This window comes from Petromyzon marinus (genome assembly GCF_048934315.1).
Source record: "Petromyzon marinus isolate PM22_M1 ecotype Great Lakes invasive population chromosome 68 unlocalized genomic scaffold, UKy_Petmar_22M1.pri1.0 chr68_unloc.1, whole genome shotgun sequence".
Classification (NCBI taxonomy): Eukaryota; Metazoa; Chordata; class Hyperoartia; order Petromyzontiformes; family Petromyzontidae; genus Petromyzon; species Petromyzon marinus.
In genome coordinates this window covers 2,784,749-3,894,290 of record NW_027422597.1, presented here as the reverse complement: position 1 = coordinate 3,894,290, position 1,109,542 = coordinate 2,784,749, and the positions used below count along the sequence as shown (strand labels likewise).

General features: G+C 48.2%; 11 protein-coding genes and 2 long non-coding RNA genes across 16 annotated transcripts; 11 read left to right on the top strand and 2 right to left on the bottom strand.

Annotated features, from left to right (window-relative positions):
• Positions 1 to 28,551: 28,551 nt before the first annotated feature.
• LOC116957959 (E3 ubiquitin-protein ligase TRIM62-like) lies at positions 28,552 to 45,884 on the top strand. The gene is made up of 6 exons (XM_032980423.2): positions 28,552 to 29,179; positions 29,729 to 29,824; positions 31,508 to 31,741; positions 31,863 to 31,885; positions 35,719 to 35,822; positions 44,518 to 45,884. The coding sequence occupies exons 1-6, from the start codon at positions 28,622 to 28,624 to the stop codon at positions 45,069 to 45,071; spliced, it is 1,569 nt and encodes a 522-aa protein (XP_032836314.1). The 5' UTR covers positions 28,552 to 28,621; the 3' UTR covers positions 45,072 to 45,884.
• Positions 45,885 to 119,721: 73,837 nt separating this feature from the next.
• On the top strand, positions 119,722 to 127,303 carry LOC116957958 (tripartite motif-containing protein 14-like). The gene is made up of 6 exons (XM_076058214.1): positions 119,722 to 120,343; positions 120,954 to 121,049; positions 122,965 to 123,198; positions 123,318 to 123,363; positions 124,334 to 124,507; positions 126,631 to 127,303. Exons 1-6 carry the CDS (start codon positions 119,786 to 119,788, stop codon positions 127,176 to 127,178), a joined length of 1,656 nt encoding a protein of 551 aa, XP_075914329.1. The 5' UTR covers positions 119,722 to 119,785; the 3' UTR covers positions 127,179 to 127,303.
• A 9,911-nt stretch (positions 127,304 to 137,214) lies between these two features.
• On the bottom strand, positions 137,215 to 149,457 carry LOC142908014 (uncharacterized). The gene is made up of 5 exons (XR_012931553.1): positions 148,916 to 149,457; positions 147,596 to 147,698; positions 144,488 to 144,663; positions 142,271 to 142,357; positions 137,215 to 138,053 (listed from the first exon to the last, which is right to left on the bottom strand). It is a non-coding gene; the product is annotated as an uncharacterized LOC142908014 (long non-coding RNA).
• On the top strand, positions 146,680 to 656,274 carry LOC116957957 (E3 ubiquitin/ISG15 ligase TRIM25-like). Of its 2 annotated transcripts, none has more exons than XM_076058147.1 (6): positions 146,680 to 147,745; positions 148,445 to 148,540; positions 149,602 to 149,835; positions 480,472 to 480,494; positions 653,641 to 653,753; positions 655,252 to 656,274. In XM_076058147.1, exons 1-6 carry the CDS (start codon positions 147,188 to 147,190, stop codon positions 655,800 to 655,802), a joined length of 1,575 nt encoding a protein of 524 aa, XP_075914262.1. In that variant the 5' UTR covers positions 146,680 to 147,187; the 3' UTR covers positions 655,803 to 656,274. The 2 variants fall into 2 exon arrangements, with proteins under 2 accessions (XP_075914262.1, XP_075914261.1); XM_076058146.1 differs by lacking the exons at positions 480,472 to 480,494; positions 653,641 to 653,753; positions 655,252 to 656,274 and adding exons at positions 151,210 to 151,232; positions 151,507 to 151,622; positions 152,410 to 153,409 and having other exon boundaries at positions 146,704 to 147,745.
• On the bottom strand, positions 162,513 to 181,432 carry LOC116957987 (E3 ubiquitin/ISG15 ligase TRIM25-like). Its single transcript, XM_076058208.1, has 9 exons — positions 180,791 to 181,432; positions 179,436 to 179,531; positions 178,056 to 178,289; positions 176,950 to 176,972; positions 175,657 to 175,772; positions 169,615 to 169,777; positions 168,485 to 168,676; positions 167,626 to 167,734; positions 162,513 to 165,892 (listed from the first exon to the last, which is right to left on the bottom strand). Exons 1-9 carry the CDS (start codon positions 181,349 to 181,351, stop codon positions 165,176 to 165,178), a joined length of 2,211 nt encoding a protein of 736 aa, XP_075914323.1. The 5' UTR covers positions 181,352 to 181,432; the 3' UTR covers positions 162,513 to 165,175.
• LOC116957984 (E3 ubiquitin/ISG15 ligase TRIM25-like) lies at positions 267,163 to 276,465 on the top strand. Of its 2 annotated transcripts, XM_076058148.1 has the most exons (6): positions 267,163 to 267,577; positions 267,743 to 268,856; positions 271,972 to 272,205; positions 272,329 to 272,351; positions 272,711 to 272,814; positions 275,498 to 276,465. In XM_076058148.1, the coding sequence occupies exons 2-6, from the start codon at positions 268,299 to 268,301 to the stop codon at positions 276,049 to 276,051; spliced, it is 1,473 nt and encodes a 490-aa protein (XP_075914263.1). In that variant the 5' UTR covers positions 267,163 to 267,577; positions 267,743 to 268,298; the 3' UTR covers positions 276,052 to 276,465. The 2 variants fall into 2 exon arrangements, with proteins under 2 accessions (XP_075914263.1, XP_032836337.2); XM_032980446.2 differs by having other exon boundaries at positions 267,163 to 268,856.
• Positions 306,273 to 347,869, top strand: LOC116957982 (tripartite motif-containing protein 14-like). Of its 2 annotated transcripts, XM_076058149.1 has the most exons (13): positions 306,273 to 306,502; positions 316,448 to 316,541; positions 317,528 to 317,659; positions 320,339 to 320,440; positions 323,374 to 323,466; positions 335,009 to 335,035; positions 335,921 to 335,941; positions 339,515 to 339,535; positions 341,755 to 341,781; positions 342,697 to 342,723; positions 343,030 to 343,056; positions 343,977 to 344,003; positions 345,477 to 347,869. In XM_076058149.1, exons 5-13 carry the CDS (start codon positions 323,400 to 323,402, stop codon positions 346,025 to 346,027), a joined length of 795 nt encoding a protein of 264 aa, XP_075914264.1. In that variant the 5' UTR covers positions 306,273 to 306,502; positions 316,448 to 316,541; positions 317,528 to 317,659; positions 320,339 to 320,440; positions 323,374 to 323,399; the 3' UTR covers positions 346,028 to 347,869. The 2 variants fall into 2 exon arrangements, with proteins under 2 accessions (XP_075914264.1, XP_075914265.1); XM_076058150.1 differs by lacking the exons at positions 306,273 to 306,502; positions 316,448 to 316,541; positions 317,528 to 317,659 and having other exon boundaries at positions 319,959 to 320,440.
• Positions 370,795 to 391,024, top strand: LOC116957955 (E3 ubiquitin-protein ligase TRIM11-like). Its single transcript, XM_076058145.1, has 6 exons — positions 370,795 to 371,874; positions 374,281 to 374,376; positions 374,722 to 374,955; positions 377,140 to 377,162; positions 385,951 to 386,066; positions 389,531 to 391,024. Exons 1-6 carry the CDS (start codon positions 371,317 to 371,319, stop codon positions 390,100 to 390,102), a joined length of 1,599 nt encoding a protein of 532 aa, XP_075914260.1. The 5' UTR covers positions 370,795 to 371,316; the 3' UTR covers positions 390,103 to 391,024.
• On the top strand, positions 437,065 to 449,211 carry LOC116957954 (E3 ubiquitin-protein ligase TRIM11-like). The gene is made up of 6 exons (XM_076058206.1): positions 437,065 to 437,636; positions 438,081 to 438,261; positions 440,597 to 440,830; positions 440,950 to 440,972; positions 441,658 to 441,761; positions 447,243 to 449,211. Exons 1-6 carry the CDS (start codon positions 437,065 to 437,067, stop codon positions 447,791 to 447,793), a joined length of 1,665 nt encoding a protein of 554 aa, XP_075914321.1. The 3' UTR covers positions 447,794 to 449,211.
• LOC116957934 (tripartite motif-containing protein 16-like) lies at positions 607,680 to 631,243 on the top strand. Its single transcript, XM_032980391.2, has 6 exons — positions 607,680 to 608,408; positions 608,952 to 609,047; positions 619,237 to 619,449; positions 619,573 to 619,595; positions 620,173 to 620,276; positions 630,019 to 631,243. Exons 1-6 carry the CDS (start codon positions 608,100 to 608,102, stop codon positions 630,561 to 630,563), a joined length of 1,290 nt encoding a protein of 429 aa, XP_032836282.1. The 5' UTR covers positions 607,680 to 608,099; the 3' UTR covers positions 630,564 to 631,243.
• Positions 640,688 to 645,425, top strand: LOC116957936 (E3 ubiquitin-protein ligase TRIM17-like). The gene is made up of 3 exons (XM_032980394.2): positions 640,688 to 641,201; positions 641,831 to 641,926; positions 642,994 to 645,425. Exons 1-3 carry the CDS (start codon positions 641,052 to 641,054, stop codon positions 643,249 to 643,251), a joined length of 504 nt encoding a protein of 167 aa, XP_032836285.1. The 5' UTR covers positions 640,688 to 641,051; the 3' UTR covers positions 643,252 to 645,425.
• Positions 656,275 to 709,085: 52,811 nt separating the features above from the next.
• On the top strand, positions 709,086 to 719,374 carry LOC116957937 (E3 ubiquitin/ISG15 ligase TRIM25-like). Its single transcript, XM_076058213.1, has 6 exons — positions 709,086 to 710,090; positions 710,532 to 710,700; positions 711,755 to 711,988; positions 712,108 to 712,130; positions 714,126 to 714,229; positions 718,663 to 719,374. Exons 1-6 carry the CDS (start codon positions 709,519 to 709,521, stop codon positions 719,241 to 719,243), a joined length of 1,683 nt encoding a protein of 560 aa, XP_075914328.1. The 5' UTR covers positions 709,086 to 709,518; the 3' UTR covers positions 719,244 to 719,374.
• Positions 719,375 to 903,001: 183,627 nt separating this feature from the next.
• Positions 903,002 to 907,402, top strand: LOC142908013 (uncharacterized). The gene is made up of 3 exons (XR_012931552.1): positions 903,002 to 903,283; positions 905,127 to 905,468; positions 905,931 to 907,402. It is a non-coding gene; the product is annotated as an uncharacterized LOC142908013 (long non-coding RNA).
• The last annotated feature ends 202,140 nt before the right edge of the window (positions 907,403 to 1,109,542 follow it).

Below are 1,109,542 nucleotides of genomic sequence, written 5' to 3'. Positions count from 1 at the left end.
TTGTGTCTATTTGTTTGTGTTTCTCCCTTGTGATGGGACTTTTTAGGATGAACGTTGAGATTTATAAGGGTCACGAGGTGACCAATACAGGTCTGAGTTGGGTCTGTAGTAAGGTAGGGCACTGATAAGGTGTTGACAGGTATGGGGTGGTGAGTGGGGGTGAGTGAGTGGTGGTGAGTGGTGTGGGGATGTGTGGGGGTGAGCGAGGGGCGAGTGTGGTTCGTACTGCAGGCAGCAGCTGACGAAGTCCACCAGCTGAGGGTGGTGGCCCTGCAGTGCGCGGTGCAGGGGGAGGCTTCCTGGTGGGCGCTGCTTGGACAGGTTGTAGGGGAGTCCCTCGGAGTCTACAGAGGGACAGAGAGACGCACGCAGAGTCACCAACCACCACGTCGCCCACATACCACCTCATCCACTTAACAACCCAACTTCCTATCCACCTACTCACCCACTCACTCACCTACATACCCACTCACCCACCCACTCATCTACCCACCCACTCACCTACCCACCCACCTACCCACCCACTCACCTACCTGCTCACCTACCCAACCACTCACTCACCCACCCACTCACCCACCCACTCACCCACCCACTCACCTACCTACTCACCTACCCAACCACTCACTCACCCACCCACTCACCCACCCACTCACTCACCCACCCACTCACCTACCCACCCACCTGCTCACTCACCCACCCACCTATGCTTCCTAACGACTGCTACTGAGAGCCCCAATCCCAACTCTACCCCCCACCCCCGGGATAAATCAGAGCCCCCCCCCCCCCAGGCCAACCCAGAACCCTATAAGAGCCTCACTGCCACCCCCACCTAACAAAATTGAATGGGTTACGTTGCTTGCGCCAGCCTGCCCAAGCCCCTCAACTCACCAAAGAAAATTGTCCTGTTTGGGGCTTCGTCCACCATCTTTTTTGTGGGCATGCCCAGGATCTGCGCACGGTTTTGGAAGAAGACAAAAGAAGGAGGGGGGGGGGGGGTTACAGCTGGTGTAGCCTCAGCAGGCCCATTGGGGCAAGTGCCGTCTGTCAGCGGTGAGTAGTGGCGGAGGCAGCGCGTGTGGAGGCCAGCACTGTGTACAAAGACAACAATCCCCCCTCCTAGTCTTAGCCTCATCTCATTGCTGGGGCAAGGGCTGTTAGCAGCGAGCAGCACCTTTGAAGGCCGGAACGGCACACAAGGAGGTGGGTGTCCAGCACCACGCCCGGCCACCTTTGTCTCCCCCAGTGGAAATGTTTACTACACACTGCTACACCAGGTACTCGTTTGAGGCTGAGTCAACCTATGAGAGTCCCTGGACCATTTTAGATATTCCTCGCTGGTGTTTGTGGCCGTGAGAGGGAATAAAACTTCATGAGTATGGGTATCTATGGGTCTGTATGGGTCTCTATGAGTATGGGTATCGGTGGGTCTGCATGGGTCTCTATGAGAATGGGTTTCTGTGGGTCTGTATGGGTCTCTATGAGTGTGGGTCTGCATGGATCTCCATAAGTATGGGTTTCTGTGGGTCTGTATGGGTCTCTATGAGTATAGGTTTCTGTGGGTCTGTATGGGTCTCTATGAGTATAAGTCTCTGTGGGTCTGTATGGTCTCGATGAGTATGGGTCTCTGTGCAGACCAACAGAGACCCATACCCATAGAGACCCACCATACCCCCCATACCCACCATACCCACCCACCATACCCACCCACCATACCAACCCACTATACCCACCATACCCACCCACCACCCATACCTCAATGCAGCAAGGTAGGTGTTCTTCGTCGGTTGGTGAATCGAAAAGCACCTTGCCGGTGGCCAACTCGGCCAAGGTGCAGCCCAGGGCCCACATGTCCATAGCGCAGGTGACACGGTAGCCCAGCAGCATCTCAGGGGCCATGTAGGGCACCGTCCCGCCCACGTTTTGGGCTGCACAGCAACAACAACAACATGGACGATGAATATAAAGTGGTCACTCCGTCAACAGCGACGTGGGTTGAACAGGTTTTTTTTTCGGTTGGTTAAACGCATAGTCGGCTTCTGCGACCGATATTGCACGGTGGAGGCGAGTTTTTGGGTTGGACCACGTACTCTGGCTGCCCGCCTGATGATGATGCTTGGCTGTAATCGCTCGAATTGTAAACGTCGTAGTGGGTTTACATCTCCAGCACACCGTTTAGTGCTGTGCAAGTGGTGAATTGGAGCGTCCTTTTTGCGTGACGCTGAACATCACTGGCTGGCTGCGTCGGATGGCGGCGGGTTTGACGATGCAACGTTTACATTGACGTGAGCTAACCCTGAAAAAAAAACTCCACGCACGTGTAGCTGCATTGTTATGCGCAACATGCATAATACTTACCTCCACAGCAGTATTGTATGAGTCACAACTACAATAACCGTTGACCAGGGGTGAGGGGGCCAGAGCCCACTGAGGGAGGGGGCTTGGGGGGGGGCAATCGTTAGACCCAGACCCTCTCGAGACAGGACGGTTGGGAGAGGAAGGATATAAAGGACAGCTCTCCCAGCATGAGTCAGTCCGCACTCACCTCAAGACTCAAAACATCTAGATAGTGCCCTGGGACTTCCGACCTCCGGCCCTTGTCAGTGCCAGGTCCGAACGGCCCAGTGACAGTACCCGCTAAGCAGAGTATAGTGTGAGGGCACACTAAGTATGAGGCCGTATCCTCTAGGCTATCGGGTGGGAGAGGCCGTTACCTCTCTGTGTTAGGGACGTTCTCTGACGTTAGAGTAAATTAACAGTGTTGCCTACGAAGAAGTCTCTGCCTCCTTTGTCAACACTACATATACAATAATTATTAATACAGGGTGCTTTAATAACTATATATAATTATGCATACAATAATTATGTATGCTATTATATATACAGGGTGCTTCAAAAAATGTGAACACTTCTGGGAATTTGAAAAAATGTCACGAGAAATGTGCCTCCGGACTCGGGAGACCACCTGGAGAAGATTCCAGGCATTGTGTTGACAATGATCGTGAATTAATATTACATTTGTTATCTTTTTATTTATTTTTCTCTGTTCACTGATGACATTTAATTGCAACTTGACGCATACAAGACCAGCCCACCAGTGCCTCCGAATGGGAATTGACTCCATCCCTCCTCCAAAATTGATATTAAGAATGATTCTGCCAATATTATTTCGAATCAATCATGGTGTCGCTTGGGAGCCAAAGGGGGTGAAGTGAACCCCCCCTCCCCTCACAGCAGCTGCCTCTCACACTCGGAACCAGGCAGCCAGAGATAAGCCATAAAATATAATAAAACCCAAAACAAAAGAGAAGGGCGGGGGAATTACTAATGAGACTCGGGGGAAATCTACGTAGCCTCAAAGGCCCCCGTTTTAAGAGCACAGACAACCAGGCACCATGAAAGAACAGGCGAATTCTTCAATGATTTTCCTTTTCGTTTCTCTTAATACAACGGTTAAAGTGCAGAACTTAGCGACAAAAATGAGTCGACATCATAGACTGCCAACACACTCACTCCGATTAAAAACCAGACTACAATCTACCTAGTGGGTTATTACTTCTCATGCATGTCATTTTAATACTAATGTTATTCACCTTAAATTCTATTACCTCTTTCCGTCTACGTGACTTTATAAAGACCAAGAAATATGAATTCCAGCAGTTAAGAAGCTTAACTGAAACTTAACTATACCTCTAACCTCAGGACATCAAAATATAACTCGAGAATAACAGGACGGATCCCTGGATACAGATGGTGGAACGAAAGTTAATAAACCCTAGGGCCTAGGAACATACGTGAAATGACAATGTAAAATCACGAATCGTGGAAAACATAAACCAAATAATGATGATGAAGAGTTAAGCCAGGGGTCATCCAGGGGAGATGAGGCGAGGTGGGTCGATCACGTAACCAAGATAAATGTATTCCATAGAGTAAGAGAGTCTCCCAACCGCCTTTGTCTTCCAGCAGCACATGATAGAAATTTGCATACTCAGGCAGAGGGAATCTCCTCTTAAAAATAAAAATCAAACACCACGATGCAAGCATTGTAAATACTGCCACAAACATACCTTGAGTCACGTACAGAATCATAACTACAAAGTGGTATGGTATCGAGCTATAGGAGGTAAAATAAAATGTTTATCTTCAAAAGCCTCAACACACCCCTTTGTGAGAGGCAAAAGAATGTCACACCGGGAGGGAAGAGAAGAGGGGGGGGGGGGGACTCCACCGGACAGAGGGAGCCCCCCCTCCTTCCAGATTAATTATTGCAGAGGGTTGCAGAAGATAGACGCACTCGGGGGCAATCTGAATCATCTGTTTCCCTTTGATGGCAGGATGGCTGAGGAGGGGGACAGAAATCAAGCCAGGGTGAGACTTAACAGATGGCTTAATAAATCAGAACACACACACACGGACACATGTACAACCCCCGCCCCCACAGCACAGAGCGAAATCAAAGGAAATTCCGGTCCTTTGTGAGAAGGCGAGCCAGAGGAAGAAATTTTGGCATAAAAACAGAGACATGAGCCATACATCGCTATCACAGCTACCAGCGGCAGAAGACGGCGATCAATTACAGAAGATGACCAACCACAGAAAATAACAGCCAGCCACCAAGGGCGATCAGTCACCGAAGAGTTCTGCGACGGCGGGCAACGTCAAGCAATCAACGTCGAGAAAAGGCGGAAAGCGCCAAGCATCGACCAAGCCAGCATCACAGAGAACCAGCTGCACGTGCAATCGACACCGCCAGAGAGATGGAGCAGGAGAGAGCACGCCGCAGCGTCACCAGCGCTACCAAGCAAGGGTGTCAGCTGCCAGCGGAGGAGCTGCGGGTGCTACCTGACGACGAGATCATCGCGCACCGACGGCGAGCGTCGTACCGACTCTTCCAACCAGCTGTGGACAGAACTCCGCCCGCCCGTGAGAAAGAAGAACCAAGCTGTCCATATGATACCCACACATCCACGCATTACAACGCATCACCTGGCGTCTGCTTGACGCTAAGAATTGATCAAGGACACATCCATACACAACACATACGCGGACTAACAATAAGAAGACTCATGATAAGTGCGTCAAGTATCAACTGATAACGAAGAACACGGCTGCCATTCGGTTACGGAGAAACGGTCATTTACAAGTATTTTAGTAGTTATGTTTCTTTTGATTTGCATAAATATTATGAATGAATTTATCGATGAAAACTAAACATATAGAAACCTAAGTTATGAATCTACACTCACAGGGAGAATATTGTGTTGAAATATTTCTCTTGATCATAGAATCTTCCCGCGAATTTATTGAAGCCTTAGCCAATTGATAAGTATTTGCTGAAGCAGGCATACTGCCGCACACCATTGCTTCAAACATTTCGTTAATTACATAATATTGCCAATGAATTAATTGCCGTATACTTTTTGCCTTCGGGACATGTTTCTTTATTGCCTTCGTATGAATATCGTTGCATGAATGTTTAAGGACGTTTTCCTCTTGCCGTGTATGCTCGCGTACTCTGAGGAATAATCGATTGTATTGTTACCCAGTTAACAAACGTGATCATTGAGGGTTAAATGTATGGATCAATGAGGAGAACATCTCCAGGAGTACTGTGTTAACAATTCCAAGCATAAGAGTTCGCATATTAGAGTGTTAAGGTTTTGTTTAGAAATTTAAATTGCTTAACAGAGAAGTGTCTGCATGGGGCCTTCCTAAATTCATGCATAATAATCTTAATTATAAGAACTGCATCCTGCAGTGAGATTTGAAATTTGAGACCTGATATAAAAACACTAAGACATAATCAGTAAGCGAGAATACCAATTGATAATACGAACCTAGACAATGAAGCCGAGCTTAAGCTAGCATACTTACAGTACACCTGCATAACTTCATACAAGTAATTGTATGATCCCGATTGATACTACCCTCGACAACGAGGCAGGGCTTAATTATCATAAAGTTGACCATTAGCATATTCGCATGCAATTGCATAACGTAAAATGATGCCTCCCTTTTTAGCATAATTTATGTGCATAATTTTTGAAAATTACGCATTTATTAAAATTTCATTTAATTTTAATTATTGTTATTTAATTTTCAAGACCCGGCAGATACAACACTCCCCTCCCTCCATCCCTTCCCCTCCATCCCCTCCCTCCCTCCGGGTTCTCCGTTCTCCTCCCATAATTTGTAAGCCGCTAATAAAAAATTGCCCGACGCCACGGGGCAATCGTTGGTCCCGCCAGCTCCTCGCCGCCTGGCTGCTGCCTATCCCGCTCCTCCTCTGTGGATCCTCCCTCCTGGCGCCTCTGAGGTCATCCTCTCTGTATGGGAGCGAGCGACTTACCGTGCGGCGTGCTACAAGTTGAAATCATCGTTCTTGTTATTATTCTTGTCAACACACCCCTGGACTCCCGCACCTCTGTTTAGCGCTGTTGGCTGCGTACGGTGCGAAATAAGTTCAACACACGTTTGTACGTACATACGTACACGGACAGATGCCACCCTATGTCATGCGGGTCATGGGAGTTATTTGACCGAACTTCGCCACGCTGCCAAGCGCGGGTTGTGAAGACGGGATGCGTAGACAGACGTTGGGAGCCTATCACAGCGCAGGGACAGCCACGGATGTCGCTGCACTGCGCTGAGCTGCCCACGACGTCGTCTCAGCGTCACAACCACAGGGAGCATCACGGAGATGAAAGCGAGGAGCGTCAAGGAGGATGTCACGAACCTGCTTAATGTGGCGCCATCTGGCCACCTCGCAGCCCCTAGCGTGACCCTCGCCTTCAAAAGGCCTCGTCACAAGCCGGGTTCCATCATCAATATGGTCGTGAAACATGCTCAGTGATTGCATTCCATTTCCATCACTACGCTTACAGAGTGTCTCCCCCCTCCTCCTCCCGCCCTCCTCCTCCCCACTCTTCGCACTCTACCCCCTCCCCATCCTCCCCCCTCTTCCCCTCCCCCCCTTCATATTTTATGATCTTCAGAAGTTAACAAGCAAATATTTAGTTTTTGTTCAGTATACCGATAGCTAAATAAAGGGTGACAATAGAATAAGAAGTATCTTGGTTCGCAAGACACTGACACGAGGCTCAGAGCATCATTCCACATTAAAGCGCCATGGCGGCTAGGAGATGTTAACTACCTCGCCTGGTGTACAGGAGGTCGTGGGTCCGATCCCGACCCTGACGACGCCTGCTGTATATTTGGAGTTCTGTGTCTCTCTTCCTGCGGTCACGTGGATTTTCCCCGGGTCCTCCGGTTTCACCTCCACATTTAGAATTATGAGTACTTGGCTGCTATAAATTTATACGAGACAAGCCACTTCATTGAGCTGTCGTCACGTGTGGCGAGGTCGCTTCTGTGAGTAGAACTGTAAAAGAGCTGCCTAGCTCAGTGGGCCTTGCCGTGCAAATCGCCTGATGCAGCTGCTTGGTGTTGCAGTTACCAGCGAAACATCACGGAACTCAATTTGTCAACGTTGTAGTGGGTTCACTCTCCAACACACAACCGGTTAGTGTATATCAGGGGTCGGGAAACTATGGCTCACGAGCCAGATGTGGCTCTTTTGATGATTGCATATGGCTCGCAGATAAAACAAAATATTCTCACTTGTTTTAATCCATCCATCGATTTTTCACTGCGCATGTCCTGTTCAGGGTTGCAGGAGCAATTGTCCATTATTTTAATTGGATGATACTGGCCTACGTTTGCCGTTGCTGGGTAAAACAGGTAAACGCCCCCTTTTGAATCAGTCTGAGACTGCGTCTGCTCGGTCATTAGCTCAAAGCTAACCCTTCGACGAAGAAGATGGCGAAAAGAAAAAAAGACGACGAGTATCGTACATTTCAGGACGAATGGACCGAAGAATTCGCCTTTGTGGAGAGAGCGGGTTCTGCGGTGTGTCTAATTTGCAATGACAAAATTACATCGTTGAAACGGTCGAATGTAAAGCGGCACTTCGACACGCGCCACGCTACCTTTGCATCAAAATACCCTGCGGGAGACAGCAGAAAGAAAGCGTGCCAAGAGCTTCTGAGCAGGGTGCAAGCTAGCCAGCAGCAACTCCGTGTATGGACCCGGCAAGGTGACTATAATTCGGCTAGCTTTGCTGGTTCTTTAGCAATAGTGAGGAACGGAAAACCATTCACAGATGGCGAGTATGCTAAAACGTTCATGCTGGATGTAGCCAATTAACTTTGTGATGATCTTCCGAACAAAGACAAGATAATCAAACGGATACAAGACATGCCTCTGTCGGCAAGAACTGTTCATGATCGTACCATCGTGATGGCAAACAAAGTGGAGGAAACGCAAGTGAAGGACATAAATGCAGCGCCGTTCTTTTCTCTGGCTTTGGATGAGTCAACAGACGTGAGCCATTTGTCGCAGTTCAGCGTGATTGCAAGATATGCTGTTGGTGACACACTGCGCGAAGAAAGTCTTGCTGTTCTGCCATTAAAAGGGTCCACAAGAGGTGAGGATTTATTCAAGTCTTTCATGGAGTTTGCTCAAGAAAAAAGTCTACCTATGGATAAACTTCTCTCAGTGTGTACTGATGGTGCTCCGTGTATGGTGGGGAAAAACAAAGGATTTGTGGCGCTTCTCCGTGAACATGAAAATAGACCCATCCTAAGTTTCCATTGCATTATACACCAGGAGGCACTTTGTGCTCAGATGTGTGACAGGCAGTTTGGCGAAGTGATGTCGCTGGTCATTCGTGTGATCAACTTTATTGTTGCCCGAGCCTTAAATGATCGCCAGTTTAAAACACTGCTGGATGAAGTTGTAAATAACTATCCTGGTCTGCTTTTGCACAGCAATGTGCGTTGGTTGTCAAGAGGGAAGGTGCTTAGCCGTTTTGCGGCTTGCCTGAACGAAATCCGGACTTTCCTTGAAATGAAAGGCGTCGGGCATCCTGAGCTAGCCGACACCGAGTGGCTCCTCAAGTTTTACTATCTCGTAGATCTGACTGAACATCTGAACCAGCTCAACGTGAAAATGCAAGGCATTGGAAATACAATGTTATCCCTTCAACAAGCTGTATTTGCTTTTGAAAACAAGCTGGAGCTTTTCATCACGGATCTTGAAACAGGTCGTTTACTACATTTTGAAAAACTGAGCCAATTTAAAGATGCATGCACAGCAAGTGAGCCCATTCAAAACCTTGATCTCCACCAGCTAGCTGGCTGCACATCCAGTCTCCTACAGTCCTTCAAAGCACGCTTTGGAGAATTTCGTGAGCACACTCGTCTTTTTAAGTTCATCACCCATCCAAACGAGTGTTCACTGAACACAGCCGACCTGAATTACATCCCTGGTGTCTCCGTCAGAGATTTTGAAGCAGAAGTGGCTGACCTGAAGGCCTCAGACATGTGGGTGAATAAGTTCAAGTCACTGAATGAAGATTTGGAAAGAATCACACGACAGAAAGCGGAGTTGGCGAGCAAGCACATGTGGACAGAAATGAAAAAACTCCAACCCGAAGACCAGCTGATTCTCAAAACTTGGAACGCGCTTCCTGTCACATACCACACACTGCAGCGTGTGAGTATTGCTGTATTGACCATGTTTGGATCTACGTATGCATGTGAGCAGTCATTCTCACATCTTAAAAACATCAAGTCCAACCTACGATCACGTTTAACGGATGAAAGCCTCAACGCTTGCATGAAGCTTAACCTCACCAAGTACCAACCCGACTACAAAGACATCAGCAAATCCATGCAGCACCAGAAGTCGCATTAATGGTGAGTGTTATAACAACATTTAAAAGAATAAATTCAGAGGCTTATTATACTGACATTTAGTTGAATTCACTTTTAAAATATATTATATGGCTCTCACTGAAATAAATTTCCAAATTTTTTGCTTTCATGGCTCTCTTAGTCAAAAAGGTTCCCGACCCCTGCCCTAGGAACATACGTGAAATGACAATGTAAAATCACGAATCGTGGAAAACATAAACCAAATAATGATGATGAAGAGTTAAGCCAGGGGTCATCCAGGGGAGATGAGGCGAGGTGGGTCGATCACGTAACCAAGATAAATGTATTCCATAGAGTAAGAGAGTCTCCCAACCGCCTTTGTCTTCCAGCAGCACATGATAGAAATTTGCATACTCAGGCAGAGGGAATCTCCTCTTAAAAATAAAAATCAAACACCACGATGCAAGCATTGTAAATACTGCCACAAACATACCTTGAGTCACGTACAGAATCATAACTACAAAGTGGTATGGTATCGAGCTATAGGAGGTAAAATAAAATGTTTATCTTCAAAAGCCTCAACACACCCCTTTGTGAGAGGCAAAAGAATGTCACACCGGGAGGGAAGAGAAGAGGGGGGGGGGGGACTCCACCGGACAGAGGGAGCCCCCCCTCCTTCCAGATTAATTATTGCAGAGGGTTGCAGAAGATAGACGCACTCGGGGGCAATCTGAATCATCTGTTTCCCTTTGATGGCAGGATGGCTGAGGAGGGGGACAGAAATCAAGCCAGGGTGAGACTTAACAGATGGCTTAATAAATCAGAACACACACACACAGACACATGTACAACCCCCGCCCCCACAGCACAGAGCGAAATCAAAGGAAATTCCGGTCCTTTGTGAGAAGGCGAGCCAGAGGAAGAAATTTTGGCATAAAAACAGAGACATGAGCCATACATCGCTATCACAGCTACCAGCGGCAGAAGACGGCGATCAATTACAGAAGATGACCAACCACAGAAAATAACAGCCAGCCACCAAGGGCGATCAGTCACCGAAGAGTTCTGCGACGGCGGGCAACGTCAAGCAATCAACGTCGAGAAAAGGCGGAAAGCGCCAAGCATCGACCAAGCCAACATCACAGAGAACCAGCTGCACGTGCAATCGACACCGCCAGAGAGATGGAGCAGGAGAGAGCACGCCGCAGCGTCACCAGCGCTACCAAGCAAGGGTGTCAGCTGCCAGCGGAGGAGCTGCGGGTGCTACCTGACGACGAGATCATCGCGCACCGACGGCGAGCGTCGTACCGACTCTTCCAACCAGCTGTGGACAGAACTCCGCCCGCCCGTGAGAAAGAAGAACCAAGCTGTCCATATGATACCCACACATCCACGCATTACAACGCATCACCTGGCGTCTGCTTGACGCTAAGAATTGATCAAGGACACATCCATACACAACACATACGCGGACTAACAATAAGAAGACTCATGATAAGTGCGTCAAGTATCAACTGATAACGAAGAACACGGCTGCCATTGGGTTACGGAGAAACGGTCATTTACAAGTATTTTAGTAGTTATGTTTCTTTTGATTTGCATAAATATTATGAATGAATTTATCGATGAAAACTAAACATATAGAAACCTAAGTTATGAATCTACACTCACAGGGAGAATATTGTGTTGAAATATTTCTCTTGATCATAGAATCTTCCCGCGAATTTATTGAAGCCTTAGCCAATTGATAAGTATTTGCTGAAGCAGGCATACTGCCGCACACCATTGCTTCAAACATTTCGTTAATTACATACTCTTGCCAATGAATTAATTGCCGTATACTTTTTGCCTTCGGGACATGTTTCTTTATTGCCTTCGTATGAATATCGTTGCATGAATGTTTAAGGACGTTTTCCTCTTGCCGTGTATGCTCGCGTACTCTGAGGAATAATCGATTGTATTGTTACCCAGTTAACAAACGTGATCATTGAGGGTTAAATGTATGGATCAATGAGGAGAACATCTCCAGGAGTACTGTGTTAACAATTCCAAGCATAAGAGTTCGCATATTAGAGTGTTAAGGTTTTGTTTAGAAATTTAAATTGCTTAACAGAGAAGTGTCTGCATGGGGCCTTCCTAAATTCATGCATAATAATCTTAATTATAAGAACTGCATCCTGCAGTGAGATTTGAAATTTGAGACCTGATATAAAAACACTAAGACATAATCAGTAAGCGAGAATACCAATTGATAATACGAACCTAGACAATGAAGCCGAGCTTAAGCTAGCATACTTACAGTACACCTGCATAACTTCATACAAGTAATTGTATGATCCCGATTGATACTACCCTCGACAACGAGGCAGGGCTTAATTATCATAAAGTTGACCATTAGCATATTCGCATGCAATTGCATAACGTAAAATGATGCCTCCCTTTTTAGCATAATTTATGTGCATAATTTTTGAAAATTACGCATTTATTAAAATTTCATTTAATTTTAATTATTGTTATTTAATTTTCAAGACCCGGCAGATACAACACTCCCCTCCCTCCATCCCTTCCCCTCCATCCCCTCCCTCCCTCCGGGTTCTCCGTTCTCCTCCCATAATTTGTAAGCCGCTAATAAAAAATTGCCCGACGCCACGGGGCAATCGTTGGTCCCGCCAGCTCCTCGCCGCCTGGCTGCTGCCTATCCCGCTCCTCCTCTGTGGATCCTCCCTCCTGGTGCCTCTGAGGTCATCCTCTCTGTATGGGAGCGAGCGACTTACCGTGCGGCGTGCTACAAGTTGAAATCATTGTTCTTGTTATTATTCTTGTCAACACACCCCTGGACTCCCGCACCTCTGTTTAGCGCTGTTGGCTGCGTACGGTGCGAAATAAGTTCAACACACGTTTGTACGTACATACGTACACGGACAGATGCCACCCTATGTCATGCGGGTCATGGGAGTTATTTGACCGAACTTCGCCACGCTGCCAAGCGCGGGTTGTGAAGACGGGATGCGTAGACAGACGTTGGGAGCCTATCACAGCGCAGGGACAGCCACGGATGTCGCTGCACTGCGCTGAGCTGCCCACGACGTCGTCTCAGCGTCACAACCACAGGGAGCATCACGGAGATGAAAGCGAGGAGCGTCAAGGAGGATGTCACGAACCTGCTTAATGTGGCGCCATCTGGCCACCTCGCAGCCCCTAGCGTGACCCTCGCCTTCAAAAGGCCTCGTCACAAGCCGGGTTCCATCATCAATATGGTCGTGAAACATGCTCAGTGATTGCATTCCATTTCCATCACTACGCTTACAGAGTGTCTCCCCCCTCCTCCTCCCGCCCTCCTCCTCCCCACTCTTCGCACTCTACCCCCTCCCCATCCTCCCCCCTCTTCCCCTCCCCCCCTTCATATTTTATGATCTTCAGAAGTTAACAAGCAAATATTTAGTTTTTGTTCAGTATACCGATAGCCAAATAAAGGGTGACAATAGAATAAGAAGTATCTTGGTTCGCAAGACACTGACACGAGGCTCAGAGCATCATTCCACATTAAAGCGCCATGGCGGCTAGGAGATGTTAACTACCTCGCCTGGTGTACAGGAGGTCGTGGGTCCGATCCCGACCCTGACGACGCCTGCTGTATATTTGGAGTTCTGTGTCTCTCTTCCTGCGGTCACGTGGATTTTCCCCGGGTCCTCCGGTTTCACCTCCACATTTAGAATTATGAGTACTTGGCTGCTATAAATTTATACGAGACAAGCCACTTCATTGAGCTGTCGTCACGTGTGGCGAGGTCGCTTCTGTGAGTAGAACTGTAAAAGAGCTGCCTAGCTCAGTGGGCCTTGCCGTGCAAATCGCCTGATGCAGCTGCTTGGTGTTGCAGTTACCAGCGAAACATCACGGAACTCAATTTGTCAACGTTGTAGTGGGTTCACTCTCCAACACACAACCGGTTAGTGTATATCAGGGGTCGGGAAACTATGGCTCACGAGCCAGATGTGGCTCTTTTGATGATTGCATATGGCTCGCAGATAAAACAAAATATTCTCACTTGTTTTAATCCATCCATCGATTTTTCACTGCGCATGTCCTGTTCAGGGTTGCAGGAGCAATTGTCCATTATTTTAATTGGATGATACTGGCCTACGTTTGCCGTTGCTGGGTAAAACAGGTAAACGCCCCCTTTTGAATCAGTCTGAGACTGCGTCTGCTCGGTCATTAGCTCAAAGCTAACCCTTCGACGAAGAAGATGGCGAAAAGAAAAAAAGACGACGAGTATCGTACATTTCAGGACGAATGGACCGAAGAATTCGCCTTTGTGGAGAGAGCGGGTTCTGCGGTGTGTCTAATTTGCAATGACAAAATTACATCGTTGAAACGGTCGAATGTAAAGCGGCACTTCGACACGCGCCACGCTACCTTTGCATCAAAATACCCTGCGGGAGACAGCAGAAAGAAAGCGTGCCAAGAGCTTCTGAGCAGGGTGCAAGCTAGCCAGCAGCAACTCCGTGTATGGACCCGGCAAGGTGACTATAATTCGGCTAGCTTTGCTGGTTCTTTAGCAATAGTGAGGAACGGAAAACCATTCACAGATGGCGAGTATGCTAAAACGTTCATGCTGGATGTAGCCAATTAACTTTTTGATGATCTTCCGAACAAAGACAAGATAATCAAACGGATACAAGACATGCCTCTGTCGGCAAGAACTGTTCATGATCGTACCATCGTGATGGCAAACAAAGTGGAGGAAACGCAAGTGAAGGACATAAATGCAGCGCCGTTCTTTTCTCTGGCTTTGGATGAGTCAACAGACGTGAGCCATTTGTCGCAGTTCAGCGTGATTGCAAGATATGCTGTTGGTGACACACTGCGCGAAGAAAGTCTTGCTGTTCTGCCATTAAAAGGGTCCACAAGAGGTGAGGATTTATTCAAGTCTTTCATGGAGTTTGCTCAAGAAAAAAGTCTACCTATGGATAAACTTCTCTCAGTGTGTACTGATGGTGCTCCGTGTATGGTGGGGAAAAACAAAGGATTTGTGGCGCTTCTCCGTGAACATGAAAATAGACCCATCCTAAGTTTCCATTGCATTATACACCAGGAGGCACTTTGTGCTCAGATGTGTGACAGGCAGTTTGGCGAAGTGATGTCGCTGGTCATTCGTGTGATCAACTTTATTGTTGCCCGAGCCTTAAATGATCGCCAGTTTAAAACACTGCTGGATGAAGTTGTAAATAACTATCCTGGTCTGCTTTTGCACAGCAATGTGCGTTGGTTGTCAAGAGGGAAGGTGCTTAGCCGTTTTGCGGCTTGCCTGAACGAAATCCGGACTTTCCTTGAAATGAAAGGCGTCGGGCATCCTGAGCTAGCCGACACCGAGTGGCTCCTCAAGTTTTACTATCTCGTAGATCTGACTGAACATCTGAACCAGCTCAACGTGAAAATGCAAGGCATTGGAAATACAGTGTTATCCCTTCAACAAGCTGTATTTGCTTTTGAAAACAAGCTGGAGCTTTTCATCACGGATCTTGAAACAGGTCGTTTACTACATTTTGAAAAACTGAGCCAATTTAAAGATGCATGCACAGCAAGTGAGCCCATTCAAAACCTTGATCTCCACCAGCTAGCTGGCTGCACATCCAGTCTCCTACAGTCCTTCAAAGCACGCTTTGGAGAATTTCGTGAGCACACTCGTCTTTTTAAGTTCATCACCCATCCAAACGAGTGTTCACTGAACACAGCCGACCTGAATTACATCCCTGGTGTCTCCGTCAGAGATTTTGAAGCAGAAGTGGCTGACCTGAAGGCCTCAGACATGTGGGTGAATAAGTTCAAGTCACTGAATGAAGATTTGGAAAGAATCACACGACAGAAAGCGGAGTTGGCGAGCAAGCACATGTGGACAGAAATGAAAAAACTCCAACCCGAAGACCAGCTGATTCTCAAAACTTGAAACGCGCTTCCTGTCACATACCACACACTGCAGCGTGTGAGTATTGCTGTATTGACCATGTTTGGATCTACGTATGCATGTGAGCAGTCATTCTCACATCTTAAAAACATCAAGTCCAACCTACGATCACGTTTAACGGATGAAAGCCTCAACGCTTGCATGAAGCTTAACCTCACCAAGTACCAACCCGACTACAAAGACATCAGCAAATCCATGCAGCACCAGAAGTCGCATTAATGGTGAGTGTTATAACAACATTTAAAAGAATAAATTCAGAGGCTTATTATACTGACATTTAGTTGAATTCACTTTTAAAATATATTATATGGCTCTCACTGAAATAAATTTCCAAATTTTTTGCTTTCATGGCTCTCTTAGTCAAAAAGGTTCCCGACCCCTGGTGTATATTCTTCGTTCTTTCGGTAAAGTCACGTAGAATGGAAATAATAAAATAATACAAATACATTTTTCCCTTCTACGTGACTTTACCGAAAGAACCAAGTATATGAATCCCTGCAGTCACGAAAGCTTTAAATCGAAATTTAACCGGTTAGTGCTGAAGTAGTCACTGATTGGCACGTATTGTGCGTGGTGACGTCACCACGCACGTCCCCATGCATAGTGACTGTGGCGCGCATCTCCATAGCAACCAGCTTCTGTATTAATCAGCTGTTTGCATTTAAGACGGTAAAAAAAAGTTACATCGATCTTTTTGTATCACTCGATGACAGCACAGCCCAGACTAGTGGAGACAGCGACAAAGATCCCCCGTGTAGCCTTAACAGACTGTTGGGGCAAGTGCTGTTAGCAAGTAGCAGCACCTGTTAAGGCCGGCATTGTGGCACACGAGGGGGCAGACAGACAGCACCACACCCGGCCGCCTTTATCTCCATCGTGGTGATGTTTACTAAACACCACACCAGGTACACATTCGTCGCCGGCGTTGATGGCCGTGAGCGGAAAATCCAACTCGGTTGTCCCGAGTTCGAAGCGCAGCGCGCCGCTAACCGCTGCGCCACCGCTCCGCACGCCGGGTGGCAGCGCAGCCCTGAGCGGCAGAGACGCGGACACCATGGGGCTCCCATCACGAGGAGACCTCACGTGGAGACGTCTCAACGTGAACTTGCGCCGCTGACGCCGCTCCTTCACACCGTTGCCGTGGTCCAGGATGCATCTAACACGACGCGTTCCATTGAGTGAGCGAGCGGCCTGGCTGATCGGCAGCGATGGACCGCACGGAGGGATCCGCTGATCGAGCAGCTGACTGTCATCTACCACGTGACGAGCACGAGGCCTAGCCCTCACCAATTAGAGACCAGCACATGAAGTGGGTTGCGATGAGGGGGGAGGTGGTAGGGCTAGGGGTTGTGCTTTGGCGAATGATAGGGGTAGTGGGAGGGGCAGTGGGAGGGGTAGGGGTAGGGGGAGGGCTAGGGGGAGGGGTAGGGGGATTGGGTGCAGGGGGCTAGGGAAGGGTGCATGAGGTGGGGGGGGTTGTCTGGTTGGGGGGGGGGGCTTGGGGGTTGTCACGCGAGAGGAGGGACCCCGAGGGGGTGGGGGAGATGAGGATGTTGGGGGTCACGAAGCTTCATTTGTTTTACTGCCGGCACTGGTCCAGAGTTTCGGACCGAATCACGAATCGCGACCGATTCCCAGACGTTGTTTTGGTCCCGGTGGTGCCTGGAGCGGTGTTGGTGCGCGCCACGCGAGGGCGCTGCCGCTCCACCGCAGGGATTTGTGGGGCGCGATGAGTAATGAAAGTGCACGGGAGATTTCAAAAGAGGCTGTGGCCAAATCAACCCGGAATGTCGCAATTTTTTTTCTCCAGATTTCGGAAGCTACGCAAGGTTGAGCCTGGACTGTGGCGCTGGGATTGGTGAACGGCGTGCACGTCGGAGTGCGGTGTGCAGATTACGCGTTGTGCCTCTCTCCGATGCGCTTTCAGGTTCTGCCCCTTGTTGATCAGCGCGATGTCTGTGACGTTCCCTCCACGTGCTGGGAGCATTGTCAAGATTTGAAGCTTTTTCAGTTGAAATTGAAAATGTGAGGAGCGTTGACAGCTTTGATTCTTCGTTACAGTGGAGCTGATATTCCAATCATAATTGTTAAGTTATTTAATGAGCTTCAGGAGACTCCTCGAGCCATGGGTAAGGTTGTACATATTTGTTCGAGTAACGAGACATTGACTGGACACGAAGGGACTTTTATTCGTCCTCTTCAATGGATCTTCAATCTGCGTGCCAACATCGCCCTCACTGAAGTGGGCATCGGTGCACATCGCAGCAGCACGGGAACGGTTCCGGGGCCACAGAACAACATGAATGGAACAAAAGAAACCAGTCATGACCTAAGCAGCGACCACTGACTGAGCAAAGTCAATTTGCAACCAAGTGCAACGAATAGCAGAAGAACACTGAATAGCAAAAAAAGTTAATAATATGATTTGGGTCTTTCGGTAAAGTCACGTATAGATAGAAAAAACAATAACAATAAAATAATTAAAACTAAATAAAAAATAAAGTGAATGAAAATGTATTTTTAGTAGTTTCTCATGCACCTTTTATTTAATTATGTATTTAACTTTTTTCTATCTATGTGACTTTACCAAAAGACCCAATTAATATGAATTCCTGCAGTCACGAAAGCTTTAAGTCAAGATTTAAGCGATTAATTAGTAAGAAAAATAAATAGTAAGTAGATAAAATTGAGTAATACATTTTTTTAATTATATTAACGAATAATAAGTATTAAAATGTATTATAAATACAATTACTAACTTTTATGAATTTACTAATTTCAATCAAATAATATAAAAGTAGCATATATTTTTAGAATTAAAATGAAATTAATTATTCAATAAAAATAAACGAATAAAAATAATACTTTACATAAATGTAATAATTAGGATAACCTAATATTAGAAAATATTTATAAAACATTGAACAATATCAGAAACATACCTTCATAATATAATAAATAACACGTTAATTAAATACATAATAAATGCGGCAGTCCCCCCCTCCCCACCCCTTGTTTTGTTAAATGATGGATGTTAGGGGCAGGCGAGTGTGAGTAGCTGCGTCTTGTACAGAGCACGGAGTAGAGAGACACTCGGCGCGTTGTGGACGTCCTGTGGGCATGGCGTGCTCGTGACGGCTCGTCCCTCCAGCGTCGGGTGGACAATCCCGGTGCGGTTTGGATCACTCGCAGGAATGCCACCCACCCATTGTACATCACATAAAGTACGGGAGAAATCACTGCTGTTGAGAATATATTTTATTTAAAAAAATCAAACAAACTACGCGTGACACAACCCTACGAGTGTAGGCACACGAGTTACAACATCAAAGTGAAGGAGTGTGCGTACATCAATGAGAATGGACGTGAGGGGTCGTGAGTGGCAACGCTGCTGAGCTGCTCACAGCGCAGCTGCTCGAGTGAAGGAGGAGAGGCGAGGTTTGGGGCGAGTCTTTCACCTGAAAGCGTGAGGCCGCTTGGAAGACGAAACAAAAACATCTCCTGACTGCCGTGGGTGGCCATGGGGGGCGAGTGGGGCGCTGATCACGCGGCGGGGATTCCCCTCGGCGTGTCCCTGGCGCCTGTGGACGACTCCGTGTGGGGGGAGCGGTGGCCACAGCGATGAGCGCTGCGCTGAGCTACGAATCCAGCGACCCGAGTGCGATATTTAAAGTTGTTGTTTAAAGGGGTAACTTTCACACCTCCATTACGTGACACAGCACCACTCCAGTCGTCTTACAAGTGCTGAAGTTTAACACTAAACTTGGTCCAGATATATTGCGACCCATCCTCTCCCCCCCCCCCACTCATCTCATTTTCTAAAACGTAATATATTTTAAAGTAAATTTATTTAAAGCAGAAATTAATATGCAAAGGAAAAAAAGTGTTAAGGGTCAAATCATTCAGGCGGTCACCAGACATCTGGACCACCTCTGTGCCAGACACGCAATGGGATGGCCCCCGCAATGTTGACAGCAGTGGCTCTCAACCTTTGTTGGCCACTGCTGTGCCCCCTTTGTTGCATTTAGTTTCAACCGAGCACCGCTCTTGCCTGACCCAACATGGTTCTGAGAAATAAATGCGTGAAGAATTAACGTCAATATGTGAACCAATTGACCATGTTGTGAGGTGTCCTAACTCGCCAGTAACTGCAAGCGAATACAAACAATCCTACGGACGCTCTGCATGCGTGACGATTTACGAACAGACATCTGGGAACCTCAATCTTTCATAAGTAGAGGGCGTCCCCGTATTAGTTTTGTTATTGGCAACTTGTCTGGAATAGCCATTGCTGAATGGTCCACCTCGGAGGAAGGAGTTGGCGAGTTCTTTTGTAACGACATTAGAAGAAGAAACAAACTAAAATAACAAATAAATATATAAAGTATACAGGGTTTTTTGTCTTTAAAAAGCAGAAGTTTCTTCATTCGAGTGTCAAAATGAAACTCAAAACACGAAGCTGAAATCTTTTATCTTGCTGTTTATTTAGAATATGTTTTTCCTGCTCTAAAATATGCTGTGTACATTATAGGGACACTTTTTACTACTTATCGTGTGCATATGACAGCAACAATAATTTACACTTAAAAAATTGAGAATTGCATTCGTAGGGTCCCGCCGCCAATGCACCGCGCGTATGGAAAGCATAAAATAGACAGAGCCTGCAGGGTAGACGGGCAGGGCTTGGCAGGGAGGGGGGATAATGGGTGATTTAGCCACCCAGCCACTCACTTACCCACGCACCACACTCTCCCACCTCCACTCACCCACCCACCCACTCTTCCACCTCCACTCACTCACGCATCCACCCACTCTCCCACCTCCACTCACTCACCCACCCACCCACTCGATCACCACACGAACAGAGTCTTGACCTCGGAGTCCTCAGAAGGAGGCGACCCGTAGGCCTCAGGGGTCTCGTTGATTTATGAACGGAGATCGGTCCCGTAGACAGTGGTTCTTAACCTGGCGTGCACGCAGCCCCTGTGGGTGAGAGATGACATTTCTGGGGGGTGTGGGACGTGGCCAGACTTGTGTAGAAGGTAAATCATCGATACACAAATTGAGCACCGGCACGTAAGTACATCTCCTTTGTTTATCAAACCCACAGGTATTTATTAACATTATTAAACATGTTTACGATTGAGAACCAAAGGGGTACAAGGCTGCAGTCAACGTTAAGAACAACTGCTGTCAATATCGTGGGGGACATCCCATTGCGTGCCTTGTACAGGTGTGGTCCAGATGTGTGGTTACCGGTGTTGAATAAATTGATTTTAACAAAAAAATATTTATTTTAAAATGTTGATAAAATAATCACGCGAAAAATGAATCTCGTATAAAAAATTATAGTATGCAATTAAATGTCATTAACTCAAAATGTGTGCTAAGTGTAATCAATAATGTGTGTTTTAAACATTTTACGATTAATGTGTGTATGTGATTATGTATTCATGATAATGTGTGTGTGATTATGTTTCACGAATCGTGATAATAAAAATTATTCTCTCTCTGATTTTATGATTGTTGCTTTAACATTTGTGATTCTTGCTTGAACATTTATGATTCTTGCTTTAACTATTACGAGTGCAATTATGTCAGGTCTCTTAATTCAGATCTCAACACAGGAGACAGTTCGCCATCACGACAATGATGCATGAGTTTAGGAAAGAAGCACTCTGAAACGTGTTTTAATCTAAGCAATCTAACAAAACTCTTATCAGCAGAAATTCATAGCGACGACAGTACCCATGCAAATATACCTACTCATCAATCCGTATTGAATGTCAAGAAACAAGTAATGCCTAATATTCACGATTACGTGATAAAATAGCAATATTCGTATGGAATGCATGTCCCAAACTATGCTTATTAAAAGGTTAGAAGCATCAATAATCAGATCTCACGATTACGTCATCAAGGAATACTTACAGGCTAATCCAAAACAACAGTATCGATGTCAGCATACGTGTTCAAAAACATTAACATCCTGTTTGTTGCCAGAAAAAAGGGGAAAACCTATTCTCATATTTTGTACAGGCAAAGGAGGTCACATGATGTAGCTGCTCACCCCGAGCTCTCATTACTCTGATAGTGGCGTTGTCTTTGAGCTGTACGCCTTTTGGCGTCCTCTGGTCTAACACCATTTGAGACTAGGCTCAAAGAAAGATGGCTCTGGTGTGGACCAGTCAGTTTAAAAGACAATGCATATATTATCAAAGTAAGTTGTTTTGTTTGCATTCTGACCACAAGTATTGTGGTTAATGCAAACATGATTCCTTGTAAAAGTTTTCAGTTTGGTGTTTTAACATCTTAACACCTGTTTGTTGCCAGAAAAAATGGGAAAACCTATTCTCATATTCATATCCTTATCAAATGTTTAGAAGGCATCAACGATCAGATTTGAAAGATTATACGATGTGAAGAAAACAAACCGCTAATATCAAAATTAACTTGTTCATGCAGTCACATGGGTTAATAAAATAGAATACTTATTAAATGGTTAGAAGAACATCAACAATAGGCTGTTTCATGGTAACGCGACCATACATAATTCCCTTGTTGTGGTGTGTGAGGCGTGCAAGCTGAGATATTTCTTGGCCCACAACCTGAACAAGGTACAGTTACAAATAGTGAGTGAGTGTAAAGTTCATGTTTCTCCTGCTGTGCGCCGTTGTCTCACTTCTACTTGTGCACTCCAGAACTCATCAAGACTCTTATCATCAGAGTATCAGTAATTTGGTTAACGGAACTTTTCCAGCCTATGACTTGGACAACATTTCATGCACTCTCAATATTGGTGTATAACTGAAATCTGCACTTAAATGGTCAGACGTCTTAGCTGATCACAGTATTATATGAAAATGCATTCCCCCACCTCTTAGCTTCTCACAACTCTTATCTTCTTAGTACAGTACAACTTCTCGAAGTTATTGACCCTGAAAGTGACTCGAAACATTAAGGAAAAATGTAGAATAAAACGTCCAGCGATACTCGGAGTCTGTCAACGCAACACTAAAAAAACTTAGCAATACAGAGCCTTTGCCTCTGCAAGACTCGACACTTATGGTTGGTTTAGAGAACCATACGCCGGGGTTTGCCTCTGCAAGACTGACTTGTATGATTGTCGTTTGTTGTTATATAGGGACTTCTTCCCTAAGAAACATCAAAAGTCCAAAGCTCCTCCTCCTATCACGCCCCTTGCATTCATCTGGTCAGCCTAGATGCCCATTTGTTCTGGCTGTCTGGACATCCTGAAACCTGATGTCATAACCCCTCTAAAACTCCCCTCCCTGCCTCCGGAGGTCATCCAAAGATTGTGGGAGTGCAGATGCTCTTAATTGCCCCTGGTGTTGTGTTTGTCTGTAGCCTTGTTTATTGTGAAACGGCCTTTCCCCCTCTTTAGGTCGACTCATCCTTAATATGAATTCCTGCTGCAACAAGCAATGACAGCCACTGGGAAGACAAAGGCGGTTGGGCAGGCTCTGGTTATACCCCTGGAATACAAATTATTCTGGTCGTGGAGAATTTACATAATTCGTATTACGTGATTTTTGTAGAACGCGCTAACTCCAGACATATGTAGAGAAAATCTGTTACGTTAAAATAGGCAATATCCCCTTTAATATTAATTTTTGGAAACGGCAAATATACAACACAGACGGGACACAGAGGACTTTTATAGACATATACAGATTAGAGACACAGACTAGAGACACACAGACAAGAGACACACAGACTAGAGAAACACAGACTAGAGACACAGACTAGAGACACACAGACTAGAGACACAAGGACTAGAGACACAGACTAGAGACACACAGACAAGAGACACACAGACTAGAGACACACAGACTAGAGACACACAGACAAGAGACACACAGACTAGAGACACGCAGACAAGAGACACGCAGACTAGAGACACACAGATGCATTTGGGGTAGTATACAGACGGGACATAGACGGTTTTATACAAGCGGTGAGTGAGAGAGAGACAGATGGTGGGCCAGTGTGTGAGAGAGTAAGTGTGTGAGTGTGTGAGTGATTGTGTGTGATTGAGTGTGTGTGAGTATGTGCGTGAGTGATTGTGTAGTCCGGCAAAAAAAAAACCCTACCTCCTCCTGGTGCCGGACAGGCCACTCTGTCGTGGACAGTGCTGTGGGGGGAGGGCCAATTCTGATTGGCCTCTCCCCTCATGGCGTCTGTGACCACCACAGTGGCTAACGGGGGCTCTGGACAGGTTCGAGGGGCTGGTAACCCCTACACCTTCAATTAATTACCACCAAACCACAACTTAAATATGTAACTAATAAGCTTGTGCCGGAGGCCCCGGGGGGACAGGCATCTATGACGTCTCCTGGCCAAACCCCAATTGGCGGACCAGGAGATTGAATCTTTACCCTCGGGGCTCCTCCAGAAACAACGAAAAGCCACTTCGCGTGGCCACGTGGAATGTTTGAATGCTCACTGCCGAGGAGAGGCTGCCACTCCTCTGTCGGGAGCTGGACCGGTAACGCCTGGATCTCTGTGGCATTCAGGAGGTCCGGTGGACTGGTTCTGGCTTTTGCCACCATGAGGGGTGGACATTTCTCTACTCGGGGCAGGAGACTGAAGGGGGTGTGGGAGCGTGTCGGTGAGGTGTGGGAAGCTGTAAGCCCCAGGCTACTTTGGGCTCGCCTTCCCATCAACTGGAGGCGAGGAGTGGTGGTCATGGTTACTTATGCCCCCAACGAAAACGAACATCCGTGGAGGGATGCAGGCAAAGCCGATGAGTCAGATGCCTTCTATGACCTCCTGTCACAGGTGCTGGCTAAAGTGGCCCCTCGGGATAGAGTCGTCTTGTTGGGTGACTTCAATGCTCGAGTTGGTCATGATGCTGGCACCTGGTCTGGAGTGATTGGAGGGCATGGGCCAGATCAGCTCAATAACAATGGTAGGAGGCTGCTAGATTTGCGTGTAGCCTATGTTCTTGTAAGTACCAACACGCTGTTCTGGCATCAGATCTTCACACAATATCATGGATGCATGCCGGGTCCAAGCAAGAACATCTGCTGGACTACGTAGTGATGGACCAGCGGCTGCGAGCCCATGTCCTTGACACCAGGACCGACCGTGGAGCTGATCTGCCCTCTGACCATCGACTAGTCATTTGTAAGATGCACCTGCCATTCTTCCATTCCGGCGGTGGGTGTACACCCAGGAGCCCATTCCAACCTAAAGTGGCCTGGTCTCAGTTATCTGATGAAAGTTGCAAGCGAGAATTTCATCATCGCTTGCGGCTGGGGTTGGCATCGTCCCCACTCTCATTGACTTCAGCATCCCATGTCAGAGAATGAGGAGGCTTACCGCAGCCATCGCTCGGAGGTTCGGAGAGCCGTGAGGCGCTGCAAGCATGGGTGGTGGTCGCGGGTTGCTGAGGAGATGGAGTCTGCCTCAGTGGCCCGCGATCACAAATCCCTATTTAACTCCATAAAAAAGTAACCTGGAGCACCACACCTATTACCATCATTAGCGGAAAAAACGGTGATGCGATCTCCGACCCCCAAGAACAGGTTTGCAGATTTGCTTAGTATTTCTGTGAGGTCCTGGAGAAGGGGAAATCCCTCATCCAGGAAAACATCGTGGCACAAAGTGGGGATGACCTTACTGAGGCTGCGGTGCCCAAAATATTGGAAGCGGTCACCCACTGTGAGTTGCTGGCTGAGGTGTCATCGGTTGAGGAAGTACTGAAGGTGATCCGGAGTCTGAGACCAGCAAACGCACCAGGCAGAGAAGATCTCTCAAGCGAAATGCTGAGGGAGTGTGGCGTTTGTGCACAGACTGCCATATATGACATCAAAACAACAGTCTGAACCACTGGACGGATTCCGCAGGATTGGAACCATGCCCTGGTCGTCCCCCTCTTTAAGAAGGGGGACCGCACAGGCTCTAACAACTACAGGGTCATCTCACTCCACAGTGTGCCGGGAAAGGTCCTGGCGAGGATTATTCAACATCGCCTTGCTAGGCACGCTGAGGAGAGGCTTGCAGAGCCCCAATGTAGTTTCAAGAAAGGGCGGTCCTGCACAGATGCAATATTTCCTGTCCCTCTGCTACAGCAGAAGTGTAGGGAATTCCAACAAGACCTACATCTCTGCTTTATTGACCTCGTCGAGGCCTATGATACCATCAGTAGGCCTGGTCTCTGGGTTGTTCTTCGTGTTTTTGGAGTCCCTGACCCTCTGCTCATGAGCATTAAGGACCTTCATGATGTTGAGCGGGCCCGGGTAAAACTACGTGGCCGGGAGTCAGAGCCATTCCCTCTACACCTTGGGGTGCGACAGGGATGTCCTCTGGCTCCGACATTATTTAATATCTATTTTTACCACGTAGTTCGTGAAGCCTTCAATAGCTAGACTGGAGGAATTTCCATTTGGTACAGATATAATGGGAGGCTGATCGATGCCCGGGTGCGGTCAAGGGATGGCTCCCTGTTGTTCAACCACGTTATGTATGCCAATGATTTGGTAATAGCTGCTCATTCAGAGGAGGAGTTGGAGATACTGCTGCTGAGACTGGAGCGTGCCACAAAGAGGTGGGGCCTTACCATCAGCCCCACCAAAATTAAGCACCTGCCTGGGTATTTTGTACCATCGGACACTCCACCCGCACAATTCCCAATCGGTGATGGGGCAATTGTGGAGAGAGTGGAGAGTTTCCCATACCTGGTGGCAATATATTTTCATCAGTTGCGTACCGCTGTGTGAAGCTATCTGGTCTGTCACTCCGCACTAAGCTTCAGGTCTTCTCGGCCACGGTCATTCCCTCCCTTCTCTACGCTTGCGAAACGTGGACCCCCCTAATAGAACATCTTCGCCAGTTAGAAATATTTAGGCTAGCCTGCCTACGATCCATCCTGGGTTTAACCAGGCTGGATTGTGTGAGGAGCTCACAAATCCTTGAAAGATCTGGACAAGGTCTCATCGGTGAGCTTCTCCAGCAGTCAAGGCTGCGTTTGCTGGGTCATGTGGCCCGCATGCCCAGCCACCGCATGCCTAAACAGCTTTTGTTCAGCCGGATCGAGGGGGTTAAACAGGCGCGGCACGGGCTAGAGAGGAAATGGAGTGATGTGGTGCGGGAGGATGTGGAGATGAGTGGACTTGCCAATGACTGGTACCAGCGGTGTCAAGATCAGCCTCTGTTGAGGAGGCTCATGAAGGACGCTACTGAGCAGTTGGAGGAAGTCGCCCTCTAACAACAACGGAGGGACGAGGAGCGATGCTCACAACAACGAGCGGAGCGCCGGGTGGCTAAAGCACAGCAGGTTGCCACAGTAGGGGGCACAGGTGGTGCATCAGCCAGTCATCTCAGTCATGTCAGTCAGTCGACCCGTGGAACTTCGGTCTGCCTCGTGACCTCCTGCCAACGGGCGTTCGACACTTCACGTGGCCTCAACGTGCACATGGCCTGGCCCAAGCGTCGTGGTGACGTAACCGCCACTTAGTGGCAAATGGCGGTTGTTGTTGAGTGATTGTGTGTGAGTGTATGTGAGTGAGTGTGAGTGAATGTGAGTGAGTATGATTTAAACGTCTTGATTTAATTTATTTTATTTTAAACCCAAGTGACTTTACCGAAAGAACCAAATAGTATGGGGTGTAGAGTCCAAGGCATTCATTATCTGCTGTGAACAACCCACAGAGCGCAATAGAGCGTCTCTGGGTTCAAGCAAGCGTTTACTGTACAGTATTTAGATTATTTGGCTGCTATATATTTCCAACATGATGAGCCACTTTTGTTGAGCTGTCATTTGTGACGGGCAGGTCGCTTCGGAAAAATAAGCTAATAGCTCAGTGGGGCATTACACCTGGTAACATAAAATAATTGATTTTTATTCGTATTCTCTTCTTTACAATAATAGAGAACGCCAATGGGCATTTGTGTTGCTGCGCGTGCATGCGTGTTGAGTAGCCGTGTTTGTGAATGTGAAACAAGAACGCAGGTGAAGTAAGCGGTGGGTGCGGCTGTGAATGGTCGGCACGGGGATCTGCAGTCTCGGAAAAGGTGAGAGTGAGAGACGGTGATATCGCCAGCAGTGGGTGATGGAGGCAGGTAGAGTTGGTGATAGATTCACACTGCTAGCAAAAGGCTCAAGATTCCAGGATGGATCACGGAAGTCTACAGGCAACTTCCATCTCGGACACCACAATGACATTTAAGTAAACTCGTCACATTGGGCTAATTACACTGATATGGAGTTATGGGACATGATGACATATCTACAACTATACCAACTATTTTTTTACCAGGTAAGGCTCACTGAGCTGTGCAGCTCTTTTTCAAAAACAACCTGGCCACAATTATAGTTCAACGAAGTGGCTTATCACGTGGAAATGTATTGCTGCCAAATACTCTAAATATGTGATGTTGATTCTAAATATGTAGGGGAAAGATAGAGGACCCACGTAAATATCCACGTGACCATGGCGAGAGAGAGAGATGCAAACTCCAATTATATATGCGTCCGTGTCGGAATCATACCCACGACCTCCTGTATACAGGGCGAGGGAGATAACATCTTGCCATCGTGGCACCCAATCCATTACTCTGCCTTACTATAGACACCAACTTGTGAGCTAAGCTGTGGAAGGATCAGTTTACATCTCGAAACTCAACTCACGAATGGGTCACTACAGCTGAGCCTCACCGATTTATATTGACAATTCATTTTTCTAAAAAATAGTTTAAAGTAGATTCCTTTGATACATTTTGTTCACGTCAAGGTGTGTACAGTAGCCGTGTTCACCTCAGAGCGCGGGTTCACATTCCAGGAAGTGTCACGTGATGTCAGTGACGAAAATGAAAACTTTTTGTTTTGCTTCCTTCTTCACTGTCACTATAAGAGGGAGGTCCTGGTCCAGCGTCTCCCTGAGCCACAAAGCGAGCGATCCCAGCGACGCCTTGGGTCATGGCTAATGCGACTCCCAGTGAGAGTGTGGATAGTGAGCTGTGCTGCTCCATCTGCCTGGGCACATTCGTCTGCCCCTCCACGCTGAGCTGCGGACACTCGTTCTGCCTGCAGTGCCTGGAGGCCGCCTGGGAGACGGCGAGCAGCTTCAGCTGCCCGCAGTGCCGAGCGACATTCCCTGTGCGACCCCAGCTGAGGAGGAACGTGGCCCTCGCCAACCTGGTGGAGCAGCTCAGAGTTGTAGACGGGATAACCACGGCCGTCGTGTGTGACAACTGCAATGACGGCCAGACCCCTGCAGTGAAGACCTGCCTGAGATGTGAGATGTCCTTCTGTTTTTCTCACTTTAGGCCTCACCTGGAGAATCGCAGGTTGAGAGACCACACTGTGGTGGATCCCACTGCGAGCTTGGATGAGCGAAGATGCCCTCAGCACAGTGAAGAGCTGAAATTCTACTGCAGAGTAGACAGCAGCCTGGTTTGCTCATCTTGCACCATCGCAGGTGGACATAAAGGACATAATGTCACCATGTTGAAGGACGAGCACGAGACACGGAAGGTGAGACCCTCAGAATGAGACACCACAACACAATCTGATCAATTCTGCCACTCGACTGCGCTAAATCTGATAAAAAAATACGTAATTGTGTGGTCATGTCCTCTTGTATGAATCTCTGTCTCTGTGACTGTGTAACTCATCTCCCGGATGGCGTTTCAGGACACAGCCTCATAATGTATTGCATGCTAGGCTCTCACCAAACAAATGCAGAGTAAATAAATTAAGTGGACTGAGGTTTGAGATTGATAAAACAGCCACCTGAGAAACAATTATATTAGATGTATCTTCTAAACTAGACAGCTGTGGGCACATGGACTCTTGGCTCTTAGTCGGTACGGACACTAATCCAGCACTGCTCCCACCGGCTGCTGCTACAACGAGGCATCAGCTTGCCGACTGCCCGTTACCCCAAACTCAGTCGCCATACAGAGGCAGCGTGGAGATGAGGGCCTTCACTGTGGAGGGGTCGGTGTGGAGGGAAGGGCAGTGTGAGGGGTGGCTCAGGGGGGCTGGAGTCTACCGCTGGTGACGTCTCGTCTCTCACTACAGACGCGTGTAGCGGAGGAGACACGAGCGGTGGAGGAGAAGAGGAAGGAGGCGGAGGAGTCCATGAAGCGGATGGAGGCCGCTCGCAAGGAGGCGCAGGTACCGTGTCCGGGCCGGGCTCTTTGACCCCCGTGACCTCCACCCAGTGTGGAAGTCGTGGAGATCAAAATTAATTGAAGCGAAATTCGTGCAGCATTAAAACTTTTATGCCTCTTACTATAACTATATCATTCACTTTCAAACTCAACATTTACTACGAGGGAGTTGCACGTTTACCGCATTAGATAGCCGCATTGGCGAGACTGCTGAGAGGTTGCATTACTTGGCATCGCCTCTTCCACTCCTGTGCCCAAAAAAACAACACGTAGAGATTGCGACGGATTGTCGGGGTGGAGCTATGGTGCAGCTGTTGCGCTGCACCTGAGGTCATGCACTGGCTCGGACGCAGAGGCACGAACACCACACAGCGGCACCTCACACCATCCTTAATCGCGTCAACGGAGTTCATTTTAACAACACAATTTTAATATTACCAGGTAAGGCCCCACTGAGCCATGTAACTCTTTTGCAGAAGGAACCTGAATATCACAAATTAAAGCTCAATGACATGGCTTATCAGGTGGAAATTGATAGCATTCAAATACTCTAAATACGGTACTCTAAACGCTTGCTTGAACCCGGAGACACTCTTGGGCTCTGTGGGTTGTTCACAGTAGATAACGAATGCCTTGAACTCTAAACCCGAGTCGGACTCGTGGGAAAGCCCGACCTGGATTACGCCGATTCTAAATGTGGAGGGTAAAACTGGAGGACACAGAGAAAAATCCACGTTATCACAGGGAGATAGACGCAGACTCAAAATGTACAGCGGGAATGAGGGACGTGATCGAACCCACGACCAAACTTTACCAGGCGAGGTAGTTAACATCTCGCCACATCTCGTCGAACCCATGAGAGGGCCCCCACCGGACTCCGAGTGCACGAGTCTCAGCATCCACGACTCCAGCGCCCTCTAGGGGAGAAACAAGAAGAGAGCGGCGCCCCTTTTGCCCCCTTGGCACGGATCGACTCAGTCCCATGGGCGCCTCGTCACTGGGGCATGATTCACCACGAGGGAATATTATTTTATTAATTTGCCAGGTAAGGCACCACGGAGCTGTGTAGCTCTTTTTCAAAAGTGATCTGGCAATCACAAATGACAGATCAACCAAGTGGTTGACATCATCATTATAACATGGAAATGTATAGCAGCAAATTATACATAGAGACCAATATCTATACATAGACACTCATATACATATCAGACCCATAGAGATACCTAGACACTCATAGAGACACACAGATATACATATAGATATATAGAGACCAGAGACAGAGACCAATAGAGAACCATAGAGACCCATAGACTAAACTTTATTTTTATTTTACCAGGAACAGTGCCACTGAGCTACGTAGTTCTTTTTCAGAATCGACCTGGCGATTACAAATGATATCCCAACAAAGTGGCTGATTGGAAAGTGGAAATTGATAGCAGCCAAATACTCTAAACATGCAACGTTGATCCTATATATGGAGGCAAAACCCGAGGGACTCGGAGAAGAATCCATACGACTGCAGAGAGAACAAACTCCAAATATACAGGCGTCAGGGTGAGGACCAAACCCACGACTAGCGGTATACCAGGCGAGGGAGTCAACATCTCCTCGCCACCCCGGCGCCCACACGCACACACGGAGTGACTCATGGCTCAGGGAGCCAACCGTGGTCCCCGTGTCTCCGCAGGAATCGGTGGCCGGAATCAGGGGTCGCATCACGGGCAAGTTCGCCCGCCTAAGGAGGGCTCTGGACGAGGACGAGAGGGAGGCTCTCCGTCGCGTGGCCGTGAAGGAGGGCGAGCTGCTGTCCCGGATAGACGAGGACATCGCTCGTCACAAGCATGAGATCGACGAGCTCCAGGCGGCGGCCGCTCGCCTGCGCGCTCTGCAGCACGAGAGGGACTCGCTCACCTTCCTGCAGGTGGGGAGCGCCTCTGTGGAGATGGCGTTTGCGTGTCCACAACAACAGAGCGGGCAGTGACAGGGGAACTCCTGGTCCAAGGATAGATACATCAGTCATTATCTGTCTCTCTCTTCAACAGGGGCACCTGGAGGAGACGCGCAGGTACAGATCATCAACGTCTCACGGTTAAACAACCAATACTGGGCTGTGTGTGTTAAACAAACGGGATGTGTGTGTCTTAGACACAGGCTGTGTATGTGTGTTAGATACAGTCTGTGTATTTGTGTGTGTGAGACACTGGCTGTGTGAGACACGGGCTGTGTGTGAGACACGGGCTGTGTGCGAGACACGGTCTGAACATGAGACGCGGGCTGTGTGACACACGGGCTGTGTGAGAGACACTTGCAGTGTATGAGACACGGGCTTTTGTGAGGCACTGGCTGTGTGTGAGACACGGGTAGTGTGCGACAGGCTGTGTGTGATATATAGGCTGCGTGAGAGACAGTGTAGCGTGAATCGCGCTGTGCTTTGAATCCAGATACTCGGGTTCGATTCCCGCTAACGGCCAATTCCAGTGAGGATTATCCTCACCGGTCCTGGGCCTCACCTAGGTCGACTCAGCCTCAAATGAGTACCAGGTGCGGTGTGTAAACATCGCCACTGTGGAGACAAAGGCGGTCGGGCGTGGTTCTGGCCACCCATCCTCTCGTGTACCATTCTGGCCTTCATAGGTGTTCGCTAACAGCACTTGACCCAACAGTCTGTTAAGGCTATACGGGGCATCTTTGTCTTCATCTTCGTGTGAGACATTGCTTGTGTGTGACAGGAGCTGTGTGTGACACACTGGCTGTGTGTGAGACAGGTTGTGTGTGAGACAAGGGATGTGTGGGAGACAGGGACTGTGTGTGAGACACGGGCTGTGTGTGAGACACTGGCTGTGTGTGAGACAGGTTGTGTGTGAGACAAGGGATGTGTGGGAGACAGGGACTGTGTGTGTGACAGGAGCTGTGTGTGACACACTGGCTGTGTGTGAGACAGGTTGTGTGTGAGACAAGGGATGTGTGGGAGACAGGGACTGTGTGTGAGACACGGGCTGTGTGTGAGACACTGGCTGTGGGAGACACTGGTTGTGTGTGAGACACTGCCAGTGTGTGAGACAGGCAAAACAACCCCCTACTTCCTCGTGGAGCCGTACAACCAACGATGTCATGGACAGTGCTGTGTGGGGAGGGCCAATTTCCATTGGCCTTTCCCCTCATGGCGTTTATGACCACCATAGCGACCAAATGGGGGCTCTGGACGGGTGCGAGAGGCTGGTAACCCCTCCGCCTCCAAATAATTACCACTAAACCATAATGAAAAATGTAATAAATAAGCTTGTGCCGGAGGCCCAGGGGGGACAGGCGTCTATGACGCCAAACCCCATTTGGCGGAGCCAGGAGACTGAATCCTTACCCTCGGGGTTCCTCCAGAAACAACAAATAAACACTACGTGTTGCCACGTGGAATGTTCCAATGCTCAATGCGGATGAGAGGCTGCCACTCCTCTGTCGGGAGCTGGACCAGTACCGCCTGGATCTATGTGGTGTTCAGGAGGTTCAGTGGACTCGCTCGGCCTCCTGCCACCATGAGGGGTGGACAGTCCTCTACTCGGGGCAGGAGACTGCCAAACAACAGGTTGTGGCTCTTCTTCTAATCTCTAACCCACACGAAAAGGTTTGCCAATTTGCTGAGCATATCTGCGAGGTCCTGGGGGAAGGGGAATCCATAAGCCTGGAAAACATCATGGGACAAAGTGGGGATGACCCTGCTGAGGCTGTGGTGCCTCAAATATTGGAGGAGGAAGTCACCCCCTGTGAGTGGCTGGCTGAGGTGTGATCCGTTTCGGAAGTACTGAAGGCGATCCAGAGTCTGAGACCAGGAAAGGCACCGGGCAGAGATGATCTCCAAAGCAAAATGTTGAGGGAGGGTGGCGTTTGTGCGCAGACTGCCCTACATGACATCATAACAAGTCTGGGCCACTGGACGGGTTCCACAGGATTGGAAGGATGCCCAAGTGGTCCCCCTCTTTAAGAAGGGGAACGCACAGACTGTAACAACTACAGGGGCATCTCACTCCTCAGAGTGCTGGGAATGGCCTTGGCAAGGATTATTCAACATCGCCTTGCTAGGCACGCTGAGGAGAGGTTTGTGGAGCCCGAATGCGGTTTCAGGAAAGGACGGTTTCAGGAAAGGACGGTCCTGCACAGATGCCATATTTTCTGTCCGTCTGCTACAGCAGAGTTGGAGGGAGTTCCAACAAGACCTACATCTCTGCTTCATTGACCTGGTCAAGGCCTATAATACCATCAGTAGGTCTGGACTCTGGGTTGTTCTTTGTGCTTTCGGAGTCTCTGACCCTCTGCTCACGCTCATTAAGGACCTTCATGATGGTGAGCGGGCCCGGGTAAAACTACGTGGCCGAGAGTCAGTGACATTCCCTGTACACCTTGGGGTGCGACTAGGATTTGCTAAAGCTCCAACATTATTTAACATCTATTTCGACCAGGTAGTTCATGAAGCCTTCAATAGCTGTACCGGAGGAATTTCCATCTGGTACAGATTCAATGGGCGGCTGATCGATGCCCGGGTGTGGTCAAGGGATGGCTCCCTATTGGTCAACCACGTTATGTATGCCGACGACCTGGTAATTGCAGCTCACTCAGTGGAGGAGTTGCACTGCTGCTGAAACTGGAGTGTGCCACTAAGATGTGGAGCCATACCATCAGTCCCACCAAATCGAAGCACCTGCCTAGGTATTTTGTACCATCGGGCACTCCACCCTCACGACTTCCAATCAGTGATGGGGCAGTTTTGGAGAGAGTGGAGAGTTTCCCATACCTGGACAGTGTGCTCATGTCCAGCTCCGGTTTATCAGCAGAGGTCTAACTCCGAATCAGTCGAGCGGCATTATCTTTTCATCGGTTGCGGAATGCTGTGTGGAAGCTACCTGGTCCGTCGCTCCGCACGAAGCTTCGTGTCTTCTCGGCCACAGTCATTCCCTCCCTTCTCTACGCTTGCGAAACAGGGGCCCCCGTAATGGAACATCTTCGCCAGTTAGAAACATTTAGGCTGGCCTACCTACGATCAATCCTGGGTTTAACCAGGTTGGATTGTGTGAGGACGTCACAACTCCTCGAAAGATCTGGACAAAGTCCAATCAGTGAGCACCTCCTACAGGCAAGGCTGCGTTGGCTGGGCAATGTAGCCTGCGTGCCCAATCACCGCATGCCGAAACAGCTTTTGTTCGGCCGGATAGAGGGGGCTAAACGGGCGCAGCACGGGCTAGAGAAGAGATGGAGTGATGTGGTACAGGAGGACGTGGAGCTGAGTGGACTTGCCGAAGACTGGTACCAGTGGTGTCAAGATCGGCCTCAGCGGAGGAGGCTCGCGAAGGACGCTACTGAGCAGTTGGAGGCAGTCACCCTCCAACAACAATGGATGGCAGAGGAACGATGCTCACAACAACGAGCGGAGCGCCGGGTGGCTAAAGTTTGGCATGTTGGCACAGTAGTGGGCACAGGTGATACATCAGCCAGTCATCTCAGTCATCTCAGTCAGTCGACCTGTTGCACCTGTGTCTGCGCCGTGACCTCCTGCCAGCGGGCGTTCGACACTTCACATGGCCTCAAGGTACACATGACCTGGCACAAGCGTCTTGGTGACCTCACCGCCACTTATTGGCGAATGGCGGTTGTTGTTGTTGTGTGAGAATCAGGCTGTGTGTGAGATAGGGGCTGTGTGATACACAGGGTGTGTGTGAGAAACAGGCTGTGTGTGAGTGTGAGACACGGCCTGTGTGTGAGACACTTACTCTGCGTGAGACAATGCCTGTGTGAGACACGGGCTACGTGAGACACAGGCTGTGTGTTAGATACGGGCTGTGTGTGCTATGGATGCTGAGTGTTCCGATGCTGTGGTTAAACGAGGCTGTGTTATGCTGGTGGTTGTCCCAGGAGAGAGATCCCAAAGGAATCTGCACCCCTACCTCCCACTTCACTGGACGCCACCACGGTCCGCTCCCTTGAAAGGGTCGTGAACAGATTCCTGCCTCTCGTCTGTGAGTTCCTCAGTCTTGCACCCGCGTGTCCTGCTGTGTTGCACTGCACTTTTGTGCTGACCGAGTTTATCAACTTTTTATTTTACCAGGTAAGGAACCCACTGAACCATGTCGCTGTTTTTTCAGAAGCGACCTGACGATCACAAATGTAGTGACATATGACGTCACTACCGTGTCGGCTCGGTATGGGGGTTGTAGGAGGGTGTCACGGGGGTTGTGTCTGGCCGTGGCACACCGCGTGAACCCAACAGGACACGTGATCGGATAAGGGGGGGGGGGGTGGGGCAGGAGGGAACTTGAGGGTCATGTGTTTTGGGGCCCGGACCTTCCTGATCGAGAAGGGGGGCGTGGCCTGGGGCGGTGGTGGCCACACCGGAGTGGTTATAAGCGGAGTGTGAATTGGGAGCTGGGATGTTCTACTCTGAGATGTTGACGCTATGAGAAGTCCTCAAGTCTCCGATCTTCGTTCGTGACCAGGTAGTCGTCACCTGCCCTGGTCATGCTGTGGAGTGTTCCCCGAGTGTTTTGAGTGCTAGTGAGATTAGGAATGGTGGTCACCACCTTATGTATAGTGTTCACGTTGGTGTTATGTGTTAATAAATAGTTTTGCCTCCAAGTTGTGTGTGCGCCTCAATTGAACCCATTACAACTGGTGACAGAAGTGGCACAATGTATTTCTTCTAAGTCTAGACTTAGCTATAGTGAGGTGATATGTTCACACTTCGCAGTCAACCTACCAGACACTCCTCTGGTGACGGAGAAGACGAAGAGACCATCCCTTCAACAGCCCCGGGGATGGCAGCCCCAAAAAGTTCAAACGAGACTTCGTCGCTGGCGGAGCAGCGCTGCGCGACTCAAGCAGCCGCATCATCTCCATCGAAAATTCGCCATCCTGGCCGCGTCTGCCGTGATGAGCTGCTGGGCGCCACGGCCGTGTTGGTCGCCGAACTCGACGCTGAGGAGGAGGCAGCCCTGGAGCCATGTGGCGTCGATCTCGCTGCTGCTGCCGTTCACACGCACTATTCTCCCACCACGCCGCCCGACCGCTCGGCGGCCATTTTGGCGGGACCGCGGGACATTCCAGCGCTGCAACAGCGACTCCCATTCGTCCGGGATTTCAAAGCGGCTGGCGGGGACTGGGAGGCCTTCAAACATTGCTTCTACGCGAACTGCACGTTGGTGGGCTGGAACGAGGCATTGAAGGCGCTTCCCACCTCTCTCGATGACGATGGTTTGGTGGCATTTTATGCCATCACACCTGAAAAAAGACCACGCCGGCGCAAGCCTTCATGCTGCGGTGTATGACCCGCCATCGTGTGTTCGACACAGATTCGCTGAGCAAAGGCGAGGAGAAGGCGAGATGCCCCTCGCCTTCCATAGTGCTCTGCTGTCCTTGGCGCAACAGCGTTTCCGAAGATGGAGGCGGCGGGAGTTGATTAATTGGTCCTGGAGCGATTTCTGGCATTGGCAAAGAAGTTAAACGTTGCCTTGCCAGCACGGAGGAGGACGATCCGTCGTCCCTCATGATTGCCCGATGTATTCAGACTCACCTCAACCTGAAGCAACGAACGGGGCTGGTGGCATGCACTGCTCCTACAGAGGTGCTCGACGCGTCGGACGAGGACGAACCCGCAACAGCTTGTGCCACGGTCAACGGGAGGAGGAGGACTTGAGCGCAACATGGAGCAATGAGGGAGACGCGATCATCCTCGGGGGACCTTCCCCCATGGTGGCTACAACCGCATCGTCTGCTACAACTGCATGCTGCCTGGACACGTCTCCTTGGGATGCCGCACTGCACGTCGAGAATGGTTCAGGCCGCCATCGTCGTCTTACCAGGCACCGTCGACTTCAAGGGGCCCTAAGGCGAGGCACGGTGCATCACACACTCGGCCCTCGTTCTCACCTCACCCATATAATCTTTGTGTTGATCCACGTCTGGTCGTTGTTCGTCCTCGTCGGATCGCGGCGCGTGATGGGTCGGTTGTGTCGGGTAAAGGCTGGCCACTCCGGATGGCCGAGTGGTCGCAGTTGGCCCACCGTCTTGTTCCCATGGCAGCGGGACCATCGGCAGTCATCGAAATGATACAGGGGGTGGAGGTGCAGGTGCTCATCGATACGGGCGCATCCGCCACGATTTTTTCTGAATTGATTTTTAATATCTTGCCACAGGGTTGTCGTTCCTTGCGCCTCATTACCATTCCATATTTTGCCGCTAACGGGGGTACGTTAGGCATTATAAGCCAGATATCGGCAGAAGTGTCCATTGGCGACATTAAATTAGAAGGGCCTGTGCTGGTTCCTGCCTCCCTAGCCGTGCCCTATCTGCTGGAAATAGACTTTCTTGGTAAATGCCCCTGAAAATGTTTACAGATCAGGGATGTTTGGAATTGCCCTCAGGCCAGTGCATTGCGTTCTTGTCTTCCCCCACTCATATGCATACGGTTAACGCGACCGTCCAGGTGCTAGCTACCATCATGGTAATGATTCCCCCCGGTGTGCAAATGCTTGTCCTTCTGTTGCTGCGGAAGCCACTCGATTAGTAGGCCACCATGGGAGGGGTCGTGTTGGGACCCTCTAGCAGAGCTGTCTGGGGGATGACGCTAATGGGAGCTCAGACGCTGGTCTCGAGGGATTACCAGCCGTTCATTAAAATGCTAAATGTTGGGCCAGACACGTCAGTTATACAGCAGGCATGGTGCTCACCCATGCTTTGGCCGCGAGGGTAGACTTTAACGTAGTGGGGGGTGTAGGGGTCGCGCTGAACACGGACCAAGGGCTAATTGGCAAGGACAGCTGGGCAGATGCCCTCTGCTCCGAAAATCAGAACTTGTGCAGCGCCCAGAGCACCGCACTACACGTGCTCTTATTTGAGTTTGGGGACATTTTCATCAGGGGTAAATTTTGCTATTGGTCGCACCACCCTCTTGAGCAACCATATTGACACAGGTGACTCTGCCCCCATTCGGCAAAACCCTTCCTTTTCCTGCTGAAAAGGAACATGTGGGCCAGGCAGTCGACGAAATGTTGGCTGCCAACGTCATTTCCCCATCCATGAGCCCATGGGGTGCTCTGATTGTGCTCGTGAAGAAGCATGACGGGAGTTTACACGTTTGCGTCGACATCCGCAAGCTTAACAAAGTACCTGTGGCAGAAGCATACCCACTACCATGTATGTATGATTCGCTGGATGCGCTGGCAGGGGCATAGTTTTTGTTGACGCTCGACCTGTTTTCGGGATTATGGTAACTGGCCTTGGATGAATGCGCGACGCCTAAGACTGCTTTTCGTACACCACAAGGGTTATTTGAGTTTAACTGGCTCCCAATGGGCCTCGACTCAGACCTGGCGACGTTCCAGAGGATCATGGAGTTGGTCCGGGCAGGACTCCAATGGAACTCCTGCCTGATATAATTGGATGATGTTATCGTGTTTAGCTGCACCTTTGATGAGCACTTAGTCCAGCTACGTGCTGTTTTTCATGAAATACGAGTGGCTAACCTCAAATTTAAACCTCAGAAATGCCATCTGTTGCAGACGTCCGTTCGGTACCTTGTGCATATAGTCAGCGAGTCGGGTATTGTGACAGATCCTAATAAAACTGTGTGCGTGCGCACATGGCCTACCCCCAAATCGGTGGATGAGGTGCGTAGCTTTCTCAGATTTGCATCCTACTACCACCGCTTTGTCCCCGGGTTCACCACCATTGCCAAATCCCTCCATGCTCTGATGGCGAAAGGCCAAAAATTTCGATAGGGAGCGGAGGATGATGTCGCATATGTTGTGCTCCGCGATGGGCTGGTGGACGCTCTTACCCTCAGATACTCAGATTTTATATTACCATTCATCCTGAACACTGACGCTAGCAACACGCGCATTGGCACAGTGTTGTCCCAGTCGGTGAATGGGGTGGAGAGGGTCGTGGCATATGGCAGCAGAGTGCTGTCCCTGGCTGAGTAACGCTACTGCGTGACGTGTCGAAAACAATCTGGCAGGCGATTCGAGGTGCGTTCCGATCACGCCGCCCTCCAGTATGCTTTACGCGTTAAGCAGCCATCTGGCCAGCTCTGCTGCTGGTTGAAAATCCTGTAGGACTACTCATTCCGAACGTCTTACCGTAAGGGTGCATGGCACACCAATGCGGACGCGCTTCCGCGGCTTCCCTCGGGCGACGATTGTGCGTGCCTCTCGGGTTCGGGCTGCTGCAGATAGACTTCCGTGCAGCCTTCTCCGGATGTCGCGTCGGCAGGGACCTCCACCCCTGATAATCCTGGCGATTCTGTCGCACGTGATGCTATCCTGGGGTTGAGCCAATATGAATGGGGGTGCCTCCAGGTGGAGAACGCCTCCCTAATGAAATCTCATCGCCGTGTCAGTTATCCGGGCGGCAAGTCGAGCCGACCCAGGGTAGCTCCTATCATTCTCAAGGAAGGTCTTTTAATGTGTTGGGACGGCGGCGTGCATTGTTACAGTATTGCGGTACCTACGAACCTCAGCAGTAGACTCATTTTGGCCATCCACGAACGGCTGATGCACCTAGGAGTTCCAAAAACCCTGGCTACCCTTAAGCTTGATTTTTTTTGGCACGGAATGGTGGGTGACGTTAAGAACATCCTGAAGTGTTGTGCGCAATGTGCTCGCCACAAATCGCCATCTGCTAAGTGCTGTCTGCCTTTGCAATCTATTCGGGTTTCCCATATCAATAAGCTTGTCGCTCTCGATATACTTGGACCCTTCCCCGTCACAGCCCGAGGAAATAAATATTTGCTGGTGGGTGTGGAGTATTTATCCCGTTGGCCTGTGGCTTGGCCGCTCCCAAATCAATCGGCCACCGCCATCACCGAGGCATTTCTGCACGGATATGTACTGGATGAGAGGGCCCCGGAGCGCCTCCTTACTGACCAAGGGAAAAAAATTTTCATCCAAATTATTGCAAGAGGTGTTTGACCTTTTGGGCAATAATATGGTCCACACGTCGCCCTATCATCCCCAGACGGATGGGATGGTGGAACGACTTAACAGGACTCTAACCTTTATGTTGAGTCAGCAGGTCGATGCGTCCCAAAAAGACTGATCTGCACATTCCAGGGGTATTGGCAGCCGACAGAATGGCTCCGCACATTTCCACCGGCTACTCGCCATTCTTTCCTGATGTATGGGAGAGAATCAACACCCCCATTGACGTCCAGAGAAATACAGCTCCTAGGAAGCCGAAGGTTACCATCTCGGAACCCATGCATTTCACCCTTCAACGGGTTTCGGAAGCACGCGAGGCTTCGAAAGAAAATTCCGCCTCACTGCAATCGGCCAACAAACATCTAAAGGGCCTTCGAGTGTTGGGTGAACAGTGGGCCCCGGAGGACAGGGCTTGGCTGCACTGCCCTCAAGTACCTGTGGGCACATCCCCCAAGTTGTACAGACCCTGGTGGGGGCCGGTTTAGGTGATATGGGCCGACCGGCCACAATGTGTTAAGATCCGGTTCTGGCGCCGGAATTGGTTTGTGCATCCGTCCCGCCCTAAGCCTTTTGTCACTCCCCGTCACATCCCTTCATCTCCAATGCATTAGGGCTGAGTATTGGGTGTGCTGGGCGAGCTGGGGGGCGTGCCTGTCGAGGTTGTTCCTCAGGATGGTTCTCCAGTCCCGCCCACAGGGCTGCTCCTCCAGACGCTCTACTGGGTGCGGAGCGGCTGTTGGCCAGCCATTCTCCGCCGACGCCGTCATCTCCCATGGAGGGACCGCACCAGTCTGCCAGTATTCAAGTTTCACCCGGGCCTTCCAGGGAGCTTAGGCTCACCTCGCCTGGGGGTCTGGCCACGTGGACTCGTTCTAAGACTGCTCGCTTTGAATAACTCTAACTGACATTGCTGGTTGCCTACACCGTCGGTCACACAGTCACCCTCACATGTCATGGAGGTCATTGGCTGAACCTGGCCTTTTTTATTATTGTACTGTGCGTGCGTGATTTTACATGGGTGCACTGTGCTGTGAGGGGTAAATGAGTTAACCAGTTTACGTATATTTGTTGTTGTCATTTAATTCCCCTCCTTCCATGCCTTCTTCCTTCCCTCCCTCCCTCACGATATGTGTACATATGTTATTCACGGTATTCATTGTCGGTCGCCGGTTATTTATTGACGTTTTTTTGGAGGCACAGCTTTACATTTTTCCATGGTTGTGTTACAGCCGGAATGACTGTGTGTTACACGGGAAGGGGGGGCGATGTAGTGACGTATGACGTCACTACTATGTCGGGACTGTACGAGCGTAGGGACATATGACATCACTACCGTGTCGGCTCGGTATGGGGGCTGTAGGCAGGTGTCACGGGGGTCGTGTCAGGCCGTGGCACTCCGCGTGAACCCAACAGAACTCGTGACCGGATAAAGGGGCGGCCAGGGGTCCCAGGAGGGAGCTTGGGGGTCACGTGGTTGGGGGCCCGGACCTTCCCGAATGATAGTGAAGGGGGACGTTGCCTGGGGCGGAGCCGGCCATGCCGGAGTGGTTATAAGCGGGGTGTGAACGGGGAGCTGGGATGTTCTCCGAGATGTTGACGCCATGAGAAGTCCTCAAGTCTCCAATCGTCGTTCATAACCGGGCAGCTGTCACCTTCCCTGGTCACACTGTGTAGTGTTCCCCGAGTGTCTTGAGTGCTAGTGAGATTAGGGACGGTGGTCACCACCTTATGTATAGTGTTCACGTTGGTGTTAATAATAGTATAGTGCCATAGATGGGCTGCACTTGCAGGCAACGGCAGACAGCCCAGAAGCAGTTGGGGCTCTGAGGGGTTCTAGGATCCCACGCAGCCCCTCCTAACAATTGGGGGCTGTGGGGGGTTCTACGATCCCTCGTAAACACTCGCAACAGCTGGGGGGCTGCGACTGCACTGGCCTGCAACGGCAGACAGCCCAGAAGCGGTTGGGGGCTTTGGGGGATTCTGGAATCCCCCGCATCCCCTCCCAACGGTGGGGGCTGTGAGGTGTTCTACGATCCCTCAGAGCCCCGCCCCTCGGCTGAGAAACATATATAAGGCAGACATCTGGAGAGGTTCGTGGCAGTTGAAGACCTGCTAGTGTAGGACCCTGGACCCCTAGCTTCGGCGTCCTTTTAAGGGCCGGAGTTCTGTGAGGCCAGTGGTGGACCCTGGGACTCTCTTACCTGCTGTCCTTATTAGGGCCAGGTCTGAGGAACCAGTGGTTGGACCTGTACCTTAGCTGGGTCAGGTCAGAGAGCCTCCCATAGGACATCATAGTCGGAGGACCTGGAGCGTAGTCGGGTTAGGCACGCTACATAGGCGGCGTATGATAAGATGGGTGGAAGAAATACAGGGGATAGACTGTAAAAGAAGTTGGTGTACAGTAGTTAGGGTGTGTGTGTATGTCTAATAAAGACGCGCCCCCTACAAGTGTCTCCGGATCACACTACAATAGTGTTGCCTCCAAGTTGAGTGTGCACCTCAATCGAAACCATTACACAAATGACAGCTCTACGAAGTGGCTCATCAGGTGGATATTTACATAGGCGGCGTATGATAAGATGGGTGGAAGAAATACAGGGGATAGACTGTAAAAGAAGTTGGTGTACAGTAGTTAGGGTGTGTGTGTATGTCTAATAAAGACGCGCCCCCTACAAGTGTCTCCGGATCACACTACAATAGTGTTGCCTCCAAGTTGAGTGTGCACCTCAATCGAAACCATTACACAAATGACAGCTCTACGAAGTGGCTCATCAGGTGGATATTTATAGCAGCAGCCAAATTCTCTAAATGAAAATTGATTCTAAATGTGGTGGGAAAAACGCGAGGAACCAGGGAAAAATCCACGCCACCACGGGGAGAGAGATGCAGACTCTGAAATAGAGCGAAATGGATCAATGGGCTCGACCTTGTGAAATAAAATTAGTTTAACAGCTTTAATATTCTACGAAATCATATTACTGTGTACTGGGGCAAGTACTGTCATCAAGCAGCAGCACCTATAAAGGCCAGCATGGCACACGAGGGGGTGGGTGGCCAGCACCACGCCCGGCCGCCTTTGTCTCCCTCGTGCCGAATGTTTACACATCACACCAGCAGAGGGTAGCGCAGCGTGAACCATTGTTTTACTGTACCTCTGCACTTCTACGTTCACGATCCCCACCATCGCCATAACCCACCCAATGACACGCACAGCGCGGGGAGGCCCTCATCCAGCAGCGGAGTGACACACAATGCCTGTGTGTGGGTGTGAGAGTGGCGTTCACATCGTGGTGCTGGTATCATCACCACTGTTCACTGCCACTGCACACACACCAATGGTCATATTAGTGCAGCACAATTATTATTTGTTATTATTTATTATTAATTATTATTCATTAATTATTATTAACGAGTAATTATAAGCATGTGTACTTAGATACTAACGAATATTAGCATGTATACACATATACCAACTAATATTAGTATGTGTACACTAATACTAATGAATAATAGTATATGTATGCATTTGTCATACGCGGGATAATCGCACTGTTACATATCAACGCATCACGTAGTGTGGTATGACCACAACAACACAACAGACAACGCAACACCAGCGTGTGTGTGTGTGTACACGCCACGTGTGTGTGTATGTACACGACACGTGCACTGCTTGTGCCGCTACTGCACACGCGTCGCCCTGACCACTGTGCGGGCGTCGTCGCTGTCCTCACCACAGATGGACGCTCACCGACTCTGGACACAAACTCAGCCCACGACCTCCTCCAGATTTCCTCGGATCTCAGGATGGTGACTGTGAGCGGTGTCCGCCAGCGTCGCCCCAATCACCCACACCGCTTTGATGCCTATTACCAAGCCCTGTGCTCTGAGAGCTTCTCCTCGGGTCAGCACTACTGGGAGATGGACGTGGGGATTGCGAGGCTGTGTCGGGTTGGAGTCGCGTATGTGACGATCCCACGGAGAGGGCGTGGTGATAATTGCCGCCTGGGAGAAAGTGACATCTCCTGGTGTCTACAGAACAATGGCAACAGATTCTCAGTGTGGCATGGCGGGGTAGAGACGTCACTGTCGGTGCCGGAGCCTCTGCAGAGAGTCGGGGTCCACCTGGACTGGGACGCGGGGCTGCTGTCGTTTTACAGCGCCGACTCCATGGCGCCGTTGCACTCGTTTCACCAAACCTTCGCTCAGCCCCTACATCCTGCGTTGCTGGTGGGGTGGTGGGGTGAAGTTGGTGACTCAGTGAGGATTGTGGATCTGAGTGGTGCGTCCTGAGAGAGGCGAACGTGAACAGAGCAGAGGGCAGACGCCTCAACGCATGGCGCTCACCACCCTCGTCACCAAACTAGATTCAAAGTTTTCGTGACTGCATAAATTACTCCTCGGTTATTGCAGTAAAGTCACGTAGAAAATAAAATAATAATAGAATACGACGTTTCAGTTGCAACACAAGCAACCATCATCAGGAAAGAATGAATGAGAAAGCAAATTAGGAGGTGTAATGCAATGCAACAAGGAGGGTCGGTTAACACACAGTCTCACACTTTCGATTTTCTTGCTCTAAAGTCTGTGCCGAGGCCTTAAATAGAGAGAGGGGGCGGGGCAGAGAGAGCACTGGGGAGGCGGGACCAGCTGACAAACGAGGGGACAGAGAGACTCAGTCTAAACCATTGCTTCTCCTTCGGCCACTGTGGTCCGGAATTGCACACTGCTCCCTCATTGTCCCCGCGTTTGTCAGCTGGTCCCGCCTCCCCAGTCCTCTCTCTGCCCCGGCCCCTACCCCCTGTCTCTAGTTAAGACCTCGGCACAGATTCGTTGTCCTTCTGTTTGTCTTGGTGTGTGTCTCGCTCTATGTGTGTGAAGCCAACGTGGATACATTCACACTGCCAGAGGGGTGTGACTGTAGTGTAGGGGTGCAGTGTTTAGCAATGGTGAACTTGGATGTGTTTATGCACTGGTGGTGTCATGGGTTGTGGGAGAAATTAAACAACAATAATTAAAAAAAAAGTATAAATGTACGTGTACGACAGTGACATAGTAACGCTTGTATCGTCGATTCTACAATAAAATACAGAATTTCGATTTAAAGCTTTCGTGACTGCAAGGATTAATCTTCTTTGGTTCTTTCGGTAAAGTCACGTAGAATGATAATAAAATAATAAATTGATAAAATAAAATAAAACAATAAAATTATCACGACGTTTCGGCCACAACACAAGCGGCCTTCATCAGGTGAAGGGACGAAACTGTCTGGAGGACAGCGCTCGAGCAACAAAGCCACGCTCAGATTGCGACCTTTAAGCTGTGCGAGAAAAAACAAAGCGCCTTGACAAAGGAATTAGCATAGAATTTAGCATGGAAATCGCTGAGTGATGAGCTTGTGACTGGCCGCAGAAATGACTATGTTAAAGTTAAAGCATACACATCCGCAGAGGCACCCCTTGACAAAGGAATTAGCATAGAATTTAGCATTTAAATAGCTGAGTGATTAGCTTGTGACTGGTCACAGAAATAGCTATGTTAAAGTCAGAGCATACACATTCACAGAGGCACCTAGTACAAATCAAACAGGAGAATTTAGCATTGAAATAACTAGGATAATTTAGCATTGAAATAACTGAGTGATTAGCTTGTGACTGGTCACAGAAATGGCTATATACGTGTGTATACATTTAGAAATAAATATGTTGTAGTGCGATGACCAGCCGTGTGGTAGTGGTAGTAGCTAGATGGTGCCACGTGACGCGCCGTGGTGCTGGTGTGATGACAGTGGTGTGGTAGTGGTAGTAGCGAGACGGTTTCACGTGATGCACTGTGGTGCTGAAAGTGATGACAGCGGTGTGATAGTGGTAGTAGCTAGACGGTGCCACGTGACACACCGTGGAGCTGGTGTGATGACAGCGGTGTGGTAGTGGTAGTAGCTAGACGGTGCCACGTGACTCACCGTGGAGCTGGTGTGATTTTGCTGCGTAATCCTCCATTGGCACCGCTTGGGGCTGAGTCCACAAAAAACACAAATGGGGGGAGGGGAGCGGTGAGGAAGAATATTTGGGTTATGCCGAGTTCATGGATGGGGACTTAGTGGCAACTGAGAGCTTTAATAAGCAATGGAGCGTGCACATTGTAAGTGATAAAATATTTTAATTAGCAAAAATATATATTGAAATATTTTACTCTGATCACATTCCCCACAATAGACCGGCCACCGCCACCTCAAAATGGAGATCTATTCCGTCTGTGTGGGATAGAGTGTCTCCCCTCTCTCCCTCCCTCCCTCACCACGCCCACGTTCCTAGTGTCAAGTGACATCACCACGCTCACGTTCCCGGTGTGGCGTGAAATCACCACGCCCACGTTCCCGGTGTGCGGTGACGTCATCACGCTCACGTTCCTGCCTGTGGTGACGTCACCACGCATGTTCCCCGGTGTGCGGTGATGTCACCATGCATCTCCCCATCCAAAGCAACCAAATGCCACGTGTTTCCATAGCAACCAGCTCCTGTAGTAATCAGCTGTTTGCTTTAAACGCGGTTAAAAACAACTGACATTGATCAATTTTGTAACACCACATGACAGCACAGCTCTGACTAGCAGAACCAGCGACAAGTTTCCCCGTGTAGCCTTAACAGACTGTTGGGTCAAGTCCTGTTAGCGAGTAGCAGCACCTGTGAAGGCCACCACTCTGGCACACGAGGGAGTGGATGGCCAGTCGCACACCCGACCGCCTTTGTCACCCCAACGGCACACCAGGCACACATTTGAGGCCGAGTCGACCTAGGGGAGGCCCAGGACCGATTGTTTCATATCAATCGTCATGGGCGCTGGCGGCCGTGAGCGGGAATTGAATTCGTTTGGCCAGGGTTCGTAACGCAGCGCGCCGCTAACCGCTGCGCCACCGCTCCCCAGGCCGAGTGACAGCGCAGCCCTTAGTGGCAGAGACACGGACACCGTGGCGCTCCCATCACGAGGAGACCCCACGTGGAGACGTCTCAACGTATACTCGCGCCGCTGACGTCGCTCCTTCACACCGTTGCCGAAGTCTAGGATGCATCTACATTGGGTCAAACTTAACATCTCTTAATGTCCGACGACTTGTGCACCAGATCTTATTTATTCACGATGTACTTACAAAAAAATTCAGACTACCTGTTGGATCTCCTCAGGGTTTCTAAGAATAAATGGGACCTAAGGTCTTCGCTCATTTACAAGCTTCACATTCCTTATTGCCGTACAAATAGTGGAGGAAGGGTCTTTGCTATTGATGCCCCCAAGGGTCTGGAATGCTATCGCCAAAAAACTGCAACTGGGATCACTACCTATAAGATCCTCACTCAAAACTGCTCTAGAGGAGTTGTACACCCCTAGCTGTCACTGCTATTCAGGGGCCTGAAATCAAATGTTTTGCTCCGGATGACCGCTGCAAAGTATGATTATGTGTTTTGATTTATGGAATGACTCATGCAGCCAGCTATAGCTCTATGGTTTGGTGGTACATTTTGTTTATGTCGTTTATTGTGAAATTTCGGTCACAGTTCCTATGATCACTGTTACATTGCTCATATGGCTTTATTTTGGTGATTTCGAAAAGTTTGTTTTGGTTTGGCCATGTTTGTTTGTTGTAGTATGGAGTTAGACTGATGGCTTTAATATAAGTTGTCTTGTGGTTGTTGTTGTTGTTTGACTTGCATCCCACTGGAATTTTTGTACACAGCGTTGGTGTACATTGCTTTTTCTGGAATATTTTTCTGTTTTTTTGCTGGATTTTTCTGTTTGCGCATAGTCACTTTAAGATTTTTGATTTAAAGCTTTCGTGACTGCAGGGATTCATATTCTTGGTTCTTTCGGTAAAGTCACGTAGAAGGGAAACAAGAAAATAATAAAAATATAAAACAATAAAATTCTCACGACTTTTCGACTGCAACACAAGCAATCATCATCAGGTGTGAAAACCACAACAAGAAATTTTGAAATAAAGTGGCGGTTATTTTTAACGTTAGCACCACGGAGAGAGATTTGACAGTTTGTTCAGATGGACGAGTCCATCTATTTTCAGAAAAGATGAGGGGGGAGACGAAAAATAATGGATGCGGTCTGAAAGCCACCTTAAGCGTGATCAATCAATTAAGACCCGAAATGGTTTATCAAATCCTTCCCATGATTGCTAAGCCAGAATTAATCTTCTCGGTTGAAATTGTCTATGTGTTTGTATATGTGGATAGCCTCATGAACGAATCTCTCATGGTAGACAGATCGCTTGCAAATAACCTCTGTCTTGGAGAAGTCAATGTCATGTGAACCAACTGAATTATAACAGTGATCTGCCACCACCGAGGTGTTGGTCCTACCGTGTTTCAGGTCTGCTTTGTGTTCACGAATGCGGTCCGAGACATGTCGTTTGGTTTCTCCAATGGAACTACTACCACAGAGGCAACTTAGTTTGTAGACACCAGGGTACTGTATGTCCGCAATCATATATTTTACAGACGGAACCAGTTCACGGATTTTATGTAATGTGTTGAATCGAACCTGGATCTTGTGTTTATTCAATATTTTGGAGATCTTTTTTGTGATCCCTGCAATGTAGGGTAAAGTGATGGTTTTGAAAGGCTCAAGAGGGTCTTTTTCATGGTTGGAGTGATAGCTTTGCGGATTGTGTCGTCGGAATTACCATTAGCCATAAGAGCTTGGTGTACGTGCTTGAGTTCACTGGCTATATGTTCCTGGTCGGATATGCATTGGGCACTATGGTGCAGAGTCTTGATGAGGGAATTCTTCTGGGATGGATGGTGGTGGGAATCCGGTTTCAGGTAAGCATCCGTATGGGTAGCTTTCCTGTAGACAGAGTGGCACATTGAACCATCATGTCTCCTTTTTATTAGGACATCCAAAAAAGGCAGCTTGCCATCTTTTTCGACTTCCATGGAAAATCTGATGGCTGGGTGACTGGAATTGATGTGGTCGAAGAATTGGTCTAGAGCAGGCCGGCCATGTGGCCAGATGACAAAAGTGTCACCCACGTACCTCTTCCATAAGGTTGGGCGCAGAGTGGCAGTCTGGATGGCGTCAGTCTCAAATTTCTTCATGAAAATGTTGGCTACAACTGGAGATTGGGGGGAGCCCATTGGGGTGCCCTCAGTTTGTTTGTAGAAAGTTCCATTCCAAGTGAAGTATGTATTGGTTAAGCAGTGTCTTACCAGGGGGGGTACCTCAGTGTTTAGTCCTTGATGAACCAAGTCTTCAATGATTGCGATGGTTTCAGGTTCATGAACTTTGGTGAATAAGGAAACTACATTAAAACTGACAATCAGGTCGTCTGGGGACAGGGAAATACCCTTGATTGTCAATATCAGGTCAGTAGAATTTTGTACCGCAGAAGTGGTTTTTCCAGTGAAAGGCCACAGGATTTCAGACAGAAAACGAGCCAGATTGTAGGTGGGGGAGTTGTTAGTAGAGACGATGGGACGAAGAGGTGTGTATCTACTTTATGTATCTTTGGTAAGCCATATAATCTTGGTGGCCGGGCAGCAGAAGGTTTCAACGAGAACTGTTTGGTTTGATCAATTAATGCTGTTGAATCAGAAATTATTTCGTTGTTTTTATGACGAGGCTGTTGGTGGGATCTCTTTTTATTTTTGTATAGCTGCCATCCTTGAGCAATTCTTGAATTTTGTTATGTTTTATTTTATCCATGATGACAGTGGCATTGCCCTTGACGTGTTGTGCGTTGTGACGTCACTACGCACGTCCCCATGCATAGTGACTGTGGTGCGCATCTCCATAGCAACCAGCTTCTGTATTAATCAGCTGTTTGCATTTAAGACGGTAAAAAAAAAAAAGTTACATCGATCTTTTTGTATCACTCGATGACAGCACAGCCCAGACTAGCGGAGACAGCGACAAAGATCCCCCGTGTAGCCTTAACAGACTGTTGCGGCAAGTGCTGTTAGTGAGTAGCAGCACCTGTGAAGGCCGGCATTGTGGCACACGAGGGGGCAGACAGACAGCACCACACCCGGCCGCCTTTGTCTCCGTCGTGGTGATGTTTACTAAACACCACACCAGGTACACATTCGTCGCCGGCGTTGACGGCCGTGAGCGGGAATCTATCTCGGTTGGCCCGAGTTCGAAGCGCAGCGCACCGCTAACCACTGCACCACTGCTCCCCACGCCGGGTGGCAGCGCAGCCCTGAGCAGCAGAGACGTGGACACCGTGGGGCTCCCATCACGAGGAGACCCCACGTGGAGACGTCTCAACGTGAACTTGCGCCGCTGACGCCGCTCCTTCACACCGTTGCCGTGGTCCAGGATGCATCTAACACGACGCGTTGCGTTGAGCGAGAGAGCGGCCTGGCTGATCGGCAGCGATGGACCGCATGGAGGGATCCGCTGAGCGAGCAGCTGACTGTCATCTACCACGTGACGAGCACGAGGCCCAGCCCTCACCAATTAGAGACCAGCACATGAAGTGGGTTGCGATGAGGGTGGAGGGGGTAGGGCTAGGGGTTTGGCGATTGGTAGGGGTTGGGGTAGTTGGAGGGGTTGCGGAGTGGTCGGGGTAGTGGGAGGGGTAGGGGGAGTGGTAGGGGGAGTGGTAGGGGGATGGGGTGCGGGAGGCTCGAGAAGGGTGCATGAGGTGGGGGGGTTGTCTGGTTGGGGTGGGGTTGGGGGTTGTCACGCGAGAGGAGGGACCCCGAGGGGGTGGGGGAGATGGGGATGTTGGGGGTCACGTGGGGTTCATTTGAATCACTGCCGGCACTGCTCCAGAGTTTCGGACCGAGTCACGAATCGCGACCGATTCCCAGACGCCGTTTGGGTCCCGGCGGTGCCTGGAGCGGTGTTGGTGCGCGCCACGCGAGGGTGCTGCCACTCCACCGCAGGGATTTGCGGGGCGCGCTGAGTAATGAAAGTGCACGGGAGATTTCAAAAGAGGCTGTGGCCAAATCAACCCGGAATGTCGCCAAATTTTTTTTCTCCAGATTTCGGAAGCTACGCAAGGTTGAGCCTGGACTGTGGCGCTGGGATTGGTGAACGGCGTGCACGTCGGAGTGCGGCGTGCAGATTACGCCTAGTGCCTCTCTCCGATGCGCTTTCAGGTTCTGCCCCTTGTTGATCAGCGCGATGTCTGTGACGTTCCTTCCACGTGCTGGGAGCATCGTCAAGTTTTGAAGCTTTTTCAGTTGAAAGTTAAAATGTGAGGAGGGTTGGCAGCTTTCATTCTTCGTTATGGTGGAGCTGAGATACCAATAATAATTGTTAAGTTATTTAATGAGCTTCAGGATACTTCTCGAGCCATGGGTAAGGTTGTACATATTTGTTCGAGTAACGAGACATTGACTGGACACGAAGGGACTCGCATTTGTCATCTTCAATCGATCTTCAGTCTGCGTGCCAACATCGCCCTCACTAAAGTGGGCATCGGTGCACATCGCAGCAGCACGGGAACGGTACCGGGCCCACAGAGCAACATGAATGGAACAAAAGAAACCAGTCATGACCTAAGCGGCGGCGACAACTGACTGAGCAAAGTCAATTTGCAACCAAGTGCAACGAATAGCAGAAGAACACTAAATAGCAAAAAAAGTTAATAATATTATTTGGGTCTTTCAGTAAAGTCACGTATAGATAGAAAAAATAATAACAATAAAATAATTAAAACTAAATAAAAATAAAGTGAATTAAAATGTATTTTTAGTAGTTTCTCATGCACCTTCTATTTAATCATTTTTTTAACTTTAACTTTTTCTCTATCTATGTGACTTTACCAAAAGACCCAAATAATATGAATTCCTGCAGTCACGGAAGCTTTAAGTCAAGATTTAAGTGATTAATTAGTAAGAAAAATAAATAGTAAGTAGATAAAATTGAGTAATACATTTTTTTATTATATTAACGAATAATAAGTTATAAAATGTATTATAAATACAATTACTAACTTTTATGAATGTACTAATTTCAATCAAATAATATAAAAGTAGCATATATTTTTAGAATTAAAATGAAATTAATTATTCAATAAAAATAAACGAATAAAAATAATACTTTACATAAATGTAATAATTAGGATAACCTAATATTATAAAATATTTATAAAACATTGAACAATTTCAGAAAAATACCTTAATAATATAATAAATAGTTTAACACGTAGGCTTTCGCGACCAATATTATTCATAATAAAGGTTTTTGGGTTAGATCGCGTTTATTTATAAATGTGTCGTAACCCTCCACCACCCGACACGGCCAATCAGCAAAGAAAAGTGTCACGTTGACAAAAGACAAATATTCTTAGTTTTTTCGGTAAAGTCACGTTGAAGAGAAACAACAAAATAACAAAATATATATAAAACAATAAAAAATTCTCACGACGTTTCGACCATAACTCAAACGGTCATCATCAGGTGTGTCGGTTTGCATAAATTTATTTTGAAAACGGCATATTTATTTATTTATATATATAAAAATAACGTTTGCGTCACGCGCAACGATTGGCTGTTTGCCAGGACTAGTCCATCTATTTTTTGAAAAGAGGAGGGGGGAGACGAAATTTGTTTTTATGTATGCTGTCTGAAAGCCACTGTAAGCGTGAACAATCAATCAAGAACTGAAATGATTTATCAAATCTTTCCAATGATTGCTAAGATAGAATCCATCTTCTCGGTTGAAATTGTCTCTGTGTTTGTATATGTGGATAGCCTCATGAACGAATCTCTCATGGAAGCCAGATGGCTTACAAAGAACCTCCGTCTTGGAAAAGTCAATGGCATGTGAGCCTACTGAATTAGAACAATGATCTGCTACGGCCGAGGTGTTGGTCCTACCGTGTTTAAGGTCTGCTTTATGTTCACGAATGCGGTCCGAGATATGGCGTTTGGTTTCTCCAATGTAACTACTACCACAGAGGCAACTTAGTTTGTAGACACCAGGGTATTGTATGTCCGGAATCACATCTTTTACAGACGGAATAAACACAAGATCCAGGTCCGTTTCAACACATTACATAAAATCCGTGATCTGGTTCCGTCTGTAAAAGATGTGATTCCGGACATACAATACCCTGGTGTCTACAAACTAAGTTGCCTCTGTGGTAGTAGTTACATTGGAGAAACCAAACGCCATATCTCGGACCGCATTCGTGAACATAAAGCAGACCTTAAACACGGTAGGACCAACACCTCGGCCGTAGCAGATCATTGTTCTAATTCAGTAGGCTCACATGCCATTGACTTTTCCAAGACGGAGGTTCTTTGTAAGCCATCTGGCTTCCATGAGAGATTCGTTCATGAGGCTATCCACATATACAAACACAGAGACAATTTCAACCGAGAAGATGGATTCTATCTTAGCAATCATTGGAAAGATTTGATAAATCATTTCAGTTCTTGATTGATTGTTCACGCTTACAGTGGCTTTCAGACAGCATACATAAAAAACAAATTTCGTCTCCCCCCTCCTCTTTTCAAAAAATAGATGGACTAGTCCTGGCAAACAGCCAATCGTTGCGCGTGACGCAAACGTTATTTTTATATATATAAATAAATAAATATGCCGTTTTCAAAATAAATTTATGCAAACCGACACACCTGATGATGACCGTTTGAGTTATGGTCGAAACGTCGTGAGAATTTTTTATTGTTTTATATATATTTTGTTATTTTGTTGTTTCTCTTCAACGTGACTTTACCGAAAAAACTAAGAATATGAATTACTGCAGTCACGAAAGCTTTAAATAAAAAAAGACAAATAATTCACTACTTCAGCCCACCGGTGTGTTGAAGAGTTAATCCACATTTACAGTTTGAGTACGACGTTTCGCTGGTAAATACTTCCAGCATCATCGGGCAATTCGCCAGAATGGTAAAGCCCTCGCTTGCTCCCGGTTTTATATAGAGCAGAAGAGTGACGTCATCACTTAACTCATCAGGTGCAGTGATTAGAGGCGGAGGGGGGGGTAATGTAATTATATAATCGATTAGTAATCAGTCATTGGTTATGATTAGTAATGAGTTGTAGATTAGTAATTCTTTAAATCAAAATGTAATGTGTATTATTTAATAATACGCTTCCAGGCCGCACTGAGCCGGTAGCTGTCAGAGCGATTAAAGTTATTCTTGTTCCTCTCAATTTCAATGGATTCTCTAATTAGTCTTTGCCAGTAATAATTAGTTTTACACACCACTGCAACATTGTCAAAATCAATTGAGTGTCCTTGTTGACAAGCATGTTCTGCCACTGTCGACAGTTGTGTTTGAGATAATTTAATATTTCTCTGATGTTCTTTTAGTCTTACGCTGATGTTACGTCCCGTCTGCCCAATGTAGCAGCTGCCACATGAACAATTAATCCGATATACACCTTCTGTTGATAGTTTAGGTAATGCGTCTTTAGTGCAAGATACTAGTTTTTGAATTTTGTGTACTGTACCAAATCTTACTGTAATGTTTTGCTTTTGCAAAACGCGGGCTAATTTGTCAGTTACTCCTGAGATATATGGAATTTTTATTGTTTTAACAATCTGGTCGCTTTCAGTAGTATTGCTTTGCGATCGTGATTTGGCATTCAGTGCTCTGTTAATTTGAGCATTATTGTAGCCATTCTGTCGTAGTGCGTCTTTAACGTGTTTAATCTCTCTCACTAGACTCTCACCATCTGACACTGTTTTCGCCCGATGCACGAGCGTCTTAATAAGAGAGGATTTTTGAGCTGGATGATGATGTGATTCTGCATTCAGATAGGCATCAGTGTGCGTTTGCTTTCTGTAAACGCTGTGTGTTATTTTACCGTTTAGGCCATGTCCAAGCAAAATATCTAGGAATGGGAGTGTATTATTCACCTCCATTTCCATGGTGAACTGGATGGCCGGGTTTTGTGCATTGAGATGATTTAGAAAATCATTAAGTGTATCTTTACCATGTGGCCAGACAACCAAAGTGTCATCCACATACCTAAACCAAAAGGATGGTTTTAATGTGCTCGAGGCAAGTGCTCTTATTTCAAAGTTTTCCATGTACAAATTTGCTATAGCAGGGGATAAAGGAGAACCCATTGCTGCTCCTTCCTTTTGTTTAAAGAAATCCCCTCTCCATAAGAAGTAAGTGTTATTTAAGCAATGGCCAGCAAGTTTCGGAATATCTTTTTGTAAACCGGTATTCTTTACTAGTGTATCAAGTAATTTAAGCGATTCGTCCACTGGAACCTTAGTGAATAGAGAAATCACATCAAAGCTTACCAGAATATCATCAGGAGTAAGTTTAATATCTTTAATCACATTCACAAGATGTTCTGAATTTTTTATGAATGAAGATGTCTTACCGATGTAGGGCTGTATTTGTTTGGTTATATATTTTGCTAATTGATATGTGGCAGAGCCAATTGTACTGACTATGGGTCGTAATGGGATGCCGATTTTATGAATCTTTGGTAGCCCATAGAGTCTAGGTGGTTTTGAGGCCCTTGGCTTAATTAGGTATTGCTCATTTTTAGGGATTAATGAATTTGCAATTATTGCAGTGGTCTTACGTTCTAAAGTATTAGTTGGATCTCGTTTAATTTTAATGTAGGTACTTTCCTCTAGTAAATTTCTAATTTTATTATCATAATCGGCTCGTGACATCAGTACAGTAGTGCGGCCTTTATCAGCTGCTAGGATTTGGATATCCTTATTTACACGCAGCTCTCTTAAGGCTTTTGCCTCGTTAGAGCTAATATTTACTTTTGGAACTTTGCTATTCTCAATTATTTTAGCAACCTCATGTCTAGTCATCTCTGCCTCATTATGTGGAAGGAGTCTAACTGCTGATTCTACCTCAGCAATTATCTCATCCACTGGAATTGTGCGTGGGGTAACGGCAAAGTTAAGGCCTTTAGAAAGGATAGAGACCATATCACCGGTTAATACAGTGTTGGTCAAGTTCAGTACAGTTTTGTTTTTACATTTTTGGTTTTCAGTAGGGATTTGTTTATTATGTAGTCTAGAAAATTTATTAATTTGGTTAGTTTTTGTTAGTTTAAACACATTATCAGCCGATTGTTGTGTTATGTTATCGATTATATTCCAATAATGCATAGATACACTATTGCTTATATCTAAGTGTAACTGCTTTAGCGATTCCGAAATGTAAGATAATTCACTCCTATTGTGCTGTATTCTCTCTATTAATAATAATTCGCTAGCTTTGTGTAGTATTTGGTTAGCTTTAGAAGACTTTATGTGATGTGTTATTTTAACTGCGTTTGGTATTACCTTTGAATCTCTGCACCTTTTGAGGAACGCCAGTGAAGATATCAATTTCATCCGCTTAATGCGAAGCTTTTCCAATTTTCTGGTTTTAAGAAAAGTATCCTCCCCATAGAGGTTAGTCAGTTTAACACGTAGGCTTTCGCGACCAATATTATTCATAATAAAGGTTTTTGGGTTAGATCGCGTTTATTTATAAATGTGTCGTAACCCTCCACCACCCGACACGGCCAATCAGCAAAGAAAAGTGTCACGTTGACAAAAGACAAATAATTCACTACTTCAGCCCACCGGTGTGTTGAAGAGTTAATCCACATTTACAGTTTGAGTACGACGTTTCGCTGGTAAATACTTCCAGCATCATCGGGCAATTCGCCAGAATGGTAAAGCCCTCGCTTGCTCCCGGTTTTATATAGAGCAGAAGAGTGACGTCATCACTTAACTCATCAGGTGCAGTGATTAGAGGCGGAGGGGGGGGGTAATGTAATTATATAATCGATTAGTAATCAGTCATTGGTTATGATTAGTAATGAGTTGTAGATTAGTAATTCTTTAAATCAAAATGTAATGTGTATTATTTAATAATACGCTTCCAGGCCGCACTGAGCCGGTAGCTGTCAGAGCGATTAAAGTTATTCTTGTTCCTCTCAATTTCAATGGATTCTCTAATTAGTCTTTGCCAGTAATAATTAGTTTTACACACCACTGCAACATTGTCAAAATCAATTGAGTGTCCTTGTTGACAAGCATGTTCTGCCACTGCCGACAGTTGTGTTTGAGATAATTTAATATTTCTCTGATGTTCTTTTAGTCTTACGCTGATGTTACGTCCCGTCTGCCCAATGTAGCAGCTGCCACATGAACAATTAATCCGATATACACCTTCTGTTGATAGTTTAGGTAATGCGTCTTTAGTGCAAGATACTAGTTTTTGAATTTTGTGTACTGTACCAAATCTTACTGTAATGTTTTGCTTTTGCAAAACGCGGGCTAATTTGTCAGTTACTCCTGAGATATATGGAATTTTTATTGTTTTAACAATCTGGTCGCTTTCAGTAGTATTGCTTTGCGATCGTGATTTGGCATTCAGTGCTCTGTTAATTTGAGCATTATTGTAGCCATTCTGTCGTAGTGCGTCTTTAACGTGTTTAATCTCTCTCACTAGACTCTCACCATCTGACACTGTTTTCGCCCGATGCACGAGCGTCTTAATAAGAGAGGATTTTTGAGCTGGATGATGATGTGATTCTGCATTCAGATAGGCATCAGTGTGCATTTGCTTTCTGTAAACGCTGTGTGTTATTTTACCGTTTAGGCCATGTCCAAGCAAAATATCTAGGAATGGGAGTGTATTATTCACCTCCATTTCCATGGTGAACTGGATGGCCGGGTTTTGTGCATTGAGATGATTTAGAAAATCATTAAGTGTATCTTTACCATGTGGCCAGACAACCAAAGTGTCATCCACATACCTAAACCAAAAGGATGGTTTTAATGTGCTCGAGGCAAGTGCTCTTATTTCAAAGTTTTCCATGTACAAATTTGCTATAGCAGGGGATAAAGGAGAACCCATTGCTGCTCCTTCCTTTTGTTTAAAGAAATCCCCTCTCCATAAGAAGTAAGTGTTATTTAAGCAATGGCCAGCAAGTTTCGGAATATCTTTTTGTAAACCGGTATTCTTTACTAGTGTATCAAGTAATTTAAGCGATTCGTCCACTGGAACCTTAGTGAATAGAGAAATCACATCAAAGCTTACCAGAATATCATCAGGAGTAAGTTTAATATCTTTAATCACATTCACAAGATGTTCTGAATTTTTTATGAATGAAGATGTCTTACCGATGTAGGGCTGTATTTGTTTGGTTATATATTTTGCTAATTGATATGTGGCAGAGCCAATTGTACTGACTATGGGTCGTAATGGGATGCCGATTTTATGAATCTTTGGTAGCCCATAGAGTCTAGGTGGTTTTGAGGCCCTTGGCTTAATTAGGTATTGCTCATTTTTAGGGATTAATGAATTTGCAATTATTGCAGTGGTCTTACGTTCTAAAGTATTAGTTGGATCTCGTTTAATTTTAATGTAGGTACTTTCCTCTAGTAAATTTCTAATTTTATTATCATAATCGGCTCGTGACATCAGTACAGTAGTGCGGCCTTTATCAGCTGCTAGGATTTGGATATCCTTATTTACACGCAGCTCTCTTAAGGCTTTTGCCTCGTTAGAGCTAATATTTACTTTTGGAACTTTGCTATTCTCAATTATTTTAGCAACCTCATGTCTAGTCATCTCTGCCTCATTATGTGGAAGGAGTCTAACTGCTGATTCTACCTCAGCAATTATCTCATCCACTGGAATTGTGCGTGGGGTAACGGCAAAGTTAAGGCCTTTAGAAAGGATAGAGACCATATCACCGGTTAATACAGTGTTGGTCAAGTTCAGTACAGTTTTGTTTTTACATTTTTGGTTTTCAGTAGGGATTTGTTTATTATGTAGTCTAGAAAATTTATTAATTTGGTTAGTTTTTGTTAGTTTAAACACATTATCAGCCGATTGTTGTGTTATGTTATCGATTATATTCCAATAATGCATAGATACACTATTGCTTATATCTAAGTGTAACTGCTTTAGCGATTCCGAAATGTAAGATAATTCACTCCTATTGTGCTGTATTCTCTCTATTAATAATAATTCGCTAGCTTTGTGTAGTATTTGGTTAGCTTTAGAAGACTTTATGTGATGTGTTATTTTAACTGCGTTTGGTATTACCTTTGAATCTCTGCACCTTTTGAGGAACGCCAGTGAAGATATCAATTTCATCCGCTTAATGCGAAGCTTTTCCAATTTTCTGGTTTTAAGAAAAGTATCCTCCCCATAGAGGTTAGTCAGTTTAACACGTAGGCTTTCGCGACCAATATTATTCATAATAAAGGTTTTTGGGTTAGATCGCGTTTATTTATAAATGTGTCGTAACCCTCCACCACCCGACACGGCCAATCAGCAAAGAAAAGTGTCACGTTGACAAAAGACAAATAATTCACTACTTCAGCCCACCGGTGTGTTGAAGAGTTAATCCACATTTACAGTTTGAGTACGACGTTTCGCTGGTAAATACTTCCAGCATCATCGGGCAATTCGCCAGAATGGTAAAGCCCTCGCTTGCTCCCGGTTTTATATAGAGCAGAAGAGTGACGTCATCACTTAACTCATCAGGTGCAGTGATTAGAGGCGGAGGGGGGGGTAATGTAATTATATAATCGATTAGTAATCAGTCATTGGTTATGATTAGTAATGAGTTGTAGATTAGTAATTCTTTAAATCAAAATGTAATGTGTATTATTTAATAATACGCTTCCAGGCCGCACTGAGCCGGTAGCTGTCAGAGCGATTAAAGTTATTCTTGTTCCTCTCAATTTCAATGGATTCTCTAATTAGTCTTTGCCAGTAATAATTAGTTTTACACACCACTGCAACATTGTCAAAATCAATTGAGTGTCCTTGTTGACAAGCATGTTCTGCCACTGCCGACAGTTGTGTTTGAGATAATTTAATATTTCTCTGATGTTCTTTTAGTCTTACGCTGATGTTACGTCCCGTCTGCCCAATGTAGCAGCTGCCACATGAACAATTAATCCGATATACACCTTCTGTTGATAGTTTAGGTAATGCGTCTTTAGTGCAAGATACTAGTTTTTGAATTTTGTGTACTGTACCAAATCTTACTGTAATGTTTTGCTTTTGCAAAACGCGGGCTAATTTGTCAGTTACTCCTGAGATATATGGAATTTTTATTGTTTTAACAATCTGGTCGCTTTCAGTAGTATTGCTTTGCGATCGTGATTTGGCATTCAGTGCTCTGTTAATTTGAGCATTATTGTAGCCATTCTGTCGTAGTGCGTCTTTAACGTGTTTAATCTCTCTCACTAGACTCTCACCATCTGACACTGTTTTCGCCCGATGCACGAGCGTCTTAATAAGAGAGGATTTTTGAGCTGGATGATGATGTGATTCTGCATTCAGATAGGCATCAGTGTGCATTTGCTTTCTGTAAACGCTGTGTGTTATTTTACCGTTTAGGCCATGTCCAAGCAAAATATCTAGGAATGGGAGTGTATTATTCACCTCCATTTCCATGGTGAACTGGATGGCCGGGTTTTGTGCATTGAGATGATTTAGAAAATCATTAAGTGTATCTTTACCATGTGGCCAGACAACCAAAGTGTCATCCACATACCTAAACCAAAAGGATGGTTTTAATGTGCTCGAGGCAAGTGCTCTTATTTCAAAGTTTTCCATGTACAAATTTGCTATAGCAGGGGATAAAGGAGAACCCATTGCTGCTCCTTCCTTTTGTTTAAAGAAATCCCCTCTCCATAAGAAGTAAGTGTTATTTAAGCAATGGCCAGCAAGTTTCGGAATATCTTTTTGTAAACCGGTATTCTTTACTAGTGTATCAAGTAATTTAAGCGATTCGTCCACTGGAACCTTAGTGAATAGAGAAATCACATCAAAGCTTACCAGAATATCATCAGGAGTAAGTTTAATATCTTTAATCACATTCACAAGATGTTCTGAATTTTTTATGAATGAAGATGTCTTACCGATGTAGGGCTGTATTTGTTTGGTTATATATTTTGCTAATTGATATGTGGCAGAGCCAATTGTACTGACTATGGGTCGTAATGGGATGCCGATTTTATGAATCTTTGGTAGCCCATAGAGTCTAGGTGGTTTTGAGGCCCTTGGCTTAATTAGGTATTGCTCATTTTTAGGGATTAATGAATTTGCAATTATTGCAGTGGTCTTACGTTCTAAAGTATTAGTTGGATCTCGTTTAATTTTAATGTAGGTACTTTCCTCTAGTAAATTTCTAATTTTATTATCATAATCGGCTCGTGACATCAGTACAGTAGTGCGGCCTTTATCAGCTGCTAGGATTTGGATATCCTTATTTACACGCAGCTCTCTTAAGGCTTTTGCCTCGTTAGAGCTAATATTTACTTTTGGAACTTTGCTATTCTCAATTATTTTAGCAACCTCATGTCTAGTCATCTCTGCCTCATTATGTGGAAGGAGTCTAACTGCTGATTCTACCTCAGCAATTATCTCATCCACTGGAATTGTGCGTGGGGTAACGGCAAAGTTAAGGCCTTTAGAAAGGATAGAGACCATATCACCGGTTAATACAGTGTTGGTCAAGTTCAGTACAGTTTTGTTTTTACATTTTTGGTTTTCAGTAGGGATTTGTTTATTATGTAGTCTAGAAAATTTATTAATTTGGTTAGTTTTTTTGTTAAAACAATAAAAATTCCATATATCTCAGGAGTAACTGACAAATTAGCCCGCGTTTTGCAAAAGCAAAACATTACAGTAAGATTTGGTACAGTACACAAAATTCAAAAACTAGTATCTTGCACTAAAGACGCATTACCTAAACTATCAACAGAAGGTGTATATCGGATTAATTGTTCATGTGGCAGCTGCTACATTGGGCAGACGGGACGTAACATCAGCGTAAGACTAAAAGAACATCAGAGAAATATTAAATTATCTCAAACACAACTGTCGGCAGTGGCAGAACATGCTTGTCAACAAGGACACTCAATTGATTTTGACAATGTTGCAGTGGTGTGTAAAACTAATTATTACTGGCAAAGACTAATTAGAGAATCCATTGAAATTGAGAGGAACAAGAATAACTTTAATCGCTCTGACAGCTACCGGCTCAGTGCGGCCTGGAAGCGTATTATTAAATAATACACATTACATTTTGATTTAAAGAATTACTAATCTACAACTCATTACTAATCATAACCAATGACTGATTACTAATCGATTATATAATTACATTACCCCCCCCTCCGCCTCTAATCACTGCACCTGATGAGTTAAGTGATGACGTCACTCTTCTGCTCTATATAAAACCGGGAGCAAGCGAGGGCTTTACCATTCTGGCGAATTGCCCGATGATGCTGGAAGTATTTACCAGCGAAACGTCGTACTCTAACTGTAAATGTGGATTAACTCTTCAACACACCGGTGGGCTGAAGTAGTGAATTATTTGTCTTTTGTCAACGTGACACTTTTCTTTGCTGATTGGCCGTGTCGGGTGGTGGAGGGTTACGACACATTTATAAATAAACGCGATCTAACCCAAAAACCTTTATTATGAATATAATAAATAACATGTTAATTAAATACATAATAAATGCGGCAGTCCCCCCCTCCCCACCCCTTGTTTTGTTAAATGATGGATGTTAGGGGCAGGCGAGTGTTAGTAGCTGCGTCTTGTACAGAGCACGGAGTAGAGAGACACTCGGCGCGTTGTGGACGTCCTGTGGGCATGGCGTGCTCGTGACGGCTCGTCCCTCCAGCGTCGGGTTGACAATCCCGGTGCGGTTTGGATCACTCGCAGGAACGCCACCCACCTATTGTACATCACATAAAGTACGGGAGAAATCACTGCTGTTGGGATTATCTTTTATTTTTAAAAATCAAACAAACTACGCGTGACACAACCCTACGAGTGTAGGCACACGAGCTACAATATCAAAGTGAAGGAGTGTGCGCACGTCAATGATAATGGACGTGAGGGTTCGTGAGTGGCAACGCTGCCGAGCTGCTCACAGCGCAGCTGCTCGAGTGAAGGAGGAGAGGCGAGATTTGGGGCGAGTCTTTCACCTGAAAGCGTGAGGCCGCTTGAAAGACGAAACAAAAACATCTCCTGACTGCCGTGGGTGGCCATGGGGGGCGAGTGGGGCGCTGATCACGCGGCGGGGATTCCCCTCGGCGTGTCCCTGGCGCCTGTGGACGACTCCGTGTGGGGGGAGCGGTGGCCACAGCGATGAGCGCTGCGCTGGGCTACGAACCCAGCGACCCGAGTGCGATATTTAAAGTTGTTGTTTAAAGGGGTAACTTTCACACCTCCATCACGTGACAGCACCACTCCAGTCGTCTTACAAGTGCTGAAGTTTAACACTAAACTTGGTCCAGATATATTGTGACCCATCCCCCCCCCCCCCCACTCATCTCATTCTCTAAAACGTAATATATTTTAAAGTAAAGTTTATTTAAAACAGAAATTAATATGCAAAGGAAAAAAAGTGTTAAGGGTCAATTCATTCCGGCGGTCACCAGACATCTGGACCACCCCTGTGCCAGACACGCAATGGGATGGCCCCCTCAATGTTGACAGCAGTGGCTCTCAACCTTTGTTGGCCACTGCTGTGCCCCCATTGTTGAATTTAGTTTCAACCGAGTACCGCCCTTGCCAAACCCAACAAGGTTCTGAGAAATAAATGCGTGAAGAATGAACGTCAATATGTGAACCAATTGTCCATCTTGCTAGGTGTTCTAACTCGCCAGTAACTGCAAGCGAATACAAACAATCCTACGGACGCTCTTCATGCGTGACGATTTACGAATAGACCTCTGGGAACCTCAATCGTTCATAAGTAGAGGGCGTCCCCGTATTAGTTTTGTTATTGGCAACTTGTCTGGAATAGCCATTGCTGAATGGTCCACCTCGGAGGAAGGAGGTGGCGAGCCTCTTGGAACGACATTAGAAGAAGAAACAAACTAAGATAATAAATACATATAAAAATGATACAGCGTTGTTTGAGTTTAAATACGCAAAAGTTTCGTCATGCGAGTGTCAAAATGAAACTCAAAACAAGAAGCTGAAATATGTTCTTCGGCTATTTATTTAGAATGTTTATCCTGCGCTAAAAAATGATGTATACATTATAGGGACACCGCTTACTACTTATCGTGTGCATATGACAACAACAATAATTTACACTTAGAGAGTTGCGAATTGCAGCTGTAGGGTCCCGCCACCAACGTACCGCGCATATGGAAAGCATAAAATAGACAAAGCCTGCAGGGTAGACGGGCAGGGCTTGGCAGGGGGATAAAGGCCGATTTAACCACTCACTCACCCACTCACCCACATACTCACGCACTCACTCAGATACTCACCCATCCACACACTTGCCCACTCACCCACCTCACTCAGCCACCCAACTCACTAACCAACAGGGTAAATGGGATAAAGACCAATTTCAAGAGGTGAGTTTTCAAAAGGAAACTCAAACAGCTTAAGTCTTGGGAGCTGCACAGTGCAGGCAACAGCTCCATCACCCATTCACACACTCACCCATTCACACACCCAATCACCCACCAGCACAACCACCCACGCACCCACCTCCACTCACCCACTTACTCACTCACCCTGCCACCCACCCGATCACCACACGAACATCGCCTTCACGTCGGAGTCCTAAGAAGGAGGCGACCCGTACGCCTCAGTGGTCTCGTTGGTTTATGAGTGGAGATCGGTCCCTGTAGACAGTGGTTCTTAACCTGGCGTGCACGCAGCCCCTGGGGGTGCGAGACGCCCTTTCTGGGGGGCGTGGGACGTGGCCAGACTTGTTTAGAAGGTAAATAATCGATAAACAAATTACGGACGGGCACGTAAGTACAACTCCTTTGTTTATCAACCCCCCTAGGTATTTATTAACATTATTAAACAATTTTACGATTGAGAACCAAAGGGGTGCAAGGCTGCAGTCTAGGTTAAAAAACCATTGCTGTTAACATTGCGGGGACTATCCCGTTGCATGGCTTGTACAGGGAAGGTCTAGATGTCTGATGACCCCTGATGAAATATTGAGTTTTTTTAATATTGATAAAATAACTTTTTTAAATACGTAAATAACATGAATTAATGTATGCATCTAGACTTTAGTCTAAAGCTTTCGTGACTGCAGGAATTAATATTCTTTGAGTCTTTCAGTAAAGTCCCGTAGCTAGGTACAAATTAATGAAAAACAATAAATATAGAATAAACAAAGAACTACGACGTTTCAATCACAACACAAGCCATCGTCGTAAGGAGGAAAGAGGAGGAAAGCTGCTTGAATGCAGACTGTTTCATTGGGTGTAGTCCTACGGTCATAAACAAAGTGGGCAGGGCTAGTGGTGTCACTATTAAAGATTAGCATGCTAATGTAAGATAGCAGAGCCACTACAACGTCGAGTTCGGCATCTGGAGGTGGCCAAGTTTGCTCGAGAAATGCAACCTGCTAATGTGAAATCGGAGAACCGAAGCCACGGGGATAAAAATGATTTACATCCGAAGGTGGTAGGATGAGAACATCAGAGCCAGTTATGACTTAAACTGGTTTTAAAGATAACCGTTTGATTTGTTCAATTACTGAAGCCGAATCAGTGATGATGTTGTTTTTTTGTGGCTGATCATTGTCTTAATGCGGTTGGCTCACACGAAATAGATTTCTCTAGCACAAAGGTACTTTGTAAGCCCACTGGATATAAACAAAAATTGGTTCATGAAGGCATCCATATATACCGACAGACAATTTCAACCGAGAGGAAGGGTACAAACTCAGCAATAATTGGAATGACGTCATCAACCAGTTTCAGTCATAACTGGCTGTGATGTTCCCATTCTGATTATATTTTTCACTTGTCCCCTTGTGGTTTCAGCTCTCCGATTCCACGTTAGCAGGTTGAATTTCTTGCGCCAACGTGGCCACCTCCAGACGCCAACCTCGACGTCGTAGTGGCATTGCTATCTTACATTAGCACGCTATTCTCTCATATTGACATCACTAGCCCTGCCCACTACGTTTATGACCCTAGCACTACACCCTATAAAACAGTCTCTATTCAGCAGCCTTCCCCCTCTTTCCTCCTGATGATGATCGCTTGTGTTTTGATCGAAACGTCGTAGTTTTTTGTTTATTTAATATGTATTGTATTTTTAGCAATTTGTACCGATCTACATGACTTTACGAAAGGAACTGAATAATATGAATTCCTGCAGTCACGAAAGCTTTAAGTCAATATTTAACCGCCTATATGGGGAGGGTTTCCACTTAACTACAAGATCTTTAAACAAACTTCGAGACAGGAAGTCTCATCTGATCAAGGCACTCACATTTCTGAAAAGATACCGCGACTCTCACGTAATACCGATCGCTATCAACACTTACATCTGCTCCTGTCACATCTAATGCTAAACATCTTGTTCAGGACAGGCTTAGCCCTGATTTAAGACAGAATTGGATTGCTCCAAATTGAACTAGACCATGTGGATAGGACACTCTTGATATCATACTTAAAATTGACGTAAAATATCTACATCTGATTGGGAACATGTAGTTAACATGACAGTTTTGTCAGCCACTACAATGTCAGCTAAGTGTAAAAATAACCTGATTTCCAAGTTCACCCTACTTTCCCAGCAGAAGCCAGACCAACATGTTAAAAAGTTAGACGTTTGCAAGGTTACCGAAAAAACTAAGAATATGAATTACTGCAGTCACGAAAGCTTTAAATCAAAAGTTTGCAAGGTTGTTATTAATCCGAGTAATACTCCAATTTCCAAGGGCCTAATATAGATTTTAGCTAAAGGGTTGAATTTTGCAGTAAACCCTAAACACATCCCAGTGGTTGATATTATTGCCCATGTAGATGTAGCCCTTAAGAGTTCCGGACACATCGTTGCAGACGTAGAAAAATCGGAAATCGCGGCAATCCTCAAAAACGCCATGACACAAATCAGCAACATCAGTAAGGATGAATGTTTTGAACTATCTCAATTAAAAAGAGGGATGATATCGTCATCCTCTTAGCCGACAAGGGCAATACTATGGTTATCATGGACAAAATCACATACAATAACAACATTCAGAACATACTTAATGATGGTAGCTACACGAAAATTAAAGGAGATCCCACCAACAGCCTTGTCACTAAAACCAACAACATCATCACTGATTTGGCTTCATTAATTGAACAAACCAAACGATTTTCCTTAAAACCCTCTGCTGCTGAACCTCCCAGATTGTATGGCTTACCAAAAATCCATAAAGAATGCACACCCCTTCATCCCATCGCCTCTACCATTGACTCACCCACCTATAAACTGGCCGTTTCTGTCTGAGACCTTGGAACCATTCACTGGTAAGACCACCTCATCTCTACTCAGCTCACTTGGTATCCTTAAGTAAGGACATCTCATTATCTCCAGGTAATTTGCTCGTTAGCTTTGATGTTTCTTTGTTCACCAAAGTTCCCGTGCAGTCACCATTGCAATAATTGAAGATTTAGTCTAACAAGGATTGATTGCTGATGTACCGGCCCTGGTTAGACTCTGCCTCACCAATACATATTTTGTGTACTAATTCAGAGACACTAGTTGGAGGCGTTATCCCTCTTGTTTATTCCGGCTCTCACAGCCATAGGGGATAACTCCATACCGGCTCGGGACAGCCAACATGCTATTCAGAACCAACATATTGAAGACGCAAAGACCACGACGACAGCAGCATGACGAGTTCCATTCCCGATTTCAGCAGGCCCCGACTGGGAGTCAGAGCTCGCCTTTTATGCTCCCCAGCATGACCACGCTCCTTGCTTGGCCACGCACCGGCTGATCTTTATACATCATGTAGCAGGACGATGAACACAACAATATCCATGCAACATTCGCAACAATCTAGCCCCCAAAATAACAGCAACCGAACGACGAGTAGGGCCCGGCACTGGTCATCCAGGGACCCCGGGGGTAACGCGAAGGTGGGCTCAATGGGTGCGGGCCTGTGGGTAGTGCCGCCAGCGGCTCCACAGGCGTCAGCCCCTGGGATCCTGCAGATGGAGGAACAGAGCCTCGCTGAGGCACCCTCATCCTGAACCATACATCCGGCTCCGTCGGACATATCAAACACCCAGGCCATCAGATGGTGGAGATTAAACACCCTCATAAGGTGAAAAATAGGGCCTCATTCGTGATGGGTGCACACACCAACGCCTGTGACTTACCTGGATCCGCACACACTGCGGCTATCCTCACGTGAATTGCCTCCCTTGCCATGGCCTATGTAATTCAGGAGATGTGCCTAGAAGCACCTGGGGGCAATGCAGCCATGCCCTCTCCCCAGGCTTCCACTGGTTTCCGGACTCCTTAAGCCCTGCCAGTTTTTCATTCGCAGCCTTCCGCTTGGCCGAATTGCCACGAGATGCCTCCCGTGTGTCCGTCAGCCACTTAAGGGTGAGGCTCAAAAGTCCGGCACAGTGGCTCTCTTCTTGCTCGGCAAAATATTTAACTGGGCTTCCATGGGGGGTCACATTCTCTCCCATACATTAAAAAACATGGATAACTCGGTCGAGGCATTAGGGGCCATCATAAAGGCTGCAAGAACCCCTGGAATGTGTATGTACAAATCAGACTGTGCCTCATTGACTTGTTGGCACAATATGGACGTAAGAGTCCTATGTAAACGCTCCACCATTCCTCCAGTCTGGAGATCGTAGGGCGAAGTTCGAATTATCTTTGTACCCAACAAAGCACATACATCTTGCAACAATTTTGAAGAAAAATTTCGACCCTGGTCCATAAGGAGACGTTCCGGGGCTCCTTTATCTAATACATAACAATGCAGGAATGCGTCCGTAATAGACACCGCCAACTGATCCGTCAGGGGCCATGCCACCAGCAGCCATGACAGGTACTCTACCCCTACTAGCAGCAATTTATTTCCTCTCAAAGTGGTAAGAAATGGCCCGACGATGTCAAGGGCAACGAGCTAAGTTACACGGGACACCACAATGGACTGCAGCGGTGGTCGGGTCAGTCTCGGTGGGGGCTTCTGTCAGGCACAATCCACACATCCCTTATGCACGTTGTGAACGTCTTCTGACATCCTGGGCCAATCGAAGTCACGCTTCAACATAGACAACATTTTCTGCACCCCTAGGTGTATCAATCGCACGTGGGCAGTTCTCGTTACTCTACCCCGCAGAGCATTTTGCACCACGATACAGTACCACTGTACCTCCGTATCCCAGCGCATCAGTAGCTCATCTCGGAGGACCACGGGGGACATACTCCCTGGACCCTTCCAATCGCTTGACGCACCAACGCGGTGCCATATTTTCAGTATGGAGGCGTCCTCCTCCTGGAGGCATCACTATTCCTCGTGTGCAAAACCAATAGTATTACCGCCACCACCCCCGGTTCGGGTGGCAGAGCATGCACCAATGATACAACAGCACGCAGCTCCCCCGCATCCACCTGCTTACAATGGGCAGTGCCCATCAAACATGCGCACTGGCTCTTCGGCAATAACCGTGACAGAGCGTCCGCATTACAGTGGCGGAACCCTTTCCTATTGGTGACTACGAACGAATAATCTTGCAGGATTTCTAACCATTGCGCAGATGGCTGGTCAATGCATAGCACGTATTGCAAAGTGGCGTGGTCTGTGCATACCACGAACTGCCTACCATAGATGTACGGGCAGTACTGCTGCACAAAGTGCACAATAGCCAACAACTCACGGCGCATAACACAATAGCGCTGCTCTTCGGGGGACAGCACCCAGCTTACATAAGCAACTACATTCTCCACCTGCGACATCACGGCACCAATCCCGGTATCACTGGCGTCCGTATCCAACATAAATGCCAAGGAGAAATTGGGGTACCTAAGGGGGGGTGCATTCATGAGTCTGTCGCCTTTCGCCGTGAGAGTGTGGAGCAGCTTTGTAATCATCGCAAACCCAGGCATGAAGCGGCGGTAATACGACATGAACCCAACAAAACTGTGGACCTCACCCACCATTGTGGGGATCGGCCACTCACACATGCACGCAGTCTTTGAAGGGTCCGTGGCAATCCTGGACTCGATAACAATGTGACCCAGGTAGCCAACCGACTTTTGCAAGAGGTAACATTTCTGCAGCTTGAATTTAAAATTAGCCACCCTTATTTTAAGAAATACCGCACGCAACCACTGCAGATGTTCCTCGAACGTGCGTCCAAAGACAATCACGTCATAAAAATATATCAGACATGACTCTCATTGTAAACCACAATAGTACCCACTCAATTAGTCACTGGAACGTGGCCGGAGCTGAGTGAAGCCCCATCGGAAGCAAATTTAATTGAAAAAGCCATTGCGGTGTAGAGAATGCGGTTTTAGGTTTGTAACTTTCATCCAGGGGCAACTGCCAAAACCCCATAAGTAGATCCAGGGTGGCACCCCCCCCCCCTCCCCACAGGGTATCCAATGAATCGTCCATTCGTGGGAGCAGATACGCGTCCGCCACGGAGACTTTATTTTATTTCCGAAAATCTACCCAAAAATGCAAACGCCCATCGTTTTTAACCAGGACAATGGGAGTACCCCACCAACTGTTTGAAGGGGAGATTATATCGGCGGCCAAGATCTCGTCGACTGCATGACGAACATTGACCTTTTCCTTCAGACTAATCTGAAATGAGTTCTGACGAATGGAAGCGGCGCCACCCATATCGAAATGATGATGCATCAGGGACGTGTGGCCAACATCAAATTTACCCTTACTAAATACATCAGATAATTCCCTGAGCAATGCCCACTACTCACCACTCTGCTCCCACGGCAAATCCGGATTACCCATGCACAACGGATCCATCCATGAGTCATCTGACACTGCTTCCCATTCAACTGTGGCCATGACCCGAATGGTCACATCATCCATTTCTCCACAATATGCAGCCATCACATGGGCCAACATCATACCAGCCTATATGACCGCGGTACCTAGCCCCACAATTAATACCTGCAGGAAGGGCTCCTGATTTTCCCTCACTATCATCTGGGCCCCTATTAAAGTGAGACCACGAACCGCTCTATTCGAAACAGTTAAAAGAACCCCACCCCGAGTAATATCCTGGCTGAGCTATTTCCGCAGCCTCAAGGGTATGAGCATCTGTGCACTCAGGGGAACCGTAACAGTGTCACGCACCAGGGCCCGAACCACAGTGTTAGCCATACACAACCCTGTAGGGTCTCCAAAAATCTCAACTGAAGCCCTGTCAGTAACTCAACACAACCCTGGTCAACCAACATCCGGAGGGGCATTCTCTTCAAAGAATCGGTCCCCAAAAACCACGTCACTGCCAATGAAATTGAAACTAACACCGGGCCCATGCATTTAATATCTCCAATCCGTATCAACGCAACAATTTGGCCCACAATACCTAAACTCCCACCATTAGTGGCAACACAGGGACTACTCACAGGACCAAGGCAACCCACCATTGACAGCAACGTACTGTAAACAAACTCCGAAACAATGGTGGTGGATGCTCCCGTATCTATGAGCACCCGCACCTCAGCACCCTGCACAAATCCATTGACTGTGGATGATCCTGCTCCCGCCGCCATAACATGGTGTGCCAATGTGGTCAATTGCCCGGACCCCCGTGACCATCAATTACGCACCGAAGAACCATTATTGCACCCTGTATCCCTATGGGGGCCGATGGCATGTGCACCTGACAGCAACTGCATTGGCGATGCATGACGTGGATGTGTCAGCCACGTTACTGATGCTTCGGGCTACCTGAATTGAGGACGGTCGTCTTCCTCCTGGGCCGGCAAAAAACGCTATTTTCTTGAGCCAGCGCCAACAATTTCTCCAGCACCAGATAATCTAATCACCCCTGTTCCATCTTTGGGTACACAGCCTGGACCAACGACAATAGTGTGCTGCAGAAGGCGAGGGGCGTCTCGGTCTCCCCCCAACTCCGCATCACGAATCTCTGCCGCACGATGGATGGAGGGTCAAAAATCGCCACCAACTGTACACATGCTTACCGTAGCATCGCCCTGTCTGCCTGGGGAATGGAAAAAAATGCCACCAAAGCATTGTCGTCTAGCGTGGTGGGAAGAACACATAGCGCCTCCATGTCGGGCCACCCCATGAGCTTGCAAGTGTCGGCAAAATGCCGCCGGAAGGCCGCCCAATCACCCCCCGCAGCTGAAAATTCCTTTACTAATGCCAGCAGCAGCACGAGGGATGAGCTGTCGGTGGAAGATTAAATTCAAAGGGACTCGATTCCCGCCCTTGGTCGGCATTGACGGCGGAGTCACCCGTTCGCTGCCCCCAAGTCACAGCCCCCTCCACCAGCTATTCCTTACCCAGCTACCCTACCAGCACCGTCACTGCAGAGAGCAGCTCCACAATGTGCACGCTGAGTGCCTGCAGCCTTTCTCCAGCCGGCGGCGGCGCCTAATAATCGTCCTTCACCTGCTGCCCCGCCAGGCCCACCCCTCCGTATCGCCCACTGGGGTCCCGGCTGCTGGGGCTTCCCGGGAACCCTCATCGCTCGAGAATATGCTGATGCGGGCCTTCCTCTTCGCGGATTTCGACAAAGCCTATTCCCCCTGCAAGGATATCGAAAGGAAAAACAAATAAAATTCCGATTAACCCTAAAAAAATACATTTTCTTTAACACTCCTGACACCAAATGTGGTGTACTAATTCAGAGACACTAATAGGAGTTTTTATCCCTCTTTTATATTCCTTCTCTCACAGCCATAGGGGGTAACTCCATACCTGATCGGGACAGCCAACATGCTTCCAGACCCACAGCGTGAAGTCGCGAATACCACAACGATAGCAGCATGACGAGTTCCATTCCCGATCGCAGCCAGCCCCGGCTGGAAGGCAGAGCTCACCTTTTATTCTCCCCAGTGTGGTCAGGCTCCGCCCTCGGCCATGCACCCTTCTGGATCCCCCAGAGGGTCCGGGCTTGGCCCATGGGTCCAACTGGTAGAACAGCCTGCTACTCCTAATTCCATAGTCTACGAATCTCCCAGCGCCACGTACTACAGTGACTCATTCAATGTCTCTATACATGCTTCCGTGTGTAGTGCTGTACATGCTGGAAGATGGAAGCCTTCACGTGGCCCACACTGTCTAGTGAGAAATCACGACGAATGCCATCAACACGGTCTCTGGTTGTCCCTTGGTCACTACCTCTCTGCCGTGCGGTTCCCTTCTGCTCCAAAACCTCGAAAGTGGAACCAGTGAGAACATTAAGGTCTGACCCACGTCTTAATACCACAACCACTGCAGTTCGCTATAGTGGGGTTTTATAGCATTAACTTTGCACGATAATAATTTTGTCATACATAGTTTACGGCATTTTAAACGACGACGAAAGCTCCAGAGCAACGGTCAGGTGCTTCCCAGTCAATTCCATTCTCGAGGTCGCCACAGGAGGGGTGAATTCTGGGTGATTTTAGGAGGTCGTTTGCTGGGTTGAAGCCTGGCTGCGTCCATCCTTGCCATGAAACGGTGTCTAAGCACTCCTGTGATCCAGCAACTGTGGGTTGCAAGGGTTGTTGCTTATGCAATGGAAGGCATTGCAAGCCGACTAATTGTCATCTGTGCAGTAATTGTGTTGGTGTGATGTTACCTTCCTCGACTGGTATGCAGGAAGTCGGGGGGGGGGGGGGGGTGATCCTGACTCGTGCATATTTGGGGTTTGATTGTTCTCTCCATGGTCGCAGAGCTTTTTTTCTTCTACGGGTCCTCCGGTTATTTCCCTCCACATTTATGTTCAGATGATTTTGCTGCTATAATCAATTGTCAAAATGATAAGCCCCTTTTGTTGAGCTGCTCTCATTTGTGGCCAGGTTGCTTCTGCAAAAAAATAAGTGAATACCTCAGTGAGTTTTGCCTGGTAACATGGGTTTATTTTTTTGTGTTTGTATGTTGTGTTTGGATGATTTTTTTTTTACCTTTGTTGTATCATAGGACCTCCCTTGCCAGTATAAAAATGAAAAAATAGGTTTTACCCTTTCTGGCAATATAACAGCTGTGTTAAGATGTTGAAACACCAAACTGAAACCTTTGGCCCGGAATCATGTCTGCATTAACCACATTTACTGAACATGCAAAAAAAACATTATCTGATAGTATATGATGCATTGTCTTTGAAACTGATTTGTACTGTTTGAGACCAGGCTTTAAAGAAAGCTGTGTCTGGTGTGGACTAATCCGTTTCAAAGACAATGCATCATATACGATCAGAGTATTTTTTTGCATGTTCACCACAAGTATATGTGGTTAATGCAGACATTATTACTTGCAAAAGGTTTCAGTTTTCTTAACACAGCTTTTTTAATTCCAGAAAGTGTGAAACCTATTCTTATACCTTTCCTGTACTTTGCACTCCTATTGTGTCTGTGTGTTGTGGTGGTTGTTGTTGTGACATTCTCACCCCGTGCTCCTACTGCACGTCTGTGAAAAAGGTGCTTTATAGCTAATCGGATTCCTCCTGCTGCAGTATAAGTTAATTATTATGATTGTGATTATGTGTGTAGTGTAGTGTGTGTAGTGTGTTTCTCTGTATGTGTGTCTCTGTGTGTATGGAGGGGGGGGAGTGGTAGTGTAGTGTTTAGAGCGATGTGCTATGAACACAGCTGCTCGATTTCGATACCCTCTCACGGCCAACACCAGTGACGATTATCTGAACCGGTCCTGGGCCTCCCTAGGTCGACTCAGCCTCATATGAGTACCTGGTGCGGTGTGTAAGCATCGACACTGGGGAGACAAAGGCGGTCGGGCGAGGTGCTGGCCACCCACCCCCTAGTGTACCATTCTGGCCTTTATAGGTGCTCGATAACAGCACTTGCCCCTATAGTCTGTTAAGGCTTCACGGGGGGTCTTTATCTTTGCGTGGCTGCTATAAATTACCGCAAGCTGAAAAGCTATAATTTGTGGCTTCTAAAAAATACATAGCTCAGTGGTCAAATGTAGAAATAGTTTTTGGCATTTTTGATTTACTTACCTTTGTGCACTACTATTATGTTTGTGTGCACTGTGTTTTGTTATTGTAATGTACTTACGCCATGCTCTTACTGGACATCTGTGACAAAGAGCTTCATAGCTCATCGGATTCCTCAAGGATAAATAAATGTCATGATTCTGTTGCCTGCTCGTGCAAGGCGCAGGATTTAACCAGGTGCTCCGGTTTCCTGCCCACCTGTATGCAAGTTATTAATTCGGTGGAGACATCCAATAGCAACCCAAATGGATGATGAATTAATGCATTTTATTAGCCAGGGTTCAACGAGATGCTTCGAACAGACTTTCCACGAGTGGAAAATAGATTCTGAAAAGTTCCAAGTTTGTATTGACACCAGTACACGCAAACACGTAGGGCTTTCATAACTTTCAGTGACAAAACGGGGAACTGTCTTACCGCACCACACGCATCGACCGGGAAATAACCGCATCGCCACATCGCTCACATTATGTGACGGTATTACTCAGGGGGGGCAAAGACAAAGATCCCCAGTGTAGTCTGTAACAGACCGTAGGGGCCAGTTCTGTTAGTAGTAGCGAGAAGCAGCACCTATACAGAGGCAAAAATCTCCTAGGTAGCCTCTAGCATGCTGTAGAGGCAAGTGCTGTTAGTAGTCGCGAGTAGCAGCAGCGCCTATACACAGACATAGATCCCCCGTGTAGCCTCTAGCAAGCTGTAGGGGCAAGTGCTGTAAGTAGTAGCGAGTAGCAGCAGCACCTATATGCAGACAAATATCCCGTGTAGCCTCTAGCAGGCTGTAGGGGCAAGTGCTGTTAGTAGTAGCACCTTTATACAAAGATCTCCCAAGTAGCCTGTAACAGACTGTAGGGGCAAGTGCTGTTAGTACGTAGCAGCACCACCTATGAAGGCTTCCGGCACTCTGGCACATTATATTTATATTTGGAGTTTGCGTCTCTCTCATCATCATCACGGTGGATAGGAGATGTTAACTACCTCGCCCGGTATACAGGTCGTTGGTTTGATCCCGTCCCTGATGATGCCTGCTGCTACTGCCGTATATTTGGAGTCTGTGTCTCTCTCTCTCTCACCATTACGGTGGCTAGCGAGATGTTAACTACTTCGCCTGGTACACAAGAGGTCGTGGTGACATCGTCATTTCGTTGAGTTGCTGGCATTTTTAATGTCCAGGTGGATTCTGAAAAAAACAAATAAACTACTAAATAGATAAGTGGGCCTTACTTGGTAAAATAACAATAACCCCATGTGTTCTGACTTCTGGGTCACCCGAGCAAGTGAGGAATGAATGAGGAAGGAACTGTGAGGTGAGACTGAACCCGGCGAAAGAATGAGGAAGTGGGAGATGGAGGAGTTCCTGTTGTGGTGGTGGTGTTGGTGAATGGGTGGTGGTGATGGCGATGGTGGTGATGGAGGTGGTGATGATGATGATGGTGGTGATGGTGGTGATGGTGGCGGTGGTGACGGTAGTTGTTGTATATATATAAGCCTTTTTCCAAAAATGTATGTTAAGAATAATTCTGGCAATACATTTTTTAATAATAAATCGTGGTGTAGCATTCGGCACTAAAAAAGTAACAAAACACCCTCACCCATCACCCCGCTGCCCTTACAAGCCATATAAGAAGGCAGCTGGAGACAAGCCATGAAATGCAATAAAACCGCGGTGTCTGCATAAAACGCAGACACAGAACATGGCAAACGGACGTTACAACCGGCGTTTGTTTTATTACTTCGGTAAAAGTTTGAAACTTAGCAACAAAAACAAATCAACATTACAGACTGCAGTCCACATTGGCGTTGTTTTTATTACTTACCTTATTTTACTCTCATTCACCTCACATATTGTTTCTTATTGTATGTTGCTATCTACGTAACTTTACCAAAATAACCAAGAAATATTAATTCCAGCAGTCACGAAAGCTTCAAACCTAGATAGACCAAATAATACTTGGGAAGTATTAGACCGAGGGTCATCCAGAAGAGATACAAGGCGAAATAGGTCAATCACACAAAGACCAAGATAAAATGTATTCCATAGAGAGAGCCTCCCAACCGCGTTTGTCTTCCAGAAGCATGTGGTAGCAATCACAAAGGCAGAGACTGTGCCCATCTTTGAGATAGACAATAATGTAACAATGCTAGATTTGAAGCTTTCGTGACTGCAAGGATCCATACTCTTTGGTTCTATTCGGTAAAGTCACGTAGGTAAAAAATAATACAAGAAAAATCACGACGTTTCGGCCACAACACAAGCAGCCTTCATCAGGTGAAGGGACCAGACTATCTCGAAGACTGCGCTGGAGTGAAACAGAGCCAAGCTCAGACTACGACCACGCACAAGCGAATCGCTTGTTCGTTATTTGTACAAGGGTGACTAATAACTATATTTATTATTCAGTTGTATGTTCAAGTGGATAATAAAATCTGAACTTATAATGCATTATTTATTTACTTAAATTGAGTGATTTTCTTACCATTTGAAAAATGAAGCAATCGGCTCAGTGGGCTTTACCTGGTAAGATAAACATACTCCTTGGTTTTTTCGGTAAAGTCACGTAGGTAAAATAAAATAAATGAAAACAACTAAATTAAATCACGACGTTTCAGAGGCAACACAAGCTTCCGTTTTCAGGTGGAAACCGTCACAGCAAAATTGCTGTATCAAGTGAAGAGAGCTCTAAGAGACCCGAGGTTATATACAGGTTAAGGGGGGGGAGGAGCCAGGAAGGGCCGTGGGGGGGGGGGTAAGTTAAGCCTCCTTTGTTATGCTGCAGGGGGGTAGGGGGACGGATAGGCGATGCCGAGCGGTTGTCGAAAATGAGAGAAACCAACTGGAAGAAATGGAAATGGTTGTACAATTATAAGGCAGCTAAAGTTTGACTTGCTTGATGACATCTTCCAATGATTGCTTAAATTAAAACCATCCTCTCGGTTGAAGTTGTGCCTATGTTTATATATCTGGATGCCTTCATGGATAAATCTTTGGTAGTATCCGGGAGGTTTGCAGAGTTCTTTGGTATCGGAGAAAACAATATCATGAGAACCCGCTGTGTTGAAACAATGATCAGCTACGGCCGAGGAATTCGTTCTGCCGTGTTTCAAATCTGATTTGTGCACCCGAATTCAGTCATAAATATGTCGTTTCGTCTCCCCGATATAGCAGTCACCTGTGCTATATCGGGGAGACAACCGCTCAGCATCGCATATCCGTCCCCATAACCCCCTACAGCATAACAAAAGGCGGCTTAACTTAGCCCCCCCCCCCATGGCCCTTCCTGGTTCCTCCCACCCCTTAACCTGTATATAATCTCGGGTCTCTTAGAGCTCTCTTCACTTGATACAGCAATTTTGCTGTGACGGTTTCCACCTGAAGACGGAAGCTTGTCTTGACTCCGAAACGTCGTGATTTAATATGGTTGTTTTCATTTATTTTATTTTACCTACGTGACTTTACCCAAAAAACCAAAGAGCATGAATCCTTGCAGTCACGAAAGCTTCAAATCTAAGATAAAACATGATTTAGTTGTACTGTATTTGTATATTTTGTATAGTTGTATTTATACTGTATTTGTTTTTACGAAACTTGCTTACCTTTCCCCATATTTTACACCCCTATCAGATTTATTTAACATTGTTTGCCATGACCCTGTGCTCTTACTGGACATCTGTGAAAACTTAAAGATCTTCACTGATCATCGGATTCCCCCTGCAGTCTAAACCACGACTCTGACAATGCACAGCTGTGGGGGTGTGGGGCAGGGGGCTGAGTGGAGCAGAAAACTCGTCAACTCCACTCCGTTGGTGGGCATGGAGCGGGGTGGTGGTGGTGGTGGTTGTGGTGATACTGGTGGTGATAGTGGTGCTGTTGGTGGAAGTGGTGGTGGTAGTGGTGGTTTTGGGGGTTAGGGGTACTGGTAGTGGTGTTGGTGGTGGTAGTGGTGTTGGTGATGTTAGTGGTGGTGTTAGTGGTGGTGGTAGTGTTGGTGGTGGTAGTTGTGTTGGTAGTCGTAGTGGTGGTGGTCGTGTTGTTGGTGGTGGTAGTAGTGGTACTCATGGTGGTGGTAGTTCCTGAAGAAACAACGAAAAGCCACTTCGAATGGCCATGTGGAATGTTCGAACGCTCACTGCGGAGGAGAGGCTGCCACTCCTCTGTCGGAAGCTGGACCGGTACGGCCTGGATCTATGTGGCATTCAGGAGGTCTTGTGGACCGGCTCTGGTTACTGCCACCATGAGGGGTGGACAGGCCTCTACTAGGGGCAGGAGACTGCCAAACAACAGGGTGTGGCTCTTCTTCTGAACAAAAGAATGAAGGGGGCGTGGGAGTGTGGCGGTGAGGTGTGGGAAGCTGTAAGCCCCAGGCTACTTTGGGCTCGCCTTCTGATCAACCGGAAGCGAGGAGTGGTGGTCGTGGTGTTGGATATATCGGCCTTTCTCCAAAATTGATATTAATAATGATTTTGCCGATATGTTTTTATTAAGTCAATAAATAAATAAAGAACACACACAAACCCAGTCCCACAGCAAACAGCATATGGAGATCGTAAAAAGGCCATTGAAATAAATAAATAAATGATGCACTCCGGGGCAAAGAGAGGTTACATTATCGGCGAATCTCCAGATCGCCAACGAACGGTTCGCAAATACATACCCAGAATCACAGACACAGAGCACAGGGCAAACAAACATTATAACTGATTTTTTTTCCTTCACGGAAAAAGTTAAAGCTTGGCTATAAAAATAAGTCTATATTAGTGGCTTTATTATTACTTATTTTATTTCACCCTTATTCAAGTCACGTATTGTTTCTTATTGTATCTTCTATCTACGGGACTTTACCAAGAGAACGAAAGTACATGAGTTCCTGCAATCACGAAAGCTTAAGTCCAAACTAAGCTATATATCCAACCTCCGGAAATCGGAAATAACTACAAATCTTGGTTAAACATAAAACCAAATTATTTTTGAGCGACGTTAAACCGAGGGCTAGCCAGAGAGAGAGCCTCCCGGCCGCCTTTGTCTTCCCGCAGCACAAGAAAGGAATTTAACCCCTAGCGAGGAATTGCTTGTTGTTACAAAGAGGGAGCCATCTGTATCCCCCAGCGAGTTCAACAAGTCGTCAGCTCAGGAGCTGAAGTAGAGAGGGTGGCGGGCGGCTGGCTCTAAGGAGCTCCACGATCAACTAAGGATGGCGAGACTCGCCGAGTAGCGAGGTGCCAACGAGCGTGAATTCAGAGCTGGAAGACTAAGTATCACTCAAAGACTTATTTCTACATAGAGTGCCGGCTACCCTGCTACAGCCCGACCGATGCACCAAGCAAGAGCGTCTGCTGCAAGCGGCCAAGCGTGTGCCGACTTGGCCCATCCAGCAGCGGAAAGAGCCTGCTGTCAGCGGACCAGACAGAGCGCCTTCGAGCATCTCCCCAGAGAGAGAGCATGCGGCAGCTACTACAGCAGTGGAGGGAGCCTGCTGTCAGCGAACCATAGAGAGCGCGTTCGGGCATCTCCACAGAGAGAGTGCGTGCGGCAGCTACTACAGCAGTGGAGAGAGCCTGCTGTCAGCGAACCAGAGAGAGCCTATTCGGGCTTCTCCACAGAGAGAGCGCAGTCATCCAGCAGTGGAGAGAGACTGTATCTACCAACACGAGCAGCCAAGCCGACGCCTCGAGCAAGAGAACAAAGCTGTTTGTATTACCCTCCCCCACACTCTCACCCTCACGACGTATCACCCTGCGTCTGCTTCACAAAGACACACAACACGCATATCGGGACAATAAAAAAAGGGTGGCATTCCAAGGTGGTGCATTGAATATCAATTGATCGTGAAGAACATTGTTGCCATTGAGTTACGTGGATACGGTCACTTAGAAGTATTTGAATCGTTCGGTTTTTTTAATTGCATAATCTTGCAGATGTATCCATGAATGAACATGATGAACCTATTGACGGATAAATTTCGATTTAAAGCTTTCGTGACTGCAGGGATTCAACTTCTTGGTTATTTCAGTAAAGTCACGTAGAATCAGAATAAAATAATAAAAATAAAACATGATAAAATAAAATTCTCACGACGTTTTGGCCACAAACACAAGTAGCCTTGTTCAGGTGAAGAAACAGGACTGTCTAGAAGACAGCGCTCGAGTGAACACTGCCAAGCATGGGCGGCGTCTTTTAAGCTGTGTGGGAGGAATTAACATATGAATTGGCATGTTAGTATGAGAGCGCGACGGAGGAGGGGGGGGGGTGACATAGAGCAACGGTGCGTTGGTCTGTCCTATGTTATAAGCTGGACTACTATACAATGCAAAATTATACCTTCCAATCTAAACTATATGGTATAATATAATATCTATGGATAAATTCCATTTTTGAATTATACAATGCGTTACTGTACACTACCCTATACTTTAGACTATAAAATATTAGACTTGTAATATTACACTATGTATTATTCTACCAACCCTACTGTATACCACAATGCTGTATATTCACTACACAATTACGATATTATATATTGCTCATTTTGGTCGGAGTTTATTTGCCGCCTTGTCCTCAGGTTAAAGAAGCCCAACGCATGCTCGCCGATCAGATTCTGAGTGTGGAGCGAGCAAATCCAGATTCGTTGGTTATCGTACTTGGCGACTTTAACAAAGGTAATCTCAGCCACGAACTCCCCAAATACATACAATTCATTAAATGCCCAACCAGAGAAGGGAACACTCTGGATCACTGCTACACTACAGTCAGTAGAGCCTACCATGCCGTCCCCCGAGCAGCACTAGGACACTCTGACCATGCCATGGTCCACCTGATTCCTGCATACAGGCAGAAACTAAAACTCTGTAAACCTGCTGTGAGGACATCTAAACAGTGGACCAGTGAGGCTGTGGAAGATTTGCGGGCGTGCTTAGACTGTACTGACTGGGATATGTTCACGACTGCTACCAATAGTCTGGATGAACTCACAGAGGCTGTGACGTCCTACATCAGCTTCTGTGAGGACTGCTGTATCCCAACACGTACCAGGGTGAACTTTAACAACAATAAGCCCTGGTTCTCAGCAAAGCTCAGAAGGTTGAGGTTGGAGAAGGAGGAAGCGTTTAGGAGTGGAGATAGAGACAGATTCAAGGAGTCGAAGAACAGGTTTAGCAAAGCGGTGAGAGAGGCTAAACGACTGTACTCAGAGAGACTAAAACACCAGTTCTCTACAAACGACGCTGCTTCTGTCTGGAGAGGGCTCAGGCAGATCACCAACTACAAACCCAGAGCCCCCCACACCACTAACGACTCCCGCCTAGCCAACGACCTGAACGAGTTCTACTGTAGATTTGAAAGACAATTGGACTGTCCTGAACCACCCCTTCCAACCCAAGAGGCCCCATCCCCCACCAATACTACAGAGACGACTATCTCCTTTCAGGAGGAAGAAGTTAATAGACTTTTCAAGAGGCAGAATCCACGCAAAGCAGCCGGGCCGGACTCTGTCTCTCCAGCCACCCTCAGGCACTGCGCTGACCAGCTGTCTCCGGTGTTCACCAACATCTTTAACACCTCCCTGGAGACATGCCATGTACCAGCCTGTCTCAAGTCCTCCACCATCATCCCTGTGCCCAAAAAGCTAAGGCCAACAGGACTAAATGATTACAGACCGGTCGCCCTTACATCTGTGGTAATGAAGTCTTTTGAGCGCCTGGTCCTGGCACACCTCAAAGCCATCACAGACCCTCTCCTGGACCCCCTTCAGTTTGCCTACAGAGCCAACAGGTCTGTGGACGATGCAGTTAACATGGCCCTCCACTTCACCCTACAGCATCTGGACGCCCCAGCATCCTACGCCAGGATCCTGTTTGTGGACTTCAGCTCTGCCTTCAACACCATCATCCCTGCCCTGCTTCAGGACAAGCTCTTCCAGCTGAACGTGCCATACACCACCTGTAAATGGATCACAGACTTCCTGTCTGACAGGAAGCAGTGCGTTAAGCTGGGAACACAAGTCTCTGGCTCCAGGTCCATCAGCACCGGAACTCCTCAGGGCTGCGTCCTTTCCCCTCTGCTCTTCTCCCTGTATACCAACAGCTGCACCTCCAATCATCTGTCCGTCAAACTATTGAAGTTTGCGGATGACACCACCCTCATTGGGCTGATCTCTGGTGGGGATGAGTCTGACTATAGGTGGGAAGCTGACAATCTGGTGACCTGGTGTAGCCAGAACAACTTAGAGCTAAATGCTCTAAAGACAGTTGAGATGGTTGTGGACTTCAGGAAGAATACAGCACCACTCACCCCCATCACCCTGTTAGACTCCCCAGTAAAAATTGTAGAGTCCTTCCGCTTCCTGGGCACTATTCTCTCCCGGGACCTCAAGTGGGAATTGAACATCAGCTCCCTCACCAAGAAAGCTCAACAGAGGATGTACTTTCTACGGCAGCTGAAGAAATTCAACCTGCCAAAGACAATGATGGTGCAATTCTATACAGCGATCATTGAATCCATCCTCACCTCCTCCATAACCGTCTGGTACGCTGCTGCCACTGCCAAGGACAAGAGCAGACTGCAGCGTATCATCCACACTGCTGAGAAGGTAATTGCCTGCAATCTACCGACCCTCGAGGACCTGCACACGACAAGGTCTATGAGGCGAGCGAGGAAGATTATGGCCGATTTCTCCCACCCTGGACACTCTCTGTTTCAGCTACTCCCCTCCGGCAGAAGGCTTCGGTCCATCAGGACCAAAACCTCACGCCATAAAAACAGTTTCTTCCCATCTGCTGCTGGCCTGTTAAACAAGGCCAAGGGCTAACACTGTTTTTAACATTTGATCTACATAACGACACGTTGCTGATATTAACTATGTTTCCCTATTTGTATTTTTAAATTATATCTTAAAGCTATTTTATATTCGATATTTATTTAATTTTATATACTTCAGCCCCTTAGTGTTAGACTTTTAACCCTTATTATAGTAAGACTTGTTTAAAACTTATTTAAGATTTTAGATTCCTATATGTTGAATGTATGCACCATCCTGCCAAAGTAAATTCCGTGTCGGTGTGAACTTACATGGCGAATAAAACCCTTTCTGATTTCTGATTCTGATTCTGACCCTTTCTATTTATTATTAAACTACATGTTATTAACCATATCATTGACCGTGGTGTGAAAGGTATTAAGGGGCAGTGCCAGCGAATGGACTGCAGTCTGAAGGTCACCGTAAAATGCAATTAATTAAGAACCAAAATGGTTTATAACATCTTTCCAATTGTTACAAAGCCACAATCCATCTTCTCGGTTGAAATTGTCTTTGTGTTTGTATATGTGGATGGCCTCATGAACGAATCTCTCATGGTAGCCGGATGGCTTGCAGAGGACCTCCGTCTTGGAGAAGTCAATGTCATGTGAGCCCACTGAATTATAACAGTAATCTGCCACGGCTGAGGAGTTCGTCCTACCGTGTTTAAAGTCTGCTTTATGTTCACGGATGCGGTCCGAGATATGTCGTTTGGTTTCTCCAATGTAGCTGCTACCTCAGAGGCAACTAAGTTTGTAAACGCCCGGGTACTGTATGTCTGGAACCACATATTTTACAGACGGAACTAGATCACAGATTTTATATACTGTGTTGAATCGGACCTGGATCTTGTGTTCATTCAGGATTTTGGATATATTTTGTGTGACCCCCGCAATGTAGGGTAAGGTGATGGTTTTGAATGGCTCATCAAGCGGATCCTTCTTCATGACTGGAGTGATGGCTTTGCGGATTGTGTAGTTGGAGTAACCATTAGCCTTAAGAGCTTGGTGTACGTGCTTGAGTTCACTGGCAATGTGTTCCTGGTCGGAAATGCATTGGGCTCTATGGTATAGAGTCTTGATGAGGGAGTTCTTCTGGGAGGGATGGTGGTGGGAATCCGGTTTTAAGTAAGCATCCATATGGGTAGCTTTCCTGTAGACAGAGTGGCTCATTGAACCATCGGGTTTCTTTTTAATTAGGACATCCAAAAAGGGTAGCTTGCCATCTTTTGCGACTTCCATGGTAAATCTGATGGCTGGGTGTATGGAATTGATGTCGTCGTGGAATTGGTCTAAAGCAGGCAGGCCATGTGGCCAGATGACAAAAGTGTCAACCACGTACCTCTTCCATAAGGTCGGGCGTAGAGTGGCAGTTTGGATGGCGTGAGTTTCAAAATTTTCCATGAACACGTTGGCTACAACCGGAGAGAGGGGGGAGCCCATTGGGGTGCCCTCAGTTTGTTTGTAGAAAGTTCCATTCCAGGTGAAGTATGTGTTGGCTAAGCAGTGTCTCACCAGGGGGGGTACATCAGTATGTAGTCCTTGATGAACCAAGTCTTCAATGATTGCGATGGTGTCAAGTACAGGAACTTTGGTGAATAAGGAAACCACATCAAAACTGACAAGCAGGTCGTCTGGAGACAGGGAAATACCCTTGATTGTCGATACCCGGTGAGTAGAGTTTAGTACTGCAGAGGTGAAACTGACGCCATCTTTCCTGAAGTTTAATGCATAAGAACTGTATTCTGCGTTGATATCTGAATTTGGAGCCCTGACATAAACACACTAATACACTCAGTAAATGTTAAAGCGAGAATAATTGCATTATACCGATCGATAATGCGAAGTTAAACAACGAAGCGGAGCTTACGCTGGCATACTCGCATCACACTAGTATAACTTCATACAATTAAGTGTATGATCCCGATTGATAACCCGACCCTCGTCAGCGTGTCGGGGCCTAATCATCATCACGGTTTGCATTAGCATAATCACACACACTCGCATAAATTATTACGATTATCTCTCAAATTAGCATAATGTATGCGCATAATTACACAAATTTACCTGCTTTCGGATAATAACGCATTTGCCTATTAATTCAGTGTTTTTCCAAGATTTTCGGAGTTCCCTAACAAGAGCCGAACTTTTAAACATCATGGAAACAACTCCTGTGGATTTATTTCCCACTTTTCTGTTTCCAGCGGCAGAATTAGTGGGCATTCTGGTCAAAGCCGTGCTAGGCTTTGCTCAAGCAGCGAAACGCCGCCCAAGGGGTAAACGGTCGGGGGCTCTCATATGGCTACGCAGACGCGGGATCCGAACAGTGCTTCCGAGCTTTTTCCTCTCCAACGTACGTTCACTGTGCAACAAAATGGATGAACTTCAGCTATGATGGTGAAAAATAGAGACTTGTTTTCATCTTCTGTTTTGTGCTACACGGAGACATGGCTGTGTGATTTGATTCCGGACACTGCGCTACAACTGGCAGGATTCCATCTTGTAAGATTGTATTGTGACATAGCACTCTCCGGCAAGACAAAAGGCGGTGGTATTTGTTTTTACATTAACAGTGGCTGGTGTGTAGATGTCACAGTTATTCTGCAACATTGTTCTCCGCTCATTGAATCTTTTTTTTAAACTGTAAACTTTTCTACTCGCCTCGCGAGTTCGCGTCGCTCATTTTGGTCGGAGCTTACTTGCCGCCGGGTCCTCAGGTTAAAGAGGCCCAACGAATGCTCGCCGATGAGATTCTGAATGCGGAGCGAGCAAATCCAGATTCGCTGGTTATCGTACTTGGCGACTTTAACAAAGGTTATCTCAGCCACGAACTCCCCAAATACATACAATTCATTAAATGCCCAACCAGAGAAAGGAACACTCTGGATCAATGCTACACTACAGTCAGTAGAACCTACCACGCCGTCCGACGAGCAGCACTGGGACACTCTGACCATGCCATGGTCCACCTGATTCCTGCATACAGGCAGAGACTAAAGCTCTGTAAACCTGCTGTGAGGACATCTAAACAGTGGACCAGTGAGGCTGTGAAGGATTTGCGGGCGTGCTTGGACTGTACTGACCAGGATATGTTCACGACTGCTACCAATAGTCTGGATGAACTCACAGAGGCTGTGACGTCGTACTTCAGCTTCTGTGAGGACTGCTGTATTCCAACACGTACCAGAGTGAACTTCAACAACAACAAGCCCTGGTTCTCAGCAAAGCTCACAAGGTTGAGGTTGGAGAAGGAGGAAGCGTTTAGGAGTGGGGATAGAGACATATTCAAGGAGATAAAGGCGGTGAGAGAAGCTAAACGACTGTACTCAGAGAGACTAAAACACCAGTTCTCTACAAACGACGCTGCTTCTGTCTGGAGAGGGCTCAGGCAGATCACCAACGACAAGCCCAGATCCCCCCACACCAATAACGACTTCGGCCTGGCCAACGACCTGAACGAGTTCTACTGCAGATTTGAAAGACAATTGGACTGTCCTGAACTACCCCTTCCCACCCAAGAGGCCCCATCTCCCACCCCTACTACAGAGACGACTCCCTCCTTTCAGAAAGGAGAAGTTAATAGACTTTTTAAAAGGCAGAACCCACACAAAGCAGCTGGGCCGGACTCTCCAGCCACCCTCAGGCACAGCGCTGACCAGCTGTCTCCGGTGTTCACCAACATCTTTAACACCTTCCTGGAGATATGCCATGTACCAGCCTGTCTCAAGTCCTCCACCATCATCCCTGTGCCCAAAAAGCTAAGGCCAACAGGACTAAATTATTATAGGCCGTTCGCCCTTACCTCGGTGGTAATGAAGTCTTTTGAGCGCCTGGTCCTGGCACACCTCAAAGCCATCACAGACCCTCTCCCAGACCCCCTTCAGTTTGCCTAAAGAGCCAACAGGTCTGTGGACGACGCAGTTAACATGGCCCTCCACTTCACCCTACAGCATCTGGACTCCCCAGCATCCTACGCCAGGATCCTGTTTGTGGACTTCAGCTCTTCCTTCAACACTATCATCCCTGTCCTGCTTCAGGACAAGCTCTTCCAGCTGAACGTGCCCGACTACACCTGCAGATAGGTCACAGACTTCCTGTCTGACAGTAAGCAGTGCTCATTGTTTTTTTCGGCAGTCACATATGTAGAAATACAATAAAATGATATTAAAACAAAAAAACAATCACGACGTTTAGATCACAACGCAAGCGATCTTCATCATGTGTCAAGAACAAATCACGGAGGTAAATACAACAAAAAGCTGAGAGACGAGAATTCAACAAACCTGAAAAAACATTATGTGAAGCACATCCAGTCAGGCCAACAACACAGTTAGACACTTCCTGGCGGACCACGAATTTCAGAAGTGTTAAATATCGTGTTCAACCTTTGGATTGCACATACCAGCATATATAGAATGAAAAATACGAGGTACACGGTCAGTAGAAATACATATACAAGTCCACCAAGAGGTAAGGAGGGAGGAAAGACGGACAGGGAGGCAGAGAGAGAGGGGGGGGGGGATGAACAGAAGCTTAAATAGGAAATACGGTTGGAGCGGGGGAGGGGCCAGAGAGAGAGAGAGCGGCAGCTCAAACACGCACATCTTACACATACAAAACGGCAGCTCAAAAAAGAACCACCTCTTGTAAATACAAAACGGCGGCTCAAAAAAGGGCACATCTTACACATAATTACAACGGTAACTTCCCCGTAGAATTGTGATAACAAAGTACTATTATCAGAGCAGACTGCAGCGTATCATCCACACTGCTGAGAAGGTGATTGCCTGCAATCTACCAACCCTCGAGGACCTGCACACCTCCAGGACCATGAGGAGAGCGAGGAAGATTGTGGCTGCTTCCTCCCACCCTGGACACTCTCTGTTCCAGCTACTCCCTTCCGGCAGAAGGCTGCGGTCCATGAGAACCAAAACCTCACGCCACAAAAACAGTTTCAACCCATCCGCTGCTGGCCTCTTAAATAAGGCCAAGGGCTTACACTGACTTTAACATTTTAACTACAAAATGACACCTTAAATTTTGATTTAAAGCTTTCGTGACTGCAGTAATTCATATTCTTAGTTCTTTCGGTAAAGTCACGTTGAAGGGAAACAACAAAATATATATTTATATATTATTATTATTTTGTTGTTTCCCTTCAACGTGACTTTACCGAAAGAACTAAGAATAAAAATGACACCTTGCCATATTTACACGATATTACCCTATTGGTATTTTTTATTTTTATATTGTATCTTATATTCCATATTTATTCAAAATTTTACATACTTTAGCCCCTTAGTGTTAGTTGGACTTTGTACCTTTAGTATAGTTAGACTTATATACCACTTATTTAAGATTCCTATATGTTGAATGTATGCACCTTCCTGTCAAAGTAAATTCCTTGTCTGTGCGAACTTTCATGGTGAATAAAACCCTTTCTGATTCTGATAGGAGGATGCTCGATTTTTGTGCAGCCCATGGGCTTGTAATTACCAACACGCTGTTCCAGCATCGGCGCATCCACACAACATCATGGATGCATGCCGGGTCCAAGCAAGAACATCTGCTGGACTACGTAGTGACGGACCAGCGGATCCGAGTCCATTTCCTTGACACCGGGACCTACTGTGGAGCTGATCTGCCCTCTGACCATCGACTTGTCATCGGTAAGATGTGTCTGCCATTCTTCCACTCTGGTGGTGGGTGCACACCCAGGACCCCATTCGAACCGAAGGTGGCCTGGTCTCAGCTAGCTGATGGAAGTTGCAAGCGAGAATTTCATTATCGCTTGCAGCTGGGGTTGGTATTGTCCAGCCCTCATCCTGATGTTGAGAGTAAATGGGCGATGTTTAGAACTGTGACTCATGCATCTGCAATGGCAGCTTTGGACACGCGGTCCAGACCTACCCAGAGACCATGGCTGATAGAGGAGGTGTTCAGGCTGGTTTAGAAAAAGCAACAGGCCCACTCTCGGCTACAGCATCTCACGTCAGAGAATGAGGAGGCTTACCGCAGCCTTCGCTCGGAGGTATGGAGAGCCATGAGGCGCTGCAAGGATGGGTGGTAGTCGCCAGTTGCTGAGGAGATGGAGTCTGCCTCAGTGGCCCACGATCACAAATCCCTATTTAACTCCATCAAAAAAGTAACCTGCAGCACCGTACCTATTACCATCATTAGGGGAAAACACGATGATCCAATCGCCAACACCCAGGGACAGGTTTGCAGATTTGACAAGGGTGGGAAAACCCCGATTTTTTTGCCTGACAAATCGGGTTATTGGTTTTAATGGAATTAAACCAGATTTTGCCGATTAAAACCTGGTTTTATTATCGGCGTCTCGTGCACACTTCAATCCTGCTCCTCGTCGTCGTCCGCCCCCGCGTCGTCTTTGCTATCGCTCTCACTACTGGACTCGGTGTTGTCGCCGTCGTCGGGCGTCGGGTAGTCGTAGAACGCGTTGAGGTTCGACTTCATGAAGATGAGCTTCTCGACTGTGTTGGGCGCCAGGCTGTTCCTCAACTTGGAATGGATAAATCCCATCGTCGAGAAGTATCGCTCAGATGCAGTGGTCGACGTGGCCATGCTGAACAGTTTGATGGCGATCTTCTGGAGCACGCATGGCAGCTGAGCCCAGGCCCCAGCCCGAATGCCGCTAATGGGTGCCTGCGACTGAAATCCCGACTTAAGTTTAATAAAACCGAATAAAACTGGATTTGGGCAGGATCCAGGTGCTCCGGTTTTATATAATTAACTATTAAAACCCGAATGAATAAAACCGGGCCGTGCCAGCCTTGAGATTTGCTGAGCATTTTTGTGAGGTCCTGAGGGAGGGGAAATCCCTCAGCCAGGAAAACATAGTGGCACAAAGTGGGGATGACTCTGCTGAGGCTGCAGTGACTCAAATATTAGAGGAAGAAGTCACCCCCTGTGAGTGGCTGGCTGAAGTGCAATCTGTTGAGGAAGTACTGAAGGAGATCCAGAGTCTGAGACCAGGAAGGGCACCGGGCAGAGATGATCTCCCAATCGAAATGCTGAGAGAGGGTGGCGTTTATGCACTTACTGCCCTACATGACATCATAACAACAGTCTGTACCACTGAACGGGTTCCGCAGGACTGGAAGGATGCCCTGGTGGTCTCCCTTTTTAAGAAGGGGGACCGCACAGACTGTAACAACTACAGGGGCATCTCACTCCTTAGTGTGCCGGGAAAGGTATTGGCAAGGATTAATGAACATTGCCTTGCTAGGCACGCTGAGAAGAGGCTTGTGGAGCCCCAATGCGGTTTCAGGAAAGGGTGGTCCTGCACGGATGCCATATTTTCTGTCCATCTGCTACAGCAGAGGTGCAGCGAATCCCAACAAGACCTACATCTCTGCTTTATTGACCTGGTGAAGGCCTATGATACCATCAGTAGGCCTGGGCTCTGGGTTGTTCTTCATGATTTCGGAGTCCCTGACCCTCTGCTCATGATCATTTAGGACTATCATGATGGTGAGCGGGCCCGAGTAAAACTACATGGCCGGCAGTCAGAGCCATTCCCTGTACACCTTGGGGTGCGACAGGGATGTCCTCTGGCTCCCACATTATTTAACATCTATTTTGACCACATAGTTCGTGAAGCCTTCAATAGCTGTAATAGGGGAACTTCCATTTGATGCAGATATAATGGGAGGCTGATCGATGACCGGGTGCGGTCAAGGAATGGCTCCCTATTGGTCAACCATGTTATGTATGCCGATGATTTGGTAATTTCTGCTCATTCAGAGGAGGAATTGGAGACGCTCTGCTGAAACTGAAGCGTGCCACTAAGAGGTGGGGCCTTACCATCAGCCCCACCAAAACTAAGCACCTGCCTGGGTATTTTGTACCATCGGACACTCCACCCCTACAACTCCAAATCGGTGATGGGCAGTTGTGGAGAGAGTGGAGAGTTTCCCATACTTGAGCAGTGTGCTCATGACTGGCTCCGGTGTAACAGCAGAGGTCTCACTCCGAATCAGTCGAGCGGCAATATTTTTTCATTGGTTGCATAACGCTGTGTGGACGCTACCTGGTCTGTCGCTCCGCACAAAGCTTCAGGTCTTTTCGGCCACGGTCATTCCCTCCCGTCTCTACGCTTGCTAAACGAGGACCCCCCTAATGGAGCATCTTCGCCAGTTGGAAACATTTAGGCTGGCCTGCCTACAATCCATCCTGGGTTTAACCAGGCTGGATTGTGTGAGGTGCTCCCAAATCCTTGAAAGATCTGGTCAAAGTCCCATCAGTGAGCTCCTCTGGCGGGCAAGGCTGTGTTGGTTGAGTCATGTAGCCCGCATGCCCAGCCACCGCATACCTAAACAGCTTGTGTTCAGCCGGATAAAGGGGGCTAAATGGGCGTGGCATGGGCTAGAGAAGAGATGTAGTGATGTGGTACAGGAGGACGTGGAGCTGAGTGGACTTGCCGATGACTGGTACCAGCGGTGTCAAGATCGGCCTCTGTGGAGGAGGTTCGTGCAGTTGGAGGCAGTCGCTCTCCAACATCAACAGAGGGCGGAGGAGCGATGTTCACAACAACGAGCGGAGTACCGGGTGGCTAAAGCACAGCAAGTTGGCACAGTAGGGGGCACAGGTGGTGCATCAGCCAGTCATCTCAGTCATCTCAGTCAGTCGACCTGTAGCACCTGGGTCTGCCCTGTGACCTCCTGCCAGCGGGCGTTCGACATGTCACGTGGCCTCAAGGTGCACATAGCCTGGCACAAGCGTTGTGGTGACGTCACCGCCACTTAATGGAGAATGGCGGTTGTTGTTGGTGTTGGTAGTGGTGTTGTTGGTGGTGTTAGTGGTTATGGTAGTGGTCGTGGTAGTGGTGTTGGTGGTGGTGTTAGTGGTGGTGGTGGTGTTAGTAGTGTTAGTGGTAGTGGCAGTGGTGTTGGTGGTGGTAGTGGTGGTTGTGGTTGTTGTGGTGGTGGTGGTAGTGGTGGTGGTAGTGGTAGTGGTGGTGGTAGTGGTCGTGATCTGTGACCGTGAGTGTCGATGCGGTGTCTCTTGGCCATCAGTGACGGTGCCAGAAGTTCACTTTCAGCATTCGTCGAGTTTGGGTGTGGAGGTAGGGGGGGGGGGGGAACCTGGACACCTTCATGAATTTATATTCATGATTTTAAATTTAAAATAAATTAAACACAAACGCTATTCCTAACGTGAAGGAAAAATATAGAAGTCAAACTCTGCCAATGATTTTAAGTCTTCAACGTTGCCTCATTCGTCACTTTCTTCTTTTTTGGCGCCAAACGTGTGAATACAAAATGGCGTCGGAGACTCCATTTTGTTTTATTTATTTATTTACAATAACAATTTATTGACGACGAGTGTTGAAAACTTGGTCATGGAAATTCTGAGGTAAATTAATGCGCGGTTACAACGTTAGAATGGTAATAATTAGAGGCAGTTATTTGAGTAGATTGTTTAATTTAATGTTACGTTTTTTTAAGGTGTTAATCCTTAAAACGTACAAAATGGCTGCCTTCAGGTTGGTTCTGAGTCTTGGTCGAGATGACCGCAGTGGCTCATTCAGATTGGAGAGGCGTTTTTGTTTTATTTATTCACAATTAGTACGGTTTTATCTGCCTCATCAATATGATAAGATATTGCGATGTATTTATTATGACACCTAAATATTGTTTTATTTCCGTATTATAGCGCGTTTGAATAGGAAACGTCGAACATATATTTGATTATTTTTTTGTTGAAGTACATATTGTATTCAGTGCTGGTTCAATAGGCCATGGGGGGTGGGGGTGAGCAGAGTGTTGGATTGTGGCATGTGGGATGATGCGAACTAAAAACTATTTTCTATTTTACTAGTTATCACAAATAACAGCTGAACGGAGTGGCTCGTCACGTGGATATTTACAGTGGCAGCCAAATCTTCTGAATGCAAATTGATTCTAAATGTGGAGGGGAAAAACGGAGGACGCGGTGAAAAATCTACGCGACAACGGAGAGAGACGTGATGACTCAAAATATACAGCAGGCGTTAGGGTCGGGATCGAACCCACAACCTCCTGTGTACCAGGCGAGGTAGTTAACACCTCGCTACCAATGCAGTGACTCTTGACCACTGTTGCAGAGATACGAGGGCTAACCAAGAGTGCTTTGTTTGCTTTTGTTTAGAGTGCACAATTAAGTGATAACTCGTGCTTAATCTATTTACATTGTAGATGTTCAAGAGGTAAGACACTCATCTTTGGAATGCTGTTGAGCCTTGTTCCAGTGTTTGCTGAATTATACCACTTACAGTTGGTCTCCAAAGTACGCAGGTATTTAACCATTACGCTGTTTGTCAGTTTTCAACATGAATCAAACCTCTTACATAACTTCTAGATTTTGAATAATTATTATTTGATGACACTCCGTTGGCAGTTGTGCACAAGCAAAGATAATCAACTCTCAACACATTGGTTTTATAGCAGCCAGATAATTAAAAAAAACGCGTACTGGTGACGTTTCAAGTAATGGCTCTTCTTGAGAGTATATTCATAATGGGTTTATAAAGAATGACAATTGCTATAAACGTCGCGTATTTTGTATACAGATGCAATTTCTTTAATGGTGGTGTTATTGATGAATGTGATGATTTGTTTTGGAAAACGATGAAGATGATTACAATTTGTAAAGCGCAGTGCATCGTCAGTAGAACACGCGCACAGACTGAAGAGACTTCACCACCATCTTGATCAGCATCACTCGGTGGAGCCCTCCTGAGTGGAAGCCTTTTGAGGGGGTTGGGGGGGGGGTTGGTGGATCACGAATATTTGTGAAACTCAAAAGTAGCTGAGGCTGCAAAGTAGCCAGATGTTGTACATGAAGTGGGTTCGTTAAACCTTCTGGTGTGGCCCTATAAGTGCCTTGCTTCCGGCTCAGTTATTTTCCAGTTGCTAGGCTGGACATTGATGTGGGTAGAACAGGATAGAGCAGAACAACCCAATGTTGTACTGCAATATGTACCTCTGTCTATAGATCCCGCGTGTACCACCAACCTGTACTGGCTGGCGTGGTGAAGTATGGCCAAACAACCCCCACGAAAATTGATATTAAGAATAATTCTGACAATATCTTTTTTAAAATAATAAATCGGGGTGTAGCATGGGGCACAAAAAATATATATAACAAAAACCCTCACCCCTTATCCCGCTGCCCTCAAGTCATACAAGAAGGCAGCTGGATATAAGCCGTAAAAATGTAACACCCCTCACAGCAGCGGCCCTTCACAACGAACCAGACAAGGAAGTAGCCATGAAGTTAATAAAAAACAAACCCAGTTGCAAAAAGGAGATAAGGGTGGGGGGGGCTAATGAGATTCTGGAAATCTCTACCGGGCTTTACAGGTCGCCACATAGCACGTACAAGCAACGGGCACCAAAATTATTTCCAGGCGGCGAGAACCGAACAGACATTTTTTAGGGTTTATTTTAGTTCAACAGTAAAAGTTCGAAGCTTGGCTATAAGAATAAGTCGACATCATAGTCTGCCAACACACTCACCCAGATTAAAAACCAGACTGCAGTCACATTGGTGGCCTTGAATTATCACTTACCTTATATTACTCTCATTCACCTCACCTCTTGTTTCTTATTGTATCTTGCTATCTATGTGATTTTACCAAAAGAACCAAAGAATATGAATTCCAGTAGTCAAGAAAGCTTAAGTGAAACGTTAGTTATATCTCCAACCTCGGAATATCAAAATATAACTCGAGTAAACAGCACGGATCCCTGGATACAGACGGCGAACAAAGCTTAATAAACCCTACGTATATACGTGGTAATACCGATGATAAATCACAAATCTTGGGAAACATACACCAAATAATAATTAAAAAGTATTAGACCGAGGGTCATTCAGAAGAGGTACAAATAGGTCAATCACAGATGACCAAGATAAAGTGTATTCCATGGAGAAAGCCTCCCAACCGCCTTTGTCTTCCAGAAGCACGTGATAGCAATAAAATCCAAAGGCATAGACTTTGTTAGAGACGAGAGAATGTAACACCCACCCATGAGGTAAGGAGGGGGGAAGAATGCCACGGGACAGGGGGAACCCCTCCCTCCCTCCAGAGTAATTATTACAAAGTTGAAAAACTAGGAAAACACCTAACAGCAATTTGGAGCATCTGTTTTCCACGGATGAAAAGATGACTTGAGGAGGGGCGCAGGAACCATGGCAGGGTGAGATTTAACAGATGGCTTAATAAATCATAACATACACACACACGCACGGACACACGTACATGTACAACTTCCCCCACAGCAAAGAGCGAAATCAAAGGTAATTCTGGTCCTTTGTGAGAAGGCGAGCTGAGGGGAGATAATTTCAGATATAAACAGATATACCAACACACGCAGTTCAGTGCTGCGATCAGCAGGCTCCGGGAACCTGCCCCCGTGACTGGCACATCGTTAACGAGCTGCATCAGCAGAAGCCATGAGTCTACGAAGTCAACGCAAAGAGCCAGTACTGCAAGCAACAGAAGAGTATTGCAAATGGCAAGCTCCGGGGTGGACCCAGCAATCAACCAAGGATGGCAAGGCTTGCAGAGTAGCCATGTGTCACCGAGTGTAAGTTCAGAGCTGAAAGACGGAGTATCACAAAAAGTATATTCTACATTGAGTACCAGCTCCCACCAGCAGTGGCAGCCAAGAGAGAAAAAGGGACAAGCAATCAGCAATCAACCTCGAGGAAGGGCGGAAAGCGCCAAGCATCGACCAAGCCAGCACCACCAGAGCCACCGAGCAAGGGTGTCAGCTGCCAGCGGACGAGTGGCGAGCGCTATCGAGCACCTTCAAAGACAAGCGTCGTGCCAACTCAGCTCATCCAGCAGTGAAAAGAGCCTGCAGCTGCCGCCGAGCGAGACAGTCGTTTGTATGACACACCCACACACGCACACCCCTCATCGCACAACAGAGCTGAACAAACGAATTTTGGAACAAGGAACGCCCAACCTCGAAGTCTGCTTAAGCAAAGAGTTGAACAAGGAGACAAAAACTACCAACACACACACAACGTACATATCGGGACTAATATTAAGAAGACTAATAATAAAAGTGCGTCAACTATTAGTTGAACATTGCTGCCCATTGAGTTACGTAGATACGGTCGTTTGGAATTATTTTAGTCATTCTTTTTGTTAATGGCATAACTGTACCAATGAATTCATTGATGAAACTAAACATTTAGAAACCTACGTTACGAATCTACACACTCACAGGGAGACTATTGTGTTTAAATCTTTCTTTTGATCACAGAATCTTGGTCTCGAATTGATTGAAGCCTTAGCCAATTGATAAGCATTTGTTGAAGCAGGCACACTGCCGCACACCATTGTTCCAAGACATTTCGTTAATCGCATAATCTTACCAATACATTCATTGAGGTCTACTTTTGCTTTCGGGACATGTTTCTTTATTGCCATTCGTATGAATATCGTCGCTTTCATGCTGAGGAATTAATAGATTGTTCTATTACCCAGTTTAACAAACGTAGTCATTGAAGGTTAAATGTACGGATCAATGAGGAGAACATCTCCAGGAGTACTGTGTTGAGTTCGCACATTAGAGTATTATGTTTTTTTTATTTATAGGGAGAATTTAATTGTTTTATATTTTTATTATTTTGTTGTTTCCCTTCTACGTGATTTTACTGAAATAACCAAGAATATATTATGTTTGTGTTTAGAAATTAAAGTTGCTTAACACAGAAGTGTCTGAGTGGTGCCTTCCTAAGTTCATGCATAATAATCTTAAGAATTAGAACTGTATCCTGTGGTGAAATTTGAATTTAGATACCTGACATACACACACGAAAACATAATCAGTAAAAGGTAAATCAAGAATAATGGTATTATCCCGATTCATAATACGACCCTAGACAACGAAGCCGAGCATAATTTTCTTAATCGCATGCATTAGCATAATCGCAACATTTGCATGATGTAATACAATTACACTTGCCCATTTAGCATAAATAATGTGCATAATTACATACATTGACATAATATCGGATGTTTACGTATTTACCATTATAATTTTTTTAAAACATTCAACACCCGACATACAGTATACAACAATCCGCACGGCCTGTGGACACTATAAATTATTTATTCAGAATAAATGCGTGAGTTGAAATGGGTGGCTCGTAGATGAATAGCTTTGTCCATAGCAGAAATACCCAACTTTACCGAACTCTCTCGACATCTTTTCCTCTTTTTACTCCACCAGGATGTTTTGTTGTCATTCATAAACTTCTCTACAGACTTTACAACCACCCTCTTCTTGCCCTCCAACAACCTACTGTACTGTACCAGCATAGCACAAGCTGTGGAGATGCGTGCCTGAAATCCAGCACTAGATTCCATTGAGGAGGGAAATATCCCCTGTAATCAAAGTGGATCACTCCCTTCCCCCTGGGCATTGAGGTCACCATACCCTGGCTTTCCAGCAGATAGCAGTACAGCATTTAGATTAACTCCTGTTCCATCGCGTTAGATGTGTCTACGTACTCGGGTTCCCTACCGCACGTACAATCACTCATTAATGGCGTTGGACAAACATCGCAATTTAGATCGGGGCGAGCTACACATTTCGAACTCAACATGGAATGGGTGTGTGCGTTCATGCTTTTGCAAATACAGACATACAAAACTCATGTACCAGTGCATAGATTTACAAAGACAATCATCCCCCATGTAATCTCCATAGACAGGTGATGCCAGTGTTGCAAGCGAGCGCCTTTTAAGGCTAAGGGGGATGTGAGGCTCGCCCAAGGCCAGGCCAGGTTTATCTCCCTAGTGTGGATGTTTGCACATCGCATTAGGCACTCGTTTCAGAGATAATCGCCACTGATGTTTGAGCACAACGCCACCCACCCCACCCTCCAACCTATACTACAGTCAGACAAGACTAAGACAAAGGTCCTCTCATAGCATTAACAGACTGTTGGGGCAAGTGGTATTGGCGAGCACCTATGATGACCGGCACAACACACCAGGGGTTGGGTGGCCAAAACCACGCCCGTTGGCTTTTGTCTCCCCAATGTTAATGTTTACACACCACAACAGCTCGTCATTTGAGATTGAGTTGACTAAGAGTAGGTCTGGGGCCGGTTCATTAAAGAGCTATATAGCTCTGTGGACGTTACCTAGTACAATAAATATAGTTTAGTTTATGGATTTATGATGGCACGTGTGGACGGCTGATTGTAAAGATGGATCACAAAGGGGCAGCCTCGGAATGAATCGCATTCAAGAGAAAGACGACCAAAGAGATGGAGCGATGAAATCAGTTCGTGTAGAGCTGCTCGGTGGATCATTACAATTCAAGTGTTGTGAGAGTTGTGAGAGTTGCATGCGCGTTTAAATATTCTTGGATGAGAAAAAATGAATAAATAAATTCCAACCAACCAGTTGAAATGTTGTATAGAGTTAACTGGTTCACAGTGGATGTCTACTACGTGTACTGTACTGAAATACACGTTTAGTGAGTCCAATTGCGTGGCAGACGTTCTTCTTTAGAGGCAACGCATTTATTCTCAACACGTATACTCAAAGGGGTAGCTGCCCCTTTACCAGATACAGCCTAGGGTGGTGACCACCCAGCTAACTACACTAAGACACTGGAGTTAGGGCTACGATGGACCGGACCCTGGCTCGGGTCCCGGACCACGTGTTTGTGACTCGTCAGGACGTAGAACGTAGATCTTCAAGCATTGTAGAACATAGAACCCCAGTCCCTCCCAGGGACCTGGGTTCCATCCTCCTGGGTCGGGGCCGGCTCTGCCCACCTTCGAGAGCGTTCCAGCTCTCTCTCAATTCCTCTCGAGATCTCTCCCCGGACACGTGATCACCCCTTAGCCCCCCCCCCCCCCCCACCTGGGGGCCCCTCTGTGGACATTCCGGATCACGTTCCTGCGGGATCAACCAAGGTAACCCTGTTCCTGCGGTGACACTCTCCCGCTCCCTCGAGTGGGAGCCTGCAATACACGCTATGCGTGGTGCCATTGAGCTATCCCCAGCGCTCACCAGACCTCGCTAGGGCTGGTACTCTACCCTTCCCTATGGGGTGTACTTGATGACAGTGCATCGCACACCATGCTTTACTACAGCCAGTACTACTCGGTGACACACGATGCTGCCACACACGTGTTGTCCATGATGTAAGTACATCGCACGCCATGGCCCTCTCGGGCCGGCACCATACAGTGACATCCCCCGATGTCACTACACATGGAAGGCTTCTCAATTTGAATTAGGCTGAGTTGTATGTGAGGGTAACAATTAAAATATATTTGCCAATGAAGGGGAAAACCGCAAAGTAAAATATTTCACAAGACTGTAAAGGTTTGTCATTTATTGTTTATGTAAAACACCGGTGAACTCAACGAACTTCCCCCATTTTTGTTTGATCATGGAGGAACTTTAACCTTTGTACCCAGAGTAATTGTTTGGTGGCGACATCACATAAAGAAAAGCCTTGCCTATCGTGGAGATTACGTTCATTAAAAAAAATATCTGCCGAAGGAAAATCTGCGATAGGCAAACTGAACGACAATGGGAACACTCGGGTTTGGTTTGTGGTTCGTCATACGACACCCCTCTCATTTCCTTTGATGGGATAAACCCAGACTTTAAACATTAAGTATTTTGAATGTAAACCATGATTAATATTTTATCGTATTTAATACATATTGTATGGTAAATGTAAAAAATGAAAGAAAAATAAAGAATATAGTGTATACAATACTGTACATATGTCCAGTACTGTACATGAGAAAAAGAAAAATCGTGGGCGGCTGAACCTCCATCGCCTTCTCGCTGTGGGCTGGAACACCGCGTGGCCTGAGAGCCGCGATTAGTCTCTGAATATTATATTCTTGGTTCTTTCGGTAAAGTCACATTGAAGGGAAACAATAAAATAATATAATATATCTAAAACAATAAAATTATCACGACGTTTCGACTGCAACACAAGCAGTCACCATCAGGTGTGAAAATCAACGGCAAGAACATTTGAAAGAAGTGGCGGTTTGTATTTATTTATTTATTAACGTTAGCAACACGGATAGCGATTTGACAGTTTGTTAAGATGGACGAGTCCATCTGTGTTCGGAAAAGAGGAGGGGGGAGACGGAAAATAAATGTATGCTGTCTGAAAGCCACCGTAAGTGTGAACAATCAATTAAGACCCGAAATGGTTTGTCAAATCCCTCCAATGATTGCTAAGCCAGAATCCATCTTCTCGGTTGAAATTGTCTCTGTGTTTGTATATGTGTATAGCCTCATGAACGAATCTCTCATGGTAGCCAGATGGCTTGCAAAAAACCTCTGTCTTGAAGAAGTCAATGTCATGTGAGCCTACTGAATAATAACAGTGATCTGCCACGGCCGAGGTGTTGGTCCTACCGTGTTTAAGGTCTGCTTTGTGTTCACGAATGCAGTCCGAGACATGTCGTTTGGTTTCTCCAATGTAACTCCTACCACAGAGGCAACTTAGTTTGTAGACACCACGGTACTGTACGTCCGGAATCACATCTTTTATAGACGGAACCAAATCACGGATTTTATGTAATGTGTTGAAACGGACCTGGATCTTGTGTTTATTCAAGATTTTAGAGATCTTTTTTGTGATCCCCGCAATGTAGGGTAAAGTGATGGTTTTGAAAGGCTCCTCAAGAGGGTCCTTCTTCATGGCTTGAGTGATAGCTTTGCGGATTGTATAGTCGGAGTAACCATTAGCCTTAAGAGCTTGGTGTACGTGCTTGAGTTCACTGCCTAGGTGTTCCTGGTCAGATATGCATTGGGCTCTATGGTGCAGAGTCTCGATGAGATAATTCTTCTGTGATGGATGGTGGTGGGAATCCGGTTTTAGATAAGCATCCGTATGGGTAGCTTTCCTGTAGACAGAGTGACTCATTGAAACCATCAGGTCTCTTTTTATTTAGGACATCCAAAAAAGGTAGCTTGCCATGTTTTTCGACTTCCATAGTAAATCTGATGGCTGGGTGCATGGAATTGATGTGGTCGAAGAATTGGTCTAGAGCAGGCCGGCCATGTGGCCAGATGACAAACGTGTCATCCACGTGCGTCTTCCATAAGGTTGGGCGCAGAGTGGCAGTCTGGATGGCGTCAATCTCAAAATTATCCATGTTGGCTATAACCGGAGATAGGGGGGAGCCCATTGGGGTGCCCACAGTTTGTTTGTAGAAAGTTCCATTCCAAGTGAAGTATGTATTGGTTAATCAGTGTCTCACCAGGGGGTACCTCAGTGTTTAGTCCTTGATGAACCAAGTCTTCAATGATTGCGATGGTGTCAGGTACAGGAATTTTGGTGAATAAGGAAACTACATAAAAACTGGCAAGCACGTCGTCTGGGGACAGGGAAATACCCTTGATTGTCGATATCAGGTGAGTAGAATTTTGTACCACAGAGGTGGTTTTTCCAGTGAAAGGCCGCAGGATTTCAGTCAGAAAACGAGCCAGTTTGTAGGTGGGGGAGTTGATAATAGAGACGATTGGACGAAGGTTGTGTATCTACTTTATGTATTTTTGGTAAGCCGTATAATCTTGGTGGCCTGGCAGCAGAAGGTTTCAAAGAAAACTGTTTAGTTTGATCAATTAATGCGGTTGAATCAGAAATTATTTTGTTGGTTTGTGTGGCTGTCACTCATTCCCAATTCATTCATTGAATTTATCATCATTATTTACTGTCATAGATTTGGCTATCACCAAATTCACGCAATAAAGATTTGCCCATTGCTTCCCATCATTTACCTCATCTCCACCATTATATTAATCTGTACCATTGTTAGTTCTCAATAAAGTACCTTGGTTACGGCGCTATATAAATTGCATTAAATAAGATAGAAAGACGTTAAAGCAACGTCAATGACAGATCAATCAGTTATAAACGAAGTGCTGCATGGCACACGATATGAATAAATAAATATGCAAACTATACTACGAACCACATTCACTTACAAATCAACGAAACCAACCCAACTAAGATATGTATATATTTAACCTAATAAGTAACAATACAACAACAATATAGTCCGATAATCACAAGACGCAAAACCATTAAGAAAGCAACAAACTGACCCATTTGCAGCAGACGTCCATTTCAATTATATAAATAATCAACAAATCAAAAGTAACCAGGGCCAGAATTTCGAATTCATTAAATTGACCCAGTAAGGCCAAAATGCCCGTTTTTTGGCAGTTTATGATGTCACAGTGGAGTAATTGAAGTGCAGTCACCTGAAGCAGCCCAATCGATTTCCAAGAGAACTGTATCTGCAGAAGCTCTATGCAGTCTGAGCGAAGCACGTTGTATATTGGTGTTAAACTCGGTCGTTAAAATGCTTACACCACTGGTGAGTTAGTTGATTAGGTTGTGTCCAGCTAGCCAGGATTAGAAAAAAAACTTCTCAGTGGGTCTCTATGTATCGCTATGAGTTTCTATGTTTCTCTAGGAGTCTCTGTTTCTATCTCTATGTATCTTTATGAGTCTCTAGATACCTTCAAGAGTCTATATGTATCTGTACAGTAGTGGGAGGAAGTGAGGGCATCGGCAGGAAAGAACTAAACTATGTCATAGGGTGACGTCATGTTACTTAGAGGGGAGGGGTACATTAAGGGGACCCTAGGCCGAGGGAGAGGTCATTGTGCGGGAGCCGAGGGAACGGACGCCTGAAGAGTAGGCCTAGGCCTAGGAAAGAGTAGGCTTCGTGGGGAGTTAGGTGAAGATAGGCCGAGGAGTTACACGGGTACCGAGATGGTCTACGGGAAGGACCTATTGTAGAAGTAACTACCTCTGGTGATTCTGTACGTGGTGTAATAGTTAATAAACTGGCAATAGCCCTTACACAGAAACTCGTCTCCGTGTGAGTTTACACAGCAACTACAGGAGTCAGAAGTGATAACGAATCCGCCACATCATGTCCAAGTCGGTGGCGAAGCGCAAGTACCGTCCACTGGTGAGATTGGAGGATAAGGAGGGCTCCAAGGAGGCACCAACAATGCCCCCGGGGCTCCGGAGATGCGGCCTGGGGAAGTCGGCCCATCGGCCGGAGTGGAGGTGGCGGCCGCGACCACGGCCGCATCATCGCCATTGCGGGAGAGCTGGGATGTTCTCACCTCTCAGTTCGGCCAGCTGCTGCAGATGACCGCTCAGCTCGCCGCTGTGATGACAGAGGTGGGTGCCCAGTCACGCGCGATCATCACTCTTCTGGAGCGGGATCGCGCGCATTCCGCCGCAATCACCCTTCCCGCAACAGTGCAGAATCCTGCCAATTCTCCCATCGATGCGATGCGGAATTTGGGCGCAATTTTGCCCTCGGGTGCGCCACCGGAAACAGACGCAATTTTGCACGTGACGCGAGAAGTTGGTGACACTGTACATTCAAACTCAACAACCGGACGCCATTGCCCCACTATGCGTTCATTCTGGAGCGCAGTTGCTGGCCCTTGCTGCCACCTCGTCATTTTTGCGACGCCTGCCGCCCGTGCGTCCTTTCATCTCTGCCGCGGGTGAGTGGACGTCCTTCCGCGACCGCTTTGAGGCGGCCTACATCTCCGGCGCTTAACTCTATCGCGCCTGTGGACAGGGCGGTGCTTCCTATGGTGTTTGCCCAGATGGTGGCCATCTTCGAGCCGCCCTCTAGCGCTCACCAAAAGTTCCTGTCGCGGCGACGGGAAGACACCGAAATGCCTCTCGCGTTCCGCAGCGCCTTGCTGTCGCTGGCCCGGGCAGCTTACCCAGGTATGGATGTTGCTGCTCTCGATTTGTTGGCCCTGGAACGCCTGCATTTCCTCGCACATGAGCTCTGGGTGGCTCTGTCGGTGGCAGATGAGAAAGAGGTCTCGTCCCTCAAAGTGGCATAAGGTATTCAGGCTCACCTCAGCCTGCACAAGCCACCTGGGGTTAAGGTGTGGCCGGGGACCCCGAGTACAGCGATGGCCGTCACACCGCAGGACGAGGACCACGACCACTTCGTCGCTTTGACTGCTCGTGACCGACAGGGGAGAGGTCCCAGAGGCCGACGACCGGACCAGCATTGGCGGCCGAGATCATCCCTTCCACAGCGAATGCCGTCCACATGGCGGTGGGGTGCTGCAACTCTACAGGGACCTTCGGCGGATCCTCATCATCCTCCGCCTCTACACCAGCATCGTCCCCCCGGGGCCGCAGGCAAGTCGCGACGCACAGTGGGGATAGGGCACATATTCACCGGGTCACCATTGGTAGTTCTGTCTCGCGCCGTACTCGCTCGCCGTCGGTATCTGGTTGGCCCAAACGTGTCCGTCAATGGGCTGCGCTTGCACATCGTATGGTGGCAGCCGCGGCGGGTTTCTCCGCGGTCGCAGCGTACATACAAGGGGTGGAGGTTCGCATTTTGGTGGACACAGGCGTGTCGGCCACCATTATATCAGAATGCATTTTCGAGTTGTTATCATGCAGCATTGGTCCACTCAGACCTGTGCAGGGGGCGTGTGTTGCCACAAATGGGGGCAGTCTGGGTATAGTGGGCAATATTGTGGCATCAATTCAGGCTGGGGACATTCAACTGGAAGGTCCTGTCTTGGTCTCTAAGACGCTCGCAGTGCCATGCCTCTTTAGCACAGACTTCCTGACCAAAATGCCCATGAAGATACTCATTGACCAGGGTTGCATCGAGTTACCATCTGGCCCACGCTTGACCTTTATGAATTCTCCTATAGTATTCACCCCTCTTGCGGCCAGTGTAACCAGTGTTCGTGCCTTGGCCAGAAATTCCTTGACTATTCCGCCAGGATCACAAATGCTAATACCCTTGAGGCTGCGCGGGAACTTACAAATTCAGACTCTGGAGGCAGGCATCCTCTTAACGCCCTCCAACTATTTCTCCCAGACACCCTCCCTTGTGGGTGCCCTTATGGTTATGGTAGAAAATCAAGAGCCATTCTTACAAATTCTCAATGCATGGCCCTCGCAGGTAACAGTCCCGGTGGGCACCGTGGTGGCACACGCGTCCCCGGCCCTCCCACCACTCAGGGCCACGCCGGAGGGGGGGTTGGCAGTGGCTGTGCTGCCTGAGGAGAAGTCCGACACGTCCTGGGTGGATGCACTCTGTCATGAAAACGTTCTCCTGTCTCCAGAGGAGCGGCACCAGGCTTCGAACACTCATCAACAAATTTTCCAAGGTGTTTAGTCATGGCAAAATCGACATCGGCTGCACGTCCTTGCTAGAACATCACATAGAAACGGGAAATACGGCCTCCATTCGCTTAAATTCCCATCGCTTTAGCCCAACGGAGAAGGATCATGTCCGCTCAGCTGCTGTGGATGACATGTTGGCAGCGGACATTTTCTCCCCTTCCAATAGCCTGTGGGGAGCCCCGATCATTCTGGTCAAGAAACGGGATTGGAGTCTCCGTTTCTGCAATGATTTCCGTAAGTTGAACAAAATTTCCGTGGCAGATTCCTACCCCCTACCTCGGATCGATGATTCCCTTGACGCCCTCTCAGGCGCGCGGTTCTTTTCGACCCTGGATTTGCTTTCAGGCTTTTGGCAATTGCCATTGGGCGAGGCTTCCAAACCCAAAACCGCGTTCCGCACACCTCAGGGGTTGTTCCATTTTAATAGTCTCCGTATGGGACTCCATTCGGCCCCTGCCACGTTCCAATGCCTCATGGAGATGGTTTTGGCAGGTCTCCAATGGGAATCTTGGTTGATATATTTAGACGTCATTGTTTTTAGCCATACTTTGACGAACACTTGATGCGGCTGGAGTCAGTCTTCATGAAAGTGCGCACTGCTGGGTTGAAATTCAAACCCCAGAAATGCCATTTGCTAAAGCCCTCCGTTAAGTATCTAGGCCATATTGTTAGCGTGCCAGGTGTGGCCACGGACCCAAAAAAAACGACGTGTGTCCGTACGTGGCTGACCCCTAGATCTGTTGCCGAGGTTCGAAGCTTTGTTGGCTTCGCGTCTTACTACCGTCGCTTTGTGCACAACTTCGCGATGGTTGCAAAGCCTCTCCATGCACTCACCGCAAAGGGACAGAAGTTTATCTGGGGCACTGAGGAGGAAGAGGCCTTTGTTGCACTCTGGATATGCCTGACAGATGCGTCCAACTTGGGATATCCGGACTTCTAACGGCCCTTTGTGCTCTACAGCAATGCCAGCGACATGGCCATAGTGGCTGTGTTGGCCCAAGTGGTGGATGGCATTGAGCGAGTCGTGACATTAAGCAGTCGAGTATTGTCGCCCACCGAGCAGTGGTATTGCGTCACCTGAAGGAAGCTTTTGGCCATTGTGTTTTTAGTGCAACTGTATAGACCCTACTTGTACGGTCGACGCTATACTGTTCGCACTAACCATGCGGCACTACAATATTCTTTGCGCATCAATCAGCCTTTGGGCCAGTTGTTCCGATGGCTCGAAGTGCTCCAGAAGTACTCATTCGAGGTCATACACAGGAAGGGTACTCAGCACGGAAATGCCGATGGGCTGTCTAGATGGGCTCCGGAGAATGGATGTGCCTGCTCAACGCGATCGAGTTGCTGTAGGGAGACGAGTAGCGTCGGGGCACAGTTTCATTGTAATGACCGAGGTCCTGCCCATCGACTTCGGCTTAGGAATCCTAGGAGAGCAGTGGTCATGCTTGCAGATGGAGGACACCTCTCTGCTCAAGCTGCGACGCCGGGTTAGGCCTGATGGTCAAAACCCCGCTCAGCCGACCACCCTGCCCATTGCCCTACACGACGGCCTACTCATGCGCTGGGACCCTGAGCTCGAGAAATATTGTCTAGTGGTTCCTGTTGTCCTACGAGGGAAACTAACTAGGTCAGTTCATAAGAATTTGATGCACCTGGGGGTCCACAAAACATTGTTGACCCTCAAGCGTGGCTACTATTGGCCAGGTATGGAAGGAGAAGTTTCCCTATTTGTAAAATATGTCATGACTGTGTGCGGCGGAAGGCCCCGGTGGCGCGGGAACGACCCCAACTACAGTCCATCCAAGTTTCCCGTGTTAACGAACTGGTGCCCCCTGACATTTTGGGATCCTTTCCAACCTCCAGAAGGGGCCACAGATATCTTCTGGTGGGGGTCGAATACCTTACGCAATGGCCCATGGAATGGCCCTTGCCAGACCAATTAGCCACATCTATCACGGACGCCTTCTTGCAAGGATATGTGTTGAATAAAGGGGTTCCAGAGCGACTGTTGACCGACCAAGGTCAGAATTTTTCTTCAAGGCTGCTCAACGAGGTCTGTGATCTCCTTGGCACCAAGAAGGTTCGAACCTTGACCTACCACCCTCAGACCGACCAGATGGTTGAGCGTCTCAACTGCACTCTCACGTCCATGCTGTGCCACCATGTCAATGAGTCTCAGTCAGACTGGGACTTGCTGATTCCGGACATACTTGCCGCGTATAGGCTGGCTCCTTATGCCTCAACGGGGTTCTCACCCTTTTATCTGATGTACGGGAGAGAACCAGAGCTCCCTATGCAGGTGCAATTGGGTCTGCAGCCGCCTCTTAAGAAATCCGCCATGTCGGCATTAATGAGGGGCACGCTCAACAAACTGCACGATGCTCAACAGGCGGCCATCAACAATTCGGCCAGTCGACAAGCTTCTAACGAACGCCTTCCAAGGCATCAAGATTCGGCGGTTCCATGGGTCACAGGGGACAAGGTGTGGCTCAATTGCCCGCAAGTGCCCGTCGGTACATCACCTAAGTTTCACCGCCCTTGGCAAGGCCCCGTTGACGCCATTGAGACCCACAGACAACAGTGTGTGCGCATTCTATACGGTCGCCGCCAATGGGTAGTCTGCTGTAATCATAGCAGGTACCACCACAATATGCACTGCTGTAATCATAGCAGGTACCACCACTATATACACTGCTGTAATCATAGCATGTACCACCACAGTCAGTATGCACTGCTGTAATCATAGCAGCTACCACCACAGTCAGTATGTACTGCTGTAATCATAGCAGGTACCACCACAGTCAGTATGCACTGCTGTAGTGAAAGCAGGTACGACCACAATCAGTATGCACTGCTGTAGTGAAAGCTGGAATCACCCTAGTATGCACTGCTGTAATCATAGCAGGTACCACCACAGTCAGTATGCACTGCTGTAATCATAGGAATCCACCACAGTCAGTATCCACAGCTGTAATCATAGCAGGTACCACTAGTCAGTGTGCACTGCTGTAATCATAGCACGTACCACCACAGTATGCACTGCTGTAGTGAAAGCAGGTTCTACCACAGTATTCAGTGCTGTAATCATAGCAGGTATCACCACAGTAAGTATACACTGCTGTAGTGAAAGCAGGTACCACCAAATTCGGTATGCACTGCTGTAGTGATAGCAGGTGCCACCACAGTCAGTATGCAGTGCTGTAGTGATAGTAGATACTGCTATAGAGTTGGTAGATACTGCTATTTTGAGTTAATATATACTAAAACAGTCCGTATATACCACTACAGTCAGTCAATACTGCTACAGTCAGTATATACTACTATACAGTCAGTACATACTACAACAGTAAGTAGCTACTAGAGTCAGTAGATACTACTATAGAGTTAGTTGTTACTACTATAGAGTCGGTAGATACTACAGTAGGGCCAGTAGATACTACTACGGTCAGTAGTTACTACAGTCAGTAAATACTACTACAGAGTAAGTAGCTACTACTGGCTCAGTAGATACTATTGTACAGTCAGTAGATACAACTACAGAGTCAAATGATACTACTTACTCTGTTGTATGTAGGGTGTGTAGGTATATATATCTACGTGGGTGTAAAGATATATTTTTAGGGGGGGGGTCCACAATTTTCAGAAACCTTTTACATCAACTATTTACCCCCCACTTTTTATAACTTTTTGGACTTTTGCAAGCCTCTTATAATTTTGTTGGTGGAGAAATGGACAAACGGCTTACCGGGCTTTCACAATACTTTAGTATCTGTGTACATGTATGTATATATGAGGTTTTTAAAAGAAGTTTTGAAATATATATTTTCACCCGATCAACGCCGGGTACTTTCCGCTAGTCTTATACAGTGGTCCCTCGTTTATCGTGGGGGATACGTTCTAAAAATAACCCGCAATAGACGAAATCCGAGAAGTAATCAGCTTTATTTTTTACAATTATTCTACATGTTTTAAGGCCGTAAAACCCCTAACCACACTCTTTTATACACTTTTCTCAGACAGGCATTAACATTTTCTCACATTTCTCTCTTATTTAAACACTCTCAAAGTTCAAACTTTTGCAGATTAAAAAAAAGTACAATATTAGTAAATGAAACCAAAGATCAAAACCTGTTTTCAGGCCCAAACATTTTTGTAAATCTGGCTAGCTGAACGCATTCTGTACTCCCTTAGCTAATCAGGACGCAGAACACGTGTGGTTCTCCCATAGCCAATCAGGACGCCGAACACAATGCGCGTTCATACTGTACGCAGGAAAAAAAGCATGCAAAATTACACTAAAAAATCCGCGAAAAAGCGAGGCCGCGAAAGGTGAACCGCGTTATAGTGAGGGAAACTGTACATAAAAGTCTCTGCGCGCGTGCTTGCGAAGGATTTGTTTCTCGCACGGTGGGTTTTACATCGAAAAAAATTTGACAGGCAGCACGCCCTAGGCCCCGCGGTGGGAATAGGCTATTCCGTTTTCCCATCCGTAAACTTTAAAGTAGTTCAATTTACAATTTTGCGCAATTTTGCGTTATTTATTTATGTCCCGACTCCGCCCAAGCTGCACGGGGGTTGCCCCTACCAACGCTGATGGTAAATTTCTCCTTTGCGTTCAAAATTCAAAAAAAATGTACACGCAATGCCGACGGTAAATTCATCAAAGTGTCACGTGCTCTTCTCTCCCCCCCACCCCAATGTGTGCACGTACTACTATAGGCTCGCTACATACTAATATTATAGCACATACATAGTCTTTTTGTAGTATTCTTATAGCTCGGGCAGGGGGATGGTGGTGGGGCGGGGGGGGGGTAGCGGCCCAGCCCTCAGCCTGCCAATGTCTCACCTCCTCCTGCTGGACAATCTACGTTAGGCCTCGGGCTCTGCATGGGACTAGGCCTCACCATGGCAATGTAAAGTACAATTTTATTTAATCTTTCGCTAAGAACTCAGGTTTGTTGTTTACTATTATTAAACAAATCAGTTTACAAATATTACAAAGTTAAGGTTTGCATGCAGATAAAAAAATAAGCTTCATTGTTTACTATTATCAAGTAAATAAGTTGGCAAATATTACACTATTAATGTTTGTGTGCAATAACTCACGTTCATTTTTTACTATTACGAAACTAAAAAGTAGGCAAACATTACAATAATAATGTTTGTGTGCAGATAACAACTCAGCTTCATTGTTTACTATTATGAAACAAATAAGTTGGCAAATATTACCGTATTTTCCCGCATATAACCCGCGGGTATACCACTTTTTACAAACAAATCAAGAACCTGCGAGGTATATGGAGGTGCGGGCTATCCCAAAAATATTTTACACGTGTGACATGTCATAACTCGTTACATTTTTCATCGTCGGACTATCTACTATGCAACACTTACCTTTGACTAACGCACTGCTGAATAAACCACTCACACTAAAATTGCACATGTTATCACGTTTTAAATTAATTGTTTGTACAATTAAACGACAATGTTTGAAGTGCGTGCATTGTTTATCGACGACGGGAGAGCTGGGGGGAGAGAGAGGTGAGGGTTGGGGGGTGGGCAGCTGGGGGGAGAGAAAGGTGGGGGGGGTCAACGGTGTTACCGGAGTTCCGCTATTATCTGTGCAGTGCGCAATCTACCAGTGCAAAAACTGTACTTATCTACCAGTTATGTGTCACCTATTGGATATTTACTTTTGTTAATTATTTACTGTTTTAAGTTCACTCGTTTCCGGTTAGTTTGTTTTATTTGTGCACGTTATGATTTTAATGTTAACAATTGATAGTGGAATGTATTACAAATGTAAACTTCGTATTCATATGATGGAATTAAGCTGCGTAACGACGTTAAATATATGAATGCATGCGGGGTATATGGAGGTGCGGGCTATCTGATTTTTTTTTACAAAAAACGCTATTTTTGCGGGGTATATGTGTCTCCGGGTTATATGCGTATGCTGGCTATATGCGGGAAAATACAGTACATTTATAATGTTTGTGTGCAGATAACAACTGACGTTCATTGTTTACTATTTTGAAGCAAATAATTTGCAAAATATTACAATAATAATGTTTCTGTGCAGATAACTCAGCTTAATTGTTTACTATTATCAAAACAATACGTTGCCAAAGATTACAATAATATTTGTGTGCACAAAACTTATTTTTCATTATTAGATTGCTATATATTCCCTTTTTTTGCTGTCTTTTTGATGCTGGGACAGTGTACTGCCAGTCTGTGCTGTGGCCTGCTGCCTGCTCATTAATTAACGTCACTGCACTCGCAATCTATTATCTACACTGCTAATTTGCCTTTTGGCACATTATGAGTGTATGCCGGTCTATAATCTGTTGCCTGTTTCTTTAGCTCACTCAGTTTACTGCCAGCCTTTCATGTCAACTGTATCCTGCTTTTTCAGCTGCTGCCCGTATTGCCAGCTTTTAATGTCGACTGTCGCAATGCGTATGTCATTGAGTCGGTGTACTGCCAGTCTATGATCTAGACTGTAGCCTGCTTCTCAACTTACCTGTGCATACCGCTGCTCTTTAATTTACACTCATTTCAGCTTATTTCTTCTATGCATTTCCATTATTTCCATTGGTCCCCTCACGCTATTTACTGATACGTACTACTGCGATGCTGATAGCTGTGCCATCATCGGGGATTGCTGAGCACGTCGATGTGTGTGTGTGTGAGTCCATGTGTGTGTGTTCGAGTCCATATGTGTGTGCGTGTAGGTCCATGCGTGTGTTTAAGTTCATGTGTGTGTCTGTCTTTTTCGAACGGACAACGCCCGATGTGTGTGTATGTCGAAGTGTTTGTGTGTGTCAATCCAAGTGTGCGTGCCAGTCCATTTGTGTGCGTATCAGTCGCTGTATGTTAGTCCATGTGTGTGTGTTAGTCCACATGTGTGTGTAAGTCCATACATGTGTGCGTGTCACTCTATGTGTGTGTGTAAGTCAATGCGTGTGTGTGAGTCGATATGTGTCTCAATCCATGTGTGTATCTAAAGTAGATGTCTGTGTGTGAAAGTCCATATGTGTATGTGTGTGTAGGGCAATGTGTGTGTCAGTCTATGTATGTGTGTGTGAGTCGATGTGTGTGTGTAAGTCGATGTGTGTGCGTGGGTCCATGTTTGTGTGTAAGTCCATGTGTGTGTGTCTTAGTCGATCTCTGTGTGTAGGTACATATGTGTGTTTACGTCAATGTGTGTGTGAGTCGATGTGTGTGTTTGTGTGTGTCGATGTATGTGTGTACGTCGATATGTGTGTGTAACTCCATGTGTGTGTATCTAAAGTGGATGTCTATGTGTGTGTGAGTGTGTGTGTAAGCCGATGTGTTTTTGTCTGTGAGTCGATGTGTGTGTCTAAAGTCGATGTCTGTCTGTGTGATTCCATATGTGTGTATGTGCGTCTATATGGATGTGTTTGTATGTGTGTGGGTCGATGTGTGTGCGTGGGTCCATGTGTGTGTGTAAGTCCATGTGTGTGTGTAAGTCCATGTGTGTGTGTCTTACACCCAGGACCCCATTCCAACCTAAGGTGGCCTGGTCTCAGCTAGCTGATGAAAGTTGCAAGCAATAATTTCATCATCGCTTGCGGCTGGGGTTGGCATCGTCCCCCACTCCTCCTGATGTCGAGGGTAAATGGGCGAGGTTTAGGACTGTGACTCATGCAGCTGCAATTGCTGCTTTGGGTACGCGGTCCAGACCTCCCCAGAGATCCTGGCTGACAGAGGAGGTGTTCAGGCTGGTTGAGAAAAAGCGACAGGCCCACTATAATTGTCTACAGCATCCCACGTCAGAGAATGAGGAGGCTTATCGCAGTCTTCGCTCGGAGGTTCGGAGAGCTGTGAGGCGCTGCAAGGATGGGTGGTGGTCGCAGGTTGCTGAGGAGATGGAGTCTGCCTCAATGGCCCGCAATCACAAATTCCTATTTAACCTGCAGCACCACACTGATTAACATAATTAGGGGAAAGAACGGTGATCCAATCTCCAACCCCCAGGAAGAGGTTTGCAGACTTGCTGAGCATATCTGTGAAGTCCTGGGGGAGGAAATATCCCTCAGACTGGAAAACATCATGGGACAAAGTGGAGATGACCCTGCTGGGGCTGCAGTGCCTCAAATATTAGAGGAGGAAGTCACCCACTGTCAGTGGCTGGCTGAGGTGCCATCTGTTGAGGAAGCATGGAAGGCAATCCAGAGTCCAGTAAAGGCACCGGGCAGGGATGATCTCCCAAGTGAAATGCTGAGGGAGGGTGGAATTTGTGTGCAGACTGCCCTACATGACATAAAAAACAGTCTGGGCGACTGGATGGGTTCCACAGGATTGGAAGGATGCCCTGGTGGTCCCCCTCTTTGAGAAGGGTCGCCCTCTTTAAGAAGGGGGACCATACAGACTGTAACAATTACAGGTGCATCTTACTCCTCAGTGTGCTGGGAAAGGTCCTGGCAAGGATTATTCAACATCGTCTTGCTAGGCACGCTGAGGAGAGGCTTGCAGAGCACGAATGCAGTTTAAGGAAAGGGCGGTCGTGCACAGATTCCATATTGTCTGTCCATCTGCTATAGAGAGGTGTAGGGAATTCCAATAAAACCTACATCTCTGCTTTATTGACCTGGTCAAGGCCTAAGATACCATCACAAGGCCTGGGCTCTAGGTTGTTCTTCATGCTTTCTGAGTCCTGGACCCTCTGCTCATGCTCAGTAAAACTACGTGGCCAGGAGTCAGTGCAATTCCCTGTACACCTTGGGGTGCGACAGGGATGTCCTCTGGCTCCAACATTATTCAACATCTATTTCGACCACGTAGTTTGTGAAGCCTTCACTAGCTGTACCGGAGGATTTTCCATCTGGTACAGACACAATGGGAGGCTGATCGATGCCCGGGTGCGGTCAAGGGATGGCTCTCTATTGGTCAACCACGTTATGTGTGTCGATGCTCTGGTGATTGCTGCTCAATCAGAAGAGGCGGTGGAGGAACTGCTGCTGAACCTGGAGTTTGCCACTCAGAGCTGGGGCCTTACCATAAGCCCCACCAAAACAAAGCACCTGCCTGGGTATTTTGTACCATCGTACAATCCACCCCCACAACACACAATAGCTGATGGGCCAGTTGTGGAGAGAATGGAGTTTCCCATACCTGGCCAGTGTGCTCATGACCAGCTCCGGTTTAACAGCATAGGTCTCACTCCACTTTGTGGAAGTTACCTGGTATGTCGCTCGGCACTAAGCTTCAGGTCTTCTCGGTCACAGTCATTCCCTCCCTTCTTTACGCTTGCGAAACGTGGACTCCCCTAATGGAACATATTCGCTGGTTAGAAACATTGGAGCTAGCCTGCGTACGATCCATCCTGGGTTTAACCAGGCTGGATTGTGTGAGGAGCTCACAAATCCTTGAAAGATCTGGACAAGGTCCCATCGGTGAGCTCCTCCGGCAGGCAAGGCTGCGTTGGATGGGTCATGTAGCCCGCATACCCAACCACTGCATGCCTAAAGAGCTTTTGTTTGGCCGGATCGATGGAGCTAAATGGGTGCGGCATGGGCTAGAGAAGAGATGGAGTGATGTGGTACAGGAGGATGTGGAGTCAAGTGGACTTGCCGATGACTGATACTAGCGGTGTCAAGATTGGCCTCTGTGGAGGAGGCTCGTGAAGGACGCTACTCGGCAGTTGGAGGCAGTCGCCCTCCAACAACAATGGTGGGCGGAGGAGCAATGCTCACAACAAAGAGCGGAGCGCCGGGTGGCTAAAGCACAGCAGGTTGGCACAGTAGGGGGCAAAGGTGGAGTCCCTGACCCTCTGATCACGATCCTTTAGGACCTTCATGATGGTGAGCAGCCCCACGTAAAACTACGTGGCCTGAGTCAGAGCCATTCTCTCTTCACCTTGGGGTGCGACAGGGTGTCGTCTGGCTCCCACATCCTTTTACATATATTTGGACCACGTAGTTTGTTAAGTTTTCAATGCCTCTACCGGAATAATTCCCATCTGGTAAAGATACAATGGGAGGCTGATTGATGCCCGGGTGCGGTCAAGGGATGGCTCCCTATTGGTCAACCACGTTATGTATGCCAATGATTTGGTAATAGATGCTCACTCAGAAGAGGAGTTGGACGTGCTGCTGCTGAACGTGGAGCTTGCCACTAAGAGGTGGGGCCTTATCATCAGCCCCACCAAAACTAAGCACCTGCCTGGGTAATTTGTACCATCGGACAATCCACTCCCACAACTCCCAATTGGTGATGGGGCAGTTGTGGAGAGAGTGGAGAGTTTCCCATACCTGGGCAGTGTGCTTATGACCGGCTCCAGTTTAACACTCCGAATCAGTCGAGCAGCAATATCTTTTCATCGATTTAAAGCATTCGTGACTGCAAGGATTCATCTTCTTTGGTTCTTTCGGTAAAGTCACGTAGAATGAGAATAAAATAATAAATTGATAAAATAAAATAACACAATAATATTCTCACGACGTTTCGGCCACAACACAAGCGGCCTTCATCTGGAGGACAGCGGCCTTCATCTGGAGGACAGTTCACTCCTGCGCTGTCCAGACAGTCTCGTCCCTTCACCTGATGAAGGCCGCTTGTGTTGTGGCCGAAACGTCGTGGGAATATGATTGTGTTAATTTATTTTTTCAATGTATTATTTTATTCTCATTCTACGTGACTTTACCGAAAGAACCAAAGAAGATATTTTCATCGGTTGCGTAACGCTGTGTGGAACCTACCTGGTCTGTCGCTCCGCACTAAGCTTCAGGTCTTCTCGGCCACGGTCATTCCCTCCCTTCTCTACGCTTGCGAAACGTGGACCCCCTTAATGGAACATCTTTGCCAGTTAGAAACATTTAGGCTAGCCTGGCTACGATCCATCCTGGGTGTAACCAGACTGCATTGTGTGAGGGGCTCACAAATCCTTGAAAGATGTGGACAGAGTCCCATCGGTAAGCTCCTCCAGCAGGCAAGGCTACGTTGCCTTAGTCATGTAGCCCGCATGCCCAGCCACCGCATGTCGAAACAGCTTTTGTTTGGCCGGATCGAGGGGGCTAAACGGGCGCGGCATGGGCTAGAGAAGAGATGGAGTGATGTGGTACAGGAGGACGTGGAGCTGAGTGGACTTGCCGATGACTGGTACCAGCAGTGTCAAGATCGGCCTCTGTGGAGGAGGCTCGTGAAGTACACTACTTGGCAGTTGGAGGAAGTCGCCCTCCAACAACAACGGAGGGCGGAGGAGCGATGCTCACAACAACGAGCGGAGCGCCGGGTGGTTAAAGCACAGCAAGTTGCCACAGTAGGGACCACAGATGGTGCATCAGCCAGTCGTCTCAGTCAGTCGACCCGTGGCACCTGGGTCTGCCCCGTGACCTCCTGCCAGCGGGCGTTCGACACTTCACGTGGCCTCAAGGTGCACATGACCTGGCACAAGCGTCGTGTTGACGTCACCGCCACTTAGTGGCGAATGGCGGTTGTTGTTGTTTGAGTGAGTGTGTAAGTGTGTGTGTGTGAGTGAAACTGGATGCGTAGCGGGGTGTAGGCTGCTCAGCACCCGAGGGGTCACTTAAGCGGCTCTCCCGGGACGCTGCGAGAATTTGTTGTCTGCAAAATCCGCGACGGATCGCGCTGCCCGCCTGGCCTGGAGCCACTGCGCCTCACTGATCACCAAGCCATCGCTGCTGCTGCACCGAGGAATGAGCCATGGACATAGTGGGAACCCCCTTCGCTCGCATTGGTGACCTTGTAGAAGGAAGCTTTTAAACGCAGTGCCGCGTGTTTATCCTTTAGTAGGGAACGCAAACGAGTCCCGGCCGTGTGTTCAGTGTAATTCAGGTCCGGTGTTCCCACGAGTCCGACGGGGGCGGAGAGTCCAAGGCATTCGTTATCCGCTGTGAACAACCCGCAGAGCCGAAAGGAGTGAATCCGGGTTCAAATAACGGTTTAGAGTACAGTATTTAGAGAATTTGAGTACAGTATTTAGAGTAGTTGGCTGCTATACATTTCCAAAATGATGAGCCACTTTGTTGAGCTATCATTTGTGATGGGCAGGTCGCATAGGAAAAATAAGCGAATAGCTCAGTGCGGCATTACACCTGGTAAAATAAAATAAAAATTTAGTTTTATTTGTATTCTCTTTTTCACAATCATGGTGAACGCTGATGGGCATTTGTGTTGCTGCGTGTGCATGCGTGTTGAGTAGCCGTGTGTGTGAATGTTAAACAACAATGCAGGTGAAGTAAGCGGTGTGAATGGTCGGCACGGGGATCTGCAGTCTCAGACAAGGTGAGAGTGAGAGACGGTGACATCGCCAGCAGTGGGTGATGGAGGCAGGTAGAGTTGGTGATAGATTCACACTGCTAGCAAAAGGCTCAAGATTCCAGGATGGGTAACGGGAGTATACAGAAAAAACTCCATCTCAGATGCCACAATGACATTCAATCAATTCGTCACGTTGGTGTAATTACACTGAGATGGAGGTGCAGGACATCATGATATATCTACAACTATACCAACTTTTTTTATTTTATCAGGCAAGACTCACTGAGCTGTGTAGCCCTTTTGCAGAAGCGACTTGGACACAAATGACAGCTTTTCACGAAGAAATGTATTGCAGCCAAATATTCTAAACACCTGATGTTGATTGTCAATGTGGAGGGAAAACCAGAGAGAGAGAGAAAGACGCAAACTTTAAATATAAAGCAGGCGTCAGGGTCGGGATCAAACCCACCACCTCCTGTATACTGGACGAGGGAGATAACATCTTGCCACCAACTTGCTGTAAAAGGATGAGTTTATCTCTCGACACTCATCTCAAGAATGAACGACCGTAGTTGAGCCTCGCAGAGTTATTTTAACAACAGCACTCATTTCTTTATATGTTAATGTGTGAACAGTAGCCGTGTTCACCTTAAGGCTGCTGTTTGTGCACTTAGGGGCACGGGGTCACATGCCAGGCAATGTCTCGTGATGTCAGTGACGACAATGAAAATACTTTTAAGTATTTTACTTCCTTCTTCACTGTCGCTATAAGAGAGAGGTCCTGGTCCAGCGTCTCTCTGAGCCACACAGCGAGCGATCTCATCGACGCCTTGGGTCATGGCGAGCGCGACTCCCAGTGAGAGTGTGGACAGTGAGCTGTGCTGCTCCATCTGCTTGGACACATTCGTTTGCCCCTCCACGCTGAGCTGCGGACACTCGTTCTGCCTGCAGTGCCTGGAGGCCGCCTGGGAGACGGTGAGCAGCTTCAGCTGCCCGCAGTGCCGAGCGACCTTCCCTGTGCGACCCCAGCTGAGGAGGAACGTGGCCCTCGCGAACCTGGCAGAGCAGCTCAGAGTTGGAGATGGGATGGCCACGGCCATCGTGTGTGACATCTGCGGTGATGGCCACACTCCTGCAGTGAAGACCTGCTTGAGATGCGAGATGTCCTACTGTTTTTCACACTTCAGGACTCACGTGGAGAATCCCAGGTTGAGAGACCATGCTGTGGTGGATCCCACTGCGAGCTTGGATGAGAGAAGTTGCCCTCAGCACAGTGAGGAGCTGAAATTCTACTGCAGAGTAGACAGCAGCCTGGTCTGCCCATCTTGCACAATCGCAGGTGAACACACAGGACACAAGGTCTTGACACTGAAGGAAGAGCACGAGACACGGAAGGTGAGGCCTTCAGAGTGAGACACCATAACACAATCTGACCAATTCTGTCACTTGGTTACACAACATCTGATGAAAAAACTATAGTGTGTTCATGCTCTCCCTATTGAATCTCTGTCTCTCTGCCATTTCAGGAAAGATCATCAGGATGTATTGAATCCTAGGCTTTCATTAAACATAATTGCCGTATATTATTTGGTTCTTTCGGTAAAGTCACGTAGATAGGGTCAAATAAAATAAAAAAGAACAAAAAACTATGACGTTTCGATCGCAACACAAGTGGACGTATAAAGTAATTAAGTGGACATAGAGTTTGAGACTTATGTAACAGCCACCTGATAAACAATTCTATTTGATGTATCTTGTAAACGACACAGCTGTGGTCACATTGGCCCATGGGTCCGAGTGGGTAGAGCACGGCTCCCAACGGTCGCTGCTACAACGAGGCATCAGCTTACCCACTCCCCGTGCCCACCGTCTCAGTCGACGTACAAAGGCAGCGTAGAGATGAAGGCCTTCGCTGTAGAAGGGTCGTTGTGGAGGGAAGGGCGGTGTGAGGGGTGGCTCAGGGGGCTGGAGTCTCCCCCTGGTGACGTATCGTCTCTCACTACAGACGCGCGTAGGGGAGGAGACGCAAGCGGTGGAGGAGAAGAGGAAGGAGGCGGAGGAGTCCGTGAAGTGGATGGAGGCCGCTCGCAAGGAGGCGCAGGTACCGTGTCCGGGTCTGGCTCTTTGACCCCCGTGACCTCCACCCAGTGTGTAAGTCGTGGAGGTCAAAATGCATTCAAGCGAATTTCGTGCAGCTTCATAACTTTTGACGCCTCTTACTTTAACTATATTATTCACTTTCAAACTCAACATTAACTATGAGAGGGGTTGCACGTTTATGGCATTCGATAGCCACATTGGCGAGCCTGCCGTGAGGTCGGGTTACTGGGCATCGTGTCTTCCACTCTTGTGACAAAAAAATGTATAGTGCCACGGATTATTGGGGTGTAGCTGTGGTGCAGCTCCACCCCGCACCGCATAACTGCACCTCACGCCGTCCCTTAGTTTATTTTAACTAAAATATATATTTTTTATTTTACCAGGTAAGGCTCCACTGAGCTGTGTAGATTTTTTCAGAAGTTAATCTGGCTTTCACAAACGATAGCATCTCAATAAAGTGGCTGACGTGATGATCACGTGACAATATATAGCAGCAGACCCATAGAGATATATAACGACCCATAGAGATACATAGGGACAAATAGTGATACATAAGGACACATAGAAATGCATAGAGACCCATAGACTCAACTATTTTAATTTCACTAGGTAAGGCATAGATACCCATAGACTCAACTATTTAAATTTCACTAGGTAAGGCCCCACTGAGCCATGTGGCTCTTTTGCAGAAGGAACCTGAATATCACAAATAATAGCTCATTAAATGGCTACTCTAAATACGGTACTCTAAACGCTTGCTTGAACTCAGAGACACTATTGTGCTCTGCGGGTTGTTCACAGCAGATAACAAATTCCTTGAACTCTAAATCCGAGTCGGACTTGTGGGAAAACCTGAGCTAGATTACGCCGATTCTAGATGTGGAGAGAAAAGCGGGAGGTCTCAGACACAAATCCACGCAGGCATCAGGGTCGTGGTCGAACCTACGATCCCCTGTATACCTGGCGAGGCAGTTAACATCTCGCCACATCTCGTCGGACCCACGAGGGGGCCCCCACCGTACTCCGAGTGCCGAGTCTCAACATCCACGACCCCAGCGCCCTCTAGGGGAGAAACAAGAAAAGAGCGGCACCCCTCTTGCCCCCTTGGCATGGGTCGACTCAGTCCCATGGGTGCCTCGTCACTGGGGCATGATCCATCACTAGGGAATATTATTTAATTATTTGGCCAGGTGAGGCCCACTGAGCTGTGTAGATCTTTTTCAAAAGCGACCTGGCAATCACAAATGATAGATCAACCAAATGACTGACACTATCATCACGTGAATATGTATATCAGCAGCCAAATAATCTAAACGCCTTAAGCTACATAGGGACCCATAGAGACCGAGAGTGATAAATAGGGACATATAGAGATACATAGAGAACCATAGAGATATATCGGGGGCCAAAGAGGCCCATAGATATACATAGGGACACATAGAGATACAGAGAGACCCATAGATATACAGAGAGACCCTTAGAGACAAATGGAGACCCCTAGATATAAACAGGGACACAGATATGCATAGAGACCCAGAGACTTCACTTTTTTATTTTAGCAGGTAAAGCCCCACTGAGCTATGTAGTTATTTTTCAGAAGCAACGTGGCTATTACAAATGATAGCTCAACAAACTGGCTGATTTTAAGGTGGAAATTTATAGTAGTCAAATACTCTAAACGCACTTCGTTGATCCTAAATGTGGAGGCAAAAGCCAGAGGACCCAGAGAAAAATCCATACGGCAACAGAGAGAACAACAAACTCCAAATATACAGGCATAAGGATCGGGATCGAAACCACGACCTGCTGTATACCAGGCGAGGGAGTCAACATCTCGTAGCCACCACGGCGCCCACACGCACACACGGAGTGGCTCATGGCTCAGGGAGTCAACCGTGGTCCCCGTGTCTCCGCAGGAATCGGTGGCCGGGATCAGGGGTCGCATCATGGGCAAGTTCGCCCGCCTAAGGAAGGCTCTGGACGAGGACGAGAGGGAGGCTCTACGTCGCGTAGCCGTGAAGGAGCGAGAGCTGCTGTCCCGGATAGACGAGGACATCGCTCGTCACAAGTGGGAGATCGGCGAGATCCAGGAGGTGGCCGCTCGCCTGCGCGCTCTGCAGCACGAAAGGGACTCGCTCGCCTTCCTGCAGGTGGGGAGCGCCTCTGTGGAGATGCCGTTTGGGTGCTCAGAACAACAGACTTGGTAGTGGCAGCAGGGCTCGTGGTCCAAGGGTAGAGACTTCACTCATGATCTCTCTCTCTTCCACAGGGGCACCTTGAGGTGACGCACAGGTACAGATCCTTAACGTCTCACGGTTTAACACTCAAAACACAGGATATGTGTGTTAGACACATGGACTGTGTGTGTTAGACACAGGGTGTATGTATGTGTGTCGGTGAGACACTGACTGTGTGAAATAATGGCTGTCTGTAAGACACGTGCTGTGTGAGACATGGGCTTTGTGAGACACGGGCTGTGCGTGAGACACTGGCTGTGTGTGAGATACAGGCTGTGTGTGAGATACTGGCTGTTTGACAGGGGCTGTGTGTGAGACACAGGCTGTGTGAGCGGTAGTGTAGCGGCTAGCGCGCTGTGCCGTAAACCCGGCGACCCGGGTTCGATTCCTGCTCAAGGCCAACTCCTGTGACGATTATCTGAACCGGTCCTGGGCCTCCCCTAGGGAGACTCAGCCTCAAATGAGAACCAGTTGCAGTGTGTAAACATCGCCAATATGGACACAAAGGCTGGTCGGGCGTGCTGCTAGCCACCCATCCCCCCGTGTACCATTCCAGCTTTCATAGGTGCTCGGTAACACCACTTGCCCCTACAGTCTAAGGCTATATGGAGGATCTTTGTCTTTATCTTTGTGTGAGAGACTGCCTGTATGATACACTGTGTGTGAGACACTGCCTGTGTGTGACAGGGGCTGTGTGTGAGACACTGGATGTGTGTGAGATACTGGTTGTGTGAGACACGGGGTATGTGTGAGACACGGGCTGTATATGAGCGGGCTGTGTGTGAGACTGCCTGTGTGTGACACGGGCTGCGTGTTAGATACTGGCTCATTCAGACACGGGCTGTGTGAGACAATGGCTGTGTTTGAGACACGGGTTGTGTGTGTGACACGGGTTGTGTGTGAGACACGGGCTGTGTGTGAGATACTGGCTGTGTGTGAGTCACGGGTTGTGTGTGAGACATGGGCTGTGTATGAGATACGGGTTGTGTGTGAGACACTGGATGTGTGTGAGACACGGGTTGTGTGTGAGACACTGGATGTGTGTGAGACACTGGCTGTCTGAGACAAGGGCTGTGGTTAAACGAGGCTGTGTGTGATGCTGTTGGTGGTTGTCTCAGGAGAGAGATCTCAAAGGAATCTGCACCCCCACCTCCCACTTCACTGGACGCCACCACGATCCGCTCCCTTGAAAGGGCCATGCGCAGACTCCTGCCTCTCGTCTGTGAGTTCCTCAGTCTTGCACCCGCGTCTCCCGCTGTGTTGCACTGCACTTCTGTGCTCCCCACCTTCATCAACTTTTCATTTTATTTTTACCAGGTAAGGAACCCACTGAACCATGTCGCTCTTTTTTTCGGACGCGACCTGACTATCACACATGAAAGCTCTTCGAAGTGGCTCATCACGTGGATATATATAACATCAGACACATCCTCTGAATGCAAATTGATTCTAAATGTGGAGAGAAAACGCGAGGAACCAGGAGAAAATCCATGCCACCACTTGGAGAGAAACCCAGACTCTGAAAGAGAGCGACATGGATCAGTGGGCTCTACCTGCTGAAATAAATTAGTTTAACAGTTTTAACATTCTAGTGAACTCTACTACTGGGTACTGGGGCAAGTGCTGTTAGCGAGCAGCATCACCTATGAGCACCACGCCCGGCCGCCTTTGTCTCCTTCATGCCAAATGTTTACACATCACACCAGCAGAGGGCAGTGCAGCGTGAACCATTGTTTTACTGTACCGCTACGGTTCGACATTCACGATCCCCACCATCGCCAACGCACACCGACGAGAGCGGTGAAGTTTGGTCAAATAACCCCCCCCCTCCCCATGACGCAGACAGCGCGGGGAGGCGCTCATCCAGCAGCGGAGTGACACACAATGTCTGTGTGTGGGTGTGAGAGTGTGCGAGGCTGTGACACACAATGTCTGTGTGTGTGAAAGTGTGGGAGGCTGTGACACACAATGTCTGTGTGTGGGTTTGAGAGTGTGCGAGGCTGTGACACACAATGTCTGTGTGTGTATGTGAGAGTGTTCGAGGCTGTGACACAATGTCTGTGTGTGGGTGTGAGAGTGTGCGAGGCTGTGACACACAATGTCTGTGTGTGTGTGAGAGTGTGCGAGGCTGTGACACACAATGTCTGTGTGTGGGTGTGAGTGTGCGAGGCTGTGACACACAATGTCTGTGTGTGGGTGTGAGAGTGTGCGAGGCTGTGACACACAATGTCTGTGTGTGTGAGAGTGTGCGAGGCTGTGACACACAATGTCTGTGTGTGGGTTTGAGAATGTGCGAGGCTGTAACACACAATGTCTGTGTGTGGGTGTGAGTGTGCGAGGCTGTGACACACAATGTCTGTGTGTGGGTGTGAGAGTGTGCGAGGCTGTGACACACAATGTCTGTGTGTGAATGTGAGAGTGTGCTAGGCTGTGACACACAATGTCTGTGTGTGGGTGTGAGAGTGTGCGAGGCTGTGACACACAATGTCTGTGTGTGTGAGAGTGTGCGAGGCTGTGACACACAATGTCTGTGTGTGGGTTTGAGAGTGTGCGAGGCTGTGACACACAATGTCTGTGTGTGGGTGTGAGAGTGTGCGAGGCTGTGACACACAATGTCTGTGTGTGAATGTGAGAGTGTGCTAGGCTGTGACACACAATGTCTGTGTGTGGGTGTGAGAGTGTGCGAGGCTGTGACACACAATGTCTGTGCGTGGATGTGAGAATGTGCGAGGCTTTGGAGGCTATTGTACAGGCGTCGTGTTTGTAGAGATACACTGTGAGAGTGGCGTTAACATCGTGGTGCTGGCATCATCACCACTGACTGGTCACACCATTGTTATTATTATTCACGATTGATAAACAGTATGTGTACACAGATACAAGCAAATATTTGTATGTGTACACAGATACTAACGAATATTAGTATGTGTACACTAATACTAACGAATACTAGAATGTGTACACAGATACTAACGAATATTAGTATGTGCATACTAATACTAACGAATACGAGTATATGTACACTAATACTAACAAATATGAGTATGTGTGCACTAACACTAATGAATATTATTATGTGTACACAGACACTAACGAATACTAGTATGTGTACACATATACTAGCGAATTTTCACATGTGTACACTAATACTGACGAATATTAGTCCTGTATGCATTTGTTATATGCGTGATAATCAATGCATCACGTACTGCGGTACGACCACAACAACACAACAGACAACACAACACCACGTGTGTGTATCCACGTCACTTGCACTGCTCGTGCCACTTCTGCGGATGCGTCGCCGTGACCGCTGTGCGAGCGTCGTCGCTGTCCTCACCACAGATGGACGCTCACCGACTCTGGACACAAACTCAGCCCACGACCGCCTCCAAATTTCCTCGGATCTCAGGACGATGACGCGGAGCGATGTCGCCCAGGGTCGCCCCCATCAGACACACCGCTTTGATGTCTATCCACAAGCCCTGTGCTCTGAGAGCTTTTCGTCGGGTCAGCACTACTGGGAGGTGGACGTTGGGAGCGCTGAGTGGTGTTGGGTTGGAGTCGCGTACGGGACGATCCCACGGAGAGGGGTTGGTGCTGAGTGCCGCCTGGGAGGGAGTGACGTCTCCTGGTGTCTACAGAAACATGGCGATAGCTTCTCAGTGTTTCATGGCGGGGTAAAAACATCATTGTCAGTGCCGGAGCCTCCGCGGAGAGTTGGGGTTCATCTGGACTGGGACGCGGGACTGCTGTCATTTTACAGCGCCGACTCCATGGCGCTGTTGCACTCGTTTCACCAAACATTCACTCAGCCCCTACACCCTGGGATGCTGGTGTGGGGTGGTGATGGTAACTCAGTGAGGATTGTGGATCTGAGTTGTGCGTCCTGAGAGAGGTGAACGTGAACAGCGCAGAGGGCAGACGCCACGACGCACGGCGCTCGCCACCCTCGTCACCGTCACGCGCAGTGCCACACCCGTGACTGCCTAGTGGCTGTCGGTGGCTAGGGGCTGCGTGGTTCTCCATCACAACGGGAGGGGGGGGGGGGCGGGCTGAGCCTAAACAATCCTCACAACCTTCATTAGGGAGGGAGGGGGTGATAAAATAATTACCGCTCTGTGTGTGTGTGAAGCCAACGTGGATGTATTCACCCTGGCAGAGGAGTGTGCCTGTGGTGTAGCGGTGCAGTGATTAGCAATGGTGAACTGGGATGTGTTCATACACTGGTGGTGTCATAGGTTGTGGGAGAGATACAAGTGCGGAGTTGGCCTGAACACTTGAATATAAATTGTCTTATGGTTTTTATTGTTTGACTTGCATCACACTGGGATTTTTGCACACAGCGTTGTAATACGGTGTTTTTTTTTCTGGAAGATTTGCTGGTTTATCCAGGATATTTCTGTTGCGCGTCGTGTTGTATATGTGGGTGTGTGAAAATTGATGAAAAATTATTAAAATTAAATGAAATTCGAAATTTGCATAGTTAATCCGAAATTATGCTAATTCGTGTAATTATGCGTGTAACTATGCTAATTAGAGAGGTAATCGTATTAATTTATACGAGTGGGTGTGGTTGTGTTAATGATAGCCTTTATGATAATCAGGCCCCGCCTCGTTGACGAGGTGGGGTTATCAATCAGGATAACGCAATCAATCGTGTGCAGTTACGCTAGTGGCAATTCGGCCTCGTTGTCTAACTTCGTATTATTGATCAGCATAATACAATGATTCTCGCTTTAACACTCCCCGAGTGTTCATATTTTAGGTCCCAAGTTCATATCATTCGCTTTAAAGTTTAGTGAGTGTGGATTGGTGTGTTTATAGTTTAGGTTCCCGAGTTCATATCTCGTCGCAGGATACAGATCTTATGCAAAAACTTCAGGAAAGAATCACACGACCACTTCTGTATTAATGAATTTATTTCCTAATTAAACCTTAACTATAATATGTATGTGACTCTCAATCTCGGAACTTCAACACGGTATCCACACGGTATCAAGACAGTATCATCAACGACTGTACGATTTCACTTTGATAACACATGGACCCCGCATAAAGCGATTGCTGTTAGTGAGAGAGAGAGTCAGGACATGCAAATGCTATGCTACACAAAAGCTTATACATTATAATATGAACGATCATTATGCTTGAAATGGTCAGCACATTATCACAGGCGATTGATTAACATGCAACGGTATTCATATAAAAAGACAGTCAAACAGTTATTATTTCCAAAGGCATAAATGTAACAACAGATCCACCGGACAGACTATAAGATTAGCGAAATGGCTTAGTGTGAGGGTATGCGGCGGAACGTGTTATCTGACGGGAGATTAATTAATTAATTCGTGAATAAGATTGTATGATCAGAAAATCGGTTTAGCACGATTCCTCCCCGGGAGCGTAGCTCCGTGGCGAAGGTGCCAAGGGCTAATTCGTATTGATGGATCGGTTGGTAACTTATGCGATTAGAAGTACAGTCCAAAACAAAATATTGAAGAGGGAAATTATGAATATACTTATAAATGACGGACTGTTATCACACGAACGATGCTTCCACAGCCAGATGGTTCACGGACTTGAGTGTTCGCTTCTGGTTAAGGACCTGTGTATGTTTGAGTGATATGAATTGTTTTGAATAGTCAGTTTTTGGAATTAATTATTTGCGTTGCCATATGCTGAAGTTGGCATCGCTTGTAGGAGAAGTAGCCTCGCTCCCTTTAGAGCGGTGAGGTGTGTGGGAGTGCATCATACGAATCGCCGCCCTCCTCCACGCAGCAGCCAGCCTCTGTCCACGGGGAGAGTTGCTTGATCGCTCTCAGTTCTGTTAAATGGACACCTCTCTCCACTGCTGGATGAGCTGCGCGATCACGCTCGTGCTGGTTCGCTGACAGCAGTTTCTCTCCGCTGTTGGATGAGCTGCATCGGCACGCTCCCTCTCTCTGGGTGGAGAACTCGAACGTGCTCGTTGCTAATTTGCTGAAAGCAGGTTTTTCTCCACTGCTGGATGACTCAAGTCGCACGTGCTCTTGCTCTGGTTTGCAGAAGCTCTTGCTTGGTGCGTCGGTTGCTCTGCAGCTGGACTCAATGTAGAATCAGCAATACTCTGTCTTTCAGCTCTTGGAAATCACACTAGGTGACGCCTCACTACCCTGCGAGTCTTGCCAACGTCAGTGGGTAGCGACGGGGCCACTTTGGCTTCTGCTCGCCGCCCCCTGCTCTGCAGCTCGCCGGCTGGCGACCTGTTGCTCTCGTTCCCGATTGGAACTGCTCCTGAGCCGACCCACTGGTCAAACTCCCCGCGTTCCGACCCCTCCGAGTCGAACTGTCTCCCGAGAGTCGACCCCCCCCGGTCGAACTCTGGTGAGCCGACCCCCCTCCCGGTCGAACTCTGGTGAGCCGACCCACTCCTGTCGAACTCTGGTGAGCCGACCCCCTCCTGTCGAACTGTTCCGAGTTGCTCCTCCGAGTCGAACTGTCTCCCGAGAGTCGACCCCCCCCCGGTCGAACTCTGGTGAGCCGACCCCCCCCGGGTCGAACTCTTCCGAGAGTCGACCCCCCAGTCGAACTCTGGTGAGCCGACCCCCCACCGGTCGAACTCTTCCGAGAGTCGACCCCCCGGTCGAATTCTGGTGAGCCGACCCACTCCAGGTCGAACTGAGGTTTCAATGCTCAGGATCCTCTTTTTATGCCCAAAAATCCCTTCACTCGGATCCTGCCCACAAGGCGGGGTTTCTTTCGATTTTTGCTGTGTCAGGATTTGTCCGTATGTATCTGCGTCTGTGTGTGTGTCCGTACGTGTGTCAGTGTGTGTCCTTGTGCATCACCGACGGTATATTCCGTTGTCATACTCCTACCATAAAACCCACAAGTAAAACAATCAAATGCTATAAATTGTCTCGAAGGCGCCTCTCTGTCTGGGTGCACAACCTGGAGGGAGGGGCGATATTCCCTCCGACTTTCACCGACGCACAAAGAAATGGTTAAAAAGTTTTAAGTTAACATTTCATTTCATCAGAGTTCCACAGTTATGATTCTGTATTAATCCAAGGTCTGGGTCAGCTTCTCGATGTGGTGTTTGACTCGTGCTTCCCTGAGCGTATACACACTCCTACCCCGCGCTGCAGGGATACAAAGACGGCCGGGATTTCCCTTTCTCTCCGACCCTGGGTTTAACATCGCCCTTTGCTTACGTTGCAGTTTTGCTGTGCGCTTGTATTTCTTTTCCTCTCTACTCTTATTTTAACCCTGCTTATTATTTGCGTATGGGTGGAGGCTAGAGCATGTATGTTGACTTAGGAAAACCTGATTTTTATAGGCTTCGGGTCAAGTCCTATAGAAATTATTAAAATATGGAAATACATTTCATATTAAATTAATAGACGGGTGAGGGTTACATTGACGTAGCTTGTGGCAGGGTTCAATTGAAGTGGGTGTGAAGATCAATAACCTTAGCCTACCCTGTCGTTAAATTCCGACTTTAAGTTACTTTAATAGTAATGCAGAACCAATTAGCTTTGTTTTACTTAACTAGATCTAGGCTAACGCAACCTCCCAGTGACCCTGGCTTTGTGTTTACGTCAGCCCCTTTGCAATCCGCTGCGCTCTGCTGTCTATCTGCTCCCTCTGACCCTGGGAGGGCTCTGAACGTCAAAATCGTGTTAGTGGGTCAAGGTAAATATGACCTCCACATGCCATGCTGAGGCCTGGTTTGGTGTTTTTATTCATTATTAAAATTAAAAGAAACAATAGAAATATGTATCTATATGTATTGAAAAATTACTTGTTAATATTAAGATGGAAAGGGAGGCATATACAACAGTCGTCGCTTTAAGATGTTCTCTGTTCATATTTTGTTTGTTGCGGTTGCACCCGACTCAAGAGCCGCATGGCTCACAGGGATATACCTAACAAATGGAACTTAAAAACTTGAGATGCAACAATAATAATATTAATTTTAAAAAGTTAAAATGTATGCGTACGAAAGTGGCGTCGTAACACTTGTTTCGTCGATTCTACAATAAAAATACGGAACATAAACAACAACAACAATGTAGTTGTGTACAGCGTCATCCGTGCTCACTGCATCCCGCAACGCCGTTCATTAATTAAACACGAGGACCAAATCCTCTACATAGCCACTGCCAAGCAAATTAAATCTACAAATAAATAAACAAATAAAGAGACGGTGCCAAACACAAAAGGCGCCAACAATGTCCGAGCTGTTCAAGTTATCTGCTGCGTCATGGACGTGGTGACGTCACTACGCACAATCCCAACGCGGTGACGCCCCCACGTCACCCCTCTCCCCCACCCCCCACGCGCTATCCCCACGCCTGCCCCTCACCACTGCACCATCTGTGAACACAAAGAGCTATGAACACAAAGAGCTTCACAGCTCATCGGATTCCTCCTGCACTACAAACACAGATTTTGACATTCTGGATTCCCGCCACTTGGGGAGTCCCGCGTTGTGACGTCACCACGTCACCACGTTGGCGACAACAAAACCAAACAGAGGCCCTGAGGGGCAACCTGCAGCCTCGCTGCTGTGACCCAGCACTGTGGGGGGGGGGGGGGGGGGGGATCACCACTGACGCTGCTGGGACCCAGCACTGTGGGGGGGAGGTATCACCATCGACGCTGCTGTGACTCAGCACTGTTGGCGGGGGGGGGGTCACCACTGACGCTGCTGTGAACTCCCAACGAGGGCGCCACGTGGCTCTGGTGCTCACCAGGAGAAGGCGGTAAAACAACAACCACCACCACAACAACCACAACACCCATCACCACCACAGCAACAACTACCACCATCATAACAACCATCACCACAGCAACCATCACCACCACAACAACCAACACAACCACAACCACCACAACAACCACCGCAACCACCACAACAACCACCATAACAACCACAACACCCATCACCACCACAGCAATATCCACCACCATCACAACAACCACCACTACCACCACCACAACAACCACCACCACAACAACAATCACCTCAACAACAATCATCACCAACACAACCACAACCCCCACCATAACCACCACAACAACCACCACAACAACAACTATAACCACCACCAAAACCACCACCACAACCAACACAACAACAATCATCACAACAATCACCACCACAATCACAAGCACCACCAAAACCACCACCACGACCAACAAAACAGCCACCACAACAGCCACCACCACAACAACCACCACAACCACAACAACAACCACCACGGCAACAATCATCACCACAACAACAATCACCACCAGAACTATCACCACAACCACCACCACAACAACCACCACAACAACTACAACAACCACCACCAAAACAACCATCACCACCAAAATCACCACCACAACAACCACTACCACAATGACCACAACAACCACCTCTACAGCAAAAATCACCACCACAACAACCACCACCACAACAGCAATCACCACCACAATCACCACAACAACCACCACACGTACCACCACTACTACCACCACCACAACCACAACAACCACCACAACCATCACAACCGCCACAACCATCACAACTACAACAACCACCACCACACAACCACCACAACCACCACCACAACCAACACAACAACCACCACAATCACCAGCGCAACAACCACCACAACAACTACAACAACCACCACCATAATCACCACGACCACCACCGAAACCACCACCACAATCACCACCACCACAATCACCACCACAACAACCATCACCACAACAACCATCACCACAGCTCACATCACCACAACTACCATCACCGATGTTGCAGCGTGATCCTGCATTGGCACCGATTGGGGCAGGGTCCAAAAAAACACAAATGTGTGGGGGGGGGGGGGGGGGGGGACCGGTGAGGAAGAATCTGTGGGTGATGCCGAATTGAAATTAGCAAATAATTATTATATGTTCATATATTTCACACATTCCCACACAAGACCGGTCACCAGCCCCTCATAATGGAGATCTATTCGGTTTGCATGGGATAGTGTCTCTGTGGGGGCTAATGCCCCCCTCCCCACTCCCCATTACGTGGGGGCTGATCTCCCCCTCCCCACTCCCTATTAAGTGGGGGCTGATCTCCCCCTCCCCACTCCCTATTAAGTGGGGGCTGATCTCCCCTCCCCGCGAGCGGGTGGGGTGCGACGTCTGCCCCCTCCACCCCAACTCGCGGCTGTTCAGAGTTAATTAATTATTTCTACTAAGCCTTTGTGTCAACAAGGCGACCGCTCGAAATCAATTAATTACTCCCTGCGCGCTATGCTCGTGGCGCGGTCAAGCGTTCCTCTATTTAATTATTTATTTGGTGTGCGCGTTCGTCACACCCACACTGTTTTATAGTCACCCACACACCATTATGAGACCTCCTTTGCCAGAAACAAGATATAGGAATAGGTTTTACCCTTTTAACTGGCACAAAAACTGACACCTCTATTCAAGGCATCATGTTTGCAATGACCACAACACAAGCAGTCAAAAGGCAAACAAAAAAGACAACTCTGATAATAATATGCACTGTCCTTGAATTTGATTGGTCCACTCCCGAGACGGCTTTTGGCGTCTTCTGGTCCAACACCAATGGAGACTAGGCTCTAAGAAAAGCTGTTTCGGGTGTGGACCAATCAAATTCAAGGACAGTGCATATTATTATCAGAGTTGTCTTTTTTGTTTGCATTTTGACTGCTTGTGTTGTGGTCATTGCAAACATGATGCCTTGAATAAAGGTGTCAGTTTTTGTGCCAGTTAAAAGGGTAAAACCTATTCCTATATCTTGTTTCTGGCAAAGGAGGTCTCATAATGTTAATGCTCACCCCGAGCCCTCAATACTCTGATAGTGCGCTGTTTTTGAGTTGTACGTCTTTTGGCGTATTCTGGTCCAACACCAATGGAGACTAGGCTCTAAGAAAAGCTGTCTCGGGTGTGGACCAATCAAATTCAAGGACAGTGCATATTATTATCAGAGTTGTCTTATTTGTTTGCATTTTGACTGCTTGTGTTGTGGTCATTGCAAACATGATGCCTTGAATAAAGGTGTCAGTTTTTGTGCCAGTTAAAAGGGTAAAACCTATTCCTACACCCACACACCGTCGTACGCCGATCGCTGCCCCGCCGTTCTTCACACGAACACATGCACCACACGTCACAACGTCAGTCTGTGCTAAGATTTATTTCCCGGAACGAATAGTGAACCCCTGTTTATGCCCCCCCCCAGCCAGCACCCTTCGGACAGCGCCTAACCTCCTATCACCTAGCCGTCACAGAGTGCGTCTCTCCTCCAATCTCGAGCTGACTGCGATCTGGGCTGAATTGGCCCCCTCTCCCCGTACTGATCCACCTTTCCAGCTGCACGATGGGGGTTGGGGAATATGCCGCCTCGTAGACTTTGCCCGGGTAATCGTTTTCAGCTGCACCCTGCAGGCGTCCTACGGACGCTGAGGGCGGCTGGTGTTCTCTCCCACTCCAGAAGAACTCTGATCCAATTTTCCCTCCTGCCCCCCTTATGTTCCCAAGCCCGTTATCCACGGGTCATATGACGTCATCCTGAGCGTCCAATCAGATCCTCTTTACGGCCGTTTTGAGCGCTCCGGCCGTTGGTTGGGGGGGTCCCGTCATCCTCCCCCCTTCCCATTGTCTCTGTGACTACGTTCCTCGCAGGTGGTTCATCGATAATACCCTCGCCCCCTCCCACTTAAGTCAACTCTTATCGGCCTAAGGGCTTTTCCCTCCCACCCCACTGTTTACCCCGCCGCTGGGTACTGGCTGAAGGTCCCACCCCCCCGTGTTGCGTACGCTTCAATGCGGCCGGCCTTTAAAGCTCTATGCCCCCTTTTTGGGGGGGCCACCATGTAATCCAGTCTGGGGGGCTCAGCCAATTCCTGGTCTGGGGAAACCGTGGAACGTCCCTGCTAATGGGGTCCTCGGGTGAAAACCCATCGCACCAGGTGATCCCTCCTAGAATGTTTAGTGGGGCGTGCGTGCGTTCGTGGGGGGGTGGGGGGGGGTGCGAGGAGCGGGTAGCGCCGGCCAAGCTGCTCCGCTGCGGTGGCACCACATCTCCCCTCTCTCCCTCCCCTCCCTGCTCCATGTGGCGCCATCTGGCCACCTCTCAGCGCCTATCGTGACCCTCGCCTTCAAAAGGCTTCGTGTCAAGCTGGGCTCCATTGCGCGGTGTTCATGAAGATGGTCGTGAAGCGTGCTCAGTAATTGTGTTCCATTGCCATTGCTACGCTTACTGAGTGTCTCATACCCGCCTTCCTCCCCCTCCTCCTCTCCCCCTCCACCCCCATTCCTCCCCCTCCTCCCCCTTTTCCTTCCCCTCATATTTCATGATCTTCAGAAGTTTAGCAAGCGATTATTTTTTTTCTGTTCACGATACCGACAGCCAACTAGAGAGTGACAATATAATGAGAAGTATCTTGGTTCACAAGACACTGACACGAGGCTCAGGGCATCATTCCACATCAAAGCGCCACGGTGGCTCGGAGATGTTAACTACCTCGCCTGGTGTACATGAAGTCGTGGGTTCGATCCCAACACTGATGCCTGCTGTATATTTGATGTTTCCGTGTCTCTCTCTCGCCATGTTTACGTGGATTTTTCTGATTTTACTTCCACGTTTAGAATTATGAGTATTTGGCTGCCATAAATGTATACGAGACAAGCCACTTCACTGAGCTGTCATCACGTGTGGCGAGGTCGCTTCTGTGAGTAGAACTATAAAAGAGCTGCATAGCTCAGTGGGCCTTGCCTGGCAAATCGCCCGATGCAGCTGATTGTTGTTGTAGTGACTCTCTCGAATGTGCTTTAGGGCTCTGCCCCTTGTTTATCAGCGCGATGTCTGTGACGTTCCCTCCACGTGCTGGGATCATCGTCAAGATTTGAAGCTTCTTCAGTTGAAAGTGGAAATGTGAGGAGCATTGACAGCTTTCATTCTTCGTTACGGTGGAGCTGAGATTCCAATCACAATTGTTTAGATATTTAATGAGCTTAAGGATTCTTCTCGAGCCATGGGCAAGCTTTTAAATATTTGTTCAAGTAAGAGACATTGACTGGACACGAATGGACTTTTATTCGTCCTCTTCAATCGATCTTCAGTCTGCGTGGCAATATCGACCTCACTAAAGTGGGCATCGGTGCGCATCACAGCAGCACGGGAACGGTGCCGGGGCCACAGAGCAACAGGAATGGAACAAAAGAAACCCGTCACGACCTCAGCCAGTCAATTTGCAACTGCGCACAACGAATAGCAGAAGAACATTAAGTAGCAAATTATATGAATAATAAGTAAAGAAAATAAATAAGTAAATTGCTATTTAAATTAATAATAAGAATGAACAGTACAATTATTGTAAACAAAATTTGTGAGTTACGTGAATTGGCGCATTTAAAACATATATATAAAAATATTTTCATAACGTTCATTATTTATTAATAATAGGTTAAGAATCAAAATAAATACGTTTTAAATACGTAATAATTAAAATAAAATAATATTAGAGAATAATATAAGAAATATTTAATAATTTATATAGAATGAAACATGTATGAATAATACATGACTACTCTTTGGGTCTTTCTGTATGCAGTCACGAAAGCTTTAAATTAAGATTGAATACATGAATAGTAAAAGAAACAACAAGATAAATAAATAATAAAACACCGATCTCCCCCCCTTGTGAAATGGTGGATGTTAGGGGCAGGCGAGTGTGAGTAGCTGCGTCTTGTACAGAGCACGGAGTAGAGAGACACTCGGCGCGTTGTGGACGTCCTGTGGACAGGGCGTGCTCGTGACGGCTCGTCCCTCCAGCGTCGTGTGAACAATCCCGCTGCGGTTTGGATGAACGTATTCACTCGCACGAACGCCACCCACCCATTGCACATCACATAAAGTACGGGTAAAATCACTGCTGTTGAGAATATACTTTATTTAAATCAAAGAACCCACGCGTGACAGAACCCTCCGAGTATAGGCACAAGAGCTACAACATCAAAGTGAAGGAGTGTACGCACGTCAATGAGAATAGACGTGAGGGGTCGTGAGTGACAATGATGCCAAGGGGAATCCCCGCCGCTGATCACGCGGCGGGGATTCCCCTCGGCGTATCCCTGGCGGCTGTGGACGACTCCGTGGGGAGGGGGAGCGGTGGCCACAGCGGTGAGCGCTGCGCTGGGCCTCGAACCCAGCGACCCGAGTTCGATTACCGCTCGGGGCCAAACACCGGTGACGATCATCGATAAGGAACTAAGCCATTCCTCGTTCGACTCAACCTCAAATGAGTATCTGGTTCGTTGTGTAAACACAGCCACAGGGGAGACACAGGCGGTCGGGCGTGGAGCTATCGTCACAAACACCATCTCGTACAACTTCCTGCATTAATAGGTGCATGCTAACAGTGTTGGCCCCACAAGTCTATGCAGGCTCTACATGGATCTCAGTGTTTGTATATCTCTGAATTTTTTAAGATGCCTTTGAATTGTTAACTTACTTTGGTCGGTGTCCTGGATTTTGCTTATTGCTGTGTTTTTACTTTCTGCGTGTCTGATTGCGTTCCATAGAGAGATATAATTATGTAATTATATTTATAACCCCATAAAATGGAAATACTTCAAGCGCGGCTTTCTGGGTTGGGCTGCGTGCTGAGCCATGCTCCCCTCTCGAGCGTCCGCATGGCGCTGCCGCAGGCATCTTCAGGGGCGCGCCACTCGCAGCTCGAGCGGTGAAGCCGTGCTTGGACGACTGGTGGCTGAAAGGAGACGGACAATGGACAAGTTCACACGCACACACATTCGTCTGTGATAAGTCTGTCAAACAAATAACAATTAACAAGGAGCACCAATGAACAATGCGGGCGGTGAAGTTGTGCGAGCGATGGACGATGTTAGACTTGGCCAGGCGTTGATCTCAGGTGGCGCGATTGGCCGTGCAATGCGTGAACCGCAGGTATGTAGGAGGTCCATCATGTACCTCCTACGTACATCATGCTCATTTTTATGTTAATTCCTTTGTCAAGGAGCTTTTGTTTACTCCCACACAGCTTTAAGGACGCGACCTGGGCTTGGCTGTTTTCACTCCAATGCTGTCCTCTGGACACTCCGGTCCCTTCACCTGATGAAGTCCACTTGTGTTTGTGGCCGAAACGTCGTGATGTTTTGTTGTTTTATTTTTTACCTACGTGATTTTACCGAATAGAACCAAAGAGTATGGATCCTTGCAGTCACGAAAGCTTCAAATCTAGAATTAATAACCTCTACGGGGAGGGCTTTCACCTATCTGTTAGAGCTTTCAACAGACAATGGGACAAGAAGTCACAGCTCATCGAGACGCTGACCTTCCTCAAAAGATGCCGCGACCACAAGGTAATACCCATCGCTTTCACACTCACTTCTGCTGCTGTATCTTCGCCGAATTCTAAACAGATTCTGTTTAAGGCCAGCCTATCTTTAATCTCAGAGAGGATAAGGCTACTCCGATTTGAACTCGATACTTTCGAAAGGACTTTCCTACAAGCTCATTTAATGTTAACACAAAAATGTCACCTTCTGATTGGATCCACGTAGACAGCATGACTGCTTCTTTTGCTGATTCACTGTCAGTCAAATGCAAAGCTAACCTGATTTATAAATTCCACCACCTATCAAAGAAGAACCCAGTTCCACTTTTAACAAAACTAGACGTTAACAAAATCATAATTAATCAGAGTAGCACCCCGATTTCGGACAATCTGAAAACAGTACTGGCTAGAGGGCTAAATTTTGCTGTCACCCCAAAACATATACCAGTAGATGATATCATCTCTCAGGTCGATGTAGCCCTCAAAGGTGTAGGACACATCCAAACAGACGTTGCAAGAGCTGAAATAGCCACTATTCTTAAGAATGCTAAGAAATCCATTAGCAACATCAGCAAAAATGAACGCTCTGAACTCACGAATTAAAAAAAAACAGAAATTATATTGTTATCGTCTCAGCCGACAAAGTCAACGCTACTGTAATTATGGATAAAGATTCAGACAACAACAAAATCCAGAACCTGCTCAACGATGGAAGGTACTCAAAAATTTAAAATGACCCTAATAATAGCTTAACGATAAAAAACAACAATATCATCACAAGTTCGACCTCCCTAATCGAACCAACTAAACGTCCCTCCCTAAAACCTTCTGCAAGACCGCCTAGATTCTATGGTCTTCCCAAGATTCATAAAGAAGGCACCCCACTACGACCCATCGTATCCACGATCAACTCCCCTACCTACAGGCTATCCCGTTTTCTGTAAGATGCCTTGCTGCCTTTCACTGGCAAGACCACCTCAGCAGTACTTAACTCAGCCCAATTGGTCTCTATGGTCAAAGACGTACTGTCCCCTGACGATATCCTTGTCAGCTTCGATGTGGTCTCTCTGTTCACCAAGGTCCCAGTACCTGATACCATTGAAATAATTGAAAATTTGGTCCAACATGGACTAGACCCCGATACACCTGCACTGGTTAGGCACTGCCTCACCATTACCTACTTTACTTGGAATGGCACCTTCTACAAACAAAATTAGGGTACCCCATGGGTTCCCCCTTGTCACTTGTGATAGCCAATGTGTTCATGGAGAAATGTGAATCAGACGCCATCCAGACTTCCACCCTCAGACCTTCCCTGTGGAAGAGATATGTAGACGACACTTTCGTCATTTGGCCACACGGCCTCCCAGCTTTGAACCTTTTCCTAGATCACATCAATTCCAGACACCGCGCCATCAAATTCACCATGGAAATGGAGAAAGATGGCAAGCTGCCATTCTTGGATGTTCTGTTTGAGAGGAAACCTGATGGCTCATTGGGACATTCTGTCTACAGGAAACCCACCCACACAGATTCCTACTTGAAACCTGATTCCCACCACCACCCGACTCAAAATAATTCTCTCATCAAAACGTTATACCACAGGGCTCATTGCATTTCGGACCAACACCACCTGACCAGTGAATTAAAACATGTACATCTGGCCCTCAAGAGGAACGGATACTCCGACCGTACCATCCGCCAAGCTGTTTCTCCCTCCATACAGAAACAACCACTTGATACTCCGATCAAAACCATCACACTACTATATATAGTAGGCGTTACTAAAAAGATCTACAAAATTCTAAACAAACACAATATCCTGGTCCGGTTCAATACCGTTCACAACATCCGTGACCTGATCCCATCCGTGAAGGATGCCATTTCTGACTTACAGTAACCCGGTGTTTACAAATTGAGCTGCACCTGTGGTGACTGCTATATCGGGGAGACGAAACGACATGTCTCTGTCCGAATTCGCGAGCACAAATCAGATTTGAAACACGGCAGAACAAATTCTTCTGCCGTAGCTGATCACTGTTACAACGCAGTGGGTGATCACGATATAGTTTTCTCCGATACCAAGGTTCTCTGCAACCCCACGGGTTTTTTTTTATCAGAGATTTGTCCACGAGGCAATTCAGATTTACAAACAAAGACACAATTTCAACCGAGAGGATGGTTTCAAATTAAGCAATCATTGGAAAGAGGTTCTAAATCAAACCAAACATTAAACTAATTTTCAATAGTACAGTATATATTTTTTCAAGTAGTGGTATCACAAACTTTCACAGCTGCTTATTTCCCTTCAAACCAACATTATGTAAACTCCCCCCCCTACCCCCCGCGCTGGTCCATCATGTACCTCCGACGGTCCATCATGTACTTCCCACGTACATCATGCTAATTTTTATGCTAATTCCTTTGTCGAGGCGCTTTTGTTTACTCCCACACAGCTTAAAGGACGCAACCTGGGCTTGGCTGTTTTCACTCCAACGCTGTCCTCTGGACAGTCCGGTCGCTTCACCTGATGAAGGCCACTTGTGTTGTTGCCTAAACGTAGTGATTTTTTGTTTTATTTTTTACCTACGTGACTTTACCGAATAGAACCAAAGAGTAACAAGCAAAATAAAATGAATTAATAAACACTGGTCTCTTCCCCCCCCCCACCCCCTTGTGAAATGGTGGATGTTAAGGACAGGCGAGTGTGAGTAGCTGCGTCTTGTACAGATCACGGAGTTGAGAGACACTCGGCGCGTTGTGGACGTCCTGTGGGCATGGCGTGCTCGAGACGGCTCGTCCCGCCAGCGTCGTGTTAACAATCCCTCTGCGGTTTGGATGAACTTATTCACTCGCACGAACGCCACCCACCCATTGCACATCACAAAAAGTACGGGGGAAATCACTGCTGTTGAGAATATATTTTTTATTAAAAAAGACCACGCGTGGCAGAACCCTCCAAGTCTAGGCACACGAGCTACAACATCAAAGTGAAGGAATGTGCGCACGTCAATGAGAATGGACGTGAGGGGTCGTGAGTCGCAACGCTGCTAAGGGGAATCCCCGCCGCTGATCACGCTGTGGGGATTCCCCTCAGCGTGTCCCTGGCGCCTGTGGACCACTCCCTGTGGGGGGAGCGGTGCCCTCAGTGGTGAGAGCTGCGCTGGGCTACGAACCCAGCGACCAGAGGTAGATTCCCGCTCGTGGCCAAACACCGGTTACGATCATCTGAACCGGTACTGGGCCTTCCCTGGGTCGACTCAAACTCAACTGAGAATCTGTTGCGTTGCGTAAACACAGCCAATGGGAGACAAAGGCGGTCGGGGATGCAGCTATCGTATCGTACAACTTCCTGCGTTAATAAGTGCACGCTAACAGTACTGGCCCCACAAGTCTATGCAGGCCCTATATGGATCTCTGCGTGTGTATTTCTCTCAATGTTTTTAGATGACTTTGAATTGTCAAATTACTGTATCTGGTGTCCTGGATTGTGCTTATTGTTGTGATTTTACTTTCTGCGCTGTCTGATTGTGTTCGAGAAATATATAATTATATATTTATAGCCCCATCAAATGTAAATACTTCAATTGGGGCCTTCTGGGTCGGGCTGCGTGCTGAGCAATGTTCACCTCTCGGGTGTCCGCAAGGCGCTGCCGTAGGCATCTTCAGCGCCACTCGTAGCTCGACCAGTGAAGCCGCGTTTGGACGGCACGTGGCTGTGAGGAGACAAATAATGGACGCGTTAAACACGTGTAGTTAGTCAAACTGAGTCGCAGACGTTGTCATTAGGAGCATCATATTTATTACTAGTTAAACACAACATATATCTAGGGTGGTGACCACCCGGCTAACCACACTATGGCGAAATCACTTCTACTGATACGTGATCCTGGTCCGGACCAGAAGCTGGGTCCCGGACCGCGTGAATGACAGGGGCCCCCTTTTATCTCTCTGGACTGGGTCCGGCTCTGCCCCTGGCCCCGCCTACCTTCGCGATCTTTCTCGCCCTTACCCGAAGGCTCTCTTTCAGACCATGTGACCACCCTCTGGCCCCTCCACCTGGGGCCCCCCTGCGGTATCATCTGGTCACGTGTCCCCAGGTCAGCCAGAGTATCAACACCCCAGGTAACCCTGGCTGAGCTGACACTCTCTTGCTCCCTCTAGCGGGAGCCCGCACCGCACGATGCGCGTGGTGCTACCACGCTAACCAGCGCTTCCCCCAATCCCCACTAGGGTTGGTACTGCACCCATATCTGGGGTGTGCACGATGACAATGCATTACCCGCCGTGGCCTTGCAGTCCCAGTCTGTGATCAGACTGTAAACATTACAAGAGCATAAATTAACTCTGTTGGTTGGGTGAAGTCGGGTCAAGGATGTATTGCGATGTCAATCCGCCCCAGGTTGTGGAGGTAACTTGAACATACTTCACCACGCTGGCCACTGCAGGTTTGGTGAAAGGCGGCATGATGATTGATGTAGAAGCATATTGCAGTACAGTACAACAACATGCGGTTGTGAGAGCGGTCTCCGCTGCCCAACGACGTGGCCAGCGTAGCGGCCGCAGAGCCACCTCATGCATTCGTAGAGGAGGCATTGCGAGCGGCTTCACGGATGCTGCCATGTCGACCTAGCCCTTCTCCCGCAAGAGCTCAAGCCTCGTGGTGGTTGGTGGTGGTAGAAAGTCAAGAAGACAAAATAACCTCCTCACCTTCAAAGCGCTACATCGCGAGCGTTGTGCAGTGCCAGTGAAGGCGACACTGCCATGTGTTTTTAATATGCACTGGGTGACCCACCGCCAACGCTTATTCTCTAGCAATTGAATCATTCGACTGATTATTATTTTTAGACGCGATTTAGAGGAGATATTTACTGCCTCGCCCGATGTTGGGGCAAGTGCTGTTGGCGAACTCCTGTGAAGGTCGGGGCGGCGCACGGTGGGGTGGGTGGCCGGCAACCGCGCCCGGCCGCCTTTGTCTCCCTTAGTGGCGATGTTTACTCATCATAGCACCAGGTGTGTATTTGATGCTGAGTCAACCTGGGGGGGGGGGAGGTGCAGGGCTGTTTTTGCACACATTCGTGTATGTGTGTAGACCTGTATACTGTATGTGTCTTCATGTGCGTGTCTGGAAGCAGTCGGTCAACCCGCGGCACCTGGGGTGACCTCCTGCCAGCGGGCGTTCGACACTTCATGTGGCCTCAACGTGCACCTAGCTTAGCACAGACGCTGTGGTGACGTCACCGCCCCTTAGTGGCGAATGGCGGTTGTTGTGTTTGTAAGCACTGGGGGAGACAAGGGCGGCCGGGCGTGGTGCTGGCCACCCACCCCCTCACGCGCCCCGCCGGTCTTCGTAGGTGCTCGCCAACAGCGAGTCTGCGAAGGCTATATGGGGGATCTTTGTCTTTGTGTGGGTGAGTGTGGGGAGCGGTGGTGCAGCGGTTAGCGCTACGCTGCGCTACGAACCCGGCGACCCGGGTTCGATTCCCGCTCACGGCCAACACCAGTGACGATTTTCTGAACCGGTCCTTGGCCTCCCCTGATTCGACTCAACCTGAAATGAGTACCTGGTGCGGTGTGTGGACGTCGCCACTGGGGAGACAGGGGCGGCCGGGCATGGTGCTGGCCGCCCACCCCATCGTGTGCCGTGCCGGCCTTCGTGGGTGATCGCTTGCAGCACTTGCCCCAACGGTCTGTTAGGGCTACACGGGGGATCTTTGTCTTTGTGAGTGTGTAAGGTGTGTGCGAGTGAGCACCAGACCAGGTGTTCAGACCCCCCCCCCCTCTCACCTCCGCCTCAACCCCTCACCCCCCTCACTCCCCTTCACCCCCCCCCTCACCTGTCTCACCTCGGATGCCTCCGCACACGGGAGACGGGGATCCCCCGTGTAGCCCTTGACAGCCTCTTGGGGCAAGGTGCTGCTGAATCTCCGCAGGCCGGCGCGGCACACCAGGGGCTTGGATGGCCAGAACCACACTGCTCCGCCTTTGTCTCTCCACTCAGGCGCCAGCTGCTCAAGTCGACCTGGGGTCGGTGCACGCATTCGCCACTGATGTTGGCCGTGAGCGGGGAACGTAGCGCCACCGCTCCCCATTCAAACAACGACGCAGACGGAGACCCCCCCAACCCCACCCCACCCCAGAGGCTCAATGACGCTGATGATGTTGATGATAATGCTAATACAGCCGATGGTAATGTCAATGCCGCTGATGACACTGCAACAACTGATGATGGCAATGTCAATGCCGCTGCTAATGAAGATGGCCATGTTATTGTTTATTGTAGTACGGAGTTAGACTGATGGCCTTAATCTTAGTTGTCTTGTGGTTGTTGTTGTTGTTTGACATCCCACTGGGATTTTTGCACACAGCGTTGATATACGGTGCTTTTTTCAGGAATATTTTGATGTTTTTTTTTTCCTGGATTTTCTGTGTGCACAGTCACATAGTCACTTTAAGATGTTTTCTTGTTCATGTTTTTGTTTTTTTGTTGTTGCGGTTGCACCCGATTCAAGAGCCGAATGGCTCACAGGGTTATACCAAAACAAATGGAGCAATGAAATGTACAGGACGTCGTTGGCTCGATCCCGACCCTGACTCCTGCTCTCTATTTAGAGTTTGCATCTCTCTCTCTCGCCCTGGTCACGTAGATTTTTCTCTGGGTCCTCTGGGTTTCACCTCCACATTTAGAATCAACATCACACGTTTAGAGTATTTGGCTGCTGCTAAAAAAATGTCCACGCAATATGCCACTTCGCTGAGCTATCATTTGTGATGGCCAGGTCGCTTTTGAAAAATATGTGTATAGCTCAGTGGGCCTTACCTGGCAAATTACAACATAGTTTCGTTTATGTTAACTTCTTGAACATCTGCAGTGCACATTGTTTAAAGCTGAGCTAAATGTTGCACTCTAAGACTATCAGACAAATCACACGACAAGCTTCAGGAGCTGTTCGAGGACAACGCAAAATTAATAAATATTGCGTCGAAGTTGATTGAGACACTACAAACGCACCCATTATCCATTCAAATGGCGTGACATTTCACGAAGTCTCTGTGACCTTTTTTGAGATGCCCATAAATTGGCAGACTCTTTTTGGTATACTAGCTTGTGCCTCTTGGCTGTGTTTTTACTATCTGTGCTGTGTGACTGCGTTCGAGAGAGATATACAGTGATAGTTATTTATTGACCCATTATCTGTCAATATTTCTTGTAGAGCGTTCACAAGGTGCTGCCACAGGCATCTTCAGACACGCCACTCGCAGCTCAACCAATAAAGCCGCCCTTGGACGACACGAGGCTGTAAAAAATGTACGCGTTAACATGCACACGTATTCGTCTGTGATCATACTGTAAAAATAACAAAAGCCTAAATTAACAAAGTGGGCGGGGAAGTTAGGCGAGTGATTAACAATTTTGAACGTGGCCAGATATTGATCTCAGGTGTCCTGATTGGTAATGCCATGTGCAACCCCCTGCGCCACCACTCCACCCCTCAGGCTGCAATACTCATGCTGTAATCAAAGCAAACACATTTTGAATATCACAACACAGTCTAGTAACTTCAGAAGTTTAAGGTATATTCGCTCGAAGTTTTGTCACCCACCGGCCAAATGAAAACCCATCTGACCGGTTCAGCTTCACATTCTTACGCTCTGCAGGGAAACAAATCTCACACCAGAGCAGTCGTTTTTATCCATTTAGTATAGCCTGCACCCCTTTGGTTCTCAATCATAAAAAAATGTTAATAAGAACATTGCTTTGATTAAATAAATAGTTGTACTTACGTGCCCATGCTCAATTTGCATTTCGATAATTTATCTTCTAAAAAAATCTGGCCACGTATCACACCCCAAGAAAGGACATCTCGCACCTAGGTAGATCCTACCCAACAGTGGGTGATGGAGGAAAGTAGAGTGGGTGATAGATTCACACTGAAAACAAAAGGCTCAAGATTCCATGATGGGTCACGGGAGTCTACAGACAAATTCTGTCTCGGATGCCACAATGACATCCAAGCAACTCTTCGCATTGGGGTACTTACCCAGAGTTGGAATTACAGGAAATGATGACATATCTACAACTATACCAATGTTTTTATTTTACCAGGTAAGGCTCACTGTGCTATGTGGCTCTTTGTCTATTACAAATGACAGCGCAATGAAGCGGATTATATGAAAATAGATTGTAGCCAAAAACTCTATGCACGTGATGTTGATTCTAAATGTGGAGGGAAACCCGGAGGACCCGCATATAAATTCACCGGACCATGGAAAGTGAGGGATGCAAACTCCAAATATTAAGACATCAGCGTCGGGATCAAACCAATGACATACTGTACGAATGAGCCACGGCATTAGGCGTGTTCACCTTAGGCTGAGCACCTTGGGGTGCGGTTCACATTCCACGCAATGTCCCATGATGTCAGTGATGACAATGAAAGTATTTGATTTTTTACTTCCTTGTTCACCACCGCTATAAGAGAGAGGTCTTGGTCCAGCATCTCTCTGAGCCACACAACGAGTGATCCCAGTGAAGCCCATGGGTCATGGCGAGCGCGACTGCCAGTGAAAGTGTGGATAGTGAGCTACGCTGCCCTGTCTGCCTGGGCACGTTCGACTGCCCCTCTACGCTGAGCTGCGGACACTCGTTCTGCCTCCGGTGCCTGGAGGCCGCCTGGGCGACGGCGAGCAGCTTCAGCTGCCCGCAGTGCCGAGCGACCTTCCCTGTGCGACCCCAGCTGAGGAGGAACGTGGCCCTCGCCAACCTCGTGAAGCAGCTCAGAGTTGGAGACGGGATGGCCAGGGCCATCGTGTGTGACATCTGCACTGACGGCCAGACCCCTGCAGTGAAGACCTGCCTGAGATGTGAGATGTCCTACTGTGCGACGCACTTGAGGCCTCATGTAGAGAATCCCAGGTTGAGAGACCACGCCGTGGTGGCTCCCATCACGAACCTGGAGGAGCGAAGATGCAAGGAGCACAGAAAGGAGCTGAAGTACTTCTGTGAACAGGATGGGATCCCGGTCTGCACAGGCTGCACCATCACTGGAGACCACTCTGGACACAGAGTCATCACAGTGGAGAAAGCGCAACAGACAAGACAGGTGAAGTGTCATGTTCTGTTGTAATCCACATTGTTACAGGAGGTTGAGGGATTCACATTAGTAGGTCGTGAATCCTCACTTCGACCAAGTGAGCTCCTGTTGAGACCAAACGTCCCTCTACGCCCAGGTAAAGGTGGCAGAGTGGCTCAGATGTCAGAACACTGAGATGGTAACGCTGTCATGCTCAGTTAGAATCTTGTCGGCCGCCCATGGTTTAAACCGGATATTCAAGTTTAGTGGGTTGATGGTCTACGCCCAGTCAACATTTAAGTGCATGTAAAATCATATTTTACATGAGAATTCAAATTGTAAGTTTGACTAAGTGAGAAACGTTACGATTCATATTAGGGCATGTGATAATCCGCTACACCCATCACTCGAAGAAGTTAAAACATTTTATAATGTACGTGATATTTGTCGATAATGTTGTCTAACAGGTTTTTGCATTGCTCCACGGTAGTTTCGATTTGATTCTTCATCTCAATACATGGCACAGACAGTGCAGTCGGGATACAATCGCGTAAAAAGTAAAAATATAAATGGAGACATATGCAGAAATATGTGTGTTGACATATGCAGAAATGTGTGTGTTGACCTTTCATAGCCAACCGTGCTAATCAGAGATGCGGGATGATGATATATCAGTGATACACCAATGGCGAGCACCACGTATTTATGTATTTATCTATCGCAATACAGGAGGAGCTCAGAGTCAAGAAGGAGGGGAGAGAGGAGAAGAGGAACACGGCGGCGTCACGGACACGGACACTCAGGGATGACTACCGGCGCGTGGAGGTTTGCCTATGAATCGTATTTCATTAAACTTCGCTCTTATCATTGACGAGCACTGCCCCATACGTTGGCACATTATATAACTTCGGTGAATTGAAAGCGGTGTGGATTTCAAGCGAATCGTTTGCTGTCTACTTTCAATTTACAAAGTCAACGACATCAAACTGTAAAAGAGCAAAGTGTGAGTTCGTAACTGTGTTTGCCTGTCCGCAATTTTTTAAAGCCCACTTTTTGAGCGTATAACCTTTCTGAAACTTTTATCTTCAATGAGAAAAAATGTGGGAAGCATTTCAACCGGTTTTGGATAGCCAGATTTGCAACACACGTTTACGACGTTAATAGAAGGACACCAGGGAATCACACAGAAACATAACTTACGGCATGACAGAAGTTTTGGTTTTGGGGGGGATAGAATCGATCCACGCTGGCTGATGCGTTGTCGACTTTTCCTGTCGATTCCTTCATTAATAAAACCACAATGCTTGCTATGGAAGGTTGTGATTCCTCGCTTCTGGCCCCAAAAAATCTGGAACACACCAACTTGCCCAGAGTGCAAGGGGGAGTGGATGTTAGTATTGCCTTCGAATCCAGCATTGTTTCTTTCAGCACATTTGAATTTAAAACAATAGAGCAATGTCACGTGTATATGTTATGTATATTCGCAGACCTTTGACACAATTTCCTGGGAATGTCCTCGGCAAGATAATTTGTTTCGGTTTAATTCACGTTTCTCTCCGATGCACCGTTTGGTAGATCCAGAGTGGGACGGACAGATAGACAGATGCGAATGATACCCAGAGAGATGTATTTCATTGTCCCCAGATGGACACTCAGCAACGTGTAGCTAAAGACAGAAGTATTTACTATACTACCCTTCCCTATGATATTATCCCCTTATATCCCATTCTTATTCTCCCTGTGCTTTAAATGTTCCCGAGCTCCCAATGCACACGTCGCTTACCTCCGTGTACATAATCGAGATATGGTGACAATCATTGCCTGTACGACGCCACATTGCATCATTACCTTACAAGTGACTCAACAACTCGGCACTCTCTGTGTAGGAGTATGTGCGTGGGACCAAGGAGCGGATCAAGCGAGAGTTTGAGCGCCGGAGGGAGCAGCTGAGGGTAGAGGAGAGGGAGGCGCTGGAGCACGTGGACGAGGAGGGCCGCTCCGTGCTGTCCCGCATCCAGGCGGACATCGCTCGCTACGAGAGCAGAGCACGCGGCCTGGAGCAGGAGATCAACCAGCTGCTCGCTGCCCTCGCCGTGCAGGACCCGCTCTCCTTCCTGCAGGTGACCCCAACTCCATTCACTCACTGTGGTGGCTAGGAGATGTTAACTACCTCGCCTGGTATGGAGGAGGTTGTGGGTTCGATACCAACCCTGACGTCGGCTATATATTTGGAGTCTACGTCTCTCTCTCTCTCTCTGTGATCGCATAGATTTTTCTCTCAGTCATCTGATTTTTTACTCCAAATTTATAATCATCATCATGCATTCATAGTATTTGGCTGCCATTATAAATGTCCACATAAGGCAGTTTGTTGTGCTATCTTTTGTGATAGCCAGCTCGCTACTGAAAAAGAGCAACGTAGCCTTACCTGGAACATACAAATTTAGTTTATTCAGAGTTCAAAACATAAGTTGTTGAACATTACTTAATCAAGAATAGGGGTTTTCCCATTTTTTGTTTTGCTGCATACTCTAGACCTGTAAAGAGTGATTTTGTCATTTGTTGGGGTCCGTGTCCAGTTAAACAAACCCTGTATTTGAAGAAAAAAATAATATTCGGCTTATAAGTAGAAAGGTAAAGCAAGTATCAATAAATGAATAGCCCTGGTTGAGCAGTGATACCTTGCAATAGGTATCTGTTTGGTGTTAAGAAAATCTTAACACGTCCTATTTTAATTGCCAGAAAGGATAAAGCCTCTTTCTATTTTTTTCATCATTTCGATAATAGAAGAATAGGGTTTTTCCTCTTTTTTCTGGCAACAAAACTGAAACGTTTTTACGAGGAATCATGTCTGTATTAACCACAATACAAGAGTGTGTTTTTTTCTTTGCATTTTGACCACAAGTATTGTGGTTAATGCAGACATGATTTCTCATAAGGTTTCAGTTTTGTTGCCAAAAAAAAGGGAAAAACCCTATTCTTATATTTTGGTACTGGCAAAGGAGGTCTAATGATGTAGATGATGTCTCATGAGGCCTCATTACTTTGATAGTGCATTATATTTGAGTTATACACTTTTTGGCGTCCTTTGGTCTAGCACCAATTGAGACGAGGCTCAAAAGAAAGCTGTCTCTGGTGTGGACCAAACAGTTTCAAGGACAATGCATATATTAGTGTGTTTTTTGTTGCATTTTGACCACAAGTATTGTGGTTAATGCAGACATTCCTCGTAAAAAAGTTTCAGTTTTGTTGCCAGAAAAAGTGGAAAAACCCCATTCTTATGTTTTGGTACTGGCAAAGGAGGTCTAATGATGACATTTCGAGATTGGCAAATAGGTCCCATAGATAACCCTGTTTTTAATCATTCTCTGTTTGCTGGTGTTTATTAATTCCTTGATGTCGCGCTCCACCTTCAATAGCAAGTGACTGTGTGGAGGTAGGGCATCTGTTTAGGATGTCAATGTTAATGTTAAATGCGGGTTTGTGTTTTTCAGGATCCCCTGCATGAAAGTCTCAGGTCAGTACCAACCCAGACTCAAACTCGAGCTCTGTCTGCCACCTGGTGGAAAAATCAGTGACCGGTCATAAAGGGATTCCTAATAAACCCAATTGTATGCAGTTGTCTCTCATATTGTCCGTGTATAGAGAGACATGGACCCTCATTAGACTGTGTGTCCCGTGCTGTGTGTGTAGAGAGACATTGATCCTAATTAGACTCTGTGTCTCATGCTGTGTGTAGAGGGACATGAACCTTCATCAGACTAGGTGTGTGCCCCATGCTGTGAGTGCAGGAAGAGCTCGGTATCCCAGGAGACTCAGGATGACCCAGCCCCTATCTCCACCGGCCTGAACCTCGCAAAAGTCATCCCAGTGGGAGACGTCCGAACGAATCTCCTGGCTGCTCTATGTAGGTATCTTTGTTTCACTCATAGCTGCAGCCCCATTCGCTACAAACACAAGATCAGCAACACGAGGTGGGCCTGTGTCGTGTATTAAAGCCAGGCGAGAGTACACAGGCACTTGTCATTTTGGGAGGGTGAGAGTTGAGGTGGATTCAGCGAGAAACGCTGTCACCGAGGTGATAACAATGAGAGCCTCAGTGTATCAAGAGGTGCATCACGAAGCGGGAAAAGTGTTCCCTGAGAGCAGAATGGTGACCGTCTCAGCCAGGGGTCGGTAGCCAAAATCACAAGAGACATTTTTTAGTTTGAATCCGGTATTAAAAAGACAACTCTATATTTCAAAAGTCGCCATAATGCATGAGGTGAACATGAGACGGTGGTGACCTTGATTAATACCATCGCTAAGCGGTCTTTTAAGGAGAGCCCCAGGTTGCCAATACCTGGTCTAGGTAGATCAATCGCCATGAATGTCAACACCGGTGACCGTAGGGCACACTACTATGCGTACACAAATACTAACCAAAATTAGTATGTGGACACAAATACCAATGGATATTAGTATGTGTACACAAATAGTAATGAACACGAGTATGTTCACACAAATACTAACACATCATATACACTTTGTTATGTATCAATGTAATATGTACTCCAGTATGACCACAACAACACAACTAACAACACAACACACAGCGTGTGTGTGTGTGTACACGCTATGGGCAATGCTCGTGCCACTACTGTGCACACGTCGCCGTGACCGCTGTGCGGGCATCGTTGCTGTCATCACCACAGATGGACGCTCACCGACTCTGGACACAAACTCAGCCCACAACCGCCTCCAGATTTCCTCGGATCTCAGGACGGTGACACTGAGCAGTGTCCCCAAGAATCGTCTCCATCACCCACACCGCTTTGATTACTGGCAACAAGCTCTGTGCTCTGAGAGCTTCTCATCAGGGCAGCACTACTGGGAGGTGGACGTGGGGAGTGCGGGACAGTGGTGTCGGATTGGAGTCGCGTACGGGACGATCCTACGGAGAGGGCGTGGTGATGAGTGCCGCCTGGGAGGGAGTGACGTGTCCTGGTGTCTACGGAAACGTGGCGACAGCTTCTCAGTGGTGCATTGTGGGGTAAAAACGTCACTGTCGGTGCTAGAGCCTCCGCGGAGAGTCGGGGTTCATCTGGACTGGGACGCGGGGCTGCTGTCGTTTTACAGCGCCGATTCCATGATACTCTTGTACTCGTTTCACCAAACATTCACTCAGCCCCTACATCCTGGGATGCTGGTGGGGTGGTGGGGTGATGATGGTGACTCAGTGAGGATTCTGGATCTGAGTTGTGCGTCCTGAGAGAGGTGAACGTGAACAGCGCTGAGAGCAGACGCCACGATGCACGGCGCTCGCCACCCTCGTCACCATCACGCGCAGTGCCACGCCCGTGGCTGGCCGGTGGCTGTCGGTGGCCGTCGGTGGCGAGGAGAAGCATGGCTCTCCATCATAAAGGGGGGTTAAGCATAAACAATCCTCACAATATTTCTAGGGGGTTATAAAATCAGTACCGCTCTGTGTGTGAAGCCAATGTGAATGTATTCACAGTGCCAGAGGAGTGTGAGAATAGTGTAGGGGTGCAGTGATTAGCAATGGTGAACTGGGATGTGTTCATAGACTGCTATAATTGATTATGGGAGACACACAACAATAATATGAATTTTAAAAGGTTTAAATCTACACGTATGACAATGACATTGTAATCCTTGCATTGTTGATTCGACAATAAAAATACAGAGCACAAATAATAATGTAGTTGTGTACAGCGTCATTCGTGCTCACTGCATCCCGCAACGCTGTTCATTAATTAAACACGAGGCCTAAATCTTCTACACAGCCACTGCCAAGCAAATTAAATCTACAAATTAATAAACAAATGAAGAGATGGCGCCAAACACAAAATGCGCCAAACAATGTCCCATCTGTTCAAGTTATCTGCTGTTGCAGCGTCATGGACCCGGTGATGTCACCACGCACGCTCCCCAAACGTGATGACGTCACCACGTCACCCCTCCCCTTTCCCCCCACCCCCCTACGCGCTCCCCCCACGCCCGCCCCTCACCACTGCACCATCTGTGAACATAAAGAGCTTCACAGCTTCCTCCTGCAACAGAACACAGATTCTGACATTCTGGATTCCCGCCACTGGGGGAGTCCCGCGTTGTGACGTCACCACGTCACCGCGTTCACGACAACAAAAAGAGAGGCCCTGAGGGGCACCCTGCAGCCTCGCTGTGACTTCATCACGTCACCGCGTTGGCGACAACAAAAACAGAGGCCCTAAGGGGCACACTGCAGCCTCGCTGTGACGTCACCACGTCACCGCGTTGGCGACAACAAAAACAGAGGCACTGAGGGGCACCCTGCAGCCTCGCTGTGACGTCACCACGTCACCGCGTTGGCGACAACAAAAACAGACAGAGGCACTGAGGGGCACCCTGCAGTCTCGCTGCTGTGACCCAGCACTGTGAGGGGGGGGGGGGGGGGGGGGCGGATCACGCTGAGACCCAGCACTGTGGGGGGGAGGGGGTTGGTGGATCACCACTGACGCTGCTGGGAACTCCCCGCCAGGGCGAGTCAACGAGGCGCCACGTGACCCTGGTGTGCGCCAGAAGGCGGTGGAGCAGCAACAACAAAAACCACCACCACAACCATCACCACCACTAATACAACCACCACAACCATCACCACCACCACAACAACCACCACAACCATCACCACGTGTGAACTTTACACAGTGACAGGGACTGGGAACTAAAAAGAAAAATCGGCCCCAGGCATTTTGTGAACACGCTGCACACAAATTTGGCCTATGGTCAACAAAACAGAATGTTTCAATAATGATATATACAGGGTGCTTCAATAATTTTATATACAGGGTGCTTAAAAAAGTGTGAACACTTCTGAGACTTTGCAAAGATGCCACCACAAATCTGCCTCCGGGCTCTGGAGACTACCTGGAGAAGATTCCAGGCAATGTGTTGACAATAATCACGAATTAACATTAAATATGTTATCTTTTTTATTTTACTCTGGTCACTCTGATCACATTTGATTTTCAATGTTCCCATACAAGACCAGCCCACCAGTGCCTCGCAATGGGAATCTACTCCCTCCCTCCCTCCAACCCTCCCCTCCCTCCCTCTCCTTCCCTCCCTCCACTCCCTCTCTCCCTCCGGGTTCTCCGTTCACCTCCCAGAATTTTTAATCCCCTAATCAAAAATTGCCCGACGCCACTTTCATTTGTAGAGGAGGAGCTCCTAGCTCGGCGTAATCGTTGGTGGCGCCGGCTCCTCATCACCTGGCTGCTGCCTATCCCGCTCCTTGTCTGTGGATCCTCCCTCCTGGCGCCTCAGAGGTCGTCCTCTCTGTATGAGAGCGAACGACTTTACGTGTGGTGTGCTACAAGTTGAAATCAGCTTTGTTTTTGTTATTATACTTCTCAACCCACGACTGTACTCCCGCACCTCCGGTTAGCACGGACGCTATGTACGGTGCATAAGAAGTTCAATACACGTATTTACATAGATATGTACACTGACTAAGGCCACCCTATGCCATGCGGGTTAAGGGAGTTATTTGACAGAACTTCGCCACGCTGGCAAGCGCGGGTTGTGAAGACGGCACGCGTAGACAGACGTTGGGAGCCTATCACAGTGCAGGGACTGCCACGGATGTCGTTACACTGCCCCCTACTGCCCACGACGTCGTGTCAGTGTCGCAACCGCAGGGAGCGTCACGGAGACGAAGGCGAGGAGCGTCAAGAATGGTGTCACGGACCTGCTCCATGTGGCACCATCTGGCCACCTCGCAGCCCCGAGCGTGACCCTCGCCTTCAAAAGGCTTCGTCACAAGCCGGGTTCCATTATCAATATGGTCGTGAAACATGCTCAGTGATTGCATTCCACTGCCATCACTACGCTTACAGAGTGTCTCCCCCCTCCTCATTCCCACTCCTCCCACTTTACCCCCTCCCCATCCTCCCCCATCTCCCCCTCCCCCCTTCATATGTTATGATCTTCAGAAGTTAATAAGCAAGTATTTTGTTTCTGTTCAGGATACCGACAGCCAACTAAAGAGTGACAATATAATGAGAAGTATCTTGGTTCGCAAGACACTGATACGAGGCTCAGAGCATCATTCCACATCAAAGCTCCATGGTGGCTAGGAGATGTTCACTGCCTCGTCTGGTGTACAGGAGGTCGTGGGTTCGATCCCGACCCTGACGACGCCTGCTGTATATTTGGAGTTTCTGTGTCTCTCCCTGTGGTCGCATGGATTTTTCCCCGGGTCCTCCGGTTTTACCTCCACATTTAGAATTGTGAGTATTTGGCTGCTCTAAATTTCTACGCGACAAGCCACTTCATTGAGCTGTCATTACGTGTGTCGAGTTCCCTTCTGTGAGTAGAACTATAAAAGAGCCGCATAGCTCAGTGGGCCTTGCCTGGCCAATCGCCCGATGCAACTGCTTGATGTTGTAGTTACCAGCGAGACGCCACGGAACTCAAATTGTCAACGTTGTAGTGGGTTCACTCTCCAACACACAACCGGTTAGTGTATATTCTTGTTTTTTTTGGTAAAGTCACGTAGAAGGGAAATAATGAAATAATAGATAATAATTTTTTCGTTTCTACGTGCCTTTACCGAAACAACCAAGTATATGAATCCCTGTAGTCACGAAAGCTTTAAATATAAATTTAACCGGTTAGTGCTGAAGTAGTCACGGATTGGCACGTGTTGTGCATTGTGACGTCACCACGCACGCTCCCATACAGTGACTGTGGCGCGCATCTCCATAGCAACCAGCCTATGTATTAATCAGCTGTTTGCATTTAAGGCGGTAAAAAAAGTTACATCGATCTTTTTGTATCACTCGATTACAGCACAGCCCAGACTAGTTGAGACAACGACAAAGATCCCCGTGTAGCCTTAACAGATTGTTGGGGCAAGTGCTGTTAGCGAGTAGCAGCACTTGTGAAGGCCGGCATTGTGACACACGAGGGGGTGGGTGGCTAGCACTACACCCGGCCGCCTTTGTCTCCCTAGTGGCGATGTTTACTACACACCACACCAGGTACACATTTGAGGTCGAGTCGACCTAGGGGGGTGCAGGACCTGTTGTTCAGATCATTCGTCGCCGGCGTTGGCGGCCGTGAGCGGGAAATCCAACTCGGTTGGCCCGGTTTCGTAGCGCGCCGCTAACCGCTGCGCCACCGCTCCCCATGCCGGGTGGCAGCGCAGCCCCGAGCGGCAGAGACGCGGACACCGTGGGGCTCCCATCACGAGGAGACCCCACGTGGAGACGTCTCAACGTGAACTCGCGCTGCTGACGTCGCTCCTTCACACCGTTGCCGTGGTCCTGGATGCCTCTAACACGACGCGTTCCGTTGAGTGTGTGAGCGGCCTGGCTGAGCGGCAGCGATGGACCACACGGAGGGATCCGCTGAGCGGGTTGCAAGGAGGGGGGGGGTGGTTAGGGGTTTTGGGAGTGGTAGGGGTAGGGGTAGTTGGAGGGGTAGTGGGAGGGGTTGCGGAGTGGCCTGGGTAGTGGGAGGGGTCGTGGGAGGGGTCGGGGGAGGGTTAGTGGGATGGGGTGCTGCGGGGTGCTAGAAAAGGGTGCATGAGGTGGGGGGGGTTGTCTGGTTGGGGGGGAGGGGGCTTTGGGGTTGTCACGCGAGAGGAGGGACCCCTAGGGGGTGGGGGAGATGGGGATGTTGGGGGTCACGTGGGGTTCATTTGTTTTACTGCCGGCACTGGTCCAGAGTTGCGGACCGAGTCACGAATCGCGACCGATTCCCAGACGCCGTTTGGGTCCCTGTGGGGCCTGGAGCGGTGTTGGTGCGCGCCACGCGAGGGCGCTGCCACTCCACCGCAGGGATTCGCGGGGCGCGCTGAGTAATGAAAGTGCACGGGAGATTTCAAAAGAGGCTGTGGCCAAATCAACCCGGATTGTCGATTTTTCTTTTTCAGACCTCGGAAGCTACGCAAGGTTGATCCTGGACTGTGGCGTTGGGATTGGTGAGCGGTGTGCATGTCGGAGTGCGGTGTGCAGATTACGCATTGTGCCTCTCTCTGATGCGCTTTCAGGTTCTGCCCCTTGTTGATCAGCGCGATGTCTGTGACGTTCCCTCCACGTGCTGGGAGCATCGTCAAGATTTGAAGCTTCTTCAGTTGAAAGTGGAAATGTTAGGAGCATTGACAGCTTTCGTTGTTTGTTCGGGAGGAGCTCAGATACCAATCATAATTGGTCCAACACCAATGGAGACTAGGCTCTAAGAAAAGCTGTCTCGGGTGTGGACCAATCAAATTCAAGGACAGTGCATATTATTATCAGAGTTGTCTTTTTTGTTTGCATTTTGACTGCTTGTGTTGTGGTTATTGCAAACATGATGCCTTGAATGAAGGTGTCAGTTTTTGTGCCAGTTAAAAGTGTAAAACCTATTCCTTTATTTAATGAGCTTCAGGATACTTCTCGAGCTATGGGTTAAGTTTTACATAGTTGTTCAAGTAACGAGACATTGACTGGACACGAAGGGACTCGCATTTGTCCTCTTCAATCGATCTTCAGTCTGCGTGCCAACATCGCCCTCACTAAAGTGGGCATCGGTGCACATCACAGCCGCACGGGAACAGTACCGGGAAAACAGAGTATCAGAAATGGAACAAAAGAAACCCATCACAACCTCAGCAGGTCAATTTGCAACTGCGTACAACGAATAGCAGAAGAACATTAAGTAGCAAATAAAGTGAATAATAAGTAAAGACAAAGTATAAATAAATAAATTAATATCATTACATTCGTAATAATGAATAGTACAATTATTATAAATAAAATGTGTAAGTAACATGAATTGACGCATTTAAATGACATTTTTATTAAAAAAATCAGAACGTGAATTATTTATGAATATTACCTTAAAACAAAATGTATATTTAGTATTTATGTAATAATTTACGTAACATAATATTTAATATAAATCATATTGATTAAAATGCATCATGTGTGAATAATATATTAATATTCTTTGGGTTTTTCGATATGCAGTCACGAAAACTTTAAATCAATATTTAATACATGAATAGTAAACTAAACAACAAGCAAATTAAAATAATAATGAAACACCGGTCCCCCCTCCGCCCTGTTAAATGGTGGAGGTTAGGGGCAGGCGAGTGTGAGTAGCTGCGTCTTGTACAGAGCACGGAGTTGAGAGACACTCGGCGCGTTGTGGACGTTCTGTGGGCATGGCGTGCTCGAGACTGCTCGTCCCACCAGCGTCGGGTGAACAATCCCGGTGCAATTTCATTTCCATTTGAAGCTTTCGTGACTGCAACGACGTTGCAGCCACAACACAAGTGGCCGTCATCAGGTCAAGGGACGAGACTGCCAGTCTCGTCCCTGATGAAGGCCACTTGTGATGTGGCCGAAACGTCGTGAGAATTTTATTGTGTTATTTTATTAATGCATCATTTTATTCTCATTCTACGTGACTTTACCGAAAGAACCAAAGAAGATGAATCCCGGTGCGGTTTGGATGAACTTGTTCACTCGCACAAACGCCACCCACCCGTTGTACATCACATAAAGTACGGGGGAAATCACTGCTGTTGGGAATATATTTTATTTTTAAATCAAAGAAACCACGTGTGACAAAACCCTCTGAGTGTAGGTACACCGGTTACAAAACCAAAGTGAAGGAGTGTGCGTACGTCAAAGAGAATGGACGTGGGGGGTCATGAGTGGTAACACTGCCGATATGCTCACAGCGCAGCTGCTCGAGTGGAGGAGGAGAGGCGAGTTTGATGATGAACCCGAGTACCCAAATACATCTCACGCGATGGAGCAGGTGGAGCTGAGTCCACTTGCTGTACTGCCATCTACTGGCAAGCCAGGTTATGGTGACTTTAGTGCCCAGCGGTAAGAGACTGATCCACCTGGATTACAGGGGATCCCTCCATCCCCAATAGAATCCAGTGCTGGATTTCAGGCACGCATCAACACAGCTCGTGCTATGCAGGTACAGCACGGTTCGTTGTTGAAGGGCAAGAAGAGGGTGGTTAGAATATCCGTGGAAAAATTTATGAATGACAACAAATCAACCGAAGAAGAAATCCCTAACTTTACCGAAGTTGGGGATTTCTGCTATGGACGGAGCTATTCATCTACGAGCCACCCTTTTCAAGGCACTCAGTTACTCAGAATAAATAATTTATAGTGTCCACAGGCCGTGAACATCGTGGGGGTTGGTTGGTCATATTTCACCACGCCGGCCAGTACGGGTTTGTGGTAGACGTGGGATCTATAGACAGAGGTACATATTGCAGTACAACATTGGATTGTTCAGCTCTACCCTGTTCTACCCACATCAGTGTCCAGCCTAGCAACCAAAAGATAGCTGACTGATGGAGGCAAGGCACATACAGGGCCACACAGGAGGTTTAACTAACCCGCTTCATGTACAACATCTGGCGACTTTGCAGCCTCAGATATTTTTGAGTTTCACAAATATTCGTGATCCACCAAACCCCCCACCCCCCCTCAAAAGGCTTCCACTCAGGAGGGCTCTACTGAGTGATGCTGATCAAGGTGGTGGTGACGCCTCTTCAGTCTGTGCGCGTGTTCTACTGACGATGCGCTGCACTTTACGAATTGTAATCTTCATTGTTTATCAAAATAACTCAACACATTCGTAAATAACACCACCATTAAAATAAATGCGTCTATATACACAATACGCGACGATTATATCAATTTCCATTCTTCTTAAACCCATTATGAATATGCTCTCAAGAAGAGCCATTGCCTGAAACGTCAACAGTTACACGTTTATATTATCTGGCTATTGCTGACGAATGTGTTGAGAGTTTGTTATCTTTGATTGTGCACAACTACCAACGCAGTGTCATCAAATAATAATAATTTTCAATTTATAAGTTACGTAATAGGTTTGTTTTACTTTGAGGACTGACAGGCAGCTTACAGGTTAAAATACCTGCGACCTTTGGAGACCAACTAGAGGTGGAATTATTCAGCAAACACTGGCACAAGGCTCAGCAGCATTCCAAAATGTAGTGTCTTATCTCATGAACTGCAATAATGAAATAATGTACGCATGAGTTACTATCGCATTGTGCACTCTAAATAAATCAATTCTGAGTATCTCTGCAACAGTGGTCAAGAGTTATTGCATTGGTGGCAAGATGTTAACTACCTCGCCTGGTTTCCAGGAGGTCATGGGTGCAATTCTGACCCGAACACCTGCTGTATATTTCGAGTCATCACGTCTCTCTCCGCTGTCGCGTAGATTTTTCTCCGAGTCCTCCGATTTCCCCCTCCACATTTAGAATAAATTTGCATTCAGAGTATTTGGCTGCTGCTATAAATACTCACGTGACAAGCCACTCAGTTGAGCTGTAATTTGTAATAACCAGGTCACACGTGAACAAGAGAGACTTATCTCAGTGAGCCTTGCCTAGTAACATATTTAAAAAAAAAGTTTTTAGTTCGCATCATCCCACATGCCACAATCCCGTACTCTGCTCAACCCCCCCCCCCCATGGCCTATAGAACCAGCACTGAATACAATACGTACTTTAACAAAAAAAATACTAAAATATATGTTAGTCTGTGTTTCCTTTTCAAAACCGCTTTGATAATACGGAAATGAAACAATATTAAGGTGTAATAATAAATGCATCATCATATCTCATCATATTCATGAGGCAAATGATACCGTACTAATAACGAATAAATAAAACCAAAACGATTTTTTTTCTGAATCACCCACTGCAGTCATCTCGACCTTGACGCAGAACAAACTCGGCTCACGACAAACGCTCAACCCAAAGCAGCCAGGCGTCCCATTTTGTATGTTTTAACCATTAACACTTACAAAAAATACATACAAATGAACAAGCTACGCTTTTACCATTCAGAACGTTGTTACCGCCTTCCGAATGCTGTATGCGAATTCATTAACCTCAGAATTTCAATGACAAAGTAATCAATGCTCGTTAATTGTATTTACACGTTTGGCGCCAAAATAAAGCAGAAAATGAAACAACGTTGAAGACTTAAAATCACTGGCGGAGTATCCTTGTTGGCACGCGTGTCCTTGTGGGCACGCGTGCCAACACGGACACTCAATCGATTTTGATAATGTTGAAGTTTTGTGCAAAACTAGCGACTACTGGCCAAGACTAATTAGAGTAGATATCGAAATTTAAAGAAATCAAAATAACTTTAACCATTCGGATAGCTCCGGTCTTAGTGCTGCGTGGAAGCGAATCATCAAATAATAAATTATTTAAATGCATGCCTACAAAGGGCAGCGTACTTCAATAGAGATTACCGTCGGTAGGGCTATTTTAATCAACACAATAGACAGGAAGGACAAGTTCAAAGAGCTCGCATAATGCACATGCATAATGTACCTTGCCTCAGTAACCCACATTGTACAACAGCGCAGAAGCGTGGTCAACACATCTAAGCCTCTATATAAGTAACGAAACAGTAAGACTTCACAAATCTGGCCGTCGCCTGATGAAGCGAGTTGTAATTACTGACGAAACGTCGTACTCAGATTGTAAATGCTGTGGCTTGGCTCTCCAACACACTGGTGTACTAGTGACCAATTGACATGTTCTGTTTACGTGACAACCCTTACTAGTTGGCGATATAACCCAAAAACCTCTATCAATGATATTGGTCGCGAAAACCCACGTGCTAAACTATATAATTATTTGTTAATAAAAAATATTTGATCACCTCCAATGTGCACGCTCCATTGCTTATTAACGTCCTCACCATCCCCCCCCCCCATTTCTTTTATTTTTATTTTTTGACCCAGCCCCAAGCGGTGCCAATGGAGTATCACGCAGCAACATTGCACCAGCACCACGGTGCGTCACGTGGCACCGTCTAGCTACTACCACTACCACATCACTGTCATCGCACCAGCACCACGGTGCGTCACGTGGCACCGTCTAGCTACTACCACTACCACACCGCTGTCATCGCACCAGCACCACGGTGTGTCACGTGGCACCGTTTAGCTGGTATAAATACCTATGAATAGATATTTATAGGTATACTAGCGGTTAGTACTCGGCGTTGCCAGGGCGAAAAAGGCAGACACACACGTGGACTTACAAACAGACCTGGACCCATACACATAGAAACCCACTGACTTACACTCACGCAAACACATATGGACTCACACACATAGACATCGACTTGAGAGACACATGTAGTTACACACACAAATCGACTGAAACACACAGAGTTACACACACATATCGACTCACGCATACATACACAGACTGAAAAACAACAACCGCCATTCGCCACTAAGTGGCAGTGACGTCACCACAACGCTTGTGGCAGGCTATGTGCACCTCGAAGCCACGTGAAGTGTCGACCACTTGCCGGCAGGAGGTCACGGGGCAGACCCAGATGGCACAGGTCGACTGAGATGACTGGCAGATGCACCACCTGTGCCCTGTACCCTGCTAACTCGCTGTGCTTTAGCCACACGGTGCACCGCTCCTTCTTGTGAGCGTCGCTCCTCCGCCCTCCGTTGTTGTTGGAGGCCGACTGCCTCCAACTGGCCTTTAGCATCCTTCACGAGGCTCCTCCACAGATATTGACCTTGACACCGCTGGTACCAGTCATCGACAAGTCCACTCAGCTGCACATCGTCCTAGCACATCACTCCAACTCTTCTCTAGCCTGTGCCGCACCCGTTTAGAGACCTCGATCCGGCGGAACAAAAGGTGTTTAGGCATGCGGTGGCTGGGCATGCAGGCTACATGGCCCAGCCAACGCAGCCTTGCCTGGCGTAGGAGGTCACCAATGGGACTTTGTCCAGATCTTTCAAGTATTTGTGAGCTCATCGCACAATCCAGCCTGGTTAAACCAAGGATGGATCGTAGGCAGGCCAGCCTAAATGTTTGTAACCGGCGAAAATGTTGCAATAGGGGGGTCCAAGTTTCGCAAGTGTAGAGAAGGGAGGGAATGACCATGGGCGAGACGACGTGGAGCTTCGTGCGGAGCGAGAGACCAGGTAGCTTCAACACAGTGTTACACAGCCGATGAAAAAATGATGCCGCTCAACTGATTCAGAGTGAGACCTCTGGTGTTAAACCGGAGCCGGTCATGAGTACACTGGGCAGGTATGGGAAACTCTGCTCTCTCCACAACTGGCCCATCAGCAATTGTGAGTTATTGGGGTGGATTGTCCTATGGTACAAAATACCCAGGCAGGTGCTTAGTTTTGGTGGGGCTGATGGTAAGGCCCCACCTCTTAGTGGCCTGCTCTAGGTTGAGCAGCAGAGCGTCCAACTCCTCTTCTGAGTGAGCAATAATTACCAGATCATCGGAATACATAACGTGGTTGACCAATAGGGAGCCATCGATTGACCGCACCCGGGCATCGATAAGCCTCCCATTGTATCTGTACCAGATGTGAATTCTTCCGGTAGAGGCATTGAAGGCTTAACGAAGTACGTGGTACAAATATATGTAAAAGAATGTGGGAGGCAGTGGACATCCCTGTCGCACCCCAAGATGTATAGGGATTGGCTCTGATTCACGGTCACGTAGTTTGATGTGGGGTGGTTTTGGTTGTGGATATTGTGGTTGTTGTTGTTTTGGTGGTTGTTGTGGTGGTTGTGATGGTTGTTGTGGTGGTTGCTGTGGTGGTGGTTGTGGAGGTTGTTGTGATTATAGTTGTGGTGTTGGTTGTGGTGGTTGTTGTGGTTGTGGTGGTGATGGTTGTGGTGGTGGTTATTGTGGCGGTTGTTGTGGTGGTGGTTGTGGTGGTTATGGGGGTGATGGGTGTGGTGGTGGTCGTTGTGGCGGTTGTTGTGGTGGTTGTTGTGGTGGTGGTAGTTGTGGTGGTTGTGATGGTGTTGTAGTGGTTGTGGTAGTTGTTGTGGATGTGCTGGATGTTGTGGTGGTGGTTGTTGTGTTGGTAGATGTGGTTGTTGTCGTGGTGGTTGTGGTTGTTGTGGTGGTAGTGTTTGTAGTGATTGTTGCAGTGGTGATTGTGGTTGTTGTGGTGGTGGTGCTGGTGGTTGTGGTGGAGGTTGTTGTGGTTGTGGTGGTTATTTGTGTGGAGGTGGTTGTTGTGGTGGTTGTTGTGGTGGTGGTTCTGGTGGTGGTTGTCGTAGTTGTTGTGGTTCTCGTGGTTGTGGTGTTGGTGGTTGTTGCGATGGTTGTCGTTCTGGTGGCGATTGTGGTGGTTCTGGTGGTTGTTGTGGTTGTGATTGTGGTGGTTCTTGTGGTTGCTGTGGTGATGGTTGTGGTAGAGGTTGTGGTGGTTGTTATGGTGGTGATTGTTGTAGTGGTGGTTGTTGTGTTAGTGATTGTTGTGTTTGTGATTGTTGTTGTGATGATTGTTGTGGTGGTTCTGGTTATGGTTGTGTTTGTGGTGATTCACCAACACAACACGAAGGTGGCGAGCGCCGTGCGTCCTGGCGTCTGTCCTCTGCGCTGTTCACGTTCACCTATCTCAGGACGCACCACTCAGATCCACGATCCTCACTGAGGCACCAACTTTACCGTACCACCCCCTCCACCCCACGGCCAGCCCAGGATGTAGGGGCTGAGTGAATGTTTGGTGAAACGAGTGCAACGGCGCCATGGAGTCTGCGCTGTAAAACGACAGCAGCCCCGCGTCACAGTCCAGGTGAACCCCGACTCTCCGCAGAGGCTCCGGCACCGACAGTGAGGTCTCTACCCCGCCATGCAGCACTGCGAAGCTGTCGCCATCTTTCCGTAGACACCAGGAGACGTCACTCCCTCCCAGGCTGCACTCATCACCACGCCCTTTCCGTGGCATCGTCCCGTACGCGACTCCAACTCGACACGGCCCCGCGCTCCCCACGTCCACCTCCCAGTAGTGCTGACCCGACGAGAAGCTCTCAGAGCACAGGGCTTGGTGATAGACATCAAAACGGCGTGAGTGTTGGGGGCGACTCTGGGAGACACCACTCCACGTCACCGTCCTGAGATCCGAAGAAATCTGGAGGTGGTCGTGGGCTGAGTTTTTGTCCAGAGCCGGTGAGCATCCATCTGTGGTGAGGACAACGACAATGCCGGCACAGCGGTCACGGCGACGTTTGTACACACACACACACGAGGCGTGTACACACACACACGTGGCCTGTACACACACACGTGGCGTGTACACACACACACGTGGCGTGTACTCACACACACACACGTGGCATGTACACACACACACACACGTGGCGTGTACTCACACACACACACGTGGCGTGTACACACACACACACGTGGTGTGTACACACACACACACGTTGCGTGTACATACACACGTTGTGTATACACACACGTGGCGTGTACACACACATACGTGGCGTGTACACACACACTCACGTGGCGTGTACACACACACACACACGTGGCGTGTACACACACACACACACGTTGTGTATACACACACACACGTGACCTGTACACACACACACGTTGTGTATACACACACACGTGGCCTGTACACACACACGTGGCGTGTACACACACACACGTGGCGTGTACACACACACACGTGGCGTGTACACACACACACGTGGCGTGTACACACACACACGTTGTGTATACACACACACGTGACCTGTACACACACACACACGTTGTGTATACACACACACACACACGTGGCCTGTACACACACACACGTTGTGTATACACACACGTGGTCTGTACGCACACACACACACGTTGCGTATACACACACATACGTGGCCTGTGCACACACACACACGTGGCGTATACACACACACGTGGCCCGTACACACACACATGCTGGTGTTCTGTTGTCTGTTGTGTTGTTTTTGTCATACCGCACTACGTGGTACGTTGATACGTAACACTGTGATCATCACGTGTATAACAAATGCATACAGGACAGGTATTCATTAGTACTAGTGTACACATGTAGAGGAGTAGTATGGAGACATGACGTCATACGCGTGGTGAGGTGCGAGGACGTTATGTCACCTGGGAGTACTTAAGAGCCAGCTGGGGTTAGGTGGGGCGCTGCTCTCCTTGGTCGGGCGGTGTTGGTTAAGCCTCCATTCCGACTCGAGTGAGAGAGCGAGAGAAAGCTGGGCTAGCAACAGAGAGAGCAGAGATAGCTGGGCTAGCAACAGAGAGAGCAGAGATAGCTGGGCTAGCAGCAGAGAGAGCAGAGATAGCTGGGCTAGCAGGAGAGAGAGAGCCAGAGATAGCTGGGCTAGGAGCAGAGAGAGCCAGAGATAGCTGAGCTAGCAGCAAAGAGAGCGAGAGATAGCTGGGCTAGCAGCAGAGAGAGCAGAGATAGCTGGGCTAGCAGCAGATAGAGCGAGAGATAGCTGGGCTAGCAGCAGAGAGAGCAGAAATAGCTGGGCTAGCAGCAGATAGAGACAGAGATAGCTGGGCTAGCAGCAGAGAGAGCAGAGATAGCTGGGCTAGCAGCAGATAGAGCCAGAGATAGCTGGGCTAGCAGCAGAGAGAGCCAGAGATAGCTGGGCAAGCGGCAGATAGAGCGAGAGATAGCTGGGCTAGCAGCAGCTAGAGACAGAGATAGCTGGGCTAGCAGCAGAGAGAGCAGAGATAGCTGGGCTCGCAGCAGATAGAGACAGAGATAGCTGGGCAAGCGGCAGAGAGAGCCAGAGATAGCTGGGCAAGTGGCTGAGAGAGCAAGAGATAGCTGGGCTAGCAGCAGATAGAGCCAAAGATAGCTGGGCTAGCAGAGAGAGCCCGAGGTCCCTGTGAAGGACCCAGTGTAGGGCCACCTACCTTTGGTGCAGTTATTGCTCCCTTGTGTTAATAAACCGGAGCAAGCTCTTACCTGGAAACATGCCTCCGAGTCGTCATTCACCACGCAACAACTGGTGCCAGAAGTGTCTCTAGCCTTCGCCGCCACGCACAAATTAAGGGCGATGATGAAGAGGCCTTGGAGGAGACTCCCGCGACGTCCTCGAAGACCGGGGCCCCGGAGATGCGCCCCGTGGAGTCGGGCTGTCCCGAGTTGGAGGAGGAGAGGGCCGTGGGTGGCTCCTCACTGCCGCCAGACATCGGGCAGGTATTCATGAGCCAGCTAGGACTGCTCCTGCTGTCGGCCGCCCAACTCGTCGCGATGATGGCAAAGGTGGGATCGCATCCGCGTGCACTCGGCATGCTTTCGGAACGGAATCGCGGGTTTCCGCCATCGCGCCTCCCGCTTCATTTGCAATTGGCGCCATTTCCCCACCGGCTGTGACTCCGGTATTGGGCGCCATCACTGCGCGGGACATGACGCGGTCTTCGGCCGCCATTTGAGCTGCGACACCACAACCAGGCGCCATTTTGCCCACGACACCACAACCGGGCGCCATTTTACCTACGACGCCGCAACCGGGCACCATTAGGGGTGCGACTCCGTACGCGGCCGCCATTGCCGACGCGGATCGGCAACCTGGCGTCGCAATGGCTCCTGCAGCAGCGTCTCCGAGCTTGACGGTGGGTGCACCCTCGGCCGCAGTTTAGTCCGGTGGCCAGAGGCTCCGCTGATTGCCTCCCGTGCACCAATTCATCACGATGGGCGGCGATTGGTCAGCGTTTCAGGACCGGTTTGATGCAGCGTATGCATCGGATGGATGGCCCATGAAGGAGGCTCTGAAAGTGCTCCCCCCAGCACTGAAAAACAGGGCTGCTGACCGGGCGACGCTGCATGATGCGTACGCCCAGATGGCCGCGATCTTTGAGCCGCCTTCAAGCACGCCTCAAGTTTTCAATGCGGAGGCGGGAGGAAGCGGAAACACCGCTCGCCTACCGCAACTCTGCCTTGCATGGGAGCGGCTGCTCTGCCTTGCATGGGAGCTGGGTGTAGCGCTGGCGATTGCCGAGGAGACGGACATCTCGTCCCTGCGGGTGGTGCAGGGAATCCAGGCCCACCTCCCCATGCGCCAGCCTCCTGGCATGGTGGTGTGCACTGGGGTCACAGGTCTTGAGGGGGCTGGCACACCTACAGGGGTAGACGGCCTCACAGCCTTCGCAGGGGGTGACCGACATGGGAGGGGTGCCGGGGGCAGCTGGACGGAGCAACTGTGGCGGGCGAGGGCTCCTCGCTCGTGGTGGTCGGCATCCACCTCCTGCTTTCGTTGTGGTCAGCAGGGCCACATCGCATTGGGCTGCCGCAATCCCCCTGGGGCCTTCAGCATGCTCTCGTCGTCCTCCGGCTCCACATCGGCATCGCCAGGGCCTCAGGCGAGTCGCGACGCATCATTCATTCGGCCGCTCCCCTCACCTCACTCATCTAGCGGGGTTAGGGGTCATGATCACAAGGCCATCACTTAGAGCTCAGAAATGCCCTGTGCTCCTTCGTTGTCACTCGCCGGGTCCGTAAATGGGATGCGCTCGTGCATCGGGTTGTGGCGGCCGCGGCGGGTTCCTCGGCGATTGCTCGTTTTGTTCAGTATATTGAGGTACGGGTCTTGGTGAACACGGGAGCGTCGGCCACTATTATGTCCGAGTGCATCTGTGGGTTGTTGCCACACAGCGTTGACCCATTCTGCCCAGTTCTAGGGGCTTGTGTTGCCGCAAATGGCGGCAGTTTGGGCATTATGGCCCACATTGTTGCCGCAATACGGATTAGTAAAATCTAATTGGAGGGGCCGGTTTTGGTCTCCAAAGCTTTGGCAGTGCCATGTATTTTGGGAACTGATTTGTTGGCCAAGATGCCCATCCGTATTCTCGTGGACCAAGGCTGTGTGGAGATTCCATCGGACCAACAGCTGCATTTCTTGCAGTCTCCCACTTTATTGTCCCCCCAGTGTACGGGCTTTGACGAAGGAGTCTGTGACCATTCCACCTGGGTCACAAAGGCTGGTACCCCTGAAGTTGCGCAGGCTCCTGGATTCGTGTTCCCCTGAGATGGGCATCCAGTTATCTCCCTCAAACTACTTCTCGAGGACGCCCTGTGTGGTGGGTGCCCTGATGGCCGTGTCAGAGGACCAGGACCCCTTCTTGTAGATCCTGAATTCAGGACCCTTGCGGATGGCGATTCCGGTAGGCACCGTTTTGGTGCACGCAACCCTGGCTTCTCCACCCGATGACGCTGTGCCAACTGGGGGTGTTGTGGCGGGCATGACGCATGGTGGGAAGGCCGACGCATCATGGATTTATGCGCTGTGTCATTAGAATGTTTTTTTATCCCCCGAGGAGCGCCAGCGGCTCCGCAAACTCATTGAGAGGTTCACCGATGTGTTTAGTCAGAGTAAATTCGATCTTGGTCTCACCACTCTTTTGGAACATCACATAGACACAGGTAATTCGGCCCCTATTCGGCTAAATTTGCACTGCTTCAGCCCAGCGGAAAAAGAGCATGTCCACTTGGCCGTCGACGAGATCTTGGCAGCGGACATTATCTCTCCATCCACTAGCCCTTGGGGTGCCCCCATTGTGCTAGTCAAGAAACGGGATGGGAGTCTCCGGTTCTGCGTCGATTTCCGAAAATGAAACAAGATCTTGGTGGCTGATGCATATCCATTGCCTCACAAGGATGATTCCCTGGACGCCCTCTCGGGTGCGCATTTTTTCTTTACTCTATATTTACTCTAAGGCTTCTGATAGTTGCCACTGTACGAGGCCTCTAGACCCAAGACAGCCTTCCGCACACACCAGGGGCTGTTCCAATTCAATCGGCTTCCCATGGATCTCCATTCGGCCCCGGCCATCGTCCAGCGTCTCATGGAGATGGTCTTGGTGGGGCTGCAGTGGGAGTCTTGTTTAATTTACTTGGACGACGTTATTGTTTTCGGCCTTACGTTTGATGAGCACTTGCAACGTCTTGAGTCAGTGTTCGTCAAAGTGCGTGCTGAGGGCTTGAAATTGAAACCCCAGAAATGTTATTTGTTACAACCATCGATGAAGTATTTGGGACACATTGTTAGTGCGTCAGGTGTCACCACGGATCCGAAAAAGACTGCTTGTGTCCGGACGTGGCCAACTCCCACATCTGTCGCTGAGGTGCGTAGCTTCGTCGGCTTCGCATTGTAGTATCGTCGGTTTATCCACGATTTTGTGATGATATCGAAGCCACTGCACGCCCTCTCCGCCAAAGGTCAAAAGTTTTGCTGGGGCATGGAGGAGGAGTCCGCTTTTGTAGCACTTTGCACGTCCTTGACGGATGCACCGCCCTGAGGTACCCGGATTTTTCTAAACCATTCCTCCTCAACACCGATGTCAGCAACACGGGCATTGGGGCAGTCCTTGCTCAGGTGGTCTATGGAGTTGAGAGGGTGGTCGCATATGGCAGCTGCGTTTTGTCCCCCGCTGAACAGTTGTATTGTGTGACCCGGAGGGAGCTGCTGGCCATAGTATTTTTTGTGCAGCTGTACAGGCCCTATTTGTATGGCAGGTGGTTTACCGTCCGGACCGACCATGCGGCCTTGCAATTTTCGCTGGGTATTGACCAGCCCTCGGGTCAGCTGTCCCGCTGGCTCGAGGTGCTCCAAGAGTACCCCTTTGATGTTATCCACAGGAAGGGGGCACAGCACGGAAATGCGGATGGGCTTTCCAGGTTTCCTACAGAGGGTGAGTGCGCTTGTTCCCTGGGTTCTAGCCGCTGCAAGGCCCCAGTGGACACCGCGGCCCAGTTGGTTGCATCGGCCGAAGAGGCCCCCCCTCCGGGTGTGGCATTGCCTGTTGATTTTGGCTTGGGACTCCCCCGAGAGGTATGGTCTAAGTTGCAGATGGAGGATTCCTCTCTGCTGAGGTTACAACGCTGTGTTGGGCCAAATACCCGGAGCTCAGCTCCATCGGCTGCCCCAGTGATCGCCGTGCATGACAGCCTCCTCATGCACTGGGATGCCCAATTGGAACGTTATTGTGTGGTTGTACCCACTGGCCTGTGAGGTAAATTAACCCGAGCCATTCACGATAAACGTATGCACCTTGGCTACAATAAGACCTTGTTGACCCTTAAATGGAACTACTACTGGCAGGGTGTGGAGGGTGACGTGGCACTGATTTTGAAATTAAGGACCCAGTTGGCCAGGATCAGACCCCACTGCGGTCCATCCAGGTTTCTCGTACCAATGAGCTCATGGCACTCAACATTTTTGGCCCATTCCCAGCATCCCAACGGGGCCATATGTACCTCTTGGTGGATGTCCAGTACATCACACGTTGGCCTGTGACGTTGCCTCTGGTGGACCAATCAGCCTCTTCCATCACCGAGGCATTTGTCCAAGGGTACGTTCTGGACAAGGGTGCGCCTGAACAATTGTTAACTGACCAAGGGCGGAATTTTTCTTCTCGGTTGCTCAAGGAGGTGTGCGATCTCCTTGGCACCAAGAAAATCCGCACCTCGCCCTACCACACTCAGTTTGACGGGATGGTAGAGCGATTGAAACGCACCCTCAGGTCCATGCTGTGCCACCACGTGAATACATCCCAATCGGACTGGGACCTGTTCATTCCGGCGGTTTTGGCTGCATATAGGTTGGCTCCTCATGCCTCAACGGGGTTCTCGCATATTTATTTAATGTATAAAAAGGAACAAGAACCCCTAATGCACATCCAGATGGACGGCATTCCTTCCAAAAAGGGGTCGTCAGTGCCTGCTTCAATGAGGGTCGCGCTCGACCGGCTGCGCGAGGCACGGCAGGTGGCTGTCGACAACTCGACCAACCGACAGGTGGCTAACGAGCGCCTGCCCAGACATCAAGCTTGGGAAAGGGGCCAGAAGGCGTGGCTACACTGTCCCCAGGTACCAGTTGGCACATCTCCCAAATTGCATCGCCCTTGGCAGGGCCCTGTTGAGGTCGTGGAAGTCTGTCGGCTGCAATGTGTTTGGATTCGGTTCAGTCGCCGGCACTGGATAGTGCACCCATCCCGGCTCAAACGATATGCGCCATCTAGCCTCGTGAATTCATCCCCACTTCCGTACGGGGGAGCTGGCCTGCAGCGCATACACGCTCGAGGGGCATGCGGCTCCGGTGATGGCCAGTGGGGCCGTTTTCATCGGCCTCCAGCCTTCATCGCCCAGTTATACGTTGCCGTGTGATGAAGGCCTTCAAACTTTATTTTTCTTGCTGTGCTGCCCTAATGTTGGGTTCATGTTCTTGCAGTCAGTCCCGCCTTCACACACATGTCACATGCGTCCCCTCAGTGTTGTTATGTCTTCCTGTCTGGGTTGCCAGGCTCCGCTTTCGTATTGGTTACAGCCGGGTCGGCTGATTTTTTTCACGGGGGGGGGGGTTGGGGGTAATGTAGAGGAGTTGTTGGGGACATTACGTCATGCTCACATTCCGCTATGTTGACGTCACGGGAAGTGACGTCATGCGAAGTGGGCAGGGCGATGAGGTCATGTCTCTCTGGGGTACTTAAGCTGGAGCCCAGGATGTGAGTGGGGTCGTTGTGGGAGCCCGGGAACGTGAACGGGTGAAGAGTGAACCAGGGGTAGGGTAGTCTGGAGAGAAGCCGGCAATAGCAATAGGAGCGGCTGCTCTCCTCGGTCGGTCGATGTTGGCTGATCTCTCTGCCGACGTAGAGGAGAGAGCCCGGGAAGCTAGCCGAGCTATAGAGCAGACAGAGTGTGGGTCCGGGTGAAGGACCGAGCATAGAACTCCTACCCCTGGGAGATCGAGTGTTAATTCCTTTACAATCACTGGCATAAGCCCTTAATAAACATCTGGTGCAAGCCCCTACTGAAGATCTGCCTCCGAGTCGTCTAATGCACCTCAACACATATACTAATATTCGGTAACATTTGTGTACATGTATTATTATTCGTTATTAGTGATGTACACATATTAGCATTCATTAGTTTTTGCGTGCACATGCATGACTAGTACACGTACACAATTACTAACTCTAAACACATTTTTCTAAATATGGACAGAAAACCTCGTGGACCAGGAGAAAAATCCACTCAACCATGGAGAGAAAATGCAGACTTCAAATACACAGTAGGCATTAGGGTGGGGATTGAGCCGACGACCTTCTGTATACCAGGCGAGGCAGTTAACATCTCCCTCCCCACCGTGGTGTATACAACAGTTCTTGTATTGGAGCGTGCACTTCACCATCTTTGTGTGTGAGTACACTGAGTCTAGTCACACGTGCTCTTGATGTCATACTCCTACAGCTCCTCACAGCTCTGCTGCAGTGTGGGTCTCTGAGCATCCTTTTGTTAATTCATAAAAACAACTTTATAATATTTTTATTTTACCAGGTAAGGCCCACTGAGCTATTTAGTTGTTCATTATTTCTCAGTGTCCTGGCCACAAATGACAGCTCAACGAAATGGCTTAGCATGCTCTAAACGTGTGATGTTGATTCTAAATTTAGAGGGAAAACCGCAGGACCCAGAGAAAAACTCATGCCACTACCACGAGGAGAGAGAACATGCAAAACAATGATCTGAAAGTATATGATGATAGTATATGATGATAGTATATGATGATAGCATATGATGATAGTATATGATGATAGTATATGATGATAGTATATGATGATATTATATGATGATAGTATATGATGATAGTATATGATGATAGTGTATGATGATAGTGTATGATGAGAGTATATGATAGTATATGATGATAGTATATGATGATAGTATATGATGATAGTGTATGATGATAGTATATGATGATAGTATATGATGATAGTATATGATGATAGTATATGATGATAGTATATGATGATAGTATATGATGCTAGTATATGATGATAGTATATGATGATAGTATTTGATGATAGTATATGATGATAGTGTATGATGATAGTATATGATGATAGTATATGATGATAGTATATGATTGATGATAGTATATGATAATAGTATATGATGATAGTATATGATGATAGTGTATGATGATAGTATATGATAGTATATGATGATAGTATGTGATGATAGATATGATGATAGATATGATGATAGATATGATGATAGTATATGATGATAGTATATGATGATAGTATATAATGATAGTATATGATGATAGTATATGATGATAATGATGCATTATCTTTTAAACTGATTGTTCCACACCAGAGACAGCTTTCTTTAGAGCCTCGTCTCAACGGTGTTAGACCAGAGGACAACGCCCAAAAGATGAACAGCACAAAGACAATGCCACTATCAGGACATTGAGAGCTCGGCGTGAACAGCTACATCAGGGGACCTCCCTTGCCAGTATCAAAATATAAGAATAGGTTTTTTTTGTTTGCATGTTCACCACAAGTGTATGTGGTTAATGCAGACATGATTCCTTGTAAAAGTTTCAGTTTGGTGTTTTAACATCTTAACACAACTGTTTTATTGCCAGAAAGGGTAAAATATATTATTATAACAGTACCTTGTTTAGAACACCTGCAGGGAGCAACGTGTTCGGCTCACATCAGCCCTGAGGCCAACTCGGCAGCCAGCACTGTCACCCTCCTCTGCTCCCCACTCCACCCCACGTGACAGAATGGGTGACCGCCTGAGGGTGCCCTACGGTCAGCGGCGTCGACATTCAACTCAGTCTCTGCACGGCGATTGATCTCCCTAGACCAGCGGTCTGTAACCTACGGCTCTCCTTAAGGGACCGCTTCATGATGTTATTTATCAAGGTCACCACCGTCTCTTGTTCACCTCATGCGTTGCAGTGGCTTTTGAAATATAGAATTGTCTTTTTTTACATACTGGAATCAAACTAAATTATCTTATTGTTATTTTGGCTACCGACCCCTGGCTTAGACGGCCACCGTGCTGCTCTCAAGCAACACTCTGTCCGCTGCGTGATGTACCTCTTGATACACTGAGGCTCTCTTTGTTTTCACCCCAGTGACCGCGTTTATCGCTGAATCCACCTCACGTCTCCCCCTCCCATGTTGGCAAGTGCCTGTGCACTCTCGCCTGGCTTTAATACACGACACAGGCCTGCCTCGTGGTGCTGATCTTGTGTTTGTAGCGAATGGGGCTGCAGCTATAAGTGAAGCAGAGAGACTTACACACAACAGCCAGGAGATTCGTTCGGACGCCTCCCACTGAGATGACTTTTGCGAGGTTCAGGCGGCTGGAGGCAGGGGCTGGGTCATTCTGAGTCTCCTGAGAGATGGAGCTTTTTCTGCACTCATAGCACGGGGCACATACAGAGTCTAATCAGGGTTCATGTCTCTCTACAAATGGGCAATACAGGCAGCCCTCGACATACGAACGCCCATGCTTACAAACCAGCTTCCATGAAATAAAAAAATAACTTTGACTTAAAATGCAAACTCGCAGTTGCAAACTGAACATCAGAACTATTTTGTTCAGAGGAGCAATCCTCCGCGAGATGTAATGAGTCGGTCTCGTGCTAGGAGTGTTTACGTGTGTACAGACATTGTGTGTGTGAAAGTGTGGGGGGTACAGCTGGTGCATCTACCAGTCATCTCAATCAAAGCCAAACCATGGCACCTGGGTTTGTCCCGAGACCTCCTGTCAGCGAACATTTGACATTTCACGTGGCCTCAAAGTGCACCTGGCCTGGTACAGGCGCCGTGGTGACGTCACAGTCACTTAGTGGTGAATGTTGAGTATTGGTATTGGTGTGGGGAGCGGTCGCATAGCGGTGAGTGCACTGCGCCACACCAGTACCTGGTGTACCTGGTGTGGTGGGTGAACATCGCCACCGGGGCGACAAAAGCAGCGGGCTGTGATGCTGGCCACCCACCCCCTCGTGTGCCACAGTGGCGGCCATCTTGGGCACTGCTCGCTGAGAGGACTTGCCAAAAACAGCCTGTTAAGGCTACATGGGGGATTATTGTCGTTGGGGTGTCTTTGTCGATGTGTGTGCATGCGTGTCACGTTTGTTGTGCTGACTAATTGCCAACCTTCCAACTGCAGGCTAGCATCAATGTAAGTGAAAATATAATTTGTTTTGTATTTGTTAATTTATTTAATGTTTAATTTACTATACAGGTTTTTTTTTACATTGTTAGATGCAAATGTACAACATTTTTTCTTAATTATAAGTTTAACAATGCTTAATTCTTTGTTGAACCCTAACACATTTTATAACCATGTCAGCATTTCAGTACGGTGCATTATTGTTTTCCGACTTATGAACCATTCGACTTACGAACGAGTCTCAGGAACAAATTATGTGCATAATCCGAGGACTACCTTTATGGGATACAATTGACCATATGGGGATACGACTGCATACAATTTGGTTTAATAGGAATCACATCACGACCGTTTGCTGATTTGTCCACCAGGTGGCAGACAGAGCTCGAGTTTGAGTCTGGGTTGTTACTGACCTGAAACTCTCATGCAGAGGATCCTGAAAAACACAAACCCGCATTTCAGATTAACATTGACATCTTAAACAGATGCCCCACCTCCACACAGTCGCCTGCTAATTAACAGTGGAGTGCGACATCAGGGAATTAGCAAATACCTGTACACAGAGAATGGTGAAAAACATGGTTCATTTAACTGGACACAGACGTATGTCTAAAAATTACAAAACCGCTCTTTACAGGCCTGGTCCAGCACCTACACGAGTGATTTAATAACGCGCATCAACTCGTGCGTTCAACTCTGAATAAATTTAACTTCTTAAAAATGTTACCAGGAAAAGCCCACTCAGCTATATCGCTCTTTTTCAGAAGCAACTTAGCCACAAATGACAGCTCAATAAAGGGGCTTATCAAGTGGAAATTTATAGCAGCTGCCTAATACTCTAAACACGTGATATTGATTCTAAACGTGGAGGGGATAAACTGGAGAATCCAGAGGAACATCTACGCCACCATGGGGAGAGAGAGAAGAAAAACGCAAACTCTAAATATACAGCAGCAGGCATCATCAGGGTTGGGGTCAAACCCACGACCTCTTGTATAGCAGGCGAGGAAGATGGCGATGTTGTACTGGACAAGTCCAGGTCTGAATGTCACACGGAAGCAAACGCGCGTCTATTTCTGGACACTACCGCTTGCTCCCAGATCATAAAACACTGAAATAAGATTGCCAACAATGTCAACGTCTCACAGGGTGGTGCGCCTCTCCTGGTTGTAGATAAACCCTCTTCTAATAAACCAAGGCTGTGAATATAAACTATTTTTTTATTTTACCACTTAAGGCTCTTTTTCAGAAGAAACCTTGCCACAAATGAAAGCTCAACAAAGTGGCTTATCGTATGAAACTGTATCGCAGCCAAATTCTCTAAATGTATGATTCTATATGTGGAGGGAAAACCCAGAGGACCCGGAGAAAATTCCACACGACAAGGGGGAGAGATACACGCAAACTCCAGATATACAGTATACGTCAGGGTTGGCATCGAACCCATGACCTCTTACATAGCAGGCGAGGTAGTTAACATCTCCGAGCCACCAGGGCGAGTGAATGGAGGTGGTGCCACCTGCAGGAAGGAGAGCGGGTCCTGCACGGCGAGGGCAGCGAGCAGCTGGTTGATCTCCTGCTCCAGGTCACGTGCTCTTCTATTGTAGTGATCGATGTCCGCCTGGATGCGGGACAGCACGGAGCAGCCCTCCTCGTCCACGCACTCCAGCGCCTCCCTCTCCTCCTCCCTCAGCCGCTCCCTCCGGCGGTCAAACTCTCGGCTGATCCGCACCTTGACCCCACGCACATACTCCTACACAGACAGTGCCGAATTGTTGAGTCACTTGTTAGGTAACGACGCAATGTGGTGTCGTACAGGCAATGATTGTTACCATTACCTCGATTATGTACACGGAGGATGAGCGACGTGTGCATTGGGAGCTCGTGAACATATATAGCACAGAGAGAATGAGAATGGGATGAAAGGGGTAATGTCATAGGCAATGGTAGTATATGAATAACTTCTGTCTGTAGCTACACGTTGTTGAGTGTCTTTCTGGGGGAAATTAAATACATCTCTATGGGTATCATTCACATCTGTTTGTCTGTCCGTCCCACTAGATCTACCAAACGAAGCGTCGGAGGGAAATGCGAATTAAATTAAAACCAAGTCTCTTGCCGAGGACATTCCCAGGAAATTGTGTGAAACGTTTGCGAATATACAGAACAAATTCACGTGGCATTGCTCTATTGTTTTAAGCGAAATTATGCTGAAATAGACAAACTATGCTGATTTATAAGGCAATACTCACGTCGACTCTCCCTTGCACTCAGGCTAAGTTGGTGCTGTCCAGATTTTGGGGGTCAGAAGGGAGGAATCGCAACCTTCCATGGCAAGCATCGTGGTTGTGATCAATAAAGGAATCGATAGGGCAAGTCGCCAACGCATCGTCCAGCGCGGATCGATTCCATCCCCTCCTAAACCAAAACTGCTGTCATGTTGGAAGTTACGTCATAAATGAAGTTTCTGTGTAATTCCGTGGAGACCTTCTCATCACGTCGTAAACGTGTGTTGCAAATTGGGTCATCCTAAACCGGTTGTAATGTTTTCCACATTTTTTTCCTGATGTGTAAACATACACGAAAGCAATATATTTCATAGAAGATTAAAGTTTCAGAAAAGTTATGCGCTCAAAAAGTGGGCTTTAAAAAACTTTTCAGATAAACACAGCTACGAACTCACACTTTGCTCCGTTACAATTTGATGTCGTTTATTTTGTAGACTGAAAGTAGGCAGCCAGCGAGTTGTCATTGGGAAACGATTCGCTTAAAATCCACACCGCTTGCAATTCACCAAATTTATATCCAATGCCAACGTGTGGGGCAGTGCTCGTCAATGATAAGAGCGAAGTTTAATAATAAACCCTAAGGTTTAATGAAATACGATTTGTAGGCAAACCTCCACGCGCCGGTAGTCATCCCTGAGCGTCCGTGTCCGTGACGCCGCCGTGTTCCTCTTCTCTTCTCTCCCCTTCTTCTGGACTAAGAGCTCCTCCTGCGTTGTGGCAGATAAATAAATAAATACGCGGTACTCGCCATTGCCATTGGTTGGATCACTGATAAATCATCATCCCGCATCTCCCCGATTAATACGGATGACTACAAAAGAAGTTAAAAACGTATAGGAATAGGTTTTACCCTTTTAACTGGCACAAAAACTGACACCTTTATTCAAGGCATCATGTTTGCAATAACCATAACACAAGCAGTCAGAATGCAAACAAAAAAGACAACTCTGATAATAATATGCACTGTCCTTGAATTTGATTGGTCCACACCCGAGACAGCTTTTCTTAGAGCCTAGTCTCCATTGGTGTTGGACCAGAAGACGCCAAAAGGCGTACAACTCAAAAACAGCGCACTATCAGAGTATTGAGGGCTCGGGGTGAGCATTTACATTGAGACCTCCTTTGCCAGAAACAAGATATAGGAATAGTATAATGTAAATGCTCACCCCGAGCCCTCAATACTCTGATAGTGCGCTGTTTTTGAGTTGTACGCCTTTTGGCGTCTTCTAGTCCAACACCAATGGAGACTAGGCTCTAAGAAAAGCTGTCTCGGGTGTGGACCAATCAAATTCAAGGACAGTGCATATTATTACCAGAGTTGTCTTTTTTCTTTGCATTCTGACTGCTTGTGTTGTGGTTATTGCAAACATGATACCTTGAATAAAGGTGTCAGTTTTTGTGCCAGTTAAAAGGGTAAAACCTATTCCTATATCTTGTTTCTGGCAAACGAGGTCTCATAAGTTCAAAACGCATACACACCACATCTGTTGTCATATTTCTGCATACGTCTCCCCGAATAATTTAATGGGAACTACCATGGGGCAATACAATATCCTGTGAGATAACATCGACAAATATCATGTACATTCTAAAATATGTTTAAACCTCTTCAAGTTATGGGTGTAGTGGCTTATCGCAATCATAACGTTTCTCACTTAATCAAACTCATATTTTGAATTATCATGCAAAATATGATTTGACATGCTGTCAAATGTTGACTGGGCTTAAACCATCAACTCAATAAATATGAGAATCCAGTTAAAACCATGGCGACCGACTAGATTCCAATTCAGCATTAGCATTCCGACATCTGAGCCTCCCTGCTACCTCTACCTGGGTCTCCCTGTAAAGGGGCGTTTGGTCTCAACAGGAGCTCACCTGCTCGAGGTGAGGGGTAATGACCTGCTGATGTGAATCTCTCAACCTCCTGTAACAATGTGGATTACAACAGAACATGACACTTCACCTGTCTTGTCTGTTGTGCTTTTTCCACCGTGATGACCCTGTGCCTGGAGTGGTCTCCTGCCACGGGGCAGACTGGGCAGACCGGGCTCTCGTCCTGCACACAGTAAAGAATGAGCTCCTGTCTGTGCTCCCGGCACCGTCGCTCCTCCAGGTTCGCAGTGGGAGACACCAAGACGTGGTCTCTCAGCCTGGGATTCTCTACATGAGGCCTCGCGTGCATCGCACAGTAGGACATCTCACATCTTAGGCAGGTCTGCACTGCAGGAGTGTGGCCATCACTGCAGATGTCACACATGACGACGGCTACGGCCATCCCGTCTCCAACTCTGAGCTGCTCCACCAGTTTCCCGAGGGCCACGTTCTTCATCAGCTGAGGTCGCACAGGGAAGGTCGCTCGGCACTGCGGGCAGCTGAAGCTGCTCGCCGTCTCCCAGGTGGCCTCCAGGCACCGGATGCAGAACGAGTGTCCGCAGCTCAGTGTAGAGGGGCAGTCGAACGTGTCCAGGCAGATGGGGCAGCGCAGCTCACTATCCGCACTCTCACTTGGAGTCGCGCTCGCCATGACCCATTGGCTTCGCTGTGATCGCTCGCTGTGTGGCTCAGAGAGACGCTGGACCAGGACCTCTCTCTTATAGCGACGGTGAAGGAAGTAAAATGCTTACAATATTTTAATTGTCGTCACTGACATCACGAGACACTGCCTGGAATGTGAACCCGCGCCCCGAGGTGCGCAAACAGCAGCCTAAACACGGATACTGTACACACCGCTACATGAACAAAATGTATCAGAGGAACTTAAAAAAAAAAATTAGTTGCTAATATAAGTCGTAGAGGTTCAGCTGTGATGGCTGATTCGTGAAATGAGCATCGAGAGATAAAGTTATCCTTCCAAAGCTTAGCGCACAAGTTTATGTCTATGGTAAGACAGAGCAATGGGTTGCATGCCACAGTCTCTAGGAGAAGTTATCACTCTCGCCTTATGACTGCTTTATATTTAGAGTTTGTGTCTCTCTATCTGTCTCCCCTTGATAGCGTGAATTTGTATCTGGGTCCTCCGATTGTCCCCTCTACATTTATAATCAACATCACGCGTTTTTAGTTTTTGGCTGCAATCAATTTCCACACAAGCCGCTTCATTGTGCTCTCATTTGTAATAGCCAGGTCGCTACTGACAAAGAGCCACATAGCTCAGTGAGCCTTGCCTGGTAAAATTTAAAAGTTTGTGTAGTTTTAGATATCTCATGATGTCCTGTAATTCCATCTTTGGGTAATTGGCTCAATGCGATGTGTTGCTTTAATTTCATTGTGGCATCCGAGATGGAATTTGTCTGTAGACTCCCGTGACCCATCCTGGAATCTTGAGCCTTTTGCTAGCCGTGTGAATCTATCACCAACTCTACCTGCCTCCATCACCCACTGCTGGCAGTCACTGCCTCTCACTCTCAACTTGTCCAAGACTGCAGATCCCCGTCCCAATCATTCACAGACGCACCCACTGCTTATTTCACCTGGGTTATTTCCCAATCACACGCACAGCTATTAAACACGTGTCCCCCATCCATCTTTCTACAGCCCAACCCCACCCCAAGTGCTCCGGTCTTTTCTTATCGCACCACGCTGCTCCTCGGGCATGTTGAGGCACAGCGTGGTGCGATGCACAGACGTCGTGGCAGCTAAAAAAGCTTGACGGCCTCTCCTCAACAACCAGAAAATTTCTTGATTTGAAGCTTTCCTGACTGCAGGAATCCATACTCTTTGGTTATTTCGGTAAAGTCACGATGTTTCTGGCGCAACACAAGCGTCCGTCATCTCCACCTGATGATGGACGCGGTGCCTCTACCGAGGTCAAGGGTCGCCAACCAAAATAAAAAAAAATAGTTCTACCTGATGACGGTTGCTTGTTTTGCAAATCGAAACGTCGTACTCTATTATTTTATTTATTTTCTCTAAACGTGACTTTACCAAAAGAACCAAAGAGTAATTCCTGCAGCCACGAAAGCTTCAAATCAAGTACAAAATAACAAGAGCCATTTTTTTTCGAATTCGGTAAAAAACTAAAATATTTCCAGAGTTGCTGTCACAATGCATGTGAATATTAGACATAGATTTGGAACTTCTTTCACATCGTACGTAGCCAACCGCGATTTTTGGTGGTGCAGGGGAAGGACAACAAACTAAACACACCTCAGAAGCAGTTCTAAAGAAATTAGTTTGTAAATTCTTATGATTTAAAAGTACCATAGCTCCAGTGGCTTCCTGACCGAAACTGATCAGTCTTGCGCTTAGGCAACAGCGGTTCGGATGCGTTGTGCATGGATTGAACGGGTGGCAGAACCGGCGAGACCTGTATTTCTGTATGGGAGTGTTTTTTTTTTTTTGCAATCAGGTTAATGTGTTGCATTTTGAAGGCATTTTTAATTTTTGTATTCTCCATGATGCTCATTTTTTTTTCTACGCGTCAATCGGCACCCTGAACACCCTTAAGTTAATGAGAGGTTCCATCTGAGGGGACATTTCCCAGGTTAAATATTGGAATATTTTTACCACGGGCCACCCTCACTGCTTTGGAAATGGTGGTCGTGCAATGCGTGGTTAACTTGCATAGGGGCCAAAAAAAGTTGGCTCAGCTTGTGCCAAATCAAATTACATCCGTTAAGGAGCACAGAGTTATGCGATGGAAAAAAATGTCGTTCTCACAAAGACAAATTGCCCACCAATCGCACCCATTTGTATTTTTTAAACTGTTTCTCTAATTTGTATTTATTTTATTTACGAAGTATATATCTTTCACGCTATATATTCGTTGCATATGGTTTAACTTTATTTTGCCCATTCGGGCACTGTGGTCGTGACTGGATTTTTTCAATTTTGGTTTTACTATGCCCTCGATACCGTCTCTGTCCTGCTGTAACGTGCAGCGATGCCTAGTTTAGTGAGGGCGATATTTGCACGTGGAATAAAGATCGATTAATCCACATTTTGGGGCAGCGAGGTGGCCTTGCGGAAGTTCTTGCCACTCCGTTTCAGTGGTTCCACGACTGCGGGTGCTGTCACCGTCACTGCTCTGTCTACTGCACAGTCGACGTTCACCATCCTCCGAAGGGTAGGCCCCATTGGGACCGAGTGTCATTTTTCCAAATTCCAAAAATGACACGGCAAATTATTTCCCATTTTTATTTTACGAGGTAAGAGCCACTGAGCTATATAGCTATTTTTTAAAGCAACCTGGCTATCACATATGATAGCACAAAGAAGTGGCTTATCATAATGTGGACATTTACAGCAGCCAATTACTCTAAATATGGAGCGAAAAACCTGAGGAATCCAGAGAGAAATCCACATGACCAGGGGGAGAAAGAAAAGATGCAAAAAACAAATATACCGGCGTCAGGGTCGAGATCGAGCCCACGACCTCGTCCATACCAAGCAAGGGAGTTAACATCTCACCACCACGGCGAGATGTTATCTCAATTGTGATTGCACACAGCAGCTGCAATCACCGCCTGCTACTGGCAGACTCCTGCACCAGTTCAAGCTTGCAGATGCGACTCATTCTGGTCTCTCCAGTTCTCGGTGGGTTAAACTTTGAATACCTATACACGTACCCACCTATTGACGATCAGAAATAAATCAAGGGGGTTAACGAGGCAGAGTTGATGAGGGGGGTTCTAACAACATAATTAGACAGGGGACAGGTGAAGTTGCCTGAATAGTTCCAGATATTGTGGGTATAGAGGCTACAAGCATAGCCACCAACCTGGACTGACGTAGACACCCACACGTGCATAGACTCACTGAAAAGAACAAGTCTCCAAGATCCACTCAGAGGAACCCGTAGACTTGTAGAGACCAATTGATGAACACTGCAGTGGAGCATCAGCGCATGCTGGGAGCAATGAGTTATTGGAGTGGAACGAGCAGGCTGGAGGCAACGGTGGTTGGCTTCATTCGGATCGCTCGCTGTGTGGCTCAGAAAGATGCTGGACCAGGACGGTGTAGACGGGAGTAAAATACTTTAAATGTTTTGATTGTCGTTATTGACATTGAGACTGCCTGGAATGTGAACCTGCATCCTATGTGCACAAACACAATGCACACGGCGACTCTACACACCTGTTGGAATTTAACTTTAATGAACATAATGTATCAAAGGAATCTACTTTTTAGAAAAACGCATTAAATGAAAAAGAACGCTTAAAGAAATAAGTTGTTATTGTTGATATTGTAGTGTTTATAATGACGAATAAACTTATGAGGCACACTCTGTTTATTGTAATACTTCTCTTTACACAGTCCTTAGCAAACAGAGGGGTATACGGTCCCCTCACCTGATACCCTAAGAAGGTACAGCCTCCGGACTTAGCGTGACCTACACACAGGTCTTTTCCTAACCTAAGGAGGAACAGCCTCCTATCTTGGCGGGACTTACTCACACGTCTACCGCTATCCTAGAGTCCTCCGGCTGGGACCTAGGGGAGGCTATCTGACCCACCGCTGGCCCGGCTGGTCTTGACCACTGGATACGCCGAGCCTTAGCCTTCAGAAGGGCTGGAAGGCTGGGTCCACGGTCCTGGCTATCTTCAGCCCGGGCTTCGGTCTTCGTGTAGGGAGAGAACTCCCCGCGCTCTGCGCGGTCACCCTTCTTATACCCGTTTGTGGCCAGGTGTAACCAATCCCACATTCCCACGTGGAACTGTCTGATTGGTTCTTACCAAACTGTGGCTACGATCCACTTCACCTCGTCTGACCCCAACCGTTATGTACACAGAGGTAACGCTGCACTGCCCCTTTGATACCTAGTGACAATGCAGGTTACCCAACAGTGAGAAGTTAACACCTCTACATCACCACCTCCTTCGGAAAATCCATCCGTCCTGGCTGCAACAATGTGCAACTCCAAAATTATCAACGATGGAAGAATGGTGAGTGTGCCTCGCGAACAACAAGAACAGAAAAAAACCCATGTAAATACCCCCCTAACAACACAGCGTATGTACAAGGCAATCAGTCATGACACCGAACATACACACGATGTGATAGAGCAGGCGGCGAGTGTAGCAAAACCGATTAGGAACCGAGAACGTGTCAGCAAGGAAGAGAAGCATCATGAAAACCGGCGAGATTTAGCGCACGTGTGTTTTGCAGAGCCATCGTAGGGGATGATAGGCTTCGTCGGCGGCACAGGAGGAGCAGGAGTATGAACAAGAGCGTCAGGTGGGTCATGAGGTGGGTCTTGAGGCATCTCCACGAGGATACCTGACGATCCATGGTCCATCGAGGCCAAACGTGGCCTGCACAGAGCTGTCACTCCCTTGTCATCTGCAGGAGGAATGACACGCCTGCGCTGTGGGTTAGGCACCAATGGGGCAACATCTGGCTCGTCGGACGCGTCGCACACTCGGCCCCCGTGTTGTGTGTGTGTCGCAGGCGTGCACGGCGTGATGAAGGGTTTTAACCGAGAAGGGTAAACGAACCAGTGACGCCGTCCCCAGCGAATTTGAATACATTGGGGACGCAGGACCTCAACCACCTATACCGGACCCCGCCATGGCCTGAGGAGTTTTTCCGATGTGGACACCGGCACCTGGGGGCAGTGAAGCCATGCCCTGTCTCCTGGTGCCCACCGATGCGTGGACGTGTTTTGACCGACCGTCTGTGTTGATTTATATGGTTTCCAAATTTTGCTAAACCCTGTTTGTTTGGTGTGATTCTCTCTCTGTTTCCCCTGTTGTATCTGTGTTAGTTCCCGAAACTTAGGTGTCCGTATATGCATCTGGGGTTATGTGTTTCCTCTCTCTCGTAAATTTAGCTCTTCTGCACCTGATGATGGCTGCTTGTGTTGCAACCGAAACGTAGTACGCTATTATGTTTATTTATTTTTTCTTATTTATTATTTATATGTGACTTTACCGAAAAAAACAAAGAGTAATTCCTGCAGTCACGAAAGCTTCGAATCAAGTCTAAACCACCTCTACGGGGAGGTATGAGGTCTGTGTCTTTGTGTTGTCTCTGCTTGTGTATCTGCCTTTGTGTCTTGGCTTGGATTTGTGTCTCTGTGCTGTCTCTGCCTGTGTGTGGGCCTTGGTGTTTCCGAGTGTGTGCTGCTGCTCCACACTTTCCGCACCCCCCTTTGCTCCATGCACACCTCATGCTAATTTGTCCCATTGTCTCTCAGCCTTACCTTCTCTGCCTATTTAAGGCGATTTCACTCTGTGCTGGTTCGCTCTGCTTGGATGTCTATGTGTGTGTGTGTGGTCTGTATTTTAAAATTTCATACTTAACTTGCAATTTAGCAATCTTTGAAATAGCGTAATCAACCAGACTATGCGTTAATTGTGTTGTGACCGACCGTCTGTGTTGCATTATATGGTTTCCAAATTTTGCTAAACCCTGCTTGTTTGGTGTGATTCTCTCTCTGTGTCCCCTGTTGTATCTGTGTTAGTTCCCCCTACTTGGGTGTCTGTATATACGTCTGGGGATATGTGTTTGCTCTCTCTTAAATTTAGCTCTTCTGTACCTGATGATGGCTGCTTGTGTTGCAACCGAAACGTCGTACGCTATTATGTTATTTTATTATTTCTTATTTATACGTGACTTTACCGAAAAAACCAAAGAGTAATTCCTGCAGTCACGAAATCTTCGAATCGACGCTCTCATTGGTCGAGCGAATGATGGGGGTGGGTACTTTACTCGTCCAGCTCTGCTGTGTATTCTCACTCGTAGATACTTTGAAGATTTGTTGATTTAATTTATTTTTGTATATGTTAAAATGTTCTCCTGCACAAAGAGCACGACAACGAAATCGGCGTTCTACGGGGGTCGCGCTCAGCCGGTTCTGCCGGCATCTCTGCTGTCTCTAAACCAGCTGAAGCCTCCCATGCATCGCGCGACTTCTGTGTGTGACCACCCCGACTCTGAAGCCCTCCTCACTCATCTGTAGATCTTCATCTCTCTACATCAGTGGTTCTTAACATTCACGGCAGCCTTGCACCCCTTTGGTTCTTAATCGTTAACAAAATTACAATGTTAAGTAATAAATATATATTTTTTAAACAAAGTAGTTGTAGTTATGTACCTGTAATTTATTTATTTTTCTATTTACCTTTAAACAAAAAACTGACCATGTCTCGCACCCCCAGAAGGTGCGTGCGTGTTGTTTTTGTTTGCATTTTGATCATAAGTATTGTGGTTAATGCAGACATGATTCCTCGTAAAATATTTCAGTTTAGTTGCCATAAAAAATGGAACAACTCGATTTTTAGATTTTGGTACTGGCAAAGGAGGTATAATGATGTAGACATACTGTACATCAAAGCCAATGCAGAATCTGCTTGTATAATTATTAATGCTACTGACATGTCACATGTGACTCTCCCAGAAGATAATGGGCCCCATGAGTTCTGTAATAAACACAGTCGTCGTCTTTGTTTGGAGGGACAGATATATGAAGGCAGTGGTTCTTAACCTTTATTGCAGCTTTGCATCGATTTCGTTATCAATCGTAAAAAAATGTACAATATTAATAAATACATAGGGTTTGATGAAACAAAGTTGTTACGTTACTTACGTGTCCGTTCTTAATTTGTGTTTCAATTATTTACCTTCTAAAAAATCTGGCATGTCTCGCACCCCCAGAAAGGGCATCTCGCATCTCTAGGGGTTGCATGCACCTCAGGTTAAAAACAATAACTATATTAAGGGGTCGTAGTGACTGCTTATCTATATTGTTACTTTTAATCTTCCGTGTAATCAACTGAGGCGAGGAATCTGGTGCTGTCTGCGCAGCGATGGTGTTTGACGCCAAAGCTCTTAATGAGGCGGCCAATAGGAGATGCGTAGGCCGTGACCAGCACGAGGCCGAGGTCAGAATCGTGAGAGACTCTCCATGGGAGCTCGGTTTCCGCAGATAAAGACTCCCCACTTTGACCGATAAACTCCGGCAGCCTGAGCAGTCAGACGTCATCTCCTCTAGAGCTGGACTGCTGATAATGAAGTGACAATCCAGGAGGCCAATGAAGGTAGGAGAGTGGCTAACAGTGACCATTGTGAAGAGATGTCAAGGCTAATCTGGTGATATGAGTTAAATATCTGGCCACGTCCAACATCATTGAAGAGTTGATCATTAAATGGGCCTCGACCCCACTTCACCAATCCGGATTGTATGTTTATACTCCTATTGTATTTATTGCGAGAAAGTAATTTTCATACTCTTTTCGTTTAATTTAACGTTCAAGTGTTCACATCGGCTCGTAATCCAAGTGCATTGTCTTCGGTTAGGCTGTGCGTTGAAGAACGCGCTGCTGACATATGAAGGAGTCACAGTAGAAGTTACTTTTGTATTTCGTATTTAACGCCTGTAAATGGCCACTTTAGCACCTGGAGAATGCTTGAGAGACGTGACGGTCAACACGCAGCCCAACCCAGACAACCACATGTGGAGTATTTAAATTTGATGAGGCTTAGTGCACCTCATCATCTAGTAGACGATAGCAAAAAACATCTGTAACTTCAGGGACATGTGAAAAATGTCAGGCAGACTTCAATGAATATCAGGCAAGATGCATGGATACTATGTATGTTGAACTTACTATATCTGTGTTGTTAGGCAGTCTCAATTACTTTTGAGACGATAGACTATACCCTCATTTTGTCCCCAAATAGCCTGAAACATGTCACGTGATTTGTTTGCTTATGGTTAAAGTGCAAAATGGAATGACAACTCGTGCTTAAACTATTCGCATTGCAGCTGTTCAAGAGATAAGGTGCTCAAATTTTGAATGCTGCTGAGACTTGTGCCAGTGCCTGCTGAATCATTCCACTTCTTGTTGGTCTCCACAGGTCGCAGGTATTTTAACCTTTAAGCCGCCTGTCAGCCCTCAACGTAAAACAAACCTCTTATTTAACTTTTAAATTTCCAATTATTATTATTTGATGACACTGCGTTGCCAGGTGTGCACAAGCAAAGATAACAAACTCTCAACACATTCGTCAACAATAGCCAGATAATAGATAACGCTTAACTGGTGACGTTTCAGACAATGGCTCTTCTTGAGAGCATATACATAATGGTTTTAAGAAGAATGGCAATTGCTATAAACGTCGCGTATTTATTTTCATGGTGGTATAATTGATGTGTTGAGTTATTTTGAAAAACGATGACAATTACAATTCTTAAAGCACAGCGCATCGATAGTACAACACGCGCACAGGCTGAAGAGGCTTCACCACCACCTTCATCAGCGTCACTCGGTGGAGCCCATCTGAGTGAAAGCCCGTTTTGTGGAGGTGGGGGGGGGGGGGGGTGGTGGATCACCAATATTTGTGAAACTCAAAAATAGTTGAGGCTGCAAAATAGCCAGATGTTGTACATGAAGCGGGTTCGTTAAACCTTCTGTGTGGCCTTATAAGTGCCTTGCCTCTGTCAGTCAGTTATTTTCCAATTGGTAGGCTGGACATTGATGTGGGTAGAACAGGGTAGAGCTGAACAATCCAATGTTGTACTGCAATATGTACCTCTGTCTATAGATCCCACGTCTATCACCAACCCGTACTGGTTGGCGTAGTGAAGTATGGCCAAACAACCCCCACGATCCGCACGGCCTGTGGACACTATAAATTATTTATTCTGAGTAACTGCGTGCGTTGAAATGGGTGGCTCGTAGATGAATAGCTCCGTCCACAGCAGATATCCCCAACAATATCGATCTCTCTCGACAGCCTTACCCCTTTTTACTCAACCAGCTAAAGCCTTCGGTTGTTTTGTTGTCATTTTAAGTTTAACACGTAGGCTTTCGCGACCAATATTATTCATAATAACGGTTTTTGGGTTAGATCGCGTTTATTTATAAATGTGTCGTAACCCTCCACCACCCGACACGGCCAATCAGCATAAAAAGTGTCACGTTGACAAAAGACAAATAATTCTCTACTTTAGCCCACCGGTGTGTTGAAGAGTGAATCCACATTTACAGTTTGAGTACGACGTTTCGCTGGTAAATACATCCAAGCATCATCGGGCAATTCGCCAGAATGGTAAAGCCCTCGCTTGCTCCCGGTTTTATATAGAGCAGCAGGGTGACGTCATCACTTAACTCATATCAGGTGCAGTGATTAAAGGCGGAGGGGGGGGGTATTGTAATTATATAATCGATTAGTAATCAGTCATTGGTTATGATTAGTAATGAGTTGTAGATTAGTAATTCTTTAAATCAAAATGTAATGTGTATTATTTAATAATACGCTTCCAGGCTGCACTAAGCCGGTAGCTGTCAGAGCGATTAAAGTTATTCTTGTTCCTCTCAATTTCAATGGATTCTCTAATTAGTCTTTGCCAGTAATAATTAGTTTTACACACCACTGCAACATTGTCAAAATCAATTGAGTGTCCTTGTTGACAAGCATGTTCTGCCACTGCTGACAGTTGTGTTTGAGATAATTTAATATTTCTCTGATGTTCTTTTAGTCTTACACTGATGTTACGTCCCGTCTGCCCAATGTAGCAGCTGCCACATGAACAATTAATCCGATATACACCTTCTGTTGATAGTTTAGGTAATGCGTCTTTAGTGCAAGATACTAGTTTTTGAATAATCATAACCAATGACTGATTACTAATCGATTATATAATTACAATACCCCCCCCTCCGCCTCTAATCACTGCACCTGATATGAGTTAAGTGATGACGTCACCCTGCTGCTCTATATAAAACCGGAAGCAAGCGAGGGCTTTACCATTCTGGCGAATTGCCCGATGATGCTGGATGTATTTACCAGCGAAACGTCGTACTCAAACTGTAAATGTGGATTCACTTTTCAACACACCGGTGGGCTAAAGTAGTGAATTATTTGTCTTTTGTCAACGTGACACTTTTTTTGTTGTCATTCATAAACTTCTCTACAGACTTTCCAACCACCTTCTTCTTACCCTCCAACAACCTACTGTGCTGTACCTGCATAGCACGAGCTGTGGTGATGAGTGCCTGAAATCCAGCACTGGATTCCATTGAGGAGGGAGGGATCCCCTGTAATCCAGGTGGATCACTCCCATCCCCCTGGGCACTGAGGTCACCATAACCTGGCGTGCCAGCAGATGGCAGTACAGTAAGTGGACTCATCTCCACCTGCTCCATCGCGTTAGATGCGTCTGGGTACTCGGGTTCATCATCAAACTCGCCTCTCCTCCTCCACTCGAGCAGCTGCGCTGGAGCAACTCAGCAGCGTTGCTACTCACGACCCCTCACGTCCATTCTCATTGACGTATGCACACTCCTTCACTTTGATAGTGTAGCTCGTGTGCCTACATGCAGAGGGTGCTGTCACGCGTGGTTCATTTGATTTAAAAAATATATTCCCAACAGCATTGATTTCCCCCGTACTTTATGTGATGTACAATGGGTGAGTGGCGTTTGTGCGATTGAATAAGTTCATCCAAACCGCACCGGGATTGTTCACTCGACAGGACGTCCACAACGCGCCGGGTGTCTCTCAACTCCGTGCTCTGGACAAGACGCATCTACTCACACTCGCCTGCCCCTAATATCCACCATTTAACAATGCGGAGGGGGAACTGGTGTTTTATTATTCTTTTAATTTGTTTCGATTTAAAGCTTTCGTGACTGCAATGATTCATCTTCTTTGGTTCTTTCGGTAAAGTCACGTAGAATGAGAATAAAATAATAAATTGATAAAATAAAATAACACAATAATATTCTCACGACGTTTCGGCCACAACACAAGCGGCCTTCATCAGGTGAAGGGAGCGAGACTGTCTGGTAGGACAGCGCTGGAGTGAGAGAGCCACGTTCAGATCACGGCTTTTAAGCTGTGTGAGAGGAACAAAGAGCCTTGACGAAGGAATTAGCATAAAATTTAGCATTGAAAAGGCTGAATGATTAGCTTGTGACTGGTCACAGAAATAGCTATGTTAAAAGTTAAAGCATACACATCCGCAGAGGCACCCAACTTTTAACATAGCTATTTCTGTGACCAGTCACAAGCTAATCATTCAGCCTTTTCAATGCTAAATTTTATGCTAATTCCTTCGTCAAGGCTCTTTGTTCCTCTCACACAGCTTAAAAGCCGTGATCTGAACGTGGCTCTCTCACTCCAGCGCTGTCCTACCAGACAGTCTCGCTCCCTTCACCTGATGAAGGCCGCTTGTGTTGTGGCCGAAACGTTGTGAGAATATTATTGTGTTCTTTTAATTTGCTTGTTGTTTATTGTCCATGTATTATTCATACATTGTTCATTTTATTTAAATTAGTAGATATTTTATAAACATTATTTTATAGTTTGATTATATTAAAATTATAACGCAAATGACAAATATTTATTTTATTATTTACTTATTCATAAATAATTCACTTTTTTAAAATTATATAAAAAAGTTGTATTTTATTTAAATGCGTCAACTCACGTAATGTATTCATTTAATTTGCAATTGTATTATTCTTTAATATTCATTTTATTCTTAATTTTATTTACCTATTATTCACTTTATTTGGTACTTAATGTTATTCTGCTATTCGTTGCAAGTTGACCTGGTACTGGTCCCGTGCTGCTGTGATGTGCCGAGATGCCCACTTGAGTGAGGGCGATGTTGGCACGCAGACGGAAGATCGATTGAGGAGGAGAAATGCAAGTCCCTTCGTGTTCAGTCAATGTCTCGTTACTTGAACAAATATGTAAAACCTCATCCATGGCTCGAAGAGTATCCTGAAGCTCATTAAATAACTTAATTTTAATTGGAATCTCAGCACCACCGTAACGAAGAATGAAAGCTGTCAATGCTTCTAACATTTCCGCTTACAACTGAAGAAGCTTCAAATGTTGACGATGCTCCCAACACATGGAGGGAACGTCACAGACATCGCGATGATCAACAAGCGGGATAACCTGAAAGCGCATCGAAGAAAGACACAACACGTAACCTGCACACCGCACTCTGACGTGCACGCCGCTCACCAATCCAAGTGCCACAGTCCAGACTCAACCTTGCGTCGCTTCCGAGATCTGGAAAAAAATCGGCGACATTCCGGGTTGATTTGGCCACAGCCTCTTTTGAAGTCTCCTGTGCACTTTCATTCGGGGACATACATTTAGTATGTACGCATAGAGGGGGGAGGGGGGTTAACCCAAATGCGTAAGCTTGCGTATGGGGGTCTACTGATAATGTACGTACGCATTAGAAACGGGCGGGGGGGATGAAGCCTTTATAATAATAATGCAGCCGGTGGTGGACTACCTGTTTGCTTAAACACGTTAATATTAGTAATCCTTGATCGTTTCTGCGTGGATTAAATATCGGCCGTTCTATAGGTTTCAGAGGGGGGGGGGGGTTAGTCAAGCCTACTTACGCAGGTGGGGGGGGGGGGAGGGTGTAAAAAGGGTACGTACGTACAGGGAGGGGGGGAATGGTCAAGTACGTACTAAATGGATGGCCCCTTAATCAGCGCGCCCCGCGAATCGCTGCGGTGGAGTGGCAGCGTCCTCGCGTGGCGCGCAGCAACACCGCTCCAGGCACCGCTGGGACCCAAGCGATGTCTGGGAATCGGTCGCGATTCGTGACTCGGTCCGCAACTCTGGACCAGTGCCGGCAGTCAAACAAATTAACCCCACGTGACCCCCAACATCCCCATCTCCTCCAGCCCCTAGGGGTCCCTCCTCTCGCGTGACAACCCCCAAGCCCCACCATACCCAGTCAACTCCTCCCCACCTTCACGAACCCTTCCCGAGCACCACACACGCCCTCCCCCAATCCCTACCTCTACCACTCCCCCTACCCATCCCACTACCCCTCTCCCTCCCCCTACCCCTCACCCCCCCCCCCCCCCACAAATCAAGGGCGCCCTCCCCCCACCTCCTCGTACCCCACTTCATGTGCTGGTCTCTAATTGGTGAGGGCTGGGCTAGGCCTCGTGCTCGTCACGTGGTAGATGACGGTCAGCTGCTCGTTCAGCGGATCCCTCCGTGCGGTCCATCGCTGCCGCTCAGCCAGGCCGCTCGCTCACTCAAAGCAACGCGTCGTATTAGACGCATCCTGGACTACGGCAACGGTGTGAAGGAGCGATGTCAGCGGCGCGAGTTCACGTTGAGGCGTCTCCACGTGGGGTCTCCTCGTGATGGGAGCCCCACGGTGTCCGCGTCTCTGCCGCTCGGGGCTGCGCTGCCACCCGGCGTGGGGAGCGGTGGCGCAGCGGTTAGCGGCACGCTGCGCTACGAAACCGGGCCAACTGAGTTGGATTCCCGCTCTTGGCCGCCAACGCCGGTGATGAATGATTTGAATAACCGGTCCTGGGCCTCCCCTAGGTCGACTCGGCATTAAATGTATACCTGGGGCGGTGTATAGGAAACATCGCCACTAGGGAGACAAAGGCGGCCGGACGTAGTGCTGGCCACCCACCCCCTCGTGTGCCACAGTGATGGCCTTCACAAGTGCTGCTACTCGCTAACAGCACTAGCCTCAACAGTCTGTTAAGGCTACACGGGGGATCTTTGTTGTTGTCTCCGCTAGTCTGGACTGTGCTGCCATCTAGTGATACAATGTTACATTGCTTTTATGGCTTTATTTTGGTGGTTTCGAAAACGTATTTTTTGTTTGGCCATGTGTGTTTGTTTTAGTATGGAGTTAGACTGATGGCCTTAATCTAAGTTGTCTTGTGGTTGTTGTTGTTGTTTGACTTGCATCCCTCTCAGATTTTTGCACACAGCGTTGGTGTACGGTGCTTTTTCTGAAATATTTTGCTGGTTTTTTTCCTGGATTTTCTGTTTGCACAGTCACATAGTCACTTTAAGATGTTTTCTTGTTCATGTTTTTTTTGTTTGTTGCGGTTGCACCCGATTCAAGAGCCGAATGGCTCACGTGGCTATACCAAATAAATTAAACTGAAACCGAAACAAGAAGATCGATGTAAGTTGTTTTTTTATCGCCTTCAATACAAACAGCTGGTTAATACAGAAGCTGGTTGCTATGGAGACGCGCGCCACAGCCACTATGCATGGGAACGTGCGTGGTGACGTCACCACGCATAACACGTGACAATCAGTGACTATATGCTTAGTTTTATCGGTAAAGTCACTTTGAAGAGAAACAACAAAATAATAAAATATATATAAAACAAAAAAAATTCTCACGACGTTTCGACCATAACTCAAACGGTCATCTTCAGGTGTGTTGGTTTGCATAAATTAATTTTTAAACGGCGCATTTATTTATTTATAAAAAACGTTAGCGCCACGCGCAGCGATTTGGCAGTTTACCCAGGACTAGTCCATCTATATTTTGAAAAGAGGAGGGGGGAGACGAAATTTTTTATAATGTATGCTGTCTGAAAGCCACTGTAAGTGTGAACAATCAATTAAGAACTGAAATGGTTTATCAAATCTTTCCAATGATTGCTAAGATAGAATCCATCTTCTCGGTTGAAATTGTCTCTGTGCTTGTATAAGCGGGTAGCCGCATGAACGAATCTCTCATGGAAGCCAGATGGCTTACAAAGAACCTCTGTCTTGGAAAAGTCAATGGCATGTGAGCCCACTGAATTAGAACAATGATCTGCTACGGCCGAGGTGTTGGTCCTACCGTGTTTAAGGTCTGCCTTGTGTTCACGAATGCGGTCCGAGACATGGCGTTTGGTTTCACCAATGTAACTACTACCACAGAGGCAACTTAGTTTGTAGACACCAGAGTATTGTATGTCCGGAATCACATCTTTTACAGACGGAACCAGATCACGGATTTTATGTAATGTGTTGAAACGGACCTGGATCTTGTGTTTATTCAAAAAATAATTTATGCAAACCAACACACCTGAAGATGACCGTTTGAGTTATGGTCGAAACGTCGTGAGAATTTTTTTGTTTTATATATATTTTATTATTTTGTTGTTTCTCTTCAACGTGACTTTACCGAAAAAAACTAAGAATATGAATTACTGCAGTCACGAAAGCTTTAAATCAAAATTTAATCGCCTCTACGGGGAGGGTATTCACATAACTTTAAGATCCTTCAACAAACTCCAGGATAAGAAAACTCAGCTGATCGAGTCTCTCACCTTCCTGAAGAGATGCCGCGACTCTGGGGTAAAACCAATCGCATTTACACTGACTTCTGCTGCTGTAACTTCTTCTAATGCGAAACGAATTATTTTCAAAACTAGCTTAGCTCTTATCTCAGAAAAAATCAGACTTATACGCACAGAACTAGATCAGTTAGACAAGACACTCTACAAATCACACTTATCATTGACGGCAATAATGACCACATCGGATTGGGAACATGTAGACAATATGACTGCCTCTTCAGCTGCTACTATGTCGACCAAATGTAAGGAAAACCTGATTTCCAAATTTAACCTCCTCTTCAACAAAAGACCGGACCTACACACCAAAAAGTTAGACGTTAATAAAGTCGTAATTAATCGCAGTAACAGTTCTATTTCCGATGGTCTGAAATCCGTTTTAGCTAAAGGTCTAAACTTTGCAGTCACACCTAAACACATACCAGTTAATGATATAATTGCCCAAGTAGACGTTGCTCTCAGGGGCCTGGGTAACATCGCTGCAGACGTAGCAAGATCTGAAATCGCTGCAACCCTCAAAAACGCTAAGATGCCAGCTAGCAACCTCAGCAAAGATGAGCGTTTTGAATTATATAAATTAAAAAAGAGGAATGATATTGTAGTCCTCTCAGCTGACAAAGGCAATGCTACTGTCATCATGGATAAAATAGAATACAACAACAAAATTAAATAATTAGTCGACGATGGTAGTTATACAAAAATAAAAAGAGATCCCACCAACATCCTCGTCACACAAACCAACAAAATAATTTCTGATTCAACCGCATTAATTGATCAATCTAAACAGTTTTCGTTGAAACCTTCTGCTGCCAGGCCACCAAGATTATACGGCTTACCAAAAATACATAAAGTAGATACACCTCTTCGTCCCATAGTCTCTACTATCAGTTCCCCCACCTACAAACTAGCTCGTTTTTTGTCTGAAATCCTGCGTCCTTTCACTGGAAAGACCACCTCTGCGGTACAAAATTCTACTCACCTGGTATCGACAATCAAGGGTATTTCCCTGTCCCCAGACGACCTGCTTGTCAGTTTTGATGTAGTTTCCTTATCCACCAAGGTTCCTGTACCTGACACCATTGCAATCATTGAAGACTTGGTTCATCAAGGACTAAACACTGAGGTACCCCCCCTGGGTGAGACACTGTTTAACCAATACATACTTCACTTGGAATGGAACTTTCTACAAACAAACTGAGGGCACCCCAATGGGCTCCCCCCTTTCTCCAGTTATAGCTAACATTTTCATGGAGAAATTTGAGACTGACGCCATCCAGACTGCCACTCTGCGCCCAACCTTATGGAAGAGGTACGTGGATGACACTTTTGTCATCTGGCCACATGGCCGGCCTGCTTTAGACCAATTCTTCGACCACATCAATTCCATACACCCAGCCATCAGATTTACCATGGAAGTCGAAATAGATGGCAAGATACCTTTTTTGGATGTCCTAATTAAAAAGAGACCTGATGGTTCAATGAGCCACTCTGTCTACAGGAAAGCTACCCATACGGATGCTTATCTGAAACCGGATTCCCACCACCATCCATCACAGAAAAATTATCTCATCAAGACTCTGTATCATAGAGCCCAATGCATATCCGACCAGGAACACATAAGCAGTGAACTCAAGCACGTACACCAAGCTCTTAGGGCTAATGGTTACTCCGACTATACAATCCGCAAAGCTATCACTCAAACCATGATGAAGAACCCTCTTGAGGAGCCTTTCAAAACCATCACTTTACCCTACATTGCTGGGATCACAAAAAATATCTCCAAAATCTTGAATAAACACAAGATCCAGGTCCGTTTCAACACATTACATAAAATCCGTGATCTGGTTCCGTCTGTAAAAGATGTGATTCCGGACATACAATACCCTGGTGTCTACAAACTAAGTTGCCTCTGTGGTAGTAGTTACATTGGAGAAACCAAACGCCATGTCTCGGACCGCATTCGTGAACACAAGGCAGACCTTAAACACGGTAGGACCAACACCTCGGCCGTAGCAGATCATTGTTCTAATTCAGTGGGCTCACATGCCATTGAATTTTCCAAGACAGAGGTTCTTTGTAAGCCATCTGGCTTCAATGAGAGATTCGTTCATGAGGCTATCCACATATACAAGCACAGAGACAATTTCAACCGAGAAGATGGATTCTATCTTAGCAATCATTGGAAAGATTTGATAAACCATTTCAGTTTTTAATTGATTGTTCACGCTTACAGTGGCTTTCAAACAGCATACATTATAAAAAAATTCGTCTCCCCCCTCCTCTTTTCAAAATATAGATGGACTAGTCCTGGGTAAACTGCCAAATCGCTGCGCGTGGCGCTAACGTTTTTTAATAAATAAATAAATGCGCCGTTTAAAAATTAATTTATGCAAACCAACACACCTGAAGATGACCGTTTGAGTTATGGTCGAAACGTCGTGAGAATTTTTTTGTTTTATATATATTTTATTATTTTGTTGTTTCTCTTCAACGTGACTTTACCGAAAAAACTAAGAATATGAATTACTGCAGTCACGAAAGCTTTAAATCAAAATTTAATCGCCTCTACGGGGAGGGTTTTCACATAACTTTAAGATCCTTCAACAAACTCCGGGATAAGAAAGCTCAGCTGATCGATTCTCTCACCTTCCTGAAGAGATGCCGCGACTCTGGGGTAATACCAATCACATTTACACTGACCTCTGCTGCTGTAACTTCTTCTAATGCGAAACGAATTATTTTCAAAACTAGCTTAGCTCTTATCTCAGAAAAAATCAGACTTATACGCACAGAACTAGATCAGTTAGACAAGACACTCTACAAATCACACTTATCATTGACGGCAATAATGACCACATCGGATTGGGAACATGTAGACAATATGACTGCCTCTTCAGCTGCTACTATGTCGACCAAATGTAAGGAAAACCTGATTTCCAAATTTAACCTCCTCTTCAACAAAAGACCGGACCTACACACCAAAAAGTTAGACGTTAATAAAGTCGTAATTAATCGCAGTAACAGTTCTATTTCCGATGGTCTGAAAGCCGTTTTAGCTAAAGGTCTAAACTTTGCAGTCACACCTAAACACATACCAGTTAATGATATAATTGCCCAAGTAGACGTTGCTCTCAGGGGCCTGGGTCACATCGCTGCAGACGTAGCAAGATCTGAAATCGCTGCAACCCTCAAAAACGCTAAGATGCCAGCTAGCAACCTCAGCAAAGATGAGCGTTTTGAATTATATAAATAAAAAAGAGGAATGATATTGTAGTCCTCTCAGCTGACAAAGGCAATGCTACTGTCATCATGGATAAAATAGAATACAACAACAAAATTAAAGAATTACTCGACGATGGTAGTTATACAAAAATAAAAAGAGATCCCAACAACAGCCTCGTCACACAAAACAAAAAAATAATTTCTGATTCAACCGCATTAATTGATCAATCTAAACAGTTTTCGTTGAAACCTTCTGCTGCCAGGCCACCAAGATTATACGGCTTACCAAAAATACATAAAGTAGATACACCTCTTCGTCCCATAGTCTCTACTATCAGCTCCCCCACCTACAAACTAGCTCGTTTTTTGTCTGAAATCCTGCGTCCTTTCACTGGAAAGACCACCTCTGCGGTACAAAATTCTACTCACCTAGCATCGACAATCAAAGGTATTTCCCTGTCCCCAGACGACCTGCTTGTCAGTTTTGATGTAGTTTCCTTATTCACCAAGGTTCCTGTACCTGACACCATTGCAATCATTGAAGACTTGGTTCATCAAGGACTAAACACTGAGGTACCCCCCCTGGTGAGACACTGTTTAACCAATACATACTTCACTTGGAATGGAACTTTCTACAAACAAACTGAGGGCACCCCAATAGGCTCCCCCCTTTCTCCAGTTATAGCTAACATTTTCATGGAGAAATTTGAGACTGACGCCATCCAGACTGCCACTCTGCGCCCAACCTTATGGAAGAGGTACGTGGATGACACTTTTGTCATCTGGCCACATGGCCGGCCTGCTCTAGACCAATTCTTCGACCACATCAATTCCATACACCCAGCCATCAGATTAACCATGGAAGTCGAAATAGATGGCAAGATACCTTTTTTGGATGTCCTAATTAAAAAGAGACCTGATGCTTCAATGAGCCACTCTGTCTACAGGAAAGCTACCCATACGGATGCTTATCTGAAACCGGATTCCCACCACCATCCATCACAGAAAAATTCTCTCATCAAGACTCTGTATCATAGAGCCCAATGCATATCCGACCAGGAACACATAAGCAGTGAACTCAAGCACGTACACCAAGCTCTTAGGGCTAATGGTTACTCCGACTATACAATCCGCAAAGCTATCACTCAAACCATGATGAAGAACCCTCTTGAGGAGCCTTTCAAAACCATCACTTTACCCTACATTGCTGGGATCACAAAAAATATCTCCAAAATTTTGAATAAACACAAGATCCAGGTCCGTTTCAACACATTACATAAAATCCGTGATCTGGTTCCGTCTGTAAAATATGTAATTCCGGACATACAATACCCTGGTGTCTACAAACTAAGTTGCCTCTGTGGTAGAAGTTACATTGGAGAAACCAAACGCCATGTCTCGGACCGCATTCGTGAACACAAGGCAGACCTTAAACACGGTTGGACCAACACCTCGGCCGTAGCAGATCATTGTTCTAATTCAGTGGGCTCACATGCCATTGAATTTTCCAAGACAGAGGTTCTTTGTAAGCCATCTGGCTTCCATGAGAGATTCGTTCATGAGGCTATCCACATATACAAGCACAGAGACAATTTCAACCGAGAAATGGATTATATCTTAGCAATCATTGGAAAGATTTGATAAACCATTTCAGTTCTTAATTGATTGTTCACGCTTACAGTGGCTTTCAGACAGCATACATTATACAAAATTTCGTCTCCCCCCTCCTCTTTTCAAAATATAGATGGACTAGTCCTGGGTAAACTGCCAAATCGCTGCGCGTGGCGCTAACGTTTTTTTTTATAAATAAATAAATGCGCCGTTTAAAAATTAATTTATGCAAACCAACACACCTGAAGATGACCGTTTGAGTTATGGTCGAAACGTCGTGAGAATTTTTTTTGTTTTATATATATTTTATTATTTTGTTGTTTCTCTTCAACGTGACTTTACCGAAAAAACTAAGAATATGAATTACTGGAGTCACGAAAGCTTTAAATCAAAATTTAATCGCCTCTACGGGGAGGGTTTTCATATAACTTTAAGATCCTTCAACAAACTCCGGGATAAGAAAGCTCAGCTGATCGAGTCTCTCACCTTCCTGAAGAGATGCCGCGACTCTGGGGTAATACCAATCACATTTACACTGACCTCTGCTGCTGTAACTTTTCTAATTCGAAACGAATTATTTTCAAAACTAGCTTAGCTCTTATCTCAGAAAAAATCAGACTTATACGCACAGAACTAGATCAGTTAGACAAGACACTCTACAAATCACACTTATCATTGACGGCAATAATGACCACATCGGATTGGGAACATGTAGACAATATTACTGCCTCTTCAGCTGCTACTATGTCGACCAAATGTAAGGAAAACCTGATTTCCAAATTTAACCTCCTCTTCAACAAAAGACCGGACCTACACACCAAAAAGTTAGACGTTAATAAAGTCGTAATTAATCGCAGTAACAGTTCTATTTCCGATGGTCTGAAATCCGTTTTAGCTAAAGGTCTAAACTTTGCAGTCACTCCTAAACACATACCAGTTAATTATATAATTGCCCAAGTAGACGTTGCTCTCAGGGGCCTGGGTCACATCGCTGCAGACGTAGCAAGATCTGAAATCGCTGCAACCCTCAAAAACGCTAAGATGCCAGCTAGCAACCTCAGCAAAGATGAGCGTTTTGAATTATATAAATTAAAAAAGAGGAATGATATTGTAGTCCTCTCAGCTGACAAAGGCAATGCTACTGTCATCATGGATAAAATAGAATACAACAACAAAATTAAAGAATTACTCGACGATGGTAGTTATACAAAAATAAAAAGAGATCCCACCAACAGCCTCGTCACACAAACCAACAAAATAATTTCTGATTCAACCGCATTAATTGATCAATTTAAACAGTTTTCGTTGAAACCTTCTGCTGCCAGGCCACCAAGATTATACGGCTTACCAAAAATACATAAAGTAGATACACCTCTTCGTCCCATAGTCTCTACTATCAGCTCCCCCACCTACAAACTAGCTCGTTTTTTGTCTGAAATCCTGCGTCCTTTCACTGGAAAGACCACCTCTGCGGTACAAAATTCTACTCACCTGGCATCGACAATCAAAGGTATTTCCCTGTCCCCAGACGACCTGCTTGTCAGTTTTGATGTAGTTTCCTTATTCACCAAGGTTCCTTTACCTGACACCATTGCAATCATTGAAGACTTGGTTCATCAAGGACTAAACACTGAGGTACCCCCCTGGTGAGACACTGTTTAACCAATACATACTTCACTTGGAATGGAACTTTCTACAAACAAACTGAGGGCACCCCAATGGGCTCCCCCCTTTCTCCAGTTATAGCTAACATTTTCATGGAGAAATTTGAGACTGACGCCATCCAGACTGCCACTCTTCGCCCAACCTTATGGAAGAGGTACGTGGATGACACTTTTGTCATCTGGCCACATGGCCGGCCTGCTCTAGACCAATTCTTCGACCACATCAATTCCATAAACCCAGCCATCAGATTTACCATGGAAGTCGAAATAGATGGCAAGATACCTTTTTTGGATGTCCTAATTAAAAAGAGACCTGATGGTTCAATGAGCCACTCTGTCTACAGGAAAGCTACCCATACGGATGCTTATCTGAAACCGGATTCCCACCACCATCCATCACAGAAAAATTCTCTCATCAAGACTCTGTATCATAGAGCCCAATGCATATCCGACCAGGAACACATAAGCAGTGAACTCATGCACGTACACCAAGCTCTTAGGGCTAATGGTTACTCCGACTATACAATCCGCAAAGCTATCACTCAAACCATGAAGAAGAACCCTCTTGAGGAGCCTTTCAAAACCATCACTTTACCCTACATTGCTGGGATCACAAAAAAGATCTCCAAAATCTTGAATAAACACAAGATCCAGGTCCGTTTCAACACATTACATAAAATCCGTGATCTGGTTCCGTCTGTAAAAGATGTGATTCCGGACATACAATACCCTGGTGTCTACAAACTAAGTTGCCTCTGTGGTAGTAGTTACATTGGAGAAACCAAACGCCATGTCTCGGACCGCATTCGTGAACACAAGGCAGACCTTAAACACGGTAGGACCAACACCTCGGCCGTAGCAGATCATTGTTCTAATTCAGTGGGCTCACATGCCATTGAATTTTCCAAGACAGAGGTTCTTTGTAAGCCATCTGGCTTCCATGAGAGATTCGTTCATGAGGCTATCCACATATACAAGCACAGAGACAATTTCAACCGAGAAGATGGATTCTATCTTAGCAATCATTGGAAAGATTTGATAAACCATTTCAGTTCTTAATTGATTGTTCACGCTTACAGTGGCTTTCAGACAGCATACATTATAAAAAATTTCGTCTCCCCCCTCCTCTTTTCAAAATATAGATGGACTAGTCCTGGGTAAACTGCCAAATCGCTGCGCGTGGCGCCAATGTTTTTTTTATAAATCAATAAATGCGCCGTTTAAAAATTAATTTATGCAAACCAACACACCTGAAGATGACCGTTTGAGTTATGGTCGAAACGTCGTGAGAATTTTTTTTGTTTTATATATATTTTATTATTTTGTTGTTTCTCTTCAACGTGACTTTACCGAAAAAACTAAGAATATGAATTACTGCAGTCACGAAAGCTTTAAATCAAAATTTAATCAGTGACTACTTCAGCACTCACCGGTTGTGTGTTGGAGAGTGAACCCACTACACGTTGACGATTTGAGTTGAGTGACAATCCGCTGGTGACTACAACAACAAGCAGCTACATTGGGCGATTTACTAGGAAAGTGCCATTGAAATATGCAGCTCTTTTACAGTTCTACACACAGAAGCAATCTCGGAACACGTGGAAATTTATAGCAGCCAAATACTTAGAATTCTAAATGTGGAGGTAAAACCAGATTTTCCGGAGAAACATCCACGTAACCACAGGGACAGAGAAAGACACGGAAACTTCAAATATAAGCAGGCATCAGGGTCAGGATCGAACCCACAGCCTCCTGTAGACCAGGCGAGGAAGTTAACGTCTCCTAGCCACTGTGGCGCTTTGATATGGAATGGTGCTCTGAGCCTCGTGCCAGTTGTGGTGCCACAGCAATGGAGCAACTTCGCCAGCGCTGCTATCCCCTCGCAGCCCTCCACACGAACGCACGCACTTCCCACTAAATACACACATGCACCCACGTAGGGTCTCGTGGGAGGGTCACCTGGTACCATGGGTTTTCACCCGAGGGGCCCCAGTGCCAGGAGATTGGCCAACACCCCCCCCCCCCCCCCCCCACCAGGCCGAATTGCATTGCGGCCCCGTCCCCGTGAATTAGCTTAAAATTGTATGGGCACGATGAAGCAGAAACCTCTCGTACCCTCATCCCGCCGACTCTCACCGCGTCCGTACGACCCCGTGAGTACGTCCGCGAGGTGAGAAGTAGGGGAAGGGTACACTTAGGGATTGAATAGGGGTAGGCTCGGCGCTGCTCATTGAGTATTTACTCCGGGCCGCACAGGGCTTGCTATAGACGCTCCATTAATAAACTTTAGCACCGAGCACCGACGCCGCGTGCTTTCTGTGTGTGTGGGGAGAGCGTAGGTGTGGTGTGAATACGTGCGTGCATGTGAAGTGTGCGTGTATTCAACCATAAACGATCGCTGACGATCGCGTGCGTGTTTACACAGCGCGTTTTACGCAGGGTGTTTACGTAGCGACGATCACATTAACGGTGGGGCGCGCGTATATTATCATCAATACAGACGTCATTGTGCCCGCGTGCTTGTGCCCGCATGCGTGTTTACACAGCAGATTAAGGCCAACCCAAAAGGAGGGGTGAGGGGCATGTGCATATTCATATGGCTATTTTTAACGAAAGCCATGGTGAGCGACGGTGCGCCTACGCAGGTATGCGCGAGCACGCAGCCACCTCGGCATTAGTGGTGGTGTACGTGGGGAGTGTGTGGGATAACTCCGGGCGGTGGTGAGCCAGCCACTTAGCCATGTCCTTCAGAGAGGGTGCTGGTGCGGGGCGAGGCCGATCACCCGATCGGTGGCAGCCCGGCGAGAATTGGCCGAGGAAGAGGGGGGAGTCAGCCACCCACACAGTGTCTTGTGCACCATGATACTTCTCATCCTATTGCCTCCCTTTGGTTGACTGTCGATATCCTGAACAGAAATGAATAATAATCGCTTGTAAACTTATGAAGATCTTAAACTATAAAGGAGGAGGGGGAGCAGGGGGAGGAGGGGGGATGGGGGAGGAGGAGGGGGGAAGAGGAGGAGGGGGGTGAGACACTCTGTAAGCATAGCGATGGCAGTGGAATGCAAGCACTGAGCACGTTTCACGACCATCTTGATGAACACCGTGCGATGGAACCGGGCTTGTGATGAAGCCTTTTGAAGGCGACGGTCACGCTAGGGGCTGCGAGGTGGCCAGATGGCGCCAGATGGAGCAGGGAGGCGAGGGATGGAGGGGAGACACTTCATCCCACGCAGACGGAATAGATTTCCATTCTGAGGGGCTGGTGGCCGTTCTTGTGTGGGGAATGTGATCAGAGTGAAGTATATAAATACATGATAATTGTTTGCTAATTAAAATATTCTCCAATGTGAACGCTCCATTGCCTATTAAAGCTCTCAATTGCCACGAATAGAGGCCGACCAAAATTCGGTTTCAGTTTCGGCGCAAAAAGTTAGCAAATGGCCTCTTTCAGCATAGTTTCGGTTTCAGCCGAAAGTACATTTTTAACTATTGGTTTACTTTCGGTTTCGGTTGAAAGTATATTTTTTTACCTTCGATCTGGTTTAATTTTCGACCAAAACCAGAAGTTCAGTTTCGGTCAGCCCCTAAACTACACGTGCGCGCATGCGACTTCGGGCAGCAGTGGCGGCGGCGGTGTTTGATGGCAGATGCTCCTCACTCTCTCTGGCGATTGCAAACAGCGCACTGTTGTATATGCCGGGTATTTAAATTTTGATGAAAATAATAAAAACTGAATGAAATTCAAAAAATGCTTAATTATCCAAAATGATGTCAATCGATTGTGCACATAAATTATGCATTAGATAGATAATCGTTTTAATTTATGTCAATGTGTGCTCTTATGCTAATGCACACTGTTATGATAATTAGACTCAACCTCGTTGTCGAGGGTAGTATTATTAATCGGGATCACACAATTAATTGTTTGAGGTTATGCAGGTGTCCTGTAAGTATGCTCGATTAAGCTCAGCTTCGTTGTCTAGGTTCGTATTATCAATCGGTATAATACAATTGTTCTCGCTTTAACATTTACTGATTATGTCTTGGTGTGTTTATGTCAGGTCTCCAAATTCAAATCTCACTGCAGGATACAGTTCTTATGATTAAGATTATTACGCATGAACTTAGGAAAGAAACACTCAAACACTTCTGTGTTAAGCAATTTTAATTTCTAAATAAAACCTTAACACTCTAATATGCAAACTCTTATGCTTGGAATTGTCAACACAGTACTCCTGGAGATGTTCCCCTTATTGATCCATACATTTAACCCTCAATGGTCACGTTTGTTAACTGGGTAACAGTACAATCGATTATTCCTCAGAGTACGCAAGAATACACGGCGAGAGGAAAAGTACTTAAAATTCATGCAACGATATTCATATGAAGGGCAATAAATAAACATGTCCCTAAGGCAAGAGTAGTTATCAATTAATTCATTTGTAAGAGTATGCAATAAATAAAAACAACGACTAAAATACGTCTAAATGACAGTAGCCACGTAACTCAATGGGCAGCAATGTTCTTCACGATCAGTTGATATTTAATGCACCACCTTGTAATGCCAACCCTTCTTGAAACACAAATATAACTTTTTGGAACAATTTTATTTGTGCGGATATGCGTGTTGTGTGTTTTCTTTGCCACTTGTTCAATTCTTTGCGTAAAGCAGACGCCGGGCGATGCGTCGTGAGGGTGTGAGTGTGGGGGAGGGTCATACAAACGGCTTCGTTCTCTCTCTTGCTCGGGGGCGGCCACAGTTTTGGTCTACAGCTGGGTGGAAGAGTCGGCACGACGCTCACCGTCAGTGCGCGATGATCCGTCTTCAGATAGCGACCGCAGCTCTTCCGCTGGCTGCAGTTCCTCACTCTTGTCTTGGTTCCCAGCTGGTGCTGGTCGGTGTACATGTGGGTCGAACCCACGGCGCGCTCGCTGGTGCTGACACTCTTGCTCACGGGAGGCTGGTGAGGCTATTTCCCCTGCTGGATGAGCCGAGTCCGCACAACGCTTGTCCGCTGGCAGCTGGCACCTTTGCTTGGTGGCTCTGGTGGTGTGACTGCGCGCCCTCACCGGCTCCGGCTCTCTGGCGATGAACGATGCTTTCATTTGTTGATGGAAGGCTTGGTCGACGTTTGGCGCTTTCCGCCCTCTCTCGCGGATGATGCTGGAATTCTCGTCAGCTTAGCTCGAACTGCAGTGGCTCTTGTGAGTCTATGCCCAGAGCGGAATGATTTCCGAGCTGAATTCGCACGGCGTAGCATATCGCTTCTCAGCACCTAACATCACCTCGCCCCTCTTCTCCGTGATGCACCACACAGATTGTTGATCTCGAGGCCATTTCCCGGAGCTGGCTTGCTGTCCTCTTCCGAGCTGCTGTCTCGCTGTCCCTTGCCGAGCTCCCCATGTCGAGCTGCTGTCTCGCTGTCCCTTGCCGAGCTTAAATGTGAAATTATCTCTCCTCTCTCCACGTCTCTTGCGAGAGAGAAGATAAAAACAGATGCCCTCTGTCACCGTCCTCCTCCCGTGGCAGCAGCGGCCTGGCTGCCGCCCCCCCCCCCCCCTTTTTGACCTTTGACTGACTGTTTTACCATCACATTTTGTTTGTTTGCATTCCCAACCCCTCTCTTCGTGGTCTCTCCTATTAGGGAGGAGAGGCACCTTTCATACGTATTTATGGCTACCATGTGTTTGTGTCAAATTGTTGGAAGACAAAGGCGGCCGGGGAGGCTCTGATTTCATGGAATACATATTATGTGGTCTTGTGTGTTTGACCTATTTTCTTGTATATCTTTTGAGTTACCGTAGGTCTAATCTCTCGTGATTATTATTTGGTTTATGTTTAACCAAGATTTGTAATGTCATTAAATGTTACCTCCGGTATTTCAAGGGTTTTATTACTTTTTGCTCCCTGTCTGCATCCAGGGATCCGTGCGTTTTATTCCCAAGGTCAGATATATAGCTTAGTTTGGACTTAAGTTTTCGTGATTGCAAGAACTCATGTACTTTGGTTCTCTTGGTAAAGTCACGTAGATAGAAAGATACAATTAGAAATAATAGAAGGAATACTGCAGTCTATAATGTCGACTTATTCTTATAGCCAAGCTTCAACTTTTTCCGTAATATATATCACTTATAATGTCCGTTTGCCCTGTGCTCTGTATCTGTGCCTGTGATTTTGGATATTTGTTTGTGAACTGTCCTTTGGCAATCTGGAGATTTTCCAGATAGTCGTTAACTATCCTTTGCCACGGAGTTTATTATATAATGGCCTTTTACGACCTCCAGCTGCTTGGTGCTTGTGGGAGGTAGCGGGTTTGAGGGTGTTTTATTTATTTTATCGATTGTTATTATTATAAAAAAATGGCAGAATTATTTTTTATATAATTTTTTGGGAAAAAGGCCTATATATATACAAGAACACACACGCACACTCAAGCAAGGAAGGGGGTGAGAGGGGTGTGCTGGTAGTGGTGGTGGTGGGGGGGATAAGACAGACGACGGAGAAGAATAAGCAAAAAATAACTTCCCCCCCAAAACCACCAAACTCGCGAGCAGCAAGCAGCACACGCGTAGCCAGCACTCGCAGCAGCAGTCCACCAGGAGCACTTTTGTTTGAGCGGCTCACAGGCAGCTCGAGGCACGCACAACACACACACACGCAGGGGCATGCACAGCACACAGACGCGCGCACGCACAGCACACTGAGCCATCAGTGTTCATACACGCGCACGCACACTCACTCACTTATCCGCTCACCGGCCACACACACACCAACCCACCCACCCCTCCAATGATCCAATTCAACCCTCCCACCACCCCATCCCACCCCATGTCCTCCTCTTTCTCCACATGGTTTCCACACAGCAGGAGGGGGCTTGGGTGTGCGTGCGAGTCTTTGACGCGTCTAGAGGCAGACAGAAATTCAGTTTTGGTTTCGGCGCCGAAAGTTGTAAAGTTACCTCTTTCGGCATAGTTTCTGTTTCGGTCGAAGCCAAAAAGTTAACTTTCTGTTTTCTTTCGGTTTCGGCCGAAAGTATTTTTTTTACTTACGGTTTACTTTAAGTTTCGACCGAAACCAGAAATTCAGTTTCGGTCGGCCTCTAGCCACGAAGTCCCAATCCGTAAATTCGGCATCACCCAAAGATTTTTCCTCACTGCTCCCCTCCCCCCATTTGTGTTTTTTTGTGGACCCAGCTCCAAGCGTTGCCAATGGAGGATCACGCAGCAACATCACACCAGCACCACGGTGAGTCACGTGGCACCGTCTAGCTACTACCACGACCACACCGCTGTCATAGCACCAGCCCTACGGTGCGTCACGTGGCACCGTCTAGCTACTACCACTATCACACCGCTGTCATCACACCAGCCCCACGGTGTGTCACGTGACACCGTCTAGCTACTACCACTACCACACCGCTGTCATCGCACCAGCACCACGGTGCGTCACGTGGTACAGTCTAGCTACTACCACTACCACACCGCTGTCATCACACCAGCACCACGATGTGTCACGTGACACCGTCTAGCTACTACCACACCGCTGTCATCAACACCAGCACCACGGTGTGTCACGTGACACCGTCTAGCTACTATAACTACCACAACCACCACAACAACCGAAACCACCACAACAACCATCACCACAACCACAACAACAATCAGGTTGTGGTGGTGATGGTTGAGGTGTTGGTTATGGTTGTGGTGGTTGTTGTGGTGGTTGTGGTGGTGGTTTTTATGGAGGATGTGGTGATGGTTGTGGTTGTTATGGTGGTGGTTGTGGTGGTTGTGCTGTTGGTTATGGTGGTGGTTATGGTGGTGGTTGTGGTGGAGGTTGTGTCGGAGGTTGTGGATGTGATGGTTGTGGTGGTTATGATGATTGTTTTGGTGGTGATTGTTGTTGTGGTGGTGATTCTTGTTGTGATTGTGCTGATGGTTGTTGTGGTGGTTGTGGTGGTAATGGTTGTGGTGGTGGTTTGGTGGAGGATGTGGTGATAATTGTGGTTGTTATGGTGGTGGTTGTGGTGGTGGTGGTTGTGGTCGTGGTTGTGGTGGTGGTTCTGGTGATGGTTGTTGTGTTTGTGGTGATCCACCAACACAACACGAAGGTGGCGAGCGCTGTGCGTCATGGCGTCTGCCCGCTGTTCACTTTCACCTCTCTCAGGACGCACCACTCAGATCCACAATCCTCACTGAGGCACCGTTAAACCCCACCCACAGCCCAGGGTGTAGGGGCTGAGGGAAGGTTTGGTGAAATGAGTGTAACGGCGCAATGGAGTCAGCGCTGTAAAACGACAGCAGCCCTGCGTCCCAGTCCAGGTGGACCCCGACTCTCTGCGGAGGCTCAGGCACCGACAGTGAGGTCGCTACCCCGCCATGCCGCACTGAGAATCTGGCGCCACGTTTCTGTAGACACCAGGAGACGTCACTCTCTCCCAGGCTGCACTCATCACCATGCCCTCTCCGTGGGATCGTCCCGTACACGACTCCAACCCGATACCACCCCGCTCTCCCCACGTCCACCTCCCAGTAGTGCTGACCCGACGAGAAGCTCTCAGAGCACAGGGCCTGTGGCCAGCACTCAATGCGGTGTGGGTGATGGGGGCGACCCTGGGGGACATCACTCCGTGTCACCGTCCTGAGATCCGAGGAAATCTGGAGGTCGTCGTGGGCTGAGTTTGTGTCCAGAGTTGGTGAGCGTCCATCTGTGGAGAGGAGAGTGACGACGTCCAGCCATCACTGCAACGCGTGTACACACACACACGAGGCGTGTACACACACACGTGGCATGTACACACACACGTGGCGTGGACACACACACGTGGCATGTACACACACACGTCGCATGTATACACACACATGGCATGTACACACACTCACGTGGCGTGTACACACACATGTTGAATCGGTCTGATTCAACATTACGGTCCGATTCAACACATTCAACACATTACGTAAAATCCGTGATCTGGTTCCGTCTGTAAAAGATGTGATTCCGGACATACAGTACCCTGGCGTAAACTAAGTTTCCTCTGTGGTAGTAGTTACATTGGAGAAACCAAACGACATGTCTCGGACCGCATTCGTGAACACAAAGCAGACCTGAAACGCGGTAGGACCAACACCTCGGCCGTGGTGGATCACTGTTTTAATTCAGTAGGTTCACATGACATTGACTTATCCAAGACAGAGGTTCTTTGCAAGCCATTTGGCTACCATGAGAGATTCGTTCATGAGGCTATCCACATATACAAACACAGAGACAATTTCAACGGAGAAGATGGATTTTGGCTTAGCAATCATTGGAAGGATTTGATAAACCATTTCGGGTCTTAATTGATTGATCACGCTTAGGGTGGCTTTCAGACCGCATCCATTATGTTTCGTCTCCCCCCTCCTCTTTTCCGAACACAGATGGACTCGTCCATCTGAACAAACTGTCAAATCTCTCTCCGTGGTACTAACGTTAAAAATTACCACCACTTTTTTCAAAATGTATTGTTGTGGTTTTCAATTCCTATCGATGATTGCTTGTGTTGCAGTCGAAACGTCGTGAGAATTTTATCGTTTTATATTTTTATTATTTTATTGTTTCCCTTCTACGTGACTTTATCGAAAGAACAAAGAAAATACTAATTCTCGTTAGTGTAGCGTCGGATATAGACCGCGAATCGCGGTATACATGCTTACCTGCAGTTGCTGACATGGATCTGTAGGGGGTGCCACCATGGGACGGCTGAGGGAGAGCCGGACCGTTGGGATGCCAGGTTACCCCAACTTCTCTTCTAGATTTAACGCTTTCGTGACTGCAAAGATCCATACTCTTTGGTTCTATTGGGTAAAGTCACGTAGGTCAAAAATTAAATATAAAAAATCACGACGTTTCGGCCACAACACAAGCAGCCTTCATCAGGTGAAGGGACGAGACTGTCTGGAGGACAGCGCTGGAGTGAAAAAAGCCACGCTCAGACCTTTAAGCTGTGTGAGAAGAAACAAAGCGCCTTGACAAAGGAATTAGCATATAATTTAGCATTGAAATGGCTGAGTGATTAGCTTGTGACTGCTCACAGAAATGGCTATGTTAAAGTTAAAGCATACACATCCGCAAAGGCACCCCTTGACAAAGGAATTAGCATATAATTTAGCATTAAAATAGCTAAGTTAAATATACACATCCGCAGAGGCACCCCTTGACAAAGGAATTAGCATAGAATTTAGCATTGAAATAGCTGAGTGATTAGCTTGTAACTGGTCACATAAATAGCTATGTTAAAGTCAGAGCATATACATTCACCGAGGCACCTAGTACAAATCAAACAGGAGAATTTAGCGAAACACAACCACGCTCAGACCGCGGACCTTTAAGCTGTGTGCGAGCAAACAAGGTGTCCTGACAAAGAAATAAGCAACAAAATGTGCATTTGATTGGCCGATTTTAGAAAAGAGGTGGTGTACGTGCCGGTGGACTTGCCGTTTGGCGCGGGGGGGGGGGGGGGGGAGGGGGAGTTTACCTATTGATGGTGTGAAAAGGGAATTTATAAGAGCTGCGAAAGTTTGGGGTACCACTACTTGAAAAATATACTGTACCATTGAAATTAGTTTAATGTTTAGTTCGATTTAGAACATCTTTCCAATGGTTGCTTAATTTGAAACCATCTTCTCGGTTGAAATTGTGTCTGTGTTTGTAGATCTGAATTGCCTCGTGAACAAATCTCTCATAAAAACCCGTGGGTTTGCAAAGAACCTTGGTATCGGAGAAAATTATATCGTGATCACCCACAGCGTTGTAACAGTGATCAGCCACGGCAGAAGAATTCGTTTTGCCGTGTTTCAAATCTGATTTGTGCTCACCAATTCGGTCAGAGACATGTCGCTATGTCTCCCCTATATAGCAATCACCCCAGGTAAAACTCAATTTGTAAACCCCGGGGTACTGTAAGTCAGGAATGACATCCTTCACGGATGGGATCAGATCACGAATTTTGTGTACTGTATTGAACCGGACCTGGATCTTGTGTTTGTTTAGAATTTTGGAAATATTTTTAGTAATGCCTGCGATATATGGTAGTGTGATGGTTTTGACCGGAGCATCAAGTGGTTGTTTCTGTATGGAGGGAGAAACAGCTTGGCGGATGGTACGGTCAGAGTAACCATTCCTTTTGAGGGCCAGGTGTACATGTTTTAATTCACTGGTCAGGTGGTGTTGGTCTGAAATGCAATGAGCCCCATGGTATAAAGTTTTGATGAGATAATTCTTTTGGGCTGGGTGGTGGTGGGAATCAGGTTTCAAGTAGGAATCTGTGTGGGTGGGTTTCCTGTAGACAGAATTCCCCAATGAGCCATCAGGTCTGCTCTCAAATAGAACATCTAAGAATGGTAACTTGCCATCTTTCTCCACTTCCATGGTGAATTTGATGGCGGGATGTATGGAAGTGATGTAGTGTAGGAAAAGGTTCAGAGCTGGGAGGCCATGTGGCCAAATGACGAAAGTGTCATCCACATATCTCTTCCACAGGTAAGGTCTGAGGGTGGAAGTCTGGATGGTGTCTGATTCAAATTTCTCCATGAAAATATTTGCTATCGCTAATTCCTTTGTTAAGGGGTGCCTCTGCGGATGTGTATACTTCATCTTAGCTATTTCAACGCTAAATTCTATGCTAATTCCTTTGTCAAGGGGTGCCTTTGCGGATGTGTATGCTTTAACTTTAACATAGCCATTTCTGTGAGCAGTCACAAGCTAATCACTCAGCCATTTCAATGCTAAATTATATGCTAATTCCTTTGTCAAGGCGCTTTGTTTCTTCTCACACAGCTTAAAGGTCGTGATCTGAGCGTGGCTTTTTTCACTCCAGTGCTGTCCTCCAGACAGTCTCGTCCCTTCACCTGATGAAGGCCGCTTGTGTTGTGGCCGAAACGTCGTGATTTTTGTTATTTTATTTTTTACCTACGCGACTTTACCCAATAGAACCAAAGAGTATGGATCCTTGCAGTCACGAAAGCTTTAAATCTAGAATTGATAACCTCTATGGGGAGGGCTTTCACCTATCTGTTAGAGCTTTTAGCAGACAACGGGACAAGAAGTCACAGCTCATCGAGACGCTGACCTTCCTCAAAAGATGCCGCGATCACAAGGTAATACCCATCGCTTTCACACTCACTTCTGCTGCTGTATCTTCTCCGAATTCTAAACAGATTCTGCTTAAGGCCAGCCTATCTTTAATCTCAGAGAGGATAAGGCTACTCCGATTTGAACTCGATACTTTAGACAGGACTCTCCTACAAGCTCATTTAATGTTAAGACAAAAAATTTCACCTTCTGATTGGAATCACGTAGACAACATGACTGCTTCTTCTGCTGAGTCACTGTCAGCCAAATGTAAAGCTAACCTGATTTCTAAATTCAACCACCTATCAAAGAAGAACCCAGTTCCACATATAACAAAACTAGATGTTAACAAAATCGTCATTAATCAGAGTAGCACCCAGATTTCTGACAATCTGAAAACAGTACTGGATAGGGGACTAAATTTTGCTGTCACCTCAAAATACATACCTGTAGATGATATCATCTCTCAGGTCGATGTAGCCCTCAAAGGCGTAGGACACATCCAAGCAGACGTTGCGAGAGCTGAAATAGCCACTATTCTTAAGAATGCTAAGAAACCCATTAGTAACATCAGCAAAAATGAACGCTCTGAACTCGCGAATTTAAAAAAACAGAAGTGATATTGTCATCCTCTCAGCCGATAAAGGCAACGCTACTGTTATTATGGATAAAGATTCATACAACAACAAAATCCAGAATCTGCTCAACGATGGAAGTTACTCAAAAATAAAAAAAATGACGCTACCAATATCCTAGCGATGAAAACCAACAAGATCATCACAAGTTCGACCTCCCTAATCGACCCAACTAAACGTCCCTCCCTAAAACCTTCTGCTGCAAGACCCCCTAGATTATATGGTCTTCCCAAGATTCATATGAAGGCACCCCACTACGACCCATCGTATCCACGATCAACTCCCCTACCTATAGACTAGCCCGTTTTCTGTCAGATACCTTGCTGCCTTTCACTGGCAAGACCGCCTCAGTAGTACTTAACTCAGCCCAATTGGTCTCTATGGTCAAAGACGTTGTACTGTCCCCTGACAATATCCTTGTCAGCTTCGATGTGGTCTCTTTGTTCACCAAGGTCCCAGTACCTGATACCATTGAAATAATTGAAAATTTGGTCCAACATGGACTAGACCCCGACACACCTGCACTGGTTCGGCACTGCCTCAACAATACCTACTTTACTTGGAATGGCTCCTTCTACAAACAAAATGAGGATACCCCCATGGAATCCCCCTTGTCACCAGTGGTAGCCAATATTTTCATGGAGAAATTTGAATCAGACGCCATCCAGACTTCCACCCTCAGACCTTCCCTGTGGAAGAGATATGTGGATGACACCTTCGTCATTTGGCCACATGGCCTCCCAGCTCTGAACCTTTTGCTACACCACATCAATTCCAGACATCCCGCCATCAAATTCACCATGGAAGTGGAGAAAGATGGCAAGTTACCATTCTTAGATGTTCTGTTTGAGAGGAGACCTGATGGCTCATTAGGGCATTCTGTCTACAGGAAACCCACCCACACAGATTCCTACTTGAAACCTGATTCCCACCACCACCCAGCCCACAATAATTATCTCATCAAAACTTTATACCATAGGGCTCATTGCATTTCGGACCAACACCACCTGACCAGTGAATTAAAACATGTACACCTGGCCCTCAAAAGGAATGGTTACTCTGACCGTACCATCCGCCAAGCTGTTTCTCCCTCCATACAGAAACAACCACTTGATACTCCGGTCAAAACCATCATACTACCATATATAGCAGGCGTTACTAAAAAGATTTCCAAAATTCTAAACAAACACAAGATCCAGGTCCGGTTCAATACAGTACACAAAATTCGTGATCTGATCCCATCCGTGAAGGATGTCATTCCTGACTTACAGTACCCCGGGGTTTACAAATTGAGTTGTACCTGCGGTGATTGCTATATCGGGGAGACAAAGCGACATGTCTCTAACCGATTTCGCGAGCACAAATCAGATTTGAAACAGGCAAAACGAATTCTTCTGCCGTGGCTGATCACTGTTACAACACTGTGAGTGATCACGATATAATTGTCTCCGATACCAAGGTTCTTTGCAAACCCTCGGGTTTTTATCAGAGATTTGTTCACGAGGTAATTCATATATACAAACACAGACACAATTTCAACCGAGAAGATGGTTTCAAATTAAGCAACGATTGGAAAGATGTTCTAAATCGAACTAAACATTAAACTAATTTCAATGGTACAGTATATTTTTCAAGTAGTGGTACCCCAAACTTTCGCAGCTCTTATAAATTCCCTTTTCACACCATCAATAGGTAAACTCCCCCTCCCCCCCCCCCCCCCCCTGCGCCAAACGGCAAGTCCACCGGCACAATCACCACCTCTTTTCTAATATCTGCCAATCAAATGCTATTTTTTTGATAATTTCTTTGTCAGGACACCTTGTTTGCTCGCACACAGCTTAAAGGTCCGCGGTCTGAGGGTGGTTGTGTTTAGCTAAATTCTCCTGTTTGATTTGTACTAGGTGCCTCGGTAAATGTATATGCTCTGACTTTAACATAGCTATTTCTGTGACCAGTTACAAGCTAATCACTCAGCTATTTCAATGCTAAATTCTATGCTAATTCCTTTGTCAAGGGGTGCCTCTGCGGATTTGTATACTTTAACTTAGCTATTTCAATGCTAAATTCTATGCTAATTCCTTTGTCAAGGGGTGCCTTTGCGGATGTGTATGTTTTAACTTTAACTTTAACATATCCATTTCTGTGACCAGTCACAAGCTAATCACTCAGTCATTTCAATGCTAAATTATATGCTAATTCCATTGTCAATGCGCTTTGTTTCTTCTCACACAGCTTAAAGATCGTGATCTGAGCGTGGCTTTTTTCACTCCAGCGCTGTCCTCCAGACAGTCTCGTCCCTTCACCTGATGAAGGCCGCTTGTGTTGTGGCCGAAACGTCGTGATTTTTGTTATTTTATTTTTTACCTACGTGCCTTTACCCAATAGAACCAAAGAGTAGGTTACCCCAACCCCAATTGAGGGGTTGGGGGCTTATTCCGGAGCCCCCTGGAAAGTTCTAGAAGGGGGGCGGCACCAGGGGCGGAGAGTCCCCGGGATGGATATAAAAGCCGGACCTCGGGACGGCTTGGGGCAGTTCTTGGAAAACCATGCTCGAAGAGCAGCTAGGCGAGGACCCCAGTCCCGACGTCCTTCTGAGGGCCGGGATTGAGCGGGCCAGCGGTCGGACCCTGGGGATCCCTGGGACCTGACGCCATTCTAAGGGCCGAGGCCGAGCGTGGGCCAGTGGTTGAGTCCCTGAGGACCTTGGCTGAGTCGGGTCTGTTAGCCTCCCCTAGAACCCATTGTAGCCGGAGGGCTGAGTGTAGGTGTCCCCGTGTGTAGGGCACGGTAGTCCGGAGGCTGTACCTCCATAGATGTCGGGTAGAGGGGTCGTTACTCCTCTGTATTAGGGACCGTGTACCTAATTAAGAATGAACGTGTTGCCTCTGAATACCACGTCTCTGGTCTCCGTGGAACCCACTACATTGGTATTAGTGTACACATACTAATAATCGCTAGTATCTGTATACACATACTATGAATCACTCATGAATAATAATCAGTGAATAATATTTGATATAATAATCTTGATTTTAATCTTTCATGACTGCAGGAATCCATACTCTTTGGTTCTTTCGTTAAAGTCGCGTAGGTACAGTGAGGGGAAAAAGTATTTCATCCCCTGCTGATTTTGTACGTTTGCCCACTGACAAAGAAATGATCCGTCTATACTTTTAATAGTAGGTTCATTTGAACAGTGAGAGACAGAATAACAACAACAAAAATCCAGAAAAACGCATGTCAAAAATGTTATAAATTGATTTGCATTTTAATGAGGGAAATAAGTATTTGACCCCTCTGAAAACATGACTTAGTACTTGGTGGCAAAACCCTTGTTGGCAATCACAGAGGTCAGACGTTCCTTGTAGTTGGCCACCAGGTTTGCACACATCTCAGGAGGGATTTTGTCCCACTCCTCTTTGCAGATCTTCTCCAAGTCATTAAGGTTTCAAGGCTGACGTTTGGCAACTCGAACATTCAGCTCCCTCCACAGATTTTCTATGGGATTAAGGTCTGGAGACTGGCTAGGCCACTCCAGGACCTTAATCTGCTTCTTCTTGAGCCACTCCTTTGTTGCTTTGGCCGTGTGTTTTAGGTCATTGGCATGCTGGAATACCCATCCACGACCCATTTTCAATGCCCTGGCTGAGGGAAGGAGGTTCTCACCCAAGATTTGACGGTACATGGCACCGTCCATCGTCCCTTTGATGCGGTGAAGTTGTCCTGTCCCCTTAGCAGAAAAATACCCCCAAAGCATGTTTCCACCGCCATGTTTGATGGTGGGGATGGTGTTCTTGGGGTCATAGGCAGCATTCCTCCTCCAAACACGGCGAGAGCTCCATTTTGGTCTCATCTGACCACAACACTTTCACGCAGTTGTCCTCTGAATCATTCAGATGTTCATTGGCAAATTTCAGACGGGGATGTATATGTGCTTTCTTGAGCAGGGGACCTTGCGGGCGCTACAGGATTTCAGTCCTTCACGGCGTAATGTGTTACCAATTGTTTATTGGTGACTATGGTCTCAGCTGCCTTGAGATAATTGACAAGATCCTCCCGTGTAGTTCTGGGCTGATTCCTCACCGTTCTCATGATCATTGCAACTCCACGAGGTGAGATCTTGCATGAAGCCCCAGGCCGAGGAAGATTGACAGTTCTTTTGTGTTTCTTCCATTTGCGAATAATCGCACCAACTGTTGTCACCTTCTCACCAAACTGCTTGGCAATGGTCTTGTAGCCCATTCCAGCCTTGTGTAGGTCTACAATCTTGTCCCTGACATCCTTGGAGAGCTCTTTGGTCTTGGCCATGGTGGAGAGTTTGGAATCTGATGATTTATTGCTTTTGTGGACAGGTGTCTTTTATACAGGTAACAATCTGGGATTAGAAGCACTCCCTTTAAGAGTGTGTTCCTAATCTCAGCTTGTTACCTGTATAAAAGACACCTGGGAGCCAGAAATATTTCTGATTGAGAGGGGGTCAAATACTTATTTGCCTCATTAAAATGCAAATCAATTTTTTACATTTTTTACATGCGTTTTTCTGGATTTTGTTGTTGTTATTCTGTCTCTCACTGTTCAAATAAACCTACCATTAAAATTATAGACTGATCATTTCTTTGTCAGTGGGCAAACGTACAAAATCAGCAGGGGATCAACTACTTGTTTCCCTCACTGTATAAAATAATATAATACTAATACATAGGCCTGTGTGTCTCAAGAGACAATTCTTTTGCGCCTTACATGGTCAGCTGTCGGTTTTGCAGGGCCTAGAATGACTTAGTTGGCCAATCGTTGAGTGACAATCCTTGCCACAGCAATGGAAAGTGAATGCGGTGGCAGCTCCAGAGGTGTTTGTTGCTTTTTCTTAACGTTGCTCCCTCTTGGTCTGCCAAGCAGTGTGGCTTTTCTCCTCGCTTCTCCTGAGGCCTGTTTTCACAGCCTGCTGCCAGCTGAGTCGGTCGCCGGCAGTTTTCTCCTAGTCATTTGGGTTCATGTCGCAGCTCTTCATGTCCCGTTTACAGACATCTTTGAAGCACAGGACTGGGCGACCAGTGACCCGTGTGCTTGATGCCAGCTCGCAGTACAAGACATCATTGGGTATTCTGCCATCCTGCATGTGGCGCACGTATCCAAGCCATCTCAGGCGCCTATGACTGAGTAGAGAGTACATGTGGGGAATGTTGGCCAAGTTGAGGACTGAGATGTTGGAATGCGATCATGCCATTTGATACCGAGGATGCGCCTGAGACATCGGAGGTGGAATGTGTTTAGTCGATGTTCTTGATGGGCGTATGTTGTCCAGGACTCAGACCCATAGATGAGGATGCTAAGGACGCAGGCCTGATACACCTGTACTTTGGTGTTGAGCGTTAGGGATTTGTTCTCCCACACTCTTTTGGTCAACCTGAACATAGCTGTAGACGCCTTCCCAATACGCTTGCCAATCTCTGTGACAAGGGACAAATTGGAGGTGATGGTGGAACCCAAGTAGGTGAAGACCTGAACGACTCCCAGGGTGTAGCTGCAAATGTTTATGGAAGGGGTGTCTCTGACATCCTGGCCCATGACATTGGTCTTTTTCAGACTGATTGTCAGGCCAAAGTTGTTCCAGGCATTGGCAATGTGGTCGATTAGTGTCTGCAGACCTTGTTCTGTGTGAGCTGTCAGCACGGCATCATCAGCGAATAGGAGTTATCTGATGAAGACTTTGCGGACTTTGGATTTGGATCTGAGACGGCCAAGGTTGAAGAGTTTGCCATCAGATCGTGTATGGAGAAAGACTCCCTCTTCTGCTGTCTCAAAGGCATGTGTGAACATAAGCGAGAAAAAGATGCCAAACAGTGTTGGAGCAAGCATGCACCCCTGCTTTACACCACTGAGTATGGGAAATTCCTCTGAGCTGGAGCCGCTGTGCTGTATTGTTCCTTTCATGTTGTCATGGAAAGAGGAGATGACTGCCAGCAGCTTCGGTGGACAGCCGCTTACTTTGAGGAGTTTGAAGAGGCCTCCCCTACTGATGAGGTCAAACGCTTTTGTAAGATGAATGAATGCCAAGTACAGGGGCATTCTCTGTTCTCAACATTTCTCCTATAGCTGACGCAAGGAGAAGAGCATATCAATTGTGGACCTTCCTGCTCTCAAGCCACAATGAGCCTCAGGATGCGTCCTCTCAGCTAGTATCTGTAACCTACTGTGAGGACCACACAGGCAAAGGTTTTCCCCACGATGCCCAGCAGGGAGATGCCGCGGTAGTTATTGCAGTCTCCACGGTCACCCTTGTCTTTATATAGGGTGATAATATTGGAGTCTCTCATGTATTGAGGCATTGCACCTTCTTCCCAGCACTGGCAGATAAGTTCATGGAATTTTGTGAGGACGGCAGGTTTCGCACATTTCACTACCTCAGGTGTGATGCCGTCCTGTCCTGGGGACTTCCCACTGGCTAGTAAGTTGATGGCGTTGTCAAGTTACTTCAAGGTTGGAACATTGTCCAGTTCGTGTATCGTTGGTAGGGGCTTTACAGCAGCAAGGGCAGCTTCTGACACACCGTTGTCTCGTGAGTAGAGCTCTGAGTAGTGTTCTACCCACCTGACCATTTGCTCTTGTTTATCAGTGATGATGGCCCCTGTGCTGGATTTAAGGGGGACAGTCCTCCTGATGTTTGGACCAAAGGCTGTCTTGATGCATTCATACATGGCACGGATATTACCAGTGTCAGAGACGAGTTGGATCCTACTGCTGAGTGTCACCCAGTAGTTGTTGGCGGCTGTTTGAGCTGCACTGCAGACAGCTTTCAGAGCCCTTAATAATTCTGTACTTTGGACTTGCTTTTACTTCAGGAACGCCATGCGCTTGGCTTGGAGGATGGGTTCTAATACAGCCAGGTGTTCCTCAAACCAGTCTGTGTTCTGCCTGTCTGCTTGCCGAAGGTATTGATGGCTGCATTGAAGATGGCGTCTCTGATGTATGCCCACTTTGTCTCCATGCTTCCATCTGGTGTGTCGTGTAGAGACTGCTCAAGGCTGTGTTGGAATGATTGACTGAGCTCTGGGAGGGAGGTCTTTGCAGAGTTAATACGTAGGTAGCGCTTTTGTTTGAGGCGGTGTATCCTTTTTGGGCGTAGTCTGACCTTGCTGGATACCAGCGAGTGATCGGTGTCACAGACTGTACTGTGTTAGCTGCGTGTGATGAGTACTGAGTTGAGGAGGGCTCATCGGGTGATGACAAGGTCCAGTTGGTGCCAATTAAGAGACCTTGGATGTCTCCATGAGACTTTATGGCATGGTTTTGTGAGAAAGAATGAGTTTGTGATACAGAGATTGTGGTATGAGCAGAGCTCCAGTAGTGTTTGGCCACTGGCATTGTTCTTTACAATGCTATGATAGCCAAGGCATGCGGGCCACTTGTCGTAGTCAGCCTCAACCCTTGCATTGAAGTCTTCAAACAGAAACATGTGCTCAACGCTGGGGATTTTGTGAATAATATTGTGAAGCTCTTCATAGATCTGGTCATGAATATCCAGAGGTGAGTAGAGTGTTGGGGCGTAGACACTCAGGATGTTTACATGGCCAGAAGCAGTGAGCAGTCTCATGAGCAGAATCCGCTCAGAGCCTGCAGTCGGTGGTTCTATCATGCCAAGGAGTGTGTTTTTGACGGCGAACCCAACACCGTGTTGCTTTGGTTCGTTCTGATATTTTCCTTGCCAGTAGAAAGTGTAGTCACTTTCTCATAGTGAGCCACTGCCAGCAAGCCGGGTTTCCTGCAGTGCTGCAATTTCCACATGGAGTCTCGCCAGCTCCCGGTCGATAACTGCAATCTTGTAGATGTCCTTAATCTGCAATAGATCTTCGGAGAGTCCAGAACACATTGTACGTACATTCCAGCTTGCAAAATGAAGGGCTGGAACCTTATTTCGTTTTGTTTTGCTTTTGTCTGGTGCAGGTGTTACAGCCCATTTGTCTGGTGATGAACCATAAGGTCAAAGGACCTATTGAAGCAGGTGAGCCATTGCGGGAAAGCACCTTATTGGCCGGGGGCTGCCCAGCTTGAGGCGGGTGGCGGTAGCTATCCATTGGGGTGCAATGACCCCTCCCACCGACGATGGCAACCCGTGGCGCCCATTTTTTACGCCAATCTAAAATGAGCTTATAACCCGTGACTGCTGCCATCCGTGTTTCTTGGCCACGATTAGGTGGCCGAGGAGTGTCCTCTCCCCATTTTTGCACCTCTTGTTGGCACAAAGCCCGGGCAGGTTACTCTGGAAATCCTGGGTTGCCCGTGCATCAGGATCCCCCCCTCGGCCTTGCTGGTGATGTCCAAAGGAGTGCATAGCACGACGTTTGGTACCAGCTTGGCCTCAGGGGCTGCCAGGAATGTGCCGCAGTGCGTCACAAAACCGCCTGACGGGCCCCACTCCTGATTATCTGTAGGGGTTTACTCCGTTAGCCGAGACACTCACAAGGCAGTGAGAAAACCGCGTGGCCCTGGGAGGGGCCCTTACAAGGTACTGACAGCCATGCCAGCTGTGCCTGGGACTACTGTAAGGCTGGGTCGTCACGCCCTGAGGTAGTTTATTACAAACTACCCGCTACACTATCAGTACCAGTGGTGTGTGTACAGTGGCAGTGAACAGTGGTGATGATGCCAGTGTAGTGTTGTGGATTCTGGAGACGTCGGAGACTGATCTTGGAGGCAACACTATTTATTAACACAATACTCGGCAGTACAATCCCGGGACACTCAGGGCAACGGCTCTTCTATAACCACTGCCTGGGGAAGTACTGCCTCCGGGCTAACGTCCTCTAACACGGGACCACAACTCTTGGTCCTCCGGCTGTGGATGCCTCGGGGAGGCTACTCTAATCCGACCAAGCCAGGGTGCGGGTTCCGACCACTGGCCCACTCGGACCGGCCCCCACAAGGACATCGGCCGGGGGTTCCCAGGGTCTCACCTCTGAGCCACACAGAGTCCCGGCCCTGACAAGGGCAGCAGGGCTAGGGGTCCCAGGATCCTATCGAGCTGGTCTTCTTGCTTCTGTCTTGGACTGGCCCCGAACCCTTCCAGGGGTCCAGCTTTTATACACAGCCCGGGTGCGTCAGCCCTGACTCCGCCTACCTTCTTGAAGGTTCCAGAGGGGGCTCCGGGGTATCCCAGGACACCCAGCAGCCCCCTCCCATTAGGAGGGGTCCCGGGGGATCTTAGAACACCCCACAGCCCCCTCCTGCTCTGGGGCTAGGGATATAGCGACTGCCCCTGCTGGACTGTTTGCCCCTACAGGTAAGTGTACACAGCTCATTTACATCGCTACACCAGCACGACGATGTGAACGCCACTCTCACAGCATCTCTCTACAAACACGACGACTGTACAATGGCCACCACAGCCTCGCACACTCTCACATCCACTCACAGGCATTTTGTCACTCCGCTGCTGGATGGCTGCCTCCCCGCGCCGTGCGCGTCCTGGGGTGGGTTATGTGACCATACTTCACCGCTCTGGTCGGTGCGCATTGGCGATGGTGGGAATCATGAACGTTGAAGCGTAGAAGTACAGTACAACAATGGTTCACGCTGCACTGCCCTCTGCTGGTTTGATGTGTAAACATTCGGTACGAAAGAGACGAAGGTAGACGGGCGTGGTGCTGGCCACCCACCCCCTCGTGTGCCGTGCCGGCCTTCATAGGTGCTGCTACTCGCTAACAGCACTTGCCCCAGTACCCAGCAGTAGGGTTTGGTAGAATATTTAAACTGTTAAATTAATTTAATTTCACCAGGTAGAGCCCACTGATCCATGTCGCTCTCTTTCAGAGTCTGCGTCTCTCTCCCCATGGTGACGTGGATTTTTCCCTGGTTCCTTGCGTTTTTCCCTCCACATTTAGAATCAATTTGCATTCAGAGAATTTGGCTGCAGCTATAAATATCCACGTGATGAGCCACTTCATAGAGCTGTCATTTGTGATAGTCAGGTTGCTTCTGAAAAAAGAGCGACATGGTTCAGTGGGTTCATTAGCTGGTAAAATAAAAGGAAAAGTTGATGAAGGTGGGGAGCACAGAAGTGCAGTCCAACACAGTGGGAGACGCGGGTGCAAGACTGAGGAACTCACAGACGAGAGGCAGGAGTCTGCGCATGACCCTTTCAAGGGAACGGATCGTGGTGACGTCCAGTAAAGTGGCAGGTGGGGGTGCAGATTCCTTTGGGATCTCTCTCCTGGGACAACCACCAACAGCATCACACACAGCCTCTTGTAACGACAGCATTGGAAAACTCAGCATCCATTGTACCCACATATACATCCCGTGTCTCACACAGCTCGTGTCTCACACAGAGCCAGTGTCCCACACAGAGCAAGTGTCTCACGCACAGCCCGTGTATTATGCACAGCCCTTGTCTCACGCACAGCCAGTGTCTCACACACAGCCCGTGTCTCACACATGGACCATGTCTCACACACAGGCTGTGTCTCACACAAAGCCCGTGTCTGACTCACACCCCATGCCTCACACACAGTCCGTGTCTCAGACACAGCCCGTATCTCACATACAGCCGGTGTCTCACTCACAACAACAACAACAACCGCCATTCGCCACTAAGTGGTGGTGACGTCACCACGACGGTTGTGCCAGGCCATGTGCACCTTCAGGCCACGTGAAGTGTCGAATGCCCGCTGGCAGGAGGTCACGGGGCAGACCCAGGTGCCACGGGTCGACTGACTGAAATGACTCAGATGACTGGCTGATGCACCACCTGTGCCCCCTACTGTGCCAACTTGCTGTGCATTAGCCACCCGGTTCTCCGCTCGTTGTTGTGACCGTCGCTCCTCTGCCCTCCGTTGTTGTTGGAGGGCGAATGCCTCCAACTGCCCAGTAGCGTCTTTCACGAGCCTCCTCCACAGAGGCCGATCTTGACACCACTGGTACCAGTCATCGGCAAGTCCACTCAGCTCCACGTTCTTCTGTACCATGTGACTCCATCTCTTCTCTAGCCCGTGTCGCGCCCGTTTAGCCCCCTCGATCCGGCTGAACAAAAGCTGTTTAGGCATGCGGTGGCTGGGCATGCGGGCTACATGACGCAGCCAATGCTGCCTTGCCTGCCGGAGGAGCTCACCGATGGAACTTTGCCCAGATCTTTCAAGGATTTGTGAGCCCCTCACATAATCCAGCCTGGTTAAACCCAGGATGGATCGTAGGCAGGCCAGCCTAAATGTTTCTAACCGGTGAAGATGCTCCATTAGGGGGGTCCACGTTTCGCAAGCATAGAAAAGGAAGGGAATGACTGTGGCCAAGAAGACCTGAAGCTTCGACTTCGATCCGGCGGAACAAAAGGTGTTTAGGCATGCGGTGCCTGGGCATGCAGGCTACATGGCCCAGCCAACGCAGCCTTGCCTGTCTATGCAGGCTACATGGCCCAGCCGACGCAGCCTTGCCTGGCGTAGGAGGTCACCAATGGGAATTTGTCCAGATCTTTCAAGTATTTGTGAGCTCATCACACAATCCAGCCTGGTTAGACACAGAATGGATCGTAGGCAGGCCAGCCTAAATGTTTGTAACCGGCGAAAATGTTGCATTAGGTTGGTCCAAGTTTCGCAAGCATAGAGAAGGAAGGGAATGACCGTGGGCGAGACGACGTGGAGTTTCGCGCGGAGCGAGAGACCAGGTAGCTTCCACACAGCGTTACACAACCGATGAAAAGATATTGCCGCTCGACTGATTCGGAGTGAGACCTCTGCTATTAAACCGGAGCCGGTCATGAGCACACTGCCCAGGTATGGGAAACTCTCCACTCTCTTCACAACTGCCCATCACCGATCGGGAGTTGTGAGGCAGGTGCTTAGTTTTGGTGGGGCTGATGGTAAGGCCCCACCTCTTATTGGCACGCTCCAGTTTCAGCAGCAGCGTCTACAACTTCTCCTCTGAATGAGCAGCAATTACCAAATAATCGGCATACATAACGTGGTTGACCAATAGGGCGCCATCCCTTGATCGTCCCCGGGCATCGATCAGCCTCCCATTATATCTGTATCAATTTGAAATTCCCTTGTTACAGCTATTGAAGGCTTCACGAACTACGTGGTCAAATAGATGATAAATAATGTGGGAGCCAGAGGACAAGCCTGTCGCACCCCAAGGTGTACAGGGAATGGCTCTGACCACCGGCCACGTAATTCTACCCGGGCCCGCTCACCATCATGAAGGTCCTTAATGATCATGAGCAGAGGGTCAGGGACTCCGAAAGCACGAAGAACAACCCAGAGGCCAGGCCTACTGATGGTATTATAGGCCTTGACCAGGTCAATAAAGCAGAGATGTAAGTCTTGTTGGAAATCCCTACACCTCTGCTGTAGCAGACGGACAAAAAATATGGCATCCGTGCAAGACCTCCCTTTCCTGAAACCGTATTTGGGCTCCGCAAGCCTCTCCTCAGCGTTTCTAGCAAGGCGATGTTGAATAATCCTTGCCAGGACCTTTCCCGGCACACTGAGGAGTGAGATGCCCCTGTAATTGTTACAGTCTGTGCGTTCCCCCTCCTTAAAGAGGGGGACCACCAGGGCATCGTTCCAATCCTGCGGAACCCATCCAGTGGTCCAGACTGTTGTTATGATGTCATATAGGGCAGTCTGTGCACAAATGCCACCCTCCCTCAGCATTTCGCTTGGGAGATCATCTCTACCTGGGGCCTTTCCTGGTCTCAGACTCTGGATCGCCTTCAGTACTTCCTCAACAGATGGCACCTCAGCCAGCCACTCACAGGGGGTGACTTCTTCCAATATTTAAGGCACTGCAGCCTCAGCAGGGTCATCCCCACTTTGTGCCATGATGTTTTCGTGGCTGAAGGATTTCCCCTCCCCCAGGACCTCACAGAAATGCTCAGCAAATCTGCAAACCTGTTCCTGGGGTCGGAGATTGGATCACCGTTTTTTATCCCCTAATGATGGTAATAGGTGTGGTGCTGCAGGTTACTTTTTTGATAGAGTTAAATAGAGATTTGTGAACGCGGGCCACTGAGGCAGACTCCATCTCCTCAGCAACCCGCGACCACCACCCATCCTTGCAGTGCCTCACAGCTCTCCGAACCTCCGAGCGAAGGCTGCGGTTCAGCCTCCTCATTCTCTGACGTGGGATTCTGTAGTCGATGACAGTGGGCCTGTCGCTTTTTCTCAAGCATCCTGAACACCTCCTCTGTCAGCCAGGGTCTCTGGGGAGGTCTGCACTGCGTACCCAAAGCAGCCATTGCAGCTGCATAAAACGCAGTCCTAAACCTCGCCCATTTACCCTCGATATCAGGAGGAGTTGGGGACGATGCCAACCCCAGCCGCAAGCGATGATGAAATTTTCGCATGGAACTTTCATCAGATAACAAAGACCAGGCCACTTTGGATTGGAATGGGGTCCTGGGTGTACACCCACTACGGGAATGGAAGAATGGCAGGCGCATCTAACAGATGACAAGTCTATGGTCAGTTGGCAGATCAGCTCCATGGTAGGTCCTGGTGTAAAGGACATGGGCACGCATCCACTGGTCCATCACTATGTAGCCCAGCAGATGTTCTTCCTTGGACCCGGCATGCATCCATGATGTTGTGTGGATGCGCCGATGCCAGAACAGCGTGTTGGTAATTACAAGCCCATGGGCTGCACAAAAATCTAGCAGCCTCCTACCGTTGTTATTGAGCTGATCTGGCCCATGCCCTCCAATCACTCCAGACCAGGTGCAAGCATCATGACCAACTCGGGCATTGAAGTCACCCAACAAGATGACTCTATCCCGAGGGGCCACTTTAGTCAGCACCTGTGACAGGAGGTCATAGAAGGCATCTGACTCATCGGCTTTGCCAGCATCCCTCCACGGATGTTCATCTTTGGTGGGGGCATAAATAACCATGATCACCACTCCTCACCTCCGGTTGATGGGAAGGCGAGCCCAAAGTAGACTGGGGCTTACAGCTTCCCACACCTCACCACCACGCTCCCACGCCCATTCATTATTTTAATCAAAATAAGAGCCACACCCTGTTGTTGGCAGTCTGCTGCCCCGAATAGAGGACTGTCCACCCTTCATGGTGGCAGGAGACAGAACCGGTCCACCGGACCTCCTGTATGCCACAGAGATCCAGGCGGTACCGGTTCAGCTCCCGACAGAGGAGTGGCAGCCTCTCCTCCGCAGTGAGCGTTCGAACATTCCACGTGGCCACACGAAGTGGCTTTTTGTTGTTTCGGGAGGAGCCCCAAGGGTAGAGATTGAATCTCCTGGCTCCGCCAATTGTGGTTTGTCTAACACACACACACCCTGTGTCTAACACACAGAGCCCATGTGTCTAACACACACATCCAGTGTGTCTAACACACACATCCTGTGTTTTGAGTGTTTAACCATGAGATGTTATGGATCTGTACCTGCGCATCACCTCCAGGTGCCCCTGTGGAAGAGAGGGATAGATCATGAGTGAAGTCTCTACCCTTGGACCACGAGTCTCATTGCCACTGCCCGCTCTGTTGTTCTGGACACCCAAATGGCATCTCCACAGAGGTGATTCCCACCTGCAGGAAAGCGAGCGAGTTCCTCTCGTGCTGCAGAGCATGCAGGCGAGCGGCCGTGGCCTGGAGCTCGCCGATCTCCTGCTTGTGACGAGCGATGTCCTCGTCTATCCGGGACAGCAGGTCGCGCTCCTTCACGGCCACGCGATGTAGAGCCTCCCTCTCGTCCTCGTCCAGAGCCTTCCTTAGGCGGGCGAACTTCCCCATGACGCGATCCCTGATCCCAGCAACCGATTCCTGCGGAGACGCGGGGACCACAGTTGGCTCCCTGAGCCATGAGCTACTCCGTGTATGCGTGTGGGCGCCGTGGTGGCTAGGAGATGTTGACTCCTTCACATGGTATCCAGCAGGTTGGAGTTCTATCCTGACCCTGACGCCTGATGTATATTTGGGGTTCGTTCGCTCTGTGGTTGTGTGGATTTTTATTTGGGTCCTCCGGTTTTTGCCTCCACATTTAGGATCAATGTTACGCATTTAGAGTATTTGGCTCCTATCAGTTTACACATTACCAGCGGCCACTTTTTTTAGCTCTCATTTGTAATAGCCAGGTCGCTTCTGGAAAATAAACTACACAGCTCAGTGGAGCCGTTCCTGCTAAAATAAAAAAAATAGTTTAGTCTATTGGTCTCTATGGGTCTCTATTTCTCTCTTGGGGTGCCTCTGTATCTCTATTTCTGCTTATATATCTCTCTGCATGTGTAGTGAGTCCAACTGAGTCGCAGACGTTGTCTTGGGAGAAACACTATTTATTACATCAACTCAACACAACATAATGTAACCTACACTCGGGTGTTGAACGCCCATCTAACCACGCTATGGCAGAACTAGACACGGTCCCGCTATCCCGGTCCGGACCACGAGCTGCGTCCTGGACTGCGTGGCTACAGGCTTCTTCAACCTGACGTGGATCTTCACTCACCAACAATCAAGAACCCCGAGCCCCAAACAGGGCACCCGTTATATCGACTTGGGCTGGGGCTGGCTCCGCCTCTCGCCCCGCCCACCTTCTCGATCTCTCTGGCCCTTTCCCGAAGGCTCCCAAGAGCTCTTCTATACCACATGACCACCCAGCGGCCCCCGTCTACCGGTGGCCCCCCTCCAATATCATCTGGTCACGTGTCGGCAGGTCAACCAGCGTATCATGCCCCAACGTAACCCTGGCTGGCTGACTCTCTCTCGCTCCCTCACCGGGAGCCCGCACTGCACACTGTACGTGGTGCCTCTGCGCTAACCAGCGCTCAACCAAGCCCCGCTAGGGCTGGTACTACGCCCAGTAACCAGGCTGCACGTAATTACATTATCTGTCGTGGCCTCGCAAGGCCGGCATCACACAGTGACATTCACAGTCACTACACATGTCTAGGTATCTCTATGGGTCTAGTATCTCTATGGGTGTCTATGTATCGATATGGGTCTCTATGTATATTGGCTGCTGCTATAAATTTCCACGTGATAATTATGATGTCAACCACTTGGTGGAGCTTTAATTTGTAATAGCCAGGTCACTTTGGAAAAAGAGCTATACAGCTTAGTGGGGCCTTACCTGGTAAATAATTAAATAATATTCCCTAGTGGTGAATCATGCCCAAGTGACGAGGCGCCCATGGGACTGAGTCGACCCATGCCAAGGGGGCAAGAGGGGTGCCGCTCTCTTCTTGTTTCTCCCCTAGAGGGCGCTGGGGTCGTGGATGTTGAGACTCGGGCACTCCGCGTCCGGGGGTTCCCCTCCTGGGTCCGACGAGATGTGGCGAGATGTTAACCACCTCGCCTGGTGTACAGGGAGTCGTGGGTTCGACCACGACCATGATGCCTGCCTGGATTTTTGACCAAGACCTCCGGCTTTTCTCTCCACATCTAGAATCGGTATAATCCAGGTCGGGTTTTCTCACAAGTCCAACTCGGGTTTATAGTCCAAGGCATTCGTTATCTGCTGTGAAGAACCCGCAGAGCCCAAGGGTGTCTCCGAGTTCAAGCAAGCGTTTAGAGTACTGTATTTAGAGTATTTTTCTGCTGTCAATTTCCACCTATATAAGCCATTTCATTGAGCTATCATTTGGGACAGCCAGGTTCATTCTGAAAAAGAGCTACATGGCTCAGTGGGGCCTTACCTGGTGAAATAAAAATAGTTTAGTCTATGAGTCTCTGTGTATCTATAGGGATCTCTATGTATCTCTATGGGTCTCTATGTATCTCTGGGTCTGCTGCTATATATTCTCACGTGATGATGTCAGCAAATTAGTTGAGCTACTATCATTTGTGACAGCCAGGGTCGCTTCTGAAAAAATCTACACAGCTCAGTGGGGCCTTACCTGGTAAAATAAAAAAAAATTAGTTGTTATCAAAATAAACTCCGGTAATGCGATTAGGGACGACGTGAGGTGCAGCTGTGTGGTGTTCGTGCCTCTGCGTCCATGCCGGTGCATGACCTCCTGTGCAGTGCAACAGCTGCACAAAAGCCCCATCACTAGAATCCGTGGCACTCTTTACACTTTAGTTTTTGCCACAGGAGTGGAAGACGCAATGCCAAGAAACCCACCCTCACAGCAGACTTGCCAATGCGGATATCGAATGTAGTAAAAGTGAAACCCACTTGTAGTTGATGTTGAGTTCCAAAGTGAATGATATAGTTAGGAGGTATCAAAGTTATGAAGCTGCACGAAGTTCGCTTGAAATAATTGTGATCTCCATGACTTCTGCCTTGGGTGGAGGTGACAGGGGTCAAAAAGCCCGACCCGGACACGGTACCTGCGCCTCCTTGCGAGCGGCCTCCATCCGCTTCACGGACTCCTCCGCCTCCTTCCTCTTCTCCTCCACCGCTCGCGTCTCCTCCCCTACGCGAGTCTGGAGTGAGAGACAAGACGTCACCAGTGGGAGACTCCAACCCCCTGAGCCACCCCTCACACCGCCCTTCCCTCCACAACGACCCCTCCACAGCGAAGGCCCTCATCTCCATGCTGCCTTTGTACAGCGACTGAGATGGGGGGCAAGGGTAGTAGCAGCAGCCGGTGTGAGCCGTGCTGGCTTGGTGTACGTAACGACTCGGACACATGGGCCCATGTGACTACAGCTGTCTAGTTTAAAAGATAAATTAAATATAATTGTTTCTAAGGGGGCTGTGATATCAGCCTCAAATCTATGTCTACTCAATTACTTTATACGGAAATTATGTTTAATGAAAGCCTAGGATTCAATACATCCTCAGTTTCTTTCCTAGAATGCAAACCAGAAGATTAGCTACACAGGCAGAGAGACAGATATTCAAAAGGGAGAGCATGAACACACGATAATGTTTTTCATTAGATGTTGTGTAGCAGAGTGACAGATTTGGTCAGATCGTGTTATGGTGTCTCACTCTGAGGGCCTCACCTTCCGTGTTTCGTGCTCATCCTTCAGCGTCAGGACCTTGTGTCCTGTGTGTTTATCTGCGATGGTGCAAGTTGAGCAGACCAGGCTGCTCTCTACTGTACAGTAGAATTCCAGCTCCCTTTTGTGATTAGGACATCTTCGCTCATCCAAGCTCGCAGTAGGATCCACCACAGTGTGGTCCCTCAACCTGGGATTCTCCTGGTGAGGCCTAAAGTGAGAAAAACAGTAGGACATCTCGCATCTCAGGCAGGTCTTCACTGCAGGAGTGTGGCCATCGCTGCAGATGTCACACACGACGACCGCGGCCATCACGTCTCCAACTTTGAGCTGCTCTGCCAGGTTGGCGAGGGCCACGTTCCTCCTCAGCTGGGGTCGTACAGGGAAGGTAGCTCGGCACTGCGGGCAGCTGAAGCTGCTCGCCGTCTCCCAGGCGACCTCCAGGCACCGCAGGCAGAACGAGTGTCCGCAGCTCAGCGTGGATGGGCAGATGAACGTGTCCAGGCAGATGGAGCAGCACAGCTCACTATCCACACTCTCACTGGGAGTTGCGCTCGCCATGACCCATGGCTTCGCTGGGATCGCTCGCTGTGTGGCTCAGTGAGACGCTGGACCAGGGCCTCTCTCTTATAGCGACGGTGAAGAAGGAAGTAAAATTCTTAAAATATTTTCATTGTCGTTTTTGACATTGAGACTGCCTGGAATGTGAACCTGCATCCTATGTGTACAAAAACAATGCACACGGCTACTGTACACACCTGTTGGGATTTAACTTTAATTAACAGAATATATCAAAATAATCTACTCTTTAGAAAAACACATGAAAATAAAAAATACACTTAAAGAAATTAGTTGTTTTTGATATTAACATAAATCAAAGAGGATCAGCTTCGAAAGCTCATTCGTGAGATGAGTATCGAGAGATAGACTCATCCTTCCACAGCTCAGTGCACAATTCGGTGTCTATGGTAAGACAGCAATGTTATCTCCCTCGCCTGGTGTACAGAAGGATCTGGGTTTTATCTGATGCTGGCTGTATATTAGGAGTTTGCGTCTCTCTACCGTGTGGTCACGTGGAATTTTCTCTGGCTCCTCCGGTTTTTCGCTTCACATTTAGAATCAACATCACGTATTTAGAGTACTTGGCTGCAATACATTTCTACCTGATAAGCCACTTCATTGCACAATCATTTGTGCCAGGTCGCTTATGAAAAAGTGCAACATCGCTCAGTGGGCTTGACCTGGTAAAATAATTAGTAGTTGATGTAGTTGTAGATATTTAATGATGTCCTGTAATTCCATATCCACGTAATTATCCCAATGTAATGAGTTGCTTGAATGTCATTTTGGCATCTGAGATGGAGTTTGTCACAGACTCCCGTGACCCATCCTGGATTCTTGAGGCTTTTTTTGCAGTGTGAATCTATCACCCACTCTACCTTCCTCCAACACCCACTGTTTGCGATGTCACCGTATCTCACCTTGTCCGAGACTGAAGATTCCCGTGCCGACTATTCACCATTCACAGCCACACCGACTGCTTATAACATGAACGGCAATCGGCGTTCACCATTAAGTGGCACCAATATCACCACGACGCTTGGTGATATCATCCAGCTGCTTGATGACATCACTATATCCATTAACTCCACACAGCTTAACCTGTTTGTGCTATTGTTGTCACGTCATGAAATTAGTGAATCGAGTGTTGATCCCTTGGTAGAGCAGTGTTAGGGAACGGCCCACTGAAGTAGACATCAAAGAGCCACCTCTGAGAAACCTTCAAAGTGGAGACCTCTGGTCCACAGGCATAGTAGAGGCCCTCAGTCGACATTTCTGTGGCGAGGATTATTTTAGGTGAACCTGAGACTCTGCCCTGGTCTCGTGAGTACTCACACCTGGCTACACGCACCGTGATCACATTGGGGAGATAACGTCTAAACGAAATGTCGTGGCATTTTTATTCCCTTTATTTGTATTATTATTTTTTCTACCTACGTGACTTTACTGAAAGAACCAAATAATATGAATTCCTGCAGTCACGAAAGTTTTAAGTCAAAAAACATTTAAATAATAGATTTTTAAAATAAATCGTTACCACAAATCGTGACAATCGAATCGTGTGGGGTGGGATGGGGTTCGCATCTGATTGGTTCAGAGCATACGATGCTCTCATTGGTCAAGCGAATGATGGGGGCGGGTACATTTACTCGTCCAGTTCTGCTGTGTATTGTCACTCTTAGAGACTTTGTAGATTTGTTGATTTAATTTATTTTTATTGTTGTTAAATTGTTCTGCGGCACAAAGAGCGCAACAACGAAATCGACTTTCTACAGGGGTCGTCCTCAGCCGGTTCTGCCGGTATCTCTTCTGTCTCTACACCAGCTGAAGCCTCCCACTCATCACGTGACTACTGTGTGTGGCCACCCCCACTCTGAACCCCTCCTCACTCATCTGTAGATCTCGATCTCTACATCAGTGGTTATTCACATTCACTGCAGCCTTGCACCCCTTTGGTTGTCACTCGTTAACAAAATTACAATGTTAATTAATAAATAGGGTTTTATGAAACAAAGTAGATGTACTTACGTACTTGTACTTAAGGGGCCGTCCATAAATGACGTCACGCACCTAAGGGGGGGGCGTCAGACATTTGTGACGATGTGTGACGATGTGGGGGGAGGGGGGGTCTTGAGAAATGTGACGTCACATCAAAATGCACAACTTTAAATAAATATAGACAACACGTTCTACTTAATTAAATAGACTTTTAAATACATGTTTTCTCCTCCAACATCAGAGTGCAGCGCCACATTAAATACGCACTAGAATAGCTTAAAGCGATGTGAAGCATGTTTTTTTTTGGGGGGGGGGGCAGAGCTTTGTGACGTCATATTTGAGAGGGGGTCTGACTTTTTGTGACGCCGTGTGACGATGGGGGGGGGGGGGGGTAAAAAATCGTCCAAATCGCGTGACGTCATTTATGGACGGCCCCTAATTTGTCTTACACCCCCATGAAGGGCATCTCGCACCACCAGGAGGTGCGTGCACCCCAGGATAAGAAGATCCACTGCTCTACCTAAACCACCTCAAGCCTCCCCATCCCCTTAGTAAGCACATACACTGCTCTCCCTAAACCACCTCAAACCTCCCCACCCCCCTTAGTAAGCATCAAAAGGCGATGTAATTTTGTCACGCTCAACCATAAGCCTCACGTTGTACATCGATCCTGTATAGAGCTGTCCCGATTCAGCCTATTGGTTTATGACGGCATTAAATGGCATCACACAAAAAAACTAAAAAAAATTAAACATGTTTTTTTTATATATATGAGTCAGACTCAGCTGCGAGGGCTCATTGACGAGCTGATGAGTGTTGAGTGACACCCTCATGCTATCGCAGCCTAGAGCAGTGGTTCTCAACATTTGTTGGCCACTGTTACCCCCCTTGTTGAATTTAGTTTCAACCCAGTACCGCCCTTTCCTGACCCATCATGGGTCTGAGAAATACATGCATGAAAAATAAACGTCAATATTTGAACCAACTTTCCATTGTGTGAGGTGTATCCTAACTGGCTTGTAAATGCAAGCTACCCCTGGGACAAACAATCAACGGACGCTCTGGATACGTGACGTCATTTCTTCTAGCTCGCGGGTTACTCTTGGAAACCACGTGGTTTACGATCAATTAATTTATAAAGCTATGTCGCGTCGTTCTATGTTACCATACGAATATAAATTGTGTCGTAGTTATTTTATTTCGGAAGATTCATACATGATTGTTCACCAATGACTCCAACGTATGTGATATTTCACGTATTTTATAAATCACCTTACGTCCTACCCCCTGGGAAATTACCAGGGGTCTGCGTACCCTCGGTTGAGAGCCACTGCTCTAAGCTGAGATATGTTTCCACGCAGAGAAAAATAATTTGAAGCCGGAGAGGTCGTAGGGGTTTTCAATTGGCGGTACGTGACCAAGCAACTTTGTGTGAAAGACAACATATAAGCTGACAAAATATGGCATTATTTATCTATTGTTATTTATAACACCTATATGTCCAATTGACTACTGGGAGTGCATCATTTAAAAAAAGTTTTGATTCGGTACAAGCACATTCCAGATAGGATTTTTACATAATAGTGTCTCATCAGCAGTCAAGCTTTCTCGAATTAATGTTGGTGAACTTTCAGATAAAATAGGCAAGTGCCTATCTTTAAGATATGGGTCCTAGTTCGATACAAAATAATAATTGTAAATAATATTTAGTGTCAAATTAAGAATACGTATCTAATGTTATATTCTTGGTTCTTTCAGTAAAGTCACGTCGAAGGGAAAAAAATAAAATAATAAAAATAAAACATAATACAATTCTCACGACGTTTTGGCCACAACGCAAGCAGACATAACTAATGTTAGTTTATTATCATGTACTGCGTGTTATATAGTGTTAAATAGCATCCATATGTTTTAAATAATACTGTAAAATATAAATTGTCGTTTTTTTTGTAATTAGAGTATTTCGATAGTTAATATAAGCAAAATGTATTTGTTCATGCAAGAAATACTGATGAATAAGTGCATAGTTCACCAATATTGATTCAATTATACTTGACTACTGATGACACACTGAATGTCAAAGCCAATGTAGAATCTGCTTGTATAATTATCAATGCTACTGACACGTGACTCTCCCAGAAGGTTATGCGCCTGATGAGTTCTGTAATAAATACAGTTGTTGTTTTTGTTTGGAGGGACAGACATTTGAAGGCAGTGGTTCTTAACCTTTACTGTAGATTTGCACCTATTTGGTTATCAATCGTAAATAAGTACAATATGAATAAATACATAGGGTTTGATGAAACAAAGTCGTTACGGTACTTACGTGTCCATTCTTAATTTGTGTTTCAATTATTTACCTTCTAAAAAACCTGGCATGTCTCGCACCCCCAGAAAGGGAATCTCACACCCCCAGGGGATGCATGCACCCCAGGTTAAAAACAATAACTGTATTAAGGGGTCGTAGTGACTGCTTATCTATATTGTTACTTGTATTCTTCCGTGTAATCAACTGAGGCGTCTGCAAGCAATGGTGTTTGACGCTAAAGCTCTTAATGAGGCGGCCAATAGGAGATGCGAAGGTCGTGAACAGCACGAGGCCGAGGTCAGAATCGTGAGAGACTCTCCAAGGGAGCTCGGTTTCTGCAGACAAAGACTCCCCGCTTTGACCGAGAAACCCCGGCAGCCTGAGCAGTCGGACGTCATCTACTGTATGGCTGGACCGCTGATAATGAAGTGACATTCCGGGAGGCCAATGGAGGTAGGAGAGTTGCTAAGTCTCCATTGTGAAAAGATGCCAAGGCTCATCTGGTGATGTGAGTTAAATATCAGGCCATGTCCAACATCATTGACGAGTTGATCATTGAATGGGCCTCCACCCTACTTCTCCAATCCGGATTGTATTTTTATGCTCCTATTGAATTTATCACGAGAAAGCAATTTTTCTTCATTTTAATGTTCAAGTGTTCACATCCGCTCGTAATCCAAGTGCATTGTCTTCTGGTTAGGCTGTGCGTTGAAGAACGCGCTGCTGACATCTTAAGGAGTCACAGTAGAAATAACTTTTTATTTCGTATTGAACGCCGGTAAATGGCCACTTTAGCACCTGGAGAATGCTTGAGAGACGTGACGGTCAACACGCAGCCCAACCCAGACAACCACACGTGGAGTATTTAAATTTGATGAGGCTTAGTGCACCTCATTCATCCCATACACGATAACAAAAAACATCTGGAACTTCAAGGACATCTGAAAAATGTCAGGCAGACTTCAAGGAATATCAGGCAAGATGCACGGATACTATGTATGTTGAACTTACTATATCTGCATTTTTAGGCAGTCTCGATTACTTTTGAGACGATGACTATACCCTAATTTTGTCCCCAAATAGCCTGAAACATGTCACGTGATTTGTTTGCTTTGGTTTAAAGTGTACAATGGAATGACAACTCATGCTTAAACTATTCGCATTGTAGCTGTTCAATAGATAAGGCGCTCATCTTTGGAATGCTGCTGAGACTTGTGACAGTGTTTGCTGAATCATTCCACTTTTAGTTTGTCTCCAAAGGTCGCAGGTATTTTAACGTTTAAGCTGCCAGTCAGTCCTCAACGTAAAACAAACCTCTTATTTAACTTGTAGATTTTGAATTATTATTTGATGACACTGCGTTGGTAGTTGTGCACAATCAAAGATAACAAACTCTCAACACATTCGTCAACAATAGCCAGGTAATAGAAAACGAGTAACTGGTGACGTTTCAGGCAATGGCTCTTCTTGAGAGCATATACATAATGGGTTTAAGAAGAATGGCAATTGCTACAAACGTCGCGTATTGTGTGTATAGATGCATTTCTTTTTACTGGCAGTGTTATTGATGTATTCAGTTTTTTGAAAAACGATGAAGATTACAATTCGTAAAGCGTAGCGCATCGTCAGTAGAACACGCGCACAGACTGAAGAGGCTTCATCACCATCTTGATCAGGATCACTCGGTGGAGCCCACCTGAGTGGAAGCCTTTTGAGGGGGGGGGGGCGGGTTGGTGGATCACGAAAATTTGTGAAGCTCAAAAATAGCTGAGGCTGCTTTGCCTCTGTCAGTCAGTTATTTTCCAGTTGCTAGGCTGGACATTGATGTGGGTAGAACAGAGTAAAGCAGAATAATCCAATGTTGTACTCCAATATCTACCTCTTTCTATAGATCCCACGTCTACCACCAACACGTAATGGCTGGCGTCGTGAAGTATGGCCAAACAACCCCCACGATCCGCACGGCCTGTAGACACTATACATTATTTATTCTGAGTAACTGCGTGCGTTGAAATGGGTGGCTCGTAGATGAATAGCTCCGTACATAGCAGAAATACCCAACTTTACCGATCTCTCTCGACATCTTTACCCCTTTTTACTCCACCAGCTAAAGCCTTCGGTTGTTTTGTTGTCATTCATAAACTTCTCTACAGATTTTCCAACCACCCTCTTCTTGCCCTCCAACAACCTACTTACTGTACCTGCATAGCACGAGCTGCGGTGATGCGTGCCTGAAATCCAGCACTGGATTCCATTGAGGAGGGAGGGATCCCCTGTAATCCAGGTGGATCACTCCCTTCCCTCTGGGCACTGAGGTCACCATAACCTGGCGTGTCAGCAGATGGCAGTACAGTAAGTGGACTCATCTCCACCTGCTCCATCGCGTTAGATACGTCTGGGTACTCGGGTTCATCATCAAACTCGCATATCCATCACTCGAGCAACTGCGCTGGAGCAGCTCAGCAGCGTTGCTACTCACGACCCCTCACGTCCATTCTCATTGACGTACGCACACTCCTTCACTTTGATGTTGTAACTCGTGTGCCGACATGCGGAGGGTGCTGTCACGCGTGGATTCTTTGATTTAAAAATGAAATATATTCTCAACAGCAGTGATTTCCCCTGTACTTTATGTGATGTAGAATGGGTGGGTGGCGTTCGTGCGAGTGAATACGTTCATCCAAACCGCATCGGGATTGTTCACCCGACGCTGGGGGGACGAGCCGTCTCGAGCACGCCCTGTCCACAGGACGTCCTTCACGAGTGTCTCTACTCCGTGCTCTGTACAAGACGCAGCTACTCACGCTCGCCTGCCCCTAACATCCACCATTTCACAAGGGGAGACCGGTGCATTTATTATTCTTTAAATTCGTTTTTTGTAAAATGTATTATCCATACATTATTATATTTAATTGAAATTCTGAAAATTTTCATAAAAATTATTTTCTAATATTATTTTATTACAATTATTACGTAAATAATAGCAGTTATTTAATTATTAACGTATTCATAAATGACTCACTTTATTAAAATTATAAAACCCGCTGAGGTCGTGACGGGTTTCTTTTGTTTCATTCCTTTTGCTCTGTGGCCCCGGCACCGTTCACGTGCTGCTGCGATGTGCACCGATGCCCACTTCAGTGAGGGCGATGTTGGCACGCAGACTGAAGATTGATTGAAGATGACAAATGCGAGTCCCTTCATGTCCAGTAAATGTCTCGTTACTTGAACAAATATGTGAAACCTTACCCATGGCTCGACGAGTATCCTAAAGCTCATTAAATAACTTAACAATTATGTTTGGAATCTCAGCTCCACCGGAACAAGCAATGAAAGCTGCCAATGCTCCCCACATTTCCGCTTTCAACTGAGGAAGCTTCAAATCTTGATGATGCTCCCAGCACGTGGAGGGAACGTCACAGACATCGCACTGATCAACAAGGGGCAGAACCTGAAAGCGCATCGGAGGCACAACGCATAACCTGCACACCGCACTCCGACGTGCACGCCGCTCACCAATCACAGCGCTGCAGTCTAGGCCCAACCTTGCGTAGCTTCCAAGATCTGGGAAAAAAATCGGCGACATTCCGGGTTGATTTGGCCACAGCCTCTTTTGAAATCTCCCGTGCACTTTCATTACTCAGCGCGCCCCACAAATCCCTGTGGTGGAGCGGCAGCGCCCTCGCGTGGCGCGCACCAACACCGCTCTAGGCACCGCCGAGACCCAAACGGCGTCTGGGAATCGGTCGCGATTCGTGACTCGGTCCGCAACTCTGGAGCAGTGCTGGCAGGAAAACAAATGAACCCCACGTGACCCCCAACATCCCCATCTCCCCATCCCTTTGGGGTCCCTCCTCTCGCGTGACAACCCCCAAGCCCCCCCCCCCACCCAGACAACCCCCCCCCCACCTCGCGCACACTTCCTTAGCACCCCGCACCCCCTCCCCTACCTCTACCCCTCCCACTACCCCTACCACTCCGCAACCCCTCGTCTCGTTGTAGATGACGGTCAGCTGCTCGCTCAGCGGATCCCACCGTGCAGTCCATCGCTGCCGCTCAGCCAGGCTGCTCGCTCACTCAATGCAACACGTCGTGTTAGATGCATCCCGGACCACGGCAAAGGTGTGAAGGAGCGACATCAGCGGTGCGAGTTCACGTTGAGACGTCTCCACGTGGGGTCTCCTCGTGATGGCAGCCCCACGGTGTCCGCGTTGTGATGCCGCCGCCACGGAGCCGATCGGCGGGCGGCCCACCTGCGATCTCGCCGCTCCGAGCGGCGAGGCCGACATTGCTCCACCCCACCACCTCCCCACCCCCCCCCCCCCACCGGAACACACACGCACGCACTCCCCCCCACCATTAGAGCGCGTGGGGAGACAACCTGGCCGACAGGTTTTCACCCAGAAGCCCTCGTAAAGGGATAATCTTCACGGTTTCCTGCAGCCAGGGAATTGGACGGTCTCCCCCGACGCTAACACCCACCGCGGCGCCGTGACTTTGGTTGTAATTACATGGTCACGACGGGGCTGCCGAGCCACCGCGGGTAGACAGCACACACAACACACACGGGTCAGCAGGCAGGTAGGAGGGCAGAGCCACGAGCGGCGGGAAAGCAGGGTCGCCCTCTGGCTGGAGGGTCGCTGAGCAGGTAAATTTAGATGCGGACGTCGCTGAAAGCAACGGCCCGGGGGATGCTGGGATACAGATGGGCCTACCGATTGGCGGGTGATCCCAGCAAGCTGATTGGCCCGCGAGTCGGCACCAGGTAGCCCCTTTGATGTAGAAAGAATAAAGCGGGTCAGGGCGAAGGAAAAAGGTTCTCTGGCTACTCGAGTCAACCCCAGGCCCGTCAACTCCCGAGTCCAGCCGCGCGAACGTCCGTGGGACGTATCGACGCGCCGCGAGGACCAGACGGCAGTGACGACGAACCGTGAGTAAGAGAGAGAGAGAGGGAGTTGGGACTTAGCTTAAGAGCAAAACCGGAGAGGGTAAAGGGGAGAAGGACAGGTAGAGTGTAGTGCCGACTATCGAGAGATAGATCGGTCCTGCCCCGCTGATCCCGACTGACTCGGTTAAATAAGGGCTCGCCGACGCGGTGGAATAAATCGTCGGCGGTTACATAACGAACTGGTGTGGTTTTTGCGGAAGCGTGGGTGCGCGTGCTGTCGCGGTGGTCGTTACATAACAGACTGGTGTGGTTATTGCGGAAGCGTGGGTGCGCTTGCTGTCGCGGTGGTCGTTACCTAACAGACTGGTGTGGTGGTTTTTGCGAGGGTGTGGAAAGAGAGTGGAAGCGTGGGTTCGCTTGCTGTTCTCGGTGGTCGCCGCGTGTGTGGAGCGGCGCCGCGTGGATTGTGTGCGCTACGAACCGTCGGCTGCGGACTCCTGCGTTGCGAGCGGATACCCGTCTCGCACGCATGCCCATCGCATAGCCCTTTAAACCTGTTTAAACCAATCCCCCCAAGCGTCGGAGTGAGCACGAACGACGTCGCTTACCCTCCGACCTTTGACCCCCTGTTACCCGCGTGTGATTGGTGCGTGGGACTGCGCGGGCGGGGAGCGTCGCGTTTGGGTGCCGGCGAAGCGCTAGCGGGTCCCAGGGAGGTCGAGTGGGATGCCCCACCGGCAGGAGACCCGGACTCGGGGGGGGACGGCACAGGGGGGGGAACAGGAGCGCGACGACCTTTCCCCGCCAGGGGAGGAGTGCGGCGGCGGCAGCTCCCACACTAGTGGAGAGTCTGGGAGCGTCGGTACTTCGCGGACAGGGTCGCAGGCAGGGGAGATCCCGGGGGCCGGCGACCCTAACAATATGGTGTCAGAAGCGGTACGAACCCCCGCGTTACCCCACGCGAAAATAAGGCATATATTCACTGGCCGGGGTACACCTTCGTGGAGAGCATTTGCCCGCAACGTCCTAGGGGCTAAGGAAATTAATGGGTGGACGGACGCGCAGACGCTACGTCAACTTAATATGAATCTGGATGGGCGGGCAGCCGATTTTGTGGAAGCCCTACCCGCAAGCGCGCAGACACAGCTAGAGGAGCTGATGCGCCGACTTGATCTGCGCTTCGGTACGCGCGATGAGGAGGAGGCAAAAGCGGCCTTAGAGGCACGCCGTCGCCAACCCGGCGAGGACCTGCGCGATTATGCCGAGGATGTGCGTGAGCTAACAAAGATCGCACGCCCGAGGCACACCACGGAAGCGATTGAGGAGCTGGCCACAGAGAAAATCCAGCGATACTTAATGCGCACGGCGTGGTGGCAGCCAGACGTGAACTGTACGCGCCTCTCCTTTGATGCCCTTGTCGAGCGCGCGCGCAAATGTGAGAGAATTTCTAGCGAACGCGCACAGCTCCGAGGACTGGGACGGGAGCGCACCATCGCAAGTCTGTCCACCGAGGAGGAAGAGGAGGAACAGGAGCTCACCAGGATGGTAGGGGGTCGGGAAAGGGGGCCTCCGGTATCCCGCGAGACCACCCCGGGATGGGTAGCGGGGATACAGGCGGGCATCGGGGGGATCGACAACAAAGTAACCCAAGTGGACAACAACGTAACCCAAGTACGGGCACATGTGACTACGCTGCAGACTACGGTAGGGACGATTCAGACCGAGTTGGGAGGGCTAGCTGGGAGGGTAGCCCGACTAGAAGCAGAGTCTGGGCAGCGGCGCACGGGGGGGAGAGGGAGCGGGCAGGGTGCCCACTATGGAGCCGCCACCCCCCCCCGGGCGTGTTATATGTGCGGCCGTCAGGGGCATCTCATGAGAGACTGCCCACAGATCGCCCGCGCTAGATATACCGAAGGGTTAAACGCCAACGCCCCCTAGAGAGTGGACCACCTAGGGGTGCAATCACCGAGGTCCCGAAACAAAACGACGATAATAATAATGGTAAGCAAGTGACACCCACACAGGTCACGGCCACAACACCCAAGGACGCGGTGAGGACGGGCGACTGGCTACGGGAGCTGGTGGCAGGAATCACGGGGGCCACGTCACTGGTGGAAGGACAGGTGAACGGGCAGCGCACCCGGATCCTACTGGACACGGGGGCCGTGGCCTCACTCGTGAGCGCCGCGCACTGCAGCGTGCTCGGGGTTGACGTGAGCCGCCTGCCGGCCCCGGATTGCGCGCTGCACACAGCGAGCGGAGCCGGGATGGGGTTGCTGGGAAGGATCTCCCTCGAGGTCCGTCTCGGAAACCAGGTGTGCACTCAGGAGTTCTACGTCTCGAGTGTGCTGTGCCACGAGTGTATCGCAGGTACCGACCTCCTGGAAAAGCTGGGGCTCAACGTGCAGCCCCGACAGCGGTGCGCCACCGTGGAAGGCAGCGGGGAACGGATTCCATTCCTGGGACGGGAGCCGAATCGCCCCCGCTTCACACCTGTGGCCGCTACCCTGACGACGGCCGTCACCATCGGGCCGCTCGCCGAGATGCTGGTACCTGTGGCGACACCCTCCACCGACCCCGCGCACCGACCATCGGGGGAGGTAATGCTAACTCCTCACCCGGAGTTGGCAAAACGATACGGGGTTGTGGGGTCAGCCACGTTGGTAAACGCCGATGGGGGCCGATTGTTCATGCGTGTGTTTAACCCCCACGGTACCCCAGCAATACTACGACGGCGCACCACAGTAGCCACCGTGCACCCCCTACACGCGCGCCACTCCAGCGACTCGGTATTCGCACTCTGGGCGGAGGACCCCGGTCGCCCCGAGGACCAACAAGACCTGGCCTGGCGAGTCGGCCCGACTCCCCACGCCGAGGTCGTCCCCCTTCTTGACGCGGTACACGTACCTTGGGCAGATTTACCCAAGGGAGAGGCCGATCAGCTACGCGGGTTACTGCGGGAGTACGCCGACGTGTTCAGCGAACACGATTCAGACGTGGGTCGCACAGATCTCGTTAAGCACCAAATCGACACCGGGGCCGCCCGACCCATAAAACTCCCCGCGTACCGCGTGGGCGCACCCGAACGCGCCCAGATCAAAGAGGCGGTCAGGGACATGCTCCGCGATAACATAATTCAGCCCTCGGCGAGCCCCTGGTCTGCCCCGGTGGTGCTAGTAACAAAAAAGGACGGGTCAACCCGGTTTTGCGTCGATTACCGCAAACTAAACGCAGTCACCCTCGGCGACGCCTTCCCCATACCGCGCATCGACGACACCTTTGACAGCCTCGCCGGAGCGCGGTATTTTTCCACCCTCGATCTCGCGTCCGGGTACTGGCAGGTGGAGATGACGGAGGAGGATCGGCCAAAAACCGCATTCACCACCCCGATGGGGCTATTCGAGTTTCGAGTACTCCCGTTCGGGCTCACCAACGCGCCCGCGACGTTCCAGCGGCTGATGGAGTTGGTGATGCGGGGCTTGCAGTGGGAGCAATGCCTGATTTACTTGGATGATGTGATCGTGTTCAGTAGATCTCTGTCTGAGCACTGGTCCAGGTTACGGGAGGTGTTCCAGCGACTGCGAGCGGCTCATCTCAAGCTCAAGCCGCGTAAGTGTTACATCGCACAGCGCGAGGTGGGGTACCTCGGACATCGCGTCAGCGAGGCGGGGGTGCGCACCAATCCGGACAAGGTACGTGCCGTAGTGGATTGGCCACAGCCAAGAAACCTGTCGGAGATAAGGTCATTCTTGGGGCTCGCCACCTATTACCGTCGATTTGTAAAGGGATTCAGCGAGATTGCACGCCCCCTCACCCAACTCACTTCCCCCAAGAACCCCTATCAGTGGACGGAGGCCTGCCAGACGGCCTTCACCACCCTCAAAGACCACCTCACACACACCCCCACACTGGCTTTCCCCGATTTTACCTCCGACTTTATTTTGGACACCGACGCCTGCAGCAGCGGGCTGGGTGCGGTGTTGTCGCAGGTGCAGGAAGGGGTGGAACGGGTGATTGCGTACGCCAGCCGGACCCTGAGCGGGGCCGAGCTGAACTACTGTGTGACCCGTCAGGAATTGTACGCTGTGATCTTCGCGTGTAAACAGTTTCGGCCGTATTTATACGGCAGGAAATGTCGAGTGCGCACGGACCATTATGCTCTGCAGTTCCTCCTCACCTTCAAGGAACCGCGGGGACAGATGGCCCGATGGCTGGCGCAGCTGCAGGAGTACAACCTGCAGATCGAATACCGGGCGGGGCGGACGCATGCAAACGCGGACGCATTATCACGGCGACCCGCGGTGTGTGCCGAGACGAGGGCGGAGGAGGCCTGCCCGTGCTTCACGGGGGGACGTTGCCGACAGGCAACGGACCCCCGGGAACCCGCTGAACCTAACCCCCCCCCGGCGAGAGAGAGTGCGGTATGCGCCACAGAGACCCCCACAGGTGGAGGCGCGGACCCAGTCGGCCGCCCGGCGAGCGCAGGGCCCACGACTCGGGACCCCGTGGACCACCCCGCCCCGATCGGACGGATCCAGGAGGACGTCGGCTGCGCCTTCCCGGGCCTGAGCGACGAGCAGCTGAGGCAGACCCAGCAGCGGGATCCGGATCTGGCGGCAGTGGAAGCGGCCCTGCGGGAGGGGAAAAGCACCCTACCAGGGCCCTGGAGCGGTTTGTATGCCCGGTTGTGTGTGCAGAACGGGGTGGTACGGGAGTTAACCGAGGCCGGCCAGCCGGGGTGCATCTGTGTTCCCGCCCAGGTGCGACCCCAGCTGCTACGGCTGGTACACGACCACCCGCTCGGGGGCCATGACGGGGAACGGCGCACTCGGGAAACTCTGCGTCGCCAGTATCTCTGGCCCAAATTGACGCAAGATGTGGCCGCCTGGGTACAGGGCTGCCGCGCTTGTCAGCAGTGCGGGCCGAAACCGGCACGATACCAAGTACCCCTAAGGCCGTTCCGCGTCAGTCGGACTAACCAGCTGGTCGGCATCGATCTCCAGGGGCCATTCCCACGATCCCACCGGGGCAACCGCTATATCCTCGTAGCGGTGGAATACTTCACCCGCTACCCCGTGGCGGTGGCCATCCCCGATAAAACGGCCCTGGTAGTAGCCCGGGCGTTCGTGGAGCACTATGTACTTAAGCACGGGATCCCGGAGCGAGTCCTTACCGACCAGGGTAGCGAGTTCGAGGCCGAGTTGTTTCAGGCGCTGTGCCGGGAGTTCGGGATCCAGAAAGACCGAACCACGGCGTACCACCCCCAGGCGAACGGTATGGTTGAACGTATGAATCAGACTCTGGCCGGAAAGCTCAAGCGTATGGCGGCCGCAAACCAACGGGATTGGGACGAACACCTCCCCTACGCCCTGTTCGCCTACGCCACCACGGTGCACACATCGACGGGCCAAACCCCGTTCCTAATGATGTTTGGTCGTGAGTCTCGTCTACCCGCAGACTTGCTGTTCGGCATTCCTCCACCCCAAACGGAGGAAGGAAGTCGCCCCGTGGAACATCTGATGGAGACCCTACGAGGGGTCCGGGACCGGGCCTACCCGCAAGGGGAGGCCGCGCATCGGCGACAGGAACAGAGCACCCGACCCCGCATGGAGCCCCCCCTTTTCTTGACAGGTACCAAGGTGTGGCTACACACCCCTCGCGTCGGGGCCGGACAGGTGGGGAAGCTGACCACCTACTGGCGGGGCCCCTGGACCGTGGTACGGCAGATCTCTCCCTGGACGGTACTAATCCAGGGTGGAGAGAGGGGCCGAGAAACGGTGGTTAACGTCCGCCGCTTAAAACCATGGAGGGCAGCCCCGGCGGGGGAGAACCTCGCTGCCCGAGTACCGCGAAATCCCGGTGCCCCTGCACCACCCGTGCTCGGGGGCCTCGCGCACTACATGGGCCCCGCCGTGCCCCCAGCCCCGAGGCGTCCCGGCCCCGCCAGAGGACGGCGGGGACGCCGCCCCTTAAACCCCGCTGCCGCGGAGTTTGTCCCCCAGCCCCCAGGTGCCGAGGGATCGGAGGAGCCACTGGAGTGGAGAAGGAGACCGCTGCAGGAAACCCCGAGGACGGAGCCACCTCCCCCGAGGCCAGCCACGAGATCCGGGCGGATCCCCCGGACCCCGCAGCGCTACCTCGTGGGCGCGGCCCAGGCGAGGTGCTCCAGTCAACCCGGGACGGGGACTGGCACCTCGGGGGGCTATGTGATGCCGCCGCCACGGAGCCGATCGGCGGGCGGCCCACCTGCGATCTCGCCGCTCCGAGCGGCGAGGCCGACATTGCTCCACCCCACCACCTCCCCACCCCCCCCCCCCCCCACCGGAACACACACGCACGCACTCCCCCCCACCATTAGAGCGCGTGGGGAGACACCCTGGCCGACAGGTTTTCACCCAGAAGCCCTCGTAAAGGGATAATCTTCACGGTTTCCTGCAGCCAGGGAATTGGACGGTCTCCCCCGACGCTAACACCCACCGCGGCGCCGTGACTTTGGTTGTAATTACATGGTCACGACGGGGCTGCCGAGCCACCGCGGGTAGACAGCACACACAACACACACGGGTCAGCAGGCAGGTAGGAGGGCAGAGCCACGAGCGGCGGGAAAGCAGGGTCGCCCTCTGGCTGGAGGGTCGCTGAGCAGGTAAATTTAGATGCGGACGTCGCTGAAAGCAACGGCCCGGGGGATGCTGGGATACAGATGGGCCTACCGATTGGCGGGTGATCCCAGCGAGCTGATTGGCCCGCGAGTCGGCACCAGGTAGCCCCTTTGATGTAGAAAGAATAAAGCGGGTCAGGGCGAAGGAAAAAGGTTCTCTGGCTACTCGAGTCAACCCCAGGCCCGTCAACTCCCGAGTCCAGCCGCGCGAACGTCCGTGGGACGTATCGACGCGCCGCGAGGACCAGACGGCAGTGACGACGAACCGTGAGTAAGAGAGAGAGAGAGGGAGTTGGGACTTAGCTTAAGAGCAAAACCGGAGAGGGTAAAGGGGAGAAGGACAGGTAGAGTGTAGTGCCGACTATCGAGAGATAGATCGGTCCTGCCCCGCTGATCCCGACTGACTCGGTTAAATAAGGGCTCGCCGACGCGGTGGAATAAATCGTCGGCGGTTACATAACGGACTGGTGTGGTTTTTGCGGAAGCGTGGGTGCGCTTGCTGTCGCGGTGGTCGTTACATAACAGACTGGTGTGGTTATTGCGGAAGCGTGGGTGCGCTTGCTGTCGCGGTGGTCGTTACCTAACAGACTGGTGTGGTGGTTTTTGCGAGGGTGTGGAAAGAGAGTGGAAGCGTGGGTTCGCTTGCTGTTCTCGGTGGTCGCCGCGTGTGTGGAGCGGCGCCGCGTGGATTGTGTGCGCTACGAACCGTCGGCTGCGGACTCCTGCGTTGCGAGCGGATACCCGTCTCGCACGCATGCCCATCGCATAGCCCTTTAAACCCGTTTAAACCAATCCCCCCAAGCGTCGGAGTGAGCACGAACGACGTCGCTTACCCTCCGACCTTTGACCCCCTGTTACCCGCGTGTGATTGGTGCGTGGGACTGCGCGGGCGGGGAGCGTCGCGTTTGGGTGCCGGCGAAGCGCTAGCGGGTCCCAGGGAGGTCGAGTGGGATGCCCCACCGGCAGGAGACCCGGACTCGGGGGGGGACGGCACAGGGGGGGGAACAGGAGCGCGACGACCTTTCCCCGCCAGGGGAGGAGTGCGGCGGCGGCAGCTCCCACACTAGTGGAGAGTCTGGGAGCGTCGGTACTTCGCGGACAGGGTCGCAGGCAGGGGAGATCTCGGGGGCCGGCGACCCTAACAGCGTCTCTGCCGCTCGGGGCTGCGCTGCCACCCGGCGTGGGGAGTGGTGGCGCAGCGGTTAGCGGCGCGCTGCGCTACGAACTCGAGCCGACCGAGTTGGATTCCCGCTCACGGCCGCCAACGCCGGTGACGAATGATCTGAACAACCGTTCCTGGGCCTCCCCTAGGTCGACTCGGCCTCAAATGTCTACCTGGTGCAGTGTGTAATAAACATTACCACTAGGGAGACAAAGGCGTTCGGGCGTGGTGCTGGCCACCCACCCCCTCGTGTGCCACAATTCCGGCCTTCACAGGTGCTGCTACTTGCTAACAGCACATGCCCCAGCCGTCTGTTAAGGCTACACGGGGGATCTTTGTCGTTGTCTCCCCTAGTCAGCACTGTGCTGCCATCTAGTTATACAAGAAGATTGATGTAAGTTGTTTTTACCACCTTAAATTCAAACAGCTGATTAATACAGAGGCTGGTTGCTGTGGAGACGCACGCCACAGTCACTCTGCATGGGAACGTGCGTGATGACGTCATCACGCACAACACCTGACAATGAGTGACTACTTCAGCACTAACCAGCTGTGTGTTGGAGAGTGAACCGACTACAACGTTGACGATTTGAGTTCCGTGACGTTTCGCTGGTGACTACAACAACAAGCAGCTGCATCGGGCGATTTGCCAGGCAAGTCCCACTGAGCTATACAGCTCTTTTATAGTTCTACTCACAGAAGCGACCTCGTCACACATAATGATAGCTCAATTAAGTGGCTTATCGTGTAAAAATGTATAGCAGCCAAATTGTCATAATTCCAAATGTGGAGGTAAAACCGGAATAATCCACGTGACCACGGGGAGAGACTTTTGACTTTTAAACAACTTTTATTGCCGCTAGCAGCAACAGCACTGGAGGCGATTCCGATATGAAATACACAAAGTCACCAGCAAACAAATAATCGCTATGAATCCACGCGCTCTGGCGCTAAATGCAGCGTGCACACCACGAAAGAAAAGTCACGTGGTGGTGTTCATCGCGCACGCCCCGATGACGAGAGAGCGCTTCAGAAGGTGAACATGAGGTTGCCATCCATGCTGGTACAAAGGGCTTTTCCAGCTCCCCAGCGTTCGAAGAAGACGTGCACATCACCGACATGTGTGTGGTATGCGTGCTCCAGTCGGAGCCGCGCCTTAAGCAGGCCCCTGAACACTGGAAGCACAGAGCAGCCTTCAGTGTCACCTTCCAGCATCTTTTTCCTCGTTCTGTACACCGCCATCTTCGCCTGAGCACAGGTGAAGTTGGCGAGGTCATGGCGCTTGTTAGCCAGGTAAGGCACCCGATATACGAAGCTGCTGTTGTAGAAGGGCACCCCAGTTTCCTGAAGATGTCCCCCAAAAAACGGAACATTGGTTTGAGCCGCTGGCAGCGTAATGACCGGCGGGGCAGACCCTCCCTGGCACCGCAGGAAATGCACAAGTCTGTTACCCCTAGCGAGATTCGGCTGAGCCACACGGCTCAGCCGGCTACAGGAGACTTGTACATTTGAGGGGCGGCCGCAATGAGGGGAGATAAATGGTCTCTCCATTTTGTGTCCGGTAGGTCGGCCATGGCCCGGGAATGCAGCGCTTTACACAGCCACGTGTAGAGCGCTGTGTTTAGGGCACTCTTGAGGGACACGTTCCTGCAGCCTCAGAGCTTCAGTAGCTTGCCGGAGTCGCTGTGGCCGGGGGGCTGCGCGCAGCAGAAGCACAACTCCAGGAAAGAGGAGGAGGGGCCCCGGGGGGGGGCCCGCCACCACCCCTCGGTGCCTCCAGCTTCAGGCGCAGCTTCTTCATGGCGCGGAGCACGTCCCACAGCAGCCTTTCCCCGGTGATCATGGAGCGGAGTCCTGCGGTGTTGGCGATATCAGCTGCTGTCTTCCACTTGGGCTGGTGGGCCTGCACGAGGTGGAAGACTGTTCGCAACCCTGCTGATGTGAGGCATAGAGCCAGGGTCCTCTCTCCTCTGATTCTCTGGAAGAGGCCGTTGCAGAACAATGGCTCATCGCGCAGTGTTCATCAAGATGATCGTGAAGTGTGCCGAGTGCTTAAAGTCTACTGTCAATGCTACGCTTAAATTTTGATTTAAAGCTTTCGTGACTGCAGTAATTCATATTCTTATTTTTTTCGGTAAAGTCACGTTGAAGGGAAACAACAAAATAATAAAATATATATAAAACAATAAAAAAATTCTCACGACGTTTCGACCATAACTCAAACGGTCGTCTTCAGGTGTGTTGGTTTGCATAAATTAATTTTTAAACGGCGCATTTATTTATTTATAAAACGTTAGTGCCACGCGCAACGATTTGGCAGTTTATTTAGGACTAGTCCATCTATATTCTGAAAAGAGGAGGGGGGAGACGAATTTTTTTATAATGTATGCTGTCTGAAAGCCACTGTAAGCGTGAACAATCAATTAAGACTTGAAATGGTTTATCAAATCTTTCCAATGATTGCTAAGATAGAATCCATCTTCTCGGTTGAAATTGTCTCTGTGCTTGTATATGTGGATAGCCTCATGAACGAATCTCTCATGGAAGCCAGATGGCTTACAAAGAACCTCTGTCTTGGAAAAGTCAATGACATGTGAGCCTACTGAATTAGAACAATAATCTGCCACGGCCGAGGTGTTGGTCCTACCGTGTTTAAGGTCTGCTTTGTGTTCACGAATGCGGTCCGAGACATGGCGTTTGGTTTCTCCAATGTAACTACTACCAGAGGCAACTTAGTTTGTAGACACCAGGGTATTGTATGTCCGGAATCACATCTTTTACAGACGGAACCAAATTACGGATTTTATGTAATGTGTTGAAACGGACCTGGATCTTGTGTTTATTCAAGATTTTGGAGATCTTTTTTGTGATCCCCGCAATGTAGGGTAAAGTGATGGGTTTGAAAGGCTCCTCAAGAGGGTTCTTCTTCATGGTTTGAGTGATAGCTTTGCGGATTGCATAGTCGGAGTAACCATTAGCCCTAAGAGCTTGGTGTACGTGCTTGAGTTCACTGCTTATGTGTTCCTGGTCGGATATGCATTGGGCTCTATGATACAGAGTCTTGATGAGAGAATTCTTCTGTGATGGATGGTGGTGGGAATCCGGTTTCAGATAAGCATCCGTATGGGTAGCTTTCCTGTAGACAGAGTGGCTCATTGAACCATCATGTCTCTTTTTAATTAGGACATCCAAAAAAGGTATCTTGCCATCTATTTCGACTTCCATGGTAAATCTGATGGCTGGGTGTATGGAATTGATGTGGTCGAAGAATTGGTCTAGAGCAGGCCGGCCATGTGGCCAGATGACAAAAGTGTCATCCACGTACCTCTTCCATAAGGTTGGGCGCAGAGTGGCAGTCTGGATGGCGTCAGTCTCAAATTTCTCCATGAAAATGTTAGCTATAACTGGAGAAAGGGGGGAGCCCATTGGGGTGCCCTCAGTTTGTTTGTAGAAAGTTCCATTCCAAGTGAAGTATGTATTGGTTAAACAGTGTCTCACCAGGGGGGGTACCTCAGTGTTTAGTCCTTGATGAACCAAGTCTTCAATGATTGCAATGGTGTCAGGTACAGGAACCTTGGTGAATAAGGAAACTACATCAAAACTGACAAGCAGGTCGTCTGGGGACAGGGAAATACCCTTGATTGTCGATACCAGGTGAGTAGAATTTTGTACCGCAGAGGTGGTCTTTCCAGTGAAAGGACGCAGGATTTCAGACAAAAAACGAGCTAGTTTGTAGGTGGGGGAGCCGATAGTAGAGACTATGGGACGAAGGGGTGTATCTACTTTATGTATTTTTGGTAAGCCGTATAATCTTGGTGGCCTGGCAGCAGAAAGTTTCAACGAAAACTGTTTAGATTGATCAATTAATGCGGTTGAATCAGAAATTATTTTGTTGGTTTGTGTGACGAGGCTGTTGGTGGGATCACTTTTTATTTTTGTATAACTACCATCGTCGAGTAATTCTTTAATTTTGTTGTATTCTATTTTATCCATGATGACAGTAGCATTGTCTTTGTCAGCTGAGAGGACTACAATATCATTCCTCTTTTTTAATTTATATAATTCAAAACGCTCATCTTTGCTGAGGTTGCTAGCTGGCATCTTAGCGTTTTTGAGGGTTGCAGCGATTTCAGATCTTGCTACGTCTGCAGCGATGTGACCCAGGCCCCTGAGAGCAACGTCTACTTGGGCAATTATATCATTAACTGGTATGTGTTTAGGTGTGACTGCAAAGTTTAGACCTTTAGCTAAAATGGATTTCAGACCATCGGAAATAGAACTGTTAATGCGATTAATTACGACTTTATTAACGTCTAACTTTTTGGTGTGTGGGTCCGGTCTTTTGTTGAAGAGGTTTTCCTTACATTTGGTCGACATAGTAGCAGCTGAAGAGGCAGTCATATTGTCTACATTTTCCCAATCCGATGTGGACATTGTTGCCGTCAATGATAAGTGTGATTTGTAGAGTGTCTTGTCTAACTGATCTAGTTCGGTGCGTATAAGTCTGATTTTTTCTGAGATAAGAGCTAAGCTAGTTTTGAAAATAATTCGTTTCGCATTAGAAGAAGTTACAGCAGCAGAGGTCAGTGTAAATGCGATTGGTATTACCCCAGAGTCGCGGCATCTCTTCAGGAAGGTGAGAGACTCGATCAGCTGAGCTTTCTTATCCCGGAGTTTGTTGAAGGATCTTAAAGTTACGTGAAAACCCTCCCCGTAGAGGCGATTAAATTTTGATTTAAAGCTTTCGTGACTGCAGTAATTCATATTCTTAGTTTTTTCGGTAAAGTCACATTGAAGGGAAACAACAAAATAATAATATATATAAAACAATAAAAAAAATTCTCACGACGTTTCGACCATAACTCAAACGGTCGTCTTCAGGTGTGTTGGTTTGCATAAATTTATTTTTAAACGGCGCATTTATTTATTGACCGTATTCGTGAACACAAAGCAGACCTTAAACACGGTAGGACCAACACCTCGGCCGTGGCAGATCATTGTTCTAATTCAGTAGGCTCACATGCCATTGACTTTTCCAAGACAGAGGTTCTTTGTAAGCCATCTGGCTTCCATGAGAGATTCGTTCATGAGGCTATCCACATATACAAGCACAGAGACAATTTCAACCGAGAAGATGGATTCTATCTTAGCAATCATTGGAAAGATTTGATAAACCATTTCAGGTCTTAATTGATTGTTCACGCTTACAGTGGCTTTCAGACAGCATACATTAAAAAAATTTCGTCTCCACCCTCCTCTTTCAGAATATAGATGGACTAGTCCTAAATAAACTGCCAAATCGTTGCGCGTGGCGCTAACGTTTTTATAAATAAATAAATGCGCCGTTTAAAATAAATTTATGCAAACCAACACACCTGAAGACGACCGTTTGAGTTATGGTCGAAACGTCGTGAGATTTTTTTTATTGTTTTATATATATTTTATTATTTTGTTGTTTCCCTTCAACGTGACTTTACCGAAAACACTAAGAAAAATGCTACGCTTATGGAGTTTTACCATTTCATGATCTTATGAAGCTTAACCAGTGACTATTATTCTTTTTTCATTTAGGATGCAGACAGCCAGTTTGAGGCTCAAAATATGTTGCGAAGTGTTGTGGTTCACTTGACACAGACACAACGCCTACATCATAACTCTTTAAAAGCAGAGCCACGTTGCACTCTAAAAATATCAGACAAATCACATGACATGCTTCAGGCTGTTCGCCGACGACGACATCCATTCACATCGCCTGACATTTAACAACATCTATCTGTATTTTTTTTTTAAATGCCCCTGATTTCGCAAAATTATTTGGTGTACATGATCGTGGTTCTTGCTGTGTTTTTACTTTTTGTGCTGTCTTATTGCATTCGATAGAGAGATATAATTATAGTGGGGCTTTCTGGGTCGGGCTGCGTACTGAGCAATGTTCCCTTCTCGAGCGTTCACAAGGCACTGCCGCAGGCATCTTCAGGGGCGTGCCACTCGCAGTACAACCGTTAAAGCCACCCTTGGATGACATTGCTGTGAGAAAAACAATGTACGCGTTAAACATGCACACATTCTGCTGTGATAAAACTGTAAAAATAACAAGAGCATGGATTAAAACTGTTGGTTGGGTGAAGTCGGATCAGGGACGGATGGCGATGTCAATCCGCCGCTGCGTGACGGCCTTGCCCCCAGGTCTCTGTGACCTTCTTTGAGATGCCCATAAATTGGCAGACTATTTTTTTGGTATTCTGGATTGTGTCTCTTTGCTATGTTTTTACTCTCTGCGTTGTCTGACTGCGTTCGAGAGAGATGCAGTAATAGTTATGTATAGCCCCATCACCTCTCAATGCTTTCTGGGTTGGGCAGCGCGCTGAGCAATGTTCCCCTCTCGAGCGTCCGCAAGGCGCTGACGCAGGCATCTTCAGGGGCGCGCCACTCGCAGCTCGAGCGGTGAAGCCACGCTTGGACGATTCCCGGCTGAGAGGAGACGAACAATGGACGCGTTAACGCGCACACACATTCGTCTGTGATAAGTCTGTAACAAAACAATTAACAATGGTGGCGTTGAAGTTGGGTGAGCGGTAAACGATGTTAGACTTGGCAGATGTTGATCTCAGGTGGCCCGATTGGCAGAACAATGCACGAACCACTGCACCACCGCTCCACCCGCAGTTTGAAAATTTACATTGAATAATCGGGATTGTAAATACGTCGACGTGAAGGTTTTCCACTTATTTGGTTTAAGTAGTACCCAAATACACATCGAGTTGCTAGAGATACATGCACTCGATCGCAGTGTAGAAAGCAGTCGGGTTCACTTCAAGGTGCTGAGGACGAGGACACGTGAGGATTATATTTTTTCCGCCTGAGGACGACCACTTGTGTTGCGTTCAAAGCGTCGTGATTTGTTTCATTTTATACCTACGTGACTATGCCGAAAGAACCAAAGAGTATGTATGTATATAGTAGTGCAGTGTATAGTGAAAGTGTGTAGTGTGGAGTATATAGTGTAGTGTATAGTGTGGTGTATCGTGTTAAACAACACATAGTGGTTTGATGAAACAACTTACATGCCCGTGCTTAATTTGTGCTTTCTATTATTTTTTTTATAAAAAAAAATATCTGCCCATTTCTCGCATCCCCCAGAGCAGGCATCTTGCACCCACAGGAGGTGCGTGATGCACCCCAGGTTAAGAATCCATGACCAATTTTCGACTATGGAATTTCATCTCAATTTTGTAACCCGATAGAGACATCGGGTTACATTCTCTGGAACCTAACCCTTCCGTAACCCGGGGACTGCCTCTACCATGGATAGATTGAACGTAGTGTTGGAAATGATAACTAGGATTGTAAATTGTAATCTTGATATGTTATGGAATGAATATCATAGATAGGATAAGTACGGTAATATAACCTATTGCTAGAATAGGTGCAGTATTATTAATGATAGTGGAGTTATGAAAAGCATAGTATTTTAAATGATTGTTATGATTAGTATAACGTTAATTGTTGTTTAGATAATAATAGGGAATCTTGATTATCTAGTTTAAATATATATTTAAATAATTGTGAGAGTCACGTGACCACTGGACGAGGATCTTGAAGAGAGGGGGGCCTGTGTCGGGGGGCCAATCGTGACGTCAGCACGTCGACACTAAAAGGGGTCCGTTGGTGTCCCTGTGTTGCTGAATAAACAGAGGCCGTTTTGGACCCTCGTCAACCCCTCAGAAGGTCTTCGCTGTGTTTGTGCGTGGTGTGTGTGTGTGATGTGTGTTTGCACGTGGCCGGCGTTGTGAGCGAGAGCGAGTTGACTAGAAGGAGGATTACTCAGCGGAGCCAAGGAAAACTACGCAGGAGTACTACCCACAACTTTTATTTAATATTTTCTTGATGACCGCCACCCTTCTGTGTCTTCGATAACGGTGACGGCCAGGGAAGATCGAGGCACAGTGGCCACGGGTCACACGTGCCTGTCTCTCTGTCTCTTCACGTAGTCGGGTGGAAGTTTTTTCCGGATCCCTATGTATCTCTAATTGTTCCTATATATGTATCTGTATGCGTCACGATGGGTCTAGTATCTATATGGGTCTCTATTTATATATATGGGCTCTATGTATCTATATGTCTGTATATATTTATATGGTTGTCTAGTTATCTCTATATGTCTATATGTATCTCTGTGTGTCCCTATGCATCTAGATGGGTCTCTGTGTCATTTTGGATATGATATCTCTATGGGTCTATATGTATATATAAGGGTCTTTATGTGTTGAGGAGCACTAGATGACTCGGAAACGGTTCTTGAGGTAAGGGCTTCCTCCGTGTTTGTTTTATGGCTTGCGCCGATGACAACAGTCTACAAACACTTCCCCCAGGGGTTGGGGTCCTAGGCTCGGTCCAACACTCGGACCCCTGGCTCTGTCTGTCTCCTAGCACAGCGGGCTGCCCGGGCTGCCTCCTCTGTACCGGCCGAGGGTTCATCCAGCATCGGCCGACCGAGGAACGCAGCCACACCTCGCTCTTACGCTGGCCTCTCTACAGACTGCTATCCCCTTACCCCTGGCCCTAACTCCTACCCTTCTTCGTCCCTTGTCTCCCGCAACGATCCCGCTGACGTCACGGTCTCCCGCTTTTATCCCCTTGCGAGATATGACGTCATCCTGCCGGCAGGCGCGCATGACGTCACATCTAGTGACGTCACCGAACCTGGAACCGAGCCTGACGTCATGTCCGCAACGAGTCTACGACATGTATCTCTATGTGTCCCTATGTATTTCTATCGGTGTCTAGGTATCTCTATGGGTCTCTATGCATCTCTGTGTCTCCCTATGTATCCATATGAGTCTCTATGGAAATTTGGCTGCTGCTAAAAATGTCCACACGGTGACGATCAGCCACTACGTAGAGTTATCATTTGTGGTGGCCAGGTTGTTTATGAAAATAGAGCTACACAGCTCAGTGGGGCCTTATCTGGTTAAACAAAAATAGTTGTTTTGTACAGTTTGTGCCTTGGGCACGGCTGGGTAGCTCTGTGAGATATTTAAAGCTGATTTTAAAGAGGTAACTTTCACACCTCCATCACGGGACACAACACCACTCGAGTCGTCTTACAAGTGCTGAAGTTTAACACTACAGGGTTGGTCCAGATGTATTGTGACCACCCCCCCGCCCATTTACATCTCTAAAACGTAATATATATTTTAAAGTAAAGTTTGTTTTAAACAGAAATTAATTTGCAAAGGAACAACAAAAATGTAAGGGGTCAATTAATGGGGGGGGGGTCACCAGACATCTGGACCACCTCTGTGCAAGACACGCAGTGGGATGGTCCCCACAATGTTGACAGCAGTGGCTCTCAACCGTTGTTGGCCACTGCTGTGCCCCCATTGTTGAATTTAGTTTCAACCGAGCACCGCCCTTGCCCGACCCAACATGGTTCTGAGAAATAAATGCGTGAAGAATGAACGTCAATATTTGAACCAATTGTCCATCTTGCTAGGTGTTCTAACTCGCCAGTAACTGCAAGCGAATACAAACAATCCTACGGACGCTCTGCGTGCGTGACAACTTACGAACAGACCTCTGGAAATCTCACTCGTTCATAAGTAGAGGTGTCCCCGTAATTAATTTCATTATTGCCAACTTGTCTGGAATAACAATTGCTGAATGGTCCACCTCGGAGGAAGGAGTTGGCGAGTCATCTTGGAACGACAGAAGAAGAAATAAACTAAGATAACAAATACATATATGAATGATATAGCGTTGTTTGAGTTTAAAAACACAGAAGTTTCGCCATGCAAGTGTCAAAATGAAACTCAAAACAAGAAGCTGAAATATTTTCTTCTGATATTAATTTTGAATGTTTATCCTGCGCTAAAAGATGCTGTGTACATTATAGGGACACCGCTTACTACTTATCGTGTGCATATGACAACAACAACAATAATTTACACATAGAGTCGCGAATTGCATCCGTAGGGTCCCGCCACCAATGCATCCCGTGTATGGAAAGCAGAAAATAGATAGAACCTGCAGGTTAGACGGGCAGGACTTTGCAGGGGGGGGGGGGGGAGGATGATTTAGCCACTCACCCACTTCACTCACCCACCCAACTCACTTACTAACCAACAGGGTAAATGGGGTGAAGACCAGTTTCAAGAGGTGAGTTTTCAAAAGGAAACTTAAACAGCTTCAGACTTGGGAGCTGCACAGTGCAGGCAACAGCTCCATCACCCACTCACGTACCCACACACCCGCCAGCTCAACCACCAACGCACCCACCTCCACTCACCCACTCACTCACCTACTCACTCACCTACTCACTCACCCACACACCCACACACCCGCCAGCTCAACCACCCACTCACCCACCTCCACTCACACACTCACTCACCCTGCCACCCACTCGATCACCCCACGAATAGAGCCTTGACCTCGGAGTCCTTAGAAGGAGGCGATCCGTATGCCTCAGGGGTCTCGTTGGTTTATGAGCGGAGATCGGTCCCTGTAGACAGTGGTTCTTAACCTGGCGTGCACGCAGCCCCTGGGGGTGCGAGACGCCCTTTCTGGGGGGTGCGAGACGTGGGCAGATTTTTCTAGAAGGTCAATCATCGAAACAAATTAAGCACGGGCACGGAAGTACAACTCCATTGTTTATCAGATCCCCAGCTATTTATTAAGATTATTAAAATTTTTAACGATTGAGAGCCCAAGGGGTGCAAGGCTGCAGTCAAGGTTAAGAACCACTGCTGTCAAAATTGCGGGGGCCATCTCGTTGCATGGCTTGTACAGGGGTGGTCTAGATGTCTCGTGACCCCTGTTAAATGTATTGTGATTTTTTTTTGTATTGATAAAGTAATAAAATAATTTAAAAAAACACAATTACGTAAAAAAATATTAATTGTATGTAATTAATTGTGTTGACTAAAATTGTGTGCCAAGTGTATTTAAGAATGCGTGTGTTAAAAACATGTATGATTAATGTGTGTATGTGATTATGTGTTGTCAAGGGGTATGTACGTGTGATTATATGTGTGTGATTATGTGTTCGTGATTATGTGTCTGTGTGTGCAGTTATTATGTGGTGCGATTATGACCGGCTCTCTCGTTGTCTTGGGGTATGTTTCACCAATCGTGATAATATCAATGATTCTCTCCCTGATTTTATGATTCTCGCTTTAACAATTACGAGTGTAATTACGTCAGGTCTCGGGGTTCAGATCTCACCGCAAGAGAAAGTTTGTCATTACGACAATGATGCATGATAAAAGAAAGAAGCACTCGGAAACCTGTTTTTAATCTAAGGAACTTTAATATCCAGAACTATTATCAGCAGTAAATAATAGCAACGACAGTACCCATGTAAATATACCTACTCATCAATCCGTATTGAATGATAAAAACAAGTATTGGCTAATATTCACGATCACGTGATAAAAATAATAGGCAGATCTTAAAATAGCAATATTCGTACGGCATCAATAGCAAAGGCCCTTTCTCCAGTATTTTTACGGCAATAGAGAATGTGAAGCTGGTAAATGAGCGAAGACCTTAGGTCAAATTTGTTTTTTGCAACAGAGAAGAGATCCAGCAGGTAGTCTGCGAATATTTTTGCAAGTTCATTGTGAATAAATAAGATCTGGTGCACAAGCCGTCTAACATTAACAGATGTTAAGTTTGACCCAATGTAGAGATCACAGTGGTGAGTCCTATATGGGCTGTTCAATGCAAATCTTAAGGCCGAGTGATAAATGGAATTAAGCTTCTTCAGTACAGTACTTGGGGCTGATGTATACACGATGTCACAGGAATCAAGTAGAGGCAGTATGGTAGCTTTTATCAATTCCAAACGGAACATAGGGTGCAAGCAGTGTTTGTGTCGATAGAGAAAACCAATTTATATTTTTTGCCTTTTTACCAATATAATCAATGTCATCTTCAAAATTCAGTTTTGAATCCAGGATGACCCCAAGATACTTATAGATCTTGACTTGCTCTATTTGATAATTATTTAAGGAATGTAATTGGGGAAAATACATTTCTGCTTTAGTCCTGGTGAGAAGCGTAGCACCTTGGTTTTGGAGGTATTCATGACTAGTTTAAGAGCAACTAGCTGATGTTGTAGTTTATTGAAATCACCCTGATGCTTAGCAATCACGTCATCCGGAGAGCGGCCAGCAGTAATCAGTATCGTGTCATTTGCAAAAAGATTTACCCTGGAATGATCCAGGTTAGTGCCCAAGTCATTGACATAAAAAGAGAACAAGAGGGGGCCGAGGATGGAATCCTTTGGAACCCCTTTTGTTATCTTAACACTGTTTGACCTCCAACCATCTGTGAATACAGTTTGGGTGCGAGAAAAGAGGTAATTCTTTAACCATTTTACTGCGTTTTCGGGTTAACCGAGGAAACTTAGTTTACTAACCAGGGTGTTGTGGTCTACTGTATCAAAAGTTTTGGACAGGTCAAATAGACTGGCGCAGTACTGCTTATTATCAAGGCTACTGAAAATGTGATTTAGATAGTATAATGCAGCAGATGTGGTGCTGTATTTTTTTTTGGAACCCTAGATTGGTTTCGATATAATAGATTGTTGTCGGACAGGAAACTGCTAATTTTTTAGTTCAATAATTTTTCAAAAAAATTCATAAACGGGGACAAAATTGAGATAGGTCGGTAGTTATTTGGATCATCGTTAGGGCCCCTTTTGTAAAATAGACGGACATAGGAATGTTTCCATTCTAGAGGAACTGATGCTTCTTTGATGGACATGTTGAAAATATGGGCTATAGGTTTATATATTAGGTGACCAACAGTTGTAGAGCAAAGACGGGAATTCTATTTGCTCTGGTAGAGGACTCTTTGATGTAGGACATTTGTTTCAGAACATTACTTTCGTTGATTGGCTGGAAACTTAATTTGTTTAATGTTCGGACCGGAGTGTAGGAATTTGAATGAGCAGGGGTGACTTCCAATAGATTGTCAAAAAGGTTACCAGCTTCAGAAAAATGAAGGTTAAAATTGTCAACTATTTTTTGGGGATCTGAAAAATATTCCCCATTTCGGTTAAGCTCAACGGGCAGCTTATCTGTTTTGGATGCCTTTTCGATACATTTGATTGTTTTCCAGAAAATCCTGGCATTTCCATGTGATTCCAGGAGAGTGGAGGAAAGTAGATATTTTGGCATGCCGTATTTTTGTGACGCATCTTTTCCTTAAAATCATGTATTCTAGCCAGTCATTGACCAAATTACTGTTCTGAGCACATGTCCAAGCCTTGTCCCTAGTTTTCATGAGCTTTGTAACCAAAGGATCAAACCATGGTGGGCGGTTGCCTTTAGTTGTAAATCTAACCAACGGAGCATGTTTGTTAAGAATTTGGAGAAACGTGTACCTGACGGTCTCCCAAGCTGTAGTCAGGTTGGGGATATCACAGACCTTGTCAATATCCGAGTGAAGTACATCATTAGTAAATGCCTGAGTGCTGGAGTGTCTTATAGAGTGCTTCTCGACCAATTTAGGGGGGGGGGGGCTTTGGGTCTGTTCTGATGATCTCACCCCAAAAATGAAGCAGTGATCACTAAGGTTATTACCCAGAACACCAGTCAGTGGGAAATTGTGAGGGGCATTTGTCAATAAGACGTCAAGCAGAATTGACTGTCCCGGATTTTTTAGGTTGGGTCTTGTGGGGACATTTATTAATTGAAACAGGTTAAAATGATTTGCAAAATTTGTGGCCACGGCCGGCGGGTTTAGCCAATTCCAATTTAGATCACCCAGTAAAACTATTTCACCTTTAGGGAGGCCCATAAAAAGCTCTCTCAGTGCAGATGCAGCCTAAATACCCTTCCCACTAGGCGGTATATAGCAGCACACTACAAATATCTGTTGATTATTTGGGAGAGTTATTCTGAGAGCCAGACCTTCAAAGCAACATTTTTTAAACAGGAGTGAGCTGGTGAACATGCAATAGTATTACGAACATCGATGGCAATTCCACCTCCTTCAGATCCTTGGTAAAGCCGAAAAAGGTTGTAGTTGTCAATCGTAATCTGCAAGTCATTAACGGCAGGAGTGAAAAATGTTTCTGTTAGGCAAAAAATGTCCGGGTCAAGATTTGCCACTTCTAGTTTAAGTTGACTTAATTTAATCACAAGCTCTCTGATGTTGACATGTATAACACCAACACCTTTCCTGCCAAAAAAATCTACAGAATTATACGAGTTGTTTATATTTGGGCCAGGATGAAGCTCAATACCACCCAGAAATAAGAAAAGTAGAATTAATAGTTTGCACAAGTATTTTCTGTGAAAGGATGAAGAGCGGTGAACCTTGGACGAATAGCAGCAGCTTGCAGATGGTGTTATTTTTAAGAGCAGAATGAAGTTTGAAAGGAGTGCTGGTGAAGTAATGGGACAAAGATAGGGTTTAAAAGGATACAATGATGGAGTATAGAAGTGTCTATGAGCTGTTTCATTTGCAGGTGTAGTGGCAAATCGAGCAACAAGTATGGACGCAAAGTGACGAGGGTAGCCGTTTGTAGAGTTAAGTGTGGCACTAGATATGGCGGGGAGGGACAGCAGTAGGATACACAGCAGGAGAATTGCCATCTTTAAGATAACAAAGATCCACAACAGTTAACACACACAAGTGAAAAATGTACAGGTAGGTCGAGGCGAGTAATGTCTTGCCACACTCGTCGCACATAAACGGCTTCTCGCCCGTGTGCTTGAGTTTGTGGTGGCGGTCAGCTTCAGGTCACGAGGTTGACTAGCCGTTCAAGTTCTTGCTGTTTGTGAGCACACCTTGGTGCGTTGCTATTTATCTACGCTAGCGTGCATGTGACCGAACATGTCACTCTTTTTTTTCCAACAACAACGGAGGGTGGAGGAGCGATGCTCACAACAATGAGCGGAACGCCGGGTAGCTAAAGCACAGCAAGTTGACACAGTAGGAGGCACAGGTGGTGCATCAGCCAGTCATCTCAGTCAGTCGACCCGTGGCACCTGGGTCTGCCCCGTGACCCCCTGCCAGCGGGCGTTCGACACTTCACGTGGCCTCAAGGTGCACATGGCCTGGCACAAGCGTCGTGGTGACGTCACCGCCACGGTTGTTGTTGTCTGAGTGTGTGTGTGTGAGTGAATGTGTAAGTGTAACTGGATGCGTAGCTGGGTGTGGGCTGCGTGGCACCCGAGGGGTGCTGAGCTGTCACCTAACCGGCTCTGCCGGGGTGCGAGGATTTGTTGGCTACAAAACCCGCGGCGGATCGTGCTGTCTGCCTGGCCTGGAGCCACTGCGCCTCACTGAGCATTGAACCGTCTCTGCTGCTGCTGCACCAAGGAATGAGCCGTGGACATTGTGGGAACCCCCTCCCTCGCATTGGTGACCTTGTAGAAGGACCCTTTCAAACGCAGTGACGCGTTTTTATCCGTTAGTAAGCAAAACGGACGAGTCCAGGCCGTGTGTTCAGTGTAATCCAGTTCGCATTTTCCCACGAGTCCGCCTTCGGCGGAGAGTCCAAGGCATTCGTTATCTGCTGTGAACAACCAGCAGAGCCCAAGAGAGCGTCTCCACGTTCAAGTAAGCGTTTAGAGTGCAGTATTTAGATTATTTGACTGCTATAAATTTCCAACATTATGGGCCACTTTGTTGAGCTATCATTTGTAATGGGTAGGTCGCTTCTGAAAAATAAGCTAATATTTCAGTGGGCTTTACCTGGTGAAATAAAAAAAGAGTTTAGATTTATTGCTTTTTCTTTTACCATCATGGTGAACGCCGATGGGCATTTTTGTTGCTGCGTGTGCATGCGCGTTGAGTAGCCGTGCGTGTGAATGTGAAACAACAACGCAGGTGAAGTAAGCGGTGGGTGCGGCTGTGAATGCCCGGCACGGGGATCTGCAGTGAGGGTGAGAGACGGTGACATTCCAGCAGTAGAGTTGGTGATAGATTCACACTCCTAACAAATGGCTCAAGATTCCAGGATAAGTCACGGGAGACTACAGGTATTTTTTTTTCTGATGCCACGATGACATTCAAGCAACTTGTCACGTTAGGGTAATTACACGGAGATGGAGTTACAAGAAATCATGAGATATCTACAACTATACCGTACAATATATTTAAATTATAGCAGGTAAGTCTCACTGAGCTGTGTGGCTCTTTTTCAGAAACGACCTGACCACAAATGATGGCTTATCACGTGGAAATGTATTGCAGCCAACTACTCTTAACACGTGATGTTGATTGTAAATGAGGGGAAAAACCGAAGGATCCGGAGAAAAATTCACGCGACCACGGTGAGAGAGAGACGCAAACTTTAAATATAAACCAGGCGTCAGGATTGGGATGACACCCACCACCACCTGTATACCTGGTGAGGGAGATAACATCTTGCCACCAACTTGCTGTCGAAGGATGATTTCATCTCTCAACACTCATCTCAAGAATGAACGACCGCAGCTGAGCCTCTCTGCTTTATATTAACAACAGGACTAATTTCTATAAATGTCAAGGTGTGTGCAGTAGCCGTGTTCACCTTGAGGCTGCTGTTTGCGCACCTCGGGGCGCCGGTTCACACTCCAGGCAGTGTCTCGTGATGTCAGTGACGACAATTAAAATATTTTAAGTATTTTACTTCCTTCTTCACCCTCGCTATAAGAGAGAGGTCCTGGTCCATTGTCTCTCTGAGCCACACAGCGAGTGATCCCAGCGAAGTAATGGGTCATGGCGAGCGCGACTCCCAGTGAGAGTGTGGATAGTGAGCTCAGCTGCTCCATCTGCCTGGACACATTCGTGTGCCCCTCCACGCTGAGCTGCGGACACTCGTTCTGCCTGCGGTGCCTGGAGGCCGCCTGGGAGACGGCGAGCAGCTTCAGCTGCCCACAGTGCCGAGCGACCTTCCCTGTGCGACCCCAGCTGAGGAGGAACGTGGCCCTCGCCAACCTGGCGGACCAGCTCAGAGTTGGAGACAGGATGGCCACGGCAGTCGTGTGTGACAACTGCGCTGATGGCCAAACTCCTGCAGTGAAGACCTGCGTGAGATGCGAGACGTCCTACTGTGCGACGCACTTGAAGCCTCACTTGGAGAATCCCAGGTTTACACAACACCTCCTGGTAGCTCCCATCGCGTACCTGGAGGAGCGACGGTGCCGGGAGCACAGCAAGGAGCTGAAATTCTACTGCACAGTAGACAGCAGCCTGGTCTGCTCAACTTGCAGCACCGCAAGTGAACACATAGGACACAAGGTCCTGACGCTGAAGAACGAGCACGAGACACGGAAGGTGAGGCCGTCAGATTGATTCACCGCAACATGATATGACTAATTCTGTAACTGGGATTCACAAAAATAAAAGATCACGACGTTTCGAAACAAACACAGCAGTCCTCCTGCTGTCTTTGTTTCACACCTGATGGTGGTTGCTTATGTTGTGATTGAAACGTCGTTATCTATATATTTTTTCTTACCTACGTGACTTTACCGAAAGAACCAAAGAGTGTGTTCATGCTCTCTCTTTTAAATCTCTGTCTCTGCCTGTGTCGACATCTCCTGCTTGGCGTTTTAGGATACAGCCTCAGGATGTATTTCATGCCAGGTTCTCACTAAACATAATTCCCATGTAAAGGAATTAAGTGAATAGAGATGTGAGACTGATATCACAGCCACCTGATAGACAATTCTATAAAATGTATTTTTTAAACTAGACAGCTGTGGGCACATGGGCTCTTGGGTCTGAGTCGGTATGGACACCAAGCCAGCACGGCTCCCACCGGCTGCTGCTACAACGAGGCATCAGCTTGCCCACTCCCCGTGCCCCCCGTCTCAATCGCTGTAGAGAGGCAGCATGGAGATGAGGGCCTTCGCTGTGGAGGGGTCGGTGTGGAGGGAAGGGCGGTGTGAGGGGTGGCTCAGGGGGCTGGAGTCTCCCCCTGGTGAGGTCTCGTCTCTCACTACAGACGCGCATAGGGTATGAGACGCGAGCCATGGAGGAGAAGAGGAAGGAGGCGGAGGAGTCCGTGAAGCGGATGGAGGCCACTCACAAGGAGGCGTAGGTACCGTGTCCGGGCCGGGCTCTTTGGCCCCCGTGACCTCCATCCAGTGTGGAAGTCGTGGAGGTCAAAATGCATTCAAGCGAACTTCGTGCAGCTTCATAACTTTGACGCCTCTTACTGTAATTATATCATTCACTTTCAAACTCAACATTAACTACAAGTGGTTTGCACATTTACCGCATTCGGTAGCCGCACTGGCGAGTCTGCTGCGAGGTTGGGTTACTCGGCATTGCGTCTTCCACCCCTGTGGCAAAAAAACATCTAGAGAGTGCCACAGATTGTCGGAGTGGAGCTGTGGTGCAGCTGTTGCACTGAACTGGAGGTCGTGCAAGGCACTGACGCAGAGGCAGAAACACCGCACAGCTGCACCTCACACCGTCCCTAATCGTGTCACCAGGGTCTATTCTAACTACAACTATTTTTATTTTACGAGGTAAGGCCCCACTGAGCCACATAGATTTTTTGAGACGCAATCCTGGTTGTCACAAATGATAGCAACTCGACAAGTGCCTGACATCATCATCACGTGAAAATATATAGCAGCAGACCCATCGAGATATATAGAGACCCATAGAGATACATAGAGACCCACAAAGATGCATAGAGACCCCTAGAGATACATCGAGACCCATCGATTCAACTATTTTTATTTCTTTTCTAGATTTGAAGCTTTCGTGACTGCAAGTATCCATACTCTTTGGTTCCATTCGGTAAAGTCACGTAGGTAAAAAATAAAATAAAACAATAAAAATAAAAATCACGACGTTTCGGCCACAACACAAGTGGCCTTCATCAGGTGAAGGGACTGGACTGTCCAGAGGACAGCGTTGGAGTGAAAACAGCTAAGCTCAGGTCGCGTCCTTTAAGCTGTGTGGGAGGAAACAAAGGCGCCTTGACAAAGGAATTAGCATAACAATGAGAATGATGTAAGTAGGAGGTACATGATGGACCATGATGGACCAGACGCGGGGGGGACCATGATGGACCAGGCGCGGGGGGAGGGGATTTTACATAATGTTGGTGTGAAGGGTAATAATCAGCTATGAAAGTTTGGGATATCACTACTTGAAAAAAATATACTGTACCATTGAAAATTAGTTTAATGTTTGGATCCACTGAATCATGTAGCTCTTTTGCAGACAGAACCTGAATATCACAAATTATAGCTCAATGAAATGGCTTATCAGGTGGAAATTGATTGTATCAAATACTGTACTCTAAACGCCTGCTTGAACCTGGAGACACTCTTGGGCTCTGTGGGTTGTTCACAGCAGATAACGAATGCCTTGAACTCTAAACCCGGGTCAGATTCATGGGATAACCTGACCTGGATTACGCCGATTTAAAATGTGGAAGGAAAAGCCACAGGACTTGGGGAAAAATCCACGTGACCACAGGGAAATATACGCAGACTCGAAATATGCAGAAATAATTATCGTCGAGATCGAACCCACGACTACCTGTATACCAAGTGAGATAGTCAACATCTCGCCACATCTCGTCGGACCCACGAGGGGGCCCCCACCGTACTCCGAGTGCCCGAGTCTCAACATCCACGACCTCAGCGCCCTCTAGGAGAGAAACAAGAAGAGTACGGCACCCGTCTTGCCCCCTTGGCATGGATCAACTCGGTCCCATGGGCGACTTGTCACTGGGGCATGATTCACCACTAGTGAATGTTATTTATTATTTTACCAGGTAAAGACCACTGAGCTGTGTAGTTATTTTTCAGAAGTGACCTGGCAATCACAAATTACAGATCAACCAAATGACTGACATCATCATCACGTGGAAATATATAGCAGCAGCCAGATATACATAGAGACCCATATCGCTATTCACCCATAGAGATACTAGACCCATAGAGATATCAAAGACATGCAGAGAGATACATAGGCACCCATAGAGATACAGTGAGATCCCGAGAGAGACATACAGACCCATAGAGATATTAGGCCCATAGAGACTCATAGACAGCCATAGAGCTCCATAGACTAAACTATATTTTATTTTACCAGGAAAGGTTATTTGTCAGAAGCGACCTGGCGATTATAAATGATAGCTCAACAAAGTGGAAGATTGTAATGTTGAAATTGCTAGCAGCCAAATACTCTAAACGCGTAACGTCGATTGTAATTGTGGAGGCAATAACCGGAGGACCCAGAGAAAAATCCATACGACTACAGAGATAGTTCCAAATATACAGGTGTCATGGTCAGGATCGAACCACGACCTGCTGTATACCAGGCAAGGGAGTCAACATCTTCTAGCCACCGCGGCGCCCACATGCACACACAGAGTGACTTATGGCTCAGGGAGCCAACCGTGGTCCCCGCGTCTCCACAGGAATCGGTAGCCGGGATCAGAGGTCGCATCACGGGCAAGTTCGCCCGCCTAAGGAAGGCTCTGGACGAGGACGAGAGGGAGGCTCTACGTCGCGTGGCCGTGAAGGAGCGCGAGCTCCTGTCCCGGATTGAGGAGGACATCGCTCGTCACAAGCGAGAGATCAGCGAGCTCCAGGCAGCGGCCGCTCGCCTGCGCGCCCTGCAGCACGAGACGGACTCGCTCACCTTCCTGCAGGTGGGGAGCGCCACTGTGGAGATGGCGTTTGGGTGTCCAGAACAACAGAGCGGGCAGTGGCAGAGGGACTCGTGGTGCATGGGTAGAGACGTCACTCATGATCCCTGTCTCTCTCTTCAACAGGGGCACTTGGACGAGACGCGCAGGTACAGATCCTTAATATCTCACTGTTAAACACTCACAACACACGGGCTGTGTGCGTTAGACACACGTGCTTTGTGTGTTAGACAGGGTGTGTTTGTGTGTGTGTTAGACATGCAGGCTGTCTGAGACACTGACTGTGTTTGTGACACGGGCTGGTGGTGTGAGACACGGGCTGTGCGTGAGACACTGGCTGTGTGAGACACGGGCTGTGTGTGAGACACGGGCTGTGTGTGAGACACGGGCTGTGTGTGGGGCACTGACCATGCGGGAGACATGGGCTGTGTGTGAGACACGTGCTATGTGTGCTATGTGTGCTGTGGTTAAACGAGGCTGTGTGTTATGCTGTTGGTGGTTGTCCCAGGAGAGAGATCCCAAAGGAATATGCACCCCCACCTCCCACTTCACTGGACGCCACCACGGTCCTCTCCCTTGAAAGGGTCGTGAACAGATTCCTGCCTCTCGTCTGTGAGTTCCTCAGTCTTTCACCCGCTTGCCCCACTGTGTTGCACTGCACTTCTGTGCTCCCCGCCTTCATCAACTTTTCATTTTATTTTACCAGGTAAGGAACCCACTGAACCATGTCGCTTTTTTACAGAAGCGACCTATCACAAATCACAGCTCTGCGAAGTGGCTCCTCGTTGAGCCAATACTCTGAATGCAAATTGATTCTAAACGTGGAGGGGAAAACGCGAGGAACCAGGGGAAAATCCACTCCACAACGGGGAGAGAGATGCAAACTCTGAAAGAGAGCGACATGGATCAGTGGGCTCTACTTAATGAAATAAAATTAGTTTAACAGTTTCAATATTCGACTAAACTAAACTGCTGTTGACCCGAGGAAAGTGCTGTTAGCGATCAGCAGCAGCAGCTATGAAGTCCAGCACGTCACACGAGGGGGTGGGTGGCCAGCACCACGCCCGGCCGCCTTTGTCTCCCTCCTGCCGAATGTTTACACATCACACCAGCAGAGGGCAGTGCAGCGTTAACCATTGTACTGCACCTGTACGCTTCTACGTTCACGATCCCCACCATCACCAACGCGCACCGATGAGAGCGGTAAAGTATGGTCAAATAACCCCCCCACCCCCCCCCCTAGGATGCGCACGGCGCGGGGAAGCGCTCATCCAGCAGCGGAGTGACACACAACGTCTGTGTGTGGATGTGAGAGTGTGCGAGTCTGTGACACACAATGTCTGTGTGTGTGGATGTGAGAGTGTGCGAGTCTGTGACACACAATGTCTGTGCGTGGATGTGAGAGTGTGCGAGGCTGTGACAGACAATGTCTGTGTGTGGGTGTGAGAGTGTGCGAGGCTATGACACACAATGTTGTGTGTGGGTGTGAGAGTGTGCGAGGCTATGACACACAATGTCTGTGCGTGGATGTGAGAGTGTGCGAGGCTGTGGTGGCTGTGGTACAGGCGTCGTGTTTATAGAGAGACGCTGTGAGAGTGGCGTTCACATCATGGTGCTGGCATCATCACTGCTTAATTCTAGATTTGAAGCTTCCGTGACTGCAATGATTCATATTCTTTGGTTTTATTCGGTAAAGTCATGTAGGTAAAATAAAATAAACAATTAAATCACCCCGATGTTTACAAATTGAGTTGTATCTGCGGTGACTGCTATATCGGAGAGACAAAATGAGATATTTCTGACCGAATCCGCGAGCACAAATCAGATTTTAAACACGGCAGAACCAATTCGTCTGCCGTGGCTGATCATTGTCTCAACGCAGCGGGTTCCCATGAGATTGCTTTCTCCGACACCAAAGTACTATGCAAACCTCCCGGTTATCACCAAACATTTGTCTATGAGGCCATCCAGATATACAAACATAGACACAACTTCAACCGAGAGGGTGGTTTTAAATTAAGCAACCACTGGAAAGATGTCATAAACCAAGTCAAAACTTTAGCTTCCTCATAAGCACACAGCAGATTCTTTCCGAACTTTTCTATTTTTACTTTTTTCCATTGCCCCCGTGCAGTGACTCATCCCCCGCACCTTCAACATAACAAAAGACGGATTAACTCAGCCCCGCACCCCATCAAGGTCCCCTACTTGGCTCCTCCCCCCCCCCCCCTTAACCTGTATACAATCTCGAGGCTCTCAGAGTCTCCCCACAGTTCCATCTGAAGACGGAAGCTTGTGTTGCCTCCGAAACGTGGTGATTTAATTGTTTATTTAATTTTATTTTACCTTCGTGACTTTACCGAATAAAACCAAAGCATATCATCACCGCTGTTCACTACCACTGCACACACACACACATTGTCATGTTAGTGTAGTACCATTAATGAGTTATTATTTATTATTATTCACTAATAATTATTCACAAGTGATTAGCAGTATGTGTACATTTATACTAACGATATTAGTATATGTACACTGATACTAACGAATATTAGTATATATGCACTAATACTAACGATTAATAGTATATGTACACAAATACTAACGAATATTGGTATGTGTAGACAAATACTAACGAATATTCATATTTTATAAACTAATACTAACAAATATTCGTATATGTAAACTAATACTAACGAATATAAGTTTATGTACACTAATGCTAACTAATATTAATATGTGTACACTAATACTAACGAATATTAGTGTGTCCACTAATACTAACGAATATTAGTGTGTGTACACTATACTGACTAATATTAGTATGTGTCCACTAATACTAACTAAAATTAGTATGTGTACACTTATACTAACGAATATTAATGTGTGTCCACTAATACTAACTAATATTAGTATGTGTACACTAATACTAACTAATATTAGTATGTGTACATTAATACTAACTAATATTAGTATGTGTCCACTAATACTAACTAAAATTAGTGTGTGTACACTAATACTAACTAAAATTAGTGTGTGTACACTAATACTAACTAATATTAGTATGTGTTCACTAATACCATATAATATTAGTGTGTGTACACTAATACTAACTAATATTAGTATGTGTACAGTAATGCTAACTAATATTAATGTGTGTACACTAATACTAACTAAAATTAGTGTGTGTACACTAATACTAACTAATATTAGTATGTGTTCACTAATACCATCTAATATTAGTGTGTGTACACTAATACTAACTAATATTAGTATGTGTACACTAATACCACAGATGGACGCTCACCGACTCTGGACACAAACTCAGCCCACGACCACCTCCAGATTTCTTCGGATCGCAGGACAGCAACGTGGAGCGGTGTCCCCCAGCGTCGCCCCCATCACCCACACCGCTTTGATGTCTGGGACCAAGCGCTGTGCTCTGAGAGCTTTTCGTCGGGTCAGCACTACTGGGAGGTGGACGTGGGGAGCGCGGGGCGGTGGTGTCGGGTCGGAGTCGCATACGTGACGATCCCACGGAGAGGGAATGGTGCTGAGTGCCGCCTGGGAGAGAGTGACGTCTCCTGGTGCCGACGGAAAGATGGCGACAGCTTCTCAGTGTGGCATGGCGGGGTAGAGACGTCACTGTCGGTGCTGGAGCCTCCGCGGAGAGTCGGGGTCCATCTGGATTGGGATGCAGGGCTGCTGTCGTTTTACAGCGCCGACTCCATGTTGCCATTACACTCGTTTCACCAAACCTTCGCTCAGCCACTATATCCTGGGCTGCTGGTGGGGTGGGGTAAAGTTGGTGCCTCAGTGAGGATTGTGGATCTGAGTGGTGCGTGCTGAGATAGGTGAACGTGCCATGCCCGTGACTTGCTGGTGACTGTCATGTGACTGTAGTGTAGGGGTAAAGTGATTAGCAATGAATTTTGATTTAAAGCTTTCGTGACTGCAGTAATTCATATTCTTTGCTCTTTCGGTAAAGTCACGTTGAAGGGAAACAATAAAATAAAAATATAAAACAATAAAAATTCTGATGACGACCGTTTGTGTTATGGTCGAAACGTCGTGATAATTTTTATTGTTATATATATTTTATTATTTTATTGTTTCCCTTCAACGTGACTTTACCGAAAGAGCTAAGAATATTATTAGCAATGATGAACTGGGATCTATTTATGTACTGGTGGTGTCATGGGCTGTGAGAGAGACACACCAACAATCATTTTTATTTTAAAAAGTATAAATATATGCATACGACAGTGGCGTTGTAACGCTTGTATCGTCAATTCTACAATAAAAAATACAGAACACAAACAACATCAACAACAATGTAATTACATCATGGGACCTCCTATGCCAGTACCAATATATGAGAATCGGTTTTCCCCTATTTTCTGGCAGCAAAATAGGTGTTAAGATGTTAATACACCAAACTGAAACCTTTTACAAAGAATAATCACTGCATTAACCACAATACTTGTGGTCAGAATGCAAACAAAAAAATACTGTGATAATATATGCATTGTTTTATGCACTTAACACCTGTTTTGTTGCCAGAAAAAAGTGGAAAATCTCTTCTCATATTGTGGTCCTGGCAACGGAGGTTTAGCTGCTCTACCCGAGCTCTCATTACTCTGATGGTGGCATTGTCTTTGAGTTGTAACACCTTTTGGCATCCTCTGGTGTAACACCGTTTTGAGACGAGGCTCTAAAGAAAGTTGTCTCTGGTGTGGACCAATCAGTTTCAAAGACAATGCCACATACATTGTCAGAGTGTTTTGTTTGTGTGCACTCTGACTAGAGGCCGACGGAAATTCGGTTTCGGTTTCGGCGCCAAAAGTTGGCAAATGGCCGCTTTCGGCATACTTTCGGTTTCGGCCGAAAGTCAATTTTAAACTTTCAGTTTACTTTCGGTTTCGGCCGAAACTGATATTGACTTTCTGTCATCAACTGAAGATCTATTTTTAGATATAACGCTAGTGCTAAGTCTATCACTGCCTATCGGCCAGTCAGTCGGCGCTAGGCAATCCTATGCGATAGGCTGCAAACACACACGTCAGCAGCAGCAACTTGGGAGCGAGGTTACAGCCGCAACGATGGTCTGCTAATGTCAACAGACGGCAGCCTGCATCTGCATCCGTGGGTGGAGTCTCTTTGGCGGGACGACAACAAAGTGCCTCTATTGTCTGTTCCCAGCCGCCTGCCCACCTTGGCTTATGTGTTGCATTCGTTTAAGTCTACACGCGTGTTGATACCGAGATTTGAATTCTGCCAATATTGATATTCAGTTAGTTTATAGTTCCGTAGCGAATTAGTGATAACGAAATTACGAATCTGTGTGAAGTAGAAAATTAAAGTTAATAAACGGAGCAGTTAATCACCGTGAAGAATGTCAAAACATGCGGTGTGGGATTACTTCACTAAAGTCGATTCTGATCAAAGCAAGGCGCAGCAACCTGCTGGGCGAGAATGCGGAAAAACTGTTGTTTCTTCACTGCAACATTCGTTTGTTTGGATATAATTACTAAGTAAGTAACACCTAAATATTTTATATTTAGCGACTATTACTGCAGGCTCTGAATGATTAGTTCTAGATTTTTTTTTATTAAAGTAGCATTGCATCATGCCATATTTCATGAATCTTGTGTTCGGTAACTTTGGTTATATACCGTTCTGTTTCGGTCTCGGTCGAAAGTGTAGTTCAACTTTCGGTTTCGGCTTCGGTTTTGGCCGAAAGTCAATATTTAACTTTTGGTCTGGTTTCGGCCGAAATCGACCGAAACTGAATTTCTGGTTTCGGCTGAAAACGAAACCATAAATTCAGTTTCGGTCGGGCTCTAATTCTGACCACAAGTATTGTGGTTAATGCAGACAAGATTCCTCGTCAAAGGTTTGGTGTTTTAACATTTCTACACCTGTTTTCTTGACAGGAAAAAGGGGAAAACCTATCATCAAACAATGTAGCTGTGGACAGGGTCATTCGTGCTCACTGTATCCTGCAACGCTGTTCATTAATTAAATACGAGGACCAAATCCTTTACACAGCCACTGCCAACCAAATTAAATATACAAATTAAACATATATAAAAAGTCTACGTGCGCTCGCACTTGCAGGGGATTTGGCTCTCGGACAGTGGGATTTAGGTAGAAAACAGTTTGCCAGGCTGCAAGACCTAAGCCCCGCGATGGGAATAGGCTATTCCGTTTTCCCATCCGTAAACTTTAAAGTACTTAAATTAGCACATTTGTGCCGTTTCTTTATTTAATTATTTACGTATTGCGCGCCATTGACCGTACCAACTGACAACAATTGCGTGAGGGGGGGGCGGCCCCTGTCAAATGATGCGCGTTCGTTCGAGCTCACGGGGGACATTTCCTTTTACATGCAATACATTCACACAACGCTGCGGATATTTCTTCAGTGTGATGTCCTCTTCGCTCCCCCCCTCCCCCTCCAACACGATGCGTCCAGTTTATACTACAGAGTCCGTAAATAATATTTTAGTGATCACCCATTTAAATTTTGCCGTACAGCACCTTTACTTTTCACCAAACCCAGGACCACGCAGGGAGGTTCAATCCCATAAATATTGTTGACCTTGCTTTCTTATGGTGGGTGAGGAACATTTTGGGAGAGGCATTGTTCTCCCATACCAAGAAAACACCATCACACGATATCCTGACACTAACAGAGCATATGATGCCCTACAATAACACATTTTCCTGTCGCAAGCCCAAGATGGGTAACTCGTCAAGATTCCTCCAATTACAAAGCTGCACGACAAAGACATCCTCACGAAACTGTCTCCTATTTTTTATATTCCTTCGTAATCATGGACAGAGGAGGAAACCACACATTATTATGAGCCAACCTCTTTCACCAGTATGTTGTCGATGATCATGCCAACATTGAGAGTGAGCACCTTCTTTACATTCAACTGAATGAAAACCGCCTGCGTGTGAACAGTATGCTCATCTCTGGGATGCCATCAATGCCAAAGGAGATGCAAACGGTCACAATGTGGGCTGATTAGTTATTTTGCCTTCATCCTTCACAGCTCCACCAAGATACATGCATGGGAAGATTCAGGATGCGATGACGTACATCAGTCAATATGCCACGCCGCATCTCTTCATCACATTCTCTTGCAATCCCAAATGAAATGAGATCCAGGTTTAATTTTATCCAAACCAAAAGCCACCACACAGACATGACATCTTAGCGAGGGTCTTAAAACTCAAAGTTTATGACCTCATGATGATTATTACGACCAACGAAGGCAGCGTCTTTGCAAAGACAAGCAGCACCTTGCACACCATTGGGTGTCAAAAACGTCGTCTTTCTCATGCTCACATTTCCCTATGTATGAGGTAAACAATTCATGCAAGTCACATTGACACATTTATCAGTGCTGAGCTACCTCACCCCCATAAAGACACTGCCCTTTTCCTATGTGGTCTGCAACCAATGGTCCATGGCCCATGTGGCCAGTTCTATCCAAATGCACCATGTATGCAAGACCAGAGGTGTTCGAAGAGGTATCCATGCAACTACTTGAAACACACTCAGTCGGCCCATTTTGGCTATCGTTTATATCGTCACAGAGCTACTGGACATGGTATATTTCAAATTATGCTCAGACCTGCCACTAACTCGCTAATTAAAGTTCACAACCGGTCGATTGTTCCCTACTACCCTCTCCTATGCAAGATCTTCCAGGCCCACTTTAATGTCAAATTCTGCTATTCTAAAAAAAAAAAACATCAATATTCTTCGCCAATAAATTAACAAAGGCTCTGACATGCCTGTCTTTGCCTTACAAAACAGAGGGACAACGTGTGCATGAGCTCAAACTTTTTTTTCCAACGAACATACATCAGCAACAATGGGGCCATTTGTTAAATTCTTGCCTTCTCCATCCCTCACCGTTCCCCCACAGTCGTCCATTTGCCACTTAACCTCCAAAATGGTCAACTCGTAATAATAGGGTTTTTCCCCTTTTTTCTGGCAACAAAACTGAAACTTTTTACAAGGATTCATGTTACTGCATTAACCACAATAACTGCAGTCAAAATGCAAACAAAAAACATAAGGGCTGGGTCGAAAAAGATGGCAAGCTACCTTATTTGGATGTCCTAATACAAAAGAGACCTGATGGTTCAATGAGCCACTCTGTCTACAGGAAAGCTACCCATACGGATGCTTACCTAAAACTGGATTCTCACCACCATCCATCCCAGAAGAATTCCCTCATCAAGACTCTACACCATAGAGCCCAATGCATCTCCGACCAGGAACACATTGCCAGTGAACTCAAGCACGTACAGCAAGCTCTCAAGGCTAATGGTTACTCTGACTACACAATCCGGAAAGCCATCACTCCAACCATGAAGAAGGACCCTCTTGAGGAGCCATTCAAAACCATCACCTTACCCTACATTGCAGGGGTCACAAAAAAGATCTCCAAAATCTTGAAAAAAAACCCACAAGATCCAGGTCCGATTCAACACAGTACATAAAATCCGTGATCTGGTCCTGTCTGTAAAATATGTGATTCCAGACATACAGTACTCTGGCGTCTACAAACTAAGTTGCCTCTGTGGAAGCCGTTACATTGGAGAAACCAAACGAGATGTCTCGGACCACATCCGTGAACACAAAGCAGACCTAAAACACAGTAGGACCAACACTTCAGCCGTGGCAGACCACTGTTATAATTCAGTGGGCTCACATGACATTGACTTCTCCAAGACAGAGGTTCTCTGCAAGCCATCTGGCTACCATAAGAGATTCGTTCATGACGCTATCCACATATACAAACACAGAGATAATTTCAACCGAGAATATTGATTCTGGCTTAGCAATCATTGGAAGGATTTGATACACCATTTCGGGTGTTAATTTATTGTGTTCATGCTTAGGGTGACTTTCAGACCGCATTTCATTTTATTTCTCTCCCCCCTCCTCCGTTCCGAGCATAGATGGACTCGTCCGTCTGAACAACCACCAGTTGCTGTTCGTGGTGCTAACATTAAGAAAAAAACGCCACTTTTTTCAAATTTTCTAGCGTGGTTTTCACACCTGATGATGATTGCTTGTGTTGCAATCGAAATGTCGTGATAATTTTATTGTTTTATTTTTCGATTTAAAGCTTTCGTGACTGCAATGATTCATCTTCTTTGGTTCTTTCGGTAAAGTCACGTAGAATGAGAATAAAATAATAAATTGATAAAATAAAATAACACAATAATATTCTCACGACGTTTCGGCCACAACACAAGCGGCCTTCATCAGGTGAAGGGACGAGACTGTCTGGTAGGACAGCGCTGGAGTGAAAGAGCCACGTTCAGATCACGACTTTTAAACCGTGATCTGAACGTTGCTCTTTCACTCCAGCGCTGTCCTACCAGACAGTCTCGTCCCTTCACCTGATGAAGGCCGCTTGTGTTGTGGCCGAAACGTCGTGAGAATATTATTGTGTTATTTTATTTTATCAATTTATTATTTTATTCTCATTCTACGTGACTTTACCGAAAGAACCAAAGAAGGTTTATTGTTTTATTTTATAATTTTATTATTTCCCTTCTACATGACTTTATCAAAAGAACCAAGAATATGAATCCCTGCAGTCACGAAAGATTTAAATCGAAAAATAATTGTCAACCTTTATCGTCCAACATTAACAATTTATAATGGGTCGTTAATTGTAAATGTTGTGGACTATGTAGGAGCCTAAACCCACACCATTATCAATTGTAAATTTATTTTTGTATTACTATATATACCCTATTTTATTTATCATTATTCATGGAAAGTTGTTTCATACAAAGTAAATGTAAATGTATTTTTGTATTACTATATATACCATATTTTATTTATCATTATTCATGGAAAGTTGTTTCATACAAAGTAAATAAATCGTACTGAAATCATTTCGGCAGTACGAAAATGATACACTGGAATAAAATCCCAATTTTATACCACTTCATGCCGATTGCTTAATCCTCACATTAGCATTTCGCTAAGGGTCACTGTCCAAACACTCGCCACATTCTCATTGCTGATGAGGTCATTTGGGAAGATTTCTGAAATGTGCAAAAACTTGGACCATCATGTTGGCCTACGCCTCCAATAAGTATGGTTGGCTAAGAAGTTCAACATATATACACAATCTTGATTTTAAGCTTTCGTGACTGCAAGAATCCATACTCTTTGGTTCTTTCGGTAAAGTCACGGAGGTATAAAAATCAAACAAAAGTAAAATTATATATCACGACGTTTCGATCGCAACACAAGCGGTCGTCCTCAGGTGGAAAAATTATCCCCCATTAACACAACTGACGTGCTTGCTTGCCCATTGCCACATATATAACCACTTGTTGTAACAGCTCTCTCGCTGGTTCAGCAGTTCCACTGCTGGATTATTTTTTCCACCTCAGGACGACTGCTTGTGTTGCGATCAAAACGTCGTGATATATTACTTTTATTTTGTTTTATTTTTATACCTACGTGACTTTACCAAAAGAACCAAAGAGTATACATACACAAGGTCCACTCTTAATTGGTGCTGCAGTTGTGAAATGTTGCTCCCTCACCTTGTATGGAGAAGGTTGTGGGTTCGATCCCGACCACGACACCTGTGTATTTGGAGTTTCCATGTCTGTCTCCGTGGTTGCATGGATTTTTCTCCGGGTCTTCCGATTTTTCCCTCCACATCAACATCACGCATTTAGAGTATTTGGCTGATATACATTTCCAGGTAATAAGCCACTTCGTTGAGCTTTTCATTGGTTGAAAAGGAGCTTCTCCACAAAAATCTATATTGCGCAGAGGCCTTTTACATCCGAGGTATTAACTGGGGTGGCCACTGAAATTGAACCGAGAACCTCTGCAAAACTAGACACCTCCACCCCTCGTCTATATCACTACTTTAAGACATATGTGTTTAATATTGTTATAATATTAAAACGATGAATCGAATACGTTATCTAAAAATATGCATCTGTATGAATGCACACGATATTTTACAGATTTAAAATATACACACATTGAGAGGAAGAGTGTCGGCACTGGCGACCAGTGTACGAGCTGCGAGTGCAATCGTGCACCATCAGGGACGAGCATCGTGCGGACTCAGCGGTCATCCAGCAGCAGAGAGGCCTGCAGCTGCCGCCAAGAGAGAGAGAGCGCCGTATGTATGACAAGCCCACACACACACACGACTCATTTCCCAGCAGCATTAAGCGTCTGCTTAATGCAAAGAGTTGAGCTAGAAGACAATACACCCACACACACATAACGCACATATCTGGAATAATATGATTACTCCAAAGTTCTCCTTGTATTTCGAAAAGGGCCATCCTAAAGTGGTGGAGTTAACTATTAGCTGATCGTGAAAAACATTATTTGGTCCATTGAGCTGCATGGATATGGCCGTTTAAAAGTATTTAGTCATTCGTTTCGTTAATTGCTTAAATGCACCAATGAATTAATTGAGGAAACTAAATTTATAAACATCTATGTTACGAATATACACACTCACAGGAATCCTATTATTTTGAGATTTATTTATTTTTATGACGGAATCTTGCCCACGAACCAATTAAAACTCAGCCAATTGATGAGCATATATTAGGCAAACAGACACTGCCGCACACTATTGTTCCAGGGAATTTCGTTAATTGCATAATCTTACCAATGAATTCATTGAAAACTACTTTTGCCTTAGGCACATGTTTCTTTATTACTGTTCGTATGAATATTGTCACATTAATTTTTATGGACTTTTTTCTATCGCCGTGTATGCTCGCTTTACTCCAAGGAATTAGCCGATTGTTCTGTTACCCAGCTTAACAAACGTAACCATTGAGGGTTAAATGTACGGATCAATGAGGAGGACATCTCCAGGAGTACTGTGTTGACATTCCTAGCATGAGAGTTCGCATATGATAGTGTTATGTTTGTTTTACATATTAAAGTTGCTTAACACAGAAGAGTCTGAGTGGTGCCTTCCTAAGTTAATGCGCAATAATATTAATTATAAGAACTGTTTCCTGTGGTAGGTCACATCCTTCGCTAGCGTAGAGAAATAGCAACGCACAGAGGTGTGCTTACAAACATCGATTAGTCAACTTCGTGACCTGGAGCTGACCGCCACCACAAACTCAAGCGCACGGGCGAGAAGCCTTACATGTGCAATGAGTGCGGCAAGACATTTCTCGCGCTCGGCCGACCTGTACGTTTTCACTTGTGTGATTAACTGTTGTGGATCTTTGTTATTTTAAAGATGGAAGTTCTGCTGTGTATGCTACTACTGTCCCACCCAGCCATATCTAGTGCTAAACTCAACTCCACCACTGGCAGCCCTCGTTATTTCTCGTCCGTACTTGATGCTCCATTTGCCACTGCACCTGCTAGTGAAACAGATTATAGCCACTTCTACACTCTATCATTGTTTCCTTTTAAACACTATATCTGTCCGATTACATCACCAGCACTCCTTTCTAACTTAATTCTGCTCTTGAAAATGTCGCCATATGTAAGCAGCTGCTATTCGTCCAAGGTTCGTCGCTCTTCATCTTTTCACATAAAATACTTGTGCAAACTATTAATTCTACTTTTCTTTTTTCTGGGAGGTAATTAAGCTTCACCCTGGCTCAAATGTAAATAACTCATTTTATTCCGTAGATTTTTCTGGCAGAAAAGGTGTTGGTGTTCTGCACGTCAACATCAGAGGGCTTGTGATTAAATTATTACGTCAACTAAAACTGGAAGTGGCAAATCTGGACACGGACATTTTCTGCCTTACAGAAACATTTCTCACTCCGGTCGTCAATGACTTGCAGATTACGATGGACAACTGCTAAAGCAGGTGTGTTCGTAGTACTATTGCTTTGAAGGTCTGGCTCTCAGAATCACTAAAAATCAACAGTTATTGGTAATGTGCTGCTATAGACCTCCGAGTGGTAATGATGTTGAAGCTGGGAACGCACTGAGGGTGCTTCTTGGGGGCCTCCCTAAAGGTGAAATAATTTTAATGGGTGATCTGAATTGGAATTGGTTAAACCCGCCGACCGTGGCCACAAATTTTGCACGTGAATGTAACCTGTTTCAATTAATAAATGTCCCCACAAGACCAATCCTAAAAAAATCCGGGACAGTCATCTCTGCTTGACGTCTGATTGACTAATGCCCCTCACAATTTCCCACTTACTCCTGTTCTGGGTAATGACTTTAGTGATCACTCCTTCATATTTGGAGTGAGATCGTCAGCCAGACCCAAAGCCCCCACTAAATTGGTTGATAAGCACTCCATGAGACACTTCAGCATACAGGCATTTACTAATCATATTTTTCACTCGGATATTGACAAGGTCTGTGATATCCCCAACCTGACTACGGCTTAAGAGACCTTCAGGTATACATTTCTCCAAATTCTTAACAAACATGCTCCGTTGGTTAGAATTAAAATTGTAGGCAACCGCCCAACATGGTTTGATTCTTTGATTACTAAGCTCATGAAAACTAAAGACAAGGCTTGGGCATGTGCTCAAAAAAGTAATTTGGTCAAAAACTGGCTAAAATGATTTTTTTCCTCCACGCTCCTGGAATTGCATGTCAACGCCAGGATCTTCTGTAAAACAGTCAAATGTATCGAAAGGGCATCTAACTCAGATAATCTTCCCGTTGCACTTAACCGAAATGGGGACTATTTTTCAAAGCCCAAAAAAGTATTTTTTCTGAACCTGGTGACCTTTTTAATAATGTATTGGGAGTAACCCTGCTCATGCAATTTCCTACACGCCTGTCCAAACATTCAACGAATTTAGTTTCCAACCTATCCACGAAAACAATGTTCTGAAACAACTTTCCTACCTCAAAGGGTCCTCCTCTACCAGAGCAAATAACATTCCCGTCTTTGCTCTGCGAACTGTTGGTCACCTAATTTACAAACCAATAGCCATATTTTGAAGCTGCACATCAAAGAAGCATCAGTACCTGTAGAATGGAAACATTCCTATGTTCGCCCACTTCACAAAGGGGGCCCTAAAGATGATCCAAATAACTACCGACCTATCTCAATTTTTTCCCCGTTGATGAAGATTTTTGAAAAATTATTGAACTACCAAATTAGCAGTTTCCTGTCCGACAACAATCTCTTACATCGAAACCAATCTGGGTTCCGAAAAAATACAGAACCACATCCGCTGCATTAGATTCTCTGAATCACATTAACAGTAGCCTTGATGTTAAGCAGTACTGCACCAGTCTTTTTCTTGACTTGTCCAAAGCCTTTGATACAGTCGACCACAACACACTGCTTAGTAAACTAAGTTGCCTCCGTTTCTCCAAACACGCAGTGGAATGGTAAAAAAAAATTCCTCTTTCCTCGCACCCAAACTGTATTCATAGATGGCTGGAGGTCAAACAGTGTTAAGATAGCAAAAGGGGTTCCACAGGGTTCCATCCTCGGACCCCTCTTGTTCTCTCTTCATGTGAATGACTCGGGCACTGACCTGGATCATTCCAGGGTACACCTTTTTGCAGATGACACGATACTGATTACTGCTGGCCGCTCTCTGGATGACGTGAATGCTAAGCTCCAGGGTGATTTCAACAAACTACAACATCAGCTATTTGCTCTTAAACTATTCCTGAATACCTCCAAAACAAAGGTGCTATGCTTCTCACCAGGACTTAAGCAGGAAGTTATTTTTCCCCAATTACGTTCCTTAAATAATTATCAAATAAAGCAAGTCAAGATCTATAAGTATATAGGGGTCATCCTTGATTCGAAACTGAATTTTGAAGATCACATTGATTATATTGGTAAAAAGACAAAAATAAAAATTGCTTTTCTGTATCGACACAAGCACTGCTTCCCCTCTATGTTCCTGTACTGTACTGAAGAAGCTTGACTCACTTTATCACTCGTCCTTAAGATTTGCATTGAAATTCCCATATAGGACCCACCACTGCGATCTCTATATTGGTCAAACTTAACATCTCTTAATGATCTTGTGCGTCAGATCTTATTTATTCACGATGTACTTACGAAAAAATCCACAGACTACCTGCTGGATCTCCTCACTGTTTCGAAGAACAAATGTGACCTAAGGTCTTCGCTCATTTACCAGCTTCACATTCCTTACTGCCGTACAAATACTGGAGGAAGGGCCTTTGGTATTGATGCCCCCCCCCCCCCCCCAGGGTCTGGAATGCCATCGCCAATAAACTGCAACTTGGATCACTGCCTGTGAGGTCTTCACTCAGAAATACTCTAGAGGAGTTGTACACCCCTAGCTGCCACAGCTATTCAGTGGCCTGAAATCAAATGTATCGTTCTGGATGACCGTTGCAAAGGATGATCTTGAGTTATGATTATTGTGTGCTGATCTTTAAAGGTGCATTGACAAATGTTGATACTCCGACTGATACTCCTGCTGTTAGAGTGCCTCATGCTGCCAGCTATGGCTGCAACGTTTGGTCGTACATGTAATGTATATCGGGTATTGTTAAATTTTAATCACTGTTCCTATGATCACTTTTACATTGTTTTCATAGCTTTATTTTGGTGTATTCGAAAACGTTTTGGTTTAGCCATATTTGTTTGTTGTAGTACAAAGTTAGACTGATAACTTTAATCTAAATTGTCATATGGTTATTATTGTTTGACTTGCATCCCACTGGGATTTTTGCACACAGCGTTGATATACGGTGCTTTTTCTGAAAGACTTTGCTGTTTTTTCAAAGATTTTTCTGTTGCGCATTGTCACTTTAAGATGTTTCTTGTTCATGTTTTTGTTTGTTGCGGTTGCACCCGATTCAAGAGCGGAATGGCTCCCAGGGGTAATCCTAATAAATTAACTGAACTGAACTCAACTCGGTGCACCTCAAATAGGATTTCAACAGCATCAAGACTTTGCTGGATGCCTTGAAGTATGATGAGTATGGCTGGAAGGTCATCGGAGACTTCAAAATGGTGGCATTACTGATGGGTCTCCAAGGCGGTTTTACCAAGTTTCCCTGCTATCTTTACCTTTGGGACAGTAGGGACATCAAGGCGCACTACTACAGGGGGTACTGGCCACAGCGGACCAAGTTCTCTGTGGGGAGGAACAACGTTAAGTGGGAGCCACTGGTGGATCCCCAGAAGGTGCTGATATCACCACTGCACATCAAATTGGGCCTAATGAAACAATTTGTCAGAGATGTAGATGAGTCGGCAGCCTTCAAGTACCTTCAAGACTTCTTCCCAAAGCTGTCTGAGGCAAAGGTCAAAGCCGGTGTCTTCTTTGGACTACAGATAAAGAAGATCCTGGAGTGCAATGAATTCCCCAAGTAGCTCACTAATAAGGAGAACGCGGCGGTTCGTGGCTTCCTGGGCAATCACAAGGTCGAAAACTATGTGCAGCTGGTTGAGACTGGTGAAAAACTACGGTGCAATGGGCTGTAAGGTGTCCCTCAAAGTCCATATCCTTGATGCTCATCTTGATAAATTCAAGTAGAACATGGGAGCATACTTGGTGGAGCAAGGCGAGCGTTTCCACCAGGATATACTGGTCTTTGAACGCCGCTATCATGTGTAAAAGTAGCTCTGCATGTAATGCGGCTCTCGAAATATTTTGTTCGAAAAGAAAATGTTCCTTCTTCTTTAAAAGGTTGCCGTCCCTTGAACTCAAAGGGTTAAAGTGCAACTTCAAAAATATATATGTATCAAATAAGTTTCATTTTCAAACGAATACATTTGTTGTTTTATGAGGAGTGGCACATATTTGAAGGACACGTAAATTATCCTAATCTATTTCATGGTTTACATGTTCAAAAATATATAGTACTTCATAGTTTACTATCCATAATTATTTGCATCCACTAAAGAAAGTTGATATAGGCACTACTGACCAGCTGCTCCCTCCGGTAAGTCTCGTAGATAGGTTCCAAAATAATAAAATAAACAAAAAACTACGATGTTTCGATCGCAACACAAGCAATCGTCATCAGGAGGAAAAAAGGGGTAAAGCCACCAAAGGCAAGCTGTTTTAAGGGTTTAAAATGGGCGTAGCTCAGGCATCCTGGTATCAGAACGAAGTGGGCGGGGCATAAGTGCCCTGGAACCTGTGCAAACGGACATGGTTATGTTAATATGAAATCTAAATTAGGAGAGGTGGATCCACATGAGACGTGGCGAAGTAAAAATCTTGTGGTACGCCCAATGCAGGGGCGACACAGCAGGAACGGGAATTGCTCGTCCCATTTTTGGTCAAATGAAACTAACAACGGAAAGTAACAAGATGGAAACATCACAGCCAGTTATGACTTAAACTGGTTGATGATGTCCTTCTAATGATTGCTGAGTTTGTAGCCATCCTCTCGGTTGAAATTGTGTCTTTGTCTGAAAATATGGATGGCTTCATGAACGAATCTTTGTTGATAGCCAGTGGGCTTTCAAATTACCTTTGTCTTAGAGAAATCAATTTCGTGTGAGATAACCCACATTAAAACAATGATCAGCCACGCCTCTATTGTTGGCCCTCTGATGTTTCAAATCTGTCTTATGCTCACGAACACGGTCCGAGACATGTCGTTTAGTTTCCCCAATGTAACTACTGCCACAGACACAGCTTAATTTGTAGACGCCAGGGTATTGCATGTCAGGGATCTTATGTTTCACAGATGGGATTAGATCACTAATTTTATGCGCTGTGTGAAATCGAACATGGATCTTGTGTTTGGTCATGATTTTGGAAATATTTTTGGTGTCCCCTGCTATGTATGGCAAGGTAATGGTTTTTATTGGGTCCTCCGATGGCTGTTTCCCAACGGTTGGAGTGATACGTTTACGGATTGTGTACTCTAATCTAAGTTGTGGGGGAAGGTGTAGAGTTTTGATCAGGGAATTATTCTGGGATGGGTGGTGGTGGGAGTCAGGTTTTAGCAAGGCATTAGTATGGGTTGCTTTCTTGTAGACAGAGTGACCCATTGAGCCATCTGGTCTCTTTTTGATTAGAACATCCAATAATGGTAGATTGCTATCTTTTTCCACCTCCATGGTGAATTTGATGGCTGGGTGTATGGAATTTATGTGGTTGAGGAATTGGTTCAGAGCTGGTCGCCCATGTGACCAAATGACGAACGTGTCATCTACGTACCTCTTCCACACGGACGGACATAGAGTGGATGCCTGGATAGCGTCTGTCTCAAAATTTTCCATAAAAACATGGGCTACAACCGGAGATAAGGGACAACCCATTGGGGTGCCTTCAACTTATTTGCAGAATGTTCTATTCCAAGTGAAGTATGTGTTGGTGAGGCAGTGTCTCACCAGGGCCGGTACATCAGCAGTTAATCCTTGTTAGACCAAATATTCAATGATTGCAATGGTGTCAGGCACATGAACTTTTGTGAACAAAGAAATTACGTAGAAACTAACGGCCACATCACCTGAAGACAGTGAGATGTCCTTAATTAACGATACCAAGTGAGCTGAGTTCATTACAGATGAGGTGGACTTACGAATGAATGGCTGCAATGTTATCTAACAGAAATCGGGCCAGTTTGTAGGTGGGTGAGTCAATGGTGGAGACGATGGGACGGAGTGGTGTACCTTCTTTATGGATTTTTGGTAAGCCATACAATCTGGGTGGTCTAGCAGCAGAGGGTTTTAAGGAAAACCGCTTGGTTTGTTAAATTAATTAAGCCGAATCAGTGATGATACTGTTTTTTTAACGAGGCTACTCAGTAGGTCCTGAATTTTGTTATTGTATGCGGTTTTGTCCCTGATGACCGTGGCATTGCCCTTGTCGGCTGAGAGGATGAAAATATTTGCCATATCATCTCTATTTTAAAATTGAGATAGCTCAAAACTCTCATCCTTACTGATGTTGGTGATTGGTGTCTTAGCGTTTTTGAGGATTGCAGCGATTTCCGATCTTGCAACGTCTGTAGCGATGTGTTCCAAAACCTTAAGGGCTACATCGACCTAGGCAATGATATCATCCACTGGGATGTGTTTAGGGGTGATTTGCGAAAATTCAACCCTCTATGACCGATTTTAGGTCGTCGAAAATTGGACTCTTACTCAGAGTAATAACAACCTTACTCTTTGGTTCTATTGGGTAAAGTCACGTAAGTGAAAATAAAATAACAAAAAATCACGACGTTTCGGCCACAATACAAGCGGCCTTCATCAGGTGAAGGGACGAGCCTGTCTTGAGGACAGCGCTGGAGTGTAAGACTTTACCCAATAGAACCAAAGAGTATGGATCCTAGCAGTCACGAAAGCTTTAAATCTAGAATTAATAACAACCTTGTCAATCTAAATCATAACCTTGCCATACATAGCAGGGGTAACCAAAAATATTTCCAAAATCATGAGCAAACACAAGATCCATGTTCGATTTAACACAGTGCATAAAATTCGTGATCTGATCGAATCTGTGAAATATAATATCCCTGATATGCAATACCCTGACATCTACAAGCTAAGCTGTGTCTTTGGCAGTAGTTACATTGGGGAAACTAAACGACATGTCTCGGACCGTGTTCGTGAGGAAGAGACAGATTTTTAACATGGGAGAACCAACACTTCAGCCCTGGCTGATCATTGTCTTAATGAAATTTGCTCAAACGAAATTGATTTTTCTAAGACGAAGGTACTTTGCAAGCCCACTGGCTATCAACAAAGATTCGTTCATGAAGCCATCCATATATACAAACACACAGACACAATTTCAACCGAGAAGATGGGTACAAACTCAGCAACCATTGGAAGGATGTCATCAATCAGTTTAAGTCATAACTGCCTGTGATGTTTCCATCTTTTCACCTTCCGATGTTAGTTTTATTTTACCAAAGATGGGACAAGCAATTCCAGTTCCTGCTGTGTCGCCCCTGCATTGAGCGTACCACAAGTTGTTAATTTATCCACGTCTCATGCGGATCCCCCTCTTCTAATTCCGATTTCATATCAACATAATCATCTCCACTTGCATAGGCTCCAAGGCACTTGTGCCCCGTCAACTTCATTTTGATACCAGGACGCCTGGGCTAGGCCCATTTTAAACCTTTAAAACAGCTTTCCTTTGGTGGCTTTACCCCCTTTTATTTGATTTTTTTTACCTATCTACGTGACTTTACTGAAAGACCCAAATAATTTGAATGCCTGCAGTCACTAAAGCTATAAATCAAGATTCTAGTTTTTATGTTAATATTTTAATAACACATCGAATGTGTTCACCAATCAAATGGTGGAGAGGAGATGCATGTCTGTATGCATGTTGAACTTCTTTGGCACAGTACGTAACCAACCATGCTAATTGAAGTTGTGGGGGGAGGACAACAAACTAAACAAAAAAGCAGTTCAAGAAATGAGTTTTCAATCGAGATTATTTAAAGTAAATAGCTTTATTTGCTTTCTAATTTTCGGAAGTAAGAGCGTTCCAGACGGCAGCAGAAGCACATCTTAGAGCGCGCGATGCGGTGACCATCTGCTGCTGATCACACTGATGATGTATTACTGAGGATGTGTGTTGGTCTACCCCACGCAGGAGGAGCTCAGACTCGAGAAGACGAGGAGGAGAACAAGAAAACGGCAGCGTCACAGACTCCGTAACTCAGGGACATCTACCGGCGCGTGCAGGCACAGAGAGAGACGACAGCTTCACGACTCCCCCTAGTATTTCGCCTGTGAATTGTATTCAATTGAATCCCGTTATTATATTTGATGTGTTTCATTCCCCTCATGCTGCTATAATGTAAGTATGCTGCCTCCTTGTACCGAGTATGGAGATATAGTGGTGTTGAGAAGATGTATGATGTCGCATTGAACTGTGTGAAACGATGAACGATCATTATATCTCTGTGTAGGAGTCTCTGCGTGGGACCAAGGAGCAGAACGGCTGAGAGTTTGAGCGCCGGAGGGAGCAGCTGATGGAGGAGGAGAGAGAGGCGCTGGAGCACGTGGACGAGGAGGGTCTTTTTGTGCTGTCCCACATCTAGGTGGACATCGCTCGCTACGAGAGCAGAGCACGCGGCCTGGAACGGGAGATCAATCAGCTGCTCGCCGCCCTCACTGTGCATGACCCACTTTACTTCCTGCAGGCGGCCCCACCTCCATTCACTCACAGCCTTGGTTTATGAGAGGGTTTATCTGCAACCAGGAAAGGGTCGCCACTCTATCAAACGTTGACATGGTAGGCAATTTTATTTAAGTGTTTTTCGATCTGAGAGAAAAGTGTGTTGTCCAAATAATTGTGGGTTTGACCCCGAACCTAATGTCTGATGTCTGCATTTATCTCTTTCCCCATGATGGTAGCAAATATTTTCTCTGGGTCCTCTAGTTGTTCATCTGACATTTATCATCAACATCACACATTTAGAGTATTTGTCTGCTACTCTAAATGTCTACATGATAAGCTTCGTCGTTAAGCTATAATTTGTGGCCAGTTTGCTTCTGAAAAGAGCAACATAGCTCAGTGGACCTTACCTGGTGTAATACAAAGTTGAGTTTATTCAGAGCTATAAAATATGAGCTGTTGAACGTTATTTAGCCATATGTTTAGGTGTTGGACTAGACCTGTAAAACAGTGGTTTTGTAATTTGTAGAGCTCTGTTCGTGTCCACCGAAAATAACCCTCTTTTGATGAAAAAAAATAAGAGTAGGCTTAACACTTTCTGGCAATAAAACAGGTGTTAAGATGTTCAAATACCTAATTGCTACCTATTGCAAGGAATCAAGTCTGCACCAACCATACATACTTGTGGCAAAAAATATGAACAAACATGCTCTGATAATATATGCATTACATCTTGACTTAAAGCTTTCGTGACTGCAGGAATTCATATTCTTTAGGTCTTTCGGTAAAGTAACGTAAATAGGTTCAAATTAATAAAAAATAAATAAACAAAAACCACGACATCATGAGACCTCCTTTGCAGTAGCAAAATATGAGAATAGGTTTTCACCCTTTATCTGGCAACAAAACTTACACCTTTTTCAAGGGATCATGTTTGCATTAACCACAATTCTTGCGATTAAAATGCAAACAAATAAAACAGCACTCTGATAATGTATGCATTGTCCTTGAAGTTGATTGGTCCACACGAGAGGCAGCTTTTGTTAGAGCCCAGTCTCATAGTGTTGGACCAGATGACGCCAAAAGGTCGCAGATGAGGAGGAGTGGGGTGCAGAGAAGGGTGACGGTGCTGGTTGCTAAGTTGGACTCAGGATTAGTGAGAGCCAAACCCGTCGCAAAAACAGGTGTTCAGAACAAGTAAAAGTTATTATTGTCGGGGCACAACTCTCACCGCGAAGGCTGTGTGTGGTGTTAGAGCAGGCTGCGATTAAACTACTGAAATATAAATAAGAGTGGGGTGGAGACTGAATGTGATAGAAGCATCATCATCACTAAGGCAGCCGTCAGAACGAGCACTCATTATCATCTTGCCGACATCAAGACACGCATTAATTATCTGTTACAACTTTAATTGGGCTATTTGTTTCGATTTAATGCTTTCGTGACTGCAATGATTCATCTTCTTTGGTTCTTTCGGTAAAGTCACGTAGAATGAGAATAAAATAATAAATTGATAAAATAAAATGACACAATAATATTCTCACGACGTTTCGGCCACAACACAAGCGGCCTTCATCAGGTGAAGGGACGAGACTGTCTGGTAGGACAGCGCTGGAGTGAAAGAGCCACGTTCAGATCACGGCCTTTTAAGCTGTGTGAGAGGAACAAAGTGCCTTGACAAAGGAATTAGCATATAATTTAACATTGAAATGGCTGAATGATTAGCTTGTGACTGGTCACAGAAATAGTTATGTTAAAAGTTAAAGCATACACATCCGCAGAGGCACCCCTTGACAATGGAATTAGCATAGAAAGTGTATGCTTTAACTTAGCTATTTCAATGCTAAATTTTATGCTAATTCCATTGTGTATGCTTTAACTTTAAACATAACTATTTCTGTGACCAGTCACAAGCTAATCATTCAGCCATTTCAATGTTAAATTATATGCTAATTCCTTTGTCAAGGCGCTTAGTTCCTCTCACACAGCTTAAAAGGCCGTGATCTGAACGTGGCTCTTTCACTCCAGCGCTGTCCTACCAGACAGTCTCGTCCCTTCACCTGATGAAGGCCGCTTGTGTTGTGGCCGAAACGTCGTGAGAATATTATTGTGTTATTTTATTTTATCAATTTATTATTTTATTCTCATTCTACGTGACTTTTCCTGAAAGAACCAAATAAGATCGGCTATTTGTTGGCTGGATGCTGGACTTTAATTGGGGGCACCACGGTGGCTATCTGCCTCGCCTGGTATAAAGGAGATCGTGGTTTTAATCTCAACCGCGACGCCTGCTGTACATTTGTAGGCTACGTGTCTCTCTCTCTCCTGGTCCTAAGGGGTGTTCCCTCTAGATTTAGAATTGACATCACTTGTGTAGAGTATTTGGCTGCTATGAATGTCCACATTAAATATACACATGATAAGCCACTTCGTTGAGCTATAATTTGTGGGCAGGTCGGTTCTGAAAAGAGATACATTCCTCAGTGAGTCTTATGTCGTAAGAAAAAAAGTTATTTTTATTTAATTAAACAAAAAATATATATTCTTGGTTCGTATTGTTTCCCTTCTACGTGACTTTACCGAAAGAACCAAGAATATGAATCCCTGCAGTCACGAAAGCTTAAAATCAAAACTAAACAAAATATGTCTAAATCTCAGAGAGCTGCACTGAAGGAGTTAAGAGCTGTGTGACTATGCATGCAATTATATTTATGTACTCATACACCCAGATGGTAATATACACGCTCCAGTGAACTAACTTGTGTTTACTCACTGATGGAGCGGTGACACAGTGGTTGATGCAGTGCACATTGTGGGGTTGATTCCTGGCTATGCCGCGTTGAGCCTGGCGAGTACAGGGATAGGTGACCACCATGCATAGTAGGTGCTATAGGCTGCGGGGCTACAGGGTGGGCAGCAGAGGACAGTACACCGTAAACCATTGTTGTACTGTACCTCCATGCTTCTACGTTTGTGATCCCAACCTTCACCAACGTGCACTCACAAGCATGGTGAAATATGGTCAAATAACCCTTATTACCCGCAAGGCCTGGGGAGACCCTCATCCAGCAGTGGATTGACAAAATATATGTGCGTGGATGTGACTGTGCGAGGCTGTGGTGACTATTGTACACGCGTCGTGTTGAAAGAGAGATGCTACAAGTGGCATTAACATCGTGGTAGCATCACCAATGTTCATTACCACTGCACACACATCCATGGTGCTGTTATTATTATTCATTAGTACACACACTAGTATTCGTTAGCTTTTGTGTACACATACTAGTATGCATTAGTATTTGAGTACACAGACTCCGAGTATACATTTGTCATACATGTAATAATCATTGTGCATGTGTTACGTATTAATGTATTATTTATTGCAGTGTTACAATAACATCAAATAAAATAAAATAATAATAGAATATGACGTTTCGATTGCAACACAAGCAACCATCAACAGGTAAGAATGAATGAAAAAACACAGACACGGAAATAACATAGGCAGACACACATTCAGAGAGAAACACACACAAAGACACACCGAGCGAGACACACACCAAGACAAACAGAAGGACAACGACTCTGTGGTGAGGCCTTAAATAAAGAGGGGGGAGGTGCCGGGGAAGAGAGATTACTGCGGAGTCGGACCAACGAGGGGACCAGCAGACAAACGAAGGGAGCATTGTGGAATTCCGGACCACAGTGGCCGGAGGAGCGAAAAGCACGAAAATCGAAAGTTTGAGAAAGCAAATTTAGCAAAATTAAGAAGTGTAATGCAATGCAACACATAGGGTATGTTAACACACAGCTAACTCATAACATGGTTAATTAATGTTCTTCCAAAGATTGCTAAATTAGAATTGAAGTGTTGAACAGACAAGCAAGGAGAAATTTAGAGAGATAAATACGAATACATACTCTTTGGTTCTTTCGGTAAAGTCATGTAGGTAGAAAAATAATAGATCACGACGTTTTGATCGCAACTTTACTGAAAGAACCAAAAAGTATGGATTCCTGCAGTCACGAAAGCTTCATATCAATATAGAAATAGGAAGTTTGACAACAAATTTAGTAAAATTAGAGAGAGTAATGTAATGCAACGCAGAGAGTCAGATAACACACATTTAACGCATAGCCTGGTTGATTAACGTTCTCCCAAAGATTGCTAAATTAGAAGTAAAGTGTGAGTTGTAAGTAAAAAGTGAGTTGTGAGTAAACCCTCCCCGTAGAGGTGGTTCAAACTAGATTTGAAGCTATTGTGACTGCAGGAATTTGTCCAGGACATAGCCCTGGACAAAGGCCTCAGTGATGGCTGCCGCCGACTGGTAGGGGAGTGGCCAGGCCATGTGCCAGCTTGTAAAATACTCCACCCCAACCAGCAGGTACTTGTTACCCCTAGGTGTGGTAGGGAAGGGCCCCAAAATGTCCAGAGCCACCAGCTCGTTTACACGGTACACCGCGATAGATTGCAATGGTAGGCAAGATAGCTTAGCTGGCAGTTTCCGCCAAGCGCACTGGGTGCAGCCCTTCAGGAGATCGGTTACATCTCGCAGCATGCCCGGCCAGAAGAAATAGAGTTGGATCAAGCCGAGGGTTTTGTGCGCCCCCAAATGCAAAAGGCGCCCATGCGCCGGCCAAACGGCTTTACCCCGCAGGGCAGAGGGCACCACAATTTTGTGCCGACAGGAGTCACCATCCCAATTCATGAGGAGATTGTCGCGCAAGACAAGGGATGTAAAACGACCCCGAATATTAGCTGAATTCCCTGTGCGATGGTGTAAGGTAAGCAGGGACGCATCCTCCATCTGTTGACGAACTCATTCAGCCAGGGTCAGGCTCAGCAAGTCGTCCCAACCTGCTGGGTCGATGGGATTCTCCGAGGGACCCTGCTCAGAGGGGAGCACATCGGCCACTGCTGCGAGGGGTGGAACCGGACCAACCCCTAGTGGCTTGCAACGACCCAAACCAAGAAAACACGCGCACCCTTTGGGCAGATGGGAGACGTGACAGTGCATCGGCGTTGGTATGTCGGTTGCCCTTGCTGTAGCTAACGGTGAAATCATAGTCCTAGAGGATCTCAAGCCACCCAGAACGCTGACCAGATGGTTGGTCAACAAGCAAGGCGTATTGCAACGCAGAGTGGTCTGATCTAACGGTAAAGTGTCTGCCGTACAAGTATGGCCGATACTGTTGAATGAAGAACATGATGGCCAATAACTCGTGGCGAGTCACGCAGCAGCGTTGTTCGGCTGGGGACAACACTCTGCTGGCATAAACAATAACCCGCTCGACACCGACGATAACCTGGGAGAGCACCCCACCATTACCAGTATTGTTGGCGTCTGTATCAAGTACCGAAAAGTTGGTGTAACTCAAGGGCGGCGCTTTCACCAGGGCATAGCGTAGGGAATTGAATGCGGTCTGTTACACTTCCCCCCAGTGGAATTTCACTCCCTTGGCCGTCAGGGCATGGAGTGGTTTTGCAATCGACGCAAAGTAAGCGACAAAGCAGCGATAGAAAAAGCAAAATGAATGAATCTGTGGACATCCCCCACCGAGGTAGGAGTCGGCCACAAGCTCACACACTTGTTTTTTTCCGGGGTCAGTGGAAATACCTAAACAGCTGAGAATATACCCCAGATAATGCTCAGACTCGCGCAAATGGTGGCACTTTTGCGGCTTGAATTTCAAGTTTGTAGTGCGCATCTTCAATAAGAAAACCCGCAACTGTTCGAGGTGTTCTTCGAACGTGTGACTGAAGACAATAATGTCATATAAGTAAATCAAACACGAGTCCCACTGGAACCAGGCGAGGACAAGCTCCATGAGCCGCTAGAATGTCGCAGGGGTCGAGTGGAGGCCCATGGGCAACCTATTCAACTCGAAAAGGCCCTGTGGCATTCGAAAGCAGTTTTGGGTTTCGACGCGTCATCAAGGGGAAGTTTTCAGAACCCCGATTAAAGGTCCAGCGTTGAGAAGTAACAAATCCCGGCCATGACGTCCAACGATTCATCACTGCGTGGGAGCGGGTAAGCGTCGGCCACCAAAATTTTGTTCAGATGACAAAAATCAACGCAGAATCTCAAACTGCCATCGTGTTTTTTTTTTCACGAGCACTATAGGAGCTCCCCAATGGCTGGTCAAAGGAGAGATTATGTCTGCGGCCAGCATGTCATTGATAGCCAATCTAAGATGCTTTTTTCAGCTGGGCTAAGCCGAAATGGATTCTGTCAGATGGGAGCAGCATCACCAGTGTCAATATGATGACGTTATAATTTAGTGCAGCCAATATCAAATTTACTTTTAGTGAAAAGGTCGGTAAATTCACGTAAAAGCGTGCGCAATTTGGCCTGCTGCGACCCTGACAGGTCACCAGCCCTCGCGCATAGCGATTCCAACCATCCGTCATCCAGGTCTGAGCGCGGCCATGACCGAGGACCGGCACCGACATGACCAATGACCGTGCTTCCCAGGGGCGCCAGCGTCGCATAAGTGAGCACGGTCCCCTGGGGAACAACGGTTGGTCGCAACCCAGCATTCAGGACCTAGATGAACGGGTCCCTATCACCCGCCACGAGAGTCTGTGCGGCTACGAGTTCCAGGCCCCTAATCATGGTATTCGACAGTCCCAACAAAACGCCTTTCGCCGACGCTCCAGAGTCAAGCAGTTTCCTTAAGCGAAGGGGCACCAACATCTGCGCACCCGGCGGAATGCGCAATCTGTGGGCAAGCAGTGCCTGCACGTTGGTACAGGCAGTGTGCATCTGTGTGGGGGAGGGCAGGAATGCCACACGTCGGCCGGAGGGAAGTCCCTGATCAACGAGGATCCCCAAAATAGGGACAGCCGATTTGATATCGCCAATCGAAATTTGCAAGCGAATTTGTCCGAATATGCCGAGCGAGTCCCCCTGTTAGCAGTAAAACACGGGACAGAAACTGGTTGCAGGGGGCGACACCAAATGGGCAGAATGTTATAGATCAGGTCAGAAATAATGGTAGCTGAGGCTCCGGTATTGGCAAGTACACGAAATTCGACCCCCTCGATCGATCCTATAACAACAGAGGGTCCCGCGGCTGCAGCGACAACCCTATGGGCCAGCTCTGACCACTGACCAGGTCGGAGCTCCCTGTAAAAACTTCGGCAATCCTGTTCCCTGATGCCTATTTCCCGACAAACACACGGCGCGGCGCAGTGAGGTGTGCAAGGTGAGAGTGAGGGCCGAGCATGTGAGGTGTCACGTCTCTCCTGGTTATGCCGTGAAGCTGTGGGTGTCCGAGGATCCGATGGCCTGGGTCCGGAGGTGAAGTGTCGAGGCGCCCGGCAGTCCAATGACATATGCCCCCGCAGACCGCAGTTGAAGCAGGTGATTAGGGCGATGTCTGGCCGTGAAGAAGCCCATCCTCGCTAGTGGAAGTCTTGACACCGTGGATGATTGGAGGTCCTCCATCCCGAAGGGTGAGTCGTTGCGAAGACCTGGACGGGTGGAGGGTCGTCGGGTGTGCATTACGGCTCCGTCGTCATGCAGGCAGTGATGCTTGTCTCCCGATGGAGCAGCTGATGAGCATGGATGCTCTTTGCGGTGTGCAGGGAGCACATGTCACCATCATCCACAGCATGGATGACAATGTGTAGTTTTCGGGCCAGCACCAACAACTTCTCCAAGATGAGGGCGTCGATGGCTTCGTTGTCCATGTGTAGTGAGTCCAACTGAGTCGCAGACGTTATCTTGGGAACAACACTACGTAACATAACACAATCTACACTCGGGTCTCGAATGCCCATCTAACCACGCTACGGCAGAACTAGACGTGGTTCGCTATCCCGGTCCGGACCACAAGCTGGGTCCCGGACCGCGTGGCTAGAGGCATCTTCTCCCCACAGTGGATCTTCGTAACACCAGCACATGAAAAACCTCCAGCTCCTCACGGGGCCCCTGTAATATTTCCCTGGGCAGGGGCTGGCTCCGCCTTTCACCCCGCCAACCTTCCAGGTCTCTCGAGCTCCTTCTCAAAGGTTCCTGAGAGCCTTTTGGACCACGTGACCACCCCCGTCCACCGGTGGCCCTACTCCAATATTATCCAGTCACTTGTCAGCAGGTCAAACAGTGTTTCATGTCCCAAAGTAACCCTGGCTGGCTGATGCTCCCTCTTGCTCCCGTCACCGGGAGCCTGCACCACACACTGCTCATGGCGCCTCCGTGCTAACCAGCGCTCACCCAAGCCCCGCGAGGGCTGCTCCTAATGACAACACATTACCTGCCTTGGCTTTGTAAGCCCCGGCACCATACAGTGACAAGCACAGTCACGACACATGCGTGGGAAGGCAGCCCTTGCTATGGCCAGCAAAGCGCTGTGAAAGGCGAGGGGGGATTCCATCTCACCCCTTCGGCGTGCAGCGAATCGGTGACGAATGTCCGAGGGTGACCCATAGATCTCCGACATGCCGCGGAGCGCCAGGTGCAGAGTCGCCCAGTCTGCTTTCGGGATAGTGATGAGAGCGTCGAGGGCGTCATCATCCAAAGAGGCCGGGAGCACATGCAGCGCCTCAGACTCGGTCCAGCCCACCATCTCCTGGTGGGCGAGGAAGCGGTGTTCGAACGCAGCCCAGTCACCCCCAGCCATCACGAATTCCTTCAGGATGGGCAGGCGTTGCAGGAAAGATGGCATGCGCACCGTGATCAGTCGCTCGGCGTCCAATTTTGCGATGTCGATAGCCGGCAGGATTGCGGCCCCTGTAGCGGGTCACGTCGCTGATTACGTAGTGCCCTCTGGTTCGTCTGACCCGCATACATCCACCGCTGATGATGCGGCGCTCGCTGGTTGGTCCAGGCCGCTTCCGTGATCCACCTGACTTCCGCTTCCCGTGGAAGTTCCTCCACCATTGGCGGGATTTTCAAAATGTTCGGCCGGCCCAGTGGCGGGAACAGTCGTTGGTGGTGGGCCTGCTCCGTCCACCACCTCTCCCATCGGCACTCCGCGATTTATTTCCTCCAGGATGGAGGCCGCAGCATGGAGCAGCTCGGCAAGACAGGAGTGCGCATATTGGAGCGCACCCACTGCTGTCGGCAATCCTCCCGATGGCTGTGGCAGCTGTTGAGCAGCCGGCAGCACCTCGCCGTCCTCCGCAGGGCTCGCTGTCCCTGCAGGTGAATCGTCGTTGTCTTCACCCGGGCTCCTGGTACAGTGTCTCCTTATAGTTTCCATTCTTGGCCACTTCTGACGCCAGTTGTAGTGGGTCAATAACTAGAGGAGAGTCTCTCTGAGGCAACACGTATTTTATTAACAATACATCCCTAACACAAAGGGGTAACGGCGATACATTGAGGCAGTCTCTCCATACTAATACGCCTATCACTGGCTTTTTTAAGCCTTCTTGAGTGAAGCTTGTTCTTCACTGGTATATAAGCTGGAGCCGACTCTTGCCAGGGGTATGGCTCAGCCCATTGGGCTCTTCTCTTCAGTCTTCACTGGTATAGATTAGAGCCGACCCTTGCCAGGGTTCGGCTCAGACCATTGGGCTCTTCTCTTCAGTACGCTCTTGACCTTCGGGTGGACGAGTGCTGGGACCGTTCAGAGGTCCAGCTATTATACAGGTCCGTGGCTCGCTCCGCCCCGGCCACACCTTCCTTCCAGAACCTTCCACCAAGTCCTGGGAGGGTGATGTCATACCCCAGCCCCCTCCAGTGGTCTGGGGTTACCATTGGTCCCTTAGGCCATAGTCCTTGGATACTGGACTCAGTCACTCTTCCATCCCCTATTGACACATGTGGGATACTACCAGCTGAGAGCATCATGGGGAGTGCACAATAATACCTCTACACATTAATTAAATTACGACCAATTCTTACTTGTGTTGTGTCTGTAACTAACCACACAAAGACGTCAGTTGGAGGCAACGCATTTATTGAAACAACTCTTAACAACTCTATTAAACACTACTGTAACACGAAAAGGTATGGCCCCTTCCACCCGATAGCCTAAGGGAGAGACAGCCTAACTTCTAGCGTGTCCTACGCACTTTGGTCTACACTACACGCTGGTCCCTTGCGATGGAGGATAGGCGAAGACTGGACCGACCGACCCACCCAGGGTCCGGGACTTGCTCTGGTCCGTTGCAACCCTGACTCTAGCAAGAGCCTAGGGGAGGGTCCAGGGTGTCCGAGCTACCTCGGGTCCGCTTACAATGGGCTTTAACGAGAGCCTCGGTTGAGGGTTCCCGAGTGCTGGTACAGTCTTCAGGTCTTCAGATGTCTTCAAGCTTGAGTTGGCGAACACTGCCCAGCCCATTCAGAGGGGCGGCCTTTTATATCCAGGTCAGGGTCACACCTCCCCTCATGACCCCCCCCCTCCCCCTCCAGAACCTTCTGGAAGGTCTTAGATAGTCTTAATTCTTAAGGGGTCTTAGGAAGTGGTTGGTGGCCCCATCCCCCTCAGCCCCAAGCCCCTGGGAGGGTCTGGGGTGTCAACCTCTGGTCACGGAGGGGCGGGGGTTTGACCTTCGGTCAACCCCTACCCACCTCACTCTCTCTCGGCTGCCCCCTGTTGGCCCTTGAGCATGGTGGCAGGTCAGCTGCCTACAGCGCCTTATTATAGTGCAACATTTGCACCAACTACCAAGAAAATATTATATCAATGTTAATGAACAATTAAAGAAAATGCACCACCGATGAGAATCTAACAATGTCCGAGTTTTTCAAATTATCTGCTACTGGGCTATCGTTCCCTGGCACGGTGACGTCACCCCTCAAGTGCTCAGTCGAGGCATTCTCAAACGCTTCTCCCAGACCCCACCCCTCTCCCTCCCCTCTCCCTCCCTTCTCCCTCCCCTCTCCCTCCCCCCTCCTTTGCCACCCGCTCCCAGCCTGCCCCACACTCCTGGACATCTGTAAATAAGAGCTTTATAACTCATAGTATTTCTCCTGCAGTATATATATACATATTCTGAAAAAAATATTCTGATATTCTGGCTTCCCACCACTGGGGAATTTATTAATTGTAAACAAGCCCTCGAGTAGAGGCCATTCATAAAAGAGACATCGCTGATGAGCCGTGCTGCGCTCTCTGGCATCATCAAGAACGAGATTGGGCGCAGTGAATATAGGGAATTTAGTTCTGCGTCCCCACAACACGTGGTACAACCCACGCACACATTGGAGATATGTTATTTGATCTTTCGGTAAAGTCACGTAGAAGGGAAATAATACATTAATCAAAATAAAACATAATACAAATTATGCTTTCGTGACTGCAGGGATTCATATTATTGGTTCTTTCGGTAAAGTCACGTAGAAGGGAAAAAAATAATGAAAAGAAAACATAATCTTTGCAGTTTGTGCACGTGTTCCCCTGCCAATGCTATGTTTTACGAATTGTAATCATCTTCATCATCATGTTTCAAACAACTCAACATATTCATAAATCACACTGTCATAAAAGAAAATGCATCTATACATATGTTACGGTACAAATTATGGCACGGAGGCAGATCTTCAGAAGGGCTGACGCCAAGGTTTATTTGGAGGCTTACGTCTAACTGTTCCTGCTCACGCCTACACTCCTGGGCTATTCTATTCTCCCCCCAAGGAAGGGTACTGGGAATCCCTAACACCACCCCCCGCCCCCCCCCCCCCCACGAACAATCTGGGCACTTCCCACTGCACTGGCCGAGGGATGATCCAACTTCAGGCAGTCGGGAACGGAGCCACTCTTGATCTCGTGTTATATTTCCCCTACCCTGGGTCCCAACTTCCAACCTTCACCTTCCCCGGACTCCCACGACGAACCCCTTTACGTCACGGGTCCCCCCTTAAATACCCCAGGTGGACATCCCGTCACCGTACCGGAGGCGAGCGTGACATGACGTCACTCACTACTCCTCAACGCATACAATGCATGACGTTTATATCAATTGACATTCTTAAACCATTTTGTATATGCTCTGAAGAAGAACCATGGCCTGAAATTTTCACCAGTTATGATGTTTCTATTTCTGACTGTTATTGAGGAATGTGTTTAGAGTTTGCTATATTTGATTGTGCATGACTGCCAACGCTTTATCATCAAATAATAATTCTATATCTACAAGTAATGCTAGTGATTTGTTTTATGTTGAGGACTTACAGCCAGCTAAAAGGTTAAGAAACATGCGACCAACTAGAAGTGGTATGATTCAGCAGACACTGGCACAAGGGTCACTTCCAAATTTGAGCGTCTTATCTCTTGAACAGCTACAGTGCAAATAGGTGTAGCACGAGTTAGCATTCCATTGTACACTCTGAACGAAAGCAAATAAATCACATGACATGTTTCAGGCTCTTTGGGGCCAAACTTAGGGTACAGTATATCATCTCCAAAGTAATCGAGACTGCCTAGACCTCAAATAGTTAAACAACATAAGTTCAACATACATACATATGTATTGTTAGTACGCCGACTGGCAGCCGTGAGGGCTAATCGCGGGTGGGAAAACAGCATATTCATAAGAGGTGTTTTGGGTTAGATCACGTAAATATATAAATGTGTTGTTTAAACCAGCCACCACCTGACACAGCCAACTCGTAAGGGTTGGTACGTAAACGGAACATGCCAAGTCGTCACGAGTACAGCACACCAGTGTGTTGGAGAGCCAACCGACAACATTTACAATCTGAGTGTGAAGTTTCGCCAGTAATTGCAACTAGCTTCATCAGGCGACAGCCAGATCTTAAACATAGGTAATTGCCTATTACACGTGACAGTTCACCAGCATTGATTCAAGCAATATTTATTCTGATGATGAGACTGTTACATCAAAACCTATCTGGAATTTGCTTGCACTGTATCAATGCTTCTGAAATGATGCACTCCCAAGAATCTGTTGGACATTTGGGTGTTACAGAAAAATAATGAAGGACACATTGGTCTGCTTGTCTCTTTTCTTTCAGGCAATGTTTTTTGGTCATACGCTGCTAAATGAAAACCCCTCCGACCGGTTTGGCTTCAAATTCTTTAACTTATACTGTATGTGCAGCTCACGTGATGGGCTGGCAGTCTTGAAGAACACGCGATAATATTTGCTCTCTAAACTGCTGAGGAATAGCGCTGCTCAGGGGTAGTGATCGGACTCCCGAGTCTCCACGGGAATAAAGTCCCGGCGTCTCAGATCAACTCAAGCTGTCTCAGAGACCGGATGGGACCTCAGCTGCTCTTTATCGTCGTTATCGGTTGCGTTATGCTGGTGAGTGCTTTAATCATGCATACATACACTTTATGAAACAAGTAACACGTTTGATTTGAAGCTTTCGTGACTGCAAGAATCCACACTCTTTGGTTCTTTCAGTGAAATCACGTAGGTAGAAAAAATAATAGATCACGACGTTTCGATCGATTGTGTTGCCATCGGTTGCTTGTGTTGCGATCGGTTGCTTGTGTTGCGATCGAAACGTTGTGATATATTATGTCATTTTATTTGTATTTTTTCTACCTATGCGACTTTACCGAAAGAACCAAAGAGGAAGTAACAAGTTATTGTTTCAATAAAGAAGAAATATGCAGGACTCCATTCTACGTTTCCACATAGTAACACATTTACTCTGGCTTTCTAAGCAAATATCAAAAGTCACCAGGCAATTTTTTTTCTATAAAACTCTGGATTATTTATTTGCGCTGTTTTAAATGTGTGCAGTGCATGTGTCATGCGAGATGTATTCATGGCCGTTGGAAGGTTCTTTTTAGGTCCTGTAGGGAAAAATAACCTGAGGCTGCTGGAGCTCATGAACACTGTCTTACCCACAGTATGTACACTTACAAGCACTATGAGGACCGCTCCACGCCAAGCATGCCGTAGGGGTTATCTGACCATACTTCAATGTGATCAGTGCAAGTTGGAGCAGAGCACAGTTCAATAATTGACTTTGGTGAACTGCCCTCAGCTGGCAATGTAGCCCGCAGAAGCCTACGGGTCATTGTTGATGCAGATCCAAGCACTATCCAGGCTCAATCCTGGTTGCTTCAAAGACCTTGGCGCATTCCGGGTGATTTTCTATACATGTGTATCGTTATCTTTGTACGTATAGTCATATGTAGCTATGTATATTATAGCTGTATTTATGGGGTGAGAGGTGTATAGTGGAGTGAATTGTAGGGTAGCGGAGAGGAAGTCAGAATGGGAGTATAAACACACACTTACTGGTATTTATCAAATATCTCAATACCCCCCAAAATACCTGCAAATTACTCGATTGTTATTCCTAAGAGCAACATCAGCACGACTGTAAAACCACTGCAATGTCTGTGAAACATTGCGCCTTTGTGATAACCTTGAGCAATCAGAATGGTACCAACATCAAGTGTTCTGAATTACTGTATTGTTGTCATGGGGGGAGTGGCAAGCTAAGCACATTCCCGTCCGCCTCTACTCAATGTATGCAGCATGCCTGTGTTTGCATGGGTCACTTTAGAGCAGAGGGAAGGTATAGTGGTTGGCGCAGTGCACTCGTAACTGGTCACCTGAGTACAGTACCTACCTGCATCCAACATCAGCGATTAATGTCTAAAGCGATTCTGCACCTTCCCCAGGTCAACTTAGCCGTTAATGAGTACATTGACGTCGGCATAACGAATAGCTATGCTTGCATACAGAGTACATCCCTTTGGTCAATTCACTGCTGAATGACAGCCTCCCCCAGGTTCGGTGGGTCATGTGACCATACTTCACGCTGGCAATTACTGGTTGGTAAAGGCACCATACTTCTGTAATGACAGAAATTAGGAAGCAATCACCACAAACAAATGCGCAGCCAAACAGACTTACAGGAAGTAGACCAAGGCCTACTATTGGTGCAGAGAGGTCACTATGATGGTTGGTCAGAAGGCAAGGTTTGAAGGGATTGGAGGAGAGGTTCAAACTGACAAGCAGAGGTTTAGAGTTGAGGCGACGGTTGAGATCGTTAAGGGAGAAGGATGGGGATAGGATGGAAAATCGACAGTGAGGGAAATTTCGAGAGGAGGGGCATGAGAGGGATGAAAGGGGAGAGCACAAGGGGAGGGGAGGTTTCGGCAGAGCGTATGAGCTTAAAGCTACAGGAAGAAGCCAGGGCTAGAGTTGGTGCTGTGTCACGAATTAAAGAGGCTCCAAGCACATGTGTGTTGGCGTCATTACAACTGGTGTCATAAGTGGTCTACCTCAAGAATGTCACACTCAAGCCGATGAAGAAACCCACCGACGACGTACGATAATGAGGGGGTCAGCCTTCAGAACGTCCCAGGAGACGAGCACCCAGAGACCAACCTCGAGACCACAGGAGAGGCGATGAACGCGCTGGTCGAGCGAGAGATGCAGCAGCAGCGGCCAGAGAGTCTGCTCGCTCTGATGCCGCTGGTGACCAGCAGCTGGGAGAGGCTGGAGGGGTGGATCAATTGACTTACAGGTACGTTCTCCCAGCTGGTGACAAAGCTCGCCGGGATGGAGAGGCCGGGAGTGGTGGAAATGGTGGCAGAAACTATGTAATTGGTGGTTGGAACCACGGAACCGGCGGTTATAACTGTCTCGCCATCGGTGGTCGAAACTGAGGAACTGGCAACACTCAGTGCAGCCGTGGTTCAAGAAACAGCCGTGGCAGCATGGGAGAGAGTGGCCAACTGACCTCGCCGGCTGGGGCCGGTGAAAAAGTTTGTGGTGGCGGGCGTCGAATGGGGGCCTTCGTCCGCCAATTTTAAGCCACGTATCAGACCTTGAACTGGTCGGAGGCCAAAGCACTGAAGGCCTTGCCAACGAGGCCCTCACCATCTTCAAGGCGATACTGATGGAATGGAGAATTACGCATAAATTAGCCGGTCTTGAGGTGGCAGAGGTCTTTAACTCACAATCAAGTGGAAATTTCATCGGCGCAGGCAGGAGGAAGCCGAGTCGCTCCTCATGTACCAGATTGCTCGAGCAATCAGCTTACCCTCAGCTGGACGTAGCGGCACTGGACTTCCTGGTGATGGAGAAAATGCTGGCATTGGTCCAAGAGATGGCCATGGTGCTCCCTATATTGGACTCGGAGGCACAGACTTTATTGTGGGTGGCCTGGTGACTTCAGGCTTAGGAGGAGATCAGCCAGAAGACCCAGGTGATGGCTCGAGTGGACGAGAGCCCGGACATCATCAGAAACCACCTGTACATAGGTCACAGCCACCCTTACAGCCGATTGTTGTCTCTAAAGTCAACGAATTGGTCGCCCTCTATCATCCGGCCAATCCCATGCTCATCAAGGGGGAATATCTCTTCTTATGGGGATGGAATATCTCACAAGGTGGCCAATGGCATGGCCGCTGCCTGACCAAACCACAGCATCAATTGCTGATGAATTCCTTCACAGATATGTGATGGACAACGGTCCTCCTGAGCAGATCCTCAATGACCAGGGACAATTTTTTTGTCAAAACTTCTAAAGAAGGTATGTCGGGCACCATGGAAATAAAAAGGTGCGCACTTCCCCATACCACCCTTAAACAGTATGGTGGAATGGCTGAACAGGACCTTAATGCTAATGCTCTGCCAAGTCATAGATTAGACACACATTGACTGGGATCTCCACATCCCGGGGGTTTTGGCAGCATATAGACTGGTGCCACGTACCTCCACGGGGTTTTCTCCTTTTTACATAATGTATGGCAGGGAGCATGAACCTCCCATAGAAGCACAGCTGGGAAAGACTCTCAAAAACGTGTCAGGTTAGCCGGTGTCCTTGCAGGTCACACTGGACCAACTACACGAGGCGCGCTGATTGCATTGGGGTTGGTGGCCTACCCGCAGTTGGATCAAGCAGCGCTCGACCCCCTTATAATGGAGAAAATGTTTTAAGTGGCTTCTGAAATGGGAGTCATGCTACCGGTGATCGACGAAGATGCTTAGACATCCTTGTGGGCCGCCAGGTGTCTGCAAGTGCAAGAAACCTGCGAAAACGGACTTGGGTGGCTGCATGGACTGGGAAGCCGTGGACTGGAGATGGATCGAACAGCGGACCATCACGGGGCATAGAGGAGCTGACGGAGGATGGCGCCGAATCTACGGGGGAGGTGACGGCAGCGGTTCATTGATGGGAGCGGCGGCAAGGAGAGATGCCGCGACGGAACCGGGAGTGGCGATCCCGGTCGAGGCAGCGCCATTGCTGCGAGCGCCCAGGACTGCCTGCTTCCGTTGTGGCCAGCTTGGACACTTCGTGTGGGGATGCCAAATCATCACTCAGACATCGACAGAGTCCCGCACATCCAACGCCTCGTCGACCACCACATCCCAGCCCCCTCCAGGCAAGTCACGATACACCTAACAACCGGCCGCTGGAAGAATATCACGCATCGGGGCTACGTGGTCTCGCAGAGACCATTTCCATCTCCCATTCTCTGGTCAGGGTGGACTGCCAGCTAGCATGGCCGACAAAGGGGTTGCCAAACTCGAGAACGCAGTGGCGAAAGCTGGCACGCCGAGTAGTAGCAGCGACGGCTGGCTCATTGGTAATAGTAAGGTTTGTACAAGGAGTGGAAGTTCGTGTGTTGGTTGACACAGGTGCCTCGGCTACTATCATATCTGAGGTTATTTTTTTAACGTTACCCTTTAAAAATCGTCGTGTGATGCTGGTGGTGAATGCGTGTTGCAAATGGGGGAAGTATGGGAATTGTAGCACAAATAGAAGCACGCATCAGATTGGGGGAGATTGAGATGTCAGGGCCGGTGTTGCTTTCAAAAACACTGGCTGTGCCCTACCTCTTGTGCACAGTTTTTTTGAGCAGGATGCCCTTACAATTTTTTTATTAACCAGGGTTGTATTCAGATGCTGTCGAGCAACTCCTTATGGACCCAGGCAAGAACTTCTCATTGAAGTTGTTACGTGAAGTGTGTGACGTGCTAGGCACAAAGAAGATTCGGACGTCGCCTTACTATCCTCAGATAGACTGCATGGTAGAATGCCTTCACAAAACCCTAACATCAATGCTTTGCCAAGCAGTCGATGCAGGGCAGGCAAATTGGGACCAACACATCCCTGAGGTCCAGGCAGCATATAGGATGGCCCCTCGTACCTCCACGGGATTTCCCCGGTTTTTACTGATGTATGACTGCTATAGTGAACCCACAATTGATGTCCAATTGTGTCTGTCCTCTGGAAGGAAGAGTCATTCTCTGCCAGCAACCTTGTAGGTCACGCTGGATCGGATATCTGAATCACGTGAGGTAGCTAACAAAAACAATGCCAGGGGGCAGGCCACTAAAGAAAATAACGTGAGGGGAAGCACGGGACCCAACGGGCGTAAATGGTAATAAGGGCAGAGATTGACAGGGCCAGGTGTGGTGAGCGAGAGTTTGGGGATAGGGGCGTGGCCAGGTCATGAGAGGAATAAGAGCCGGTGCGAACTTGACCTCGCGGCTGTTGTTGTGGGGAATCGTCGCCGCCGCCGTCACCTTGGAGCAGGTCGTCCTCATCATCCTGGAGTGGGCACCATGTAGTCTTGAAGGGCTGGTGTTACTTTGTCTCAGAATAGAGTATTTAAATTACCCAAGTGTATATATTCACTCGCGGTTACTCGTTAAGTTGTAAGCGGACTTTATTCATAACAAATATATATATCAAAGAACAAGATGGTGTCTCTGAGAGCAACATTAAAGTTGTACCAGAGGAGTTTCCATCTAGAACAGATTCAATGAGATGCTGATCGGTGACCTTATTGGTTAATAATAAGGGTGTGCTGATTATTTGGTTACTGCTGCTGAATCTGGGAAGGAATTGAAGGCTCTCTTGCTCAACCTGGAGCATGCCACTAAGAGGTCGGGCCTGACTATGAGACTGACCAAAAAAAAGCACCTGCCTGGGTATTTTGTGTCATCAAACACTTCACCCCTCAACTCGCCATAAGGTTTGTGGCAGTTCTGGAGAGAGTAGAGAAGTTTGTTACTGTGGAGTGTGCTTACAACCAGCTCAGTTTTGGCAGCAGAGATATCACTCCGAATCATTCCAGCAGAATTATATTTCCAACCACTGCGTAATGCTGCGTGGCAGCTACCTGTCTGCCACTCCTTGCAAAGCTTTCAGGTTTTCTTGGTCACAGGTATGCACTTCCTTCTCTAAACTTGTGGAGTGCAGACCCCTCTGAAGGAACATCTGTGCCATTTGAAATGGTCTGGCTGGCCTGCCTACAATTCATCCTGTTTTTAACCAGGCTGGATTTTGTGAGGAGTTCACACATAATTGAAAGGTCTGGACAGACATTATGAGACCTCCTTTGCCAGTTGCAAGATATAGTGATAGGTTTTTACCCTTTTATCTGGCACCAAAACTGACACCTTTAAACAAGGGATCATGTTTGCAATAACCACAACACAAAAGAGACACCTCTTATAAATGATATGCACTGTCCTTGAAATTTATTGGTCCACACCCGAGACGGCTTTTCTTAGAGGCTAGTCTCCACTGGTGTTGGATTAGATGACGCCAAAAGGCGTACAACTCAAAAACAGCACACTATCAGAGTATCGAGAGCAGAGAAGCAACGCTCACAACAACGAGTGGAGCGCCAGGTGGATACAACTCAGCGAGGTGGCCCAGTGGGGAGCACAGGTGGTACATCTGCCGGTTATCTCAGTCAGTTAACTCATGGCACCTGGGTCTGTACCGTGATTTCTCCTTCGCGTTCAGAATGCACAAAAAATACACGAAACCATGCCGGTAAATTCATCCAAGTGTCATGTCCTCTTCTCTCCCCCCCCCACCCCAATGTGTGCACTTACTACTCTAGGGTCGGTACATACTAATATTAGAGCGCTTACATAGTTTCTTGTAGGATTATTGTAGCTCGGGCGGGGGGATGGTGGGGTGGGGTACTCTATTTTCTACACTGCTAATTTCCCTATTTACCATTATAAGTGTATGCCAGTCTATAATCTGTTGCCTGCGCCTTTACTTCACTCAGTGTACTGTCAGCCTTTCATGTCGAATGTATCCTGCTTTTTAAGCTGCTGCCTGTATTGCCAGCTTTTTGTGTCCACTGTAGCAATGGTTTTGTCATTGAGTCGGCATACTGGGAGTCTATGATCTAGACTGTAGCCTGCTTCTCATTTTACCTGTACGTACTGCTGCTATTTTATGTACACTTATATCAGCGTATTTCTTCTATGCATTTCTATTGTTTCGATTGCTCATGTCCCGCTATTTACTGATACGTAGTACCGCAATGCTGATAGCTGTGCCATCATTGGGGATTGCTGTGCATGTCCATGTGTGTGTACGTCGATGTGTTTGTGTGTGTCAGTCCAAGTGTGTGTGTCAGTCCATGTGTGTGTATCAGTCACTGTGTGTGTTAGTCGATGTGTGTGCATGGCTCCATGTCAGTGTGTAAGTCAATGTGTGTTTGCGTGTCTGTGTGTCTGTCAATCTGTGTGTGTGTGTTCTAGTCCACATGTGTGTGTAAGTCTGTACATGTGTGCGTGTCACTCGATGTGTGTGTGTCTAAGTCAATGTGTGTGTGTGAGTGGATATGTGCGTGTAACTCCATGTGTGTGTATCTAAAGTATGTCTGTGTGTGAGAGTCAATATGTCTATGTGTGTGTACGGCAATGTGTGTCAGTCTATGTATGTGTTTGTGTGAGTCTATGAATGTGTGTGTGTCAGTCCATGTGTGTGTGTGTTAGTCGCTGTGTGTACATGGCTCCATGTTAGTCAGTGTAAGTCCATTTCTTTAAGTGACTGTAGGTCCATGTGTGCGTGTTAGTCCATGTGTGTGTTTATTCACCTGCTCAAGGCCTATGATACCATCTGTAGGCCTGGGCTCAGTGGGTTGCTCTTCGTGCTTTTGGAGTCCCTGGCCCTCTGCTCACGATCCTTCAGGACCTTCATGATGTTGAGCGGCCCCACGTCAAACTACGTGGCCATGAGTCAGAGCCATTCACTCTACACCTTGCGGTGCGACAGGGATGTCCTCTGGCTCCCACAATCTTTTACATATATTTGGACCACGTAGTTCGTTAAGCCTTCAATGCCTGTACCGGAAGAATTCCCATCTGGTACAGATACAATGGAAGGCTGATCGATGCCCGGGTGTGGTCAAGGGATGGCTCCCTATTGGTCAACCACGTTATGTATGCTGATGATCTGATAATTGCTGCTCACTCTGAGGAGGAGTTCGAGGTGCTGCTGCTGAACTGGAGCTTGCCACCCAGAGGTGGGGCCTTACCATCAGCCCCAGCAAAACTAAGCACCTGCCTGGGTATTTTGTACCATCTGACACTCCACTCCCACAACTCCCAATTGGTGATGGGGCAGTTGTGGAGAGAGTGCAGAGTTTCCCATACCTGGGTAGTGTACTCATGACCAGCTCCGGTTTATCAGCAGAGGTCTCACTCCCGAATTAGTCGAGCCACATTATCTTTTCATCGGTTGCGTGATACTGTGTGGAAGCTACCTGGTCTCTCGCTCCGCACGTAGCTCCTGGTCTTCTCGGACATGGTCATTGCCTCCCTTCTCTACGCTTGCGAAACTTGAACCCCCCTAATGGAATATCTTCGCCGGTTACAAACATTTAGGCTGGCCTGCCTATGATCCATCCTGGGTTTAACCAGGCTGCATTGTGTGAGGAGCTCACAAATCCTTGAAAGATCTGAACAAAGTCCATTCGATGACCTCCTATGGCAGGCAAGGCTGCGTTGGCTGGGCCATGTAGTCCGCATGCCCAGCCAACGCATGCCTAAACAGCTTTTGTTCCGGCCGGATTGAGGGGGCTAAACGGGCGCATCACGGGCTAGAGAAGAGATGGAGTGATTTGGTACAGGATGATGTAGAGCTGAGTGTACTTGTCGATGACTGGTACCAGCGGTGTCAAGATCGGCCTCTGTGGCAGAGCCTCCTGAAGGACGCTACTGGCCAGTTGGAGGCAGTCGCCTTCCAGCAAAGGAGGGCGGAAAAGCCACGCTCAGAACAACGAGTGGAGCACCAGGTGGCTAAAGCACAGAAAGTTAGCACAGTAGAGTGCACAGATGATGCATCAGTCAGTCATCTCAGTCAGTCGACCTGTGGCACCTGGGTCTGCCCCGTGACCTCATGCCAGCCGGCGTTCGACACTTCACGTGGCCTCAAGGTGCATATAGCCTGCCACAAGCATCGTGGTGACGTCAATGCCACTTAATGGCAAATAACGGTGGTTGTTGTTGTTGAGTCTATGTCTGTATGTGTGAGTCGATATGTGTTTGTAAGTCTGTGTGCGTGTGAGTCGATGTGTGTGTAACTCTATGTGTGTGTGTCTAAAGTCGACGTCTGTCTATGTGAGTCCATATGTGTGTGTGTGCGTCTAGGTACATGTGTTTCTATGTATGTGGGTCGATGTGTGTCTATCTTTTTCACCCGGGCAACACTGGGTACTTACCGCTAGTTTATATAAACCCGTTTCATGGATATCTACAGTGGAAAGACAATAGCATTTGCATTTCAATAACATTAAATAGTAGCTAGTTCTGTAAAATTCCAGACTACAGATCTTGCATTCTCAGCGTGGTATAACGGAAATTGGATTGAAGTTGTTGGCCACCATTACACGTGATTAATTAATATGGGATATCCATAAAGGCGCATAAAAAAAAAACATGTACAAATACAATTTAGTCATTAGTGACATATACACTTATGTTTTCTTGAATTTTATTAGCTGCTTCATTTGGGGGAGCTGCAGTAATTGTCTAATTTAACTCTCAATCTGAGGTGTTTTTCAATATAATATGAATGTCTACATCATTAGACCTCTTTTACCAGTACCAAAATAAAATAATAGGGTTTTCCCCTTTTTTCTGGCAACAAAACGCGTATAGGTGTACGCCAAAAGGCGTCATCTGGTCGAGCACCAATTGGGTCGAGGCTCAAAAGAAAGCCGTCCCTTGGTGTGGACCAATCAGTTTCAAGGCAAATGCATATATTATCATAGTATGTTTTTTGTTTGCATTTTGACTGCAGGTATTGTGGTTAATGCAGACATGAATCCTCGTAAAAAGATTTCAGTTTTGTTGCCAGAAAAAAGGGGAGAAACCCTATTATTAGAATATGAATGCTTAAGTCATATTCCTGCGAAATGAAATACCATTAAAATAGTCTCCATCCATGTCCTCCAGGCACACATCTGTTGTGTCAATGCTTCACTAAATATGACTCCTTGTCTGTGTTCTCAGGGTGTTCGGCATGCAGAAGGATCTGAAGCTAAACAATGTCCCAAGGACAGCTACAAAACCGAAGATGACGTGTGCTGCGATCTCTGCCCTGCAGGTACAACTCGATGCAAATGTTCTACAAAAACAGACACCAGCTCTGTACGTTCTCATTGCTGGGACTCGATTGGCATTTTGTTCCACTGTTAGAGCGTATGATTGGTCAGTCGTATCGGTCCGATTATCAGAAGCTGTTTTAAAATCCATATTTAACTCACAGCACAAACTACTCAATACAAGCCAAGAGTATAACAATACAGGCAGAACTTGATTAGCGCTAGAGATGCCTTCCTGGAGAAGCAAACACGAGTCGAATTGGCGATAAATGTGGTTATTATACCATTGCATACATGAGCAATATTTTATGACTCTATTGAGTTATCGGTAACAGCTATAATAATAAAACATAGTAAACAATAAATATAGATTTTATAACATCAGTTTGATGTACTGTACTCACCAGTGCATGCCCCTGACGCTCATGACACACATGGACCTGACGCTCACCACCTCGACTCGCCACATCACTTGCATTGTAACATCCAAAGTTATACTTTCCCTTGACACTTTGGTCACGTTTCCCTCACTAACACTTGCAGGCCTTTTTCCAGACATCATGGATCGACAATGCTAAAAAAGACGCAAAAATAAGGCAGATAGAGACCAAGGACGAGTAAACACGTAAAGCTTAATTATTAAAAGCATAACTACGTGGTAAGCACCACGTCAGATGTGGTTGTTTGCTTGACCATACTTCACCACACTGATCAATGCGGGTTATGCAGCAGAGAACAGTGTACTTCTATGTCCCACATCCAAGCTCGTTCTCCAGCCCACACTGACCGGCGTGGTGAAGTATGGTCAAACACATATTTATGGTATGGGGAGACTGCCATCGACCAGTGGATTAACAAAATGCCTGTCAGTGTGCATGCCACATGTTTATATTGATATTGCTGCACTGTAAGTCTGCAGTATTGTAGTAATAATTCTGACATTTTGCTTTGATCTCTTTTAATCGTTTAATTGTATTGCATCCCCTAGGAACATTCAAGGCAGAAGACTGTTTGACTGATGGAGGAATCCGTAAATGTATTCCATGCATTCAAAGGAAATTTTACACTGACAAGCCAAATAATGAATCCGCTTGCTTCGACTGCACACCATGTGCAGAGGGTGAGTATGATCTCAATATTATCAGTTTGTACTGTTTGGCCATGGTTAGTCACCAATTTTTTATTCATTATAGTAGTTGCCATGAGGACGTGGGACTGTGGAGGGGGTCGTGGAAGGTTGTGTTTACAACCACAAACACCACTCAACAACTGCTAGAGTGCTCATTCACTCAAGTCCTATAATGTCATATCCGCTTACCTTGAACACGGTTAACAGTATTACTCGCACACGTAGACATGCATAATTAGTCACATGCAAGTTATAAAGCGACTGCTTCAAAAATAGTCAATATTCAATAAGATATTAAATTATGAAAAACTAATAACATGCTATTCCAGAGTTACTTATTGGGAAAAAACCTCGACATTTCCGCTGAATATGCTTCTTTAGTATACACGGTAGATATACGTCTGGGATTTACTCTGCATTTGATTATTGTGTTGATATATTCGCGTACGTCAAACGAGATGTCTACTGACCAATAAAATATGTAACAAATGAGAAAACCCCATGATAGCAGAATACTTTAAACCAGAAAACTATGAGCTTCAAACACACGAGAATGTGTAAAGAGAAAATCACCTCTGAGCATGTGGAAAACCACCGGCAATTCCTGACGTGAATTGTAGGTCTCTCAGGTTGACATCAAAATTAATTTGAGCAAATGCACTTCTTCAAATGTAGTTTCATGGTCTTCTAAAATTGAAGAGGCATTTGTTGCTCAGCTGATCAACAGGTTGTGCTACTCAGCAGGTTGATCCCACTCCTGTGCAAACGTCGCACGGCCACATAAGTCCATATTCAATGCTAGTTGTCCAACGATTAATGCTGTGCTCACTGTCGATCTGCTGACCCAACCTTACCGAGAACGTAACCACCTGCTCGATGTGGCATACATCTACGAAAAAAGTTCAACATACATACATCGACCTGAAGTCCCCGTTTAGTTCAGTGAACAGAAAACCACTGTGGCTGACGCTGAAGGGCGTCCCAGGACCACCCATGGACTTGCTTTGGGACCTCCACACTAACTCGGTAGCAAGGGTTCGACTAAGGAGATGCCTGTCTCCAAGATTTGTATAACTACATCTGGAGTACGGCACTAATTCAACCTCACTCCAGCCTTAATTTATGTAATTATTAACTGGATTATAGATGTTGCCTTTACATTTATGGCAGGAGGAAGACCAGTCCTTAAACACAGAAGGAGAACAGTGCACTTCTTTAAACAAATTCTAATAGTTTCTGCATATGTAGAGTCGGTGTTTACTTTCAATGTTCACTACAGATCTATTCCATTTTACACCACAGGAGGAGCAGATGGTTTGGTTTGCTTGTGAGCGAGTGTGACTTTTCGCTCATGTTTAAGACATGTACCCTTATTGAGAGTAGGAGGACTGAAAGATTGACTATCTTATACTTAGATAATTCACTTTGTATGTTGATAGCAAATATTTGAAGAACGTTTACACGTGTTATGTTGGATGTACAATTCAGATATTGTTAAGTACACAATCCCTTAATAACATCTGGATATACACAAGGACAGAATTTAAATTAGAATGAATTTAGAAATGGAGATGTTTCTAAATGACTAAAAAGACAAAACAATGTGACATGAGTGAAGTCTATTGCGATCCACACTGGATTGTTTTTAGTTGCTTACATCTTAGCAATTATGGTTGTAAAATTAATCGTGATTCACGCACATCAAAGCAAAGTTGGCAACTGTACTTCAGACATAGTGCTGCTCGCAGTAGACATCGCGGCTAACGCGATTTTCACCTGAAGACGAAAGCTTCTGTTGCGATTGAAATGTTGTGATTTTATTTAGATTTTACTGTAATATTGACATTTTAATTACACCTTAACTGTGCAAGCAAATAAGGTTTGCAGCATTGCCACCCAGCAACAAAGACATGTGAATCAAGTGTAGTGAGTTCAACTGAGTCGCAGACATACTCTTTGGAGGCAACACATTTATTGATACCAACATAAAGGGGTAACTGCCCCTTAACCAGATAACAACCTATGGTGGTGGACCACCAGGCTAACTACAATAATTACACTGGGAGTAGCTACGATGGACCGGACCACAGCTTGGGTCCCAGTCCATGTATTGGTGACTCTGTAGGACGTAGAACGTGGCACGTAGGTTTCTTCAGGATAACAACATCACTGGTCCCTTTCGAGGACCCGGATTATATTCTCTGTGGTGTGGCTGGCTCCGCCCTTAGCAACGACCACCTTTGAGAACCCTCGAGCAGGATCTCGGACCTGACACGTGACCACCCCTAACCCCCACCTGGGGGCCCTGTGTAGACTTTACCGGTCACGTGTCTTTCGAGGTCAACTAGAGTGCCATTCCCCTTAGTAACCCCATTCCCATGGCCAGCACTCCCACACCCTATCCTGTAGGGGTCGGCACTGCACGCAGAGCGTGGTGCCATCCAGCACTGCCAGTCAGTGATCACCGAGCACCTCTAGGGCTGGTACTGCACTCACATATACGTGGTGCCCGCGATGTCAATAGATCGCACGCCATGCCTCTCTAGGGCCTGCATTACACAGTGACACCAGTGATGCCACTACACATGTGAATGCTTTGCTTCAATCTCAAAAAATAACGTGCACTTTTAACTTCTTGTGTGGATTTTTAAATGTTAATTTGTTTTTTAGGAGAGGAGATTGTACAAGAATGTAGGAAAGAACAAAACTCAATTTGCCAATGTAAATAAGGATATTACAGATCGAATGGACAGTGTGTACGCAATAATGAAGGTATGTTCGCCTTGGTAATACCAATACAGTCCACATTCGTCAATAGCACTGATTTATAGGGCAAACTACATGTTACATACATCACGTGCTGTTAGAGTAATCGAAGCCGGAGTATCATTCTCATCCAGACAATTAAATATAATTTAATACTGGCAAAGGAGGTCTCATGATGTTGCTGCTCACCCCGAGCTCTCAATGTCCTGATAGTGGCATTGTCTTTGTGCTGTTCATCTTTTGGCGTCCTCTGGTCTAACACTGTTTGAGACTAGGCTCTAAAGAAAGCTGTCTCTGGTGTGGACCAATCAGTTTCAAAGATAATGCACATACTGTCAGATCATGTTTTTTGTTTGCATGTTCACGACAGGTATATTTGGTTAATGCAGAGGTTTCAGTTTGGTGTTTTAACATCTTAACACCTGTGTCATTGCCAGAAAGGGGAAAATCCTATTATCATAATTTAATACTGGCAAAGGAGGTCTCATGAAATGGACGTCGTGTTCATCAAAATGTCCTGATGATCCATCCCACCAAGAGGGGATCGCAAACTCTGCACGTGATGGAGGTTTTGCAATGGTTTTGACTTTTCTTCTTTGGTTCTTTGGTAAAGTCACGTAGAATGAGAATAAAATAATAAATTGATAAAATAAAATAACACAATAATATTCTCACGATGTTTTGGCCACAACACAAGTGGCCTTCATCAGGTGAAGGGACGAGACTGTCTGGTAGGACAGTGCTGGAGTGAAAGAGCCACGTTCAGATCACGACCTTTAAGCTGTGTGAGAGGAAACAAAGCGCCTTGACAAAGGAATTAGCATATAATTTAGCATTGAAATGGCTGAGTGATTAGCTTGTGACTGGTCACAGAAATAGCTATGTTGTATTCTACTATTACACTATAGTGTAATAGTAGAATACAATAAGATCAAGAGTTTGAAAAATATATTTTACTATAAACTGCAAAAAACAATAATATAAGCATCAATGACATGAACAATAAGATAATAAACAAGAGTTGTACTGAATGGGAACTTTTTTAACAGCATCAAAGTATGAAAATAATAATAGGTTTTACCCATTCTGGCAATGAAAGAAGGGTTTAAGATGTTCAAACACCAAAGATAAACCTTTTGCAAGCAATCACGTCTGCATTAACCACAACTACTTGTGGTGAACATGCAAACAAAGACAAAGCAAAGTCAAAGCATTTATATTAATGATCATGTCATGACTTTAAATGCTTGCAAACGGTTTATATTTGGTGTTTGAACATCTTAACACCTCTTCTTGGTTCTTTCGGTAAAGTCACGTAGAATGGAAATAAAATAATAAAAATAAAACATAATAAAATAAAATTCTCACGACGTTTCGGCCACAACACAAGTAGCATTCTTCAGGTGAAGGAACAGAACTGTCAGGACGACAGAATGCTTCTTGTGTTGTGGCCGAAACGTCGTGAGAATTTTATTTTATTATGTTTCATTTTTATTATTTTATTGTTTCCCTTCTACGTGACTTTACCGAATGAACCAAGAAGATGAATCCCTGCAGTCACGAAAGCTTTAAATCGAAATCTTAACACCTGCTTTATTGGCAGAAATGTTAAAACCTATTCTTATGTTTCCATAAGAGCAGTACTATCAATGGCCTCACTAATAAAATAATCGGTAATTTTACCAGTCGCTAGATGTTTAAGGAGAATGAAGCACCAACTCCAGTGCACGACCACAGTCACTGTCATGGAGCATTAAAGTTGCGGCTAGGGCCACCGTGCTCGAGTACAGGATCACAATGTGCCTGTCTTTGTGTGATGCTAGCCCAACTGAAGACGCTTCAGCATCGATTAAATCAGTTCTAGGCTGAATTAAAGTGTCACTTGGGGATTTCCCCCTCTGGTAAGATGTTCATTTGGGGAGAGGCCAATATTATCTACAACTCCTCTATTCTCGCTTACTTTATTGGCAGCGGGTGGGGTGTGATACATGCAGGAAACGGTGGAGGACATTGGAAAACGACGATTCTGAACTCTCCAACTTTGTTCCCTTCAAGGACTTTACACCTCCCTACTCTGTCCCTTTAAATTGCAGATAGTCGGGTCGATGTAGCGACGGTGACATAATTTCACCAACATTTACATCAGATAATGTCACTTTATAACATAAAAAACTACCAAAAATAGATTTCATAAAACAGTGGGAAACATGTTTTAAATCTGATTATTTATTTTAATCAAGATAAACACATTTCTACAAACACTAACCTTTTTGAGAATGTAATAAGAAGACAACGTCTTAATATTTTAGGATTGTGATTTAGGACACACTTCCTACTAATAAGATGGACCTCGGTTTGAGGAAAATATCAGTCGACTAGATAAAATAACTGGCAAGAGCAGTAGGATAGACATTCAGTGTCAAATACTTCTGTGTATAATTGGCATATAAACTGTTTCTTGTGAGAGAACATGACTGTAGAAGAGAAGTGACCCAAGTATAGACACTTGATGAACATCATAGCATACGGGTTCCCAAGAGGAGGAACACCATTGCTGGGAAAATAGAGTAGAATGCACCTGGTAATCCCATTGGTTAGCTAATGAGGTCAACTTGAAGCAGGATACAGAGACATATGGGGGTAGGGGGGTGACAGAAAAGTTATTTAAGAGAATCGTACCAAGAATCTAGCATCTATATCCCCACAAAACGGTTAGAAAAGGAGCAAAATGTTATATCAAAGTATAATTATTTAAATGTTGTTTTATTCTGACTAGCAAGCTTAATTCTAAAATACAACAAAGGTTATTTCGTTTAATCATGTACTTCCGAGTAAAATTACATTAGTGTGTTTTAAATTGTACATGTGCTGTATAACCACTAAAAATGGCTCTCCTTTAACACGTTTCTTATTGTCTTTTCTGTGGTGATGCTTCAAAGTTGCATTGCGCGGGGGATTGATTGCAATGGCGATAATCGCCTGCATCAGCATCATCGTCATCATCATCTCTCTTTGGAGGTGTAAAGCAACAGGTAAGAATTGCTAATATTACACATTTACTAATTAATGGGAAATGCATTCCCGAAACATTGTACCAAAACAGTTTAGCGACAACACAATGGTATCACAACTTAAAAAACACAATGGCCCAGCATTTAATGGTGTTCTTTTGCTATTCCTGCTTTAAAAATAAAAAAATATATATTTAAAATGCTAAATTTCAGTTCATGGTAGATGACCTGTTTGGTAGCATTTAGCTGATTCATAGACGAATTATCTGTGCATCCAGACGCAGTAATATCGCACGCAGAGTTGTTAAAATTTCTTGGCTTTTTCATATATATACACTTATACATACACAGACAGCAGCTTCATTTTAAATCGCTGGCCTAAGTAGTGTTCCAAGTAAGATTAAACGTTACCCTGCTTACACAAATGGGGGTTGCTTCCAACATTTATCGGCAATAAACCTTGAATGGAAATGGGACATTCCTTTGAGATCTCTCATAGACCACTACAGTTGACGTTCTCCTGAGTTGTACTCGTTGTATTTACCTTGAAGGACGACAGGCCCGTGGTTGATAATTTGAACAGGAAGCCCTCGAATTGAAACGTTATCACTCTTCAACAGTGTCGTAGTCTGTAATAGTGAAATTTGTAATAGAAGTAATGATAGAACTAATATGATAAAAGTTATATGATTACATCAAAGCAATTAACATCATTAAGTAAACATGGAATTATAATGATTCTACATGTGTAACGTCTCCAACACGTTGGTTAAAGAAAAGGTGTGAGAAGATTTTATTATCTTTTTTAGCCTGCGTTCACGTCAACTTCCACCATCAAAAGCGCCCTGGGCCTCTCCGATCCTCTTCTCCTCTCACTTTCCCTTTCTTTCTCTTCAGTTTTTCTCCATCCAATCACTTTTCTCTCCTCCCATCCCTCGTCACGCCTCTTCACATCTCAAATTTTCTGAGCGCACCTTCCGAACCTCCTTCACCTTCCGTGTCTGGAGGTGCGTCTGACGTCATTCGTCTCCTTCCACCAATGGCAAGTGAGCTTATTCATTGGTGCGCTCTCTTAGCCAATAGGGAGCAATGTTGCTCGTCGGCTCCGCGGTCAACATAATGCTTACACATGTCAAAACTACCTCTCCGTTTGTGCAGGTAAGTAATCTATACTTGTGAAGAGGAGCCGGAGACTGGTTAAGCACTTCTTTATTCTTCAAACCACAGCCACACTCGCTCCTCAAACCAACCTCGAACAGCCCCTTTTAAACCCTCCATCTCTGCCCTCCTTCCCAATCCACACCTCTGTCTCGCGCGCCGAGTTCGTGTGACGTCAGTGTCCCTTAACCCTTGACCCCCGTCTTGTGCATTCCCGTGGGTGTGATTGGTGTGTGCAATGTTGAGTGCAGAGATTGTGTGTCTTTGTGGTGCGAGTGTGTGAGGAAGGCTCGGACATCTCCTACACATGAACAACCCTTTGTCCGTTCATTGGTGGATGTGAATTGACACATTCCCATGCTTATCGTTGCTAATGTATGGAAATAGGAATCCTATTTCACCCTGTTGATTACCTATTCACCATGAACAGTTAAGGTGTATCCACTCATATTCCCCTCAGTGGCTATGTGAATTATGGTTATTAATGTTCTGATAGTCTACTGAGCCTCTGTTTCTGATTAATCCTGTCTGGGTTTCGACAACTATTGAGGGATTGAAGGGAGGGATTTTTCTCACCTTTTGATTAGAATTTTGGTGAGCAGTTTGCAGTCAGAATTTAGGAGGGAATTCGGCCTGAGTTTTCTACATGTTCGGGGGGGGGGGGGGGTGTCTTATAGACCACTAGAGCTTGATAATTCATGTGGAGCCATTGTACAGTTACAGCCTTCGTGAAGGAGTTCAAACCAAATCAACTCACCAAACAGACCCAACACAACATTTCAGGAACTATGCTCTGTATTGAATGTACTGTTCACTATTGCTCCAGATACATGTTCTGAAGTCCGCGTACTTGGATAGCATCTCAAAGGACATTCCATAATAGTTGGCATTAGGCACTTGAAAAGACAGCAAGTCCCAGACAAGTTAATATCCAATTGAAGAGGCCTTCAAGACCTCCACGATAAGATCGAGCAGCTAAAACAGAATACCGTAAAAATTGGGTTCTGAACAGAGAAATACACCGCCTTACACGGGTGCATAACAATAAGTTGGGATATTATATTCATATTCTTAGTTTTTTCGGTAAAGTCACGTTGAAGAGAAACAACAAAATAACAATATATATATAAAACAATAAAAAATTCTCACGACGTTTCGACCATAACTCAAACGGTCATCATCAGGTGTGTCGGTTTGCATAAATTTATTTTGAAAACGGCATATTTATTTATTTATTTATATAAAAAAATAACGTTTGCGTCACGCGCAACGATTGGCAGTTTGCCCAGGACTAGTCCCATCTATTTTTTGAAAAGAGGAGGGGGGAGACGAAATTTGTTTGTATGTATGCTGTCTGAAAGCCACTGTAAGCGTGAACAATCAATCAAGAACTGAAATGATTTATCAAATCTTTCCAATGATTGCTAAGATAGAATCCATCTTCTCGGTTGAAATTGTCTCTGTGTTTGTATATGTGGATAGCCTCATGAACGAATCTCTCATGGAAGCCAGATGGCTTACAAAGAACCTCCGTCTTGGAGAAGTCAATGTCATGTGAGCCTACTGAATTATAACAATGATCTGCTACGGCCGAGGTGTTGGTCCTACCGTGTTTAAGGTCTGCTTTATGTTCACGAATGCGGTCCGAGATATGGCGTTTGGTTTCTCCAATGTAACTACTACCACAGAGGCAACTTAGTTTGTAGACACCAGGGTATTGTATGTCTGGAATCACATCTTTTACAGACGGAACCAGATTACGGATTTTATGTAATGTGTTGAAACGGACCTGGATCTTGTGTTTATTCAAGATTTTGGAGATCTTTTTTGTGATCCCAGCAATGTAGGGTAAAGTGATGGTTTTGAAAGGCTCCTCAAGAGGGTTCTTCTTCATGGTTTGAGTGATAGCTTTGCGGATTGTATAGTCGGAGTAACCATTAGCCCTAAGAGCTTGGTGTACGTGCTTGAGTTCACTGCTTATGTGTTCCTGGTCGGATATGCATTGGGCTCTATGATACAGAGTCTTGATGAGAGAATTCTTCTGTGATGGATGGTGGTGGGAATCCGGTTTCAGATAAGCATCCGTATGGGTAGCTTTCCTGTAGACAGAGTGGCTCAATGAACCATCAGGTCTCTTTTTAATTAGGACATCCAAAAAAGGTATCTTGCCATCTATTTCGACTTCCATGGTAAATCTGATGGCTGGGTGTATGGAATTGATGTGGTCGAAGAATTGGTCTAGAGCAGGCCGGCCATGTGGCCAGATGACAAAAGTGTCATCCACGTACCTCTTCCATAAGGTTGGGCGCAGAGTGGCAGTCTGGATGGCGTCAGTCTCAAATTTCTCCATGAAAATGTTAGCTATAACTGGAGAAAGGGGGGAGCCCATTGGGGTGCCCTCAGTTTGTTTGTAGAAAGTTCCATTCCAAGTGAAGTATGTATTGGTTAAACAGTGTCTCACCAGGGGGGGTACCTCAGTGTTTAGTCCTTGATGAACCAAGTCTTCAATGATTGCAATGGTGTCAGGTACAGGAACCTTGGTGAATAAGGAAACTACATCAAAACTGACAAGCAGGTCGTCTGGGGACAGGGAAATACCCTTGATTGTTGATACCAGGTGAGTAGAATTTTGTACCGCAGAGGTGGTCTTTCCAGTGAAAGGACGCAGGATTTCAGACAAAAAACGAGCTAGTTTGTAGGTGGGGGAGCTGATCGTAGAGACTATGGGACGAAGAGGTGTATCAACTTTATGTATTTTTGGTAAGCCGTATAATCTTGGTGGCCTGGCAGCAGAAGGTTTCAACGAAAACTGTTTAGATTGATCAATTAATGCGGTTGAATCAGAAATTATTTTGTTGGTTTGTGTGACGAGGCTGTTGGTGGGATCTCTTTTTATTTTTGTATAACTACCATCGTCGAGTAATTCTTTAATTTTGTTGTTGTATTCTATTTTATCCATGATGACAGTAGCATTGCCTTTGTCAGCTGAGAGAACTACAATATCATTCCTCTTTTTTAATTTATAGAATTCAAAACGCTCATCTTTGCTGAGGTTGCTAGCTGGCATCTTAGCGTTTTTGAGGGTTGCAGCGATTTCAGATCTTGCTACGTCTGCAGCGATGTGACCCAGGCCCCTGAGAGCAACGTCTACTTGGGCAATTATATCATTAACTGGTATGTGTTTAGGTGTGACTGCAAAGTTTAGACCTTTAGCTAAAACGGATTTCAGACCATCGGAAATAGAACTGTTACTGCGATTAATTACGACTTTATTAACGTCTAACTTTTGGTGTGTGGGTCCGGTCTTTTGTTGAAGAGGAGGTTAAATTTGGAAATCAGGTTTTCCTTACATTTGGTCGACATAGTAGCAGCTGAAGAGGCAGTCATATTGTCTACATGTTCCCAATCCGATGTGGACATTATTGCCGTCAATGATAAGTGTGATTTGTAGAGTGTCTTGTCTAACTGATCTAGTTCTGTGCGTATAAGTCTGATAAAAAAAATAAGTTGGGAGTGGTCATTGAAAGGGTGGGAAAGCAGGAGGCGATCCCGGTGACCCTCCAATCAGAAATTGAGCAACAAGTTGACCTAAATCTGAAGCACAAGGAACAACTCAGGGAGCTAGAGGAAGGCTACTAGAAGCCAAGCGTGGGGAAGCCAGTTAAAGGCCTATGGGCTTCCGGAGAACCCAGAGAACCCAGAGACCCCAGACCAACAGCCAGACTTTGCAAGTTTTATCCTCTGGAGACCAACAACACAAGACTTCGCCCGTTGCTCATCCTCTTCTCGAGCCACCAAGAGGCTGTGGAGGCACTCAAGCTGGCAAGGCTGGTCAGGGGATAAGGCACTAAGATGCAGGGGAGCTGAGTGTTCATTACCCCAATCTTACTCTGGCAGACTCGAATACGAGAGAGAAACCTACTTTTCCTACTGCACACAGACTTCGTGAGCAAGGAGGGGGTGCGTTCTCAACGACTCTACCTGGCCAAGCTGAGGGTCCATATTGGAGGGGAGAGATGGGACTCCCTGACCCCACGTGAGGTGATGTAGTACAAGGAAGTGCGGCAGGTGCTACAGGGACAGATGGTGCATGGGGAGCAATGTAGCTAGAAACCTGTGCACTGTTACGAAATTAATCCGAGACTTGGTGACATAGCATCACACATTGGCTGCTAAACAGGGTGGACTGTGGGCATGTGGTTCAAGCGCATCGAATATATTCGATTTGTATCCCTTTTCTTGCCAAGCGGCATATGGACTGCCCATTTCCCCCCATGCGTCTCTATCCTCCACCATCATTACCCTCCCCCCCTCATCTTGAGGCCCCCTTTGACTCCCCCCCCCACATCCCCCATCCTCCTCCCCCCCACCCACTTCTCTCTCCACACATAATTACACGTCTCTCCGCTTTGCTTCCTAAATTTCTCCACTTTAGCCTCTACATCCCATTCCTTCGTCCTGCCCCTATCGTTGTCCATCACCCGTCATTTTCCTGTCACTCCCCCCCCCCCCCCCTCCTCCCTTAAAGCCCCATAAGTTGTCAAGCGGTGATTCCTGACCAGGAGGTGGCTGCGTCCATCCGCCTTTACACTGGCATCCATGGGACAAGGCTGCTGCATTCTGAATGTGTCCCCCTATTCCCCTCCTCTCCTCTCCCACTGCCCTACCCCCCCCCCCCCCGCGGGGTTTGTTGCTTTGTCTCCCCTTCCCCACCTCATGCCCTCCTCTACCTCATCTGACGTGAAAAAGTGCAGTTGCATAGACCCACGAGGCGAATACAGTATTTTTATACCTAAAAACGCTTTATTTCTATTAGTTACGACACACATCCACACACAATGCAAACACTAGACACGTCGAATCTTACTAGATCGGATGTATTCACCATACAAAGGAATCTCCTTTTGGAAATCATGTCCGAGCATTGGTTAGTGGACCCATGCAGGACTTTAAACCCTGCAGAAAGCGACTACACTCATACCTCGACAGCACATAGGACACTCACCAGAATAGACATCTTCCTGGTCTCCAAACCCCTCTTCTCTCAATTCACCAAGACCAAAATCCGAGACCTGCAACTCTTTGACCATGCCCCAGTACTAGCCCAACTTATCGTAAGCATAACTTATGGTCCCTGAATGAGAGCCTCCTAAATGAAAAAGCAGACAATGGAACAGGTGGGAAAGGAGATCGAAACATTAATCACTGTCAACTTCAAGAAATATCTTCTAACATCCACCGTAGTGATATGGGACGCCCTCAAAGCCTTCCAAAGTGGCTTGTTGATTGAAAAAAGTGCACTCAGACTCAAGAATATTATAGCCAAACAGCTCACGTTGGGAAAAAAAAAACTCAACTCCCTGCACAATAACTATAAGATCACACAATCCCAAACTTTTAGGGAAATTAACATACAAAACTAAAATTGGAAAACACCCATAACCACTAAACTACTGCGCTATGCATTAACACTACACTTCCTTTACACGACTCGGATGGATTCCCTGTTAAAATATATACGGCGATTGAGGCCCCAATCATCTCCCAATTACTAGCAGCTATGAATGCGACTTTCATCCTGGGTGGCTTCCCAGGCTCTATGAATGCCAGGATCTCAGTACTCCTTAACCTGGTACTTGGCCAGAGGCAATGAGAAAGTACAAACGATATCCTTACTAAACTCGGAATACAAGTTACTTGCTAAAATTCTAATGAGTATACTGAAAAGAGTCCTCCCTTCAATAATCGGAGAAGTACCGAAGGACTTTGTAAAAAAATAAGAACTCAGCTGAAAATAAGAGGCATCTGGTAAATACAATTGATAAATGCAACCAGGGATAATCTCACTGCATATGCTCTCACACTCGATGGATTAAAAGCATTTTACAGAGTCGAATGGGCATTTACCAGGGTCCAGCACCAATCCTTTTGCCACAGTAGTAACGAGTGGACTCATCTCTCCTAGTTTACTTTTTGGGAAGAGGCAGTAAGCAGAGATACCCCCTTTCACCTATTCTGCTCACAATAGCAAGATAACCCCTTCCAAAAAACACTATAAGTAACTGACAGGTGACCAGAATATGCAAGGGGGGAGTAGAAAGCTAAATTAACCTTCATTACCACGATGTAATAGCAACTCTTACCAAACCATCCACCTCTATCCGTACCCTACTCTCTTTGATCACAGGGTACACAGAATCCTCATGATACAAGCTACATTTAACAAAATCAGAACTGATGCCCTCTCCCCTAAGGCTTCGGAGGGCCTTTTACCAATTAAAGTTCCTCGGGGTAATTATACCATGCACACTCCCATCATCCTTCCAAAGGAAGTTCTTACCTCTGTTCCAGGGGACCACTACATCACTGAAGGCCTGGAAGGTCATACCTCTATCCCTTTCTAACATAGCCCACCTAGAGAAAATTATGATTCTAATGAAACCGTATACCACCTAGGAATTCCCCCCACAGGGGTACCAAAAGTATGTTTTAAAAACACTCCACTCACGCTTCACGTCATTCGTATGGAACTACAAAATATCAAGAATCGACCATCACTCTCTTACACTCAACAAGAAGCAGGAGAAATTGGCCCTCCCCGATTTCCTTCAATATCAAAGATCAATCACGCTCTAAAATATTAAACACTGGATAAACCCAGAAAAAATGGGGATTTGGGAAAAGCGGGAGGAAGGATATTTTGGTCCCTGGTAGCTCGGCGGGATGGCTTTCGTTTCCATCAAAGATAGACCACTCGCCTCAAGCCATTCTCGACAATTACCACCATCCTAGGAGTCTACAGAGATAGACAGATCCCATTCTCCCCCTCTCTGCATCAACAACCCTTTCTTTGGGCTAACCCAATCCTTAAAATAGAGGGCAAATTAATTAATTGGGCTGCATGGAAAGCAGCTGGTATTGCTAAGAAAGGAAGGGAAAGTGGAGTATTTCCAGTAACAATAATTGGAATAGGTGACAACGCCTTTGCCATTTCAGCACCAACGTTTTGGAACAACCTTGTTTTCTCATTTAACATCATAAATCTTCCTTCACAAAATATTCTGAAGTAGAAGATTAGTGTTGTATACAGCCACATTTGCCAATGTAACTTGTAAATTCGATTCTTAACAACGTATCCATAGTTAAAATTTAACACGACATTTTATTGAGGGACTGTGTGTTTTCTTGATGTGGTCTAGGACTGTTCTCTCCATATTTCGATGCATGCATCGAGATTATTGGGAATATTTTGCTGCTGCAAATTTTCACGTGATAAGCCAGTTTGTGGAGCTATCATTTGTGGCCAGGTCGCTTCTGAAAATCAAGTTAATACCTCAGTGGGCCTTACCTGATCAGATTTTTTTAAAATGTTTAATTTGTATTTTTGCAAGTGGTTTGTTTACGTGTATTTTACTTTGCACTCCTATTTTGTTGTTGTGACATTCTTAGCTGCCCCTGGTGGACATATATGAAAAAGAGCAATGTAGATCATCGGATTACTCCAGTATAAAAAATATTTGATTCTAAGATTCCCACAGGGCACTGTACAGCATACCTGCATGCGTTTTGGCAATGCTCAGACATAATCGATTTCTACCAAGACATAGGCAACTACTTAAACTCACATCTGTGGCACAGAAGTCAGCCCTTCAGTGGATTCATCATTGTGAGGTTTAAAACCCATGGCGGGTATCCAAGTACCAACAAACATTATGCCAAGCGTTTTACACCATGGCAAGGAAAACAATCCTAGGAAATTCGAAAGACCATGAATCCACAAGTAGGGACGTTAGCATAGATCGCAGCGATGGAGCACCTCAGTTACAAGCTGAAGGGAAAAGCATGAGAATATGAGGCGATATGAATTCCATTTCTTAAGAATCCAGCGTAACACAAAACACCTGTACGTAATAAGGGGATGGAGAGGAAGCTTTGGCCGTAGAAACCACATCACTCTATTACATTCTGAATGACAATTGTCCCCTCGGGGGAGAAAAATTACCTAGGGGGCGTGGCTCCCAATTACACGTTACCTGTCCTCGAGTTTGTTTGCCCTCAGTTATGTTTGAGGTTGCGGGTTCAATAAACATATTAAAAAATGCCAATGGTAAAGCTATCACCACTTACCAAATTCATTGAAAGAATATCCAGACCAAAAGTGTCAATTACACCTCTACAATATGAGCTGCTTCACCCTAAACAATCAGGCTGCTGTAAACATTCGTGCACAACTTCTGCGGTACTCAACTCCCTTAATGTCCTATTTATGAAACTAGACGAGCAATACTATTCGGTTCTTTCGGTAAAGTCACGTAGGCAAAAATAATAATATATCACGACGTTTCGATCAAAACGCAAGCAATGGTCTTCAGGCAGAAAAAGAGGCAAGCTGCTGATGCAGGCTGCTTTGAAAGGTAAGAAATGGGCGTAGCGAAAGTCATAAAGGACTGAGAAAAAAACGACTGCATAAACGATGATCGGCGGCAGGGGGAGAGAAAGTGGGTGGGGCAGAGATAAGAAAAGGGGATGCCCCACCCCCCTCTCTCTCCCCCTGCCGCCGATTATCGTTTATGCAGTCGTTTGTTTCTCAGTCGTTTATGACTCTTGGGCTACGCCCATTTCTACCCTTTAAAATCCGCCTGCATCCAGCAGCTTGACTCCTCTTTTTTTCTGCTTGAAGATGATTGCTTGCGTTGAGATCGAAATGACGTGATCTATTGCTTTTTATGCCTACGTGACTTTACCAAAAGAACCAAAGAGTATGGATTCCTGCAGTCACGAAAGTTTCAAATCAAGTCTAGACAAGCAATATTGTGCCTAATATTTCTTAATTTGGCCAAAGCCTTCGATACAGTGGACCACGTCACATTTCAAAATGAACTCAAAATCTTTCATTTCTGCAGGCAGTGAAATAAAGTTGACTCAGACCAAAACTTGGTATCCGGAAATATCAGTTTACAAATGGAGTTCCAAAAGGCTTCATACTTGGACAAATCTTATTCTCAACGTCAATAATCTAGAAAAAAAACAACTTACAGACTCTGATAACATCATCAGTGCGATTTCTCAGGTTGCATTAAATAAGCTAAATTTATATTATTTAGGTCTTTCGGTAAATCACGTAGATAGGTTTAAATTAATCAAAATAAAATAAACAAAAAAACACGACGTTGCGATCGCAACACAAGCGGCCATCATCAGGCAGAGAGAACACATTCCTGCGGAGGGAGCTGGTAGAAACGTTGGGTTGCTCGGTCAATGGCCAGGGTCAACGGCGGCGTGGTGTATTCTGCAAATATGCCCGACTGTGAGGGTGGGCACAAGCCGGCGTGAAGGGTGGGGACCGAGTGGGGACCTGGGATGGTGGAGGAAAAAAAAAGCTGTTCCTAAAAAAAAAACAGTACAATACCCATCGGGGGGTTGTTGAACAAGTTGTCATACAATACTTACTCTATCTGGATGTGCATGTACCACCTAAAGCAGCCTCTCCCCCGCCTGAATAGAGTGCAATTCCGCCAGAAAAAAATATCGTGAAGATGGCCGGACGTGGTTGGTTGCCACCCACCCCCTCGTGTGTGCCGTGGCAGCCTTCCCCACCCAGCGCCTCCCTACCCACCCAGCCCCTCTCCACCCAGCCCCTCCCTCCCCACCCTCCCTCCCCACCCTCCCCTCTCCACCCAACCCTTCCCTCTCCATCCAGCTCCTCCGCACCCTCCCCTCTCCACCCAGCCCAATCCCTCCCATTTTTGGATGCACGACGGACGGACGTACACAATAATCCCCTGTGGGCTGGTGGAACCAGGAGGTTCCTACCAGTAAAGGGGGGGTAAACCTCTACAATAACCGCAATTGCCACTTCTATATTGGTTCAAACTTTAACTCCCATTCTGCCCCTTGGATACAACCGCGAAATGCTCGATGGCTCTGTTGACCCCAAAAGAACAAAACAAAGCCTTCAAAACGCTTTACACTCTGGCTACTCCCTCATTGTAGAATCAATATCGCATTAGATTTGGTAGTTCAAAATGTGACAATAAGATACCTCAGTTTACTCCAGAAACTCAAGGTCCTTCATAGATGTAGCGGTCTAAAAAGTCATCAGCGAAGCATGAACCCCAAAATATTGTGAAAAACTTTAGTCTCAAGGATAATGTTCCTTGAGAATCGACATAGATGGGGTAGTGATGGGGGTTGTGGATGGGTGGGGGGATTGTGCATGCACGCAGTAGCGAGCAATCAGTGAGGAGCGAAGGAGATAGGGGTAGAGTGGATTCCTAGATTTTTCCATTGCATGCATTTTGTTTTATTCGCAAAGTACTTCAATGTATTTATGATGTTTAAATGAACTTTGCATAAAATAGTACAACTGTGATAGTGTTGTTTTTTCGGTTGATTTTGTTGTCAGCTCGAGCACGAACAAATCTTCGACAAGGTACGTTTTTTAAACAAATATTTGATACATTTGAATTAGATTGGCATCGTCTATTTAGAGATATTTTAATGCGTGGCAGAAACTATTTTTTAAATTAAAAAAGAAAGCTCATTTCACAATGATTATTGTGCTAGTAACTTTGAAATGCGAAACTTCCATTTTTATATTTTAACAAGAAAATAATGTATATACAGTATCTGTGTGGTAACATGATATTTTTTTACATTTGAATACATTCCAATGACGAATTAAATCAACACTGAAATCAAACTGCTCTCATACCAATTAAAAACGCTGAATGTATTCCTATTTTATTTTACTCATAGGTTTTTGAATTGTGTCGATCATTGTTACATTGCTACAGTACCCCATGAAAGATTAGTGTCCTTATTCAGTCACGTCTGCTGGCTATTCTGCTCCATTGTGATGGATTTGCAGTGAATTATGGGAAAAATAGAACGCAACATGGTGCACACGAATGAAATCCATAGCAATTTGTAACACGTATCTGTGCTCGGAAGTATGTTATTCTCCAAATAAGTGTGTGTACCTGGCCGCAGCATCGATCGGAAATGCAGACGATATTAAATAAATTGGAACAAAAACGAGATGGCTAATGAATCATTGCTATGTGCGCGCTTGGAGTTACATTAATACAGAAACGTGTAGATTAGAGAGCATACGCAGGTGAAAGACGCCACCTTGATTAAAACGTTAGGCAGGACTCGTCACGAGAAGAGATGACTACCAATTAACACACGTTTAATGTAATGGCAGCCAGAGCAGAGAAGGCACCGAAGAGGACGACCTCTGTGGAGAATGAGTTGTAAAATCAGCCTGTTTGGTAATTTAGTAATATTCAATTTCTCTTGTTTTTGGATCAAGAAAAGTGGGCTCTTACTGCAGGTAAGTTCTGTACAAAACAATTTTCTTCGAGCATTAAAATGTCATCACTCATTTATAAATCTTGGAACTGGGAGGGTGAAACTTTTTTCGCGACTCAATCAGAGGCTCCTTCAGCAATGCTTGCTGTGCATGGACAGTGCTTTAACTTTGAAATGCGACATTACCATTTTTATATATTTTAAAAGTATAAATATTTATACAGTAGCTGTTCGGTAACTTTAATATTTCAATCTATGATTACATTTCAATGACACATTAAATCAACACTGAAATTAAACTACTCTCTGATAACAATTAATAGCGCTCAATGTTTTAGATTTTTATTTGGTTATAGGGTTTTCAATTGAATTTCAAACAGTAGGAGTTGACTGTTTTGATGAACGAAGCCACGCTTCGACCGTTGTTACAATGTTACAATACCCGATGTAAGAATAGGGTCCTTATTCAGTCACGTCGGCTGGCTATTGTGCTTCATTGTGATGGATTTGCAGTCAATTTTGTGAAAAAATAAGAAACATCGTGCATACGAATCAATTCCATAACAATTTGTAACACGTATCCGTCCTCGGTAGTTTTTTCCCCCCAAATAAATATTTAAATGGCTCCGACTTAGATCATAACTGTGGAAGATATCAAATAAATTGGAGCAAAAACTAGAACGTTGATAAAGAATCATTGTTCTTTGTTTCTTTCGGTAAAGTCACGTAGAATGAGAATAAAATAATAAATTAATAAAATAAAATAACACAATAAAATTCTCACGACGTTTCGGCCACAACACAAGTGGCCTTCATCAGGTGAAGGGACGACACTGTCTCGAGGACAGCGCTGGAGCGAACACAGCCAAGCTCAGACCGCGACCTTTAAACTGTGAGAAAAAACAGAGCGCCTTGACAAAGGAATTAGCATAAAAATTAGCATTTAATTAGCGGACTTATCATGATGAACGGTGTAGAGGGGGTGAACATGTGCAGACCAGCGACGGGGGGAGGGGGAGTTTACATATTGATGGTGTGAAAAGAGAATTTAAGCTGCTGCTAAAGTTTGGGATACCACTACTTGAAAAAATATACTATACCATTGCAAATTAGTTTAATGTTTGGTTCGGATAATTTAGCATTGAAATAGCTGCGTAATTAGCTTGTGACTGGTCGTAGAAATAGCTATGTTAAAGTCAAAGCCTACACATCCACAGAGGCACCTAGTACAAATCAAACAGGAGAATTTAGCATTGAAATAGCTGAGTGATTAGCTTGTGACTGGTCACAGAAATGGCTGTGTTAAAGTCAAAGCCTACACATCTACAGAGGCACCTAGTACAAATCAAACAGGAGAATTTAGCATTGAAATAACTGAGGGATTAGCTTGTGACTGGTCATAGAAATAGCTATGTTAAAGTCAAAGCCTACACATCCACAGAGGTACCTAGTACAAATCAAACAGGAGAATTTAGCATTGAAATAACTGAGGGATTAGCTTGTGACTGGTCATAGAAATAGCTATGTTAAAGTCAAAGCCTACACATCATTGGTTCAATGAGCCACTCTGTCTACAGGAAAGCTACCCATACGGATGCTTACCTGAAACCGGATTCCCACCACCATCCATCCCAGAAGAATCCCCTCATCAAGACTCTGCACCATAGAGCCCAATGCATATCCGACCAGGAACATATAGCCAGTGAACTCAAGCATGTACACCAAGCTCTTAAGGCTAATGGTTATTCCGACTACACAATCCGCAAAGCTATCACTCCAACCATGAAGAAGGACCCTCTTGAGGAGCCTTTCAAAACCATCACTTTTCCCTACATTGTGGGGATCACAAAAAATATCTCCAAAATATTGAATAAACACGAGATCCAGGTCCGATTCAACACATTACATAAAATCCGTGATCTGGTTCCGTCTGTAAAAAGATGTGTTTCCGAACATACAGTACCCTGCCGTCTACAAACTAAGTTGCCTCTTTGGAAGTAGTTACATTGGAGAATCCAAACGACATGTCTCGGACCGCATTCGTGAACACAAAGCAGACCTGAAACACGGTAGGACCAACATCTCGGCCGTGGCAGATCACTGTTAGAATTCAGTAGGTTCCCATGACATTGACTTCTCCAAGACAGAATTTATTTGCAAGCCATCTGGCTACTGAGAGATTCGTTCATGAGGCTATCCACATATACAAACACAGAGACAATTTCAACCGAGAATATGTATTCTGGCTTAGCAATCATTGGAAGGATTTGATAAACCATTTTGGGTCTTAATTGATTGATCACGCTTAAGGTGGCTTTCAGACCGCATCCATCATTTGTCGTCTCCCCCCTCCTCTTTTCCGAACATAGATGGACTCGTCCATCTGAACAAACTGTGAAATCTCTCTGTGGTGTTAACGTTAAAAATAACCGCCACTTTTTTCAAATATTCTTGTTGTGGTTTTCACACCTGATGATGATTGCTTGTGTTGCAGTCGAAACGTCGTGAGAATTTTATTGTTTTATATTTTTATTATTTTATTGTTTCCATTCTACGTGACTTTACCGAAAGAACCAAGAATATGAATCCCTGCAGTCACGAAAGCTTTAAAAAAAATAGGTTCCATTTATTTAATAGGAATGATCACGGCTGGTGGTGATTAATAACCTCAGCATGTAAATTGCGCAGGAAGATATGTAGATGTAGGATACTGAAAAATTATACGAATAAGTGATCCTATCAGAGCAAGACACATGTTGCGTTAATTTATTTACCTATAAAACAATTAAAACTCTCCAAAACTTGTGTCTGAAAAACTGGAATATTGTTTACAAGTACTGTTCTGACTATGATGTACCTGATCTGAGCGCATCCATTCAGACTGTGAACCTCGTTCATAAATCCCGCCGAAACCTAGGGCAATCATCTGGAAATATACCTATTTATTGGGTGCGATCTTCACCACAGTGGAGTTGTGAAGGATCCACCACTGGGTACAATGTATCATACTCTCCAAAGTTAAGTGGTCATTAGCTGACTGGACATATCTGAAACACGCTCTAGCCAAACTTCAGCAATGTAGCTATTGTACAGTAAAGACTGAGCTAATTATCACTGCCCATGCGTTATAACAAAGGGCTTATGAGAGAGGCAGACTTCAACGTCCTCGCTCCAGAGAGCCCTGGACTCATTCTTAAAGATGATGAAAGGGAACCATTTCCCACACGTTTCCCATCAGACTTCAACTTTAAATTAGCTGATCATTTCATGGAATTAACAAATACACCCATGTCAACAACATAAGTAATTGTAATTACTCATAACTATTGTCTCCAGGGCTACAAGTTGACTGCATCAATACTTAAGTTCAGAAATTAAAAACGTTCCGACGACCTCATCAAAAAGCTGGGCCCCTCGCTCTGCCTAGTTATGTTACTGGGGACACTCAACCTGAATAGAAAATTTAAACCTGCTTGACTGTGCAAACTCTTGTAAATGACCGTGTCTGCAATACCTGTGATTTTTAACCAGCAGAACTTTGACTTTTATGGTTTTTAATTTACTAATATTTAATTCCTTTTGTTTTTGGATCAAGAAAAGAGGGCTCTTAGTGAAGGTAAGTTCTGTACACAAGTATTTTCTTCATGGGCATTAAAATTAATCGCCCATTTATAATTCTTGAAACTGTGAGGGTGAAACTTTCTTCGTGACTCAATCAGAGGCTCCTTTAGCAATGCTTGCTGTGCATGGACAGTGCTTTAACTTTTAAATGCGACATTTATATTTTAAAACATTTTAACTATATGTAATACGTATAAAGTAGCTGCGTAGTAACTTGATATTTTCAATATATGATTACATTTCAAGGACTAATTAAATCAACACTGAAATTAAACTACTCTCTGTTAACAATGTAAATTCTCTATTTTCCTTTTTTTTGCTTATACGTTTTTTAATTGTAATTTAAACAGTAGGCGTTGCCCGTTTTGATTAAAGAAGCCACGTATCGATCTGTGTTACATTGTTACGGTACCTGATGTAAAATTAGTGTCCTTATTCAGTAACGTCTGCTGGCTATTGTGCTCCGTCTTGATGGATGTGCGGTCAATTTTGAGATAAAAAAGGAAGAAACATTGTGCATGCGCATGAATTCCACAACAATTTGTAACACGTATCTGTTCTCAGAAGGATGTTTCCCCAAATGAATGTAGCTAACTGACTACGACTTAGATCAGAAATGCGAACGATATCAAATAATTTGCACCAAAAACTTGAACGTTGATAAAGAATCCGGGCCTTGCGCGTCCTTGGAGTTACATTGAAAGACATAGAAACGTGTAGATTTATCAACATACGCAGGTGAAAGACACCTCCCTGACTAAACCAAGTAATTTATGTCAGGCAGGACTCGTAACGAGAAGAGATGATGACCAATTATAATTATCAGACGTTTGATGTAATGGCAGCCAGAGGAGGGAACGACGACTTCTCTGGGGAAGGAGTGGTAAAATCAGCCCGTGTGCAGGACACGAACGAGATGGCAGCGTCTGCAGGAGGACTTGCCCATGAACAGGATCCCGTAGGTTCGATGCCGACCCTGGAAGCCTATATATTTGGAGTGTACATTTTCTCCCCGGGTCCTCCAATTTCTCCCTGAACATTTAGAATCAACATTCGTTTACAGTATTTGGCTGCTATAAATGTCCGCGTGATAAAATACCTCGTTGAGCTATCATGTGGCCAGGCCACTTCTGAAAAAAAGCTTGATAGGTCAGTAGGATTTAACTGGTAAAATAAAAATAGATGAAGGCCACTTGTGTGTGGCCGAAACGTCGTGAGAATTTTATTTTATGTTTTATTTTTATTATTTTATTTTATTTCCATTCTTCGTGACTTTACCGAAAGAACCAAGAAGAAAAATAAAAATAGTTTCTATTTTTTTTATAGGATTGATCATGGCTGGTGGTGATTAATAACCTCAGCTTCTGAATTGCGCAACAAGAGATGTAGATGTGTCTGAAAAAGACGAATATTGTTAACAAGTACTGTTCTGACTACGATGTACATGATCTGAGCGCATCCATTCAGACTGTGAACCTTGGCTCATGAATCCAGTTGAAACCTAGGGCCATCTTCTGGAATTCTCAAATTTATTGGGCGCGATCTTCACCACAGTGGAGTTGTGAAGGATCAATCACAGTTTAAAATGTATCATACGAACAAAATACAACATTCATAGCTGATTGGACCCATAACAAACAACTGCTATAATAAACAGTTACACTTATCTTATGCACACACTAGCAATACCTCAACACTGTAGCTAGTGTACAGTTAAGACTGAGCTGAAATATCACTGCCCATGCGTTATAATGAAGGGCTTTGGCGAGAGGCAGACTTCATCGTCCTCGCTTCAGAGAGCCCTGGACTCATCCTCAAAGATGATGCAAGGGAACTATTTTACGCACGTGTCCATCAGTCTTCAACTTTAAATTATCTGGTCATTCAATGGAATTTACAAGTACACTTATGTCACCTACACCAGTAACAGTAATTACTCACAACTATTGTGTCTCCAGGGCTACAAGTTGACTGGATCAATACTTAAGTTAAGAGATTAAAAACGTGCCGACTCCCTCATTAGAAATATGCGCCCATCAATCCGCCTGGTTATGTTACCAGGGACCCGTCAATCTGTAATAGAACATTCAAACCTGCTTGAGTGTGCAAACTATTGTTAATGACCGTGTCTGATATACCTGTTATTTAGAATCAGCAGAACTATTTCTGTTATGTTTGTTAATTAAAAAAATATTACATTTCTTTTGTTTTTAGATTTAAAAAAAATGGCTCTTTTACGAGGTACGTTCTGTCCACAAATATATTTTCATTTGCAATAAAATGTCATCGCCCATTTAGAAATCTTTGAATGTGGGGCTGAAACAGTTTTTTATTCAATCACATGGGCACGAGATAAAATAATAACAATCATGAGCGGCTATGCTGCCTTGGTTGAAGGCATCCTGTGCATGATATTTTGGGATGTTTTTTACTCAATAATTACCTAAACTATAGCATGCATGACATATTCTTGGTTCTTTCGGTAAAGTCACGTAGAAGGGAAACAAAAAATAATAAAAATATAAAACAATAAAATTATCACGACGTTTCGACTGCAACACAAGCAATCTTCATCAGGTGTGAAAACCACAACAAGAAAATGTTCTTCTTGAAATTTTCTTGTTGTGGTTTTCACACTTGATGATGATTGCTTGTGTTGCATTCGAAATGGCGTGAGAATTGTATTCTTTTATATTTTTATTATTTTATTGTTTCCCTTCTACGTGACTTTACCGAAAGAACCAAGAATATGAATCCCTGCAGTCACGAAAGCTTTAAATAAAAACATTAATGACTTTTTTCTACAACCACTAGACAATAACCACACGGGGTCCAAACGGATCGATTTTGATCATTTAGACAAAACATTATTTATGTATTTAAATCACAGTCGACGAATCATGATATATCTTGATTTGCAAGACAAATAGACACAGACGTTCGATTGAAGCTGGAAGAGCCTGACGGGCTGTGAAGTTCTTTGCTGCCGGTGGGCAGCCCAAGATGGGATCTGCAATAGCGGGAAATAAAAGAGGACAATGCTCAGATAAATTAACCACTGCAGTGTATTACCACATGTTCTCCATGATTCACTGCATGTAGCATGCCCTGTGCTAAACTGTTTGGTAATTGTGTTGATGTTTGTTTTTATGTCAGAGCAAGACCACGCCTTACTATCTATTGGTAAGTTTTCCATGTACGCTGTGGCTGAGAAGTTAATAACAGAGAATCTATTTTCCTCTACAGAGCAGGGTTTCTTACATAACGAGCTTCGCTATGCTTTGGGCAGTAAATTCTGAATTTTCATTCGTCGTATTTAAAATACAGTAATGTGAAAGTATATCTACATTACAAATTGTGTGCTATCAATTGCTACAACATTCATAATTTCGTTAATCTTGTTGATTTTATGCATTTTTATTAGAAGTAATCACTGTCAAGCTTTATTATAAGCACTTCGTGGTCACTAAATGTTAATGTTGTTATTAGAACAAGAGCGCCTCAAGAATTATACAGGTAAGTTATCTCTGCACATGATCCCACAAAGCACATTCCAAATTGTGTCTGTCACACATTGAGATAGGTCACCTAGTGTGACATCACCACGGCTACGGCCTCTCTTGCTGAGCAACACACTGTACAGTACCCGATTCAAGAGCCGAATGGCTCACAGGGCTATACCAAATAAATGAAACTGAAATGAAACTCAAACTGCATATAATTGGCAGGGAATGGGATCTGCAGAGTGAAGCAGCCCTGATTGACAGCAGGCCACGTGACAGATCAGTGAAGGATCTAGGGTTAAGGTTGCGGAGGAGACGCGTCGAGAGCCAGCTCGTAGGTTCCAGAAGAGGGGGGGGTGGCCAGGGCGGAGTTAGGACAAAAGGGGACCCCGAGCGAAGGCTGGGAGCCGTCGTTGGAGTGGGATCCCCTTGTCATCGCTGCTGTCGCCTTCACCGCTGTCGTCTCGTGACTTCGTCACTGTCGTCGCCCACTTGATAATTGAGCTGCTAGCAGTAGTTGGCTGTCTTAGCTCAGCGACGTCAGTGTCAGACGGCTAGCGATGTGGTGTAGGCTAGCAACCAGAGAAGAGTTGTGTTTAAGCTAGAGACAGAGCATTGTGTAACAGTGGGGGTGTGTATTGCATATAGTGTACAAAGTGTGCTCGTTAAATTAATTAATTGCCTCCAAGAGATACATCACCAAGGCAGTCACTACATATGTGTAGATTATTACCTAATTTGTGTATTTCTGAAAATATTAATTCAATGATGTACATTTCCAAGCTCTTTTTGTCAAGGTCTTAATAAAAAAAAAAGTGTGTGCTGTTGAATATATTGATTGTATCTTTCCTTACACTAACTTCATTGTTTTCTTGTTTGCGTATGTGTTTTTGTCTGATTGAACAAGTAACTTAATATACTTTTTTTCACCAGATGAAGAACGGTTAAGACTACTCAAATGTATGTATTCTGCGTGTGCACTGTCTTGAAGGGGTTCCAGCTACAATGTTCATTATCTTTTTTGGTTCTTTCAGTAAAGTCACGTAGAATGAGAATAAAATAGTAAAATGAAATAAGACAATAACATTATCACGACGTTTCGGTCACAACACACGTGGCCTTCTTCAGGTGAAGAAACAGGTCTATCCAGGAGACAGAGCTTGAATGGACGCTGTCACGCAAGGACAGTCTTTTTAAGCTGTATGGGCGGAGTTGGATTAGCATGTTACTAGCCCCCACCTCCGGTGCGGATGAGGGAGAGGTGCTGGTAGGCAACAAAACATTCACAAGTGCCGCAAGCCCAGGTGCGCTGCTGTGAATCCAACTATATACCATTCTACTGTATATTCAATATGAAACTACGATGCTATATATTGCCTTATGAGATATATTAAACATTACAATATTTTTTTGTTTGCATTCTGACCACAAGTATTGTGGTTAATGCAGACATGATTCCTTGTAAAAGGTTTAAGTTTGATGTTTTAAGATCTTAATACCTGTTTTTTGCCAGAAAAAAGGGAAAACCTATTCTCATATTTTGGTACTGGCAAAGGAGGTCCCATGGCGTGTATAGATTATTTGGCTGCTATGTTCACATGATAAGCTACTTTGTTGAGCTCTCATTTGTGGCCAGTTCGCTTCTGAAAAATAATATAATAGCTCAGTGAGCTTTACCCGGGAAAATACAAAAACAGCTTAGTTTTGTATTTTTTCTGATTTGCTTACCTTTCTTATACTTTGCAATACTATGTGTTTGTATTGCTTGTTGTTTTAACGTTCTGACCCGCCCTACTGGACATCTTTGAAAAATAGCTTTATATATCCTAGTATTCCTCCAGTATAAATGAACATTATGATTCTAATAAATGTAAAGGGCCAAATTCATGCGGCTATTTCATATGTGCCAACCCCTTATTAGTGCCGACCTTATTCCAGACCGACTCAGCCCTTATTGGTCACCCTGTGCCGTTATAAATCTCAACATTCATCCTACAAAGTTCCAACACATGGGAGAAACAAAAAAAAGACGAAACATGATTTGCCCATATTCACATGGCTGTACGCCGTATGGACCCGAACACTTAATTTTCCTGTACGAGAATACAGGTAAACCGTGTGGGTTGAAAGGTATGCTATTTTGGCTATCGTTCCATCACTTCAGGTGAAGCCAACAAGAGTGGGAGGTTTACACAAGTAGAGTGTATGGGTAAATACCCTCCCACCCCCTTTCTGTCACGTGGCATTGATTCAACCTATAATAGGGTAACGTTGAGGGAATTGACCTTCCTCAGAGTAAACAGTGAGCAGAGAGACACAACAGACAATACAACACCAGCGTGTGTGTGTACACGCCACGTGCACTGCTCGTGCCACTTCTTCACACGTGTCGCCGTGACCGCTGTGCGTGCATCGGCGCTGTCCTCACCACAGATGGACGCTCACCGACTCTGGACACAAACTCAGCCTACGACCACCTCCAGATTTCCTCGGATCTCAGGACGGCGTCGTGGAGCGATGTCCCCCAGGGTCGCTCCCATAACCCACACCGCTTTGAGTACCGGTCACAAGTGCTGTGCTCTGAGAGCTTCTCGTCGGGTCAGCACTACTGGGAGGTGGATGTGGGGAACGTGTGGCGGTGTCGGGTTGGAGTCGCGTACGGGACGATCCCACGGAAAGGGAGTGGTGCTGAGTGCGGCCTGGGAGGGAGTGACGTTTCCTGGTGTCTACAGAAACGTGGCGACAGCTTCTCAGTGCTGCATGGCAGGGTAGTGACGTCACTGTCGGTGCTGCAGCCTCCGCAGAGAGTCGGGGTCCACCTGGACTGGGACGCGGGGCTGCTGTCGTTTTACAGCGCCAACTCCATTGCGTTGTTGAACTCGTTTCACCAAACATTCGCTCAGCCCCTGCATCCTGGGCTGGGAATGTGGTGGGATGGTGTTGGTTCATCAGTGACGATTTCTAATCTAAGGGGTGCGTCCTGATAGAGGTGAACGTGAACAGCGTAGAAGGCAGACACCACTACGCACGGCGCTCGCCACCCTCGTCACCGTCGGTGGCTAGGGGCTGCGTGGCTCTCCATCACAAGGGGGGGAAGCTGAGCATAAACAATCCTCACAACTTTCTTAGGGGGGCGGGGCGGGGTGGAGTGATCAAATAAGTGCCGCTCTTGTGGGGGCTACCGTCCCCCACCATCACCGAATTGTCCGGGCCGTTGGCTCCCGACTCCCCCGCTACATTTATCCCACTACCGCCGGGCTGCTCTGTGGTGTTCGGGCTAGCGACCTCCACTGCCTCGCCCTCCTGTGCTGCTGACCGCGTCAGCATGTTTCAACTGATGGGTAGGGCGCGGCGCTTTACGCTTGCGGCGCGCTGCGTGGTTTGGAGGCGGCATGCCGCGGTGAGCGCGCTTGCCAGCAAAAACTCCGTCCCGCCCATAAACAAACAGGTGCGGCGCGTGTTTCCCTCCCACCCACGCTCCACGTGCTCCGGTAATAACAAACACGCCTCTACCCTCTGCCCAGCCCCGTACACCAATCGCACGCGAGGGGGTTGGAGCTGAGGGATGGGCGGGCGGGACGTTTGCCGTGCACGCGCCGCTGATTGGGGAGGGTCGCTCAGCTCTGAGTTAAAGGGCCCATTCAAACAGTCGCGCGAATATGTGCGTGCTCCGCGCTTAGCTCGCTACTTCGCGATTAGACAATCATGCGGGCGTGCGACTGCAACACAGCCACACAGGTACGCGAGCGCTACACGATATTGTAAACAACCGTGCGGGTACGTAAACACCAAACACTTCGTCTCGTGGTGAACAGCTGCGCATACACATAGACCCCCAGCACACACTACCCTCCGCTTCATGCTCCCAAAAGACCACACAACACAGTTTTATCCCCCCACTAGCGAATTTTATTTACCTGAGCAACCCGCTTAAACTATGCGTAAGTGTGTGCGTCAGTGGCTGACAGCCTACTATCCCGGGGATTTTAGGCTGAACCTACTCTGCCTATCGCTCCGCTCTCTACTCTCGATTAACTCACTCCGGACTCACTTCTCTCACACACGCTTACTTCCCCTCTGCTGCGCTGAACGTTGTAGAAGGAGATGGTAGGTCGGCCTCGTCGAGAGTGGAGCCTGGCTGCATTGGAGTTCGTCACACGGACGTCCCGAACGGTTGACTCTGTTGCGCCGTAGACCGCGAAGATTTTGAAGAAGACTCCCCTTTGCTGCGCTAAGCCTCCGTCTTTTATCCACCCGATCGCAAAGCTTTTCGTCTTTCCCCCGTGCTCTTTGCCCAATCGGAGGCCGAGTTATTTTCGTCCTTTTCACATTTAGGTCTATTAGCTTACCTATAACAAAAGGCACTCAGATGCTTCTGCACCCGAGCTGCCCTGCCCAATCGGAGGCTGAGTTATTTTTATCTCATTGTCATTGAGTCCCTAATCCCGTCTATAATAAAGGCACGCCGTGGTTCTCACACCCCAGGTGGCCCTGTCCATTCAGGTGTCGGAATGTGGCTGTCGCATTGTTATTGGGTGGCCCTAATGCTACCTATGACAAAGGCGTACCGCCGTTCTCACGCTCCGTGCTATGTGTGCGTAATTGCATCCGCGGCGGCCATGTGGCCTCCGCTGTGACCATGTAACTTTGATATCAGGTCATGGCGCTGCGGTGCGCGTCAGCTACGGGGGGAGATCGCCCAAATTCCCGGCCGTAAGAAACCATGAAACTTAATCCCATTAGTGGCTTCTGGAAAAAAACCTATCGGCCAGGTGATCTCCCCTTCCGGCTCTACGTGAGGTGTGTGTGCGTTCGTGCGGGGGGGGGGGGGGGAAGCGAGGCGCGCCACGTCGGCGTTGTCACCCTCCGTTGGTGGTGTCGCGGCGGTGGGCACGGTCCCTGACGGAGCTGCTCCGCCGTAGTGGCACCACACTCTGCGTGTGTATGTGTGAAGCCAACGTGGATGTATTCACCCTGCCAGAGGAGTGTGACTGTAGTGTAGGGTGCAGTGATTAGCAATGGTGAACTGGGATGTGTTTATGCACCAGTAGTGTCATGGGTTGTGGGAGAGATACAACAATAATAATATTAATTAAAAAGTATAAATGTACACTTACGACAGTGGCATCGTAACGCTTATATCGTCGATTCTACAATAAAAATACAGAACACAAACAACAACAACGTGGTTAAATTTCGATTTTTTTAAATAATGTTTATTTTTATTATTTTATTATTTCCCTTCTACATGACTTTACCGAAAGAACCAAGAAGAAGAACAATGTGGTTGTGTACAGCATATTTCGTGCTTACTGCATCCCGCAACGCTGTTCATTAATTAAACAGGAGGACCAAATCCTTTACACAGCCACTTCCAAGCAAATTAAATCTCCAAATTAATAAGCAAATAAAGAGATGGCGCCAAACACAAAAGGCGCCAACAATGTCCGAGCTGTTCAAGTTGTATGCTGCGTCATGGACGTGGTGACATCACCACACATGCTCCCCCCACACCCTCCCCTCACCACCGCACCATCTGTGAACACAAAGAGCTCATCGGATTCCTCCTGGTCTACAAACAGATTCTGATATTCTGGATTCCCACCACTGGGGGAGTCCCGCGTTGGCGACAACAAAAACAAACAGAGGCACTGAGGGGCAGCCTGCAGCCTCGCTGTGACCCAGCACTGTGGGGGGGGGGGGGGGGGGGTTGATGGATCACCACTGAAGCTGCTGGGAACTCCCCGCGAGGGCAAGTCAACGAGTCGCCACGTGGCCCTGATGCTCACCAGGAGAAGGCGGTAGAGCTGCAACAACAACCACCACCACAACCATCACAACAACCACCACCACCACACATAAACATCTCCCAGTGACAGATATTGGGGACTACATATAAAATTCTGCCCCAGGCATTTTGTAAACACGCCGGACCCAAATTCGGGCTATCGTCAATAATAATTATGTATACAGAGTGCTTCAATGATTATATATAACTAGCAGGAAGTACCCGGCGTTGCCCGGGCAAAAAAGACACACATCGACTTACAATATCAACCGCCATTCGCCACTAAGTGGCGGTGACGTCACCATGACGCTTGTGCCAGGCTATGTGCACCTTGAGGCCACATGAATTGTCGAACGCCCGCTGGCAGGAGGTCACGGGCAGACCCAGTTGCCACGGGTCGGCTGACTGAGATGACTGACTGATGCACCACCTGTGCCCCCTACTGTGCCAACTTGATGTGCTTTAGCCACCGGCGCTCTGCTTGTTGCTGTGAGCGTCGCTCCTCCGCCCTCCGTTGTTGTTGGAGGGCGACTGCCTCCAGCTGCCCAGCAGCGTCCTTCACGAGCCTCCTCCACAGAGTCGGATCTTGACACCGCTGGTACCAGTCATCGGGAAGTCCACTCAGCTCCACATCCTCCTGTACCACGTCACTCCATCTCTTCTCTAGCCCGTGCCGCGCCCGTTTAGCCCCCTCTATCCAGCCGAACAAAAGCTGTTTAGGCATGCGGTGACTGGGCATGCGGGCTACGTGACCCAGCCAATGCAGCCTTGCCTGCCGGAGGAGCTCACCGATGGGACTTTGCCCAGACCTTTCTAGGATATGTGAGCTCCTCACACAATCTAGCCTGGTTAAACCCAGGATGGATCGTAGACAGGCCAGCCTAAAAGTTTCAAATCTGCGAAGATGCTCCATTAGGGGAGTCCATGTTTCGCAAGCATAGAGAAGGGATGGAATGACCATGGCTGGGAAGACTTGAAGCTTTGTGCGGAGAGACAGACCAGGTAGCTTCCACTCGGCGTTACGCAACTGATTAAAAGATAATGCTGCTCGACTGATTCTGAGTGAAACCTGTGCTGTCAAACCGGAGCCAGTCATGAGCACACTGCCCAGGTATGGGAAACTCTCCACTCTCTCCACAACTGCCCCATCACCGATTGGGAGTTGTGTGGGTGGGTTCCCCGATGGTACAAAATACACAGGCAGGTGCTTAGTTTTGGTGGGGCTGATGGTAAGGTCCCACCTATTAGTGGCACGCTCCAGGTTCAGAAGCAGCACCTCCAACTCCTCCTCTGAGTGTGCGGCAATTACCAGATCATCGGCATACGTAACATGGTTGACCAATAGGGAGCCATCCCGTGACCACACCCGGGCATCGATCAGCCTCCCATTGTATCTGTACCAGATGTAAATTCCTCTGATACAGCCATCAAAGGCTTCACGGACTGCGTGATCGAAAAAGATGCAAAATAATGTGGAAGCCAGAGGACATCCCTGTCGCACCCCAAGGTGAACAGGGAAAGATTCCGACTAACAGCCACGTCGTTTTACCCGGGCCCGCTCACCATCATGAAGGTCCTTAATGATCATGAGCAAAGGGTCAGGGACTCCGAAAGCACGAAGAACAACCCAGAGCCCAGGCCTACTGATGGTATCATAAGCCTTGATCAGGTCAATAAAGCAGAGATGTAGGTCTTGTTGGAATTCTCTACACCTCTGATGTAGAAAACAGACAGAAAATATGGCATCTGTGCAGGACCGCCCTTTCCTAAAACCACATTGAGGCTCCGCAAGCCTCTCCTCAGCGTGCCTGGAAAGGCGATGTTGAATAATCATTGCCAGGACCTTTCCCGGCACACTGAGGAATGAGATGCCCCTGTAGTTGTTACAGTCTGTGCGGTCCCATTCTTAAAGCGGAAAAACGACAAGGGCATCCTTACAATCCTGCAGAACCTGTCCAGTGGTCCAGACAGTTGTTATGATCTCATGTAGGGCAGTCTGTGCACAAACGACACGCCCCCTCAGCATTTGGCTTGGGAGATCATCGCTGCCCGGTGCCTTTCCTGGTCTCAGGTTCTGGATCGCCTTCTGTACTTCCTCAACAGATGGCACCTCAGCCAGCCACTCAAAGGGGGTGACTTCTTCTTCCAATATTTGAGGCACTGCAGCCTCAGGAGGATCATCCCCACTTTGTCCCACGATGCATTCCATGTTGAGGGATTAACCCTCCCCCAGAACTTCACAGAAATGCTTAGCAAATCTGCAAATCTGTTCCTGAGAGTCAGAGATTGGATCACCATTTTTTCCCCTAATGATGGTAAGAGGTGTGGCGCTACAGGTTACTTTTTTCATGGAGTTAAATAGGGATTTGTGATCATGGGCCATTGAGGCAGGCTCCATCTCCTCAGCAACCCGCAACCACCACCCATCCTTGCAGCGCCTCACGGCTCTCCGAACCTCCGAGCAAAGGCTGTGGTAAGGATCCTAATTCTCTGACGTGGGATGCTATAGACGATTAAAGTGGGCCTGTCGCTTTTTCTAAACCATCCTGAACACCTCCTTTGTCAGCTAGGGTCTCTGCGGAGGTCTGGACTGCATACCCAAAGCAGCCATTGCAGCTGCATGAGCCAAAGTCCTAAACCTCACCCATTTACCCTCGACATCAAGATGAGTGGGGGACGATGCCAACCCCAGCCGTAAGCGATGATGACATTCTCTCTTGCAACTTTCATCAGCTAGCTGAGACCAGGCTACTTTAGGTTGGAATGGGGTCCTGGGTGTAACCCACCACCGGAGTGGAAGAATGGCAGGCGCATCTTACAGATGACAAGTCGATGGTCAGAGGGCAGATCAGCTCCACGGTAGGTCCTGGTGTCAAGGACATGGGCTCTCATCCACTGTCCCGTCATTATGTAGTCCAGCAGATGTTCTTGCTTGGACCCGGCATGCATCCATGATGTTGTGTGGATGCGCCGATGCCGGAACAGCATGTAGTTTACATGTTCTACTCAGGATTGATCAAGTCTGGTGGTGATTAATAACCTCAGCTTGTAAATTGCGCAAGAAGAGATGTAAATGTAGGATACTGAAAAACTATAAGAAGAAGTGGTCCTGTCAGAGGTGGAAATATGTTTCGTTAATTTATTTACCATTTAAAACAATTAAAACCATTTGAAACTTGTATCTGAAAAACAGGAATATCGTTTAAAAGTACTGTTCTGACTCTGATGTACATGATATGAGCGTATCCATTTAGACTGTGAACCTTGGCTCATAAATCCAGTCGAAACGTAGGGCCATCATCCGGTATTCTACACATTTATTGGGCGCGATCTTCACCACAGTGGAGTTGTGAAGGATCTATCACAGGGAAAAATGTTTAATACCAACAAAATTCAACAGTCATTAGACTGGACAAAAAACAAAAATGCTATAAAAAAACAGGTACACTTATCTTAAGCACGCTCCAGCCAAAATTCTTCACTGTACCAGTGTACAGTAAAGACTGAGCTAATTATCACTGCCCATGCGTTATAACAAAGGGATTATGATAGAGGCAGACTTCATCGTCCTCGCTTCAGAGAGCCTTGGACTCATCCTTAAAGATAATGAAAGGGAATTATTTCATACACGTTTGCCATCAGTTTTCAATTTTAAATTAGCTGGTCATTACATGGAATTTACAAGTACACTTATTTCATCTACAATAGTAATAACAATTACAACTATTGTGTCTCCAGGGCTACAAGTTGACTGTATAAATGCTTAAGTTCGTTCATAGCTTAAAAAAACGTTTCGACTACCTCATCAAGAAGCTGGGCCCCTCACTCTGCCTAGTTATGTTACTGGGGGCACAACCTGAATAGAAAATTCAAACCCGCTTGACTGTGCAAACTCTTGTAAATGACCGTGTCTGTAATACCTGTGATTTTTAATTTACTAATATTCAATTTATCTTGTTTTTGGATCAAGAAAAGAGGGCTTTTACTGAAGGTAAGTTCTGTACAAAACTATTTTCTTCAAGAGCATTAAAATGTCATCACTCATTTATAAATCTTGGAACTGAGAGGGTGAAACTTTTTTCGTAACTCAGAGGCTCCTTTAGCAATGCTTGCTGTGCATGAACAGTGCTTTAACTTTGAAATGCGACATTTCCATTTTACATATTTTAAAGGTAAATAAATATTCATACAGTAGCTATTCGGTAACCTGAATATTTCAATATATGATTACATTTCAACGACACATTAAACCAACACTGAAATTCAACTACTCTCTGCTAATAATTAAAAACGCTCAATGTTTAATTCCATAACAATTTGTAACACGTATCTGTGCTCGGAAGTATGTTATTCTCCAAATAAGTGTGTGTACCTGGCTGCAGCATCGATCAGAAATGCAGACGATATTAAATAAATTGGAATAAAAACTAGAAAGCTAATGAATATGGCTATGTGCGTGCTTGGAGTTACATGAAACCACGTAGAAACGTGTAGATTAGAGAGCATACTCAGGTGAAAGACGCCTCGATTAAAACTTTATGCAGGACTCGTCACGAGAAGAGATGACGATGTAATGGCAGCCAGAGCAGAGATGATTTGCCCGTAAACAGCAGTGCGTGGGTTTGATCCAGATGCCGACCCTGACGCCTGTATACAGTGAGGGAAAAAAATATGTTATCCCCTGCTGATTTTGTACGTTTGCCTACTGACAAAGAAATGATCAGTCTATAATTTTAATGGTGGCTTTATTTGAACAGTGAGAGACAGAATAAAAACAAAAAAATCCAGAAAAACGCATGTCAAAAATATAATACATTTATTTGCATTTGAATGAGGGAAGAAAGTATTTGACCCCTGTTGTATATGTGGGTGTGTGAAAATTTATGAAAATAATGAAAATTGAATGAAATTTGAAGTTTGCATAATTAATCCGAAATCATGTAAATTAGTATAAATATGCGTATAAATTATGCTAATTCGAGAGGTAATCGTATTAATTTATACGAGTGGTGTGGTTATGTTAATGATAGCCTTTATGATAATCAGGCCCCCCCGCGTTGACGCGGTGGGGTTATCAATCAGGATAATGCAATCAATCGTACGAAGTTATGCTAGTTTCAATTCGGCCTCGTTGTCTAACTTCGTATTATCGATCAGCATAATACAATTATTCTCGCTTTAACACTCCCCGAGTGTGTATTAGTGTTCATATTTTAGGTCCCCGCTTCATATCACTCTCGCTATAACATTTACTTGAGTATGGTTTAAAGTATTTATGTGTTGTCCCCGAGTTCATATCTCATCACAGGATGCATAAATTTCAGGAAAGAATCACACGACCACTTCTGTATTAATAAAAAAATTTCTAATTAAACCTTAACTATAATAGTATGTGAACTCTCAATCTCGTAACTTCAACACGGTATCCACAGGGTATCAATACAGTATCATCAACGACTCTACGATTTCATTTTTACAACGGCACATGGATCCCGCATGAAGCGATTGTTGTTAGTATGAGAGAGAGAGAGTAATTGAAACATGCCAATGCTATGCTAAACAAAAACCTTAACTTTATAATAAATGATTATACTTGAATTGTTCAAGCAGTATTGCACTCGTTATTGATCATATGCAACCCTTATGACGTTGTTAGCACACTGGGTCACGGAACAGTTGAGTATTCTGTAGAGTACGCGAGTACGTGCGGTGTTTATGAACGAAATGTACTTTAAAGATTATACGGCGATAAGAAAAACAATCAAAAACAGTTATTATTCTTATAGGCACAAATCTCAACAGACACATCGGCATATTATCTGACGACAGAATGGCTTGGAGTAAGGGCATGCAATGGTGTGCTCCTTTTCCCCGAAGATCTTTACCTGATACCAAGTTTTAATTAATTGTGGACCAGATCGCCTGGTAAGGATCTGGTGGGACACACCATTCCCCACGTGAGCGTGGCTCTGCGGAAGAAGGTGTCAAGAATCAATTCGTATTGATGGATCTGTTGGGAATTTATGCAATTAATTGTACAGCCCACTAAATATTAAAGAGGAAAATTATGAATATACTCATAACGACGGATGGTTATCACTCGGTCTCGTTGTGATGCCTTCACAGCCACTGATGGCCAATGGACTTGAGTGTTGACTTCTGGTTAAGGATCCGTGTATGTTTGAGTGACATGAATTGTTTTGAATAGTCAGTGTTCGGAGTCGATCCTTAGTCAAACAGACGCCTGGTTGTCGTGTGCTGAGGGGGCGGTGCGTGTTATAAGTATCAGTCGATTCTGCGGTCACTGTGGTGAACGGGTTCGGATGACGTTGATACGCTGCTGCAGTTCAGAACACGGTCGGTAGATGGCGCCCACAGCTCGCTCGCAGCATGCACGATGATTGAGTGTTGACCCGGGTGCGCACTCGGCTGGCGATGCACGGTGTGCACGTAGCCTCGTCGCGAAACAGCGACCCTCACCACCCCGGCGGCAGCAGAGACCTCCGCGTCGGCAGAGGCTGACCCACGATAGTGTAGCGGTTAGCGCGCTGCGCTATGAACCTGGCGACCCGGGTTCGATTCCCGCTCACGGCCAACACCAGTGACGATTATCTGAACCGGTCCCGGGCCTCCCCTAGGTCGACTCAGCCTCAAATGAGTACCTGGTGCGGTGTGTAAACATTGCCACTAGGGAGACAAAGGCGGTCGGGCGTGGTGCTGGCCACCCACCCCCTCGTGTACCGTTCCGGCCTTCATAGGTGCTCGCTAACAGCACTTGCCCCTACAGTCTGTTAAGGCTATATGGGGGATCTTTGTCTTTGATCTTTGTCAGTGTGTGTTCTTGTGTACATCACCTACGGTATATTCCGTTGTCACCCTCCTTCCATAAAACCCACAAGTAAAACAATCAAATGTTATAAATTGTCTCGAAGGCACCTCTCTGTCTGGGTACACAACCTGGAGGGAGGGGCGATATTCCCTCCGACTTTCACCGACGCACCAAGAAACGGTTAAGGTTTTTAAAGTTAACATTTATCCCTCACAGTTTCACAGTTATGCTCTGTATGTAACCCAAGGTCTGGGTTAGCTTCCGTTGTGGTATTGTACTTAATGTCAAGGGAAGGTTTTTCCCCCGAGCGTATACCCACTCCTACCCCGCGCTGCGGGGATACAAAGATGGCCGGAATCTCCCTTTCTTTCCAACCTTGGGTTTAACACCGCCCAAGTCATTATGCAGTTTATGTTTTGTGTAATCCTCGGTGAATGGTGCCAATACGAATGTTAAGTAGGAAATAATGCACTGTGAATTTTATTAGCCTGGTATTTTCGCTGAAATGCGTTGACACTCTAAGGTCCCGCCCTTATTCCCTTTTCAGTCTCTCTACACTCTTTGGCCCTCACTCTCTCTAACGCGTGGTGACCGCTGTTTTCGCTGACGCCGCTAATTCAAGGCCTCATTAATTTCCGTCACTCCGTGTAGGTAAGGGCGGTTTAGCCCTGGAGTCAGTTCTGGTTTTCGTCTGCCTCTCAGCACTTGGTCTGTGACCTCTGACCCCGGGATTTATCTAATTTGTCCTGTCTAGCCCCGGCTTGCTGTTGTTAGGTTGGTTGGTTGTTCCTGGCTTTTTGCCTACGTTTGCAGTTTGCTGCACTTATTTTCCTTTCTTCTCCAACCTTATATCCACTCTGCTCATTATTCGCTCATGTCTGGGTTAGAACATTCATGTTGACTTCGGAAAACCTGATTGTTATAGGCTTTGGGTCAAGTCGTATAAAAATTATTAAAATATTAAAATAGATTTAATATTAAACCAATAGACGGTTGATGGTTACATTGACGTAGCTATTGGCAAGGTTCAATTGAAGTGGGTGTGAAGATCAATAACTTTAGCCTACCCTGTCATTAAATTCCGACTTTAAGTTACTTTAATAGTAATGTAGAACCAATCAGCTTTTTGACTTAACTATATCTAGGCTAACGCAAACTCCCAGTGACCCTGGCTTGGTGTGTTTACGTCAGCCCCTTGCAATCCGCTGTGCTCTGCTCTATATCTGCTCCCTCTGACCCTGGGAGGGCTCTTAATGTCAAAATCGTGTTAGTGGGTCATGGTAAAGATAACCTCCACATGCCATGCGGAGGCCTGGTTTGGTGTTTTTATTCATTATTATAAAAAAAACCCAATAGAAACATGTATCTATATGTATCGGAAAATTACCTGTTAACATTAAGATGGAAAAGGGGCCTAGATACAACAGCAGAGAACTCGTCAGCTCCACCCCGTTGGTCGGCATTGAGCGTGGTGGTGGTTGTAGTGGTGTTAGTGATGGTGGTGGTAGTGTGCACCCTGAGGCCACTTCATGTGGCCTCAGGGTGCACATAGCCTGGCACAAGCGTCGTGGTGACATCACCGCCACTTAGTGGTGATTGGCGGTTGTTGTTGGTAGTAGTGGTGGTGGTCTGTGGCCGTGAGTGTCGATGCGGTGTCTCTTGGCCAGCGGTGACGGTGCAAGAAGTTCATTTTCAGCGTGGGCCCAGTTTTGGTGGGGAGGAGGGGGGGGGGGCACGGGGAGACAACGCCCCCCCTGAAACAACTGGACACCTTTATTAATTTATTTTCATGACTAACAATACAAATAAATAAAGTGCACCCGCGATTCCTAATGTGAGGTACAAATATAGAAGTCAAACTCCGCCAACGATTTTAAGTCTTCAATGTTGCCTCATTCGCCAAAAGTATAAATACAAAATGGCGTCGGGGGCTCCATTAAGTTTTATTTATTTATTTACAAATAACGGCGTTGATAATGTGCATATAGCAATCGGACGGCGGTTACAACCTTTCGAATGGTAAAAAATAAAATATAGAGGTTGTTATTCATGTAGCTTGTTGAATATGAAGTCAATTACATTTTTTAAGTGTTAATGGTTAAAATTAACAAAATATCTGCCTTCGGGTTGAGCGTTTGTCGCGAGCCGAGTTGGTTCTGAGTCTTGGTCGAGATGACTGCAGTGGCTGATTCAGATAGGAGAAGCATTTATGTTTTATTTATTCGTGATTAGTACGGTATTATCTGCCTCAATATGATGAGATATGAAGATGTATTTATTAGCACACCTAAATATTGTTTCATTTCCGTATAATAGCGGTTTTGAATAGGAAACGTAGGCTAACTATATATTTGAGGATTGTTTTAAGTACGTATTCTATTCAGTGCTGGCTCAATAGGCCATGGGGAGAGGTGGGGTTGAGCAGAGTGGTAGATTGTGGCATGCGGGATGATGCAAACTAAAACTATTTTTATTTTGCTAGGCAAGGCTCACTGAGAGAAGTCGCTATTTTTCACATGTGACCTGGTTATCACAAATAACAGCTCAACGGAGTGGCTTTTCAAATGGATATTTGTAGCAGCAGCCAAATCATCTGAATGCAAATTGATTCTAAATGCGGAGGGAAAAACGGAGGACCCAGAGAGAAATCTACGAGACAACGGGAAGAGAGACGCGATAACTGAAAATATACAGCAGGCGTTACAGTCGCGATCGAACCCATAGCCTCCTGTATACCAGGCGAGGTAATTAATATCTCTCCAATGCAGTGACTCTTGGAAACATGCAGCGATACAAGGGTTACCCAGAAGTAATTTATTTGTTTTTGTTTAGAGTGCAAAATTGAATGATAACTCGTGCTTAAACTATTTTCACTGTAGATATTCAAGAGATAAGTAGCTGAACTTTGCTGAGCCTTGTGACAGTATTTCCTGAATTATTCCACTTCGAGTTGGTCTCCAAAGATCGCAGGTACATTAAGCTTTAAGCTGGCTGTCAGTCCTAAACGTGAAACAAACTTCCTGTATAACTTGTAGGTTTAGATTTTTTTAATGATACTACATTGGGAGTTGTGTACAAGATAACAAACTCTAAAAAAATTGCTCAAAAACAGCCAGATAATAGAAAACGCAATGGCTCTTCTTGAGAGCATATATCAAATGGATATAAAAAGAATGTCAATTGCTATAAACGTCGCGTTTTATGTGTATGAATGCATTTTCTTTAATGGTGGTGTTATTTACGAATGTGTTTAGTTGTTTTGAAAAACTATGAAGATTATTAAAAATCGTAATGTTCTTACAATTCGTAATAATCTTCACGTGCACAGACTGAAGATGCTTCACCACCATTTTGATCAGCGTCACTCGGTGGAGCCCACCTGAGTGGAAGCCATTTTAGTGGAGGTGGGGGGTTTGATGGATCACGAATATTTGTGAAAATCAAAAATATCTGAGGCTGCAAAGTAGCCAGATGTTGCACATGAAGCAGGTTCGTTAAACCTTTTGTGTTGCCCTATATGTGCCTTGCCTCTGTCAGTTCTGTTTCAGTTGGCTAGGCTGGTCGTTGATGTTAGTTAAAGACGGTAGAGCAGAATAATCCAATGTTTTACTGCAACATGAACCTCTGTCTATTGATCCCACGTCTACCACCAACCCGCACTGGTCGGAGTGGTGAAGTATGGCCAAACAACCCCCATGATCCGCACGGCCTGTGGACACTAAATTATTTATTCTGAGTAACTGCGAGCATTGAAATGGGTGGCTCGTAGATGAATAGCTCCGTCCATAGCATAAATACCCAACTTTACTGATCTCTCTCGACATTTTATCCCTTTAAACTCCACCAGCTAAAGCCTTTGGTTATTTTGTTGTCATTCATTAACGTCTCTACAGACTTTCCAACCACCCTGTTTTTGCCCTCCAACAATCTACTAGACTGTACCTGCATAGCACGAGCTGTGGCGATGTGTGCCTGAAATCCAGCAATGGATTCCATTGAGGGAGGGATACCCTGTAAGTCAGGTGGCACACTCCCTTCCCCTGGTCACTGAGTTCACCATACCCTGGCTTGTCAGCAGATGGCAGTACAGCAAGAGGATTCATCTTCACCTGCTACATCACGTTAAATTTGTCTGGGTACAAGGGTTGCCTCCCGCAAGTACAATCACTAATTAATGGAGTTGGACAAATATCACCATTTAGATCGGGGCGAGCTACAAATTTCGAACTAAACATGGAATGGGTGTGTGCGTTCATGCTTTTGCAAACAGAGACATACAAGGACATATCCACCAGTGCATAGATTTACAAAGACAATGATCCCCCATGCAATCTTCATCGACAGGTGAGGCTATTGTTGTGAACGAGCACATTAAAAGGCTATGGGGGATATGAGGAACACGCAATGCCAGGCCAGGTTTATCTCACCAGTGTGGATGTTTTACACATCGCATGAGGCACTCATTTAAGAGATAATCACCACTGATCTTAGCGCACAATGCCACCCATCCCACCCACCAACCCACACTACAGTCAATCAAGACTAAGACAAAGGTCCCCTCATAGCATTAACAGACTGTTGGGGCAAGTGGTATTAGAGAGTACCTATGATGACCGGCACAACACACCAGGGGTTGGGTGGCCAGTACCACGCCCGTTGGCTTTTGTCTCCCCAATGATAATGTTTACACACCACAACAGGTCATCATTTGAGGCTGAGTTGACCAAGAGGAAGTTCTGGACCGGTTCAGAAAAGAGCTACTTAGCTCGGTGGACTTTACCTGGTAATATAAAATAGTTTAGTTGATGTATTTTTGATGCCACATGTTGACGGCTGATTGTAAAGATGAATAACAATGGTGCAGCTTCGGAATGAATCACATCCAAGAGAAAGACAACAAAGGAGATGGAGCGATGAAATCAGTTCGTGTAGAGCTGCTCGGTAGATTATGACAATGCAAGTGTTGTGAGATTTGGCCGCAGATTAAAGAGGTCTACATCCAGCAGCAGATTAAGCATGTCTGATGATGAATTTAAACTAAGAGCATACACTCATATTTAATTTATGAAGAGTCTACAGACATGAAATGCCTCAATCGTGGCATGATGCCTCAATCTTCCTTCTATTTCAACGTGGTTATAGAACTGACGTGAAAAATGTCACATGTTAGACTCGTATTGCAAGTGCATGTATGTTCTTAATGAAGATGACTAGACGAGAAAATGATTAAATAGATGCCAACCAACAAGTTTAAATGTTGTATATAGTTAACTGGTTCACAGTGGGTGTCCAATACGTGTACCCTACTGAAATACAGGACTGAGCTAGGCTGAGCTGTTTGTGAGGGTTACAAGATAAGTACTCTTGTTGATTAAGGAAAAAACCGCAAAGTTAACTATTACACAAGACTGTAAATGTTCGTCATTTATTGTTGATGTAAAACCCCAAATGAACTCAATCAACCTCCTCCATTTTTGTTTGATCAGGGAGGACTTTGAATTTTGCCCCTCCAGAGTTATTGCTTGCTGGCGACATCGCGTACTGCAAACCCTTGCCTATTGAGAAGGTTACGTTCTTTAAAAAAAAATATCTGCCATTGGCAAATCTGCGATAGGCAAACTGAACGACAATGGGAACACTCGAGTTTGGTTCGTGGTTCGTAATACGATACCCCTCTCATTTCCTTTCATGAGATAAACCCAGACATTAAACATTAAGTATTTTCAATGTAAACTATGAATAATATTTTCTCGTATTAAATATATATTGTATGGTAAATGTATAGAGTGAAAGAAAAAGAAAGAATATAGCGTTTACATTAGTGTACATGAATACAGTACTGTACACTAGAGAAAGAACAATCGTGGGCAGCTGAACCTCCATCACCTCCACGCTGTGGGCCGGGAACACCGCGTGGCCTGAGAGCCGTGATGGGTCTCTGCAAATTCTCATGACATGGCTATCACTCATTCCCCCATTCATTCAATCAATTCATCATAATTTACTGTCATTAATTTGGCTTTCACTAAATTCTCGCATCAAAGATTTGACCATTGATTTAATTTACCTCATCCACAACATTACATTCATTATGTACCAATGTTAGCTCTCAATAAAACACATTGGTTAAGGTGCTAAATAAATTGCGTTAAAATAAGATAGAAATATGTAAAAGCAACGTCAAAGACAGAGCAGAACGAAGTGCTGCATGGCGCCACGCTATCAATAACAAGAAAATATGCAAACTATACTATGAACCACACTCGCTTGCAAATCAACAGAACCAACCCAGCTAAAATATGTGTGTATATATATAACCTTATCAGTAGCAATACAATAATAATATAGTCTGATATTTACACGAAGCAAAACCATTAAGAAGAAAGCACCAACTGACCAATTTGCAGTGGGCGTCCATTTAAATGAAATACTTAACCAACATATCAAAAGTCGTCAGAGCCAGAATTGTAAATCCATGGAAATGACCGATTTAGACCAAAATGCCCATTCGCTGGCAGTTCATGATGTCACAGTGGTGTAATTAAACGGCAGTCACCTGAAACAGGCCACTCAATTTCCAAAAGAACTGTAGCTGCAGAAGTTCTACATAGTTTGGGAGAAGCACGTTGTATATTGGTGTTAGCTGACTAGATTTTTTGGCCAGCTGGCTAGTATTGGACAAAACGTCTCTGAGTCTCTATGTATTGCTATGAGTTTATATGTATCTCTATGAGTATGTATTTCTATCTTTGTGTATCCCTATGAGTCTCTATATACCTCTATTAGTATCTATGAATCTATATGAGTCTCTATATTTTTCTCTCTATGCATCTTATGCATCTCTATGAGTCATTATGTTCGTTAGCTTTTTAATTTTGTGGAGCCAGCTGGCCAGGATTGGGCAATACCTAGCCCACTTTTCACCCAGGCAACTGCACATCTGCAAATACTAAATGTTTCTCACGGAATATTAAATCTAATATTTAAATATTTATGAATCACATTTAAGAGACAAACAACATCCCATATGCAATATTAAAAAGAAGAATGAAAACAACATGATTGGTCAAACATTTGATAATTTCATTGGCCACATATCAATATAATTTTTGCAAACATAGCAATCTTGCCGGGTAGTGGAAATGCTGGTTGAGCCGTGGGCGTTATGAGATCCTCTTCGCTCTGGAACAACTTACATATACATATCAATAGTACACCTACGAATAATAAATTGAAGACTGAATCGAAGACGTTATTTTAAGATTGCATATGAAAAACTCAAATGATGTGGCCAAAAAAACAGTCGTCTCAAAAAGTTGTCTGTTTGTTAATTTACTTTGTTGTTGCAAACTTTATACACGATTGTGTTGAACATCGTATACCTTATCTTATCACTTCCTTACTCGGCAAACATATCATCTACCTGTTTGTGCTGCTAACTTGAGATTTATTTCATGGGAGGCGCAGTATTAGAGACATAGAGAAGCATGCAAAGTACTACACACGAAGATACAGCCTGGAGACACACAGAAGCATGTACGGTACTGCACATAGACACACACTGGAGTCACACACAGAAGCATGTTCAGTATATAAGGAACCATGGGTAGAGAGTGAGAGACACGCAAACTCCAAATAGACAACAGGCGTCAGGGTCAGGATCGATCCCACGACCTCCTTTATATCAGGCGAGGTAGTTAACATCTCCCAGCCACCGTGTTAGTTGATGACATCGCGTACGCTGCTGCTTTCATCCTTGCGTTGTGTGATGATGGCGGTGTGCTCAGTTGTCGCACAGATCCCGCATCAGGTGGTGGAGGGCACGCAACCAAAAATTTGCCCGCCCGTGCCGATGTCGCCCAGGAAGGAAAACCGGTCTGCGAATTGCGATGCTGGCCGCGAAAGAACTCCATGACAGACAGACGGATAAACCGAGGGAGGGGGCACCATGGCGAAAATTGCCCAGAAAGCACCTGGGCTCTCTTCAGATCCCAGGTAGCTAAGCAGGATTTTCAGCCTGGATAAGTACAAACAAATAAATCCGAGTGGGACATCAAGGCATTGACGATGGGTTCAGGTTGGGGTTGTGGTTGGGTTCGGGTTGGGGTTAGAGGAGCGAGAGAGGAGGGGGAGGAGGAGGTAAGATGAGGTAGGTGGAGGCCTTTTGGGTGCTATAGTCTGTACGGGGACCACATTCTGGGCAGCAGAGGATAGTGTGGCAAACTCCATTGCTGTGCTGTATGCCTACGCTCCGTATATCCTAACCAGAGTGGTGAAGTATGGTCAAACAACTCCCTCCGCGATCAACACGGCACATGGAAAGGTTGTCCATCCATCCAGCAGTGGATTGGCCAATGGGAACGAATTAACGAAAGGGGGTGAGAGATGTCTCCGTCTAGCATTGGGGGTACAGAGGAATGAATGAATGAATGAGAGGGAGGCATGTCTATCCCTTCGACATGGTGTCCGCTTGTGTGGGCCCTTCTTTGCGTTGACTGGAACATCACTGGAAGAAATACGGGGATCCTGGAGGTAGTATTGTGAAATCTATTTCCTCGGAGCGTTTTTGAGCAACACAGAAGAGCCGCGCTGCTCTTTTAGACGTCCGAATGGATTCCTCGTATCGCAGCAACAATAACGACGCTTCAAGTAAACGTCCCCGTCTCTCGTGCCCCCACAGTCTGCCGAATCGCCTCCGTTCAGGGCGGTAATTTTTGTTGAGTCAAGCGTTGATTTGTTGTTGTTGTGGTACACACCTATGTGAAGAAGGGTGGGGGGGGGGGGTCACCCACCAAGTGCAGCAACCACCCACAGTGTCACGAGTGAGCATTCCCCCCACAGATGATGCTCATCATCGCCGCGCGAGCGGTCAGTGCACGCACGCCGTACCGACGAGCTCGCACCACGGCGAAAACGCTCCACGGTTTTTGTCCACCGACAGACACATCGCTGCCACTCCCACCTCCACCGTCGTCAGCCGGTCCAGGCGGTTTGCTCAAAGCCCGTTTTAACGGTGACCGTTCCCTGCTCCGAGACAAAGAGCAGCCGCGGTGCTTAGGGGATTGTGCCGGCAGTTTCTGCGCTTGCTTGCACAGCGTCACAGCGTCGCTCTCCCCACGCCTGCGTTGCTCCAAACGAACGGCGGTGACGCCGGCCACCCGCAGATTGGTAAACCCCCCGCGGACAACCCCTTGCCACCACCCCCCCAACCACCCCCCCACCACCCCCCACATGCGCATTGCCCGACACGGCAAGGAGAGCACAACGACAGCTGGAAGGAATCAACGAGCGCCATCGCACGGATGACAGCCGCGTCTGCTCTGCTTTGCCTCCGCCCCTCCGCCCGCGCTCGTTACTGATGACAAGCGGCCGTCACGAACGAACCGCATCACCTCGCTGGCGATCTTGTCAGAGAGAAGCATAAACATAAACTATCGTCACGCGACACTCCAGTCGTCTGGTCATCCGGCGGTTGTGGTGGTGTAGGCTTCTGGCTAAAGTGTCGAACAAAGAAGTGTGATCACCGCGTCATGCCGCGCTTTCAGATGTGCTTCCGCGGCTGTCTGGAAAGCTTTTCCCTTTCAATATTAGCAAGCCACTGGAGCTTCATACTTTTAAATCATAACTGGCCCAGGGAGTCGAACTCAAGGTTAGCCAGCGACGGTGGGGTAGGGCACCGCACTAGCCACTGCGCCACCGTTCTATGCCAAGAGTTGTAATGCCGATTATTTACCCAGAATCAAGAGCCTCTAAACTAAAATAAAACTAAACTATCATTTGCACTTTTTACTAGGTATGTCCCACTGAGCAATGCAGCTTTTTTGTCAGAAGTGACCTGGCTATCACGAATGATATCCCCACCAAGTGGCTTATCATCATTGTCACGTGGAAATATATAGCAGCAGCCAAATACTCTAAACGCGTGGTGTTTATTCAAAATGTGGAGGGTAAAACCGGAGGAACCGGAGAAAAATACACGCGATCACGGGGAGAGAGACACGCAAACTACAAATATACAGCAGGCGTCAGGGTCTGGATCGAACCCACGACCTCCTGCATACCAGGCGAGGCAGTCAACATCTCCTCGCCACTGCGGCACTGTGGTGCTCTTCTCAAGTGATAAGCTTCTCGTGGGAATAAGCCGGAAAAACCCGGTGGAAGAGCCAGCATGCCACCCCACGGCCGGGTGACATTCAGGGTCAAGGGTCAACTCCCACCCGTGCCACCTCCTGGACACCTCAGCGGAGTGGAAGCCCACAGCACTTACGTGCCCCGGCAGTTTCCCATCCGAGAATGAAACATGCCCGCTCCTGATTGGCTTTCGAGCTCCCGTGAGACTGGGTGCTTGCAGAGTGATGTGGTGGTGCATGTGGTGGTGCATGTTGTGGTGCATGTGGTGCATATGGTAGTGGTGGTGCATGTGGTGGTGCATGTTGTGGTGCATATGGTGCATATGGTGGTGTTGGTGCATGTGGTGGTGGTCCGTCACAAATACGCTTGTGCCGGAGGCCCCCGGGGACAGGCGTCTATGACGTCTCTTGGCCAAACCCCATTTGGCGGAGCCAGGAGATTGAATATTTACCCTCGGGGCTCCTCCAGAAACAACAAAAAGCAACTATAGATGGCCACGTGGAATTTTCGAATGCTCACTTCGGAGGAGAGTCTGCCACTCCTCTGTCGGGAGTTGGACCGGTACCACCTGGATCTCTGTCGTATTCAGGAGGTCCGGTGGACCGGCTCTGGCTCTTGCCACCATGAGGGGTGGACAGTGCTCTTCTCGGGGCAGGAGACTACCATACACCAGGGAGTGGCTCTTCTTCTGAACAAAATAATGAAGGGAGCGTGGGAGTGCGGTGGTGAGGTGTGGGAAGCTGTAAGTTCAATGCTACTTTATGGCTGACCTTGTGGTTACTTATGCCCCCACCAAAGACGAACATCCGTGGAGGGATGCAGGCAAGGCTGATGAGTTAGATGTCTTCTGTGACCTCCTGTCACAGGTGCCAGCTAAAGTGGCCCCTCGGGATATACTCATCTTGTTTGATGACTTCAATGCCCGAGTTGGTCATGATGCTGGCACTTGGTCTGGGGTGATTGGAAGGCATGGGCCAGATCAGCTCAATAACAACGGTAGGAGGCTGCTAGATTTGTATGCAGCCCATGGGCTTGTAATTACCAACACGCTGTTCCGGCATCCGCGCATCCACACAGCATCATGGATGCATACCAGGTCCAAACAAGAACATCTGCTGTACTACATAATGATGGAACAGCGGATGCGGGCCCATGTCCTTGACACCGGGACCTACCGTGGAGCTGATCTGCCCTCTGACCATAGATTTGTCATCTGTAAGATGCGCCTGCCATTCTTCCACTCCGGTGGTGGGTGTACACACAGGACCCCATTCAAATGTAAGGTGGCCTGATCTCAGCTAGCTGATGAAAGTTGCAAGCAAGAATGTCATCATCGCTTGCAGCTGAGGTAGGTATCGTCCCCCACTCCTCCAGATGTCGAGAGTAAATGGGTGAGATTTAGGACTGTGACTCAGGAAGCTGCAATGGCTGCTTGGGTATGCGGTACAGACCTCCCCAGAGACCCTGGCTGACAGGGAAGGTGTTCTGGATGGCTGGAAAAAAGCGACAGGCCCACTCTAATCGCCTACAGCATCCCACGTCTGAGAATGAAGAGGCTTACCGCAGTTTTCGCTCGGAGGTTCGGAGAGCCATGAGCCAAGGATGGGTGGTGGTCACGGATTGGAGGGGAGATGGAGTCCACCTCAATGGCCAGTGATCACAAATCCCTATTTAAATCCATTAAAAAAGTAACCTCCACGCACCACTGCTATTACCATCATTAGGGGAAAAAATGGTGATCCAATCTCCAACCCCCAGGAACAGGTTTGCAGATTTGCTGAGCATTTCTGTGAAGTTCTGGGGTAGGGGAAATCCCTCGACATGGAAAACATCATGGGACAAAGTGGGGATGACCCTGCTGAGGCTGCTTGGCCTCAAATATTGTGAGTGGCTGGCTGAGGTGCCATCTGTTGAGGAAGTACTAAAGGTGATCCAGTCTCTGAGACCAGGAAATGCATCGGGTAGAAATCATCTCCCGAGCAAAATGCTGAGAGAGGGTGGCATTTGTGCACAAACTGCCCTATATGACATCATAACAACAGTCTGGACCACTGGACGGGTTCCACAGTATTTGAAGGATGCCCTTGTGGTCCCCCTTTTTAAGAAGGGGGACCGCACAGACTGTAACAACTACAGGGGCATCTCACTCCTCAACGTTCCGGGAAAGGTCCTGGCAAGAATTGTTCAACATCACCTTGCCAGGCACGCTGAGGAGAGGCTTGCAGAGCCGCAATGTGGTTTCAGGAAAGGGCGGTCCTGCACAGATGCCATATTTTCTGTCCGTTTGCTACAGTAGAGGTGTAGGAAATTCCAACAAGATCTAAATGTCTGCTTTATTGACATGGTCAAGGTCTATTATACCATCAGTAGGCCTGGGCTCTGGGTTGTTCTTCGTTCTTTCGGAGTCCCTGACCCTCTACTCACGATGATTAAGGACGTTCATTATGGTGAGCGGGCCGGGTAAAACTACTTGGCCCTTTGGATTGCACCCGTTGGGTTGTACTCACGCCTTTGGATTGCACCACTCTTCGATTTTTCATTAACCTGCTAATCTCTCACATTAACATAGCCACTTCCGTGCCCTCGTCTAGGAGGCCGCTTTGGATTGCACCACTCTTCGATTTTACATTAACATGCTAATCTTTCACATTAACATAGCCACTTCCGTGCCCTGGTCGAGGAGGCTGCTCTCCTATCTTAGAGTTACATGCTAATTTGTCACGTTAGCGTCACTAGCCCAAGCCACGTTTTTATTACCCTTGGGGTACACCCATTTCAAACCTTTAAGACTGTCTGCCTCAGCAGCAGATCATGCATTCCCACCTGATGACGGACGCTTGTGATGCGCCCGAAACGTCGTGATTTATTTTATTTTATACCTACGTGACTTTACCGAAAGAACCAAAAAGTATGGATTCCTGCAGTCACGAAAGCTTCAAATCAAGATTGAAAACTTGATTGATTCAATGTTCGATAATATCATAGGCCACGTATCAATGATTGTTTTGCAAACGTGCAATCTTGCGGGGTAGTGGAGAAGTTGGATGAGGCCTGGGCTTTATGAGATACTCTTGGCTCGCATTGGTGAACTTATCGAGGAAGGTTTTATTTCGATTTCACTCACCGTGGCCACACTTATACCAGTTAATAAACTGACCAAATACATCCAAGCCACGTGTTTTGTGCAGTGCAGTTCAGGTTCAGAGTGCAACTCAAGATAACGTCCACGGCATCCTTTATCTACCGTTAACAACTTGCAGGGGTACAAACTTCTGGAACAACTTACCTCTCCATATCAATAGTACATGTACGAATAATAAATTGAAGACGTTATTTTCAGATTGCGTATGAATAACTCAAGTGATGTGGCCAAAAAAACAGTCGTCTCAAATAGTTGCTGTCTGTTTGTTAATTGACTTTGTTGTTGTACACTTTATACACTATTGTGTTGAACATCGTATACCTTAACAAATTACTTCCTTACTCGGCAAATATCTCAACTACCTGTTTATTTAGCTACCTCGAGATGTATTTCATGGGAGGCACAATATTAGAGATAAAGAGAACCATGCGAAGTACTACACACAGCGATACCGCCTGGAAACACAAAGAAGCATGTACAGTACTACACACAAGAGACACACACTGACTGGAGACACAAGTATATTCTGTAGAGTACTACACAGACACACACTGGAGAAACACAGAAGTGTATACTCTACAGCACTGCTCACAGGCACAATCACATATTATACACCAACAGAAGCAATTAACAGTACTACAGATAGACGCACAAACATGCTAAAGACACACAAATGCATATACATCACTACAAAGATCATCGAAATAAATTTCGATTTAAAGCTTTCGTGACTGCAAGGATTCATCTTATTTGGTTCTTTCGGTAAAGTCACGTAGAATGGGAATAAAATAATAAATTGATGAAATAAAATAACACAATAAAATTATCACGACGTTTTGGCCACAACACAAGCGGCCTTCATCAGGTGAAGGGACGAGACTGTCTGGAGGACAGCGCTGGAGCGAACAAAGCCACGCTCAAATCGCGACCATTAAGCTGTGTGAGAAGAGTAACTGGGTATACACTACACGGTAGAATGAACTCCTCTGCCGTGGCAGATCACTGTTATAATTCAGTGGGCTCACATGACATTGACTTCTCCAAGACGGAGGTTCTTTGGAAACCAACCGGCTACCATGAGAGATTCGTTCATGAGGCCATTCACATATACAAGCACAGAGACAATTTCAACCGAGAAGATGGATTCTGGCTAAGTAACCATTGGAAAGATGTTTTAAACCCTTTCCGTTCTTAATTAATTGAATTTTACGATGACCTTCAGACCGCAGCTCTTTCGCTGGCATTGACTCTTAATACCTCTCACACCACGGTTAATGGTATGGTTTACAACATGGAGTATAACAGCGCCTCGCAGCTGTCTCTCTCCCCCCTCCTCCGTTCCGACCATGGATGAACTCGTCCGTCTGAACGGGGCTCGTAGCTATCCATGGTGCTAAAGTTGAGGGTAAGAATCCACCCATTTTTTCGCCATATAGCATTGTGATATATAACGACTTATTGTTGGTAGCTTAGCTGATTGGAGAATATATAGAGTTTATTGATAACATTGAGGTAATTTATACATATTTTTTATTGGTTTACTATATAGTATTCATTATATAGTGTAGTGTATACCCAGTTACTCTTCTCATACAGCTTAAAGGTCGTGATCTGAGCGTGGCTTTGTTCGCTCCAGCGCTGTCCTCCAGACAGTCTCGTCCCTTCACCTGATGAAGGTTGCTTGTGTTGTGGCCGAAACGTCGTGAGAATTTTATTGTGTTATTTTATTTTATCAATTTATTATTTTATTCTCATTCTACGTGACTTTACCGAAAGAACCAAAGAAGATCATCGAAATAGCCTCATCAAGCACCTATGAAGGCTGGAACGGCTCACGATGGGTTTGGTGGCCAGCACCATGCCCGGCCGCCTATGTGTTCGAGGGTGGAGATGTTTACGACACACCGCACAAAGTACAAATTTGAGGCTCAGTTGACCTAAGGGATGAGGCCAAGGACAGATTCAGATAATCGTTACCAATTGTGGTGGTGATGGACGTGAGTGAGAATCGAACTCGGGTCTCTGATGGTTTTGTAGTTCAGCGCTAACGTTACAGACACCACTCCCTAAGCTGTGGAACAATGAGTTTATCTCTCTTTACTAATCTCACAATAAAGCTATCGCAGCTGAGTTCCTCTGATTTATATTGACAAGAAAACTGTATAATCTTGGGACGTGCGTACAGTAGCCATGGTCACCTAGAGGCTGCTGTTTGCGCACCTAGGGGCACAGTTCAGATTCTAGGGAGTGTCTCCAGATGTCAATGACAATTAAAATATTTTTTAGCAGTTTACTTCCTTCTCCACCGTTGTTATAAGAGAGAGGTCCTGGTCCAGCTTCTCTCTGAGCCACAAAGTGAGCGATCCCAGTGAAGCCATGGGTCATGGCGAGCGCGACTCCCAGTAAGAGTGTGGATAGTGAGCTGTGCTGCTCCATATGCCTGGACACGTTCGTCTGCCCCTCCACACTGAGCTGTGGACACTCGTTCTGCCTCCGGTGCCTGGAGGCCGCCTGGGAGACGGCGAGCAGCTTCAGCTGCCCGCAGTGCCAAGCGACCTTCCCTGTGCGACCCCAGCTGAGGAGGAACGTAGTCCTCGCCAACCTGGCGGAGCAGCTCAGAGTTGGAGTCGGGATGGCCGAGGCCATTGTGTGTGACATCTGCAGTGGTGACCAGATTCCTGCAGTGAAGACCTGCCTGAGATGTGAGATGTCTTACTGTGCAACGCACGCAAGGCCTCACTTGGAGAATCCCAGGTTAAGAGAACACCTCCTGGTGGCTCCCATCGCGAACCTGGAGGAGCGACGCTGCCAGCAGCACAGACAGGAGCTCATTCTGTACTGTGAACAGGATGACAGCCTGGTCTGCACAGTCTGTACCATCGCTGGGGAACATAGAGAGCATGAGGTCATTCCATTGGAAAATGCACAACGGACAAAACAGGTGAGATATAAATCGATGCTATAATCCAAAATTCCTCAGTGTGACTGCAGCATTCTGCGTGTCTTGTTCAGATAGAGAGTCTGTATTTTATCACTTAGATTTGCATATTATTAGGTAACTCCTATCGTGTCAGCATTGTGACGGTCAATCAAATAATTTTGGGCAACACGGATTGTCAATTTATAAATGTGTCGTAACCCTCCACCACCCGACACGGCCAATCAGCAAAAAAAAAGTGTCACGTTGACAAAAAGACAAATAATTCACTACTTTAGCCCACCAGTGTGTTGAAGAGTGAATCCACATTTACAGTTTGAGTACGACGTTTCGCTGGTAAATACATCCAGCATCATCGGGCAATTCGCCAGAATGGTAAAGCCCTCGCTTGCTCCCGGTTTTATATAGAGCAAGCGAGGGCTTTACCATTCTGGCGAATTGCCCGATGATGCTGGATGTATTTACCAGCGAAACGTCGTACTCAAACTGTAAATGTGGATTCACTCTTCAACACACTGGTGGGCTAAAGTAGTGAATTATTTGTCTTTTTGTCAACGTGACACTTTTTTTTGCTGATTGGCCGTGTCGGGTGGTGGAGGGTTACGACACATTTATAAATAAACGCGATCTAACCCTAAAAAAACCTTTATTATGAATAATATTGGTCGCGAAAGCCTACATGTTAAACTGACGGATTGTCAAACTGGCACACGTTAAACAGCAGAGACACGTAAGATGCCAATGTTGATTTGAATTGATAGCAAAGCAGGGTGTTCCATGGTTTAGTTACAAGATAAAGCTGTTTGTGATATGGCTGGCAAAGTTGTAAAATATACTTGGCATTATAAGATTCGTACTTGTGAGTAGCAATGATGAGTGGAGAGAAATGTAGACTAACGCGAGATTCTTCAAACGTGAGAAGGTTCAAAAGTGCACTGACCGTGAACTTAAAAGAGGCAAATCAGAAGCCATCCCAGTGGTAGAGACAGGCCGCCAGGCACGGTTTGATTGTCCATAGGCCAGATTTAGATTTGATTCTGTTGCAATGTTTGGTACCTAAAATTCCACCCTGCATCTAACATAGACGCCGTGTATTGGCATTCCACAACAAAACAGTGGATTGTGGTTGAGCGCTACCACGGTGAAGCTTGGCCAACCACCAGAACATTTAGCCTGTCACGCTTTTATTAGCAGGTGAAATGGGGCAACAGAGTGTGGGACTAAATGCACACACGCAGCAGACTGGGCGAACTTGGCGTGGGCAGAGTCCCACGTTCACAGTGCTTAATCCTGCCAGTGTCTGGCCCTGCCAGAGGCAATCAAATGGGGGACAGCTTAAGTCAAACATCACAATAAAGGATATTCAAGTCAATCATCACCATCATGACTATGAATGTGTTTGTTGTTTCTGTTGTCGTTTTTGCTGCTGGTAATATTCTTTATATCATTAAAGTGTTAATATGATAGTGTTAATATTGACATTATTGTGTTTGCTGCTACTGACAATGTTATTCTGCATATTCAATTCTGGCTGTCGCGTGATGATGCTGGTTGTAATTAGTAATGAAGCAAAACGTCATGGTACTCGAATTGTAAATGTTGTGGGTTTACTTTCCAACACACCGGTGTGCTGAACTAGTCACTAATTGGCACGTTGTGTTTTCGTAACGAACCTTACTAATTGACTGAGTCGTGTGATGGCGGGTTTAACGACACATTTATATTTACACGACCTAACACTTTATGAATAGTATTGGTCGCCAAAGCCTACTTGTTAAACTTAATCTGCACAGATTTACTTGTAGCAATATTCTTAAAATTACTATTATCACATACGCTGCATTTATAGAAATTTTTAAACTGTGATATGAGTGTGCGGTTGTTACTGATTTGGGGAGTAGTGGTGTAGTTGTTAGCATGCTGCGAATCTGGTCACATGTCTCGCCTTCCCCTGAGTTCACTTGTCCCAAACATACCCGAGCAGCAGCAATATTAGCACCAGAGCTGTCTGTACCCTAATACTGCTCTGGCACTCAGCTTGGTTTCCTGTAATATTTCGGATTTAAGTTTTGGTGTTTCCCGCACTGTCATGCACAATGTGTGCTGTAGGTATCTTGGGGGGTCATGGTGATCGGTTCCGTGAGATTCCATTGTTGGGAAAAACTGGAGAAAACACGAGTGTGGGAGTTTGGACTCCTTAATACACTGCGCTGTAATCCAGCCACCTACCTCAGATACGACTGTTGTGCTGCCTCCTGAAGACCACCTCACAACCTGGGAGGTTGGAAGATGCAAACGGTGATGATTATCGCTGGGCGATCCACAAAATCTGCCTGCAAGGCTCCGGGTAAATGATGATGATAATGATGGGAGTACCAAACATGGCGAATTTGTCTACCTCGTGTATAGGAGGCATTGAGACTCGAGAAGATGGAGAGAGAGGAGAAGAAGACTACGGCAGAATCAAGGACACAGCAGCTCAAGGGTACCTTCAAACACGTGCAGGTACAGAGAGACACACAGACACGTGCAGATACAGAGAGACACACAGACACATGCAGGTACAGAGAGACACACAGACACGTGCAGGTAGAGAGAGACACACAGACACATGCAGGTACAGACAAACACGCAAACTATACGGGTACTTAGCATTTGGCATGAGTGCCCATGAATACCCTCACTAAATCTCCTCCTTTCATGCATTTCATTACTCGACGTTCTCAAAAATTAAGTCACCTGCCTTTTTGTACGGAGTAATGAGACGTGGCCATGTCGAATTCCTTTATGAAGTCACATCGCACTGTATTGTGTTGCGTTTCAATAGCACACCATTGTATCTCTGCGTAGGAGTCTCTGCGTGGGACCAAGGCGCGGATCAGCCGAGAGTTTGACCGCCGGAGGGAGCAGCTGAGAGAGGAGGAGAGGGAGGCGCTGGAGCGCGTGGACGAGGAGGGCCGCTCCGTGCTGTCCCGCATCCAGGCGGACATCGCTCGCTACGAGAGCAGAGCACGCGGCCTGGAGCAGGAGATCAACCAGCTGCTCGCCGCACTCACCGTGCAGGACCCACTCTCCTTCCTGCAGGTGGCACCACCTCAATTCACTCGCCGTGGTGTCCAGGAGATCGTGGGTTCGACCCCGATCTTGATGATGCCTGCTGTAAATTTAGAGTTTGCGTGTCTCTCTCTCCCCCCCCCCCCCCCGTGGTCACGTAGATTTTTCTCTGTGTCCTCCAGTTTTTTTTGCTCCATACAATGAGGGAAAAATGTATCTGATCCCCTGCTGATTTTGTACTTTGCCGACTGACAAATAAATGATCAGTCTATAATATTTGAACAGTGAGAAACAGAATAACAACAACAAAATCCAGAAAAAACGCATGTCAAAAATGTTATAAATTAATTTGCGTTTTAATGAGAGAAATAAGTATTTGACCCCTCTGCAAAACATGACTCAGTACTTGGTGGCAAAACCCTTGTTGGCAATCACAGAGGTCAGACGTTTCTTGTAGTTGGCCACCAGAATTGCACACATCTCAGGAGGGATTTGTTACACTCCTCTTTGCAGATCTTCTCCAAGTCATTAAGGTTTCGAGGCTGACGTTTGGCAACTCGAACCTTCAGCTCCCTCCACAGATATTCTATGGGATTAAGGTCTGGAGACTGGCTAGGCCACTCCAGGACCTTAATGTGCTTCTTCTTGAGCCACTCCTTTGTTGCTTTGGCCGTGTGTTTTAGGTCATTGTCATGATGGAATACCTATCCATTTTCAATGCCCTGGCTGAGGAAAGGATGTTCTCACCCAAGATTTTTACAGTACATGGCCCCGTCCATCGTCCCTTTGATGCGGTGAAGTTGTCCTGTCCGCTTAGCAGAAAAACACCCCCAAAGCATAATGTTACCACCTCCATGTTTGACGGTGGGGATGGTGTTCTTGGGGTCATAGGCAGCATTCCTCCTCCTCCAAATACGGCGAGTTGAGTTGATGCCAAAGAGCTCCATTTTGGTCTCATATGACCACAACACTTTCACCCAGTTGTCCTGTGAATCATTCAGATGTTCATTGGCAAACGTCAGACGGGCATGTATATGTGCTTTCTTGAGCAGGGGGACCTTGCGGGCGCTGCATGATTTCAGTCCTTCACAGCGTAGTGTGTTACAAATTGTTTTCTTGGTGACTATAGTCCCAGCTGCCTTGAGATCATTGACAAGATCCTCGCGTGTAGTTTTGGGCTGATTCATCACCGTTCTCATGATCATTGCAACTCCACGAGGTGAGATCTTGCATGGAGCCCCAAGGCGAGGGAGATTGACAGTTATTTTGTGTTTCTTACATTTGCGAATAATCGCAACTACTGTTGTCACCTTCTCACCAAGCTGCTTGGCAATAGTCTTGTAGCCCATTCCAGCCTTGTGTAGGTCTACAATCTTGTCCCTGATATCCTTGGAGAGCTCTTTGGTCTTGGCCATGGTGGAGAGTTTAGAATCTGATTGATTGATTGTTTTTGTGGACAGGTGTCTTTTATATAGGTAACAAGCTGAGATTAGGAGCACTCCCTTTAAGTGTGTGCTCCTAATCTCAGCTCGTTACCTGTATAACAGACACCTGGGAGCCAGAAAACTTTCTGATTGAGAGGGGGTCAAATACTTATTTCCCTCATTAAAATGCAAATCATTTTATAACATTTTTGACATACGTTTTTCTGAATTTTGTGGTTGTTATTCTGTCTCTCATCGTTAATAAAAACCTACCATTAAAATTATAGACTGATCATTTCTTTGTCAGTGGGCAAACGTACAAAATCAGCAGGGGATCAAATACTTTTTTTCCCCTCACTGTATATAGAATCAATATCACGCGTTTAAAGAATTTGGCTGCTCCTAAAAATGTCCACGTGATAAGCCAATTCGTTGAGCTGCAATTTGTGGCCATGTCATTTCTGAAAAAGAGCGACAAGCGAGTAACTGGTGGTCTTACCTGGTAAATTAAAAACAGTTTTCTTTGGTTCATTCAGAGCTCAAAAACACGAGTTGTTGACGTTTTTAAACCACTCGTGTAGGTGCTAGACTAGGCCTGTAAAGAGCGGTTTTGGTATGTTTAGACGTCCGTCCGTGTCCAGTTTAACGAACCCTGTTTTTTTACCATTATCAGTGTGCAGGTATTTGTTAATTTCCTGATGCCGCGCTCCACTGTAAACAGCACGCGACTGTGTGGAGGTGGGGCATCTGTTTAGGATGTCAATGTGAAATGCGGGTTTGTGTTTTTCAGGATCCCCTGCTTGAGAGTCTCAGGTCAGTACCAACCCAGACTCAAACTCGAGCTCTGTCTGCCACCTGGTGGACAAAACAGAAAACGGTCATGATGTGGTTCCTAATAAGTTATCTCCATATATATGTAGTGCCGTGAATTCACTTGGACGACAACCGTCTCTTTTTCCGCCGTCACTTTTATTCCATCGTTCCGTACACACAGTAATTATCTCCGTGCTCCGCCAACTCGGACACTCCGATTTACTTCAGCATCGTCCGTGCATCCCCTTCCACACACAGTGTTTCTTCGCCTATCTCTTCACACACAGTGTCTACCCTTCCACACACAGTGGTTCGTCTTCTATCTCTTCCACACACAGTGGTTCGTCTTCTATCTCTTCCACACACAGTGGTTCGTCTTCTATCTCTTCCACACACAGTGGTTCGTCGTCTATCTCCTCACACACAGTATTGCCGCTATCTCTTCACACGTAGTGACTTCCATCTATTCACACACAGTGACTCTATCTATCTCCGCTAACGCTGACTCTCCCTATCGCTATTTACTGTCTTTGGGGTCTGGCTCTCTATCTATTCTTCCCTAACATTTCCAGCTGTCTTCTCCGTATCTCTTCACCTCTCGCCAACAACTGCCCAGCAACAACTTCCCAGCAGCAACTCTCCAACAGCAACTCTCCAACAGCAACTCTCCAACAGCAACTCTCCAACAGCAACTCTCCTCCGTTCAAACCACCTCACGTTTTATCCCCTCTCGCATTAGCCTTAATTAATTGCCACGTGGCTCGCTGGCCGTTTCCCGCCAGCCCGCACCTGTCCCCCTCATCAAACATTCCGACGCCACCACTTAACGCTAACAGCCTCTCGACCAATCACAGCCCTCGCGCCACGACTCCCTTAATTACTTGGGTTTGTTTACGGCACTTGCGACTCGACCACCTGTTCGACCTCGTGTGACCCGTTCTCCTTGTCTGTCTGTATGTACTGTACATGGCCAATTCCTATGCGCATTATCTACTCCACTACATCACCCCCCCCCCCCACCCGTGATGAAAGAACCTAGCCATCCCCGGCTACGATATACTCGAATTGGAGTAGTGGAGTGAAGCAAACGGAACGATGACAACATATATACATAACGCACTTGCAATATACAACCATTTTGTACAATCACGCAACGACGCGCACACAACACCTTTATACAGAATTCCCAACTCCCAAAGTCAATGTATTGTTTTCCTCCTGGAACGGGTTCCCGCTGCCGGTCCATCTCCCCTGCATGAGAATCTCTTCGGTAAGGGAGGCCCTTGCTCGTCTTGCCAATGAACCCTGCGCCCATCCCTGTCCCCGCGACACTCTGCTGGCGGGGCTGTCCGTCGTTCACGGTCGGGACGGCCATTGGTCCGGATCTGTGGCTGTTCAATCGGCGTCCGGTCGGTAACCCTGGCCAAAAAGGGCGATCCTGCAGGCACACGGGGGGCAGATCTCTGGGACACGTGCACTTGTGACCTCCCCACAGGTTCGTCAGACACATCCAATACAGGCCGCTCTCGGATGGGGAATGACGCATCATATGGTAACACAACTTTCTTCAAACGCGACGGGTGAACAAACCATTCGCACACTCTGATCCCGTAAAACCTCCACAATATCAACGGGCCCCTGCCAGGGACGGTGAAATTTCGGGGACGTTCCCACCGGCACCATGGGGCAGTGCAACCAGGCTTTATCTCCAACACTCCACGGCTCTCGCGGCCGCTGCCTGCCGAGCAATCTTTCGTTAGCGGCTTGTCGTCGTGCCGTATTTTGCAATGCAGCCTCTCGGGCTTCCCTTAGACGGTCCAAAGCCACCTGCATCGGAGCAGGCACCATCGTAGATTTCTCCCGTTTTCGAATTCCCCATTTCACAATAGCCGGCGCTTCCGGTTCCCGTCCATACATCAGAAAAAATGGCGAGTACCCCGTTGAGGCATGCGGGGCCAATCTATACGCGGCCAGCGTCGCTGCAACATGCAGATCCCAATCATCTTGAACGGTGTTTACTTGGTGACAAAGCATGGACGTCAGCGTCCTATGCAGCCACTCGACCATCCCATCAGTCTGCGGGTGGTACGGGGACGTCCGAATCTTTTTGGTCCCCAGCGAGTCACACACGTCCTTAATTAATTTCGATGAAAAATTTCTGCCTTGGTCAGTAAGCAAATGTTCCGGGGCCCCCTTATCTAGTACGTATCCATTCAAGAAAGCCTCAGCGATCGACGTCACTGACTGGTCTACTAGCGGCCATGCCATCGGCCAACGAGTTAAGTATTCCACCCCGACGAGCAAATATCTGTGCCCTTGGGGGGTGACGGGAAACGGACCCAAAATATCCAGCGCAACAATTTCGTTCACTCTCGAAACTTGAATCGATTGCAAAGGGACATGATATGGCCGTGCCGGCGCTTTCCTCCGTGCACATTCCTGGCACGCTTTTACATGCTGTTTCACATCGTTAAACATTCCCGGCCAGTAAAATTCACTCCCCACCGTCAACGCGGTCTTCTTCTCCCCCAGATGCAGCAATTTCTCATGTACCTCGTTAATAAGTTTCCCCCGCAACACCGTCGGGACAATAATACAAAAAAATTTTGCTTCCACATCCCAGCGAACAAGCAACCCTTCCGTTAACATCAAAAATGGGCGATCCTCCGATCCCCTTGAACGAGTGGCACGCAGCCTCATTCTGGTCAGTGAGGAATCTTCCACCTGCAGTTGCTTCCACTGCTTCAATGACAACCCCAACAGTCCAATTTCTGCTCCAGGGACTATCCCTGGCACCCCCGAACCCGCTGCAGCGACCGTTTGCGGAACCTCCTGCAGCGGCGGGCCGCAACGCAGCGAGCCCTCTTTGCACCGACACGTCTCAGCCGGTCGCGGCAACCTCGACAAAGCATCCACGTTTACATGGTGCGTCCCTTTCCTATGCTGTATCGTGAAAGAATACTCCTGGAGGGTCTCAATCCAGCGAGCCATTTGCCCCGATGGCTGATCCACACGCAGCGAGTACTGTAGCGCCGCGTGATCAGTGCGGATCAAAAATTCCCTGCCGTATAAATACGGTCGGTACTGGTGCACAAATTGGACAATCGCCAATAATTCCCTACGCGTCACACAGTATTTTTGCTCCGCCGGCGATAACACCCGGCTGCCATATGCCACCACTCTCTCGACACCATCAACCATTTGTGACAAAACCGCACCTATGCCCGTATCACAGGCATCCGTGTCAAGTATAAACTGCTTTGTAAAATCCGGGTATCCCAACGGCGGTGCGTCCGCCAGTGCGGCCCGCAACGCTTCAAACGATTTCTGTTCAGCAATCCCCCATTTAAACTTTACACCTTTCCCGGTCAGCGTATGCAATGGTCGAGCAATCGTGGCAAAATCCTTATTGAACCGCCGATAATACGACGCAAAGCCCACAAAGCTACGCACTTCCCCTGCTGTTTTCGGCACTGGCCATGCACGCACACAACTCGTCTTTTCCGGTTCAGTGGCCACTCCTGACGCACTAACGACGTGCCCCAAAATACTTCACCGATGTTCTCAACAATTGGCACTTCTGTGGTTTAAATTTCAATCCAGTGCGCCGCACTCTGACAAAAACGGCTCGCAGCCGTTGCAAATGTTCGTCGATATTCCTACTGAAAACAATCACATCATCTAAATATATCAAGCATGACTCCCATTGCAGGCCCGACAACACGAGTTCCATTAATCGCTGGAAGGTCACCGGCGCTGAGTGGAGTCCCATCGGGAGCACATTAAATTGATACAATCCTTGTGGTGTCCAAAATGCCGTTTTAGGTCTTGCCTCTTTATCCAGGGGCAATTGCCAAAAGCCCGACAACAAATCGAGGGTCGAAAAGATTCTGGCGCCGGACAGGGCGTCCAGCGAATCATCAATTCGTGGAAGCGGGTATGCTTCCGCCACCGAAACTTTATTTAATTTCCGATAGTCAACACAAAATCGCATGGTTCCGTCACGTTTTTTAACGAGGACAATAGGGGCTCCCCACGGGCTGGACGATGGGGCGATAATATCCTGCTCTAGCATTTCGTCAACAGATCGCCGAATACATTCTTTCTCAAGAGGACTTACACGATGCGAATTTAACCTGATCGGGGGTGCGTTCCCCGTGTCAATACGATGCTGCAACAACGTCGTTCGACCCACGTCGTATTTCTATGAACTGAACACATCCTTAAATTCCACTAGCAATGCATGCAATCTCGACCGTTGCACAGGCGATAACTCTGGGTTTTGTTCGTAAAGATCCCTTAACCATTCCGGATCGTCCTCCTCCCTTGACAACATTTCATCCTGCCCCGTAGCAAAACATGTTTTTGTTTCTGGACCTGGCGCACCCGTTGCGTGCGCCAACGTAGTGCCCCCTTGAATAACAACCTCTTTGTGCCCTGCGTTTACAATTTGAATGAAGGGATCACAATAAGTTGGTATTATAGACAAAGCTCCTACCACGGTGGGCATTCTCCACACAGCATTTGAGGGTGTCAACAGCACTCCCTCCTGTAGCTCATCCCAAGGCAATTCCTTCTTTAACCGTAGTGGTACCAATATTTGCGATGCAGGCGGGACGCGCACGGTGCGGCTCACCACGGCCTGCACCACAGGGTTCGCCACCGCAAATTTCGAAGGCGTCCCCAAAAATTTCATACATTTCCCCGACGGTAATTCCAAACAACCTTTTTCCACTGAAATCTTAATTGGCATCTTTTGCAAAAAATCCGTGCCCAACAAACACGGTACCGCCAAGGCCGTTGAAACCAAAACACTTCCTGTCACAATAACTTCCCCAATTAGAATTGTCGCAACCACGCAGCCCATAATGCCCAAACTACCCCCGTTTGCCGCTACACGTGGCCCTTCCACTGGCGCTAACGATCCAGGCGACGTCGGCAGCAACCGAAAAGTTTGCAACGAAATGAGAGTTGCCGACGCCCCGGTATCCACAATAACCCGTACCATAACACCTTGAATACATGCAATCACATCCGACGATCCCGGCGCGGCCCCCGACACACGATGTACCAACGCGCCCCACATATCCCGGCTATGCGTACTATCCGAACCCGATGAATACGGTTGAGATGACGCAGATGAGTGATGTGGATAGGGCGGCCGTGTATTGAATGCATCTCGACTCACCCGGGATCCTTGGTCTTGGGGGAACCGCCCGCCGTAGTTGTTCGGCGTCCACGGAGGACCACCTCTTCGTCTCCAGCAGTCGCGGGCAAGATGACCCCTCCGCCCGCACTCGTAGCATGTCCGATGCACGCCGTCTCCATATGCCCCGGGACGACGTCGTCGGTCTCCAGTCGACACTCCGGCCGCCGCTGCCATCGGCGGCGCCTCGTCCACCACCACCGCCACCGTGCTCGCAGCCCCGGCAGGGTTCGTCAGCGATGGCTGCGCTACCGCCGCCGCTAGTTCGCCTCGTATATCAAGGTTGACGTGTATGTTCCTGGCGATCAGCAACGATGACACGTCGTCGTCATCATCCTTGTCTGGGAGCGACAAGACGACTTTCAGTTCCTTTGCCAGCTGTAACATCTTCTCTTGCAGCAGGGAGTCCCAGCCCTCCTCGTCCATTACCGGGTACACAACCTGGGCGAGGGCCAGCAAGGCGCTGCAAAATGCCAGGGAGGACTCCGTGGCCTCCAGTTTCCTCTGTTGAAATCGACGTTTGGCGACCGACTGCGGCTCGTAGACCTTCCTCATTGCCGCAATAGCACCGTCCAATGTATTTCTGACAGTGGCAGGGAGTCCGTTAAAAGTTGCCAAGGAGTCATCATCCAATGCCGTCGGCAGTGCTCGTAACGCGGCACTCTCCGTCCACTTCAGGGACTCGTAAGCCGCACGGAATCTTCGTATGAATGCTGTCCAATCTCCCACCTTGGCCTCAAATCGTTGTATGCGTAGCCGTCGTGGTGGTCCCTCCGACTGGTCGTCTTCGTCGTCATCTTCTTCCAACCACTCCGGCTGAGCGGCAACCTCCAGTGGTGGACCCGGTACGGGCAGTTGAATGCGGTTCTTCGTCAAGAAGTTCTGGAATTCCTCCAACAACTTCTCCATTCTGGCCTCCCACTGGGTCATGAGGATTCGCCAATCCTCCGGCGATCCCGGGCCTTCAGCACCACCCGAACCACTGTCACCGTCCGGAGTACTGCCGGCCATCTGGCCGGGCTGCAAATCGTCGTTGTCGCTGTCGCCGCCCGAGTCCACTGGCACATTTCTTTTCTTTGCAGCTTTCCTTGACATCGTGGCGTGTTCCGTACTTTTTCTGACACCAAATGGAGTGCCGTGAATTCACTCGGATGACAACCGTCTCTTTTTCCGCCGTCACTTTTATTCCATCGTTCCGTACACACAGTAATTCTCTCCGTGCTCCGCCAACTCGGACACTCCGATTTACTTCAGCATCGTCCGTGCATCCCCTTCCACACACAGTGTTTCTTCGCCTATCTCTTCACACACAGTGTCTACCCTTCCACACAGAGTGGTTTGTCTTCTATCTCTTCCACACACAGTGGTTCATCTTTCATCTCTTCCACACACAGTGGTTCGTCTTCTATCTCTTCCACACACAGTGGTCCGTCGTCCATCTCCTCACACACAGTATCCCCGCTATCTCTTCACATGCAGTGACTTCCATCTATTCACACACAGTGTCTCTATCTATCTCCGCTAACGCTGACTCTCCCTATCGCTATTTATTGTCTTTGGGGTCCGGCTCTCTATCTATTCTTCCCTAACATTTCCAGCTGTCTTCTCCGTATCTCTTCACCTCTCGCCAACAACTGCCCAGCAACAACTTCCCAGCAGCAACTCTCCAACAGCAACTCTCCAACAGCAACTCTCCTCCGTTCAAACCACCTCGCGTTTTATCCCTTCTCGCATTAGCCTTAATTAATTGCCACGTGGCTCGCTGGCCGTTTCCCGCCAGCCCGCACCTGTCCCCCTCATCAGACATTCTGACGCCACCACTTAACGCTAACAGCCTCTCGACCAATCACAGCCCTCGTGCCACGACTCCCTTAATTACTTGGGTTTGTTTACGGCACTTGCGACTCGACCACCTGTTCGACCTCGTTTGACCAGTTCTCCTTGTCTGTCTGTATGTACTGTACATGGCCAATTCCAATGCGCATTATCTACTCCACTACATCTATAAAAGGCAAATTTGTGATTATGTGTGTCTGTTCAAAATGTTTAGCGTACTTCCCGACATGCAACAAACTTGAAATTTGCCATGTGGGTACTTTTCAGACTGTACACCATGGAAAAATTATAAAAATACACTTTTTTTTTGGGGGGGGGGAGCTCATGTACTTTTTTGCACGGCAAGTGAGCTGTGACGTAAAATCTGTCATGTGACCCGCGCATGTGGAAGCGTAACGCCTTGCAGTGTAGTGGTTAGCGCGCTGCGTTACGAACCCGGCGATCCGAGTTCGATTTCTTCTCACGCCCACCGGTCCTGGGCCTCCCCTAGGTCGACTCAACCTCAAATGAGTAACTGGTGTGGTGTGTGAACATCGCCACTGGGGAGACAAAGGCGGACGGGCGTGGTGAATCCAAGTCCCGGGTGAAGCCGGGTAGTAAAGCTAGTATCCCATATGTGTAAGCCTTTGTAAGTCGAACGGATCGTAAGACGGAAAACAATAATGCACCGTATTTAAATGCCGACAAGGTCAGTGTAATATAATGTGTTACGGTTCAACAAAAACGGAAACATTTTCAAACTCATAATAAAGCAATGTTGTACATTTTCATCTAACACGATAATAAAAAATACTGTATATTATAATAAAATATAAAATAAAGTAACATAAGTGTGGAAAAGTACTAGGTTCACTTACTTTGATGTTAGCTTGTTTTTCGGAAGGGGGCCAATGAGTCACCACAATTGTACACACACACCGGGCATGCGCGCATGCACACACACAAAGACACCCACACCCCAACGACAACAATCCATGTATAGCTTTCACAGGATGTATTGGGAAAGTACTCTCAGCGAGCAGCACCCAAGATGGCCGTCACTGTGGCACACGAGGGGGTGGGTAGCCAGCGTCACTGCCCACTGCTTTTGTCTCCCCGGTGGCAATGTTTAGTCCCCACACCAAGTACTGGTGTTGGCTGATACCAAGAATCGAACTCGGGTCGCTGCGTTTGTAGCACAATCACCGCTACACTACCGCTACACTACCGCTCCACACACCAATACTAATACCCGCCATTCACCACTAAGTGACGGTGATATCACCACGGCGCCTGTGCCAGGCGAAGTACACTTTGAGACCACGTGAAATATTGAAGGCTCGCTGATAGGTCTCGGGACAGACCCAGGTGCCATGGGTTGTCTGATTGAGATGACTTGTAGATGCACCAGCTGTACCCCCCACACTTTCACACACAATTTTCACACACACGCAATGTTCGTACAGACGCAAACACTCCTACCACGAGGCCGGCTCATTACATCTGGCGGAGGATCGCTCCTCTGAACAAAATAGTTCTGCGGATCAGTTTGCAACTGCGAGTTTGCTCTCTAAGTCAAAGTTATTTTTTTTTAATTTAATCGAAGCTGGTATGTAAGTACGGGCGTTCGCAAGTCGAGGGCTGCCTGTGTTGTCCATATGTAGAGAGACATGAACCCTCATTAGACCTTTTTGTGTCTCATGCTGTGTGTGTAGAGAGACATGGACCCTCATTAGACTCTGTGTGTGTCCTGTGCTGTGAGTGCAGGAGGAGCTCCGTCTCCCAGGAGACTCAGGATGACCCAGCCCCCGTCTCCCATGGTCTTAACCTCGCAAAAGTCATCTCAGTGGGCGGCGTCCAAACCAAACTTCTGCCTTTTCTCGGTACATCCCTCTGCCACGGCGATCTTCCTTAGACTCCATTACAAACTCCAGATTGCCTACCTATTTGGAGGGCGTTCTTTATTTTAACCAGGCTTGAGTGCATTAATGCAGTGTGACCCCTTCGCAAGGAAGACCTGCGTACATTTAGGTCATGGAACAGGTACCGATGTGCTGGGTGAAAGATTGTCAACAACACGAAGGGTCTCACTCATCAAGAGCTGCAAACAACAATAGCAACTTGATAGTACGTTTCTTGAGAGAAAAGGGCGACTTTGTAAGCTATGGACGAAGCACGTTCCAGTCCTGGCACGCTCATTTAGATGCTGACCATCACGCCTGGTTGCAGTGGGTTCACGGTTGGTTGACGAAAGTGGCTGCTAGGTTAGAATTAAGATGAACGTGAGCCAAATGATAAGTAACTTTTTGTACTAAGGGCGCTCACTGCGGGCATATTGGGATTGAACGTTAACATAAAACGAAGTGCAGGATGGAGACTGCAACTGTTTCATCATCGCGATGGCAGCCTTCACAACTCGGACTTATAAAGAACAACGGAATGTAAATAATTTACTGGGTCTCAGAGTTTCAGTCTAAGATCCTCATTTACAGCCTTTTGTCAAACCACCGCTGGATGAAGGCCTCCAATAGTGTGTCGAATATGGAGGTTGCTTAACCATACTTCACCACGGTGGCCACTGTGTCTGTGTTTTTGCGAATTGGTAGGACAAGGACCAGTTCTGATGTCGCTCGGCCCCGTTGTTAGCCAAAGCCGGTAATCAAACTGAGGTCGCTCGGTTCACAGCAACATGAGTGAACGACAACAACTGCTGCTGCACCCACTGCTCCAGCACGAGATCACTCTCACTCACAAGAGGTTCAGAGAGCCGGACTAAGGCAGCTTTTGGATTCTCAGAGTGCAATCACAACAAACGATGCAATCACGGTCAAAATACTTTCCAGACTAAACACTCACGCACTCTCGCTACTTCACACACTCACTCACCCACTGACTCACCCACTCACAATCTTACTGCCCCACCTCACTCTCTCACACTTATTACCTCACTCATTCACATACCCACTCACTCATCTACCCACTCACCACACTGCAGGTCACCTCACTCTTCTTTCTGCATCTTCCCTCGCTCCACTCCACTTGGTAGACCCCCCTCCTCGTCTCTGCTCCCAAGCTCCTACACGAACCTCGCCCAAGTCAACAAATTGTATTGTGCTGCTTGTTGCTGCACGCTCGACGTTTTGCGTCCAGAAACCGCGATTTTAAATAGAAATGATGCCCAAAGCTCAGAGAGCCACACTGCAGCATAGCTGTGAGGAGTTAAGCACTGTAGAGCTATGACATCAAGAGTACACGTGACTAGACCGAGTGTACTCATACACACAGATGGTAATATACACGCTCCAGTACAAGCACTGTTGTATACACCACAGTGGCTAAGTATATGTTAACTACTGTACCTTGTATGGTATACAGAAGGTCGTGGGTTCGATCCCAATCGCGATGCCTGTATATGTGGATTTTTCTCCGGGACCTCCAGTTTTTTCCCCTCCACATTTAGAATTGTGCATTTAGGGTATTTGGCTGCTATGCATTTCCACGTGAAAATCCACTTCGATGAGAAAAGAGTACGTGTGGCCAGGTCGCTTCTGAAAAAGAGCTACATAGCGCAGTGGGCCTACCGCTACATTACCACTCCCCACACCCACTCACTTTTACTACCTCACTCACCTACGCACACCCCCACTCACCCACTCACTCATCTATTTACCTAAATTCGCACTCACTCACTCGCCTACCAACTAGTTTATATGTTTAGGAGTTAGTGTACACACTGGGGGAGCGGTGGGGCAGCGGCTGACGTGCTGCACAACGTGGTGTCGATTCCTGGCTAAGCAGCGTTGAACTTGGCAAGTGCTGGGATGGGTGACCACCGTGCATAGCAGGTACTATAGGCTGTGGGGCTCTCTAACCTATTTAACGTATTTTTACGTAACCAGGTGCATGGCCCCACTGAGCTATGTAGCTCTTGTTCAGAAGCGAGCTGGCTGTCACAAATGATAGCTCCACCAAATGGCTGACATCATCAACGTCATCACGTGGACATTTATATCAGCAGCCAAATATACAGAGACCCATATAGATACTAGAGCCATATAGATATCAGACCCAATGTCATACATATAGGACAATAAAGATACCAAGGAACATATCGAGATACATAGGGACACATAGAGATATCCAGACACACATAAATATACATATGGACACATCCACATACATAGAGACTCAGAGATACCTGGAGACCCATAGAGATCCATAGGGACACAGAGATACAGAGAGACCCATATAGATACTAGATCCATAGTCACACATAGAGAACAATAAAGATACAAAAGGGACTTATAGAGATACATAGAGACCCATAGACTGAACTCATTTTATTTGAACAGATATGGCCCCACTGAGCTGTGTAGCTCTTTTTCAGAAGGGACCTGGCAATCACAAATGACAGCTCAACTAAGTGGCTAATATCGTCACTGTGTGGACATTTAAAGAAGCAGACAAAGACTCGATGCTGGTCGAGGGAAAAAGCAGAGGACTTGGCAGATCTTTGGGCAACAACATTTATTTAATTAAATAAAAAAAAACTTTTAACTGTTGTGATGGGGTGGACAGCAGAGGGCATCGCAGCGTTAACTATTGTTGTACTGTACCGCTACGCTTCTACGTTCACGATCCCCACCAACTTTAAGGCGCACTGATGAGAGCGGTGAAGTATGGTAAAATAATCCCCCCGCAGGACGCACACGGTGCAGGGAGGCGCTCATCCAGCAGCGGAGTGACAAAATGTCTGTGTGTGGATGTGAGTGTGCGAGGCTGCGGTGGCTATTGTACAGGCATCTTGTTTGTAGAGAGACGCTGTGAGAGTGGCGTTAACATCGTGTTGCTGGCATCCCTGTTCACTACCACTGCACACACACCCATGGTCATATTAGTGTTATACTATTGTTATTATTTATAATGAATTATTGTGAAATAATTATTATTCACTAATTATTATTTGCGAGTGATTATCAGTATGTGTACACAGATACTAGCGAATATTAGTATGTTTAAACTAATACTAACGAATATTAATGTGTACACAAACACTAACGAATATTAGTATATGTACACTAATACTAATGAATATTAGTATGTGTACTCTAATACTAACGAATACTAGTACTCTATGCATTTGTCATACGCGTGATGATCACTGTATTACGTATCAACGTACCACGTACTGCGGTATGACCACAGCAACACAACAGACAACAGAACACCTGCGTGTGTGTGTACACGCCACGTGTGTGTGTGTACACGCCACGTGCACTGCTCGTGCCGCTAATGCGCACGCGTTGCCGTGACCGTTGTGCGATCGTCGTCGCTGTCCTCACCACAGATGGATGCTCGCCGACTCTGGACACAAACTCAGCCTACGACCACCTCCAGATTTCCTCGGACCTCAGGGCGGTGATGTGGAGCGGTGTCCCCCAGGGTCGTCCCCATCACCCAAACCGCTTTGATGTCTGGAACCAAGCCCTGTGCTCTGAGAGCTTCTCGTCGGGTCAGCATTACTGGGAGGTGGACGTGGGGAGCGCCGGGCAGTGTCGGGTTGGAGTCGCGTACGGGACAATCCCACGGAGAGGGAGTGGTGATGAGTGTGGCCTGGGAGGGAGTGACGTGTCCTGGTGTCTACAGAAACTTGACAACAGCTTCTCAGTCCTGCATGGCGGTGTAGCGACCTCACTGTCGGTGTCGGAGCCTCTGCGGATAATCGGGGTTCACCTGGACTGGGACGCGGGGCTGCTGTCGTTTTACAGCGCTGACTCCATGGCGCCGTTGTATTTGTTTCACCAAACCTTCGCTCAGCCCCTACATCCTGGGCTGGCAGTGGGGTGTGATGATGGTGCCTCAGCGAGGATTATGGATATGAGTGGCAGTCGCCACCCTCGTCACCGTCACGCGCAGTGACACGCCCGTGACTGGCTGGTGGCTGTCGGTGTCTAGGGGTTGCGTGGCTCTCCATCACAACAGGGGGGCTGAGCGTAAACAATCCTCACAACCTTCATAGGGGGGTGATAAAATAAGTACCGCTCTGTGTGTGGGTGTGAAGCCAACGTGGATGTATTCACCCTGCCAGAGGAGTGTGACTGTAGTGTAGGGGTGCAGTGTTTCGCAATGGTGAACTGGGATGTGTTTATACACCGGTGGTGTCATAGATTGTGGGAGAGATGCAACAATAATAATATTGATTTTTGAAAGTATAAATGTCGGCGTATGACAGTGGCATTGTGACGATTGTATCGTCCATTCTACAATAAAAATACCGAACAAACAACAACAATGTAGTTATGTACAGCGTCATTCGTGCTCACTGCATCCCCAACGCTGTTCATTAATTAAACACGAGGACTAAATCCTATACAAATCCAATGCCAAGCAAATTAAATCTACAAATTAATAAACAAATAAAGAGATTTGATTTGACGCTTTCGTGACTGCAGGAATTACTCTTTGGTTTTTTCGGTAAAGTCACGCAGAAATAAGAAATAATAAAACCACATAATAGCATACGACGCCTCGACCACAACGCAAGCAATCACCATCAGGCACAGAAGAGCCAAATTCAAGAGAGAGGAAACACAGAACCACAGACATACACACAGACACCCAAGCAGAGGGAGTCAACACAGAGACACAAAGAGAGACACACGCATGGGACACTGAGAGACAGGGTCTCCGTGCCGAGGCCCCAGCATGCAGGGGAGACAAAGAGAGATGGAGAAGCACACCAAACCGAACGAGACCCAGCAAAACTTGGAAACAATATAATATATTATTCTGTGCCTGATGGTGATTGCTTGCGTTGCGGTCGAGGCGTCGTATGCTATTATGTGGTTTTATTATTTCTTATTTCTGCGTGACTTTACCGAAAAAACCAAAGAGTAAATAAAGAGATGGTGACAAACACAAAAGGCGCCAACAATGTCTGAGCTTTTATTTAAAGCTTTCGTGACTGCAGTAATTCATATTCTTAGCTCTTTCGGTAAAGTCACGTTGAAGGGAAACAATAAAATATATATAAAACAATAAAAATTCTTACGACGTTTCGACCATAACACAAACGGTCGTCATCAGGTATCGGTCCTTATTTATTTATTTAATCAACGGCGGAATTATTTATTTATTTATACGAATATAAATACAAGCACAGAGACAATTTCAACCGAGAAGATGGATTCTGGCTTAGCAATCATTGGAAAGATTTGATTAACCATTTCAGTTCTTAATTGATTGTTCACGCTTACAGTGGCTTTCAGACAGCATACATTAATTTTTCGTCTCCCCCCTCCTCTTTTCAGAACATAGATGGACTAGTCCTAAATAAACTGCCAAATCGCTGTGCGTGGCGCTGACGTTTTTATATAAGTAAATAAATACACCGTTTAAAAATAAATGAATGAATGCAAACCGACACACCTGATGACGACCGTTTGTGTTATGGTCGAAACGTCGTGAGAATTTTTATAGTTTTATATATATTTTATTATTTTATTGTTTCCCTTCAACGTGACTTTACCGAAAGAGCTAAGAATATGAAAAATGTCTGAGCTGTTCAAGTTGTATGCTGCTGCGTCATGGACGTGGTGACGTCACCACACACGCTCCCCCAACGCGGTGACGTCATCACGTCACCCCTCCCCCTCTCCCCCCACCCCCCCACGCGCTTCCACCACGTCCACCCCTCACCACTGCACCATCTGTGAACACAAAAAGCTTCACAGCTCATCGGATTTCTGCTGCACTACAAACACAGATTATGACATTCTGGATTCCCGCCACTGGGGGAGTCCCGCGTTGGCGACAACAAAAACAAAACAGAGGCACTGAGGGGCAACCTGCAGCCTCGCTGTGACCCTGCACTGTAGAGGGGGCGGGGAGGTTGGTGGATCACAACCAACACAACCACCACCACAATCACCACCACAACCACCGTCCCATCCACCAAAACAACCACCACAACAACAATCACCGCCACAACAATCATCACCACCACTACAACCACTACAACCACCACCACGACAACCACCACCTGTGGGGGCTACCGTCCCCCGCCATCACTGAATTGTCGGAGCCGTTGCCCACCGACGCCCCCGTTCCATTCATACCGCTACCCCCCCGGCTGCTCTGTCAGGTCCAGACTACCAACCCCTAATGCCTCGCCCCCCTGTACCTCTGCCTGGGATGTCGACCGCGTTTGAGTAGCTTAATTAGCGGCTCGTACGCTTTGCGCTCGCGATGCGCTACCCTGTGCAATGGCGGCGTGTCGCGGTGAGCGCGCTTGCAAAGTAAAACCCCGTCCTGCACGGGAATAAACAAGCGCGGCGCGCCTCCGTGGGATTCCCTCCCACCCACGCTCCACGCGCTTAAGCAAAAACAAACACGCCGCGATTACTTTGCTCCGATTTAACGGGCTGTTTACACAGCTGCGTATTCGCGCACGCCAGGCGCTTAATTCGCTATTAGACAATCGCGCGAGTGCGCGCCCGCCACCCCACCACCCCGTCACACAGGCGCGCGAGCGCAAAGTGCTACTGTAGGCTATTGCGCAGGTACGCGAGCGCTGGGCACCACCGAAGATATTCGTGTAGGTACGCGCGCGCTGAACAATACTGTAAACGATCGTACAGGTAAGGACACTAAGCATGTTCTACTCCCTTATTCGCTGCTAACAGCCGCGTATGCGCGTGAACACAAAACACTCTGTACACACTCGTACCGGTATGCGAACACCAAACACTCCGTCTCCCTCCTCGCATTCACAGTGACCACGACACAGCTTTATCCTATTAGTGGTTTTATTCCCCGTGAGTATCGAACTACACTGTGTGTGTCAGTATGGACCAGCAGGACAGGTCTAACCTATCTCGCTACTGCCTGATACTTAATGGACCTGTCTGCCCTCTATTTTCTCTCCGAATTTCGTCCCTTTGTCTTACCTCTCTCCCTCGTACTTACGGTCTGGCCTCGCAGCGATGGAGGTCGCGGATAGATGATGTTGTAACCAGCATCTGGCTGTTCTCTGCCCCGTCTCACGGACGTGCGAGTAACAATCAGGTGACGGCTCCGCGATCGCTCCCTCCTGTTGATCTCCAGTCAAAAAATAATAGCCCCTTGCTTCCCCAAAGCGTACCCTTTTTATGCTCCTTTCAAAGCCCTCGTAGCGCCCATCCGCGGTGCATCACGAGTCAGGCCGTTAATCCGTGGTGCATCATGGGTAGGGCCGTTAATCCGCGGTGCATCATGGGTAGGGCCGTTAATCCGCGGTGCATCATGGGTAGAGACGCTAGCCCGCGGTGCACCATGGGTAGAGACGCTTAACCCACGCTGCCCCGCTCCCCACCTGTCTGCTGGTCCGTGTGTGTCTTGAGCATCTCCTCACTGCGGTTCTCAGTGAGTTCGCCGTGGTCATTTAATTCTAAGTCAAGCCACGGCGCCGCAGTGACATTTGGCCTGGGGGTGGGGGGGGGTGCCTGCCAATTCCCTGACACTGAGAAACCGTGGAGCACCCCCACGAGGGGGCCTCTCGGGTAAAAACTCAGGGCAGGTGCCCCCCTCCCCATGAGGCCCTACTTGAGTGTGTGTTTAGGTGGGGGGGGGGGGGGGGTGGCGGGGGAAGTGCTGTGATGGGAGCCGGGTGGCTTCTCGGTCGCAGCAGCACAGCGACGGCCCCGGTTTCGACGGAGCGGCTTCGCTGTTGTGGCACCACATAGCCCCCTGAGGTGCCAGTCCCCGTCCCGGGTTGACTGGAGCACCTCGCCTGGGTTGCTCCCACGAGGTAGCGCCGCGGGGTCCGCGGGACTCGTCCAGTCCTCGTGGCCGGCCTCGGGGGTGGTGGCTCCGTCTCCCGGAGTTCGGGCGGCGGTCTCCTCCTCCACTCCAGCGGTTTTCCTTGATCCTTGGCACCTGCGGGCTGGGAGGGTTTAGGGGCCGTCGTCCCCGTCCTCCCTGGCCCGGGTCAGGACCCCCCGGGGCCCGGGGCCCGGGGCTCCGTGGGGCCCATATACCGTGCGAGGCCCCCGGGTATGGGGGGTGTGGGGACCCCGGGGTTTCGGGGTACTCGAGCGGCGGGGTTCTCCTTCGCTGGGGCCACCCTCCATGGTTTTAGTCGCCGGACGTTGACCACCATCTCCCGGCCTCTCTCCCCCCCCCTGAATCAGTACCGTCCAGGGGGAGATCTGTCGTCCCACGGTCCAGGGTCCCCGCCAGTAGGTGGTTAGCTTCCCCGCCTGCCCGGCCCCGACGCGAGGGGTGTGCAGCCATACCTTAGAGCCCGCCGAGTAGAGAGGGGGCTCCATTCGGGGTCGAGTCCCCTGCTCCTGCCTCTGGTGTGCGGCCTTGCCTTGCGGGTAGGCCCAGCCCCTCGCTTCTCGTAGGGTCTCCATCAGGTGCTCCACGGGGCGGCTCCCTTCCTCCCATTGCGGCGGAGGGACACCGAACAGCAGATCTGTGGGTAGACGAGACTCACGACCAAACATCATTAGGAACGGGGTCTGTCCCGTAGATGTGTGTACCGTGGTGGTGTAGGCGAACAGAGCATAGGGGAGGTGTTCGTCCCAGTCCCGTTGATTCACGGCCGCCATGCGTTTAAGCTTCCCGGCTAGAGTCTGGTTCATCCTCTCTACCATCCCATTTGCCTGGGGGTGGTACGCCGTAGTTCGGTCCTTCTGGATCCCGAACTCCCGGCACAGCGCCTGGAATAGCTCTGCCTCAAACTCACTGCCCTGGTCAGTAATGACTCGTTCGGGGATCCCGTGCTTCAGTACGTAGTGTTTCACGAACGCTCGGGCCACTACGAGGGCTGTCTTATCGGGGATGGCCACCGCTACGGGATAGCGTGTGAAGTACTCTACCGCTACGAGAATATATCGGTTGCCCCAGTGGGATCGCGGGAATGGCCCTTGCAGGTCGATCCCAACCAGCTGATTCGTTTGACTGACGCGGAACGATCTCAGGGGTACCTGGTATCGCGCTGGTTTCGGCCCGCATTGCTAGCACGCGAGGCAGCCCTGTACCCAGGCGGCCACGTCTTGTGCTAACTTGGGCCAGAGATACTGGCGACGCAGGGTTTCCCGAGTGGGCCGTTCCCCGTCATTGCCCCCGAGCGGGTGGTCGTGCACCAGTCTTAGCAGCTGGGGTCGCACCTGGGCGGGAACACAGATGCACCCATGCTGGCCGGCTTCGGTCAGCTCTCGTACTACTCCGTTCTGCAAGCACAACCGGGCGTACAAACCACTCCAGGGTCCTGGTAGGGCGTCCTTCTTCTCCCGTAGGGCCGCTTCCACCGCCGCCAGATCCGGATCCCGCAGCTGGGTCCGTCTCAGCTGCGCGTCATCGCGGCCCGGAAAGGCGCAGCCGACGTCCTCCTGGATCCGATCGGGTGGGGTTGCGCGACCGGTCAAGCCCCGGGGTGTGGGCCCCGTGCCCGCCGAGTGGTCCCCAGGGTCCCTGGTTCCTCCTACCGGGGTCTCTGTGGCACATACTGCACTGCCTCTCACCGGGGGAGGGTTAGTCTCGGTGCGCTCCTGGGGGCCTGCCACCTGCCGGCAACGGCCCCCCGTGAAGCACGGGCAGACTTCCTCCAACCTTGTCTCGGCGCACACCGCGGGCCGCCTTGACAAGGCGTCCGCGTTTGCGTGCGTACGCCCAGCTCGGTACTCTATTTGCAGGTTGTACTCCTGCAACTGTGCCAGCCATCGCGCCATCTGCCCCCGTGGTTCCTTGAATGTAAGGAGAAACTGCAGGGCATAATGGTCGGTGCGCACCCGACATTTCCTGCAGTACAAATACGGTCGGAACTGTTTACACACGAAGATCACGGCATACAGTTCTTGACGGGTCACGCAACAATTCAGCTCGGCCCCACTCAGGGTCCGACTGGCGTATGCGATGACCCGCTCCGTCCCACCCTGCACCTGTGACAGCACCGCGCCCAGCCCACTGCTGCAGGCGTCGGTGTCCAAGATAAAATCCGTGGTAAAATCTGGGAAAGCTAGGGTGGGGGTGCGGGTGAGGTGGTCTTTGAGGGCAGTGAAGGCCGTTTGGCAGGCCTCCGTCCATCGATAGGGGTTCTTAGGGGAGGTGAGTTGGGTGAGGGGGTGTGCAATCTCGCTGAATCCCTTTACAAATCGACGATAATAGGTGGCGAGTCCCAAGAATGACCTGATCTCCGTCAGGTTCCTGGGCCATGGCCATTCCACTACGGCTCGCACCTTTTCCGGATCGGTGCGCACCCCCGCCTCGCTGACTCGGTGTCCGAGGTACCCCACCTCGCGCTGCGCAATGTAGCACTTACGCAGCTTGAGCTTGAGATGGGCTGCTCGTAGTCGCTAGAACACCTCTCGCAACCTGGACCAGTGCTCGGACAGAGATCTGCTGAACACTATCACGTCATCCAGGTAAATCAGGCACTGTTCCCACTGTAAGCCCCGCATTACCAACTCCATCAACTGCTGGAACATCGCGGGCTCGTTAGTGAGTCCGAACGGAAGCACTCGAAACTCGAACAGCCCCATCGGGGTGGTAAACACAGTTTTCGGCCGATCCTCCTCCGCCATCTCCACCTGCCAGTACCCGGACGCCAGATCCAGGGTGGAAAAAGAACGTGCTCCTGCGAGGCTGTCAGAGGTGTCGTCGATGCACGGTATGGGGAAGGCGTCGCCGAGCATTACTGCGTTCAATTTTCGGTAATCAACGCAGAATCGGGTCGACCTGTCTTTTTTCGTCACTAGCACCACCGGGGCAGACCAGGGGCTCGTCGAGGGCTGAATTATGTTATCACGTAGCATGTCCACGACTGCCTCCTTGATCTGGGTCCGTTCGGGCGCGCCCACCCGGTATGCGGGGCGTTTGATCGGTCGGGCTGCACCTGTGTCAATTTGGTGCTTAACAAGGTCTGTTCGGCCTACATCTGAATCGTGCTCACTGAACACGTCGGTGTACTCCCGTAACAACCCGCGCAGCTGATCGGCCTCCCCCTTAGGTAAATCTGTCCAAGCCACATGTAACGCATCATGCAGGGGAGCGATCTCGGCCTGGGGGTTTGGGCCGACCCGCCAGGCCAGATCCTGGTTGTCCTCGGAGTGGCCAGGGTCTTCCGCCCAGAGTGCAAACACCGAGTCGTTAGTGGCGCGCGTGCAGGGGGTGTATGGTGGCTACTGTGGTGCATCGTCGTAGTAACGCCGGGGTACTGTGTGGGTTAAACACCCGCATAAACAGTCGGCCCCCATCTGCGTTTACCAGTGTGGCTGACCCTACGACTCCGTACCGCGCTGCCAACTCCGGGTGAGGAGTTAGCATTACCTCGCCCGATGGTCGGTGTGTGGGGTCGGCGGAGGGGGTTGCCACTGGCACTAGCATCTCGGCGAGCGGGCTGATGGTGACGGCCGACACCAGCGTAGCGGCCACGGGTGTGAAGTGAGGGCGATTCGGCTCGGGTCCCAGGAACGGGATCCGCTCCCCGCTGCCCTGCACGGTGGCGCATCGCTGGCGGGGCTGCACGTTGAGCCCCAGCTTTTTCAGGAGATCCGTACCTGCAATACACTCGTGGCACAACACACTCGAGATGTAGAATTCCTGGGTGCACACCTGGTTTCCGAGATGGACCTCGAGGGAGATCCTTCCCAGCAACCCCATCCCGGCTCCGCTCGCTGTGTGCAGCGCACGATCCGGGGCGTGCAGGCGGCTCACGTCAACCCCGAGCACGCTGCAGTGCGCGGCGCTCACGAGTGAGGCTATGGTCCCCGTGTCCAGTAGGATCCGGGTGCGCTGCCCGTTCACCTGTCCTTCCACCAGTGACGTGGCCCCCGTGATTCCTGCTACCAGCTCCCGCAGCCAGTCGCCTGTCCTCACCGCGTCCTTGGGTGTTGTGGTCGGAACCTGTGTGGGAGTCACTCGCTCACCCATTATTATTATTGCCGTTTTGTTTCTGGACCTCATTGATTGCACCCCTAGGTGGTCCACTCTCTAGGGGGCGTTGGCGTTTTAACCCTGGTCCCTTTCTAGCACGGGCGATCTGGGGACAGTCCCTCATGAGATGCCCTCGCTGGTCGCACAGGTAGCATGCCCGGGGGGTGGTCCCATAGGGGGTCCCCTGCCCATCCCTTCTCCCCCTTCCCGTACGCAGGTGCCCAAGGTCGGATTCTAACTGGGACACCCGCCTGGTCAGCCCCCCTACTGTGGAGCCTAGCTCCCCCATCTCGGACTGGATGGTTTCCATATTTGTATTCGCTTCCTCGTGTACATGGGTCACCTGGCCGGCTACATCTTTTATGCCCATCTGTATCCCCGCTACCCAGCTCGGGGTTGTCTCGCGGGGCCCCGGAGACTCTCTTGCTCGACCCCTTACCGTGCGGGCGAGTCCCTCCTCCTCCTCTTCCTCCTCCCCTGGGCCCAGGCTCGCGATGGCGTGCTCTCGTCCCAGTCCTCGGAGCTGTGCGCGTTCACTAGAAATTCTTTCACACTTACGTGCGCGCTCGACAAGGGCGATAAAGGGAAGGCGCGTACAGTTCATGGCTGGCTACCACCACGCCGTGCGAGTCAAGTATTGCTGGATTTTCTCGGCGGCAAGCTCCTCAATCACCTCTGTCATGTATCCCGGGCATGCGATCTTTGTTAGCTCACGCACATTCTCGGCATAATCGCGCAGGTCCTCGCCGGGTTGGCGACGGCGTGCCTCTAAGGCTGCTTTCGCCTCTTCATTACTCACGCCGAACCGTGAGTCAAGTTGGCACATTAGTTCTGCTAGCTGGGTTTGCGCGCTTGTGGGTAGGGCTTCCACAAAATCGGCTGCCCGCCCATCCAGATTCATAATAAGTTGACGTAACGCCTGCGCGTCCGTAAACCCATTAATTTCCTTAGCCCCTAGGACGTTGCGGGCAAACGCTTTCCACGAAGGGGTACCCTGGCCGGTGAATATATGCCTTATTTTCGCGTGGGGTAACGCGGGGGTTCGTACCGCTTCTGACGCCAAACTGTGGGGGCTACCGTCCCCCGCCATCACTGAATTGTCGGAGCTGTTGCCCACCGACTCCCCCGTTCCATTCATACCGCTACCCCCCCGGCTGCTCTGTCAGGTCCAGACTACCGACTCCTAATGCCTCGCCCTCCTGTACCTCTGCCTGGGATGTCGACCGCGTTTGCGTAGCCTAATTAGCGGCTCGTACGCTTTGCGCTCGCGATGCGCTACCCTGTGCAACGGCGGCGTGTCGCGGTGAGCGCGCTCGCAAAGTAAAACCCCGTCCTGCACGAGAATAAACAGGCGCGGCGCGCCTCCGTGAGATTCCCTCCCACCCACGCCCCACGCGCTTAAGCAAAAACAAACACGCCGCGATTACTTTGCTCCGATTTAACGGGCTGTTTACACAGCTGCGTATTCGCACACGCCAGGCGCTTTATTCGCTATTAGACAATCGCGCGAGTGCGCGCCCGCCACCCCACCACCCCGTCACACAGGCGCGCGAGCGCAAAGTGCTACTGTAGGCTATTGCGCAGGTACGCGAGCGCTGGGCACCACCGAAGATATTCGTGTAGGTACGCGCGCGCTGAACAATACTGTAAACGATCGTACAGGTACGGACACTAAGCACATTCTACTCCCTTATTCGCTGCAAACAGCCGCGTATGCGTGCGAACACAAAACACTCTGTACACACTCGTACCGGTATGCGAACACCAAACACTCCGTCGCCCGCCTCACATTCACAGTGACCACGACACAGCTTTATCCTATTAGTGGTTTTATTCCCCGCGAGTATCGAACTAGACTGTGTGTGTCAGTACGGACCAGCAGGACAGGTCTAACTTATCTCGCTACTGACTGATACTTAATGGACCTCTCTGCCCTCTATTTTCTCTCCGAATTTCGTCCCTTTGTCTTACCTCTCTCCCTCGTACTTACGGTCCGGCCTCGCAGCTATGGAGGTCGCGGATAGATGATGCTGTAACCAGCATCTGGCTGTTCTCTGCCCCGTCTCACGGACGTGTGAGTAACAGTCAGGTGACGGCTCCGCGATCCCTCCCTCCTGTTGATCTCCAGTCAAAAAATAATGGCCCCTTGCTTCCCCAAAGCGTCCCTTTTTATGCTCCTTTCAAAGCCCTCGCAGCGCCCATCCGCGGTGCATCACGGGTCAGGCCGTTAATCCGCGGTGCATCATGGGTAGGGCCGTTAATCCGCGGTGCATCATGGGTAGAGACGCTAGCCCGCGGTGCACCATGGGTAGAGACGCTTAACCCACGCTGCCCCGCTCCCCACCTGTCTGCTGGTCCGTGTGTGTCTTGAGCATCTCCTCACTGCGGTTCTCAGTGAGTTCGCCGTGGTCATTTAATTCTAAGTTAAGCCACGGCGCCGCAGTGCCAATTCCCTGACACTGAGAAACCGTGGAGCACCCCCACGAGGGGGCTTCTCGGGTAAAAACTCAGGGCAGGTGCCCCCCTCTCCTCCCCATGAGGCCCTACTTGAGTGTGTGTGTGTGTTTAGTTGGGGGGGGGGGGGGGGCGGAGGAAGTGCTGTGATGGGAGCCGGGTGGCTTCTCGGTCGCAGCAGCACAGCGACGGCCCCGGTCTCGACGGAGCGGCTTCGCTATTGTGGCACCACACACCACTACCACCACCACAACCACCACAACAACCACCACAACAACCACCACTACCACCATCACAACAGCCACCACCGCAACCACCACAACAACCACCACAACAAACACCACAATAACCACCACCACAACCACCACGTGTGAACTTTACCCAGTGACAGGGACTGGGAACGAAAAATAAAAGTCGTCCCCAGGCTTTTTGTCAACACGCCGCACACAAATTATGTAATACATATTTATATCTGTGCATATTCACTGTATATTATGTTTTCATTTAATGCTTATATTTACGTATGAATATTAATGTATATGTAAATATATATTTCGAAATATATTTATATGTAAATGAACATTTATATAAAACATATATAATGATATGATTATATAACAAAACACGAACACGTTTAAATATGTATATAAAATATAAATACATGTGTATATGTATATACATAAATATACCTATAACAATTTATATATATTTTTCACATATATTTTTATGCATTAATTTATATTTATATAAATACATAACTAAATATATGAGAAAAATAATATCAAAAATATAAATATATATTTATAAATAAATATGGTCTAGTGTAATGACAAGCGGTGTGGTAGTGTTAGTAGCTAGACGGTGCCACGTGACACACCGTGGTGCTGGTGTGATGACAGCGGTGTGGTAGTGGTAGTAGCTAGATGGTGCCACGTGACACACCGTGGTGCTGGTGTGATGACAGCGGTGTGGTAGTGACAGTAGCTAGACGGTGCCACGTGACGCACCGTGGTGCTGGTGTGATGACAGCGGTGTGGTAGTGACAGTAGCTAGACGGTGCCACGTGACGCTGTTGTATATGTGTGGGTTATGAAAATTTGATGCAATAAGAAACATAAATGAAATTTGAAATGTGCATAATTTATCCGAAATTATGTAAATTTGTGTAATTATGCATACAAATTATGCTAATTCGAGTCATAATCGTATTAATTTATGCGAGTGGGGTTGGTTATGTTAATGACAGCCTTTATGATAATCAGACCCCGCCTCATTGTCGAGGGTCGGTTATCAATCGGGACAATACAATTAATCGTATGCAGTTATGTTAGTATGATGCGGTATGCCAGAGCCAACTCGGCTTCGCTGTTTAACTTCGTATTATCGATCAGTATAATACAATTATTCTCACTTTAACGTTTATTGAGTGGATTTGTATGTTTATATTTTAGGTCACCAAGTTCATATCTCAACCGAGAACCAGTTCTTATGCATAGATTTCAGGAAAGAATCACACGGTCACTTCTGCATTAATCAATTTATTTCTATTTAAACCTTTACTCTAAAAGATACAACTCTCGGCTTGGAATTACAACACAGTATCAACACAGTCTCATCAATGACTGGGTTGTTTCCCTTTGACAACAGCACCTATGGTTAATTCTGCCGCGTAACGCGAGCTCAGTTGGTGAGAGAGAGTCGTTAAAACATGCATATTCTAATCTAAATAAAACCTTAACTTTATAATAAATGATTATACTTGAATTGTTCACGCAGTACCGCACTCATTATTGATCATATGCAACCCTTATCACGTTGTTAGCACATTGGGTCACGGAACGGTAGAGTATTCTGTAGAGTATGCGAGTACGTGCGGCGATCAGTAACGAAAGGTACTTAAAGATTATATGACGATATTCCTACGAAAAGGCGATCAAAACAGTTATTATTCCCAAAGGCACAAATATATCAACAGATCCATCGGACAGATTATATGATTACCGAAATGGCTTAGAGTGAGGGTGTGCGGTGGGGGGCGTTCTCTCCCCTGATATCCTTATCTTGGGCCAACGTTTAATTAATTATGGACCAGTTTGCCTGATAAGGAAGCCGGTTGGATACGCTATTCCCCCACGTGAGCGTAGCTCCGTGGCGAAGGGGTCAAGGATTAATTCGTATTGATGGATCGGTTGGTAATTTATGCGATTAGAAGTACAACCCAAAACAAAATTTTAAGGAGGAAAATTATGAATATGCTTATAAACGACGGACTGTTATCACCCGATCTGTAGCGATGCTTCCACGGCCACAGATGGTTCACGTTTTGGGATTGGCTTTTGGTTCCTGACTCGTGTATGGTGAGGGATATAAATTGTGTTGAATAGTCAGTGTTCGGAGTTGATTCTTTGCGCCAAAAAGACGCCTGGCCTGTTGTGTGGTGGGGGCGGTGCGCGTCATACGTATCGGTCGATTCTTCTCTCGGCTCGGCTGAGCCGAGCTGATGGGCCGACATGCTGTTGTTGTTGCGATGAACCGTCGGTAGATGGCGCACGCAGCTCACTGGTAGCGTGCGGTGGTGTCGCTGGCTGTTGACACCGGTTGTTGTAGTTGCGATGACCTGTCGGTAGATGGCGCACGCAGCTCGCTGGTAGCGTGTGGTGATGTTGCTGGCTGTTGATACACGTTCGTTGCAATGCTACTTTTGATGATGCCGACTCGCACCACGTAGCCTCGTCGCTAAACAGCGACCCTCGCCACTCCGGCGGGCGGCAGAGACCTCCTCCGCGTTGGCAGAGGCCGATCCCACACAGGGATGAGCCAAGCTGGCAAGCTCAGCTGAGCTGATGAGCTCCTTGCTGATGAGCCGACTCGCACCACGTAGCCTCGTCGCTAAACAGCGACCCTCGCCACTCCGGCGGGCGGCAGAGACCTCCTCCGCGTTGGCAGAGGCCGATCCCACACAGGGATGAGCCAAGCTGGCAAGCTCAGCTGAGCTGATGAGCTCCTTGCTGATGAGCTGAGCCGAGCTAGTGAACTCAGCTGATGAGCTGAGCTCCGCTGATGCTGAGCCCCGATGAGCTGATGAACTCAGCTGATTATCTCAGCTGAGCTCCTGATGGTAGCTCAGCTGAGTTCCGGACGAACTCAGCTGAGTTCCTGACGAACTGAGGTTTCAATGCTGTAGTGTCCTCTTTTATGCCAAAATCCCTCCTCTTGGCTCCTCCCCACAAGGTGGAGCTTCTATTTATTTAGCTGTGTGTCGTGGTCTGGAGTGCGTGTCCGTATCTGCGTCCGTTTGTATGTGTGTCCTTGTGTGCGTCATTTACGGCACAGTTCTGTTGCCCTCCTCTTTCCACAAACCATAACAGGTGTTACAAATCGTCTCACAGGCGTCTCTGTCTGTGTTGCACAACCTGGAGGGAGGGGCGATATTCCCTCCGGTGCGACCTTCCCCGTGAGTCCACGTTCGTTAAGGTTTTTTTTTAAGTTCACATTTTATTCCACCATAGTCTTACAGTTATGATTTTGTATGTGGCTCGAGGTCGGTTGTATTAGTTTCCCATCGTGGTGTTTTATTTTATTTCAAGGGAAGGTGCTCTCTTGAGCGTATGCATATTCTTATCATGTGCTGCAGGAAGATAAAGGCAGCCGAGAGACTCTGTTTTTCCCTGGCCCCCGGTTTAACATCGCTCAAGTATCATGTAGTTTTATGTTCGACCAGGTTGTGATTCACCCCGCTATCCAGGCCTCGTCATTTTAAGGTGAATAGTGTTAGTATCAATGTTCGGTGTGACTGTCTTGTAATTTCTTTAACTTACTTTGTTTGCTGAGGTCTGCTGATGCCTTCGTTAGCAAGGAATTTCAAGGCATCTCTCTCTGCTCCCTCCTCTTGGCTTGCCCGTGTGGTGTCTTATCCTAGCTGCGGTGGGGGAGCGTTATCTACATTTTCCCAGCCTTGTGAACGCAGGTGCTGAAATAATTGCTTGGCGTCTGTCTGCTCTCTCACGCTACGATTTAGACATTCTACGTGACTTTACCGAAATAATAAAGAAGATAGTCACTAATTGTCACGTGCTGTGCGTGGTGACGTCACTAAGCACGTCCCTATGCATAGCGACTGTGGCGCGCGTTTCCATAGCAACCAGCCTCTGTATTAATCAGCTGTTTGTATTGAAGGCGGTAAAAAAATAACTTACATCGATCTTTTTGTATCACTCGATGGCAGCACAGCTCAGACTAGCAGAGACAACGACAATGATCCCCGTGTAGCCTTAACAGACTGTTGAGGCAAGTGCTGTTAGCAGGTAGCAGCACCTGTGAAGGCCACCACAGTGGCACACGATGGGGTGGATGGTCAGCACCACGCCCGGCCGCCTTTGTCTCCCTTGTGGCGATGTTTACTACACACCGCACCAGGTACACATTTGAGGCCGAGTCGACCTAGGGGAGGCCTAGGACCGGTTGTTCAGAACATTCGTCACCGGCGTTGGTGGCCGTGAGCGGGAATCCAACTCGGCTTGCCCGGGTTCAAAGCGCAGCGTGCCGCTAACCGCTCTGCCACCGCTCCCCACGCCGGGTGTCAGCGCAGCCCTGAGCGACAGAGACGCGGACACCGTGGGGCTCCCATCACGAGGAGACCCCACGTGGAGACGTCTCAACGTGAACTCGCGCCGCTGACGTCGCTCCTTCACACCGTTGCCGTGGTCCGGGATGCCTCTAACACGACGCGTTGCGTTGAGCGAGCGAGCAGCCTGGCTGAGCGGCAGCGATGGAACGCGCGGAGGGATCCACTGAGCGAGCAGCTGACTGTCATCTACCCAGTAACGAGCACGAGGCCTAGCCCAGCCCTCACCAATTAGAGACCAGCACATGAAGTGTGGTGCGAGGAGGGGGGGGGGTGCCCTGGGTTAGAGGGCGGGGTAGGGGGAGGGGTAGTGGGAGGATAGGGGGAGGGTGAGGGGTAAGGGGAGTGGGAGGGATAGTGGGAGGGGGAGGAGTAGGGGCAGTGAGAGGGGTAGGGAAGGGGTCGGGAGAGGGGTGGGGGGAGGGGTAGGGGAGGGGTAGGGGGAGGAGTAAAGGCAGTGAGAGGGGTAGGGAAGGGGTCGGGAGAGGGGTGGGGGAGGGGTAGGGGGAGGAGTAGGGGCAGTGAGAGGGGTAGGGAAGGGGTCGGGAGAGGGGTGGGGGGAGGGGTAGGGGAGGGGTAGGGGGAGGGGTAAAGGGATGGGGTATCGGTAGTGGGAGGGGTTGGGAGAGCGGTAGTGGGAGGGGTAGGGGGTGCAGGGTGCTCGGGAAGGGGGCGTGAGGTGGGGGGGGTTGTCGGGGTGGTGGGAGGGCCTTGGAGGTTGTCACGTGAGAGGAGGGACCCCTAGGGGGTGGGGGAGATGGGGATGTTGGGGGTCACGTGGGGTTCATTGTTTTACTGCCAGCACTGGTCCAGAGTTGCGGACCGAGTCACGAATCGCGACCGATTCCCAGATGCCGTTTGAGTCCAGGCGCTGCCTGGAGCGGTGTTGGTGCACGCCACGCGAGGGAGCTGCTGCTCCACCGCAGGGATTCGCGGGGCGGGCTGAGTTAGGGGCCATACATTTAGTAGGTAAGCAAAAGTCTTTCAAAACTTGACTCCTCCCCCCCCATGCATACTTTTAACACCCCCCTCCCCACTTGCGTAAGTTGGCTTGACTCACTCCCCCCTCCTGAATCCTATAGAACGGCAGATATTTAATCCACGCAGAAACGATCATGGAGTAATATTGTTAACGTGTTCAAGCAAACAGATAGTCCACCACCGGCTGCATTAATATTATCAAGGCTTTATCCCCCCCCCCCCCCGTTTCCCTTGCGTACATACATTGTCAGTAGACTCCCCATATGCAAGCGTACGCGTTTGGGTTAACCCCCCCCCTCCCCCGTCTATGCTTACATACTAAATGTATGTCCCCTAATGAAAGTGCACGGGAGATTTCAAAAGATGCTGTGGCCAAATCAACCCGGAATGTCGCCGATTTGTTTTTCCAGATCTCGGAAGCTACGCAAGGTTGAGCCTGGACTGTGGTGCTTATATTGGTGAGCGGCGTGCATGTCAGAGTGTGGTGTGCAGATTACGCGTTGTGCCTTTCTACGATGCGCTTTCAGGTTTTGCCCCTTGTTGATCAGCGCGATGACTGTGACGTTCCCTCCACGTGCTGGGAGCATCGTCAAGATTTGAATCTTCTTCAGTTGAAAGTGGAAATGCGAGGAGCATTGACAGCTTTCAATTCTTCGTTACGGTGGAGCTTAGATTCCAATCATAATTGTTAAGTTATTTAATGAGCTTCAGGATACTCCTCGAGCTATGGGTAAGGTTTTACATAATTGTTCAAGTAACGAGACATTGACTGGACATGAAGGTACCTGCATTGTCTTCTTCAATCGATCTTCAGTCTGCGTCGGTGCACATCACAGCAGCACGGGAACGGTACCGGGGGCACAAAGCAACAGGAATGGAACAAAATAATCCCGTCACGACCTCAGCGGGTCAATTTGCAACTGTGCACAACGAATATCAGAAGAATATTAAGTAGCAAATAAAGTTAATATTAAGTAAATCAATTAATAAGTAAATACATTTAATAATGCAATTATTAACATGAATAGTAAAATTAATTGTAAATACATTTTAGGTGAATTTACGCATTTAAATGAAATCACATTAAAAAAATTCACTTAAGTTAAATATTTATGAATAATTTAATATTACAATAAATGTAATTTGTGTAGAGGTGTTAACTACGCGCTGTTGCGTAACCCGCGTTGCCACCAGGGCGGTGCAGCATTACCCCTGGGTACAACGGTTGGGGTCAGTCGAGGTGAAACGGATCGTGGCCAGGGTTTGGTGCGAACCAATCAGACGGTTCCACGTGGGAATGTATGATTGGTTCTACCTGGCCACGAAGGGGTATAAGACGGGTGACCCAACGGACCTCGGGAAGTTCGCTCCCTGCACGAAGACAGAAGACTGGGCTGAAGCCTAGCTAGGACCCTGGACCAGCCTTTCAGCCCTTCTAAGGGCTAAGGCTCGGCATACCCAGTGGTCAGGACCCACCGGGCCAGCGGTGGGTCAGATAGCCTCCCCTAGGTCCTAGCCGGAGGACTAGGATAGCGGTAGACGTGTGAGTCCCGCCAAGTCCGGAGGTTGTACCTCCTTAGGTATCAAGGAGGTTAGCGGTAGACGTGTGAGTCCCGCCAAGTCTGGAGGCTGTACCTCCCTAGGGTATCGGGTGAGGGGACCGAATATCCCTCTGTGTGTGTTAAGCGATGTATAAGGAAATAATACAATAAACAGAGTGTGCCTCCTAAAGAAGTCTGCTCGTCCTTACAACACTACAACTGGAGTCAGAAGTGGTTGGAAATGGAAACCAGAAGTTCAGCCCACGCGCGGAGCCAGAACGAAGATAACGCTGTCTCACCTGCAAGCACCACCAGCTCCGCTGAAAACGCTGCCGCGTTGACGGCCGCCCAGCCACCGGTTGAGCAGCCGGTTGCTCCCCCTGCCATGGGGGATGGACTCAGGGCAGCACACGGCCGTCTCGCTCAACTCCTACACGCCGCGGCCTCCATTCTCGAAGAGATCAACTTGGAGGTTGCGGGCAGGCCGAGTCAACCGCCGGCAGACGTTCCCGCCATCGGCCGGGGCAGACATTTTGATTTTCCCGCCGGGGAACCACGTGATTCCGCCGGAAGCGGAAGCCAAGGGCATCCTGGGAACGCGGGGGGCCGATCACAATCCGCAACGTCATCAGCACGCTACGCTGCGGATTCAAGTTCCTCAGCGGACGCCGCGTCATCACTGTACCGACACGGTACAGTAGACTCTATCGGCCGGGAAATCGCCGATCTCCGGCTCGAGACGGTACAAGCTGAGGGGGAGACGACGTCCGCCCTCCAACAACGCCTGCCCATCTTCCGAGAATTCACATCTGAAGGGGGCGATTGGGCGGCGTTCCAGCGTCGCTTCCTGAGCCACCAAGAGATGGTGGGCTGGTCGGACGCACAGGCGCTCCAAGCACTACCGGCCACTTTGGATGACGATGCTCTCGCCTCGCTCCTCACCATCCCCAGGCAACAAAGGGCGACTCTTCAATCGGCCCTCCGGCGGATGTCCGACGTGTACGGGCCTCCATCCGACGTCCGCAGCCGATTTTACGACAGGCTACGCCGCCCTAAAGAGTCTCCGTTGGCATTCCGGACCGCTCTACTGGCAATGGCAAGAGCGGGTTACCCTCGCATGGACGACGAGGCCATCGATGCCATCGTTCTCCAGAAGATGCTGGAGCTGGCGCGCGAGCTGCGCATCGTCATCCAAGCGGTGGACGACGACGGTATGTGCTCGCTACGAGCCGCTCGGTGCATCCACACACATCTGCTGCTCCACACGGAATCGACCATCGCCGCCTCGGCTTCGACGTCGGAGCCTGCCAGCAGGGACGCCGAGTTCTCCCCCGACCGGGCCTTCATGGCGACCAGGTCAACGGGCCGGCGATCGTCCGACCATGCTGGTCGCCGCAACGACCAGCAGCGGGGACGGCCTGCTCCACGCGGCGACTTGACGTGCTTCACCTGTGGCCGACGAGGCCACATCTCCTCTGACTGCCGTGCGCCTCGACGACGCCCCTCCACATCCCGGGGCCAGGACTACAGGACGTCCACGGCATCGCGGCAAAACCAGGCAAGTCGCGACGCCTCTCACGCTCGGCCCTCATTCACACCATACACACTGCAACGCACCATAAGAAGGGCTCGCGATTCGGCGTGTGATGGGGGGTATTCTGGCGTTTGTTCGCGGCCACTCGGACCTGGGCAGTGGTCTGAGTTGGCCCATAGGGTAGTCGCAGCGACGGCAGGTTCGTCCGTGGTTGTCGGATCAATCGAGGGTGTGGAATTTCGCGTGTTGGTCGATACTGGTGCGTCGGCTACGATCATTTCGGATCTGATTTACAATATACTGCCCGTACGATGCCGCCCCTTGGAACGGGTTTCTATCACGTGTTTCGCCGCTAATGGCAGTTCACTTGGCATTATTGGGCAAATTCGGGCGCAAATTTCGATTGGAGACATTAAATTGGCAGGGCCTATTTTGGTCTCTTCTTCCCTCGCCGTGCCGTGTTTGTTAGGCACTGATTTTCTCGCGAAAATGCCTATTAAGATCCTTGTAGATCAAGGCTGCATCGAACTCCCGTCGGGTCGACGGATGGCGTTCTTGCTCACACCCTCACATCCGCGCATGGCTAGTGCCTCGGTGCAGGCATTTGTTGCGAGCACAGTCCGCATTCCACCAGGGACACAAATGCTCGTGCCCTTGCAACTTAAAAAACCGCTAGCCCCGGAGGCCTCGGCACATGGCATTTTGCTGGGGCCTTCAAACGCAGCTGCTAAGGGGTTAGATTTGGTGGCTGCACAGACCCTCGTAGCAGCCGACAGGGAGCCGTTCTTGCAGGTTTTGAATGTCGGATTGTCCACAACCGTCATTCCGCAAGGAACTGTGCTCGCTCACGCGACCCCGGTGCCGTTGGGGACCGGAGTCGCGGGACACGTGCATGACACGCCGCAGGTCCCACCTCCTTCCGAATCGGATGAGAGATGGTTGGACGCGCTCTGCACAGACACGGGTGATCTGTCTCATTCGCAGCGAATTAAATTCCGCGCTCTTCTGCGAGAATTTTCCGATGTCTTTAGTAAATCTAAATTTGATATTGGCTGCACCAAGCTGCTGCGTCACCACATTGATACTGGTGACGCTGCCCCGATTCGACAAAACCCGTTTCGGCTTAGCCCGGCGGAGAAACAGCATGTTAAATCGGTTGTGGATGACATGCTGAAGGCCGATATAATTTCTCCCTCCACTAGTCCCTGGGGTGCTCCAATAGTGCTGGTCAAAAAGCACGATGGCAGTCTCCGTTTTTGTGTTGATTTTCGGCGCCTAAATAAAATCTCGGTAGCAGACGCCTACCCTCTCCCTCGTATGGACACGTCATTGGATGCCCTGACAGGGGCGCACTATTTCTCCACCTTGGACCTTCTGTCAGGGTTTTGGCAACTCCCCCTCGACGAATCGTCAAAACCTAGGACTGCTTTTCGGACACCACAGGGCCTTTTCGAGTTTAATAGATTGCCCATGGGTCTCCACTCGGCCCCAGCGACGTTCCAGAGGCTCATGGAGCTGGTCCTCGCTGGGCTCCAGTGGGACTCATGTCTCATTTATCTTGACGACGTCATTGTCTTTAGCCGCACGTTCGGCGAACACATCGAACAGTTGCGTGCTGTCTTCTTGAAAATGCGGGCCGCTAACTTGAAATTCAAGCCGCAGAAGTGTCACCTTCTGCGTGAGTCTGTGCGCTATCTGGGCCACATAGTTAGCCGCTCGGGCATCTCTACCGACCCTGAAAAAACCAAATGTGTTCAACATTGGCCGACCCCTACATCTGCGGGCGATGTTCGTAGTTTTATTGGTTTTGTGTCGTACTACCGCCGGTTTGTTGCTGGCTTCGCGACGATTGCCAAGCCGCTCCACGCCCTTACGTCAAAAGGGGTGGCGTTTCATTGGGGGGACGCAGAACAGGCTGCGTTCGACTCCTTGCGGAACGCGCTCGTGACGGCACCGTCCCTTGCGTACCCCGATTTTTCCGTGCCATTCGTGTTGGACACCGACGCTAGCAATACGGGGATTGGGGGTGTTCTGTCCCAAAAAGTTGATGGCATTGAAAGGGTTGTTGCCTATGGTAGCAGAGTCTTGTCTCTTGCTGAACAAAGATACTGTGTGACCAGACGTGAGCTGCTGGCCATTGTTTTTTTTATTCAGCAATACAGGCCTTACCTGTATGGTCAGCATTTTACCGTGCGATCTGATCATTCGGCTTTACAGTACGCTCTGCGGGTTGACCAACCGTCCGGGCAGCTTTCTCGGTGGCTCGAAGTCCTTCAGGACTACGATTTCAATGTCACTTACCGTAGGGGTGCACAACACACGAATGCCGATGCGTTGTATCGCCTTCCGCCGGCTCAAAAATGTGCGTGTTTTTTGGGCTCGGGCCGTTGTAAGCCGCCACTGCCTGCGCAGGTCGCGCTTCTCACAACGGTGTCAGCCGCACTTCCCGCCGCCTCAGCGCTGATGTTGGATCACGCAGATCCAATGGCCAGTGACGATTTGCTGGGGCAAACTTTGGCCGAATGGGGTCGGCACCAGGGCGAGGACATGTCGTTATTGAGGTTGCGTCGCCATGCGAATAATGCGGTTCCAAGACAGGGCAAATTTAATTCATTTGTCATGAAGCGCGGCTTGTTGATGCATTGGGATGCTGACTCGTGTCAACATAAAATCGTCGTGCCATCCGCCTTGCGATGCAAGGCCGTATGGGCGGCGCATGAGCGTTTATTGCACCTGGGTGTTCATAAGACCATTGGGTTGTTGCGGTTGTAATTTTTCTGGCCGGGCATGCTGCGCGACGTCACTGACATTTTGCTGGGGTGCACCCATTGTGCGCAACGTAAACCGCCGGCTAAACCGGCATGTCCACCCCTGCAACCCATTTCAGTCTCTCGTATAAATGAGTTGGTGGCTCTCGATATTTTGGGCCCTTTTCCTACTACGCCACGGGGTAATAAGTACCTTCTGGTTGGGGTAGAGTATTTTACACGGTGGCCTATGGCCTGGGCCCTCCCCAACCAGTCGGCGGCGGCCGTTGTGGACGCCTTTGTTCAAGGCTACGTCCTGGACAAGGGCGCACCAGAACGGTTGCTGACCGATCAGGGAAGAAATTTTTCAGGAGCCTTGCTGACTGATGTGTGCCACCTGTTGGGCACTAAGAAAGTGCGCACTTCGCCCTACCATCCCCAGACCGACGGCATGGTGGAGCGCCTTCATAGAACTCTCACCGCTATGTTATGCCATCAGGTCGATGAATCCCACATCGATTGGGACTTGCAGGTTCCGGGGGTCCTCGCCGCATACCGTATGGCACCTCACGCGGCGACGGGATTTTCCCCGTTCTTTCTAATGTACGGCAGGGATGCCTTTCCTCCCGCCGACGTTCGGCTGGAAATCGAACAGCCACCGCAAAAGTCAAAGCTCGTTGACCACTTGTGATTCAACCTCCGTAAGTTGGCCGAGGCACGGGAGGCCGCCATTGAAAATTCGGCTTCCCGCCAAAGGGCGAATTTGCGACTGCGGGACCCTCGGTTGTACACGCATCGGTGGGCACCGGGAGACAGGGCATGGCTCCACTGCCCCCAGGTGCCGGTGTCCACGTCGGCCAAACTCCTCAGACCATGGCGAGGCCCGGTTGAGGTAGTGGAAGTCCTGCGTCCCCAATGTGTTAAAATTAGCTGGGGACGGCGTCGCTGGTGCGTTCACCCCTCTCGGTTGAAACCCTTTGTCACGCCACGCGTCCCTCCACAACACACACGACATGGGGGCCGAGTGTGCGACGCGTCCGACGAGCCGGATGTTGCCCCGTTGGTGCCTAACCCGCAGCGCAGGCGTGTCATTCCTCCTGCAGATGACGCGGGAGTGACGGCTCCATGCAGGCCACGTTCGGCCTCAATGGACCGTGGAGCAGCAGGTGTCCCCGTGGAGATGCATAAAGGCCCATCGGATGCTCTGGCTCAACACTACATTTGCGTAAAATTGTAACTAAAAACATATTAGACAATTATATTTTTAAATATTTTCTAATTTAAATAAAATGAATATTAATGAATAATAAAATTAACAACAAGCACATTTAAAGAATAATAAATGCACCGGTTCCCCCCTTGTTAAATGGTGGATGTTAGGGGCAGGCTAGTGTGAGTAGCTGCGTCTTGTACAGAGCACGGAGTTGAGAGACACTGGGCGCTTTGTGGACGTCCTGTGGGCAGGGCGTGCTCGAGACGGCTCCACCCCCAGCGTCGGGTGAACAATCCCGGTACGGTTTGGATGAACTTATTCACTCGCACGAACGCCACCCACCAATTGCACATCACATAAAGTACGCGGGAAATCACTGCTGTTGAGAAGGTATTTTATTTTGAATTCAAACAAACCACGCGTGACAGAATCCTCCGCGTGTAAGCACACGAGCTACAACATCAAAGTGAAGGAGTGTGCGCACGTCAATTAGAATGGACGTGGGGGGTCGTAAGCGGCAATGCTGCTGAGTTGCTCACAGCGCAGCTGCTCGAGTGGAGGAGGAGAATAAAATAAACAACAAGCAAGACGTTGATGAAGAACCTGAGTACACAGACACATCTAACGCAATGGAGCAGGTGGAGATGAGTCCATTTGCTGCACTGCCATCTGCTGGCACGCCAGGAATGGTGACCTCAGTGCCCAGGGGGAAAGGAGTGATCCACCTGGATTACAGGGATCCCTCCCTCCTCAATGGAATCCAGTGCTGGATTCCAGGCACGCAAACCACCACAGCCCGTGCTATGCAGGTACAGCACAGTAGGTTGTTGGAGGGGAAGAAGAGGGTGGTTGGAAAGTCTGTAGAGAAGTTCATGAATGACAACAAAGCAACCGAAGGCTTTAGCTGGTGGAGTAAAAAGGGGTATAGATGTCGAGAGAGATCGATAAAGTTGGGTTTTTCTGCTATGGACGGAGCTATTCATCTTCGAGCCACTAATCGCAACGCACGCAGTTACTCATAATAAATCATTTATAGTGTCCACAGGCCGTGCGGATCGTGGGGATTGTTTGGCCATACTTCACCATGCTAGCCAGTACGGGTTGGTGGTAGACGTCGGATCTATAGACAGAGGTCCATGTTGCAGTACAACATTAGATTGTTCAGCTCTATCCTGTTCTACCCACATCAATGTCCAGCCTAGCAACTGGAAAATTACTGAGACGGAAGCAAGGCACTTATAGGGCCACTCAGAAGGTTTAACGAACCCACTTCATGTACAACATCTGGCTACTTTGCAGCCTCAGCTACTTTTCAGTTTCACAAATATTCCACCAATCACCCCCTCAAAAGGCTTCTACTCAGGTGGGCTCCGAGTGATGCTGATCAAGGTGATGGTGAAGCCTCTTCAGTCTGTGCGCGTGGTCTACTGACGATGCACTGCGCTTTACGAATTGTAATCATCTTTATCGATTTCAAAATCAGCTCAACATATTCATCAATAACACCGCCATTCAAGTAAATGCATGTACAGTATACACACAATAAGCAACGTTTATAGCAATTGCCATTATTCTTAAACACATTTGGGATGTGCTATTGTCGACGAATCTGTGTAGAGTTTATCTTTGCTTGTGCACAACTGCCAACGCGGTGTCTTCAAATAATCAAATTCTAAATCTACAAGTTAAATAAGAAGTTTGTTTAACGTTGAGGACTGACAGGCCGCTTAAAGTTTAAAATACCTGCGACATTTGGAGACCAACTAGAAGTGGAATGATTCAGCGAACACTGGCACAAGGCTCAGCAGCATTCCAAACGTGAGCGCCTTATTCTGGAACAACTACAATGTGAATAGTTTAAGCACAAGTTATCATTCCATTGTGCGCTTTAAACAAAAACAAACAAATCATGTGACATGTTTCAGACTATTTGGGGACAAAATGAGGGTATAGTCTATCGTCTCAAAAGCAATCGAGACTGCCTAAAAACAGATATAGTAAATTCAACATACATAGTATCCATGCTTCTTGCCTGATATTTCTTGAAGTCTGCATGACATTTTTCAGATGTCCCTGAATTTCCAGATGTTTTTTGTAATTGTCTTCTAGATGAATGAGGTGCACTAAGCCCCATCATATGCAAATACTCCACGTGTGGTTGTCTGGGTTGGGCTACGTGTTGACCGTCACGTCTCTCAAGAATTATCCAGGTGCAGCCTAACCGAAGACAATGCACTTGGAATATGAGCGGGTGTGAGCACTTGAACGTTAAAATGAACGAAAATTGCTTTCTCGCGATATATACAATAAGAGCATGAAATAAAATCCGGGTTGGTGAAGTGGGGTTGAGACCCATTTAGTGATCAACTTTTAAATGTTGTTAGACGTGCCCAGATATTTAACTTGCATCACCAGATTAGCCTTGACATCTCTTCATCATGGTCACTGTTAGCCACTCTCCTCCCTTCATTGGCCTCCTGGAATGTCACTTCATTATCAGCGGTCCAGCCCTACGGTAGATGACGTCTGACTGCACAGGCTGCCTGAGTTTCTCGGTCAAAGCGGGGAGTCTTTGTCTGCGGAAACCGAGCTCCCATGGAGAGTCTCTCACGATTCTGACCTCGGCCTCGTGCTGTTCACGACCTACGAATCTCTTATTGGCCGCCTCATTAAGAGCTTTAGCGTAAAAAAACATCACTTGCAGACGGCACCAGATTTCTCGCCTTATTTGATTACACGGAAGATTAAAAGTAACAATATAGATAAGCAGTTACTACGACCCCTTAATATAATTACAGTTTTTAACCTGGGGTCCATGCATCCCCTAGAGATGCGAGATGCCCTTTTTGGGGGTGCGAGACGTGCCAGATTTTTTAGAAGGTAAATAATTGAAACACAAATTAAGAACGGACACGTATTTATTACTATTTATTTATATTCTTAGTTTTTTCGGTAAAGTCACGTTGAAGAGAAACAACAAAATAACAAAATATATATAAAACAATAAAAAAATTCTCACGACGTTTCGACCATAACTCAAACGGTCATCATCAGGTGTGTCGGTTTGCATAAATTTATTTTGAAAACGGCATATTTATTTATTTATATATAAAAAAAATAACGTTTGCGTCACGCGCAACGATTGGCAGTTTGCCCAGGACTAGTCCATCTATTTTTTGAAAAGAGGAGGGGGGAGACGAAATTTGTTTTTATGTATGCTGTCTGAAAGCCACTGTAAGCGTGAACAATCAATCAAGAACTGAAATGATTTATCAAATCTTTCCAATGATTTCTAAGATAGAATCAATCTTCTCGGTTGAAATTGTCTCTGTGCTTGTATATGTGGATAGCCTCATGAACGAATCTCTCATGGAAGCCAGATGGCTTACAAAGAACCTCCGTCTTGGAAAAGTCAATGGCATGTGAGCCTAATGAATTAGAACAATGATCTGCTACGGCCGAGGTGTTGGTCCTACCGTGTTTAAGGTCTGCTTTATGTTCACGAATGCGGTCCGAGATATGGCGTTTGGTTTCTCCAATGTAATTACTACCACAGAGGCAACTTAGTTTGTAGACACCAGGGTATTGTATGTCCGGAATCACATCTTTTACAGATGGAACCAGATCACGGATTTTATGTAATGTGTTGAAACGGACCTGGATCTTGTGTTTATTCAAGATTTTGGAGATCTTTTTTGTGATCCCAGCAATGTAGGGTAAAGTGATGGTTTTGAAAGGCTCCTCAAGAGGGTTCTTCTTCATGGTTTGAGTGATAGCTTTGCGGATTGTATAGTCGGAGTAACCATTAGCCCTAAGAGCTTGGTGTACGTGCTTGAGTTCACTGCTTATGTGTTCCTGGTCGGATATGCATTGGGCTCTATGATACAGAGTCTTGATGAGAGAATTCTTCTGTGATGGATGGTGGTGGGAATCCGGTTTCAGATAAGCATCCGTATGGGTAGCTTTCCTGTAGACAGAGTGGCTCATTGAACCATCAGGTCTCTTTTTAATTAGGACATCCAAAAAAGGTATCTTGCCATCTATTTCGACTTCCATGGTAAATCTGATGGCTGGGTGTATGGAATTGATGTGGTCGAAGAATTGGTCTAGAGCAGGCCGGCCATGTGGCCAGATGACAAAAGTGTCATCCACGTACCTCTTCCATAAGGTTGGGCGCAGAGTGGCAGTCTGGATGGCGTCAGTCTCAAATTTCTCCATGAAAATGTTAGCTATAACTGGAGAAAGGGGGGAGCCCATTGGGGTGCCCTCAGTTTGTTTGTAGAAAGTTCCATTCCAAGTGAAGTATGTATTGGTTAAACAGTGTCTCACCAGGGGGGGTACCTCAGTGTTTAGTCCTTGATGAACCAAGTCTTCAATGATTGCAATGGTGTCAGGTACAGGAACCTTGGTGAATAAGGAAACTACATCAAAACTGACAAGCAGGTCGTCTGGGGACAGGGAAATACCTTTGATTGTCGATGCCAGGTGAGTAGAATTTTGTACCGCAGAGGTGGTCTTTCCAGTGAAAGGACGCAGGATTTCAGACAAAAAACGAGCTAGTTTGTAGGTGGGGGAGCTGATAGTAGAGACTATGGGACGAAGAGGTGTATCAACTTTATGTATTTTTGGTAAGCCGTATAATCTTGGTGGCCTGGCAGCAGAAGGTTTCAACAAAAACTGTTTAGATTGATCAATTAATGCGGTTGAATCAGAAATTATTTTGTTGGTTTGTGTGACGAGGCTGTTGGTGGGATCTCTTTTTATTTTTGTATAACTACCATCGTCGAGTAATTCTTTAATTTTGTTGTTGTATTCTATTTTATCCATGATGACAGTAGCATTGCCTTTGTCAGCTGAGAGAACTACAATATCATTCCTCTTTTTTAATTTATATAATTCAAAACGCTCATCTTTGCTGAGGTTGCTAGCTGGCATCTTAGCGTTTTTGAGGGTTGCAGCGATTTCAGATCTTGCTACGTCTGCAGCGATGTGACCCAGGCCCCTGAGAGCAACGTCTACTTGGGCAATTATATCATTAACTGGTATGTGTTTAGGTGTGACTGCAAAGTTTAGACCTTTAGCTAAAACGGATTTCAGACCATCGGAAATAGAACTGTTACTGCGATTAATTACGACTTTATTAACGTCTAACTTTTTGGTGTGTGGGTCCGGTCTTTTGTTGAAGAGGAGGTTAAATTTGGAAATCAGGTTTTCCTTACATTTGGTCGACATAGTAGCAGCTGAAGAGGCAGTCATATTGTCTACATGTTCCCAATCCGATGTGGACATTATTGCCGTCAATGATAAGTGTGATTTGTAGAGTGTCTTGTCTAACTGATCTAGTTCTGTGCGTATAAGTCTGATTTTTTCTGAGATAAGAGCTAAGCTAGTTTTGAAAAGAATTCGTTTCGCATTAGAAGAAGTTACAGTAGCAGAGGTGAGTGTAAATGCGATTGGTATTACCCCAGAGTCGCGGCATCTCTTCAGGAAGGTGAGAGACTCGATCAGCTGAGCTCCGGGTGTCAAGAACAAATCATGGAGGTAAATACAACAAAAGGGATGAGACACGAGCATTTAACAAACCTAAAAAACATTATGTGAAGCACAACCAGTCAGGCCAACAACACAGATAGACACTTCCTGGTGGACATTCAACGTGACTTTATCGAAAGAGCTAAGTATATGAATTACTGCAGTCACGAAAGCTTGAAATCGAAGTTTTTTAGGTTTGTTAAATTCTCGTCTCTCATCTCTGTTGTATTCACACCTGATGAAGATCGCTTGTGTTGTGATCGAAACGTCGTGATTGTCTTGTTTTAATATAATTTTATTGTATTTATACATATTTGACTTTACCGAAAAAAACTAATGAGTAATTTTTGCAGTCACGAAAGCTTTAATACTTTTTTCTTCTTTGGTTCTTTCGGTAAAGTCACGTAGAATGAGAATAAAATAATAAATTGATAAAATAAAATAACACAATAACATTCTCACGGCGTTTCTGAACGTGGCTCTTTCACTCCAGCGCTGTACTACCAGACAGTCTCGTCCCTTCACCTGATGAAGGCCGCTTGTGTTGTGGCCGAAACGTCGTGAGAATATTATTGTGTTATTTTATCAATTTATTATTTTATTCTCATTCTACGTGACTTTACCGAAAGAACCAAAGAAGATTAATCATTGCAGTCACGAAAGCTTTAAATCGAAACTTTAACACTTTATTAACACACTTCTACGGGGAAGTTACCGTTGCAATTCTGTCTTAAATGTGCACCCCAAGCCTGTTCCCACCCCCCCCCCCGCTTCTGTGTATGTGCAAGATGTGTTTTTTTGAGCTGCCACCCTCTCTCTGGCCCCCCCCATCTTATTTAAGCTTCTGTTCATCCTCCCAGCCCCCCTCTCCCTCTCTCTCCATGCCTCTCTGTCCGCCTTTCCTCCCTCCTTACCTCTTGGTGGACTTGTATATGTATTTCTACTGACCTTGTATCTCGTATTTTTTCACTCGTTCTATGCTGGTATGTTCAATCCAGAGGTTGGACACGAAATTTAACACTCTTCTGAAATTCGTGGTCCGCCAGGAAGTGTCTAACTGTGTTGTTGGCCTGACTGGTTGTGCTTCATATAATGTTTTTTAGGTTTGTTAAATTCTCATCTCTCATCTCTTTTGTCGTATTTACCTCCATGATTTGTTCTTGACACCTGATGAAGATCACTTGTATTGTGATCGAAACGTCGTGATTGTTTTGTTTTAATATAATTTTATTGTATTTATACATACGTGACTTTACCGAAAAAAACAATGAGTAATTTTATGCAGTCACGAAAGCTTTAATACTTTATTATTCATCAAACCCTATTTATTCATTGATTACAATGTAATTGTGTTAACGATTGAGAACCAAAAGGGTGCAAGGCTGCAGTGAATGTTAAGAACCACTGAGGTAGAGAGCTAGAGATCAACAGATGAGAGGGGAGGGGTTCAGAGTCGGGGTGGCCACACAGAAGTCGCGTGATGCGTGGGAGGCTTCAGCTGGTTTAGAGACAGCAGAGATACCGACAGAACCGGCTGAGCGCGACCTAATAGAACGCCGATTCGTTGTAGCGCTCTTTGTACCAGAGGACATTTTAACAACAACAATAAGTAATATTTGAAAAAACTTTTTTTTAAACACGCTTTAATGAAATGTACCGTATGAGTAATGGCAGTACTCCACGACTCCAGGAAGTGGCCCCGAAGCTTGCCACAACGTAAGGGACCCGTGGTGATTTACAGCCAACGTGAGTTCAGCGTGGACATTAGACCCAAGCTGAAACATAACATGTAGAAAAGATTCTACATCATTGGACCTCCTTTGCCAGTATGAAAATAGAATAATAGCGTTTTTCCCCTTTTTTCTGGCAACAAAACTGAAACCTTGTCCTTGAAACTGATTGGTCCACACCTGAGACAGCTTTCTTTAGAGCCTAGTCTCAATTGGTGCTAGACCAGATGATGCTGTGCGCCTTTTAGCGTCATTTGGTCTAGCACCAATTGACATTGGGAAGTGGCTTAAAATTGAGTTACAATATTTGAGGCTACAACAACAGACAGAGGGAGTTAATAAAAAAGCGTGTAAAAATTGTTTTAAAATATATATTTTAAATTTTGTATGACAGAATATCGTATTGCCATCAGTATGACATAAATATACCGAGTTTGCTGTCGATACCACATTGGGAAATGGGTAAAAATTGAGTTACAATATTTGAGAAAACTACAACAACAGACAGAGTGAGTTAATCATAATAAAGGTTTTTGGGTTAGATCGCGTTTATTTATAAATGTGTCGTAACCCTCCACCACCCGACACGGCCAATCAGCAAAAAAAGTGTCACGTTGACAAAAGACAAATAATTCACTACTTCAGCCCACCGGTGTGTTGAAGAGTTAATCCACATTTACAGTTTGAGTACGACGTTTCGCTGGTAAATACATCCAGCATCATCAAGCAATTCGCCAGATGGTAAAGCCCTCGTTTGCTCCCGTTTTTTTTTATATAGAGCAGCAGGGTGACGTCATCACTTAACTCATCAGGTGCAGTGATTAGAGGCGGAGGGCGGGGTATTGTAATTATATAATCGATTAGTAATCAGTCATTGGTTATGATTAGTAATGAGTTGTAGATTAGTAATTCTTTAAATGTAATGTGTATTATTTAATAATACGCTTCCAGGCCGCACGAAGCCGGTAGCTGTCAGAGCGATTAAAGTTATTCTTGTTCCTCTCAATTTCAATGGATTCTCTAATTAGTCTTTGCCAGTAATAATTCGTTTTACACACCACTGCAACATTGTCAAAATCAATTGAGTGTCCTTGTTGACAAGCATGTTCTGCCACTGCCGACAGTTGTGTTTGAGATAATTTAATATTTCTCTGATGTTCTTTTAGTCTTACGCTGATGTTACGTCCCGTCTGCCCAATGTAGCAGCTGCCACATGAACAATTAATCCGATATACACCTTCTGTTGATAGTTCAGGTAATGCATCTTTAGTGCAAGATACTAGTTTTTGAATTTTGTGTACTGTACCAAATCTTACTGTAATGTTTTGCTTTTGCAGAACACGGGCTAATTTGTCAGTTACTCCTGAGATATATGGAATTTTTATTGTTTTAACAATCTGGTCGCTTTCAGTAGTATTGCTTTGCGATCGTGATTTGGCATTCAGTGCTCTGTTAATTTGAGCATTATTGTAGCCATTCTGTCGTAGTGCGTCTTTAACGTGTTTAATCTCTCTCACTAGACTCTCACCATCTGACACTGTTTTCGCCCGATGTACGAGCGTCTTGATAAGAGAGGATTTTTGAACTGGATGATGATGTGATTCTGCATTCAGATAGGCATCAGTGTGCGTTTGCTTTCTGTAAACGCTGTGTGTTATTTTACCGTTTAGGCCATGTCCATGAGTTAAATAAAAGCGTAAATGAAATCAACAAATCTACAAAGTCACTAACAGTGAGAATACACATCAGAGCTGGATGAGTAAATGTACCCGCCCCCATCATTCGCTCGACCAATGAGAGCGTCGTATGCTCTGAATCAATAAGATACCACCCCCACTCCCACACGATTCGATCATCACGAATCGTGGTAACGATTTTTTTTATCATTTCGACGTTCTCTCTCCCAATGTGATTACGGTGCGCATAGCCTGGTGAGTCGTCACGAGACCAGGGCAGAGTCTCGGGCTCCACCTAAAAGAATCCCCGCCACAGACATGTCGACTGAAGGCCTCGCTCGAACCCGGGACTGGGAGCGCAGCAGCGGTCAGCACCTCCAGCCGCGTCTCCCACCGCTGTCGCCGCCTTGTCGGAGCAGTGCAGTAGAATGCACTCGTGAGAACAGCACAGAATACTTATTGGATGTTATTAAACTAAATTCGTTTTTAATTTGTGAAATATTTACCATCTGTATGATTTTAGTGTTCGCGATGCCAGCTATGTACAGTCACCAATAACTGCACAAAAAATACCCATCACGTAGGATTTCGCCACATAACTTGACTACATTCCATCTCCCCGAAGTAAAAAAACCACAACACCAGCTGACTTTTGTGCAACGAACATTACTCTCATATGCAGAGTGGGTGGAAAAACGTCTGCCTTCTACTGTGCCCGTGGACCAGAGGTCTCCACTTTGAAGGTTTCTCAGAGTTCATAGTTCCATTTATTTGGTATAGCCCTGTGAGCCATTCGGCTCTTGAATCGGGTGCAACCGCAACAAACAAAAAACAAAAACATGAACAAGAAAACAGAGGTAGCTCTTTGATGTCTACTTCCGTGGGCCATTCTCTAACACTGCTCTACCAAGGGATCAACACTCGACTCACTAATTTCATGACGTGACGACAATAGCACAAACAGGTTAAACTGTGTGTGGGGGGAATGGATAGCGATGGTGATGTCACCAAGCGTCGTTGTGATATTGGTGCCACTTAATGGTGAACGCCGATTGCCGTTCTTGCTCTAAGCAGTCGGTGAGGCTGTGAATGGTGATTAGTCGGCACAAGAATCTCCAGTCTCGGACAAGGTAAGATACGGTGACATCGCAAACAGTGGGTGTTGGATGAAGGTAGAATGGGTGATAAATTCACACTGCAAACAAAGCCTCAAGATTCCATGATGGGTCACGGGAGTCTGTGACAAATTCCACCTCAGATGCCATAATGACATTCAAGCAACTCATTACATTGGGATAATTACGCGGAGATGGAATTACATAACATCACATAATATCTACAACTACAATTTTTTTTACCAGGTAAAGCCCACTGAGCTCTTTTTCAGATAATTACCTGGCTCAAATGATTGCGCAATGAAGTGGCTTATCAGGTGTAAATGTATTGCAGCCAAGTACTCTGAACTTGTGATGTTGATTCTAAATGTGAAGGGAAAAACGGAGGACCCGGAGAAAAATACACGCGACCAAACGGAGAGAGAGAGAGACGCAAACTCCAAATATGCAGCCAGCATCAGATAAAACCCAGATCCTCCTGTACACCAGGTGAGGGAGATAACATCTCCCCACTGTGGCACACAATCCATTGCTCTGTCTTACCATAGACACCGACTTGTGCACTGAGCTGTGGAAGGATGAGTCTATCTCTTGATACTCATCTCACGAATGAGCTTTCGCAGCTGAGCCTCTTTGATTTATGTTAATATGAGCCATAACAACTTATTTCTTTAAGTGTTCTTTTTCTTTTCATGCGTTTTTTTAAAGAGTAGATTCATTTGATATATTCTGTTCATTGAAGTTAAATCCCAACAGGTGAGTACAGTAGCCGTGTGCCTTGTGTTTCTGCACATAGGATGCAGGTTCACATTCCAGGCAGTCTCATCATGTCAATAACGACAATGAAAATATTCTAAGTATTTTATTTCCTTCTTTACCATCGCTATAAGAGAGAGGTCCTGGTCCAGCGTCTCTCTGAGCCACACAGCGAGCGATTCGAGTGAAGCCAACCACCCTTGCCACCAGCCTGCTCATTCCACTCCAATAACTCCTTGCTCCCAGCATGCGCTGCTGCTACACTGCAGTGTTCGTCAACGGGTCTCCACAAGTCTACGGGTTCCTCTGAGTGGATCTTGGAGACTCGTTCTGTTCTATGGGTCTGTGCACGTGTGGGTGTCTACGTAAATCTAGGATGGTGGCTACTCTCGTTGCCTCTTTACCCACAATATCTGGAACTATTCAGGCAACTTCACCTGTCCCTTGCTAAAATATTGTTGGAACCCTCCTCATCAACTGTGCTTCGGTAACCCCCCTGATGTGTTTATGATTGTCACCAGGGTGGTACGTGAATAGGTATTCAAGGTTTAACCTGCCGAGAACTGGAGAGACCAGAATGAATATCATCTGCAAGCGTAAACTGGTGCAGGAGTCTGCCAGTAGCAGGCGATGATTGCAGCTGCTGTGTGCAATCACAATTGAGATAAAATCTCACCGTGGTGGTGAGATGTTAACTCCCTTGCCTGGTATGCACGAGGTCGTGGGTTTGATCACGACCCTGACGCCTGTATATTTGGTGTTTGCATGTTCTCTCACTCCTTCTGGTCATGTGGATTTTTCTATGGATTCTGCAGGTTTTTCACTCCATATTTAGAATAAAAAAAATGCTCAGAGTAATTGGCTGCTGTAAATTTCCACATTATAAGCCTTAGGCAGGTTGCTTCATATAATAAGCTTAATAGCTCAGTGGATCTTACCTGGTAAAAAAAGGAAATAATTTGCAATGTAATTTTGGGAATTTGGAAAAATAGAACAAGAAGAATACGAAGAAAATCCCGTTACGACCGCAGTGGCTATCGCTGAATGGGCAAAATAAAGTGCAACCATACGCAATTAATACATAGCGTGAGAAATATATACGTCGCAAATCAAATCAATAATACGTAGTTAAACCTTTGAAAAACAATCAAATTGGGATGCAAGTGGTGGGCGAGTTCTCCTTGTTGGAAGTAAATTTGCTCCCATCGCGTATTTCTGTGCTCCTTAACGGATGTAATTTCATTTGGTACAAGCTGAGCCGACTTGTTTTTTGCCCCCATGCAAGTTTACTGCGCTTTGTACGACCACCATTCTCAAAGCAGTGGGTGTAGTAACAATATTCAAATTCTTCACCTGGGAAATGTCTCTCGAGGTGGAACCTCATTAGCAGGTGTTGTATATGTTGGCCTTTTCCCAAAAATTGATATTACGAAAAATTTTGCCAATATATACATATTTTTAAAATACTTATCAATCGGGGTGAGCATGGGCCATGAAAGGGTGATGCACACCCCACCCCTCACACCCAGCTGCCTTGCCACATTAAAAGCGACTCGAGGGAGGAGGCCATAAAGAGCCTTAAATAATTAACTCCGGGGCAAAGGGAGGTTAACGACGATCTTGGAAATCTCCACGGTACGGGAGATCATGAGTCACACCTTCACGAACGTTTTGGACAGTTTCACAAACATATCCAGACACAAAGCAGGGGCAAATGGACATTACAACTGGCGTTTTCTTTAATGGTAAATGTTCGAAACTTAGTGACAATAATAAATCGACATTCTAAACTGCAGTCTACATTAGTGTCGTTTATTATTACTTATTTTATTTCACCCGTATTCACCTCATATATTGTTTATTATTGTATCTTTCTATCTACGTGACTTTACCAAAAGAACCAAGGAATATGAATTCCGGCAGTCAAGAAAGCTTAAGTGAAAACTTAGTTATATCTCCAACCTCAGGATATCAAAATATATCTCAAGAATAAAAAGCACGGATCCCTGGATACAGACAGGGAGCAAAGGTTAAAAAACCCTCTTGAAATACCGGAGGTAACAACTAACGGTACATTACAAATCTTGGTTAAACATGAACCAAATAATAATCCTGAGGTATTAGACCTAGGGTAACTCAAAATAGATACAAGGAAAATATGTAGGTCAAACACACAAGACCAGATAATATGTATTCCATGGAATCAGAGCCTCCCGGCCACCTTTGTGTTCCAACAATTTGACACAACACATGGTAGCAATAAAATACGTATGAAGGGAGGGTGCCTCCCCTTTGAGATAGCAAACACCACAAAGGCAGAGGGGGGGGTGCAAACAAAAACATGGTGATCGAAAGCAGCCAGTCAAAGGTCAAAAGGGGGGGGGGCAACCAGGCAGTTGCGGCCGCTGGAGGAGAACGAGACAGAGAATTTCACACTTAACCAAGGACACAGATCACGCAACTCAGTTTGCAAGGGGCAGGCTCCGGGGCATGGCCTCGAGATCAACCATGGATGTCGTGTCTTGCAGAGAGAAAGACAGTGTATTGTGAAGAGCTGAGTTCGGCATGGACCGACAGAGTAGCGCTGAACGCTTAATTCTACATTTATCCTGATGTTTTGAGTCGCTTTCAGAGTCAAGGATTGAGATAAGTTGTATTGTACTAAGCTATCAGCGTTGTGTAAGAGGTGTGCTAATACAATTTACAAGTCTTTGAGAGTGATTGATCCAGCCAGCGACGAGCAGCTCACAGCAGGAGCCCTCTTGGAAGAAGGATGGAGAGCACGAAAGTTTAGCAACGACAAAGCAAAGCCCTGAAAGAAGGGTGGGAGAGGCATCACTGAATGCCAGCGTGAAGCTGGCAGCTGCACGATCAAGGAGAGAGAACGGAGCAATGGAAAAAGCCTGAGCCAGCCCTGAAGTAAGGGCTGGTGTCCGTGTGAATCTGGCAGCTGCACGATCAATGAGAGAGCAATAGAGAAAGTGAGAGAAAGAGTGACGAGCAAAGACAAGCAATCAACCTGGAGAAAGGACGGAAAACGCCAAGCATTGACCAAGCAAGCATCGCAGAGGATCAGCAGCAGTGGATGAGCTGCGAGCACAATCGTGCACCGCCAGAGAGCACGGAGCAGGAAAAAAGGAGCCTGACCAGCCGCCCATGAGGAAGAGTGTCAGCGCTGGCGAGGGCGCTGTGGGTTCGACCCACACACACACCGACAAGCACCAGCTGGGAACCAAGACAAGAGTGAGGAACGGTGACCAGCGGACGAGATGCGAGCGCTATCTGATGACAGAAGCATCGTGCTAGGCCATCGGCGAGCATCGCGCCAACTCAACCAACCAGCAGTGGAGAGAGCTGGCAACGCCAAGAGCAAGAGTGTTTGCGCAGGCAAGAGCGCCGTGTGTTCAATACACACACACACCGTCCCAGCAGCCCTGCTGGGAACCCGAGGTATTTTCAATACAAGGAATGCCGTACCGCGAAAGACGGCAAGTCAACAAGTGGCAAAGAAGACACACTCATAACACGCATATTGTGACTAATAAGATTGTTACAAAAAGTTATCTTTGTGTTTCAAGAAGGGTTGCCATTCCAAGGTGGTGCGTTAAATAGCAGGTGATAGTGAAAAGTATTGCTGCCCGTCGAGTTACATGAATACGATTGTTTAGAAGTATTTTAGTCATTCATTTTCGTTAATTGCATAATCTTGACAATGAATTAATTGATAACGACCGTATTTTCCCGCATATAACCAGCGGGGTATACCACTTTTTACAAACAAAACAAGACCCTACGGGGTATATGAAGGGGCGGGCTATCCAAAAATATTTTACACGTGTGACATGTCATAACTCGTTTTATTTTTTCATGGTAGGACTACCCATTATGCAACACTTACCTTTGACTAAAGCACTGCTGAATGAACCACTCACACTAAAATTGCACATGTTATCACGTTTTAAATGATTCAAATTCTTTGTACAATGATTCGACAATGTTTGAAGTTGGTGCACGTTGTTTACCGGCTACGGGAGAGCTTGAGGGAGAGAGAGGTGGGGGATTGGGACGAGGCAATGGCGTTACCGTAGTGCCGCTTTTGTATGTGCAGTGCCCAATCTACCAGTGCTAAAACTGTACTTGTCTACCAATTATGTGCTACTTATTTATTGGATATTTACTTTTGTTACTTATGTAGTGGAGTAAACGATACGCATAGGAATTGGCCACATACAGTACATACAGACATACAAGGAGAGTGGGTCACATGAGGTCGAACAGGTGGTTGTGTCACGGGTGGCGTAAACAACCCGAAGTAATTAAGGGAGTCGTGGCACGAGGGCTGTGATTGGTCGAGAGGCTGTTAGCGTTAAGTGGCGGCGTCTCGAAGTCTGACCGTGGGACAGGTGCGAGCTGGCGGGAAAATGCCAGCGAGCCACGTGGCAATTAATTCAGGCTAATTGGAAAGGGGATAAAACGCTAGGTGATTTGAACGGAGGGGGAGTTGTTGCTGGGCAGTTGTTGGCGAGAGGTGGAGAGATACGAAGAGGACAGCTGGCAATGTTAGGGAAGAATAGATTGAGAGCCGAACCCAAAAGACAGGAAATAGCGATAGGGAGAATTAGCGTTAGCGGAGATAGATAGACTCACTGTGTGTGAATAGACAGGCAAGTCACTGTGTGTGCGGAGATAGATAGAGTCACTGTGTGTGAATAGATAGATAGAGTCACTGTGTGTGAATAGACAGACAGGTCACTGTGTGTGCGGAGATAGAGGAAGTCACTGCGTGTGAAGAGATAGCGGCGACACTGTGTGTGAGGAGATAGAGGAAGAACCACTGTGTGTGGAAGAGGATGCGCGGACGATGTTGAGGTGAATCGGAGTGTCCGAGTTGGCAGAGCACGAAGAGGAGAATTACTGTGTGTACGGAACGATGGAATAAAAGTGACGGTGGAAGAAAGACGGTTGTCATCCGAGTGAATTCAAGTCACTACATTTGGTGTCAGAAAAAGTACGGAACATGCCACGATGTCAAGGAAAGCGACAAAGAAAAGAAATGTGCCAGTGGACTCGGGCAGCGACAGCGACAACGACAATTTGCATCCCGGCCAGATGGCCGGCAGGACTCCGGACTGCGACAGCGGTTCGGGTGGTGCTGAAGGCCCGGGATCGCCAGAGGATTGGCGAGTCCTCATGACCCAGTGGGAGGCCAGGATGGAGAAGTTGTCAGAGGAGTTCCAGAACTTCTTGACGGAGAACCGCATTCAACTACCCGTACCGGGTCCACTGCCGGAGGTTGCCGCTCAGCCGGAGCGGTTGGACGATTCTGACAACAAAGATGACCAGTCGGCGGGACAGCCATGATGGCTACACGTACAAAGATTTGAGGCCAAAGTGGGAGATTGGACGACCCCTGCCGGGGCTGCGAGCACGGTGGCGGTGGTGGTGGATGAGATGCCGCCGATGGCAGCGGCGGCCGGGGTGTCGACCGGAGAACGATGGCGTCGTCCCGGGGTATATGGAGATGGCGTGCATCGGACATGCTACGAGTGCGGGCGGAGGGGTCATCTCGCCCGCGACTGCTGGAGACGGAGAGGTGGTCCTCCGTGGGCGCCGAACTACTACGGCGGGCGGTTCCTCCAAGACCAAGGCTCCCGGGTGAGTCGAGATGCATTCAATACACGGCCGCCCTATCCACATCACTCATCCGCGTCATCTCACCCGTATTCATCGGGTTCGGATAGTATGCATGGCCGGGATATGTGGGGCGCGTTGGTACATAGTGTGTTGAGGGCCGCGCCGGGATCGTCGGATGTGATGGCATGTATTCAAGATGTTATGGTACGCGTTATTGTAGATACCGGGGCGTCGGCAACTCTCATTTCGTTGCAAACTTTTCGGTCGCTGCCGACGTCGCCTGGATCATTAGCGCCAGTGGAAGGGCCATGCGTAGCGGCAAACGGGGGTAGTTTGGGCATTATGGACTGCATGGTTGCGACAATTCAAATTGGGGAGGTTATTGTGACAGGAAGTCTTTTGGTTTCAACGGCCTTGGCAGTACCATGTTTGTTGGGCACGGATTTCTTGCAAAAGATGCCAATTAAGATTTCAGTGGAAAAAGGTTGTTTGGAATTACCGTTGGGGAGATGTATGCGATTTATGAGGATGCCTTCGAAATTTGCGGTGGCGAACTCTGTGGTGCAGGCCGTGGTGTGCCACACCGTGCGCGTCCCGCCTGCATCGCAAATATTGGTACCGCACCGGTTAAAAAAGGAATTGCCTTGGGATGAGCTACAGGAGGGAGTGCTGTTGACACCCTCAAATGCTGTGTCGAGAATGCCCACCGTGGTAGGAGCTTTGACCATAATACCAACATATTGTGATCCCTTCATTCAAATTGTAAACGCGGGCCATGAAGAGGTTGTTATTCAAGGGGGCACTACGTTCGCGCACGCAACGGGTGCACTGGGTCCAGAAACAAAAACATGTTTTGCTATGGGACAGGATGAAATGTTGTCAAGGGAGGAGGACTATCCGGAATGGTTAAGGGATCTTTACAAACAAAACCCAGAGTTATCGCCTGTGCAACGGTCGAGTTTGCATGCGTTGCTAGTGGAATTTAAGGATGTGTTCAGTTCAGGGAAATACGACGTGGGTCGAACGACGTTGTTGCAGCATCGTATTGACACGAGGAACGCACCCCCGATCAGGTTAAATTCGCATCGTGTAGATCCTCTTGAGAAAGAATGTATTCAGCGATTTGTTGATGAAATGCTAGAGCAAGATATTATCACCCCATCGTCCAGCCCGTGGGGAGCCCCTATTGTCCTCGTTAAAAAACGTGATAGAACCATGCGATTTTGTGTTGACTATCGGAAATTGAATAAAGTTTCGGTGGCGAAAGCGTACCCACTTCCACGAATTGATGATTCACTGGACGCCCTGTCTGGCGCCAGAATCTTTTCGACCCTCTATTTGTTGTCGGGCTTTTGGCAATTGCCCCTGGATAAGGAGTCAAGACCTAAAACGGCATTTCGGACACCACAAGGATTGTATCAATTTAACGTGCTCCCGATGGGACTCCCCTCAGCGCCGGCGACCTTCCAGCGATTAATGGAACTCGTGTTGTTGGGCCTGCAATGGGAGTCATGCTTGATATATTTAGATGATGTGATTGTTTTCAGTAGGAATATCGACAAACATTTGCAACGGCTGCGCGCCGTTTTTGGCAGAGTGCGGCGCGCCGGATTGAAATTTATACCACAGAAGTGCCAATTGTTAAGAACATCGGTGAAGTATTTGGGGCACGTCGTTAGCGCGTCAGGAGTGGCCACTGATCTGGAAAAGACGAGTTGTGTGCGAACATGGCCAGTGCCGAAAACAGCAGGGGAAGTGCGTAGCCTTGTGGGCTTTGCGTCGTTCTATCGGTGGTTCGTTAAGGATTTTGCCACGATTGCTCGACCATTGCATACGCTGACCGGGAAAGGTGTGAAGTTTCAATGGGGGATTGCTGAACAAAAATCGTTTGAAGCATTGCGGCCCGCACTGGCGGACGCACCGCCGTTGGGATACCCGGATTTTACGAAGCTATTTATACTTGACACGGATGCCTGTGATACTGGCATAGGCGCGGTTTTGTCACAAATGGTTGATGGCGTCGAGAGAGTGGTGGCATATGGCAGCCGGGTGTTATCGCCGGCGGAGCAAAAATACTGTGTGACGCATAGGGAATTATTGGCGATTGTCCATTTTGTTCGCCAGTACCGACCGTATCTGTACGGCAGGGAATTTTTGATCCGCACTGATCACGCGGCACTACAGTACTCGCTGCGCGTGGATCAGCCGTCGGGGCAAATGGCTCGCTGGCTTGAGACCCTCCAGGAGTACTCTTTCACGATCCAGCATAGGAAAGGAACGCACCATGTAAACGCAGATGCTTTGTCGAGGTTGCCGCGACCGGCTGAGACGTGTCGGTGCACAGAGTGCTCGCTGCGTTGCGGCCCGCCGCTGCAGGAGATTCCGCAAACGGTCACTGCGGCGGGTTCGGGGGTGCCAGGGATAATCCCTGGAGCAGAAATTGGATTGTAGGGGTTGTCATTGAAGCAGTGGAAGCAACTGCAGGTGGAAGATTCCTCGCTGACCAGGATGAGGCTGCGTGCCTCTCGTTCAAGGGGATTGGAGGATCACCCATTTTTGATGTTAACGGAGGGGTTGCTTGTTCGCTGGGATGTGGAAGCACAAAAATTTTATATTGTTGTCCCGAGGGCGTTGCGGGGGAAACTGATTAACGAGATACATGAGAAATCGATGCATCTGGGGGAGAAGAAGACCGCGTTGATGGTGGGGAGTGAATTTTACTGGCCGGGAATGTTTAACGATGTGAAACAGCATGTAAAAGCGTGCCAGGAATGTGCACGGAGGAAAGCGCCGGCACGGCCATATCGTGTCCCTTTGCAATCGATTCAAGTTTCGAGAGCGAACGAAATTGTGGCACTAGATATTTTGGGTCCATTCCCCGTCACCCCCCGAGGGCACAGATATTTGCTCGTCGGGGTGAAATACTTAACTCGTTGGCCGATGGCATGGCCGCTAGTAGACCAGTCAGTGACGTCGATCACTGAGGCTTTCTTGAAAGGATACGTATTAGATAAGGGGGCCCCGGAACATTTGCTTACTGACCAAGGCAGAAATTTTTCATCGAAATTGATTAAAGACATGTGTGACTCGCTAGGGACCAAAAAGATCCAGACGTCCCCGTACCACCCGCAGACTGATGGGATGTTCGAGCGGCTGCATAGGACGCTGACGTCCATGCTTTGTCACCAAGTAAACACCGCTCAAGATGATTGGGATCTGCATGTTGCAGCGACGCTGGCCGCGTATAGATTGGCCCCGCATGCCTCAACAGGGTACTCGCCATTTTTTCTAATGTATGGACGGGAACCGGAAGCGCCGGCTATTGTTAAATTGGGCATTCCAAAACGGGAGAAATCTACGACGGTGCCTGCTCCGATGCAGGTAGCTTTGGACCGTCTAAGGGAAGCCCGAGTGGCTGCATTGCAAAATACGGCCGGACGGCAAGCCGCTAACGAAAGATTGTTCGGCAGGCAGCGGCCATGAGAGCCATGGAGTGTTGGAGATAAAGCCTGGTTGCACTGCCCCATGGTGCCGGTGGGAACGTCCCCGAAGTTTCACCGCCCCTGGCAGGGGCCCGTTGATATTGTAGAGGTTTTATGGGATCAGAGTGTGCGAATAAAATTCGGTTGTCGGACATGGTTTGTTCACCCATCGCGCCTGAAGAAATTTGTGTTACCATATGATGCGTCATCCCCCATCCGAGAGCAGCCTGTATTGGATGTGTCCAACGAACCTGTGGGGAGGTCACAAGTGTGCGTGTCCCAGAGATCTGCCCCCCGTGTGCCTGCAGGATCGCCCTTTTTGGGCAGGGTTACCGACCGGACGCCGATTGAACAGCCACAGATCCGGACCAATGGCCGTCTCGACCGTGAACGATGGACAGACCCGCCAGCTTAGTGTCGCTGGGACAGGGATGGGCGCAGGGTTCGTTGGCGAGATGAGCGAGGCCCTCCCTTACCGTAGGGTATCCCGTGCAGGGAAGATGGACCGGCAGCGGGAACCCGTTCCAGGAGGAATACAATACGTTGACTTTGGGGGTTGGGAATTCTGTATAAAGGTGTTGTGTGCGTGTCGTTGTGTGGTTGTACAAAATGGTTGTGTATTGCAAATGCGTTATGTATATATGTTGTCATCATTACGTCCGCTTCACTCCACTACTCCAATTCGAGTATATTGTAGCCGGGGACGGCTAGGATCTTTCATCACGAGGGGGGGGGGGGGGTGATGTAGTGGAGTAAACGATACGCATAGGAATTGGCCACATACAGTACATACAGACATACAAGGAGAGTGGGTCACATGAGGTCGAACAGGTGGTCGAGTTACGGGTGGCGTAAACAACCCGAAGTAATTAAGGGAGTCGTGGCACGAGGGCTGTGATTGGTCGAGAGGCTGTTAGCGTTAAGTGGCGGCGTCTCGAAGTCTGACCGTGGGACAGGTGCGAGCTGGCAGGAAAATGCCACGTGGCAATTAATTCAGGCTAATTGGAAAGGGGATAAAACGCTAGGTGATTTGAACGGAGGGGGAGTTGTTGCTGGGCAGTTGTTGGCGAGAGGTGGAGAGATACGAAGAGGACAGCTGGCAATGTTAGGGAAGAATAGATTGAGAGCCGAACCCAAAAGACAGTAAATAGCGATAGGGAGAATTAGCGTTAGAGGAGATAGATAGAGTCACTGTGTGTGAATAGACAGGCAAGTCACTGTGTGTGCGGAGATAGATAGAGTCACTGTGTTTGCGGAGATAGATAGAGTCACTGTGTGTGAATAGATAGATAGAGTCACTGTGTGTGAATAGACAGACAGGTCACTGTGTGTGCGGAGATAGAGGAAGTCACTGCGTGTGATGAGATAGCGGCGACACTGTGTGTGAGGAGATAGAGGAAGAACCACTGTGTGTGGAAGAGGATGCGCGGACGATGTTGAGGTGAATCGGAGTGTCCGAGTTGTTTTAAGTTCACTCGTATCCAGTTATTTAGTTTTTTTTGTGCACTTTATGATTGTAATGTTAACAATTGATAGTGGAATGTATTAATATGATGGGATTAAGCTGCGGTAACGACGTTAATGATATGAATGCATGCGGGGTGTATGGAGGTGCGGGCTATCTGAAATTTGTTTTACATAAAACGGTAGTTTTGCAGGGTATATGTGTCTGCGGGCTATATGCGTATGCGGACTATATGTGTATGCGGGCTATATGCGTATGTGGGCTATATGCCTATGTGGACTATATGCGTATGCGGGCTTTATGCGTATGTGGGCTATATGTGTATGCGGACTATATGCGTATGCGGGCTTTATGTGTCTGCGGGCTATATGCGTATGCGGGCTATATGTGTATGCGGGCTATATGCGTATGCGGGCTGTATGCGTATGTGGGCTTTATGCATATGCGGGCTATATGCGTATGCGGGCTGTATGCGTATGTGGGCTTTATGCATATGCGGGCTATATGCGTATGCGGGCTATGCGGGACAATATGGTGCTCTTGCTTTAGGAACATGTTCCTTTTTGCTGTTTGTATGAATATTGTCACATTGATTTTTTAAGGACTGTTCCCATTGCCGTGTATGCTCGCTTTACTCTGAGGAATTAATCGATTGTTCTGTTACCCAGTTTAACAAACGTGATCATTGAGGGCTAAATGTACGGATCAAAGCGGAGGACATCTCCAGGAGTACTGTGTGTTATGTTTGTGTTCAGAAATTAAAGTTGCTTAACACAAGAGTATGAGTGGTGCCTTCCTAAGTTCATGCGTAATAATCTTAATTATAAGGACTGTATCTTGGGGTGAGATCTGAATTTTAAGACCTGATATCAATCATTGTATTACCCCGATTGATAATACAACCCTGGACAACGAGGCAGAGCCGAATTAGCATAATTGCATACATTAGCATAATCACATACACTTGCATAACTTAATACAATTACACCTCCATGAATAGCATACATTTTATGCATAATTACAAAGATTTGCATAGTTTCGGAAAATTACAAATTTCCCTATTTTCATAAAGAATTAAAGCTTTCGTGACTGCATAAATGTACTCATTGTTTTTTTTCGGTAAAGTCACGTATGTAGAAATACAATAAAACGTCGTGATTGTTTTGTTTTAATATAATTTTATTGTATTTCTTTGTCTTTGTGTATTTTTGGAATGCTTTGATGATGTCTGCCAGTTAAAACCCCCTTGAAAAATTATGGTTTAGCTCAATGGGCTCGACTTAGGGAATTTAACTTCTGGTTCTTCTGATAAACCTTGAAGAGCAGCCATCAGGCTTTGTCTAGCTGCCAAGATGTCTGTGCATCGCACCACGCTGTGCCTGAACACGCTAGAGGGTCATCGTGGTGTGATGAGCAAAGCCCGGACCAATTGGTGAGGGGGGTGTAGAAAGACGGATGGAGGACGCGTGTGCAATAGCCGTACATGCGAATATGAAACAACAACGCAAGTGAAATAGGTGGTGGGTGCGGTTGTGAATAGTCGGAATGGGAATCTCCAATCTCGGACAAGGTGATTGTGAGAGACGGTGACATCGCCAGCAGTGGGTGATGGAGGCAGGTAGAGTTGGTGATAGATTCACACTGATAGCAAAAGTCTCAAAATTCCAGGATGGGTCACGGGAATCTACAGACAAATTCCATATCGGATGCCACAATAACATTCAAGCAATTCGTCACGTTGGGGTAATTACACTGAGATGGAGCTACAGGACATCATGAGATATTAGCAACTACACAAACTCTTAATTTTACTATGTAAGGCTCACTGTGCTATGTGGCTCTTTGTCAGAAGCGAAGTGGCTTATACAAATGAGAGCACAATGATGTGGCTTATGTGAAAATTGATAGCAGCCAAATACTCTGAATGCGTGATGTTGATTCTAAATATGGAAGGTAAACCGGAGGATCCAGATTCAAATTCCCGAGACCAAGGGGAGAGAGAAAAAGATGCAAACTTTAAAAATAAAGCAGCCGTAAGGCGAGCGAAATAACATATAGCCACTGTGGCACCCAATCCATTGCTCTGTCTTACCATCGACACCAACTTGTGCACTGAGCTCTGGAAGGATGAGGTTATCTCTCGATACTCATCTCATGAATGTGCTACCGCAGCTGAGGCTCACCGATTTATATTAACAACAGTAATTTCTTTAAATTAATATATTTGTTAAAATATTACATTCCTTTTATACATTTTGTTCGTGTCAAGGTGTGTATTGTAACAATGTTAACCTTGAAGCTACTGTTTGCGCACCAAGGACATGGGTTCACATTCCAAGCGGTGTCTCGTGATGTCAGTGACGACAATGAAAATATTTTAAGTATTTTACTTCCTTCTTCATCGTCGGTATAAGATAGAGGTCCTGGTCCATTGTTTCTCTGAGCCACACAGCGAGCGATCTCAGCAAAGCCCATGGGTCATGGCGAGCACGACTCCCAGTGAGAGTGTGGATAGTGAGTTGCACTGCTCCATCTGCCTGGGCACGTTCGTCTGCCCCTCCACGCTGAGCTGCGGACACTCCTTCTGCCTGCGGTGTTTGGAGGCCGTCTGGGAGACGGCGAGCAGCTTCAGCTGCCCGCAGTGCCGAGCGACCTTCCCTGTGCGACCCCAGCTGAGGAGGAACGTGACCCTCGCCAACCTGGCAGAGCAGCTCAGAGTTGGAGACGGGATGGCCACGGTCGTCATGTGTGACAATTGCGGTGACGGCCACACTCCTGCAGTGAAGACCTGCCTGAGATGTGAGATGTCCTACTGTTTTTCTCACTTTAGGCCTCACGTGGAGAATCCCAGGTTGAGAGACCACGCCGTGGTAGATCCCACTGCGAGCTTGGACGAGAGAAGATGCCGTAATCACAAACGGGAGCTGGAATTCTACTGCACAGTAGATAGAAGCCTGGTTTGCTCATCTTGCATCATCGCAGGAGAACACACAGTACACAAGGTCCTGACGCTGAAGGACGAGCACGAGACACGGAAGGTGAGGCCCTCAGAGTGAAACACCATAACATGATCTGATCAATTCTGTCACTCGGCTACACAACATCTGATGAAAAAAACTATCGTGTGTGCATGCTCTCTTGAACCTCTGTCTCTCTGCCTGTGTAGGTAATTTTCTGGTTTACATTTCAGGAAAGATCCTCAGGATGTATTCAATCCTAGGCTTTCATCACACATAATTGCCGTATAAATAAATTAAGTGGACAGAGATTTGAGACTAATATCACAGCCACCTGATAGACAATTAAATTAAATGTATCTTCTAAACGAGACAGCTGTGGGCACATGGGCTCTTGGGTCCGAGTCGGTAGGGCCACCAAGCCAGCACATCTCCCACCGGCTGCTGCTACAACGAAGCATCAGCTTGCCCACTCCCCATGCCCCCCGTCTCAGTCGCTATAGAGAGGCAGCGTGGAGATGAGGGCCTTTGCTGTAGAGGGGTCGGTGTGGAGGGAAGGGCGGTGTGAGGGGTGGCTCAGGGGGCTGGAGTTTCCCTCTGGTGACGTCTCGTCTCTCACTACAGACGCGCGTAGGGGAGGAGACACGAGCGGTGGAGGAGAAGAGGAAGGAGGCGGAGGAGTCCGTGAAGCGGATGGAGGCCGCTCGCAAGGAGGCGCAGGTACCGTGTCCGGGCCGGGCTCTTTGACCCTCGTGACCTCCACCCAGTGTGGAAATCGTGGAGGTCAAAATTAATGCAAGCGAACTTCGTGCAGCTGCATAACGTTGACGCCTCTTACTCTATAATTCACTATCAAACTCAACATTAACTACAAGTGGTTTGCACATTTGCCACATTCGATAACTGCATCGGCGAGTCTTCCGCGAGGTCGTGTTACTCATCATTGCGTCTTCAACTCCTGTGGCAAAAAAGTGTCGAGAGTGCCACGGATTGTTGGGGTGGAGCTGTGGTGCAGCTGTTGAGCTGCATGGGAGGTCGCACACCAGCACGGACGCAGAGGCACGAACACCGCACAGCTGCACCTCACGCCATTCCTAATCGCGTCCCCGAAGTTTATTTAAACTACAACTATTTTTAATTTACCAGGTAAGGCCCCACTGAGCTGTGTAGATTTTTTCAGAAGCGATCCTGGCTGTCACAAACAATAGCAGCTCAGCAAATTGGCTGGCATCATCATCACCTGAAAATATAGCAGCAGACCCATAGAGATACATAGAGACCCTTAGAGATACATTGGGAGAAATAGATGTACAAAGAGACCCAATTAATTACCTAGAGACCCATAGAGATACATTGGGATAAATAGAGATATATAGAGACTGATAGATATACATTGGGACAAATAGTGATACATAGGGACACATAGAGATACATGGAGACCCATAGACTAAACAATTTAAATTTCCTTGACATAAAGCTTTCATGACTGAAGGAATTCTTATTCTTTGGGTCTTTCGGTAAAGTCACATAGATAATGTATATTTTAATAACAATGAAATAATACAAATAAAAATGAAAATAAAGTGAGTAATAAGCTCCATAAAAAAAGTTTTTTTGAAAAACAACGCTTTTATTTTAAAGTGCACTAAAAAGTAAATAACTCGATTGGACAACGGGAAGGCATGTATTGTCACCGGATCTGAGTAGGTGTGCGAAATTTGGAATTGATTGCACAACATGAAGTAGACTAAATGTTGATTACAAGATTTGACCACGACAAACATATGAGTCCAGTTAAGTAAAACTGTTGAGAAAATAATAAAAATATCACGACGTTTCGATCACAATACAAGCAATCATCACCAGCTAAGGCCCCACTGAGCCTTGTAACTCTTTTGCAGATGGAACCTGAATATCACAAATGATAGCTCATCAGTTGAAATTTATAGCAGCCAAATACTCTAAATACTGTACTCTAAACGCTTGCTTGAACCCGGAGATGCTCTCTTGGGCTCTGTGGGTTGTGTACAACAGATAAGGAATCACTTGGATTATAAACCCGAGTCGGACTTATGGGAAAACCTGACCTGGATTACTCCGATTCTAAATGTGGAGGGAAAAGCCGGAGGACTCAGAGAAAATCCACACAGGCATCAGGGTCACGATTGAACCCACGTCCCCCTGCATAACAGGCGAGGTAGTTAACATTTCGCCACATCTCGTCGAACCCACGAGGGGGTTCGCACCGGACTCCGAGTGCCCGAGTCTCAACATCCACGACTCCAGTGCCCTCTTGGGGAGAAACAAGAAAAGAGCGGCGCCCCTCTTGCCCCCTTGGCATGGATCGACTCAGTCCCATGGGCGCCTCGTCACTGGGGCATGATTCACTACTAGGGAATATCATTTTATTATTTTACCAGGTAAGGCCCACTGAGATGTGTAGCTTTTTTTCAGAAGCGACCTGCCAATCACAAATTACAGATCAACCAAATTGCTGATATCATTATCACGTGGAAATTTATAGCAGCAGCAAAATATACATAGAGAAACATATCGATCCATAGACACCCATATACATACTAGCCCCATAGTGATACCTAGACATCATAGAGACAAACAGATAAACAGAGACATATAGAGAGACCCTGAGAGAGGCCTAGAGACCCGTGGAGACCCATAGACTAAACACATTTTTATTTTACCAGGAACGGCTCCACTGAGCTACGTAGTTATTTTTTTCAGAAGCGAGCTGGCTATTTCAAATTATAGCTCAACAAAGTGGCTGATTGTAACGTGGAATTTAATAGCAGCCAAATACTCTAAACGCGCGACGTTGACCCTAAATGTGGAGGCAAAAACAGGGGGACCCGGAGAAAAATCCATACGAATACAGAGAACAAACTCCACATATACAGGCGTCAGGATCAGGATCGAACCTCGACCTGCTGTATACCAGGCGAGGGAGTCAACATCTCCTAGCCACCACGGCGCCCACACGCACACATGGAGTGGCTCATGGCTCAGGGGGCCAACCGTGGTCCTCGTGTCTCCGCAGGAATCGGTGGCCGGGATCAGGGGTCGCATCACGGGCAAGTTCGCCCGCCTAAAGAAGGCTCTGGACGAAGACGAGAGAGAGGCTCTCCAACGCGTGGCCTTGAAGGAGCGCGAGCTGCTGTCCCGGATAGACGAGGACATCGCTCGTCACAAGCGAGAGATCAGCGAGCTCCAGGCGGAGGCCGCTCGCCTGCGCACCCTGCAGCACGAGAGGGACTCGCTCGCCTTCCTGCAGGTGGGGAGCGCCTCTGTGGAGACGCCATTTGGGTGTCCAGAACAACAGAGCGGGCAGTGGCAGAGGGACTCGTGGTGCAAGGTTAGAGACGTCACTCATGATCTTTCTCTCATCCACAGGGGCACCTGGAGGAGACGCGCAGGTACAGATCCTTAACGTCTCACGGTTAAACACTCACAACACAGGATGTGTGTGTTAGACACTCGGGCTGTCTGTGTTAGACACACGGGCTGTGTGTGTTAGACACACGGGATGTGTGTTTTAAACACACGGGCTGTGTGTGTTAGACACACGGGCTGTGTGTGTTAGACACACGGGATGTGTGTGTTAGACACACGGGATGTGTGTGTTAGACACACGGGATGTGTGTGTTAGACACACGGGCTGTCTGTGTTAGACACACAGGATGTGTGTTTTAAACACACGGGCTGTGTGTGTTAGACACACGGGCTGTGTGAGCCCGTCTGTCAGACACACGGGCTGTCTGTGTTAGACACACGGGCTTTGCGTTTTAGACACAGGCTGTGTGTTTGTGTGTTTTAGACATGCAGGCTGTCTGTGAGACACTGACTGTGTGTGAGACACGGGCTGTGTGTGAGACACTGGCTGTGTGTGAGACACGGGCTGTGTGTGAGACACGGGCTATGTGTGAGACACGGGCTGTGTGTGAGACACTGGCTGTATGTGAGCCACGGGCTGCGTGTAAGACATGAGCTGTGTGAGACACGGGCTGTGTGTGAGACACGGGCTGTGTGTGCTATGGATGCTGGTGTTACAATGCAGTGGTAAAACGAGGCTGTGTGTGATGCTGTTGGTGGTTATCCCAGGAGAGAGATCCCAAAGGAATCTGCACCCCAACCTCCCACTTCACTGGACCCCACCAGGATCTGCTCCCTTGAAAGGGCCATGCGCAGACTCCTGCCTCTCGTCTGTGAGTTCCTCAGTCTTGCACCCGCGTGTCCCGCTCTGTTGCACTGCACTTCTGTGCTCCCCACCTTCATCAACTTTTATTATACCAGGTAAGGAACTCACTTAACCTTGTCGCTCTTTTGACGCAAGCGACCTATCACAAATGACAGCTCTTCGAAGTGGATCATCACGTGGATATTTATAGCAGCAGCCAAATCCTCTGAATGCAAATTGATTCTAAACGGGGAGGGAAAAACGCGAGGAACCAGGGAAAAATCCACGCCACCACGGGCAGAGAGACGCAGACTCTGAAAGAGAGCGACATGGATCAGTGGGCTCTACCTGCTGAAATAAAATTAGTTTAACGGTGTAAATATTCTACTGAACCCTACTGCTGGGTACTGGGGCAAGTGCTGTTAGCGAGCAGCAGCAGCACCTATGAAGGCCAGCACGGCACACGAGGGAGTGGGTGGCCAGCACCACGCCGGGCCGCCTTTGTCTCCCTTGGGCCGAATGTTTACACATCAGACCAGCAGAGGGCAGTGCAGCGTGAACCATTGTTGTACTGTACCTCTACGCTTCTACGTTCACGATCCCCACCATCGCCAACGCGCACCAACGACAGTGGTGAAGTATGGTCAGGACGTGGATGGCGTGAGGAGGCGCTCATCCAGCAGCGGAGTGACACACAATGTCTGTGTGTGTGTGTGAGAGTGCGCGAGGCTGTGACACACAATGTCTGTGTGTGGGTGTGAGAGTGTGCGAGGCTGTGACACACAATGTGTGTGTGTGGATGTGAGAGTGTGCGAGGCTGTGACACAATGTGTGTGTGTGGATGTGAGAGTGTGCGAGGGTGTACACCCAGGACCCCATTCCAATGTAAAGTGGCATGGTCTCAGTTATCTGATGAAAGTTGCAAGCGATAATTTAATCATCGCTTGCGGCTGGGGCTGGCGTCGTCTCCCTCTCCTCCTGATGTCGAGGGTAAATGGGCGAGGTTTAGGACTGTGACTCATGCAGCTGGAATGGCTGCTCTGGGTACGCGGTCCAGACCTCCCCAGAGACCCGGGCTGACAGAGGAGGTGTTCAGAATGGATGAGAAAAAGTGACAGGCCCACTGTCATCGGCTACAGAATCCCACATCAGAGAATGAGGAGGCTTACCGCAGCCTTCGCTCGGAGGTTCGGAGAGCCGTGAGGCGCTGCAAGGATGGGTGGTGGTTGCAGGTGGCTGAGGAGATGGAGTCTGCCTCAGTGGCCCGCGATCACAAATCTCTATTTAACTCCATCAAAAAAGTAACTTGCAGCGCCACACCTATTACCATCATTAGGGGATATAACGGTGATCCAATCTCTGACCCCCAGGAACAGGTTTGCAGATTTGTTGAGCATTTCTGTGAAGTGGGGGAAGGGAAATCCCTCAGCCAGGAAAACATCGTGGCACAAAGTGAGGATGACACTGCTGAGGCTGCGGTGCCTCAAATATTGGAAGAAGTCACCCCCTGTGAGTGGCTTGCTGAAGTGCCATCTGTTGAGGAAGTGCTGAAGGCGATCCGGAGTCTGAGACCAGGAAAGGCAGTGGGCAGAGATGATCTCCCAAGCGAAATGCTGAGGGAGGGTGGCGTTTGTGCACAGACTGCCCTATATGACATCATAACAACATTCTGGACCACTGGACGGGTTCCGCAGGATTGGAAGGATGCCCTGGTGGTCCCCGTCTCTAAGAAGGGGGACCGCACAGACTGTAACAACTACAGGGGCATCTCACTCCTCAGTGTGCCGGGAAAGGTCCTTGCAAGGATTATTCAACATCGCCTAACCAGGCACGCTGAGGAGAGGCTTGCGGAGCCCCAATGCGGTTTCATGAAAGGGCGGTCCTGCACAGATGCCATATTTTTTGTCCGTCTGCTACAGCAGAGGTGTAGGGAATTCCAGCAAGACCTACATCTCTGCTTTATTGACCTGGTCAAGGCCTATGATACCACCAGTAGGCCTGGGCTCTGGGTTGTTCTTCGTGCTTTTGGAGTACCTGACCCTCTGCTCACGATCATTAAGGACCTTCATGATGGTGAGCGGGCCCGGGTAAAACTACGTGGCCGGGAGTTCGAGCCATTCCCTGTACACCTTGGGGTGCGACAGGGATGTCCTCTGGCTCCCACATTATTTAACATCTATTTTGACCACGTAGTTCATGAAGCCTTCAATAGCTGTACCTGGGGAATCTCCATATGATACAGATATAATGGGAGGCTGATCGATGCCCGGGTGCGGTCAAGGGATGGCTCCCTATTGCTCAACCACGTTATGTATGCCGATGATTTAGTAATAGCTGCTCATTCAGAGGAGGAGTTGGAGACGCTGCTGCTGAGACTGGAGCATGCTACTAAGAGATGGGGCCTTACCATCAGCCCCACCAAAACTAAGCACCTGCCTGGGTATTTTGTATCATTGGACACTCCACCCCCACAACTCTCAATTGGTGATGGGGCAGTTGTGGAGAAAGTGGAGAGTTTCCCATACTTCGGCAGTGTGCTTATGACCGGCTCCAGTTTAACAGCAGAGATCTCACTCCGAATCAGTCGAGCGGCAATATATTTTCATCGGTTGTGTAACACTGTGTGGAAGCTACCTGGTCTGTCGCTCCGCACTAAGCTTCAGGTCGTCTCGGCCACGGTCATTCCCTCCCTTCTCTATGCTTGCGAAACGTGGACCCCCGTAATGGAACATCTTTGTCGGTTAGAAACATTTAGGCTGGCCTGACTACGATCCATCCTGGGTTTAACCAGACTGGATTGTGTGAGGAGCTCACAAATCCTTGAAAGATCTGGGCAAGGTCCCATCGGTGAGCTTGTCCGGCGGGCAAGGCTGCGATGGCTAGGGCATGTAGCCCGCATGCCCAGCCACCGCATGCCGAAACAGCTTTTGTTTGGCCGGATCGAGGGGGCTAAATGGGCGCGTGGACTTGCCGATGACTGGTACCAGCGGTGTCAAGATCGGCCTCTGTGGAGGAGGCTCGTGAAAGACGCTACTGGGCAGTTGGAGGTAGTCGCCCTCCAACAACAACGGAGGGCGGAGGAGCGACGCTCACAATAACGAGCAGAGCGCCGGGTGGCTAAGGCACAGCAGGTTGGCACAGTAGGGGGCAAAGGTGGTGCATCAGCCAGTCATCTCAGTCAGTCGACCCGTGGCACCTGGGTCTGCCCCGTGACCTCCTGCCAGCGGGCGTTCGCCACTTCACGTGGCCTCAAGGTGCACGTGGCCTGGCACAAGCGTCGTGGTGACGTCACCGCCACTTAGTGGCGAATGGCGGTTGTTGTTGAGTGTGCGAGGCTGTGACACACAATGTCTGTGTGTGGATGTGAGAGTGTGCAAGGCTGTGACACACAATGTCTGTGTTTGTGGGTGTGAGAGTGTGCGAGGCTGTTACACACAATGTCTGTGTGTGTGGGTGTGAGAGTGTGCGAGGCTGTGACACATAACGTGTGTGTGTGGGTGTGAGAGTGTGCGAGGCTGTGACACACAATGTCTTTGTGTGGGTGTGAGAGTGTGCGAGGCTGTGACACACAATGTCTGTGTGTGGATGTGAGAGTGTGCAAGGCTGTGACACACAATGTCTGTGTTTGTGGGTGTGAGAGTGTGCGAGGCTGTTACACACAATGTCTGTGTGTGTGGGTGTGAGAGTGTGCGAGGCTGTGACACATAACGTGTGTGTGTGTGTGAGAGTGTGCGAGGCTGTGACACACAATGTCTTTGTGTGGGTGTGAGAGTGTGCGAGGCTGTGACACACAATGTCTGTGTGTGGATGTGAGAGTGTGCGAGGCTGTGACACACAATGTCTGTGTGTGGATGTGAGAGTGTGCGAGACTGTGACACACAATGTCTGTGTGTGGGTGTGAGAGTGGCGGCAACATCGTGGTGTTGGCATCGCCACCATTATTCACTACCACTGCACACACACACAAAGTCAAGTTAGTGTAGCACCTTTATTATTAATTAATAGGTATTATTTATTATAATTCACTAATTATTCACAAGTGATTAGCAGTATGTGTACATTTATACTAACGAATATTAACATGTGTACACGAACACTAACTAATATTAATATGTGTACACTAACACAAACTAATATTAGTGTGTGTTCACTGATACTAACTAATATTAGTGTGTGTACACTAATACTAACTAATATTAGTGTTTGTACACTAATACTAACTAATATTCGTATGTGTACACTTAAACTAACGAATATTAATATATGTACACTAATACTGACTAAAATTCGTTTGTGTACACTAATACTAGCTAATAGTATGTGTACACTAATGCTAACTAATATTAGTATCTGTACACTAATACTAACTAATATTAGTGTGTGTACACTAATACTAACGAATATTAGATTGTGTAGACTAATACTAACTAATATACTTTATGTACACTAATACTAACTAATATTAGTATGTGTACACTAATACTAACTAATATTAGTATGTGCACACTAATACTAAATAATATTAGTATATGTACACTAATACTAACGAATATTAGTGTGTGTACACTAACACTAACTAATATTAGTATATGTACACTAATACTAACTAATATTTGATAGTATTCACTAATACGAACTAATATTAGTATGTGAACACTAATTCTAACTAATATTAATATGTGTACACTAATACTAACTAATATTATTATGTGTACACTAATACTACTAATATTATGTGTACACTAATACTAACTAATATTAGTGTGTACACTAATACCAACTAGTATTAGTATGTATACGCTAATACTAACTTATAATAGTATGTGTACCCTAATACTAACTAATATTAGTGTGTGTACACTAATACTAAGTAATATTAGTGTGTGTACACTAATACTAACTAATATTAGTATTTATACACTAATACTAACTAATATTAGTATGTGTACACTAATACTAACTAATATTTGTATTCATCTTCTTGGTTCTTTCGGTAAAATTACGTAGAATGGAAATAAAATAATACAAATAAAATATAATAAAATAAAATAATATTTTCACTATTATTTTATTTCCATTTTACGTAACTTTACCGAAAGAACCAAGTAGATCAATTCCTGTAGTCACGAAAGCTTTAAATCGAAATTTCATATTAGTATATGTTTACTAATGCTAACAAATATTAGTATGTGTACACTAATACTAACTAATATTAGTATGTGTACACAAATACTGACTAATATTAGTGTGTGTACACTAATACTAACTAATATTAGTATGTGTACACAAATACTGACTAATATTAGTGTGTGTACACTAATACTAACTAATATTAGTGTGTGTACACTAATACTAACTAATATTAGTGTGTGTACACTAATACTAGCTAATATTAGTGTGTGTACACTAATGCTAACTAATATTATATGTACACTAACACTAATTAATATTAGTATGCGTACACTAATACTAACTAATATTAATGTGTGTACACGAATACTCACCACAGATGGACGCTCACCGACTCTGGACACAAACTCAGCCTGCGACCACCTCCAGATTTCCTCGGATCTCAGGACGGTGACGCAGAGCGATGTCCCTCAGGGTCGCCCCCATCACCCAAACCGCTTTGAGTACCGGCCACAAGCGCTCTGCTCTGAGAGCTTCTCGTGGGGTCAGCACTACTGGGAGGTGGACGTGGGGAGCGCGGAGTGGTGGTGTCAGGTTGGAGTCGCGTACGCGACGATCCCAAGGAGAGGGCGTGGTGATGAGTGCTGCCTGGGAGGGAGTGACGTCTCCTGGTGTCTACAGAAACTTGGCGACAGCTTCTCAGTGCTGCATGGTGGGGTAGTGACGTCACTGTCAGTTCCGCAGCCTCCGCGGAGAGTCGGGGTCCATCTGGACTGGGACGCGGGGCTGCTGTCGTTTTACTGCACCGACTCCATGTTGTTGTTGCACTCGTTTCACCAAACATTCACTCAGCCCCTACACCCTGGGCTGGGGGTGTGGGGTGATGGTGGTGAGTCAGTGAGGATTGTGGATCTGAGTGGTGCGTCCTGAGAGATGTGAACGTGAACAGTGCAGAGGGCAGACAACACGACGCACGGCGCTCGCCACCCTCGTTGGTAAAGTCACAAAGATAAAAAAAGAAAAAATTAATAATAAACATTCAATACAAATTTTGATTTAAAGCTTTCGTGACTGCATGGATTCATCTTCTTGGTTCTTTTGGTAAAGTCACGTAGAAGGAAAATAATAAAATAATAAAACTGAACATTAAATAAAATTCTCACGACATTTCGGCCACAACACAAGCAGCCGTCTTCAGGTGAAGAAACAACTGTTGGAAAGACAGAGCTCCAATGAACACTGCTAAGTTTGGCAGCGTCTTTTAAGCTGGGTGGGAGGAGTAGAGCGCCTTGACAAAGGAGTTTACATATCAACAGAAGGATTTAGCATTGAAGTAGCTAAGTTAATGTGATAGATTTGCAGGATGTTAAACTCATAAATTAGCATGTAACTGGGACTATACACTCCCCTATACTTTACACTATAATAATATTATACTTGTAATATTACACTATGTATTATTCTACCAACCCTACTGTATACCACACTGCTGTATATTCACTATACAATTACGATACTATATATTGCCTTATAAATTATATTAAACTTTACACTGTTATACTATTTCTTATACAATATGCTATAAATAAAATCATTGACCGTCGCGTGAAAGGTACTAAGAGGCAATGCCAGCGAATGGACAGCGGTCTGAAAGTCACCGTAAAACACAATCAATCAAGAACCGAAATGGTTTATTTATTGTGTTTTACGGTGACTTTAAGACAAGTCTAATATTATTATAGTCTAAAGTATCGGGTAGTGTATAGTCCCAGTTACATGCAAATTTCTGACTTTAACATTCTGCTAATCTATCACATTAACTTAGCTACTTCAATGCTAAATTCTTCTGTTGATATGTAAACTCATTTGTCAAGGCGCTCTACTCCTTCCACCCAGCTTAAAAGACGCTGCCAAACTTAGCAGTGTTCATTGGAGCGCTGTCTTTCCGACAGTTCTGTTTCTTCACCTGAAGACGGCTGCTTGTGTTGTGGCCGAAACGTTGTGATAATTTTATTTTATTATGTTTATTTTTATTATTGTATTATTTCCCTTCTACGTGACTACCGAAAGAACCAAGAAGATTAAATAAAATTTTAAAATAAAAAAACAAAACTCATGACGTTTTGATCGCAACACAAGCAGTCGTCCTCAGTCAAGAAAAGTTATAAGTCAAAACAATTATATTATTGATTTTAAAAAGTATAAATGGACGCGTACGACAGTGGCATTGTAACGCTTGTATCGTCGATTCTACAATAAAAATACAGAACACAAACAACAACAATGTAGTTGTGTACAGCGTCATTCGTGCTCACTGTATCCCGCAACGCTGTTCATTAATTAAACACGAGAACCAAATCTTCTACACAGCCACTGCCAAGCAAATTAAATTGCAAATTAAGAAACAAATAAACAGGCGGCACCAAGCACAAAAGGCGCCAACAATGTCCCAGCTGTTCAAGTTGTCTGCTGCTGCTGCGTCATGGACGTGGTGACGTCACCACGATCACTCCCCCAACAACCACAACCACCACGAAAACCACCACAACCACCACCACAACCGCCACTACCACCACAACAACCACAACAACAACCACCAAAATAACTACAACAACCACCACAACCACCACAAGAAACACCACCACAACCACCACCACAACCGCCACCACCACAACAATCACTGCAACTGCCACCATCATATCAACCACCACAAAAACCACCACAACCACCCTAATACCCACTACAACAACCACCACTACAACCACAACAAACACAACAACCACCACAAACACAACAACCACCACAACCGCCACCACAACAACAACAACCACCACAACCACCACAACCGCCACCACAACAACCACGACCACAAGCACCTCCACAACCACCAACACAGCAACCACTACCACAACCACCACCACAACCACCACCTCAACAACCACGACAAGCACGACCAACACAACAATAACAACCACAACAACAACCACCACAACCACCAAGATAACCACCACCACAAGTACCACCACAATTACCAACACATCTGCAACCACAACAACCACCACAACCACCACCACAACAACCACCACAATAACCACAACTCCTACCACAACCACCAACACAACCACCACAACAACCACCACAACAACCACCACAACCACCTCCACAATCACCACCACATCCACCACCACCACACCAACCACCACAAAAATCACCACCACAACTACCACCACAACAACCACCACTTCCACGACCACAACAACCACCACAACAACGACCGCAACCACCTCCACAACCACCACAGCAACCACCACAACCACAACCAACACCACAACCACCACCACAACCGCCACCACAACCGCCACCACAACAACCACTACAACAACCACCACCCTATCAACCACCACAACAACCACCACAATCACCACAACAACAAAGATCAAAACAAACACCGCAACCACCTCCACAATCACCATCAAAGCAACCACCACAACCAACACCACAACCACCACCACAACCGCCACCACAACAACCACCACAACAACCACCACCCATTCAACCACCACAACAACCACCAAACCACCCTAAAACCCACCACAAAAAACACAAAAACAACATCCACAACAATCACCACCAACACAATCACCACGACAACCATCACAACAACCACCACAACCACCACCACAATCTGCACCACAACAACGCAACAAACACATCAACCACCACAACAATCGTAACAACAACCACAACTGCCACAACAACCACCACAACCACCACAGCAACCACCACGACAACCACAACCAACACCACAACCACCAGCACCACCACCACCACAACCGCCACCACAACAACCACCACAACAAACACCACCCTATCAACCACAACAACCACCACAATCACCACAACAACAACCACCACAACAACGACCGCAACCACCTCCACAATCACCATCACAGCAACCACCACCACAACCAACACCACAACCACCACCAAAACCACCACCTCAACCACCACCACAACCACCAAAACCACCACAACAACCACCACCACAAACACAACCAACACCACAACCACCACCAAAACCACCACCACAACCACCACCACAACGACCACAACAGCCACCACAACCACCTCCACAATCACCATCACAGCAACCACAACCAACACCACCAACACAACCGCCACCAAAACAACCACAACAACCACCACCCACCACAATCACCACAACAATAACCACCACAACAACCGCCGCAACCACCTCCACAATCACCATCACAGCAACCACCACCACAACTACAACCAACACCACCACCAAAACCACCACCTCAACTACCACCACAACCACCACAACCACCAAAACCACCACAACAACCAGCACCACCACTACAACTGCCACCACAACAACCACCACAACCACCCTAAAACCCACCACAACACCCACGACAATAACCAAAACAACCACAAAAACAACATCCATAACAACCACCACAATCACCACAACAGCCACGACAACCACAACAATCGCAACAACATCGACAACCGTCACAACAACCACCACAACAACTACAACCACCTCAACAATCACAACCACAAACGCCACAACAACCACCACAAACACCACCACAACAACCACCACAACAATCACCAACACAACTACCACCACAGCAACCATCACAATCACCACAACAACAACCACCACAACAACCACCGCAAACACCTCCACAATCACCACCACCAAAACCACCACCACAAGCACCACCACAACCACCCCAAAAACCACCACAACCAAAACAACAACCATCACCACCATCACAACCAGCACCACAACAACCAAAACAACAACCACCACAACCGCCACCACAACCACCACCACAACAACCACCACCACAATCACAACCGCCACAACAACCACAACCACCACAAAAACCACCACAACAACCACCACAATCACCACAACAACAACCACCACAACAAACACCACCACCACAACCACCACCCCCACAACAACCACCACAACAACCACCGCAACCATCTCCACAACCAGCACAACAACCACCACAACCACCATCACAACCATCACTACCACCACAACAACAACCACCACAACCACCACAACCAGCACAACAACCACCACTACAACAACCACCACAACCATCACAACAACCACCATCCACCACTACAACAACCACCACCACAACAACCACCACAACCACCACAACAACCACCACAAGCACCACCACCACAACCACAACAACAACCACCTCCACAACAACCACCACCACATCCACCACCACAGCAACCACTACAACCAACACAACTACAACCACAACAACCAGCATAACCACCACCACAGCAACCACCACAACAACCACCACAACCATCACAACAACCACCAAAACCACCACCACAACAACCACAAAATCTACCACCAAAACCATCACAGCAGCAACCACAACAACCACCACCACCAGCACCACAACATCCACAATAATCACCACAACCACCACCACAACCACCACATCCAGCACAACAACCACCACTAAAACAACCACCACAACCACAACAACCACCACATCCACCACTACAACAACCACCACCACAACCACCACAACCACTTCCTCTAACACAGCTTAGAGGTCGCGGTCTGAGCTTGACTGTGTTCACTCCAGCGCTGTCCTTTGGACATTCTGGTCCCTTCACTCACTCCACTCACTCCACTCACTCACTCACTCCACTCACTCACTCACTCCACTCACTCACTCACTCCACTCACTCACTCACTCCACCCACTCACTCCACTCACTCACTCCACTCATTCCACTCACTCCACTCACTCACTCCACTCACTCACTTCACTCACTCCACTCACTCACTCCACTCACTCACTCCACTCACTCACTCCACTTCACTCACTTACTCCACTCACTCACTGACTCCACTCACTTACTGCACTCACTCCACTCACTCACTCCACTCACTCACTCCACTCACTCCACTTACTCTACTCCCCCCCCCGCTCCTGGTCCATCATGGCCCATACACCTCCTATGTACATCGTGCTCATTTTTATGCTAATTCCTTTGTCAAGCGTTTTACTTCCTCCCACACAGCTTAAAGGACGCGACCTGGGCTTGGCTGTTTTCACTCCAACGCTGTCCTCATGACAGCACAGTCCCTTCACCTGATGATGGCCACTTGTGTTGTGGCCAAAACGTCGTGAATTTTGTTTTTTTTTACGTGACTTTACCGAACAGAACCAAAGAGTATGTGTATATAAGTTAACATATAAATACATATTACATATATTTATATTAGATATTTATCAAATATATACTTTTTACTTGAACACATTCATACGTAAAAATTATATATAAATAAATATGTGTATATATTTAGAAATTAATGTGTGTCGTAATGCGATAGCAGTGATGTGGTAGTGTTAGTAGCTAGACGGTGCCACGTGATGCACCGTGGTGCTGGTGTGATGACAGTGGTGTGGTAGTGGTAGTAGCTAGACGGTGTCACGTGACGCACCGGGGTGCTGGTGCAATGACAGCGGTGTGGTAGTGGTAGTAGCTAGACGGTGCCACGTGACACACCGTGTAGCTGATGTTGTATACGGCCCTATTTCCACGTAAAAATATCAATAAAATATTTGCCGATACATATTTTTTTTGCCGAAATAATAAATGAAAACATGTAAGCCAGAGAGCAACAGACACAGTGATGAAGAGTGTTTTCCCTCTCTCATGGGCACAGACAGAGCGAAGCACAGCAAACTACAGGACTAACGTAAACGCAGAGCCAGGGTCGCTGAGAGTTCGCGTTGGCCGCAGACATAACCAAGCCAAACAGCTGAACCATTTACCCTGCATTGCTATTAAATTAACGTTAAAGTTCGGAATTCAACAACAGGAGTAGGCTAAAATTATCGATCCTAACGCTCGTTCCAATTGGAGACCAGGCTACGAGCTACATCAGTGAACCATTGCCCATTTGTTAGTTCAATACTGAATGTTAATTCATCTTTCATGGTTTCTGCACAACCTGACCGAGGCGTATGGCAGTCAGAGTTTTTCCTAATTCAAAACGAATTATCTAACCTCAGGACATAAGCAAATAATAATGCAGAGTTAAATTCAAAGGTTAGAGAGGGAGAAAGAGCCGAGCCAGCGCAGCCCTGAAGTAAGGGCGAGAGAGGCACCAGCGGGTGCCTGTGTGAAGCTGGCCTCAGCACGCCAAAGATAAGGGCAACGGAGAGAAATAGAGACGCCTTTGTCTTCCCGCAGTGCTGAGAGTGGACGGAGACCAGAGCCCAATTAATTATTGCAGCCACCTGCGCTCACGGGAAGGCTGGGAATCCGTAGATAACACTCCCCCACCGCAGCTACGCAGAGTGACGAAAATTAATGAGGACTGGAGAGGGGCCAGGATAGCGGGGTGAATCACAACTTGCTGAACATGGAACAGGTGGTGTTTGGGTGATGGTGGACCAAGGGCGTGAGGAGAGATGCCTTAGAAATGCAGCGTGTGTCAGCAGGACCCCAGGCAAACAAGTTTTAAGTTAAAGAAATCACAATACGTAATTTCATACATAACATTAATGTTAAAGCTAAATAATACTTGAGCGATGTTAAACCGGGGGCTAGGGAAAAAGAAAGTCTCCCAGCCGCCTTTGTCTTCCTGCAGCACATGATGAGAATATGCATACGCTCAAGAGAGCACCTTCCCTTGAAGTAAAATCAAATACCACGATAGAAAACCAACACAACAGACCTCGAGTAACATACAGAATCATTACTGTAAGACTATGATGGAATAAACTGATGGAATAAAATGTTAACTTAAAAAACTTTAACCATTTTTTTGTGCGTCGGTGAAGGTAGCACCGGAGGGAATATCGCCCCTCCCTCCAGGTTGTGCAACACAGACAGAGACGCCTTTGTGACGATTCGGAACATCTGTTTTTTCATTGTTTATGCAAAGAGGAAGGCAACAGAACTATGCCATAAATGACGCACACAAGGCCACATATACGGATGGACAGACGCACATACGGACACACACTCCAGACCACGACACACAGCTATGTCAAAAGAAGCTCCGCCTTGTGGGGAGGAGCCAAGAGGAGGGATCTTGGCATAAAATAGGACACTACAGCAATGAAAGCGGAGCTCATTGGGGGGAGCTTATCGGGGGAAGCTCATCGGGCGGAGCTCATCGGGGGGAGCTCATCGGGGAGAGCTCCTTAGAGCTCATCGGAGCTCATCGGGGAGAGCTCATCAAAGCTCATCGAAGCTCATTGGGGAGAGCTTATCAGAGCTCATCAGAGCTCATCGGGGAGACTTCATCAGCAAGCGGACAAGACCAGCTTGCCAGCTCAACTCATCCCTGCAGACGCAGAAGAAGTTTCTGCCGCCCGCCAGAATGCTGAGACTCGCTGCTTAGCGACGGGGCACCATCAAAAGTAGTATCGCAACGAACGTGTATCGCCAGCGCCCGATAGCGCACAGGTGGTCAACTCTCAGAGACACCACCGCGCACGCTTATAACTTACGCTAATTCGAGTGATAATCGTATTAATTTATGCGAGTGGGTGTGGTTATGTTAATGACAGCCTTTATGATAATCAGACCCCGCCTCGTTGACGAGGGTCGGTTATCAATCTGGACAATACAATTAATCGTATGCAGTTATGTTAGTATGATGTGGTATGCCAGAGTCAACTCAGCTTCGCTGTTTAACTTCGTATTATCGATCAGTATAATACAATTATTCTCACTTTAACGTTTATTGAGTGGATTTGTGTGTTTATATTGTAGGTCACCAAGTTCATATCTCAACGCAGAACCAGGTCTTATGCATAGATTTCATGAAAGAATCACACGACCACTTCTGCATTAATCAATTTTTTCTAATTAAACCTTTACTCTAAAAGATACAACTCTCGGCTTGGAAATACAACACAGTATCAACACAGTCTCATCAATGACTGGGTTGTTTCACTTTGACAACAGCACCTGTGGTTAATTCCACCACGTAATGCGAGCTCGGTTGGTGAGAGAGAGAGTCGTTAAAACATGCATATGCTAATCTAAATAAAACCTTAACTTTATAATAAATGATTATACTTGAATTGTTCACGCAGTACCGCACTCATTATTGATCATATGCAACCCTTATCACATTGTTAGCACATTGGGTCACGGAACGGTAGAGTATTCTGGAGAGTATGCAAGTATGTGCGGCGATCAGTAACGAAAGGTACTTAAAGATTATATGATGATATTCATACGAAAAGGCGATCAAAACAGTTATTATTCCCAAAGGCACAAATATATCAACAGATCCATCGGACAGATTATATGATTACCGAAATGGCTTAGAGTGAGGGTGTGCGGTTGGGGGCGTTCTCTGCCCTGATATCCTTATCTTGGGCCAACGTTTAATTAATTATGGACCAGTTTGCCTGATAAGGAAGCCGGTTGGATACGCTATTCCCCCACGTGAGCGTAGTTCCGTGGCGAAGGGGTCAAGGATTAATTCGTATTGATGGATCGGTTGGTAATTTATGCGATTAGAAGTACAGCCCAAAACAAAATATTAAGGAGGAAAATTATGAATATACTTATAAACGACGGACTGTTATCACCCGATCTGTAGCGATGCTTCCACGGCCACAGATGGTTCACGTTTTGGGATTGGCTTTTGGTCCCTGACTCGTGTATGGTGAAGGATGTAAATTGTTTTGAATAGTCAGTGTTCGGAGTTGATTCTTTGCGTCAAACAGACGCCTGGCCTGTCGTGTGGTGGGAGCGGTGCGCGTCATACGTATTGGTCGATTCTTCTCTCGGCTCGGCTGAGCCGAGCTAATGAGCCGACATGCTGTTGTAGTTGCAATGACCCGTCGGTAGATGGCGCACGCAGCTCACTGGTAGCGTGCGGTGGTGTCGCTGGCTGTTGACACCGGTTGTTGTAGTTGTGATGACCTGTCGGTAGATGGCGCACGCAGCTCGCTGATAGCGTGCAGTGGTGTCGCTGGCTGTTGACACCGGTTGTTGTAGTTGCGATGACCTGTCGGTAGATGGCGCACGCAGCTCGCTGGTAGCGTGTGGTGATGTCGCTGGCTGTTGATACACGTTCGTTGCAATGCTACTTTTGATGATGCCGACTCGCACCATGTAGCCTCGTCGCTAAACAGCGACCCTCGCCACTCCCGCGGGTGGCAGAGACCTCCTCCACGTTGGCAGAGGCCGATCCCACGCAGGGATGAGCCGAGCTGACAAGTTCAGCTGAGCTGATGAGCTCCTTGCTGATGAGCTGAGCCGAGCTGGTGAACTCAGCTGATGAGCTGAGCTCCGCTGATGCTGAGCCCCGATGAGCTGATGAACTCAGCTGATTAGCTCAGCTGAGCTCCTGACGGTAGCTCAGCTGAGTTCCGGACGAACTCAGCTGAGTTCCTGACGAACTGAGGTTTCAATGCTGTAGTGTCCCCTTTTATGCCAAAATCCCTCCTCTTGGCTCCTCCCCCAAGGTGGAGCTTCTTTTGATTTAGCTGTGTATCGTGGTCTGGAGTGTGTCCATATGTGCGTCCGTTCGTATGTGTGTCCTTGTGTGCGTCATTTACGGCACAGTTCTGTTGCCCTCCTCTTTCCACAAACCATAACAACAGGTGTTACAAATCGTCTCACAGGCGTCTCTGTCTATGTTGCACAACCTGGAGGGAGGGGCGATATTCCCTCCGGTGCGACCTTCCCCGTGAGTCCACGTTCGTTAATGGGTTTTTTTTTAAGTTCACATTTTATTCCACCATAGTCTTGCAGTTTTGATTCTGTATGTGGCTCGAGGTCGGTTGTGTTAGTTTCCCATCGTGGTGTTTCATTTTATTTCAAGGAAAGGTGCTCTCTTGAGCTTATGCATATTTTTATCATGTTCTGCAGGAAGACAAAGGCGGCCGGGAGACTCTCTTTTTCCCTGGCCCCCGGTTTAACATCGCTCAAGTATCATGTAGTTTTATGTTCGACCAGGTTGTGATTCACCCTGCTATCCGGGCCTCGTCATTTTAAGGTGAATAGTGTTAGTATCAATGTTCGGTGTGACTGTCTTGTAATTTCTTTAACTTACTTTGTTTGCTGAGGTCTGCTGATGCCTTCGTTAGCAAGGAATTTCAAGGCATCTCTCTCTGCTCCCTCCTCTCGCTTGCCCGTGTGGTGTCTCATCCTAGCTGCGGTGGGGGAGCGTTATCTCCATTTTCCCAGCCTTGTGAACGCAGGTGCTGAAATAATTGCTTGGCGTCTGTCCGCTCTCTCACGCTACGATTTAGACAAAGGCTCCTCTGCTTCTCTTCCATTGCCCTTGAGGTTAGAGAATTCGTTTTGACTTCAGTAAAAATTCTGTGTTTGTCATACGCTTCGGTCAGGTTGTACAGAAACGTATTAAAGATGAATAAACATTCAGTATTGGATTAGCAAATGGGCAATGGTTCAGTGATGTAGCTCGTAACCTGGTCTCCAATTGGAGCGAGCACGAGGATCAATAATTTTAGCCTACTCCTGTTGTTGAATTTCGAACTTTAACGTTACTTTAAAAGCAATCAAGGATAAATGTTTGAGCTTTTTGACTTAACTATGTCTGTGGCTAACACAAACTCTCTCCTCTCTGCCTGCACGGGTGATGTGTGCGTCATTCATTAGGCCTTATCTCTCCCTTGAGCATGGTTGCGATAATTCCGCCAACCTGGCCCTCCTTCAGTCCCATTACTTATCAACACCTGGTGTTTTGCTGGTGCTGACTTTTGCGTGTTTTCTTTATTTATTTCTCTAAAAATATATATGTATTGGCAAATTTCTTGTTAATATTAAAGATGGAAAAAGGGGGCCATATACAACAACGCACCGTGGTTCTGGTGTGATGACAGCGGTGTGATAGTGGTAGTAGCTAGGTGGTGCCACGTGACTCACCGTGGTGCTGGTGTGATGACAGCGGTGTGGTAGTGGTAGTAGCTAGACGGTGCCACGTGATGCACTGCGGTGCTGGTGTTATGACAGCGATGTGGTAGTGGTAGTGGCTAGACGGTGTCACGTGACCCACCGTGGTGCTGGTGCGATGACAGCGGTGTAGTAGTGGTAGTAGCTAGACGGTGCCACGTGATGCACTGCGGTGCTGGTGTCATGACAGCGATGTGGTAGTGGTAGTAGCTAGACGGTGCCACGTGACGCACCGTGGTGCTGGTGTGATGACAGCGGTGTGGTAGTGGTAGTAGCTAGATGGTGCCACGTGACGCACCGTGGTGCTGGTGTCATGACAGCGGTGTGGTAATGGTAGTAACCAGACGGTGCCACGTGATGCACCGTGGTGCTGGTGCGATGACAGTGATGTGGTAGTGGTGGTAGCTAGATGGTGCCACGTGACGCACCGGGGTGCTGGTGCGATGTTTCTGCGTAATTCTCCATTGGGACCGCTTGGGGCTGGGTCAAAAAAAAAGACAAATGGGGGGGGGGGGGGAGCAGTGAGGAAGAATCTTTGGGTAATGCCGAATTTATGAATGGGGACTTTGTGACAACTGAGAGCGTTAATAAGCAATGGAGCGTGCACATTGGTGGTGATAAAATATTTTAATTACCAAATAATTTAAAATATATTTATATATATTTACTCTGATCACATTCCCTGCACAAGACCGGCCACCGTCCCCTCGGAATGGAGATCTATTCCGTCTGTGTGGGATAGAGTGTCTCCCCTCTCTCCCTCCCTCAACGCCTCTCACTACCTCCTTCTCTCCGTCCTTCCCTCCACTCCACTCCCTCCACTCCCTCCACTCCCTCCCTCTCTCCACTCCCTCCACTCCCACCCTCAATCCCCCCTCCCTCCTACCTTCCCCACCCTCCCCTCTCTCAATCTGAGTTCTCCGTTCTCCCAGGAATGTTTAAGCCCCTAATAAAAACTTGCCCAACGCTACTTTCATTTGTAGAGGAGGAGCGCAGAGCTTGGGGCAATCATTGGTGGCGCCGGCTCCTCACCACCTGGCTGCTCCCTATCCCGCTCCTCGTCTGTGGATCCTCCCTCCTGGCGCCTCTGAGGTCGTCCTCTCTGCACGAGAGCGAGCGACTTACCGTGCAGCGTGCTATAAGTTGAAATAATCGTTCTTGTTGTTGTTTTTCATGTCACGGAGACGAAGGCGAGGAGCGTCAAGGAGGGTGTCACGAATCTGCTCCATGTTGCACCATCTGGCCACCTCGCAGCCCCTAGCGTGACCCTCGCCTTCAAAAGGCTTCGTCATAAGCCGGTTTCCATCGCTCGGTGTTCATCAAGATGCTTGTGAAGCGTGCTTAGCGATTGCATTCCACTGCCATCGCTACACTTACGGAGTGTCTCACCCCATTCTCGTCCCTCCTCCACCTCCTCCCTCCTCCTCATCCACTCCCCCTCCTCCCCCCCCTCCTCCTAAGCCCCCCTCCTCCTACCCCCTCCTCCTCCCCTCCCCCTCCTCCGCCCCTCCTCCTCCACCCTTCTTCCCCCCTCCCCGTCCTCCCCCTCCACCTGCTCCCACCTCCTCCTTCATATTTTATGATCTTCAGGATACCAACAGCCAACTAAAGAGTGACACTAGGATGTAAAGTATGTTGGTGCACAAGACACTGACACGAGGCTCAGAGCATCATTCCACATCAAAGCGCCACGGTGGCTAGGAGATGATAACTACCTCGCCTGGTGTACAAGAGGTCGTGGGTTCCATCCCAACCCTGACGCCTGCTGTATATTTGGAGTTTCCGTGTCTCTCTCTTTCCCTGTGGTCGCGTGGATTTTTTCCGGTTTTTCCTCCACATTTAGAATTGTGAGAATTTGACTGCTATACATTTCTACGCGATAAGCCACTTCATTGAGCTGTCGTCACGTGTGGCGAGGTCGCTTCTGTGAGTAGAACTATAAAAGAGCCGCATAGCTCAGTGGGCCTTGCATGGTAAATCGACCGATGCAGCTGCTTGTTGTTGTAGTCACCAGCGAGACGTCACGGAACTCAAATCGTCAACGTTGCTGTGGGTTCACTCTCCAGCACATAACCGGTTTGTGCTGAAGTAGTCACTGATTGTCACCTGTTGTGCATTGTGACGTCACCACGCACGTCCCATGCATAGTGACTGAGTCGCGCGTCTCCATAGCAACCGGCCTCTGTATTAATTAGCTGTTTACATTTAAGGCAGTAAAAACAAACTTACATCGATCTTCTTGTATCACTCGACAGCAACAGAGCCCAGACTAGCCGAGACAATAACAAAGATCCCCCGTGTAGCCTTAGCAGACTGTTGGGTCAAGTGCTGTTAGCGAGTAGCAGCACCTGTGAAGGCCGACACTGTGGTACACGAGGGGGCAGGAGGCTAGCACCATTCCCGGCCGCCTTTGTCTTCCTAGTGGTAATGTTTACTACACACCACGCCAGGTACGCATTTGAGGCCGAGTCGATCTAGGGGATGCCCAGCACCGGTTGTTCAGATCATTCCTCACCGGTGTTGGCGGCCGTGAGCAGGAATCCAACTCGGTCGGCCCGAGTTCGAAGCGCAGCGCGCCGCTAACCGCTGCGCCACCACTCCCCACGCCGGGTGGCAGCACAGCTCCGAGCGGCAGAGACGCGGACACCGTGGGGATCCCATCACGAGGAGACCCCACGTGGAGACGTCTCAACATGAACTCGCGCCGCTGACGTCGCTCCTTCACACCGTTGCCGTGGTCCAGGATGCCTCTAACACGACGCGTTGCTTTGAGCGGGCGAGCGGCCTGGCTGAGCGGCAGCGATGGAACGCGCGGAGGTAACCGTTGAGCGAGCAGCTGCCATCTACCACGTGACGAGCACGAGGCCTAGCCCAGCCCTCACCAATTAGAGACCAGCACATGAAGTGTGGTGCATGGAGAGAGGGGGCACCTGGGTTTGGGGGCTGGGTAGGGGTAGGGGGAGGGAGAGAGGCAGTGGGAGGGGTAGGGGGAGGGGCAGTGGGAGGGGTAGTGGGAGGGGCAGTGGGAGGATTTGAGGGAGTGGGAGGGGGAGGGGGTGTGGGGTGCTTGGGAAGGGTGCATGATTGGGGGGTTGTCTGCATGGGGGGGCTTGGGGGTTGTCACGCGAGAGGAGGGACCCCTAGGGGGTGGGGGAGATGGGGATGTTGGGGGTCACGTGGGGTTCATTTGTTTTACTGCCGGCACTGCTCCAGAGTTGCGGACCAAATCACGAATCGCGACCGATTCCCAGACGCCGTTTGGGTACAGGCCGGGCCTGGAGTGGTGTTGGTGCGCGCCACGCGAGGGCGATGCCGCTCCACTGCAGGGATTAACGGGGCGCGCTGAATAAGGGGCCATCCATTTAGTACGTACACAAAAATCTGTCAAAACTTGACCCCTCCCCCCTCCCTGTACGCACGCGTAGTTTTTACACCCCCCCCCCCACCTGCGTACGTACGCTGGACTAACGCCCCCCCCCCCCCCGAATCCCATAGAACAGCCGATATTATATCCATGCAGAAACGATCAAGGATGAATAATATTAATGTGTTTAAGCAAACACATTGTCCACCGCCGGCTGCATTAATATTATCAAGAATTCATCCCCCCCCCCCCCGTTTCTTATGCGTACATACAATGTCAGTAGACTCCCCATAGGCAAGCGTACCCATTTGGGTTAACTCCCCCTCCCCCCTCTATGCGTACATACTAAATGGATGGCCCCTAATGAAAGTACACAGGAGATTTCAAAAGGGGCTGTGGCCAAATCAACCCGGAATGTCGCCGATTTTTTTTTTACAGATCTCGGAAGCTACGCAAGGTTGAGTCTGGACTGTGGCGCTTGGATTGGTGAGCGGCGTGCACGTCGGAGTGCGGTGTGCAGGTTACGCGTTGTGCCTCTCTACGATGCGCTTTCAGGCTCTGCCGCTTATTGATCAGCGCGATGTATGTGACGTTCCCTCCACGTGCTGGGAGCATCGTCAAGATTTTAAGCTTCTTCATTTGAAAGCGGAAATGCGAGGAGCATTGACAGCTTTCAATTCTTCGTTACGCTGGAGCTGAGATTCCAATCATAATTGTTAAGTTATTTAATGAGCTTTAGGATACTCCTCAAGCCATGGGTAAGGTTTTAATGAGCTTTAGGATACTCCTCGAGCCATGGGTAAGGTTTTACATTTTTGTTGAAGTAACGAGACATTGACTGGACATGAAGGGACTTGCATTGTCCTCTTCAATCGATCTTCAGTCTGCGTCGGTGCACATCACAGCAGCACGGTAACGGTACCGGGGGCACAAAGCAACAGGAATGGAATAAAAGAATCCCGTCACGACCTTAGCAGGTCAACTTGCAGCTGCGCACAACGAATATCAGAAGAACATTAAGTAGCAAATAAAGTTAATAATAAATTTAAAAAATGAATAAGTAAATACATTTAATAATACAATTGTTAACATGATTATGAAAATTAATTGTAAATACAATTTTACGTGAATTTACGCATTTACATTAAATCACTAAAAAAATATTTTAAAATAATTTCAATAAAGTCAAATATTTATGAATAATAATTTAATATTAAAATAAATTTAATTTGCGTAAAATTGCAACTAAAATAATATTAGACAATAATATTTTAAAATATTTACTAATTTTAATAAAATGAATAATACATGAATAATAACATTAACAACAAGCACATTTAAAGAATAATAAATGCACCGGGCTCCCCCCTTGTTAAATGGTGGATGTTAGGGGCAGGCGAGTGTGAGTAGCTGCGTCTTGTACAGAGCACGGAGTTGAGAGACACTGGGCGCTTTAAAGACGTCCTGTGGGCAGGGCGTGCTCGAGACGGCTTCTCCCGCCAGCGTCTGGTGTGAACAATCCCGGTGCGGTTTGGATGAACTTATTCACTCGCGCGATCGCCACTCATCCATTGTACAACACGTAAAGTACGGGGGAAATCACTGCTGTCGAGAAAGTATTTTATTTTGAATTCAAACAAACCACGTGTGACAGAACCCTCTGCATGTAGGCACACGAGCTACAACATCAAAGTGAAGGAGTGTGCGCACGTCAATTAGAATGGACGTGGGGGGTCGTGAGTGGCAATGCTGCTGAGTTGCTCACAGCGCAGCTGCTCGAGTGGAGGAGGAGAATAAAATAAACAACAAGCAAGACGTTGATGATGAACCTGAGTACACAGACACATCTAACGCGATGGAGCAGGTGGAGATGAGTCCACTTGCTGTACTGCCATCTGCTGGCACGCCAGGGTATGGTGACCTCAGTGCCCAGGGGGAAGGGAGTGATCCAACTGGATTACATGGGATGCCTCGCTCCTCAATGGATCCAGTGCTGGATTTCAGGCACGCATCACCACAGCTTGTGCTATGGAGGTACAGCACAGTTCGTTGTTGGAGGGAAAGAAGAGGGTGGTTGGAAAGTCTGCAGAGAAGTTTATGAATGACAACAAAACAACTGAAGGCTTTAGCTGGTGGAGTTTAAAGGGATAAAATGTCGAGAGAGATCAGTAAAGTTGGGTATTTCTGCTATGGACGGAGCTAATCATCTACGAGCCACCCATTGCAACGCACGCAGTTACTCAGAATAAATAATGTATAGTGTCCACAGGCCGTGCGGATCGTGGGGGTTGCTTGGAGCAAACTTCACCACGCCAGACAGTACGGGTTGGTGGTAGACGTGGGATCTATAGACAGAGGTACATGTTGCAGTACAACATTAGATTGTTCTGCTCTACCCTGTTCTACCCACATCAATGTCCAGCCTAGCAACCGTAAAATAACTGAGACGGAAGCAAGGCACTTATAGGGCCACACAGAAGGTTTAACGAACCCACTTCATGTACAACATCTGGCTACTTTGCCGCCTCAGCTACTTTTCAGTTTCACAAATATTCCACCAACCACCCCCTCAAAAGGCTTCCACTCAGGTGGGCCCCACCAAGTGATGCTGATCAAAGTGGTGGTGAAGCCTCTTCAGTCTGTGCGCGTGGTCTACGAATTGTAATCATCTTCATCGATTTTCTAATCAGCTCAACATATTCATCAATATCACAGCCATTCAAGTAAATGCATGTATACACACGATAAGCAACGTTTATAGCAATTGGCATTATTCTTAAACACAGTTGGGATATGCCTGAAACGTACACCAGTTACATGTTTTCTATTATCTGGCTATTGTCGACGAATGTGTTTAGAGTTTGTTATCTTTGCTTGGGCACAACTGCCAACGCGGTGTCATCAAATAATAAGAATTCTAAATCTACAAGTTAAATAAGAAGTTTGTTTTACGTTGAGGACTGACAGGCCGCTTAAAGTTTAAAATACCTGCGACCTTTGGAGACCAACTAGAAGTGGAATGATTCAGCGAACACTGGCACAAGGCTCACCAGCATTCCAAACGTGAGCGCCTTATGTCTTGAACAGCTAAAATGCGAATAGTTTAAGCAGAGTTGTCATTCCATTGTGCGCTTTAAACAAAAGCAAACAAATCACGTGACATGTTTCAGGCTATTTGGGGACAAAATGAGGGTAGTCTATCGTCTCAAATGCAATCGAAACTGCCTAAAAACACAGATATACTAAATTCAACATACATAGTATCCATGCTTCTTTCCTGATATTTCTTGAAGTCTGCATGACATTTTTTAGATGTCCCTGAATTTACAGATGTTTTTTGTCATTGTCTACTCGATGAATGAGGTGCACTAAGCCCCATCATATGCAAATGCTCCACGTGTGGTTGTCTGGGTTGGGCTACGTGTTGACCGTCACGTCTCTCAAGAATTATCCAGATGCAGCCTAACCGAAGACAATGCACTTGGAATACGAGGGGGTGTGGGCATTTGAACGTTAAAATGAACGAAAATTGCTTTCTCGCGATATATACAATTAGAGCATAAAATACAATCCGGGTTGGTGAAGTGGGGTCGAGACCCATTTAGTGATCAACTCTTCAATGTTATTAGATGTGGCCAGATATTTAACTTGCATCACCAGATTAGCCTTGACATCTCTTCACCATGGTCACTGTTAGCCACTCTCCTCCCTTCATTGGCCTCCTGGAATGTCACTTCCTGATCAGCGGTCCAGCCCTACAGTAGATGACGTCCGACTGCACAGGCTGCCGGAGTTTATCGGTCAAAGCGTGGAGTCTTTGTCTGCGGAAACCGAGCTCCCTTGCAGAGTCTCTCACGATTCTGACCTCGGCCTCGTGCCGTTCACGACCTATGCATCTCGTATTGGCCCCCTCACTAAGAGCTTTAGCGTGAAAAATCATCGCTTGCAGACGGCACCAGATTCCTCGCCTTATTTGATTAAACGGAAGATTAAAAGTAACAATATAGATAAGCAGTCACTACGACCCCTTAATATAATTATAGTTTTTAATCTGGGTTCCATGCATCCCTTAGAGATGCGAGATGCCCTTTCTGGACGTGCGAGGCGTGGCAGGTTTTTTGGAAGGTAAATAATTGAAACACAAATAAAGAACAGACACGTAAGTAACGTGACTACTTTGTTTCATCAACCCCTATGTATTTATTTATATTGTACATTTTTTTTACGATTAATAACCAAATCGGTGCAAAGCTGCAGTAAAGGTTAGGAACCACTGCCTTCATATATCAGTCCCTACAAACAAAAACAACTGTATTTATTACTGAACTCACCAAGCCCCATTACCTTCTTGGAGAGTCACATGTCAGTAGCATTGATAATTATACGAGCAGATTCTGCATTGGCTTTGACATTCAGTGTGTCCACATCATTAGACCTCCTTTGCCAGTAACAAAATATAAAATCGTGTTGTTCCCTTTTTTATGGCAACAAAACTGAAACATGTTACGAGGAATCATGTCTGCATTAACCATAATACTTGTGGTCAAAATGCAAACAAAAAAACATCACGCATCTCATGGGGTGCGAGACATGGCCAGGTTTTATTAAGGTAAATAAAAAACAAATTAAGTACAGGTACGTAAGCACAACTGCTGTGTTTCATCAAACTCTATGTATTTATTAATTAACATTGTAATTGTGTTAACGATTGAGAACCAAAGGGGTGCAAGGCTGCAGTGAATGTTAAGAACCACTGAGGTAGAGAGATAGAGATTGACATATGAGAGCGGAGGGGTTCTGAGTCGGGGTGGCCACACACAAGTCGCGTGATGCGTGGGAGGCTTCAGCTGGTTTAGAGACAGCAGAGATACCGACAGAACCTGCTGAGCGCGACCCCCGTAGAACGCCGATTCGTTGTAGTGCTCTTTGCACCGGAGAACATTTTAACAACGACAAGTAATATTTGAAAACACTTTTTTTTTAAACACGCTTTAATGAATTGTACCGTACGAGTAATGGCAGAAGTCCACGACTCCAGGAAGTGGCCCCGAAGCTTGCCACAACGTAAGGGACCCGTGGTGATTTACAGCCAACATGAGTTGAGCGTGGACAATTAGACTCAAGCCGAAACATAACATGTAGAAAAGATTCTACATCATTGGACCTCCTTTGCCAGTATCAAAATATAATAATAGCGTTTTTCCCCTTTTTTCTGGCAACAAAACTGAAACCTTGTCCTTGAAACTGACTGGTCCACACCTGAGACAGCTTTCTTTAGAGCCTAGTCTCAATTGGTGCTAGACCAGATGATGATGTACGCCTTTTGGCGTCATCTGGTCTAACACCAATTGACATTGGGAAGTGGGTTAAAATTGAGTTACAAGATTTGAGGATACAAGAACAGACAGAGTGAGTAAATAAAATAAGCGTGTAAAAAATTGTTTTAAAATATCTATTTTTATTTTTTATGATAGAATATAGTCTTGCCATCAGAATGACATAAGTATACCAAGTTTGCAGTCGATACCACATTGGGAAATGGGTAAAAATTTAGTTACAAGATTTGAGGATACAACAACAACAGACAGAGTTAAATAAAAGTGTGTAATAATACAAATAAATGAAATCAACAAAACTACAAAGTCTCTAACAGTGAGAATACACAGCAGAGCTGGACGAGTAAATGTACCCGCCCCCATCATTCGCTCGACCAATGAGAGCGTCGTATGCTCTCAATCAATAAGTTACATCCCCCACACGATTTGATTATCATGATTCGTGGTAACGATTTATTAAAACAATATATTATTTAGACGTTCTCTACCCAATGTGATTACGGTGCGTGTAGCCTGGTGAGTCGTCACGAGACCAGGGCAGAGTCTCGGGCACCACCTAAAAGAATCCCCGTCACAGAAATGTCGACTGAGGGCCTCGCTAGGATCCGGGACTGGGAGCGCAGCAGCGGTCAGCACCTCCAGCCGCGTCTCCCGCCGCTGTCGCCGCCTTGTTGGAGCAGTGCAGTAGAATGCACTCGTGAGTACAGCACAGCATACTTATTGGATGTTATTCAACTAAATTATTTTTTATTTGTGAAATATTTACCATCTGTATGATTTTAGTGTTTGCCATGCCATTTCATACTCTAATATACCATTGGTGTGTAAATATAAGGCAGACTCTAGACCGCTATGTACAGTCACCAATAACTGCACAAAAATACCCATCATGTAGGATTTCGCCACGTAACTCGACTACATTCCATCTCCCCGAAGTAAAAGAAAAATGGAAAAACGTCTGCCTTCTACTGTGCCCGTGGACCATAGGTCTCCACTTTGAAGGTTTCTCAGAGGTGGCTCTTTGATGTCTACTTCCGTGGGCCGTTCTCTAACACTGCTCTACGAAGGGATAAACACTCGAGTCACTAATTTCATGACGTGACGACAATAGCACAAACGGGTTAAACTGTGTGTGGGGGGAATGGATAGCGATGGTGACGTCACCAAGCGTCATTGTGATATTGGTGCCACTTAATGGTGAACGCCGATTGCCGTTCTTGCTATAAGCAGTCGGTGAGGCTGTGAATGGTGATTAGTCGGCACGGGAATCTCCAGTCTCGGACAACGTGAGATACGGTGACATCGCAAACAGTGGGTGTTGGATGAAGGTAGAATGGGTGATAAATTCACACTTCAAGCAAAAACCTTAAGATTCCATGATGGGTCACGGAAGTCTGTGACAAATTCCATCTCAGATGCCACAATGACATTCAAGCAACTCACTACATTGGGAAAATTACGCGGAGATGGAATTACAGAACATCACGTAATATCTACAACTACAATTTATTTTACTGGGTAAAGACCAATGAGCTCATTTTCAGAAGTTACCTGGCACAAATGATTGCGCAATTAAGTGGCTTATCAGGTGTAAATGGATTGCAGCCAAGTACTCTAAACTTGTGATGTTGATTCTAAATGTGAAGGGAAAACTGGAGGACCCGGAGAAAAATACACGCGACCACGCAGAGAGAGACGCAAACTCCAAACATACAGCCAGCATCAGATAAAACCCAGATCCTCCTGTACACCAGGTGAGGAAGATAACATCTCTCCACTGTGGCACACAATCCATTGCTCTGTCTTACCATAGACACCGACTTGTGCACCGAGCTGTGAAAGGATGAGTCTATCTCTTGATTCTCATCTCACGAATGCGCTTTCGCAGCTGAGCCTCTTTGATTTATGTTAATATCAACATTTGATATTATTGAAGTTAAATCCCAACAGCTGAGTACAGTAGCCGTGTGCATTGTGTTTGTGCACATGGGATGCAGGTTCACATTCCAGGCAGTCTCATCATGCCAATAACGACAATGAAAATATTCTAAGAATTTTACTTCCTTCTTTACCATCGCCACACAGTGAGCGATCCGAGTGAAACCAACCACCCTTGCCACCAGCGCTCTCTTTCCACTCCAATATCTCCTTGCTCCCAGCATGCGCTGCTGCTCCACTGCAGTGTTCGTCAACGGGTCTCCACAAGTCTACGGGTTCCTCTGAGTGTATCTTGGAGACTCGGTCTGTTCTATGGGTCTGTGCACGTGTGGGTGTCTACGTAAATCTAGGTTGGTGGCTACTCTCGTAGCCTCTTTACCCATAATATCTGGAACTATTCAGGCAACTTCACCTGTCCCCTGCCTAAAATATTGTTGGAACCCTCCTCATCAACTGTACCTCGGTAACCCCCTTCATGTATTTCTGATTGTCACCAGGTGGGTACGTGAATAGGTATTCAAGGTTTAACCTGCCGAGAACTGGAGAGACCAGAATGAGTCTCATCTGCAAGCGTAAACTTGTGAAGGAGTCTGCCAGTAGCAGGCGATGATTGCAGCTGCTGTGTGCAATCACAATTGAGATAACATCTCGCTGTGGTGGTGAGACGTTAACTCCCTTGCCTGGTATGCACGAGGTCGTGGGTTCGATCCCGACCCTGACGCCTGTTTATTTGGTGTTTGCGTGTTCTCTCACTCCCTCTGGTCATGTGGATTTCTCTCTGATTTCCGCAGGATTTTCACTCCATATTTAGAATAAAAAAAATGCTCAGAGTAATTGGCTGCTGTAAATTTCCACATTATAAGCCTTCGTTGTGCTATTATATGTGCTAGGCAGGTTGCTTCATAGAATTAGCTTAATAGCTCAGTGGCTCTTACCTGGTAAAAAAAAGGGAAATAATTTGCAATGTAATTTTGGGAATTTGGAAAAATAAAACATGAAGGGAATAGAACAAGAAGAAAATCCCGTCACGACCGCAGCGGCTAACGCTGAATGGGCAAAATAAAGTGCAACCATACGCAACTAATATATAGCGTGAGAAATATACACGTCGTAAATCAAATAAATAATAATACGTAGTTAAACCGTTGAAAAACAATCAAATTGGGATGCAAGTGGTGAGCGAGTTCTCCTTGTTGGAACTACATTTGCTCCCATCGCGTATTTCTGTGCTCCTTAACGGATGTAATTTCATTTGGTACAAGCTGAGCCGACTTGTTTTTGGCCCCGATGCAAGTTTACTGCGCTTTGTAGACCACCATTCTCAAAGCAGTGGGTATAGTAACAATATTCAAATATTTCACCTGGGAAATGTCCCTCGAGGTGGAATCTCATTAGCAGGTGTTGTGTATATGTAGGCCTTTTCCCAAAAATTTATATTACGAAAAATTCTGCCAATATATACATTTTTAAAATACTTATCAATCGGGGTGAGCATGGGGCATGAAAGGGTGATGCACACCCCACCCCTCACACCCAGCTGCCTTGCCACATTAAAAGCAACTCGAGGGAAGAGGCCATAGAGAGCCATTAAATAATAAACTCTGGGGCAAAGAGAGGTTAACGACGATCTGGAAAAATCTGCACGGTACGGGGGATCATGAGTCTCACCTCCGCGGACGTTTTGGACAGTTTCACAAACATATCCAGACACAGACACAGAGCAGGGGCAAAGCAACATTACAACTGGCGTTTTATTTTATGGTAAAAATTTGAAACTTAGCGGCAATAATAAATCGACATTCTGGACTGCAGTCTACATTAGTGGCTTTTATTATTACTTATTTTATTTCACCCTTATTCACCCCATATATTGTTTCTTATTGTATCTTTCTATCTATGTGACTTTACCAAAAGAACCAAGGAATATGAATTCCGGCAGTCAAGAAAGCTTAAGTGAAAACTTAGTTACATCTCTAACCTCAGGATATCAAAATATAATTCAAGAATAAAAAGCACGGATCCCTGGATACAGACAGGGAGCAAAGGTTAATAAAACCCTTGAAATACTGGAGGTAACAACTAACGGTACATTACAGTTCTTGGTTAAACATAAACCAAATATTAATAATGAGGTATTAGATCTAGGGAAACGCAAAATAGTTACAAGGAAAATATGTAGGTCAAACACACAAGACCAGATAATATGTATTCCATGGAATCAGAGCCTCCCGGCCGCCTTTGTGTTCCAACAATTTGACACAACACATAGTAGCAATAAAATACGTATGAAGGGAGGGTGCCTCCCCTTTGAGATAGCAAACACCACGAAGGCAGAGGGGGGGGGGTGCAAACAAAAACATGGTGATCGAAAGCAGAGAGCCAAAGGTCAAAAGGGGGGGGGGGCAACCAGGCAGTTGTGGCCACGGGAGGAGAACGAGACAGAGGGCATCTGTTTTTTTTCGCAAGAGACACGCAGAGGGGAGAGAATTTCACACATAAGCAAGGACACAGATCACGAAACTCAGTTTGCAAGGGGTAGGCTCCGGGGCATGGCCTCGAGATCAACCATGGGTGTCGTGTCTTGCAGAGACAAGGGACAGTGTATTGTGAAGAGCTGAGTTCGGCATGGACCGACAGAGTAGCGCTGAACGTTTAATTCTACATTTATCCTGATGTTTTTAGTCGCTTGCAGAGTCAAGGATTGAGATAAGTTGTATTGTACTAAGCTATCAGAGTTGTGTAAGAGGTGTGCTAATAGAATTTACAAGTTTTGAGAGTGAGTGATCCAGCCAGCGACGAGCAGCTCACAGCAGGAGCCCTTTTGGAAGAAGGACGGAGAGCACGGAAGTTTAGCAACGACAATGTGAAGCCCTGAAAGAAGGGTGGGAGAGGCACCACTAAATGCCAGCGTGAAGCTGGCAGCTGTACGATCAAGGAGCGAGCAATAGAGAAAGTGAGAGAAAGAGTGACGACCAACGACAAGCAATCAACCTGGAGAAAGGGCAGAACACGCCAAGCATCGACCAAGCGAGCATTGCAGGGGACCAGCAGCAGCAGACGAGCTGCGAGCACAATCGTGCACCGCCAGAGAGCACAGAGCAGAAGAGAGCGCTCAACCAGTGCAACCGGGCAAGATATGTCGGCACCAGCGACCTGCGGACGAGCAACGAGAGCCATCATGCATCGCCAGAGAGAGCAGAGCAGTGGAAATAACCTGAGCCAGCTCAGCCCTGAAGTAAGGGCGGGTGTCCGTGTGAAGCTGGCAGCTGCACGATAAAGGAGAGAGCACAGATCAGGGGAAAGAGCCTGACCAGCCGCCCATGAGGAAGAGTGTCAGCCCCGGTGAGAGCGCCATGGGTTCGACCCACACACACACCGAGAAGCACCAGCTGGGAACCAAGACAAGAGTGAGGAACGGTGACCAGCGGACGAGATGCGAGCGCTATCTGACGACGGAATCATGTGCTTCGCCATCGGCGAGCATCGCGCCAACTCAACCAACCAGCAGTGGAGAGAGCTGGCAACGACAAGAGGAAGAGTGTTGGCGCAGGCAAGAGCGCCGTGTGTTCAATACACAAACACACACGTACACAGTTACACGCACACACACCGTCCCAGCAGCCCTGCTGGGAACCTGGGGTATTTTCAACACAAGGAACGCCGTACCGCGAAAGACGTCAAGTCAACAAGTGGCAAAGATGACACTCATAACACGCGTATTGGGACTAATAAGATTGTTCCAAAAAGTTATCTTTATGTTTCAAGAACGGTTGCCATTCTAAGATGGTGCGTTAAATAGCAGGTTGATAGTGAAAAGTATCGCTGCCCGTCTAGTTACATGAATACGATTGTTTAGAAGTATTTTAGTCATTCGTTTTCGTTAATTGCATAATCTTGACAATGAATTCATTGATAACTACCTATTTTCCCACATATAACCCGCGGGGTATACCACTTTTTACAAACAAAACAAGACCCTACGGGGTATATGGAGGTACGGGCTACCCCAAAAATATTTTACACGTGACATGTCATAACTCATTTTTTTCATGGTAGGACTATCCACTATGCAACACTTACCTTTGACTAAAGCACTGCTGAATAAACCACTCACACTAAAATTGCACATGTTATCAAGTTTTAAATGATTCGAATTGTTTGTACAATGATTCGACAATGTTTGAAGTGGGCGCACTTTGTTTACCGGCGACGGGAGATCTTGGGGGAGAGAGAGATGGGGTGTTGGGGGCGAGGCAATGGCGTTACCGTAGTGCCGCTATTGTCTGTGCAGTGCGCAATCTACCAGTGCTAAAACTGTACTTATCTACCAGTTATATGCTACTTATTTATTGGACATTTACTTTTGTTACTTAATTACTGTATTAAGTTCACTCGTTTCCGGTTTTTTATTTATTTGTGCACGTTATGATTTTAATGTTAACAATTGATAGTAAAATGTATTACAAATGTAAACTTCGTATTAATGATGGAATTAAGCTGCGGTAACGACGTTAAAGATATTAATGCATGCGGGGTGTATGGAGGTGTGGGCTGACATTTGTTTTTCACAAAACGCTATTTTTGCAGGGTATATGCGTATGCGGGCTATATGCGTATGCGGGCTATATGAGTCTACGGGCTATATGCGTCTGCGGGCTATATGCGTACGTGGGCTCTTTGCAGGACAATACGGTACTCTTGCTTTAGGCACATGTTCCTTTGTTGCTGTTGTATGAATATTGTCACATTATTTTTTTAAGGACTTTTCCTATTGCTGTGTACGCTCGCTTTACTCTGAGGAATTAACCGATTGTTCTGTTACCCAGTTTAACAAACATGATCATTGAGGGTTAAATGTACGGATCAATGAGGAGGACATCTCCAGGAGTACTGTGTTGACAATCCTAGCATAAGAGTTCGCTTTAAATTTTGATTTAAAGCTTTCGTAACTGCAGTAATTCATATTCTTAGCTCTTTCGGTAAAGTCACGTTGAAGGGAAACAATTAAATAATTGTTTCATATATATTTTATTATTTTATTGTTTCCCTTCAACGTGACTTTACCGAAAGAGCTATGAATATAATAAGAGTTCGCTTATTAGAGTGTTATGTTTTTGTTCAGAAATTGAAGTTGCTTGACACAGAAGAGCCTGAGTGGTGCCTTCCTAAGTTCATGCATAATGATCTTAATTATAAGAACTGTATCCTGCGGCGAGATCTGAATTTTGAGACCTGATATAAAACACACTAAGACATAATCAGTAAAAGTTAATGCGAGAATCATTGTATTATCCCGATTGATAATACAACCCTGGACAACGAGGCAGAACCTAATTAGCATAATTGCATGCATTAGCATAATCATACACTTGCATAACTTAATATGATTACACCTCCATGAATAGCATACATTTTTGCATAATTACATAAATGTGCATAGTTTCGGAAAATTACACATTTCTCAATTTTAATTTAGTTTTTAAATTACATTTTCAAGACCCGAGATATACAACACAGGAGAGGGTGTCCAGGGTGCCGATTGAAGTATGGCAAAACAAACCTTGAATGAGCATCATGGAGATTGAAAAAAAATGCCTTCAAAATGCAACCCATCAACTTGATTGCAACAAAAACACCCCCATACAGAAATACAGGTCTCGCTGGTTCTGCCAATCGTACAAGCCATGCACAACGCATCCCACCCGCTGTCACCTGAGTGCAAGACTGATCCGGTTCAGTCAGAAAGCTACCAGAGCTTTGCACTTTTAAATAATCAAAACTGACAAATTAATTTCTGTAGAACTGCTACTTGTTCTGTTCAGTTTTACATTGTCATTTTGGTTGCCCGAGTCTCTCGTGCTGGGCAGAGAGTTGGGGAGGGCCAAACCACCAAAGACAAAACTTGGTCTCATCTGCAGGTTCGTAGTGGGCTCTCGTCAGGGAAGTAAACTTCTGATTTTTCTGATTCTGCAGTGTGTGTAAGAGTAGGTGAGTGGGAGGGTGGATGAGTGAGTGGGTGTATTAGTGCGTGGGAGAGTGTGTGTGAGTGGGTGTGTAATTGTGGTCGTTCCGGCGCTGTCCTATGAACCTGGATACCCGGGTTCGATTCCCGCTCATGGCCAACACCAGTGACGATTATCTGAACTGGTGCTGGGCATCCCCTAGGTCAACTCAGCCTCAAATTATTTCCTGGTGTGGTGCGTAAAAACTAGAGAGACAAAGGCGGCCGGGCGTGGTGCTGGGCACCCACCCCCTTGTGTTAAGTGCTGGTCTTCGTATGTGCTCGCTAACAGTACTTGCCCCAACAGTCTGATAAGGTTATACAGGACATCTTTGTCTTTGTGTACTTGTGGAATGCGTTGATGTCTGCCAGTTAAAACCCCCTTTAAAAATTACGTTTTATCTCAATGGGCTCGACTTAGGGAATTTAACTTCTGGTTCTCCTGATAAACCTTGAAGAGCAGCCATCAGGCTTTGTCTAGCTGCCAAGATGTCTGTGCATCGCACCACGCTGTGCCTCAACACGCTGCACATGGGTTCACATTCCAAGCAGTGTCTCGTGATGTCAGTGACGACAATGAAAATATTTAAGTATTTTACTTCCTTCTTCACCGTCGCTATAAGAGAGAGGTCCTGGTCCAGGGTCTCTCTGATCCACACAGCGAGTGATCCCAGCGAAGCCATGAGTCATGGCGAGCGCGACTCCCAGTGAGAGTGTGGATAGTGAGCTGCTCCATCTGCCTGGGCATGTTCGTCTGCCCCTCCACGTTGAGCTGCGGACACTCATTCTGCCTGCGGTGCCTGGAGGCCGCCTTGGGAGACGGCGAGCAGCTTCAGCTGCCCGCAGTGCCGAGCGACCTTCCCTGTGCGACCCCAGCTGAGGAGGAACGTGGCCCTCGCCAACCTGGGGAAGCAGATCAGAGTTGGAGACGGGATGGCCGTGGCCGTCGTGTGTGACATCTGCGGTGATGGCCACACTCCTGCAGTGAAGACCTGCCTGAGATGCGAGATGTCCTTCTGTGCAACGCACTTGAGGCCTCATGTAGAGAATCCTAGGTTGAGAGACCACGCCATGGTGGATCCTATCGCGAACTTGGATGGGCGACGGTGCCAGCAGCACAGACAGGAGCAGATCAAGTTCTACTGTGAACAAGATGAGAGCCTGGTCTGCACTGTCTGCACCATCGCTGGGGGACATAAAGGGCATGCGTTCATTCCAGTGGAAAATGCACAACGGACAAAACAGGTGAGATATAAATCGCTGCTGTAACCCAATATCCCTCAATGTGACTACAGCATTCTGTGTGTGTGTTGTTCAGATAGAGGGTCTGTATTTTATCATTCAGATTTGCATATTATTAGGTAACTCCTATTGTTCCAGCATTGTGCCGGTCAATCAAATCACTTTGGGCAACAGATTGTAAAACTGGCACACGGTAGACAGCAGAGACACGGAAGACGGCAATGTTGGTTTGAATGTTTAGCAAAGCAGGGTATCCCATGGTTTAGCTAGAAGACAAAGCACTTTGTAACATTGCTGGTAAAGTTGTAAAATACATTTCACGTGGTAAGATTCGTACTTGTGAGTAGCAATAATGGTTGGAGAGAAGTGTGGACTAACACGAAATACTTCAAACGTGAGACGGCTTAAAAGTGCACTGACCATGAAATTAAAGGAGGCAAATCAGAAGCCATTCCCGTGGTAGAGACAGGCCGCCAGGCACGGTTTGATTGTCCATAGGCCAGATTTAGATTTGATTCTGTTGCAATGTTTGGTACCTAAAATTCCACCCTGCATCTAACATAGACGCCGTGTATTGGCATTCCACAACAAAACAGTGGATTGTGGTTGAGCACTACCACGGTGAAGCTTGGCCAACCACCAGAGCATTTAGCCTGCCACGCTTTTATTGGCAGGTGAAATGGGGCAACAGAGTGCGAGACTAAGGCCACACAGCTAAGAGACTGCGTGGGACTTGACGTGGGCAGAGCTTCACGTTCACAGCACTCAATCTTGCCAGTGTCAGGCCCTGCCAGAGGCAATCAAATGGGGACAGCTTAAGTCAAACATCACAATGAAGAATATTCAAGTCAATAATAATCATCATCATGACTATGGATGTATTTGTTGTTTTTGTTGTCGTTGCTGCTGCTAATATTCTTCTATCGTTAGAGTGTTAATATGATTGTGTTAATATTTACATAATTGTGTTTCCTAATACTGACAATGTTACTCTGCATATTCAATTCTGGCTGTCGCCTGATGATGCTGGTTGTAATTAGAAGTGAGGCAAAACGTCATGGTCCTCGAATTGTAAATATTGTGGGTTTACTTTCCAACACACCGGTGGTGCTGAACTAGTCACTAATTGGCACGTTGTGTTTACGTGATGAACCTTACTAATTGACCGAGTCGGGTGGTGGCGGGTTTAACAACACATTTCTATTTACATGACCTAACCCAAAAAAAAAAATCTCTTATGAATAATATTGGTCGCCAAAGCCTACTTGTTAAACTTGATCTGCATATATTAACTTGTAGCAATATTCCTTAAATTACTATTATCACATACACTGCATTTCTAGGAATGTTTAAACTGTGATATGAGTGTGCGGTTGTTCTGCTTTGGGGAGCAGTGGTGTAGTGGTTAGCGTACTGCGAACCTGGTCCCATGGCTCTCCCCCCCCTGAGTCCTGTCCAACTTGTCCCAATACGCCCCAGCAGCAGCCCTATCAGCACCAGAGCTGTCTGTACCCTAATACCGCTCTGGCACTCAGCTTGGTTTCCTGTAATATTTCGGATTTAAGTTTAGGTGTTTACCGCACTGTCACGCAAAGTGTGTGCTGTAGATATCTCGGGGGGTTATGGCTGTCGGTTCCGCGAGATTCCATTGTTGGGAAAAACTGTAGAAAACACGAGCGTGGGAGTGGGGATTCCTCAATACACCACGCTATCATCCAGCCGCCTACCTCAGACACGGCTGTTGTGCTGCCTGCTAAAGACCACCTCACAACCTGGGAGGTTGAAAGATTCAAATGGTCATGATTATCGCTGGGCGATCCACGAAACTGGCCTGCAAGGATCTGGGTTAAAGACATGGACCACTTGATGATGATAATGATGGGGGTACCAAACATCATGTATTTGTCTACCCCATGTATAGGAGACGTTCAGACTCGAGAAGACGGGGAGAGAGGAAAATAAAACTACGGCAGAATCACGGATACAGCAGCTCAAGCGTGCCTACAAACGCGTGCAGGTACAGAGAGACACACAGACACGTACAGGTACAGAGAGACACACAGACACGTGCAGGTACAGAGAGACACACAGACACGTGCAGGTACAGAGAGACACACAGACACGTGCAGGTACAGAGAGAAACACAGACACGTGCAGGTGCAGAGAGACACACAGACACGTACAGGTACAGACAAACACGCAAACTATACGGGTACTTAGCATTTGGCTTGAGTCCCCATGAATATCCTCACTAAATCGCCTCCTTTCATGCATTTAATTACTCGACGTTCTCAAAAATTAAAGTCACCCGCCTTAATGTACGGAGTTATGAGACGTGGCCGTGTCGAAGTCCTTCATGATGTCACATCGCACTGTGTCGTGTTGCATTTCAAGAGCGCGTCATCGTATCACTGCGTAGGAGTCTCTGCGTGGGACCAAGGAGCGGATCAGTCGAGAGTTTGAGCGCAGGAGGGAGCAGCTGACGGCGGAGGAGAGGGAGGCGCTGGAGCGCGTGGACGAGGAGGGCCGCTCTGTGCTGTCCCGCATCCAGGCGGACATCGCTCGCTACGAGAGCAGAGCATGCGGCCTGGAGCAGGAGATCAACCAGCTGCTCGCCACCCTCGCCGTGCAGGACCCGATCTCCTTCCTGCAGGTGGCACCACCTCCATTCACTCGCCACGGTGGCTAGATGTTAACTACCTCGCCTGTTATGCAGGAAGTCGTGGGTTCGATAACAACCCTGATGTCTGCTGTATATTCGGAGTTTGCATCTCTCTCTCTCTCTCTCCTCGTGCATGCGTGGATTTTTCACAGGTTCTCCGGTTTTCACCTCCAAATTTAGAATCAACATCACGCGTTTAGAGTATGTTGCTGCTATAAATTTCCACACAATAAGCCACTTTGAGTTATCATTTGTGGCAAGGTTACTTCTGAACCAAAGCTATATAGCTCAGTGGGCCTTACCTGGTAAGGTATAAAAAACTATGTTTATAGTTTATACTCATAGCCTTGGGTTTTCAGAGGGTTAATCTACAACCAGCAGAGGCGCAGCACCCTGTGAGACGTTGACATTGTTGGCATTCTTATTTCAGTGATATGGGAGCAAGCGGTGGTGTCCATGAATACACGCGCGCTTGCTTCCATGTGACATTCAGGCCTGGACTTGTCCAGTACAACATCGCCATTTACCTCGCCTGCTGTGCAGGAGCTCGTGGGTTTGACCCCGACACTAACGAAGCCTGCTGTATATTTAGACTTTGCGTTTTTCTCTCCCCATTGTCCCGTAGATTTTTCTCCGGGTCCTCTGATTTTTTTCTTCCACATTTATAATCAACATCATACATTCAGAGTATTAGGCAGCGACTATAAATTTCCCACGTGATAAGCCACTTCGTTGAGCTGTCATTTGTGATAGCCAGGTTGCTTCTGAAAAAGAGTGACATAGCTCAGTGGGATTTACCTGCTAACAATTTTAAAACGTTAAGTTTATTCAGAGTTCAACACGTGAGTTGTTATTAGACCACTCGTGTAGGCGATGGACTAGACCTGTAAAGAGTGGTTTTGTATTTTTTAGACGTCCGTCCGTGTCCAGTTAAATTAACCCTGTTTTTCACCATTCTCAGTGTGCAGATATTTGCTAATTCCCTGATGTCGCACTCCATCATAAGCGGCAGGTGACTGTGTGGAGGTGGGGCATCTGTTTATGTCAATGTTAATGTGAAATGCGGGTTTGTGTTTTTCAGGATCCCCTGCATGAGAGTCTCAGGTCAGTACCAACCCAGACTCAAATTCGAGCTCAGTCTGCCACCTGGTGGACAAATCAGCTAACGGTCGTGATGTAATTCCTAATACACCCCATTGTATGAAGTCGTATCCCATATGGTCTACAGGAAGTCCTCGGGTTACACACCTCATTTATTCATGAGACTCGTTCGTAAGTCGGAAAACAATAATGCACCATATTTAAATCCCAACACGGTTGTAAAATTGTCTTACGGTTAAACAGAGGGAAGCATTGTTAAACTCATAATTAAGAATGTTGTACATTTGTAATCTAACACTGTAAACATTTTGCAGTATAGTCAATTAAACATAAAATAACATAAATAGAAAACAATTCATGTTCACTTACATTGATGCTAGCTTGTGGTCGGAAGGGGGGCAATGAGTCACTACAACAAACAGGGCACGCATGCACACACAAAGACACCCCAACGACAACAATCCCCCCATGTAGCCTTCACAGGATGTTTGGGGCAAGTTCTCTCAGCGAGCAGTGCCCAAGATGGCCACCACTGTGGCACACGAGGGGGTGGGTGCCCAGCGTCATGGCCCGCTGCTTTTGTCTCCCCGGTGGCCTGTGCCAGGCCAAGTGCACTATGAGGCCACGTGAAGTGTCGAATGCCCGCTGGCAGGGGGTCACGGGGCAGACCCAGGTGCCACACACTTAGAGGCGAATGGCGGTTGTTTGTAGAGAGACAAGGACCCTCATTAGACTCTGTGTGTTCCTGTGCTGTGAGTGCAGGAGGAGCACCGTCTCCCAGGAGACTCAGGATGACCCAGCCCCCATCTCCCATGGTCTGAACCTTGCAAAAGTCATCTCAGTGGGCGGCGTCCAAACTAAACTTCTGCCTTTTCTCGGTACATCCCTCTGCCACGACGATCTTCCTTAGACTCCATTACAAACTCCAGATTGCCGACAAATCCTACCCATTTGGAGGGCCTCCTTTATTTCAACCAGGCTTGAGTGCATTAATGCAGCGTGACCCATTGGCAAGGGAGATCTACGTGCATCCTGGTCATGAAACGGGCACCGAGATGCTGGGTGAAAGATCGCTAACAACACGAAGGGTCTCACTCATCATGAGTTGCAAATAACAACAGCAACGTGACAGTGCGTTTCTTGAGAGAAAAAGGGCGACTTTGTAAGCTACGGACGAAGCAGTTCCAGTCCTGTCACGCTCATTTAGACGCTGACCATCACGCGTGGGTGCAGTGGGTTCACGGTTGGTTGAGGAAAGTGGCTGCTAGGTTAGAATTAAGACGAACGAGAGCCAAATGATAAGTAACATATTGTACTTAGGGCGCTCACTGCGGGCAAATTGGCATTAAACTGTTCACGTAAAACTAAGTGCAGGATGGAGACTGCAGTTGTTTCATAATCGCGTAGGCAGCCTTCACAACCAGGACTTTAAAAAGTACAAAGGAATGTAAATGATTGACTGGGTGTCAGAGTTTCAGTGCAAGATCCTCATTTTTCTCCAGGTCCTCCGGTTTTTTCCCCTCCACATTTAGAAATCTGCCCTTGGGGTATTTGGCACTTCGATGAGCAATCAGCACGTGTGGCCAGGTCGCTACACGCAGTGCAGTGTGCATACCGCTACGTTACCACTCCTCACACCCACTCACCTACACACACCCACTCATTCACCTACTCACTCAACCACTCACCTACTCACTCACCCACTCACTCACCCACTCACTCATCTACGCACACCCCCACTCACCCACTCATTCACCTACCTAAACCCCCACTCATTTACCCACTACCCACAAGTTAATATTTTAAAAGGTTAGTATACACACTGGGGGAGTGGTGGGAAAGCGGCTGATGCGCTGCACAACGTGGAGTCGATTCCTGTATAAGCAGCGTTGAGCTTGGCTAGTGATGGGATGGGTGATCACCGTGCATAGCAGATGCTATAAGGCTGCGGGGCTCTTTGACCTACCTATTTAGCGTATTTTAATTTCACCAGGTGCAGGTACCTACTGAGTTAAGTAGCTCTTGTTCAGAAGCGAGCTGGCCGTCACGAATGATAGCTCAACCGATTGGCTGACATCATCGTCATCCCGTTGACATTTATATCAGTTGCCAAATATTCACAGAGACCCATATAGATACTGAGAGACCCATACAGATACTAGACCCATAGTCACACGTAGAAAACAATAACGATACCAATGGAGACCTAGAGATACATAAACACCCATAGGGGTACTCATACACCCATAAACATCCATGTAGACACATAGACATACATAGACTCAAAGAGATACCTAGAGACCCATAGAGATACATAGGGACAAATAGAGATACATAGAGACCCATAGACTGAACTCATTTTAGATTTGAAGTTTTCGTGACATCAAAGATCCATACTTTGTTTTTGTCGGTAAAGTCACGTAGGTCAAAACAAAACAAAACTAAATTAATTCACGACGTTTCGAGTGCAACACATGCGTCCGTCTTCAGATGGCTGTGACGAGGATTATATAACTGCGGGGGGGGGGGGGGGGGGGGAACCAGGCATACTTAAGCGATTGTTCTTTCGCTGCGTTTGTCCCCACGTGAAGACGGACACTTATGTTGTGCCCGAAACGTCGTGATTTAATTTAGTTGTTTTAATTTTTTTTTACCTATGTGACTTTACCGAAAAAAAAAAGAGTATGAACTCATTGTATTTGACCAGATAAGGCCCCACTGAGCTGTGTAGCTCTTGTTCAGAAACGACTTGGCCATCACAACTTATAGATCAACCAAGTGGCTGATATCGTCACCGTGTGGACAAGTATGGACGCAGCCAAATAGTAGATGCAAGGGGAGGGAAAAACCGGAGGACCCGGCAGAGCTTTGGGAATCTATATTATTTAATTAAAGAAAACAACTTTTAACTGTTGTGACGGGGTGGGCAGCAGAGGGCAGTGCAGCATGAACCATTGTTGTACTGCACCTCTACGCTTCCACCTTGACGGTCCCCATCATCGCCATCGAGCACCGACGAGAGCGGTGAAGTATGGTCAAATAACCCCCCAGGATGCGCACGGTGCGGGGAGGCGCTCACCCAGCAGCGGAGTGACACACAATGTCTGTTTGTGGATGTCAGAGTGTGCGAGGCTGTGACACACAATGTCTGTGTGTGGATGTGAGAGTGGCGTTCACATTGTGGTGCTGGCATTATCACAGCTGCTCACTACCACTGCACACACACCCATGGTCATGTGAGTGTAGCACTTATTAATTAATAGTTATTATTTATTATAATTAACTAATTATTAACAAGTGATTAGCAGTATATGTACACTAATACTAACTAATGTTAGTATGTGTACACTAACACTAACTAATATTAGTGTTTGTACACTAATACTAACTAATATTAGTATGTGTACACTAATCCTAAATAATATTACAATGTGTGTACACTAATACTAACGTTAGTATGTGTACACTAATACTAACTATTATTAGTATGTGTACACTAATACTCACCACAGATGGACGCTCACCGACTCTGGACACAAACTCAGCCGGCGACCACCTCCAGATTTCCTCGAATCTCAAGACGGCGACGCTGAGCGATGTCTCCCAGGGTCGCCCCCGTCACCCACACCGCTTTCAGTGCCGGTCACAAGCACTGTGCTCCGAGAGCTTCTCGTCGGGTCAGCACTACTGGGAGGTGGACGTGGGGAGCGCGAAGCAGTGTCTGGTTGGAGCTGCGTACGGGACGATCCCACGGAGAGGGAGTGGTGCTAAGTGCCTCCTAGGACTGAGTGACGTCTCCTGGTGTCTACAGAAAGATAACGACAGCTTCTCAGTGGTACATGGCCGGGTAGTGACGTCACTGTCGGTGCCGCAGCCTCCGCGGAGAGTCGGGGTCCACCTGGACTGGGACGCGGGGCTGCTGTCGTTTTACAGCGCCGACTCCATGGCGCTGTTGCACTCGTTTCACCAAACATTCACTCAGCCCCTACACCCTGGGCTGTGGGTGGCGTGGAGTGGTGACTCAGTGAGGATTCTGGATCTGAGTGATGCGTCCTGAGACAGGTGAACGTGAACAGCGCAGAGGGCAGACGCCCGCGACGCACGGCACTCGCCACCCTCGTCACCGTCACATGCAGCGCCACGCCCGTGGCTGTCGGTGGCTGTCGGTGGTTAGGGGCTGCGTGGCTCTCCATCACAACGGGGGGGAGTTGAGCGTAAACAATCCTCACAACCTTCATGGGGGGAGGGGGGGTGATAAAAAAGTACTGCTTTGTGTGTGTGTGTGAAGCCAACGTGTATGTATTCACCCTGATAAAAGGAGTGTGACTGTAGTGTGGGGTGCAGTTATTAGCATTGATGAACTGGGATGTGTTTATACACTGTTGGTGTCATGGGTCGTGTGAGAGATACAACAACAACAATAATGTTATTGATTTTAAAAGTTAGAAATATACGCGTACGACAGTGACATTGTAACTCTTGTATCGTCGATTCTACAATAAAAATACAGAACACAACAACAACAACGTCGTTGTGTACAGCATCATTCGTGCTCACTGCATCCCGAAACGCTGTTCATTAATTAAACACGAGGACCAAATCCTCTACACAGCCACTGCCAAGCAAATTAAATCTGCAAATTAATAAACAAATAAAGAGACGGCGCCAAACACCAAAAGGCGTCAAAGTCCCAGCTGTTCAAGTTGTCTGCTGCTGCGTCATGGACGTGGTGACGTCACCACGCACACACCCCAAAAACCACAACCACAACAACCGCAACAACCACAACAACCACCACAACCACAACAACCACCACAACCACAACAACCACCACAACCAACACGACAACCACCACCACCACGACAACCACGACAACCACCACCACAACCACCACCACAGCCACCACCACCCCCACCCTATCAATCACCACAACAACCACCACAATAACCACAACAACCACAACAATCACCACCACCACCACAACCAGCACCACAACCGCCATCACAACAACCACCACAATAACAACCACAACTACCACCACAACCACCAGAACAATCACAACAACCACCACAACGACCACCGCAACCACCTCCACACCTACCAACACAGCAACCACCACCACCACTACCACCACCACCCTATTAACCACCACAACAACCACAACAACAACCACAACCACCACCACAACAACCTCCACAACCAAAGCACAGCAACCACCACAATAACCACAACCACCAAAACCACCAACAACCACAAAATCCGCAACCAAAACCACCACCGCAACAACCACAACAACCGCCACAACCACCACCAGCATCACAACCACCACAACAACCACCGCAAGCATCTCCACAACCACCACCACAGCAACCACCACCACAACCACAACCACCACAACAACCACCACAACCAACCCCACAATTACAACCACATGACCTCCACAACCACCACCACAACAGCCACCAAAATCACCACCACAACCACAAATTCCACAATCAAAACCACCACCGCAACAACCACCACAACCAGCACCACCACAACAACATCATCACCACAACAGCCACCACAACTACCACCACCACTACAACAACCACCACAACCACCACCAGCACCACCACAACAGCCACCACAACTACCACCACTACCACAACCATCACGAAAACCACCACCACCACAACCATCACCACCACCACCACCATAACTACCATCACCACATGTTAACTTCACGCAGTGACAGGGACTGGGAACTAACAATAAAGTCGTCCCCAGGCTTTGTGTCAACACGACTCACACAAATTCCGGATAGAGCAACAATTATTAATATATTTATACACTCATACATATTTATACTTGTACATATTCACTATATATTATGTTTTTTAGATGCTTATATTTACATTTAAATCTTTATTTCTAAATATATTGCGAAATATATATGTATAGTTTCATATGAATATGTTGATATTTCGTCATATATTCATATAATTACATTTCATTTTATATAGATGCGTATATTTATGTATACATATTAATTGACATGAACTATATTTACATGTAATTAACATTCATATAAAACATATATAATTATATGAATATATAACAAATTATAAAAATATGTATATATATTTATATAATACATGTGTTTACATATAAATACATATTACATATATTTATATCAGATATTTATCAAATACTAGCGGGAAGTACCCGGCGTTGCCCGGGCAAAAAAGGCAGACACACACATGGACTTACACACAGACATCGACCCACACACATAGAAACACAGACTTAGACGCACACACACATATGGTTAAACCCAGGGTGGATCGTTAGCAGGCCAGCCTAAATGTTTCCAACCGGCGAAGATGTTCCATTAAGTGGGTGCACGTTTCGCAACCGTACAGAAGGTAGGGAATTACCGTGGCCGAGAAGACCTAGAGCTTCATGCGGAGCGAGAGACCAGGTAGCTTCCACACAGCGGAACGCAGCCGATGAAAAGATAATAGCGCTCAACTGATTTGGAGTGAGACCTCTGGTGTTAAACCGGAGCTGGTCATGAGCACACTGGCCAGGTATGGGAATCTCTCCAATCTCTCCACAACTGCCACATCAGAAATTGTGAGTTGTGGGGGTGGATTGTCCGATGGTACAAAATACCCAGGCAGGTGCTTAGTTTTGGTGGGGCTGATGGTAAGGCCCCACCTCTTAGTGCCAAGCTCCAGGTTCAACAGCAGTGCCTCCAAGTCCTCCTATGAGTGAGCAGGATTCACCAGAGCATCGGCATACATTACATGGTTGATCTATAGGGAGCCATCCCTTGACCGTACCCGGGCATCGATCAGCCTCCCATTGTATATGTATCTTATGGTAATTCCTCCGGTACAGCCATTGAAGTCTTCACGAACTACGTGGTCAAAATATATGTTAAGTAATGTGGGAGCCAGAGGACATCCCTGTCGCACCCCAAGGTGTAGAGGGAATGGCTCTGACTGACGGCCACGTAGTTTGACGCGGGGTCGCTCACCATCATGAAGGTCCTTAAGGATCGTGAGCAAAGGGTGAGGGACTCCGAAAGTATGAAGAACAACCCAGATGCCAGGCCTACTGATGGTATCATAGGGCTTGACCAAGTCAATAAAGCACACACATTCACTCACACGCATACATTTACCTACAGACACGCAAAGAAATGGACTTACACGGACTCACATGGAGCCACGGACACAAAGCGACTAACACACACGCCCATGGACTGACACACACAGACATATCGACTCGCACACACAAACACATGGACTTGCACACACACATATGGACTCACACACGCATAGACATCCACATTATGTTACACACACATATATGGACGTAGACACATACAGCGACACACACACACACCGACTCACACACAGATATACGTGGACTCACAGACAGATTGACGTAAACACACATATGTACTTACACACACACACACATCGACTAAGACACACACACATGGACTTACACACATGCATAGACTGACACACATACGGACTGTGTCACACAGACATCTACTTTAGATACACACACATGGATTAACACACACATATCGACTCACACGCATTGACTTAGACACACACATCGAGTGACACACACACACATGTATGGACTTACACACACGTGGACTAACAAACACACATATGGACTGACACACACACATCGACGTACACACACATGGACTAACACACCCACAGCGACTGATACACACACAAATGGACTGACACGCACACTTGGACTGACACACAAACACTTGTACGTACACACACACACATCGGGCGTTGTCCAATCGTAAAAGACAGACACAGACATGGACTTAAACACGCGCATGGACCTACACGCGCACACATATAGACTCAAACACACACAAACATCGACTCGCACACACACACACATCGACGTGCACAGCAATCCCCGATGATGGCACAGCTCTCAGTATCCCAGTACTCCGTATGAGTAAATAGCGTGACATGAGCAATGGAAACAATGGAAATGCATTGAAGAAATAAGCAGAAAGCAGTGTAAATTATAGAGCAGCAGTATGCACAGGTAAGTTGAGAAGCAGGCTACAGTTTAGATTATAGACTGGCAGTACGCCGACTCAATGACATAAGCATTGCTACAGTCGACATAAAAAGCTGCCAATACAGGCAGCAGCTGAAAAAGCAGAATATAGTCGACATGAAAGGCTGTGAGTACACTGAGTGAGGTAAAGAAGCAGGCAACAGATTATAGACTGGCATACACTCATAATGGTCAAAAGGAAAATTAGCAGTGTAGATAATAGTGGCAGTGCACTGACGTTAATTAATCAGCAGGCAGCAGAGCACATGACAGACTGGCAATACACCGTCGCAGCGTGATAAAAGCACAGCTAAAAAAGGGAATATTTATCAAGCTAATAATGCAAATTTTGTTTTGTGAACACAAACATCATTGTAATATCTGGCAGCGTATTTGTTTCATAATAGTAAACAATGAACCCGAGTTCTTATCTGCACACAAACATAATTATTGTAATATGCGGCAACTTATAAGTTTCATAATAGTAAGCAATAAACCAGAGTTCCTATGTGCACACAAAAATTATTATTGTAATATCTGGCAACGTATTTGTTTAATAATAGTAAACAATGAACCTGAGTTCTTAGCGTAAGAAGCAAGGAAATGTGTACTTACCATAGGCTTGGTCAGGCCTAGGCCGGGGCGGAGCCCCCGTCCTGGCCTACATTGCCCAGGCGGGGGAGGTGGCACGTGCAATAATAATAATGGTATTTAAGCACTATATTATTATCTACGGACTCTGTTGTAGAAACTGGATGTGTTTTTTTTTTTGGGGGGGGGGGGGGGGCGAAGAGGACATGAGACTGAAGAAAAATCCGCAGCGTGATGTGTATATTCATTGCATGTTAAACGCGTAAAATGAAATGTCCCCCCGTGAGCTCGACCGAACGCGCATCAGGGTCCGCCCCACCCCCCACGCAATTGTCGTCAGTTGGTACGGTCGACGTGATGCAATAAGTAAATAATTAAAATAAGAATGTCACAAATTTGTTACTTAAACTACTTTAAAGTTTAGGATCCGAAAACGGAATAACCTATTCCCACCCCGGGACTGAGGGCGTGCTGCCTGGTAATTTTTTTTGGACGTCAAGCCCACCGTCCGAGAGCCAAATCCCTCGCAAGCACGCGCGCGGAGACTTTTATATACAAGATATTTTTACTTAAACACATTCATACGTAAATTATATATAAATATACGTGTGTATATATTTAGAAATAAATGTGTCGTAGTGCGATGACAGCGGTGTGGTAGTAGCTAGACGGTGCCACGTGACACACCGTGGTGCTGGTGTCATGACAGCGGTGTGGTAGTAGCTAGACGGTGCCACGTGACGCACCGTGGTGCTGGTGCGATGTTTCTGCATGATCCTCCATTGACACCGCTTGGGGCTGCGTCCAAAAAAACAACACAAATGGGGGGAGGGGGGGCGGAGCAGTGATGAAGAATCTTTGGGTGATGCCAAATTTACGGAATTGGACTTCGTGGCAACTGAGAGCGTTAATAAGCAATGGAGCGTGCACATTGGAGGTGATACAAAATTTGAATAAGTAAACAATAATCATATATTTACATATTTTACTCTGATCACATTCCCCACGCAAAACCAGTCACCAGCTCCTCAGAATGGAGATCTATTCCGTCTGTGTGGGATCGAGTGTCTCCCCTCCCCCCCTCCCCTCCCTGCTCGATGTAGCGCCATCTGGCCATCTCGCATCCCCTAGCGTGACCCTCGACTTCAAAATGCTTCGTGACAAGCCGGGTTCCATCGCGCTGTGTTCTTGAAGATAGTCGTGAAGCGTGCTCAGTGCTTGCATTCTACTGCCATAGCTACGCTTACAGAGTGTCTGCCTCCGACACTCCTTCCCCTCCCCCTTCCCCCCTTTCCCACCTCCCCCACCCCCTCCTCCCCCTCCTCCTCCCCTCTCCCACTTCATATTTGATGGTCTTGACAAGTTAACAGGCGATTTTCTTTTTTACTGTTCAGGATATCGACAGCCAACTAAAGGATGACAATTTGATGAGAAGTATCATGGTGCACAAGACACTGACTTGAGGCTCAGGGCATCATTCCACATCAAAGCGCCATGGTGGCTAGGAGATGTTAACGACCTCGCCTGGTGTACAGGAGGTCGTGGGTTCGATCCCGACCCTGACGCATGCCTGCGGTATATTTGGAGTTTCCGTGTCTCTCTCCCCATGGTCGCGTGAATTTTTCAGTTTTACCTCCACATTTAGAATTGTGAGAATTTTGCTGATTTCAACTTCAACGCGATGAGCCACTTCATTGAGCTGTCATCACGTGTGGTGAGATCGCTTCTGTGTGTAAACCTATAAAAGAGCTGCATTGCTCAGTGGGCCTTGCCTGTTGGTGTCGTCACCAGTGAAACGTCACGGAACTCAAATCGTCAACGTTGCAGCGGGTTCACTCTCCAGCACACAGCCGGTTCGTGCTGAAGTCGTCACTGATTGTCACGTGTGGTGCGTAGTGACGTCACCACGCACGTCGCCATGCAGAGTGACTGTGGCGCGCGTCTCCATAGCAACCAGCCTCGGTATTTATCAGCTGCTGGCATTTAAGGCGGTTAAAAACAACTTACATCGATGCTTTTGTATCACCAGATGGCAGCACAGCCCAGACTAGCAGAGATAGCGACAAATATCCCCCGTGTAGCCTTAACAGACTGTTGGGGCAAGTGCTGTTAGCGAGTAGAAGCACTTGTGAAGGCCGAAACTGTGGCACACGTGGAGGCAGACAGCCAGCACCACACCCAGCCGCCTTTATCTCCGTCGTGGTGATGTTTACTAAACACCACACCAGGTACACATTTGAGGCTAACTCGACCAAAGGGAGGCACACGACAGGTTCACCGGCGTTGGCAGCCCATAAGTGGGAATTTAACTCGTTTGGATAGGGATCGTAGCGCAGCGTGCCGCTAACCGTTGCGCCACCGCTCCCCACGCCGGGTGTCAGCGCAGCCCTGAGCGGCAGAGACGCGGACACCATAGAGCTCCCATCACGAGGAGACCTCACGTGGAGACGTCTCAACGTGAACTCCTTCACACCGTTGCCGTAGTCCAGGATGTATCACACTAAACAAATAGAATAAAAAGTCCTTCACCTCCTTATCTGAAGGGGTGACGGGCACCTTCCTTCCCCTACACCACCGATTTAGCACTGTTGGCTATGTACGGTGCAAAAGAAGTTGAATCGTACATCAAAATCTGTATATATACTGTAGTAGGAATCCGATGAGCTATGATGCTCGTTTGTCAGATTCAGTTCAGTTTCAGTTCAGTTCATCTTGTTGGTATAGCCCTGTGAGCCATCCGGCTCTTGAATCAGATGGTTCAGTAGTGGCATGGGGGTCAGAACGTTACACAACAAACACAAAACACAAACACGACAGGAGTGCAAAGTATAAGAAAAGTAAACATAGCAATTAAAAAAGATACAAATAAAACAAAACTATATTTTGTATCTTAAATTGTAAAGCCTACTGAGCTATTAGCGAATTGTTCAGAAGTGATCTGGCTATCACAACTAAGTGGCTTACCACGTGGAAATTCATAGCAGCCAAATACTCTAAACGCGTGATGTTGATTCTAAATGTGGGAAAAACCGGAGGACCCGGATAAAAGTACACGCAACCACAGTGAAGCAACGTACAGACTCCACATATACAATAGAAGTCAGGGCCGGGATGACACCCACGGTCTCCTGTATAGCAAGCGAGGAAGTGAACATCTCCTAGCCACCGAGGCGCTGGGGCGAGTGCTGTGAGCGAGCAGAGGAGCTATGAAGGGCGGTGTGGGACACTGCAAGGCGTTGAGTCTTCACAGTACTCAAGCTGAAATACCACACCAGATGTCATTTAAAAGGTGAAGTCGAACTCGGCGATGTCCAGGACCAGTTTATATATTCTTAAAATATTTAAAACTAAGATATTACTTGCTTTGAATGTGAGCCATATAGAAGTATATATATTGCGTGCAGTACTGCCCAGAGACACACAGAATCGTGCACAGTGGTATACAGACAGGACACAGAGGGCTTCACACAAGCGGTGAGTAAGAGAGAGAGAGTTCGTAGGCCCCCGTGTGTGCTGTCTGAACCGATCCCGGGCCTCCCCTAGATCGACTCAGCCTCAAATGAGTACCTGGCGCGGCGTGTTAACATCGCAGCACCGGGGAGACAAAGGCGGTCAGGCGTGGTGCTGTCCACACACAGCCCTCACCGTGTAAACCGCTCCGGCCTTTAAAGGTGCTCGCTAACAGCACTTGCCCCTGCCGCCTGTGGAGGCTACGTGGGGGATCTTTGTCTGCGGTGTGCAGCTGAGCGCTGCCGTTTAGTGGCCACTCCTCTCACATCCACACACGCAATGCCACTCGCTTTGTTCCTTACTTGTGTAGTGCCGTGAATTCACTCGGACGACAATCGCCTTTCTTCCACCGTCACTTTTATTTCCATCGTTCCGCACACACTATATAAGCACACACTATAATTTGACACACACACACTATAATTTCACACACTATAATTTCTCCTCTCCGCGCTCCGCCAACGGGAACACTCAAATTCCCCTCAGCACCGTCCGCTCATACTTCTTCTCTCTCCGCACACACACTGGTTCTATCATTATCTCCTCACACACAGCGACCCGTCCATCTCTTCACACACAGCGACCCGTCCATCTCTTCACACACAGCGACCCGTCCATCTCTTCACACACAGCGACCCGTCCATCTCTTCACACACAGCGACCCGTCCATCTCTTCACACACAGCGACCCGTCCATCTCTTCACACACAGCGACCCGTCCATCTCTTCACACACAGCGACCCGTCCATCTCTTCACACACAGCGACCCGTCCATTTCTTCACACACAGCGACCCGTCCATCTCTTCACACACAGCGACCCGTCCATCTCTTCACACACAGCGACCCGTCCATCTCTTCACACACAGCGACCCGTCCATCTCTTCACACACAGCGACCCGTCCATCTCTTCACACACAGCGACCCCGTCCATCTCTTCACACACAGCGACCCGTCCATCTCTTCACACACAGCGACCCGTCCATCTCTTCACACACAGCGACCCGTCCATCTCTTCACACACAGCGACCCGTCCATCTCTTCACACACAGCGACCCGTCCATCTCTTCACACACAGCGACCCGTCCATCTCTTCACACACAGCGACCCGTCCATCTCTTCACACACAGCGACCCGTCCATCTCTTCACACACAGCGACCCGTCCATCTCTTCACACACAGCGACCCGTCCATCTCTTCACACACAGCGACCCGTCCATCTCTTCACACACAGCGACCCGTCCATCTCTTCACACACAGCGACCCGTCCATCTCTTCACACACAGCGACCCGTCCATCTCTTCACACACAGCGACCCGTCCATCTCTTCACACACAGCGACCCGTCCATCTCTTCACACACAGCGACCCGTCCATCTCTTCACACACAGCGACCCGTCCATCTCTTCACACACAGCGACCCGTCCATCTCTTCACACACAGCGACCCGTCCATCTCTTCACACACAGCGACCCGTCCATCTCTTCACACACAGCGACCCGTCCATCTCTTCACACACAGCGACCCGTCCATCTCTTCACACACAGCGACCCGTCCATCTCTTCACACACAGCGACCCGTCCATCTCTTCACACACAGCGACCCGTCCATCTCTTCACACACAGCGACCCGTCCATCTCTTCACACACAGCGACCCGTCCATCTCTTCACACACAGCGACCCGTCCATCTCTTCACACACAGCGACCCGTCCATCTCTTCACACACAGCGACCCGTCCATCTCTTCACACACAGCGACCCGTCCATCTCTTCACACACAGCGACCCGTCCATCTCTTCACACACAGCGACCCGTCCATCTCTTCACACACAGCGACCCGTCCATCTCTTCACACACAGCGACCCGTCCATCTCTTCACACACAGCGACCCGTCCATCTCTTCACACACAGCGACCCGTCCATCTCTTCACACACAGCGACCCGTCCATCTCTTCACACACAGCGACCCGTCCATCTCTTCACACACAGCGACCCGTCCATCTCTTCACACACAGCGACCCGTCCATCTCTTCACACACAGCGACCCGTCCATCTCTTCACACACAGCGACCCGTCCATCTCTTCACACACAGCGACCCGTCCATCTCTTCACACACAGCGACCCGTCCATCTCTTCACACACAGCGACCCGTCCATCTCTTCACACACAGCGACCCGTCCATCTCTTCACACACAGCGACCCGTCCATCTCTTCACACACAGCGACCCGTCCATCTCTTCACACACAGCGACCCGTCCATCTCTTCACACACAGCGACCCGTCCATCTCTTCACACACAGCGACCCGTCCATCTCTTCACACACAGCGACCCGTCCATCTCTTCACACACAGCGACCCGTCCATCTCTTCACACACAGCGACCCGTCCATCTCTTCACACACAGCGACCCGTCCATCTCTTCACACACAGCGACCCGTCCATCTCTTCACACACAGCGACCCGTCCATCTCTTCACACACAGCGACCCGTCCATTTCTTCACACACAGCGACCCGTCCATTTCTTCACACACAGCGACCCGTCCATCTCTTCACACACAGCGACCCGTCCATCTCTTCACACACAGCGACCCGTCCATCTCTTCACACACAGCGACCCGTCCATCTCTTCACACACAGCGACCCGTCCATCTCTTCACACACAGCGACCCCGTCCATCTCTTCACACACAGCGACCCGTCCATCTCTTCACACACAGCGACCCGTCCATCTCTTCACACACAGCGACCCGTCCATCTCTTCACACACAGCGACCCGTCCATCTCTTCACACACAGCGACCCGTCCATCTCTTCACACACAGCGACCCGTCCATCTCTTCACACACAGCGACCCGTCCATCTCTTCACACACAGCGACCCGTCCATCTCTTCACACACAGCGACCCGTCCATCTCTTCACACACAGCGACCCGTCCATCTCTTCACACACAGCGACCCGTCCATCTCTTCACACACAGCGACCCGTCCATCTCTTCACACACAGCGACCCGTCCATCTCTTCACACACAGCGACCCGTCCATCTCTTCACACACAGCGACCCGTCCATCTCTTCACACACAGCGACCCGTCCATCTCTTCACACACAGCGACCCGTCCATCTCTTCACACACAGCGACCCGTCCATCTCTTCACACACAGCGACCCGTCCATCTCTTCACACACAGCGACCCGTCCATCTCTTCACACACAGCGACCCGTCCATCTCTTCACACACAGCGACCCGTCCATCTCTTCACACACAGCGACCCGTCCATCTCTTCACACACAGCGACCCGTCCATCTCTTCACACACAGCGACCCGTCCATCTCTTCACACACAGCGACCCGTCCATCTCTTCACACACAGCGACCCGTCCATCTCTTCACACACAGCGACCCGTCCATCTCTTCACACACAGCGACCCGTCCATCTCTTCACACACAGCGACCCGTCCATCTCTTCACACACAGCGACCCGTCCATCTCTTCACACACAGCGACCCGTCCATCTCTTCACACACAGCGACCCGTCCATCTCTTCACACACAGCGACCCGTCCATCTCTTCACACACAGCGACCCGTCCATCTCTTCACACACAGCGACCCGTCCATCTCTTCACACACAGCGACCCGTCCATCTCTTCACACACAGCGACCCGTCCATCTCTTCACACACAGCGACCCGTCCATCTCTTCACACACAGCGACCCGTCCATCTCTTCACACACAGCGACCCGTCCATCTCTTCACACACAGCGACCCGTCCATCTCTTCACACACAGCGACCCGTCCATCTCTTCACACACAGCGACCCGTCCATCTCTTCACACACAGCGACCCGTCCATCTCTTCACACACAGCGACCCGTCCATCTCTTCACACACAGCGACCCGTCCATCTCTTCACACACAGCGACCCGTCCATCTCTTCACACACAGCGACCCGTCCATCTCTTCACACACAGCGACCCGTCCATCTCTTCACACACAGCGACCCGTCCATCTCTTCACACACAGCGACCCGTCCATCTCTTCACACACAGCGACCCGTCCATCTCTTCACACACAGCGACCCGTCCATCTCTTCACACACAGCGACCCGTCCATCTCTTCACACACAGCGACCCGTCCATCTCTTCACACACAGCGACCCGTCCATCTCTTCACACACAGCGACCCGTCCATCTCTTCACACACAGCGACCCGTCCATCTCTTCACACACAGCGACCCGTCCATCTCTTCACACACAGCGACCCGTCCATCTCTTCACACACAGCGACCCGTCCATGTCTTCACACACAGCGACCCGTCCATCTCTTCACACACAGCGACCCGTCCATCTCTTCACACACAGCGACCCGTCCATCTCTTCACACACAGCGACCCGTCCATCTCTTCACACACAGCGACCCGTCCATCTCTTCACACACAGCGACCCGTCCATCTCTTCACACACAGCGACCCGTCCATCTCTTCACACACAGCGACCCGTCCATCTCTTCACACACAGCGACCCGTCCATCTCTTCACACACAGCGACCCGTCCATCTCTTCACACACAGCGACCCGTCCATCTCTTCACACACAGCGACCCGTCCATCTCTTCACACACAGCGACCCGTCCATCTCTTCACACACAGCGACCCGTCCATCTCTTCACACACAGCGACCCGTCCATCTCTTCACACACAGCGACCCGTCCATCTCTTCACACACAGCGACCCGTCCATCTCTTCACACACAGCGACCCGTCCATCTCTTCACACACAGCGACCCGTCCATCTCTTCACACACAGCGACCCGTCCATCTCTTCACACACAGCGACCCGTCCATCTCTTCACACACAGCGACCCGTCCATCTCTTCACACACAGCGCCCCGTCCATCTCTTCACACACAGCGCCCCGTCCATCTCTTCACACACAGCGCCCCGTCCATCTCTTCACACACAGCGCCCCGTCCATCTCTTCACACACAGCGCCCCGTCCATCTCTTCACACACAGCGCCCCGTCCATCTCTTCACACACAGCGCCCCGTCCATCTCTTCACACACAGCGCCCCGTCCATCTCTTCACACACAGCGCCCCGTCCATCTCTTCACACACAGCGACCCGTCCATCTCTTCACACACAGCGACCCGTCCATCTCTTCACACACAGCGACCCGTCCATCTCTTCACACACAGTGACCCGTCTATCTCTTCACACACAGTGACCCGTCTATCTCTTCACACACAGTGACCCGTCTATCTCTTCACACACAGTGACCCGTCTATCTCTTCACACACAGTGACCTGTCTATCGCTAACTCTCCCTGTACCTACCTATACCGTAATCTCCACTCTGCTAACGCTAACTCTCGCTATTTATTGTCCTCTGGGTTCGGCTCTCAATCTATTTCCCACTAACACTTGCCGGCTTCGCTTCTTCGCATCTCTCTCTACCCGCTGCTGTCTCCACTTCGCCAACAACTCCCCGCCGTCCAAATTACCTAGCGTTTTTTCCCTTTTCCAATCAGCCTTAATTAATTGCCACATGCCTCGCTGGCATTTTCCCGCCAGCTCCGCACCTTTCCAACGGCCCAGACTCCATGACGCCGCCACTTAACACTTACAGCCTCTGGACCAATCACAGCCCTCATCCCTAGACTCCCTTAATTACCTTTGGCTTGCTTACGCCACCCGTGACTTCATCACCTGCCCGACCTTACATGACCGACCCTGCTTGTATATGGCCAATTTACCCATGTGTATCTTCTACTCCACTACATCACCCCCCCCCCCCCCCACCGTAATGAAATAACCTAGCTGTCCCCGGCTACGCTATACTCGAATTAGAGTAGTGGAGTGAAGCGGACGGAACGATGATAACATATATACAGAACGCACTCGCAACACTACCATTTTGTACAACCACCCGACACGCACCACACAACGACACTCACAACACCTTTATACAGAATCCCCAAACCCCCCAAAGTCAACGTAGTGTACTTCTCCTGGAACAGGTTCCCACTGCTGGCCCATCTCCCCTGCACGGGACACCCTGCGGTAAGGGAGGGCCTCGCTCATCTCGCCAACGAGGGGCGCTCTTGGGCTCCACCCTGCGCCTATCCCTGTCCCAGCGACACTCTGCTGGCGGGGCTGTCCATCGTTCCCGGTCGGGATGGACATTGGTCCAGATCTGTGGCCGTTCAGTTGGCGTCCGGTCAGCAACCCTGCCCAAAAGGGGCGATCCTGCAGGCACACGGGGGGCCGATCTCTGGGACACGCGCACTTGTGACCTCCCCACAGGTTCGTCGGACACATCCAATACAGGCCGCTCTCGGATGGGGGATGATGCATCATATGGTAACACAAATTTCTTCAGGCGCGACGGGTGACCAAACCATGTCCGACGATCGAATTTTATTCGCACACTCTGATCCCGTAAAACCTCCACAATATCAACGGGCCCCTGCCAGGGGCGGTGAAACTTTGGGGATGTTCCCACCGGCACCATGGGGCAGTGCAACCAGGCTTTGTCTCCAACACTCCACGGCTCTCGTGGCTGCTGCCTGCCATACAATCTTTTGTTAGCGGCTTGTTGTCGTGCCGCATTTTTCAATGCAGCCTCCCGGGCTTCCCTAAGACGGTCTAAAGCCACCTGCATTGGAGCAGGCACCGTCGTAGATTTCTCTCGCTTCCGAATTCCCAATTTAACAATAGCCGGCGCTTCTGTTTCCCGTCCATACATTAGAAAAAATGGCGAGTACCCCGTTGAGGCATGCGGGGCCAATCTATACGCAGCCAGCATCGCTGCAACATGCAGGTCCCAATCATCTTGAGCGGTGGTACGGGGACGTCTGGATCTTTTTGGTCCCCAGCGAGTCACACACGTCTTTAATCAATTTCGATGAAAAATGTCTGCCTTGGTCAGTAAGCAATTGTTCTGGGACTCCCTTATCTAAGACGTACCCTTTCAAGAAAGCCTCAGCGATCGACGTCGCCGACTGGTCTACTAGCGGCCATGCCATCGGCCAACGAGTTAAGTATTCCACCCCGACGAGCAAATATTTGTGCCCTCGGGGGGTGACGGGGAACGAACCCAAAATATCTAGTGCCACAATTTCGTTCACTCTCGAAACTTGAATCGATTGCAATGGGACATGATATGGCCATGCCGGCGCTTTCCTCCGTGCGCATTTCTGGCACGCTTTTACATGCTGTTTCACATTATTAAACATTCCCGGCCAGTAAAATTCATTCCCCACTATCAACGCGGTCTTCTTCTCCCCCAAATGCATCAATTTCTCATGTATCTCGTTAATGAGTTTCCCCCGCAACACCCTCGGGACAACAATACAAAATTTTTGTGCTTCCACATCCCAGCGAACAAGCAACCCCTCCGTCAACATCAAAAATTGGCGATCCTCCGATCCCCTTGAACGAGAGGCACGCAGCCTCATCCTGGTCAGCGAGGAATCCTTTACCTGCAGTTGCTTCCACTGTTTCAATGACAACCCGAACAATCCAATTTCTGCTCCAGGGATTATCCCTGGCACTCCCGAACCCTCTGCAGCGACCATTTGCGGAACCTCCTGCGTTGGCGGGCCGCATCGCAGTGAGCCCTCTGCGCACCGACACGTCTCAGCCAGTCGGGGCAACCTCGACAAAGCATCCGCGTTTACATGGCACATTCCTTTCCTATGTTGGATCGTGAAAGAGTACTCCTGGAGGGTCTCAAGCCAGCAAGCCATCTGCCCCGATGGCTGATCCACGCGCAGCGAGTACTGTAGTGCCGCGTGATCAGTGCAGATCAAAAATTCCCTGCCGTACAGATACGGTCGGTACTTCCGAACAAAATGGACAATCGCCAACAATTCTCTACGCGTTACACAGTATTTTTGCTCCGCCTGCGATAACACCCGGCTGCCATATGCCACCACTCTCTCGATGCCCTCAACCATCTGTGACAAAACCGTGCCTATGCCCGTATCACTGGCATCCGTGTCAAGTATAAATCGCTTCGTAAAATCCGGGTATCCCAACGGCGGTGCGTCCGCCAGTGCGGCCCGCAACGCTTCGAACGATTTTTGTTCTGCAATCCCCCATTGAAACTTTACACCTTTCCCGGTCAGCATATGCAATGGTCGAGCAATCGTGGCAAAATCCTTAACGAACCGCCGATAATACGACGCAAAGCCCACGAGGCTACGCACTTCCCCTGCTGTCTCGGCACTGGCCATGTTCGTACACAACTCGTCTTTTCCGGATCAGTGGCCACTCCTGATGCGCTAACAACGTGCCCCAAATACTTCACCGATGTTCTTAACAATTGGCACCTGTGGTTTAAATTTCAATCCGGCGCGCGGCACTCTGCCATCAACGAAATTCCTACTGAAAACAATTACATCATCTAGATATATCAAGCATGACTCCCACTGCAGGCCCAACACAACACGAGTTCCATTAATCACTGGAAGGTCGCCGGCACGGAGTGGAGTCCCATCGGGAGCACGTTAAATTGATACAATCCTTGTGGTGTCCGAAATGCCGTTTTAGGTCTTGACTCCTCATCCAGGGGCAATTGCCAAAAGCCCGACAACAGATCGAGGGTCGAAAAGATTCTGGCGCCGGACAGGGCGTCCAGTGAATCATCAATTCGTGGAAATAGGTACGCTTCTGCCACAGAAACTTTATTCAATTTCCGATAGTCAACACAAAATCGAATGGTTCCATCACGTTTTTTTAACGAGGACAATAGGGGCTCCCCACGGGCTGGATGATGGGGCAATAATATCTTGCTCTAGCATTTCATCAACAGATCGCTGAATACATTATTTCTCAAGAGGACCTACACGATGCGAATTTAACCTGATCGGGGGTGCGTTTCCTGTGTCAATACGATGCTGCAACAACGTCGTTCGACCCACGTCGTATTTCCCTGAACTGAACACATCTTTAAATTCCACTAGCAACGCATGCAAACTCGACCGTTGCACAGGCGATAACTCTGGGTTTTGTTTGTAAAGATCCCTTAACCATTCCGGATCGTCTTCCTCCCTTGACAACATTTCATCCTGTCCCGTAGCAAAACATGTTTTCATTTCTGGACCCGGCGCACCTGTTGCATGCGCCAACGTAGTGCCCTCTTGAATAACAACCTCTTCATGCCCCGCGTTTACAATTTGAATGAAAGGATCGCAATATGTTGGTATTATGGTCAAAGCCCCTACCACGGTGGGCATTCTCGATACAGCATTTGAGGGTGTTAACAGCACTTCCTCCTGCAGCTCATCCCAAGGCAATTCCTTCTTTAACCGTAGCGGTACCAATATTTGCGATGCAGGTGGGAAGCGCACGGTGCGGCTCACCACGGCCTGCACCACAGCGTTTGCCACCGCAAATTTCGAAGGGGTCCCCAAAAATTTCATACATCTCCCCGACAGTAATTCCAAACAACCTTTTTCCACTGAAATCTTAATCAGCATCTTTCGCAAAAAATCCGTGCCCAACAAACACGGTACCGCCAAGGCCGTTGAAACCAAAACACTTCCTGTCACAATCACCTCCCCAATTTGAATTGTCGCAACCACGCAGCACATAATGCCCAAACTACCCCCGTTTGCCGCTACGCATGGCCCTTCCACCGGCCCCAACGATCCAGGCGACGTCGGCAGCAACCGAAAAGTTTGCAACGAAATGAGAGTCGCCGACGCCCAGGTATCTACAATAACCCGTACCATAACACCTTGAATGCATGCCATCACATCCGACGATCCCGGGGCGGCCCCCAACACACGATGTACCAATGTGCCCCCCGTATTCCGGCCATGCGTACTATCCGAACCCGATGAATACGGGTGAGATGACGCGGATGAGTGATGTGGATAGGGCGGTTATGTATTGAATGCATCTCGACTCACCCAGGATCCTTGGTCTTGGGGGAACCGCCCGCTGTAGTTGTTCGGCGCCCTTGGAGGACCACCTCTCCGTCTCCAGCAGTCGCGGGCGAGATGACCCCTCTGCCCGCACCGGTAGTATGTCCGATGCACGCCGTCTCTATATACCCCGGAACGATGCCGTCATTCTCCGGTCGACACCCCGGCCGCTGCCATCGGCGGCGTCTCGTCCACCACCACCGCCACCGTGCTCCCGGCCCCAGCAGGGGTCATCAGCGATGGCTGCGCCACCGCCGCCGCTGGTTCATCGCGTATGTCAAGGTTGACTTGTATGTTCCTGGCGATTAGCATCGATGACACGTCGTCGTCATCATCCTTGTCCGGGAGTGACAAGACGACTTTCAGCTCCTTCGCCAGCTGTATCTTCTCCTGCAGCAGGGAGTCCTAGCCCTCGTCCATCGCCGGGTACGCAACCTGGGCGAGGGCCAGCAAGGCGCTGCGGAATGCCAGGGGCGACTCCGTGGCCTCCCGTTTCCTTTATTGAAATCGACGTTTGACGACCGACTGCGGCTCGTAGACTTTCCTCATTGCCACAATAGCACCGTCCAATGTTTTTCTGACAGCGGCAGGGAGTCCGTTAAAAGTCGCCAAGGAGTCATCATCCAATGCCGTCAGCAGTGCTCATAACGTGGCACTCTCCGTCCAATTCAGGGACTCGTAAGCCACACGGAATCTTTGTATGAATGCCGTCCAATCTCCCACTTTGGCCTCAAATCTTTGTACGTGTAGCTGTCGTGGCGGTCCCGCCGACCGGTTGTCTTCGTCATCAGAGTTCTCCACCCCCTCCGGCTGAGTGGCAACCTCTGGCGGTAGACCCGGTACGGGTTGTTGAATGCGGTTCTCCGTCAAAAAGTTCCGGAACTCCTCCGACAACTTCTCCATCCTGGCCTCCCACTGGGTCATGAAGACTCACCAATCCTCTGGCGATCCTGGGCCCTCAGCACCACCCGAACCGCTGTCCCGGTCAGGAGTACTGCCAGCATCTGGCCGGGCTGTACATCGTCGTTGTTGTCGCCGCCCGAGTCCACTGGCACATTTGTTTTCTTTGCCGCTTTTTTTGACATCGTGGCGTGTTTCGTACTTTTTCTGACACCAAATGTAGTGCCTTGGATTCACTCGGACGACAATCGCCTTTCTTCCACCGTCACTTTTATTTACATCGTTCCGCACACACACACACTATATAATTTCACACACACACTATAATTTCTCCTCTCCGCGCTCCGCCAACTCGAACACTCGAATTCCCCTCAGCACCGTTCACTCATACTCCTTGTCTCCCCACAGTCTCTTCTTCTCTCCCTGCACACACAGTGGTTCTATCACTATCTCCTCACACACAGTGACTCGTCTATCTCTTCACACACAGGTGACTCGTCTATCTCCTCACACACAGTGACTTGTCTATCTCTTCACACACAGTGACTTATCTATCGCTAACTCTCCCTGTACTTACCTATACCGTAATCTCCACTCTGCTAACGCTAACTCTCGCTATCGCTATTTATTGTCCTCTGGGTTCGGCTCTCAATCTATTTCCCACTAACACTTGCCGGCTTCCCCTCTTCGCATCTCTCTCTACCCGCTGCTGTCTCCACTTCTCGCCAACAACAACTCCCCACCGTCCAAATCACCTAGCGTTTTTATCCCCTTTCCAATCAGCCTTAATTAATTGCCACGTGCCTCGCTGGCATTTTCCCGCCAGCTCCACACCTGTCCAAAGGCCCAGACTCCGTGACGCCGCCAATTAACGCTAACAGCCTCTCGACCAATCACAGCCCTCGTCCCTTAACTCCCTTAATTACTTTGGCTTGCTTAAGCCACCCGTGACTTCATCACCTGCCCGACCTTACATGACCCACCCTGTTTGTATGTACTGTATATGGCCAATTTACGCATGTGTATCTTCAACTCCACTACACTTGTACAAGGGTAACAAATACATAAACATTTATTTTTCAGTTTCATTTTCAAGTGGATAATGTAATCGCTGCACATTTCTACCTTCTACGTGACTTACCGAAAGAACCAATGAGTATGGATTCCTGCAGTCACGAAACCTTCAAATGATTTGTAATTGTACAAGGATAACAATAAAATAAATACATGTATTATTCAGTTGTATGTTCAAGTGGATAATGTAATAGAACTTTATTTATCTTGATTTACTTATATTTAGTGACTTGCGTAACTTTTGAAAAAGAAGCTAATTCTTCAGTCGGCTTTACCTGGTAAGATTAAACATCGATTAGTTGTATTTGTATATTTTGTATAATTCTACTTGTGCAGTTTTATAAGTGACTTTTGACTCTCATTTATACCCCTATCGGTTTTTATTTAGCATTGTTTGCTGCTGTAACTTGCCGTGACCCCGTGCCCTTACTGGACATCTGTTAGAACTTAAAGAGCTTCACAGCTCATCGGATTCCCCCTCCTGCAGTCTAAACCACAACTCTGACAGTGCGCAGCTGTGGCGGTGTGGGGTAGGGGGCTGAGTGGAGCAGAGAACTCGTCAGCTCCACTACATTGGTGGGCGTGGAGTGTGGTGGTGGTAGAAGTGGTGTTGGGGGTAGTGGTGATAGTGTTGGTAGTGTTGTTGGTGGTAGTGGTATCGGTGGTTGTGGTGTTGGTGGTGATGTTGGTGGTAGTGGTGTTGGTGGTTATCTTGGTGGTAGTGGTGTTGGTGGTGATGGTGGTGGAAGTAGTGATAGTGGTGTTGGTGGTAGTAGTGGTGGTGTTAGTGGTGGTAGTGGTGTTGGTGGCAGTGGTGGTGGTAGGGGTGGTGGTGTTGGTAGTGGTGGTAGTGGTGGTGGTAGTAGTGGTGGTAGTGGTGTTGGTGGTGTATTTGGTAGTGGTGGTGGTAGTGGTGTAAGTATTGGTGTTGGTGGTGGTAGTGGTGTAGTTGGTGGTGTTGGTGGTAGTGGTGGTAGTGGTGTTAGTGGTGGCAGTGGTGTTGGTGGCGGTGGTGTTGGTGGCAGTGGTGTTGGTGGCAGTGTTGTTGGTAGTGTGAGTGTTGGTACTGGTGGTAGTGGTGGTGGTAGTAGTGGTGGTAGTGGTGTTGGTGGTGGAGTTGGTAGTGCTGGTGGTAGTGGTGCTGGTAGTGGTGTTGGTGGTAGTGGTAGTGGTGTAGTTGGTGGTGTTGGTAGTGGTGTTGGTGGTAGTGGTGGTAGTGGTGTTGGTAGTGTTGTTGGTGGTGTTTGTAGTGTTGTTGGTGGTGTTGGTAGTGGTGGTGTTAGTGATCTTGTGGTGGTGTTAGTAGTGGTGTTGGTAGTGGTGTTGGTGGTAGTGGTGGTGGTAGTGGTGTTGGTGGCAGTGGTGTTGGTAGTGGTGGTGTTGGTAGTGGTGGGAGTGGTGTTGGTGCTAGTGGTCGTGGTGTAGTGGTGGTGTTAGTGGTGGTAGTGGTGTTGGTGGCAGTGGTGGTGGTGGTAGTAGTGGTGGGTGGTGTTGGTAGTGGTGGTAGGGGTAGGGGTGGTAGTGGTGGTTTTGGTGTTGGTAGTGGTTGTGGTAGTGGTGTTGGTAGTGGTGTTGGTGGTGGTAGTGGTAGTGGTGTCGTTGGTGGTGTTGGTAGTGGTGTTAGTGGTAGTGGTGGTGGTTGTGGTGTTGCTAGTGTTGTAGGTGGTGTTGGTAGTGGTGGTGGTAGTGGTCGTGGTAGTGGTGGTGGTGGTAGTGGTGTTGGTGGTGGTGGGAGTGGTCTTGTTGGTGGTGTTTGTAGTGGTGTTGGTAGTGGTGTTGGTGGTAGTGGTGGTGGTAGTGGTGTTGTTGTTTGTGGTGGTGGTGGTGGTGGTGATAGCGGTAGTGGTGTTGGTAGTGGCGTTGTTGTTGGTGGTGGTAGTGGTGGTGGTAGTGGTGTTGGTAGTGGTTTTGGGGGTGGTAGTGGTGGTGATAGTGGTGTTGGTAGTGTTGTTTGTGGTGTTGGTAGTGGTGTTGGTGGTAGTGGTGTTTTTGGTGGTGTTGGTGGTGTTGGTGGTAGTGGTGGTGGTAGTGGTCTTGTTGGTGGTGTTGGTAGTGGTGTTGGTGGTAGTGGTGTTTTTGGTGGTGTTGGTAGTGTTGTTTCTGGTGGTGGTGGTAGTAGTGGTGTTGTTGGTTGTGTTGGTAGTGGTGTTGGTGGTAGTGGTGTTGGTAGTGTTGTTGGTGGTGTTGGTAGTGGTTTTGGTGGTATTGGTGGTGGTAGTGGTCTTCTTGGTGGTGTTGGTAGTGGTGTTGGTAGTGGTGTTGGTGGTGGTAGTGGTGGTGGTAGTGGTGTAGTTGCTGGTGTTGGTAGTGGTGTTGGTGGTAGTGGTGGTAGTGGTGTTGGTAGTGTTGTTGGTGGTGTTGGTAGTGTTGTTGGTGGTGTTGGTGGTGGTAGTGGTCTTGTTGGTGGTGTTGGTAGTGGTGTTGTTAGTGGTGTTGGTGGTAGTGGTGGTGGAAGTGGTGGTTTTGGTAGTGGTTGTAGTGGTAGTGGTGTTGGTGGCACTGGTGGTGGTAGTGGTGGTGTTGGTAGTGGCCGTAGTGGTAGTGGTGTTGGAGGTAGTGGTAGTGGTGGTGGTGTTAGTGTTGGTAGTGGTGTTGGTGGCAGTGGTGGTGGTGGTAGTGGTGGTAGTGGTGGGGGTGTTGGTAGTGGTGGTAGTGGTAGTGGTGGTGGTTGTATGGTGGTATTGGTCGTGAAGGTGGTAGTGGTAGTGGTGTTGGTAGTGGCGTTGGTGGTGGTTTTAGTGGTGTTGGTAGTGGTTTTGGTGGTGGTGGTGGTGGTGGTGGTAGTGGTGGTGATAGTGGTGTTGGTAGTGTTGTTGGTGGTGTTGGTAGTGATGTTGGTTGTAGTGTTGGTGGTAATGGTCTTGTTGGTGGTGTTGGTATTAGTGTTGTTGTTGGTGGTGGTGGTAGTGGTGGTAGTAGTGGTGTTGTTGGTGATGTTGGTAGTGGTGTTGGTGGTAGTGGTGTTGGTAGTGTTGTTGGTGGTGTTGGTATTGGTGTTGGTGGTAGTGGTGTTGGTAGTGTTGTTGGTGGTGTTGGTAGTGTAGTGTTGTAAGGACGAGCAGTCTTCTTTAGGAGGCACACTCTGTTTATTGTATTATTTCCTTATACAATGCTTAACACGCACAGAGGGATATTCGGTCCCCTCACCCGATACTCTAGGGAGGTACAGCCTCCGGACCTGGCGGGACTCTCACGTCTACCGCTAACCTCCTTGATACCTATGGAGGTACAACCTCCGGACTTGGCGGGACTCACACGTCTACCGCTATCCTAGTCCTCCGGCTAGGACCTAGGGGAGGCTATCTGACCCACCGCTGGCCCGGTGGGTCCTGACAACTGGGTGTGCCGAGCCTTCGCCCTTAGAAGGGCTGAAAGGCTGGTCCAGGGTCCTAGCTAGGCTTCAGCCCAGTCTTCTATCTTCGTGCAGGGAGAGAACTCCCCGAGGTCCGTTGGGTCACCCGTCTTATAACCCTTCGTGGCCAGGTAGAACCAATCATACATTCCCACGTGGAACCGTCTGATTGGTTCGCACCAAACCCTCGCCACGATCCGTTTCACCTCGACTGACCCCAACCGTTGTACCCAGGGGTAATGCTGCACTGCCCTGGTGGCAACGCAGGTTACGCAACAGCACGTAGTTAACACCTCTACATCACCCCCTCCTTCGGAAGCTCCAGCCGTCCCGGCTGCAACAATGGGAAACTCCGAAATTACCAACGGTAGAAGAATTGTGAGTGTGCCTCACGAACAACAAGAACAATTAAACCCCTATAAATACCCCCCTAAACAACATAACGTATGTACAAGGCACTAGACATGCCAAAAAAACATTATAACAACCGGCGAGATTTCGCGCGCGTGCGTTTCACGGGACCATCGTAGGGGATGGCAGGCTTTGTCGGCGGCACAAGGGAAGGAGGAGGATGAGCCAGAGCATCCGGTGGGCCTTTAGGCATCTCCACGGGGACACCTGCTGCTCCACGGTCCGTTGAGGTCGAACGTGGCCTGCATGGAGCCGTCACTCCCGCGTCATCTGCAGGAGGAATGACACGCCTGCGCTGTGGGTTAGGCACCAACGGGGCAACATGTCGGATGCGTCGCACACTCGGCCCCCATGTCGTGTGTGTTGTGGAGGGACGCGTGGCGTGACGAAGGGTTTTAACCGAGAGGGGTGAACGCACCAGCGACGCCGTCCCCAGCTAATTTTAACACATTGGGGACGCAGGACTTCCACTACCTCAACCGGGCCTCGCCATGGTCTGAGGAGTTTGGCCGACGTGGACACCGGCACCTGGGGGCAGTGGAGCCATGCCCTGTCTCCCGGTGCCCACCGATGCGTGTACGACCAAGGGTCCCGCAGTTGCAAATTCGCCCGTTGGCGGGAAGCCGAATTTTCAATGGCGGCCTCCCGTGCCTCGGCCAACTTACGGAGGTTTAATCGCAAGTGGTCAACGAGCTTTGACTTTTGCGGTGGCTGTTCGATTTCCAGCCGAACGTCGGCGGGAGGAAAGGCATCCCTGCCGTACATTAGAAAGAACGGGGAAAATCCCGTCGCCGCGTGAGGTGCCATACGGTATGCGGCGAGGACCCCCGGAACCTGCAAGTCCCAATCGAGGTGGGATTCATTGACCTGATGGCATAACATAGCGGTGAGAGTTCTATGAAGGCGCTCCACCATGCCGTCGGTCTGGGGATGGTAGGGCGAAGTGCGCACTTTCTTAGTGCCCAACAGGCGGCACACATCAGTCAGCAAGGCTCCCGAAAAATGTATTCCCTGATCGGTCAGCAACCGTTCTGGTGCGCCCTTGTCCAGGACGTAGCCTTGAACAAAGACGTCCACAACGGCCGCCGCCGACTGGTTGGGGAGGGCCCAGGCCATAGGCCACCGTGTAAAATACTCTACCCCAACCAGAAGGTACTTATTACCCCGTGGCGTAGTAGGAAAAGGGCCCAAAATATCGAGAGCCACCAACTCATTTATACGAGAGACCGAAATGGGTTGCAGGAGTGGACATGCCGGTTTAGCCGGCAGTTTACGTTGCGCACAATGGGTGCATCCCAGAAAAATGTCAGTGACGTCGCGCAGCATGCCCGGCCAGAAAAATTGCAACCACAACAACCCAATGGTCTTATGAACACCCAGGTGCAATAAACGCTCATGCGCCGCCCATACGGCTTTGCATCGCAAGGCGGATGGCACGACGATTTTATGTTGACACGAGTCAGCATCCCAATGCATCAACAAGCCGCGCTTCATGACAAATGAATTAAATTTGCCCTGTCTTGGAACCGCATTATTCGCGTGGCAACGCAACCTCAATAACGACATGTCCTCGCCCTGGTGCCGACCCCATTCGACCAAAGTTAGCCCCAGCAAATCGTCACTGGCCATTGGATCTGCATGATCCAACATCGGAGCTGAGGCGGCGGGAAGTGCAGCTGACACCGTTGTGAGAGGCGCGACCTGCGCAGGCAGTGGCGGCTTACAACGGCCCGAGCCCAAAAAACATGCACATTTTTGAGCCGGCGGAAGGCGAGACAACGCATCGGCATTCGTGTGTTGTGCACCCCTACGGTAAGTGACATTGAAATCGTAGTCCTGAAGGACTTCGAGCCACCGAGAAAGCTGCCCGGACGGTTGGTCAACCCGCAGAGCGTACTGTAAAGCCGAATGATCAGATCGCACGATAAAATGCTGACCATACAGGTACGGCCTGTATTGCTGAATAAAAAAAACAATGGCCAGCAGCTCACGTCTGGTCACACAGTATCTTTGTTCAGCAAGAGAAAAGACTCTGCTACCATAGGCAACAACCCTTTCAATGCCATAAACTTTTTGGGACAGAACACCCCACTTCTGACACCAGTTGTAGTGTTGTAAGGACGAGCAGACTTCTTTAGGAGGCACACTCTGTTTATTGTATTATTTCCTTATACAACTCTTAACACGCACAGAGGGATATTCGGTCCCCTCACCCGATACCCTAGGGAGGTACAGCCTCCGGACCTGGCGGGACTCTCACGTCTACTGCTAACCTCCTTGATACCTAAGGAGGTACAACCTCCGGAATTGGCGGGACTCACACGTCTACCGCTATCCTAGTCCTCCGGCTAGGACCTAGGGGAGGCTATCTGACCCACCGCTGGCCCGGTGGGTCCTGACCACTGGGTATGCCGAGCCTTAGCCCTTAGAAGGGCTGAAAGGCTGGTCCAGGGTCCTAGCTAGGCTTCAGCCCAGTCTTCTATCTTCGTGCAAGGAGAGAACTCCCCGAGGTCTGTTGGGTCACCCGTCTTATACCCCTTCGTGGCCAGGTAGAACCAATCATACATTCCCACGTGGAACCGTCTGATTGGTTTGCACCAAACCCTGGCCACGATCCGTTTCACCTCGACTGACCCCAACTGTTGTACCCAGGGGTAATGCTGCACTGCCCTGGTGGCAACGCAGGTTACGCAACAGCGCGTAGTTAACACCTCTACAGTAGTGGTGTTGGTGGTATTGGTGGTGGTGGTGGCCTTATTGGTGGTGTTGGTAGTGGTGTTGGTGGTAGTGGTGGTGGTAGTGGTGTTGGTAGTGGTTTTGGTGGTGGTGGTAGTGGTGGTGGTGGTGGTAGTAGTGCTGTTGTTGGTGGTGTTGGTAGTGGTGTTGGTGGTAGTGGTGTTGGTAGTGTTGTTGGTGGTGTTTGTAGTGGTGTTGGTGGTAGTGGTGTTGGTTGTGTTGTTGGTGGTGTTGGTAGTGGTGTTGGTGGTATTGGTGGTGGTAGTGGTCTTGTTTGTGGTGTTGGTAGTGGTGTTGGTAGTAGTGTTGGTGAAGGTAGTGGTGGTGGTAGTGATGTAGTTGCTGGTGTTGGTAGTGGTGTTGGTGGTAGTGGTGGTAGTGGTGTTGGTAGTGTTGTTGGTGGTGTTGGTAGTGTTGTTGGTGGTAGTGGTGGTTGTAGTGGTGTTGTTGTTGGTGGTGGTGGTAGTGGTGTTGGTGGCAGTGGTGTTGGTATTGGTGGTGTTGGTAGTGGTTGTAGTGGTAGTGGTGTTGGTGGTAGTGGTAGTGGTGGTGTTAGTGGTGGTAGTGGTGGGGGTGTTGGTAGTGGTGGCAGTGGTGGTGGTGGTAGTGGTGGTATTGGTGGTGGTGGTGGTAGCGGTAGTGGTGTTGGTAGTGGCTTTGGTGGTAGTGGTGTTGGTAGTGGTTTTGGTGGTGGTGGTGGTGGTGGTGGTAGTGGTGGTGATTGTGGTGTTGGTAGTGTTGTTGGTGGTGTTGGTATTGGTGTTGGTGGTAGTGGTGTTGGTGGTGTTGTTGGTGGTGTTGGTAGTGGTGTTGGTGGTAGTGGTGTTGGTGGATGTGGTGTTGGTAGTGTTGTTGGTGGTGTTGCTAGTGGTGTTGGTGGTCTGTGGTGTTATTGGTGGTAGTGCTGGTGGTAGTGGTGTTGGTAGTGGTTTTGGTGGTGGTGGTGGTAGTGGTGGTGGTAGTGGTGTTGTTGGTGGTGTTGGAAGTGTTGTTGGTGGTGGTGTTGGTGGTGGTGGTAGCGGTGGTGGTAGTGGTGTTGTTGGTGGTGTTGGTAGTGGTGTTGGTGGTAGTGGTAGTGGTGGTGATAGTGCTGTTGGTAGTGTTGTTGGTAGTGTTGGTTGTGGTGTTGGTGATCTTGGTGTTGGTATTGTTGTTGGTGGGGTTGGTGGTGGTGGTGGTGGTAGTGGTGTTGTTGATGGTAGTGGTGGTGGTAGTGGTGTTGGTAGTGGTTTTGATAGTGGTGGTAGTGGTGGTGTTAGTGTTGTTGTTGTTGGTGTTGGTAGTGTTGTTGTCGGTGGTGGTGTTAGTGGTGTTAGTGGTCTTGTTGGTGGTGTTGGTAGTGGTGTCGTTGGTAGTGGTGGTGGAAGTGGTGTTGGTAGTGTTGTTGTTGGTGGTGGTGGTAGTGGTGTTGTTGTTGTTGGTGGTGGTGGTGGTAGTGGTGTTGGTAGTGGTTTTGGTGGTAGTGGTGTTGGTAGTGGTGTTGGTTGTGGTTTTAGTGGTGGTTGTAGTGGTGTTGTTGGTGGTGTTGGTAGTGTTGTTTTTCGTGGTAGTGGTGGTGGTGTTGGTAGTGGTTTTGGTGGTGGTGGTGGTAGTGGTGTGGTAGTGGTGTTGGTAGTGGTTTTGGTGGTGGTAGTGTTGGTGGTAGTGTTGTTATTGGTGGATTTGGAAGTGTTGTTGTTGTTGGTGGTGTTGGTAGTGGTGTTGGTGGTAGTGGTGTTGGTAGTGGTTTTGGTGGTAGTGGTGTTGGTAGTGGTAGTGGTGGTAGTGGTGTTGGTAGTGGTTTTGGTGCTGGTGGTAGGTGTGTTGGTTGTGGTGTTGGTAGTGGTTTTGGTGGTGGTGGTGGTGGTAGTAGTGGTGGTGGTAGTGGTGTTGTTGGTGGTGTTGGTAGTTTTGTTGTTGGTGGTGGTAGTGGTGGTGGTAGTGGTGTTGGTAGTGGATTTGGTGGTGGTGGTTTTAGTGGTGTTATTAGTGGTGTTGGTAGTGGTTTTAATGGTGTTGGTAGTGTTGTTGTTGGTGGTGGTGTTGGTAGTGTTCTTGTTGGTGGTGGTGGTGTTAGTGGTGTTAGTGGTCTTCTTGGTGGTGTTGGTAGTGGTGTTGGTGATAGTGGTGGTGGTAGTGGTGTTGGTAGTGGTTTTGGTGATAGTGGTGGTAGAGGTGTTGGAAGTGGGTTTGGTGGTGGTGGTGGTGGTGGTAGTCGTGTTGTTGGTGGTGTTGGTAGTGTTGTTGTTGGTGGTAGTGGTGGTGGTAGTGGTGTTGTTGGTGGTGTTGGTAACGATATTGGTGGTAGTGGTGTTGTTTGTGGTGATAGTGGGGGTGGTATTGATGTTGGTAGTGGTTTTGGAGGTGGTGGTAGTGGTAGTGGTGTTGTTGGTGGTGTAGGTAGTGTTGTTGGCGGTGGTAGTGGTGGTGGTAGTAGTGTTGGTGGTGGTAGTAGTGGCGGTGGTAGTGGTGGTGGTGTTGTTGGTGGTGGTAGTCTTTTTGGTGGTGGTAGTGGTGGTCGTAGTGGTGTTGGTGGATACTGGTAGTAGTGGTGGTAGTGGTGTTGGTCGTAGTAGTGGTGTTAGTGGTGGTGGTGGTGGTGAAAGTGGTGGTAGTATTGGAGGTGGTAGTGGAGGTAGTGGTGTTAGTGGTAGTGGTGGTCTTAGTGGTGGTGGTAGTGGTGTTAGTGTTTGTGGTGTTAGTGGTGGTAGTAGTGGTGGTAGTAGTTGTGGTAGTTTTGGTGGTAGTAGTGGTGGTGGTAGTGGTGGTGCTAGTGGTGTTGGTAGTGGTTTGGTGCTGGTGGTAGTTGTGTTGGTAGTGGTGTTGGTAGTGGTTTTGGTGGTGGTGGTGGTGGTGGTAGTGGTGTTGGTAGTGGATTTGGTGGTGGCGGTTTTAGTGGTGTTGATAGTGGTGTTAGTAGTGGCTTTAATGGTGTTGGTAGTGTTGTTGTTGGTGGTGTTGGTAGTGTTCTTGTTGGTGGTGTTGGTGGTGTTAGTGGTGTTAGTGGTCTTGTTGGTGGTGTTGGTAGTGGTGTTGGTGATAGTGGTGGTGGTAGTGGTGTTGGTAGTGGTTTTGGTGATAGTGGTGGTAGTGCTGTTGGAAGTGGTTTTGGTGGTGGTGGTTGTGGTAGTGGTGTTGTTGGTGGTGTTGGTAGTGTTGTTGTTCGTGGTAGTGGTGGTGGTGTTGTTGGTGGTGTTGGTAGTGATATTGGTGGTAGTGGTGTTGTTTTTGGTGGTAGTGGGGGTGGTAGTGGTGTTGGTAGTGGTTTTGGAGGTGGTGGTAGTGGTGTTGTTGGTGGTGTTGGTAGTGTTGTTGGTGGTGGTAGTGGTGGTGGTAGTAGTGTTGGTGGTGGTAGTTGTGGCGGTGGTAGTGGTGGTGGTAGTGGTGTTGTTGGTGGTGGTAGTCTTGTTGGTGGTGGTAGTGGTGGTGGTAGTGGTGTTGGTGGATAGTGGTAGTAGTGGTGGTAGTGGTGTTTGTCGTGGTAGTGGTGTTAGTGGTGGTGGTGGAAGTGGTGGTAGTATTGGTGGTGGTAGTGGAGGTAGTGGTGTTAGTGGTAGTGGTGGTAGTGGTGGTCTTAGTGGTGGTGGTAGTGGTGGTATTGGTGTTAGTGGTAGTGTGGTAGTGGTGGTAGTGGTGTTAGTGTTTGTGGTGTTAGTGGTGGTAGTAGTGGTGGTAGTAGTTGTGGTATTAGTGGTGGTAGTAGTGGTGGTGGTAGTGGTGTTAGTGGTAGTGTTGTTAGTGGTGGTAGTGGTGGTGTGGTGGTGGTAGTGGTGTTAGTGTTGTTAGTGGTGGTAGTGGTGGTAGTAATGTTAGTGGTTGTGGTGGTAGTGGTGTTATTGGTAGTGTTGTTAGTGGTGGTAGTGGTGGTAGTAGTGGTTGTGGTTGTCGTGTTAGTGGTGTTAGTGGTGGTAGTGGTGGTGGTAGTGGTGGTGGTGGTGGTAGTGGTAGTAGTGGTGGCAGTGGTGTTAGTTGTAGTGGTGGTGGTAGTGGTAGTAGTGGTGGCAGTGGTGTTAGTGGTAATGGTTGTGGTAGTGGTGGTAGTGGTGTTGGTAGTGGTTTTGGTGGTGGTGGTGGTGGTGGTGATGTTAGTGATGATGGTAGTGGTGTTAGTGGTAGTGGTGGTGGTAGTGGTAGTAGTGGTGGTAGTGGTGTTAGTGGTAGTGTTGGTAGTGGTGGTAGTAGTGGTGGTGGTAGTGGTGGTGGTAGTGGTGTTAGTGGTAGTGTTATTATTGGTGGTTGTGGTGGTAGTGGTGTTAGTGGTGTTAGTTTTGGGGTAGTGTTGGAATTAGTGGTAGTGGTGGTAGTGGTAGTGGTGTTAGTGGTGGTGGTAATGGTAATTAGTGGTGGTGGTTGTGGTGGTAGTGGTGGTAGCGGTGTTAGTGGTGTTAGTGGTAGTGGTGGTAGTGGTGGTAGTAGTGGTGGTGGTAGTGGTAGTAGTTAGTGTTAGTGGTGGTAGTGGTGGTGGTAGTGGTGTTAGTGGTTGTGGTGTTAGTGGTTGTAATAGTGGTGGTAGTAGTTGTGGTAGTAGTGGTGGTGGTAGTGGTGTTAGTGGTGTTACTGGTGGTGGTGGTGGTGGTAGTGGTGGTAGTGGTAGTAGTGGTTGGTAGTGGTGTTAGTGGTAACTGTGTTAGTGGTGGTATTGGCGGTAGTAGTGGTGTTAGTGGTGGTAGTAGTGGTGGTAGTAGTGGTGGTAGTGGTGGTAGTAGTGGTGGTGATAGTGGTGGTAGTGGTGTTAGTGGTAGTGGTGGTGGTAGTAGTGGTGGTAGTGGTAAAAGTGTTAGTGGTGGTGGTAGTGGTGGTGGTAGTGGTGGTGGTGGTAGTTGTGGTGGTAGTGGTGGTGTTAGTTGTTGTGGTGGTAGTGGTGGTGGTAGTGGTGATTAGTGGTGGTGGTTGTGGTTGTGGTGGTAGTGGTGGTGGTGGCAGTGGTGGTAGTTGTGTTAGTGGTAGTGCTGGCGTTAGTGGTAGTGGTGGTGTTGGTAGTGGTGGTGGTGTTGGTGGTGTTAGTGGTAGTGATGGTGGTGTTAGTGGTGGTGTTGTTGCTAGTGGTGGAAGTGGTAGTGGTGGTGGTAGTGGTGTTAGTGGTAGTGGTGGTAGTGGTGGTGGTAGTGATGGTAGTGGTGTTAGTGGTAGCGGTGTTAGTGGTCGTAGTAGTGGTGGTAGTGGTGCTAGTGGTGGTAGTGGTGGTAGTAGTGGTGGTGGTAGTGGTGGTGTTGTTAGTGGTAGTGGTGGTGGTAGTGGTAGTAGTGGTGGTAGTGGTGGTAGTGATGGTTGTAGTGGTGGTGGTAGTGGTGGTGGTGGTAGTGGTGTTAGTGGTAGTGTTGTTATTGGTGGTTGTAGGTGGTAGTGGTGTTAGTGGTGTTAGTGGTGGTGGTAGTGTTGGTAGTACTGGTGGTAGTGGTGTTACTGGTGGTGGTAATGGTGATTAGTGGTGGTGGTTGTGGTGGTAGTGGTGGTGGTAGGGGTGGTAGTGGTGTTAGTGGTAGTGGTGTTAGTGGTATTGGTGGTAGTGGTGGTAGTAGTTGTGGTGGTAGTGGTGGTAGTGGTGTTAGTGGTAGTGTTATTGGTGGTTGTGGTGGTAGTGGTGTTAGTGGTGGTGGCAGTGGTGGTGGTGGTGGTGGTAGTGGTGTTTTTTGTGTTAGTGGTCGTGGTGGTAGTGGTGTTAGTAGTGGTGGTAGTGGTGGCGTTAGTGGTAGTGTTGGTAGTGGTGGTGGTATTGGTGGTGTTAGTGGTAGTGATGGTGGTGTTACTGGTGGTGTTGTTGCTAGTGGAGGTAGTGGTAGTGGTCGTGGTAGTGGTGTTAGTGGTGGTAGTGGTGGTGGTAGTGATGGTAGTGGTGTTAGTGGTAGCGGTTTTAGTGGTGGTAGTAGTGGTAGTAGTGGTGTTAGTGGCGGTAGTGGTGGTGGTAGTGATGGTGGTAGTGGTGTTATTGGTAGTGGTGGTGGTAGTGGTAGTAGTGGTGGTAGTGGTGTTGGTGGTAGTAGTAGTGTTAGTAGTGGTGGTGGTAGTGGTGGTGCTGGTAGTGGTGTAAGTGGTATTGTTGTTATTGGTGGTTGTAGGTGGTAGTGGTGTTAGTGGTGGTGGTAGTGTTGGTTGTAGTGGTAGTGGTGGTAGTGGTGTTAGTGGTGGGGGTAATGGTGATTAGTGGTGGTGGTTGTGGTGTTAGTGGTGGTGGTAGTGGTGGTAGTGGTGTTAGTGGTAGTGGTGTTAGTGGTAGTGGTGGTAGTGGTGGTAGTAGTGTTGGTGGTAGTACTGGTGCTAGTGGTGTTAGTGGAAGTGGTGGTAGTGGTGGTGGTAGTGGTGGTATTAGTGTTAGTGGTTGTGGTGTTAGTGGTAGTGATGGTGGTTGTGGTGGTGGTTGTGGTGGTAGTGGTGGTGGTAGTGGTGTTAGTTGTGTTAGTGATAGTGGTGGTAGTGGTGCTAGTGGTGTTAGTAGTGGTGGTAGTGGTGGCGTTAGTGGTGGTTTTGATAGTGGTGGTGGTGTTGGTGGTGGTGTTAGTGGTAGCGATGGTGGTGTTAGTGGTGGTGTTGTAGCTAGTAGTGGTAGTGGTTATGGTAGTGGTGGTGGTGGTAGTGGTGTTAGTGGTAGTGGTGTTAGTGGTAGTGGTGGTAGTGGTGGTAGTAGTGGTGGTGGTAGTAGTGGTGGTAGTGGTGTTAGTGGTAGTGGTGGTAGTGGTGTTAGTGGTTGTGGTGTTAGTGGTTGTAGTAGTGGTGGTAGTAGTGGTGGTGGTAGTGGTAGTGGTGGTGGTAGTGGTAGTAGTGGTGGTAGTGGTGTTAGTGGTAGTGGTGGTAGTGGTGGTGGTAGTGGTGGTGTTAGTGGTAGTGGTGTTAGTGGTAGTGATGATGGTTGTCGTGGTGGTTGTGGTGGTAGTGGTGGTGGTAGTGGTGGTAGTTGTGTTAGTGATAGTGTTGGTAGCGGTGGTAGTGGTGTTAGTAGTGGTGGTAGTGGTGGCGTTAGTGGTAATGGTGGTTTTGATAGTGGTGGTGGTGTTGGTGGTGGTGTTAGTGGTAGCGATGGTGGTGTTAGTGGTGGTGTTGTAGCTAGTAGTGGTAGTGGTTGTGGTAGTGGTGGTGGTGGTAGTGGTGTTAGTGGTAGTGGTGTTAGTGGTAGTGGTGGTAGTGGTGGTAGTAGTGGTGGTGGTAGTAGTGGTGGTAGTGGTGTTAGTGGTAGTGGTGGTAGTGGTGGTGGTAGTGGTGTTAGTGGTTGTGGTGTTAGTGGTTGTAGTAGTGGTGGTAGTAGTGGTGGTGGTAGTGGTAGTGGTGGTGGTAGTGGTAGTAGTGGTGGTAGTGGTGTTAGTGGTAGTGGTGGTAGTGGTGGTGGTAGTGGTGGTGTTAGTGGTAGTGGTGTTAGTGGTAGTGATGATGGTTGTCGTGGTGGTTGTGGTGGTAGTGGTGGTGGTAGTGGTGGTAGTTGTGTTAGTGATAGTGTTGGTAGTGGTGGTAGTGGTGTTAGTAGTGGTGGTAGTGGTGGCGTTAGTGGTAATGGTGGTTTTGATAGTGGAGGTGGTGTTGGTGGTGGTGTTAGTGGTAGTGATGGTGGTGTTAGTAGTGGTGTTGTTGCTAGTGGTGGTGGTGGTAGTGGTGGTGGTGGTGGTGTTGGTAGTGGTGGTGGTGTTAGTGGTAGTGGTGGTGGTAGTGGTGGTAGTGTTAGTGGTGGTGTTAGTGGTGGTAGTAGTGGTGGTAGTGGTGTTAGTGGTGGTGTTAGTGGTGGCGGTAGTGGTGTTGGTGGTGGTAGTGGTGGTGGTAGTGGTGGTGATGTTGGTGGTGATGTTAGTGGTAGTGATGGTGGTGTTAGTGGTGGTATTGTTGCTAGTGGTGGTAGTGGTGCTGATAGTGGTGGTGGTGTTGGTAGTGGTGGTGGTGTTAGTGGTAGTGTTAGTGGTGGTGTTAGTGGTGGTAGTAGTGGTGGTAGTGGTGGTAGTAGTGGTGGTAGTGGTGTTAGTGGAGGTGTTAGTGATGGTGGTAGTAGTGTTAGTGGTGTTGTTAGTGGGGTCGGTAGTGGTGTTGGTGGTGGTAGTGGTGGTGATGTTGGTGGTGGTGTTAGTGGTAGTGATGGTGGTGTTAGTGGTGGTCTTGTTGCTAGTGGTGGTAGTGGTGGTGATAGTGGTGGTGGTGTTGGTAGTGGTAGTGGTGGTAGTGGTGGGGGTCTGTGGCCGTGAGTGTCGATGCGGTGTCTCTTGGCCAGCGGTGATGGTGCCAGAAGTTCACTTTAAGCGTGGGCCCAGTTTGGGTGGGGAGGGGGGGGCACGGGGGGACAAAGCCCCTCCCCCCCCCCCAATAAAATCTGGAAACCTTAATTAATTCATTTTCATGATTAACAATTAAAAATAAATTAAATATGAGGGACAAATGTCGATGTCAAACTCCGCCAATGATTTTAAGTCTTCAACGTTGCCTCATCCACTGCTTTATTTTTTTTGGCGACAAATGTTTAAATACAAAATGGCGTCTGGTACTCTATTTAATTTATTTATTTACAATTAACGAGCGTAATAACTTCGTTATGGATATTCTGAGGTAAATTAATGCGCATTTAGTAATCGGAAGGCGGTTACAACATTATGAATGGTAAAACAACAAAAAGACAGAGGTCGTTATTTCTGTAACTTGTTGAATAAAATTTTTCAAATTTTCTTGCTGTGGTTTTCACACCTGATGATGATTGCTTGTGTTGCAGTCGAACGTCGTGATAATTGTTTTGTTTTATATTTTTTATTATTTTATTGTTTCCCTTCTACGTGACTTTACTGAAAGAACCAAGAATATGAATCTCGGCAGTCACGAAAGCTTTAAATCAAAATAATTACAATTCGTGAAGCACAGCGCATCTGCAGTAGAACACTTGCACAGACAGAAGAGGCTTCACCACCACCTTGATCAGCATCACTTGGTATCAGGTACCGGCACCTTGGTGAACAGTGAGACCAAGGTCCCGGTACCTGATACAATTGAAATAATTGAAAATTTGGTACAACATGGACTAAACCCCGATACACCTGCGCTGATTAGACACTACCTCACCAATACCTACTTTACTTGGAATGGCACCTTCTACAAACAAAATTAGGGTACCCCCATGGGTTCTCCCTTATCACCAGTGATAGCCAATGTTTTCATGGAGAAAATTGAATCAGACGCCATCCAGACTTCCACCCTCAGACCTTCCCTGTGGAAGAGATATCTGGATGACACTTTCGTCATTTGGCCACATGGCCTCCCATCTTTGAACCTTTTCCTACACCACATCAATTCTAGACATCCCGCCATCAAATTCACCATGGAAGTGGAGAAAGTTGGCAAGCTACCATTCTTGGATGTTCTGTTTGAGAGAAGACCTGATAGCTCACTGGGGTATTCTGTCTACAGGAAACCCACCCACACAGATTCCTACTTGAAACCTGATTCCCACCACCACCCAGCTCAAAAGAATTATCTCATCAAAACGTTATACCACAGGGCACATTGCATTTCGGACCAACACCACCTGACCAGTTAATTAAAACATGTACACCTGGCCCTCAAGAGAAACGGATACTCTGACCGTACCATACGCCAAGCTGTTTCTCCCTCCATACAGAAACAACCACTTGATACTCCGGTCAAAACCATCACACTACCATATATAGCAGGCGTTACTAAAAAGATCTCTACAATTCTAAACAAACACAAGATCCTGGACCGGTTCAATGCAGTACACAAAATGCGTGACCTGATCCCATCTGTGAAGGATGTCGTTCCTGACTTACAGTACCCAGGGGTTTAAAAATTGAGCTGCACTTGTGGTGATTGCCATATCGGGGAGACGAAGCGACATGTCTCTTACCGAATTCGCGAGCACAAATCAGATTTGAAACACGGCAGAACGAATTATTCTGCCGTAGCTGACCACTGTTACAACGCTGTGGGTGATCACGATATAGTTTTCTCCGATACCAAGGTTCTCTGCAAACCCACGGGTTTTTATCAGAGATTTGTTCACGAGGCAATTCAGATTTACAAACACAGACACAATTTCAACCGAGAGGATGGTTTCAAATTAAGCACTCATTGGAAAGATGTTCCAAATCAAACCAAACATTAAACTAATTTTCAATGGTACAGTAAAAAAAAAATTCAAGTAGTGGTATCCCAAACTTTCACAGCTGCTTATTTCTCTCCACTCACTCACTCCACTCACTCGCTCCACTCACTCCACTCACTCACTCCACTCACTCCACTCACTCCACTCACTCACTCCACTCACTCCACTCACTCACTCACTCCACTCACTCAATCCACTCACTCCACTCACTCACTCACTCCACTCACTCACTCACCCACTCCACTCACTCACTCCACTCACTCACTCCACTCACTCACTCCACTCACTCACTCCACTCACTCACTCCACTCACTCACTCCACTCACTCACTCCACTCACTCACTCCACTCACTTACTCCACTCACTCACTCCACTCACTCACTCACTCCACTCACTCACTCCACTCTCTCACTCTACTCCCCCCCCCCCCGCTGCTGGTCCATCATGGTCCCCACCCGCTCCTGGTCCATCATGGCCCATGCACCTTCTACGTACATCATGCTCATTTTTATGCTAATTCCTTTGTCAAAGCGTTTTGCTTCCTCCCTCACAGCTTAAAGGACGCGACCTGGGCTTGGCTGTTTTCACTCAAACGCTGTCCTCATGACAGCACGGTCCCTACACCTGATGAAGGCCAATTGTGTTGTGGCCGAAACGTCGTGATTTTTGTGATTTTATTTTTTACCTACGTGACTTTACCGAATAGAACCAAAGAGTATGGATCCTTGCAGTCACGAAAGCTTCAAATCTAGTACTGGGTGACACTCAGCAGTAGGATCCAACTCGCCTCTGACACTGAAATATCCGTGCCATGTATGAAGGCATCAAGACAGCTTTTTGGTCCAAACATCAGGAGGACTGGCCCCCTTAAATCCAGCACAGGAGCCATCATCACTGATCAACAAGAGAAAATGGGCAGGTGGGTAGAACACTATTCAGAGCTCTAATCACGAGACAACGGTGTGTCAGAAGCTGACCTTGCTGCTGTAAAGCCCCTACCAACGATACACGAACTGGACAATGTTCCAACCTTGAAGTAACTTGACAACGCCATCAACTCACTAGCCAGTGGCAGCTACAGGAGAAATGTCGAGAACAGAGAATGCCCCTGTACTTGGCATTCATTGATCTTACAAAAGCCTTTGACCTCATCAGTAGGGGAGGCCTCTTTAAACTTCTCAAAGTGATCGGCTGTCCACCGAAGCTGCTGGCAGTCATCTCCTCTTTCCATGACAACATGAAAGGAACAATACAGCACAACGGCACCACCACATAGGAATTTCCCATACTCAGTGGTGTAAAGCAGGGGTGCGTGCTTGCCCCAACACTGTTTGGAATCTTTTTATCACGTATGCTCACACACGCCTTTGGGACAACAGAAGATGGAGTCTTTCTCCATACAAGATCTGATGGCGAACTCTTCAACCTTGGTGTCTCAGATCAAAATCCAAAGTCCGGAAAGTCCTCATCAGAGAACTCTTATTTGCTGATGATGCCGTGCTGACAGCTCACACAGAACAAGGTCTGCAGACACTCATCGATCACCTTGCCAATGCCTGCAACAACTTTGGCCTGACAATTAGTCTGAAAAAGACCAATGTCATGGGCCAGGATGTCAGAGACACCCCTTCCATAAACATTTGCAGCTAGACCCTGGAAGTCGTTCAGGACTTCACCTACTTGGGTCCTACCATCACCTGCAATTGATAAGCGCATTGGGAAGGCGTCTACAGCTATGTTCAGGTTTACCAAAATAGTGTGGGAGAACAAATCTCTAATGCTCAACACCAAAGTACAGGTGTATCGGGCCTGCGTCCTTAGAATCCTCCTCTATGGGTCTGAGTCCTGGACAACATACGCCCATCAAGAACATCGACTAAACACATTCCACTTCTGATGTCTCAGGTGCATCATCGGTATCAGATGGCAAGATCGCATTCCCAACACCTCAGTCCTCAACTTGGCCAACATTCCCAACATGTACTCTCTACTCAGTCATATGCGCCTGAGATGGCTTGGACACGTGCACCGCATGCAGGATGGCAGAATACCCAAGGATGTCTTGTACGGCGAGCTGGCATCAGGCACATGGGTCACTGGTCGCCCAGTCCTGCGCTTCAAATATGTCTGTAAACAGGACATGAAGAGCTGCGACATCAACCCAAATGACTGGGAGAAAACTGCCGGCGACCGACTCAGCTGGCCCAGGCTGTGAAAACAGGCCTCAGGAGAGGCGAGGAGAAAAGACACACTGCTTGGCAGACCAAGAGGGAGCGACGTAAAGAAAAAGCAACAAACATCTCTGGAGCTTTGATTTAAAGCTTTCGTGACTGCAGTAATTCATATTCTTAGTTTTTTCGGTAAAGTCACGTTGAAGAGAAACCAACACACCTGAAGACGACCGTTTGAGTTATGGTCGAAACGTCGTGATAATTTTTTTGTTGTTTAATATATATTTCATTATTTTGTTGTTTCTCTTTAACGTGACTTTACCGAAAAAACTAAGAATATCTCTGGAGCTTCCACTGCATTCACTTGCAATTGCTGTCACAAGGATTGTCACTCAAGGATTGGCCTACTAAGTCATTCTAGGCGCTGCAAAACCTACAGCTGACGCCGTAAGGTGCAAAAGAATTGTCTCTCGAGAGACAAAGGCCTATGATGGAGTTAAAGCAAGTACCACCTCAGTCACTATGCACTGCTGTAGTGAAATCAGGTACCACCAAAGTCGGTATGCACTGCTGTAGTCATAGCAGGTGCCACCACAGTCAGTATGCACTGCTGCAGTGATAGCAAGTACCACCAAAGTCAGTAGGCACTGCTGTAGTGATAGCAGGAACCATCACAGTCAGTATGCACTGCTGTAGTAAAAGCAGGTACCACAAAAGTCGGTACGCACTGCTGTAGTGATAGCAGGTACCACCTCAGTCGGTATGCACTGCTATAGTGATACTAGATACCGCTATCGAGTTGGTAGATACCGCTTTATAGAGTTAGTAGATACTAAAACAGTCAGTCTATACCACTACAGTCAGTCAATACTGCTACAATCAATAGATGCTACTATACAGTCAGTAGATACTACTATGGTCAGTAGCTACTACAGTCAGTAGATACTACTATAGAGTGAGTAGATACTGCTATAGAGTTAGTAGTTACTACTATAATCAGTGGATACTACTATAGAGTCAGCAGATACTACTAAACAGTTAGTCGCTACTACTATAGAATCTCTAGATACTACTGTGGGGCCAGTAAATACTACTACTACGGTCAGTAGTTACTGCTACAATAAGTAAATACTACTACACAGTTGCTACTACTGGCTCAGTAGATACTACTGTACAGTCAGTAGATACAACTACAGAGGCAATAGATACTATTTGCTCTGTTGTATGTAGGGTGTGTAGGTATATATACCTACGTGGGGGTAAAGATATTTTTTGAGGGGGGAGGGTCGACAATTTTCGGAAACCTTTTACATCAACTATTTACACCACACTTTCTATAACTTTTTGTACTTGTGGAAGCCACTTATAATTTTGTTGGTGGACAAATGGACAAACGGCCCACCTGGCTTTCACAATAGCTTAGTATTTATGTATGTATATGTAAGGTTTTTAAGAGAAGATTTGCAACAACAAAAAATTCGCCCGGGCAATGGTGGGTACTTCCCGCTAGTAAATATATAAATATGCTGATAATTTGTTACATATTCATGTAAATAATTTTATATTCATTTATATATGCGTATATTTATATAAATATTAATATATAAATCTGTATTAATAAATAATATTTTAAAAGTACTGTATATAAATATATATTTCGGTCTATAAATATAAATAAATATGCAATTAATATGTACATATTAATATATAAGTAATTAATGCCCACAGTCATAATTTACGTGCTACGTGTTGACAAAACGCCTGGAGACGATTTTTTTTTATTTTTAGTTCCCAGTCCCTGTCACTGGGATAAGTTTACACGTGGTGGTGGAGGGTGTTTGTTTTTGTTGTCGCCAACGCGGTGACGTGGTGACGTCACAGCGGGACTCCCCCAGTGGCGGGAATCCAGAATATCAGAATCTGTTTTTGTGTGCAGGAGGAATCCGATGAGCTGTGAAGCTCTTTGTGTTCACAGATGGTGCAGTGGTGAGGGGCGGGCGTGGTGACGTCACCGCATTGGGGGAACGACGCAGCAGGTAACTTGAACAGCTCGGACATTGTTGGCGCCATTTGTGTTTGTCGCCATATCTTTATTTGTTTATTTATTTGTAGATTGAATTTGCTTGGCAGTGGCTGTTTAGAGGATTTGGTCCTCGTGTTTAATTAATGAACAGCGTTGCGGGATGCAGCAAGCATGAATGACGCTGTACACAACTACATTGTTGTTGTTTGTTTTCTGTATTTTTATTGTAGAATCAATTATACAAGCGTTACAACGCCACTGTCGTAGGCGTACATTTATACTTTTAAAATCAATTATAATATTGTTTTGATTTAAAGCTTTCGTGACTGCAGTAATTCATATCTTAGTTCTTTCGATAAAGTCACGTTGAAGGGAAACAACAAAAGAATAAAGTATATATTTAATAATAATAATAAAATAATAATAAAATATATATTTTATTATTTTGTTGTTTCCCTTCAACGTGACTTTACCGAAAGAACTAAGAATATAATATTGTTGTTGTGTTTCTCTCACATTCCATGAAACCACCAATGTATAAACACATACCAGTTCACCATTGCTAATCACTGCGCCCCTACACTACAGACCAAATCCTCTAAACAGTCACCCTTCAAGATGGCCGCCTGAAGGTGCGTGCGCTCCCGGGGCTCTCCCGGCATGTGCTCACAGCAGCGGCTGGCGGGGCCGTTTGTGAGGGGGCCGAGGGAGCCGACAGAGGGGCCCGACGGGAGGGGGGGGGGGGGCGACGGAGCTGGGGGGGAGGTGACGGAGTCGGGGGGGGGGGCGATGGAGCTGGGGGGGGGGGCGACGGAGTCGGGGGGGTGACGACGACGGCGCGAGCAGAGGGAGCCGACACTGACTTTCTCACACATCATACACTGACTCACTCACACCATGCACTGACTCACTCACACATCATACACTGACTCACTCACACCATGCACTGACTCACTCACACATCATGCACTGACTCACTCACACATCATACACTCGCACAACCACTGACCAATTCACTCATCATACACAGGTTCACTCATCGTGTGCTGGCTCACTCGCACATCATACACTCACTCACACTGCCGCTGACTCGCTCACACATCATACACTGACTCACTCATCATGCGCTGACTAACACATCATGCGCTGACTCACACATCATACACTCACTCACACTGCCACTGACTCGCTCACACATCATACACTCGCTCACACATCATTCACTAACTCACTCTTCATACGCTGACTCGCACATCATACACTCACTCACGCTGCTGCTGACTCACTCATCATACGCTGACTCGCACATCATACACTCACTCACGCTGCTGCTGACTCATTCACATCATACACTGACTCACTCATCAAGCGCTGACTAACACATTGTGCGCTGACTCACACATCATACACTCACTCCAGCTACTACTGACTCACACATCATATGCTGACTCGCACATCATACACTGACTCGCACATCATATACTCACTAACGCTGCTGCTGACTCACTTACACATCATACACTGGGAGTGTCGTGCTGCCAGCTATGGCTGCAGGTTTTGTCATACGTGTTATGTATATCGTTTATTGCTAAATTTAAAATCACAGATCCTATGATTACTGTTGTTACATTGTTTTTGTAGCTTTATTTTGGTAATTCGAAAACATATGGTAAATCTAAATTGTCTTATGGTTGTTGTTGTTGGCTTGCACCACATTGTGATTTTTGCACACAGTGTTTTAATAAGGTTTTTTTGCGTGGAATATATACTGGTTTGAATTCCAGGATTTTTCTCTTGCATGTCATCGCTTTGGGATGTTCTGAATTCATATTTTGTTTGTTGCGGTTGCACCCGACTTAAGAGCCGCATGGCTAACAGGGCTATACCTAATAAATGAAACTTGAAACTTGTAATACACTCCTCTGGCAGGGTGAATACATCCACGTTGCCTTCACACACACACACAGAGCGGTACTTATTTTTTCACCCCCTACTCCCCCCCCTAGAAAGGTTGTGAGGATTGTTTACGCTCAGCCCTCCCACCCCCCCCCCCCGTTGTGATGTTGTGATGGAGAGCCACGCAGCCCCTAGCTACCGACAGCCACCAGCCAGTCAGGGGCGTGGCACTGCGCGTGATGGTGACGAGGGTGGCGAGCGCCGTGCGTCGTGGTGTCTGCCCTCTGCGCTGTTCACGTTCACCTCTCTCAGGACGCACCACTCAGATCCACAATCCTCACTGAGTTACCATCATCACCCCACCCCACCAGCAGCCCAGGATGTAGGGGCTGAGTAAAAGTATGGTGAAACGAGTGCAATGGCGCCATGGAGTCGGCGCTGTAAAACAACAGCAGCCCCGCGTCCCAGTCTAGGTGGACCCCGACTCTCCGCGGAGGCTCCGGCACCGACAGTGACGTCTCTACCCCGCCATGCCGCACTGAGAAGCTGTCGCCAAGTTTCAGTAGACACCAGGAGACGTCACTCTCTCCTAGGAGGCACTCATCATCACGCCCTCTCCGTGGGATCGTCGCGTACGCGACTCCAACCCGATACCACCTCGCACTCCCCACTTCCACCTCCCAGTAGTGCTGACCTGACGAGTAGCTCTCAGAGAACAGGGCTTGGTGATAGACATCAAATCGACGTGGGTGATGGTGCGACGCTGGGGGACACCACTCCACGTCACCGTCCTGAGATCCGAGGAAATCTGGAGGATGTCGTGGGCTGAGTTTGTGTCCAGAGTCGGTGAGCGTCCATCTGTGGTGAGGAAAGCGATGATGCCCGCACAGCAGTCATGGCGACACGTGTACACACACACGTGGCGTGTACACACACACACGTGGCGTGTACACGCACACACGCTGGTGGCGTGTACAAACACACGCTGGTGTTATGTTGTCTGTTGTGTTTGTGTGGTCATAGCGCAATACGTGATACGTTGATATTTAACACTGTGATCATCACGCATATGACAAATTCATACAGTACTGATATTCTTTAGAATCTGTGTACACACACTTATATTCGTTCATATTTGTCTTCACAGTAATATTAGTTAGTATTAGTGTACACATACTAGTATTCGTTAGTATTAGTGTACATATACTATTATTCGTTAGTTTGAGTGTACACATACTTATATTCGTTAGTATTAGTGTACACACTAATATTCGTTAGTATCAGTGCACACATACGAATATTCGTTCGTATTAGTGTACACATACTAATATTCGATTTAAAGCTTTCGTGACTGCAATGATTCATCTTCTTTGGTTCTTTCGGTAAAGTCACGTAGAATGAGAATAAAATAATAAATTGATAAAATAAAATAACACAATAATATTCTCACGACGTTTCGGCCACAACACAAGCGGCCTTCATCAGGTGAAGGGACGAGACTGTCTGGTAGGACAGCGCTGGAGTGAAAGAGCCACGTTCAGATCACGACCTTACATTTACTTGCAAATTCCATCTCTAGCCCCGACCACTTACCCTTTGGGTGTACCCATCTCAGACCTATATTACCTCTTGCTGCAGCAGCTCCCTAGCTATATTTTTTCCTGCCTCAGCAGTCCGCCTGCTGTATTTTTTCGCCTGAGGACGATTGCTTGTGTTGCGATCAAAACGTTGTGATTTTTTATTATGTTATTATTTTTCTTTCTACGTGACTTTACCGAAAGACCCAAAAAGTATGAATTCCTGCAGTCATGAAAGCTTTAAGTCAAGATTTATATTAATATTCGTGAGTATTAGTGGACACATTCTAGTATTCGTGAGTATCTGTGTACAGTTACCATTATTCGTTAGTATCTGTATACACATACTAATATTCGTTAAATTCTGCGTACACATAATGAATATTTGTTAGTATTAGTGTGCATATACTATTATTCGTTATTATCGTGTAAACATTAATATTCATTCGTATTTGTATACACATACACATATTCGGTATTATCTATGTACACGCACTGCTAATCAGTCGTGAATAATAATTTAATACTAATTAGTGAATTATAATAATAAAAATAACAATAGTACTACACTAAATTGACCATAGGTGTGTGTGCAATCGTAGTGAACAGTGGTGATGATGATAGAACCACGATGTGAACGCCACTCTCACAGCGTCTCTCTATAAACACGAAGTTTGTACAATGGCCACCACAGCCTCGCACACTATCACAGCCACGCACAGACATTGTGTGTCACTCCACTGCTGGATGAGCGCCTCCCCACGCCGTGCACGTCCCGGAGGAAGGATTATTTGACTATACTTCACCGCGCTTGTCAATACGCGTTAGCGATTGTGGGTATTGTGAACGTAGAAGCATAGAAGTACAGTACAACAATGGTTCACGCTGCACTGCCCTCTGCTGGTGCGATGTATAAACATTCGACAGGAGAGAGACAAAGGCGGCCGGGGCATAGTGCTGGCCACCCACCCCCTCGTGTGCCGTGCCAGCCTTCATAGGTGCTGCTGATCGCTAACAGCACGTGCCCCATTGCCCAGCATTAGGGATCAGAAGAATATTAAAACTTTGAAACTAATTTTATCTCACCAGGAAGAGCCCACTTATCCATGTCGCTCTCTTTCAGAGCCTGAGTCTCTCCCCCCGTGGTGGCATGGATTTTTCCCTGGTTCCTCTCGTTTTTCCCTCTACATATAGAATCAATTTGCATTCAGAGGATTTAGCTGCTGCTATAAATATCCACGTGATGAGCCACTTCGTAGAGCTGTCATTTGTGATAGTCAGGTCGCTTCTGAAAAAAGAGCGACATGGTTCAGTGGGTTCCTTACCTGGTAAAATAAAATTAAAAGTTGATGGAGGTGGGGAGCACAGAAGTGTAGTGCAACACAGCGGGACACGTGGGTGCAAGACTGAGGAACTCACAAATGAGAGGCAGGAGTCTGCGCATAGCCCTTTCAAGGGAGCGCATCGTGGTGACGTCCAGTGAAGTGGGAGGTGGGGGTGGAGATTTCTTAGGGATCTCTCTCCTGGGATAACCACTAACAGCATCACACACAGCCTCGTTTAACCACAGCATTGGAAGACTCAGCCTCCATAGCACACACATCCCGTATCTCACACACAGCCCGTGTCTCACACACAGCCCGTGTCTCACACACAGCCCGTGTCTCACACACAGTCAGTTTCTCACACACAGCCCATGTATTACATAGCCAGTGTCTCACACATAACCCGTGTCTCACACACAACAACAACAACCGCAATTCTCCACTAAGTGGCAGTGATGTCGACACGACGTTTGTGCCAGCGATCTGCACCTTGAGTCCACTTGAAGCGTCGAACGCCCGCTGGCAGGAGGTTACAGGGCAGACCCAGTTGCCACAGGTCGACTGACTGAGATGACTGACTGATGCACCACCTATGCCCCCTACTGTGCCAACTTGCTGTGGTTTAGCCACCCGGTGCTCCGCTCGTTGTTGTGAGCGTCGCTCCTCCGCCCTCTGTTGTTGTTGGAGGGCGACTGCCTCCATTGCCCAGTAGCGCCCTTAACGAGCCTCCTCCACAGAGGCCGATCTTGACACCGCTGGTACCAGTCATCGGCAAGTCCACTCAGCTCCACATCCTCCTGTACCACATCACTCCATCTCTTCTCTAGCCCGTGCCGCGCCCGTCTTGCCCTCTCGATCCGGCCGAACAAAAGCTGTTTAGGCATGCAGTGGCTGGGCATGCGGGCTACATGACCCAGCAAACGCAGCCTTGCCTGCCGGAGGAGCTCACCGATGGGACTTTGTCCAGATCTTTCAAAGATTTGTGAGCTCCTCACACAATACAGCTTGGTTAAACCCAGGATGGATCGTAGGCAGGACAACCTAAATGTTTCTAACCGGTGAAGATGGTCCATTAGGAGGGTCCATGTTTCGCAAGCGTAAAGAAGGGAGGGAATGACTGTGGCTGAGAATACCTGAAGCTTCGTGTGGAGCGAGAGACCAGGTAGCTTCCACACAGCGATACACAAACGATGAAAAGATAATGCTGCTCGACTTATTCGGAGAGGGACCTCTACTTTTAAACCGGAGCTGGTCTTGAGCACACTGCCAAGGTATGGGAAATTCTCCATTCTCTCCACAACTGCCATATCACCAATTGGGAGTTTAAGGAGTGGAGTGTCCCTTTGGTACAAATACCCAGGCTGGTGCTTAGTTTTGGTGGGGCTGATGGTAAGGCCCCACCTCTTAGTGGCAAGCTCCAGGTTCAGCAGCAGCACCTGCAACTCCTCGTCAGAGTGAGCAGCAATTATCAGATCATCGGCATACGTAACAATGTTGAGCAATAGGGAGCCATCCCTTGACTGCACCCGGGCATCGATCAGCCTCCCATTGTATTTGTTCCAGATGGCAATTCCTCCAGTACAGCTGTTGAAGGCTTCAGGAACTACGTGGTCAAAATAGATGGTAAATAATGTGGGAGCCAGAGGACATCCCTGTCGCACCCCAAGGTGTACAGGGAATTACTCTGACTGCCGGCCACGTAGTTTTTTTCCCGGGCCCACTCACCATCATGAAAGTCCTTAACGGTTGTGAGCAGAGGGCCAGGGACTCCGAAAGCACGATGAACAACCCAGAGCCCAGGCCTACTAATGATATCATAGGCCTTAAACAGGTCAATAAAGCAGAGATGTAAGTCTTGTGTGAATTCCATACACCTCTGCTGTAGCAGACGGACGTAAAATATGGCATCTGTTTAGGACCGCCCTTTCCTGAAACCGTATTGGGGCTCCGCATGCCTCTCTTTAGCGTGCCAAGCAAGGCGATGTTGAATAATCCTTGCCAGGACCTCCTCGTGGTGCCGGACGGACAACGCTGTCGGTGACAGTGCCGTGGGGAGAGGGCCAATTCAGATTGGCCTTTCCCCTCATGGCGTTTGTAGCCACCACAGCGGCCAAATGGGGTATCAGGACGGGTGCGAGGGGCTGGTAACCCCTCCACCTTCAATTAACTACCAATAAACTACGAGGTAAAACATGTATTAAGCTTGTGTCTCACATACAGCCCTTGTCTCACACAGCCAGTGTCTCACACACAGCCCGTGTCTCACACACAGCCCGTGTCTCACACACAGCCAGTGTCTCACACAGCCCGTGTCTCACACACAGCACGTGTGTCTAACACACACAGCCCCGTGTTGAGTGTTTAACCATGAGATCTGTACCTGCACGTCTCCTCCAGGTGCCCCTGTGGAAGAGAGAGAGCGATCATGAGTGAAGTCTCTACCCTTGGACCACGAGTCCCTCTGTCACTACCCGCTCTGTTGTTTTGGACATCCAAAAGGCGTCTTCACAGTGGCGCTCCCCACCTGCAGGAAGGCGAGCGAGTCCCTCTCGTGCTGCAGAGCGCGCAGGCGAGCAGCTGCCGCCTGGAGCTCGCTGATCTCCCGCTTGTGACGAGCGATGTCCTCCTCGATCCGGGACAGCAGATCTCGCTCCTTCACGGCCACGCGACGTAAAGCCTCCCTCTCGTCCTCGTCCAGAGCCTTCCTTAGGCTGGCGAACATGCCCGTGATGCGACGCCTGAACCCAGCAACCGATTCCTGCGGAGACGCAGGGACCACGCACGGTTGGCTCCCTGAGCCATGAGCCACCCCGTTTGTGCGTGTGGGCGCCACGGTGGCTAGGAGATGTTGACTCCCTCGCCTGGTATACATCAGGTCGCAGTTTCGATCCCGATCTGTAGTCGTATGGATTTTTCTCTGGGTCCTCCGGTTTTTGCCTCCACATTTAAGATCAACGTCGCACGTTTAGAGTATTTGGTTACTATCAATTTCCACATTACAATCATTCACTTTTTTGAGCTAGCATTTGTAATAGCCAGGTCGCTTCTGACAAAGAACTACATAGCTCAGTGGAGCCGTTCCTGGTAAAATGAAAATTAGTTTAGTCTATTGGTCTTCACGTAACTTTATGTGTATCTATGGGTCTGCAGGTCTCTCTCGGGGTCTCTCTGTAACTCTATGTCTACCTATGTATCTCTATGGGTGTCCAGGGATTTCTTTGGGTTTGGTATCTCTCTGGGTGTGTGTACTGATATGGATCTTTATGTATATTTGGCTGCTGCTATACATTTCCACGTGATAATGATGTCAACCACCTGATGTAGCTATAATTAGTGGTGGCCAGATCATTTCTGAAAAAAAGATACCCAGCTCAGTGGGCCTTACCTGGTAAAATAAAAAAAATAGTTTAGACTATGGGTCTCTTTGTACCTTACTCTTTGGTTCTATTCGGTAAAGTCACGTAGGTAAAAAATAAAACAACAAAAATCATGACGTTTCGGCCACAACACTAGCGGCCTTCATCAGGTGAAGGGATCAGGCTGTCTCGAGGACAGCGCTGGAGTGAAACACAGCCACGCTCAGACCGCGGAATTTAAGCTGTGTGCGAGCAAACAAGGTGCCTTGACAAAGGAATTAGCAATCAAATTAGCATTTGATTGGCCAACTTAGCATAGAGGTGGTGTACGTGCCGGTGGACTTGCCGTTTAGCGCGGGGGGGGGGGGGGGGGGGAGGGGGAGTTTACCTATTGATGGTGTGAAAACGGAATTTATAAGAGCTGCGAAAGTTTGGGGTACCACTACTTGAAAAATATACTGTACCATTGAAATTAGTTTAATGTTTAGTTCGATTTAGAACATCTTTCCAATGGTTGCTTAATTTGAAACCATCTTCTCGGTTGAAATTGTGTCTGTGTTTGTAGATATGAATTGCCTCGTGAACAAATCTGTGATAAAAACCCGTGGGTTTGCAAAGAACCTTGGTATCGGAGAAAATTATATCGTGATCACCCACAGCGTTGTAACAGTGATCAGCCACGGCAGAAGAATTCGTTTTGCCGAGTTTCAAATCTGATTTGTGCTGCGAATTCGGTCAGAGACATGTCACTTTGTCTCCCCGATATAGCAATCACCGCAGGTACAACTTTATACAACAAAAAAATCCAGAATCTGCTCAACGATGGAAGTTACTCAAAAATAAAAAAAAATGACCCTACCAATAGCCTAGCGAAAAAACCAACAAGATCATCACAAGTTCGACCTCCCTAATCGACCCAACTAAACGTCCCTCCCTAAAACCTTCTGCTGCAAGTCCCCCTAGATTCTATGGTCTTCCCAAGATTCATAAAGAAGGCACCCCACTACGACCCATCGTATCCACCATCAACTCCCCTACCTATAGACTAGCCGTTTTCTGTCAGATACCTTGCTGCCTTTCACTGGCAAGACCGCCTCAGCAGTACTTAACTCAGTCCAATTGGTCTCTATGGTCAAAGACGTTGTACTGTCCCCTGACGATATCCTTGTCAGCTTCGATGTGGTCTCTCTGTTCACCAAGGTCCCAGTACCTGATACCATTTAAATAATGGAAAATTTGGTCCAACATGGACTAGACCCCGACACACCTGCACTGGTTAGGCACTGCCTCAACAATACCTACTTTACTTGGAATGGCTCCTTCTACAAATAAAATGAGGGTACCCCCATGGGATCACCCCTTGTCACCAGTGATAGCCAATATTTCAATGGAGAAATTTGAATCAGACGCCATCCAGACTTCCACCCTCAGACCTTCCCTGTGGAAGAGATATGTGGATGACACTTTCGTCATTTGGCCACATGGCCTCCCAGCTCTGAATATTTTCCTACACCACATCAATTCCAGACATCCCGCCATCAAATTCACCATGGAAGTGGAGAAAGATGGCAAGCTACTATTCTTATGATGTTCTGTTTGAGAGGAGACCTGATGGCTCATTGGGGCATTCTGTCTACAGGAAACCCACCCACACAGATTCCTACTTGAAACCTGATTCCCACCACCACCCAGCCCAAAATAATTATCTCATAAAAACTTTATACCATATGGCTCATTGCATTTCGGACCAACACCACCTGACCAGTCAATTAAAACATGTACACCTGGCCCTCAAAAGGAATGGATACTCTGATCGTACCATCCACCAAGCTGTTTCTCCCTCCATACAGAAACAACCACTTGATACTCCGGTCAAAACCATCACACTACCATATATAGCAGGCGTTACTAAAAAGATTTCCAAAATTCTAAACAAACACAAGATCCAGGTCCGGTTCAATACAGTACACAAAATTCGTGATCTGATCCCATCCGTGAAGGATGTCATTCCTGACTTACAGTATCCCGGGTTTACAAATTGAGTTGTACCTGCGGTGATTGCTATATCGGGGAGACAAAGTGACATGTCTCTGACCGAATTCGCGAGCACAAATCAGATTTCAAACACGGCAAAATGAATTCTTCTGCTGTGGCTGATCACTGTTACAACGCTGTGGGTGATCACGATATAATTTTCTCCGATACCAAGGTTCTTTGCAAACCCACGGGTTTTTAGCAGAGATTTGTTCACGAGGCAATTCAGATCTACAAACACAGACACAATTTCAACCGAGAATATGGTTTCAAATTAAGCAACCATTGGAAAGATGTTCTAAATCGAACTAAATATTCAACTAATTTCAATGGTACAGTATATTTTTCAAGTAGTGGTACCCCAAACTTTCGCAGCTCTTATAAATTCCCTTTTCACACCATCAATAGGTAAACTCCCCCCCCCCCCCCGCGCCAAACGGCAAATTCACCGGCATGTACACCACCTCTATGCTAAGTCGGCCAATCAAATGCTAATTTTTATGCTAATTCCTTTGTCAAGGCACCTTGTTTGCTCGCACACAGCTTAAAAGGTCCGCGGTCTGAGCGTGGCTCTGTTTCACTCCAGCGCTGTCCTCGAGACAACCTGATCCCTTCACCTGATGAAGGCCGCTTGTGTTGTGGCCGAAACGTCGTGATTTTTGTTGTTTTATTTTTTACCTACGTGGCTTTACCGAATAGAACCAAAGAGTATGGATCCTTGCAGTCACGAAAGCTTTAAATGTAGAATCTCTTTGTACCTCTCTTTGTCCCCATGCGTATCTATGGGTCTCTATGTATCTCTATTGGTCTGCTGCTATATATTTATACGTGATGATGATGTCAGCCACTTTGTTCAGCTACTATCATTTGTGACAGCCAGGGTCGCTTCTGAAAAAAATCTACACAGCTCAGTGGGACCTTACCTGTTAAGATAGACTACGATAACGCGATTAGGGATGGCGTGAGGTGCAGCTGTGCGGTGTTCGTGCCTCTGCTTCCGTGCCAGTGCACGACCTCCCGTGTAGCGCAACAGCTGCACCACAGCTCCACCCCGACAATCCGGTGGCACTCTCCAAATTTGTTTTGCCACAGGAGTGGAAGATGCAATGCCGAGTAACCCGACCTCGTGGCAGACTCGCCGATGTGGCTATCATATATGGTAAGCGTGCACCCCCCTCGTAGTTAATGTTGAGTTTGAAAGTGAATGATATAGTTATAGTAAGATGCACAAAAGTTATAGTTTGATTTAAAACTTTCGTGACTGCAGGAATTCATATGACGTGGTTATTTCGGTAAAGTCAAGTAGATAGAAAATATATATATAAAACACGAAGTTTCGATTACAACACAAGCGATCCTCTTCAAGAGGAAAAAGAAGGAAGGTCAACGAAGGCAAACGTTTTTAAATGTTTCAAAATTGGGCGTGGCACAAGCGTGCTGGTGTCAGAACGAAGTGGGCGGGGCATATGTTCCCTGGGGTAAGGTGACAAGAAAACACAATCAAGCTACGACCCAAAGTGGTTGATGACATCTTTCCAATGATTGCTGAGTTTGTACCCATTCTCTAGATTGAAATTGTGTCTATGTCTGTATATATGTGTAGTGGGTTCACGAGACACGGAGACGTTGGAGTAGAGGCAGCACTGTTTATTCAACTTAGCAGGGGTTACACTGGAAGGGGTAACGGCCTCTTCACCCGTATATACTCTTGCGACACCCACTAGGCTATTTAGCATAATTCCTATGCTCCCAGTTCCTCCAGCTACAGGCGCTAGAGGAGACTATCTGATCTGGCTCTGGTCAAGCACAGATCACGACACCCCACCAACCAGACCGTCCCTTAAAAGGGCTCCGGCTCTGAGGCTCTAGGGACGCACCAATGGCTTACCCTACCGGCCCTCAATCTTGGCCCCAACACACTGGCCCGAGCTCTCTGGCTCCCCGCCCTTTATACCCATACACCCCTGAGGGCGGGGATATAGCGAACGTGGTTGTAGCCACCAAGGTGTGGCTGTGTGTTACCTTCCCACACTGTGTGTTTCCTTCCCACAACACCCCTACATCACCCCCTCCCGTACAGCCTGCAGCTGTCCCGGCTGCAACAATATTGAACAATAACAACGCAACAAAACCCCAACCGTGCGTGCCTAATAACAACCAAACGCCCCAATAAATACCCCAACCCACCTATACAAAGATACATTATATACAGCATGTATATTCTCCCCCCCTCCCCCCCCCGCATTCAACCCGAGCCACCCGTCAGCGCAGCAAAAGCAGACATAACAGGTGAGCAGAACAGTGTGACCAGAACAAGTGCAACCAGAAGGCAACATTACAAAAACCGGCGCGTTTTGGCGTGAATCCATTTTGCGGGGCCATCATAGGGGGGGTAACCGGTCGGGCTGGCGGTGGGCGCTGTCCATTCGGGTGCGCAACCCTCTGACATCCCCGCCGGGTGGCGCAGGCAGCTGGGAGGCTGTCATTCTCGAGGCACCTGAAGATGGGATAGTTAGTGGCATATCAGGGGCAGGCGGCGAAGTCGCCGTCCGGGAGTCAGCGGACACATCACATGCTCGACCTGTGTAATGTGGTGGAGAAACGCGCGGTGCCACAAACTGCTTCAGGCACGAGGGGTGTACATATCAGCAACGTTTTTCCCACTGAAAACGAATACGCTGTGGCCGCATGACCTGCACAATTTCCACAGGACCCCTCCATGGCCACAACAATTTCACCGAGGTTACCAACGGTACTTGAGGGCAGTGCAGCGAGGCTCTGTCACCCGGTATCCACGCATGTGTGCGTGACTAGCGCAATCGCAACCTCTCGTTAGCTTTCTGTCGGGAATTAGAGTTTTGGGTGGCTGCCTCTCGCGCCTCGGTCAACCTCAGTATATTTAATTTGACATGGTCGGCCAATTTCGACTTTTCGATTGGTTTGGAGACCGCAGCTGAGTCTCAATAGGTGGATCAACATCGCGACCATACATTAGAAAGAACGGTGAGAATCCGGTCGCCGAGTGAGGAGCCATTCTGTAGGCAGGCAAAAACCCCGGGATCTGAAGGTCCCAATCGGTCTGGGAGTCACACACTTGGTGACACAACATGGACATGAGCATCCTATGAAGACGTTCCACCATTCCATCCGTTTGCGGGTGATAGGGGGAAGTGCGGATTTTTTTTTGTACCGAGGAGCGCACACACCTCGTGCAGACGAACCCCAGAGAAGTTTTTCCCTTGGTCAGTCAGCAGCCGTTCGGGAGCACCTTTGTCGAGGACATAGCCCTGGACAAAGGCCTCGGCGATGGCTGCTGCTGACTGGTTGGCGAGGGGCCATGCCATAGGCCATCGGGTAAAGTATTCTACACCAACCAGCAGGTACTTATCACCCCTAGGGGTCGCAGGGAAGGGCCCCAATATATCGAGTACGACGAGTTCATTAACTCGAGAGACCGTAATGGATTGTATTGGCGGACAGGCGCCCCTCGCTGGTGGCTTCCGTTGGGCACACTTAGTACATGCACCCAGGAGGTCATCCACATCCCTTGCCATGTCCGGCCAGAAAAAATCCAGCTGGAGCATGGCAATGGTCTTGACGGTCCCTAGGTGCAACAGTCGCTCGTGAGCAGCCCACACGGCCTTACCCCGCAGAGCAGAAGGCACCACCAGCCTGCGATGGCGGGCCTTTCCATCCCAATGCATAAGGAGCCCCTGGTGCAGCCCCAATGAATCAACCCCCGTCACCCCCCTCATGGAACACCCTGCGCGACGACGCAACATGAGAAGGGACGCATCCTCTATCTGGAGGCGCCCTTATTCCGTAACAGACAATCCCAGCAAGGAGTCTCCTCCCCCCTGCTCGATAGGACCCGCAGACACAGGGTCCTCGGTGGCGGCAGCAAGAATCGGAACATTTAAAGCGGGGCTGTCATCCGGCGGCTTACAACGCCCGATCCCATGAGACAAGCGCAATCTGAGGCGGGTGGCAGGCGGGACAGCGCGTCCGCATTAGTGTGTCGAACACCCTTCCAATATGTGGTTGTGAAATTATAGTCCTGAAGGACCTCGAGCCATCGAGACAATTGCCCCGAAGGCTGTTCCACCCGCAAGGCATATTGCAATGCCGCATGGTCTGTACGGACGGTAAAGTGTCGGCCGTACAGATATGGCCGATATTGTTGTATAAAAAATACAATGGCTAACAGCTCCCAACGGGTGACGCAGTATCTCTGCTCCGCTGGAGACAAGACCCTACTGCTGTAAGCCACAATGCGCTCCACACCACCGACAACCTGCGAGAGCATGCCCCCAATACCCGTATTGCTGGCATCTGTATCGAGCAGGAAGGGTTCGGAAAAATCGGAGTAGCTCAATGGTGGGGCCCCCACGAGAGCGTCGCGAAGGGAACAGAAACCGATCTCCTCAACCTGGCCCCAGTGAAATTTCACTCCCTTTTGCCGTCAGGGCATTTAAAAGTTTAGCAATGGTCACGAAGTCGGCAATGAACCACCGGTAATAAGATGCGAACCCAATAAAACTCCTGACCTCAGCCACCGAGGTGGGGGTCAGCCAGGAGCTGACACACTGCGTTTTTGCGGGATCGGTGGATATGCCTGATCGGCTGACGATGTGTCCTAAATACCGCACGGATTCTTGGACCAAGTGGCACTTCTGTGGTTTGAATTTTTTTATTTGCAGCACGCAGTTTGAGGAACATGGCGCGCAATCTCAAAAGGTGTTCGTCAAACATTTTGCTGAATACAATTACATCGTCCAGATAGATCAGACAAACATCTCATTGTAAGCCAGCCAATACCAGTTCCATAAGGCACTGAAATGTCGCCAGAGCGGAGTGCAATCCCATAGGCAACCGGTTAAATTAAAATAGGCCGTGTGGTGTACAGAATGCAGTCTTTGGTCTGGACTCATCATCCAATGGAAGTTGCCAGCATCCTGACAACAAGTCCAATTTAGAGAAAAATCGTGCCCCTGCTAGAGCATCCAGAGATTCGTCCATTTGGGGGAGTGGATACACATCGGCCATCGAGATTTAATTTAGGTGACGAAAATCCACACAAAATCGCAAGGATCCATCGTGCTTTTTGACGAGCACTATGGGTGCCCCCCATGGACTGGTGGAAGGAGATATAATTTCCGCAGCCAACATGCTGTCCACAGCCGTTTTATCATGATCCTTTTCGGCAGGGCTCAACCGAAAAGGATTCTGATGTACCGGGGCATTTGCACGTGTGTCGATGTGGTGTCGCAGCAAATTCGTGCACCCAATATCATATTTGTGCTTGCTAAAGACGTCAGCGAATTCAATCAAAAGGTTCCGTAATCCGGTATGCTGGGAGTCGGATAGATCATGCGTTCCTGAACACAGTGCATCCATCCAACTATCGTCCTCAATGGAACGTGACCGAGTTGGAGGATTGGTCCCCACATGCCCCATAACCGTTTCTTCTACGGGTACCGGCGTCGCGTGTGCAAGCACGGTCCCCTGAGGAACCACAGCCGTCTGCCCCCGACATTAAGTACCATAATGAACGGTCATCAGTCCCCTTCACAATCGTTTGAGCGGCCACCAAATCTAGCCCGTTTTCACCAGCCTTTGAGGGCCCTAACAGAACGCCGTGGTCTGAAACACCCGGCGCGAAAGGTCGACGCAACTGAAGAGGTACGAGCATTTGTGCACCCGGTGGCACCCGTACAGTACGAGTGACCAATGCCTGTATCATCGAGCAGGCCGTCCTTGAGGTGACGGGGGAAGGCACGAACGTTATACGTCGGCCCCGTTTGGAGCTCAATGCATCCCTGGTCAATCAATATTTTAATCGGAATTTTGGCCAAAAAATCTGTCCCCAACAAGCACGGAACCACCAGTGAGGATGAGACTAATATTGGCATCGATAATTTGATATCCCCAATGCAAATTTGTGCTCGGATTTGGCCTATGATACCCAACGAACCCCCGTTTCATATTCTTGGTTCTTTCGGTAAAGTCACGTAGAAGGGAAACAATAAAATAATAAAAGAAATAACCAAGAATATGAATCCCTGCAGTCACGAAAGCTTTAAATCAAAAAGAACCCCCGTTTGCTGCATAACACGGAACGTCGACTGGCAGCAAGGGGCGGCTCTGAACCGGGAGGATATTATAGATCAAATCCGACACAATAGTTGCCAATGCCCCCGTATCGACAAGGACACACACCTCAACCCCATCAATACGATCCACAACAACGGATGAACCCGCCGACGCAGCAACAACTCGGTGAGTAAATTCAGACCACTGACCCGGCTTCAGCGCCCTCTCGACCCCGCCGCAACCCGACGAACTGGCGGCCATACCATGAGATCCATACATCGAAGCGCTTGAGGTAGGGACAGGTGTGTGCACAGGCCGAGCATGTGGGGTGCCGCGACTTTCCGGAGTTTGATGCGAAGGCTTGTAGGCTGGAGCACCGTCCGCCCGGGGTCCTGGCGGTCGCTGTCGCAGCGCCCGGCATCCCGAAGCTACGTGGCCCTTGAGGCCACAGTTGTAGCAGGTGACGAGTGCACCCGCCATCTTGGGTTGCTCCTGGTAGCTCGATGTCGTTCGAGCCGGCCTCCCTCCGGATCTCCACTCTGCAGGGCGACCCGAAGCGAAGATTTCCTCGGACGAGGGGATGGTCGGTGTCCCAGCACACGACGCAGCTGCTCCGTTGGAGATGAGAGGTGTTCGGCGTTGAGATAGCAAATGTGCGTGTATGTTCCTTGCTTCCCGCAAGGAACACATGTCCGTGTCGTCCGCTGCGATGACGACGATCTACAGTTCCTGAGCCAGCGCCAGAAAGTTTTCTGTAACCATTGCATCCACCCAATCGCAGTCCATGTGCGGGAAATCGACTTTTGCAAGGGCCAGGAGAGCCATGCAGTACGCAAGCGGCGACTCTTTCTGGCCCCTGCGCCGCTCCTGGAACAGTTGGCGACAGTCCGATGGCAGCCCGTAGACAGTGGCGAGGACTCGGAGTGCCGACTGCAGTGTAGCACACGCCGGCTTGGGAGCTGTAATAAGGGTGGCGAGAGCGTCATCATCCAACGTGACCAGCAAGGCACGCAGCGCCTCATTGTCCGTCCACCCGGACATCTTTTGATGAGCGAGGAAACGACGTTCAATGGCCCCCCAGTCTCCCCTGTTGGACGCAAATTATTTCAACACCGGCAAGCGCTGTTGGAATGATGGCTCCATTCCTGGCAGCCGCTGCGCGCTATTCCTGCCGTTTTCGTCCTCACTGGAGGGGATGGGGGTCCCCATCGGCGGTCGCTCAGTTGATGACGTTGCGCCTGCCAATTGGTCCTGGCGGTGAACGTCCATCGGTGATGACGTTACGGCCGGTGATTGGCCCCCACTGTCCACGTGGTGCTGCGGCCCTCCAATCTCCGAAGTGGACACCGCCATGGCGGCAAATCCAAATTCTGGCGGCTGTGTGTTGGTGGGAACGGCCGTTGACCGGCGTTCTTCGCCATGCCACATTGGCACCCCCAGCCCCACATGGTTAATCTATTTCCAGCGTGGATGCCGCGGCATACAGCAGCTCGGCCAGATGGGAGCGAGCCGCCCATAACCCGTCACCTAACGGCGGCCACTCCTCCAGCTGCAGCGGCTGTTGGGACACTTGTGGCATTTCAGGATCGTCGGCCAAGTCCGCTGGCGCTGTCCCAGCAGCCCCAGCAGAGTCGTCTTCCTCCCCAGGTTCTTGCGAGCGGTTTGTCCGTCTTGTGTCCATTATAAAGACCACTTCGGACACCAGTTGTAGTGGGTTCTCGGGACACGAAGTTGGTGGAGTAGAGGCAGCACTGTTTATTCAGGGGTTACACTGGAAGGGGTAACGGCCCCTTCACCCGTATACACTCTGGGACACCCCTTAGGCTATTTAGCCTAATTCCTATGCTCCCAGTTCATCCAGCTACAGGCGCTAGAGGAGGCTATCTGATCTGGCCCTGGTCAAGCACAGATTACGACACACCACCAACCAGACTGGCCCTTAAAAGGGCTCCGGCTCTAAGGCTCTGGGGCCGCACCACTGGCTTACCATACCGGCCCTCAAAAGGACAGTAGTCAGGGAAGTCCCAGGGTGTATCTAGCCGGTCTTCCTTCTTCACTGGTTCTTCATTCTTGGCCCCAACACACTGCCCCGAGCTCTCTGGCTCCCCGCCCTTTATACCCATACACCCCTGAGGGCGGGGCTATAGCGAACGTTGTTGTAGCCACCAAGGTGTGGCTGTGTGTTACCTTCCCACAGTGTGTTTCCTTCCCACAACACCCCTACATATAGATAGCTTCATGAACGAATCTTTGTTGATAGTCAGTGGGCTTGCAAAGTACCATCGTCTTAGAGAAATCAATTTCGTGTGAGTTAGGCGCGTAAAAATAATGATCAGCCATGGCAGAAGAATTGGTCCTTCCATTATCAAAGTTATAATGATTTGGCACTTTCGTGACTGCAGGAATTACTCTTTGTTTTTTTCGGAAAAGTCACGTAGAAATAAGAAATAATAATAAAATTACATAATAGCATATGACGTTGTGATTGCAACGCAAGCAATCATCATCAGGCATAGAAGAGTTACATTTAAGAGAGAGAGGAAACACAGAACCGCAGATACATATACAGACACCTAAGTAGAGGGAGTTAACACAGAGACACAAAGAGAGACACAACGTATGGAGCACAGAGAGATAGGGTCTCCGTGCCGAGGCCTTAGCATGTAGGGGAGACAAAGAGAGATGGAGAAGCACATCAAATCGAACAAGATTTATTATTATTTCTTATTTCTACGTGACTTTACCGAAAAAACCAAAGAGTAAAGTTATAGTGCTGCACTTAATCCGCTTGAATGCATTTTGACCTCCACGACTTCCACACTAGATGGAGGTCACGGGGGTCAAAGATACCTGCGCTTCCTTGCGAGCGGCCTCCATCTGCTTCACGGACTCCTCTGCCTCCTTTCTCTTTTCCTCCACCGCTCGCATCTCCTCCCCAACGCGCATCTGTAGTGAGAGACGAGACGTCACCAGGGGGAGTCTCCAGCCCCCGGAGCCACCCCTCACACCGCCCTTCCCTCCACACCGACCCCTCCACAGTGAAGGCCCTCATCTCCACGCTGCCTTTGTATGGCGACTGAGAGGGGGGGGGGCACGGGGAGTGCGCAAGCTGATGCCTCGTTGTAGCAGCAGGCAGTGGGAGCCGTGCTGGCTTGGTGTTTGTACCGACTCGGACCCAAGGGCCCATGTGCCCACAGCTGTCTGGTTTAGAAGATAACTCAACCAGAATTGTCTATCAGGTGGCTTTGATATCGGTGTCACTTAAATCCTTTATACGGCATTTAGGTTTACTGAGAGCATGGCATGCAATACATCCTAAGGCACTTTCCTAAAATGCCAACCAGGAGATGAGTTATACAGGCAAAAAAGACAGGGATTCAAAAAAGGAGAACATGAACACATAATTCAGTTTTTTTTTCTCCATCAGATGTTGTGTAGCCGAGTGACAGAATTGATCAGATCGTGTTATGGTGTCTCACTCTGAGGGCCTCACCTTCCGGGTCTCGTGCTCCTTCTTCAGCGTCAGGACTTTGTGTTCACCTGAAAATTTGCAAGTTGAGCAGACAAGGTTGCTATCTACTGTGCAGTATAATTTCAGCTTCTCTCTGTGCTTCCGGCACCATCGTTCCTCCAGGTTCGTGATGGGAGCCACCAAGACGTGGTCTCTCAAACTGCGATTCTCCAAGTGAGGCCTCAAGTGCCTTGCACAGTAGGACATCTCACATCTCAGGCAGGTCCTCACTGCAGGAGTCTGGCCATCAGTGCAGTTGTCACACACGATGGCTGCAGACATCCCGTTTCCAACTCTGAGCTGCTCCAGCAGGATGGCGAGGGCCACGTTCCTCCTCAGCTGGGGTGGTACAGGGAAGGTCGCTCGGCACTGCGGGCAGCTGAAGCTGCTTACTGTCTCCCAGGTGGCCTCCAGGCACCGAAGACAGAACGAGTGTCCGCAGCTCAGCGTGGATGGGCAGACGAACGTGTCCAGGCAGATGGAGCAGCTGAGCTCACTATCCACACTCTCACTGGGAGTCACACTCGCCGTGACCCATGGCTTCGCTGTGTGGCTCAGAGTGACGCTGAACCAGGACCTCTCTCTTATAGCGATGGTAAAAAAGGAAGTAAAATACTTTAAATATTTTCATTGTCGTCACTGACATCACGAGACACTGCCCGAAATGTGAACCTATGCCCTTGGTGTGCAAATAGCAGATTCAAGGTTAAAATGGTTACAGTACATAGGCTGACATGAAAAACATGTAGCAAAGGAACCTAATATTTTAACAAATATATACATTTAAAGAAATTAGTGTTGTTAATATAAATCGGTGAAGCTCAGCTGTGTGGCTTATTCATGAGTATCGAGAGATAAACTCATCCTTCCAGAGCTCAGCACACAAGTTGGTGTCGATGGTTAGACAGAGCAATGGATTGGGTGCCACCATGTCTATGAGATGTTATGTCGCTCGCCTTATGGCTGCTTTATATTTAAAGTTTGCGTCTTTCTCGCTCTCCTCTTGGTCGCGGGAATTTATATCTGGGTCCTCCGGTTTACCCTCCACATTTAGAATCAACATCACGCGCTTTGAGTATTTGGCTGCAATCAATTTCCACATAAACCACTTCATTGCGCTATCATTTATAATAGCCAGGTCGCTTCTGACAAAGAGCCACATAGCACAGTGAGCCTTATCTGGGAACATTAAAAAGAGTTTGTATAGTTGTAGATATCTCATGTCACGATGTCTTTTAACTCTATCTCTGTGTAATTACCGCAAAGCACTGAGTTGCTTGAATGTCATTGTGGCATCCGCGATGTAATTTGTCTTCCGACTCCCGTGACCCATCCTGGAATATTGAGCCTTTTGCTAGCAGTGTGAATCTATCACCAACTCTACCTGCCTCCATCACCCACTGCTGGCGATGTCACCGTCTCTCACTCTCACCTTGTCCGAGATTGAAGATTCCCATTCCGACCATTCACAGCCGCACCCACCACCTATTTTACCTGTGTTGTTCCATATTCACACGCACGGTTATTTTACACGCATCCTCCATCCGTCTTACGACATCTCCCTCCCCTTCCCAAGTGGTCCGGGCTTTGCTCATCGCACCAGGATGCCCCTCTAGCGTGTTGAGGCACAGCGAGGTATGATGCACAGGCATCTTGGCAGCTAAACAAAGCCTGATGGCTGCTCCTCAAGGTTTATCAGAAGAACCAGAAGTAAAATTCCCTAAATCGAGCCCATTGAGCTAAAAAGTTATTTTTCAAGGGGGTTTCGGCTGGCAAACATCATCAAAGCATTCCACAAGTACAAAATACAAATATTTCCTATATAACCTTAACATATTGTTGGGGCAAGTGTTGTTAGCAAGCACCTATGAAGGCCAGCACTGCACAAAAAGGGGTGGGTGCCCAGCACCAAGCCCGGCCGCTTTTGTCTCTCTAGTGGCGATGTTTTTACGCACCACACCTGATACTCTTTTGAGGCTGAGTTGACCTAGGCGAGGCCCAGGACCAGTTCAGATAATCGTCATTGGTGTTGGCTGTGAGCAGGAATTGAACTCGGGTCTCCAGGTTCGTAGCGCAGCGCGCTAACCACCACAATTACACACCCACTCACGCACTCACCCACTAATACACCCACTCACTCATCCACCCTCCCACTCATCGACTCTCACACACACTTCAGAATCAGAAGAATCCGAAGTTTACTTCCCTGACGAGAGCCCATTGAGCTACGACCCGGCTGGCAGATGTGGCCAAGTTTTGTCGTTGGTGGCTTGGCCCTCTCCAACTCTCGGCCCACCACGAGAGACCCGGGCAACCAAACAAAACAAGAAGAACCATTTTTTTCGAATTCAGTAAAATAAAAATCAACATTTCAAGAGCTACCATAATGAATATAAATGTGAGACGTGTATATATGTATGCGTTGAACTTCTTTCACAAGGTACGTAGCCACCCGTGCAAATCGGAGGTGTATTAAAAGTCAAACTAAACACAACAAGAAGCAGTTCAGCGTAAATTAATTTGTCAATTCTGCGTAAACTAATTGGTCAAAGGGCAAAGCTCTGGTGGCTTACTGACTGAACCGGATGAGTCTTGCACTCAGGTGACAGCGGGTGGGATGCATTGTGCATTGCTTGTACGAGTGGCAGAATTGGCAAGACCTGTAATTCTGTATGGGGGTGTTTTTGCAATCAGGTTGATGGGTTGCATTTTGAAGGCATTTTATTCAATCAACATGATGCTCATTTTGGTTTTTTTTTGCCGCTCGTCAATCGGCACCCTGGACACCTTCTCCTGCCCATGAGGTTCCACCTCGAGGGACATTTCCCAGGTGAAATATTTGAATAATTTTACTACCTTCACTGCTTTGAAAACGGTGGTCGTGCAACGCGTGGTTAACTTGCATCGGGGCCAAAAACAAGTCGGCTCAGCTTGTGCCAAATCAAATTACATCCGTTAAGGAGGACAGAAATACGCGATGGGAGCAAATGTACTTCCAACAAAGTGAACTCGCCCACCACTCACATTCCAATATAATAGTTTTTCAGCGGTTTAATAATGTATTTGATTTATTACGAATATGTTTTTTTCCCCGATATATATTCATTACGTATGGTTGCACTTTATTTTGCCCATTTAGCGTTAGCCGCTGAGGTCGTGACGGGATTTTCTTTTCATTCTTGTTGTTCTATAACCTCGCTACTGTCTCCGTCCTGTTGTAACGTGCACCGATGCCTACTTTAGTGAGGGTGATATTGCCAATTAGAATACAGATCGATTGAGCCACGTTTTGGGGCAGCGAGGTGCCCTTGCGGCAGTGCTTGCCACTTCGTTTCAGATGTCCCATGACTGCGGGTGCTGTCACCGTCACTGCTCTGTCTACTGCACAGTCGACGTTCACCATCATCGGGCATCATTCACAAGGGTAGACCCCATAGTGCACGAGTGTCATTTTTACTAATTCCAAAAATGACATCGCAAATTTTTCCCATTTTTTAATTACTAGGTAAGGTCTACAGATAAATTCCATCTCAGATGCCACGATGACATTTAAACAAGTTTGTGCATTTGGAGAATTACCTGGAATGGAATGACAGGACATCATGAGATGTCTACAACTTTACCAACTATTTTTATTTCTTTTTTCCAGGTAAGGCTCACTGAACTATGGAGCTATTTTTCAGAAGCAACCTGGCTACCACCACGGCGAGATGCTGTCAAAATTGTGATTGTACACCACGGCTGCAATCATCGCCTTCTACTGGCAGACTCCTGCACCAGTTTAAGCTTGCAGATGATACTCATTATGGTTTCTCCAGTTCTCGGCAGGTTAAACTTTGAATACCTATTCACGTACCCACCTAGTGACAATCATAAATAAATCAAGGGGGTTCCCGAGGCAGAGTTGATGGGGGGGTTTTCAACAAGATTTTTGGCAGGGGACAGGTGAAGTTACCTTGAGAGTTGTAGATCTTGACTTAAAGATTTCGTGACTGCAGGAATTCATATTCATTGGGTCTTTTGGTGAAGTCACATAGATAGGTTCAAAGAAAATAACAATAAACAAAGATAATTGATTCCTGCAGTCACGAAAGATTAAAATCAAGATAGAACAAACAAAAACTACGACATTTAGATCGCAAAAGGGGGGTTAGCTTCCAAGGGCAAACTATTTATGAGGATTTGAAATGGGCATAGCCCAAATGTCACCAGCTAATTTTAATGCAAATGGTGGGCAGCCAACCCGACGGTGGTTGGTTTTTCACCAATCAAAGGACTGCCAGGTGAAAATTATTATGATAATGAGCGATTAGCATTATGAGACCTCCTTTGCCAGAAACAAGATATAGGAATAGGTTTTACCCTTTTAACTGGCACAAAAACTGACACCTTTATTCAAGGCATCATGTTTGCAATGACCACAACACAAGCAGTCAAAATGCAAACAAAAAAGACATGATGCCTTGAATAAAGGTGTCAGTTTTTGTGCCAGTTAAAAGGGTAAAACCTATTCCTATATCTTGTTTCTGGCAAAGGAGGTCTCATAATGTTAATGCTCACCCCGAGCCCTCAATACTCTGATAGTGCGCTGTTTTTGAGTTGTACGCCTTTTGGCGTCTTCTGGTCCAACACCAATGGAGACTAGGCTCTAAGAAAAGCTGTCTCGGGTGTGGACCAATCAAATTCAAGGACAGTGCATATTATTATCAGAGTTGTCTTTTTTGTTTGCATTTTGACTGCTTGTGTTGTGGTCATTGCAAACATGATGCCTTGAATAAAGGTGTCAGTTTTTGTGCCAGTTAAAAGGGTAAAACCTATTCCTAGAGCGATTAGCATGTTAAAGGAAAATCACAGAGCCGCAACCAAGGAGTAGTCGGCGCGCAAAGTGGCTGTGTTTGTTTGAATCCAGTGACTGCGCAAGTTTGAAATGGGAGTAAAGCACAACTAACATCGGAAGGTGGTAGGATTGGAACATCATAGCCAGTTATCACTTTAACTGGTTGAAAACGTCCTTCCAAAGATTGCTCAGTTTGTACCCATCTTCGCGGTTGAAATTGTGTCTGTGCATATATATAGATGGCTTCATGAACGAGTCATTGTTGATAGCCAGTGGGATTGCAAAGTACATTCGTCTAGGATAAATCAATTTCGTGTGAGCCCACCACATTAAAACAATGATCATCCACAGGCCGAGGTATTGGTCCTCCCGTTTGGCAGATCTGCCATATGTTCACGAACACGGTCCGAGACATGCCAGTTAGTGTCCCCAATGTAACTACTGCCGTAGACACAGCTTAGTTTGTAGATGCTGGGATATTGCATGTCAGGGATCACATCCTTCACAGATGGGATCAGATCACGAATTGTATTTACTGTATTAAATCGAACCCGGAAATTATGTTTGCTCATGATTTTGGAAATCTTTGAAACGACCCCTCCTCAGATGGTTCTTTCCCAACGGTTGGGGCAAGAGCTTTACGGATTGTGTAGTCTGAATATCGATTCATCTTGAGAGCTTGGTGTACGTGTTCTAGTTCACCGGCTAGGTGATGATGGTCGGAAATACATCGAGCTCTATGATGCAGAGTATTGATGAGGGAATTCTTCTGAGATGGATGTTGGTGGGAGTCAGGTTTTAGATATGCATCCGTATAGGTGACTTTCCTGTAGACAGCGTCCCATTGAGCCATCTGTTCTATTTTCAATTAGAAAATCCACGAATGGTAGCTTGCTGTCCTTTTCCACCTCCATAGTGAATTTGATGGCTGGGTGTATGGAATTTATGTGGTTCAGGAATTGGTTCATAGCTGGTCGACCATGTGGCCAGATGATGAATGTGTCATCTACCTACCTCTCCACCAGGACGGACGTAGAGTGGATGCCTTGATGGCATCTGTCTCAAAATTTTCCATGAAAACATTGACTACAACTGGAAATAAGGGAGAACCCATTAGGGTACCTTCAACTTGTTTGTAGAAAGTTCCATTCCAAGTGAAGTAAGTGTTGGTAAGGCAGTGTCTCACCAGGGCTGGTACATCAGCATTCAGTCCTTGTTGGACCAAATCTGCAATGTTTGCAATGGTATCAGGCACAGGAACTTTGATAAACAAAGATACTACATAGAAACTAACGAGAATATCACCTGGAGTTAGTGAGATGTCCTTAATTAACGATACCAAGTGAGATGAGTTAAGTGCAACTGAGGTATTCTTACCAGTGAATGTTTGTAGGGTCTCAGACAGAACTCGGGCCAGTTTCTAGGTGGGTGAGTCAATGGTGGAGACGATAGGACGAAGGAGTGTACCTTCTTTATAGATTTTTGGTAAGCCATACAATCTGGGTGGTTTAGCAGCAGAGGGTTTTAAGGAAAACGGCTTGGTTGGTTCGATTAAAGATGGCGAATCGGTGATGATATTGTTGGTTTTCGTAACATGTCTTTTGGTGGGATCTTTTTTTATTTTAGTACAGCTACCATTATTAAGTAGGTCCTGTATTTTGTTATTGTATGTGATTTTGTCCATGATGACCGTGGCATTGCCCTTGTCAGCTGGGAGGATGACGATGTCATCTCTGTTTTTTTTAATTGAGAAAGCTCAAAGCCCTCATCTTTACTGATATTGCTAATAGGTGTCTTAGAATTTTTTTTTTTTTAGGATTGTAGCAATTTCCGATCTTGCCACGTCCGCAGTAATGTGTCCCAGACCGTTGAGGGCTACGTCAACCTGGGCAATGATGTCATCAACTGGGATGTGTTTATGGGTGACTGCGAAATTCAATCCTTTAGCTAGAACCGATTTTAGCCTATCAGAAATTAGACTGTTACAATGATGAACAACAATCTTGTCAACGTCTAACTTTTTAAAGTGTGGATCTGGTTTCTTCTTGGAAAGGAGGTTGAACTTGGAAATATGGTTACCTTTGCATTTAGCTGACATTGAGGTGGCTGACGACGCTGTCATGTTGCCTACATGTTCCCAATCAAATATAGACTTTTTTCCATAAATGGTAAGTGTGATATCAGGAGAGTCTTGTCAAAATTATCTAGTTCAAATCGGAGCAAAACTAATTCTCTCTGAGATCAGGGATAAGCCAGCCCTGAACAAGATCCGTTTAGCATTGGTAGAAATGACAGCAGCAGATGTCAATGTAAAGGCAATCGGTATTACCTTGGTTCCACAGCATCTCTTCAGAAATCAGAGCGACTCGATCAAATGAGCCTTTTTGTCTCGATGTTTGTTAAAAGATCTAATGGTTGTGTAGAAACCATCCCTGTAGAGGCGGTTAAATCTGGACTTAAAGCTTTCGTGGCCATAGGAATTAATATTTTTTGGGTCTTTCGATAAAGTCAAGTAGATAGGTTCAAAGACAATAACAAAAAAACTAAAACTTCGACGTTCAATCGTCTTCAAGAAAAAGGGGGTTAGCTTCTCAAGGCAAACTATTTATAAGGGTTTGAAATGGGCTTAGCCCAAATGTCAGCAGCCAATGTTAATGCAAAGTGGTGGGCAGCCAACCCGACGGTGGTTGATTTTTCACCAATCAAAGGGCTGCCAGGTGAAGATTAGCATGTTAATGAGAGGTTAGCATTTAAATGAAAAATCGCAGTCGTAATCGAGGAGAAGTTTGGTGTCATTCCTATGAAAGCACAAGTTTGAAATGGGCGTAAAGCACAACTAACATCGGAAGGTCGTAGGATGGGAACATCATAACAAGTTATGACTTAAATAGGTTGATAACGTCCTTCCAATGATTGCTCAGTTTGTACCCATCTTCTTGGTTGAAATTCTGTCTGTGTCTATATATATGGACGGCTTCATGCACGAATCTTTGTTGATAGTTAGTGGGCTCGCAAAGTACCTTCGTCTTAGAGAAATCAATTTCGTGTGAGCCCTCCACCTTAAAACAATGATCAGCCACGGCCGAGGTATTGGTACTACCATGTTTCAGATTTGCCTTATGTTCATGAACACATTCCGAGACATGTCACTTTGTTTCCCCAATGTAACTACTACCGCAGATACATCTTAGTTTGTAGACGCTGGGGTATTACATGTCAGGGATCACATCCTTCACAGATGGGATCAGAACACGAATATTAAGTACTGTGTTAAATCAAACCTGAAGCTTGTGTTTGCTCATTATTTTGGAAGACTTTTTGGTGACCCCTGCTATGTAAAGCAAGGCGATGGTTTTGATTGGGTCCTCAGATGGTTCTTTTCCAATGGTTGGGGTGAAAGTTTTACTGATTGTGTAGTCTGGATATCCATTCATCTTGAGAGCTTGGTGTACGTGTTCCAGTTCACTGGCGAGGTGATGACGGCCTGAAATACATCGATCTCTATGGTGCAGAGTTTTGATGAGGGAATTATTTTGGGATGGATGGTGGTGGGAGTCATGTTTTAGATATGCATCCGTATGGATGGCTTTCCTGTAGACAGTGTCCCATTGAGCCGTCTGGTCTCTTTTCAATTAGAACATCTACGAATGGTAGGTTGCTGTCCTTTTCCACCTCCATGGTGAATTTGATGGCTCGGTGTATGTAATTGATATGGTTGAGGAATTGGTTCAGAGCTGGTCGGCCATGTGACCAGATGACGAACGTGTCATCTACATACCTCTACCACAACGACGAACGTAGAGTGGATGCCTGGATGGCATCTGTCTCAAATTTTTCCATGAAAAACAATGGCTGCAACTGGAGATAAGAGAGAACCCATTGGGGTACATTCAACTTGTTTGTAGAAAGTTCCATTCCAGGTGAAGTAAGTGTATCTGTACTTACTTTTTTTTTCGATTTCCCTTAAAAAAACCTTGCCATGTCTCGCACCCCCATAAAAGGGCATCTCGCCCTCCCAGGAGGTGCGTGCACTCCAGGTTAAGAAAATCCATTGCTCTACCTAAACCACCTCAAGCCTCCCCACCCCCCTTAGTATGAAGATCCACTGCTCTACCAAAACCACCTCAAGCCTCCCCATCCCCCTTAGTAAGAAGATCCACTGCTCTACCTAAACCACCTTAAGCTTCCCCACCCCCCTTAGTAAGAAGATCCACTGCTCTACCAAAACCACCTCAAGCCTCCCCACCCCCCTTAGTAAGAAGATCCACTGCTCTACCAAAACCACCTCAAGCTTCGCCACTCCCCTTAGTAAGAAGATCCACTGCTCTACCAAAACCACCTCAAGCTTCCCCACTCCCCTTAGTAAGAAGATCCACAGCTCTACCTAAACCACCTCAAACTTCCCCACCCCCCTTAGTAAGAAGATCCACTGCTCTACCAAAACCACCTCAAGCCTCCCCATCCCCCTTAGTAAGAAGATCCACTGCTCTACCTAAACCACCTCAAGCTTCCCCACCCCCCTTAGTAAGAAGATCCACTGCTCTACCAAAACCACCTCAAGCTTCCCCACTCCCCTTAGTAAGAAGATCCACTGTTCTGCCAAAATGCCGTTGAAACGCACGCTGCAACGCAATTACGGATTCAGTCTTGCTGAACTGCAGAACGGAAAAACGCCCTGTGTTGCGGGGTCCCCATCTTGCGAATTACTTAGGCTAGGGGATGTTGCTGTGCTGGGAGAGGCATCTAGCGGTAATCATTTGAAACTCTATGCCCCGCCCTTTCAAGTGGTAAGAGATTCATTCATGGACAGTTCGTGGTTGCAGAGATATAGCGATTTCAAATCGGGTCCATCAATTTAAAACACTCTATTTGTAAATAATATTTCGTGTTAAATTATATAATACGTAACTAATGTTAGTTTATTCTCATGTACTGCTTGTTATATACTGCGTTAAAATAGGATACATATATTTTAAATAATACTGTAAAACATAAATTGTCGTTTTGTTTGGAGTTATTATTGTGTTTCGATAGTTAATATGAGCAAAATGTGTTTACTTATGCAATAAATACTGATGAATAATGGCATAGTTCACCAATATTGATTCAAGTATACTTGACCACTGATGAAACACTGTATATCAAAGCCAATGCAGAATCTGCTTGTAAAATTCTGATTTGAAGCTTTCGTGGCTGTAGGAATGCAAACTCTTTGGTCCTTTTGGTAAAGTCACGTAGATATAAAATAAAATTACGTTTCGATCGCAAAGAACCAAAGAGTATGCTTGTGTAATTATCAATGCTACTGACATCTGACTCTCCCAGAAGGTAATGGGCCTGATGAGTTCTGTAATAATTCCAGTTTTTTTGGGGGGGACAGCTTTATGAAGGCAGTGGTTCTCAACCTTTACTGCAGCTTTGCACCTATTTGGTTATCAATCGTAAAAAAGTACAATGTTAAGAAATAAATAGGGTTTGATGAAAAAAAGTAGTTATGGTTCTAACGTTCCCGTTCTTAATTTGTGTTTCAATTATTTATCTACTGAAAAACCTGGCATGTCTCGCACCCCCAGAAAGGGCATCTCGCATCCCAAGAGGATGCATGCACCTGAGGTTAAAAACAACAACTGTATTAGGGGGTTGTAGTGACTGCTTATCTATATTGTTCCGTCTGCATAGCGATGGTATTTGACGCCAAAGCTCTTAATGAGGCGGCCAATAGGAGATGCGTAGGTCGTGAACAGCACGAGGCCGAGGTTAGAATCGTGAGAGACTCTCCATGGGAGCTCGGTTCCCGCAGACAAAGACTCCCCGCTTTGACCGAGAAACTCCGGCAGCCTGAGCAGTCGGACGTCATCTCGCCTAGGGCTGGACCGCTGATAATGAAGTGACAATCCAGGAGGCCAATAAAGGGAGGAGAGTGGCTAACAGTGTCCATGGTGAAGAGATGTCAAGGCTAATCTGGTGATGTGAGTTAAATAGCTGGACACGTCTAACATCATTGACGAGTTGATAATTTAATGGGCCTCAACCCCACTTCACCAATCCGGATTTTATGTGTATGCTCCTATTATATTTATCGCGATAAAGCAATTTTCGTTCATTTTAACGTTCAAGTGCTCACATCCGCTCGCAATCCAAGTGCAAGTGCATTGTCTTCGGTTAGGCTGCGCGTTGAAGAACACGCTGCTGACATCTTAAGGAGTCACAGAAGTCACTTTTGTATTTCATATTGAACTCCTGTAACTGGCCACTTTAGCACCTGGAGAATGCTTGGGAGACGTCGACGGTCAACACGCAGCCCAACCCAGACAACCACACGTGGAATATTTGCATTTGATAGTGCTTAGTGCAACTTATTCATCCCATAGACGATAACAAAAAAAGCTGGAAATTAAGGGACATCTGAAGAATGTCAGGCAGACTTCAAGAAATATCAGACAAGAAGCATGGATACTATGTATGTTTAATTTACTATATCTGCGTTTTTAGGTAGTCTCGATTACTTCATTTTGTACCCAAATAGCCTGAAACACGTCACGTGATCTGTTTGCCTTAGTTTAAAGCACACAATGGAATGGAAACTCATGCTTAAACTATTTGCATTACAGCTGTTAAATAGATAACACCTTCTGGAATGCTGCTGAGCGTTGTGCCAGTGTTTGCTGAGTCATACCACTTATAGTTCGTCTCCAAAGGTCGCAGGTATTTTAACGTTTAAGCTGCCAGTCAGTCCACAACGTAAAACAAACCTCTTATTTAACTTCTAGATTTATAATTATTATTTTATGACACTGCGTTGGCATTTGCACAAGCAAAGATAACAAACTCTCAACACATTCGTCAACAATAGCTAAATAATAGAAAACGCATAACTGGCGACGTTTCAGGCAATGGCTCTTCTTGAGAGCATATACATAATGGGTTTAAGAAGAATGCCAATTGCGAAAAACGTCGCGTATTGTGTGCATAGACGCATCTATTTTTATGCCGGTGTTATTGATGTGTCTAGTTGTTTTGAAAAACGATGAAGATTACAATTCGTAAAGCGCAGCGCATTGGCAGTAGAACACGCGCACAGAGTGAAGAGGATTCACCACCACCTTGATCAGTATCACTCAGGGAGTTGGGGGGGTTGGTGGATCACAAATATTTGTGAAACTCAAAATAGCTGAGGCTGCAAAGTAGCCAGATGTTGTACATAAAGCGGGTTCGTGAAACCTCCTGTATTACACTGTATGTGCCTTGCCGCCATTTGTCAGTTATTTTCCCGTTGCTAAGCTGGAGATTGATGTGGGTAGAACAGGGTAGAGCAGAACAATCCAATGTTGTACTGCAACATGTAACTCTGTCTATAGATCCCACGTCTACCACCAACCCGTACTGGCTGGCGTAGGGAAGTATGGCCAAACAACCCCCACGATCCGCATGGCCTGTGGACACTGTAAATTATTTATTCTGAGTAACTGCGTGCGTTGAAATGGGTGGCTCGTAGATGGATAGCTCCGTCTATAGCATAAATCCCCAACTTCATCGATCTCTCTCGACATCTTTACCCCTTTTTGCTCCACCATCTAAAGCCTTCGGGTTGTTTTGTTGTCATTCATAAACTTGGCCACAGACTTTCCAACCACCCTCTTTTTGCCCTCCACCAACCTACTCCGCTGTACCTGCATAGCACGAGCTGCGGTGATGCGTGCCTGAAATCCAGCACTGGATTCCATTGAGGGAGGGATCCCCTGTAGTCCAGGTGGATCACTCCCTTCCCTCTGGGCACGGAGGTCACCATACCCTGGCTTGCCACCAGATGGCAATACAGCAATAAACACATCTCCAACTGCTCCATCGCGTTAGATGTGTCTGGGTATTCGGGTTCATCATGAAACTCGCCTCTCCTCCTCTACTCTAGCAGCTGCGCTGTGAGGAGCTCGGCAGCATTGCCACTCACGACCTCTCACGTCCATTCTCATTGACGTGCGCACACTCCGTCACTTTGATGTTATAGCTCGTGTGCCTACATGCGGAGGGTTCTGTCACGCGTGAATTCTTTGATTTAAAAATAAAATATATTCTCAACAGCAGTGATTTCCCCCGTACTTTATGTGATGTACAACGGGTGGGTGGTGTTCCTGCGAGTGAATAAGTTCATCCAAACTGCACCGGGATTGTCCACCCGTCGCTGGGGGGACGAGCCGTCTCGAGCACGCACTGCCCACAGAACGTCCACAACGCGCCGAATGTCTCTCAACTCCGTGCTCTGTACAAGACGCAGCTACTCACACTCGCTAGCCCTCAACATCCACCATTTAACAAGGAGGGAGGGAAGTTTATTTATTATTGATTTTATTTGCTTACTCTTTATTTTATTAATAATTTATTATTCATACATTATTCATTAAATTAAAATTATTCAATATTACTTGATTTAAATATACCTTTTTAGCTGTTATTGATTTTAAGAATGAATGTGTTATTCAAACATTATTAATGTTATTTAAATTATGAAACATTCATGAATGCTATTTTCAAATATCTTAATTAGATTATGAAGTTGATTTAAATTATTCATTTATTATGCATTAATATTTCACTAAAAATATTAAATAATTTAGAATTATGATTTTTTTATTTAAATTAGTTATTTCTATAAATTATTAATTATATTTATAACTTATTTTATTATTCATCTTATTATAAATTGTGTTATTCATTTTCTTTACTTTTTATCATTTTCTTTACCTATTAATCATTTTCTTATATTTTTTATAATTTTCTGTACCTATTATTCACTTTATTTCTACTTAATGTTCTTCTGCTATTCATTGCAGATTGACTTTGCTCAGTCGGTGGTCGCCGCTGAGGTCGTGACAGAGTTTATTTTTCTTCTTTGGTTCTTTCGGTAAAGTCACGTAGAATGAGAATAAAATAATGAAATAAAATAACACAATAAAATTCTCACGACGTTTCGGCCACAACACAAGTGGCCTTAAATTTTGATTTAAAGCTTTCGTGACTGCAGTAATTCATATTCTTAGTTTTTTCGGTAAAGTCACGTTGAAGAGAAACAACAAAATAATAAAATATATATAAAACAATAAAAAATTCTCACGACGTTTCGACCATAACTCAAACGGTCATCTTCAGGTGTGTTGGTTTGCATAAATTTATTTTGAAACGGCGCATTTATTTATTTATATAAAAAAGACGTTAGCGTCACGCGCAGCGATTTGGCAGTTTACCCAGGACTAGTCCATCTAAATTTTGAAAAGAGGAGGGGGGAGACGAAATTTTATAATGTATGCTGTCTGAAAGCCAATGTAAGCGTGAACAATCAATTAAGAACTGAAATGGTTTATCAAATCTTTCCAATGATTGCTAAGATAGAATCCATCTTCTCGGTTGAAATTGTCTCTGTGCTTGTATATGTGGATAGCCTCATGAACGAATCTCTCATGGAAGCCAGATGGCTTACAAAGAACCTCTGTCTTGGAAAAGTCAATGGCATGTGAGCCTACTGAATTAGAACAATGATCTGCTACGGCCGAGGTGTTAGTTCTTAATTGATTGTTCACGCTTACATTGGCTTTCAGACAGCATACATTATAAAATTTCGTCTCCCCCCTCCTCTTTTCAAAATATAGATGGACTAGTCCTGGGTAAACTGCCAAATCGCTGCGCGTGACGCTAACGTCTTTTTTATATAAATAAATAAATAAATAGATTCGCCTTTTAAAAATAAATTTATGCAAACCAACACACCTGAAGATGACCATTTGAGTTATGGTCGAAACGTCGTGAGAATTTTTTATTGTTTTATATATATTTTATTATTTTGTTGTTTCTCTTCAACGTGACTTTACCGAAAAAACTAAGAATACAAGTGGCCTTCTTCAGGTGAAAGGAACAAACCTGTCGGGACGATAGAGCTTCAATGAACGCTGCTAAGATTCGCAGCATCTTTTAAGCTGGTTCAGAGAAGTGAGGCACCTTGACAAAGGGGTTTACACATCAAACAGGAGAATTTAGCATTTAAACAGCTGAGGGATTAGCTTGTGACTGGTCAAGGAAATAGATGTTAAAGTCAAAGCCTACATATCAACAGAGGCACCTCGAACATGAACGCCAAAGAGGCTGCAACAACTCAACTATCATACAGTAAACCGATGTGAAAAAAACTATGTCTAAATTCAATCAATATAATAAATGTACTCAAAATATTCTTCAATAAGCTGAGCTATTAACAGCAACTGGGTATACACTACACTATATAATGAAAAACATAGTAAACCAATAAAAACTAAAATATAAACTACCTCAATGTTATCAATAAACTCTATATATTCTCCAAACAGCTGAACTACCAACAATAAGTCGTTATATATCACAATACTATATGGCGAAAGAATGGGTAGATTCTTACCATCAATTTCAGGAACACGGACAGCTACGAGCCCCGTTCAGACGGACGAGTCCATCCATGGTCGGAACGGAAGAGGGAAGAGGGAGACAGCTGCGAGGCTCTGTTACACTCCATGTTATAAACCATACCATTAACCGTGGTGTGAGAGGTATTAAGAGTCAATGCCAGAGAAAGAACTGCGGTCTGAAGGTCATCGTAAAATACAATTAAATAAGAACCGAAATGGTTTAAAACATCTTTCCAATGGTTACTGAGCCAGAATCCATCTTCACGGTTGAAATTGTCTCTGTGCTTGTATATGTGGATGGCCTCATGAACGAATCTCTCATGGTAGCTGGTTGGCTTGCAAAGAACATCAGTCTTGGAGAAGTCAATGTCATGTGAGCCCACTGAATTATAACAGTGATCTGCCACGGCAGAGGAGTTTGTTCTACCGTGTTTCAAGTCTGCTTTATGTTCGCGGATGCGGTCCGAGATATGTCGTTTGGTTTCTCCAATGTAGCTACTACCACATTGGGGTGCCCTCAGTCTGTTTGTGGAAAGTTCCATTCCAGGTGAAGTATGTGTTGTTTAACCAATGTCTCACCAGGGGGGTACATCAGTATGCTCCCCCCTGTCTCCGGTTGTAGCCAACGTATTCATGGAAAAATTTGAAACTGACACCATCCAGACTGCCACTTTACACCCGACCTTATGGAAAAGGTACGCGGATGACACTTTTGTCATCTGGCCACATGGCCAGCCTGCTCTAGATTAATTTCTTGACCACATTCATTCCATACACCCATCCATCAGATTTACCATGGAGGTCGAAAAAGATGGCAAGCTACCCTTTTTGGATGTCTTAATTAAAAGGATATCTGATGGTTCAATGAGCCACTCTGTCTACAGAAAAGCTACCCATACAGATGCTTACTTGAAACCGGATTCCCACCACCATCCATCCCAGAAGAACTCCCTCATCAAGACTCTATACCATAGAGCCCAATGCATTTTCGACCAGGAACACATTGCCAGTGAACTCAAGCACGTACACCAGGCTCTCAGGGCTAATGGTTACTCCGCCTACACAATCCGCAAAGCCATTACTCCAGTCATGAAGAAGGATCCTCTTAAGGAGCCACTCAAAACCATCACCTTAACCTACATTGCAGGGGTCAATAAAAAGATCTCCAAAATCCTCAACACAGTACATAAAATCCGTGATCTGGTTCCATCTGTAAAAGATGCTGTTCCAGACATACAGTACCCGGGCGTTTACAAACTAAAGTGCCTCTGTGGTAGCAACTACATTGGAGAAACCAAACGACATATCTCGGACCGCATCCGCGAACATAAAGCAGACTTGAAACACGGTAGGACGAACTCTTCTGCCATGGCAGATCACTGTTATAATTCAGTGGGCTCACATGACATCGACTTCTCCAAGACGGAGGTTCTTTGCATGCCAACCGGCTACCATGATAGATTCGTTCATGAGGCCATCCACATATACAAGCACAGAGACAATTTCAATCGAGAAGATGGATTATGGCTTAGTAACCATTGGAAAGATGTTTTAAACCATTTCGGTTCTTAATTAATTGCATTTTACGGTGACCGTCAGACCGCAGCTCTTTCGCTGGCATTACCTCTTAATACCTCTCACACGACGGTCAATGGTATGGTTTACAACATGGAGTATAACAGCGCATTGGGGCTGTTTCTCTCCTTCCTCCTCCGTTCCAAGCATGGATTGACTCGTCCGTCTGAACGGGGCTCGTTCGCTGTCCATGGTGCTGGCGCTGAGGGGAAAAAAAACGCCATTTTTCGCCATATAGCTTTGTGATATATAACGACTTATTGGTGTGTTGCTCAGCTGATTGGAGAGTATATAGAGTTTATTGATAACATTGCGGTATATCTTAGTTCTTTCGGTAAAGTCACGTTGAAGGGCAACAACAAAATAATAAAATATATATAAAACAATAAAAAAAATTATCACGACGTTTCGACCATAACACAAACGGTCGTCTTCAGGTGTGTTGGTTTGCATACATTTATTTTTAAACGGTGCATTTATTTATTTATAAAAAACGTTAGCGCCACGCGCAGCGATTTGGCAGTTTATTTAGGACTAGTCCATCTATATTCTGAAAAGAGGAGGGGGGAGACGAATTTTTTTTGTATGCTGTCTGAAAGCCACTGTAAGCGTGAACAATCAATTAAGACCTGAAATGGTTTATCAAATCTTTCCAATGATTGCTAAGATAGAATCCATCTTCTCGGTTGAAATTGTCTCTGTGCTTGTATATGTGGATAGCCTCATGAACGAATCTCTCATGGTAGCCAGATGGATTACAAAGAACCTCTGTCTTGGAAAAGTCAATGGCATGTGAGCCTACTGAATTATAACAATGATCTGCCACGGCCGAGGTGTTGGTCCTACCGTGTTTAAGGTCTGCTTTGTGTTCACGAATGCGGTCCGAGACATGGCGTTTGGTTTCTCCAATGTAACTACTACCACAGAGGCAACTTAGTTTGTAGACACCAGGGTATAGTATGTCCGGAAACACATCTTTTACAGACGGAACCACATCATGGATTTTATGTAATGTGTTAAAACGGACCTGAATCTTGTGTTTATTCAAGATTTTGGAGATCTTTTTTGTGATCCCCGCAATGTAGGGTAAAGTGATGGTTTTGAAAGGCTACTCAAGAGGGTCCTTCTTCATGGTTTGAGTGATAGCTTTGCGGATTGTATAGTCGGAGTAATCATTAGCCTTAAGCGCTTGGTGTACGTGCTTGAGTTCACTGCCTATGTGTTCCTGGTCGGATATGCATTGGGATCTATGATACAGAGTCTTGATGAGAGAATTCTTCTGTGATGGATGGTGGTGGGAATCCGGTTTCAGATAAACATCCGTATGGGTAGCTTTCCTGTAGACAGAGTGGCTCATTGAACCATCAGGTCTCTTTTGAATTAGGACATCCAAAAAAGGTAGCTTTCCATCTATTTCGACTTCCATGGCAAATCTGATGGCTGGGTGTATGGAATTGATGTGGTCGAAGAATTGGTCTAGAGCAGGCCGGCCATGTGGCCAGATGACAAAAGTGTCATCCACGTACCTCTTCCATAAGGTTGGGCGCAGAGTGGCAGTCTGGATGGCGTCAATCTCAAATTTCTCCATGAAAATGTTAGCTATAACCGGAGAAAGGGGGGAGCCCATTGGGGTGCCCTCAGTTTGTTTGTAGAAAGTTCCATTCCAAGTGAAGTATGTATTGGTTAAACAGTGTCTCACCAGAGGGGGTACCTCAGTGTTTAGTCCTTGATGAACCAAGTCTTCAATGATTGCAATATTGTCAGGTACAGGAACCTTGGTGAATAAGGAAACTACATCAAAACTGACAAGCAGGTCATCTGGGGACAGGGAAATACCCTTGATTGTCGATACCAGGTGAGTAGAACTTTGTACCGCAGAGGTGGTTTTTCCAGTGAAAGGACGCAGGATTTCAGACAAAAAACGAGCTAGTTTGTAGATGGGGGAGTTGATAGTAGAGACGATGGGACGAACGGGTGTATCTACTTTATGTATTTTTGGTAAGCCGTATAATCTTGGTGGCCTGGCAGCAGAAGGTTTCAACGAAAACTGTTTAGATTGGTCAATTAATGCGGTTGAATCAGAAATTATTTTGTTGGTTTGTGTGACGAGGCTGTTGGTGGGATCTCTTTTTATTTTTGTATAACTACCATCGTCGAGTAATTCTATAATTTTGTTGTTGTATTCTATTTTATCCATGATGACAGTAGCATTGCCCTTGTCAGCTGAAAGGACTACAATATCATCCCTCTTTATTAATTTATATAATTCAAAACGCTCATCTTTGCTGAGGTTGCTAGCTGGCATCTTAGCGTTTTTGAGGGTTGCAGCGATTTCAGATCTTACTACGTCTGCAGCAATGTGACCCAGGCCCCTGAGAGCAACGTCTACTTGGGCAATTATATCATTAACTGGTATGTGTTTAGGTGTGACTGCAAAGTTTAGACCTTTAGCTAAAACGGATTTCATACCATCGGAAATAGAACTGTTACTGCGATTAATTACGACTTTGTTAACGTCTAACTTTTTGGGGTGTGGGTCCGGTCTTTTGTTGAAGAGGAGGTTAAATTTGGAAATCAGGTTTTCCTTACATTTGGTCGACATAGTAGCAGCTGAAGAGGCAGTCATATTGTCTCATGTTCCCAATCCGATGTGGACATTGTTGCTGTCAATGATAAGTGTGATTTGTAGAGTGTCTTGTCTAACTGATCTAGTTTGGTGCGTATAAGTCTGATTTTTTTCTGAGATAAGAGCTAAGCTAGTTTTGAAAAGAATTCGTTTCGCATTAGAAGAAGTTACAGCAGCAGAGGTCAGTGTAAATGCGATTACTATTACCCCAGAGTCGTGGCATCTCTTCAGGAAGGTGAGAGACTCGATCAGCTGAGCTTTCTTATCCCAGAGTTTGTTGAAGGATCTTAAAGTTATGTGAAAACCCTCCCCGTAGAGGCGGTTAAATTTTGATTTAAAGCTTTCGTGACTGCAGTAATTCATATTCTGAGTTCTTTACCGAAAGAACTAATATTATAGTGTCGATTAAGTTATACATAATGCAACATAATTTTGTTTCCGTTGCAAGACATATTTGCACTCGATCATAGTGAATCATGCTGTTGTATACTCTTTGGTTCTTTCGGTAAAGTCACGTAGGGAGAAAAATAAAATAACAAAAAATATATCGCGACGTTTCGATCGCAACACAAGCGGTCGTCCTCAGGCAGGAAAAATAATCTAGCAGTGGAATTTCTGAACCAGGAAGAACACAGCGAAAGAGCTGTTACAACAAGAGGTTATATACGTGGAGATGGGCAAGCAGGCAGTGTCTGAGCTGGAAAGAAATTACATCCCCGCACACAAGCACGTCAATTATGTTAATGGGGGAGATTAGGGAGAGAGATTAGCATGAAAAGAGCTTCCGTTGCCGCATAAGAGTATCATCCCTGCATATGCGCACAGCAGCAGTGTTAATGGGAGATGAGCACTATGTTAATGGAAGATATTAGGCAGAGAAATTTGGGGGATTAGCAAGTTCATGCCATGTCTATGTGTAACACAAGCTGCAGCACTGCCAACTGCGCTGTGAGAGGCAAGCGCGTCAAGGCAAGAGAACCACCACAATGGTGGTCGTGCCAGTGAGACACACAGCCCATTACACAGCCAGAACCATCGATACATCGAAGCTAAGGGGTGAGACCCCAGCCCGTTAATGCAGAGGCACTAACAGGGCAGTGCAACTCAGAGAGTCGGAAATAACAGTCAAACGGCAGAGAAGAATGGAAGAACCACAGCAAGTTAAGACTTTACCTGGTTAATAACGTCCTTCCAATGATTGCTCAAGTTATACCCATCTTCTCGGTTTAAATTGTCTTTGTGTTTATATATCTGGATGGCTTCATGGACAAATCTTTGATGGTAGCACGAAGGTTTGCAAAGTACCTTCATTTAATTTTTCTACCTACGTGACTTTATCGAAAGAACCAAAGAGTATGTATTCCTGCCGTCACGAAAGCTTCAAATCAAGATAATACTGTTGTGTTCAACGAAAAGTGTTGAACATCTACACGTGCCTAAGCTGGATAGCACATTCACAACATCTAATATTTCGTGCCGTAATCAAAAGCAACACGCATTTTGAGTATCACACCACAGTCCAGTAACTTCAGGATATGAAGGTTTATTCACTCAAAGTTGTTTAGTCACGCTCCGCCAAATGAAAACTTCTCCGACCGGTTCGGATTCACATTCCTACGCTCTGCGTGGAAACAAATCTCCACCGTGAGCAGTCACTGCATCCTGCCCCCGTTTGGTTCTCAGTCGTTACAATGTAATAATGTTAATACACACAACGCGTTTGATGAAATAAACAAGATGTACTTACTTGACGGTTGCTTAATTTGTGAACCACTTGTGTAGTGTATAATGTAGTGTATAGTGTCCTGTATAGTAGTGTATAATGTAGTGTATAGTGGAGTGTATAGTGTAGTGTATAGCAGAGTTATAGTGGATTGTATAGTGGCGTATCGTGTACTGTATAGTAGTGTAGAGTGTAGTGTATATTGTAGTGTATAGCAGAGTTATAGTGGATTGTATAGTGGTGTATCGTGGAGTGTATAGTGTACTGTATAGTAGTGTATAGTGGAGTGTATAGTGGAGTGTATAGTGAAGTGTATAGTGGAGTGTATAGTGTAGTGTATAATGTAGTGTATAGTAGAGTGTATAGTGGAGATATAGTGGAGTGTATAGTGCAGTGTATAGTGGAGTGTATAGTGAGTGGTGTATAATGTGGAGTGTATAGTAGTGTATAATATAGTGTGAAGTGTGTGTTGTATATTGTTTTTGGTGAAACCAAGTAGTTGTATTAACGTGCCCGTGCTTAATTTGTGTTTTCGATTATTTACCTTCTAAAATTATCTGCCCATGTCTCGTACCCCCCAGAACGGGAATCACCCACCCCCAGGGGGTTAAGAACCGATTGCCTATTTACGGCAATGGGATTGTATCTTGATTTTGGGGAAAAATTGTTCAAATTCGTCGTAGAAAAATGTCGGGTTCTAGATCATTCTCTGGAACTTCACCCTTCTGTACCCCGGGGTCTGCCTGTACTATGGATATAATAAACGTAGTGTTGGAAATTATTGCTTGGATAAACATAGCATTGTATATTGTAGTCTGGATAGGTTATATACTGAATATATAATTGATAGAAGTATGGTAATATAAATGATACTCTTTGGTTCTTTCGATGAAGTCACGTAGGTATAAAATAAAATTAATTAAATCACGACGTTTCGATCGCAACACAAGCAATCATCATCAGGTGGGAAAACCACAGCAAGAAAATGTTTTGCTGAAGTGGGAGAGAGATACCGTTGTAAGAGGTTATATAGGTAAGAGAGGGGGGATGGGGGCAAGGGAGGGGGGTAGGGGGAGGAGAGCGTGAAGCTAAGACGGAGGGGAAGTGGGCGGGGCTGGAAGTGGGAGGCTCGTACCAAGCAACAATACAAAGCAGCAGCAATGCCAAACGCAAGGGATGCAATTAACTCGGCAAAATAGACCAGTGCCCGGTAAATATGATGGAACAACCATAAAGCATTTAAGGATTTACCTAGTTAATAACATCCTTCCAATGATTGCTTAATTTGTATCCATCTTCTCGGTTGAAGTTATGTTTATACTGGTAGGAACGAAGTTGTAAACTGAGTGTACAAGCCTGCAATAGATTAATGTGTCCGTCCGTCCGTCCCCTTTCAATACTTTAACGAAGTGAAATCTCGTGCTGTTGGGGTGTAAAAATAAAATTGCGCAAAATTCCAATGTTCCTACCAGCCCACCCTGCAGGGACCTGTTATATCTGGATGGCTTCATGAACAAACCTTTGATAGCAGCCCGAAGGTTTGCAGAGCACCTTGTTCTCAGAACAAAAAAATATCATGAGAGCCCACAGCGTTAGAGTAATGGTCAGCCACGGCGGAGGTATTAGTCCTGCCGTGTTTCAGATCTGCCTTATGCTCGCGAACACCATCCGAAACATGACGTTTCGTTTCCCAAATGTAACAATCACCACAGGTGCAACTTAGCTTGTAGACTCCCGGATATTGCATGTCAGGAATGACATCCTTCACAGATGGGATTAGATCATGCATTTTATGTACTGTACTGAATATAAATGATAGCGAGAATAGGTGCAGAATTATTAATAATAGTCAAATTAAGAAAAGCATAGTATTATAAAGGATAGTTATGATTAGGGCTTGCCAAGGTAAGGTAAAAACAACGAGCCTACCTTTACCCTACCTTTTACCTTACCACAATACAATCACTCTACCCGACCTTTCACCCTTCAGCAGGTAAGGTAAAAGGTTAATAGCAACGAGCCTACCTTTACCCTACCTTTTACCCTTACCCCATACAAATTACCCAATTACAGGTAAATGCTAGGTAGAGCGCTTTATTTATATAGAAGACTCTCGATTATTCCAATTTTACACGTTTTCTTTAAACTCACTCTGTTGTTGTTGTCGTTGTTATCATTGTATCCTCAAATCTTGTAACTGCATTTTTACATTCTTCCCAATGTGGTATCGACTGCAAACTTGGTATACTTATGTCATACTGATGACAATACTATATTCTATCATTAAAAATTAAAAATATATTTTTAATCATTATTTTTTTACATGTTATGTTTCGGCTTGGGTCTAATTGGCCACGGTCCCTTACGTTGTGGCAAGCTTCGGGACCACTTCCTGGAGTCGTGGAGTTCTGCCATTACTCGTAGGGTACATTTCATTAAAGCCTGTTTTTAAAAAAAGTTGTGTTTAAAATATAACTTATTAAATGGAGGCCACGGACTGCGCCACGGAGCTTTGAGCGGTAAACAAGGTACCGTATTCACCGGGTAATGCTTCATGCTACCTTTACCCTACCGGGTAATTCTTCCAAGCTACCCTTACCCTACCCTTTACCTTACCCCTTGGCATGTCGACACCTTTACCCTTTTACCCGGTAAAAAAGGTAAATGACCTTACCTTGTCGAGGTCTAGTTATGATTAGTATGACATGTGTTCGGGTCGCCGGCCCCCGGGATCTCCCCTGCCTGCGACCCTGTCCGCGAAGTACCGACGCTCCCAGACTCTCCACTAGTGTGGGAGCTGCCGCCGCCGCACTCCTCCCCTGGCGGGGAAAGGTCGTCGCGCTCCTGTTCCCCCCCCTGTGCCGTCCCCCCCCGAGTCCGGGTCTCCTGCCGGTGGGGCATCACACTCGACCTCCCTGGGACCCGCTAGCGCTTCGCCGGCACCCAAACGCGACGCTCCCCGCCCGCGCAGTCCCACGCACCAATCACACGCGGGTAACAGGGGGTCAAAGGTCGGAGGGTAAGCGACGTCGTTCGTGCTCACTCCGACGCTTGGGGGGATTGGTTTAAACGGGTTTAAAGGGCTATGCGATGGGCATGCGTGCGAGACGGGTATCCGCTCGCAACGCAGGAGTCCGCAGCCGACGGTTCGTAGCGCACACAATCCACGCGGCGCCGCTCCACACACGCGGCGACCACCGAGAACAGCAAGCGAACCCACGCTTCCACTCTCTTTCCACACCCTCGCAAAAACCACCACACCAGTCTGTTATGTAACGACCACCGCGACAGCAAGCGCACCCACGCTTCCGCAATAACCACACCAGTCTGTTATGTAACGACCACCGCGACAGCAAGCGCACCCACGCTTCCGCAAAAACCACACCAGTCCGTTATGTAACCGCCGACGATTTATTCCACCGCGTCGGCGAGCCCTTATTTAACCGAGTCAGTCGGGATCAGCGGGGCAGGACCGATCTATCTCTCGATAGTCGGCACTACACTCTACCTGTCCTTCTCCCCTTTACCCTCTCCGGTTTTGCTCTTAAGCTAAGTCCCAACTCCCTCTCTCTCTCTCTTACTCACGGTTCGTCGTCACTGCCGTCTGGTCCTCGCGGCGCATCGATACGTCCCACGGACGTTCGCGCGGCTGGACTCGGGAGTTGACGGGCCTGGGGTTGACTCGAGTAGCCAGAGAACCTTTTTCCTTCGCCCTGACCCGCTTTATTCTTTCTACATCAAAGGGGCTACCTGGTGCCGACTCGCGGGCCAATCAGCTCGCTGGGATCACCCGCCAATCGGTAGGCCCATCTGTATCCCAGCATCCCCCGGGCCGTTGCTTTCAGCGACGTCCGCATCTAAATTTACCTGCTCAGCGACCCTCCAGCCAGAGGGCGACCCTGCTTTCCCGCCGCTCGTGGCTCTGCCCTCCTACCTGCCTGCTGACCCGTGTGTGTTGTGTGTGCTGTCTACCCGCGGTGGCTCGGCAGCCCCGTCGTGACCATGTAATTACAACCAAAGTCACGGCGCCGCGGTGGGTGTTAGCGTCGGGGGAGACCGTCCAATTCCCTGGCTGCAGGAAACCGTGAAGATTATCCCTTTACGAGGGCTTCTGGGTGAAAACCTGTCGGCCAGGGTGTCTCCCCACGCGCTCTAATGGTGGGGGGGAGTGCGTGCGTGTGTGTTCCGGTGGGGGGGGGGGGGTGGGGAGGTGGTGGGGTGGAGCAATGTCGGCCTCGCCGCTCGGAGCGGCGAGATCGCAGGTGGGCCACCCGCCGATCGGCTCCGTGGCGGCGGCATCACATAGCCCCCCGAGGTGCCAGTCCCCGTCCCGGGTTGACTGGAGCACCTCGCCTAGGCCGCGCCCACGAGGTAGCGCTGCGGGGTCCGGGGGATCCGCCCGGATCTCGTGGCTGGCCTCGGGGGAGGTGGCTCCGTCCTCGGGGTTTCCTGCAGCGGTCTCCTTCTCCACTCCAGTGGCTCCTCCGATCCCTCGGCACCTGGGGGCTGGGGGACAAACTCCGCGGCAGCGGGGTTTAAGGGGCGGCGTCCCCGCCGTCCTCTGGCGGGGCCGGGACGCCTCGGGGCTGGGGGCACGGCGGGGCCCATGTAGTGCGCGAGGCCCCCGAGCACGGGTGGCGCAGGGGCACCGGGATTTCGCGGTACTCGGGCAGCGAGGTTCTCCCCCGCCGGGGCTGCCCTCCATGGTTTTAAGCGGCGGACATTAACCACCGTTTCTCGGCCCCTCTCTCCACCCTGGATTAGTACCGTCCAGGGAGAGATCTGCCGTACCACGGTCCAGGGTCCCCGCCAGTAGGTGGTCAGCTTCCCCACCTGTCCGGCCCCGACGCAAGGGGTGTGTAGCCACACCTTGGTACCTGTCAAGAAAAGGGGGGGCTCCACGCGGGGTCGGGTGCTCTGTTCCTGTCGCTGATGCGCGGCCTCCCCTTGCGGGTAGGCCCGGTCCCGGACCCCTCGTAGGGTCTCCATCAGATGTTCTACGGGGCGACTCCCTTCCTCCGTTTGGGGTGGAGGAATGCCGAACAGCAAGTCTGCGGGTAGACGAGACTCACGACCAAACATCATTAGGAACGGGGTTTGTCCCGTCGATGTGTGCACCGTGGTGGCGTAGGCGAACAGGGCGTAGGGGAGGTGTTCGTCCCAATCCCGTTGGTTTGCGGCCGCCATACGCTTGAGCTTTCCGGCCAGAGTCTGATTCATACGTTCAACCATACCGTTCGCCTGGGGGTGGTACGCCGTGGTTCGGTCTTTCTGGATCCCGAACTCCCGGCACAGCGCCTGAAACAACTCGGCCTCGAACTCGCTACCCTGGTCGGTAAGGACTCGCTCCGGGATCCCGTGCTTAAGTACATAGTGCTCCATGAACGCCCGGGCTACTACCAGGGCCGTTTTATCGGGGATGGCCACCGCCACGGGGTAGCGGGTGAAGTATTCCACCGCTACGAGGATATAGCGGTTGCCCCGGTGGGATCGTGGGAATGGCCCCTCGAGATCGATGCCGACCAGCTGGTTAGTCCGACTGACGCGGAACGGCCTTAGGGGTACTTGGTATCGTGCCGGTTTCGGCCCGCACTGCTGACAAGCGCGGCAGCCCTGTACCCAGGCGGCCACATCTTGCGTCAATTTGGGCCAGAGATACTGGCGACGCAGAGTCTCCCGAGTGCGCCGTTCCCCGTCATGGCCCCCGAGCGGGTGGTCGTGTACCAGCCGTAGCAGCTGGGGTCGCACCTGGGCGGGAACACAGATGCACCCCGGCTGGCCGGCCTCGATTAACTCCCGTACCACCGCGTTCTGCACACACAACCGGGCATACAAACCGCTCCAGGGCCCTGGTAGGGTGCTTTTCCCCTCCCGCAGGGCCGCTTCCACCGCCGCCAGATCCGGATCCCGCTGCTGGGTCTGCCTCAGCTGCTCGTCGCTCAGGCCCGGGAAGGCGCAGCCGACGTCCTCCTGGATCCGTCCGATCGGGGCGGGGTGGTCCACGGGGTCCCGAGTCGTGGGCCCTGCGCTCGCCGGGCGGCCGACTGGGTCCGCGCCTCCACCTGTGGGGGTCTCTGTGGCGCATACCGCACTCTCTCTCGCCGGGGGGGGGTTAGGTTCAGCGGGTTCCCGGGGGTCCGTTGCCTGTCGGCAACGTCCCCCCGTGAAGCACGGGCAGGCCTCCTCCGCCCTCGTCTCGGCACACACCGCGGGTCGCCGTGATAATGCGTCCGCGTTTGCATGCGTCCGCCCCGCCCGGTATTCGATCTGCAGGTTGTACTCCTGCAGCTGCGCCAGCCATCGGGCCATCTGCCCCCGCGGTTCCTTGAAGGTGAGGAGGAACTGCAGAGCATAATGGTCCGTGCGCACTCGACATTTCCTGCCGTATAAATACGGCCGAAACTGTTTACACGCGAAGATCACAGCGTACAATTCCTGACGGGTCACACAGTAGTTCAGCTCGGCCCCGCTCAGGGTCCGGCTGGCGTACGCAATCACCCGTTCCACCCCTTCCTGCACCTGCGACAACACCGCACCCAGCCCGCTGCTGCAGGCGTCGGTGTCCAAAATAAAGTCGGTGGTAAAATCGGGGAAAGCCAGTGTGGGGGTGTGTGTGAGGTGGTCTTTGAGGGTGGTGAAGGCCGTCTGGCAGGCCTCCGTCCACTGATAGGGGTTCTTGGGGGAAGTGAGTTGGGTGAGGGGGCGTGCAATCTCGCTGAATCCCTTTACAAATCGACGGTAATAGGTGGCGAGCCCCAAGAATGACCTTATCTCCGACAGGTTTCTTGGCTGTGGCCAATCCACTACGGCGCATACCTTGTCCGGATCGGTGCACACCCCCGCCTCGCTGACGCGATGTCCGAGGTACCCCACCTCGCGCTGTGCGATGTAACACTTACGCGGCTTGAGCTTGAGATGAGCCGCTCGCAGTCGCTGGAACACCTCCCGTAACCTGGACCAGTGCTCAGACAGAGATCTACTGAACACGATCACATCATCCAGGTAAATCAGGCATTGCTCCCACTGCAAGCCCCGCATCACCAACTCCATCAGCCGCTGGAACGTCGCGGGCGCGTTGGTGAGCCCGAACGGGAGTACTCGAAACTCGAATAGCCCCATCGGGGTGGTGAATGCGGTTTTTGGCCGATCCTCCTCCGTCATCTCCACCTGCCAGTACCCGGACGCGAGATCGAGGGTGGAAAAATACCGCGCTCCGGCGAGGCTGTCAAAGGTGTCGTCGATGCGCGGTATGGGGAAGGCGTCGCCGAGGGTGACTGCGTTTAGTTTGCGGTAATCGACGCAAAACCGGGTTGACCCGTCCTTTTTTGTTACTAGCACCACCGGGGCAGACCAGGGGCTCGCCGAGGGCTGAATTATGTTATCGCGGAGCATGTCCCTGACCGCCTCTTTGATCTGGGCGCGTTCGGGTGCGCCCACGCGGTACGCGGGGAGTTTTATGGGTCGGGCGGCCCCGGTGTCGATTTGGTGCTTAACGAGATCTGTGCGACCCACGTCTGAATCGTGTTCGCTGAACACGTCGGCGTACTCCCGCAGTAACCCGCGTAGCTGATCGGCCTCTCCCTTGGGTAAATCTGCCCAAGGTACGTGTACCGCGTCAAGAAGGGGGACGACCTCGGCGTGGGGAGTCGGGCCGACTCGCCAGGCCAGGTCTTGTTGGTCCTCGGGGCGACCGGGGTCCTCCGCCCAGAGTGCGAATACCGAGTCGCTGGAGTGGCGCGCGTGTAGGGGGTGCACGGTGGCTACTGTGGTGCGCCGTCGTAGTATTGCTGGGGTGCCGTGGGGGTTAAACACACGCATGAACAATCGGCCCCCATCGGCGTTTACCAACGTGGCTGACCCCACAACCCCGTATCGTTTTGCCAACTCCGGGTGAGGAGTTAGCATTACCTCCCCCGATGGTCGGTGCGCGGGGTCGGTGGAGGGTGTCGCCACAGGTACCAGCATCTCGGCGAGCGGCCCGATGGTGACGGCCGTCGTCAGGGTAGCGGCCACAGGTGTGAAGCGGGGGCGATTCGGCTCCCGTCCCAGGAATGGAATCCATTCCCCGCTGCCTTCCACGGTGGCGCACCGCTGTCGGGGCTGCACGTTGAGCCCCAGCTTTTCCAGGAGGTCGGTACCTGCGATACACTCGTGGCACAGCACACTCGAGACGTAGAACTCCTGAGTGCACACCTGGTTTCCGAGACGGACCTCGAGGGAGATCCTTCCCAGCAACCCCATCCCGGCTCCGCTCGCTGTGTGCAGCGCGCAATCCGGGGCCGGCAGGCGGCTCACGTCAACCCCGAGCACGCTGCAGTGCGCGGCGCTCACGAGTGAGGCCAAGGCCCCCATGTGCAGTAGGATCCGGGTGCGCTGCCCGTTCACCTGTCCTTCCACCAGTGACGTGGCCCCCGTGATTCCTGCCACCAGCTCCCGTAGCCAGTCGCCCGTACTCACCGCGTCCTTGGGTGTTGTGGCCGTGACCTGTGTGGGTGTCACTTGCTTACCATTATTATTATCATCGTTTTGTTTCGGGACCTCGGTGATTGCACCCCTAGGTGGTCCACTCTCTAGGGGGCGTTGGCGTTTAACCCTTCGGTATATCTAGCGCGGGCGATCTGTGGGCAGTCTCTCATGAGATGCCCCTGACGGCCGCACATATAACACGCCCGGGGGGGGGGTGGCGGCTCCATAGTGGGCACCCTGCCCGCTCCCTCTCCCCCCCGTGCGCCGCTGCCCAGACTCTGCTTCTAGTCGGGCTACCCTCCCAGCTAGCCCTCCCAACTCGGTCTGAATCGTCTCTACCGTAGTCTGCAGCGTAGTCACATGTGCCCGTACTTGGGTTACGTTGTTGTCCACTTGGGTTACTTTGTTGTCGATCCCCCCGATGCCCGCCTGTATCCCCGCTACCCATCCCGGGGTGGTCTCGCGGGATACCAGAGGCCCCCTTTCCCGACCCCCTACCATCCTGGTGAGCTCCTGTTCCTCCTCTTCCTCCTCGGTGGACAGACTTGCGATGGTGCGCTCCCGTCCCAGTCCTCGGAGCTGTGCGCGTTCGCTAGAAATTCTTTCACATTTGCGCGCGCGCTCGACAAGGGCATCAAAGGAGAGGCGCGTACAGTTCACCTCTGGCTGCCACCACGCCGTGCGCATTAAGTATCGCTGGATTTTCTCTGTGGCCAGCTCCTCAATCGCTTCCGTGGTGTGCCTCAGGCGTGCGATCTTTGTTAGCTCACGCACATCCTCGGCATAATCGCGCAGGTCCTCGCCGGGTTGGCGACGGCGTGCCTCTAAGGCCGCTTTTGCCTCCTCCTCATCGCGCGTACCGAAGCGCAGATCAAGTCGGCGCATCAGCTCCTCTAGCTGTGTCTGCGCGCTTGCGGGTAGGGCTTCCACAAAATCGGCTGCCCGCCCATCCAGATTCATATTAAGTTGACGTAGCGTCTGCGCGTCCGTCCACCCATTAATTTCCTTAGCCCCTAGGACGTTGCGGGCAAATGCTCTCCACGAAGGTGTACCCCGGCCAGTGAATATATGCCTTATTTTCGCGTGGGGTAACGCGGGGGTTCGTACCGCTTCTGACACCATATTGTTCGGGTCGCCGGCCCCCGGGATCTCCCCTGCCTGCGACCCTGTCCGCGAAGTACCGACGCTCCCAGACTCTCCACTAGTGTGGGAGCTGCCGCCGCCGCACTCCTCCCCTGGCGGGGAAAGGTCGTCGCGCTCCTGTTCCCCCCCCTGTGCCGTCCCCCCCCGAGTCCGGGTCTCCTGCTGGTGGGGCATCACACTCGACCTCCCTGGGACCCGCTAGCGCTTCGCCGGCACCCAAACGCGACGCTCCCCGCCCGCGCAGTCCCACGCACCAATCACACGCGGGTAACAGGGGGTCAAAGATCGGAGGGTAAGCGACGTCGTTCGTGCTCACTCCGACGCTTGGGGGGATTGGTTTAAACGGGTTTAAAGGGCTATGCGATGGGCATGCGTGCGAGACGGGTATCCGCTCGCAACGCAGGAGTCCGCAGCCGACGGTTCGTAGCGCACACAATCCACGCGGCGCCGCTCCACACACGCGGCGACCACCGAGAACAGCAAGCGAACCCACGCTTCCACTCTCTTTCCACACCCTCGCAAAAACCACCACACCAGTCTGTTATGTAACGACCACCGCGACAGCAAGCGCACCCACGCTTCCGCAATAACCACACCAGTCTGTTATGTAACGACCACCGCGACAGCAAGCGCACCCACGCTTCCGCAAAAACCACACCAGTCCGTTATGTAACCGCCGACGATTTATTCCACCGCGTCGGCGAGCCCTTATTTAACCGAGTCAGTCGGGATCAGCGGGGCAGGACCGATCTATCTCTCGATAGTCGGCACTACACTCTACCTGTCCTTCTCCCCTTTACCCTCTCCGGTTTTGCTCTTAAGCTAAGTCCCAACTCCCTCTCTCTCTCTCTTACTCACGGTTCGTCGTCACTGCCGTCTGGTCCTCGCGGCGCGTCGATACGTCCCACGGACGTTCGCGCGGCTGGACTCGGGAGTTGACGGGCCTGGGGTTGACTCGAGTAGCCAGAGAACCTTTTTCCTTCGCCCTGACCCGCTTTATTCTTTCTACATCAAAGGGGCTACCTGGTGCCGACTCGCGGGCCAATCAGCTCGCTGGGATCACCCGCCAATCGGTAGGCCCATCTGTATCCCAGCATCCCCCGGGCCGTTGCTTTCAGCGACGTCCGCATCTAAATTTACCTGCTCAGCGACCCTCCAGCCAGAGGGCGACCCTGCTTTCCCGCCGCTCGTGGCTCTGCCCTCCTACCTGCCTGCTGACCCGTGTGTGTTGTGTGTGCTGTCTACCCGCGGTGGCTCGGCAGCCCCGTCGTGACCATGTAATTACAACCAAAGTCATGGCGCCGCGGTGGGTGTTAGCGACGGGGGAGACCGTCCAATTCCCTGGCTGCAGGAAACCGTGAAGATTATCCCTTTACGAGGGCTTCTGGGTGAAAACCTGTCGGCCAGGGTGTCTCCCCACGCGCTCTAATGGTGGGGGGGAGTGCGTGCGTGTGTGTCCCGGTGGGGGGGGGGGTGGGGAGGTGGTGGGTGGAGCAATGTCGGCCTCGCCGCTCGGAGCGGCGAGATCGCAGGTGGGCCACCCGCCGATCGGCTCCGTGGCGGCGGCATCACACATGATTGATTGTTAAGATAATAATGGGGAATTTTTACTTAAAACTGTCGTGATAAAAGGAATTCATATTCTATGGTTATTTTAGTAAAGCCACGTAGATAGAAAAAATAATAATAAAAAAGTGAATAAAAATAATAATAAAATATCACGACATTTTGATTGCAACACAAGCAGTCGTCATCATTTTGGTATTATATTTTCTGTCTACGTAACTTCACCGAAAGAACCATATACAAATAATGGGGAATTATTATTATTAAAATATATATATATTTACATAATTGCGAGCTATTGACGTGACCACCGGACGAGGATCTAGAAGAGAGGTAGGCCTGTGTCGGGGGGTCAATCGTGACGTCAGCACGTCGATACTCAAGGGGTCCGTTGGCGTCTCTGTGTGCTGGGAGCCAGACGAATAAACAGAGGCCGTTTAGGACTCTCGTCAACCCCTCAGGTCTTCGGTGTATGTGTGTGAACGTGGCCGGCGTTTGGAGCGAGAGTCGTGTCGCAGTTGACAAGAAGGAGGATCACGCAGCGAGCCAAGGAAAACTACGCAGGAGTGCTACCCATAACTTTTATTTAATAATGTATTGATGACCACCACCCCTCTGTGTCCTCAATATTGGTCAAGGCCAGGAAATATCGAGGCACAGTGGGCACGGGTTACACGTGCCTCTCTCTCTTCCTGTGGTTGTGTGGATTTTTCTCCGGGTTTCTATGGATCTCTATGTGACCATATATATTTACTAGGTTGTTGGGAGGTGCCTGTGGTGCCCCCCAACAACCACAGCCTGCGGCGGCCCCAAACAATCACAGCCTGTGGCACTCCCCAACAACCACAGCGTGCGGAAGCCCTGATCAACCACAGGCTGCGGTGGCCCTGAACAACCACAGCATGCGGCGGCCCCGAACAACCACAGCTTGAGGCGGCCCAGAATAACCACAGCGTGCGGCGGCCACCAACAGACTGGTCAAGTCAATCCTTACGATCCACTCGCACAGTGTGCGGTGGGTCTTCATCCAGCAGTGGATTTAAGCACCAAAACAACTCTAGTAGTAATTAATTGAACAGAGCACGGCTCTCCCTCAGGGCAGCAGTAGAGAGAGCGCGTCTGGCTCCCTCACGGTAGCAGTGGAGACAGCGCGGCTCTTCCTCAAGCCAGCAGTGAAGAGCACGGGAGTCCGTCTTGGCAGCAGTGGACGGAGCACGGCTCTGCCTCAGGGCAGCAACGGAGAGAGCGCGGCTCTCCACCAGGCAAGCAGTGGAGAGAGCGTGGCTCTCCCTCAGGGCAGTCGAACGGCAATATATTTTCATCGGTTGCCTAACGCTGTGTGGAAGCTGCCTGGTCTGTCGCTCCGCACGAAGCTTCAGGTCTTCTCGACCACAGACATTCCCTCCCTTCTCTACGCTTGAGAAACGTGGACCCCCCTAATGGATCATCTTCGCCGGTTAGAAACATTTAGGCTGGCCTGCCTACGTTCCATCCTGGGTTTAACCAGGCTGGATTGTGTGAGGAGCTCACAAATCCTTGAACGACCTGGGCGCGGCACGCGCAAGAAAAGAGATGGAGTGATGTGGTACAGGAGGACTTGGAGCTGAGTGGACTTGCTGATGACTGGTACCAGCGGTGTCAAGATCAGCCTCAGTGGAGGAGGCTCGTGAAGTACGCTACTGCGCAGTTGGAGGCAGTCGCCCTCCAACAACAACGAAAGGCCGAGGAGTGACGCTCACAACAACAAACGGAGTGCCGGGTGGCTAAAGCACAGCAAGTTGGCATAGTCGGGGGCACAGGTGGTGCATCAGCCAGTCATCTCAGCCATCTCAGTAGTCGACCCAGGGCACCTCGGTCTGCTCCGTGACCTCCATCCAGCGGGCGTTCGACACTTCACGTTGCCCTCAAGGTGCACATGGCCTGGCACAATCGTCGTGGTGACGTCACCGCCACTTAGTGGTGAATGGCGGTTGTTGTTGTTGTTGAGTGAGTGTGTCAGTGTTACTGTATGCGTAGCCGAGTGTGGGCTGCTTGTCACTCGAGGGGTGCTGAGTTGTCACCTAAGCGGCTCTCCCAGGACGCTGCGAGGATTTGTTGGCTGCAAAATCCGCGGCGAATCGGGCTGCCTCCCTGGCCTGGAGCCACTGCGCATCACTGAGCACTGAACCATCTCTGCTGCTGCACGAAGAAATGAGCCGTGGACATCGTGGGAACCCCCTTCACTCGCATTGGTGACCTTGTAGAAGGACGCTTTCAAACGCAGTGCCGCGTTTTGATCCATTAGTAATCAAAGCGGATGAGTCCATGCCGTGTTCAGTGGAATCTAGCTCGCGTTTTCCCACGTTATCTGCTGTGAACAACCCGCAGAGCCCAAGAGAGCGTCTCTGGGTTCAAGCAGCGTTTAGAGTGCAGTACTGAGATTATTTGTCTGCTATGTACATCCAACATGATGAGCCATTTTGTTGGGCTGTCATTTGTGATGGGCAGGTCGTTTCAGAAAAATAGGCTAATAGTTCAGTGGGGCATTACACTTGGTAAAATAAAAAATATAGTTGAGTTTTATTCGTTTTCTTTTTTTAAATGGTGAACACCGATGGGCATTTGTGTTGCTGCGTGTGCATGCGCATTGAGTAGCCGTGCGTGTGAATGTGAAACAACAACGCAGGTGAAATAAGCGGTGCGTGGGGCTGTGAATGGTCGGCACGGGGATCTGCAGTCTAGGACAAGGTGAGGTTGAGAGACGATGACATCGCCAGCAGTAGGTGATGGAGGCAGGTAGAGTTGGTGATAGATTCACACTGCTAGCAAAAGGCTCAAGATTCCGGGATGGGTCACGGGAGGCTACAGACAAATTCCATCTCGGATGACATTCAAGTAGCTCATCACTTTGGAGTAATTACACAGATATGGAATTACATGACAGGATGGAATGAGATATCTACAACTATACCACATTTTTTTTTATTTTACCAGGTTAGGCTCACTGAGCAATGTGACTATTTTTCAAAAACTACCTGGCCACAAATGATGGCTTATCGCGTGGAAATGTATTGCTGCCAACTACTCTAAACGCGTGATGTTGATTGTAAATGCGGAGGGAAAAACAGGAGGACCCGGAAAAAAATTCACACGACCACGGAGAGAGAGACGCAAACTTTAAATAAAAAGCAGGCGTCAGGGTCAGGATCAAACCCACCACCTTCTGTATACCGAGCGACGGAGATAACATCTTGCCACCAACTTGCTGTAGAAGGATGAGTTTATCTCTCGACACTCATCTCACGAAGGAGCCACTGCAACCAAGACTCACCGATTTATATAAACAACAGCATTCATTTATTTAAATGTCAACGTGTGTACAGTAGCCGTGTTCACTTTGAGACTGCTGTTTGCGCACCAAGGGGCACGGGTTCATATTACACGCAGTGACCCGTGATGTCAGTGACGACAATGAAAATGGTTTAAGTATTTGACTTCATTCTTCACCATCGCTATAAGAGAGGTCCTGGTCCAGCGTCTCTCTGAGCCACACAGCGAGCGATCCCGGCGAAGCCATGGGTCATGGCGAGCGCGACTCCAGGTGAGAGTGTGGACAGTGAGCTGCGCTGCTCCATATGCCTGGACACGTTCGTCTGCCCCTCCACGCTGAGCTGCGGACACTCGTTCTGCCTGCGGTGCCTGGAGGCCGCCTGGGAGACGGCGAGCAGCTTCAGATGCCCGCAGTGCCGAGCGACCTTCCCTGTGCGACCCCAGCTGAGGAGGAACGTGGCCCTCGCCAACCTGGCGGAGCAGCTCAGAGTTGGGGACGGGATGGCCGCGGTCGTCGTGTGTGACAACTGCGCTGACGGCCACACTCCTGCAGTGAAGACCTGCCTGAGATGTGAGATGTCCTACTGTGCGACACATGCGAGGCCTCACTTGGAGAATCCCAGGTTGAGTGACCACGTCCTGGTGGTGGAGGAGCGGCGGTGCCGGCAGCACAGTGAGGAGCTGAAATTCTACTGCACAGTAGAAAGCAGCCTGGTCTGCTCAACTTGCACCATCGCAGGTGAACACAAAGGACATGATGTCACCACGATGAAGGACGAGCACGAGATACGGAAGGTAAGGCCCTCAGAGTGAGACACCGTAACACGATCTGACCAATTCTGTCACTGGGCTGCACAACATTTTGTGAAAAAAGCGATAGTGTGTTCATGTACTCCCTTTTGAATCTCACTCTACCTGTGGAGCTAATCTCCTGGTTGACGTTTTAGAAAACATCCTCAGGATGTTTTACATGCCAGGCTCTCACTAAACATAATTGCTGAGTCAAGGAATTAAGTGCCCATAACATTTAAACTGATATCACAGCCACATGAGAGACAATTTTAATAGATGTATCTTCTAAACTAGAGAGCTGTGGGTAACTGGGCCCGTGATTCCGAGTCGGTAGCAACACCAAGCCAGGACGGCTCCCACAGGCTGCTGCTACAACGAGACATCAGCTTGCCCACTCCCCATTCCTCCCGTCTGAGTCGTCGTAGAGAGGCAGCCTGGAGATGAGGGTCTTCGCTTTGCGGTGTGAGGGGTGGCTCAGGGGGGCTAAAGTCTCCCCCTAGTGACGTCTCGTCTCTTACTACAAACGCGCCTCGGGGAGGAGACGCGAGCAGTGGAGGAGAAAAGGAAGAAGGCGGAGGAGTCCGTGAAGCGGATGGAGGCCGCTCGCAAGGAGTCACAGGTACCCTGTCCGGGTCTGGCTCTTTGACCCCCGTGACTTCCCCCCAGTGTGGAAGTCTTGGAGGTCAAAATGCATTCAAGCAAACTTCGTGCAACATTATAACTTCCACGACTCGTACTTTAACTAACTCAATCACTTTCAAACTCAACATTAACTACAAGTGGTTTGCTCCTATGGCAAAAAAAGTATAGAGAGTGTCACGGATTATCGGGGTGGAGCTGTGGTGCAGCTGTTGTGCTGCATGGGAGGTCGTGCACCGCCACGGACGCAGAGGCACGAACACCGCACAGCTGCACCTCACGCCATTCCTAATCGCGTTCCCGGAGTTTATTTTAACAACAACATTTTTATATTACGAGGAAGGCCCCACTGAGCTGTGTAGATTTTTTTCAGAAGCGACCCTGGCTGCTACAAATGATAGCAGCTCGACAAAGTGGCTGACATGATCATCATCACGTAAAAATAAAGAGAGGCAGATCCATAGAGATGCATAGAGACCCATAGAGACACAGAAAGATGCATAGAGATCCATAGAGATACATAGGCACAAATAGTAATACATAGGGACACATAGTCTGAACTATTTTTATTTTACAATGTAAGGCCCCACTGAGCCATGTAGCTCTTTTGCAGAAGGAACCTGAATATTACAAATGATAGCTCAATGAAATGGCCTATCAGGTGGAAATTGATAGCAGCGAAATACTCTAAATACTGTACCTAAACGCTTGCTTGAACCCGGAGATGCTGTCTTGGGCTTTGCGGGTTGTTCACAGCAGATAACGAATGCCTTGAACTCTAAACCCGAGTCAGACTCGTTGGAAAACCCGACCGGGATTACGCCGATTTTAAATGTGGAGGGAAAAGCCAGAGGACTCGGATAAAAATCCACGCCACCACAGGGAGAGAGACGAAGACTCCAAATATACAGCAGGAATGAGGGTTGTGATCGAACCCACGACCCCTGTACACCAGGCGCCCTCACCGGACCCCGAGTGCCCGAGTCTCAACATCCACGACCCCAGCGCCCTCGAGGGGAGAAACAAGAAGAGAGCGGCACCCCTCCTGCGCCCTTGGCATGGATCGACTCCGTCCCAATGGCGCTTCGTCACTGGGGCATGATTCACCACTAGAGAATATTATTTTATTATTTTACCAAATTAGGCCCACTGTGCTTTGTACCTCGTTTTTTTTCAAAAGCGACATGGCTGTCACAAATTATAGATTAACCAAATGGCTGACATCATCATAAGGTGAGCATTTATAGCAGCAGCCAAATAATCTAAACGCCTTTAGATACATAGGGATCCATATACACCCATAGAGATACATAGAGACCCATAGAGATACAGATAGACCCATAGAGATACAGAGAGACCCTTAGCGACCGATGGAGACCTATAGATATATATAGGGACACAGAGATACACAGCGACCCAGAGATACAAGAGACACAGAGACTCTTTATTGGATGCCACTTGGCCACCACAAATTATAGCTCAACCAATTGGCTGATATCATTATCACGTGGACAATTATAGCAGCAGAAAAATATACAGAAACCCATATCAATACATAGACACCCATATACACACCAGACACATAGAGATACATAGACACCCATAGAGACTCATAGAGATGAAGAGAACCCGGGAGACCCATAGAGACCCATAGACTAAACTATTTTTTTAATTTACCAGGATCGGCTCCACTAAGCTATGTAGTTCTTTGTCAGAAGCCATCTGGCTATTGCAAATGATAGCTCAACAAAGTGGCAGATTGTAAAGTTGAAATTGATAAAATTTCGATTTAAAGCTTTCGTGACTGCAATGATTCATCTTCTTTGGTTCTTTCGGTAAAGTCACGTAGAATGATAATAAAATAATAAATTGATATCATTCTACGTGACTTTACCGAAAGAACCAAAGAAGTTGAAATTGATAGCAGCCAAATACTCTGAATGCGTGACGTTGAGTCTAAATGTGGAGTGAAAAACCATAGGACCCAGAGAAACATCCACACAGCCACAGAGCGAACACACAAACTCCAAAATATACAGCAGGCGTGAGGGTCATGATCGAACTCCAACCTGCTGTACACCAGGCGAGAGAGTCAACATCTCCGAGCCACCGTGGCATCCACACGCACATACAGAGTCAATCATGGCTCAGGGAGCCAACCGTGGTTCTCACGTCTCCGCAGGAATCGGTGGCTGGGATCAGGGGTCGCATCACGGGAAAGTTCGCCCGCCTAAGGAAGGCTCTGGACGAGGACGAGAGGGAGGCTCTACGTCGAGTGGCCGTGAAGGAGCGAGAGCTGCTGTCCCGGATCGACGAGGACATCGCTCGTCACAAGTGGGAGATTGGCGAGTTCCAGGCGGTGGCTGCTCGCCTGCACGCTCTGCAGCACGAGACGGACTCGCTCACCTTCCTGCAGGTGGGGAGAGCGCCCCTGTGGAGACGTCGTTTGGGTGTCCAGAACAACAGAGCGGGCAGTGGCAGGGGGACTCGTGGTCCAAGGGTAGAGACTTCACTCATGATCACTCTCTCTCTTTTCCACAGGGATACCTGGAGGAGACACGCAGGTACAGATCCCTAACAACTCACGGTTAAACACTCTCAATACAGGATGTGTTTGTTAGACACAAGGGCTCTGTGTTTTAGACACAGGGTGTGTTTGTTTGTGTGTGAGACACTGGCTGTGTGTGAGACACAGGCTGTGTGTAAGACACTGGCTGTGTGTGAGACACAGGCTGTGTGAGGCACTGGCTGTGTGTGAGACACTGGCTGTGTGAGATACTGCCTTTGTGTGAGACGGGCTGTGTGTGAGACACTGACTGTGTGAGACACTGGCTGTCTATGAGACAAGGGCTGTGTGTGAGACACGGGCCGACTGAGACACGGGCTGTGTTAGACACGTGCTGTGTGTGCTATGGATACTGAGTGTTGAATGCTGTGGTTAAACGAGGCTGTGTGATGCTGTTGGTGGTTGTCCCAGGAGAGAGATCCCAAAGAAATCTGCTCTCCCACCTCCCACTTCACCGGATCCTCTCCCTTGAAAGGGCCATGCGCAGGCTCCTGCCTCTCGTCTGTGAGTTCCTCAGTCTTTCACCCGCGTGTCCCACTGTGTTGCACTGCACTTCTGTGCTCCCCACCTTCATCATATTTCATTTTATTTTACCAGGAAAGAAACCCATTGAACCATGTTGCTCTTTTTTCGGAAGCGACCTGACTATCACAAACTATAACTCTACGAAGTGACTCATCACGTGAATATTCATAGCAGCAGGCAAATCCTCTTAATGCAAATTGATTCTTATACGTGGAGGGGAAAACGCGATGAACGAGGGAAAATCCACGCCACCACGGGGAGAGAGACGCAGACTCTGAAAGAGAGCGACATGGATCAGTTGGCTCTACCTGGTGACATGAAATTAGTTTAACAGCTTTAATATTCTACTAAACCCTACTGCTGGGTACTGGTGCAAGTGCTGTTAGCGAGCAGCAGCATCTATGAAGGTTGGCATGGCACACGAGGGGGTGGGTCGCAAGCATGAACAATTGTAGTCCTGTACCCCTATACTTCTATGTTCACGATGCCCACCATCACCAACGCGCACCGACAAGAGTGGTGAAGTATGGTCAAATAACCCTCCCCCCCAGGACGCGGACGGTGCGGGGATGCGCTTATCCAGCAGCGGAGTGACAGTGTCTGTGCGTGGATGTGAGAGTGTGCGGCTGTGGTGGCTATTGTACAGGTGTCGTGTTTGTAGAGAGATGCTGTGAGAGTGGCGTCAACATCGTGGTGCTGGCATCATCACCACTGTTCACTGCCACTACACTCACACCCATGGTCATATTAGCGTAGCACTTTTGTTATTATTTATTATTTACTAATTGTTATTCACGAATGGTTATATAATTATATGTACACTAATACTAACGAATATTAGTATATGTACACTGATACAAACGAATTTTAGTATATGTACACAAATGCTAACGAATATTAGTATGTGTATACAAATGCTAATAAGTTTAGTGAGTGTTTTCCGAGACACTGGGCGATACATTTACGTAACGCAGCTACACATAACTGACCGTACCACACAACCCCATAGTCGGCGTCCAACTACGCAGCTGTCCGACTATCGCAGCGACAGCAACGATAAGAGGCTTGCAGAAGATCCGCCACGTGGTCGGATGACGAAGAGAGATGACGGCGAGCAGCGACGCAGCCAGTACCAGGGATTCGCAACAGCACCGAACCTCTGGGTCAGTCCTCCTTATATATGCCCCAGCGCGGCCAAGCCCCGCCTCCGGCCACGCCCACTTCCAGAACCTTCAAGCAGGTTCCTGGAGCTTCGACTGACTCGTCTTTCACCTTTACCCCATATATGCCCCCCTCATAAAAAGGCATTACGTAATATACCCATAACCGCAATTACTCTTTCAGGCCGACAGGTGGCACCCTGTCATTACATCACGCCCCCCCAACAAAATTTGTTTTTGAACAAGGCAGAACGATCCACAATGAAAAGGGAATGACTCAAACAGAAACATAGGAAGGTAAGAGAGACAAAAAGAGGAACAGTGCTGGATAGAAAAAACATCCTTTTCAATTTAACACGTGAGCACAACCCCCGCCCCCCCTCCCCCCAATTTCCCTCATACACACACACACAACAGAATGTTCTTATCAACAAAATCTAAAAGATTTAGACCGAGTCCTCGACGCCGGTCCATCCATGGCGACAATCTTTGCCTTCTTCACCGAAGATGTGGTCTCCGCCCAAAAACTCTAAGAAGGCATTTCCCCCGGCTCGTCGGACACAACAGACACTGGCCGTACACAATTTGGAGATGAGGTGTCAGTTCGAGGAATATAAGGCTTCAACCACGACGGATGAACAAACCAACAGCGACGGCCCACTCGTATACGCACATGCTGCAGCCGCTTGACTTCGACCACTTCCCCCTGCCATGGCCGATGCAGCTTAGGCGACGTTCTCAATGGCACTTGCGGGCAATACAACCATGCCTGATCCCCCACAACCCACTGCAACACCATGGTACCGCCGCACAGCATTCCGTTCCTTAGCCGCCTGTGCTTTGGCGGTGTTTAATTTTACCGCTTCAGGAGCTGCCGAAACACATTTTGGAGTCATTTCCAAAGGCGCAGGCAAATTAGATTTTCCATTTTTTTCAGACAACTCCAATTGAACCTCCTTCCTGTACATGAGAAAAAAAGGCGAAAATCCCATGCAAATGTGAGGAGCCACCATGTATGCGGCCAACAATCCCGGAACATGTAGATTCCAATCAGTTTGGGCTGCACTGACTATCTGACTGAGCATAGATGTAAAGGTCCTATGCAGCTATTCCACCATCCCATCCGTCTATGGGTGGTACGGGGACTTTCGAATCTTCCTAGTGCCTAGCGCATCATAAACTTCCCGTAGCAGCTTAGAAGATAAATTCCGTCCCTGATCCATGAGAAGCTTCTCGGGGGCAGCTTTATCCATTACGTATCCATACAAAAACGCTTCAGCAATAGAGGCTGCCGACTGGTCGGGCAGCTTTCAGGCCATAGGCCATCGTGAAAAATACTCAACGCCTACTAAGAGAAACGTGTTCCCCCACTGTGTGGCAGGAAAGAGCACGAGGATGTCAAGCTCGACCAACTCATTAATTCGCGAAACCGAGACTTCCTCAGTGGCGGTTTCCTATGCGCATATTCCGTGCAACCTCAAATGAAGTGGTACATGTCGTTCCACATCCACGGCCAATAGTAATCGTGTTGCAATGTTAGCAACGTTTTCCGCACTCTGAGATGACACAAGGCAGGGAAAAATCTGGGTTATCGAGTGGTGGTGTGTCAACCAAGTGTTCACGAAGGGCTATAAATGCAGCTTCTTCCTCCGCCCCCCACTTGAACCTCTGGTTCTTAGCCATCAAGGCATGTAGTGGCTTAGCCACCAAAGCAAACTGTGGCACAAATCTGCAATAGTACAATGCAAACCCAACAAAACTACAGACCTCCCCCACGGACTGGGGGTCAACCAGTCCCGTACACACGCCGTTTTTTGGATGTCCGTGGCTACCCTGTTTGCGCTAACAATGTGGCCCAAGTAACGCACAGAGTTCTGCAGTAAATTACATTTAGCAGGCTTCAATTTCAGATTAGCCAATCGCATCTGAACAAGAACAGATTGCAGTCACTTGAAGTGTTTTTCAAAAATGCGGCTAAACACAATAATATAAAAATTAGGCAGGAGTCCCACTGCAGCCCTCCCAAAACGAGTTTCATCAACCGCTGAAAGGTGGCAGGGGCCGAGTGCAATTCAATCAGAAGGCAGTTAAATTGGAAGAGTCCCTGGGGCATACGGAATGCGGTTTTAGGTTTCGACGACCCTTCAAGGGGAATTTGCAAAACCACGATAACAAATCGAGCATAGAAAAAAAACACACACCGGACAATGCGTACAGGGAGTCATCCATGCATGGGGGTCTGTGCATGTCGGCCACCGTGACCTTATTCAATTTACGAAAGTCTACACAAAACCTTAGACTGCCACCATGTTTCTTAACAAGCACTATGGGCGCTCCCCAAGGGTTGCTAGAACGAGAAATAATATCGGCGGCTAACATCTCATCCACCACTTGTTGCACATGTTCCTTCTCTAGCGGACTCAGCCAATACGGGTTCTGACAAATGGGCCGGCCTCCCCTGTATCAATGCGGTGTTGCAACAGGGAGGTACGGCCAATATCAAACTTACTTTCACTGAACACATCTGAAAACTCGCGCAGCAGCGATCGGATACAACTATGGGTTTTATTGACACAACACCTCCGCCCAAGTCTCATCCAATGCAACATTTTTTTTCCACCGCGCCAACAATCCCATCGTGTGCAATTCCATCACCATCATGAAACGCGGCCATCGCATGAGCTAACATTATCCCTGCCCGGACCACAGCCGTCTCCGGGCCTGCATTGAGCACCTGCAAGAACGGCTCTTGGTTGAGGCGGACGAGTGTCTGTGTGTCAACTAGCGCCAACCTCCGAGTCACCACATTAGACAGAGTGAACAAAACGCCGATTCTGGATCCACTACCTGTAACCGCTTGGGATAGCGCAGCGGCACACAACATCTGTGATCCTGGCGGGATTTGCACCGACTCCCTGGCAAGGGCCTGGACTGTAACATTCGCCACCGTATTTTTTAGTGGAGGCAACAAAAATAGTTTGCGGCCCAAGAACATCTCCACACAGCCGTGATCGATGAGGATCTTAAGGGGCATTTTACTAAAAAAACTCCGTGCCTAAAAGGCAGGGCACAGCCAACATCCTCGAAATCAGTACCGACCCCACAACATCGATCTCGCCAAACTTGACGCAGGCCTCCACTTGCCCTATAATCCCCATACTACCAATGTTTGTCACGATGCACGCGTTTACTACTGGCCTAACAAGCTGGTTCCTCATCGGCAACAAATAAAAAATGACGTCTGATATAATGGTGGCGGAAGCATCCGTGCCCACGACAACATGCACCTCATTTCCCTGGATAGAGCACGACACCGCCGAGGAACCCACAGCAGCCGCGATCACCCAATGCGCCAATTTCCTCCACTGTGTGTCCGAGCAAGGCCACCCCTGTGTAACTAGCTCCTGCAGCCCAGCGGCAATATGAGTGCGATGCGGGGTGGAGATGAATCTCGGAAGGCTAAATGCCTGAGGTTGCAAAATGGGACGGGTGTCTTGAGTCGCGACCTACCTGTTGGGGTTGGGATGCATCTGTTGAAAGAGCCAGGGGCGCCGAAGACGTCGTCGGTGCCCGAGGTAAGGTTTGGCATTCCCATGCAAAGTGCCTCAGCTGGCCGCAGTGGAAGCAGGTAAGCATGGCCTTCCACAGCAGGCGATCCTCCTCCCCGTACGGCCCTCAGTCCCTTGGCCACCATGGGACCTCTCCACGTCTGTGACTCCATGCTGGGACCACGGCTGCAACGTCCCCGTCCACCGGCAGGTCCCTGGCCGGCTGCACTCCAACACCCCGTGGCGACCACCCATTCAGCTCGCCGTCGCGGCTGTGATCTACCGTCCATGCCACCATTTGGGACCACCGTTGCAAGTTCTCGTGGGCCTGCAGACATCTGGCGGCCCATCGGGACGTCTGTTCGTCTTCGTCAATCAATGGAAAGACATCCCCCATCTCCCGTGCCAGTCCCAACATTCATTCCATCACCAGTGAGTCGAGGGCCTTTGGGTCCACCACAGGGTATGTTGCCTCTCCCAACGCCAACAATGCACTGCGGTAGGCGAGAGGCATCTCGGCCTCTCCTCGCCTATGCTGCAGCAACTTTGTATGCGTGTCAGAAGGCGGCTCGTACACCTCCGCCATCTCAGCGTATGCACCTTGAAGTGTCGTCTTCTTCCCGGCGGGTATGTCCCGGAAAGCAGCGAGGGTGTCATCGTCTAAAACCCTCGGCAGAGCTCTCGACGCCTTTTCCTCGGTCTAATTCACTGACCGGTAGGCCGCTTCAAGGCGTCAGGTGAAGGCCCTCCAATCACCACCTGTCAAGACAAATTCCCTGACAGGAGGAAATTGGCAGGTTCGTTCAGTTCCTCTTTCCCCGTTTAAAGCAGCGGGCGTTGCTTCCGCCGAATAACGCCTATGTCATAAAATTGCGGCCTCTAGCCGCGCTTCTGCCGTGCCTTGCGTAATGGCGGCCTCCAGCTGTGAATTCTCTGTGCCACATGTAATGGCGTCCAGAACGTCGATCTCCGGCGGCTGGTCTCTTCTCTCCGGCGAGGTCTGTGTCGTCTGCCCGTCATCGTAGTCGCCGTCATGAGCTACATCAACTGCGAGACCGTCCCCCGCAGGAGCTCAAGTTGCGCCGTTACCACATGCCAGCCCTCTTCAGGCTGTTGCTGTGGAGAGGCTGCCCCTAGTTCCGCCATCTCTGGCATTACCAACTCTCCCACCGCGGCTTCAACAAACCGAACTGCGGTTTCCAGGGGCTGTTAGGAGGTCCTGTGTCTCGTCATTGGAAGATGGCACAGGTGGGTTCTGCATCTTTTGGTACTTCGAACTTTTTCCGTTTAATAAAAAAAATCCTCAACCACTTCTGACTCCAAATGTAGTGAGTGGCTTCCAAGACACGTCGTGTAGAAAGCTTCTTATTTATTAGGAACACACTGGGCGATACATTTATGTAACGCAGCTGCACATAGCTGACCCTATCACACAACCCCATCGTCAGCATCCAACTACGCAGCTATCCGACTAGCGCAGCGCCAGTGATGATGAGAGCCTTGCCGAACATCGGCCACGCGGTCGGACGACGAAGAGAGATGACGGCGAGCAGCGATGCAGCCAGGACCAGGGATTTGCAACAGCACCGAACCTCTGGGTCGGTCCTCCTTATATACGCCCCAGCGTGGCCAAGCCCCGCCTCCGGCCACGCCCCCTTCCAGGACCTTCAAGCAGGTTCCCGGAGCTTCGACTGACTCCACCTTTCACCTTTACCCAAGAAATGCCCCCCTCATAATTCGGCTTTACGAAATATACCCATAACCGTAATTGCCCTTTTAGGCTGACAGGTCATTACATATGTACACATAAACCAACGAATATAAGTATGTGTACACTAATATTGACGAATAGTAGTATGTGTACACTAATACTAACGAATATTAGTATGTGTACACTAATACTAACTAATATTAGTATGTCTACACTAATACTAATGAATATTAGTCCTGTATGCATTTGTCATATGCGGTATGACCACAATAACACAACAGACAACACATCACTTGCACTGCTCATGCTGCTACTGCGCACACGTCGCTGTGACTGCTGCGCGGGTGTCTTCGCTGTCCTCACCACAGATGAACGCTCACAGACTCTGGACACAAACACAGCCCACGACCTCCTCCAGATTTCCTCGGATCTCAGGACGGTGACGCGGAGCGGTGTCTGCCAGGGTCGCCCTCATCACTCACACCACTTTGAGAGGAGGCCACAAACCCTGTGCTCTGAGAGCTTCTCATCAGGTCAGCATTACTGTGAGGTGGACGTGGGGAGCGCGAGGTGGTATAGGGTTGGAGTCGCTTTCGGGACGATCCCAAGGAGAGGGAGTGCCGCCTAGGAAGGAGTGACGTCTCCTGGTGTCTATGGAAACGTGTCAACGGCTTATCAGTGGTGCATGGTGGGGTAAAGACCTCACTGTCGGTGCTGGAGCCTCCTCGGGGTTCATCTGGACTGGGACGCGGGGCTGCTGTCGTTTTACAGCGCCGACTCCATGGTGCCGCTACACTCATTTCACGAAACCTTTGCTCAGCCCCTACATCCTGGGCTGGCAGTGGGGGGGGGGGGGGGGGCGGGGGGGGGTTGTACGGTGAAGTTGTTGACTCAGTGAGAATTGTAAATCTGAGTGGTGCGTCCAGAGAGAGATGAATGTGAACAGCGCAGAGGGCAGATGCCACGATGCACAGCGCACGCCACCCTCGTCAAAGTAACTCGCAGTGCCATGCCCGTGACTGGCTGGTGGCTGTCGGTGGCTAGGGGCTGCGTGGCTCTCCATCACAATGGGGCGGCTGAGCGTAAACAATCCTCAACCTTCATTAGCGGGGGGTGGGGGTGATAAAATAAGTACCACTTTGTGTGCTTTAAACCAGCGTGGATGTATTCACCCAGTCAGAGGATTGTGATTGTAGTGTACGGGTGCAGTGATTAGTAATGGTGAACTTGGATGTGTTATACACTGATGGTGTCATGGATTGTGGGAGAGATGCAACAACAACAATAATATAAATTTTAAAAAGTATAAATGTACACTTATGACCGTGGCAATGCAACGCATGCATCGTTGATTCTAAAATAAAAATACAGAACACAAACAACAACCACAATGTAGTTTGTGTACAGCGTCGTTCGTGCTCACTGCATCCCGCAACGCCGTTCATTAATTAAACACGAGGACCAAATCCTCTCCACAACCACTGCCAAGCAAATTAAATCTACAAAATAAAAAAATGGCACCAAAAACAAAAGGCGCCAAAAACAAAAGGCGCCAACAATGTCCGAGCTGTTCAAGTTATCTGCTGCGTCATGGACGTGATGACGTCACCACGCACAATCCCCCAACCCGTTTACGTCACCACGTCAGCCCGCCCCCTCTACCCCCCCCCCCCACGCGTTTCCCCTATGCCCGGCCCTCACCACCGCACCATCTGTGAACACAAAGAGTTTCACAACTCATCGGATTCCTCCTGCAATACAAGCGCAGATTCTGACGTTCTGGATTCCCGCGTTGGCGAAAACAAAAACAAACAGAGGCCCTGAGGGGCAACCTGCAGACTCGCTGTGACCCAGCACTGTGGGGGGGGAGGGGGGTTGGTGGATCACCACAACAATGACTTCAATTCTAGATTTAAAGCTTTCGTGACTGCTAGGATTGAATGACTTCCTCAACAACCACTACCACCACCACAATCGCCATCACAATAACCACCACATCCACCACCACAACGACCACAACAACCATCAGCACAACAACCACCACAACAATAATCACCACCACAACAATCATCACCACAACAACCACTACCACCACCACCACCACAACCACCACAACAACCACCACAACTACCATCACAACCACAACCACCACCACGCGACAGGGACTGGGAACAGAAAATAATAGTCCCCAACAATGATTCATATATGTATATACACTAATACATACTTGTGCATATTTACTGTATATTGTTTATTTGAAATACTCATATTTGCATATGAATATGTATACGTAAATTTAGGTATAAATTTATGTATCTAAAATACTAATTAAATGATAATACAACAAAATATTAACATATTTAAATATGTATATTAAATGTTTATATATAAATTAGGTTGTTGGGGGGCGCCTGTGGCGTGTTGACAGTATTAATGTCATTAGAACCGTTTGCATTGTTTGTCAGATTAAAATTTTCAAGAACTCACCTTCAACTCCTGATTAACTTAATGTCTTGAGACACGATCGGATGTATGGCTGATAGTGAATTACGATAAAAAACTAAAAAACAACACAAACGGCTTTGCTGTACTTGAGGACTTTTAATAAGTAGAATAACAGCGGCTTTACGCGGCTTTCACGTAAAATTTCACTCTACATTTATTTTTGGATGATCGAGCACGGCTCTGCCTCAGGGCAGCAGTGGAGAGAGCGCATCTGGCTCCCTCACGGCAGCTGTGGAGACAGCGTGGCTCTGCCTCAGAGCAGCATTGGAGAGAGCACGTCTGGCTCCCTCATGGCAGCAGAGGAGAGCACGGGGGTCCCTCAGGGCAGCAGTGGACAGAGCACGGCTCTGCCTCACTCTCACTCACCCGTCTCCTCGCTCTCACTCAGCCGTCTGTTGCTCGCGGTAACGTGACGCACTTCAACCAATCCAGGGGCGTACATTTTTGGGAGGGGCGCACCTCTGGTTGGCTGCTTGCTCGTGATCACGTGACACACTTCAAGCAATCCGTGCCGCGTTAATCACAGTCACAGAGTGACAGAATGATAGAGCTGGGTGTTTATATCTGTATATATACCTACAAATATTTATATATTTTTTTCAAATATTTATTTTGTATGCATTAATTTATACATCTGGCCACCTCACAGCCCCTAGCATGACCCTCGCCTTCATAAGGCTTTGTCACAAGCCGGGTTCCATCGTCAAGATGGTCGTGAAGAAACCACGCGTGACAGAACCCTCTGAGTGTAGGCGCACGAGCTACAACATCAAAGTGAAGGAGTGTGCGAACGTCAATGAGAATGGACGTGAGAGGTCGTGAGGGGCAACGCTGCCGAGCTGCTCACAGCGCAGCTTCTCGAGTGGAGGAGGAGAGGCGAGATTCGGGGCGAGGCTTTCACTTGAAAGCGAGAGGCCGCTTGGAAGACGAAACAAAAACATATCCTGACTGCCGTGGGTGGCCATGGGGGGCGAGTGTGGCGCTGGTCACGCGGCGGGGATTCCCCACGGCGTGTCCCTGGCGCCTGTGGACGACTCCGTGTGGGGGGAGCGGTGGCCACGAACTGTGTGAGACACTGGCTGTGTGGGAGACACGGGCTGTGTGTGAGACACGGGCTGTGTGTGAGACACGGGCTGTGTGTGAGACACGGGCTGTGTGTGAGACACAGTGGGGAGCGGTAGTGTAGTGGTTAGCGCGCTGGGCTACGAACCCAGCGACCCGAGTTTGATTCCCGCTCGCAGCCAAACACGGGTGACGGTCATCTGAACCGGTCCTGGGCCTTCCATGGGTCGACTCAACCTCAAATGAGTATCTGGTGCGTTGTGTAAGCACAGCCACTGGGGAGACAAAGGCGGTCGGCCGTGGAGCTATCATCACAACCACCATCTCGTACAACTCCCTACGTTAATAGGTGCACGCTAAAGTACTGGCCCCACAAATCTATGCAGGGTCTACATGGATCTCTTTGTTTGTATTTCTCTTAATTTTTTTTAGATGCCTTTGAATTGTCAAATTACTTTTTTCGGTGTACTGGATTGAGCTTATTGCTGTTTTTATTAATTTCTGTGCTGTCTGATTGCGTTCCAGAGACATTAGATATAATAATCTAATTATATATTTATAGACCCATCAAATGGAAATACTTCAAGTGCGGCTTGCTGGGTCGGGCTGTGCGCTGGGCAATGTTCCCCTCTCGAGCGTCCGTAAGGCGCTGCCGCAGGCATCTTCAGGGGCGCTCCACTCACAGCTGTGAAGCCGCGCTTGGACGACACGCGGCTGAGAGGAGACGAACAATGGACGCGTTAACATGCACACACATTCGTCTGTGATTAGTCTGTCAAACAACAAAACAATTAACAAGAAGCATGAATGAACAATGCGGGCGGTGAAGTTCTGCGAGCGATGGACGATGTTAGACTTGGCCAGGCGTTGATCTCAGGTGGGCGATTGGCAGTGCAATGCGCGAACCACTGCACCACCGCTCCACCCCGCAGGTTGCAAATTTTACATCCAATAAACGGGATTAGGAATAGTGTCTAATGTTACGGTTGTAAATGCGTCGACACGAAAGTGTTCAACTAATGCTACAATGCCGTTTAAGTTATACATGATACAATATTGTGTTGTTCCCTTTCCAAGTGATATTTGCACTCGATCATAGTGAATAATGCTGTTGTGTTCAACTGAAGGTGTTGCATGTGTACACATGCCTAAGCAGGATAGGACTTTCACATCTAATCATTCGTGCCGTAATCAAAAGCAATACGCGTTTTGAGTATCACACCACAGCCCAGTAAGTTCAGAATGTGAAGGTTTATCACTCAAAGTTGTTGTGTCACGCGCAGTCAAATGAGAACCCCACCGACCGGTTCGGCTTCATATTCTGACACTCTGCGTGGAAACAAATCTCATCAGTGAGCAGTCACTGCAGCCTGCAACCCTTTGGTTGTCAGTCGTTAACAAAGCGTTTGATGAAACAAAGAAGATGTACTTACTTGACGGTCGCTTAAATAGTAGAGTTATAGTGGATTGTAGAGTGGTGTATAGTGGAGTGTATAGTGTACTGTATAGTAGTGTATAATGTAGTGTATAGTGGAGTGTATAGTGTACTGTATAGTCGTGTATAGTGGAGTGTATAGTAGTGTAGTGGAGTTTTAGTGGAGTGTATAGTGGAGTGTATAGTAGTGCAGTGTATAGTGCAGTGTATAGTGTAGTATATAGTGGAGTGTATAGTGGAGTGTATAGTGTGTTGTGCATGGTGTGGTGTATAGTGTGGAGTGTATAGTAGTTTATTATGTAGTATGAAGTGTGTGCTGTATATTGTTAGTAAATAAATATTTCTTGATGAAACCAAGCAGTTGTCTTAACGTGCCCGTGCTTAATTTGTGTTTTCGATTATATAGCTTCTAAAATAATCTGCCCATGTCTCGCACCCCCCAGAACGGGCATCTTGCACCCCAGGAGGTGCGTGATGCACCGCAGGTTAAGAACCAATTGCCTATTTACGGCAACGGGATTGTATCTTGATTTTGGGGCAAAATTGTTCAGATTCTGACATAGAGAAATTTCGGGTAATAGATCATTCTCTGGAACCTAACCCTTCTGTACCCCGGGGTCTGCCTGTAATATGGATATAATAAATGTATCATCATTAGACCTCCTTTGCAGTACTAAAATATAATAATAGGGGTTTTCCCTTTTTTTTCTGGCAACAAAACTGAAGCCTTTTTACGATTATTCATGTCTGCATTAACCACAATACCTGCAGTCAAAATGCAAACAAAAAACATACTATGCTAAAATATACATTGTCCATGAAACCGTGAGCAAGAGACGGGTGAGTGACAGTGAGGAGACGACTGAGTGAGAGTGAGGCAGAGCCACGCTCTCTCGGCTGCTGCCCTGAGGGAGAACCGTGTTCTGTCCACTGCTGCCCTGAGGCAGAGCCGTGCTCGGTCCACTGCTGCCCTGAGGGAGAGCCGCGCTATCTCCACTAATGCCCTGGGGTAGAGCCGCGCTCTCTCCGCTGCTGCCCTGAGGCAGCCCCGTGCTCTCCACTGATGGCCGCCTGAGGCTCGTGCCCCTGGGGTGCGCTCCGTCACTTTCAGATGTTCTGTGTTCATATTTTGTTTGTTGCCGTTGCACCCCACTCAAGATCCCCATGGCTCACAGGGCTATACCTAATCAATTAAACTTTTAACCTAAGACCCTTTAAGAGCGTCCAAATAATCCGAACAGTTCTTTCACTGATTAATAAGTCATAGCTCTTCGACGTGAATGTCAATATCACAACTAAAGTTTAAATACATTTTCATTCATTCACATTAAAATTACATCGCGGGATCGTCCAAAAAGGTGTAGAGGAGTAGAATGGGGAAGTAGCGTCACTTGTGCTGTCCAGGGCGATGACGTGACGTCATGCGCTCGGGGCAGCAGAGTGACGTCACGGCTCCTCAAGGATAAAAGGGGGACCCCGTGACGTAAGCGGGGTCGTAGCTGGAGAGTAGGGTTGGAGAAGGGTGGAACGGGGAGCCAGGAGCAAGAGGGTAGGGATAGGGGAGAGCACAGTGCCAGGCTAGACGTGGCTGTGCTCCTCGGTCGGCCGTGTTGGCTGATCCCACGGCCGGGGCAGAGGAGACAGCACAGGGCAGCCGGCTGTGTCGGGACCTAGCCCGGAACCCCTAACCCCTGGGGAGTTGTTCACCCCTGTGTATTGTTAAAGATTTGTAATAAAACCCTGGCTGAAGCCCTTACCTTACCTTAGCCTCCGAGTGAGTCGTCGGGAACTCCTTTAAAACTGGTGTCAGGAGTGGTTACGCTGCTGTCGCTATGCCTAAATCGGGCGGGCGGCGTAAGAATCCACCGGCGGGACGCCGGGAGAGTGCTGACGACATCGGGGAGGCTCCGGCTGCGACCCGGGGGCAGTCCGTCGCCATGGAGATGGACTCGGCGGGGCAGGTGGTTTCAGCGGCTGGGGGTCCCAGCGCACCACCGCTGGTGGCGGGGGGCGATGCCGAGGGGCGGTCGCAGCTGCTCCTGCGGGCGATCGAGCAGCTCGCCGCCGCCCTAACAGAGGTGGGAGCGTGGACGCACCCATCCGGCCCACACTCCGCGTGGCACCGGCGGATTCCCACCGTTTTGCCGCCCGCCAATTTGGAAGTTGGCGCCATTTTTCATGCGCCGCCGGAGGTGGCGGCCATGTTGGTGGGGGAGCCGCAAGCGGACGTAATTTCCGCTGCGACGCCGGAAGCGGCAGCCATTGTTGCGGCCGTGGCTGCAGCGGATGCGGCTGCGTATGCCGCCGCGGCTCCACGCCTCGCCGTGGCTGCGAGCTTGGCTGCGGATGTCGTTGCCGCGGATGTCGCTGCCGCGGATGTCGCTTCCGCGGCTCCGCACCTCGCCGTGGCTGTGAGCTCGGCCGCGGATGCTGCCGCGGATCCATATGCCGCCACATTTTCGAGGTGGCTCGCGGGCGCTGCTGCGCCTCCTCACCTCGCCGCGTCTGCGGCGTGACCCACGGAGGCTGCAGCGCCGCTGGCCCTCGTCACGTTTGTGGGAGGGGCCGCGGGGGCTGCCGCGGCTCAGCACGCGGGCGGGCCGCGGGGCTGGCCATTGCCGATGCCGCGGGCCCGCACCTCGTCGTGCCTTCAAGGTGGGTCACGGGCGCTAGTGCGCCTCCGCATCCCGCCGCACCGGCGTGGTGGGCGGCGGCCGCTGCTGCACCTCCGCACCTCGCCACGTCTACGGCATGGCCCGGGGGGGCCGCAACGCGGCCGCTGCTCGCCTCGTCACAGGAGGTTGCCGCGGCCGCGGAGGCCACCGCATGCACACACGCCGGCACCGCGGCTCCATACAGCGCCGCGGACAGGTGGGTTGCAGGTGCTGTGGTGCCTCCACACCTTGCCGCGTCTACGGCGTGGCCCGGGGAGGCCGCAACGCCGCCGCCCCTCGCCGCATCGCGGGAGGTTGCCGTGGCTGTGGCTGCAGATCGATCCATCGCCGCGCCTGCGGGGTGGCCCGCAGGGGCCACCGCGGGGCCGTGTTATACCGCTGGGTCTCCGGCGTGGCCTACGGTGGCCGCAGCACCACCGCACCTTGCCACGTCTTTGGCGTGGCCTATGGGGGCCGCAACTCCGCCACCACCCACCGCGTCTCCGGCGTGGCCTATGGGGGCCGCAGCGCCACCGCACCTTGCCGCATCTTCGGCGTGGCCTATGGGGTGGCAATGCTGCCGCACCACGCCGTGGTTCCAGGGCGGCCCGCGGGAGTCGGGCGGCTTCCATACCTCGCCGCACTGCGCGGCCAGGGGCTGCGCCGGTTACCCCACATCACGCCGTTGGTCACGAAAGTGGGCGACTGGTTGGCCTTCCAGGACCGGTTCAACGCGGCATATATGTCGGTCGGCTGGTCCATGGAGGAGGCGTTGTGGGCCCTTCCGAACTACCTGGACGAGAAGGCGATGCAGGTCTTCAAGTCTATTCCCCCGTCCGATAAGGCTACGCTTCCGACGGTGTACCTCCGGATGGCCGATGTACTCGACCCACCGTCCAGGGCACGCCAGAAGTTTTCGCTATGGCGGCAGGAGGAGGGGGAATCTCCATTGGTTTTCCGCTGCTCGCTCCTGGCCTTGGCACAGGCCGCATACCCTCATATACACGGCAGGGCGCTGGACTCGATGGCCCTGGAATGGCTACTCGACCTGGCACGTGAGCTGGGGATCGCTTTGTCCATGAATAGCGATCGCCAGATCACGTCGTTGGCGGTGGCCGAAAACATCCAGGTGCACCTCTCCCTCCGCCAACAGCCCCGGATGGCGGCATGTGCGGGGATCCCGGCGCCAGAAGAGGAGGCCGCCTCTCAGAGTGTGGACACCCTCACGGCCCTGGCGATGCCCGGTCGTCGCGGGAGGGGGGCGGGTGGTCGCCGTCCGGAGCAGCGGGGGCAGCCGGGACCTTCCCGCCCGCAGGACACTGCCACGGTGACCTGCTTCCGCTGTGATCAGCAGGGCCACATTGAGCGGGGGTGTAGGAATGCCCCGGGGGCCTTCAGCAAGGGGGCTCCAACTCCTCCCGGACCCTCATAGGCATCGAGCCCAGGGCCTCAGGCGAGTCGCGACGCATCACCCGCGCGGCCGCCCCCCTCACCTCATGTATCTAGCGGGGCTAGGGCCCATCGTCAGGGGGTTGTCCTCGAGGGGTCGGGTGCACCACCATTGTCACCCACTGGGTGGCCCAGGCTGACCCGCCACTGGAACGCGCTGGCGCATCGGATGGTGGCGGCAGCTGCTGGCTCCTCAGCGTTGGCGGGTTGCGTGCAGGGGGTGCGAGTTCGCCTCTTGGTGGATACGGGGACGTCTGCCACCATTATTTCAGAGGCCAATTTCAAGCTCCTACCCCGCAGCGTCGGTCCGTTAAGGCCGGTTCGTGGGGCTTGCGTCGCCGCGAACGGCAGCAGTTTGGGCATATTGGGCCAAGTTATAGCGTCGGTTCGGGTTGACGAGATTGAGATGGCCGGGCCTATTTTGGTCTCCAAGACCTTGGCAGTTCCATGCCTCTTGGGGACCGACTTTTTGTCTAGAATGCCCATTCGAATTATCGTTGACCAGGGCTGTGTGGAATTGCCAACAGGGGGGTGGCTGCAATTCCTACAATCGCCTACCGTCCTGTCTCCCTTGGTTGCCAGTGTGCGGGCCTTGAATAGGGCGGCGGTGACCGTGCCACCGGCGTCAAAAATCTTGCTACCCCTTAGGTTGCGCAGACCGCTCGAAGGGGGCTCCACGGAAACAGCTATCCTCCTGCCCCATCGAGTTACTTTTCAAGGACGATGGGATTGGTGGGCGCCTTGATGGCCGTGTCGGGGAGCCAGGACCTTTTTCTACAGGTCCTCAATTCGGGGCCCACACCGATCGTTATCCCGGCCGGTGCCGTCCTGGCACACGCGACCCCGGCTCCCCCACCCGAGAGCACTGCCCAGGATGGAGGAGTCGTGGCAGGCGTGATGCGTGCGGGGGACTCCGACGCATCGTGGATCGCCACGTTGTGCGACGAGAATGCCTCGTTGTCCACCGGGGAGCGTCAGCAACTCCGCGAACTCATTGAGAGGTTCACCGATGTGTTTAGCCAAAGTAAGTTTGATCTGGGTGGGTCGCACTACTCTTTTGGAACACCACATAGATACGGGCGACTCAGCCCCTATTCGGCTTAATTCCCACCGCTTTAGCCCCGCGGAAAAGGAGCATGTCCGCTCGGCTGTCGACGAAATGTTGGCGGCGGACATCGTCTCCCCTTCCACTAGCCCTTGGGGTGCCCCCATTGTTCTAGTCAAGAAACGGGACGGGGGTCTCCGGTTCTGCATCGATTTCCATAAATTGAACAAGATCTCGGTGGCTGACGCATATCCATTGCCTCGCATGGATGATTCCCTGGACGCCCTCTCGGGCGCGCGGTTCTTTTCGACTCTAGATTTGCTCTCCGGCTTCTGGAAATTGCCGCTGGACGAAGCCTCTAGACCCAAGACAGCGTTCCGCACGCCCCAGGGGCTGTTCAAGTTCAATCGGCTTCCTATGGGTCTTCATTCGGCCCCAGCCACCTTCCAGCGTCTCATGGAGATGGTTTTGGTGGGGCTGCAGTGGGAGTCTTTTTTAATCTACTTGGACAACGTTATTGTTTTTGGGCATACGTTTGACGACCACTTGCAACGCCTCGAGGCTGTGTTCGTCAAAGTGCACGCTGCGGGCTTGAAATTTAAACCCCAGAAATGCCATTTGCTACAACCATCGGTGAAGTATTTGGGACACATCGTTAGTGCATCAGGTGTCGCCACAGACCCGGAGAAAACGGCTTGTGTCCGGACGTGGCCGACTCCCACATCTGTCGCGGAGGTGCGTAGCTTTGTCGGCTGCGCATCGTACTATCACCGGTTTGTCCGCGATTTTGCGACGATTGCGAAGCCGCTGCACGCCCTCTCCACCAAAGCTCAAAGGTTTTACTGGGGCGCGGAGGAGGAGGCTGCTTTTGCGATGCTTCGCACGGCCTTGGCGGATGTGCCGCCCTTGGGGTACCCCGATTTCTCGAAGCCCTTTCTGCTTGACACTGATGCCAGTGACACAGGCATTGGGGCAGTCCTGGCCCAGGTGGTCGACGGGATTGAGAGGGTGGTAGCCTACGGCAGTCGGGTTCTGTCCCCGACGGAACAGCGATACTGCGTGACTCGGAGGGAGCTTTTGGTCATAGTTTTTTTGTTCAATTGTATAGGCCCTACTTGTACGGTAGGCGGTTTACAGTCCGAACCGACCACGCGGCCCTGCAATATTCGCTGAGGATTGGTCAGCCCTCAGGTCAGCTGTCCCGCTGGCTCGAGGTGCTCCAGGATTACCCCTTTGACGTAATCCACAGAAAGGGGGCACTGCATGGAAATGCGGACGGCTTGTCCTGATTGCCGGCAGGCGGCGGGTGTGCTTGCGCCCTGGGCTCTAGCCGTTGCAAGGCCCCAGGGGACGTCGCGGCCCAGTTGGTCTCGTCGGCCGCGACGGCCACCCCCCCGGGTGCGGCGACATCCGCAGATTTCGGCCTGGGACTGACCCCGGGAGGTATGGTCCAGCTTGCAGATGGAGGATTCCTCCCTGCTGAAGCTACGGCGACGCGCCGGACGTACGGCCCAGGGTTCAGCTTCGTCGGCGGCCCCAGCGATCGCCGTGCATGACGGACTCCTCATGCGTTGGGATGTCCAATTGGAACGCTATTGCGTGGTTGTGCCCACTGGCCTGCGTGGTAAATTAACCCGAGCCATTCATGTGAAGCTTATGCACCTTGGCTACCACAAGACCCTATTGACCCTTAAGCGGGACTATTACTGGCCAGGTGTGGAGGGTGACGTGGCACTGATTTTGAAGGGTTGCCACGACTGCGGGCGGAGGAAGGCCCCAGTTGTCCATGACCGGGCCCCGCTGCAGTCCATCCGGGTTTCTCGCGTTAATGAACTCATGGCGCTCGACATCTTGGGCCCATTCCCTGCATCCCAACTGGGCCATAAATACCTCTTGGTGGGCGTTGAGTACCTCACACGTTGGCCTGTGGCGTGGCCTTTGGTCGATCAGTCGGCCTCTTCTATCACCGAGGCGTTCGTCCAGGGGTACGTGTTGGACAAGGGCGCGCCGGAACAATTGTTGACGGATCAGGGGCGGAATTTCTCGTCTAAGCTGCTCAAGGAGGTGTGTGACCTCCTGGGCACCAAGAAAATCCGCACCTCGCCCTACCACCCCCAATCGGACGGGATGGTAGAGCGCTTGAACCGCACCCTCACTTCCATGCTGTGCCACCATGTGAACATGTCTCAATCGGACTGGGACCTGTTCGTCCCGGGGGTCTTGGCAGCGTATCGGTTGGCTCCTCACACCTCAACGGGATTTTTGCCTTTTTATTTAATGTACGGGAGGGAGCCGGAGCCCCCGGTGCACGTCCAACTGGACGTGGGGTCCTCCAGGAAGGGGTCGGCTGTGCCGGTCCCTTTGAAAGTCGCGCTTGACCGGCTGCGCAAGGCACGGCAGGCCGCTGCCAAGAATTTCGCCGGCAGGCAGGCGGCTAATGAGCGGCTGCCCAAACACCAGGCAGCGGGCCTCCTGTGGGTAGCGGGCCAGAAACCGTGGCTGCATTGTTCCCAGGTCCCGGTTGGCACATCTGCCAAATTGCACTGCCCTTGGCAGGGTCCCGTTGAGGTCGTGGAAGTCCCCCAGTCGCAGTGCATCCGGATTCGGTTCGGACGCCGGCGGTGGATAGTGCACCCGTCCCAGCTCAAACGCTATATTCCATATACCCTGGGGGATCCACCCCCAACTCCAGGGCGGCTGGCGGGTGATGCGTCCGTCATGCCTGTCCGGCCGGGTCCTGTTAATGTTGCGGCGTTCGCCCTGTTTGTGTGCCCCCAGGGCCCTTCCAAGTAGCGCCGGCGAGGCCCCTCTGGCCACCGGAGGCTACGGCGGTGGGCCTGTTGCCTGCGGACAGCCCACTTGCACCGGCGGCGGATGCCACACGGGGAAGCGGGCCGGCAACGCATACCCGTTCAAGGGGGATGCGGCTCCGGTGATGGTCTGGGCGGCCGTCGTAGGGCCCAGCCCAGGCGCCCGCTCGGCACTGCCGGCCGGAAGAAGCCATCTTACTTTTTCCCGTTCATTTGGTTGTTGTTGTTGTGATGCCTGGGATGCCGTGCTGCCCTAAGGTTGGGGTTTTCTTGCAGCCGGGACGGCTGTTTTTTTCACAGGGGGGGTAATGTAGAGGAGTAGAATGGGGAAGTGGCATCACTTGTGCTGTCCAGGGCGATGACGTGACATCATGCGCTCGGGGCAGCAGAGTGACGTCACGGCTCCTCAAGGATAAAAGGGGGACCCCGTGACGTAAGCGGGGTCGTAGCTGGAGAGTAGGGTTGGAGAAGGGTGGAACGGGGAGCCAGGGGCAAGAGGGTAGGGATAGGGGAGAGCACAGTGCCAGGCTAGACGTGGCTGTGCTCCTCGGTCGCCGTGTTGGCTAATCCCACGGCCGGGGCAGAGGAGACAGCACAGGGCAGCTGGCTGTGTCGGGACCTAGCCCGGGACCCCTAACCCCTGGTGAGTTGTTCACCCCTGTGTATTGTTAAAGATTTGTAATAAAACCTTGGCTGAAGCCCTTACCTTACCTTAGCCTCCGAGTGAGTCGTCAGGAACTCCTTTACAAAGGTATGTAGAGTGCAAGTTTTAAGCCGCTCTTATTCGACTTATAGAAAGTCCTCAAGTACTGCACCATAGGCGCACCCCAACAACCTAGTACATATATAAACACCAAGCTCTGTCATTCTGTGACTGTTATTAACGCGGCACGGATTGGTTGAAGTGTGCCACGTGACCGTGAGCAAGCAGCCAACCAGAGGTGCACCTGTCCCAAACATGTACGCCCCCTGATTGGTTTAAGTGCGTCATGTGACCGCAAGCAAGAGACTGGTGACTGAGGAGACGAGAGAAATGTCGTGAGAATTTAATTGTGTTATTTTATTATTTTATTCTCTTTCTACGTGACTTTACCGAAAGAACCAAAGAAGAAAAAGTGAGGAGACGGCTGAGTGAGAGTGAGGCAGGGCCGTGCTCCGTCCGCTGCTGCCCTGAGGGAGACGGGTGAGTGATAGTGAGTCAGAGCCGTGCTCCGTCCACTGAGAGATACACAGACGAGAGATGCACAGATTCATGTACGGGAGTATACAGACGGGACATAGACGGCTTTATACAAGCAGTGAGTGAGAAAGAGAGAGACCGTAGGCCCGTGTGCGAGTGTGTGTAAGTGTGTGTATGAGTTGGGAGCGATAGTGTAGCGGTTAGCACGCTGCGCTATGAACCTGGCGACTCGGGTTCGATTCCCGCTCACGGCCAACACCAGTGACGATTATCTGAACCGGTCCCGGGCCTTCCCTAGGTCGACTCAGCCTCAAATGAGTACCTGGTGCGGTGTGTAAATATTGCCACTAGGGAGACAAAGGCGGTCGGGCGTGGTGCTGGCCACCCACCCCCTCGTGTACCGATCCGGCCTTCATAGTCTGTTAAGGCTATACGGGGGATTTGTGTGCGTAGCCGGGTGTGGGCTGCTTTGCACCCGAGGGGTGCTGAGCTGTCACCTAAGCGGCTTTCCAGGGACGCTGGCTGCAAAACCCGCGGCGGATCACGCTGCCTGCCTGGCCTGGAGCCACTGCGCCTCAATCAACACTGAGCCGTCGCTGCTGCTGCACCAAGGAATGAGCCGTGGACATCGTAGGAACCCCCTTCGCTCGTAGAAGGAAGCTTTCAAACGCAGTTCCGAATGTCTATCCGATAGTAAGCAAAGTGGATCAGTCCAGGCCGTAATGAAAAGAATCAAGGTCGGGTTTTCCCACAAGGCATTCGTTATCTGCTGTAAACAACCCGCAGTGCCCAAGAGAGCGTCTCCGGGTTCAAGCAGCGTTTAGAGTACAGTATTTAGATTATTTAGCTGCTATGCATGTCCAACAGCCACTTTGTTGAGCAGTCATTTTTGATGGGCAGGTCGCTTCTGAAAAATAAGCCAGTAGCTCAGTGGGGTATTACACTTGGTAAAATAAAAATAATAGTTTGGTTTTATTTGCATGTTTTTACCATCATGGTGAACGCCGATGGGCATTTGTGTTGATGCGCGTGCATGCGCGTTGAGTAGCCGTGCGTGTGAATGTGAAACAACAACGCAGCTGAAGTAAGTGGTGGGTGCGGCTGTGAATGGCCGGCACGGGGATCTGCAGTCCTGGACACGGTGAAAGTGAGAGACGGCGACATCGCCAGCAGTGGGTGATGGAGGCAGGTAGAGTTGGTAATACATTCACACTTTTAGCAAAAGGCTCAAGATTCCAGGATCTGTCACGGGAGGCTACAGATAAATTTAATCTCAGATGCCACGATGACATTTAATCAACTCGTCACGTTGGGGTAATTACACGTAGGTGGAATTACAGGACATGATGGGACGTCTATAACTATGCCAACATTATTTTTATTCTACCAGGCAACGCTCACAGAGCAATGTGGCTATTTTCTGAAGCGACCTGACCACAAATGATGGCTTATCACGTGGAAATGTATTTGGCCAACTACTCTAAACGCGTGATGTTGATTGTAAATGAGGAGAGGAAAACAGGAGGACCCAGAGAACAATTTACGCGACCACGGAGAGAGAGACGCCAACTTTAAATAAAAAGCAGGCGTCAGGATTGGGAACAAACCCACCACCTCCTGTATACCGGGCGAGGGAGATAACATCTTGCCACCAACTTGCTATAGAAGTTCATCTCTAGATACTCATCTCACGAATGAGCCACAGCAGCTGAGTCTCTCCGATTTTTATTAACAACATGACTCATTTCTTTAAATGGCGAGGTGTGCACAGTAGCCGTGTTCACATTGAGGCTGCTGTTTGCACACTTTGGGGCACGGGTTCACATTCCAGGCGGTGTCTCGTGATGTCAGTGACGACAATGAAAGTGTTTTAAGTATTTTACTTCCTTCTTCATCGTCACTATAAGAGAGAGGTCCTGGTCCAGCGTCTCTCTGAGCCACACAGCGAGTGATCCCAGCGAAGCCATGGGTCATAGTGAGCGCGACTCCTATTGAGAGTGTGGATAGTGAGCTGCGCTGCTCCATCTGCCTTGGCACGTTCATCTGCCCCTCCACGCTGAGCTGCAGACACTCGTTCTGCCTGCGGTGCCTGGAGGCCGCCTGGGAGACGGCGAGCAGCTTCAGCTGCCCGCAGTGCCGAGCGACCTTCCCTGTGCGACCCCAGCTGAGGAGGAACGTGGCCCTCGCCAACCTGGCGGAGGAGCTCTGAGTTGGGGACAGGATGGCCGCGGCCGTCGTGTGTGACAACTGCGGTGACAGCCACACTCCTGCAGTGAAGACCTGCCTGAGATGCGAGGTGTCCTTCTGTGCAACACACTTGATGCCTCATGTAGAGAATCCCAGATTGAGTGACCACGTCCTGGTGGCTCCCATTGCGAACCTGAAGGAGCGAAGATGCCCTGAACACACAAAGGAGATTGAATTCTACTGCACAGTAGACAACAGCCTGGTCTGCTCAACTTGCACCATCGCAGGAAAACACAAAGGACACGATGTCACCACGCTGAAGGACGAGCACGAGACACGGAAGGTGAGGACCTCAATGAGATACCGCAACACGATCTGACCAATTCTGTCACTGGGCTGCACAACATGTCGTGAAAAAAAAACAATTGTATGTTCATGCTCTGTTATGATTGGCTCTCTCTGCCTGTGTAGCCATCTCCTGCTTGTTGTTTTAGGAAATGACCTTAGGATGTATTGAATGCTAGGTTCTCACTAAACATAATTCTCGTGTAAAGGAATTGAGTGGATAGATATTTGACACCGATATCACAGCCACCTGATAGACAATTCTATTTTAATTATCTTCTAAACTAGACAGCTGTGGGCACTTGAGCCTTTGGGTCCGAGTCAGTATGGCCACCCAAGCCAGCACAGCTCCCAGTGGCTGCTGTTTCAACGAGGCATCAGCTTGCCCACTCCGAGTTCCCCCCATCTCAGTCGCCGTAGAGAGGCAGCGTGGAGAAGAGGGACTTCCCTGTGGGGGGGTCGGTGTGGATGGAAGGGCGGTGTGAGGGGTGGCTCAGGGGGCTGTATTCTCCCCCTGGTGACGTCTCGTCTCTCACTACAGACGCGCGTAGAGGGGGAGACGCGAGCGGTGGAGGAGAAGAGGAAGGAGGTGGAGGAGTCCATGAAGCGGATGGAGGCCACTCACAAGGAGGCGCAGGTACCGTGTCCGGGCCGGGCTCTTTGACCCCTGTGACCTCCACCCAGTGTGGAAATCGTGGAGGTCAAAATTAATTTAAATGAACTTCGTGCAGCTTCATAACTTTGACGCATCTTACTTAACTCTATAATTCACTATCAAACTCAACATTAACTACAAGTGGTCTGCACATTTACCACATTCGATAACCAAATTGGCGAGCCTGCCGCGAGGTCGGGTTACTCGGCTTGGCGTCTTCCATTCCTGTGGGAAAAAATAAATGTAGAGAGTGCCATTGATTGTCGGGGTGGTGCTGTGATGCAGCTGTTGCACTGTACTGGAGTTCGCTCACTGGCACGGATGTAGAGGCAGAAACACTGCACAGCTGCACCTCACACCGTCCCTAATCGTGTCACCGGAGTTTCTTTAAACTACAACTTTTATTTTACCAGGTAAGGCCCCACTGAGCTGTGTAGATTTTTTTCAGAAGCGACCCTGGCTGTCACAATGATAGTAGCTCAACAAAGTGGCTGACATCATCATCACATGAAAATATATAGCAGCAGACCCGTAGAGATACATAGAGACCCATAGAGATACATAGAGATACATAGAGAACCATAGCGATACATAGAGACCCATAGAGATACATTGAGACCGCTAGATATACATAGAGAACCATAGAGATACATAGAGACCGCTAGAGATACATAGAGAACCATAGAGATACATAGAGACCCATAGATTAAACGATTTTTTATTTTACCAGGTATAGCCCCACTGAGCTATGTAGATATATTCAGAAGCGACCCTGGCTGTCACAAACGATAGCAGCTCAACAAAGTGGCTGACATCATCATCACCACGTGGAAATATAGCAGCAGACCCATATAGATACATGGAGACCCATAGAGATACATAGAGACTCATAGAGATACATAGGGACATTTAGAGATACATGGAGACCCATCGACTAAATTATTTTTCTTTCACCAGGTAAGTCTCTACTGAGCCATGAAGCTCTTTTTGCAGAAGGAACCTGAATATCACAAATGATAGCTCAATAAAATGGCTTATCAGGTGGAAATTGATAGCAGCCAAATACTCTAAATACTGTTCTATAAACGCTTGCTTGAACCCGGAGATGCTCTCTTGGGCACTGCGGGTTGTGCACAGCAGGTAACGAATGCCTTGGATTATAAACCCGAGTCGGACTCGTGGGAAAACCTGATCTGGGTTATGCCGATTTTAAATGTGGAAGGAAAAGCCGCAGGACTCGGAGAAAAATCCACGCAACCACAGGGAGAAAGACGCAGACTCCAAATATGCAGAAGGAATTATCGTCGTGATCGACCCCACGACTCCCTGCACACCAGGCGAGGTAGTTAACATCTCGCCACATCTCGTTGGACCAACGAGGGGGCCCCCACCGGACTCCGAGTGCCCGAGTCTCAACATCCACGACCCCAGCGCCCTCTAGGGGAGAAACAAGAAGAGAGCGGCGCCCCTCTTGCCCCCTTGGCACGGGTCGACTCAGTCCCATGGGTGACTCGTCACTGGGGCATGATTCACCACTAGGGAATATTATTTTATTATTTTACCAGGTAAGGCCCACTGAGATGTGTAGCTATTTTTCAAAAGTGACCTGGCAATCACGAATTACAGATCAACCAAGTGGTTGCCATCATCATCATCATCACGTGTAAATTTATAGCAGCAGCCAAACATACAGAGACCCATAGAGATACATAGACACCCATATAGATACTAGACCCATAGAGATATCAAAGACACACATAGAGATACATAGACACCCATATACATACCAGACCCATAGAGATACGTAGACACACCATAGAGATACATAGACACCGATATAGATAACAGACCCATAGAGATATCAAAGACACACATAGAGATACATAGACACCATAAAGATACAGAGAGACCCCGAGAGAGACATACAGACCCATAGAGATATTATGCCCATAGAGACTCATAGACAGCCATAGAGACCCATAGACTAAACTATTTATTTTTATTTTACCAGGAAAGGTTCGGGGCCATTCATAAATGACGTCACGCACCTAAGGGGGGGGGGGGGAGGGGGGGAGGGCATTTGTGACGATGTGTGACGAAGGGGGAGGGGGGGTTGGAGAAATTACGTCACATCAAAATTTGCAACTTTAAAAATAATATGAATTTAACATAATTGTTATAACAATATTATTTTTTTAATTAATTTTCATTATTAACAATTTGATTATTTAAATTAACTAAGGTCACCTTTTATTTATACCATGAAGGAGCATTTTGCTTCTTCATGGGATAATGGAGAAGCATACATTTAATACAATTTGGGAATAATTGTTAATAAACATTTTGATTCTAATGATTCTACCAGGGCTTTTCATTCTGTGAAATGAATATCTGATTGTTATAATTGTACTCTCCATTTTTCTTCGTTCTACTTCAAAGATTCACAGAGTTGTTGTTTCTCTGTGTGCCTTTGTGTGTGTCTCTGTGTTGTCTCTCTCTGCCTGTGTCTGTCTGTGTGTCTCTGTGTGTCTCTCTCTGTGTGTCTCCGTGTAATCTATCTCTGCCTGTGTGTCTGTCTGTGTGTCTCTCTCTGTGTGTCTCTGTGTGTGTCTCTCTCTGCCTGTCTGTCTGTATGTCTCTGTGTGTCTCTCTCTGTGTGTCTCTGTGTTGTCTCTCTCTTTGTGTCTCTGTGTTGTCTCTCTTTGCCTGTGTGTCTGCCTGTGTGTTGTTGTATATATCGGTTATCAAAATTTGATGAAAATAATAAAAATTTAATACATTTTGGAAAATTGCGTAATGGTCCGAAATTATGTTATTTGATGTAATTATGCGCATAAATTATGCGAATTCGAGAGATAATCGCATTAAATTATGCTAGTGTGTGTGATGATTCATGTCTGCATTAACCACAATACCTGCAGTCAAAATGCAAACAAAAAAGGAGGTCTAATGATGTAGATGCTCACCCCGAGCCCTCATTACTTTGATAGTGCATTGTCTTTGAGCTGTACGCCTTTTGGTGTCATCTGGTCGAGCACCAATTGGGTCGAGGCTCAAAAGAAAGCCGTCCCTTGGTGTGGACCAATCAGTTTCAAGGACAATGCATATATTATCATAGTATGTTTTTTTGTTTGCATTTTGACTGCAGGTATTGTGGTTAATGCAGACATGAATCCTTGTAAAAAGGTTTCAGTTTTGTTGCCATAAAAAAGGGGAAAAACCCTATTATTACATTTTGGTACTGGCAAAGGAGGTCTAATGATGTCAATGGATTCGTTGGCAAGATTATGCCATTAAAAAGAAGACAAAAAAACGTACGACTGAGTTGCTTCTAAATGACCTTATCCACGTAACTCAATGGCAACAATGTTTCAATTTAAAGCTTTCGTGACTGCAAGGATTCATCTTCTTTGGTTCTTTCGGTAAAGTTACGTAGAATGAGAATAAAATAATAAAATAAAACAATGAAATTCTCACGACGTTTCGGCCACAACACAAGTAGCCGTCCTCAGGTGAAGAAACAGGACTGTCCAGAAGACAGCGCTTGAGTGAACCCTGTCAAGCTTGACAGCGTCTTTTAAGCTGTGTGGGAGGAACAGAGAGCCTTGACAAAGGAGCATTAACTGGAAGATTAGCATTACGGAGAGCGAACGAGCTGGGACTGGAGGAGGGGGGAGGGGAGTTTACATATAAATTAGCATGTAACTGGGGGATTAGCGTTGGTGTGAGGGAGAGAAGAGCCCCAAGGAGAGAAAAAATGGCGGGTTTTCCCATCTCCTCAACAACCAGCACCAAAGACCGCGACATTCAGGCGGACGGGTCAATCCATACTCGGAAGGGAGGAGGGGGGAGGGAGAAACAGTCACAATGCCAGCGAAAGAGCTGCGGTCTGACGGTCACCGCAAAATACAATTAATTAAGAACCTAAATGGTTTAAAATATATTTCCAATGGTTACTAAGCCAGAATCCATCCTCTCAGTTGAAATTGTCTCTGTGTTTGTATATGTGGATGGCTTCATGAACGAATCTCTCATGGTAGCCGGTTGGCTTGCAAAGAACCTCCGTCTTGGAGAAGTCAATGTCATGTGTACCCACTGAATTATAACAGTGATCTGCCACGGCAGAAGAGTTCGTCCTGCCGTGTTTCAAGTCTGCTTTATGTTCGTGGATGCGGTCCGAGATATGTCGTTTGGTTTCCCCAATGTAGTTGCTACCACAGAGGCACTTTAGTTTGTAAACGCCCGGGTACTGTATGTCTGGAACAGCATATTTTACAGATTGAACCAGATTTTGATTTAAAGCTTTCGTGACTGCAGTAATTCATATTCTTAGTTCTTTCGGTAAAGTCACGTTGAAGGGAAACAACAAAATAATAAAATATATTTAAAACAATAAAAATTCTCACGACGTTTCGACCATAACACAAACGGTCGTGAGAATTTTTATTGTTTTATATATATATATTATTATTTTGTTGTTTCCCTTCAACGTGACTTTACCAAAAGAACTAAGAATAAGATTGAACCAGATCACGGATTTTATGTACTGTGTTGAATCGGACCTGGATCTTGTGTTTATTCAGGATTTTGGAGATCTTTTTAGTAACTCCTGCAATGTAGGGTAAGGTGATGGTTTTGAGTGGCTCCTCAAAAGGATCCTTCTTCATGACTGGAGTGATGGCTTTGCGGATTGTGTAGTTGGAGTAACCATTAGCCCTGAGAGCCTAGTGTAGGTGTTTGAGTTCCCTGGCAATGTGTTCCTGGTCGGAAATGCATTGAGCTCTATGGTTTAGAGTCTTGATGAGGGAGTTCTTCTGGGATGGATGGTGGTGGGAATCCGGTTTCAAGTAAGCATCTGTATGGGTAACTTTTCTGTAGACAGAGTGGCTCATTGAGCCATCAGGTCTCCTTTTAATTAAGACATCCAAAAAGGGTAGCTTGCCATCTTTTTCGACCTCCATGGTAAATCTGATGGCTGGGTGTATGGAATTGATGTGGTCGCGGAATTGGTCTAGAGCAGCCTGGCCATGTGGCCAGATGACAAAAGTGTCATCCACTTACCTCTTCCATAAGGTCGGGCGTAGAGTGGCAGTCTGGATGGCGTCAGTTTCAATTTTTTCCATGAATACGTTGGCTACAACCGGAGACAGGGAGGAGCCCATTGGGGTTCCCTCAGTTTGTTTGTAGAAAGTTCCATTCCAGGCGAAGTATGTGTTGGTTAAGCAATATCTCACCAGGTGGGGTACATCAGTATGTAGTCCTTGATGGACCAGGTCTTCAATGATAGCGATGGTGTCAGGTACCGGAACTTTGGTGAACAAGGACACCACATCAAAACTGACAAGCAGGTCGTCTGGGGACAGGGAAATGCCTTTGATTGTCGATACTAGGTGAGTGGAATTTAGTACCGCAGAGGTGGTTTTTCCAGTGAAAGGTCGCAGTATATCAGCAAGAAAATGTGCCAGTTTATTGGTGGGGGAGTTGATAGTAGTGACGATGGGACAAAGGAGTGTATCTTCTTTGTGTATCTTTGGAAGGCCATATAATCTTGGAGGTCTGGCAGCAGAGGGTTTCAACGATAACTGTTTGGTCTGATCAATTAATGCTGTTGAATCAGATATTATTTCGTTCGTTTTGGTAACCAGGCTGTTGGTGGGATCTCTTTTTAGTTTTGTATAGCTGCCGTCGTTGAGCAGTTCTTGAATTTTGTTGTTATATTCTGTTTTGTCCATGATGACAGTGGCATTGCCCTTGTCGGCTGAGAGGACGACAATATCATATCTCTTTTATAATTGGGATAATTCAAAGCGTTCATCTTTGCTGATGTTGCTAGGTGGCAACTTAGCGTTTTTGAGGGTTGCAGCGATTTCAGATCTTGCTACATCTGCAGAGATGTGACTCAAGCCCTTGAGTGCAACGTCTACATGGGCAATGATATCATTAACCGATATGTGTCTCGGTGTGACAGCATAGTTTAGGCCTTTAGCTAAAACGGATTTCAGGCCATCAGAAATGGAACTGTTACTGCGATTAATTACGACTTTGTTAACGTCTATCTTTTCAGTGTGTGGATCCGATTTTTTGTTTGAGAGGTGATTGAATTTGGAAATCAAATTGTCCCTACATTTGGTCGACATAGTGGTAGCCGAAGAGGTAGTCATATTGTCTACATTTTCCCAATCCGATGTAGACATTGTTGCTGTCAATGTTAAGTGTGATTTGTAGAGTGTCTTGTCTAATTGATCAAGTTCGGTGCGTGTAAGTCTGATTTTTTTCTGAGATAAGAGCGAAGCTAGTTCTAGCTAGAATTCGTTTTGCATTGAAAGAAGTTGCAGCAGCAGAGGTTAGTGTAAATGCGGTTGGTATTACCTTAGAATCGCGGCATCTCTTAAGAAAGGTGAGAGACTCGATTAGTTGAGCTTTCTTGTCCCGGAGTCTGTTGAAAGATCTTAAGGTTGTATGAAATCCCTCCCCGTACAGGCAGTTAAATTCCGATTTAAAGCTTTCGTGACTGCAAGGATTCATCTTATTTGGTTCTTTCCCTCACACCAACGCTAATCCCCCAGTTACATGCTAATTAATATGTAAACTCCTCTCCCCCCGTCCCCCGGTCCGAGCTCGTTGTTCGCCGTGGTGCTAATCCCTCACACCAACACCATGCTGATCCCCCAGTTACATGCTAATTTATATGTAAACTCCCCCTCCCTCCTCCATTCCCAGCTCGTTCGCTCTCCGTAATGCTAATCTCCCAGTTAATGCTCCTTTGTCAAAGCTCTTTGTTCCTCCCACACAGCTTAAAAGACGCTGTAAAGCTTGACATGGTTCACTCAAGCGCTGTCTTCTGGACAGTCCTGTTTCTTCACCTGAGGACGGCTACTTGTGTTGTGGCTGAAACGTCGTGAGAATTTCATTGTTATATTTTATTATTTTATTCTCATTCTACGTGACTTTACCGAAAGAACCAAAGAAGGCAACAATGTTCTTCACGATCAATTGATATCTAATGCACCACCTTGGAATGTCACGTTTTTTTATTGTTCCGATATGCATGTTGTGTCTTCGTGAAGCAGACGCAGGGTGATACGTTGTGAGGGTGAGAGTTTGGCAGAGGGTAATATAAACGGCTTTGTTCTCATTCGGGGCGTCGGCTTGACTGCTCGTGCTGGCAGATACAGGCTCTTTCCGCTGCTGGATGACTGCGCTCACTCTGTTGAGATGCCCGAACGGGCTCTCTCTGGTTCGCTGACAGCAGGTTCTCTCCCGCTCGGCGTGTCTCACGCCGCTGGGTGATGAGCTCGCCGGCACGCTGCCCTCTACTGGTGCTGCTCGAACGCGCTCTGCGCTGGGAGCCGCAGGCGGCTGCAGTCTCCTTTCACTGCTGTGGGGCAGCGCGGCAGCTCCCTCTCCTTGAAGATGCGTGATCGCGCTCAGCTGGTTCGCTGACTCTTTTGCTCACGGGCAGCTGGCCAGGCTTTTCCACTGCTGGATGAGTCAAGTCGGCACACGCTTGGCTGCTGACAGCAGACGCTCTTGCTTGGCGGCACTGGTCACGCTGCAGCTGGGAGCCGGCACTCGATGTAGAATAAACTTTCAGCGATACTCTGTCTGCCCATGCCGAACTCAGCACAGAGCATCCCCTCGCCCCCCTTCTCTGCGAGACACAGCACCCATTGCTAATGTCTCGAGGCCATGCCTCAAAGCTGGCTTGATGTCTTCTTCCGAACCGCTGGTCGCCGCCTCCTGCGACTGGCCGTGCCTTGTTGAATTCGTTTGTCGAGATGATGGTTGAACTGTTATATTCGAAAAAAAATCTACGCTCTGCGCAGTGGTTTGGCGTGGCCTTCCGTCCGGTCGGCCCTCCCGGTGTAACCTTTTCTCTATGCACAAAAGGCGTTAAGGCTTTTAAAGTTAACATTTATTCCATCACGGTTTGGTATCGTACCACTTGCAGTTATGATTCTGTCTGTGACTCAAGGTATTTGATTTTTATTTTCACGAGAGAAGGTGCTCTCTTGAGCGTATGCCTATTCTTATCACGGGCTGTGGGAAGACAAAGACGGCCGGGAGGTTCTCTCTTTCCCTGGCCCTCGGTTGAACATCGCTCGAATATCATTTAGTTTTATGTTCAACAAGGTTGTGATTCACCCCGTTATCCTGGCCCTTCCTCAGTTTTTATAAAGTTTCGTCATTCCGTGTGTATGCTTTATCATTTATATCATTTTATTTCCGATATCCTGGGTTAAGAGGTAAGTTTCTTGATCCTTGGAATTAGTATTCCTTGGTGTTTGCAAGGTTATATAAACGGAATATAGTTTACGGTGAATAAAGTTACATTAATGTTATGTATGAAACTATGTATTGTGGCCGGGCTTCGCTGTTAATTACTTGTCTGCTCGGCTTCGCTGACTGGAAGCTGCCAAGGGAATTACTTTGATCTCGCTCTGGTGTGAAATTCCTTTCTCTCCCGCGCTGTGGGAAGACAAAGACGGCCGGGAGTCTCTCTTTCTCTCTCTGGCTAGCCCTCGGTTTAACGTCGCTCAACTATCATTTGGTTTTATGTTTAACCATGATTTGTAGTTATTTTCGATATCCGGAGGTTGGATATATAGCTTAGTTTGGACTTAAGCTTTCGTGATTGCAGGAACTCATGTACTTTGGTTCTCTTGGTAAAGTCGCGTAGATTGAAGATACAATACGAAACAATACGTAAGTTGAATAAGGGTGAAATAAAATAAGTACTAATAAAGCTACTAATGTAAACTTATTCTTATAGCCAAGCTTTAACTTTTTCCGTGAGAAAAAAAATCAGTTATAATGTTTGTTTGCCCTGTGCTCTGTGTCTGTGATTCTGGGTATTTATTTGTGCACCGTTCTTTAGCGATCTGGAGATTCGCAGATAATGTTTATTATTTCATTTTTTAATGGCCTTTTTACGACCTCCAGCTGTTGTTTGCTGATGCTTGTCGTAGCGGTTGTTATTTATTTACGTAAAAACATATATCTATCGGCAAATATTATTAATATAAATTTCGGAAAAGGCCTATATATCCAACAGTGTCTCTGTGTGTCTCTCCCTGTGTGTCTCTGTGTTATCTCTCTCTGCCTGTGTGTCTGTCTGTGTGTCTCTCTCTCTGTGTCTCTGTGTGTGACTCTCTCTGCCTGTCTGTCTGTGTGTCTCTGTGTGTCTCTCTGTGTCTCTGTGTGTGTCTCTCTCTGCTTGTGTGTCTGTCTTTGTCTTCGTGTCTGTTTTGTCTCACTCTCAAACTTAGTACTTTTTTGAAGAACGTAATCAAGCGGGTAGGGTGTTGACTGTTATGTTAGCCGACTCTCTGTGTTGCATTGCATTATACTTCTTAGTTTGCTAGGTTTGTTTTTCTCATTCATTCGTACCTGATGATGATTGTTGTTTTGCAATCGAAACGTCGTATGCTATTATTTTATTTCTTTTCTTTCTACGTGACTTAACCGAAAGAACCAAAAAGTATATTTTTATAGTTATACTTACTTTTAAAATTGAATAATTATAAGATAAATACAATATAATATTCTGAACATGTGCAGTTTTAGGAAGACGTTGAATATTTTCAAGTGAATTTAATGCTAAATTCCAGCTTTCCAAAGCCTCCTTTTTAATACATGTTTTCTGGTACAACATCAGAGTGCAGCGCCACATTAGATACGCACTACAATGACAATAGTTTTAGTTTAAAGTGATTTGAAGCATGTTTTATTTTCAAAATGGCGTCATATTTGAGGGGGGTCTGACTTTTTGTGACGCCATGTGACGAGTGGAGAGGGGGTTAAAAATCGGCGAAAATCGCGTGACGTCATTTATGGACGGCCCCATAGTTGTCAGAAGCGACATGGCTATTACAAATGATAGCTCAACAAAGTGGATGATTGTAATGTTGAAATTGCTAGCAGCCAAATACTCTGAACGCGTAACGTCGATTCTAATTATGGAGGCAAAAACCGGAGGACCCAGAGAAAAATCCATAGGACTACAGAGAGAACAAACTCCAATTAAACGGGCGTCAGGGTCGGGAACGAACCACCACCTGCTGTATACAAGGCGAGGGAGTCAACATCTCCTAGCCACCACGACGCCCACATTCACACACGAAGTGGCTCATGGCTCAGGGAGCCAACCGTGGTCCCCGCGTCTACGCAGGAATCGGTGACCGGGATCACGGGTCGCCTAAGGGATACTCTGGACGAGGATGAGAAGGAGGCTCTACGTCGCGTGGCCGTGAAGGAGCGCGAGCTGCTGTCCCGAATTGAGGAGGACATCGCTCGTCACAAGCGGGAGATCAGCGAGCTCCAGGCAGCGGCCGCTCACCTGCGCGCCCTGCAGCACGAGACGGACTCGCTCGCCTTCCTGCAGGTGGGGAGCGCCACTGTGGAGACGCCGTTTGGGTGTTCAGAACAATAGAGCGGGCAGTGGCAGGGGGACTCGTGGTGCAAGGTTAGAGACGTCACTCATGATCCCTGTCTCTCTCTTCCACAGGGGCACCTGGAGGAGACACGCAGGTACAGATCCTCAATGTCTCACGGTTAAACACTCACACAACAGGATGTGTGTGTTAGACACACGGGGTGTGTTTGTGTGTGTGTGTGTGAGAGACATGCTGGCTGTGTGTGAGACACTGTCTGTGTGTGAGACACGGGCTGTGTGTGAGACACGGGCTGTGTGTGAGACACAGTGGGGAGCGGTAGTGTAGTGGTTAGCGCACTGCGCTATGAACCTGGCGACCCAGGTTAGATTCCCGCTCACGGCCAACAACAGTGACAATTATCTGAACCGGTCCTGGGCCTCCCCTAGGTCGACTCAGCCTCAAATGAGTACCTGGTGCGATGTGTAAACATCGTCACTAGGGAGACAAAGGCGGCCGGGCGTGGTGTTGGCCACCCACCCCCACGTGTGCCGTGCCGGCCTTCATAGGTGCTCGCTAACAGCACTCGCACCTGCAGTTTGTTAAGGCTAAATGGGAGATCTTTGTGAGACACGGGCTATGTGTGAGACACGTGCTGTGTGTGCTATGGATGCTGGTGTTACAATGCAGTGGTAAAACGAGGCTGTGTGTGATGCTGTTGGTGGTTGTCCCAGGAGAGAGATCCCAAAGGAATCTGCACCCCCATCTCCCACTTCACTGGACGCCACCACGATCCGCTCCCTTGAAAGGGACATGCGCAGACTCCTGCCTCTCGTCTGTGAGTTCCTCAGTCTTGCATCCGCGTGTCCCGCTCTGTTGTACTGCACTTCTGTGCTCCCCACCTTCATCAACTTTTATTTTACCAGGTAAGGAACCCACTGAACCTTGTCGCTCTTTTGTCGCAAGCGACCTATCACAAATGACAGCTCTACGAAGTGGCTCATCACTTGGATATTTATAGCAGTAGCCAAATCCTCTGAATGCAAATTGATTCTAAACGTGGAGGGGAAAAGGCGGGGAACCAGGGAAAAATCCACGCCACCATGGGGAGAGAGATGCAGACTCTGAAAGAGAGCGACATGGATCAGTGGGCTCTACCTGCTGAAATAAAATTAGTTTAACAGTTTAAATATTCTACTGTACCATACTGCTTGGTACTAGGGCAAGTGGCGTTAGCGAGCAGCAGCACCTAAGAAGGCTGGCACGGCACACGAGGGGGTTGGTGGCCAGCACCACGCCCGGCCGCCTTTGTCTCTATCGTGCCGAATGTTTACACATCACACCAGAAGAGGGCAGTGCAGCGTGATCCATTGTTGCACTGTACCTCTACGCTTCTTCGTTTACAATCGCCAACATCGCCAACGCGCATCGACAAGAGCGGTGAAGTATGATCAAATAACCCCGCAGGGTGCGCATGGCGCGGGGAGGCGCTCATCCAGCAGCGGAGTGACACACAATGTCTGTGTGTGGATGGGAGAGTGTGCGAGCCTGTGACACACAATGTCTGTGTGTGGTTGTGAGAGTGTGCGAGGCTGTGACACACAATGTCTGTGCGTGGGTGTGAGAGTGTGCGGCAAAACAACCCCCTACCTCCTCGTGGTGCTAGACGGGCAACTCTGTCGTGGACAGTGCTGTGGGGGGAGGTCCAATTTCGATTGGCTCCTCCCCTCATGGCATCTGTGTCCACCACAGGGGCTAAACGGGGGCTCTGGACGGGTGCGAGGGGCTGGTAACCCCTCCACCTTCAATTAATTACCACTAAACCGCGAATTAAGTATATAACTAATAAACTTGTGCTGGAGGCCCCGGGGGGCCAGGCATCTATGACGTCTCCTGGCCAAACCCCAATTGGCGGAGCCAGGAGATTGAATATCTACCCTCGGGGCTCTTCCAGAAACAACGAAAAACCACTACGGGTGGCCAAGTGGAATGTTCGAACGCTCACTGCGGGGGAGAAGCTGCCATTCCTCTGTCGGGAGCTGGACCAGTACCGCCTGGATTTATGTGGCATTCAGGAGGTCCGGTAGACCGGTTCTGGATCCTGCCACCATGAGGCGTGGACAGTCCTCTACTCGGGGCAGCAGACTGCCAAACAACAGGGTGTGGCTCTTCTTTTGAACAAAATAATGAAGGGGGCGTGGGAGTGTGGCGGTGAGTTGTGGGAAACTGTAAGCCCCAGGCTACTTTGGGCTCGCCTTTCCATCAACCGGAGGTGAGGAATGGTGGTCGTGGTTACTTATTTCCCCACCGAAGATGAACATCCGTGGAGGGATGCAGGCAAAGCCGATGAATCAGATGCCTTATATGACCTCCTGTCACAGGTGCCAGCTAAAGTGGCCCCTCGGGATAGAGTCATCATGTTGGGTGACTTCAATGCCCGAGTTGGTCATGAAGCTGGCACCTGGTCTGGAGTGATTGGAGGGCATGGGCCAGATCAGCTCAATAACAACGGTAGGAGGCTGCTAGATTTTTGTGCAGCCCATGGGCTTGTAATTACCAACACGCTGTTCCGGCATCGGCGCATCCACACAACATCATGGATGCATGCCGGGTCCAAGCAAGAACATCTGCTGGACTACATAGTGACGGACCAGCGGATGCGAGCCCATGTCCTTGACACCAGGACCTACCGTGGAGCTGATCTGCCCTCTGACCATCGACTAGTCATCTGTAAGATGCACCTGCCATTCTTCCACTCCGGTGGTGGGTGTACACCCAGGACCCCATTCCAACCTAAAGTGGCCTGGCCTCAGTTATCTGATGAAAGTTGCAAGCGAGAATTTAAACATCGCTTGCGGCTGGGATTGGCATCGTCCCCGACTCCTCCTGATGTCGAGGGTAAATGGGCGAGGTTTAGGACTGTGACTCATGCAGCTGCAATGGCTGCTTTGGGTACGCGGTCCAGACCTCCCCAGAGACTCTGGCTGACAGAAGAGGTGTTCAGGATGGTTGAGAAAAAGCGACAGGCCCACTGTCATTGGCTACAGAATCCCACGTCAGAGAATGAGGAGGCTTACCGCAGCTTTCGCTCGGAGGTTCGGAGAGCCGTGAGGCGCTGCAAGGATGGGTGGTGGTCGCGGGTTGCTGAGGAGATGGAGTCTGCCTCATTGGCCCGTGATCACAAATCTCTATCTAACTCCATCAAAAAAGTAATCTGCAGCGCCACACCTATTACCATCATTAGGGGAAAAAACGGTGATCCAATCTCCGACCCCCAGGAACAGGTTTGAAGATTTGCTGAGCATTTATGTGAGGTCCTGGGGAGGGAAAATCCCTCAGCCAGGAAAACATCGTGGCACAAAGTGAGGATGACCCTGCTGAGGCTGCGGTGCCTCAAATATTGGAAGAAGTCACCTCCTGTGAGTGGCTGTCTGAGGTGCCATCGGTTGAGGAAGTACTGAAGGCGATCCGGAGTCTGAGACCTGGAAAGGCAGCGGGCGGAGATGATCTCCCAAGCGAAATGCTCAGGGAGGGTGGCGTTTGTGCACAGACTGCCCGATAAGACATCATAACAACAGTCTGGACCACTGGACGGGTTCCGCAGGATTGGAAGGATGCCCTGGTGGTCCCCCTTTTTAATAAGGGGGACCGCACAGACTGTAACAACTACATGGGCATCTCACTCCTCAGTGTGCCGGGAAAGGTCCGGGCAAGGATTATTCAACATCGCCTTGCCTGCTACAGCAGAGGTGTAGGGAATTCCAACAAGACCTACACCTCTGCTTTATTGACCTGGTCAAGGCCTATGATACCATCAGTATGCCTGGACTCTGGGTTGTTCTTCGTGCTTTTGGAGTAGCTGACCCTCTGCTCACGATCATTACGGACCTTCATGATGGTGAGCGGGCCCGGGTAAAACTACGTGGCCGGGAGTCAGAGCCATTCCCTGTACACCTTGGGGTGCGACAGGGATGTCCTCTGGCTCCCACATTATTTAACATCTATTTTGATCACGTAGTTCGTGAAGCCTTCAATAGCTGTACCGGGGGAATCTCCATATGGTACAGATATAATGGGAGGCTGGTCGATGCCCGGGTGCGGTCAAGGGATCGCTCCCTATTGCTCAACCACGTTATGTATGCTGATGTTTTGGTAATAGCTGCTCATTCAGAGGAGGAGTTGGAGACGCTGCTGCTGAGACTGGAGCGTGCCACTAAAAAACTAAGCACCTGCCTGGGTATCTTGTACCATCGGACACTCCACCCCCACAACTCCCCATCGGTGATGGGGCAGTTGTGGAGAGAGTGGAGAGTTTCCCATACCTGGGCAGTGTGCTTATGACTGGCTCCAGTTTAACAGCAGAGGTCTCACTTCGAATCAGTCAGGCGGCAATATCTTTTCATCGGTTGCGTAACGCTGTGTGGAAGCTACCTGGTCTGTCGCTCTACACTAAGCTTCAGGTCTTCTCGGCCACGGTCATTCCCTCCCTTCTCTACGCTTGCGAAACGTGGATACCCCTAATGGAACATCATCGCCGGTTAGAAACATTTAGGCTGGCCTGCCTACAATCCATCCTGGGTTTAACCAGACTGCCAGACTGGATTGTGTGAGGAGCTCACAAATCCTTGAAAGATCTGGGCAAAGGCCTATCGGTGAGCTCCTCCGGCGGGCAAGGCTGCGATGGCTGGGTCATGTAGCCCGCATGCCCAGCCACCGCATGCCGAAACAGCTATTGTTCGGCCAGATCGAGGGGGCTATACGGGAGCGGCACGGGCTAAAGAAGAGATGGAGTGATGTGGTACAGGAGGACGTGGAGCTGAGTGGACTTGCCGATGACTGGTACCAGTGGTGTCAAGATCGGCCTCTGTGGAGGAGGCTCGTGAAGCCGCTACTGGGCAGTTGGAGGTAGTCGCCCTCCAACAACAACGGAGGGCGGAGGAGCAACGCTCACAACAATGAGCGGAGCGCCGGGTGGCTGAAGCACAGCGGGTTGGCACAGTAGAGGGCACAGGTGGTGCATCAGCCAGTCATCTCAGTCAGTCGACCCGTGGCACCTGGGTCTGCCCCGTGATCTCCTGCCAGCAGGCGTTCGACACTTCACGTGGCCTCAGGGTGCACATAGCCTGGCACAAGCGTCGTGGTGACGTCACCGCCACTTAGTGGCGAATGGCGGTTGTTGTTGTTGAGTGTGCGAGGCTGTGACACACAATGTCTGTGTGTGGATGTGAGAGTGTGTGAGGCTGTGACACACAATGTCTGTGTGTGGATGTGAGAGTGTGCGAAGCTGTGACACACAATGTCTGTGTGTGTATGTGAGAGTGTGCGAAGCTGTGACACACAATATCTGTGTGTGAGTGAGAGAGTGTGCGAGGCAGTGACACACAATGTCTGTGTGTGAGTGTGAGAGTGTGCGAGACTGTGACACACAATGTCTGTGTGTGGGTGTGAGAGTGTGCGAGACTGTGACAGACAATGTCTGTGTGTGTGGGTGTGAGCGTGTGCGAGGCTGTGTTACAGAATGTCTGTGTGTGTGGGTGTGAGAGTGTACGAGGCTGTGACACACAATGTCTGTGTGTGTGGGTGTGAGAGTGTACGAGGCTGTGACACATAATGTCTGTGTGTGTGGGTGTGAGAGTGTGCGAGGCTGTGTTACAGAATGTCTGTGTGTGTGGGTGTGAGAGTGTACGAGGCTGTGACACACAATGTCTGTGTGTGGATGTCAGAGTGTGCGAGGCTGTGACACACAATGTCTGTGTGTGTGGGTGTGAGAGTGTGCGAGGCTGTGTTACAGAATGTCTGTGTGTGTGGGTGTGAGAGTGTACGAGGCTGTGACACACAATGTCTGTGTGTGGATGTCAGAGTGTGCGAGGCTGTGACACACAATGTCTGTGTGTGGATGTGAGAGTGTGCGAGGCTGTGACACACAATGTCTGTGTGTGGGTGTGAGAGTGGCGTCAACATGGTGGTGCTGGCATCATCACCACTCTTCACTACCACTGCACACACACATAGTCAAGTTAGTGTGGTACTATTATTATTTATTATTCACAAGATTTTAGCAGTATATGTACATTTATACTAACTAATATTAGTATGTGAACACTATTATTAACTAATACCAGTATGTGTACACTAATACTAACTAATATTAGTGTTTGTACACGAATAATAACAAATATTAGTATAGGTACACTAATTATAACGAATATTAGTATATGTACACTAATACTAACTAATAATAGTGTGTGTACACTAAAACTAACTCATTTTAGTATATGTACACTAATAATAACGAATATAAGTACTAAAACTAACTAATTTTAGTATGTGTACAATAATACTAACTAATTTTAATGTGTGTACACTAATACTAACTAATATTAGTATGTGTACACTAAAACTAACTAATATTAGTATGTGTACACTAAAACTAACGAATATTAGTATGTGTACATAATACTAACGAATATTAGTATGTGTGCACTAATACTAACTAATAATAGTATGTGTAGACTAATACTAATATTAGAATGTGTACACTAATGCTAACTAATATTAGTATATGTGCACGAATACTAACGAATATTAGTTTGTGTACACTGATACTAACTAATATTAGTATGTGTACACTAATACTAACGAATATTAATTTGTGTACACTAATACTAACTAATATTAGTATGTTTACACTAATAATAAACTAATATTATTTTTTGCACACTAATACTAACTAATATTAGTAGGTGTACACTAATAGTAACTAATATTAGCATGTGTACACTAATACTAGCTAATATTAATATGTGTACACTAATACCAACTAATATTAGTATGTGCACACTAATACTAACTAATATTAGTATGTGTGCACTAATACTAACTAATATAGTAGGTGTACACTAATACAAGCTAATATTAGTGTGTGTACACTAATACAAACGAATGTTAGTATTAGTGTATACTAATTAGTGTATACTAATACTAACATTAGTGTACACTAATACTAACTAATATTAGTATGTGTACACTAATACTAACTAATATTAGTATGTGTACACTAATACTAAATAATATTAGTATGGGTACACTAATACTAACTAATATTAGTATGCGTGCACTAATACTAACTAATATTAGTATGTGTACACTAATACTAACTAACAGTAGTATGTGTACACTAATAACAATTAATATTAGTATGTTTACACTAATACTAACTAATTTTAGTGTGTGTACACTAATACTTACTAATATCAATTTGTGTACACTAATAAGAACTAATATAAGTTTGTTTTCACTAATACTAACTAATATTAGTATGTGTACAGTAATACTAACTAATATTAGTATGTGTACACTAATACTTACTAATATAAGTATGGGTAGACTATTATTAACTAATTTTAGTGTGTGTACACTAATACTAACTAATATTAGTGTATACACTAATACTTACTATTAGTTCTTATTAGTGTACACAAACTAATATTAGTAAGTATTAGTGTACACACACTATATTAGTTAGTATTAGTGAACACATACTAATATTATTTGGTATTAGTGTACACATATTAATATGAATTCGTATTTGTGTACCCACACTAAAATTAGTTCTTATTAGTGTACACAAACTAATATTAGTGTGTGTACACTAATACTAAATAATATTAGTATGTGTACAATAATACTAACTAATATTGGTATGTGTACACTAATACTAACTAATATTAATATGTGTACACTAATACCAACTAATATTAGTATGTGCACACTAATACTAACTAATATTAGTATGTGTACACTAATACTAACTAATATAGTAGGTGTACACTAATACAAGCTAATATTAGTGTGTGTACACTAATACTAACGAATGTTAGTATTAGTGTACACTAATACTAACTAATATTAGTATGTGTACACTAATACCAACAATTATTAGTATGTGTACACTAATACTAACTAATAATAGTATGTGTACACTAATACTAACAAATATTAGTATGTGTACACTAATACTAACTAATATTAGTGTATACACTAATACTTACTATTAGTTCTTATTAGTGTACACAAACTAATATTAGTAAGTATTAGTGTACACACACTATTATTAGTTAGTATTAGTGTACACATACTAATATTATTTGGTATTAGTGTACACATATTAATATGAGTTAGTATTTGTGTACCCACACTAATATTAGTGTATACACTAATACTTACTATTAGTTCTTATTAGTGTACACAAACTAATATTAGTAAGTATTAGTGTACACACACTATTATTAGTTAGTATTAGTGTACACATACTAATATTATTTGGTATTAGTGTACACATATTAATATGAGTTAGTATTTGTGTACCCACACTAAAATTAGTTCTTATTAGTGTACACAAACTAATATTAGTGTGTGTACACTAATACTAAATAATATTAGTATGTGTACAATAATACTAACTAATATTGGTATATGTACACTAATACTAACTAATATTGGTATGTGTACACTAATACCAACTAATATTAGTATGCGTACACCTATACGAACTAATATTAGTATGTGTACACTAATACTAACTAATATTAGTGTGTGCGCACTAAAACTAACTAATATTAGCTTTTGTACACAAATACTAACTAATATTAGTATGGGTACATTAACACTAACTAATTAATATGTGTACATTAATACTAACTAATATTGGTATATGTACAATAATACTAACTAATATTTGTATGTGTACACTAATACCAACTAATATTCGTATGTGTACACTAATACTAACTAATATTAGTATGTGCACACTATTACTAACTAATATTAGTGTGTGTACACTAATACTAACTAATATTAGTTCGTGTACACTAATACGAACTAATATTAGTAAGTGTACACTAATACCAACAAATATTAGTATGTGTACACTAACAGTACACGAACTAATATTGGTATGTATACACTAATACTAACTAATATTAGTATGCGTACACTAATACGAACTAATATTAGTATGTGTACACTAATACTAACTAATATTAGTGTGTGCGCACTAAAACTAACTAATATTAGCTTTTGTACACAAATACTAACTAATATTAGTATGGGTACATTAACACTAACTAATTAATATGTGTACATTAATACTAACTAATATTGGTATATGTACAATAATACTAACTAATATTTGTATGTGTACACTAATACCAACTAATATTCGTATGTGTACACTAATACTAACTAATATTAGTATGTGCACACTATTACTAACTAATATTAGTGTGTGTACACTAATACTAACTAATATTAGTTCGTGTACACTAATACGAACTAATATTAGTAAGTGTACACTAATACCAACAAATATTAGTATGTGTACACTAACAGTACACGAACTAATATTGGTATGTATACACTAATACTAACTAATATTAGTATGTGTACACTAAGAGTAACTAATAATATGTGTACACTAATGCTAACTAATATTAGTATATGTACACTAATACCAAATAATATTTGTATGTGTACACATATACTAACTAAAATTAATGTGTGTACACTTGTACTTACTAATATTGGTTTGTGTACACTAATAAGAACTAATATTAGTTTGTTTACACTAATGACAACTAATATTAGTGTGTGTACACTAATACTAACTAATATTAGTGTGTGCACACTAATACTAACTAATATTAGTGTGTGCACACTAATACTAACTAATATTAGTGTGTGTACACTAATACTAACTAATATTAGTGTGTGTACACTAATTCTAACTAATATTAGTGAGTGTACACTAATACTATTATTAGTATGTGTACACTATAAATAATTAATATTAGTATGTGTACACTAACACTACCTAATGTTAGTATGTGTACACTAATACAAACTAATATTAGTATGTGTACACTAAAACTAACTAATATTAGTATGTGTACACTAATACTAACGAATATTAATGTGTGTACACTAATACTAACTAATATTAGTGTGTGTACACTAATACTAACTTAATATTAGTATGTGTACACTAATACTAACTAATATTAGTGTGTGTACACTAATACTAACTTAATATTAGTATGTGTACACTAACACTAACTAATATTAGTATGTGTACACTACCACTAACTAATATAAGTATGTGTACATTAATACAAACTAATATTAGTATGTGTACACCAACACTAACTAATATTAGTATGTGTACACTAACACTGACTAATATTAGTATTATGAGACCTCCTATGCCAGTAACAAGATGTAGGAATAGGTTTTACCCTTTGAACTGGCACAAAAACTGACACCTTTATTCAAGGCATCATGTTTGCAATAACCACAACACAAGCGGTCAAAATGCAAACAAAAAAGACAACTCTGATAATAATATCCACTGTCTCGGGTGTGGACCAATCAAATTCATAATAGTATGTGTACACTAATACTAACTAATAATAGTATGTATTCATTAATACTAACCAATAATAGTATGTGTACGCTAATACTAACTGAAAATAGTATGTGTACACTAACTAATAATATTATGTGTACACTAATACTCACCACAGATGGACGCTCACCGACTCTGGACACAAACTCAGCCTGCGACCTCCTCAAGATTTCCTCGGATCTCAGGATGGTGACGTGGAGCGGTGTCCCCCAGGGTCGCCCCCATCACCCACACCGCTTTGAGTGCTGGGGCCAAGCGCTGTGCTCTGAGAGCTTCTCGTCGGGTCAGCACTACTGGGAGGTGGACGTGGGGAGCGCAGATGAGTGTCGGGTTGGAGTCGCGTACGGGACGATCCCACGGAGAGGGGGTGGTGCTGAGTGCTGCTTGGGAGGGAGTGACGTCTCCTGGTGTCTACAGAAAGATGACGACATCTTCTCAGTGCAGCATGGCGGGGTAACGGCGTTATTGTCGGTGCCGCAGCCTCCGCGGAGAGTCGGGATCCACCTGGACTGGGACGCGGGGCTGCTGTCGTTTTACAGCGCTGACTCCATGGCGCCGTTGCACTCGTTCCACCAAACATTCACTCAGCCCCTACACCCTGGGCTGGGGGTGTGGGGTGATGGTGAGTCAGTGAGGATCGTGGATCTGAGTGGTGCGTCCTGAGACAGGTGAACGTGAACAGCACAGATGGCAGACGCCACGACGCACGGCGCTCGCCACCTCGTCACCGTCACGCGCAGCGCCACGCCCGTGACTGGCTGTTGGCTGTCGGTGGCTAGGGGCTGCGTGGCTCTCCATCACAACGCGGGGGCTGAGTGTAAACAATCCTCACAACCTTCATGGGGGGGGGGGGGGATGGGTGATAAAATAAGTACTGCTCTGTGTGTGTGAAGCCAGCGTGGACGTATTGACCCTGCCAGAGGAGTGTGACTGTAGTGAAGGGGTGCAGTGATTAGCAATGGTGAACTGGGATTTGTTTATACACTGGTGGTGTCATGGGTTGTGGCAGAGATACTAGTGAGGAGTTGGCCTGTTACATCAACAACAGTAATATTAATAATAAATCAAATTAATAATCAAAAGTATAAATGTTCGCGTACGACAGTGGCGTTGTAACGCTTGTATCGTCGATTCTACAATAAAAATACAGAACACAAACAACAACAATGTAGTTGTGTACAGCATCATTCGTGCTCACTGTTTATTAATTAAACACGAGGACCAAATCCTCTACACAGCCACTGCCAAGCAAATTAAATCTACAAATTAATAAACAAATAAAGAGATGGCGACAAACACAAAAGGCGCCAACAATGTCCGAGCTGTTCAAGTTATCTGCTGCGTCATGGACGTGGAGACGTCACCATGCACACACCCCAAAAACCACCACCACGACAACTACCACAACAACCATCAACACAACCACCACCACAACCACCACGACAACCACCACCACAACCACCACAACAACCATCACAACAATTACAACCACCACAACAATCAGAACAACAACCACCACAACAAACACAACCCCCACAACAACCAACACAACCACGACAACAACCACCACAACAACCACGACAACAAACACCACTACAACCATCAACACAACCGCCACCACCACATCAACCACCACCACCACAACAACCACCATATCAACCACCACAACAACCACCACAATAACCACAACAATCACCACCACAACCACCACCACAACCAGCACCACAACAACAAAAAACAACCACCACGACAACCACCACAACCAACACAATCAGCACCACAACAACTACAACAACCACCACAACTACCACAACAATCGCAACAACAAGTACCACAACAATCGCAACAACAACCACCACAACAACCACAACCGCCACAACAACCACCACAACCACCACAACAACCACCATAACAATCACCACCACAACAACGACCGCAACCAACGCCACAACCACCACAGCAACCACCACAACCACCAGCACAACCACCATAACAACCACCATAACAACCACCACAACCACCACCACAACAACCACCACCACAACAATCACCACCACAACCACGACCTCAAAAACCACCACCACAACCACCACCACCACACCAACCACCACAACCACCAAAATAACCACCCCAACCACCATAACAACCAGCACCACAACCAACACAACTGCCACCACCACAATAACCACCACCCTATCAACCACCACAGCATCAACGACAACCAACCTAAAACCCACCACAACAACCACCGCAATAACCACAACAACCACCACAATCACCACAATCACAACCACCAACACAACCAGCACCACAACAACCACGACAACAACCACCACAACCACCCTAAAACCCACCACGACAACAACCACAACCATCATAACAACCAACACCACAACCACCACGACAACCACCACAACCACACCACCACAACCAGCACCACAACTAGCATCACAACAACCACAACAACCACAACAACCACCATAACCACAACAACAATCGCAACAAAAAACACAACCGCCACAACAACCATCACAACAACTACAACCACCACAACAACCAGAACAACAACCACCACAACAACCACAACCGCCACAACAACCACCACAACCACCACAACAACCACCACAACAACCAAGACAACAAACACCACAACCACCCTAAAACCCACAACAGCCACAACAACAACCACCACCACAACCACCACAACAATCGCAACAACTACAACCGCCACAACAACCACAACAACTACAACCACCACAATCACAACCGCCACAACAACTACGACAACCACCTCCACAACAAACACCACAACAATCACCAGCACAAATACCACAACAACAACCACCACAACCACCACAACAAACACCACAACCACCACGACAACAACCTCCACAACCACCACCACCACAGCAACCACCACAACAACCACCACAATAACCACAACAACCACAACAATCACCACCACAACCACCACCACAACCAGCACCACAACAACAAAAAAACAACCACCACGACAACCACCACAACCAACACAATCAGCACCACAACAACTACAACAACCACCACAACTACCGCAACAATTGCAACAAAAAACACCACAACAATCACCACCACAAATACCACAACCACAACCGCCACAACAACCACCACAACCACCACAACAACCACCACAACAATCACCACCACAACAATGACCGCGACCAACGCCACAACCACCACAGCAACCACCAGCACAACCACCATAACAACCACCATAACAACCACCACAACCACCACCACAACAACCACCACCACAACAATCACCACCACAACCACGACCTCAAAAACCACCACCACAACCACCACCACCACACCAACCACCACAACCACCAAAATAACCACCCCAACCACCATAACAACCAGCACCACAACCAACACAACTGCCACCACCACAATAACCACCACCCTATCAACCACCACAGCATCAACGACAACCAACCTAAAACCCACCACAACAACCACCGCAATAACCACAACAACCACCACAATCACCACCACAACCACCAACACAACCAGCACCACAACAACCACGACAACATCCACCACAACCACCCTAAAACCCACCACGACAACAACCACAACCATCATAACAACCAACACCACAACCACCACGACAACCACCACAACCACACCACCACAACCAGCACCACAACTAGCATCACAACAACCACAACAACCACCATAACCACAACAACAATCGCAACAAAAAACAACCGCCACAACAACCATCACAACAACTACAACCACCACAACAATCAGAACAACAACCACCACAATAACCACAACCGCCACAACAACCACCACAACCACCACAACAACCACAACAACAACCACGACAACAAACACCACAACCACCCTAAAACCCACAACAACCATAACCACAACAACAACCACCACCACAACCACCACAACAAACGAAACAACTACAACCGCCACAACAACCACCACAACAACTACAACCACCACAATCACAACCGCCACAACAACCACGACAACCACCTCCACAACAAACACCACAACAATCACCACCACAAACACCACAACAACAACCACCACAACCACCACAACAAACACCACAACCACCACGACAACAACATCCACAACCTCCACCACAGCAACCACCACAGCCACAACCACAACCGCCACAATAACCACCACAACAACTACAACCACCACAAGAATCACAGCAACAACCACCACAACAACCACCACAACAACTACAACCACCACAAGAATCACAACAACAACCACCACAACAACCACCACAACAATCACCACCACAAATACCACCACAACAACCACCACAATCACCACAACAACAACCACCACAACCACCACAACAAACACCAAAACCACCACCACAACAACCTCGACAACCACCACCACAGCAACCACCACAACCACAACCGCCACCACAACCGCCACAACAACCACCACAACAACTACAACCACCACAAGAATCACAGCAACAACCACCACAACAACTACAACCACCACAAGCGTCACAAGAACCACCACAACAACCACCACAACAACCACTACCACAACCACCACCACCACAACAACGACCACAACAACCATGGCAACCACCTCCACAACCACCACAGCAACCACTACCACAACCACAATAACCACCACAACCACAACTGCCACAACAACCACCACAACAACCACAACTGCCACAACAACCACCACAACAACCACCACCACAACAACGACCACAACAACCACCTCCACCACCTCCACAACCACTAGCACAGCAACCACTACCACAACCACCATAACCACCACAACCACCACAACCGCCACAACAACCACTACAACATCCGCAACTGCCACAACAACCACCACAACTACCACCACAACAACCACCACAATCACCACAACAACAACCACCACATCAAACACCACCACCACAACCACCGTAACCACCTCCACATCCACCACCACAACAACCACCACAACTAGAATAACCACCACCACCTCAACAACCACCACCACAACAACCACCACCAACACCACAACTACAACCACAACAATTTCCACAACCACCACCACATCAACCACCACAACAACCACCACGACTACAACAACCACCACAACAACCACCAAAACCACCACAACGACCACAAAATCCACAACCAAAACCACCGCAACAACCACAACAACCACCATAACCACCACCAGCACCACAACCACCACAACAACAACCACCACAACCACAACAACCACCTCAACCACCACCTCAACAACCACCACAACCACCACAACAACCACCACAAGCACCACCACCACAACAACAACCACCTCCACAATAACCACCACATCCACCACCACAACAACCACCACAACTAACACCACAACTACAACCACAACAACCTCCACAACCACCACCACAGCAACCACCACAACAATCACCACAACAACCACGACAACAACCACCAAAACACCACCACAACAACCACAAAATCCACAACCAAAACGACCACCGCAACAACCACAACAACCACCACAACCACCACCAGCACCACCACAACAACATCACCACAACAACCACCACAACTACTACCACCACTACCACAACCAAAACCAATACAAAACACCACCAGCACCACAACAACCACAATAACCACCGCAACCACCGCAACAACCACCACTACAACAACCACCACTACCACCGCCGCAACAACATCACCACAACAACCAGCACAACTACCACTACCACAACCACCACCACCACTACCACGTGTGAACTTCACACAGTGACAGGGACTAGGAACTAACAATAAAAGTCGTCCCAAGGCTTTGCGTCAACACGACTCACACATATTCCGGATAAGGGCAACAATTATTAATATATTTATACACTCATACATATTTGTACATATTCACTAAATGTGAAGGGAAAAACTGGAGGACCCAGAGAAAAATCCACGCGACCACGCCGAGAGAGAGACGCAAACTCCAAATATACAGCCAGCGTCAGATAAAACCCAGGTCCTGTTATACACCAGGGAAGGGAGATAACATCTCCCCACTATGGCACACAATCCATTGCTCTGTCTTACCATAGACACCGACTTGTGCACTGAGCTGTGGAAGGATGAGTCTATCTCTCGATACTCATCTCACGATTGAGCTTTTGCAGCCGAGTATATTTTATTTATGTTAATATCAACAATAACTAATTCCTTTAAGGGTTTTTTTCTTTAAATGCGTTTTTTTATAGTAAATTCCTTTGCTATATTATGTTCATTGAAGTTAAATCCCAACAGGCCTGTACAGTAGCCGTATGCATTGTGTTTGTGCACGTAAGATGCAGGTTCACATTCCAAGCAGTGTCTCATGATGTCAATAACGACAATGAAAATATTCTAAGTATTTTACTTCTTTACCGTCGCTATAAGAGAGAGGTCCTTGTCCAGCGTCTCTCTGAGCCACACAGTGAGCGAAGCCAGCAGGTCGCCATCTCAATGCCCACAGGTCGAATCTCAATGCCCACAGTTAATGAAGTTTTGAGTTTGGGATCCACCAACCCTTGCCTCCAGCCTGCTCATTCCACTCCAATAACTCAGTGCTCCCAGCATGCGCTGCTGCTCCACTGCAGTGTTCGTCAATGGGTCTCTACAAGTCCATGGGTTCTGCTGAGTGGGTCTTGGAGACTCGTTCTGTTCTATGGGTCTGTGCACGTGTGGGTGTCTATGTCAGTCTAGGTTGGTGGTTACTCTCGTAGCCACTATACCCACAATATCTGGAACTATTCAGGCAACATCACATGTTCCCTGCCTAAAATATCGTTGGAACCCTCCTCATCAACAACCCCTTGATGTATTTCTGATTGTCACCAGGTGGGTACGTGAATAGGTATTCAAAGTTTAACCTGCCAAGTAGTGGAGAGACCAGAATGAGTCTCATCTGCAAGCTTAAACTGGTGCAGGAGTCTGCCAGTAGCAGGCGATGATTGCAGCTGCTGTGTGCAATCACAATTGAGATAACATCTCGCCGTGGTCGTGAGATGTTCACTCCTCTGCCTTGTATGCACGAGGTCGCGGGTTCGATCCCGACCCCGACGCCTGTATATTTGGTGTTTGCATGTTCTTTCTCTCCCTTTGGTCTTGTGGATTTTTCTCTGGATTTCTCTGTTTCTTTGCTCCATATTTAGAATCAACAAATGCTCAGAGAATTTGGCTGCTGTAAATTTCAACATTACGATTAGCCTCTTCGTTGAGCTATCATGTGTGATAGCCAGGTTGCTTCTGGAAAAGAGCTGCATAGTTCAGTGAGTCTTACCTTGTAAAACACAACAAAAATAGTTGGTATGGTTGTAGATATCTCATAATGTCCTGTAATTCTATTTCTGGGTAATTCCCCCAATGCATCAACTTGCTTGAATGTCATCGTGGCATCCGAGATAGAATTTATCTGTAGACCTTACCTGGTAAATACAAAAAAATAGTAAAAATTTGCGGTGTAATTTTTGCGATTTGGAAAAGTGACACTAGTGCACAAAGGGGACTACCCTTGAGAATGATGTCCCAGGATGGTGAACGTCGACTGTGCAGTAGACTGAGCAGTGACGGTGACAGCACCCGCAGTCATGGAACCTAAACGAAGTGGCAAGCACTGCCGCAAGACCACCTTGCTGCCCCAAAACGTGGGTTAATCGAACTTTATCCAACTTGGCAATATCCCCCTCACTAAAGTAGAAATAGGTGCACATTACCGCAGGATGAAGACGGTAGTAAGGGCCTAGAACAACAAAAATTGAAAGAAAATCCTGTCGTGACCTCAGCGGCTAATGCTGAATGGGCAAAATAAAGTGCAACCATACGCAATTAATATATAGCGTGAAAAATGTCTACGTCGTAAATCAAATAAATAATACATAGTTAAACCATGGAAAAACAATAAAATTAGGATGCCAGTGGTGGACGAGTTCTCTTTGTTGGAAGTACATTTGCTTCCATCGCGTATTTCTGTGCTCCTTAACGGATGTAATTTGCATCATTAGACTTCCTTTGCCAGTACCAAAATATAATAATCGGGTTTTTTCCCTTTTTTCTGGCAACAAAACTGAAACCTTTTTACAAGGATTCATGTCTGCATTGACCACAATACCTGCAGTCAAAATGCAAACAAAACACATACTATTATAATATTTGCATTGTCCTTGTAACTGATTGGTCCACACCAAGGGACGGCTTTCTTTTGCGCCTCCACCCAATTGGTGCTCGACCAGATGACGCCTTTTGGCGTCATCTGGTCTAGCACCAATTCGTCCACCACTGGCGCCTGGTCGAGCACCAATTGGGTCGAGGCTCAAAAGAAAGCCGTCCCTTGGTGTGGACCAATCAGTTTCAAAGACAATGCATATATTATCATTTTTTTGCATTTTGTCTGCAGGTATTGTGGTTAATGCAGACATGAATCCTTGTTAAAAGGTTTCAGCTTTGTTGCCAGAAAAAAGGGGAAAACCCCTATTATTAGGATGTAATTTGATTTAGCACAAGCTGAGCCAACTTGTTTTTGGCCCCGATGCAAGTTAACCGACTACCTTTTCAAAACAGTTAGGGTGGTAAAAATGATCAAATATTTTACCTGGGAAATGTCCCTCGAGATGGAACCTCTCATTAGCAGGAGAGGGTGTCCAGGGTGCCGACTGACGCACGCCAAAAAAATAACAAGAATGAGCATCATGGAGATTGAAAAAAATGTCTTAAAAATGCAACCATCAACCTGATTGCAAAAACACTCCCATACAGAAATACAGGTCTCGCCGGTTCTGACACTCGTACAAACAGTGCACAATGCATCCCATCCGGTGTCACCTGAGCGCAAGACTTATCCGGTTCAGTCAGTAAGCACCAGAGCTTTGCACTTTAAAACAATCTAAATTGACAAATTTATTTGTGTAGATTTGCTTCTTGTTTTGTTTAGTTTGTCTTTTTATACATCTACGATTAGCACGGTTCGCTACGTACCATGTGAAAAACTATACAGTCTCATATTTACATTCATTATGGCGCTTCTTGTTATCTTGGTTGCCTGGGTCACTCGTGGTGGGCAGAGAGTTGGGGAGGGTCAAGCCACCAACGACAAAACTTGGCCACATCTGCCGGCGGAGTCGTAGCTCAGTCGGCTCTCGTCAGGGAAGTAAACTTCTGATTCTTCTGATTCTGAAGTGTGTGTGAGTGTAGGTGAGTGGGAGGGTGGATGAGTGGGTGGGTGTATGAGTGGGTGAGTGTGTGGGCGGGTGAGTGAGTGTGTAATTGTGGTAGTGAGCGCGCTGCGATACGAACCTGGAGACCCGAGTTTGATTCCCCGTTCACAGACAACACCAGTGACGATTATCTGAACTGTTCCTGGGCCTCCCCTAGGTCAACTCAGCCTCAAATGTCGCTAGAGTGACAAAGGCGGTCGGGCGGGGCGCTGGCCACCCACCCCCTTGTGTGCCGTGCCGGCCTTCGTAGGTGCTCGCTAACAGGACTTGCCCCAACAGTCTGTTAAGGTTATACAGAAAATATTTGTCTTTGTGTACTTGTGGAATGCTTTGATGATGTCTGCTGGCCGAAACCCCCCCTTGATAAATAACTGTTTAGCTCAATGGGCTCGACTGAGGGAAGATAACTTTTGGTTCTTCTGAAAAACCTTGATGAGCAGCCATCAGGCTTTGTCTAGCTGCCAAGTTGCCTGTGCATCGCACCACACTGTGCCTCAACACGTTAGAGGGGCATCGTGGTGTGATGAGCAAAGCCCGGACCACTTGGGGGGGGGGAGCGGGATGTAGAAAGACGGATGGAGGATGCGTGTAAAATAGCCGTGCAGGTGAATATGGAACAACGCAGGTGAAATAAGTTGTGGGTGCGGCTGTGCATGTTCGGAATGGGAATCTCCAATCTCAGACAAGGTGAGAGACGGTGACATCGCCAGCAGTGGGTGATGGAGGCAGGTAGAGTTGGTGATAGATTCACACTGCTAGAAAAAGGCTCACTATTCCAGGATGGGTCACGAGAGGCTACAGACAAATTCCATCTCGGATGCCACGATGACATTCAAGCAACTCGTCAAGTTGAGGGAATTACACGAAGATGGAATTACAGGACATCATGAGATATCTACAATTACACAAATCTCTTATTAATTTTACCAGGTAAGGCTCTCTGTGCTATGTGGCTTTTTGTCAGAAGTGACCTGGCTATTACAAATGAGAGCGCAATGAAACGGCTTATGTGGAAATTGTTTACAGCCAAATACTCCAAATGTGTGATGCTGATTCTGAATGGGGAGGGTAAACCGGAGGACCCAGATACAAATTTCCGTGACCAAGGGGAGAGAGAAAGCCACAAACTTTAAACACAAAGCAGCCGTAAGGCGAGTGAGATCACATCTCATAGTCACGGTGGCACCCAATCCATTGCTCTGTCTTACCATAGACACCAACTTGTGCGCTGAACTCTAGAAGGATGTGTCTATCTCTCGATACTCATTTCATGCATGAGCCACCACAGCTGAGCCTCACCGATTTATATTAACAAATAATTTCTTTAAATGTATATATTTATGAAAATATTACATTCCTTTGATACATTTTGTTCATGTCAAAGCGTGTACTGTAGCCATGTTTACCTTGAAGCTGCTGTTTGTGCACCAAGGGCATGGGTTCAGATTCCTGGCAGTCATATTATTTGGGTATTTCCGTAAAGTCACGTACAACAAAAAAAATGTTGTTCTACATGACTTTACCGAAAGATCCAAAAATATGAATTCCTGCAGTTACGAAAGCTTTAAGTCAAGATTCCGAGCAGTGTCTCGAGATGTCAGTGACGACAATGAAAATATTTCAAGTATTTTACTTCCTTCTTCACCGTCGCTATAAGAGAGAGGTCCTGATTCAGCATCTCTCTGAGCCACACAGCGAGCGATCCCAGCGAAGCCCATGGGTCATGGCGAGCGCGACTCCCAGTGAGAGTGTGGATAGTGACCTGCGCTGCTCCATCTGCCTGGACACGTTCGTCTGCCCCTCCACGCTGAGCTGCTGACACAACACACGAGAGGCCTCACTTGGAGAATCCCAGGCTGAGAGACCACGTCCTGGTGGCTCCCACCGTGAACATGGAGGAGCGACAGTGCCAGCAGCACAGACAGGAGCTCATTCTTTACTGTGAACAGGATGAGAGCCCGGTCTGCCCAGTCTGCACCATCACAAGAGACCACTCCGGACATAGGTTCATCACAGTGGAAAAAGCGAAACAGACAAGACAGGTGAAGTGTAATGTTCCGTTGTAATCCACATTGTTACAGGAGGTTGAGAGATTCACATAAGTAGGTCGTGACCTCTCACTTCGACCAGGTGAGCGCCTGCTAAAATCTTGAGTTAGAATCTCGTTGGACGCCCATGGTTTAAACCGGATTCTCAAGGTTAGTGAGTTGATCGTCTAAGACCAGTCAACATTTGTCAACATGTCAAATCATATTTTGTATGAGAATTAAAAATACTAGTTTGATTAACTGAGAAACATTACTATGCCTCATATGGCGTGTGAGAAGCCGCTACACCCATCACTGGAAGAGGTTTAAAACATTTTAGAATGTAAGTGATATTTGTCAATAATGTTGTCTCACAGGATATTGCATTGCACCAAGGTAGTTCCAATTGGATTTTTCATCTCAATACATGACACGGATAGTGAAGTCGGGATACAATCGTGGGAAAAGTCAAAATATGAATGGAGACGTTTGCAGAAATATAATGACAACAGATGTGTGTATGTGTGTTGAACTTCTTTCATAGCCAACCGTGCTAATCAGAGATGCGGGATGATGATCAATCAGTGATCCACCAATGGCAATGGTGAGCACCGCGTATTTATTTATGTATCTTCCACACTCAGGAGTTGCTCAGAATCAAGAAGGATGGGAGGGAAGAGAAGAGGAACATGGTGGCGTCACGGACACGGACACTCAGGGATGACTACCGGCACTTGAAGGTATAGAGAGAGACGGCAGCGGCACAATTCCCTCTTCTAGTTTTCCTAAGAATAATATTTCATTAAACTTTGCTTTCATCATTGACGAGCACTGCCACACGCATCGGCGCGGGAAATAGCGTTGGTGAATTGCAAGCAATTACAACTTGCTGGCTGTTTGTCTGCCCAGACTTCTTTTTAAGCCTATTTATTTGAGGGAATAACATTTATGAAACGTGAACCTTCAATTAAACAATTGCTTACGTGTATTTTTACACATCAATTACATTTTTATTCAACATTTGGGAAACATTATTTCCGGTTTACGAAGGCTCGATTTGCCTCAAACGTTTACGACATGAATATAAGGCCACCACTGAACGACACAGAAACTTCATTTATGACGTAACTTCCAACATGATAGCAGTTTTGGTTTAGGCGGGACGGAATCTATCCACGCTGGACGAAGTGTTGACGACTTGCCCTGTCGATTACTTTATTGATCACAACCACGAAGCTTGCCATGGAAGCTTCTGACCCCCAAAAATGGACAGCACCAACTTAGTCTGAGTGCATGGGAGAGTGGACGTGAGTATTGCCTTCGAAATCAGTATTGTTTGTCTCTTTAAGCAAATTTTCACTTAAAACAATAGAGCAATGCCACGTGTATTTGTTCTGTATATTCACGTACCTTTGGCACAATTTTCTGGGAATGTCCATGGCAGGAGAATTTGTTTCGATTAAATTTGTGTTTCTTTCTGATGCACTGTTTGGTAGATCCAGAATGGAATGGAGGGACAGACAGATGCGAATGATACCCATAGAGATGTATTTAATTTTCCACAGATAGGCACTCATCAACGTGTAGCTACAGACAGCAGTATTTCCAATACTACCCATGCCTATGATAGTTTCCCCTTATATTCCATTGTCATTCTCCCTGTGCTTTATATGTTCACGAGCTCCCAATGCACACGTCACTCACCTCCGTGTACATAATCGAAGTATGGTAACAATCATTGCCTGTAAAACACCACATTGCGTCATTGCCTTATGAGTGAATCAACAACTCGGCACTGTCTGTGTAGGAGTCTCTGCGTGGGATCAAGGCGCGGATCAGCCGAGAGTTTGAGCGCCAGAAGAAGGAGGAGAGGGAGGCGCTGGAGCGCGTAGATGAAGAGGGCCGCTCCGTGCTGTCCCGCATCCAGGCGGACATTGCTCGCTACGAGAGCAGAGCATGCGGCCTGGAGCAGGAGATCAACCAACTGCTCGCCGCCCTGGCCATACAGGACCCGCTCTCCTTCCTGCAGGTGGCTCCACATCCATTCACACGCCGCAGTGGCTAGGAGATGTTAACTACCTCGCCTGATATGCAATAGGTCGTAGGTTTTATAATAACCATGATGTCTGCTGTATATTTGGAGTTTGCGCCTCTCTCTCTCTCCTCGTGGATGCTTGGATTTTTTCGGGGTCCTTCAATTTTTCCCTACACATTTAGATTCAACATCATGGGACCTCCTTTGCCAGTACCAAAAATATGATAATAGGTTTTTCCCATTTTTACGGCAAAAAAACAGGTGTTGAGATGTTAAAACACCAAACTGAAACTTTTTACATGGAATAATTTCTGCATTAACCACAATGATTGTAGTCAGAATGCAAAAAAAAACGGATACTCTGATAATATATACATTGTCCTTGACACTAATTGGTTCACACCAGAGACAGCTTTCTTTTGAGCCTCGTCTCAAACGGTGTTAGACCAGAGGATGCCAAAAGGCGTACAGCACAAAGACAATGCACTGTCAGAGTAATGAGAGCTAGGGGTGAGCATCTGAGGGGCTACCTTAGTGTATCGAGTGTAAGGCGCAGTTATCCTTTTGTGTTAAGAAGTTATTGTTAAATAAATTACGTTTGCCTCAGAGAACTCTCCTCTAGTTATGTAACCCACTACAACTGGCGTCAGTAGTGGCCACATTAGCTAGTATGGAAACTAGAAGGAAAGTTCGTACCAAAAGCCCGGGAGAAGACGACGATGACTCGGTTGCCGCAGGGACAACAAACCCTGGGGTGGACGGCGAGTTGCTGCCGGCTGAGCTGCAGCCAGCCCGACCATCCGGCAGATCGCCGACTTCGGGGGGTGCGCTCCGAGGTGCACACTCCCATCTTGTCGAGCTTCTCCACGCGGCAGCCAACATACTTGACGAAATAAATTGCGGGGGGCCGACGGCAGAGGAGGAGAGAGGAGCGGTCTATGTTCAACGGTCGCTCCCGCCAACAGGCCGGCTAAAGATTTTGAAATTCCTACCCCAGACAACACGTCTTCCACCGGAAGTGGAAGCCAAGTGCACCATGGGAGCGGCCCGGACTAACCGGAGAGTGCCTCATCATCGGCGGCACAACCAACACTGGGGGCCGCCATCTTGACGCCTGTCAGCGGCGCAAGGTTTGAAGAGGAGCGGCAGACTACGGGGCGCGTGCCATCCTTCCAACAGCGAGTGCCTCTGTTAAAATAATTCTCCATGGTTGGGGGCGATTGGGCGGCATTCCAGCACCGGTTCCTCGCCCACTGGGAGATGGCAAGTTGGACTGAGGAGAAGGCGATGTGAGCGCCCCTGGCTGCTTTGGACGATGATGCCCTCACTGCCCTCATCACCATCCCGAAGGCGGACTGATCTGCACTCTAGCTAGCGCTCCGCCACATGTCAGCGATCTATGGGCCACCCTCGGACATGCGTCACCACTTCGCTGCTCAATGTAAGGGTGAGACGGAATCTCCCCTCACATTTTGCAGTGCTCTGCTGTCAATGGCGAAGGCCAATTTCCCGCAGATGGACTGTGAGGACATTGACACGCTTGTTTTGGAGAAATTGTTGGTGCTGGCACATGAGCTGCGGATCTTCATTCACGCTGTGGATGATGAGCACATGTGCTCCCTGCATGCCGCGAGGAGCATTCACGCACACCTGCTGCTGCAAAGAGAACCAAGCCTCGCTGCCTACTCAAGGACTGTGGAGTCCTGTGGTTTGCCGGCCGGCACACCACCCGACCAGGCCTTTGCGATAACTCAGCCTGCGGGTTGGAGATCCAACGAACATCTGCAATGATGGGACTTCCACCAGCGGGGACCAGCTCCTCCATGGCCAGACGCAGCCTTCATCACCTGCTATAATTACGGCTTGTGGGGCATGTGTCGTGGGACTGCCGAGCACCTCGACGTCGCGCATCCGGACCCTGGCCTTTGGACCCTAGAGCACCCAAGGCTTCGCAGCATGCTCAGGTGAGTCACGGCACCACACATGTTCAGCCCCTCCTTACACCTCATACACCTCACTGTGTCGCGTTGCATGTTCACCAGTGGTCAGTGGCCCGAGCTGGCCCATAGGGTTGTTTCCAGGGCCGCATGATTTTTCATCGTGATAGACTCTATCGAGGGTGTTGAATTTCTTGTTTTGGTCGATACCGTCGCGTCAGCGACCATTATTTCGGACCTCATCTACAATATTCTACCCATTAAGCATCGCCCCCTGCAACCAATTGAAATCCGGTGTTTTGCTGCCAATGGGGGATCGCTCAGCATAATTGGCCAGATACAAGCCTAAATTTGTATTGGTAAACATTAAATTGCTCGGTCCTGTCCAGGTCTCCTTTTCCCTCGCTGTTCCATGCCGGCTGGGGAGACATCTTGGCGAAAATTCCGATTAATATTCTCATCAAATCAGGGTTGCATCGACCTTCCGTCAGGCCAACGTATGGCGTTTCTGCCCTCCCCCACGAAGTTGAGCACGGCCTGTGCTACTGTGCAGGCGTTGGTAACCCAGACAGTGCATATTCCGCCGGGCACACAGATGCTAGTGCCCCTTCGATTGCGGAAACCCTTTGGTATCTTGTTGGGTCCGTCGAATGCCGTGGTTAGGGGGTTGGACCTGGTGGCCACACAGACTCTGTTGGATGGTTGTACGGACCCTTTCATCATGGTCCTGAATGCTGGGTTGCGACCGGCCGTCATTTCTCAGGGAACCGTACGCTCTCACATGACACCGGCGCCCCTGGGAAACCCGGTTGTGGGCCACGTGGGTACCATACCTAGGTCGCAGCCACGCTCGACCCGGACGACGGTTGGTTAATTTCGCTCTGCTTGGGGGCTGACGACCTGTCCAAGTCACAGCGGGCCAAATTACGTGCACTTTTACGGGAATTCTCTGATGTCTACAGTAAAAGCAAATTTGATATTGGCTGCACTAAATTACTGCGTCATCACATTGACACGGGCGACGCTGCTCCCATTAGGCAGAATCCATTTCGGCTCAGCCCAGCCGACAAGGAACATGTCAAGTTGGCCGTCAATGACATGCTGGCGGCGGACATAATTTCCCCATCAACCAGCCCGTGGGGAGCTCCCATCATTCTCGTGAAAAAACACGATGGCACTTTGAGGTTCTGCGTCGATTTTCGCTGTCTCAATAAAATCTCAGTGGCTAACGCTTACCCGCTTCCTCGTATGGATGAATCGCTGGACGCCTTGGTGGGGGCACGTTATTTCTCTGCGTTGGACATTTTGTCAGGTTTCTGGCAACTCCCCCTTAACGACGTGTCCAAACCCATAACTGCCTTTCGGACACCACAGGGCCTTTTTGAATTCAGCAGGTTGCCCATGGGCCTCCACTCAGCACCAGCGATGTTCCAGCGGCTAATGGAACTGGTCCTCGATGGGCTTCAGTGGGACTCATGTTTGATTTATTTAGATGATGTTATCATCTTTAGCCACACATTCAAGAAGCATCTTGAACGCTTGAGGGCCTAAAGTTCAAGCCGCAGAAATGCCACCTTCTGCGAGAGTCTGTGCATTACCTGGAACACATTGTTAGCCAGTCGGGCATTTTTACTAACCCCGAGAAAATGAGGTGTGTCAGCTCGTGGCCGACTCCTATTTCGGTGGGAGAGGTGCGTAACTTTATTGGGTTTGCTTCGTATTACCATCGCTTTTTGACTGACTTTGCTTCGATCGCAAAACCCCTACACGCCCTGACGGCCAAGGGTGTCAGATTCCACTGGGGGAAGGAGGAGGAGACTGCATTCCAATCATTGCGCGATGTCCTGGTGAATGCCCCACCTTTGAGTTACCCAAACTTTTCCGAGCAACACCGGCATTGGCGGGGTGCTTTCACAGGTCATTGGCCGGGTCGAGCGTGTAATTGCTTATGGCAGCAGGGTGTTGTCCCCGGCGGAGCAACGCTACTGTGTTACTCGCCATGAGTTATTGGCAATTGTGTTTTTTATCCAGCAATATTGGCCATACCTGTACGGCAGGAATTTTACCGTTTGATCGGAGCATGCGGCGTTGCAATACACCTTGCGCATTGACCAACCATCCGGTCAATTCTCCAGATGGCTTGAGGTCCTTCAGCACTCCGATTTCATGGTTACCTACCGCAAAGGCACTCGACATTCTAACGCCGATGCTTTGTCTCATTTACCAACAAGCGACAAATGTGCTTGTTTCCTCGGTTCAGGCCATTGCAACCTACCAGAAGTTGGCCCGGTTCCGCCCCTCACAGCAGCTGCCGATGTGCTCCCTTCTGGGTCGTGTCTCTCAGGGGACCCTGTTGAGCCAGCCGGTTGGGACGACATTCTCAACCTGACTCTCGCTGAATGGGGTCGCCTCCAAATGGAGGATGCATCCCTGCTTACCTTGCATCGCCGCACAGGGCACTTGGCAAATGGTCGAGGAGGTTTTGATTCCCTTTTCTTGTGCAAAGGCCTCCTTATAAAATGGGATGGTAGATCCCAACCACACAAAATTGTCGTACCCTCTGCCCTGTGAGGCAGGGCCGTTTTGGCCGCGCACGAGCATTTATTGCACCTCGGGGCTCACAAAACCTTCGCCAGGCTCCAGCTGGATTTCTTCTGACGGGGCATGGCACGGGATGTGGCTGACCTATTCATGGGCTGCACCCAGTGTGCATGGCAGAAGCCTCCAGCAAAGCCAGTGTGCCCACCCCTGCAGTCTAGCAAGATGTCCGACATCAACGAGCTTGTCGCATTGGACATCCTGGGACCTTTTCCTACCACACCTAGGGGTAACAAGTACCTGCTGGTTGGGGTGGAGTATTTTACACACTGGCCCATGGCCTGGCCACTCCCCATCCAGTCGGCAGCAGCCATCACTGACGCCTATGTCCAGGGCTACGTCCTCGACAAAGGTGTTCCTGAGCGGCTGCTGACCGACCAGTGAAACATTTCTCAAGCACCCTGCTGCGTGAAGTGTGTAACCTTTTGGGCAGAAAAACTGTCTGTACCTCACCGTACCACCCACAAACCGACGGTATGGTAGAACGTCTGCATAAGATGCTTATTTTTATGTTGTGCCACCAGGTGAGTGACTCCCAAATTGATTGGGATCCACAGATCCCCGGGGTCCTGGGCGCGTACAGGATAGCTCCTCACGCGGTGACAGGATTCACACCTTTATTTTTTAAGTATGGCAGGGATGTGAACCCTCCCGTGGAGGCCCAGCTTCGTATCGCTTAACACACCTCTAAATCTAAACTGGCGGATCACTTGAAATTCAACATACAGAAATTGGCTGAGACACGGGAGGCCGTCATTGAAAATGCGGGCTCTCGCCAGAGAACCAACGAGAGGTTACGTGCCCTTCGGTTGAATGCGCATGAATGGGTCATGGGGGACAAAGCCTGGCACCAAAATCCCCAGGTGCCCTTGGCAGCATCGCCTAAGTTGCTCAGCCCCTGGAGGGGCCCAGTTGAATTTGTCCAAGTCGTCTGCCCCCAGTGTGTCAAGGTCAGATGGGGCAGATGTTGCTGGTTCGTCCACCACTCGCGCCTTAAACCCTTCGTCGTGCTGAGTACTCCCACATCACTTACACACCGTGGGGGCCAACCATGTGATGTGCCCGATGACCCTGGGAATGCTTCCTTAGCACCTAACTCTCACCAAAGTCATGATGTTCCGCCCCTAGATGGTGCAGGAGTGACGGTTCCGTGCCCATCCACGCCACCCACTCCTGACGTTGAACACACAACCGGCCTGCTGGCTGTACCTACAGATGAGACAGTCGCGTCCACTCCTATGCCACACCACCCTGTCCCTTACGACGGACCGGCTACATGAACGCGCACAAAAATCATGCGTTTGTCGTGACCTTTTCCCCCCACGCACCCACACATGCGCTGTAACGACCACTTATCTTGATAACCGCCAGTTCACCTCGGTCGATGAACGTCACCTATTTCGTCTCCGTGCGTTGCATGCATCGTTTTTGCCATGGTTGGTGTGTTCTGGCGGGGTTGAGTGTATGGCCGCTCGTGATTGTGTATATGTGCATAATGCATATTTGTACAGGTGGGCTGGGGTATTTATGTTGGGTTCTTTGTTGTTGATGTTCATTTTGTTATTGACGAGGCACATGCATTCCGATTTTGTTATAAAACTTTATTAAGGGGATAGTTGACAGCCAGGACAGCTGAGTGCTATGAGGCGGGGAGGGGGGGGGTGATGTAAAGGTATTATTGGGTGAAGATGCGCCATCTCCATGCAGTTAGCCGGTAGTACCGGTCATGTGCCAATAAGGGGCATAAGAGGGGATAAGCCCCAGTGTTAAGGGACTATGGCCCACAGGGGCCAATGGTAACCCTTATGGAATGGCATGTAGACCCCAGGAGGGGGCTGGGGGAGGACATCACCCCCAGGTCCTGCTGGAAGGTTCAAGAAGGAAGGTGTGGCCAGGGCGGAGCAAGCCACAGCTCTGTATTAAAGCCGGACCTCTGAACGGTCTTGGAAGTCCTCGCTCACCCGAAGATCGAAGAGCCTCCTGAAGAGAAGAGCCCAATGGGTAAATCCATACCCTTGGCTAGGGTCGGCTCAAGCTTAATCCATTGAAGACCAAGCTTCACTCAAGAAGGGTGTAGGTTAGCCAGTGAGAGGCGTATTAGTCCAGAGGGGCTACCTCCTTAGTGTATCGGGTGTAAGGCACCGTTACCCCCTTTGTGTTAAGAAGTTATTGTTAAATAAATTACGTGTTGCCTCAGAGAACTCTCCTCTAGTTATTTAACCCACTACACATATATTATCAGAGTATTTTTTTTGTTTGCATTATGACCACAAGCATTGTGGTTAATGCAGACATGATTCCTTGTAAAAGGTTTAAATTTGGTGTTTTAACATCTTAGCACATTTTTTGTTGCCAGAAAAAAGGGGTTAAAATCTATTACCATATTTTGGTACTGGAAAAGGAGGTCCCATGATGTAGATGCTCACCCCGAGCTCTCATTACTCTGATAGTGCATTGTCTCTGGGCTGTACGCCTTTTGGCATCCTCTGGTCTAACACTGTTTGAGACGAAGCTCAAAAGAAAGCTGTCTCTGGTGTGGACCAATCAGTTTCACGGACAAGGCATATATTATCAGAGTATTTTTTTGTTTGCGTTCTGACCACAAACAGTGGTTAATGCAGACATGATTCCTTGTAAAAGGTTTCAGTTTGGTGTTTTAACATCTTAACACCTGTTTTGTTGCCATAAAAAGGGGAAAACCTATTATCATTTAGAATCAACATTAAGTGGTTAGAGTAATTTGCTGCTATACATTTCCACATGATAAGCCACTTCGTTGAGTTACAAAATATGTTTCTAATAGTTTTTCCTCACAGCCTTGGTTTATTAAAGGGTTTATCTACAACCAGCAGAGGCAAACCGCCCTGTGAGACGTTGACATTGTTGGCAATCTTATTTCATTGTTTTTTGATCTGGGGGTAAGCGGTAGTGTCCAATAATAGACGCGCATTTGCTTCCGTGTGACATTCAGACCTGGACTTGTCCAGTACAACATCGCCATTTACCTCGACTGGTATGGAGGAGGTCGTGGGTTTGACCTCAACCCTGACGATGCCTGCTGTAAATTTGGAGTCTACGTCTCTCTCTCTGTGATCGTGTAGATTTTTTTCTGATTTTTCACTCCACATTTGTAATCAACATCACGCATTCAGAGTATTTGGCTGCTATTATAAATGTCCACATAAGCCAGTTCGTTCAGCTAGCATTTGTGATAGCCAGCTCGCTACTGAAAAAGTGTGACATAGCCAAGTGGGCCTTACGTTGTTTATTCAGAGTTCAGAAAAAGAGTTGTTGAACATTACTTTTTTAGCTGCAAAGAGTGGTTTTCTCATATTCTTTGGGTATTTCGGTAAAGCCAAGTAGATAGAAAAAATAATAAAAAATATCAAGACGTTTCGATCGCAACAAGCAATCGTCATCAGTCCATGTCCAGTAAAACGAACCCTGTTTTTATTATTATTTTTAAGTTAGGCATCCACTCTACGCCCGTCCTTGTGGAAGAGGTACGTGGATGACATGTTTGTCATCTGGCCACATGGCCGACCAGTTCTGAACCAATTCCTCAACCACATCAATTCCATACACCCAGCCATTAAATTCACCATGGAGGTAGAAAATGATGGCAAGATACCATTCTTGGATGTCCTAATCAAAAAGAGACCAGATGGCTCAATGAGCCATTCTTGTCTACAGGAAAGCCACCCATACTGATGCCTACCTAAAACCTGATTCCCACCACCATCTATCCCAGATGAATTCCCTCATGAAAACTTTACACCATAGAGCTCAATGCATCTCCAACCGTGAACACCTATCCAGTGAACTCAAACACATACATCAAGCTCTCAAGGCGAATGGATATTCTGACTACACAATCCGCAAAGCCATCACCCCAACCGTGAGGAAGGAGCCCTCTGAGGATCCAATCAAAACCATCACCGTGCCTTACCTAGCAGGGGTAACCAAAAATATTTCCTAAATCTTGAACAAATACAAGATCCAGGTCCGATGTCACAAAGCACATAAAATTCGTAATCTGATCCCATCTGTGAAGGACAAGATCCCTGACATGCAATATCCTGGCGTCCACAAACTAAGCTGTGTCTGTGGCAGTAATTACATTGGGGAAACTAAGCGACTTGTTTCGGACCATGTTCGTGAACATAAGGCAAATCTGAAACACAGTAGGACCAATTATTCTGCCATGGCTGATCATTGTTTCAATGCGGTGGGATCACACGAAATTGAATTCCCTAAGACGAAGGTACTTTGCAAACTCACTGGCTATCAACAAAGATTCGTTCATGAAGCCATTCATATATGCAGACAAAGACACAATTTCAACCGAGAGGATGGGTACAAACTTAGCAATCATTGGAAGGACGTGATCAACTAGTTTAAGTCTTAACTGGCTGTCATGCTCCAATCCTGCCACCTTCCGATGTTAGTTGTTATTTTCGGCACTCCGATTTTACATTAACATGCTAATCTCTCACATTAACATAGCCACCTCAGCACTCTCGCCGTGGAGGCAGCTCTACAATCTTACATTTACAGGCACATTTTTACCTGGCATCCCTTTAGATGGTGGAAACCCACCACCAGCGCCATTGTTGACCATCAATTACATTAATATTATCTGCCCCGCCCGTGCTGCTGACAGGGCTTACGCCCATTTTAAACCTTTATAAACAGTTTGCCTTTAGAGGCTAACCCCTTTTTCCTGATGACGACCGCTTGTATTGCGATCAAAACGTCGTGTTTTATTTTTATTATTTCTATCTACGTGTCTTTACCGAAAGAACCAAATAATATAATAAGAATAGGCTTAACAGTACAAAGGCAATGCAAGTATAAAAGTATTAACAGCCCTGGTTAAACAGTGATGCCTTGCAATGGGTATCTGTTTGGTGTTTGAACATCTTAACACCTCCTCTTTTAATTGCCATAAAGGATTAAGCCTCTTCTTAATTTTTTAATCATATCGATATTGGCAATTAGGTCCCAATGAGAAAACCCTGTTTTTCACAATTCTCCGTTTACAGGTATTTATTAATTCTCTAATGTTGCGCTCCACTGCAAGTGCCAGGTGACTGTGTGGAGATGGGCATCTGTTTAGGATGTCGATGTTAATGTGAAATGCCGGTTTGTGTTTTTCAGAATCTCCTGCATGAGAATCTCAGGTTAGTACCAACCCAGACTCAAACTCGAGCTCTGTGTGCCACCTAGTGGACAAATCAGTGAACGGTCATGATGTGTATTCTTTGGTTTATTCGATAAAGTCACGTAGTAAGAAAACTAATAATACAGTTAATTAAAATAAAATAATACACAAAACTAAAACCACCAATGTAGACTGTAGCCTGGTTCTTAACCTGAGTGAGCGTACTGGCAGTCTTTAATGTAGACTTATTCTTGGTTCTTTCAGTAATGAAAATAAAATAAAAATGTTATTAATAATAAACCCAATTGTAGGAAGTTGTATCCCATACTGTCCGTGTGTAGAGAGACGTGGACCCACATTAAACTGTCTTATGCTGTGAGTGGAGGGACTGCACCCTCCATAGACTCTGCGTGTCCCGTGCTGTGTGAGTGGAGGGACTGCACCTCCATAGACTCTGCGTGTTCCGTGCTGTGTGAGTGGAGGGGGACTGCACCCTCCATAGACTCTGCGTCCCGTGCTGTGTGAGTGGAGGGACTGCACCCTCCATAGACTCTGCGTGTCCCGTGCTGTGTGAGTGGAGGGACTGCACCTCCATAGACTCTGCATGTCCCGTGCTGAGTGAGTGGAGGGACTGCACCCTCCATAGACTCTGCGTGTCCCTTGCTGTGTGAGTGGAGGGACTGCACCCTCCATAAACTCTGCGTCCCGTGCTGTGTGCAGGAGCTCGGACTCGCAGGGGATCCAGGATGTGCCTCCTCCCACATTCAGTCACCAAAAGCTCACAGAGGGCATCTCGCTAGGAGGAGTGAATACGACGCTCATGGTTCTCGTGTGTGAGTTTTTATCTCACTCTGCACTCTGCACTGATCTCTGTCAACATCGTTCATTACAAACACAACTATGCAGACCAGCACCGCTCGGTAGGCTGCTGCACTTTGTTTCAGACAGGTGGCGTGTCCTTGGGGTGTGTATCTTTAAAACAGTTTTATTTTACCAGGTAAGGTCCACTGAGCTATGTGGCTCTTTTTCAGACAGGAACTGACCACAAATGACCGCTCAAGAAAGTGTATTATCACGTGGAAATTTATGTTGCAGCTAAGTGATCTTAACGCTAGACGATGAGTCTAAATGTGGAGCGGAAAACTGGTGTGCCTCTGCTGGTTGTAGAAAAACCCTCTGATAAATCAAGGCTGTGAGTATAAACTATTACATAAACAATTACTTTACCAGATAAGACCCACTGAGCTATATAGCTCTGCTTCAGAAGAAATCTTGCCAGAAATGATAACTCAACAAAGTGGCTTATCATGTAGAAATGTATTACAGCAAATTACTGTAAATGCTTGATGTTGATTATAAATGTGGAGAGAAAAATCGGAGGACCTGGAAAAATATCGACGTGACCACGAGGAGAGAGAGATGCAAACTCCAAATATACAGCAGACGTCAGGGTTGGGATCGAACCTACGACCACCTGCATAACAGGCGAAGTAGTTAACATCAGGTGGATCGAGGGTAAGTCCAGTGATAAATACAGTCACAGGGACACAGAGTGAAACACTGTACATACAGTACCTGCATGGATGCCCGGTGGAGCCTTAACAGACCGTTGGGGCAAGTGCGGTCAGGGAGCAGCAGCACCTATGAAGGCCGGCATGGCACACGAGGGGGTGGGTGGCCAGCACCACGCCCGGCCGGCTTTGTCTCCCTCGTGCCGAAAGTTTACACATCACACCAGCAGAGGCCAGTATAGCGTGAACCATTGTTGTACTGTACCTCTACGCTTCTACGTTCATGATCCCCACCATCGCCAACGCGCACCGACGAGAGCGGTGAAGTATGGTCAAATAACCCCCCCCCCAGGACGCGCACGGCACGGGGAGGGTGCTCATCCATTAGCGGAGTGACACAATATCTGTGCGTGGATGTGAGAGTGTGCGAGACTGTGGTAGCTATTGTACAGGCATTGTGTTTGTTGAGAGACGCTGCGAGAGTGGCATTAACATCGTGGTGCTGGCATCAACACCACTGTTCACTACCACTGCACACCCACCCATGGTCATATTAGTGTAGTACTCTTTGGTTCTTTCAGTAAAGTCATGTCGGTATTAATAAAATTTAAAAATATCACGACGTTTCTAACTCAACGTAAGCGTTTGTCTTCAGGCGAAAATGGCGAGCGTAGCCGCGATGTCTGCTGCAGCGCAGCAACAACACAACAAACACAAAACCAGTACGTGTGTGTGTACACGCCACGTGCACTGCTCGTGCCTCTACTGCACACGCGTCGCCGTGACCGTAGTGCGGGTGTCATCACTGTCCTCACCACAGATGGACGTTCGCCGACTCTGGACACAAACTTAGCCCGCGACCACCTCCAGATTTCCTCGGATCTCAGGACGGTGACAGTGAGCCCTGTCCCCCAGGGTCGCCTCCATCATCTACACCTCTTTGATTACTGGTCACAAGTCCTGTGCTCTGAGAGCTTCTCATCGGGTCAGCACTACTGGGAGGTGGACGTGGGAAGCGCGAGGCTGTGTCGGGTTGGAGTCGCGTACGGCACAATCCCAAGGAGAGGGAGTGGTGATGAGTGCCTCCTGGGAGTGAGTGACGTCTCCTGGTGTCTACAGAAAGTTGGCGACATCTTCTCAGTGCTGCATGGCAAGGTAGAGACCTCACTGTCGGTGCCGGAGTCTCCGCGAAGAGTCGGGGTTCATCTGGACTGGGATGCGGGGCTGCTGTCGTTTTACAGCACCGACTCCATGGCGCCGTTGCACTCGTTTCACCAAACCTTCACTCAGCCCCTACATCCTGGGCTGTGGGTGGGGTGGGTTAAAGTTGGTGACTCGGTGAGGATTGTGGATCTGAGTGGTGCGTCCTGAGAGAGGTGAACGTGAACAGTGCAGAGGGCAGACGCCACGACGCACGGCGCTCGCCACCCTCGTCACCGTCACGCGCAGTGCCACGCCCGTGACTGCCTGGTGGCTGTCGGCGGCTAGGGTCTGCGTGGCTCTCCATCGCGACGGGGGGGCTGAGCGTAAACAATCCTCACAATCTTCATGGGGTGGGGGGGGGGGGTGGTGATAAAATAGGTACTGCTCTGTGTGTGTGTGAAGCCAACGTGGATGCATTCACCCTGCCAGAGGAGTGTGACTGTAGTGTAGGGGTGCAGTGAGTAGCAGTGGTAAACTTGGGATGTGTTTATACACTGGTGGTATCATGGGTTGTGGGAGAGATACTACAACAGTAATATTAATTTTAAAAGTATAAATGTATGCCTACGACAGTGGCATCGCAACGCTTGTATCGTCAATTCTAGAATAAAAATACAGAACACAAACAACATCAATGCACTCTTTGGTTATTTCGGTAAAGTCACATAGAAAGAAAATAAATTAAAAATAAACTACGTTTCGATTGCAACACAAACAACCATCATCAGGTAGAACTAAATTTGAGAGAGACAAAACAGACACGGAGACACACAGACAACACACAAGCAGAGAGAGACACACAACATAGACACACACAGCATAGACACACAGAGACCCAATGCCTCTGTGTCGAGGCCTTAAATAGAGAGAGGGGTGGGGGTAGGCAGAGAGAGAGCTGGTTCTGCTGGGACAGCTGCTGGAGCAGATAAATTAGCATTTCAATGAATCCACCACGAAGCGACCAAGGGAGAGAAAAATCGAATGGCCCTATAAGTGCCTGGTAAATTTTATAGAGAGAAATCGGCAGTTTGAAAAAAATATTTTAGCACATTTTTGGAAATGTAATGCAATGCAACACAGAGAGTCGGCTAACACACAGTTCACGCATAGCCTGGTTGATTACGATCTCCAAAGATTGCTAAAATTAGAAGTTAAGTGTGAAATTTGACAGAGACACAGATAGATGTGTGGAAATCCACGCCGAAGCGGCCGGGCAAGAGAAAGAGCGAATGGACCTATGAGAGCCTTTCCACTTTATTCCAGTGACCCGGGTGCTGCTGCGGAGTCCACTTTCTGTCCAGCCTCCCTCCCCCCAACTTGTCTCTCCCCCCCTACTGCCGAGGCCTATATAATCTCGTGCCACGGCAGATCTCTCGCCTATCTTCTTTGGTTCTTTCGGTAAAGTCACTGTCCTCCAGACAGTCTCGTCCCTTCACCTGATGAAGGCCGCTTGTGTTGTGGCCAAAACGTCGTGAGAATGATTGTGTTATTTTATTTTATCAATTTATTATTTTATTCCCATTCTACGTGACTTTACCGAAAGAACCAAAGAAGATTAATCCTTGCTGTCACGAGAGCTTTAAATCGAAATCTCTCGCCTACTTCAGCAGTTTTTTATTGCTGTGGTTGTCCCACCTGATGACGATTGCTTGTGTTGTGATCGAAACGTCGTGATCTATTATTTTTCTATCTACGCAACTTTACCGAAAGAACCAAAGAGTATGTATAAATATTAATTTATATATAAATCTTTCTAAATATGTTCATAGTTTTATATAAAATTAAAATTAAAATATGTTGATATTTTTATATATTTTATATCATTATATTTTTTATATAAATGCGCAAATTTAAACACACTCTTTGGTTCTTTCAGTAAAGTAACGTAGTTAAAAATAAAATTAAACAAATCACGACGTTTATGCTTAGCCACCTCAGCACTCTCGCCGTGGAGGCTTACACACTACACCAGGTGTCAATTTTAAGGTTAAGTCGACCTCGGCGATGTTCAGGACCAGTTTAGATACTTTCAAATATTTAAAACTAAGATATTACTTGCTTTGAATGTCAGCCATCGAAGGGATTTAACTAACTTCACTGGGGTTGTTGTGCAGTACAAAATCCACTGCATATTACACTTGAACACTCGGTCAATACAGACACACAGCCTACTCTCTACCCTGTATTCACAAGATACACATAGTCTACTCCCTACACTGTATGTGTAGTGCCGTGAATTCACTCGGATGACAACCGTCTCTTTTTCCGCCGTCACTTTTATTCCATCGTTCCATACACACAGTAATTCTCTCCGTGCTCCGCCAACTCATCCCCTTCCACACACAGTATTCCTTCAACTATCTCTTCACACACAGTGTCTTCCCTTCCACACACAGTGGTTCGTCTTCTATCTCCACACACACAGTGTCGCCGCTATCTCTTCACATGCAGTGACTTTCCTTCCACACACAGTGGTTCGTCTTCTATCTCCTCACACACACAGTATCGCCGCTATCTCTTCACACGCAGTGACTTTCCTTCCACACACAGTGGTTCGTCTTCTATCTCCTCACACACACAGTATCGCTGCTATCTCTTCACACGCAGTGACTCCATCTAGCTATTCACACACAGTGACTCCATCTATCTTCGCTAACGCTGACTCTCCCTATCGCTATTTACTGTCTTTGGGGTCCGGCTCTCTATCTATTCTTCCCTAACATTCCAGCTGTCTTCTTCGTATCTCTTCACCTCTCGCCAACAACTGCCCAGCAACAACTCTCCAACAACAACTCCCCAGCAGCAACTCCACTCCGTTCAAACCACCTCGTGTTTTATCCCCTTTCGCATTAGCCTTAATTAATTGCCACGTGGCTCGCTGGCCGTTTTCCGCCAGCTCGCACCTGTCCCCTCCATCAGACATCCAGACGCGACCACTTAACACTAACAGCCTCTCGACCAATCACAGCCCTCATGCCACGACTCCCTTAATTACTTCGGGTTGTTTACGCCACCCGCGACTCGACCACCTGTTCGACCTCATGTGACCCGTTCTCCTTGTCTGTCTGTATGTACTGTATATGGCCAATTCCTATGCGTATTGTTTACTCCACTACATCACCCCCCCCCCCCCCCGTGATGAAAGAACCTAGCCGTCCCCGGCTACGATATACTCGAATTGGAGTAGTGGAGTGAAGCAGACGGAACGATGACAACATATATACATAACGCATTTGCAATATACAACCATTTTGTACAATCACGCAACGACACGCACACAACACCTTTATACAGAATTCCCAACCCCCAAAGTCAATGTATTGTATTCCTCCTGGAACGGGTTCCCACTGCCGGTCCATCTCCCCTGCACGGGATACCCTGCGGTAAGGGAAGGCCTCGCTCGTCTTGCAATGAACTCTGCGCTCATCCCTGTCCCAGCGACACTCAGCTGGCGGGGCTGTCCGTCGTTCATGGTCGGGACGGCCATTGGTCCGGATCTGTGGCCGTTCAATCGGGGTCCGGTCGGTAACCCTGCTCAAAAAGGGCGATCCTGCAGGCACATGGGGGGCAGATCTCTGGGACACGCGCACTTGTGACCTCCCCACAGGTTCGTCGGACACATCCAATACAGGCCGCTCTCGGATGGGGGATGACGCATCATACGGTAACACAAATTTCTTCAGGCGCGACGGGTGAACAAACCATGTCCGACGACCGAATTTTATTCACACTCTGATCCCGTAAAACCTCCACAATATCAACGGGCCCCTGCCAGGGGCAGTGAAATTTCGGGGACGTTCCCACCGGCACCATGGGGCAGTGCAACCAGGCTTTATCTCCAACACTCCACGGCTCTCGTGGCCGCTGCCTGCCGAACAATCTTTCGTTAGCGGCTTGTCGTCATGCCGTATTTTGCAATGCAGCCTCTCAGGCTTCCCTTAGACGGTCCAAAGCCACCTGCATCAGAGCAGGCACCGTCGTAGATTTCTCCCGTTTTCGAATTCCCAATTTCACAATAGCCGGCGCTTCCGGTTCCCGTCCATACATCAGAAAAAATGGCGAGTACCCCGTTGAGGCATGCGGGGCCAATCTATACGCGGCCAGCGTCACTGCAACATGCAGATCCCAATCATCTTGAGCGGTGTTTACTTGGTGACAAAGCATGGACGTCAGCGTCCTATGCAGCCGCTCGACCATCCCGTCAGTCTGTGGGTGGTACGGGGACGTCCGGAACTTTTTGGTCCCCAGCGAGTCACACACATCCTTAATCAATTTCGATGAAAAATTTCTGCCTTGGTCAGTAAGCAAATGTTCCGGGGCCCCCTTATCTAATAAGTATCCATTCAAGAAAGCCTCAGCGATCGACGTCGCTGACTGGTCTACTAGCGGCCATGCCATCGACCAACGAGTTAAGTATTCCACCCCGACGAGCAAATATCTGTGCCCTCGGGGGGTGACGGGGAACGGACCCAAAATATTCAGTGCCACAATTTCGTTCACTCTCGAAACTTGAATCGATTACAAAGGGACACGATATGGCCGTGCCGGCGCTTTCCTCCGTGCACATTCCTGGCACGCTTTTACATGCTGTTTCACATCGTTAAACATTCCCGGCCAGTAAAATTCACTCCCCACCGTCAACGTGGTCTTCTCCCCCAGATGCAGCAATTTCTCATGTACCTCGTTAATCAGTTTCCCCCGCAACACCTACGGGACAACAATACAAAATTTTTGTGCTTCCACATCCCAGCGAACAAGCAACCCCTCCGTTAACATAAAAAATGGGCGATCCTCCGATCCCCTTGAACGAGAGGCATGCAGCCTCATCCTGGTCAGCGAGGAATCTTCCACCTGCAATTGCTTCCACTGCTTCAATGACAACCCCAACAGTCCAATTTCTGCTCCAGGGATTATCCCTGGCACCCCCGAACCCGCTGCAGCGACCGTTTGCGGAACCTCCTGCAGCGGCGGGCCGCAACGCAGCGAGCCCTCTTTGCACCGACACGTCTCAGCCGGTCGCGTCAACTTCGACAAAGCATCCGTGTTAACATGGTGCGTCCCTTTCCTATGCTGGATCGTGAAAGAGTACTCCTGGAGGGTCTCAATCCAGCGAGCCATTTGCCCCGACGGCTGATCCATGTGCAGCGAGTACTGTAGCGCCGCGTGATCAGTGCGGATCAAAAATTCCCTGCTGTATAGATACGGTCGGTACTGGCGCACAAAATGGACAATCGCCAATTATTCCCTACGCGTCACACAGTATTTTTGCTCCGCCGGCCATATGCCACCACTCTCTCCGCCAACTCGGACACACCGATTTACTTCAGCATCGTCCGTGCATCCCCTTCCACACACAGTATTCCTTCCTCTATCTCTTCACACACAGTGTCGTCCCTTCCACACACAGTGGTTCGTCTTCTATCTCCTCGAACACAGTGTCGCCGCTATCTCTTCACACGCAGTGACTTTCCTTCCACATACAGTGGTTCGTCTTCTATCTCCTCACACACACAGTATCGCCGCTATCTCTTCACACGCAGTGACTTCCCTTCCACACACAGTGTTTTTTCTTCTATCTATTCACACACAGTATCCTGTCTGTCTATTCACACACAGTGACTCCATCTATCTATTCACACACAGTGACTCCATCTATCTCCGCTAACGCTGACTCTCCCTATCGCTATTTACTGTCTTTGGGGTCCGGCTCTCTATCTATTCTTCCCTAACATTCCAGCTGTCTTCTTCGTATCTCTTCACCTTTCACCAACAACTGCCCAGCAACAACTCTCCAACAACAACTCCCCAGCAGCAACTCCACTCCGTTCAAACCACCTCGCGTTTTATCCCCTTTCGCATTAGCCTTAATTAATTGCCACGTGGCTCACTGGCCGTTTTCCGCCAGCTCGTACCTGTCCCCTCCATCAGACATCGAGACGCCACCACTTAACACTAACAGCCTCTCGACCAATCACAGCCCCCGTGCCACGACTCCCTTAATTACTTCGGGTTGTTTCCGCCACCCGCGACTCGACCACCTGTTCGACCTCATGTGACCCGTTCTCCTTGTCTGTCTGTATGTACTGTATGTGGCCAATTCATATGCGTATCGTTTACTCCACTACATATGCACACACACACACAGCCTACTCCCTGCACACAGAGACAAACACATACTAGAAACGCATAGAAACATAGACACTACTATACACAGAATGGAGAGACACACACTACTTAGATATACACAGACTAGAGACACAGATACACATCCTACACAGAGACTCACAGACTACAGACACGCAGAGGCATGTACAGTAGAACAAACATCGAGACAGACTGGGGACACACAGAATCATGTACATGACTACACACAGAGGCTGTACATATACAGAGAGATGTATATGCAAACAGATTACACACAAATTCCCCGTACAGCCTGAGTAGATCGTGTGGACAAGTCCCGTTAGCGAGTAGCAGCAGTGCCTAGGGAGGCCGTGACAGCTCACGAGTTGGTGGCTGTCAGCACCACAGCCGCCTGGCTTCGCCTCTGCCCAGCAGCGATGTTCACCACACACCGCACCAGGCAGGATGCATTTGGTGTTGAGTCGACCTAGGGGAGGCCCAGGGCCGGTTCAGGTCATGTCCAACACTGCTCCTGCTGCTGGTGGTCGTGTACAGACAGGACACAGAGGGCTTCATACAGAGACACAGAAGTGTATATATAGTGTACAGTACTACACACAGAGAAGTCTATATATAGTGTACAGTACTACACACACAGAAATCTATATATAGTGTACAGTACTACACACACAGAAGTCTATATATAGTGTACAGTGCTACACAGAGACACACAGAAGTGTATATTGTGTACAGTACTACACAGAGACACACAGAAGTGTACATAGTGTACAGTACTACACAGAGACACAGAGAAGTGTATATAGTGTACAGTACTACATAGAGACACAGAAGTATATATATATAGTGTACAGTACTACACAGAGACACAGAATCATATACAGTACTACACAGACACACATAAGTGTATATAGTGTACAGTACTACACAGAGACACACAGAAGTGTATATAGTGTACAGTACGACACAGAGACACACATAAGTGTATATATATATAGTGTAAAGTACTACACAGAGACACATAGAAGTATATATGGTGTGCAGTACTACACAGAGACACACAGAAGTGTATATAGTGTACAGTACTACATAGAGACACACAGGAGTGTATATATAGTGTACAGTACTACACAGAGACACACAGAAGTCTATATAGTGTACAGTACTACACAGAGACACACAGAAGTGTATATATAGTGTACAGTACTACACACACAAAAGTGTATATAGTGTACAGTACTACACAGACACACAGAAGTGTATATATAGTGTACAGTACTACACAGAGACACACACAAGTGTATATATAGTGTACAGTACTACACAGAGACACACAGAAGTCTATATATAGTGTACAGTACTACACAGAGACACAGAATCATATACAGTACTACACAGACACACAGAAGTGTATATATAGTGTACAGTACTACACAGAGACACACAGAAGTGTATATAGTGTACAGTACTACACAGAGACACATAGAAGTATATATAGTGTGCAGTACTACACAGAGACACACAGAAGTCTATATAGTGTACAGTACTACACAGAGACACACACAAGTGTATATATAGTGTACAGTACTACACACACAAAAGTGTATATAGTGTACAGTACTACACAGACACACAGAAGTGTATATATAGTCTACAGTACTACACAGAGACACACACAAGTGTATATATAGTGTACAGTACTACATAGAGACACACAGAAGTGTATATATAGTGTACAGTACTACACACACAGAAGTCTATATATAGTGTACAGTGCTACACAGAGACACATAAGCACATATAGTGTGCAGTGCTACACAGAGACACACAGAAGTGTGTATAGTGTACAGTGCTACACAGAGACACACAGAAGTGTATATAGTGTACAGTACTACTGTGGTGCCGCCGCAGCGGAGCCGCTCCAGCGGAACCGCGCCCACTACCGCGGCGCCATCACCTATGCCGCGGATTTCCCGCCACTCTCCCGGAGCCGGTGCCTTCTCAGACGTCCGCGTTTTGGCCCCTGCACAGTCGTGAGGCCGCTGCAGCAGGGCCACTCTGCCGAGGTCGTGCCCACCGCTGCAAAGCCGCCACCGGGGGATGTCGACGCCGACGCCGACGCTGCGCACCCTCACCCCCCCCCCCCACACACGAACGTACACACGCCCCACGTAGAGCCAGGAGGGGAGGTCACCCGGCTGATAGGTTTTTTGTCCAGAAGTCCCTAGTGGGATCGAACTTCATGGTTTCCTGCGGCCGGGAAATTGGGCGATCCTCCCCCCTGTAGCTGACATGCACTGCGGCGCCGCGACCTGATATTAAAGTTGCATGGTCGCGGCAAGGGCCATCGAACCACCGCGAGTGGAGCCTCACACATGCACGGGTCAGTGGACTGATAGCGGGAGAACAGAGAGCGGACGTCGGTGAGATCACTGCGGCGACGTCATCTGAGCTGGGATCCGGACATCGAAAGGGCGGGATAATCCGAGCCCCTGACGAAGCGGGTGGTGTTTACGTGCCCGCACGATTGCCCATCATAGTGCTTAGCGATCGCGTACCTGGGTGGCGGTGCCGCGGTCACGCACCCGCACACGGGTCTGGTCGCGAGATAGCGAGTTAGAGCGCCGAGCGTGCGCGTATTCGCGCGACTGTTTGAGCGGGACCTTTAACTCAGAGCCAAGCGAGCGTCCCCAATCAGCGGCGCGCGCACGGCAGAAACCCCGCCTGCCCGTCCCCCGGCTCCAACCCCTTCGTGTGCGATTGGTCTGTTTACGGGCAGAGGGTAGGGGCGTGTTTGTTATTGTCGGCACACGTGGAGCGCGGGTGGGAGGGAAACACGCGCCGCGCCTGTTTGTTTACGGGCGGGACGGAGATTTACTGGTGAGCGCGCTTACAGCCCCACCCTGCCTTTGCACAGTGTAACGCATCGCAAGCGCGGAGCGTACGAGCCGCTAATTAAACTATGCAAACGCGGTCTACACCCAGGCAGAGGTACAGGGGGGCGAGACGTTAGGGGTCGTTAGTCTGGACCTGACGGAGCAGCCGGGGGGTAGCGGTGTGAATGGAACGGGGGAGTCGGTGAGCAGCGGCCCCGACAATTCAGTGATGGCGGGGGACGGTAGCCCCCACACTACACAGAGACACACATAAGTGTATATATAGTGTACAGTACTACACAGAGACACACAGAAGTGTATATATAGTGTACAGTACTACACACACAGAAGTGTATATAGTGTACAGTACTACACAGACACAGAAGTGTATATATAGTGTACAGTACTACACAGAGACACTGTTAGGGTCGCCGGCCCCCGGGATCTCCCCTGCCTGCGACCCTGTCCGCGAAGTACCGACGCTCCCAGACTCTCCACTAGTGTGGGAGCTGCCGCCGCCGCACTCCTCCCCTGGCGGGGAAAGGTCGTCGCGCTCCTGTTCCCCCCCCTGTGCGGTCCCCCCCCGAGTCCGGGTCTCCTGCCGGTGGGGCATCCCACTCGACCTCCCTGGGACCCGCTAGCGCTTCGCCGGCACCCAAACGCGACGCTCCCCGCCCGCGCAGTCCCACGCACCAATCACACGCGGGTAACAGGGGGTCAAAGGTCGGAGGGTAAGCGACGTCGTTCGTGCTCACTCCGACGCTTGGGGGGATTGGTTTAAACGGGTTTAAAGGGCTATGCGATGGGCATGCGTGCGAGACGGGTATCCGCTCGCAACGCAGGAGTCCGCAGCCGACGGTTCGTAGCGCACACAATCCACGCGGCGCCGCTCCACACACGCGGCGACCACCGAGAACAGCAAGCGAACCCACGCTTCCACTCTCTTTCCACACCCTCGCAAAAACCACCACACCAGTCTGTTATGTAACGACCACCGCAACAGCAAGCGCACCCACGCTTCCGCAATAACCACACCAGTCTGTTATGTAACCGCCGACGATTTATTCCACCGCGTCGGCGAGCCCTTATTTAACCGAGTCAGTCGGGATCAGCGGGGCAGGACCGATCTATCTCTCGATAGTCGGCACTACACTCTACCTGTCCTTCTCCCCTTTACCCTCTCCGGTTTTGCTCTTAAGCTAAGTCCCAACTCCCTCTCTCTCTCTCTTACTCACGGTTCGTCGTCACTGCCGTCTGGTCCTCGCGGCGCGTCGATACGTCCCACGGACGTTCGCGCGGCTGGACTCGGGAGTTGACGGGCCTGGGGTTCACTCGAGTAGCCAGAGAACCTTTTTCCTTCGCCCTGACCCGCTTTATTCTTTCTACATCAAAGGGGCTACCTGGTGCCGACTCGCGGGCCAATCAGCTCGCTGGGATCACCCGCCAATCGGTAGGCCCATCTGTATCCCAGCATCCCCCGGGCCGTTGCTTTCAGCGACGTCCGCATCTAAATTTACCTGCTCAGCGACCCTCCAGCCAGAGGGCGACCCTGCTTTCCCGCCGCTCGTGGCTCTGCCCTCCTACCTGCCTGCTGACCCGTGTGTGTTGTGTGTGCTGTCTACCCGCGGTGGCTCGGCAGCCCCGTCGTGACCATGTAATTACAACCAAAGTCACGGCGCCGCGGTGGGTGCTAGCGTCGGGGGAGACCGTCCAATTCCCTGGCTGCAGGAAACCGTGAAGATTATCCCTTTACGAGGGCTTCTGGGTGAAAACCTGTCGGCCAGGGTGTCTCCCCACGCGCTCTAATGGTGGGGGAGTGCGTGCGTGTGTGTTCCGGTGGGGGGGTGGGGAGGTGGTGGGGTGGAGCAATGTCGGCCTCGTCGCTCGGAGCGGCGAGATCGCAGGTGGGCCGCCCGCCGATCGGCTCCGTGGCGGCGGCATCACAACACGTGTATATAGTGTACAGTACTACACAGAGACACAGAAGTGTATATATAGTGTACAGTACTACACAGAGACACACAGGAGTGTGTATATAGTGTACAGTACTACACAGACACACAGAAGTGTATATATAGTGTACAGTACTACAGAGAGACACACAGAAGTCTATATACAGTATACAGTACTACACAGAGACACAGAATCATACAGTACTACACAGACACACAGAAGTGTATATAGTGTACAGTACTACTGTGGTGCCGCCGCAGCGGAGCCGCTCCAGCGGAACCGCGCCCACTACCGCGGCGCCATCACCTATGCCGCGGATTTCTCGCCACTCTCCCGGGGCCGGTGCCTTCTCAGACGTCCGCGTTTTGGCCCCTGCACAGTCGTGAGGCCGCTGCAGCAGGGCCACTCTGCCGAGGTCGTGCCCACCGCTGCAAAGCCGCCACCGGGGGATGTCGACGCCGACGCTGCGCACCCCCCACCACACACGAACGTACACACGCCCCACGTAGAGCCAGGAGGGGAGGTCACCCGGCTGATAGGTTTTTGTCCAGAAGTCCCTAGTGGGATCGAACTTCATGGTTTCCTGCGGCCGGGAAATTGGGCGATCCTCCCCCCTGTAGCTGACATGCACTGCGGCGCCGCGACCTGATATTAAAGTTGCATGGTCGCGGCAAGGGCCATCGAACCACCGCGAGTGGAGCCTCACACATGCACGGGTCAGTGGACTGGTAGCGGGAGAACAGAGAGCGGACGTCGGTGAGATCACTGCGGCGACGTCATCTGAGCTGGGATCCGGACATCGAAAGGGCGGGAGAATCCGAGCCCCTGACGAAGCGGGTGGTGTTTACGTGCCGGCACGATTGCCCACCATAGTGCTTAGCGATCGCGTACCTGGGTGGCGGTGCCGCGGTCACGCACCCGCACACGGGTCTGGTCGCGAGATAGCGAGTTAGAGCGTCGAGCGTGCGCGTATTCGCGCGACTGTTTGAGCGGGACCTTTAACTCAGAGCCAAGCGAGCGTCCCCAATCAGCGGCGCGCGCACGGCAGAAACCCCGCCCGCCCGTCCCCCGGCTCCAACCCCTTCGTGTGCGATTGGTCTGTTTACGGGCAGAGGATAGGGGCGTGTTTGTTATTGTCGGCACACGTGGAGCGCGGGTGGGAAGGAGACACGCGCCGCGCCTGTTTGTTTACGGGCGGGACGGAGATTTACTTGTGAGCGCGCTTACAGCCCCACCCCGCCTTTGCACAGTGTAACGCAGGGGTCGGGAACCTATGGCTCGCGAGCTAGATGTGGCTCTTTTGATGATTGCATATGGCTCGCAGATAAAACAAAATATTCTCACTTGTTTTAATCCATCCATCGATTTTTCACTGCGCATGTCCTGTTCAGGGCTGCAGGAGCAATTGTCCATTATTTTAATTGGATGATACTGGCCTACGTTTGCCGTTGCTGGGTAAAACAGGTAAACGCCCCCTTTTGAATCAGTCTGAGACTGCGTCTGCTCGGTCATTAGCTCAAAGCTAACCCTTCGACGAAGAAGATAGCGAAAAGAAAAAAAGACGACGAGTATCGTACATTTCAGGACGAATGGACCGAAGAATTCGCCTTTGTGGAGAGAGCGGGTTCTGCGGTGTGTCTAATTTGCAATGACAAAATTACATCGTTGAAACGATCGAATGTAAAGCGGCACTTCGACACGCGCCACGCTACCTTTGCATCAAAATACCCTGCGGGAGACAGCAGAAAGAAAGCATGCCAAGAGCTTCTGAGCAGGGTGCAAGCTAGCCAGCAGCAACTCCGTGTATGGACCCGGCAAGGTGACTATAATTCGGCTAGCTTTGCTGGTTCTTTAGCAATAGTGAGGAACGGAAAACCATTCACAGATGGCGAGTATGCTAAAACGTTCATGCTGGATGTAGCCAATGAACTTTTTGATGATCTTCCGAACAAAGACAAGATAATCAAACGGATACAAGACATGCCTCTGTCGGCAAGAACTGTTCATGATCGTACCATCGTGATGGCAAACAAAGTGGAGGAAACGCAAGTGAAGGACATAAATGCAGCGCCGTTCTTTTCTCTGGCTTTGGATGAGTCAACAGACGTGAGCCATTTGTCGCAGTTCAGCGTGATTGCAATATATGCTGTTGGTGACACACTGCGCGAAGAAAGTCTTGCTGTTCTGCCATTAAAAGGGTCCACAAGAGGTGAGGATTTATTCAAGTCTTTCATGGAGTTTGCTCAAGAAAAAAGTCTACCTATGGATAAACTTCTCTCAGTGTGTACTGATGGTGCTCCGTGTATGGTGGGGAAAAACAAAGGATTTGTGGCGCTTCTCCGTGAACATGAAAATAGACCCATCCTAAGTTTCCATTGCATTATACACCAGGAGGCACTTTGTGCTCAGATGTGTGACAGGCAGTTTGGCGAAGTGATGTCGCTGGTCATTCGTGTGATCAACTTTATTGTTGCCCGAGCCTTAAATGATCGCCAGTTTAAAACACTGCTGGATGAAGTTGTAAATAACTATCCTGGTCTGCTTTTGCACAGCAATGTGCGTTGGTTGTCAAGAGGGAAGGTGCTTAGCCGTTTTGCGGCTTGCCTGAACGAAATCCGGACTTTCCTTGAAATGAAAGGCGTCGGGCATCCTGAGCTAGCCGACACCGAGTGGCTCCTCAAGTTTTACTATCTCGTAGATCTGACTGAACATCTGAACCAGCTCAACGTGAAAATGCAAGGCATTGGAAATACAGTGTTATCCCTTCAACAAGCTGTATTTGCTTTTGAAAACAAGCTGGAGCTTTTCATCACGGATCTTGAAACAGGTCGTTTACTACATTTTGAAAAACTGAGCCAATTTAAAGATGCATGCACAGCAAGTGAGCCCATTCAAAACCTTGATCTCCACCAGCTAGCTGGCTGCACATCCAGTCTCCTACAGTCCTTCAAAGCACGCTTTGGAGAATTTCGTGAGCACACTCGTCTTTTTAAGTTCATCACCCATCCAAACGAGTGTTCACTGAACACAGCCGACCTGAATTACATCCCTGGTGTCTCCGTCAGAGATTTTGAAGCAGAAGTGGCTGACCTGAAGGCCTCAGACATGTGGGTGAATAAGTTCAAGTCACTGAATGAAGATTTGGAAAGAATCACACGACAGAAAGCGGAGTTGGCGAGCAAGCACATGTGGACAGAAATGAAAAAACTCCAACCCGAAGACCAGCTGATTCTCAAAACTTGGAACGCGCTTCCTGTCACATACCACACACTGCAGCGTGTGAGTATTGCTGTATTGACCATGTTTGGATCTACGTATGCATGTGAGCAGTCATTCTCACATCTTAAAAACATCAAGTCCAACCTACGATCACGTTTAACGGATGAAAGCCTAAACGCTTGCATGAAGCTTAACCTCACCAAGTACCAACCCGACTACAAAGACATCAGCAAATCCATGCAGCACCAGAAGTCGCATTAATGGTGAGTGTTATAACAACATTATTTAAAAGAATAAATTCAGAGGCTTATTATACTGACATTTAGTTGAATTCACTTTTAAAATATATTATATGGCTCTCACTGAAATAAATTTCCAAATTTTTTGCTTTCATGGCTCTCTTAGTCAAAAAGGTTCCCGACCCCTGGTGTAACGCATCGCAAGCGCGGAGCGTACGAGCCGCTAAGTAAACTATGCAAACGCGGTCTACATCCCAGAGGTACAGGGGGGCGAGACGTTAGGGGTCGTTAGTCTGGACCTGACGGAGCAGCTGGGGGGTAGCGGTGTGAGTGGAACGGGGGAGTCGGTGAGCAGCGGCCCCGACAATTCAGTGATGGCGGGGGACGGTAGCCCCCACACTACACAGAGACACACAGAAGTGTATATATAGTGTACAGTACTACACAGAGACACACAGAAGTGTATATATAGTGTACAGTACTACACACACAATAGTGTATATAGTGTACAGTACTACACAGACACACAGAAGTGTATATATATAGTGTACAGTACTACACAGAGACACACACAAGTGTATATATAGTGTACAGTACTACATAGAGACACACAGAAGTCTATATAGTGTACAGTACTACACAGAGAAACACAGTATATATAGTGTACAGTACTACACACACAGAAGTGTATATATAGTGTACAGTACTACACAGAGACACACAGAAGTCTATATATAGTGTACAGTACTACACACACAGAAGTCTATATATAGTGTACAGTGCTACACAGAGACACACAGAAGTCTATATAGTGTACAGTACTACACAGAGACACACAGAAGTGTATATATAGTGTACAGTACTACACACACAATAGTGTATATAGTGTACAGTACTACACAGACACACACAAGTGTATATATAGTGTACAGTACTACATAGAGACACACAGAAGTCTATATAGTGTACAGTACTACACAGAGAAACACAGTATATATAGTGTACAGTACTACACACACAGAAGTGTATATATATAGTGTACAGTACTACACAGAGACACACAGAAGTCTATATATAGTGTACAGTACTACACACACAGAAGTTTATATATAGTGTACAGTGCTACACAGAGACACATAAGCACATATAGTGTACAGTGCTACACAGAGACACACAGAAGTGTATATAGTGTAAAGTACTACTGTGGTGCCGCCGCAGCGGAGCCGCTCCAGCAGAACCGCGCCCACTACCGCGGCGCCATCACCTATGCCGCGGATTTCCCGCCACTCTCCCGGGGCCGGTGCCTTCTCAGACGTCCGCGTTTTGGCCCCTGCACAGTCGTGAGGCCGCTGCAGCAGGGCCACTCTGCCGAGGTCGTGCCCACCGCTGCAAAGCCGCCACCGGGGGATGTCGACGCCGACGCTGCGCACCCTCACCCCCCCCCCCCACACACACGAACGTACACACGCCCCACGTAGAGCCAGGAGGGGAGGTCACCCGGCTGATAGGTTTTTGTCCAGAAGTCCCTTGTGGGATCGAACTTCATGGTTTCCTGCGGCCGGGAAATTGGGCGATCCTCCCCCCTGTAGCTGACATGCACTGCGGCGCCGCGACCTGATATTAAAGTTGCATGGTCGCGGCAAGGGCCATCGAACCACCGCGAGTGGAGCCTCACACATGCACGGGTCAGTGGACTGGTAGCGGGAGAACAGAGAGCGGACGTCGGTGAGATCACTGCGGCGACGTCATCTGAGCTGGGATCCGGACATCGAAAGGGCGGGAGAATCCGAGCCCCTGATTGGACGGGAGGCCAAGGGTCGGAAAGAGCAAATATTCCTTTGTTGTAGGTAGGATAAAAAGGGGGGGGGGATCGGGGTAGCAAGGGGGTTCTTCTGGTTCAAGATCATCGCGGTCCCGGGAGCAGGAGAGTCAGCCATCCGAGACGTCCGTGAGACGTACTCCAGCATCGGCAGGCTCGTCGCCTCATTCCCTCACAGCGGTCAGTACATCGGGGAGAAGTGTGATGCCGCCGCCACGGAGCCGATCAGCGGGCGGCCCACCTGCAATCTCGCCGCCCCGAGCGACGAGGCCGACATTGCTCCACCCCACCACCTCCCCACCCCCCCCCACCGGAACACACACGCACGCACTCCCCCCACCATTAGAGCACGTGGGGAGACACCCTGGCCGACAGGTTTTCACCCAGAAGCCCTCGTAAAGGGATAATCTTCACGGTTTCCTGCGGCCAGGGAATTGGACGGTCTCCCCCGATGCTAGCACACACCGTGGCGCCGTGACTTGAGTAGAAATGACATGTTCACGGCGGGGCTGCCCCGCCACCGCGGTTAGTACGCACCTCACGCACACGGGTCGGTAGGGCAGGTAGGGAGGAGGGCAGAGCCACGAGCGGCGGGAAAGCAGGGTCGCCCTCTGGCTGGATGGCCGCTGAGCAGGTAAATTTAGATGCGGACGTCGCTGAAAGCAACGGCCCGGGGGATGCTGGGATACAGATGGGCCTACCGATTGGCGGGTGATCCCAGCGAGCTGATTGGCCCGCGAGTCGGCACCAGGTAGCCCTTTTGATGTAAAAAGAATAAAGCGAGTGAGGGCGAAGGAAAAAGGGTCTCTGGCTACTCGAGTCAACCCCAGGCCCGTCAACTCCCGAGCCCAGCCGCGCGAACGTCCGTGGGACGTATCGACGCGCCGCGAGGACCAGCCGGCAGTGACGACGAACCGTGAGTAAGAGAGAGAGAGAGAGGGAGTTGGGACTTAGCTTAAGAGGAAAACCGGAGAGGGTAAAGGGGAGGACAGGTAGAGTGTAGTGCCGACTATCGAGAGATAGATTGGTCCTGCCCCGCTGATCCCGACTGACTCGGTTAAATAAGGGCTCGCCGACGCGGTGGAATAAATCGTCGGCGGTTACATAACGGACTGGTGTGGTTTTTGCGAGGGTGTGGAAAGAGAGTGGAAGCGTGGGTGCGCTTGCTGTTCTCTGCGGTCGCCGCGTGTGTGGAGCGGCGCCGCGTGGAGTGTGTGCGCTACCAACCGTCGGCTGCGGACTGCCACGTTACGAGCGGATACCCATCTCGCACGCATGCCCATCGCATAGCCCTTTAAACCCGTTTAATCCAATCCCCCCAATCGCCGGAGTGAGCACGAACGACGTCGCTTACCCTCCGACCTTTGACCCCCTGTTACCCGCGTGTGATTGGTGCGTGGGACGGCGCGGGCGGGGAGCGTCGCGTTTGGGTGCCGGCGAAGCGCTAGCGGGTCCCAGGGAGGTCGAGGGTGATGCCTCACCGGCAGGAAACCCGGACTCGGGGGGGGACGGCACAGGGGGGGGAACAGGAGCGCGACGACCTTTCCCCGCCCGGGGAGGAGTGCGGCGGTGGCAGCTCCCCCACTAGTCGAGAGTCTGGGAGCGTCGGTACTTCGCGGACAGGGTCGCAGGCAGGAGAGATCCCGGGGGCCGGCGACCCTAACAATTTGGCGTCAGAAGCGGTACGAACCCCCGCGTTACCCCACGTGAAAATAAGGCATATATTCACTGGCTGGGGTACACCTTCGTGGAAAGCATTTGCCCGCAACGTCCTAGGGGCTAAGGAAATTAATGGGTGGACGGACGCGCAGACGCTACGTCAACTTAATATGAATCTGGATGGGCGGGCAGCCGATTTTGTGGAAGCCCTACCCGCAAGCGCGCAGACACAGCTAGAGGAGCTGATGCGCCGACTTGATCTGCGCTTCGGTACGCGCGATGAGGAGGAGGCAAAAGCGGCCTTAGAGGCACGCCGTCGCCAACCCAGCGAGGACCTGCGCGATTATGCCGAGGATGTGCGTGAGCTAACAAAGATCGCACGCCCGAGGTACACCACGGAAGCGATTGAGGAGCTGGCCGCAGAGAAAATCCAGCGATACTTAACGCGCACGGCGTGGTGGTAGCCAGACGTGAACTGTACGCGCCTCCCCTTTGATGCCCTTGTCGAGCGCGCGCGCAAATGTGAAATAATTTCTAGCGAACGCGCACAGCTCCGAGGACTGGGATGGGAGCGCACCATCGCAAGTCTGTCCACCGAGGAGGAAGAGGAGGAACAGGAGCTCGCCAGGACGGTAGGGGGTCGGGAAAGGGGGCCTCCGGTATCCCGCGAGACCACCCCGGGATGGGTAGCTGGGATACAGGCGGGCATCGGGGGATCGACAACAAAGTAACCCAAGTGGACAACAAGGTAACCCAAGTACGGGCACATATGACTACGCTGCAGACTACGGTAGAGACGATTCAGACCGAGTTGGGAGGGCTAGCTGGGAGGGTAGCCCGACTAGAAGCAGAGTCTGGGCAGCGGCGCACTGGGGGGAGAGGGAGCGGGCAGGGTGCCCACTATGGAGCCGCCACCCCCCCCCGGGCGTGTTATATATGCGGCCGTCAGGGGCATCTCATGAGAGACTGCCCACAGATCGCCCGCGCTAGATATACCGAAGGGTTAAACGCCAACGCCCCCTAGAGAGTGGACCACCTAGGGGTGCAATCAACGAGGTCCCGAAACAAAACGACGATAATAATAATGGTAAGCAAGTGACACCCACACAGGTCACGGCCACAACACCCAAGGACGCGGTGAGGACGGGCGACTGGCTACGGGAGCTGGTGGCAGGAATCACGGGGGCCACGTCACTGGTGGAAGGACAGGTGAACGGGCAGCGCACCCGGATCCTAGTGGACACGGGGCCGTAGCCTCACTCGTGAGCGCCGCGCACTGCAGCGTGCTCGGGGTTGACGTGAGCCGCCTGCAGGCCCCGGATTGCGCGCTGCACACAGCGAGCGGAGCCGGGATGGGGTTGCTGGGAAGGATCTCCCTCGAGGTCCGTCTCGGAAACCAAGTGTGCACTCAGGAGTTCTACGTCTCGAGTGTGCTGTGCCACGAGTGTATCGCAGGTACCGACCTCCTGGAAAAGCTGGGGCTCAACGTGCAGCCCCGACAGCGGTGCGCCACCGTGGAAGGCAGCGGGGAACGGATTACATTCCTGGTACGGGAGCCGAATCGCCCCCGCTTCACACCTGTGGCCGCTACCCTGACGACGGCCGTCACCATCGGGCCGCTCGCCGAGATGCTGGTGCCTGTGGCGACACCCTCGACCGATCTCGCGCACCGACCATCGGGGGAGGTAATGCTAACTCCTCACCCGGAGTTGGCAAAACGATACGGGGTTGTGGGGTCAGCCACGTTGGTAAACACCGATGGGGGCCGATTGTTCATGCGTGTGTTTAACCCCCACGGCACCCCAGCAATACTACGACGGCGCACCACAGTAGCCACCGTGCACCCCCTACACGCGCGCCACTCCAGCGACTCGGTATTCGCACTCTGGGCGGAGGACCCCGGTCGCCCCGAGGACCACCAGGACCTGGCCTGGCGAGTCGGCCCGACTCCCCACGCCGAGGTCGTCCCCCTTCTTGACGCGGTACACGTACCTTGGGCAGATTTCCCCAAGGGAGAGGCCGATCAGCTACGCGGGTTACTGCGGGAGTACGCCGATGTGTTCAGCGAACACGATTCAGACGTGGGTCGCACAGATCTCGTTAAGCACCAAATCGACACCGGGGCCGCCCGACCCATAAAACTCCCCGCGTACCGCATGGGCGCACCCGAACGCGCCCAGATCAAAGAGGCGGTCAGGGACATGCTCCGCGATAACATAATTCAGCCCTCGGCGAGCCCCTGGTCTGCCCCGGTGGTACTAGTAACGAAAAAGGACGGGTCAACCCGTTTTTGCGTCGATTACCGCAAACTAAACGCAGTCACCCTCGGCGACGCCTTTCCCATGCCGCGCATCGACGACACCTTTGACAGCCTCGCCGGAGCGCGGTATTTTTCCACCCTCGATCTCGCGTCCGGGTACTGGCAGGTGGAGATGACGGAGGAGGATCGGCCAAAAACCGCATTCACCACCCCGATGGGACTATTCGAGTTTCGAGTACTCCCGTTCGGGCTCACCAACGCGCCCGCGACGTTCCAGCGGCTGATGGAGTTGGTGATGCGGGGCTTGCAGTGGGAGCAATGCCTGATTTACCTGGATGATGTGATCGTGTTCAGTAGATCTCTGTCTGAGCACTGGTCCAGGTTACGGGAGGTGTTCCAGCGACTGCGAGCGGCTCATCTCAAGCTCAAGCCGCGTAAGTCTTACATCGCACAGCGCGAGGTGGGGTACCTCGGACATCGCGTCAGCGAGGCGGGGGTGCGCACCGATCCGGACAAGGTACGCGCCGTAGTGGATTGGTCACAGCCAAGAAACCTGACGGAGATAAGATCATTTTTGGGGCTCGCCACCTATTATCGTCGATTTGTAAAGGGATTCAGCGAGATTGCACGCCCCCTCACCCAACTCACTTCCGCCAAGAACCCCTATCAGTGGACGGAGGCCTGCCAGACGGCCTTCACCACCCTCAAAGACCACCTCACACACACCCCCACACTGGCTTTCCCCGATTTTACCACCGACTTTATTTTGGACACCGACGCCTGCAGCAGCGGTCTGGGTGCGGTGTTGTCGCAGGTGCAGGAAGGAATGGAACGGGTGATTGCGTACGCCAGCCGGACCCTGAGCGGGGCCGAGCTGAACTACTGTGTGACCCGTCAGGAATTGTACGCGGTGATCTTCGCGTGTAAACAGTTTCGGCCGTATTTGTACGGCAGGAAATGTCGGGTGCGCACGGACCATTATGCTCTGCAGTTCCTCCTCACCTTCAAGGAACCGCGGGGACAGATAGCCCGATGGCTGGCGCAGCTGCAGGAGTACAACCTGCAAATCGAGTACCGGGCGGGGCGGACGCATGCAAACGCGGACGCATTATCACGGCGACCCGCGGTGTGTGCTGAGACGAGGGCGGAGGAGGCCTGCCCGTGCTTCACGGGGGGGGCGTTGCCGACAGCTAAGCACCATAGTGCTTAGCGATCGCGTACCTGGGTGGCGGTGCCGCGGTCACGCACCCGCACACGGGTCTGGTCGCGAGATAGCGAGTTAGAGCGCCGAGCGTGCGCGTATTCGCGCGACTGTTTGAGCGGGACCTTTAACTCAGAGCCAAGCGAGCGTCCCCAATCAGCGGCGCGCGCACGGCAGAAACCCCGCCCGCCCGTCCCCCGGCTCCAACCCCTTCGTGTGCGATTGGTCTGTTTACGGGCAGAGGGTAGGGGCGTGTTTGTTATTGTCGGCACACGTGGAGCGCGGGTGGGAGGGAAACACGCGCCGCGCCTGTTTGTTTACGGGCGGGACGGAGATTTACTGGTGAGCGCGCTTACAGCCCCACCCCGCCTTTGCACAGTGTAACGCATCGCAAGCGCGGAGAGTACGAGCCGCTAATTAAACTATGCAAACGCGGTCTACATCCCAGGCAGAGGTACAGGGGGGCGAGACGTTAGGGGTCGTTAGTCTGGACCTGACGGAGCAGCCGGGGGGTAGCGGTGTGAGTGGAACGGGGGAGTCGGTGAGCAGCGGCCCCGACAATTCAGTGATGGCGGGGGACGGTAGCCCCCACACTACACAGAGACACACATAAGTGTACATATAGTGTACAGTACTACACAGATACACACGGAAGTGTATATATAGTGTACAGTACTACACAGAGACACACAGAAGTGCATATATAGTGTACAGTACTACACAGAGACACACAGAAGTATATATAGTGTGCAGTACTACACGGAGACACACAGAATCGTGCACAGTGGTATACAGACAGGACACAGAGGGCTTCACACAAGCGGTGAGTAAGAGAGAGAGAGGTCGTAGGGCCCCGTGTGTGCTGTGTCTGAACCGGTCCCGGGCCTCCCCTAGGTCGACTCAGCCTCAAATGAGTACCTGGCGCGGCGTGTAAACATCGCCAGCACCGGGGAGACAAAGGCGGCCGGGCGTGGGGCTGTCCACACACAGCCCTCACCGTGTACCGTTCCGGTCTTAATAGGCGCTCGCTAACAGCACTTGCCCCTGCCGCCTGTGGAGGCTACGCGGGGGATATTTGTCTGCGGTGTGCAGCTGAGCGCTGCCGTTTAGTGGCCACTCCTCTCACATCCACACACGCAATGCCACTCGCTTTGTTCCTTACTTGTGTAGTGCCGTGAATTCACTCGGACGACAACCGTCTCTTTTTCCGCCGTAACTTTTATTCCATCGTTCCGTACACACAGTAATTCTCTTCGCGCTCCGCCAACTCGGACACTCCGATTTACTTCAGCATCGTCAATGCATCCCCTTCCACACACAGTGTTTCTTCCTCTATCTCTTCACACACAGTGTCGTCCCTTCCACACACAGTGGTTCGTCTTCTATCTCCTCAAACACAGTGTTGCCGCTATCTCTTCACACGCAGTGACTTCCCTTCCACACACAGTGGTTCGTCTTCTATCTCCTCAAACACAGTATCACCGTTATCTCTTCACACGCAGTGACTTCCCTTCCACACACTGTGATTCTTCTATCTATTCACACACAGCATCCTGTCTGTCTATTCACACACAATAACTTTATCTCCGCTAACGCTAACTATCCCTATCGCTATTTACTGTCTTTGGGGTTCGGCTCTCTATCTATTCTTCCCTAACATTGCCAGCTGTCCTCTTCGCATCTCTCCACCTCTCGCCAACAACTGCCCAGTAACAACTCTCTCTCCGTTCAAATCACCTCGCGTTTTATCCCCTTTCGCATTAGCCTTAATTAATTGCCACGTGGCTCGCTGGCCGTTTTCCGCCAGCTCGAACCTGTCCCCTCCATCAGACATCGAGACGCCACCACTTAACACTAACAGCCTCTCGACCAATCACAGCCCCCATGCCACGACTCCCTTAAATACTTCGGGTTGTTTACGCCACCCGCGACTCGACCACCTGTTCGACCTCATGTGACCCGTTCTCCTTGTCTGTATGTACTGTATGTGGCCAATTCCTATGCGTATCGTTTACTCCACTACATATGCACACACACACACAGCCTACTCCCTGCACACAGAGACAAACACATACTAGAAACGCATAGAAACATAGACACTACTATACACAGACTGGAGAGACACACACTACATAGATATACACAGACTAGAGACACAGATACACATCCTACACAGAGACTCACAGACTACAGACACGCAGAGGCATGTGTGATGCCGCCGCCACGGAGCCGATCGGCGGGCGGCCCACCTGCGATCTCGCCGCTCCGAGCGACGAGGCCGACATTGCTCCACCCCACCACCTCCCCACCCCCCCCCCCCACCGGAACACACACGCACGCACTCCCCCACCATTAGAGCGCGTGGGGAGACACCCTGGCCGACAGGTTTTCACCCAGAAGCCCTCGTAAAGGGATAATCTTCACGGTTTCCTGCAGCCAGGGAATTGGACGGTCTCCCCCGACGCTAACACCCACCGCGGCGCCGTGACTTTGGTTGTAATTACATGGTCACGACGGGGCTGCCGAGCCACCGCGGGTAGACAGCACACACAACACACACGGGTCAGCAGGCAGGTAGGAGGGCAGAGCCACGAGCGGCGGGAAAGCAGGGTCGCCCTCTGGCTGGAGGGTCGCTGAGCAGGTAAATTTAGATGCGGACGTCGCTGAAAGCAACGGCCCGGGGGATGCTGGGATACAGATGGGCCTACCGATTGGCGGGTGATCCCAGCGAGCTGATTGGCCCGCGAGTCGGCACCAGGTAGCCCCTTTGATGTAGAAAGAATAAAGCGGGTCAGGGCGAAGGAAAAAGGTTCTCTGGCTACTCGAGTCGACCCCAGGTCCGTCAACTCCCGAGTCCAGCCGCGCGAACGTCCGTGGGACGTATCGACGCGCCGCGAGGACCAGACGGCAGTGACGACGAACCGTGAGTAAGAGAGAGAGAGGGAGTTGGGACTTAGCTTAAGAGCAAAACAGGAGAGGGTAAAGGGGAGGACAGGTAGAGTGTAGTGCCGACTATCGAGAGATAGATCGGTCCTGCCCCGCTGATCCCGACTGACTCGGTTAAATAAGGGCTCGCCGACGCGGTGGAATAAATCGTCGGCGGTTACATAACGGACTGGTGTGGTTTTTGTGGAGGCGTGGGTGCGCTTGCTGTCGCGGTGGTCGTTACATAACAGACTGGTGTGGTTATTGCGGAAGCGTGGGTGCGCTTGCTGTCGCGGTGGTCGTTACATAACAGACTGGTGTGGTGGTTTTTGCGAGGGTGTGGAAAGAGAGTGGAAGCGTGGGTTCGCTTGCTGTTCTCGGTGGTCGCCGCGTGTGTGGAGCGGCGCCGCGTGGATTGTGTGCGCTACGAACCGTCGGCTGCGGACTCCCACGTTGCGAGCGGATACCCGTCTCGCACGCATGCCCATCGCATAGCCCTTTAAACCCGTTTAAACCAATCCCCCCAAGCGTCGGAGTGAGCACGAACGACGTCGCTTACCCTCCGACCTTTGACCCCCTGTTACCCGCGTGTGATTGGTGCGTGGGACTGCGCGGGCGGGGAGCGTCGCGTTTGGTTGCCGGCGAAGCGCTAGCGGGTCCCAGGGAGGTCGAGTGGGATGCCCCACCGGCAGGAGACCCGGACTCGGGGGGGGACGGCACAGGGGGGGGAACAGGGGCGCGACGACCTTTCCCCGCCAGGGGAGGAGTGCGGCGGCGGCAGCTCCCACACTAGTGGAGAGTCTGGGAGCGTCGGTACTTCGCGGACAGGGTCGCAGGCAGGGGAGATCCCGGGGGCCGGCGACCCTAACACATGTACAGTAGAACAAACATCGAGACAGACTGGGGACACACAGAATAATGTACAGGACTACACACAGAGGCTGTACATATACAGAGAGAGGTATATGCAAACAGATTACACACAAATTCCCCGTACAGCCTGAGTAGATCGTGTGGACAAGTCCCGTTAGCGAGTAGCAGCAGTGCCTAGGGAGGCCGTGACAGCTCACGAGTTGGTGGCTGTCAGCACCACAGCCGCCTGGCTTCGCCTCTGCCCAGCAGCGATGTTCACCACACACCGCACCACGCAGGATGCATTTGGTGTTGAGTCGACCTAGGGGAGGCCCAGGGCCGGTTCAGGTCATGGCCAACACTGCTCCTGCTGCTGGTGGTCGTGTACAGACAGGACACAGAGGGCTTCATACAGAGACACAGAAGTGTATATATAGTGTACAGTACTACACACACAGAAGTCTATATATAGTGTACAGTACTACACACACAGAAGTCTATATATAGTGTACAGTACTACACACACAGAAGTCTATATATAGTGTACAGTGCTACACAGAGACACACAGAAGTGTATATAGTGTACAGTACTACACAGAGACACACAGAAGTGTATATAGTGTACAGTACTACACAGAGACACATGAGCATATATAGTGTACAGTACTACACAGAGACACACAGAAGTGTATATATAGTGTACAGTACTACACAGAGACACACAGAAGTGTATATATAGTGTACAGTACTACACAGAGACACACAGAAGTGTATATATAGTGTACAGTACTACACAGAGACACACAGAAGTGTATATATATAGTGTACAGTACTACACAGAGACACACAGGAGTGTATATAGTGTACAGTACTACACAGAGACACAGAAATCTATATATAGTGTACAGTACTACACAGAGACACACAGAAGTGTATATATAGTGTACAGTACTACACAGAGACACACAGAAGTCTATATAGTGTACAGTACGACACAGAGACACACAAGTGTATATATTGTACAGTACTACACAGGTGCTTATGACTGGCTCCAGTTTAACAACAGAGGTCTCACTCCGAATCAGTCGAGCGGCAATATATTTTCATCGGTTGCATAACGCTGTGTGGAAGCTACCTGGTCTGTCGCTCCGCACTAAGCTTCAGGTCTTCTCGGCCACGGTCATTCCCTCCCTTTTCTATGCTTGCGAAACGTGGACCCCCCTAATGGAACATCTTCGCCGGTTACAAACATTTAGGCTGGCCTGCCTACGATCCATCCTGGGTTTAACCAGACTGGATTGTGTGAGGAGCTCACAAATCCTTGAAAGATCTGGGCAAGGTCCCATCGGTGAGCTCCTCCGGCGGGGAAGGCTGCTATGGCTGGGTCATGTAGCCCGCATGCCCAGCCACCGCATGCCGAAACAGCTTTTGTTCGGCCGGATTGAGGGGGCTAAGCGGGCGCGGCACGGGCTAGAGAAGAGATGGAGTGATGTGGTACAGGAGGACGTGGAGCTGAGTGGACTTGCCGATGACTGGTACCAGCGGTGTCAAGATCGGCCACTGTGGAGGAGGCTCGTGAAGGACGCTACTGGGCAGTTGGCGGCAGTCGCCCTCCAACAACAACGGAGGGCGGAGGAGCGACGCTCACAACAATGAACGGAGCGCCGGGTGGCTAAAGCACAGCAGGTTGCCACAGTAGGGGGCACAGGTGGTGCATCAGCCAGTCATCTCAGTCAGTCGACCCGTGGCACCTGGGTCTGCCCCGTGACCTCCTGCCAGCGGGCTTTCGACACTTCACGTGGCCTCAGGGTGCACATAGCCTGGCACAAGCGTTGTGGTGATGTCACCGCCACTTAGTGGCGAATGGCGGTTGTTGTTGGTAGTGGTAGTGGTGTTAGTGGTAGTGATGGTGGTGTTGGTGGTGTTAGTTGTAGTGGTGTTCGTGGTAGTGATGGTGGTGTTGGTGGTGGTAGTGGTGGTAGTGGTAGTGATGGTGGTGTTGGTGGTGTTAGTGGTGTTAGTGGTAGTGATGGTGGTGTTGGTGGTGGTAGTGGTGGTAGTGGTAGTGATGGTGGCGTTGGTGGTGGTAGTGGTGGTAGTGGTGGTGGTAGTGGTGGTAGTTGTGGTGGTCTCTGGCCGTGAGTGTCGATGCGGTGTCTCTTGGCCAGCGGTGACGGTGCCAGAAGTTCACTTTCAGCGTGGGCCCAGTTTGGGTGGGGAGGGGGGGGGGGCACGGGGGGGCAACGCCCCCCCCCCCAAAACAACTAGACACCTTTATTAATTGATTTTCATGACTTATAATAATAAATTAATTATATGCAGCCGCGATTCCTAATGTGAGGGACAAATATAGAAGTTAAACTCTGCCGATGATTTTAAGTCTTCAACGTTGCCTCATTCGCCGCTTTCTTTTTTTCGGCGCCAAAAATGTAAATAAAAAATAGCGTCGAGGACTCCATTTTGTTTTATTTGTATTTATTTATTTACTACTAACGATCGTTGACAACTTCTTTATGGAAATTCTGAGATAAATTAATGCGCATTTAGCAATCGGAAGGCGGCTACAACGTTATGAATGGTAAAACAACAACAAAATAGAGGTCGTTATTTGCGTAGTTTGTCGAATAAAATGTTAATTATGTTTAAAGTGTTAATGTTTAAAACGAACAAAATGGCTGCCTTCTGGTTGGTTCTGAGTCTTGGTCGAGATGACCGCAGTGGCTGATTCAGATTGGAGAGGCGTTTTTGTTTTATTAGTTCACGATTAGTACGGTATTAGTTGCCTCAAGAATATGATGAGATATGAAGATGTGTTTATTCTCACACCTAAATATTGTTTAATTTCCGTATTATAGCTGTTTTGAATAGGAAACGTAGGCTAACTATATATTTGAGTATTTTTTTTAAGTACGTATTGTATTCAGTGCTGGTTCAAAAGGCCATAGGGGGTGTGGGTGAGCAGAGTGTTGGATTGTGGCATGTGGGATGATGCGAACTAAAACCTATTTTCTATTTTACTAGGCAAAGGTCAATGAGAGAAGTCTCTTTTTTTCACGTGTGACCTGGTAATCACAAATTACAGCTCAATGGAGCGGCTCGTCACGTGGATATTTACAGCGGCAGCCAAATCCTCTGAATGCAAATTGATTCTAAATGTGGAGGGAAAAAACGGAGGACCCGGAGAGAAATCTACGCGACAACGGAGAAAGAGACGTGATGACTCAAAATATACAGCAGCAGGCGTTAGGGTCGGGATTGAACCCACGACCTCCTGTATACCAGGCGAGGTAGTTAACATCTTGCAACCAATGCAGTGACTCTTGGCCACTGGATATGAGGTTTCCTGAGAAGTAATTTGGTTGCTTTTGTTTAGAGTGCAAAATTAAATGGTAACTCGTGCTTAAACTACTTACACTGCAAATGTTCAATAGATAAGACGCTCAACTTTGCTGAGCCTTGTGCCAGTGTTTGCTGAATCATTCCACTTCGAGTTGGCCTCCAAAGATCGCAGGTACGTTAATCTTTCAGCTGGCTGTCAGTCCTCAACGTAAAACAAACTTCCTGTATAACGTGTAGGTTAATAATGATTATTTGATGATACTACGTTGGCAATTGTGCACAAGATAACAAACTCTGAACACGTTGCTCAAAAACAGCCAGATAATAGAAAACGCACAACTGCTGACGTTTCAGGCAATGTCTCTTCTTGAAAACATACCAAATGGATTTAAGAAGAATGGCAATTTCTATAAATGTCACGTAATGTGTGTATGAATGCGTTTCCCTTAATGGCGGTGTTATTGATTAAAATGTTCAGTTGTTTTGAAAAACGGGGTAGTGTTGTCAAGTCTGTGGGGAGTGTTGTTAAGTCTATGGGCAGTATTGTAGTTAATACACACATGATTCCTTGTAAAAAAAGGTTTCAGTTTTGTTGCCAGAAAAAAGGGGAAGGCCCCTATTATTATATTTTGGTACTTATGAAGGAGGTCGAATGATGTAGATGCTTACCCCGAGCCCTCATTACTTTGATAGTGTATTGTCATTGAGCTGTACGCCTTTTGGCGTCCTCTGGTCTAGCACCAATTGAGACGAGGCTCAAAAGAAAGCTGTCTCTGGTGTGGACCAATCAGTTTCAAGGACAATTAATATATTATTAGTGTTTTTTTGGTTTGCATTTTGACCACAAGTATTGTGGTTAATGCACACATGATTCCTTGTAAAAAGGTTTCAGTTTTGTTGCAAGAAAAAAGGGGAAAAACCCTATTACTATGAATACAAATTGTAAAGCGCAGCGCATTGGCAGTAGAACACGTGCACAGATTAAAGAGGCTTCATATTTTTTGGTTCTTTCGGTAAAGTCATGTATATATTGATATATATAATAAAAATTAAGTGAATAAAAAGAATACAAATAAAATAAAAATAATAAGAACAAAAACGCTAATGTATACTCTAGCAATGTTTATTAAACTGAGTGAGCTTACTGGCAGTGTAAAATGTAGACTGTAGCCTGGTTATTAACCTGAGTGAGTGTACTGGCGGTAAAATATAACGTAAAAATGATACAAATAAAAACTTTAAAAAGAAAAAAAGAAACCACGACGTTTCGATCACAACACAAGTGGTCGTCATCAGGAAAAGTGGGTTTTCCTCTAAAGGCAAACTGTTTATAAAGGTTTAAAATGAGCATAGCCCAAGTGTCAGCAGCGTGGGCGGGGCAGCTTATTTTAATGTGAGTGATGGTAGTAGTGGGCCACGACGTCGATGGTGGTGGGTTACCACCAGTTAAAGGGCTGCCAGGTAATCATTGCATCTCGCTGTACACACTCACACTGTTGACGGTGGAGGTTGCTGCTAGAGGTGATGGTAGTAGTGGGTAATGATGGTACTGGTGGTGGGCTTCCACCACTAAAGGGCTCCTGCTAGTGGTGATGGTAGTGGTAGGCAGTGATGGTCCTGGTGGTGGGCTTCCACGAATTAAAGGACTGCCAGGTCTAAAATGGAAACATTACAGACAATTATGACTTTAACTGGTTGATAACGTCCTTCCAGTGATTGCTGAGTTCGTACCCATCGTCTCGATTGAAATTGTGTCTGTCTCTATAAATGGATTGCTTCATGAACTTATCTTTGTTGATAGCCAGTGGGTTTGCAAAGTACTTTCGTCTTTAAAAACCAGGCTACAGTCTACATTATAGACTGAGTACACTCACCGAGCTTAAAAACCAGGCTTGAGTCTAAATTATAGACTGACAGTACACTCATCAAGGTAAAGCACCAGGCTACAGTCTACATTATAGACTGACAGTACGCTCACTGAGGTTAAGAACCAGACTACAGTCCACATTATAGACTACCCGTACACTCACCCAGCTTCATGACCATTGCTACAGTCTACATTGTAGACTACCAGTACACTCAACAAAATTAATAACCACGCTATAGTCTACATTATAGACTTCCAGTACATTCATCCAGCTTAATAACCATTGCTACAGTCTACATTATAGACTACCAGTACACTCACCAAACTTAATAACCAGTCTACAGTCTACATTATAGACTGCCAGTACACTTAGATTAAGAACCAGGCTACAGTGTTTTTTGTTTTTATTCTTTTTATTCACTTTTTTATTTTTATTTTTCTACGTGACTTCACCGAAAGAACCAAATAAAATTAATTCCTGCAGTCATGAATGATTTAAGTCAAATTTAAAAGATGCTTAACTACCATCTTGATCAGCATCACTCACTGGAGCCCACCTCAGTGGAAGCCTTTTGAGGGGGTCTGGGTTTTGGTGGATCACGAATATTTGTGAAACTCAAAAATAGCTGTAAAGTAGCCAGATGTTGTACATGAAGCGGGTTCGTTAAACCGCCTTTGTGGCCCTATAAGTGCCTTGCCTCTGTCAGTTATTTTTCGGTTGCTAGGCTGGACATTTATGTGGGTAGAACAGAGTAGAGCAGAACAAGCCAATGTTGTACTGCAATATGTACCTCTGTCTAAAGATCCCACGTCTACCACCAACCCGTACTGGCTGGCATGGTGAAGTATGGCCAAACTTCCCCCAAGATCCGCAGGGCCTGTGGACACTATAAATTATTGATTCTGAGTAACTGCGAGCGTTGAAAAGGGTGGCTCGTAGATGAATAGCTCCGTCCATAGCATAAATACCCACATTTACCGATCTCTCTCAAAAACTTACCCCTTTTTACTCCACCAGCTAAAGCCTTCTGTTGTTTTGTTGTCATTCATAAACGTCTCTACAGACTTTCCAACCACCCTCTTCTTGCCCTCCAACAACCTACTGGACTGTACCTGCATAGCACGGGCTGTGTCAATGCGCGCCTGAAATCCAGCACTGGATTCCATTGGGGAAGCATCCCCTGTAATCCAGATGGATCACTCCATTCCCCCTGGGCATTGAGGTCACCATACCCTGGCTTGCCAGAAGATGGCAGTACAGCATTTATATTAACTCCCGCTCCATCGCGTTAGATGTGTCTGCGTACCCTACCACATGTACAATCACTCATTAATGGAGTTGGATAAACATCACCATTTAGACCTGTGCAAGCTACACATTTCGAACTCAACATGGAAAGCATGTGTGCATTCATGCTTTTGCATACACAGACATACAAAGACACATGTACCAGTGCATAGACTTACAAAGACAATGATCCCCCATGTAAACTCCATAGACAGGTGAGGTCAGTGCTATAAGCGAGCGCCGTTTTAAGGCTATGGGGGATGTGAGGCTCGCCCAAGGCCAGGCCAGGTTTATCTCCCTAGTGTTGATGTTTACACATCGCATTAGGCACTCGTTTCAGAGATAATCACCACTGATTTTAGAGCACAATGCCACCCACGCACCCTCCAACTCATTCTAGTCAGACAAGACTAAGACAAAGGTCCCCCTTATAGCAGTAACAGACTGTTAGGGCAGTGGTATTAGCGAGTACCTATGATGACCAGCACGCCCGGCAGCCTTTGTCTTCCCAATGAAATTTTTTACACACCACAACAGGTCGTCATTTGAGGCTAAGTTGACCAAGAGGAGATGCCCGGCCGGTTCATTAAAGAGCTACATAGCTCGGTGGACTTTTACTGGTACAATAAAAATAGTTAAGTTTATGTATTTATGATGCCACGTGTTGACGGCTGATTGTAAAGATGGATCACAAAGGGGCAGCCTCGCAATGAATCGCATCCAAGAGAAATATGACCAAGGAGATGGAGCGATGAAATCAGTTCGTGTAGAGCTGCTCGGTGGATTATGACAATGCAAGTGTTGTGAGAGTTGGCCGCAAATTAAATAGGTCTACATCCAGCTGCAGATTAAGCATGTTCGATGATGACTTTAAACTAAGAGCATACAACTCTAATATTTAATTAATGAAGAGTCTACAGACATGAAATGCCTCAATCATGGCATTATGCCTTAATCTTCTCTTTATTTGAACGTGATGACAGAACTGATGTGAAAAATGTCACACGTAAGACTAGTATTGCATGCGCGTTTTTATATTCTTGGATGAGAAAAAATGAATAAATAAATCCCAACCAACCAGTTGAAGTGTTGTATATAGTTAACTGGTTCACAGTGGGTGTCTACGACGTGCACTGTACTGAAATACATGGAAGGCTTCCCAATTTGGACTAAACTAGGCTGAGTTGTACGTGAGGGTAACAAGTCAAATACATTTCGCAATGAAGGGGAAAACTGCAAAGTAAAATATTACACAAGACTAAAGGTTCGTCATTTATCGTTTATGTAAAACACCGATAAACTCAACGAACTTCCCCCATTTTTTTATCATGGAGGAACTTTGACCTTTGGACCCAGAATAATTGTTTGGTGGTGACATCGCGTACAGCAAAGCCTTGCCTATCGTGGAGGTTACGTTCTTTAAAAAAAATATCTGCCAACGGCAAATCTGCGTTTGCAAACTGAACGTGGTTCGTCATCAGACACCCCTCTTATTTCCTTTCATGAGATAAACCCAGACATTAAACAGGAAGTGTTTTGAATGTAAACTATGATTAATATTTTCTAGTTTTTGATACATATTGTATGGTAAATGTATAGAATGAAAAAAATAATAATATAGTGTATACAATACTGTACATGTATACAGTACTGTACACGAGAGAAAGATAAATCGTGGGGGGCTGAACCTCCATCACCTCCTCACTGTGGGCTGGGTCACACCACGTAGCCTGAAAGGCGCGATGGGTCTCTGCAAATTATCATTATAGAATTATCATGACATGGCTATCACTCATTCCCCATTCATCCAATTAATTCATCATCATCACCATCTACTGTCATCAATTTGACTCTCACCAAATTCAAGCAACAAAGATTTGCCCATTGCGTCCCGTCATATATTTCATTTACCTAATCTCCACCATTACATTCATATGTACTGCTGTTAGTTCTCAATAAAGCACCTTGGTTTAGGCGCTATATAAATTGCGTTAAGATAATATAGAAAGATGTAAAAGCAATGTCAATGACAGAGCAGACAGTTATAAACGAAGTGCTTCATGGCGCCAAGCTATCAATAACAAGTAAATATGCAAACTATACTACGAACCACATTCATTGAAAACACAACAGAACCAACCCAACTAAGATGTGTAAATATTTAACCTGATGAGTTACAATACAATAACAATATAGTCCGATAATCACAGAATAGCCTTCACTACTGAAGCCACCCATACGATTTTCAAGCGAACTGCATTCTGAGAGAAGCACGTTGTATATTGGTGTTAAACTCTGTCAAAATTCTCACACTACTGGTGAGTTAGTTGATTAGATTGTTTGGCCAGCTTGCCAGGATTAGAAAACTTCTCAATGGATCTCTATGTATCGCTATGCGTTTCTATGTATCTCTAGGAATATATGTTTCTATCCCTATGTATCTCTTTGAGTTTATATATACATCTAAGAGTATCTATGTATCTATAAATCTATATTTTTCTCTCTCTATATTCCTCTATAAGTCGTGTTTGTTGAGCCAGCTGGCCAGGATTGGACAATACCAAGCCCACTTTTCACCCAGGCAACTGTAAATCAGCAAATACTAAATGTTTCTCACTGAGCATTAAAACTAACAATACAATATTTTATAATCACAGTTAAGCTACAAGGAACATTACATATACACTATTAAAAATTAGAAGGAAAACATAATCGGTCAAATATTTGATAATTTAATTGGCCACGTGTCAATAAAACTTTTGCAAATGTAGCAATCTTGCCAGATAGTGGAGATGCTGGATGAGGCCTGGGCGTTATGACATCCTATTGGCTCGCATTTGTCAACTTTTTGAGAAGGTTTTATTTCAATTTCACGCACCATGGCCACACTTATGACAGTTAATAAGCTGACCAAATACATCCAGGCCACGTGTTTAGTGCAGTGCAGGTCAGGTTCAGAGTCCAACTCAGGTGTAACATCCACGGCATCCTTTATCTACCGTTAACAACTTGCAGGGGTACCAACTTCCGGAAAAAAAAACTTACGTATACGTATCAATAGTACACTTACGGTTAATGAAATGAAGACTGAATTGAAGGCGTTATTTTCAGATTGCGTATTTATAAGTCAATTGATGTGGCCAAAAAAAACTGTCGTCTCAAATAGTTGTTTGTTAATTTACTTTGTTTTTGCACACTTTATACACGATTGTGTGGAACATTGTATACCTTAGTTTATCACTTCCTTACTCGGCAATCATCTCAACTACTTGTTTGTTCTGCTACCTCTAGATGTATTTCATGGGAGTAGCAGTATTAGAGACATAGAGAGGCATGGAAAGTACTACACACAGACACACACACACACTGGATACATACAGAAGCATGTACAGCACTACACACTGACACACACAGACTGGATACATACAGAAGCATGCAACAACATCCGTCATTTGCCACTAAGTGGTGGTGACGTCACCACGACGCTTGTGCCAGGCCATGTGCACCTTGAGACCACGTGAAGTGTCGAACGCCCGCTGGCAGGAGGTCACGGGGCAGACCCAGGTGCCACGGGTCGACTAACTGAGATGACTGGCTGATGCACCACCTGTGCCCCCTACTGTGTCAACCTGCTGTGCTTTAGCCACCCGGCGCTCCGCTCATTGTTGTGATCATCGCTCCTCCGCCCTCTGTTGTTGTTGGAGAGCGACTGCCTCCAACTGCCCAGTAGCATCCTTCATGAGCATCCTCCACAGAGGCCGATCTTGACACCCCTGGTAGCTGTCATCGGCAAGTCCACCCAGCTCCTCGTCCTCCTGTACCACATCACTCCAGAAGCATGCACAGTACTAAACACAGACACACACACTGGATACATACAGAAGCATGTACAGCAATACACACTGACACAACCACTAGAGACCCAGAAGCATGTACAGTACTACATACATACACACACACTGGAGACATACAGACGCACGTACAGTACTACACGCAGAAACATGTAAAGTACTACCCACAGAGACTCACACAGACTGGAGACGTACAAAAGCATGGACACTACTACACACAGAGACTTACAGACTAGTGAAACGCAGACACACATACAACACAACGACAAATATCCTCCATATAGCCTTAACAGACAGGGCAAGTGTTTTTAACAGGCACCTATGAAGGCTGGAACGGTACACGAGGGGGTGGGTGGTCAGCAGCACGCCCGGCCCCCTCTGTCTCACCAGTGTCGATGTTTACGACACACTGCACCAAGTACACATTTGAGGCTAAATTTACCTCGGGGATGAGGCCCAGGACTGATTTAGATAATCGTTACCAATGGTGGTGGTGGTCGACGTGAGTGTGAATCAAACTCGGGTCTCTGATGGGTTCGTAGTGCTGCTCTAACGGTACAGACAACACACTCAAAGCTGTCGAAGAATGAGTTTATCTCTCTTTACTCATCTCACAAAAGAGCCATCCCAGCTGAATCTCTCCAATTTATATTGACAACAAAGCTCTATGATTTAGATCAAGGGAGGTGTGTACAGTAGACGTTGTCACTTTGAGGCTGCTGTTTGAGCACCTAGGGGCGCGGGTTCACATTAGTGTTTTACTTCCTTCACCATCTCTACAAGAGAGAAGTCCTGGTCCAGCATATCTCTGAGCCATACAGCGAGCGATCCCAGCAAAGTGCATCGGTTATCGCGAGCGCGACTGCCAGTGAGAGTGTGGATAGTGAGCTGCGCTGCTCCATCTGCCAAGGCACGTTCATCTGCCCCTCCACTCTCGGACACTCGTTCTGCTTCCGGTGCCTGGAGGCCGCCTGGAATATGGCGAGCAGCTTCAGCTGACCACAGTGCCGAGCGACCTTCCCCGTGCGACCCCAGCTGAGGAGGAACGTGGCCCTCACCAAACTGGCGGAGCAGCTCATAGTTCAAGATGGGATGGCCACGGTCATTGTGTGTGACAACTGCAATGGTGGCCAGACACCTGCAGTGAAGACCTGCCTGAGATGTGAGATGTCCTTCTGTACTCTTTGGGTCTTTCAGTAAAGTCTCGAAGATAGAAAAAAAATCACGAAGTTTTGATTGCAACACAAGCAATCATCATCAGGAAAAATAGCGAGAGATATGTTGCAGCAAGAGGTTATATAGGTTTGAGCTGGGTACAACTCAATGGTAAGTGGGTGGGGCTAGAGATGGATTTGCATGTAAATGTCGAATATTAGCATGTAAATGTCAGAGAACCTGGCACAAAAGCACCTCGAGGATAACAAGATCTGCGGCGTTGGCCACTGCACTGTGAGACACACATAGAGAGACACACAGAGAGACACACACAGAGACACACACACAGAGACACACAAATATATAGAGAAAAACAGAACAAACACAAGTTCCAGGTTCGATTCAACACAGTACATAAAATTTGTGATCTGATCCCATCTGTGTAGGATGTGATCCCTGACACGCAATATGTTAGGGTCGCCGGCCCCCGGGACCTCCCCTGCCTGCGACCCTGTCCGCGAAGTCCCGACGCTCCCAGACTCTCCACTAGTGTGGGAGCTGCCGCCGCCGCACTCCTCCCCGGGCAGGGAAAGGTCGTCGCGCTCCTGTTCCCCCCCCTGTGCCGTCCCCCCCCGAGTCCGGGTCTCTTGCCGGTGGGGCATCACCCTCGACCTCCCTGGGACCCGCTAGCGCTTCACCGGCACCCAAACGCGACGCTCCCCGCCCGCGCAGTCCCACGCACCAATCACACGCGGGTAACCGGGGGGTTAAAGGTCGGAGGGTAAGCGACGTCGTTCATGCTCACTCCGACGATTGGGGGGATTGGATTAAACGGGTTTAAAGGGCTATGCGATGGGCATGCGTGCGAGATGGGTATCCGCTCGCAACGTGGGAGTCCGCAGCCGACGGTTGGTAGCGCACACACTCCACGCGGCGCCGCTCCACACACGCGGCGACCGCCGCAAACAGCAAGCTCACCCACGCTTCCACTCTCTTTCCACACCCGCGCAAAAACCACACCAGTCTGTTATGTAACGACCACCGTGACAGTAAGCGCACCCACGCTTCCACAAAAACCACACCAGTCCGTTATGTAACCGCCGACGATTTATTCCACCGCGCCGGCGAGCCCTTATTTAACCGAGTCAGTCGGGATCAGCGGGGCAGGACCAATCTATCTCTCGATAGTCGGCACTACACTCTACCTGTCCTCCCCTTTACCCTCTCCTGTTTTGCTCTTAAGCTAAGTCCCAACTCCCTCTCTCTCTCTTACTCACGGTTCGTCGTCACTGCCGTCTGGTCCTCGCGGCGCGTCGATACGTCCCACGGACGTTCGCGCGGCTGGACTCGGGAGTTGACGGACCTGGGGTCGACTCGAGTAGCCAGAGCACTTTTTTCCTTCGCCCTGACCCGCTTTATTCTTTCTACATCAAAGGGGCTACCTGGTGCCGACTCGCGGGCCAATCAGCTCGCTGGGATCACCCGCCAATCGGTAGGCCCATCTGTATCCCAGCATCCCCCGGGCCGTTGCTTTCAGCGACGTCTGCATCTAAATTTACCTGCTCAGCGGCCCTCCAGCCAGAGGGCAACCCTGCTTTCCCGCCGCTCGTGGCTCTGCCCTCCTACCTGCCTGCTGACCCGTGTGTGTTGTGTGTGCTGTCTACCCGCGGTGGCTCGGCAGCCCCGTCGTGACCATGTAATTACAACCAAAGTCACGGCGCCGCGGTGGGTGTTAGCGTCGGGGGAGACCGTCCAATTCCCTGGCTGCAGGAAACCGTGAAGATTATCCCTTTACGAGGGCTTCTGGGTGAAAACCTGTCGGCCAGGGTGCCTCCTCACGCGCTCTAATGGTGGAGGGAAGTGCGTGCGTGTGTGTTCCGGTGGGGGGGGGGGGGGGGTGGGGAGGTGGTGGGGTGGAGCAATGTCGGCCTCGCCGCTCGGGGCGGCGAGATCGCAGGTGGGCCACCCGCCGATCGGCTCCGTGGCGGCGGCATCACATAGCCCCCCGAGGTGCCAGTCCCCGTCCCGGGTTGACTGGAGCACCTCGCCTGGGCCGCGCCCACGAGGTAGCGCTGCGGCGTCCGGGGGATCCGCCCAGATCTCGTGGCTGGCCTCGGGGGAGGTGGCTCCGTCCTCGGGGTTTCCTGCAGCGGCCTCCTTCTCCACTCCAGTGGCTCCTCCGATCCCTCGGCACCTGGGGGCTGGGGGACAAACTCCGCGGCAGCGGGGTTTAAGGGGCGGCGTCCTCGCCGTCCTCTGGCGGGGCCGGGACGCCTCGGGGCTGGGGGCACGGCGGGGCCCATGTAGTGCGCGAGGCCCCCGAGCACGGGTGGCGCAGGGGCACCGGGGTTTCGCGGTACTCGGGCAGCGAGGTTCTCCCCCGCCGGGGCTGCCCTCCATGGTTTTAAGCGGCAGACGTTAACCACCGTTTCTCGGCCCCTCTCTCCACCCTGGATTAGTACCGTCCAGGGAGAGATCTGCCGTACCACGGTCCAGGGTCCCCGCCAGTAGGTGGTCAGCTTCCCCACCTGTCCGGCCCCGACGCGAGGGGTGTGTAGCCACACCTTGGTACCTGTCAAGAAAAGGGGGGGCTCCACGCGGGGTCGGGTGCTCTGTTCCTGTCGCCGATGCGCGGCCTCCCCTTGCGGGTAGGCCCGGTCCCGGACCCCTCGTAGGGTCTCCATCAGATGTTCCACGGGGCGACTCCCTTCCTCCGTTTGGGGTGGAGGAATGCCGAACAGCAAGTCTGCGGGTAGACGAGACTTACGACCAAACATCATTAGGAACGGGGTTTGTCCCGTCGATGTGTGCACCGTGGTGGCGTAGGCGAACAGGGCGTAGGGGAGGTGTTCGTCCCAATCCCGTTGGTTTGCGGCCGCCATACGCTTGAGCTTCCCGGCCAGAGTCTGATTCATACGTTCAACCATACCGTTCGCCTGGGGGTGGTACGCCGTGGTTCGGTCTTTCTGGATCCCGAACTCCCGGCACAGCGCCTGAAACAACTCGGCCTCGAACTCGCTACCCTGGTCGGTAAGGACTCACTCCAGGATCCCGTGCTTAAGTACATAGTGCTCCACGAACGCCCGGGCTACTACGAGGGCCGTTTTATCGGGGATGGCCACCGCCACGGGGTAGCGGGTGAAGTATTCCACCGCTACGAGGATATAGCGGTTGCCCCGGTGGGATCGTGGGAATGGCCCCTGGAGATCGATGCCGACCAGCTGGTTAGTCCGACTGATGCGGAACGGCCTTAGGGGTACTTGGTATCGTGCCGGTTTCGGCCCGCACTGCTGACAAGCGCGGCAGCCCTGTACCCAGGCGGCCACATCTTGCGTCAATTTGGGCCAGAGATACTGGCGACGCAGAGTCTCCCGAGTGCGCCGTTCCCCGTCATGGCCCCCGAGCGGGTGGTCGTGTACCAGCCGTAGCAGCTGGGGTCGCACCTGGGCGGGAACACAGATGCACCCCGGCTGGCCGGCCTCGGTTAACTCCCGTACCACCCCGTTCTGCACACACAACCGGGCATACAAACCGCTCCAGGGCCCTGGTAGGGTGCTTTTCCCCTCCCGCAGGGCCGCTTCCACCGCCGCCAGATCCGGATCCCGCTGCTGGGTCTGCCTCAGCTGCTCGTCGCTCAGGCCCGGGAAGGCGCAGCCGACGTCCTCCTGGATCCGTCCGATCGGGGCGGGGTGGTCCGCGGGGTCCCGAGTCGTGGGCCCTGCGCTCGACGGGCGGCCGACTGGGTCCGCGCCTCCACCTGTGGGGGTCTCTGTGGCGCATACCGCACTCTCTCTCGCCGGGGGGGGTTAGGTTCAGCGGGTTCCCGGGGGTCCGTTGCCTGTCGGCAACGTCCCCCCGTGAAGCACGGGCAGGCCTCCTCCGCCCTCGTCTCGGCACACACCGCGGGTCGCCGTGATAATGCGTCCGCGTTTGCATGCGTCCGCCCCGCCCGGTATTCGATCTGCAGGTTGTACTCCTGCAGCTGCGCAAGCCATCGGGCCATCTGCCCCCGCGGTTCCTTGAAGGTGAGGAGGAACTGCAGAGCATAATGGTCCGTGCGCACTCGACATTTCCTGCCGTATAAATACGGCCGAAACTGTTTACACGCGAAGATCACAGCGTACAATTCCTGACGGGTCACACAGTAGTTCAGCTCGGCCCCGCTCAGGGTCCGGCTGGCGTACGCAATCACCCGTTCCAACCCTCCCTGCACCTGCGACAACACCGCACCCAGCCCGCTGCTGCAGGCGTCGGTGTCCAAAATAAAGTCGGTGGTAAAATCCGGGAAAGCCAGTGTGGGGGTGTGTGTGAGGTGGTCTTTGAGGGTGGTGAAGGCCGTCTGGCAGGCCTCCGTCCACTGATAGGGGTTCTTGGGGGAAGTGAGTTGGGTGAGGGGGCGTGCAATCTCGCTGAATCCCTTTACAAATCGACGGTAATAGGTGGCGAGCCCCAAGAATGACCTTATCTCCGACAGGTTTCTTGGCTGTGGCCAATCCACTACGGTGCGTACCTTGTCCGGATCGGTGCGCACCCCCGCCTCGCTGACGCGATGTCCGAGGTACCCCACCTCGCGCTGTGCGAGGTAACACTTACGCGGCTTGAGCTTGAGATGAGCCGCTCGCAGTCGCTGGAACACCTCCCGTAACCTGGACCAGTGCTCAGACAGAGATCTACTGAACACGATCACATCATCCAGGTAAATCAGGCATTGCTCCCACTGCAAGCCCCGCATCACCAACTCCATCAGCCACTGGAACGTCGCGGGCGCGTTGGTGAGCCCGAACGGGAGTACTCGAAACTCGAATAGTCCCATCGGGGTGGTGAATGCGGTTTTTGGCCGATCCTCCTCCGTCATCTCCACCTGCCAGTACCCGGACGCGAGATCGAGGGTGGAAAAATACCGCGCTCCGGCGAGGCTGTCAAAGGTGTCGTCGATGCGCGGTATGGGAAAGGCGTCGCCGAGGGTGACTGCGTTTAGTTTGCGGTAATCGACGCAAAACCGGGTTGACCCGTCCTTTTTTGTTACTAGCACCACCGGGGCAGACCAGGGGCTCGCCGAGGGCTGAATTATGTTATCGCGGAGCATGTCCCTGACCGCCTCTTTGATCTGGGCGCGTTCGGGTGCACCCACGCGGTACGCGGGGAGTTTTATGGGTCGGGCGGCCCCGGTGTCGATTTGGTGCTTAACGAGATCTGTGCGACCCACGTCTGAATCGTGTTCGCTGAACACGTCGGCGTACTCCCGCAGTAACCCGCGTAGCTGATCGGCCTCTCCCTTGGGTAAATCTGCCCAAGGTACGTGTACCGCGTCAAGAAGGGGGACGACCTCGGCGTGGGGAGTCGGGCCGACTCGCCAGGCCAGGTCTTGTTGGTCCTCGGGGCGACCGGGGTCCTCCGCCGAGTGTGCGAATACCGAGTCGCTGGAGTGGCGCGCGTGTAGGGGGTGCACGGTGGCTACTGTGGTGCGCCGTCGTAGTATTGCTGGGGTGCCGTGGGGGTTAAACACACGCATGAACAATCGGCCCCCATCGGCGTTTACCAACGTGGCTGACCCCACAACCCCGTATCGTTTTGCCAACTCCGGGTGAGGAGTTAGCATTACCTCCCCCGATGGTCGGTGCGCGGGGTCGGTGGAGGGTGTCGCCACAGGTACCAGCATCTCGGCGAGCGGCCCGATGGTGACGGCCGTCGTCAGGGTAGCGGCCACAGGTGTGAAGCGGGGGCGATTCGGCTCCCGTCCCAGGAATGGAATCCGTTCCCCGCTGCCTTCCACGGTGGCGCACCGCTGTCGGGGCTGCACGTTGAGCCCCAGCTTTTCCAGGAGGTCGGTACCTGCGATACACTCGTGGCACAGCACACTCGAGACGTAGAACTCCTGAGTGCACACCTGGTTTCCGAGACGGACCTCGAGGGAGATCCTTCCCAGCAACCCCATCCCGGCTCCGCTCGCTGTGTGCAGCGCGCAATCCGGGGCCGGCAGGCGGCTCACGTCAATCCCGAGCACGCTGCAGTGCGCGGCGCTCACGAGTGAGGCTACGTCCCCCGTGTCCAGTAGGATCCGGGTGCGCTGCCCGTTCACCTGTCCTTCCACCAGTGACGTGGCCCCCGTGATTCCTGCCACCAGCTCCCGTAGCCAGTCGCCCGTCCTCACCGCGTCCTTGGGTGTTGTGGCCGTGACCTGTGTGGGTGTCACTTGCTTACCATTATTATTATCGTCGTTTTGTTTCGGGACCTCGGTGATTGCACCCCTAGGTGGTCCACTCTCTAGGGGGCGTTGGCGTTTAACCCTTCGGTATATCTAGCGCGGGCGATCTGTGGGCAGTCTCTCATGAGATGCCCCTGACGGCCGCACATATAACACGCCCGGGGGGGGGTGGCGGCTCCATAGTGGGCACCCTGCCCGCTCCCTCTCCCCCCCGTGCGCCGCTGCCCAGACTCTGCTTCTAGTCGGGCTACCCTCCCAGCTAGCCCTCCCAACTCGGTCTGAATCGTCTCTACCGTAGTCTGCAGCGTAGTCACATGTGCCCGTACTTGGGTTACGTTGTTGTCCACTTGGGTTACTTTGTTGTCGATCCCCCCGATGCCCGCCTGTATCCCCGCTACCCATCCCGGGGTGGTCTCGCGGGATACCGGAGGCCCCCTTTCCCGACCCCCTACCATCCTGGCGAGCTCCTGTTCCTCCTCTTCCTCCTCGGTGGACAGACTTGCGATGGTGCGCTCCCGTCCCAGTCCTCGGAGCTGTGCGCGTTCGCTAGAAATTCTTTCACATTTGCGCGCGCGCTCGACAAGGGCATCAAAGGAGAGGCGCGTACAGTTCACGTCTGGCTGCCACCACGCCGTGCGCGTTAAGTATCGCTGGATTTTCTCTGCGGCCAGCTCCTCAATCGCTTCCGTGGTGTACCTCGGGCGTGCGATCTTTGTTAGCTCACGCACATCCTCGGCATAATCGCGCAGGTCCTCGCCGGGTTGGCAACGGCGTGCCTCTAAGGCCGCTTTTGCCTCCTCCTCATCGCGCGTACCGAAGCGCAGATCAAGTCGGCGCATCAGCTCCTCTAGCTGTGTCTGCTCGCTTGCGGGTAGGGCTTCCACAAAATCGGCTGCCCGCCCATCCAGATTCATATTAAGTTGACGTAGCGTCTGCGCGTCCGTCCACCCATTAATTTCCTTAGCCCCTAGGACGTTGCGGGCAAATGCTCTCCACGAAGGTGTACCCCGGCCAGTGAATATATGCCTTATTTTCGCGTGGGGTAACGCGGGGGTTCGTACCGCTTCTGACACGCAATATGTTAGGGTCGCCGGCCCCCGGGACCTCCCCTGCCTGCGACCCTGTCCGCGAAGTCCCGACGCTCCCAGACTCTCCACTAGTGTGGGAGCTGCCGCCGCCGCACTCCTCCCCGGGCGGGGAAAGGTCGTCGCGCTCCTGTTCCCCCCCCTGTGCCGTCCCCCCCCGAGTCCGGGTCTCCTGCCGGTGGGGCATCACCCTCGACCTCCCTGGGACCCGCTAGCGCTTCGCCGGCACCCAAACGCGACGCTCCCCGCCCGCGCAGTCCCACGCACCAATCACACGCGGGTAACCGGGGGGTTAAAGGTCGGAGGGTAAGCGACGTCGTTCGTGCTCACTCCGACGATTGGGGGGATTGGATTAAACGGGTTTAAAGGGCTATGCGATGGGCATGCGTGCGAGATGGGTATCCGCTCGCAACGTGGGAGTCCGCAGCCGACGGTTGGTAGCGCACACACTCCACGCAGCGCCGCTCCACACACGCGGCGACCGCCGCAAACAGCAAGCTCACCCACGCTTCCACTCTCTTTCCACACCCGCGCAAAAACCACACCAGTCTGTTATGTAACGACCACCGCGACAGTAAGCGCACCCACGCTTCCGCAAAAACCACACCAGTCCGTTATGTAACCGCCGACGATTTATTCCACCGCGCCGGCGAGCCCTTATTTAACCGAGTCAGTCGAGATCAGCGGGGCAGGACCAATCTATCTCTCGATAGTCGGCACTACACTCTACCTGTCCTCCCCTTTACCCTCTCCTGTTTTGCTCTTAAGCTAAGTCCCAACTCCCTCTCTCTCTCTTACTCACGGTTCGTCGTCACTGCCGTCTGGTCCTCGCGGCGCGTCGATACGTCCCACGGACGTTCGCGCGGCTGGACTCGGGAGTTGACGGACCTGGGGTCGACTCGAGTAGCCAGAGCACCTTTTTCCTTCGCCCTGACCCGCTTTATTCTTTCTACATCAAAGGGGCTACCTGGTGCCGACTCGCGGGCCAATCAGCTCGCTGGGATCACCCGCCAATCGGTAGGCCCATCTGTATCCCAGCATCCCCCGGGCCGTTGCTTTCAGCGACGTTCGCATCTAAATTTACCTGCTCAGCGGCCCTCCAGCCAGAGGGCGACCCTGCTTTCCCGCCGCTCGTGGCTCTGCCCTCCTACCTGCCTGCTGACCCGTGTGTGTTGTGTGTGCTGTCTACCCGCGGTGGCTCGGCAGCCCCGTCGTGACCATGTAATTACAACCAAAGTCACGGCGCCGCGGTGGGTGTTAGCGTCGGGGGAGACCGTCCAATTCCCTGGCTGCAGGAAACCGTGAAGATTATCCCTTTACGAGTGCTTCTGGGTGAAAACCTGTCGGCCAGGGTGCCTCCCCACGCGCTCTAATGGTGGGGGGAAGTGCGTGCGTGTGTGTTCCGGTGGGGGGGGGGGGTGGGGAGGTGGTGGGGTGGAGCAATGTCGGCCTCGCCGCTCGGGGCGGCGAGATCGCAGGTGGGCCACCCGCCGATCGGCTCCGTGGCGGCGGCATCACAAATACCCCGGTGTCTCCAAACTAAGTTGTGTCTGCGGCAGTAGTTACATTGGGGAAACTAAACGACATGTCTCGGACCTTGTTCGTGAACACAAGGAAGATCTGAAACACTGTAGGACCAATATCTCGGCCATGGCTGATCATTGTTTTAACACTGTGGGCTCACACGAAATGTATATTTCCAAGACGACGGTACTCTGCAAACCCACTGGCTATCATCAAAGATTTGTTCACGAAGCCATCCAGATATATATACACAGACACAGCTTCAACTGAGAAGATGGATACAAACTGAGCAATCATTGGAAGGACGTTATTAATCAGGTAAAGTTTTAACTGGCTGTGATGTTTCCATCCTACCTGCCGATTGTAGCAGTTATTTCTGACTCTTTGAGTTACATTACATTAACGGGCTAAATGTCTCACGAACATAGCCACCGCTGCTCCTTTCCCTCGATGTGGCTCTCATTTTTTAACAGACTATAACTGGTTGTGATGTTTCTGTGTGTATGTCTGTGTGTGTAGTCCGGCAAAACAACCGCTACCTCCTCGTGGTGCGGGACGGGCAACCTCGTGGACAGTGCTGTGGGGGGAGGGCCAATTCCGAGTGGCCTTTCCCCATGGGGCATTTACAGCCACCAGAGTGGCTAAATGGGGGCTCTGGATGGGTGCGAGGGACTGGTAACCCCTCAACCTTCAATAAATTACCACTAAACCACGTCCAAGATATCTAATTAATATGCTTGTGCCGGAGGTCCCGGGGGGACAGGCGTCTATAATGTCTATTGGCCAAACCCCATTTGGCGGAGCCGGGAGTTTGAATCTTTACCCTCGGGGGTCCTCCAGAAAAAAAAGCCACTACAGATGGCCACGTGGAATGTTCGAACGCTCACTATGGAGGAGAGGCTGCCACTCCTTTGTCGGGAGCTGGACTGGTACCGCCTGGATCTCTGTGGCCTTCAGGAGGTTCTGGTGGACCGGCTCTGGATCCTGCCACTATGAGGGGTGGACAGTCTTCTATTCGGGGCAGGAGACTACTAAACAACAGGGAGTGGCACTTCTTCTGAATAAAAAATGAAGGGGGCGTGGGAGCGTGGCAGTGAGGTGTGGGAAGCTGTAAGCCCCAGGCTACTTTGGGCTCGCCTTCCCATCAACCGGAGGTGAGGAGTGGTGGTCGTGGTTACTTATGCCCCCACCGAAGACGAACATCCGTGGAGGGATGCAGGCAAGGCCGATGAGTCTGATGCCTTCTATGACCTGTCACAGGTGCTGGCTAAAGTGGCCCTTCGGGATAGAGTAATCTTGTTGGGTGACTTCAATGCCTGAGCTAGTCATTATGCTGGCACCTGGTCTGGAGTGAATGGAAGGCATGGGCCAGATCAGCTCAATAACAATTGTAGGAGGCTGCTAAATTTTTGTGCAACCCATGTGCTTGTAATTACCAACACGCTGTTCAGGCATCGTCGCATCCACACAACATCATGGATGCATGCAAGAAGATCTCCTGGACTACATAGTGACGAATCAGCGGATGCGGGCCCATGTCCTTGACACCAGGACCTACCGTGGAGCTGATCTGCCTTCTGACCATCGACTTGTCATCTGAAAGATACACCAGCCATTCTTACACTCTGGTGGGTGTACATCCAGGACCCTATTACAACCTAATGTGGCCTGATCTCAGCTAGCTGATGAAAGTTGCAAGCGAGAATTTCATCATCGCTTGCGGCTGGGGTTGGCATCATCCCCCACTTCTCTAGATGTCGAGGGTAAATGGGCAAGGTTTAGGACTGTGACTCATGCAGCTGCAATGGCTACTTGGCATACGCGGTCGATACCTCCCCATTGACCCTGGCTGAGAGAGGAGGTGTTCAGCATAGTTGAGAAAAGCGACAGGCCCACTCTAATCGTCTACAGCATCCCACGTCAGAGAATGAAGCTTACCGCAACCTTCACTCGGAGGTTCGGAGAGCCGTGAGGCACTGCAAAGATGGGTGGTGGTCGCGGGTTGCTGTGGAGATGGAGTCTGCTTCAATGGTCCGCGATCACAAATCCCTATTTAACGCCATCAAAAAGGTAACCTGCAGCGCCATTCCTATTACCATCATTCGGGGAAAAGACGGTGATCCAATCTCCGACCCCCAGGAACAGGTTGCAGATTTTCTGAGCATTTCTGTGAAGTCCTGGTGGAGGGGAAATCCCTCGACATGGGAAACATCGTGGGAAAAGTTGGAATGACCCTGTGGAGGCTGCGGTGACTTAACACGGTGCCGTGTTAAGTCACCCCCTGTGAGTGGCTGGCTGAGGTGCCATCTTTTGAGGAAGTACTGAAGGAGATCCAGAGTCTGAGACCAGGAAAGGTACCAGGCAGAGATGATCTCCAAAACGAAATTCTGAGGGAGGGTGGCGTTTGTGCACAGACTGCCCTACATGACATAACAACATTATGTGCCACTGGACGGGTTCCACAGGATTGGAAGGATTCCCTGGTGGTCCCCCTCTTTAAGAAGTGGGACCGCACAGACTGTAACAACTACAGGGGCATCTCACTCCTCAGTGTGCCAGGAAAGGTCCTAGCAAGGATTATTCAAGATCGCCTTGCCAGGCACGCTGAGGAGAGGCTTGCGGAGCCTTAATGTGGTTTGAGGAAAGGGCGGTCCTGCACAGATGCCATATTTTCTGTCCGTCTGCTACAGCAGAGGTGTAGGGAATTCCAACAAGACCTACATCTCTGCTTTATTGACCTGGTCTAGGCCTATGATACCATCAGTAGGCCTGGGCTCTGGGTCGTTCTTCGTGCTTTTGGAGTACCTGACCCTCTGCTCACGATCATTAAGGACCTTCATGATGGTGAGCGGGCCCGGGTAAAACTACGTGGCCGGGAGTCAGAGCCATTCCCTGTACACCTTGGGGTGCGACAGGGATGTCCTCTGGCTCCCACATTATTTAACATCTATTTTGACCACGTAGTTCGTGAAGCCTTCAATAGCTGTACCGGGGGAATCTCCATATGGTACAGATATAATGGGAGGCTAATCGATGCCCGGGTGCGGTCAAGGGATGGCTCCCTATCGCTCAACCACGTTATGTATGCTGATGATTTGGTAATAGCTGCTCAGTCAGAGGAGGAGTTGGAGACGCTGCTGCTGAGACTGGAGCGTGCCACTAAGAGGTGGGGCCTTACCATCAGCCCCACCAAAACTAAGCACCTGCCTGGGTATTTTGTACCATCGGACACTCCACCCCCACAACTCCCAATCGGTGATGGGGCAGTTGTGGAGAGAGTGGAGAGTTTCCCATACCTGGGCAGTGTGCTTATGACTGGCTCCAGTTTAACAGCAGAGGTCTCACTCCGAATCAGTCGAGCGGCAATATCTTTTCATCGGTTGCGTAACGCTGTGTGGAAGCTACCTGGTCTGTCGCTCCGCACTAAGCTTCAGGTCTTCTCGGCCACGGTCATTCCCTCCCTTCTCTACGCTTGCGAAACGTGGACCCCCCTAATGGAACATCTTCGCCGGTTAGAAACATTTAGGCTGGCCTGCCTACGATCCATCCTGGGTTTAACCAGACTGGATTGTGTGAGGAGCTCACAAATCCTTGAAAGATCTGGGCAGGGTCCCATCGGTGAGCTCCTCCGGCAGGCAAGGCTGCGATGGCTGGGTCATGTAGCCCGCATGCCCAGCCACCGCATGCCGAAACAGCTTTTGTTTGGCCGGATTGAGGGGGCTAAGCGGGCGCGGCACGGGCTAGAGAAGAGATGGAGTGATGTGGTACAGGAGGACGTGGAGCTGAGTGGACTTGCCGATGACTGGTACCAGCGGTGTCAAGATCGGCCTCTGTGGAGGAGGCTCGTGAAGGATGCTACTGGGCAGTTGGAGGCAGTCGCCCTCCAACAACAACGGAGGGCGGAGGAGCGACTCTCACAACAGCGAGCGGAGCGCCGGGTGGCTAAAGCACAGCAGGTTGGCACAGTAGGGGGCACAGGTGGTGCATCAGCCAGTCATCTCAGTCAGTCGACCCGTGGCACCTGGGTCTGCCCCGTGACCTCCTGCCAGCGGGCGTTCGACACTTCACGTGGCCTCAGGGTGCACATAGCCTGGCACAAGCGTTGTTGTGACGTCACCGCCACTTAGTGGCGAATGGCGGTTGTTGTTGTTGTTGTGTGTGTGAGTGTGCGAGTGTGAGAGTGTAACTGAATGCGTAGCCGGGTGTAGGCTGCTTCGCACCCGAGGGGTGCTGAGCATTCACCTAAGCGGCTCTCCCGGGACGCTACGAGGATTTGTTGGCTGCAAAACCCGCGGCGCATCGCGCTGCCTGCCTGGCCTGGAGTTACTGCACCTCACTGAGGACTGAGCCGTCGCTGCTGCTGCTGCTGCTGCACCGAGGAATGAGCCGTGGATATCGTGGGAACCCCCTTCGCTCACTTTGGTGACCTTGAAGGAAGATTTCAAACGCAGTGCCGTGTTATTATCCGTTAGTCCAGGCCATATTCAGTGAATTCTATGTCTGGTTTTTCCACGAGTTATCTGCTGTGCACAACCCGCAGAGGCCAAGAGAGCGTCTCCGGGTTCAAGCAGCGTTTAGAGTACAGTATTTAGAGTATTTGGCTGCTATACATTTTCAACATGACGAGCCACTTTGTTGATCTATCATTTGTGATGGGCAGGTCGCTTTGGAAAAATAAGCGAAAAGCTCAGTGGGCATGATACTTTGTAAAATAAAATAATTGTTTAGTTTTATTTGTATTCTCTTTTTCACAATCATGGTGAACGCCAATGGGCATTTGTGTTGCTGTGTGTGCATGCGTGTTGAGTAGCCGTGCGTGTGAATGTGATACAACAACGCATCTGAAGTAAGCGGTGGGTGCGGCTGTGAATAGTCGGCATGGGGATCTGCAGTCTCAGACAAGGTGAGAGTGAGAGACGGCGACATCGCTAGCAGTGGGTGATGGAGGCAGGTCGAGTTGGTGATAGATTCACACTGCTAGCAAAAGGCTCAAAGATTCCAGGAGGCATAACGTGAGTCTGACAAATTTCATATCGGATGCTACAATGACATTCAGGCAACTCGTCACGTTTCGGTAATGACATTGAGATGGAGATACAGGACATCATGAGATATCTACAACTATACCAACCAAATTTCGATTTAAAGCTTTCGTGACTGCAATGATTAATCTTCTTTGGTTCTTTCGGTAAAGTCACGTAGAATGAGAATAAAATAATAAATTGATAAGATAAAATAACAATAATATTCTCACGACGTTTCGGCCACAACACAAGCGGCCTTCATCAGGTGAAGGGACGAGACTGTCTGGTAGGACAGCGCTGGAGTGAAAGAGCCACGTTCAGATCACGACCTTTAAGCTGTGTGAGAGGAAACAAAGCGCCTTGACAAAGGAATTAGCATATAATTTAGCATTGAAATGGCTGAGTAATTAGCTTGTGACTGGTCACAGAAATAGCTATGTTAAAAGTTAAAGCATACACATCCGCAGAGGCACCCCTTGACAAAGGAATTAGCATAGAATTTAGCATTGAAATAGCTAAGATAAAGCATACACATCCGCAGAGGCACCCCTTGACAAAGGAATTAGCATAGAATTTAGCATTGAAATAGCTGAGTGATTAGCTTGTAACTGGTCACAGAAATAGCTACGTTATAGTCAGAGCATACACATTCACCGAGGCACTTAGTACAAATCAAACAGGATAATTTAGCATTGAAATAACTAGGCGAATTTAGCATTGAAATAACTGAGTGTTTAGCTAGTGACTGGTCACAGAAATGACTATATTGAAGTCAAGGCCTACACATCTGAGCTATACACAGTACTATATAGTGAACCAATAAAAAACTAAAATATAAATTACATTAATGTTATCAATAAACTCTATATTCTCCACCAAGCTAAGCTACCAACAATAAGTCGTTATATATCACAATGCTATATGGCGAAAAAATGGGTGGATTCTTACCCTCAACTTTAGCAACACGGATAGCTACGGGCCCCGTTCAGACGGACGAGTTCATCCCTGGTCGGAACAGAGGAGGGGGAGAGAGACAGCTGCGAGGCGCTGTTATACTCCATGTTGTAAACCATACCATTAACCGTGGTGTGAGAGGTATTAAAAGTCAATGCTGGCGAAAGAGCTGCGGTCTGAAGGTCATCGTAAAATACAATTAATTAAGAACAGAAATGGTTTAAAACATCTTTCCAATGGTTTCTAAGCCAGAATCCATCTTCTCGGTTGAAGTTGTCTCTGTGCTTGTATATGTGAATGGCCTCATGAACGAATCTCTCATGGTAGCCGGTTGGTTTGCAAAGAACCTCAGTCTTGGAGAAGTCAATGTCATGTGAGCCCACTGAATTATAACATTGATCTGCCACGGCAGAGGAGTTCGTCCTACCGTGAATAAACACAAGATCCAGGTCCGATTCAACACAGTACATAAAATCCGTGATTTAGTTCCATCTGTAAAAGATGCTGTTCCAGGCATACAGTACCCGGGCGTTTACAAACTAAAGTGCCTCTGTGGTAGTAGCTACATTGGAGAAACCAAACGACATATCTCGGACCGCATCCGCGAACATAAAGCAGACTTGAAACACGGTAGGACGAACTCCTCTGCCGAAGCAGATCACTGTTATAATTCAGTGGGCTCACATGACATTGACTTCTCCAAGACTGAGGTTCTTTGCAAACCAACCGGCTACCATGAGAATTCGTTCATGAGGCCATTCACATATACAAGCACAGAGACAACTTCAACCGAGAAGATGGATTCTGGCTTAGTAACCATTGGAAAGATGTTTTAAACCATTTCTGTTCTTAATTAAGTGCATTTTACGATGACCTTCAGACCGCAGCTCTTTCGCCAGCATTGACTCTTAATACCTCTCACACCACGGTTAATGGTATGGTTTACAACATGGAGTATAACATCGCCTCGCAGCTGTCTCTCTCCCCCTCCTCTGTTCCGACCATGGATGAACTCGTCCGTCTGAACGGGGCCCGTAGCTATCCGTGTTGCTAAAGTTGAGGGTAAGAATCCACCCATTTTTTCGCCATATAGCATTGTGATATATAACGACTTATTGTTGGTAGCTTAGCTGGGTGGAGAATATAGAGTTTATTGATAACATTAAGTTAATTTATATTTTAGTTTTTTAATGGTTCACTATATAGTACTGTGAATAGCTCAGATGTGTAGGCCTTGACTTCAATATAGTCATTTCTGTGACCAGTCACTAGCTAAACACTCAGTTATTTCAATGCTAAATTCGCCTAGTTATTTCAATGCTAAATTCTCCTGTTTGATTTGTACTAAGTGCCTCGGTGAATGCATATGCTCTGACTTTAACATAGCTATTTCTGTGACCAGTTACAAGCTAATCACTCAGCTATTTCAATGCTAAATTCTATGCTAATTCCTTTGTCAAGGGGTGCCTCTGCGGATGTGTATGCTTTAACTTAGCTATTTCAATGCTAAATTCTATGCTAATTCCTTTGTCAAGGGGTGCCTCTGCGGATGTGTATGCTTTAACTTTTAACATAGCTATTTCTGTGACCAGTCACAAGCTAATTACTCAGCCATTTCAATGCTAAATTATATGCTAATTCCTTTGTCAAGGCGCTTTGTTTCCTCTCACACAGCTTAAAGGTCGTGATCTGAACGTGGCTTTTTCACTCCAGCGCTGTCCCACCAGACAGTCTCGTCCCTTCACCTGATGAAGGCCACTTGTGTTGTGGCCGAAACGTCATGAGAATATTATTGTGTTATTTTATTTTATCAATTTATTATTTTATTCTCATTCTACGTGACTTTACCGAAAGAACCAAAGAAGATATACCAACTATTTATTTATATTTTTTTCAGGCAAGACTCACTGAGCTGTGTAGCCCTTTTTCAGAAGCGACCTGGCCACATATGACATCTTATCACGTAGCAATGTATTGCAGCCAATTACTCTAAACACGTGATGTTTATTGTGAATGTTGTCGGAAAAACCAGAGAGAGAGAGAGAAAGACGCAAAGTTTAAATATAAAGCAGGCGTCAGGGTCGGGATCAAACCCACCACCTGTATACCAGGCGAGGGAGGTAACATCTTCCCACCAACTTGCTGTCGAAGGATGAGTTTATCTCTCGACACTCATCTCAAGAAAGAGCGACCGCAGTTGAGCCTCGCTGATGTACATTAACAACAACACTCATTTCTTTAAATGTCAAGGTGTCTTCACTTTAAGACTGCTGTTTGTGCACATCGGGGCACGTGTTCCCATTCCAGGGAGCGTCTCGTGATGTCAGTGACGACAATGAAAATATGTTATGTATTTTACTTCCTTCTTCACTGTCGCTATAAAAGAGAGGTCCTGGTCCAGCGTATATTTGAGCAACGCATCGAGCGATCCCAGCGAAGCCATGAGTCATGGCGAGTGCGACTCTCAGTGAGAGTGTGGATAGTGAGCTGTGCTGCTCCATCTGCCTGGACACGTTCATCTGCCCCTCCACGCTGAGCTGCGGACACTCGTTCTGCCTGCGATGCCTCGAGGCCGCCTGGGAGACGGCGAGCAGCTTCAGCTGCCCGCAGTGCCGAGCGACCTTCGCTGTGCGACCCCAGCTGAGGAGGAACGTGGCCCTCGCCAACCTGGCAGACCAGCTCAGAGTTGGAGACGGGATGGCCGCGGCCGTCGTTTGTGACATCTGCGGTGATGGCCACACTCCTGCAGTGAAGACTTGCCTGAGATGCGAGACGTCCTACTGTGTGTCGCACTTGAAGCCTCACTTGGAGAATCCCAGGTTGAGAGAACACCTCCTGGTGGCTCCCATCGCCAACCTGGAGGAGCGACGGTGCCGGAAGCACAGTGAAGAGCTTAAATTCTACTGCACAGTAGACAGCAGCCTGGTCTGCTCAACTTGCACCATCGCAGGAAAACACAAAGGACACAAGGTCCTGACGCTGAAGAAGGAGCATGAGACACGGAAGGTGAGGCCCTCAGAGTGAGACACCGAAACACGATCTGACCAATTCTGTCACTGGGCTGCGCAACACGTCGTGAAAAAAAAAAATTGTGTGTTCATGCTCTGTTATGATTGCCTGTCCCTGCCTGTATAGCCATCTCTTGCTTGTTGTTTTAGGAAAAAGCCTTAGGATGTATTGAATGCTAGGCTCTCACTAAATATAATTCTCGTGTAAAGGAATTTAGTGGACAAATATCTGACACTGATATCAAAGCTACCTGATAGAAAATTCAAGTTGAGTTATCTTCTAAACTAGACAGCTGTGGGCACATGAGCCTTTGGGACACAAATCCAGCACAGCTACCACCGGCTGCTGCTACAATGAGGCACCAGCTTGCCCACTCCCAGTTCCTCCCGTCTCAGTCGCCATACAAAGGCAGCGTGGAGATGAGGGCTATTGCTGTGAAGGGGTCGGTGTAGAGGGAAGAGCGGTGTGACGGATTGCTCAGGGGGCTGGAGTCTCCCCCTGCTGACGTCTCGTCTCTCACTACAGACAACTGTTGGGGAGGAGACGCGAGCGGTGGAGAAGAAGAGGAAGGAGGCGGAGGAGGCCGTGAAGCGGATGGAGGCAGCTCGCAAAGAGGCGCAGGTACCGTGTCCGGGACTGGCTCTTTGACCCCCGTGACCTCCCCCCATTGTGGAAGTCGTGGAGGTCAAAATGCTTTCAAGCAAACTTCGTGCAGCTTCATAACTTTGATGCCTCTTACTATAATTATATCATTCACTTTTAAACTCATCATTAACTACAAGGGGGTTGCACATCTACTGTATTCAATAGCCGCATCTGCGAGTCTGCCGCAAAGTCGGGTTACTCGGCATCGCGTTTTCCACTGCTGAGGCAAAAGAAAAATGTAGAGAGTGCCACGGATTGTCGGGGTGGAGCTGTGGTGCAGCTGTTGCACTACTACACTGGAGGTCGTGCACCGGTACGGATGGAGAGGCACTAACGCCGCACAGCTACACCTCACGCCGTCCCTGATCGCGTCACCAGCGTTAATTTAAACAACTGTTTTTATTTTACCAGGTAAGACCCCACTGAGCTATGTAGATTTTTTCATAAGCGAGGCTGGCTGTCACAATGATAGCAGGTCAACAAAGTGGTTGACATGATTATCACGTGAAAAAAATATAGCAGCAGACCCAAATACATACATAGATACCCATAGAGATATTTAGGGATACATAGAGATATATAGGGATGCATAGATATATATATGGAGACCCATATATATGAAAATTAACTAATATAGATACACAGAGACCCATAGACTAAACTACTTGTTATTTTACCAGGAGCGGCTCCACTGAGCTATTTAGATCTATGTCAGAAGCTACCTGGCTATTACAAATTATAGCTCAACAAACTGGCTAATTGTAAAGTGGAATTTTATAGCAGCCAAATACTCTAAACGCGCGACGTTGATCCTCAATGTGGAGGCAAAAACCGGAGGACCCAGAGAAAAATCCATATGACTACAGAGAGAACAAATTCCAAATATACAGGAATCAGGGTCAGTATCTAACCCCGACCGGTTGTATACCAGGCAAGAAAGTCAACATATCCTTGCCACCGCGGTACCCACACGCACACATGGAGTGGCTCATGGCTCAGGGAGGCAACCGTGGTCTCTGCGTCTCCACAGGAATCTGTGGACGGGATCAGGAATCGCATCACGGGCAAGTTCGCCCGCCGAAGGAAGGCTCTGGACGAGGACGAGAGGGAGGCTCTACGTCGCGTGGCCGTGAAGGAGCGGGAGCTGCTGTCCCGGATAGACGAGGACATCGCTCGTCACAAGCGGGAGATTGGCGAGCTCCAGGCAGCGGCCGCTCGCCTACGTGCTCTGCAGCATGAGAGGGACTCGCTCGCCTTCCTGCAGGTGGGGAGCGCCTCTGTGGACACGCCGTTTGGGTGTCCAGAGCAACAGAGCGGGCAATGGCAGGGAGGCTCGTGGTGCAAGGGTAGAGACGTCACTCATGATCTCTTTCTCTTCCACAGGGGCACCTGGAGGAGACGCGCAGGTACAAATCCTCAACGTTTCACGGTTTAACACTCACAACACAGGATGTGTGTTAGACATACGGGCTGTGTGTAAGACACACGGGCTCTGTGTGTTAGACACAGGGTGTGTATGAGACGCGGGCGCTCTGTGAGACACTGACTGTGTGTGAGATACTGGCTGTGTGAAAAACTGGCTGTGTATGAGACATGGGCTGTGTGTGAGACACTGACTGTGTGTGAGACACGGGCTGTGTTTGAGACACGGGCTGTGTGTGAGACACGGGCTAGTGTGAGACACGGGCTGTGTGTGAGACACGGTCTGTGTGTGAGACACTGACTGTGTGTGAGACACGGGCTGTGTGTGAGACACGGACTGTGCGTGAGACACGGGCTGTGTGTGGGAAAGGGCGGTCCTGCACAGATGCCATTTTTCCGTCCGTTTGCTACAGCAGAGGTGTAGGAAATTCCAACAAGACCTACATCTCTGCTTTATTGACCTGGTCAAGGCCTATGATACCATCAGTAGGCCTGGGCTCTGGGTTGTTCGTCGTGCCTTCAGAGTCCCTGACTCTTTGCACACGATCATTAAGGACCTTCATGATGTTGAGCAGGCCCGGGTAAAACTACGTGGCCAGGAGTCGGAGTCATTCCCTGTTCACCTTGGTGTGCGACACGGATGTCCTCTGGCTCCCACATTATTTAACATATTTTTTGACCACGTAGTCCGAGATGCCTTTGATGGCTGTACCAGAGGAATTTATATCTGCTACAGATACAATGGGAGGCTGATCGATGCCTGGGTGCGATCAAGGGAAGGCTCCCTATTGGTCAACCATGTTAAGTATGCCGATGATCTGGTAATTGCCGCTCACTTAGAGGAGGAGTTGGAGGTGCTGCTGCTGAACCTGGAAAATGCCACTAAGAGATGGGGCCTTACCATCAGCCCCACCAAAACTAGGCACCTGCCTGGGTATTTTGAACCATCGGGCAACCCACCCACACAACACCCAATCGGTGATGGGGCAGTTGTGGAGAGAGTGGAGAGTTTCCCGTTACCTGGGCAGTGTGCTCATGACTGGTTCCAATTTGACAGCAGAGGTCTCACTCAGAATCAGTCAAGCGACATTATCTTTTCATCGGTTGCGTAACGCTGTTTGGAAGCTACGTGGTCTGTCGCTCCACTCAAAGCTTCAAGTCTTCTCAGCCACGGTCATTCCATCCCTTCTCTACACTTGCGAAACGTGTACCCCCCTAATGGAGCATCTTTGCAGATTGGAAACAATTAGGCTGGCGTGCCTACGATCCATCCTGGTTTAACCAGGCTGGATTGTGTGAGGAGCTCACAAATCCTAGAAAGATCTGGGCAAAGTTCCATCGGTGAACTCTTCCGGCAGGCAAGGTTGCGTTGGCTGGGTCATGTAGCCGGCATGCCCAGTCACCGCATGCCTAAACAGCTTTTGTCTGGCCGGATTGAGGGGGCTGAACAGGCGCGGCACGGGCAAGAAAAGAGATGGAGTGATGTGGTACAGGAGGGTGTGGAGCTGAGTGGACTTGCCGATGACTGGTACCAGCGGTGTCATAATCGGCCTTTGTGGGGGAAGCTCGTGAAGGACGCTGCTGGGCAGTTGGAGGCAGTCGCCCTCCAACAACAACAGAGGGCGGAGGAGCGATGCTCACAACAACGAGCCGAGTGCTGGGTGGCTAAAGCACAGCATGTTGGCACAGTCGGGGGCACTGGTGGTGCATCAGCCACTCATCTCAGTCAATTCAGTCAATCGACCCGTGGCACCTGGGTCTGCCCCGTGACCTCCTGCCAGCGGTCGTTCGACACTTCACGTGGCTTCAAGGTGCACATAGCCTGGCACAAGCGTTGTTGTGACGTCACCACCACTTAGTGGCGAATGGCGGTTGTTGTTGTTGTGTGTGAGACACGTGCTGCGTGTGCTATGGATGCTGAGAGTTCTGATGCTGTAGTTAAACGAGGCTGTGTGTGATGCTGTTGGTGGTTGTCCCAGGAGAGACATCCCAAAGGAATCTGGACCCCCACCTCCCACTTCACTGGATGTCACCAAGATCTGCTTCCTTGAAAGGATCGTGAAAAGATTCCTGCCTATCGCTTGTCAGTTCCTCAGTCTTGCACCCATGTGTCCCGCTGTGTTGCACTGCACTTCTGTGCTCCCCACCTTCATCAACATTTCATTTTATTTTACCAGGTAAGGAACCCACTGAACCACGTCGCTCTTTTTAAAAGAAGCGACCTGACTATCACAAATGACAGCTCTATGAAGTGGCTCATCACGTGGATATTTATAACAGCAGCCAAATCCTCTGAATGCAAATTGATTCTAAACGTGGAGGGAAAAACGCGAGGAGCCAGGGGAAAATACACGCCACCATGGGGAGAGAGACTCAGACTCTGAAAGAGAGCGACATGGATCAGTGGGCTCTACCGAGTTAAATAAAATTAGTTTAAAAGTTTAAATATTCTACTAAACACTACTGCTGTGTACTGGGGCAAGTGCTGTTAACGAGTAGCAACACCTATGAAGGCCAGCACGGCACACGAGGGAGTAGGTGGCCAGCACCACGCCCGGCCGCCTTTGTCTCTCTCGTGCCGAATGTTTATACATCACTCCGGCAGAGGGCAGCGCAGCCTGAACCATTGTTGTACTGGGCCTCTACGCTTCTACGTTCATGATCCCCACCATCGCCAAAGCGCACCGACGAGAGCGGTGAAGTATGGTCAAATAACCCCCCCCCCCAGGACATGCACGGCGCAGGGAAGCGCTCATCCAGCAGCAGAGTGACACACAATGTCTGTGTGTGGGTGTGAGAGCGTGCGAGGCTGTGACACACAATGTCTGTGCGTGGATGTGAGAGTTTGCGAGGCTGTGACACACAATGTCTATGTGTGGATGTGAGAGTGTTCGGGGATGTGACACACAATGTCTGTGTGTGGATGTGAGAGTGTGCGAGGGTGTGACACACAATGTCTGTGTATGGATGTGAGAGTGTGCGAGGCTGTGACACACAATGTCTGTGTGTGGATGTGAGAGTGTGCGAGACTATGACACACAATGTCTGTGCGTGGATGTGAGAGTGTGCGAGGCTGTGGTGGCTGTGGTACAGGCGTCGTGTTTGTAGAGAGACGCTGTGAGTATGGCGTTCAGATACTGGTGCTGGCATCATCACCGCTGTTCACTACCACTGCACACACACACGTGGTAAAATTACTGTAGTAGTATTATTGATATTTATTATTATAATTCACGATTTAGTATTCAAAAGTGATTAGCAGAATGTGTACACTGATACTAACGAATATTAATATATGTACTCGAATGCTACCGAATATTATTATATGTACCCTAATATTGACGAATATTAGTTTGTGTACACTAATACTAACGAATATTAGTATGTTTACACTAATTCTAACGAATATAAGTGTGTGTACACTTATACTAACGAATGTTAGTGTGTGTACACTAATACTAACGAATATTAGTTTGTGTACACTAATACTCACGAATATAAGTGTATGTGCAGTAATACTAAAGAATATTAGTATGTTAACACTAATACTAACTATTATTAGTGTGTGTACACTAATACTAACGAATCTTAGTATGTTTACACTAATACTAATGAATATTAGGTTGTGTACACTAATACTAACGAATCTTCGTATATGAACACTCATACTAACTAATATTAGTGTATGTACACTAATACTAAATAATATTAGTGTGTGTACACTAATACTAACTAATATTAGTATATGTACACTAATACTAACGAATATTAGTTTGTGGACACTAATACTAACTAATATTAGTATGTATACACTAATACTAACTAATATTAGTATGTGTGCACTAATATTAACTGATATTAGTATGTGTACACTAATACTTACTAGTAAGTATGTGTACACTAATACTAATTAATATTAGTATGTGTAAACTAATACTAACTAATATTAGTATGTGTACACTAATACTAACTAATATTAGTATGTTTACACGAATACTAACGAATATTAGTGTGTGTACACTAATACTAACTAATATTAGTAACTTATATTAGTATGTGTACACTAACACTAACTAATATCAGTATGTGTACACTAATACTAACTAATATTAGTATGTGTACACTAATGCTAACTAATATTAGTATGTGTACACGAATACTAACTAATATTAGTATGTGTACACGAATACTAACTAATATTAGTGTGTGTACACTAATACTAACTAATATTAGTGTGTGTACACTAATACGAACTTATATTAGTATGTGTACACTAACACTAACTAATATTAGTATGTGTAAAACTAATACTAACTAATATTAGTATGTGTACACGAATACTAACTAATATTAGTATGTGTACACTAATACTAACTAATATTAGTTTGTGTACACTAATTCTAAAGCATATTATTGTGTACACTAATACTAGCTAATAATAGTATGTGAACACTAATACTAACTAATATTGGTATGTATACACTAATACTAACTAATATTAGTATGTGTACACTAATACTAACTAATAATAGTATGTGAACACTACTACTAACTAATAATAGTATGTGTACACTAATACTAACTAATATTAGTATGTGTAGACTAACACTAACTAATATTAGTTTGTATACACATACTAAGGAATATTAATATGTGTACACTAATACTAACTAATAATAGTATGTGTACACTACTACTAACTAATAATAGAATGTGTACACTAATACTAACTAATATTAGTCTGTGTACACTAATACTAACTAATATTAGTTTGTGTACACATACTAAATAATATTGATATGTGTACACTAATACTAACTAATAATAGTATGTGTACACGAATACTAACTAATAATAGTATGTGTACACTAATACTAACTAATATTAGTATGTGTACATTAATACTAACTAATATTAGTATGTGTACACGAATACTAACGAATATTAGTGTGTGTACACTAATACTAACGAATCTTCATATATGAGCACTCATACTATCTAATAATAGTTTATGTACACCGATACTAAAGAATATCAGTGTGTGTATACTAATACTAATATTAGTATGTGTACACTAACACTAACTAATATTAGTATGTGTACACTAATACTAACTAATATTAGTATGTGTGCACTAATACTAACTAATATTAGTATGTGTACACTAATACTAACTAATAATTGTGTGTACACTAATACTAACTAATATTAGTATGTGTACACTAATACTAACTAATATAAGTATGTGTACACTAATACTAACTAATATTAGTAACTTATATTAGTATGTGTACACTAATACTAACTAATATTAGAATGTGTACACTAATACTAACTTATATTAGTATGTGTACACTAACACTAACTAATATTAGTATGTGTACACTAATCCTAACTAATATTAGTATGTGTACACGAATACTAACTAATATTCGTATGTGTACACTAATACTAACTAATATTAGTTTGTGTACACTGATACTAAGGCATATTATTACGTGTACACTAATACTAACTAATAATAGTATTGTACACTATTACTAACTAATATTAGTATGTATACACTAATGCTAACTAATATTATTATGTGTACACTAATACTAACTAATAATAGTATTTTTTGATTTAAAGCTTTCGTGACTGCAGTAATTCATATTCTTAGTTTTTTCGGTAAAGTCACGTTGAAGAGAAACAACAAAATAACAAAATATATATAAAACAATAAAAAATTCTCACGACGTTTCGACCATAACTCAAACGGTCATCATCAGGTGTGTCGGTTTGCATAAATTTATTTTGAAAACGGCATATTTATTTATATATATATGCCGTTTTCAAAATCAATTTATGCAAACCGACACACCTGATGATGACCGTTTGAGTTATGGTCGAAACGTCGTGAGAATTTTTTATTGTTTTATATATATTTTGTTATTTTGTTGTTTCTCTTCAACGTGACTTTACCGAAAAAACTAAGAATATAATAATAGTATGTATACACTACTACTAACTAATAATAGTATGTGTACACTAATACTAATGTATATCAGTATGTGTACAATAATACTAACGAATATTAGTATATGTACACTAATACTAACTATTATTAGTATGTGTACACTAATACAAACGAATATTAGTATGTGTACACTAATACTAACTAATATTAGTATGTGTACAATAGTACTAACGAATATTAGCATGTGTACACTAATACTAACTAATATTAGTATGTGTACACATATACTAACAAATATTAGTATATGTACACTAATACTAACGAATATTAGTATGTGTACACTTATACTAACGAATATTAGTATGTGACCACTAATACTAACGAATATTTGCATATGTACACTAATACTAACGAATATTAATATGTTTACACTAATACTAACTAATATTAGTTTGTGTACACTAATACTAGCTAATATTAATATGTTTACACTAATACTGACTAATATTAATATGTATACACTAATACTAACTAGTATGTGTACATTAATACCACAGATAATACCACAGATGGACGCTCACCGACTCTGGACACAAACTCAGCCCACGACCACCTCCAGATTTCCTCGGATCTCAGGACGATGACGCGGAGCAGTGTCCCCCAGGGTCGCCCCCATCACCCAAACCGCTTTGATGTCTGGCACCAAGCCCTGTGCTCTGAGAGCTTCTCGTCGGGTCAGCACTACTGGGAGGTGGACGTGGGGAGCGCGGAGGAGTGTCGTGTTGGAGTCGCGTACGAAACGATCCAACGGAGAGGGCGTGGTGCTGAGTGCGGCTTAGGAGGGAGCGACGTCTCCTGGTGTCTACTGAAATATGGTGACAGCTTCTTAGTGCGGCATGGCGGGGTAGAGACCTCACTGTCGGTATCGCAGCTTCCGCGAAGAGTCAGGGTCCACCTGAACTGTGACGCGGGGCTGCTGTCGTTTTACAGTGCCGACTCCATGGCGCCGTTGCACTCGTTTCACCAAACATTCACTCAGCCCCTACACCCTGCGCTGTGGGTGGGGTGGAGGTGGTTGTTGTTGGCCGGTAAAGTTGGTGGCTCAGTGAGGATTGTGGATCTGAGTGGTGCGTCCTGAGAGAGGTGAACGTGAACTGCGCAGAGGGCAGACGCCACGACGCACGGCGCTCGCCACCCTCGTCACCGTCACGCGCAGCGCCACGCCTGTGACTGGTTGGTGGCTGTCGGTGGCTAGGGGCTGCGTGGCTCTCCATAACAACGGGGTGGGGGGGGGGGGGCTGAGCCTAAACAATCCTCACAACCTTCCTTGGGGGGGGGGGGATAAAACAGGTACCGCTCTGTGTGTGTGTGTGTGGAGGAGTGTAACTGTAGTGTAGGGGTGCAGTGAGTAGCAATGGTGAACTGGGATGTTTATACACTGGTGGTGTCATGGGTTGTGGGAGAGATACAACAATAATAATGTTAAATAAAAAAAAATATAAATGTACGCATACGACCGTGGCATTGTAACGCTTGCATCGTTGATTCTACAATAAAGATAAAGAACATAAAAAACAACAATATATAATAATTTGGGTTTTTCCCCTTTTTTCTGGCAACAAAACTGAAACCTTTTTTTACCAGGATTCATGTCTGCATTAACCACAATACCTGCAGTCAAAATGCAAACAAAAACATATTATGATAATATATGCATTGTCCTTGAAACTGATTGGTCCACACCAAGGGTTGCATTCTTTTGAGCCTTGACCCAATTGGTGCTCGATCAGATGAGGCCAAAAGGCGGACAGCTCAAAGACAATGCATTATCAAATTAATGAGGGCTCGGGGTGAGCATCTACCTCATTAGACCTCCTTTGCCAGTACCAACATATAATAATTGAGGTTTTCCCCTTTTTTCTGGCAACAAAACAAAAAACATACTATGATAATATATGCATTGTCCTTGAAACTGATTGGTCCACACCAAGGAACGGCTTTATTTCGAGCCTCGACCCAGTTGGTGCTCGACCAGATGACGCCAAAAGGCGTACAGCTCAAAGACAATGCACTATCAAAGTAATGAGGGCTCGGGGTGAGCATCTACATCATTAGACCTCCTTTGCCAGTACCAAAATATAATAATAGGGTGTTTCCCCTTTGTTCTGGCAACAAAAACTTAAACCTTTTTACAAGGATTAATGTCTGCATTAACTCAACACTGCCCATAGACTTGACAACACTATCTTCTTTGGTTCTTTCGGTAAAGTCACGTAGAATGAGAATAAAATAATAAATTGATAAAATAAAATAACACAATAAAATTCTCATGACGTTTCGGCCACAACACAAGCGGCCTTCATCAGGTGAAGGGACGAGACTGTCTGGAGGACAGCGCTGGAGCGAACACAGCCAAGCTCAGACCACGACCTATAAGCTGTGTGAGAAGAAACAGAGCGCCTTGACAAAGGAATTAGCATAGAATTTAGCATTGAAATAGCTGTGTGATTAGCTTGTGACTGGTCACAGATATGACTATGTTAAAGTCAAAGCATACACATGCACAGACTCACCCCTTGACAAAGGAATTAGCATAGAATTTAGCATTGAAATAGCTGAGTGATTAGCTTGTGACTGGTCGCAGAAATGGCTATGTTAAAGTCAAAGCATACACATCCACAGAGGAACCTAGTACAAATCAAACAGGAGAATTTAGCATTGAAATAACTGAGGAATTAGCTTGTGACTGGTCATAGAAATAGTTATGTTAAAGTCAAAGTCTACACATCTACAGAGACACCTAGTACAAATTAAACAGCAGAATTTAGCATTGAAATAGCTGTGTGATTAGCTTGTGACTGGTCACAGAAATGGCTATGTTAAAGTCAAAGCCTACACATCCACAGAGGCACCTAGTATAAATCAAACAGGAGAATTTAGCATTGAAATAACTGAAGGATTAGCTTGTGACTGGTCATAGAAATAGCTATGTTAAATTTCGATTTAAAGCTTTCGTGACTTCAATGATTCATCTTCTTTGGTTATTTCGGTAAAGTCACGTAGAATGAGAATAAAATAATAAATTGATAAAATAAAATAACACAATAATATTCTCACGACGTTTCGGCCACAACACAAGCAGCCTTCATCAGGTGAAGGGACGAGATTGTCTGGTAGGACAGCACGTTACCTTTTCCGCTCCTATTTAATTGTATTTTACGATGACCTTCAGACCGCAGCTCTTTCGCTGGCATTGACTCTTAAAACCTCTCACACCACGGTTAATGGTGTGGTTTACAACATGGAGTATAACAGTGCCTCGCAGCTGTCTCTCTCCCCCTCCTCCGTTCCGACCATGGATGAACTCGTCCGTCTGAACGGGGCTCGTAGCTATCCGTAGTGCTAAATTTGAGGGTAAGAATCCACCCATTTTTTCGCCATATAGCATTGTGATATATGACGACTTATTGTTGGTTGCTTAGCTGATTGGAGAATATATAGAGTTTATTGATAACATTGAAGTAATTTATATTTTAGTTTTTTATTGGTTTACTATATAGTATTCATTATATAGTGTAGTGTATACCCAGTTACTGTTAATAGCTCAGCTTATTGAAGAATATATTGAGTACATTTATTATATTGATGTAATTTAGACTTAGCTTTTTTCACATCGGTTTACTATATGATAGTCGAGTTGTTGCAGCCACTTTGGCGTCCATGTACTAGGTGCCTCTGTAGATGTGTAGGCTTTGACTTTAACATAGCTATTTCTATGACCAGTCACAAGCTAATCCTTCAGTTATTTCAATGCTAAATTATCCTGTTTGATTTTTACTAGGTGCCTCTGTAGATGTGTAGGCTTTGACTTTAACACAACCATTTCTGTGACCAGTCACAAGCTAATCACTCAGCTATTTCAATGCTAAATTCTCCTGTTTGATTTGTACTAGGTGCCTCTGTAGATGTGTAGGCTTTGACTTTAACATAACTATTTCTACGACCAGTCACAAGCTACTCCCTCAGTTATTTCAATGCTAAATTCTCCTGTTTGATTTGTACTAGGTGCCTCTGTGGATGTGTATGCTTTGACTTTAACATAGCCATTTCTGTGACCAGTCACAAGCTAATCTCTCAGCTATTTCAATGCTAAATTCTATGCTAATTCCTTTGTCAAGGCGCTCTGTTTCTTCTCACACAGCTTAAAGGTCGCGGTCTGAGCTTGGCTGTGTTTGCTCCAGCGCTGTCCTCCAGACAATCTCGTCCCTTCACCTGATGAAGGCCGCTTGTGTTCTGGCCGAAACGTCGTGAGAATTTTATTGTGTTATCTTATTTTATCAGTTCATTATTTTATTCTCATTCTACGTGACTTTACCGAAAGACTCAAAGAAGATGAATCCTTGCAGTCACGAAAGTTTTAAATCTAAATTTGACAACACTACCCCGTAGACTTAACAACACCACCCTGTAAACTTAACAACTCTACCCCGTAGACTTTACAACATTACCCCTAGACTTAACACCATTACCCATAGACTCAACACTGCTACCCATAGACTCAACACTGCCACCCATAGACTTAACACTGCCACCCATAGACTCAACACTGCTACCCATAGACTCACCACTACCTATAGACTCAACACTACCCATAGATTCAACACTACCCACAGACTCAACACTGCCCATAGACTCAACACTACCCATAGACTCAACACTACCCATAGACTCAACACTGCTACCCAGAGACTCACCACTACCCATAGACTCAACACTACCCATAGATTCAACACTACCCATAGACTCATGGCGTGCTACAAGTTGAAATCATCGTTGTTGCTATAATTCTTGTCAACCCACCCCTGGACTCCTGCACTTTAGTGCAGTTGGCTACATACGGTGCAAAAGAAGTTAAACATACGTACGTACATGGACAGAGGCCACCCTATGCAGCGCTGGTGATGGGAGTTCTTTGACCGTACTCCGCCACGATGGCAAGCGCGGGTTGTGAAGATGGGACGCGTAGACAGACGTTGGGTGCCTATCACAGCTCAGGGACGGCCACGGATGTCGCTGCACTGCCCCCTCCTGCCCACGACGTCGTATCAGCGTCGCGACCGCAGGGAGCGTCAAGGAGGTTGTCACGGACCTGCTCCATGTGGCGCCATCTGGCCATCTCGCAGCCCCTAGCGTGAACCTCGACTTCAAAAGGCCTTGTTACAAGCTGGGTTCATTTGTGCGGTGTTCATCAAGATGGTAGTAAAGCGTGCTCAGTGATTGCATTCCACTGCCATCGCTATGCTCAAGGAGTGTCTCCCCCTCTCCCCAGCTTCGCACCCTCACTCTCCTTCTCCTCCCCCTCCTCCTCCCCAGCCTCCCCCGTCCTCCTTTATATTTTATGACCTACGTAAGTTAACAGGCGGCGATTCTTTTTTTCTTTTCAGGATACCAACAGCCAACTCAAAGGTAACAATAGGATGAGAAGTATTTTGGTTCACAAGACACTGACACGAGGCTCAGAGCATCATTCCACATCAAAGCGCCACGGCGGCTATGAGATGTTAACTACCTCGCCTGTTGTACAGGAGGTCGTGGGTTCGGTCCTGACCCTGATGCCTGCTGTATATTTTGAGTTTCTGTGTCTCTTTCTCCAAGTGGTTAGGTGGAATTTTCTTCGGGTAATCTGGTTTTACCTCCACATTTACAATTATGAGTATTTGGCTGCAATACATTTTTATGTGATAAGCCACTTCATTGACCTGTGGCGATGTGGCTTCTGTGTGAGAACTCTAAAAGAGCTGCATAGCTCCGTAGGACTTGCCTGGCAAATCGCCCAATGCAGCTGCTTGTTGTTGCAGTAACCAGCAAATCGTCACGGAACTCAAATTGTCAACGTTGTAGTGGGTTCACTCTCCAACACACAACTGGTTAGTGCTGAAGCAGTCACTGATTTAGTAATAGGTTTTTACCCTTTTATCTGGCACCAAAATTGACACCTTAATACAAGGGATCATGTTTGCAATAACCACAACACAAGCAGTCAAAATACAAACAAAAAGAAACAACTCTGATAATGATATGCACTGTCCTTGAAATTTATTGGTCCACACCCGAGACGGCTTTTCTTAGAGCCTAGTCTCCACTCATGTTGGACCAGAAGACGCCAAAAGGCGTAAAACTCAAAAACAGCGCACTATCAGAGTATTGAGAGCTTGGGCTAAGCATTTACACTATGAGACCTCCTTTGGCAGTAGCAATCTATAGTAATAGGATTTTACCCTTTTATCTGGCACCAAAATTGACACCTTTATACAAGGGATCATGTTTGCAATAACCACAACACAAGCAGTCAAAATGCAAACAAAAAGAGACAACTCTGATAATGATATGCACTGTTCTTGAAATGTATTGGTCCACACCCGAGACGGCTTTTCTTAGAGCCTAGTCTCCACTGGTGTTGGATCAGAAGACGCCAAAAGGCGTACAACTCAAAAACAGCGCACAATCAGAGTATTGAGAGCTCGGGGTAAGCAGTTACACTATGAGACCTCCTTTGCCAGTAGCAAGATATAGGAATAGGTTTTTACCCTTTTATCTGGCACCAAAAACCTATTACTATATCATGCTACTGGCAAAGGAGGTCTCATAGTGTAATTGCTTACCCCGAGCTCTCAATACTCTGATAGTGCGCTGTTTTTTGAGTTGTACGCCTTTTGGCGTCTTCTGGTCCAACACCAGTGGAGAATAGGCTCTAAGATAAGCCGTCTTGGGTGTGGACCAATCAATTTCAAGGACAGTGCATATCATATCAGAGTTGTTTCTTTTTTGTTTGCATTTTAACTGCTTGTGTTGTGGTTATTGCAAACATGATCCCTTGTAAAAAGGTGTCAATTTTGGTGCCAGATAAAAGGGTAAAAACCTATTACTATATCTTGCTACTGGCAAAGGAGGTCTCATAGTGCAGTCGCTGATTGTCACGTGTTGTGCGTTGTGACGTCACCATGCACGTTCCCATGCATAGTGACTGTGGCGCGTGTCTCCATAGCAACCAGCCTCTGTATTAATCAGCTGTTTGTATTTTAGGCAGTAAAAAAACAACTTACATCGATCTTCTTGCATCACTAGATGGCAGCACAACCCTAGCAGACACAGCGACAAAGATCTCCTGTGTAGCCTTAACATATTGTTGGCAAGTGCTGATAGCGAGTGTCAGCACCTGTCAAGGCCAACACAGTGACACACGAGGGGGTGGATGGCCAGCACAACGCCCTGCCGCCTTTATCTCCCTAGTGGCGACGTTTATTATTCACAGCACCAGTTACACATTTGAGGCCCAGTCGACCTAGGGGAGGCCCAGGACCGGTTGTTCAAATCATTATTCACCGGCTTTGCCGGCCATGAGTGGGAATCCAACTCGGTCGGCCCAGGTTCGTAGCACAGCACGCCGCTAACCGCTGCGCCACCGCTCCCCACGCCAGGTGTCAGCGCAGCCCTGAGCGGCAGAGATGCGCAAACCGTGGTTCTCCCATCACGAGGAGACCCCACGTGGAGACGTCTCAACGTGAACTCGCGCCACTAACGTCGCTCCTTCACACCATTGCCGTAATCTGGGATGCATCTAACACGACGCGTTAAGTTGAGTGAGCGGGCGACCTGACTGAGTGGCAGCGATGGACCTCATGGAGGGATCTGCTGAGCGAGCAGCTGTCATCTTCCCAGTGACGAACACGAGGACTTGCACAGCCCTCACCAATGAGAGACCAGCACATGAAGTGGGGTGCGAGGAGGAGAAGGGCGCCCTGGGTTTGGGGGCGGTGTAGGGGGAGGGGTAGTGGAGGGTAGGGGGAGGGGTTGGGGGAGTCGTCGAGGGAGGGGTAGTGGGAGGGGTAGGGAGAGGGGTTGGGGGAGGGGGAGGGATAAGGGGAGGGGTAGGGGGAGGGGTAGTGGGAGGGGTAGGGAGAGGGGTTGGGGAAGTGGTCGGGGGAGTGGTAGCGGGAGGGGTAGAGGGAGGGGGTGCGGGGTGCTCGGGAAGGGGGCGTGAGGTGGGAGGTTTTCTGGGTGGGGGGGGGGCTTGGGGTTTGTCACGCGAGAGGAGGGACCCCTGGTGTGGGGGAGATGGGGATGTTGGGGGTCACGAGTGGTTCATTTGTTTTACTGCCGGCACGAATCGCGACCGATTCCCAGACGCCGTTTGGGTCTCGACAGTTCCTGGAGCGGTGTTGGTGCGCGCTACGCGATGGCGCTGTCACTCCACCGCAGGGATTCGCGGAGCGCGCTGAACAATGAAACTGCACGGCAGTGGCCAAATCAGCCCGGAATGTCGCCGATTTTTTTTTTCAGATCTCGGAAGCTCCGCAAGGTTGAGCCTGGACTGTGGCGCTTGGATTGGTGAGCTGCGTGCACATCGGAGTGCGGTGTGCAGATTACGTGTTGTGCCTCTCTCCGATGCGCTTTCAGGTTCTGCCCCTTGTTGATCAGCGCGATGTCTGTGACGTTCCCTCCACGTGCTGGGAGCATAGTCAAGATTTGAAGCTTCTTCAGTTGGAAGTGGAAATGTGAGGCGCATTTACAGCTTTCATTCTTCGTTACGGTGGAGCTGAGATTCTAATCATAATTGTTAAGTTATTTAATGAGCTTCAGGATTATCTTCGAGCCATGGGTAAGGTTTAACATATTTGTTCAAGTAACGAGACATTGACTGGACACGAAGGGTCTCGCATTGGTCATCTTCAATCGATCTTCAGTCTGCGTGCCAACATCGCCCTCACTAAAGTGGGCATCGGTGCACATCACAGCAGAAAGGGAACGGTACCAGGGCAACAGAGCAACAGGAATGGAACAAAACAAACCAGTCACGACGTCAGCGGCGACCACCGACTGTGTAAAGTCAATTTACAAACAAGTGCAACGGATAGCAGAACATTAAGTAGCAAATTAAGTGAATAACTTAATTGAAGTTTATTATGTAAGACTAATTAAATGAATAATTTTAATTAATTTGGATTTAAAGCTTTCGTGACTGCAGGTATTCATATTCTTGGTTCTTTCGATAAAGTCATGTAGAAGAGAAACAATAAAATAATAAAAATATAAAGCAATAAAATTTTCATGACGTTTCGACTGCAACACAAGCAATCATCATCATCAAGTGTGAAAATCACTGCAAGAAAATTGAAAAAAGTGGCGGTTATTTTAACGTTAGCAACACGGAGAGCGATTGACAGTTTGTTCAGATGGACGAGTTGCAGTCGAAGCGTCGTGAGAATTTTTTTATTTTTTTTATTTTACTGTTTCCCTTCTACGTGACTTTACCGAAAGTACCACGAATATAACTATAATGAAGTCATAATTTTAATTAATTAGTCTGAAAATATTTATAACGTTTTAAATAATGTTAATGAAATGAATCGTGTATGAATAATTCATTACTAAAAAGCTAATAAAAAAATAATAAATGCACCGGCTCCCCCCCCCCCTCCGCCCTGTTAAATGGTGACTGTTAGGGGCAGGCGAGTGTGAGTAGCTGCGTCTTGTACAGAGCACGGAGTTGAGAGACACTCGGCGCGTTGTGGACGTCCTGTGGGCAGGGCGTGCTCGAGACGGCTCGTCCCTCCAGCGTCGGGTGAACAATCTCGGTGCGGTTTGGATGAACTTATTCACTCGCACGAACGCCACCCACCCATTGTACAACACAAAGTACGGGGAAATCACTGCTGTTGAGAATATATTTTATTTTAAACCAAACAAACCACGCGTGACAGAACCCTCCGCGTGCAGGCACACGAACTACAACATCAAAGTGAAGGAGTGTGCGCACGTCAATTAGAATGGACGTGAGGGGTCGTGAGTGGCAACGATGCCGAGTGGCTCACAGCGCAGCTGCCCGAGTGGAAGAGGAGAGGCGAGATTCGGGGCGAGGCTTTCGCTTGAAAGCGAGAGGCCGTTTGGAAGACGAAACAAAAACATCTCCTGACTGCCGTGGGTGACCATGGGGGGCGAGTGGGGCGCTGATCACGCGGCGGGGATTCCCCTCGGCGTGTCCCTGGCGCCTGTGGACGACTCCGTGTGGGGTGAGCGGTGGCCACAGCGATGAGCGCTGCGCTGGGCTACGAACCCAGCGACCCGAGTGCGATATGTAAAGTTGTTGTTTAAAGGGGCAACTTTCACACCTCCATGACGCGACACAGAACCACTCCAGTCGTCTAACAAGTGCTGAAGTTTAACACTACAGGGGTGATCCAGATATATTGTGACCCATCCTCCCCCCCCCCCCATCTCATTCTCTAAAACGTAATATATATTTTAAAGTAAGGTTTATTTAAAACAGAAATTAACATGCAACAGAAAAAAAAGTGTTCATTCGGGCGGGCACCAGACAGCTGGACCAACTCCGTGCAAGGCACGCAATGGGATAGCCCCCGAAATGTTGACGGCAGTGGTTCTCAACCTTTGTTGAATTTAATTTCAACCGATTACCGCCTTTGCCTGACCCAACATGGTTCTGTGATATAAATGCATGAAGAATGAACGTCAATATTTGAACCAATTGTCCATTATGTGAGGTGTCCTAACTTGCCAGTTACTGTAAGCGAATTCAAACAATCCTACGGACGCTCTGCATGCGTGACGACTTACGAACAGACCTCTGGAAACCTCACTCGTTCATAAGTAGAGGCGTCCCCGTATTAGTTGTGTTATTGGCAACTAGTCTGGAATAGCCATTGCTCAATGGTCCACCTCGGAGGAAAGAGTTGCGGAGACCTTTTGGAACGACATTAGAAGAAGAAACAAACTAAAATAACAAATAAATATATAAAGGTTACAGCGTTGTTTGTGTTTAAATACGCAGAAGTTTCGTCATGCGAGTATCAAAATGAAACTCCAAACACGAAGCTGAAATATGTTCTTCTGCTATTTATTTAGAATGTTTATCCTGCGCTAAAAGATGATGTGTACATTATAGGGGCACCGTTTACTACTTATCGTGTGCATATGACAACAACAATAATTTACACTTAGAGAGTTGCGAATTGCATCTGTAGGGTCCCGCCACCAACGCACCGCGTGTATGGAAAGCAAAAAATAGACAGAGCATGCAGGGTAGACGGGCAGGGCTTGGCAGGGGGGATAAAGGGCGATTTAGCCACTAGCTCACCCATTCACCCACCTACTCACGCACTCATTCAGATACTCACCCATCCACACACTTACCCACTCACCCACCTCACTCAGCCACCCAACTCACTTCCTAATCAAACAGGGTAAATGGGGTGAAGACCAGTTTCAAGAGGTGAGTTTTCAAAATGAAACTTAAACAGCTTCAGTCTTGGGAGCTGCACAGTGCAAGCAACAGCTCCATCACCCACTCACACACCCACACACCCGCCAGCTCAACCACCCACGCACCCACCTCCACCCACTCACTCACTCACCCTGCCACCCACATCTGGAGGTGGCCACGTTGCCTTTAAAAATTCAGCCTGCTAATGTGAAATCGGAGAACCGAAGCCACGGGGAAAAAAATATGATTTACATCCGAAGGTGGTAGGATGAGAACATCAGAGCCAGTAAATAACTTAAACTGGTTTTAAAGATAACCGTTTGATTTGTTCAATTAATGAAGCCGAATCAGTTATGATATTGTTGGTTTTTGTAGCTGATCATTGTTTTAATGCGGTTGGCTCACACGAAATATATTTCTTTAAGACAAAGGTACTTTGTAAGCCCACTGGCTATCAACAAAAAATGATTCATGAAGACATCCATATATACCGACACAGACAATATCAACCAAGAGGAAGGGTACAAACTCAGCAATCATTGGAAAGACGTCGTCAACCAGTTTCAGTCATAACTGACTGTGATGTTCCCATTCTGATGTTATTTTTCATTTGTCACCCCGTGGCTTCGGCTCTCCGATTTCACGTTAGCAGGTTGAATTTCTTGCGCCAACGTGGCCACCTCTGGACGCCAACCTCGACGTCGCGGTGGCTCTGCTATCTTATATTAGCACGCTAATCTCTCATATTGACATCACTTGCCCTGCCCACTACATTTATGGCCCTAGCACTACACCCTATAAAACAGTCTGCATTCAGCAGCCTTCCCCCTCTTTCCTCCTGATGACGATCGCTTGTGTTGTGATAGAAACGTCGTAGTTTTTGTTTATTTAATATTTATTGTTTTTAGCAATGTGTACCTATCTACGTGACTTTACGAAAGGAACTAAAGAATATGAATTCCTGAAGTCACGAAAGCTTCAAGTCAATATTTAACCGCCTATATGGGGAGGGTTTCCACTTAGCTATAAGATCTTTCAACAAACTTCGAGACAGGAAGTCTCATCTGATCAAGGCACTCACATTTCTGAAAAGATGCCGTGACTCTCACGTAATACCGATCGCTATCAACACTTACATCTGCTCCTGTCACATCTCCTAATGCTAAACAAATATTGTTCACTACAGGCTTAGCCCTGATTTAAGAGAGAATTGGATTGCTCCAAATTGAACTAGAACATGTGAATAAGATTCTTGAAATCACACTTAAAATTTACATAAAAATGTCCACATCTGATTGGGAACATGTAGTTAACATGACAGCTTCGTCAGCCGCTACAATGTCAGCTAAATGTTAAAATAACCTGATTTCCAAGTTCACCCTACTTTCCCAGCAGAAGCCAGATCAACACGTTAAAAAGTTAGACGTTGACAAGGTTGTTATTAATCCGAATCATACTCCAATTTCCGACGGCCTAAAATCGATTTTAGCTAAAGGGTTGAACTTTGCAGTCAACCCTAAACACATTCCAGTGGATGATATTATTGCCCATGTAGATGTAGCCCTTAAGAGTTCGGGACACATCGTAGCAGACGTTGAAAAATCGGAAATCGTGGCAATCCTCAAAAACGCCATGACACCAATCAGCAACATCAGTAAAAATTAACTATCTCAATAAAAAAAGAGGGATGACATCGTCATCCTCTCAGCAGACAAGGGCAATACTATGGTCACCATGGACAAAACCACATACAAAAACAACATTCAGAGCCTACTTAATGGTGGTAGCTACACAAAAATTAAAAGAGATCCCACCAACAGCCTTGTCACAAAAAACAACATCACTTATTTGGCTTCATTGATTGAACAAACCAAACGGTTTTCGTTAAAAACCTCTGCTGCTGAACTTCCCAGATTGTATGGCTTACTAAAAATCCATAAAGAATGCGCACCCCTTCATCCCATCGCCTCTACCATTGACTCACTCACCTATAAACTGGCCCGTTTCTGTCGGAGACCTTGTAACCATTCACAAATAAGACCACCTCATCTGTACTCAGCTCACTTGGTATCCTTAAGTAAGGACATCTCACTATCTCCAGGTAATTTGCTCGTTAGCTTTGATGTTTCTTTGTTCACCAAAGTTCCCGTGCAGTCACCATTGCAATAATTGAAGATTTAGTCTAACAAGGATTGATTGCTGATGTACCGGCCCTGGTTAGACTCTGCCTCACCAATACATATTTTGTGTACTAGTTCAGAGACACTAGTTGGAGGCGTTATCCCTCTTGTTTATTCCGGCCCTCACAGCCATATGGGATAACTCCATACCGGCTCGGGACAGCCACATGCTATTCAGAATTACTCTTTGGTTTTTTCGGTAAAGTCACATATAAATAAGAAATAATAAAATAACATAATAGCGTACGACGTTTCGGTTGCAACACAAGCAGCCATCATCAGGTACAGAAGAGCTAAATTTACGAGAGAGGGGAAACACATAACCTCAGATGTATATACAGACACCCAAGTAGGGGGAACTAACACAGATACAACAATAATTTTGTCCCATTGTCTCTCAGCCTTACCTTCTCTGCCTATTTAAGGCGACTTCACTGTGTGCTTGTCTCTGTGCTGGTTAGCTCTACTTGGATGTCTGTATGTGTGTGCGGTCTGTATTTTGAGTTTTCATACTTAACTTGCAATTTAGCAATCTTTGAAATAGCTTGATCAACCGGACTATGCGTTACTTGTGTTTTGACCGACCGTCTGTGTTGCTTTATATGGTTTCCAAAATTTTTGCTAAACCTGTTTGTCTGGTATGCTTGTCTCTGTGTCCCCTGTTGTATCTGTGTTAGTTCCCCCTACTTGGGTGTCTGTATATACATCTGAGGTTATGTGCTTCCCTTCTCTCGTAAATTTAGCTCTTCTGTACGTGATGATGGCTGCTTGTGTTGCAACCGAAACGTCGTATGCTATTATGTTATTTTATTATTTCTTATTTATACGTGACTTTACCGAAAAAAACAAAGAGTAATTCCTGTAGTCACGAAAGCTTCAAATCATGTCTGAACCACCTCTTCGGGGAGGTATGAGGTCTGTTTCTTTGTGTTGTCTCTGCTTGTGTATCTGCCTTTGTGTCTTGGCTTTGATTTGTGTCTCTGTGCTGTCTCTGCCTGTGTGTGGGCCTTGTTGCTTCCAAGTGGGTGCTGCCGCGCCCCACTTTGCTCCATGAATACCTCATGCTGATTTGTCCCATTGTGTGCTGCCACGCCCCACTTTGCTCCATGCATAACTCATGCTAATTTTGTCCCATTGTCTCTCAGCCTTACCTTCTCTGCCTATTTAAGGCGACTTCACTGTGTGCTTGTCTCTGTGCTGGTTCGCTCTACTTGGATGTCTGTGTGTGTGTGCGCGCGCGCGGTCTGTATTTTGAGTTTCATACTTAACTTGCAATTTAGCAATCATTGAAATAACGTGATCAACTGGACTATGCGTTAATTGTGTTTTGACCGACCGTTTGTGTTGCTTTACATGGTTTCCAAAATTTTGCTAAACCCTGTTTGTCTGGTATGCTTCTCTCTCTCTCTCTCTGTCCCCTGTTGTATCTGTGTCAGTTCCCCCTACTTGGGTGTCTGTATATACATCTGAGGTTATATGTTTCCCCTCTCTCATAAATTTAGCTCTTGAGTACCTGATGATGGCTGCTTGTGTTGCAACCGAAATGTCGTACGCTATTATGGCATTTTATTACTTCTTATTTATACGTGACTTTACCGAAAAAAAACAAAGAGTAATTCCTGCAGTCACGAAAGCTTCAAATCAAGTCTGACATCCCGGCTTACCAGGGTATGATGGCAGTACAGCAAGTGAACAAATGTCATCTGTACAGGAATTGTTATTGCCCCAACCCTACTAATCAAACACGTTCAAGTGTTCACACCCACTCGTAAGCCAAGCGCATTGTGTTCGGTTAGGCTGCACGTTGAAGAAAGCGCTTCTGACATCTTAAGGAGACACAGTAGAAGTAACTTTTATATTTCGCATTGAACGCCTGTAAATGGCCACTTTAGCACCTGGAGAATGCTTGGGAGACGTAACGGTAAACACGCAGCCCAACCCAGACGACCACATGTGGTTTATTTGTATTTTATGGGGCTTAGGGCACCTCATTCATCCCGTAGACGATAACAAAAAAAATCTGGAAATTTAGGGACATCTGAAAAATGTCAGGCACACTTCAAGGAATATCAGGCAAGATGCACGGATACTATGTATGGTGAATTTACTTAATCTGTGTTTTTAGGCAGTCTCGATTACTTTTGAGACGATAGACTATACCCTCATTGAGTCCCCAAATAGCCTGAAACATGTCACGTGATCTGTTTGCTTTGTTTAAAGTGCACAATGGAATGACAACTCATGCTAAAACTATTCGCATTGTAGCTGTTCAAGAGATAAGGCGCTCACCTTTGGAATGCTGCTTAGCGTTGTGCCAGTATCTGCTGAATCATTCCACTTATAGTTCGTCTCTAAAGGTCACAGGTATTTTAACGTTTAAGCTGCCAGTCAGTCCTCAACGTAAAACAAACATCCTATTTAACTTTGTAGATTTAGAATTCTTATTATTTGATGACACTGCGTTGGAGGTTGTGCACAAGCAAAGATAACAAACTCTCAACACATTCGTCTACAAAAGCCAGATCATAGAAAACGCCTAACTGGTGACGTTTCAAGCAATGGCTCTTCTTAAGAGCAAATACATAATGGGTTTAAGAAGAATGACAATAGCTATAAACGTCGCGTATTGTGTGTATAGACGCATTTCTTTTCATGCAGTGTTATTGATGTGTTGAGTTTTTTTAATAACGATGTAGATTACAATTCGTAAAGCATAGCGCATCATCAGTAGAACACGCGCACAGAGTGAAGAGGTTTCACCACCATCTTGATTCGCATCACTCGCTGGAGCCCATCTGAGTGGAAGCCTTTTGGGGGGGGGGGGGTGGTTGGTGGATCACGAATATTTGTGAAACTTAAAAATAGCTGAGGCTGCAAAGTAGCCAAATGTTGTAGATGAATCGGGTTCGTTAAACATTCTGTGTGGCCCTATATGTGCCTTGCGTCCGTCAGTTATGTTTTGTTAGGCTGGGCACTGATGTAGGTTGAACAGGGTAGAGCAGAACAATCCAATGTTGTACTGCAACATGTACCTCTGTCTATAGATCCCACGTCTACCACCAACACGTAATGGCTGGCGTGGTGAAGTATGGCCAAACAACCCCCAAGATCCGCACGGCCTGTGGACACTATAAATTATTTATTCGGAGTAACTGCGTGCCTTGAAATGGGTGGCTCATAGATGAAATGCTCCGTCAATAGCAGAATTACCCAACTTTACCGATCTCTCTCGACATCTTTACTCCTTTTATTCCAACAGCTAAAGCCTTCGGTTGTTTTGTTGTCATTCATAAACTTCTCTACAGATTTTCCAACCACCCTCTTCTTACCCTCCAACAACCTACTTTACTGTACCTGCATAGCACGAGCTGTGGTGATGCGTGCCTGAAATCCAGCACTGGGTTCCATTGAGGTAGGGATCCCCTGTAATCCAGGTGGATCACTCCCTTCTCCCTGGGCACTGAGGTCACTATGCCATGGCTTGCCAGCAGATGGCAGTACAGCAATTGGACTCATCTCCACCTGCTCCATCGCGTTAGATGTATCTGGGTACTCGGGTTCATCATCAAACTCGCCTCTCCTCCACTCGATCAACTGCGCTGGAGCAGTTCAGCAGCGTTGCCACTCACGACCCCTCACGTCCATTCTCATTGACGTATGTGCACTCCTTCACTTTGATGTTTTAGCTCGTGTGCCGACATGCGGAGGGTTCTGTCACGCGTGGATTCTTTGATTTAAAAATAAAATATATTCTCAACAGCAGTGATTTCGCCCGTACTTTATGTGATGTAGAATGGGTGGGTGGCGTTCGTGCGAGTGAATAAGTTCATCCAAACCGCACCGGGATTGTTCACCCGACGCTGGGGGGAAGGGCCGTCTCGAGCACGCCCTGCCCACAGGACGTCCACCACGCGTCGAGTGTCTCTCAACTCCGTGCTCTGTACAATACGCAGCTACTCACACTCGCCTGCCCCTAACATCCACCATTTCACAAGGTGGGACCGGTGCATTTATTATTCTTTAAAGTAGTTTTTGTAAAATGTATTATCCATACATTATTAATTTAATTGAAATTATGAAATTTTTCATAAATATTATTTCTATAGTAATAGGTTTTACCCTTTTAACTGGCACAAAAAACTGACACCTTTATTCAAGGCATCATATCTGCAATAACCGCAACACAAGCAGTCAAAATGCAAGCAAAAAGACAACTCTGATAATATGCAAATTATTAATAACAAAAAGACAACTCTGATAATATGCATATTATTATGATATGCATATTATCAGAGTTGTCTTTCTGTTTGCATTTTGACTGCTTGTGTTGCGGTTATTGCAGACATGATGCCTTGAATATAGGTGTCAGTTTTTTGTGCCAGTTAAAAGGGTAAAACCTATTACTATATCTTGTTACTGGCAAAGGAGGTATCATAATGTAAATATAATTTTCTAATATTATTTGATTACAATTATTACGTAAATAATAACATTTAATTAATTATTACCGTACTCATAAATGACTCACTTTATTAAAATTATAAAACCCGCTGAGGTCGTGACGGGTTTATTTTGTTTCATTCCTTTTGCTCTGTGGCCCCGGCACCGTTCCCGTGCTGCTGCGATGTGCACCGATGCCCACTTCAGTGAGGGCGATGTTGGCACGCAGACTGAAGATCGATTGAAGATGACAAATGCGAGTTCCTTCATGTCCAGTAAATGTCTCGTTGCTTGAACAAATATGTAAAACCTTACCCATGGCTCGAAGAGTATCCTAAAGCTCATTAAATAACTTCACAATTATGATTGGAATCTCAGCTGCACCGGCACAAGCAATGAAAGCTGCCAATGCTCCCCACATTTCCGCTTTCAACTGAGGAAGCTTCAAATTTTGATGATGCTCCCAGCACGTGGAGGGAACGTCACAGACATCGCGCTGATCAACAAGGGGCAGAACCTGATAGCGCGTCGGAGGCACAACGCGTAATCTGCACACCGCACTCTGACGTGCATGCCGCTCACCAATCCCAGCGCCACAGTCCAGGCTCAACCTTGCGGAGCTTCCGAGATCTGAAAAAAAAAATCGGCAACATTCCGGGTTGATTTGGCCACTGCCTCTTTTGAAATATACCGTGCAGTTTCATTGTTCAGCGCGCCCCGCGAATCCCTGCGGTGGAGTGGCAGCGCCCTCGCGTGGCGCGCACCAATCCCGCTCCAGGCACTGCCGGGACCCAAACGGCGTCTGGGAATCGTTCGCGATTCGTGACTCGGTCCGCAACTCTGGAGCAGTGCTGGCAGGGAAACAAATGAACCCCACGTGACCCCCAACATCCCCATCTCCCCCATCCCTTTGGGGTCCCTCCTCTCGCGTGACAACCCCCAAGCCCCCCCACCCAGACAACCCCCCGCCCCACCTCGTGCACACTTCCTTAGCATCCCGCACCCCCTCCCCTACCTCTACCCCTCCCACTACCCCTACCACTCTGCAACCCCTCCATCTACCCCTACCTCGCCCCCTACCCCTCTCCATTCCCCTACCCCACCCCCAAACCCAGGGTGGCTCCCCCCTCCCCGCACCCCACTTCATGTGCTGGTCTCTAATTGGTGAGGGCTGGGCAAGGCCTCGTGCTCGTCACGTGATAGATGACAGCCAGCTGCTTGCTCAGCAGATCCCTCAGTGCAGTCCATCGTTGCCGCTCAGCCAGGCTGCTCGCTCACTCAATGCAACGCATCATGTTAGATGCATCCCGGACCACGGCAACGGTGTGAAGGAGCGACATCAGGGGTGCGAGTTCACGTTGAGACGTCTCCACGTGGGGTCTCCTCGTGATGTGAGCCCCATGGTGTCCGCGTCTCTGCCGCTCAGGGCTACGCTGCCACCAGGCGTCGGGAGCGGTGGCGCAGCGGTTAGCGGCACGCTGCGCTACGAAACCGGGCCAACCGAGTTGGATTCCCGCTCACGGTCGCCAACGCCGGTGACGAATGACCTGAACAACCGTTCCTGGGCCTCCCCTAGGTCGACTCGGCCTCAAATGTCTACCCGGTGCAGTGTGTAGTAAACATTACCAATAAGGAGACAAAGGCGTTCGGGCGTGGTGCTGGCCACCCACCCCCTCGTGTGCCACAATGCCGACCTTCACAAGTGCTGCTACTTGCTAACAGCACATGCCCCGACAGTCTCTTAAGGCTACACGGGAGATCTTTGTCGTTGTCTCCCCTAGTCAGTACTGTGCTGCCATCTAGTGATACATGAAGATCAATGTAAGTTGTTTTTACCACCGTAAATGCAAACAGCTGATTAATACAAAGGCTGGTTGCTATGGAGACGCGCGCCACAGTCACTCTGCATGGGAACGTGCGTGATGACGTCATCACGCACAACACGTGACAATCAGTGAATGAATTTAGATTTAAAGCTTTCGTGACTGCAAGGATTCATCTTATTTGGTTCTTTCGGTAAAGTCACGTAGAATGAGAATACAATAATAAATTGATAAAATAAAATAACACAATAATATTCTCACGACGTTTCGGCCACAACACAAGCAGCCTTCATCAGGTGAACGGACGAGACTGTCTGGAGGACAGCGCTGGAGTGAAAAAGCCACGCTCAGATCACGACCTTTAAGCTGTGTGAGAAGAAACAAAGCGCCTTAACAAAGGAATTAGCATATAATTTAGCATTGAAATGGCTGAGTGATTAGCTTGTGACTGGTCACAGAAATGGCTATGTTAAAGTTAAAGTATACACATCCGCAGAGGCACCCCTTGACAAAGGAATTAGCATAGAATTTAGCATTGAAATAGCTGAGTGATTAGCTTGTAACTGGTCACAGAAATAGCTATGTTAAAGTCAGAGCATATACATTCACCAAGGCACCTAGTACAAATCAAACAGGAGAATTTAGCATTGAAATAACTAGGCGAATTTAGCATTGAAATAACTGAAGGATTAGCTTGTGACTGGTCATAGAAATAGCTATGTTAAAGTCAAAGCCTACACATCTGAGCTATTCACAGTAACTGGGTATACAATACAATATATAATGAATACTATATAGTGAACAATAAAAAACTAAAATATAAATTACCTCAATGTTATGAATAAACTCTATATTCTCCAATCAGCTGAGCTACCAACAATAAGTCGTTAACTATCACAATGCTATATCGCGAAAAAATGGGTGGATTCTTACCCTCAACTTTAGCAACACGGATTGCTACGGGTCCCGTTCAGACGGACGAGTTCATCCATGGTCGGAACAGACCGCAGCTCTTTCGCTGGCATTGACTCTTAATACCTCTCACCGCCACGGTTAATGGTATGGTTTACAACATGGAGTATAACAGCGCCTCGCAGCTGTCTCTCTCCCCCTCTTCTGTTCCGACCATGGATGAACTCGTCCGTCTGAACGGGACCTGTAGCTATCCGTGTTGCTAAATTTGAAGGTAAGAATCCACCCATTTTTTCGCCATATAACATTGTGATATATAACGACTTATTGTTGGTAGCTAAGCTGATTGGAGAATATAGAGTTTATTGATAACATTGAGGTAATTTATATTTTAGTTTTTTATTGGTTCACTATATAGTATTCATTATATATTGTATTGTATACCCAGTTACTGTGAATAGCTCAGATGTGTAGGCCTTGACTTCAACATAGCCATTTCTGTGACCAGTCACAAGCTAATCACTCAGTTATTTCAATGCTAAATTCGCCTAGTTATTTCAACGCTAAATTCTCCTGTTTGATTTGTACTAGGTGCCTCGGTGAATGTATATGCTCTGACTTTAACATAGCTATTTCTGTGACCAGTTACAAGCTAATCACTCAGCTATTTCAATGCTAAATTCTATGCTAATTCCTTTGTCAAGGGGTGCCTTTGCGGATGTGTATGCTTTAACTTTAACATAGCCATTTCTGTGACCAGTCAAGCTAATCACTCAGCCATTTCAATGTTAAATTATATGCTAATGCCTTTGTCAAGGCGCTTTGTTTCTTCTCACACAGCTTAAAGGTCGTGATCTGAGCGTGGCTTTTTCACTCCAGCACTGTCCTCCAGACAGTCTCGTCCCTTCACCTGATGAAGGCCGCTTGTGTTGTGGCCGAAACGTCGTGAGAATATTATTGGGTTATTGTATTTTATCAATTTATTATTTTATTCTCATTCTACGTGACTTTACCGAAAGAACCAAAGAAGATGAATCCTTGCAGACACGAAAGCTTTAAATCGAAATTTAACCGCCTCTACGGAGAAGGATTCCACACCACCTTAAGATCATTCAACAGACTCCGGGATAAGAAGGCTCAACTAATCGAGTCTCTCACCTTTCTGAAGAGATGCCGCGACTCTAAGGTAATACCAACCGCATTTACACTAACCTCTGCTGTTGCAACTTCTTTCAATGCAAAACGAATTATAGCTAGAACTAGCTTCGCTCTTATCTCGGAAAAAATCAGACTTACACGTACCGAACTCGATCAGTTAGACAAACACAAATAACATTGACAGCAACAATGTCTACATCGGATTGGGAACATGTAGACAATATGACTACCTCATCGTCTGCCACTATGTTGACCAAATGTAGGGACAATTTGATTTCCAAATTCAATCACCTCTCCAGCAAAAAAATCGGATCCACACACCGAAAAGACAGACGTCAACAAAGTCGTAATAAATCGCAGTAACAGTTCCATTTCTGATGGTCTGAAATCCGTTTTAGCTAAAGGTCTAAACTTTGCTGTCACACCGAGACACTTACCGGTTAATGATATCATTGCCCATGTCGACGTTGCACTCAAGGGCTTGAGTCACATCGCTGCAGACGTAGCAATATCTGAAATCGCTGCAACCCTCAAAAACGCTAAGTTGCCACCCAGCAACATCAGCAAAGTCGAACGTTTTGAAATATCTCAATTAAAAAAGAGAGATGATATTGTCATCCTCTCAGCCGACAAGGGCAATGCCACTGTCATCATGGACAAAACAGAATATAACAACAAAATTCAAGAACTACTCAACAATGGCAGCTATACAAAAATAAAAAGAGATCCCACCAACAGCCTGGTTACCAAAACGAACAAAATCATCTCTGATTCAACAGCATTAATTGATGAGACCAAACAGTTCTCGTTGAAACCCTCTGCTGCCAGACCACCAAGATTATTTGGCCTTCCAAAGATACACAAAGAAGATACACCCCTTCATCCCATCGTCTCTACTATCAACTCCCCCACCTATAAACTGGCACGTTTTCTTGCTGATTTACTGCGACCTTTCACTGGAAAAAACACCTCTGCGGTACTAAATTCTACTCACCTGGTATCGACAATCAAAGGCATTTCCCTGTCCCCAGACGACCTGCTTGTCAGTTTTGATGTGGTGTCCTTGTTCACCAAAGTCCTGATACCTGACACCATCGCTATCATTGAAGACATGGTTCATCAAGGACTGCACACTTATGTACCCCCCCTGGTGAGACATTGCTTAACCAACACATACTTCACCTGGACTGGAACTTTTTACAAACAAACTGAGGGCACCCCAATGGGCTCGCCCCTATCTCCGGTTGTAGCCAACGTATTCATGGAAAAATTTGAAACTGACGCCATCCAGACTGCCACTCTACGCCCGACCTTATGGAAGAGGTACGTGGATGACTCCTTTGTCATCTGACCACATGACCAGCCTGCTCTAGACCAATTTCGCGACCACATCAATTCCATACACCCAGCCATCAGATTTACCATGGAGGTCGAAAAAGATGGCAAACTACCCTTTTTGGATGTCTTAATTAAAAGGAGACATGATGGTTCAATGAGCCACTCTGTCTACAGGAAAGCTACCCATACAGATGCTTACTTGAAACCGGATTCCCACCACCATCCATCCCAGAAGAACTCCCTCATCAAGACTCTATACCATAGAGCCCAATGCATTTCCAACCAGGAACACATTACCAGTGAACTCAAGCACGTACACCAGGCTCTCAGGGCTAATGGTTACTCCGACTACACAATCCGCAAAGCCATCACTCCAGTCATGAAGAAGGATCCTCCTGTGGAGCCACTAAAAACCATCACCTTACCCTTCATTGCAGGAGTCGCAAAAAAGATCTCCAAAATCCTGAATAAACACAAGATCCAGGTCTGATTCAACACAGTACATAAAATCCGTGATCTAGTTACATCTGTAAAAGATGCTGTTCCAGACATACAGTACACGGGCGTTTACAAACTAAAGTGCCTCTGTGGTAGTAGCTACATTGGAGAAACCAAACGACATATCTCGGACCGCATCCGCGAACATAAAGCAGACTTGAAACACGGTAGAACGAACTCCTCTGCCGTGACAGATCACTGTTATAATTCAGTGGGCTCACGTGACAATGACTTCCCCAAGACGGAGGTTCTTTGCAAACCAACCGGCTACCATGAGAGATTCGTTCATGAGGCCATTCACATATACAAGCACAGAGACAATTTCAACCGAGAAGATGGATTGTGGCTTAGTAACCATTGGAAAGATGTTTTAAACCATTTCCGTTCTTAATTAATTGTTTTTTACGATGACCTTCAGACCGCAGCTCTTTCGCTGGCATTGACACTTAATGCCTCTCACACCACGGTTAATGGTATGGTTTACAACATGGAGTATAACAGCGCCTCGCAGCTGTCTCTCTCGCCCTCCTCTGTTCCGACCATGGATGAACTCGTCCGTCTGAACGGGACCCGTAGCTATCCGTGTTGCTAAAGTTGAGGGTAAGAATCCACCCATGTTTCGCCATATAGCATTGTGATATATAACGACTTATTGTTGGATGCTTAGCTGATTGGAGAATATAGAGTTTATTGATAACATTGAGGTAATTTATATTTTAGTATTTTTTATTGGTTCACTATATAGTATTCATTATATATTGTATTGTATACCCAGTTACTGTGAATAGCTCAGATGTGTAGGCCTTAACTTCAACATAGCCATTTCTGTGACCAGTCACAAGCTAATAACTCAGTTATTTCAATGCTAAATTCGCCTAATCATTTCAATGCTAAATTCTCCTGTTTGATTTGTACTAGGTGCCTCGGTGAATGTATATGCTCTGACTTTAACATAGCTATTTCTGTGACCAGTTACACGCTAATCACTCAGCTATTTCAATGCTAAATTCTTTGCTAATTCCTTTGTCAAGGAGTGCCTCTGCGGATGTGTATACTTTAACTTAGCTATTTCAATGCTAAATTCTATGCTAATTCCTTTGTCAAGGGGTGCCTTTGTGGATGTGTATGCTTTAACTTTAACATAGCCTTTTCTGTGACCAGTCACAAGCTAATCACTCAGCCATTTCAATGCTAAATTATATGCTAATTCCTTTGTCAAGGCGCTTTGTTTCTTCTCACACAGCTTAAAGGTCCTGATCTCAGCGTGGCTTTCTCACTCCAGCGCTGTCCTCCAGACAGTCTCGTCCCCTTCACCTGATGAAGGCCGCTTGTGTTGTGGCCGAAACGTCGTGAGAATATTATTGTGTTATTTTATTTTATCAATTTATTATTTTATTCTGATTCTACCTGACTTTACCGAAAGAACCAAAGAAAATAGTATTCATGTGAGTGTGTAGATTCATAACCTAGATTATTATAAATGTTTAGTGTGTCATCAACGAAGTCATTGGTAACGTTACACAATAAAGAAAACGAATGACTAAAATACTTCGAAATGACTCTATCATGCAACTCAAGAGACAGAACAATGTTTTCACGATCAGCTAATAGTTAACACACCACCTTGAGATGGAAACCCTTTTAGAAACTTGGAACAATCCTACTCGCACCGATATGCGTGAAGTGTGTGTGGGAGGGCAGTCACCACGAGGTCCAATAATTATAGCGGACAGTATGATTTGAGTTGTGCACCTACTTTTACTGCTAACTGTGGTTCTGACGAATCAGTGGCTTCCGCGGTGCATCGTTCATTGTACCGTAAATACCTCAAGTCCCCAGCAGGGGCGCTGGGTCGGCGTGTGTATGTGCATTGAACACACGGCGCTCTTGTCTGTGCCTTCAGTCTCTCTCCACCACTGGGATGGTTTCTGAGTCTGCACGCTGCTTACGCTAGCACTAGTGCCTGAGCTGGCAAGGATGATGGATCCGGCTCCGTCTGCGTCGATGTGCGCGATGGTCCCATCGCTAGATAGCGCTCGCAGCTCATCCGCTGGGCTGCAGCGCGTCACTCCATCCCCCCTAGGTAGGCACCAGACATTTTTGATCCTTGATCGTTGCTCAGGGCTGCCGAGTCAGCACGCTCGTGGTTAGTTGTTAGCCGCTGCGCTGCTGGTCCTGTGAGTAGCAGCTGGCTTTGTGCGACCACCATTGTGCCCCACCCCCATCCCTCCCTCAAGGAGGCTCCTGCTGTGAGCTGTTCGTCGCTGCTCGTTGCAGCTCCTCACTCACTTCTGTAAAACTCATAAATGTATTTGAATAAACCCCAATGATCCGATGTATATGAAGGATTTCAATCGGATCTTTGGGGGGGCACGTGCCACCCCCCCCCCCCCGTCACTGGCTCTGCCAGTGACACCCAAGGTTGATTTCGAGGACCATACCCCGGAGCTTGCCGCCGCAAGACTGAGTTGGGTAGTTTGGCTTCTCTGTTTTATCCAAAATGTTTCGCCTCCGTCTCGACTTCTCAGTAAGGACCGGAAGGCCTTAGATTCGCTCCTCAGACTGTGATTGGTCAGTTTCCTTTTACGACACAAAAACTTTCCCTTTGATTTTGACCGTTTGTCTTGTGAACGTGTATGTCTGTCTGTTCTAATTTATTGAAGTAATTTCCTAAGTGGCATCAAGGCCTGGACTCCCGCCCCCCTTCCTTCAGTCATCTCATGGCCTGTGGTGGACACAGATGCTCTTAATTGTCCCTCACAATAGTTATTCCAGTTTAACAATTTTTTTGCAGTAATTAAACGGGACCACAACTCGGGGCAAGGTCCACGTGTTGGAAACTCGTTGAACGGAGAACATAGAATGTGGATGAAGTTTTCTTCAGGATAAACAACAACACTGGTCCCTCTGGGGATACGGCTTATATTCTATGCGGCATGGCTGGCTCCGCCCTTGGCCATGGCCACCTTACAGAATCCTCGTGACCACCCCTCGACCTCACTTGGGCCCCTTTATAGACTTAACTGGTCACGTGCCCTCTCGGGTCAACCAGAGTGCCATGGCCTTTAGTAACCTCATTCCTACGGCCGGCACTCCCACACTCTGTACTGTAGGGCTGGTACTGCATGACAAGCGTGGTGCTATCTAGCACTATCAATCAGCAGTCATCGGGCCCCTCTAGGGCCAGTACAACACCCACACCAATGTGGTGTCCGTAATATCGTTACACCGCACACCGTACCTCTAAATGGCCGGCACTGCACAGTGGCATCCCACAATGTCACTACATCAACCCCCCCACCCCCCTTCGTAGCACTCAGCCACCCCCCCCTCAACAAAAGAACCAAACCCCTTAGTGTGCCTCAACAAATAAATACCACAATCATTTCCATGCAATATGTACACTATATACAGAATAAACAGCAACTAACGGGCAAAGGGGATGGAAGAACAGAACAGTAATAGGCAAAAACAAAGGAAGAGAGAGAAGGGAACATTGAGAAAAAAACTAAATGCAGTAACACGCAAAACCTCGGGACCCCCTCCAGCACCAGCATCTACCACCCTCACCATGTAACAACACCCGCAAGCACAATAAAGGCCAGGCCTGCCGAGTGTGACAACCAACTGATGGTGTGGGAGCGTGTTTGTATGGGGATCACGAAAACTGAGAGTCTTTGATCGAGTCCTTGTGGCCAGGCCCCAAGGGGAGGTGTGCTTACTCTGCCTGGGGGTCCCTGGGGGAATTTGAAAATGTCCCATCGAAGTCAGAGTCCTGTGCAAGCGCTCTACCATTCCATCCGTTTGTGGAAGGTGTGGTGATGTACGTACTTTCTTTGTTCCCAATAAGTCACACACCTCCCCAGCAATTTCGAAGAAAAAGTATTACCCTGATCAGTCAGAAGATGCTCAGGGGCCCTGTTGTATACGGCCCTTTTTCCACAATTAATATCCATAAGAATATTTACGGATGCATACACCTAGATTTCTTTTTCCTTTCTTTCATGACAAACAATATATATATTTTTTTTTAATGAATCAAACCCGTAAGCCAGAAACACAAAAAAACCAGATGTCGGTCATAAACAGGCCATATAGAGAGATAAAGAAATAATAAAACTCTCAAGGCGAGGATGTAACAGCTATCGGCGAAAATCTCCAGATGAACAAGAGTTTGATGGGCCCCTTAGGAAAGGTCCCTCCGAGGTCAGAACACCAAGAGAGCAGACACCAGACGCCAACAGGGTAAATCGTATACATATTCTTTTCCTTATTTTCCAGTAAAGCAACAAAAAAATTAAAAGGCAACAACAAAAATAAGATAAAAGTAGCGAGCCTAACGCTCACTCCAATTAAGAACAGGCCACCAGACACATCAGTGAATTATTATCCAATGATTAATTCGCTATCAAATGATTTTCACCTTTAATACTTTTACTGTTAAAACAAAGCTTGGAGCAAGAATACCGAGTCACATCAAAGGTTATCGAGAAGGAATGAGACAACGAGCAAACTTGCGAAAGAGTTTAAACAATATTCCAAGCAACCCCGACCACCTTTGTCTCTCTCACAGCGCGGAGAAGCAGGAATTACACCTTATCACAAGGGGCCATCTGGAAAAGGCAGCCGGGTTTGATGAGGAGACGCACCCACCCCACACACGGCAACCAGGCAAAGAAAGTTTTAAAGAAAATTGCAAAATAATATTAATAATAACAACGCGTTAACCTTACACGACATTCCATTATAGAACCTTATAGAACCAAGGGATATGGATTCCAACAATCAAGAAATGGACCTCTTAAACTCAGGATGATAATTATTTTTCTTTTTAATAATTCCATCATAACAATTCGAACCTCGGTAAAACCGAGAGGTGTCGGGAAGACGTAGTTACAAACACGAGTCTTGGCGAACATGGGACCAAATGGTATTTGAGAAATATAAGTCGAAAGTATAAAGAGGTGCTCCCGACCACCTTTGTCTCTCCCGACCACCTTTGTCTCTCCCGAAGAGCGCGAGAGAGGAATTTCACGCCAGGGCAACCAGATCGTTATCGCGGGGACCATCTGCCACACACGGAACTTAGTAGCAGCCCCCACCCCACCCTGCACACGGGCAGCAAAAGAGCGAGCGAGCTTTAAGTTAAACTGTCACACATTTATAAACGCACAAGTGACGAAAATTAATAAACTAAGTAAGAGCCAAGGTAACGGGGTGGATTAGGCTGGTAGAATGTGGAGTCGAAATGATATTTGCAAAGTATAGAGAGATGGGAAGATCCCGGCCACCTTTGTCTTTCCCTGCAGCACGTGATAAAATGCATACGCTCGGAAGAGCATCTTCACTTGGAAATAAATCAAATACTATGAATCACAAGCAGGATCATAACTGTGTATGATAAGATACCAACTGTGATGTGAAATGTTAAACTTAAAAAAAAATCTTAACCATTTCTTTGTGCGTCGTAACGCGTACGGAAAAGGGGGGGGGGGGAACCCGCCCCTCTCTCTGGGTGGAGGGATTAGACAACCAGACGCCACCAAGATGAATCGAGGTGTCTGTCGTCTTGATGTTTATGGCTTGAGGAAAGACCCGAACAGGACCGTGTCATAAATGACACACAAACATACACACTGACACACGAAACCCCCCACCACCGACACACGAACCCCCCCCCCCCACCGACATACGATCACATCAAAGATAGCTCCGCCTCGTGAGGGGGAGCCGAGAAGGAGAGAGATTTTTGGCATAAAAAGGAGCCGTTTCAGCATTGAAATCAGCTCATCAGCCCTCGGGGCCAGCTCATCAGCCCTCGGGGCCAACTCATCAGCCCTCGGGGGCAGCTCAACAGAAGAAGACTCATCTCAACTCAGCTCAACAGAAGAAGACTCATCTCTACTCATCTCAGCAGAAGACCCGCTCAACTCATCTCAGCAGAAGACCAGCCATCACCGACGCCGGAGACGTCTCTACAACTCGCCGAATTGGCGAGTGTCGCCGATTGGCGACCCGCTGCCGCTGTTAGCGGCCAGCGCCACCACGAGCGAATCGTGAGCCTGCAATCTACAACCGCCGACGACGGAGCACCAGCGTGCCAGCTGCTCGCAGACGTACTGCGCGCATTACCTAGCGTCCGCGTACAACCGCACCGCTGCGGGCGTGCTTCTAACGCCGTCTACCCGACGGTCATCTCAGCTACAACAACGCATCTACTCGTTCACCAACGTCCGTCGAGTCCGAACCAACTACTGAAAGAAGAATCAACTGATACGTATGATACACTGCCCCCCACTACACGACAAACCAGACGTCTGCTTGACGCAAAGAATCGATTCCGAACATTGGCCTACTCTTTCACCACTCATACCATTCAACACACACACACACGGGTCATTAACAAAGCCTAAAAACCTCAAGCCATTGAACCATCCGTGATTGTGGAAACATCGCAACGACCGAGTGAATAATCCATCGTTTTTAAGAGTGTTCATAATTTTTCTCTGTAATATTGTGCTGGGGCTGTACTTCTAACCGCATAAATTACCAACTGACCCATTAACAAGGATTAATTCTTGACACCTCACCACGGAGCGCCGCTCGCGGGGATAGAGAGCGTGTTCAACCGGTTCCCTGTCAGGGGTCTGGCCACAATTAATTAAAAGATTGGCCCGAGATAAGGATATCAAAAGAAAACATCGCCACCCATTGAGTCGCGTTGAGAAGTTGATTAGAAATACTTGAGTCGTTCGTTAATATTTGTCTTTCTGCATAATCTTGCTGGTATCCACGAATGAAATAACGAATTGAAACGCATATTTGTGCCTCCAAGAATAATACTGGTTGGAGTGCCCTGTCAACGAGTAGCGTTGCATAATAATCAGTCATCCTATTGTGAACAACGTGACAATAATTGCATTAAGGGCCGCGCATGATCAATGACCGAATGCTGTGTTGTGTGACAATTCAAGTAACGAAGCATTGTGGCCATCGAGTGGTGTTGATAAGGCAATTCGAAGTATTTCAGTCGAACGCTTTAACTTCATAATCGTTATGAATCAATGAACGAACATCAACGTGGTACTGTGCTGACGATTTCAAGCATAATAACTTCGCATATCAGAATGTATTAAGGATTGGATACGAATCAAAGACCAAGTGCCGTGTTGTGTAACAATTCAAGCATACGAGTTTGCATATTATAAAGTTAAGGTTTGATAGAATAGTTCGCATGTTTTTAATCTCTCTCTCTCAACAACCGATCGATTGCGTTACGCGTCGGGAATTAACCACAGGTGCCGCTATCGAGGTGAAACAACGCAATGGTGATGGTATCATGTTAACGCTGTGTTGAAATTCCAAAATCCCGAGATTGAGTTTTCATATTATCCAAAAATTAAAGTTAGCTAGAAATAAAATTGATTAAAGCAGAAGGTTTGTGTGTGATTCTTCCTGAAATTCTGCATAATATTGTTCTGCGTATGAGATCTGAATCCTGGGGACCTATCATAAGCACACTATCACCACACATAATCCATAACACGCATAATTCGTAATGTTAAATCGAGAGTAATCGTATCCTTATCGATAATACGGAATTCAAGAGCAGAGTCGAATCGACTCTCTCTCATTCACAATCACAACGCCTGCGTCACTGCATACGACTAATTGCGTCATTCCAATTCATAACACAATCCTAGTCACCGAGGCTCGACTTGATAATCCATAACGACCTGCATCATCATAACCACGCCCACTCGCATAAATTAATACGATTATCTCTCGAATCAGCATAATTTATGCACATAATTACACTGATTAACATAATTTCGGATAAATTATGCTAATCTCAAATTTCATTTAATTTTCATTATTTTCATCAATTTTCATAACACCTATATATACAACAGCCCCCTTGTACATCACATAGACATTGAGGAATGCCTCGGTGATGGCTGCCACTGACTGGTTGGGAAGCGGCCAGGCTATTGGCCAGCGTGAAAAATATTCGACGCCCACTAGTAAATACTTATTGCAACGAGGGAAATGGACCAAGGATATCAAGAGCGACCAGCTCATTTATGCGGGAGACCTGAATGGATTTCAACCGTGGACAACAGGGTTTAGACGGGGGTTTCCGCTGCGTGCACTGCACACACCCCTTCAATAAATTAGCGACATCTTCCGCCATGCCATGCTAGAAGAAGTCGAGCTTAAGTGTGGCGAGTATCTAATGCACACCAAGGTGCAACAGTGGCTTGTGCACCGCCCAGATGACTTCACCCCGTAAGGCAATAGGCACGACAATGTTGTAACGGCGTAACCCTTCATCCCAATGCATGAGCAATCCGCCTCTGAGGATGACAGAGGCTACATCCCGTCGATCCCCACCCCCATCCGCCTCCTTGACACGGCGTCGTAACTTGAACAGGGAAGCCCCCTCAAGCTGGAGGCGCCCCCACTCAACATGGTCCAAGCCAATGACAGCATCACGGGCCACATGACTCTCGACTTTCTCAGAGGTTTAAACCTCGGCCGACGCCGCAAGGGGAAGGGGCGAGTCCTTGGTAGGCGTCTTACAGTGCCCCGAGCCCAAGAAAATCGTGCACCCGTCGTTCGTGTGTCGGGTACCTTTGCGATCAAAAACAGTAAAGCAATAGTCCTGGAGGACTGCCAACCAACGTGAAAGTTGGCCAGACGGCTGCTCAATACGCAGTGCATACTGTAGCGCTGCATGGTCAGAGTGCACCTCAAAGCGTCTGACATAAAGATAGGGACAATACTGTTGCACAAAAAAAACAATAGACAAAAGTTCCTGGCCTGTGTGACAGAGTACCGTTGTTTGGACGAAGACAGCACTCTGCTGACATACAGTGAGGGAAAAAAGTATTTGACCCCTTGCTGATTTTGTACGTTTTCCCACTGACAAAGAAATGATCAGTCTATAATTTTAATGGTAGGTTTATTTGAACAATGAGAGACAGAATAACAACAACAAAATCCAGAAAAACGCATGTCAAAAATGTTATAAATTGATTTGCATTTTAATGAGGGAAATAAGTAGTTGACCTCTCTGCAAAACATGACTTAGTACTTGGTGGCAAAACCCTTGTTGGCAATCATAGAGGTCAGACGTTTCTTGTGGTTGGCCACCAGGTTTGCATACATCTCAGGAGGGATTTTGTCCCACTCCTCTTTGCAGATCATCTCCAAGTCATTAAGGTTTCGAGGTTGACGTTTGGCAACTCGAACCTTCAGCTCCCTTCAAAGATTTGGTCTGGAGACTGGCTAGGCCACTCCAGGACCTTAATGTGCTTCTTCTTGAGCCACTCCTGTGTTGCCTTGGCCGTGTGTCTTGGGTCATTGTCATGCTGGAATACCCATGCACGATCTATTTTAAATGCCCTGGCTGAGGGACAGAGGTTCTCACCCAAGATTTGACGGTACATGGCCCCGTCCATCGTCCCTTTGATGCGATGAAGTTGTCCTGGCCCCTTAGCAGAAAAACACCCCCAAAGCACAATGTTTCCACCTCCATGTTTGACGGTGGGGATGGTGTTCTTGGGGTCATAGGCAGCATTCCTCCTCCTCGAAACATGGCGAGTTGAGTTGATGCCAAAGAGCTCCATTTTGGTCTCATCTGACCACAACACTTTCACCCAGTTGTCCTCTGAATCATTCAGAAGTTAATTGGCAAACTTCGGACGGGCATGTATATGTGCTTTCTTGAGCAGGGGGGCCTTATGGGCGCTGCAGGATTTCAGTTCTTCACGGCGTAGTGTGTTACCAATTGTTTTCTTGGTGACTATGGTCCCAGCTGCCTTGAGATCATTGACAAGATCCTCCCGTGTAGTTCTGGGCTGATTCCTCACCGTTCTCATGATCATTGCTGCTCCACGAGGTGAGATCTTGCATGGAGCCTCAGGCCGAGGGAGATTGACAGTTATTTTGTGTTTCTTACATTTGCGAATAATCGCACCAACTGTTGTCAACTTCTCACCAATCTGCTTGGCAATGGTCTTGTAGCCCATTACAGCCTTGTGTTGGTCTACAATCTTGTCCCTGACATCCTTGGAGAGCTCTTTGGTCTTGGCCATGGTGGACAGTTTGTAATCTGATTGATGTATTGCTTCTGTAAACAGGTGTCTTTTATACAGGTAACAAGCTGAGATTAGGAGCACTCCCTTTAAGAGTGTGCTCCTAATCTTAGCTCGTTACCTGTATAAAGACACCTGGGAGCCAGAAATCTTTCTGATTGAGAGGGGGTCAAATACTTATTTCCCTCATTAAAATGCAAATCAATTTATAACATTTTTGATAAGCGTTTTTCTGGATTGTTTTGTTGTTATTCTGTTTCTCACTGTTCAAATAAACCTACCATTAAAATTATAAACCGATCATTTCTTTGTCAGTGGGCAAACGTACAAAATCAGCAGGGGATCAAATACTTTTTTCCCTCACTGTATATGCAACAACACTCTCGACGCCATTAACGACTTGAGACAGAACAGCTCCAATTCCAGTGTTGCTAGCATCTGTATCAAGGATGGACGGCAAGGAAAAGTCAGGGTATCGGATGGGAGGGGCATTCACCAAGCCATCCCAGAGCGCAACAAATGTGGCCTACTCCTCCTACCTCCAATCGAACTTCTGATCCTTTGCCGTCAAGGAGTGGAGAGGTTTGGCGAAAGTGGCGAACCCGGGGACAAAACGGCGGTAATAAGACACAAGAACGCACACACGCCGTTTTGTCTGGGTCCATCGCTATCCCTGATTAACGGACTATGTGGCCAAGATACCAAACAGATTTTTGGAGCAGGTGACACTTCCGTGGTTTAGATTTGAGGTTCGCTGAACGCATTTTAAGAAAGACAGCACGTAACCGTTCCAGATGTTCTTGGAACGTACGGGAAAAAACGAAAACATCGTCGAGATGTATCATGCACGAGTCCCACTGCAGGCCAAAAATAACCAGTTCCATCAATCGCTGGAATGTGGCCGACACAAAATGAAGACCCATCAGAAGCCGATTAGATTCAAACAGGCCTTGTGGTGTATGAAAGGCTGTCTTGGGCTTAGAGGATTAATCTAGTGGCAACTGCCAAAATCTGGATAGGAGGTCAAGAGTCGAAAAATAACGTGCTCCTGCTAGAGCATCCAGGGAATCGTCCATCCGAGGAAGAGGGAACGCGTCAGCTGCATAGATATTATTAAGCTTATATATTTCACAGAGAAGCGCAAACTACCATTCTGCTTTTTAACAAGAACAACCGTGGCTCCCCAGGGGCTGGTGGATGGCGAGATAATATCAGCGGCCAACATCTCATCAACCGCCAGCCGTACGTGTTCTTTTTCCATAAGGCTCAGCTGGTAGAGGTTCTGCCGGATGGGAGCAGCATCGCCCGTATCAATGTGGTGACTCAAAAGCGTAGTACGACCGATGTCAAATGTGCCATTGCTAAACACATCGGATTCACGCAAAAGCTCCGTCAACTTCCCCCCTCTGGGACTCGGGCAATTCGTATCCATCCACTTTTCATCAAAAACCACCAACGAGGTTTCCTTCGCGATGCACGGGTGATGCGTGGGCTAGCACAGTGCCCTCCTGAATTGACAGATGTATCCAACCCTGCATTCAGGACTTGAATGAACGATTCCTGGTCATTGGATACCTGAGTCTGGGCCCCCACCAACGTCATCCCACGAATGGCTTTGTTTGAGGGTCCTAGGAGGATTCCTCCCACAGTCGCCTCCTGATCTAGCAGTTTGCGCAATTGTAAGGGAACCGACATTTGCGTGCAAGGGGGAATCTTTACAGTCTTACTCTCAAGCGCTTATAGAGTAGTGTTGGCCACGCACAATCGAGTGGGAGAAGCCAAAATGGTCATTCGATGGCCTGATGGTAACTCAAGGCAACGCTGATCGATCAAAATTTTCAGGGGCATCTACCCCAAGAAGTCAGTCCCGAGCAAGCAAGGAACAGCAAGAGACGTTGATAGAAGAACTGGTCCCGTCAAATTTGACATCTCCAATACACACCTCCGCTGTTATTTTCCCAATAATGCCCAATGAGCTGCCATTTGCAGAAAATCAGAGAGCCCTCACGGGACGTAGTGTATGACATTTAAAGTGCAGAATGTAAAAAATCAACTCGGAAATAATAATCGCGGACGCATGTTGTATATATTAGGTCTTGAAAATAAAAAATTATAATAAAAAATAAAATGACAATTGACAAATGTTTAATTTCCCGAATTCAGGCAAATCAAAACAAATTATGGTAATTATGATAATTATGCGTTTATGCTAATTATGGCCAGCTTTGTTGTCTTGGGGTATTACCTAAAGTAATAATGAAATGAAGGTGTAATTGTATGAAGTTATGCAAGTGTATGTAATTATGCTAATTAGGCTCGGTTTCGTTGTCTAAGGGTGTATTATGAATCGTGATAATACAATTAGGGTGTAATTGTATGAAGGTATGCAAGTGTAGGTAATTATAATAATTAGGTTTGGCTTCGTTATCTAAGGGTGTATTATGAATCGTGATAATACAATGTTTCTCGCTTTAACTTTTACTGATTATGTTTTAGTATTTTTATGTCAGGTCTCAAATTCAGATCTTACCGCAGGAAAGAGTTCTTATAATTAATATTATTGCGCATTAACTTAGGAAGGCACCACTCAGACTCTTCTGTGTTAAGTAACTTTAATATGTAAAACAAACATAACACTATAATTTGCGAACTCTCATGCTAGGAATGTCAACACAGTACTCCTGGATCCGTACATTTAACCCTCAATGGTTACCCTTGTTAAGCGAGTTAAAATAACAATCGGCTAATTCCTCAGAGTAAGGCGACCATACACGGCGATAGGAAAAAGTCCTTAAAAATTAATGTGACAACATTCATACGAACCGCAATAAAGAAACATGTGCCTAAGGCAAAAGTAGTTTTAAATGAATTCATTTGGAAAGATTATCCAATTTACGAAATGCCCTGGAACAATAGTGTGCGGCAGTGTCTGTTTGCCTAATAGATGCGTATCAATTGGCTAATGGGCTTGAATTTATTTGTGCGCAAGATTCCGTCATCAAAAGAAATAAATCTCAACACAATAGTATTCCTGTGAGTGTGTAGATTCGTAACATAGATGTTCATAAATATTAGTTTCCTCAATAAATTCATTCGTACAGTTACGCAATTAATGAAACGAATGACTAAAATACTTCTTAACGACCGTATTCATGCAGCTCAATGGACCCAAAAATGTTTTTCACGATCAGCTATTAGTTAATGCACCACATTGGGATGGGCCTTTTCGAAACACAAAGAGAACTTTGGAGTAATCTTATTAGTCCCGATATGTGCGTTATGTGTGCGTGGGTGTATTTTCTTCTTAAGCAGACGTCAAGGCGCCTTGGCATCTGGTTGTACCGAAAATGCCTTGGTTCCCTGCTGGGCAATGAGTCGTGTGTGTGCGCGTGTCATACACATGGCGCTCTCTCTCTCTCTTGGTGGCAACTGCAGGCTTCTCTGCCGCTGGATGACCGCTGAGTCGGCATGACGCTCGTCCCTGACGTTGCCCGATTGTGCTCGAAGCTCGTCTGCTTTTCGCCAGCTCCGACACACTTCCTCTCAATGTGAGTATATTTTATATCAGTAAAATATTGTGTGCATTCATTATTTTTTGATTTAAAGCTTTCGTGACTGCAGTAATGCATATTCTTAGTTTTTTTCGGTAAAGTCACGTTGAAGGGAAACAACAAAATAATGAAATATATATAAAACAATAAAAAAATTCTCACGACGTTTCGACCATAACCTGAAGACGACCGTTTGAGTTATGGTCGAAACGTCGTGAGAATTTTTTATTGTTTTATATATATTTTATTATTTTGTTGTTTCCCTTCAACGTGACTTTACCGAAAAAACTAAGAATATGCATTCATTATTGTTTTATTATTACAACAACGTAAAACACAAATGTCTTAAAAGTGGTGACAAAGACGAGGAGTGGAGATGTCTAGTTTGCAGAGGTTTGTGGCTCAATTTCAGTGACCAACCCAGTAAATACGGCGCATGTAAAAGTCATCTGAGCAATATAGATTTTGAGGAGAAGCGACTTTTCCACCAATGAAAAGCTCAAAGAAGTGGCTTATTACGTGGAAATGTATATAAGCCAAATACTCTAAACGCGTGATGTTGATGTGGCGGGAAAAAAACGGAAGACCCGGAGAAAAATCCATGTGACCACGGAGACGGAGTGGAAACTCCAACTATACAGGTGTCATGGTCGGGATCGAACCCAAATCCTTCTGCATACAAGGCGAGGGAGCAACATTTCACAACTGCGGCGCCAATTAAGAGTGGACCTTGTGTATGTATACTCTTTTGTTCTTTCGGTAAAGTCACGTAGGTAGAAAAAGAAAACAAAATAAAAATAATTTCTCACGACGTTTCGATCGCAACACAAGCAATCGTCGTCAGGCGGAAAAAATAATCCAGAGTGGAACTGCTGAACCAGCGAGAGAGCTGTTACAACAAGTGGTCATATTTCGATTTAAAGCTTTCGTGACTGCAAGGATTCATCTTCTTTGGTTCTTTCGGTAAAGTCACGTAGAATGAGAATAAAATAATAAATTGATAAAATAAAATAACACGCTTGTGTTGTGGCCGAAACGTCGTGAGAATTTTATTGTGTTATTTTATTGTATCAATTTATTACTTTATTCTCATTCTACGTGACTTTGTCGAAAGACCAAAGAAGAAGTGGTTATATATGTGGCGATGGGCAAGCAAGCTGGGTCTGAGATGGAAAGCAATTCCATCCACGGACGCAAGCAAGTCAGTTGTGTTAATGGGGGATATTTATTCTGCCTGAGGACGACCGTTTGTGTTGCGATCGAAACGTCGTGATATATTATTTTGATTTTGTTTTATTTTTCTACCTACGTGACTTTACCGAAAGAACCAAAGAGTATGGTTTCCTGCAGTCACGAAAGCTTCAAATCAAGATTGTGTATGTATGTTTAACTTCTTAGCCAACCATACTAATCGGAGGTGTAGGCCAACAAGATGGTCCAAGTTTGGGCACATTTCAGAAATTTCCCCAAATGACCTCATCAGCAGTGAGTGTTTGGACAGCGACCCTCAGCGAAATCCTAATGTGAGGGTTAAGCGATTGGCATGAAGTGCTATGAAATTGGGATTTCATTCCAGTATATCATTTTCCTACAGCCAAAATTATTTCAGTACGATTTATTTACTTAATATGAAACAACTTTCCATGAATAATGAAAAAATAAAATAAGGTACATATAGTAATAAAAAATACATTTACAATTGTAAATATTGTACATTTAGGCTCCTACATAGCCCGCAACAGTTACAATTAATGACACATTGTAAATTGTTAATGTTGGATGATAAAGGTTGACAATGATGGTGAATGGTGAAACGTTTAAACTAAACTATTGCATTTGCTATGGAACACCTTCCAAGCTATTCGCTACTTTTCAGAAGCAACCTGTTGACTATTGATAGCTGAACGTAGAAGCTTATCACGTTGAAATTCATAGCAGCTAAATAATCTAAACGCAAATTTGTAAATATGTAAGGGTAACGTGAACAGCAAGAGAAGGTAGTTTCAATGGGAATGGAGCAGCCTTAATCGATAGTGGTGGCGAGTTTAACGACACATTTATATTCAAGCGATCTAACCCAAAAACCTCTATTATGGAAAACATTGGTCACGAAAGCCGACATGTTAAACGGAATAAAAACAAACATTTGAATCGAGTGTAAAATAAGTGTGCCCATTGATTTAATGATTATCAAAATAAATTTGCAATGCAGAGGTTTCGTTGATCAAATCTAGCGTACATTAGTGTAAATGTTTTTTTTTTCCCCCAAACGAAATAATTACTGTGCAGTCGTGCTTGCGATGTCACAGGGGCTTTTCTAACCACGTGTCATGACAGGAAACCTGTAACAATGCGTCACGGCCGGAACTGATTACGTCACCACTGGGCGTGCTATAAGAACACACGCTCGCACTTGGCACTCACACACGCACTTTGACAACGCGAGCGGCAAGATGCTGATGCTACTGCTGCTGCTGTTGAAGTTCTGCATCGAATTTGTCCGGTTCCTCTTCTCCCTCTTCGTGGGCAACAGATGCAAAGCCGCACATCTCATCCCCAAGCCACCATGCCCGAACCCTGGCACGGATTCACTGGCATGGACTTTGGTATTGCTCATGATTGGGTTGATGGTGATGACGGTTTTCATTCAGGTCATGAAGCGGCATCATTGGAAACATGGTAAGTTAGGAACATACTGGGTGGGTATATGGGTCTTGATGTGAGGTTGTGGATCTCGATATATATCTGTCTGAAAGTGTGTGTGTATGTATTTGTGTGGGAGTGCGTGAAGTTTTGTGCTTTTATTTTTTCATCACGATTCCTTCGTTGATTAAAAAGAAATTTGTAATAAGCGGAGTTGAAAAAAATTGAGCATAGCTGTAAACACATCTCATCATGTGCTGGCAACGTTACCCATTACATGCTTTAATTGTAAAGTTATCTTCTATATTACACACTGATAACTCAAGACACTTCAAATTTCAAATTTTATCGAGGGTAACTTTTCCACTGGTCTGTAAACAGACGTGGAGATATGTCAAATACAATACAGTTGCAAATAAAGTTATCACTACATTGCAGAGAAAGTACATTTTCTATTTCAGTCCCTTTCCTAATGATGATCCCTGTTTCACACTTTTCAGCCATGTTAACGTTTGAAGTGCAAAACGCGATGCTTCGACAGCAGAACGAGAATCTGGGGCGGAGAAGATCGAAGCTGCACGAGGAAAACATGATGCTATGTGCAGGGATGGAGGTGACTCGTCAGGAGTTTGTGGCGATGCAAGCGGAGACGATGCTACAAGAGCGAGCGATGTGGCAACATGAGATGCTGCGTCAAGGAAATGAGAGGCTGCATTTGGAGAACGTGACGCTGCTTCGAAAGAAGGAGACCCTCCTTCAGGAGATTGAGACGCTTCGTCTTGCCACTGCCGCCGCCACCGCCGTTACCAACGCCACCCCCGCCAACACCGACACCAATGCCAAGGAAATCACCGCCACCGCCACTGCCACCAGCACCGCTATCAATGCCACCAACAGTACCCCCATGGCCAAGAAGAAAAAATCCAAATTTTCTTGGTTCAAAAAACATTTTCATTAATTTATGATGGGGGCAATTTTGGGAATAATTTAGTTTTAAAATTACCCATTTAAAAAGTCACACACACTTACACACAAAAACATCGACAACCTTCAGCATAAAATACCCATACAGTTGCTTTGTTTTCGTGGGGCCGTGTGATGGTTGAGGCCCCACCACTGAGTGAAACTCTTCAGGTTCATCCGACTGGGCATTTGCTCTCATTACGAGACACAGAGAGATACGGATATAGACATGGAGACAGTCAAGGAGACACACACACGGACACGGAGATGAAGACAAAGGTCCCCCTATAGCCTTGTATATATTGTTTTGAAAAATAATAATAATAAAAAAATACATTCTAAAATTGTAATTTTATCAAAATAAAATAGTTATTGAAGTATTATTGCCACCACAGTACTCCTGTATATGTCCTACTCATCGATCCATACAATTAACCCTCAATGGTTGCGTTGTTAAAACTGAGCAATAGAACAATAGGCTAACTCCTCACAGTAACACGTCAATACAAGACGATAGAAAAAGTCCTTAAAAATGACGGAACCGTGCTCAAGAAACATGTGGCCAATGTCAAAAGTGGACATCAATGAATTAATTTGAAAGATTAAGCAATTAACAGAATGTCTCTAAACAATAGTGTATGTTCGGTTGTGTAGGTTTGCCTAACAGATGCTTATCAATTGGCTAATGGCACATCAATAAATTCGCCGGCAATATTCTGTGATCAAAATAAATATCTCAAAACAATGGTATTCATGTGAGTGTGTAGATTCATAACATAGATTATTATAAATGTTTAGTGTATCATCAACGAAGTCATTGGTAAGGTTACGCGATGAAGAAAACGAATGACTAAAATAATTTGAAATGACCCTATTCATGCAACTCAAGCGACAGAACAATGTTTGCACGATCAGCTAATAGTTAACACACCACCTTGAGATGAAAACCCTTTTAGAAACTTGGAACAATCTTATTCGTACCGATATGCGTGAAGTGTGTGTGTGGGAGGGCAGTCACCACGAGGTCCAATAATTATAGCGGACAGTATGGTTTGAGTTGTCCACCTACTATTACTGCTAACTGTGGTTCTTACGAATCAGTGGCTTCCGCGGTTCAGCATTCCTTGTACGGAAAATACCTCAAGTCCTCAGCAGGGGCGCCTGGTCGGCGTGTGTATATGCATAGAACACACGGCGCTTTTGGCTGCACGCTGCTCACACTGGCGCCCGTGCCTGTGCTGGCAGGGATGATGGATCCGACTCCGTCTGCATCGGTGTGCGCGATAGTCCCATCACAAGATAGCGCTCAGAGATCGTCCACTGGGCTGGAGCGCGTCACTCCACCCCCCCCCCCCCCCCTTGGCACCAGACACTGTTGATCCTTGAGCTTGACCTTTGCTGGAGTGTGCTCGGGGCTTCCGAGTCAGCACGCTCGTGGTTAGTTGTTAGCCGCTGCACTGCTTGGTCCTGTGAGTAGCAGCTGGCTTTACACGACCACCCTTTGTGCCCCCCCTCCCTTCCTCCAGGAGGGCTCCTCCTTTGAGCTGCTCGTCGCTGCTCATCGCAGCTCCTCACTCATTTCTCCAAAACTCATAAAATGTATTCGCACACCTCTTAGCCTCTCAAAACTCTTATAGCTTAAGAAAATACAACTTATCGCAGTCATTGACTTTGCAAGGGACTCAAAACATCAGGATGAATGCAGAAGAAAACTTTCGGCAATACTCCATCAGCACCGAACTCAACACTTAGCCACACATCGCCCCACCTCTGCCAGACTCGACACCCAACAATGGCAGAGCCAGGATTTTCAGGTAGGGAGGGCAACCCCCCCAACAATGAAAAATGATAAAGGAGTTGTTAGTAAGTAAGGACTTGTCCCTTGCTTTTTATTCGACGCGTGTGCGGCGATGGCGCATCCATCGATCGAAGGTCGAATTCGAACCGCGTTGTGTGATCGGCATCGGGCTCGCTGAAGGTGAATGCCTTCAGGGAAGTCGTGGACTGTGTACGTAACTGCACACAATTCTGTATGTCACTTATAACTGCGTTGCCGTTACTTATTGCCAATTATGGAATCGGACTATTCTCCTATCATCTCATAGAGTCCCTGGCACTTAATAATATGCTGCACAGTGGCAGTGGGGGTCGCAAAATACCGATGTATTACCAATTAAACCCCAATGATCCGATAGAAATTAGGGATTTCAATCGGATCATTTTGGGGGGTACGTGCCACCCCACCACCCCCCCCCCCCTCCCACTGGCTCTGCAATGTGACACCCAAGGTTGATTTCGAGGACCATATCCAGAGCTTGCCGTTGCAAGACTGATTTGGGCAGTTTGGCTTCTCTATTTTATCCAAAATGTTTCGCCTCCGTCTCGTCTTCTCACAAAGGACCGGAATGCCTTTTATTTCGCTCCTCGACCTGTAATTGGTCAGTTTCCTCTTACGACGTAACTGTCCTTTTGATTGTGACCGTTTGTCTGGTGAACTTGTGTGTCTGTCTGTTCTAATTTATTAAAGTAATTTGATAAGTGACATCAAGGCCTTCCCCCACTCTCCCCTTCCTTCAGTCATCTGATGGCCTGTGGTGGACACAGATGCTCTCAATTGTCCCTCCGTGTAGTTATTCCAGTTTTACAATTTTTTGCAGTAATTAACCGGGACCACAGCTCGGGGCAAGGTTCACGTGTTGGAGACTCGTTGAGCGGAGAACGTAGAATGTTGATGAAGTTTTCTTCAGGATAAACAACAACGCCGGTCCCTCTGGGGACACGGCTTATATTTTATGCAGCGTGGCTGGCTCCACCCTTGGCCACGACCACCTTCCAGAATCCTCGGGAAAAATCTGAATGTTCAGCACGTGACCACCCCTCGCCCTCACTTGGGCCCCTTTGTACACTAAATTGGTTACGTGTACTCTCGGGTCAACCAGAGTGCCATGGCCTTTAGTTACCTCATTCCTATGGCCGGCACTCCCACACCCTGTACTGTCGGGCTGACACTACACGCCAAGCGTGGTGCTATCTAGCGCTATCAATAAGCACTCACCGGGCACCTCTAGGGCCAGTACAACACCCACACCAATGTGGTGTCCGCGATGTCACTACATTGACCCCCCCCCCCCTACGTAGCACTCAGGCATCCCCCCTCAACAAATGAACCAAACACCTTAGTGTAGCTCAAAAAAATAAATACCACAACCCTTTCTATACAATATGTACAACTATATACAGAATAAACAGTAACTAACGGGCAAAGGGGATGGAAGAAGAGAACGACAATAGGCAAAAACAGAGGAAGAGAGAGAAGGGAACACAGAGAGAGAAAAAACGCAGTAACACGCATAACCTCGGGACCCCCTCCAGCACCAGCATCTACCACCCTCACCATGTAACAACACCCGCAATCACAATAAAGGCCAGGCCTGCCGAGTGTGACAACCGACTGATGGTGTGGGAGCGTGTTTGTATGGGGATCACGAAAAGCGAGAGTCTTTGATCGAGTCCTTGTGGCCAGGCCCCAAGGGGAGGTGGGCTTACTCTGCCTGGGGGTCCCTGGGGGAATTTGAAAATGTCCCATCGAAGTCAGAGTCCTGTGCAAGCGCTCTACCATTCCATCCGTTTGTGGAAGGTGTGGTGATGTACGTACTTTCTTTGTTCCCAATAATTCACACACCTCCCGCAGCAATTTCGAAGAAAAAGTCTTACCCTGATCAGTCAGAAGATGCTCAGGGGCCCCCTTGTTCATCACATAGACATCGAGGATGCCTCGGTGATGGCTGCCACTGACTGGTTGGGAAGCGGCCAGGCTATTGGCCAGCGTGAAAAATATTCGACGCCCACTAGTAAATACTTATTGCAACGAGGGAAATGGACCAAGGATATCAAGAGTGACCAGCTCATTTATGCGGGAGACCTGAATGGATTTCAACCGTGGACAACAGGGTTTAGACGCGGGTTTCCGCTGCGTGCACTGCACACACCCCTTCAATAAATTAGCGACATCTTCCGCCATGCCATGCTAGAAGAAGTCGAGCTTAAGTGTGGCGAGTATCTAATGCACACCAAGGTGCAACAGTGGCTCGTGCACCGCCCAGATGACTTCACCCCCGTAAGGCAGTAGGCACGATAATGTTGTAACGGCGCAACCCTTCATCCCAATGCATGAGCAATCCGCCTCTGAGGATGACAGAGGCTACACCCCGTCGATCCCCACCCCAATCCGCCTCCTTCACATGGCGCCGTAACTTGAACACGGCTGCGCCCTCATGCTCGAGGCACCCCCATTCAGCATGGTCCAAGACAATGACAGCGTCACGCGCCACATGACTCTCGGCTTCCTCAGAGGTTTCAAAATCGACTGATGCCACAAGGGGAGAGGGCGAGTCCTTGGTAGGCATCTTACAGTGCCACGAGCCCGAGTAAAACGTGCACCCATCGTTCGTGTGTCGGGTACCTTTGCGATCAAAAACAGTAAAGGAATAGACCTGGAGGACTTCCAACCAACTTGAAAGTTGGCCAGACGGCTGCTCAATAGGCAGTGCACACTATAGCACTGCATGGTCAGAGTGCACCTCAAAGCGTCTGACATAAAGATAGGGACAACCGCCAGCCGTACGTGTTCTTTTTCCATAGGGCTCAGTCGATAGGGGTGCTGCCCGATGGGAGCAGCATCGCCCGTATCAATGTGGTGACTCAAAAGCGTACTATGGACGAATGTCAAATTTGCCCTTGCTAAATACATCAGAGAATTCACGCAAAATCTCCGTCAACTACCCCATCTGGGACTCGGGCAATTCCGAATTTTCAGAACAAAGTGTACCCATACACTTTTCATCAAAAAACTGTTGCGACTTCATATTCGACACGACCCCCACACCACCAACAATGTTTCCCTCGTGATGCATGGGTGATGCGTAGTCTAGCACGGTGCCCTCCTGAATGACAGATGTATCCAACCCTGCATTCAGGACTTGAATGAACGGTTCCTGGTCATTAGATACCTGAGTCTGGGCCCCCACCAACGTCATCCCACGAATGGCTTTGTTTGTGGGTCCTAGGAGGATTCCTCCCACAGTCGCCTCCTGATCAAGTGGCTTGCATAATTGAAAGGGAACAAATATTTGCGCGCCAGGGGGAATCTTTACGGTCTTGCTTGCAAGCGCTTGCACAGTAGTATTGGCCATGCACATTCGAGTGGGAGAAGGCAAAAAGGCCATTCAATGGCCCAATGGTAACTCAAGGCAACCCTGACTGATCAAAATTTTCAGGAGCATCTTCCCCAAGACGTCAGTCCCGAGCAAGCAAGAAACAGCAAGGGACGTTGATACAAGAACTGGTCCCGTCAAATTTGACATCTCCAATACACACCTCCGCTGTTATTTTCCCAATAGTGCCCAATGAACCGCCGTTTGCGGCAAAGCAGCGAAACTTCACAGGACATAGTGTACGACATTTAGGGGGCAGAATGTAAAATTCAACTCGGATATAATAGTCACGGACGCATGTTGTATATATTAGACCTTGAAAAATAATGAAAATAATAAAAATTAAATGCCAATTGACATTTTTTTTTATTTCCCTAAATCAGGCTAATCAAAACAAACTATGCTAATTATGCAAATTATGTATTTATGCTAATTATGCTCAGCTTCATTGTCTTGGGGTATTACCTAATGTAATAATGAAATGGAGTTGTAATTGTTTGAAGTTATGCAAGTGTATGTAATCATGCTAATTAGGCTTTGATTCGTTGTCTATGGTGTATTATCAATCGTGATAATACAATGATGATCTAATTGAATGAAGTTATGCAAGTGTAGGTGATTATACTATTTAAGCTAGGCTTCGTTGTCTAGGGTGTATTATCAATCGTGATAATACAATGTTTCTCGCTTTAACTTTTACTGATTATGTTATATCTTACCACAGGAAACAGTTATTATAATTAATATTATTACCCATTAACTTAGGAAGGCGCCGTTACCAAGGCGACGCGCAAGGATGGCAAGAAGCGACACCACCGCAGGAAGGAGAGCTATGCCATGTACATCAGACTCTTCTATGTTAAGCAACTTAAATATGTAAAACAAACATAACACTATAATATGCGAACTCTTATGCTAGGAATGTCAAAACAGTACTCCTGGAGATGTCCTCCTCATTGATCCATACATTTACCCCTCATTGGTTACATTTGTTAAGCTGGGTAACGGAACAATCGGCTAATTCCTCAGAGTAAAGCGACCATACACAGCGATAGGAAAAATTCCTTAAAAATTAATGTGACAATATTCATACGAACAGCAATAAAGAAACATGTGCCTAAGGCAAAAGTAGTTTTCAATGAATTCATTTGGAAAGTTTATGCAATTTACGAAATGCCCTGGAACAATAGTGTGCGGCAGTGTCTGTTTGCCTAATAGATGCGTATCAATTGGCTAATGGGTTTTAATTGATTTGTGGGCAAGATTCCATCATCAAAAGAAATAAATCTCAACACAATAGTATTCCTGTGAGTGTGTAGATTCGTAACATAGATGTTCATAAATGTTAGTTTCCTCAATAGATTCATTGGTACAGTTAGGCAATTAATGAAACGAATGACTAATATACTTCTAAACGACCGTATTCATGCAGCTCAATGGACCCAAGAATGTTTTTCACGATCAGCTATTAGTTAACGCACCACATTGGGATGGCCCTTTTCGAAACACAAGGAGAACTTTGGAGTAATCTTATTAGTCCCGATATGTGCGTTATGTGTGTGTGGGTGTATTTTCTTCTTAAGCAGACGTCAAGGCGCCTTGGCGTCTGGTTGTTCCGAAAATGCCTTAGTTCCCTGCTGGGCAATGAGTCGTGTGTGTGGGCGTGTCATACACATGGCGCTCTCTATCTCTTGGCGGCAACTGCAGGCCTCTCTGCTGCCGAATGACCGCTGAGTCGGCATGACGCTCGTCCCTGACGGTGCCCGATTGTGCTCGAAGCTCGTCTGCTGTTCACCAGCTCCGACACACTTCCTCTCAAAGTGAGTATATTTTAAATCGGTAAAATATTGTGTGCATTCATTATCGTTTTATTATTACAACAAAGTAAAACACAAATGTCTTAAAAGTGATGACAAAGACGAGGAGTGGAGATGTCTAGTTTTGCAGGGGTTTGAGGTTCAATTTCAGTGGCCACCCCCAGTTAATACCGCGAATGTAAAAGTCATCTGAGCAATATAGATTTTGTGGAGAAGCGACTTTTCCACCATTTGAAAAGCTCAACGAAGTGGCTTATTTCGTGGAAATGTAGATAAGCCAAATACTCTAAACTTGTGATGTTGATGTGGAGGGAAAAAACGGAAGACCTGGAGAAAAATCCATGCGACCACTGAGACAGACGTGGAAACTCCAAATATACAGGTGTCATGGTCGGGATCGAACCCAAATCCTTCTGCATACAAGGCGAGGGAGCAACATTTCACAACTGCGCGCCAATTAAGATTGGACCTTGTGTATGTATACTCTTTGGTTTTTTCGGTAAAGTCACGTAGGTAGAAAAAGAACACAAAATAAAAAAAATTCTCACGACGTTCGGATCGCAACACAAGCAATCGTCCTCAGGCGGAAAAAATAATCCAGAGTGGAACTGCTGATCCCGCGAGAGAGCTGTTACAACAAGTGGTTATATATGTGGCGATGGGCAAGCAAGCTGGGTCTGAGATGGAAAGCAATTCCATCCACGGATGCAAGCAAGTCAGTTGTGTTAATGGGGGAGATTTATTCTGCCTGAGGACGACCGTTTGTGTTGCGATCGAAACGTCGTGATATATTATTTTTATTTTGTTTTATTTTTCTACCTACGTGACTTTACCGAAAGAACCAAGAGTATGGTTTCCTGCAGTCACGAAAGCTTCAAATCAAGATTGTGTATGTATGTTTAACTTCTTAGCCAACCATACTAATCGGAGGTGTAGGCCAACAAGATGGTCCAAGTTTTGGCACATTTCAGAAATTTCCCCAAATGACCTCATCAGCAGTGAGTGTTTGGACAGCGACCCTCAGCGAAATCCTAATGGAAGGGTTAAGCGATTGGCATGAAGTGCTATGAAATTGGGATTTCATTCCAGTGTATTATTTTCCTACTGCCAAAATTATTTCAGTACGATTTATTTACTTAATATGAAACAACTTTCCATGAATAATGAAAAAATAAAATAAGGTACATATAGTAATAAAAATACATTTACAATTGTAAATGTTGTACATTTAGGCTCCTACATAGCCCGCAACATTTACAAATAATGACACATTGTAAATTGTTAATGTTGGATGATAAAGGTTGACAATGATGGTGAATGGTGAAACGTTTAAACTAAACTATTGCATTTGCTATGGAACACCTTCTAAGCTATTCGCTACTTTTCAGAAGCAAACTGTTGACTAATGATAGCTGAACGTAGAAGCTTTTCACGTTGAAATTCATAGCAGCCAAATAATCTAAACGCAAATTTGTAAATGTGTAAGGGTAACGTGAACAGCAAGAGAAGGGAGTTTCAATGGGAATGGAGCAGGCTTAATCGATAGTGGTGGTGAGTTTAACGACACATTTATATTCAAGAGATCTAACCCAAAAACCTCTATTATGGAAAACATTGGTCACGAAAGCCGACATGTTAAACGGAATAAAAACAAACATTTGAATTGAGTGTAAAATAAGTGTGCCCATTGATTTAATGATTATCAAATTAAATTTGCAATGCAGAGGTTTCGTTGATCAAATTTAGCGTACATTAGTGTAAATGTTTTTTTCACCCAAACGAAATAATTACTGTGCAGTCGTGCTTGTGATGTCACAGGGGATTTTCTAACCACGTGTCATGACAGGAAACCTGTAACCATGCGTCACGGCCGGAACTGATGACGTCACCATTGGGAGTACTATAAGAACGCACGCTCGCACTTGGCACTCTCACACGGACTTTGACAACACGAGCGGCAAGATGCTGATGCTACTGCTGCTGCTGTTGCAGTTCTGCATCAAATTTGTCCGGTGCCTCTTCTCCCTCTTCGTGGGCAACAGATGCAAAGCTTCACATCTCATCCCCAAGCCACCATGCCCGAACCCTGGCACGGATTCACTGGCATGGACTTTGGTATTGCTCATGATTGGGTTGATGGTGATGACGGTTTTCATTCAGGTCATGAAGCGGCGTCATTGGAAACATGGTAAGTAGAAACATGCGGTGTGGGTGTATGGGTCTTGATGTGAGGTTGTGGATCTCGATATATATCTGTCTGAAAGTGCGTGTGTATGTATTTGTGTGGGAGTGCGTGAAGTTTCGTGCTTTTATTTTTTCATCACGATTCCTTCGTTGATTAAAAATAAATTTGTAATAAGCGGAGTTGAAAAAAATTGAGCATAGCTGTAAACACATCTCATCATGTGCTGGCAACGTTACCCATTACATGCTTTAATTGTTAAGTTATCTTCTATATTACACGCTGATAACTCAAGACACTTCAAATTTCAAATTTTATCGAGGGTAAATTTCGATTTAAAGCTTTCGTGACTGCAATGATTCATCTTCTTTGGTTCTTTCGGTAAAGTCACGTAGAATTATAATAAAATAATAAATTGATAAAATAAAATAACACAATAATATTCTCACGACGTTTCGGCCACAACACAAGCGGCCTTCATCAGGTGAAGGGGGCGAGATTGTCTGGTAGGACAGCACTGGAGTGAAAGAGCCACGTGCAGATACGACCTTTAAGCTGTGTGAGAGGAACAAAACGCCTTGACAAAGGAATTAGCATATAATTTAGCATTGAAATGGCTGAATGATTAGCTTGTGACTGGTCACAGAAATAGCTATGTTAAAAGTTAAAGCATACACACCCGCAGAGGCACCCATTGTTAAAGGGATTAGCATAGAATTTAGCATTGAAATAGCTAAGTTAAGGCATACACATCTTGACAATGGAATTAGCATAGAATTTAGCATTGAGATAGCTGAGTGGTTAGCTTGTACCTGCTGCAGAAATAGAGCTTGTACCTGCTGCAGAAATAGCTACGTTAAAGTCAGAGCATACACATTCACCGAGGCCCTTAGTACAAATCAAACAGGAGAATTTAGCATTGAAATAACTAGGCGAATCCAGCATTGAAACAACTGAGTGATTAGTTAGTGACTGGTCACAGAAATGACTACACATCTGAGCTATTCACAGTACTATATAGTGAACCAATAAAAACTAAAATATAAATTACCTTCATGTTATCAATAAACTCTATATTCTCCAATCAGCTAAGCTACCAACAATAAGTCGTTATATATCACAATGCTATATGGCGAAAAAATGGGTGGATTCTTACCCTCAAATTTCAGCACCACGGATAGCTACGGGTCCCGTTCAGACGGACGAGTTCGTCCATGGTCGGAACAGAGGAGGGGGAGAGAGACAGCTGCGAGGCCCTAGTATGCTCCATATTGTAAAACTATACCATTAACCGTGGTGTGAGAGGTATTAAGAGGCAATGCTGGCGAAAGAGCTGCGGTCCGAAGGTCATCGTAAAAATACAATTAATTAAGAACAGAAATGATTTAAAACATCTTTCCAGTGGTTACTAAGCCTGAATGGCCTCATGAACGAATCTCTCATGGTAGCCGGTTGGTTTGCAAAGAACCTCCGTCTTGGAGAAGTCAATGTCATGTGAGCCCACTGAATTATAACAGTGATCTGCCACGGCAGAGGAGTTCGTCCTACCGTGTTTCAAGTCTGCTTTGTGTTCGCAGATGCGGTGCGAGATATGTCTTTTGGTTTCTCCAATGTAGCTACTACCACAGAGGCACTTTAGTTTGTAAACGCCCGGGTACTGTATGTCTGGAACAGCATATTTTACAGATGGAACTAAATCACGGATTTTATGTACTGTGTTGAATCGGACCTGGATCTTGTGTTTGTTCAGGATTTTGGATAACTTTTTAGTGACCCCTGCAATGTAGGGTAAGGTGATGGTTTTGAGTGGCTCCACAAGAGATCCCACCAACAGCCTGGTCACCAAAACGAACAAAATAATCTCTGATTCAACAGCATTAATTGATGAGATCAAACAGTTCTCGTTGAAGCCCTCTGCTGCCAGACCACCAAGATTATATGGCCTTCCAAAGATACACAAAGAAGATACACCCCTTCGTCCCATCGTCTCTACTATCAGCTCCCCCACCTACAAACTGGCACGTTTTCTTGCTGATATACTGCGACCTTTCACTGGAAAAACCACCTCTGCGGTACTAAATTCTACTCACCTGGTATCGACAATCAAAGGCATTTCCCTGTCCCCAAACGACCTGCTTGTCAGTTTGATGTGGTGTCCTTGTTCACCAAAGTCCCGGTACCTGACACCATCGCTATCATTGAAGACCTCGTTCATCAAGGACTGCATACTGATGTACCCCCCCTGGTGAGACATTGCTTAACCAACACTTACTTCACCTGGAATGGAACTTTCTACAAACAAACTGAGGGCACCCCAATGGGCTCCCCCCTATCTCCGGTTGTAGCCAACGTATTCATGGAAAAATTTGAAACTGACGCCATCCAGACTGCCACTCTACGCCCGACCTTATGGAAGAGGTACGTTGATGACACCTTTGTCATCTGGCCACATGGCCAGCCTGCTCTAGACCAATTCCGCGACCACATCAATTCCATACACCCAGCCATCAGATTTACCATGGAGGTCGAAAAAGATGGCAAACTACCCTTTTTGGATGTCTTAATTAAAAGAAGACATGATGGTTCAATGAGCCACTCTGTCTACAGGAAAGCTACCCATACAGATGCTTACTTGAAACCGGATTCCCACCACCATCCATCCCAGAAGAACTCCCTCATCAAGACTCTATACCATAGAGCCCAATGCAATTCCGACCAGGAACACATTACCAGTGAACTCAAGCACGTACACCAGGCTCTCAGGGCTAATGGCTACTCCGACTACACAATCCGCAAAGCCATCACTCCAGTCATGAAGAAGGATTCTCTTGTGGAGCCACTCAAAACCATCACCTTACGCTACATTGCAGGGGTCACTAAAAAGATCTCCAAAATCCTGAACAAACACAAGATCCAGGTCCGATTCAACACAGTACATAAAATCCGTGATTTAGTTCCATCTGTAAAAGATGCTGTTCCAGACATACAGTACCCGGGCGTTTACAAACTAAAGTGCCTCTGTGGTAGTAGCTACATTGGAGAAACCAAAAGACATATCTCGGACCGCATCCGCGAACACAAAGCAGACTTGAAACACGGTAGGACGAACTCCTCTGCCGTGGCAGATCACTGTTATAATTCAGTGGGCTCACATGACATTGACTTCTCCAAGACGGAGGTTCTTTGCAAACCAACCGGCTACCATGAGAGATTCGTTCATGAGGCCATTCACATATACAAGCACAGAGACAATTTCAACCGAGAAGATGGATTCAGGCTTAGTAACCACTGGAAAGATGTTTTAAATCATTTCTGTTCTTAATTAATTGTTTTTTTACGATGACCTTCGGACCGCAGCTCTTTCGCCAGCATTGCCTCTTAATACCTCTCACACCATTGTTAATGGTATAGTTTTACAATATGGAGCATACTAGGGCCTCGCAGCTGTCTCTCTCCCCCTCCTCTGTTCCGACCATGGACGAACTCGTCCGTCTGAACGGGACCCGTAGCTATCCGTGGTGCTGAAATTTGAGGGTAAGAATCCACCCATTTTTTCGCCATATAGCATTGTGATATATAAGGACTTATTGTTGGTAGCTTAGCTGATTGGAGAATATAGAGTTTATTGATAACATGAAGGTAATTTATATTTTAGTTTTTATTGGTTCACTATATAGATCTGTGAATAGCTCAGATGTGTAGTCATTTCTGTGACCAGTCACTAGCTAATCACTCAGTTGTTTCAATGCTGGATTCGCCTAGTTATTTCAATGCTAAATTCTCCTGTTTGATTTGTACTAAGGGCCTCGGTGAATGTGTATGCTCTGACTTTAACGTAGCTATTTCTGCAGCAGGTACAAGCTCTATTTCTGCAGCAGGTGCAAGCTAACCACTCAGCTATCTCAATGCTAAATTCTATGCTAATTCCATTGTCAAGATGTGTATGCCTTAACTTAGCTATTTCAATGCTAAATTATATGCTAATCCCTTTAACAATGGGTGCCTCTGCGGGTGTGTATGCTTTAACTTTTAACATAGCTATTTCTGTGACCAGTCACAAGCTAATCATTCAGCCATTTCAATGCTAAATTATATGCTAATTCCTTTGTCAAGGCGCTTTGTTCCTCTCACACAGCTTAAAGGCCGTATCTGAACGTGGCTCTTTCACTCCAGCGCTGTCCTACCAGACAGTCTCGCCCCCTTCACCTGATGAAGGCCGCTTGTGTTGTGGCCGAAACGTCGTGAGAATATTATTGTGTTATTTTATTTTATCAATTTATTATTTTATTATCATTCTACGTGACTTTACCGAAAGAACCAAAGAAGATGAATCATTGCAGTCACGAAAGCTTTAAATCGAAATTTAACCGCCTCTACGGGGAGGGATTCCACACATCCTTAAGATCATTCAACAGACTTCGGGATAAGAAGGCTCAACTAATCGAGTCTCTCACCTTTCTGAAGAGATGCCGCGACTCTAAGGTAATACCAACCGCATTTACACTAACCTCTGCTGTTGCAACTTCTCTCAATGCAAAACGAATTCTAGCTAGAACTAGCTTCGCTCTTATCTCGGAAAAAATCAGACTTACATGCACCGAACTCGATCAGTTAGACAAGACACTCTACAAATCACACTTAAAATTGACAGCAACAATGTCTACATGGGATGGGGAACATGTAGACAATATGACTACCTCTTCGGCTGCCACTATGTCGAACAAATGTAGGGACAATTTGATTTCCAAATTCAATCACCTCTCCAGCAAAAAATCGGATCCACACACCGAAAAGATAGACGTCAACAAAGTCGTAATTAATCGCAGTAACAGTTCCATTTCTGATGGTCTGAAATCCGTTTTAGCTAAAGGTCTAAACTTTGCTGTCACACCGAGACACTTACCGGTTAATGATATCATTGCCCATGTCGACGTTGCACTCAAGGGCTTGAGTCACATCTCTGCAGACGTAGCAAGATCTGAAATCGCTGCAACCCTCAAAAACGCTAAGTTGCCACCCAGCAACATCAGCAAAGACGAACGTTTTAAATTATCTCAATTAAAAAATAGGGATGATATTGTCGTCCTCTCAGCCGACAAAGGCAATGCCACTGTCATCATGGACAAAACAGAATATAACAAAATTCAAGAACTACTCAACGATGGCAGCTACACAAAAATAAAAAGAGATCCCACCAACAGCCTGGTCACCAAAACGAACAAAATAATCTCTGATTCAACAGCATTAATTGATGAGATCAAACAGTTCTCGTTGAAGCCCTCTGCTGCCAGACCACTAAGATTATATGGCCTTCCAAAGATACACAAAGAAGATACACCCCTTCGTCCCATCGTCTCTACTATCAGCTCCCCCACCTACAAACTGGCACGTTTTCTTGCTGATATACTGCGACCTTTCACTGGAAAAACCACCTCTGCGGTACTAAATTCTACTCACCTGGTATCGACAATCAAAGGCATTTCCCTGTCCCCAAACGACCTGCTTGTCAGTTTTGATGTGGTGTCCTTGTTCACCAAAGTCCCGGTACCTGACACCATCGCTATCATTGAAGACCTGGTTCATCAAGGACTGCATACTGATGTACCCCCCCTGGTGAGACATTGCTTAACCAACACTTACTTCACCTGGAATGGAACTTTCTACAAACAAACTGAGGGCACCCCAATGGGCTCCCCCCTATCTCCGGTTGTAGCCAACGTATTCATGGAAAAATTTGAAACTGACGCAATCCAGACTGCCACTCTACGCCCGACCTTATGGAAGAGGTACGTTGATGACACCTTTGTCATCTGGCCACATGGCCAGCCTGCTCTAGACCAATTCCGCGACCACATCAATTCCATACACCCAGCCATCAGATTTACCATGGAGGTCGAAAAAGATGGCAAACTACCCTTTTTGGATGTCTTAATTAAAAGAAGACATGATGGTTCAATGAGCCACTCTGTCTACAGGAAAGCTACCCATACAGATGCTTACTTGAAACCGGATTCCCACCACCATCCATCCCAGAAGAACTCCCTCATCAAGACTCTATACCATAGAGCCCAATGCATTTCCGACCAGGAACACATTACCAGTGAACTAAAGCACGTACACCAGGCTCTCAGGGCTAATGGCTACTCCGACTACACAATCCGCAAAGCCATCACTCCAGTCATGAAGAAGGATTCTCTTGTGGAGCCACTCAAAACCATCACCTTACCCTACATTGCAGGGGTCACTAAAAAGATCTCCAAAATCCTGAACAAACACAAGATCCAGGTCCGATTCAACACAGTACATAAAATCCGTGATTTAGTTCCATCTGTAAAAGATGCTGTTCCAGACATACAGTACCCGGGCGTTTACAAACTAAAGTGCCTCTGTGGTAGTAGCTACATTGGAGAAACCAAAAGACATATCTCGGACCGCATCCGCGAACACAAAGCAGACTTGAAACACGGTAGGACGAACTCCTCTGCCGTGGCAGATCACTGTTATAATTCAGTGGGCTCACATGACATTGACTTCTCCAAGACGGAGGTTCTTTGCAAACCAACCGGCTACCATGAGAGATTCGTTCATGAGGCCATTCACATATACAAGCACAGAGACAATTTCAACCGAGAAGATGGATTCAGGCTTAGTAACCACTGGAAATATGTTTTAAATCATTTCTGTTCTTAATTAATTGTATTTTTACGATGACCTTCAGACCGCAGCTCTTTCGCCAGCATTGCCTCTTAATACCTCTCACACCACGGTTAATGGTATAGTTTTACAATATGGAGCATACTAGGGCCTCGCAGCTGTCTCTCTCCCCCTCCTCTGTTCCGACCATGGACGAACTCGTCCGTCTGAACGGGACCCGTAGCTATCCGTGGTGCTGAAATTTGAGGGTAAGAATCCACCCATTTTTTCGCCATATAGCATTGTGATATATAACGACTTATTGTTGGTAGCTTAGCTGATTGGAGAATATAGAGTTTATTGATAACATGAAGGTAATTTATATTTTAGTTTTTATTGGTTCACTATATAGTACTGTGAATAGCTCAGATGTGTAGTCATTTCTGTGACCAGTCACTAGCTAATCACTCAGTTGTTTCAATGCTGGATTCGCCTAGTTATTTCAATGCTAAATTCTCCTGTTTGATTTGTACTAAGGGCCTCGGTGAATGTGTATGCTCTGACTTTAACGTAGCTATTTCTGCAGCAGGTACAAGCTCTATTTCTGCAGCAGGTGCAAGCTAACCACTCAGCTATCTCAATGCTAAATTCTATGCTAATTCCATTGTCAAGATGTGTATGCCTTAACTTAGCTATTTCAATGCTAAATTCTATGCTAATCCCTTTAACAATGGGTGCCTCTGCGGGTGTGTATGCTTTAACTTTTAACATAGCTATTTCTGTGACCAGTCACAAGCTAATCATTCAGCCATTTCAATGCTAAATTATATGCTAATTCCTTTGTCAAGGCGCTTTGTTCCTCTCACACAGCTTAAAGGCCGTATCTGAACGTGGCTCTTTCACTCCAGCGCTGTCCTACCAGACAGTCTCGCCCCCTTCACCTGATGAAGGCCGCTTGTGTTGTGGCCGAAACGTCGTGAGAATATTATTGTGTTATTTTATTTTATCAATTTATTATTTTATTATCATTCTACGTGACTTTACCGAAAGAACCAAAGAAGATGAATCATTGCAGTCACGAAAGTTTTAAATCGAAATTTAACCGCCTCTCTGGGGAGGGATTCCACACATCCTTAAGATCATTCAACAGACTTCGGGATAAGAACGCTCAACTAATCGAGTCTCTCACCTTTCTGAAGAGATGCCGCGACTCTAAGGTAATACCAACCGCATTTACACTAACCTCTGCTGTTGCAACTTCTCTCAATGCAAAACGAATTATAGCTAGAACTAGCTTCGCTCTTATCTCGGAAAAAATCAGACTTACACGCACCGAACTCGATCAGTTAGACAAGACACTCTACAAATCACACTTAAAATTGACAGCAACAATGTCTACATCGGATTGGGAACATGTAGACAATATGACTACCTCTTCGGCTGCCACTATGTCGAACAAATGTAGGGACAATTTGATTTCCAAATTCAATCACCTCTCCAGCAAAAAATCGGATCCACACACCGAAAAGATAGACGTCAACAAAGTCGTAATTAATCGCAGTAACAGTTCCATTTCTGATGGTCTGAAATCCATTTTAGCTAAAGGTCTAAACTTTGCTGTCACACCGAGACACTTACCGGTTAATGATATCATTGCCCATGTCGACGTTGCACTCAAGGGCTTGAGTCACATCTCTGCAGACGTAGCAAGATCTGAAATCGCTGCAACCCTCAAAAACGCTAAGTTGCCACCCAGCAACATCAGCAACGACGAACGTTTTGAATTATCTCAATTAAAAAATAGGGATGATATTGTCGTCCTCTCAGCCGACAAAGGCAATGCCACTGTCATCATGGACAAAACAGCATATAACAACAAAATTCAAGAACTACTCAACGATGGCAGCTACACAAAAATAAAAAGAGATCCCACCAACAGCCTGGTCACCAAAACGAACAAAATAATCTCTGATTCAACAGCATTAATTGATGAGATCAAACAGTTCTCGTTGAAGCCCTCTGCTGCCAGACCACCAAGATTATATGGCCTTCCAAAGATACACAAAGAAGATACACCCCTTCGTCCCATCGTCTCTACTATCAGCTCCCCCACCTACAAACTGGCACGTTTTCTTGCTGATATACTGCGACCTTTCACTGGAAAAACCACCTCTGCGGTACTAAATTCTACTCACCTGGTATCGACAATCAAAGGCATTTCCCTGTCCCCAAACGACCTGCTTGTCAGTTTTGATGTGGTGTCCTTGTTCACCAAAGTCCCGGTACCTGACACCATCGCTATCATTGAAGACCTGGTTCATCAAGGACTGCATACTGATGTACCCCCCCTGGTGAGACATTGCTTAACCAACACTTACTTCACCTGGAATGGAACTTTCTACAAACAAACTGAGGGCACCCCAATGGGCTCCCCCCTATCTCCGGTTGTAGCCAACGTATTCATGGAAAAATTTGAAACTGACGCCATCCAGACTGCCACTCTACGCCCGACCTTATGGAAGAGGTACGTTGATGACACCTTTGTCATCTGGCCACATGGCCAGCCTGCTCTAGACCAATTCCGCGACCACATCAATTCCATACACCCAGCCATCAGATTTACCATGGAGGTCGAAAAAGATGGCAAACTACCCTTTTTGGATGTCTTAATTAAAAGAAGACATGATGGTTCAATGAGCCACTCTGTCTACAGGAAAGCTACCCATACAGATGCTTACTTGAAACCGGATTCCCACCACCATCCATCCCAGAAGAACTCCCTCATCAAGACTCTATACCATAGAGCCCAATGCATTTCCGACCAGGAACACATTACCAGTGAACTCAAGCACGTACACCAGGCTCTCAGGGCTAATGGCTACTCCGACTACACAATCCGCAAAGCCATCACTCCAGTCATGAAGAAGGATTCTCTTGTGGAGCCACTCAAAACCATCACCTTACCCTACATTGCAGGGGTCACTAAAAAGATCTCCAAAATCCTGAACAAACACAAGATCCAGGTCCGATTCAACACAGTACATAAAATCCGTGATTTAGTTCCATCTGTAAAAGATGCTGTTCCAGACATACAGTACCCGGGCGTTTACAAACTAAAGTGCCTCTGTGGTAGTAGCTACATTGGAGAAACCAAAAGACATATCTCGGACCGCATCCGCGAACACAAAGCAGACTTGAAACACGGTAGGACGAACTCCTCTGCCGTGGCAGATCACTGTTATAATTCAGTGGGCTCACATGACATTGACTTCTCCAAGACGGAGGTTCTTTGCAAACCAACCGGCTACCATGAGAGATTCGTTCATGAGGCCATTCACATATACAAGCACAGAGACAATTTCAACCGAGAAGATGGATTCAGGCTTAGTAACCACTGGAAATATGTTTTAAATCATTTCTGTTCTTAATTAATTGTATTTTTACGATGACCTTCAGACCGCAGCTCTTTCGCCAGCATTGCCTCTTAATACCTCTCACACCACGGTTAATGGTATAGTTTTACAATATGGAGCATACTAGGGCCTCGCAGCTGTCTCTCTCCCCCTCCTCTGTTCCGACCATGGACGAACTCGTCCGTCTGAACGGGACCCGTAGCTATCCGTGGTGCTGAAATTTGAGGGTAAGAATCCACCCATTTTTTCGCCATATAGCATTGTGATATATAACGACTTATTGTTGGTAGCTTAGCTGATTGGAGAATATAGAGTTTATTGATAACATGAAGGTAATTTATATTTTAGTTTTTATTGGTTCACTATATAGTACTGTGAATAGCTCAGATGTGTAGTCATTTCTGTGACCAGTCACTAGCTAATCACTCAGTTGTTTCAATGCTGGATTCGCCTAGTTATTTCAATGCTAAATTCTCCTGTTTGATTTGTACTAAGGGCCTCGGTGAATGTGTATGCTCTGACTTTAACGTAGCTATTTCTGCAGCAGGTACAAGCTCTATTTCTGCAGCAGGTGCAAGCTAACCACTCAGCTATCTCAATGCTAAATTCTATGCTAATTCCATTGTCAAGATGTGTATGCCTTAACTTAGCTATTTCAATGCTAAATTCTATGCTAATCCCTTTAACAATGGGTGCCTCTGCGGGTGTGTATGCTTTAACTTTTAACATAGCTATTTCTGTGACCAGTCACAAGCTAATCATTCAGCCATTTCAATGCTAAATTATATGCTAATTCCTTTGTCAAGGCGCTTTGTTCCTCTCACACAGCTTAAAGGCCGTATCTGAACGTGGCTCTTTCACTCCAGCGCTGTCCTACCAGACAGTCTCGCCCCCTTCACCTGATGAAGGCCGCTTGTGTTGTGGCCGAAACGTCGTGAGAATATTATTGTGTTATTTTATTTTATCAATTTATTATTTTATTATCATTCTACGTGACTTTACCGAAAGAACCAAAGAAGATGAATCATTGCAGTCACGAAAGTTTTAAATCGAAATTTAACCGCCTCTCTGGGGAGGGATTCCACACATCCTTAAGATCATTCAACAGACTTCGGGATAAGAACGCTCAACTAATCGAGTCTCTCACCTTTCTGAAGAGATGCCGCGACTCTAAGGTAATACCAACCGCATTTACACTAACCTCTGCTGTTGCAACTTCTCTCAATGCAAAACGAATTATAGCTAGAACTAGCTTCGCTCTTATCTCGGAAAAAATCAGACTTACACGCACCGAACTCGATCAGTTAGACAAGACACTCTACAAATCACACTTAAAATTGACAGCAACAATGTCTACATCGGATTGGGAACATGTAGACAATATGACTACCTCTTCGGCTGCCACTATGTCGAACAAATGTAGGGACAATTTGATTTCCAAATTCAATCACCTCTCCAGCAAAAAATCGGATCCACACACCGAAAAGATAGACGTCAACAAAGTCGTAATTAATCGCAGTAACAGTTCCATTTCTGATGGTCTGAAATCCATTTTAGCTAAAGGTCTAAACTTTGCTGTCACACCGAGACACTTACCGGTTAATGATATCATTGCCCATGTCGACGTTGCACTCAAGGGCTTGAGTCACATCTCTGCAGACGTAGCAAGATCTGAAATCGCTGCAACCCTCAAAAACGCTAAGTTGCCACCCAGCAACATCAGCAACGACGAACGTTTTGAATTATCTCAATTAAAAAATAGGGATGATATTGTCGTCCTCTCAGCCGACAAAGGCAATGCCACTGTCATCATGGACAAAACAGCATATAACAACAAAATTCAAGAACTACTCAACGATGGCAGCTACACAAAAATAAAAAGAGATCCCACCAACAGCCTGGTCACCAAAACGAACAAAATAATCTCTGATTCAACAGCATTAATTGATGAGATCAAACAGTTCTCGTTGAAGCCCTCTGCTGCCAGACCACCAAGATTATATGGCCTTCCAAAGATACACAAAGAAGATACACCCCTTCGTCCCATCGTCTCTACTATCAGCTCCCCCACCTACAAACTGGCACGTTTTCTTGCTGATATACTGCGACCTTTCACTGGAAAAACCACCTCTGCGGTACTAAATTCTACTCACCTGGTATCGACAATCAAAGGCATTTCCCTGTCCCCAAACGACCTGCTTGTCAGTTTTGATGTGGTGTCCTTGTTCACCAAAGTCCCGGTACCTGACACCATCGCTATCATTGAAGACCTGGTTCATCAAGGACTGCATACTGATGTACCCCCCCTGGTGAGACATTGCTTAACCAACACTTACTTCACCTGGAATGGAACTTTCTACAAACAAACTGAGGGCACCCCAATGGGCTCCCCCCTATCTCCGGTTGTAGCCAACGTATTCATGGAAAAATTTGAAACTGACGCCATCCAGACTGCCACTCTACGCCCGACCTTATGGAAGAGGTACGTTGATGACACCTTTGTCATCTGGCCACATGGCCAGCCTGCTCTAGACCAATTCCGCGACCACATCAATTCCATACACCCAGCCATCAGATTTACCATGGAGGTCGAAAAAGATGGCAAACTACCCTTTTTGGATGTCTTAATTAAAAGAAGACATGATGGTTCAATGAGCCACTCTGTCTACAGGAAAGCTACCCATACAGATGCTTACTTGAAACCGGATTCCCACCACCATCCATCCCAGAAGAACTCCCTCATCAAGACTCTATACCATAGAGCCCAATGCATTTCCGACCAGGAACACATTACCAGTGAACTAAAGCACGTACACCAGGCTCTCAGGGCTAATGGCTACTCCGACTACACAATCCGCAAAGCCATCACTCCAGTCATGAAGAAGGATTCTCTTGTGGAGCCACTCAAAACCATCACCTTACCCTACATTGCAGGGGTCACTAAAAAGATCTCCAAAATCCTGAACAAACACAAGATCCAGGTCCGATTCAACACAGTACATAAAATCCGTGATTTAGTTCCATCTGTAAAAGATGCTGTTCCAGACATACAGTACCCGGGCGTTTACAAACTAAAGTGCCTCTGTGGTAGTAGCTACATTGGAGAAACCAAAAGACATATCTCGGACCGCATCCGCGAACACAAAGCAGACTTGAAACACGGTAGGACGAACTCCTCTGCCGTGGCAGATCACTGTTATAATTCAGTGGGCTCACATGACATTGACTTCTCCAAGACGGAGGTTCTTTGCAAACCAACCGGCTACCATGAGAGATTCGTTCATGAGGCCATTCACATATACAAGCACAGAGACAATTTCAACCGAGAAGATGGATTCAGGCTTAGTAACCACTGGAAATATGTTTTAAATCATTTCTGTTCTTAATTAATTGTATTTTTACGATGACCTTCAGACCGCAGCTCTTTCGCCAGCATTGCCTCTTAATACCTCTCACACCACGGTTAATGGTATAGTTTTACAATATGGAGCATACTAGGGCCTCGCAGCTGTCTCTCTCCCCCTCCTCTGTTCCGACCATGGACGAACTCGTCCGTCTGAACGGGACCCGTAGCTATCCGTGGTGCTGAAATTTGAGGGTAAGAATCCACCCATTTTTTCGCCATATAGCATTGTGATATATAACGACTTATTGTTGGTAGCTTAGCTGATTGGAGAATATAGAGTTTATTGATAACATGAAGGTAATTTATATTTTAGTTTTTATTGGTTCACTATATAGTACTGTGAATAGCTCAGATGTGTAGTCATTTCTGTGACCAGTCACTAGCTAATCACTCAGTTGTTTCAATGCTGGATTCGCCTAGTTATTTCAATGCTAAATTCTCCTGTTTGATTTGTACTAAGGGCCTCGGTGAATGTGTATGCTCTGACTTTAACGTAGCTATTTCTGCAGCAGGTACAAGCTCTATTTCTGCAGCAGGTGCAAGCTAACCACTCAGCTATCTCAATGCTAAATTCTATGCTAATTCCATTGTCAAGATGTGTATGCCTTAACTTAGCTATTTCAATGCTAAATTCTATGCTAATCCCTTTAACAATGGGTGCCTCTGCGGGTGTGTATGCTTTAACTTTTAACATAGCTATTTCTGTGACCAGTCACAAGCTAATCATTCAGCCATTTCAATGCTAAATTATATGCTAATTCCTTTGTCAAGGCGCTTTGTTCCTCTCACACAGCTTAAAGGCCGTATCTGAACGTGGCTCTTTCACTCCAGCGCTGTCCTACCAGACAGTCTCGCCCCCTTCACCTGATGAAGGCCGCTTGTGTTGTGGCCGAAACGTCGTGAGAATATTATTGTGTTATTTTATTTTATCAATTTATTATTTTATTATCATTCTACGTGACTTTACCGAAAGAACCAAAGAAGATGAATCATTGCAGTCACGAAAGTTTTAAATCGAAATTTAACCGCCTCTCTGGGGAGGGATTCCACACATCCTTAAGATCATTCAACAGACTTCGGGATAAGAACGCTCAACTAATCGAGTCTCTCACCTTTCTGAAGAGATGCCGCGACTCTAAGGTAATACCAACCGCATTTACACTAACCTCTGCTGTTGCAACTTCTCTCAATGCAAAACGAATTATAGCTAGAACTAGCTTCGCTCTTATCTCGGAAAAAATCAGACTTACACGCACCGAACTCGATCAGTTAGACAAGACACTCTACAAATCACACTTAAAATTGACAGCAACAATGTCTACATCGGATTGGGAACATGTAGACAATATGACTACCTCTTCGGCTGCCACTATGTCGAACAAATGTAGGGACAATTTGATTTCCAAATTCAATCACCTCTCCAGCAAAAAATCGGATCCACACACCGAAAAGATAGACGTCAACAAAGTCGTAATTAATCGCAGTAACAGTTCCATTTCTGATGGTCTGAAATCCATTTTAGCTAAAGGTCTAAACTTTGCTGTCACACCGAGACACTTACCGGTTAATGATATCATTGCCCATGTCGACGTTGCACTCAAGGGCTTGAGTCACATCTCTGCAGACGTAGCAAGATCTGAAATCGCTGCAACCCTCAAAAACGCTAAGTTGCCACCCAGCAACATCAGCAACGACGAACGTTTTGAATTATCTCAATTAAAAAATAGGGATGATATTGTCGTCCTCTCAGCCGACAAAGGCAATGCCACTGTCATCATGGACAAAACAGCATATAACAACAAAATTCAAGAACTACTCAACGATGGCAGCTACACAAAAATAAAAAGAGATCCCACCAACAGCCTGGTCACCAAAACGAACAAAATAATCTCTGATTCAACAGCATTAATTGATGAGATCAAACAGTTCTCGTTGAAGCCCTCTGCTGCCAGACCACCAAGATTATATGGCCTTCCAAAGATACACAAAGAAGATACACCCCTTCGTCCCATCGTCTCTACTATCAGCTCCCCCACCTACAAACTGGCACGTTTTCTTGCTGATATACTGCGACCTTTCACTGGAAAAACCACCTCTGCGGTACTAAATTCTACTCACCTGGTATCGACAATCAAAGGCATTTCCCTGTCCCCAAACGACCTGCTTGTCAGTTTTGATGTGGTGTCCTTGTTCACCAAAGTCCCGGTACCTGACACCATCGCTATCATTGAAGACCTGGTTCATCAAGGACTGCATACTGATGTACCCCCCCTGGTGAGACATTGCTTAACCAACACTTACTTCACCTGGAATGGAACTTTCTACAAACAAACTGAGGGCACCCCAATGGGCTCCCCCCTATCTCCGGTTGTAGCCAACGTATTCATGGAAAAATTTGAAACTGACGCCATCCAGACTGCCACTCTACGCCCGACCTTATGGAAGAGGTACGTTGATGACACCTTTGTCATCTGGCCACATGGCCAGCCTGCTCTAGACCAATTCCGCGACCACATCAATTCCATACACCCAGCCATCAGATTTACCATGGAGGTCGAAAAAGATGGCAAACTACCCTTTTTGGATGTCTTAATTAAAAGAAGACATGATGGTTCAATGAGCCACTCTGTCTACAGGAAAGCTACCCATACAGATGCTTACTTGAAACCGGATTCCCACCACCATCCATCCCAGAAGAACTCCCTCATCAAGACTCTATACCATAGAGCCCAATGCATTTCCGACCAGGAACACATTACCAGTGAACTCAAGCACGTACACCAGGCTCTCAGGGCTAATGGCTACTCCGACTACACAATCCGCAAAGCCATCACTCCAGTCATGAAGAAGGATTCTCTTGTGGAGCCACTCAAAACCATCACCTTACCCTACATTGCAGGGGTCACTAAAAAGATCTCCAAAATCCTGAACAAACACAAGATCCAGGTCCGATTCAACACAGTACATAAAATCCGTGATTTAGTTCCATCTGTAAAAGATGCTGTTCCAGACATACAGTACCCGGGCGTTTACAAACTAAAGTGCCTCTGTGGTAGTAGCTACATTGGAGAAACCAAAAGACATATCTCGGACCGCATCCGCGAACACAAAGCAGACTTGAAACACGGTAGGACGAACTCCTCTGCCGTGGCAGATCACTGTTATAATTCAGTGGGCTCACATGACATTGACTTCTCCAAGACGGAGGTTCTTTGCAAACCAACCGGCTACCATGAGAGATTCGTTCATGAGGCCATTCACATATACAAGCACAGAGACAATTTCAACCGAGAAGATGGATTCAGGCTTAGTAACCACTGGAAATATGTTTTAAATCATTTCTGTTCTTAATTAATTGTATTTTTACGATGACCTTCAGACCGCAGCTCTTTCGCCAGCATTGCCTCTTAATACCTCTCACACCACGGTTAATGGTATAGTTTTACAATATGGAGCATACTAGGGCCTCGCAGCTGTCTCTCTCCCCCTCCTCTGTTCCGACCATGGACGAACTCGTCCGTCTGAACGGGACCCGTAGCTATCCGTGGTGCTGAAATTTGAGGGTAAGAATCCACCCATTTTTTCGCCATATAGCATTGTGATATATAACGACTTATTGTTGGTAGCTTAGCTGATTGGAGAATATAGAGTTTATTGATAACATGAAGGTAATTTATATTTTAGTTTTTATTGGTTCACTATATAGTACTGTGAATAGCTCAGATGTGTAGTCATTTCTGTGACCAGTCACTAGCTAATCACTCAGTTGTTTCAATGCTGGATTCGCCTAGTTATTTCAATGCTAAATTCTCCTGTTTGATTTGTACTAAGGGCCTCGGTGAATGTGTATGCTCTGACTTTAACGTAGCTATTTCTGCAGCAGGTACAAGCTCTATTTCTGCAGCAGGTACAAGCTAACCACTCAGCTATCTCAATGCTAAATTCTATGCTAATTCCATTGTCAAGATGTGTATGCCTTAACTTAGCTATTTCAATGCTAAATTCTATGCTAATCCGTTTAACAATGGGTGCCTCTGCGGGTGTGTATGCTTTAACTTTTATCATAGCTATTTCTGTGACCAGTCACAAGCTAATCATTCAGCCATTTCAATGCTAAATTATATGCTAATTCCTTTGTCAAGGTGCTTTGTTCCTCTCACACAGCTTAAAGGCCGTATCTGAACGTGGCTCTTTCACTCCAGCGCTGTCCTACCAGACAGTCTCGCCCCCTTCACCTGATGAAAGCCGCTTGTGTTGTGGCCGAAACGTCGTGAGAATATTATTGTGTTATTTTATCAATTTATTATTTTATTATCATTCTACGTGACTTTACCGAAAGAACCAAAGAAGATGAATCATTGCAGTCACGAAAGCTTTAAATCGAAATTTAACCGCCTCTATGGGGAGGGATTCCACACATCCTTAAGATCATTCAACAGACTTCGGGATAAGAAGGCTCAACTAATCGAGTCTCTCACCTTTCTGAAGAGATGCCGCGACTCTAAGGTAATACCAACCGCATTTACACTAACCTCTGCTGTTGCAACTTCTCTCAATGCAAAACGAATTATAGCTAGAACTAGCTTCGCTCTTATCTCAGAAAAAATCAGACTTACACGCACCGAACTCGATCAGTTAGACAAGACACTCTACAAATCACACTTAAAATTGACAGCAACAATGTCTACATCGGATTGGGAACATGTAGACAATATGACTACCTCTTCGGCTGCCACTATGTCGAACAAATGTAGGGACAATTTGATTTCCAAATTCAATCACCTCTCCAGCAAAAAATCGGATCCACACACCGAAAAGATAGACGTCAACAAAGTCGTAATTAATCGCAGTAACAGTTCCATTTCTGATGGTCTGAAATCCGTTTTAGCTAAAGGTCTAAACTTTGCTGTCACACCGAGACACTTACCGGTTAATGATATCATTGCCCATGTCGACGTTGCACTCAAGGGCTTGAGTCACATCTCTGCAGACGTAGCAAGATCTGAAATCGCTGCAACCCTCAAAAACGCTAAGTTGCCACCCAGCAACATCAGCAAAGACGAACGTTTTAAATTATCTCAATTAAAAAATAGGGATGATATTGTCGTCCTCTCAGCCGACAAAGGCAATGCCACTGTCATCATGGACAAAACAGAATATAACAACAAAATTCAAGAACTACTCAACGATGGCAGCTACACAAATATAAAAAGAGATCCCACCAACAGCCTGGTCACCAAAACGAACAAAATAATCTCTGATTCAACAGCATTAATTGATGAGATCAAACAGTTCTCGTTGAAGCCCTCTGCTGCCAGACCACCAAGATTATATGGCCTTCCAAAGATACACAAAGAAGATACACCCCTTCGTCCCATCGTCTCTACTATCAGCTCCCCCACCTACAAACTGGCACGTTTTCTTGCTGATATACTGCGACCTTTCACTGGAAAAACCACCTCTGCGGTACTAAATTCTACTCACCTGGTATCGACAATCAAAGGCATTTCCCTGTCCCCAAACGACCTGCTTGTCAGTTTTGATGTGGTGTCCTTGTTCACCAAAGTCACGGTACCTGACACCATCGCTATCATTGAAGACCTCGTTCATCAAGGACTGCATACTGATGTACCCCCCCTGGTGAGACATTGCTTAACCAACACTTACTTCACCTGGAATGGAACTTTCTACAAACAAACTGAGGGCACCCCAATGGGCTCCCCCCTATCTCCGGTTGTAGCCAACGTATTCATGGAAAAATTTGAAACTGACGCCATCCAGACTGCCACTCTACGCCCGACCTTATGGAAGAGGTACGTTGATGACACCTTTGTCATCTGGCCACATGGCCAGCCTGCTCTAGACCAATTCCGCGACCACATCAATTCCATACACCCAGCCATCAGATTTACCATGGAGGTCGAAAAAGATGGCAAACTACCCTTTTTGGATGTCTTAATTAAAAGAAGACATGATGGTTCAATGAGCCACTCTGTCTACAGGAAAGCTACCCATACAGATGCTTACTTGAAACCGGATTCCCACCACCATCCATCCCAGAAGAACTCCCTCATCAAGACTCTATACCATAGAGCCCAATGCATTTCCGACCAGGAACACATTACCAGTGAACTCAAGCACGTACACCAGGCTCTCAGGGCTAATGGCTACTCCGACTACACAATCCGCAAAGCCATCACTCCAGTCATGAAGAAGGATTCTCTTGTGGAGCCACTCAAAACCATCACCTTACCCTACATTGCAGGGGTCACTAAAAATATCTCCAAAATCCTGAACAAACACAAGATCCAGGTCCGATTCAACACAGTACATAAAATCCGTGATTTAGTTCCATCTGTAAAAGATGCTGTTCCAGACATACAGTACCCGGGCGTTTACAAACTAAAGTGCCTCTGTGGTAGTAGCTACATTGGAGAAACCAAAAGACATATCTCGGACCGCATCCGCGAACACAAAGCAGACTTGAAACACGGTAGGACGAACTCCTCTGACGTGGCAGATCACTGTTATAATTCAGTGGGCTCACATGACATTGACTTCTCCAAGACGGAGGTTCTTTGCAAACCAACCGGCTACCATGAGAGATTCGTTCATGAGGCCATTCACATATACAAGCACAGAGACAATTTCAACCGAGAAGATGGATTCAGGCTTAGTAACCACTGGAAATATGTTTTAAATCATTTCTGTTCTTAATTAATTGTATTTTTACGATGACCTTCAGACCGCAGCTCTTTCGCCAGCATTGCCTCTTAATACCTCTCACACCACGGTTAATGGTATAGTTTTACAATATGGAGCATACTAGGGCCTCGCAGCTGTCTCTCTCCCCCTCCTCTGTTCCGACCATGGACGAACTCGTCCGTCTGAACGGGACCCGTAGCTATCCGTGGTGCTGAAATTTGAGGGTAAGAATCCACCCATTTTTTCGCCATATAGCATTGTGATATATAACGACTTATTGTTGGTAGCTTAGCTGATTGGAGAATATAGAGTTTATTGATAACATGAAGGTAATTTATATTTTAGTTTTTATTGGTTCACTATATAGTACTGTGAATAGCTCAGATGTGTAGTCATTTCTGTGACCAGTCACTAGCTAATCACTCAGTTGTTTCAATGCTGGATTCGCCTAGTTATTTCAATGCTAAATTCTCCTGTTTGATTTGTACTAAGGGCCTCGGTGAATGTGTATGCTCTGACTTTAACGTAGCTATTTCTGCAGCAGGTACAAGCTCTATTTCTGCAGAAGGTACAAGCTAACCACTCAGCTATCTCAATGCTAAATTCTATGCTAATTCCATTGTCAAGATGTGTATGCCTTAACTTAGCTATTTCAATGCTAAATTCTATGCTAATCCCTTTAACAATGGGTGCCTCTGCGGGTGTGTATGCTTTAACTTTTAACATAGCTATTTCTGTGACCAGTCACAAGCTAATCATTCAGCCATTTCAATGCTAAATTATATGCTAATTCCTTTGTCAAGGCGCTTTGTTCCTCTCACACAGCTTAAAGGCCGTATCTGAACGTGGCTCTTTCACTCCAGCGCTGTCCTACCAGACAGTCTCGCCCCCTTCACCTGATGAAAGCCGCTTGTGTTGTGGCCGAAACGTCGTGAGAATATTATTGTGTTATTTTATTTTATCAATTTATTATTTTATTATCATTCTACGTGACTTTACCGAAAGAACCAAAGAAGATGAATCATTGCAGTCACGAAAGTTTTAAATCGAAATTTAACCGCCTCTCTGGGGAGGGATTCCACACATCCTTAAGATCATTCAACAGACTTCGGGATAAGAACGCTCAACTAATCGAGTCTCTCACCTTTCTGAAGAGATGCCGCGACTCTAAGGTAATACCAACCGCATTTATACTAACCTCTGCTGTTGCAACTTCTCTCAATGCAAAACGAATTATAGCTAGAACTAGCTTCGCTCTTATCTCGGAAAAAATCAGACTTACACGCACCGAACTCGATCAGTTAGACAAGACACTCTACAAATCACACTTAAAATTGACAGCAACAATGTCTACATCGGATTGGGAACATGTAGACAATATGACTACCTCTTCGGCTGCCACTATGTCGAACAAATGTAGGGACAATTTGATTTCCAAATTCAATCACCTCTCCAGCAAAAAATCGGATCCACACACCGAAAAGATAGACGTCAACAAAGTCGTAATTAATCGCAGTAACAGTTCCATTTCTGATGGTCTGAAATCCATTTTAGCTAAAGGTCTAAACTTTGCTGTCACACCGAGACACTTACCGGTTAATGATATCATTGCCCATGTCGACGTTGCACTCAAGGGCTTGAGTCACATCTCTGCAGACGTAGCAAGATCTGAAATCGCTGCAACCCTCAAAAACGCTAAGTTGCCACCCAGCAACATCAGCAACGACGAACGTTTTGAATTATCTCAATTAAAAAATAGGGATGATATTGTCGTCCTCTCAGCCGACAAAGGCAATGCCACTGTCATCATGGACAAAACAGAATATAACAACAAAATTCAAGAACTACTCAACGATGGCAGCTACACAAAAATAAAAAGAGATCCCACCAACAGCCTGGTCACCAAAACGAACAAAATAATCTCTGATTCAATAGCATTAATTGATGAGCTCAAACAGTTCTCGTTGAAGCCCTCTGCTGCCAGACCACCAAGATTATATGGCCTTCCAAAGATACACAAAGAAGATACACCCCTTCGTCCCATCGTCTCTACTATCAGCTCCCCCACCTACAAACTGGCACGTTTTCTTGCTGATATACTGCGACCTTTCACTGGAAAAACCACCTCTGCGGTACTAAATTCTACTCACCTGGTATCGACAATCAAAGGCATTTCCCTGTCCCCAAACGACCTGCTTGTCAGTTTTGATGTGGTGTCCTTGTTCACCAAAGTCCCGGTACCTGACACCATCGCTATCATTGAAGACCTGGTTCATCAAGGACTGCATACTGATGTACCCCCCCTGGTGAGACATTGCTTAACCAACACTTACTTCACCTGGAATGGAACTTTCTACAAACAAACTGAGGGCACCCCAATGGGCTCCCCCCTATCTCCGGTTGTAGCCAACGTATTCATGGAAAAAATTGAAACTGACGCCATCCAGACTGCCACTCTACGCCCGACCTTATGGAAGAGGTACGTTGATGACACCTTTGTCATCTGGCCACATGGCCAGCCTGCTCTAGACCAATTCCGCGACCACATCAATTCCATACACCCAGCCATCAGATTTACCATGGAGGTCGAAAAAGATGGCAAACTACCCTTTTTGGATGTCTTAATTAAAAGAAGACATGATGGTTCAATGAGCCACTCTGTCTACAGGAAAGCTACCCATACAGATGCTTACTTGAAACCGGATTCCCACCACCATCCATCCCAGAAGAACTCCCTCATCAAGACTCTATACCATAGAGCCCAATGCATTTCCGACCAGGAACACATTACCAGTGAACTCAAGCACGTACACCAGGCTCTCAGGGCTAATGGCTACTCCGACTACACAATCCGCAAAGCCATCACTCCAGTCATGAAGAAGGATTCTCTTGTGGAGCCACTCAAAACCATCACCTTACCCTACATTGCAGGGGTCACTAAAAAGATCTCCAAAATCCTGAACAAACACAAGATCCAGGTCCGATTCAACACAGTACATAAAATTCGTGATTTAGTTCCATCTGTAAAAGATGCTGTTCCAGACATACAGTACCCGGGCGTTTACAAACTAAAGTGCCTCTGTGGTAGTAGCTACATTGGAGAAACCAAAAGACATATCTCGGACCGCATCCGCGAACACAAAGCAGACTTGAAACACGGTAGGACGAACTCCTCTGCCGTGGCAGATCACTGTTATAATTCAGTGGGCTCACATGACATTGACTTCTCCAAGACGGAGGTTCTTTGCAAACCAACCGGCTACCATGAGAGATTCGTTCATGAGGCCATTCACATATACAAGCACAGAGACAATTTCAACCGAGAAGATGGATTCAGGCTTAGTAACCACTGGAAATATGTTTTAAATCATTTCTGTTCTTAATTAATTGTATTTTTACGATGACCTTCAGACCGCAGCTCTTTCGCCAGCATTGCCTCTTAATACCTCTCACACCACGGTTAATGGTATAGTTTTACAATATGGAGCATACTAGGGCCTCGCAGCTGTCTCTCTCCCCCTCCTCTGTTCCGACCATGGACGAACTCGTCCGTCTGAACGGGACCCGTAGCTATCCGTGGTGCTGAAATTTGAGGGTAAGAATCCACCCATTTTTTCGCCATATAGCATTGTGATATATAACGACTTATTGTTGGTAGCTTAGCTTATTGGAGAATATAGAGTTTATTGATAACATGAAGGTAATTTATATTTTAGTTTTTATTGGTTCACTATATAGTACTGTGAATAGCTCAGATGTGTAGTCATTTCTGTGACCAGTCACTAGCTAATCACTCAGTTGTTTCAATGCTGGATTCGCCTAGTTATTTCAATGCTAAATTCTCCTGTTTGATTTGTACTAAGGGCCTCGGTGAATGTGTATGCTCTGACTTTAACGTAGCTATTTCTGCAGCAGGTACAAGCTCTATTTCTGCAGCAGGTACAAGCTAACCACTCAGCTATCTCAATGCTAAATTCTATGCTAATTCCATTGTCAAGATGTGTATGCCTTAACTTAGCTATTTCAATGCTAAATTCTATGCTAATCCCTTTAACAATGGGTGCCTCTGCGGGTGTGTATGCTTTAACTTTTAACATAGCTATTTCTGTGACCAGTCACAAGCTAATCATTGAGCCATTTCAATGCTAAATTATATGCTAATTCCTTTGTCAAGGCGCTTTGTTCCTCTCACACAGCTTAAAGGCCGTATCTGAACGTGGCTCTTTCACTCCAGCGCTGTCCTACCAGACAGTCTCGCCCCCTTCACCTGATGAAGGCCGCTTGTGTTGTGGCCGAAACGTCGTGAGAATATTATTGTGTTATTTTATTTTATCAATTTATTATTTTATTATCATTCTACGTGACTTTACCGAAAGAACCAAAGAAGATGAATCATTGCAGTCACGAAAGTTTTAAATCGAAATTTAACCGCCTCTCTGGGGAGGGATTCCACACATCCTTAAGATCATTCAACAGACTTCGGGATAAGAACGCTCAACTAATCGAGTCTCTCACCTTTCTGAAGAGATGCCGCGACTCTAAGGTAATACCAACCGCATTTACACTAACCTCTGCTGTTGCAACTTCTCTCAATGCAAAACGAATTATAGCTAGAACTAGCTTCGCTCTTATCTCGGAAAAAATCAGACTTACACGCACCGAACTCGATCAGTTAGACAAGACACTCTACAAATCACACTTAAAAATGACAGCAACAATGTCTACATCGGATTGGGAACATGTAGACAATATGACTACCTCTTCGGCTGCCACTATGTCGAACAAATGTAGGGACAATTTGATTTCCAAATTCAATCACCTCTCCAGCAAAAAATCGGATCCACACACCGAAAAGATAGACGTCAACAAAGTCGTAATTAATCGCAGTAACAGTTCCATTTCTGATGGTCTGAAATCCATTTTAGCTAAAGGTCTAAACTTTGCTGTCACACCGAGACACTTACCGGTTAATGATATCATTGCCCATGTCGACGTTGCACTCAAGGGCTTGAGTCACATCTCTGCAGACGTAGCAAGATCTGAAATCGCTGCAACCCTCAAAAACGCTAAGTTGCCACCCAGCAACATCAGCAACGACGAACGTTTTGAATTATCTCAATTAAAAAATAGGGATGATATTGTCGTCCTCTCAGCCGACAAAGGCAATGCCACTGTCATCATGGACAAAACAGAATATAACAACAAAATTCAAGAACTACTCAACGATGGCAGCTACACAAAAATAAAAAGAGATCCCACCAACAGCCTGGTCACCAAAACGAACAAAATAATCTCTGATTCAACAGCATTAATTGATGAGATCAAACAGTTCTCGTTGAAGCCCTCTGCTGCCAGACCACCAAGATTATATGGCCTTCCAAAGATACACAAAGAAGATACACCCCTTCGTCCCATCGTCTCTACTATCAGCTCCCCCACCTACAAACTGGCACGTTTTCTTGCTGATATACTGCGACCTTTCACTGGAAAAACCACCTCTGCGGTACTAAATTCTACTCACCTGGTATCGACAATCAAAGGCATTTCCCTGTCCCCAAACGACCTGCTTGTCAGTTTTGATGTGGTGTCCTTGTTCACCAAAGTCCCGGTACCTGACACCATCGCTATCATTGAAGACCTGGTTCATCAAGGACTGCATACTGATGTACCCCCCCTGGTGAGACATTGCTTAACCAACACTTACTTCACCTGGAATGGAACTTTCTACAAACAAACTGAGGGCACCCCAATGGGCTCCCCCCTATCTCCGGTTGTAGCCAACGTATTCATGGAAAAAATTGAAACTGACGCCATCCAGACAGCCACTCTACGCCCGACCTTATGGAAGAGGTACGTTGATGACACCTTTGTCATCTGGCCACATGGCCAGCCTGCTCTAGACCAATTCCGCGACCACATCAATTCCATACACCCAGCCATCAGATTTACCATGGAGGTCGAAAAAGATGGCAAACTACCCTTTTTGGATGTCTTAATTAAAAGAAGACATGATGGTTCAATGAGCCACTCTGTCTACAGGAAAGCTACCCATACAGATGCTTACTTGAAACCGGATTCCCACCACCATCCATCCCAGAAGAACTCCCTCATCAAGACTCTATACCATAGAGCCCAATGCATTTCCGACCAGGAACACATTACCAGTGAACTCAAGCACGTACACCAGGCTCTCAGGGCTAATGGCTACTCCGACTACACAATCCGCAAAGCCATCACTCCAGTCATGAAGAAGGATTCTCTTGTGGAGCCACTCAAAACCATCACCTTACCCTACATTGCAGGGGTCACTAAAAAGATCTCCAAAATCCTGAACAAACACAAGATCCAGGTCCGATTCAACACAGTACATAAAATTCGTGATTTAGTTCCATCTGTAAAAGATGCTGTTCCAGACATACAGTACCCGGGCGTTTACAAACTAAAGTGCCTCTGTGGTAGTAGCTACATTGGAGAAACCAAAAGACATATCTCGGACCGCATCCGCGAACACAAAGCAGACTTGAAACACGGTAGGACGAACTCCTCTGCCGTGGCAGATCACTGTTATAATTCAGTGGGCTCACATGACATTGACTTCTCCAAGACGGAGGTTCTTTGCAAACCAACCGGCTACCATGAGAGATTCGTTCATGAGGCCATTCACATATACAAGCACAGAGACAATTTCAACCGAGAAGATGGATTCAGGCTTAGTAACCACTGGAAATATGTTTTAAATCATTTCTGTTCTTAATTAATTGTATTTTTACGATGACCTTCAGACCGCAGCTCTTTCGCCAGCATTGCCTCTTAATACCTCTCACACCACGGTTAATGGTATAGTTTTACAATATGGAGCATACTAGGGCCTCGCAGCTGTCTCTCTCCCCCTCCTCTGTTCCGACCATGGACGAACTCGTCCGTCTGAACGGGACCCGTAGCTATCCGTGGTGCTGAAATTTGAGGGTAAGAATCCACCCATTTTTTCGCCATATAGCATTGTGATATATAACGACTTATTGTTGGTAGCTTAGCTTATTGGAGAATATAGAGTTTATTGATAACATGAAGGTAATTTATATTTTAGTTTTTATTGGTTCACTATATAGTACTGTGAATAGCTCAGATGTGTAGTCATTTCTGTGACCAGTCACTAGCTAATCACTCAGTTGTTTCAATGCTGGATTCGCCTAGTTATTTCAATGCTAAATTCTCCTGTTTGATTTGTACTAAGGGCCTCGGTGAATGTGTATGCTCTGACTTTAACGTAGCTATTTCTGCAGCAGGTACAAGCTCTATTTCTGCAGCAGGTACAAGCTAACCACTCAGCTATCTCAATGCTAAATTCTATGCTAATTCCATTGTCAAGATGTGTATGCCTTAACTTAGCTATTTCAATGCTAAATTCTATGCTAATCCCTTTAACAATGGGTGCCTCTGCGGGTGTGTATGCTTTAACTTTTAACATAGCTATTTCTGTGACCAGTCACAAGCTAATCATTCAGCCATTTCAATGCTAAATTATATGCTAATTCCTTTGTCAAGGCGCTTTGTTCCTCTCACACAGCTTAAAGGCCGTATCTGAACGTGGCTCTTTCACTCCAGCGCTGTCCTACCAGACAGTCTCGCCCCCTTCACCTGATGAAGGCCGCTTGTGTTGTGGCCGAAACGTCGTGAGAATATTATTGTGTTATTTTATTTTATCAATTTATTATTTTATTATCATTCTACGTGACTTTACCGAAAGAACCAAAGAAGATGAATCATTGCAGTCACGAAAGTTTTAAATCGAAATTTAACCGCCTCTCTGGGGAGGGATTCCACACATCCTTAAGATCATTCAACAGACTTCGGGATAAGAACGCTCAACTAATCGAGTCTCTCACCTTTCTGAAGAGATGCCGCGACTCTAAGGTAATACCAACCGCATTTACACTAACCTCTGCTGTTGCAACTTCTCTCAATGCAAAACGAATTATAGCTAGAACTAGCTTCGCTCTTATCTCGGAAAAAATCAGACTTACACGCACCGAACTCGATCAGTTAGACAAGACACTCTACAAATCACACTTAAAAATGACAGCAACAATGTCTACATCGGATTGGGAACATGTAGACAATATGACTACCTCTTCGGCTGCCACTATGTCGAACAAATGTAGGGACAATTTGATTTCCAAATTCAATCACCTCTCCAGCAAAAAATCGGATCCACACACCGAAAAGATAGACGTCAACAAAGTCGTAATTAATCGCAGTAACAGTTCCATTTCTGATGGTCTGAAATCCATTTTAGCTAAAGGTCTAAACTTTGCTGTCACACCGAGACACTTACCGGTTAATGATATCATTGCCCATGTCGACGTTGCACTCAAGGGCTTGAGTCACATCTCTGCAGACGTAGCAAGATCTGAAATCGCTGCAACCCTCAAAAACGCTAAGTTGCCACCCAGCAACATCAGCAACGACGAACGTTTTGAATTATCTCAATTAAAAAATAGGGATGATATTGTCGTCCTCTCAGCCGACAAAGGCAATGCCACTGTCATCATGGACAAAACAGAATATAACAACAAAATTCAAGAACTACTCAACGATGGCAGCTACACAAAAATAAAAAGAGATCCCACCAACAGCCTGGTCACCAAAACGAACAAAATAATCTCTGATTCAACAGCATTAATTGATGAGATCAAACAGTTCTCGTTGAAGCCCTCTGCTGCCAGACCACCAAGATTATATGGCCTTCCAAAGATACACAAAGAAGATACACCCCTTCGTCCCATCGTCTCTACTATCAGCTCCCCCACCTACAAACTGGCACGTTTTCTTGCTGATATACTGCGACCTTTCACTGGAAAAACCACCTCTGCGGTACTAAATTCTACTCACCTGGTATCGACAATCAAAGGCATTTCCCTGTCCCCAAACGACCTGCTTGTCAGTTTTGATGTGGTGTCCTTGTTCACCAAAGTCCCGGTACCTGACACCATCGCTATCATTGAAGACCTGGTTCATCAAGGACTGCATACTGATGTACCCCCCCTGGTGAGACATTGCTTAACCAACACTTACTTCACCTGGAATGGAACTTTCTACAAACAAACTGAGGGCACCCCAATAGGCTCCCCCCTATCTCCGGTTGTAGCCAACGTATTCATGGAAAAATTTGAAACTGACGCCATCCAGACTGCCACTCTACGCCCGACCTTATGGAAGAGGTACGTTGATGACACCTTTGTCATCTGGCCACATGGCCAGCCTGCTCTAGACCAATTCCGCGACCACATCAATTCCATACACCCAGCCATCAGATTTACCATGGAGGTCGAAAAAGATGGCAAACTACCCTTTTTGGATGTCTTAATTAAAAGAAGACATGATGGTTCAATGAGCCACTCTGTCTACAGGAAAGCTACCCATACAGATGCTTACTTGAAACCGGATTCCCACCACCATCCATCCCAGAAGAACTCCCTCATCAAGACTCTATACCATAGAGCCCAATGCATTTCCGACCAGGAACACATTACCAGTGAACTCAAGCACGTACACCAGGCTCTCAGGGCTAATGGCTACTCCGACTACACAATCCGCAAAGCCATCACTCCAGTCATGAAGAAGGATTCTCTTGTGGAGCCACTCAAAACCATCACCTTACCCTACATTGCAGGGGTCACTAAAAAGATCTCCAAAATCCTGAACAAACACAAGATCCAGGTCCGATTCAACACAGTACATAAAATCCGTGATTTAGTTCCATCTGTAAAAGATGCTGTTCCAGACATACAGTACCCGGGCGTTTACAAACTAAAGTGCCTCTGTGGTAGTAGCTACATTGGAGAAACCAAAAGACATATCTCGGACCGCATCCGCGAACACAAAGCAGACTTGAAACACGGTAGGACGAACTCCTCTGCCGTGGCAGATCACTGTTATAATTCAGTGGGCTCACATGACATTGACTTCTCCAAGACGGAGGTTCTTTGCAAACCAACCGGCTACCATGAGAGATTCGTTCATGAGGCCATTCACATATACAAGCACAGAGACAATTTCAACCGAGAAGATGGATTCAGGCTTAGTAACCACTGGAAATATGTTTTAAATCATTTCTGTTCTTAATTAATTGTATTTTTACGATGACCTTCAGACCGCAGCTCTTTCGCCAGCATTGCCTCTTAATACCTCTCACACCACGGTTAATGGTATAGTTTTACAATATGGAGCATACTAGGGCCTCGCAGCTGTCTCTCTCCCCCTCCTCTGTTCCGACCATGGACGAACTCGTCCGTCTGAACGGGACCCGTAGCTATCCGTGGTGCTGAAATTTGAGGGTAAGAATCCACCCATTTTTTCGCCATATAGCATTGTGATATATAACGACTTATTGTTGGTAGCTTAGCTGATTGGAGAATATAGAGTTTATTGATAACATGAAGGTAATTTATATTTTAGTTTTTATTGGTTCACTATATAGTACTGTGAATAGCTCATATGTGTAGTCATTTCTGTGACCAGTCACTAGCTAATCACTCAGTTGTTTCAATGCTGGATTCGCCTAGTTATTTCAATGCTAAATTCTCCTGTTTGATTTGTACTAAGGGCCTCGGTGAATGTGTATGCTCTGACTTTAACGTAGCTATTTCTGCAGCAGGTACAAGCTCTATTTCTGCAGCAGGTACAAGCTAACCACTCAGCTATCTCAATGCTAAATTCTATGCTAATTCCATTGTCAAGATGTGTATGCCTTAACTTAGCTATTTCAATGCTAAATTCTATGCTAATCCCTTTAACAATGGGTGCCTCTGCGGGTGTGTATGCTTTAACTTTTAACATAGCTATTTCTGTGACCAGTCACAAGCTAATCATTCAGCCATTTCAATGCTAAATTATATGCTAATTCCTTTGTCAAGGCGCTTTGTTCCTCTCACACAGCTTAAAGGCCGTATCTGAACGTGGCTCTTTCACTCCAGCGCTGTCCTACCAGACAGTCTCGCCCCCTTCACCTGATGAAGGCCGCTTGTGTTGTGGCCGAAACGTCGTGAGAATATTATTGTGTTATTTTATTTTATCAATTTATTATTTTATTATCATTCTACGTGACTTTACCGAAAGAACCAAAGAAGATGAATCATTGCAGTCACGAAAGTTTTAAATCGAAATTTAACCGCCTCTCTGGGGAGGGATTCCACACATCCTTAAGATCATTCAACAGACTTCGGGATAAGAACGCTCAACTAATCGAGTCTCTCACCTTTCTGAAGAGATGCCGCGACTCTAAGGTAATACCAACCGCATTTACACTAACCTCTGCTGTTGCAACTTCTCTCAATGCAAAACGAATTATAGCTAGAACTAGCTTCGCTCTTATCTCGGAAAAAATCAGACTTACACGCACCGAACTCGATCAGTTAGACAAGACACTCTACAAATCACACTTAAAATTGACAGCAACAATGTCTACATCGGATTGGGAACATGTAGACAATATGACTACCTCTTCGGCTGCCACTATGTCGAACAAATGTAGGGACAATTTGATTTCCAAATTCAATCACCTCTCCAGCAAAAAATCGGATCCACACACCGAAAAGATAGACGTCAACAAAGTCGTAATTAATCGCAGTAACAGTTTCATTTCTGATGGTCTGAAATCCATTTTAGCTAAAGGTCTAAACTTTGCTGTCACACCGAGACACTTACCGGTTAATGATATCATTGCCCATGTCGACGTTGCACTCAAGGGCTTGAGTCACATCTCTGCAGACGTAGCAAGATCTGAAATCGCTGCAACCCTCAAAAACGCTAAGTTGCCACCCAGCAACATCAGCAACGACGAACGTTTTGAATTATCTCAATTAAAAAATAGGGATGATATTGTCGTCCTCTCAGCCGACAAAGGCAATGCCACTGTCATCATAGACAAAACAGAATATAACAACAAAATTCAAGAACTACTCAACGATGGCAGCTACACAAAAATAAAAAGAGATCCCACCAACAGCCTGGTCACCAAAACGAACAAAATAATCTCTGATTCAACAGCATTAATTGATGAGATCAAACAGTTCTCGTTGAAGCCCTCTGCTGCCAGACCACCAAGATTATATGGCCTTCCAAAGATACACAAAGAAGATACACCCCTTCGTCCCATCGTCTCTACTATCAGCTCCCCCACCTACAAACTGGCACGTTTTCTTGCTGATATACTGCGACCTTTCACTGGAAAAAACACCTCTGCGGTACTAAATTCTACTCACCTGGTATCGACAATCAAAGGCATTTCCCTGTCCCCAAACGACCTGCTTGTCAGTTTTGATGTGGTGTCCTTGTTCACCAAAGTCCCGGTACCTGACACCATCGCTATCATTGAAGACCTGGTTCATCAAGGACTGCATACTGATGTACCCCCCTGGTGAGACATTGCTTAACCAACACTTACTTCACCTGGAATGGAACTTTCTACAAACAAACTGAGGGCACCCCAATGGGCTCCCCCCTATCTCCGGTTGTAGCCAACGTATTCATGGAAATAATTTGAAACTGACGCCATCCAGACTGCCACTCTACGCCCGACCTTATGGAAGAGGTACGTTGATGACACCTTTGTCATCTGGCCACATGGCCAGCCTGCTCTAGACCAATTCCGCGACCACATCAATTCCATACACCCAGCCATCAGATTTACCATGGAGGTCGAAAAAGATGGCAAACTACCCTTTTTGGATGTCTTAATTAAAAGAAGACATGATGGTTCAATGAGCCACTCTGTCTACAGGAAAGCTACCCATACAGATGCTTACTTGAAACCGGATTCCCACCACCATCCATCCCAGAAGAACTCCCTCATCAAGACTCTATACCATAGAGCCCAATGCATTTCCGACCAGGAACACATTATCAGTGAACTCAAGCACGTACACCAGGCTCTCAGGGCTAATGGCTACTCCGACTACACAATCTGCAAAGCCATCACTCCAGTCATGAAGAAGGATTCTCTTGTGGAGCCAATCAAAACCATCACCTTACCCTACATAGCAGGGGTCACTAAAAAGATCTCCAAAATCCTGAACAAACACAAGATCCAGGTCCGATTCAACACAGTACATAAAATCCGTGATTTAGTTCCATCTGTAAAAGATGCTGTTCCAGACATACAGTACCCGGGCGTTTACAAACTAAAGTGCCTCTGTGGTAGTAGCTACATTGGAGAAACCAAAAGACATATCTCGGACCGCATCCGCGAACACAAAGCAGACTTGAAACACGGTAGGACGAACTCCTCTGCCGTGGCAGATCACTGTTATAATTCAGTGGGCTCACATGACATTGACTTCTCCACGACGGAGGTTCTTTGCAAACCAACCGGCTACCATGAAAGATTCGTTCATGAGGCCATTCACATATACAAGCACAGAGACAATTTCAACCGAGAAGATGGATTCAGGCTTAGTAACCACTGGAAAGATGTTTTAAATCATTTCTGTTCTTAATTAATTGTATTTTTACGATGACCTTCAGACCGCAGCTCTTTCGCCAGCATTGCCTCTTAATACCTCTCACACCACGGTTAATGGTATAGTTTTACAATATGGAGCATACTAGGGCCTCGCAGCTGTCTCTCTCCCCCTCCTCTGTTCCGACCATGGACGAACTCGTCCGTCTGAACGGGACCCGTAGCTATCCGTGGTGCTGAAATTTGACGGTAAGAATCCACCCATTTTTTCGCCATATAGCATTGTGATATATAACGACTTATTGTTGGTAGCTTAGCTGATTGGAGAATATAGAGTTTATTGATAACATGAAGGTAATTTATATTTTAGTTTTCATTGGTTCACTAGATAGTACTGTGAATAGCTCAGATGTGTAGTGATTTCTGTGACCAGTCACTAGCTAATCACTCAGTTGTTTCAATGCGGGATTCGCCTAGTTATTTCAATGCTAAATTCTCCTGTTTGATTTGTACTAAGGGCCTCGGTGAATGTGTATGCTCTGACTTTAACGTAGCTATTTCTGCAGCAGGTACAAGCTCTATTTCTGCAGCAGGTACAAGCTAACCACTCAGCTATCTCAATGCTAAATTCTATGCTAATTCCATTGTCAAGATGTGTATGCCTTAACTTAGCTATTTCAATGCTAAATTCTATGCTAATCCCTTTAACAATGGGTGCCTCTGCGGGTGTGTATGCTTTAACTTTTAACATAGCTATTTCTGTGACCAGTCACAAGCTAATCATTCAGCCATTTCAATGCTAAATTATATGCTAATTCCTTTGTCAAGGTGCTTTGTTCCTCTCACACAGCTTAAAGGCCGTATCTGAACGTGGCTCTTTCACTCCAGCGCTGTCCTACCAGACAGTCTCGCCCCCTTCACCTGATGAAGGCCGCTTGTGTTGTGGCCGAAACGTCGTGAGAATATTATTGTGTTATTTTATTTTATCAATTTATTATTTTATTATCATTCTACGTGACTTTACCGAAAGAACCAAAGAAGATGAATCATTGCAGTCACGAAAGTTTTAAATCGAAATTTAACCGCCTCTATGGGGAGGGATTCCACACATCCTTAAGATCATTCAACAGACTTCGGGATAAGAAGGCTCAACTAATCGAGTCTCTCACCTTTCTGAAGAGATGCCGCGACTCTAAGGTAATACCAACCGCATTTACACTAACCTCTGCTGTTGCAACTTCTCTCAATGCAAAACGAATTCTAGCTAGAACTAGCTTCGCTCTTATCTCGGAAAAAATCAGACTTACACGCACCGAACTCGATCAGTTAGACAAGACACTCTACAAATCACACTTAAAATTGACAGCAACAATGTCTACATCGGATTGGGAACATGTAGACAATATGACTACCTCTTCGGCTGCCACTATGTCGAACAAATGTAGGGACAATTTGATTTCCAAATTCAATCACCTCTCCAGCAAAAAATCGGATCCACACACCGAAAAGATAGACGTCAACAAAGTCGTAATTAATCGCAGTAACAGTTCCATTTCTGATGGTCTGAAATCCATTTTAGCTAAAGGTCTAAACTTTGCTGTCACACCGAGACACTTACCGGTTAATGATATCATTGCCCATGTCGACGTTGCACTCAAGGGCTTGAGTCACATCTCTGCAGACGTAGCAAGATCTGAAATCGCTGCAACCCTCAAAAACGCTAAGTTGCCACCCAGCAACATCAGCAACGACGAACGTTTTGAATTATCTCAATTAAAAAATAGGGATGATATTGTCGTCCTCTCAGCCGACAAAGGCAATGCCACTGTCATCATGGACAAAACAGAATATAACAACAAAATTCAAGAACTACTCAACGATGGCAGCTACACAAAAATAAAAAGAGATCCCACCAACAGCCTGGTCACCAAAACGAACAAAATAATCTCTGATTCAACAGCATTAATTGATGAGATCAAACAGTTCTCGTTGAAGCACTCTGCTGCCAGACCACCAAGATTATATGGCCTTCCAAAGATACACAAAGAAGATACACCCCTTCGTCCCATCGTCTCTACTATCAGCTCCCCCACCTACAAACTGGCACGTTTTCTTGCTGATATACTGCGACCTTTCACTGGAAAAACCACCTCTGCGGTACTAAATTCTACTCACCTGGTATCGACAATCAAAGGCATTTCCCTGTCCCCAAACGACCTGCTTGTCAGTTTTGATGTGGTGTCCTTGTTCACCAAAGTCCCGGTACCTGACACCATCGCTATCATTGAAGACCTGGTTCATCAAGGACTGCATACTGATGTACCCCCCTGGTGAGACATTGCTTAACCAACACTTACTTCACCTGGAATGGAACTTTCTACAAACAAACTGAGGGCACCCCAATGGGCTCCCCCCTATCTCCGGTTGTAGCCAACGTATTCATGGAAATAATTTGAAACTGACGCCATCCAGACTGCCACTCTACGCCCGACCTTATGGAAGAGGTACGTTCATGACACCTTTATCATCTGGCCACATGGCCAGCCTGCTCTAGACCAATTCCGCGACCACATCAATTCCATACACCCAGCCATCAGATTTACCATGGAGGTCGAAAAAGATGGCAAACTACCCTTTTTGGATGTCTTAATTAAAAGAAGACATGATGGTTCAATGAGCCACTCTGTCTACAGGAAAGCTACCCATACAGATGCTTACTTGAAACCGGATTCCCACCACCATCCATCCCAGAAGAACTCCCTCATCAAGACTCTATACCATAGAGCCCAATGCATTTCCGACCAGGAACACATTACCAGTGAACTCAAGCACGTACACCAGGCTCTCAGGGCTAATGGCTACTCCGACTACACAATCCGCAAAGCAATCACTCCAGTCATGAAGAAGGATTCTCTTTTGGAGCCACTCAAAACCATCACCTTACCCTACATTGCAGGGGTCACTAAAAATATCTCCAAAATCCTAAACAAACACAAGATCCAGGTCCGATTCAACACAGTACATAAAATCCGTGATTTAGTTCCATCTGTAAAAGATGCTGTTCCAGACATACAGTACCCGGGCGTTTACAAACTAAAGTGCCTCTGTGGTAGTAGCTACATTGTAGAAACCAAAAGACATATCTCGGACCGCATCCGCGAACACAAAGCAGACTTGAAACACGGTTGGACGAACTCCTCTGCCGTGGCAGATCACTGTTATAATTCAGTGGGCTCACATGACATTGACTTCTCCAAGACGGAGGTTCTTTGCAAACCAACCGGCTACCATGAGAGATTCGTTCATGAGGCCATTCACATATACAAGCACAGAGACAATTTCAACCGAGAAGATGGATTCAGGCTTAGTAACCACTGGAAAGATGTTTTAAATCATTTCTGTTCTTAATTAATTGTATTTTTACGATGACCTTCAGACCGCAGCTCTTTCGCCAGCATTGCCTTTTAATACCTCTCACACCACGGTTAATGGTATAGTTTTACAATATGGAGCATACTAGGGCCTCGCAGCTGTCTCTCTCCCCCTCCTCTGTTCCGACCATGGACGAACTCGTCCGTCTGAACGGGACCCGTAGCTATCCGTGGTGCTGAAATTTGAGGGTAAGAATCCACCCATTTTTTCGCCATATAGCATTGTGATATATAACGACTTATTGTTGGTAGCTTAGCTGATTGGAGAATATAGAGTTTATTGATAACATGAAGGTAATTTATATTTTAGTTTTTATTGGTTCACTATATAGATCTGTGAATAGCTCAGATGTGTAGTCATTTCTGTGACCAGTCACTAGCTAATCACTCAGTTGTTTCAATGCTGGATTCGCCTAGTTATTTCAATGCTAAATTCTCCTGTTTGATTTGTACTAAGGGCCTAGGTGAATGCGTATGCTCTGACTTTATCGTAGCTATTTCTGCAGCAGGTACAAGCTCTATTTCTGCAGCAGGTACAAGCTAAACACTCAGCTATCTCAATGCTAAATTCTATGCTAATTCCATTGTCAAGATGTGTATGCCTTAACTTAGCTATTTCAATGCTAAATTATATGCTAATCCCTTTAACAATGGGTGCCTCTGCGGGTGTGTATGCTTTAACTTTTAACATAGCTATTTCTGTGACCAGTCACAAGCTAATCATTCAGCCATTTCAATGCTAAATTATATGCTAATTCCTTTGTCAAGGCGCTTTGTTCCTCTCACACAGCTTAAAGGCCGTATCTGAACGTGGCTCTTTCACTCCAGCGCTGTCCTACCAGACAGTCTCGCCCCCTTCACCTGATGAAGGCCGCTTGTGTTGTGGCCGAAACGTCGTGAGAATATTATTGTGTTATTTAATTTTATCAATTTATTATTTTATTACCATTCTACGTGACTTTACCGAAAGAACCAAAGAAGATGAATCATTGCAGTCACGAAAGCTTTAAATCGAAATTTAACCGCCTCTACGGGGAGGGATTCCACACATCCTTAAGATCATTCAACAGACTTCGGGATAAGAAGGCTCAACTAATCGAGTCTCTCACCTTTCTGAAGAGATGCCGCGACTCTAAGGTAATACCAACCGCATTTACACTAACCTCTGCTGTTGCAACTTCTCTCAATGCAAAACGAATTCTAGCTAGAACTAGCTTCGCTCTTATCTCGGAAAAAATCAGACTTACACGCACCGAACTCGATCAGTTAGACAAGACACTCTACAAATCACACTTAAAATTGACAGCAACAATGTCTACATCGGATTGGGAACATGTAGACAATATGACTACCTCTTCGGCTGCCACTATGTCGAACAAATGTAGGGACAATTTGATTTCCAAATTCAATCACCTCTCCAGCAAAAAATCGGATCCACACACCGAAAAGATAGACGTCAACAAAGTCGTAATTAATCGCAGTAACAGTTCCATTTCTGATGGTCTGAAATCCATTTTAGCTAAAGGTCTAAACTTTGCTGTCACACCGAGACACTTACCGGTTAATGATATCATTGCCCATGTCGACGTTGCACTCAAGGGCTTGAGTCACATCTCTGCAGACGTAGCAAGATCTGAAATCGCTGCAACCCTCAAAAACGCTAAGTTGCCACCCAGCAACATCAGCAACGACGAACGTTTTGAATTATCTCAATTAAAAAATAGGGATGATATTGTCGTCCTCTCAGCCGACAAAGGCAATGCCACTGTCATCATGGACAAAACAGAATATAACAACAAAATTCAAGAACTACTCAACGATGGCAGCTACACAAAAATAAAAAGAGATCCCACCAACAGCCTGGTCACCAAAACGAACAAAATAATCTCTGATTCAACAGCATTAATTGATGAGATCAAACAGTTCTCGTTGAAGCCCTCTGCTGCCAGACCACCAAGATTATATGGCCTTCCAAAGATACACAAAGAAGATACACCCCTTCGTCCCATCGTCTCTACTATCAGCTCCCCCACCTACAAACTGGCACGTTTTCTTGCTGATATACTGCGACCTTTCACTGGAAAAACCACCTCTGCGGTACTAAATTCTACTCACCTGGTATCGACAATCAAAGGCATTTCCCTGTCCCCAAACGACCTGCTTGTCAGTTTTGATGTGGTGTCCTTGTTCACCAAAGTCCCGGTACCTGACACCATTGCTATCATTGAAGACCTGGTTCATCAAGGACTGCATACTGATGTACCCCCCCTGGTGAGACATTGCTTAACCAACACTTACTTCACCTGGAATGGAACTTTCTACAAACAAACTGAGGGCACCCCAATGGGCTCCCCCCTATCTCCGGTTGTAGCCAACGTATTCATGGAAAAATTTGAAACTGACGCCATCCAGACTGCCACTCTACGCCCGACCTTATGGAAGAGGTACGTTGATGACACCTTTGTCATCTGGCCACATGGCCAGCCTGCTCTAGACCAATTCCGCGACCACATCAATTCCATACACCCAGCCATCAGATTTACCATGGAGGTCGAAAAAGATGGCAAACTACCCTTTTTGGATGTCTTAATTAAAAGAAGACATGATGGTTCAATGAGCCACTCTGTCTACAGGAAAGCTACCCATACAGATGCTTACTTGAAACCGGATTCCCACCACCATCCATCCCAGAAGAACTCCCTCATCAAGACTCTATACCATAGAGCCCAATGCATTTCCGACCAGGAACACATTACCAGTGAACTCAAGCACGTACACCAGGCTCTCAGGGCTAATGGCTACTCCGACTACACAATCCGCAAAGCAATCACTCCAGTCATGTAGAAGGATTCTCTTGTGGAGCCACTCAAAACCATCACCTTACCCTACATTGCAGGGGTCACTAAAAAGATCTCCAAAATCCTGAACAAACACAAGATCCAGGTCCGATTCAACACAGTACATAAAATCCGTGATTTAGTTCCATCTGTAAAAGATGCTGTTCCAGACATACAGTACCCGGGCGTTTACAAACTAAAGTGCCTCTGTGGTAGTAGCTACATTGTAGAAACCAAAAGACATATCTCGGACCGCATCCGCGAACACAAAGCAGACTTGAAACACCGTAGGACGAACTCCTCTGCCGTGGCAGATCACTGTTATAATTCAGTGGGCTCACATGACATTGACTTCTCCAAGACGGAGGTTCTTTGCAAACCAACCGGCTACCATGAGAGATTCGTTCATGAGGCCATTCACATATACAAGCACAGAGACAATTTCAACCGAGAAGATGGATTCAGGCTTAGTAACCACTGGAAAGATGTTTTAAATCATTTCTGTTCTTAATTAATTGTATTTTTACGATGACCTTCAGACCGCAGCTCTTTCGCCAGCATTGCCTCTTAATACCTCTCACACCACGGTTAATGGTATAGTTTTACAATATGGAGCATACTAGCGCCTCGCAGCTGTCTCTCTCCCCCTCCTCTGTTCCGACCATGGACGAACTCGTCCGTCTGAACGGGACCCGTAGCTATCCGTGGTGCTGAAATTTGACGGTAAGAATCCACCCATTTTTTCGCCATATAGCATTGTGATATATAACGACTTATTGTTGGTAGCTTAGCTGATTGGAGAATATAGAGTTTATTGATAACATGAAGGTAATTTATATTTTAGTGTTTATTGGTTCACTATATAGTACTGTGAATAGCTCAGATGTGTAGTCATTTCTGTGACCAGTCACTAGCTAATCACTCAGTTGTTTCAATGCTGGATTCGCCTAGTTATTTCAATGCTAAATTCTCCTGTTTGATTTGTACTAAGGGCCTCGGTGAATGTGTATGCTCTGACTTTAACATAGCTATTTCTGCAGCAGGTACAAGCTCTATTTCTGCAGCAGGTACAAGCTAACCACTCAGCTATCTCAATGCTAAATTCTATGCTAATTCCATTGTCAAGATGTGTATGCCTTAACTTAGCTATTTCAATGCTAAATTATATGCTAATCCCTTTAACAATGGGTGCCTCTGCGGGTGTGTATGCTTTAACTTTTAACATAGCTATTTCTGTGACCAGTCACAAGCTAATCATTCAGCCATTTCAATGCTAAATTATATGCTAATTCCTTTGTCAAGGCGCTTTGTTCCTCTCACACAGCTTAAAGGCCGTATCTGAACGTGGCTCTTTCACTCCAGCGCTGTCCTACCAGACAGTCTCGCCCCCTTCACCTGATGAAGGCCGCTTGTGTTGTGGCCGAAACGTCGTGAGAATATTATTGTGTTATTTTATCAATTTATTATTTTATTATCATTCTACATGACTTTACCGAAAGAACCAAAGAAGATGAATCATTGCAGTCACGAAAGCTTTAAATCGAAATTTAACCGCCTCTACGGGGAGGGATTCCACACATCCTTAAGATCATTCAACAGACTTCGGGATAAGTAGGCTCAACTAATCGAGTCTCTCACCTTTCTGAAGAGATGCCGCGACTCTAAGGTAATACCAACCGCATTTACACTAACCTCTGCTGTTGCAACTTCTCTCAATGCAAAACGAATTCTAGCTAGAACTAGCTTCGCTCTTATCTCGGAAAAAATCAGACTTACACGCACCGAACTCGATCAGTTAGACAAGACACTCTACAAATCACACTTAAAATTGACAGCAACAATGTCTACATTGGATTGGGAACATGTATACAATATGACTACCTCTTCGGCTGCCACTATGTCGAACAAATGTAGGGACAATTTGATTTCCAAATTCAATCACCTCTCCAGCAAAAAATCGGATCCACACACCGAAAAGATAGACGTCAACAAAGTCGTAATTAATCGCAGTAACAGTTCCATTTCTCATGGTCTGAAATCCATTTTAGCTAAAGGTCTAAACTTTGCTGTCACACCGAGACACTTACCGGTTAATGATATCATTGCCCATGTCGACGTTGCACTCAAGGGCTTGAGTCACATCTCTGCAGACGTAGCAAGATCTGAAATCGCTGCAACCCTCAAAAACGCTAAGTTGCCACCCAGCAACATCAGCAACGACGAACGTTTTGAATTATCTCAATTAAAAAATAGGGATGATATTGTCGTCCTCTCAGCCGACAAAGGCAATGCCACTGTCATCATGGACAAAACAGAATATAACAACAAAATTCAAGAACTACTCAACGATGGCAGCTACACAAAAATAAAAAGAGATCCCACCAACAGCCTGGTCACCAAAACGAACAAAATAATCTCTGATTCAACAGCATTAATTGATGAGATCAAACAGTTCTCGTTGAAGCCCTCTGCTGCCAGACCACCAAGATTATATGGCCTTCCAAAGATACACAAAGAAGATACACCCCTTCGTCCCATCGTCTCTACTATCAGCTCCCCCACCTACAAACTGGCACGTTTTCTTGCTGATATACTGCGACCTTTCACTGGAAAAAACACCTCTGCGGTACTAAATTCTACTCACCTGGTATCGACAATCGAAGGTATTTCCCTGTCCCCAAACGACCTGCTTGTCAGTTTTGATGTGGTGTCCTTGTTCACCAAAGTCCCGGTACCTGACACCATCGCTATCATTGAAGACCTGGTTCATCAAGGACTGCATACTGATGTACCCCCCCTGGTGAGACATTGCTTAACCAACACTTACTTCACCTGGAATGGAACTTTCTACAAACAAACTGAGGGCACCCCAATGGGCTCCCCCCTATCTCCGGTTGTAGCCAACGTATTCATGGAAAAATTTGAAACTGACGCCATCCAGACTGCCACTCTACGCCCGACCTTATGGAAGAGGTACGTTGATGACACCTTTGTCATCTGGCCACATGGCCAGCCTGCTCTAGACCAATTCCGCGACCACATCAATTCCATACACCCAGCCATCAGATTTACCATGGAGGTCGAAAAAGATGGCAAACTACCCTTTTTGGATGTCTTAATTAAAAGAAGACATGATGGTTCAATGAGCCACTCTGTCTACAGAAAGCTACCCATACAGATGCTTACTTGAAACCGGATTCCCACCACCATCCATCCCAGAAGAACTCCCTCATCAAGACTCTATACCATAGAGCCCAATGCATTTCCGACCAGGAACACATTACCAGTGAACTAAAGCACGTACACCAGGCTCTCAGGGCTAATGGCTACTCCGACTACACAATCCGCAAAGCCATCACTCCAGTCATGAAGAAGGATTCTCTTGTGGAGCCACTCAAAACCATCACCTTACCCTACATTGCAGGGGTCACTAAAAAGATCTCCAAAATCCTGAACAAACACAAGATCCAGGTCCGATTCAACACAGTACATAAAATCCGTGATTTAGTTCCATCTGTAAAAGATGCTGTTCCAGACATACAGTACCCGGGCGTTTACAAACTAAAGTGCCTCTGTGGTAGTAGCTACATTGGAGAAACCAAAAGACATATCTCGGACCGCATCCGCGAACACAAAGCAGACTTGAAACACGGTAGGACGAACTCCTCTGCCGTGGCAGATCACTGTTATAATTCAGTGGGCTCACATGACATTGACTTCTCCAAGACGGAGGTTCTTTGCAAACCAACCGGCTACCATGAGAGATTCGTTCATGAGGCCATTCACATATACAAGCACAGAGACAATTTCAACCGAGAAGATGGATTCAGGCTTAGTAACCACTGGAAATATGTTTTAAATCATTTCTGTTCTTAATTAATTGTATTTTTACGATGACCTTCAGACCGCAGCTCTTTCGACAGCATTGCCTCTTAATACCTCTCACACCACGGTTAATGGTATAGTTTTACAATATGGAGCATACTAGGGCCTCGCAGCTGTCTCTCTCCCCCTCCTCTGTTCCGACCATGGACGAACTCGTCCGTCTGAACGGGACCCGTAGCTATCCGTGGTGCTGAAATTTGACGGTAAGAATCCACCCATTTTTTCGCCATATAGCATTGTGATATATAACGACTTATTGTTGGTAGCTTAGCTGATTGGAGAATATAGAGTTTATTGATAACATGAAGGTAATTTATATTTTAGTTTTTATTGGTTCACTATATAGTACTGTGAATAGCTCAGATGTGTAGTCATTTCTGTGACCAGTCACTAGCTAATCACTCAGTTGTTTCAATGCTGGATTCGCCTAGTTATTTCAATGCTAAATTCTCCTGTTTGATTTGTACTAAGGGCCTCGGTGAATGTGTATGCTCTGACTTTAACGTAGCTATTTCTGCAGCAGGTACAAGCTCTATTTCTGCAGCAGGTACAAGCTAACCACTCAGCTATCTCAATGCTAAATTCTATGCTAATTCCATTGTCAAGATGTGTATGCCTTAACTTAGCTATTTCAATGCTAAATTCTATGCTAATCCCTTTAACAATGGGTGCCTCTGCGGGTGTGTATGCTTTAACTTTTAACATAGCTATTTCTGTGACCAGTCACAAGCTAATCATTCAGCCATTTCAATGCTAAATTATATGCTAATTCCTTTGTCAAGGCGCTTTGTTCCTCTCACACAGCTTAAAGGCCGTATCTGAACGTGGCTCTTTCACTCCAGCGCTGTCCTACCAGACAGTCTCGCCCCCTTCACCTGATGAAGGCCGCTTGTGTTGTGGCCGAAACGTCGTGAGAATATTATTGTGTTATTTTATCAATTTATTATTTTATTATCATTCTACGTGACTTTACCGAAAGAACCAAAGAAGATGAATCATTGCAGTCACGAAAGCTTTAAATCGAAATTTAACCGCCTCTACGGGGAGGGATTCCACACATCCTTAAGATCATTCAACAGACTTCGGGATAAGTAGGCTCAACTAATCGAGTCTCTCACCTTTCTGAAGAGATGCCGCGACTCTAAGGTAATACCAACCGCATTTACACTAACCTCTGCTGTTGCAACTTCTCTCAATGCAAAACGAATTCTAGCTAGAACTAGCTTCGCTCTTATCTCGGAAAAAATCAGACTTACACGCACCGAACTCGATCAGTTAGACAAGACACTCTACAAATCACACTTAAAATTGACAGCAACAATGTCTACATTGGATTGGGAACATGTATACAATATGACTACCTCTTCGGCTGCCACTATGTCGAACAAATGTAGGGACAATTTGATTTCCAAATTCAATCACCTCTCCAGCAAAAAATCGGATCCACACACCGAAAAGATAGACGTCAACAAAGTCGTAATTAATCGCAGTAACAGTTCCATTTCTGATGGTCTGAAATCCATTTTAGCTAAAGGTCTAAACTTTGCTGTCACACCGAGACACTTACCGGTTAATGATATCATTGCCCATGTCGACGTTGCACTCAAGGGCTTGAGTCACATCTCTGCAGACGTAGCAAGATCTGAAATCGCTGCAACCCTCAAAAACGCTAAGTTGCCACCCAGCAACATCAGCAACGACGAACGTTTTGAATTATCTCAATTAAAAAATAGGGATGATATTGTCGTCCTCTCAGCCGCCAAAGGCAATGCCACTGTCATCATGGACAAAACAGAATATAACAACAAAATTCAAGAACTACTCAACGATGGCAGCTACACAAAAATAAAAAGAGATCCCACCAACAGCCTGGTCACCAAAACGAACAAAATAATCTCTGATTCAACAGCATTAATTGATGAGATCAAACAGTTCTCGTTGAAGCCCTCTGCTGCCAGACCACCAAGATTATATGGCCTTCCAAAGATACACAAAGAAGATACACCCCTTCGTCCCATCGTCTCTACTATCAGCTCCCCCACCTACAAACTGGCACGTTTTCTTGCTGATATACTGCGACCTTTCACTGGAAAAACCACCTCTGCGGTACTAAATTCTACTCACCTGGTATCGACAATCAAAGGCATTTCCCTGTCCCCAAACGACCTGCTTGTCAGTTTTGATGTGGTGTCCTTGTTCACCAAAGTCCCGGTACCTGACACCATCGCTATCATTGAAGACCTGGTTCATCAAGGACTGCATACTGATGTACCCCCCCTGGTGAGACATTGCTTAACCAACACTTACTTCACCTGGAATGGAACTTTCTACAAACAAACTGAGGGCACCCCAATGGGCTCCCCCCTATCTCCGGTTGTAGCCAACGTATTCATGGAAAAATTTGAAACTGACGCCATCCAGACTGCCACTCTACGCCCGACCTTATGGAAGAGGTACGTTGATGACACCTTTGTCATCTGGCCACATGGCCAGCCTGCTCTAGACCAATTCTGCGACCACATCAATTCCATACACCCAGCCATCAGATTTACCATGGAGGTCGAAAAAGATGGCAAACTACCCTTTTTGGATGTCTTAATTAAAAGAAGACATGATGGTTCAATGAGCCACTCTGTCTACAGAAAGCTACCCATACAGATGCTTACTTGAAACCGGATTCCCACCACCATCCATCCCAGAAGAACTCCCTCATCAAGACTCTATATCATAGAGCCCAATGCATTTCCGACCAGGAACACATTACCAGTGAACTAAAGCACGTACACCAGGCTCTCAGGGCTAATGGCTACTCCGACTACACAATCCGCAAAGCCATCACTCCAGTCATGAAGAAGGATTCTCTTGTGGAGCCACTCAAAACCATCACCTTACCCTACATTGCAGGGGTCACTAAAAAGATCTCCAAAATCCTGAACAAACACAAGATCCAGGTCCGATTCAACACAGTACATAAAATCCGTGATTTAGTTCCATCTGTAAAAGATGCTGTTCCAGACATACAGTACCCGGGCGTTTACAAACTAAAGTGCCTCTGTGGTAGTAGCTACATTGGAGAAACCAAAAGACATATCTCGGACCGCATCCGCGAACACAAAGCAGACTTGAAACACGGTAGGACGAACTCCTCTGCCGTGGCAGATCACTGTTATAATTCAGTGGGCTCACATGACATTGACTTCTCCAAGACGGAGGTTCTTTGCAAACCAACCGGCTACCATGAGAGATTCGTTCATGAGGCCATTCACATATACAAGCACAGAGACAATTTCAACCGAGAAGATGGATTCAGGCTTAGTAACCACTGGAAATATGTTTTAAATCATTTCTGTTCTTAATTAATTGTATTTTTACGATGACCTTCAGACCGCAGCTCTTTCGACAGCATTGCCTCTTAATACCTCTCACACCACGGTTAATGGTATAGTTTTACAATATGGAGCATACTAGGGCCTCGCAGCTGTCTCTCTCCCCCTCCTCTGTTCCGACCATGGACGAACTCGTCCGTCTGAACGGGACCCGTAGCTATCCGTGGTGCTGAAATTTGAGGGTAAGAATCCACCCATTTTTTCGCCATATAGCATTGTGATATATAACGACTTATTGTTGGTAGCTTAGCTGATTGGAGAATATAGAGTTTATTGATAACATGAAGGTAATTTATATTTTAGTTTTTATTGGTTCACTATATAGTACTGTGAATAGCTCAGATGTGTAGTCATTTCTGTGACCAGTCACTAGCTAATCACTCAGTTGTTTCAATGCTGGATTCGCCTAGTTATTTCAATGCTAAATTCTCCTGTTTGATTTGTACTAAGGGCCTCGGTGAATGTGTATGCTCTGACTTTAACGTAGCTATTTCTGCAGCAGGTACAAGCTCTATTTCTGCAGCAGGTACAAGCTAACCACTCAGCTATCTCAATGCTAAATTCTATGCTAATTCCATTGTCAAGATGTGTATGCCTTAACTTAGCTATTTCAATGCTAAATTCTATGCTAATCCCTTTAACAATGGGTGCCTCTGCGGGTGTGTATGCTTTAACTTTTAACATAGCTATTTCTGTGACCAGTCACAAGCTAATCATTCAGCCATTTCAATGCTAAATTATATGCTAATTCCTTTGTCAAGGCGCTTTGTTCCTCTCACACAGCTTAAAGGCCGTATCTGAACGTGGCTCTTTCACTCCAGCGCTGTCCTACCAGACAGTCTCGCCCCCTTCACCTGATGAAGGCCGCTTGTGTTGTGGCCGAAACGTCGTGAGAATATTATTGTGTTATTTTATTTTATCAATTTATTATTTTATTATCATTCTACGTTACTTTACCGAAAGAACCAAAGAAGATGAATCATTGCAGTCACGAAAGTTTTAAATCGAAATTTAACCGCCTCTCTGGGGAGGGATTCCACACATCCTTAAGATCATTCAACAGACTTCGGGATAAGAACGCTCAACTAATCGAGTCTCTCACCTTTCTGAAGAGATGCCGCGACTCTAAGGTAATACCAACCGCATTTACACTAACCTCTGCTGTTGCAACTTCTCTCAATGCAAAACGAATTATAGCTAGAACTAGCTTCGCTCTTATCTCGGAAAAAATCAGACTTACACGCACCGAACTCGATCAGTTAGACAAGACACTCTACAAATCACACTTAAAATTGACAGCAACAATGTCTACATCGGATTGGGAACATGTAGACAATATGACTACCTCTTCGGCTGCCACTATGTCGAACAAATGTAGGGACAATTTGATTTCCAAATTCAATCACCTCTCCAGCAAAAAATCGGATCCACACACCGAAAAGATAGACGTCAACAAAGTCGTAATTAATCGCAGTAACAGTTCCATTTCTGATGGTCTGAAATCCATTTTAGCTAAAGGTCTAAACTTTGCTGTCACACCGAGACACTTACCGGTTAATGATATCATTGCCCATGTCGACGTTGCACTCAAGGGCTTGAGTCACATCTCTGCAGACGTAGCAAGATCTGAAATCGCTGCAACCCTCAAAAACGCTAAGTTGCCACCCAGCAACATCAGCAACGACGAACGTTTTGAATTATCTCAATTAAAAAATAGGGATGATATTGTCGTCCTCTCAGCCGACAAAGGCAATGCCACTGTCATCATGGACAAAACAGAATATAACAACAAAATTCAAGAACTACTCAACGATGGCAGCTACACAAAAATAAAAAGAGATCCCACCAACAGCCTGGTCACCAAAACGAACAAAATAATCTCTGATTCAACAGCATTAATTGATGAGATCAAACAGTTCTCGTTGAAGCCCTCTGCTGCCAGACCACCAAGATTATATGGCCTTCCAAAGATACACAAAGAAGATACACCCCTTCGTCCCATCGTCTCTACTATCAGCTCCCCCACCTACAAACTGGCACGTTTTCTTGCTGATATACTGCGACCTTTCACTGGAAAAAACACCTCTGCGGTACTAAATTCTACTCACCTGGTATCGACAATCAAAGGCATTTCCCTGTCCCCAAACGACCTGCTTGTCAGTTTTGATGTGGTGTCCTTGTTCACCAAAGTCCCGGTACCTGACACCATCGCTATCATTGAAGACCTGGTTCATCAAGGACTGCATACTGATGTACCCCCCCTGGTGAGACATTGCTTAACCAACACTTACTTAACCTGGAATGGAACTTTCTACAAACAAACTGAGGGCACCCCAATGGGCTCCCCCCTATCTCCGGTTGTAGCCAACGTATTCATGGAAAAATTTGAAACTGACGCCATCCAGACTGCCACTCTACGCCCGACCTTATGGAAGAGGTACGTTGATGACACCTTTGTCATCTGGCCACATGGCCAGCCTGCTCTAGACCAATTCCGCGACCACATCAATTCCATACACCCAGCCATCAGATTTACCATGGAGGTCGAAAAAGATGGCAAACTACCCTTTTTGGATGTCTTAATTAAAAGAAGACATGATGGTTCAATGAGCCACTCTATCTACAGGAAAGCTACCCATACAGATGCTTACTTGAAACCGGATTCCCACCACCATCCATCCCAGAAGAACTCCCTCATCAAGACTCTATACCATAGAGCCCAATGCATTTCCGACCAGGAACACATTACCAGTGAACTCAAGCACGTACACCAGGCTCTCAGGGCTAATGGCTACTCCGACTACACAATCCGCAAAGCCATCACTCCAGTCATGAAGAAGGATTCTCTTGTGGAGCCACGCAAAACCATCACCTTACCCTACATTGCAGGGGTCACTAAAAAGATCTCCAAAATCCTGAACAAACACAAGATCCAGGTCCGATTCAACACTACATAAAATCCGTGATTTAGTTCCATCTGTAAAAGATGCTGTTCCAGACATACAGTACCCGGGCGTTTACAAACTAAAGTGCCTCTGTGGTAGTAGCTACATTGGAGAAACCAAAAGACATATCTCGGACCGCATCCGCGAACACAAAGCAGACTTGAAACACGGTAGGACGAACTCCTCTGCCGTGGCAGATCACTGTTATAATTCAGTGGGCTCACATGACATTGACTTCTCCAAGACGGAGGTTCTTTGCAAACCAACCGGCTACCATGAAAGATTCGTTCATGAGGCCATTCACATATACAAGCACAGAGACAATTTCAACCGAGAAGATGGATTCAGGCTTAGTAACCACTGGAAAGATGTTTTAAATCATTTCTGTTCTTAATTAATTGTATTTTTACGATGACCTTCAGACCGCAGCTCTTTCGCCAGCATTGCCTCTTAATACCTCTCACACCACGGTTAATGGTATAGTTTTACAATATGGAGCATACTAGGGCCTCGCAGCTGTCTCTCTCCCCCTCCTCTGTTCCGACCATGGACGAACTCGTCCGTCTGAACGGGACCCGTAGCTATCCGTGGTTCTGAAATTTGAGGGTAAGAATCCACCCATTTTTTCGCCATATAGCATTGTGATATATAACGACTTATTGTTGGTAGCTTAGCTGATTGGAGAATATAGAGTTTATTGATAACATGAAGGTAATTTATATTTTAGTTTTTATTGGTTCACTAGATAGTACTGTGAATAGCTCAGATGTGTAGTCATTTCTGTGACCAGTCACTAGCTAATCACTCAGTTGTTTCAATGCTGGATTCGCCTAGTTATTTCAATGCTAAATTCTCCTGTTTGATTTGTACTAAGGGCCTCGGTGAATGTGTATGCTCTGACTTTAACGTAGCTATTTCTGCAGCAGGTACAAGCTCTATTTCTGCAGCAGGTACAAGCTAACCACTCAGCTATCTCAATGCTAAATTCTATGGGAATTCCATTGTCAAGATGTGTATGCCTTAACTTAGCTATTTCAATGCTAAATTCTATGCTAATCCCTTTAACAATGGGTGCCTCTGCGGGTGTGTATGCTTTAACTTTTAACATAGCTATTTCTGTGACCAGTCACAAGCTAATCATTCAGCCATTTCAATGCTAAATTATATGCTAATTCCTTTGTCAAGGTGCTTTGTTCCTCTCACACAGCTTAAAGGCCGTATCTGAACGTGGTTCTTTCACTCCAGCGCTGTCCTACCAGACAGTCTCGCCCCCTTCACCTGATGAAGGCCGCTTGTGTTGTGGCCGAAACGTCGTGAGAATATTATTGTGTTATTTTATTTTATCAATTTATTATTTTATTATCATTCTACGTGACTTTACCGAAAGAACCAAAGAAGATGAATCATTGCAGTCACGAAAGTTTTAAATCGAAATTTAACCGCCTCTATGGGGAGGGATTCCACACATCCTTAAGATCATTCAACAGACTTCGGGATAAGAAGGCTCAACTAATCGAGTCTCTCACCTTTCTGAAGAGATGCCGCGACTCTAAGGTAATACCAACCGCATTTACACTAACCTCTGCTGTTGCAACTTCTCTCAATGCAAAACGAATTCTAGCTAGAACTAGCTTCGCTCTTATCTCGGAAAAAATCAGACTTACACGCACCGAACTCGATCAGTTAGACAAGACACTCTACAAATCACACTTAAAATTGACAGCAACAATGTCTACATCGGATTGGGAACATGTAGACAATATGACTACCTCTTCGGCTGCCACTATGTCGAACAAATGTAGGGACAATTTGATTTACAAATTCAATCACCTCTCCAGCAAAAAATCGGATCCACACACCGAAAAGATAGACGTCAACAAAGTCGTAATTAATCGCAGTAACAGTTCCATTTCTGATGGTCTGAAATCCATTTTAGCTAAAGGTCTAAACTTTGCTGTCACACCGAGACACTTACCGGTTAATGATATCATTGCCCATGTCGACGTTGCACTCAAGGGCTTGAGTCACATCTCTGCAGACGTAGCAAGATCTGAAATCGCTGCAACCCTCAAAAACGCTAAGTTGCCACCCAGCAACATCAGCAACGACGAACGTTTTGAATTATCTCAATTAAAAAATAGGGATGATATTGTCGTCCTCTCAGCCGACAAAGGCAATGCCACTGTCATCATGGACAAAACAGAATATAACAACAAAATTCAAGAACTACTCAACGATGGCAGCTACACAAAAATAAAAAGAGATCCCACCAACAGCCTGGTCACCAAAACGAACAAAATAATCTCTGATTCAACAGCATTAATTGATGAGATCAAACAGTTCTCGTTGAAGCCCTCTGCTGCCAGACCACCAAAATTATATGGCCTTCCAAAGATACACAAAGAAGATACACCCCTTCGTCCCATCGTCTCTACTATCAGCTCCCCCACCTACAAACTGGCACGTTTTCTTGCTGATATACTGCGACCTTTCACTGGAAAAACCACCTCTGCGGTACTAAATTCTACTCACCTGGTATCGACAATCAAAGGCATTTCCCTGTCCCCAAACGACCTGCTTGTCAGTTTTGATGTGGTGTCCTTGTTCACCAAAGTCCCGGTACCTGACACCATCGCTATCATTGAAGACCTGGTTCATCAAGGACTGCATACTGATGTACCCCCCTGGTGAGACATTGCTTAACCAACACTTACTTCACCTGGAATGGAACTTTCTACAAACAAACTGAGGGCACCCCAATGGGCTCCCCCCTATCTCCGGTTGTAGCCAACGTATTCATGGAAATAATTTGAAACTGACGCCATCCAGACTGCCACTCTACGCCCGACCTTATGGAAGAGGTACGTTGATGACACCTTTGTCATCTGGCCACATGGCCAGCCTGCTCTAGACCAATTCCGCGACCACATCAATTCCATACACCCAGCCATCAGATTTACCATGGAGGTCGAAAAAGATGGCAAACTACCCTTTTTGGATGTCTTAATTAAAAGAAGACATGATGGTTCAATGAGCCACTCTGTCTACAGGAAAGCTACCCATACAGATGCTTACTTGAAACCGGATTCCCACCACCATCCATCCCAGAAGAACTTCCTCATCAAGACTCTATACCATAGAGCCCAATGCATTTCCGACCAGGAACACATTACCAGTGAACTCAAGCACTTACACCAGGCTCTCAGGGCTAATGGCTACTCCGACTACACAATCTGCAAAGCCATCACTCCAGTCATGAAGAAGGATTCTCTTGTGGAGCCACTCAAAACCATCACCTTACCCTACATTGCAGGGGTCACTAAAAAGATCTCCAAAATCCTGAACAAACACAAGATCCAGGTCCGATTCAACACAGTACATAAAATCCGTGATTTAGTTCCATCTGTAAAAGATGCTGTTCCAGACATACAGTACCCGGGCGTTTACAATCTAAAGTGCCTCTGTGGTAGTAGCTACAATGGAGAAACCAAAATGCATATCTCGGACCGCATCCGCGAACACAAAGCAGACTTGAAACACGGTAGGACGAACTCCTCTGCCGTGGCAGATCACTGTTATAATTCAGTGGGCTCACATGACATTGACTTCTCCACGACGGAGGTTCTTTGCAAACCAACCGGCTACCATGAAAGATTCGTTCATGAGGCCATTCACATATACAAGCACAGAGACAATTTCAACCGAGAAGATGGATTCAGGCTTAGTAACCACTGGAAAGATGTTTTAAATCATTTCTGTTCTTAATTAATTGTATTTTTACGATGACCTTCAGATCGCAGCTCTTTCGCTAGCATTGCCTCTTAATACCTCTCACACCACGGTTAATGGTATAGTTTTACAATATGGAGCATACTAGGGCCTCGCAGCTGTCTCTCTCCCCCTCCTCTGTTCCGACCATGGACGAACTCGTCCGTCTGAACGGGACCCGTAGCTATCCGTGGTGCTGAAATTTGAGGGTAAGAATCCACCCATTTTTTCGCCATATAGCATTGTGATATATAACGACTTATTGTTGGTAGCTTAGCTGATTGGAGAATATAGAGTTTATTGATAACATGAAGGTAATTTATATTTTAGTTTTCATTGGTTCACTAGATAGTACTGTGAATAGCTCAGATGTGTAGTGATTTCTGTGACCAGTCACTAGCTAATCACTCAGTTGTTTCAATGCGGGATTCGCCTAGTTATTTCAATGCTAAATTCTCCTGTTTGATTTGTACTAAGGGCCTCGGTGAATGTGTATGCTCTGACTTTAACGTAGCTATTTCTGCAGCAGGTACAAGCTCTATTTCTGCAGCAGGTACAAGCTAACCACTCAGCTATCTCAATGCTAAATTCTATGCTAATTCCATTGTCAAGATGTGTATGCCTTAACTTAGCTATTTCAATGCTAAATTCTATGCTAATCCCTTTAACAATGGGTGCCTCTGCGGGTGTGTATGCTTTAACTTTTAACATAGCTATTTCTGTGACCAGTCACAAGCTAATCATTCAGCCATTTCAATGCTAAATTATATGCTAATTCCTTTGTCAAGGTGCTTTGTTCCTCTCACACAGCTTAAAGGCCGTATCTGAACGTGGCTCTTTCACTCCAGCGCTGTCCTACCAGACAGTCTCGCCCCCTTCACCTGATGAAGGCCGCTTGTGTTGTGGCCGAAACGTCGTGAGAATATTATTGTGTTATTTTATTTTATCAATTTATTACTTTATTATCATTCTACGTGACTTTACCGAAAGAACCAAAGAAGATGAATCATTGCAGTCACAAAAGGTTTAAATCGAAAATTAACCGCCTCTATGGGGAGGGATTCCACACATCCTTAAGATCATTCAACAGACTTCGGGATAAGAAGGCTCAACTAATCGAGTCTCTCACCTTTCTGAAGAGATGCCGCGACTCTAAGGTAATACCAACCGCATTTACACTAACCTCTGCTGTTGCAACTTCTCTCAATGCAAAACGAATTCGAGCTAGAACTAGCTTCGCTCTTATCTCGGAAAAATCAGACTTACACGCACCGAACTCGATCAGTTAGACAAGACACTCTACAAATCACACTTAAAATTGACAGCAACAATGTCTACATCGGATTGGGAACATGTAGACAATATGACTACCTCTTCGGCTGCCACTATGTCGAACAAATGTAGGGACAATTTGATTTCCAAATTCAATCACCTCTCCAGCAAAAAATCGGATCCACACACCAAAAAGATAGACGTCAACAAAGTCGTAATTAATCGCAGTAACAGTTCCATTTCTGATGGTCTGAAATCCATTTTAGCTAAAGGTCTAAACTTTGCTGTCACACCGAGACACTTACCGGTTAATGATATCATTGCCCATGTCGACGTTGCACTCAAGGGCTTGAGTCACATCTCTGCAGACGTAGCAAGATCTGAAATCGCTGCAACCCTCAAAAACGCTAAGTTGCCACCCAGCAACATCAGCAACGACGAACGTTTTGAATTATCTCAATTAAAAAATAGGGATGATATTGTCGTCCTCTCAGCCGACAAAGGCAATGCCACTGTCATCATGGACAAAACAGAATATAACAACAAAATTCAAGAACTACTCAACGATGGCAGCTACACAAAAATAAAAAGAGATCCCACCAACAGCCTGGTCACCAAAACGAACAAAATAATCTCTGATTAAACAGCATTAATTGATGAGATCAAACAGTTCTCGTTGAAGCCCTCTGCTGCCAGACCACCAAGATTATATGGCCTTCCAAAGATACACAAAGAAGATACACCCCTTCGTCCCATCGTCTCTACTATCAGCTCCCCCACCTACAAACTGGCACGTTTTCTTGCTGATATACTGCGACCTTTCACTGGAAAAACCACCTCTGCGGTACTAAATTCTACTCACCTGGTATCGACAATCAAAGGCATTTCCCTGTCCCCAAACGACCTGCTTGTCAGTTTTGATGTGGTGTCCTTGTTCACCAAAGTCCCGGTACCTGACACCATCGCTATCATTGAAGACCTGGTTCATCAAGGACTGCATACTGATGTACCCCCCCTGGTGAGACATTGCTTAACCAACACTTACTTCACCTGGAATGGAACTTTCTACAAACAAACTGAGGGCACCCCAATGGGCTCCCCCCTATCTCCGGTTGTAGCCAACGTATTCATGGAAAAATTTGAGACTGACGCCATCCAGACTGCCACTCTACGCCCGACCTTATGGAAGAGGTACGTTGATGACACCTTTGTCATCTGGCCACATGGCCAGCCTGCTCTAGACCAATTCCGCGACCACATCAATTCCATACACCCAGCCATCAGATTTACCATGGAGGTCGAAAAAGATGTCAAACTACCCTTTTTGGATGTCTTAATTAAAAGAAGACATGATGGTTCAATGAGCCACTCTGTCTACAGGAAAGCTACCCATACAGATGCTTACTTGAAACCGGATTCCCACCACCATCCATCCCAGAAGAACTCCATCATCTAGACTCTATACCATAGAGCCCAATGCATTTCCGACCAGGAACACATTACCAGTGAACTCAAGCACGTACACCAGGCTCTCAGGGCTAATGGCTACTCCGACTACACAATCCGCAAAGCAATCACTCCAGTCATGAAGAAGGATTCTCTTGTGGAGCCACTCAAAACCATCACCTTACCCTACATTGCAGGGGTCACTAAAAAGATCTCCAAAATCCTGAACAAACACAAGATCCAGGTCCGATTCAACACAGTACATAAAATCCGTGATTTAGTTCCATCTGTAAAAGATGCTGTTCCAGACATACAGTACCCGGGCGTTTACAAACTAAAGTGCCTCTGTGGTAGTAGCTACATTGTAGAAACCAAAAGACATATCTCGGACCACATCCGCGAACACAAAGCAGACTTGAAACACGGTAGGACGAACTCCTCTGCCGTGGCAGATCACTGTTATAATTCAGTGGGCTCACATGACATTGACTTCTCCAAGACGGAGGTTCTTTGCAAACCAACCGGCTACCATGAGAGATTCGTTCATGAGGCCATTCACATATACAAGCACAGAGACAATTTCAACCGAGAAGATGGATTCAGGCTTAGTAACCACTGGAAAGATGTTTTAAATCATTTCTGTTCTTAATTAATTGTATTTTTACGATGACCTTCAGACCGCAGCTCTTTCGCCAGCATTGCCTCTTACTACCTCTCACACCACGGTTAATGGTATAGTTTTACAATATGGAGCATACTAGCGCCTCGCAGCTGTCTCTCTCCCCCTCCTCTGTTCCGACCATGGACGAACTCGTCCGTCTGAACGGGACCCGTAGCTATCCGTGGTGCTGAAATTTGAGGGTAAGAATCCACCCATTTTTTCGCCATATAGCATTGTGATATATAACGACTTATTGTTGGTAGCTTAGCTGATTGGAGAATATAGAGTTTATTGATAACATGAAGGTAATTTATATTTTAGTGTTTATTGGTTCACTATATAGTACTGTGAATAGCTCAGATGTGTAGTCATTTCTGTGACCAGTCACTAGCTAATCACTCAGTTGTTTCAATGCTGGATTCGCCTAGTTATTTCAATGCTAAATTCTCCTGTTTGATTTGTACTAAGGGCCTCGGTGAATGTGTATGCTCTGACTTTAACGTAGCTATTTCTGCAGCAGGTACAAGCTCTATTTCTGCAGAAGGTACAAGCTAACCACTCAGCTATCTCAATGCTAAATTCTATGCTAATTCCATTGTCAAGATGTGTATTCCTTAACTTAGCTATTTCAATGCTAAATTATATGCTAATCCCTTTAACAATGGGTGCCTCTGCGGGTGTGTATGCTTTAACTTTTAACATAGCTATTTCTGTGACCAGTCACAAGCTAATCATTCAGCCATTTCAATGCTAAATTATATGCTAATTCCTTTGTCAAGGCGCTTTGTTCCTCTCACACAGCTTAAAGGCCGTATCTGAACGTGGCTCTTTCACTCCAGCGCTGTCCTACCAGACAGTCTCGCCCCCTTCACCTGATGAAGGCCGCTTGTGTTGTGGCCGAAACGTCGTGAGAATATTATTGTGTTATTTTATTTTATCAATTTATTATTTTATTATCATTCTACGTGACTTTACCGAAAGAACCAAAGAAGATGAATCATTGCAGTCACGAAAGCTTTAAATCGAAATTTAACCGCCTCTACGGGGAGGGATTCCACACATCCTTAAGATCATTCAACAGACTTCGGGATAAGAAGGCTCAACTAATCGAGTCTCTCACCTTTCTGAAGAGATGCCGCGACTCTAAGGTAATACCAACCGCATTTACACTAACCTCTGCTGTTGCAACTTCTCTCAATGCAAAACGAATTCTAGCTAGAACTAGCTTCGCTCTTATCTCGGAAAAAATCATACTTACACGCACCGAACTCGATCAGTTAGACAAGACACTCTACAAATCACACTTAAAATTGACAGCAACAATGTCTACATCGGATTGGGAACATGTAGACAATATGACTACCTCTTCGGCTGCCACTATGTCGAACAAATGTAGGGACAATTTGATTTCCAAATTCAATCACCTCTCCAGCAAAAAATCGGATCCACACACCGAAAAGATAGACGTCAACAAAGTCGTAATTAATCGCAGTAACAGTTCCATTTCTGATGGTCTGAAATCCATTTTAGCTAAAGGTCTAAACTTTGCTGTCACACCGAGACACTTACCGGTTAATGATATCATTGCCCATGTCGACGTTGCACTCAAGGGCTTGAGTCACATCTCTGCAGACGTAGCAAGATCTGAAATCGCTGCAACCCTCAAAAACGCTAAGTTGCCACCCAGCAACATCAGCAACGACGAACGTTTTGAATTATCTCAATTAAAAAATAGGGATGATATTGTCGTCTTCTCAGCCGACAAAGGCAATGCCACTGTCATCATGGACAAAACAGAATATAACAACAAAATTCAAGAACTACTCAACGATGGCAGCTACACAAAAATAAAAAGAGATCCCACCAACAGCCTGGTCACCAAAACGAACAAAATAATCTCTGATTCAACAGCATTAATTGATGAGATCAAACAGTTCTCGTTGAAGCCCTCTGCTGCCAGACCACCAAGATTATATGGCCTTCCAAAGATACACAAAGAAGATACACCCCTTCGTCCCATCGTCTCTACTATCAGCTCCCCCACCTACAAACTGGCACGTTTTCTTGCTGATATACTGCGACCTTTCACTGGAAAAAACACCTCTGCGGTACTAAATTCTACTCACCTGGTATCGACAATCAAAGGCATTTCCCTGTCCCCAAACGACCTGCTTGTCAGTTTTGATGTGGTGTCCTTGTTCACCAAAGTCCCGGTACCTGACACCATCGCTATCATTGAAGACCTGGTTCATCAAGGACTGCATACTGATGTACCCCCCCTGGTGAGACATTGCTTAACCAACACTTACTTCACCTGGAATGGAACTTTCTACAAACAAACTGAGGGCACCCCAATGGGCTCCCCCCTATCTCCGGTTGTAGCCAACGTATTCATGGAAAATTTTGAAACTGACGCCATCCAGACTGCCACTCTACGCCCGACCTTATGGAAGAGGTACGTTGATGACACCTTTGTCATCTGGCCACATGGCCAGCCTGCTCTAGACCAATTCCGCGACCACATCAATTCCATACACCCAGCCATCAGATTTACCATGGAGGTCGAAAAAGATGTCAAACTACCCTTTTTGGATGTCTTAATTAAAAGAAGACATGATGGTTCAATGAGCCACTCTGTCTACAGGAAAGCTACCCATACAGATGCTTACTTGAAACCGGATTCCCACCACCATCCATCCCAGAAGAACTCCATCATCTAGACTCTATACCATAGAGCCCAATGCATTTCCGACCAGGAACACATTACCAGTGAACTCAAGCACGTACACCAGGCTCTCAGGGCTAATGGCTACTCCGACTACACAATCCGCAAAGCAATCACTCCAGTCATGAAGAAGGATTCTCTTGTGGAGCCACTCAAAACCATCACCTTACCCTACATTGCAGGGGTCACTAAAAAGATCTCCAAAATCCTGAACAAACACAAGATCCAGGTCCGATTCAACACAGTACATAAAATCCGTGATTTAGTTCCATCTGTAAAAGATGCTGTTCCAGACATACAGTACCCGGGCGTTTACAAACTAAAGTGCCTCTGTGGTAGTAGCTACATTGTAGAAACCAAAAGACATATCTCGGACCACATCCGCGAACACAAAGCAGACTTGAAACACGGTAGGACGAACTCCTCTGCCGTGGCAGATCACTGTTATAATTCAGTGGGCTCACATGACATTGACTTCTCCAAGACGGAGGTTCTTTGCAAACCAACCGGCTACCATGAGAGATTCGTTCATGAGGCCATTCACATATACAAGCACAGAGACAATTTCAACCGAGAAGATGGATTCAGGCTTAGTAACCACTGGAAAGATGTTTTAAATCATTTCTGTTCTTAATTAATTGTATTTTTACGATGACCTTCAGACCGCAGCTCTTTCGCCAGCATTGCCTCTTAATACCTCTCACACCACGGTTAATGGTATAGTTTTACAATATGGAGCATACTAGCGCCTCGCAGCTGTCTCTCTCCCCCTCCTCTGTTCCGACCATGGACGAACTCGTCCGTCTGAACGGGACCCGTAGCTATCCGTGGTGCTGAAATTTGAGGGTAAGAATCCACCCATTTTTTCGCCATATAGCATTGTGATATATAACGACTTATTGTTGGTAGCTTAGCTGATTGGAGAATATAGAGTTTATTGATAACATGAAGGTAATTTATATTTTAGTGTTTATTGGTTCACTATATAGTACTGTGAATAGCTCAGATGTGTAGTCCTTTCTGTGACCAGTCACTAGCTAATCACTCAGTTGTTTCAATGCTGGATTCGCCTAGTTATTTCAATGCTAAATTCTCCTGTTTGATTTGTACTAAGGGCCTCGGTGAATGTGTATGCTCTGACTTTAACGTAGCTATTTCTGCAGCAGGTACAAGCTCTATTTCTGCAGAAGGTACAAGCTAACCACTCAGCTATCTCAATGCTAAATTCTATGCTAATTCCATTGTCAAGATGTGTATTCCTTAACTTAGCTATTTCAATGCTAAATTATATGCTAATCCCTTTAACAATGGGTGCCTCTGCGGGTGTGTATGCTTTAACTTTTAACATAGCTATTTCTGTGACCAGTCACAAGCTAATCATTCAGCCATTTCAATGCTAAATTATATGCTAATTCCTTTGTCAAGGCGCTTTGTTCCTCTCACACAGCTTAAAGGCCGTATCTGAACGTGGCTCTTTCACTCCAGCGCTGTCCTACCAGACAGTCTCGCCCCCTTCACCTGATGAAGGCCGCTTGTGTTGTGGCCGAAACGTCGTGAGAATATTATTGTGTTATTTTATTTTATCAATTTATTATTTTATTATCATTCTACGTGACTTTACCGAAAGAACCAAAGAAGATGAATCATTGCAGTCACGAAAGCTTTAAATCGAAATTCAACCGCCTCTACGGGGAGGGATTCCACACATCCTTAAGATCATTCAACAGACTTCGGGATAAGAAGGCTCAACTAATCGAGTCTCTCACCTTTCTGAAGAGATGCCGCGACTCTAAGGTAATACCAACCGCATTTACACTAACCTCTGCTGTTGCAACTTCTCTCAATGCAAAACGAATTCTAGCTAGAACTAGCTTCGCTCTTATCTCGGAAAAAATCAGACTTACACGCACCGAACTCGATCAGTTAGACAAGACACTCTACAAATCACACTTAAAATTGACAGCAACAATGTCTACATCGGATTGGGAACATGTAGACAATATGACTACCTCTTCGGCTGCCACTATGTCGAACAAATGTAGGGACAATTTGATTTCCAAATTCAATCACCTCTCCAGCAAAAAATCGGATCCACACACCGAAAAGATAGACGTCAACAAAGTCGTAATTAATCGCAGTAACAGTTCCATTTCTGATGGTCTGAAATCCATTTTAGCTAAAGGTCTAAACTTTGCTGTCACACCGAGACACTTACCGGTTAATGATATCATTGCCCATGTCGACGTTGCACTCAAGGGCTTGAGTCACATCTCTGCAGACGTAGCAAGATCTGAAATCGCTGCAACCCTCAAAAACGCTAAGTTGCCACCCAGCAACATCAGCAACGACGAACGTTTTGAATTATCTCAATTAAAAAATAGGGATGATATTGTCGTCTTCTCAGCCGACAAAGGCAATGCCACTGTCATCATGGACAAAACAGAATATAACAACAAAATTCAAGAACTACTCAACGATGGCAGCTACACAAAAATAAAAAGAGATCCCACCAACAGCCTGGTCACCAAAACGAACAAAATAATCTCTGATTCAACAGCATTAATTGATGAGATCAAACAGTTCTCGTTGAAGCCCTCTGCTGCCAGACCACCAAGATTATATGGCCTTCCAAAGATACACAAAGAAGATACACCCCTTCGTCCCATCGTCTCTACTATCAGCTCCCCCACCTACAAACTGGCACGTTTTCTTGCTGATATACTGCGACCTTTCACTGGAAAAACCACCTCTGCGGTACTAAATTCTACTCACCTGGTATCGACAATCAAAGGCATTTCCCTGTCCCCAAACGACCTGCTTGTCAGTTTTGATGTGGTGTCCTTGTTCACCAAAGTCCCGGTACCTGACACCATCGCTATCATTGAAGACCTGGTTCATCAAGGACTGCATACTGATGTACCCCCCCTGGTGAGACATTGCTTAACCAACACTTACTTCACCTGGAATGGAACTTTCTACAAACAAACTGAGGGCACCCCAATGGGCTCCCCCCTATCTCCGGTTGTAGCCAACGTATTCATGGAAAAATTTGAAACTGACGCCATCCAGACTGCCACTCTACGCCCGACCTTATGGAAGAGGTACGTTGATGACACCTTTGTCATCTGGCCACATGGCCAGCCTGCTCTAGACCAATTCCGCGACCACATCAATTCCATACACCCAGCCATCAGATTTACCATGGAGGTCGAAAAAGATGGCAAACTACCCTTTTTGGATGTCTTAATTAAAAGAAGACATGATGGTTCAATGAGCCACTCTGTCTACAGGAAAGCTACCCATACAGATGCTTACTTGAAACCGGATTCCCACCACCATCCATCCCAGAAGAACTCCATCATCAAGACTCTATACCATAGAGCCCAATGCATTTCCGACCAGGAACACATTACCAGTGAACTCAAGCACGTACACCAGGCTCTCAGGGCTAATGGCTACTCCGACTACACAATCCGCAAAGCAATCACTCCAGTCATGAAGAAGGATTCTCTTGTGGAGCCACTCAAAACCATCACCTTACCCTACATTGCAGGGGTCACTAAAAAGATCTCCAAAATCCTGAACAAACACAAGATCCAGGTCCGATTCAACACAGTACATAAAATCCGTGATTTAGTTCCATCTGTAAAAGATGCTGTTCCAGACATACAGTACCCGGGCGTTTACAAACTAAAGTGCCTCTGTGGTAGTAGCTACATTGTAGAAACCAAAAGACATATCTCGGACCACATCCGCGAACACAAAGCAGACTTGAAACACGGTAGGACGAACTCCTCTGCCGTGGCAGATCACTGTTATAATTCAGTGGGCTCACATGACATTGACTTCTCCAAGACGGAGGTTCTTTGCAAACCAACCGGCTACCATGAGAGATTCGTTCATGAGGCCATTCACATATACAAGCACAGAGACAATTTCAACCGAGAAGATGGATTCAGGCTTAGTAACCACTGGAAAGATGTTTTAAATCATTTCTGTTCTTAATTAATTGTATTTTTACGATGACCTTCAGACCGCAGCTCTTTCGCCAGCATTGCCTCTTAATACCTCTCACACCACGGTTAATGGTATAGTTTTACAATATGGAGCATACTAGCGCCTCGCAGCTGTCTCTCTCCCCCTCCTCTGTTCCGACCATGGACGAACTCGTCCGTCTGAACGGGACCCGTAGCTATCCGTGGTGCTGAAATTTGAGGGTAAGAATCCACCCATTTTTTCGCCATATAGCATTGTGATATATAACGACTTATTGTTGGTAGCTTAGCTGATTGGAGAATATAGAGTTTATTGATAACATGAAGGTAATTTATATTTTAGTGTTTATTGGTTCACTATATAGTACTGTGAATAGCTCAGATGTGTAGTCATTTCTGTGACCAGTCACTAGCTAATCACTCAGTTGTTTCAATGCTGGATTCGCCTAGTTATTTCAATGCTAAATTCTCCTGTTTGATTTGTACTAAGGGCCTCGGTGAATGTGTATGCTCTGACTTTAACATAGCTATTTCTGCAGCAGGTACAAGCTCTATTTCTGCAGCAGGTACAAGCTAACCACTCAGCTATCTCAATGCTAAATTCTATGCTAATTCCATTGTCAAGATGTGTATGCCTTAACTTAGCTATTTCAATGCTAAATTATATGCTAATCCCTTTAACAACGGGTGCCTCTGCGGGTGTGTATGCTTTAACTTTTAACATAGCTATTTCTGTGACCAGTCACAAGCTAATCATTCAGCCATTTCAATGCTAAATTATATGCTAATTCCTTTGTCAAGGCGCTTTGTTCCTCTCACACAGCTTAAAGGCCGTATCTGAACGTGGCTCTTTCACTCCAGCGCTGTCCTACCAGACAGTCTCGCCCCCTTCACCTGATGAAGGCCGCTTGTGTTGTGGCCGAAACGTCGTGAGAATATTATTGTGTTATTTTATTTTATCAATTTATTATTTTATTATCATTCTACGTGACTTTACCGAAAGAACCAAAGAAGATGAATCATTGCAGTCACGAAAGCTTTAAATCGAAATTTAACCGCCTCTACGGGGAGGGATTCCACACATCCTTAAGATCATTCAACAGACTTCGGGATAAGAAGGCTCAACTAATCGAGTCTCTCACCTTTCTGAAGAGATGCCGCGACTCTAAGGTAATACCAACCGCATTTACACTAACCTCTGCTGTTGCAACTTCTCTCAATGCAAAACGAATTCTAGCTAGAACTAGCTTCGCTCTTATCTCGGAAAAAATCAGACTTACACGCACCGAACTCGATCAGTTAGACAAGACACTCTACAAATCACACTTAAAATTGACAGCAACAATGTCTACATTGGATTGGGAACATGTAGACAATATGACTACCTCTTCGGCTGCCACTATGTCGAACAAATGTAGGGACAATTTGATTTCCAAATTCAATCACCTCTCCAGCAAAAAATCGGATCCACACACCGAAAAGATAGATGTCAACAAAGTCGTAATTAATCGCAGTAACAGTTCCATTTCTCATGGTCTGAAATCCATTTTAGCTAAAGGTCTAAACTTTGCTGTCACACCGAGACACTTACCGGTTAATGATATCATTGCCCATGTCGACGTTGCACTCAAGGGCTTGAGTCACATCTCTGCAGACGTAGCAAGATCTGAAATCGCTGCAACCCTCAAAAACGCTAAGTTGCCACCCAGCAACATCAGCAACGACGAACGTTTTGAATTATCTCAATTAAAAAATAGGGATGATATTGTCGTCCTCTCAGCCGACAAAGGCAATGCCACTGTCATCATGGACAAAACAGAATATAACAACAAAATTCAAGAACTACTCAACGATGGCAGCTACACAAAAATAAAAAAGAGATCCCACCAACAGCCTGATCACCAAAACGAACAAAATAATCTCTGATTCAACAGCATTAATTGATGAGATCAAACAGTTCTCCTTGAAGCCCTCTGCTGCCAGACCACCAAGATTATATGGCCTTCCAAAGATACACAAAGAAGATACACCCCTTCGTCCCATCGTCTCTACTATCAGCTCCCCCACCTACAAACTGGCACGTTTTCTTGCTGATATACTGCGACCTTTCACTGGAAAAACCACCTCTGCGGTACTAAATTCTACTCACCTGGTATCGACAATCAAAGGCATTTCCCTGTCCCCAAACGACCTGCTTGTCAGTTTTGATGTGGTGTCCTTGTTCACCAAAGTCCCGGTACCTGACACCATCGCTATCATTGAAGACCTGGTTCATCAAGGACTGCATACTGATGTACCCCCCCTGGTGAGACATTGCTTAACCAACACTTACTTCACCTGGAATGGAACTTTCTACAAACAAACTGAGGGCACCCCAATGGGCTCCCCCCTATCTCCGGTTGTAGCCAACGTATTCATGGAAAAATTTGAAACTGACGCCATCCAGACTGCCACTCTACGCCCGACCTTATGGAAGAGGTACGTTGATGACACCTTTGTCATCTGGCCACATGGCCAGCCTGCTCTAGACCAATTCCGCGACCACATCAATTCCATACACCCAGCCATCAGATTTACCATAGAGGTCGAAAAAGATGTCAAACTACCCTTTTTGGATGTCTTAATTAAAAGAAGACATGATGGTTCAATGAGCCACTCTGTCTACAGGAAAGCTACCCATACAGATGCTTACTTGAAACCGGATTCCCACCACCATCCATCCCAGAAGAACTCCATCATCAAGACTCTATACCATAGAGCCCAATGCATTTCCGACCAGGAACACATTACCAGTGAACTCAAGCACGTACACCAGGCTCTCAGGGCTAATGGCTACTCCGACTACACAATCCGCAAAGCAATCACTCCAGTCATGAAGAAGGATTCTCTTGTGGAGCCACTCAAAACCATCACCTTACCCTACATTGCAGGGGTCACTAAAAAGATCTCCAAAATCCTGAACAAACACAAGATCCAGGTCCGATTCAACACAGTACATAAAATCCGTGATTTAGTTCCATCTGTAAAAGATGCTGTTCCAGACATACAGTACCCGGGCGTTTACAAACTAAAGTGCCTCTGTGGTAGTAGCTACATTGTAGAAACCAAAAGACATATCTCGGACCGCATCCGCGAACACAAAGCAGACTTGAAACACGGTAGGACGAACTCCTATGCCGTGGCAGATCACTGTTATAATTCAGTGGGCTCACATGACATTGACTTCTCCAAGACGGAGGTTCTTTGCAAACCAACCGGCTACCATGAGAGATTCGTTCATGAGGCCATTCACATATACAAGCACAGAGACAATTTCAACCGAGAAGATGGATTCAGGCTTAGTAACCACTGGAAAGATGTTTTAAATCATTTCTGTTCTTAATTAATTGTATTTTTACGATGACCTTCAGACCGCAGCTCTTTCGCCAGCATTGCCTCTTAATACCTCTCACACCATGGTTAATGGTATAGTTTTACAATATGGAGCATACTAGCGCCTCGCAGCTGTCTCTCTCCCCCTCCTCTGTTCCGACCATGGACGAACTCGTCCGTCTGAACGGGACCTGTAGCTATCCGTGGTGCTGAAATTTGAGGGTAAGAATCCACCCATTTTTTCGCCATATAGCATTGTGATATATAACGACTTATTGTTGGTAGCTTAGCTGATTGGAGAATATAGAGTTTATTGATAACATGAAGGTAATTTATATTTTAGTGTTTATTGGTTCACTATATAGTACTGTGAATAGCTCAGATGTGTAGTCATTTCTGTGACCAGTCACTAGCTAATCACTCAGTTGTTTCAATGCTGGATTCGCCTAGTTATTTCAATGCTAAATTCTCCTGTTTGATTTGTACTAAGGGCCTCGGTGAATGTGTATGCTCTGACTTTAACGTAGCTATTTCTGCAGCAGGTACAAGCTCTATTTCTGCAGCAGGTACAAGCTAACCACTCAGCTATCTCAATGCTAAATTCTATGCTAATTCCATTGTCAAGATGTGTATTCCTTAACTTAGCTATTTCAATGCTAAATTATATGCTAATCCCTTTAACAATGGGTGCCTCTGCGGGTGTGTATGCTTTAACTTTTAACATAGCTATTTCTGTGACCAGTCACAAGCTAATCATTCAGCCATTTCAATGCTAAATTATATGCTAATTCCTTTGTCAAGGCGCTTTGTTCCTCTCACACAGCTTAAAGGCCGTATCTGAACGTGGCTCTTTCACTCCAGCACTGTCCTACCAGACAGTCTCGCCCCCTTCACCTGATGAAGGCCGCTTGTGTTGTGGCCGAAACGTCGTGAGAATATTATTGTGTTATTTTATTTTATCAATTTATTATTTTATTATCATTCTACGTGACTTTACCGAAAGAACCAAAGAAGATGAATCATTGCAGTCACGAAAGCTTTAAATCGAAATTTAACCGCCTCTACGGGGAGGGATTCCACACATCCTTAAGATCATTCAACAGACTTCGGGATAAGAAGGCTCAACTAATCGAGTCTCTCACCTTTCTGAAGAGATGCCGCGACTCTAAGGTAATACCAACCGCATTTACACTAACCTCTGCTGTTGCAACTTCTCTCAATGCAAAACGAATTCTAGCTAGAACTAGCTTCGCTCTTATCTCGGAAAAAATCAGACTTACACGCACCGAACTCGATCAGTTAGACAAGACACTCTACAAATCACACTTAAAATTGACAGCAACAATGTCTACATCGGATTGGGAACATGTAGACAATATGACTACCTCTTCGGCTGCCACTATGTCGAACAAATGTAGGGACAATTTGATTTCCAAATTCAATCACCTCTCCAGCAAAAAATCGGATCCACACACCGAAAAGATAGACGTCAACAAAGTCGTAATTAATCGCAGTAACAGTTCCATTTCTGATGGTCTGAAATCCATTTTAGCTAAAGGTCTAAACTTTGCTGTCACACCGAGACACTTACCGGTTAATGATATCATTGCCCATGTCGACGTTGCACTCAAGGGCTTGAGTCACATCTCTGCAGACGTAGCAAGATCTGAAATCGCTGCAACCCTCAAAAAGGCTAAGTTGCCACCCAGCAACATCAGCAACGACGAACGTTTTGAATTATCTCAATTAAAAAATAGGGATGATATTGTCGTCTTCTCAGCCGACAAAGGCAATGCCACTGTCATCATGGACAAAACAGAATATAACAACAAAATTCAAGAACTACTCAACGATGGCAGCTACACAAAAATAAAAAGAGATCCCACCAACAGCCTGGTCACCAAAACGAACAAAATAATCTCTGATTCAACAGCATTAATTGATGAGATCAAACAGTTCTCGTTGAAGCCCTCTGCTGCCAGACCACCAAGATTATATGGCCTTCCAAAGATACACAAAGAAGATACACCCCTTCGTCCCATCGTCTCTACTATCAGCTCCCCCACCTACAAACTGGCACGTTTTCTTGCTGATATACTGCGACCTTTCACTGGAAAAAACACCTCTGCGGTACTAAATTCTACTCACCTGGTATCGACAATCAAAGGCATTTCCCTGTCCCCAAACGACCTGCTTGTCAGTTTTGATGTGGTGTCCTTGTTCACCAAAGTCCCGGTACCTGACACCATCGCTATCATTGAAGACCTGGTTCATCAAGGACTGCATACTGATGTACCCCCCTGGTGAGACATTGCTTAACCAACACTTACTTCACCTGGAATGGAACTTTCTACAAACAAACTGAGGGCACCCCAATGGGCTCCCCCCTATCTCCGGTTGTAGCCAACGTATTCATGGAAAAATTTGAAACTGACGCCATCCAGACTGCCACTCTACGCCCGACCTTATGGAAGAGGTACGTTGATGACACCTTTGTCATCTGGCCACATGGCCAGCCTGCTCTAGACCAATTCCGCGACCACATCAATTCCATACACCCAGCCATCAGATTTACCATGGAGGTCGAAAAAGATGGCAAACTACCCTTTTTGGATGTCTTAATTAAAAGAAGACATGATGGTTCAATGAGCCACTCTGTCTACAGGAAAGCTACCCATACAGATGCTTACTTGAAACCGGATTCCCACCACCATCCATCCCAGAAGAACTCCCTCATCAAGACTCTATACCATAGAGCCCAATGCATTTCCGACCAGGAACACATTACCAGTGAACTCAAGCACGTACACCAGGCTCTCAGGGCTAATGGCTACTCCGACTACACAATCCGCAAAGCCATCACTCCAGTCATGAAGAAGGATTCTCTTGTGGAGCCACTCAAAACCATCACCTTACCCTACATTGCAGGGGTCACTAAAAAGATCTCCAAAATCCTGAACAAACACAAGATCCAGGTCCGATTCAACACAGTACATAAAATCCGTGATTTAGTTCCATCTGTAAAAGATGCTGTTCCAGACATACAGTACCCGGGCGTTTACAAACTAAAGTGCCTCTGTGGTAGTAGCTACATTGGAGAAACCAAAAGACATATCTCGGACCGCATCCGCGAACACAAAGCAGACTTGAAACACGGTAGGACGAACTCCTCTGCCGTGGCAGATCACTGTTATAATTCAGTGGGCTCACATGACATTGACTTCTCCAAGACGGAGGTTCTTTGCAAACCAACCGGCTACCATGAGAGATTCGTTCATGAGGCCATTCACATATACAAGCACAGAGACAATTTCAACCGAGAAGATGGATTCAGGCTTAGTAACCACTGGAAAGATGTTTTAAATCATTTCTGTTCTTAATTAATTGTATTTTTACGATGACCTTCAGACCGCAGCTCTTACGCCAGCATTGCCTTTTAATACCTCTCACACCACGGTTAATGGTATAGTTTTACAATATGGAGCATACTAGGGCCTCGCAGCTGTCTCTCTCCCCCTCCTCTGTTCCGACCATGGACGAACTCGTCCGTCTGAACGGGACCCGTAGCTATCCGTGGTGCTGAAATTTGAGGGTAAGTATCCACCCATTTTTTCGCCATATAGCATTGTGATATATAACGACTTATTGTTGGTAGCTTAGCTGATTGGAGAATATAGAGTTTATTGATAACATGAAGGTAATTTATATTTCAGTTTTTTATTGGTTCACTATATAGTACTGTGAATAGCTCAGATGTGTAGTCATTTCTGTGACCAGTCACTAGCTAATCACTCAGTTGTTTCAATGCTGGATTCGCCTAGTTATTTCAATGCTAAATTCTCATGTTTGATTTGTACTAAGGGCCTAGGTGAATGTGTATGCTCTGACTTTAACGTAGCAATTTCTGCAGCAGGTACAAGCTCTATTTCTGCAGCAGGTACAAGCTAAACACTCAGCTATCTCAATGCTAAATTCTATGCTAATTCCATTGTCAAGATGTGTATGCCTTAACTTAGCTATTTCAATGCTAAATTATATGCTAATCCCTTTAACAATGGGTGCCTCTGCGGGTGTGTATGCTTTAACTTTTAACATAGCTATTTCTGTGACCGGTCACAAGCTAATCATTCAGCCATTTCAATGCTAAATTATATGCTAATTCCTTTGTCAAGGCGCTTTGTTCCTCTCACACAGCTTAAAGGCCGTATCTGAACGTGGCTCTTTCACTCCAGCGCTGTCCTACCAGACAGTCTCGCCCCCTTCACCTGATGAAGGCCGCTTGTGTTGTGGCCGAAACGTCGTGAGAATATTATTGTGTTATTTTATTTTATCAATTTATTATTTTATTATCATTCTACGTGACTTTACCGAAAGAACCAAAGAAGATGAATCATTGCAGTCACAAAAGCTTTAAATCGAAATTTAACCGCCTCTACGGGGAGGGATTCCACACATCCTTAAGATCATTCAACAGACTTCGGGATAAGAAGGCTCAACTAATCGAGTCTCTCACCTTTCTGAAGAGATGCCGCGACTCTAAGGTAATACCAACCGCATTTACACTAACCTCTGCTGTTGCAACTTCTCTCAATGCAAAACGAATTCTAGCTAGAACTAGCTTCGCTCTTATCTCGGAAAAAATCAGACTTACACGCACCGAACTCGATCAGTTAGACAAGACACTCTACAAATCACACTTAAAATTGACAGCAACAATGTCTACATCGGATTGGGAACATGTAGACAATATGACTACCTCTTCGGCTGCCACTATGTCGAACAAATGTAGGGACAATTTGATTTCCAAATTCAATCACCTCTCCAGCAAAAAATCGGATCCACACACCGAAAAGATAGACGTCAACAAAGTCGTAATTAATCGCAGTAACAGTTCCATTTCTGATGGTCTGAAATCCATTTTAGCTAAAGGTCTAAACTTTGCTGTCACACCCAGACACTTACCGGTTAATGATATCATTGCCCATGTCGACGTTGCACTCAAGGGCTTGAGTCACATCTCTGCAGACGTAGCAAGATCTGAAATCGCTGCAACCCTCAAAAACGCTAAGTTGCCACCCAGCAACATCAGCAACGACGAACGTTTTTAATTATCTCAATTAAAAAATAGGGATGATATTGTCGTCCTCTCAGCCGACAAAGGCAATGCCACTGTCATCATGGACAAAACAGAATATAACAACAAAATTCAAGAACTACTCAACGATGGCAGCTACACAAAAATAAAAAGAGATCCCACCAACAGCCTGGTCACCAAAACGAACAAAATAATCTCTGATTCAACAGCATTAATTGATGAGATCAAACAGTTCTCGTTGAAGCCCTCTGCTGCCAGACCACCAAGATTATATGGCCTTCCAAAGATACACAAAGAAGATACACCCCTTCGTCCCATCGTCTCTACTATCAGCTCCCCCACCTACAAACTGGCACGTTTTCTTGCTGATATACTGCGACCTTTCACTGGAAAAAACACCTCTGCGGTACTAAATTCTACTCACCTGGTATCGACAATCAAAGGCATTTCCCTGTCCCCAAACGACCTGCTTGTCAGTTTTGATGTGGTGTCCTTGTTCACCAAAGTCCCGGTACCTGACACCATCGCTATCATTGAAGACCTGGTTCATCAAGGACTGCATACTGATGTACCCCCCTGGTGAGACATTGCTTAACCAACACTTACTTCACCTGGAATGGAACTTTCTACAAACAAACTGAGGGCACCCCAATGGGCTCCCCCCTATCTCCGGTTGTAGCCAACGTATTCATGGAAAAATTTGAAACTGACGCCATCCAGACTGCCACTCTACGCCCGACCTTATGGAAGAGGTACGTTGATGACACCTTTGTCATCTGGCCACATGGCCAGCCTGCTCTAGACCAATTCCGCGACCACATCAATTCCATACACCCAGCCATCAGATTTACCATGGAGGTCGAAAAAGATGGCAAACTACCCTTTTTGGATGTCTTAATTAAAAGAAGACATGATGGTTCAATGAGCCACTCTGTCTACAGGAAAGCTACCCATACAGATGCTTACTTGAAACCGGATTCCCACCACCATCCATCCCAGAAGAACTCCCTCATCAAGACTCTATACCATAGAGCCCAATGCATTTCCGACCAGGAACACATTACCAGTGAACTCAAGCACGTACACCAGGCTCTCAGGGCTAATGGCTACTCCGACTACACAATCCGCAAAGCCATCACTCCAATCATGAAGAAGAATTCTCTTGTGGAGCCACTCAAAACCATCACCTTACCCTACATTGCAGGGGTCACTAAAAAGATCTCCAAAATCCTGAACAAACACAAGATCCAGGTCCGATTCAACACAGTACATAAAATCCGTGATTTAGTTCCATCTGTAAAAGATGCTGTTCCAGACATACAGTACCCGGGCGTTTACAAACTAAAGTGCCTCTGTGGTAGTAGCTACATTGGAGAAACCAAAAGACATATCTCGGACCGCATCCGCGAACACAAAGCAGACTTGAAACACGGTAGGACGAACTCCTCTGCCGTGGCAGATCACTGTTATAATTCAGTGGGCTCACATGACATTGACTTCTCCAAGACGGAGGTTCTTTGCAAACCAACCGGCTACCATGAGAGATTCGTTCATGAGGCCATTCACATATACAAGCACAGAGACAATTTCAACCGAGAAGATGGATTCAGGCTTAGTAACCACTGGAAAGATGTTTTAAATCATTTCTGTTCTTAATTAATTGTATTTTTACGATGACCTTCAGACCGCAGCTCTTACGCCAGCATTGCCTTTTAATACCTCTCACACCACGGTTAATGGTATAGTTTTACAATATGGAGCATACTAGGGCCTCGCAGCTGTCTCTCTCCCCCTCCTCTGTTCCGACCATGGACGAACTCGTCCGTCTGAACGGGACCCGTAGCTATCCGTGGTGCTGAAATTTGAGGGTAAGTATCCACCCATTTTTTCGCCATATAGCATTGTGATATATAACGACTTATTGTTGGTAGCTTAGCTGATTGGAGAATATAGAGTTTATTGATAACATGAAGGTAATTTATATTTCAGTTTTTTATTGGTTCACTATATAGTACTGTGAATAGCTCAGATGTGTAGTCATTTCTGTGACCAGTCACTAGCTAATCACTCAGTTGTTTCAATGCTGGATTCGCCTAGTTATTTCAATGCTAAATTCTCATGTTTGATTTGTACTAAGGGCCTAGGTGAATGTGTATGCTCTGACTTTAACGTAGCTATTTCTGCAGCAGGTACAAGCTCTATTTCTGCAGCAGGTACAAGCTAAACACTCAGCTATCTCAATGCTAAATTCTATGCTAATTCCATTGTCAAGATGTGTATGCCTTAACTTAGCTATTTCAATGCTAAATTATATGCTAATCCCTTTAACAATGGGTGCCTCTGCGGGTGTGTATGCTTTAACTTTTAACATAGCTATTTCTGTGACCGGTCACAAGCTAATCATTCAGCCATTTCAATGCTAAATTATATGCTAATTCCTTTGTCAAGGCGCTTTGTTCCTCTCACACAGCTTAAAGGCCGTATCTGAACGTGGCTCTTTCACTCCAGCGCTGTCCTACCAGACAGTCTCGCCCCCTTCACCTGATGAAGGCCGCTTGTGTTGTGGCCGAAACGTCGTGAGAATATTATTGTGTTATTTTATTTTATCAATTTATTATTTTATTATCATTCTACGTGACTTTACCGAAAGAACCAAAGAAGATGAATCATTGCAGTCACAAAAGCTTTAAATCGAAATTTAACCGCCTCTACGGGGAGGGATTCCACACATCCTTAAGATCATTCAACAGACTTCGGGATAAGAAGGCTCAACTAATCGAGTCTCTCACCTTTCTGAAGAGATGCCGCGACTCTAAGGTAATACCAACCGCATTTACACTAACCTCTGCTGTTGCAACTTCTCTCAATGCAAAACGAATTCTAGCTAGAACTAGCTTCGCTCTTATCTCGGAAAAAATCAGACTTACACGCACCGAACTCGATCAGTTAGACAAGACACTCTACAAATCACACTTAAAATTGACAGCAACAATGTCTACATCGGATTGGGAACATGTAGACAATATGACTACCTCTTCGGCTGCCACTATGTCGAACAAATGTAGGGACAATTTGATTTCCAAATTCAATCACCTCTCCAGCAAAAAATCGGATCCACACACCGAAAAGATAGACGTCAACAAAGTCGTAATTAATCGCAGTAACAGTTCCATTTCTGATGGTCTGAAATCCATTTTAGCTAAAGGTCTAAACTTTGCTGTCACACCCAGACACTTACCGGTTAATGATATCATTGCCCATGTCGACGTTGCACTCAAGGGCTTGAGTCACATCTCTGCAGACGTAGCAAGATCTGAAATCGCTGCAACCCTCAAAAACGCTAAGTTGCCACCCAGCAACATCAGCAACGACGAACGTTTTTAATTATCTCAATTAAAAAATAGGGATGATATTGTCGTCCTCTCAGCCGACAAAGGCAATGCCACTGTCATCATGGACAAAACAGAATATAACAACAAAATTCAAGAACTACTCAACGATGGCAGCTACACAAAAATAAAAAGAGATCCCACCAACAGCCTGGTCACCAAAACGAACAAAATAATCTCTGATTCAACAGCATTAATTGATGAGATCAAACAGTTCTCGTTGAAGCCCTCTGCTGCCAGACCACCAAGAATATATGGCCTTCCAAAGATACACAAAGAAGATACACCCCTTCGTCCCATCGTCTCTACTATCAGCTCCCCCACCTACAAACTGGCACGTTTTCTTGCTGATATACTGCGACCTTTCACTGGAAAAACCACCTCTGCGGTACTAAATTCTACTCACCTGGTATCGACAATCAAAGGCATTTCCCTGTCCCCAAACGACCTGCTTGTCAGTTTTGATGTGGTGTCCTTGTTCACCAAAGTCCCGGTACCTGACACCATCGCTATCATTGAAGACCTGGTTCATCAAGGACTGCATACTGATGTACCCCCCTGGTGAGACATTGCTTAACCAACACTTACTTCACCTGGAATGGAACTTTCTACAAACAAACTGAGGGCACCCCAATGGGCTCCCCCCTATCTCCGGTTGTAGCCAACGTATTCATGGAAATAATTTGAAACTGACGCCATCCAGACTGCCACTCTACGCCCGACCTTATGGAAGAGGTACGTTGATGACACCTTTGTCATCTGGCCACATGGCCAGCCTGCTCTAGACCAATTCCGCGACCACATCAATTCCATACACCCAGCCATCAGATTTACCATAGAGGTCGAAAAAGATGGCAAACTACCCTTTTTGGATGTCTTCATTAAAAGAAGACATGATGGTTCAATGAGCCACTCTGTCTACAGGAAAGCTACCCATACAGATGCTTACTTGAAACTGGATTCCCACCACCATCCATCCCAGAAGAACTCCCTCATCAAGACTCTATACCATAGAGCCCAATGCATTTCCGACCAGGAACACATTACCAGTGAACTCAAGCACGTACACCAGGCTCTCAGGGCTAATGGCTACTCCGATTACACAATCCGCAAAGCCATCACTCCAGTCATGAAGAAGGATTCTCTTGTGGAACCACTCAAAACCATCACCTTACCCTACATTGCAGGGGTCACTAAAAAGATCTCCAAAATCCTGAACAAACACAAGATCCAGGTCCGATTCAACACAGTACATAAAATCCGTGATTTAGTTCCATCTGTAAAAGATGCTGTTCCAGACATACAGTACCCGGGCGTTTACAAACTAAAGTGCCTCTGTGGTAGTAGCTACATTGGAGAAACCAAAAGACATATCTCGGACCGCATCCGCGAACACAAAGCAGACTTGAAACACGGTAGGACGAACTCCTCTGCCGTGGCAGATCACTGTTATAATTCAGTGGGCTCACATGACATTGACTTCTCCACGACGGAGGTTCTTTGCAAACCAACCGGCTACCATGAAAGATTCGTTCATGAGGCCATTCACATATGCAAGCACAGAGACAATTTCAACCGAGAAGATGGATTCAGGCTTAGTAACCACTGGAAAGATGTTTTAAATCATTTCTGTTCTTAATTAATTGTATTTTTACGATGACCTTCAGACCGCAGCTCTTTCGCCAGCATTGCCTCTTAATACCTCTCACACCACGGTTAATGGTATAGTTTTACAATATGGAGCATACTAGGGCCTCGCAGCTGTCTCTCTCCCCCTCCTCTGTTCCGACCATGGACGAACTCGTCCGTCTGAACGGGACCCGTAGCTATCCGTGGTGCTGAAATTTGAGGGTAAGAATCCACCCATTTTTTCGCCATATAACATTGTGATATATAACGACTTATTGTTGGTAGCTTAGCTGATTGGAGAATATAGAGTTTATTGATAACATGAAGGTAATTTATATTTTAGTTTTTATTGGTTCACTAGATAGTACTGTGAATAGCTCAGATGTGTAGTGATTTCTGTGACCAGTCACTAGCTAATCACTCAGTTGTTTCAATGCGGGATTCGCCTAGTTATTTCAATGCTAAATTCTCCTGTTTGATTTGTACTAAGGGCCTCGGTGAATGTGTATGCTCTGACTTTAACGTAGCTATTTCTGCACCAGGTACAAGCTCTATTTCTGCAGCAGGTACAAGCTAACCACTCAGCTATCTCAATGCTAAATTCTATGCTAATTCCATTGTCAAGATGTGTATGCCTTAACTTAGCTATTTCAATGCTAAATTCTATGCTAATCCCTTTAACAATGGGTGCCTCTGCGGGTGTGTATGCTTTAACTTTTAACATAGCTATTTCTGTGACCAGTCACAAGCTAAACATTCAGCCATTTCAATGCTAAATTATATGCTAATTCCTTTGTCAAGGCGCTTTGTTCCTCTCACACAGCTTAAAGGCCGTATCTGAACGTGGCTCTTTCACTCCAGCGCTGTCCTACCAGACAGTCTCGCCCCCTTCACCTGATGAAGGCCGCTTGTGTTGTGGCCGAAACGTCGTGAGAATATTATTGTGTTATTTTATTTTATCAATTTATTATTTTATTATCATTCTACGTGACTTTACCGAAAGAACCAAAGAAGATGAATCATTGCAGTCACAAAAGCTTTAAATCGAAATTGAACCGCCTTTATGGAGAGGGATTCCACACATCCTTAAGATCATTTAACAGACTTCGGGATAAGAAGGCTCAACTAATCGAGTCTCTCACCTTTCTGAAGAGATGCCGCGACTCTAAGGTAATACCAACCACATTTACACTAACCTCTGCTGTTGCAACTTCTCTCAATGCAAAACGAATTATAGCTAGAACTAGCTTCGCTCTTATCTCGGAAAAAATCAGACTTACACGCACCGAACTCGATCAGTTAGACAAGACACTCTACAAATCACACTTAAAATTGACAGCAACAATGTCTACATCGGATTGGGAACATGTAGACAATATGACTACCTCTTCGGCTGCCACTATGTCGAACAAATGTAGGGACAATTTGATTTCCAAATTCAATCACCTCTCCAGCAAAAAATCGGATCCACACACCGAAAAGATAGACGTCAACAAAGTCGTAATTAATCGCAGTAACAGTTCCATTTCTGATGGTCTGAAATCCATTTTAGCTAAAGGTCTAAACTTTGCTGTCACACCCAGACACTTACCGGTTAATGATATCATTGCCCATGTCGACGTTGCACTCAAGGGCTTGAGTCACATCTCTGCAGACGTAGCAAGATCTAAAATCGCTGCAACCCTCAAAAACGCTAAGTTGCCACCCAGCAACATCAGCAACGACGAACGTTTTTAATTATCTCAATTAAAAAATAGGGATGATATTGTCGTCCTCTCAGCCGACAAAGGCAATGCCACTGTCATCATGGACAAAACAGAATATAACAACAAAATTCAAGAACTACTCAACGATGGCAGCTACACAAAAATAAAAAGAGATCCCACCAACAGCCTGGTCACCAAAACGAACAAAATAATCTCTGATTCAACAGCATTAATTGATGAGATCAAACAGTTCTCGTTGAAGCCCTCTGCTGCCAGACCACCAAGAATATATGGCCTTCCAAAGATACACAAAGAAGATACACCCCTTCGTCCCATCGTCTCTACTATCAGCTCCCCCACCTACAAACTGGCACGTTTTCTTGCTGATATACTGCGACCTTTCACTGGAAAAACCACCTCTGCGGTACTAAATTCTACTCACCTGGTATCGACAATCAAAGGCATTTCCCTGTCCCCAAACGACCTGCTTGTCAGTTTTGATGTGGTGTCCTTGTTCACCAAAGTCCCGGTACCTGACACCATCGCTATCATTGAAGACCTGGTTCATCAAGGACTGCATACTGATGTACCCCCCTGGTGAGACATTGCTTAACCAACACTTACTTCACCTGGAATGGAACTTTCTACAAACAAACTGAGGGCACCCCAATGGGCTCCCCCCTATCTCCGGTTGTAGCCAACGTATTCATGGAAAAATTTGAAACTGACGCCATCCAGACTGCCACTCTACGCCCGACCTTATGGAAGAGGTACGTTGATGACACCTTTGTCATCTGGCCACATGGCCAGCCTGCTCTAGACCAATTCCGCGACCACATCAATTCCATACACCCAGCCATCAGATTTACCATGGAGGTCGAAAAAGATGGCAAACTACCCTTTTTGGATGTCTTAATTAAAAGAAGACATGATGGTTCAATGAGCCACTCTGTCTACAGGAAAGCTACCCATACAGATGCTTACTTGAAACCGGATTCCCACCACCATCCATCCCAGAAGAACTCCCTCATCAAGACTCTATACCATAGAGCCCAATGCATTTCCGACCAGGAACACATTACCAGTGAACTCAAGCACGTACACCAGGCTCTCAGGGCTAATGGCTACTCCGACTACACAATCCGCAAAGCCATCACTCCAGTCATGAAGAAGGATTCTCTTGTGGAACCACTCAAAACCATCACCTTACCCTACATTGCAGGGGTCACTAAAAAGATCTCCAAAATCCTGAACAAACACAAGATCCAGGTCCGATTCAACACAGTACATAAAATCCGTGATTTAGTTCCATCTGTAAAAGATGCTGTTCCAGACATACAGTACCCGGGCGTTTACAAACTAAAGTGCCTCTGTGGTAGTAGCTACATTGGAGAAACCAAAAGACATATCTCGGACCGCATCCGCGAACACAAAGCAGACTTGAAACACGGTAGGACGAACTCCTCTGCCGTGGCAGATCACTGTTATAATTCAGTGGGCTCACATGACATTGACTTCTCCAAGACGGAGGTTCTTTGCAAACCAACCGGCTACCATGAGAGATTCGTTCATGAGGCCATTCACATATACAAGCACAGAGACAATTTCAACCGAGAAGATGGATTCAGGCTTAGTAACCACTGGAAAGATGTTTTAAATCATTTCTGTTCTTAATTAATTGTATTTTTACGATGACCTTCAGACCGCAGCTCTTACGCCAGCATTGCCTTTTAATACCTCTCACACCACGGTTAATGGTATAGTTTTACAATATGGAGCATACTAGGGCCTCGCAGCTGTCTCTCTCCCCCTCCTCTGTTCCGACCATGGACGAACTCGTCCGTCTGAACGGGACCCGTAGCTATCCGTGGTGCTGAAATTTGAGGGTAAGAATCCACCCATTTTTTCGCCATATAGCATTGTGATATATAACGACTTATTGTTGGTAGCTTAGCTGATTGGAGAATATAGAGTTTATTGATAACATGAAGGTAATTTATATTTCAGTTTTTTATTGGTTCACTATATAGTACTGTGAATAGCTCAGATGTGTAGTCATTTCTGTGACCAGTCACTAGCTAATCACTCAGTTGTTTCAATGCTGGATTCGCCTAGTTATTTCAATGCTAAATTCTCATGTTTGATTTGTACTAAGGGCCTAGGTGAATGTGTATGCTCTGACTTTAACGTAGCTATTTCTGCAGCAGGTACAAGCTCTATTTCTGCAGCAGGTACAAGCTAAACACTCAGCTATCTCAATGCTAAATTCTATGCTAATTCCATTGTCAAGATGTGTATGCCTTAACTTAGCTATTTCAATGCTAAATTATATGCTAATCCCTTTAACAATGGGTGCCTCTGCGGGTGTGTATGCTTTAACTTTTAACATAGCTATTTCTGTGACCGGTCACAAGCTAATCATTCAGCCATTTCAATGCTAAATTATATGCTAATTCCTTTGTCAAGGCGCTTTGTTCCTCTCACACAGCTTAAAGGCCGTATCTGAACGTGGCTCTTTCACTCCAGCGCTGTCCTACCAGACAGTCTCGCCCCCTTCACCTGATGAAGGCCGCTTGTGTTGTGGCCGAAACGTCGTGAGAATATTATTGTGTTATTTTATTTTATCAATTTATTATTTTATTATCATTCTACGTGACTTTACCGAAAGAACCAAAGAAGATGAATCATTGCAGTCACAAAAGCTTTAAATCGAAATTTAACCGCCTCTACGGGGAGGGATTCCACACATCCTTAAGATCATTCAACAGACTTCGGGATAAGAAGGCTCAACTAATCGAGTCTCTCACCTTTCTGAAGAGATGCCGCGACTCTAAGGTAATACCAACCGCATTTACACTAACCTCTGCTGTTGCAACTTCTCTCAATGCAAAACGAATTCTAGCTAGAACTAGCTTCGCTCTTATCTCGGAAAAAATCAGACTTACACGCACCGAACTCGATCAGTTAGACAAGACACTCTACAAATCACACTTAAAATTGACAGCAACAATGTCTACATCGGATTGGGAACATGTAGACAATATGACTACCTCTTCGGCTGCCACTATGTCGAACAAATGTAGGGACAATTTGATTTCCAAATTCAATCACCTCTCCAGCAAAAAATCGGATCCACACACCGAAAAGATAGACGTCAACAAAGTCGTAATTAATCGCAGTAACAGTTCCATTTCTGATGGTCTGAAATCAATTTTAGCTAAAGGTCTAAACTTTGCTGTCACACCGAGACACTTACCGGTTAATGATATCATTGCCCATGTCGACGTTGCACTCAAGGGCTTGAGTCACATCTCTGCAGACGTAGCAAGATCTGAAATCGCTGCAACCCTCAAAAAGGCTAAGTTGCCACCCAGCAACATCAGCAACGACGAACGTTTTGAATTATCTCAATTAAAAAATAGGGATGATATTGTCGTCCTCTCAGCCGACAAAGGCAATGCCACTGTCATCATGGACAAAACAGAATATAACAACAAAATTCAAGAACTACTCAACGATGGCAGCTACACAAAAATAAAAAGAGATCCCACCAACAGCCTGGTCACCAAAACGAACAAAATAATCTCTGATTCAACAGCATTAATTGATGAGATCAAACAGTTCTCGTTGAAGCCCTCTGCTGCCAGACCACCAAGAATATATGGCCTTCCAAAGATACACAAAGAAGATACACCCCTTCGTCCCATCGTCTCTACTATCAGCTCCCCCACCTACAAACTGGCACGTTTTCTTGCTGATATACTGCGACCTTTCACTGGAAAAACCACCTCTGCGGTACTAAATTCTACTCACCTGGTATCGACAATCAAAGGCATTTCCCTGTCCCCAAACGACCTGCTTGTCAGTTTTGATGTGGTGTCCTTGTTCACCAAAGTCCCGGTACCTGACACCATCGCTATCATTGAAGACCTGGTTCATCAAGGACTGCATACTGATGTACCCCCCTGGTGAGACATTGCTTAACCAACACTTACTTCACCTGGAATGGAACTTTCTACAAACAAACTGAGGGCACCCCAATGGGCTCCCCCCTATCTCCGGTTGTAGCCAACGTATTCATGGAAATAATTTGAAACTGACGCCATCCAGACTGCCACTCTACGCCCGACCTTATGGAAGAGGTACGTTGATGACACCTTTGTCATCTGGCCACATGGCCAGCCTGCTCTAGACCAATTCCGCGACCACATCAATTCCATACACCCAGCCATCAGATTTACCATGGAGGTCGAAAAAGATGGCAAACTACCCTTTTTGGATGTCTTAATTAAAAGAAGACATGATGGTTCAATGAGCCACTCTGTCTACAGGAAAGCTACCCATACAGATGCTTACTTGAAACCGGATTCCCACCACCATCCATCCCAGAAGAACTCCCTCATCAAGACTCTATACCATAGAGCCCAATGCATTTCCGACCAGGAACACATTACCAGTGAACTCAAGCACGTACACCAGGCTCTCAGGGCTAATGGCTACTCCGACTACACAATCCGCAAAGCCATCACTCCAGTCATGAAGAAGGATTCTCTTGTGGAACCACTCAAAACCATCACCTTACCCTACATTGCAGGGGTCACTAAAAAGATCTCCAAAATCCTGAACAAACACAAGATCCAGGTCCGATTCAACACAGTACATAAAATCCGTGATTTAGTTCCATCTGTAAAAGATGCTGTTCCAGACATACAGTACCCGGGCGTTTACAAACTAAAGTGCCTCTGTGGTAGTAGCTACATTGGAGAAACCAAAAGACATATCTCGGACCGCATCCGCGAACACAAAGCAGACTTGAAACACGGTAGGACGAACTCCTCTGCCGTGGCAGATCACTGTTATAATTCAGTGGGCTCACATGACATTGACTTCTCCACGACGGAGGTTCTTTGCAAACCAACCGGCTACCATGAAAGATTCGTTCATGAGGCCATTCACATATGCAAGCACAGAGACAATTTCAACCGAGAAGATGGATTCAGGCTTAGTAACCACTGGAAAGATGTTTTAAATCATTTCTGTTCTTAATTAATTGTATTTTTACGATGACCTTCAGACCGCAGCTCTTTCGCCAGCATTGCCTCTTAATACCTCTCACACCACGGTTAATGGTATAGTTTTACAATATGGAGCATACTAGGGCCTCGCAGCTGTCTCTCTCCCCCTCCTCTGTTCCGACCATGGACGAACTCGTCCGTCTGAACGGGACCCGTAGCTATCCGTGGTGCTGAAATTTGAGGGTAAGAATCCACCCATTTTTTCGCCATATAACATTGTGATATATAACGACTTATTGTTGGTAGCTTAGCTGATTGGAGAATATAGAGTTTATTGATAACATGAAGGTAATTTATATTTTAGTTTTTATTGGTTCACTAGATAGTACTGTGAATAGCTCAGATGTGTAGTGATTTCTGTGACCAGTCACTAGCTAATCACTCAGTTGTTTCAATGCGGGATTCGCCTAGTTATTTCAATGCTAAATTCTCCTGTTTGATTTGTACTAAGGGCCTCGGTGAATGTGTATGCTCTGACTTTAACGTAGCTATTTCTGCACCAGGTACAAGCTCTATTTCTGCAGCAGGTACAAGCTAACCACTCAGCTATCTCAATGCTAAATTCTATGCTAATTCCATTGTCAAGATGTGTATGCCTTAACTTAGCTATTTCAATGCTAAATTCTATGCTAATCCCTTTAGCAATGGGTGCCTCTGCGGGTGTGTATGCTTTAACTTTTAACATAGCTATTTCTGTGACCAGTCACAAGCTAAACATTCAGCCATTTCAATGCTAAATTATATGCTAATTACTTTGTCAAGGCGCTTTGTTCCTCTCACACAGCTTAAAGGCCGTATCTGAACGTGGCTCTTTCACTCCAGCGCTGTCCTACCAGACAGTCTCGCCCCCTTCACCTGATGAAGGCCGCTTGTGTTGTGGCCGAAACGTCGTGAGAATATTATTGTGTTATTTTATTTTATCAATTTATTATTTTATTATCATTCTACGTGACTTTACCGAAAGAACCAAAGAAGATGAATCATTGCAGTCACAAAAGCTTTAAATCGAAATTTAACCGCCTTTATGGAGAGGGATTCCACACATCCTTAAGATCATTCAACAGACTTCGGGATAAGAAGGCTCAACTAATCGAGTCTCTCACCTTTCTGAAGAGATGCCGCGACTCTAAGGTAATACCAACCACATTTACACTAACCTCTGCTGTTGCAACTTCTCTCAATGCAAAACGAATTCTAGCTAGAACTAGCTTCGCTCTTATCTCGGAAAAAATCAGACTTACACGCACCGAACTCGATCAGTTAGACAAGACACTCTACAAATCACACTTAAAATTGACAGCAACAATGTCTACATCGGATTGGGAACATGTAGACAATATGACTACATCTTCGGCTGCCACTATGTCGAACAAATGTAGGGACAATTTGATTTCCAAATTCAATCACCTCTCCAACAAAAAATCGGATCCACACACCGAAAAGATAGACGTCAACAAAGTCGTAATTAATCGCAGTAACAGTTCCATTTCTGATGGTCTGAAATCCGTTTTAGCTAAAGGTCTAAACTTTGCTGTCACACCGAGACACTTACCGGTTAATGATATCATTGCCCATGTCGACGTTGCACTCAAGGGCTTGAGTCACATCTCTGCAGACGTAGCAAGATCTGAAATCGCTGCAACCCTCAAAAACGCTAGGTTGCCACCCAGCAACATCAGCAACGACGAACGTTTTGAATTATCTCAATTAAAAAATAGGGATGATATTGTCGTCCTCTCAGCCGACAAAGGCAATGCCACTGTCATCATGGACAAAACAGAATATAACAACAAAATTCAAGAACTACTCAACGATGGCAGCTACACAAAAATAAAAAGAGATCCCACCAACAGCCTGGTCACCAAAACGAACAAAATAATCTCTGATTCAACAGCATTAATTGATGAGATCAAACAGTTCTCGTTGAAGCCCTCTGCTGCCAGACCACCAAGATTATATGGCCTTCCAAAGATACACAAAGAAGATACACCCCTTCGTCCCATCGTCTCTACTATCAGCTCCCCCACCTACAAACTGGCACGTTTTCTTGCTGATATACTGCGACCTTTCACTGGAAAAACCACCTCTGCGGTACTAAATTCTACTCACCTGGTATCGACAATCAAAGGCATTTCCCTGTCCCCAAACGACCTGCTTGTCAGTTTTGATGTGGTGTCCTTGTTCACCAAATTCCCGGTACCTGACACCATCGCTATCATTGAAGACCTGGTTCATCAAGGACTGCATACTGATGTACCCCCCCTGGTGAGACATTGCTTAACCAACACTTACTTCACCTGGAATGGAACTTTCTACAAACAAACTGAGGGCACCCCAATGGGCTCCCCCCTATCTCCGGTTGTAGCCAACGTATTCATGGAAAAATTTGAAACTGACGCCATCCAGACTGCCACTCTACGCCCGACCTTATGGAAGAGGTACGTTGATGACACCTTTGTCATCTGGCCACATGGCCAGCCTGCTCTAGACCAATTCCGCGACCACATCAATTCCATACACCCAGCCATCAGATTTACCATGGAGGTCGAAAAAGATGGCAAACTACCCTTTTTGGATGTCTTAATTAAAAGAAGACATGATGGTTCAATGAGCCACTCTGTCTACAGGAAAGCTACCCATACAGATGCTTACTTGAAACCGGATTCCCACCACCATCCATCCCAGAAGAACTCCCTCATCAAGACTCTATACCATAGAGCCCAATGCATTTCCGACCAGGAACACATTACCAATGAACTCAAGCACGTACACCAGGCTCTCAGGGCTAATGGCTACTCCGACTACACAATCCGCAAAGCAATCACTCCAGTCATGAAGAAGGATTCTCTTGTGGAGCCACTCAAAACCATCACCTTACCCTACATTGCAGGGGTCACGAAAAAGATCTCCAAAATCCTGAACAAACACAAGATCCAGGTCCGATTCAACACAGTACATAAAATCCGTGATTTAGTTCCATCTGTAAAAGATGCTGTTCCAGACATACAGTACCCGGGCGTTTACAAACTAAAGTGCCTCTGTGGTAGTAGCTACATTGGAAAAACCAAAAGACATATCTCGGACCGCATCCGCGAACACAAAGCAGACTTGAAACACGGTAGGACGAACTCCTATGCCGTGGCAGATCATTGTTATAATTCAGTGGGCTCACATGACATTGACTTCTCCAAGACGGAGGTTCTTTGCAAACCAACCGGCTACCATGAGAGATTCGTTCATGAGGCCATTCACATATACAAGCACAGAGACAATTTCAACCGAGAAGATGGATTCAGGCTTAGTAACCACTGGAAAGATGTTTTAAATCATTTCTGTTCTTAATTAATTGTCTTTTTACGATGACCTTCAGACCGCAGCTCTTTCGCCAGCATTGCCTCTTAATACCTCTCACACCACGGTTAATGGTATAGTTTTACAATATGGAGCATGCTAGCGCCTCGCAGCTGTCTCTCTTCCCCTCCTCTGTTCCGACCATGGACGAACTCGTCCGTCTGAACGGGACCCGTAGCTATCCGTGGTGCTGAAATTTGAGGGTAAGAATCCACCCATTTTTTCGCCATATAGCATTGTGATATATAACGACTTATTGTTGGTAGCTTAGCTGATTGGAGAATATAGAGTTTATTGATAACATGAAGGTAATTTATATTTTAGTGTTTATTGGTTCACTATATAGTACTGTGAATAGCTCAGATGTGTAGTCATTTCTGTGACCAGTCACTAGCTAATCACTCAGTTGTTTCAATGCTGGATTCGCCTAGTTATTTCAATGCTAAATTCTCCTGTTTGATTTGTACTAAGGGCCTCGGTGAATGTGTATGCTCTGACTTTAACGTAGCTATTTCTGCAGCAGGTACAAGCTCTATTTCTGCAGCAGGTACAAGCTAACCACTCAGCTATCTCAATGCTAAATTCTATGCTAATTCCATTGTCAAAATGTGTATGCCTTAACTTAGCTATTTCAATGCTAAATTATATGCTAATCCCTTTAACAATGGGTGCCTCTGCGGGTGTGTATGCTTTAACTTTTAACATAGCTATTTCTGTGACCAGTCACAAGCTAATCATTCAGCCATTTCAATGCTAAATTATATGCTAATTCCTTTGTCAAGGCGCTTTGTTCCTCTCACACAGCTTAAAGGCCGTATCTGAACGTGGCTCTTTCACTCCAGCGCTGTCCTACCAGACAGTCTCGCCCCCTTCACCTGATGAAGGCCGCTTGTGTTGTGGCCGAAACGTCGTGAGAATATTATTGTGTTATTTTATTTTATCAATTTATTATTTTATTATCATTCTACGTGACTTTACCGAAAGAACCAAAGAAGATGAATCATTGCAGTCACGAAAGCTTTAAATCGAAATTTAACCGCCTCTACAGGGAGGGATTCCACACATCCTTAAGATCATTCAACAGACTTCGGGATAAGAAGGCTCAACTAATCGAGTCTCTCACCTTTCTGAAGAGATGCCGCGACTCTAAGGTAATACCAACCGCATTTACACTAACCTCTGCTGTTGCAACTTCTCTCAATGCAAAACGAATTATAGCTAGAACTAGCTTCGCTCTTATCTCGGAAAAAATCAGACTTACACGCACCGAACTCGATCAGTTAGACAAGACACTCTACAAATCACACTTAAAATTGACAGCAACAATGTCTACATCGGATTGGGAACATGTAGACAATATGACTACCTCTTCGGCTGCCACTATGTCGAACAAATGTAGGGACAATTTGATTTCCAAATTCAATCACCTCTCCAGCAAAAAATCGGATCCACACACCGAAAAGATAGACGTCAACAAAGTCGTAATTAATCGCAGTAACAGTTCCATTTCTGATGGTCTGAAATCCATTTTAGCTAAAGGTCTAAACTTTGCTGTCACACCCAGACACTTACCGGTTAATGATATCATTGCCCATGTCGACGTTGCACTCAAGGGCTTGAGTCACATCTCTGCAGACGTAGCAAGATCTGAAATCGCTGCAACCCTCAAAAACGCTAAGTTGCCACCCAGCAACATCAGCAACGACGAACGTTTTGAATTATCTCAATTAAAAAATAGGGATGATATTGTCGTCCTCTCAGCCGACAAAGGCAATGCCACTGTCATCATGGACAAAACAGAATATAACAACAAAATTCAAGAACTACTCAACGATGGCAGCTACACAAAAATAAAAAGAGATCCCACCAACAGCCTGGTCACCAAAACGAACAAAATAATCTCTGATTCAACAGCATTAATTAATGAGATCAAACAGTTCTCGTTGAAGCCCTCTGCTGCCAGACCACCAAGATCATATGGCCTTCCAAAGATACACAAAGAAGATACACCCCTTCGTCCCATCGTCTCTACTATCAGCTCCCCCACCTACAAACTGGCACGTTTTCTTGCTGATATACTGCGACCTTTCACTGGAAAAACCACCTCTGCGGTACTAAATTCTACTCACCTGGTATCGACAATCAAAGGCATTTCCCTGTCCCCAAACGACCTGCTTGTCAGTTTTGATGTGGTGTCCTTGTTCACCAAAGTCCCGGTACCTGACACCATCGCTATCATTGAAGACCTGGTTCATCAAGGACTGCATACTGATGTACCCCCCTGGTGAGACATTGCTTAACCAACACTTACTTCACCTGGAATGGAACTTTCTACAAACAAACTGAGGGCACCCCAATGGGCTCCCCCCTATCTCCGGTTGTAGCCAACGTATTCATGGAAATAATTTGAAACTGACGCCATCCAGACTGCCACTCTACGCCCGACCTTATGGAAGAGGTACGTTGATGACACCTTTGTCATCTGGCCACATGGCCAGCCTGCTCTAGACCAATTCCGCGACCACATCAATTCCATACACCCAGCCATCAGATTTACCATGGAGGTCGAAAAAGATGGCAAACTACCCTTTTTGGATGTCTTAATTAAAAGAAGACATGATGGTTCAATGAGCCACTCTGTATACAGGAAAGCTACCCATACAGATGCTTACTTGAAACCGGATTCCCACCACCATCCATCCCAGAAGAACTCCCTCATCAAGACTCTATACCATAGAGCCCAATGCATTTCCGACCAGGAACACATTACCAGTGAACTCAAGCACGTACACCAGGCTCTCAGGGCTAATGGCTACTCCGACTACACAATCCGCAAAGCCATCACTCCAGTCATGAAGAAGGATTCTCTTGTGGAGCCACTCAAAACCATCACCTTACCCTACATTGCAGGGGTCACTAAAAAGATCTCCAAAATCCTGAACAAACACAAGATCCAGGTCCGATTCAACACAGTACATAAAATCCGTGATTTAGTTCCATCTGTAAAAGATGCTGTTCCAGACATACAGTACCCGGGCGTTTACAAACTAAAGTGCCTCTGTGGTAGTAGCTACATTGGAGAAACCAAAAGACATATCTCGGACTGCATCCGCGAACACAAAGCAGACTTGAAACACGGTAGGACGAACTCCTCTGCCGTGGCAGATCACTGTTATAATTCAGTGGGCTCACATGACATTGACTTCTCCACGACGGAGGTTCTTTGCAAACCAACCGGCTACCATGAAAGATTCGTTCATGAGGCCATTCACATATACAAGCACAGAGACAATTTCAACCGAGAAGATGGATTCAGGCTTAGTAACCACTGGAAAGATGTTTTAAATCATTTCTGTTCTTAATTAATTGTATTTTTACGATGACCTTCAGACCGCAGCTCTTTCGCCAGCATTGCCTCTTAATACCTCTCACACCACGGTTAATGGTATAGTTTTACAATATGGAGCATACTAGGGCCTCGCAGCTGTCTCTCTCCCCCTCCTCTGTTCCGACCATGGACGAACTCGTCCGTCTGAACGGGACCCGTAGCTATCCGTGGTGCTGAAATTTGAGGGTAAGAATCCACCCATTTTTTCGCCATATAACATTGTGATATATAACGACTTATTGTTGGTAGCTTAGCTGATTGGAGAATATAGAGTTTATTGATAACATGAAGGTGATTTATATTTTAGTTTTTATTGGTTCACTAGATAGTACTGTGAATAGCTCAGATGTGTAGTCATTTCTGTGACCATTCACTAGCTAATCACTCAGTTGTTTCAATGCGGGATTCGCCTAGTTATTTCAATGCTAAATTCTCCTGTTTGATTTGTACTAAGGGCCTCGGTGAATGTGTATGCTCTGACTTTAACGTAGCTATTTCTGCAGCAGGTACAAGCTCTATTTCTGCAGCAGGTACAAGCTAACCACTCAGCTATCTCAATGCTAAATTCTATGCTAATTCCATTGTCAAGATGTGTATGCCTTAACTTAGCTATTTCAATGCTAAATTCTATGCTAATCCCTTTAACAATGGGTGCCTCTGCGGGTGTGTATGCTTTAACTTTTAACATAGCTATTTCTGTGACCAGTCACAAGCTAAACATTCAGCCATTTCAATGCTAAATTATATGCTAATTCCTTTGTCAAGGCGCTTTGTTCCTCTCACACAGCTTAAAGGCCGTATCTGAACGTGGCTCTTTCACTCCAGCGCTGTCCTACCAGACAGTCTCGCCCCCTTCACCTGATGAAGGCCGCTTGTGTTGTGGCCGAAACGTCGTGAGAATATTATTGTGTTATTTTATTTTATCAATTTATTCTTTTATTATCATTCTACGTGACTTTACCGAAAGAACCAAAGAAGATGAATCATTGCAGTCACAAAAGCTTTAAATCGAAATTTAACCGCCTTCATGGAGAGGGATTCCACACATCCTTAAGATCATTCAACAGACTTCGGGATAAGAAGGCTCAACTAATCGAGTCTCTCACCTTTCTGAAGAGATGCCGCGACTCTAAGGTAATACCAACCACATTTACACTAACCTCTGCTGTTGCAACTTCTCTCAATGCAAAACGAATTATAGCTAGAACTAGCTTCGCTCTTATCTCGGAAAAAATTAGACTTACACGCACCGAACTCGATCAGTTAGACAAGACACTCTACAAATCACACTTAAAATTGACAGCAACAATGTCTACATCGGATTGGGAACATGTAGACAATATGACTACATCTTCGGCTGCCACTATGTCGAACAAATGTAGGGACAATTTGATTTCCAAATTCAATCACCTCTCCAACAAAAAATCGGATCCACACACCGAAAAGATAGACGTCAACAAAGTCGTAATTAATCGCAGTAACAGTTCCATTTCTGATGGTCTGAAATCCGTTTTAGCTAAAGGTCTAAACTTTGCTGTCACACCGAGACACTTACCGGTTAATGATATCATTGCCCATGTCGACGTTGCACTCAAGGGCTTGAGTCACATCTCTGCAGACGTAGCAAGATCTGAAATCGCTGCAACCCTCAAAAACGCTAGGTTGCCACCCAGCAACATCAGCAACGACGAACGTTTTGAATTATCTCAATTAAAAAATAGGGATGATATTGTCGTCCTCTCAGCCGACAAAGGCAATGCCACTGTCATCATGGACAAAACAGAATATAACAACAAAATTCAAGAACTACTCAACGATGGCAGCTACACAAAAATAAAAAGAGATCCCACCAACAGCCTGGTCACCAAAACGAACAAAATAATCTCTGATTCAACAGCATTAATTGATGAGATCAAACAGTTCTCGTTGAAGCCCTCTGCTGCCAGACCACCAAGATTATATGGCCTTCCAAAGATACACAAAGAAGATACACCCCTTCGTCCCATCGTCTCTACTATCAGCTCCCCCACCTACAAACTGGCACGTTTTCTTGCTGATATACTGCGACCTTTCACTGGAAAAACCACCTCTGCGTTACTAAATTCTACTCACCTGGTATCGACAATCAAAGGCATTTCCCTGTCCCCAAACGACCTGCTTGTCAGTTTTGATGTGGTGTCCTTGTTCACCAAAGTCCCGGTACCTGACACCATCGCTATCATTGAAGACCTGGTTCATCAAGGACTGCATACTGATGTACCCCCCCTGGTGAGACATTGCTTAACCAACACTTACTTCACCTGGAATGGAACTTTCTACAAACAAACTGAGGGCACCCCAATGGGCTCCCCCCTATCTCCGGTTGTAGCCAACGTATTCATGGAAAAATTTGAAACTGACGCCATCCAGACTGCCACTCTACGCCCGACCTTATGGAAGAGGTACGTTGATGACACCTTTGTCATCTGGCCACATGGCCAGCCTGCTCTAGACCAATTCCGCGACCACATCAATTCCATACACCCAGCCATCAGATTTACCATGGAGGTCGAAAAAGATGGCAAACTACCCTTTTTGGATGTCTTAATTAAAAGAAGACATGATGGTTCAATGAGCCACTCTGTATACAGGAAAGCTACCCATACAGATGCTTACTTGAAACCGGATTCCCACCACCATCCATCCCAGAAGAACTCCCTCATCAAGACTCTATACCATAGAGCCCAATGCATTTCCGACCAGGAACACATTACCAATGAACTCAAGCACGTACACCAGGCTCTCAGGGCTAATGGCTACTCCGACTACACAATCCGCAAAGCAATCACTCCAGTCATGAAGAAGGATTCTCTTGTGGAGCCACTCAAAACCATCACCTTACCCTACATTGCAGGGGTCACGAAAAAGATCTCCAAAATCCTGAACAAACACAAGATCCAGGTCCGATTCAACACAGTACATAAAATCCGTGATTTAGTTCCATCTGTAAAAGATGCTGTTCCAGACATACAGTACCCGGGCGTTTACAAACTAAAGTGCCTCTGTGGTAGTAGCTACATTGGAGAAACCAAAAGACATATCTCGGACCGCATCCGCGAACACAAAGCAGACTTGAAACACGGTAGGACGAACTCCTATGCCGTGGCAGATCATTGTTATAATTCAGTGGGCTCACATGACATTGACTTCTCCAAGACGGAGGTTCTTTGCAAACCAACCGGCTACCATGAGAGATTCGTTCATGAGGCCATTCACATATACAAGCACAGATACAATTTCAACCGAGAAGATGGATTCAGGCTTAGTAACCACTGGAAAGATGTTTTAAATCATTTCTGTTCTTAATTAATTGTCTTTTTACGATGACCTTCAGACCGCAGCTCTTTCGCCAGCATTGCCTCTTAATACCTCTCACACCACGGTTAATGGTATAGTTTTACAATATGGAGCATGCTAGCGCCTCGCAGCTGTCTCTCTTCCCCTCCTCTGTTCCGACCATGGACGAACTCGTCCGTCTGAACGGGACCCGTAGCTATCCGTGGTGCTGAAATTTGAGGGTAAGAATCCACCCATTTTTTCGCCATATAGCATTGTGATATATAACGACTTATTGTTGGTAGCTTAGCTGATTGGAGAATATAGAGTTTATTGATAACATGAAGGTAATTTATATTTTAGTGTTTATTGGTTCACTATATAGTACTGTGAATAGCTCAGATGTGTAGTCATTTCTGTGACCAGTCACTAGCTAATCACTCAGTTGTTTCAATGCTGGATTCGCCTAGTTATTTCAATGCTAAATTCTCCTGTTTGATTTGTACTAAGGGCCTCGGTGAATGTGTATGCTCTGACTTTAACGTAGCTATTTCTGCAGCAGGTACAAGCTCTATTTCTGCAGCAGGTACAAGCTAACCACTCAGCTATCTCAATGCTAAATTCTATGCTAATTCCATTGTCAAGATGTGTATGCCTTAACTTAACTATTTCAATGCTAAATTATATGCTAATCCCTTTAACAATGGGTGCCTCTGCGGGTGTGTATGCTTTAACTTTTAACATAGCTATTTCTGTGACCAGTCACAAGCTAATCATTCAGCCATTTCAATGCTAAATTATATGCTAATTCCTTTGTCAAGGCGCTTTGTTCCTCTCACACAGCTTAAAGGCCGTATCTGAACGTGGCTCTTTCACTCCAGCGCTGTCCTACCAGACAGTCTCGCCCCCTTCACCTGATGAAGGCCGCTTGTGTTGTGGCCGAAACGTCGTGAGAATATTATTGTGTTATTTTATTTTATCAATTTATTATTTTATTATCATTCTACGTGACTTTACCGAAAGAACCAAAGAAGATGAATCATTGCAGTCACGAAAGCTTTAAATCGAAATTTAACCGCCTCTACGGGGAGGGATTCCACACATCCTTAAGATCATTCAACAGACTTCGGGATAAGAAGGCTCAACTAATCGAGTCTCTCACCTTTCTGAAGAGATGCCGCGACTCTAAGGTAATACCAACCGCATTTACACTAACCTCTGCTGTTGCAACTTCTCTCAATGCAAAACGAATTCTAGCTAGAACTAGCTTCGCTCTTATCTCGGAAAAAATCAGACTTACACGCACCGAACTCGATCAGTTAGACAAGACACTCTACAAATCACACTTAAAATTGACAGCAACAATGTCTACATCGGATTGGGAACATGTAGACAATATGACTACCTCTTCGGCTGCCACTATGTCGAACAAATGTAGGGACAATTTGATTTCCAAATTCAATCACCTCTCCAGCACAAAATCGGATCCACACACCGAAAAGATAGACGTCAACAAAGTCGTAATTAATCGCAGTAACAGTTCCATTTCTGATGGTCTGAAATCCGTTTTAGCTAAAGGTCTAAACTTTGCTGTCACACCGAGACACTTACCGGTTAATGATATCATTGCCCATGTCGACGTTGCACTCAAGGGCTTGAGTCACATCTCTGCAGACGTAGCAAGATCTGAAATTGCTGCAACCCTCAAAAACGCTAGGTTGCCACCCAGCAACATCAGCAACGACGAACGTTTTGAATTATCTCAATTAAAAAATAGGGATGATATTGTCGTCCTCTCAGCCGACAAAGGCAATGCCACTGTCATCATGGACAAAACAGAATATAACAACAAAATTCAAGAACTACTCAACGATGGCAGCTACACAAAAATAAAAAGAGATCCCACCAACAGCCTGGTCACCAAAACGAACAAAATAATCTCTGATTCAACAGCATTAATTGATGAGATCAAACAGTTCTCGTTGAAGCCCTCTGCTGCCAGACCACCAAGATTATATGGCCTTCCAAAGATACACAAAGAAGATACACCCCTTCGTCCCATCGTCTCTACTATCAGCTCCCCCACCTACAAACTGGCACGTTTTCTTGCTGATATACTGCGACCTTTCACTGGAAAAACCACCTCTGCGGTACTAAATTCTACTCACCTGGTATCGACAATCAAAGGCATTTCCATGTCCCCAAACGACCTGCTTGTCAGTTTTTATGTGGTGTCCTTGTTCACCAAAGTCCCGGTACCTGACACCATCGCTATCATTGAAGACCTGGTTCATCAAGGACTGCATACTGATGTACCCCCCCTGGTGAGACATTGCTTAACCAACACTTACTTCACCTGGAATGGAACTTTCTACAAACAAACTGAGGGCACCCCAATGGGCTCCCCCCTATCTCCGGTTGTAGCCAACGTATTCATGAAAAAATTTGAAACTGACGCCATCCAGACTGCCACTCTACGCCCGACCTTATGGAAGAGGTACGTTGATGACACCTTTGTCATCTGGCCACATGGCCAGCCTGCTCTAGACCAATTCGGCGACCACATCAATTCCATACACCCAGCCATCAGATTTACCATGGAGGTCGAAAAAGATGGCAAACTACCCTTTTTGGATGTCTTAATTAAAAGAAGACATGATGGTTCAATGAGCCACTCTGTCTACAGGAAAGCTACCCATACAGATGCTTACTTGAAACCGGATTCCCACCACCATCCATCCCAGAAGAACTCCCTCATCAAGACTCTATACCATAGAGCCCAATGCATTTCCGACCAGGAACACATTACCAGTGAACTCAAGCACGTACACCAGGCTCTCAGGGCTAATGGCTACTCCGACTACACAATCCTCAAAGCAATCACTCCAGTCATGAAGAAGGATTCTCTTGTGGAGCCACTCAAAACCATCACCTTACCCTACATTGCAGGGGTCACTAAAAAGATCTCCAAAATCCTGAACAAACACAAGATCCAGGTCCGATTCAACACAGTACATAAAATCCGTGATTTAGTTCCATCTGTAAAAGATGCTGTTCCAGACATACAGTACCCGGGCGTTTACAAACTAAAGTGCCTCTGTGGTAGTAGCTACATTGGAGAAACCAAAAGACATATCTCGGACCGCATCCGCGAACACAAAGCAGACTTGAAACACGGTAGGACGAACTCCTATGCCGTGGCAGATCACTGTTATAATTCAGTGGGCTCACATGACATTGACTTCTCCAAGACGGAGGTTCTTTGCAAACCAACCGGCTACCATGAGAGATTCGTTCATGAGGCCATTCACATATACAAGCACAGAGACAATTTCAACCGAGAAGATGGATTCAGGCTTAGTAACCACTGGAAAGATGTTTTAAATCATTTCTGTTCTTAATTAATTGTATTTTTACGATGACCTTCAGACCGCAGCTCTTTCGCCAGCATTGCCTCTTAATACCTCTCACACCACGGTTAATGGTATAGTTTTACAATATGGAGCATACTAGCGCCTCGCAGCTGTCTCTCTTCCCCTCCTCTGTTCCGACCATGGACGAACTCGTCCGTCTGAACGGGACCCGTAGCTATCCGTGGTGCTGAAATTTGAGGGTAAGAATCCACCCATTTTTTCGCCATATAGCATTGTGATATATAACGACTTATTGTTGGTAGCTTAGCTGATTGGAGAATATAGAGTTTATTGATAACATGAAGGTAATTTATATTTTAGTTTTTTATTGGTTCACTATATAGTACTGTGAATAGCTCAGATGTGTAGTCATTTCTGTGACCAGTCACTAGCTAATCACTCAGTTGTTTCAATGCTGGATTCGCCTAGTTATTTCAATGCTAAATTCTCCTGTTTGATTTGTACTAAGGGCCTCGGTGAATGTGTATGCTCTGACTTTAACGTAGCTATTCTTGCAGCAGGTACAAGCTCTATTTCTGCAGCAGGTACAAGCTAACCACTCAGCTATCTCAATGCTAAATTCTATGCTAATTCCATTGTCAAGATGTGTATGCCTTAACTTAGCTATTTCAATGCTAAATTATATGCTAATCCCTTTTACAATGGGTGCCTCTGCGGGTGTGTATGCTTTAACTATTAACATAGCTATTTCTGTGACCAGTCACAAGCTAATCATTCAGCCATTTCAATGCTAAATTATATGCTAATTCCTTTGTCAAGGCGCTTTGTTCCTCTCACACAGCTTAAAGGCCGTATCTGAACGTGGCTTTCACTCCAGCGCTGTCCTACCAGACAGTCTCGCCCCCTTCACCTGATGAAGGCCGCTTGTGTTGTGGCCGAAACGTCGTGAGAATATTATTGTGTTATTTTATTTTAGCAATTTATTATTTTATTATCATTCTACGTGACTTTACCGAAAGAACCAAAGAAGATGAATCATTGCAGTCACGAAAGCTTTAAATCGAAATTTAACCGCCTCTACGGGGAGGGATTCCACACATCCTTAAGATCATTCAACAGACTTCGGGATAAGAAGGCTCAACTAATCGAGTCTCTCACCTTTATGAAGAGATGCCGCGACTCTAAGGTAATACCAACCGCATTTACACTAACCTCTGCTGTTGCAACTTCTCTCAATGCAAAACGAATTCTAGCTAGAACTAGCTTCGCTCTTATCTCGGAAAAAATCAGACTTACACGCACCGAACTCGATCAGTTAGACAAGACACTCTACAAATCACACTTAAAATTGACAGCAACAATGTCTACATCGGATTGGGAACATGTAGACAATATGACTACCTCTTCGGCTGCCACTATGTCGAACAAATGTAGGGACAATTTGATTTCCAAATTCAATCACCTCTCCAGCACAAAATCGGATCCACACACCGAAAAGATAGACGTCAACAAAGTCGTAATTAATCGCAGTAACAGTTCCATTTCTGATGGTCTGAAATCCGTTTTAGCTAAAGGTCTAAACTTTGCTGTCACACCGAGACACTTACTGGTTAATGATATCATTGCCCATGTCGACGTTGCACTCAAGGGCTTGAGTCACATCTCTGCAGACGTAGCAAGATCTGAAATTGCTGCAACCCTCAAAAACGCTAAGTTGCCACCCAGCAACATCAGCAAAGACGAACGTTTTGAATTATCTCAATTAAAAAATAGGGATGATATTGTCGTCCTCTCAGCCGACAAAGGCAATGCCACTGTCATCATGGACAAAACAGAATATAACAACAAAATTCAAGAACTACTCAACGATGGCAGCTACACAAAAATAAAAAGAGATCCCACCAACAGCCTGGTCACCAAAACGTACAAAATAATCTCTGATTCAACAGCATTAATTGATGAGATCAAACAGTTCTCGTTGAAGCCCTCTGCTGCCAGACCACCAAGATTATATGGCCTTCCAAAGATACACAAAGAAGATACACCCCTTCGTCCCATCGTCTCTACTATCAGCTCCCCCACCTACAAACTGGCACGTTTTCTTGCTGATATACTGCGACCTTTCACTGGAAAAAAACACCTCTGCGGTACTAAATTCTACTCACCTGGTATCGACAATCAAAGGCATTTCCCTGTCCCCAAACGACCTGCTTGTCAGCTTTGATGTGGTGTCCTTGTTCACCAAAGTCCCGGTACCTGACACCATCGCTATCATTGAAGACCTGGTTCATCAAGGACTGCATACTGATGTACCCCCCCTGGTGAGACATTGCTTAACCAACACTTACTTCACCTGGAATGGAACTTTCTACAAACAAACTGAGGGCACCCCAATGGGCTCCCCCCTATCTCCGGTTGTAGCCAACGTATTCATGGAAAAATTTGAAACTGACGCCATCCAGACTGCCACTCTACGCCCGACCTTATGGAAGAGGTACGTTGATGACACCTTTGTCATCTGGCCACATGGCCAGCCTGCTCTAGACCAATTCCGCGACCACATCAATTCCATACACCCAGCCATCAGATTTACCATGGAGGTCGAAAAAGATGGCAAACTACCCTTTTTGGATGTCTTAATTAAAAGAAGACATGATGGTTCAATGAGCCACTCTGTCTACAGGAAAGCTACCCATACAGATGCTTACTTGAAACCGGATTCCCACCACCATCCATCCCAGAAGAACTCCTTCATCAAGACTCTATACCATAGAGCCCAATGCATTTCCGACCAGGAACACATTACCAGTGAACTCAAGCACGTACACCAGGCTCTCAGGGCTAATGGCTACTCCGACTACACAATCCGCAAAGCCATCACTCCAGTCATGAAGAAGGATTCTCTTGTGGAGCCACTCAAAACCATCACCTTACCCTACATTGCAGGGGTCACTAAAAAGATCTCCAAAATCCTGAACAAACACAAGATCCAGGTCCGATTCAACACTACATAAAATCCGTGATTTAGTTCCATCTGTAAAAGATGCTGTTCCAGACATACAGTACCCGGGCGTTTACAAACTAAAGTGCCTCTGTGGTAGTAGCTACATTGGAGAAACCAAAAGACATATCTCGGACCGCATCCGCGAACACAAAGCAGACTTGAAACAGGGTAGGACGAACTCCTCTGCCGTGGCAGATCACTGTTATAATTCAGTGGGCTCACATGACATTGACTTCTCCAAGACGGAGGTTCTTTGCAAACCAACCGGCTACCATGAGAGATTCGTTCATGAGGCCATTCACATATACAAGCACAGAGACAATTTCAACCGAGAAGATGGATTCAGGCTTAGTAACCACTGGAAAGATGTTTTAAATCATTTCTGTTCTTAATTAATTGTATTTTTACGATGACCTTCAGACCGCAGCTCTTTCGCCAGCATTGCCTTTTAATACCTCTCACACCACGGTTAATGGTATAGTTTTACAATATGGAGCATACTAGGGCCTCGCAGCTGTCTCTCTCCCCCTCCTCTGTTCCGACCATGGACGAACTCGTCCGTCTGAACGGGACCCGTAGCTATCCGTGGTGCTGAAATTTGAGGGTAAGAATCCACCCATTTTTTCGCCATATAGCATTGTGATATATAACGACTTATTGTTGGTAGCTTAGCTGATTGGAGAATATAGAGTTTATTGATAACATGAAGGTAATTTATATTTTAGTTTTTTATTGGTTCACTATATAGTACTGTGAATAGCTCAGATGTGTAGTCATTTCTGTGACCAGTCACTAGCTAATCACTCAGTTGTTTCAATGCTGGATTCGCCTAGTTATTTCAATGCTAAATTCTCCTGTTTGATTTGTACTAAGGGCCTCGGTGAATGTGTATGCTCTGACTTTAACGTAGCTATTCTTGCAGCAGGTACAAGCTCTATTTCTGCAGCAGGTACAAGCTAACCACTCAGCTATCTCAATGCTAAATTCTATGCTAATTCCATTGTCAAGATGTGTATGCCTTAACTTAGCTATTTCAATGCTAAATTATATGCTAATCCCTTTTACAATGGGTGCCTCTGCGGGTGTGTATGCTTTAACTATTAACATAGCTATTTCTGTGACCAGTCACAAGCTAATCATTCAGCCATTTCAATGCTAAATTATATGCTAATTCCTTTGTCAAGGCGCTTTGTTCCTCTCACACAGCTTAAAGGCCGTATCTGAACGTGGCTTTCACTCCAGCGCTGTCCTACCAGACAGTCTCGCCCCCTTCACCTGATGAAGGCCGCTTGTGTTGTGGCCGAAACGTCGTGAGAATATTATTGTGTTATTTTATTTTAGCAATTTATTATTTTATTATCATTCTACGTGACTTTACCGAAAGAACCAAAGAAGATGAATCATTGCAGTCACGAAAGCTTTAAATCGAAATTTAACCGCCTCTACGGGGAGGGATTCCACACATCCTTAAGATCATTCAACAGACTTCGGGATAAGAAGGCTCAACTAATCGAGTCTCTCACCTTTCTGAAGAGATGCCGCGACTCTAAGGTAATACCAACCGCATTTACACTAACCTCTGCTGTTGCAACTTCTCTCAATGCAAAACGAATTCTAGCTAGAACTAGCTTCGCTCTTATCTCGGAAAAAATCAGACTTACACGCACCGAACTCGATCAGTTAGACAAGACACTCTACAAATCACACTTAAAATTGACAGCAACAATGTCTACATCGGATTGGGAACATGTAGACAATATGACTACCTCTTCGGCTGCCACTATGTCGAACAAATGTAGGGACAATTTGATTTCCAAATTCAATCACCTCTCCAGCACAAAATCGGATCCACACACCGAAAAGATAGACGTCAACAAAGTCGTAATTAATCGCAGTAACAGTTCCATTTCTGATGGTCTGAAATCCGTTTTAGCTAAAGGTCTAAACTTTGCTGTCACACCGAGACACTTACCGGTTAATGATATCATTGCCCATGTCGACGTTGCACTCAAGGGCTTGAGTCACATCTCTGCAGACGTAGCAAGATCTGAAATTGCTGCAACCCTCAAAAACGCTAAGTTGCCACCCAGCAACATCAGCAAAGACGAACGTTTTGAATTATCTCAATTAAAAAATAGGGATGATATTGTCGTCCTCTCAGCCGACAAAGGCAATGCCACTGTCATCATGGACAAAACAGAATATAACAACAAAATTCAAGAACTACTCAACGATGGCAGCTACACAAAAATAAAAAGAGATCCCACCAACAGCCTGGTCACCAAAACGTACAAAATAATCTCTGATTCAACAGCATTAATTGATGAGATCAAACAGTTCTCGTTGAAGCCCTCTGCTGCCAGACCACCAAGATTATATGGCCTTCCAAAGATACACAAAGAAGATACACCCCTTCGTCCCATCGTCTCTACTATCAGCTCCCCCACCTACAAACTGGCACGTTTTCTTGCTGATATACTGCGACCTTTCACTGGAAAAAAACACCTCTGCGGTACTAAATTCTACTCACCTGGTATCGACAATCAAAGGCATTTCCCTGTCCCCAAACGACCTGCTTGTCAGCTTTGATGTGGTGTCCTTGTTCACCAAAGTCCCGGTACCTGACACCATCGCTATCATTGAAGACCTGGTTCATCAAGGACTGCATACTGATGTACCCCCCCTGGTGAGACATTGCTTAACCAACACTTACTTCACCTGGAATGGAACTTTCTACAAACAAACTGAGGGCACCCCAATGGGCTCCCCCCTATCTCCGGTTGTAGCCAACGTATTCATGGAAAAATTTGAAACTGACGCCATCCAGACTGCCACTCTACGCCCGACCTTATGGAAGAGGTACGTTGATGACACCTTTGTCATCTGGCCACATGGCCAGCCTGCTCTAGACCAATTCCGCGACCACATCAATTCCATACACCCAGCCATCAGATTTACCATGGAGGTCGAAAAAGATGGCAAACTACCCTTTTTGGATGTCTTAATTAAAAGAAGACATGATGGTTCAATGAGCCACTCTGTCTACAGGAAAGCTACCCATACAGATGCTTACTTGAAACCGGATTCCCACCACCATCCATCCCAGAAGAACTCCTTCATCAAGACTCTATACCATAGAGCCCAATGCATTTCCGACCAGGAACACATTACCAGTGAACTCAAGCACGTACACCAGGCTCTCAGGGCTAATGGCTACTCCGACTACACAATCCGCAAAGCCATCACTCCAGTCATGAAGAAGGATTCTCTTGTGGAGCCACTCAAAACCATCACCTTACCCTACATTGCAGGGGTCACTAAAAAGATCTCCAAAATCCTGAACAAACACAAGATCCAGGTCCGATTCAACACTACATAAAATCCGTGATTTAGTTCCATCTGTAAAAGATGCTGTTCCAGACATACAGTACCCGGGCGTTTACAAACTAAAGTGCCTCTGTGGTAGTAGCTACATTGGAGAAACCAAAAGACATATCTCGGACCGCATCCGCGAACACAAAGCAGACTTGAAACAGGGTAGGACGAACTCCTCTGCCGTGGCAGATCACTGTTATAATTCAGTGGGCTCACATGACATTGACTTCTCCAAGACGGAGGTTCTTTGCAAACCAACCGGCTACCATGAGATTCGTTCATGAGGCCATTCACATATACAAGCACAGAGACAATTTCAACCGAGAAGATGGATTCAGGCTTAGTAACCACTGGAAAGATGTTTTAAATCATTTCTGTTCTTAATTAATTGTATTTTTACGATGACCTTCAGACCGCAGCTCTTTCGCCAGCATTGCCTTTTAATACCTCTCACACCACGGTTAATGGTATAGTTTTACAATATGGAGCATACTAGGGCCTCGCAGCTGTCTCTCTCCCCCTCCTCTGTTCCGACCATGGACGAACTCGTCCGTCTGAACGGGACCCGTAGCTATCCGTGGTGCTGAAATTTGAGGGTAAGAATCCACCCATTTTTTCGCCATATAGCATTGTGATATATAACGACTTATTGTTGGTAGCTTAGCTGATTGGAGAATATAGAGTTTATTGATAACATGAAGGTAATTTATATTTTAGTTTTTTATTGGTTCACTATATAGTACTGTGAATAGCTCAGATGTGTAGTCATTTCTGTGACCAGTCACTAGCTAATCACTCAGTTGTTTCAATGCTGGATTCGCCTAGTTATTTCAATGCTAAATTCTCCTGTTTGATTTGTACTAAGGGCCTCGGTGAATGTGTATGCTCTGACTTTAACGTAGCTATTTCTGCAGCAGGTACAAGCTCTATTTCTGCAGCAGGTACAAGCTAACCACTCAGCTATCTCAATGCTAAATTCTATGCTAATTCCATTGTCAAGATGTGTATGCCTTAACTTAGCTATTTCAATGCTAAATTATATGCTAATCCCTTTAACAATGGGTGCCTCTGCGGGTGTGTATGCTTTAACTTTTAACATAGCTATTTCTGTGACCAGTCACAAGCTAATCATTCAGCCATTTCAATGCTAAATTATATGCTAATTCCTTTGTCAAGGCGCTTTGTTCCTCTCACACAGCTTAAAGGCCGTATCTGAACGTGGCTCTTTCACTCCAGCGCTGTCCTACCAGACAGTCTCGCCCCCTTCACCTGATGAAGGCCGCTTGTGTTGTGGCCGAAACGTCGTGAGAATATTATTGTGTTATTTTATTTTAGCAATTTATTATTTTATTATCATTCTACGTGACTTTACCGAAAGAACCAAAGAAGATGAATCATTGCAGTCACGAAAGCTTTAAATCGAAATTTAACCGCCTCTACGGGGAGGGATTCCACACATCCTTAAGATCATTCAACAGACTTCGGGATAAGAAGGCTCAACTAATCGAGTCTCTCACCTTTCTGAAGAGATGCCGCGACTCTAAGGTAATACCAACCGCATTTACACTAACCTCTGCTGTTGCAACTTCTCTCAATGCAAAACGAATTCTAGCTAGAACTAGCTTCGCTCTTATCTCGGAAAAAATCAGACTTACACGCACCGAACTCGATCAGTTAGACAAGACACTCTACAAATCACACTTAAAATTGACAGCAACAATGTCTACATCGGATTGGGAACATGTAGACAATATGACTACCTCTTCGGCTGCCACTATGCCGAACAAATGTAGGGACAATTTGATTTCCAAATTCAATCACCTCTCCAGCACAAAATCGGATCCACACACCGAAAAGATAGACGTCAACAAAGTCGTAATTAATCGCAGTAACAGTTCCATTTCTGATGGTCTGAAATCCGTTTTAGCTAAAGGTCTAAACTTTGCTGTCACACCGAGACACTTACCGGTTAATGATATCATTGCCCATGTCGACGTTGCACTCAAGGGCTTGAGTCACATCTCTGCAGACGTAGCAAGATCTGAAATTGCTGCAACCCTCAAAAACGCTAAGTTGCCACCCAGCAACATCAGCAAAGACGAACGTTTTGAATTATCTCAATTAAAAAATAGGGATGATATTGTCGTCCTCTCAGCCGACAAAGGCAATGCCACTGTCATCATGGACAAAACAGAATATAACAACAAAATTCAAGAACTACTCAACGATGGCAGCTACACAAAAATCAAAAGAGATCCCACCAACAGCCTGGTCACCAAAACGAACAAAATAATCTCTGATTCAACAGCATTAATTGATGAGATCAAACAGTTCTCGTTGAAGCCCTCTGCTGCCAGACCACCAAGATTATATGGCCTTCCAAAGATACACAAAGAAGATACACCCCTTCGTCCCATCGTCTCTACTATCAGCTCCCCCACCTACAAACTGGCACGTTTTCTTGCTGATATACTGCGACCTTTCACTGGAAAAAAACACCTCTGCGGTACTAAATTCTACTCACCTGGTATCGACAATCAAAGGCATTTCCCTGTCCCCAAACGACCTGCTTGTCAGCTTTGATGTGGTGTCCTTGTTCACCAAAGTCCCGGTACCTGACACCATCGCTATCATTGAAGACCTGGTTCATCAAGGACTGCATACTGATGTACCCCCCCTGGTGAGACATTGCTTAACCAACACTTACTTCACCTGGAATGGAACTTTCTACAAACAAACTGAGGGCACCCCAATGGGCTCCCCCCTATCTCCGGTTGTAGCCAACGTATTCATGGAAAAATTTGAAACTGACGCCATCCAGACTGCCACTCTACGCCCGACCTTATGGAAGAGGTACGTTGATGACACCTTTGTCATCTGGCCACATGGCCAGCCTGCTCTAGACCAATTCCGCGACCACATCAATTCCATACACCCAGCCATCAGATTTACCATGGAGGTCGAAAAAGATGGCAAACTACCCTTTTTGGATGTCTTAATTAAAAGAAGACATGATGGTTCAATGAGCCACTCTGTCTACAGGAAAGCTACCCATACAGATGCTTACTTGAAACCGGATTCCCACCACCATCCATCCCAGAAGAACTCCTTCATCAAGACTCTATACCATAGAGCCCAATGCATTTCCGACCAGGAACACATTACCAGTGAACTCAAGCACGTACACCAGGCTCTCAGGGCTAATGGCTACTCCGACTACACAATCCGCAAAGCCATCACTCCAGTCATGAAGAAGGATTCTCTTGTGGAGCCACTCAAAACCATCACCTTACCCTACATTGCAGGGGTCACTAAAAAGATCTCCAAAATCCTGAACAAACACAAGATCCAGGTCCGATTCAACACTACATAAAATCCGTGATTTAGTTCCATCTGTAAAAGATGCTGTTCCAGACATACAGTACCCGGGCGTTTACAAACTAAAGTGCCTCTGTGGTAGTAGCTACATTGGAGAAACCAAAAGACATATCTCGGACCGCATCCGCGAACACAAAGCAGACTTGAAACAGGGTAGGACGAACTCCTCTGCCGTGGCAGATCACTGTTATAATTCAGTGGGCTCACATGACATTGACTTCTCCAAGACGGAGGTTCTTTGCAAACCAACCGGCTACCATGAGATTCGTTCATGAGGCCATTCACATATACAAGCACAGAGACAATTTCAACCGAGAAGATGGATTCAGGCTTAGTAACCACTGGAAAGATGTTTTAAATCATTTCTGTTCTTAATTAATTGTATTTTTACGATGACCTTCAGACCGCAGCTCTTTCGCCAGCATTGCCTTTTAATACCTCTCACACCACGGTTAATGGTATAGTTTTACAATATGGAGCATACTAGGGCCTCGCAGCTGTCTCTCTCCCCCTCCTCTGTTCCGACCATGGACGAACTCGTCCGTCTGAACGGGACCCGTAGCTATCCGTGGTGCTGAAATTTGAGGGTAAGAATCCACCCATTTTTTCGCCATATAGCATTGTGATATATAACGACTTATTGTTGGTAGCTTAGCTGATTGGAGAATATAGAGTTTATTGATAACATGAAGGTAATTTATATTTTAGTTTTTTATTGGTTCACTATATAGTACTGTGAATAGCTCAGATGTGTAGTCATTTCTGTGACCAGTCACTAGCTAATCACTCAGTTGTTTCAATGCTGGATTCGCCTAGTTATTTCAATGCTAAATTCTCCTGTTTGATTTGTACTAAGGGCCTCGGTGAATGTGTATGCTCTGACTTTAACGTAGCTATTTCTGCAGCAGGTACAAGCTCTATTTCTGCAGCAGGTACAAGCTAACCACTCAGCTATCTCAATGCTAAATTCTATGCTAATTCCATTGTCAAGATGTGTATGCCTTAACTTAGCTATTTCAATGCTAAATTATATGCTAATCCCTTTAACAATGGGTGCCTCTGCGGGTGTGTATGCTTTAACTTTTAACATAGCTATTTCTGTGACCAGTCACAAGCTAATCATTCAGCCATTTCAATGCTAAATTATATGCTAATTCCTTTGTCAAGGCGCTTTGTTCCTCTCACACAGCTTAAAGGCCGTATCTGAACGTGGCTTTCACTCCAGCGCTGTCCTACCAGACAGTCTCGCCCCCTTCACCTGATGAAGGCCGCTTGTGTTGTGGCCGAAACGTCGTGAGAATATTATTGTGTTATTTTATTTTAGCAATTTATTATTTTATTATCATTCTACGTGACTTTACCGAAAGAACCAAAGAAGATGAATCATTGCAGTCACGAAAGCTTTAAATCGAAATTTAACCGCCTCTACGGGGAGGGATTCCACACATCCTTAAGATCATTCAACAGACTTCGGGATAAGAAGGCTCAACTAATCGAGTCTCTCACCTTTCTGAAGAGATGCCGCGACTCTAAGGTAATACCAACCGCATTTACACTAACCTCTGCTGTTGCAACTTCTCTCAATGCAAAACGAATTCTAGCTAGAACTAGCTTCGCTCTTATCTCGGAAAAAATCAGACTTACACGCACCGAACTCGATCAGTTAGACAAGACACTCTACAAATCACACTTAAAATTGACAGCAACAATGTCTACATCGGATTGGGAACATGTAGACAATATGACTACCTCTTCGGCTGCCACTATGCCGAACAAATGTAGGGACAATTTGATTTCCAAATTCAATCACCTCTCCAGCACAAAATCGGATCCACACACCGAAAAGATAGACGTCAACAAAGTCGTAATTAATCGCAGTAACAGTTCCATTTCTGATGGTCTGAAATCCGTTTTAGCTAAAGGTCTAAACTTTGCTGTCACACCGAGACACTTACCGGTTAATGATATCATTGCCCATGTCGACGTTGCACTCAAGGGCTTGAGTCACATCTCTGCAGACGTAGCAAGATCTGAAATTGCTGCAACCCTCAAAAACGCTAAGTTGCCACCCAGCAACATCAGCAAAGACGAACGTTTTGAATTATCTCAATTAAAAAATAGGGATGATATTGTCGTCCTCTCAGCCGACAAAGGCAATGCCACTGTCATCATGGACAAAACAGAATATAACAACAAAATTCAAGAACTACTCAACGATGGCAGCTACACAAAAATAAAAAGAGATCCCACCAACAGCCTGGTCACCAAAACGAACAAAATAATCTCTGATTCAACAGCATTAATTGATGAGATCAAACAGTTCTCGTTGAAGCCCTCTGCTGCCAGACCACCAAGATTATATGGCCTTCCAAAGATACACAAAGAAGATACACCCCTTCGTCCCATCGTCTCTACTATCAGCTCCCCCACCTACAAACTGGCACGTTTTCTTGCTGATATACTGCGACCTTTCACTGGAAAAAAACACCTCTGCGGTACTAAATTCTACTCACCTGGTATCGACAATCAAAGGCATTTCCCTGTCCCCAAACGACCTGCTTGTCAGCGTTGATGTGGTGTCCTTGTTCACCAAAGTCCCGGTACCTGACACCATCGCTATCATTGAAGACCTGGTTCATCAAGGACTGCATACTGATGTACCCCCCCTGGTGAGACATTGCTTAACCAACACTTACTTCACCTGGAATGGAACTTTCTACAAACAAACTGAGGGCACCCCAATGGGCTCCCCCCTATCTCCGGTTGTAGCCAACGTATTCATGGAAAAATTTGAAACTGACGCCATCCAGACTGCCACTCTACGCCCGACCTTATGGAAGAGGTACGTTGATGACACCTTTGTCATCTGGCCACATGGCCAGCCTGCTCTAGACCAATTCCGCGACCACATCAATTCCATACACCCAGCCATCAGATTTACCATGGAGGTCGAAAAAGATGGCAAACTACCCTTTTTGGATGTCTTAATTAAAAGAAGACATGATGGTTCAATGAGCCACTCTGTCTACAGGAAAGCTACCCATACAGATGCTTACTTGAAACCGGATTCCCACCACCATCCATCCCAGAAGAACTCCTTCATCAAGACTCTATACCATAGTGCCCAATGCATTTCCGACCAGGAACACATTACCAGTGAACTCAAGCACGTACACCAGGCTCTCAGGGCTAATGGCTACTCCGACTACACAATCCGCAAAGCCATCACTCCAGTCATGAAGAAGGATTCTCTTGTGGAGCCACTCAAAACCATCACCTTACCCTACATTGCAGGGGTCACTAAAAAGATCTCCAAAATCCTGAACAAACACAAGATCCAGGTCCGATTCAACACTACATAAAATCCGTGATTTAGTTCCATCTGTAAAAGATGCTGTTCCAGACATACAGTACCCGGGCGTTTACAAACTAAAGTGCCTCTGTGGTAGTAGCTACATTGGAGAAACCAAAAGACATATCTCGGACCGCATCCGCGAACACAAAGCAGACTTGAAACACGGTAGGACGAACTCCTCTGCCGTGGCAGATCACTGTTATAATTCAGTGGGCTCACATGACATTGACTTCTCCAAGACGGAGGTTCTTTGCAAACCAACCGGCTACCATGAGAGATTCGTTCATGAGGCCATTCACATATACAAGCACAGAGACAATTTCAACCGAGAAGATGGATTCAGGCTTAGTAACCACTGGAAAGATGTTTTAAATCATTTCTGTTCTTAATTAATTGTATTTTTACGATGACCTTCAGACCGCAGCTCTTTCGCCAGCATTGCCTTTTAATACCTCTCACACCACGGTTAATGGTATAGTTTTACAATATGGAGCATACTAGGGCCTCGCAGCTGTCTCTCTCCCCCTCCTCTGTTCCGACCATGGACGAACTCGTCCGTCTGAACGGGACCCGTAGCTATCCGTGGTGCTGAAATTTGAGGGTAAGAATCCACCCATTTTTTCGCCATATAGCATTGTGATATATAACGACTTATTGTTGGTAGCTTAGCTGATTGGAGAATATAGAGTTTATTGATAACATGAAGGTAATTTATATTTTAGTTTTTTATTGGTTCACTATATAGTACTGTGAATAGCTCAGATGTGTAGTCATTTCTGTGACCAGTCACTAGCTAATCACTCAGTTGTTTCAATGCTGGATTCGCCTAGTTATTTCAATGCTAAATTCTCCTGTTTGATTTGTACTAAGGGCCTCGGTGAATGTGTATGCTCTGACTTTAACGTAGCTATTTCTGCAGCAGGTACAAGCTCTATTTCTGCAGCAGGTACAAGCTAACCACTCAGCTATCTCAATGCTAAATTCTATGCTAATTCCATTGTCAAGATGTGTATGCCTTAACTTAGCTATTTCAATGCTAAATTATATGCTAATCCCTTTAACAATGGGTGCCTCTGCGGGTGTGTATGCTTTAACTTTTAACATAGCTATTTCTGTGACCAGTCACAAGCTAATCATTCAGCCATTTCAATGCTAAATTATATGCTAATTCCTTTGTCAAGGCGCTTTGTTCCTCTCACACAGCTTAAAGGCCGTATCTGAACGTGGCTCTTTCACTCCAGCGCTGTCCTACCAGACAGTCTCGCCCCCTTCACCTGATGAAGGCCGCTTGTGTTGTGGCCGAAACGTCGTGAGAATATTATTGTGTTATTTTATTTTATCAATTTATTATTTTATTATCATTCTACGTGACTTTACCGAAAGAACCAAAGAAGATTTTTCGAGGGTAACTTTTCCACTGGTCTGTAAACAGACGTGGAGATATGTCAAATACAATACAGTTGCAAATAAAGTTATCACTACATTGCAGAGAAAGTACATTTTCTATTTCAGTCCCTTTCCTAATGATGATCCCTGTTTCACACTTTTCAGCCTTGTTAACGTTTGAAGTGCAAAACGCGATGCTTCGACAGCAGAACGAGAATCTGGGGCGGAGAAGATCGAAGCTGCACGAGGAAAACACGACGCTACGTGCAGGGGTGGAGGTGACTCGTCAGGAGTTTGTGGCGATGCAAGCGGAGACGATGCTACAAGAGCGAGCGATGTGGCAACATGAGATGCTGCGTCAAGGAAATGAGAGGCTGCATTTGGAGAACGTGACGCTGCTTCGAAAGAAGGAGACGCTCCTTCAGGAGATTGAGACGCTTCGTCTTGCCACTGCCGCTGCCACCGCCGTTACCAACGCCACCCCCGCCAACACTGACACCAATGCCAAGGAAATCACCGCCACCGCCACTGCCACCAGCACCGCTATCAATGCCACCAACAGTACCCCCATGGCCAAGAAGAAAAAATCCAAATTTTCTTGGTTCAAAAAACATTTTCATGAATTTATGATGGGGGCAATTTTGGGAATAATTTAGTTTTAAAATTACCCATTTAAAAAGTCACACACACTTACACACAAAAACATCGACAACCTTCAGCATAAAATACCCATACAGGTGCTTTGTTTTCGTGGGGCCGTGTGATGGTTGAGGCCCCACCACTGAGTGAAACTCTTCAGGTTCATCCGACTGGGCATTTGCTCTCATTACGAGACACAGAGAGATACGGACATAGACATGGAGACAGTCAAGGAGACACACACACGGACACGGAGATGAAGACAAAGGTCCCCCTACAGCCTTGTTGTATATATTGTTTTGAAAAATAATAAATAATAAAAAATACATTCTAAAATTGTAATTTTATCAAAATAAAATAGTTATTGAAGTATTATTGCCACCACAGTACTCCTGTATATGTCCTACTCATCGATCCATACAATTAACCCTCAATGGTTGCGTTGTTAAAACTGAGCAATAGAACAATAGGCTAACTCCTCACAGTAGCACGTCAATACACGACGATAGAAAACGTCCTTAAAAATGACGGAACCGTGCTCAAGAAACATGTGGCCAATGGCAAAAGTGGACATCAATGAATTAATTTGAAAGATTAAGCAATTAACAGAATGTCTCTAAACAATAGTGTATGTTCGGCTGTGTAGGTTTGCCTAGCAGATGCTTATCATTTGGCTAATGGCACATCAATTAATTCGCCGGCAATATTCTGTGATCAAAATAAATATCTCAAAACAATGGTATTCATGTGAGTGTGTAGATTCATAACATAGATTATTATAAATGTTTAGTGTGTCATCAACGACGTCATTGGTAAGGTTACGCGATGAAGAAAACGAATGACTAAAATGATTTGAAATGACCCTATTCATGCAACTCAAGCGACAGAACAATGTTTTTACGATCAGCTAATAGTTAACACACCACCTTGAGATGGAAACCCTTTTAGAAACTTGGAACAATCTTATTCGTACCGATATGCTAAATTATATGCTAATTCCTTTGTCAAGGCGCTTTGTTCCTCTCACACAGCTTAAAGGCCGTATCTGAACGTGGCTCTTTCACTCCAGCGCTGTCCTACCAGACAGTCTCGCCCCCTTCACCTGATGAAGGCCGCTTGTGTTGTGGCCGAAACGTCGTGAGAATATTATTGTGTTATTTTATTTTATCAATTTATTATTTTATTATCATTCTACGTGACTTTACCGAAAGAACCAAAGAAGATTTTTCGAGGGTAACTTTTCCACTGGTCTGTAAACAGACGTGGAGATATGTCAAATACAATACAGTTGCAAATAAAGTTATCACTACATTGCAGAGAAAGTACATTTTCTATTTCAGTCCCTTTCCTAATGATGATCCCTGTTTCACACTTTTCAGCCTTGTTAACGTTTGAAGTGCAAAACGCGATGCTTCGACAGCAGAACGAGAATCTGGGGCGGAGAAGATCGAAGCTGCACGAGGAAAACACGACGCTACGTGCAGGGGTGGAGGTGACTCGTCAGGAGTTTGTGGCGATGCAAGCGGAGACGATGCTACAAGAGCGAGCGATGTGGCAACATGAGATGCTGCGTCAAGGAAATGAGAGGCTGCATTTGGAGAACGTGACGCTGCTTCGAAAGAAGGAGACGCTCCTTCAGGAGATTGAGACGCTTCGTCTTGCCACTGCCGCTGCCACCGCCGTTACCAACGCCACCCCCGCCAACACTGACACCAATGCCAAGGAAATCACCGCCACCGCCACTGCCACCAGCACCGCTATCAATGCCACCAACAGTACCCCCATGGCCAAGAAGAAAAAATCCAAATTTTCTTGGTTCAAAAAACATTTTCATGAATTTATGATGGGGGCAATTTTGGGAATAATTTAGTTTTAAAATTACCCATTTAAAAAGTCACACACACTTACACACAAAAACATCGACAACCTTCAGCATAAAATACCCATACAGGTGCTTTGTTTTCGTGGGGCCGTGTGATGGTTGAGGCCCCACCACTGAGTGAAACTCTTCAGGTTCATCCGACTGGGCATTTGCTCTCATTACGAGACACAGAGAGATACGGACATAGACATGGAGACAGTCAAGGAGACACACACACGGACACGGAGATGAAGACAAAGGTCCCCCTACAGCCTTGTTGTATATATTGTTTTGAAAAATAATAAATAATAAAAAATACATTCTAAAATTGTAATTTTATCAAAATAAAATAGTTATTGAAGTATTATTGCCACCACAGTACTCCTGTATATGTCCTACTCATCGATCCATACAATTAACCCTCAATGGTTGCGTTGTTAAAACTGAGCAATAGAACAATAGGCTAACTCCTCACAGTAGCACGTCAATACACGACGATAGAAAACGTCCTTAAAAATGACGGAACCGTGCTCAAGAAACATGTGGCCAATGGCAAAAGTGGACATCAATGAATTAATTTGAAAGATTAAGCAATTAACAGAATGTCTCTAAACAATAGTGTATGTTCGGCTGTGTAGGTTTGCCTAGCAGATGCTTATCATTTGGCTAATGGCACATCAATTAATTCGCCGGCAATATTCTGTGATCAAAATAAATATCTCAAAACAATGGTATTCATGTGAGTGTGTAGATTCATAACATAGATTATTATAAATGTTTAGTGTGTCATCAACGACGTCATTGGTAAGGTTACGCGATGAAGAAAACGAATGACTAAAATGATTTGAAATGACCCTATTCATGCAACTCAAGCGACAGAACAATGTTTTTACGATCAGCTAATAGTTAACACACCACCTTGAGATGGAAACCCTTTTAGAAACTTGGAACAATCTTATTCGTACCGATATGCGTGAAGTGTGTGTGTGGGAGGGCAGTCACCACGAGGTCCAATAATTATAGCGGACAGTATGGTTTGAGTTGTCCACCTACTATTACTGCTAACTGTGGTTCTTACGAATCAGTGGCTTCCGCGGTTCAGCATTCCTTGTACGGAAAATACCTCAAGTCCTCAGCAGGGGCGCCTGGTCGGCGTGTGTATGTGCATCGAACACACGGCGCTTTTGGCTGCACGCTGCTCACACTGGCGCCCGTGCCTGTGCTGGCAGGTGTTGTATATATAGGTGTTATGAAAATTGATGAAAATAATGAAAATCAAATGAAATTTGAAATTTGCATAATTTATCCGAAATTATGTTAATTGGTGTAATTATGTGCATAAATTATGCTGATTCAAGAGATAATCGTATTAATTTATGCGAGTGGGCGTGGTTAGGATAATGCAGGTCGTTATGGATTATCAGGTCGAGCCTCGGTGACTAGGATTGTGTTATGAATTGGAATGACGCAATTAATCGTATGCAGTGACGCAGGCGTTGTGAGCGTGAATGAGAGAGAGTCGATTCGACTCTGCTCTTTAATTCCGTATTATCGATAAGGATACGATTACTCTCGATTGAACATTACGAATTATGTGTGTTATGGATTATGTGTGGTGATAGTGTGCTTATGATAGGTCCCCAGGATTCAGATCTCATACGCAGAACAATATTATGCAAAATTTCAGGAAGAATCACACACAAACCTTCTGCTTTGATCAATTTTATTTTCTAGCTAACTTTAATTTTTGGATAATATGAAAACTCTCGACCTTGGGATGTTGGAATTTCAACACAGCGTTAACATGATACCATCACGATTGCGTTGTTTCACCTCGATAGCGGCACCTGTGGTTAATTCCCGACGCGTAACACAATCAATCGGTTGTTGAGAGAGATATTAAAACATGCAACTATTCTATCAAAACCTTAACCTTATAATATGTAAATTCGTGTTTAAACATTGCCCACACAGTACCACATCCATTCATAGACCTTCAAGTCAATTCGTATCACGTTGTTAACAGGACGATTGGTTATTATGCAACTCAATGACAGCAGTATTTTCCTTTATGAATTGATTTTTAATGCACCACCTTGGAGTGGCACCCTTCTTGATTATCCCGATATGCGTATCGTGTGTCTTCTTTATCACTGGTTCAATTCTTTGCGTAAAGCAGACGCCGAGGTTAGCATCTCTTGTGTCCAAAATGTGTTTCCTGTGTGTTGCGGCGCGGTGGGGGAGTGAGGGGGAGAGTGTGGAGGAGGGGTTGCATACGACCGGCTGCCAGTTTCTGTCCACCGCTGGCTGGATGAGTCAGCACAACGCTCGCCGTCGTCGCGCCGATGGGTGTTGAGTGCGGGGCCGCTGCCCTCTCAGCGCTGGTGATGCGAAGTTGCGCACTGTGGCACGCTGGTGGCACGCTGCTGGCACGCGCTGGTGCTCTTGGCACGCTGGTGGCACGCGCTCCCTCTCCTTGAAGATGCACGAACGCGCCCGTGCTGGTTCGCTGATAGCAGTTTCTCTCCACTGGTCGGCGTGTGTATGTGCATCGAACACACGGCGCTTTTGGCTGCACGCTGCTCACACTGGCGCCCGTGCCTGTGCTGGCAGGTGTTGTATATATAGGTGTTATGAAAATTGATGAAAATAATGAAAATCAAATGAAATTTGAAATTTGCATAATTTATCCGAAATTATGTTAATTGGTGTAATTATGTGCATAAATTATGCTGATTCAAGAGATAATCGTATTAATTTATGCGAGTGGGCGTGGTTAGGATAATGCAGGTCGTTATGGATTATCAGGTCGAGCCTCGGTGACTAGGATTGTGTTATGAATTGGAATGACGCAATTAATCGTATGCAGTGACGCAGGCGTTGTGAGCGTGAATGAGAGAGAGTCGATTCGACTCTGCTCTTTAATTCCGTATTATCGATAAGGATACGATTACTCTCGATTGAACATTACGAATTATGTGTGTTATGGATTATGTGTGGTGATAGTGTGCTTATGATAGGTCCCCAGGATTCAGATCTCATACGCAGAACAATATTATGCAAAATTTCAGGAAGAATCACACACAAACCTTCTGCTTTGATCAATTTTATTTTCTAGCTAACTTTAATTTTTGGATAATATGAAAACTCTCGACCTTGGGATGTTGGAATTTCAACACAGCGTTAACATGATACCATCACGATTGCGTTGTTTCACCTCGATAGCGGCACCTGTGGTTAATTCCCGACGCGTAACACAATCAATCGGTTGTTGAGAGAGATATTAAAACATGCAACTATTCTATCAAAACCTTAACCTTATAATATGTAAATTCGTGTTTAAACATTGCCCACACAGTACCACATCCATTCATAGACCTTCAAGTCAATTCGTATCACGTTGTTAACAGGACGATTGGTTATTATGCAACTCAATGACAGCAGTATTTTCCTTTATGAATTGATTTTTAATGCACCACCTTGGAGTGGCACCCTTCTTGATTATCCCGATATGCGTATCGTGTGTCTTCTTTATCACTGGTTCAATTCTTTGCGTAAAGCAGACGCCGAGGTTAGCATCTCTTGTGTCCAAAATGTGTTTCCTGTGTGTTGCGGCGCGGTGGGGGAGTGAGGGGGAGAGTGTGGAGGAGGGGTTGCATACGACCGGCTGCCAGTTTCTGTCCACCGCTGGCTGGATGAGTCAGCACAACGCTCGCCGTCGTCGCGCCGATGGGTGTTGAGTGCGGGGCCGCTGCCCTCTCAGCGCTGGTGATGCGAAGTTGCGCACTGTGGCACGCTGGTGGCACGCTGCTGGCACGCGCTGGTGCTCTTGGCACGCTGGTGGCACGCGCTCCCTCTCCTTGAAGATGCACGAACGCGCCCGTGCTGGTTCGCTGATAGCAGTTTCTCTCCACTGCTGGCTGAGCTGCTGCACGCTCTTGCTTGGCGTTGCTGGCCGCGCTCTTTCTCCTTGAAGGTGCGCGAACGCCCCCGTGCCGGTTTGCTGGCAGCAGTTTCTCTCCACTGCTGGCTGAGCTGCTGCACGCTCTTGCTTGGCGTTGCTGGCCGCGCTCCCTCTCCTTGAAGATGCGCGAACGCGCCCGTGCTGGTTCGCTGACAGCAGTTTCTCTCCACTGCTGGCTGAGCTGCTGCACGCTCTTGCTTGGCGTTGCTGGCCGCGCTCTTTCTCCTTGAAGATGCGCGAACGCGCCCATGCTGATTCGCTGACAGCAGTTTCCTCCACTGCTGGATGAGCTACGCCGGCGCGCGCTCTTTCCGCTGCTGTAGTATCTGACGCTGCGCTCGCCGGCGACAGGTCAAGTTTTTCTTCTGCTGAGTGAGCCGAGTGGCACGCGCTCTCTTTGTTGAGGTTGTTGGCGGCTCTCTGACAGCAGGTTTCCTCCACTGCTGTATGACTCAAGTCGCACGCGCTTGGCCACTGGTTTGCTGAAGTTGTTGGCGGCTGCCCAAGCTTTTCCGCTGCTGGTTGAGCCACGTTGCACGTGCTTTCTTTGTGGAGATGCTCGAGCGCTCTCAGCGCTGATTCGCTGATAGCAGTTTCTCTCCACTGCTGTATGACTCACTTTCGTTGATACATCGCGACTCAGCGATCCTCGCTACTCAGCGAGGCTCGGAGCCAGCCGCTCCATGCGACTGCTCGTCCTGTGGACGTCTTGACTCGCTGATCTGTCTTGACTCTTGACTTAACTTCACTGACTTTTGAAAAATGCGGCTGACCGTTATATTCAAAGACAATTCTCTCTGCGCAGTAAAAAAAAAGGGGGGCGGGGTCTGCGTGTGTGAGTTCGTGTGTGTGTGTACAGATGGCTCCTGCGATAACGATCTGTTTGCCCTGGCGTGAAATTCCTCTCTCGCGCTCTTCGGGAGAGACAAAGGTGGTCGGGAGCACCTATCTCTTTATACTTTCGACTTATATTTCTCAAATACCATTTGGTCCCATGTTCGCCAAGACTCGTGTTTGTAACTACGTCCTCCCGACACCTCTCGGTTTACCGAGGTTCGAATTGTTATGATGGAATTATTAAAAAGAAAAATAATTTTCATCCTGAGTTTAAGAGGTCCGTTTCCAGATTGTTGGAATCCATATCCCTTGGTTCTGTAAGGTTCTATAATGGAATGTCGTGTAAGGTGAACACGTTGTTATTATTAATGTTATATTGCAATTTCTTTAAAACTTGTTTGCCTGGTTGCCGTGTGTGGGGTGGGTGCGTCTCCTCATCAAACCCGGCTGGCTTTTCCAGATGGCCCCTTGTGATAAGGTGTAATTCCTGCTTCTCCGCGCTGTGAGAGAGACAAAGGTGGTCGGGGTTGCTTGGGATATTGTTTAAACTCTTTCGTAAGTTTGCCCGTTCGCCTCATTCCTTCTCGATAACCTTTGATGTGACTCGGTATTTTGTCTCCAAGCTTTGTTTTAACAGTAAAAGTATTAAAGGTGAAAATCATTTGATAGCGAATTATTGGATAATAATTCACTGATGTATCTGGTGGCCTGGTCTTGATTGGAGTGAGCGCGAGGACCGCTAACTTTAGCTTATTCTTGTTATTGCATTTTAAATTTGAACCGTTGTTTAAAAAAAATAGTTTAACCCGTGGGCGTCCTCATTTCTGGCTTGGAGGGCTTCCCTCTGCGTGACCTCCCTTAGGGCACATCAAACTCTTGTTCATCTGGAGATCTTCGCAGATAGCTGCTAACATCCTCGCCTCGAGAGTTTTATTATTATTTTTTTAATGGCCTGTTTATGACCGACACCTGGTTTTTCGTGTGCCTGGCTTACGGGTTTTATTAATTATTTTTTTCGTTTGTTGAAAAAAAATATGATATATAACGGCAAATATTATTGTTAATATCAATTTTGGAAAAGGCTCATATACAACACAGGGATGATGGATCCGACTCCGTCTGCATCGATGTGCGCGATAGTCCCATCACAAGATAGCGCTCAGAGATCGTCCACTGGGCTGGAGCGCGTCACTCCACCCCCCCCCCCCCCCTTGGCACCAGACACTGTTGATCCTTGAGCTTGACCTTTGCTGTAGTGTGCTCGGGGCTTCCGAGTCAGCACGCTCGTGGTTAGTTGTTAGCCGCTGCACTGCTTGGTCCTGTGAGTAGCAGCTGGCTTTGCACGACCACCCTTTGTGCCCCCCTCCCTTCCTCCAGGAGGGCTCCTCCTTTGGGCTGCTCGTCGGTGCTCATCGCAGCTCCTCACTCATTTCTCCAAAACTCATAAAATGTATTCGCACACCTCTTAGCTTCTCAAAACTCTTATAGCTTAAGAAAATACAACTTATCGCAGTCATTGACTTTGCAAGGGACTCAAAACATCAGGATGAATGCAGAAGAAAACTTTCGGCAATACTCCATCAGCACCGAACTCAACACTTAGCCACACATCGCCCCACCTCTGCCAGACTCGACACCCAACAATGGCAGAGCCAGGATTTTCAGGTAGGGGGGGCAACCCCCCCAACAATTAAAAATGATAGGAGTTGTTAGTAAGTAAGGACTTGTCCCTTGCTTTTTATTCGACGCGTGTGCGGCGATGGCGCAGCCATCGATCGAAGGTCGAATTCGAACCGCGTTGTGTGATCGGCATCGTGCTCGCTGAAGGTGAATGCCTTCAGGGAAGTCGTGGACTGTGTACGTAACTGCGCACAATTCTGTATGTCACTTATAACTGCGTTGCCATTACTTATTGCCAATTATGGAATTGGACTATTCTCCTATCATCTCATAGAGTCCCTGGCACTTAATAATATGCTGCACAGTGGCAGTGGGGGTCGCAAAATACCGATGTATTACCAATTAAACCCCAATGATCCGATAGAAATTAGGGATTTCAATCGGATCATTTTGGGGGGTACGTGCCACCCCACCACCCCCCCCCCCTCCCACTGGCTCTGCCAGTGACACCCAAGGTTGATTTCGAGGACCATATCCAGAGCTTGCCGTTGCAAGACTGATTTGGGCAGTTTGGCTTCTCTATTTTATCCAAAATGTTTCGCCTCCGTCTCGTCTTCTCACAAAGGACCGGAATGCCTTTTATTTCGCTCCTCGGCCTGTGATTGGTCAGTTTCCTCTTACGACGTAACTGTCCTTTTGATTGTGACCGTTTGTCTGGTGAACGTGTGTGTCTGTCTGTTCTAATTTATTAAAGTAATTTCCTAAGTGACATCAAGGCCTTCCCCCCCTCTCCCCTTCCTTCAGTCATCTGATGGCCTGTGGTGGACACAGATGCTCTCAATTGTCCCTCCGTGTAGTTATTCCAGTTTTACAATTTTTTGCAGTAATTAACCGGGACCACAGCTCGGGGCAAGGTTCACGTGTTGGAGACTCGTTGAGCGGAGAACGTAGAATGTTGATGAAGATTTCTTCAGGATAAACAACAACGCCGGTCCCTCTGGGGACACGGCTTATATTCTATGCAGCGTGGCTGGCTCCACCCTTGGCCACGACCACCTTCCAGAATCCTCGGGAAAAATCTGAATGTTCAGCACGTGACCACCCCTCGCCCTCACTTGGGCCCCTTTGTACACTAAATTGGTCACGTGTACTCTCGGGTCAACCAGAGTGCCATGGCCTTTAGTAACCTCATTCCTATGGCCGGCACTCCCACACCCTGTACTGTAGGGCTGACACTACACGCCAAGCGTGGTGCTATCTAGCGCTATCAATAAGCACTCACCGGGCACCTCTAGGGCCAGTATAACACCCACACCAATGTGGTGTCCGCGATGTCACTACATTAACCCCCCCCCCCCCCTACGTAGCAGTCAGGCATCCCCGCTCAACAAATGAACCAAACACCTTAGTGTACCTCAACAAATAAATACCACAACCCTTTCTATACAATATGTACAACTACATACAGAATAAACAGTAACTAATGGGCAAAGGGGATGGAAGAACAGAACGACAATAGGCAAAAACAGAGGAAGAGAGAGAAGGGAACACAGAGGAAAAAAAAACGCAGTAACACGCATAACCTCGGGACCCCCTCCAGCACCAGCATCTACCACCCTCACCATGTAACAACACCCGCAATCACAATAAAGGCCAGGCCTGCCGAGTGTGACAACCGACTGATGGTGTGGGAGCGTGTTTGTATGGGGATCACGAAAAGCGAGAGTCTTTGATCGAGTCCTTGTGGCCAGGCCCCGAGGGTAGGTGGGCTTACTCTGCCTGGGGGTCCCTGGGGGAATTTGAAAATGTCCCATCGAAGTCAGAGTCCTGTGCAAGCGCTCTACCATTCCATCCGTTTGTGGAAGGTGTGGTGATGTACGTACTTTCTTTGTTCCCAATAATTCACACACCTCCCGCAGCAATTTCGAAGAAAAAGTCTTACCCTGATCAGTCAGAAGATGCTCAGGGGCCCCCTTGTTCATCACATAGACATCTAGGATGCCTCGGTGATGGCTGCCACTGACTGGTTGGGAAGCGGCCAGGCTATTGGCCAGCGTGAAAAATATTCGACGCCCACTAGTAAATACTTATTGCAACGAGGGAAATGGACCAAGGATATCAAGAGCGACCAGCTCATTTATGCGGGAGACCTGAATGGATTTCAACCGTGGAAAACAGGGTTTAAACGCGGGTTTCCGCTGCGTGCACTGCACACACCCCTTCAATAAATTAGCGACATCTTCCGCCATGCCATGCTAGAAGAAGTCGAGCTTAAGTGTGGCGAGCATCTAATGCACACCAAGGTGCAACAGTGGCTCGTGCACCGCCCAGATGACTTCACCCCGTAAGGCAGTAGGCACGACAATGTTGTAACGGCGCAACCCTTCATCCCAATGCATGAGCAATCCCCCTCTGAGGATGACAGAGGCTACACCCCGTCGATCCCCACCCCAATCCGCCTCCTTCACATGGCGCCGTAACTTGAACAGGGCTGCGCCCTCATGCTCGAGGCGCCCCCATTCAGCATGGTCCAAGACAATGACAGCGTCACGCGCCACATGACTCTCGGCTTCCTCAGAGGTTTCAACCTCGACTGATGCCACAAGGGGAGGGGGCGAGTCCTTGGTAGGCGTCTTACAGTGCCACGAGCCCGAGTAAAACGTGCACCCATCGTTCGTGTGTCGGGTACCTTTGCGATCAAAAACAGTAAAGGAATAGACCTGGAGGACTGCCAACCAACTTGAAAGTTGGCCAGACGGCTGCTCAATAGGCAGTGCACACTATAGCACTGCATGGTCAGAGTGCACCTCAAAGCGTCTGACATAAAGATAGGGACAACCGCCAGCCATACGTGTTCTTTTTCCATAGGGCTCAGTCGATAGGGGTGCTGCCCGATGGGAGCAGCATCGCCCGTATCAATGTGGTGACTCAAAAGCGTAGTATGGACGATGTCAAATTTGCCCTTGCTAAATACATTGGAGAATTCACGCAAAATCTCCGTCAACTACCCCATCTGGGACTCGGGCAATTCCTAATTTTCAGAACAAAGTGTACCCATACACTTTTCATCAAAAAACTGTTGCGACTTCATATTCGACACGACCCCCACACCACCAACAATGTTTCCCTCGTGAAGCATGGGTGATGCGTAGTCTAGCACGGTGCCCTCCTGAATGACAGATGTATCCAACCCTGCATTCAGGACTTGAATGAACGGTTCCTGGTCATTAGATACCTGAGTCTGGGCCCCCACCAACGTCATCCCACGAATGGCTTTGTTTGAGGGTCCTAGGATTCCTCCCACAGTCGCCTCCTGATCAAGCGGCTTGCATAATTGAAAGGGAACAAATATTTGCACGCCAGGGGGAATCTTTACGGTCTTGCTTGCAAGCGCTTGCACAGTAGTATTGGCCATGCACATTCGAGTGGGAGAAGGCAAAAAGGCCATTCAATGGCCCAATGGTAACTCAAGGCAACCCTGACTGATCAAAATTTTCAGGAGCATCTTCCCCAAGACGTCAGTCCCGAGCAAGCAAGAAACAGCAAGGGACGTTGATACAAGAACTGGTCCCGTCAAATTTGACATCTCCAATACACACCTCCGCTGTTATTTTCCCAATAGTGCCCAATGAACCGCCGTTTGCGGCAAAGCAGCGAAACTCCACAGGACATAGTGTACGACATTTAGGGGGCAGAATGTAAAAAAATCAACTCGGATATAATAGTCACGGACGCATGTTGTATATATTAGACCTTGAAAAATAATGAAAATAATAAAAATTAAATGCCAATTGACATTTTTTTTATTTCCCTAAATCAGGCTAATCAAAACAAACTATGCTAATTATGCAAATTATGCATTTATGCTAATTATGCTCAGCTTCATTGTCTTGGGGTATTACCTAATGTAATAATGAAATGGAGTTGTAATTGTTTGAAGTTATGCAAGTGTGTGGAGCGGCGCCGCGTGGATTGTGTGCGCTACGAACCGTCGGCTGCGGACTCCTGCGTTGCGAGCGGATACCCGTCTCGCACGCATGCCCATCGCATAGCCCTTTAAACCCGTTCAAACCAATCCCCCCAAGCGTCGGAGTGAGCACGAACGACGTCGCTTACCCTCCGACCTTTGACCCCCTGTTACCCGCGTGTGATTGGTGCGTGGGACTGCGCGGGCGGGGAGCGTCGCGTTTGGGTGCCGGCGAAGCGCTAGCGGGTCCCAGGGAGGTCGAGTGGGATGCCCCACCGGCAGGAGTCCCGGACTCCGGGGGGGACGGCACAGGGGGGGGAACAGGAGCGCGACGACCTTTCCCCGCCAGGGGAGGAGTGCGGCGGCGGCAGCTCCCACACTAGTGGAGAGTCTGGGAGCGTCGGTACTTCGCGGACAGGGTCGCAGGCAGGGGAGATCCCGGGGGCCGGCGACCCTAACATACACTATATACACTCCTGTGTGTAGTACTGTACACTATATATGCACTTCTGTGTGTGTAGTACTGTACACTATATATACACTTCTGTGTGTGTAGTACTGTACACTATATACACTTCTGTGTGTCTCTGTGTAGTACTGCACACTATATATACACTTCTGTTTGTGTAGTACTGAACACTATATACACTTCTGTGTGTCTCTGTGTAGTACTGTACACTATATATACACTTCTGTGTGTCTCTGTGTAGTACTGTACACTATATATACACTTATGTGTGTCTCTGTGTAGTGTGGGGGCTACCGTCCCCCGCCATCACTGAATTGTCGGGGCCGCTGCTCACCGACTCCCCCGTTCCACTCACACCGCTACCCCCCGGCTGCTCCGTCAGGTCCAGACTAACGACCCCTAACGTCTCGCACCCCTGGAAAGTTTATGCAATTTACGAAATGCCCTGGAACAATAGTGTGCGGCAGTGTCTGTTTGCCTAATAGTTGCACATCAATTGGCTAATGGGCTTGAATTGATTTGTGGGCAAGATTCCATCATCAAAAGAAATAAATCTCAACACAATAGTATTCCTGTGAGTGTGTAGAGTCGTAACATAGATGTTCATAAATGTTAGTTTCCTCAATAGATTCATTGGTACAGTAAGGCAATTAATGAAACGAATGACCAATATACTTCTAAACGACCGTATTCATGCAGCTCAATGGACCCAAGAATGTTTTTCACGATCAGCTATTAGTTAACGCACCACATTGGGATGGCCATTTTCGAAACACAAGGAGAACTTTGGAGTAATCTTATTAGTCCCGATATGTGCGTTATGTGTGTGTGGGTGTATTTTCTTCTTAAGCAGACGTCAAGGCGCCTTGGCGTCTGGTTGTTCCGAAAATGCCTTGGTTCCCTGCTGGGCAATGAGTCGTGTGTGTGGGCGTGTCATACACATGGCGCTCTCTATCTCTTGGCGGCAACTGCAGGCCTCTGTGATGCCGCCGCCACGGAGCCGATCGGCGGGTGGCCCACCTGCGATCTCGCCGCTCCGAGCGGCGAGGCCGACATTGCTCCACCCCACCACCTCCCCACCCCCCCCCCCACCGGAACACACACGCACGCACTCCCCCCCACCATTAGAGCGCGTGGGGAGACACCCTGGCCGACAGGTTTTCACCCAGAAGCCCTCGTAAAGGGATAATCTTCACGGTTTCCTGCAGCCAGGGAATTGGACGGTCTCCCCCGACGCTAACACCCACCGCGGCGCCGTGACTTTGGTTGTAATTACATGGTCACGACGGGGCTGCCGAGCCACCGCGGGTAGACAGCACACACAACACACACGGGTCAGCAGGCAGGTAGGAGGGCAGAGCCACGAGCGGCGGGAAAGCAGGGTCGCCCTCTGGCTGGAGGGTCGCTGAGCAGGTAAATTTAGATGCGGACGTCGCTGAAAGCAACGGCCCGGGGGATGCTGGGATACAGATGGGCCTACCGATTGGCGGGTGATCCCAGCGAGCTGATTGGCCCGCGAGTCGGCACCAGGTAGCCCCTTTGATGTAGAAAGAATAAAGCGGGTCAGGGCGAAGGAAAAAGGTTCTCTGGCTACTCGAGTCAACCCCAGGCCCGTCAACTCCCGAGTCCAGCCGCGCGAACGTCCGTGGGACGTATCGACGCGCCGCGAGGACCAGACGGCAGTGACGACGAACCGTGAGTAAGAGAGAGAGAGGGAGTTGGGACTTAGCTTAAGAGCAAAACCGGAGAGGGTAAAGGGGAGAAGGACAGGTAGAGTGTAGTGCCGACTATCGAGAGATAGATCGGTCCTGCCCCGCTGATCCCGACTGACTCGGTTAAATAAGGGCTCGCCGACGCGGTGGAATAAATCGTCGGCGGTTACATAACGGACTGGTGTGGTTTTTGCGGAAGCGTGGGTGCGCTTGCTGTCGCGGTGGTCGTTACATAACAGACTGGTGTGGTTATTGCGGAAGCGTGGGTGCGCTTGCTGTCGCGGTGGTCGTTACATAACAGACTGGTGTGGTGGTTTTTGCGAGGGTGTGGAAAGAGAGTGGAAGCGTGGGTTCGCTTGCTGTTCTCGGTGGTCGCCGCGTGTGTGGAGCGGCGCCGCGTGGATTGTGTGCGCTACGAACCGTCGGCTGCGGACTCCTGCGTTGCGAGCGGATACCCGTCTCGCACGCATGCCCATCGCATAGCCCTTTAAACCCATTTAAACCAATCCCCCCAAGCGTCGGAGTGAGCACGAACGACGTCGCTTACCCTCCAACCTTTGACCCCCTGTTACCCGCGTGTGATTGGTGCGTGGGACTGCGCGGGCGGGGAGCGTCGCGTTTGGGTGCCGGCGAAGCGCTAGCGGGTCCCAGGGAGGTCGAGTGTGATGCCCCACCGGCAGGAGACCCGGACTCGGGGGGGGGGACGGCACAGGGGGGGGAACAGGAGCGCGACGACCTTTCCCCGCCAGGGGAGGAGTGCGGCGGCGGCAGCTCCCACACTAGTGGAGAGTCTGGGAGCGTGGGTACTTCGCGGACAGGGTCGCAGGCAGGGGAGATCCCGGGGGCCGGCGACCCTAACAATATGGTGTCAGAAGCGGTACGAACCCCCGCGTTACCCCACGCGAAAATAAGGCATATATTCACTGGCCGGGGTACACCTTCGTGGAGAGCATTTGCCCGCAACGTCCTAGGGGCTAAGGAAATTAATGGGTGGACGGACGCGCAGACGCTACGTCAACTTAATATGAATCTGGATGGGCGGGCAGCCGATTTTGTGGAAGCCCTACCCGCAAGCGCGCAGACACAGCTAGACGAGCTGATGCGCCGACTTGATCTGCGCTTCGGTACGCGCGATGAGGAGGAGGCAAAAGCGGCCTTAGAGGCACGCCGTCGCCAACCCGGCGAGGACCTGCGCGATTATGCCGAGGATGTGCGTGAGCTAACAAAGATCGCACGCCCGAGGCACACCACGGAAGCGATTGAGGAGCTGGCCACAGAGAAAATCCAGCGATACTTAATGCGCACGGCGTGGTGGCAGCCAGACGTGAACTGTACGCGCCTCTCCTTTGATGCCCTTGTCGAGCGCGCGCGCAAATGTGAAAGAATTTCTAGCGAACGCACACAGCTCCGAGGACTGGGACGGGAGCGCACCATCGCAAGTCTGTCCACCGAGGAGGAAGAGGAGGAACAGGAGCTCACCAGGATGGTAGGGGGTCGGGAAAGGGGGCCTCCGGTATCCCGCGAGACCACCCCGGGATGGGTAGCGGGGATACAGGCGGGCATCGGGGGGATCGACAACAAAGTAACCCAAGTGGACAACAACGTAACCCAAGTACGGGCACATGTGACTACGCTGCAGACTACGGTAGAGACGATTCAGACCGAGTTGGGAGGGCTAGCTGGGAGGGTAGCCCGACTAGAAGCAGAGTCTGGGCAGCGGCGCACGGGGGGGAGAGGGAGCGGGCAGGGTGCCCACTATGGAGCCGCCACCCCCCCCCGGGCGTGTTATATGTGCGGCCGTCAGGGGCATCTCATGAGAGACTGCCCACAGATCGCCCGCGCTAGATATACCGAAGGGTTAAAACGCCAACGCCCCCTAGAGAGTGGACCACCTAGGGGTGCAATCACCGAGGTCCCGAAACAAAACGACGATAATAATAATGGTAAGCAAGTGACACCCACACAGGTCACGGCCACAACACCCAAGGACGCGGTGAGTACGGGCGACTGGCTACGGGAGCTGGTGGCAGGAATCACGGGGGCCACGTCACTGGTGGAAGGACAGGGGAACGGGCAGCGCACCCGGATCCTACTGGACACGGGGGCCGTGGCCTCACTCGTGAGCGCCGCGCACTGCAGCGTGCTCGGGGTTGACGTGAGCCGCCTGCCGGCCCCGGATTGCGCGCTGCACACAGCGAGCGGAGCCGGGATGGGGTTGCTGGGAAGGATCTCCCTCGAGGTCCGTCTCGGAAACCAGGTGTGCACTCAGGAGTTCTACGTCTCGAGTGTGCTGTGCCACGAGTGTATCGCAGGTACCGACCTCCTGGAAAAGCTGGGGCTCAACGTGCAGCCCCGACAGCGGTGCGCCACCGTGGAAGGCAGCGGGGAACGGATTCCATTCCTGGGACGGGAGCCGAATCGCCCCCGCTTCACACCTGTGGCCGCTACCCTGACGACGGCCGTCACCATCGGGCCGCTCGCCGAGATGCTGGTATCTGTGGCGACACCCTCCACCGACCCCGCGCACCGACCATCGGGGGAGGTAATGCTAACTCCTCACCCGGAGTTGGCAAAACGATACGGGGTTGTGGGGTCAGCCACGTTGGTAAACGCCGATGGGGGCCGATTGTTCATGCGTGTGTTTAACCCCCACGGCACCCCAGCAATACTACGACGGCGCACCACAGTAGCCACCGTGCACCCCCTACACGCGCGCCACTCCAGCGACTCGGTATTCGCACTCTGGGCGGAGGACCCCGGTCGCCCCGAGGACCAACAAGACCTGGCCTGGCGAGTCGGCCCGACTCCCCACGCCGAGGTCGTCCCCCTTCTTGACGCGGTACACGTACCTTGGGCATATTTACCCAAGGGAGAGGCCGATCAGCTACGCGGGTTACTGCGGGAGTACGCCGACGTGTTCAGCGAACACGATTCAGACGTGGGTCGCACAGATCTCGTTAAGCACCAAATCGACACCGGGGCCGCCCGACCCATAAAACTCCCCGCATACCGCGTGGGCGCACCCGAACGCGCCCAGATCAAAGAGGCGGTCAGGGACATGCTCCGCGATAACATAATTCAGCCCTCGGCGAGCCCCTGGTCTGCCCCGGTGGTGCTAGTAACAAAAAAGGACGGGTCAACCCGGTTTTGCGTCGATTACCGCAAACTAAACGCAGTCACCCTCGGCGACGCCTTCCCCATACCGCGCATCGACGACACCTTTGACAGCCTCGCCGGAGCGCGGTATTTTTCCACCCTCGATCTCGCGTCCGGGTACTGGCAGGTGGAGATGACGGAGGAGGATCGGCCAAAAACCGCATTCACCACCCCGATGGGGCTATTCGAGTTTCAAGTACTCCCGTTCGGGCTCACCAACGCGCCCGCGACGTTCCAGCGGCTGATGGAGTTGGTGATGCGGGGCTTGCAGTGGGAGCAATGCCTGATTTACCTGGATGATGTGATCGTGTTCAGTAGATCTCTGTCTGAGCACTGGTCCAGGTTACGGGAGGTGTTCCAGCGACTGCGAGCGGCTCATCTCAAGCTCAAGCCGCGTAAGTGTTACATCGCACAGCGCGAGGTGGGGTACCTCGGACATCGTGTCAGCGAGGCGGGGGTGCGCACCGATCCGGACAAGGTACGCGCCGTAGTGGATTGGCCACAGCCAAGAAACCTGTCGGAGATAAGGTCATTCTTGGGGCTCGCCACCTATTACCGTCGATTTGTAAAGGGATTCAGCGAGATTGCACGCCCCCTCACCCAACTCACTTCCCCCAAGAACCCCTATCAGTGGACGGAGGCCTGCCAGACGGCCTTCACCACCCTCAAAGACCACCTCACACACACCCCCACACTGGCTTTCCCCGATTTTACCACCGACTTTATTTTGGACACCGACGCCTGCAGCAGCGGGCTGGGTGCGGTGTTGTCGCAGGTGCAGGAAGGGGTGGAACGGGTGATTGCGTACGCCAGCCGGACCCTGAGCGGGGCCGAGCTGAACTACTGTGTGACCCGTCAGGAATTGTACGCTGTGATCTTCGCGTGTAAACAGTTTCGGCCGTATTTATACGGCAGGAAATGTCGAGTGCGCACGGACCATTATGCTCTGCAGTTCCTCCTCACCTTCAAGGAACCGCGGGGGCAGATGGCCCGATGGCTGGCGCAGCTGCAGGAGTACAACCTGCAGATCGAATACCGGGCGGGGCGGATGCATGCAAACGCGGACGCATTATCACGGCGACCCGCGGTGTGTGCCGAGACGAGGGCGGAGGAGGCCTGCCCGTGCTTCACGGGGGGACGTTGCCGACAGGCAACGGACCCCCGGGAACCCGCTGAACCTAACCCCCCCCCGGCGAGAGAGAGTGCGGTATGTGCCACAGAGACCCCCACAGGTGGAGGCGCGGACCCAGTCGGCCGCCCGGCGAGCGCAGGGCCCACGACTCGGGATCCCGTGGACCACCCCGCCCTGATCGGACGGATCCAGGAGGACGTCGGCTGCGCCTTCCCGGGCCTGAGCGACGAGCAGCTGAGGCAGACCCAGCAGCGGGATCCGGATCTGGCGGCGGTGGAAGCGGCCCTGCGGGAGGGGAAAAGCACCCTACCAGGGCCCTGGAGCGGTTTGTATGCCCGGTTGTGTGTGCAGAACGGGGTGGTACGGGAGTTAACCGAGGCCGGCCAGCCGGGGTGCATCTGTGTTCCCGCCCAGGTGCGACCCCAGCTGCTACGGCTGGTACACGACCACCCGCTCGGGGGCCATGACGGGGAACGTCGCACTCGGGAGACTCTGCGTCGCCAGTATCTCTGGCCCAAATTGACGCAAGATGTGGCCGCCTGGGTACAGGGCTGCCGCGCTTGTCAGCAGTGCGGGCCGAAACCGGCACGATACCAAGTACCCCTAAGGCCGTTCCGCGTCAGTCGGACTAACCAGCTGGTCGGCATCGATCTCCAGGGGCCATTCCCACGATCCCACCGGGGCAACCGCTATATCCTCGTAGCGGTGGAATACTTCACCCGCTACCCCGTGGCGGTGGCCATCCCCGATAAAACGGCCCTGGTAGTAGCCCGGGCGTTCGTGGAGCACTATGTACTTAAGCACGGGATCCCGGAGCGAGTCCTTACCGACCAGGGTAGCGAGTTCGAGGCCGAGTTATTTCAGGCGCTGTGCCGGGAGTTCGGGATCCAGAAAGACCGAACCACGGCGTACCACCCCCAGGCGAACGGTATGGTTGAACGTATGAATCAGACTCTGGCCGGAAAGCTCAAGCGTATGGCGGCCGCAAACCAACGGGATTGGGACGAACACCTCCCCTACGCCCTGTTCGCCTACGCCACCACGGTGCACACATCGACGGGCCAAACCCCGTTCCTAATGATGTTTGGTCGTGAGTCTCGTCTACCCGCAGACTTGCTGTTCGGCATTCCTCCACCCCAAACGGAGGAAGGGAGTCGCCCCGTGGAACATCTGATGGAGACCCTACGAGGGGTCCGGGACCGGGCCTACCCGCAAGGGGAGGCCGCGCATCGGCGACAGGAACAGAGCACCCGACCCCGCGTGGAGCCCCCCCTTTTCTTGACAGGTACCAAGGTGTGGCTACACACCCCTCGCGTCGGGGCCGGACAGGTGGGGAAGCTGACCACCTACTGGCGGGGACCCTGGACCGTGGTACGGCAGATCTCTCCCTGGACGGTACTAATCCAGGGTGGAGAGAGGGGCCGAGAAACGGTGGTTAACGTCCGCCGCTTAAAACCATGGAGGGCAGCCCCGGCGGGGGAGAACCTCGCTGCCCGAGTACCGTGAAATCCCGGTGCCCCTGCGCCACCCGTGCTCTGGGGCCTCGCGCACTACATGGGCCCCGCCGTGCCCCCAGCCCCGAGGCGTCCCGGCCCCGCCAGAGGACGGCGGGGACGCCGCCCCTTAAACCCCGCTGCCGCGGAGTTTGTCCCCCAGCCCCCAGGTGCCGAGGGATCGGAGGAGCCACTGGAGTGGAGAAGGAGACCGCTGCAGGAAACCCCGAGGACGGAGCCACCTCCCCCGAGGCCAGCCACGAGATCCGGGCGGATCCCCCGGACCCCGCAGCGCTACCTCGTGGGCGCGGCCCAGGCGAGGGGCTCCAGTCAACCCGGGACGGGGACTGGCACCTCGGGGGGCTATGTGATGCCGCCGCCACGGAGCCGATCGGCGGGTGGCCCACCTGCGATCTCGCCGCTCCGAGCGGCGAGGCCGACATTGCTCCACCCCACCACCTCCCCACCCCCCCCCCACCGGAACACACACGCACGCACTCCCCCCCACCATTAGAGCGCGTGGGGAGACACCCTGGCCGACAGGTTTTCACCCAGAAGCCCTCGTAAAGGGATAATCTTCACGGTTTCCTGCAGCCAGGGAATTGGACGGTCTCCCCCGACGCTAACACCCACCGCGGCGCCGTGACTTTGGTTGTAATTACATGGTCACGACGGGGCTGCCGAGCCACCGCGGGTAGACAGCACACACAACACACACGGGTCAGCAGGCAGGTAGGAGGGCAGAGCCACGAGCGGCGGGAAAGCAGGGTCGCCCTCTGGCTGGAGGGTCGCTGAGCAGGTAAATTTAGATGCGGACGTCGCTGAAAGCAACGGCCCGGGGGATGCTGGGATACAGATGGGCCTACCGATTGGCGGGTGATCCCAGCGAGCTGATTGGCCCGCGAGTCGGCACCAGGTAGCCCCTTTGATGTAGAAAGAATAAAGCGGGTCAGGGCGAAGGAAAAAGGTTCTCTGGCTACTCGAGTCAACCCCAGGCCCGTCAACTCCCGAGTCCAGCCGCGCGAACGTCCGTGGGACGTATCGACGCGCCGCGAGGACCAGACGGCAGTGACGACGAACCGTGAGTAAGAGAGAGAGAGAGGGAGTTGGGACTTAGCTTAAGAGCAAAACCGGAGAGGGTAAAGGGGAGAAGGACAGGTAGAGTGTAGTGCCGACTATCGAGAGATAGATCGGTCCTGCCCCGCTGATCCCGACTGACTCGGTTAAATAAGGGCTCGCCGACGCGGTGGAATAAATCGTCGGCGGTTACATAACGGACTGGTGTGGTTTTTGCGGAAGCGTGGGTGCGCTTGCTGTCGCGGTGGTCGTTACATAACAGACTGGTGTGGTTTTTGCGGAAGCGTGGGTGCGCTTGCTGTCGCGGTGGTCGTTACATAACAGACTGGTGTGGTGGTTTTTGCGAGGGTGTGGAAAGAGAGTGGAAGCGTGGGTTCGCTTGCTGTTCTCGGTGGTCGCCGCGTGTGTGGAGCGGCGCCGCGTGGATTGTGTGCGCTACGAACCGTCGGCTGCGGACTCCTGCGTTGCGAGCGGATACCCGTCTCGCACGCATGCCCATCGTATAGCCCTTTAAACCCGTTTAAACCAATCCCCCCAAGCATCGGAGTGAGCACGAACGACGTCGCTTACCCTCCGACCTTTGACCCCCTGTTACCCGCGTGTGATTGGTGCGTGGGACTGCGCGGGCGGGGAGCGTCGCGTTTGGGTGCCGGCGAAGCGCTAGCGGGTCCCAGGGAGGTCGAGTGTGATGCCCCACCGGCAGGAGACCCGGACTCGGGGGGGGACGGCACAGGGGGGGGAACAGGAGCGCGACGACCTTTCCCCGCCAGGGGAGGAGTGCGGCGGCGGCAGCTCCCACACTAGTGGAGAGTCTGGGAGCGTCGGTACTTCGCGGACAGGGTCGCAGGCAGGGGAGATCCCGGGGGCCGGCGACCCTAACACCTCTCTGCTGCTGGATGACCGCTGAGTCGGCATGACGCTCGTCCCTGACGGTGCCCGATTGTGCTCGAAGCTCGTCTGCTGTTCGCCAGCTCCGACACACTTCCTCTCAAAGTGAGTATATTTTAAATCGGTAAAATATTGTGTGCATTCATTATCGTTTTATTATTACAACAAAGTAAAACACAAATGTCTTAAAAGTGATGACAAAGACGAGGAGTGGAGATGTCTAGTTTTGCAGGGGTTTGAGGTTCAATTTCAGTGGCCACCCCAGTTAATACCGCGGATGTAAAAGTCATCTGAGCAATATAGATTGTGGAGAAGCGACTTTTCCACCAATTGAAAAGCTCAACGAAGTGGCTTATTTCGTGGAAATGTAGATAAGCCAAATACTCTAAACTTGTGATGTTGATGTGGAGGGAAAAAAACGGAAGACCTGGAGAAAAATCCATGCGACCACTGAGACAGACGTGGAAACTCCAAATATACAGGTGTCATGGTCGGGATTGAACCCAAATCCTTCTGCATACAAGGCGAGGGAGCAACATTTCACAACTGCGGCGCCAATTAAGATTGGACCTTGTGTATGTATACTCTTTGGTTTTTTCGGTAAAGTCACGTAGGTAGAAAAAGAAAACAAAATAAAAAAAATTCTCACGACGTTCGGATCGCAACACAAGCAATCGTCCTCAGGCGGAAAAAATAATCCAGAGTGGAACTGCTGATAGCGCGAGAGAGCTGTTACAACAAGTGGTTATATATGTGGCAATGGGCAAGCAAGCTGGGTCTGAGATGGAAAGCAATTCCATCCACGGACGCAAGCAAGTCAGTTGTGTTAATGGGGGAGATTTATTCTGCCTGAGGACGACCGTTTGTGTTGCGATCGAAACGTCGTGATATATTATTTTTATTTTGTTTTATTTTTCTACCTACGTGACTTTACCGAAAGAACCAAGAGTATGGTTTCCTGCAGTCAAGAAAGCTTCAAATCAAGATTGTGTATGTATGTTTAACTTCTTAGCCAACCATACTAATCGGAGGTGTAGGCCAACAAGATGGTCCAAGTTTTGGCACATTTCAGAAATTTCCCCAAATGACCTCATCAGCAGTGAGTGTTTGGACAGCGACCCTCAGCGAAATCCTAATGGGAGGGTTAAGCGATTGGCATGAAGTGCTATGAAATTGGGATTTCATTCCAGTGTATTATTTTCCTACTGCCAAAATTATTTCAGTACGATTTATTTACTTAATATGAAACAACTTTCCATGAATAATGAAAAAATAAAATAAGGTACATATAGTAATAAAAAATACATTTACAATTGTAAATGTTGTACATTTAGGCTCCTACATAGCCCGCAACATTTACAATTTATGACACATTGTAAATTGTTAATGTTGGATGATAAAGGTTGACAATGATGGTGAATGGTGAAACGTTTAAACTAAACTATTGCATTTGCTATGGAACACCTTCCAAGCTATTCGCTACTTTTCAGAAGCAAACTGTTGACTAATGATAGCTGAACGTAGAAGCTTATCACGTTGAAATTCATAGCAGCCAAATAATCTAAACGCAAATTTGTAAATGTGTAAGGGTAACATGAACAGCAAGAGAAGGTAGTTTCAATGGGAATGGAGCAGGCTTAATCGATAGTGGTGGTGAGTTTGACGACACATTTATATTCAAGAGATCTAACCCAAAAACCTCTATTATGGAAAACATAGGTCACGAAAGCCGACATGTTAAACGGAATAAAAACAAACATTTGAATCGAGTGTAAAATAAGTGTGCCCATTGATTTAATGATTATCAAATTAAATTTGCAATGCAGAGGTTTCGTTGATCAAATCTAGCGTACATTAGTGTAAATGTTTTTTTCACCTAAACGAAATAATTATTGTGCAGTCGTGCTTGTGATGTCACAGGGGATTTTCTAACCACGTGTCATGACAGGAAACCTGTAACAATGCGTCACGGCCGGAACTGATGACGTCACCACTGGGAGTGCTATAAGAACGCACGCTCGCACTTGGCACTCACACACGGACTTTGACAACACAAGCGGCAAGATGCTGATGCTACTGCTGCTGCTGTTGCAGTTCTGCATCAAATTTGTCCGGTTCCTCTTCTCCCTCTTCGTGGGCAACATATGCAAAGCTTCACATCTCATCCCCAAGCCACCATGCCCGAACCCTGGCACGGATTCACTGGCATGGACTTTGGTATTGCTCATGATTGGGTTGATGGTCATGACGGTTTTCATTCAGGTCATGAAGCGGCGTCATTGGAAACATGGTAAGTAGAAACATGCGGTGTGGGTGTATGGGTCTTGATGTGAGGTTGTGAATCTCCATATATATCTGTCTGAAAGTGCGTGTGTATGTATTTGTGTGGGAGTGCGTGAATTTCCTGCTTTTATTTTTTCATCACGTTTCCTTCGTTGATTAAAAATAAATTTGTAATAAGCGGAGTTGAAAAAAATTGAGCATAGCTGTAAACACATCTCATCATGTGCTGGCAACGTTACCCATTACATGCTTTAATTGTAAAGTTATCTTCTATATTACCCGCTCATAACTCAAGACACTTCAAATTTCAAATTTTATCGAGGGTAACTTTTCCACTGGTCTGTAAACAGACGTGGAGATATGTCAAATACAATACAGTTGCAAATAAAGTTATCACTACATTGCAGAGAAAGTACATTTTCTATTTCAGTCCCTTTCCTAATGATGATCCCTGTTTCACACTTTTCAGCCTTGTTAACGTTTGAAGTGCAAAACGCGATGCTTCGACAGCAGAACGAGAATCTGGGGCGGAGAAGATCGAAGCTGCACGAGGAAAACACGACGCTATGTGCAGGGATGGAGGTGACTCGTCAGGAGTTTGTGGCGATGCAAGCGGAGACGATGCTACAAGAGCGAGCGATGTGGCAACATGAGATGCTGCGTCAAGGAAATGAGAGGCTGCATTTGGAGAACGTGACGCTGCTTCGAAAGAAGGAGACCCTCCTTCAGGAGATTGAGACGCTTCGTTTTGCCACTGCCGCCGCCACCGCCGTTACCAACGCCACCCCCGCCAACACCGACACCAATGCCAAGGAAATCACCGCCACTGCCACCAGCACCGCTATCAATGCCACCAACAGTACCCCCATGGCCAAGAAGAAAAAATCCAAATTTTCTTGGTTCAAAAAACATTTTCATTAATTTATGATGGGGGCAATTTTGGGAATAATTTAGTTTTTAAATTACCCATTTAAAAAGTCACACACACTTACACACAAAAACATCGACAACCTTCAGCATAAAATACCCATACAGGTGCTTTGTTTTCGTGGGGCCGTGTGATGGTTGAGGCCCCACCACTGAGTGAAACTCTTCAGGTTCATCCGACTGGGCATTTGCTCTCATTACGAGACACAGAGAGATACGGATATAGACATGGAGACAGTCAAGGAGACACACACGGACACGGAGATGAAGACAAAGGTCTCCCTATAGCCTTGTTGTATATATTGTTTTGAAAAATAATAAATAATAAAAAATAAATTCTAAAATTGTAATTTTATCAAAATAAAATAGTTATTGAAGTATGCAAATATATTCAAATTATATAAATTAGGCTCGGCTTCGTTGTCTCGGGTGTATTACCAATACAATGATTTTCGCTTTAACTTTTACTGATAATGTTTTAGTGTTATTACGTCCGGTCTCAGAATTCAGAGCTCGCCACAGGATACAGTTCTTATAATTAAGATAATTACGCATGAACTTAGGAAGGAACCACTCAGACTCTTCTGTGTTAAGAAACTTTAATATCTAAAAACACTCTAATTTCCGAACACACTTAATGATCGAAATTGCCACCACAGTACTCCTGTATATGTCCTACTCATCGATCAATACAATTAACCCTCAATGGTTGCGTTGTTTAAACTGAGCAATAGAACAATAGGCTAACTCCTCACAGTAGCACGTCAATACACGACGATAGAAAAAGTCCTTAAAAATGACGGAACCGTGCTCAAGAAACATGTGGCCAATGGCAAAAGTGGACATCAATGAATTAATTTGAAAGATTAAGCAATTAACAGAATGTCTCTAAACAATAGTGTATGTTCGGCTGTGTAGGTTTGCCTAACAGATGCTTATCAATTGGCTAATGGCACATCAATTAATTCGCCGGCAATATTCTGTGATCAAAATAAATATCTCAAAACAATGGTATTCATGTGAGTGTGTAGATTCATAACATAGATTATTATAAATGTTTGTGTGTCATCAACGAAGTCATTGGTAAGGTTACGCGATGAAGGAAACGAATGACTAAAATAATTTGAAATGACCCTATTCATGCAACTCAAGCGACAGAACAATGTTTGCACGATCAGCTAATAGTTAACACACCACCTTGAGATGGAAACCATTTTAGAAACTTGGAACAATCTTATTCGTACCGATATGCGTGAAGTGTGTGTGTGGGAGGGCAGTCACCACGAGGTCCAATAATTATAGCGGACAGTATGGTTTGAGTTGTCCACCTACTATTACTGCTAACTGTGGTTCTTACGAATCAGTGGCTTCCGCGGTTCAGCATTCCTTGTACGGAAAATACCTCAAGTCCTCAGCAGGGGCGCCTGGTCGGCGTGTGTATGTGCATCGAACACACGGCGCTTTTGGCTGCACGCTTGCTCACACTGGCGCCCGTGCCTGTGCTGGCAGGGATGATGGATCCGACTCCGTCTGCATCGATGTGCGCGATAGTCCCATCACAAGATAGCGCTCAGAGATCGTCCACTGGGCTGGAGCGCGTCACTCCACACCCCCCCCCCCCCCCCCCCTTGGCACCAGACACTGTTGATCCTTGAGCTTGACCTTTGCTGGAGTGTGCTCGGGGCTTCCGAGTCAGCACGCTCGTGGTTAGTTGTTAGCCGCTGCACTGCTTGGTCCTGTGAGTAGCAGCTGGCTTTGCACGACCACCCTTTGTGCCCCCCCTCCCTTCCTCCAGGAGGGCTCCTCCTTTGAGCTGCTCGTCGCTGCTCATCGCAGCTCCTCACTCATTTCTCCAAAACTCATAAAATGTATTCGCACACCTCTTAGCTTCTCAAAATTCTTATAGCTTAAGAAAATACAACTTATCGCAGTCATTGACTTTGCAAGGGACTCAAAACATCAGGATGAATGCAGAAGAAAACTTTCGGCAATACTCCATCAGCACCGAACTCAACACTTAGCCACACATCGCCCCACCTCTGCCAGACTCGACACCCAACAATGGCAGAGCCAGGATTTTCAGGTAGGGGGGGCAACCCCCCCAACAATGAAAAATGATAAAGGAGTTGTTAGTAAGTAAGGACTTGTCCCTTGCTTTTTATTCGACGCGTGTGCGGCGATGGCGCAGCCATCGATCGAAGGTCGAATTCGAACCGCGTTGTGTGATCGGCATCGCGCTCGCTGAAGGTGAATGCCTTCAGGGAAGTTGTGGACTGTGTACGTAACTGCGCACAATTCTGTATGTCACTTATAACTGCGTTGCCGTTACTTATTGCCAATTATGGAATCGGACTATTCTCCTATCATCTCATAGAGTCCCTGGCACTTAATAATATGCTGCACAGTGGCAGTGGGGGTCGCAAAATACCGATGTATTACCAATTAAACCCCAATGATCCGATAGAAATTAGGGATTTCAATCGGATCATTTGGGGGGGTACGTGCCACCCCACCACCCCCCCCCCCCTCCCACTGGCTCTGCCAGTGACACCCAAGGTTGATTTCGAGGACCATATCCAGAGCTTGCCGTTGCAAGGCTGATTTGGGCAGTTTGGCTTCTCTATTTTATCCAAAATGTTTCGCCTCCGTCTCGTCTTCTCACAAAGGTACCGGAATGCCTTTTATTTCGCTCCTCGGCCTGTGATTGGTCAGTTTCCTCTTACGACATAACTGTACTTTTGATTGTGACCGTTTGTCTGGTGAACGTGTGTGTCTGTCTGTTCTAATTTATTAAAGTAATTTCCTAAGTGACATCAAGGCCTTCCCCCCCTCTCCCCTTCCTTCAGTCATCTGATGGCCTGTGGTGTACACAGATGCTCTCAATTGTCCCTCCGTGTAGTTATTCCAGTTTTACAATTTTTTTGCAGTAATTAACCGGGACCACAGCTCGGGGCAAGGTTCACGTGTTGGAGACTCGTTGAGCGGAGAACGTAGAATGTTGATGAAGTTTTCTTCAGGATAAACAACAACGCCGGTCCCTCTGGGGACACGGCTTATATTCTATGCAGCGTGGCTGGCTCCACCCTTGGCCACGACCACCTTTCAGAATCCTCGGGAAAAATCTGAATGTTCAGCACGTGACCACCCCTCGCCCACACTTGGGCCCCTTTGTACACTAAATTGGTCACGTGTACTCTCGGGTCAACCAGAGTGCCATGGCCTTTAGTAACCTCATTCCTATGGCCGGCACTCCAACACCCTGTACTGTAGGGCTGACACTACACGCCAAGCGTGGTGCTATCTAGCGCTATCAATAAGCACTCACCGGGCACCTCTAGGGCCAGTACAACACCCACACCAATGTGGTGTCCGCGATGTCACTACATTAACCCCCCCCCCCTACGTAGCACTCAGGCATCCCCCCTCAACAAATGAACCAAACACCTTAGTGTACCTCAACAAATAAATACCACAACCCTTTCTATACAATATGTACAACTACATACAGAATAAACAGTAACTAACGGGCAAAGGGGATGTAAGAACAGAACGACAATAGGCAAAAACAGAGGAAGAGAGAGAAGGGAACACAGAGAGAGAAAAAACGCAGTAACACGCATAACCTCGGGACCCCCTCCAGCACCAGCATCTACCACCCTCACCATGTAACAACACCCGCAATCACAATAAAGGCCAGGCCTGCCGAGTGTGACAACCGACTGATGGTGTGGGAGCGTGTTTGTATGGGGATCACGAAAAGCGAGAGTCTTTGATCGAGTCCTTGTGGCCAGGCCCCGAGGGGAGGTGGGCTTACTCTGCCTGGGGGTCCCTGGGGGAATTTGAAAATATCCCATCGAAGTCATAGTCCTGTGCAAGCACTCTACCATTCCATCCGTTTGTGGAAGGTGTGGTGATGTACGTACTTTCTTTGTTCCCAATAATTCACACACCTCCCGCAGCAATTTCGAAGAAAAAGTCTTACCCTGATCAGTCAAAAGATGCTCAGGGGCCCCCTTGTTCATCACATAGACATCGAGGATGCCTCGGTGATGGCTGCCACTGACTGGTTGGGAATCGGCCAGGCTATTGGCCAGCGTGAAAAATATTCGACGCCCACTAGTAAATACTTATTGCAACGAGGGAAATGGACCAAGGATATCAAGAGCGACCAGCTCATTTATGCGGGAGACCTGAATGGATTTCAACCGTGGACAACAGGGTTTAGACGCGGGTTTCCGCTGCGTGCACTGCACACACCCCTTCAATAAATTAGCGACATCTTCCGCCATGCCATGCTAGAAGAAGTCGAGCTTAAGTGTGGCGAGTATCTAATGCACACCAAGGTGCAACAGTGGCTCGTGCACCGCCCAGATGACTTCACCCCGTAAGGCAGTAGGCACGACAATGTTGTAACGGCGCAACCCTTCATCCCAATGCATGAGCAATCCGCCTCTGAGGATGACAGAGGCTACACCCCGTCGATCCCCACCCCAATCCGCCTCCTTCACATGGCGCCGTAACTTGAACAGGGCTGCGCCCTCATGCTCGAGGCGCCCCCATTCAGCATGGTCCAAGACAATGACAGCGTCACGCGCCACATGACTCTCGGCTTCCTCAGAGGTTTCAACCTCGACTGATGCCACAAGGGGAGGGGGCGAGTCCTTGGTAGGCGTCTTACAGTGCCACGAGCCCGAGTAAAACGTGCACCCATCGTTCGTGTGTCGGGTACCTTTGCGATCAAAAACAGTAAAGGAATAGACCTGGAGGACTGCCAACCAACTTGAAAGTTGGCCAGACGGCTGCTCAATAGGCAGTGCACACTATAGCACTGCATGGTCAGACTGCAACTCAAAGCGTCTGACATAAAGATAGGGACAACCGCCAGCCGTACGTGTTCTTTTTCCATAGGGCTCAGTCAATAGGGGTGCTGCCCGATGGGAGCAGCATCGCCCGTATCAATGTGGTGACTCAAAAGCGTAGTATGGACGATGTCAAATTTGCCCTTGCTAAATACATCGGAGAATTCACACAAAATCTCCGTCAACTACCCCATCTGGGACTCGGGCAATTCCGAATTTTCAGAACAAAGTGTACCCATACACTTTTCATCAAAAAACTGTTGCGACTTCATATTCGACACGACCCCCACACCACCAACAATGTTTCCCTCGTGATGCATGGGTGATGCGTAGTCTAGCACGGTGCCCTCCTGAATGACAGATGTATCCAACCCTGCATTCAGGACTTGAATGAACGGTTCCTGGTCATTAGATACCTGAGTCTGGGCCCCCACCAACGTCATCCCACGAATGGCTTTGTTTGAGGGTCCTAGGAGGATTCCTCCCACAGTCGCCTCCTGATCAAGCGGCTTGCATAATTGAAAGGGAACAAATATTTGCACGCCAGGGGGAATCTTTACGGTCTTGCTTGCAAGCGCTTGCACAGTAGTATTGGCCATGCACATTCGAGTGGGAGAAGGCAAAAAGGCCATTCAATGGTCCAATGGTAACTCAAGGCAACCCTGACTGATCAAAATTTTCAGGAGCATCTTCCCCAAGACGTCAGTCCCGAGCAAGCAAGAAACAGCAAGGGACGTTGATACAAGAACTGGTCCCGTCAAATTTGACATCTCCAATACACACCTCCGCTGTTATTTTCCCAATAGTGCCCAATGAACCGCCGTTTGCGGCAAAGCAGCGAAACTCCACAGGACATAGTGTACGACATTTAGGGGGCAGAATGTAAAAAATCAACTCGGATATAATAGTCACGGACGCATGTTGTATATATTAGACCTTGAAAAATAATGAAAATAATAAAAATTAAATGCCAATTGACATTTTTTTTATTTCCCTAAATCAGGCTAATCAAAACAAACTATGCTAATTATGCAAATTATGCATTTATGCTAATTATGCTCAGCTTCATTGTCTTGGGGTATTACCTAATGTAATAATGAAATGGAGTTGTAATTGTTTGAAGTTATGCAAGTGTATGTAATCATGCTAATTAGGCTTTGCTTCGTTGTCTATGGTGTATTATCAATCGTGATAATACAATGATGATCTAATTGAATGAAGTTATGCAAGTGTAGGTGATTATACTATTTAAGCTAGGCTTCGTTGTCTAGGGTGTATTATCAATCGTGATAATACAATGTTTCTCGCTTTAACTTTTACTGATTATGTTTAATCTTACCACAGGAAACAGTTATTATAATTAATATTATTACTCATTAACTTATGAAGGCGCCGTTACCAAGGCGACGCGCAAGGATGGCAAGAAGCGACACCATCGCAGGAAGGAGAGCTACGCCATGTACATCAGACTCTTCTATGTTAAGCAACTTAAATATGTAAAACAAACATAACACTATAATATGCGAACTCTTATGCTAGGAATGTCAACACAGTACTCCTGGAGATTTCCTCCTCATTGATCCATACATTTACCCCTCATTGGTTACGTTTGTTAAGCTGGGTAACGGAACAATTGGCTAATTCCTCAGAGTAAAGCGACCATACACAGCGATAGGAAAAATTCCTTAAAAATTAATGTGACAATATTCATACGAACAGCAATAAAGAAACACGTGCCTAAGGCAAAAGTAGTTTTCAATGAATTCATTTGGAAAGTTTATGCAATTTACGAAATGCCCTGGAACAATAGTGTGCGGCAGTGTCTGTTTGCCTAATAGATGCATATCAATTGGCTAATGGGCTTGAATTGATTTGTGGGCAAGATTCCATCATCAAAAGAAATAAATCTCAACACAATAGTATTCCTGTGAGTGTGTAGAGTCGTAACATAGATGTTCATAAATGTTAGTTTCCTCAATAGATTCATTGGTACAGTAAGGCAATTAATGAAACGAATGACCAATATACTTCTAATGAATTCATTGGTAAGATTATGCAATTTACGAAATGCCCTGGAACAACAGTGTGCGGCAGTGTCTGTTTGCCCAATAGATGCGTATTGGGCAAACAGATGACGTCGCCGCAGTGATCTCACCGACGTCCGCTCTCTGTTCTCCCGCTACCAGTCCACTGACCCGTGCATGTGTGAGGCTCCACTCGCGGTGGTTCGATGGCCCTTGCCGCGACCATGCAACTTTAATATCAGGTCGCGGCGCCGCAGTGCATGTCAGCTACAGGGGGGAGGATCGCCCAATTTCCCGGCCGCAGGAAACCATGAATTTCGATCCCATTAGGGACTTATGGACAAAAACCTATCAGCCGGGTGACCTCCCCTCCTGGCTCTACGTGGGGCGTGTGTACGTTCGTGTGTGGGGGGTGAGGGTGCGCAGCGTCGGCGTCGACATCCCCCGGTGGCGGCCAGTGAATATATGCCTTATTTTCGCGTGGGGTAACGCGGGGGTTCATCCCACTTCTGACACCATAATGTGAAGGTCGCCGGCCCCCGGGATCTCCCCTGCCTGCGAGCCTGTCCGCGAAGTCCCGACGCTCCCGGACTCTCCACTAGTGTGGGAGCTGCCGCCGCCGCACTCCTCCCCGGGCGGGGAAAGGTCGTCGCGCTCCTGTTCCTCCCCGTGTGCTGTCCCCCCCCCCCGAGTCCGGGTTTCCTGCCGGTGAGGCATCACACTCGACCGCCCTGGGGCCCGCTAGCGCTTTGCCGGCACCCAAACGCGACGCTCCCTGCCCGCGCAGTCCCACGCCCCAATCACACGCGGGTAACCGGGGGTTTAAAGGTCGGAGGGCAAGCGACGTCGTTCGTGCTCACTCCGACGATTGGGGGGATTGAATTAAACGGGTTTAAAGGGCTATGCGATGGGCATGCGTGCGAGACGGGTATCCGCTCGCAACGCGGGAGTCCGCAGCCGACGGTTTGTAGCGCACACACTCCACGCGGCGCCGCTCCACACACGCGGTGACCACCGAGAACAGCAAGCGCACCCACGCTTCCACTCTCTTTCCACACCCTCGCAAAAACCACCACACCAGTCTGTTATGTAACGACCACCGCGACAGCAAGCGCACCCACGCTTCCGCAAAAACCACACCAGTCCGTTATGTAACCGCCGACGATTTATTCCACCGCGTCGGCGAGCCCTTATTTAACCGAGTCAGTCGGGATCAGCGGGGCAGGACCAATCTATCTCTCGATAGTCGGCACTACACTCTACCTGTCCTTCTCCCCTTTACCCTCTCCGGTTTTGCTCTTAAGCTAAGTCCCAACTCCCTCTCTCTCTCTCTTACTCACGGTTCGTCGTCACTGCCGTCTGGTCCTCGCGGCGCGTCGATACGTCCCACGGACGTTCGCGCGGCTGGACTCGGGAGTTGACGGGCCTGGGTGTTGACTCGAGTAGCCAGAGAACCTTTTTCCTTCGCCCTGACCCGCTTTATTCTTTCTACATCAAAGGGGCTACCTGGTGCCGACTCGCGGGCCAATCAGTTCGCTGGGATCACCCGCCAATCGGTAGGCCCATCTGTATCCCAGCATCCCCCGGGCCGTTGCTTTCAGCGACGTCCGCATCTAAATTTACCTGCTCAGCGGCCCTCCAGCCAGAGGGCGACGCTGCTTTCCCGCCGCTCGTGGCTCTGCCTCCTACCTGCTGACCCGTGTGTGTGCTGTCTACCCGCGGTGGCTCGGCAGCCCCGTCGTGACCATGTAATTACAACCAAAGTCACGGCGCCGCGGTGGGTGTTAGCGTCGGGGGAGACCGTCCAATTCCCTGGCTGCAGGAAACCGTGAAGATTATCCCTTTACGAGGGCTTCTGGGTGAAAACCTGTCGGCCAGGGTGTCTCCCCACGCGCTCTAATGGTGGGGGGAGTGCGTGCGTGTGTGTTCCGGTGGGGGGGGGTGGGGAGGTGGTGGGATGGAGCAATGTCGGCCTCGCCGTGATCTGGTTCCGTCTGTAAAAGATGTGATTCCGGACATACAATACCCTGGTGTCTACAAACTAAGTTGCCTCTGTGGTAGTAGTTACATTGGAGAAACCAAACGCCATGTCTCGGACCGCATTCGTGAACACAAAGCAGACCTTAAACACGGTAGGACCAACACCTCGGCCGTAGCAGATCATTGTTCTAATTCAGTAGGCTCACATGCCATTGACTTTTCCAAGACAGAGGTTCTTTGTAAGCCATCTGGCTTCCATGAGAGATTCGTTCATGAGGCTATCCACATATACAAGCACAGAGACAATTTCAACCGAGAAGATGGATTATATCTTAGCAATCATTGGAAAGATTTGATAAACCATTTCAGTTCTTAATTGATTGTTCACGCTTACATTGGCTTTCAGACAGCATACATTATAAAAAATTTCGTCTCCCCCCTCCTCTTTTCAAAATATAGATGGACTAGTCCTGGGTAAACTGCCAAATTGCTGCGCGTGACGCTAACGGTTTTTTTTATAAATAAATAAATGCGCCGTTTAAAAATCAATTTATGCAAACCAACACACCTGAAGATGACCGTTTGAGTTATGGTCGAAACGTCGTGATAATTTTTATTGATTTATATATTTGATTATTTTGTTGTTTCTCTTCAACATGACTTTACCGAAAAAACTAAGAATATGAATTACTGCAGTCACGAAAGCTTTAAATCAAAATTTAATCGCCTCTACGGGGAGGGTTTTCACATAACTTTAAGATCCTTCAACAAACTCCGGGATAAGAAAGCTCAGCTGATCGAGTCTCTCACCTTCCTGAAGATATGCCGCGACTCTGGGGTAATACCAATCGCATTTACACTGACCTCTGCTGCTGTTACTTCTTCTAATGCGAAACGAATTCTTTTCAAAACTAGCTTAGCTCTTATCTCAGAAAAAATCAGACTTATACGCACAGAACTAGATCAGTTAGACAAGACACTCTACAAATCACACTTATCATTGACGGCAATAATGTCCACATCGGATTGGGAACATGTAGACAATATGACTGCCTCTTCAGCTGCTACTATGTCGACCAAATGTAAGGAAAACCTGATTTCCAAATTTAACCTCCTCTTCAACAAAAGACCGGACCCACACACCAAAAAGTTAGACGTTAATAAAGTCGTAATTAATCGCAGTAACAGTTCTATTTCCGATGGTCTGAAATCCGTTTTAGCTAAAGGTCTAAACTTTGCAGTCACACCAAAACACATACCAGTTAATGATATAATTGCCCAAGTAGACGTTGCTCTCAGGGGCCTGGGTCACATCGCTGCAGACGTAGCAAGATCTGAAATCGCTGCAACCCTCAAAAACGCTAAGATGCCAGCTAGCAACCTCAGCAAAGATGAGCGTTTTGAATTATATAAATTAAAAAAGAGGAATGATATTGTAGTTCTCTCAGCTGACAAAGGCAATGCTACTGTCATCATGGATAAAATAGAATACAACAACAAAATTAAAGAATTACTCGACGATGGTAGTTATACAAAAATAAAAAGAGATCCCACCAACAGCCTCGTCACACAAACCAACAAAATAATTTCTGATTCAACCGCATTAATTGATCAATCTAAACAGTTTTCGTTGAAACCTTCTGCTGCCAGGCCACCAAGATTATACGGCTTACCAAAAATACATAAAGCTGATACACCTCTTCGTCCCATAGTCTCTACTATCAGCTCCCCCACCTACAAACTAGCTCGTTTTTTGTCTGAAATCCTGCGTCCTTTCACTGGAAAGACCACCTCTGCGGTACAAAATTCTACTCACCTGGTATCGACAATCAAGGGTATTTCCCTGTCCCCAGATGACCTGCTTGTCAGTTTTGATGTAGTTTCCTTATTCACCAAGGTTCCTGTACCTGACACCATTGCAATCATTGAAGACTTGGTTCATCAAGGACTAAACACTGAGGTACCCCCCCTGGTGAGACACTGTTTAACCAATACATACTTCACTTGGAATGGAACTTTCTACAAACAAACTGAGGGCACCCCAATGGGCTCCCCCCTTTCTCCAGTTATAGCTAACATTTTCATGGAGAAATTTGAGACTGACGCCATCCAGACTGCCACTCTGCGCCCAACCTTATGGAAGAGGTACGTGGATGACACTTTTGTCATCTGGCCACATGGCCGGCCTGCTCTAGACCAATTCTTCGACCACATCAATTCCATACACCCAGCCATCAGATTTACCATGGAAGTCGAAATAGATGGCAAGATACCTTTTTTGGATGTCCTAATTAAAAAGAGACCTGATGGTTCAATGAGCCACTCTGTCTACAGGAAAGCTACCCATACGGATGCTTATCTGAAACCGGATTCCCACCACCATCCATCACAGAAGAATTATCTCATCAAGACTTTGTATCATAGAGCCCAATGCATATCCGACCAGGAACACATAAGCAGTGAACTCAAGCACGTACACCAAGCTCTTAGGGCTAATGGTTACTCCGACTATACAATCCGCAAAGCTATCACTCAAACCATGAAGAAGAACCCTCTTGAGGAGCCTTTCAAAACCATCACTTTACCCTACATTGCTGGGATCACAAAAAGGATCTCCAAAATCTTGAATAAACACAAGATCCAGGTCCGTTTCAACACATTACATAAAATCCGTGATCTGGTTCCGTCTGTAAAAGATGTGATTCCGGACATACAATACCCTGGTGTCTACAAACTAAGTTGCCTCTGTGGTAGTAGTTACATTGGAGAAACCAAACGCCATGTCTCGGACCGCATTCGTGAACACAAAGCAGACCTTAAACACGGTAGGACCAACACCTCGGCCGTAGCAGATCATTGTTCTAATTCAGTAGGCTCACATGCCATTGACTTTTCCAAGACAGAGGTTCTTTGTAAGCCATCTGGCTTCCATGAGAGATTCGTTCATGAGGCTATCCACATATACAAGCACAGAGACAATTTCAACCGAGAAGATGGATTATATCTTAGCAATCATTGGAAAGATTTGATAAACCATTTCAGTTCTTAATTGATTGTTCACGCTTACATTGGCTTTCAGACAGCATACATTATAAAAAAAATCGTCTCCCCCCTCCTCTTTTCAAAATATAGATGGACTAGTCCTGGGTAAACTGCCAAATCGCTGCGCGTGACGCTAACGGTTTTTTATAAATAAATAAATGCGCCGTTTAAAAATAAATTTATGCAAACCAACACACCTGAAGATGACCGTTTGAGTTATGGTCGAAACGTCGTGAGAATTCTTTTATTGTTATATATATTTTATTATTTTGTTGTTTCTCTTCAACGTGACTTTACCGAAAAAACTAAGAATATGAATTACTGCAGTCACGAAAGCTTTAAATCAAAAATTCGATTTGAAGCATGTTTTACATCTTTTTTTTTGGGGGGGGCGGGGGCAGAGCTTCGTGACGTCATATTTGAGGTGGGTCTGACTTTGCGTGATGCCGCGTGACGAAGGGGGCGGGGGGTCAAAAATTGTTCAAAATCGCGTGACGTCATTTGGACGGCCCCTTAGTCGAGTGTCATCACAGGTGAAAAGTCTCTTGTCCGTGCGCCTCCACCCATCACACATGCGCCAAGTGATCTGGCTAACCGAATCAAGTAAAACTTCCTAAACGCTTGATTTCGTGTAAAATTTTGTATTTCATATGCCAGATAGCAGACCAGCCAGCCAATCACAATGGTGGCTAATTCTGTCAGCCTTTGATGTTCCAGAGTCACAGCAGTGCCACTTCACTTCCTTCTCCATGATGCTTTTTTTGTGGGCTAAGGAATTTTGAACCAGAAGAACCCCCTTGCTACCCCGATCCCCCCCCCCTTTTTATCCTACCTACAACAAAGGAATATTTGCTCTTTCCGACCCTTGGCCTCCCGTCCAATCAGGGGCTCGGATTCTCCCGCCCTTTCGATGTCCGGATCCCAGCTCAGATGACGTTGCCGCAGTGATCTCACCGACGTCCGCTCTCTGTTCTCCCGCTACCAGTCCACTGACCCGTGCATGTGTGAGGCACCACTCGCGGTGGTTCAATGGCCCTTGCCGCGACCATGCAACTTTAATATCAGGTCGCTGATATTATATATACACTCCTGTGTGTCTCTGTGTAGTACTGTACACTATATATACACTTCTGTGTGTCTCTGTGTAGTACTGTACACTATATATACACTCCTGTGTGTCTTTCTGTAGTACTGTACACTATATACACACTCCTGTGTGTCTCTCTGTAGTACTGTACACTATATACACACTCCTGTGTGTCTCTCTGTAGTACTGTACACTATATATACACTTCTGTGTGTGTAGTACTGTACACTATATACACTTCTGTGTGTGTAGTACTGTACACTATATATACACTCCTGTTTGTGTAGTACTGAACACTATATACACTTCTGTGTGTCTCTGTGTAGTACTGTACACTATATATACACTTCTGTGTGTCTCTGTGTAGTACTGTACACTATATATACACTTATGTGTGTCTCTGTGTAGTGTGGGGGCTACCGTCCCCCGCCATCACTGAATTGTCGGGGCCGCTGCTCACCGACTCCCCCGTTCCACTCACACCGCTACCCCCCGGCTGCTCCGTCAGGTCCAGACTAACGACCCCTAACGTCTCGCCCCCCTGTACCTCTGGGATGTAGACCGCGTTTGCATAGTTTAATTAGCGGCTCGTACGCTCCGCGCTTGCGATGCGTTACACTGTGCAAAGGCGGGGTGGGGCTGTAAGCGCGCTCACCAGTAAATCTCCGTCCCGCCCGTAAACAAACAGGCGCGGCGCGTGTCTCCCTCCCACCCGCGCTCCACGTGTGCCGACAATAACAAACACGCCCCTACCCTCTGCCCGTAAACAGACCAATCGCACACGAAGGGGTTGGAGCCGGGGGACGGGCGGGCTTTCTGCCGTGCGGGCGCCGCTGATTGGGGACGCTCGCTTGGCTCTGAGTTAAAGGTCACGCTCATCAAACAGTCGCGCGAATACGCGCGACTGTTTGATGATCTCGCGACCAGACCCGTGTGCGGGTGCGTGACCGCGGCACCGCCACCCAGGTACGCGATCGCTAAGCACTATGGTGGGCAATCGTGCGGGCACGTAAACACCACCCGCTTCGTCTCGAGGTGCACAGCCGCGCATACACGTAGACACCCAGCGCACACTGCCCTCCACTTCACGCTCCCAAAAGACCACGCAACACCGTTGTTTTTCCCCCCACTAGCGAATTTTATTTATCTGTGATGGTACGGTCAGTGGACGCTAACCTATCCCTCGGAGGTCTACGAGTCGATTTCCCCTACCGCTCGCCCCGCTCTCTATCCTGGATGTAAAACGGCTGAACTTACGCCTCTCTCCCCGATGTACTGACCGCTGTGAGGGAATGAGGCGACGAGCCTGCCGATGCTGGAGTACGTCTCACGGACGTCTCGGATGGCTGACTCTCTGGGACCTCCCCTGCCTGCGACCCTGTCCGCGAAGTCCCGACGCTCCCAGACTCTCCACTAGTGTGGGAGCTGCCGCCGCCGCACTCCTCCCCGGGCGGGGAAAGGTCGTCGCGCTCCTGTTCCCCCCCCTGTGCCGTCCCCCCCCGAGTCCGGGTCTCCTGCCGGTGGGGCATCACCCTCGACCTCCCTGGGACCCGCTAGCGCTTCGCCGGCACCCAAACGCGACGCTCCCCGCCCGCGCAGTCCCACGCACCAATCACACGCGGGTAACCGGGGGGTTAAAGGTCGGAGGGTAAGCGACGTCGTTCGTGCTCACTCCGACGATTGGGGGGATTGGATTAAACGGGTTTAAAGGGCTATGCGATGGGCATGAGTGCGAGACGGGTATCCGCTCGCAACGCGGGAGTCCGCAGCCGACGGTTTGTAGCGCACACACTCCACGCGGCGCCGCTCCACACACGCGGCGACCACCGAGAACAGCAAGCGAACCCACGCTTCCACTCTCTTTCCACACCCTCGCAAAAACCACCACACCAGTCTGTTATGTAACGACCACCGCGACAGCAAGCGCACCCACGCTTCCGCAATAACCACACCAGTCTGTTATGTAACGACCACCGCGACAGCAAGCGCACCCACGCTTCCGCAAAAACCACACCAGTCCGTTATATAACCGCCGACGATTTATTCCACCGCGTCGGCGAGCCCTTATTTAACCGAGTCAGTCGGGATCAGCGGGGCAGGACCGATCTATCTCTCGATAGTCGGCACTACACTCTACCTGTCCTTCTCCCCTTTACCCTCTCCGGTTTTGCTCTTAAGCTAAGTCCCAACTCCCTCTCTCTCTTACTCACGGTTCGTCGTCACTGCCGTCTGGTCCTCGAGGCGCGTCGATACGTCCCACGGACGTTCGCGCGGCTGGACTCGGGAGTTGACGGGCCTGGGGTTGACTCGAGTAGCCAGAGAACCTTTTCCCTTCGCCCTGACCCGCTTTATTCTTTCTACATCAAAGGGGCTACCTAGTGCCGACTCGCGGGCCAATCAGCTCGCTGGGATCACCCGCCAATCGGTAGGCCCATCTGTATCCCAGCATCCCCCGGGCCGTTGCTTTCAGCGACGTCCGCATCTAAATTTACCTGCTCAGCGGCCCTCCAGCCAGAGGGCGACCCTGTTTTCCCGCCGCTCGTGGCTCTGCCCTCCTACCTGCCTGCTGACCCGTGTGTGTTGTGTGTGCTGTCTACCCGCGGTGGCTCGGCAGCCCCGGCGTAACCATGTAATTACAACCAAAGTCACGGCGCCGCGGTGGGTGTTAGTGTCGGGGGAGACCGTCCAATTCCCTGGCTGCAGGAAACCGTGAAGATTATCCCTTTACGAGGGCTTCTGGGTGAAAACCTGTCGGCCAGGGTGTCTCCCCACGCGCTCTAATGGTGGGGGGAGTGCGTGCGTGTGTGTTCCGGTGGGGGGGGGTGGGGAGGTGGTGGGGTGGAGCAATGTCGGCCTCGCCGCTCAGGGCGGCGAGATCGCAGGTGGGCCACCCGCCGATCGGCTCCGTGGCGGCGGCATCACATAGCCCCCCGAGGTGCCAGTCCCCGTCCCGGGTTGACTGGAGCACCTCGCCTGGGCCGCGCCCACGAGGTAGCGCTGCGGGGTCCGGGGGATCCGCCCGGATCTCGTGGCTGGCCTCGGGGGAGGTGGCTCCGTCCTCGGGGTTTCCTGCAGCGGTCTCCTTCTCCACTCCAGTGGCTCCTCCGGTCCCTCGGCACCTGGGGGCTGGGGGACAAACTCCGCGGCAGCGGGGTTTAAGGGGCGGCGTCCCCGCCGTCCTCTGGCGGGGCCGGGACGCCTCGGGGCTGGGGGCACGGCGGGGCCCATGTAGTGCGCGAGGCCCCCGAGCACGGGTGGCGCAGGGGCACCGGGATTTCGCGGTACTCGGGCAGCGAGGTTCTCCCCCGCCGGGGCTGCCCTCCATGGTTTTAAGCGGCGGACGTTAACCACCGTTTCTCGGCCCCTCTCTCCACCCTGGATTAATACCGTCCAGGGAGAGATCTGCCGTACCACGGTCCAGGGTCCCCGCCAGTAGGTGGTCAGCTTCCCCACCTGTCCGGCCCCGACGCGAGGGGTGTGTAGCCACACCTTGGTGCCTGTCAAGAAAAGGGGGGGCTCCACGCGGGGTCGGGTGCTCTGTTCCTGTCGCCGATGCGCGGCCTCACCTCGCGGGTAGGCCCGGTCCCGGACCCCTCGTAGGGTCTCCATCAGATGTTCCACGGGGCGACTCCCTTCCTCCGTTTGGGGTGGAGGAATGCCGAACAGCAAGTCTGCGGGTAGACGAGACTCACGACCAAACATCATTAGGAACGGGGTTTGTCCCGTCGATGTGTGCACCGTGGTGGCGTAGGCGAACAGGGCGTAGGGGAGGTGTTCGTCCCAATCCCGTTGGTTCGCGGCCGCCATACGCTTGAGCTTTCCGGCCAGAGTCTGATTCATACGTTCAACCATACCGTTCGCCTGGGGGTGGTACGCCGTGGTTCGGTCTTTCTGGATTCCGAACTCCCGGCACAGCGCCTGAAACAACTCGGCCTCGAACTCGCTACCCTGGTCGGTAAGGACTCGCTCCGGGATCCCGTGCTTAAGTACATAGTGCTCCACGAACGCCCGGGCTACTACCAGGGCCGTTTTATCGGGGATGGCCACCGCCACGGGGTAGCGGGTGAAGTATTCCACCGCTACGAGGATATAGCGGTTGCCCCGGTGGGATCGTGGGAACGGCCCCTGGAGATCGATGCCGACCAGCTGGTTAGTCCGACTGACGCGGAACGGCCTTAGGGGTACTTGGTATCGTGCCGGTTTCGGCCCGCACTGCTGACAAGCGCGGCAGCCCTGTACCCAGGCGGCCACATCTTGCGTCAATTTGGGCCAGAGGTACTGGCGACGCAGAGTCTCCCGAGTGCGCCGTTCCCCGTCATGGCCCCCGAGCGGGGGGTCGTGTACCAGCCGTAGCAGCTGGGGTCGCACCTGGGCGGGAACACAGATGCACCCCGGCTGGCCGGCCTCGGTTAACTCCCGTACCACCCCGTTCTGCACACACAACCGGGCATACAAACCGCTCCAGGGCCCTGGTAGGGTGCTTTTCCCCTCCCGCAGGGCCACTTCCACCGCCGCCAGATCCGGATCCCGCTGCTGGGTCTGCCTCAGCTGCTCGTCGCTCAGGCCCGGGAAGGCGCAGCCGACGTCCTCCTGGATCCGTCCGATCGGGGCGGGGTGGTCCGCTGGGTCCCGAGTCGTGGGCCCTGCGCTCGCCGGGCGGCCGACTGGGTCCGCGCCTCCACCTGTGGGGGTCTCTGTGGCGCATACCGCACTCTCTCTCGCCGGGGGGGGGTTAGGTTCAGCGGGTTCCCGGGGGTCCGTTGCCTGTCGGCAACGTCCCCCCGTGAAGCACGGGCAGGCCTCCTCCGCCCTCGTCTCGGCACACACCGCGGGTCGCCGTGATAATGCGTCCGCGTTTGCATGCGTCCGCCCCGCCCGGTATTCGATCTGCAGGTTGTACTCCTGCAGCTGCGCCAGCCATCGGGCCATCTGCCCCCGCGGTTCCTTGAAGGTGAGGAGGAACTGCAGAGCATAATGGTCCGTGCGCACTCGACATTTCCTGCCGTATAAATTCGGCCGAAACTGTTTACACGCGAAGATCACAGCGTACAATTCCTGACGGGTCACACAGTAGTTCAGCTCGGCCCCGCTCAGGGTCCGGCTGGCGTACGCAATCACCCGTTCCACCCCTTCCTGCACCTGCGACAACACCACACCCAGCCCGCCGCTGCAGGCGTCGGTGTCCAAAATAAAGTCGGTGGTAAAATCGGGGAAAGCCAGTGTGGGGGTGTGTGTGAGGTGGTCTTTGAGGGTGGTGAAGGCCGTCTGGCAGGCCTCCGTCCACTGATAGGGGTTCTTGGGGGAAGTGAGTTGGGTGAGGGGGCGTGCAATCTCGCTGAATCCCTTTACAAATCGACGGTAATAGGTGGCGAGCCCCAAGAATGACCTTATCTCCGACAGGTTTCTTGGCTGTGGCCAATCCACTACGGCGCGTACCTTGTCTGGATCGGTGCGCACCCCCGCCTCGCTGACGCGATGTCCGAGGTACCCCACCTCGCGCTGTGCGAGGTAACACTTACGCGGCTTGAGCTTGAGATGAGCCGCTCGCAGTCGCCGGAACACCTCCCGTAACCTGGACCAGTGCTCAGACAGAGATCTACTAAACACGATCACATCATCCAGGTAAATCAGGCATTGCTCCCACTGCAAGCCCCGCATCACCAACTCCATCAGCCGCTGGAACGTCGCGGGCGCGTTGGTGAGCCCGAACGGGAGTACTCGAAACTCGAATAGTCCCATCGGGGTGGTGAATGCGGTTTTTGGCCGATCCTCCTCCGTCATCTCCACCTGCCAGTACCCGGACGCGAGATCGAGGGTGGAAAAATACCGCGCTCCGGCGAGGCTGTCAAAGGTGTCGTCGATGCGCGGTATGGGAAAGGCGTCGCCGAGGGTGTCCTGACCGCCTCTTTGATCTGGGCGCGTTCGGGTGCGCCCACGCGGTACGCGGGGAGTTTTATGGGTCGGGCGGCCCCGGTGTCGATTTGGTGCTTAACGAGATCTGTGCGACCCACGTCTGAATCGTGTTCGCTGAACACGTCGGCGTACTCCCGCAGTAACCCGCGTAGCTGATCGGCCTCTCCCTTGGGTAAATCTGCCCAAGGTACGTGTACCGCGTCAAGAAGGGGGACGACCTCGGCGTGGGGAGTCGGGCCGACTCGCCAGGCCAGGTCTTGTTGGTCCTCGGGGCGACCGGGGTCCTCCGCCCAGAGTGCGAATACCGAGTCGCTGGAGTGGCGCGCGTATAGGGGGTGCACGGTGGCTACTGTGGTGCGCCGTCGTAGTATTGCTGGGGTGCCGTGGGGGTTAAACACACGCATGAACAATCGGCCCCCATCGGCGTTTACCAACGTGGCTGACCCCACAACCCCGTATCGTTTTGCCAACTCCGGGTGAGGAGTTAGCATTCCACTCTCTTTCCACACCCGCGCAAAAACCACACCAGTCTGTTATGTAACGACCACCGCGACAGCAAGCGCACCCACGTTTCCGCAAAAACCACACCAGTCCGTTATGTAACCGCCGACGATTTATTCCACCGCGCCGGCGAGCCCTTACTTAACCGAGTCAGTCGGGATCAGCGGGGCAGGACCAATCTATCTCTCGATAGTCGGCACTACACTCTACCTGTCCTCCCCTTTACCCTCTCCTGTTTTGCTCTTAAGCTAAGTCCCAACTCCCTGTGATGCCGCCGCCACGGAGCCGATCGGCGGGTGGCCCACCTGCGATCTCGCCGCTCCGAGCGGCGAGGCCGACATTGCTCCACCCCACCACCTCCCCACCCCCCACCCCCCACCAGAACACACACGCACGCACTCCCCCCCACCATTAGAGCGCGTGGGGAGACACCCTGGCCGACAGGTTTTCACCCAGAAGCCCTCGTAAAGGGATAATCTTCACGGTTTCCTGCAGCCAGGGAATTGGACGGTCTCCCCCGACGCTAACACCCACCGCGGCGCCGTGACTTTGGTTGTAATTACATGGTCACGACGGGGCTGCCGAGCCACCGCGGGTAGACAACACACACAACACACACGGGTCAGCAGGCAGGTAGGAGGGCAGAGCCACGAGCGGCGGGAAAGCAGGGTCGCCCTCTGGCTGGAGGGTCGCTGAGCAGGTAAATTTAGATGCGGACGTCGCTGAAAGCAACGGCCCGGGGGATGCTGGGATACAGATGGGCCTACCGATTGGCGGGTGATCCCAGCGAGCTGATTGGCCCGCGAGTCGGCACCAGGTAGCCCCTTTGATGTAGAAAGAATAAAGCGGGTCAGGGCGAAGGAAAAAGGTTCTCTGGCTACTCGAGTCAACCCCAGGCCCGTCAACTCCCGAGTCCAGCCGCGCGAACGTCCGTGGGACGTATCGACGCGCCGCGAGGACCAGACGGCAGTGACGACGAACCGTGAGTAAGAGAGAGAGAGAGAGGGAGTTGGGACTTAGCTTAAGAGCAAAACCGGAGAGGGTAAAGGGGAGAAGGACAGGTAGAGTGTAGAGCCGACTATCGAGAGATAGATCGGTCCTGCCCCGCTGATCCCGACTGACTCGGTTAAATAAGGGCTCGCGGACGCGGTGGAATAAATCGTCGGCGGTTACATAACGGACTGGTGTGGTTTTTGTGGAAGCGTGGGTGCGCTTGCTGTCGCGGTGGTCGTTACATAACAGACTAGTGTGGTTATTGCGGAAGCGTGGGTGCGCTTGCTGTCGCGGTGGTCGTTACATAACAGAATGGTGTGGTGGTTTTTGCGAGGGTGTGGAAAGAGAGTGGAAGCGTGGGTTCGCTTGCTGTTCTCGGTGGTCGCCGCGTGTGTGGAGCGGCGCCGCGTGGATTGTGTGCGCTACGAACCGTCGGCTGCGGACTCCTGCGTTGCGAGCGGATACCCGTCTCGCACGCATGCCCATCACATAGCCCTTTAAACCCGTTTAAACCAATCCCCCCAAGCGTCGGAGTGAGCACGAACGACGTCGCTTACCCTCCGACCTTTGACCCCCTGTTACTCGCGTGTGATTGGTGCGTGGGACTGCGCGGGCGGGGAGCGTCGCGTTTGGGTGCCGGCGAAGCGCTAGCGGGTCCCAGGGAGGTCGAGTGTGATGCCCCACAGGCAGGAGACCCGGACTCGGGGGGGGACGGCACAGGGGGGGGAACAGGAGCGCGACGACCTTTCCCCGCCAGGGGAGGAGTGCGGCGGCGGCAGCTCCCACACTAGTGGAGAGTCTGGGAGCGTCGGTACTTCGCGGACAGGGTCGCAGGCAGGGGAGATCCCGGGGGCCGGCGACCCTAACAATATGGTGTCAGAAGCGGGACGAACCCCCGCGTTACCCCACGCGAAAATAAGGCATATATTCACTGGCCGGGGTACACCTTCGTGGAGAGCATTTGCCCGCAACGTCCTAGGGGCTAAGGAAATTAATGGGTGGACGGATGCGCAGACGCTACGTCAACTTAATATGAATCTGGATGGGCGGGCAGCCGATTTTGTGGAAGCCCTACCCGCAAGCGCGCAGACACAGCTAGAGGAGCTGATGCGCCGACTTGATCTGCGCTTCGGTACGCGCGATGAGGAGGAGGCAAAAGCGGCCTTAGAGGCACGCCGTCGCCAACCCGGCGAGGACCTGCGCGATTATGCCGAGGATGACCCGTGCATGTGTGAGGCTCCACTCGCGGTGGTTCGATGGCCCTTGCCGCGACCATGCAACTTTAATATCAGGTCGCTGATATTATATATACACTCCTGTGTGTCTCTGTGTAGTACTGTACACTATATATACACTTCTGTGTGTCTCTGTGTAGTACTGTACACTATATATACACTTCTGTGTGTCTCTGTGTAGTACTGTACACTATATATACACTTCTGTGTGTCTCTGTGTAGTACTGTACACTATATATACACTTCTGTGTGTGTAGTACTGTACACTATATATACACTCCTGTGTGTCTCTGTGTAGTACTGTACACTATATATACACTCCTGTTTGTGTAGTACTGTACACTATATATACACTTCTGTGTGTTTCTGTGTAGTACTGTACACTATATATACACTTCTGTGTGTCTCTGTGTAGTACTGTACACTATATATACACTTCTGTGTGTCTCTGTGTAGTGTGGGGGCTACCGTCCCCCGCCATCACTGAATTGTCGGGGCCGCTGCTCACCGACTCCCCCGTTCCACTCACACCGCTACCCCCCGGCTGCTCCGTCAGGTCCAGACTAACGACCCCTAACGTCTCGCCCCCCCTTGCTACCCCGATCCCCCCCCCCCTTTTTATCCTACCTACAACAAAGGAATATTTGTTCTTTCCGACCCTTGGGCTCCCGTCCAATCAGGGGCTCGGATTCTCCCGCCCTTTCGATGTCCGGATCCCAGCTCAGATGACGTCGCCGCAGTGATCTCACCGACGTCCGCTCTCTGTTCTCCCGCTACCAGTCCACTGACCCGTGCATGTGTGAGGCTCCACTCGCGGTGGTTCGATGGCCCTTGCCGCGACCATGCAACTTTAATATCAGGTCGCTGATATTATATATACACTCCTGTGTGTCTCTGTGTAGTACTGTACACTATATATATACACTCCTGTGTGTGTAGTACTGTACACTACATATACACTTCTGTGTGTGTAGTACTGTACACTATATATACTTCTGTGTGTGTAGTACTGTACACTATATATACACTTCTGTGTGTGTAGTACTGTACACTATATATACACACTTCTGTGTGTGTAGTACTGTACACTATATATACACTTCTGTGTGTGTAGTACTGTACACTATATATATATACACTTCTGTGTGTGTAGTACTGTACACTATATATACACTCCTGTGTGTGTAGTACTGTACACTATATATACACTTCTGTGTGTGTAGTACTGTACACTATATATATACACTTCTGTGTGTGTAGTACTGTACACTATATATACACTCCTGTGTGTCTCTGTGTAGTACGGTGGGTGTTAGTGTCGGGGGAGACCGTCCAATTCCCTGGCTGCAGGAAACCGTGAAGATTATCCCTTTACGAGGGCTTCTGGGTGAAAACCTGTCGGCCAGGGTGTCTCCCCACGCGCTCTAATGGTGGGGGGAGTGCGTGCGTGTGTGTTCCGGTGGGGGGGGGTGGGGAGGTGGTGGGGAGGTGGTGGGGTGGAGCAATGTCGGCCTCGCCGCTCAGGGCGGCGAGATCGCAGGTGGGCCACCCGCCGATCGGCTCCGTGGCGGCGGCATCACATAGCCCCCCGAGGTGCCAGTCCCCGTCCCGGGTTGACTGGAGCACCTCGCCTGGGCCGCGCCCACGAGGTAGCGCTGCGGGGTTCGGGGGATCCGCCCGGATCTCGTGGCTGGCCTCGGGGGAGGTGGCTCCGTCCTCGGGGTTTCCTGCAGCGGTCTCCTTCTCCACTCCAGTGGCTCCTCCGGTCCCTCGGCACCTGGGGGCTGGGGGACAAACTCCGCGGCAGCGGGGTTTAAGGGGCGGCGTCCCCGCCGTCCTCTGGCGGGGCCGGGACGCCTCGGGGCTGGGGGCACGGCGGGGCCCATGTAGTGCGCGAGGCCCCCGAGCACGGGTGGCGCAGGGGCACCGGGATTTCGCGGTACTCGGGCAGCGAGGTTCTCCCCCGCCGGGGCTGCCCTCCATGGTTTTAAGCGGCGGACGTTAACCACCGTTTCTCGGCCCCTCTCTCCACCCTGGATTAATACCGTCCAGGGAGAGATCTGCCGTACCACGGTCCAGGGTCCCCGCCAGTAGGTGGTCAGCTTCCCCACCTGTCCGGCCCCGACGCGAGGGGTGTGTAGCCACACCTTGGTGCCTGTCAAGAAAATGGGGGGCTCCACGCGGGGTCGGGTGCTCTGTTCCTGTCGCCGATGCGCGGCCTCACCTCGCGGGTAGGCCCGGTCCCGGACCCCTCGTAGGGTCTCCATCAGATGTTCCACGGGGCGACTCCCTTCCTCCGTTTGGGGTGGAGGAATGCCGAACAGCAAGTCTGCGGGTAGACGAGACTCACGACCAAACATCATTAGGAACGGGGTTTGTCCCGTCGATGTGTGCACCGTGGTGGCGTAGGCGAACAGGGCGTAGGGGAGGTGTTCGTCCCAATCCCGTTGGTTCGCGGCCGCCATACGCTTGAGCTTTCCGGCCAGAGTCTGATTCATACATTCAACCATACCGTTCGCCTGGGGGTGGTACGCCGTGGTTCGGTCTTTCTGGATTCCGAACTCCCGGCACAGCGCCTGAAACAACTCGGCCTCGAACTCGCTACCCTGGTCGGTAAGGACTCGCTCCGGGATCCCGTGCTTAAGTACATAGTGCTCCACGAACGCCCGGGCTACTACCAGGGCCGTTTTATCGGGGATGGCCACCGCCACGGGGTAGCGGGTGAAGTATTCCACCGCTACGAGGATATAGCGGTTGCCCCGGTGGGATCGTGGGAACGGCCCCTGGAGATCGATGCCGACCAGCTGGTTAGTCCGACTGACGCGGAACGGCCTTAGGGGTACTTGGTATCGTGCCGGTTTCGGCCCGCACTGCTGACAAGCGCGGCAGCCCTGTACCCAGGCGGCCACATCTTGCGTCAATTTGGGCCAGAGGTACTGGCGACGCAGAGTCTCCCGAGTGCGCCGTTCCCCGTCATGGCCCCCGAGCGGGTGGTCGTGTACCAGCCGTAGCAGCTGGGGTCGCACCTGGGCGGGAACACAGATGCACCCCGGCTGGCCGGCCTCGGTTAACTCCCGTACCACCCCGTTCTGCACACACAACCGGGCATACAAACCGCTCCAGGGCCCTGGTAGGGTGCTTTTCCCCTCCCGCAGGGCCACTTCCACCGCCGCCAGATCCGGATCCCGCTGCTGGGTCTGCCTCAGCTGCTCGTCGCTCAGGCCCGGGAAGGCGCAGCCGACGTCCTCCTGGATCCGTCCGATCGGGGCGGGGTGGTCCGCTGGGTCCCGAGTCGTGGGCCCTGCGCTCGCCGGGCGGCCGACTGGGTCCGCGCCTCCACCTGTGGGGGTCTCTGTGGCGCATACCGCACTCTCTCTCGCCGGGGGGGGGTTAGGTTCAGCGGGTTCCCGGGGGTCCGTTGCCTGTCGGCAACGTCCCCCCGTGAAGCACGGGCAGGCCTCCTCCGCCCTCGTCTCGGCACACACCGCGGGTCGCCGTGATAATGCGTCCGCGTTTGCATGCGTCCGCCCCGCCCGGTATTCGATCTGCAGGTTGTACTCCTGCAGCTGCGCCAGCCATCGGGCCATCTGCCCCCGCGGTTCCTTGAAGGTGAGGAGGAACTGCAGAGCATAATGGTCCGTGCGCACTCGACATTTCCTGCCGTATAAATTCGGCCGAAACTGTTTACACGCGAAGATCACAGCGTACAATTCCTGACGGGTCACACAGTAGTTCAGCTCGGCCCCGCTCAGGGTCCGGCTGGCGTACGCAATCACCCGTTCCACCCCTTCCTGCACCTGCGACAACACCACACCCAGCCCGCCGCTGCAGGCGTCGGTGTCCAAAATAAAGTCGGTGGTAAAATCGGGGAAAGCCAGTGTGGGGGTGTGTGTGAGGTGGTCTTTGAGGGTGGTGAAGGCCGTCTGGCAGGCCTCCGTCCACTGATAGGGGTTCTTGGGGGAAGTGAGTTGGGTGAGGGGGCGTGCAATCTCGCTGAATCCCTTTACAAATCGACGGTAATAGGTGGCGAGCCCCAAGAATGACCTTATCTCCGACAGGTTTCTTGGCTGTGGCCAATCCACTACGGCGCGTACCTTGTCTGGATCGGTGCGCACCCCCGCCTCGCTGACGCGATGTCCGAGGTACCCCACCTCGCGCTGTGCGAGGTAACACTTACGCGGCTTGAGCTTGAGATGAGCCACTCGCAGTCGCCGGAACACCTCCCGTAACCTGGACCAGTGCTCAGACAGAGATCTACTAAACACGATCACATCATCCAGGTAAATCAGGCATTGCTCCCACTGCAAGCCCCGCATCACCAACTCCATCAGCCGCTGGAACGTCGCGGGCGCGTTGGTGAGCCCGAACGGGAGTACTCGAAACTCGAATAGTCCCATCGGGGTGGTGAATGCGGTTTTTGGCCGATCCTCCTCCGTCATCTCCACCTGCCAGTACCCGGACGCGAGATCGAGGGTGGAAAAATACCGCGCTCCGGCGAGGCTGTCAAAGGTGTCGTCGATGCGCGGTATGGGAAAGGCGTCGCCGAGGGTGTCCTGACCGCCTCTTTGATCTGGGCGCGTTCGGGTGCGCCCACGCGGTACGCGGGGAGTTTTATGGGTCGGGCGGCCCCGGTGTCGATTTGGTGCTTAACGAGATCTGTGCGACCCACGTCTGAATCGTGTTCGCTGAACACGTCGGCGTACTCCCGCAGTAACCCGCGTAGCTGATCGGCCTCTCCCTTGGGTAAATCTGCCCAAGGTACGTGTACCGCGTCAAGAAGGGGGACGACCTCGGCGTGGGGAGTCGGGCCGACTCGCCAGGCCAGGTCTTGTTGGTCCTCGGGGCGACCGGGGTCCTCCGCCCAGAGTGCGAATACCGAGTCGCTGGAGTGGCGCGCGTATAGGGGGTGCACGGTGGCTACTGTGGTGCGCCGTCGTAGTATTGCTGGGGTGCCGTGGGGGTTAAACACACGCATGAACAATCGGCCCCCATCGGCGTTTACCAACGTGGCTGACCCCACAACCCCGTATCGTTTTGCCAACTCCGGGTGAGGAGTTAGCATTCCACTCTCTTTCCACACCCGCGCAAAAACTACACCAGTCCGTTATGTAACGACCACCGCGACAGCAAGCGCACCCACGCTTCCGCAAAAACCACACCAGTCCGTTATGTAACCGCCGACGATTTATTCCACCGCGCCGGCGAGCCCTTACTTAACCGAGTCAGTCGGGATCAGCGGGGCAGGACCAATCTATCTCTCGATAGTCGGCACTACACTCTACCTGTCCTCCCCTTTACCCTCTCCTGTTTTGCTCTTAAGCTAAGTCCCAACTCCCTGTGATGCCGCCGCCACGGAGCCGATCGGCGGGTGGCCCACCTGCGATCTCGCCGCTCCGAGCGGCGAGGCCGACATTGCTCCACCCCACCACCTCCCCACCCCCCCCCCCCCACCAGAACACACACGCACGCACTCCCCCCCACCATTAGAGCGCGTGGGGAGACACCCTGGCCGACAGGTTTTCACCCAGAAGCCCTCGTAAAGGGATAATCTTCACGGTTTCCTGCAGCCAGGGAATTGGACGGTCTCCCCCGACGCTAACACCCACCGCGGCGCCGTGACTTTGGTTGTAATTACATGGTCACGACGGGGCTGCCGAGCCACCGCGGGTAGACAACACACACGGGTCAGCAGGCAGGTAGGAGGGCAGAGCCACGAGCGGCGGGAAAGCAGGGTCGCCCTCTGGCTGGAGGGTCGCTGAGCAGGTAAATTTAGATGCGGACGTCGCTGAAAGCAACGGCCCGGGGGATGCTGGGATACAGATGGGCCTACCGATTGGCGGGTGATCCCAGCGAGCTGATTGGCCCGCGAGTCGGCACCAGGTAGCCCCTTTGATGTAGAAAGAATAAAGCGGGTCAGGGCGAAGGAAAAAGGTTCTCTGGCTACTCGAGTCAACCCCAGGCCCGTCAACTCCCGAGTCCAGCCGCGCGAACGTCCGTGGGACGTATCGACGCGCCGCGAGGACCAGACGGCAGTGACGACGAACCGTGAGTAAGAGAGAGAGAGAGGGAGTTGGGACTTAGCTTAAGAGCAAAACCGGAGAGGGTAAAGGGGAGAAGGACAGGTAGAGTGTAGAGCCGACTATCGAGAGATAGATCGGTCCTGCCCCGCTGATCCCGACTGACTCGGTTAAATAAGGGCTCGCGGACGCGGTGGAATAAATCGTCGGCGGTTACATAACGGACTGGTGTGGTTTTTGTGGAAGCGTGGGTGCGCTTGCTGTCGCGGTGGTCGTTACATAACAGACTAGTGTGGTTATTGCGGAAGCGTGGGTGCGCTTGCTGTCGCGGTGGTCGTTACATAACAGACTGGTGTGGTGGTTTTTGCGAGGGTGTGGAAAGAGAGTGGAAGCGTGGGTTCGCTTGCTGTTCTCGGTGGTCGCCGCGTGTGTGGAGCGGCGCCGCGTGGATTGTGTGCGCTACGAACCGTCGGCTGCGGACTCCTGCGTTGCGAGCGGATACCCGTCTCGCACGCATGCCCATCACATAGCCCTTTAAACCCGTTTAAACCAATCCCCCCAAGCGTCGGAGTGAGCACGAACGACGTCGCTTACCCTCCGACCTTTGACCCCCTGTTACTCGCGTGTGATTGGTGCGTGGGACTGCGCGGGCGGGGAGCGTCGCGTTTGGGTGCCGGCGAAGCGCTAGCGGGTCCCAGGGAGGTCGAGTGTGATGCCCCACAGGCAGGAGACCCGGACTCGGGGGGGGACGGCACAGGGGGGGGAACAGGAGCGCGACGACCTTTCCCCGCCAGGGGAGGAGTGCGGCGGCGGCAGCTCCCACACTAGTGGAGAGTCTGGGAGCGTCGGTACTTCGCGGACAGGGTCGCAGGCAGGGGAGATCCCGGGGGCCGGCGACCCTAACAATATGGTGTCAGAAGCGGGACGAACCCCCGCGTTACCCCACGCGAAAATAAGGCATATATTCACTGGCCGGGGTACACCTTCGTGGAGAGCATTTGCCCGCAACGTCCTAGGGGCTAAGGAAATTAATGGGTGGATGGACGCGCAGACGCTACGTCAACTTAATATGAATCTGGATGGGCGGGCAGCCGATTTTGTGGAAGCCCTACCCGCAAGCGCGCAGACACAGCTAGAGGAGCTGATGCGCCGACTTGATCTGCGCTTCGGTACGCGCGATGAGGAGGAGGCAAAAGCGGCCTTAGAGGCACGCCGTCGCCAACCCGGCGAGGACCTGCGCGATTATGCCGAGGATGACCCGTGCATGTGTGAGGCTCCACTCGCGGTGGTTCGATGGCCCTTGCCGCGACCATGCAACTTTAATATCAGGTCGCTGATATTATATATACACTCCTGTGTGTCTCTGTGTAGTACTGTACACTATATATACACTTCTGTGTGTCTCTGTGTAGTACTGTACACTATATATACACTTCTGTGTGTCTCTGTGTAGTACTGTACACTATATATACACTTCTGTGTGTCTCTGTGTAGTACTGTACACTATATATACACTTCTGTGTGTGTAGTACTGTACACTATATATACACTCCTGTGTGTCTCTGTGTAGTACTGTACACTATATATACACTCCTGTTTGTGTAGTACTGTACACTATATATACACTTCTGTGTGTCTCTGTGTAGTACTGTACACTATATATACACTTCTGTGTGTCTCTGTGTAGTACTGTACACTATATATACACTTCTGTGTGTCTCTGTGTAGTGTGGGGGCTACCGTCCCCCGCCATCACTGAATTGTCGGGGCCGCTGCTCACCGACTCCCCCGTTCCACTCACACCGCTACCCCCCGGCTGCTCCGTCAGGTCCAGACTAACGACCCCTAACGTCTCGCCCCCCCTTGCTACCCCGATCCCCCCCCCCCCTTTTTATCCTACCTACAACAAAGGAATATTTGTTCTTTCCGACCCTTGGGCTCCCGTCCAATCAGGGGCTCGGATTCTCCCGCCCTTTCGATGTCCGGATCCCAGCTCAGATGACGTCGCCGCAGTGATCTCACCGACGTCCGCTCTCTGTTCTCCCGCTACCAGTCCACTGACCCGTGCATGTGTGAGGCTCCACTCGCGGTGGTTCGATGGCCCTTGCTGCGACCATGCAACTTTAATATCAGGTCGCTGATATTATATATACACTCCTGTGTGTCTCTGTGTAGTACTGTACACTATATATATACACTCCTGTGTGTGTAGTACTGTACACTACATATACACTTCTGTGTGTGTAGTACTGTACACTATATATACTTCTGTGTGTGTAGTACTGTACACTATATATACACTTCTGTGTGTGTAGTACTGTACACTATATATATACACACTTCTGTGTGTGTAGTACTGTACACTATATATACACTTCTGTGTGTGTAGTACTGTACACTATATATATACACTTCTGTGTGTGTAGTACTGTACACTATATATACACTCCTGTGTGTGTAGTACTGTACACTATATATACACTTCTGTGTGTGTAGTACTGTACACTATATATATATACACTTCTGTGTGTGTAGTACTGTACACTATATATACACTCCTGTGTGTCTCTGTGTAGTACGGTGGGTGTTAGTGTCGGGGGAGACCGTCCAATTCCCTGGCTGCAGGAAACCGTGAAGATTATCCCTTTACGAGGGCTTCTGGGTGAAAACCTGTCGGCCAGGGTGTCTCCCCACGCGCTCTAATGGTGGGGGGAGTGCGTGCGTGTGTGTTCCGGTGGGGGGGGGTGGGGAGGTGGTGGGGTGGAGCAATGTCGGCCTCGCCGCTCAGGGCGGCGAGATCGCAGGTGGGCCACCCGCCGATCGGCTCCGTGGCGGCGGCATCACATAGCCCCCCGAGGTGCCAGTCCCCGTCCCGGGTTGACTGGAGCACCTCGCCTGGGCCGCGCCCACGAGGTAGCGCTGCGGGGTCCGGGGGATCCGCCCGGATCTCGTGGCTGGCCTCGGGGGAGGTGGCTTGTGATGCCGCCGCCACGGAGCCGATCGGCGGGCGGCCCACCTGCGATCTCGCCGCTCCGAGCGACGAGGCCGACATTGCTCCACCCCACCACCTCCCCACCCCCCCCCCCCCCCACCGGAACACACACGCACGCACTCCCCCACCATTAGAGCGCGTGGGGAGACACCCTGGCCGACAGGTTTTCACCCAGAAGCCCTCGTAAAGGGATAATCTTCACGGTTTCCTGCAGCCAGGGAATTGGACGGTCTCCCCCGACGCTAACACCCACCGCGGCGCCGTGACTTTGGTTGTAATTACATGGTCACGACGGGGCTGCCGAGCCACCGCGGGTAGACAGCACACACAACACACACGGGTCAGCAGGCAGGTAGGAGGGCAGAGCCACGAGCGGCGGGAAAGCAGGGTCGCCCTCTGGCTGGAGGGTCGCTGAGCAGGTAAATTTAGATGCGGACGTCGCTGAAAGCAACGGCCCGGGGGATGCTGGGATACAGATGGGCCTACCGATTGGCGGGTGATCCCAGCGAGCTGATTGGCCCTCGAGTCGGCACCAGGTAGCCCCTTTGATGTAGAAAGAATAAAGCGGGTCAGGGCGAAGGAAAAAGGGTCTCTGGCTACTCGAGTCAACCCCAGGCCCGTCAACTCCCGAGTCCAGCCGCGCGAACGTCCGTGGGACGTATCGACGCGCCGCGAGGACCAGACAGCAGTGACGACGAACCGTGAGTAAGAGAGAGAGAGGGAGTTGGGACTTAGCTTAAGAGCAAAACCGGAGAGGGTAAAGGGGAGAAGGACAGGTAGAGTGTAGTGCCGACTATCGAGAGATAGATCGGTCCTGCCCCGCTGATCCCGACTGACTCGGTTAAATAAGGGCTCGCCGACGCGGTGGAATAAATCGTCGGCGGTTACATAACGGACTGGTGTGGTTTTTGTGGAAGCGTGGGTGCGCTTGCTGTCGCGGTGGTCGTTACATAACAGACTGGTGTGGTTTTTGCGGAAGCGTGGGTGCGCTTGCTGTCGCGGTGGTCGTTACATAACAGACTGGTGTGGTTATTGCGGAAGCGTGGGTGCGCTTGCTGTCGCGGTGGTCGTTACATAACAGACTGGTGTGGTTATTGCGGAAGCGTGGGTGCGCTTGCTGTCGCGGTGGTCGTTACATAACAGACTGGTGTGGTGGTTTTTGCGAGGGTGTGGAAAGAGAGTGGAAGCGTGGGTTCGCTTGCTGTTCTCGGTGGTCGCCGCGTGTGTGGAGCGGCGCCGCGTGGATTGTGTGCGCTACGAACCGTCGGCTGCGGACTCCTGCGTTGCGAGCGGATACCCGTCTCGCACGCATGCCCATCGCATAGCCCTTTAAACCCGTTCAAACCAATCCCCCCAAGCGTCGGAGTGAGCACGAACGACGTCGCTTACCCTCCGACCTTTGACCCCCTGTTACCCGCGTGTGATTGGTGCGTGGGACTGCGCGGGCGGGGAGCGTCGCGTTTGGGTGCCGGCGAAGCGCTAGCGGGTCCCAGGGGGGTCGAGTGGGATGCCCCACCGGCAGGAGACCCGGACTCGGGGGGGGACGGCACAGGGGGGGGAACAGGAGCGCGACGACCTTTCCCCGCCAGGGGAGGAGTGCGGCGGCGGCAGCTCCCACACTAGTGGAGAGTCTGGGAGCGTCGGTACTTCGCGGACAGGGTCGCAGGCAGGGGAGATCCCGGGGGCCGGCGACCCTAACAATATGGTGTCAGAAGCGGTACGAACCCCCGCGTTACCCCACGCGAAAATAAGGCATATATTCACTGGCCGGGGTACACCTTCGTGGAGAGCATTTGCCCGCAACGTCCTAGGGGCTAAGGAAATTAATGGGTGGACGGACGCGCAGACGCTACGTCAACTTAATATGAATCTGGATGGGCGGGCAGCCGATTTTGTGGAAGCCCTACCCGCAAGCGCGCAGACACAGCTAGAGGAGCTGATGCGCCGACTTGATCTGCGCTTCGGTACGCGCGATGAGGAGGAGGCAAAAGCGGCCTTAGAGGCACGCCGTCGCCAACCCGGCGAGGACCTGCGCGATTATGCCGAGGATGTGCGTGAGCTATCAAAGATCGCACGCCCGAGGCACACCATGGAAGCGATTGAGGAGCTGGCCACAGAGAAAATCCAGCGATACTTAATGCGCACGGCGTGGTGGCAGCCAGACGTGAACTGTACGCGCCTCTCCTTTGATGCCCTTGTCGAGCGCGCGCGCAAATGTGAAAGAATTTCTAGCGAACGCGCACAGCTCCGAGGACTGGGACGGGAGCGCACCATCGCAAGTCTGTCCACCGAGGAGGAAGAGGAGGAACAGGAGCTCACCAGGATGGTAGGGGGTCGGGAAAGGGGGCCTCCAGTATCCCGCGAGACCACCCCGGGATGGGTAGCGGGGATACAGGCGGGCATCGGCGGGATCGACAACAAAGTAACCCAAGTGGACAACAACGTAACCCAAGTACGGGCACATGTGACTACGCTGCAGACTACGGTAGAGACGATTCAGACCGAGTTGGGAGGGCTAGCTGGGAGGGTAGCCCGACTAGAAGCAGAGTCTGGGCAGCGGCGCACGGGGGGGAGAGGGAGCGGGCAGGGTGCCCACTATGGAGCCGCCACCCCCCCCCGGGCGTGTTATATGTGCGGCCGTCAGGGGCATCTCATGAGAGACTGCCCACAGATCGCCCGCGCTAGATATACCGAAGGGTTAAACGCCAACGCCCCCTAGAGAGTGGACCACCTAGGGGTGCAATCACCGAGGTCCCGAAACAAAACGACGATAATAATAATGGTAAGCAAGTGACACCCACACAGGTCACGGCCACAACACCCAAGGACGCGGTGAGGACGGGCGACTGGCTACGGGAGCTGGTGGCAGGAATCACGGGGGCCACGTCACTGGTGGAAGGACAGGTGAACGGGCAGCGCACCCGGATCCTACTGGACACGGGGGCCGTGGCCTCACTCGTGAGCGCCGCGCACTGCAGCGTGCTCGGGGTTGACGTGAGCCGCCTGCCGGCCCCGGATTGCGCGCTGCACACAGCGAGCGGAGCCGGGATGGGGTTGCTGGGAAGGATCTCCCTCGAGGTCCGTCTCGGAAACCAGGTGTGCACTCAGGAGTTCTACGTCTCGAGTGTGCTGTGCCACGAGTGTATCGCAGGTACCGACCTCCTGGAAAAGCTGGGGCTCAACGTGCAGCCCCGACAGCGGTGCGCCACCGTGGAAGGCAGCGGGGAACGGATTCCATTCCTGGGACGGGAGCCGAATCGCCCCCGCTTCACACCTGTGGCCGCTACCCTGACGACGGCCGTCACCATCGGGCCGCTCGCCGAGATGCTGGTACCTGTGGCGACACCCTCCACCGACCCCGCGCACCGACCATCGGGGGAGGTAATGCTAACTCCTCACCCGGAGTTGGCAAAACGATACGGGGTTGTGGGGTCAGCCACGTTGGTAAACGCCGATGGGGGCCGATTGTTCATGCGTGTGTTTAACCCCCACGGCACCCCAGCAATACTACGACGGCGCACCACAGTAGCCACCGTGCACCCCCTACATGCGCGCCACTCCAGCGACTCGGTATTCGCACTCTGGGCGGAGGACCCCGGTCGCCCCGAGGACCAACAAGACCTGGCCTGGCGAGTCGGCCCGACTCCCCACGCCGAGGTCGTCCCCCTTCTTGATGCGGTACACGTACCTTGGGCAGATTTACCCAAGGGAGAGGCCGATCAGCTACGCGGGTTACTGCGGGAGTACGCCGACGTGTTCAGCGAACACGATTCAGACGTGGGTCGCACAGATCTCGTTAAGCACCAAATCGACACCGGGGCCGCCCGACCCATAAAACTCCCCGCGTACCGCGTGGGCGCACCCGAACGCGCCCAGATCAAAGAGGCGGTCAGGGACATGCTCCGCGATAACATAATTCAGCCCTCGGCGAGCCCCTGGTCTGCCCCGGTGGTGCTAGTAACAAAAAAGGACGGGTCAACCCGGTTTTGCGTCGATTACCGCAAACTAAACGCAGTCACCCTCGGCGACGCCTTCCCCATACCGCGCATCGACGACACCGTTGACAGCCTCGCCGGAGCGCGGTATTTTTCCACCCTCGATCTCGCGTCCGGGTACTGGCAGGTGGAGATGACGGAGGAGGATCGGCCAAAAACCGCATTCACCACCCCGATGGGGCTATTCGAGTTTCGAGTACTCCCGTTCGGGCTCACCAACGCGCCCGCGACGTTCCAGCGGCTGATGGAGTTGGTGATGCGGGGCTTGCAGTGGGAGCAATGCCTGATTTACCTGGATGATGTGATCGTGTTCAGTAGATCTCTGTCTGAGCACTGGTCCAGGTTACGGGAGGTGTTCCAGCGACTGCGAGCGGCTCATCTCAAGCTCAAGCCGCGTAAGTGTTACATCGCACAGCGCGAGGTGGGGTACCTCGGACATCGCGTCAGCGAGGCGGGGGTGCACACCGATCCGGACAAGGTACGCGCCGTAGTGGATTGGCCACAGCCAAGAAACCTGTCGGAGATAAGGTCATTCTTGGGGCTCGCCACCTATTACCGTCGATTTGTAAAGGGATTCAGTGAGATTGCACGCCCCCTCACCCAACTCACTTCCCCCAAGAACCCCTATCAGTGGACGGAGGCCTGCCAGACGGCCTTCACCACCCTCAAAGACCACCTCACACACACCCCCACACTGGCTTTCCCCGATTTTACCACCGACTTTATTTTGGACACCGACGCCTGCAGCAGCGGGCTGGGTGCGGTGTTGTCGCAGGTGCAGGAAGGGGTGGAACGGGTGATTGCGTACGCCAGCCGGACCCTGAGCGGGGCCGAGCTGAACTACTGTGTGACCCGTCAGGAATTGTACGCTGTGATCTTCGCGTGTAAACAGTTTCGGCCGTATTTATACGGCAGGAAATGTCGAGTGCGCACGGACCATTATGCTCTGCAGTTCCTCCTCACCTTCAAGGAACCGCGGGGACAGATGGCCCGATGGCTGGCGCAGCTGCAGGAGTACAACCTGCAGATCGAATACCGGGCGGGGCGGACGCATGCAAACGCGGACGCATTATCACGGCGACCCGCGGTGTGTGCCGAGACGAGGGCGGAGGAGGCCTGCCCGTGCTTCACGGGGGGACGTTGCCGACAGGCAACGGACCCCCGGGAACCCGCTGAACCTAACCCCCCCCCGGCGAGAGAGAGTGCGGTATGCGCCACAGAGACCCCCACAGGTGGAGGCGCGGACCCAGTCGGCCGCCCGGCGAGCGCAGGGCCCACGACTCGGGACCCCGTGGACCACCCCGCCCCGATCGGACGGATCCAGGAGGACGTCGGCTGCGCCTTCCCGGGCCTGAGCGACGAGCAGCTGAGGCAGACCCAGCAGCGGGATCCGGATCTGGCGGCGGTGGAAGCGGCCCTGCGGGAGGGGAAAAGCACCCTACCAGGGCCCTGGAGCGGTTTGTATGCCCGGTTGTGTGTGCAGAACGGGGTGGTACGGGAGTTAACCGAGGCCGGCCAGCCGGGGTGCATCTGTGTTCCCGCCCAGGTGCGACCCCAGCTGCTACGGCTGGTACACGACCACCCGCTCGGGGGCCATGACGGGGAACGGCGCACTCGGGAGACTCTGCGTCGCCAGTATCTCTGGCCCAAATTGGCGCAAGATGTGGCCGCCTGGGTACAGGGCTGCCGCGCTTGTCAGCAGTGCGGGCCGAAACCGGCACGATACCAAGTACCCCTAAGGCCGTTCCGCGTCAGTCGGACTAACCAGCTGGTCGGCATCGATCTCCAGGGGCCATTCCCACGATCCCACCGGGGCAACCGCTATATCCTCGTAGCGGTGGAATACTTCACCCGCTACCCCGTGGCGGTGGCCATCCCCGATAAAACGGCCCTGGTAGTAGCCCGGGCGTTCGTGGAGCACTATGTACTTAAGCACGGGATCCCGGAGCGAGTCCTTACCGACCAGGGTAGCGAGTTCGAGGCCGAGTTGTTTCAGGCGCTGTGCCGGGAGTTCGGGATCCAGAAAGACCGAACCACGGCGTACCACCCCCAGGCGAACGGTATGGTTGAACGTATGAATCAGACTCTGGCCGGAAAGCTCAAGCGTATGGCGGCCGCAAACCAACGGGATTGGGACGAACACCTCCCCTACGCCCTGTTCGCCTACGCCACCACGGTGCACACATCGACGGGACAAACCCCGTTCCTAATGATGTTTGGTCGTGAGTCTCGTCTACCCGCAGACTTGCTGTTCGGCATTCCTCCACCCCAAACGGAGGAAGGGAGTCGCCCCGTGGAACATCTGATGGAGACCCTACGAGGGGTCCGGGACCGGGCCTACCCGCAAGGGGAGGCCGCGCATCGGCGACAGGAACAGAGCACCCGACCCCGCGTGGAGCCCCCCCTTTTCTTGACAGGTACCAAGGTGTGGCTACACACCCCTCGCGTCGGGGCCGGACAGGTGGGGAAGCTGACCACCTACTGGCGGGGCCCCTGGACCGTGGTACGGCAGATCTCTCCCTGGACGGTATTAATCCAGGGTGGAGAGAGGGGCCGAGAAACGGTGGTTAACGTCCGCCGCTTAAAACCATGGAGGGCAGCCCCGGCGGGGGAGAACCTCGCTGCCCGAGTACCGCGAAACCCCGGTGCCCCTGCGCCACCCGTGCTCGGGGGCCTCGCGCACTACATGGGCCCCGCCGTGCCCCCAGCCCCGAGGCGTCCCGGCCCCGCCAGAGGACGGCGGGGACGCCGCCCCTTAAACCCCGCTGCCGCGGAGTTTGTCCCCCAGCCCCCAGGTGCCGAGGGATCGGAGGAGCCACTGGAGTGGAGAAGGAGACCGCTGCAGGAAACCCCGAGGACGGAGCCACCTCCCCCGAGGCCAGCCACGAGATCCGGGCGGATCCCCCGGACCCCGCAGCGCTACCTCGTGAGCGCGGCCCAGGCGAGGTGCTCCAGTCAACCCGGGACGGGGACTGGCACCTCGGGGGGCTATGTGATGCCGCCGCCACGGAGCCGATCGGCGGGCGGCCCACCTGCGATCTCGCCGCTCCGAGCGACGAGGCCGACATTGCTCCACCCCACCACCTCCCCACCCCCCCCCCCCCCCCACCGGAACACACACGCACGCACTCCCCCACCATTAGAGCGCGTGGGGAGACACCCTGGCCGACAGGTTTTCACCCAGAAGCCCTCGTAAAGGGATAATCTTCACGGTTTCCTGCAGCCAGGGAATTGGACGGTCTCCCCCGACGCTAACACCCACCGCGGCGCCGTGACTATGGTTGTAATTACATGGTCACGACGGGGCTGCCGAGCCACCGCGGGTAGACAGCACACACAACACACACGGGTCAGCAGGCAGGTAGGAGGGCAGAGCCACGAGCGGCGGGAAAGCAGGGTCGCCCTCTGGCTGGAGGGTCGCTGAGCAGGTAAATTTAGATGCGGACGTCGCTGAAAGCAACGGCCCGGGGGATGCTGGGATACAGATGGGCCTACCGATTGGCGGGTGATCCCAGCGAGCTGATTGGCCCGCGAGTCGGCACCAGGTAGCCCCTTTGATGTAGAAAGAATAAAGCGGGTCAGGGCGAAGGAAAAAGGGTCTCTGGCTACTCGAGTCAACCCCAGGCCCGTCAACTCCCGAGTCCAGCCGCGCGAACGTCCGTGGGACGTATCGACGCGCCGCGAGGACCAGACAGCAGTGACGACGAACCGTGAGTAAGAGAGAGAGAGGGAGTTGGGACTTAGCTTAAGAGCAAAACCGGAGAGGGTAAAGGGGAGAAGGACAGGTAGAGTGTAGTGCCGACTATCGAGAGATAGATCGGTCCTGCCCCGCTGATCCCGACTGACTCGGTTAAATAAGGGCTCGCCGACGCGGTGGAATAAATCGTCGGCGGTTACATAACGGACTGGTGTAGTTTTTGTGGAAGCGTGGGTGCGCTTGCTGTCGCGGTGGTCGTTACATAACAGACTGGTGTGGTTTTTGCGGAAGCGTGGGTGCGCTTGCTGTCGCGGTGGTCGTTACATAACAGACTGGTGTGGTTATTGCGGAAGCGTGGGTGCGCTTGCTGTCGCGGTGGTCGTTACATAACAGACTGGTGTGGTTATTGCGGAAGCGTGGGTGCGCTTGCTGTCGCGGTGGTCGTTACATAACAGACTGGTGTGGTGGTTTTTGCGAGGGTGTGGAAAGAGAGTGGAAGCGTGGGTTCGCTTGCTGTTCTCGGTGGTCGCCGCGTGTGTGGAGCGGCGCCGCGTGGATTGTGTGCGCTACGAACCGTCGGCTGCGGACTCCTGCGTTGCGAGCGGATACCCGTCTCGCACGCATGCCCATCGCATAGCCCTTTAAACCCGTTCAAACCAATCCCCCCAAGCGTCGGAGTGAGCACGAACGACGTCGCTTACCCTCCGACCTTTGACCCCCTGTTACCCGCGTGTGATTGGTGCGTGGGACTGCGCGGGCGGGGAGCGTCGCGTTTGGGTGCCGGCGAAGCGCTAGCGGGTCCCAGGGGGGTCGAGTGGGATGCCCCACCGGCAGGAGACCCGGACTCGGGGGGGGACGGCACAGGGGGGGGAACAGGAGCGCGACGACCTTTCCCCGCCAGGGGAGGAGTGCGGCGGCGGCAGCTCCCACACTAGTGGAGAGTCTGGGAGCGTCGGTACTTCGCGGACAGGGTCGCAGGCAGGGGAGATCCCGGGGGCCGGCGACCCTAACAGGCTCCGTCCTCGGGGTTTCCTGCAGCGGTCTCCTTCTCCACTCCAGTGGCTCCTCCGGTCCCTCGGCACCTGGATGGGCGGGCAGCCGATTTTGTGGAAGCCCTACCCGCAAGCGCGCAGACACAGCTAGAGGAGCTGATGCGCCGACTTGATCTGCGCTTCGGTACGCGCGATGAGGAGGAGGCAAAAGCGGCCTTAGAGGCACGCCGTCGCCAACCCGGCGAGGACCTGCGCGATTATGCCGAGGATGACCCGTGCATGTGTGAGGCTCCACTCGCGGTGGTTCGATGGCCCTTGCCGCGACCATGCAACTTTAATATCAGGTCGCTGATATTATATATACACTCCTGTGTGTCTCTGTAGTACTGTACACTATATATACACTTCTGTGTGTCTCTGTGTAGTACTGTACACTATATATACACTTATGTGTGTCTCTGTGTAGTACTGTACACTATATATACACTTCTGTGTGTCTCTGTGTAGTACTGTACACTATATATACACTTCTGTGTGTGTAGTACTGTACACTATATATACACTCCTGTGTGTCTCTGTGTAGTACTGTACACTATATATACACTTCTGTGTGTGTAGTACTGTACACTATATATACACTCCTGTGTGTCTCTGTGTAGTACTGTACACTATATATACACTTCTGTGTGTCTCTGTGTAGTACTGTACACTATATATACACTTCTGTGTGTCTCTGTGTAGTGTGGGGGCTACCGTCCCCCGCCATCACTGAATTGTCGGGGCCGCTGCTCACCGACTCCCCCGTTCCACTCACACCGCTACCCCCCGGCTGCTCCGTCAGGTCCAGACTAACGACCCCTAACGTCTCGCCCCCCCTTGCTACCCCGATCCCCCCCCCCCCCTTTTTATCCTACCTACAACAAAGGAATATTTGCTCTTTCCGACCCTTGGGCTCCCGTCCAATCAGGGGCTCGAATTCTCCCGCCCTTTCGATGTCCGGATCCCAGCTCAGATGACGTCGCCGCAGTGATCTCACCGACGTCCGCTCTCTGTTCTCCCGCTACCAGTCCACTGACCCGTGCATGTGTGAGGCTCCACTCGCGGTGGTTCGATGGCCCTTGCCGCGACCATGCAACTTTAATATCAGGTCGCTGATATTATATATACACTCCTGTGTGTCTCTGTGTAGTACTGTACACTATATATACACTTCTGTGTGTGTAGTACTGTACACTATATATACACTTCTGTGTGTCTCTGTGTAGTACTGTACACTATATATACACTTCTGTGTGTCTCTGTGTAGTACTGTACACTATATATACACTTCTGTGTGTCTCTGTGTAGTGTGGGGGCTACCGTCCCCCGCCATCACTGAATTGTCGGGGCCGCTGCTCACCGACTCCCCCGTTCCACTCACACCGCTACCCCCCGGCTGCTCCGTCAGGTCCAGACTAACGACCCCTAACGTCTCGCCCCCCCTTGCTACCCCGATCCCCCCCCCCCTTTTTATCCTACCTACAACAAAGGAATATTTGTTCTTTCCGACCCTTGGGCTCCCGTCCAATCAGGGGCTCGGATTCTCCCGCCCTTTCGATGTCCGGATCCCAGCTCAGATGACGTCGCCGCAGTGATCTCACCGACGTCCGCTCTCTGTTCTCCCGCTACCAGTCCACTGACTCGTGCATGTGTGAGGCTCCACTCGCGGTGGTTCGATGGCCCTTGCCGCGACCATGCAACTTTAATATCAGGTCGCTGATATTATTTATACACTCCTGTGTGTCTCTGTGTAGTACTGTACACTATATATATACACTCCTGTGTGTGTAGTACTGTACACTACATATACACTTCTGTGTGTGTAGTACTGTACACTATATATACACTTCTGTGTGTGTAGTACTGTACACTATATATACACTTCTGTGTGTGTAGTACTGTACACTATATATACACTTCTGTGTGTCTCTGTGTAGTACTGTACACTATATATACACTTCTGTGTGTCTCTGTGTAGTACTGTACACTATATATACACTTCTGTGTGTCTCTGTGTAGTACTGTACACTATATATACACTTCTGTGTGTCTCTGTGTAGTGTGGGGGCTACCGTCCCCCGCCATCACTGAATTGTCGGGGCCGCTGCTCACCGACTCCCCCGTTCCACTCACACCGCTACCCCCCGGCTGCTCCGTCAGGTCCAGACTAACGACCCCTAACGTCTCGCCCCCCCTTGCTACCCCGATCCCCCCCCCCCCTTTTTATCCTACCTACAACAAAGGAATATTTGTTCTTTCCGACCCTTGGGCTCCCGTCCAATCAGGGGCTCGGATTCTCCCGCCCTTTCGATGTCCGGATCCCAGCTCAGATGACGTCGCCGCAGTGATCTCACCGACGTCCGCTCTCTGTTCTCCCGCTACCAGTCCACTGACTCGTGCATGTGTGAGGCTCCACTCGCGGTGGTTCGATGGCCCTTGCCGCGACCATGCAACTTTAATATCAGGTCGCTGATATTATTTATACACTCCTGTGTGTCTCTGTGTAGTACTGTACACTATATATACACTCCTGTGTGTGTAGTACTGTACACTATATATACACTTCTGTGTGTGTAGTACTGTACACTATATATATACACTTCTGTGTGTGTAGTACTGTACACTATATATACACTCCTGTGTGTGTAGTACTGTACACTATATATACACTTCTGTGTGTGTAGTACTGTACACTATATATACACTTCTGTGTGTGTAGTACTGTACACTATATATACACTCCTGTGTGTCTCTGTGTAGTACTGTACACTATATATACACTTCTGTGTGTCTCTGTGTAGTACTGTACACTATATATACACTTCTGTGTGTCTCTGTGTAGTGTGGGGGCTACCGTCCCCCGCCATCACTGAATTGTCGGGCCCGCTGCTCACCGACTCCCCCGTTCCACTCACACCGCTACCCCCCGGCTGCTCCGTCAGGTCCAGACTAACGACCCCTAACGTCTCGCCCCCCCTTGCTACCCCGATCCCCCCCCCCTTTTTATCCTACCTACAACAAAGGAATATTTGCTCTTTCCGACCCTTGGGCTCCCGTCCAATCAGGGGCTCGAATTCTCCCGCCCTTTCGATGTCCGGATCCCAGCTCAGATGACGTCGCCGCAGTGATCTCACCGACGTCCGCTCTCTGTTCTCCCGCTACCAGTCCACTGACCCGTGCATGTGTGAGGCTCCACTCGCGGTGGTTCGATGGCCCTTGCCGCGACCATGCAACTTTAATATCAGGTCGCTGATATTATATATACACTCCTGTGTGTCTCTGTGTAGTACTGTACACTATATATACACTTCTGTGTGTGTAGTACTGTACACTATATATACACTTCTGTGTGTCTCTGTGTAGTACTGTACACTATATATACACTTCTGTGTGTCTCTGTGTAGTACTGTACACTATATATACACTTCTGTGTGTCTCTGTGTAGTGTGGGGGCTACCGTCCCCCGCCATCACTGAATTGTCGGGCCCGCTGCTCACCGACTCCCCCGTTCCACTCACACCGCTACCCCCCGGCTGCTCCGTCAGGTCCAGACTAACGACCCCTAACGTCTCGCCCCCCCTTGCTACCCCGATCCCCCCCCCCTTTTTATCCTACCTACAACAAAGGAATATTTGCTCTTTCCGACCCTTGGGCTCCCGTCCAATCAGGGGCTCGAATTCTCCCGCCCTTTCGATGTCCGGATCCCAGCTCAGATGACGTCGCCGCAGTGATCTCACCGACGTCCGCTCTCTGTTCTCCCGCTACCAGTCCACTGACCCGTGCATGTGTGAGGCTCCACTCGCGGTGGTTCGATGGCCCTTGCCGCGACCATGCAACTTTAATATCAGGTCGCTGATATTATATATACACTCCTGTGTGTCTCTGTGTAGTACTGTACACTATATATACACTTCTGTGTGTGTAGTACTGTACACTATATATACACTTCTGTGTGTCTCTGTGTAGTACTGTACACTATATATACACTTCTGTGTGTCTCTGTGTAGTACTGTACACTATATATACACTTCTGTGTGTCTCTGTGTAGTGTGGGGGCTACCGTCCCCCGCCATCACTGAATTGTCGGGGCCGCTGCTCACCGACTCCCCCGTTCCACTCACACCGCTACCCCCCGGCTGCTCCGTCAGGTCCAGACTAACGACCCCTAACGTCTCGCCCCCCCTTGCTACCCCGATCCCCCCCCCCTTTTTATCCTACCTACAACAAAGGAATATTTGTTCTTTCCGACCCTTGGGCTCCCGTCCAATCAGGGGCTCGGATTCTCCCGCCCTTTCGATGTCCGGATCCCAGCTCAGATGACGTCGCCGCAGTGATCTCACCGACGTCCGCTCTCTGTTCTCCCGCTACCAGTCCACTGACTCGTGCATGTGTGAGGCTCCACTCGCGGTGGTTCGATGGCCCTTGCCGCGACCATGCAACTTTAATATCAGGTCGCTGATATTATTTATACACTCCTGTGTGTCTCTGTGTAGTACTGTACACTATATATATACACTCCTGTGTGTGTAGTACTGTACACTACATATACACTTCTGTGTGTGTAGTACTGTACACTATATATACACTTCTGTGTGTGTAGTACTGTACACTATATATACACTCCTGTGTGTGTAGTACTGTACACTATATATACACTTCTGTGTGTGTAGTACTGTACACTATATATACACTTCTGTGTGTCTCTGTGTAGTACTGTACACTATATATACACTTCTGTGTGTCTCTGTGTAGTGTGGGGGCTACCGTCCCCCGCCATCACTGAATTGTCGGGGCCGCTGCTCACCGACTCCCCCGTTCCACTCACACCGCTACCCCCCGGCTGCTCCGTCAGGTCCAGACTAACGACCCCTAACGTCTCGCCCCCCCTTGCTACCCCGATCCCCCCCCCCCCCTTTTTATCCTACCTACAACAAAGGAATATTTGTTCTTTCCGACCCTTGGGCTCCCGTCCAATCAGGGGCTCGGATTCTCCCGCCCTTTCGATGTCCGGATCCCAGCTCAGATGACGTCGCCGCAGTGATCTCACCGACGTCCGCTCTCTGTTCTCCCGCTACCAGTCCACTGACTCGTGCATGTGTGAGGCTCCACTCGCGGTGGTTCGATGGCCCTTGCCGCGACCATGCAACTTTAATATCAGGTCGCTGATATTATTTATACACTCCTGTGTGTCTCTGTGTAGTACTGTACACTATATATACACTCCTGTGTGTGTAGTACTGTACACTATATATACACTTCTGTGTGTGTAGTACTGTACACTATATATATACACTTCTGTGTGTGTAGTACTGTACACTATATATACACTCCTGTGTGTGTAGTACTGTACACTATATATACACTTCTGTGTGTGTAGTACTGTACACTATATATACACTTCTGTGTGTGTAGTACTGTACACTATATATACACTCCTGTGTGTCTCTGTGTAGTACTGTACACTATATATACACTTCTGTGTGTCTCTGTGTAGTACTGTACACTATATATACACTTCTGTGTGTCTCTGTGTAGTGTGGGGGCTACCGTCCCCCGCCATCACTGAATTGTCGGGCCCGCTGCTCACCGACTCCCCCGTTCCACTCACACCGCTACCCCCCGGCTGCTCCGTCAGGTCCAGACTAACGACCCCTAACGTCTCGCCCCCCCTTGCTACCCCGATCCCCCCCCCCTTTTTATCCTACCTACAACAAAGGAATATTTGCTCTTTCCGACCCTTGGGCTCCCGTCCAATCAGGGGCTCGAATTCTCCCGCCCTTTCGATGTCCGGATCCCAGCTCAGATGACGTCGCCGCAGTGATCTCACCGACGTCCGCTCTCTGTTCTCCCGCTACCAGTCCACTGACCCGTGCATGTGTGAGGCTCCACTCGCGGTGGTTCGATGGCCCTTGCCGCGACCATGCAACTTTAATATCAGGTCGCTGATATTATATATACACTCCTGTGTGTCTCTGTGTAGTACTGTACACTATATATACACTTCTGTGTGTCTCTGTGTAGTACTGTACACTATATATACACTTATGTGTGTCTCTGTGTAGTACTGTACACTATATATACACTTCTGTGTGTCTCTGTGTAGTACTGTACACTATATATACACTTCTGTGTGTCTCTGTGTAGTGTGGGGGCTACCGTCCCCCGCCATCACTGAATTGTCGGGCCCGCTGCTCACCGACTCCCCCGTTCCACTCACACCGCTACCCCCCGGCTGCTCCGTCAGGTCCAGACTAACGACCCCTAACGTCTCGCCCCCCCTTGCTACCCCGATCCCCCCCCCCTTTTTATCCTACCTACAACAAAGGAATATTTGCTCTTTCCGACCCTTGGGCTCCCGTCCAATCAGGGGCTCGAATTCTCCCGCCCTTTCGATGTCCGGATCCCAGCTCAGATGACGTCGCCGCAGTGATCTCACCGACGTCCGCTCTCTGTTCTCCCGCTACCAGTCCACTGACCCGTGCATGTGTGAGGCTCCACTCGCGGTGGTTCGATGGCCCTTGCCGCGACCATGCAACTTTAATATCAGGTCGCTGATATTATATATACACTCCTGTGTGTCTCTGTGTAGTACTGTACACTATATATACACTTCTGTGTGTCTCTGTGTAGTACTGTACACTATATATACACTTATGTGTGTCTCTGTGTAGTACTGTACACTATATATACACTTCTGTGTGTCTCTGTGTAGTACTGTACACTATATATACACTTCTGTGTGTCTCTGTGTAGTGTGGGGGCTACCGTCCCCCGCCATCACTGAATTGTCGGGCCCGCTGCTCACCGACTCCCCCGTTCCACTCACACCGCTACCCCCCGGCTGCTCCGTCAGGTCCAGACTAACGACCCCTAACGTCTCGCCCCCCCTTGCTACCCCGATCCCCCCCCCCTTTTTATCCTACCTACAACAAAGGAATATTTGCTCTTTCCGACCCTTGGGCTCCCGTCCAATCAGGGGCTCGAATTCTCCCGCCCTTTCGATGTCCGGATCCCAGCTCAGATGACGTCGCCGCAGTGATCTCACCGACGTCCGCTCTCTGTTCTCCCGCTACCAGTCCACTGACCCGTGTGTGTGAGGCTCCACTCGCGGTGGTTCGATGGCCCTTGCCGCGACCATGCAACTTTAATATCAGGTCGCTGATATTATATATACACTCCTGTGTGTCTCTGTGTAGTACTGTACACTATATATACACTTCTGTGTGTCTCTGTGTAGTACTGTACACTATATATACACTTATGTGTGTCTCTGTGTAGTACTGTACACTATATATACACTTCTGTGTGTCTCTGTGTAGTACTGTACACTATATATACACTTCTGTGTGTCTCTGTGTAGTGTGGGGGCTACCGTCCCCCGCCATCACTGAATTGTCGGGCCCGCTGCTCACCGACTCCCCCGTTCCACTCACACCGCTACCCCCCGGCTGCTCCGTCAGGTCCAGACTAACGACCCCTAACGTCTCGCCCCCCCTTGCTACCCCGATCCCCCCCCCCTTTTTATCCTACCTACAACAAAGGAATATTTGCTCTTTCCGACCCTTGGGCTCCCGTCCAATCAGGGGCTCGAATTCTCCCGCCCTTTCGATGTCCGGATCCCAGCTCAGATGACGTCGCCGCAGTGATCTCACCGACGTCCGCTCTCTGTTCTCCCGCTACCAGTCCACTGACCCGTGCATGTGTGAGGCTCCACTCGCGGTGGTTCGATGGCCCTTGCCGCGACCATGCAACTTTAATATCAGGTCGCTGATATTATATATACACTCCTGTGTGTCTCTGTGTAGTACTGTACACTATATATACACTTCTGTGTGTCTCTGTGTAGTACTGTACACTATATATACACTTATGTGTGTCTCTGTGTAGTACTGTACACTATATATACACTTCTGTGTGTCTCTGTGTAGTACTGTACACTATATATACACTTCTGTGTGTCTCTGTGTAGTGTGGGGGCTACCGTCCCCCGCCATCACTGAATTGTCGGGCCCGCTGCTCACCGACTCCCCCGTTCCACTCACACCGCTACCCCCCGGCTGCTCCGTCAGGTCCAGACTAACGACCCCTAACGTCTCGCCCCCCCTTGCTACCCCGATCCCCCCCCCCTTTTTATCCTACCTACAACAAAGGAATATTTGCTCTTTCCGACCCTTGGGCTCCCGTCCAATCAGGGGCTCGAATTCTCCCGCCCTTTCGATGTCCGGATCCCAGCTCAGATGACGTCGCCGCAGTGATCTCACCGACGTCCGCTCTCTGTTCTCCCGCTACCAGTCCACTGACCCGTGCATGTGTGAGGCTCCACTCGCGGTGGTTCGATGGCCCTTGCCGCGACCATGCAACTTTAATATCAGGTCGCTGATATTATATATACACTCCTGTGTGTCTCTGTGTAGTACTGTACACTATATATACACTTCTGTGTGTCTCTGTGTAGTACTGTACACTATATATACACTTATGTGTGTCTCTGTGTAGTACTGTACACTATATATACACTTCTGTGTGTCTCTGTGTAGTACTGTACACTATATATACACTTCTGTGTGTCTCTGTGTAGTGTGGGGGCTACCGTCCCCCGCCATCACTGAATTGTCGGGCCCGCTGCTCACCGACTCCCCCGTTCCACTCACACCGCTACCCCCCGGCTGCTCCGTCAGGTCCAGACTAACGACCCCTAACGTCTCGCCCCCCCTTGCTACCCCGATCCCCCCCCCCTTTTTATCCTACCTACAACAAAGGAATATTTGCTCTTTCCGACCCTTGGGCTCCCGTCCAATCAGGGGCTCGAATTCTCCCGCCCTTTCGATGTCCGGATCCCAGCTCAGATGACGTCGCCGCAGTGATCTCACCGACGTCCGCTCTCTGTTCTCCCGCTACCAGTCCACTGACCCGTGCATGTGTGAGGCTCCACTCGCGGTGGTTCGATGGCCCTTGCCGCGACCATGCAACTTTAATATCAGGTCGCTGATATTATATATACACTCCTGTGTGTCTCTGTGTAGTACTGTACACTATATATACACTTCTGTGTGTCTCTGTGTAGTACTGTACACTATATATACACTTATGTGTGTCTCTGTGTAGTACTGTACACTATATATACACTTCTGTGTGTCTCTGTGTAGTACTGTACACTATATATACACTTCTGTGTGTCTCTGTGTAGTGTGGGGGCTACCGTCCCCCGCCATCACTGAATTGTCGGGCCCGCTGCTCACCGACTCCCCCGTTCCACTCACACCGCTACCCCCCGGCTGCTCCGTCAGGTCCAGACTAACGACCCCTAACGTCTCGCCCCCCCTTGCTACCCCGATCCCCCCCCCCTTTTTATCCTACCTACAACAAAGGAATATTTGCTCTTTCCGACCCTTGGGCTCCCGTCCAATCAGGGGCTCGAATTCTCCCGCCCTTTCGATGTCCGGATCCCAGCTCAGATGACGTCGCCGCAGTGATCTCACCGACGTCCGCTCTCTGTTCTCCCGCTACCAGTCCACTGACCCGTGCATGTGTGAGGCTCCACTCGCGGTGGTTCGATGGCCCTTGCCGCGACCATGCAACTTTAATATCAGGTCGCTGATATTATATATACACTCCTGTGTGTCTCTGTGTAGTACTGTACACTATATATACACTTCTGTGTGTCTCTGTGTAGTACTGTACACTATATATACACTTCTGTGTGTCTCTGTGTAGTACTGTACACTATATATACACTTCTGTGTGTCTCTGTGTAGTACTGTACACTATATATACACTTCTGTGTGTCTCTGTGTAGTGTGGGGGCTACCGTCCCCCGCCATCACTGAATTGTCGGGGCCGCTGCTCACCGACTCCCCCGTTCCACTCACACCGCTACCCCCCGGCTGCTCCGTCAGGTCCAGACTAACGACCCCTAACGTCTCGCCCCCCCTTGCTACCCCGATCCCCCCCCCCCCTTTTTATCCTACCTACAACAAAGGAATATTTGTTCTTTCCGACCCTTGGGCTCCCGTCCAATCAGGGGCTCGGATTCTCCCGCCCTTTCGATGTCCGGATCCCAGCTCAGATGACGTCGCCGCAGTGATCTCACCGACGTCCGCTCTCTGTTCTCCCGCTACCAGTCCACTGACTCGTGCATGTGTGAGGCTCCACTCGCGGTGGTTCGATGGCCCTTGCCGCGACCATGCAACTTTAATATCAGGTCGCTGATATTATTTATACACTCCTGTGTGTCTCTGTGTAGTACTGTACACTATATATACACTCCTGTGTGTGTAGTACTGTACACTATATATACACTTCTGTGTGTGTAGTACTGTACACTATATATATACACTTCTGTGTGTGTAGTACTGTACACTATATATACACTCCTGTGTGTGTAGTACTGTACACTATATATACACTTCTGTGTGTGTAGTACTGTACACTATATATACACTTCTGTGTGTGTAGTACTGTACACTATATATACACTCCTGTGTGTCTCTGTGTAGTACTGTACACTATATATACACTTCTGTGTGTCTCTGTGTAGTACTGTACACTATATATACACTTCTGTGTGTCTCTGTGTAGTGTGGGGGCTACCGTCCCCCGCCATCACTGAATTGTCGGGCCCGCTGCTCACCGACTCCCCCGTTCCACTCACACCGCTACCCCCCGGCTGCTCCGTCAGGTCCAGACTAACGACCCCTAACGTCTCGCCCCCCCTTGCTACCCCGATCCCCCCCCCCTTTTTATCCTACCTACAACAAAGGAATATTTGCTCTTTCCGACCCTTGGGCTCCCGTCCAATCAGGGGCTCGAATTCTCCCGCCCTTTCGATGTCCGGATCCCAGCTCAGATGACGTCGCCGCAGTGATCTCACCGACGTCCGCTCTCTGTTCTCCCGCTACCAGTCCACTGACCCGTGCATGTGTGAGGCTCCACTCGCGGTGGTTCGATGGCCCTTGCCGCGACCATGCAACTTTAATATCAGGTCGCTGATATTATATATACACTCCTGTGTGTCTCTGTGTAGTACTGTACACTATATATACACTTCTGTGTGTCTCTGTGTAGTACTGTACACTATATATACACTTATGTGTGTCTCTGTGTAGTACTGTACACTATATATACACTTCTGTGTGTCTCTGTGTAGTACTGTACACTATATATACACTTCTGTGTGTCTCTGTGTAGTGTGGGGGCTACCGTCCCCCGCCATCACTGAATTGTCGGGCCCGCTGCTCACCGACTCCCCCGTTCCACTCACACCGCTACCCCCCGGCTGCTCCGTCAGGTCCAGACTAACGACCCCTAACGTCTCGCCCCCCCTTGCTACCCCGATCCCCCCCCCCTTTTTATCCTACCTACAACAAAGGAATATTTGCTCTTTCCGACCCTTGGGCTCCCGTCCAATCAGGGGCTCGAATTCTCCCGCCCTTTCGATGTCCGGATCCCAGCTCAGATGACGTCGCCGCAGTGATCTCACCGACGTCCGCTCTCTGTTCTCCCGCTACCAGTCCACTGACCCGTGCATGTGTGAGGCTCCACTCGCGGTGGTTCGATGGCCCTTGCCGCGACCATGCAACTTTAATATCAGGTCGCTGATATTATATATACACTCCTGTGTGTCTCTGTGTAGTACTGTACACTATATATACACTTCTGTGTGTCTCTGTGTAGTACTGTACACTATATATACACTTATGTGTGTCTCTGTGTAGTACTGTACACTATATATACACTTCTGTGTGTCTCTGTGTAGTACTGTACACTATATATACACTTCTGTGTGTCTCTGTGTAGTGTGGGGGCTACCGTCCCCCGCCATCACTGAATTGTCGGGCCCGCTGCTCACCGACTCCCCCGTTCCACTCACACCGCTACCCCCCGGCTGCTCCGTCAGGTCCAGACTAACGACCCCTAACGTCTCGCCCCCCCTTGCTACCCCGATCCCCCCCCCCTTTTTATCCTACCTACAACAAAGGAATATTTGCTCTTTCCGACCCTTGGGCTCCCGTCCAATCAGGGGCTCGAATTCTCCCGCCCTTTCGATGTCCGGATCCCAGCTCAGATGACGTCGCCGCAGTGATCTCACCGACGTCCGCTCTCTGTTCTCCCGCTACCAGTCCACTGACCCGTGCATGTGTGAGGCTCCACTCGCGGTGGTTCGATGGCCCTTGCCGCGACCATGCAACTTTAATATCAGGTCGCTGATATTATATATACACTCCTGTGTGTCTCTGTGTAGTACTGTACACTATATATACACTTCTGTGTGTCTCTGTGTAGTACTGTACACTATATATACACTTCTGTGTGTGTAGTACTGTACACTATATATACACTCCTGTGTGTCTCTGTGTAGTACTGTACACTATATATACACTTCTGTGTGTGTAGTACTGTACACTATATATACACTCCTGTGTGTCTCTGTGTAGTACTGTACACTATATATACACTTCTGTGTGTCTCTGTGTAGTACTGTACACTATATATACACTTCTGTGTGTCTCTGTGTAGTGTGGGGGCTACCGTCCCCCGCCATCACTGAATTGTCGGGGCCGCTGCTCACCGACTCCCCCGTTCCACTCACACCGCTACCCCCCGGCTGCTCCGTCAGGTCCAGACTAACGACCCCTAACGTCTCGCCCCCCCTTGCTACCCCGATCCCCCCCCCCCCCTTTTTATCCTACCTACAACAAAGGAATATTTGCTCTTTCCGACCCTTGGGCTCCCGTCCAATCAGGGGCTCGAATTCTCCCGCCCTTTCGATGTCCGGATCCCAGCTCAGATGACGTCGCCGCAGTGATCTCACCGACGTCCGCTCTCTGTTCTCCCGCTACCAGTCCACTGACCCGTGCATGTGTGAGGCTCCACTCGCGGTGGTTCGATGGCCCTTGCCGCGACCATGCAACTTTAATATCAGGTCGCTGATATTATATATACACTCCTGTGTGTCTCTGTGTAGTACTGTACACTATATATACACTTCTGTGTGTGTAGTACTGTACACTATATATACACTTCTGTGTGTCTCTGTGTAGTACTGTACACTATATATACACTTCTGTGTGTCTCTGTGTAGTACTGTACACTATATATACACTTCTGTGTGTCTCTGTGTAGTGTGGGGGCTACCGTCCCCCGCCATCACTGAATTGTCGGGGCCGCTGCTCACCGACTCCCCCGTTCCACTCACACCGCTACCCCCCGGCTGCTCCGTCAGGTCCAGACTAACGACCCCTAACGTCTCGCCCCCCCTTGCTACCCCGATCCCCCCCCCCCTTTTTATCCTACCTACAACAAAGGAATATTTGTTCTTTCCGACCCTTGGGCTCCCGTCCAATCAGGGGCTCGGATTCTCCCGCCCTTTCGATGTCCGGATCCCAGCTCAGATGACGTCGCCGCAGTGATCTCACCGACGTCCGCTCTCTGTTCTCCCGCTACCAGTCCACTGACTCGTGCATGTGTGAGGCTCCACTCGCGGTGGTTCGATGGCCCTTGCCGCGACCATGCAACTTTAATATCAGGTCGCTGATATTATTTATACACTCCTGTGTGTCTCTGTGTAGTACTGTACACTATATATATACACTCCTGTGTGTGTAGTACTGTACACTACATATACACTTCTGTGTGTGTAGTACTGTACACTATATATACACTTCTGTGTGTGTAGTACTGTACACTATATATACACTTCTGTGTGTGTAGTACTGTACACTATATATACACTTCTGTGTGTCTCTGTGTAGTACTGTACACTATATATACACTTCTGTGTGTCTCTGTGTAGTACTGTACACTATATATACACTTCTGTGTGTCTCTGTGTAGTACTGTACACTATATATACACTTCTGTGTGTCTCTGTGTAGTGTGGGGGCTACCGTCCCCCGCCATCACTGAATTGTCGGGGCCGCTGCTCACCGACTCCCCCGTTCCACTCACACCGCTACCCCCCGGCTGCTCCGTCAGGTCCAGACTAACGACCCCTAACGTCTCGCCCCCCCTTGCTACCCCGATCCCCCCCCCCCCCTTTTTATCCTACCTACAACAAAGGAATATTTGTTCTTTCCGACCCTTGGGCTCCCGTCCAATCAGGGGCTCGGATTCTCCCGCCCTTTCGATGTCCGGATCCCAGCTCAGATGACGTCGCCGCAGTGATCTCACCGACGTCCGCTCTCTGTTCTCCCGCTACCAGTCCACTGACTCGTGCATGTGTGAGGCTCCACTCGCGGTGGTTCGATGGCCCTTGCCGCGACCATGCAACTTTAATATCAGGTCGCTGATATTATTTATACACTCCTGTGTGTCTCTGTGTAGTACTGTACACTATATATACACTCCTGTGTGTGTAGTACTGTACACTATATATACACTTCTGTGTGTGTAGTACTGTACACTATATATATACACTTCTGTGTGTGTAGTACTGTACACTATATATACACTCCTGTGTGTGTAGTACTGTACACTATATATACACTTCTGTGTGTGTAGTACTGTACACTATATATACACTTCTGTGTGTGTAGTACTGTACACTATATATACACTCCTGTGTGTCTCTGTGTAGTACTGTACACTATATATACACTTCTGTGTGTCTCTGTGTAGTACTGTACACTATATATACACTTCTGTGTGTCTCTGTGTAGTGTGGGGGCTACCGTCCCCCGCCATCACTGAATTGTCGGGCCCGCTGCTCACCGACTCCCCCGTTCCACTCACACCGCTACCCCCCGGCTGCTCCGTCAGGTCCAGACTAACGACCCCTAACGTCTCGCCCCCCCTTGCTACCCCGATCCCCCCCCCCTTTTTATCCTACCTACAACAAAGGAATATTTGCTCTTTCCGACCCTTGGGCTCCCGTCCAATCAGGGGCTCGAATTCTCCCGCCCTTTCGATGTCCGGATCCCAGCTCAGATGACGTCGCCGCAGTGATCTCACCGACGTCCGCTCTCTGTTCTCCCGCTACCAGTCCACTGACCCGTGCATGTGTGAGGCTCCACTCGCGGTGGTTCGATGGCCCTTGCCGCGACCATGCAACTTTAATATCAGGTCGCTGATATTATATATACACTCCTGTGTGTCTCTGTGTAGTACTGTACACTATATATACACTTCTGTGTGTGTAGTACTGTACACTATATATACACTTCTGTGTGTCTCTGTGTAGTACTGTACACTATATATACACTTCTGTGTGTCTCTGTGTAGTACTGTACACTATATATACACTTCTGTGTGTCTCTGTGTAGTGTGGGGGCTACCGTCCCCCGCCATCACTGAATTGTCGGGCCCGCTGCTCACCGACTCCCCCGTTCCACTCACACCGCTACCCCCCGGCTGCTCCGTCAGGTCCAGACTAACGACCCCTAACGTCTCGCCCCCCCTTGCTACCCCGATCCCCCCCCCCTTTTTATCCTACCTACAACAAAGGAATATTTGCTCTTTCCGACCCTTGGGCTCCCGTCCAATCAGGGGCTCGAATTCTCCCGCCCTTTCGATGTCCGGATCCCAGCTCAGATGACGTCGCCGCAGTGATCTCACCGACGTCCGCTCTCTGTTCTCCCGCTACCAGTCCACTGACCCGTGCATGTGTGAGGCTCCACTCGCGGTGGTTCGATGGCCCTTGCCGCGACCATGCAACTTTAATATCAGGTCGCTGATATTATATATACACTCCTGTGTGTCTCTGTGTAGTACTGTACACTATATATACACTTCTGTGTGTGTAGTACTGTACACTATATATACACTTCTGTGTGTCTCTGTGTAGTACTGTACACTATATATACACTTCTGTGTGTCTCTGTGTAGTACTGTACACTATATATACACTTCTGTGTGTCTCTGTGTAGTGTGGGGGCTACCGTCCCCCGCCATCACTGAATTGTCGGGGCCGCTGCTCACCGACTCCCCCGTTCCACTCACACCGCTACCCCCCGGCTGCTCCGTCAGGTCCAGACTAACGACCCCTAACGTCTCGCCCCCCCTTGCTACCCCGATCCCCCCCCCCCTTTTTATCCTACCTACAACAAAGGAATATTTGTTCTTTCCGACCCTTGGGCTCCCGTCCAATCAGGGGCTCGGATTCTCCCGCCCTTTCGATGTCCGGATCCCAGCTCAGATGACGTCGCCGCAGTGATCTCACCGACGTCCGCTCTCTGTTCTCCCGCTACCAGTCCACTGACTCGTGCATGTGTGAGGCTCCACTCGCGGTGGTTCGATGGCCCTTGCCGCGACCATGCAACTTTAATATCAGGTCGCTGATATTATTTATACACTCCTGTGTGTCTCTGTGTAGTACTGTACACTATATATATACACTCCTGTGTGTGTAGTACTGTACACTACATATACACTTCTGTGTGTGTAGTACTGTACACTATATATACACTTCTGTGTGTGTAGTACTGTACACTATATATACACTCCTGTGTGTGTAGTACTGTACACTATATATACACTTCTGTGTGTCTCTGTGTAGTACTGTACACTATATATACACTTCTGTGTGTCTCTGTGTAGTGTGGGGGCTACCGTCCCCCGCCATCACTGAATTGTCGGGCCCGCTGCTCACCGACTCCCCCGTTCCACTCACACCGCTACCCCCCGGCTGCTCCGTCAGGTCCAGACTAACGACCCCTAACGTCTCGCCCCCCCTTGCTACCCCGATCCCCCCCCCCTTTTTATCCTACCTACAACAAAGGAATATTTGCTCTTTCCGACCCTTGGGCTCCCGTCCAATCAGGGGCTCGAATTCTCCCGCCCTTTCGATGTCCGGATCCCAGCTCAGATGACGTCGCCGCAGTGATCTCACCGACGTCCGCTCTCTGTTCTCCCGCTACCAGTCCACTGACCCGTGCATGTGTGAGGCTCCACTCGCGGTGGTTCGATGGCCCTTGCCGCGACCATGCAACTTTAATATCAGGTCGCTGATATTATATATACACTCCTGTGTGTCTCTGTGTAGTACTGTACACTATATATACACTTCTGTGTGTCTCTGTGTAGTACTGTACACTATATATACACTTATGTGTGTCTCTGTGTAGTACTGTACACTATATATACACTTCTGTGTGTCTCTGTGTAGTACTGTACACTATATATACACTTCTGTGTGTCTCTGTGTAGTGTGGGGGCTACCGTCCCCCGCCATCACTGAATTGTCGGGCCCGCTGCTCACCGACTCCCCCGTTCCACTCACACCGCTACCCCCCGGCTGCTCCGTCAGGTCCAGACTAACGACCCCTAACGTCTCGCCCCCCCTTGCTACCCCGATCCCCCCCCCCTTTTTATCCTACCTACAACAAAGGAATATTTGCTCTTTCCGACCCTTGGGCTCCCGTCCAATCAGGGGCTCGAATTCTCCCGCCCTTTCGATGTCCGGATCCCAGCTCAGATGACGTCGCCGCAGTGATCTCACCGACGTCCGCTCTCTGTTCTCCCGCTACCAGTCCACTGACCCGTGCATGTGTGAGGCTCCACTCGCGGTGGTTCGATGGCCCTTGCCGCGACCATGCAACTTTAATATCAGGTCGCTGATATTATATATACACTCCTGTGTGTCTCTGTGTAGTACTGTACACTATATATACACTTCTGTGTGTCTCTGTGTAGTACTGTACACTATATATACACTTATGTGTGTCTCTGTGTAGTACTGTACACTATATATACACTTCTGTGTGTCTCTGTGTAGTACTGTACACTATATATACACTTCTGTGTGTCTCTGTGTAGTGTGGGGGCTACCGTCCCCCGCCATCACTGAATTGTCGGGCCCGCTGCTCACCGACTCCCCCGTTCCACTCACACCGCTACCCCCCGGCTGCTCCGTCAGGTCCAGACTAACGACCCCTAACGTCTCGCCCCCCCTTGCTACCCCGATCCCCCCCCCCTTTTTATCCTACCTACAACAAAGGAATATTTGCTCTTTCCGACCCTTGGGCTCCCGTCCAATCAGGGGCTCGAATTCTCCCGCCCTTTCGATGTCCGGATCCCAGCTCAGATGACGTCGCCGCAGTGATCTCACCGACGTCCGCTCTCTGTTCTCCCGCTACCAGTCCACTGACCCGTGTGTGTGAGGCTCCACTCGCGGTGGTTCGATGGCCCTTGCCGCGACCATGCAACTTTAATATCAGGTCGCTGATATTATATATACACTCCTGTGTGTCTCTGTGTAGTACTGTACACTATATATACACTTCTGTGTGTCTCTGTGTAGTACTGTACACTATATATACACTTATGTGTGTCTCTGTGTAGTACTGTACACTATATATACACTTCTGTGTGTCTCTGTGTAGTACTGTACACTATATATACACTTCTGTGTGTCTCTGTGTAGTGTGGGGGCTACCGTCCCCCGCCATCACTGAATTGTCGGGCCCGCTGCTCACCGACTCCCCCGTTCCACTCACACCGCTACCCCCCGGCTGCTCCGTCAGGTCCAGACTAACGACCCCTAACGTCTCGCCCCCCCTTGCTACCCCGATCCCCCCCCCCTTTTTATCCTACCTACAACAAAGGAATATTTGCTCTTTCCGACCCTTGGGCTCCCGTCCAATCAGGGGCTCGAATTCTCCCGCCCTTTCGATGTCCGGATCCCAGCTCAGATGACGTCGCCGCAGTGATCTCACCGACGTCCGCTCTCTGTTCTCCCGCTACCAGTCCACTGACCCGTGCATGTGTGAGGCTCCACTCGCGGTGGTTCGATGGCCCTTGCCGCGACCATGCAACTTTAATATCAGGTCGCTGATATTATATATACACTCCTGTGTGTCTCTGTGTAGTACTGTACACTATATATACACTTCTGTGTGTCTCTGTGTAGTACTGTACACTATATATACACTTATGTGTGTCTCTGTGTAGTACTGTACACTATATATACACTTCTGTGTGTCTCTGTGTAGTACTGTACACTATATATACACTTCTGTGTGTCTCTGTGTAGTGTGGGGGCTACCGTCCCCCGCCATCACTGAATTGTCGGGCCCGCTGCTCACCGACTCCCCCGTTCCACTCACACCGCTACCCCCCGGCTGCTCCGTCAGGTCCAGACTAACGACCCCTAACGTCTCGCCCCCCCTTGCTACCCCGATCCCCCCCCCCTTTTTATCCTACCTACAACAAAGGAATATTTGCTCTTTCCGACCCTTGGGCTCCCGTCCAATCAGGGGCTCGAATTCTCCCGCCCTTTCGATGTCCGGATCCCAGCTCAGATGACGTCGCCGCAGTGATCTCACCGACGTCCGCTCTCTGTTCTCCCGCTACCAGTCCACTGACCCGTGCATGTGTGAGGCTCCACTCGCGGTGGTTCGATGGCCCTTGCCGCGACCATGCAACTTTAATATCAGGTCGCTGATATTATATATACACTCCTGTGTGTCTCTGTGTAGTACTGTACACTATATATACACTTCTGTGTGTCTCTGTGTAGTACTGTACACTATATATACACTTATGTGTGTCTCTGTGTAGTACTGTACACTATATATACACTTCTGTGTGTCTCTGTGTAGTACTGTACACTATATATACACTTCTGTGTGTCTCTGTGTAGTGTGGGGGCTACCGTCCCCCGCCATCACTGAATTGTCGGGCCCGCTGCTCACCGACTCCCCCGTTCCACTCACACCGCTACCCCCCGGCTGCTCCGTCAGGTCCAGACTAACGACCCCTAACGTCTCGCCCCCCCTTGCTACCCCGATCCCCCCCCCCTTTTTATCCTACCTACAACAAAGGAATATTTGCTCTTTCCGACCCTTGGGCTCCCGTCCAATCAGGGGCTCGAATTCTCCCGCCCTTTCGATGTCCGGATCCCAGCTCAGATGACGTCGCCGCAGTGATCTCACCGACGTCCGCTCTCTGTTCTCCCGCTACCAGTCCACTGACCCGTGCATGTGTGAGGCTCCACTCGCGGTGGTTCGATGGCCCTTGCCGCGACCATGCAACTTTAATATCAGGTCGCTGATATTATATATACACTCCTGTGTGTCTCTGTGTAGTACTGTACACTATATATACACTTCTGTGTGTCTCTGTGTAGTACTGTACACTATATATACACTTATGTGTGTCTCTGTGTAGTACTGTACACTATATATACACTTCTGTGTGTCTCTGTGTAGTACTGTACACTATATATACACTTCTGTGTGTCTCTGTGTAGTGTGGGGGCTACCGTCCCCCGCCATCACTGAATTGTCGGGCCCGCTGCTCACCGACTCCCCCGTTCCACTCACACCGCTACCCCCCGGCTGCTCCGTCAGGTCCAGACTAACGACCCCTAACGTCTCGCCCCCCCTTGCTACCCCGATCCCCCCCCCCTTTTTATCCTACCTACAACAAAGGAATATTTGCTCTTTCCGACCCTTGGGCTCCCGTCCAATCAGGGGCTCGAATTCTCCCGCCCTTTCGATGTCCGGATCCCAGCTCAGATGACGTCGCCGCAGTGATCTCACCGACGTCCGCTCTCTGTTCTCCCGCTACCAGTCCACTGACCCGTGTGTGTGAGGCTCCACTCGCGGTGGTTCGATGGCCCTTGCCGCGACCATGCAACTTTAATATCAGGTCGCTGATATTATATATACACTCCTGTGTGTCTCTGTGTAGTACTGTACACTATATATACACTTCTGTGTGTCTCTGTGTAGTACTGTACACTATATATACACTTATGTGTGTCTCTGTGTAGTACTGTACACTATATATACACTTCTGTGTGTCTCTGTGTAGTACTGTACACTATATATACACTTCTGTGTGTCTCTGTGTAGTGTGGGGGCTACCGTCCCCCGCCATCACTGAATTGTCGGGCCCGCTGCTCACCGACTCCCCCGTTCCACTCACACCGCTACCCCCCGGCTGCTCCGTCAGGTCCAGACTAACGACCCCTAACGTCTCGCCCCCCCTTGCTACCCCGATCCCCCCCCCCTTTTTATCCTACCTACAACAAAGGAATATTTGCTCTTTCCGACCCTTGGGCTCCCGTCCAATCAGGGGCTCGAATTCTCCCGCCCTTTCGATGTCCGGATCCCAGCTCAGATGACGTCGCCGCAGTGATCTCACCGACGTCCGCTCTCTGTTCTCCCGCTACCAGTCCACTGACCCGTGCATGTGTGAGGCTCCACTCGCGGTGGTTCGATGGCCCTTGCCGCGACCATGCAACTTTAATATCAGGTCGCTGATATTATATATACACTCCTGTGTGTCTCTGTGTAGTACTGTACACTATATATACACTTCTGTGTGTCTCTGTGTAGTACTGTACACTATATATACACTTATGTGTGTCTCTGTGTAGTACTGTACACTATATATACACTTCTGTGTGTCTCTGTGTAGTACTGTACACTATATATACACTTCTGTGTGTCTCTGTGTAGTGTGGGGGCTACCGTCCCCCGCCATCACTGAATTGTCGGGCCCGCTGCTCACCGACTCCCCCGTTCCACTCACACCGCTACCCCCCGGCTGCTCCGTCAGGTCCAGACTAACGACCCCTAACGTCTCGCCCCCCCTTGCTACCCCGATCCCCCCCCCCTTTTTATCCTACCTACAACAAAGGAATATTTGCTCTTTCCGACCCTTGGGCTCCCGTCCAATCAGGGGCTCGAATTCTCCCGCCCTTTCGATGTCCGGATCCCAGCTCAGATGACGTCGCCGCAGTGATCTCACCGACGTCCGCTCTCTGTTCTCCCGCTACCAGTCCACTGACCCGTGCATGTGTGAGGCTCCACTCGCGGTGGTTCGATGGCCCTTGCCGCGACCATGCAACTTTAATATCAGGTCGCTGATATTATATATACACTCCTGTGTGTCTCTGTGTAGTACTGTACACTATATATACACTTCTGTGTGTCTCTGTGTAGTACTGTACACTATATATACACTTATGTGTGTCTCTGTGTAGTACTGTACACTATATATACACTTCTGTGTGTCTCTGTGTAGTACTGTACACTATATATACACTTCTGTGTGTCTCTGTGTAGTGTGGGGGCTACCGTCCCCCGCCATCACTGAATTGTCGGGCCCGCTGCTCACCGACTCCCCCGTTCCACTCACACCGCTACCCCCCGGCTGCTCCGTCAGGTCCAGACTAACGACCCCTAACGTCTCGCCCCCCCTTGCTACCCCGATCCCCCCCCCCTTTTTATCCTACCTACAACAAAGGAATATTTGCTCTTTCCGACCCTTGGGCTCCCGTCCAATCAGGGGCTCGAATTCTCCCGCCCTTTCGATGTCCGGATCCCAGCTCAGATGACGTCGCCGCAGTGATCTCACCGACGTCCGCTCTCTGTTCTCCCGCTACCAGTCCACTGACCCGTGCATGTGTGAGGCTCCACTCGCGGTGGTTCGATGGCCCTTGCCGCGACCATGCAACTTTAATATCAGGTCGCTGATATTATATATACACTCCTGTGTGTCTCTGTGTAGTACTGTACACTATATATACACTTCTGTGTGTCTCTGTGTAGTACTGTACACTATATATACACTTCTGTGTGTCTCTGTGTAGTACTGTACACTATATATACACTTCTGTGTGTCTCTGTGTAGTACTGTACACTATATATACACTTCTGTGTGTCTCTGTGTAGTGTGGGGGCTACCGTCCCCCGCCATCACTGAATTGTCGGGGCCGCTGCTCACCGACTCCCCCGTTCCACTCACACCGCTACCCCCCGGCTGCTCCGTCAGGTCCAGACTAACGACCCCTAACGTCTCGCCCCCCCTTGCTACCCCGATCCCCCCCCCCCCTTTTTATCCTACCTACAACAAAGGAATATTTGTTCTTTCCGACCCTTGGGCTCCCGTCCAATCAGGGGCTCGGATTCTCCCGCCCTTTCGATGTCCGGATCCCAGCTCAGATGACGTCGCCGCAGTGATCTCACCGACGTCCGCTCTCTGTTCTCCCGCTACCAGTCCACTGACTCGTGCATGTGTGAGGCTCCACTCGCGGTGGTTCGATGGCCCTTGCCGCGACCATGCAACTTTAATATCAGGTCGCTGATATTATTTATACACTCCTGTGTGTCTCTGTGTAGTACTGTACACTATATATACACTCCTGTGTGTGTAGTACTGTACACTATATATACACTTCTGTGTGTGTAGTACTGTACACTATATATATACACTTCTGTGTGTGTAGTACTGTACACTATATATACACTCCTGTGTGTGTAGTACTGTACACTATATATACACTTCTGTGTGTGTAGTACTGTACACTATATATACACTTCTGTGTGTGTAGTACTGTACACTATATATACACTCCTGTGTGTCTCTGTGTAGTACTGTACACTATATATACACTTCTGTGTGTCTCTGTGTAGTACTGTACACTATATATACACTTCTGTGTGTCTCTGTGTAGTGTGGGGGCTACCGTCCCCCGCCATCACTGAATTGTCGGGCCCGCTGCTCACCGACTCCCCCGTTCCACTCACACCGCTACCCCCCGGCTGCTCCGTCAGGTCCAGACTAACGACCCCTAACGTCTCGCCCCCCCTTGCTACCCCGATCCCCCCCCCCTTTTTATCCTACCTACAACAAAGGAATATTTGCTCTTTCCGACCCTTGGGCTCCCGTCCAATCAGGGGCTCGAATTCTCCCGCCCTTTCGATGTCCGGATCCCAGCTCAGATGACGTCGCCGCAGTGATCTCACCGACGTCCGCTCTCTGTTCTCCCGCTACCAGTCCACTGACCCGTGCATGTGTGAGGCTCCACTCGCGGTGGTTCGATGGCCCTTGCCGCGACCATGCAACTTTAATATCAGGTCGCTGATATTATATATACACTCCTGTGTGTCTCTGTGTAGTACTGTACACTATATATACACTTCTGTGTGTCTCTGTGTAGTACTGTACACTATATATACACTTATGTGTGTCTCTGTGTAGTACTGTACACTATATATACACTTCTGTGTGTCTCTGTGTAGTACTGTACACTATATATACACTTCTGTGTGTCTCTGTGTAGTGTGGGGGCTACCGTCCCCCGCCATCACTGAATTGTCGGGCCCGCTGCTCACCGACTCCCCCGTTCCACTCACACCGCTACCCCCCGGCTGCTCCGTCAGGTCCAGACTAACGACCCCTAACGTCTCGCCCCCCCTTGCTACCCCGATCCCCCCCCCCTTTTTATCCTACCTACAACAAAGGAATATTTGCTCTTTCCGACCCTTGGGCTCCCGTCCAATCAGGGGCTCGAATTCTCCCGCCCTTTCGATGTCCGGATCCCAGCTCAGATGACGTCGCCGCAGTGATCTCACCGACGTCCGCTCTCTGTTCTCCCGCTACCAGTCCACTGACCCGTGCATGTGTGAGGCTCCACTCGCGGTGGTTCGATGGCCCTTGCCGCGACCATGCAACTTTAATATCAGGTCGCTGATATTATATATACACTCCTGTGTGTCTCTGTGTAGTACTGTACACTATATATACACTTCTGTGTGTCTCTGTGTAGTACTGTACACTATATATACACTTATGTGTGTCTCTGTGTAGTACTGTACACTATATATACACTTCTGTGTGTCTCTGTGTAGTACTGTACACTATATATACACTTCTGTGTGTCTCTGTGTAGTGTGGGGGCTACCGTCCCCCGCCATCACTGAATTGTCGGGCCCGCTGCTCACCGACTCCCCCGTTCCACTCACACCGCTACCCCCCGGCTGCTCCGTCAGGTCCAGACTAACGACCCCTAACGTCTCGCCCCCCCTTGCTACCCCGATCCCCCCCCCCTTTTTATCCTACCTACAACAAAGGAATATTTGCTCTTTCCGACCCTTGGGCTCCCGTCCAATCAGGGGCTCGAATTCTCCCGCCCTTTCGATGTCCGGATCCCAGCTCAGATGACGTCGCCGCAGTGATCTCACCGACGTCCGCTCTCTGTTCTCCCGCTACCAGTCCACTGACCCGTGCATGTGTGAGGCTCCACTCGCGGTGGTTCGATGGCCCTTGCCGCGACCATGCAACTTTAATATCAGGTCGCTGATATTATATATACACTCCTGTGTGTCTCTGTGTAGTACTGTACACTATATATACACTTCTGTGTGTCTCTGTGTAGTACTGTACACTATATATACACTTATGTGTGTCTCTGTGTAGTACTGTACACTATATATACACTTCTGTGTGTCTCTGTGTAGTACTGTACACTATATATACACTTCTGTGTGTCTCTGTGTAGTGTGGGGGCTACCGTCCCCCGCCATCACTGAATTGTCGGGCCCGCTGCTCACCGACTCCCCCGTTCCACTCACACCGCTACCCCCCGGCTGCTCCGTCAGGTCCAGACTAACGACCCCTAACGTCTCGCCCCCCCTTGCTACCCCGATCCCCCCCCCCTTTTTATCCTACCTACAACAAAGGAATATTTGCTCTTTCCGACCCTTGGGCTCCCGTCCAATCAGGGGCTCGAATTCTCCCGCCCTTTCGATGTCCGGATCCCAGCTCAGATGACGTCGCCGCAGTGATCTCACCGACGTCCGCTCTCTGTTCTCCCGCTACCAGTCCACTGACCCGTGCATGTGTGAGGCTCCACTCGCGGTGGTTCGATGGCCCTTGCCGCGACCATGCAACTTTAATATCAGGTCGCTGATATTATATATACACTCCTGTGTGTCTCTGTGTAGTACTGTACACTATATATACACTTCTGTGTGTCTCTGTGTAGTACTGTACACTATATATACACTTCTGTGTGTCTCTGTGTAGTGTGGGGGCTACCGTCCCCCGCCATCACTGAATTGTCGGGCCCGCTGCTCACCGACTCCCCCGTTCCACTCACACCGCTACCCCCCGGCTGCTCCGTCAGGTCCAGACTAACGACCCCTAACGTCTCGCCCCCCCTTGCTACCCCGATCCCCCCCCCCTTTTTATCCTACCTACAACAAAGGAATATTTGCTCTTTCCGACCCTTGGGCTCCCGTCCAATCAGGGGCTCGAATTCTCCCGCCCTTTCGATGTCCGGATCCCAGCTCAGATGACGTCGCCGCAGTGATCTCACCGACGTCCGCTCTCTGTTCTCCCGCTACCAGTCCACTGACCCGTGCATGTGTGAGGCTCCACTCGCGGTGGTTCGATGGCCCTTGCCGCGACCATGCAACTTTAATATCAGGTCGCTGATATTATATATACACTCCTGTGTGTCTCTGTGTAGTACTGTACACTATATATACACTTCTGTGTGTCTCTGTGTAGTACTGTACACTATATATACACTTATGTGTGTCTCTGTGTAGTACTGTACACTATATATACACTTCTGTGTGTCTCTGTGTAGTACTGTACACTATATATACACTTCTGTGTGTCTCTGTGTAGTGTGGGGGCTACCGTCCCCCGCCATCACTGAATTGTCGGGCCCGCTGCTCACCGACTCCCCCGTTCCACTCACACCGCTACCCCCCGGCTGCTCCGTCAGGTCCAGACTAACGACCCCTAACGTCTCGCCCCCCCTTGCTACCCCGATCCCCCCCCCCTTTTTATCCTACCTACAACAAAGGAATATTTGCTCTTTCCGACCCTTGGGCTCCCGTCCAATCAGGGGCTCGAATTCTCCCGCCCTTTCGATGTCCGGATCCCAGCTCAGATGACGTCGCCGCAGTGATCTCACCGACGTCCGCTCTCTGTTCTCCCGCTACCAGTCCACTGACCCGTGCATGTGTGAGGCTCCACTCGCGGTGGTTCGATGGCCCTTGCCGCGACCATGCAACTTTAATATCAGGTCGCTGATATTATATATACACTCCTGTGTGTCTCTGTGTAGTACTGTACACTATATATACACTTCTGTGTGTCTCTGTGTAGTACTGTACACTATATATACACTTCTGTGTGTCTCTGTGTAGTACTGTACACTATATATACACTTCTGTGTGTCTCTGTGTAGTACTGTACACTATATATACACTTCTGTGTGTCTCTGTGTAGTGTGGGGGCTACCGTCCCCCGCCATCACTGAATTGTCGGGGCCGCTGCTCACCGACTCCCCCGTTCCACTCACACCGCTACCCCCCGGCTGCTCCGTCAGGTCCAGACTAACGACCCCTAACGTCTCGCCCCCCCTTGCTACCCCGATCCCCCCCCCCCCCTTTTTATCCTACCTACAACAAAGGAATATTTGTTCTTTCCGACCCTTGGGCTCCCGTCCAATCAGGGGCTCGGATTCTCCCGCCCTTTCGATGTCCGGATCCCAGCTCAGATGACGTCGCCGCAGTGATCTCACCGACGTCCGCTCTCTGTTCTCCCGCTACCAGTCCACTGACTCGTGCATGTGTGAGGCTCCACTCGCGGTGGTTCGATGGCCCTTGCCGCGACCATGCAACTTTAATATCAGGTCGCTGATATTATTTATACACTCCTGTGTGTCTCTGTGTAGTACTGTACACTATATATACACTCCTGTGTGTGTAGTACTGTACACTATATATACACTTCTGTGTGTGTAGTACTGTACACTATATATATACACTTCTGTGTGTGTAGTACTGTACACTATATATACACTCCTGTGTGTGTAGTACTGTACACTATATATACACTTCTGTGTGTGTAGTACTGTACACTATATATACACTTCTGTGTGTGTAGTACTGTACACTATATATACACTCCTGTGTGTCTCTGTGTAGTACTGTACACTATATATACACTTCTGTGTGTCTCTGTGTAGTACTGTACACTATATATACACTTCTGTGTGTCTCTGTGTAGTGTGGGGGCTACCGTCCCCCGCCATCACTGAATTGTCGGGCCCGCTGCTCACCGACTCCCCCGTTCCACTCACACCGCTACCCCCCGGCTGCTCCGTCAGGTCCAGACTAACGACCCCTAACGTCTCGCCCCCCCTTGCTACCCCGATCCCCCCCCCCTTTTTATCCTACCTACAACAAAGGAATATTTGCTCTTTCCGACCCTTGGGCTCCCGTCCAATCAGGGGCTCGAATTCTCCCGCCCTTTCGATGTCCGGATCCCAGCTCAGATGACGTCGCCGCAGTGATCTCACCGACGTCCGCTCTCTGTTCTCCCGCTACCAGTCCACTGACCCGTGCATGTGTGAGGCTCCACTCGCGGTGGTTCGATGGCCCTTGCCGCGACCATGCAACTTTAATATCAGGTCGCTGATATTATATATACACTCCTGTGTGTCTCTGTGTAGTACTGTACACTATATATACACTTCTGTGTGTCTCTGTGTAGTACTGTACACTATATATACACTTATGTGTGTCTCTGTGTAGTACTGTACACTATATATACACTTCTGTGTGTCTCTGTGTAGTACTGTACACTATATATACACTTCTGTGTGTCTCTGTGTAGTGTGGGGGCTACCGTCCCCCGCCATCACTGAATTGTCGGGCCCGCTGCTCACCGACTCCCCCGTTCCACTCACACCGCTACCCCCCGGCTGCTCCGTCAGGTCCAGACTAACGACCCCTAACGTCTCGCCCCCCCTTGCTACCCCGATCCCCCCCCCCTTTTTATCCTACCTACAACAAAGGAATATTTGCTCTTTCCGACCCTTGGGCTCCCGTCCAATCAGGGGCTCGGATTCTCCCGCCCTTTCGATGTCCGGATCCCAGCTCAGATGACGTCGCCGCAGTGATCTCACCGACGTCCGCTCTCTGTTCTCCCGCTACCAGTCCACTGACTCGTGCATGTGTGAGGCTCCACTCGCGGTGGTTCGATGGCCCTTGCCGCGACCATGCAACTTTAATATCAGGTCGCTGATATTATATATACACTCCTGTGTGTCTCTGTGTAGTACTGTACACTATATATACACTTCTGTGTGTCTCTGTGTAGTACTGTACACTATATATACACTTCTGTGTGTCTCTGTGTAGTGTGGGGGCTACCGTCCCCCGCCATCACTGAATTGTCGGGCCCGCTGCTCACCGACTCCCCCGTTCCACTCACACCGCTACCCCCCGGCTGCTCCGTCAGGTCCAGACTAACGACCCCTAACGTCTCGCCCCCCCTTGCTACCCCGATCCCCCCCCCCTTTTTATCCTACCTACAACAAAGGAATATTTGCTCTTTCCGACCCTTGGGCTCCCGTCCAATCAGGGGCTCGAATTCTCCCGCCCTTTCGATGTCCGGATCCCAGCTCAGATGACGTCGCCGCAGTGATCTCACCGACGTCCGCTCTCTGTTCTCCCGCTACCAGTCCACTGACCCGTGCATGTGTGAGGCTCCACTCGCGGTGGTTCGATGGCCCTTGCCGCGACCATGCAACTTTAATATCAGGTCGCTGATATTATATATACACTCCTGTGTGTCTCTGTGTAGTACTGTACACTATATATACACTTCTGTGTGTCTCTGTGTAGTACTGTACACTATATATACACTTATGTGTGTCTCTGTGTAGTACTGTACACTATATATACACTTCTGTGTGTCTCTGTGTAGTACTGTACACTATATATACACTTCTGTGTGTCTCTGTGTAGTGTGGGGGCTACCGTCCCCCGCCATCACTGAATTGTCGGGCCCGCTGCTCACCGACTCCCCCGTTCCACTCACACCGCTACCCCCCGGCTGCTCCGTCAGGTCCAGACTAACGACCCCTAACGTCTCGCCCCCCCTTGCTACCCCGATCCCCCCCCCCTTTTTATCCTACCTACAACAAAGGAATATTTGCTCTTTCCGACCCTTGGGCTCCCGTCCAATCAGGGGCTCGAATTCTCCCGCCCTTTCGATGTCCGGATCCCAGCTCAGATGACGTCGCCGCAGTGATCTCACCGACGTCCGCTCTCTGTTCTCCCGCTACCAGTCCACTGACCCGTGCATGTGTGAGGCTCCACTCGCGGTGGTTCGATGGCCCTTGCCGCGACCATGCAACTTTAATATCAGGTCGCTGATATTATATATACACTCCTGTGTGTCTCTGTGTAGTACTGTACACTATATATACACTTCTGTGTGTCTCTGTGTAGTACTGTACACTATATATACACTTCTGTGTGTCTCTGTGTAGTACTGTACACTATATATACACTTCTGTGTGTCTCTGTGTAGTACTGTACACTATATATACACTTCTGTGTGTCTCTGTGTAGTGTGGGGGCTACCGTCCCCCGCCATCACTGAATTGTCGGGGCCGCTGCTCACCGACTCCCCCGTTCCACTCACACCGCTACCCCCCGGCTGCTCCGTCAGGTCCAGACTAACGACCCCTAACGTCTCGCCCCCCCTTGCTACCCCGATCCCCCCCCCCCCCTTTTTATCCTACCTACAACAAAGGAATATTTGTTCTTTCCGACCCTTGGGCTCCCGTCCAATCAGGGGCTCGGATTCTCCCGCCCTTTCGATGTCCGGATCCCAGCTCAGATGACGTCGCCGCAGTGATCTCACCGACGTCCGCTCTCTGTTCTCCCGCTACCAGTCCACTGACTCGTGCATGTGTGAGGCTCCACTCGCGGTGGTTCGATGGCCCTTGCCGCGACCATGCAACTTTAATATCAGGTCGCTGATATTATTTATACACTCCTGTGTGTCTCTGTGTAGTACTGTACACTATATATACACTCCTGTGTGTGTAGTACTGTACACTATATATACACTTCTGTGTGTGTAGTACTGTACACTATATATATACACTTCTGTGTGTGTAGTACTGTACACTATATATACACTCCTGTGTGTGTAGTACTGTACACTATATATACACTTCTGTGTGTGTAGTACTGTACACTATATATACACTTCTGTGTGTGTAGTACTGTACACTATATATACACTCCTGTGTGTCTCTGTGTAGTACTGTACACTATATATACACTTCTGTGTGTCTCTGTGTAGTACTGTACACTATATATACACTTCTGTGTGTCTCTGTGTAGTGTGGGGGCTACCGTCCCCCGCCATCACTGAATTGTCGGGCCCGCTGCTCACCGACTCCCCCGTTCCACTCACACCGCTACCCCCCGGCTGCTCCGTCAGGTCCAGACTAACGACCCCTAACGTCTCGCCCCCCCTTGCTACCCCGATCCCCCCCCCCTTTTTATCCTACCTACAACAAAGGAATATTTGCTCTTTCCGACCCTTGGGCTCCCGTCCAATCAGGGGCTCGAATTCTCCCGCCCTTTCGATGTCCGGATCCCAGCTCAGATGACGTCGCCGCAGTGATCTCACCGACGTCCGCTCTCTGTTCTCCCGCTACCAGTCCACTGACCCGTGCATGTGTGAGGCTCCACTCGCGGTGGTTCGATGGCCCTTGCCGCGACCATGCAACTTTAATATCAGGTCGCTGATATTATATATACACTCCTGTGTGTCTCTGTGTAGTACTGTACACTATATATACACTTCTGTGTGTCTCTGTGTAGTACTGTACACTATATATACACTTATGTGTGTCTCTGTGTAGTACTGTACACTATATATACACTTCTGTGTGTCTCTGTGTAGTACTGTACACTATATATACACTTCTGTGTGTCTCTGTGTAGTGTGGGGGCTACCGTCCCCCGCCATCACTGAATTGTCGGGCCCGCTGCTCACCGACTCCCCCGTTCCACTCACACCGCTACCCCCCGGCTGCTCCGTCAGGTCCAGACTAACGACCCCTAACGTCTCGCCCCCCCTTGCTACCCCGATCCCCCCCCCCTTTTTATCCTACCTACAACAAAGGAATATTTGCTCTTTCCGACCCTTGGGCTCCCGTCCAATCAGGGGCTCGGATTCTCCCGCCCTTTCGATGTCCGGATCCCAGCTCAGATGACGTCGCCGCAGTGATCTCACCGACGTCCGCTCTCTGTTCTCCCGCTACCAGTCCACTGACTCGTGCATGTGTGAGGCTCCACTCGCGGTGGTTCGATGGCCCTTGCCGCGACCATGCAACTTTAATATCAGGTCGCTGATATTATTTATACACTCCTGTGTGTCTCTGTGTAGTACTGTACACTATATATATACACTCCTGTGTGTGTAGTACTGTACACTACATATACACTTCTGTGTGTGTAGTACTGTACACTATATATACACTTCTGTGTGTGTAGTACTGTACACTATATATACACTCCTGTGTGTGTAGTACTGTACACTATATATACACTTCTGTGTGTGTAGTACTGTACACTATATATATACACTTCTGTGTGTGTAGTACTGTACACTATATATACACTTCTGTGTGTCTCTGTGTAGTACTGTACACTATATATACACTTCTGTGTGTCTCTGTGTAGTGTGGGGGCTACCGTCCCCGCCATCACTGAATTGTCGGGGCCGCTGCTCACCGACTACCCCGTTCCACTCACACCGCTACCCCCCGGCTGCTCCGTCAGGTCCAGACTAACGACCCCTAACGTCTCGCCCCCCCTTGCTACCCCGATCCCCCCCCCCCCTTTTTATCCTACCTACAACAAAGGAATATTTGCTCTTTCCGACCCTTGGGCTCCCGTCCAATCAGGGGCTCGAATTCTCCCGCCCTTTCGATGTCCGGATCCCAGCTCAGATGACGTCGCCGCAGTGATCTCACCGACGTCCGCTCTCTGTTCTCCCGCTACCAGTCCACTGACCCGTGCATGTGTGAGGCTCCACTCGCGGTGGTTCGATGGCCCTTGCCGCGACCATGCAACTTTAATATCAGGTCGCTGATATTATATATACACTCCTGTGTGTCTCTGTGTAGTACTGTACACTATATATACACTTCTGTGTGTCTCTGTGTAGTACTGTACACTATATATACACTTATGTGTGTCTCTGTGTAGTACTGTACACTATATATACACTTCTGTGTGTCTCTGTGTAGTACTGTACACTATATATACACTCCTGTGTGTCTCTGTGTAGTACTGTACACTATATATATACACTCCTGTGTGTGTAGTACTGTACACTACATATACACTTCTGTGTGTGTAGTACTGTACACTATATATACACTTCTGTGTGTGTAGTACTGTACACTATATATACACTCCTGTGTGTGTAGTACTGTACACTATATATACACTTCTGTGTGTGTAGTACTGTACACTATATATATACACTTCTGTGTGTGTAGTACTGTACACTATATATACACTCCTGTGTGTGTAGTACTGTACACTATATATACACTCCTGTGTGTCTCTGTGTAGTACTGTACACTATATATACACTTCTGTGTGTCTCTGTGTAGTACTGTACACTATATATACACTTCTGTGTGTCTCTGTGTAGTGTGGGGGCTACCGTCCCCCGCCATCACTGAATTGTCGGGCCCGCTGCTCACCGACTCCCCCGTTCCACTCACACCGCTACCCCCCGGCTGCTCCGTCAGGTCCAGACTAACGACCCCTAACGTCTCGCCCCCCCTTGCTACCCCGATCCCCCCCCCCTTTTTATCCTACCTACAACAAAGGAATATTTGCTCTTTCCGACCCTTGGGCTCCCGTCCAATCAGGGGCTCGAATTCTCCCGCCCTTTCGATGTCCGGATCCCAGCTCAGATGACGTCGCCGCAGTGATCTCACCGACGTCCGCTCTCTGTTCTCCCGCTACCAGTCCACTGACCCGTGCATGTGTGAGGCTCCACTCGCGGTGGTTCGATGGCCCTTGCCGCGACCATGCAACTTTAATATCAGGTCGCTGATATTATATATACACTCCTGTGTGTCTCTGTGTAGTACTGTACACTATATATACACTTCTGTGTGTCTCTGTGTAGTACTGTACACTATATATACACTTATGTGTGTCTCTGTGTAGTACTGTACACTATATATACACTTCTGTGTGTCTCTGTGTAGTACTGTACACTATATATACACTCCTGTGTGTCTCTGTGTAGTACTGTACACTATATATATACACTCCTGTGTGTGTAGTACTGTACACTACATATACACTTCTGTGTGTGTAGTACTGTACACTATATATATACACTTCTGTGTGTGTAGTACTGTACACTATATATACACTCCTGTGTGTGTAGTACTGTACACTATATATACACTTCTGTGTGTGTAGTACTGTACACTATATATATACACTTCTGTGTGTGTAGTACTGTACACTATATATACACTCCTGTGTGTGTAGTACTGTACACTATATATACACTCCTGTGTGTCTCTGTGTAGTACTGTACACTATATATACACTTCTGTGTGTCTCTGTGTAGTACTGTACACTATATATACACTTCTGTGTGTCTCTGTGTAGTGTGGGGGCTACCGTCCCCCGCCATCACTGAATTGTCGGGCCCGCTGCTCACCGACTCCCCCGTTCCACTCACACCGCTACCCCCCGGCTGCTCCGTCAGGTCCAGACTAACGACCCCTAACGTCTCGCCCCCCCTTGCTACCCCGATCCCCCCCCCCTTTTTATCCTACCTACAACAAAGGAATATTTGCTCTTTCCGACCCTTGGGCTCCCGTCCAATCAGGGGCTCGAATTCTCCCGCCCTTTCGATGTCCGGATCCCAGCTCAGATGACGTCGCCGCAGTGATCTCACCGACGTCCGCTCTCTGTTCTCCCGCTACCAGTCCACTGACCCGTGCATGTGTGAGGCTCCACTCGCGGTGGTTCGATGGCCCTTGCCGCGACCATGCAACTTTAATATCAGGTCGCTGATATTATATATACACTCCTGTGTGTCTCTGTGTAGTACTGTACACTATATATACACTTCTGTGTGTCTCTGTGTAGTACTGTACACTATATATACACTTCTGTGTGTCTCTGTGTAGTGTGGGGGCTACCGTCCCCCGCCATCACTGAATTGTCGGGGCCGCTGCTCACCGACTACCCCGTTCCACTCACACCGCTACCCCCCGGCTGCTCCGTCAGGTCCAGACTAACGACCCCTAACGTCTCGCCCCCCCTTGCTACCCCGATCCCCCCCCCCCTTTTTATCCTACCTACAACAAAGGAATATTTGCTCTTTCCGACCCTTGGGCTCCCGTCCAATCAGGGGCTCGAATTCTCCCGCCCTTTCGATGTCCGGATCCCAGCTCAGATGACGTCGCCGCAGTGATCTCACCGACGTCCGCTCTCTGTTCTCCCGCTACCAGTCCACTGACCCGTGCATGTGTGAGGCTCCACTCGCGGTGGTTCGATGGCCCTTGCCGCGACCATGCAACTTTAATATCAGGTCGCTGATATTATATATACACTCCTGTGTGTCTCTGTGTAGTACTGTACACTATATATACACTTCTGTGTGTCTCTGTGTAGTACTGTACACTATATATACACTCCTGTGTGTCTCTGTGTAGTACTGTACACTATATATATACACTCCTGTGTGTGTAGTACTGTACACTACATATACACTTCTGTGTGTGTAGTACTGTACACTATATATACACTTCTGTGTGTGTAGTACTGTACACTATATATACACTCCTGTGTGTGTAGTACTGTACACTATATATACACTCCTGTGTGTGTAGTACTGTACACTATATATACACTTCTGTGTGTGTAGTACTGTACACTATATATATACACTTCTGTGTGTGTAGTACTGTACACTATATATACACTCCTGTGTGTGTAGTACTGTACACTATATATACACTCCTGTGTGTCTCTGTGTAGTACTGTACACTATATATACACTTCTGTGTGTCTCTGTGTAGTACTGTACACTATATATACACTTCTGTGTGTCTCTGTGTAGTGTGGGGGCTACCGTCCCCCGCCATCACTGAATTGTCGGGCCCGCTGCTCACCGACTCCCCCGTTCCACTCACACCGCTACCCCCCGGCTGCTCCGTCAGGTCCAGACTAACGACCCCTAACGTCTCGCCCCCCCTTGCTACCCCGATCCCCCCCCCCTTTTTATCCTACCTACAACAAAGGAATATTTGCTCTTTCCGACCCTTGGGCTCCCGTCCAATCAGGGGCTCGAATTCTCCCGCCCTTTCGATGTCCGGATCCCAGCTCAGATGACGTCGCCGCAGTGATCTCACCGACGTCCGCTCTCTGTTCTCCCGCTACCAGTCCACTGACCCGTGCATGTGTGAGGCTCCACTCGCGGTGGTTCGATGGCCCTTGCCGCGACCATGCAACTTTAATATCAGGTCGCTGATATTATATATACACTCCTGTGTGTCTCTGTGTAGTACTGTACACTATATATACACTTCTGTGTGTCTCTGTGTAGTACTGTACACTATATATACACTTATGTGTGTCTCTGTGTAGTACTGTACACTATATATACACTTCTGTGTGTCTCTGTGTAGTACTGTACACTATATATACACTCCTGTGTGTCTCTGTGTAGTACTGTACACTATATATATACACTCCTGTGTGTGTAGTACTGTACACTACATATACACTTCTGTGTGTGTAGTACTGTACACTATATATATACACTTCTGTGTGTGTAGTACTGTACACTATATATACACTCCTGTGTGTGTAGTACTGTACACTATATATACACTTCTGTGTGTGTAGTACTGTACACTATATATATACACTTCTGTGTGTGTAGTACTGTACACTATATATACACTCCTGTGTGTGTAGTACTGTACACTATATATACACTCCTGTGTGTCTCTGTGTAGTACTGTACACTATATATACACTTCTGTGTGTCTCTGTGTAGTACTGTACACTATATATACACTTCTGTGTGTCTCTGTGTAGTGTGGGGGCTACCGTCCCCCGCCATCACTGAATTGTCGGGCCCGCTGCTCACCGACTCCCCCGTTCCACTCACACCGCTACCCCCCGGCTGCTCCGTCAGGTCCAGACTAACGACCCCTAACGTCTCGCCCCCCCTTGCTACCCCGATCCCCCCCCCCTTTTTATCCTACCTACAACAAAGGAATATTTGCTCTTTCCGACCCTTGGGCTCCCGTCCAATCAGGGGCTCGAATTCTCCCGCCCTTTCGATGTCCGGATCCCAGCTCAGATGACGTCGCCGCAGTGATCTCACCGACGTCCGCTCTCTGTTCTCCCGCTACCAGTCCACTGACCCGTGCATGTGTGAGGCTCCACTCGCGGTGGTTCGATGGCCCTTGCCGCGACCATGCAACTTTAATATCAGGTCGCTGATATTATATATACACTCCTGTGTGTCTCTGTGTAGTACTGTACACTATATATACACTTCTGTGTGTCTCTGTGTAGTACTGTACACTATATATACACTTCTGTGTGTCTCTGTGTAGTGTGGGGGCTACCGTCCCCCGCCATCACTGAATTGTCGGGGCCGCTGCTCACCGACTACCCCGTTCCACTCACACCGCTACCCCCCGGCTGCTCCGTCAGGTCCAGACTAACGACCCCTAACGTCTCGCCCCCCCTTGCTACCCCGATCCCCCCCCCCCTTTTTATCCTACCTACAACAAAGGAATATTTGCTCTTTCCGACCCTTGGGCTCCCGTCCAATCAGGGGCTCGAATTCTCCCGCCCTTTCGATGTCCGGATCCCAGCTCAGATGACGTCGCCGCAGTGATCTCACCGACGTCCGCTCTCTGTTCTCCCGCTACCAGTCCACTGACCCGTGCATGTGTGAGGCTCCACTCGCGGTGGTTCGATGGCCCTTGCCGCGATCATGCAACTTTAATATCAGGTCGCTGATATTATATATACACTCCTGTGTGTCTCTGTGTAGTACTGTACACTATATATACACTTCTGTGTGTCTCTGTGTAGTACTGTACACTATATATACACTTCTGTGTGTCTCTGTGTAGTACTGTACACTATATATACACTTCTGTGTGTCTCTGTGTAGTGTGGGGGCTACCGTCCCCCGCCATCACTGAATTGTCGGGGCCGCTGCTCACCGACTCCCCCGTTCCACTCACACCGCTACCCCCCGGCTGCTCCGTCAGGTCCAGACTAACGACCCCTAACGTCTCGCCCCCCCTTGCTACCCCGATCCCCCCCCCCCTTTTTATCCTACCTACAACAAAGGAATATTTGTTCTTTCCGACCCTTGGGCTCCCGTCCAATCAGGGGCTCGGATTCTCCCGCCCTTTCGATGTCCGGATCCCAGCTCAGATGACGTCGCCGCAGTGATCTCACCGACGTCCGCTCTCTGTTCTCCCGCTACCAGTCCACTGACTCGTGCATGTGTGAGGCTCCACTCGCGGTGGTTCGATGGCCCTTGCCGCGACCATGCAACTTTAATATCAGGTCGCTGATATTATTTATACACTCCTGTGTGTCTCTGTGTAGTACTGTACACTATATATATACACTCCTGTGTGTGTAGTACTGTACACTACATATACACTTCTGTGTGTGTAGTACTGTACACTATATATACACTTCTGTGTGTGTAGTACTGTACACTATATATACACTCCTGTGTGTGTAGTACTGTACACTATATATACACTTCTGTGTGTGTAGTACTGTACACTATATATATACACTTCTGTGTGTGTAGTACTGTACACTATATATACACTCCTGTGTGTGTAGTACTGTACACTATATATACACTCCTGTGTGTCTCTGTGTAGTACTGTACACTATATATACACTTCTGTGTGTCTCTGTGTAGTACTGTACACTATATATACACTTCTGTGTGTCTCTGTGTAGTGTGGGGGCTACCGTCCCCCGCCATCACTGAATTGTCGGGCCCGCTGCTCACCGACTCCCCCGTTCCACTCACACCGCTACCCCCCGGCTGCTCCGTCAGGTCCAGACTAACGACCCCTAACGTCTCGCCCCCCCTTGCTACCCCGATCCCCCCCCCCTTTTTATCCTACCTACAACAAAGGAATATTTGCTCTTTCCGACCCTTGGGCTCCCGTCCAATCAGGGGCTCGAATTCTCCCGCCCTTTCGATGTCCGGATCCCAGCTCAGATGACGTCGCCGCAGTGATCTCACCGACGTCCGCTCTCTGTTCTCCCGCTACCAGTCCACTGACCCGTGCATGTGTGAGGCTCCACTCGCGGTGGTTCGATGGCCCTTGCCGCGACCATGCAACTTTAATATCAGGTCGCTGATATTATATATACACTCCTGTGTGTCTCTGTGTAGTACTGTACACTATATATACACTTCTGTGTGTCTCTGTGTAGTACTGTACACTATATATACACTTATGTGTGTCTCTGTGTAGTACTGTACACTATATATACACTTCTGTGTGTCTCTGTGTAGTGTGGGGGCTACCGTCCCCCGCCATCACTGAATTGTCGGGGCCGCTGCTCACCGACTCCCCCGTTCCACTCACACCGCTACCCCCCGGCTGCTCCGTCAGGTCCAGACTAACGACCCCTAACGTCTCGCCCCCCCTTGCTACCCCGATCCCCCCCCCCCCCCTTTTTATCCTACCTACAACAAAGGAATATTTGTTCTTTCCGACCCTTGGGCTCCCGTCCAATCAGGGGCTCGGATTCTCCCGCCCTTTCGATGTCCGGATCCCAGCTCAGATGACGTCGCCGCAGTGATCTCACCGACGTCCGCTCTCTGTTCTCCCGCTACCAGTCCACTGACTCGTGCATGTGTGAGGCTCCACTCGCGGTGGTTCGATGGCCCTTGCCGCGACCATGCAACTTTAATATCAGGTCGCTGATATTATTTATACACTCCTGTGTGTCTCTGTGTAGTACTGTACACTATATATACACTTCTGTGTGTCTCTGTGTAGTACTGTACACTATATATACACTTCTGTGTGTCTCTGTGTAGTGTGGGGGCTACCGTCCCCCGCCATCACTGAATTGTCGGGCCCGCTGCTCACCGACTCCCCCGTTCCACTCACACCGCTACCCCCCGGCTGCTCCGTCAGGTCCAGACTAACGACCCCTAACGTCTCGCCCCCCCTTGCTACCCCGATCCCCCCCCCCTTTTTATCCTACCTACAACAAAGGAATATTTGCTCTTTCCGACCCTTGGGCTCCCGTCCAATCAGGGGCTCGAATTCTCCCGCCCTTTCGATGTCCGGATCCCAGCTCAGATGACGTCGCCGCAGTGATCTCACCGACGTCCGCTCTCTGTTCTCCCGCTACCAGTCCACTGACCCGTGCATGTGTGAGGCTCCACTCGCGGTGGTTCGATGGCCCTTGCCGCGACCATGCAACTTTAATATCAGGTCGCTGATATTATATATACACTCCTGTGTGTCTCTGTGTAGTACTGTACACTATATATACACTTCTGTGTGTCTCTGTGTAGTACTGTACACTATATATACACTTATGTGTGTCTCTGTGTAGTACTGTACACTATATATACACTTCTGTGTGTCTCTGTGTAGTGTGGGGGCTACCGTCCCCCGCCATCACTGAATTGTCGGGGCCGCTGCTCACCGACTCCCCCGTTCCACTCACACCGCTACCCCCCGGCTGCTCCGTCAGGTCCAGACTAACGACCCCTAACGTCTCGCCCCCCCTTGCTACCCCGATCCCCCCCCCCCTTTTTATCCTACCTACAACAAAGGAATATTTGTTCTTTCCGACCCTTGGGCTCCCGTCCAATCAGGGGCTCGGATTCTCCCGCCCTTTCGATGTCCGGATCCCAGCTCAGATGACGTCGCCGCAGTGATCTCACCGACGTCCGCTCTCTGTTCTCCCGCTACCAGTCCACTGACTCGTGCATGTGTGAGGCTCCACTCGCGGTGGTTCGATGGCCCTTGCCGCGACCATGCAACTTTAATATCAGGTCGCTGATATTATTTATACACTCCTGTGTGTCTCTGTGTAGTACTGTACACTATATATATACACTCCTGTGTGTGTAGTACTGTACACTACATATACACTTCTGTGTGTGTAGTACTGTACACTATATATACACTTCTGTGTGTGTAGTACTGTACACTATATATACACTCCTGTGTGTGTAGTACTGTACACTATATATACACTTCTGTGTGTGTAGTACTGTACACTATATATACACTTCTGTGTGTGTAGTACTGTACACTATATATACACTCCTGTGTGTGTAGTACTGTACACTATATATACACTCCTGTGTGTCTCTGTGTAGTACTGTACACTATATATACACTTCTGTGTGTCTCTGTGTAGTACTGTACACTATATATACACTTCTGTGTGTCTCTGTGTAGTACTGTACACTATATATACACTTATGTGTGTCTCTGTGTAGTACTGTACACTATATATACACTTCTGTGTGTCTCTGTGTAGTGTGGGGGCTACCGTCCCCCGCCATCACTGAATTGTCGGGGCCGCTGCTCACCGACTCCCCCGTTCCACTCACACCGCTACCCCCCGGCTGCTCCGTCAGGTCCAGACTAACGACCCCTAACGTCTCGCCCCCCCTTGCTACCCCGATCCCCCCCCCCCTTTTTATCCTACCTACAACAAAGGAATATTTGTTCTTTCCGACCCTTGGGCTCCCGTCCAATCAGGGGCTCGGATTCTCCCGCCCTTTCGATGTCCGGATCCCAGCTCAGATGACGTCGCCGCAGTGATCTCACCGACGTCCGCTCTCTGTTCTCCCGCTACCAGTCCACTGACCCGTGCATGTGTGAGGCTCCACTCGCGGTGGTTCGATGGCCCTTGCCGCGACCATGCAACTTTAATATCAGGTCGCTGATATTATATATACACTCCTGTGTGTCTCTGTGTAGTACTGTACACTATATATACACTCCTGTGTGTGTAGTACTGTACACTACATATACACTTCTGTGTGTGTAGTACTGTACACTATATATACACTTCTGTGTGTGTAGTACTGTACACTATATATACACTTCTGTGTGTGTAGTACTGTACACTATATATACACTCCTGTGTGTCTCTGTGTAGTACTGTACACTATATATACACTTCTGTGTGTCTCTGTGTAGTGTGGGGGCTACCGTCCCCCGCCATCACTGAATTGTCGGGGCCGCTGCTCACCGACTCCCCCGTTCCACTCACACCGCTACCCCCCGGCTGCTCCGTCAGGTCCAGACTAACGACCCCTAACGTCTCGCCCCCCCTTGCTACCCCGATCCCCCCCCCCCCCCTTTTTATCCTACCTACAACAAAGGAATATTTGTTCTTTCCGACCCTTGGGCTCCCGTCCAATCAGGGGCTCGGATTCTCCCGCCCTTTCGATGTCCGGATCCCAGCTCAGATGACGTCGCCGCAGTGATCTCACCGACGTCCGCTCTCTGTTCTCCCGCTACCAGTCCACTGACTCGTGCATGTGTGAGGCTCCACTCGCGGTGGTTCGATGGCCCTTGCCGCGACCATGCAACTTTAATATCAGGTCGCTGATATTATTTATACACTCCTGTGTGTCTCTGTGTAGTACTGTACACTATATATATACACTCCTGTGTGTGTAGTACTGTACACTATATATACACTTCTGTGTGTGTAGTACTGTACACTATATATACACTTCTGTGTGTGTAGTACTGTACACTATATATACACTCCTGTGTGTGTAGTACTGTACACTATATATACACTCCTGTGTGTCTCTGTGTAGTACTGTACACTATATATACACTTCTGTGTGTCTCTGTGTAGTACTGTACACTATATATACACTTCTGTGTGTCTCTGTGTAGTGTGGGGGCTACCGTCCCCCGCCATCACTGAATTGTCGGGCCCGCTGCTCACCGACTCCCCCGTTCCACTCACACCGCTACCCCCCGGCTGCTCCGTCAGGTCCAGACTAACGACCCCTAACGTCTCGCCCCCCCTTGCTACCCCGATCCCCCCCCCCTTTTTATCCTACCTACAACAAAGGAATATTTGCTCTTTCCGACCCTTGGGCTCCCGTCCAATCAGGGGCTCGAATTCTCCCGCCCTTTCGATGTCCGGATCCCAGCTCAGATGACGTCGCCGCAGTGATCTCACCGACGTCCGCTCTCTGTTCTCCCGCTACCAGTCCACTGACCCGTGCATGTGTGAGGCTCCACTCGCGGTGGTTCGATGGCCCTTGCCGCGATCATGCAACTTTAATATCAGGTCGCTGATATTATATATACACTCCTGTGTGTCTCTGTGTAGTACTGTACACTATATATACACTTCTGTGTGTCTCTGTGTAGTACTGTACACTATATATACACTTATGTGTGTCTCTGTGTAGTACTGTACACTATATATACACTTCTGTGTGTCTCTGTGTAGTACTGTACACTATATATACACTTCTGTGTGTCTCTGTGTAGTGTGGGGGCTACCGTCCCCCGCCATCACTGAATTGTCGGGGCCGCTGCTCACCGACTCCCCCGTTCCACTCACACCGCTACCCCCCGGCTGCTCCGTCAGGTCCAGACTAACGACCCCTAACGTCTCGCCCCCCCTTGCTACCCCGATCCCCCCCCCCCTTTTTATCCTACCTACAACAAAGGAATATTTGCTCTTTCCGACCCTTGGGCTCCCGTCCAATCAGGGGCTCGGATTCTCCCGCCCTTTCGATGTCCGGATCCCAGCTCAGATGACGTCGCCGCAGTGATCTCACCGACGTCCGCTCTCTGTTCTCCCGCTACCAGTCCACTGACCCGTGCATGTGTGAGGCTCCACTCGCGGTGGTTCGATGGCCCTTGCCGCGACCATGCAACTTTAATATCAGGTCGCTGATATTATATATACACTCCTGTGTGTCTCTGTGTAGTACTGTACACTATATATACACTCCTGTGTGTGTAGTACTGTACACTACATATACACTTCTGTGTGTGTAGTACTGTACACTATATATACACTTCTGTGTGTGTAGTACTGTACACTATATATACACTTCTGTGTGTGTAGTACTGTACACTATATATACACTCCTGTGTGTCTCTGTGTAGTACTGTACACTATATATACACTTCTGTGTGTCTCTGTGTAGTACTGTACACTATATATACACTTCTGTGTGTCTCTGTGTAGTGTGGGGGCTACCGTCCCCCGCCATCACTGAATTGTCGGGCCCGCTGCTCACCGACTCCCCCGTTCCACTCACACCGCTACCCCCCGGCTGCTCCGTCAGGTCCAGACTAACGACCCCTAACGTCTCGCCCCCCCTTGCTACCCCGATCCCCCCCCCCCCTTTTTATCCTACCTACAACAAAGGAATATTTGTTCTTTCCGACCCTTGGGCTCCCGTCCAATCAGGGGCTCGGATTCTCCCGCCCTTTCGATGTCCGGATCCCAGCTCAGATGACGTCGCCGCAGTGATCTCACCGACGTCCGCTCTCTGTTCTCCCGCTACCAGTCCACTGACTCGTGCATGTGTGAGGCTCCACTCGCGGTGGTTCGATGGCCCTTGCCGCGACCATGCAACTTTAATATCAGGTCGCTGATATTATTTATACACTCCTGTGTGTCTCTGTGTAGTACTGTACACTATATATATACACTCCTGTGTGTCTCTGTGTAGTACTGTACACTATATATACACTTCTGTGTGTCTCTGTGTAGTACTGTACACTATATATACACTTCTGTGTGTCTCTGTGTAGTGTGGGGGCTACCGTCCCCCGCCATCACTGAATTGTCGGGCCCGCTGCTCACCGACTCCCCCGTTCCACTCACACCGCTACCCCCCGGCTGCTCCGTCAGGTCCAGACTAACGACCCCTAACGTCTCGCCCCCCCTTGCTACCCCGATCCCCCCCCCCTTTTTATCCTACCTACAACAAAGGAATATTTGCTCTTTCCGACCCTTGGGCTCCCGTCCAATCAGGGGCTCGAATTCTCCCGCCCTTTCGATGTCCGGATCCCAGCTCAGATGACGTCGCCGCAGTGATCTCACCGACGTCCGCTCTCTGTTCTCCCGCTACCAGTCCACTGACCCGTGCATGTGTGAGGCTCCACTCGCGGTGGTTCGATGGCCCTTGCCGCGATCATGCAACTTTAATATCAGGTCGCTGATATTATATATACACTCCTGTGTGTCTCTGTGTAGTACTGTACACTATATATACACTTCTGTGTGTCTCTGTGTAGTACTGTACACTATATATACACTTATGTGTGTCTCTGTGTAGTACTGTACACTATATATACACTTCTGTGTGTCTCTGTGTAGTACTGTACACTATATATACACTTCTGTGTGTCTCTGTGTAGTGTGGGGGCTACCGTCCCCCGCCATCACTGAATTGTCGGGGCCGCTGCTCACCGACTCCCCCGTTCCACTCACACCGCTACCCCCCGGCTGCTCCGTCAGGTCCAGACTAACGACCCCTAACGTCTCGCCCCCCCTTGCTACCCCGATCCCCCCCCCCCTTTTTATCCTACCTACAACAAAGGAATATTTGCTCTTTCCGACCCTTGGGCTCCCGTCCAATCAGGGGCTCGGATTCTCCCGCCCTTTCGATGTCCGGATCCCAGCTCAGATGACGTCGCCGCAGTGATCTCACCGACGTCCGCTCTCTGTTCTCCCGCTACCAGTCCACTGACCCGTGCATGTGTGAGGCTCCACTCGCGGTGGTTCGATGGCCCTTGCCGCGACCATGCAACTTTAATATCAGGTCGCTGATATTATATATACACTCCTGTGTGTCTCTGTGTAGTACTGTACACTATATATACACTCCTGTGTGTGTAGTACTGTACACTACATATACACTTCTGTGTGTGTAGTACTGTACACTATATATACACTTCTGTGTGTGTAGTACTGTACACTATATATACACTTCTGTGTGTGTAGTACTGTACACTATATATACACTCCTGTGTGTCTCTGTGTAGTACTGTACACTATATATACACTTCTGTGTGTCTCTGTGTAGTACTGTACACTATATATACACTTCTGTGTGTCTCTGTGTAGTGTGGGGGCTACCGTCCCCCGCCATCACTGAATTGTCGGGCCCGCTGCTCACCGACTCCCCCGTTCCACTCACACCGCTACCCCCCGGCTGCTCCGTCAGGTCCAGACTAACGACCCCTAACGTCTCGCCCCCCCTTGCTACCCCGATCCCCCCCCCCCCCTTTTTATCCTACCTACAACAAAGGAATATTTGTTCTTTCCGACCCTTGGGCTCCCGTCCAATCAGGGGCTCGGATTCTCCCGCCCTTTCGATGTCCGGATCCCAGCTCAGATGACGTCGCCGCAGTGATCTCACCGACGTCCGCTCTCTGTTCTCCCGCTACCAGTCCACTGACTCGTGCATGTGTGAGGCTCCACTCGCGGTGGTTCGATGGCCCTTGCCGCGACCATGCAACTTTAATATCAGGTCGCTGATATTATTTATACACTCCTGTGTGTCTCTGTGTAGTACTGTACACTATATATATACACTCCTGTGTGTGTAGTACTGTACACTACATATACACTTCTGTGTGTGTAGTACTGTACACTATATATACACTTCTGTGTGTGTAGTACTGTACACTATATATACACTCCTGTGTGTGTAGTACTGTACACTATATATACACTTCTGTGTGTGTAGTACTGTACACTATATATATACACTTCTGTGTGTGTAGTACTGTACACTATATATACACTCCTGTGTGTGTAGTACTGTACACTATATATACACTCCTGTGTGTCTCTGTGTAGTACTGTACACTATATATACACTTCTGTGTGTCTCTGTGTAGTACTGTACACTATATATACACTTCTGTGTGTCTCTGTGTAGTGTGGGGGCTACCGTCCCCCGCCATCACTGAATTGTCGGGCCCGCTGCTCACCGACTCCCCCGTTCCACTCACACCGCTACCCCCCGGCTGCTCCGTCAGGTCCAGACTAACGACCCCTAACGTCTCGCCCCCCCTTGCTACCCCGATCCCCCCCCCCTTTTTATCCTACCTACAACAAAGGAATATTTGCTCTTTCCGACCCTTGGGCTCCCGTCCAATCAGGGGCTCGAATTCTCCCGCCCTTTCGATGTCCGGATCCCAGCTCAGATGACGTCGCCGCAGTGATCTCACCGACGTCCGCTCTCTGTTCTCCCGCTACCAGTCCACTGACCCGTGCATGTGTGAGGCTCCACTCGCGGTGGTTCGATGGCCCTTGCCGCGATCATGCAACTTTAATATCAGGTCGCTGATATTATATATACACTCCTGTGTGTCTCTGTGTAGTACTGTACACTATATATACACTTCTGTGTGTCTCTGTGTAGTACTGTACACTATATATACACTTATGTGTGTCTCTGTGTAGTACTGTACACTATATATACACTTCTGTGTGTCTCTGTGTAGTACTGTACACTATATATACACTTCTGTGTGTCTCTGTGTAGTGTGGGGGCTACCGTCCCCCGCCATCACTGAATTGTCGGGGCCGCTGCTCACCGACTCCCCCGTTCCACTCACACCGCTACCCCCCGGCTGCTCCGTCAGGTCCAGACTAACGACCCCTAACGTCTCGCCCCCCCTTGCTACCCCGATCCCCCCCCCCCTTTTTATCCTACCTACAACAAAGGAATATTTGCTCTTTCCGACCCTTGGGCTCCCGTCCAATCAGGGGCTCGGATTCTCCCGCCCTTTCGATGTCCGGATCCCAGCTCAGATGACGTCGCCGCAGTGATCTCACCGACGTCCGCTCTCTGTTCTCCCGCTACCAGTCCACTGACCCGTGCATGTGTGAGGCTCCACTCGCGGTGGTTCGATGGCCCTTGCCGCGACCATGCAACTTTAATATCAGGTCGCTGATATTATTTATACACTCCTGTGTGTCTCTGTGTAGTACTGTACACTATATATATACACTCCTGTGTGTGTAGTACTGTACACTACATATACACTTCTGTGTGTGTAGTACTGTACACTATATATACACTTCTGTGTGTGTAGTACTGTACACTATATATACACTCCTGTGTGTGTAGTACTGTACACTATATATACACTTCTGTGTGTGTAGTACTGTACACTATATATATACACTTCTGTGTGTGTAGTACTGTACACTATATATACACTCCTGTGTGTGTAGTACTGTACACTATATATACACTCCTGTGTGTCTCTGTGTAGTACTGTACACTATATATACACTTCTGTGTGTCTCTGTGTAGTACTGTACACTATATATACACTTCTGTGTGTCTCTGTGTAGTGTGGGGGCTACCGTCCCCCGCCATCACTGAATTGTCGGGCCCGCTGCTCACCGACTCCCCCGTTCCACTCACACCGCTACCCCCCGGCTGCTCCGTCAGGTCCAGACTAACGACCCCTAACGTCTCGCCCCCCCTTGCTACCCCGATCCCCCCCCCCTTTTTATCCTACCTACAACAAAGGAATATTTGCTCTTTCCGACCCTTGGGCTCCCGTCCAATCAGGGGCTCGAATTCTCCCGCCCTTTCGATGTCCGGATCCCAGCTCAGATGACGTCGCCGCAGTGATCTCACCGACGTCCGCTCTCTGTTCTCCCGCTACCAGTCCACTGACCCGTGCATGTGTGAGGCTCCACTCGCGGTGGTTCGATGGCCCTTGCCGCGACCATGCAACTTTAATATCAGGTCGCTGATATTATATATACACTCCTGTGTGTCTCTGTGTAGTACTGTACACTATATATACACTTCTGTGTGTCTCTGTGTAGTACTGTACACTATATATACACTTATGTGTGTCTCTGTGTAGTACTGTACACTATATATACACTTCTGTGTGTCTCTGTGTAGTACTGTACACTATATATACACTTCTGTGTGTCTCTGTGTAGTGTGGGGGCTACCGTCCCCCGCCATCACTGAATTGTCGGGCCCGCTGCTCACCGACTCCCCCGTTCCACTCACACCGCTACCCCCCGGCTGCTCCGTCAGGTCCAGACTAACGACCCCTAACGTCTCGCCCCCCCTTGCTACCCCGATCCCCCCCCCCTTTTTATCCTACCTACAACAAAGGAATATTTGCTCTTTCCGACCCTTGGGCTCCCGTCCAATCAGGGGCTCGAATTCTCCCGCCCTTTCGATGTCCGGATCCCAGCTCAGATGACGTCGCCGCAGTGATCTCACCGACGTCCGCTCTCTGTTCTCCCGCTACCAGTCCACTGACCCGTGTGTGTGAGGCTCCACTCGCGGTGGTTCGATGGCCCTTGCCGCGACCATGCAACTTTAATATCAGGTCGCTGATATTATATATACACTCCTGTGTGTCTCTGTGTAGTACTGTACACTATATATACACTTCTGTGTGTCTCTGTGTAGTACTGTACACTATATATACACTTATGTGTGTCTCTGTGTAGTACTGTACACTATATATACACTTCTGTGTGTCTCTGTGTAGTACTGTACACTATATATACACTTCTGTGTGTCTCTGTGTAGTGTGGGGGCTACCGTCCCCCGCCATCACTGAATTGTCGGGCCCGCTGCTCACCGACTCCCCCGTTCCACTCACACCGCTACCCCCCGGCTGCTCCGTCAGGTCCAGACTAACGACCCCTAACGTCTCGCCCCCCCTTGCTACCCCGATCCCCCCCCCCTTTTTATCCTACCTACAACAAAGGAATATTTGCTCTTTCCGACCCTTGGGCTCCCGTCCAATCAGGGGCTCGAATTCTCCCGCCCTTTCGATGTCCGGATCCCAGCTCAGATGACGTCGCCGCAGTGATCTCACCGACGTCCGCTCTCTGTTCTCCCGCTACCAGTCCACTGACCCGTGCATGTGTGAGGCTCCACTCGCGGTGGTTCGATGGCCCTTGCCGCGACCATGCAACTTTAATATCAGGTCGCTGATATTATATATACACTCCTGTGTGTCTCTGTGTAGTACTGTACACTATATATACACTTCTGTGTGTCTCTGTGTAGTACTGTACACTATATATACACTTATGTGTGTCTCTGTGTAGTACTGTACACTATATATACACTTCTGTGTGTCTCTGTGTAGTACTGTACACTATATATACACTTCTGTGTGTCTCTGTGTAGTGTGGGGGCTACCGTCCCCCGCCATCACTGAATTGTCGGGCCCGCTGCTCACCGACTCCCCCGTTCCACTCACACCGCTACCCCCCGGCTGCTCCGTCAGGTCCAGACTAACGACCCCTAACGTCTCGCCCCCCCTTGCTACCCCGATCCCCCCCCCCTTTTTATCCTACCTACAACAAAGGAATATTTGCTCTTTCCGACCCTTGGGCTCCCGTCCAATCAGGGGCTCGAATTCTCCCGCCCTTTCGATGTCCGGATCCCAGCTCAGATGACGTCGCCGCAGTGATCTCACCGACGTCCGCTCTCTGTTCTCCCGCTACCAGTCCACTGACCCGTGCATGTGTGAGGCTCCACTCGCGGTGGTTCGATGGCCCTTGCCGCGACCATGCAACTTTAATATCAGGTCGCTGATATTATATATACACTCCTGTGTGTCTCTGTGTAGTACTGTACACTATATATACACTTCTGTGTGTCTCTGTGTAGTACTGTACACTATATATACACTTATGTGTGTCTCTGTGTAGTACTGTACACTATATATACACTTCTGTGTGTCTCTGTGTAGTACTGTACACTATATATACACTTCTGTGTGTCTCTGTGTAGTGTGGGGGCTACCGTCCCCCGCCATCACTGAATTGTCGGGCCCGCTGCTCACCGACTCCCCCGTTCCACTCACACCGCTACCCCCCGGCTGCTCCGTCAGGTCCAGACTAACGACCCCTAACGTCTCGCCCCCCCTTGCTACCCCGATCCCCCCCCCCTTTTTATCCTACCTACAACAAAGGAATATTTGCTCTTTCCGACCCTTGGGCTCCCGTCCAATCAGGGGCTCGAATTCTCCCGCCCTTTCGATGTCCGGATCCCAGCTCAGATGACGTCGCCGCAGTGATCTCACCGACGTCCGCTCTCTGTTCTCCCGCTACCAGTCCACTGACCCGTGCATGTGTGAGGCTCCACTCGCGGTGGTTCGATGGCCCTTGCCGCGACCATGCAACTTTAATATCAGGTCGCTGATATTATATATACACTCCTGTGTGTCTCTGTGTAGTACTGTACACTATATATACACTTCTGTGTGTCTCTGTGTAGTACTGTACACTATATATACACTTATGTGTGTCTCTGTGTAGTACTGTACACTATATATACACTTCTGTGTGTCTCTGTGTAGTACTGTACACTATATATACACTTCTGTGTGTCTCTGTGTAGTGTGGGGGCTACCGTCCCCCGCCATCACTGAATTGTCGGGCCCGCTGCTCACCGACTCCCCCGTTCCACTCACACCGCTACCCCCCGGCTGCTCCGTCAGGTCCAGACTAACGACCCCTAACGTCTCGCCCCCCCTTGCTACCCCGATCCCCCCCCCCTTTTTATCCTACCTACAACAAAGGAATATTTGCTCTTTCCGACCCTTGGGCTCCCGTCCAATCAGGGGCTCGAATTCTCCCGCCCTTTCGATGTCCGGATCCCAGCTCAGATGACGTCGCCGCAGTGATCTCACCGACGTCCGCTCTCTGTTCTCCCGCTACCAGTCCACTGACCCGTGCATGTGTGAGGCTCCACTCGCGGTGGTTCGATGGCCCTTGCCGCGACCATGCAACTTTAATATCAGGTCGCTGATATTATATATACACTCCTGTGTGTCTCTGTGTAGTACTGTACACTATATATACACTTCTGTGTGTCTCTGTGTAGTACTGTACACTATATATACACTTCTGTGTGTCTCTGTGTAGTACTGTACACTATATATACACTTCTGTGTGTCTCTGTGTAGTACTGTACACTATATATACACTTCTGTGTGTCTCTGTGTAGTGTGGGGGCTACCGTCCCCCGCCATCACTGAATTGTCGGGGCCGCTGCTCACCGACTCCCCCGTTCCACTCACACCGCTACCCCCCGGCTGCTCCGTCAGGTCCAGACTAACGACCCCTAACGTCTCGCCCCCCCTTGCTACCCCGATCCCCCCCCCCTTTTTATCCTACCTACAACAAAGGAATATTTGCTCTTTCCGACCCTTGGGCTCCCGTCCAATCAGGGGCTCGAATTCTCCCGCCCTTTCGATGTCCGGATCCCAGCTCAGATGACGTCGCCGCAGTGATCTCACCGACGTCCGCTCTCTGTTCTCCCGCTACCAGTCCACTGACCCGTGTGTGTGAGGCTCCACTCGCGGTGGTTCGATGGCCCTTGCCGCGACCATGCAACTTTAATATCAGGTCGCTGATATTATATATACACTCCTGTGTGTCTCTGTGTAGTACTGTACACTATATATACACTTCTGTGTGTCTCTGTGTAGTACTGTACACTATATATACACTTATGTGTGTCTCTGTGTAGTACTGTACACTATATATACACTTCTGTGTGTCTCTGTGTAGTACTGTACACTATATATACACTTCTGTGTGTCTCTGTGTAGTGTGGGGGCTACCGTCCCCCGCCATCACTGAATTGTCGGGCCCGCTGCTCACCGACTCCCCCGTTCCACTCACACCGCTACCCCCCGGCTGCTCCGTCAGGTCCAGACTAACGACCCCTAACGTCTCGCCCCCCCTTGCTACCCCGATCCCCCCCCCCTTTTTATCCTACCTACAACAAAGGAATATTTGCTCTTTCCGACCCTTGGGCTCCCGTCCAATCAGGGGCTCGAATTCTCCCGCCCTTTCGATGTCCGGATCCCAGCTCAGATGACGTCGCCGCAGTGATCTCACCGACGTCCGCTCTCTGTTCTCCCGCTACCAGTCCACTGACCCGTGCATGTGTGAGGCTCCACTCGCGGTGGTTCGATGGCCCTTGCCGCGACCATGCAACTTTAATATCAGGTCGCTGATATTATATATACACTCCTGTGTGTCTCTGTGTAGTACTGTACACTATATATACACTTCTGTGTGTCTCTGTGTAGTACTGTACACTATATATACACTTATGTGTGTCTCTGTGTAGTACTGTACACTATATATACACTTCTGTGTGTCTCTGTGTAGTACTGTACACTATATATACACTTCTGTGTGTCTCTGTGTAGTGTGGGGGCTACCGTCCCCCGCCATCACTGAATTGTCGGGCCCGCTGCTCACCGACTCCCCCGTTCCACTCACACCGCTACCCCCCGGCTGCTCCGTCAGGTCCAGACTAACGACCCCTAACGTCTCGCCCCCCCTTGCTACCCCGATCCCCCCCCCCTTTTTATCCTACCTACAACAAAGGAATATTTGCTCTTTCCGACCCTTGGGCTCCCGTCCAATCAGGGGCTCGAATTCTCCCGCCCTTTCGATGTCCGGATCCCAGCTCAGATGACGTCGCCGCAGTGATCTCACCGACGTCCGCTCTCTGTTCTCCCGCTACCAGTCCACTGACCCGTGCATGTGTGAGGCTCCACTCGCGGTGGTTCGATGGCCCTTGCCGCGACCATGCAACTTTAATATCAGGTCGCTGATATTATATATACACTCCTGTGTGTCTCTGTGTAGTACTGTACACTATATATACACTTCTGTGTGTCTCTGTGTAGTACTGTACACTATATATACACTTATGTGTGTCTCTGTGTAGTACTGTACACTATATATACACTTCTGTGTGTCTCTGTGTAGTACTGTACACTATATATACACTTCTGTGTGTCTCTGTGTAGTGTGGGGGCTACCGTCCCCCGCCATCACTGAATTGTCGGGCCCGCTGCTCACCGACTCCCCCGTTCCACTCACACCGCTACCCCCCGGCTGCTCCGTCAGGTCCAGACTAACGACCCCTAACGTCTCGCCCCCCCTTGCTACCCCGATCCCCCCCCCCTTTTTATCCTACCTACAACAAAGGAATATTTGCTCTTTCCGACCCTTGGGCTCCCGTCCAATCAGGGGCTCGAATTCTCCCGCCCTTTCGATGTCCGGATCCCAGCTCAGATGACGTCGCCGCAGTGATCTCACCGACGTCCGCTCTCTGTTCTCCCGCTACCAGTCCACTGACCCGTGCATGTGTGAGGCTCCACTCGCGGTGGTTCGATGGCCCTTGCCGCGACCATGCAACTTTAATATCAGGTCGCTGATATTATATATACACTCCTGTGTGTCTCTGTGTAGTACTGTACACTATATATACACTTCTGTGTGTCTCTGTGTAGTACTGTACACTATATATACACTTATGTGTGTCTCTGTGTAGTACTGTACACTATATATACACTTCTGTGTGTCTCTGTGTAGTACTGTACACTATATATACACTTCTGTGTGTCTCTGTGTAGTGTGGGGGCTACCGTCCCCCGCCATCACTGAATTGTCGGGCCCGCTGCTCACCGACTCCCCCGTTCCACTCACACCGCTACCCCCCGGCTGCTCCGTCAGGTCCAGACTAACGACCCCTAACGTCTCGCCCCCCCTTGCTACCCCGATCCCCCCCCCCTTTTTATCCTACCTACAACAAAGGAATATTTGCTCTTTCCGACCCTTGGGCTCCCGTCCAATCAGGGGCTCGAATTCTCCCGCCCTTTCGATGTCCGGATCCCAGCTCAGATGACGTCGCCGCAGTGATCTCACCGACGTCCGCTCTCTGTTCTCCCGCTACCAGTCCACTGACCCGTGCATGTGTGAGGCTCCACTCGCGGTGGTTCGATGGCCCTTGCCGCGACCATGCAACTTTAATATCAGGTCGCTGATATTATATATACACTCCTGTGTGTCTCTGTGTAGTACTGTACACTATATATACACTTCTGTGTGTCTCTGTGTAGTACTGTACACTATATATACACTTCTGTGTGTCTCTGTGTAGTACTGTACACTATATATACACTTCTGTGTGTCTCTGTGTAGTACTGTACACTATATATACACTTCTGTGTGTCTCTGTGTAGTGTGGGGGCTACCGTCCCCCGCCATCACTGAATTGTCGGGGCCGCTGCTCACCGACTCCCCCGTTCCACTCACACCGCTACCCCCCGGCTGCTCCGTCAGGTCCAGACTAACGACCCCTAACGTCTCGCCCCCCCTTGCTACCCCGATCCCCCCCCCCCCCTTTTTATCCTACCTACAACAAAGGAATATTTGTTCTTTCCGACCCTTGGGCTCCCGTCCAATCAGGGGCTCGGATTCTCCCGCCCTTTCGATGTCCGGATCCCAGCTCAGATGACGTCGCCGCAGTGATCTCACCGACGTCCGCTCTCTGTTCTCCCGCTACCAGTCCACTGACTCGTGCATGTGTGAGGCTCCACTCGCGGTGGTTCGATGGCCCTTGCCGCGACCATGCAACTTTAATATCAGGTCGCTGATATTATTTATACACTCCTGTGTGTCTCTGTGTAGTACTGTACACTATATATACACTCCTGTGTGTGTAGTACTGTACACTATATATACACTTCTGTGTGTGTAGTACTGTACACTATTGTTAGGGTCGCCGGCCCCCGGGATCTCCCCTGCCTGCGACCCTGTCCGCGAAGTACCGACGCTCCCAGACTCTCCACTAGTGTGGGAGCTGCCGCCGCCGCACTCCTCCCCTGGCGGGGAAAGGTCGTCGCGCTCCTGTTCCCCCCCCTGTGCCGTCCCCCCCCGAGTCCGGGTCTCCTGCCGGTGGGGCATCACCCTCGACCTCCCTGGGACCCGCTAGCGCTTCGCCGGCACCCAAACGCGACGCTCCCCGCCCGCGCAGTCCCACGCACCAATCACACGCGGGTAACAGGGGGTCAAAGGTCGGAGGGTAAGCGACGTCGTTCGTGCTCACTCCGACGCTTGGGGGGGTTGGTTTAAACGGGTTTAAAGGGCTATGCGATGGGCATGCGTGCGAGACGGGTATCCGCTCGCAGCGCAGGAGTCCGCAGCCGACCGTTCGTAGCGCACACAATCCACGCGGCGCCGCTCCACACACGCGGCGACCACCGAGAACAGCAAGCGAACCCACGCTTCCACTCTCTTTCCACACCCCCGCAAAAACCACCACACCAGTCTGTTATGTAACGACCACCGCGACAGCAAGCGCACCCACGCTTCCGCAATAACCACACCAGTCTGTTATGTAACGACCACCGCGACAGCAAGCGCACCCACGCTTCCACAAAAACCACACCAGTCCGTTATGTAACCGCCGACGATTTATTCCACCGCGTCGGCGAGCCCTTATTTAATCGAGTCAGTCGGGATCAGCGGGGCAGGACCGATCTATCTCTCGATAGTCGGCACTACACTCTACCTGTCCTTCTCCCCTTTACCCTCTCCGGTTTTGCTCTTAAGCTAAGTCCCAACTCCCTCTCTCTCTTACTCACGGTTCGTCGTCACTGCTGTCCGGTCCTCGCGGCGCGTCGATACGTCCCACGGACGTTCGCGCGGCTGGACTCGGGAGTTGACGGGCCTGGGGTTGACTCGAGTAGCCAGAGCCCCTTTTTCCTTCGCCCTGACCCGCTTTATTCTTTCTACATCAAAGGGGCTACCTGGTGCCGACTCGCGGGCCAATCAGCTCGCTGGGAACACCCGCCAATCGGTAGGCCCATCTGTATCCCAGCATCCCCCGGGCCGTTGCTTTCAGCGACGTCCGCATCTAAATTTACCTGCTCAGCGACCCTCCAGCCAGAGGGCGACCCTGCTTTCCCGCCGCTCGTGGCTCTGCCCTCCTACCTGCCTGCTGACCCGTGTGTGTTGTGTGTGCTGTCTACCCGCGGTGGCTCGGCAGCCCCGTCGTGACCATGTAATTACAACCAAAGTCACGGCGCCGCGGTGGGTGTTAGCGTCGGGGGAGACCGTCCAATTCCCTGGCTGCAGGAAACCGTGAAGATTATCCCTTTACGAGGGCTTCTGGGTGAAAACCTGTCGGCCAGGGTGTCTCCCCACGCGCTCTAATGGTGGGGGCGAGTGCGTGCGTGTGTGTTCCGGTGGGGGGGGGGGTGGGGAGGTGGTGGGGTGGGGCAATGTCGGCCTCGCCGCTCGGAGCGGCGAGATCGCAGGTGGGCCACCCGCCGATCGGCTCCGTGGCGGCGGCATCACATAGCCCCCCGAGGTGCCAGTCCCCGTCCCGGGTTGACTGGAGCACCTCGCCTGGGCCGCGCCCACGAGGTAGCGCTGCGGGGTCCGGGGGATCCGCCCGGATCTCGTGGCTGGCCTCGGGGGAGGTGGCTCCGTCCTCGGGGTTTCCTGCAGCGGTCTCCTTCTCCACTCCAGTGGCTCCTCCGATCCCTCGGCACCTGGGGGCTGGGGGACAAACTCCGCGGCAGCGGGGTTTAAGGGGCGGCGTCCCCGCCGTCCTCTGGCGGGGCCGGGACGCCTCGGGGCTGGGGGCACGGCGGGGCCCATGTAGTGCGCGAGGCCCCCGAGCACGGGTGGCGCAGGGGCACCGGGATTTCGCGGTACTCGGGCAGCGAGGTTCTCCCCCGCCGGGGCTGCCCTCCATGGTTTTAAGCGGCGGACGTTAACCACCGTTTCTCGGCCCCTCTCTCCACCCTGGATTAGTACCGTCCAGGGAGAGATCTGCCGTACCACGGTCCAGGGTCCCCGCCAGTAGGTGGTCAGCTTCCCCACCTGTCCGGCCCCGACGCGAGGGGTGTGTAGCCACACCTTGGTACCTGTCAAGAAAAGGGGGGGCTCCACGCGGGGTCGGGTGCTCTGTTCCTGTCGCCGATGCGCGGCCTCCCCTTGCGGGTAGGCCCGGTCCCGGACCCCTCGTAGGGTCTCCATCAGATGTTCCACGGGGCGACTTCCTTCCTCCGTTTGGGGTGGAGGAATGCCGAACAGCAAGTCTGCGGGTAGACGAGACTCACGACCAAACATCATTAGGAACGGGGTTTGGCCCGTCGATGTGTGCACCGTGGTGGCGTAGGCGAACAGGGCGTAGGGGAGGTGTTCGTCCCAATCCCGTTGGTTTGAGGCCGCCATACGCTTGAGCTTTCCGGCCAGAGTCTGATTCATACGTTCAACCATACCGTTCGCCTGGGGGTGGTACGCCGTGGTTCGGTCTTTCTGGATCCCGAACTCCCGGCACAGCGCCTGAAACAACTCGGCCTCGAACTCGCTACCCTGGTCGGTAAGGACTCGCTCCGGGATCCCGTGCTTAAGTACATAGTGCTCCACGAACGCCCGGGCTACTACCAGGGCCGTTTTATCGGGGATGGCCACCGCCACGGGGTAGCGGGTGAAGTATTCCACCGCTACGAGGATATAGCGGTTGCCCCGGTGGGATCGTGGGAATGGCCCCTGGAGATCGATGCCGACCAGCTGGTTCGTCCGACTGACGCGGAACGGCCTTAGGGGTACTTGGTATCGTGCCGGTTTCGGCCCGCACTGCTGACAAGCGCGGCAGCCCTGTACCCAGGCGGCCACATCTTGCGTCAATTTGGGCCAGAGATACTGGCGACGCAGAGTTTCCCGAGTGCGCCGTTCCCCGTCATGGCCCCCGAGCGGGTGGTCGTGTACCAGCCGTAGCAGCTGGGGTCGCACCTGGGCGGGAACACAGATGCACCCCGGCTGGCCGGCCTCGGTTAACTCCCGTACCACCCCGTTCTGCACACACAACCGGGCATACAAACCGCTCCAGGGCCCTGGTAGGGTGCTTTTCCCCTCCCGCAGGGCCGCTTCCACTGCCGCCAGATCCGGATCCCGCTGCTGGGTCTGCCTCAGCTGCTCGTCGCTCAGGCCCGGGAAGGCGCAGCCGACGTCCTCCTGGATCCGTCCGATCGGGGCGGGGTGGTCCACGGGGTCCCGAGTCGTGGGCCCTGCGCTCGCCGGGCGGCCGACTGGGTCCGCGCCTCCACCTGTGGGGGTCTCTGTGGCGCATACCGCACTCTCTCTCGCCGGGGGGGGGTTAGGTTCAGCGGGTTCCCGGGGGTCCGTTGCCTGTCGGCAACGTCCCCCCGTGAAGCATGGGCAGGCCTCCTCCGCCCTCGTCTCGGCACACACCGCGGGTCGCCGTGATAATGCGTCCGCGTTTGCATGCGTCCGCCCCGCCCGGTATTCGATCTGCAGGTTGTACTCCTGTAGCTGCGCCAGCCATCGGGCCATCTGTCCCCGCGGTTCCTTGAAGGTGAGGAGGAACTGCAGAGCATAATGGTCCGTGCGCACTCGACATTTCCTGCCGTATAAATACGGCCGAAACTGTTTACACGCGAAGATCACAGCGTACAATTCCTGACGGGTCACACAGTAGTTCAGCTCGGCCCCGCTCAGGGTCCGGCTGGCGTACGCAATCACCCGTTCCACCCCTTCCTGCACCTGCGACAACACCGCACCCAGCCCGCTGCTGCAGGCGTCGGTGTCCAAAATAAAGTCGGAGGTAAAATCGGGGAAAGCCAGTGTGGGGGTGTGTGTGAGGTGGTCTTTGAGGGTGGTGAAGGCCGTCTGGCAGGCCTCCGTCCACTGATAGGGGTGCTTGGGGGAAGTGAGTTGGGTGAGGGGGCGTGCAATCTCGCTGAATCCCTTTACAAATCGACGGTAATAGGTGGCGAGCCCCAAGAATGACCTTATCTCCGACAGGTTTCTTGGCTGTGGCCAATCCACTACGGCGCGTACCTTGTCCGGATCGGTGCGCACCCCCGCCTCGCTGACGCGATGTCCGAGGTACCCCACCTCGCGCTGTGCGATGTAACACTTACGCGGCTTGAGCTTGAGATGAGCCGCTCGCAGTCGCTGGAACACCTCCCGTAACCTGGACCAGTGCTCAGACAGAGATCTACTGAACACGATCACATCATCCAGGTAAATCAGGCATTGCTCCCACTGCAAGCCCCGCATCACCAACTCCATCAGCCGCTGGAACGTCGCGGGCGCGTTGGTGAGCCCGAACGGGAGTACTCGAAACTCGAATAGCCCCATCGGGGTGGTGAATGCGGTTTTTGGCCGATCCTCCTCCGTCATCTCCACCTGCCAGTACCCGGACGCGAGATCGAGGGTGGAAAAATACCGCGCTCCGGCGAGGCTGTCAAAGGTGTCGTCGATGCGCGGTATGGGGAAGGCGTCGCCGAGGGTGACTGCGTTTAGTTTGCGGTAATCGACGCAAAACCGGGTTGACCCGTCCTTTTTTGTTACTAGCACCACCGGGGCAGACCAGGGGCTCGCCGAGGGCTGAATTATGTTATCGCGGAGCATGTCCCTGACCGCCTCTTTGATCTGGGCGCGTTCGGGTGCGCCCACGCGGTACGCGGGGAGCTTTATGGGTCGGGCGGCCCCGGTGTCGATTTGGTGCTTAACGAGATCTGTGCGACCCACGTCTGAATCGTGTTCGCTGAACACGTCGGCGTACTCCCGCAGTAACCCGCGTAGCTGATCGGCCTCTCCCTTGGGTAAATCTGCCCAAGGTACGTGTACCGCGTCAAGAAGGGGGACGACCTCGGCGTGGGGAGTCGGGCCGACTCGCCAGGCCAGGTCTTGTTGGTCCTCGGGGCGACCGGGGTCCTCCGCCCAGAGTGCGAATACCGAGTCGCTGGAGTGGCGCGCGTGTAGGGGGTGCACGGTGGCTACTGTGGTGCGCCGTCGTAGTATTGCTGGGGTGCCGTGGGGGTTAAACACACGCATGAACAATCGGCCCCCATCGGCGTTTACCAACGTGGCTGACCCCACAACCCCGTATCGTTTTGCCAACTCCGGGTGAGGAGTTAGCATTACCTCCCCCGATGGTCGGTGCGCGGGGTCGGTGGAGGGTGTCGCCACAGGTACCAGCATCTCGGCGAGCGGCCCGATGGTGACGGCCGTCGTCAGGGTAGCGGCCACAGGTGTGAAGCGGGGGCGATTCGGCTCCCGTCCCAGGAATGGAATCCGTTCCCCGCTGCCTTCCACGGTGGCGCACCGCTGTCGGGGCTGCACGTTGAGCCCCAGCTTTTCCAGGAGGTCGGTACCTGCGATACACTCGTGGCACAGCACACTCGAGACGTAGAACTCCTGAGTGCACACCTGGTTTCCGAGACGGACCTCGAGGGAGATCCTTCCCAGCAACCCCATCCCGGCTCCGCTCGCTGTGTGCAGCGCGCAATCCGGGGCCGGCAGGCGGCTCACGTCAACCCCGAGCACGCTGCAGTGCGCGGCGCTCACGAGTGAGGCCACGGCCCCCGTGTCCAGTAGGATCCGGGTGCGCTGCCCGTTCACCTGTCCTTCCACCAGTGACGTGGCCCCCGTGATTCCTGCCACCAGCTCCCGTAGCCAGTCGCCCGTCCTCACCGCGTCCTTGGGTGTTGTGGCCGTGACCTGTGTGGGTGTCACTTGCTTACCATTATTATTATCGTCGTTTTGTTTCGGGACCTCGGTGATTGCACCCCTAGGTGGTCCACTCTCTAGGGGGCGTTGGCGTTTAACCCTTCGGTATATCTAGCGCGGGCGATCTGTGGGCAGTCTCTCATGAGATGCCCCTGACGGCCGCACATATAACACGCCCGGGGGGGGGTGGCGGCTCCATAGTGGGCACCCTGCCCGCTCCCTCTCCCCCCCGTGCGCCGCTGCCCAGACTCTGCTTCTAGTCGGGCTACCCTCCCAGCTAGCCCTCCCAACTCGGTCTGAATCGTCTCTACCGTAGTCTGCAGCGTAGTCACATGTGCCCGTACTTGGGTTACGTTGTTGTCCACTTGGGTTACTTTGTTGTCGATCCCCCCGATGCCCGCCTGTATCCCCGCTACCCATCCCGGGGTGGTCTCGCGGGATACTGGAGGCCCCCTTTTCCGACCCCCTACCACCCTGGTGAGCTCCTGTTCCTCCTCTTCCTCCTCGGTGGACAGACTTGCGATGGTGCGCTCCCGTCCCAGTCCTCGGAGCTGTGCGCGTTCGCTAGAAATTCTTTCACATTTGCGCGCGCGCTCGACAAGGGCATCAAAGGAGAGGCGCGTACAGTTCACGTCTGGCTGCCACCACGCCGTGCGCATTAAGTATCGCTGGATTTTCTCTGTGGCCAGCTCCTCAATCGCTTCCGTGGTGTGCCTCGGGCGTGCGATCTTTGTTAGCTCACGCACATCCTCGGCATAATCGCGCAGGTCCTCGCCGGGTTGGCGACGGCGTGCCTCTAAGGCCGCTTTTGCCTCCTCCTCATCGCGCGTACCGAAGCGCAGATCAAGTCGGCGCATCAGCTCCTCTAGCTGTGTCTGCGCGCTTGCGGGTAGGGCTTCCACAAAATCGGCTGCCCGCCCATCCAGATTCATATTAAGTTGACGTAGCGTCTGCGCGTCCGTCCACCCATTAATTTCCTTAGCCCCTAGGACGTTGCGGGCAAATGCTCTCCACGAAGGTGTACCCCGGCCAGTGAATATATGCCTTATTTTCGCGTGGGGTAACGCGGGGGTTCGTACCGCTTCTGACACCATATTGTTAGGGTCGCCGGCCCCCGGGACCTCCCCTGCCTGCGACCCTGTCCGCGAAGTACCGACGCTCCCAGACTCTCCACTAGTGTGGGAGCTGCCGCCGCCGCACTCCTCCCCTGGCGGGGAAAGGTCGTCGCGCTCCTGTTCCCCCCCCTGTGCCGTCCCCCCCCGAGTCCGGGTCTCCTGCCGGTGGGGCATCACCCTCGACCTCCCTGGGACCCGCTAGCGCTTCGCCGGCACCCAAACGCGACGCTCCCCGCCCGCGCAGTCCCACGCACCAATCACACGCGGGTAACAGGGGGTCAAAGGTCGGAGGGTAAGCGACGTCGTTCGTGCTCACTCCGACGCTTGGGGGGGTTGGTTTAAACGGGTTTAAAGGGCTATGCGATGGGCATGCGTGCGAGACGGGTATCCGCTCGCAGCGCAGGAGTCCGCAGCCGACCGTTCGTAGCGCACACAATCCACGCGGCGCCGCTCCACACACGCGGCGACCACCGAGAACAGCAAGCGAACCCACGCTTCCACTCTCTTTCCACACCCCCGCAAAAACCACCACACCAGTCTGTTATGTAACGACCACCGCGACAGCAAGCGCACCCACGCTTCCGCAATAACCACACCAGTCTGTTATGTAACGACCACCGCGACAGCAAGCGCACCCACGCTTCCACAAAAACCACACCAGTCCGTTATGTAACCGCCGACGATTTATTCCACCGCGTCGGCGAGCCCTTATTTAATCGAGTCAGTCGGGATCAGCGGGGCAGGACCGATCTATCTCTCGATAGTCGGCACTACACTCTACCTGTCCTTCTCCCCTTTACCCTCTCCGGTTTTGCTCTTAAGCTAAGTCCCAACTCCCTCTCTCTCTTACTCACGGTTCGTCGTCACTGCTGTCCGGTCCTCGCGGCGCGTCGATACGTCCCACGGACGTTCGCGCGGCTGGACTCGGGAGTTGACGGGCCTGGGGTTGACTCGAGTAGCCAGAGCCCCTTTTTCCTTCGCCCTGACCCGCTTTATTCTTTCTACATCAAAGGGGCTACCTGGTGCCGACTCGCGGGCCAATCAGCTCGCTGGGAACACCCGCCAATCGGTAGGCCCATCTGTATCCCAGCATCCCCCGGGCCGTTGCTTTCAGCGACGTCCGCATCTAAATTTACCTGCTCAGCGACCCTCCAGCCAGAGGGCGACCCTGCTTTCCCGCCGCTCGTGGCTCTGCCCTCCTACCTGCCTGCTGACCCGTGTGTGTTGTGTGTGCTGTCTACCCGCGGTGGCTCGGCAGCCCCGTCGTGACCATGTAATTACAACCAAAGTCACGGCGCCGCGGTGGGTGTTAGCGTCGGGGGAGACCGTCCAATTCCCTGGCTGCAGGAAACCGTGAAGATTATCCCTTTACGAGGGCTTCTGGGTGAAAACCTGTCGGCCAGGGTGTCTCCCCACGCGCTCTAATGGTGGGGGCGAGTGCGTGCGTGTGTGTTCCGGTGGGGGGGGGGGTGGGGAGGTGGTGGGGTGGGGCAATGTCGGCCTCGCCGCTCGGAGCGGCGAGATCGCAGGTGGGCCACCCGCCGATCGGCTCCGTGGCGGCGGCATCACACTATATATATACACTTCTGTGTGTGTAGTACTGTACACTATATATACACTCCTGTGTGTGTAGTACTGTACACTATATATACACTTCTGTGTGTGTAGTACTGTACACTATATATACACTTCTGTGTGTGTAGTACTGTACACTATATATACACTCCTGTGTGTCTCTGTGTAGTACTGTACACTATATATACACTTCTGTGTGTCTCTGTGTAGTACTGTACACTATATATACACTTCTGTGTGTCTCTGTGTAGTGTGGGGGCTACCGTCCCCCGCCATCACTGAATTGTCGGGCCCGCTGCTCACCGACTCCCCCGTTCCACTCACACCGCTACCCCCCGGCTGCTCCGTCAGGTCCAGACTAACGACCCCTAACGTCTCGCCCCCCCTTGCTACCCCGATCCCCCCCCCCTTTTTATCCTACCTACAACAAAGGAATATTTGCTCTTTCCGACCCTTGGGCTCCCGTCCAATCAGGGGCTCGAATTCTCCCGCCCTTTCGATGTCCGGATCCCAGCTCAGATGACGTCGCCGCAGTGATCTCACCGACGTCCGCTCTCTGTTCTCCCGCTACCAGTCCACTGACCCGTGCATGTGTGAGGCTCCACTCGCGGTGGTTCGATGGCCCTTGCCGCGACCATGCAACTTTAATATCAGGTCGCTGATATTATATATACACTCCTGTGTGTCTCTGTGTAGTACTGTACACTATATATACACTTCTGTGTGTCTCTGTGTAGTACTGTACACTATATATACACTTCTGTGTGTCTCTGTGTAGTACTGTACACTATATATACACTTCTGTGTGTCTCTGTGTAGTACTGTACACTATATATACACTTCTGTGTGTCTCTGTGTAGTGTGGGGGCTACCGTCCCCCGCCATCACTGAATTGTCGGGCCCGCTGCTCACCGACTCCCCCGTTCCACTCACACCGCTACCCCCCGGCTGCTCCGTCAGGTCCAGACTAACGACCCCTAACGTCTCGCCCCCCCTTGCTACCCCGATCCCCCCCCCCCTTTTTATCCTACCTACAACAAAGGAATATTTGCTCTTTCCGACCCTTGGGCTCCCGTCCAATCAGGGGCTCGAATTCTCCCGCCCTTTCGATGTCCGGATCCCAGCTCAGATGACGTCGCCGCAGTGATCTCACCGACGTCCGCTCTCTGTTCTCCCGCTACCAGTCCACTGACCCGTGCATGTGTGAGGCTCCACTCGCGGTGGTTCGATGGCCCTTGCCGCGACCATGCAACTTTAATATCAGGTCGCTGATATTATATATACACTCCTGTGTGTCTCTGTGTAGTACTGTACACTATATATACACTTCTGTGTGTCTCTGTGTAGTACTGTACACTATATATACACTTATGTGTGTCTCTGTGTAGTACTGTACACTATATATACACTTCTGTGTGTCTCTGTGTAGTACTGTACACTATATATACACTTCTGTGTGTCTCTGTGTAGTGTGGGGGCTACCGTCCCCCGCCATCACTGAATTGTCGGGCCCGCTGCTCACCGACTCCCCCGTTCCACTCACACCGCTACCCCCCGGCTGCTCCGTCAGGTCCAGACTAACGACCCCTAACGTCTCGCCCCCCCTTGCTACCCCGATCCCCCCCCCCTTTTTATCCTACCTACAACAAAGGAATATTTGCTCTTTCCGACCCTTGGGCTCCCGTCCAATCAGGGGCTCGAATTCTCCCGCCCTTTCGATGTCCGGATCCCAGCTCAGATGACGTCGCCGCAGTGATCTCACCGACGTCCGCTCTCTGTTCTCCCGCTACCAGTCCACTGACCCGTGCATGTGTGAGGCTCCACTCGCGGTGGTTCGATGGCCCTTGCCGCGACCATGCAACTTTAATATCAGGTCGCTGATATTATATATACACTCCTGTGTGTCTCTGTGTAGTACTGTACACTATATATACACTTCTGTGTGTCTCTGTGTAGTACTGTACACTATATATACACTTCTGTGTGTGTAGTACTGTACACTATATATACACTCCTGTGTGTCTCTGTGTAGTACTGTACACTATATATACACTTCTGTGTGTGTAGTACTGTACACTATATATACACTCCTGTGTGTCTCTGTGTAGTACTGTACACTATATATACACTTCTGTGTGTCTCTGTGTAGTACTGTACACTATATATACACTTCTGTGTGTCTCTGTGTAGTGTGGGGGCTACCGTCCCCCGCCATCACTGAATTGTCGGGGCCGCTGCTCACCGACTCCCCCGTTCCACTCACACCGCTACCCCCCGGCTGCTCCGTCAGGTCCAGACTAACGACCCCTAACGTCTCGCCCCCCCTTGCTACCCCGATCCCCCCCCCCCCTTTTTATCCTACCTACAACAAAGGAATATTTGCTCTTTCCGACCCTTGGGCTCCCGTCCAATCAGGGGCTCGAATTCTCCCGCCCTTTCGATGTCCGGATCCCAGCTCAGATGACGTCGCCGCAGTGATCTCACCGACGTCCGCTCTCTGTTCTCCCGCTACCAGTCCACTGACCCGTGCATGTGTGAGGCTCCACTCGCGGTGGTTCGATGGCCCTTGCCGCGACCATGCAACTTTAATATCAGGTCGCTGATATTATATATACACTCCTGTGTGTCTCTGTGTAGTACTGTACACTATATATACACTTCTGTGTGTGTAGTACTGTACACTATATATACACTTCTGTGTGTCTCTGTGTAGTACTGTACACTATATATACACTTCTGTGTGTCTCTGTGTAGTACTGTACACTATATATACACTTCTGTGTGTCTCTGTGTAGTGTGGGGGCTACCGTCCCCCGCCATCACTGAATTGTCGGGGCCGCTGCTCACCGACTCCCCCGTTCCACTCACACCGCTACCCCCCGGCTGCTCCGTCAGGTCCAGACTAACGACCCCTAACGTCTCGCCCCCCCTTGCTACCCCGATCCCCCCCCCCCTTTTTATCCTACCTACAACAAAGGAATATTTGTTCTTTCCGACCCTTGGGCTCCCGTCCAATCAGGGGCTCGGATTCTCCCGCCCTTTCGATGTCCGGATCCCAGCTCAGATGACGTCGCCGCAGTGATCTCACCGACGTCCGCTCTCTGTTCTCCCGCTACCAGTCCACTGACTCGTGCATGTGTGAGGCTCCACTCGCGGTGGTTCGATGGCCCTTGCCGCGACCATGCAACTTTAATATCAGGTCGCTGATATTATTTATACACTCCTGTGTGTCTCTGTGTAGTACTGTACACTATATATATACACTCCTGTGTGTGTAGTACTGTACACTACATATACACTTCTGTGTGTGTAGTACTGTACACTATATATACACTTCTGTGTGTGTAGTACTGTACACTATATATACACTTCTGTGTGTGTAGTACTGTACACTATATATACACTTCTGTGTGTCTCTGTGTAGTACTGTACACTATATATACACTTCTGTGTGTCTCTGTGTAGTACTGTACACTATATATACACTTCTGTGTGTCTCTGTGTAGTACTGTACACTATATATACACTTCTGTGTGTCTCTGTGTAGTGTGGGGGCTACCGTCCCCCGCCATCACTGAATTGTCGGGGCCGCTGCTCACCGACTCCCCCGTTCCACTCACACCGCTACCCCCCGGCTGCTCCGTCAGGTCCAGACTAACGACCCCTAACGTCTCGCCCCCCCTTGCTACCCCGATCCCCCCCCCCCCTTTTTATCCTACCTACAACAAAGGAATATTTGTTCTTTCCGACCCTTGGGCTCCCGTCCAATCAGGGGCTCGGATTCTCCCGCCCTTTCGATGTCCGGATCCCAGCTCAGATGACGTCGCCGCAGTGATCTCACCGACGTCCGCTCTCTGTTCTCCCGCTACCAGTCCACTGACTCGTGCATGTGTGAGGCTCCACTCGCGGTGGTTCGATGGCCCTTGCCGCGACCATGCAACTTTAATATCAGGTCGCTGATATTATTTATACACTCCTGTGTGTCTCTGTGTAGTACTGTACACTATATATACACTCCTGTGTGTGTAGTACTGTACACTATATATACACTTCTGTGTGTGTAGTACTGTACACTATATATATACACTTCTGTGTGTGTAGTACTGTACACTATATATACACTCCTGTGTGTGTAGTACTGTACACTATATATACACTTCTGTGTGTGTAGTACTGTACACTATATATACACTTCTGTGTGTGTAGTACTGTACACTATATATACACTCCTGTGTGTCTCTGTGTAGTACTGTACACTATATATACACTTCTGTGTGTCTCTGTGTAGTACTGTACACTATATATACACTTCTGTGTGTCTCTGTGTAGTGTGGGGGCTACCGTCCCCCGCCATCACTGAATTGTCGGGCCCGCTGCTCACCGACTCCCCCGTTCCACTCACACCGCTACCCCCCGGCTGCTCCGTCAGGTCCAGACTAACGACCCCTAACGTCTCGCCCCCCCTTGCTACCCCGATCCCCCCCCCCTTTTTATCCTACCTACAACAAAGGAATATTTGCTCTTTCCGACCCTTGGGCTCCCGTCCAATCAGGGGCTCGAATTCTCCCGCCCTTTCGATGTCCGGATCCCAGCTCAGATGACGTCGCCGCAGTGATCTCACCGACGTCCGCTCTCTGTTCTCCCGCTACCAGTCCACTGACCCGTGCATGTGTGAGGCTCCACTCGCGGTGGTTCGATGGCCCTTGCCGCGACCATGCAACTTTAATATCAGGTCGCTGATATTATATATACACTCCTGTGTGTCTCTGTGTAGTACTGTACACTATATATACACTTCTGTGTGTGTAGTACTGTACACTATATATACACTTCTGTGTGTCTCTGTGTAGTACTGTACACTATATATACACTTCTGTGTGTCTCTGTGTAGTACTGTACACTATATATACACTTCTGTGTGTCTCTGTGTAGTGTGGGGGCTACCGTCCCCCGCCATCACTGAATTGTCGGGCCCGCTGCTCACCGACTCCCCCGTTCCACTCACACCGCTACCCCCCGGCTGCTCCGTCAGGTCCAGACTAACGACCCCTAACGTCTCGCCCCCCCTTGCTACCCCGATCCCCCCCCCCTTTTTATCCTACCTACAACAAAGGAATATTTGCTCTTTCCGACCCTTGGGCTCCCGTCCAATCAGGGGCTCGAATTCTCCCGCCCTTTCGATGTCCGGATCCCAGCTCAGATGACGTCGCCGCAGTGATCTCACCGACGTCCGCTCTCTGTTCTCCCGCTACCAGTCCACTGACCCGTGCATGTGTGAGGCTCCACTCGCGGTGGTTCGATGGCCCTTGCCGCGACCATGCAACTTTAATATCAGGTCGCTGATATTATATATACACTCCTGTGTGTCTCTGTGTAGTACTGTACACTATATATACACTTCTGTGTGTGTAGTACTGTACACTATATATACACTTCTGTGTGTCTCTGTGTAGTACTGTACACTATATATACACTTCTGTGTGTCTCTGTGTAGTACTGTACACTATATATACACTTCTGTGTGTCTCTGTGTAGTGTGGGGGCTACCGTCCCCCGCCATCACTGAATTGTCGGGGCCGCTGCTCACCGACTCCCCCGTTCCACTCACACCGCTACCCCCCGGCTGCTCCGTCAGGTCCAGACTAACGACCCCTAACGTCTCGCCCCCCCTTGCTACCCCGATCCCCCCCCCCCTTTTTATCCTACCTACAACAAAGGAATATTTGTTCTTTCCGACCCTTGGGCTCCCGTCCAATCAGGGGCTCGGATTCTCCCGCCCTTTCGATGTCCGGATCCCAGCTCAGATGACGTCGCCGCAGTGATCTCACCGACGTCCGCTCTCTGTTCTCCCGCTACCAGTCCACTGACTCGTGCATGTGTGAGGCTCCACTCGCGGTGGTTCGATGGCCCTTGCCGCGACCATGCAACTTTAATATCAGGTCGCTGATATTATTTATACACTCCTGTGTGTCTCTGTGTAGTACTGTACACTATATATATACACTCCTGTGTGTGTAGTACTGTACACTACATATACACTTCTGTGTGTGTAGTACTGTACACTATATATACACTTCTGTGTGTGTAGTACTGTACACTATATATACACTCCTGTGTGTGTAGTACTGTACACTATATATACACTTCTGTGTGTGTAGTACTGTACACTATATATACACTTCTGTGTGTCTCTGTGTAGTACTGTACACTATATATACACTTCTGTGTGTCTCTGTGTAGTGTGGGGGCTACCGTCCCCCGCCATCACTGAATTGTCGGGGCCGCTGCTCACCGACTCCCCCGTTCCACTCACACCGCTACCCCCCGGCTGCTCCGTCAGGTCCAGACTAACGACCCCTAACGTCTCGCCCCCCCTTGCTACCCCGATCCCCCCCCCCCCCTTTTTATCCTACCTACAACAAAGGAATATTTGTTCTTTCCGACCCTTGGGCTCCCGTCCAATCAGGGGCTCGGATTCTCCCGCCCTTTCGATGTCCGGATCCCAGCTCAGATGACGTCGCCGCAGTGATCTCACCGACGTCCGCTCTCTGTTCTCCCGCTACCAGTCCACTGACTCGTGCATGTGTGAGGCTCCACTCGCGGTGGTTCGATGGCCCTTGCCGCGACCATGCAACTTTAATATCAGGTCGCTGATATTATTTATACACTCCTGTGTGTCTCTGTGTAGTACTGTACACTATATATACACTCCTGTGTGTGTAGTACTGTACACTATATATACACTTCTGTGTGTGTAGTACTGTACACTATATATATACACTTCTGTGTGTGTAGTACTGTACACTATATATACACTCCTGTGTGTGTAGTACTGTACACTATATATACACTTCTGTGTGTGTAGTACTGTACACTATATATACACTTCTGTGTGTGTAGTACTGTACACTATATATACACTCCTGTGTGTCTCTGTGTAGTACTGTACACTATATATACACTTCTGTGTGTCTCTGTGTAGTACTGTACACTATATATACACTTCTGTGTGTCTCTGTGTAGTGTGGGGGCTACCGTCCCCCGCCATCACTGAATTGTCGGGCCCGCTGCTCACCGACTCCCCCGTTCCACTCACACCGCTACCCCCCGGCTGCTCCGTCAGGTCCAGACTAACGACCCCTAACGTCTCGCCCCCCCTTGCTACCCCGATCCCCCCCCCCTTTTTATCCTACCTACAACAAAGGAATATTTGCTCTTTCCGACCCTTGGGCTCCCGTCCAATCAGGGGCTCGAATTCTCCCGCCCTTTCGATGTCCGGATCCCAGCTCAGATGACGTCGCCGCAGTGATCTCACCGACGTCCGCTCTCTGTTCTCCCGCTACCAGTCCACTGACCCGTGCATGTGTGAGGCTCCACTCGCGGTGGTTCGATGGCCCTTGCCGCGACCATGCAACTTTAATATCAGGTCGCTGATATTATATATACACTCCTGTGTGTCTCTGTGTAGTACTGTACACTATATATACACTTCTGTGTGTCTCTGTGTAGTACTGTACACTATATATACACTTATGTGTGTCTCTGTGTAGTACTGTACACTATATATACACTTCTGTGTGTCTCTGTGTAGTACTGTACACTATATATACACTTCTGTGTGTCTCTGTGTAGTGTGGGGGCTACCGTCCCCCGCCATCACTGAATTGTCGGGCCCGCTGCTCACCGACTCCCCCGTTCCACTCACACCGCTACCCCCCGGCTGCTCCGTCAGGTCCAGACTAACGACCCCTAACGTCTCGCCCCCCCTTGCTACCCCGATCCCCCCCCCCTTTTTATCCTACCTACAACAAAGGAATATTTGCTCTTTCCGACCCTTGGGCTCCCGTCCAATCAGGGGCTCGAATTCTCCCGCCCTTTCGATGTCCGGATCCCAGCTCAGATGACGTCGCCGCAGTGATCTCACCGACGTCCGCTCTCTGTTCTCCCGCTACCAGTCCACTGACCCGTGCATGTGTGAGGCTCCACTCGCGGTGGTTCGATGGCCCTTGCCGCGACCATGCAACTTTAATATCAGGTCGCTGATATTATATATACACTCCTGTGTGTCTCTGTGTAGTACTGTACACTATATATACACTTCTGTGTGTCTCTGTGTAGTACTGTACACTATATATACACTTATGTGTGTCTCTGTGTAGTACTGTACACTATATATACACTTCTGTGTGTCTCTGTGTAGTACTGTACACTATATATACACTTCTGTGTGTCTCTGTGTAGTGTGGGGGCTACCGTCCCCCGCCATCACTGAATTGTCGGGCCCGCTGCTCACCGACTCCCCCGTTCCACTCACACCGCTACCCCCCGGCTGCTCCGTCAGGTCCAGACTAACGACCCCTAACGTCTCGCCCCCCCTTGCTACCCCGATCCCCCCCCCCCTTTTTATCCTACCTACAACAAAGGAATATTTGCTCTTTCCGACCCTTGGGCTCCCGTCCAATCAGGGGCTCGAATTCTCCCGCCCTTTCGATGTCCGGATCCCAGCTCAGATGACGTCGCCGCAGTGATCTCACCGACGTCCGCTCTCTGTTCTCCCGCTACCAGTCCACTGACCCGTGTGTGTGAGGCTCCACTCGCGGTGGTTCGATGGCCCTTGCCGCGACCATGCAACTTTAATATCAGGTCGCTGATATTATATATACACTCCTGTGTGTCTCTGTGTAGTACTGTACACTATATATACACTTCTGTGTGTCTCTGTGTAGTACTGTACACTATATATACACTTATGTGTGTCTCTGTGTAGTACTGTACACTATATATACACTTCTGTGTGTCTCTGTGTAGTACTGTACACTATATATACACTTCTGTGTGTCTCTGTGTAGTGTGGGGGCTACCGTCCCCCGCCATCACTGAATTGTCGGGCCCGCTGCTCACCGACTCCCCCGTTCCACTCACACCGCTACCCCCCGGCTGCTCCGTCAGGTCCAGACTAACGACCCCTAACGTCTCGCCCCCCCTTGCTACCCCGATCCCCCCCCCCTTTTTATCCTACCTACAACAAAGGAATATTTGCTCTTTCCGACCCTTGGGCTCCCGTCCAATCAGGGGCTCGAATTCTCCCGCCCTTTCGATGTCCGGATCCCAGCTCAGATGACGTCGCCGCAGTGATCTCACCGACGTCCGCTCTCTGTTCTCCCGCTACCAGTCCACTGACCCGTGCATGTGTGAGGCTCCACTCGCGGTGGTTCGATGGCCCTTGCCGCGACCATGCAACTTTAATATCAGGTCGCTGATATTATATATACACTCCTGTGTGTCTCTGTGTAGTACTGTACACTATATATACACTTCTGTGTGTCTCTGTGTAGTACTGTACACTATATATACACTTATGTGTGTCTCTGTGTAGTGTGGGGGCTACCGTCCCCCGCCATCACTGAATTGTCGGGCCCGCTGCTCACCGACTCCCCCGTTCCACTCACACCGCTACCCCCCGGCTGCTCCGTCAGGTCCAGACTAACGACCCCTAACGTCTCGCCCCCCCTTGCTACCCCGATCCCCCCCCCCTTTTTATCCTACCTACAACAAAGGAATATTTGCTCTTTCCGACCCTTGGGCTCCCGTCCAATCAGGGGCTCGAATTCTCCCGCCCTTTCGATGTCCGGATCCCAGCTCAGATGACGTCGCCGCAGTGATCTCACCGACGTCCGCTCTCTGTTCTCCCGCTACCAGTCCACTGACCCGTGCATGTGTGAGGCTCCACTCGCGGTGGTTCGATGGCCCTTGCCGCGACCATGCAACTTTAATATCAGGTCGCTGATATTATATATACACTCCTGTGTGTCTCTGTGTAGTACTGTACACTATATATACACTTCTGTGTGTCTCTGTGTAGTACTGTACACTATATATACACTTATGTGTGTCTCTGTGTAGTACTGTACACTATATATACACTTCTGTGTGTCTCTGTGTAGTACTGTACACTATATATACACTTCTGTGTGTCTCTGTGTAGTGTGGGGGCTACCGTCCCCCGCCATCACTGAATTGTCGGGCCCGCTGCTCACCGACTCCCCCGTTCCACTCACACCGCTACCCCCCGGCTGCTCCGTCAGGTCCAGACTAACGACCCCTAACGTCTCGCCCCCCCTTGCTACCCCGATCCCCCCCCCCTTTTTATCCTACCTACAACAAAGGAATATTTGCTCTTTCCGACCCTTGGGCTCCCGTCCAATCAGGGGCTCGAATTCTCCCGCCCTTTCGATGTCCGGATCCCAGCTCAGATGACGTCGCCGCAGTGATCTCACCGACGTCCGCTCTCTGTTCTCCCGCTACCAGTCCACTGACCCGTGCATGTGTGAGGCTCCACTCGCGGTGGTTCGATGGCCCTTGCCGCGACCATGCAACTTTAATATCAGGTCGCTGATATTATATATACACTCCTGTGTGTCTCTGTGTAGTACTGTACACTATATATACACTTCTGTGTGTCTCTGTGTAGTACTGTACACTATATATACACTTCTGTGTGTCTCTGTGTAGTACTGTACACTATATATACACTTCTGTGTGTCTCTGTGTAGTACTGTACACTATATATACACTTCTGTGTGTCTCTGTGTAGTGTGGGGGCTACCGTCCCCCGCCATCACTGAATTGTCGGGGCCGCTGCTCACCGACTCCCCCGTTCCACTCACACCGCTACCCCCCGGCTGCTCCGTCAGGTCCAGACTAACGACCCCTAACGTCTCGCCCCCCCTTGCTACCCCGATCCCCCCCCCCCCTTTTTATCCTACCTACAACAAAGGAATATTTGTTCTTTCCGACCCTTGGGCTCCCGTCCAATCAGGGGCTCGGATTCTCCCGCCCTTTCGATGTCCGGATCCCAGCTCAGATGACGTCGCCGCAGTGATCTCACCGACGTCCGCTCTCTGTTCTCCCGCTACCAGTCCACTGACTCGTGCATGTGTGAGGCTCCACTCGCGGTGGTTCGATGGCCCTTGCCGCGACCATGCAACTTTAATATCAGGTCGCTGATATTATTTATACACTCCTGTGTGTCTCTGTGTAGTACTGTACACTATATATACACTCCTGTGTGTGTAGTACTGTACACTATATATACACTTCTGTGTGTGTAGTACTGTACACTATATATACACTTCTGTGTGTGTAGTACTGTACACTATATATACACTCCTGTGTGTCTCTGTGTAGTACTGTACACTATATATACACTTCTGTGTGTCTCTGTGTAGTACTGTACACTATATATACACTTATGTGTGTCTCTGTGTAGTGTGGGGGCTACCGTCCCCCGCCATCACTGAATTGTCGGGCCCGCTGCTCACCGACTCCCCCGTTCCACTCACACCGCTACCCCCCGGCTGCTCCGTCAGGTCCAGACTAACGACCCCTAACGTCTCGCCCCCCCTTGCTACCCCGATCCCCCCCCCCTTTTTATCCTACCTACAACAAAGGAATATTTGCTCTTTCCGACCCTTGGGCTCCCGTCCAATCAGGGGCTCGAATTCTCCCGCCCTTTCGATGTCCGGATCCCAGCTCAGATGACGTCGCCGCAGTGATCTCACCGACGTCCGCTCTCTGTTCTCCCGCTACCAGTCCACTGACCCGTGCATGTGTGAGGCTCCACTCGCGGTGGTTCGATGGCCCTTGCCGCGACCATGCAACTTTAATATCAGGTCGCTGATATTATATATACACTCCTGTGTGTCTCTGTGTAGTACTGTACACTATATATACACTTCTGTGTGTCTCTGTGTAGTACTGTACACTATATATACACTTATGTGTGTCTCTGTGTAGTACTGTACACTATATATACACTTCTGTGTGTCTCTGTGTAGTACTGTACACTATATATACACTTCTGTGTGTCTCTGTGTAGTGTGGGGGCTACCGTCCCCCGCCATCACTGAATTGTCGGGCCCGCTGCTCACCGACTCCCCCGTTCCACTCACACCGCTACCCCCCGGCTGCTCCGTCAGGTCCAGACTAACGACCCCTAACGTCTCGCCCCCCCTTGCTACCCCGATCCCCCCCCCCTTTTTATCCTACCTACAACAAAGGAATATTTGCTCTTTCCGACCCTTGGGCTCCCGTCCAATCAGGGGCTCGAATTCTCCCGCCCTTTCGATGTCCGGATCCCAGCTCAGATGACGTCGCCGCAGTGATCTCACCGACGTCCGCTCTCTGTTCTCCCGCTACCAGTCCACTGACCCGTGCATGTGTGAGGCTCCACTCGCGGTGGTTCGATGGCCCTTGCCGCGACCATGCAACTTTAATATCAGGTCGCTGATATTATTTATACACTCCTGTGTGTCTCTGTGTAGTACTGTACACTATATATACACTCCTGTGTGTGTAGTACTGTACACTATATATACACTTCTGTGTGTGTAGTACTGTACACTATATATATACACTTCTGTGTGTGTAGTACTGTACACTATATATACACTCCTGTGTGTGTAGTACTGTACACTATATATACACTTCTGTGTGTGTAGTACTGTACACTATATATACACTTCTGTGTGTGTAGTACTGTACACTATATATACACTCCTGTGTGTCTCTGTGTAGTACTGTACACTATATATACACTTCTGTGTGTCTCTGTGTAGTACTGTACACTATATATACACTTCTGTGTGTCTCTGTGTAGTGTGGGGGCTACCGTCCCCCGCCATCACTGAATTGTCGGGCCCGCTGCTCACCGACTCCCCCGTTCCACTCACACCGCTACCCCCCGGCTGCTCCGTCAGGTCCAGACTAACGACCCCTAACGTCTCGCCCCCCCTTGCTACCCCGATCCCCCCCCCCTTTTTATCCTACCTACAACAAAGGAATATTTGCTCTTTCCGACCCTTGGGCTCCCGTCCAATCAGGGGCTCGAATTCTCCCGCCCTTTCGATGTCCGGATCCCAGCTCAGATGACGTCGCCGCAGTGATCTCACCGACGTCCGCTCTCTGTTCTCCCGCTACCAGTCCACTGACCCGTGCATGTGTGAGGCTCCACTCGCGGTGGTTCGATGGCCCTTGCCGCGACCATGCAACTTTAATATCAGGTCGCTGATATTATATATACACTCCTGTGTGTCTCTGTGTAGTACTGTACACTATATATACACTTCTGTGTGTCTCTGTGTAGTACTGTACACTATATATACACTTATGTGTGTCTCTGTGTAGTACTGTACACTATATATACACTTCTGTGTGTCTCTGTGTAGTACTGTACACTATATATACACTTCTGTGTGTCTCTGTGTAGTGTGGGGGCTACCGTCCCCCGCCATCACTGAATTGTCGGGCCCGCTGCTCACCGACTCCCCCGTTCCACTCACACCGCTACCCCCCGGCTGCTCCGTCAGGTCCAGACTAACGACCCCTAACGTCTCGCCCCCCCTTGCTACCCCGATCCCCCCCCCCTTTTTATCCTACCTACAACAAAGGAATATTTGCTCTTTCCGACCCTTGGGCTCCCGTCCAATCAGGGGCTCGAATTCTCCCGCCCTTTCGATGTCCGGATCCCAGCTCAGATGACGTCGCCGCAGTGATCTCACCGACGTCCGCTCTCTGTTCTCCCGCTACCAGTCCACTGACCCGTGCATGTGTGAGGCTCCACTCGCGGTGGTTCGATGGCCCTTGCCGCGACCATGCAACTTTAATATCAGGTCGCTGATATTATATATACACTCCTGTGTGTCTCTGTGTAGTACTGTACACTATATATACACTTCTGTGTGTCTCTGTGTAGTACTGTACACTATATATACACTTATGTGTGTCTCTGTGTAGTACTGTACACTATATATACACTTCTGTGTGTCTCTGTGTAGTACTGTACACTATATATACACTTCTGTGTGTCTCTGTGTAGTGTGGGGGCTACCGTCCCCCGCCATCACTGAATTGTCGGGCCCGCTGCTCACCGACTCCCCCGTTCCACTCACACCGCTACCCCCCGGCTGCTCCGTCAGGTCCAGACTAACGACCCCTAACGTCTCGCCCCCCCTTGCTACCCCGATCCCCCCCCCCCTTTTTATCCTACCTACAACAAAGGAATATTTGCTCTTTCCGACCCTTGGGCTCCCGTCCAATCAGGGGCTCGAATTCTCCCGCCCTTTCGATGTCCGGATCCCAGCTCAGATGACGTCGCCGCAGTGATCTCACCGACGTCCGCTCTCTGTTCTCCCGCTACCAGTCCACTGACCCGTGTGTGTGAGGCTCCACTCGCGGTGGTTCGATGGCCCTTGCCGCGACCATGCAACTTTAATATCAGGTCGCTGATATTATATATACACTCCTGTGTGTCTCTGTGTAGTACTGTACACTATATATACACTTCTGTGTGTCTCTGTGTAGTACTGTACACTATATATACACTTATGTGTGTCTCTGTGTAGTACTGTACACTATATATACACTTCTGTGTGTCTCTGTGTAGTACTGTACACTATATATACACTTCTGTGTGTCTCTGTGTAGTGTGGGGGCTACCGTCCCCCGCCATCACTGAATTGTCGGGCCCGCTGCTCACCGACTCCCCCGTTCCACTCACACCGCTACCCCCCGGCTGCTCCGTCAGGTCCAGACTAACGACCCCTAACGTCTCGCCCCCCCTTGCTACCCCGATCCCCCCCCCCTTTTTATCCTACCTACAACAAAGGAATATTTGCTCTTTCCGACCCTTGGGCTCCCGTCCAATCAGGGGCTCGAATTCTCCCGCCCTTTCGATGTCCGGATCCCAGCTCAGATGACGTCGCCGCAGTGATCTCACCGACGTCCGCTCTCTGTTCTCCCGCTACCAGTCCACTGACCCGTGCATGTGTGAGGCTCCACTCGCGGTGGTTCGATGGCCCTTGCCGCGACCATGCAACTTTAATATCAGGTCGCTGATATTATATATACACTCCTGTGTGTCTCTGTGTAGTACTGTACACTATATATACACTTCTGTGTGTCTCTGTGTAGTACTGTACACTATATATACACTTATGTGTGTCTCTGTGTAGTACTGTACACTATATATACACTTCTGTGTGTCTCTGTGTAGTACTGTACACTATATATACACTTCTGTGTGTCTCTGTGTAGTGTGGGGGCTACCGTCCCCCGCCATCACTGAATTGTCGGGCCCGCTGCTCACCGACTCCCCCGTTCCACTCACACCGCTACCCCCCGGCTGCTCCGTCAGGTCCAGACTAACGACCCCTAACGTCTCGCCCCCCCTTGCTACCCCGATCCCCCCCCCCTTTTTATCCTACCTACAACAAAGGAATATTTGCTCTTTCCGACCCTTGGGCTCCCGTCCAATCAGGGGCTCGAATTCTCCCGCCCTTTCGATGTCCGGATCCCAGCTCAGATGACGTCGCCGCAGTGATCTCACCGACGTCCGCTCTCTGTTCTCCCGCTACCAGTCCACTGACCCGTGCATGTGTGAGGCTCCACTCGCGGTGGTTCGATGGCCCTTGCCGCGACCATGCAACTTTAATATCAGGTCGCTGATATTATATATACACTCCTGTGTGTCTCTGTGTAGTACTGTACACTATATATACACTTCTGTGTGTCTCTGTGTAGTACTGTACACTATATATACACTTATGTGTGTCTCTGTGTAGTACTGTACACTATATATACACTTCTGTGTGTCTCTGTGTAGTACTGTACACTATATATACACTTCTGTGTGTCTCTGTGTAGTGTGGGGGCTACCGTCCCCCGCCATCACTGAATTGTCGGGCCCGCTGCTCACCGACTCCCCCGTTCCACTCACACCGCTACCCCCCGGCTGCTCCGTCAGGTCCAGACTAACGACCCCTAACGTCTCGCCCCCCCTTGCTACCCCGATCCCCCCCCCCTTTTTATCCTACCTACAACAAAGGAATATTTGCTCTTTCCGACCCTTGGGCTCCCGTCCAATCAGGGGCTCGAATTCTCCCGCCCTTTCGATGTCCGGATCCCAGCTCAGATGACGTCGCCGCAGTGATCTCACCGACGTCCGCTCTCTGTTCTCCCGCTACCAGTCCACTGACCCGTGCATGTGTGAGGCTCCACTCGCGGTGGTTCGATGGCCCTTGCCGCGACCATGCAACTTTAATATCAGGTCGCTGATATTATATATACACTCCTGTGTGTCTCTGTGTAGTACTGTACACTATATATACACTTCTGTGTGTCTCTGTGTAGTACTGTACACTATATATACACTTATGTGTGTCTCTGTGTAGTACTGTACACTATATATACACTTCTGTGTGTCTCTGTGTAGTACTGTACACTATATATACACTTCTGTGTGTCTCTGTGTAGTGTGGGGGCTACCGTCCCCCGCCATCACTGAATTGTCGGGCCCGCTGCTCACCGACTCCCCCGTTCCACTCACACCGCTACCCCCCGGCTGCTCCGTCAGGTCCAGACTAACGACCCCTAACGTCTCGCCCCCCCTTGCTACCCCGATCCCCCCCCTCTTTTTATCCTACCTACAACAAAGGAATATTTGCTCTTTCCGACCCTTGGGCTCCCGTCCAATCAGGGGCTCGAATTCTCCCGCCCTTTCGATGTCCGGATCCCAGCTCAGATGACGTCGCCGCAGTGATCTCACCGACGTCCGCTCTCTGTTCTCCCGCTACCAGTCCACTGACCCGTGCATGTGTGAGGCTCCACTCGCGGTGGTTCGATGGCCCTTGCCGCGACCATGCAACTTTAATATCAGGTCGCTGATATTATATATACACTCCTGTGTGTCTCTGTGTAGTACTGTACACTATATATACACTTCTGTGTGTCTCTGTGTAGTACTGTACACTATATATACACTTCTGTGTGTCTCTGTGTAGTACTGTACACTATATATACACTTCTGTGTGTCTCTGTGTAGTACTGTACACTATATATACACTTCTGTGTGTCTCTGTGTAGTGTGGGGGCTACCGTCCCCCGCCATCACTGAATTGTCGGGCCCGCTGCTCACCGACTCCCCCGTTCCACTCACACCGCTACCCCCCGGCTGCTCCGTCAGGTCCAGACTAACGACCCCTAACGTCTCGCCCCCCCTTGCTACCCCGATCCCCCCCCCCCCCTTTTTATCCTACCTACAACAAAGGAATATTTGTTCTTTCCGACCCTTGGGCTCCCGTCCAATCAGGGGCTCGGATTCTCCCGCCCTTTCGATGTCCGGATCCCAGCTCAGATGACGTCGCCGCAGTGATCTCACCGACGTCCGCTCTCTGTTCTCCCGCTACCAGTCCACTGACTCGTGCATGTGTGAGGCTCCACTCGCGGTGGTTCGATGGCCCTTGCCGCGACCATGCAACTTTAATATCAGGTCGCTGATATTATTTATACACTCCTGTGTGTCTCTGTGTAGTACTGTACACTATATATACACTCCTGTGTGTGTAGTACTGTACACTATATATACACTTCTGTGTGTGTAGTACTGTACACTATATATATACACTTCTGTGTGTGTAGTACTGTACACTATATATACACTCCTGTGTGTGTAGTACTGTACACTATATATACACTTCTGTGTGTGTAGTACTGTACACTATATATACACTTCTGTGTGTGTAGTACTGTACACTATATATACACTCCTGTGTGTCTCTGTGTAGTACTGTACACTATATATACACTTCTGTGTGTCTCTGTGTAGTACTGTACACTATATATACACTTCTGTGTGTCTCTGTGTAGTGTGGGGGCTACCGTCCCCCGCCATCACTGAATTGTCGGGCCCGCTGCTCACCGACTCCCCCGTTCCACTCACACCGCTACCCCCCGGCTGCTCCGTCAGGTCCAGACTAACGACCCCTAACGTCTCGCCCCCCCTTGCTACCCCGATCCCCCCCCCCTTTTTATCCTACCTACAACAAAGGAATATTTGCTCTTTCCGACCCTTGGGCTCCCGTCCAATCAGGGGCTCGAATTCTCCCGCCCTTTCGATGTCCGGATCCCAGCTCAGATGACGTCGCCGCAGTGATCTCACCGACGTCCGCTCTCTGTTCTCCCGCTACCAGTCCACTGACCCGTGCATGTGTGAGGCTCCACTCGCGGTGGTTCGATGGCCCTTGCCGCGACCATGCAACTTTAATATCAGGTCGCTGATATTATATATACACTCCTGTGTGTCTCTGTGTAGTACTGTACACTATATATACACTTCTGTGTGTCTCTGTGTAGTACTGTACACTATATATACACTTATGTGTGTCTCTGTGTAGTACTGTACACTATATATACACTTCTGTGTGTCTCTGTGTAGTACTGTACACTATATATACACTTCTGTGTGTCTCTGTGTAGTGTGGGGGCTACCGTCCCCCGCCATCACTGAATTGTCGGGCCCGCTGCTCACCGACTCCCCCGTTCCACTCACACCGCTACCCCCCGGCTGCTCCGTCAGGTCCAGACTAACGACCCCTAACGTCTCGCCCCCCCTTGCTACCCCGATCCCCCCCCCCTTTTTATCCTACCTACAACAAAGGAATATTTGCTCTTTCCGACCCTTGGGCTCCCGTCCAATCAGGGGCTCGAATTCTCCCGCCCTTTCGATGTCCGGATCCCAGCTCAGATGACGTCGCCGCAGTGATCTCACCGACGTCCGCTCTCTGTTCTCCCGCTACCAGTCCACTGACCCGTGCATGTGTGAGGCTCCACTCGCGGTGGTTCGATGGCCCTTGCCGCGACCATGCAACTTTAATATCAGGTCGCTGATATTATATATACACTCCTGTGTGTCTCTGTGTAGTACTGTACACTATATATACACTTCTGTGTGTCTCTGTGTAGTACTGTACACTATATATACACTTATGTGTGTCTCTGTGTAGTACTGTACACTATATATACACTTCTGTGTGTCTCTGTGTAGTACTGTACACTATATATACACTTCTGTGTGTCTCTGTGTAGTGTGGGGGCTACCGTCCCCCGCCATCACTGAATTGTCGGGCCCGCTGCTCACCGACTCCCCCGTTCCACTCACACCGCTACCCCCCGGCTGCTCCGTCAGGTCCAGACTAACGACCCCTAACGTCTCGCCCCCCCTTGCTACCCCGATCCCCCCCCCCCTTTTTATCCTACCTACAACAAAGGAATATTTGCTCTTTCCGACCCTTGGGCTCCCGTCCAATCAGGGGCTCGAATTCTCCCGCCCTTTCGATGTCCGGATCCCAGCTCAGATGACGTCGCCGCAGTGATCTCACCGACGTCCGCTCTCTGTTCTCCCGCTACCAGTCCACTGACCCGTGCATGTGTGAGGCTCCACTCGCGGTGGTTCGATGGCCCTTGCCGCGACCATGCAACTTTAATATCAGGTCGCTGATATTATATATACACTCCTGTGTGTCTCTGTGTAGTACTGTACACTATATATACACTTCTGTGTGTCTCTGTGTAGTACTGTACACTATATATACACTTATGTGTGTCTCTGTGTAGTACTGTACACTATATATACACTTCTGTGTGTCTCTGTGTAGTACTGTACACTATATATACACTTCTGTGTGTCTCTGTGTAGTGTGGGGGCTACCGTCCCCCGCCATCACTGAATTGTCGGGCCCGCTGCTCACCGACTCCCCCGTTCCACTCACACCGCTACCCCCCGGCTGCTCCGTCAGGTCCAGACTAACGACCCCTAACGTCTCGCCCCCCCTTGCTACCCCGATCCCCCCCCCCCCCTTTTTATCCTACCTACAACAAAGGAATATTTGTTCTTTCCGACCCTTGGGCTCCCGTCCAATCAGGGGCTCGGATTCTCCCGCCCTTTCGATGTCCGGATCCCAGCTCAGATGACGTCGCCGCAGTGATCTCACCGACGTCCGCTCTCTGTTCTCCCGCTACCAGTCCACTGACTCGTGCATGTGTGAGGCTCCACTCGCGGTGGTTCGATGGCCCTTGCCGCGACCATGCAACTTTAATATCAGGTCGCTGATATTATTTATACACTCCTGTGTGTCTCTGTGTAGTACTGTACACTATATATATACACTCCTGTGTGTGTAGTACTGTACACTACATATACACTTCTGTGTGTGTAGTACTGTACACTATATATACACTTCTGTGTGTGTAGTACTGTACACTATATATACACTCCTGTGTGTGTAGTACTGTACACTATATATACACTCCTGTGTGTGTAGTACTGTACACTATATATACACTTCTGTGTGTGTAGTACTGTACACTATATATATACACTTCTGTGTGTGTAGTACTGTACACTATATATACACTCCTGTGTGTGTAGTACTGTACACTATATATACACTCCTGTGTGTCTCTGTGTAGTACTGTACACTATATATACACTTCTGTGTGTCTCTGTGTAGTACTGTACACTATATATACACTTCTGTGTGTCTCTGTGTAGTGTGGGGGCTACCGTCCCCCGCCATCACTGAATTGTCGGGCCCGCTGCTCACCGACTCCCCCGTTCCACTCACACCGCTACCCCCCGGCTGCTCCGTCAGGTCCAGACTAACGACCCCTAACGTCTCGCCCCCCCTTGCTACCCCGATCCCCCCCCCCTTTTTATCCTACCTACAACAAAGGAATATTTGCTCTTTCCGACCCTTGGGCTCCCGTCCAATCAGGGGCTCGAATTCTCCCGCCCTTTCGATGTCCGGATCCCAGCTCAGATGACGTCGCCGCAGTGATCTCACCGACGTCCGCTCTCTGTTCTCCCGCTACCAGTCCACTGACCCGTGCATGTGTGAGGCTCCACTCGCGGTGGTTCGATGGCCCTTGCCGCGACCATGCAACTTTAATATCAGGTCGCTGATATTATATATACACTCCTGTGTGTCTCTGTGTAGTACTGTACACTATATATACACTTCTGTGTGTCTCTGTGTAGTACTGTACACTATATATACACTTATGTGTGTCTCTGTGTAGTACTGTACACTATATATACACTTCTGTGTGTCTCTGTGTAGTGTGGGGGCTACCGTCCCCCGCCATCACTGAATTGTCGGGGCCGCTGCTCACCGACTCCCCCGTTCCACTCACACCGCTACCCCCCGGCTGCTCCGTCAGGTCCAGACTAACGACCCCTAACGTCTCGCCCCCCCTTGCTACCCCGATCCCCCCCCCCCCTTTTTATCCTACCTACAACAAAGGAATATTTGCTCTTTCCGACCCTTGGGCTCCCGTCCAATCAGGGGCTCGAATTCTCCCGCCCTTTCGATGTCCGGATCCCAGCTCAGATGACGTCGCCGCAGTGATCTCACCGACGTCCGCTCTCTGTTCTCCCGCTACCAGTCCACTGACCCGTGCATGTGTGAGGCTCCACTCGCGGTGGTTCGATGGCCCTTGCCGCGACCATGCAACTTTAATATCAGGTCGCTGATATTATATATACACTCCTGTGTGTCTCTGTGTAGTACTGTACACTATATATACACTTCTGTGTGTCTCTGTGTAGTACTGTACACTATATATACACTTCTGTGTGTCTCTGTGTAGTACTGTACACTATATATACACTTCTGTGTGTCTCTGTGTAGTGTGGGGGCTACCGTCCCCCGCCATCACTGAATTGTCGGGGCCGCTGCTCACCGACTCCCCCGTTCCACTCACACCGCTACCCCCCGGCTGCTCCGTCAGGTCCAGACTAACGACCCCTAACGTCTCGCCCCCCCTTGCTACCCCGATCCCCCCCCCCCTTTTTATCCTACCTACAACAAAGGAATATTTGTTCTTTCCGACCCTTGGGCTCCCGTCCAATCAGGGGCTCGGATTCTCCCGCCCTTTCGATGTCCGGATCCCAGCTCAGATGACGTCGCCGCAGTGATCTCACCGACGTCCGCTCTCTGTTCTCCCGCTACCAGTCCACTGACTCGTGCATGTGTGAGGCTCCACTCGCGGTGGTTCGATGGCCCTTGCCGCGACCATGCAACTTTAATATCAGGTCGCTGATATTATTTATACACTCCTGTGTGTCTCTGTGTAGTACTGTACACTATATATATACACTCCTGTGTGTGTAGTACTGTACACTACATATACACTTCTGTGTGTGTAGTACTGTACACTATATATACACTTCTGTGTGTGTAGTACTGTACACTATATATACACTCCTGTGTGTGTAGTACTGTACACTATATATACACTTCTGTGTGTGTAGTACTGTACACTATATATATACACTTCTGTGTGTGTAGTACTGTACACTATATATACACTTCTGTGTGTCTCTGTGTAGTACTGTACACTATATATACACTTCTGTGTGTCTCTGTGTAGTGTGGGGGCTACCGTCCCCCGCCATCACTGAATTGTCGGGGCCGCTGCTCACCGACTACCCCGTTCCACTCACACCGCTACCCCCCGGCTGCTCCGTCAGGTCCAGACTAACGACCCCTAACGTCTCGCCCCCCCTTGCTACCCCGATCCCCCCCCCCCTTTTTATCCTACCTACAACAAAGGAATATTTGCTCTTTCCGACCCTTGGGCTCCCGTCCAATCAGGGGCTCGAATTCTCCCGCCCTTTCGATGTCCGGATCCCAGCTCAGATGACGTCGCCGCAGTGATCTCACCGACGTCCGCTCTCTGTTCTCCCGCTACCAGTCCACTGACCCGTGCATGTGTGAGGCTCCACTCGCGGTGGTTCGATGGCCCTTGCCGCGACCATGCAACTTTAATATCAGGTCGCTGATATTATTTATACACTCCTGTGTGTCTCTGTGTAGTACTGTACACTATATATATACACTCCTGTGTGTGTAGTACTGTACACTACATATACACTTCTGTGTGTGTAGTACTGTACACTATATATACACTTCTGTGTGTGTAGTACTGTACACTATATATACACTCCTGTGTGTGTAGTACTGTACACTATATATACACTTCTGTGTGTGTAGTACTGTACACTATATATATACACTTCTGTGTGTGTAGTACTGTACACTATATATACACTTCTGTGTGTCTCTGTGTAGTACTGTACACTATATATACACTTCTGTGTGTCTCTGTGTAGTGTGGGGGCTACCGTCCCCCGCCATCACTGAATTGTCGGGGCCGCTGCTCACCGACTACCCCGTTCCACTCACACCGCTACCCCCGGCTGCTCCGTCAGGTCCAGACTAACGACCCCTAACGTCTCGCCCCCCCTTGCTACCCCGATCCCCCCCCCCCCTTTTTATCCTACCTACAACAAAGGAATATTTGCTCTTTCCGACCCTTGGGCTCCCGTCCAATCAGGGGCTCGAATTCTCCCGCCCTTTCGATGTCCGGATCCCAGCTCAGATGACGTCGCCGCAGTGATCTCACCGACGTCCGCTCTCTGTTCTCCCGCTACCAGTCCACTGACCCGTGCATGTGTGAGGCTCCACTCGCGGTGGTTCGATGGCCCTTGCCGCGACCATGCAACTTTAATATCAGGTCGCTGATATTATATATACACTCCTGTGTGTCTCTGTGTAGTACTGTACACTATATATACACTTCTGTGTGTCTCTGTGTAGTACTGTACACTATATATACACTTATGTGTGTCTCTGTGTAGTACTGTACACTATATATACACTTCTGTGTGTCTCTGTGTAGTGTGGGGGCTACCGTCCCCCGCCATCACTGAATTGTCGGGCCCGCTGCTCACCGACTCCCCCGTTCCACTCACACCGCTACCCCCCGGCTGCTCCGTCAGGTCCAGACTAACGACCCCTAACGTCTCGCCCCCCCTTGCTACCCCGATCCCCCCCCCCTTTTTATCCTACCTACAACAAAGGAATATTTGCTCTTTCCGACCCTTGGGCTCCCGTCCAATCAGGGGCTCGAATTCTCCCGCCCTTTCGATGTCCGGATCCCAGCTCAGATGACGTCGCCGCAGTGATCTCACCGACGTCCGCTCTCTGTTCTCCCGCTACCAGTCCACTGACCCGTGCATGTGTGAGGCTCCACTCGCGGTGGTTCGATGGCCCTTGCCGCGACCATGCAACTTTAATATCAGGTCGCTGATATTATATATACACTCCTGTGTGTCTCTGTGTAGTACTGTACACTATATATACACTTCTGTGTGTCTCTGTGTAGTACTGTACACTATATATACACTTATGTGTGTCTCTGTGTAGTACTGTACACTATATATACACTTCTGTGTGTCTCTGTGTAGTGTGGGGGCTACCGTCCCCCGCCATCACTGAATTGTCGGGGCCGCTGCTCACCGACTCCCCCGTTCCACTCACACCGCTACCCCCCGGCTGCTCCGTCAGGTCCAGACTAACGACCCCTAACGTCTCGCCCCCCCTTGCTACCCCGATCCCCCCCCCCCTTTTTATCCTACCTACAACAAAGGAATATTTGTTCTTTCCGACCCTTGGGCTCCCGTCCAATCAGGGGCTCGGATTCTCCCGCCCTTTCGATGTCCGGATCCCAGCTCAGATGACGTCGCCGCAGTGATCTCACCGACGTCCGCTCTCTGTTCTCCCGCTACCAGTCCACTGACCCGTGCATGTGTGAGGCTCCACTCGCGGTGGTTCGATGGCCCTTGCCGCGACCATGCAACTTTAATATCAGGTCGCTGATATTATATATACACTCCTGTGTGTCTCTGTGTAGTACTGTACACTATATATACACTCCTGTGTGTGTAGTACTGTACACTACATATACACTTCTGTGTGTCTCTGTGTAGTGTGGGGGCTACCGTCCCCCGCCATCACTGAATTGTCGGGGCCGCTGCTCACCGACTCCCCCGTTCCACTCACACCGCTACCCCCCGGCTGCTCCGTCAGGTCCAGACTAACGACCCCTAACGTCTCGCCCCCCCTTGCTACCCCGATCCCCCCCCCCCTTTTTATCCTACCTACAACAAAGGAATATTTGTTCTTTCCGACCCTTGGGCTCCCGTCCAATCAGGGGCTCGGATTCTCCCGCCCTTTCGATGTCCGGATCCCAGCTCAGATGACGTCGCCGCAGTGATCTCACCGACGTCCGCTCTCTGTTCTCCCGCTACCAGTCCACTGACTCGTGCATGTGTGAGGCTCCACTCGCGGTGGTTCGATGGCCCTTGCCGCGACCATGCAACTTTAATATCAGGTCGCTGATATTATTTATACACTCCTGTGTGTCTCTGTGTAGTACTGTACACTATATATATACACTCCTGTGTGTGTAGTACTGTACACTACATATACACTTCTGTGTGTGTAGTACTGTACACTATATATACACTTCTGTGTGTGTAGTACTGTACACTATATATACACTCCTGTGTGTGTAGTACTGTACACTATATATACACTTCTGTGTGTGTAGTACTGTACACTATATATATACACTTCTGTGTGTGTAGTACTGTACACTATATATACACTTCTGTGTGTCTCTGTGTAGTACTGTACACTATATATACACTTCTGTGTGTCTCTGTGTAGTGTGGGGGCTACCGTCCCCCGCCATCACTGAATTGTCGGGGCCGCTGCTCACCGACTACCCCGTTCCACTCACACCGCTACCCCCCGGCTGCTCCGTCAGGTCCAGACTAACGACCCCTAACGTCTCGCCCCCCCTTGCTACCCCGATCCCCCCCCCCCTTTTTATCCTACCTACAACAAAGGAATATTTGCTCTTTCCGACCCTTGGGCTCCCGTCCAATCAGGGGCTCGAATTCTCCCGCCCTTTCGATGTCCGGATCCCAGCTCAGATGACGTCGCCGCAGTGATCTCACCGACGTCCGCTCTCTGTTCTCCCGCTACCAGTCCACTGACCCGTGCATGTGTGAGGCTCCACTCGCGGTGGTTCGATGGCCCTTGCCGCGACCATGCAACTTTAATATCAGGTCGCTGATATTATATATACACTCCTGTGTGTCTCTGTGTAGTACTGTACACTATATATACACTTCTGTGTGTCTCTGTGTAGTACTGTACACTATATATACACTTATGTGTGTCTCTGTGTAGTACTGTACACTATATATACACTTCTGTGTGTCTCTGTGTAGTACTGTACACTATATATACACTCCTGTGTGTCTCTGTGTAGTACTGTACACTATATATACACTTCTGTGTGTCTCTGTGTAGTACTGTACACTATATATACACTTCTGTGTGTCTCTGTGTAGTACTGTACACTATATATACACTTCTGTGTGTCTCTGTGTAGTGTGGGGGCTACCGTCCCCCGCCATCACTGAATTGTCGGGGCCGCTGCTCACCGACTCCCCCGTTCCACTCACACCGCTACCCCCCGGCTGCTCCGTCAGGTCCAGACTAACGACCCCTAACGTCTCGCCCCCCCTTGCTACCCCGATCCCCCCCCCCCTTTTTATCCTACCTACAACAAAGGAATATTTGTTCTTTCCGACCCTTGGGCTCCCGTCCAATCAGGGGCTCGGATTCTCCCGCCCTTTCGATGTCCGGATCCCAGCTCAGATGACGTCGCCGCAGTGATCTCACCGACGTCCGCTCTCTGTTCTCCCGCTACCAGTCCACTGACCCGTGCATGTGTGAGGCTCCACTCGCGGTGGTTCGATGGCCCTTGCCGCGACCATGCAACTTTAATATCAGGTCGCTGATATTATTTATACACTCCTGTGTGTCTCTGTGTAGTACTGTACACTATATATATACACTCCTGTGTGTGTAGTACTGTACACTACATATACACTTCTGTGTGTGTAGTACTGTACACTATATATACACTTCTGTGTGTGTAGTACTGTACACTATATATACACTCCTGTGTGTGTAGTACTGTACACTATATATACACTTCTGTGTGTGTAGTACTGTACACTATATATATACACTTCTGTGTGTGTAGTACTGTACACTATATATACACTTCTGTGTGTCTCTGTGTAGTACTGTACACTATATATACACTTCTGTGTGTCTCTGTGTAGTGTGGGGGCTACCGTCCCCCGCCATCACTGAATTGTCGGGGCCGCTGCTCACCGACTACCCCGTTCCACTCACACCGCTACCCCCGGCTGCTCCGTCAGGTCCAGACTAACGACCCCTAACGTCTCGCCCCCCCTTGCTACCCCGATCCCCCCCCCCCCTTTTTATCCTACCTACAACAAAGGAATATTTGCTCTTTCCGACCCTTGGGCTCCCGTCCAATCAGGGGCTCGAATTCTCCCGCCCTTTCGATGTCCGGATCCCAGCTCAGATGACGTCGCCGCAGTGATCTCACCGACGTCCGCTCTCTGTTCTCCCGCTACCAGTCCACTGACCCGTGCATGTGTGAGGCTCCACTCGCGGTGGTTCGATGGCCCTTGCCGCGACCATGCAACTTTAATATCAGGTCGCTGATATTATATATACACTCCTGTGTGTCTCTGTGTAGTACTGTACACTATATATACACTTCTGTGTGTCTCTGTGTAGTACTGTACACTATATATACACTTATGTGTGTCTCTGTGTAGTACTGTACACTATATATACACTTCTGTGTGTCTCTGTGTAGTGTGGGGGCTACCGTCCCCCGCCATCACTGAATTGTCGGGCCCGCTGCTCACCGACTCCCCCGTTCCACTCACACCGCTACCCCCCGGCTGCTCCGTCAGGTCCAGACTAACGACCCCTAACGTCTCGCCCCCCCTTGCTACCCCGATCCCCCCCCCCTTTTTATCCTACCTACAACAAAGGAATATTTGCTCTTTCCGACCCTTGGGCTCCCGTCCAATCAGGGGCTCGAATTCTCCCGCCCTTTCGATGTCCGGATCCCAGCTCAGATGACGTCGCCGCAGTGATCTCACCGACGTCCGCTCTCTGTTCTCCCGCTACCAGTCCACTGACCCGTGCATGTGTGAGGCTCCACTCGCGGTGGTTCGATGGCCCTTGCCGCGACCATGCAACTTTAATATCAGGTCGCTGATATTATATATACACTCCTGTGTGTCTCTGTGTAGTACTGTACACTATATATACACTTCTGTGTGTCTCTGTGTAGTACTGTACACTATATATACACTTATGTGTGTCTCTGTGTAGTACTGTACACTATATATACACTTCTGTGTGTCTCTGTGTAGTGTGGGGGCTACCGTCCCCCGCCATCACTGAATTGTCGGGGCCGCTGCTCACCGACTCCCCCGTTCCACTCACACCGCTACCCCCCGGCTGCTCCGTCAGGTCCAGACTAACGACCCCTAACGTCTCGCCCCCCCTTGCTACCCCGATCCCCCCCCCCCTTTTTATCCTACCTACAACAAAGGAATATTTGTTCTTTCCGACCCTTGGGCTCCCGTCCAATCAGGGGCTCGGATTCTCCCGCCCTTTCGATGTCCGGATCCCAGCTCAGATGACGTCGCCGCAGTGATCTCACCGACGTCCGCTCTCTGTTCTCCCGCTACCAGTCCACTGACCCGTGCATGTGTGAGGCTCCACTCGCGGTGGTTCGATGGCCCTTGCCGCGACCATGCAACTTTAATATCAGGTCGCTGATATTATATATACACTCCTGTGTGTCTCTGTGTAGTACTGTACACTATATATACACTCCTGTGTATGTAGTACTGTACACTACATATACACTTCTGTGTGTGTAGTACTGTACACTATATATACACTTCTGTGTGTGTAGTACTGTACACTATATATACACTTCTGTGTGTGTAGTACTGTACACTATATATACACTCCTGTGTGTCTCTGTGTAGTACTGTACACTATATATACACTTCTGTGTGTCTCTGTGTAGTGTGGGGGCTACCGTCCCCCGCCATCACTGAATTGTCGGGGCCGCTGCTCACCGACTCCCCCGTTCCACTCACACCGCTACCCCCCGGCTGCTCCGTCAGGTCCAGACTAACGACCCCTAACGTCTCGCCCCCCCTTGCTACCCCGATCCCCCCCCCCCCCCTTTTTATCCTACCTACAACAAAGGAATATTTGTTCTTTCCGACCCTTGGGCTCCCGTCCAATCAGGGGCTCGGATTCTCCCGCCCTTTCGATGTCCGGATCCCAGCTCAGATGACGTCGCCGCAGTGATCTCACCGACGTCCGCTCTCTGTTCTCCCGCTACCAGTCCACTGACTCGTGCATGTGTGAGGCTCCACTCGCGGTGGTTCGATGGCCCTTGCCGCGACCATGCAACTTTAATATCAGGTCGCTGATATTATTTATACACTCCTGTGTGTCTCTGTGTAGTACTGTACACTATATATACACTTCTGTGTGTCTCTGTGTAGTACTGTACACTATATATACACTTCTGTGTGTCTCTGTGTAGTGTGGGGGCTACCGTCCCCCGCCATCACTGAATTGTCGGGCCCGCTGCTCACCGACTCCCCCGTTCCACTCACACCGCTACCCCCCGGCTGCTCCGTCAGGTCCAGACTAACGACCCCTAACGTCTCGCCCCCCCTTGCTACCCCGATCCCCCCCCCCTTTTTATCCTACCTACAACAAAGGAATATTTGCTCTTTCCGACCCTTGGGCTCCCGTCCAATCAGGGGCTCGAATTCTCCCGCCCTTTCGATGTCCGGATCCCAGCTCAGATGACGTCGCCGCAGTGATCTCACCGACGTCCGCTCTCTGTTCTCCCGCTACCAGTCCACTGACCCGTGCATGTGTGAGGCTCCACTCGCGGTGGTTCGATGGCCCTTGCCGCGACCATGCAACTTTAATATCAGGTCGCTGATATTATATATACACTCCTGTGTGTCTCTGTGTAGTACTGTACACTATATATACACTTCTGTGTGTCTCTGTGTAGTACTGTACACTATATATACACTTATGTGTGTCTCTGTGTAGTACTGTACACTATATATACACTTCTGTGTGTCTCTGTGTAGTGTGGGGGCTACCGTCCCCCGCCATCACTGAATTGTCGGGGCCGCTGCTCACCGACTCCCCCGTTCCACTCACACCGCTACCCCCCGGCTGCTCCGTCAGGTCCAGACTAACGACCCCTAACGTCTCGCCCCCCCTTGCTACCCCGATCCCCCCCCCCCCTTTTTATCCTACCTACAACAAAGGAATATTTGCTCTTTCCGACCCTTGGGCTCCCGTCCAATCAGGGGCTCGAATTCTCCCGCCCTTTCGATGTCCGGATCCCAGCTCAGATGACGTCGCCGCAGTGATCTCACCGACGTCCGCTCTCTGTTCTCCCGCTACCAGTCCACTGACCCGTGCATGTGTGAGGCTCCACTCGCGGTGGTTCGATGGCCCTTGCCGCGACCATGCAACTTTAATATCAGGTCGCTGATATTATATATACACTCCTGTGTGTCTCTGTGTAGTACTGTACACTATATATACACTTCTGTGTGTCTCTGTGTAGTACTGTACACTATATATACACTTCTGTGTGTCTCTGTGTAGTACTGTACACTATATATACACTTCTGTGTGTCTCTGTGTAGTGTGGGGGCTACCGTCCCCCGCCATCACTGAATTGTCGGGGCCGCTGCTCACCGACTCCCCCGTTCCACTCACACCGCTACCCCCCGGCTGCTCCGTCAGGTCCAGACTAACGACCCCTAACGTCTCGCCCCCCCTTGCTACCCCGATCCCCCCCCCCTTTTTATCCTACCTACAACAAAGGAATATTTGTTCTTTCCGACCCTTGGGCTCCCGTCCAATCAGGGGCTCGGATTCTCCCGCCCTTTCGATGTCCGGATCCCAGCTCAGATGACGTCGCCGCAGTGATCTCACCGACGTCCGCTCTCTGTTCTCCCGCTACCAGTCCACTGACTCGTGCATGTGTGAGGCTCCACTCGCGGTGGTTCGATGGCCCTTGCCGCGACCATGCAACTTTAATATCAGGTCGCTGATATTATTTATACACTCCTGTGTGTCTCTGTGTAGTACTGTACACTATATATATACACTCCTGTGTGTGTAGTACTGTACACTACATATACACTTCTGTGTGTGTAGTACTGTACACTATATATACACTTCTGTGTGTGTAGTACTGTACACTATATATACACTCCTGTGTGTGTAGTACTGTACACTATATATACACTTCTGTGTGTGTAGTACTGTACACTATATATACACTTCTGTGTGTGTAGTACTGTACACTATATATACACTCCTGTGTGTGTAGTACTGTACACTATATATACACTCCTGTGTGTCTCTGTGTAGTACTGTACACTATATATACACTTCTGTGTGTCTCTGTGTAGTACTGTACACTATATATACACTTCTGTGTGTCTCTGTGTAGTGTGGGGGCTACCGTCCCCCGCCATCACTGAATTGTCGGGGCCGCTGCTCACCGACTCCCCCGTTCCACTCACACCGCTACCCCCCGGCTGCTCCGTCAGGTCCAGACTAACGACCCCTAACGTCTCGCCCCCCCTTGCTACCCCGATCCCCCCCCCCCTTTTTATCCTACCTACAACAAAGGAATATTTGCTCTTTCCGACCCTTGGGCTCCCGTCCAATCAGGGGCTCGAATTCTCCCGCCCTTTCGATGTCCGGATCCCAGCTCAGATGACGTCGCCGCAGTGATCTCACCGACGTCCGCTCTCTGTTCTCCCGCTACCAGTCCACTGACCCGTGCATGTGTGAGGCTCCACTCGCGGTGGTTCGATGGCCCTTGCCGCGACCATGCAACTTTAATATCAGGTCGCTGATATTATATATACACTCCTGTGTGTCTCTGTGTAGTACTGTACACTATATATACACTTCTGTGTGTCTCTGTGTAGTACTGTACACTATATATACACTTCTGTGTGTCTCTGTGTAGTACTGTACACTATATATACACTTCTGTGTGTCTCTGTGTAGTGTGGGGGCTACCGTCCCCCGCCATCAATGAATTGTCGGGGCCGCTGCTCACCGACTCCCCCGTTCCACTCACACCGCTACCCCCCGGCTGCTCCGTCAGGTCCAGACTAACGACCCCTAACGTCTCGCCCCCCCTTGCTACCCCGATCCCCCCCCCCCCTTTTTATCCTACCTACAACAAAGGAATATTTGTTCTTTCCGACCCTTGGGCTCCCGTCCAATCAGGGGCTCGGATTCTCCCGCCCTTTCGATGTCCGGATCCCAGCTCAGATGACGTCGCCGCAGTGATCTCACCGACGTCCGCTCTCTGTTCTCCCGCTACCAGTCCACTGACTCGTGCATGTGTGAGGCTCCACTCGCGGTGGTTCGATGGCCCTTGCCGCGACCATGCAACTTTAATATCAGGTCGCTGATATTATTTATACACTCCTGTGTGTCTCTGTGTAGTACTGTACACTATATATATACACTCCTGTGTGTGTAGTACTGTACACTACATATACACTTCTGTGTGTGTAGTACTGTACACTATATATACACTTCTGTGTGTGTAGTACTGTACACTATATATACACTCCTGTGTGTGTAGTACTGTACACTATATATATACACTTCTGTGTGTGTAGTACTGTACACTATATATATACACTTCTGTGTGTGTAGTACTGTACACTATATATACACTTCTGTGTGTCTCTGTGTAGTACTGTACACTATATATACACTTATGTGTGTCTCTGTGTAGTACTGTACACTATATATACACTTCTGTGTGTCTCTGTGTAGTACTGTACACTATATATACACTTCTGTGTGTCTCTGTGTAGTGTGGGGGCTACCGTCCCCCGCCATCACTGAATTGTCGGGCCCGCTGCTCACCGACTCCCCCGTTCCACTCACACCGCTACCCCCCGGCTGCTCCGTCAGGTCCAGACTAACGACCCCTAACGTCTCGCCCCCCCTTGCTACCCCGATCCCCCCCCCTTTTTATCCTACCTACAACAAAGGAATATTTGCTCTTTCCGACCCTTGGGCTCCCGTCCAATCAGGGGCTCGAATTCTCCCGCCCTTTCGATGTCCGGATCCCAGCTCAGATGACGTCGCCGCAGTGATCTCACCGACGTCCGCTCTCTGTTCTCCCGCTACCAGTCCACTGACCCGTGCATGTGTGAGGCTCCACTCGCGGTGGTTCGATGGCCCTTGCCGCGACCATGCAACTTTAATATCAGGTCGCTGATATTATATATACACTCCTGTGTGTCTCTGTGTAGTACTGTACACTATATATACACTTCTGTGTGTCTCTGTGTAGTACTGTACACTATATATACACTTATGTGTGTCTCTGTGTAGTACTGTACACTATATATACACTTCTGTGTGTCTCTGTGTAGTACTGTACACTATATATACACTTCTGTGTGTCTCTGTGTAGTGTGGGGGCTACCGTCCCCCGCCATCACTGAATTGTCGGGGCCGCTGCTCACCGACTACCCCGTTCCACTCACACCGCTACCCCCCGGCTGCTCCGTCAGGTCCAGACTAACGACCCCTAACGTCTCGCCCCCCCTTGCTACCCCGATCCCCCCCCCCCCTTTTTATCCTACCTACAACAAAGGAATATTTGTTCTTTCCGACCCTTGGGCTCCCGTCCAATCAGGGGCTCGGATTCTCCCGCCCTTTCGATGTCCGGATCCCAGCTCAGATGACGTCGCCGCAGTGATCTCACCGACGTCCGCTCTCTGTTCTCCCGCTACCAGTCCACTGACTCGTGCATGTGTGAGGCTCCACTCGCGGTGGTTCGATGGCCCTTGCCGCGACCATGCAACTTTAATATCAGGTCGCTGATATTATTTATACACTCCTGTGTGTCTCTGTGTAGTACTGTACACTATATATACACTTCTGTGTGTCTCTGTGTAGTACTGTACACTATATATACACTTCTGTGTGTCTCTGTGTAGTGTGGGGGCTACCGTCCCCCGCCATCAATGAATTGTCGGGGCCGCTGCTCACCGACTCCCCCGTTCCACTCACACCGCTACCCCCCGGCTGCTCCGTCAGGTCCAGACTAACGACCCCTAACGTCTCGCCCCCCCTTGCTACCCCGATCCCCCCCCCCCTTTTTATCCTACCTACAACAAAGGAATATTTGTTCTTTCCGACCCTTGGGCTCCCGTCCAATCAGGGGCTCGGATTCTCCCGCCCTTTCGATGTCCGGATCCCAGCTCAGATGACGTCGCCGCAGTGATCTCACCGACGTCCGCTCTCTGTTCTCCCGCTACCAGTCCACTGACTCGTGCATGTGTGAGGCTCCACTCGCGGTGGTTCGATGGCCCTTGCCGCGACCATGCAACTTTAATATCAGGTCGCTGATATTATTTATACACTCCTGTGTGTCTCTGTGTAGTACTGTACACTATATATATACACTCCTGTGTGTGTAGTACTGTACACTACATATACACTTCTGTGTGTGTAGTACTGTACACTATATATACACTTCTGTGTGTGTAGTACTGTACACTATATATACACTCCTGTGTGTGTAGTACTGTACACTATATATACACTTCTGTGTGTGTAGTACTGTACACTATATATATACACTTCTGTGTGTGTAGTACTGTACACTATATATACACTCCTGTGTGTGTAGTACTGTACACTATATATACACTTATGTGTGTCTCTGTGTAGTACTGTACACTATATATACACTTCTGTGTGTCTCTGTGTAGTACTGTACACTATATATACACTTCTGTGTGTCTCTGTGTAGTGTGGGGGCTACCGTCCCCCGCCATCACTGAATTGTCGGGCCCGCTGCTCACCGACTCCCCCGTTCCACTCACACCGCTACCCCCCGGCTGCTCCGTCAGGTCCAGACTAACGACCCCTAACGTCTCGCCCCCCCTTGCTACCCCGATCCCCCCCCCCCCTTTTTATCCTACCTACAACAAAGGAATATTTGTTCTTTCCGACCCTTGGGCTCCCGTCCAATCAGGGGCTCGGATTCTCCCGCCCTTTCGATGTCCGGATCCCAGCTCAGATGACGTCGCCGCAGTGATCTCACCGACGTCCGCTCTCTGTTCTCCCGCTACCAGTCCACTGACTCGTGCATGTGTGAGGCTCCACTCGCGGTGGTTCGATGGCCCTTGCCGCGACCATGCAACTTTAATATCAGGTCGCTGATATTATTTATACACTCCTGTGTGTCTCTGTGTAGTACTGTACACTATATATATACACTCCTGTGTGTGTAGTACTGTACACTACATATACACTTCTGTGTGTGTAGTACTGTACACTATATATACACTTCTGTGTGTGTAGTACTGTACACTATATATACACTCCTGTGTGTGTAGTACTGTACACTATATATATACACTTCTGTGTGTGTAGTACTGTACACTATATATATACACTTCTGTGTGTGTAGTACTGTACACTATATATACACTTCTGTGTGTCTCTGTGTAGTACTGTACACTATATATACACTTATGTGTGTCTCTGTGTAGTACTGTACACTATATATACACTTCTGTGTGTCTCTGTGTAGTACTGTACACTATATATACACTTCTGTGTGTCTCTGTGTAGTGTGGGGGCTACCGTCCCCCGCCATCACTGAATTGTCGGGCCCGCTGCTCACCGACTCCCCCGTTCCACTCACACCGCTACCCCCCGGCTGCTCCGTCAGGTCCAGACTAACGACCCCTAACGTCTCGCCCCCCCTTGCTACCCCGATCCCCCCCCCTTTTTATCCTACCTACAACAAAGGAATATTTGCTCTTTCCGACCCTTGGGCTCCCGTCCAATCAGGGGCTCGAATTCTCCCGCCCTTTCGATGTCCGGATCCCAGCTCAGATGACGTCGCCGCAGTGATCTCACCGACGTCCGCTCTCTGTTCTCCCGCTACCAGTCCACTGACCCGTGCATGTGTGAGGCTCCACTCGCGGTGGTTCGATGGCCCTTGCCGCGACCATGCAACTTTAATATCAGGTCGCTGATATTATATATACACTCCTGTGTGTCTCTGTGTAGTACTGTACACTATATATACACTTCTGTGTGTCTCTGTGTAGTACTGTACACTATATATACACTTATGTGTGTCTCTGTGTAGTACTGTACACTATATATACACTTCTGTGTGTCTCTGTGTAGTACTGTACACTATATATACACTTCTGTGTGTCTCTGTGTAGTGTGGGGGCTACCGTCCCCCGCCATCACTGAATTGTCGGGGCCGCTGCTCACCGACTACCCCGTTCCACTCACACCGCTACCCCCCGGCTGCTCCGTCAGGTCCAGACTAACGACCCCTAACGTCTCGCCCCCCCTTGCTACCCCGATCCCCCCCCCCCCTTTTTATCCTACCTACAACAAAGGAATATTTGTTCTTTCCGACCCTTGGGCTCCCGTCCAATCAGGGGCTCGGATTCTCCCGCCCTTTCGATGTCCGGATCCCAGCTCAGATGACGTCGCCGCAGTGATCTCACCGACGTCCGCTCTCTGTTCTCCCGCTACCAGTCCACTGACTCGTGCATGTGTGAGGCTCCACTCGCGGTGGTTCGATGGCCCTTGCCGCGACCATGCAACTTTAATATCAGGTCGCTGATATTATTTATACACTCCTGTGTGTCTCTGTGTAGTACTGTACACTATATATACACTTCTGTGTGTCTCTGTGTAGTACTGTACACTATATATACACTTCTGTGTGTCTCTGTGTAGTGTGGGGGCTACCGTCCCCCGCCATCAATGAATTGTCGGGGCCGCTGCTCACCGACTCCCCCGTTCCACTCACACCGCTACCCCCCGGCTGCTCCGTCAGGTCCAGACTAACGACCCCTAACGTCTCGCCCCCCCTTGCTACCCCGATCCCCCCCCCCCCTTTTTATCCTACCTACAACAAAGGAATATTTGTTCTTTCCGACCCTTGGGCTCCCGTCCAATCAGGGGCTCGGATTCTCCCGCCCTTTCGATGTCCGGATCCCAGCTCAGATGACGTCGCCGCAGTGATCTCACCGACGTCCGCTCTCTGTTCTCCCGCTACCAGTCCACTGACTCGTGCATGTGTGAGGCTCCACTCGCGGTGGTTCGATGGCCCTTGCCGCGACCATGCAACTTTAATATCAGGTCGCTGATATTATTTATACACTCCTGTGTGTCTCTGTGTAGTACTGTACACTATATATATACACTCCTGTGTGTGTAGTACTGTACACTACATATACACTTCTGTGTGTGTAGTACTGTACACTATATATACACTTCTGTGTGTGTAGTACTGTACACTATATATACACTCCTGTGTGTGTAGTACTGTACACTATATATACACTTCTGTGTGTGTAGTACTGTACACTATATATATACACTTCTGTGTGTGTAGTACTGTACACTATATATACACTCCTGTGTGTGTAGTACTGTACACTATATATACACTTATGTGTGTCTCTGTGTAGTACTGTACACTATATATACACTTCTGTGTGTCTCTGTGTAGTACTGTACACTATATATACACTTCTGTGTGTCTCTGTGTAGTGTGGGGGCTACCGTCCCCCGCCATCACTGAATTGTCGGGCCCGCTGCTCACCGACTCCCCCGTTCCACTCACACCGCTACCCCCCGGCTGCTCCGTCAGGTCCAGACTAACGACCCCTAACGTCTCGCCCCCCCTTGCTACCCCGATCCCCCCCCCCCTTTTTATCCTACCTACAACAAAGGAATATTTGCTCTTTCCGACCCTTGGGCTCCCGTCCAATCAGGGGCTCGAATTCTCCCGCCCTTTCGATGTCCGGATCCCAGCTCAGATGACGTCGCCGCAGTGATCTCACCGACGTCCGCTCTCTGTTCTCCCGCTACCAGTCCACTGACCCGTGCATGTGTGAGGCTCCACTCGCGGTGGTTCGATGGCCCTTGCCGCGATCATGCAACTTTAATATCAGGTCGCTGATATTATATATACACTCCTGTGTGTCTCTGTGTAGTACTGTACACTATATATACACTTCTGTGTGTCTCTGTGTAGTACTGTACACTATATATACACTTATGTGTGTCTCTGTGTAGTACTGTACACTATATATACACTTCTGTGTGTCTCTGTGTAGTACTGTACACTATATATACACTTCTGTGTGTCTCTGTGTAGTGTGGGGGCTACCGTCCCCCGCCATCACTGAATTGTCGGGCCCGCTGCTCACCGACTCCCCCGTTCCACTCACACCGCTACCCCCCGGCTGCTCCGTCAGGTCCAGACTAACGACCCCTAACGTCTCGCCCCCCCTTGCTACCCCGATCCCCCCCCCTTTTTATCCTACCTACAACAAAGGAATATTTGCTCTTTCCGACCCTTGGGCTCCCGTCCAATCAGGGGCTCGAATTCTCCCGCCCTTTCGATGTCCGGATCCCAGCTCAGATGACGTCGCCGCAGTGATCTCACCGACGTCCGCTCTCTGTTCTCCCGCTACCAGTCCACTGACCCGTGCATGTGTGAGGCTCCACTCGCGGTGGTTCGATGGCCCTTGCCGCGACCATGCAACTTTAATATCAGGTCGCTGATATTATATATACACTCCTGTGTGTCTCTGTGTAGTACTGTACACTATATATACACTTCTGTGTGTCTCTGTGTAGTACTGTACACTATATATACACTTATGTGTGTCTCTGTGTAGTACTGTACACTATATATACACTTCTGTGTGTCTCTGTGTAGTACTGTACACTATATATACACTTCTGTGTGTCTCTGTGTAGTGTGGGGGCTACCGTCCCCCGCCATCACTGAATTGTCGGGGCCGCTGCTCACCGACTACCCCGTTCCACTCACACCGCTACCCCCCGGCTGCTCCGTCAGGTCCAGACTAACGACCCCTAACGTCTCGCCCCCCCTTGCTACCCCGATCCCCCCCCCCCTTTTTATCCTACCTACAACAAAGGAATATTTGCTCTTTCCGACCCTTGGGCTCCCGTCCAATCAGGGGCTCGAATTCTCCCGCCCTTTCGATGTCCGGATCCCAGCTCAGATGACGTCGCCGCAGTGATCTCACCGACGTCCGCTCTCTGTTCTCCCGCTACCAGTCCACTGACCCGTGCATGTGTGAGGCTCCACTCGCGGTGGTTCGATGGCCCTTGCCGCGATCATGCAACTTTAATATCAGGTCGCTGATATTATATATACACTCCTGTGTGTCTCTGTGTAGTACTGTACACTATATATACACTTCTGTGTGTCTCTGTGTAGTACTGTACACTATATATACACTTATGTGTGTCTCTGTGTAGTACTGTACACTATATATACACTTCTGTGTGTCTCTGTGTAGTACTGTACACTATATATACACTTCTGTGTGTCTCTGTGTAGTGTGGGGGCTACCGTCCCCCGCCATCACTGAATTGTCGGGGCCGCTGCTCACCGACTCCCCCGTTCCACTCACACCGCTACCCCCCGGCTGCTCCGTCAGGTCCAGACTAACGACCCCTAACGTCTCGCCCCCCCTTGCTACCCCGATCCCCCCCCCCCCTTTTTATCCTACCTACAACAAAGGAATATTTGCTCTTTCCGACCCTTGGGCTCCCGTCCAATCAGGGGCTCGGATTCTCCCGCCCTTTCGATGTCCGGATCCCAGCTCAGATGACGTCGCCGCAGTGATCTCACCGACGTCCGCTCTCTGTTCTCCCGCTACCAGTCCACTGACTCGTGCATGTGTGAGGCTCCACTCGCGGTGGTTCGATGGCCCTTGCCGCGACCATGCAACTTTAATATCAGGTCGCTGATATTATTTATACACTCCTGTGTGTCTCTGTGTAGTACTGTACACTATATATATACACTCCTGTGTGTGTAGTACTGTACACTACATATACACTTCTGTGTGTGTAGTACTGTACACTATATATACACTTCTGTGTGTGTAGTACTGTACACTATATATACACTCCTGTGTGTGTAGTACTGTACACTATATATACACTTCTGTGTGTGTAGTACTGTACACTATATATATACACTTCTGTGTGTGTAGTACTGTACACTATATATACACTCCTGTGTGTGTAGTACTGTACACTATATATACACTCCTGTGTGTCTCTGTGTAGTACTGTACACTATATATACACTTCTGTGTGTCTCTGTGTAGTACTGTACACTATATATACACTTCTGTGTGTCTCTGTGTAGTGTGGGGGCTACCGTCCCCCGCCATCACTGAATTGTCGGGGCCGCTGCTCACCGACTCCCCCGTTCCACTCACACCGCTACCCCCCGGCTGCTCCGTCAGGTCCAGACTAACGACCCCTAACGTCTCGCCCCCCCTTGCTACCCCGATCCCCCCCCCCCTTTTTATCCTACCTACAACAAAGGAATATTTGTTCTTTCCGACCCTTGGGCTCCCGTCCAATCAGGGGCTCGGATTCTCCCGCCCTTTCGATGTCCGGATCCCAGCTCAGATGACGTCGCCGCAGTGATCTCACCGACGTCCGCTCTGTTCTCCCGCTACCAGTCCACTGACTCGTGCATGTGTGAGGCTCCACTCGCGGTGGTTCGATGGCCCTTGCCGCGACCATGCAACTTTAATATCAGGTCGCTGATATTATTTATACACTCCTGTGTGTCTCTGTGTAGTACTGTACACTATATATATACACTCCTGTGTGTGTAGTACTGTACACTACATATACACTTCTGTGTGTGTAGTACTGTACACTATATATACACTTCTGTGTGTGTAGTACTGTACACTATATATACACTCCTGTGTGTGTAGTACTGTACACTATATATACACTTCTGTGTGTGTAGTACTGTACACTATATATACACTTCTGTGTGTGTAGTACTGTACACTATATATACACTCCTGTGTGTGTAGTACTGTACACTATATATACACTCCTGTGTGTCTCTGTGTAGTACTGTACACTATATATACACTTCTGTGTGTCTCTGTGTAGTACTGTACACTATATATACACTTCTGTGTGTCTCTGTGTAGTGTGGGGGCTACCGTCCCCCGCCATCACTGAATTGTCGGGCCCGCTGCTCACCGACTCCCCCGTTCCACTCACACCGCTACCCCCCGGCTGCTCCGTCAGGTCCAGACTAACGACCCCTAACGTCTCGCCCCCCCTTGCTACCCCGATCCCCCCCCCCTTTTTATCCTACCTACAACAAAGGAATATTTGCTCTTTCCGACCCTTGGGCTCCCGTCCAATCAGGGGCTCGAATTCTCCCGCCCTTTCGATGTCCGGATCCCAGCTCAGATGACGTCGCCGCAGTGATCTCACCGACGTCCGCTCTCTGTTCTCCCGCTACCAGTCCACTGACCCGTGCATGTGTGAGGCTCCACTCGCGGTGGTTCGATGGCCCTTGCCGCGACCATGCAACTTTAATATCAGGTCGCTGATATTATATATACACTCCTGTGTGTCTCTGTGTAGTACTGTACACTATATATACACTTCTGTGTGTCTCTGTGTAGTACTGTACACTATATATACACTTATGTGTGTCTCTGTGTAGTACTGTACACTATATATACACTTCTGTGTGTCTCTGTGTAGTGTGGGGGCTACCGTCCCCCGCCATCACTGAATTGTCGGGGCCGCTGCTCACCGACTCCCCCGTTCCACTCACACCGCTACCCCCCGGCTGCTCCGTCAGGTCCAGACTAACGACCCCTAACGTCTCGCCCCCCCTTGCTACCCCGATCCCCCCCCCCCTTTTTATCCTACCTACAACAAAGGAATATTTGTTCTTTCCGACCCTTGGGCTCCCGTCCAATCAGGGGCTCGGATTCTCCCGCCCTTTCGATGTCCGGATCCCAGCTCAGATGACGTCGCCGCAGTGATCTCACCGACGTCCGCTCTCTGTTCTCCCGCTACCAGTCCACTGACCCGTGCATGTGTGAGGCTCCACTCGCGGTGGTTCGATGGCCCTTGCCGCGACCATGCAACTTTAATATCAGGTCGCTGATATTATATATACACTCCTGTGTGTCTCTGTGTAGTACTGTACACTATATATACACTCCTGTGTGTGTAGTACTGTACACTACATATACACTTCTGTGTGTGTAGTACTGTACACTATATATACACTTCTGTGTGTGTAGTACTGTACACTATATATACACTTCTGTGTGTGTAGTACTGTACACTATATATACACTCCTGTGTGTCTCTGTGTAGTACTGTACACTATATATACACTTCTGTGTGTCTCTGTGTAGTGTGGGGGCTACCGTCCCCCGCCATCACTGAATTGTCGGGGCCGCTGCTCACCGACTCCCCCGTTCCACTCACACCGCTACCCCCCGGCTGCTCCGTCAGGTCCAGACTAACGACCCCTAACGTCTCGCCCCCCCTTGCTACCCCGATCCCCCCCCCCCCCCTTTTTATCCTACCTACAACAAAGGAATATTTGTTCTTTCCGACCCTTGGGCTCCCGTCCAATCAGGGGCTCGGATTCTCCCGCCCTTTCGATGTCCGGATCCCAGCTCAGATGACGTCGCCGCAGTGATCTCACCGACGTCCGCTCTCTGTTCTCCCGCTACCAGTCCACTGACTCGTGCATGTGTGAGGCTCCACTCGCGGTGGTTCGATGGCCCTTGCCGCGACCATGCAACTTTAATATCAGGTCGCTGATATTATTTATACACTCCTGTGTGTCTCTGTGTAGTACTGTACACTATATATATACACTCCTGTGTGTGTAGTACTGTACACTACATATACACTTCTGTGTGTGTAGTACTGTACACTATATATACACTTCTGTGTGTGTAGTACTGTACACTATATATACACTCCTGTGTGTGTAGTACTGTACACTATATATACACTTCTGTGTGTGTAGTACTGTACACTATATATATACACTTCTGTGTGTGTAGTACTGTACACTATATATACACTCCTGTGTGTGTAGTACTGTACACTATATATACACTCCTGTGTGTCTCTGTGTAGTACTGTACACTATATATACACTTCTGTGTGTCTCTGTGTAGTACTGTACACTATATATACACTTCTGTGTGTCTCTGTGTAGTGTGGGGGCTACCGTCCCCCGCCATCACTGAATTGTCGGGGCCGCTGCTCACCGACTCCCCCGTTCCACTCACACCGCTACCCCCCGGCTGCTCCGTCAGGTCCAGACTAACGACCCCTAACGTCTCGCCCCCCCTTGCTACCCCGATCCCCCCCCCCCTTTTTATCCTACCTACAACAAAGGAATATTTGTTCTTTCCGACCCTTGGGCTCCCGTCCAATCAGGGGCTCGGATTCTCCCGCCCTTTCGATGTCCGGATCCCAGCTCAGATGACGTCGCCGCAGTGATCTCACCGACGTCCGCTCTGTTCTCCCGCTACCAGTCCACTGACTCGTGCATGTGTGAGGCTCCACTCGCGGTGGTTCGATGGCCCTTGCCGCGACCATGCAACTTTAATATCAGGTCGCTGATATTATTTATACACTCCTGTGTGTCTCTGTGTAGTACTGTACACTATATATATACACTCCTGTGTGTGTAGTACTGTACACTACATATACACTTCTGTGTGTGTAGTACTGTACACTATATATACACTTCTGTGTGTGTAGTACTGTACACTATATATACACTCCTGTGTGTGTAGTACTGTACACTATATATACACTTCTGTGTGTGTAGTACTGTACACTATATATACACTTCTGTGTGTGTAGTACTGTACACTATATATACACTCCTGTGTGTGTAGTACTGTACACTATATATACACTCCTGTGTGTCTCTGTGTAGTACTGTACACTATATATACACTTCTGTGTGTCTCTGTGTAGTACTGTACACTATATATACACTTCTGTGTGTCTCTGTGTAGTGTGGGGGCTACCGTCCCCCGCCATCACTGAATTGTCGGGCCCGCTGCTCACCGACTCCCCCGTTCCACTCACACCGCTACCCCCCGGCTGCTCCGTCAGGTCCAGACTAACGACCCCTAACGTCTCGCCCCCCCTTGCTACCCCGATCCCCCCCCCCTTTTTATCCTACCTACAACAAAGGAATATTTGCTCTTTCCGACCCTTGGGCTCCCGTCCAATCAGGGGCTCGAATTCTCCCGCCCTTTCGATGTCCGGATCCCAGCTCAGATGACGTCGCCGCAGTGATCTCACCGACGTCCGCTCTCTGTTCTCCCGCTACCAGTCCACTGACCCGTGCATGTGTGAGGCTCCACTCGCGGTGGTTCGATGGCCCTTGCCGCGACCATGCAACTTTAATATCAGGTCGCTGATATTATATATACACTCCTGTGTGTCTCTGTGTAGTACTGTACACTATATATACACTTCTGTGTGTCTCTGTGTAGTACTGTACACTATATATACACTTATGTGTGTCTCTGTGTAGTACTGTACACTATATATACACTTCTGTGTGTCTCTGTGTAGTGTGGGGGCTACCGTCCCCCGCCATCACTGAATTGTCGGGGCCGCTGCTCACCGACTCCCCCGTTCCACTCACACCGCTACCCCCCGGCTGCTCCGTCAGGTCCAGACTAACGACCCCTAACGTCTCGCCCCCCCTTGCTACCCCGATCCCCCCCCCCCTTTTTATCCTACCTACAACAAAGGAATATTTGTTCTTTCCGACCCTTGGGCTCCCGTCCAATCAGGGGCTCGGATTCTCCCGCCCTTTCGATGTCCGGATCCCAGCTCAGATGACGTCGCCGCAGTGATCTCACCGACGTCCGCTCTCTGTTCTCCCGCTACCAGTCCACTGACCCGTGCATGTGTGAGGCTCCACTCGCGGTGGTTCGATGGCCCTTGCCGCGACCATGCAACTTTAATATCAGGTCGCTGATATTATATATACACTCCTGTGTGTCTCTGTGTAGTACTGTACACTATATATACACTCCTGTGTGTGTAGTACTGTACACTACATATACACTTCTGTGTGTGTAGTACTGTACACTATATATACACTTCTGTGTGTGTAGTACTGTACACTATATATACACTTCTGTGTGTGTAGTACTGTACACTATATATACACTCCTGTGTGTCTCTGTGTAGTACTGTACACTATATATACACTTCTGTGTGTCTCTGTGTAGTGTGGGGGCTACCGTCCCCCGCCATCACTGAATTGTCGGGGCCGCTGCTCACCGACTCCCCCGTTCCACTCACACCGCTACCCCCCGGCTGCTCCGTCAGGTCCAGACTAACGACCCCTAACGTCTCGCCCCCCCTTGCTACCCCGATCCCCCCCCCCCCCCTTTTTATCCTACCTACAACAAAGGAATATTTGTTCTTTCCGACCCTTGGGCTCCCGTCCAATCAGGGGCTCGGATTCTCCCGCCCTTTCGATGTCCGGATCCCAGCTCAGATGACGTCGCCGCAGTGATCTCACCGACGTCCGCTCTCTGTTCTCCCGCTACCAGTCCACTGACTCGTGCATGTGTGAGGCTCCACTCGCGGTGGTTCGATGGCCCTTGCCGCGACCATGCAACTTTAATATCAGGTCGCTGATATTATTTATACACTCCTGTGTGTCTCTGTGTAGTACTGTACACTATATATACACTTCTGTGTGTCTCTGTGTAGTACTGTACACTATATATACACTTCTGTGTGTCTCTGTGTAGTGTGGGGGCTACCGTCCCCCGCCATCACTGAATTGTCGGGCCCGCTGCTCACCGACTCCCCCGTTCCACTCACACCGCTACCCCCCGGCTGCTCCGTCAGGTCCAGACTAACGACCCCTAACGTCTCGCCCCCCCTTGCTACCCCGATCCCCCCCCCCTTTTTATCCTACCTACAACAAAGGAATATTTGCTCTTTCCGACCCTTGGGCTCCCGTCCAATCAGGGGCTCGAATTCTCCCGCCCTTTCGATGTCCGGATCCCAGCTCAGATGACGTCGCCGCAGTGATCTCACCGACGTCCGCTCTCTGTTCTCCCGCTACCAGTCCACTGACCCGTGCATGTGTGAGGCTCCACTCGCGGTGGTTCGATGGCCCTTGCCGCGACCATGCAACTTTAATATCAGGTCGCTGATATTATATATACACTCCTGTGTGTCTCTGTGTAGTACTGTACACTATATATACACTTCTGTGTGTCTCTGTGTAGTACTGTACACTATATATACACTTCTGTGTGTCTCTGTGTAGTACTGTACACTATATATACACTTCTGTGTGTCTCTGTGTAGTGTGGGGGCTACCGTCCCCCGCCATCACTGAATTGTCGGGGCCGCTGCTCACCGACTCCCCCGTTCCACTCACACCGCTACCCCCCGGCTGCTCCGTCAGGTCCAGACTAACGACCCCTAACGTCTCGCCCCCCCTTGCTACCCCGATCCCCCCCCCCTTTTTATCCTACCTACAACAAAGGAATATTTGTTCTTTCCGACCCTTGGGCTCCCGTCCAATCAGGGGCTCGGATTCTCCCGCCCTTTCGATGTCCGGATCCCAGCTCAGATGACGTCGCCGCAGTGATCTCACCGACGTCCGCTCTCTGTTCTCCCGCTACCAGTCCACTGACTCGTGCATGTGTGAGGCTCCACTCGCGGTGGTTCGATGGCCCTTGCCGCGACCATGCAACTTTAATATCAGGTCGCTGATATTATTTATACACTCCTGTGTGTCTCTGTGTAGTACTGTACACTATATATATACACTCCTGTGTGTGTAGTACTGTACACTACATATACACTTCTGTGTGTGTAGTACTGTACACTATATATACACTTCTGTGTGTGTAGTACTGTACACTATATATACACTCCTGTGTGTGTAGTACTGTACACTATATATACACTTCTGTGTGTGTAGTACTGTACACTATATATACACTTCTGTGTGTGTAGTACTGTACACTATATATACACTCCTGTGTGTGTAGTACTGTACACTATATATACACTCCTGTGTGTCTCTGTGTAGTACTGTACACTATATATACACTTCTGTGTGTCTCTGTGTAGTACTGTACACTATATATACACTTCTGTGTGTCTCTGTGTAGTGTGGGGGCTACCGTCCCCCGCCATCACTGAATTGTCGGGGCCGCTGCTCACCGACTCCCCCGTTCCACTCACACCGCTACCCCCCGGCTGCTCCGTCAGGTCCAGACTAACGACCCCTAACGTCTCGCCCCCCCTTGCTACCCCGATCCCCCCCCCCCTTTTTATCCTACCTACAACAAAGGAATATTTGCTCTTTCCGACCCTTGGGCTCCCGTCCAATCAGGGGCTCGAATTCTCCCGCCCTTTCGATGTCCGGATCCCAGCTCAGATGACGTCGCCGCAGTGATCTCACCGACGTCCGCTCTCTGTTCTCCCGCTACCAGTCCACTGACCCGTGCATGTGTGAGGCTCCACTCGCGGTGGTTCGATGGCCCTTGCCGCGACCATGCAACTTTAATATCAGGTCGCTGATATTATATATACACTCCTGTGTGTCTCTGTGTAGTACTGTACACTATATATACACTTCTGTGTGTCTCTGTGTAGTACTGTACACTATATATACACTTCTGTGTGTCTCTGTGTAGTACTGTACACTATATATACACTTCTGTGTGTCTCTGTGTAGTGTGGGGGCTACCGTCCCCCGCCATCAATGAATTGTCGGGGCCGCTGCTCACCGACTCCCCCGTTCCACTCACACCGCTACCCCCCGGCTGCTCCGTCAGGTCCAGACTAACGACCCCTAACGTCTCGCCCCCCCTTGCTACCCCGATCCCCCCCCCCCCTTTTTATCCTACCTACAACAAAGGAATATTTGTTCTTTCCGACCCTTGGGCTCCCGTCCAATCAGGGGCTCGGATTCTCCCGCCCTTTCGATGTCCGGATCCCAGCTCAGATGACGTCGCCGCAGTGATCTCACCGACGTCCGCTCTCTGTTCTCCCGCTACCAGTCCACTGACTCGTGCATGTGTGAGGCTCCACTCGCGGTGGTTCGATGGCCCTTGCCGCGACCATGCAACTTTAATATCAGGTCGCTGATATTATTTATACACTCCTGTGTGTCTCTGTGTAGTACTGTACACTATATATATACACTCCTGTGTGTGTAGTACTGTACACTACATATACACTTCTGTGTGTGTAGTACTGTACACTATATATACACTTCTGTGTGTGTAGTACTGTACACTATATATACACTCCTGTGTGTGTAGTACTGTACACTATATATACACTTCTGTGTGTGTAGTACTGTACACTATATATATACACTTCTGTGTGTGTAGTACTGTACACTATATATACACTCCTGTGTGTGTAGTACTGTACACTATATATACACTTATGTGTGTCTCTGTGTAGTACTGTACACTATATATACACTTCTGTGTGTCTCTGTGTAGTACTGTACACTATATATACACTTCTGTGTGTCTCTGTGTAGTGTGGGGGCTACCGTCCCCCGCCATCACTGAATTGTCGGGCCCGCTGCTCACCGACTCCCCCGTTCCACTCACACCGCTACCCCCCGGCTGCTCCGTCAGGTCCAGACTAACGACCCCTAACGTCTCGCCCCCCCTTGCTACCCCGATCCCCCCCCCTTTTTATCCTACCTACAACAAAGGAATATTTGCTCTTTCCGACCCTTGGGCTCCCGTCCAATCAGGGGCTCGAATTCTCCCGCCCTTTCGATGTCCGGATCCCAGCTCAGATGACGTCGCCGCAGTGATCTCACCGACGTCCGCTCTCTGTTCTCCCGCTACCAGTCCACTGACCCGTGCATGTGTGAGGCTCCACTCGCGGTGGTTCGATGGCCCTTGCCGCGACCATGCAACTTTAATATCAGGTCGCTGATATTATATATACACTCCTGTGTGTCTCTGTGTAGTACTGTACACTATATATACACTTCTGTGTGTCTCTGTGTAGTACTGTACACTATATATACACTTATGTGTGTCTCTGTGTAGTACTGTACACTATATATACACTTCTGTGTGTCTCTGTGTAGTACTGTACACTATATATACACTTCTGTGTGTCTCTGTGTAGTGTGGGGGCTACCGTCCCCCGCCATCACTGAATTGTCGGGGCCGCTGCTCACCGACTCCCCCGTTCCACTCACACCGCTACCCCCCGGCTGCTCCGTCAGGTCCAGACTAACGACCCCTAACGTCTCGCCCCCCCTTGCTACCCCGATCCCCCCCCCCCCTTTTTATCCTACCTACAACAAAGGAATATTTGTTCTTTCCGACCCTTGGGCTCCCGTCCAATCAGGGGCTCGGATTCTCCCGCCCTTTCGATGTCCGGATCCCAGCTCAGATGACGTCGCCGCAGTGATCTCACCGACGTCCGCTCTCTGTTCTCCCGCTACCAGTCCACTGACTCGTGCATGTGTGAGGCTCCACTCGCGGTGGTTCGATGGCCCTTGCCGCGACCATGCAACTTTAATATCAGGTCGCTGATATTATTTATACACTCCTGTGTGTCTCTGTGTAGTACTGTACACTATATATACACTTCTGTGTGTCTCTGTGTAGTACTGTACACTATATATACACTTCTGTGTGTCTCTGTGTAGTGTGGGGGCTACCGTCCCCCGCCATCAATGAATTGTCGGGGCCGCTGCTCACCGACTCCCCCGTTCCACTCACACCGCTACCCCCCGGCTGCTCCGTCAGGTCCAGACTAACGACCCCTAACGTCTCGCCCCCCCTTGCTACCCCGATCCCCCCCCCCCTTTTTATCCTACCTACAACAAAGGAATATTTGTTCTTTCCGACCCTTGGGCTCCCGTCCAATCAGGGGCTCGGATTCTCCCGCCCTTTCGATGTCCGGATCCCAGCTCAGATGACGTCGCCGCAGTGATCTCACCGACGTCCGCTCTCTGTTCTCCCGCTACCAGTCCACTGACTCGTGCATGTGTGAGGCTCCACTCGCGGTGGTTCGATGGCCCTTGCCGCGACCATGCAACTTTAATATCAGGTCGCTGATATTATTTATACACTCCTGTGTGTCTCTGTGTAGTACTGTACACTATATATATACACTCCTGTGTGTGTAGTACTGTACACTACATATACACTTCTGTGTGTGTAGTACTGTACACTATATATACACTTCTGTGTGTGTAGTACTGTACACTATATATACACTCCTGTGTGTGTAGTACTGTACACTATATATACACTTCTGTGTGTGTAGTACTGTACACTATATATATACACTTCTGTGTGTGTAGTACTGTACACTATATATACACTCCTGTGTGTGTAGTACTGTACACTATATATACACTTATGTGTGTCTCTGTGTAGTACTGTACACTATATATACACTTCTGTGTGTCTCTGTGTAGTACTGTACACTATATATACACTTCTGTGTGTCTCTGTGTAGTGTGGGGGCTACCGTCCCCCGCCATCACTGAATTGTCGGGCCCGCTGCTCACCGACTCCCCCGTTCCACTCACACCGCTACCCCCCGGCTGCTCCGTCAGGTCCAGACTAACGACCCCTAACGTCTCGCCCCCCCTTGCTACCCCGATCCCCCCCCCTTTTTATCCTACCTACAACAAAGGAATATTTGCTCTTTCCGACCCTTGGGCTCCCGTCCAATCAGGGGCTCGAATTCTCCCGCCCTTTCGATGTCCGGATCCCAGCTCAGATGACGTCGCCGCAGTGATCTCACCGACGTCCGCTCTCTGTTCTCCCGCTACCAGTCCACTGACCCGTGCATGTGTGAGGCTCCACTCGCGGTGGTTCGATGGCCCTTGCCGCGACCATGCAACTTTAATATCAGGTCGCTGATATTATATATACACTCCTGTGTGTCTCTGTGTAGTACTGTACACTATATATACACTTCTGTGTGTCTCTGTGTAGTACTGTACACTATATATACACTTATGTGTGTCTCTGTGTAGTACTGTACACTATATATACACTTCTGTGTGTCTCTGTGTAGTACTGTACACTATATATACACTTCTGTGTGTCTCTGTGTAGTGTGGGGGCTACCGTCCCCCGCCATCACTGAATTGTCGGGGCCGCTGCTCACCGACTACCCCGTTCCACTCACACCGCTACCCCCCGGCTGCTCCGTCAGGTCCAGACTAACGACCCCTAACGTCTCGCCCCCCCTTGCTACCCCGATCCCCCCCCCCCTTTTTATCCTACCTACAACAAAGGAATATTTGCTCTTTCCGACCCTTGGGCTCCCGTCCAATCAGGGGCTCGAATTCTCCCGCCCTTTCGATGTCCGGATCCCAGCTCAGATGACGTCGCCGCAGTGATCTCACCGACGTCCGCTCTCTGTTCTCCCGCTACCAGTCCACTGACCCGTGCATGTGTGAGGCTCCACTCGCGGTGGTTCGATGGCCCTTGCCGCGATCATGCAACTTTAATATCAGGTCGCTGATATTATATATACACTCCTGTGTGTCTCTGTGTAGTACTGTACACTATATATACACTTCTGTGTGTCTCTGTGTAGTACTGTACACTATATATACACTTATGTGTGTCTCTGTGTAGTACTGTACACTATATATACACTTCTGTGTGTCTCTGTGTAGTACTGTACACTATATATACACTTCTGTGTGTCTCTGTGTAGTGTGGGGGCTACCGTCCCCCGCCATCACTGAATTGTCGGGGCCGCTGCTCACCGACTCCCCCGTTCCACTCACACCGCTACCCCCCGGCTGCTCCGTCAGGTCCAGACTAACGACCCCTAACGTCTCGCCCCCCCTTGCTACCCCGATCCCCCCCCCCCCTTTTTATCCTACCTACAACAAAGGAATATTTGTTCTTTCCGACCCTTGGGCTCCCGTCCAATCAGGGGCTCGGATTCTCCCGCCCTTTCGATGTCCGGATCCCAGCTCAGATGACGTCGCCGCAGTGATCTCACCGACGTCCGCTCTCTGTTCTCCCGCTACCAGTCCACTGACTCGTGCATGTGTGAGGCTCCACTCGCGGTGGTTCGATGGCCCTTGCCGCGACCATGCAACTTTAATATCAGGTCGCTGATATTATTTATACACTCCTGTGTGTCTCTGTGTAGTACTGTACACTATATATATACACTCCTGTGTGTGTAGTACTGTACACTACATATACACTTCTGTGTGTGTAGTACTGTACACTATATATACACTTCTGTGTGTGTAGTACTGTACACTATATATACACTCCTGTGTGTGTAGTACTGTACACTATATATACACTTCTGTGTGTGTAGTACTGTACACTATATATATACACTTCTGTGTGTGTAGTACTGTACACTATATATACACTCCTGTGTGTGTAGTACTGTACACTATATATACACTCCTGTGTGTCTCTGTGTAGTACTGTACACTATATATACACTTCTGTGTGTCTCTGTGTAGTACTGTACACTATATATACACTTCTGTGTGTCTCTGTGTAGTGTGGGGGCTACCGTCCCCCGCCATCACTGAATTGTCGGGGCCGCTGCTCACCGACTCCCCCGTTCCACTCACACCGCTACCCCCCGGCTGCTCCGTCAGGTCCAGACTAACGACCCCTAACGTCTCGCCCCCCCTTGCTACCCCGATCCCCCCCCCCCTTTTTATCCTACCTACAACAAAGGAATATTTGTTCTTTCCGACCCTTGGGCTCCCGTCCAATCAGGGGCTCGGATTCTCCCGCCCTTTCGATGTCCGGATCCCAGCTCAGATGACGTCGCCGCAGTGATCTCACCGACGTCCGCTCTGTTCTCCCGCTACCAGTCCACTGACTCGTGCATGTGTGAGGCTCCACTCGCGGTGGTTCGATGGCCCTTGCCGCGACCATGCAACTTTAATATCAGGTCGCTGATATTATTTATACACTCCTGTGTGTCTCTGTGTAGTACTGTACACTATATATATACACTCCTGTGTGTGTAGTACTGTACACTACATATACACTTCTGTGTGTGTAGTACTGTACACTATATATACACTTCTGTGTGTGTAGTACTGTACACTATATATACACTCCTGTGTGTGTAGTACTGTACACTATATATACACTTCTGTGTGTGTAGTACTGTACACTATATATACACTTCTGTGTGTGTAGTACTGTACACTATATATACACTCCTGTGTGTGTAGTACTGTACACTATATATACACTCCTGTGTGTCTCTGTGTAGTACTGTACACTATATATACACTTCTGTGTGTCTCTGTGTAGTACTGTACACTATATATACACTTCTGTGTGTCTCTGTGTAGTGTGGGGGCTACCGTCCCCCGCCATCACTGAATTGTCGGGCCCGCTGCTCACCGACTCCCCCGTTCCACTCACACCGCTACCCCCCGGCTGCTCCGTCAGGTCCAGACTAACGACCCCTAACGTCTCGCCCCCCCTTGCTACCCCGATCCCCCCCCCCTTTTTATCCTACCTACAACAAAGGAATATTTGCTCTTTCCGACCCTTGGGCTCCCGTCCAATCAGGGGCTCGAATTCTCCCGCCCTTTCGATGTCCGGATCCCAGCTCAGATGACGTCGCCGCAGTGATCTCACCGACGTCCGCTCTCTGTTCTCCCGCTACCAGTCCACTGACCCGTGCATGTGTGAGGCTCCACTCGCGGTGGTTCGATGGCCCTTGCCGCGACCATGCAACTTTAATATCAGGTCGCTGATATTATATATACACTCCTGTGTGTCTCTGTGTAGTACTGTACACTATATATACACTTCTGTGTGTCTCTGTGTAGTACTGTACACTATATATACACTTATGTGTGTCTCTGTGTAGTACTGTACACTATATATACACTTCTGTGTGTCTCTGTGTAGTGTGGGGGCTACCGTCCCCCGCCATCACTGAATTGTCGGGGCCGCTGCTCACCGACTCCCCCGTTCCACTCACACCGCTACCCCCCGGCTGCTCCGTCAGGTCCAGACTAACGACCCCTAACGTCTCGCCCCCCCTTGCTACCCCGATCCCCCCCCCCCTTTTTATCCTACCTACAACAAAGGAATATTTGTTCTTTCCGACCCTTGGGCTCCCGTCCAATCAGGGGCTCGGATTCTCCCGCCCTTTCGATGTCCGGATCCCAGCTCAGATGACGTCGCCGCAGTGATCTCACCGACGTCCGCTCTCTGTTCTCCCGCTACCAGTCCACTGACCCGTGCATGTGTGAGGCTCCACTCGCGGTGGTTCGATGGCCCTTGCCGCGACCATGCAACTTTAATATCAGGTCGCTGATATTATATATACACTCCTGTGTGTCTCTGTGTAGTACTGTACACTATATATACACTCCTGTGTGTGTAGTACTGTACACTACATATACACTTCTGTGTGTGTAGTACTGTACACTATATATACACTTCTGTGTGTGTAGTACTGTACACTATATATACACTTCTGTGTGTGTAGTACTGTACACTATATATACACTCCTGTGTGTCTCTGTGTAGTACTGTACACTATATATACACTTCTGTGTGTCTCTGTGTAGTGTGGGGGCTACCGTCCCCCGCCATCACTGAATTGTCGGGGCCGCTGCTCACCGACTCCCCCGTTCCACTCACACCGCTACCCCCCGGCTGCTCCGTCAGGTCCAGACTAACGACCCCTAACGTCTCGCCCCCCCTTGCTACCCCGATCCCCCCCCCCCCCCCTTTTTATCCTACCTACAACAAAGGAATATTTGTTCTTTCCGACCCTTGGGCTCCCGTCCAATCAGGGGCTCGGATTCTCCCGCCCTTTCGATGTCCGGATCCCAGCTCAGATGACGTCGCCGCAGTGATCTCACCGACGTCCGCTCTCTGTTCTCCCGCTACCAGTCCACTGACTCGTGCATGTGTGAGGCTCCACTCGCGGTGGTTCGATGGCCCTTGCCGCGACCATGCAACTTTAATATCAGGTCGCTGATATTATTTATACACTCCTGTGTGTCTCTGTGTAGTACTGTACACTATATATACACTTCTGTGTGTCTCTGTGTAGTACTGTACACTATATATACACTTCTGTGTGTCTCTGTGTAGTGTGGGGGCTACCGTCCCCCGCCATCACTGAATTGTCGGGCCCGCTGCTCACCGACTCCCCCGTTCCACTCACACCGCTACCCCCCGGCTGCTCCGTCAGGTCCAGACTAACGACCCCTAACGTCTCGCCCCCCCTTGCTACCCCGATCCCCCCCCCCTTTTTATCCTACCTACAACAAAGGAATATTTGCTCTTTCCGACCCTTGGGCTCCCGTCCAATCAGGGGCTCGAATTCTCCCGCCCTTTCGATGTCCGGATCCCAGCTCAGATGACGTCGCCGCAGTGATCTCACCGACGTCCGCTCTCTGTTCTCCCGCTACCAGTCCACTGACCCGTGCATGTGTGAGGCTCCACTCGCGGTGGTTCGATGGCCCTTGCCGCGACCATGCAACTTTAATATCAGGTCGCTGATATTATATATACACTCCTGTGTGTCTCTGTGTAGTACTGTACACTATATATACACTTCTGTGTGTCTCTGTGTAGTACTGTACACTATATATACACTTATGTGTGTCTCTGTGTAGTACTGTACACTATATATACACTTCTGTGTGTCTCTGTGTAGTGTGGGGGCTACCGTCCCCCGCCATCACTGAATTGTCGGGGCCGCTGCTCACCGACTCCCCCGTTCCACTCACACCGCTACCCCCCGGCTGCTCCGTCAGGTCCAGACTAACGACCCCTAACGTCTCGCCCCCCCTTGCTACCCCGATCCCCCCCCCCCTTTTTATCCTACCTACAACAAAGGAATATTTGTTCTTTCCGACCCTTGGGCTCCCGTCCAATCAGGGGCTCGGATTCTCCCGCCCTTTCGATGTCCGGATCCCAGCTCAGATGACGTCGCCGCAGTGATCTCACCGACGTCCGCTCTCTGTTCTCCCGCTACCAGTCCACTGACCCGTGCATGTGTGAGGCTCCACTCGCGGTGGTTCGATGGCCCTTGCCGCGACCATGCAACTTTAATATCAGGTCGCTGATATTATATATACACTCCTGTGTGTCTCTGTGTAGTACTGTACACTATATATACACTCCTGTGTGTGTAGTACTGTACACTACATATACACTTCTGTGTGTGTAGTACTGTACACTATATATACACTTCTGTGTGTGTAGTACTGTACACTATATATACACTTCTGTGTGTGTAGTACTGTACACTATATATACACTCCTGTGTGTCTCTGTGTAGTACTGTACACTATATATACACTTCTGTGTGTCTCTGTGTAGTGTGGGGGCTACCGTCCCCCGCCATCACTGAATTGTCGGGGCCGCTGCTCACCGACTCCCCCGTTCCACTCACACCGCTACCCCCCGGCTGCTCCGTCAGGTCCAGACTAACGACCCCTAACGTCTCGCCCCCCCTTGCTACCCCGATCCCCCCCCCCCCCCTTTTTATCCTACCTACAACAAAGGAATATTTGTTCTTTCCGACCCTTGGGCTCCCGTCCAATCAGGGGCTCGGATTCTCCCGCCCTTTCGATGTCCGGATCCCAGCTCAGATGACGTCGCCGCAGTGATCTCACCGACGTCCGCTCTCTGTTCTCCCGCTACCAGTCCACTGACTCGTGCATGTGTGAGGCTCCACTCGCGGTGGTTCGATGGCCCTTGCCGCGACCATGCAACTTTAATATCAGGTCGCTGATATTATTTATACACTCCTGTGTGTCTCTGTGTAGTACTGTACACTATATATATACACTCCTGTGTGTGTAGTACTGTACACTATATATACACTTCTGTGTGTGTAGTACTGTACACTATATATACACTTCTGTGTGTGTAGTACTGTACACTATATATACACTCCTGTGTGTGTAGTACTGTACACTATATATACACTCCTGTGTGTCTCTGTGTAGTACTGTACACTATATATACACTTCTGTGTGTCTCTGTGTAGTACTGTACACTATATATACACTTCTGTGTGTCTCTGTGTAGTGTGGGGGCTACCGTCCCCCGCCATCACTGAATTGTCGGGCCCGCTGCTCACCGACTCCCCCGTTCCACTCACACCGCTACCCCCCGGCTGCTCCGTCAGGTCCAGACTAACGACCCCTAACGTCTCGCCCCCCCTTGCTACCCCGATCCCCCCCCCCCTTTTTATCCTACCTACAACAAAGGAATATTTGCTCTTTCCGACCCTTGGGCTCCCGTCCAATCAGGGGCTCGAATTCTCCCGCCCTTTCGATGTCCGGATCCCAGCTCAGATGACGTCGCCGCAGTGATCTCACCGACGTCCGCTCTCTGTTCTCCCGCTACCAGTCCACTGACCCGTGCATGTGTGAGGCTCCACTCGCGGTGGTTCGATGGCCCTTGCCGCGACCATGCAACTTTAATATCAGGTCGCTGATATTATATATACACTCCTGTGTGTCTCTGTGTAGTACTGTACACTATATATACACTCCTGTGTGTGTAGTACTGTACACTACATATACACTTCTGTGTGTGTAGTACTGTACACTATATATACACTTCTGTGTGTGTAGTACTGTACACTATATATACACTTCTGTGTGTGTAGTACTGTACACTATATATACACTCCTGTGTGTCTCTGTGTAGTACTGTACACTATATATACACTTCTGTGTGTCTCTGTGTAGTACTGTACACTATATATACACTTCTGTGTGTCTCTGTGTAGTGTGGGGGCTACCGTCCCCCGCCATCACTGAATTGTCGGGCCCGCTGCTCACCGACTCCCCCGTTCCACTCACACCGCTACCCCCCGGCTGCTCCGTCAGGTCCAGACTAACGACCCCTAACGTCTCGCCCCCCCTTGCTACCCCGATCCCCCCCCCCCCTTTTTATCCTACCTACAACAAAGGAATATTTGTTCTTTCCGACCCTTGGGCTCCCGTCCAATCAGGGGCTCGGATTCTCCCGCCCTTTCGATGTCCGGATCCCAGCTCAGATGACGTCGCCGCAGTGATCTCACCGACGTCCGCTCTCTGTTCTCCCGCTACCAGTCCACTGACTCGTGCATGTGTGAGGCTCCACTCGCGGTGGTTCGATGGCCCTTGCCGCGACCATGCAACTTTAATATCAGGTCGCTGATATTATTTATACACTCCTGTGTGTCTCTGTGTAGTACTGTACACTATATATATACACTCCTGTGTGTCTCTGTGTAGTACTGTACACTATATATACACTTCTGTGTGTCTCTGTGTAGTACTGTACACTATATATACACTTCTGTGTGTCTCTGTGTAGTGTGGGGGCTACCGTCCCCCGCCATCACTGAATTGTCGGGCCCGCTGCTCACCGACTCCCCCGTTCCACTCACACCGCTACCCCCCGGCTGCTCCGTCAGGTCCAGACTAACGACCCCTAACGTCTCGCCCCCCCTTGCTACCCCGATCCCCCCCCCCTTTTTATCCTACCTACAACAAAGGAATATTTGCTCTTTCCGACCCTTGGGCTCCCGTCCAATCAGGGGCTCGAATTCTCCCGCCCTTTCGATGTCCGGATCCCAGCTCAGATGACGTCGCCGCAGTGATCTCACCGACGTCCGCTCTCTGTTCTCCCGCTACCAGTCCACTGACCCGTGCATGTGTGAGGCTCCACTCGCGGTGGTTCGATGGCCCTTGCCGCGATCATGCAACTTTAATATCAGGTCGCTGATATTATATATACACTCCTGTGTGTCTCTGTGTAGTACTGTACACTATATATACACTTCTGTGTGTCTCTGTGTAGTACTGTACACTATATATACACTTCTGTGTGTCTCTGTGTAGTACTGTACACTATATATACACTTCTGTGTGTCTCTGTGTAGTACTGTACACTATATATACACTTCTGTGTGTCTCTGTGTAGTGTGGGGGCTACCGTCCCCCGCCATCACTGAATTGTCGGGGCCGCTGCTCACCGACTCCCCCGTTCCACTCACACCGCTACCCCCCGGCTGCTCCGTCAGGTCCAGACTAACGACCCCTAACGTCTCGCCCCCCCTTGCTACCCCGATCCCCCCCCCCCTTTTTATCCTACCTACAACAAAGGAATATTTGCTCTTTCCGACCCTTGGGCTCCCGTCCAATCAGGGGCTCGGATTCTCCCGCCCTTTCGATGTCCGGATCCCAGCTCAGATGACGTCGCCGCAGTGATCTCACCGACGTCCGCTCTCTGTTCTCCCGCTACCAGTCCACTGACCCGTGCATGTGTGAGGCTCCACTCGCGGTGGTTCGATGGCCCTTGCCGCGACCATGCAACTTTAATATCAGGTCGCTGATATTATATATACACTCCTGTGTGTCTCTGTGTAGTACTGTACACTATATATACACTCCTGTGTGTGTAGTACTGTACACTACATATACACTTCTGTGTGTGTAGTACTGTACACTATATATACACTTCTGTGTGTGTAGTACTGTACACTATATATACACTTCTGTGTGTGTAGTACTGTACACTATATATACACTCCTGTGTGTCTCTGTGTAGTACTGTACACTATATATACACTTCTGTGTGTCTCTGTGTAGTACTGTACACTATATATACACTTCTGTGTGTCTCTGTGTAGTGTGGGGGCTACCGTCCCCCGCCATCACTGAATTGTCGGGGCCGCTGCTCACCGACTCCCCCGTTCCACTCACACCGCTACCCCCCGGCTGCTCCGTCAGGTCCAGACTAACGACCCCTAACGTCTCGCCCCCCCTTGCTACCCCGATCCCCCCCCCCCCTTTTTATCCTACCTACAACAAAGGAATATTTGTTCTTTCCGACCCTTGGGCTCCCGTCCAATCAGGGGCTCGGATTCTCCCGCCCTTTCGATGTCCGGATCCCAGCTCAGATGACGTCGCCGCAGTGATCTCACCGACGTCCGCTCTCTGTTCTCCCGCTACCAGTCCACTGACTCGTGCATGTGTGAGGCTCCACTCGCGGTGGTTCGATGGCCCTTGCCGCGACCATGCAACTTTAATATCAGGTCGCTGATATTATTTATACACTCCTGTGTGTCTCTGTGTAGTACTGTACACTATATATATACACTCCTGTGTGTGTAGTACTGTACACTACATATACACTTCTGTGTGTGTAGTACTGTACACTATATATACACTTCTGTGTGTGTAGTACTGTACACTATATATACACTCCTGTGTGTGTAGTACTGTACACTATATATACACTTCTGTGTGTGTAGTACTGTACACTATATATATACACTTCTGTGTGTGTAGTACTGTACACTATATATACACTCCTGTGTGTGTAGTACTGTACACTATATATACACTCCTGTGTGTCTCTGTGTAGTACTGTACACTATATATACACTTCTGTGTGTCTCTGTGTAGTACTGTACACTATATATACACTTCTGTGTGTCTCTGTGTAGTGTGGGGGCTACCGTCCCCCGCCATCACTGAATTGTCGGGCCCGCTGCTCACCGACTCCCCCGTTCCACTCACACCGCTACCCCCCGGCTGCTCCGTCAGGTCCAGACTAACGACCCCTAACGTCTCGCCCCCCCTTGCTACCCCGATCCCCCCCCCCCTTTTTATCCTACCTACAACAAAGGAATATTTGCTCTTTCCGACCCTTGGGCTCCCGTCCAATCAGGGGCTCGGATTCTCCCGCCCTTTCGATGTCCGGATCCCAGCTCAGATGACGTCGCCGCAGTGATCTCACCGACGTCCGCTCTCTGTTCTCCCGCTACCAGTCCACTGACCCGTGCATGTGTGAGGCTCCACTCGCGGTGGTTCGATGGCCCTTGCCGCGATCATGCAACTTTAATATCAGGTCGCTGATATTATATATACACTCCTGTGTGTCTCTGTGTAGTACTGTACACTATATATACACTTCTGTGTGTCTCTGTGTAGTACTGTACACTATATATACACTTATGTGTGTCTCTGTGTAGTACTGTACACTATATATACACTTCTGTGTGTCTCTGTGTAGTACTGTACACTATATATACACTTCTGTGTGTCTCTGTGTAGTGTGGGGGCTACCGTCCCCCGCCATCACTGAATTGTCGGGGCCGCTGCTCACCGACTCCCCCGTTCCACTCACACCGCTACCCCCCGGCTGCTCCGTCAGGTCCAGACTAACGACCCCTAACGTCTCGCCCCCCCTTGCTACCCCGATCCCCCCCCCCCCTTTTTATCCTACCTACAACAAAGGAATATTTGCTCTTTCCGACCCTTGGGCTCCCGTCCAATCAGGGGCTCGGATTCTCCCGCCCTTTCGATGTCCGGATCCCAGCTCAGATGACGTCGCCGCAGTGATCTCACCGACGTCCGCTCTCTGTTCTCCCGCTACCAGTCCACTGACCCGTGCATGTGTGAGGCTCCACTCGCGGTGGTTCGATGGCCCTTGCCGCGACCATGCAACTTTAATATCAGGTCGCTGATATTATATATACACTCCTGTGTGTCTCTGTGTAGTACTGTACACTATATATACACTCCTGTGTGTGTAGTACTGTACACTACATATACACTTCTGTGTGTGTAGTACTGTACACTATATATACACTTCTGTGTGTGTAGTACTGTACACTATATATACACTTCTGTGTGTGTAGTACTGTACACTATATATACACTCCTGTGTGTCTCTGTGTAGTACTGTACACTATATATACACTTCTGTGTGTCTCTGTGTAGTACTGTACACTATATATACACTTCTGTGTGTCTCTGTGTAGTGTGGGGGCTACCGTCCCCCGCCATCACTGAATTGTCGGGGCCGCTGCTCACCGACTCCCCCGTTCCACTCACACCGCTACCCCCCGGCTGCTCCGTCAGGTCCAGACTAACGACCCCTAACGTCTCGCCCCCCCTTGCTACCCCGATCCCCCCCCCCCCCCTTTTTATCCTACCTACAACAAAGGAATATTTGTTCTTTCCGACCCTTGGGCTCCCGTCCAATCAGGGGCTCGGATTCTCCCGCCCTTTCGATGTCCGGATCCCAGCTCAGATGACGTCGCCGCAGTGATCTCACCGACGTCCGCTCTCTGTTCTCCCGCTACCAGTCCACTGACTCGTGCATGTGTGAGGCTCCACTCGCGGTGGTTCGATGGCCCTTGCCGCGACCATGCAACTTTAATATCAGGTCGCTGATATTATTTATACACTCCTGTGTGTCTCTGTGTAGTACTGTACACTATATATATACACTCCTGTGTGTGTAGTACTGTACACTATATACACACTCCTGTGTGTGTAGTACTGTACACTATATATACACTCCTGTGTGTCTTTCTGTAGTACTGTACACTATACACACTCCTGTGTGTCTCTGTGTAGTACTGTACACTATATATACACTCCTGTGTGTCTTTCTGTAGAACTGTACACTATACACACTCCTGTGTGTCTCTGTGTAGTACTGTACACTATATATACACTCCTGTTTGTGTAGTACTGTACACTATATATCCTACCTACAACAAAGGAATATTTGCTCTTTCCGACCCTTGGGCTCCCGTCCAATCAGGGGCTCGGATTCTCCCGCCCTTTCGATGTCCGGATCCCAGCTCAGATGACGTCGCCGCAGTGATCTCACCGACGTCCGCTCTCTGTTCTCCCGCTACCAGTCCACTGACCCGTGCATGTGTGAGGCTCCACTCGCGGTGGTTCGATGGCCCTTGCCGCGACCATGCAACTTTAATATCAGGTCGCTGATATTATATATACACTCCTGTGTGTCTCTGTGTAGTACTGTACACTATATATACACTTCTGTGTCTCTGTGTAGTACTGTACACTATATATACACTCCTGTGTGTGTAGTACTGTACACTATATATACACTCCTGTGTGTCTCTGTGTAGTACTGTACACTATATATACACTCCTGTGTGTCTCTGTGTAGTACTGTACACTATATATACACTTCTGTGTGTCTCTGTGTAGTACTGTACACTATATATACACTCCTGTTTGTGTAGTACTGAACACTATATACACTTCTGTGTGTCTCTGTGTAGTACTGTACACTATATATACACTTCTGTGTGTGTAGTACTGTACACTATATATACACTCCTGTGTCTTTCTGTAGTACTGTACACTATACACACTCCTGTGTGTCTCTGTGTAGTACTGTACACTATATATACACTTCTGTGTGTCTCTGTGTAGTGTGGGGGCTACCGTCCCCCGCCATCACTGAATTGTCGGGGCCGCTGCTCACCGACTCCCCCGTTCCACTCACACCGCTACCCCCCGGCTGCTCCGTCAGGTCCAGACTAACGACCCCTAACGTCTCGCCCCCCTGTACCTCTGGGATGTAGACCGCGTTTGCATAGTTTAATTAGCGGCTCGTACGCTCCGCGCTTGCGATGCGTTACACTGTGCAAAGGCGGGGTGGGGCTGTAAGCGCGCTCACCAGTAAATCTCCGTCCCGCCCGTAAACAAACAGGCGCGGCGCGTGTTTCCCTCCCACCCGCGCTCCACGTGTGCCGACAATAACAAACACGCCCCTACCCTCTGCCCGTAAACAGACCAATCGCACACGAAGGGGTTGGAGCCGGGGGACGTGCGGGCGCCGCTGATTGGGGACGCTCGCTTGGCTCTGAGTTAAAGGTCCCGCTCATCAAACAGTCGCGCGAATACGCGCGACTGTTTGATGATCTCGTGACCGTGGCACCGCCACCCAGGTACGTGATCGCTAAGCACTATGGTGGGCAATCGTGCGGGCACGTAAACACCACCCGCTTCGTCTCGAGGTGCACAGCCGCGCATACACGTAGACACCCAGCGCACACTGCCCTCCACTTCACGCTCCCAAAAGACCACGCAACACAGTTGTTTTTCCCCCCACTAGCGAATTTTATTTACATGTGATGGTACGGTCAGTGGACGCTAACCTATCCCTCGGAGGTCTACGAGTCGATTTCCCCTACCGCTCGCCCCGCTCTCTATCCTGGATGTAAAACGGCTGAACTTACGCCTCTCTCCCCGATGTACTGACCGCTGTGAGGGAATGAGGCGACGAGCCTGCCGATGCTGGAGTACGTCTCACGGACGTCTCGGATGGCTGACTCTCCTACTCCCGGGACCGCGATGATCTTGAACCAGAAGAACCCCCTTGCTACCCCGATCCCCCCCCCCCTTTTTATCCTACCTACAACAAAGGAATATTTGCTCTTTCCGACCCTTGGGCTCCCGTCCAATCAGGGGCTCGGATTCTCCCGCCCTTTCGATGTCCGGATCCCAGCTCAGATGACGTCGCCGCAGTGATCTCACCGACGTCCGCTCTCTGTTCTCCCGCTACCAGTCCACTGACCCGTGCATGTGTGAGGCTCCACTCGCGGTGGTTCGATGGCCCTTGCCGCGACCATGCAACTTTAATATCAGGTCGCTGATATTATATATACACTCCTGTGTGTCTCTGTGTAGTACTGTACACTATATATACACTTCTGTGTCTCTGTGTAGTACTGTACACTATATACACACTCCTGTGTGTGTAGTACTGTACACTATATATACACTCCTGTGTGTCTGTGTAGTACTGTACACTATATATACACTCCTGTTTGTGTAGTACTGTACACTATATATCCTACCTACAACAAAGGAATATTTGCTCTTTCCGACCCTTGGGCTCCCGTCCAATCAGGGGCTCGGATTCTCCCGCCCTTTCGATGTCCGGATCCCAGCTCAGATGACGTCGCCGCAGTGATCTCACCGACGTCCGCTCTCTGTTCTCCCGCTACCAGTCCACTGACCCGTGCATGTGTGAGGCTCCACTCGCGGTGGTTCGATGGCCCTTGCCGCGACCATGCAACTTTAATATCAGGTCGCTGATATTATATATACACTCCTGTGTGTCTCTGTGTAGTACTGTACACTATATATACACTTCTGTGTCTCTGTGTAGTACTGTACACTATATACACACTCCTGTGTGTGTAGTACTGTACACTATATATACACTCCTGTGTGTCTGTGTAGTACTGTACACTATATATACACTCCTGTTTGTGTAGTACTGAACACTATATACACTTCTGTGTGTCTCTGTGTAGTACTGTACACTATATATACACTCCTGTGTGTCTTTCTGTAGAACTGTACACTATACACACTCCTGTGTGTCTCTGTGTAGTACTGTACACTATATATACACTCCTGTTTGTGTAGTACTGAACACTATATACACTTCTGTGTGTCTCTGTGTAGTACTGTACACTATATATACACTTCTGTGTGTGTAGTACTGTACACTATATATACACTTCTGTGTGTGTAGTACTGTACACTATATATACACTTCTGTGTGTCTCTGTGTAGTACTGTACACTATATATACACTCCTGTGTGTCTTTCTGTAGAACTGTACACTATACACACTCCTGTGTGTCTCTGTGTAGTACTGTACACTATATATACACTCCTGTTTGTGTAGTACTGTACACTATATATCCTACCTACAACAAAGGAATATTTGCTCTTTCCGACCCTTGGGCTCCCGTCCAATCAGGGGCTCGGATTCTCCCGCCCTTTCGATGTCCGGATCCCAGCTCAGATGACGTCGCCGCAGTGATCTCACCGACGTCCGCTCTCTGTTCTCCCGCTACCAGTCCACTGACCCGTGCATGTGTGAGGCTCCACTCGCGGTGGTTCGATGGCCCTTGCCGCGACCATGCAACTTTAATATCAGGTCGCTGATATTATATATACACTCCTGTGTGTCTCTGTGTAGTACTGTACACTATATATACACTTCTGTGTCTCTGTGTAGTACTGTACACTATATACACACTCCTGTGTGTGTAGTACTGTACACTATATATACACTCCTGTGTGTCTCTGTGTAGTACTGTACACTATATATACACTCCTGTGTGTCTCTGTGTAGTACTGTACACTATATATACACTCCTGTTTGTGTAGTACTGAACACTATATACACTTCTGTGTGTCTCTGTGTAGTACTGTACACTATATATACACTTCTGTGTGTGTAGTACTGTACACTATATATACACTTCTGTGTGTGTAGTACTGTACACTATATATACACTCCTGTGTCTTTCTGTAGTACTGTACACTATACACACTCCTGTGTGTCTCTGTGTAGTACTGTACACTATATATACACTTCTGTGTGTCTCTGTGTAGTGTGGGGGCTACCGTCCCCCGCCATCACTGAATTGTCGGGGCCGCTGCTCACCGACTCCCCCGTTCCACTCACACCGCTACCCCCCGGCTGCTCCGTCAGGTCCAGACTAACGACCCCTAACGTCTCGCCCCCCTGTACCTCTGGGATGTAGACCGCGTTTGCATAGTTTAATTAGCGGCTCGTACGCTCCGCGCTTGCGATGCGTTACACTGTGCAAAGGCGGGGTGGGGCTGTAAGCGCGCTCACCAGTAAATCTCCGTCCCGCCCGTAAACAAACAGGCGCGGCGCGTGTTTCCCTCCCACCCGCGCTCCACGTGTGCCGACAATAACAAACACGCCCCTACCCTCTGCCCGTAAACAGACCAATCGCACACGAAGGGGTTGGAGCCGGGGGACGTGCGGGCGCCGCTGATTGGGGACGCTCGCTTGGCTCTGAGTTAAAGGTCCCGCTCATCAAACAGTCGCGCGAATACGCGCGACTGTTTGATGATCTCGTGACCGTGGCACCGCCACCCAGGTACGTGATCGCTAAGCACTATGGTGGGCAATCGTGCGGGCACGTAAACACCACCCGCTTCGTCTCGAGGTGCACAGCCGCGCATACACGTAGACACCCAGCGCACACTGCCCTCCACTTCACGCTCCCAAAAGACCACGCAACACAGTTGTTTTTCCCCCCACTAGCGAATTTTATTTACATGTGATGGTACGGTCAGTGGACGCTAACCTATCCCTCGGAGGTCTACGAGTCGATTTCCCCTACCGCTCGCCCCGCTCTCTATCCTGGATGTAAAACGGCTGAACTTACGCCTCTCTCCCCGATGTACTGACCGCTGTGAGGGAATGAGGCGACGAGCCTGCCGATGCTGGAGTACGTCTCACGGACGTCTCGGATGGCTGACTCTCCTACTCCCGGGACCGCGATGATCTTGAACCAGAAGAACCCCCTTGCTACCCCGATCCCCCCCCCCCTTTTTATCCTACCTACAACAAAGGAATATTTGCTCTTTCCGACCCTTGGGCTCCCGTCCAATCAGGGGCTCGGATTCTCCCGCCCTTTCGATGTCCGGATCCCAGCTCAGATGACGTCGCCGCAGTGATCTCACCGACGTCCGCTCTCTGTTCTCCCGCTACCAGTCCACTGACCCGTGCATGTGTGAGGCTCCACTCGCGGTGGTTCGATGGCCCTTGCCGCGACCATGCAACTTTAATATCAGGTCGCTGATATTATATATACACTCCTGTGTGTCTCTGTGTAGTACTGTACACTATATATACACTTCTGTGTCTCTGTGTAGTACTGTACACTATATACACACTCCTGTGTGTGTAGTACTGTACACTATATATACACTCCTGTGTGTCTTTCTGTAGTACTGTACACTATACACACTCCTGTGTGTCTCTGTGTAGTACTGTACACTATATATACACTCCTGTGTGTCTTTCTGTAGAACTGTACACTATACACACTCCTGTGTGTCTCTGTGTAGTACTGTACACTATATATACACTCCTGTTTGTGTAGTACTGTACACTATATATCCTACCTACAACAAAGGAATATTTGCTCTTTCCGACCCTTGGGCTCCCGTCCAATCAGGGGCTCGGATTCTCCCGCCCTTTCGATGTCCGGATCCCAGCTCAGATGACGTCGCCGCAGTGATCTCACCGACGTCCGCTCTCTGTTCTCCCGCTACCAGTCCACTGACCCGTGCATGTGTGAGGCTCCACTCGCGGTGGTTCGATGGCCCTTGCCGCGACCATGCAACTTTAATATCAGGTCGCTGATATTATATATACACTCCTGTGTGTCTCTGTGTAGTACTGTACACTATATATACACTTCTGTGTCTCTGTGTAGTACTGTACACTATATACACACTCCTGTGTGTGTAGTACTGTACACTATATATACACTCCTGTGTGTCTCTGTGTAGTACTGTACACTATATATACACTCCTGTGTGTCTCTGTGTAGTACTGTACACTATATATACACTTCTGTGTGTCTCTGTGTAGTACTGTACACTATATATACACTCCTGTTTGTGTAGTACTGAACACTATATACACTTCTGTGTGTCTCTGTGTAGTACTGTACACTATATATACACTCCTGTGTGTCTTTCTGTAGAACTGTACACTATACACACTCCTGTGTGTCTCTGTGTAGTACTGTACACTATATATACACTCCTGTTTGTGTAGTACTGAACACTATATACACTTCTGTGTGTCTCTGTGTAGTACTGTACACTATATATACACTTCTGTGTGTCTTTCTGTAGAACTGTACACTATACACACTCCTGTGTGTCTCTGTGTAGTACTGTACACTATATATACACTCCTGTTTGTGTAGTACTGAACACTATATACACTTCTGTGTGTCTCTGTGTAGTACTGTACACTATATATACACTTCTGTGTGTGTAGTACTGTACACTATATATACACTTCTGTGTGTGTAGTACTGTACACTATATATACACTCCTGTGTGTCTTTCTGTAGTGCTGTACACTATACACACTCCTGTGTGTCTCTGTGTAGTACTGTACACTATATATACACTCCTGTGTGTCTTTCTGTAGAACTGTACACTATACACACTCCTGTGTGTCTCTGTGTAGTACTGTACACTATATATACACTCCTGTTTGTGTAGTACTGTACACTATATATCCTACCTACAACAAAGGAATATTTGCTCTTTCCGACCCTTGGGCTCCCGTCCAATCAGGGGCTCGGATTCTCCCGCCCTTTCGATGTCCGGATCCCAGCTCAGATGACGTCGCCGCAGTGATCTCACCGACGTCCGCTCTCTGTTCTCCCGCTACCAGTCCACTGACCCGTGCATGTGTGAGGCTCCACTCGCGGTGGTTCGATGGCCCTTGCCGCGACCATGCAACTTTAATATCAGGTCGCTGATATTATATATACACTCCTGTGTGTCTCTGTGTAGTACTGTACACTATATATACACTTCTGTGTCTCTGTGTAGTACTGTACACTATATACACACTCCTGTGTGTGTAGTACTGTACACTATATATACACTCCTGTGTGTCTCTGTGTAGTACTGTACACTATATATACACTCCTGTGTGTCTCTGTGTAGTACTGTACACTATATATACACTTCTGTGTGTCTCTGTGTAGTACTGTACACTATATATACACTCCTGTTTGTGTAGTACTGAACACTATATACACTTCTGTGTGTCTCTGTGTAGTACTGTACACTATATATACACTCCTGTGTGTCTTTCTGTAGAACTGTACACTATACACACTCCTGTGTGTCTCTGTGTAGTACTGTACACTATATATACACTCCTGTTTGTGTAGTACTGAACACTATATACACTTCTGTGTGTCTCTGTGTAGTACTGTACACTATATATACACTTCTGTGTGTGTAGTACTGTACACTATATATACACTTCTGTGTGTGTAGTACTGTACACTATATATACACTTCTGTGTGTCTCTGTGTAGTACTGTACACTATATATACACTCCTGTGTGTCTTTCTGTAGTACTGTACACTATACACACTCCTGTGTGTCTCTGTGTAGTACTGTACACTATATATACACTCCTGTGTGTCTTTCTGTAGAACTGTACACTATACACACTCCTGTGTGTCTCTGTGTAGTACTGTACACTATATATACACTCCTGTTTGTGTAGTACTGTACACTATATATCCTACCTACAACAAAGGAATATTTGCTCTTTCCGACCCTTGGGCTCCCGTCCAATCAGGGGCTCGGATTCTCCCGCCCTTTCGATGTCCGGATCCCAGCTCAGATGACGTCGCCGCAGTGATCTCACCGACGTCCGCTCTCTGTTCTCCCGCTACCAGTCCACTGACCCGTGCATGTGTGAGGCTCCACTCGCGGTGGTTCGATGGCCCTTGCCGCGACCATGCAACTTTAATATCAGGTCGCTGATATTATATATACACTCCTGTGTGTCTCTGTGTAGTACTGTACACTATATATACACTTCTGTGTCTCTGTGTAGTACTGTATACTATATACACACTCCTGTGTGTGTAGTACTGTACACTATATATACACTCCTGTGTGTCTTTCTGTAGTACTGTACACTATACACACTCCTGTGTGTCTCTGTGTAGTACTGTACACTATATATACACTCCTGTGTGTCTTTCTGTAGAACTGTACACTATACACACTCCTGTGTGTCTCTGTGTAGTACTGTACACTATATATACACTCCTGTTTGTGTAGTACTGTACACTATATATCCTACCTACAACAAAGGAATATTTGCTCTTTCCGACCCTTGGGCTCCCGTCCAATCAGGGGCTCGGATTCTCCCGCCCTTTCGATGTCCGGATCCCAGCTCAGATGACGTCGCCGCAGTGATCTCACCGACGTCCGCTCTCTGTTCTCCCGCTACCAGTCCACTGACCCGTGCATGTGTGAGGCTCCACTCGCGGTGGTTCGATGGCCCTTGCCGCGACCATGCAACTTTAATATCAGGTCGCTGATATTATATATACACTCCTGTGTGTCTCTGTGTAGTACTGTACACTATATATACACTTCTGTGTCTCTGTGTAGTACTGTACACTATATACACACTCCTGTGTGTGTAGTACTGTACACTATATATACACTCCTGTGTGTCTCTGTGTAGTACTGTACACTATATATACACTCCTGTGTGTCTCTGTGTAGTACTGTACACTATATATACACTTCTGTGTGTCTCTGTGTAGTACTGTACACTATATATACACTCCTGTTTGTGTAGTACTGAACACTATATACACTTCTGTGTGTCTCTGTGTAGTACTGTACACTATATATACACTCCTGTGTGTCTTTCTGTAGAACTGTACACTATACACACTCCTGTGTGTCTCTGTGTAGTACTGTACACTATATATACACTCCTGTTTGTGTAGTACTGAACACTATATACACTTCTGTGTGTCTCTGTGTAGTACTGTACACTATATATACACTTCTGTGTGTGTAGTACTGTACACTATATATACACTTCTGTGTGTGTAGTACTGTACACTATATATACACTTCTGTGTGTCTCTGTGTAGTACTGTACACTATATATACACTCCTGTGTGTCTTTCTGTAGTACTGTACACTATACACACTCCTGTGTGTCTCTGTGTAGTACTGTACACTATATATACACTCCTGTGTGTCTTTCTGTAGAACTGTACACTATACACACTCCTGTGTGTCTCTGTGTAGTACTGTACACTATATATACACTCCTGTTTGTGTAGTACTGTACACTATATATCCTACCTACAACAAAGGAATATTTGCTCTTTCCGACCCTTGGGCTCCCGTCCAATCAGGGGCTCGGATTCTCCCGCCCTTTCGATGTCCGGATCCCAGCTCAGATGACGTCGCCGCAGTGATCTCACCGACGTCCGCTCTCTGTTCTCCCGCTACCAGTCCACTGACCCGTGCATGTGTGAGGCTCCACTCGCGGTGGTTCGATGGCCCTTGCCGCGACCATGCAACTTTAATATCAGGTCGCTGATATTATATATACACTCCTGTGTGTCTCTGTGTAGTACTGTACACTATATATACACTTCTGTGTCTCTGTGTAGTACTGTACACTATATACACACTCCTGTGTGTGTAGTACTGTACACTATATATACACTCCTGTGTGTCTTTCTGTAGTACTGTACACTATACACACTCCTGTGTGTCTCTGTGTAGTACTGTACACTATATATACACTCCTGTGTGTCTTTCTGTAGAACTGTACACTATACACACTCCTGTGTGTCTCTGTGTAGTACTGTACACTATATATACACTCCTGTTTGTGTAGTACTGTACACTATATATCCTACCTACAACAAAGGAATATTTGCTCTTTCCGACCCTTGGGCTCCCGTCCAATCAGGGGCTCGGATTCTCCCGCCCTTTCGATGTCCGGATCCCAGCTCAGATGACGTCGCCGCAGTGATCTCACCGACGTCCGCTCTCTGTTCTCCCGCTACCAGTCCACTGACCCGTGCATGTGTGAGGCTCCACTCGCGGTGGTTCGATGGCCCTTGCCGCGACCATGCAACTTTAATATCAGGTCGCTGATATTATATATACACTCCTGTGTGTCTCTGTGTAGTACTGTACACTATATATACACTTCTGTGTCTCTGTGTAGTACTGTACACTATATACACACTCCTGTGTGTGTAGTACTGTACACTATATATACACTCCTGTGTGTCTCTGTGTAGTACTGTACACTATATATACACTCCTGTGTGTCTCTGTGTAGTACTGTACACTATATATACACTTCTGTGTGTCTCTGTGTAGTACTGTACACTATATATACACTCCTGTTTGTGTAGTACTGAACACTATATACACTTCTGTGTGTCTCTGTGTAGTACTGTACACTATATATACACTCCTGTGTGTCTTTCTGTAGAACTGTACACTATACACACTCCTGTGTGTCTCTGTGTAGTACTGTACACTATATATACACTTCTGTGTGTCTTTCTGTAGAACTGTACACTATACACACTCCTGTGTGTCTCTGTGTAGTACTGTACACTATATATACACTCCTGTTTGTGTAGTACTGAACACTATATACACTTCTGTGTGTCTCTGTGTAGTACTGTACACTATATATACACTTCTGTGTGTGTAGTACTGTACACTATATATACACTTCTGTGTGTGTAGTACTGTACACTATATATACACTCCTGTGTGTCTTTCTGTAGTGCTGTACACTATACACACTCCTGTGTGTCTCTGTGTAGTACTGTACACTATATATACACTCCTGTGTGTCTTTCTGTAGAACTGTACACTATACACACTCCTGTGTGTCTCTGTGTAGTACTGTACACTATATATACACTCCTGTTTGTGTAGTACTGTACACTATATATCCTACCTACAACAAAGGAATATTTGCTCTTTCCGACCCTTGGGCTCCCGTCCAATCAGGGGCTCGGATTCTCCCGCCCTTTCGATGTCCGGATCCCAGCTCAGATGACGTCGCCGCAGTGATCTCACCGACGTCCGCTCTCTGTTCTCCCGCTACCAGTCCACTGACCCGTGCATGTGTGAGGCTCCACTCGCGGTGGTTCGATGGCCCTTGCCGCGACCATGCAACTTTAATATCAGGTCGCTGATATTATATATACACTCCTGTGTGTCTCTGTGTAGTACTGTACACTATATATACACTTCTGTGTCTCTGTGTAGTACTGTACACTATATACACACTCCTGTGTGTGTAGTACTGTACACTATATATACACTCCTGTGTGTCTTTCTGTAGTACTGTACACTATACACACTCCTGTGTGTCTCTGTGTAGTACTGTACACTATATATACACTCCTGTGTGTCTTTCTGTAGAACTGTACACTATACACACTCCTGTGTGTCTCTGTGTAGTACTGTACACTATATATACACTCCTGTTTGTGTAGTACTGTACACTATATATCCTACCTACAACAAAGGAATATTTGCTCTTTCCGACCCTTGGGCTCCCGTCCAATCAGGGGCTCGGATTCTCCCGCCCTTTCGATGTCCGGATCCCAGCTCAGATGACGTCGCCGCAGTGATCTCACCGACGTCCGCTCTCTGTTCTCCCGCTACCAGTCCACTGACCCGTGCATGTGTGAGGCTCCACTCGCGGTGGTTCGATGGCCCTTGCCGCGACCATGCAACTTTAATATCAGGTCGCTGATATTATATATACACTCCTGTGTGTCTCTGTGTAGTACTGTACACTATATATACACTTCTGTGTCTCTGTGTAGTACTGTACACTATATACACACTCCTGTGTGTGTAGTACTGTACACTATATATACACTCCTGTGTGTCTCTGTGTAGTACTGTACACTATATATACACTCCTGTGTGTCTCTGTGTAGTACTGTACACTATATATACACTTCTGTGTGTCTCTGTGTAGTACTGTACACTATATATACACTCCTGTTTGTGTAGTACTGAACACTATATACACTTCTGTGTGTCTCTGTGTAGTACTGTACACTATATATACACTCCTGTGTGTCTTTCTGTAGAACTGTACACTATACACACTCCTGTGTGTCTCTGTGTAGTACTGTACACTATATATACACTCCTGTTTGTGTAGTACTGAACACTATATACACTTCTGTGTGTCTCTGTGTAGTACTGTACACTATATATACACTTCTGTGTGTCTTTCTGTAGAACTGTACACTATACACACTCCTGTGTGTCTCTGTGTAGTACTGTACACTATATATACACTCCTGTTTGTGTAGTACTGAACACTATATACACTTCTGTGTGTCTCTGTGTAGTACTGTACACTATATATACACTTCTGTGTGTGTAGTACTGTACACTATATATACACTTCTGTGTGTGTAGTACTGTACACTATATATACACTCCTGTGTGTCTTTCTGTAGTGCTGTACACTATACACACTCCTGTGTGTCTCTGTGTAGTACTGTACACTATATATACACTCCTGTGTGTCTTTCTGTAGAACTGTACACTATACACACTCCTGTGTGTCTCTGTGTAGTACTGTACACTATATATACACTCCTGTTTGTGTAGTACTGTACACTATATATCCTACCTACAACAAAGGAATATTTGCTCTTTCCGACCCTTGGGCTCCCGTCCAATCAGGGGCTCGGATTCTCCCGCCCTTTCGATGTCCGGATCCCAGCTCAGATGACGTCGCCGCAGTGATCTCACCGACGTCCGCTCTCTGTTCTCCCGCTACCAGTCCACTGACCCGTGCATGTGTGAGGCTCCACTCGCGGTGGTTCGATGGCCCTTGCCGCGACCATGCAACTTTAATATCAGGTCGCTGATATTATATATACACTCCTGTGTGTCTCTGTGTAGTACTGTACACTATATATACACTTCTGTGTCTCTGTGTAGTACTGTACACTATATACACACTCCTGTGTGTGTAGTACTGTACACTATATATACACTCCTGTGTGTCTCTGTGTAGTACTGTACACTATATATACACTCCTGTGTGTCTCTGTGTAGTACTGTACACTATATATACACTTCTGTGTGTCTCTGTGTAGTACTGTACACTATATATACACTCCTGTTTGTGTAGTACTGTACACTATATATACACTTCTGTGTGTCTCTGTGTAGTACTGTACACTATATATACACTTCTGTGTGTGTAGTACTGTACACTATATATACACTTCTGTGTGTGTAGTACTGTACACTATATATACACTCCTGTGTCTTTCTGTAGTACTGTACACTATACACACTCCTGTGTGTCTCTGTGTAGTACTGTACACTATATATACACTTCTGTGTGTCTCTGTGTAGTGTGGGGGCTACCGTCCCCCGCCATCACTGAATTGTCGGGGCCGCTGCTCACCGACTCCCCCGTTCCACTCACACCGCTACCCCCCGGCTGCTCCGTCAGGTCCAGACTAACGACCCCTAACGTCTCGCCCCCCTGTACCTCTGGGATGTAGACCGCGTTTGCATAGTTTAATTAGCGGCTCGTACGCTCCGCGCTTGCGATGCGTTACACTGTGCAAAGGCGGGGTGGGGCTGTAAGCGCGCTCACCAGTAAATCTCCGTCCCGCCCGTAAACAAACAGGCGCGGCGCGTGTTTCCCTCCCACCCGCGCTCCACGTGTGCCGACAATAACAAACACGCCCCTACCCTCTGCCCGTAAACAGACCAATCGCACACGAAGGGGTTGGAGCCGGGGGACGTGCGGGCGCCGCTGATTGGGGACGCTCGCTTGGCTCTGAGTTAAAGGTCCCGCTCATCAAACAGTCGCGCGAATACGCGCGACTGTTTGATGATCTCGTGACCGTGGCACCGCCACCCAGGTACGTGATCGCTAAGCACTATGGTGGGCAATCGTGCGGGCACGTAAACACCACCCGCTTCGTCTCGAGGTGCACAGCCGCGCATACACGTAGACACCCAGCGCACACTGCCCTCCACTTCACGCTCCCAAAAGACCACGCAACACAGTTGTTTTTCCCCCCACTAGCGAATTTTATTTACATGTGATGGTACGGTCAGTGGACGCTAACCTATCCCTCGGAGGTCTACGAGTCGATTTCCCCTACCGCTCGCCCCGCTCTCTATCCTGGATGTAAAACGGCTGAACTTACGCCTCTCTCCCCGATGTACTGACCGCTGTGAGGGAATGAGGCGACGAGCCTGCCGATGCTGGAGTACGTCTCACGGACGTCTCGGATGGCTGACTCTCCTACTCCCGGGACCGCGATGATCTTGAACCAGAAGAACCCCCTTGCTACCCCGATCCCCCCCCCCCTTTTTATCCTACCTACAACAAAGGAATATTTGCTCTTTCCGACCCTTGGGCTCCCGTCCAATCAGGGGCTCGGATTCTCCCGCCCTTTCGATGTCCGGATCCCAGCTCAGATGACGTCGCCGCAGTGATCTCACCGACGTCCGCTCTCTGTTCTCCCGCTACCAGTCCACTGACCCGTGCATGTGTGAGGCTCCACTCGCGGTGGTTCGATGGCCCTTGCCGCGACCATGCAACTTTAATATCAGGTCGCTGATATTATATATACACTCCTGTGTGTCTCTGTGTAGTACTGTACACTATATATACACTTCTGTGTCTCTGTGTAGTACTGTACACTATATACACACTCCTGTGTGTGTAGTACTGTACACTATATATACACTCCTGTGTGTCTCTGTGTAGTACTGTACACTATATATACACTCCTGTGTGTCTCTGTGTAGTACTGTACACTATATATACACTTCTGTGTCTCTGTGTAGTACTGTACACTATATACACACTCCTGTGTGTGTAGTACTGTACACTATATATACACTCCTGTGTGTCTCTGTGTAGTACTGTACACTATATATACACTCCTGTGTGTCTCTGTGTAGTACTGTACACTATATATACACTTCTGTGTGTCTCTGTGTAGTACTGTACACTATATATACACTCCTGTTTGTGTAGTACTGAACACTATATACACTTCTGTGTGTCTCTGTGTAGTACTGTACACTATATATACACTCCTGTGTGTCTTTCTGTAGAACTGTACACTATACACACTCCTGTGTGTCTCTGTGTAGTACTGTACACTATATATACACTCCTGTTTGTGTAGTACTGAACACTATATACACTTCTGTGTGTCTCTGTGTAGTACTGTACACTATATATACACTTCTGTGTGTGTAGTACTGTACACTATATATACACTTCTGTGTGTGTAGTACTGTACACTATATATACACTTCTGTGTGTCTCTGTGTAGTACTGTACACTATATATACACTCCTGTGTGTCTTTCTGTAGTACTGTACACTATACACACTCCTGTGTGTCTCTGTGTAGTACTGTACACTATATATACACTCCTGTGTGTCTTTCTGTAGAACTGTACACTATACACACTCCTGTGTGTCTCTGTGTAGTACTGTACACTATATATACACTCCTGTTTGTGTAGTACTGTACACTATATATCCTACCTACAACAAAGGAATATTTGCTCTTTCCGACCCTTGGGCTCCCGTCCAATCAGGGGCTCGGATTCTCCCGCCCTTTCGATGTCCGGATCCCAGCTCAGATGACGTCGCCGCAGTGATCTCACCGACGTCCGCTCTCTGTTCTCCCGCTACCAGTCCACTGACCCGTGCATGTGTGAGGCTCCACTCGCGGTGGTTCGATGGCCCTTGCCGCGACCATGCAACTTTAATATCAGGTCGCTGATATTATATATACACTCCTGTGTGTCTCTGTGTAGTACTGTACACTATATATACACTTCTGTGTCTCTGTGTAGTACTGTACACTATATACACACTCCTGTGTGTGTAGTACTGTACACTATATATACACTCCTGTGTGTCTTTCTGTAGTACTGTACACTATACACACTCCTGTGTGTCTCTGTGTAGTACTGTACACTATATATACACTCCTGTGTGTCTTTCTGTAGAACTGTACACTATACACACTCCTGTGTGTCTCTGTGTAGTACTGTACACTATATACACACTCCTGTTTGTGTAGTACTGTACACTATATATCCTACCTACAACAAAGGAATATTTGCTCTTTCCGACCCTTGGGCTCCCGTCCAATCAGGGGCTCGGATTCTCCCGCCCTTTCGATGTCCGGATCCCAGCTCAGATGACGTCGCCGCAGTGATCTCACCGACGTCCGCTCTCTGTTCTCCCGCTACCAGTCCACTGACCCGTGCATGTGTGAGGCTCCACTCGCGGTGGTTCGATGGCCCTTGCCGCGACCATGCAACTTTAATATCAGGTCGCTGATATTATATATACACTCCTGTGTGTCTCTGTGTAGTACTGTACACTATATATACACTTCTGTGTCTCTGTGTAGTACTGTACACTATATACACACTCCTGTGTGTGTAGTACTGTACACTATATATACACTCCTGTGTGTCTCTGTGTAGTACTGTACACTATATATACACTCCTGTGTGTCTCTGTGTAGTACTGTACACTATATATACACTTCTGTGTGTCTCTGTGTAGTACTGTACACTATATATACACTCCTGTTTGTGTAGTACTGAACACTATATACACTTCTGTGTGTCTCTGTGTAGTACTGTACACTATATATACACTCCTGTGTGTCTTTCTGTAGAACTGTACACTATACACACTCCTGTGTGTCTCTGTGTAGTACTGTACACTATATATACACTCCTGTTTGTGTAGTACTGAACACTATATACACTTCTGTGTGTCTCTGTGTAGTACTGTACACTATATATACACTTCTGTGTGTCTTTCTGTAGAACTGTACACTATACACACTCCTGTGTGTCTCTGTGTAGTACTGTACACTATATATACACTCCTGTTTGTGTAGTACTGAACACTATATACACTTCTGTGTGTCTCTGTGTAGTACTGTACACTATATATACACTTCTGTGTGTGTAGTACTGTACACTATATATACACTTCTGTGTGTGTAGTACTGTACACTATATATACACTCCTGTGTGTCTTTCTGTAGTGCTGTACACTATACACACTCCTGTGTGTCTCTGTGTAGTACTGTACACTATATATACACTCCTGTGTGTCTTTCTGTAGAACTGTACACTATACACACTCCTGTGTGTCTCTGTGTAGTACTGTACACTATATATACACTCCTGTTTGTGTAGTACTGTACACTATATATCCTACCTACAACAAAGGAATATTTGCTCTTTCCGACCCTTGGGCTCCCGTCCAATCAGGGGCTCGGATTCTCCCGCCCTTTCGATGTCCGGATCCCAGCTCAGATGACGTCGCCGCAGTGATCTCACCGACGTCCGCTCTCTGTTCTCCCGCTACCAGTCCACTGACCCGTGCATGTGTGAGGCTCCACTCGCGGTGGTTCGATGGCCCTTGCCGCGACCATGCAACTTTAATATCAGGTCGCTGATATTATATATACACTCCTGTGTGTCTCTGTGTAGTACTGTACACTATATATACACTTCTGTGTCTCTGTGTAGTACTGTACACTATATACACACTCCTGTGTGTGTAGTACTGTACACTATATATACACTCCTGTGTGTCTCTGTGTAGTACTGTACACTATATATACACTCCTGTGTGTCTCTGTGTAGTACTGTACACTATATATACACTCCTGTTTGTGTAGTACTGAACACTATATACACTTCTGTGTGTCTCTGTGTAGTACTGTACACTATATATACACTTCTGTGTGTGTAGTACTGTACACTATATATACACTTCTGTGTGTGTAGTACTGTACACTATATATACACTTCTGTGTGTGTAGTACTGTACACTATATATACACTTCTGTGTGTGTAGTACTGTACACTATATATACACTTCTGTGTGTGTAGTACTGTACACTATATATACACTTCTGTGTGTGTAGTACTGTACACTATATATACACTTCTGTGTGTGTAGTACTGTACACTATATATACACTTCTGTGTGTGTAGTACTGTACACTATATATACACTCCTGTGTGTCTTTCTGTAGTACTGTACACTATACACACTCCTGTGTGTCTCTGTGTAGTACTGTACACTATATATACACTCCTGTGTGTCTTTCTGTAGTACTGTACACTATACACACTCCTGTGTGTCTTTGTGTAGTACTGTACACTATATATACACTCCTGTTTGTGTAGTACTGAACACTATATACACTTCTGTGTGTCTCTGTGTAGTACTGTACACTATATATACACTTCTGTGTGTCTCTGTGTAGTACTGTACACTATATATACACTTCTGTGTGTGTAGTACTGTACACTATATATACACTTCTGTGTGTGTAGTACTGTACACTATATATACACTTCTGTGTGTGTAGTACTGTACACTATATATACACTTCTGTGTGTGTAGTACTGTACACTATATATACACTGTGTGTCTCTGTGTAGTACTGTACACTATATATATACACTTCTGTGTGTGTAGTACTGTACACTATATATACACTTCTGTGTGTCTCTGTGTAGTACTGTACACTATATATACACTTCTGTGTGTCTCTGTGTAGTACTGTACACTATATATACACTTCTGTGTGTGTAGTACTGTACACTATATATACACTTCTGTGTGTGTAGTACTGTACACTATATATACACTTCTGTGTGTGTAGTACTGTACACTATATATACACTTCTGTGTGTGTAGTACTGTACACTATATATACACTCCTGTGTGTCTTTCTGTAGTACTGTACACTATACACACTCCTGTGTGTCTCTGTGTAGTACTGTACACTATATATACACTCCTGTGTGTCTTTCTGTAGTACTGTACACTATACACACTCCTGTGTGTCTTTGTGTAGTACTGTACACTATATATACACTCCTGTTTGTGTAGTACTGAACACTATATACACTTCTGTGTGTCTCTGTGTAGTACTGTACACTATATATACACTTCTGTGTGTCTCTGTGTAGTACTGTACACTATATATACACTTCTGTGTGTGTAGTACTGTACACTATATATACACTTCTGTGTGTGTAGTACTGTACACTATATATACACTTCTGTGTGTGTAGTACTGTACACTATATATACACTTCTGTGTGTGTAGTACTGTACACTATATATACACTTCTGTGTGTGTAGTACTGTACACTATATATACACTCCTGTGTGTCTCTGTGTAGTACTGTACACTATATATACACTCCTGTGTGTCTTTCTGTAGTACTGTACACTATACACACTCCTGTGTGTCTTTGTGTAGTACTGTACACTATATATACACTCCTGTTTGTGTAGTACTGAACACTATATACACTTCTGTGTGTCTCTGTGTAGTACTGTACACTATATATACACTTCTGTGTGTCTCTGTGTAGTACTGTACACTATATATACACTTCTGTGTGTGTAGTACTGTACACTATATATACACTTCTGTGTGTGTAGTACTGTACACTATATATACACTTCTGTGTGTGTAGTACTGTACACTATATATACACTTCTGTGTGTGTAGTACTGTACACTATATATACACTCCTGTGTGTCTTTCTGTAGTACTGTACACTATACACACTCCTGTGTGTCTCTGTGTAGTACTGTACACTATATATACACTCCTGTGTGTCTTTCTGTAGTACTGTACACTATACACACTCCTGTGTGTCTTTGTGTAGTACTGTACACTATATATACACTCCTGTTTGTGTAGTACTGAACACTATATACACTTCTGTGTGTCTCTGTGTAGTACTGTACACTATATATACACTTCTGTGTGTCTCTGTGTAGTACTGTACACTATATATACACTTCTGTGTGTGTAGTACTGTACACTATATATACACTCCTGTGTGTCTTTCTGTAGTACTGTACACTATACACACTCCTGTGTGTCTCTGTGTAGTACTGTACACTATATATACACTCCTGTGTGTCTTTCTGTAGTACTGTACACTATACACACTCCTGTGTGTCTTTGTGTAGTACTGTACACTATATATACACTCCTGTTTGTGTAGTACTGAACACTATATACACTTCTGTGTGTCTCTGTGTAGTACTGTACACTATATATACACTTCTGTGTGTCTCTGTGTAGTACTGTACACTATATATACACTTCTGTGTGTCTCTGTGTAGTACTGTACACTATATATACACTTCTGTGTGTGTAGTACTGTACACTATATATACACTTCTGTGTGTGTAGTACTGTACACTATATATACACTTCTGTGTGTGTAGTACTGTACACTATATATACACTCCTGTGTGTCTTTCTGTAGTACTGTACACTATACACACTCCTGTGTGTCTCTGTGTAGTACTGTACACTATATATACACTCCTGTGTGTCTTTCTGTAGTACTGTACACTATACACACTCCTGTGTGTCTTTGTGTAGTACTGTACACTATATATACACTCCTGTTTGTGTAGTACTGAACACTATATACACTTCTGTGTGTCTCTGTGTAGTACTGTACACTATATATACACTTCTGTGTGTCTCTGTGTAGTACTGTACACTATATATACACTTCTGTGTGTGTAGTACTGTACACTATATATACACTTCTGTGTGTGTAGTACTGTACACTATATATACACTGTGTGTCTCTGTGTAGTACTGTACACTATATATATACACTTCTGTGTGTGTAGTACTGTACACTATATATACACTTCTGTGTGTCTCTGTGTAGTACTGTACACTATATATACACTTCTGTGTGTCTCTGTGTAGTACTGTACACTATATATACACTTCTGTGTGTGTAGTACTGTACACTATATATACACTTCTGTGTGTGTAGTACTGTACACTATATATACACTTCTGTGTGTGTAGTACTGTACACTATATATACACTTCTGTGTGTGTAGTACTGTACACTATATATACACTTCTGTGTGTGTAGTACTGTACACTATATATACACTTCTGTGTGTCTCTGTGTAGTACTGTACACTATATATATACACTTCTGTGTGTGTAGTACTGTACACTATATATACACTTCTGTGTGTGTAGTACTGTACACTATATATACACTCCTGTGTGTCTTTCTGTAGTACTGTACACTATACACACTCCTGTGTGTCTCTGTGTAGTACTGTACACTATATATACACTCCTGTGTGTCTTTCTGTAGTACTGTACACTATACACACTCCTGTGTGTCTCTGTGTAGTACTGTACACTATATATACACTCCTGTTTGTGTAGTACTGAACACTATATACACTTCTGTGTGTCTCTGTGTAGTACTGTACACTATATATACACTTCTGTGTGTCTCTGTGTAGTACTGAACACTATATACACTTCTGTGTGTCTCTGTGTAGTACTGTACACTATATATACACTTCTGTGTGTCTCTGTGTAGTACTGTACACTATATATACACTCCTGTTTGTGTAGTACTGAACACTATATACACTTATGTGTGTCTCTGTGTAGTACTGTACACTATATACACACTCCTGTGTGTGTAGTACTGTACACTATATATACACTTCTGTGTGTGTAGTACTGTACAATGTATACACACTCCTGTGTGTGTAGTACTGTACACTATATATACACTTCTGTGTGTGTAGTATTGTACACTATATATACACTTCTGTGTGTGTAGTACTGTACACTATATATACACTGTGTGTGTAGTACTGTACACTATATATACACTCCTGTGTGTCTTTCTGTAGTACTGTACACTATACACACTCCTGTGTGTCTCTGTGTAGTACTGTACACTATATATACACTCCTGTTTGTGTAGTACTGAACACTATATACACACTCCTGTGTGTGTAGTACTGTACACTATATATACACTTCTGTGTGTCTCTGTGTAGTACTGTACACTATATATACACTTCTGTGTGTGTAGTACTGTACACTATATATACACTTCTGTGTGTCTCTGTGTAGTACTGTACACTATATATACACTTCTGTGTGTGTAGTACTGTACACTATATATACACTTCTGTGTGTCTCTGTGTAGTACTGTACACTATATATATACACTTCTGTGTGTGTAGTACTGTACACTATATATACACTTCTGTGTGTGTAGTACTGTACACTATATATACACTTCTGTGTGTGTAGTACTGTACACTATATATACACTTCTGTGTGTCTCTGTGTAGTACTGTACACTATATATATATACACTTCTGTGTGTGTAGTACTGTACACTATATATACACTTCTGTGTGTGTAGTACTGTACACTATATATATACACTCCTGTGTGTCTTTCTGTAGTACTGTACACTATACACACTCCTGTGTGTCTCTGTGTAGTACTGTACACTATATATACACTCCTGTGTGTCTTTCTGTAGTACTGTACACTATACACACTCCTGTGTGTCTCTGTGTAGTACTGTACACTATATATACACTCCTGTTTGTGTAGTACTGAACACTATATACACTTCTGTGTGTCTCTGTGTAGTACTGTACACTATATATACACTTCTGTGTGTCTCTGTGTAGTACTGTACACTATATATACACTTCTGTGTGTCTCTGTGTAGTACTGTACACTATATATATATACACTTCTGTGTGTGTAGTACTGTACACTATATATACACTTCTGTGTGTCTCTGTGTAGTACTGTACACTATATATACACTTCTGTGTGTCTCTGTGTAGTACTGTACACTATATATATATACACTTCTGTGTGTGTAGTACTGTACACTATATATACACTTCTGTGTGTCTCTGTGTAGTACTGTACACTATATATACACTTCTGTGTGTCTCTGTGTAGTACTGTACACTATATATACACTTCTGTGTGTCTCTGTGTAGTACTGTACACTATATATACACTTCTGTGTGTGTAGTACTGTACACTATATATACACTTCTGTGTGTGTAGTACTGTACACTATATATACACTCCTGTGTGTCTTTCTGTAGTACTGTACACTATACACACTCCTGTGTGTCTCTGTGTAGTACTGTACACTATATATACACTCCTGTGTGTCTTTCTGTAGTACTGTACACTATACACACTCCTGTGTGTCTCTGTGTAGTACTGTACACTATATACACTCCTGTTTGTGTAGTACTGAACACTATATACACTTCTGTGTGTCTCTGTGTAGTACTGTACACTATATATACACTTCTGTGTGTCTCTGTGTAGTACTGTACACTATATATACACTTCTGTGTGTCTCTGTGTAGTACTGTACACTATATATACACTCCTGTTTGTGTAGTACTGAACACTATATACACTTCTGTGTGTCTCTGTGTAGTACTGTACACTATATACACACTCCTGTGTGTGTAGTACTGTACACTATATATACACTTCTGTGTGTGTAGTACTGTACAATATATACACACTCCTGTGTGTGTAGTACTGTACACTATATATACACTTCTGTGTGTGTAGTATTGTACACTATATATACACTTCTGTGTGTGTAGTACTGTACACTATATATACACTGTGTGTGTAGTACTGTACACTATATATACACTCCTGTGTGTCTTTCTGTAGTACTGTACACTATACACACTCCTGTGTGTCTCTGTGTAGTACTGTACACTATATATACACTCCTGTTTGTGTAGTACTGAACACTATATACACACTCCTGTGTGTGTAGTACTGTACACTATATATACACTTCTGTGTGTGTAGTACTGTACACTATATATACACTTCTGTGTGTGTAGTACTGTACACTATATATACACTTCTGTGTGTGTAGTACTGTACACTATATATACACTTCTGTGTGTGTAGTACTGTACACTATATATACACTCCTGTGTGTGTAGTACTGTACACTATATATACACTTCTGTGTGTGTAGTACTGTACACTATATATACACTTCTGTGTGTGTAGTACTGTACACTATATATACACTTCTGTGTGTCTCTGTGTAGTACTGTACACTATATATACACTTCTGTGTGTGTAGTACTGTACACTATATATACACTCCTGTGTGTCTCTGTGTAGTACTGTACACTATATATACACTTCTGTGTGTCTCTGTGTAGTACTGTACACTATATATACACTTCTGTGTGTGTAGTACTGTACACTATATATACACTTCTGTGTGTCTCTGTGTAGTACTGTACACTATATATATACACTTCTGTGTGTGTAGTACTGTACACTATATATACACTTCTGTGTGTGTAGTACTGTACACTATATATACACTTCTGTGTGTGTAGTACTGTACACTATATATACACTTCTGTGTGTCTCTGTGTAGTACTGTACACTATATATATACACTTCTGTGTGTGTAGTACTGTACACTATATATACACTTCTGTGTGTGTAGTACTGTACACTATATATATACACTCCTGTGTGTCTTTCTGTAGTACTGTACACTATACACACTCCTGTGTGTCTCTGTGTAGTACTGTACACTATATATACACTCCTGTGTGTCTTTCTGTAGTACTGTACACTATACACACTCCTGTGTGTCTCTGTGTAGTACTGTACACTATATATACACTCCTGTTTGTGTAGTACTGAACACTATATACACTTCTGTGTGTCTCTGTGTAGTACTGTACACTATATATACACTTCTGTGTGTCTCTGTGTAGTACTGTACACTATATATACACTTCTGTGTGTCTCTGTGTAGTACTGTACACTATATATATATACACTTCTGTGTGTGTAGTACTGAACACTATATATACACTTCTGTGTGTGTAGTACTGTACACTATATATACACTTCTGTGTGTGTAGTACTGTACACTATATATACACTCCTGTGTGTCTCTGTGTAGTACTGTACACTATATATACACTTCTGTGTGTCTCTGTGTAGTACTGTACACTATATATACACTTCTGTGTGTCTCTGTGTAGTGTGGGGGCTACCGTCCCCCGCCATCACTGAATTGTCGGGCCCGCTGCTCACCGACTCCCCCGTTCCACTCACACCGCTACCCCCCGGCTGCTCCGTCAGGTCCAGACTAACGACCCCTAACGTCTCGCCCCCCCTTGCTACCCCGATCCCCCCCCCCCCTTTTTATCCTACCTACAACAAAGGAATATTTGTTCTTTCCGACCCTTGGGCTCCCGTCCAATCAGGGGCTCGGATTCTCCCGCCCTTTCGATGTCCGGATCCCAGCTCAGATGACGTCGCCGCAGTGATCTCACCGACGTCCGCTCTCTGTTCTCCCGCTACCAGTCCACTGACTCGTGCATGTGTGAGGCTCCACTCGCGGTGGTTCGATGGCCCTTGCCGCGACCATGCAACTTTAATATCAGGTCGCTGATATTATTTATACACTCCTGTGTGTCTCTGTGTAGTACTGTACACTATATATATACACTCCTGTGTGTCTCTGTGTAGTACTGTACACTATATATACACTTCTGTGTGTCTCTGTGTAGTACTGTACACTATATATACACTTCTGTGTGTCTCTGTGTAGTGTGGGGGCTACCGTCCCCCGCCATCACTGAATTGTCGGGCCCGCTGCTCACCGACTCCCCCGTTCCACTCACACCGCTACCCCCCGGCTGCTCCGTCAGGTCCAGACTAACGACCCCTAACGTCTCGCCCCCCCTTGCTACCCCGATCCCCCCCCCCTTTTTATCCTACCTACAACAAAGGAATATTTGCTCTTTCCGACCCTTGGGCTCCCGTCCAATCAGGGGCTCGAATTCTCCCGCCCTTTCGATGTCCGGATCCCAGCTCAGATGACGTCGCCGCAGTGATCTCACCGACGTCCGCTCTCTGTTCTCCCGCTACCAGTCCACTGACCCGTGCATGTGTGAGGCTCCACTCGCGGTGGTTCGATGGCCCTTGCCGCGATCATGCAACTTTAATATCAGGTCGCTGATATTATATATACACTCCTGTGTGTCTCTGTGTAGTACTGTACACTATATATACACTTCTGTGTGTCTCTGTGTAGTACTGTACACTATATATACACTTATGTGTGTCTCTGTGTAGTACTGTACACTATATATACACTTCTGTGTGTCTCTGTGTAGTACTGTACACTATATATACACTTCTGTGTGTCTCTGTGTAGTGTGGGGGCTACCGTCCCCCGCCATCACTGAATTGTCGGGGCCGCTGCTCACCGACTCCCCCGTTCCACTCACACCGCTACCCCCCGGCTGCTCCGTCAGGTCCAGACTAACGACCCCTAACGTCTCGCCCCCCCTTGCTACCCCGATCCCCCCCCCCCTTTTTATCCTACCTACAACAAAGGAATATTTGCTCTTTCCGACCCTTGGGCTCCCGTCCAATCAGGGGCTCGGATTCTCCCGCCCTTTCGATGTCCGGATCCCAGCTCAGATGACGTCGCCGCAGTGATCTCACCGACGTCCGCTCTCTGTTCTCCCGCTACCAGTCCACTGACCCGTGCATGTGTGAGGCTCCACTCGCGGTGGTTCGATGGCCCTTGCCGCGACCATGCAACTTTAATATCAGGTCGCTGATATTATATATACACTCCTGTGTGTCTCTGTGTAGTACTGTACACTATATATACACTCCTGTGTGTGTAGTACTGTACACTACATATACACTTCTGTGTGTGTAGTACTGTACACTATATATACACTTCTGTGTGTGTAGTACTGTACACTATATATACACTTCTGTGTGTGTAGTACTGTACACTATATATACACTCCTGTGTGTCTCTGTGTAGTACTGTACACTATATATACACTTCTGTGTGTCTCTGTGTAGTACTGTACACTATATATACACTTCTGTGTGTCTCTGTGTAGTGTGGGGGCTACCGTCCCCCGCCATCACTGAATTGTCGGGGCCGCTGCTCACCGACTCCCCCGTTCCACTCACACCGCTACCCCCCGGCTGCTCCGTCAGGTCCAGACTAACGACCCCTAACGTCTCGCCCCCCCTTGCTACCCCGATCCCCCCCCCCCTTTTTATCCTACCTACAACAAAGGAATATTTGTTCTTTCCGACCCTTGGGCTCCCGTCCAATCAGGGGCTCGGATTCTCCCGCCCTTTCGATGTCCGGATCCCAGCTCAGATGACGTCGCCGCAGTGATCTCACCGACGTCCGCTCTCTGTTCTCCCGCTACCAGTCCACTGACTCGTGCATGTGTGAGGCTCCACTCGCGGTGGTTCGATGGCCCTTGCCGCGACCATGCAACTTTAATATCAGGTCGCTGATATTATTTATACACTCCTGTGTGTCTCTGTGTAGTACTGTACACTATATATATACACTCCTGTGTGTGTAGTACTGTACACTACATATACACTTCTGTGTGTGTAGTACTGTACACTATATATACACTTCTGTGTGTGTAGTACTGTACACTATATATACACTCCTGTGTGTGTAGTACTGTACACTATATATACACTTCTGTGTGTGTAGTACTGTACACTATATATATACACTTCTGTGTGTGTAGTACTGTACACTATATATACACTCCTGTGTGTGTAGTACTGTACACTATATATACACTCCTGTGTGTCTCTGTGTAGTACTGTACACTATATATACACTTCTGTGTGTCTCTGTGTAGTACTGTACACTATATATACACTTCTGTGTGTCTCTGTGTAGTGTGGGGGCTACCGTCCCCCGCCATCACTGAATTGTCGGGCCCGCTGCTCACCGACTCCCCCGTTCCACTCACACCGCTACCCCCCGGCTGCTCCGTCAGGTCCAGACTAACGACCCCTAACGTCTCGCCCCCCCTTGCTACCCCGATCCCCCCCCCCTTTTTATCCTACCTACAACAAAGGAATATTTGCTCTTTCCGACCCTTGGGCTCCCGTCCAATCAGGGGCTCGAATTCTCCCGCCCTTTCGATGTCCGGATCCCAGCTCAGATGACGTCGCCGCAGTGATCTCACCGACGTCCGCTCTCTGTTCTCCCGCTACCAGTCCACTGACCCGTGCATGTGTGAGGCTCCACTCGCGGTGGTTCGATGGCCCTTGCCGCGATCATGCAACTTTAATATCAGGTCGCTGATATTATATATACACTCCTGTGTGTCTCTGTGTAGTACTGTACACTATATATACACTTCTGTGTGTCTCTGTGTAGTACTGTACACTATATATACACTTATGTGTGTCTCTGTGTAGTACTGTACACTATATATACACTTCTGTGTGTCTCTGTGTAGTACTGTACACTATATATACACTTCTGTGTGTCTCTGTGTAGTGTGGGGGCTACCGTCCCCCGCCATCACTGAATTGTCGGGGCCGCTGCTCACCGACTCCCCCGTTCCACTCACACCGCTACCCCCCGGCTGCTCCGTCAGGTCCAGACTAACGACCCCTAACGTCTCGCCCCCCCTTGCTACCCCGATCCCCCCCCCCCCTTTTTATCCTACCTACAACAAAGGAATATTTGCTCTTTCCGACCCTTGGGCTCCCGTCCAATCAGGGGCTCGGATTCTCCCGCCCTTTCGATGTCCGGATCCCAGCTCAGATGACGTCGCCGCAGTGATCTCACCGACGTCCGCTCTCTGTTCTCCCGCTACCAGTCCACTGACCCGTGCATGTGTGAGGCTCCACTCGCGGTGGTTCGATGGCCCTTGCCGCGACCATGCAACTTTAATATCAGGTCGCTGATATTATATATACACTCCTGTGTGTCTCTGTGTAGTACTGTACACTATATATACACTCCTGTGTGTGTAGTACTGTACACTACATATACACTTCTGTGTGTGTAGTACTGTACACTATATATACACTTCTGTGTGTGTAGTACTGTACACTATATATACACTTCTGTGTGTGTAGTACTGTACACTATATATACACTCCTGTGTGTCTCTGTGTAGTACTGTACACTATATATACACTTCTGTGTGTCTCTGTGTAGTACTGTACACTATATATACACTTCTGTGTGTCTCTGTGTAGTGTGGGGGCTACCGTCCCCCGCCATCACTGAATTGTCGGGGCCGCTGCTCACCGACTCCCCCGTTCCACTCACACCGCTACCCCCCGGCTGCTCCGTCAGGTCCAGACTAACGACCCCTAACGTCTCGCCCCCCCTTGCTACCCCGATCCCCCCCCCCCCCCTTTTTATCCTACCTACAACAAAGGAATATTTGTTCTTTCCGACCCTTGGGCTCCCGTCCAATCAGGGGCTCGGATTCTCCCGCCCTTTCGATGTCCGGATCCCAGCTCAGATGACGTCGCCGCAGTGATCTCACCGACGTCCGCTCTCTGTTCTCCCGCTACCAGTCCACTGACTCGTGCATGTGTGAGGCTCCACTCGCGGTGGTTCGATGGCCCTTGCCGCGACCATGCAACTTTAATATCAGGTCGCTGATATTATTTATACACTCCTGTGTGTCTCTGTGTAGTACTGTACACTATATATATACACTCCTGTGTGTGTAGTACTGTACACTATATACACACTCCTGTGTGTGTAGTACTGTACACTATATATACACTCCTGTGTGTCTTTCTGTAGTACTGTACACTATACACACTCCTGTGTGTCTCTGTGTAGTACTGTACACTATATATACACTCCTGTGTGTCTTTCTGTAGAACTGTACACTATACACACTCCTGTGTGTCTCTGTGTAGTACTGTACACTATATATACACTCCTGTTTGTGTAGTACTGTACACTATATATCCTACCTACAACAAAGGAATATTTGCTCTTTCCGACCCTTGGGCTCCCGTCCAATCAGGGGCTCGGATTCTCCCGCCCTTTCGATGTCCGGATCCCAGCTCAGATGACGTCGCCGCAGTGATCTCACCGACGTCCGCTCTCTGTTCTCCCGCTACCAGTCCACTGACCCGTGCATGTGTGAGGCTCCACTCGCGGTGGTTCGATGGCCCTTGCCGCGACCATGCAACTTTAATATCAGGTCGCTGATATTATATATACACTCCTGTGTGTCTCTGTGTAGTACTGTACACTATATATACACTTCTGTGTCTCTGTGTAGTACTGTACACTATATATACACTCCTGTGTGTGTAGTACTGTACACTATATATACACTCCTGTGTGTCTCTGTGTAGTACTGTACACTATATATACACTCCTGTGTGTCTCTGTGTAGTACTGTACACTATATATACACTTCTGTGTGTCTCTGTGTAGTACTGTACACTATATATACACTTCTGTGTGTGTAGTACTGTACACTATATATACACTCCTGTGTGTCTCTGTGTAGTACTGTACACTATATATACACTTCTGTGTGTCTCTGTGTAGTACTGTACACTATATATACACTTCTGTGTGTCTCTGTGTAGTGTGGGGGCTACCGTCCCCCGCCATCACTGAATTGTCGGGGCCGCTGCTCACCGACTCCCCCGTTCCACTCACACCGCTACCCCCCGGCTGCTCCGTCAGGTCCAGACTAACGACCCCTAACGTCTCGCCCCCCCTTGCTACCCCGATCCCCCCCCCCCCCCTTTTTATCCTACCTACAACAAAGGAATATTTGTTCTTTCCGACCCTTGGGCTCCCGTCCAATCAGGGGCTCGGATTCTCCCGCCCTTTCGATGTCCGGATCCCAGCTCAGATGACGTCGCCGCAGTGATCTCACCGACGTCCGCTCTCTGTTCTCCCGCTACCAGTCCACTGACTCGTGCATGTGTGAGGCTCCACTCGCGGTGGTTCGATGGCCCTTGCCGCGACCATGCAACTTTAATATCAGGTCGCTGATATTATTTATACACTCCTGTGTGTCTCTGTGTAGTACTGTACACTATATATATACACTCCTGTGTGTGTAGTACTGTACACTATATACACACTCCTGTGTGTGTAGTACTGTACACTATATATACACTCCTGTGTGTCTTTCTGTAGTACTGTACACTATACACACTCCTGTGTGTCTCTGTGTAGTACTGTACACTATATATACACTCCTGTGTGTCTTTCTGTAGAACTGTACACTATACACACTCCTGTGTGTCTCTGTGTAGTACTGTACACTATATATACACTCCTGTTTGTGTAGTACTGTACACTATATATCCTACCTACAACAAAGGAATATTTGCTCTTTCCGACCCTTGGGCTCCCGTCCAATCAGGGGCTCGGATTCTCCCGCCCTTTCGATGTCCGGATCCCAGCTCAGATGACGTCGCCGCAGTGATCTCACCGACGTCCGCTCTCTGTTCTCCCGCTACCAGTCCACTGACCCGTGCATGTGTGAGGCTCCACTCGCGGTGGTTCGATGGCCCTTGCCGCGACCATGCAACTTTAATATCAGGTCGCTGATATTATATATACACTCCTGTGTGTCTCTGTGTAGTACTGTACACTATATATACACTTCTGTGTCTCTGTGTAGTACTGTACACTATATATACACTCCTGTGTGTGTAGTACTGTACACTATATATACACTCCTGTGTGTCTCTGTGTAGTACTGTACACTATATATACACTCCTGTGTGTCTCTGTGTAGTACTGTACACTATATATACACTTCTGTGTGTCTCTGTGTAGTACTGTACACTATATATACACTCCTGTTTGTGTAGTACTGAACACTATATACACTTCTGTGTGTCTCTGTGTAGTACTGTACACTATATATACACTTCTGTGTGTGTAGTACTGTACACTATATATACACTTCTGTGTGTGTAGTACTGTACACTATATATACACTCCTGTGTCTTTCTGTAGTACTGTACACTATACACACTCCTGTGTGTCTCTGTGTAGTACTGTACACTATATATACACTTCTGTGTGTCTCTGTGTAGTGTGGGGGCTACCGTCCCCCGCCATCACTGAATTGTCGGGGCCGCTGCTCACCGACTCCCCCGTTCCACTCACACCGCTACCCCCCGGCTGCTCCGTCAGGTCCAGACTAACGACCCCTAACGTCTCGCCCCCCTGTACCTCTGGGATGTAGACCGCGTTTGCATAGTTTAATTAGCGGCTCGTACGCTCCGCGCTTGCGATGCGTTACACTGTGCAAAGGCGGGGTGGGGCTGTAAGCGCGCTCACCAGTAAATCTCCGTCCCGCCCGTAAACAAACAGGCGCGGCGCGTGTTTCCCTCCCACCCGCGCTCCACGTGTGCCGACAATAACAAACACGCCCCTACCCTCTGCCCGTAAACAGACCAATCGCACACGAAGGGGTTGGAGCCGGGGGACGTGCGGGCGCCGCTGATTGGGGACGCTCGCTTGGCTCTGAGTTAAAGGTCCCGCTCATCAAACAGTCGCGCGAATACGCGCGACTGTTTGATGATCTCGTGACCGTGGCACCGCCACCCAGGTACGTGATCGCTAAGCACTATGGTGGGCAATCGTGCGGGCACGTAAACACCACCCGCTTCGTCTCGAGGTGCACAGCCGCGCATACACGTAGACACCCAGCGCACACTGCCCTCCACTTCACGCTCCCAAAAGACCACGCAACACAGTTGTTTTTCCCCCCACTAGCGAATTTTATTTACATGTGATGGTACGGTCAGTGGACGCTAACCTATCCCTCGGAGGTCTACGAGTCGATTTCCCCTACCGCTCGCCCCGCTCTCTATCCTGGATGTAAAACGGCTGAACTTACGCCTCTCTCCCCGATGTACTGACCGCTGTGAGGGAATGAGGCGACGAGCCTGCCGATGCTGGAGTACGTCTCACGGACGTCTCGGATGGCTGACTCTCCTACTCCCGGGACCGCGATGATCTTGAACCAGAAGAACCCCCTTGCTACCCCGATCCCCCCCCCCCTTTTTATCCTACCTACAACAAAGGAATATTTGCTCTTTCCGACCCTTGGGCTCCCGTCCAATCAGGGGCTCGGATTCTCCCGCCCTTTCGATGTCCGGATCCCAGCTCAGATGACGTCGCCGCAGTGATCTCACCGACGTCCGCTCTCTGTTCTCCCGCTACCAGTCCACTGACCCGTGCATGTGTGAGGCTCCACTCGCGGTGGTTCGATGGCCCTTGCCGCGACCATGCAACTTTAATATCAGGTCGCTGATATTATATATACACTCCTGTGTGTCTCTGTGTAGTACTGTACACTATATATACACTTCTGTGTCTCTGTGTAGTACTGTACACTATATACACACTCCTGTGTGTGTAGTACTGTACACTATATATACACTCCTGTGTGTCTGTGTAGTACTGTACACTATATATACACTCCTGTTTGTGTAGTACTGTACACTATATATCCTACCTACAACAAAGGAATATTTGCTCTTTCCGACCCTTGGGCTCCCGTCCAATCAGGGGCTCGGATTCTCCCGCCCTTTCGATGTCCGGATCCCAGCTCAGATGACGTCGCCGCAGTGATCTCACCGACGTCCGCTCTCTGTTCTCCCGCTACCAGTCCACTGACCCGTGCATGTGTGAGGCTCCACTCGCGGTGGTTCGATGGCCCTTGCCGCGACCATGCAACTTTAATATCAGGTCGCTGATATTATATATACACTCCTGTGTGTCTCTGTGTAGTACTGTACACTATATATACACTTCTGTGTCTCTGTGTAGTACTGTACACTATATACACACTCCTGTGTGTGTAGTACTGTACACTATATATACACTCCTGTGTGTCTGTGTAGTACTGTACACTATATATACACTCCTGTTTGTGTAGTACTGAACACTATATACACTTCTGTGTGTCTCTGTGTAGTACTGTACACTATATATACACTCCTGTGTGTCTTTCTGTAGAACTGTACACTATACACACTCCTGTGTGTCTCTGTGTAGTACTGTACACTATATATACACTCCTGTTTGTGTAGTACTGAACACTATATACACTTCTGTGTGTCTCTGTGTAGTACTGTACACTATATATACACTTCTGTGTGTGTAGTACTGTACACTATATATACACTTCTGTGTGTGTAGTACTGTACACTATATATACACTTCTGTGTGTCTCTGTGTAGTACTGTACACTATATATACACTCCTGTGTGTCTTTCTGTAGAACTGTACACTATACACACTCCTGTGTGTCTCTGTGTAGTACTGTACACTATATATACACTCCTGTTTGTGTAGTACTGTACACTATATATCCTACCTACAACAAAGGAATATTTGCTCTTTCCGACCCTTGGGCTCCCGTCCAATCAGGGGCTCGGATTCTCCCGCCCTTTCGATGTCCGGATCCCAGCTCAGATGACGTCGCCGCAGTGATCTCACCGACGTCCGCTCTCTGTTCTCCCGCTACCAGTCCACTGACCCGTGCATGTGTGAGGCTCCACTCGCGGTGGTTCGATGGCCCTTGCCGCGACCATGCAACTTTAATATCAGGTCGCTGATATTATATATACACTCCTGTGTGTCTCTGTGTAGTACTGTACACTATATATACACTTCTGTGTCTCTGTGTAGTACTGTACACTATATACACACTCCTGTGTGTGTAGTACTGTACACTATATATACACTCCTGTGTGTCTCTGTGTAGTACTGTACACTATATATACACTCCTGTGTGTCTCTGTGTAGTACTGTACACTATATATACACTCCTGTTTGTGTAGTACTGAACACTATATACACTTCTGTGTGTCTCTGTGTAGTACTGTACACTATATATACACTTCTGTGTGTGTAGTACTGTACACTATATATACACTTCTGTGTGTGTAGTACTGTACACTATATATACACTCCTGTGTCTTTCTGTAGTACTGTACACTATACACACTCCTGTGTGTCTCTGTGTAGTACTGTACACTATATATACACTTCTGTGTGTCTCTGTGTAGTGTGGGGGCTACCGTCCCCCGCCATCACTGAATTGTCGGGGCCGCTGCTCACCGACTCCCCCGTTCCACTCACACCGCTACCCCCCGGCTGCTCCGTCAGGTCCAGACTAACGACCCCTAACGTCTCGCCCCCCTGTACCTCTGGGATGTAGACCGCGTTTGCATAGTTTAATTAGCGGCTCGTACGCTCCGCGCTTGCGATGCGTTACACTGTGCAAAGGCGGGGTGGGGCTGTAAGCGCGCTCACCAGTAAATCTCCGTCCCGCCCGTAAACAAACAGGCGCGGCGCGTGTTTCCCTCCCACCCGCGCTCCACGTGTGCCGACAATAACAAACACGCCCCTACCCTCTGCCCGTAAACAGACCAATCGCACACGAAGGGGTTGGAGCCGGGGGACGTGCGGGCGCCGCTGATTGGGGACGCTCGCTTGGCTCTGAGTTAAAGGTCCCGCTCATCAAACAGTCGCGCGAATACGCGCGACTGTTTGATGATCTCGTGACCGTGGCACCGCCACCCAGGTACGTGATCGCTAAGCACTATGGTGGGCAATCGTGCGGGCACGTAAACACCACCCGCTTCGTCTCGAGGTGCACAGCCGCGCATACACGTAGACACCCAGCGCACACTGCCCTCCACTTCACGCTCCCAAAAGACCACGCAACACAGTTGTTTTTCCCCCCACTAGCGAATTTTATTTACATGTGATGGTACGGTCAGTGGACGCTAACCTATCCCTCGGAGGTCTACGAGTCGATTTCCCCTACCGCTCGCCCCGCTCTCTATCCTGGATGTAAAACGGCTGAACTTACGCCTCTCTCCCCGATGTACTGACCGCTGTGAGGGAATGAGGCGACGAGCCTGCCGATGCTGGAGTACGTCTCACGGACGTCTCGGATGGCTGACTCTCCTACTCCCGGGACCGCGATGATCTTGAACCAGAAGAACCCCCTTGCTACCCCGATCCCCCCCCCCCTTTTTATCCTACCTACAACAAAGGAATATTTGCTCTTTCCGACCCTTGGGCTCCCGTCCAATCAGGGGCTCGGATTCTCCCGCCCTTTCGATGTCCGGATCCCAGCTCAGATGACGTCGCCGCAGTGATCTCACCGACGTCCGCTCTCTGTTCTCCCGCTACCAGTCCACTGACCCGTGCATGTGTGAGGCTCCACTCGCGGTGGTTCGATGGCCCTTGCCGCGACCATGCAACTTTAATATCAGGTCGCTGATATTATATATACACTCCTGTGTGTCTCTGTGTAGTACTGTACACTATATATACACTTCTGTGTCTCTGTGTAGTACTGTACACTATATACACACTCCTGTGTGTGTAGTACTGTACACTATATATACACTCCTGTGTGTCTTTCTGTAGTACTGTACACTATACACACTCCTGTGTGTCTCTGTGTAGTACTGTACACTATATATACACTCCTGTGTGTCTTTCTGTAGAACTGTACACTATACACACTCCTGTGTGTCTCTGTGTAGTACTGTACACTATATATACACTCCTGTTTGTGTAGTACTGTACACTATATATCCTACCTACAACAAAGGAATATTTGCTCTTTCCGACCCTTGGGCTCCCGTCCAATCAGGGGCTCGGATTCTCCCGCCCTTTCGATGTCCGGATCCCAGCTCAGATGACGTCGCCGCAGTGATCTCACCGACGTCCGCTCTCTGTTCTCCCGCTACCAGTCCACTGACCCGTGCATGTGTGAGGCTCCACTCGCGGTGGTTCGATGGCCCTTGCCGCGACCATGCAACTTTAATATCAGGTCGCTGATATTATATATACACTCCTGTGTGTCTCTGTGTAGTACTGTACACTATATATACACTTCTGTGTCTCTGTGTAGTACTGTACACTATATACACACTCCTGTGTGTGTAGTACTGTACACTATATATACACTCCTGTGTGTCTCTGTGTAGTACTGTACACTATATATACACTCCTGTGTGTCTCTGTGTAGTACTGTACACTATATATACACTTCTGTGTGTCTCTGTGTAGTACTGTACACTATATATACACTCCTGTTTGTGTAGTACTGAACACTATATACACTTCTGTGTGTCTCTGTGTAGTACTGTACACTATATATACACTCCTGTGTGTCTTTCTGTAGAACTGTACACTATACACACTCCTGTGTGTCTCTGTGTAGTACTGTACACTATATATACACTCCTGTTTGTGTAGTACTGAACACTATATACACTTCTGTGTGTCTCTGTGTAGTACTGTACACTATATATACACTTCTGTGTGTCTTTCTGTAGAACTGTACACTATACACACTCCTGTGTGTCTCTGTGTAGTACTGTACACTATATATACACTCCTGTTTGTGTAGTACTGAACACTATATACACTTCTGTGTGTCTCTGTGTAGTACTGTACACTATATATACACTTCTGTGTGTGTAGTACTGTACACTATATATACACTTCTGTGTGTGTAGTACTGTACACTATATATACACTCCTGTGTGTCTTTCTGTAGTGCTGTACACTATACACACTCCTGTGTGTCTCTGTGTAGTACTGTACACTATATATACACTCCTGTGTGTCTTTCTGTAGAACTGTACACTATACACACTCCTGTGTGTCTCTGTGTAGTACTGTACACTATATATACACTCCTGTTTGTGTAGTACTGTACACTATATATCCTACCTACAACAAAGGAATATTTGCTCTTTCCGACCCTTGGGCTCCCGTCCAATCAGGGGCTCGGATTCTCCCGCCCTTTCGATGTCCGGATCCCAGCTCAGATGACGTCGCCGCAGTGATCTCACCGACGTCCGCTCTCTGTTCTCCCGCTACCAGTCCACTGACCCGTGCATGTGTGAGGCTCCACTCGCGGTGGTTCGATGGCCCTTGCCGCGACCATGCAACTTTAATATCAGGTCGCTGATATTATATATACACTCCTGTGTGTCTCTGTGTAGTACTGTACACTATATATACACTTCTGTGTCTCTGTGTAGTACTGTACACTATATACACACTCCTGTGTGTGTAGTACTGTACACTATATATACACTCCTGTGTGTCTCTGTGTAGTACTGTACACTATATATACACTCCTGTGTGTCTCTGTGTAGTACTGTACACTATATATACACTTCTGTGTGTCTCTGTGTAGTACTGTACACTATATATACACTCCTGTTTGTGTAGTACTGAACACTATATACACTTCTGTGTGTCTCTGTGTAGTACTGTACACTATATATACACTCCTGTGTGTCTTTCTGTAGAACTGTACACTATACACACTCCTGTGTGTCTCTGTGTAGTACTGTACACTATATATACACTCCTGTTTGTGTAGTACTGAACACTATATACACTTCTGTGTGTCTCTGTGTAGTACTGTACACTATATATACACTTCTGTGTGTGTA

Excerpts from the sequence above, each read along its gene's own strand:
- LOC116957959 (XM_032980423.2), top strand. The coding sequence starts at position 28,622 with ATGGCTAATGCGACTCCCAGTGAGAGTGTGGATAGTGAGCTGTGCTGC. Across the intron at positions 31,886-35,718 it reads CACCTGGAGGAGACGCGCAG|GAGAGAGATCCCAAAGGAAT; the intron begins GTACAGATCATC and ends TGGTTGTCCCAG. Across the intron at positions 35,823-44,517 it reads CAGATTCCTGCCTCTCGTCT|ATGGACGCTCACCGACTCTG; the intron begins GTGAGTTCCTCA and ends TCCTCACCACAG.
- LOC116957934 (XM_032980391.2), top strand. The coding sequence starts at position 608,100 with ATGGCCGCGGCCGTCGTGTGTGACAACTGCGGTGACAGCCACACTCCT. Across the intron at positions 619,450-619,572 it reads ACTCGCTCGCCTTCCTGCAG|GGGCACCTGGAGGAGACACG; the intron begins GTGGGGAGCGCC and ends TCTCTTCCACAG. Across the intron at positions 620,277-630,018 it reads CAGACTCCTGCCTCTCGTCT|ATGGACGCTCACCGACTCTG; the intron begins GTGAGTTCCTCA and ends TACTCACCACAG.
- LOC116957936 (XM_032980394.2), top strand. The coding sequence starts at position 641,052 with ATGGAGGAGCGACAGTGCCAGCAGCACAGACAGGAGCTCATTCTTTAC. Across the intron at positions 641,202-641,830 it reads AAGCGAAACAGACAAGACAG|GAGTTGCTCAGAATCAAGAA; the intron begins GTGAAGTGTAAT and ends TTCCACACTCAG. Across the intron at positions 641,927-642,993 it reads ATGACTACCGGCACTTGAAG|GAGTCTCTGCGTGGGATCAA; the intron begins GTATAGAGAGAG and ends CTGTCTGTGTAG.
- LOC116957984 (XM_076058148.1), top strand. The coding sequence starts at position 268,299 with ATGGCGAGCGCGACTCCCAGTGAGAGTGTGGATAGTGAGCTCAGCTGC. Across the intron at positions 272,206-272,328 it reads ACTCGCTCACCTTCCTGCAG|GGGCACTTGGACGAGACGCG; the intron begins GTGGGGAGCGCC and ends TCTCTTCAACAG. Across the intron at positions 272,815-275,497 it reads CAGATTCCTGCCTCTCGTCT|ATGGACGCTCACCGACTCTG; the intron begins GTGAGTTCCTCA and ends CTAATACCACAG.
- LOC116957955 (XM_076058145.1), top strand. The coding sequence starts at position 371,317 with ATGGCGAGCGCGACTCCCAGTAAGAGTGTGGATAGTGAGCTGTGCTGC. Across the intron at positions 374,956-377,139 it reads ACCCACTCTCCTTCCTGCAG|GATCCCCTGCTTGAGAGTCT; the intron begins GTGGCACCACCT and ends TGTGTTTTTCAG. Across the intron at positions 386,067-389,530 it reads CAAACTTCTGCCTTTTCTCG|ATGGATGCTCGCCGACTCTG; the intron begins GTACATCCCTCT and ends TCCTCACCACAG.
- LOC116957954 (XM_076058206.1), top strand. The coding sequence starts at position 437,065 with ATGGCGAGCACGACTCCCAGTGAGAGTGTGGATAGTGAGTTGCACTGC. Across the intron at positions 440,831-440,949 it reads ACTCGCTCGCCTTCCTGCAG|GGGCACCTGGAGGAGACGCG; the intron begins GTGGGGAGCGCC and ends TCTCATCCACAG. Across the intron at positions 440,973-441,657 it reads CACCTGGAGGAGACGCGCAG|GAGAGAGATCCCAAAGGAAT; the intron begins GTACAGATCCTT and ends TGGTTATCCCAG.
- LOC116957937 (XM_076058213.1), top strand. The coding sequence starts at position 709,519 with ATGGCGAGTGCGACTCTCAGTGAGAGTGTGGATAGTGAGCTGTGCTGC. Across the intron at positions 710,701-711,754 it reads CAGCTCGCAAAGAGGCGCAG|GAATCTGTGGACGGGATCAG; the intron begins GTACCGTGTCCG and ends GCGTCTCCACAG. Across the intron at positions 712,131-714,125 it reads CACCTGGAGGAGACGCGCAG|GAGAGACATCCCAAAGGAAT; the intron begins GTACAAATCCTC and ends TGGTTGTCCCAG.
- LOC116957987 (XM_076058208.1), bottom strand. The coding sequence starts at position 181,351 with ATGGCGAGCGCGACTCCAAGTGAGAGTGCGGATAGTGAGCTGCGCTGC. Across the intron at positions 176,973-178,055 it reads ACCCGCTCTCCTTCCTGCAG|GATCCTCTGCATGAGAGTTT; the intron begins GTGGCACCACCT and ends TGTGTTTTTCAG. Across the intron at positions 175,773-176,949 it reads CCTCTGCATGAGAGTTTCAG|AAAAAGCTCCATCTCTCAGG; the intron begins GTCAGTAACAAC and ends CTATGAGTGCAG.
- LOC116957957 (XM_076058146.1), top strand. The coding sequence starts at position 147,188 with ATGGCGAGCGCGACTGCCAGTGAAAGTGTGGATAGTGAGCTACGCTGC. Across the intron at positions 147,746-148,444 it reads AAGCGCAACAGACAAGACAG|GAGGAGCTCAGAGTCAAGAA; the intron begins GTGAAGTGTCAT and ends ATCGCAATACAG. Across the intron at positions 151,233-151,506 it reads CCCCTGCATGAAAGTCTCAG|GAAGAGCTCGGTATCCCAGG; the intron begins GTCAGTACCAAC and ends CTGTGAGTGCAG.
- LOC116957982 (XM_076058149.1), top strand. The coding sequence starts at position 323,400 with ATGGCGATAATCGCCTGCATCAGCATCATCGTCATCATCATCTCTCTT. Across the intron at positions 339,536-341,754 it reads AAAGAGGGCTCTTAGTGAAG|ATTTAAAAAAAATGGCTCTT; the intron begins GTAAGTTCTGTA and ends TTTTGTTTTTAG. Across the intron at positions 342,724-343,029 it reads CCACGCCTTACTATCTATTG|AACAAGAGCGCCTCAAGAAT; the intron begins GTAAGTTTTCCA and ends TGTTGTTATTAG.
- LOC116957958 (XM_076058214.1), top strand. The coding sequence starts at position 119,786 with ATGGCGAGCGCGACTCCCAGTGAGAGTGTGGACAGTGAGCTGTGCTGC. Across the intron at positions 123,199-123,317 it reads ACTCGCTCGCCTTCCTGCAG|GGGCACCTTGAGGTGACGCA; the intron begins GTGGGGAGCGCC and ends TCTCTTCCACAG. Across the intron at positions 123,364-124,333 it reads CAGATCCTTAACGTCTCACG|ACACTGGCTGTCTGAGACAA; the intron begins GTTTAACACTCA and ends GATGTGTGTGAG.